The following is a 1153433-nucleotide window of genomic DNA, read 5'->3' as shown; positions in this document are numbered from 1 at the left end:
ATTGATCAGAGAGCCCCAGTTATTCTCCCCACATGACTGGGGTTATAGGTGTACATGGCCATGCCCAGCTGTTTATGTGGGTGTTGGGGAATCAGACTCAGTGTGAATCAGGCCATCTCAGGCCCTCATGTTTGCACTGCAAGTGCCTTTACATGGTGAGCCATCTCCCTAGTCCCCACTGCTTTTTTTTTTTGAGGTAGGGTCTCACTCTAGCCCAGGCTAACCTAGAATTCACTATGTAGTCTCAGGGTGCCTCAAACTCACCATGATCCTACTATCTTGGCCTCTAATGGCTGGGATTAAAAGTGTGAGCCACCACACCAACTTTTTTTTTCCAGGTAGCGTCTCACTCCAGCCCAGGTTGACCTGAAGCTCTTTCTGTAGAGCTGGCTGGCCTCAAATTCATAGCCATCTTCCTACCTCAGCCTCCCAAGTTCTGGGATTACAGCCATGAACCACCATACCTGGTTTTATTTTCTAATGAAAAATTTTAAATGAAAATTTTAGGCTGGAAAGATGGCTTAGTGGTTAAGGCGCTTGCCTATAAAGACAACTGAACCCAGGTTCAATTCCCCAGGACCCATGTAAGTCAGATGCACTAAGTAGCACATGTGCCTGGAGTTCATTTACAGTGGCTGGAGGCCCTGGCACACCCATTCTCTCTTTCTCTGTATCTGTCTCTTTCTCTCTCTCTACCTCTCATAAATAAATAAATAAATAAATAAATAAATAAATAAATAAATTATTTTAAAAGATTTTAAAAATAAAATTTTTTTTTTTTTTGGTTTTGTTATTCAAGGTAGGGTCTTACTCTATCCCAGGTTGACCTGGAATTCACTCTGTATTCTCAGGGTGGCCTCAAACTCACAGTGATCCTCCTACATCTATCTCCCAAATGCTGGGATTAAAGGTGTGTGCCACCACACCTGGCTTACAGCATTTTTTGAACCTACTATCCATTCTTCTGTAGCTGGCAGAGAGTAATTGTCCAAGTAGCCTCTACAATTTCAGTAAAAGATTCTTAGCCCTGGAGATATAGTCCTGAATAAGAGAGAAAGGCCTCCTGCTGATGTGAAGATATACTTTTATATGGGGAATAGATGATAAACAAGTAAATAAATAGTTGAACAAAGTCATTTGAGATTATCTTCAGTACTGGGAAGAAACTGAAGCAGGATGTTGTGATAGAGATGAACTGGCAAGAAGAGGCAAGACTCCTTTAGGGTGGTCATGGAAGAATCACTGAATACTGCTCAGGTCCAACCTGAAAGATGTTTAGATTTGAGTAACAGGATAGTTGAGCCACCTATTGGGATGTGAAACTGAATTCCAGGGTGGAGGGAAAGAATAAGTTAGAGATGCTGGCAGGACTCAATTGTTTTGCAGCTCACTCAGAGAACAGCTTGGAAATAGGAAGCTAGAGAAAGAAAAATGAATATGATTGGTGTAAAAAAAAAGATATAATAAAGGTACAAACAGATGTGGGCTATGAAGTACTCCAACATGTAAAAGTCCAGGACAGTATGTCAAGGAAATAGAGGAAGCAGCTACCATACTATAAAGGGAAGCCCAAACACAGGCCTAACTTCTTCTGCAGAAGGAGTTATGTGGCATAAACTCACTTAAAAATAGCAGCAATCTGGAGTGCTCACCTGCTGCTGGAGTGAAAATAAAGATGAAAAGCATTTTGTCTGAGTTGGCAAATATTATGGAAAATTAAGCTCAGGCTTAATTCCATGTGGGTACTTATGCCAGATGACCATCTTCGGGTCACAAATGACCTCGTGAGCAGTTCTCCAAGAGCTGTGATTTGCTTCAGGATGGGGGTGTCTGAATTCTGAAATAGGTTTAGGGTAATGTACGTCACACCTGTATTGATTCAAGATTTTGAGATTCCTGTTTAGTAATACTGAGACATGTCCCCAAGATGTGCAGAAGTTGAGGAAAGGGTGGGAATCTCCTATATAGGTGTATATCCTTGAGGTGTTTTGGTCTGATCCAGTCAGTTGTTTGGAAACAAACCCTTAGGAGTGTTCTTTGGGAGCAATTGTTATTTTAATAATTAGATAATTCTTTCTCTCTGTGTGTCTTTGTGTGTGTGTGTCTCTCTCTGCTTACAAAAAATAAATAAAATTATGTTTTAAAAGGGGGTTGGAGAGGTTAAGTGGTTAAGGTGCTTGTCTGCAAAACCTAACATTCTGGGTTCAATTCCCTAGTCCCCACATAAGACCAGATGCACAGTGGCACCTGTGTCTGGAGTTCATTTCTGTGGCTGGAGCCCTGATGCACCCATTCTCTCTCTCTCTCCTTGCAATAAATAAATAAGTAATGTTTTTTAAAAAAGTAATTAGATAAGTAAAACATGCCAAAGCCAACCAGGATTGAGTCCAGTACCCTGAGAGATGGGCCTGGGCTTTGGAACTAGATCCATTTGTGCTTCAGTCCTGGCTCTGTCATTATGGCCTACTGAGATAAATTCTCCTAGTTTCATTATCTACAAAGAATGACAACAGTTTGCCAGGTTGTTGTGAGGGCTAATGAGGTGTCATGTGCTGAATGACTAGCCCAGTGTTTCAGTGAGCTGCTATGGGATGCTCAATCAATGTTGGCCTCCTTTCTCATTGCAGTAGCTTGAGTCAAGCTACATTCCCCTTAAGTAACCCTAAATCTAAAGTAATCCTAATCCTATCCCCATCCACTACATAGTTTTTTAAGTGCAAAAAAAAAATAAAACAAAAATGTTATATTTTAAGGTCATATATACTTTCCTAAATCTGTGATCCTTTCTGTCAAGTGGTAGAGAAAATTGTCCCGACAATTTCTACTGCCATTTTAAATAAGAGAGTCTCAGTCAGACAGCAGCATTCTGTATAGATCTAGTTAACTTCTTCAGCATTGCTAGAATAACCTTAGTATTTAAATTCTAGAATACTCATTAAGAACAGAGAAATTGAGCTGGGTGCTGTGGTGCACACCTTTAGTTCCAGCACTTGGGAGGCTCAGGTAGGAGTATCACTATGAGTTTGAGGCTAGCTGGGGGCTACAAAGTGAGTGTCAGACAACCTGGGCTGAAGTGAGACCCTATCTAAACACCCCCTAGCCTCCCTTCAAAAAAACAGCAAAATTTATTATCAATTGTTTGCCATACTTCCTCATTGTACATGCAATTCATGTACCATGAATTCATCACAGAATCACTTATTTCATATAACTTACTAGTTCAATCACTATATATCAAGGCCTTGCTATATTATAGACATAGGAATGATCATGAGAGCAGTGGGACACAATCCTAGCCCTCACTCTTGCATACACCAAGATTAGCCAGCTCTTTCAACTGGCAGAGAAGTGACTCTGTGTAATATTCCCATGAGGTCTTTGACTCAGTCAAAAAGGTGACTTATTTAGGATTCCTTGAATTGCTTAGAAATATGAACTAAAGATCATTGCCATCTTTTTTCCAGATAGTTTTCTCTTTCATCAAGAAATAGGATTCACCTCCTTTGAATTGCTCACTTTTAAACTGCAAAACAAATACATGTTTACTTTAAAATATATTCATCTCCCCTAAAATGGGAAACTCCCTCTTTATGACAGAAGAAACAACTACTATACCTCCTGATTTTTTTATAAGCAGTTATAAATATGTTGTTTCTGAATAGTCATTCTATCCCCATGCACAAGTAGAGTTGTGCATGACTTGTTTTTTATGAGGATAATGGCATACTTTCATAGTATTCTGTAACTTGATTTTCCACATTGCAATATCATGGATGTGTTACTATTCAGTGTATTAATCTATCTCATTGATTAGTGGTTGCACAGTAGCCACAGAATGAACTACCATTATCTATTTTTTAAGTCATTCTACTAATAAAACTTCATAATGTTTCTGATTTTTTGCTATAATACGTAATTATTTAATAAATTCCCTTTCACGTGTATATTTTTATTTTGTGAGATCTTATCTGTAGAATAGAATAGTAGAGGTGAGATACATATAGTGGTTCATGCCTTTAATCCCAGCACTCAGGAAGCAGAGATAGGAAGGTCACTGTGAGTTTGAGGCCAGCCTGAGCTAGAGTAAGACCCTACCTTGAAAAAAACAAACAAACAAACAAAAAAGAACAGTAGAGGTGAAATTGGTTGGTCAAGGGATATATATTTTAAACTCTAATAATGTGAGATCACCTTCAAGAAACAAAACTCAAAAAGAACTCAAAAAAAATAAAAATTTTAAAAAATTTTAAAAAACTAAACAAAAAGAAAGATAACTCCCAAGTTAGGTTCCCATTAGAACAATATGAGCATAATCATTTTCTCTCTTCTTTTCTAATATTGAAAATGATCTCTGTGTGTGTATGTACAGAGGGATGTTGTTTGAGGAAAGGTCTCACTCTGTAGTCCAGGTTGGCCTAGAACACACCGTATAGACCAGACAGGCCTCAGACTTGCAGCAATACTCCTGACTGCCTGAGTGTTGAAATTACAGGCATGTCCCAGGCTTAAATCTTGTCATTCTTAATGTTTGCCAATCTGACAGGCAAAAATGGTAACTTTGAAACTTTTTTTTAGTTTGTAGATTTCTGGTTTCCACTATGACATGTTGCTCAAAAATTTTGGGAATTCATTGTTTTGGGCTGTGCTCCTGCACAAGACTCCAAAAGACCAGGCCAATCTAAATTGGAGTTACTCATGCTAAATGCCACATAAAATCCTCAAGAAGAAGACAGATAACAAAACAGAGCAAACTGTTCCTTAAAATGGGAGATTTTAGTCTACCTGAGTGAAAATCAGGGCAGTCTCTTTGGCTTTGAGAAACTAGAACTGAATTTACTTTTGTCTTTTGGCATATTTGAAAACTTCCCATCCTTATAATAAGAAAAGCTGGACTGAAGCTGGTCATGGTGACTCATGCCTATAATCTAAGCACTTGGGAAACTGAAGCAGGATTGCTGCAAGTTCCAGGACAGCCTGAGTTATAAAGTAATACCCTGCCCACCACAAAAAAAAAAGCAAAAAAAAAAAAAAAATCTAGAACAAATATAACATCAGTGACTTCTTAACTCATGCCTTGAAATATGTAATTGAAATCCCCTTGATATCACCCAGGGCCACAGTAGACCCACTGCAGAGGATGTAACGCAGGGCCACAGCAGACCCACCACAGAGGACGTCACCCAGGGCCATGGCAGACCCACTGCAGCAGCACCATTTACTTCACCAGGAATTAGAATAGATTGATGGAAGCCACATGTGGATTAGTGTGACAGTGAGAAACATCATGTTCCAATCAGTGGTTATAAATATACAGAGTCCCAACTATAGAGAGATTTGCTCATAGATCTTTTCCTCTCAGGAATCCCATCAATATGACAGGTGAGTATGCCTTTGTGACCCTGGCAGAAACTACTGTCTGGGGATAAAGACTTCCCTATAGGGCAAACCTAGGGGAGTAGACTCACATATACTCTCATGTAGCCCCTAAACTTCCTTCCTTACTCAAAACAAACAAACTACTCAACTCTGTGAATGGAATATGGGGGTGGGTGGGTACTGGGTGATGAGAGGTTGTATACTCAGAAAGGATGATCTAATCATTTGTGAAGTCATGCTCCTGAAATACTGGCTCACTGAAATCTAAGGCAGGCTGGGAAGATGGCACAGTGGCTAAAGGTGCTTGCTTGCAAAGACTGCTGGCTCAAGTTCAAATCTCAAGCCACTTGTATAACCCAGATGCAAAAAGTATTGGAAGCATCTGGTGTTCATTTGCAGCAGCAAGAGGCTCTGGTGTACTTATATGCATGCATGCATGCATACATATATTCATACATACATTAATTTAAAATAAAACTAAGACCCAATCTGAACACTTCCTCCTCCTCCTCTATATTTTATTACACCAACAAACCTTTGATGGAGGATTACAGTTGGCAGAATTGTAGTACCCAGACTTTCTGAGTGTCCAAGGGACCCCAAAGCCAAAAGATGAGACCAAACAAGGGCATAAAGAGTTTTAAATCCTCTAGAATTCATAGCATTTACAAACATTAAGCAAAGTTCAACTGTAAGCATGATTCACAGAAATGCTCACACACACATGGCTTGCTTTACTACAGAACCTATTAGAGATATATTATGTTTGGCTTTCAGCAAAAGATTTCAAGGCATACTAAAAGACAAAGAAAAAATACTCTGGGGCTGGAGAAATGGCTCAGCAGTTAAAGGTGTTTGCTTGCAAAGTCCAACAGCCTGGATTTGATCCTCCAGTACCCACATAAAACCAGATACACAAAGTGGCACATGCATCTGTAGTTTGCTTAGTCTCTTTCTGTCTGCCTTTCTCTCTCAAATAAATAAAAAAATAGAAAAAAATTCTGAAAAGATAAAGTGATAACATAGAACAGATTCAGATATGATATAAATGTTGAGATGATCAGACAAGGAATTTAAAACAATTGATTAACATGTTAAAGTCGTCAATGAAAAAAATAGACAACATATAGCACCCAACTAGAAATGTGAGCAGAGAGATGGGAAACGATTAAAACCAAAAGAAAATGCAAGAAATGGAAAAAAAAACTATAATGGGAATGAAGAATGTCTTTAACAGCTCATCGACTGGTCATGGCCAAGGAAAGAGTCAGTAAATGTGAAGACAGTTATTAAAAATTCCCAAAACTAGCCAGGTATGATGGTGCATGACTTTAATCCCAGCACTTGGAGGCAGAGGTAACAGGATTGTTGTGAGTTCAAGGCCAGCCTGAGACTATATAATGAATGCCAGGTCAGCCTGGACCAGAGGGAGATACTACCTCAAAAACCAAAAACAGGACTGGAGAAATGGCTTAGTGGTTAATATGCTTGCCTACAAACCCTAAGGACCTGGGTTCAATTCCCTAGTACCCATATAAGCCAGATGCACAAGGTGGCTCATGTGTCTGGAGTTTGTTTGCAGTGGGTAGAGGCCCTAGCATGTCCATTCTCTCCCTCCATTCCCACCACCTGCCCTTTTCTCTTTCCCTTCTCTCTCTCTCTCTCAAATAAATAAATAAATATTTTTTTTAAAAAAGAAAGTTCTAAAACTGAAACAGAAAAAGGAAAATAATTTGAAAAGCCTCAAATATTTAAGAACTATGGACAGTATGAAATGGATAACATATACATAATTGGAATATTGGGAGAAGAGAATATACATTATTATATATTAGAAATAAATATAACTTGATAAATGAAATGATCAGCATGACACCATGCATGTCCATGTAATGTCAACAAGGAGATTAGTTTTTGCATATAAATCCATGCATGTCTGAATATCTGATTGTTGAGTTCTCTTGGTAGGAAGAGGCTGAATGTTTTTCTGTGGTGAAAAGAGTTAATGGGTTAAAGAGTTAAGAGTATTTTCAATCAAAGATGACTAATATTTAAAGGGCATGAGGAGTTGAATATGAGACACAGAAACAGCAATAATATAAGAATAAAACCATCTCCAGAAAGGAGGCATGTGGCACAGAGGATGTTTTACTATATGATTTGTTTTGTGCTATGAATTCTTACATGTCCTCATTAAGTGCATGTATGTGTGTATAAATATTTATATATATATATGTATGTATGTATTTATATATATATACATTGTGACATTCATGTGGTATGAGTCATAAAAAAACACAAGAGTAAAAATTCATTCACAAGAGTTTCATTCACTGAGAAATGAAGCTTTCACAAGATTTAGCTTTCACAACTTGAGGTGTTTGTATAATTATTGTGATGGTCATGAGGCCTCCACATAAATCTTCTGATTTTCCCAGATGAGTGTCCTGCAGCTGTTCGTCAGCCACGTGCTGCTACGTGACTCACCTGGGGGCTGACTTACAACATTGAGCCAGCACTGTATTCAAAGGGCTTTTCAGTCTTTTAACATCTTTCACCAGCTTTGGAATGTAGCATTCTTTCTGTTCAAAGAGCAGTATCTTCCAAACCAAATTGATTAAGCCTAACTATACACACAATTTTGCTCTGTTGCTAACTTGGAGCCTTGTCCATCTTTCAACCATATTTAGAAAGATCCCAGTCAATGGACTCACTCCCAAAATATCAGTCGTGTGACATCTCCTATTACAGTTGTTTCAATGGCTGGCATTAAGGACCAGAGAGTAAGCTGAGTCCAGGATCACACAAAATTTGCTCTGTGCTTCCCTGGGGAATGCAGCAGGGGATGTTCTCTCTTACTTAGCTAGGTACACTTGCTTTGCAATGAAGAGTAGCCCTAAAGTTCAGAGCATGCTGCAATACCTTCTATCTCCTTCAGAAGACAAGCTAGAGTTGTTTTATTTTGTTTTCTCTAGTTTGCAAAAAACAGAGGAGGGGATAGAAATCAGACAAGTCTATAATGTTTCTTGTGTGACAGCTCCTTTCAGAGAGGGCACTGTGTTTGTAAGGGAAGATGAGCAGTGAAAGAGGAAAAGGAAACTTAAAGTCAAGTCATACTTCAGGCCCAGAAACTGAGCATTCAATAGTCCAGAGAGTTCTTGCCCTCTTCCTTTTTATTCTTTTAAATTTTTTTTGAAACAATTTTTTTGTATGTGTGGTGTGGTGTGGTATGATGTGTGTGTAGTATTGTGAATGTGCATATGTAGGTATGTTCACAAGTGTGAGAAGGCCAGAGGAAGATATGGGTGTTCTTCCTTTGTCACTCATCTGCATATTTCCTTGCACTATGCAGGCAGACCTATGGCTTTCACAGCCCCATTGATTCTCCATTCTCTGCTCCCCACAGAACTGGTGTTATTAACATGTGTGGCCACACCCAGCTAATTCATGAGTCCTGGGGAAGCAAATTCAGCCACTTTCAGGCCCTTACAGGTCCTCATGCTTATAGCAGGTGCTCTTACCTGCTGAGCCATCTCCCTTCCAGGTGGGTTTTGTATGTGTGTTTTAATCCCTAAATTCTGTTTCTTTACCAAGTCATGAAGAACCGCAGCCCATCAAAAGTGAACCACATGGTCTGGAGAGACACCTTGGCCTTCAAAGAGCTTACCTGTGAAGCCTAAGAACTTAGGTTTGATTTCCCCCATATCCATTTAAGCCAGATGTACATGGTCACACATGCATCTAGAGTTCGTGTGCAGTGGCTAGAGGCTCTGACATGCCCATTCTCTCTTTCTATCCCTCTTTCTACTTTTTAAAATAAATAAATAAATAAAATATTTTTTAAAAAGTGAACCACAGCTGGGCTTGGTGGCCACGCCTATAATCTCAGCACTCAGGAGGCTGAGGTAGGAGGATTCCTGTGAGTTCCAGGTCAGCCTGGCCTAGAGTGAGACCCATTCTCAAACGACAACAAAGTGAATCACAGAAAAACTACAGTTCTCAGCATTTATTTTAAAATTCATATCTGGTCATATTATAGAGAGTCATAAGTAGCATATATAAATCAAAAACTCTGATCATTTAAGTGTGTATCCTGTCTTTAGTTTCAAAGAACCATTGAGAACTATTTACTTCTAGGTTTTTGCTTTGCTTGCCTTCCTTCCTTCCTTTTTTTTTTTTTTTGAGGTAGGGTTTCACTCTAGCCCAGGCCAACTGGAATTCACTGTCTGGCCTCGAACTCACAGCTATCCTCTGCTTCCTGAGTGCTAGGATTTAGAACTATTCATTTTTGATTATCAGCATTATTTGGGTGGCAACCTTTGATGGCTTTCTTATACTGGTGAAATTCCTCATTTTGACAAAGGCAGACCTGAGACAAGCTTGCTGATTTCAGAGCCATAAGGTTAGGGGTGTGTGTTAGCCAATATAATCTTCATTCTCCAAAGCCAGTTTGTTTTGATGGATAGTTTCTATCAAATGCCTTCAAAAGAAACTGCAGTGTCTATACTGATGTTTTCCTTTGCAAGAATCTATTACAAAGGGCACATCTGGTCCTCCGCAATAGTTGTGTGTTTGTGTGAGGACTGCTATCTTTTTACATTTGCTTTCCTACTCATTTCCCAGCACTAGAACCTCTGCTCTTATGTGACTTACCTGGTAGTGAGTGCAGATGTACACAAAAGTGTACATGTCTAAGCCTGGCTGGTGGTGCACATCTTTAATCCCAGCACTTGGGAGACAGAGGTAGGAGGAGCACTATAAATTCAAGGCCAGCCTGGGACTACAGAATGAATTCCAACAGGTCAGTCCAAGTCAGAGTGAGACCCTATCACCAAAAAAGCCAAAAAAAAAAAGAAAGAAAGAAAGAAAGAAAGAAAACAGCCCCCACCCCCCGCACACACACAGATCTCTAGTTACTTTTCACTCTCAGAATCAGTGGATGTATTAGGACAGTGCTGACATAAAGAATGAAACAGAACATCTGAATCTAATAGCTGCACAGAATTTGAACTTACGTCAGCTGCTCTGACAGCACACATTCTGCATGTGAGTTCCATGGGTACTCTGCATACAGAGCTAATACAGTAACATGCCTACAATGTCCCTGTGGTTTATGGTGTGATGAACTCCAGAGCTAAGGAAATAAAGCCAGGAAAACTATACAATTTACTAAATGGAGCTTTCTTGGGGTAGTGTCTTACTCTTATTAAGCTACATGATTTCACTAGGGGAAGAAGACAGACTCCGCAAGAAGCTGTATGATAGGGATGTTGGTCCTCACTCCTCAGAAGAATTGGGAGAGAGATCTCACAATGCCTTTCACCATAGAAGAATACACATGGGTCCGGTGTGGTAGGGCATGCCTTTAATTCCAGTACTTAGCAGGCAGAGGTAGGAAGATCACCATGAGCTGGAGGCCAGTCTGGCACTATAGGGTGAGTTGCAGGTCAGCCTGGGCTAGAGTGAGACCCTACCTCAAAAAAAACTCTCCTTCATAAATAAAAATACACATGGGAGTATTAAGGGATGGATGGGTGGTGGTGAAGACACATTACTCCTTATAGGCAGTGAGGAAAATGTAGGTAAAAGAAGAGAACATACTGTCTCAATACAGAGTCCTGGAAAGGTACAGCAATGCTTTGCTGGGAGGCTGGAGTTCTACCCAGATGCAGTAGCATTGATCAAATCAGTAACACTCCACACTGACCCACAGCTGTAAACAAAAGCTACACATGTTCTTTTTCTTCTGTTACAAGCATTTTCAATAGTTCTGTGCTATTCTGACAGGCTATATATGTGATCTAGAAAAAGAAATATGGCCTTATTAAAAGAAATTAACCACACAGAGAAAGATTTTTGGGAAATATTTTATAGTACCTTGGCCTCCCCTAGTTTTGGCATGCTGGGTTGCTTCCCTCACCATTATAACATCATAGGATCATACAGCTCACACTACAACTGTAGTGTCATAAACAGATTTATGTGATAGAATTTCACTAAGGTCAGTGGGCTTGTAACTATTTGCATAACACAATTGTTATGTACATACATCAGGGCGAACCTACCTCAGAATTAACAGTGACTTCTATTGGCTACATGTGGTAGTGCATCCTAACTCTGTTGGACACTATACATAGGCAGAAAGAAATGCATCAGAAGAGCTGGATTTCAAGGACTGTAAATATGGAGGAGACACTTTGAACACATGTGAGATTTCTATAGTCTAAGGCACATCTGAGGAAAGGCAGGGAGATATAAAGGAAATAGAAATAGTAGAACTCTGTTCCCAGAGATTTTTGGGTAAAAGCCTGAGCCCTGGAAGACCCAACAAGTCAGGTTCAGCTACCTAAACTGATATGACAATTAAAGACACAAGTAATGGTCTGGGGAGATGGCTCAGTGGTTAAAGGTTCTTGAAAAGCTTGCCAGCCTGAGATTCAAATCCCCAGTGCTCATGTAAAGCCAGATGCACAATGAGGCACATAATTTTGGAGTTCATTTCCAGCAGTGAGTCCTGGAGTGCCCACGCTCCCCCTTCTTTCTCTTCTCTAATAAATAAAAGAAATATATATTTCAAAAAGATACAAGTAATGGCAAAAAGTAAGGAAAAAATATTTTCTTCATGTGGCCATATTGGGAAGAGAAATAAACAAAGGGGTACATTGCTCCCCAAGTCTGTTTTATGGGTATTGACATGAAGTTTCAATTTAAATAGAGGACAGGAAGTATGCCTAATTAAGCAGTTCTGGTTAAAGTGTCCTCCAGGCCATCAACCCATCATTGACTCATCATTGTTTCAACTCTAGCCCTTCAAGGTCATCCAATAAAAGCCAGGTGTGGTGGTGCATGCCTTTAATCCCAGCACTCAGGAGGCAGAAGTAGGAGGATTGCTGTGAGTTTGAGGTCATTCTGAGACTACATAGTGAATTCCAGGTCAGCCTGAGATAGAGTGAGACTCTACCTTAAAAAGCAAAAAAACAAAACAAACAAACAAAAAAACCCAAGGTCATCCAATAAATTGATAGCCTGTTAATCAATGAGAGTGCAGCCTCAAGTTCTGATGGATAATTGTCCTCCATTGCTGGGGAGTCCTTGAGGTTTGGTTCTTCTTGGAACTCAAGGTGACCTAAGAGGAAAAGTTAAGGACAATAACTTATATCTATGCCCTCAGCCAAAGTGAGACACAGAATGAAGGCAGGAACACCAGGCTTTCATCCTGCATTCCATTACCTGGTTGTAACTCACTTCCCATGTGAGGAGTTACAGGCTTTTTCTAAAGTCTCAAGATCAGAAAGTAATAAATACTCGTTAAACCTCAGAATATTATAAAGCCAAACTATTCAGTATTCATAGCAACATTTTAGAAAGTCTCCAACAAAACATACTTTACTTATCTCAAAAGAGATTAGAATGTAAATATTTATTAACACAAAATTAGTTCCTAAAATGTATCCACTCTGTAAAAATGAGGAACTCCTATTACTTTGAGACTTGGCTGGAAGCTGGAAGAGAGTCAGTCCCCAGACAGTCAGCATGTCTAGTGCCAGAAGGTGCTACATGGGCACTGGGGCAAAATGACCAATATCTGTCCAAGCAACTCATTGTCTAACCCACTTAGCAGCAAATAACCTGTTGTGATGCCCTCACAAGTGCAATAGTGGCACACAGCCATGGTGGGGAACCAACTACTCTTGATTCGGCTAACTGATCCCCTCAGCGGTACAGGACCCATAGCTGGAGCTGGGAAACAAGTCAGAACCAAATCCAAACATAAGCCAGCTTGCCATTATCAAGCTACTATCAATTGTGGGTTACAAGAGGGCCTACACCTATTAAATTCTCTATATAAAAAAAGTAAGGATTATCTCATTTGTCCTGGTGCTAACTTGCTCTCCATTGGAGAATCTGCTTCTCTTTTTCAGATGGATGTAGATCCTAAGGAGAGAGCCACCCCAACATACCTCAAAAGGGTCCCGGCTGAAACTAAGAAAAATTGGCGAAACAAGCAAGGATGCTGTTTTTCTGGTGAAACAGGTACCAGCACAAGGTTGTAGGTGATCAACACAGAGAAAAATCAACTCCTACCAAATCAGAGAGCCAGAGACCCAGAGGCTCCCAACACCTCATCATTGAAGCAGACCAAAAATGAGCCCAACATGGCTTAGGGAAATTTTGCCGAAGAGGGGGCGGAAAGAATGTCAGAGCCACATGTTGGGTCATGATATGCAGAGACATTTATCTTACCCATAACTGTGGGCTAACTCCACAATGCACAACCCATATACCTCAACAAGGAGGGGACAATGGGAAGGGGGTAGGTCATGGATGAGCCTAATAATGGTACTAAACTGACTGTATTTGCTGAATACAAAACTAATTAATAAAAAATAAAATAAATAAAAACTTGAAAAAAAATAAAATAAAAAATTTAAAAAACAGGAAAAAAAGAGACTTAAGCAAAACAGGTGAATAGCACATTGAAAACCAGTTCTAAATTTATTTTGATGCTTTATGCTATGCTTTTGTTCATTGTGACAGTGAAAGCAAATTGTCAAAAGAAAATGGGTTTGTGGGGAATTCTTGTCCTCTACTCTCCTGGGGCCCACAGTGTGCTTAGAGCAACTGCTTTCAGATCTGAAAGTGTGTTTTTGAGCTCTATGCATGTTCTAGAACTTTCTCTAGTTTCCCCAGCTGGAATCAAGCAACTTAGACAATGGTAATGAACTGTGTGGCTACATCTGCCTCTTCCAGACCCACCATAGCCCTGCCACATGCTGTTAGGTTACCACTTGCCAATTATCTTTCATGCTTTCTGCACATTCTTTTCCAAACAAGGCAACCCTGCCTACTTGTCAACAGTATATTTAATCTCTGAAAATGAAGTTACTTTGTACTTTGCCTGAGAATGCTTTACTGGCCTAGGAATAGAAGCAGAATTTTTTTCTCCACCTCTTAAATTTAAAGGAAAGGGGAGAAAAATATGTGTAAGTTAATATGCAGGTATTTTGGTGAATACACTCCTGCAAGCTTCTCCTGGTTAAACCAGAGAATAAAAATGTCACCATTTTCAAATGTAGTTGAAGGAAAAAACACATGCAGGTGGGTGGTGTAAAATTTAAACAGACTTGGGAAAAAACTAATCCATATGTGTAGTTCTCCACTTAAGGTGTATTTTGACAGTTCTCTGGTAATTTCCTGTTTTTTTTTCTTTTTATTTATTTATTATAACTAACAACTTCCATGATTGTAAATAATATTCCATGGTAATTCCCTCCTTCCGCCCACTTTCTCCGTTGAAACTCCACTCTCCATCATATCCCTTCCCCCTCTCAATCAGAATCTCTTTTATTTTAATGTCATGTCCAATGACAGATGGTTGAAAACAAAGGTAACATATGCATACAATGGAATTCAAAGGAATTAAGATATACATTACAGCAAAGACAAACCTTGAAAGTATCATTCCAAATGAAAAAACCCAGCCCACCATTATTGGTATGATAAATGTCTTTGTATATCATGACCCAACATGTGGCTCTGACATTCTTTCTGACCCCTCTTCTGCAAAATTTCCCTGAGCCATGTTGGGGTCATTTTTGGTCTGCTTCAGTGCTGAGGTGTTGGGGGCCTCTGGGGCTCTGGCTCTCTGATTTGGTAGGAGTTGATTTTTCTCTGTGTTGGTCTCCTTCCCCCTTGTGCTGGTATCCGGATCATCAGGAAAACAACGCCCTTGCTTGTTTTGCCAATTTTCCTTAGTTTCAGTCAGGTTCCTTTTGAGGTATGATGGGGTGGCTCTCTCCTATGATCTGCATCTATCTTTTCTTCCCCAGGATTTGCAGGCAGCTAGGCGGTCACCATCTTGGCTGGAAGTCAATTTCCTGTTTTGGTTTGCCCAGCCCATGTTAATGTATGAGGCAACATGACACAGTTGAAAGGGCATAGCTCTGAAAACCACGTGTCTTCCCACTGCCACTTTTGGCTAAGCCAGCTACTTCTCTGAGCTTCTGTTTCCCCATTTGATACTTGGCACATAATGACAGCTAATTCAGTGAGTTACTGTGAGATGTAAAATAATAATGAAGGCAGAAGTTCTGTGTATTACCACTTGTTGCATGCTATTACCGGGGGATTCATACCTGTGCCTAACACCTGTTTGATCTGTATAACAAGGACATAATGAATATTGGATAAATGAACATATGAAAAGTTCTAAAGATAGTATTTAGCTTTAAATGTTTTCTATAACTGCTATTTTTAAAATATTTTTTTAGTTTATTATTTGTTTTATTTATTTGAGAGCAATAGATAGAGAGGGAGAGAGAGAGAATGATAATGGGCGTACCAGGGCCTCCAGCCACTGCAAACAAACTCCAGATGAGTGCTCTCCCTTGTGCATCTGGCTAACGTGGGTCCTGGGGAATTGAGCCTTGAACTGGGGTCCTTAGGCTTCACAGGCAAGTGTTTAACCACTAAGCCATCTCTTTAACCCAATATAACTGTTATTTTTGACATCATTGTAAGGTTCAGTACATAGTTGTAAAGTTGTGATCAAGACTACACAAACCACTCTGAGGAAGAGATGAAAGTTTTTATTCAGGAAAAACATGAGCTTCCAGGGCTGAGTCTCAAGAGCAGAGCACGGCCAACCTGAGATTCCAGATAGTGTGCTTTACAGGGCTTCTTCAGTTGGGGGAAGGTGAAGGAAAAAGATCTCCTTGGCTGTTTACACTAGCAATTTCATATAGCTAGGGTGTGAGGCCAGGACAGTGAGCAGGTGATTTACATGATAAAGGGTTAGGAAACCATGACCTGGGGCATTGTTAGGCAAGGAAGGTATAATGGCTGGTCAGTTTCTTGAGGAATATGAATAATCTACTTCCCTATGTCTCTGTTGCCCTTCTGCTATCCTTGGTGACTCCATTTTGGGAGCCTGTCCTGACCTAGCATTAGTAATATTATTTCACTTTATATTAATTTACATATAGCAGAAAAGATTTTGTAACTCAACTATCACTAAGGGCTTTGAGAAAAGCACTAAGATAGGTGCTATACACAATATAAACTAGAATGGTCATCTAGTTTTAAAAAAGAAATAGCAAGACAAGTACTTCAACAGCTCACTCCAATGGTGCCCGCTATTGTTTTCAGCACAATGCAGAATACAGAGGATATACAAAATAAACTTCAAGGAGTATTTGTGTATGTGTGATATTCATGTGTGTGCATATTTGTATGCATGTACATGTGTGTGCACATGCATATAGAGGCCAGATATCTGTGTCAGATGTCTTCCTCAATCATTGTCCACCTTATTATTTCTTTCAATTTTTCAAGATAGAGTCTCATTCTAGCCCAGGCTAACCTGGAACCCACTATGTAGCCCCAGACTGGTATAGAACTCACAGAGATCCTCTTACCTCAGCCTCCCAAGTACTAGAATTAAAGTCGTTTGCCAATGTGCCTGGAAAAAATATTTCTTTTTCAAGGTAGGGTCTCATGCTAGCTCAGGCTGACTTTGAACTCACTATAGTTCCAGGCTAGCCTCAAACTCACATCAATCCTACCTCTGCCTTTTCAGTGCTGGGATTAAAGGTGTTTACCACCATGCCTGGTTTCATCTTACTTATTTTTTTAGAAAGGGTTTCTATTTGAATCTAGAGCTTACTGATGTGGCTAGCTAGCCAATAAGCCCTAGAGATCCTCCAGTCTCTGCATCCCCAGGACTGTGCTCATAGGAGCACACCACTACAACTATATTTTTATGTAGATTTCTAGGGATCTGAACTCAGGTTCTCACACTTGCTTGTATGGCAAGTACTCTACCCACTGATACATGCCATCAATCCTCAACTCTCAGAGAGTATTTTAAATTTTATTTTAATTCTAATATTTGTTCATGCATGATCATGATAACCAATTTAGAAAGTAGTAAATAAGAGCTAGAGAGATGGCTTTGGTGGTTAAGATGCTTGCCCGAGAAGCCTAAAGACCCAGGTTCAATTCCCAAGAACCCACATAAGCTAGCTGCACAAGGTGGCTCATGGGTCTAGAGTTCATAAGCAGTGGCTGAAGGCCCTGGCACATCCATTCTCTATTTGCCTCTTCCTCTCTCTTAAATAAATAAATAATATTTAAAAAGAAAGTCCCAAATAAATCATCATAATAATAACAAAACCAATGAGATAACAGTGACATAAATCTGATATCACCACTATTACAATAATTATGTATTATGTTTTGGTTTAAAATATTTTCAAGCAGTACTTATGGATTTTATTATTGTTTTAAAGGAAGAGTTTCACTGTGTAGCCCAGGGTGGCCTTTAAATTGCAATTCTCCTGCCTAAGATCTTACTTACTTAAACATTCATTTATATACATATATGGGCTCATAAATTTTACTTTATCCTTTTGTTTATAATATAATATTGTACACTTATAATTTATTTTGTTTCTCAAATTTTTCCAACTTTGATATCAGGAGTGCTAATGTTTGTTGTGCGTGTTTTATATAACAGCAGCATGAAACAGGCTAAATCAGCTATCATACTCTGGTTTCTCTTCAGATCATACAAATCTTTCACCTTTTTACTAAATCAGCTGTGTGTTGTGTGATTATAGACTTTTATGCTGTAGAATACCGGGAAAAAGCATTTATATGTATCAATATTTAACAATATAACATATTATCAGCTGAAGAGATAGCCCAGAGGTTAAAGGTGCTTACATGCAAAGCCTGCATGTCTGCGTTTGATTCCCCCATGTAAATTCATATGCACAAAGTGGTACATGCATCTGGAGTTTGTTTACAGTGGCCAGAGGCCCTGGAGTACCTATTCCATCTCTCCCTCTTTCTCTTAAATAAATAAAAATAACATATATATATATATATATATATATATATATATATATATATATATGATATAGATCACGTTACATTTATATAGTATATGAATACATTCTAGTACTTTTTTTTTTCTTTAAGAATTTCCTGATTTTCTCCATCAACTAGGAAGGACGTTGGTGTGAAAGATATTTACTACCATAGCTTTTGGTGCTTTGGCAAAACCTCAGATGTAAGGTCTCCTGGCCATGCACCAGCAGTTTTATAGTGTTAGAGCATGCACTGTCACTTTAGGGATTGATTTTCCTGTAAGTTTGGTATGGCCGAACAAAGAAAGATGATGTATGTAGATTTCTACAGAAATTATGATCCCATGAAAGAGTTTTTTGTGTTTTTTATTTTTTTATTTTTTTTTTATTTTGAGGTAGGGTGTCACTCTGGTCCAGGCTGATCTGGAATTCACTCTGTAGTCTCAGGCTGGCCTTGAATTTACAGCTATCCTTCTATCTCTGCCTCCCAAGTGCTGGCATTAAAGGCGTGCGCCACCACACCCAGCTTCCATGAAAGATTTTTGAGGAGATGAAGAGAGCTGGTATCTTCCAGAGTGTGAAATAATTTGGGGATCTAAAGTTTCTTTGCATTGAGGTCCATAGAAGTTTTTTCACTGGGCTGTGTTCCTGAACTATGAATATGTGGGTTAAACAATTACTATGGACAAAAAAATAGCTGGGTGTGGTGATAAATGCCTTTAATTACAGAGGCAGAGGTAGGAGGATCACCATGAGTTCGATGCCAAGCTGGAGCTATAGAGTAAGCTCCAGATTAATCTAGACTAGAGTGAAACCCTGCCACAGAAAGAAAGAAAGAAAGAAAGAAAGAAAGAAAGAAAGAAAGAAAGAAAGAAAGAAAGAAAGAAAGAAAAGGAATTTCCTGGATAATAAGTACCAGGCCAGCCTAGAGTGAAACCCTGCCACAAAAAAAAAAAAAAAAAAAAGAAAGAAAGAAAGAAAGAAAGAAAAGGAATGATGATGAGTTCCAGACCAGCCTAGATTTACAGAGTCATTTTCTGGGTAGAATGAGTGCCTTGAAAACAACAAAAAAGAATTTCCACCAGGTGTAGTGGTTCATGCCTTTAATCCCAGCACTCAGGAGGCAGAGGTGGGAGGATTGTGGTGAGTTCCAGGCCATCCTGAGACTACATAGTAAGTTCTGGGTCAGCCGGGGCAAGAGTGAGATCCTACTTCAAAAAACAAAAGCAACGCAAAACAAAGGAATTTTCTGGCTGGAGATGTAATGTAGCTCAGTAGGCAGACTGCTTGCCTAGCACATACAAAGTCCTAGATTCAACCCCCAGCACAGCATAAACTAGGTATGGTAGAGCATTCCTACAATCCTAGCACTCATAAGGTCCAGATAGTAGAAGTTTGAAGTCATTCTAGGCTACACAAGAGCCTGTCTAGTGCTGGAGAGATGGCTCAATGGTTAAGGTGCTTGCCTGCAAAGTCTAACAGCCTGGGTTCAATTCTTCAGTACCCACATAAAGCCAGATACACATGCACATGCATCTGGCGTTTGTTTGCAGGGGCTGGAGGCCCTGGCCCTGGTGCCTCTCTTTATCTCTTTCTGCTTATAAATAAATAGAAATGCTTTAACACCTTGTCTCAAAAATAACAAAAGAGAATTAATGCTGAAACACTACAAAGTCTCAGAATCATTTTTATTTTCACTGCCCTAGTCCTAGAATCAAACAGTTCTCTCCTTAGAACTGGTTTCTTTTATTGGAATGAGTTAGATGTTCTCCCTTTTACTGAGCTGTTATTATCTCTATTCATCTCAGTCAATATAGCTAGTGGAGATAGATGGGGGAGGCAGGGAGAAGGAAAGATGTGTGTCAGCAATATTCATGTACAACTATAGGTCTGTATTTCCATAACTATCTGAATTGGCATCTCAGTCCATTTTGTGTTTTTGTTACAGGACATTACAGATTAAGCAATTTATTTTAATGTTTTAATTGTTTATTTGCAAGAGAGAGGGAGACAGTATAGACTTACCAGGGTCTCTCGCCCATGAAAGTGAATTCCAGATACCTGTGCCACTTTGTGTTTCTGGCTTTAGATAAGTGCTGAAATTGAACCCAAGCCAGCAAGCTTTGTAAGCAAGCTCCAGTAACCACTGAGCCTCAGCACCTGGACAGGAAATTTATAATAAATCAGAAATTTATGCAGGGATGGTTCAACATATGCAAATCAATAAATATGATATATTATATAAATGGATTGAAAGACAAAAATCACATAATCATCTCACTAGATGCAGAAAAAGCATTTGACAAAATCCAACACCCCTTCATGATAAAAGTCCTACAGACACTGGGAATAGAAGAATCATATCTCAACATAATGAAGGCTATTTATGACAAGCCTATTTCCAACATATTACTAAATGGAGAAAAACTTGAAGTTTTTCCACTAAAATCAGGAAAAAGACAAGGGTGTCCACTGTCCCTACTTTTATTTAATATAGTACTGGAAGTCTTAACTATAGCAATAAGGCAAGAGACATGCATAAAAAGGATACAAATTGGAAAGGAACAGGTCAAGTTATCATTATTTGCAGATTACATGATTCTGTACATAAGGGACCATAAAGACTCTATCAGCAAACTGTTAGAGCTGATAAACACCTATAGCCATGTAGCAGGATACAAAATAAACACTCAGAAATCAGTAGCCTTCCTATATGCTAACAAAAAACACACAGAGGATGAAATCAGAGAATCACTCCCATTCATAATTTCATCAAAAAAAAAAAAGAAAAAGAAAAAAAAATAAAGAACCTTAGAATAAACCTAATTAAGGAAGTGAAGGATCTCTACAATAAAATCCTTAGAACACTCAAGTGAGAAATTGCGGAAGACACTAGGAAATGGAAAAACATCCCTTGTTCTTGGATAGGAAGAATCAATCTTGTTAGGAGCCGCGCAGACGCTATTACAAGCTGGCGCCGGTTTCTGGCCTCTTATTGGTCACAGCTGGTGTAAATTTAGCACAGTGCGCATGCTCCAACCCGTTGCGGGCCGATGCTAATGAGGCATCCAGAAAGTAACCAATCACTGGTGGCCACATATCCACAGTTGACCAATCATTTGTGGGTAAGCAGCCTAAACCCTATATAAACAGTTGCCTTTCGTGGTTCTGGGTCTTCGCGTCTTCGCATCTAGCAGTTTGGCAGTCCCCAATAAAGTGTGTTCAGAAGAATCCTGATTGTGGCGTCCTCCTTGCTGGCGAGGCGGGCGTGACAAGTGGTGCCGAAACCCCGGGAATTGAAGAACATCTTGCACCAGCGAAGACCCCTGTTTTAAGGAGGATTCAGAACTGACACACGGGACGGACGGATCCGGACTTTTTTCTGAGAGGTATGCTGCCCTGGGAGGTTGATGCTATTGTTATGATTTTCTTCTTGCCCTGTGTGCTCATTAAAGTGAAAGAGGGCCAGAGGACTTTAGCGGAACATCAGGACAGTATGTCAGAAACAGAAAAAAGGGAACAAAAAGGAAAACAGAATAAAAGGAAGGAACAAAATGTAATGAAGGGTAATGATAAAAAGAAAACTAAGGTTAAAGATTTAGAAGGTAATAAAAGGAAGGAACAAAATGTAATGAAGGGTAATGATAAAAAGAAAACTAAGGTTAAAGATTTAGAAGGTAATAAAAGGAAGGAACAAAATGTAATGAAGGGTAATGATAAAAAGGAAACTAAGGTTAAAGATTTAGAAGGTAATAAAAGGAAGGAACAAAATGTAATGAAGGGTAATGATAAAAAGAAAACTAAGGTTAAAGATTTAGAAGGTAATAAAAGGAAGGAACAAAATGTAATGAAGGGTAATGGTAAAAAGAAAACTAAGGTTAATGGTAAAAAGGAAACTAAGGTTAAAGATTTAGAAGGTAATAAAAGGAAGGAACAAAAAGTAATGAAGGGTAATGATAAAAAGAAAACTAAGGTTAAAGATTTAGAAGGTAATAAAAGGAAGGAACAAAATGTAATGAAGGTTAATGATAAAAAGGAAACTAAGGTTAAAGATTTGGAAGGTAATGATTTGTATCCTTTATTAAGTGAATTCAAACATTTACATGTGGCAAGCTCATCAAGTTCTGAGACTGTTTCTGTAAGATCTTTTGAATCTTCAGATAGCGAAGGGGAGTTGGACTTGTATGATGAGGCTCTGTTAGAGGAGGAAGCTGACAGGCATCAGGCTGAGAGATATCGCCCTGACCCACCTGTTGTGCCTTCTGCCCCACCTTTAACAAATAGGGAAGTACTGAGATACATGGAGGGAACTTCTTTCTGCAAGCCAAAAGAAATAAGAAAAATTCAACAAATATTTCCAGTGTTTGACGATCCAGCTCAGGGCCGATATCATGAGCCCATAGGACATAAACAGTTAAAAGATCTTGCAGAGTCAGTTAGGACGTATGGGACTAATGCCTCCTTTACTCAGGCTCAGGTAGAGAGGCTCACTGCTTATGCAATGACTCCTGCAGATTGGTATAATACAGTGAAAGCCTGCTTAACAATGGGACAATATCTTGATTGGAAATCTATCTATCAAGATGCCTGTGCCGCTCAGGCTAGACAAAATGCTGCTAATGGTCAGCCATTTTGGACTTATGAAATGTTGACTGGCCAGGGACAATGGACGGTTAATCAGACGGCCTACCCTGTGGAGGTATATGGACAGATTAACCAGATAGCTGTACGAGCATGGAAAAGCCTGCCCAATAAAGGAGAAGTTACTGGCAACTTAACAAAAATAGTTCAAGGCATAAATGAACCTTTTTCGGATTTTGTGGCAAGAATAATGGAGGCTGCAGGTAGAATTTTTGGAGACCCTGATACTGCTATGCCCCTTATAGAACAGCTTGTTTATGAGCAATGTACAAAGGAGTGTAGAAATGCTATTACACCATGGAAAGGAAAAGGGCTTAATGCCTGGATGAAAGCATGCAGAGAGATAGGAGGTCCTTTGTCTAATGCGGGGATAGCAGCAGCTGTCCTTGCTGCAAAGAGGATTAGAGACATTACTTGCTATAATTGTGGGAAAAGAGGACACATAAAAAGGCAGTGTAAGAGTCAGATTCCAGGAAGTCAAGACAGAGTAGATGTACAGAAGAAAGTTCCTGGGATGTGTCCACGTTGTGGGAAGGGTAAACATTGGGCCAATGAGTGTAGGTTAGTTAAAGATATTAAGGGGAGAGTGCTCACAAATGATTCTAATAGCCAGCCAAAAAACGGACAGAGGGGCCCTCGACCCCAGGGCCCTCAAATGTATGGGGCCATGAATGTCGAGCCACCCAAGGTATCCATGAGGCCACCGGGGAGCCACGGAGAGCCACTCTGGGTTCCGCAGGGTTGGACCTCTGTGCCACCACCGGAGCAGTATTAACACCACAAATGGGTTGTCAACCAATCCCCTCTGATTTTAAAGGACCCCTGCCCTCTGATACAGTAGGCTTGGTGCTAGGACGCTCATCTTCAGCTCTGAAAGGCTTAATTGTTCACCCTGGAGTTATAGATGAGGATTATGAAGGACAAGTAAAAATTCTGTGCTCTTCCCCTAGAGGGATATCTTCTATTTCCTGTGGGGATTGTATTGCTCAGCTTTTAGTATTGCCTAGCCTACATGGCTTGTTCCCTTATAAAAAGGATATTAGAGGAACAAAAGGTCTTGGATCCTCCAGAGGAGGATGTGCCTATGTCTCACTGGATCTGGATGAAAGACCAACCTTGGAGTTAATTATTCGAGGAAAAATTTTCTCTGGTATTTTAGATACGGGAGCAGATACTAGTATTATCTCCACCAAATGGTGGCCTTCTAATTGGCCTGTCAATCAGTCTTCACAAACCTTACAAGGGTTGGGATATGAGTCTTCTCCTAGTATAAGTGCTCAGGCTTTAAGATGGAGGGATCATGAAGGACGTGCGGGAGAATTCATACCATATGTACTCCCTTTACCAGTAAATTTGTGGGGACGAGATATTTTACATCAGATGAAGTTTAAATTGACTAATGATTACTCTAGTCAGAGTCAACAAATTATGAGAGATATGGGGTGTGTTCCAGAAAAAGGATTAGGAAAAATGTCACAAGGAAGTCCAGAGCCTGTGACTGGTACTCAAAAATTAGATTGGAAAGGACTGGGTTTTTCCTAGGGGCCATTGAGGATGCTTTGCCCATACCCTGGGTGATGGAGGCACCTGTGTGGGTACCCCAATGGCCTCTCACCTCCGAGAAATTAAGAGCAGCAAAAGAACTTGTGCAGGAACAATTAGAGCAGGGACATTTAGAATCCTCACAATCACCCTGGAATACTCCTATTTTTGTGATCAAGAAAAAGTCAGGAAAATGGAGACTTTTACATGACCTGAGAGCTATTAATACTCAAATGCAAATTATGGGACCTATACAAAAAGGTCTGCCTTTATTGTCAGTGCTGCCAAAACATTGGGAACTTATTATAGTGGATATTAAAGACTGTTTTTTCTCCATCCCTTTGCATCAGAGTATTAGACAAAGATTTGCCTTTACTTTACCATCTGTCAATCATGAGGAACCTGATGCTAGATATCAGTGGAAGGTCCTGCCACAAGGCATGGCCAATAGCCCAACTATCTGTCAATTATTTGTTTCTCATGTCATTAAGCCAATAAAACAACAATTTCCAAAAATAAAAATTTGCCATTACATGGATGATATTTTATTATGTGGGCAATCTGAAGAGGACCTAAAAGTAGCTTATTCGAGATTAAATGAATCTTTAAAATTAAAAGGTTTAATAATTGCTCCTGAAAAGGTACAAGAAGGAGTAATAGGTAGTTTCTTAGGTACAAAAATATATCCTGATAAAATTACCCCTCAAAAGGTCACAATCCGTAGAGATCATTTAAAAACTTTAAATGATTTTCAAAAATTATTAGGAGACATTAATTGGCTTAGACATTTTTTGAGGATTCCCACATCTGAGTTAAAACCTTTGTTTCAAATTTTGGAAGGAGAAGCTCACATTACTTCTCCTCGTAATCTTAATCCTGAAGCTATTAAGGTATTAGAAAAAATAGAAAAGGCTATACAAAGTTCTCAGTTAATTAGAATAACAGAAGATCAACCTTTTTCGCTGTGTATAATACAATCATCCTTGTTACCCACTGCTGTTTTGTGGCAGGATGGACCTCTGTTATGGGTCCATTCTCATTCCTCTCCAGGAAAAGTTATTGGACATTATCCTACGTTAGTTGCAGAGCTTGCCTTAAAAGGACTTCAACTAGCCATCACACATTTTGCCAAATTTCCTGAAACAATCATTGTTCCCTATACTACATTTCAAGTTCAAACTCTCTGTGCCACTATTGATATGTGGGCCATTTTAAGATGCACCTTTTCTGGAGAAATAGATAACCATTATCCTAAACATCCGCTGTTACAGTTTGCTCTCACTCAAGAAATAATTTTCCCTAAAATTACTAGTTCTCAACCTCTTTTAGGAGCTATAGACATTTATACTGATGGATCAAAGACAGGTCTGGGGAGCTATGTTATTGACCAAGTGCCAGTACAATTACAATTTAATTTAACTTCCCCACAATTGGTGGAATGTGCAGTAGTTGCTTTGGTGTTGCGACAATTTTCAAAACCTATTAATATTATCTCAGACTCCCATTATGTTGTAAATGCTGTTAAACAATTAGAAGTTGCTGGACCTATTAATGCTAAAAGTAAAGTAGCACATATCTTTTATGATATTCAAAATTCTATTAGAAATAGGTGTCATCCCTTTTTTATACAACATATTCGAGCTCACACTCTGTTGTCTGGCCCTATGGCTAGAGCTAATGAATTGGCTGATGTCGCCACAAAACACCTTTTTTGGGTTGCAAACAGGTACGAAGCTGCTGTAGATTTTCATAAACTGTATCATGTTCCTGCTCAAACCTTAAGATATAAATTTCAGCTAACTAGAGCTGAAGCTAGAAATATTGTACTCCAATGTCCTAATTGCGCAGAGTTCAGACATACTCTTTGTCTGGGCATTAATCCTCGAGGCTTGCGCCCCTTACATTTGTGGCAAATGGATGTAACTCATATTCCTGCTTTTGGAAAAATGAAATATCTTCATGTCTCTGTGGATACTTACTCTGGTATTATACATGCCACAGCCCTTGCTGGGGAAAAGGTGTCCCATGTCATTACTCATTGCTTGGAGGCCTGGGCTGCTTGGGGAAAACCCTACAGTCTTAAAACAGACAATGGTCCGGCCTATACTTCAAAGACTTTTCAGCAATTTTGTCAACGCTTAGGTGTAGAACACAAGACAGGATTACCTTATAACCCACAAGCACAAGGGATTGTGGAACGTGCTCATGGTACACTCAAGACATATTTATCTAAACAAAAAGGGGGAATAGGCCCCACGACGTTGGGACCTAAAGGAACTATTTCCCTAGCTCTTTTTACACTTAATTTTTTAAATTTGGACGTGATGGGCAGGTCAGCAGCAGACAGGCATTGTCTGCCACCATCACCAGTTTCAGAAAAAATAAAATGGAAAGATGTTATATCTAATCAATGGAAGGGCCCGGATCTTGTTTTAATAAGATCCAGGGGAGCTGTTTGTGTTTTTCCACAGGATCAAGACAATCCCATTTGGGTTCCTGCCAGACTGACGCGAGTGGTCAAAGAGAGTCCAGAAAAGGATGAAGATCGTGATTGCTGTGCTGATGATATTACCCCTGTTCAACCTGCTGGGGATATGGACAGAACCCCGTTGGGGAATACTCTCAGTATTCCCAAAACCTCTACCTGTAATACATGATGCTGTTCTCCTAGTTCTATGACTTTGTTTAGAACCAAAAAGAGATTTTGGGATTACTACAGCCATTGTGGCTGCTATTACTATATGCTGTTCTCCTAGTTCTATGACATTGTTTAGAATCAAAAGAGATTTTGGGATTACTACAGCCATTGTGGCTGTTATTACTATACAAATTGCGGCGACTTTGAATAATTTATCAGTTAATGTAGCTAATACTTTGGATGTTCAAACTTTTATTAATGCACAATTAAGAGGAGGGTTAATGATTGTTAATCAAAGAATTAATTTAGTGTAAGAATACTTTATGGTAATTGGCACAATTGGGATGTGAATGGAAAATGGATTGTGTATAATCTGTCACGCCAGTTATCACATTATTTGCTTACTAACTGGACTGCTGACCCATGTGAATTCAACATGAGTGGACTTGTTTTTGGTTACGGGATTATTGGACTGGATATAGAAAGCTACCCTTTATTTGAAGGAATGGGCTGGAATGGGTTCCATAATGCTGTTTATGATTGCTGTTGCAATCGGATGTTTTTGGTGTTTCTGTAAAATGCGAAGTCAAAGACTCAGAAACAATGCTATGCTAGTGCAAGCATTTGCTGCACTGGAAATAGGACATTCACCTAATGCTTGATTGATAACTCTGAAACAATAGGGAGCTGAAACCAGTGATTGGTGCTTACTCTGGGCCTCGTTGGTATTTGCATGATGTGCCTGTGTATAATTTTGCTATTGCTTAACCTGGACGTTTTCTCCCTTCAGTTAAGCTGTCTTGTGGCCTTTGCACCCTGAGAAGCTTGTTCTCATTGCACCAGGTTAGGCATAAGACTTTTAGTTTTATTTCACACTCAGCCTTTGTACATCCCTGAGGAATAACTCATTGCACAGGATAAGGTGAGTTGTGAGTTTTCCAAGGCCTTATAACCTTGATCGCCTGTTGCCAGAAGTGGGAAAGGCTAGATCGGTGATTTGGTCCCTTGGTGTCTAAATAATAAAAAAAGGGGGAGATGTTAGGAGCCGCGCAGACGCTATTACAAGCTGGCGCCGGTTTCTGGCCTCTTATTGGTCACAGCTGGTGTAAATTTAGCACAGTGCGCATGCTCCAACCCGTTGCGGGCCGATGCTAATGAGGCATCCAGAAAGTAACCAATCACTGGTGGCCACATATCCACAGTTGACCAATCATTTGTGGGTAAGCAGCCTAAACCCTATATAAACAGTTGCCTTTCGTGGTTCTGGGTCTTCGCGTCTTCGCATCTAGCAGTTTGGCAGTCCCCAATAAAGTGTGTTCAGAAGAATCCTGATTGTGGCGTCCTCCTTGCTGGCGAGGCGGGCATGACACAATCTCATGAAAATGGCAATCTTACCAAAAGCAATCTACACATAAATGCAATTCCCATCAAAATTCCAATGGCATTCTTCACAGTAATAGAAAAAACAATCCAAAATTCATTTGGAAGGACAAAAAAATCTGGAATATCTAAAACAATTTTGAGCAACAAAAATAAGGCTGATTTTAACCTATACTACAGAGCCATAGTAACAAAAACAGCATGGTACTGGTACAAAAACAGACATGTAGATCAATGGAACAGAACAGAGGACCCAGATGTAAGCCTGAGTAGCTAGAGCCACCTGATATTTGACAAAAATGCCAAAAATACTCATTGGAGAAAAGACAGCCCCTTCAGCAAGTGGTGCTGGGAAAACTGGATATGTATCTGTAGAAGAATGACAATAGATCCTTATCTCTCTCCACACATAAGAATTAAATCCAAATGGATCAAAGACCTGAAACTCTGAAGCTGCTAAAGAAAAAAGTAGGAGAAACCCTTCAACATATTGGTCTTGGCAAAGACTTTCTGAATTTAACCCCAATTGCTCAGGCAATAAAACCCCAGATTAACTGTTGGGACCTCATGAAATTACAAAGCTTTTGTACAGCAAAGAGCACTATGACTAGAGCAAAGAGGCAACCTACAGAATAGGAATAAATCTTTGCCAGGTCTATATCTGACAGAGGATCAATATGTAGGATATACAAAAAAATTTAATAATAAGAAATCAAACAACACAATTTAAAACTGGGCTATGGAACTAAATAGTTCTCAAAAGAAAAAATACAGACAGCATATAAACATCTAAAAATATGTTCTACATCCCTAGTCATCAGGGAAATGCAGATTAAAACTACATTGAGATTCTATCTCACTCCTGTCAATCTGGCTACCTTCATGAAAACAAATGACCATAAATGCTGGTGAGGATGTGGAAAAAGAAGAACCTTTCTATACTGTTGGTGGGAATGCAATCTGGTCCATCTATTGTGGAGGTTCCTGAGACAGCTCAAAATAGATCTACCATATGACCCAACTATAGCACTCGTAGGCATATGTCCTAAGGATTCATTTCACTACCTTAGAGATACTTGTTCAACCATGTTTATTGCCACTCTATACACAATAGCTAGGAAATGAAACCAGCCTAGATGTCCCTCAACTGATGAGTGGATAATGAAGATATGGCACATTTACACAATGGAGTTCTACATAGCGGTAAAGAAAAATAAAGTTATAAAATTTGCAGGAACATAGATGGATCTGGAAAAGATTATATTAAGTGACATAACACAGGCCCAGAAAGCCAAACATCACATGTTCTCTCTCATATGTGGATCCTAGCAACCAATGATTGAACTTATGTATAAGTAGGAAGAAAACTCTATAGCAGAGGCCAGTAAGCTAGAAAGGAAATATAAAAGGAATAGAAAGGGAGGAAGGAGGGGACTTAATAGGATGGTATTGTATATAAGTAAGTAGAAGAACAGATTAATTGGGGTGACAAGGCCAAAGTGAGATCGGGGAAGAGATTGAGTAAAGAAAAGATGGAAGGAGGCTTAATTAAAATCTAAGAGGATATAAATAAAACATATGGAAACCTATTTTTTTGGACAATGGAACACTCAGGAGCCATAGGTTGGTACTAGAAAATTTTCAGTGCCAGGGATGGTATACATTTCAGTGAGTTGTTGGCCAGGGAGGTCCCTGATGCCTCCAAAACATTACAGGCCATTGCTGAGGTTCTTGGTTTCCCACCAGGAATAGATGGTAAGACCCTATTGCTAAAGACTCCACATACCTGGGCTGCAAGGTCACTGAGAAATCCTGCTGGAGCTGAGCTGAAAACCTCCTCCATGTAGACAAGCTGACAGAAAGCTGGAAAAAGCCACACTGCATGCAGCTCAATGGGCAAGAGAGAAATCACCAGTGAAGATACTCGACAGGAGACATTGCAAGCCTTTTATTTGGGCAACCAGGTCAAATGAGCCAATGGGTACAATAGTGGCACATCATTTATGGGAGAAAGCAACTGTCCTCTAATTTGATTGGAGGACCACTCCATGGGAGGGAATACATCCCTGATAGTGAAAACCTATCACAGGGGTAGTCATGAGCCCTAGAGGTATAACATCTGCTGCTGTGTGGCTAAATGTATATACTATGCTCACCAAACTTCCCAGTAAGCAGTTAATGTTCATACTCATATATTAATGCCACTGTCACTTTTTCATTAGAGAACTTTCTCTTTTCAGATGGCAATGACCTTGGGATGACTCAGAAGGCAACTTGGTGCTAAGAAGTGACAGAAGAGTGCTCAGCACTGCAATGACACCTTCCAAGGGTCAGGGTCCATTGCAGAAGATTTGGCAGAAAGAATGTAAGAGCCAAAGGAAGGGTAGGACTCCTTACAACATGCTCTTCCAGACACAAAATGGCCTGGATATCCATGACCTCACAGTGCCTGACACTACCTAAAGAAGACCATCATAATAGGAGGAAAAGATCATGACATAAAGATAAAAGAGAGACTGATTGAAAGGGGGAGGGGATATGATGGAGAATAGAGGTTCAGAGGGGAAAGTGGGGGGAGGGAGGGAATTACCTTGGGATATTGTTTATAACCATGGAAGTTGTTAAGTATAAAAAATAAGTTAAAAAAAAGATTTAGTTGACTCATGGGTCTAGAAACTAGAAAGTCTAAGATCAAGGGGCTACATCTGCTGAGAGCTTTCTTGCTGTGTCATAGCATGGTAGAAGGTATCTCTTGGGCAAGAGAGAGGAGGCATGAGAACTCTCAGGGGCTCATTCCCAATATAACAAACTCTGTAATTCCTGTAATAATGGCTTAAATCTATTCTTGAAGGCAAAAAGTCCTTATTTCCTAAGTACCTCTTCTTCCTCATTTGGGGATGATTATTTTGACAATCAGAAAACACAGGAGATAGGAAAACACCTAAATTTTCCTTTTGTAAGGAAAACTTTTTAAAAGGAAAATTTCCATCTATAAATGAAAGCTCCATCTGTTAAGGTGTCTCTCCCTCAGTACCAGGAAAAGAAGAATGCTATTAATCACTAGAGACTTGGATCAATGAAGAAGCCACTGATTTAAATAAGTAGAGCAAATCTTGCATAGTTCGCCTTTTCTTGGCTTCTCTACAGCCCACATTCTTTGTTTTAGGACACAGTTGTACTTATGCCTCAATTCAAACCATATCTTTGAGATTTATTCATTTTTTTTTTTACTTTTTTCTTTTTTAAAATATTTTATTTTTATTTACTTATTAGAGATAGAAGGAGAGAGAGAGAGATAGAGAGTGAGAATGGGCATGCCAGGGTCTCTAGCTACTGCAAACGAACTCCAGATTTATGCACCACCATGTGCATCTGTCTTACCTGGGACCTGGAGAACTGTACCTGGGTCCTTAGGTTTCACAGGCATGTGCCTTAACAGCCAGATGGCTTACATCTCTCCAGCCCCTGACTCTTTTTTTTTTCTGTTCACTTTCTAACTGAATAGGTTCTATTATAAGGAACCTATTTGAATACACACACACACACACACACACACACACACACACACGTACATATATTTACTAGCACCGAGTGAGAGACAGGGAGAAAGAGAGAGAAAATGGGTGAGTCTGGGCCACTTATCACTGTAAATGAACTGCACATGCATGCACCATTACATGCATATACTTGGCTTTATTTACATGGGTACTCTTGTATCAAACTCAGACCATCAGACTTTGCAAGCAAATGCCTTTAACCACTGATCCATCCCTCTAGCCCCAGATGATTTTTTTCCAGATGTTTTTAAGAAGGGTAGTTTGTTTTTCATCATTGAGTTTATGAATTCTTTTATATGTTCTGACATATTCTGGATTCCTTAAGTCTGTGGCTTTGGAACTGCCACTGCCCCTTTGGGAACTGGTCTTTGCAAAGCTGTTCCCCAACCCTTTGCCTGGCATCTTACATTCTAAAGAGAAGTTACATCTCGAAGAAGACACTATTGCTAACTCATCTGTCTTCAGATTTGTAAGACACAGAATATCTGGTGATCTGATACTATCAGAATGCATGGACCTCCCTCATCTTTCTTAAGTTATTTGCATCAGATAACATGAAACATGTCAATTACCATGACATTTAGCTTACAGAAAAGCAAAATATTTGTAATTATCCCCAGGGTAAGGTGACTGAGTCTCACTGTTGCCCATGTTAGCCTTCAACTCTTGGAGTCATGCAGTCCTCCTGCCTTAACCTGCCAAGTGGCTGGGACCATCAGTATGTGCCACCATGGCTCAGTGTGTCTCAAAAATGAGAGCAGTGTTAGTCTCAAAATGAACTGTATGAAGTTTTCTTCTCTTCTTGTTTTGAAACAGTTTTATGAGATTTCTTTCATTTGCTCTGACGTGTTTGGTAGAGCTCAGTAGTGAAGCCATTATATGCTTGATGATTTCCTTAGGGGATAGTTTTAAAGTACAAACTAAATTTATTTCATTGATACAGGATTGTTCAGGTTATCTACTTGTTTTTGAGTGAGCTTCAGTAATTTGTGCCTTTCAAGACACTCTCAAATGTATCAACATAGAGTGGTACATAATACAGAGTATCTTGTGAATGTTGATGGGGTTTGAAATAGTGTTATCTCTTTTGTCCCTGATATTGATAATTTATGACTTTCTATTTAATTTTTGTCAGGTTGTTTAGGGTGACTGGGCCCCAGGGAAAGAATGAGGAATGTCCTTGAGTCTGCCCTTGAAGTCTCTCACTTTGCTAGAGGTCAGAGAAGGATATACAGCTTCTCCTTATATCTTACTACCTAAAGGAGTTCCCTACATCTGTTTTTCCATAAATTAAGCTGGAGTCCCTCCCTAGGCAGGAGTTCTCCTTTCCTAGCCTTAAGATTCCTGGAATGAGCTGGAAAAATGGCTCAATGTTTGGAGGCTCTTGCTTGCAAACTGGACATCCTGAGTTTGATTCCCCAGTATTCATGTAAAGCTAGATGCACAAACAGGCACATGCATCTGGAGTTCATTTGCATGCCCATTTGCTCTTTGTCTCTCTATGTCTCTCCTTGCAAATAACAAAAAATATTTTTTAAAAAAGATATCCTTGGAAGGATTAAACCAAAACCTGGTATTGTGGTTGGTTAGCTCAGTTCCCATTCAGAACCTATAAATGACCCTAATTTAGGTCTCTAAGTGGGGTTTACCCTGTTCCTGTCTTTTCATGCACAAGAGCTCTCTGTATTATCTCCTCTTTCCTTTTCTTAATCTAATAAAACCTCTGAGCCTTATCCTCTGGTCTGTGAATTGAATTCATAAGTAAAGAATCTGGGAACAACCCAAAATTATAGGTCTATTGGCATATGTTGGTACATTGGTGAAGACTAGAGATATATCAATTTTTATCAATCTTGTTAAACATTTTTCTTTTAATTTTTTTCTCTTTTTAATTTCATTAATCTTTGTTTTTTAAATATTTTACTTTTAAATTTGTTTATTAGAGAGAGAAAGGCAGATAGAGAAAAAGAAACAATGGGCACTACCAGGGCCTCTAGCCACTGCAAACAAACTCCAGACACATGTGCCACCTTGTGCATCTGGCTTACGTGGGTTCTGGGGAACCAAACCTGGCTTCACAGGAAAGCAAATTAACTGCTAAGCCATCTCTCCAGCCCCTGATCTTTGTTTTAATACCTATTATTTTGTTCATTAGACTGTGTATAACTTGGATGGACTTGGCTTTATTTTTCTAGTCACCAAAGATGGAAATTTAGGTTATTGTTTTGAGAACATATCTCTCTTCTAACATAAGTGTTTGATGTGTACATTCTTCTTCAAAAATAATTATTGTAGTTACTTATGCATTGCTGGGACAAAACACCCAACAAAAAGCAAGTGATGGGAGAAAAGACTATTTTGGCTTACAGTCTTGAGGGGAAGCTTTATGAAGGCACAAGCAGAGGCTAGACATCACTTCTGTCACAGCAGGTAGAAGATAGTATCAAGAGAGTGAGCTGAGGTCTGACAAGGGGGAGCTGGCTATAACATCCAAGGCATCTTCCCCCAAAATACACATCCTCTAGCAAGGCTCTAACTCCCACCAAATTGCCATCAGTGGAGGATAAAACATTCAGAAAACATAAGTATGGTGGACATCTGATCCAAACTCCACAGTAACTCAACCTATATCTCATAAGTTTTGATAAGTTGTATTTTTATTTACTTTCAGTCAACAATATCTATAAATTCCCATGAGACTTTAAAAAAATTTTTTGTTCATTTTTTTTTATTTATTTGAGAGTGACAGAGACAGAAAGAGGCAGATAGTGAGAGAGAGAGAATGGGCATGTCAGGGCTTCTAGCCACTGCAAACAAACTCCAGATAAATGTGCCCCCTTATGCATCTGGCTAATGTGGGTCCTGGAGAATCGAGCCTCGAACCAGGGACCTTAGGCTTCACAGGCAAGTGCTTAACTCCTAAGCTATCTCTCCAGCCCCCATGAGATTTTTTTGTTCCATGACTTATTTGAATATAGTGGTTAAATTTTGAGGTGTTATTGATTTCTTCCTGTTATTGATTTCTCTTTAATTCCACTATAACTGGAGAACATATCTTGTATGACTATTGTTTTTTGTTAGAATTTGTTTTGGGGGGCTGGAGTGACTGCTTAGTTAAGGTGCTTGCCTGGGAAGCCTAAGAACCCAGGTCCAATTCCCCAATACCCATGTAGAGCCAGATGCACAAGGTGGTGCAGGCATCTGGAGTTCATTTGCAATGGCTGGAGGCCCTGGCATGCCCATTCTCTCTCTGTGCCTCTCTCTCTTTGAGGTGTATGGTATGGTTTGAATGTATTCCCCAACAATTCATGTGTTGGAAACTTAACCCCCAGATTCCCATGTGAACAGTGTTTGTATGTGGGACCTTTAAGAGGTACTTAGCATTAGATGAGGTCTTGAGCATGGGGCCCCAGATGGCATTTATAAGAAGAGGAGAAACCTGAGATGACCCATTACCCATTTGCTCAGTCCCACAAATAACCTCTGTTTGCAATGTTACAAAGGCCTCATGGATGCTGGGGCCATGCTCTTAGACTTCTCCAGAACCATGAGCCAAATAAATTTCCATTCTTCATAAGTTTATAAGTTTAGATCATTTGTTTATAATTATTCAGATATTTCTTTAGAGATTCAAACTATGCATATTTGACATGGCTCTGTAATTTGAGGGTGTTGTGCTCTGGTTTTATCCCACATTTCTTTTCTTTGTTACAACTTTTTAGCCACCACTGACCTATTGTTCAGATTCACTGATTGTTACCATGGCTGTGTGAGTCTAATAATGAAACCATCTAAAGCATTCTGTATTAGTGTTTTTATGTGTTTCATTTCTAGCATTTCCATTTGATTCTCTCTTAAAATTCCCATCTCTCTGCTGAAATTAACCATCTGGTCTAAGATGTTATCTGTCTTATAGAGTCTTTAACAAATTAATTGTCTTTAAAATTCTCTGTCACAGCAAATTAGTCTTGCAGGTCTTTCTGATATACAACCCCTCAGAGTGACATCAGTTGGAACCAATCTCCACATATGAAAATACACACCTTCACAGCAGCCAAGGGATTCAGGTGAAAGATTAAGGTCCCTGAGTATAGTACAGAAAGTTTTGTAAAGACATACTAAAATGAGTATGAAAAACAGTATCACATGTATGTCTCACATCGCCCTTTCCCCATGCCAACATGGGAAGGAGGATAAAAATAGGCATCTGACATGGTTGTGGACTATGGCTCCTCTTTTGTCCCACTAAAACACAGTGATAGACCAGCTCCCAGAGCTACAGGCTCCATGATGACAATGCGTGGAGTCTCTATGGAGACCCTAACACGAGGTCAGTCCATGACCTTAGGCTTCAGACACCACAGTACCACTCTATGCTAGCACCCAGAACCCCAGGTACCATGAAGCACTCATAGATCCAGAATGAAGTCTAGTACTGTAGCTCCATTTACAGCAAACCCAGGGCCCAGGCCTGCTCCAGTAGACCCTCATGCTGCTCCATGGACCCAAGCTTCAGACCCGTTCCCCACAGACCAAACTTCTAGGCCTTCCTCTTCACCTGGCTGGCATCTATACCCCCAGGCTTTAGGCCTGTTTCCTTAAATCTAGTATCCATGTCAGCTTCCCTGGAGGCCAATTCCACAGATTCAGATGACTTCAACCTAACTTCTATACACTAAGACTTTAACTGACTGGCCTTATATACAAAGACCCATATCTGTCCCTGCAGATTCAGATCCTTTCTAGTGCCTGGATGGCTGCCATGGAGTGAGGTTTCAGGCCAGCCCCAAAGATGTAGATACCAGATCAGTATCCACAGATGCAGGCTCCACACCAGCCACCAAAGATCAAGCTCCTGCTCACTGTAGCTGTAACACAGCCAGGCTGGAGTCCCCTTTCAACTAATCTGGCCCATGCAATTCACTTGGAACCAGGAAAGGCACCCCTCCAGTACTCAGCCAAGTAGTGGTCAGTATTTGGGTGGAAAGCAAGATGCATTCCAGCTGTCCTAAACAACATAGAAAAGCAGAAGATGCTTCTATTTATTTATTTACTTATTCTCTTGTTCGGTGAAATAGCCTCAGCTTCTGGTAGGATAGTCTGTCTTGAATCAGAAATGGTTTAACTGAATCACAACAGGAAATGGCTCCAGTTACAGCCCAGCTTGTTCCAGATCCTATTTGGCAACCAGAACATCTTATTCCTACACCTTTTAACTATGGATCTAGCAGGTAGCTGCCCTAAGGGGCCTTGGCACAGCACTGGACTTTGCCTTTAGGACTTCTGCTCTGAGAAGTTCCTAAAGCAGAATGAATGTTTGCAAAGTAAGCAGAAGCCCTGTCTCTAAATGGAGCTAATTTCTATTTAATTGGCCAGTAACTACATATAAAATAAACACCACTTGGTAATCTAAAACAGGAGGCTAAAGACTGAGCAATTGTGTAAGCAAGATAGAATTACTAAGCCAAAACAAAGTTGGGAGAAAGTGGACATGCGCTTCAGACAGAGAAAACATTGGAGAAGAGGGACAGCTGTGGGCTGTGTAGACCTCATAAAGATTGATATCAGCTTTTACTTGCGTGTTAATCATCAATAAAATGGATTCTAATCACTAACTTTTTTTGTTATAAAGCATTTGTTCCTTTATTAAATAAAAATTTAAAACACACATAAAAGCCAGTTTTAATTTTCTTTATTTATTTATTTGAGAGAGAGAGAGAGAGAAATAGGCAGGTAGAGAGAGAGAATGGATGTGCCAGGGCCTCTAGCCACTGCAAATGAACAGATGCACATGCCCCCTTGTGTGGATGGCTTATGTGGGTCATAGAGAATCGAACCTGGGTCCTTTGGTTTTGCAGGCAAGCACCTTAGCCACTAAACCATCTCTCCAGCCCAAGGGCAGTTTTCAAAACTGTCAAACAATATGAGCTTCCACATATTGGTACAACTCAGAGATAGAGGCCAAGATTGGACAGGTTTCCAGAAAGTCCTTAGCTTCTAGGTGCTTGCCATGGGCTGGCTGCAGACAGGCTTGCAGGCAAGTAGGATTTCTCCTCTCCAGGGGAAAAATGTGCAATCCATGGACCTCAGGGGAGGTGTTGCAGTCAGGTTCACATTGCTGTCAGAAATCACCTTGCCAAGATCAGCTTTTAGGAAAAAAGGGTTTATTTTGGTTTATAGACTCAAGAGGAAGTTCCATGATGGCAGGGGAAAATGATAGCATTTGCTGTTTTCTAAGAGCCTTAGCTAAATTAATCCTAGCATACAATAACCCTGTAGGGTAAAATAATGAATCCAGGTATTTTGAAATCAATCAGTGATCCACAAGAAAAGGAGGTAAATGTCTCTAAGAACCAAGATTAAAACTAACACATTGAGGGAGGCTCCACTCCCTTCTTATCATTGAAGGCCAGCTTGTTTGTGTTCAAGCAGGACCTTGAATGTGGCACTCTAGGTCTGAGGGATGTGGAGCCACACACAGTTTAGGATGCCAAGCACCATCCATCTTCTGGAAGAGTGGGAATGCAGGCTTGGTGGTGGGGATTGTTTGAAGTTGCTTACTAGTTATATATTCTTGGTCTCCATGATCAGGAGTCATATTGGCCTCCTGCTTAGGGACTCAAGCCCAGTAAGGCCTACCCTGGGCCCACCCACATGCCGACATGCCTGTGTGCATGGAGACTAACTCCCTTTCTACATTAGTTGTGGTATGAATTTGTCACATCACATCTGAGCAGCAGGAGGAGCAAAAGCCTATGATGTACATAGACTCTTTGAGCCAGAGCTGCAGACAAGTGTTTGTTGAATTTCTCTCTCCAGGTGATTACACATCATTTGATTGTGGAGAAACCCTGGGCTATTACCAAAGGAAGAGATAGGGTGAACTTGTTTGAAAAATGTGCAGTGGGAGCCTGTGAATCACTGTGGCGGTACATGGCATACAAGTCTTCTCTGGGGCCTCTCCCTGGAAGAGTAGAGAAGACTCTACACAGAGGCTTCCTTCACCTCCTGTGTCGGGTGTGGAGCTGTAAACCAGGACACAGTCAAAAATAGTCACTAAGACCACAAATTGTCTGCCTACCACTGGAACTTGCTGGGCCCTAGCATTGCACAGAACAGTCTCCATCCTTTGTGCCCTACAAGAAGAACTTGGTCCATTCCACTAAACATGACTAAATATTTTATTGACTAAACCTTGGTGGATGGAGCTGGATATAAACATGTTTGGAATGTCATTTTAGTTGTGTTTATGTTTTATACATGGAATTCTGTTTAAATACTTTTTTAAAAGAATCAGAACACCCCAGAAATTCAGTAACTTGACAGACAACAAGTCAAAAGTGTATAGCAACAGTTGGAGACTTTAAAGATGACTGCAGGAACTTTAGTGGTGATGAAAAAGAGAGAAGAGACTTTTCTTAACTAGGACATTTCAGCAGCTGAATGCAGACTTCAAAACCAAAGCAGGCATTCTAAATAAACATTGTGAGGGTCTTTATAGAAAGATTCTCCTGTCATCAAGTCAAAATGTCTCTAATTTCCTGAATATGTACCTAGTTAGTAATAGAGGGTGCAGTGGAGGAACCATGAGCACTGGGCACACATTCCGAGGCTCCTTTTCACAAGGACCCTGTTGCAGCCTGGGCCAGTGAAAGAGGTACTCTCTGCCCAGCACTGTGACTTTACAGAGATCAGTTTTAATCCAGCAGGCAGGGGAACAAGGGGCAGACTCCATCTGCTAGCACTCCACTGGCTGCTGGGCAGGAAGATCACCATTCCTTGCCAATCACATGGCCTCTGGGGCCTTAAAGCTGTTTAATACTTTGGATTGTGACTATCAAATTGACATGAAAAGTTCATTTAAGGAAGGGCATTATTCACAGTGAAGTGCATGCTGTATGCAAATAGGCTGTGTGGGCCCTGGCTCATCTGCAGCCCTGGTTCTCAGTTTACTACAGTGGGTCTTGCTCTAAAATATTTCCATATCTTCTTCCCCCATGCAAGAAAGCAGAGTTTAATTGACCTAGGGTATACTGAGCATTGGGATTTTAAAAAGTCCCTTGGATGATTCTAATGTGCATTCAAGACCATAGTACAATAATTTCAGCACTATTGTGATTTAAGGATAATTTCAAAACACTATTGTGTTCAAGGCCTCTCTCAATCTAGTCTCAGCCAATTTGTTTTTCAATCTTTTATCCCCCTCAACCTTATCTCAGCTTTTCCTCTATGAACACTTGTCAGCCTCACCTTTACTTCCTCCTTGATCACAGAACACTTTGTACATGCCTTTACCAGAGCACTCCTCACATTGCATTAAAGATATATGCATATAGGGCAATCTGCTTCTTCTGCCCAACAGAACTACCCTTTGTAATTTCAACAATAAGCACAATGTTTGGCAGGGCACAGGAATCTATGAATACTTAATGAATGAGTGAATTAATGAATAAATGAAGGAATGTCTATCTTGTTTAATGTTGCAGTCCTACTGTATGGAATCCAGCAATTTCAAATGAGGGTTCCCTGGAAGTCAGTAATTTGAGGTGGAATACCTACAGCTTTGCTACACAAATGGTACCCTTTCACCCACTAGCCACAATAGTGTTGGGAGCTTATTAGAGGTGCAGAACCAGCATTTTAACAGCATCTCCAAGCAATTCACATGTAAGTTACAGTTTTTAAAATTATTTATTTGCAAGCAGAACAAGATACAAAGAAACAAATATATAGAGCAAATAGGTATGCCAGGGCCTCCAGCCACTGCAAATGAACTCCAGATGCACATGCTACTTTGTGAATTTGGCTTTACAAGGGTACTGGGAAATTGAACCCAGGACATTAGGCTTTGCAGCAAGTTCATTAACTGCTGAACCATCACTCCAGCCTGCAAGTTACATTTTGAGGGATATTTCTCAAAAAACTCCCAGAGAATTTCTGTGTAGCTAGTCTGCCAACCAGTGTTCTAGACCTCTGTTTAGTGCACCCAGTGACCCTGAATGATGGCCTCCTGGTTTCTTTTTGTCTCCATTTTCCCAGCCCAACAAAGCCATTTCTGTTCCTTGCAACCAAAAGTAGTCCTTCATCTTCTGAATAAAATAATAGTAAATAATAATAATTAAATAAAAATGTAGACACTTGCCAGACATGGTGGCACATGCCTTTAATCCCAGCACTCAGGAGGCAGAGGTAGAGGATCGCCATGACTTTGAGGCCACCCTGAGACTACAGAGTAGATTCCAGGTCAGCCTGGGCTAGAGTAAAACCATACCTCAAAAAAAAAAAAAAAAAAAAAAAAAGTAGACAGCATTAGGCCTTATGCTAAGTGCTTTAGATATATTTTCTCTAGCACTCAAGAAAGTTATACAGTGAGTGCTATTGTTCACATTTTACTCCTGAAGAAAGTATGTTTGGAACAGTTAAGTGATCTGCCAAATCAAATAGTAGGTGATAAAGGCAGATTTGAACCCAAAGTCAGAATTCCAAGTCTGTGGAACTCTAGAGCATATGTTCTTTGTACTCTGCCATGCTTGCTGTTAGAACAGTATCATGTCGGTTTTAGTATATTAATGATTCTTAAATGTTGGGACAGGACTCCTCTATGGTCTTAAAAATACTGAGGATCCCAAAAGGCTTACATTTATTTTCATTCTATATATAGATATTTACCACACTAAAAACTGAGATAGATACTCAATATGTTTATTAATTCTCTTTAAAATAGTACTAATTAACCCATTTCATGCTAAGGCAACTAACATTTTTGTCTTTTTAAAAACTATACTTGCCAAAACAAACTAAACAGTGTAAGGAGTGACACTGTTTAACATTTTTACAAATCTTTAACATCTGGCTTAATGAGAAGCAGCTGAATTCTATCTCCTTCTCCATTCAATCTAGTGTGTTATACTGATCTACTCAAAGTAGACAAAGAAAATCCAATTTCACATTGACATGACATTGGAAGAGGGAGGAGAGCTTGGAGTCTTTTCAGAGAATTATATGCTTTCTTTTAGATTTCTCCCCTTTATGATTCTTTTTCTATTGTTATTATTATCATTGTTTATTTATATGTGTGTTCACATGCATGCATGAGTGCCTCTTGCCACTGCAAAAGAAAAAAGAAGTCCATTTGACTTTATGGAGGTGCCTAGAGAATTGAGCCTGGGCAGACAGGCTTTACAAGCAAACATTTTTAATCACTGAGCCATCTCCCTAGCTCCATAATTTGGTTTGTTTATCCTCCTCCCTTTTCCTTCTCCTTTATCTCTTTACTCTCCCCTTTGATACCACTCCAAAGCTGTTTAAGTAGTAGTTTTCTAAATGGTAGTTGCAATCTTTTGGTTTTGTATTGTAAAGGAATCTCTTTTTTCATGCTTACTTTCCAACATCAGGCTCTGTCATTTAGAAAATAAATCATTGCTCTGTGCAGATCTTGTAACACTGACATATTACATTATACCATATTAAAATCTATGGTTGTAGTGTGCGGGAACATAGTTCAGTACTCAAGTACTTGCCTGGTCTGAACAAAGTCTGGGTTTGCTCCTCAGCTCTGCAAAAACAAATAAACAAATGCATTTAGCAACATCACCATTAATGTCATCCTTAAGCTCCCTAATTATTGGTAAAGTATGATACTCATGGTGACTTATACAAGTTTCCCAAAATTATAATTTTTACTTGAAGGCACAGATTTTACCATTGAGGGGTTGGAGAGATGGATAAGTGGTTAAGGTACTTGCCTGCAAAGCCTAATGGTCTGGGTTCGATTCCCCAGTACCCACATAGAGCCAGATACACAAAGTGGCACATGCATCTGGAGTTCATTTGCAGTGGCTAGAGGTCCTAGTGTGTCCATTCTCTCTCTCTCTCTCTCTGCTTGCAAATATATATATATATATGTGTGTGTGTGTGTGTGTGTGTATACATATATATTAAATATATCATATATAATATATTCAATATATAAATATATACATATATAAAATATATTATATATAATATATTTAATATATACATTAAATATATTATTATATTATATATTCAATCATGTATATTATTATATATTAATATTATATATATAATATACATACATATATATATATATATACATATGTACACACACACACACATACACACACACATAAAGTTTTGTTTTGTTGTTTTTTGAGATAGGGTTTCACTCTAGCTCAGGCTGACCTGGAATTCACTATGTAGTCTCAGGGTGGCCTCGAATTCATGGCGATCCTCCTACCTCTGCCTCCTGAGTGCTGGTATTAAAGGCATGTGCCACCACGCCTGGCTTTAAATAAAATATTTTTAAAAATTTATAACTGAGGATAAATACTATCAGATATTTTCTTTGAACTGACAACTTTGGTTATTCATCTTTGAGAAATCATCTACCAAACAACTAAACCTAACCAGCTGTCATTTCTCTCTCAGTCCTTCTTTCAAGTAAAGCTTGTGTTTGCTGACAAAAGTAGATAGTTGAACTTGTAATTCAAACAACCACACAGGCTCTTCCTTGAGGAGAACGCTGTACTTGAGTATGCAATAGCTGTGCCTTATGCAAGTTTCCTGTGACATCATACAACTTCATTAAGGATGTTCTTAAATGAATCTGACAGGATTTTTATTTTATTATTTGGGTTAGCTTTCCTTTTTTTTTTTTGTATTGCAGATGATGTGTGTCAGCAGAGAACACACTGAGCTCAAAGTGTGCCACTACTGCCTTGATTTGTACAAAGGTCTTAGATTTCCCCATGGCTGCTTTATGTCACCAGTGCAAGTGTCGACACAGCTGAAACCATAAATGACATCCTAGTATGACTGTGGAAATACTTTTGACTTAATGGACCCCCAGAAGTGGCCATGTGCTCCCCAGGCCACATTAGACAACTTTTACAATAGATTGCTTGATACATGAAACTTCTTATGTGAGTCTAGAGATACCAAATGACTGTATGACTACTGTAGGGGTTTAAAAGAAATGGAATTCTGTGCCACATCAGTTCTGTCTCCTGCCTTTGGGTCACTATCACTACTGACTCAGGGCTTGGCAGTACATGGGTCAGAGAGGATTCTGAGGAGCCTCCAGATGCCAAAGTGCTTGCTCAGGCCAGAGGGCCTAGGAAATCACCTCTCCCAGTCCTGTGCTACCAGTTATAGACATATTCACAACCCTAAGAATCCACAGCTATCGAACCAAAAAAAAAAAAAAAAAAGCACAAGCTTTCTTCAAAGCACAAGGCAACACCAAAGACAAACCTGAATTTGCTGTGCAGTGTCTGTCTTGCCACACTGCTGTGAAAGAGGGCATCATGATGTTTCCTTGTTCAGCTCAATAGGTAATTTAGCACATAATCCAATTAGAAAGGCACTACTTAATGTGATCTAATTTATATTTATAATTTTTAAAACATTCCTATTAGTGAAGTCATATAAGTTCAGCTTTTTTTCTCTTGGGCCAAAATGTCTCTGACACTATTAGATAGGGAAGGTTTTGTATCATTCTAGGGGACATGGAGACCCCATCAAGCAGGCTTTCTTTCCCCTGTGGCTTCCCAAAAGCAGACACTCTGGCAACATAAAACATCAACTCTGGAGTGTCTGAGCCAGCCCCAGATTCCAGGAGAGAACACCTGTGTCCTTGAGCAGAATTGGTGCTCATCAGACTGGAATTTTCCTTCTTCCTGCTACTGAGGGAAGAATGTCAGTGGTTTGCTTGAATCCCTGCAGTGGGAAAATCCATTCAGAATTTCTATCTGGTAGGGCATCTCCATGCCAGAAACACTGTCTCTTGACTCATGACTGCCCTGTGGAATTTGCACTGGCACCATCTGAAGGGTTAAAAGGGGTCCTATTCCTTCCGAGCAGTGAAGCTTGGGGTTGACTCAAAGTGGGAAAAAAGCTAGCTATGCTGCCTGCTGTGGTAGTCATCGAACCAAAAAAAAAAAAAAAAAAGCACAAGCTTTCTTCAAAGCACAAGGCAACACCAAAGACAAACCTGAATTTGCTGTGCAGTGTCTATCTTGCCACACTGCTGTGAAATAGGGTGTCATGATCAGAATGGAACAGGGAAGGAAGCTCCCCTGATCATCAGAGTGACTTTGAATTTGATTACTTTTTTCCCTAATACTTGACCTTTTTTCCCCTTAATACTTGACCTGTGTTTTCCTTTAGGACCTCCTGCCAGGCATTTTCTTTCTTTGTTGCTGCTCTTCCTCCCCTGCTTTCTTCTTTTAACCTCAAAACAACTGTATCAGACTTTCCTATCCTCATGTCTATCTTGGGAGCACAGGAGTTACAGTGGTCTCCTTAACTCTCAGTCTTCACAGGGAATTCACCCAATTGTACCCAGGGAATTCAGGACTATTACACACCTTGGAAGGGAAGTAGGAAGAAGCAAGAGCCCCTTGAGGCACTAGTTTCCCAAACCTAGATCGTTTTATTCTTATCTGTGTGACATGGATGGCTTTGTGTGCTTTTGAGTCTTCATATAAACTCAACTTGGTGGTAAGGAATGCATGGCCACACATCTGCAGTAATTGGGGTAAGCTGCCCTGTACAGGGCCAATCCCATCCCTCTATTTACTTCTACCTTGAAGTTTTCTCTTTCTTTTCTCTCTCTCTCTCTTTTGGGTTTGGTTTTTCAAGAGTCTCACTCTAGCCCAGGCTGACATGGAATTCACTATATAGTAAGGCTGGCCTTGAACTCACAGGGATTCTCCTACCTCTGCCTTCTGAGTACTGTACATTGAATTTTTAATGGATCTTTTCACTTTTATTTTTATATTGCTAGAACACTCTGTACTCCTCAGCATACTTCAGTATTTCCACTGAGCTGTACTAGCATGGGAAATAAACCAATAATTTGAAGGAACCTGTGTTCTGGTTTGGCCACAATGGTCATAGATACTGGCAAAGTCACATCCCTGTTCTGGGTTCCATCTATAGGAAGGCAAAATTCTCAGTGGTTCAGACATTTGGAGACTTCCTTCTGCTGATTATTTTAAGTCAGAAGTGTACCCACATGCTGAGACAGGCTTTTGGGAACTGCTCAAGCTGATGGGTTCTGGGTCCTTTTCAATCCTAACATTTTTTTTCTTTTTTTCTCGCTCTCCAAATGTAGGCTTTCTTCCATCCCCACCAGCTCACACTTAACCTGCAGAAGCTTCCGAGTCTTTCAGGTGTCCTCTGGCTTTAGACAGCCTGTCTCTTCAGGCCCAGCCCAGATTCGCCACAGCCTGAGGTGAGCACTGTGGTGATTTGAACAGGGCAATGCAGGATCATAGAAATTGGGTGATGGCAAACACTCACAGACTGGGTCAAAGGACATCAGTTTGCAAGGGAAGCTCACCACTCCCCAGTGCCCTGTCCTAGTAACCACATAAAGAGGCTTCTGGTTACTGCCAGTTTCCAGAAGCAGTCATGCCTAGGAGTGCTCTGCAGAGCTGCCACCCTCCCAGGCACTGAGGGCCAATTTAGCTTCCCACTCCTGTCACCAGGAATGACAAACTGCCACCTACACTGTGGGCCCCAGTGTTGGAAAACCTCAGGCACCCAGGGAACACAAACATTTACTCTGTAGCGGTGTTGGTGCTACTTGGGAGCAAAGGCCAAAAATATGATTTCCTAAATCTTCTGATTCTATTCTAAGGCACACAGGGCAGATTAAAACTGAGTGAGTGAGCAAGCAAGAGAAAGGGAAAGGGAGAAAGAAGCAGCAGTGGAATAAAAGAAAAAGTAAAGGGCGAAAGAGAAACCAGTTGGCTACACAGCTACAGAAAAAGAAAAGAAATGTGAGTGGTTTCAGGGAAGATAAGACAACCAACTAGGAAAGTAGGAGAGCGTGCAGAGTGGTCAAATCAAGGAAGAGCATGTGGAAAGCACAGCTTGAGAAGATCCCTTTGTCTAGAGAGCAAATATTGAGAAGAGAGCTCTTGGTGGTAACTTAAAATTATTACCCTTCATATGTTTACTCTGGAAAGTTAGCAAGCTTTTTTCTTTTTTTTCTTTTGGTTTTGTGAGATAGGGTCTCACTCTAGCCCAGGCTGACCTGGAATTCACTATGTATTTTCAGGGTGGCCTTGAACTCACGGTGATCCTCCGACCTCTGCCTCCAGCCTCCTGAGCGCTAGGATTAAAGGCATACGCCACCACACCCTGCTAGCGCTCTTATTTTAAGACAGAAGAAGTCTTAGCAGTTAAGGCATTTGCCTGCAAAGCCTGATGACCCAGGTTTGATTCCCTAGTACCCATGTAAAGCCAGATGTACAAAGTGGCATATGTGTCTGGAGTTTGTTTGCAGTGGCAAGAGACCTGGTATGCCAATTCTCTCTCTCTCTCTCTGTCTGTCTGTGCTTGTAAATAAATAAAAATATTTAAAAAACAGAAGTATTGGAAATATGACTTGCAAATAAGATGAATACTGAAACCATAAACAGAAATTGAGGAAAACTCTGACTCCATTTTATGTATTTCCTTAAATTACTATGAAAAACTGAAACATTTCCAGTTAATATGCTTACCATTCAAAACCTTCCATAAGAGAACCTAAAATTTTATCATGGGTCACAGAGTTGGCATTAAAAATTAAAGAAAACAATCTCAGCAGACTGAAAACTCAATAGTGCTGAAATTGTTTAGATAATCTTGGAAGAGCATGATGACTTAAAATTTTTGGCCAGCTAATTTGTTACATAATCTCAGGGAGATTTTCCCAAATTTTCATGCCTCAACAATTTCATAAATAAAATGTGACAATCATGTTTCAAGGCTCTGTGGTGAGAAAATGATCATTTAAAATGCCATATTTTTAAACTTTTATTGATAATTTTCATACATATACTTATTGTGTTTTGTGCATAATCCCCTCCCATTATGTTTTTATGTCCCTCTTTCCCCATGCCCTTTCCCTACTGTTTTCTTTTTTACTTTTTCTCTTACTTTTTTTTTTTCTTTTTTTGAGGCAAGATCTGTGTAGCCTGGACTGAATTTACTCTGTAATCACAGGCTGGCCTTGAAGTAACACTGATCCTCCTACCTCTGCCTTCTCAGTGTTGGGATTAAGGGCATGCACAATCATGCCTGGATGAATTCCTTCTTTCCAACTAGTCCCTCTTCTATTTTCATGTCATTTTCTTGCCCTCCTCCATCATCCATAATTTGTTGAAGGGCCAATTACTATTTGTGTCCTCACATCAGCTGTATTACCTACACACAGGGAACAGGTTCTCTGTCAGAGCCATGTACTAGAGATTTAACTTGCGAATAATTTTTTTTTTCTTTTCTGTTCTTCAATGAAATACCAGGTACTTCCAACATTTTGTAATCAATACAGCAAATGTTCCTGACAAGGGGAGCTATGAAGTGAGTGAAGCAGGAAGGAAGAGCCCCAGAGAAAGGCAGAAGAACTGCCTCTTCATACACAAGAGACAGCAGGTGTGCACCATCTGAAAAGGGTCAAGGGGAAAGGCAATAGATGCTGGGACCTGTCCTTAGCCACCTCTCCCAGGCTCTTGACCACTGCAGGTGCCTGTGTACAAGAACCAAGGGTATGGGTCACAAAGGATGGCAAATTTACTTAATATTTGGTCTAAATCTGTGTGAAGGCCAGATAGTGTATGACTGGAGAATCATCTGCTTAAGAAACATGCTGTGAACTATCAGCTATGGCTACCTCCATGGCAGTGGGCCCCACCCAGCACCTAGTCTCCTGCTCTGCCCCCAGTTGTCACCTCCAAGGTTTGTTTCACAAGGATATTGGACCTCCCCTTGTCCCTGAGCCAGTATGTATGCACCACATGTGGCATTTTCATCTGAAGGAACTGAGTGACTAAGACTGGAACTTCCCTCATAAGCTCCTGTCAGTTAACAGAAAGATAAGAGCTCAGCCTCAGGCCTGGACCAGAGTGCTGGGAACCCTTAAGCCTGGCCTAGTAAGGGCATTGAGTGGTCCCTAACCACTGTGAGAGTTATCTGAAAAGTTAAGGGGATACTCCTGTCAAACTTCTGAGCTTTGGAAATGCCCATAGCCCTTCTGGCAGCTCATGGCATTGCACAGGAGCCAAACACCCTGCCCAAGACAATCAGATCAGAGCAAGATGGAAGGGGAATGGTAGAATGAGGGTGTCCTTATTGCTTTGAACCTAGCCTCTTGGGGTTCTAGCAAAAAAGATGAGGTGTCTCTGGGCATAGCGTCTCATGCCTGCAATCTTCAGTGCTTAAGATACTGATGGAGGAGGATTACAGAGTTAGAAGCTAACCTTGGCTACCTAGGGAGATCCAGACCAGCATAGGCTACAATGAGACCTTATGTCTAACCTCCTCTCAGAAAAAAAGAAGGAAGGAAAGAAGTTGGGTGGCAAAGGGGGAAAATAAGGATAAAAAATATAAATGCTTTCTATTCATAAACAAGCTCTTCAATCCAGAGGTAGGTACCTCCCTGGGCTTTCTTGGGCACCATTAGGCTTTACAGTCAAGCCCACCATCAGCCCACTGCCCTTTCTGTATGGAAGAAGCAGAAAGGAGTCACATAGATTAACAGACTTGAGCAGGGGTCATGGTAAGAGGCTCCTTTCCAACCCCTACTGTCCTCTCTTGCCTTGGGGCAAAATAATGGGGTAGGAGCTTCAGGAGCATGGTATCTTGCTCCCCATTACCTAGCTGGAATTCTGCCTGAGCTGTGGTCCCCTAGCAGGAGAAATAGAATTGGAAAAAGAGGACAGCTGGGGCATGGGGGAAGATGTAAGAGAAATAGCTGGTCTTAGTTGTCAAGCCAGGATCTACTCCAGGAGACTGCCCAGAGGGACCCAGGATCAAGGGGCTGTGGGATTGCCACCAAGGCTCTGCTGAGCAGTATCAAGGTACACACTGACTTGGATCTCCCACATCATAGGATAGGGTGGTCCTTTCTTCCATGTTCTTTCCCACCCCAAGCAACACTGGAAGGATCTAAAAGAGACTGAATGAAGCAGGATTCTGACTCAGACCAGAGAACAAAGTAGATAGACTGAAATTGAGTAGACAGACTAAAGTGACATGAGAGTGGAGGAGTTTGCTCATGATGCACTTAGTTGTTGCTATTATTGGTTACACAGTCAAATTGGAAAGCAATCTTGGGAAAAACTGAAGCCATTTTATACTTGTACCCCATTGAATTGACACCACCCAGTAAATAATTACACATTATACATGGTGACAGGCTATGGAAGCTTGGACTAGACAGAATTTCAGATCATTTCCTTCCCTGAGATGGCAGCTTTAATTATAGCAATTTATCATTTAAGAGATGACAGAGTGCTTATATAGCATGCAAGAAGCCCTGGGTTTGATCATTAGCACTACACTAACTGAGTAGTAACATATGGCTGCAATCCCAGGATTTGAAGGTTCAGGAAGATCAGAAGCTTAAGGTCATCCTTAACTATATAGGGAATTCAAGGATAATCTGGAATACATGAGACACTGTCTCAAAAAAAAAATGAGTAAAGGGAGCTGGTGGTACACAGCAGTAAGGTACATGGTCTCTATAAAGGAAATTATTTTTCTTTTTGCAACTATTCAGAAACCGAGTGAGACTCAAGGGACAAGAGCCTTGTTGAGGGACAAGGGTCCCATTTTACATACCAACAGCAAGAGATGAGATATAGGAGAAGTCTGCTAGTTATCCAATACTGTGTACTAATAAATTATTCCAAAATTTAGTGGGCTCTTTCTCTGCACAAAAATGAACTTTCAGGGGAACAAAGACCCGAAACTCTGAAACTTCTAGAGGAAATAGTCAAGAAAACATTTCAAGATAGATGTCCAGTTGCAATTTAGAAATGGGACCTTATGAAATTAAAAAGCTTCTATATAGCAAAGGAAACAATTAATTGAGTGAATCGACAGTATATAGAATGGAAGAAAAATTCTCAGCTAAACATCTGATAGTTTTACATCTATAATACACAAAGAACTCAAAAAACTAAACAAATCCAAAAATCCAACTAATACATGGGTTAATGAAATGAATAGGCAATTCTCAAAAGATGAAATATAAACATATAATGGATATATGAAAACAATGCTCAAATTCACTAGGCATCAGAGAAATGCTAATCCAAAATAATATCGAAGGGCTGGTTAGATTGCTCAGCACCTAAAGGCACTTGCTTACAAAGTCTGACAGCTCAGGTTCAATTCCCAAGTTGCCCTTGTATGCCAGATGCAAAAAGTGGTTGCAGTGGTTTGATTCAAGTGTCCCCCATAAACTTAGGTGTTCTGAATGCTAGGTTCCCAGCTGATAGAAATTTGGGAATTAACACCTCCTGGAGGCAGTGTATCGTTGGGGGCGGGCTTATGGGTATTATAGCCTGTTTCCCCAGACCAGTGTTTGCCATACCTTCCTGTTGCTATTGTCCACCTGATGTTGGCCAGGGGGTGATGTCCACCCTCTGCTCATGCCATCATTTTCCCTGCCATTACGGAGCCTCCCCCTCAAGCTTACAACAAGTTTGTAAGCCAAAATAAACCTTTTTTCCCCACAAGCTATTCTTGGTTGGGTGATTCCTACTAGCAATGTGAACCAGTGGTGCAAGCATCTGGTACGTGTTCACAGTGGCAAGATGCCCTGGTATGCCCACATACACACACATATGCAAATGAATAAAAAATTTTAAAATATTGATGATATTGAGATTTCATCTTATCCTAGTCATCATGTCAATCATTAAGAAAAGAAAGAACAACAGGAGCTAGAGAGATGGCTTAGTGGTTAAAACTCTTGCCTGAGAAGCCTAAGGACCCAAATTTAATTCCCCAGAACCCACGTAATCCAGATGCACAAGGGGCACATGTGTCTGGAATTTGTTTGCAGTGGCAAGAGGCCCTGATGCACCCATTTTTTTCTCTCTCTCTTTAATAAAAGAAGAAAAGAAAAGAAAGAACAACAAATAGTGGTGAGGATACAGACAGAAGAGGCCCATCATCCACTGCTGGTGGAAAGATAAACTAGTCCAACCACTATGGAAGTCTGTAGAGGCTCCTCAATAAAATAACAATAGCTTCCTTTCCCCGGAGACTTCTGAGACTTCCTTTTCTTTTTATTTTTCAAGGTAAGGTTTCACTATGTAGTATCAGGGTGGCCTTGAACTCACAGCAATTTGACCTCTGCCTCCCAAATGCTGGGATTAAAGGAGTGTGCCACCATGCATGGCTTGTGAAATTTCTATTCCTTATGCTGGAACAGGGGAAATTCCTCTTTCCTGCTTTGTTTTCTACTCTCTGTTTTTACTCTGTCCTTAATAAATTCTCATAACTTAAATATCAATAGATCTTCCATATGACCCAGCTATACCATTCCTGAGTATTTATCCAAAGTCAATATGTCATTGCACATTGTGGTAGTTTGAATAGATAGCTCCCAATATACTCAGTGTTTTATTACTTTGTAATTTGCATTTGCAGCCACCTGGCTGGAGACAGTTTCACTGGGCAGACCTTAGAGTGTGGTGGTGGGTTTCAGATTTCAATTTAAAGATATGCAAACTGTGCCTAGCTGGAGTTCCTGAAGTGTGCTGTGCTGTGTGGCTTTTGACTTTTAGGATTGTGCTTCTCTCTCTCTCTCTGTTTGGTCCTGTGAAAGTAGGCCAGCTTCTTCTGCCATTATGGAACTTCCCCTGGATCTACAAGCTTAAATTAATCCTTTCCTCCATAACTGTGTCTGGTCTGGAAGTTCATCTCAGCGACTCTGAAACTGTCTGCTACACACATCAATGTTTATTGCACAATTATTCACAATAGCTAAATTGTGGAATCAACCTAAGTGTTCAATAGCAGAGGAATGGAAAAAAAAAATGTGATATAAACACACAATGGAATGTTTTCAGTCATAAAGAATAAAGAAAGTAATGTTATTTTCAGGAACATGGATTTAACTGAAGATATTAAGTAAATTAAGCCAATCATGGAAAGACAAATGTATTTTCTCTTATTTGTGATTCCTAGATTTTATATAGATATAGATAAATAGATACACACACATGTAATACTGTTTAGGGGACAAAGGAGACAAGTAGCAAGGTGGGGATATGAGGGGAATATGCTCAATATGGAATATAAAGATGGATTAATGATTCAGAATGAAACTTAAAAGTGACCTAAAACAACAGTGGTTGTTATTTCCCAGTCTCTCAAAGTAGGCCAGGAATCTGGAATCCACTTGACAGGATGAGTCTAGCTACGGATCTTGTATGAGGTTGGCATTAAGATGTAAGTGGGTTGTAGTCATCTAAAGGATTAGTAGACTGGGGGACCACTTCCAGCAGGTTCACTAACATGGCTAATTGGTGTTGGTACTGAAAGAGGTCTTAGTTCTCTCAATACAGACTTCTGTATATGGGTTTCTGAAATGTTCTCATAAACAATGAGGCTAACTTTCTATAGCATGATGACTGAAACAGCCAAGGTTAAAACCATATATATTCTTTGACTTATATATGGAAGTCATATACTCCTTACCCCTCTTTTTATAGCTCCCCACACCAGTTCTAACCTAGTGTTTAAGAAAATATATGTGGTGGTTTGAATCTGATGTCCCCCATAAACTTATATGTTCTGAATGCTTGGTCCCCAGCTTGTGGAGATTTGGGAGGTGAAGCCTTGCTGGAGGGGATGTGTTGTTGGGGCCAGGCTTAGAGATGGTATAGCCAGCTCCTCTTGTTACAGTTTGGATCACTCTCCTGCTGCTGTTTACTATCTGCTGTGGCATAAATGATATCCAGCCTCTACTCATGCCATGCTGTTATACCTTTGTGAAGCTTCCCCTCAATACTATAAGCCAAAATAAAAACTTTCCAACCATCATCTGCTTTATACCAGCAACAAGAAGGAACCTACAGTAATATATGAATAGTAGTAAGTGAAATTCATTTACATTCATCTTGAAAGCTGATTACCATGAGATAAAAACTACACCAAGTTTAGCACTTATATTACCAGAATGTACTGTCAGAAATCTGTCAGTTCCAAGTGACCAAAACCCAACACAAATTACCTCAAGAAAAACAAATCAAGAAACTTATATGACTGAAGAGTTTTGGTATCACTAGATAAAGGTACTTAAATGACACCCTCAGAGTCTCAGTCTTATGCTCAATTTTCCTCTTATAAAGCAAGATGGTCCCCCAGGCTTGTACCCTCAGTTTCAAACTCTTTCCTGTTTGCACCCATCTGGGCTTTTTTGACTAGAATGTGATGCTCTAATTGGCCAGGCTTAAGTTACATGCCAACTTCTGGTCTGGCTGGAGTGCTGTTACCAAAAGAAGGGTAAATGATGCTAAGGTGGCAAAACCAACTGTAGTTCACCACAAAAGTGCACCCAGATCTGTTTGGTTCCTGCATCAGTTACTCCCTAATTGCTGTTAACAAATACCTGACTAGAAGCAACTTATGGAAGGAAAACGGTTTAATTCAGTTTAATTACAGTTCGGGACAGCTGAGCCCATCATGGCCAGCTAGAGCAGAAAGCTATAGTCACCCCAGCAGACAGGAAGTAGAACACCAAGTGAGGCTGGACTATTAACTCCAAAGCCCACCCCCAGTGACACACATCCTCCAAGCCTCCACCCTCTAAAGGTTCCACAACTTTCCCAAACAGCACTACTTTACTGAGGATGAAATGCTTAAACACATAAACGTAGGAGAGGCCTTTAATATTCAAACCATCACAACTTAAAACAGACATTTACATGGTATTACACCTATCTTCTTATAATGAAGGTGGCTAGTGGCAAAGTTAAAATCAGAAACACATACCTGGGGGCTGGGAAGGTGGCTCAGAAGTTATAATTGCTTGCCTGCAAAGCCTGCCAACCAGGGGTTCAATTCCTAACCCACCTACATAAACTGGATGCAAAAATGGGTGCAAGTGCCTGGCATTTGTTTGCAGTGGCAACACACACATAAATAAGCACTTAAAAAGATAAACATGCTGAGTGTGATGGTGCATGCCTTTAATCCCAGCACTCAAGAGGCAGAGGTAAGAAGATTACAGCGAGTTTAGGACCACCCTGAGATTATGTAGTGAATTCCAGGTCATCTGGGCTACAGCGAGACACTACCTCAAAAAAGAAAAAAAAGATAAACACATATATACATGTATATATTATTGTTTTCCACTATCATTTCTATAGAGGCAGAGGTAAATTTACTACTCTAAGATTTGTTTTGCACAGCCAAGACTAGAGAATTTGCCTGAGTCATATACATATAGACTACGGAAGTCTATGGTGTTGTCAACCCTTTGAAATGTAGGCTCCATGCCTGGGTGAGAGAAGTCTCTGCAGATCAGATATAGCACAAGGCTACACATTAATTACTCATTTCAGCTTATGTTGGTTCTATTTGAGCATCTGGAAATATAAAGTTCTAGACAGATTTCATTTCCTAGTTCCCAAATCCACTAGATAAAACCATAGTCTGAATGGCATGTGGCAGGACACTGCTGAAGACAGTCACTGTGTTACCAACAGAGAAGATTCCTGGTGGTTTGACTTGTTGAGGCTGTGACTATGTCCTGGTTGTAACTGCTATTCATTTAACACTGACAGCAGGTGAGGTGGTGTGCTCAGCACCTTACATGTCATGTCTAGTTTAATCCTGACAACATTTTAAGGTTGGAGCAATTGTTTCCTCCATTTTATAGATAAAACTGGAGGATGACATCCAAATATTAAGAAAGGGCTTCATTGTATTCAACGACTATTTAATAGAACAGGTTGGTAAATAACAATTTAGAAATCCCTCACTCAAAACTAGCTTACCAGGGACTTTATAGAGCTCAAAGTAATAAGTAGAAAGTTCATTTATAAGATGTCTTATCCCATGATCAGACACAACAGTAATGTGCCTGTAAGGTACCTTCTGGGCCTTAGAAGAGTCTGTATTCTTAGCGACTTTGGCCTCGGAGATCATATGATTGGTTCTGAGGAGGGTGTCTAGTGGAGCAACCATTCTCTATTGGATGCTGTCAGAGTCCATTAGGGCTCAGGTGAGAAGGTCTAGCATAGAAGTTGATTGCAGTCTTTTCTCAGAGTGATTTCTGATAATGGAACCTGGCATTTCCACGGTGTGTCTAATTCCCATGGTGCATTTTTTCCTGGCCAGCTGTATAGCCTTTCTGGAGGGACAGAAGACTCACAACTACTGTGAATGCCCACAGGCCCTAGCTGCCCTCATTTTCTGTCTTGAAACTAAAAACATATTCAAAGAAGTATTTATTTGAAACAAAAAAAAAAGGTGTCATCTTTGGGCTTGAGATCAGTGCAAACCCCTGCCCACCCCCTCCCAGCCCCTGGTTTCACTAGGTGAGAAGCTACCAGCTTGAATGTTTTCTTTGCCTTGACAAGTAAACAAGTGGGAGAAAACCATGGAGTGTTTTCTCTCACAATGATGTATTAAGAGGCCTTTCTGGATCCTTGTCTGTGGAAGTACATATACTGGACAGATGTATGAGTCTTCCAGGAGTCACTGAAACTAATTGGTTTTCATAGGTAGGGTATGAGTGATGTGTGAATATCAGAGGTAAGAGGGACAGTGTTCATTCTTGTAGATTTTTCAAAACCCATTGCATTCTCCTCAAGCCCTAAAATGAAACTGAGAGAATTAATCCCTCTTTGAATGCCAGTGTCTTCAAAGAGCTCTGGAATTTTAGTTTTCTGGAACTCCGATCCATTGTGTAAAAGTGTTTGCTTTTGGCTCTTGGCAGCTCTAATACATTCATGGATCTTTCTGGCCTGAGAGTGACCCTTGCTTCCATTCAACAAGTGCTGAGCTAGGCAAGGAAGAGGTGGTGAGGAAGAAATCCACATATCAAAATTGGCTTTTGAGGGCTGGAAAGATGTCTTAATGGTTAAGGTGCTTTCTTGTGAAGCCTAAAGATGTAGGTTTGATTCCCCAGTACCCACATAAGCCAGATGCACATGGTGGCCCATGTGCTTGGAGTTTGTTTGCAGTGACTAGAGATCCTGGTGTGCCCATTCTCTCTCAAATAAGTACATAAAAATTAAAAAAATTAATAAAATAAAATAAGTTGACCTTTGAAAATGAAAATTGGGGGCTGGGTCGATGAGTGAGTAAAGGGCACTTGCTGCACAAGCGTGAGGAACTGAGTCCATTTCTCAGTACCATGTAAAAAGCTGAGCATAGCTATGCATAAACAGTGTGGGGAGAAGACAGGAGGATCCTTTAATAATAGTAGCTAAAAGGAGGATAATGCTGACTACCAGTTGAATTGAGAAGGAACTGTCTGTATCATGTGAGTGTTCAGAGCCTTCTTAAAAGCATTCTTTGTAAATGCTTTCAATCATACATAAAGCTATAGAAAATAGTAAATAACCCTTCACATCCATTACTCAGCTTTTAAAATATTTTTATTTATTTATTTATTTGACAGAGAAAGAGGGAGAGAGAATGGGCACATCAGGGACTCCAGCTACTACAAATGAACTCCAGATGTGTGTGCCCCCTTGTGCACCTGGCTAATGTGGGTCCTGGGGAAATGAATCTGGATCTTTTGGCTTTGCAGTCAAATGCCTTAACTGCTAAGCCATCTCTCCAGCCCCATTACTCCGCTATTATAAGGAGGAATGTATTACAATGCCCTCTTGCAATACGGCTATTTATTTAAGTTGTAATAAATGAATTCTTCCTATAAAAAAATTGGTTTTCTGAAGCAGACAGGGTCTCACTCTAGCCCAGGCTTACCTGAAACTCACTTGTGCAACCCAGTCTGGCCTGGAAGGCCTGGTGATCCTTCTACTCAGCCCCTTGAATGCTGGGATTAAAGGTGTGTCCCATCCTGCCTGGCTTGCTTTGTATTTTTAAAATCTTTGAAAAGTGGAAGTTATTCTTCTTTGGGAAAAGGAAAAAAAGTCACCAGAAAGTGTAAGTTACCACCCTGGTCACAGGTAAATGGTAGTGACTTTTACCCTGTCAACTTTTTGTTTGTCCAACATTTGTGTCAACCCAGTCCCTTAGGTCTGTGTCATAGGCCCACAAGCAAGCCCAACTCCTGGACCAAACAGCTTGTAACAGCTGTGATAATATGTTATCACTGGCAATGTGGAGTCAATTCCAACTATAGGAAGTATGGTTTCTAAGAGAGTAAATGGTCCATGCTGCCACACATAAGCAGGGTGATTCTGGGAGAAACACTTGGCAGATTCAATTCATACCCTACCTGTCCCTCAGCCACCACATGTAGCTAGCATGTTAGAAAGGATTCCTTCCAGTGAGGAAGTGGTGGGGGTGCTGAAATCTGGCAGATGTGTGGGTGATAGAGCTGCCCTGGGGAGAGGAAGGACATTCTACTTCTTTCCCAGTAGATGTTGTGCACCTTACCAGGTTGACTGATATGTTTATTTTTTATTTTTTTTGTCAGTCGCAGTTCTTAAGTCATCACTCATTGAGGCATAAACATACCCCATTGAGGAATCAAAGTTCATCATATTCATTCAGTCCTAAATTAAACATTGTGCTGAAAACAGTTCAGCCTAATAATGAATTACTTTAGGGCTGGGGAGATAGCTGACTTGTGTTGAATCTTCCTCAATGCCCAGATAAAGCCAGATACAAAGTGGCATGAGTGGCATGTGCATTGATAATCCTCATGCACCTATGGCAATGGGAGGTCAAACCAGAATTGAGATGCTCATAAGCAGAAATGGCGAGAGTAACCTTGTCTCAAAAGAAGTTAGGAGAGGAGAAACACCCCAAAGTTGTCTTCTGACATCCACATCATGCATGCATCATGGTATACAAATAATAATAAATAATGGTAGTAGTGGAATAATAATGATGATGAAAATAGAAGAAAAAATTTTATTATTCATTTGAAAGCAGAAAGAGAATGGATGTGTCAGGGCCTCTAGCCACTGCACATGAACTTCAGATGCATGTACTACTTTGTGCCTCTGGCTTTATGTGGGTACTGGGGATATGAACCTAAGTCATTAGGCATTGCAGGCCAGCACCTTAACCACTGGGCAATCTCTCCCACCTGAAGAAAATATTTGAAACAGAATGACCTTAGCCCAAACAAACTAAGTATAAAGACAAAATTAAAATATACAAGTGCCAGTGTAGTTCAGAGCCAGCTGGACTGCCCATTCAGGAGAGAAGACAGGATGAATGCCAGGCAGACTTATGGAGGTATGTGCTTCTGGGAATGACTAAAAATGATGGTAGCGGCTTGTGAGATACCTTCTGAAGTCTTGGGAGGCGTGGGATGGACAAAGAGAAAACATAAGCTCAAAATAATGGCAATAACCTGTAGCTGTGCTCATCATCTGATTTTTTTTTTTTTTTTTTTGATTTAGGGTCTTGCTCTAGCCCAGGCTGACCTAGAATTCACTATGTAGTCTCAGGGTGGCTTTGAACTCACGGTGATCCTCCTACCTCTACCTCCAAAGTTCTGGGATTAAAGGTGTGTACCATCACACCTGGCTCATACTTTGAATTTGCCAAGAAACTTCCAAGGGAATTTCATAGTCACAGTCAAACACCTGGTCATAAGAAGGCTATGCACACATGATCCCGCTGCCGATTACTCATGTCTCCCAGGCCTTCTAGAAGGGATTCTTTCCCACAGTGCAAGGCTGCTTATCATGAAAGTAACCTGTAGGGCTGCCTGTCACTTACATTCCTCCTGGGTCACTTGCCTGCCCACTGACTCCCTGGCTGGATGTTGATAATCCCTGAAGTAATACCCTATGACTACAAAGTGGCCAGACTTCTCTCCCTAGGCCAGCCCTGGAGCTCTGTCTTGTTACTTTTCAGTCATTCTGGACATGTGACATACTTGGAACAACTCCAAGAGCAGAGAAATAAAAATGTGCCAATTTTTACTTAAACTATCCAACTTGTTAATGAGAAACAGGGAGGCTAAGAGAGGAGAGACAGAGGAAAAGACAAACAAGTGTGGGCACTAGTCACAAATTAGCAAGAGGTCAGCCACCATACCTACCCTGTTATTCTTTAAACCTAAAACATTCCCACCTTTGGTACAATGTTTTGCCTTTCTTATGGTAAGTTTTTCACTCATTTTGAGACAGGAGGGAGAATAAACTGTCTAAAAGAAAGAGTTTACCTTTTAGTTGTCAAACCGTTAGAGGGAAGCCCTTAAACAATGTCACACTTTGCCTTGACAGCCTTTAAGACTTTGTTCTAGCTAGGCATAGTGGCACACACCTTTGAGCCCACCTAAGAGGCTTAGCTAGGAGGATCACTGTGAGTTCGAGGCCAGCCTGCCTGGGACTACAGACTGAGTTCCATGTCAGCCTGGGCTAGAGTGAGACCCTACTTCAAAAAATAAAATAAGGGGGCTGGAGAGATGGCTTAGCTGTTAAGCACTTGCCTGTGAAGCCTCAGGACCCCAGTTCGAGGCTCAATTCCCCAGGACCCACATTAGCCAGATGCACAAGGGGGTGCATGCATCTGAAGTTCATTTGCAGTGGCTGGAAGCCCTGGTGTGCCCATTCTCTCTCTTGTTCTCTGCCTCTTTCTCTTCTGTCTCTATCAAATAAATAAAAAATAAACAAAAAAATTAAAAGAAATAAAATAAGTGTGGCTGTGGTGGTTTGATTCAGGTGTCCCCCATAAACTTAGGTGTTGTGAATGCTAGGTTCCCAGCTGATGGATATTTGGGAATGAATGCCTCCTGGAGGGAGTGTATCATTGGGGGCGGGCTTATGGGCTTTATAGCCAGTTTCCCCTTGCCAGTGTTTGGCACACCCTCCTGTTGCTGTGTTCCATCTTATGTTGGCCAGGGGGTGATGTCCACCCTCTGCTCATGCCATCGTTTCCCCCTGTCATCGTGAAGCCTCCCCTCAAGCCTGTAAGCTAAAATAAACCTCTTTTTCCCAGAAGCTACTCTTGGTTGGGTGATTTCTACCAGCAATGCGAACCGGACTGCAACAGTGGCTCAGTCCTAACCTTATATTGAGTTTCTGTTAATATAATGACAACATTCCTTTCTGTACTATTTCAAAGTTGCTTTTCTCATTATAAATCATCTTATCAAAAATAGCTTGTATTTCCCTAAGCAAAGCACTGGCAAACAAACAGTCAATAAAATGTGACTCTCTTTCAACTGTCAGCACCAAGAAATGCATCTCCCCTGCCCTACTTGGTGCATTGAGCAGCACTACATCAAGTAATTTGCTGGGGATAATTTGACTTCCACCTGAAGTACCTGGACAAGCACCCACAGCTGCTAGATGCTTATGGCTCCTCCGAAAATGAATGATTGTCAGGGTAACTTTTTGTTCCATTCTGTGTGAATGAAATGCACCTGTCCTGGAAACTGTACATTTGCTAAGTATCCCGTCCTTGAAGATAGCAGAATAAGGAACCACAGAAAGGGGATCCTTCTCCCCCAGAGCCCAAGGACACTTCTCTGTTGGCTCCCCTCAGCCTGTGCCTTTGGATAGCTGGTATGGTTATGAACTTAATTATATGGTTGTATGTTACAGGTGAGTCTCCTGAAAGACCAGAAGTAAGATAGCAGTGCAGCAGCAGGCTGCACATTCCATTTCACTTATTTGCCCTTTTGTCAGAAATGGATTTTGCACACATCAACTGTTGGTGATTCATACACACCTCTCAGAGATAAGTGTTTAATGGCATCCCTGCTTTGTCAAAGAAGAAATGTGTGCAGTGGCGAGTTGGCAGTCCACGGCCATGAAACAATTATGTTAGTCAGAAGGCTGCTCTGCTCCCAAGCATGGTATCTTCCCATCTTCTGGAGTGCACAGGTTTGAAAGAGCTTGGTAACATGGGCTTACATTTAAAAATGCAGCACTTGCTGACTACAGCACCTTAGCTTCCCAAGGTAGCAGCTCCAGACCAGAATGACTGACAGCCAGCACTAAAGGGTTACGAGGGTTGGGGGTGGAGATGTTTCTTAGTAACTGCATCCACTGTGCTGGGCACATAGTAGGAGCTCAGTAATAACAGACTAATGGTAAATAAGTCTTGACTGAATTCTATTAACCCTTGGAGCTAATTGCTGGGTCCTGCCTGGATGATGCTTTTATGAGTCTTGTCTTCCACTCCTCCTACCCATCTTGGTGAGCAATGGCATTTAAACGGGCTTTTGGGGGTAGGGGTGGTGTCTTATATCTATAATACTAGCACCTGGGAAGCTGAAGCAAGGACGATTGTTAAGTTAAAAGCAAGCCTGGGCTCAATAGGGAGATGCTGTATAAGTAAATAAATAATGTATACATGAATTAATCATTAATCATTTTTGAAGTGACAGATACACAGGTGTCCACTATAACCCTTCTAATTGGAATGTTTAAAGTTTACATAATAAAAGTAAAAAATAAATAAGCAAACAAAAACCAAAGTTCAACAGGCACCCTGATATGGTGGCACATGCCTTTAATCCCAGCACTCGGGAGGCTGTGGTAGAAGGGCTGCTGTGAGTTTGAGGCTAGCCTGGGACTACAGAGTGCATTGCAGGTCAGCCTGGGCTAGAGCAAGACCCTACATTGACAAATCCAAAATAAAACAACAAATGGGCATGTGGCTGGGCTTTTCTGAAGAACACATAGATGACCAGATATAAAATGGCCTCTTTGCTGTCCACACAAGGAATCACAGAGTGGCCAGATGAATCATGCCTGCTCCCTCAACTGTGACAAAGCCTCAGATCTCCTCATTTACTATCTTTTCTTCCTCCTCCTCCCCTTTTTTGTGGGGGGGTGTTGAGGTAGGTTCTCATTTTAGTCTAGGCTGACCTGGAAATCACTATGTAATCTCAGGGTGGACTTATACTCTCAAACTCACAGTGATCCTTCTACCTCTGCTCCCTGAGTACTGGAATTAAAAACATGCAACACCACACCTGGCTACATTTTTAAAATAAATTTTTAAACTCTATTTGAGAGAGAGAAAGTAAAAAGAGTGTATGGGCTTGCTAGGGCCTCCTGCTACTGCAAAGGAACTCCAGACATGCACCACTTTGGTATCTGGCTTTATGTAGGTGCTAGGGAAACAAACCTGTGCTGCCAGACTTTGTAAGCAAGCACCTTTAATCACTGAGCCATCTCTCCAGCCCCATATTAACTTTTCTAATGCAACTCTGCCTCAAGGTTAGGACATAGTCGCAGCCACTTAGCTGTGCACTAGTCCTGAGTAGAACACTTACACAAAGGACCAAAAAGAAAGCCATGTCCTAGCACAAGCTAAGCTGATTCACAGGTTCCTGTGAGCCATTTGTCTGAAGGACTGGCCTTGTTAAGATTATAGGTCAAGCTGGAAGAATGAAGGTTGAAGGCAGTTAGCTTTGGTAACAATCTAAGTGGACATTCTGGAAATCATAACCACTGTCCCATCCTACTAGGAAGGCCTTACTACTCTCTACCTTTCCTCTGGGGCTACATAGGTTGCTTAAGGGAAATTCTCATTTCCTGGTCAGAAACTTAAAGGCAAATTGATGATTTGTTTTTAGATATTATTTTTGTTTTGTTTTGAAGACAGAGCCTCATTCTATTAGAACCGGCTGGCATAGAACTCACTAGCCCAGGTTGGCTTCAAACTCACAGCACCTTCTTCCTTAGCCTATCAGTGGGCAGAGATAAGAGGTGTGAGCCACCACACCTGGCCCAATGTTTGGTAATCTATAAGGCAATATTTTGAGAAATCCTAAATGGCACAGAAGTCAAGCATTACCTTTCTTTAAAATCAAATACATTTGGCAAATAAAACCATGTGGTTTTACTTTTTATTTTTTTTTACAAAAGGTTTGGAAAATATATGCCATGAAAGAGAGCAGTGTCTGTAACCCTTCAGATCAATTTTGGACCTCAATCTGGGAATTGTGTACTGCCTCTGGAATGCTTCTGGTCACCCTCAGTTCCACATTATATTTTCTTCCCAGCTCTGGAAGGACAACTTGATTAGGTACCCAGGTCTAGAGAGTTTGCACAGCTGGCCCTTCTTGGGTTAATATTTTGAAGTTTGTTGCTAGAGAGGCTAGACCTGAGAAGAGACCATCTGGCTGACAGAATAAGGGCTTATTTGCAGTCAGGTGCTACTGGTTTGTCCCATATAAGATAACCCAGTCCTGCCACATTCTTTCACAGACTCAGAAGTTCACTTGGTTACTGGGCTGCTGAGGTTAGAGCAAGACACTATGGAAGGCCACTACGGGGAAGTTCCTGTGTTGGTATGTCCAACCAGGAAGAAGTAGAGACTATCGTTCCATAGACAGGTCTTTGATTAATGCTCCCTCCTGGGTCTTCAAATCTGGAAGGTCACTGCCAGAAGGTGAATGTCTCAGTAGGGCTGCCTAGAAATGACACTGCAGCTGGTAATGCATGTCAGCCAGACTCCAAAGCTTCTCAGTATGTAAGCTTGAGATGGCCAGGTGTGGCAGCGCACACCTTTAATCCCCACACTCAAAAGGCTGAGGTAGGAGGATTTCTGTGAGTTTACAGCCAGCCTGGGCTACAGAGTAAATTACAGGTCAGCCTGTGCTGGAGTGAGAACCCTACCTTGAAAAAACTGAAAGAAAAAAAAACGAACTGGGGAGCTGGACAGATGCTCAGCATCTTTAAGGGCGCTTGCTTGCGAGGCCTGACTGCCAAAGTTTGATTCCCTAGTACCCACGTAAAGGGAGATGCATAAAGTGGCACATGTGTCTGGAGTTTGGTTGCAGTGGCAGGAGGCCCTGGCATGTGCATTTCTCTCCACCTGTCTTTTTCTCTCTGCTTGCAAATAAATAAAAGAATTAGGAAAGGTGACACCAATGTTGATTAAGAAGGTAAGGCATACACTCATGCATAAGAACCTACAAGCATAAGAAATGAGCAGCAGGTTCCTGAGAAATACATGTTCTTCACCATCGTAGAGGAACTTCCTTCATATACCTAATTTATAAAGACTGAGAAACTTTTCCCAATGGGAAAATTTACTTGCTGTCCCCTGTATCTTTTAGGATATATAATGTCTAGAAAACTCAAAATGACATTTTCATGTCTTCGTGGTGTCAAGACACTAAAGGTGGCACAAAAAGTACCACAACAGTCAATACTGAAGTTTCCCACAAGGCTGAATCCAATTAACTAGGCCTAGCCAAACCTGCCAGCCACATCTGAGACCTAGCTGAATAACCTTAGAGGTTTTAGGAACACCCCTTCCACAAATATTCCTTTGTCGTACATTTTGCCTGACAACACCAGGCTCAATTGAATACCTCAGCTTTGTATTTCATTAGAACATGTTCTTTGAATCATTTTATGAATATCAATTAATTCTTGGCTTAAAGCCACGAATAATGCAACTTCCTTTTTTCCAGGCTCCAATCAAAGGGCCAGAGTAGTGTCTTCCATTTGTTTTCCTTGAAGTTGATATGAAGTGCATTTTTCTCTGCAAAGTCTGCAGAATGTTACCAGAATGTGTCAGAAACTTCTCTGAGCCCCCAAGCTTTGTACATGTCTTGGAGGAAGACTCTGAGGGATTATTCCAGAGCAAATTTATACCCGTGGGTACTACAGAGATGGCTTTGGACCCACTGTTTCACTCAAACTTCAGTTACTGAGTGCTGATAGTACCAGGTAATGGTCAAAGGATTGGGTAAAATTGGGAAAAGAGGCCCAAAGCTTACCTTCTAGTGTGTGGGGGGTTGACCAAGTAGGGAGGAAAATAAAGAAACTAAGTTAAAGTTCTAGCAAAAAGTGATATTAATATAACACAAAGAGGTCCAGGGATATAACTGCGATAGAAAACTTGACCAGCACATCCCCAGTATAGAGAGACAGAGAGGTATGTGTGTGATGGGGGTGTGTGTGGGGATAACAGGCTAGAGTAAGTGGATGTGTATGACAGTGTGAGCTTCTGAGTTGAGCCTGAATGGTGTAATATGGTGTCCCATATTGTAATACTCCTCTGTTTTTAAAACATGAACTCAAAGGACAGTTTGAATAGGAAACCATTATCTTCTGCTACTTTTACTTTGGTGTGTCAAGTGTTTGGGGAATTCTGAGAAATTGGTTCAATTGATGGCTCAATGAGCAGAGTGCTTACTGTACAACTCTCAGTACCTGACTTCCAATCCCAGATCCCATGTAAAAGCCAGAAGCTATAGTGGGCTTCTGTAATCTCTGTGCCTATGGCAAGACAGGAGGTGGAGTCAAGAGACTGCTTAAGAAGAAGCAAGGACTAGTCTGAAGTTGTCTTATGACCTCCACATAGATCCTGCTTTCACACACATAAGCAAACACACACACACACACACACACACACACACACACACACAAATTTAAAAACATTGGCTCAAACTCAAAGATAGGCAACCTTATCATACATACTCAAATTTAAATGCATACCAATTTAAAATGCACTACCCTTTGGCCCAATAACCCCGTTTCTAGAAATTTATAAAAATAATGGTATAGTATATGGTATATGTACAAAGACATTCACTGCAGTAATAGCTTATATTAACAATACAGTAACAGCAACACAAAAGTTCTTCAATAGTAAGTAAATCATGAAACATTTATATGACAGAGCACTTTCAGGCATTAAAAAATGAAGCTGAGCTCCAAGATAAATTTAGTGAGAAAACGCAGGGAGTGAGAACTGTAGGCTGCTTTGTTTTCTGTTTACTGTACAGATTTTATTTTAGCATTTGGTGCAGTAGAGAGTCTATCAACAGAGAAGCATTATATTTAAGAGGACATAGAAATGGGAGCATTTGAAAATCCATGAACATGATAGCAAGGCATTGGTGTGTGTGTGTGTGCGTGTGTGTGCACACTGGTGTATTTGTCAGCGTCTCTTGAAACTGTAAACAAACAAAAAAAAGAGTTGTGTTTTTAATGCACCATCATTTCTGAAAGTTACCTATATATGTGTGTGTGTGTGTGTGTGTGTGTGTGTGTGTGTGTATACATCAGTGTACTCATTGGAAAGATATTGTCATAATTTGGATATGAGGTATCCCCCTAAAGGCGTGGTTGCCAGCTGATGGGTTTTTGGGACTTGGCTATATAATGAATCAATCTATTGATGAATTCACTATTGAATGAAATTTCTGGAGGTGGTGGAAACTATGGAAAGTAGGGCCTGATTGGCAGAACTACCAGGAATGGATCTTTGAAGAGTATGTTTTGTCTCTGGCCTTTTCCTCTGTACCCCTTTTGCTTCCTAACAAGCAAGAGATAAGTAGTTTTACTCTGGCATACCTTCCAGTATCATGATGTTCTGCAATGAAACAAGCTGATTGTGGATCAGATCTCTAAAACTGTGATCCAAAATAAATCTTTCCTCTTTTGAAATTGTTTGTGTTGGGTATTTTGTCCCAGCTGGGAAAAGCTAACACAAATAGGTAAGAAATTGGTCACAATTTTTGTCTGAACAGAGAAACTCTACATCATTCGTTTCTATCTTTTTGAATTCTTTACTTGTGTATACATTAACTATTTAAAGTGGATGTGGTGCCATATGCCTTTAATTGCAGCTCTCAGGAGGCAGAGGTAGGAGAAGTACTGCAAATTTGAGGCCATCCTGGGACTACAGAGTAAATTCCAGGTCAGCCTGGGCTACAGTGAGCACCTTCCTTGAAAACAACCAAAACAAAACATTAGCTATTTAAGTAAACAGATGGTTTGAAAAATAAAACACTGCAGTATAAGTATGTGTATGTGTAATTTTCAATATGTTTTGCATTTATACCTCACAGTTCAGCCTAAATGAATGTAAATGCTAACAGCAGCCACACACCTTTAATGAGTGGCCCCAGTATATGAACACTTCTTTGCCAGGGTTGAGTATGGCCTCTGTGACATCAAATTTAGAAAATGTTTCAGAAGGGTGTTATCTCTTGGTATGGACGTTTTCTGTAGCAGTATACTTTACCTCCCTAATCAATTCAAAGATCTGAACCACTACCTTGATTGATGTTATACAGATACCTTCTAATATATCCCCCTTTCTACACTGGAACAGACATTGGGGTCTGAAAATGAACCTCTTCCAGTAGAAATGTTTTCTCAGTTCTTACTGCTATTTTATTGCTGGACCACTTATGACAAAAGATTAATAAACAGTGAAATGTTAAAAATAGAAGTCAAATGTTTTTCAGATGTCCGTATTCCAAGCTAAATCTCTGAAGTTTCCTACAATGTTGTACTAGGAAAGAACGGGAAGGAATCCTTACAACCTCTAGTCAACATGCAATTGAAAAAAATGTTAAATAAAGCATGAATGCTTATCTAAAAGTTCTATTTAAAAGAAAAACTTCCATCAATATTCTGAAATAGCTATGAAAATGACTTTCAGTATCTATTTTTAAGATACATTAAATATGTATCTTAGCTGGGTTGTGAGGAATTAATGCGCTTTGGGGCAAAATTTCCATTAGTTCCAAAGTGTATGTGAGAATTTATGCAAGGGCCAAGCTTGGGGAACTGCAAGAGTGGCTTATGGTCTGGATCCCACTGGGGCTGCAGGAAGGAGAAATGGCTCATTAGAAAAAGTCACGGGAATGCCCTGAGATCTGCTGCATGTGAAGCTGAGTCAGAGAGCACAACCTGATCATGGAGGACAGCAAGGACAGAAACTATTCCTCATGAGCATGTGAATAGCAGCTCTGCAGTCTCCATTAGAGAACTGAATGTCATCAAATTGGCCTGCTCTGAAGCTGGGTACAGCTGGAAGGTGCTTCTGAACACTAGTTCATAGGTCCCTTCCTTGATCATCTACTATAGCATAAACTCTGGGAGAGAAGGCAATGTCACCATAGAAGCAGGCCTCTCCCACAGGAGATCTGGTATCTGTGTGACAGAACCTGATCATAGAGGAAATTATTTACAAAGGGCTCACCAGAGAGGGGTGAGCTAACTTCTGGATCAGGATCCCATGTCTCTCCTCATGATTACATTTCAGGGAAGGTTTTAGTTTTATGGCCCTCAACAAGACTGCCTCTGATATTCTGGGGAGGAGGGGCTGTTGTGAATGGACATAGGAAGAGAGGGAAGGAGGGAAGAAAGGGGGACTCTAAAACTTAAACTCTCCCCACTCTGGAAGTAGCTGCATTCTAGAGAGAATGGGCATGTCAGGGCCTCTAGCCACTGTAAACAAAATTCAAATGCATGTGCCACCTTGTGTGTCTGGCTTACATGGATAGTGGGGAATAGAACTCTGGTTCTTAGGCTTTGCAGGCAAGTGCCTTAACCACTAAGCCATTTCGCCATCCCACCACTTCTTGTTTTTGAAACCCTTCTCTAGAGTCACTTAGTGTGGAATCAGGTGACTTTCTTTATGAAGTTTCTTAAGGCCAAGGTCTTTAGTTCTGGTGATTCAAGCTATAGATTTACTATTTCTTAATTTGTCATAGAAGGGATCATAGAGATCTGAATCATTCAATTTATAGATTTGAAAACTGAGGCCTAAAGGTTCAGTGATTTTGATTAAAGCTTGCAGAAAATCTAAGACTACAATTCAAGCTTGTTCCAAGCAGCCAAGTGACATTAAATTTCCACTTTCACATTTTCCTCACACAATTCACTGCTTCAAGCTGTATAATCCATTTCACTATCCCCAAAAGTACTAAATATGTTGACTGATTAGAAATTGGGAGGGAGGGAAGGAGAGAGAGACAGACAGAGAGAGATAGAGAGAGAGAGAGAGAGAGAGAGAGAGAGAGAGAGAGAGAGAGAGAGAGAGAGGGATATTATCCAAGCTTTTAAATATAAGGACTTGCAAAACTTAATATGATTAAGATTTTGTTGTTGTTTGTTTCGAGACGAAGTCTCATTCTATAGCACAGGCTGGCTGACTGCAAATTTAGAGCAATCCTCTTGACTTAGCTTTCCATGTTCTGGGGTTACAGGAATGAGTCTCCATGCCTGCCTTAAGAATTCTTAACTGGCAGATAATGTCAAGTTTAACAACACTTGAGACATATAAACTGATCATTGCTCAAACAAATGGAATCAAGAAGGTAGGGCCAATCTTTGTTTTCTTGGAAGCTGTGCATGCTAAGCACTATTTAACCATCAGTGGGCTAATGTTGTGATATAGTCTGGAACTCTGCTCTGAGTCACTGTAGGTAATATCCATGTGGCCACAAGTACAGAAGAATCTGGCATTTTCCAGTTCAGTAACTTTACACCAATCACATAATTTGGCATCAAGTGCATTGCATTTTACAGAATTTCCTAGTTTGGCAGCTTATCTTGATCAAATCAACCAAATTATTGTCACTCTATCTGTGTAAAAATACAAATAATGACTCTGCATGAAACACATTTTTCTGGTGATGATGAAAGATCCTATTCTTCTGAGCCAAAAGAATTTCTTCTCTTCCTTCTTAGGGGTGTGGCTGTGATGTAAAACAACAGCTTACAGATACCTAACATTTTTATACATCTGTCTTATCTTTTTAAAATATTTCATTTATTTATTTGAGAGAGAAAGGGTGGGGAATGGGCACACCAGGGCTTCTAGCTACTGTAAACAAATTCCAGATGCATGTGCCACTTTGTGCATTTGGAACTCTGTTCACCTTTGAAGACAAATCATATTTGTGCCCCACATCTGAAATTTGGCTAGTTGACAGCTTGCTGTGTGTTGCTATAATAAAATCCTTGAAGCTGGGTTTTCTATAAGGAAAAGAGATTTATAGCTCATAGTTGTAGAGGTTGAAACTACAAGACTGGTTGGCCCAATCTGTTCAGCTTCTGGCAAGGGCCTTGTGACTATAACAGAACATGGCAGAAGGTGTCATGCAGCAGGAGTGCATTTACAAGCAGCTGAGTGGAACACATGGAAGAAATCATATGTCAAGAAGTAACTCCTCTTCCAATCTCACTCACTTATGGGGAGGTCAGTACATACTTCTGAATTTCTATAGATGTTCTGAATGTCTTAACAAATTATCAAAACTGGGTGGCTTCTACATAAGTTTTTTTATAGTTATTAAAGCTTTTTAGTCCAAGATCTAGGACCAGCAGATTTGAGGGCCTACCTCCAAGGATGGTCATTGTCTGTCCACATATGGCTGGAGAGACAAAACAGCTCCCTTTTATGAGTGTGTTAATTTCACTTAGTATTCTGGCCATAGGATATAATCATCTCCCCAAGGCTCTACTTCCAAATGTCACCATATGAGGGAGTAGATTTCAACAAATGAATTTGGGGAACAGAATTAAAGCATTTACTCCATAATAATGCTTAAATTCTTCTGGTGATTGCTGATATAAGCCTCTTGGTTCAGAACTCCATCATTCAGAGACATCAGTGTACCCTTATTCACATGACAATCAGAATGTCTTCAAATGTGTTCCACCATACTTTGTTTATTTATCTATCTATTTTGGTTTTGTGAGGTAGGTTCTCATTCTAGTCTTGGCCGACCTAGAATTCATTATGTAGTCCCAGGCTGGCCTTGTAATCACAGTGATTTTCCTACCTCTGCCTCCCAAGTGCTGGGACTAAAGGCATGCACCACCATGCCTGGCCATTTACTTATTTGAGGGGGGTAGGGAGAGAGAATGGACATGCTAGGGCCTCTGAACCCAGAAAATGAACTCCAGAAGCATGTGCCATCATTAGGTTTCTCAGGAAAGCACCTTACCTGCTAAGCCATCTCTCCGGCCCCACCTTATTGACAACTTCCATAATTATAGACAATAAACCATGATAATTCCCCCCTCCCTCACAGATCCATTTTCCATCATATCCCCTCCCCCCTCTCAATCAGTCCCTTTTATTTTGATGTTATCATCTTTTCCTCCTATTATGATAGTCTTATGTAGGTAGTTCCAGGCACTGCAAGGTCATGGATATCCAACCATTTTGTGTGTAGATTCATTGTAAGCAGTCTTACCCTTCCTTTGGCTCTTACATACTTTCTGCCGCCTCTTCTATAATAGACCCTAAGCCTTAGGTGTGATAGAGATGTTTCAGTGCTGAGCACTCCTCAGTCATTTCTTCTCGGCACTATCATGCCTTTTGAGTCATCCCAGAGGTCACCACCATCTGAAAAGAGAAGCTTCTCTAACCAAAAGTAGCATTAATATATGGATATGAGCATTAAGAAAAGTGTTTACAGGGCAGTTTGGTGAGCATAATATAAGCATTTAGCCAGACAACAGCAGGCGTTACACCACTAGGGCTCATGACTTCACCCATCATAGGCTTTCAATACTAGAGATGTGTTCCCTCACATGGAGTGGGCCTACAGTCCAATTAGAGAGTGGTTGGGTTCGTCATAACAGACATGCCACTATTGCCCCTGTTGGCTCATTAGGCCTGGCTGGCCCAACTTAAGGCTTTCAGTGTCCACTGCTGCTTATCTCCACTGATGACTTCTCTCTCTTCCACGGACTTGCATGAAGCGTAGCTTAATCCAGTGTTCTGTCAGCTAGTCTACATGGAGGATGTTTTCAGTTTAGCTCCTGCAAGATTTCTCATAGACTTTTCAGCCTAAGTATGTGGAGTCTTTAGCAATAGGGTCTTACCATCTATTCCTGGTGAGAAACCCAGAGCCTTAGCAATGGCCTGTAATGTTTTGGGGGCATCAGGGACCACCCTGGCTAACAACTCACTAGGAAGTATTCCATCCCTGACACTGAAATTTTTCTAGTAACAATCTATGGCCTCTGGGTGAGCCATTGTCCAAAAAAGCAGGTTTCCATATGACTTATTCATGTCCTCTTGGAGCTTGATTAACCCTCCCCCTCCCCTTCTTTTACTCTTCTCCTGATCTCACTTAGGCCTTCCCACCCCCAGTAATCTATTCTTCTACTTACATATATACATTACCATCCTCTTAAGTCCTCCCCTCTCCTCCCTCCCTTAAACCCTCTTTCTAGCATACTGGCCTCTGCAACTATGTTTTATTCCAACTCACATACAAGTCCAAACAATTGTAGCTAGGATCCCCATATGACAGAACATGCAGCACTTGGCTTTCTAGGTCTGGGTTACCTCACTAAGTATAATCCTTTCCAGTTCCCTCCATTTTCATGCAAATTTCATTTTCTGTATTTATTTATGAATATTTTCATATTTTATTAATATTGTATATGAATATCATTATATATGAATATTCATATTTACATATGAATAGAACTCCATTGGATAAATGTACTACATCTTCATTATCCACTCATCAGTTGAGGAACATCTAAGCTGGTTACATTTCTTAGCTATTGTGAACAGAGGACCAATAAGCATAGATGTACAAGTATCTCTAAGGGAGTGAGACAAGTCCTTAAGATATATGCCTAAGAGTGGTATAGCCGGGTCATCTGGTAAATCTATTTTTAGCTGTCTCAGGAAGCTACATACTGATTTCCACAATGGCTGTACCAGATTACATTCCCACCAACAGTGTAAAAGTGTTCCTCTTTTTCTGCATCCTCACCATCATTTATTGTCATTTGCTTTAATAGCCACTCTAACAAGAGTGAGATGGAATCTTAAAAGTAGTTTTGAGTTGTACTTCCCTGACAGCTAAGGATATAGAACTTTTCTTTGAGAACTCTTTATTTAGTTCTATAGTCCACTTTTTAATTAAGTTGTTTGATTTCTTATTAGTTTTTTGAGGTCTTTGTATATTCTGGATATTAATTGTCAGATGTATAGCTGGCAAGGATTTTCTTCCATTCTGCAGGTTGCTTGTTTGCTCTATTAACCATGTCCTTTAGTGTACAAAAGTTTTGGAATTTCATGAGATCCCAGTGGTTTTATTTCCTGAGCAACTGGGGTTATATTCACAAAGTCATTGTCTATCCCAATATGTTGAAGAGTTTCCCTACTCTTTCCTTTAGCAGTTTTGGGGTTTCAGGTCTGATATTAAGGTCTTTGATCCACTTGGACTTAATTCATGTGCATGGAGATAAAGATCTATTTTCTTCCTTCTACATATAGACATCCAATTTTTCCAGCACCATTTGTTGAAGCTCTTTTCTCTAGTGGGTATTTTTGTCAAAGATCAGGTGGCTGTAGCTCTCCAGACATAAATCTGGGTCTTTCATTCCGTTCTACTCATCTGTGTGTCTCTTTGTACCAGTACCATGCTGTTTTTGTTACTATGGCTTTGTAATATAGGTTAAAATCAGTTTTGGTGATACCACCACTCTATTTTTTCATATTTTATTTTTATTTGTTATGGATATACTTAGTATATAAACAGCACATGTTGGTACCATCCTTACCCTCATGCCTGCCCCTTTTCCAAAAGAACCCTCCTCATTGGGGATGCAGGTCATCTCCATAGGCATTGTGGGGGCAGCCATCAGTTATGGGGAACAGGCAATGTCTCTGTGCATAATGTCCCAATTTAACAATCTTTCTGGCCCCTCTTCCACAAAATTCTCTGAGCCATGTTGGGTTCGTTTTAAGTCTACTTCAGAGATGGGCTCTTAGGAGCCCCTGGATCTCTGCTTTGGTAGGTGTTGAGTGTCCTCCGTGTCTATCTCTTTCACCCTTGTGCTGATACCAAGTTCACCAAGAAAGCGGCACTCTTGCTCATTTCCCCAGTTCCTCTATGGTTTCAGCTGGGGCTGTGGTGAATTGTGATGGGTTGTTTCTTTCCTTAGGTCCTGTTCCTGTCTGAAAAAGAAGCAGATTCTGCAACAGGGAGTGAAGTCAGCCCTGGTTAAATAGGATAAACCATTTCTAACATTTCTGACTGGTATTTTTTCATTCTATTTCCTTACTCATGTCTTTTATTGGCCTCTTTATTTCATTAAGTTGGTTTCCTGTGTTCCTTCAGGAGTTTGTTTATTTTGATTCTTTTGAAATAGATATAATCCTGTTTTTGAAATCTTTATCAGGTACTTTATCTAAAACAGTCTAAGTGGAGGTCATTTCTGATGGATTTATGACTTTTGGTGGGATTGTATTGTCTTGATTTTTTGTGTTTCATCTATTATGATGTAGAGATTTTTGGCTCTAGAATCAATTTGATGCTTGGTTTTCTAGCTGTTTTTAGCCATATATGTCCGTCTTTATGTATCTTCAGGGTAGGAGTTTAAGGTGTCAACACCAAAATACAACTTATTTGAGAATGGTAAAACCAACCAAGAATATGTAACACATAGCCTGCCCTGACATGGAAAGAGATTAGTACTTCTAGTGCAGGCCTATGTATCTCGCTTTGTGTCAACAGACCTTGTTATCTTTTGAGATGGCTTCCAATCTCACCAATGCTGAGTGCCCACCTTGATCCTTCTTTGCCACACTGTGGATCTGGTGTTCTGATTGGCTGTGAAGTATACCTAGTTCAGCCAGAGGGGGTGGGGTATATAAGTTCTCTGGTGGTTCGTGGCACTGGCAGCTGGGGGATGGGAGGCTGTGCAGAATACCTGGAGTTACATCTGAGCTGCTCAGCTGGTCCCTGCTGTCTTCCCCTTCAGGTTTCTTGACTTTTCGAGGTTAGTGTGAGTGGAAAGTCCCTTCACCTGATTTCTGTTCCTACAGCTCTGTGCCATAGGCTGGGCAGGCACACAGATTGGGGTTTTATAGCACCTCAGTGGGATTCTGGTTGGTTTTCTCCTTTCTAGAAGATTTGAGTCTCTCCTTCTTTGCTGTGGTTGATAATAACTTATACACCTTCACTTTTTGGTAGAAGAGTGTATTTTCCTGTTTATTTCCCTCCCTAGGCTGCTTTGGCATGGCTACTATGCCACCAAATTACCTGGAAGTCTCACACTTTTTGAGACATTCTCTCACTGAACCTGGAACACGCCAATTCAGCTACATTAGTTTACCAGCCAGCCCCAGAGATTCTCCTATCTCTGCCTCTCCAGTGCTAAGATTACAGATATGTGCCACCATGCTCAGCTTTTACACAGATGTGGTATCAATTCAGGTGCTCATTTATGCATGGCAAGCACCTTACTCACAGACTCAATCATGTTCCCAGTCTCCCTCTCAAATAACCTTTTTTTAAAATTTTTTTTAAAGTATTTACTTATTTTAGAGAAAGAGAGAGAATGAGCACACCAGGGCCTCTTGCCACTGCAAAAGAGCTCCAGATACATGCACAACTGTGCACCTGGCTTTCTGTGGGCACTGGGGAACCAAATCCATATCATCAGACTTTGCAAGCAAGCACCTTTAACTGCTAAGCCAACTTTCCAGCCTGTCAAATGTTCTGGTTTCTTTTTGGGGAGAAAGGGGCAATGAGATAGTCTCATTCCAGCTCAGGATGATCTGGAACTCACTCTGTAAATCCAGGTTGGCCTTGAACTCAAGGCAATCCTTCTACCTCAACTTATCAAGTGTTGGGAATTGTCATGCCTAGTCAAATATTCTTTAACACACCAAAGACACAGGCTATTGTGAAGCTTTAAGACTCTTGGATAATTATAGAATAAATACAGTCCAGAATTGGAAAAATGTTAAAATTTAGGTGTCAGCTAATGGCTTTCCTAAATTGAGCTGTGACTTATGGCTGGGAATGGATTATGACCTATCGAGCATTGGGCCTAGCCTGTCTTCCTAATGTTGGGAAGAGGTGGTATTCCTTTGGAACATGTATGCCTTCTTGAATTTTCCTTGAATTCACACTCTAGCCCCAGTTTCTCAAATCACAAGCTATAACATCAGCCCCTTCAGTGCAGCTATAAGCGCTCACACTGAAAGTGAATAGTGCTCCTGAAGCACTTTCCTTCAGGCTGATGTAGACAAAAAAAACATGATTTTCAAAATCAAGCACTCATTAACATGACTTCCTACCAGTGGTCAAATGCATTAGTCAACATTAAGTGTTTGAACTAACATTTTTTAAATTTTTTTTTGTTGTTCATTTTATTTATTTATTTATTTGAAAGTGAGAGAGAGGCAGAGAGAGAGAGAGAATGGGCGTGCCAGGGCTTCCAGCAACTGCAAACAAACTCCAGACGCATGCGCTCCCTTGTGCATCTGGCTAACATGGGTCCTGGGGAATCAAGCCTCGAACCGGGGTCCTTAGGCTTCACAGGCAAGCACTTAACCGCTAAGCCACCTCTCCAGCCCTGAACTGTCATTTTCTGACCTGTGTCCAAAGTTTTCTGACTGAAAGCGTTTTTTGTTGTTGTTGTTTATTTATTTGAGAGTGACAGACAGAGAAGGAGGCAGAGAGAGAGAGAGAGAGAGAGAGAGAGGGGGGGAGGGAGGGGAGGGAGAGAGAGAGGATGGGTGCACCAGGGCCTCCAGCCACTGCAGACGAATTCCAGATGCATGCGCCTCCTTGTGCATCTGGCTAACATGGGACCTGGGGAATTGAGCCTCGAACCAGGGCCCTTAGGCTTCACAGGCAAGTGCTTAACTGCTAAGCCATCCCTCCAGCCCCCCCTTCTTTTTTGAGGTAGAGTCTCACTGTAGCTCAGGCTGACCTGGAATTCACTATGTAGTCTCAAGGTGGCCTCTAACTCATTGTGCTCCTCCTACCTCTGCCTCCCGAGTGTTAGAATTAAAGGCGTGCACCATGACATCTGGCTCCTGACTCAAGGTTATACTACTTTCTTTCTTCTGTTTAGTTATGTATCATAGAGCCAGGAAAATAAATTATTTATAATTTACACTTTCTGGATGAAGCTCTGGAGATGTTAATTCCTTCCCATTTTCTTTTTTTTTGTTTTTTAATTGTATGTACTTATTTGAGAGAGAGAGCACAAGCGAGCAAGAGCAAGAGAAGCAGATTGGGCATAGCAGGACCTCTGGCCCTGCAAACAAACTTCAGATGCATGCACCACCCTTTAGGTCTAGGTTACGTGGGTCCTAGATAATCGAACCTGGGTCCTTTGGCTTTGCAGGTAAACGCCTTAACCGTTAAGCCATTTCCCCAGCCCCTCCTTCATATTTTCATTACCACAGTACTAACAGCAACAATACCATTAGCACCATCACCATCCCAGGAGACTTACCATTTAACCATGACCACCACCATTCCGGTACTATCAAAGTTGTTACCACTGCCATCATCATGACACCATCAACATGAAGGACACAGAGTTCTTGATCTTGGGAATTCTATAGACATATCAATCAGTTGTTTTCTTCTAACATTTTTGCTCACTAGACACCCTGGACAGGTATTAAGAGTTTGGGTATGAAGTGTTCCCCCAAAAGGTTCATGTATTATGTATGGTCTTGGTTCTCAACTGGTGGCACTGTTTTTGGGAGAACATGGAAACCTTGGGAGGTAGCACCTAGCTGGAGGAATAAGGCAACTGTGTGTCTTTGAACCCTTTCTCTTCCCCCATAGTAATCCATAAAAGGATGAACAACCTCCACCACACACCTTCTGGTGCCAGGAAACCTCTAGCACTATCAACACTTTAATTCTTAAAAGGGGGGAGGGGTGATGGAAATCCTAAGTGGCTCTTTGCACAGCATTATGTACTGCCCCACTACAGGCCAAGAATCATGGAGCCATGTGATCATGTACTGTACCCTCTTGTGGTTGTGTGAATCAGTTGTCACCCATAAAACTTTGCTTTTTACTTTCAAGTTTATTTTTATTTATTTGAGAAGGGGGGAGAAGAGAAAGAATGGACACATCTGGGCCTCTAGCCACTGAAAACAAACCCCAGGTGTATAAACCACCATATATATCTAGTTTATGTGGGTTCTGGGGAACCAAACCTAGGTTTTAGGCTTCAAAAGCAAGCACCTTAACCACTAAGCCATCTTTCCAGTCCAAAACAATGTTTTGAATATGTGGTCCTTAGATGATGGAAATATGGGAAATGGAGCCTTGCTGGAGGTGTACTGCTGAGGGCAGGTATTGAGGTGTTAGATCCGGCTCCCCTTGGCAGAGCTCAGCTCACTCTTTTCTACCTCCTGTGGAAAAATTGTGATGACCAGCCTCTACTCATGCCATGATTTCCTCTGCCATCATGAAAATTTCCCTTGAGACTGTAAGCCAAAAGAAACCCTTTTGTCCCATCTGCAAGTTTTAGACAGTGTTTTGTCCCCAAAATACAAAGGTAACAGAAAAGAGGTACCAGGAATGGGGTCAATGCTAGAAACCTATTTGTGTAGAATTGATTTGTAGGAGGAACATGCAAGGATATGAAACTTTGGACTAAGAGACATCTTATAATAATGTAAGCAGAACTTAATGGACAATTATTTTGAGCACTGACAGACCTAAATATGGACTCTGGAGAAAAAGCTATGGACTATGGATACTTGAGTGAAGGGAAGTGAACTAGGGAAGTGAACTTTTTCAGAATAAGGATACAGGCAGTCTGTGTGAGAGACTGGTTGTGGTCTTTTCTGTCCTGAGAACTTAAGTAAAGCTACATTTAAAAGTAATGACAGACTTGTGAGTAAGATGGCAGCATACAAGCCACACCAAAGCAGCCTTGGGAGGGAAATACACAAAAACATAGCAACATATACTCTTCTACTGATAAATGAAGGTGTATAAATTATCAACCACAGCAGAGAATCAGGAGAGATCAAGATCTTCCAGAAAGGAGGGAACTGGCCAGAATCCCACCAAAGCACTGGCAGAAGCACTGGTAGTCCAAATCTGCGAGCCCACATAGCTAGCGGCACAGAGAAGCAGGAGCAGAAACAAACTGAGATTTTCCACTCGCATAGCCTTCTAGCAAAGTCAAGAAGTCAGCAGAGACCAGCTGAACAGATGTTGAAGGAGAATACAAATGGACCAGTTGGGTAGCTCCAGTATAACTCCAGGCACCCTGCAAAGTCTCCCATTCCCCAACTGTCAAAGCTGTGAATGTCTAGAGAACTCATTCACCCCTGGCTGCTCAGCACGGAGAGAGAAATGTGGGCATTCAGCATTGATGAGATTGGGAGCCATCCCAAAAGGCAACAGGGCCTAATTATACAAAGCCAGATACATAGGCCTGCAATGTATCACATTTGAATGATATATCCTTGATTGACTTTACTCTTCTCAAATAAGCTGTATTTTGGTGTAGACTATTGTTGCCTTTGGTGTTTCTTGATTCTTAGGGCATCTTTTCTTCTGTCACAAGGTGGCAGATCTAATACAGTCCAACAAAGAGAAAGACAAACTAATAGGAAGGCATGGGTGGGAATTTCAAGACACTTGGGACACTATGAAGAGATCAAATGTATTCAGAAGGAGAAGAATTTCATTCCAAAGGCATAGCAGGTATTTTCAACAAAATGATTCAGGAAAACTTCCCCCCAACAGGGAAAGTGATGCCAATACAGAAACAAGAAGCCTCTAGAATGCCAAAAAGACAAAATTAGGATAGAACCTCTAACCATCATATTATAATTAAGTTACAAAACAAACAATACAAAGAAAATATGATGAAGCAATTAGAAAAATCATGTCACATACAAAGGCAAGTCCATCAGGATCACAGCAGATGACTCAACACAAAAAGGTATAAAGGCTTGTAATAATGTCTTCCAAGTTCTGAAAGATAACTGTCAAACAAGATTATTTTATCCTGAAAATCTATCCATCCAAATAGACGGAGAAATGGACATTCCACAACAAAGGCTGAAAGGAATATATATGAACACTGTACAGAAAATACTTGAAAAGGATCCTCCATGCTGAAGACAAAGAAAAGCCCATATTTAAAGAACCAAGAAAAAATAAACCATACTGAAATTAAGTTAATACAAGAGAGTAAAGGGAAACCAGAAGAACTACAAAAGAAGAATGGCAAGAATACACAGCTTTTAATAGTAACTCTTAATGGCCTCAATGCCTCAACTGAAAGACACAGGTTTGCACACTGGGTTTAAGGATCCTTCTATTTGTTGCCTCTAAGAAACTCACCTTTCCACAGAAGGTGGATACTCTTTTAGGGTGAAAAGATGGAAAATGGTATTTCAAGCAAATGGGCCAAGAACATAAATGAGTGTTGCTTTCCTAATATCTGACAGGGCAGACTTCAAACCAATGTTAATTAGGAAAGATAAAGCAGGTCACTTTATACTGATTAAAGGAATAATCCATCAGGAGAACATTACAATTCTAAATATATTATCCTAACATGGGAGCTACCAATTTTATCAAACAAACACTACTAGAATTAAGGTCACAGATAATACCCAACACAATTGAAGTGGAGGACTTCAATACCCCACTCTCATCACTTGATAGGTCACCCCAGCAAAAAATAAACAGAAAAGCACCTGAATTAAATGAGGTCATTGGACCTAACAGATATCTACAGAACATTCCATCCAAATGCTCCAAAATAAGCAATCTTTTCAAATAGCATATGGAACAGTCTCTAAAATAGACCATGTATTAGAGCACAAACTACCCGTTAAAAGTACAGCAAAATTGAAATAATTCCTTGCACTTTATCTGATCACAAATGGGATTAAACTACTAATCAACAGCAAGAAAAGCTATAGCATACACAAAATCATGGAAACTAAAACTATACAACTAAATGATGAATGGGCCAATGGCTTAGTGGTTAAGGCACCTGCCTGCAAAGCCAAAGGACCTAAGTTCGATTCCCCAGGATCCACAGAAGCTGGTTGCACAAAGTGGCATATGTATCTGGAGTTTGTTTTTAGTGGCTAAAGGTGCTGGTGTGCCCATTCTCTATCTGCTCCTCTCTGCTTTAAGAAATAAAGAAGAAATTCAAAATTCATAGAATAAATGATAATGAGAACATAACCTTTGGGACAAAATGAAGGCAGTGCTAAGAGGGGAATTCAGAGTTTTAAGTGCCTGTATTAATAAATTTGGAAGGTTACAAGTAAATAACTCAATGCTTCACCTTAAGGCCTCAGAAAAAGAACAAAGCAAACCAAAAATCACTAGACTGAAAGAAATAATAAAGATTAGGGCAGAAATTAATAAAATAGAGGGCAAAAAATGATACAAAGTATCAATGAAAAACAGTTGGTTCTTTGAAAATATAAACAAGATTCATAAACCTTTATCATATGTGACCAGAAAAGACAGAAGAGAGACAAATTAATAAAATTATTGATGAAAAAGGCACCATTACAGCAGATCCCAAGGAAATTCAGAAAATCATAGGAACATACTTTAAGAGCATACAATCCACTAAGTTTGAAAATTGGAAAGAAACAGATAAATTCCTTGGTTTATATGACCTACCAAAATTAAATCAAGATAAGATTATCCACTTAAAAAGATCTAAAACAAGTATGAGATCTAAGCAGTTATAAAAAAAATTTGCCAACTAAAAAGTCTAGGTCCAGATGGATTCACTGGTGAAATTTTACCAGACCTTCACAGAAGAACTAACACCAATGTTCTCCAACTTTTTAAAATAGAAAAGGAATTCTACCGAACTCCTTCTACAAAGCCATCATCACCCTGATACCAAAACTAGACAACGGCAGAACAAAAAAATTATAGACCAATCTATCTTATGAACATATATATGCAAAAAATCTCAACAAAATATTGTCAAATAGAATACAAGAAGAATGTATCAAAAAGATCACTCGTCCCCAATCAAGTAGGCCTTATCTCTGAGAGGTAGTGATGGTTCAACCTGGGCAAATCGATAAATGTAATACATGACGTAAATGGATTAACAGACAAAAATCACATGATTATCTCAAGAGATGCAGAGAAGGCATTTGACAAAATCCAGCATCCCTTTATGGTAAAAGTCCTAAAAAACCTGGGAATTGAATGCATTTATCTTTACACAATAAAGGCTATTTATGACAAACCTACAGCTAACTATTATGTTATACTAAATGAGGAAAAACTTAATAGTTTTCCACTAAAATCAGGAACAAGATAAGAGAGTCCACTATAAGGGTGTCCACTATCTCTTTTTTTAATACAGTATTAAAGGTCTTAGCTATAGCAATATGATAAGGGACTCATAAATGGGATACAGACTAGAGGAAATCAAATTATCTAAGACTATCAGCAAACTGTCAGAGCTGATAAACACTTTTAGCAATGGAGCCAGGATTTACAATAATCACACAGAAGTCAGCAGCTTTCTTATATACTATGAAAAATCATGCTGAGGATGAAACAAGGGAATCACTCCCATTTACATTTGCCTCAAAAAAGTAAATAAAGTACCCTGGAATAAACCTAAGTTGGCTAGGCAGCCAACTCTTTTTTTAATTGATACTTTGTATTATTTTCTCTATAATGAAAACTTTAAAACACTCAAGACAGAAATAGCAGAAGACACTAGGAAATGGAAAGACATCCCATGTTCTTGGATTGGAAGACTCAATATTGTGAAAATGTCCATCTTACCAAAAGCAATCTATACATTTAATGCAGTCCCCACCAAAATTCTAATGGCATTCTTCATGGAAATAGAAAAAAAAAAAGATTCTAAAATTCACTTGCAAACACAAAAAAAAACCCTCAAATAACCAAAACAATTTGGAACAACAAAAATAAGACTAATGGTATTGCCATACCTGATTTTAAGCTATATTATGGAGCCATGGTAAAAAAAAAAAAAAAAAAAAAAAGAGTATGGTGCTGGCACAAAAGCAGACAAGTAGATCAATGAAACAGAATAGAGGACCCAGATGTAAGTCCACCTGATATTTGGAAAAAAAAAAAAAAGATGACACAAATATTCATTGGTGAAAAGGCAGCCTCCTTAACAAATGGTGCTGGGAAAATGGGATAGCTATATGTAGAAGGATGAGAATTGATACTTATCTCTCTCCATGCACAAGAATTAAGCCCAAGTGGATCAAAGACCTTAATATTAGGCCTGAAACTCTGAACCTACTAGAGGATTAAGTAGGGGAGATCCATCAACATATTGGGATAGGCAATGACTTTCTGAATGTAACCCCAGTTGCTCAGGAAATGAAACCACTAATCAACCACTGGAATCTCAGGGAATTACAAAGATTTTGTATAGCAAAGGACACTGAAAAGAGCAAAGAGGCAACCTACAGAATGGGAGAAAAATCTTTGTCAGCTATACATCTGACAGAGGACCAATATCCAGGATATACCAAAACCTAGATAATAAGAAATCAAACAATTCAATTACAAATTGATTATGGAAATATTCAATTGAGTTCTTAAAAGAAGGAATACAGATGACAAATAAACATCTAAAAAAGAGTTCTACATCCTTAGCTATCCAGGAACAGCAAATTAAAACTACTTTGAGATTCCAACTCACTCCTGTCAGAATGGATACCATCAAGAAAACCCAGTAAGCATTTCTCTTAATGTTCATACCTATATATTAATTCTACTCTCACGTTTGGTTACAGAAACTTCTCTCTTCAGATGGTATTGACCTCTGAGATGACTCAAAAGGCACTATAGTGTTGAGAAGTGACAGAGAAATTGCTCAATAGTGAAACATCTCTATCATACTTTCCAAGGCTCGGTCCATTGTGGAAGAAGTGGAGGGAAGAACGTAAGAGGCAAAGGAAGGGCAAGACTCCTTAAAATGCAGTATTCCAGACACAACATGTTCTGGATATCCATGACATTGCAGTGCTGGCTACTACCTACACAAGACCATAATAATAAGAGGAAAAGATTATGACAAGAAATTGAGAAACTAATTGATAGTGGAAGGGAATATGATGGAGAGTGGATTTGTGAAAAGGAAAGTGGGGGAAAGGAGGGAATCATCATGGTTTGTCTATAATTATGGAAGTTGTCAACAAATAAAGTTAAAAAAAATCAAAGTAAAAGTAATAACAGAACATAGAGCCAAAGGATATGGCAGAGAAAATAAGTTTTGGATAGGAGATGCAGCCCAGTTTAGTTGCAACTATTTGAGATTACTACCTTTGAGACTGGGCCAGATGATGTGCATTATTAGTACCATATGAAGAATGTTCCATGGGTTTTCCTACTTTTTAATTCAGTTTATTCCTCACTGGAATAACAAACTGGTAGCATACCTAGTAGTATGGAAGCTTAACAAATAAAGGAAAGTGGGTCAATGGATTTGCAACACAGCTGTTTGGAGATGGCCACTAGGTGATGAGGCAGTGTTGTTGAAGTCCCTGCATGAATAACTGGAAGGCTATGTCACAGAGCAGTGGAGGATTTTGGAACTGCCAAAATTCTGCCATAGAGAGCTGCTGGTTTGAGATGGAGTTTTCCCCAGGCTGTAAGCAGCCCATCTGTAGGGTCAAAATTGGAACCACAGAGACGGGATACAGATGTTAGATGTAGAGTTGAAGAATTTGATGTTTGCCCTGTTTGTTTTAGATCTTACATTGGTTCAATCAATTGCTATAATACCATCTTTTGCAGTGTGGTTTACTCTGTGCCATTATGTGTTACAGGTCTTATAGGCTCACATTTTAAGACTCTGGACTATGGAGATGTTTGAACAGTGTTGGGTTACATAAACACTATAGGGACTTTTAAAGATTGGACTGAATAGTTTCACATCATGACACAGTCATGAGTTTATGAGGCCTTGGTATGGAATGTCATTTGAATTAGATATGCCCAATAAAATGTTATGAATACTTGGTCCTTGGCTGATAGCAATTTAGGAAGTGGAGCCTTGCTGGAGGAGGTGAGTTTTTGGAGGTGGGCTTTGCAGGGTTATAGCTAGCATCTTGGCAAAGCTTAGTTCACTCTCTGGTGCTACTTTCTACCTGCCATGGCAAGCATGTGATGTCCAGCCTCTGCTTGTGACATTTCCCCTGACATCGTGGAGCTTTCCCTGGAGACAGTAAGCCAAAATAAACCGTTCTTCCCATTAGCTGCTTTTGGTTGGGTGTTTTGTTCCAGCAACACAAAGGTAACAGCATTTCTGAAACTGAGTCAAAACAAACCTTTTCTACTTCACATTGTTACATCAAATATTTTGATTGCAGGTACCCAAACATAAATCACACAAAGGAACAGTACAAACCCATGTGACTATGTAGTCTCAGGCTAGCCTCGAACTCATATTGATTCTCCTACCTCTGCCTTCCGAATGCTGGTATTTAAGGTGTGTGCCACCACATTTGGCTCCAAAGAAAGTATATTAAAAGCAAAAAGAGAATTATCAAGTCACCTATAAGGCAGATCAGTAACAATAACAGATTTGTCAACAGAAGCTACAAAAGTTAGGATAGCTCTAAACTGATGTTTTTCAAGTTGTGAAAGAGAATGATTACCAACCCAGACTCATACACAGCAAAGCTATAAATGAAAGAAAAAACTTTCCATTAAGAAATAAAAAAATTGGAGCAGTGTGAAGAAGCGAGGACGACCCCCAGACTGATCAAAGCCACATGCTGCTGCATCCCTGCGTTCAGCATCTACATCCCTCCCCCTCCCCGCCACCTCGCTGCCGCCATGCCCCAAAGAAAGGCTAAAGGGGATGTTAAAGGAGATAAAGCCAAGGTGAAGGATGAACCACAGAGAAGATCTGCAAGGTTATCTGCTAAACCTGCTCTTCCAAAGCCAGAGCCCAAGCCTAAAAAGACCTCTGCAAAGAAGGGAGAGAAGGTACCTAAAGGGAAAAAGGGGAAAGCTGATGCTGGCAAGGAGGGGAATAACCCTGCAGAAAATGGAGATGCTAAAACAAACTAGGCACAGAAAGCTGAAGGTGCCAGAGATGCCAGTGAAGTGTGTGCATTTTTGATAACTGTGTACTTCTGGTGACTGTACAGTTTGAAATACTATTTTTTATCAAGTTTTATAAAAATGCAGAATTTTGTTTTACTTTTTTTTTAAAGCTATGTTGTTATAACAGAACACTTCATTGTTTTGGGGGGAGGGGATGGAACAAGTGTCACTAACAGAAGGTCTCCTAAGCTAGAGTGATGGGAAAACACCTTTCCCTGCTAGTTTTGAAAGATTCCCCTTGGCTCTGGGGAAGAGGGATTCCCTTGTGTTGATACAGTAGCCAACCTTGGCATAAATGCCTTGTGGCATGAGAAAACTCAAAACCCATTTTTATGTTCTCCCCTCCACCATCAGCATAGACTTAACTCCCTTAAAACCAGAGACCTGTTGGGACCTGACCCCTTCACACTGGTTCTGCCAGTATGTCAGATGACCTGGACTTTGCCGTGACATCACTGAGATGACGGTGTTCCTCTCAAGAGCTGTGGTACCTTTTTTAAAAGATTGTGGATTTTTCAGATTAATAATCCTTCTATTTTCATTTCATTTCCTGAAAGTCAGGGTCAGTTTGTGAAAAGTTAAAACAACATGCTCAATGTAAAATGTCAACCCTCACTCTAAACTCCCCTGTGGTGAGCATCACATGAAGACTTCATTGGATTTTAAAGTGGCTTTCTGATTTTGGTAGTCCATACAAGAAGGGAGTTTGAAAGTTCTTGTATACTGTTACTAAGTGTCTGCCCATGTCCTGCCTGAAACACCATGATTTTTATGAGAAGTATCTTTAATAAAGCTGGATATAGTTTGGCTTGGGAAAAAATTTAACAGGGTAAAGGATTTCACAACCACTAAGCCAGCTTCACAGAAAATACTTGAAGAGGACTGGAGAGATGGCTTAGCAGTTAAAATGCTTGCCTGTGAAGCCTAAGAACTTGTGTTTGAATCTCCAGGTCCCACATAGTCAGATGCACAGTTACACAAATGTGTAATGTCACACATGCCCATAAGGGGACACACCCATCTGGAGTTCATTTTCAGCAATTGAAGGCCCTGGCATACCCATATTCCCTCTTTCTCTCTGCCTATTTCTTTATTTCTCTTTCTCTCAAAAAAAAAAATTAATATAAAATACTTGAAGAAATCCTCTGGACTGAAGAGAAGTAAAAGGGCAAAAGAAGGAATCATCCAGGCTTGAATGACAGTTAATGTAAAAGAGAAACTGAAAAATACCAAGCACGGGCTGGAGACATGGCATAGCAGTTAAGGCCTGTGAAGTCTAAGAACCCAGGTTAGAGTCTTTAAGACCCACTTAAGCCAGATGCACAAGGTGGCACATATATGTGGAGTTCATCTGCAGTGGCTGGAAGCCCTGGTGTGCTCTCTCTATCTGCCTTTCCATGGCCCCCAAATAAAGAAACAAATAAATCTTTTTTAAAGAAAGAAAAATACCAAGCACTACAAAATTAACAAGTATGGCAGGCATTAGACACATTTTTCAACATTAACTTTAAATATAAATTGAGCTTCATTCAGCTGTTTAGAAATTATGAAATTATCAAGAAAATGGATGGTTATGGAAAATATACCAAGTGAGGTAACCCTGGCTCATCTATGGAACTGGTACAAAATTTAGAATGATTCATAGTTACTGATAATTCAGATCAATATTCAGTACCTACTGGGGGGTGGAAATATAGTCAGAAGTGTTCACATACACCAAGTAGGTGATTTTATTTATTTATTAATTTTTGGTTTCTCGAGGTAGGGTTTCACCCTAGTCCAGGCTGACCTGGAATTCACTATGTAGTCTCAGGGTGCTCTTCAACTCATGGCGATCTTCCTATCTCTGCCTCCCAAATGCTGGGATTTAAAGGCGTGTGCCACCATGCCCAGCTTTTTTTTTTTTTTTTTGATTTTTGAGGTAGGGTCTCACTCTAGCCCAGGCTGACCTGGCATTCACTATATAATTTCAGAGTGACCTTGAATTCACAGAGTTCCTCCTACCTCTGCCTCCTGAGTGCTGGGATTAAAGGGGTGCACCAACACGCCCAGCCAGTTAGAAGACTTTCATTTGGCTATCATTCCTTTCTATATTTCCTTCACACAATTGAAAGAGACACTAGCTCATGTTTTTCTCTACCTGTGTGCTAATAGAAATTTGTCCCCTTCCTCCAAATACTGTACTTACAAAATAAGAGTATTATTCTCTTGTGCCTTATGACTGAATGATGATGTATTTTCTGTGGATTCCCAAAGAAGAGGATAACAGCATATGGTGGATATGTCTTTTCAGTCATTCTATCATACATTCATTTAACCAACCCACAAACAAACCAGCTAATATTTATAGATATCAAATACATGGTGATTTCAGTTATTATAAATGGAAACCAGTACAAAATGTAAGTTTTAAAGAATTACCTTAACTTTTATTTTTGCTTAGTTTTATTAAAAAAATAAATATGCCATAAAGCTTTTGTTTCCTTTAGGGACAAAAAAGGAACAAGTTTCAAAAAATCAAATAAGCAATGGTAACATGTCCTTTCTTGACAAGACTGGGATCACTGTTTACAAGGTCTAGTTGAATGAAGAGCTGCTGATATGGTTGCCTGTCTCATGTCCATGGCAGCTAACAATAGGATCAAGTAGGGCAATATAAGTTAACTGTGGAAGCCCTGGTAAGTGCTTAAGCAGACTGATTCACTGAACAACAGAGAAGTTCCTACGATGTTTTGGATAAATGAGATAACTGCAAACATTCAAGGAAAGCTTGATAGTTAAAGGAATTCTGTGGCAAATTCTTTTGTGACTAGCCACTTCCACTTTACAAAAATTCAGTTATTTGCTTTGTTTAAAAGTATAAACCTCTCTGAACCGAGGCAACAACATATTAACCCAACAATGCTGTAGCTGGGCCAGTGGCACGATTTCTAAGTTTGTGTTTCTATTATTAAGTAGTGTAAAGAACAGTCAGTCCAGGAGCCCAGGTCATCTGGCAAAGCAGGCATATAAGAGTGGGCTTTAACAATTTCAACTCAGCAAGTATTTTTCAGAATCTATATTGCACAAAGCACAGTAATACACCTTTTTATTTTGGTTGTAGATGTCCTCCATTCTCTAAGACCATCCATCAGGAGCTTGGTCTGTAACTCCAGAAAGTAACACTTCTAACTCAAGACTGGCTTTAGCCAACTTAGCTGCCCAACTCCTTCAAACTATGGTGGATAATAACATAAGAGATCGAGTTTTCCAAGGCTGAATTTTAACAAAAGAATCGCATGTAACTCATGAAAAATTTTGCTGGTGACAGAAATTTTTCAAGTGATTTGTGTGTGTGTGTGTGTGTGTGTGTGTGTGTATTCATTCATTTTAAACTTCCCCTAACCAGGACTTGGAAAGCTCAGGAAAACTCTGATGGTCTCTGACTGAGTGATGTATTTCAGTCCTGCTGATAGAGAAAATTTTTTTTTTTACTACCCACTAGAATTTCATGAACTTATACTACCCCAAAGTAGGGATACTTTGGATAGGAGATATGCATAGTGGTATGAGTTCTGGTCAGTTTTATCAGTGTAAATAAATACAATCCTCACTTTGCTCACAGCTTCTACTTTGTTTGATCAAATTTCTACCAGACCCAATCAATATTTAATTGGGCTATTCAGCTGTGGGTCTCCTACCCCACACCAAATGTTTCTAATATTGCTGCCTAAATGTACAAGTGTGAATATGCAAGCCTTAGTCTTTTCCACACCAAGTACACGAACAACAATTAGTAAATAATTATGGAATAACTGGTCATTTTAAAACTTGTTTTTCTTTTAAAAAATTATACTTCTAGCACTTAAAAAATTGGGTCTGAAAAGTGTCCTAATACTGTCCAATGCTGTTTCCCACCCAGTCCCACCCACTGAAACCTGTTATGAATGTTCTTCATTCAGATTACATCAAATAACTTAGTACCAAGATTAATCAAATGGAAACAGTGTTACCAACTTCTTCATATTGGATAACAAAATAAGGGTAACTCTGGTCATCGTTAAAAATGACGAAAATCTGAGGCTCAAAGAAATTATCCACACAAGAGTCATACAAGTCACTGGTGACACTGCCAGGATTGACTGGCGGGGGCCTTCTCATGCCGTGACTGCCCATTGTGTATCTGCCAGTCAGCACTTTGGCCAAAAACATAAAATGGACTCCTTTGGAGGACTTCTTAGAAAAGTTATGAGAATAGCTTGCCTTCTTTGCAAAATAACTGCCTTGTCCAAACATTGTAGCATGCTTTCCACAGACTCGAGGGTCAAAGTTGTGCTTGCAGATTCCATCTACCACATCCTGGGATGTTCCATGAAACAAGTGTCTCTCATTTATTATTCTGTCACGGCCAAACATTTTTCTGTTCATATATTCCTTTTTCCTAAAGTAGATAGGGAATTCAGAAGTAAGAAATATATAAATTAAGTAAGAATGATAAATATTCCTAAACTTTCTTTATGGTCTCAAGGTTATCTTTCCCATCCTAGAAAAGCTCATTTCCTTCGTTCTCCATCTTTTGACTTCTTTGTATTCCATTTCAAATCTAATCTCATAATTACATTCTATAGGAACCTTTATTTAATTTCTAGTCTGAGTCTTTTTTGCTTTGTTTTTCAAGGTAGGGTCTCACTGTAGCCCAGGCTGACCTGGAATTTATTATGTAATCTCAGAGTAGCCTCAAACTCACAGTGATCCTTCTACCTCTGCCTCCTGAGTGCTTGGGGGTTAAAAGCATGTGCCACCATGCCCAGCTCTAATCTGAGTATTCTTTAATCTTAAAATTCCTCAAATCTGAAGTATTCTTTTTGCACACTAATTTCTTCTGTTGTTTTCTTTCTTTTCTTGGGGCAGAGTAGAAAGATTAAGAGCAAGGGGTAATGACTGGGTTCAAATTTTCACACCATATTTTTAAAATTCATTTATTTATTTGAGAGGAAAAACTAATTTTTCACACCTCTGACTCACCTTTTATATTTCTCCCAAAGAAATTGGTTTTGGACTCTCAATATTTGCAAAATTCTATACTTAAATTCAGGCACAGTCTTATGAAAAAGATTATAAATGATGCGGTAACTTTTGTCCTCTGAAGAAACAGGCACTTGAATGAAGTCCTGAGATGGATGCATATAAACCCAAGTCTCAGGATAAAAGTTTGCTGAGGTGACCCCATCTGGGCATATAATTTGTGACGATGAAGTTGCTTCAAGAGGCAGAGAGGCCTGAGTGGGAATCCCACCAAGTGTCCTAAAGTAGAGAAGAACATTAGTGTAAAAGAAAAATTCATATATCTCACATTACATAGTGTGTTACAAGTTGTTTTGTATTATACATATAGCTTAAAAGCTTATTTTAAAAATGTTATTTAGTGGGGCTGGGGAGAAGGTTTGGTGGTTAAAGGTGATTGCTTGCAAAGCCTGCTTGCCAGCCTAGGTAGCACCCACATCACACAGAAAACAATGTGGCACATGTATCTGTCATCCCATCATGCCTAGGACAATGGAAGGCAGAGCCAGGAGAATCTGAAGTTTGTGGAGCACATTCATTTGCCATAGCGAGAGACAGTCTCAAAGAAAGTGGAACACAAACTTCTTTGCCCTCCACACTCATAAGTGCAGCCACAAACAAAGTAATTTTTGAATGCTACTTAATGAAAAAAATTAGGCATAGTAGTAGTACCTGCCTATAATATCAACATTCAGGAGGCAAGAAGACCACAAGGTCCAGGCCAGCCTAGTCTACATGGTGAGTTCTAGCCTAGGCAATTAATGAGACCTTGTCTCAAAAAAAAAAAAAAAAATCTCAGAGCAGGGCTGGAGAGATGGCTTAGTGGTTAAGTGCTTGCCTATGAAGCCCTAAGGACCTTGGTTTGAGGCTTGATTCCCCAGGACCCACGTAAGCCAGATGCACAAGGGGACACATGTGTCTGGAGTTTGTTTGCAGTGGCTGGAGTCCCTGGTGCCTGTCACTCTCAAATAAATAAAAATAAACAAAATGAAATTTAAAACAATCTCAGAGAAAACAAAGCCTGCACATGATAGTCTATTATTAACTTCCTTCTGGCCTCCTCCCTGTGGAATGTATATTCTGGAATGTATTGCAACACGGCAAACAAGAGGTAATTTATAAGCATCTTTACTTTTAAATCCTCCCAGAGTTCTCTTTTGCCTATATATTTAAACAAACTTTGTTTCAAGGGAGCATTGACAATTTACATACTTCTTTCAAACTTTTCTGATACTAAGCAGCAAATATGCAATCAGTAACAGGTGGTATAGGGTAATATAGTGAGTAGGCATGAACATGAAACTTGCTGAGAAAATTTTAAAAATTTACTCTAGTTTCTACATAAAAAAGCAATGAAAATCATGAAGCAGGCATTGAAAGCTGACAAATATTTGTTATTTCCTTCACTTTCCAAGACCACAACTACCACAATAACTAAAACTGGTCCAATTTGTCCAATTTTACAGCTTTGCAAGTGATTGAAATGAAGCTGGGGGCTGGAGAGATGGCTCTGTGGTTAAATTTCCCAGTACCCACATAAAGCCAGATGCACAATGGCACAAGGTTTTGGACCTCATTTGCTGCAAGAAAACCCTGGTGTTCCCATACTCTTATTCTCTCTCTCTCTTCTCCCTGTTCACAAATAATGATGATGATAAAAATAGAGGTAATACTCATACTGTAAACTCTTGGTGTCAGAATGCATTTCATTCACTGAATCTTTAAATCCAGGCATGTTATTGTGAAGGATGGATTTAAGTGGCACCTTGTTATTTTTTCCTGCCTGGTTATTTCATACATTTAAATCATTATTTCTTAGCTATTTTGAAAACATGGAAAAAAGGAAGCAGCAAAAATAAGGAAATCCTGACCCTGAGACCTAGTTTCAATGCCAGGGTACTATAACACTCAGTACACAGTGGTCACAAGGAAGGAATGGTATCTGCCAAAACAGATTAAGATTCTGAAGTTTTCAAGAGCATTATGACAGAGGTTATCATTATATAAGAGCATGCATCTTGTCTTCAAAGAGTATATCCTACCATCATCTTCATTAAAGTCACCTAATACTAAGCACATACTCTTGAACCAGGCATTTTAGTTTTGCTGTCACATGAACTTTGCTATCCTCACTTTTCTGTTTTTCAAAAACAATTTTATGCCAGGTGTGGTGGCACATGCCTTTAATCCCAGCACTTGGAAGGCAGAGGTAGGAGGATTGCCATGAGTTCGTGGCCACCCTGAGACTACATAGTGAATTCTGGGTCAGCCCGAGCTACCTCAAAATAAACAAACCAAAACAAAACAAAAGAAAAAAAAATTATTTATTCATTTGCAAGGAGAGGCAAAGAAGAGAGAATGGGTGTACCAGGGCCTCTGGCCATTGCAAACGAACTCCAGATGCATGTACCACTTTGTGCATCTGGCTTTACGTGGGTACTGGAGAATTGAACCTGGATCGTTAGGCACTACAGGCAAGCACCTTAACTGCTGAGCCATCTCTCTCCAGCCCTATCTCCTGCTTTTCTAATAAAGAAACTGAAGTTCAGGGAGATTACCTTAGCAAAACTGGTAAAGAGCAGAGGTATTTTGAATTCAGGCCCATGAAAAGTTTCTAAACTTATACTCTTTCCATTTCTACATGTTCCATAATTTATGCTTTAAAAAGGTTAGTGAGAGATTTTAACACTAAGATTGCAAGTCTGGTTTGCCAGACTCAGTACCATTGGTATTACTGGTACTACTACAAAGTCATCACTGTAATTTCTGTTTGTTGTTTTTAAGGCCAGGTCTCACTTTCACCTAGGCTGACTCTGGAACTCAGTCAGTAGCCCACATTGGCTTTGAACTCACAAAGATCCTTTTACCCCAGCCTTCTGATGTTCATCAGTGTACTTTTCTTTTTTCTTTTTGTGTGTATGAATGTCTATGTGTCCATGGGCTGACCTGTGGTGTTCCTCTTGCCTATGGTGGCTGAGGCAAACATCAAGCACACTGCTCTCTCACTTGCCCCTCCCCACAAACTGTCTCCTTCAGGCTGGACCCCTGTAGCCCCAGGCTAGCCTTACACTCACAGAGACCTTCCTACCTGGCCTCCTTCAGCCACCATCCTCCAGTTCTTTTTTTTTTTTTTTTAATTTTTATTAGCATTTTCCATGATTATAAAAAAATCCTGTGTTAATTCCCTCCCTCCCACCCCCCACTTTCTCCTTTGAAATTCCATTCTCCATCATATTACCTCCCCATAACAATCATTGTACTTACATATATACAATATCAACCTATTAAGTACCCTCCTCTCCTCCAGTTCTTATTTGAGTTTCTTCCCAATCATGAACTCCTTCAACTTTTAGTCCTCTTCTCCCCTACGACACTGAGCTTACAGACACATATGACCATGCTCAGCTACTTATGTGGGTCCTGAGGGCCTTTCAGGCCTTCATTCAGGCCCTCATGTTTGCACAGTAAGTGCTCTTAACCACAGCCTTTTCTCCAGCCACTCATCATGGTACCTTTAAAGGTAGCTTACTAAAAAGCTAAAAAGAGAGCCAGGTATGGTGCTACATGCCTTAAATCCTAGTATGCAGGAAGCAGAGGTAGGAGAACTGCTGTGAGTTGGAGGCCAGCCTGAGACTTCATAGTGAATTCCAGCTTGGGCTAGAGTGGGACCTTACTTTGGGAAAAAAAAAGAGATAATAATAATAAATTAATTTTTAAAAAAGCTAAAAGGAAGCTGGGAGTGGTGGCACACACCTTTAATTTCAGCACTCCAGGAGGCAGAGGTAGGAGGCTTGCTGTGAATTCAAGGCTACCCTGAGACTACATAGTGAATTCCATGTCAGCCTGGGTTACAGCAGGACCCTACCTCAACTCCCCCCTCCCACCCACACAAGCTAAAAGCTATGAAGGCCCAATTGCCCTCCCTAATCCTCCACTGCTTCAAGGAAGTCAGTGTCTACATTCAATATGCTCCAAAGTCCCTGAGAGTTGGGAGTAGATCAGGGGTTACTAAATCCCCAAGTGTCTAAAATCAAGACACATTTAAAGGAGTTTCTCAAACCTTCACAATTAAGGTTGTAAAAAGTTCTAGGTCATTTCTTATTCTTAGCACTCTAACAGATCCTTTGAAGACTCAATGTAAGTATACATTTTGTTATGACAGTACAGTTATCACTGGTTTAATGAGATTCTCAAAGGTCTGTAAATCCTTAAAAAGCCATCACTAATCTGAAGAATGATAAGAAGCCCTTTACTTTTAGCCCTTATCTCCAAAGGTAGATAGATCCCTGCTGCTGTTGTTCCTTTCTCATTGCTGGAATAAAGCACCCAACCAGAAGCAGCATATGGGAGGAAAGGGTTCATTTTGGCTTACAGAGTCAAGGGAAGCTCCAAGGTTGGCATGAACAGAAGCTGGAAACAGCAGCAGGAGAGTGAGTGGAACTAACAATGGCAAGGCTAGGGTTAATAAACCATCAAGGCCCACCCCCAACAACACACCTCCTAAAGAAAGGCTATACCCCCAAAACTGCCATCAGCTAAATGCATTCATCTAACCAAGCATACACATGAGTTTATGGGGGATATCTAACTCGCACTACCATATTCTGCCTGGCCCTCATAAACACAAGACCATCTATGACAAAATGCAATACATTCAAGTCCAACTTTAAAAGTCCCCATAGATTTTTTAAAATTTAATTTAATCTTATTTATTTGAAGGAGAGACAGATGAGGGAGGGAGGGAGAGAGGGAATGGGTGCTCCAGGACCTCTAGCCACTGCAAACAAATGTGTGCAAATGCATGTGCCACCTTATGTATTTGGCTTATGTGGCTATTAGGGAATTGTACCTGGGTCTCTAAGCTTCACAGGCAAGTATCTTAACCCCAATCCATCTCTCCAGCCCCCCACAGACTTTTCAATCTCTCCAGCCCCCCACAGACTTTTCAATCTCATAACTGTTCAAATATCCCTATCGTCCAAGGGCTATTCATTGTGAGCTGTAAAACCATCAGACATAATGGTACAGAATAATCATTCACATTGCAAAATTAAGACTAAACCAATGTAAGATTTGAAACAGGGCGAACATCAAATCCTATAGCTCCAAGTCAGACATGTCTAAGCAGTGATGAAGTCTCTGGAGTTCTAATTTTGCCCCTCTAGCTGGGCTGCTCAGAGCCCATGGAAAACTTTATCATGAGCTAGAAGCTTTCTTTGGCATCCATCCCATAGTCCTGGCTGGGGTCTCCACTGAAACCAATATTCATCCTCATGGTTCCATCTGGCTCAACACAACAGGGACTTCCAACAAGCCTTCTTCACAGTGCCCATGGGCATTTCCAAAACACAAATCCACATTGCAAATCCAATAACCCTTTCTTTCCTGCATTTGTTATATTCCCATAGTACCAGGTGGGCTACTAAATTTGTTAATTCAGGAGGGAATAAAGCAAACTTTGAAGAACAGGACACTCCTTCAGCATTTAGGTACCTTATTTTTAAAAATATTTTATTCTTATTTATTTATTTATTTGAGGGGTGGTGGGGAGAGAGAGAATGGGCACACCAGGGCTTTGAGCCATTGTAAACAAACTCCAGATGCAAACACCACCTTGTGCATCTGGCTTAGTGAGTACTGGGGAATCAAACCAAGGTCCTTTGGTTTTGCAGGCAAGTGCCTTAACCGCTAAGCCATCTCTCCAGCTTGAGGTGCCTTACTTTTAAAAGAATTTGCATTCTTCCTGTTGTCACAATGCAGAACAGCTGGACCAACCTCAATGCTTACAATCTCTCAAGCAACTACAGCTGAATGGGTGCTGTCTCCAGCTTAAACTTTCATTTCTTTCTTTAAAATATTTATTGATTTGAGGAGGGAAGGTGTGTGTGTGTGTGTGTGTGTGAGAGAGAGAGAGAGAGAGAGAGACAGAGAGAGAGACAGACAGACAGACAGACAGAACAGGTGTGCTAGGGCCTCTAGCCAGTGCAAACGAATGCCAAGATGCATGTACCAGTTTATGCTTTACAGGTTTACATGGGTACTGAAGAATCAAACATGGGTACTTAGGCTTTGTAGGTAAGCACCTTAACTGCTAAGCCATCTCTCTAACTTTTATTTCTTTTGGTGCCATATCCATCTGCTCACATCAGTTCATTACCACCTAATACAACCTAGCAAAAGTTCTTAGGACACAGAAAAATACAGTAAGCCTCTCACACAAGCTGCCTCTAGCACAGTATTTACGAAGCTTGCTCTTCCCCACATAAGCCAAATCTTAGTCCATAGTTCTTACTGCATTCAGGTCTTTCAACTCTGACCAGAATGGTCCATGAAACTCTGCCTTCAGCACTACAAGGTATCTATCAGACCAATGTTTCAAATCCTTCTACATTTCTTCACATTCTTCTGAAAAATTAGTTCCAAAGGGCCAAAAGCCACACAGCACTGACCTCACTTCTCAATACCAATTTTTCTGTTCTAATAACCTTTACATTGCTGGGATTAAACACCAAAGCAGAAGCAGATTATGGGAGGAAAAGGTTTATTTTCTCTTAAGGGGAAGTTACTTGATGGCAGGGGAAAGGATGGCCTAAGCAGAGACTGGTAATCACTTCTGCCATAGCAGGTAGAAACAACAGCAGGAGAATGAGCTAACACTGGCAGGCTAGGGCTAATAAACCATCAAGGTACACCCCTAGCAAAATATTTCCTCCAGCAAGGCTCCACCTCCCAAACTGCCATCAACTAGGGATCAGGCATTCAGACTGCATTAGGGGACACCTAATTCAAACCACTGCACCAACCCATGTGGCTTTCCATTCTTGTCAGAGTTTAAAATTCACAAAGGTTAAGATTCTCCCCCAAATATTCTGCCCAAGTCAGGTTTTACTTATTAGGATTTATATACTAAGCACACAGAGAAGACTTCACCAAGACTTTTTTTTGTTTGTTTGTTTGTTTTGTTGTTTTCTGAGGTAGGGTCTCACTGTGGTCCAGGCTGACCTGGAATTCACTATGTAGTCTCAGGGTGGTCTCGAACTCACCATGATCCTCCTGCCTCTACCTCCTGAGTGCTGGGATTAAAGTCATGTGCCACCACACCTGGCTACCAAGACATAAGTGTTGTGATGGTTAAGATTTAGGACACTTAAGAGACATATCTCTGGGTATGTCTGTGAGGGAATTCCTAGGGAGGTTTGACTAGGTATGGGTGGCACCATTACATGGGCTAAGACCTGCAACTGGAGCACAAGCATTCTTCTCTTTCTGCTTCTTGCTGGCACAGACAATATGATCTGCTACCATAAACTGCTTTCATGAATTCCCTCTCTCAAACTGTGAACCAAATTAAAACCTTCCTTCCTTAAGTTGTTTTTTTTTTCAGTTATTTTGTCACAGCAACTAATATACATATATAACCTTACTTAACTTGTATTCATCCAGTTACCTTTTCTTTTTTTTTTTTTTTTTCTTTTGGTTTTTTTGAGGTAGGGTCTCACTTTGGCTCAGGCTGACCTGGAATTCATTATGTAGTCTCAGGGTGGCCTTGAACTCATGGCAATCCTCCTACCTCTGCCTCCCGAGTGCTGGGATTAAAGGCGTGCGCCACCATGACCAGCTCCAGTTACCTTTTCTTACTCACCATCACCTTACCAAATATTCTCCCCCTCTGCTTTCATGTCTTACACATATACTAAAATGTAGATTCCACATGAGAGAAAACATGCAATATTGGACTGAATCTGACGTATTTCCATTAATAAGATGTGCACCAGTTCTATTCATTTCCCTTCAAATGACATATTTCCTTCTTTATGGCTTGACAAACCCCACTGAATAAAATACACCACATTTTCTTGACCATTTATCTGTTGATGGCACCCAGTCTGACTTCATAGCTTGGCTACTTTATACAGTTCTACAATAAAAAATGGATATAAAGATATCTCTGTGGTATGCTGAGATTTTTTCAAGTATATGTCTAGGAGTGATGTAGATGGATCATATGATACTTCTCTCCAGTATTTTGAGGAAATGTCCATACCAATTTCCACAGTGGCTGTACTAATATAACCTTTTCACCTGCAGTGTGTAAGGTCCTATCCCTTCTTCCCCAAGCATGCTAACCTCATTTGCCATTGTTTTACTTTTTGATAGTAGCCATTCTGACAGCGGTGAGATGAAATTTCCAAGTAGTTTTGATCTGTATTTCCCTAAAGGTGTTGAATATTTTTTTTGTTTCTGGACATTTATGTTTTCGAGTACATACAATTAATTAATTTACCCTTTTATTAGTGGGATGATTTAGGGATTTGGTCTTCAACTTTCTGAGATCCTTAGGCATTTTAGATATTAATCTCCTAATGGATAGTTGGTAAGGATTTTCCTCCATTCAGTAGGGTTTCTTTATTTGTTCCAAGATAGGTTCTAGACTGTCTCAGCCTATGATGAAAATCTGGAGCTGACAACAAAGACTCTGCACCTTCTGTTCTGGATTGCCCCTGCCCAAGAACTAGTTCCATAAAATAAGAACACTAAACTTAACTTTTTCTGGTAGGGGGTATAAAGACCTGGTATTTACCTAAACATAACTGGGTAAATAAATCATATACACCCTAAGATGTTAACTTAGATTTCATATATGTGCAGCATTGATTCCTATCCAAAGATACTTTTACCAAGCCAACATTTTAATTAGACTACAAACAGATCTAAAGCATTACTACTGGACTTCACTTTAGTTGCCATGTTTTTAAAAGATGGACATAGACTTCTGGTTACGATGGCTGCATAATCGCCAAGGCAAAGCAGGGGCTGGGGAGGGGTGGAATAAGCAGAAAAAATAACAGAATATACTCTTCTACTGAAAAGTGGAAGTGCATAATGAATTATTATTAACCTCAGCAGAGAAGCAGGAGAGATCCAGAGCTTCTAGCAACAACACAAAAAGCCAGAATTGGCTCTAGCCCGGCGGCTGGTCCACTAGGAGGAGCTATGCCTGTACCCAGCCCTGCCTGAGCTGGCCAGAGCAGAATCACAGGGAAGGGTTTCTCCACTCACAGCAGCCCTGCAAAATCAGGAAACCTGAAGGAGAAGAGAGCAATGACCAGCTGAACAGCTCTGGAAATTCAGGTACTCTACACAGCCATCCCTCCCCCAACCACCAGTGCTGGCAACCATTGAAGGGGTCTGTGCCACACTGCTTCCAGCACAGAAGCCCCACTGACTCAACCAGCCTAGACAAGTACTCAGCATAGGTAAGGCTGAAATCCATCCCAAAAGGTAACAAGGTCTACTTACTCTGGGTCAATACCTACCCCAAAGCCAGGTACACAGGCCTGCTGTGGGAAATGTTAATAGCACCTTCCATGTCAGGGTAGGTTACATGTTAGATTTGACTGATATATTAGTGGTAGGCTTTACCATTCTTAAATAAGCTGTGTTCTGGGGTTGACTTGTGATGCTTTTGATATTTCCTGAATTACAGTGCCTTTCTCATCTGTCTTTCTTGGGGAGCAGGGTTTCACTCAGTCCCAGACTGATCTGGAACCCATTACATACTGTAAATCTCAGCCTCCCAGTTGACAGGATTAAGGGCGTGGATCAACATATACCCTTAGGGACAATGGCTTTGTTAGATCTGTTTTTTTTTTAAACCCCAGTCTTATATACCCTGTGCTAATTTTGGCTGAATGTGTATATTGCTCAGCTGAATTTTAGAATTTGCCAGTATTTTACTCTACTCAGCCTACTTGAATAACCTAGAGGGCCACTTCTGCTGCCCCCTACTCTGGGAGTCACATAAAAGCCACACTTACCTTCATCTCCTACCCTGCCTGAAGATATATAATGTCAGATTTATACATCTAAGAATACTTCACATAATTAGAAAACCAAAGCATCAAATTAACCTAAAATACAAAAATCTCTACATACAAGAAACACAAAAATATCAAGATAATGTAATTCCACCAAAAATTATAAATCCATCAGAAATAACCTCCAGTGAGACTGATTTAGATAAAATGCCTGCCAAAGACTTTGAAAGACTGATTGTATCTATATTCAAAGAAGAAAAACAATGAGAAAACAAACACCTAAAGGTATTCCAAGAAGACACAGGAAAAAAAAAAAAAAACTTAATGAAATTGAAATGAAGAAATACAAATCAGAAATACTAGAAATGTAAAACAGAGTAAGTGAAATAAAAAACTCTGTAAATAGCCAGGTGTGGTGGGGCATGCCTTTAATCCCAGTAGTAGAAGGAGCTCAAGGCCACTTTGAGATTACATAGTGAACTCCAGGTCAGCCTGGGCTAGAGTGGGACCCTACCTTGAGAAGAAAGAAAGAAAGAAAAAAAGAAAGAACTGAGTAAAAGCCTCACCAGTAAAATGGATCAATTTCACTCCAAAGGCATAGTAGGTATCTTCAACAAAATCACAGAATTTCCCCACAATAGGGAAAGAGATGCCAATACAGATACAGGAACCCTTTAGAACACCAGAGAAGACAAAGCCAGGAAATAACTTCTACTTCCTGTATTATAATTAAACAACAAAGCACACAAATTAAAGAAAATATATTGAAAGCAGTTACAGAGAAAAATCAAGTCACATAAAAGGGAAACCCATCACAATAATAGCAGATTACTCAATATAAGCTTTAAAAACCAGCAGTGCTTGGAATGATATATTCCAAGTTCTGAAAGATAAAAACTTTCAACCAAGATTAGTTTATCCAGCGACACTATCCATCCAAACTGACAAAGAAACAAAGACATTCCCCAAGCAAAACAGACTAAAGGAATTTATGACCACTAAGCCAGCTCTACAGAAAATACTGTAAGGCAGGAAAAGCCAGGTGAGGGGAGTTTCCACTCCAACCAGAGCTCTACGCAAACTCAAGAAACCTGAGAGGAGAGGGGCAGTGAACAATGGAGGAGCAGATCACAAGGTAGAGGAACACATGGAACAGTGAGAACTAGAGCAGCATTGGCAGCCTCCCCTCCCCCACCACCAGTGCCCAGCTACAGCGAAACAGAGCAGCAGTCTAGGGACCTGGCCACAACAAATTGAACGGACAGTGGGACCCAAGCAGGAGCAGAGGTAACTGGTATTACACCAGGGAAGGGTCTCACCTGTTCACAAACTGTCTTGGAACCCTCAATAGATCAGAAATCTTAACCTCCTTGTTGTTAGGATTAAAGGTGTGGGTGGTGCACCACACATCCTAAGGGACAGTTAGAGGAACTGGTTGTCATAATACCTACTCTTGGATGAATACTCTGAGCTGTTTTTCATTGAAAGTGTACATTGTTTAGGTAAATTTTAGAATCTGCCTGTATTTTGTTCAACTCAGCCTACTTGAATACTCTCACAGCAGGCACACCCAAACACCTAGGGTCACTTTTGTAGATACTCTGAGAGTCTTGAGGGCCACACCTAACACCTTAAGCTCCTACCCTGAAGATATATAACATCAGATTGATCGATACATCTAATAATTCCCAGCTAACTAGAAAAGCCAATCGTTAAATAATCCAGAAGGCAAAAATATATAATTATAACACAGGAAACAACAAAAATCAAGACAAGATAAATCCACCAAAAAGTATTAATGCATCAGAAATGACCTCCAGTGAGAACAAGTTAGAGGAAATGCCTGAGTAAGATTTCAAAAGAATAATTATAGAGATGTTCAAAGAAGTCAAAGAAGAAATCAAAGGAATCAAAGAAAACATAGGACATGAATTTAATGAAATAAAGAGGTCAATACTAGACATAAATAAAGAAATAGAAATATTAATGGAAAACCAGTCAGAATTACTAGCAAAGAAGAACACAGTTAATGAAATAAAAAACTCCAGAAAATCTTACCAGTACAATAGATGAAGGAGAGGACAGAATATCTAAGCTACAATACCAGGTGGCAGATCTAATACAGTCCAACAAAGAGAAAGACAAACTAATAGAAAAGTATGAGTGGGAATTTCAAGATATTGAGGACACTATCAAAAGATCAAAAATAAGAATTCAGGGCACAAAAAAAAAAAAAAAAAAAAAAAAAAGAATTCAGGGCACAGTAGAAGGAGAATTTCACTCCAAAGGCATAGTTGGCATTTTCAACAAAATCATAGAAAAAAATTTCTCCCAAATTGGGAAAGAGGTGCCAATGAAGATACAGGAATCCTTTAGAACACCAGCCAGACAAAACCTGGAAAGAACCTTTCCTCACTATATAATAATCAAACTACCAAACAAAAACCAAAGAAAAAATATTGAAAAAATATTGAAAGCATAGAGAAAAATCAAGATTCCCACAAAGGCAAGCCTAGCAGAATTACAGCAGATTACTCAACACAAACTTTAAAAGCCAGAAGTGGGTTGGGTGATGCATTCCAAGTCCTGAAAGGTAACAACTGTCAACCAAGGTTACCTTATCCTGCAAAACTATGCATTCCAATAGACACAGAAATAAAGACATTCCACGACAAAAACAAGCTAAAGGAGCACTGAAGACAAAACCAGCTCTACAGAAAATACTTTAAAGAATCCTCCATGATGAAGAAAAAAAAAAGCACACATATAACAAACCAGGAAAAAACAAACAATACTCAAATACTAGTTAACAGAAGAGAGCAAAGGTAAAACCAGAAGAACTACAAAAAATAGCAAAAACGAATGAACACCTTTCAATAATATCTCTTAATATCAATGGCCTCAATGCCCCAACCAAAAGGCATAGGTTCGCAGACTGGGTTAGAAAGCAGGATATTTCAATTTGTTGCCTCCAAGAAACCTACCTTACTGCAAAGGATAGACACTATCTTAGGGTAAAAGGTTGGAAAATGGTGTTTCAAGCAAATGGACCTAGAAAAACAAGCAGGGGTTGCTATCCTAATATCTGACAAGGTTCACATCAGTCCAACATTAATTAAGAAACATAAGGAAAGTAACTTTATATTGCTTAAAGGCACCCACCAACAGGAGGACATTACAATCCTAAACATATATGCCACCAACATGGGGGTCCCCAAATTCATCAAATGCTATTAGAACTAAGGCCACAGATAACACCAAACACAGTGGTAGTGAGTGACTTTAACACCCCACTCTCATCAATTGATAGGTCATCCCAGGAAAAAATAAACCGAGAGTTTATTTTTGGACTAAATGAGGCCAAAGGAATGGACCTAACAGATATCTAAGGACATTTCATCCAAATGATGCAGAATATACATTCTTTTCAGCAGCACATGGAACATTCTCTAAAATAGACCATATATTAGTACACAAAGCAAATCTTAACAAATACAGGAAAAATGAAATAATTCCTTGCATTCTATCTGACCACAATGGTATCAAACAACAAATCAATAGCAAGAAAGGCTATAGAGCATACACAAAATCATGGAAATTAAAAAACACACTTCTAAATGATGAATGGATCCATGAAAAAAATCAAGAAGGATCAAAAAATTTATTAAAAAATTACAGATAATGAGAACAGAACATACCAAAATCTTTGAGACACAATGAAGGCAGTCCTAGAAGGTATATTTATAGCTTTAAGTGCCTTTATTAAGAAATTAGAAAGGTCACAAGTAAACAACCTAATGCTTCACCTTAAAGCCTTGGAAAAAGAAGAACAAGGCAAACGAAAAATCAGTAAATGGGAAGAAATAATAAAGATTAGGGCAGAAATTAATGAAATAAGAAACAAAAAGAACAATCCAAAGAATCAATGAAACAAAGAGTTGGTTCTTTGAAAAGATAAACAAGATTGATAAACCCTTAGCAAATCTGACCAAAAGAGAGAGAGAAGAGACAAAAATTAATAAAATTAGAGATGAAAAAGGTAACATCACAACAGATTCCAGAGAAATTAAAAAAATCATAGGGACATACTATAAAAGCATATACTCCACAAAGTATGAAAATCTGAAAGAAATGGATGATTCCCTTGATTTATATGACCTACCTAAATTAAATGAGATTAATCACTTAAATAGACCTATAACAAGAATGAAGATACAAGCAGTTATCAAGAATCTCCCAACTAAAAAATGTCCAGGCCCAGACTGATTCACTGCTGAATTTTACCAGAACTTTACGGAAGAACTAACACCATTGCTTCTTAAGCCTTTCCATAAAATAGAAAAAGAAGGAAACTACCAAGTTCCTTCTATAAAGCCAGCATCAACCTGATACCAAAACCAGGCAAAGATAGAACACAAAAAGAAAATTACAGACCAATGTCCCTCATGAACATAGATGCAAAAATTCTCAACAAACTATTGGCAAACAGAATACAAGAATATATCAGAAAGATCATTCACCCTGACCAAGTAGGCTTTATCCCAGAGATGCAAGGATAGTTCAACACACGCAAATCGATAAATGTAATACATTATATAAATATTCTGAAGGACAAAAATCATATGATCATCTCATTAGACACAGACAAAGCGTTTGACAAACTCCAACATACCTTCATGATAAAAGTCCTACAGAGACTGGGACTTGAAGGAACATATCTCAATATAATAAGTGCTATTTATGACAAGCCTACAGCCAACATATCACTAAATGGGGAAAAACTGGAAGCTTTTCCACTAAAATCAGGAACAAGACAAGGGTGTCCACTGTTCCCACTTTTATTTAGTATAGTACTGGAAGTCTTAGCCATATCAATAAGGCAAGAGACACACATAAAAGGGATACAAATTGGAAAGGAAGCAATCAAGTTATCATTATTTGCAGATGACATAATCCTAAATATAAAGGACCCTAAAAGCTCTATCAGCAAACTTTTAGAGCTGATAAATGCCTACAGCCATGCAGCAGGATACGAAATAAATACACAGAAATCAGTAGCCTTCATATATGCTAACCACAAACACAGAGAGGAGGAAATCAGAGAATCACTCCCATTCATAATTGTATCAAACAAAATAAAGTACCTGGGAATAAACCTAACCAAGGAAGTAAAGGATCTCTACAATGAAAACTATAAAACACTCAAGCGATAAATTGCAGAAGACACTAGGACATGGAAAAACATCCCTTGTTCCTGGATTGGAAGAATCAATATTGTGAAAATGGCAATCTTACCAAAAGCAATCTACACATTTAATGCAATCCCCATCAAAATTCCAAAGGCATTCTTCACAGAAATTGAAAAAACTATCCAAAAATTCATTTGGAATCACAAAAAACTTCGAATATCTAAAATAATACTGGGCAACAAAAATAAGGCAGGAGGTATCACCATACCTTATTTTAACCTATACTACAGAGCCATAGTAACAAAAACAGCATGGTACTGGCACAAAAGAGGATATATAGATCAATGGAACAGAATAGAGGAGACAGATAGCTCCAGGTAGCTATAGCCACCTAATATTCAATAAAAATGCCAAAAATACTCATTGAAGAAAAGATATCCTCTTCAGCATAGGGTGCTGGGAAAACTGGATGTGTATCTGTAGAAGGATGAAAGTAGATTCTTTTTTCTTTCCATGCACAAGAATTAAATACAAATGGACTAAAGACATTAACATCAGACCTGAAACGCTGAAATTGCTACAGGAAAAAGTAGGGAAAACTATTCAACATATCGGTCGTGGCAAAGACTTTCTGAATATAACCCCAATTGCTCAGGCAATAAAACCACAGATTAACCACTGGGACCTCATGAAATTACAAAGAGACACTGTAAATAAAGCAAAGAGGCAACCTACAGAATGGGAAAAAATCTTTGCCAGCTACATATCTTATAGAGGACTAACATCTAGGATATACAAAGAACTCAAAAAGTTAAATAATAAGAAATCAAACAAGTCAATTAAAAAATGGGCTATGGAACTAAATAGAGAGTTCTCAAAAGAGGAAATACAGATGGCGTATAAGCATCTAAAAAAAATGTTCTATATCCCTAGTCACCAGGGAAATGCCAATTAAAACTATATTGAGATTCCATCTCACTCCTGTCAGATTGGCTACCATAGTGAAAACAAATGATCATAAATGCTGGTGGTGATGTGGAAAAGAGGAACCCTTCTACACTGCTGGTGGGAATGCAACCTGGTCTAGCCATTGTGGAAATCAGTGTGGAGATTCCTAAGACAGCGAAAAATCGATCTACCATATGACCCAGCTATAGCACTCCTAGGCATATATCCTAAGGACTCATCCCATTTCCTTAGAAGTACATGTTCAACCATGTTTATTGCCACTCAATTCTTATGAATTATTCTTATTAGCTGGGAAATGGAACCAGCCTAAATGTCCCTTAGCTGATGAGTGGATAATGAAGATGTGGCACATTTATACAATGGAGTTCTACTCAGCGGTAAAGAAAAATGAAGTTATGAAATTTGCAGGAAAATGGATGGATCTGGAAAGGATAATACTAAGTGAGGTAACCCTGGCCCAGAAAGCCAAGTGCCATATGTTCTCCCTCATATGTGGATCCTAGCTACAGGTGATTGGGCTTCTGTGTGAGAAGGAAAAAACTCAGTAGCAGAGGCCAGTAAGTTAAAAAGGAGATATAAGGAGACATAAAGGGAAGAGAAAGGAAGGGGGGAGGGTACTTAAAAGGTTGGTATTGTATATATGTAAATAGGATAGATTAACAGGGGTGAAAAGGCCCTAAGTGAGGTCAGGGGAAAGAGATTGCGTAAAGGAAAGGTAGAGGGAGAGCTAATCAAAATTTAAGAGGATGCAAATAAATTATATGGAATCCTCCGATTTCGGAGTCATAGAACATTGTTAGAAAATTTTCAGTGCTAGGATGTGATACCTTCAGTGAGTTGTTGGCCAGGGAGGTCCCTGGTGCCCACAAAACATTATAGGGCATTGCCGAGGCCCTTGGTTTGCCAGCAGGAATAGATGGTAAGACCCTACTGCTGAAGACTCCATGTTGGGCTGCAAGGCCACTGAGAATTCCTGCTGGAACTGAGCTGATAACCTCCGCCATGCAGACCAGCTGACAGAAAGCTGGAAGAAGCCATTCTACATGTAGTTCAATGGGAGAAAGAGATACCACCAGTGAAGATACTCAACAGTGGACATTGCAAGCCTTATAATTGGCCAGCCAGGCCAAATGAGGCAATGGGTGCAATAGTGGCATGTCTGTCATGGTGGAAACCAACTTCTCTCCAACTGGAGTGGAGGCCCACTCCATGGGGTGGAATACAACCCTGATACTGAAAACTTAAAACAGGGGTAGTCATGAGCCTTAGGGGTGTAACATCTGCGGATGTCTGGAAAAATGTATATACTATGCTTATCAAAGTGCCCAGTAAGAACTTCTCTTAATATTTATACCCTTATATTAGCCATATTCTCACTTTGGGTAGAGAATCTTCTCTTTTCAGATGGCAGTGACCTTGGGATGACTCAAAAGATATAGCGCTGGAAAGAAGTGACTGGAGTACTGAGTAACATCTCGATCACACCTTCCAAGGCTCAGGGTCTAATGCGGAAGAGGCTGCAGAAAGAATGTAAGAGCCAAAGGAAGGGCAGGTCTCCTTACAACGTGCTCCCTCCAGACATAAAAATAAAATGGCCTGGACATCCATGACCTCATAGTGTTTGACACTACCTACACAAGACCATCATAAGAGAAGGAAAAGATCATGACATCAAAATAAAAGAGAGACTGATGGAGATGGGGAGAGGATATGATGGAGAATGGAATTTAAAAGGGGAAAGTGGGGGGGGGGCAGAGGGTATAACCATGGGATATTTTTTATAATCATGGAAAATGTTAATAAAAATTGAGGAAAAAAAAGAAAATACTATAAGGGATCAGTCACACCAAAGAGAAAGAAAAGCATGCACATAAGGAAACATGAAAAAAGATCATATTCAAATAATAATTAACCTAAGAGAGTAGAGGGAAAAGCAGGAAGCACTATAAAACAAAAAGAATGGTAAGAATAAATTCACACTTTTCAATAATAACTCTTAGTATCAATGGCCTCAATGCCTCAACCAAAAGACACAGGCTTGCAGGCTGAATTAAAAGCCAGGATCCTTCTGCTTCTTCCCTCCAAGAAACTCACCATTTCATAAAAGACAGATGCTCTCTTAGAGGGAAAGGAGAGAAAACAGTATTTCAAATAAATGGGTCTAGTAAACAAGCAGGTGATGCTACCCTAGTATCTGACAACATAGACTTCAAACCAACATTGGTGAGGAACAACAAAGATTATCACTTTATTTTGACTAAAGGAACAATTCCGCAGAAAGACATATCAATTCAAAGCATATATGCACCTAACATGGGGGCTCCCAATTTCATCAAACACTACTCGAGTTAAGGACACAGATAACACCAACAACAACTGTAGTTGGTGAGTTTAATACCCTACTCTCATTAATTGACAGGTCATCCTGGCAAAAAATAGACATCTGGATTAAATGATGTCATAGAACAAATGGATCTAACAGATATATACAGAACATTCCATCTAATGCCACAGAATATACTTTCTTTTCAGCAGCACATGGAACATTCTATGAAATATATGTTAAGACACAAAGAAATTTTAACAATTACAAGAAAACTGAAATAACTGCTTGTACTCTATCTGATCACAATGGGATTAAACTACAAATAAGCAACAAGAAAAACTACAGAACATACACAAAATCATAGAAACTAAACAATATACTACTTAATGATGAATGAATGGGTCATTGAAGAAATCAAAAATAAAATTACCTTCAGGCCTTGGAAAAAGAACAAGAAACTAAAAATCAATAGACAAGAAGAAATAATAAAAGTTAGGGCAGAAATTAATGAAATAAGGTACCAAAAAGAAAAAAAAAATACAAAGAATCAATGAAACAAAGAGTTGTCCTTTGAAAGAATAAACAATATTGATTGATAAGCCCTTAGCAAATCTAACCAAAAGAAAGAGAGGAGCTGTACAGATGGCTTAGTAGATAAAGCACTTGCCTGCAAAGCCAAAGGACCCAGGTTCGATTCCCCAGGACTCACTTAAGCCAGAAGCAGAGGTGGCTCATGCACCTGGAGTTAGTTTGCAGTGGCTAGAGGCCCTGATATGCCCATTCTCTCTCTCTTTCTCTCAATAATAAAAATTAAAAAGGGGAGAAGAGACACAAATTAATAAAATTAGAAATGAATAAAGGACCATTATACCAGGACCAATGAAATTTAGAAAATCTTAAGGAAATATTTTAAGATCATATACTCCACTAGTCTGAAAGGAAGGAACACATGCCTGGTACTGAAAACCTAGTCAAAACCCTATGGTGGCGGAGGTCATGAGCCCTAGGGGAGTTAACGCCTGCTGTTGTCTGGCTAAATGCATATATTCTGCTCACCAAATTGCCCTGTAAGCACGTCTCTTAATGTCCATACCCATATTAATATATTAATGCTACTCTCACTTTTGGTTAGAGAAACTTCTCTTTTCAAATGCCAGTGACCACTGAAAAACAGTGACAAAAGAGTGTTCAGCACTGATACATTCCTATTACTCTTTCCAAGGCCCAGATTCCATTGCAGAAGAGGTGGCAGAAAGAATGTGACAGCCCAAGGAAGGGTAGGATAGCTTACAATGTAATCATCCAGACAGAAAATGGCCTGGGTATATATGACCTCACAGTACCTAGTACTACCAACACAAGATCCTCATAATAGGAAGAAAAGATGATGACATAAAAATAAAAGAGAGACTAAGGCCAGGGAGATAGCTTAGTGGTTAATGCACTTGCCTGTGTAGCCTAAGAACCCATGTTTGACTCTCTAGATCGCACATAAACCAGATGCACAAAGGTGAGGCAAGCACAAGGTCACACCTGCCCACTAGGTAGCGCAGGTGTCTGGAGTTTGATTTCAGGGGCTGAGGCCCTAGTGTGCCAATTCTCTAAAATAAAAAATAAAGAATTATTGAGAGGGGGAGAGGATATGATAGAGTGGATTTGTGAAGGGGAAGTGGAGGAGGGGAGGGAATTATCATGGGTTGTCTATAATTATGGAAGTTGTCAATAAAAGTGAAATAAAGATCTACATGATGAGAGTAAAAATAGTAGACTGCTTGGAAAGAACAGGTTGAGTAGAGAGAGTAGCAAAGCAGGGGAAAACAAGGGTGGCAGGAGGGGGATTATGATCAAGGAGCATTATGTATATGTATAAGGGTTAGCAACAAAAAGCTTTCTTTAATTTTTTTTAAAGAGACAGCAAGAGAGAGAGTGTGAGAGAGAATTAGTGTGCCAGGGCCTCAGCCATTGCAAATGAACTCCAGATGCTTGTGCCACCTAGTGGGCATGTGCAACCTTGAGCTTGCTTCACTTTTGTGGCTAACTTGGGATCTGGCGAGTTGAGCATGGGTCCTTAGGCTTTGCAGGTAAGTGCCTTGACTGCTAAGCCATCTCTCCAGACCACAACAAAACATTTTTAAAGGCTGGGCGTGGTGACACACACCTTTATTCCCAGCACTCAGGAGGCAGAGGTAGGAGGATCATCATTGTGAGTTTGAGACCACCTTGAGACTACATAGTGAATTCCATGTTAGCCTGGGCTAGAACAAGACCCTCCCTAGAAAAACAAACCAGAAACAATTTTGTAAGTGTGTGTGATCCAAGCCAAGTTACAAATTTGTCTTTATTCACTGAGAATACTGTTTGTATTCAGGTTGTGATATGCTTATAGCGGTGTAACAGCCCTCCCTGTAGAGGCAAAGTCAAAGGGCATCAAGATTGCACAAGGACTTTATGAAGAATGAGTTTTCAGATTCAAAGTCATTCTTCTTCTCTCCCTTTATCATCCCCCCTTTTGTCATTTTTTTTTAAAAAACTTTGCCCTTTAACTTTTTCAAAGTAACCTATTAGCTAATTTTTTTTGTTACTGTTGGTTTCTTGTTTGCCTTTTTTTAAAGTACTTGCCATTTTTAAAATATTTTATTTTTATTTGTTTATTTGACAGAGAAAGAGGGAGGCAGGGAAGGAGAGAAAATGGGCGTTTCAGGGCCTCCAGCCACTCCAGATGAACTCCAGATGCACACGCCTCCTTATGCATCTGGCTTACATGGGCCCTGGGGAATCAAACCAGGGTCCTTTGGCTTTGCAGGCAAATGCCTTAACCATTCAGCCATCCCTCCAGGTCCCTTTTGTCCTTTTTTTGAAATCAACTTCAATATTGAAATCAAAATTAGTTTGTTTTATCCTTTCGGGGGAGGAGCCAAAGAAACTGTTTCCCAATGACCATGAGGTGATTATATGGAATGTCCTTTCCTTTCCATAAGAAATGGACCCTGAATCTGATTTGTTGCTTATGAAGCCTCTGCTTAAGTGTTCTAAAATATTAAATAGTAGGCTCCTTTTTATCAGCATCAGAAAAAAACATCTGCAAGAACTTCTTGCATTTAGTACTCCATCCTATATTCCTAATATATTTCCTAATATTTTTGTGTGCTGTGTCTTATAACATGGAAGGATCTCATCTTGGAAGTAGATCCCCATGGAAAGGCAAACTCAATCTTCCATGAAAGAAGCAAATGCAAACTGCTTCATTTCACATATAATTACTTCTAAGTTGTGGGAAAATGTTAAACTCTATTCCACTTTTCAGTTTTAAAATATCTAGTATCACTTTTTTAGTGTTAATTGTTGTTTACCTGAACTCAATTTATTGAAGAATTAAATCTAGCCAGGAGTGGTGACACACACCTTTAATCCCAGCACTCTGGAGGCAGAGATAGTTGGATCACTGTGAGTTCGAGGCCACCCTAAGACTACATAGTTAATTCCAGGTCAGCCTGGGCCAGAGTGAGACCCTACCTTGAAAAACAAAACAAAACAATAACAACAAAAAAGAATTAAACCTAAAGAATAATGCAGAATTTCATAGGCTAGCAATAATAACCAAGATACCACTCTTAGTTTAAAATCCTTTTCTCTGGCATAAAGTAATACAGTTATACAAAATATACAGACTAATATAAAAACTACACACTTACTGTAAATATGGAAGCAGTATAAAACAGGAGCGGAAAAGGGGTCTCCTTTTAATCTCTCTCCTGAAGAATGAGTTGTGAAGGATGTAGTGATTGTTCCACATCATAAATCGAACTTCTTTTAGACCCCGAGAGTTGGCTTCCTCAATTAATCGAATAACAGACTATGAAGTAGAAGACACAAGTTTGTTTTTTTTCTTATTAAAATAAAAAAGTCAAAGTAATAATCATTGTGAAATATGAAAAACTAACTAACGGCCAAGAGTAATCTAACCCAGTGTTAACAGAGGAATTTCAATAAATACAGTGAATAAAATTAACTCCTTTTCTATGTGGATTTTCCCCTTCAGAGGTTCAGAATAGAAAGATGCTTCCTGTTCACACAAAAATGCCATTTGTGAAATTTGTGAGGCCCACAGAACTATTTTCACAAGAAGAATTAAAGATAATAATAACCAAAGTTCAACAAAACAACTACATTCTAAATCTAAAAAATGGAGAGGAAAAACAGAATGATAGATGATTAAGTATTCTGAGATACGTTTTTATGTATTTATTTATTTGCTTGGATTTTTTTCAAGGTAGGCTCTCACTCTAGCACAGGCTGATCTGAAACTCACTCTGTAGTCCTGACCTAGCCTTAAACTCACAGTGATCTCCCTACCTCTGCCTCCCCAGTGCTAGGATTAAAGGTGTGCACCACCATGACCGACTGAGAAACATTCTGTTTGGAAGCCTCCTATACTGTTTGGAAGGTAGACACAACTGATTGCTTAAGAGTCAGAAATTTTTGATTTAATATTATGTTTTACAGCAGTTAACATACTAGGACATACTGGTTTGCTAATGTCTTTAAAAAAAATCACTACTTCTCACTTTTTGTAATACTAAAACTGAATTGAATTTACCAAACTGAATAAGACATAGCATCAAAATGTAAAATTACTATCAAAGTCCACTTCAGGGTATTTAACCTGAGGATTAGCACTGGAGAGTTAAGTAAATCAACATTGTTTTAGACCTTTTTAGACCTTGCTTAGAAATTGATGAGCTACTCTCACAGAAAGAATGCCTGTGTAGACAGCAAAATACAAAAGAAATGATGTGCCTAACTGTGGTTTAATAAACATTTTCAAGTACTTCCTCCAGGTGCTCAAAAATTGCTGCTCCCACTAGGCTTTAAGAAGGTACATTTAACACATAGCCCAACCTCCATAAGCACAGCAGGCAGATATAGCCAAAAATAAATGGTTTGCAAGTCACTCAAGTAATTCCAAAGATAGCATCAAGTCTAAGCACTTTATAGTGTAAAATATCTGGGTAAAGTACTTTATTTCTTTGATAATTATGATAATCTATTCACAGATTTCAGGAACAAAACACATTTTCAGAAAAATGAAAAAAGTTTTACCTTCATCATTACCAAGATTCAAATTTACATCCTTAAGCACTGATTATGAATTATAGTTCCACTTAGTCATTGTTGGAAACATCATCATCAAGGAAATAAAAATAAATGTATGTACTTAAAAACAAAGCACATGTAAATACCTCAGGATACTCTCTCCATCCAAAGTGGTCTTTACAGAAGAATTTCCAATATGTGTGGTAAATAGAGTTGGTATTACTACAGGGTGGTGTAGACAGCCTTCGTAGTTGGTCAAATTCTGTTGTCTCATACACATTCATGGCATTCAAATCTGCCCAAAATTCTTGTCCTCTAGAAAGACCCAAGAAAAAACCTGCTAAATAAAAATACCTAAATATTGCAACTGACATTAAAAATATTTGATATAACTATTGTAGAATTTTTATTGTAGAATTTTTAAAACATGCTTTACTTGGGATCAAAGGAGATATATTGGTTACATCCACAAGCCCTTTCTTAAGACATTAAAAATGTCCCTGTCGTGAATAAGAATTCAGTGCCATCACTGGCTTAAAACCAGTCAACCTAGCCCCAGCTTCCTCTCCTGAGTTGCACCAGGCTATCAGAAAGTCAGTTTGAGGGGTGAAGCTGGTATAGATAGAAATTTCTCTTGAATTTCTTCTTTCAGAGACATCAAGTTACTTGGACCAATACAGAAATATGTAATATTGCCTCACGACAGAGGGTGGGGAAAAGGGGTTAAAATAAAATAGTCCCACATAAGGCCAGTACTATAAATCCAACCAACCATGTTGGAAGAAATATTTACCAAACATAAAGAGAAAAATAGTTTGATCATAAGTATTAGCTATGACAAAATTTTTTGTCATTTTGTTATCTGCTGCTAAATCAGTCTTTTACAAACATCTCCATATTTTTTTGGGGGGGAAGAGATATTATCTCATGTAACCCAGGATGAACTCAAACCTCTTCTGCAGTTAAACTTAGCCTTCAACTCCTAATCCTTTGTCTGTACCTCCCAGTGTTAAGATTACAGGCAGTGTGCCAACCATAATATTTGAAAGTAAATCCACAATGAGACTCAAAGTTGGGTTCAAGAAATGCCTCAGCAGTTAAAAGCACTTACTTGCAAAGCCTGCTGACCCAGGTTCAATTCCCTAGTAGCCACATAAAGCTAGAGTGGTGCATGTATGTGGAGTTCATTTGCAGTGGCAAGAGGCCCTGGCACACTCATTCGTTCTCTCTCCCTCTCTCTTTCTAATACAATTTTTTTAAATATTAAATTTATAAGAAATTAATAAAAGGGTAGCCTAAATAACATATTTCTTATTTAGTGGTTATTTAATAATGAAAACACTTAGACCATTAATTTAAGTGATATATAAAATGTTTATTCTATTCTTTTCTCATTGAAATGTCTAAAAAATTTTCCAAAGAAAATTTGAAAAAGTATTATTATAAAATATAGACACTTGTAGCTAAGTTCCTGAAAACTTTTCTTCATATTCTCCCTTACCTCACTGAAGATCTCTCTATTCTAGTACTAATAAAATTCAAACTTTGCTTAGGTTCCAAGATCAGATGAGATTGGGCATGTTCAGGATGGCATGGCTATAGACTCAAGATTTCTAAATAAAATGTCTACAAAACATAATATACTCCAGATCTACTGGCATGACATATGTGCAATAAGATGTTGAGACAGACTTTCCTTAAGACAAAACAAGACTCTAAGAAGGCATTAATTATTACTTATTGATTTGGGGGTTAATCCAACATTTCCAAAACTCTACTCTTGGTATGCTTATTTCAAGAACTGTTAGTATTTTGTTCAGGAAAAAACTCTGACAACAACAACAACAAAAAAAAATGGTCAAATGTGTGAAAAAATGACATGGTTACAGAAGTTAAATTATTTATTTACTACAGCCTCTCCTTATTCCCTAAAATATGCTAAGGGAGCCAACAAAATACTATGATAGGGATTATGCTTCTAAACCTGTGATGATGTGCTTTTTCCCTCATGACATTCCCTTTAACAACTCTCAATAAAAATGACAAGGAAAATCTTCTCTTCCATTCTGATGTCCATATTTGTGAAACAGGTCATACACTTTGAAATACATACACACATGCCACATATACAATCAATGTTGCCAAAAAGTAGGTAACTTGGAAAAAGCAGTGTTTCTTTCCTTTAAAAATTCCTAAATAAGCCGGGCATGATGGCGCACGCCTTTAATCCCAGCACTCAGGAGGCAGAGGTAGGAGGATCGCCATGAGTTCAAGGCAACCCTGAGATTACAGAGTTAATTCCAGGTCAGCCTGGGCCAGGGTGAGACCCTACCTCAAAAAAACAAAAAATAAAAAAATTTAAAAAATTAAAAATTCCTAAATATCCCATACCCCCCCCCCACACACACACAGAAACAACTTCTTGGGCTGGGAAGATGGCTCAGCTGTTAAGAGCACTTGAGGACCTCTCAGGTAGAGACCACCAAGTTAGACTCTTTAGAACTGGTGTGAAAAGCACACATCTATAACCCCAGTCTGTGCAAGAGGGATGGGGGGGTAGAGACAAGATTTCTGCAGGGCCTGACTGATAAAATGGAGCTCAGGGTTAAGAAAGAGACCCTATCTCAAGGACATACATGGTTGAGTATAGACAAGGGTATCCAAGTATTCCTCTAGCCTATGCATGTGCACACACACAGAGCAAACACATCTGTACACATAGATTCATGCATATACACCGCAACAAATTTCTTGCTTAAAAACAGTACTAAATAGGATTCAGTGTTTAAAAAAATACTAAAGGGCTAAAAAGATGGCTCAGTAGTAAAGGCACTTGCTTGCAAAGACTGACAGCCTGGGTTAAATTCCCCAGTACCCACATAAAGTCAGATGCATGAAGTAGTACAAGCAACTACAGTTCATTTTCAGTGACAACAGGCCCTGGTGTGCCCATTCTCTTTCTCTTTCAGTCTGCAAATAACTAAAATATTTTTAAAATACAGTATTAAAATGAGGTGGGAATAAAACACTTTGGGGAAAATAACATAAGTGTAAAGAATAATTAAAGAAAACAAGGGGCCAACACTCAGGAGGCAGAGATAGATAGGAGGATCACTTTGAGTTGAGGCCAGCCTGGGACTACAGAGTGAGTTCCAAGTCAGCCTGGGCTAGAGTGAGACCCTACTTCAGGAAAAAGAAATAAAAAAAATTAAAAAGGGAGTTAGGCGGAAGGGAGAATAAAGAAGGTTAATTAGGGATGGGCCTGGTGGCACATGCCTTTAATCCCAGTACTTGGGAGGCAGAAGTAGTAGGTTCGCCATGAGTTCAAGGCCACTGAGACTACAGAGTGAATGTGAATTCCAGGTCAGTAAAACTCTACCTCAAAAACAAAAAAGAGCAACTAGGGGCCATAGAAATTGGTTAGAGAATAAATAAATGGCCACTCAAGCATGAGGACTTTTGTTGGATCTCCAGACCCAAATAAGGCCAGATGCAGTAGTGTGTTTATAATCCTAGTGTGACTAGGATGAGATGCAAGACAGGCGGATACCCAAATATTTGTGCACCAGCTAACCTGGCATATACAGCAGTGAGCAACAAAACACCTTGCCTCAAACAAGATGAAAGGTGAAGACCAACACTGGCGGTTATCTTCTGACCCCCCCACACATGCAGTATATTACTAAAATATACAGTATATTACTAATATTAGTATTAGTAATATTAATAACTAATATTAGTAATATACACACATATATTACTAAAAAATAAAGATATTAGGGTGACAGATTAGATGAAAGTACATTATAATGCACAAAAGACAATGAAATCTATTACTCCTTATAATGAGTAAACTTAATTTGATTTTGCATTTTGTTTTTTCAGGTAGGGTATTACTCCAGCCCAGGCTGAACTGGAATTTGCTCTGTAGGCCAGAATGGTCTCAAACTCAACAGTGATCCTCCTCATTCAGCCTACTGAGCACTGTGTTTAAAGCTGTGAGCCACCACACCTTACTGTAGGCACAAAGTTTTAAAAATTATGGACGGAAATCACATACAGACATTCCTAATTAAAATACTTTAAAGGGAGCTAGAGAGATGGCGCAGTGGTTAAGGTTCTTGCCTGCAAAGCCTAACACCCCAGATTTGATTCCCCAGTACCCACATAAAGCCAGATGTGCAAAGTACTGCATGCATCTAGAGTTCATTTGCAGCAGTCAGAGGCTCTGGTGTGCCCATTCTCTCTCCTTCTCTCTCTGCTTGAAAATAAATAAAACAAATAAAAACATTAGAAACTATTTTAAAAATAAATAAAATCCCAGTACTTGGGAGGCAGAGGTAGGTGGATCACTGTGAGTTCAAGGCTACCCTGAGACTACACAGTGAACTCCAGGTCAGCCTGGACCCGACCGAGACACAACCTTAGAAAAACCAAAAACAAACAAATAAACAAAAGTATCTGGGAAACTTTTAAGTAAATGTAAAAGTAATCCAGGCATGGTGATCCATGCCTTTAATTTCAACAGAGGTAGGAGGATTACTGTGAGCTCAAGGCCAGCCGAGGACTACAGTGTGAAACCTTACCTTGAAAATTCAAACTGGAAATAGTATGCCTAAACTAAACTTCTTATTGCTTTGAGCAATCTTTTAATCTTTTAATGAGTGGATTATGAAGATGTGGCACATTTATACAATGGAGTTCTACTCAGGGGTACAGAAAAATGAAGTCATGAAATTTGCAGAAAAATGGATGGATCTGGAAAGGATTATGCCAAGTGAGGTAACCCAAGCCCAGAAAGCCAAGCACCACATGTTCTCCCTCATATGTGGATCCTAGCTACAGATGATTGGGCTTCTGAGTGAGAAGGAAAAAACTCAGTAGCAGAGGCCAGTAAGTTACAAAAGAGATATAAAGGGAAGAGAAAAGAAGTGAGGAGGGTACTTAATAGGTTGGTATTGTATATATGTAAGTAGAATGATTGAGATGGGAAGAGGATATGATGGAGAATGGAATTTCAAAGGGGAAAGTGGGGGAAAGGAGGGTATTACCAAGAGATATTTTTTATAATCATGGAAAATATTAATAAAAATTGAGAAAAAATGTTTTATTTATTTGAGAGAGAGAGAGAGAATGGGCATATCAGTGCCTCTAGCCTGTACAAACAAACTCCAGACACATGTGCCACCTTGTGCATCTAGCTTCTAGGGAACTGAACCTGAATCCTTTGGCTTTGCAGGCAAGCGCCCTAACTGCTAAGCCATCTCTCCAGTCCTTTGAGCAATTTTCTTTCTTTTCTTTGTTTTTGTGTTTTTCAAGGTAGGGTTTCCCACTAGCCCAGGCTGACCTGGAACTCACTATGTAGTCTCAGGGTGGCCTCAAACTCATGGCTATCCTCCTTTCTCTGCCTCCTGAGTGCTGGGATTAAAGGCATGCGCCACCATGCCTGGCTTTTGAACAATTGTCATTTAACTCAATAGTTCAAGGAGTTCTTAGAGCAGCCATTATAACATTAATGCAGGTACAATGGCCAATGCTTTTCAGACCTCTTTATTTGAGGCATCGTCTCAATTCCAGCCCAGGCAGACCTGTAACTCATTGTGACCCATGTTGCCCTGAATTCATGGGAATCCTCCAACCAGTCTTCTGAGTGCTGAGACTAAAGGCATGAACCAACATACCCCAGCTCTTTTCCAATTTCATTGTGGACATCACTAGCAATTTCTTTTTTCTTTAATTTTTTTTTGTTTATTTTTATTTATTTATTTGAGAGAGAGAAAGGCAGGGAGAGAGAGAGAGAGAGGGAGAGAATGGGCGCGCCAGGGCTTCCAGCCACTGCAAACGAGCTCCAGAAGCATGCACCCCTTGTGCATCTGGCTAACGTGGGTCCTGGGGAATCAAGCCTCGAACCGGGTCCACAGGCTTCACCGGCAAGCGCTTAACAGCTAAGCCATCTCTCCAGCCCGATCAGTAGCAATTTCTAGGTAAGCCTATATTACTGAAACTTCATAGATGATGATTTGCATGTGAGCAACATCAACAAATGCAGCCCTTGCTAAATTTGCCATTATTTCACTCCTTTGGGCATTGTTAAATTTCAATGACAAGTTTAATTTACTACAATCAGCTGTTCTTCAGATCAGCGTGTTAAAGCACTATTTTAGCTGTATTTGATTTTCAATATGCTTTCCAAATTTGACAGATAAAACAAATTTAAACATATTATCTTTTCATAAGATTAATTTTACCACCTGTTCTCCCTTAAACAGGGAATGCTTTAAAGACCCAAAGCCAAGAGCTTTCTCTTCCACAAGCTGCATCACTACAAGTGTATATAGTAAAACTGCCAAAACATCAATGAGTATAGAGCTGTGGGGGAAACAAGAGAAAAGAATTCTCCAAATTCTTCCTTTCTGGGAACAAGGAGGCAATTCAGAGTGTTGGGAGGTCTTCTAAACAGGGTATGTAAGAGATGAAGAAATGCATACCAGGGTAAAATAAGAAGTGAGCTGAGAGTTAGTTTAGGATTTCAGAGCTTTAAGGTATAAGACTAGGAAAGCAGATAGGAATGTAATAAACATAGGATGTGTGGAAACTGAGCAAGAGAACAGTGTTAGAGACCAAGGGGTGGGAGGGTAATGGCTGTAAAAGAAGAGTACAATCTTTGTGGATTAAGAATCTTATTTGAAGCTGGGCATGGTGGCACACACCTTGGATTCCAGCACTCAGGAGGCAGAGTGTGGTGGTTTGCTTCAGGTGGCCCCATAAACTAATGTATTCTGAATGTTAGGTTCCCAGCTGATAGCAACTGGAAATTAAAGCCTCCTAGAGGCGGGGTATTGTTAGGCGGGCTTTATGGGTGTTATAGCCAATCTCCCCTTCCCAGTGTTTGGAATACTCTCCTGTTGCTATTGTTCATCTTATTTTGGCCAGGGGGCAATGTTCACCCTTTTCTCATTGCTGTCATTTCCCCCCTGCCATCACTGAGCTTCCACTCGAGTCTATAAGCCAAAATAAACCCCTTTTCTCCAAAAACTGCTTGGTCGGGTAATTTCTGCCAGCAATGCAAACCTGACTGCAACAGAGGTAGCGGGGATTGCTGTGAGTTTGAGGTCACCCTGAGACTACATAGTGAATTCCAGATTAGTCTGAGCTAGGATGAGACCCTACCTTGAAAAACAAAACAAAAAAACTTATTTGGCCAAAGAGCACTTCTACTGAGAAATGGCTAAAAAGCATAGGCGATAGCTACTACACTGCAGGATTTCATTTTTACTAAATATAACAGGTATCTATATCAATAATGTTTTGTTTCAGTTTTTCAAGGTAGGGTCTTACTCTGGTCCAGGCTGACCTGGAATTCACTATGTAGTCTCACGAACTCACAGCGATCCTCCTACCTCTGCCTCCCGAGTGCTGGGATTAAAGGCATGCACCACCAAGCACAGCTTGCTTGCTTGCTTGCTTGCTTGCTTGCTTGTTTGCTTTCTTTTTTTTTTTTTTTTTTTTTGAGGTAAGGTGTTGCTCTAGCCTAAGCTGAACTGGAATTGACTATGCAGTCTAAGGCTGGCTTCAAACTCACAACAATCCTCCTACCTCGGCCTCTCGAGTGCTGGAAGTAATAAAGGTATATGCCATCAGACCCAGCAAAGAAAATGGGCCTTCAGCAGCTACAAAGGAACTCCAAATGCATGTGCCACTTGATGCATCTAGCTTTATGAAGCTACTGGGGAATCAAACTCTGGTTATTAGGCTTTCTTTACAGACAGTCATCTTAACTGCTGAGCCACCTCTACAGCCCCAGTACTGTTTTAACCTTAGTTGTAACCTTATCATGAAAAAAAAGCGAATCTTGTGAATAAGTTGCAGAATTTTACTAGAGAATGACCTTGAACTGCTGATACATTAACAATATTTTTGTGTGTGTGTGTGGGGGGTCTTTTCACTGTAGTCCAGATGACCTGGAACTCATTCTGCAGTTCCAGGCTAGGTTCAGATTCACAGTAATCCTCCTACCTCTGCCTCCCAAGTGTTGTGATTAAAGGCATAGACTACCGTGCTGGGCTAACAATTTTGTTTTTACATGGTTTGCTAACACACCACCAGCATACCTATAAGAATCTTAATAGAAAACTAATTTGAAATTCTAAAAAGGACTCCATTCTCATAATTTCAATGCTTTATAACAGTTCTCATTTTACTCAACAAATACTTTTATATACTTTTGGTTTTTTAAAAAAATATTTTATTTATTCATTTGACAGAGAAAGAGGGAGAGAATGGGTGCACCAGGACCTCCAGCCACTGTAAATGAACTTCAGACACGCACGACCCCTTGTCCATCTGGCTAACATGGGTCCTGGGGAATTGAACCTGAGTCCTTTGGCTTTGCAGGCAAACGCCTTACCCACTAAGCCATCCCTCCAGCCCAAATACCTTAGTGTACTGATTAAGCTAACCTTTCCAGATATGTATTACCAATGTACACAGTACTAGATCCACAAAGTCAGGAAGTATGCCCTGCACATCATTTCTTTGATATATATTTCAGAGACTAAAAAGAAAGTGAAAAGAGCCCACAGTGTGGATGTTAAGCAAGGCCAAAATGAGAATCAAAACCAATTCAGAAACAGCTGTTAAATGAAATAGAAATTACTAAGTACACCATTTCTTGCTCAGATATCTAGTTTATGCATTTGGAACTCAATAAAGAATATAACCATTTTAGGCAATTTTTGTTATTTATGAAGTATTTGAAATCATGGTGGATTAAAATAAATTGAAACAAAGTAATAATTTTAAGTAGGCACACTGACTAGGTGCCAAGTTATATGCTAGGTCCCTAGACAAGGAAATGAAAAGGACAAAATGCTACAGAATACCAATCCAGGGAGAAAGCAACCCAGTAGCATAGTGTGAGATGTGGCATAATTCAAATGTGGATGCCCTACCAGTGCTGAAAAGGTACCACCAAGCCACCAAGCAGGCACTGGGAGGCAGAAAAATCACAGGTAGATCAGCATGTATAAAAGCTATCCAAACAGGGCATGAGGAGAGAGTACAAGAAGCACATGCAGTTCATGTGGGAGGTTAGAGTATATGTGTATATGTGAGAGGTGAAAAGAGATAACATTGGATAGGAGAAGCTCTCTCCAGTCAGATAAGGAAAAAGGAAAGGTTTAAGAGGTCAGGACTCTGTTGTGGGCAGGATGTTCAAAAAGGTCCAGACTTGCCTTTTATGAGGGTTACTCCAACAGCAGTTTATTTTTGGTATAAGAGGATATGGAGAAGTGAAGAAAGGGTAAAGACTAACACTTTTTCAAGACATTGTTACCAGATTTATTAATATTTTCTGAGGCAAACCCAACAGACTGGCCTTTTTTTTAATGTGCGAGAGCGAGACAGGGAATTGGCATGCCAGGGCCTCCAGCTATTGCAATCAAACTCCAGACGTGTGTCCCACCTTGTGCGCATTTGCGACCTTGCACGGTTACATCACTTTGTGCATCTGGCTTACATGGGACCTGGAGAGTCAAACATGGGCCCTTAGGTTTCTCAAGCAAGCACCTTAACCACTAAGCCGTCTCTCCAGCCCTAATATTTATTATTCTATGCTAACTATTAAAATCATACATGAGAAAGGACTAAGAAGGTAACAAGAATGATGTGAAAAGTATTTAGAGGTCAGGATCAAACTGCAAGAAAGAAAATTACATGTGGAAGATGCTAGAATGGTCAGGGATAGTAGCACACACTTGCAATCCCAGCACCCAGTAGACTGAAGTTAAGAGTATGGTAAATTTGAGGCCAACCTGGAGCACATAACAAGTCTGGCTCTCAAAAAAAGGTCCATCTGGGCTGGTTCAGCAGTTAAGGTGCTTGCTTGCAAAGCCTAATGACCTGGGTGTGACTCCTCAGTACACATGTAAGCCAAATACACAAGGTGACAAATGCATCTGGAGTTCATTTTGCAGTGTCTAGAGGCCCTGTCACATCCATTGTCACTATCAGCTTCTTTCTCTAGCTCACTTTCTCAAAAATAAACTAAGCAAGCTGGGTATGGCCCCACACACCTTTAATTCCAGCACTTGGGAGGCAGAAGTAGGAGGATTGCTGTGAGTTTGAGGCAACCCTGAGACTACACAGTGAATTCCAGGTCAGCCTGGGCTAGAGTGAGACCCTACCTTGGAAACCACCCCCCCCCCAAAATTTTAAATTAAATAAATTTAAAAAAAAAACCTGTAAAGCCAGGTGTGGTGGTACATACCATTAATCCCAGCACTTGGGAGGCAGAGGTAGGAGGATAGCTGTGAGTTCAAGGACAGTCTGGGACTACATGAGTGAGCTACAGTGAAACCTACTTCAAAAAACCCAAAATAAAATAAAATGAAAGGCCTATGTAGGGCTAGAATATATACCTAGGATGTGCCTCATGATTGACCTGGATGCTTGGAAAAATTATAACAACTAAAGATAGGAACACAAGAGACAAAACTATCTAAACGAGAACATGATATAAATAAAATTTAGAACAAAGACTTTAGCAAAGGGCAATTAAGTATAAACTTTCTGAACACTACTTTGTTCAGTTTTAACCAAATCAGTTAGAATTCAGAACCTTGGCTTTCTGCCTAGAGTTAATACTGCTTTCTACGGGATAAATGTGCAAACCTCAAACAATAACCACCCTAATTAGCTAGATTAACTAGTTATGATTAGTAGGCCCTCTTAATTTATTGCTGTAATGCAAAGTAAAAATGTCTTCCCAAATTGAGGATCATAACCATATGAAGATAAAGATTAAATGCTGCTGGGAGAGTATTTAGACTCTCCTGCTATTCGCTTGAGATTAGCTTGACAGATGGGGTGTTTGTTGCTGTTGCTGCTAAAATTTCATAGCCTTTACAAGAAACAGCTTTTTAAAAAAAAAATTTTCTGTTTATTATTTTTATTTATTTGAGAGTGACAGACAGAGAGAGAAAGAGGCAGATAGAGAGAGAGAGAATGGGTGAGCCAGGGCCTCCAGCCACTGCAAACTAACTCCAGATGCGTGCGCCCCTTTGTGCACCTGGCTAATGTGGGTCCTGGGGAATTGAGCCTCGAACCAGGGTCCTTAGGCTTCACAGGCAAGCGCTTAACCACTAAGCCATCTCTCCAGCCCAAGAAACAGCTTGTTGATGCATAGTTTCATACTTCCATTTAGTAATGATAGAGCACCTGCCAGCTTTTATACCCCTTCAAGCATGTTATAAGGTGATAAGAGACATGCTATATACAATATCTTTTGAAAGCAACAGTTATTAAACTTCAGATATACTGCCTTGAACTATGCAGATACAGATTTTTATGAAAACAAGAAATATTGCCTCTGCCTGATGTAGTGGTGCATGCCTTTAATCCCAGCACTCAAGAGGCAGACCTAGAGTAAAACCCTACCTTGGGTGGGAGGTGGGGGAAGAAATATACTTTCTAAGTGAACTATTTTAACCTGAAAGAAAAATAAAATGTTTGCTCTATATTCAAGGAACTATTAGCTGATTGTTTTAAATGCTTCTTTTTGTTAATTTATGAGAAAGAAAATGTGTGCACCAGGGTACCCAGCCACTGCAAATGAACTCCAGATGCATGCCACCCTGTGCATCTGGCTTTACATGGGTCTTGGTGAATCAAACCTGGGTCCTTTGGCTTTGCAGGCAAACACCTTAACTGCTAAACCATCTCTCCAGCCCTGGCTGACTGGTTTTAATCCCAGGGCTTCACACATCGTAGGCAAACACACTGTATTTTTTGAGACAAAGTTTAAGTTTCCAAAGCTAGCCTTGAATTTGCAATCATCCTCCCACTGAGTGGGAGGACCTGTACCATCAGGCCTAGGTAATCCAACTTCTTTTAATCTGAGCATATTTAAAAAGGACACCACATAGCTTTCTGCATTCAAAACCCTAGCACTGTCAATTATTCTACTTTGTTACTGATTAATATTTTTGCTTCTATTATTTCAAATAAGCTAGCAGAGAGCTTGTGAATAAAGCAATAAATTATTTTTGAACTTTATGTAGACACCCAATGCAGATCTTCCACTATTGAGAGGTTAAAATTACTATATTTGATTCTGAATTAAATTTGCCTGCCTCTAAGGAGACTGAGTTAGTAGAGGTGGGATTACTAAGACTTAAGATCATTCAGTAAAACTATTAATGTAAAATCTAAGTCATGGACTTAGCCAAATGGTTCTAAATATCCCCCAAATTGGAGATAAATGAGAGGTAAATGTGTCCCCATTGTAAGATGAGCAATTTTCATGACCAACATTTAAAAATATACTTTTTTATTTATTTGCAAGGAGACAGAGAAAGAATGAATGGACAGGCCACAGTCTCTTGCCACTGCAAATGAACTTCAGACACATGTACCACTTTATGTGCCTGGCTTTAAATGGGTACTAGGGAATCAAATCCAGGCCATCAAGCTTTGTAAGCATCTTTAAGCACTTAGCCATTTCTACAGCACATGATCAACTTTTTTAAAAAAAAGTGATCCTTAAAATTAGGCATGGTGGTGCATTCCTTTAATCCCAGTACTCGGAAGGCAGAGGTAGGAGGACTGCTGTGAGTTGGAGACCACCCTGAGACTACAGAGTGAATTCCAGGTCAGCCTGAGCTGGAGACACACCCTACCTTAAAAAAAAAAAAAAGTGATCCTTGAACAAATTTCTGGCCCTGTGTGTTGCTCTCTTGTTGTCTCCCCAAATATCTTAGAAACAGATGAATTACTGTGAAGGGATCCAAATTTTCAGTTGGACACTGTAGTGGTTTGATTCAGGTGTCCCCCATAAACTCAGGTATTCTGAATACTAGTCTCCCCAGCTGATGTCGATTGGAAATTAATGCCTCCTGGAGGCAGTGTATTGTTAGGGGCAGGCTTATAGGTATTATGGCCAGTGTTTGGCACACTCTTCTGTTGCTTTTGTCCACCTGATGTTGGCTAGGGGTGATGTCTACCCTCTGCTCATGCCATTATTTTCCATACCATCACAGAGCTTCCCCTTGAGCCTGTAAACCAAAAGAAGCCTCCCCCCACATGCCCCCGCTTCCACAAGCTGCTCTTGGTTGGGTGATTTCTACCAGCAATGCAAACCTGAGTGCAACAGTAAAGTGGTACTGAGTGGGATTGCTGCTAGACACCTGACTATGTGGCTTTAGCTTTTTGGAGCTGATTTTCAAAAGGAATGTGGAAGGATTTGAAACCTCAGCCTAAGAGACACCTTGCAGTGCTAATTGTTTTTACCATGTATTTTATCATAGCAAGATAAATAACTAATAGAACAATGCTGTAAGCCTAAAAGTTTCCTCTGTGGACACCTATTGGAAACACACATGCATATTCTCCAAGACAGGTTGTACACAGACAACAGGGCATAGTAGCCAGAGCCCTCCAGGAGTAGAATGGACAAGGGGATGTGAATGCTGGTACATTTACAGAAAAGAAACTATGGCCTTGAGCATGAGTGATCTAGAGCAGTGAGCCTTATGGTGGGTAAATCTTTATAGGAGTACTATATCTAGCAATGTGGCAGCAAAATACCCAGTTAAATTTGAATTTTAGATAAACAATGAACAGTTTTTCTTCATGTAAATATATCGTACATGCTCACCTATATATTTACACTGTTTATAGGTTCTATAATATGTATATAGTATCCTAACACTTCAAACTATTCATAGTTACACTTAAAATGGTTTTGTTATCTAAAATTCAAATTTAACTGAGTGTCTTGTATTTTTTCTGGCAATTCTACACAATTTCAGTGAATAAAACCAACTGTGAAAGCATATAGGGTTCCAATTCCCACTTCTCCAGAAAATGAAGACAACCTCTGCTTGGAGAGAGTCAAGATGCTGGTGATGGAGGCAGGGAGCATACCTATTCTGTATTTTATTTCTGGATCTGAACATATTTACATGTGTGCCTAGCTCATACAAAGTCAGCTTCACAGTTCTGAGAATGGCACACTCCTTCATGTTCATAACTGCCCTGAAATCTCAAGGCAGGACTCGATATCAAACACATCCTGGACTTCCTTTATGGAAAGCAACATGTATTCTACCTGTAGGCCTTGCCCTAAGCTCACCTTACTTACTATCATGAAGTTAGCTGCATGTTCTGGTCTCAACTTCAATGTCCCTTCCTCTAAGAAGCCCTCCCAGGTGCCCTGCTATTCCCTTCTTGGTGGCTTGCACTCCCTTTCTTACTGTCATGATCACCATAGATTACTCATTATTTGCACAAGTACTTGCTTACACTCTGCCTCACATTCTTGGAAGGAAGTCCCAGAAGGGTTGGACCACACCCTTAATACCCTTGGTGCCCAGTACCTGGCACATGGCTGGCACATGCTGTAAAAAAGATAAAATATGTGAGCAAACAGACATATTGTTTTTTTAATTTTATTTATTTATTAGCGAGAGAGAGGGACAGATAGAAAATGGGTGTACCAAGGCCTATAGCCATTGAAAACAAACTACAGATGCATGTGCCACCTTGTACATCTTGTTTACATGGGTACAGGGAATTGAACTTGGGATAAAAACTATGGGACGTTTGAAGATAGATGAATGCATTGTATTTTACATCAGTTTATGGGGGCCAGGGGCGGAATGTGGCGGTTTGATTCAGGTGTCCCCATAAACTTAGGTGTTCTGAATGCTAGGTTCCCACCTGATGGAGATTTGAGAATTAACGCCTTCTGAAGGCACTGTACTGTTGGGGGCGGGCTTTGGGGTATAATAGCCAGTTTCCCCATACCAGTGTTTGGCACACTCTCCTGTTGCTATGGCCCACCTTATGTTGGTCAGGGGGTGATGTCCACCCTGTGCTCATGCTATCATTTTCCCTGCTATTGTGGAGCTTCTCCTAGGGCCTGTAAGCCCAAATAAACCTCTTTTCCCCCACAAGTTGCTCTTAGTTGGGTGATTTCCACCACCCAACCTGACTGCAACACACTTATTGAAATCATACTTGTGTGGTAAACTTCATGCTTGATTTATAAAATGTTAGATATCCAATGTGTGGTCTTGAAGTTGTTCAAGAAGACAACACAATGAAGTAAAAAGAGGTTAAGAGAAAAGAGAAGAAAGGGGAAGTTCCCTAAATGAAGAATTTTCTATTTTTAAGCTTTTGTAATTGTATATCCCACAAAAGAAATGTGGGACCTGAACAAACATAGCTAATACAAGGTAATGAAAAGAATCTAATAAAATGCTATAGGCATTGAAAAAAACAACACTACAAATCCAGGTGTGGTGCTGCCAATGTTTAATCTCAGCACTCAGAAAGCTGAGGTAGAGGCTGGTCAACCTCCAGGTCAGCCTGGGCTATAAAGTGAGTTCTAGATTGGCCTGGACTGTAGTGACTTTGCCTCAATGTCCCCAAATAAATAAATTCCATCATACATGCCTATTTTATAGTAAGATATATGGATAAACCTAAAATTTTTCATAAATAAATATTACAGAAATCTTTGCTAGCTATGCATCTGACAGAGGACTAATATCCAGGTTATACAAAGAACTCAAAAAACTAAATAATAAGAAATCAAACAACCAAAAAAATAAAAAACAGGTGATGGAACTAAATAGTCCTCAAAAGAAGAAATACAAATACAGATGGTATATAAACATCTAAAAACATGTTCTATATCATTAGCCATCAGGGAAATGCAAATTAAAACTATTTCAAAATTCCACCTCACTCCTATCAGAATGGCTACCAGCAAGAAAACAAATGACAATAAATGCTGGCAAGTATGCAGAAAAAGAGGAACCTTTCTATGCTATTAGTAGAAAATGCAATCTGGTACAGCCATTGTGGAAATCAGTGTGGAGGTTCCTGAGACAGCTAAACAAAGGTTTACCATATGACCCAGCTATAGCACTCCTAGGCATATATCCTAAGGATTCATCTCACTAATTTAGAGATACTTGCTCAACCATGTTTATTGCCACTCTATTCACAATAGCTAGCCTAGATGTCCCTCAACTGATGAGAGGATACAATGGAATTCTATTCAGAGGTAGATAAAAATGAAATTATAACATTTGCAAGGAAATGGATGGATCTGAAAAGGATTATACTTAGTAAGGTAACCCAGGCCCAGAAAGCCAAATGTGACATGTTCTCTCTCATATGTGAATCCTAGCTACAAATGTTTGGACTTCTATGTGAGTTGTAATGAAACTCAGTAGCAGAGGACAGTAAGGTAGAAAGGAGAAATAGAAAGGGGGGGGCTTTAGATGATGGTATTGTATATATATGAGTAGATAAATAGATTACTAGGGGGTGGAAAGGCCTAAGTGAGGTCAGGGGAAGAGATTGAGCAAAGGAAAGGTGGGAGTGGGCTAATCAAAATCTAAGATGGTATGAATAAGCCATATGGAAACCTATATTTTTGGACATTGGTACACCCAGAAACCATAGATTGTTACTAGAAAAATTTCAGTACTGGGGATGGGATACCTTCCAGTGAGTTGTTGGCCAGGGAACTCCCTGATGCCCCAAATACATTATAGGCCACTGCTGAGGCTCTTTGTTTCCCACCAGAAATAGATGGTAAGACCCTACTGATGAAGATTCCACATCCTTGGGCTGCAAGGTCACTGAGAAATCTTGCTGGAGCTGAGCTGAAAAGCTCCTCCATGTAGACCAGCTGACAAAAAGCTGGAAAAAGCTATGCTGCATGCATTTCAATGGAAGAGAGAGAAATCACCAGTGGAGATACTCAAGAGTGGACACTGCAAGACTTAAATTTGGCCAGCCAGACCAAATGAGCCAATAGGTGTAGCATGTCTGTTTTGGGGGAAACCAGCCGCTCTCTAATCGGACTGGAGGCCCACTTCATGGGAAGGAAAATATCCCTGATACTGAAAACCTATGACAGGGGCAGACATGAGCCTCTAGAGGTATAACGTCTGCTGCTGTCTGGCTAAGTATAATATATAATATATATATAATATAGTATATAGTATATAATTTACTATGCTCACCAAACTGCCCAATAAATAAGCACTTCTCTTAATGTTCATACCCATATTTTAATGCTACTATCACTTTTGGTTCAAGAAGCTTCTCTTTTCAGATGGCAGTGACCTTGGGATTATTCAGAAGACACCACAGTGCTGAGAAGAAGTGACAGAGGAGTGCTCAGCACTGAAACAGCTCTATTACACCTTCGAAGACTCAGGGTCCATTGTGGGCATAGTGGTGAATGCCTTTAATCCTATCACTTGGGAGGCAGAGGTAGGAGGATTGCCACGAATATGAGGCCACCCTGAGACTATATAGTAAATTCCAGGTCAGCCTGAGTGAGACCCTACCTGAAAACCCCTACTGCCCCCCCACCCAAAAATAAAGAATGTAAGAGCCAAATGAAGTGTAGGACTCCTTACAATGCACTCTTCCAGACACAAAATGGCCTTGCTATCCATGACCTGTCAGTGTCTGACATTATGTACACAAGACCATTATAATAGGAGGAAGAGATGTTGACATCAAAATAAGAGACTTATTGAGAAGAAGAAGCATGATGGAGAGTGGAGTTGCAAAAGGTAAAGTGGTGGGGGAGATTACCATGGTTTATTATCTGTAATCACAGAAGTTATCAATAAAAATTACAATTTTAAGATCTCACTGCTATCTATTTACAGAGCCATGGGATTTAAATTTTTCACCCTGAAGATACCAGAAATGTCACAGCCATAACTCTGATCCAAGTTCAATTATTGTCTTAAGACTGGTAGAAGGTAACTCTTTGTGAAACATTCTTTTTTATGAGAAAGAGAAACAGAACTAGCAGTGCAGAGCCTTAGCCACTGAAAATGAACTCCAGTCATGTGACCCCCTCCCCTTGTGTGCATGCACCACCTCATGCATCTGGCTTACATGGGTTCTGGGGAGTTAAACCTGAGTCCTTACATTTTGCAGGCAAGCACCTTAACCACTAATCCATCACTCTAACCTGAATCATACTTTTTAACTGTGGCCTAAAGAAGTGAAATTTCATTTCTATAAGAACAACTGGAATATAAAGCAGATTCGTTTTTACAAATCATACTATAAGCCTTTCATCCCAGCAATCCAGGAGGCAGTGGCAGAAGGACCACCATGAGTTTGAGGCCAAGCATGAGATTACAGAGTGAATTCCAGGTTAGCCTGAGCTATAGCAAAACCCTACCTCAAAAATACAAAATAAATAAATAAATAAATAAAATAAAATTAAAAAATCAAGAAGAAAAAAAATCATACTATAAACCAGGTGTTGTGGCACATGCCTTTCATTCCAGCACTAGAGAGGCAGAGGTAGGAGGATAGCTGTGAGTTCAAGACCAGCCTGGACTAGAGAGAGTCCCTACTTTGAAATCTCTGCACCAAAAAAAATATCATATTATAAATTATTCATGCCTCTACTAGCTTAAAATATGCAGTTAAAGATTATGAAAATAAGTAAATATTCCCCTTTACCTCAAAAAATAAACCATTAAAAAGGTGCCATATATTCAAAATACAAATTTGACAATAAAAATGACTAAATTTGTTTAAGTACTTCTACATAAAGTATTTACTAGTATATGTACATGTAAATGATATACTGCTTAAAATTAAGTTGATAAATCTTAATTTAGGACTCACTTATGCATAAATACTAGCTATAAATAATTATCATATAACACACCCTGTAATAATATCTAGAAAGACACAATATACTAAAGTTTGATATTTAAATTACAATGGCTTTTTAAAAAAATAAAATTTATTTAAAAAATACAATTCTGGGCTGCAGTGCAGGCTCAATGATTAAAGGCACCTACTTGCAAAGCTTGATGGCCCAGGTTCAACTCCCCAGTAACCAAGTAAAGTCAGGTACACAAAGTGGCACATATTCCTGGCGTTCATTGGCAGTAGCAAGAGGCTCTGGCACACTAATTCTCTCTCTACTTGCAAATAAAAAAAATAATTCTGAACTTTCTTACTTTAACCTTGTCTTTTCCCTAGTTGCTCCAAATGATTTTAACAGGTCAATGAAAGATAAGAAAATATACTCATTAGCTAGGTATGCTGGCACACGCCTTTAATCCCAGTACTTGGGAGGCAGAGGTAGAAGGATTGCTGGCCATCCTGAAACTACATAGTGAATTCCAGGTCAGCCTGGACTAGAGTGAGACTGTATCTTGAAAAGTAAAATAAAGAAAACAAACTCATTGATGAATGCTTATGCATTTGGTGCTGAGGACCCAGAGATAAGTAAGCAACATTTAGCAAATAGATATTTGAATGCACAGAGAATCCATTATTCATAACTCTTCTTTTTCTGGGAAGTGGGGGAAAGTTCCTACAAAAAAGATATTAAGAGAATATTGTTTTGTTTTTAAACAAGCATGTGCCTGTAACCAGTAAGCCATCTCTCCAACTCAGTTGTATGGGTTTTATTTATTTGAGAGAGAAAGAGGGAGAGAAAGCGTGCATACAAGCGAGCATCACTGCAAACAAATTCCAGATGTATGTGCCACTTTGTTCACCTGGCAAACAAACCTGAGTCCTTTGGCTTTGATGGTAAGTGCCTTAGCCACTAAATCATCTCTCCAGCTGTTTTGTTTTTTGAGGCAAGGGTCTCATTCTAGTCCAGGCTGTCCTTGAATTCACACATCTTCCTTCATCAGCACTTAAAGATATGAACCATGTAGCTGGAGAGATGGCTCAGTGATTAAAGGCACCTGCATGTAAACTGCCCAGGGTTTGATTTCCCAGTACCCACATAAAGCCAAATGCACAAAGTGGTGCATGCATCTGGAGTTTATTTGCAGTGGCAGGAGGCCCTGGTCCATCCATGCCTGCACATACTCTCTCTCTCCCCTAAATAAATACATATTAAAAAGGTGGGGAGGCTAGAGAGATGGCTCAGTAGTTAAGGTATTTGCCTGCAAAGCCAAATGACCTGAGTTTGATTCCTCAGTACCCCCACGAAACATCAAATGCACAAAGTGGTGCATACATCTGGAGCTTGTTTGCAGAATCTGGAGACCCTGGTATGCCTATTCTCTCTGTCTCTCTCCTCTCTCTCTCTCTCTGCTTACAAGGAAATAAATTTAAGAAAACTTAATGGCTCAAAATCTCTTTTATGTCTCACTGAGAATTTTTTAACATATAGGTTTTATAAATTATGGTCACAAAACCTTTCACCATAATGTTGGGATAGAAGCATATAAATATTCTACAAAGTCCAGTTTCTCTGTTAGTTTAAATTTTAGGGACTAGTCTAAATTTGAATGTATGAGAGTATTCAGATAAGCCAAATGTTAGGAAGCAAGCAAGGAAAGTTTCTCACATACTCTACCTAGACTCAAGAACGTTTCTTTCATTTAGAGGGGTAATTAAACCCTGGAAGGTAAACACAGTTTATTCTGTGGTTATTTTTATAATGTATGGAAATAAAAGAGCTAAGCCAGGTGACAGTCAGAAACCAATAGGCCAACCACAACAGAAAATTATTTAGGGTATTTTGTGCCGTATGCTCTCTATACAGCTTGATCAGTTGTGAGAACTGTGAAGATCACAGGGTGCCAATTCTGACTGCACGTGTGTTACTGAAAAACTCATACTTAGGCTCCCAACCTTGCCACTTTTCACTGAATGACTAATCAGTGCTGGTAAAAACTTATAACCAAGATCTCTACATCTATACATCAATCAGAAACAGAATAAAAATTGCATAATACAAAAAGGAAGTAGAAAAAAGGCAAATACAGAAAAGAGGCTGGAGAGATGGGTCAGCACTTAAGGTGCTTGCCTGCAAAGCCTAGTGACCCAGGTTCAATTCCCTAGTACTCACATAAAGCCAGTTGCACAAGGTGGCACATGCGTCTGGAGTTCATTTGCGGTGGCTAGAGGACCTGGCATGTCCATTCTCTATCTGTGTCTTTCTCTCTCTCTCTCAAATAAATTTAAAAGAAAAAAAAGGCAAAGAGAAATTCTCAAAGTGTAACTGAAACATATTTTCAAATCTTTCTGAGAAGTAAGGTTTCAATCAACATAATACAATCCTTTTCTTAATGCTCAGAAGAATAGTTCCAAAACAGAGGACTTCCCTTTAAATAAACAATATATGTTTATGAAGCCTGGTAATGGTAAACACGCCTTTAATCCCAGCACTCTGGAGGTTGAGGTATGAGAAAACCCTAAATTCAAGGCCAGCCTGGAGCTACAGAGTGAGTACAGGTCAGCCTGGGCTAGAGACCCTGCCTCAAAAGAAAAGAAAAAAAAAAAAAAAAAAATATATATATATATATATACACATATATATGTATGTGTGTGTGTGTGTGTGTGTGTGTGTGTGTGTGTGTGTATGTGTGTGTGTGTGTGTGTGTATGTATGTATGTATGTATGTATGTATGTATAAAATTGTTTTTCAGACAATGTGGCAATAGTCACTGTATCATTTTCACTCTTTTAAAAGCTTATACTGCCGGACATGGTGGCACACACCTTTAATCCCAGCACATGGGAGGCAGAGATAGGAGGATTGCCATGAGCTGGAGACTACATAGTTAATTCCAGGTCAGCCTGGGCCAGAGTGAGATCCTACCTCAGGAAGATTTAAAAAAAAAAAAAAAAAAAAAGCTTATACTTTGTGTTGACCATGTAAAGATTCTTTAAATGGTCGTGGGTGGGCTAGAGAGAAGGCTTAGTGGTTAAGGCACTTGCCTGTGAAGCCTAAGGACCCATGTTCAACTCTCCAGATCCCATGTAAGCCAGACACACAAAGGGGAGGAAAGCACAAGGCTGCACATGCTAATGAGGTGGCACAAGTGCCTGGAGTTCAATTGCAATGGCTGGGGCCCTGGCACACCAATTTTCTGTCTCTGTCGCTCTCTCTAAATTAAGATAAAATTAAAATGAAAAACAAATAGTTGTGGGTAGTGCCATTAACTACACAGCACGGAACTGAGAAAGACTGAAGAAATAGACATATTTTGTTGTATGGGACAGCAAATAGGACTGTTAGCTAACATTCTTCTATGTCTGTCTTAGCAACTGGCTAGGTCAGCAAGGGAAATTGCAAGTTTTACATTTAACAAGAAATTTAAAATGAACATGTAAAATCTGAGTTCCTGGGGTTAGAGAGATAGCTAAGTGGTTAAAGGCACTTGCTTGCAAAGCTTGACTGCTCCAATTCCCCAGGACCCATGTAAAAGCCAAATGCACAAATGCTGCATGTATCTGGAGTTTATTTGCCATTCTCCTCTTTCTCCTCACAAATAAACTTTAAGAAAAAAAATAATTAAAATTTTAGTTCCAAATCACACAACTGTTACATTTAGCTCAAGTTTGCAGTGCTACCTATCTTTTGTACAGATTGACTTTACAAAATACCAATTAAGATAAACTCATTTATTTTACATAAAATCCTTAATTTCAAAATGTATGGCTGATAAACTGGGCGTGGTAGCACAAACCTTTAATCCCATTACTCAGGAGGCAGAGGTAGGAGGATCACTATGAGTTTGAGGCCACCATGACACTATATAGTGAATTCCAGGTCAACCTGGACTAGAGTGAAACTTTACCTCCAAAAAAAAAAAAAAAAAAAGTAGGGCTGGGGAGATGGCTCAACAGTTAAAGGCATTTACTTGCAAAGCCTGCCTGCTGGCCCAAGAGCCAATTCCCAACACTTACATAAAGACAGGTGCTCATCTGCAGCAGCAAGACATTCTGTGCAAGGAGAGAGGAGTTTCAAAGGGGAAAGTGGGGGGAGGTAGAGAATCACAATTATGGAACTACAATTACTACAATTATGAAGTTGTCAATAAAAAATAAATTAAAGCCGGGCATGGTGGTGCACACCTTTAATCCCAGCACTCAGGAGGCAAAGATAGGAGGATTGCCATGAATTGGAGGCCACCCAGAGAATACAGAGTGAATTCCAGGTCAGCCTGGACTAGAGTGAGACCCTACCTCAAAACACCAAAATAAGGGCCAGGGAGGTGGCTTTGCAGTTAAGCGCTTGCCTGTGAAGCCTAAGAAACCCGGTTCAAGGCTCGATTCCCCAGGACCCACGTTATCCACATGCACAAGGGGGCGCATGCATCTGGAGTTCAATTGCAGTGGCTGGAAGCCCTGCAGCACCCAATCTCAATCTCTCTCTCTCTCTCTCTCTCTCTCTCTCTCTCTCTCTCTCTGCCACTTTCAAATAAATAAATAAAAATAAACAAAAATAAATAAATAAAAAGCAAACAAAATAAATAAACAAAAAAGAAATTCTGTGCAACAATATACACACGCATGCACATAACACTTTCACATTCATGTGTGTACAAATATTTTTATTATTTCAAAATGTATTTCAGAATCTACACTTACAATAGTTTTTATATTTTTAACAATTTTTATTATTTGCAAGGAGGGAGAGAGAATAAAAGAAAGAAAAGGCTTCACAGCACCTTAACCACTATGCCATCTCTCCAGCCCTACACTTGTAATTTAAAACTCATCTATTTAGAATTTGAAGGTTTCAGTTAATGTTTCAGAAATTGGGCTGGGTAAAGCTTAACACTTGTATGGAAAAAAACTGAAGATGGATCTTTATGCAGTGTAATTCTGGCTCTCTCTAGAAAGCACTTCCATAAATAATTTTAAATACAAAAATTGGCATATGTTCAAGAAATTCATTTAAGGGTTGGAAAGATTTCTTTTTTTTAATTTATTTGTGGGCTGGAGAGATGGCTCAGCAGTAAAACCTGCTAGCCTAGGTTCAATTCCCCCGTACACACAAAAATCCAGATGCAATGTGGCGCATGTGTCTGGAGTCTGTTTGCAGTGGCAAGAGGCCCTGGAGCACCCATACTCACTCACCCACCCCCAGTCTGCTTGCAAATAAAAATATTTTTAGAAAAAGAAATTTATTCATATATGAAATGTGGTTTGTCCCAAGAAATGGTAAAGTTCAGGTGTTTTTTACAGTCTTTGTTTTGGGCCTTAGGCTACACAGGCAAGTGCCTTAACTGCTAAGCCATCTCTCCAGCCCCAAGACATTGTTTTTTGTTGTTTTTTTTTTAGGTAGAGTCTCGCTCTAGTCCAGGCTGACCTGGAATTCACTATGTCATCTCAGGGTAGCCTTAAATTCATGGCAATCTTCCTACCTCTGCCTCCCAAGTGCTGGTGTAAAGGTATGCGCCACCATGCCTGGCAAGAATTTCTTTTATTTATGGGCTGCAGAGATTACTCAGCAGTTGAAGGCACTAGCTTGCAAAGCCTCACAGCCCGGGTTTGATTTCCCAGTACACACTTAAAGCCAGATGCATAAAGTGGCACATGCATCTGGAGTTCATTTGTAGTGGCTAGAGATCCTGGCATGTCCATTCTCTTTCTCTCTACTTGCGAATAAATAATAAAAATAATAAACATATTTCTTTCCTTTGTAAAGGGAAACACACATGTGTTACATACTTCTCCTTCTACAACTCCCGAACACTAGTAATAAGTTTTCTGATCTATATTACAAGGACCTGACATCATAATCTAAATGCATTCCAGAATCACTTCTATCAGAAGAACCATGTACAATCTGGTAGACTCAAATCAGGGAATAAGAAATAAGAGGCTACAAACCAGTTAATCCCAGCACCAGGGAGGCAGAGGTAAGAGGATCACCGTGAGTTAGAGACCACCCTGAGACTGCATAGTGAATTCCAGGTCAGCCTGGGCCAGAGTGAGACCCTAACTTGAAAAACCAACAACAACAACAAAAAGAAGTAAGAGGCTACAGAGAATAGTTTATAACCTCATGTGGTTGGATTTTACTAGATTTCCTTCTATAGTCAAGGTTTGTATGTGCTATAGCTTCACTCATTAGAAATAGTCCTAAACCTTGGATAAAGTGAGAACCACTAATCACGATCAGAATTTGCTTTTTGCTTTATGGCAGAGTATAAACCTAGAATCTAAAAATTCTAATGTAACAGGAAGCAGGGATTAGATTTACTGTGGTACAACAGAGTCAGTCAAAAATAGCACATTTTGCACACCTGCTCTGTGCAAAATGATTTTTCTTACATGTTTAATGGAGTTGCTACTATTTTTTATGTGCAACAAAAAACAAAAACTTTGAGCCAGGTATGGTGACGTACGCCTTTCATTCCAGCACTCGGAGGCAGAGGTAGAAGCATCAACGTGAGTTCGAGGCCTCCCTGAGACGACATAGTGAATTCCAGGTCAGCCTGGGCCAGAGTGAGATCCTACCTCGGGGCGGGGGGGGGGGGGGGGGGAGAAGCAGCTTTGGGGCTAGGAAGATGGCTCAGCAGTTAAAGGTGTGTGCTTGAAAAACCTGGCCTGGGTTCAATTCTCCAGTAGACCATGTAAAGCCAGATGGGCATTTGCTTTCAGCAAGAGACCCTGGTGGACAGACACATACACACCCCTATACAAACATGCAAATAAATACTTAAAGAAAACTTTATATTCAACTCAGTTAGAAAGTTCATTATGTATCACAGAATTGTGAAATGACCTTATAAACGATTTCTTCTAGTCTGATTTAAAAGTTTTAAATCTTTGCTTTTTCCAAGATTCATTTTCATTATGTAAATGAATACCCCACGTAAAGAATGACCTAAACCTGAAGCCAGGTGACAGCTGCTTCAAAAATAATCTGCTTATTGATGAAAAGCCAGAAAAGAAGCAAATGAATGATTGCTGTTGATTCCCATGATAGCTCTACACAGACCCAGTAGCTTCTCTAGATTAGTGCAGATAGAAGCCAATTAGTTTTATTTCATATGTAAATAGCAGCATAAAGAGGTACAGAAAATAATTCATTGGCCTGCTTTATGCACAAGCATAAGGCAGCACACATTTTCAAAGCCACTTGAAAGAAGTTCTTGCTTATACAGAGCTCTCTTTCTCTTAGACAGGAATTTCAAAAATAAATCCAAACTCATACAGCTGTACATATTTTCAAGAAATACCAAAAAGTTATAAGGCACAATTAAGTTTCAGCATTCCTCTGTTCAGTGTTATCAATAACACATGAGTTAGTTCCTATACTAACACAACTGTGTAGACCAGAGCTTATTTGGCTAATTTAACTATCCTTATAGAGCTGTCTAGAGGTTACTTAACCTTAGAAAATTCACTATGTCATATAAACTATAACATATGCTTTCTACTAGAGTCGATATGCATCTCCCTTTGCTGTCTCATATTTGCTGTGAAGTTCTCTAATGGCATGGCACTGTCTCTACGATATTTAAAACTAAAAAAAAAAAAAAAAAAAAAAATCTAGTATCACCATATCAAATTTCAAGCTATATTACAAAGACATAGTAACAAAAACAGCATGGTATTAGCACAAAGACAGACATGTAGCTCAATAGAACAGAATAAAGGACCCAGATGTTAATCCAGGCAACTACAGCCATCTGATTTTTGACAAAAATGCCAAAAACATTCATTGGAGAAAAGACAGCCTGGTTAACAAGTGGTACTGGGAAAACTGGGTATCTATACGTAGAAAGATGAAAATAGATCCCTGTCTTTCTCCATGTACAAGCATCAAATCCAAGTGGATCAGGGACCTTAATATCAGACTGGAAACTCTGAAAATGCTAGAGGAAAAGGTAGGGGAAACCCTTCAACATACTGGCATAGGTAATGACTTTCTGAATATAACCAAAATTGCTCAGAAAATAAAACCACTAATCAACTACTGGATCTCATGAAATTACAAAGCTTTTGTACAGCAAAGGACACTGTGAATAGTGCAAAGAGACAACCTACAGAATGGGAGAAAATCTTTGCCTGCTATACATCTCACAGAGGATTAATACCCAAAATATACAAAGAACTCAAAAAAAAAAAACAAGAAGAAATCAAACAACCCAATTAAAAAAAAAAAAATGGGCTATGGAACTAGAGTTCTCATCAGAAGAAATACAGTTGGCATATAAACATCTAAAAAAAAGTGTTCCACATCCTTAGCCATCAGGGAAATGCAAATTAAAACTACCTTGAGATTCCTTCTCTCTCTTGTGAGAATGGCTACCATCAAGAAAACAAATAACAATAAATGTTGTTGAGGATGTGGTAAAAGGGTAACAGTCATTGTGGAAAACCATTGTGGAGGTTCTTGAGACAGCTAAAAATAGATTTGCCACATGATCCAGCTGTAGCACATATATCCTAATGACTCTTCTCACTACCTTAATGATACTTGAACAACCATATTTATTGCTGCTCTAATCACAATACATAGGAAATGGAACCAGCCTAGATGTCCATCCACAGATGAGTGAATAATAAAGATGTGGTACATCTACACAATGGAGTTCTATTCAACAGTAAACAAAAATGAAATTATGAAATTTGCAGGGAAATGGATGGATCTGTAAAGGATTATAGTAAGTGAGGTAACCCAGGCCCAGAAAGCCAGATGTCTCATGTTCTCCCTTATATGTGGATCCTAGCTACAACTGTATAGACTTGTGTGTGACCTGAAACAAAAAAAAAAAAAAAAGCTATAAGGGAGGGAGGAGAGGGAAGGTCTTAAGGGGATGGTATTATATATGTATAAGTAGAACAGATTACAGGGAGGGGAAAGACCTAAGCTAAGTCAGGGGAAGAGATTGTATAAAAGAAAGGTGGGGGATGGGTCAACCAAAATTCAAGATATTCTGAATAAGACACATGAAAATCTATTTTCTTGAATAATGGCATATCCGGAAGCCATAGATTGTTACTAAAAAATTTTCAGTGCCAGTGATGGGATGCTTTCCAGTGAGTATTAGTCAGAGAGGTCCCTGTTGCCTCCAAAATATTATAGGCTATTGCCAAGGCCCTTGGTTGTCCATGAGAAAGAGATGGTATGACCCTACTGCTGAAGACTTCACATGCCTGAGAGACAAAGTCACTGAGAAATCAAGCTGGTGCTGAGCAGAAAATCTCTGTAGCCCAACCAATTGAAAGCTGGAAAAAGTCGCACTGTGTGTAATCTTATGGGAGACAGAAGTCATCAGTGGTGAAAACAGTGGACACTGGAAACCTCAAGTATGGCCAGACAGGCCAAATGACTGAACAAGTACAACAGTGGCATGCCTGCTCTGGGGGAAAACAACTGCTTTCTAATCGGACCGAAGGCCCACCCTATGGGAGGGAATACTTGCCTGGTACTGAAAACCTAATCAAAAGCTTGTGGCAGGGAAGGTCATGATCCTTAGGGGTATAAAGCCTGCTCTTGTCTAGATAAATGCACATATTACTCTTAACAAATTGCCCTAAAAGCACTACACTTAATGTTCATACTCATATATCAATGCTACTCTCACTTCTGGTTAGAGAAGCTTCTCTTTTCAGATGGTGATGACCAGTGAGATGATCCAAAAAGGCAACAAAGTGCTGAAAAAAAGGGATGGAGGAGTGTCCAGCACTGAAACATATCATACCCTCCAAGGCTCAGGGTCCATTGCTGAAGAGGTAGCAGAAAGAATGTCAAAGCCAAAGGAAGGGTACCACTCCGTACATACAAATGTCCTGACAGAATTTGGCACTGACATCCAAGATCTTACAATGCCTAGCAATACCCATACAGAACCCTCACAATAGGAGATAAAGATGATGCCATAATATTAAAAGAGAGACTGATAGAGAGAGGGAGGGGATATGACAGAGAGCAGAGTTATGAAGGGAAAAGGGGAGGGGAGGGAAATACCATGGTTTGTTGTCTGAAAGTATAGAAGTTATCAAATATATATTTTAACAAAAACACTTTGGAGCCAGGTAGATGGCTTAAAGGTACTTTTGCTTGTAAAGTCTACTGACTCTGGTGAAATTCCCTAGTACCCATGGGTTCAGTTCCCCAGTACCCACATAAAGCCAGATGTACAATGTGGTACATGTGTCTGGAATGTTTTGTTTGTTTCTTTGTTTTTGCTCAGAAGAATATTTGCTTCCCCACCCACTTGCAAATAAAAATATTAAAAAGTAATAAAAAGACTACTAACAACCATTAGCAATCAAAATCTTGCAACGATTAATAACATGACAACATTCAAGGCTTTAGCCTTAAGCAAGTAAAATCCCTTATACTATTTTTATTTATTTATTTGAGAGAGGGAGAGGGAGAGAATGAGGAGATACAAAATGTGCATGCTAGGGCCTCCAGATGCATGTGCCACTTTGTGCATCTGGTTTATGTGGGTACTAGGGAATCACACCTGGGTCCTTTGTCTTTACATACAAGTGCCTTAAATGCTAAGCCATTTCTCCAGGCCCCATTCGACTATTAAATAACATTTAAGCCCAAATGAAAACTGAGCTAGGAATGATGGCTTACCTACCACCTGGGGCAGGAAGACTGCCATAATTCTTGGCCAGCCTGGCCTACCCCACAAAACCCTATCTCAATAAACCAAAAACAAAAGGCACCACTGTAATATGAGAAAACCAACCATAAATTTACCCAAACCTTTAAAACTAATAATTAGGCCAGGCATGGTGACATACACCTTTAATCCCACTACTTGGGAGACAGAGGTAGGAGGATTGCCATGAGTTTGAAGCCACCCTGAGACCGCACAGTGAATTCCAGGTCAGCCTGGGCTAAAGTAAGACCCTACCTTGCAAAACAAAGACAATTAAGAGGGCTAGAGAAATGGCTCAGCACTTAAAGGCACTTGCTTGCAAAGTCTGATGACCCAGGTTCAATTCCCCAACACCCACATATCTTTCTCTTAAATCTATCTCTACTTACAAGTAAGTTAAAAAATAATTAAAATAACTAGACATGATAGCAGATGCCTTTAATTCCAGCACTTGGAAGGCAGAGGTAGGAGAATCACCCTGAGTTCAAGGCCACTCTGAATTCCAGGTCGGCTTGGGCTACAGTGAGATCCTACCTTGAAAACAAAATAAAAAATAAATAAAATAAAAATTGACAATTAGGTATATTTATTGGTCATAGTTTCATTAGCAAGTAGTCCCCAAAGTGTAGTTCGTGGGGACCTTTCTTCTTGATGGTGACAATAACTAAAAAACTACTCCAGAACCAGGAGTGGTGGTGCACCGGTTTAGTCCCAGCACTTGGAAGGCTGAGGTGGGAGGATCACTGTGAGTTCTTGGTCAATCTGGAAATACAGAGTGAGTTCCAGGTCAGCCTGGGCAGGTAGGTAAGACCTGGGTAAGTAAGACCCTACCTAGAGAAAGAAAAGCAAATAAACAACAATATCTATTCTGATATGCTTTAAAATGAATACAATGGGAAACCAATCTCCACAATTTCAATTATCAATAGTATTCCAGTTAGCAAGATTCTATTACAACTGCTTAGATTTTTTTTTTTATTAGTTTTCTATTCTGCAAGTACAGGCAATTTGGTACCATTATTAGGCTCATCCGCGTGACCTACCCCCTCCCGATTGGCCCCTCCTTGTTGAGGTATATGGGTCATGCATTGTGGACAGCTGCTTAGTTTTGCCATCCAACATCATCCACTAAAATGAATGCCAAAACTGCTAAGAGATTGTGTTTTCTTTCTTTCTTTTTTTAATATTCTACTTACTTGCTTACTGGAGAAAGAAAGAGAGAATGGGTGCTCCAGGGCCTCAAGCCACTGCAACTGAACTCCAGACACATGCACTACCAGGTGCATCTGGCTTACATGGGTACTGGAGAATCGAACCTGGGTCCTCAAGACTTCACCAGCAAGTGCCTTAATTGCTAAGCCATCTCTCCAGCCTGAGACTGTGTTTTCTTAATCAAAATAAAACATTCAAGATGATTGTGATGGCCCCTGTCTTTAATCCCAGCACTGGGGAGACTGAGGTAAGAGGATTGCCATGAGTTTGAAGCCATCCTAGGCTATAGTGTGAGTTCCAGGTCAGTATGGGCTAGAGAAATGGCTCATCAGTTAAAGGCATTTGCTTGCAAAGCCTGCTGGCCCAGGTTTGATTCCCCAGTACCCAGATACACAAAGTGTCACAGGCATCTGGAATTTGTTTGCTGTAGCAAGTAGCCTGGTGTGCATTCATATTTCCTCTCTATCCCTCTACTTGCAAATAAATATTATCAATAAAATAAAATATTTTCCCATTTGTATGCTTTTGATTCTAGAAATTCTTTAAGGACCATGACATGTACAAAGGAAGTCCAAGCATCAAACCTGAGGAGTTCATACACTTAGTTTCCAGATGGTATTGGATAAATATATATATGCAAAAATAGAGAAGGCAAACATATCATAGTTTCAATATAATGAATCAAATGGGTATTATTGAAATCATTTTTTAAATTTGTTTTAAGGGATGGAAAGATTGCATAGTGGTTAAGGTACTTGCCTGCAAAGCCAAAGACCCAGGTTCAATTCCCCAAAACCCACATAAGTCAGATGCACATGGTGGTACATGCATTTGGAATTTGTTTGCAGTGACTAGAGGCCCTTGCCACTTATTCATTCATTCTCCCTCCCTCCATCTCCCCCTCTCTCTTTGCCTCTTTCTCTCCAAAATAAATAAATAGAATTTAAATAAACGTGTTTTAAGTATGTAGGTATCAACTTAACTAAAAACCTGGGAGGACTATGAACTTATATTCTTCAATTTTCCTTCCAATTTTATTCCTAAAAACAAAATGAACACTATTCATCAAATTCAGATTAATTTATGTGCTAAATCCTCACATGTGCAAAGAAAAATGCACATTTATCTGCACAGTTAATACTACAAACTTCTGTCTCTATAGAGATCTTGAATTATAAACTATGCCCAAGTTCCACAAAATTCTGATATAGTATATAATGATTTATCAAGTTACACCACTGTAAACAAGCAGAATAAACAAATGCCATTCATTCTTTTTCTTTCAATAATTTTTTAATTTATTTGAGAGAGAGAAAATGGGCACACCAGGCCCTTCCAGCCACTGCAGATGAACTCCAGACACACACGGCACCTTGTGCATCTGGCTTACATGGGTCCTGGGGAATCAAACCAACGTCCTTTGGCTAGGTAGGCAAAGCCTTAACCACTGATCCATTTCTCCACCCTCATTCATTCATTCATTCTTGAATCCAAAGACTACTGAGTTCAACTCAGACATATACACAGCTGAATACACAATTTCCTGGTTATATGCAATCTGTAGATAGACCAGCTTTACAGGCCTGACCACAGAGATTAATAGCTTCAGCCAAATAATGTGGTAACCATGTGAACCTGAGCTGCTCCAGCTTGTTTGTGAATCTCTCAGCAAGGCTCAACATGCGGTTATCTGCATCTTGTTGCTAGGACACACAACATCGCCTTGGAATACAAGGAAAACCAGGTTGCAATGACCACAGGTCAATTTCCCAAAAGCCTAATTTTTGACACTTATATTTCTTCCTGTAGTTCGCTGAGAAGTTAGTTCACTTTATTAGTAATTAACTGTTCATACTTTTTGCTATTTTATCAGAGCAGGCCCACTGACAATGTAGTAGCAGCAACTCAAACTCAAACTTTTCCAGTACCCTGAAGGCTTAGATAGGAGGATCACTGAGAGCCCAGGACAGCCTGAGGTAAGACCCTACCTCAAAAAACAAACAAAATAAACCCATTGGCTTATAAACCAACTTTGAAATCAAGTACACACTACAAATCTCATAACTGATCAACCAATGCATGTTTATGTGTCTGAATCTGTCTACTCTTTAGAAAAATAATCTTACCAAAGATCAACAGCCAATATGTTGCTGACCTAAGAATTCCTGAACCTTCTGGGACCAACTGTTGTCTCGCCTTGCTCATGGTAACAGAATGTAACGTGTTTGAAACTTATCCTGCTAGTTTCTTCCTGACCAATTCAAACAGAAACTTAATGTACCAAGATGCTCAAGTAGTTAATGGACTGAAAATCTGCTTCAGAGTGAAGTGGGAGGCCACTGCTCTGAAGTGTTCTACAATCTGGAGATAGAAGGATTCAAGTGGCTTTGAGAATATATAAACTTAAAAAAATATATATCCTTCACATAACAATCAGAATTTCTAGTTCAGGGGCAACAGATTTTTGGCCAAAACTTTAAGATTTAAATAGAAAACACTTTTGTCTTTCAATGATGCTATAAAAATATAAAAAGGACTTAGCTGTATTATAAATTTTTGCAACCCAAGCAAAGAAAGAACCTTTAATACATTATATTGCCAAGACAATATACTTATAGTCAAGAAAACTAATATATATAAATATATGTGTCTTTTGCTTTTTCTAATATTTATTTCAAAGGAGAGAGGGAGTGAGCACACTAGGGCTTCTAGCCACTACAGACAAGCTCCAGTTGCATGCACTGCTTGGTGCACCTGGCTTTATGTGGGTACTGGAAAATTGAACGCAGGTCCTTAAGCTTAACTGATGAGCTCTCTTCTCCAGCCTTGTTATCATTTGTATTTTTCGAAGTCTCAGTCTATTCTATGCTGGCCTGAACTCACAGTGATCCTATCATCTCTGCATCCTGAGTGCTGTTATTAAAGGCATGTGCCACTATGCCCAGCTAGGAAAAATATATTCTTGATAGAACTTTACTTTTACAGTAAGGGGTATTCTGTATTCATTCACAGTTCCCTTTTGAAATACAAGATGGAAGTTTTAGTTTTATTATAAGTTGTGAAAAGAGACACATGGACCTAGGCACTACACAAGTGAAAAACTGAAGTATTAAAAGAAAACCACTTACCCAATACTAATACTAAAGGGGAGTAAGAGTTGTTAAAAAAAATCATGTGACTGAGGAGAGGGCTCCATGTGCATATACAAGCATGAGGTCATGAGTTCAGATCCTCAGCATCCATGTAAAGCACAAGGTGGTGGAATGTGCCTGTAATCTCAGCACTGGGGAGATAGAGATAGAAAGATCCCTGGGGTATCTAACCATTTCAGTGAGCTCTAGATTCAGTGTGAGACCCTGTCTCAAGAGTATGGTGGCACACGCCTTTAATCCCAGCACTTGGAGGGGGCGGTAGGAGGATTGCCGTAAGTTAGAGGCCACCCTGGGACTCCATAGTGAATTCCAGGTCAGCCTGGGCTAGAGTGAGACCCTACCTTGAAAAACCAAAAAAAAATAAAATAAAATAAAAAAGAATAATGCGGACAGCAAATGAGGAAGACACCCAATTCTGATATACCTTCACATACGCACATACATGTATAGCCACATGCATCCATGTACAGTGCACACACAATATGTAATAAAACTTTAACAAGCCAGGCTTGGTGGCGCACGCCTTTAATCCCAGCACTCGGGAGGCAGAGGTAGGAGAATCTCCATGAGTGTGAGGCCACCCTAACAATACAGAGTGAATTCTAGGTCAACCTGGGCTAGAGTGAGACTCTACCTCAAAAAAAAAAAAAAACTTTAACAAATCAGAATTCTGAAATGTCAATAATGCTCTGGTATCATATCAGAATACAAAAAAATGGCATCAGGACTAGTAAAATTAGGTAACTTGAAAATGGTTTACTACTACTATTTCATAACTGTTCTGATACTTGGGTAGTATAAATTAGCTTATCTAGGAACAAAGATGACTCTCTAGAAAATTTTTTTCCTACACTTCTGGGTTGGAACACTTGGTGAAAAAAAATTTTTTTAATGGTGCTGGGGAATCAAACCTTGTACATACTAGGCAAGAATTCCAAGAGCTGCTTCCAACCTCCACCCTACCACATACTATGCTATAGTAGAAACAACTGAGAAATACAAAGATTAACGCTTACTATGCAGCCATTTTGCAGTAGCAGTTTTTACACAACTATTATTTTCTTCATTTTTAGGTTTAATTAACGAGTAGATGTAGGAATGTTGGTTCCTACCACTTGACACTCCTGGTTGACATAACCATACTACAGCACTGAATTATGATGTTTGTATCTTGCATACCAAAACTCAACGATAGTTGTTTTTTATATAAGTGATAAACATATGCATTGCCATAAATCCTCCATTTACTCATTATGAAGACTTCCAGAAATTGTTTTTTTTTTTTTAGGCAGGGTCTGGCTCTAGCCCAGGCAGACCTGGAATTTACTAGGGAGTCTCAAGAGTGGCCTCAAAATCACCTACCTGGCCTCCTGAGTATTGGGATTAAAGGTGTGTGCCACCATGCCTGGCTTCCAGAATTTAGGGGGGAAAAATACTCTAAAGATGGAATAATGCATTTATCTAGAGCTGCTCAGTAAAAACCCTTAAGGAAACTATTAAAAGTGATATAGCCGGGTGTAGTGGCACATGCCTTTAATCCTAGCACTTGGAAGGCAGAGGTAGGAGGATGACTGTGAGTTCGAGGCTACCCTGAGACCACATAGTGTATTCCAGGTCAGCTTGGGATACAGCAAAACTCTATCTCAAAAATAAATAAAAAAAAAATAAAATAAGTAAATAAAAGTGACATGCTATATTTTTGTATGATTCAAAAGTATGGAAGGAACTCCTGAAGCATTCATGTCTGTATTTACAGTATTTGAAGTAAAGAGGGCCACAAATATCTCCAAATACTATTTCCCCTTAAAAAAAAAAATTTTTTTTTTTAAGGGAGCTGGGCATGGTGGCGCAAACCTTTAATCCCAGTACTCGTAAGGCAGAGGTAGTTGGATCACTGTGAATTCAAGGCCACCCTGAGATTACAGAGTGAATTCCAGATCAGCCTGAGCTAGAAAGAGAGACTACCTCAAAAAAGCCTCCCCCCAAAAAAGAGGGGCTGGAGGCATGGCTCAGCAGTTAAGGTACTTGCCTGCAAAGCCTAAGAACCTGGGTTCAGTTCCCCCTTACCCACATAAAGCCAGACGCACAAGGTGGCACATGAGTCTCAAGTTTGCTTGTAGTGACCCTGGTGCACCCACTCACTATCTCTCTATCTCTGTCTCTGTCTTTCTCTCTCAAATAAATAAATAAAATATTAAAATAACTACAAGATACTGGCTTTGTAGATGGAGGGAAGAGCCATGAGCCAAAGGATGACCTCCAGAAGTTTAAGAAAAGAAATATATGCTGCTTTAGATCACCCACTCATGGGGCTAGAGGGATGCTTCAGTGATTAAGGTGCTTGCCTGCAGACCCTAAGGACCTAGGTTTGATTCTCCAGCACCCATATGGTCAGATGCACAAGGTGGCATATGTGGCTGGAGTTCATTTGCAACAGCTAAGGCCCTGGCATGCTCATTCTCTTTTTCTATCTGCCTCTTTTCCTCTCTCTAATAAATAAATAAATAAATAAAAATACCCAGCACAAAAAAAGGATAGCAGCTACTCAAAACACAAAACATTAAAATTAGATATTCATTTTGTTATAGTTCACACATTTTCTTTCAAAGGCTCTATTAAAACAGCATTTTGTGAGGCAGACATGGTATCATATGCCTTTAATGTGGCAGCAGGAGGCAGAGATAGGAGGATTACTGTGAATTTGAAAAAAAAAAGCAAACAAATAAACAAAAAAAAAAGACAACATAGCATTTTAATATGCAACATTCAATGTACATGCAACTTCTAAGTCACATGCACACAGACCAGAATGACATCTTAATTTTTCAAATCACCGAAACCTTCAGTGTTAGGTTAAACAGCCTACATTCAAAAAACCATGAAAAATCAGGATATCATAAAGCCTTAAGAGAACAAAGAATTACTAAAAGAAACTACCATTAACTTAACAGTAATACTAAATGTAAAACATCACCACATACTAAACTTGTAGCAGCTCTATTTTTCTCTCTTGAGCATTTATGTTTTCAAGTTGTTATAATACATACCCATACTTCATTTTCATTCTATCATTTTCAGGATTACAATAAAATCTTTCCAAGTGCTCCTGAGAATCATTAGATACACTCTGCCACTTCTGAGTAGTCATCTTTTTAATCTGCCAATGATAGGGCAAGATGGTGTGATGTTTCAAACAATCCCTTCCATAAATACAACTGCCTTGCAGGAAGTCCATGCAAATTTCAATTCCATTCTCTTGGTGAGTATGGTACTGTAGCTGGTTTACCAGCTCAAACACAAGGTCTAGGGAAGCCTCTTCACTTTTGTCCTGGAAGAGCTCAGTACTCAGCTTATCACTGGTGTCCAAAATGTACTGGATGGTAAAATTACTGTCTTGGAAAGCCCCTGGAATGAAATCTATAATTTTGTCTATGCAGTCAGGACTAGTAGGAACATCACTTGAAACAGGATGTAAAAGGTCAGTTTGGAAGTGCCCTGGTGTAGAATGTGCCACTGTCCCACTGATGGTTTCTGGTGGAAAACTGTGATCCTGGATGGGAACCACTTGTTCTGGAACCTCAGTGGAAGGATGGGCTTCTGATAACTGGTCTTCAACATTTGTTCCATCAGGGATCAGGACAGACATACTGTTTTCTGTTGGTGGACAGGATGGATTGATTTCCAGGGGTTTTTTCACCATAGGTTCATGTAAGCTGCTCTCTTCTCTACTCTGGTCTCTAGCTCTAAAAACTCCATCAAGTGACCCAGATTCTAGCAAAGTGTTTAATATGGGCCTCAAAGATCTCAGGGTTCCAGTTCCCAATCTCTTCTGATCCTGCTTCTTCTTAAAACAAGTTTTCAATGGAGTGATCTTCTCAGAAAGTCTCATTTGGCATGGAAAGTCATGAGAAGAGGGAGGTTGTACCACACAGTCTGGCTCAGGATCAGTGGTTTCCATTTCCATCATGTGAATTAGCTCCAATTTGCTCCTCAAAGTCCTACCAAGAAAGGAATAAAGAGAAACATTTACAAAAAGCCCAAACAACAACAACAACAAAGAGCATTTAACTGAATCCCAATGATTCATTAACATTTTGTATTGGCCTATGGTTAAAGCCTGGAAACCACTACTTGCACTAAGTAGCCTTTACAGGTCAATTTTCATTTTTATCGAGAAATGGAAGCGCCAAAGATATTCCAAAACCTACAGAGATAATAGTAAATGAGTAGATATCTTTTAATAGACCGTTGTCATGTATTTGTGAACTCGACACAGAGCAGACTGTAATTCTCCTGGGTGTGAATTTTTACTGCAAAGGTGAAATGGGAAGCAAAAATGACTAAAGCAAGGAAACCACAACTCCACCTAGCCTTGTGCTTCTCCTCACAGTTGTCTCATGATTTGCAAAAACTAAGTTTTTCTTTGGTGGGGGGGAACAGAACTTCACTACATGAAGAATAAACTTAAAAGTTAAATAGTAAAAGAACTGGAGTGTGGCAGGCACAGAAAAACAAACAGATGTTCTCTTTCATATATGGTTCCTAACATGGAATAGCAGCTTTATTTGTTTAATGTAGTAAGCATCAGTAGTATTGGCAAGGAACTAGAATGAGGACAGGAAGGGAAGCAGGGAGGAAGAAAGAAGGGGATACTTGACACACAAGTGGAGGAACAGAATACAAATGGAACAGTTTCAGGGGGATGGGCTATGGTAAGGGTGGGAAGGGGGAAATACACAAAACTATGGCATGAATCAGTAACATACAAACTTTCCTCATGGTTTGCTAATTAAAGGATATAACTCCTAAAAAATAGGGAGAAATAGTTTGAACAGAAGTACCCAGTAGGGCATGAAAAAAACTTAACCCCTAAACCACAGGATGTTGCTGATAAATCCCAGAGCCAGAACTGAGTACCTACCATCCACAGTGAGCTGTTACAGGTCAAGGAGGCCCATGAGTCTCCTAAAACAATGCAAACAGTGTCAAAGCACTTGGTTACCCACCACAGGCACCGATCACAGGACAGTTAGTGATCATGCTGCAACTGAGAAGGAAGCCAGCTCCCAGTTGGCTACTAGTTTTCATAGTCTTATGCAATCTGCTAGGACAGAAAGCAAAGGATCCTATCCTGCAGGCTATAAAATCTACCAGCCACGCAAGATGTACACACCTATGCAACAGTGGTACACAGGCTATGAGAGTAATCACCTGCTCTCTGATTGGACATGAGGCCTGCTTAGTGGGAGGGAAATCATACCTGGTACAGAGAACCAAGTTAGAAGCATAATGGCTTGGAAGATCCTAGCCTGGAGAGGGATGTTCTCACTGTTCTTTGGCAAAAGGAGAGAGGTTGGTTATGCCCTCAAAATATCTTCTAAGTGTATATGCTTGTCCCTTTTACTCCATACTGCTTTCAATCTTGGTTAAAGAATCTGCTTTTACAGCAGTAAGTAGTGAATACCAGGGAGACCTTAGACCCAGAATGACAAGAAAAGAAAACTGACTGCCTAGCATGAGAAGAGTCATTTCTGTAACATCTGCCAGGGCCCAGAAAGTATTACAAAAAGTAAAGAATTAAATGAGTGCTGCTCTAACTGCTAATTAGAACCTCATCCAGTGAGACAGCAGAAGACACTGAGGAGACTCAAAACTCATCAAAACAAAAAATAAGAGGCTGCTGAGAGCTGAACACTAAAAGAGACTTGTAACATGACCTTCAAGGCTCAGGAAACACTGAGGAAGATAGATGGAGCAGGGAAAGGTTTGAAGGGCCACAGGGTGGAAAGGCATATCCTGAGGCAATCTCTGCACACTTGACAGAGAATGACTGGTGCATTCATGACTCTACAGTGACTACTAACTCTAGTGAGGTCAGCCCATAGGGGAATGGGAATAGGGAGAGAGAAAAAAACCTAAGGACCATAGTTTCCTACCCACATAAAGCCAGATGCAGTGGCTACAGGCCCTGGTGCACCCATTCTTTCTCTAACTGCATCTTTCTCTCTCATATTATCTTACAAATAAACAGACAGTATAACCAGAGAGGAATATGACCAATATGGAATATGTTCACACAGTCAAGTTCACAATGTGGTTTTTTTTTTTTTTTTTTTGGAGGTAGGGTCTTGCTCTAGCCCAGGCTGCCTGCTCTGGTCTCCAACTCAGAGATCCTCCTAACTGCCTCCTAAGTGCTGGGACTAAAGGCATGGGCCACCACACCCAGCCCTTCTTTTTTTAATTATTTATTTATTTGAGAGAGAGAAAGAGACAAAGAGAGACACATTGGGCATACTAGGTAGGTCCTTCAATCATTGCAAACAAACTCCAGACACATGCGCCCCCTTGTGTGTATCTGGCTGACTGGGTCCTGGAGAATCAAACCAGGGTCCTTTGGCTTTGCAGGCAAATAACTTAACCACTAAACCATCTCTCTAGCCCCAAGTTCACAATTAAAAAAAAAAAAAAAAAAAAGGAATTGGGGGATGTGAGGAAGATAGAGAAAACAGGAGCTCTTGAATTGTTATACAGGAGAAAGACAGCATAATAAGCATTTTCATATTAACAGAGTTCAGGCATGTTCCCCAAGAATATTAAGTTTTACTTTTTCAAATACTCTTGAAGGAATATCATGAATTTTAGCATTATCAACAATCAGTGTACACTGTACTTCAGAAACCAAACACAACAGCATAGTACAGAAAAAGCTTCCCACTCCTTATCTTCAGAAAAGACAATATATACATGTTTAAAAGCAGATAGCATGTTACAAAAAAATCAAATACACAACAAATTTCAGAATCTGAATGTACTGAAACAAAAGTGTTCTTGCAAGAATCAAACCTTTTTTTTAAAAAAAGTGAAATTTTAAAGTATTACCCAATTGTGCCAGGTGCTAAAGGATAATAATGAGCAACTAATCCTCTTTTCTCTTGACCAAAAGACTGAAAATAATCTCTGATGCAGGCACCCATGATTAATTAAGTATGCACTGGAGATTGTCTAGTACAGCACCTAACACAATGCACCCTGTGGATGCTCCATAAATATCTTGTTAGCTTAATTATTGAAAAAAAAGACACATTATATGTTTTTTCTGGGCTGAGGGTCAAAAACAATGATAAAAGTGAGTACTACTCAAATCAGTATTAAAGAGCTTGTTGGAGAGATTTACAAGTCTATGTATAAAATGTGCATAACAACCAAAAATAAGAAATAAAATACCAAGCATAGAACAAAGGAACAAAGTGTTAGTGTAAATACAAAAGGGGTGGGAAAAAAAGAATTCAGTATGAGCTGGCATTGTCAGAGAAAGGTTCGTGAAGGAGGATCTGACATGAGACATAAATAACTGGAAAGCAGCCAAGGCAGGCGTTATTATTCATCATTCGGTGCTCTTGCCTCAAGGTTCAATTGGCACAGATTGTGGTATTCCCTCTCCACTACACCAAACCGGCCTGTGCCTTCCCCCACGCACACACATTAACCACTCCTATTACACCCAATCAAGACAAAACACTAAATCAATTTTATTTGTACGTGTACACACACACACGAAACTTTTCCTATTACTGACCTTCATCAAACTCGGATAGAAACAAGACTGGGACGAGGGAAGAAGTCGAGTGCGGAAGCCACTAGTTCCTCAATTACTTGCACAACAGAAAAAGATTGGAAGGACACTTCCCCCGGCCGGCTGCCCCGCAACGGGCGACACATCCGCGCCACCCTTCCCTCGTGACGCCCGGCTTGCCTGGCACTCCCTGCTGATCACACCTTCCATGGAAACCGCCCTCCGAAGGGTCGTCGCCCGCCGCGCGACTCCAGGGCGCACAGTGCGGGTCCGAGCGACGGCGACCGCGGGACTTAGCGCCGCCACGACCACCGGTCGCGCCAACTCCCGACGGCCGGCCGTGCCCAGGCCCCGCAGACCCCGGGGATTGTCGGCCAGCGTCTCCAGCCTCGCCTAGCCCACGGTAGGGACCCGGCCGCTCTCGACCCGACCTTCCCGCGTCAGTCCGTCCCACTCACGGGCGCCGTGCTCGGGGGACAGCTGGCGTCCCTCCCTGCTCGGCCGGAGGGCGCCTCCCCCGAGCGCAGCCCGCCAGCAAGGACTCGCGCGCCCTCCAAGTTGCCGTAAAAGCAGCCTGCAAACTTCTGGGCTGCAGCCCGGGACGCGGGGCCCAGGGACTCCCGCAGCGGCCCGCCCGGCCCGCGCGCAGCCGACGGTCTCCTTCCTACACCTGCCAGACCCCGAGGGACTGAGAAGTGTAACCCAATGCCGCCCAGTACCGGGGAATCCGAGCGGGTGACAGAAACGCAGCCCCAACGCTCGGCGCTCTCCCGGCGGGGGGGTCGGGCCCGCGAGGCCAGCGCCCGCCTACCGCGCGCGGGTCCCTCCACCGCTGCGCGACCACCCCCGGGGCGCTTTACCTCAGGCTGCCGGCCAAAGGAAAGAGAAACGGACACCCAGAGCGGCGTCTGCGCCGGTGGGCAGGAGGGCGCCGACGTCTAGGAGTCGCAGGCGGCCGACACGGCCAGTCGCGCACGGGCCATTCCGCTGAGGAGAAGCGGGGAGAGCAACCGCAGCGCCCCGTGTCCAAGCTCGTCCGCCTGTCACCTCAGGCTCTGCCTTAAGTGGCTTCCGGTCTCCTCCTCCCGACGGACCCGTCGCGGGGGCGGAGCCTAGGCGTCTGGGGGAGTGGGGTGAGGGGGCCGGCCGCTCACTGGGTGCTGGGGAAGCGGCCCCGCCCCCTCCCCGCGCGCGTGCGCGTGCGTCGGTTCGCGCCGATGGGGCCTGGAGTACGTGCGCCCGCGCGGCGGCGCGCTCCCGCAAGGGGGCGTGTCCTCTGGAGCCCGCTGGGGCTAGGAAGGGCCGGGCTTTAGAAGGCTGTTGAGGAGAGAGCGAGCGCGCTGCGTGGGGCGGGCTCCACCTACCCGCAGACAGATGGAGGGTCACTGTGTTCCTGAGACGCCAGGCACGGGATGTGAGAGAGGATGTGAAACGGAACGACCCGTTTCGGCGCTTGGCTTTTTATTTATTTGCCTCCTCCCTAGACGCCTCGAAGCTTCCACCGCCCGCGCCCAGCTCTCTGGACGCTCTGGGATGCCGGGCCTTTGACGTAGAAATGCGTACACACAGGTTTTAAAGCCCACAAACCGGCCTAGTGACGACTTCATTTAACAAGAACCTGTCAACAAGGATGACACGCCAGTAGGGCACTAGGCTTAGAGCTGCAGCCCACATAGCCCAGACCCCCTGCTTGGTCTAGAGGAGCTTGCGGGGAACCTTGTCATCGCCTCAAAAATAGAGGTGAAAAAATGAACCCAACATGGCTCAGGAAAATTTTGCGGAAGAGAGGGCGGAATGTCAGAGCCACATGTTGGGTCATGATATACAGAGACAATTATGGTACCAGTAACTGTGGGCTAACTCCACACTGCACGACCCATATACCTCAACAAGGAGGGGCCTATAGGGAGGGGGTAGGTCAAGGATGAGCTTAATAATGGTACCAAACTTGCCTGTACTTGCAGAATAGAAAACTAATTTTAGAAAAGAGGTGAGATTGCTGTCTTTTCTTGATTTTGACGTACTTGTGCATTTTTAACTGCATATGATTTTTAGTTTAGAGGAAACACATTAAGTTCCCTATTTATGAAAAGTAAAAAATCCTAACAGTTCTCCTAGATCCTGGACCCTGAGCCCATTGAAGTAGCTGGATGGGATTTGGGGATTCCATAGTGAGGACATAGGAATAGTCCTTGAATGAGAAGATGGGTAGACTGAGGTGTATTACCTAGGCAGAACATGGTAACTCCTGATGGGCAGTATCCTTAACATAATGAGGACTCCTAGATCCTGGACCCTGAGCCCATTGAAGTAGCTGGATGGGATTTGGGGATTCCATAGTGAGGACATAGGAATAGTCCTTGAATGAGAAGATGGGTAGACTGAGGTGTATTACCATGCATATTGTCCTTTTCTTCCTTATTAGATTAAGTTATCCTTTTCTTCTTTTTTTTTTTTTGTTTTTTGAGGTAGGGTCTTGCTCTAGCCCAGGCTGACCTGGAATTCACTATGTAGCCTCAGGGTGGCCTCAAAACTCACATCTTCCTACCTCTGCCTCCTGAGTGCCAGGATTAAAAGCATGCACCACCATGCCTATTCTTTTCTTCTTTTTGGAGGCAGTGTTCCTAGCTGAAAAATAATTCCCCTAGGTCTAATGTAGTTATGGGTAACCATAAAGAATCAATTCTAGACGGTGCTCAAGATTTCTAGAACAGCATTTTTTTTGTCTAATACTGAGCAAATGCCCCCCACCCTTTCCTTTAGAACACTGACACAGGAATGGAAAGTGTCTCATGACAAAAATAAAAGTGAACATAATGTCTGAAGATGAAAGTCATAAACTAGAGATGCTTGGGAAGAAAGACAAAAGGAACCTGGGCCATTTGTGCCATTCTAAAGCTGCTTCAGTGGCACTAGAATAAAGACTTTTGTTTCAAAAATAAATCTGAGTTTGGTTACACTGCTTCTTGGTGCTTTTGAACATAGTCTTGCTAACAAGCTAAAGTAGTCTCCTGTGAGTTTGCTTGCTGGCAGGCTTCACAAGTTGAACAGTAGTGTGACATAGTATGTCAGAAAGACAAGAGCTTGGGCTGGGGAAATGTCTTAGTGGTTAAGGTGTTTGCCTGCAAAACATAAGGACCCTGGTTCGATTCCCCAGGACCCATGTAAGCCAGATGCACAAGAGGGTGCATGCATCTGGAGTTAGTTTGCAGTGGCTGGAGACCTTGGCACACCCATTCTCTCTTGTCATTCTCTCTTTCTCTCTGCCTCTTCCTATCTCTCTCAAATAAATAAGTAAATAAAATATTAATAAAAAAGACAAAAGCTGTCAAAAAGCTGTGCTTCACACTCATACCATTTCCTGCTAATTCATGCTAGATATATAAAATTATTTTAAGATTAAAAAAACAGTTCCCCATTATCCATATAGACAGATGCACAAAATGACACATAAATCTTGGGTTCCTTTGCAGGAGCAAGAAGCTCTGATATGCCCATGTGCCCATTCTCACTCTGCAAATTAACAAAAATTATCTAAAAAACAACAAAAGAAGCATGGCATGGTGGCACACACCTTTAATCCCAGCACTCGATAGGAGGATCACTCTTGAGTTGGAGGCCACCCTGAGACTGCATAGTGAATTCCAGCTCAGTCTGGGCTAGAAGCAAGACCCTACCTTGAAAAGCCAAAAAAAAAGTGAAAGAAAGAAGAAAACATATGTTCAGGGTTGGAGAGATGGTTCAGCTATTACAGGCACTTATTTGCAAAGCTTGGGTTCAGTTCCCCAACACCAAGTAAATCCAGACTCACAAAGTGGTGCAAATCTCTGCTATTTATTTGCAGCTAACAGTAAAAGACCCTGGCAGGTATGTACGCACATACATACATACAAAACAAATTTAGGGTAGAGACTGGGGAGATGTTTCAGCAGTTAAAGACGCTTGCTTGCAAAGCCTACCAGCCTGGGTTCTATTCCCCAGTATCCACATAAAGCCAAATGCATAAAGTGGCTCATGCATCTGTAGTTCATATGTAGCCACAAGAAGTCCTGGCATACCCATTCTTTCTCCCTCCCTCTCTCACAAATTGCTTTTAGTTTTGAAATTTTTTTGTATTTTTAATTAATTTATTAATTGAAAGGAGAGTGAAAGAGAAAATGGGAGCACAAGGACCTTTTGTTCCTGCAAACAAACTCTAGATAAATGTACCACTTTGTACATTTGGCTTTACATAGGTATTGGGGAATCGAACCCAGACTGTAAGGTTTTACAAGCAAGCACCTCAACTGCTAGGCTGTCTCTCCAGCTCCCCAAAATTATTACTATTATTATTGTTGTTGTTTTGTTTTGTTTTTTGAGGTAGGATCTTACTGTAGCTTAGACTGGCCTGAAATTAGTCTCAAGGTGGCCTTGAACTCACAGTGATCCTCCTATCTCTGCCTCCTGAATGCTGTGATTAAAGGCATGCACTACTGCCCAGCTTTTTGAAGTTTTTTTGAGGTGGGGTCTTACTTTAGCTCAGGCTGACTTGGAATTCACTATGTAGTCTCAGGGTAGTTTCGAACTCATAGTTTCGAACTCCTCTGCCTCCCAAGTGCTGGGATTAAAGGCGTGCACCAGCAACCCAAAAATTATTTTTGTTTTGTTTTTCGAGGTAGTGTCTCACTCTAGCCCAGGCTGACCTGGAATTCACTATGGAGTCTTAGGGTGACCTTGAACTCACGGCAGTCCTCCTACCTCTGCCTCCTGAGTGCTGGGATTAAAGGCGTGTGCCACCATGCCCAGCTCCAAAAAGCCTTTTTTTAAATGTAACAAATTTGGGCTGGAGAGATGGCTGTGTAGTTAAAGGTGCTTGCTTGTAAAGTCTGACAGCCCAGGTTTACTTCTCCAGTACCCACATAAAGCCAGATACATAAAGTCATGCATGTGTCTGGAGTTAGTTTGCATTGGCAAGAGGCCCTGATACACTCATGCTTTCTCTCTCATAAGTAATAAATAAATAAGTTAAAAAACCAGATTTGTTAAAAATAGGAAGAAGAGAAAATAAATAACATCCATAGTTGAATCTTCTATAGCCTCAATTTAACAATTTTTTTTTCTGGGCTTATATATATATTTTTGTTTGTTTGTTTGTTGTTTTATTTTGAGGTAGGGTTTCACACTAGCTCAGACTGACCTAGAATTCACTATGTAGTCTCAGGGTGGTCTCGAACTCATGGTGATCTTCCTACCTCTGCCTCCCGAGTGCTGGGATTAAAGGCGTGTGCCACGACGACTAGTTTAGAATAGTTTTTTAAATGCTTTATCTATTTCAGGAAGGGAGAGAGAAGGGGGCACACCAGGGCCTCCAGCCTCTGTCAACAAATTCCAGATACATGTGCTACTTTGTGCTTTATGTGGATAATAGGGAATCAAACCTGAGTCATTAGGCTTTGCAGACAAAAATGTCTTAGCCACTGAACTACCTCTTCAGTGCCACCACGCCTGGCATGCTTTTCTTTTTTTTTTTAAAGCAGGGTCTCACTCTGTAACCCAGGCTGGCTTCCAACTCACAGTCATCATCTTACTTTAGCTTCTGGAAATACAGGGTTAAAGGCATATGCCACCACATCCAACATTATTATTATTTTTTTTTTAGGGAGTTTCACTCTAGCCCAGACTGACCTGGAACTCACTGTAGCCCAAGCTGGCCTTGAACTCATGGCAGTCCTTCTACCTCAGGCACTGGGAGTGCAGGGATTAAAGTCATATACTACCACATCCAGCATTATTTTTGGTTTTTGAAGGAGTCTCACTTTAGCCTGGACTGACCTGGAACTCACTCTGTAGCCCAAGCTGACCTTGAACTCATGGTAAAGGAGGATAGGAAAAAAGCTAGCTTTTTTTTTTTTTTAAGGCAGTTTTAGTTACAGATTGAGGCTCAAAGAGAACCAACAGATAGTATCCCACATTCTCTCACCCTAACACAGAATGGAAGGGAACTTGTGTCTGATCGAGATTGATCTATACCACCCCTACTGCCCAGTCTAGCACATGACCTAGACAGACAGCCCTGGATGGGCTGGCCAAGGGATCTGCCCACTAAATCTACCAACAAGTTGGGTCTTTCCCTTGCCTATAAAGGCTCATGTCTTCTTCCTGTGGTGAAGTCTGCCATGCTCTGCTCAGCTCAGCTCAGCTTCTCTATTAGGGCCACAGGATACATGTGAGTCCAGCTTCCCCCTGGGGGAAGAGCATAAAACTGTTTCTTGGGGCTAGAGAGATGGCTTAGCAGTTAAGTGCTTGCCTGTGAAGCCTAAGGACCCCGGTTCGAGGCTTGATTTCCCAGGACCAACGTTAGCCAGATGCACAAGGGGGCGCAAGCGTCTGGAGTTCATTTGCAGTGGCTAGAGGCCCTGGCGCACCCGTCTCTCTCTCTCTCTCTCTCCCTCTCTCTCTCTCTCTCTCTCTCTCTCTCTCTCTCTCTCTCTCTCTGCCTCTTTCTCTGTCTGTTGCTCTCAAATAAAAATAAAAGTAAACCAAAAAATTTTAAAAAATCTGTTTCTTGGTTTGAATGGCTTTTCTGCTTGTCTGTTTTATAGTTTGGGGTAATTTCTCTCTGACTACATGCATTTTCTTCTGGTTTTTGAATCTACCATGTTCAGGTTCTTCCCAAGTTTTCCTGCACAAGCTCCTAGATGTTACTTGACATGTGCCAGCAGCTTTGCTCTAATTTCCTTTTAAAAGCCATTTCAGCCAGGTATAGTGGCACATGCCTTTAATCTCAGCACTGGAGAGGAAGAGGCAGGAGGACTGCTGTGAGTTCAAGGCCACCCTGAGACTACATAGTGAATTCCAGGTCAGCCTGGGCTAGAGCAAGACCCTACCTCAAAAAACAAAACAAAACAAAAGCCTTCATTTCTCTTAAGTCCACATATTTGCAGCTTTACTCTAATTTCTCTTTAAAAGCTTCAATTTCTCTTAAGTCCACATGCTTGTAGCTCCACTCCAGTTTTCACCCTAAAAACCTCAATTTCTCATGAACAAACCTTATAAACTATGCAGTGTTTCCACATGACAGCATATTTCCTAAACCCCACAATTTGATTTCTCCCTTAAATAAACCCAACAATTTGTGATCTTCCCCTCAAACTTAATAACTCATAATTTATCCATTTGAATCCACCTTTATCACTTCTTTGTTAAAGGTAGAACAGAACGCAAAACTTGGGGTTCATATACTGGGTACCCTGCCCAAATCCCAAAATTCTGCATCAATGGCAATCCTCCTACCTCAGCCTCACAAGTACAAGGATTGAAGGCATGTGGCACCACATATGACTTTTTTTTTTAATTTGAGAGAGAGAGAGACAGAGGAAGAGACAGAGAAAGTGAGAATGGGCACATCAGGCCTCCAGCCACTGCAAATGAACTCCAGATACATGTGTCCCCTTGTGCATCTGCCTTACATGGGTCCTGAGGAATCAAACTGGGATACTTAGACTTCACAGGCAAATGCCTTAACTGCTAAGCCATTTCCCCAGCCCCCCTGACATTTTTTATACAAGGCATTAATTCTTTTGAAATATGCTTATAGGATGGAAATTATTTAATTTCCAAATATTCATTTTTTTTCAAGGTAGGGTCCCAGTTTAGCCCAAGCTGACCTGGAATCACCATGTAGTCTCAGGCTGGCCTTAAACTCGCAGTGATCCTCCTACCTCTGCCTCCTGAGTGCTGAGATTAAAAGTGTGCACCACTACACCCAGCTCCAAGTATGCCTTTACCCTGTGTAAACTTGCCTCAGCAGAACTGAGAACTTAATGAGAGAACTCCTAAAAAGCTGTTCATTAGAACTCACGTAATGGCCAAGACTTCATTCTCAACAATTTGAAAATGACTCAAGGCCTCTAGTTTTTATTTTCCTTGACAGTAACATTATCAACCATAAATATCAATGTTCTGTTTTTACAGTTGTTAGTAATAGTCAATTTCTCAACATCTTTCTCTTGGAAAGATTATTTCTGGTTACCACACCAAGAAAGAAACATGACCACTGTGAGTAAGCACAGTGACAGACCTGAGATTTGAAAAGAGCAGCTTTGTCTTTTAGTATTCCTTTGCTGAAAGTGGAGAATCCAGCTACCTTGCACAGTTGTTAGACTAGCAGCACTCCTCATCCGTGAGTCTTCAGTTCACGTTACAATGTTCACTGTGACTCTGCCCAGACTTTGTTTATTTATTCTGCAACTAAAAAAAAAAAAAAAAAAAAAAAGTAACGTGCAGGCCTGGACAGATGGCTTAGTGGTTTAGCGCTTGCCTGTGAAGCCTAAGGACCCCAGTTCGAGGCTCCATTCCCTAGGGCCCATGTTAGCCAGATTCACCAAAGAACTCACATGTCTGGAACTCATCTGCAGTGGCTAGAGGCCCTGACACACCATTTTCTCTTTCTCTCTCTCTCTCCACCTCTTTCTCTCTGTCTGTCACTCTCAAATTAATAAATAAAAATAAACAAAAAACAAAAAAAGTGTATACATGCATGCATCTAATGTATACAAAGTGAAAAAAAAAAGGCCTGTTATTGCCTAAGCAACTAAATTACTAATTTTTTTTGAGGTAGGGTCTCTGGCCTAGGCTGATCTGTAATTTACTATGTAGTCTCAGGGTAACCTCCAACTCACAAATATTCTCTTACCTCAGCCTCCTGAGTGCTGGGATTAAAGGTGTGTGCCACTATACTCAGATATTGTTTTTAAACATTTAAAAAATAATCTGTACTTGTTTTGCCTTACAAGTTGATAATAATGGGTCAAATTCTACAATTTACCTGAAGGCAGATTTCTTGTTTCTCTGAAAGGGAGTTCTGCATGCTTACATCTTAGAGCAAGACAAGATTTTGCCTAAAATTCTTTAATCTCAGATGGGTCTTAAATAATGTATTGAAGCTGAGCCTGGTACCCCACACCTTCGGAGGCTGGTGTAGGAGGAATTCCATGACTTTGAGGCCAGCCTGGAGCTACAGAGTGAGTTCCAGGTCAGCCTGGGCTAAAGTGAGACCCTGCCTTGAAAAACACCAAAAATAATAAATAGGGTATTAGTATGAGAAGATTAAAAACCAGTCTGCATCACCATAACAGGTGTAGCGGATTTAATTGGCATGAACTAATGGTCTCAGTTGCTTCAACAATTGTTATAAATACATTTTGGTAACTGAAGATATAGTTTGGAAATTGAAAATACAAACTTCAAGAAGCCAGGCATAGTGGGGCATGCTGTTAATTCCAGAACTAAGAAGGCTGGGATAGGAGGATTACCCTGAGTGTAGGCCAGCCTGGGGCTAAAGAGTGAGTTTCAGGACAGCCTGTGCTAGAATAAGAACTCATATTTCACTTAGCAGACCCTTATTAGGTTGTATTTGTTGTTGTTGTTAATAATCATCTCTCTGTTTTGGAACTTAGCCTCTGTTGAAGAGTAGACTACTTCTGTTTGGGAATGTGAGGGTAGAGTCATAGTAGAAAATGAAACACATAGACTTCCGGTTAAGATGGTGGCTTAGGTACCCCGCCAAAGCAGCCTAGGGGGGAAAAAGACTGAAAAAACTCAGCAAAATACACACTTTTACTAAAAAGTGAGGTATATAGGAAATCGAAATGGCAGTGGAGAAGTAGAAGAAATCCAGAGCCCGCACAGGCCAGCAAAAGCGGCCCCAGCAGGTCCGCCGACTGTGGGGGCAGTTCACCAAAAAGCCACCAGGCTCGAATCAAGCCACAGGAAAAGCCAGGTGAGGGGAGCTTCCACTCACACCAGAGATCTCTGCAACTCAAGAAACATGAAGGGAGAGGAGCAGTGAGCAATGGAGGAGCAGATCACAAGGTAGAAGAACACGTGGAACAGTGAGAGAACTAAAACAGCTGCGGCTCCCTCTAATCCCCCACCGACTGTGCCCAGCTCCAGCGAACAGAGCAGCGGCCCTGAGACCCGGCCATGCCAACTTGAGCCAACAGCAGGACCCAAGCAGGGGCAGAGTCCAGCAGCAACATCAGCAGCTGCAGCACCAGCAGCAGTAGCCCCAGCAGCAGATCCAGTAGTGGCAGCAGCAGCAGATCCAGCAGCAGCAGCTTCAGAGGCAGCAGTCACAGATCGAACAGCAACAGCAGAGGATCCAAAAGTGACAGCTAAAGCAGCAGCAACAGTGGCAGCAGCAGTGGTGGACCAAGCAGAGGCAACAGAACCAGCAGAGGCAGCTTTAGCAGCAGTGGCGACAGATCCAGCAGTGGCAGCTTCAGGAGAAGCAGTGGCAGTTCCAGCAGAGGGGGTGCCAATCTTCAGGGCCACAGTTGCCAGGCTCAGTTTGCCTTGCAGGAAAAGCCAGTGCCCAGCTCCAGAAATCAGAACAGCAGCCCAACAACCCAGCCAGCAACGTGACTGAGACCAAAATCATCCAAAAAGGTAACTGGGATCGCACCAGGGAAGGGTCTCACTTGGTCACAAGCTGACTTGGATCCCTCAACAGACCAGAAATCTTAACCTCTTTGTTGACAGAGGATCTGGTTGTTGTAATAACTATTCTTGCATAAATACTTGGGGCTGATTTTGATTGAGTGTGTACAGTGTTTAGTTAAATTTTAGAATCTACCTGTGTTTTATTCCACTCAGCCTACTTGAATACTCCCATAGCAGGGAAACTCAACCCCTAGGAACACCTTTGTAGATACTCTGAGAGCCTTAAGAGCCACACCTAACACCTTAAGCTCCTAACCTGAAGATATATAACATCAAATCAATTGATACAGAAAAGAATACCCCGCTAGCTAGAAAATCCAAGAATTAACTTAATCCAATATGCAAAAATATATACACTATAACACAAGAAACACTAAAAAGCAAGACAATATAAGTCCACCTAAAAGTATTAATGCATCAGAAATGACCTCCAGTGAGAACAAGTTAGAGGAAATGCCTGAGAAAGATTTCAAAAGAATGATTGCAAACATGTTCAAAGAAATCAAAGAACAAATCAAAGGAATCAAAAGAGAAATCAAAGAGAAAATCAAAGAAGATGCAGGACACCAATTTAATGAAAAAAAAGAAGGCAATACAAGACATAAATAAGGAAATAGAAATAATAATAATAAAAAAAAACCAGTCAGAATTACTAGCAATGAAGAACACAGTTAATGAAATACAAAACTCTGTAGAAAATCTCACCAGTAGAATGGATGAAGGTGAGGACAGAATATCTAAGCTAGAAGACCAGGTGGCAGATCTAATATAGTCCAACAAAGAGAAAGACAAACTTATAGAAAAGTATGAGTGGGAATTTCAAGATATTTGGGACACTATGAAAAGAGCAAATATAAGAATTCAGGGCATAGTAGAAGGAGAAGAATTCCACTCCAAAGGCATAGTAGGCGTCTTCAACAAAATCACAGAAGAAAGCTTCCCCCAAATTGGGAAAGAGGTGCCAATGCAGATACAGGAAGCCTTTCGAACCACAGCCAGAAAAAACCTGGAAAGAACCTCTCCTCGTCATATTATGATCAAACTACCAAACACACAAACCAAGGAAAAATATTGAAAGCAGTTAGAGAGAAAAATCAAGTTATCTACAAAGGCAAGCCCATCAGGATTACAACAGATTATTCAACACAAACTTTAAAAGCCAGAAGGGCTTGGAGTGATGTATTCCAAGTTCTGAAAGATAACAACTGTCAACCAAGGTTACTTTATCCTGCAAAGCTATCCATTCAAATAGATGGAGAAATAAGGTCATTCCATGACAAAAGCAGGTTAAAGGATTATTTGAAGACAAAACCAGCTCTACAGAAAATACTTGATATTGATCCTCCATGCTGAAGAAAAGGAAAAGCACACATATAAAGAACCTGGAAAAAACAAGGAATACTCAAATACTAGTTAACACAAGAAAGCAAAGGTAGAACCGAAAGCACACACACAAAAAATAAATGGCAAACATAAATACACACCTTTCAATAATATCTCTTAATATCAATAGCCTCAATGCCCCAACCAAAAGACATAGGTTTGCAGACTGGATTAAAATGCAGGATCCTACAATTTGTAGTCTCCAAGAAAATCATCTTTCGACAAAGGATAGACGTTATCTTAGGGTGAAAGGTTGGAAAATGGTGTTTTAAGCAAATGGGCCTAGAAAAGAAGCAGGGGTTGCTATCCTAATTTGTGACAAGGTAGACTTCAGTCCAACGTTGGTCAAGAAAGAAAAGGAAGGTCACTTTATATTGATTAAGGGCACACTCCAACAGGAGGACATTACAATCCTAAACATATATGCACCTAACATGGGGGCTCCCAAATTCATCAAACAAACACTATTAGAGCTAAGGTCACAGATAACACCAAACACAGTGGTGGTGGGTGACTTTAACACCCCACTTTCATCAATTCACAGGTCATCCGGGAAAAAATAAACAGAGAGGCATCTGGATTAAATGAGGTCATAGAAGGAATGGACCTAACAGATATATACAGGACATTTCATCCAAATGCTAGAGAATATACATTCTTTTCAGCAGCACACGGAATATTCTCTAAAATAGACCATATATTAGGACACAAAGCAAAACTTAACAAATTCAGGAAAATTGAAATAATTCCATGCATTCTATCTGACAACAATGGAATTAAACTAAAAATCAGTAGCAAGAAAGGCTATAGAGCATACACAAAATCATGGAAACTAAAGAATACACTACTAAATGATGAATGGGTCAATGAAGAAATCAAGAAGGAAATCAAAAAATTTATAGAGTCAAACGATAATAATTACATATATGCATGAAGTTATCAAGAAAATAAAACACAAACAAAAAGATTTATAGCATTGTGCCTGTCACATTGTAAATAGCTAATAAAGCTCCTTAAACTAGTAATAAAATACATTCTTGCCGGGCGTGGTGGCGCACGCCTTTAATACCAGCACTCGGGAGGCAGAGGTAGGAGGCTCGCCGTGAGTTCGAGGCCACCCTGAGACTCCATAGTGAATTCCTGGTCATCCTGGGCTACAGTGAGACCCTACCTTGAAAAAAAAAAGGAAAAAAAAAAAGAAAAAAAATAACACAACATACTAAAATCTCTGGGACGCAATGAAGGCAGTTCTAAGAGGCAAATTTATAGCTGTAAGTGCCTATATTAAGAAACTAGAAAGGTCGCAAGTAAATGACCTAAAGCTTCACCTTAAATCCTTGGAAAAAGAAGAAAAATGCAAACCAAAAACCAGTAGATGGGAAGAAATAATACAGATAAGGGCAGAAATTAATGAAATAGAAACCAAAAAAAAAAAAAAAATCCAAATAATTAATGAAACAAAGAGTTGGTTCTTAGAAAGGATAAATAAGATTGATAAACCCTTAACAATTCTGACCAAAAGAAAGAGAGAAGAGACACAAACTAATAAAATCAGAGATGAAAAAGGTAACATCACAACAGATTCCAGAGAATTTCAAAAAATCATAGGGACATACTATAAAAGCATATACACTACAAAGTATGAAAATCTGAAAGAAATGGATGATTTCCTTGATTTATATGACTTAAGTAAATTAAATCAAGATGAGATTAATCACTTAAGTAGACCTATAAAAAGAATGAAGATCCAAGCAGTTATCAATAATTTCCCAACTAAAAAAAGCCCAGGCCCAGATGGATTCACTGCTGAATTTTACCAGACCTTTAAGGAAGAGCTAACACCATCGCTTCTTAAGCTTTTCCAGGAAATAGAAAAAAAAAGAATTCTACCAAACTCCTTCTATAAGGCCAGCATCACCCTGATACCAAAACCAGACAAAGATAGAACAAAAAAAGAAATTACAGACCAATCTCCCTCATGAACATAGATGCAAAAATTCTCAACAAAATATTGGCAAACAGAATACAGGAATACATCAGAAAGATCATTCACCCTGACCAAGTAGGCTTTATCCTAGAGATGCAGGGATGGTTCAATATACACAAATCTATAAATGTAATTCATTATATAAATGGATTGAAGGACAAAAATCACATGATCATCTCATTCGATGCAGAGAAAGCATTTGACAAAATCCAACATCCCTTCATGATAAAAGTCCTACAGAGACTGGGAATAGAAGGAACCTATCTCAATATAATAAAAGCTATTTATGACAAGCCTACAATCAACATATTACTAAATGGGGAAAAACTAGAAGATTTTACACTAAAATCAGGAACAAGACAAGGGTGTCCACTGTCCCTACTTTTATTTAATATAGTTTTGGAAGTCTTAGCCATAGCAATAAGGCAAGAGACACACATAAAAAGGATACAAACTGGAAAGGAAAAGATCAAGTTATCATTATTTGCAGATGACATGATTCTATACATAAAGGACCCTAAAGACTCTATTAGCAACCTGTTAGAGCTGATCAAAACCTACAGCCATGTAGCAAGATACAAAATAAATACACAGAAATCAGTAGCCTTCATATATGCTAACCACAAACACACACAGGATGAAATCAGAGAATCACTCCCATTCACAATTGCATCAAAAAAGAAAATAATAAAGTACCTTGGAATACACCTAAACAAGGAAGTAAAGAATCTGTACAATGAGAACTTTAAAACACTCAAGCGAGAAATTGCAGAAGACACTAGAATGTGGAGAAACATCCCTTGTTCCTGGATTGGAAGAATCAATATTGTGAAAATGGCAATCTTACCAAAAGTTCTACACATTTAATGCAATCCCTATCAAAATTCCAAAGGTATTCTTCATGGAAATAGAAAAAAAAAAATCTAAAAATTCATTTGGAATCACAAACAACTTAGAAAATCTAAAATAATACTGAGCAACAATAATAAGGCTGGTGGTATCACCATACCTGATTTTAACCTATACTACAGAGCCATAGTAACAAAAACAAGCATGGTACTGGCACAAAAATAGACATGTAGATCAGTGGAACAGAATAGAGGACCCAGATGTAAGCCCAAGTAGCTATAGCCACCTGATATTTGATAAAAATGCCAAAAATACTCATTGGAGAAAAGTCATCCTCTTCAGCAAATGGTGCTTTGAAAACTGGATATACATCTGCAGAAGGATGAAAATAGATTCTTCTCTCTCGCCGTGCACAAGAATTCAATCCAAATGGATTAAAGACCTTAACATCAGACCTGAAACTCTGAAACTGCTAAAGGAAAAAAGTAGGGGAAACCCTTCAACATAATGGTCCTGGCAAAACTTTCTGAATACAACCCCAATTGCTCTGGCAATAAAGCCTCAGATTAATCACTGGGACCTCATGAAATTACAAAGATTTTGCACTGCAAAGGATGCAGTGAAAAAAGCAAAGAGGCAACCTACAGAATGGGAAAAAATCTTTGCCAGCTATACATCTGATAGAGGATTAATATCTAGGGTATACAAAAACTCAAAAAGTTAAATAGATATCAAACAAGCCAATCTAAACATGGACTATGGAGCTAAATAGAGCATTCTCAAAGGAAGAAATACGAATGGCATATAAGCATCTAAAAAAATGTTCTACGTCAGTAGTTATCAGGGAAATGCAGATTAAAACTACATTGAGATTCCATCTCACTCCTGTCAGAATGGCCACCATCAGGAAAACAAATGATCATAAATGTTGGTGGGGATGTGGAAAAAGAGGAACCCTTGTACACTGCTGGTGGGAATGCAATCTGGTCCAGCCATTGTGGAAATCAGTGTGGAGGTTCTTAAAACAGCTAAAGATTGATCTACCATATGAACTAGCTATAGCACTCCTAGGCATATATCTGAAGGAATCATCTCATTTCCTGAGAAGTATGTGCTCAACCATGTTTATTGCTGCTCAATTTATAATAGCTGAAAAATGGAACCAGCCTAGATATCCCTCAACTGATGAGTGGATAATGAAGTTGTGGCACATTTATACAATGGAGTTCTACTCAGTGGTAAAGAAAAATGAAGTTATGAAATTTGCAGAAAAATGGATGGACCTGGAAAGGATTATACTAAGTGAGGTAACCCAGGCTCAGAAAGCAAACGCCACATATTCTCTCTCATATGTGTATCCTAGCTACTGATGATTAGGCTTCTGCTTGAGAAGGAAAATACTTAGTATCAGAGGCCAGTAAGTTAAAAAGGAGATATAAAGGGAAGAGAAAGGAAGGAAGGAGGGTACTTAATAGGTTGGTATTGTATATATGTAAGTACAATGATTGAGATGGGGAGGTAATATGATGGAGAATGGAATTTCAAAGGGGAAAGTGGGGGGAAGGGTATTACCATGGATGTTTTCTATAATCATGGAAAATGTTAATAAAAATTTTAAAAATTAGGACTGGAGAGATGGCTTAGCGGTTAAGCGCTTGCCTGTGAAGCCTAAGGACCCCGGTTCGAGGCTCGGTTCTCCAGGTCCCACTTTAGTCAGATGCACAAGGGGGCGGCACGCATCTGGAGTTCGTTTGCAGAGGCTGGAAGCCCTGGCGTGCCCATTCTCTCTCTCTCCCTCTATCTATCTTTCTCTCTGTGTCTGTTGCTCTCAAATAAATAAAGAAAAAATTAAAAAAAATTTTTTTAATTAAAAAAATGAAACAGATAAAATACATTTAGGGTGAGCTCAGAAATACCCCAGCAAAAAGGCCTGGTGTGGTAGCACATGCTTTTAATCCCAGTACTCAAGAGGCAGAGGTAGGAGGATTGATGTGAATTCAAGGCCACTCTAAGACTACATAGTGAACTTCAGGTCAGCCTATGTTAGTGTGATGTCAGATGTCACTGGTTTGGTGTCTGTATGAAATGCTTTCTTGAACATTTATTCAATTGATTCAGGGCTGGGAAGATGGCTCAGTGATTAAAGACACTTGTTTGCCAAGCTTGCAAGGCCTGAGGTTCAAAACCCTAGTACTAGCATGAAGCCAGATGCACAAAGTGGCAATATATCTAGAGTTTGTTTGCAGCAGCATGAGACCTTGACTTGGTATACATTTTCTGTCTCTCTGTGTCTTTGTCTCCCTCTTTCATGGCTTTCAAACACAAATACACACACATATGTGTGTATGTATGTATATGTATATATTTATAATATATATGTATATATATTTATAATATACATATGTATATATTTATATATATACATATATATATACTAAAAATTTTTATTGACAACTTCCATAATTATAGACAATAGACCATGATAATTCCCTCCCCTCCCCTACTTTTCTCTTCATAAATCTACTCTGCATCATATTGCCTTCCTCTCTCAATTAGTTTCTCTTTTATTTCGATGTTATCATCTTTTCCTCCTATTATGCAGGTCCTGTGTAGATAGTACTAGACACTGCTAGGTCATGGATATCAAGGCCGATTTCTATCTGATCAATTGCATTGTGAGCAGTCCTACCCTTCCTTTGGCTCTTAAATTCTTTCTGCCACCTCTTCCTCAATGGACTCTGAGCCTTGGAAGGTATAATAGAGATGTTTCAGTGCTGAAAACTCCTCTGTCACTTCTTCTCATCAGTATGGTGCCTTTTGAGTCATCCTAGTGGTCACTGCCATCTGAAAATAGAAGCTTCTCTACCCACTTGAGAGTAGTATTAATATTAAGAAAGTGCTTACAGGGCACATTAGTGAGCATAAGATATGCATTTAGCCAGACAACAGTAGGCATTACACTCCTATAGCTCATGACCTCCCCTGTTACAGGCTTTTGACTAGGTTTTCAGTACCAGGCATGTATTCCTTCCCATGGAGCAGGCCTCCAGTCCAATTAGAATGGTTGGTTTTTCCTATAGCAAACATGCCAGTATTGTACCTGTTTAGTCATTTGATCTGGCCGGCCAAACTTAAGGCTGGCAGTGTCCACTGTTGTTTATCTCCACTGATGACTTCTGTCTCTCCCATATGCATACAGCATAGCTTTTTCCAGCTTTCTGTCTGCTGGTCTACAGGGAGGAGGTTTTCAGCTCAGCTCTAGCTCGATTTCTCAGTGACCTTGCAGCCAAAGCATATGGAGTCTTTAACAATAAAAAATAATAATTTAAAAATGAAATCTATTGACAGAAGGGAGAATTCCAACCAACAGATTTCTTGAAGTATGTAGAAGTATTATTCCTTAAATTGTTATGAAGCTGAGCTATTTTCACTAGGAGCCCTCTAAAATTGAATTTGAAACCAAAGAGAGAGAGAGAAAGAGGGAGGGAGGGAGGAAGGGAGGGAGGGAGGGAAGAAGGAAGGAAGGAAAGAAGGAAGGAAGGAAGGAAGGAAGGAAGGAAGGAAGGAAGGAAGGAAGGAAGGAAGGAAAGAAAGAAAAAAGAAAGGTGGGCAGGAAACCTTGAACTTAAAAATATATATATATACACACACATACATATTTATATTTGTAAGCAGAAAGAGAATGAGAATGAATATGGGCATACAGGGTTTGTTGCCACTGAAAATGAATTTTTGTCTTGTCCTCTCTGGTTCCTAGTGGTCCATAACTCATAACTCTAGTTATCCATTCAGCACTTTTTTTTTTTTTTTTTTTTTGGTGTTTCAAGGTAAGGTCTCACTCTAGCCCAGGCGAATCTGGAATTCACCATGTAGTCTCAGGGTAGCCTTGAACTCATAGCCATCCCCTTACTACCTCTGCCTCCAGAGTGCTGTGATTAAAGAAGTATACCACCATGCCCAGCTCAACACAGGTTTTTGTGCATCTATATTCTAGGCTTATGTATTTATTTATTTTCAGTACTGGGAATTGAACCCAAATTCTAGATGTGTCTAAATGATAGGAAGAAAGATTAGAATAAAACAAATAGCTAATTCTTAACAACACTCTAATGAAGGTACAACAGGTGGTAGTAGATAATGATGACAACTATATACTATTGATGTAGGATTTGGGGGTTCAGGGAAGAATTATTCAGGAGATCACAGGCCTGTGTGCTCCAGCTTTTGGTCCCTATCCAATTTAGCAAAGAATTTAAAAAATAAATAAATGGGCTCCAAGAAGGGTAATTTATAAATTATGAGGCTTATTTTAGGGAGAATTGGGATTCAGGGAAGGCTACCTGCAAACTCAAGCCAGAAGGCAATTCTGTTTACCCAGCTGGAAAGAGTGAGTGGAGATGGAGAAAATCTTCACACAGAAAAACCTTCTAAGAAAAGCCCCTGGAGAAGGTGCATGTGCATGTATGCACATACTTAGACATATTGAAGGCAGAGCATGGGTACCCAGGCCAAAAGATACAGAAGAGGCACTTGCACACACATGGGAAGCAAAAGCATGAGCCCTTCACCTTCACACAGGAGGTCAGAAAAAGCCAAGAGATTGGATATTAAAGGACTCAGGGCTTAAAGAGAGATCACACATATAACAAGGTGAGAAAGCATCCAAAAACAAGACAGGAAGGTGCTTGGACAAAATGACATTTCATATGTAATGGAGTGCTAGGCATTCAGGAATTCTTGAACACTATACCCTAGGTTTGTGTCTAATTTTAATTAAAGAATTGAATAAAATAAGACTGACAAGGATAATTATTAAATTATTATTTTTACTTACGGAAGTGCAGAACCAAGGAAAGACACCCACATGGCTTGAGATCCCACTTGGAGGACCTGGGAAAACCATGGAAAGTAGAGAAAAGTAAGTTCAAAAAGCTCTTGCTATGTGGAAAATGAGGGCTAAGGGGTGCTCCAGAAACTGGAGGTTCAGGAGATATCAGGCAGCACAGAAACCTTGTCCTCCCTGCCACAAACATGTTTGTAACCTTATGGTGGTGGGCCCTACCTCTGGGCTCAGGTGAGCCAGAGAGAGATCTAATTGGTTACGGCTAGCTAGAGCCTGTCTCAGGAAAAGGTCAGCCAAATTCTGGGGTCTAAGTTTGACCAACCACAATGTTATGATTAGATTTAAATCCTAGGAGAGACCTCCCTCCCAGGAGGAGTGCAAGTTGCTTGTAGAAAAACAAATCTAGAGAAGAGATAAGAATTCAGTCATCCTTTAATGTCAAGCAAATGGAGACCTTTCTGACCATTTACTTTCATTTGCCACCCTAATTGCCTAACAATGTTACCTGACCCTCCCCCCAACCTCCTCCTTCCCAGCCAGGCTGGGACAGGAAGAGTGCCTCCTTAAAGCAAGGGCCAGGAAAGTCAAGTGCCAGGAGAAATTGGATCAAGAGAGCAACACGCATATGGCTAGGCCTATTTATATGGGTCAGACTTCATTAGGATGAGCCATCAGACTCAAGGGGCTGACTCAAGATGGGCCAGCCTACCCAGGTGTGTGGAACTGAGAAAGAAACTGGAAGCTGCTTCTGGGGTGTGTTCTGTTTGGGCCTTATCCCTGGCAGACTGCCTATAAAAATCTATCTTTCTCCTCTTTTTTCTTAACTATCAAAAACAAGTGGAAAGTAATTATTCACAATTATGTCAGAACAATACAGATAGAATCAAGACTATCTTGATAAGCCAAGATGTAGAGTTATTGTACATTAAGTTTTTAGAGTGCTGTTGAGAGAGGGAATAAGGGACTCACACACACACACACACACAAAAAAAACTGATGTGGGGTCAGAGGAAGGATTTCAAAGAAAGAAACATAATAGGCAGAAGCCTAAAAAATAAAAAAGGAGCAAGCCACAAGAATATCAGAGGAAGAACTTTCCAGGAGAATGAAACAGCATATGCAAGATTCTGAGATAGGCGCAAACTTGATATATTAGAAGGAATCACAGAAACTAGTTTGATTGGAGTGGAATAAGAGTGCTGTTTATGAGCTTTAAAAAGTGTCCAGAAGCCAGATCTCATTAGATTTTTGATATATATATATACACACACATTTTTAAGTAGGGTCTCACCCAACCCCAGGCTGACTTGGAATTCACTAGTTAGTCTCAGGGTGGCCTCAAACTCACAGCAACCTCCCACTTCTGCCTCCCAAGTACTGGAATTAAAAGTGTGAACCATCATGCCCAATTTTCATTAGATCTTTGTGACAAAAATCAATACAACTTACATTTTAAAGATTTTTTTTATTATTTATTTGAGAGCGACAGACACAGAGAGAAAGACAGATAGAGGGAGAGAGAGAGAATGGGCGCACCAGGGCTTCCAGCCTCTGCAAACGAACTCCAGATGCATGAGCCCCCTTGTGCATCTGGCTAACGTGGGACCTGGGGAACCAAGCCTTGAACCGGGGTCCTTAGGCTTCACAGGCAAGCACTTAACTGCTAAGCCATCTCTCCAGCCCCAACTTACATTTTAAATGAATGTGGAGAGGGACTTCCTATCAAGATAGTGGAGTAGCAGCCATGCCAAAAAGTCTGGGGGGGAACAGAGATACAAGATCCCACACAGTGTATGCCCCCTCCCCAAAATTCAAGATAGCAGAGAATAATGGGGCGATCCAAGATCCATCAGTATAACAAGTAAAGATACCCAACTGCCTTCCAGGAGATGTACTACCTATACCACAGCTATGGGGGGGGGGAGGGGCAGGAGAAAGTTGCAGAGGAAGCAGTGACAAGAGTAATACTCCCACTGCTAGCTTGACAACCAACTCCAGGAAAAATAATGACAGACATTGTTGTTAAAACACATCAAAGCAGAAACCCAGAGGCTATAGCACTAAATCAGACTGCTAACAGACCCACCAAGGCTCTGGGATCATTGCAGAAAAAGGGACAGGAGTATTAAAAAGAGCCACAGGCAGGGGGTAGAAATTTCCTGAAGTATAGCCCCTCTGCCCCATCAAGCAGAGATTAAGTCCTTAATTACCCCACACTCAATATCCATAACCCCACTGAAGAGAACACTCAGGAAAAGTTGGTCTAGGGGAGAGAATGTAAGACTAACCTTTGTAGCTGGGCATGGTGGCAGAAGTAGGAGGATCGTCAAGGTGAATTCGAGACCACTCTGAGACTACATAGTGAATTCCAGATCAGCCTGGGCTAGAGTGAGACCAAACCTTGAACAAGTAAAAAAAGACTAATCTTTGTAAAATAAATAAGGGCTGGAGAGATTGCTCAGTGGTTAAGGTACTTGCCTGTAAAGCCTAATGAACTGGGTTTTATTCCCCAGTACCCATGTAAAGCCAGATGTACAAACTGGTATATGTGTCTAGAGTTTGTTTGCAGTGGCTAGAGGCCCTGCCCATTTTCTCTCTTACTCTCTATCTCTCTTCTTTCTGTCTTTCTCTGCTTTCAAATAAAATAAAATAGATAGCAGGATGTGGTAGTGCACATCTTTAATTCCAGCACTTGGGAGGCAGAGGTAGGAGGAGCACTGTGAGTTTGAGGCCACCCTGAGACTACATAGTGAATGCCAGGTCACCCTGGGCTAGAGTGAAACCCTACTTCGAAAAACATTAAATAAATAATAAAAGTAACATTCTGGGGCTGAGAGGCAGAGGTAGTACTTGGATAATGTCCTCTCCATAGCTGGCTTTAAAAATAAATAATTTATTAAAAACAGCTAACAGCAAAAGTAGCCTGAAAAATACACACACACACACACAAAAACATGTTGATTACCAACAGATCAAGTAGTTCAGGAAAGGGCTGTGGTTGTGGTGTTTTGGAAACATGCTGAGCAGAGCTGAGAGGATTTACACTGAATTGACTGTGCAATATGAGAGAAACTGAAGAGCTACGAATGACCCCTCAGTTTTTAGGTTGAGCAACTTGGAGATATCATTTTATGTTTCATTGAAATGGTGATAATTGTGGAAGGAACAGGCTTTGAGGAACAAAGAGGAAGAAGAGTATAGTTTGGTCTATTACAAATGAGACATATTAGATATGTAACTGGAAAGGCCTGAAGTCAATTGGATAATGAAATCTAGAATTCAGGAGAGAAGTTAGGCCTACTATAACTAAGAATACCTTCATGTCTAAGTTTGCATAGCAGACACTTTGGTTCTTCAGTTGAGATGTTGGTCAGTTAGGAAGGCTGAAATGTGTGTCTCTTCAGGAATAGTAGGTTGTATTCTCCACTTGCAGAGGAGGGAGATTTGTTCTCACAAAGCCTAGAAGTGTGTTGTTGGCCCTTGTTTTATACTGGGATGTAATGGCTTTGCCTCTTGGTGAGTAGAAAGCCAGAAGTACAACTTGGAGATAAAACAGTGAAGAAAGGTTTATTAATTGCAACAAGTGAAGAGCACAGCATCTCTCTGAGCAAAGCAAGGAGTTTTTACTGGGAAACATTAATATTCATTGAAGAGTGCTGGGGAGATGGCATAGTGGTTAAGGTGTTTGCCTGCAAAGCCAAAGAACCTGTGTTCATTTCCCCAGGACCCACGTAAGCCAGATGCATAAGGAGACACATGCATCTGGAATTCGTTTGCAGTGGCTGGAAGCCCTGGCATGCCCATTCTCTCTCTCCCTCTCTCTGCCTCTTTCTCTATCTCACTCTCAAATAAATAAATAAAAATAAAGTAATATTCATTGAAGAAAGACTTCATCACATGTAAGGTGAAAACATTTTTGAGCATACTCAGTTGGAAGTTACACTCTTTCAGACATTACATCTTTAAATAAATGGTAGACAGAAATTTACTGTTATAATAAGCCAAGCTAACTGAAGCTCACCTAAAAGGGGTGGGGTAAAATGACTGGACAGACAATTTTACCTGACTCTTGGTAAGTTTTTATGGAGAGCCTTATCTGAAACAAAAGAATTTGAGAAGCACAGTTAACAGTCATTTAAAAGGACAGAAGCCACTCTTCCCATCCCTGGTTCCCAGTGTAGGTGATTATTATAAATGGTACCTGCCTACTGCCTAACAATTTCATATTTCTCCAATAGAGGCCAACAGTAACCCCTGTGAACATGAGCTAACAGACTGATCTGGAACTCACTCTGTATCCTCAAGTTGGTCTAGAACTCACAGTGATCCTCCTACCACAGCTTTCTAAAGGCTGGAATTAAAAGACCTGTGCCACCATGCCCCCACAACATGAGCTAATTTAAAGTTTATTTCCCAGCTGTGACTTGGCACCCCCATTCAAGAAAGCTGACTGAATAAGAAATAATTTTTGATGTAAAGAAATAAAACAGATGACATTTGTGTGCTTAGTGAGGGCTAAAGTAAATGGCAAAACCAATCATATTAAAATAGGAAAATTAGGGCTGGAGGAATGGCTTAGAAGCTAAGGCATTTGCCTGCAAAACCAAAGGACTCAGGTTCAATTCTCCAGGACCCATATTAGCCAGATGCACAAGGGGGCACACACGTCTGGAGTTCATTTGCAGTGGCTGAAGGCCCTGGTACTCCCACTCTCTCTCTCTCTCTCTCTCCCTCTTTATCTGTCAAATAAGTAAATAAATAAATAATAAAATATTTAAAAAATAGGAAAATTAAAACATTGACACAGGCTTATGTAATTTTCTAGTAATATAAGCTAAATCTGGCTTTAACACAAAAATGTGGTTTATCAGTTAGTGTCTATTGTTTATTGGCTTTTTGCTGTAGGCTTTAAAGAAGCAGATGTCTCTTATTTTCAAGTGTAAAACATGGAAATTTACTTTCCTAGTATAGGCCATATTAAGCAAAAAATTTTGCAACATTATTTACATTATGTATTATTTTGACTTCATCACCTGTCTGACAGCCTGAATTTTATTTTAATTTTTTGAAGAGTTAGCTAAATTATAAGGTGAGGTTCCTGACTTTTTCTTCACGATCAGTGTGTTTACACTGAAAGTAAGGAATCTCTTAGGTTGAAACTTTTGCAAAGTCACCAAAAAATACTATTTCCTTGGTTAAAAATAACTATTGAGGGCTGGAGAGATGGCTTAGCGGTTAAACGCTTGCCTGTGAAGCCTAAGGACCCCGGTTCGAGGCTCGGTTCCCCAGGTCCCACGTTAGCCAGATGCACAAGGGGGCGCACGTGTCTGGAGTTCCTTTGCAGAGGCTGGAAGCCCTGGCACGCCCATTCTCTCTCTCTTCCTCTATCTGTCTTTCTCTCTGTGTCTGTTGCTCTCAAATAAATAAATAAAAAAAATTAAAAAAAAATTAAAAAAAAAAACTATTGAAATGAAATCAATATGACCATAAGAGATGCAAATCAAGGGCTGGAGCCATGGTGGTTCAGTGGCTAAAGAGTTGGAAACCAAAACTCTATATTTAACTTCAGAGTTATGAGCCAGCAAATTTAAAAAAATATATACTTTTATTTTATTTATTTGACAGAGAAAGAGGGAGAGAGAGGATGGGCACACCAGGGCCTCCAGCAACTGTAAATGAATTCCAGATGCATGTGCCCCCTTGTGCATCTGGCTTACATGGGTTCTGGAGGTTCAAACCTGGATCCTTTGGCTTTGCAAGCAAATGCCTTAACCCCTAAGCCATCCCTCCAGCCCTAGCCAGCAAATTTTTGCTGGCTCAAGAGAATGCTAGTTACCGGCCTTTAGGTGCAAATAAGTGGGCTAGTTGCATAAAGTGACTGAAAAAAAGCATGCTGATTGATACAATTTGTATTTGCTCATTATTTTGTGGAATATCTCTATAAGTAGTTAGTTGCTGGGCATGCAATGTCTGAGCAAAACAGACACAATCCTTGCCTTCATGTAGCGTATGGAAACCCACATTTCAAGCACTCCTCCAAATCACAGATAATGACAAACTCAGTGTTACTTTGGAAAAATACAGGGTTCTATCATGGAAACCATATCTAGACTAGAGGGCCAGGGGATGTTTTCGTAGTGAGGAAGCATTTGACTGAGATCTTATGATTAATGATGTTGCAAGTATATCAGAAGCGGATGGGTAGCGATTGGGCGGTGGGGGACACATAGAGTAAATGCAGTCAGAACTGTGAAGTTGTGCCATACAAAAGACAGCCAGTGTGTCGGGAAACAGAATGAGAGAGAGAGAGAGAGAGAGAGAGAGAGAGAGAGAGAGAGAGAGAGAGAGAGAGAGAGATTGGAGAGGATGTGGGGAATATAAACATTTAAGCCCAGTTAAGGATTCTAAAGAAAAATGGAAGGGGTTTCAAGTAAGACAACAATGCAACTATTTATTTATGAGAGAGAGAAAGAAAAACACAGAGAAAATGGGTGCACTAGGGTCTCTAGTTCACTGAACTCCAGATGCATGTGCCACTTTGTGCCTCTGCCTTTAGGTGGGTACTGGAGAATCAAACCTAGGTCCTTGGGCTTTGCAGGCAAATGCCTTAACCATTGAGCCACCTCTCCAGACCCAATGTGAGCATTTCTTAAAAACATCATGCTGGGTGTGGTGATGCACACCTTTAATCCCATTACTCAGAAGGAAGAGGTAGGAGGATCGCTATGAGTTTGAGGCCACCCTGAGACTAGGTCAGCCTGGGCTACATTGAGACCCTACCTCAAAAACAAACAAAAATAAACCTGGGAGTTCCAGGCTAGACCAGGCTATATAGTGAGACCCTGTCTCAAAAAAAAGAGAAAACAAAAACAAAATAAGAGCTAGGGAAATGGCTCAGTGCTTAAAGGTGCTTGCTTGCTAAGACTGCTGGCCTGGGTTTCGTTCCCCAGTACCCACATAAAGCCAGATGTATAAAGTGATACATGCATCTGGACTTCATTTACTAGGACAAGAGATCCTAGCATGCCCATTTTCTCTCTCAAATGTAATTTTTTTAAATTTTATTTTTTATTTTATTTACTTATTTGAAAGAGACAGAGAGAGAAAGAGAGATGAGAGAGAGAGAGAGAGGGAGGGAGAATGGGAGCACCAGGGCCTCTAGCCGCTGAAAACGAACTCCAAACACATGTGCCACCTTGTGCATCTGGCTTATGTGGGTCCTGGGGAATTGAACCTGGGGCCTTTGGCTTTGCAAGCAAGCACCTTAACTGGTAAGCCATCTCTCCAGCCTTTTTTTTTTTTTCCTTAAAATTTTTTTGGGGGGACTAGAGAGATGGCTTAGCGGTTAAAGTGCTTGCCTGTGAAGCCTAAAGAGCCATGTTTGATTCTCCAAGTCTCATGTAAGCCAGATACACAGGTGATGCAAGTGTTAAGGGTTGCACCTGTGCATGAGGTGATACACATATCTACTGTTTGATTGTAGTTGGAAGCCCTGGCATGTTAGTTTTCTCTGTCTCTCTCTCTCTCTTTTTCTCATAAAAAAAATTACAAAAAAGGAAAGTCAGTCTAGAATATAATGGTACCAGGTATGATAGCTCCACCAGTAATCCCAGAAGTCAGAAGTTGAAGACTAGCCTGGGCTACATAGCAAGTACTAAGTACCATGGGCACATAGTGGGACTGTGTCTCAGAAACTTTTATTCTGTTATTTTGTTTGTTTTGTGGGGTTTTTTCTTTCTTTTTTTGAGGTAGGGTCTCACTAGTGACTGCCCAGGCTGACCTGGAACTCACTATGTAGTCTTAGGATAGCCTTGAATTCATGGCGATCCTCCTACCTCTGCCTTCCAAGCTGGGATTAAAGGCATGAGCCACCACAACCGGTTGAGAAACTTATTTTTTAAATTGAGGTGGGTCTCATTCTAGCCTAGGCTGACCTGGAATTCACTATGTATTCTCAGGCTGGCCTCAAACTCACAGTGATCCTCCTACCACCACCTCTCAAGTGCTGGGATTAAAGGTCTATACCACCATGCCCAGCTATCTCAAAAACTTTTAAAAAATGTTTAAGGGGGCTGGAAAGATGGCTTGGCGGTTAAGCGCTTGCCTGTGAAGCCTAAGGACCCCGGTTCATGGCTCAATTCCCCAGGACCCACTTTAGCCAGATGCACAAGGGGGCGCATGCATCTGGAATTTGTCTGCACTGGCTGGAAGCCCTGGCGTGCCCATTCTCTCTCTCTCTCTCTCTCTCTGCCTCTATCTCTGTCTGTCACTCTCAAATAAATAAATAAAAATAAACCAAAAAAAAATGTTTAAGGGCTTGAGAGATGACTTAAGGGTTTGGGTGCTTGCTTGCAAAGCCTAAAGATCCAGGTTCAATTCCCCAGTATCCACATAAATCCAGATACACAAGATGGTACATATGTCTGGAGTTTGTTTGCAGTGACTATATGCCCTTGGCAGCACCCATTCTGATGGCTTCTTTCTTTCTCTCTTTCTCTGTCTCTCATAAATAAATAAATAATTTAAAATGTTTAAAAGGCAAGGAATTGTTTACTTCCAGTAACAGATTCAGTGATTCAGACTGATGTTCTTACCATGAGAAATGACACAAGTTGGACCAACATTTTTCTTTAATTTTTTTGAGATTATGTCCTACTGACCTTGACTTCACTTTCTCCTTCTCTCTGTCTCTTCTGTACCACCTTGTGCATCTGGCTTATATAGGTACTGTGGGGAATCAAACCTGGCTCCTTAGGCTTTGCAGGGAACCATCTAAACCATTAAGCCATCTCTCCAATTTAGTGCAATCCTTCTACTTCAGTCTCCTGAATGCTGGAATTATAGGAGTGAGCCACCATGCCCAGCTTTCAAATATTTTTATGATTGTTCAAATATATTATCTGACATTCAATAAAATGTAACCAGATAAGCATTCACCAAGTTGTTAGCATAAGTTAAATGACATAGACACCAAATTAGAAGTCCTTGTGTACAGGACAGTTTTAATGATGGTAGAATGATGTTAGCTCATTATAAAATAATAACTTTAAGAGAGTTTGTGAGCCTATAAAAATACTCTAAAAGTTGGGAGAGAAAGAAGAGAGAAAGCCCTTTGCATTAAATTTTTTTATTGACAACTTCCATGATTGTAAACAATATCCCATGGTAATTCCCTCCCTCCCCCAACACACTTTCCCCTTTTAAACTCCACTCTCCATCATATCTCCTCTCTCTTTAGTCTCTCTTTTGTTTTGATGTCATCATCTTTTCCTCCTATTATGATGGTATTGTGTAGGGAGTGTCAGGCATTGTGAGGTCATGGATATCCAGGCCATTTTGTGTCTGGAGGAGCACATTGTAAGGAGTCCTATCCTTTCTTTGGCTCTTATATTCTTTCTGCCACCTCTTCTGCAATGGACCCTGAGCATTGGAAGGTGTAATAGAGATATTTCAGTGCTGAGCACTCCTCTGTCATTTCTCAGCACCACGGTGCCTTCTGAGTCACCCCAAGGTCACTGCTATATGAAAAAAGAAGCTTCTCTAACCAAAAGTGAGAGTAGAATTAATATATGGGTATGAACATTAAGAGAAGTTCTTACTGGGCAGTTTGATGAACCTAATATATACATTGAGCCACACAGCAGCAGATGTTACACCCCTAGGGCTCATGACTACCCCTGTGGTAGGTTTTCAGTATGAGGGATGTATTCCCTCCCACAGAGCGGACCTCCAGTCAAATCAGAGGGTGGTTGGTTTTCCCCATAACAGATGTGCCACTATTGCACTCGTTGGCTCATTTGGTTTGGCTGGCTGTGGTGGTTTGATTTAGGTGTCCCCCATAAACTTAGGTGTTCTGAATGCTAGCTTCCCAGCTGATGGAGATTTGGGAATTAATGCCTCCTGGAGGGCATGTATTGTTGGGGGCGAGCTTAAGGGTGTTATAGCCAGTTTTTCCTTGCCAGTGTTTGGCACACTCTCCTGTTGTGATGGTCCACCTTATGTTGGCCAGGGGGTGATGTCCACCCTCTGCTCATGCCATCATTTTCCCCTGCCATTGTGGAGTTTCCCCTGCCATTGTGGAGCTTCCCCTGAAGCTTATAAGCCAAAATAAACCTCTTTTTCCCACAAGCTGCTCTTGGTTAGGTGATTTCTATAGCAATGAGAACCTGACTGCAACACTGGCCAAATATAAGGTTTGCAGTGTCCACTGTTGAGGATCTTCACTGGTGATTTCTCTCTCTCCCATTTAACTACATGCAGTGTGGCTTTTTCCACCATTCTGTCAGCTGATATACATGGAGGAGGTTTTCAGCTCAGCTCCAGCAGGATTTCTTAGTGACCTTGCAGCCTAAGTATGTGGAGTCCTCAGCAATAGGGTCTTACCATCTATTCCTGGTGGGAAATCAAGGACCTTGGCAATGTCCTGTAATGTTTTGGGGGCATTAGGCACCTCCCTGGCCAATAACTCACTGGAAGGTATCTCATCCATGGCACTGAAAATTTTCTAGTAATAATTGATGGCTCCTGAGTATTCCATTGTCCAAAAAACTAGGTTTCCATATGACTTATTTATGTTCTCTTAAATTGTGATTAGCCGTCCCTCTACCTTTCCTTTACTCAATCTCTTCACCTGACCTCACTTAGGCCTTTTCACTCCCATTAATATGTTCTTCTACTTACATAATATACAACACCATCCTATTAAGTTAACCCCCCCCCCTTTCTATTCTCTTTATATCTCCTTTCTAGCTTACTGGCCTCTGCTACTGAGTTTCTTCCTACTCATGCAGAAGTCCAATCATTTGTAGCTAGGATCCACATATGAGAGAGAACATGCAACATTTGGCTTTCTGGGCCTGGGTTATTACTATTTATTTACTTGAGAGAATATGGGTGCACCAATGCCTCTCTTGCTGCTCCAAACAAACCCCAAACATACACACCACTTTTTGCATCTGGCTTTAAGTAGGTACAGGGGAACTGAATCTGAGCTGGAAGGCTTTACAAGCAAGCACCTTTAACTTCTGAGCCATCTTTCCAGCCCCCGTATATATATTTTTGAGATAGAGCTCAAGGATATTTTAATCTAGGCTGACCTCAAATTTAAGATCCTCTTGCATCATATTCTGAAATTGATGCTAATACTGGTAGGTGAAAGGTTGGAAAATAGTCATATTGTCTTCAAATCTAGTCTTGTGTATTGCTCATTAATAGCAAAAAGTAATCTCACAATAATGGAATTTTATCCCTGACGTTATCTAGTGATGGAATTTAAATGATGAGTAATATAGTTTACAAATGTCGTGTCCCTTCAGATATTCATGGATAGAGGGCAAATCATCATCTATATATTATTGTTGCCAAAAACATTTAATATAGGGCCAGAGAGATGGCTTAACAATTTAGGCGGTTGCCTGAAAAGTCAAAGGACCCAGGTTCAGCTCCCCAGTAAAGCCAGATGCACAAGGTGGTGCATGCATCTGGAGTTCATTTGCAGCAGCTGGAGGCCCTGGCACAACCCTTCTACCTCCCTCCCTCCCTCCCTCCCTCCCTCCCTCCCTCCCTCCCTCCCTCCCTCCCTCTCTCTCTCTATCTGCCTCTCTCACTTACTCTCTCTCTCTCTCTCAATTAAATCAATAAAATATTATGAAAAATATTTAATATAAGCCTATGAATTAGAGAACAATCAAACCCAAATAGTAGGACATTTCACAGAACTCTTAAATAAAAATCAATGTCACCAGGCATGGTAGTCCATGCCTGTAATCCCAAACTTTGGGATCCCAAGGCAAGAGCTAAAAAAAAAGAACTAAAACTTTGAGATCAGCTAGGGCTACATAGCTTGTTGATGACTTCATAGCAAGACTGTTTCAAAGTAAAACAAAACCAGTATAAATATTGCAAATTCTAAGTAGCGGGACACCTTACAAAACTTTTTAAAAAAATACCAGTGTGGGGCTGGAGAGATGGCTCAGCTGTTAAGCTGAGAAGCCTAGTGACCTGGGTTTGATTCTCCAGTATCCATGTAAAACCAGATGCACAAAATGACACATGCATCTGGAATACATTTGCAGTGGCTGGAAGCCATGGTGTACCCATTCTCTCTGTCTTTTCTACCTCTGTTTGTAAATAAAAACATAAAAATATTTTAAAAATCTATCAATTTCACCTTGTGTGGTGGTACATGCCTTTAGTTGTCTGAGGCCAGCCTGGAGCTACAGAGTAAATTCCAGGTTAGCCTGGGCTAGCTAGAGTGAGACCTTACCTTAAAAGACACAACAAAAATTAATAAAATAATAAATAAAAAATTTTAAATAGCAATGTCAGGAGAGAGAGAAAGGCAATGAAACCATTTTTGTTTTATCTTATCTTTATCTGTAGGCATAGGCTGGCCTTATACTCAGAGATCTTCCTGTCCCTGCCTGCTGAGTGCTGGGGTTAAAAGCATGAGCCACAATGCTTGGCTAAACTATTGTATATTGAAGGAAATTAAACTGGGCATGGTGGTTCATGGCTTTAATCCCAATACTTGACAGGGAAAGGTAGTAGGAACACCTTGAGTTCAAAGCCACTCTGAGACTACATAGTGAATTCCAGGTCAGCCTGGGTTAGAGCAAGACCCTACCTTGAAGGAAAAAAAAAAATATATATATATATATATATATATATATATATAGATATATATATATATATAGATATATACATATCTATATATATATCTATATATCTATATATATATATACACATATATATATATGTATATATATACAGAGAGAGAGAAGAGAGAGAGAGAGAGAGAGATTGAAGGAAAGTAAATGCCACTTCTGATCTTTACTTAGATTTTTTTTTTTTAAATCATATACTTTAAAAATATTTTTATTGGGGCTGGAGAGATGGCTTAGCAGTTAAGCACTTGCCTGTGAAGCCCAAGGACCCCAGTTCGAGGCTCGATTCCCCAGGACTCATGTTAGCCAGATGCACAAGGGGGTGCACGCAGCTGGAGTTTGTTTGCAGTGGCTGGAGGCCCTGGCACACCCATTCTCTCTCTCTCTCTCTCTCTCTCTCTCTCTCTCTCTGTCTCTCTGCCTCTATCTCTCTCTGTCCCTCTCAAATAAATAAATAAAAATAAACAAAAATTAAAAAAAAATTTATTTGAGAGAGAGAAAGACAGATAGAGATAGAAAGAATGGGAGAATGAGTGTACCAGGGCTTCCAGCCACTGCAAACGAACTCCACATGCATGCACCACCTTGTGCATCTGGCTTACATGGGTCCTGGGGAATCGAACCATCGTCCTTTGACTTTGCAGTAAAGTGCCTTAACTGCTAAGACATTTCTCCAGCCCTACTTAGACATTTTAAAATATAATGGCTATTATTCAGACAGTTGGGAAAATGTGCATTACGCAATGAAATTTAAATTTCTTGCACATAATAAGAGGGGTTGTGATCATGTAGGATAGTGTTCTATTTTTAAAAGACTGAGGTATATAGTTTTTTAGAGGGAAGGTTTGAAGTAGATGGCTCACTGTAGCCCAGGCTGACCTGGAACTCACTTTGTAGTTCCAGGCTGGCCTCAAACTCACAGCAGTCCTTCTACCTCCTGAGTGGTGGAACTAAAGGTTTGTGCCAACCACCAATGCCTGGGTGAGGTATATGTTACAATATTTAGTGATGAAGAGTCTTTTTGGTTTTTCAAGGTAGAATGTCACTCTTGCCCAGGCTGACCTGGAATTTACTATGTAGTCTCATGGTGGCCTCCAACTCACAGTGATCCTCCTGCCTCTGCCCCAAGTGCTGGGATGAAAGGCATGGACCACCATTCCAGGCTCTGAAGAGTCATTTTATATGTATTCTCAAATGATTGGAAATAACTATACACATAAATGCATGCATATATGTACAAGCATATTTCACTTTGAATAACACTAAAAATGGTATGGTGCTGGGTATGTTTGTAATCCCAGCACTTGGGAGGTAAGAGTCAAGAGGAGCAAGAATTCAAGATCATCTTCAGGTACAAGTGTGTTCCAAATCAACCTATGTTACACAATATCCTGTCTTAAACATTATAAAATGAAAAGTACACAGCAATATATATATATATATATGCCTGGTGTGGTGGTGCATGACTTTAATCCCAGCACACAGAGGCAGAAGCAGGAGGGTTGCCGTGATTTCATGGCCACCCTGAGATGACATAGTGAATTCCAGGTCAGTCTGAGCTAGAGTGAAACCCTACCTCAGAAAACAAAAACAAAAAAAGGTAAAAAATTAAATTATATAGCAATAAGACCATGCATGGGCTAGAGAGATTGCTCAATGGTTAAGGTTCATCTGGAGTTCATATGCAACAGCTATAGGCCGTGACATGGCCATTTTCTCCCTCCCCCTCTCCCCTCCCCTGCTTGCAAATAAATAGATACAAATTTAAAAACAATGACCATGCACAAAGACACTTACTTACAAAGTCTACCAGCCAGCCCAGGTTGCAAAAATGATCATGCATTAGGGAGGCTGAGGTAGTATCACCCTAAGTTTGAGGCCAGCCTGAAGCTATAGAGTGAGATTCAGTGAGACCCACTTTCCAATGCAAAGTGAAGTTGTGCAAAGAGATCTTACTAATTGGTGGGAAAAATTATAATCCTCCTATGACCTTTAAAACTTTGTATTAAAATATTAAGATACTTTTATAGTGAGTTATAATGTAGGAAAATAACAAAATGATAAAACTAATTTTTATTTAGTGCACTGTAATTTAAAACATCAGAAACATATGCCACCACAAATTGCCATACCTCTTTCTAAGTTTAGATTAGCTTTCATTATTTTATCCTTTGTACTTTCAATGTTGCAAAATATCTCTAAAGAGATTTTCTAGTTCTTTCGATCTGTCTGTATTTAAGTAAAGCTTTTGTTGATGTCACTCTCTGTGAAACATCTTCATCCTTTATGTTAAGAGCATTTTTTTTCTCATAGATATTGGTAAATTCAACTTCCCTAAGTGCCTAAGATGTATACTCAGTGCCTTTCTAATGGATGCAGTGTTAACATCCCATGGTCAGCTAAATGTTCTACAACTATGTTTGATTTGAATTCTACTTCCACCATTGCCACTACATTTCTTTTCGCACTTTCTTTTTTTCTACTTTTTTCTTTTGAATATCTCTATAAAATGTCACAGCATATGTGCTTATCAGTGTGAGACAAGGATGAAACATAACTTCATATTTTGCTGTTTATACATGTTGAATAGCACATGCTCAGTGACAAGTCACTTAGATTTTTTTCAATTTATTATTTATTTGAGAGAAAGAGGCAGATAGATAGATGATAGATAGATAGATAGATAGATAGATAGATAGATAGATAGATAGATAGATAGAGAGAGAAAGAGAGAGAGAGAATGGGTATGCCAGGGCCTCTAGGCTCTGCAAATGAACTCCAGATGCATGTGCCACCTTGTGTATCTAGCTTATATGGATCCTGGAGAATCAAACTTGGGTCCTTTTTGCATTGCACAAAAATGCCATAACTGCTAAGCCATCCCTCCAGCCCAGTCACTAGATTTTAAAGAAATGATTGCTCATTGTTATTGATTATAATGTATATCTGTAATTTACAGGCTGAAGTTGTAACAGGGAAGTTTATACAATGCAGTTTGTATAGACAGTAAGTGAAATTTGAACAGTTGGCTAAGTTTCCATGTGTTTATGTGTGTATATGTATGTGAAAATAGCTGGGTATGGGCTGGAGAGAAGGCTTAGCAGTTAAGCTCTTGCCTGTGAAGCCTAAGGACCCTAGTACAAGGCTTGATTCTCCAGGACCCATGTTAGCCAGATGCACAAGGGAGCGCACATGTCTGGAGTTTGTTTGCAGTGGCTGGAAGCCCTGGTGCGCCCATTCTTTCTCAGTCATTCTCAAATAAATAAATAAAAATGAACAAAAAAAATTAGCTGGATATAGTGGTATATGCCTTTAATCCCAGTCACTGAGAGACAGAGGTAGTTGGACCACAGTGCGTTTGAGGCCAGCCTTTTTTTTTTTTTTTTTTTTATTTTGAGGTAGGGTCTCACTCCAGGACAGGCTGACCTGGAACTCATTCTGTAGCTCAGGCTGGCATGAACTCATGCTGATCCTCCTATCTCAGCCTCTTGAGCACTGGGATTAAAGGTGTGCATGTGCCCCACTACTCCCTGACAGAATGGGCGCACCAGGGCCTCTAGCTGCTGCAAATGAACTCCAAGGACATATGCTATTTTGTGCATTTGACTTTACTGGGCATTAGGGGAATCAAACCTGGGTCATTAGGGTTTGCAAGCAAGCACCTGCATTGCTGAGCCATCTCTCCAGCCCCAGCCTGGGGCTTTCGAATGAGATCCAGGTCAGCCTGGGCTAGAGTAAGACCCTACCTCCAAAAAAAATCCCAAACAAACAAACCATCAAAAGCAAAAATATATTGACACTTAATTGTATTTAATCTTGACAAATGGTGTGTTGATGCTTATTATATGATTCTTTCAGATTATAAATTTTAGGTTTATTATCATAAAAGTCTGGTAGGGATATTGGGGAGACAATAGATCATGAAGAGATAAAACAATATAATAGAAAATTTAGAGAAGCAATAAATAAAAACAGAAAAACAGGGAATTCAGAGACTAGAACAAGGCATAGAATAAGACTACTTGAGTTTCAACTTCACTTTACTTACCAGCCTAGTGATTTAGGGCATATTATATAATCTCTTTGAATCTGTTTGCTTTTAAAAAGTAGAGGTAATGCCAGGTGTCGTGGTGCATGCCTTAATCCCATCACTAGGGAGACAAAGGTAGGATTGCCCTGATCTCAAGGCAACCCTGAGGCTACACAGTGAATTCCAGGTCAGCCTGGGCTAGAATGAGACTGGACTTGGAACCTCCCCCCCCCCCAAAAAAAAAATAGTAGAGATAAAAATACTACCAATTTCAACTGATAATTTAGATGATAAGTATGCTATATATATGAAGTACTTTGAACAATAGCATAGTATTGAACATAGTAATTTCATTACAAGTGTAAGTTATTCTGGGTATGTTAAGATAAAGGCGATTTTAATATCTTCAGATACTGATAAGAACCTAGAAGAGAGAAATTGAAAAGGAAGGGATAATTTGTGGTATATGGTTAAGAAAATGGGAAGGGACAAGACCTAAAGAGAAATAAAATTTTATTTTGTATTAAAGAAAGAGCACCCTTATCTTAGCAGAAGGCAAAGAGATGGGCTCAGATTGGGAAACGGCTGGTAAATTGTCTAGGGAGAAAGAGTTAATAGCACAATGACTTCTATACTAAGAGTGATCAGCATAGTAGATTTGAAATTGAGAAAGTTATTGCTGAAGACCCCGCATGCTTTGGCTGCAAGGTCACTGGAGAATTCAAAAGCTGGAGCTAAGCTGAAAACCTCCCTGTTGACCAGCTGACAGAAAATTGGAAAGAGCTCCTCTGCATACAGCCCTATGAGAGAGAGAAGTCATCACTGGGGATAAACAACAGTGGACATTGCAAGCCTTGAGTTTGGCCACCCAGGCCAATGAACCACAGGGTACAATGGTGGCATGTCTGTTATGGGGGAAATGAACTGCACTCTAATTGAACTGGAGGCCTGCTCCACGGCAGGGAACGCATGCTTGGTACTGACAACCTAGTCAAAAATCTATGGTGGAGGAGGTCATGAGCTAGCTTTCATCATGCTGGAAGGTGCTATGCTGCTAGCAGAGAAAACTCATCCCTACTACAAGCCAAGGATGAATCCTGCATTCTATAATAATGACACTCCAGGCAAGCTGTGCCCTCTGGTGCAATAGTGGCATGAAGGTTACCAGTGTTACCAACAGCTCTATGATTGCATTTGAGGCCTGCCCCACAGGAAGGAATTATATACTTAGTACTGAAATCAGGTCAAATCCCATGGCTGGGGAGAATGTAGGCTGAAGGGAAGAACTTACCATTGCTGTATTGCTAAATAGATGTGTTTCAAACTGCCTCCTAAATATTTTATTCACAGTTCAGTTCTGCTCTCACCCCCAGTCACAACAGCTTTACACTTAAATTTTTTTTTTTTTTTCTGTTTCAGAGGGAGAAAGTGATAGAATGGGCATGCTAGGGCCTACAAACCACTCTCCTAGCCACTGCAAACAAATTCCACACACATGTGTCACCTTGTGCATCTGGCTGTATGTGGGTCCTGGGGAATCAAACCTGGGTACTTTGCAGGCAAGTACCTTGACCACTAAACCATCTCTCCTGCCCAAAAGCTTTTTTTTTTTTTTTTGGCTTTTCGAGGTAGGGTCTCACTCTAGCCTATCCCAGGCTGATCTGGAATTCACTATATAATCTCAGGATGGCCTCCAACTCATGGTGATCTAACTACCTCTGCCTCCCAAGTGCTGGGATTAAAGGTGTGCACAACCATGCCCAGGTCCAAAAGCTTTTTAAAAATCAATTTGGTTTTTGACAGTGGGAAGCAGTCAGTACAGAAAATCATAACTGGTCGAGTGCTGAAAATAAGTGACTGGTGAGTGCTTGGCTCTAAACAAGACATATCATCTCCTCCAGGGCATGGAGAACATTGTGGAAAGTGAGACTGAAAGAATGTTAAAAGCTGGAGGATGAGAGAAATGCTGTGAAATTCTGGCATTGGACATGGCAAGGCAACTGCACTCATGAACTCACCAGTACTTGTGATCTTCAAATGATGGGCCAGTCAGCATTCTATTATAGAAGCTCGGAGTTGGAAAAAAATCATCCTAAGTGAGGTCACACAGGATCAAAAAGACAAATGCTACATGTTCTCCCTCATGAGCAGGTCCTAACTTGGATCAACTGAAGATGAGTTTAATTTCTTTTCTTTTATTTCCTCACTTCTCTTTTTTTTCTTTCTTCTTTCTTTTTGAGGTAGGCTCTTACTCTAGCTCAGGCTGACCTGGAATTCACTATGTAGTCTCAGGGTGGCCTTGAACTCACAGAGATCCTCCTACCTCTGCCTCCTGAGTGCTGGGATTAAAGGTGTGTGCCACAGGGAGCTGTTGGTCAGGGAGACCCATAAGGTCCCCAACACAATGCAGGCCATTGCCAAAGCACTTGGTTACTTGTCTGAGCTATAAAAGGTAAGACCCTATTGTTGAAGACACCGCAGGTTGTAACAGGACATCAAGTCATAACACTGGAACTGAGAGGGGAGCCAGTTCCCTCCTGGCTTACTGGAATGTGCTATAGGAGTTGCTGACAATGTTCACCAACAGTGTGAATAAGCAGGGGACCTGTGTAAGCTATGAAACCAACCAGCTGAGCCAGGAATACACACTTAGTCGCACAGAGCTCATTCAGGTAGCCAACTGCTCTCTGATTGGACATGAGGCCCACTCAGTGGGGAAGAACTGGAAACCAAGTCAGTATCCCAGAGACAGGAAACTCAGAGACTCCAGAGAAAAGCCCCCACTGTTCTTTAGATAACAAGAGTGAGCATGCATACCAAAAAGTCTCTTAAATAACACCACTTATTCTCTTTAATCCAAGCTGCTGTCACTCTTGGTTGGAAAATCTGTTTTACTTTACACAGCACTTCTCCCCATATAATGGCTCTGTAATTAAGGTTTGGTAGTTTAAAGCCAAAACACATAGAAGATAGCTCTGTGTCATGGCAGATCCTGCCATGGAACGTAAACACACATCTGCTTTTCTGAAGGGCTTGCCGTGCAGCAGTAAAAAAGGAAAGAGAGAAATGAAAGAAGCAATTAAATCTTCCTGTTTTTCTTTTTTGGTACTGGAGATTGAAACTAAGACTTCATGCACGATAGGCAAGCACTCTACCATTGAGCTATATACCCAGTTCATAAAACTTTCTTTTCTTTTCTTTTCTTTTTTTTTCTTTTTCTTTTCTTTTCTTTTTTTTTTTTTACTGAGGCAGGATCTTATTCTGTAGCCCAGGCTGTCCTGAACTCACTGTGTAGATCACACTGGGCTTGATGTCCAGACAATCCACCTGCTTCAGCCTCTCTAGCGCTAGGACTATAAGGGTGAGTAAAATATACCATCTAAAAAATTCTATTTTTTAAAGTTTTATTTGCATGGGAGAGAGAGAGAGGGAATGGGCATGACAGGGCCTCCCACCAATGCAAATGAACTTCAGATGCATGCTGCATGCACCACTTTGTTCATGTGGCTTTACATGGGTACCGGGGAACCCAACCCAGGCTATCAGGTTTTTCAAGCAGGTACCTTTACCTGCTGAGTTATCTCTCCAGCCCCTAACGACTTTCTATTTATTTATTCATTTAGTTTTATTTGAGAGAGAAAGAGGCAGATAGGGAGAGAGAGCAAATGGGTATGCCAGGGCCTGCCACTGCTACAGATAAACTCCAGACACACGTGCACCTTGGGCATCTGGATTACATGGGTCCTGGGGAATTGCACCTGTTTTTTTTTTTTTTTTTTGGCTTTGCTGACAAGCTCCTTAACTGCTAAGCCATCTCTCCAGCCCAAAACTTTCTTTTTAAAAAAGCTTCATGAATGTATATTATTTTCCTCCCCATTCTAGGCACAGACAGGTGAAGCAGCCACACAGACTTTCCTAGTGTTATGCTCTCTGAAAGCTGCAATACAAAACTGTGGGTGTTCCCTCTACTAGGCACATACATATTATTTTATTCTGGTAAAATACATGTGACACAAAACATGCCATCTTAATCCAGGCATGGTGACTTACACCTTTAATCCCAGCACTCAGAAGACAGAGGCAGGAGGGTCACTGTGAATTTGAGGCCAGCCTAAGACTACATAGTGAATTCCAGGTCAGCCTGGGTCAGAGTGAGACCCTACCTGAAACCTCCCTCTGAAAAAATGCCATTTTAAGTATAATCCAGTGGTATTAGTCATGTCCACGATGTTATACAAACACTATTTCCAAAAATATTACTAAATACACACACACACACACACACACACACACGAATATATGGGTTAATGACTCTCCCTGAAAACCAGAGGAAACTAATGGGTTAATGACTTGTCCTTAAGACTAGAAGGCCTTGAAGAAACACCAGAGGTAGTCAGTCCCAGACAAGTCTGAGAACTCCCCTGATTGATGTACTTCTCTTAACACAGAAGGTGTTGAAGGGACAGAAAACCATACCTTAGACAATTTTTTGCAAAAAAAAAAAAAAAGCCTATTCTGAACAAGGACACAAATAACTATAGCTCCTTATCTATTTCCCTTGGATTTGTACCTGGTCCAGTCTGTTTTTCTTAGAATCCTCCTTATAAGCTTGAATCTCAGCTTAGCTCAATGTTTCAGCCTCCATCACATGGGAAGGTTGTAGCCCCTCACTGTGCTTCAGTAAGATGTCTGTTGAGATCAAGTCCAGTGTTTTTCTTTGTTTTTCTCTTTCATTTTTCTTTGAGGTAGGGTCTCACTCTAGCCCAGGCATACCTGGAATTTACTCTATTGTTCCAGGCTGGCCTCAAATTTATAGTAATCCTCCTACTCTGCCTTGCAAGTGCTGGGATTAAAGATGTGTGCCACTACACCGGCTAAACAAATATTTGAAAATAAATTTCTCTAGTCATTGTTCAGTTTGGTGTGTGTGTACATAGTATGTGTGATGTGGTGTTTATGTGTGGGGAGGGCATCCAGGTGCCACAGACTTGCCTGTATAGGTACGAAGGCAGCTTTGGGTGTTGGTCCTCACCATTCCATCTTGTTTGAGGCACAGTTTCTCCCTTTTCTTTTCTTTTTTTTTTTTTTTTTAGTTTTTTATTTATTTATTTGAGAGCGACAGACACAGAGAGAAAGACAGATAGAGAGAGAGAGAATGGGCACGCCAGGGCTTCCAGCCTCTGCAAACGAACTCCAGATGCGTGCTCCCCCCTGTGCATCTGGCTAACGTGGGACCTGGGGAACCAAGCCTCGAACCGGGGTCCTTAGGCTTCACAGGCAAGCGCTTAACCGCTAAGCCATCTCTCCAGCCCCAGTCTCTCCCTTTTCACTACATTTGCCAGAGTAGCTGGTCCACAGGCTTTTGGGAGATTCTCCTGTCTGCACTTTCCATTTTTCCATTGGCATTCTGGGATTACTGTAGCATCCTGCTTTATGTGGTTACTGGGGATCTGAACTCAAAGACTCATGCTTGCTTGATAAATGCTTTATGCACTGAGACATCTCCCTAGCCTGAGATCCTGTAGTTTAAAAAAAGAGGAACCAGGATTGAGTTAATAGTTTTTTACTTGTGTTATGTTTGTTAGTTTTTCCTTTTGTCATTATGATTCCCTTCCCTTTGTTTACTTTAGTTTAAGTTCATATTTTTATTACTTAAGTGGAAAGCTTTGCATAATGATGTTGGATTTCCTTCCTTCCCTCCCTCCTTCCCTCCTTCCCTCCTTTTCTTCCTTCCTCCCTCCCTCCCTCCCTTCCTCCCTCCTTTCCTTCCTCCTTCCTTCCTTCCTTCTCCCCTAGGTAGGGTCTTGCTGTAGCCCAGGCTGACCTGGAGTTCACTATGTAGTCTCAGGGTGGTCTCAAATTCACAGCGATCCTCCTACCTTTGTCTCCTGAGTGCGTACTATTATGCCCAGATAATTTTGGACTTTCTAATGTAAGCATTTAAAGGTATAAATCTGTCATTTAAGACTTACTTTTGATGAACCCTAAATTTTTCTTTTCTTTTTAAACTTTTTTGTGTTTTTTTGAGGTAAAGTCTCACTCTAGCACAGGCTGACCTAGAATTAACTATGTAGTCTCAGGATGGCCTCCAACTCACAGTGTTTCCCCTACCTCTGTTGGGATTAAAGGTGTGCACCACCATGCCAGGCTCTTTTATTTTTTTGAGAGAAGTAATCACTGTATAGGTCATGCTAGCCCCAAATTCCTCTGAAGCAGCATCTCACTTTAGCTCAGGCTGACCTGCAAGCCACTTGGTAGCCTCAGGCTAGCCTTGAATTCATAACAATCCTCCTGCCTCCATCTTAGGAGTGCTGGGATTAGAGGTGTGCACTATGATACCTGTCACATATCACAAATTTTGATGCATTTTACATTCATTTAAATTATGTTTAATAACTTTTTATCTTTGATAGGGATGAAACCCATAGCCTAACACATGCGAGGGAAGTACTCTATCCCTGAGCCACATTGCCAGCTGTTTAATGAAGGGCCACAATAACTCCATTTTGTATATCCTCATCATGTTTTAAATTTTTTAATTATTTTATTATTTTAGACAGACAGACAGATAGAGAGAGAGATAGAGAAAGAGAGAGAGAGTTGGGGGGGGGGAGAATATGAGCACTTCAGGGCCTCTAGCCACTGCAAACAAATTTCCAGATGCATGTGTGCATGTGCTACCTTGTACATCTGGCTTATGTGAGTCCTGGAGAATTGAACCAGGGTCCTTTGGCTTTGCAGGCAAGTGCTTTCAAAGCTAAGTCATCTTCCTAGCCCTTTAATTTTTTTTATTAACAACTTCTATATTTACAGACAATAAACCATGATATTTCCCACCCCTCTCCCATTTTCCCCAGTTCCAACTCCATGCTCCATCATATCCCCTCCCTCACTCCATTACTCTCTCTTTTATTTTGATGTCATCATCTTCTTCTCCTATTATGAGGGTCTTGTGAAGGTACTGCTAGGCACTGCGAGGTCATAGATATCAAGGCCAATTTCTCTCTGGGCAGTTGCATTGTAAGGAGTGGTATGCTTCCTCTGGCTCTTACGTTACAACCACCTATTCCACAATGGACCCTGAGCCTTGGAAGGTGTGATAGAGTTGTTTCAGTGCTGGACACTTCTCTGTTCTTTCTTCTCAGCACTATCTTGGCTATTGGATCATCCCAGTGTTCACCACCATCTGAAAAGAGAAGCTTCTCTAACCAAAAGTGACAGTAGCATTAATATATGAATATGAACATTAAGTGTAGTGCTTTCAGGACAGTTTGGTGAGCATAACATATGTATTTAGCCAGACAAGAGCAGGCTTTATACCCCTAAGGCACATGACCTCCCCTGCCATAGTTTTTTTAAACATATATATTTTTTATTGAAAATGTCTATACTTACAGACAGCAAAACATGGTATTTCTCTCCCCTCCCCTTCCCTTTCCTCCCCTCCCCCACTTTCCCCCTTCATAACTCTGCTTTCCATCATATCCCCTCCCTCTCTCCATTGGTCTCTCTTTTAATTTGATGTCATCATCTTTTTCTCCTGTTATGAAGGTCTTGTGTAGGTATTGCTAGGCATTGCAAGGTCTTGGATATCAAGGCCAAATTCTGTCTGGAGAGTTGTAAGGAGCGGTACCCTTCTTTTGGGTCTTACATTCTTTCCACCACCTCTTTTGCAGTGGACCCTAAGCCTTAAAGGGTGTGAGATGTTTCAGTGCTGGACACTCCTCCATTCCTTCTTCTCAGCACTATGTTGCCTTTTGGGTCATCTCAGTGGTCACTGCCATTTGAAAAGAGAAGCTTCTCTAACCAGAAGTGAGAATAGCATTAATATATGAGTATAAATATTAAGTGTGATGCTTTCAAGGCAATTTGGTGAGAGTAATATATGCATTCATCCAGACAAGAGCAAGCTTTATCCCCCTAAGTCTCATGACCTCCCCTGCCATAGGCTTCTGATTGAGTTTTCAGTACGAGGCAAGTATTTCCTACCATTAGAGAGCAGTTGGTTTCCCCCAGAGCAGACATGCCACTATTGCACTCATTCAGTCATTTGGCCTGTCTAGCCAAACTTGAGGTTTCCAGTGTCCACTGTTTATACTACTGATGACTTCTGTCTTCCATAAGACTGCATAAAGTGCAGCTTTTTCCAGCTTTCAGTTGGCTAGGCTACAGGGAAAAGGGTTCTGCTCAGCACCAGCTAGATTTCTCAGTGACTTTGCTTCTCAGGCATGTGGCATCTTCAGCAATAGGGTCTTACCATCTCTTTCTCATGGGAAATGAAGGGCCTTGGCAATAGCCTTTAATGTTTTAGAGGCAACAGGGATTACCCTGGCCAACAACTCACTGGAAAGCATCCCATCCCTGGCACTGAACATTTTCTAGTAATAATCTATGCCTTCTGAATGTACCATTATTCAATAAAGTTGATCTTCATATGTCTTACTCAGAATATCTTGAATTTTGATTGACTATCCCCCAACCTTTCTCTTACACAATCTCTTCTCCTGACCTTGCTTAGGCCTTTCCCCTCCCTGTAATCTGTTCTTCTACTTACATCTATACAATACCATCCTCTTAAGACCTTCCCTCACATCCTTTCCTTTATAGCCTTTTTCTAGCTTATGGGCCTCTGCTACTGATTTTTTTTGTTCCAGATCACACACAAGTATAGCTACATTTGTAGCTAGGATCCACATATAAGAGAGAACATGTGACATTTGGCTTTCTGGACTTGGGTTACCTCACTTAGTATAAACCTTTCCAGATCCATCCATTTCCCTGCAAATTTCATAATTTCATTTTTCATTACCACTGAATAGGACTCCATTTTGTAGATATACCACATCTTTATTATTCATTCGTCTATGGATGGACATCTAGGCTGGTTCCATGTCCTAGGTATTGTGAATAGAGCAGCAATTAACATGGTTCTGCAAGTATCTCTAAAGAAGTGAGAAGAGTCATTAAGACATATTCCTAGGAGTGCTATAGCTGGATTATATAGCAAATCTATTTTTAGCTGTCTCAAGAACCTCTACACTGATTTCCACAATGGCTATACCAGACTACATTCCCACCAACAGTGTAGAAGGGTTCCCCCTTTTCCGCATCCTCTCCAAAATTCATTTTCTTGATGATAGATATTCTGACAGGAATGAGATGGAATCGCAAAGTAGCTTTGATTTGCATTTCCCTGATAACTAAGGATGTAGAACACATTTTTAGATGTTTATATGCCATTGTATTTCTTCTGGTAAGCACTCTCTATTTAGTTCCATAGTCCAGTTTTTAAAAATATTTTATTCATTTTTTATTTACTTATTTGAGAGCTACAGACAGAGAAAGAGGCAGATAGAAAGAGAGAGAGAGAGTGGGTATACCAGGGCCTCCAGCCACTGCAAACGAACTCCACACACATGCACCCCCTTGTTCATCTGGCTAACGTGGGTCCTGGGGAATCGAGCCTTGAACCAGGGTCCTTAGGCTTCACAGGCAAGCATTTAACCACGAAGCCATCTCTCCAGCCCCATAGTCCATTTTTTCATTGGATTGTTTGATTTCTTATTGGTTTGCTTTTTGAGTTCTTTGTATATTCTGGATATTAATCTTCTGTCAGATGTATAGCTGACAAAGAGTTTCTCCCTTTCTGTAGGTTATCTCTTTTCTCTATTCACAATGTCCTTTGCTGTACAAAAGCTTTGTAATTTCATGAGATCATCCTGAGTCTACAAAGTGATTTCCAGGTCAGCCTGGGCTAGAGCAAGACCCTATCTTGAAAACTTGAAAAACTTAAAAAAAAAAAAAAAAAAAAAAAAAAGGAAAAGAAAAGAAAGTACCTTAACTGGACATGGTTGTGTACACCTTTAATCCCAGCACTCAGGAGGCAGAGGTAGGAGGATTGCTGTGAGTTCGAGGCCACCTTGAAACTACATAGTTAATTCCAGGTCAGCCTGGGCCAGAGTGAGATCCTTCCTCACAAAAGTAAATAAATAAATAAATAAAATAAAAATAAACCAAAATAACTAAGTAAATAAAAAATAAAGTACCTTGGAATAAACCTAACCAAGGAAGTGAAGGATCTCTGCAATGAAAACTTTAAAACATTCAAGTGAGAAATTGCAGAGACACTAGTTTCAGGTCTAATATTAAGGTCTCTGATCCATCTGGACTTGATTCTTATGCATGGAGAAAGGCAAGGATCTATTTTCATCCTTCTACATATAGATATCCAATTTCCCCAGCACCACTTGTTGAAGAGGCTGTCTTTTCTCCAGTGAATTTTTTGACATTTTTTGTCAAAAGTCAGATGGCTATAGCTGCCCTGTTAACATCTGGGTCCTCTATTCTGTTCCATTGATCTATATGTCTATCTTTGGACCAGTACCATGCTGTTTTTGCTACTGTGGGTTTGCAACATAGCTTAAAATCAGGTATGGTGATACCACCAAACTTAATTTTGTTGCTCAAGATTGCTTTGGCTCTTCAAGGGTTTTTGTGCTTCTAAATAAATTTTAGGATTTTTGTTTCTATTTCTATGAGGAATGGCATTGGAATTTTAATGGGGACTGCATTAAATGTATAGATAGCTCTTGGTAAGACTGACATTTTCACAATATTTATTCTTCCAATCCAAGAATATGGATGGCTTTCCATTTTCTTGTGTCTTCTGCAACTTCTCGCTTGAGTGTTTTAAAGTTCTCATTGTAGAGATCCTTCACTTTCTTGAGTAAGTTTATTCCAAGATAATTTATTTTTTTGAGGCAATTGTGAATGGGAGAGATTCCCTGATTTCATTCTCTACATGTTTGTTGTTAGTATAAAGGAAAGCTACTGATTTCTGTGTATTTATTTTGTATCCTGCTACATTGCTGAAAGTGTTTATTAGCTCTAACAGTTTGCTGGTAGAGTTTTTGTTGTTCATTTTTATTTATTTATTTGAGAGTGACATAGAGAGAGAAAGAGGCAGATATATATAGAGAGACAATGGGCACGCCAGGGCTACCAGTCACTGCAAACGAACTCCAGACACATGTACCCCTTTGTGCATCTGGCTAACATGGATCCTGGGGAATTGAGCCTTGGACCGGGGTCCATAGGCTTCACAGGCAAATGCTTAACCACAAAGCAATCTCTGCTGGTAGAGTTTTTAGGGTTTTTTATGTATAGAATCATATCATCTGCAAATAGTGATAATTTGATCTCTTCCTTTCCAATTTGTATCCCATTTATGAGTGTCTCTTGCCTTATTGCTATAGCTAAGACTTCTGGTACTATATTAAATAAAAGTGGGGACAGTAGACACCCTTGCTTTGTTCCTGAATTTAGTGGAAAAGTTTCAAGTTTTTCACTATTTAGTATTGTGTTGGATGTAAGTTTGTCATAAATAGCTTTTATTATGTTGAGATATGTTCCTTCTATTCCCAGTTTCTCTAATAGTTTTACCATGAAAGGATGTTGGATTTTGTCAAATGCCTTGTCTGTATGTTTTGTATGTATTGAGATGATCATGTGATTTTTGTCCTTCAGACCACTTATATGATGTATTACATTTATCGATTTGTGTACTTGGAACCATTCCTGCATCCTTGGGATAAAGCCAACTTGGTCACAGTGAGTAATCTTTTCTATATATTCTTGTATTTTGTTTGCCAATATTTTGTTAAGAATTTTTTCATCTATGTTCATGAGGGAGATTGGTCTGTAATTTTCTTCTTTTGTTCTGTCTTTGTCTGGTTTTGGAAGGAAGATGATGCTGTCTTCACAGATGGAGTTCAGTAAAATTCCTTCCTTTTCTATTTTATAGAAATGTTTGAGAAGCAGTGGTATTAGGTCTTCCAAGAAGGTCTGGCAAAATTCACCATTGAATCCATCTGGGCGTGGGGTTTATTTAGGTGGGAGACTTTTTATATAAGATGAAGTTGAAAAATCTGTTGCTTAGTCTCTGCTGCTGCCACCTGGCATGCATGGTAGGGTGGTGCTGGGTGGGTATGCATAGTGAGAATCATGGGCTTTGCTAGTTAACTCCCTCCATGAATAGCCTTCCACCCCTCTTTTACTCTCAACCCGGCCACTGTATTGCCTAATCACTACTTGGAGACACTCCGTGACTGTTCTGAGTTACTCCAACAGGTCCAGGGTACTAGACCAGACTTAATAGATGTCCCCTGGAATGGTCTACTTCATTGATGGAAATAGCTAAAGAGGGCCACTTCATCCTTCCTGAAGAAATACCTAAGGCTTTAATCCATCAGATCCACAAAAGCACTCATTTGGGGAGATGCAAAATCAGACAACTTTTGACTCCGTCTCATTTCAAGATTTTTCCGGCTCAACCAAATTATAGAAGAGTACATCTTCAAGTGCTTACCTTGCCAAGTTACCAACCCAATTTCTGGCAATCAGTCCCTCAACAAAAGAGAGAGGGGAATCGTGCTTGGGGTGTACTGGGAAGTTGATTTTACTGAGGTAAAACCAGGTAAATATGGCTATAAGTATCTTTTAGTTTTTTATAAACACTTTTTCAGGATGGGTTGAGGCCTTCCCTATTAAGAGAGAAATGACTACCATCATGTCAAAGATGATCCTGGAAGAACTTATCCTCAGGTATGGCCTTCCTACTACTTAGGCTCTGATAATGGACCTGCTTTTGTTTCTCAGGTTATACAAGGACTAGTAAGAATTCTGGGGACTAACTGGAAACTCCATTATGCTTACCATCCCCAAAGTTCTGGACAGATAGAAAGAATGAATTAGATCCTAAAGGAGACCTTAACTAAATTAACCCTTGAAACTGGTGAGGACTGGACAGCCCTCCTACCCTTAGCTCTTTTCTGTACCCAAAATACCCCTTATACCTATAGATTGACCCCTTATGAAATTATGTTTGGAAGGCTTCCTCCCCTCTTCCCTAAACTCCAAGCAGAGTTGTTAGCTGAGATATCTGAATTTAATTTTCTCACATCTATCCAGGTGCTGCAGACAGCCCAGGATAATATCATCCCAATCCTGAGGCAAGTCTATGAGCTGCCACCAGCAAAGCCCCATGGTCATAAACCTGGAGATTTGGTCTGGGTCAAAAGACACCATAAGGAGAGCCTTAGCCTGTTTTGGAAAGGACCTCATTCTGTTATCCTCACCACTCCTATGGCAGTGAAGGTTGACAGAATAAAAACTTGGATCCATTGCTCTCACATCAAGCCAGCCCTTGCCAATGGAAGGCCAGATGACCTAGACACCAGATGATGGGATCAACAGCATCCAACCGACCCCCTATGAGTTAAGTTGGTTCATCAGCCATTGTGATTTTAATTCCTTGCCTCCTCCTAATATCTTCTTTATTCCTCAGAGTTTCTGGGTCCTGAGATTCACCATACAGGCCTCCAACTTGTGACTGGAGGTTATCTGATAAAAACAAAAACAAAAACAGGAAAGTCCTATCTAGCTTCTCTGCCAGAGACCTAAACCAACAAGATACCTTTCAGGTAGACCTTGTAGACCTCTGGCCTACCATCTCCTGGGAACTGGTCCCTCCTAGGGACCTGGGCACTCCCATACACCTATTACCTGTGCCCCATGGGTCAACATGTGGGTGGTCTTCTCTGTACTGAGGGGACTAATTTATGTGTACAGTGAGGTTTGTGAATCTGAGACAATAGGGCCAGGAAAATGGAAGGTCACCAATCCTGATCTTGACCTCATGGTTTCCTTTTCTCACACCCAACCATGTAGTTCAAACCATTGTTGCTGCTTTATCCTAACCATAAAAGCTGGAATCCAGCCAACCCTAAGCCCTGACAGATGGGAAAAACCTAGGGGCTAAAGGCTTATGTGTCTGGTCAAGACCCTGGAATCTCTTTTACCATACAGTGTATACCATAGAAGGTATCTATCCCCAATCTCTCCATCAGATCCCTTGCCCCTCCACCCAAAGCCACATTGCCAAGGGCCCTCAAACCTCCCTTAGGCTGAACTAAACCCAGATCTTCTTCAAACAAGATAATCCTCCTGCCCCTTCATCTGGACTCTCCTCTAGACCTAACCTCTCTCTCAGTCACTACCCTATTAGACCTAGTTAATGCCACTTATTCCTAAACTCTAGTACCCCTGATACCACTAAAGATTGTTGACTCTGTCTGGACCATAGACCCCCCCCCCCTACTATATATGGTTGGCCTCTCAGAACCCCCTTCCATTTTACTAACTAAAAACTGTTCCCTCTAATGACTCCCACTCATGTCCTTGGTTGTCCTCCATCACTGTGGGTGATGTCATGGGCAATGGTACTTGCTTTCACTCTGACAACTACCAGTTAGAGGGCTCCCCCTATTCATTACTATGCCTTCCCTCCTCCACCCATGTTGTTCAGTTCTCCAACTCCTGGGGAAGACTGTGTTAGCTGCTCCCGTCAGGACATACTTTGCTTGCACTCTAGGACTGTCACCTTGCCTCTCAGTATTCTTCATAGACAGAAATAGCCCTGAGTTATGTATCTTGGTAACTGTTGTACCCAGGATACTCTATTATGGAGGGGAAATGGCCACCAGCACCTAATACCTTCCCTCCACCACTACCATTTTCAGAGAACTGCTCCCATCCTAATCCCCACCTTAGTGGGAAAAGGGATAGTGGGTCTACCGCCATCGGGGTGACTTCATTGGTACTCAGACTGTCTAGTCACCAACAACTCACTGAACTGGTAAACAGAGATTTAATGAGACTTCATGAGACAACAGCCTTATTAGAAAGCCAGGTTGGGCTGGAGAGATGGCTTAGCGGTTAAGCGCTTGCCTGTGAAACCTAAGGACCCCGGTCGAGGCTCGGTTCCCCAGGTCCCACGTTAGCCAGATGCACAAGGGGGCGCACGTGTCTGGAGTTCATTTGCAGAGGCTAGAAGCCCTAGCGCGCCCGTTCTCTCTCTCTCCCTCTATCTGTCTTTCTCTCTGTGTCTGTCGCTCTCAAATAAATAAATTAAAAAAAAAGAAAGAAAGAAAGAAAGAAAGAAAGAAAGAAAGAAAGAAAGAAAGAAAAGAAAAGAAAAGAAAGAAAGCAAGCAAGCAAGCAAGCAAGCAAGCAAGCAAGCAAGCATGCATGCCAGGTTGATTCCTTGGCTGAGGTAGTCCTTCAAAACAGAAGAAGCTTAGACCTCTTGTTCCTTAAGGAAGATGGGCTATGCACAGCATTAGGAGAAATCTGCTCTTTTTACACTAACCAGTTATTCAGGAGTCATCAGACAGACCCTAGAACTCCTCAAAACAGGCATAGAAAATAGACAAAAAGGCAATGAACAGTCATGGTCTTGGTTTCACAAACTCTTTAACTGGTCACCTTGGCTCACCAACTTACTATCTGCGCTAGCTGGACCCTTTTTGATTTTGCTGTTGGCCCTAACTTATGGGCTTTATCTTATAAATACCCTCATCATATTTATCCAGGCCTGGGTAGCATCAGTCAGATTAATGGTACTCAGGTATCAATATTCCCCCTACCGGTTGACATGGACTTACAGGGAGATGACAAGGAATCAAAGATTTGATTCAGTTGCAAGTTAAAGGGGGGAATGAAGGGCCACAGTAACTCCATTTTGTAAATCCTCACCATTTTATAAAATCTGCTGACCTCCCTGTACCCTGTGTTCCAAGAAAACCACCAAAAGTCCCTAGCCCTCGAGCCAACCAATCAGCTTCTAGCTACCCAAAAGGGCTTGCCAAAATGAGCTTGAGGACTTTGAAAAACCCTATCTAGACCAACAGTTCCTGAAACTAAGCCCCAAAACAACCTGGCACCTGGACCCAACCAGTCCTGCTAAAGGTTACTCCAACCGCTCCCTCATCCCACTTCCCCACACCTGCTTGAGTTTTTTGCTTTAAAAGGCCTGCATGCCTTCCCATCTGGGTCACAGTCCCAGCTCCCAAGTCTGGCTACATCCCTGATTGATCAGTCCTGCACATCTGCGGTAATAGTAATAATAAACAAGTTTTTGTTGAACTCATATTGTCTCAACCTCAATTTTTGCATGACCCTTGCTCCAATATTCAAGACATTTTTGAGTCTTCCTCATGCTTCTTTGAGGTGCAGGTTATTGAGTATAACTTGGCAGTATAACTTCCAAAGTTTTGTAACCTTCCATAAACCTTTGTGTTACTGATTCCCAATTAATTTTTCTGTGATCAGTGAACACAATAACCTCAGTTTATTGAGACTTGTTTAATGGCCCAGATGATGGTGTCTACTTGAACATGTATTCTGATATTGCTAAGTAGAATAGACTATATAAGTGTCAAAGAAATCTAGCTGGCTGATACTCAAGTATTGTATCCTTTTTGATTTGTTGTTTACTTTTCCCATCATTGTTGGAAAATAGTTAAATTTCTGTCTATAACTATTGATTTGTCTATTTTTCTTACTGGGTCTCTTAGTTTCCATTTCATGTATTTTTTTTTTCTTGAGGCAGGGTTTCTTTCTAGCCCAAACTGACCTGGAACTCACTGTGTAGCTCCAGGTTGACAATGAACTCATGGAGATCCCCCTACCTCATCCTCCCCAGTGCTCGAAGTAAGGGGTGCACCACCATGCCTGGCTTCATTTCATGTATTTTGGAGCTCTGTTTCTAGGTATCATGTCTTATAACAATTTCCTTCCAATTGTAACATTCTCTCCTAAGAAGAGGAAAGAAGCTTAGGAGGCTCAGGAAGTCAACAAGTCTGGGAAAAAGGTTGCAAGAACGACTCTCCTCTCCTCTCCTCCCTCCCCCACCCGGCCCTACACACCCATGGTTATTCAAAGGGAAAACAACTGCTTGGGAAAATGCTCTGGACCAGCTGAGCTGCCTGAAGGTTGTGCATTATGCTCCAGAGATGTAGCTTCCGTGAGTGGTAATGTTGGGGTGGGCTTCTTAGTGACACAGCTGCCTTTGAGTCATCCATGCTCTGTAAGTAACCCCTCACACTGATCTGTAAGTAACCCCAATAAACTCATTGGTTCACCAAACCAGTTTTGGTATAATCATCCCTTGGTCTGTCATCTGTGCTCTTTCTGGGGCGAATAGATGTGCAGGAAAAAAAATTTCCCATGACAGACCCTATAGTCAAAACTCAAATGTCTTCCAGGCCTACATGAGAACTGGGAATCACTGAGAATAACTTCTTAGTTATTCTATAGTGAAACCTCATTGGAATTTCATCCTGTTTTTATCACTATTTATTCAGCAGCAATCTCAGTGATAACACAGCTCAATCCTTTGACCCTTTTGTTTTTTATATAGCACTGTCTGTAACTCTGCTCCCCTGTTTCAGCTGTTATCACCCCTTGAAATTCTAACCACAGTCTCTGCAACTCAGCAAGACAGCCATACTCTACTTGGTCATGCCTCACTTCTGCCAGAAAGCTAGGACTACTTTTGGTCTTATCTCATTTATTTCACTCTCTAGTCCTGACTACAGACAACAAATGCATAACTCAGTTCATATGTTTTGCTTAGGGGAGGAGGCTATTTTAGATCCAATTATTGCATCGTACTCAGAAACAGCAGTGGGCAATTTGTAAAAGAAGACTAAGGAACTGCAGTACTCATAAATTATGTTTTATTTAAATGAAGGTAAATGGTTTTTAAAAAAGAAAACTTGGAGGGAGGGAGGAAGGAAGAAAAGAGCTAGGAAAATTAAGATTTAAAGAGTTTCAAGAACTTTTTGAAAAACAGTTTAGCTGTTTGAGTTAAACCAGAGCTCATATCCCTCAGGGTTTCCATGGTTCCAGGAGACTTTTAAGACTTCAGCAGGCAGTGCTTATCTGTTTGTTCATTTACACTTAACACAGTCACATGAATTGTACATCAATTATGATATGAATCTGAACTTGGTTTGTATTCATTCATTTACTCAATGGTATAAAGTAGAAACCTATTCTGTGCTGTATATCAGTGTTGTGTGACTTCATTAAAAGCTAGTCATACCTTCATCCCTCAGTTACAGATGAATAGTGAAATCATCAGGGATGATCTTTTCTATCCTATTTCTGCTGAAATGACTTCCCATAAACCAGTTCTACCATCATGGAGAAGAAAACATTTTAGAGATTTTGATCCTCAAGTTTCCTCAAGTTTTATTTCACCCACAAGGAAGAGTTAGGATCTATTAGAGCAGGAAAAAGAAGGGGAAAGAAAATAATATTAACATCTAACATTAGCCTCTTAAAATATATCTCCCAGCCAATAGGAGCTAGGTTTCCTATAATAACAAGCAAACCCAAAAGCTTAGGGGTTTATACCTAATAGCAACACAGGGTTATTTCTTGTTCACGTTACATATTTCTTGCTATGACTCTAGTTTACATAATTTTTATTTTTATTTATTTTTTTAAATTTTTTATTTATTTATTTGAGAGCGACAGACACAGAGAGAAAGACAGATAGAGGGAGAGAGAGAATGGGCGAGCCAGGGCTTCCAGCCTCTGCAAACTAACTCCAGACGCGTGCGCCCCCTTGTGCATCTGGCTAACGTGGGACCTGGGGAACCGAGCCTCGAACCGGGGTCCTTAGGCTTCACAGGCAAGCGCTTAACCGCTAAGCCATCTCTCCAGCCCCATAATTTTTATTTTTTTAATTTTTATGAGAGAGAATTGGCATGCCAGGACCTCTAGACATCTTTTTTATTTTCTTTTCAAATTTTCCTTTATTAACAACTTCCATGACTATTAAAAAAAAAAAATCCGGGCTGGAGAGATGGCTTAGCGGCTAAGCGCTTGCCTGTGAAGCCTAAGGACCCCGGTTCAAGGCTCGATTCCCCAGGACCCACGTTAGCCAGATGCACAAGGGGGCGCATGTGTCTGGAGTTCGTTTGCAGTGGCTGGAGGCCCTGGCGTGCCCATTCTCTCTCTCTCTCTCTCTCTCTCTCTCTCTCTCTTTCGCTCTATGCCTGTCACTCTCAAATAAATAAATAAAAATAAACAAAAATTTTAAAAAAATAAAAAATAAATTAAAAAATCCCATGGTAATAGCCTCCCTCCCCCCACTTTCCCCTTATAAAATCTTTATAGAAAAATAGTTTAAGAATAAAAGTATTAAAGGGAGATGGCTCAGCAGTTACAAGTACTTTCTTGAAAAGCTTGCCTACTTGGGTTTGATTCCACTGTACCAAGGAAAGCCAAATGCATAAAGAGGCACATGTGTCTAGAGTTCATTTGCATGGCAAGAGGGCCAGGCATGCCCATACTCACTCAATCTCTCTCTCTCTTGCTCACTCTTCCCACTTCCTCTTCTGCAGTGTTCCCTGAGGAGCCTTGAAGTACTTGACAGAAATCTCCTTTAGTATTCAGCTCTCAGCAGTCTTGCTTGCAAATTCTGACGGCTTGGGTTCGATTCCCCAGTACCCATTTTACAGCCAGATACACAAAGTAATTAATGTGTCTAGAGTTTGTTTGTAGTGGCAGCAGGCCCTGGCATGCCCATTCCCTCCCTTCCTCTCTCTCTTTCCCTTTCTTTCAAAGAAACAACAATAAAAAAGTATAAATACATAACTTGATCTTATTTCCAGGCTTTTGGATCTTTTGCTATGTTTTTATTGTACTTTTTAGATTAACAGACACAATTGCATTATATTTAGGTATACAATGCCTGAAAAGAAGCCTTGTGGGAGGCGTTGCTGGAGGGATGGTTTAGCAGTTAAGGCGTTTGCCTGCAAAGCCAAAGGACCCTGGTTTGATTCTCCAGGACCCATGTTAGCCAGATGACACAAGGGGATGCACAGTCTGGGTTATATAATGAGTTCTAGGTCAGCCCAAAATAAAGGCATAGAAGAATGGAGCAAGGAAGGAAGAACACTACTTCTGTGTGACTGCCTTATATGAGGAAATTAGGCTTTAGTCTGGGAAGATTTAAAGGCGCTTGTTTGTAATGCCTAATGGCCTGGGGCTCAACTTCCCAGTATCCATGTAAAGAAAGTTCATTTTCAGTGGCAAGAGGCCCTGGCACATTCATTCTCTCTCTGGTATGTGTGTGTGTGTCTCAAATAAAATATTTAAAAGAAAAAAGTTAGGTTTTAACATTAGACCTATAATGAGTTATGAACTCATGGATGGATGAAGATAGGGTTGAGAATGATGAATCCAGGAGGGCCATAGAATTATGGCCCTCCAATGCTCCTGGGAACAATTTTTTTTAGTTTTTTTCCATATGGAGATTGAGAAGTTTCCAGACAGATAAAGATCTAGTTACCTCTCCCTTTCTGGTACTCTCCCACCCTCAGAGGTAACAGTATGGAAACTGCAAACTGGAGTATGTTTGTGTGTAGGTAGTATGGGGTGGCTGCAGAGGCAGGGAAATGAAGGAGGAGAGGAAAATCTCAGAGAATAATGAGGCTGTTAGAGTGTGGGAGCCTAGAGCAGAAAATATTCTGGTGCACGTGAGAGAACAGAAATGGGTATGTCTGTTGAGCGTTTCTCTTTTTAGATCCTTTCATTCAGGAGGCATCGCCCTGGAGACTGAGGAAATGGTAGGAGTCCCTGGGGCACTATCAGTCCCACTTGCTGAACTTCTGGATAAAGAGAAATACTACATAAAGGAAATGCCTCTGGCCAGCTCCCAGGCAGAGGCAAGACTGGGAAAAAGGAATGGGAAGGTAAAAGGAATCCCTGACCTGAATAAATTGGGGATATTTTCAGATGTGCTTGCCCTCCCCCCACTCTCATACTTTCTGCTATGATCCCTCATGCTCTGAGACAGCTAGAGAGATATTCTTCACACTGTGCTACCACCTTCTATGTGGCCAAAGTCCATTGCCCACTGCTCTTTGCCCACATTTCCAAAAGGTCCTTTCCTGGGACTCTGCTGGTGAAGTCCAGGCATTGGTTTGAGAGCTGATACTATATCCCTTCCCTGGACTTCAGAAACCCTATTCATGGTCAAAAGCTCTTTTTCCTTCCTTCAAGTTTTATTATTATTATTATTAATTTATTTGCAAGGAAAGAAAAAGAAAAATGAATGAGAATGTGCATACCATGGCATAGTGCCACTGCAAACGAACTCCAGACATGCCACCCTGTGCATTTGGCCTTAAGTGAGCACTGGGGAATTGAACCCAAGCCTCTAGGCTCTGCAAGCAAGCCCCTTTAACCACTGAACCATCTCTCCAGCCCATTTCTTTCCTTTTTGGAAGAGCTGTCTGGCACTAGGGCAGAGGAAGCGTCAGGGTGGAAACCCTGTCATTCATTTACAACTGCCTCCTATGCTACTCTTTTTCATCATAAATATAAAGTGATCCATCTGCATTCTTGCGTTGTAGTCCTATATATTTCATTGTTTCCAAAGAAAGGATGCTCTGTGCTGATAAAAACAAAATCCCACAAGCATTTAGCAACACAGACTCTTTGAGTACTGCTTTCTTGTAACTTCTGGAAATGCCTCCTATTTACAGTAAGAAACATTTCTTGGGTATCCTATGCCAAGATTAGAAAGGCAGTCAGTGTTTTTCATAAATGGGGTCAACATAGCAGGTACTATGAGATTGGGCAGGATGTGCTCTTGAATCACAAGGTAAGACTGGTATGTTGCAGATTTCCATGCTGTCCAGGTGGTTGTGTTGTCACCAGGAAAAATTAGGTACATAGTTAGGAAGAAGGTAGAGGAACTTTACTGAAAAAAAGGTGGAAAATCCCCAAGTGTCAGAGCATCATGGTCAGGATTTTGGCTAGCATCCATAAAGCAGAAAGAAAGTGGAGGGGGTAGGGGAGAGAGAGTGACACTTTTTGAGTTAGACCTCAAAAAAGTGGACAGAATCTGGGAAGGTCTATGAGTAAGTGTCCAGAGGGAAAGGCATCTTGGGGGTACAGTATCTCATTAAAGAGGACAACTATTGCCCCTACCTCCTTAACATATTTATGGGTGATGGGTGGTCTTTTGACCAAGTGATTGACAGTTCTTACCTCAAAGGGAATAGTTTATTCTGGTGACCATGGACTGGGAACATGGGTGCAGGTTACTCCAAATAGCATGTTCCAATTTGGTGATAGTATCACAGTCTTATGGTTACAGAAGAAAGACTGTCATAAATCAAGGCAGTATTTTAAGAAATATATATTTTATTTAATTGCAAGTAGAGAGATACAGACAGAAAGAGAGAATCAGACAGATACATACAGAGAATGGCCACACCAGAGCCTGTAGCCACTGCAGACAAAAACCAGATGCTTATGTGGATCCTCAGGAATCTAACCTGGGTCTTTAGGTGCAACTTAACTGATAAGCCATCTTTCCAGCCTATTAAAAAAAAAATACATTAGGAGGGGAGGATTGCAGTGAGTTTGAGGCCAGCCTGGGATTACATAGGGAATTCCACATTAGCCTGGGCTAGAGCAAGACCCTACCACAAAACAAACAAACAAACAAAATTAGATAGGCAGGTTATATACAGCAAATCAGGGAAAATTTCACTACAGGTTTCAGATACTATCTGATGACATTCATAGGTTTGAGTTAGTGGAAGCTAGTGATATATAAAAACATCTCAAAAGGTTTCACATGATAGTCACAAGTATGTCGAGGTCAGACACAGAGGTGGGCAATTTGGCTATTAAGGGTGCTAATGATAGTCCAAAATAATTTGGCTCTGGATCTGCAACATTCCACCTCTCCACAAAAGGGACATCTTAAGTCAGTCAGCCTTGCAGAATCTTTAACATAGGTGTTGCTTTTTTCTGGGAACTTGAACTCACACTAGGCAAGAGCTTGACAGCTGAACTATTTCCTAGTTCTTGCAGTTTTGTTTGAATTTTGAGACAAATTCACCAAGTTGCCCAGCTGGTCTTAAACTAACTCTATAGCCCAGGCAAGCCATACCTTGTAATTCTCATGCTTCAGACTCCATAGTAGCTAGGTTTGTGACCCTGTGCCACCAGGCCTGGTTTATTTTATCTTTAGTAGCATCTAAATGTTCTCTTGCTCTACCTACTTTTTGCAAGATATTGTACAAAGCCCTACAAAACAGATGTTAAGAGAATAAGGGTCAATGTAATGAGAGATGAATTGAAAAAAATTATGAACACAAGAAGCTTATAGTGTAATACAGAAAATAATATCTTTATTACAAAATGATAGGTTGAGAGGAACTGTGAATAAGATTACAAATATAGTAGAAATGCAATATACTAGAAATGGTGCCTGTTCTATCACAGCCCTGTGCCTCTTTTTTTTTAAATTTTGGGGTTAGGTCGGGGGTGGGGAGGTGTTGATTCACAATGGAGGACCAAGACGGACAACTTCTTGGATCTAAGACTGTATTGTAATGTGGGAGAAGGGAAAAGGGGGTGGGTGGAGAGAGAGAAAAAGGACAAGGCAAGGCTGGGCTTAGTGGCGCACACTTTTAATCCCTGTACTTGGGAGGCAGAGGTAGGAGGGTGCTGTGAGTTCAAGGCCAGCCTGAGACTACATAGTAAATTCCAGATCAGCCTGGGCTAAAGCGAGATCCTACCTTGAAACACCAAAATATTTTTTAAAATAATAGTAAAGACAAGGGAGAAAGGGACATGAATGTACCTGAGAATCAGGAGATCCAGGCAGAGAGTGAGGGCTGGCCAGGTTTTATGGAAGGATGTTGACAAACTGCTCTGTGAGAGAGGGTCTTCTGGTGGTATGTATAAGTAGGGGCTGGGGGAAGGTGAACTTCCCTTCTCTTAGCCCAGGGGTATATTGACTTATCATTCCAGGAGGCAGTCCCAGAGTCTCAGGGGTTAACACGGCCAGGATGGTAGGGGAGAGTGGGAGGGAGATGAATAGAGAGCTCTGGACTCCTGCACACTTTCCCCAGAGTTAGGATCAAAGGCTTGTCCCACTAAGTCTGGCTTCTTTAAAAACAAGTGTTTTTTTTTGAACTGTGCATGATGGCACATGCCTTTAATCCCAGCACTTGGGAAGCAGAGCTAGGAGGATCACCATGAGCTCGAGGCTGCCCTGAGACTACATAGTGACTACATAGACCACATACATAGAGACTACATAGGTCAGCCTGGGCTAGAGTGAAACACTACCTCAAAAAACAAAAACAACAATTTTTTTTACTTTATTTTTTGATTTTTTTTATTGACAGCTTCTATAATTATAGACAATAAACCATGGTAATTTGTTCCCCCTTCACTTTCCCTTTACTACTTCAGTCTGTATTATCTGCCCTCCCCCTCTCAATCAGTCTCTCTTTTATTTTGATGTCATCATCTTTTCCCCTATTATGAGAGTGTTGCAGTCAGGTTCTCATTGCTGGTAGAAATCACCCAACCAAGAGCAGTTTGTGGGAAAAAGAGGTTTTATTTTGGCTCACAGGCTTGAGGAGAAGCACCATGATGGCAGGGGAAAATGACATGAGCAGAGGGTGGACATCACCCCCTGGCCAACATAAGGTGGACCATAGCAACAGGAGAGTGTGCCAAACACTGGCATGGGAAACTGACTATTATAATACCCATAAACCCACCCCCACAATATACTCCCTCCAGGAGGCGTTAATTCCCAAATCTCCATCAGCTGGGAACCTAGCATTTAGAACACTTAAGTTTATGGGGGACACCTGAATAAAACCACCACAGAGGGTCTTGTGTAGGTAGTGTCAGGCACTGTGAGGTCATGGATATCCAGGCCATTTTGTGTCTGGAAGAGTGCATTGTAAGCAGTCCTACTTTTCCTTTGGCTGTTACATTCTTTCTGCCACCTCTTCTGCAATGGGCCCTGAGCTTTGCAAGGTGTGATAGAGATGTTTCAGTGTTGAGCACTCCTCTGTCACTTCATCTCAGGACTATGGTGCCTTCTGAGTCATCTGAAAAGAGAAGCTTCTCTAACCAAAAGTGAAAGTAGCATTAATACATGGGTATGAACATTAAGAGAAGTGCTTACCCAGTAGTTTGGTGAGCATAGTATGTACATTTAGCCAGCCCCCAGCAGATGTTACACCCTTAGGGCTCATGACTTCCTGTCATAGGTTTTCAGTATCCAGTATGTATTCTCTCTTGTGGAGTGGGCCTCCAGTCCAATTAGAGGGTGGTTGGTTTCTCCCATAAAGACATGCCACTATTTCACCTGTGGCCAACAATTCACTGGAAGTTATCTCATCCCTGACACTGAAAATTTTCTAGTAGCAATCTATGGCTTCTGGGCGTGGCATTGTCCTAAATAGTAGGTTTCTATTTGACTTAGTCATACTTTTTTTTTTTGAGGTAGGGTCTTGCCCTAGCTCAGTCTGACCTAGAACTCACAGTGATCCTCCTACCTCTGTTTCCCCAAATGCTAAGATTAGAGGCATGGGCTACTCTGCCTGGCAAAAATGTTATTTTATTTTCTCACTCTAGCCCAGGCTGACCTGGAATTCTCTCTGTAGTCTCAGGCAATCCTCCTTCCTCAGACTCCCAAGTGCTAGAATTAAAGGCACGCACCACCATGCCCAGCTAAAAATGTTTAGTGGTGTGTTGTGTGTGTGTGTGTGTGTGTGTGTGTGTGTGTGTGTGTGTGTATGTGTGTTTGTGCTATACACGCACACACATGACCTTGCCAGGGTGTTGTGCCTCCCACCCCACCCTGCAAATGAATGCTGGAAACTGTCATCACTTTTGTGTGTATGCCACTTTTTTGCACCACTTTTTATGCCTAACTTTATAATGGTGGCTGGGGAATTGAACCTCTAGGAGAGAGAGAGAGACTGTGTGTATCCATGAGAGAGGATGGACCAAGCACCTTGAGTTTGGTTCTAAATAGCCAGGTTGGTGGGATCCTTCTGACACTAATCTAGAAAATTTAACTTTCTGATTTTTCACAGATCCATTGTGAAGACAAGTAGGAGCTAGAGGATTTGTTAGCCAGAATTTGCAAATGTAAATTGAAAAGCCTACATTTCTATAGGGCTTTTGTGGGTCTGAGTTTGTTCTCAGTGAACAAATCTGCCCATTGCACCCCAGTGGAACTCTCCTTGGTTTTTACACTCTTAGAAAACAATGTGTCCCACAGTTACTGGACTTGTGTCTATTTGTGCCCTTGTGCAAAATAAAAGATAAGTCATTGCACCTTGGAAATAGTATGCAAAAGAGAGAAACTATTGAAAATTTCTAAACTTAAAGGAAACTTCTATGTATATCAGGAAATATTATTTGGGTTATGAAACAAATTAAAAAAGAATAAGATTCTGCTGAAATGATTGTATAATATTACCAAAGGATCATAAAACATTTATACAAAAATTAATAAAATATAAGTTATATATTGCAAAACACAAAGAAATAACAAGGTCAGTCCCTAAATTTATTCATTCCTCAAAGTACTTACTGAGTACCTGCTGTTTAATATGTGCTGTTACATATCAAAGAAAAAAATATGCTCATTAAAGCTACTTTCTATTGGAAGAAACTGATGAAACCAAATTACTTGTCAGGAGTGGTGGCACACGCCTTTAATCCCAGCACTTGGGAGGCAGAGGTAGGATCCCTTGAGTTTAAGGCTACTCTAAGACTACATAGTGAATTCCAGGTCATCCTGGGCTGTAGTCAGACCCTACCTCAAAACCACCATGGCTCAGGGAATTTTGCGGAAGAGGGGACAGAAAGATTTTAAGAGCCACAGGTTGAGACAACATGCCCAGAGGCATTCCCTCCCCGCAAGATAACTGACTACTACTTCTACAATGCCCACAACCCACAACCCCAAGGGAGGGTCCCCAGTGGAATGGAGGCAGGGATGAGGGAAAAGAGGGTACCAACCCATGATGCATCCACACAAAATATGTTGATAATAATAATAATAAATTGAACTCTAGAGAAAAAAACTAAGTTACTTAAATAAATAGCATAGCAGATATTGACAACTGTAATAGACATGATGATTTACAACAATAGAAAAAATAAAGGGGATCTGGAATGTAAGGAATTCACAGTGGGCTCCAGGAATAAAAAACAAGCCAGGGTGATTGAAGCACAAGAAGTGAAGGCTCAGAGAGTCAAAAGTAACTTTGGTGACTTTGGCTTTGTGTAGAGTGTGATTAACAGCCACAAGGAAATTCTGAGCAGCAAAATGACAATGCCCTGGCGTGCATTTTTAAGAGAATAACTGTGGATGCTAGATTAAGAATTGGTTTTGGAAGAATAAAAGTAAGCATTTGGGAGGCTTTTTGATGAGTGTTGCTGTATAGGAAAGGAGGGAACCAGAAGAGTGGAAGCAATCAAGACAGATCTTGGTGGTTGTTCTAAATTCTATGGACTAAATAGAGCAATGGATGCTGATGACAAAGATCTGGTAGAAATAGGAAAACCAGGCTGGAGAGATGGCTCAGCAGTTAAAGTGCTTGCCTGTGAAGCCTAAGGAGTCAGGTTCGAGACCCCAGAATCCATGTAAAGCCAGATGCACATGGTAGCACATGTGTCTGGTGTTTGTTTGCAGTGGCTGGAGACACACCCATTCTCTCTCTCTTTCACTCTTTCATATAGATACAGATATAGAACAAAGAATGAAGGAGAATTACATGTGAGGTGTTCTTAAAGAGATGGGAAGCAAATGATTCCAGCACATATACCTTCACAGGATTGACTTTTCCTAGACATTTTCACTGTAACAAAAAACCAAAGCTGAGCTTGTACACATTATGTTGGTGGATGGTAGATGCATTGGTGGAAGCTTTGCTGATTGTGTTTTCTCAGTAAAACAGGAAACACTGATCAGCCTACCCTGGGATGGAGCTTTGAACAGTAAAGGGAAGGAATGCATAGATTTCAGGGAGAGTAGAAATGAGCATGAGTCTCAAGCAGTATCAATGGCAACCTTGAGCTTTATGATTAGGAATTTATATACTGTACCTGCAGTTTTCTAAGTACTGGGAGGAGATCAAGGCAATTGAGAAATGAAGAAATTGAGCCAGGCATAGTGGCACACACCTTTAATCCCAGTACTCGGGAAGCTGAAGTAGGAGGATTGCCATGAGTTACAGGCCACCCCGAGAATACATAGTGAATTCCAGGTCAGCCTGGGCTAGAGCAAGACCCTACCTCAAAAAAAAAAAAAAAAAAAGATGGCTGGTCCGTTGTGAATAGCTGTCAAGGAATGAAATTTGGTGTGCCTAGAAGCAGATCTTAAAGGCACCTTCTCTTCAAAACACCTTTTCCCATTTCACCTGATAGGATTTCAATACACCATGGTGGCTTCAACAGTAAAATGGGTGCTATCAAACAGAACTATCTTGAAGCATTTATTTCTAATTCAAAGTAAAAGTGGAACTTATGTTTGTTATAAATCTACATATTCTTCACTTCCAGATGACTATAACTGCAAAGTAGAGCTCTCCTTGACCTCTGATGGCAGAACCATAGTGTGCTATCACCCTTCTGTGGACATTCCATATGAACATACAAAACCTATCCCTCGACCAGATCCTGTGCATAATCATGAAGAAACACATGACCAAGTGCTAAAAACCAAATTAGAAGTCAAAAGTGAACCCCTTGAGCAAGGACCCATGATAGAGCAACTTAGCAAAGTGTTCTTCACTACAAAGCATCACTGGTATCCTTGGGGACAGTATCACACACGTCGTAAGAAACTGAATCCTCCAAAAGACAGATGATGGATATTGAGGTTCTCAAGAGAATCAAGGCACAGTTATCTTTGTGTATCTTTTGGTAATTGAGAAAATGTGGTCTGGTGCACTCAATATACCATGTAGTAAAAGAATAGAGTATGTCTTGAAGAAAAAAAAAAAAAAACCCAAAAAATTGTGCTCCGAGTGATGCTATGACTTGCCAAGATTATCAAGGAGCAGTCTGCCTCAGTTTTTCTGACACTTGGCTCATTTATTTCACTCTGTGTTGCTCAGAGGCTAGCAACAATATGGGAACAGAGACGGTTCAGGGGCAGACTCAGACTAGCCCAAGGAACTGGAAACAGCCAGGCTTTTGAGGTAAAGAGCAACAGGGAAGGCATGTCAGTGTGAACAGAAATAGGGAAAAGCTTGTAAGGAATGTCTGATAGGAAGTGAATAGTCTGCTTTGGTTGACACAGAAGAGAGGGAGGGGCGATAATACAGTGATAGAGAGAGTGAGAGCAAGACAGAGAGTAAACCAACTCTTTAAAACTTAAAATTTCACTGAAAATTCAGATGTTTAGCTTCTGAAGAGCAATCTTTGGCAATCTTTGGCCGAAGTATCTTCATGCAATGGTTGGCTATCTAATCTCTATATGTATTTAGCCCAGGTTGCCCTTAACCCACTTGCCTCCATCTCACCTCCCAAAAGCTAGGACTATAGGTTAGTACTATAACACTTGTCACCTAGGAGGAAGTTTTTTTTTTAAGTTAATTAATTTTTTTTATTGGCAACTTCCATAATTGTAAACATTATCCCATGGTAATTCCCTCCCTTCCCCAGCTTTCTCCTTAGAAACTCCACTCTCCATCATATCCCCTCCCCTTGTCAATCAATCTCTTTTATTTTGATGTCATGCTCTTTGCCTCCTGTTATGATGGTCTTGTGTAGGTAGTGTCAGGCACTGTGAAGTCACGGATATCCAGGTTATTTTGTGTCTGGAGGAGCACATTGTAAGGAGTCCTACCCTTCTTTTGGCTCTTACATTCTTTCCAACACCTCTTATGCAGTGGAGCCTGAGTCTTGGAAGGTGTGATAGATATATTGCAGGGCTGAGCACTTCTCTGTCACTTCTTCTCAGTACCATGGTGCCTTCTAGTGATTCCAAGGTCACTGCCATCTGAAAAGAGAAACTTCTCTAACCAAAAGTGAGAGTAGCATATGGGTATGAACATTAAGAGAAGGGCTTACTGGGCAGTTTGTGAGCATAGTATATATGTTTAGCCACACAGCAGCAGATGTTATACTCCTAGGGCTCATGACTACCCCTTATGTAGGTTTTCAGTGTGAGGGATGTATTCCTTCCCATGGAGTGAACCTCCAGTCAAATTAGAGAGCAGTTGTTTTCTCCCATACCAGACATGCCACTATTGCACCTGTTGGCTCATTTGGCCTGGCTGGCCAAATATAAGGCTTGCAGTGTTCACTGTTATCTTTATTAGTGATTTCTCTCTCTCCCATTGAACTGCATGCAGCATAGCTTTTCCAGCTTTCTGAAAGCTGGTCTGCATGCGGAGGTTTGCAGCTCAGCTCCATCAGGATTTCTCAGTGATCTTGCAGTCCAAGTATGTGGAGTCTTCAGTAAATAGGTCTTACCATCTATTTGTAGTGGTAAACCAAGGGCCTCATCAATGGCCTATAATGTTTTAGGAGTTTCAGGGACCTCCTTGGGGTATACCATCCCTGGCACTGAAAATTTTCTACTAGCAATCTATGGCTTCAAAGTGTTCCATTGTCCAAAAAAGTACATATTCATATGATTTATTTATATCCTCTTAAATGTTGATTAGTCCTCCCTCCACCTTTCCTTTACTCAGTCTCTTCCCCTGAACTCACTTAGGCCTTTTCATCCCCATTAATCTGTTCTTCTACTTAGATTTATACAATACCATCCTATTAAGTCCCCCTCCCTTTATATTCCCTTTATATTCCCTTTATGTCTCCTTTCTAGGCCTCTGCTACTGAGTTTTATTCCTACTTACATAGAAGTCCAATAATTTGTAGCTAGGTTCCACACATGAGAGAAAACATGTGATGTTTGGCTTTCTGGGCCTGCATTACCTCACTAAGTATAATCCTTTCCAGATCCATCCATTTTTCTGCAAATTTCATAACTTCTTTTTTCTTTACTGCTGAGTAGAACTCCATTGTGTAAGTGTGTCATGTCTTCATTATCCACTCATCAGTTGAGGGACATCAAGGCTGGTTCCATTCGATCTGCCACCTGGTCTTCTAGTTTAGGTATCCTGTTCTCTCCTTTATCCATCCTGCTGGTGAGATTTACTACAGGGTTTTTTGTTTGTTTGTTTGTTTGTTTATGTCACTGACTGTGTTCTCTTTTTGTTTGTTTGTTTTGTTTTTTGAGGTAGGGTCTCATTCTAGCTCAGGCTGACTTGGAATTCACTATATAGTCTCAGGGTGGCCTTAAAGTCATGGCGATCCTCCTACCTCTGCCTCCTGAGTGCTGGGATTAAAGGTGTATGCCATCATGCCCTGACTAACTGTGTTCTTTAGTGCTAGGATCTCTGACTGGTTTTTCTGTATTATTTCTATTTTCTTATTTATGTCTTGTATTGATCTCCTTATTTCATTAAATAGGTTACCTATGTCTTCTTTGATTCCTTTGATTTCCTCTTGATTTTTTGAACATGTTTACAATCATTCTTTTGAAATATTTCTCAGGCATTTCCTCTAAATCAGTCTCACAGGAGGTCATTTCTGATGCTTTAATAATTTTTGGTGGGTTTATATTGTCTTTATTTTTGGTGTTTCTTGTATTATAATGTAGAGATTTTTGTATCTGGGATTAATTTAATGCTTGGATTTTCTAATTATCTTCAGTATTATTAGATATGTCAATCAATCTGATGTTATATATCTTCAGGGTAGGAGCTTAAGGTGCTAGGTGTGGCCCTTAAGACTCTCAGAGTAACCACATAAGTGACCCTAGTTGTTGGGTTTGCCTGCTATGAAAGTATTTAAGTAAACTGAGTGGAACAAAATACAGGCAAATCCTAAAATTTAACTAAACAATTTATGCATTCAATGAAAAACAGCACAGAGTATTTATGCAAGGGTAGGTATTATGACAACCAGATCCTCTAAAAGAGTCACAGTCCTTAAGGGTGTGTGTTGCCCCATGCCCTTAATCCTGTCAATTGGGAGGCTAAGATTTCTTGTCTGTAGAGGGTTCTAAGTCAGCTTGTGACCAAATGAGACCCTTCCCCAATGAATGACAGAAAAGGAAGCAAAGGTACTATAAATTAGAAAGCAACACATGAAAAGCCCAAAATATAGCTTATTTAAGAATGGCAAATCCAACCATCCATCAGATTTAACATATAATTTACCCTGACATGGAAGGTGCAATTAGCACTTCCAATGCAAGCCTATATTCTAGGCTTTTTTTGGCAGGTACTGACCAGGTATAATCTCAGTTACCTTTTGGGATGGCTTTAGTCTCAGGTATGCTGCATGCCTGCTTGGGTCCCTCTTTGCTGAACTGCAGGCTCAGGTGGGCTGGTTGGGTCAGTGGGTCACTGCTCTGATTGCCTATGCTGGGTGCTGTGTAGGTGAGCTCCCTTACCCAGGTCTCTGGTGCTTGCTGGTGTTTGTGCTGGTGGTGGGGTAGGGGTGACTGTGGATGGTAGCTGATGTTCTCCCGCTGGTCCTTGTGATCCTCTTCTTCATGAGCCACTCTGTTGGTCCCTGCCGTCTGCCCTTCAGGTTTCTTGAGTTTGTGAGAAGGCCGGTGTGAGTGGAAAATCCCCTCATCTGGCTTTTCCTGCCACTCAGTCTGAACCTTGTGGCCATCGCCATGCAGATCTGGTGCCTCCGCTGCTAGACCCACTTCTGCCTGCTTCTGTGGTCTCTAGACAGTCTGAATCTCTCCTACTTCCCTGCTGCAGTTGATAATTTATTATACATCTTCTTTTTTTAGTAGAAGAGTATATTTTGCTGCATTTATTATTATTATTATTATTATTTTGGCCTTTTCTCTCCTAGGCTGCTTTGGCATGTTTCCTATGCCTTCATCTTAACCAGAAGTCCCTAGGAGGAAGTTTTTTTTTTTTTTAATTTAATTTATTAGTTTTCTTTTCAGCAAATACAGGCAGTTTGGTACCATTGTTTAGGCTCATCCATGATCTACCCCCTCCCAATGGACCCTCCTTGTTGATGTAAATGGGTCATGCATTGTGGAGTTAGCCCACAGTTATTGGTACGATAAATGTCTCTGCATATCATGACCCAACATGTGACTCTGACATTCTTTCCGCCCCTTCTTCTGCAAAATTTCCCTGAGCCATGTTGGGTTCATTTTTGGTCTGCTTCAGTGCTGAGGTGTTGGGAGCCTCTAAGGCTCTGGCTCTTTGATTTGGTAGGAGTTGATTTTTCTCTGTGTTGGTCTCCTTCCCCCTTGTGCTGGTATCTGGTTCATCAGGAAAACAGCACCCTTGCTTGTTTCGCCAATTGTCCTTAGTTTCAGTCGGGCCCCTTTTGAGGTATGTTGGGGCAGCTCTCTCCTTAGGATCTGCATCTATCTGAAAAAGAGAAGCAGATTCTCCAATGGAGAGTAAGTTAGCACCCGGAAAATTGAGATAACACTTTTTTGATAGACAGTTTAATAGGTGTAGGCCCTTTTGTACCCCATGATTGATGGTAGCTTGATATTGGAGAGTGGGCTTATGTTTGTATATGGTTCTGACTTGTTTCCCAGCTCCAGCTATGGGTCTCGTACCACTGAGGGGATCAGTTAGCCAAATCAAGGGCAGTTGGTTTCCCACCATGGCTGTGTGCCACTATTGCACTTGTGTGGGCATCACACCAGGTTATTCGTTGCTAATTAGGTTAGACCATGAGTTGCTTGGAAAGATATTGGTCATTTCCCCCAGTCGCCCATGTAGCACCTTCTGGCACTAGACACACTGACTGTCTTGGGACTGACTCTCTCCTGGCTTCCAGCCATGCTGTTCCATTTTACGTGTCAGCTGCATATGGAGTCTTCAGCAATAGGGTCTTACCACTGACCTTTGGTGGGTCATCAAGTACTCTGACAGAAGTCTGTCATTGTTTTAGGAAACCTTGTAGGTTTCTCTGATCAAAAGCTCATTGTGGATGATAGCCCCATGCTGGTAGTGGGGGTTACAGGTCAGTGCTCACTAAGAAAATGAGGAAAAACATAACTAATATACAAGAGTTAGAGAGGAGAGAGAGAGAGGAGGGAGGGGTAAAGGAAGGGAGGGAATATGTAGAAGATTTAGGTTAGTCTTGATCCTACCCTCTCTAGTGTCTTGTGGTTCAGGTGTTTCCTGTAAGGGTCTAGTGAAGGTTCAGCCATTTGGTCTGCCTTTGGCATGTTTCCTATGCCTTCATCTTAACCAGAAGTCCCTAGGAGGAAGTTTTTAAAAGTTTGAAATCTGAGGCTATATCAAGATGTCCAAGAAGCAAAGGACAGCAAATTTTTTTAGTTAATTTTTCGTATTTTCAAAGCAGGGTCTCATTCTAACCCAGGCTGACCTAGAACTCAGTCTGCAGTTCCACAGTGATCCTCCAACATCTGCTTCCTCAGTGCTGGGATTAAAGGTGTATGCCAGTACACCCAGCTAAAGGAACATTTAACTGCATGTTTGACATGACACTTAGTTGTTAAAGCCTAAGAAGACCAAAGGTCTGCAAAACAAAAGCAAAGTCAAAAGTTATTTTCCAAAGATAAGATCTCCATAATTATTGATTTGATTAATGTTTCTTTTTTAATTAATTAATTTATTTGCAAGCAGAGAGAGAGAGAGAGAAGAGAGACAGAGAGAGAATGGGTGTGCCAGGGCTTCCAGCCTCTGAAAATGAACTCCAGACACATGTGCCCCCTTGTGCATCTGGCTGACATGGGTCCTGGGGAGTCGAGCCTTGAACTGGGGTCCTTAGGCTTCACAGGCAAATGCTTAACCGCTAAGCCATCTCTCCAACCCTTGATTAATGTTTCTTAAGAACCTGGCTCTTATGTTGGCCTGTTGAAATAGGCCAAATGGAGACCCATACTCATGGAGCATACATTCTACCACAGAAGACAAATAGCATTCAAATTTTGATGGTGGTCAATGTTGAAAAAAAAAAGAAGGAAAGGAAGGGAGGGAGGGAGGAAGAAAGAAGAGAAGAGTTGAAAACTGATGCAGGTCAGTGGGAAGAGAGTGACAGAAGGTCCACAGATAGCTGTCTAAGAAGGTGGATGTTAAATTAATGAAATGAGCAGTTCAGGCAACTATTGAGGGAGCACATTTCAGGCAGTAGCAAAGCAAGGTCAAGGCTGAGTCTGACACATCTTCATGAATATGCAAACAGCTGGAAGGATACTGGCCTGAGTACAGGGAGAGGAGTGAGAGACAGGGGCCAGACAACAAAAGCCCATGTGGGTCATGCTGACTTCTGATGTTAGCCTAAACCAGGCAGAGATACGATGTTACTTATTTATTTATTTTTTTTTATTTTTATCTTCTGGTTTTTCGAGGTAGAGTCTCACCCTGGTCCAGGTTGACCTGGAATTAACTATGTAGTCTCAGGGTGGCCTTGAACTCATGGCAATCCTCCTACCTCTGCCTCCCGAGTGCTGGGCTTAAAGGGGTATGCCACCACATGTGGCATATGATGTTACCTATGATTTAACAGGACCATGTGGGCTGGCTGTGTGTTTGTAGCTTGAAGACTAGGATAGAGGGAAAGGCAAGAACACTGGCAGGCAGGCAGTTATCAAAGTGAAAGATGGTAGTTTAGAGCAGGAGGAGTGTTGAGAGAAGTAGCAGATAATTCTGGAGAGATGGAGCTATCATAAAAGGTGACTTTGCAGATACCATGAAGAGGAGGAGGAAGGAGGGTAGAAGCATTATAGGAAAGGATGAAATCATTTCCATTTAGGGTTTGTTTAGAAGTGCAGAGGTACAAAGAAAACAAAGACAACTTTATTTTGTTCTGCAGATTCATGGGGAATGGCAGCTGAAAGTTGAGTTGGTCAATATTGGAAGAAGGTACTCGGTGAGCAAACTTGATTTCATGGGCTGCTTGCTTCCAAAGCCAAAGGACCCCAGGTTTGATTCCCCAGGACCCATGTAAAGCCAGATGCACAATGTGGTGCATGTGTCTGGAATTTGTTCACAGTGGCTGGAGGCCCTGGTGTGCCCATTCTCTCTTTCTCTTTCTCTCAAATAAATAAATTAAAATATTTTAAAAATTAAAAAAACCCTGATTTCATGTTTATAGTTTATGACAGGAAGTATGGATGTCTACAGACCCCAGGTTTAGAAATGAAGGCCTCTTAAGTCATACTAAACCTAGTTTTAAGAATGGAGTGGCTGGAGAGATGGCTCAGCACTTAAAATGCTTGCCTGCAAAGCCTAAGGGCCAGAGTTTGATTTATCAGTACGCATGTAAAACCAGATGCACTAAGTGGCACATGCATCTCAAGTTCATTCACAGGGGCAGGAAGTCCTGGTGCACCCATATTTACTTCCTATATGTCTATCTCTTTCTCTGTCTCTAGAATAAAAAAAAGAAAGAATGGCAACATCTTCCTTAGCTCTGAGTCTATGTTTTCCTGGTCTCTGGATTTGGAGGTGTGGGGGTGCTCTACAGCCCATTTACTCCCCTATCCTTTCCATACTGGTCCTTCTGGCTATTCATTCTGTACAAAACACCTCATATTCTCAGAGTCCTACATGGATCATCAGATCTCTCCTCAAAAGGCAGAGGCCTCTTTTGCTTACCAGGTTGAAGTGCATACTTCAGCTATTTGGTCTCCTACTCATTCTAGGATCCTGCCAAAAGGCCCTGCTTGTTTTCCTCCAAACATGAATCACCTTTTCCAACTTTTGTGCCTTTTATCCTATTGTCCCCCCACCCCACCACCACATTCTCTCTCCCACAATCCTTCCCTGTCTGTTGAAAACCTACTCGCCATTCAAGATCCATTTCTAATAGCACTCTTTCTAATCTTTTTTGTGGTCACTCTTTTTATAATTCCACCAAAATCCACCAATTCCCTGGGTGCGTTGTGTTGTACTTAAGTGTTTGCTTACCTGACTCTTTCTTCCCCACACTAATAATGCAAATGCTGTCTTTTTCTCTTGTTTGTATTATATGCGGTCCTTAGCACAAGGCCTTGAGCATGTCAGACAGTTAAGAAACACTGAATTGAGTTACTTTTCAGAATCTAACAAGAATTCTGAAAGAAACCAGGATGCGGGAAGAGACTTGAAAGCAAGCATTCACAAATGTTGGAATATATTACAAGGATAAGCCGAGGGGTAACCAATGAGATGGATATGGGCAAAGTAGGCAACAAATTATGCATGCCTGGAAGTGACCAAGGTGTGGGCCTGGAGCCAGGATCACAAGGGTTCCCTCCTACATATGCCCCTGCTGCCTGGACATCCACTGGAAGGGGTCCCTGCCCCCTGCCCTGTAGAAGTCTCACTCCCCTGCTATAAGCTCTTCTGGGGGCTTGAGGAGCCCACTCACCAGTCAGTGTTCCATAGTAGCCACATATGCAGAACAGGTAGCCCTCTGACAAAACTAATAATTCAATTGATTAGCTGATTAATTTTTGTAAAATATTATTTGGCTGGGATTTACATAATGTCATTAAAATGACAGGTGTCATCATTAAATGTATCTTTTCTCAATCAGAGCAAAGACTGGGTGAGGCCAAATGAGGCAGCACTCACTTCCAGGGTTATGGAACTACCAGACCCTACCCTCACACACCAGAGAGTGAGTGCCAGGTTTAATTTTTCACCTTAGGCTCAGGAACAAGGTGGAGCACCAGCTTGGGACAAAATAATCATCTTGTGACATGACAGAGTCTTATAGCCCAGTTTAGGACATTTGGTGCAGGGTTCAAATATTGTTTTAAGTAAGCTTCATCAGGTGACAAAGATATGCAGTCCAGTTTGGGATCTGCTGATGTAATGTTTACAATTCCACAGTTTGCAGGTGAATCCTTCCTAGAACTTATCATGCTGAGCTCTAAATAAAAGTATCTAATTTAGATAAAATTCTGAATTTTATCTATGTAAAAGATATTTTGGTAGTCTGAATGTATGACCCCAATAGACTCAGGAGTTTATTAAAGCTTGTAATTTGGATTTTCAGCTACCTGGTAAGAAGGGATGTCACTGGAGGTAGATCCTGGGATCCAGCCCTAAGGGATATTTGGGGACAGATCTTGATTTCTAACCTTAAGGTATACAGAGTAGAATGAGTTCTGCCTGGGACTATAATGGGGTGCTAGAGGTTCATGAAAGTTCTTGAAACCCAAATCCTAGATTCATTTTTACTCTTAATCAAAAAACTGAATAAAATTAGACTTAGAAGGATAATTATTAAATTATTATATTTATTAATGGAACTACAGAGCCAAGGAAAGGCACCTATGTGACTAGAGATCCCACGTGGAGGGCCTGGGAAAACCATGGAGAAATAAAGTTCAAAGAGCTCCTGCCATGTAGGGAACTGGAGAGGATAAAGAGCCCATGTGGAGAGTAAGGGCTGTGGGGGAGCTCTCCCCTCAGCTTGACTCAGGTCCATCCAGTTGGAAGATCAGGAGAGGGTGGGCAGCACAGAGACCTGTCCTGCCCTAACAAACCTTATTTATGACATTATGGTGTTGGGCCTTTACCTTTCAGCTGAGGTGAGCCAGAGAGACAGTTGATTGGTTAGGGCTAGGGGCTGTCTTAGGTAAAGGCTAGCCAAGTTCTGTGGTCTAAGCTTGACCAACCACAATGTTAAGGTTAGATTTAAATCTTAGAACAGACCTCCCTCCCAGGAGGAGCCCAGATTATTTGTGGAAAAACAGGCCTAGGGAATCAGGCAAGAGATAAGAAGCAAGTACAGAGCATCCTGCCTTTTTACTTTTAGGGATCAACTTAACTTCCTAAAGGAGCTACCTGACTCCCTTTTAGATCCCTGCTGACTGTATAGTTGTGTCTTTCTGCTTGGAGCTGTGAAAGGGGGCTAGCTTTTTCTGCCATCAGTGGGACTTCTCCCAGATCTGTAAGTTTCAAATAAACCCTTCCTCCCATAAACTGTGTCTGTTCTGGAGGTTCATTCCAGCAGCATGGAGCTGACTACAATACTTTTGTATTGCATTTAGCTAAAAGCACTAACCCTGCTAACACTGGCTTAAACAAATTGGGCTTTGCTTTCCTTTCTTTGTAACTAGAACTCTGGATGTTGGTTACAACTGAGAACAGTCAAAAATCTTTGATTCTTAGACTTTCCTTAACTGTTTTTCCTCATGATGTCCACATTGTAGCTGTGGTTCCAGGGATCATCTACCTTCAAGATTATCAGAGAGAACAAATCCCAGCACCTGGGAGGCAGAGATAGGAGGATTGCTGCGAATTCAAGGGCAGCCTGGGACTACAGAATGAGTTCCAGGCCAGCCTGGGCTACAGTGAGACCCTGACTTGAAAATACCACAAAATAAAAATAAACAAAAGATTATCAGAAAGGAAGAAGCAGAAGTATACTAGCAGCCATCTCTGTTCCTTTATATTAAGAAAGTCAAAGACTTCTCAGAAACCACCTTTCCCTAGACTTTCCCTACAAGACTTCTTGTAGATCTCATTTGCTAGACTTTGACCTGATGGCCATCAGCTACTGCAAAGAAGGTTGGAGAAATCAGGGAAGAGGTTTATCACAGTGAGTTTAGAGTAGGTTTTCTCAAATTGTGGTACGCATAGGAACTCCATAGCAGGTTTGTCAACACATAGACTGCTGCTCTGCACCCTCTAGACATGCTGATTCAACAGGCTTAGGTTAGAACTGAGAATTTATATTTCATGGCATTCTTAGTTGCTGCTGTAGGTCTTAGGAAAACAATTTGAGAGCCACTGATTTCCACTAATTACTCTCCACCAAGGTGTGTGTTACAGGCATCTTGAGAGCATTTTAGGGGTAGGGTAAGGTCTTGCATAGCCTAAGTTGGACTTGAACTCCTGATCCTTTTGCCTCCAACTCCTGAGTGTTGGGGTTAAAGGCATGCACCACCACTCTTGGCTCCTGGAGAGAATCTTTAAAGGTAAAGAGTCCCTGGGTCTTATCCCTACTGCTTTGCTGTAATGTGCTAATGGAGTCCAAGCATTCTTATTTCCAAAACGTGACTCTAATGATCACCAGGAATGGGATCTGTTGGATTAGGGCAATAGTGATACTTTATCTGGTGATAGAATCAAGGTTCTACTAGTAAACAGAAAGAAGGGGAGGTAGTAGGTAGTAGGTTCAGACCAGCATATCCAAAATTATGAATGTGTTTGAAATACTTGGGTACTTTTAAGAATTTGAAATTCAGGATACATCCCACACTTAAATGTCATCTCTGGAAGAGGGGCTCAGGTATCAGTTTTTGTGGATCCCAGGTGGCTTCATTGCACAGACAAGTTTGGGGATCCCTGGGCTGAATAGAAGATTGCTATGAAAATGATTACATCTGAAAACAATTTAAGAAGAAGATGCAAAAGGGTGTTATTGGGATTCAAGGAGAAATCTGAAGATTTATTCAATTGCAGTTTTCAAGTATGTGAGGACATTTCACAAAGAATGGTATTGCCCCTCTAACCTGAAGAATAGCAAGAAGGAAATGGGAACAACTTGGTCAGAACCCTTGGGTTAGAAGCAAGGAAAAATCTCCTGGCCAGTCGCAAGTGGTGTGATGAGAATGGGTCTCATCTGTTTAGAATATTTGAATGCTGTTTTGTCTCAAAGTGAAGAGGTAGATGAAATTATCTGCCTAGCTCTCTTCTTTGAACATTTCTTTTTAAAACATTTTTTTTAACCTAAGAATGCACAGTGACAAAGAATGGGCATGCCAGGGCTTCCTGCCCCTGCATATGAACTCCAGGAACATGAGCCATTAAATGTGTCTGACTTGGGCTGGAGAGATTGCTCAGTGGTTAAGGTACTTGCCTGCAAAGCCTAAGAACCCAGGATCAATTCCCCAGTATCCACATAAGCCAGATGCACAAGGTGGCACATGCACCTGGAGTTCATTTGCAGTGGCTAGAGTGGCTAGTGCACCTATTCTCTCCTTGTCTGCCTCTTTCCCTTTTGTGCTCTCTCTCAAACAAATAAATAAAAATAAAAAACAAATCTGTCTGACTTTCTGTGGGTACTGGGGAATCGAAGTTGGGCTGTCAGCAGTAAAAACAAGTATCTTTAACCATTGAGCCATCTGTCCAGCCCTCAACATTTCTTATTACACTCTTTATCTCCTCATTTCACATCACAACTTAAAAGACAGACCTCTGCACTAACAATTCAAAGAAAATATAATCTTTGCCTATCTATCTGCCTGAATAGATAAAATATGACAGATAGTAATGGTTGAAGTGCCACTACTCAAAGTACTTTGATCTCTAACCCTGGCAAGTTGAGGCTTTTGGACTGCCAAACAGAGAGGGCCATTTGTTCCCATTTGATTTGAATAGGATTTTGTGTTTGATGTAATGCTGTTCTTAAATGAGGGTGATTCCTCATCATATTAAAGTACTGCTGTACACACACACACACACACACACACACACACTCAATCACACACATATGAATAGCTATTTTCATGCCACAGAAGAATGACATGTGTGTTTAAATATAGCTACAGTGAAATTGTTCTCTTTTGTGTATAAAAAATGTTACTGGCTATGGTGAGTAGGGCATGTCTTCTGAGTTGTTATTGTTCTTTGCAGGGCTTGTAATGGATTTACCCTGGGCACTCCTAATTTCATTGTCAGTAACATGCACTAGCCACAATTGCTAGGGTTTCAATTGCAGAGAAAAAACTCTAGGAGGTCATCAATGAAGTAAACTCATACTCAGTGAATTTTATCTGCACTCAGTGAATCTTGTGTTTAATATCTTGTGATGGACTTAAAGACAATATTTTAATAATGTTTCCCCTTTAAGTCCAGTGGTGGCCAAACTTTGCTGCATATCAGAATCATTAAAGGACCATTGTAAATACCCTAATGCCTAAATTCCATTTAAACCTCTAAAACCAAATGATTGAGTATGTATGAGTAGTTTTTGGTGGTTTATCAAAAATATTTATTTCAGGGCTGGAGAGATGGCTTAGCAGTTAAGCACTTGCCTGTGAAGCCTAAGGACCCTAGTTCGAGGCCTGATTCCCCAGGACCCACATTAGCCAGATGTGCAAGGGGACGCACGCATCTGGAGTTCATTTGCAGTGGCTGGAAGCCCTGGCATACCCATTCTCTCTCTCTCTCTCTCTCTCTCTCTCTCTCTCTCTCTCTCTCTCTGTCTCTCTCTCTGTGCCTCTTTCTCTCTCTGTCTGTTGCTCTCAAATATATAACATAAAATTTTTTAAAAAAATATTTATTTCAAAGAGAGAGGAGAGAATGGACATTCCAGAGCCTCCTGCCACTGCAAACAAATTCCATATACATGTGCCACTTTGTGCATCTGGATTTACATAGGTTTACTAGGGAATAGAACCCAGGCTTTCAGACTTTGCAAACAAGTGCCTTTAATTTTCTAAGCTCCAACCCATGGTAGGATTTTTCTGTTTTTTTTTTTTTTTCTCTCTCTTTTAGACAGAGCCTTGTTAGTTAGCCCAGACTGGCCTTGAACTTGCAGTCCCTGTACCTCAGCATACCTGAATGCTGGGATTATAGGCTGTGTCACATCGGTAGTTTTTAAAGGTCCTTAGGGGCTGGAGAGATGGCTTAGTGGTTAAGCGCTTGCCTGTGAAGCCTAAGGACCCTGGTTCGAGGCTCGCTTCCCCAGGTCCCAAGTTAGCCAGATGCACAAGGGGGCGCACACGTCTGGAGTTTGTTTGCAGAGGCTGGAAGCCCTGGCGCGCCCATTCTCTCTCTCTCTCCCTCTATCTGTCTTTCTCTCTGTCTGTTGCTCTCCAATAAAAAATATATAAAAAAATTAAATATATTAAAGGTCCTTAGGTGATTCCTATGTGTAGCCAAGTTTGAGAGTCACTGTTGTAGTCTCCTTTACTGTGGGATCTAAAATCTTACAGAATTTTTTTTGTGACTTTTTTTGTTTATTTTTATTTATTTAGTTGAGAGTGACAGCGAGAGAAAGAGGGAAAGAGAGAGAGAGAGAAAGAGGAAGAGGGAGAATGGGCACGCCAGGGCCTTCAGCCACTGCAAACAAACTCCAGATGCATGCACCACCTTGTGTATCTGGCTTATGTGGGTCCTAGGGAACTGAGCCTCGGACCAGGGTCCTTAGGCTTCACAGGCAAGCGCTTAACCACAAAGCAATTTCTCCAGCCTACAGAAAGAATTTTGAGGTCTCATATTCAAAAGTAAAAATAGGAATTAGGTAAAAATATTTGCTGAGTTTGATAGATATTAATCATCCTTGAATAGTAAACCTTTCTAGTTCCTCTGTTAAAAGACAACCTTTATTACTTAGTTGACTTCCTAGCCATGCCAACTAAAGAGTACTTTTTCCAGGCTCCCTTCCAGCGACCATGGCCATGTGTTTCAATTCTGGGATTAAGTGGAAGTGGTTCATAGATGATTATTAGACGGACAGTGTGTATTCTTTTTCCCCTTGCAGGAATGCAAGTAATAAATGACAGTGGAATGGCTTTTGGAAAATGCAAGCCACAGAAAACAAAGAAACAAAGTATAAGCAGCCTGGTTCCCAGTACTGGGCTTTGTATCGGTCCTTGGCTGCTTGACTATTCTGGGCATGCTAATGGGTGAAAAAAAGAAACTGTCTTGTGCATGACCTTTTTTTCCTTTTCATTGCGACTAATTCAATTTTAAAAAACCCGGTAGTGCTCAACTTTTGGTATATATCAGACACACTTGGAATGATTGAAGCTGTCAGGTAACAGATATTTGGCTGCTAAACTGACAGCTGTCAGCCTCGTACTTTATAGCCGTGGCATTTCTTCAGGAGGAACCAATGAGGGCCTTAGGCTAGGCGGGGCGGGGGAGGGGACCAGATACAAAGTAATACTGGTATCTTCATTGCTGTTGTGTTCCATGGGGCTGTCCATTCCTGAAGGTGAGAATGGAGAGGGGAGTATAGGGAAGGTAGTAGAGGCAACTAAAACTTCAGCCTCACCAGTTTGGGGGAGCCAATCAAGCAGTCATTGTGGTGGTCCTTCTAGCTGTTATTATGATAACCAGATCTGCTTTAAATATCTAACATCTATACTCAGGTCAACTCTACCCGAGCTGCCCAAATGAAACTTCAGTCCATCTCTGGAAGTCCTGAAGAAACTCCAATACAGCCTTGGCAACCTGGACAACTGCCATGGCTGCTGCTTCAATCATGGCTTTGCTTTAGCTATGGTCTTCAAATGGCCTCATCTGAAGTTTCTTAAGATATCCCACAGCTCTCTTCAATCTGGCCATGGAGAAGCACCTCCCCCACTACTCAAGCTTCATGCATAGCTATGTGAGCAATGTATTACTGGTTATGTAAATAGTGGTTCTTTCACTCTCTTGTGAGCAGTTGGGGAGTTCTTCCTATATACTCCCCTCCTGATGTGCCAATAAAGCCTCATCTCAGTGTTTTATTATCTACTTATAAATCTTTTTTTTCTTTCATTTTTCAAGGTAGGATCTCACTGTAGCCCAGGCTAGAGCTAGAGTAGTCTCAGGGTGGCCTTGAACTCATGGTGGCCCTACTACCTCTGCCCCCAGTGCCACCATGCTTATAATCTTTATCATGTGTCACAGCAGTCTGAGCTCATGAACATGAAGAGCAGACACTCCAGCTACCAATTGCTGCCCTCTAGGAACATATAGCAGTAGCAGATAGAAGGCACCTGAGAAGTTCTAGATGATGAACAGCAGCAGAGATCGCAAAGGACAGAATGCAGAGAAAGTGAATGGTGGATTGAAAAAAAAAGAGAAGGCTAGAGAGATGGTTCAGTGGTTAAGGTGGTTGCCAGCAAAGCCTGATAACTTGGGTTCGAATCTCCAGTCCCCACATGAAGCCAGATGCACAAAGTAGCACATGCATCTAGATTTTATTTTCACTGGCTGGAGGCCCTGGCATGCCCATTCTCTTATCTCTCCAACTCTCTCCTATCTCTCCCTGCTTGCAAATAAATAAATAAATTGATAAATCTATTAAATTATTACTTTTATAAATAAATAAACATATATATATATGTATATATTTAAATACCACATTTTATTCAGATTTTACAAAGGAGTATGGAAAGGGGAAGGCTGAGAGGTACAGGGAAATAAAGTGGGGAGAAGAGGAGTATACCATGTGGAGCCCAAAAGCCCATGTAGACCACCTGTAGCTCCTATGTGACCAGGAAGATCTGGGAAAAAAGATGGAAAGAAAAAGGAAATATCTAGGAGCTCTTGCCATGTGGGGAACTTGAGGAGCTAAAGAACCCATGTGGAGACTAAGGTCTAGGGGGGGTCTTCCCAGTTGGGCCTGGGCTGGCTCCACTCAGGCCCAGGCCCATACAAGGGAAAAATTTACCAACAGCTGGAAGTTCCCAAGTGGTCAAAGAGCAAGAAACAGCCCTCCCCTTACAAAGGTATTTATACGCTTAGGGTGGTGGGCTGTCTTAGGAAGGAATTCAGGGGCTGAACTTGACCAACCACAATGTTTAAATCCTATGGAAGACCTCCCTCATAGGAGGGGTCCTGACTGTTTGTGGAAAACCAGTTGTTTGGAACTAGGCACAAGATAAGAAAAACTTTCCTGTCCTTTTTACCTTCAAAGGTCCAGTCACCCTAACTCTACCCACACCCCCTAATTTCTCCCTCTCATGAAAAGACACTAACTGCTGTTAGAGGATAAGGGGCGATGCCATCAAATCGTTAACTGTTTTCTGCTGAATAGGGCAGGAAGTTGTGGCAGTTTGAGAGTCTCTCCCAGAGAGAACTATTCTATAGCACTCTGGAAGTGTACTGATGAAGTGCAGGAAGATAGTCTTTTCCAGGAAATAGAAAAAGAAGGAATTCTACCAAACTCCTTCTATGAGGCCATCATCGCCCTGATACCAAAACCAGGCAAAGATAGAACAAAAAAAGAAAATTACAGACCAATCTCCTTCATGAACATAGATGCAAAAATTCTCAACAAAATACTGGCAAACAGAATACAAGAGTATATCAAAAAGATCATTCACCCTGACCAAGTAGGCTTTATCCCAGAGATGCATGGATGGTTCAATATACGCAAATCTATAAATGTAATACATTATATAAATGGGTTGAAGGACAAAAATCACATGATCATCTCATTAGACGCAGAGAAAGCATTTGACAAAATCCAACATCCCTTCATGATAAAAGTCCTACATAGACTGGGGATAGAAGGAACATATCTCAATATAATAAAAGCTATTTATGACAAGCCTACAGCCAACATATTAATACATGGGGAAAAACTAGAAGCTTTTCCACTAAAATCAGGAACAAGACAAGGGTGTCCACTGTCCCCACTTTTATTTAATATAGTGCGGGAAGTCTTAGCCATATCAATAAGGCAAGAGACACACATAAAAGGGATACAAATTGGAAAGGAAGAGATCAAGTTATCATTATTTGCAGATGACATGATTTTATACATAAAGGACCCTAAAGACTCTACTAGCAAACTGTTAGAGCTGATCAAAACCTACAGCCATGTAGCAGGATACAAAATAAATACACAGAAATCAGTAGCCTTCATATATGCTAACAGCAAACACACAGAGGATGAAATCAGAGAATCACTCCCATTCACAATTGCATCAAAAAATAAATAAATAAATAAAGTACCTTGGAATAATCCTAACTAAGGAAGTAAAGAATCTCTACAATGAGAACTTTAAAACACTCAAGCAAGAAATTGCAGAAGACACTAGAATGTGGAGAAATATTCCTTGTTCCTGGATTGGAAGAATCAATATTGTGAAAATGGCAATTTTACCTAAAGCAATCTATACATTTAATGCAATCCCTATCAAAATTCCAAAGGCATTCGTCATGGAAATAGAAAAAACAATCCAAAAATTCATTTGGAATCATAAAAAAAACCTCGAATATCTAAAATAATACTGAGCAACAAAAATAAGTCTGGTGGTATCACCATACCTGATTTTAGCCTATACTACAGAGTCATAGTAATAAAAACAGCATGGTACTGGCACAAAAACAGACATGTAGATCAGTGGAACAGAATAGAGGACCCAGATGTAAGTCCATGTAGCTATAGCCACCTGATATTCAATAAAAATGCCAAAAATACTCATTGGAGAAAAAACAGCCTCTTCAGCAAATGGTGTTGGTAAAACTGGATATACATCTGCAGAAGGATGAAAATAGATTCTTCTTTCACGCCATGCACAAGAATTAAGTCCAAATGGATTAAAGACTTTCACATCAGACCTGAAACTCTGAAAGTTCTAGAGGAAAAATTAGGGGAAACCCTTCAACATATTGGTCTTGGCAGACTTTCTTAATATAACCCCAATTGCTCAGGCAACAAAACCACAGATTAATCATTGGGACCTCATGAAATTACACAGATTTTGCACTGCAAAGGACACAGTGAAAAAAGTAAAGAGGCAACCTACAGAATGGGAAAAAATCTTCACTAGCTATATATATGATAGAGGATTAATATCTAGAATATACAAAAACTCAAAAAGTTAAATAATAAGGAATCAAACAAGCCAATCAAAAAATGGGCTATGGAGCTAAATAGAGCATTCTCAAAGGAAGAAATACGAATGGTATATAAGCATCTAAAAAAATGTTCTACGTCAGTAGTCATCAGGGAAATGCAGATTAAAACTACATTGAGATTCCATCTCACTCCTGTCAGAATGGCCACCATCAGGAAAACAAATGATCATAAATGTTGGTGGGGATGTGGAAAAAGAGGAACCCTTGTACACTGCTGGTGGGAATGCAATCTGGTCCAGCCATTGTGGAAATCAGTGTGGAGGTTCTTAAAACAGCTAAAGATTGATCTACCATATGAACTAGCTATAGCACTCCTAGGCATATATCTGAAGGAATCATCTCATTTCCTGAGAAGTATGTGCTCAACCATGTTTATTGCTGCTCAATTTATAATAGCTGAAAAATGGAACCAGCCTAGATATCCCGCAACTGATGAGTGGATAATGAAGATGTGGCACATTTATACAATGGAGTTCTACTCAGTGGTAAAGAAAAATGATGTTATGAAATTTGCAGAAAAATGGATGGACCTGGAAAGGATTATACTAAGTGAGGTAACCCAGGCTCAGAAAGCAAACGCCACATGTTCTCTCTCATATGTGGATCCTAGCTACAGATGATTTGGTTTCTGCGTGAGAAGTAAAATACTTAGTAGCAGAGGCCAGTAAGTTAAAAAGGAGATATAAAGGGAAGAGAAAGGAAGGTTGGAGGGTACTTAATAGGTTGATATTGTATATATGTAAGTACAATGATTGAGATGGGGAGGTAATATGATGGAGAATGGAATTTCAAAGGGGAAAGTGTCGGTGGGGAAGGAGGGAATGACCATGGGATATTTTTTAATCATGGAAAATGTTAATAAAAATTAAAAATTTTTTAAAAATGTGATTGAGTAGGTAGCACAATCAATAAAGTACTTGCCTTGCAAAAAAAAAAAAAAAAAAAAATTTAGAAGTGGAATCTCCTTCTCCATGGTGTCTGGAGTTACATTAATATGTTTTATAATTGTCTCTGTATGTCTCTGGAGAGAAGTAATGTACAATTCCTGTTTTCCCCTGTATTATCTAAATGAGCCCAGTTTTTAAGGAGACAGGCTAGCAGAGACTTTTGGGCTGTCTTGGAAGCCAATTGTACTATCTAAAACAAAGGAGAAGAAATTGAAATGAAGAGTCTAGAGCTAGTCCTACCTTTCATCTTCTCGAAGAAAGGGAGAATCCTTCCAACCAGATTTGGAGAGGAAATTAGGGCTTTAAATTAAAAAAAAAAAAAAATTTTAATGAGGATAAAACTTGTGTTGCGGCTTAGAAGTTCATTTTATTTCCTGACTATACTTTATTCCATATGGTAACCACTAACCACATGTATCACTTTCACACTTACTAGAATGACTAAAAGGAAAGACAATAACAAATGGCGGCAAGGACATAGAGAAATTGGAACCTGTACACACTGCTCGTAGTGATATAAAATGATGTGAACCCATAGGAAAATAGTTTAGCATTCTTTCAAATATCATATAGAGTTATTACAAGTCCCCAAAGTTTTCGTAGGTACATGCCAAGTGTGGTAGTTTGAATAGATGGCCCTCAATATATTCAGTGTTTTATTAGTTTGTAGTTTGCATCTGCAGCCACCTGGATGGAGGCACTGTCACTGAGTGGATCTTAAGGTGTGCAGGTGGGTTTGAGATTTCAGTCTAAAGATATGCAAAGAGTGCCTAGCTGGAGTTCCTTAAGTGTGCTGTGCTGTGTGGCTTTTGGCTTTTTGGCTTGTGCTTCTCTCTGTGTGTTTGGTCCTATGAAAGCAGACAGCTTCTTCTGCCATTATGGAACTTCCCCCAGATCTGTAAGCTTCAATAAATCCCTTCCTCCATAACTGTACCTGATGTGGAAGTTTATCTCAGTGAACCTGAAGCTGTCTGCTACAAAAGTTGGTACCAACAGCGGGGTAAGATGAACCTGATCATGTGGATGTTGATATTTTAGAACCTTTGTTTTAGAGGAATGGGCATGGACTTGGTACTTGTAATTGAAGATGCCTTGTGGAGTCATAAGCCAAGTTTTATGGACTATTCTGATCAGAGTTTGAGAATGCTAAGTGCAGACACTATTGAACTTCGATGCTTGGCTTATGAGCTTTCTAAGGGGAAGGAAAGACTGCATAGGACTTTGTTGGAAGTAGGCTACTGGCTGCGTCCTGCTGCCCAGACCCAGCGAGTTTGAGCAAAGTTAAATTTGTAATGGACTGATGTCCTTGGCTAAAAATAATTGACTGAGAGATTTAAGATTTTTACGCTGGAAAACCTCAAGCAAGTTAAAATTATAGGCACCTGGACTGGTCTTAGCTTACTGAACCTGCTGTTGTCAAACACATTAGCAATCTTAAGGACAGTGGCCCAACTGCTTTACATTAAAACAATGGAAAGATGCTTGAGGAAAGACTATCAAAGAAATGCAAACTCTTTTGGAAAGAGCTGACTGGAAAAGGAAGCTTTTCAAGGTTATAATTTATTTCAACCCTAAATTAAGAATGTGGCTGTATCCTGAATACCTGGTATTGGTTTCAGAAGCATGAAAAATGAGAGGCATGGTCGTGAATTGCACACAGTTTTAGGAGCCACTGCTAAGATGCAGCATGAAAAAGGGCCTGATGCCCTGATAGGCAGAAAGAGCCTTTGGGAGATAGACCATGGCTTGCATGAAGACCTGAAGACATTTGGATATACCAGAACTATGCAAGGGCTACTACCATAGAGCACACTGTTGGCCTACGGTGGAAGTGTTCCCTGGATACTCTGTCCAGCTGGAGGGGTGGAGTTGGAAAATCTGGAGATTGTCAGTTTCTGGTTATATTGAACTTGAACTGCAGAAGTTTGATGATTGCTTGATGGTGATTGAGTTTGCATTGTTTTAGTCTCTCCTTGCTATGTATTATACCAGTTGAAAATGTTTACTCTGTAACTTTATATGTTGGAAGTATTTAACTTGTTTGACTTTATAGGACTCACTATCTTAAATTGGTCAAGACTGTGGGGACCTTTGAAATTGAACTGAGTACAATTTAAAATGTGTGATTGTTATGAATGTATTAGGGACCAGGAGTGAAATATGGTAGTTTGAATAGATGGCCCCCAATATATTTAGTGTTTTATTAGTTTGTAGTTTGCATCTGCAGCCACCTGGCTGGAGGCAGTGTCACTGGGTGTATCTTAAGGTGTGGTGATGGGTTTGAGATTTCAAATTACAGATATGCAAAGAGTGCCTAGCTGGAGTTCCTGAAGTGTGCTGTACTGTGCGGCTTTTGACTTTTTGGCTTGTGCTTCTCTCTCTGTGTTTGGTCCTGTGAAAGCAGACAGCTTATTCTACTATTATGGAATGTCCCCTGGATTTGTAAGCTTCAATAAATATCCCTTCCTCCATAACTGTGCCTGATGTGGAAGTTTATCTCAGTGAACCTGAAGCTGTCTGCTCCACCAAGAGAAATGAATGAAAATTTGTTCACACAAAAGTTTTTATGAGTGGCCATAGCACTGTTACTCCTAGTAGCCAAAAAGTAGGGGGGAAAGTCCGTTAAGTCCTAAATGTTCATCAAAGATAAGTGAGAAAAGAAAACATCACATGCAATGAAAAGGAAACATGGATTTATGCCTCAATATGATAGAACCATGAAAACATTGTGCTGAGTGAAAGAAGCTAGGTCACTAACAATAGCATATTATGTGAGTCCATTTACATTTAATGTATAGAATAAAAAAATCCATAGAGGCAGAAAGTTGTATGGGGCTGGGAGTAGGAGGAATAGGAATGGCTGCTAATAAGTACAGTTTTTTAAAAAAATATTTCTTTATTTATTTGAGAGAGAATGGGGTACACTAGGGCCTCTTGCCACTGTAAATGAACTCCAATTGCATGTACCACCTTGTATATCTGTTGTTACATGGGTACAGGGCAATTGAACTTGGGTCTTTAGGCTTTGCAGGCAAATGCCTTAACTGCTGAGCTGTTTCTTTAGCCCATAAGTACAGAGTTTTAGGGCAAAATAAAAAATGCTCTTGGACATGACATAACATGACATGATATGACATGGCTATTGTGATCATGACCTCACAGCAGCTGTGGTTATTTGCACAAAATCTGCACATGATTGGGCATGTCAGTGTTCTGTCAGGGATGGAGAGGGCCTAATGATGCCTGGGGCGGGGGCGGGGGGAGACATTAGTAAGTTTCCCATACTCTGGTAAATTACTTCTCACCCATGCTCATGAAAGCAACCCTAACTTAACTTATAACATACATATGTACATACCCACCAACCCACCCACACACACACATGAAAGTAGAAGGAAAAATAGAAAGAGGAAAGAAATTAATGGAAGTGAGAGGGGGACAAGAGAGGGTAATGAGGGGTCCTAAAGTGGTGATGGTTGCACCAGTGTGAACACACTAAAGACCATTGAATTCTGCATTTTAAATGTTGGCATTATAGCTCAATAATATGTGAGTTATAGTTCAGTAATGCTATGAAGAACAAAATAGCCTCCTCTCTGCCCCCCAGTAGAAAAGGAAAATTTACCCAAGGAACTTCATATAAATGGGAAGAACATCAGAATTAAAACCTGGATTGTAGAGCTCAGTCTATTCTCACTAATCAGAGGGTGTAACAAATCCATCAGCCTCTATCTTCAACCTGATCCTTTACTAAAGGGTAAGAGTGCTGCTTTTGATATTTGACAGGGAGGGATATTTTCTGTTGACCTGATGGAAAAGATTGTGAAGTCAGATTCTCAGTGGGGTTCAGGTTACGAGCCACTGCCTGTCTTGGCCCTGGGCCCTCCTGGTGGTGAAAATCTAATGAATACTTGCAGGAAATTTCCACAGCATAGAGCTGTGCAGCACCTCTTACTGCACTGAATTTTAGGAGCTGCATGGGACAGTCCCCCAGGGAACCCCTCAAACTGATAGCAGACAGTGCTCAGACTCAGTGTCATTGAAGCCTCCAGTTAGATTATGTCCTTCAAGATCAAGATGTGTGTGAGGGAGAAAAATAGACATTTTTCAAGTTGCTTCTACTATAAATTATTTTATTTGTAGCAAGAATAAAACAAGCAAGGGGTTGAGGAGGTTGCCCAGTGGTTAAAGATGTTTTGATTACAAAGTCTGCTAGCTGGGTTCAATGCCCCAGCCATCCAGGTAAAGCTGGAAAGGCATTGGTTTGCAGTAGTGAGAGTCCTTGGCTCCCCCACCAACCAAGTGCAAATAAATAAATAAAAACAAATTTGAAAAAAATAGCTAGGCATGGTGGTGCATACCTTTATGCCCAGCACCCATATTCCCAGCACTCGGGAGGCTGAGATCATTGTTCATTGTGAGTTCAAACCAGTGTGAGACTACATAGTAAATTCCAGGTCAGCCTGGATTGAGACCCTACCTCAAGAAAAAAAAAACAAAAAACAAGAATAACAAAACTTCTAGTTACAAACACAACTCAATAATCTAAATGTAGAAAGGGAATGGACATTTGCTCCAACTCTCATATCTCATTGATGAGAAAATCAAGTACTATAGGTTTAAACCACATGCTTACTTGCCTATGGTCAGTGCAACTAGTATTGGACTCCATTTCCCAACCTAACACAATACAACTTCATAGTTGAATTTCCCAGAATGGAACAGGGGAGATGAAGCCTCATATACATCATAGTTTTATTTGCTTTAATTAATCAATATATAATTACAAATAAATTTTGAATGAGTTAACTCTCAATATACCTTAAATTATTTCAGTCCCAGGTAGGATAAGTGTCTTCATACTCTTGTTGGAAAGTTGATGTTCCACCTGCCTCATAACTTGGCCTTTTTCCCTTCTCTACTATCATCCTTGGTGATCTAGAAAGAGGAACACCTTCCACCCATCCACCCCCTGTCAGCAGGAGGAGGATGGGAGCCCACAGCAGGCAGGAAAACTCTGAGGCCCTTTTGACACCTAATGCAGCTTTTTTCTCTGACTGACATATCTTGATACACTTAGACTTGTTTTTTAAACTGGAGGGAGAAGGTTCTTAGAAGTCACCATGGCAACATGGGGAGTAACATGGACTTTTTGGCTGGCTTTCACTTCCTCACAACACTGGCCAGCTATCTCTTTATTGGTTCCTATGCTTTCACCTCATACAACCCAACCAATCAGGGCCCACATGAGTCTGTATAACCCCTTGCACACACAGCTTGTCAGTCTCACTGGTAAAGAAGAAAGGAGATCTTCTCATAAGAAAAGATTTCCCTTGGAGATTGAGTTCCTGCTCCAGCTATAGGGCTGATCTGCCATTCCTGCCTTGTACACTTACAATTCTAGTCCCTCCTTCATCAAGCCTACTCTTTTTGTTTGTTTGTTTGTTTTGAGGCAAGGTCAGCAGACTGGCCTTATTTTATTATTTTATTTTATTTTTTATTGTTTTTTTGAGGTAGGGTCACATTCTGGCCCAGGCTGACCTGGGATTAACTAAGTAGTCTCAGGGTGGCCTCTAACTCATGGCAATCCTTCTATCCCTGCCTCCCCAGTGCTGGGATTAAAGACATGCACCACCACACCCAGCCCTGACCTTTATTTTTTATGTGAGAGAGAGACAGAAAAGAGAGAGAGAGAGAGAAAGAGAGAAGAAAAGATAGAATTGGTGCACTAGGGCCTCCAGCCACTACAATCAAACTCATGTGCCACCTTATATGTATGTGCAACCTTTCATGCTTACATCACCTTGTACGTCTGGCTTACGTGGGAACTGGAGAGTCTAACATTGATTCTTAGGCTTTGCAGGCAAATGCCTTCAATACTAAGCCATCTCTCTAACCCAGACTTACTCTTGATGGTATCACTGAGTTGTTGAGGGTTCAGAGCTACCACACACATCACCAGCCTCTCAGAGAGTTCATTTTTCCTTTGAGTTTATTCCCATGTAAGATGGTTTGAATGGAAAATGTCCCCAAGAGGTTCATGTGTTTAAATAATCTCCCATTTGTGGGGCTATTTGGGAAGGAACCTGTAGGTGGTAGAACTTCTGGAGGAGGTGTTTCACTGGGTGCTAGCCTTGAGTTGTTACAGCCCAGCCTGCTTGTCTTTTTCTCCCTCTCTACTTCCTCCCTGCTGATGTGCTAATGTGATCTCACAGTCTTTCTGCTCCTGCCATGCTTTCCTGGCATCATGAACTTCCCTTTGAAAGTGTGAGTTGAAAATAAACCCTTTCCTTCCTTAAGCTGCCTGTGGTCTGGTGCTTTGTCTCAGCAAGGAGAAAGTAACTGTTGTACCATGTAAATAAATCCTCCTCTTTGTTCACCCTTCTGCTGTCTATCTACTTCATTTGTTGGATGAAGAGACAAGAACCCAGAAGAACTTACTACTTCAATCTCAGCTTGCCTAACAACTGAAATGCTTCACAACCTACATCCTATCTATCAGGAAATTCTATTGACCTTCAAGATACATGCAGAATACAGCCACTTCTTATCACTGTCACAGTCACAATTTTGGGCCAGACCACCAGTGTTTTATACTCCTGGCTAACTGTCATGGGTTCCCAACCAGTCTCTTGTATTCTCCTTGGTTGCTGAAGTCTGATCTCTATTTACCAGGAAAGGCATGCTGTGAATTTTAAGTCAGATCACAGTTCACCCTAATTATTGTCCCTAAGAACTAGCAACTACAGAATAGACTGTAATACTCTGGGTGAACTTTCTCATCTCTCTTGCTCATTCTGAAAGTACCATCAGAGCACGAACAGGCATACTCACCTGAGAACCTTTAACTAGATCTGCCAGAAATACATTTCTGCTATGGTAAATACTGAAACTTTCAATTTTATGGATTCTAATAAAGAAATTGCAAGTGCAAAATTAAGGCACTTGCCTGCACAGCCTAATGATCTGGGTTCAATTGCTGAGTACCCACTTAATCCCAAGTGCACAAAATGGCAAATGCATTTGGAGTTCATTTGCAATGGCTAGTGGTCCCAGCATGCCCATTCTTTCTCTCTGCTGGCAAAAATTAAGCCAGGCATGGTGATGCATGGCTTTAATCCCAGAATTTGGGAGGCAGAGGTAGGAGGATCACCATGAGTTTGAGACTACCCTGAGACTACATAGAGAATTCCAGGTCAGCCTGAGCTAAAATGAGACCCTACCTTGAAAAACCAAAGAAAAAATTAATTAATTAATTAATTAATTAATTAAATAAACCAGGCATGGTAGCCCATGCTTTTAATCCCAGCACATTGGAGGCAGAGGTAAGAGGATCACTGTGAGTTCAAGGCCAGCCTGAGACTACATAGTGAATTCCAGGTCAGCCTGGGCTACAGCGAAACATTACCTTGAAAAACCCTAATAGTAATGATAAAATAAAATATTTAAAAAATTAGATGGCAGGCCTATGGCTTGAAGGGGGGCCTGAAAATTAGGGATTAGGGGCCTTGCAATGCAAACTTCTAGCAGCTTCATAGGATCTCTCTTCTACTCTTACATAATACCTGTTTAGCTAATTCCCTCCTTCCTTCAAAGGTGGGTTTTTTTTAAATTTTTTTTTTTTTTGTATTTTCCAGGCAGGGTCTTACTCTAGTCCAGGCTGACCTGGATGTAGTCTCAGGGTGGCCTTGAACTCATGGCAATCCTCTTACCTCTGCCTCCCGGGTGCTGTGATTAAAGGTGTGTGCCACCACACCTGGCTTTCTTTTATATATATATATATATTTTTTTATTATTGCTTTATTTGCAGAGAGAAACAGAGAGATAGAGTGAGAGAATGGGAGCCCAGGGCCTCTACTTGCTGGAAATGAACTCCAGACGCATGCACCACTTTGTGCATCTGGCTTTACATTGGTACTGGGGAATCAAACTGGGATTGTTGAGCTTTTCAGGCAAGCAACTTAACCACTGAGCAATCTATCCAGACACCAAGCTTCCTTCTAGTCTTACTTTCTCGGTAGGCTGCCATGGCCTCTCAGTACATGACTATACCATATTCTTCCTCACCTCTGCACTTATTCTTCCACTGCACTTATCTTTTAACAAATTTCCAAATTAATGTATACATATCTTCCCTACACTGTCAGCTACTTGGTCGGCACATTTTGTTGTTGTTTTGAGGCAGACTCTCACTGTAGCCCAGACTGTAGTCTCGAACTGACCTGGATGTCATGGTGAACCTCACACCTCTGTCTCCTGAGTACTGGAGTGCTGGAATTAAAGGTATGTGCCATCCTATCTGGCTGTCTGCCATTTTTTGAACATGAAATGTATGAATAAACTTGATCCTGAACTGAGCATGTTCAAGTAAAGTCTTCTATCTCTGATGAATTTTTCTTGTATGAATACATAAGTTTCCCCAATAAAAGCCCTTTGGTTTGTTTACTCAGAGATGCTGCTGCTGCTTCTTCTTCTTCTTCCTCTCTCTCTCTCTCTACGTGTGTGTGTATGCATGCATACATGTGTTCATCACATGCTTCATGTGATAAATCTTTCTTCATTCTTTTCCCCCTAGATGTGCTTATTAGATCTGCACTCACCAAGTGGTAAAACCATTGCTTTGGAGTGTAGCACCATCCTATTGGAATGTAAATTCCAGGACTTCTAGTCCCTGCAACTGTCCTGGCCCATAGTGTCAATAAACACTTGCAAGAGGGGCTGGAGAAATAGCTTAGTGGTTAAAGACTTGCCTGTTGAAGCCTAGGGACATAGGTTCAAGTCCCCAAAACCCACATAAGCCAGATGTACAAGGTGATGCACGTGCACAAGTGATGCATGCACACAAGGTGGCTAGTGGCCCTGTGTGCCAACTGTCTCTTTCTCATAAAAAATCTTACGGGCTGGAGAAATGACTTAGTGGTTAAAATGCTTGCCTGCTAAGCCTAAGGACTCAGATTTGATTCCCTAGTACCCATGTAAGCCAGGTGCCCAAGGGAGAACACATTTGCAGTGACTAGAGGCTCTGGTGCACTCATTCTTTCTCTCCATCTGCCTCTTTCTCTCTTGAAATAAAATACAATATCTTTAAAAATTTTGTAAGAAGAGGGCTGGAGAGATGGTTTAGAGGTTAAGCACTTGCCTGTGAAGCCTACAGACCCGGTTCAAGGCTCAATTCCCCAGGACCCACGTTAGCCAGATGGACAAGAAGGCTCATATGTCTGGAGTTCGTTTGCAGTGGCTGAAGGCCCCGGCGCACCCATTCTCTCTCTCTCTGTCCATCTCTCTCAAATAAATAAATAAATATAAACAAATTTTTTAAAAAAATCACTGGTCCATAGAATATTCAGGAGATAATTTTAAAAAAATTGTAAAAAGAAAATTTACATTTTCTTTGATGATATTTTAATTCCAGTTGGAATTTCTAGTCTTATTATTTACTAGCTTCTCAATCATCATCTTGATTAAAATTAATTTTTAAAAAGTCATTATTTCTGGGCATTGTGGCACACATCTTTCATTCCAGCACTTGGAGGCTGAGGTAGGAGAATCGCTGTGAGTTTGAGGACAGCCTGGGCTACAGAGTGAGTACTATGTAATCTGGGGCTACAGTGAGACCTTGCTTCAAACAAACAAACAAACAAACAAACAAACAACAACACCCCCCACACAAACTTCCACTACCATAACAAAACCGTCATTGTGGGCTGAAAAGATGGTTCAGCAATAAAGTGCCTGCCATGCAATCTCATTACCTGAGTTTGGATACTTACATGCCATGTGAAAGCCAGAAGCTGTAGCACACACACAAATATATTAGTGCTAGAAAGATGGTTAGGTGGTTAAGGCGCTTATTTGTGAAAGTACCCATGTAAGTCATATGCTCAAGGAGGCATAAGCATCTGGGGTTTGTTTGCGGTGACTAGAGGCCCTGGTGCACCCATTCTCTCTATATATCTGCTTTTCTCTGTGTAAAATATACACACAGGACTGTCAGTAAAGATGGCGTCTGCCTAACCATGCCACACCTCCCTGGGAAGGAAAGGCAAGGCATTAAGGGTTCACTGGGTCATTTAGGGGAGAACACTCTCATTGATCGCTGGTGGGTGGGTACAGAGAGGAAAAAAGGGAATCAGCTGATTCCCTCACTCTTGGGTAGGCCACCAGTCACCCAATCCTCCTAAGCAGCCACCCTAGCCATAGTTCCAGCCTCAGGGTACTCCTGCACTTACTGCAGGAAAGGGGACCCAGGTCAGCATAGTTCCACTTGCCTCACTGCGCATGGGTGATCGCCTGGTTACCCCTGCCCGTTCAGGACCTCAGGCCGGCTCCACCTGCCTCCCGGCTCAAGCCTGATCCATCCATCTTCCTACCATGTGTGCACTAGCTTAGGCCCACACTGCCCATCTGCCTGCTTGCCACTCCAGCTGCCTGTCCACTTGTGAGCTCAGGCCCATTCTACCTGCCCACATGCGAGAGCTCAGGGATCCTCTGTCTGTCCACCCATATCAGCAAATGCACAATCCCCCATCAGCCTGCCTCAAGTGCAGGTGTGAGCTCAGGCCGCACTGGCTGCATGCACAAGCTCAGGCCTGATCTGCTCATCTGCCCACCAGACACAAGTTCAGACCGCTCCTGCTATCCACCCCCCCCACACCATCTCAGGCCTATTCCACCTGCCCACATGTGAGCTCAGGCCACTCTGCCCATCTGTCCATGAGAGCTCAGGCCCAATTTCCCCCTCACCCATCTGCCCACCATGTGCTTGCCTGCCTGTGAGCTCAGGTCCCCAAGAGGCACCAGTTCTCATGTTCATCAAGACCACAGTCCTACTTGGTCCATACTCTGTGATGGGCAGACCACAGTATTAAAGAAATGACATGAAAAAATCAAATTCAAGTAAATCCAGTCCTACAATGGATCTCTAATCAAAACATAGAAGAGACATTAGGATCAGAACATCAAAATAAAGCTATGAGCAATGAACCCTGATCAAGCTACTGGTAGAACTTGCAGAAAAGCAACAAAGGACCAATAATCATGTGGATACTGCCATCACTAGACTAGACCTAATGGATAAGAAAATGGAAGGAGTTCAAAGACAAGAGATATGAAGGTGAGTGAAAAAAAGAGGAACTCAAAAATCAGCTGACAATGCTAAATGAAAATACAAAGAAATGCAAAGGATGAATTTCAAGAAGCATCAAGAAAATCAGAAAATGATGTGAAAAGGGAAATTGACAGAGGGATGGAAACTATACGTATAAAAGTAGTAGAAAATGCAAACCTAATTGAACAAGTCCAAAATTCTTTAGAAGCTCTCAAGAATAGAGTCACCCATGTGAAGGATAGAAACTCATATCTGGAAGACAAGACAGTGGAAACAGTTTAAGAGTTCAAAAGTTTCAATAAGTTCAAAAATTTCTGTGAACAGAACATGAGGGAATTGTGGGATACCCTTAAACATCCTAACATCCAGATCAAGGGAATACCAGAAGGGGAAGAAATTCAGACCAAAGGCATGCAGAACTTATTTAACAAAATAATCAAAGAAAACTTTCCCACTCTCTCAAAAGAAAGACCCATCAAGATACAAGATACAAACCAGATTGGACCAAAGGAGAAACTCTCTAATACATATTGTCATTAAGACTCTAAATATTGACACCAAAGAGAAAGCTCTAAAAGCAGCTAGGGGAAAACAGCACATCACTTTTAAAGGTAACCCCATCAGAATTATTTCAGACTTCTTAATGGAAACATTGAAAACCACAAGGGCCTGGAATGGAACACTGAAAAGTCTAAGAACCTATGGCTTCCAACCCAAACTACTTTACCCAGCAAAAGTATCCCTCATAATATATGGTGAAAGAAAAAAGCTTCCATGACAAAACTCAGCTTTACACTTACATGAACACAAAACCAAACCTACAGAGAGTATTTCAGGAAATTCTCCACACAGAAAAATCAAATAACCTCAAACGCCTACAAGAAGCAAATCACAATAACCAAATTCAGAGAAGGCACAAGAACCTTCAAAGTCAATGAAAACACCATACCACAAATACCAACACAATATGGCAAGGATCAAATCAAACCTCACAGTCATTACCCTAAATATTAATGGCCTTAATTCACCTATCAAGAGACACAAGCCAACAGGGTGGATCAGAAAATTAGACCCATCAATCTGTTGTCTTCCAGAAACCCACCTCACCACTAAAGACAGACACCTCCTCAGAGTGAAAGGCTGGAAAACAATATTCCAAGCAAATGGGAATAAGAAACAAGCAGGTATAGCTATGCTAATATTGGTCAAAATAGACTTAAAACTAAAAATAATTAAAAAAAAAAAAACAAAGAAGGCCACTTCCTACTTACCAAGAGAATGTTACACCAAGACCATCATAGTTGAGGACTTCAATACACCATTATCAATAATACATAGATCATCCAAACAGAAAATCAACAGAGAAGTAAGAGAGCTCAACAAAACCATTGATCACTTAGACCTAACAGACATCTACAGAACATTATATCCCAAAACCACTGACTACACATTCTTCTGAGCAGCCCATGGAACATTCTCTAAAACAGATCATATACTGGGTCACAAAGCCTGCCCCCATATACTTAGAAGATTGACATTATTCCATGCATGATATCAGATCACAATGCTATACTGCTAGGAATTAACAAAAACAGATGCACCAAGAATCCCGTCGGCTCTTGGAAACTGAACGGCACACTTTTATACAAGTAAGAACCAGATCCAAAAATGAGCCTGCTTTCCATTATCAAGCTACCACCAATCGTGGGCTACAAGAGGGCCTGCACCTATTAAATTATCTCTAAAAATAAATAAGAGTTATCCCATTTATCTGGTGCTAACTTTATTCTCTGTCAGAGAATCTGCTTCTCTTTTTCAGATAGATGCAGATCCTAAGGAGGGAACCACCCCATCATACCTCAAAAGGGCCCCAGCTGAAACTAAGAATAATTGGCAAAATATGCAAGGGTGCTGTTTTCTTGGTGAACCTGGTACCAGCACAAGGGTGAAGTAGATTGACACAAAGAACCATCGACTCCTACCAAATCAGATATCCAGAGACACAGAGGCTCCCGAGACCTCATCACTGAAGCAGACCTAAAATGAACCCAACATGGCTCAGGGAAATTTGTGGAAGAGGGGCGGAAAGAATGTGAGAGCCACACATTGGGTCATGGTACACAAAGACACTTTCTCTTACCTATATCTGAGGGCTAACCCCACAATGCATGGCCTATATACCCCAGCAAGGAGATGCCAGGGGGAGGAGGGAGGAGAGGAATGAGGCTAACCATGGTACCAACTTGACTGTATTCACTAGGTACAGACCATATATATATATATGTGTGTATATATATATATATATATATATATATATATATATGTATGTATGTATGTATGTATGTGTATGTGTATGTGTATATGTATATGTATATGTGTGTGTGTATATATATATATATATATAATGTTCTTATATTTACCTCCTAAGGAATAACTTCTACACATTCAAATATATATATATGTTTATATTCTATTACATATGTAATATACATTATATTATAATAATATCAATATATATATATTTAAAATCTGAAATAAATTTCTTTAAAAAGCCTGCAGGGCATGGTGGCACATGCCTTTAATGCTGATGTAGAAGAAATGCTATGAGTTAGAGCCCAGTATGTGCCACAGAGGGAGTTCCACGTCGGCCTGGGAAAAGGTGAAACCCTGCTTCAAAAAATATATAAATAAATAAAAGCCAGGCATAGTGACACAAGTCTTTAAGCCCAGCACTTGTGAGGCAGAGATAGGAGGATCACTGTTAATTCAAGGCTACCTTGAGATTACAGAGTGAATTCCAGGTCAGTCTGAGCTAGAGTGGGACCCTACCTCCACATCCAAATACATACATACATACATACATATATATATATATATATATATATATATATATATATATATATATATATACACACACACACACACACACACACACACACACACACACACACATATATATATATATATATATATATATGTAGTCATCACTGTTATTTTACATGAAATATTAATACATGCCAAGCTCTGCCATATTCTCTTGGCAATTCAATCAAGATGGCACTATTGGTCTCATTTTATAGATGAGAGAACCAATTTTAAATCTTTTGCTCACACATAGCTAGGTCCTAATTAGATATGTTTGATTCCAAAACGTATGGTTTGGTTTTTTTTTTTTCATGTTTCTTGTAGCAAGTGACATTTATACTCATTTCTGTCATGGCCAGAAGAGGTGGTAGAGAAAACTGTATACATATGAGAGTAACATAAAGCTCTAAGACATCTTTGCTTTAGGACCCTGTGAAAGTTTCTTAAGTTCTGGGTTCTGTCGTCTATAACACTGGCTTCACAATGTCAAGTTTGAAGGATAAAGGAGAGTAAGGGTGCCGTCACCAAGTACCCTAAACCACAAGGCTGATATAGTAGAAATGCATGTCTGTCCATATGCAAGGTTGAAATGAAGGCATTGGCAGATTGAGTCCCTCTGAGAGCTGTGAGGGAGAAACTGGCCCATGCTCTTCCTCCTGCTCTGCTGTTTGTTGGCCATCCTTGGGGCCCCTTGGTTGGTAGATGCTTCAGTCCCAAAACTCTGCTTCTGTATTCACATAGCTCTGTGTGTTTGGGGGGGGGGGGGAATGGGATACTTGCACATGCACACATTTGATTTCCTTTTTCTTTTTTTAAAAGATTTATTTTTATTTATTTATTTATTGGAGACATGGTGGTGGGGAGAAATAGAGGGAGAGAGAATGGGCATGCCAGGCCCTCTAGCCACTGTAAACGAACTCCAGACACATGCGCCACCATGTGCATCTGGCTTACATGGGACCTGGAGAATCGAACCTAGGTTTTTAGGCTTTGCTTGCATGTGCCTTAACCACTAAGCAAACTCTTCAGCCCAATTTCCTCTTTTGTTAGAACAGGCATACTGGATCAAAGCCCACCCTAAAAACCCCTTAGTTAACTCAGCTTTCTTTTTTTAAATTTTAATTTTATTTGAAATTGAGAGAAAGAGAGGGGAAGAAAAGAAAATGGGTGTGCCAAGACCTCTAGCCACTACAAACAAATTCCAGACAAATGTGCTACCATGTGCATCTGGCTTATGTGGGTTCTGGGGAATTTAACCTGGGTCCTTAGGCTTCACAGGAAAGTGCCCCAACCATGAAGCTGGAGGCCCTTATCTCAGCTTTCTGTGAGGACATCATTGGTCACCAAAGCCACATTCACTAGAGCTGGGGCTTAAGAGCTTAACATTGTTGGTGAGAAAACAACTCAACCCACAATTCTGCATCAGTATACATTCATGTCTGTCAGAGATTTTTCTCTCTGCAGAGCTGAGGAAAGGACTCAGTTGGTAAGGCAATTGCTATGTCAGCATGACATGCCCTGCAGTGATGGCTTTTTAAAGAAACTTATTTATTTCAGATTTTAAATATATATTAATATTATTATAATATAATGTATATTACATATGTAATAGAATATAAACATATATATATATTTGAATGTGTAGAAGTTACTCCTCAGGAGGTAAATATAAGAACATTATATATATATATATAGTCTGTACCTAGTGAATACAGTCAAGTTGGTACTATGGTTAGCCTCATCCCTCTCCTCCCTCCTCCCCCTGGCATCTCCTTGCTAGGGTATATAGGCCATGCATTGTGGGGTTAGCCCTCAGATATAGGTAAGAGAAAGTGTCTTTGTGTACCATGACCCAACGTGTGGCTCTCACATTCTTTCCGCCCCTCTTCCACAAATTTCTCTGAGCCATGTTGGGTTCATTTTAGGTCTGCTTCAGTGATGAGGTCTCGGGAGCCTCTGTGTCTCTGGATATCTGATTTGGTAGGAGTCGATGGTTCTTTGTGTCAATCTACTTCACCCTTGTGCTGGTACCAGGTTCACCAAGAAAACAGCACCCTTGCATATTTTGCCAATTATTCTTAGTTTCAGCTGGGGCCCTTTTGAGGTATGATGGGGTGGTTCCCTCCTTAGGATCTGCATCTATCTGAAAAAGAGAAGCAGATTCTCTGACAGAGAATAAAGTTAGCACCAGATAAATGGGATAACTCTTATTTATTTTTATAGATAATTTAATAGGTGCAGGCCCTCTTGTAGCCCACGATTGGTGGTAGCTTGATAATGGAGAGTGGGCTCTTTTGGATGTGGTTCTGACTTGTTTCCCAGCTCCAGCTATGGATTCCATTCCACTGACCAGATCAGTTAGCCAAATTAAGAGCAGTTGGTATCCCACCATGGCTCTGTGCCACTATTGCACTTGTGTGAGCATCACAACAGTTTATTTGCTGCTAAGTAGGTTAGACCATGAGTTGCTTGGATAGATATTGGTCATTTTCCCCCAGTCGCCCATGTAGCACCTTCTGGCACTAGACACACTGATATTTGGAGACTGATTCTTCCAGCTTATAGCCATGTCACTTCATGTTAGGTGTCAACCGCATATAGTTTCTTCAGCAGTAGGGTCTTACCACTAACCTTTGGTGGGTAATCAAATTCTTTGACAGAAATCTGTCATTTGTTTAGGAAACCTTGTAGGTCTCTCTGATCAAAAGCCTACTGTGGATGATAGCCACCAGGTGGTACTGGGAGTTACAGGTCAGTGCCCATGAAGAGAAGGAAGAAAAAGATAAGCAATATAAAAGAGTTAGAGAGAAGAGGGAAAGAGAGAGAGAGAGAGGCAGTAGAAGATTAAGGTTAGTCTTCATTGTACCCTCTCCTGGGCCTTGTGACCCAGGTGTTCCCTCTAAGGGCCTGGTGAAGTTTCAAACATTTGGTCTGTATTTTAGGATGTTGAATTTTATGGTATCATTGCCATTTGGGTCCAGATTTGTGTCCCTCACACCCTCCTGGGCCCTCTTCTCCCTCCCCACCCATCCTATTGTCTGGTTCTCAAGATGCTTGCTGGGCATGTCAGCATCTTGGATAGATTCAGGTTAGGTGCTGTAGATGAGTAAGACTATGTGGTGATTATCTTTCTGTGATTGGGTGAGTTCACTGAGAATGATCTGTTCCAGGTTTGACTATTTTTCTTCAAATTTTGTTGTATTGTTTTTCTTAGTGCTGTGTAGAATTCCATTGTGTAGATATAACACATGTTAGTTATCCTTTCATCTAGTGTTTGACATGTGGGTTGATTCCAGCTCATAGCTTTTATGAATTGAGCAGCTATAAACATGGTTGAGCAAATCACTCTGGACTGAGGCTTGGAGGTTTTAGGGTACATGCCCAGAAAGGGAATAACTGGTTCAGTTGGTAACTTTATAGTCAGATTTTTTAGGAGTCTCCTTATTGCTTTCCAAAGTGGTTTTTCCATCTTACATTCCCACCAACAGTGAATGAGGGTTCCTATTTCTCCACATCCTCACCAGCATCTATTTTCATTTTACTTTTGAATGTTTGCTGTCCTTACTGGGTTAAGTTGGAATCTCATAGTTGTTTTAATTTGCATTTCCCTGATGATTAGGGATGATGAACATTTTCTTAAGTGTATGTTTGCCATTTGTATTTCTTCCTCTTTAAATTGCTTGTCCAGTTCTTTGCCCCATTTTGTGAGTGGGTTGTTTGACTTTTTATTGTTTATGTTTTTGAGTTCTTTGTAGGTTCTAGAGATTAGGTCCCTGTCAGTTGGAAATTCAGCAAATATTTTCTCCCATTCTGTGGGTAATCTATTGGCTTTGCTTATTATATGTTTTTCTGTGAAGAAACTCTTCAGCTTCATGTGATCCCATTGCTTGAGTGTTTACTTAAGCTTTTGTGCTACTGGGGTTTTGTTCAGGAAGTCTTTGCCAATTCCTGTGTCATGGAAAGTTACTCCTATATTTTCTTCCAGTAGTTGCTGAGTTTCTGGTCTTATATTGAGGTCTTTGATCCATTTAGACTTAAGTGTTGTACATGGAGAAATGTGTACATCAAGTTTCAATTTCCTTCATATGGTTATCCAGTTTTTCCAGCACCATTTGTTGAAGATGCTGTCTTTTTTCCAGCCTATATTGTCAGGGCCTTTGTTAAATATCAAGTAGTTGTAGTTGCTTGACCCAAAGCCCGGGTCCTTGACTTTATTCTATTGGTCTATACTCCTATTTTTGTGCCAGTGCCATGTTGTTTTTATTTCTATGGCTTTGTAATACAGTGTTAGATCAGGTGTGGTGATGCCTCCAGAGGTATTTCTTTCACTGAGGATATGCTTGGATATCCCAGGCCTTCTGCCTTTCCATATGAATTTTGAGATTGTTTTCCTATCTCTGTGAAGAACAGTGTTGAGGTTTTAATTGGAATTGTATTAAATCTGTATATTGCCCTTGATAGGATTGTCATTTTCACAATGTTAATTCTGCCTATCCAGGAGCATGGGAGGTCTTTCCATTTTCTCAAGTCCTCCTCAATTTCTTTGTTGAGTCTTTTTATGTTTTTGTTATATAGATCTTTCACTTCCTTGGTTAATATTATACCAATGTATTTTTTTTTTTTGGTGCTATTGAAAATGGGACAATGCCCCTTATTTCTTTCTCTATATCTTTGTCATTTGCATATAGAAAGGCTACTGATTTTTGTGCATTGATTTTGTATCCTGCTACTTTGCTAAAGGAATTAATCACCTTCAGGAGTTTTGGGATGGAGTCTCTTGGGTCTCTTACATATAGAATCATGTCATCTGCAAATAGCACTAACTTAACTTCTTTCTTTCCAAATTTTACCCCTTTTATTTCTCCTATCTTATTTCTTGGACTAGGACTTCCAGTACTATATTGAAAAGCAGAGGTGAGAGTGGACACCCCTGTCTTGTTCCTCATCTCAATGGAAATTCCTCCAGTCTCTCTTGGGCTTTAGGAGCTTTATATATAGCCTATATTATGTTAAGATATGAACCAACCATGCCAATTCTCTCCAATGTTTTGATCATGAAGTGATGCTGCATTTTGTCAAAGGCCTTTCCTGCATCTATTGAAATGATCATGTGGTTTTTGTGTTTAACCTTGTTTATGTGGTATATTCCATTGACAGATTTCCAAATGTTGAACCACCCCTGTGTTCCTGGGATGAATCCCACTTGAACAAGGTGGATAATGCTTTTGATGTGTTGTTGGATTTGGTTTGCAAAGATTTTGTTCAGGATCTTCACATCTAAGGTCATCAGGGAAATAGGCCCAGTAGTTTTATTTTCTTGTGGCATCTCTGCCTGGTTTTGGAATTAGGGTGATACTAGCTTCATAGAAGGAGTTGGGGAGCTTTCCATGTTCTCCAATTGTGTAGCACAGTTTGAGAAAGATTAGTTTCAGTTCTTCCATGACTGTTTGATAGAATTCAGCTGAGAAGTCATCTGGACCTAGACTCTTTTTTTTTGGGGGGGGGGCTTTTATTACCTTTCAATCTTGATGAGTGTGACAGGTTTGTTTAGGAGATTAATCTGCTCTGAACTTAGCTTTGGTAGATGGTGTGTGTCCAGTAATTTATCCATTTCCTCCATATTATCCAGTTTTGTGGAGTAGAGGTTTTTGAAGTAAGCAGCAGATGAGTGGAATGGGCCGGAGCACGCATGGGCTGGTGGGTGGGGCTGGCCCAAAGTCTCATGTGGGCAAGGGTAGCCAGGCCATTGCCCCTGCACAGTGAAGCAAGTGGAACTATTCTGGCCTGCATCCTCTTACTTCCGGTATGTGTGGGAGTATCCTGAGATTGGGACAATGGCTAGGGCATCTGCTTGGGGGTATTTGGGGACTGGTGGGATACCCAAGAGTAATGGAACCAGACGAGCCCCATTTTTCCCCCTCTATGCCCTCCTACTGGTGATCTATTAGTTTGCTCTCCTCTAAAAGACCCAGTGAACACTTGATGGCTTGCCTTTTCTTCCCTGGGTGGTGTGGCGAAGTTAGGCAGATGCCATCTTGACTGAAAGGCAACTACCTTTTTTTTTTCTTTCTGTCTACTGATTTTTGTTTGCATTGTACTTCTTTCTCCCAGTCCTGAAGGTGAAGCATTAAGTTTTTTTTCTTTTGACCTTTCTAATGCCTTTTTTCTTTCTTTCTGTTTTTGTTTTTTGAAGTAGGATCTCACTCTGGCCCAGACTGACCTAGAATTTACTATGTAGTCTTAAGGTGACCTCAAACTCATGGTGATCCTCCTACCACTGTCTCCTGAGTGCTGTGATTAAAGACATGTGCCACAATGCCTGGCTCTAGTTTCTTAATATAATATATATTTCTTAATATAATAATATAATATAATATAGGCATTTATAGCTATAAATTTCCCTCTTAGGACTGCTTTAATTGTGTCCCAAAGGTTTTGGTATGTTGTGTTTTCATTATTATTTGATGTTATGAATTTTTTTATTTCCTTAGTGATTTCTTCATTGACCCATTCATCATTTAGTAATATATCATTTAGTGTCCATGATTGTGTTTATGTTCCATAACTTTTTGAGGTTGGTATATAGTTCAATCTCATTGTGATCATATAGAGTACAAGGAATTATTTCAATTTTCCTGTATTTGTTAAGATTTGCTTTGTGTCATAATATATGGTCTATTTTAGGGAAAGTTCTATGTGCTGCTGAGAAGATTGCGTATTCTGCAGCGTTTGGATGAAATGTTCCGTAGATACCTGTTAGGTGCATTTTTCCTATGACCTCATTTAATGCAGATGCATCTCTGTTTATTTTTTTCCAGGATGGCCTCTCAATTGATGAGAGTGTGGTGTTGAAGTCACCCACTAAACTGTGTTTGGTGTTATCTGTGACCTTAGTTCTAATAATGTTTGTTTGATGAAATTGGGAGCTCCCTTGTTGGGTTTATATATGTGTACAATTATAATGCCCTCCTGTTGGAGTGTTACTTTAATCAATATGAAGCAACCTTCCTTATCTTTTCTAACTAATTTTGGTCTGACGTCTACCCTGTAAGATATTAGGATAGCAGCACCTGCTTGTTTTCCAGGCCCATTTGCTTGAAATACCATTTTCCAACCTTTCACCCTAAGATAGTGTCCAAGTTTTGTGGCAAGTTGAATTTATTGGAGGCAACAAATAAAAGGATACTTCTTTTTAACCCAGTCTGCCAACCTGTGTCTTTTGGTTGGGGCATTGAGGCCATTGGCATTAAGAGTCATTTTTAAGCCAGGCATGGTAGTACATTCCTTTAATCCCAGTACTCAAGAGGGAGAAGTAGGAGGATTTCCATGAGTTTGAGGCCAACTTGAGACTACATAGTAAGTTCCAGGTCAGCCTGGGCTGTGGGCTACAGTGAGATCCCACCTCAAAAAAACAACAAATAAATAAATAAATAGCTATTTTTGAAAGGTATTTTTATTCTTTCCATTTTTCTTATTTTGTACTTCTTCCAGTTTTACCTTTACTATCTTGTATTAACTAGTATTTGAGTATGGTTCAGTTTTTCCCAGTTCCTTATGTGTATTCTTTTCTTTCACTTCAGCATGGAGGATCCTTTCAAGAATTTTCTGTAGAGCTGGTTTAGTCTCCATATATTCCTTTAGCCTGCTTTTGTTGTACAATGTCCTCATTTTTCTGTCTATTTTGATCATTAGCTTTGCAGGATCAAATAATCTTGGTTGAGATTTGTTATCTTTTAGAACTTGGAATACATCATTTCAAGCCTTTCTGGCTTTTAAAGTTTGTGTTGAGTAATCTACTCCACACAACCTGATGGACTTTTTTTTTTAACCTGATCGGCTTTTTTTTTTTTTTTTTTTTTTTTTTTTTGTATATGACTTGATTTTTCTCTCTAACTGCCTTCAACATGTTTTATTTGATGTGTGTGTTTAGTAGTTTCATTATAGTATGATGAGCAGAGGTTCTTGACAGATTTTGTATGTTTGGTGTTCTAAAAGCTTCCTGTGTCTGCATTTCCAGATTTTGTGAGCTTTTCTTTTATGATTTTGTTGAAAATACCTACTAATTGGAGTGAAATTCTTCTTCTTATACTATACCCCTAATTCTTATGTTTGATCTATTCATAGTGTCCCAAATGACTTGAAATTCCCATTCATGCCTTCCTATTAGTTTGTCTTTCTCTTTGTTGGACTGAATCAGATATGCCACCTGGTCTTCTAGGTTATATATTGTGTCCTCTCATTGATCCATTCTACTGGTGAAGCTTTCTACAGAGTTTTCTATTTGACTTACTCTGTTATACAGAGTTTTCTATTTACTTACTCTATTTTTTATTTCTAGTATTTCTGATTGGCATTTTTTCATTGTTTCTGTTTCCTTACTCATGTTTTATATTGACCACCTTGCTTTATTAAATTGTTTGTTTTCCTGTGTTCCCTTGGGATTCCTTTAGGAGTTTGTTTTCTTCTTTGATGCCTTTGAATTCCTCCTTGATTTCTTTAAGCATAGATACAATCTTTCTTTAAATCTTTGTGAGGCATTTCATCTAAAGCAGTCTCACTGGAGGTCATTTATGATGGATTTATAAGTTTGGCTGGATTTAGATTGTCTTGATTTTCATTTTTCTTGTATTATGCTGTAGAGACTTTTGCATCTTGAGTTAATTTGATTCTTGGGTTTTCTAGTTTTCTGCAGTGTTCTTAGCTATGTAAATTCCACCATATATATGCCTTCAGTGTAGGAGTTTAAGGTGCCAGGTATAGCTCATATACCCCAAGAGAAACAGTGGAAGTGATCCTAGGTGTTGAGTTTGCCTGTTGTTCAAGTATTGTAGTAGACTGGGTAAAGCAAATTACTGGCAAATTTTAAAATTTAACTTAGCAATATAGACATTTAATCAAAATCAGAACAGAGTATTTATACAAATGTGGGGATTAAATTAAACAGTCTGATAAATCTAAAGTTCCTCAGGGTGTGTGCTGCCCCACACCCTTATTCCTTTGAACTAGGAGGTTGAGATTTCTAGTCTGAAATGTGTTCCAAGTCAGCCTGGGGCCAGTCAATCCATGCCCCCAATAAATGACAGAAGAAAAGGACAAAAGCCCTAAAAATCAGGAAACATCAAAGTCAACACCAAAATACAGCTTGTCTGAGAAGGGTAAAGCCAGCCAAGAATATATCATTCAAATGTAATACATATCCTTTCCTGACATGGAAAGAAAGAGTAACACTTCCAGTGCAGGCCTATGTATCCGGCTTTGTATAAATAGACCCTGTTATCTTTTGATATGGCTTCCAATTTCTTCAATGGTGAGTGCCCACCTTGGTCTCTCTTGGTGCTTGGTGGCCAGGGGTGAAACTCTGGATGTTCACAACCCTTACAGATGAGGAGTGGTGGGAGGCTGTGCAGGATGCCCGGAGTTGTACTGGAGCTACTTGACTGGTCCTGTTTGTATTCCCTTCAGCAGCTGCTCAGCTGGTCCCTGCTGTCTTCTCATTCAGGTTTCTTGACTTTGCAAGGAGGCTGGTGTGAGTGTAAAATCCTTTCATCTGTTTCTGCCCCTGTAGCTCTGCACTGCAGGGTGGGTAGGCTCACAGATTGCGGCTGTTGGTATGTCATTGGGATTCTGTCTGGTTTCCTCCTTTCTGAAAGATCTTGGTCTCTCCTGCTTCTTTGAGTGTATTTTGCTGTGTTTTGTTTATTTTCCTCCCTAGGCTGCTTTGGTGTGGCTAGTATGCCACCATCTTCCTAGAAGTCTTGTGTGTGCTTTTCTTTTCATCAGCTGGAGGATCCTTTCAGGAATTTTCTGAAGGGGCTTGTTTAGTATTCATTTATTCCTTTTAGCCTGCTTTTATTGTGGAATGTCTTTATTTCTCCATCTATTCAGTTGGATAGCTTTGCAGGATAAATTAATCTTGATTGACAGTTGTTATCTTTCAAAACTTTGAATACATCATTCTAAGCACTCTGGCTTTTAAAGGTTGTGTTGAGTAATCTGCTGTTATCTTCATGGACTTGCCTTTCTATGTGACTTGATATTTCTAAGTGCTTTCAATGTATTTACTTTAGTTTGTGTGTTTTGTTGTTTAATTATGATATGATGGTGAGAGGTTCTTTCCCAGTTTTGTCTGTTAGGTGTTCTACAGACTTCCTGTATCTGTATTGGCATAACTTTCCTTACTTGAAGGAAGTTTTATTTTATGATTTTGTTGAAAATGCTTGTTATGTCTTTGGAATAAAATTTTTCTCCTTCTACTATGCCCTGAATTCTTATGTTTGATGTCTTCATAGTGTCCTGAATGTCTTGAAATTCTTCTTTGATTCCTTTGAGTGTAGGTATAATCACCTTTTAAAAATCTCTGTCAGTCATTTCATCTAAGACATTCTCATTTGAGGTTTGATGGGTTTATAATTTTTGGTGGAATTATATTGACTTGATTTTTTGTGATTTTTATATTATAATGCAGAGATTTTTGCATCTTGAGTTAATTTAATGTTTGGGTTTTATAATTATCTGTAGTATTCTTAGCTGTATATATCCCACTTTATGTATCTTCAGTGTAGGAGTTTAAGGTGCCAAGTATAACTCTTATACTGCAAGAGAAACTGCAGATGTGACTCTAGGTATTGAATTTTCCTGATGTTCAAATATTTTAGTAGACTGGGTGGTGCAAATAATTGGCAAATTCTAAAATTTAATTGAGCAATATACACAGTCAGTCAAAACTAGCACAGAGCATTTATACAAGTGTGGGGATTAAACTAAACAGATAGTCTAACACAGTCGAAGTCCCTAAGGATATGTGTTGCCCCATACCCTTAATCCTTTGAACTAGGAGGTTGAGATTTCTTGTCTGAAATTGGTTCCAAGTTAGCCTGGGCCAGTCTGTCCCTGCCCCCAGTAATGACAGAAGAAAAAGACAAAGCCCCTAAGAATCAGGAAACATCCAAGGTAGCAATAATAAACACCAAAATACAGCTTATTTGAGAAGGATAAAGCCAACCAGGATTATATCATTCAAATGTAATATGTAACCTTTACTGACTTGGAAAGAGAGATTAGCACTTCCACTGCAGGCCTACATATGTAGCTTTGTGTAAGTAAGTCCTGTTACCTTTGGGCATGGCTTCCACCCTCTCCAGTGGTGAGTGCCCACCTTGATCTCTCTTGGTGCCTGGCACCCGGGAATGAATAAGTTCTCTAGAGGTTCATGGCCCTGACAGTTGGGTGATGGGAGCAGTTTCTTTTCTATTTCTTAATTAATGTCTAATTATTTTATATTGATTATGTGTATGTGTATCTGTATGTGTGTATACATAAATGTATATGTGTTTGTGGGTATGAGTGCTGGCACATGTGTGATTGGTGGTTTCATGGAAGTCAGAAAACAGCTTTTAGTTTGCCTTTTTTCATTTGGGTATGGAGGTTCTCAAAGTCTGTCACTCAAGCTTGAATGGTGAGCACTTTATCCTATCTATTGAGTGATCTTCCCAGCACCCATCTCATCACTTCTGTTTTTTTGAGGCAGTCTCAAAATGGAACTAGAACTCACTCTGTAGTTCCAGGCTGGGCTTGGACTCACAATGATCCTCCCACATTCTGCTTCCTGAGTGCTTGGATTAAAAGCATGCACCACTATGCCCATCTCCTTTCTTTAATTTATTTGAGGCAAGGTCTCACTGTAGTTTAGGCTAACCTGCAATTCACTCTGTGATTCATGCTGGCCTTGAACTTATGGTGATTTGTGAACCTCCTATTTCAGCCTCCCAAGTGCTGGGATTAGAGGTCTGTGCCACAACACCTAGATTAGTTCTGTTTCTTGCAGGGGCTCCAGGCCAGCCTGGCTCAACATCTGCTAGGAAGCCAAGGTACCTGACTAGGTGTAGTCTATAAAAAGCCCTAATTTTCTTCCCACTTCAGAACTTTATAGTTTCCCCTCTGCTAAAATTATCATAGGACATCATATGAAGACATTTTAGCCCATATATATCTTCCTTTAAAACTTTTTACTGTATAGTGTCATACTATTAGAATACTTTTTTTTTTTTACTATGAGTACATATTATTTTCATAGGTTATTCTGCTTAGTTTATGCAGTTAGATTGGAAAGCATCTTATTTTAATTTATTTGGAAGCAGAAAGAGAGAGAAGAGAACAAGAGAAAGAGATCAAGTATGATAGGATCTCTCACCACTGTGAATGAACTCTAGATACATTTGCCACTTTGTGCATCTGGCTTTACATGAGTACTGGGGAATTGAACCTAGGCCATCAGTCTTTAACCACTGGTCTATCTCTCCAGCCCTATTTCTTTTTTAAAAAAAAATTGTAATTTTAAAAATTTATTTGCAATGAGAGAGAGCAGCTGCAAACAAACTTCAGATGCATGCACCACTCTGCATATCTGGCTTTACGTAGGTACCGGGGAATCAAAGCTGGGCCTTTAGGCTTTGCAAGCAAGCACCTAAACCACTGAGCTATCTCTCCTGGCCTCTTTTAAAAAATGTTTAGTTCAATTGAAATGTGAGGATATGCTTTTAAATATTCTTATGTATTTATTTGAGAGAGAGAGAGAAAGAGAGAAAATAGGAGTGCCAGGGCCTCTTGCCAGTGCTAACAAACTCCACATGTATGAGCCACTTTGTGTATCTAGTAAAAGCATCTTCTAAACTCCTCCTAAGGTGATAAGGCATAAACACTTTATGGAGTTCTGTGATTGTTGACAACACCAGTCCATAGCTACATGTGCAGTAACTGAGTGCCTGTGTGTGGCTGTGCCTTCCATACATTTATTGATAATTATTCTTTTCTCACCCAGTTCTCAGCATCATAGTGTAATCAACAATGGCAGTTATGGTGTCTGTAATTCACTTTAGGATTTCAGACCTTCCTGAGGCAAATTTGCCAATGGTCTACTATAATAATAGATGTGCAATAACTTTGAAAAGTATGAAGCCCACAAACTGGGTGTGGTGGTGCAGGTTTGTAATCCCAGACCTCTGGAAGGAAATGGAAGCAGGGGGGATCAGAAGTTTGATGTCATCCTGAGCTACACAGGGAGCTTGAGGTCAAATTGAGATCCATGAGACTCTGTCTTAAAACAAAAAAAAGTGTGAAGCTCTGAAACTAGACTTGAATACAAGGAAGCAAAGATATTCTCATTATAAATCACTGAGAGTCTGGGCGTGGTGGCACATGTCTTTAATTCCAGCAGAGGCAGAGGTAGAAGGATTACTATGAGTTTGAGGCCACTCTGAGACTACATAGTGAATTCCACGTCAGCCTGCACTAGAGTGAGACCCTACCTCAAGAAACAAAACAAAACAATAAAAAACCCCTCTAAATCACTGTTAGAAGATAGGCATGGTGGCATTATTGGTAATCCGGCCTAAGTAGTGAAATCTTAGCTCAAAAATTAAAAACAAAATTTAAAAAGTAGGTGGATGAACTCAGAATCATTAAAGAAGTTCAGGAAAATGATCAAAGAATTTTCCAGTATTTCTTGTTATCTGGACACTGACAATAACCACCTAAACCAATATTTCCTACAGTTTGAGGGTCAACATATTGCTTTCATAATTTTTACTATATTCAATGCCATTTTCATTGTTATTTACTTATTATTTTTTTCTTCAGTAGATCCATTCTTATCCATATCAAATGAATTAAATCCACACAGTAATCTTTTAAAAAGATAAATTAGATTTCAACCTTGAATTCTGTAGTAGCTTCCCTACTGATGTAGAACAAACATTGTCTACAAGGCTGTACTTAGTTGAGCCCACCAGGTGCACTCCTGCCCATCTCCACACTCTTTATCAAGTAAACCAAACTTATTTCCATCAGTCTTTGCATTATCTCATGGCTTGGCCTGGAATGCTCTACCTTTCCTTTAGATATAGCCATGTCTTGCTACTTATTTCCCTCTCTCTCTCTCTCTCTCTCTCTCTCTCTCTCTCTCTCTGTATGTGTGCGTGCGTGTGTGCGTGCGTGTGTGCATGTGTGTGTGTGTGTGTGTATATATATGTCTGTGCAGAGACCAGAGGAGAGCATTGGGTAACCATCTTTGCTTTATTGCCTTGAGGCAAAGTCTCTCACTAAGGATAGAGCTGCCATTTTCAGTCTGGCAGACCAGTGAGCCCCAGGAATTCTCCCATTTTTACCATTCCTCAGCACTAAGGTTACAGACATGTGGCCACCTTGTCTATTTTATGTGGGTGTTGGACATTGAATTTATCATGTTTGTACAGCAAGTACTATTACTCTATGAGATCAGTCTAGTTAGTATACCCAAACTGTTCTTGCTTGTTACTCTCTCACTGTCTTGACTTCCCTTCCAAGTACTCTTCACTACTCAAAATGCTATACTTATTAATTTTTACAATCATTATCTGTCTGTCTCTCAGACCATAAAATATGGTTGAAGATATTAGGGGCTCTACTTCTAAGTCATTCATATTCCTGGAACTTGGGATAGTACTTGGCATATATAATATATAATAGATGCTTGTAAATCATTATTGAATAAATGGATGGACACATAGAACAGGTTAGATTGCTCAGGAGCAACAGAGTCTATTGATTAATAAGGGAGTTTCCACAAGCAAATGAGAAGAATAGATTAGCTAACAAAAATTTTATGTTTGTGTCCTGAACAATTTTTTTTGTTTTGTTTTTTGAGGTAGGGTCTCACTGTAGCTCAGGCTGACCTGGAATTCACTCTATAGTCTCAGAGTGGCCTTGAACTCACTGTGATCCTCTTACCTCTGCCTCCCAAGTGCTGGGATTAAAGGCATGCACCACCACGCCCAGCTCTTGAGCAATCTTTTTTATAAAAAATATTTTATAGATTTATTTATTTGAGAGAGATAAAGAGAAAATAGGTATGCTAGGGCCTCTTGCTATGGCAAATGAACTCCAGATGCATGAGCCACCTCATGCATCTGGTTTTATATAAGTACTGGGGAATTGAACTTGGGTCCTCAGGCTTTGCAGATAAGCACCTTAAATGCTAAGCCATCTTTCCAACCCCAATCTTTTCTTTTCTTTTTTTAGAAAAAAAAAATGCATATCATCACTATACAATAAATTCTGTGTCTCATAAATTAAAATTGTAAGAACTCAGAGCAATCATTCTTAAAACTTCCTAAAACATAACTGACTTCCCTTCTGTCCCCCCACCCATGGACTTCCTAATCTAAATACAAATGACAAATTTAAAAGTCAATACATTTGAATTAAAAATTGTTCATTATGTTAGGATATGTAAACTATTCAGCATTATTTGCTTGTTTTTGAACTCTCGGAGAAGTGCAAATTAAATTTATAATGAGCTTTTACTACGTAAGTCATTTAGCCTGTCTGGCCAAACTTGAGGTTTCCAGTGTCCACTGTTTTCACCGCTGATGACTTCTGTCTCCCATAAAACTGCATACAGTACAGCTTCTTCCAGCTTTCAGATAGCTGGGTTACAGGGAGAAGGGTTTCTGCTCAGCACCATTAATTTCTCAGTGACTTTGATGCTCAGACATGTGAAGTCTTCAGTAATAGGGTCTTACCATCTCTTTCTCATGGGAAACCAAGGGCGTTTGCAATAGCCTGTAATGTTTTGGAGGTAACAGGGAATTTTCTGGCCAAGAACTCACTGGAACGTATCCCATCCCTGGCACTGAAAGTTTTCTAGTAACAACCTATGCCTTCTGGATGTACCATTATTCAAGAAAGTAGATTTTCATATGCCTTTTTCAGAATATCTTGAATTTTGATTGACCCTCCCCCTCCTACCTTTCTTTTATACAATCTCTCCCCCTGACCTCATTAGGCCTTTTCCCTACCTGTAATCTGTTCTTCTACTTAATATATATAATACCATCCCCTTACGACCTTTCTTCTCCTCCATCCCTTATAGCCTTTGTCTAGCTTATGGACCTCTGTCTACATTTGTAGCTAGGATCCACATACAAGAGGGAACATGTGACATTGGCTTTCCTTTCCAGATCCATTCATTTCCCTGCAAATTTCATAATTTCATTTTTCTTTACAGTTGAATAGAACTCCATTGTATGGATGTACCACATCTTTATATATCCATTCATCTGTGGATGGACATCTAAGCTGTTTCCATTTCCTAGGTATTGTGAATAGAGAAGCAATAAACATGGTTCTGCAAGTATCTCTAAGGTAGTGAGAAGAGTCATTAGGCTATATGCCTAGGAGTGCTATAGCTGGATCATACAGTAAGTCTCTTTTTAGCTGTCTCAAGAATCTCCACACTGATTTCCACAATGGCTATATCAGATTACATTCCCACCAACAGTGCAGAAGGGTTCCCCTATTCCACATCCTCAACAATATTTATTATTTGTTTTCTTGATGGTAGCCACTCTGACAGGAGAGAGAAGCAATCTCAAGGTAGTTTTAATTTGCATTTACTTTATGGCTAAGGATATAGAACACATTTTTAGGTGTTTATATGCCATTTGTATTTCTTCTGATGAGAAGTCTCTATTTAGTTCCATAGCTCATTTTTTTATTGGGTTGTTTGATTTCTTATTGTTCTGTTTTGTGTGTGTGTGTGTGTGTGTGTGTGTGTGTGTGTGTGTGTGTGTATTCTTTGTATATTCTGGATATTAATCCTCTCTGAGATGAGTAGCTGGCAAAGATTTTCTCCCATTCTGTAGGTTGTCTCTTTGCGCTATTCACAGTGTCCTTTGCTGTATAAAAGCTTTGTAATTTCATGAGATCCCAGTAGTTGATTAGTGGTTATTCTGAGCAATTGGGGTTATATTCAGAAAGTCATTACCTATGCCAATATGTTGAAGGGTTTCCCCTAACTTTTCCTCTAACAATTTCAGAGTTTCCAGTCTAATACTAAGGTCCCTGATCCACTTGGATTTGATTCTTGTACATGGAGAAAGACAAGGATCTATTTTCATCTTTCTACATACAGGTATCCAGTTTTTCCAGTACCACTTGTTGAAGAGGATGTTTTTTCTCCAATGAATTTTTTTTGCATTTTTGTCAAAAATCAGATGGCTCTAGCCGCTTAGATTAACATCTGGGTGCTCTATTCTGTTCCAATGATCTACATGTCTGTCTTTGTGTCGATACCATGCTATTTTTGTTACTATGTCTTTGTGATATAGCTTAAAATCCAGTATGGTGACACCACCATCTTTATTTTTGTTGCTCAAAATTGTTTTGGCTATTTGAGGTTTTTTTGTTTTGTTTTGTTTTTGTTTTTGCTCCCAAATGAATTTTAGGATTTAAGATTGACATTTTCACAATATTGATTCTTTCAGTCTAAGAACATGGAATGTCTTTCCATTTACAAGTGTCTTCTGCCATTTCTATCTTGAGTGTTTTAAAATTTTCATTGTAGAGATCCTTCATTTCCTTAGTTATTTTAATTCAAAGGTACTTATGTAGAGAATCATAGTTACTATGACTTTGCAATATATCTTAAAATAGGGTATGGTGAATGCCTTTTCTGCATCTATTAAGATGATCATGGGATTTTTGTCCTTCAGTCCATTTATATAGTGTATTACATTTATTGATTTGCATATCCTTGAATACTTGCATCTCAGAGATTAAAGCCTATTTGGTTGGGGTGAATGATCTTTTTTGACATATTCTTATAGTCTGTTTGCCAATATTTTGTTGAGAATTTTTGTATCTATGTTCATAATGTAGATTGGTCTGCAATTTTCTTCCTTTTTTTTTTTTTTTTGTTCTGTCTTCCCTGTGTTGATTTGGTATCATGGTGATACTGGCTTTGTAGAAGTATAGATATAGATAGATTATAAAATCTGCTTGGATCTCTGTACTTGTTATAAGTCTATTTAAATGGTTTGCCTTATCTTGATTTAATTGTGGTAGGTCATATAAACCAAGGAAACCATGCATTTCTTTCATAACTTTAAACTTATAAACATATGTATTCTTAAAGTATGTACTTATGATTTTCTAAATTTCTTTGGTATCTGTTGTAATGGTGCTTTTTAAATCTCTACTTTTATTAATTTGTGTCTCTTCACTCTTTCTTCTGGTCATATTTGCTAAGGGTTTATCAGTCTTGTTTATCCTTTCAAAAACAGCTCTTTGTTTCATTGATTCTTTGTATTGTTTTGGTTTTTGTTTTATTAATTTCTGCCCTAATCATTATTATTTCTTCCCATCTATTGATTTTTGCCTTGTTCTTCTTTTTCTAAGTCTTTAAGGTTAAGCATTAAGTTGTTTACTTGTGACATTTCTAATTTCTTAATATAGGCACTTAAAGCTATATAAAATTCCCTGTTAGAATGACCTTCATTGTGTCCCAAAGGTTTTGATATGTTGCATTCCCATTATCATATGATTCTATGAATTTCTTTTCTTTTTTTTTTTTTTCTTTGAGGTAGGGTCTCACTCTAGCCCAAGCTGACCTGGAATTCACTGTGTAGTTTTAGGGTGGCCTTCAACTCACAGTGATTCTCCTACCTCTGCTCTTGAGTGCTGGGATTAAAGGCATGTGCCACCACACCAGCTAATTCTATGAGTTTCTTGGTTTCTTGATTTCTTCAATGACCCATTCATCATTCAGTAGTGTATTTTGTGTCTCCATGATTTTGTGTATGCCTTTTTTCTTACTGATGTATAGTTTAATCCCACTGTGACCAGATAGAGTACAAGGAATGACTTCAATTTTCCTGTATTTAAGATTTGCTTTTTTTCCTAATACATGATCTATTTTAGAGAATGTTCCATATGGTGCTGTAGCATTTGGATGGAATGTTCTGTAGATATCTGTTAAATCCATTTGTTTCATGACATCACTTAATCCAGATGTCTTTCCATTTATTTTAGCTGGGATGACCTTTTGAGATGAGAATGGAATACTGAAGTCACCCACTACAGTTGTACTTGGTGTTATCTGGGACCTTAAATCTAATAGTGTTTGCTTGTTGAAATTGGGAGCCCCCATGTTAGGTGCAGCTATTTTTAGAATTGTAATGTCCTCCTGTTGGAGTGTTCCTTTTCAATATAAAGTGGCCTTCTTTCTCTTTCCTTACTAATTTTGGTTTGAAGTCTATCTGGTCAGATATTGGGATAGCAGTACCTACTTGTTTCCTAGGCTCATTTCCTTGAAATACCATTTTCTGTCCTTTCAACCCAAGATTCTGTCTGTCTTTTATAGAGGTGAGTTTTTTGGAGGCAACAAACAGAAGAATACTGCCTTTTAATCCAATCTGCAAGCCTGTGTCTTTTGGTTGGGACATTGAGGCCATTGATATTGAGTTATTATTGAAGTATAGTATTTGTTCTCACAATTGTTTGTGTTTTGTAGTACTTCTTGTTTTCCCTTTACTCTCTTGTGTTAGCTGTTATTTGAACATAGTTCATTTTTTCCTATTTCCTCATGTATGTGCTTTGCTTTCTCTTCAGTGTGAAGGATCCCTTCAAGTATTTTTTGTAGAGCTGATTTAATCTTCATATATTCCTTTGGACTGTTTTTGTTGTTGAATGTCCTTATTTCTCTGTCTATTTGAATGGATAGCTTCACTGGATAAAGCAATCTTGGTTGACAGTTGTTATTTTCAGAATTTGGAATACATCAGTCCAAGTCGTTCTGGCTTTTAAAGTTTATTGACTAATCTATTATTTTGATGGGCTTCTCTTTATAAGTGAATTGCTTTTTCTCTATAACTGCTTTCAATATTTTTTTTTGATTGCATAGTTGGTAGTTTAATTATAACATGTTGAGGAGAGTTTCTTTCCAGAACCTCTGTTTTTGTCTATTTGGTGTTCTAAAACTTCCTTTATCTTGTGCCCTGGGTGTCTTTCTGAATTTGGTGGAAATTTTCTTCTAAGATTTTGTTGAAAATTCCTACTATGCCTTTCAAATAAAATTCTTCTTCTACTATATCCTGAATTCTTTTCTAAAAATATTTTTTAATTTAATTTTTCAATTAACCTGAATTCTTACATTTGATCTTTCATAGTGTTCCAAATATCTTGAAATTATCATTCATACCTTTCTATTAGCTTGTTTTTCTCTTTGCTTGTTTTAGATCTGCCATCTGGTCTTCTAGTTTAGGTGTTCTGTTCTCTCCTTCATCAATTCTACTGGTGTGACTTTCTACAGAGGCTTTTTATTATTATTATTTGACTTACTGTGTTTTCATTGCTAATATTTTTGACTTGTTTGTCTTCAGATTTCTATTTTCTTATTCATGTCTTGTATTGTCCTCTTTATTTCATTAAACTGGTTTCCTGTGTCCTCTTTGAGTCTTTTGATTTCTTCTATGATTTCTTTGAACATAGTTATAATCATTCTTTTGGAATCTTTCTCTGGCATTTCATCTAAATTTGTTTTACTGGAGATCATTTCTGATAAATTTATAATTTTTAGTGAAAATATATTGTCTTGACTTTTTGTGTTTCTTATATTATGGAGATTTTTGCATGTTTTGTTAATTTGATGCTTGAGTTTTCTAATTATCAGCAGTATTCTTATATGTTTAAATCTGATGTTAGATATCTTCTGGGTAGGAGCTTAAAGTGCCAGATGTCACTCTTAAATGACTGTCAGAGTAATAGCAAATGTGACCCAAGGTGTTGGGTTTGCCTACTATATGGCTGAGTAGAGCAAAACATGGGCAAATTCTAAAACTCAACTGAACCATATATATATTCAAACAAAACTAGTGTGGAATATTTATGTAAGAGTTGGTATTAAAACAAAAAGATTATCTAACAAGGTCAAAGTCTTTAAGGCTGTGTGTTGTCTCACACCCTTAATCCTATCAACTGAGAGGCTGAGATTTCTGGTCTGTAAAGTCTTTCAGGTCAACCTGTGGCAAAGTGAGACCATGCACCCTAGAATGACAGAGGAAGAGACAAAGGAACTATAAATCAGGAAGCAACAAATAACAATCCCATAATATAGCTCATTTAAGAATGGCAAATCAAGCTGGGTGTGGTGGTGCACGCCTTTAATCACAGCACTAGAGAGGCAGAGGTAGGAGGATCACTGTGAGTTCGAGGCCACCCTGAGACTACATAGTGAATTCCAGGTCAGCCTGGGCTAGAGTGAGACCATACCTCCAAAAATATATATATACATATATATATATATATATATATATATATATATATATATATATATATATATGGCAAATCAGACCATCCATAAGATTTAACACATAATTTGCTCTGACATGCAAGGTGCCATTAGCACTTTTAATTCATGCTTATATACCAGGCTTTGTTTGGCAGGTACTGACCTGGTGTAAGTCCTGTTATCTTTTGGGATGACTTTGGTTTCAATTATGCTGTGTGCCCTTTTGGTTTCCTCTTTCTTGCATGATGGACTCAGGTAGGCTGGTGAGGTTCATGGATCACTGGTGCTGGATGCTGTGTAGATGAGTTCCCTTCCCCAGGTCTCCAGTGGTTTCCAGAGCTGGTGGTTGGGGAGGGGAGGCTATGTAGGGTACTTGAAGTTGTATGGAAGCTGCCTGGCTGGTCCCCGTGATCCTTTTCCTCACAAGTTACTCAGCTAGGGCCCTGCTGTATTTTTCTTCAGGTTTCTTGAGTTTTCCAGGAAGGTGGTGTGAGTAGAAAATCCCTTCACCTGTTTTCTTCTGAGGGTCAGAAAGGGCCTGGTAGCCACAAGGACCTACACTTCTGCTGGAGTGATTTATACCTGCTACTGTGATCTCTAGAAGCTCTGGATCTCTCCTACCTCTCTGCTGTGGTTGATGATTTCTTACACACTTTCACTTTTTGGTAGAAGAGTATGTTTTGTTGTTTTTGCTTATTTTCCCCCAGTTGCTTTGGCATGGCTACTACTCTGCCATCTTACTTGGAAGTCTTGAAATGTGGGATTTTATACAGTAGGTTATTAGTAATCAAGAAGAGTCAAAGTACTGGTGTACAATATCATAGTTGATTCTCTTAAATCCTTTTTGTTAATTGAAGGAAGCCATACTCAAAAAGCTATGTTCCCTGCTCTGGAAAAAGCAAAATTATATAGAGAAGACAGGTTACTGTGGAGATGAATGTAGGAGAAAGAGTCATTAAAAATGTCATGGGGTAAGGGGCTGCAGAAAAGGCTCAGCAGTTAAGAAGCTTGCCTGCAAAGCCTAATGACCTGGGTTCAATTCCCCATACTCACATAAATCCAGATGCACTAAGAGGCACATGCATCTGGAGATTGTTTGCAGCAGCTAGAGGCCCTGACTTACCCATTCTCTCTATCTTCTTATTCTTCATTTTCAAGGGAGGGTTTCACTCTAGCCCAGGCTGACTTGGAACTCATTATGTAGTCTCAGGGTGGCCTTGAACTCACAGCGATCCTCCAACCTCTGCCCCGAGTGCTGGGATTAAAGGCATGTACCACCACACCCAGCTGCCTGTCTTTTCGCTCTCTCTTTCTGCAAACAAATAAATTAAAAAAAAATTAAGTCATGGAGAGATTTTTTGAAGTGATAGAGTATTCTGTATTGTGATTGGTTCTGGTCATTTGATTGCATGCACTTGACTGCATCCACAAGACTTTGTGCACAAAAGAATAATTTTACTATATATAATAATACTACAATAAGCCAGCTTTTTTCTTTTTATTTGTAAGCACAGATAGATAGAATGAGTGTGCCAGGGCCTCTAGCCACTGCAAACAACCTCCAGGTGCATGTGCTACCTTGTGCATCTGGCTTTATGTGCTTACTGGACTGGAATCAAACTCTAGTCCTTAGGCTTTGTAGGCAAGTGTCTTAACTGCTGAGCCATCTTTCTAGCCCCATGATAAGCCAACTTTTAAAATAACTACGGAAATCAAGCAAGCTAGAAAAGTGTTTAAAATAAGCATTACAAATTATTCATATTGTTGCACTCCTCCAGACACAAATGGCCTGGAGATCCACGACCTCCCAGTGCCAGACGCTACCTACACAAGACCCTCCTAATAGGAAGAAAAGATGATGACATCAAAATGAAAGATTGATTGAAAAGGGGAGGGATATAATGGAGAGTAGAGTTGCAAAGGGGAAAGTAGAGGGTGGCGAGGAAATTAGCATGGTTTATTGTCTATAATTATAGAAGTTGTCAATAAGAAAGAAAAAATATTCACATTGTTAATGTTAGAGTCCCAGAGTCCCCCTCTATGTCCCCTACCATCTGGCCATGCTAACCCTGGGACTCTGGGACTGCCTCCTGTTATAGTAATTGAGTATACCACTGGGCTAAGAAGAGAGAAAGCCCCTCTTCTCCAGCATTTACCCCTGTGTACCACCCAAGGCCCTTCCTTCGCAGAGCAGTTTCTTTCCTTTCCATAAAACCCACTCCCTGGTCCTCTCTCGTTGGGCTTTCCTGCTCCTGGTGTATGTTTCCTTTCTTTCCTCCCTCTCTCTATCCTTTTCTCTCTCTTCGGTCTGATGCAGGCATCCTCTTTCTCTCTCTCTTCTCCAACCCCCTCCCCACTTCTCTTCCATCATTACAGTAAAGTCTTAGATCCATGAAACTCTCAGTATTGATCCTCCATTGTGAACCTGAACCTAACAGTGAATACATAAAACGTGCACAAATGCTGACAAAAAAAAAAAAAAAACAAAACAAAACACCACAAAAAACATACTACCTGTGAAATGACAGAGGTCAGCAATGCTTATTCTTTTTATTGTTTTGTTTTTTGTTTTTTCGAGGTAGGGTCTCACTCTAGCCCAGGCTGACCTGGAATTCAGTATGGAGTCTCAGGGTGGCCTCAAACTCATGGCAATCCTCCTACCTCTGCCTCCTGAGTGCTAAGATTAAAGGCATGTGCCATCACACCGGGCAACAATGCTTATTCTTAATGGGAAACAAATGATAGAACCTAAGATACTTAAGATTTATTTTCCTCTTAAATTAGCCCCTTTAATCTCCTTTCCTGTTATCTTTTCATAAAGGTGAATACAGAATATTGGGCACAGTGTATAGGATGGATATATATGTTTCCATAAATATATCACACAATCTTGGTGAGACTGTGAATTGGTCCAAACCTTCCCAGGAAATAGTCTGACAAATCTATTTCAAGAGATTAAGAAGTATGCCTACTTTTTGTTCTGGTAATTTTGCCACTGTCAATCTATTGTAAGGAAATAATACAAGCTGCAGGAATGATTTTCTGACTGAAGATAGTTAGCACAATTAATGAATTAATAAATTTATTAATGAATTAATAAAATATTTGCAATAACCTAAGTGTCTACATTAAGGTAACTGTCAATGAAAATATGATAGATTTATATGAAGCAATAATAGAAGGTGGCAATTGAGAATGCTATTTTAGAGAAACTTCTTTTTTTAAAAAAAATGTATTTGTCAGCAAAAAGAGAGTGTGAGTATGGGAATGCTGGGACTTATTGTCTCTGCAAAAGAACTCTAGATACATGGCTTTATGTGGATACTGGGTATCGAAACTGGTTGGCTGGCAAGTTTTGTAAGCAAGTACCTTTAACCCCTGAGCCCCAGCTCTGAGAAACTTCTTTTATTATTATTATTTTTCTCAAGGTAGGGTCTTACTCTAGTCCAAGCTGGCCTCAAATTCATAGTGATCCTTCTACGTCTGCCTCCAGAGTTCTGGTATTAAAAGCATGTACCACCAATGATAGAAAAATACATTTAAAATAATGTTAGTTATGAAAAACAGTATAAAATTCTGGCTCTTGGACCCTTGGCTTTTTTGGCTCTTGGTTTCTCTTGACTCTTTCTTGACCCTTTTGGTAAGCTCTTGGATTTCTTCCTCATGTGGAAGAAGCAAGGCTGGGAATTTCTTTTCTTCTGGGTGGTTTCCTGCTGTGTTACATGTGTGATGTCTCTAAGCTTTGAGACATAAGCTTACTCTCTCTTAGTGATTCTGATGCCCTGTGTGAGGTGGATCTTTTGGTTTGGGCTCTCCTGCTTTGCTTTTCATGTGTGTGAGCCCCTTTTCTAAAGGCTTCTTCCAAGAAACTTTATCTATCTCCTGACTGGTTAGGAAGGGGGAGAATTTTGGCTTGGGCTTTCCTGCTACCTCTGGATCCCTAACTCTCCCTAAAATAAACCTCATAACTCATAATTTTAAGAAATCTGTATAAAGGTATTTGTATATAAGTATTTCATGAAGATTATTTACTAGCATGTTGATCATATTTATCTCTGGGAAATGATTTTTTTATTAGCTTCTCTTTTTTCTTAGTAATATTCTAAAAATGTTACAAAAAGGAATCTGTGGGCTGGAGAGATGGCTTAGAAGTTATAATGCTTGCCTGTGAAGCCTAAGGACCCAGGTTCGATTCTCCAGGTCCCATGTAAGCCAGATGCACATGGTGACTCCTGAGTCTGGAGTTCATTTGCAGTGGCTAGAGGCCCTGGTACACCCATTCTCACTCACCTTCTCTCTTTCTCTCCCTCTGTCTGTCTCAAATAAATAAAAGTAAATCTTAAAAAAAAAAAAAAAAAAGGAATCTCATTTTAAGAGAATTCAGTCACCTCTCTGGACCTTGGGTTCCAGGTCATTGGTGTTCCACAGATATGCATCATGATGACTGGCAGTGGGAACTGACTTCATGTGAGTTTTGTTTCCAAAAAGCCTAATATTTGAAACTAAAATTCAATAGTGCTAATGTATGAAATATGTTAGAGGTTTTACTTGAGATTCAATTATGGTCTTCATATTTCTGTAGTTTAATTTAAAAACTTCACAAAGTGAAGTTTCAGGCTTTAAAATTTACTGAGCAACATGGTCAACTGGCCACATGTGGCTGCTTGAGCAGTCCTCAGTGAGTGAAGCTATATGTAGAAAATGCAAGCCAGTGTTTGAAAACTGAATGGAAAAACAATAAAAGGATACATTGCTAAATTCTTATATTGATCACACATGGAAATAACATGCATTTAGTATATTATGTAATATTACATAATACATATGTGTTATAAAAATTACTTTTAGCTGTGTTTTCTTACTTTTTCAGTGTAGTAACTAGAAAATTTAAAGTTAAATGTATAGCTTGCATTATATTTATAATGGGTAAGAATGCTTTAGAATGTGTTCTTAATCTTACTTTTGAGCCTCATTTCCTCCCTGATCTTTTTACATAAATAAATAATATGGACCCTTCCTCATTCCGAAGAAAAAATGTTGTCCATCCTGCATTTTGAGGCTGTTAGTCCTCAGGCTGCCTACCTGTTTCATGCTGTTCATCCTGTGGCCCAACTCAAATGCTCTTGTGCTGGTGAAGTTCTGTGCATCAGTCAGGGGTCCTATTCAGTTGCATGCAAAAGAAATCCCAACTAAATAGGCATTTCTGTTTCTGCTATACCCCAAGGATGGAGGAGTGGCTTGGAGCAGCTCCCTCACATGAGCCTGTCTAGGGTCAGTCTGCCTTTCTGTTTTACCACAGGTAGTGTGAGCTTTTCTATTCCTGATCACTTTGTTACAAAAGGGCTGTTTTACCTCAAACATACTGTGAGGACAGAAGAAAAAGGTAAGAAGGGAGGTTTGTGTAGTGAGAGAGAGAGAGAAAATGGGCATGCTAGGGCTTCCAACTGCTGCAAATGAACTCAGAAACATGTGCCACCTTGTGCATCTGGCTTACATGGTTCCTGGGGAATTAAACCTTGATCCTTTGGCTTTGCAGACAAGTGCCTTAACTACTAAGCCACCTTTCCAGCCTTTTTTTTTTTTTTTTTTTTTTTTTTTTTGAGGTAGAGTTTCAATCTACCGCAGGCTGACCTGGAATTTACTATGTAGTTTCAGGCTGGCCTTGAACTCATAGCAATCCTTCTATCCCAGGCTCCAGAGTACTGGGATTAAAAGAATGCACCACCACACCAGGCTCAAGCAGATTTTTCATTGCATCTCATCGTCAAATAACATCTCACTTTGCAGGAGGGGAAGAAGTAATAATTCTGTGGGGTTTTGGTATTGTTTGTGGCTCTTGTTGGCACTGGGTTTTTGCTAGACATAGGGCTGCAAGCAAATATGAGTAAGGAAAAAGAGTACTGAGTAATGTCAACCCACAATGTCTTTGATTTTCTTTGTCAAAATTCATTTCCCTGGATAGTGCTGGATACATACTGAAAATTGTTATTGTTTTAGCTTTCCCCTTCCTAGCCTGCAAAGGGACTTTATTTCTCCTATAAGTACAATTTTCTTCTAGAAAAGAACACAATAGTTTATCACATTTTGTATTTTCTTAATTGCTATCATATTCCAGCCTTGCCTTTGGGACCCGTTCATGGATTATATACAATGCCTGAGTCTAGGAGCTTTGCAGAGCCTAAATATTTGAGATGTAGAAAAAAGATCACTGGCTTCTGAATATACAAAGAAAAGAGTGACATCAAAACTAATAAATATGTTGTTCAATGTCTACCAGTCATACAGTTACATTCAATATATATTTTTAGAATATTTTATATTTTTAGTTATGATAGTGGCAGAGAGAGAGAGAGAGAGAGAGAGAGAGAGAGCGCACCAGGGCATCCAGCCACTGCAAACAAACTCCATATGCATGCGCCACCTTGGGTATCTGATTTACGTGGGTACTGGGGAATTGAACCTGGGTCCTTAGGCTTCATAGATAAGTGCCTTAACTGCTATGCCATCTCTGCATCCCTCATTCAATACATTATTCATTAACTTCATTGTTCATGAAAAGTTATTATATTTGAAATATGTTTATAGATTACAGTCTGGTTTGGTGAGTGTACTTGATGATTCCATAAACATTATAGCTGTTGCAGTCAGGCTCGCATTGCTGGCAGAAGTCACCTGAACAAGAGCAGCTTGTGGAAAACAAGGTTTATTTTGGCTTATAGACCCAAGGGGAAGTTCCATGATGGCAAGGGAAAATGACAGCATGAGTAGAACGTGGACATCACCTCCTCATCAACATCAGGTGGACAACAGCAACAGGAGACTGTGCCAAACACTGACAAGGAGAAACTGGCTATAATACCCATAAGTCTGCCCCCAACAATACACTGCCTCCAGGAGGTGTTAATTCCCAAATCTCCATTAGCAGGGGACCTACCATTCAGAACACCTAAGTTTATAGGGGACACCTGAATCAAGCCACAATAACCAGTTACAACTAAATGATTTATTCTTAGTTTTAGTGGACATCTTTTAGTGCTTTTCTACATTCTTTCCAAAGCATCATTTCAAACATTTCATAGTACCTGAAAATTTAAGCAAATGAAATGAGATATAATAGATTGGAGCTGTTCCAGCCAGTGCAGAATGAGTAGAAGTAGGCTGGACTTCTCTCCCTTCTTCTTCAAGATGTGAATAATTTGTCTCTTACTGCTTCTGGGAGCCAGCTGTCTCACAACAATGAAGAGGCCTAGGCCTGCTTTGTGGTGAGCAGAGCACAAAACAAAACAAAACAAAACAAACAACAACAACAAAAAAAAAATGGGTCCTTGAAAATATGTCAATGGACTGAATCAACAATCCTGACATCTGTCCTTTTATGGAACATGCAGTACGTCTTCTACTGAATCTTATCATGCTCTTTGATAGAATCTCATTAAAATAAACTGCATAGTTAAGGTTTAAAAAGCATGTATAGTAAGCTGGGTGTGGTGATGCATGCCTTTTATCTCTGTACTCAGGAAGCAGAAGTAGGAAGATCACTGTGAGTTTGAGGCTACCCTGAGACTACATAGTGAATTTCAGGTCAGCCTGAGCTAGAGTGAGACCCTACCTCAAAAAACAAAAAGCAAACAAAAAAACAACAAAAGGTAGAGTTATAGACAATACATATATGTATCAAAATATCACTTGAATTTCCTCAGTGGTGTAGACACCCATGCTCCAGTAAATAACCCTGAAGCCATGCTCATGCAAGCAGCCCTAATTAATCTCAAGAAAGAAAAGATATCAAAGTAGAAGTATGACTACTTAGGAAGAAGTGATTCAAATGGAGGGGGAGGGGCACCAGAAGGTAAGAGAGGCTATTATCAAAATGCATTATAGACATGTATAAAATTATCAAAAAAATAAAATTAAGTAAAACAGAAACAAAAACAGGGGCTGGGAAAGTGGCCCAGTAGTTAAAGGTGCTTGTTTGCAAAGCCTCCTGGCCCTTGTTCAACTCCCAAGCCACATAAGCCAGGAGTTCAGATTTTTAAATTTTTGTTTATATTTTTTTTATTTATTTGTCTGCAAGCAGAGAGAGATAGTAAGAAGAGAGACAGACATAAAGAATGGGCATACCAGGGTGTCTAGCCACTGTAAACAAGCTCCACTTTGTGCATCTGGCTTTACATAGGTACTAGGGAATTGATCTCAGTCTTTGTAGGCAAGTACCTTAACTGCAGAACCATCTTTCCAGACCTTTGTTTTTATTTTTATTTATGATAGTGCTGTGAATCCAACCCAGAGCTTTTTGCATGGTAGACAAACACTCTACTACTGAAACTAAACCCCAATCCCAGAGGGCCAGTTCTGTGAAATAAAGTAATTCTAAATATTTGTTGCAAAATGTAAATGCACATAACCCTAATAGAATGCATATTTATTTACCTTTTTATCTTTTGAGGCAGGGTCTCACTCTAGCCCAGGTTGATGTGGAACTCACTATGTAGCCCAAGCTGGTCTTGAACTCACAGTAATTCTTCTACCACAGCTGAAATTAAAGGCATGAACCATCACTTTAGGTTTGAAATACACATTTAAAAATAAGTTGAAGGCAAGAGATATGACTCAGTGGGTAGAGTGCTGCCTAGTGTGTACAAAGCCCTGAGTTCAATCTCCAATGCCACATAAAATTCTCATTATGGTGCACACCTGTGATCTTAACACTTGGGAGGTAGAGAGAAATTCTAGGTCATCCTCAGCTACATAGGGAGTTGCAGACCAGCCCAAGGCTGCATGAGACTGTCAAAAAAAAAAGCAGCAGCAGCAACAGAAGAAGAAGAAGGAGGAAGAGGAGGAGGGGGAGGAAGAGGAGTTGGCAACTTTAATGTTATATTTTCTACCTTAAAACAAATAGTTGAAAAGTAACTGTTGATTCCAGGTTTGCCTTCCACTAAGCTCAGATCTCTGTGCAAGAAGCATTCCTTCTTCTGCTCAGAGCTGGCAGCCTGCCTGCACCCCCCCCCCTCTCTTTAGCTTAGTGTAGGCAAGGTTTCTTTATTTCATACTTATAAGCATTGTGGGAGACAAAGCATGACCTCAGTGGCTGTTTTGAAAGCCCAGGCTGAGGCCTATGCCCAGCTTTGAACACAGCCTGAGTGGTATGCAGCCAAATTGTCTGTTCTCAGAGCCCCAGAGCTTCTCAGCACAGGAGGCCTGGCCCAGTCCCAGTGGACCCTCCTCTTAGAGGTTTAAGAGCTTCTTCCTGAGTAACTCACCACGTGAACTGTTTGAAAACATCTCTTTTGCTTGCCAGCCCCCACCCTGAGCATGTACCCTTGGCACTAGTAACAGCCTTATAATTATTGCATGATCAGCATGTCCAAATGTTCAGTGTATTTTATCCCCACCATCCATTCTGGGAGGAGTCTCAGCAAGGCTGTGGCACATGACCTTCATTTAGAGAAGGGCTTTGCACTTGCCTTCCACTTTAAAGTTTCTTTTAAAAAAAATTAATGACCATTTTCCACTAACTTTTGCCTCTTGCAATTTTCCTTGTGTAGAGCTGAAGCTGAAAAGCAAGTCATTACTTTTCCAGTGTGGTCAAGGAATGGTATGGGAGTGGATCTGAGCTTTCATCAGCCTTTCACTCTTTCTTTTCAGAACCCTGGACTCCACCCTTACCAGCACTTACCAGAGAGAAGTGTCAGGGTGCTGGGAGGCCCATTAAGTGTGGTTTGTAAACTGGACAGGGTCACTGACTGGCCACTTTAGGACAAGCCAGAGCCTTCAGAAGCAAAAATGTGGCTTCCCATCTTGGATCATGGAAAACCAAGTGCTAACAGAAAAAAGAAACACTACTAAGTTTAATACTAATCTCAGATTCAGGGAAAAAGTTGATTATTAACTACAAATAGTGCTGTTCTTAGTTACAGAGTGAGATCCATGCAGGCAACAACAAGGTGGATTCAGTCAGTGTATGCAGGAAAATCCAGGTGCTCTGGTGCTTTCCATTGGTTTTAGTCTTGATTAGATTCAATATTTACTAATACTTGAATTTTGCTCCCATAATTGGGTAAATACAATTTACCTCTACTAATAATTATGAATCATAGTGTAAGTGACAGATCAGTTGTGTAAAAATTATGTACAGATTTGCCTTAAAGCAATTTTGCTTTTAGTTATTTATAGCAGGGTGATCAGTAAAGAAAAGATGGTTTGAGATGATTATGCAGATAGATGCTGCTGCTATACAACTCAAAAGGATTGTTCATAGGAAAACAAATCTATAATCACATATAGAAAGTATTTATTTCATTTCTGCCTTCCTATCTGGCTAATAAAGTCACAGAAGAAAGATGATGCAATGCAAGCAAATCTGAGTGACAGCTCTCTGTAGAAGTCTGTTCAACCACCCCTGTTCACTCTCTGTCTTAAAGGAAAGATCTTCCTGTCCTACATAGTATGAGATGTCTGAACACCCTGTACTGGACAGATTAAACTACAGCGGTTTATTTATCACACATGCTCACAGTATGTAAGAGAGGGACACAGCCTCCTAACCTGGGCCCACTGGGGTTATATTCAGGACTGGAGTTTATGAACATAGGGTTTGTAGGAACCAAAGGGTAGAGTAACCCTTGCCTTCCATGAGAAAATGTGACTGGATTATTTGAATAATTTCATGGGCTGGCAGTGAAGTAAAACCTTCTAGGTTGAGGACTAGATAGCTAATAGGGGTTTCTATCCTGGTGAGACACTGTCCCAGATGGGCAAGGATAGCACTGACAAGAGCTAGGGAACTGACAGCTAGGTATTTGGGGCTCTGTGAGGCTGACTCACAGGTATCTACACAGCATAGGGCATTTTAGGCCTTGCACTATGAATACAAAAGAAGAGTAAGGTAGCCACTGCAGACATGGCCTAATTCAAGAACCATGTCATTCGCAACCAGAAATAGAGAAACAGCAAAGGGATTATATCAGAAAACCCTTATCACAAAGATCCCAGTGTCTTGGAGTGGACACAAAGTTCCTGAGGTGTATTATATGACAAGAAGCTACAAAAGGCCTGAAGGAGGCCAATGCCATGCATGCGTATGTGTGTGTGTGTGCTACTTAGACCCTCCTGAGGCCCAAGGAGGGTAAGTTCAAGATCCCAAAGGGAATCATCTCAATCATCTATCTACATTTCATACCCTAAGCACGCTCATGCCTGCACTGCTAAATATCTCAGGTTATGTCAGCTATAGACCAAGGACAAGACTCCACTAAAGGCCCAGGGTTCAGTTCCTACTCTGGCTTAGGTTCTCAAAGTGCCCAGGCTTCCAGAAGAGGTCCTCCACTAGCTTTCTGTAACATATTATAGTCAAAATACATGGCAGAATAGAACTGCTCACCTCATTCATGGCTGAGATGTGAAAGGGTGAGGGGCACAAGGGTATCACAATACTACTCAAAGACAGGATTCCAGTCTTACTAGGTGTCACCTCTTCCACCACTTCCCAGTGACATTAAGCTGGAGGCTAACCCTTTAACATCTGGACCTTTAAAATATTCTAGATCCAAATCAAAGCAGTTCCATAGTGAAGGCTTCTGTCTCTCAGCGTGAGGACAGAAAGGACTGAAGTGATCACTATTGTGCCAATAGAGTTCCAGTATTATATCCAGTATTGATATTCCGGAAACAGGAAAGGATAAGGAGGAAAAGAGATGAAGAGGCAGGACTATCTACTATAATAATCTGGCTTTCTCCAGGTTGAACTCAGAATGGGGGTTGGGAGTATGAGGATGGCAAACTATGTCAAATGGCTCTGATTACAAGTGCAGGAGGATTTTGTAGCAGATAGAGGAAATTAGGTATAGGAATTGGAGCAGGCAGACTTCCTAGAAAACATGGCTAGACTGTCAAGGGAACAGAATGGGGGAGCCAAGTTCTGAACAAGGTCTTTTAGGAAGGGCACAAAACAAGAAAGTTCTTGGGTTTAAAACTGATAAATTCATATTCAACACATAATTTTAAAAATATTTATTTAAAACTGGGCATGGTGGCACATGCCTTTAATTCCAGCACTTGGGAGGCAGAGGTAGGAGGATTGCCATGAGTTTGAGGCAACCAACCCTAAGAGTACACAGTGAATTCCATTCCAAGTCAGTCTGGGCTAGAGGGAAACTCTACCTCAAAAAAACAAAACAAAACAAAAAGTTATTTACTTATTTTAGACAGAGAGAATATGGGTACACCATGGCCTCTTGCTGTTGCAAAAGAACTCAGACTTGTGCACCACATTGTATAACTGGCCTTACGTGGGCACTGGGTAATTGAACCTGAGCCACCAGGCTTTGCAAGCAAGTGCCTTTAGCCACTGAGCACATTTAATATATACTTATTAAGTACCTTATTAAGGACTGGTCCAGGTTAGTGGTGAACTGTGGGCAGCCCAGGAAGGTCACTAGGCAGGAGTTTGCCATTGATGGAATACCTCCATTGTGGACATACTCCCCCATGAGGTGGAACAATCCTAGAAGTAGACCAATGGGAAAATATATATATATTCAGTTTGTAACTTTTATTGTTGTAACCACTTAAAATGTAACACAACTTAAATATCCTTTTCAGTGTATGCTTTGTTATTTTTATGGTCCTAGAAATTAAATGCCAGGACTCACACATGCTAGGCAAATACTCTATTGAGTTCCATTCCTGTCTTTTAAAAATATTCCTGTCTTTTAAATATTGTTTAAATATTTTTTTAGAGAGAAGGTTGTATTAAGATCACTAGACTGGTCTCAAATTCACTATGTAGATCTGCTTCAGTTTCCCTTGCGAATATCAGCATACACCAGCATGTGTTTTTAATTGTACTAGGACCTTTAAGGCGTATGGCAAAGTCACACTTCAGTGACACAGCACTTTCTTAGCATATTGCAAAGCTCAATCCATCGAGAGAGAGAGAGAGAGAGAGAGAGAGAGAGAGAGAGAGAGAGAGAGAGAGAGAGAGAGTGCTGGGGGCTGGGGGAAATGACCTTGGTAACCCCTAACTCTGAAGGACCTAATAGCTGGTCTTAACCCCTAACTCTGAAGGACCTAATAGCTGGTCTGTCCCTGTGGCTACATCCTGTCAAGGTCTGGGCAACTCTTGGAGACTCAACTGTGGGTTCTCCTCTTTGGCACATGCTGAGCATCCCCATTTCTGCGCTCTGGGAGCATTGGGAGCTTGTTCTTGCCTGTGAACCATTTGGTACTTCATGCTCCAGCCAAATGAGCCACCCAGGGCATGGGCAGCCACAAAGAGAAAAATGAGCCTTTAAATTACTGAAGGGAGCACTATGTTCTTTCCAGGACAGAATAGTCATTTTCCAGTTGTCCAGCACAAGTGTGTACCCCTGAAGATATTTATCAAAGATTTGTTTCACCTCTTGTACTTGGCAACCAAAGACAAAGATGTGTGCCAGCTTGTCCTTAGGTTTGTGCTAATTTTGTATCCCAAATGGCCTCCAAGAGAGAAGATAAAGGGGTGTTCTTTGGCTCAAGGATATTCATTATGCCTTAATGAATTATCGTGTCACATACTTTTTATATGGGACACACCAAGTAGTTTGCTTAGCTGGTAAAATATCAAGAGAAAGGAAATTTCACTCTCTTTAGGAATCAACAACAAAGGAAAACTTTGAAAAAAAAAGAAACAAAAGAAGTTCATAGATATAATTGCCCTAGTTGACAGCAACTAAGTCCTAAAATTACAATGTAAAATACTTTAAGTTCTCACAGCAAGAAATAAAGTTGTCCAAAAATAAATGGCTGTACAGAAGAGCCCAATGAGGTCTAGAAAAACCAAATTAATAGATTGATTGTCTGGTTGGTGGGGGAGTGGGGTGAGTAGCTGGGTTTAAACCTTAGGCACTCTGAAAACTATCAGCAGAGTTTAAAAGCAACTGTGACCATTTTTGTGATGACTCTGTAAACTGTGACAGTTTCAAATGTGGACATCAAGAAATCCTCAAGTATGGATTAGATTAGTTAGGAGAACATTGTTTTGATCCTAGAAGTGATTAGAAGTTCAACTGACACCTCAATAGGAAAAGGAAATATCCCAAAGTCCTTTAATGAATCATTAACGCATATAATATCCTGGGACAGGGAATTTCTGTATTGCTTCTTCTTTCAGCTGTGGCAGTTTGGATGCATTCTTTCTGATTGAAAACTATCTGGAAAATGAATATTTACCAGTCATGAGACAGATCACCACTCATATCCTGAAGGAATTCTGACCTCATGTTTGGACAATGGTTTTCCTTTTTAAAATTTTCTTTTTAAAAAAATATATATGGTAATATATATATATATTAAGAAAATTAATATATATATATATATATATATATAATTTTTTCATTTTATTTATTTGAGAGAAAGAGAAAGAGAAGGCAGATAGAAAATGGGCATGTCAGGGCCTCCAGCCACTGCAAATGAACTTCAGATGCATGCACCCCTTTGTGCATCTGGCTTATGTGGATCCTGGGTAGTTGAACCTCGGTTCTTTGGCTTTGCAGGCAAATGCCTTAACCACTAAGCAATCTCTCCAGCAAAATTTTTTTTATTTATTTATAAGCAGTGAAAAACAGAGAGACAGGCAGAAGAATGGCTGTGCCAGGACCTCTAGCCCTGGAAAATGAACTCCAGATACATGTACCACTTTGCATATCTGGCTTTATGTGAGTACTGGGAATCAAACCCAGGTTGTTAGGCTCTACAGGCAATCATGTTAACCCCTGGGCCATCTCTCCAGCCCTGGACTATAGTTTTCTTTGAATAGCTGAGTTGCCTGTCAACCATTATTTATGCTTAAACCCTCCTAACAAGTAACTCTAACATGACGCTTTAGAAGATATATACCTTAGCATAGAAATGTGAGATTAGCAGATTCTTGGCATTGAAGTAATTTGGGACCTGCTAAGCCCCTAGTTTTGGTTCTGGGTCTATTGGTATTATACTTGCTCTCAAAGAACTATAGTTTCCATCTTCTCTTGCACTCATATGTATAGAATCTAAGGTAGCTAGTGGGACATAGTGACTCACACCTCTAACCTTAGCACTTGGGAGGAAGAGGTAGGAGGATCACTGTGAGTTCAAGGGAAGCCTTGGCTATAGTGAGTTCCAGGTCAGTCTGGACTAGAGTGAGACCCTAACTCAATTTAAAAAAATATATCAGACTAGGGAGATTGCTCAGTGGTTAAAGGTGTTTGCTTGCAATGACTGATGGCCTGGGTTTGATTCCCTAGGGCCCATGTAAAGCCAGATGCACAAAGTGACATATGTGTCTGGAGTTTACTTGCAGCAGGAAGATGTTTTAGCATGCTCATTCTCTCCCTCTCTCTCTCTCTCTCTCTCTCTGTCTTTCTTTCTGGAATAAATGAAATATTTTTAAGTTGTCTATAAGAGGAATAACCTAAACATAAACATGTGACTATTTTATGTTACATGATCAACTTTGCATAACTTTAATGTCTTAGATTTAAGCTCCTTTATGTAACCTGAAAGGAGTTACAATTGGCCAGGTCCACCTCAGAGACATAACTAGAGTAGAGTAAGTAAAGCATTCATCTTTGGAACAAAATTTAAGGGGATGCTAAAAACTCAATAACACAAAAAGTTTATGTAATATTTTATTGCAATAATAAAAATACAAATAGGCAAGCCATGGCTTGTGGCTAGTTGCTTATTTACTTATTTATTTATTTATTTATTAGAGACAGAGAGAGAGTGTGTGTGAGTGAGTGAGAATGGGTGCTCCAGGGCCTCCAGCCATTGCAGATGAACTCCAGATGCATGTGCCACCATATGCATGTGGTTCATGTGGGACCTGGAAAATTGAACTGGGGTCCTTAGACTTTGCAGGCACGTGCCTTAACTGCTAAGCCATCTCTCCATCCCTGCTATGCTTTCAAAAAACACTTTTTTATTTATTTGCAAGGAAAGAGAGAATAGGCACACCAGAGCTTTTAGTCACTACAAATGAACTCCAGGCACATGTACCATCTTGTATGGTCTGGTTTTAAATGAGTACTGGGGAATCAAACTTGGGTTCTTAGGCTTTGTAGGTAAGCACTTTAACTGCTGAGACATTTCTCTAACCCTAGTTGCTTATTTTTGTCAATAAAGTTTGTTGGGATCAGAGCCAAAATTATAATGAAGCAAATGAGGAAGACTATGAAAATGCAGGGTTAGAATTTCCCTTTATTTGCACTTTTCTAATTTGTCAGTTCTTTCATTTTAGCCATAAATTTTGCTTTTAAAAATATTTTCCTGGTAGCCAGGCATGATGGCACATGCTTTTAATCCCAGCACTTGGAAGGCAGAGGTAGGAGGATTGCCATGAGTTCAAGGCCACCCTGAGACTACATAGTGGATTCCAGGTCAGCCTGAGCAAGGAGTAAGCAAGGTTGCTCACTGTCTCACATAAATAAGCCAGTCTATTGGGCTTGCCTCAAAAAACAAACAAACAAAATATTATCCCATGAGTCTAAATAGCCTTTTAAAAGGCTGAAAAGGAAGGAGGATCACCATGAGTTAGAAGCCACCCTGAGTCTACAGAGTGAATTCCAGGTCAGCCTGAGTTAGAGTGAGACCGCACCTTGAAAAACCAAAAAAAAAAAAAAAAAAAAAATTTCATTTGGTTATGGAAGAAAATTTAGTAAACAATCTGTGTTTCTGGGCATGGTAGCCCATGCCTCAAACCTCAGCAGAGGAAGAGCTCTCTAAGTTGAAGTCCAGCCTGGGGCTACAAAGTGAGTTCCAGGTCAGCCTGGGCTAGAGTGAAACCCTACCTCAAAGAAAGCAATCAGTGCTGGGTGTGGTGCCTCATGCCTTTAATCTCAGCACTCAGTAGCAGAGGATCACTGTGAGTTCCAGGACAGCTTGAGACTACATCATGAATTCCAGGTCAACCTGGGCTAGAGTGAGATCCTACTTGGAAAAAACAAAACAAAACAAACAAAAAAGGCAACCAGTGTCAACAGTGTGACCTTGTGTAAGTCTCTCATCTTTATGAAGGTCACTTTGTCCATATATCAAGTAAATGGGGTTTCATAGATTGATCTTTACTTTGCCTTCTAGCTATACAATGTTGGGATTAGTAATTATAGTATTTGAACAGTTAAAGAAGATGATTCACCACTTTCTACTTCCTGACAGATTGAATGGCCAAAAATAAACCCTTCCTTCCTTAAGTTTCTTCTTGTCAGGTATTTGGTCACAACAATGAGAAAAAGAACCATTATAGAAAATTGGTACTGATATGATGAATTTAACCATATAGTTTGTAGGTCTTTGGAACTTTTGTGATAGGTTTGTGAGAGGACTATGAAAAATTTTGAAATTTGGGGCTAGAAAAACCCCTATAGTGCTAAAAGCAGAGATTAACGGACCTTCTGATGGAAGTTTGGAAAACCAAAATGGTGAGAAAAATGAAGACAGTGGAGGTCTGCCTCATAAGATTTCAGAGCGGAACTAGGACTCTATTAGATACTAATCTAGAGGCAGTTAATTTTATGTGCTGGCAAAGAAATCCCACAATGCCTGGCTCAGAATGAATTTTGATGGCCATAAGTCTATGGGAAAAAGGGTTGGAAAGGAATGGCTTAACAATGAAATGTGTCACCTTAACAACAGGTTGACTAGTTAATTTCAGTTGTCAGTTTGACAGAATTTAGAATCACCATGGCAACAGATCTCTGAGCATCTTTGTGTTTGTTTTCGTTTTTCAAATTAGGGTTTCAAAGCCGGGCGTGGTGGCGCACGCCTTTAATCCCAGCACTTGGGAGGCAGAGGTAGGAGGATTGCCATGAGTTCGAGGCCACCCTGAAACTCCATAGTGAATTCCAGGTCAGCCTGGGCTAGAGTGAGACCCTACCTCGAAAAACAAAAAAAAAAAAAAAAAAAAAAAAAAAAAAATCAAATTAGGGTTTCATGCTAACCCAGGCTGACCTGAAATTCAGGATGTAGTTTCAGGATGGTCTTGAATTCACTGCGATCCTCCTACCTCAGGCTCCTAAGTGCTGGGATTAAAGGTGTAAACCACCATGCCCGGCCTCTGAGCATCTTTGTGAGTGATTTTTAAAAATACATTATTAAATATTTTTATACAGTTATAAGCAGAGAGAGACAGAAGAAAGACCGACAGAAAAAATGGGCACACCAGGACCTCCAACAGCTGCAAACAGATTCCAGATGCGTGTGCCACTTTGTGCAACTGGCTTTACATGAGTACTAGGGAATTGAACTCAAGTCATTAGGCTTTGCAGGCAAGCACTATTTTTTTAGACTAGGTTAATTGAAATGGGAAGATCCACTATAAATGGGGACTACACCATTCTATGGGCTGGAGGTCCTGGACTGTGTAAAAGGAAAAATCCAAGCACCAGGATTCATCACTCTTGGCTACCTACTATAGATTGAATGTGCCCAGCTCCTGGCACCATGATGGACTGTATCCTCTCAAACTATAAATGAAAATAGCCCTCTTCCTCCCTGCCTCCCCCAAAAGAAGAAGCTTCAGGTAAGCTACTTGCAGATTGGATCTCTTATACATGTCACCAATACACATTCACATATACATATTCATCTTTAAAATCAAAGTCTTGGCTGGGAAGATTGTTTAGTGGTTAAAGACATTTGTTTACAAAGCCTGCTGCCCTGGGTTTGATGTCATTTTATCCTTATAAAGCTAGATGAACAATGTCACACCTGCATCTGGAGTCTGTAATGGCAAGAGACCCTGGCATGCATTCTCTCTCTCTCTCTCTTTATCTTCCCTCCCTCCCATCCTTCTTTTTCTCTTTCCCTGTTCACAGATTTAAAAAAAAGTAAAATTATTTAAAAACAAAATAAGATTATAATCTGTTAAAATATATTGGCTTTACTTCAAATAAAATATCCTTATTTAATGGCCAGTAAGTGACTGGTATGTCTGGTAAAAATACCATATATCTAAAGAAGATCATGTCAGGGATGGGGAAATGGCTTAGTGGTGAAGTACTTGCCTAACATGCAAGAGGCCTTTGGTTTAAGTCTCAGTACCATAAAACAAGCAATCAAACAAAGATAGCATCAGAAAAGAGCCTAAGTTGCTAATATTATTTTAGGCATATGTATTTGAGATACATAAATAGATATAACTTAAACAGCTTTGGAGTAAAATGCTTATTGAATAAGTGTAAACATTTCAAAACAAAAATAAAAGGACTAATAGTTATGGTTCAGATATATTAATAATGATTAGCTTTGTCCAATTTAATTTTTTATTTTAAAAATGTTTGGGGGTTGGTGAGATGCCTTAGTGGTTAGGACACTTGCCTACAAAGTCAAAGTACCCAGGATTGATTCCCCAGGACCCATGTAAGCCAGATGCATAATGTGGCACATGTACCTGGAGTTTGTTTGTAGTGGCTGGAGGACCTGGTTGTGCCCATTCTCTCTCTCTCTTTAGATTTATTTTTATTTTTATTTATTTATGAGAGTCAGAGAGAGAAAGAGAGAGAGAAAGAGTGAGAATGAGTGTGCCAGGGCGTCTAGCCACTGAAAACAAGTTCCAGATGTGTGCACCCACTTGTGCATCAGGCTAACGTGGGTCCTGGGGAATTGAACCTGGGTCCTTTAGCTTTGCAGGCAAGCACTTTAAAGCTGCTAAGCCATCCTTCCAGCCCTCTCTCTATCTTTCTATCTGCCTCTCACATAAATATATAAAAATAAGATAAATCTTAAAAAGTTAAAAATTATTAAATTATTTTTATTTATTTACTTGCAAGCAGAGAGACAGACAGGAGACAGACAAAGAGAATTGGTATGCCAGGGCCTCCAGCCACTACACATGACCTCCAGAATCATGTGCCACTTTGTGAATCTGGCTTTTACATGGTAACTTGAGAATCAAACCCAGGTTGTTAGGCTTTGTAGGCAAGCCCCTTAACCACTAAGCTATCTCTCCAGCCCAACTATGTTCAATTTTTAAAAAATTTTACCTTACAACTGAGATTGCTCAGTGGTTAAGAGAGCTCGCTACACAAGCATAAGAACCTGAGAAGACATTGTTTGCCCTGAGTTTGATGTCCAAAACCCATGTAAACAGTTGAATATAGCCATTCATGCTCCGGTCCTGTGAGTAAGAATTGCTGGGACTCACTAATCAGCAATATTCATTGTTAATATGAAAATCAGATTGAATTTTGACAGCATACTTGAGAGAATACACAAATCATACACAATCTTCATGGAAATGGCCTTGCAACCTCGTATGTTATTTAGGTCAGTATGATCAAAGATGACCACCTCACCCTTCTCCTTATAAATGCCATAACTGTGACTATACAAAGAAAAATTTTATTATGAGGGACTGAGTATGGAAAAGTACTAGGAAGCTGAGAAAGGCAAGGAGCCAGGAGGGTCTGGTCTGGGGAGCAAGGACTCTCTGCATCCCCAGTGATGACAAGCCATTTAAAAATTGCCAGCAGGCTTAGTGTGGGTGCATGTAGCTACTTCCTCCTCTTCTACTTCAAAATGTTCATGGTTTACATTTTGTATTTACAGAGAGTGTGCATTTACCAAGTTGATAGACAAAGACAGGCTTTTCATGGATGAGGAATAGTTAATGTTATCTGTCTCCCTACTTTCTGTGCTGTCCCAGCTCCAGGACCCTCCACAATGAGAGGCTGTCCAGGCTTTCAACACTCAACTCTTATCTCATCACTTCATCCCCAGGTTGCTGGACTTACTGACTCCAAACCTCTTAGCTTGCCATATGAAATTCCTGTGAGCTGCCCCAAATCCCACTGTACATAGTTCACTTTTATAGCCTTCTATGAACTATGTGTCTCTTTCTTTGCAATGGATCCTGAGCCTTAGAGGGCATGATAGGAATTTCTCTGTATTAAAAACTCCACTCTCACTTCTCAGCAGTTTGATGAATTTTTAGTTAACCCAGTTGTCACTGCCATCTGAAAAGAGAAGCTTTTCTAACCAAAAGTGAGAGTATCATTAATATGTAGGTATGGGTATAAACATAAGTATTTAGAGGGCAGTTTGGTGGGCATAATGTATCCATTTAGCTAGACAATGATAGTTGTTTCCCTGTTGGGGATTATGATCTGCCAAACCATAGGCTTTTGAATAAAGTTTTCAGTAACAGACTGAAATTACCTCCTATGGAGCAGGCCTCAAATCCAGTCAGAGGTCAGTTAGTTTCCCCCATAACAGACATGCCACCATTGCACCGCTTGATATATTTGACCAGGCTAGCAAGCTGTAAAGCTTGCAGAGTACACTGCTGGTTAACACTGTTGAAGACTTTTCTTCCCCAACAGGGTACATAGGTCTTTCCAATATCCTGACAGCTATCCAATAGGGAGGAGCCTTCCGGTTCAGTTCCAGCTTGATTTCTCAGTTATCTGCAGCCCAAGCATGTGATATCTTCAGCAATATGGTCTTACTATCTAGATTTGGTGAGCAAGCAAGAGCCTTAGCAATAGTCTGCAGTGTATAGAGGCCATCAGGGGCCTCCATGGCCAACAATGCTCTGGAAGGTATCCCACCCTTAGAGCTGAAATTTTTCTAATAACAATCTATGGCTTTGGGGCATAACATTTTCACATCCACAAGATACTTCAGCCCAAACTACTTTTTTTAGGTTTGCCAAACACTTTTAATTTTTTTTTATTATTTATGGACATACTTAGTATGGATACATCATGTGTTGGTACCATCCTTTACCTCATCCCTACCCCATTTCCGAAGGGGGTCCTCCTCATTGGGGGCATAGGTTATCTCCATTGGGGTTGTGGGAGCAATAGTCAGCTACTGGGGAGAAGCAGTGCTTCTGTGCTCTTTTTTTATCATTTGAGACAGACAGAGGGAGAGAGAAAAAGAGAGAATGGGCACACCAGGGCCTTTAGCTACTGGAAACAAACTCTAGATGCATGTGCTACCTTGTGCTTACATGGGACCTAGAGAATTGAACCTGGGTCCTTAGACTTCACAGGCAAGTGCCTTAACTGCTAGGCAATCTCTTCAGCTCCCCTCCTAGCAAAGAAGTAGATTTCCATATGGCTTACTCATAAATTTTAAATTTTGATTAACCCTACTTCTACTCTATCCTCTCCTCCATCCCTTTCCATTAGATCATCTCCCTTATCCTCAGTATTCTGCCCCTGTACTTACATATCAACTATACCCTCCCCTCTCTCCTTCCTCATAGGCCCCTTCTAGCTCATTGATCTCTAATACTGACTTTTACTTTAACTAACTTAAAAATCTAAACATTTAAAGCTAGGATCCACATATGAAAGAGAAAAATGCAGTGTTTGACTTTCTGAGCCTGGGTTACCTCACTTAGTATAATCTTTTTCAGATTCATCTATTTCCCTATAAATTTTGTATTTTCATTTTTCTTTACATCTCAATAAAATTCTATTATGTAAATATACCACATCTTTAAAAAATATTTTTGTATTTATTGAGGGATAAAGAGAGAGAGAGAGAGGGAGAGAGAGAGAGAGAACGGACATGCCAGGGCCTCTAGACAGTACAAACAAACTCCCTATGGTGCATCACCTTGTGCATCTGGCTTTACATGGGTACTGGGGATTTGAACCTGAGTGCATTCATTGGCTTTGTAGGCAAGTGCCTTACCTGCTAAGCCATCTCTCCAGCCCTATACCACATCTTTATTATCCATTCATGATTTGAAAGCATCTAGGCTTACTTTATTTCTTCCTTATTTTTTGTTTATTATTTTTGTTTTTCTAGGTAGGGTTTCTCTCTAGCCCAGGCTGACCTGGAATTCCCTATGTAGTCTCAGGGTGACCTCAAACTCATGGCAATCCACCTACCTCTGCCTCCCAAGCGCTGGGATTAAAAGCATGCACCACCATTCCTGGCTTACTTTATTTCTTAATGGGGTATTCTGTGCATGCACTGCACCAATCATTAGTGCCTCAATTATTGTGTTTCTTATGATACACACATACAGACCTGTATGTAACCACACCTAGATCAATGCAGAAATCATTCTCTCTACTCGGTAAGTTTCGCTCTGCCTTCCCTAATCTTTAAACGTTACTCACCACACTAAATTTTGCTTGTTCTTAAATTTTATAAGCATAAAATTATATAACATGGGTGATTTATCCTATTATCCTTTCATATCAGCTCTTGTGAACTTCATCCATGCTGTACTTATATTTACTTCATTCATTTATTTCCTTGTTGAATAGTGTGCTATTAGGTAAATATACCATAATTTTTCAGATCTTTTGCTTTTTCATAGTTTTTGTAAAATACTTAGTATTTTAGGGGGTTTGAATAGAAACCCAGGAGACAGTTTCCTGAAGCCTCAGGTGGATCCCACCTGGTCAGACTGACTACAGCAGTCTGGACTGAGAGATGGGGAAGAGGGACATGGAGCCACCTTGTTCTCAGGTCTCAGAGAGAAAATGAGCACCATTTATTTACTTATAGTGACAGAGAATACCATTATGACCAGGTGAACACATTTCATATGTTTTTAAAATGGCTTTTTACGTATTTATGTAGCCTTTCTTCCAAGGAACCAGGAATACATTTAAATAATGAGTTGCCTTGACGCCCTGGTAAATACACTGTTGGAATGTACAAATGAAGACTTTTGGATCAATGAAAGAATAAAAGATCTCCAAGGCAAATTTGTAAGGGGAAAAAACGCATCAGCTTTAACTTTATCTCTTTTTTGTTCCCTCCTAAACCCAGAGGTAGGAGCATCAGTTGGTTAAGGATAGACTCTGGGGCCTTTGGTTCCAATATGGGCTCTGCCACTACCACTGGACCTTCTACAATGCCTCTACAATGCCTCAACTGTGTCACCTTAGAATGGGAGAAGAAAAGCTGGTAAATGAGCTGACAGAGGCAGAGTGACTTGAACAAGGTTGGCATATAACAAGCAATTAGGACATGCCAGCTATGATTATTATCTTTGACCCCATAGATTGTCACTTTCTTCATTCTCGAAAAAAATTAGATCACATTTAGGCATTACTAACTACGAAGGCCACAGCTTGAAATCATGAGGATGGAACCATCCCTTACATTCCCGGGAGACAAGATGTTTCCAGAGGAGAGTTAGTATTGGTGACACCACCATGGTTTCATTTGACAGCAACTACATGGATATTCGAAAAGCAGGACCAAATATTAGTCTAAGTATACCAAGATGTTAGAATGTTTTAGGTGAATATATTGTGTTAGAAGTACTGGCTTGCTTGTTTTTCTTTTTAGAGTACATTCTAGAAAAGTAGAGAAAAGGAGACTATATCCAAGCTGAGGCCTCTTCTGGAATGTTGCTAAGGAAAGTTAGGAACCCAGAACTGTTAATTAAAATTAATTATACTTATTGCGCAAAAATTGGGTCCTAATGAGGCAAGAAACTGCAGTAAAGTAATTAGAGAATGCAAATATTTTCTCTGAACAAAAACAAAAGGCAGCGAGGCTGTAAACTCTCAACTTATGTGTTTTTCTTCAGCTGCAGCTGGATGAAAAGGAAGCAGCTTTGAGAGCAAAGAGATGGGAAATCAAAACAAACCTTTCACATGATTGGCTTATTCAATCTCCACAGGACAAAGTGCTGTGCTAGAAAAGGAAGTTGTTGTAGGGTTGAAAGGTGAGTTACTCAGGGGCATTTTAGCAATAGACCAGCCTGGAAGTAAAGGACAAGTGACAGGAAAGCATTTTGATTCCTAGCCAGAGTGATGTGAATATAAATAGTTAAGACAGTGTGAAAAAAGTGGAATCGTGTCTTAATCACTTTGGTCTCATTCAGATTCCTTTTAAAGAATAACATGCATTAATGAATGTGCTCAAACTCCACCAATGAAAATAATCATTTTCAGATTGCAAAAATGTGTGTGTGTGTGGGTGTGTGTGTGTGTAAAAGAGAGTCTGAATATTTTAATTTCAATGTGTTGGATTTTCAAAAACACTATGTTCAATGAGACTTCTGAAGAAAAGTCATTTGTAAGTTGCCCACTTCTTTTTTTTTTTAATTATTTATTTATTTATTTGAGAGCGACAGACACAGAGAGAAAGACAGATAGAGGGAAAGAGAGAGAATGGGCACGCCAGGGCTTCCAGCCTCTGAAAACGAACTCCAGACACATGCGCCCCCTTGTGTATCTGGCTAACGTGGGACCTGGGGAACCAAGCCTCGAACCGGGGTCCTTAGGCTTCACAGGCAAGCTCTTAACCGCTAAGCCATCTCTCCAGCCCAAGTTGCCCACTTCTTGGCAAAAGTTTATTTTAAGCACAATGAAGTTGTTGGGCATTAGGTCTCCCAGAACTGGACATTGTCTGAGGACTGCCTCACTGAAGCCTGCCTTTAAATTTGTTTTTTTAGTTATCAACCCTGGGTTTAAATTTTTTTTTTTTTTAACTCTATGGAGCTGCAGAGATGGTTTAGCAATTAAGGCATTTGCCTGAGAAGCTTAAGGACCCAGGTTTGATTCCCCAATACCCACGTAACCCAGATGCTCAAGGAGGTGCACGTGTCTGGAGTTCACTTGCAGTAGCTAGACACCCTGGTGCACCCATTCTCTCTCTCTCTCTTAAATAAATAAAATATTTTTAAAATGTTTTTGAACTCTAACTTAAAAAGAAAAAGATATTAGCCCAGTATGGTGGGACACACCTTTAATTCCAGCACTTGAGAGGCAGAGGTAGGAGGAGTACCATGAGTTCCAAGCCACCCTGAGACTACAAAGTGAATTCCAGGTCAGCCTGGGCTAGAATAAAACCCTACCTTGGGGGGCGGGTAGGGAGGGTAGATGTTAAAACATTCCTGACAATGCTGGGCCAGAGTTCCTGCCCACCAAGAGTTGACAGTACCTAAGTAGTGGCAAATCTTCTGTAGTTCAACACAACCTATGATGGGTTTGCATGCTCATCTGTTGCCACAGGACACTGGGAAATCTGAGGGTTCATGCTTGCCAATGGTGTTTCTGTTGGTGGGAGGTATCTTGGTGGACAAGGATAGGAGGACCTATGGAAAATCTTTTTTCTTTCTTTCTTTTTCTTCTTCTTTTTGGAGTCAGTATGTGTCTATGTGTATGAAGACAGAGAAGTGATGCATGAGGGAATGTTATAGACTTTCTTGGGGAATTCTAAAGTATAGGTCTTTGCTGTACTTATAAGGTGGTTTCAGTAATGTCTCACATAGATATTAGGGGTAAGTATTTGAATAATTACTTCCAGTCTGAACTTCTTCAGAGCAAGGGTGGCAGACTCATTCATCAGTATGTTCTCAGTTCAGCACAACACATGGCCCAAAGTTGGTGCTTAATGAATATGGAATGAATTAAAGCTGAAGTTTCTGTAATGTCCCCCAGTTCTATGTTGTACATAAGAAAGTATTTTCTGTTTTATAAGAATAATCACTTCTCTTGATACCATCTCCCCTCACCAAAAGTCCAAATTTCAATTCATTATATTGACCCTTTTTTTTTTTCCTAGGAAAATTCAGTTCTAATCATCAGCAACCTGAACAGGAAAATTACAAGGCCACTATCGGATAATATTTATTATTTTAAAAAAAGATGTTAGCCAAGTGTGGTGGGACACACCTTTAATTCCAGTGCTTGGGAGGCAGAGGTAGGAGTACCATGAATAGTCCTCCCAGACATAAAATGAACATCCCAGGAAATGAGCCAAGAGTCTTCCAACTGATGACTGGTTGCACAACCTGAGGAAACTTGGAAGATATGTTACTTGTATATCTGGGCAACATGAAGTGTTTAAACCAGGATGAATGCCAGCTTTCACAAACACTGTGTGTGAACTGGGTGCTTTCACGTTGTTAGAAGAAAATTGTCTTTCAGTGTTGCAATGCACTTACATGGCCAGATTTTCCCTAGGAGAAAGATAAGGGTAGCAAATTCCAGCTGTTCACAAGTCCTCCTTGTACATGAGGGGTTCTGCTCTCAAGCCTCCAGGGTCAGGCAGGTTGAGTGAACCCTGCTGGCAAGTCCAAGGAAGGAGTCCTCTGGGATCAGTAACTGCAGCTAATCTGTGCCAATGTAGTCAGGCCTTCCAGTTTCTCAAAAAATGCCAGAGATGCCTTAGATTTACATGGATATTTCCCAAGTAAGCAAAATAAAACTGGCCAATTTGAGCACACAAACCTCAGGTTTTTGAAATCTGTGACTTAGCCAGGCGAAGGAACCTTGGTATTCTGTGACTGGCAAGCCCATCCTTGTCTCCAATACCATAAAGGGCCTTGGAACCCTCTGAAATGAAACCTCTATTTTTTTCTTTGCTTTGGTTTTCCTTCCCTCCCTCCCTCCCTCCCTCCCTCCCTCCCTCCCTCCCTTCCTTCCTTTCTTCCTTCCTTCCTTCCTTCCCTTACTCTCTTTCTTGTTTTTTTTTTTTTTTTTCTAGCCCATGCTGACCTGGAACTCACTCTGTAGCCCAGGCTGCCTCAGACTCATGGGGATCCTCCTACTTAAACCTCTTGAGTGCTGAGATTAAAGGCATGTACCACCATGTACCGCCTTACTTTTTTCTTTTTTTTTTCCTCAATTTTTATTAACATTTTCCATGATTATAAAAAATATCCCATGGTAATACACTCCTCCCCACTTTCCCCTTTGAAATTCCATTCTCCATCATATACCCTCCCCATCTCAATCAGTCTCTCTTTTATTTTGATGTTATGATCTTATGATGGTCTTATGTAGGTAGTGTCAGGCACGGTGAGGTCATGAATATACAGGCCATTTGGTATCTGAAGGAGAATGTTGTAAGGAGTTCTACCCTTCCTTTAGCTCTTACATTCTTTCCGCCACCTCTTCCACATTAGACCCTGAGCCTTGGAAGGTGTGATCAAGATGTTACTCAGTACTCCAGTCACTTCTTTCCAGCACTATGATACCTTTTGAGTCATCCCAAGGTCACTGCCATCTGAAAAGAGAAGATTCTCTATCCAAAGTGAGAGTAGGATTAATATAAGGGTATAAATATTAAGAAAAAACTGCTTACTGGGCAGTTTGATAAGCATAGTATATACACTTATGCAGACATCAGCAGATGTTACACCCCTAGGGTTCATGCCTACCCCTGTTTTAAGTTTTCAGTATCAGGGATGTATTCCCCCCCCCCAATGGAGTGGGCCTCCACTCCAGTTGGAGAGCAGTTGGTTTCCACCATTACAGACATGCCACTATTGCACCCATTGCCTCATTTGGCCTGGCTGGCCAATTATAAGGCTTGCAGTGTCCACTGTTGAGTATCTTCACTGGTAGTATCTTTTTCTCCCATTGAACTACATGTAGAATAGCTTATTCCAGCTTTTGGTCAGCTGGTCTACATGGAGGATGTGATCAGCTCAGTTCCAGCAGAATTTCTCAGTGGCCTTGCAGCCCAAGTACGTGGAGTCTTCAGCAATAGGGTCTTTCTTACCATTGATGCCTGGTGGGAAACCAAAGGCCTTGGCAATAGCCTATAATGTTTTGGGGGCATCAGGGACTTCTCTGGCCAACAACTCACTGGAGATATCCCATCCCTGGCACTGAAAATTTTCTAACAACGAACTATGGCTCCTGAGTGTTCCATTGTCCGAAACCAGAGAATTCCATATGATTTATTTGCATCCTCTTAGATTTTGATTAGCCCTCCCTCCACCTTTCCTTTACTCAATCTCTTGCCCTGACCTCACTTTGAGCCTTTTCACCCCATTTATCTATTCTTCTACTTACATATATACAATACCAACCTATTAAGTACCCTCCTCCCTTCCTTTCTCTTCCCTTTATATTTCCTTTTTAAATTACTGTTCTCTGCTACTGAGTTTTTTCCTTCTCACACAGAAGCCCAATCATCTGTAGCTAGGATCCACATATGAATGAGAACATGCAGTGCTTGGCTTTCTGGGCTAGGGTTATCTCACTTAGCATAATCCTTTCCAGATCCATCCATTTTCCTACAAATTTCATAACTTCATTTTTCTTTACAGCTGAGTAGAACTCCATTGTATAAATGTGCCACATCTTCATTATCTACTCATCAGCTGAGGGACATTTAGGCTGGCTCCATTTCCCAGCTATTATGAATTGAGTGGCAATAAACATGGTTGAGCATGTACTTGTAAGGAAATGGGATGAGTCCTTAGGATACATGCCTAGGAGTGCTATAGCTGGGTCATATGGTAGATCAATTTTTAGCTGTCTTAGGAATCTCCACACTGACTTCCATAATGGCTGGACCAGATTGCATTCCCACCAATAGTGTAGAAGGGTTCCTGTTTTTCCACATCCCCAACAGCATTTATGATCATTTGTTTTCATGATGGTAGCCAATCTGACAGGAGTGAGATAGAATCTCAATGTAGTTTTAATCTGCATTTCCCTGATGACTAGTGCCGTAGAACTTTTTATAGATGCTTATATGCCATTCGTATTTCTTCTTTAGAGAACTCTCTATTTAGCTCCATAGCCCATTTTTTAATTGACTTGTTTGATTTCTTAGAATTTAATTTTTTGAGTTCTTTGTATATCCTAGATATTAATCCATTATCAGATATATACCTGGCAAAGGTTTTTTCCCATTCTGAAGGTTGCGTCTTTACTGTATTTACAGTATCCTTTGCAGTACAAAATCTTTGAAATTTCATGAGGTCCCAGTGGTTAATCTGTGGTTTTATTGCCTGAGCAATTGGGGTTATATTCAGAAAGTCTTTGCCAAGACCAATATATTGAAGGGTTTCCACTACTTTTTCCTCTAGCAGTTTCAGAGATTCAGGTCTGATGTTAAGGTATTTAGTCCATTTGGGTTTAATTCTTGTGCACGGAGAGAGAAGAATCTATTTTCATCTTTCTACAAATACATATCCAGTTTTCCCAGCACCCTTTGCTGAAGAGGCTGTCTTTTCTCCAATGAGTATTTTTGGCATTTTTGTCAAATATCAGGTGGCTATAGCTACCTGGACTTATGTCTGGGCCCTTCATTATGTTCCATTGATCTACATATCTGCTTTTGTGCTAGTACCATGCTGTTTTTGTTACTATGGCTCTGTAGTATAGGTTAAAATCAGATATGATGGTACCTCCTGCCTTATTTTTGTTGCTCAAAATTATTTTAGATATTCAAGGATTTTTGTGATTATAATGAACAATGCCTTTGGAATTTTGACGGGGATTGCATTAAATGTGTGGATTGCTTTTGGCAAGATTGCCATTTTCACAATATTGATTCTTCTAATCCAGGAACAAGGGATGTTTTTCCATTTCCTAGTGTCTTCTGCAATTCTCACTTGAGTGTTTTATAGTTTTCATTGTAGAGATCCTTTACTTCCTTGGTTAAGTTTATTCCAAGGTACTTTATTTTCTTTGATGCAATTGTGAATGGAAGTGATTCTCTGATTTCATCCTCTGTGTGTTTGTTGTTAGCATATAGGAATGCTACTGATTTCTGTGTACTTATTTTGTATCCTGCTACATGGCTGTAGGTGTTTTTTTTTTAATTTAATTTATTAGTTTTCTTTTCAGTAAATACAGGCAGTTTGGTACCATTATTTAGGCTCATCTGTGATCTACCCCCTCCCATTAGACCCTCCTTGTTATTGAAAATGGGTCGTGCATTGTGGAGTTAGCCCCCAGTTATTAGTATGATAAATGTCTCTGAAAATCATGACCCAACATATAACTCTGACATTCTTTCCGCCCCCTCTTCCGCAAGATTTCCTTGAGCCATGTTGGGTTCATTTTTGGTCTGCTTCAGTGCTGAGGTGTTGGGGGCCTCTGAGGCTCTGGCTCTCTGATTTGGTAGGAGTTGATTTTTCTCTGCATTGATCTCCTTCCCCTTTGTGCTGGTATCCAATTCACAGGAAAACATCACCCTTGCTTATTTCGCCAGTTGTCCTTAGTTTCAGTTGGGCCCCTTCTGAGGTATGTTGGGGCAGCTCTCTTCTTAGGATCTGCATCTATCTGGAAAAGAGAAGCAGATTCTCCAACGGAGAGTAAGTTAGCACCCAGAAAATTGAGATAACACTTACTTTTTTGATAGACAGTTTGATAGGTGTAGGCCCTCTTATACCCCGTGATTGATGGTAGCTTGATATTGTAGAGTGGGCTTGTGTTTGGGTATGGTTCTGACTTGTTTCCCAGCTCCAGCTAAGGGTCTAGTACCACTGAGTGGATCAGTTAGCCAAATCAAGAGCAATTGATTCCTCACCATGGCTGTGTACCACTATTGGACTTGTGTGGGTATCACATCCGGTTAATTGTTGCTACTTAGGTTAAACAATGTGTTGCTTGGACAGATCTTGGTCACTTCCCCCAGTCGCCTATGTAGCGCCTTCTGGCACTAGACGCGCTGACTGTCTGGGGACTGACTCTCCTGGCTTCCAGCCATGTCACTCCATTTTACGTGTCAGCTGCGTATGGAGTCTTCAGCAATAGGGTCTTACCACTGGCCTTTGGTGGGTCATCAATTACTCTGACAGAAGTCTGTCATTGTTTTGGGAAACCTTGTAGGTTTCTCTGATCAAAAGCTCATTGTGGATTGTAGGCCCAAGCTGGAAGTGGGGGTTACAGGTCAGTGTCCACTAAGAAATTGAGGAAAAAGATAACTAATATGCAAGAGTTTGAGAGGAGAGAGATAGAGGGGAGAGGGGGAGAGGGAGGGAAGGAAGATGTAGGAGATTTAGGTCAGTCTTGATCCTACCCTCTCCAGTGTCTTGTGGTTCAGGTGTTTCCTGTAAGGGACTAGTGAAGGTTCAGTCATTTGGTCTGTCTTTTAGGAAGTAGAATTTTATGGTACCATTGCTGTTTGGGTCCGGATTACTGTTTTCCACCCTTTGATTCCCTCCCCGCCCTCCCATCCATCTTATTGTCTAGTCCATGAGGTACTTGCTGGGTATGTAAGGCATCTTGGGCAAATTCAGGTTAGGTGCTGCAGATGAGTGAGACTATGTGTCGATTTTTTTTCTGTGATTGGGTAAGTTCGCTGAGAATGATCTGTTCCAGGTTCAACCATTTTTCCTCAAATTTCTTTATGTCATTTTTTCCTTGCTGCTGTATAGAATTCCATTGTGTAGATATACCACATCTTTGTTATCCATTCTTCTAATGATGGACATCTGGGTTGATTCCAGCTTTTAGCTATTACGAATTGAGCTGCTACAAACATGGTTGAGCAAATCTCTCTGGCTTTTGGTTTGAAGGTTTTAGGGTACATGCTCAGTAATGGTATAACTGGGTCTGTTGGTATTTCTATAGTCAGCTTTTTCAGGAGTCTCCATATTGCTGTATTGGCTGTAGGTGTTTATCAGCTCTAAAAGTTTGTTGGTAGAGTCTTTAGGGTCCTTTATATATAGAATCATGTCATTTGAAAATAATGATAACTTGATTTCTTTCTTTTCATTTTGTATCCTTTTCATGTGCGTCTTTTACCTTATTGCTATGGCTAAGACTTCCAGTGCTATATTAAATAAAAAATAAATAAATAAATAAAAGGGGATAGTGGACACCCTTGTCTTGTTCCTGATTTTAGTGGAAAAGCTTCCAGTTTTTCCCCATTTAGTAATATGTTGGCTGTAGGGCTTGTCATAAATAGACTTTGTTATATTGAGATATGTTCCTTCTATTCCCAGTCTCTGTAGGACTTTTATCATGAAGGGATGTTGGATTTTGTCAAATGCTTTCTCTGCATCGAATGAGGTGATTATATAATTTTTGTCCTTCAGTCCATTTATATTATGTATTACATTTATCATTTGCATATGTTGAACCATCCCTGCATCTCTGGGATAAAGCCTACTTGGTCAGGGTGAATGATCTTTCTGATATATTCTTGTATTCTGTTTGCAAATATTTTGTTGAGAATTTTTGCATCTATGTTCATGAGGGAGATTGGTCTGTAATTTTCTTTTTTTGTTCCATCTTTGCCTGGTTTTGGTATCAGGGTGATGCTGGCTTCATAGAAGGAATTTGGTAGAATTCCTTCTTTATCTATTTTATGAAAAAGCTTAAGAAGCAATGGCATTCATTTTTCCTGAAGGTCTGGTAAAATTCAGCATTGAATCCATCAGGGCCTGGGCTTTTTGTACTTGGGAGATTTTTGATAACGGTTCGGATCTCCATGCTTGATATAGTTCTATTTAAGTGATTAATCTCATCTTGATTTAATTATAAATTATAAATTATAAATCAAGGAAATCATCCATTTCTTTTAGATTTCCATACTTTGTGGAGTATATGCTTTTATAGTACGTCCCTATGAGTTTTGGAATTTCTCTGGCATCTGTGGTGATGTTACCTTTTTCATCTCTAATTTTATTAATTTTTGACTCTCTTTTGGTCAGATTTGCTAAGGGTTTATCAATCTTGTTTATCCTTTCAAAGAACCAACTCTTTGTTTCATTGATTCTTTGGATTTTCTTTTGTTACCATTTAATTAATTTCTGCCCTAATCTTTATTGTTTCTTCCCATCTACTGATTTTTGGTTTGCCTTGCTCTTCTTTTTCCAAGGCTTTAAGGTGAGGCATTAGGTCATTTACTTGTGAACTTTCTAATTTCTTAATATCGGCACTTAAAGCTATAAATTTACCTCTTAGGACTGCCTTCATTGTGTCCCAAAGATTTTGATATGATGTGTTCTCATTATTGTTTGACTATAAATTTTTTGATTTCCTTCTGGATTTCTTCATTGACCCATTCATCATTTAGTAGTGTGTTGCTTAATTTCCATGATTTTTGTGTATGCTCTATAGCCTTTCTTGCTATTGATTTATAGTTGGATTCCATTGTGGTCAGATAGAATGCAAGGAATTATTTCAATTTTCCTGTATTTGTTAAGATTTGCTTTGTGTCCTAATATGTGGTCTATTTTAGAGAATGTTCCATATACTGCTGAAAAGAATATATATTCTGCAGCATTTGGGTGAAATGTCCTGTATATATCTGTTAGGTCCATTCCTTCTATGACCTTATTTAGTCCAGATGCCTCTCTGTTTATTTTTGCTGGGATGATGTCAATTGATGAGAGTGGGGTGTTGAAGTCACTCACTACCAGTGTGTTTGGTGTTATCTGTGACCTTAGTTCTAATAGCATTTGTTTGATAAATATTTCATTGCTAGTAATTCTGACTGGTTTTCCTTTATTATTTCTATTTCCTTATTTATGTCTAGTACTGACCTCTTTATTTCATTAAATTGGTGTCCTGTGTTTTCTTTGATTCCTTTGATTTCCTCTTTCATTCCTTTGATTTCTTCTTTGACTTCTTTGAACATATTTATAATCATCCTTTTGAAATCTTTCTCAGGCATTTCCCCTAACTTGTTCTCACTGGAGGTCATTTCTGATGCATTAAAACTTTTTGGTGGATTTATATTGTCTTGATTTTTGGAGTTTCTTGTGTTATAATGTATGTATTTTTGCATCCTGGATTATTTAATGATTGGATTTTCTTGTTAGCCAGGTATTATTAGATGTATCAGACAATCTGATGTTATATGAGTTCATGGTAAGAACTTAAGGCATTAGGTGTGGCCCTCAAGACTCTCAGAGTATCTACAAAAGTGACCCAAGGTGTTGGGTTTGCCTGCTATAAGAGTATTTAAGTAGGCTGAATGGAAGAAAATACAGGCAGATTCTAAAATTTACCTAAACAATGTACACTTTCAAGGAAAAACAGCACAGAATATTTATCCAAGAGTAGTTATTATGACAACCAGATCCTCTAACTGTCCCTTAGGGTTTGTGGTACCCCTCCCACACCCTTAATTCTGACAACAAAGAGGTTAAGATTTCTGATCTGTTGAGGGTTCCATGTCAGCTTCTTACCAGGTGAGAGCCTTTCCTGGCGTAATCCCAGTTACCTCTGGTCCTGCTTGGGTCCTGCTGTCAGTTCAAGTTGGCATGGCCAGTTCCCTGGACCGGTGCTGTATTCGCTGGAGATTGGCACCAGCAGTTGGGGAGGGGATGCTGCTGACGCTGCTTTTGTTCTCTGGCTGTTCTACGTGTTCTTCTACCTTGTTATCTGCTCCTCTTTTGTTCACTACCACTCTCCCTTCACATTTCTTGAGTTTGCAGAGAGCTCCAGTGTGAGTGGAAGCTCCCTTCACCCGGCTTTTCCTGCCACTCAAGCCTTGCCTGGCAACTTCATGGTTGCTGGACCTGCGGAGCTGCTTCTTCTGGCCTGTGTGGGCTCTGAATGCTCTGGATCTCCCCTACTTCTCCGCTGCCGTTTCAATTTCCTATACACCTCACTTTTTAGTTTAAGTGTGTATTTTGCTGAGATTTTTTTTTTTTTTGACTTTCCCCCCTTAGTCTGCTTTGGCATGGTACCTACGCCACCATCTTTGCTTTATTCTTTTTTGTTGTTTTGTTTCTCTTTTTTTTTTTATTTTTTATTTATTTATTTGAGAGCGACAGACACAGAGAGAAAGACAGGTAGAGGGAGGGAGAGAGAATGGGCGCCAGGGCCTCTGCAAACGAACTCCAGACGCGTGCGCCCCCTTGTGCATCTGGCTAATGTGGGACCTGGGGAACTGAGCCTCGAACCGGGGTCCTTAGGCTTCACAGGCAAGTGCTTAACCGCTAAGCCATCTCTCCAGCCCTTGTTTCTCTTTTTAATTTTGTTAAAATTTTTATTTATTTGATAGAGTGGCAGAGAGAACAGGCATGCCAGGGCCTCCAGCAGCTGTAAATAAACTTCAGACACATGCGCCAATTTGTGCTTTTGGCTCAGATGGGTCGTGGGAAATTGAACCTGGGTCCTTTGGTTTTGGAGGAATTAAGCCATCTCTTGAGCCATTTTTTGAAGTAGGGTCTTTCTCTAGCCCACACTGACCTGGAATTCACTATGTAGTCTCAGGCTGGCTTAGAACTCAAAGTGGTTCTCCTACCTCTCCCTTCTGAGTGCTGGGATTAAAGGCATGCACCACCATGCCTGGCCCATATTTTATTTCTTTGTTTTGTTTTGCTTATTTTATTTATTTATTTTTGTGAGAGAGAATTGGCATGCCAGGGCCTCCATCCTCTGCAATTGAACACCAGATGTGTATGTCATCTTGTGTGCATATGTGACCTTGTGCATTTGTGTCACCTTGCCAGATGGCTTACTTGGGACCTAGAGAATTGAATATCAGTCCCTTAGGCTTCACAAGGAAGTGCCTTAACCAAGGTAAGCCATCTCTCTAGCTCTGTTTTGCTTTTTGGGAGACAGAGTCTCACTGTAGCCCAGGCTGGCCTGGAACTCCTTCTGTAGCCAAAGCAGGCTTTGAACTCACTTTAATCCTCCTGCCTCAGCCTCTGAGTGCTGGGGTTACAGGTGTGAGCCAACATGCTGGGTTTTGGTTTTCTTCTTAATTAGGAATTTTTAATCTTTAGAAAAACAAGAACCATGTAAGCATAACTTAGTTTACTGAGTACCCATGCAGAAATGAATCACTAGTAGTAACAATGTAAGTCCTCTGTAGGCAACTGAGTCTGTTATGAACATTAATATACATACATACTTATATACATGTGAATGGACTATGTGCACATGTATGTACACATGCATATGCTTATTTTTAATCATAGGTAATTGATACTTGCTTTAAGAATGCTTTTTTGGGGGGGGTTCAGACTGAATAGTTTTTGAGTTTTTTTTTTCCATCACAAGCATGGCATCATATCCAGGAAACACATTTTTTGCCTAGAGCTATTTTGTTTTGAATGTGAGGAAATGAGAAGACTGTTCAGGCTTTGATCCATGGAACATATTTTTTTTCTCTCACAATGAGGTCACAGACAGGACATGGGAATAAAACAGATCCTAAGAACCTGCACTGGTCAAAACCAGGGCAATGATTCAGAGCCACTAGCTTGCTTTGTTTTCTTATAATAATAATGGAAATTAAGACAAGGATAGTATCACTTCTGTCCTGCTTAGTCTTACTTTGTGTGGAGGAGGGTGGGGAATTGTAACTATCAGCTGAACTAATTCTGATTTGAAAATTTCAAATTTCAAATTAAAATTAAAAATTTACAAATTAAAAAATTTAGGTTAAAGGCATGTACCACCATGCCTGACCCATATTTTATTTCTTTGTTTTATCTTGCTTATTTTATTTTATTTATTTATTTTTATGAGAGAGAATTGGCATGCTGGGGCCTCCATCTACTGCAATTGAACACCAGATGCATGTGCCATCTTGTGCACATGTGCGACCTTGTGCATTTGTGTCACCTTGCCAGATGGCTTACATGGGACCTAGAGAATTCAAAATTAATTTTTTTTATTTGTAAAATGGATTTTGTATTTTTGGAATAGTGGGAAATTTAACATCTATAATGGAAAAGTGTCCTACTTAGTAAGGAAAAGAACTCGAAGCAAACAGGTATCATTATTGTTATTGTTTTATACTTTTATTCATGATTTATAACCTTGGTACTAAGTGTGGCTTACGTTTATCAGTGTTAGTATTTCCTAAGTGTTGGTTTGAAACACAGTTACTCAAATCCCTTCCAGATGGGCTGAATAAAAACCACATTATAGCAATCCCTGGTGGTTGTGGTTGTGCCACTGTGGAGGCACACTGCTCTATGAAGTATGCTTTGTAATCAGAAGTTTACATACATATTTTAAATGCCACTACATAGTATTCTAAAACTTGGAGTATTTTGTACCATCTATATAATATTTTCTGTATTTGTGTTTGATTTGTACCATTATTACATTATATATATTTTGAATAGTCTTAACTTTAGAAAGACTTTAGTCTGCTCCTAAAATTAGTATCATGTTTTTTTGTTTTGGTTTGGTTTGGTTTGGTTTTCGTTTTTCGAGGTAGGGTCTCACTCTAGCTCAGGCTGACCTGGAATTCACTATGTAGTCTCAGGATGGCCTCTAACTCATAGCGATCCTCCTACCTCTGCCTCCTGAGTGCTGGGATTAAAGGCATGTGCCACCAAGCCGGGCGTCAGTATCATGGGTTTTTAATCCTAGCTATCTTCATTTTGTTATAGTATACTTTCAAATAAATAAGAAATTAAGGTTAAAACATGCTCTGAGCTGTGCAGGGTGGTGCACTCAGGAGGCAAGAGGTAAGAGGTAAGAGGCTCGCTGTGAGTTGGAGGTCAGCCTGGGGCTGCAATTCCAGATTATCTTGGGCTAGAGTGTGACCCTAATAAAAACCAACCAACTAACCAAACACACATGCCAACAAACTTACTCTGTATATACCACTAAGGCATCTTAAGTATCACTGTGGATCTTTGAGGCCAGTCTCCCATTATATGTAAGAAATATGTGCTAGGTGATTTTTAAAAAGTAAAGACTTGGGCTGGGGGTATAGCCAAATGTAGAGTGCTTGCATAGTATGCATAAAGACCAGGGTATGAGTTCCAGCTCTGGGTTCACTATGTGACATTCCTGTTTTGTCATTTCAAACCAAGGGTGTGTGATGTGATAGAAGATTTCTCCAGTCCTAGGCTAGGGGTGTTACTTTCTTAGAATGCAATAGGCCAGAATCTATACTCCTTTTCTTCTTAGCTTCTATTCACATGTAGCGAGCAGCCACTCCATGCCAGGCCCTGTGCTTAGATGGAAGGGATGGTTGAGGAAGATTGTTATTTCCCTGAGGTCTTGGTTTGATTGTTGGGTCTGCCAGGTGGTACTGATAGGTGGAGTACAATGTGATAAGGGAGATTATAAAGCAATGCTGAAGACATCATGGAAACACTGAGCAGGGCACTTGGGCTTCCTGTGGAATCTAAACAAGGCTTCCTGGCAAGAAGTAAAGCCTAGCCAGGTGTAGTGGCATATGCCTTTAATCCCAGCACTCAGGAGGCAGAAGTCAGAGGATTGCTGTGAGTTCGAGGCCAGCCTGAGACTACATAGTAAATTCCAGATCAGCTTGGGCTAAGGGGAGACCCTGCCTCAAAAAAAAAAAAAAAGTTAATTTGTTGGGATGGAGAGGTGGCTTAGCAGTTAAATTGCTTGCCTGATAAGCCAAAGGTCCCAGGTTTGATTCGCCACTATCTACTTAAAGCCAGATGGACAAAGTGGCACATGTATCTGGAGTTCATTTCCAGTGCCTAGAGACCCTGGCATGCCCATTCTCTCTCTCTTTCTCTTAAATAAACAAATTATATATATATATATATAATTATATATATATATATATATATATGTAAAGCCTTAGCTCAATCCAAAGGATTGTCCAGAAGAAGAGATAATACATGGAAAAGGTTATGTAGCATGAGCAGAGCTGTAGGCTCAGAAACAGTAAGGCAAATCCCTTCTCCTTGCATTCATTTGTGATGTGAAACAAGAAGGCTATCTTTCTCATTAAGACATTAAGAAGATAAACACTGAGGCATGTGTTTAGCTATATGACTCATATGTCTGAATGTTCAGAGATCTATAAAGACAGGCTATGACAAGTTACAGATGCAATTCTACTCCTGGTTATATACCCAAAAAAAAATGAAAACATATGCCCACCAGAAGATTTATACACAAATGTTCATAGCATCTTATTAATGGTAATTGAAATGTAGAAACACTCACATGTCCCACCAACTGATAATCGATGAATAAAATATAGTATAGCTTAACAATGTAATATTATTTGACAATTATAAAGAAATGAGGACCCTGAGACTACAGAGTTAATTTCAGGTCAGCCTGTACCAGAGTGAGACCCTACCTCAAAAAAAAAAAAAAAAAAAAAAAGAAAGAAAGAAATGAGGGCTGGAGAGATGACTAGTTAGATAAGGCATTTGCCTATGAAGCCTAACAATCTGAGTTTGATTCCCCGGTACTCACATAATGCCAGATGAACAAAGTGGTGCATGCATTTGGAGTTCATTTGTAGTGGCCAGACAGCCTGGCATATCCATTCTCTCTCTCTCAGTCTCTTTTCTTTCTGCTTCTCTCTGCATGCAACACATATATAATGCTAATGATTCTATTTATGTAAAAGTCTAGAATAGACAATCTGTCCTCTAGGGATTCATATAGATTTAGAAGCCTATAGGGATGCAAAGTAGATTAATGATGGAGGTAGAGATAGGGTAAAGAACAGAGTGATTATCAATAGATTTTACTTCCTTATTCCTCCCTCCTCTTCTCCTTTTTTCTTTCTTTATCTTTTTGTCCCTCCTTCCCTATCTACCTTCCTCCCTCCCTTCTTTCTTTCTACTTTAATCTACTTTGCATCTCTATAGGCTTTAAGTAGATAGTGGCGAATCAAACCTGGGACCTTTGGCTTTTCAGGCAAGCAATTTAACTGCTAACCCAAGCTCACTTAGAACTCACTCTGTAGCCCAGTCTAGCCTTGAAGTCATTGCAATCCTACTTCAGCCTCCTGAGAGTGCTGGGATTAAAGGCATACACCACACCCCGTTTCTAGGTGTTTTGCTTTTTGTGGTTTTTTGTTTGTTTGTGTTTGGTTTTTGGAGGTAGGGTCTCACTCTGGCCCAGTCTGACTAGGCATTCACTCTGTAGTCTCAGATGGTAGGTTTCTTTTTGAATTTATGTAATGTCCTGAAATTGGGCTTGGATGTAGCTTTGTCTAGCATGTTCAAGCTTTTGGGTTGTGCAAAAAAATAAAAGTACTGAAATATTGTAGTACAACTCTCAGAATATACTAAAATAGTTAAAACTATATTTTTAATTGTATGATATGTGAATTACATTACATAAACATTTTTTAAAAGTAGTAGATAATACTCTCATAACAAAAGTAGACACTGTTCTAAGTATCAACTTATTGAAATTTTATACTATTCAATGAGAATATGGCAAGAAATGAAGTCTTTGTCAAAACCAATAGACTCTGAATGTTCCTAGACTACAGTGTCCTGGTTTGGAAAACATAAAGAGCTTCAGTTTTAGATACAGGTAATCCTAGCTTCTGATCTGGCCCTGTTGCTTCCAGCCAAGTGATCTTGTTTTTTTCTGATATGTTCAATGGGGACAATAACAACGCATAGCTTATTGGATTGGTGTTTAGCCCAGGGACTATCTATAGTAAGCTGTTATTAACTATGAGGTTCTTCTTTTACGTAGTATTGCCAGTTGGTAGAGAGCTGAAAAGCAGTATTCAAACCAATGCAGCAGGTGGACTAGCACAGCAACAACATGAAGAGTCAGCTATTATTTCTGCAAGAGTAGGATTTTGTTTCCTACATAGAAAAGCCCTAGTGAATGAGTGATCTGGCATGCTACATTTAACATAGCATAACTTAAAATTAGGATTTTAAATGAGGATAAACATATTTACTACATGCACTAAACACTTGAAATGTTGAAGAAGTTCTTTTCAGTGCATGAAAATGTACAAAATATGATGTGGGGAGATAAATATATCATCAGTGCTGGACTGCAAGGGCAGAGTGACCTTACACAGGAATAAAAACACCAGCAATTTCTGGTCTAATCTAATTTTGAATTTCTGGATTTTTAAAAAAATTCATTGTGTAGGGTCATATTTATTCTTGGAAAAAACAAAAAGACTTCCAGCATCATTAGTGATAAATGAAGCCATGTAAGTTACGCTGGCAAAAGCAAAGTACATGGCTCTAGTACTGCTGAGCTCATAAGTGAGGTCAGGAAGCAAGTCAATGCCTACAATTCTCTTAGTGCTCAGGGGCTTCTCTGCACACAGCTGTGACTAGAAGTTTCTTATTGTTTGGTTTGGGCTTTCTCTGGTATGATTAAGTCTATTTTTTCATTTCCAATTACTTTCGTCCTGATTCAATGAACCCACTCTGGGATTTCTGCACAGCGGGGAATGTACCACCATCCTTTCTACTGTTAGGTTGTCTTTGCTTTCTCCTCTCCTCCTCCATAGCCAGGCAGTGGGAACACTTGGTCAGTTTCTTCCAAAATGTCATTAATCTTTTTGCATCTCCCTAACTTTTTTACTTCTAACCCAAGCTACCCTCTGTCTCCTGTAATAGCCTCTGCTAGGTTTCCTTTCAGCTGATTCTCCAGAGAAACCTGAGGGATTAAGATGAATTAGGTTAGTCTCCTGACTAACCTGGACCAATCAGTCTCCTATGACCTTGGTGGTCAGCATTTACGCAGGTCCTTGGGTGGGAGTAGCAGAGTGTGGTATCAGTCTCCTATGACCTTGGTGGTCTGAGGCAGGCTGCTACGGCTTAGGGTGCGGGCTACTAGGGCTTACAGTGTGGGCTATTAAGGCTTATGGTGCAGGCTATTTACAGAAACCAAATAAGTGGTTCATTTCATTACTCATTTCCCATCCTTGAGGGCTATCTCATGCCCTTTTTACCTAGTTTTATATTAGGAGTGGGCTCTGATATAATGAGAAGAGGGATTCTTTACTTGCTTCCAACAGAGAGTAAAGCCTGGAGTTTGAGGTATGCAGAGGCCCGCTTAAGCTCCCTTTGGAGCGTGATAGTATTTCTGGGCTTCTGAACTCATTGGTTTGCAGTGACAAGAGGCCCTGACACGCCTATACTCATTATCTCTGTCTCTCTCTGCTTGTAAATAAATAAGTAAATAAATGTTAAAGAATATTCACACAAGGATTGGGGGATAGCTCAGTAGTAGAGCTTGGACTTAGCATTCATGAGGCTCTGAGATCAATGCCTACAACTGTGAGAAAAAAAATTCACACCATCTATATCAATAGCGGCAAAAAATTGACAGCAACTTAAATATTAACAACACAATAACTAGTCATAAAAACATACCAGCAAAGGTGGGTGAGGTGACTCATATCTATAATCCCAGAATCTGGGAGGCAAGGTAGGAGGGTCATGGTGGGTTTGAGGCCGGCAAGGGCAACAGAGTGAATTCTTGGTCAGCCCAGGCTAGAGTGAAACCCTACCTCAAAACAACAACAAATACAACAAGAAATGAATGAATCCCTCAGGTTAAACAGATAAAAACATGCCAAAATGTGTACTGTATCACTCTGTAAATGTTCAAGCATAGAGAAAATTAAGGCTAGGGAGATGGTTCAGTGTGTAAGAGTGCTTACTACATGAGCATGAGGACCTGAGCTCGATCCCCAGCACCCATGGGAAATTGGGAATAAAATGACATTTTCCCCCTCCTGAGGACTGAACCTATAGCCTCACAATGCTAAGCAAGCATTCTACTACTGAGCTACAGCTCCTTCATGCTGAATGTTGGGTTATCTTAGTCTAGTAGGATTTACCACAGCTTTTTAAAAAATATATTTTATTATTTATGAAAGGGGGGAGACAGATAGAGAGAGAGAGAAAAAATGGGCATGCCAGGGCCTCCAGCCATTGCAAACAAACTCCAGACGCATGTGTCACCACATGCATCTAAATGACATGGGTAGGCTTTGCAGACAAGTGCCTTTATTGCTATGCCATCTCTCCAGCCCCAAGGATTTACCACATCTTAATTAATGACATCTGCTCTCCTCTCCTACCCTAGCATCAGAAAGATCAAGTTGAAGCCACCTGATTACTACAGATTGATTTTGTTTTGCTCCCTGTTCTGTTTCCCTTACTCCCTTTCTTCCCAAGGAGTTACTGGAAGTTAATAGTCATTTTCTTCAGTGGTATAGCCACTGATAATATGCCCATGTTCTGGTAAATAACCTATTCATGCTCAGGGAAGAAACCCCAGTTAAATTCATTGGGCCACAAAAAAATGACATGAGAGTAGAAGCAGGAATAGTTGGGAAGGGGAAGGTATTCAACAGGAGTTGGAGGATAACAACAGAGGGTAAAAGAGGACAAATATGATCAAAATACATTATACATACATGTGTATGAATTTATCAAAGAGGGCTGGAGAGATTGCCCAGTGGTTAGAGGTGCTTGTTTGCAAAGCCTGTTGGCCCACATTCAATTCCCCAGCATCCACATAATACCAGATGTGAAAAGTGGCATATGCTTCTGGTGTTTGATTGCAGTGGCAAGAGATCTTGCTGCTTGCACACATAGTGCAAATTAACAAATAAGGGAAAATATCAAATAAACAAATAAAAATGGGCATAAAATAATTTCTGAGCAATTACATGAGACCAAGTTTGTGTGGGATATTTCACAAATGTTTAATTAAAAACATATGAGCTGGGGGGATGGCGAGATGGCTTAGCAGTTCCTGTGAAGCCTGAGGACTCCGGTTCGACAGGTTCCTCAGGACCCACGTTAGCCAGATGTACAAGAGGGTGCACACATCTGGAGTTAGTTGGCAGTGGATGCAGGCCCTGGTGCACCCATTCTCCCTCTGCCTCTTTTGCTGTTTATTGCTCTCAAATAAATAAATAAAAACAAACAAACAAAATAAATATGAGCTAGGGCTGGAGAGATGGCTTATTGAAGACCCATGTTTGACTTTCCAGAGCCCACATAAGCCAAACACCCAAGATGAGGCAAGCACAAAGTCTCACATGCCCACTAGGTGGCTTAAACATCTGGAGTTTGATTGCAGTGGCTGAGGCCCTGTTGTGCCAATTCTCTCTCTTTCTCTCTCTAAAATAAAAAATACATATATACACAGTGGGGGGGGGGTGCTGGAGAGATGGCTTAGCTGTTAAGACACTTGAGAGGCCCTGAAGTGAGGCCAAGTGGAACTTTCTGAGCCTAGCTAAAGTTTGGTGAACTGCCTCCATCCATCTATGACTCAGCAGGGGGCCAAATGGCCTCTGGCCTGCCACTTCCACACAGGAAGTTAGAGTCCCCCCTCATGCGCTTAAAACCAATCATCTCAGAGGTCACGTTATGCTATTGGCCCTTACATCTCACCCCACCCTAAAGTCTCCACCTTTCTCAACATTATATAAACACCTGCCTATAACAGTAAAGTGAATTCCTGCTTTTAAAAGACTCCTGACTCAGTGTGGTTTTTCTCCGGTGGCCAGGAGAGGTTTCTGAGTGGTCCCATGCTCATCATCCCCTCAACCCCTAGGGAGGAACCAGCAGGCCTAGTCCTTCCCTCAGCACTACCTGGCCACACCAGCGGCCGGCACACACAGAGATAGATAGATAGATGATAGATAGATAGATGATAGATAGATAGATAGATAGATAGATAGATAGATAGATAGATAGATGGGCTGGAGAGATGGCTTAGCTGTTAAGACATTTGTCTGCAAAGCCTAAAGACCCAGGTTTGATTCTCCAGTGCCCACATAAAGCCAGATGAACAAAGTAGCACATGCATATGGAGTTCGCTTGCAGTGGCTAGAGACCCTCTCTCCCTCACTCTGTGTGTGTGTGTACCTATCTCTGTCTCTCTGTACTTAATAATTTAAAAAGTTTAAAAATAAATGCCACAAGGTAGATGAATACCTCCAGCTGATCCAGAAGGAAGCTGAGGGGCATTATGTATATACAAACTCACATAATGCAACAGATGCTGTGTTTGCCTGTCAGCCTTACTTAGTCAGGCCTACCTGACTTTTCAACCCACTCCAGTCAGGTTCATAACTGAACACTAATTTCCTTTCAGTAGCTGTTTCTTCATTTTCTACTGCCTTGTGTTTATCAAAAGATCTGCTGCTGGGTTCATCAGCCACTTCTTTTTTTTCTTCCTCTTTTCCTCTGTCACAATCACTCTCGGCTCTCTTAACTGCACATGCTCTATGAAGCTTTGCTCTGTCCCTCAGCTCCTTCCCCTGTTGGGCTTGTCGAGATGGTTGACAATAATTTTGGCTCATTTCATGTTTTTGAGTGTCAGATACATAGAAATAGCTGTAGTTGGCATGAAGAGTGCAAGATAATATAAAAAGATCTTTAAAAGTAATCCTGTGGTGGTTTGATTCAGGTGTCCCCCATAAACTTAGTTGTTCAGAATGCTAGGTCCCCAAGCTGATAGCAATTTGGAAATTAAAGCCTCCTGGAGGCAGTGTATTGTGGGGGGTGGTCTAATGGGTATTATAGCCAGTTTCCCCTTGCCAGTGTTTGGCACACTCTCCTGTTGCTGTTGCCCATCTGATTTTGGTGAGGAGGTGATGTCCAACCTCTGCTCATGCCATCATTTTTACCCCTGCCATCATGGAACTTCCCCTCAAGTCTGTAAAGCCAAAATAAACCCTTTTATCCCACAAGTTGCTGTTGGTTTGGTGATTTCTGCCAGTAATGAGAGCCTGACTGCAACAGTAAAGTTGGTATCAGAGGAGTAGGTTGTTGCTGCCAGAAACCTGACTCTGTGACTTTGGCCTTTTGGAGCTGCTTTACAGGGCGATGTGGATGAATTTGAAATCTTGGCCTAAGAGATGCCTTGCAGTGCTATAAGTAGCATTTCATGGACTATCCTGGTCAGGGTTGAAAGACCTGACTGCAGTTAAGAACTGTGGACTGCTAAGTTTGGCTTGTGAGGGTGAGAAAGAGCTTTGCCTGGACTTAGCTAAGTTTGTGTGACAGGCTTGCTATTATGCCTATGTCCTGAGAACTTGTGCAGGGTTGCATTGCATAGAAATGGACTGGTATTGTGGGAAAAAACCCCCGCAGGGGGCCCCCACACTCTGCCCGGATAAGGCGACACCCCAAATCACTCACAAGAAGCGGTCTTGATGCAAACTGCAAGAGGATTTTATTCCAAGCGCACTGGGGCCCACAGTCGTACACCTCACAGGGGTAGAGGACTGCAGAGCCCCAAATGCAGGAACAGGACAGTTTTTATAGGGTTTCTAACAAAGCCTGTGCATTAGACCAATCATTTTCTAACATTAGGAGCCCGCAGGGTGTTGGCCAGTCAGTTTGTACCACCCCATAATTTCTAAGCCAATTAGTTTAATTTGTTCAAGCCCCTCGTGGGCCAATCATTCTCTTATGACCTTGGTGGTCGGCATTTGCGCAGGTCCTTGGGTGGGGGTAGCAGAGTGTGGTACCAGTCTCCTATGACCTTGGTGGTCTGAGGCAGGCTGCTACAGCTTATGTGCGAGCTACTAAGGCTTACAGTGTGGGCTATTAAGGCTTATAGTGTAAGGCTATTTACAGAAATCAAATAAGTGGTTCACTTCATTACTCATTCCCCATCCTTGAGGGCTATCTCATGCCCTTTCACCTAGTTTTGTATTAGGAGCGGGCTCTGTTATAATGAGAAGAGGGATTCTTCACTTGCTTTCAACAGAGAGTAAAGCCTGGAGTTTGAAGTATGCAGGGAGCCCGCTTAAGCTCCGTTTGGAGTGTGATAGTATTTCTGAGCTTCTGAATTCTTGGGCCTTTCAGTATGAGCAGAGAGATGTGGCACAAAACAAATGAAGTAGTTGGGCTGAAACTTCTGCTTGTTTATCTGCAATTGTTTGAGAGATTACAAACATTGAGATTAGGCCATCTGGCCTTCACTAGGACAACAGAAAGTAAGAATGCAGTCTGTTGAAGGGGCCTGAATGCTGAATGAGTGTCCTGTTCTTCAAAATCTGCTTTATCCCCCCCCACCACCAGATTAGCAAGTTGGCACCGCACCTAAAATGGAGTGTGAGAAATGCAGGAAAGAGAGGGTCATTGAATTTGCAGCACAGTCCTGTAGTTTGGAAATGGCCATTGGCAGTGTGAAGCAGGTTTGCTGGATGAATGCATGGAAACCTGATGGAACCCTGAGGATGGATTGTGGGTTGCAGTGGAGACCCAGTGGAGATACCAGGATCACAAGATGGCTTCTAGGGAGAGTTGCTGGCCCCAGATGAAGTTTTCCAGGACTGTGGGTAACCTAGCTGGAGGGGTGGAATTGGAACTCCAGAGACTTGCTGCTAGTTAAAATTATCAAACTTGGAAATTTGTCACTGACTGGCCTTGTTGGACTTGGAGCTATAGAGTTTGATGTGTGCCCTGTATAAATCTTGTACTGGTTGAATATTTCTTTGCTATGACTAATGTCATCTTTTGCATTGTGAGTATTTATTCTGTGCCACTATAGGGCTTGGGGGGATTTTTGATATTATGGCTCAGTTCAAAGGGCTTGGATTATGGGATGTTTGAACATCATTAGGATTGATTAAAAACTATGAGGACTTTTAAAGTTGGATGAATACATTGCATTTTACATCTTGTATGGCTGTCAGTTTAGGGGGGCCAGGGGCGGAATGTGGTGGTTTGATTCAGGTATCCCCTATAAACCTTGGTGTTCTGAATGCTGGGTCCCTAGATAATGACAATTTGGAAATTAATGCCTCCTAGAAGCAGTGTATTGATGGGAGCAGGCTTATGGGTATTATGGTTAGTTTCCCCTTGCCAGTGTTTGGCGCACTCTCCTGTTGCTGGTGTCCATCTGATGTTGGCCAGGATGTGATGTCCACCCTCTGCTCATGCCATCATTTCCCCCTGCCATCACGGAGCTTTCCCACGAGTCTGTAAGCCAAAATAAAGCTTCTTATCCCACAAGCTGCTCTTGATTGAGTGCTTCCTGACATCAATGTGAACCTGACTGCAACAAATCCTATTGCCTTCCTCTAGTTTCCAGGTCTGATGGAAGCTGTCAGCCACTGTTGCCAAATATGATTGCACTATAGCTGGAACTCAGGTTCAAACCCAGTCAAGGGCTGGTGCTTGATCTCAACTTTTAGCACAACTATCCATGCAAACCTAAGTACAAAAGCCCCTGAGCTCAAGATTAAACATTCCAGGGTCCAGAAAGATTTCTCAGTGGTTAATACACTTGCCTGCAAAGCCTAAGGACCCTGGTTCCATTCCCCAGTACCTAAGTAAAGCCACAAACATAAGATGCATAAGATGGCACAAGTGTCAGGAGTGTATTTGCAGTAGATAGAGGCCCTAGCACATCCATTCTCTCTCTCCTTGAAAATAAACAAACTACATAAAAATTACTTTTTAAAAAATATTAAACATCCCAAATGCTCCTTGGCAATGGCATTCTGTTTGAAATGTTTTATTTTCAGTCAAGTACTTGCTATCCTCCCTCTAGCCATCTAGCAGCCTTCTCAGCCAGCCACATGACTTAACCCATTAAATCATTTTTGCTTAACAATTGGCTTTCTGTGGAATTTGTGAAAAAAATTGAGATACTCTCAAGATAATAACTAGCCTATTGTTATTTGGTGCTTCTTTTCCAGCAAGTTGGAAAGTTTAACAATTCTTCACGATCATTACTACTGACATTTTGTTGTTGTTGTTTTAATTTGTAAGCAGGAGAGCAGATGTTATTCTTTATTCCTTAAATAATATGTGTGTGTTTCCTCTACTAATTTGCCATTTAGTGCCATGTGAAAGCAACTCATAAATAGTGTTCTCCAAGACAATGCAATCCATTCAAGGGGGGGGGGGTAGTTGGAGAGATTGTTTAGCAGTTAAGGCACTTACCTGCAAAGCCAAAGGACCCCTGTTCAATTCCTCAGGACCCATGTAAGCCATATGCAGAAGGTGGTACATGTATCTGGAGTTCATTTGCAGTGGCTAGAGGCCCTTGCACACCCATTCTTTCTCTGTGTCTCTCTCTATTTGCTTCTTGCACTCTCTCCCTCAAATAAATAAAAATAAAATACTTTTCTTTTTAGGTATGGAGGGGCTGGGGAGATTTCTCAGTTTTTAAAGGTGCTTCTGTAAAGCCTGCTGACCAGGGTTCAATCCCCCAGGACCTACATAAAGCCAGATGCACACAGTGGTGATGGATCTGAAGTTTGTATGCAGCTGCAAGAGGGCCTGGCATGCCTATACCTTTCTCTCTCAAATAAATAAATAACAAATAATAAATAAATCAACTTTTAAATAAAGAGTAGAGAATCCAGAAGCAAAAAACCACTCAGAGCTGGCAACTCCATCCTCTCCCCACCACAGCAGCGCCATCTGCAGCATGAGGTTGGACCCCCTCCATGTACTCATTGCCTCCTTTTAGAACTTTTGTAGGCCTGTCTTTTGAAAGCATGCTCATTCCATATGCAAAGTATTAGATACACATGCATATCAATAGTTAGTGTGCATGTAAAATGTGCAGATGGCCAAAGGAAAATGAAGCTGGGGTTTAATGCTAAGACAAATTTATTCACCTTGTGAATTCCTAAAAGGCACATTAGGGGTCCTATGAAAAAGCAGTCTCTTAGAACTGATAACAGGAACTTTAGACCTCAGAAACTATGGTTTAGTAAAGGTGTAAGAAAATCAGCTTTTAGAGCTTGACTTAAAAAAAATTGTTCCCTTTGAAAACAAACATCTGAAAAATCATAGAATTTTAACCAGCAGTATTATCATCAAATTCAATTTCTTCAGTGCTCCCACCACATATGGAACACAGTGTCCTGAGTTCATGTATAAGACGATGAAAGGATGGGCCTTCTTAAACTAACAAATAGCTGTATGATTCTTTTCAGGAAGAGAAATTAGGCAGAATTTGGGGATAAGTTGTCTGTAATAAATTTGCAAATATTAAATATGCTTGTAACATTTATAAGTACACAATAGGTTTTGCAACAGATATACCAGTCTTTTTTATTAAGACTATTTAAGCCTAATTTCTAGGATTCCAGTGCTTAAATTTCAGACCATATTTAGGTCTAAGGGCTTCCAACTTTATAGTCAGCTTTCTCTGTCTCTCTCTTGTGCTCTGTCTCTTCTTTCTCCTTATTGTCCTTTCTTTTATTTCTCTTGGGAGTAGAGGGCACAAAAGCCATGTTATTTCGTGAAAGACATGAAAACAGGGTCAGCAGGTTCAGTTTGATAACAAATAAGGGCAGAGAGGGGCAACGGGAAGGAAGTTAAGTCAGTGTTTCCTTTTAATTTAATTTAATTTAGTATTTTATATGTTATTTTATGTGTGTGTCTGTGTATATGTACATATGGATATGATGCAGGATTTGGGGATTCATGAGGAATCCTCCAGAATTAATGAACCCCAAGTTTTGGGTTCTGTCCAACCTTTAATAAAGAATTAATGAAGATGGACTTAAGGATAAATGATGAATTATTAAGTTTATTTGAGGGAAAATCATAAATTGTGGGGTTTGTATAAGGGGGTTGGGGTCTAGAAAGGGAGGGTAAACACTTGGGGATTAAGAAACACACTCTCATATGGAAACACTGTATAGTTTATAACCCATTTAAGAGAAAGAGAGGTCTTTAAAAAAAAGACTGGAACAGAGCTGTAAGCATGTGGAAAGTAGAATCTAGGACCTTGTGTAGGGAGACTTAGGATGAACTCCCATAGTATCCACCCTGAGTTTCCCCATGAAAGAAAGTTATAAGGGCAAATGCTGGTGATTTATGAAGAATAGCAGAGACAAAATATAATTAAAAGAATTACACTCGTGGTTACCCTGACTTTAATTACACAGGTAACAGGCCTAGAGTTAGAGTACCTACATGGTAGGTCTTAGAGTGTAAGGAGAGTACACATGTGGTAGATTCAGAGACCAGAGGAAAATCATACATGTAATTAAAATGACACATTACCCTAAACTATAAAGCAGGGGCAAGCAGAAAAAAAAACATTCAGGCCATGAAACGATATTCTATCATCTTCCCCCATATCCACTCCACACCCAGTTATGTTGGGTGAGAGGGGAAGCCAAGCAGAGATTCAGGTATGCAAAGAGAAGACCTAATTGGCTAGTAAATTTGGAGGATGGACCTGAGGGTCAACCCACCAAGGTCTTGCACTAGACTGTGGGCAGCATGAGGCAGCTCATTCTATAGCATTTAGGTCTACTTAATTCATTTCTACCTTTGAAAGGAATTGTTTTCCCATCCCTGTTCTCAGCTCAAGAGGACCACTGAGGGATGATTTTCCCTAAAACTGTACAATACTCAGACTGGACCTCAGAACAAGCAAGCCAGAACTGTCACTGGTGGGAACCCAGGTGTCATTTATTTTCTTACAGGCCTCCAAGTGATTCAATATGCAGCCCAAATAAAAAGACACTGTTCTGTGGCTTAGGGAGATGGCTCAGCATTTAAAGGTACTTGCTTACAAGCCTGCAGCCCAAGTTCCCGGTACACATGTAGAGCCAGACTCCAAATATTGCTATCCTCTGTAATCCCATCTAATGTAATGGCATCTGTTGGATTTGGAATACTTTTGCTTTGAGCTAGTATCCTAAAACTTTCTTCCTCCCCAAGCCACTGGTCCTCCACTTCTTTCCTACTTTCATTCCATGGTAGTATGAATTAAGTCTTGTGCCTACCTTAATGATCAGGCCAAAGTACTTCTTGGCTGAAGGAAGCTAGGCATCTGTCTACAAAACAGGTATTCTGCTGTCTAGGCCTCTTGACAATAGGACCAGGCTTATACCTGGAAGAAGTTATCCCTCCCTCTTCAGTCCATGATGGTAGAAATCAACAGAAGAAGAGTCACATTACTTGGGAAGAATGAAAAAAGTTTGTATAACAGAGTAAACAAAATAAGAGTACATTTCTTTTTTTGTCTTTATTAATTCCTTATTATTTAAAAGATTTTATTTATTTATTTACATATTTACCAGAGAAAGAGAGAGAGAGAGAATGAGCCTACCAGGGCTTCCACCCACTGCAAACAAACTCCAGATGGGTGGGTCCCCTTGTGAATATGGCTAACGTGGGCCCTGGGGAAACACACCTGGGTACTTTGGCTTTGCAGGCAAATGACTTAACCCTAAGCCAGCCCTCCAGCCCTATTAATACTTTTTTTTCTCAATTTTTATTAACATTTTCCATGATTATAAAAAATACCCCATGGTAATACCCTCCCTCCACCCAATTTCCCTTTGAAATTCCATTCTCCATCATATCCCCTCCCCATCTCAATCAGTCTATCTTTTATTTTGATGTCATGATCTTTTCCTACTCTTATGTTGGTCTTGTGTGGGAAGTGTCAGGCACTATGAGATCATGGATATCCAGGCCATTTTATGTCTGGAGGGAGCACATTGTAGGGAGTCCTACCCTTCCTTTGGCTCTTACATTTTTTCTGCCACCTCTTCCACATCAGATCCTGAGACTTAGAAGGTGGGATTGAGATGTTACTCAGTACTCCAGACACTTCTTTCCAGCACTATGATACCTTCTGAGTCATCCCAAGTTCACTGCCATCTGAAAAGAGAAGATTCTCTACTCAAAGTGACAATAGGGTATGAATATTAAGAGAAGTGCTTACTGGGCAGTTTGATAACCATAGTATATACATTTATCCAGACATCAGCAGATATTACACCCCTAGGGCTCATGACTACCCATGTTTTAAGTTTTTAGTATCAGGGATGTATTCCCTCCCAGGGAGTGTGGGCCTCCAGTCCAATTAGAGGGCAGTTGGTTTCCACCATGATACACATGCCACTATTGCACTTGTTGGCTCATTTGGCCTGACAGGAAAATTATAAGACTTGCAGTGTCCACTGTTGAGTATCTTCACTGGTGGTATCTCTTTCTCCCATTGACTACATGTAGAATGGCTTCGTCCAGCTTTCTGTCAGCTGGTCTACATGGAGGAGGTTATCAGCTCAGTTCCAGCAGGAATTCTCAGTGGTTTTGCAGCCCAAGTATGTGGAGTCTTCAGCAATAGGGTCTTACCATCTATTCCTGGTGGCAAACCAAGGACCTTGGCAATGGCCTATAGTGTTTTGGGGGCATCAGGGATCTCCCTGACCAACAACTCACTGGAAGGTATCCCATCCCTGGCACTGAAAATTTTCTAGCAACAATCTATGGCTCCTGAGTAAACTGGAGGATTCCATATGATTTATTTATATCCACTGAGTTTTGATTAGCCCTCCCTCCACCTTTCCTTTACTCAGTCTGTTCCTCTGAACTTACTTTGGGCCTCTTCAACCCTGTTTATCTATTCTTCTGCTTACATATATACAATACCAACCTATTAAGTACCCTCATCATATCCTTTCTCTTCACTTTATATCTCTATTTTAGCTTACTGGCCTATGCTATTGAGATTTTTCCTTCTCACACAGAAGCCCAATCATCTGTAGCTAGGATCCACATATGAGAGAGAACATGCGGTGCTTGGCTTTCTGGGCCTGGGTTACCTCACTTAGCATAATCCTTTCCAGATCCATCAATTTTCCTGCATTTTCATAACTTTATTTTTCTTTACAGCTGAGTAGAACTCCATTGTATAAATGTGCCATATATTCATTATCCACTCATCAGTTGAGGGACATCTAGGCTCATTCCATTTCCCAGCTATTATGAATTGAGTGACAATAAACATGGTTGAACATGTACTTCTTTTTTTTTTTTTTCAAATTTTTTATTTATTTGAGAGCAACAGACACAGAAAGAATGACAGATAGAGGGAGAGAGAGAGAATGGGTGTGCCAGGGCTTCCAGCCTCTGCAAACGAACTCCAGACACGTGTGCCCCCTTGTGCATCTGGCTAACGTGGGACCTGGGGAACCGAGCCTCGAACCGGGGTCCTTAGGTTTCACAGGCAAGCGCTTAACCGCTAAGCCATCTCTCCAGCCCAAGCATGTACTTCTAAAGAAATGAAATGAGTCCTTAGGATATATGCCTAGGAGTGCTATAGCTGGGTCATATAGTAGATCAAATTTTAGCAGTCTTAGGAATCTCCACACTGATTTCCACAATGGCTGGACTGGATTGATTTCCCACCAACAGTGTAGAAGGGTTCCTCCTTTTCCACATCCCTGTCAGCATTTATGATCATTTGTTTTCATGAAGATAGCCAATCTGACAGGAGTGAGATAGAATCTCAATGTAGTTTTAATCTGAATTTCCCTGATAACTAGGGATATACAACATATTTTTAGATGCTTATATGCCATCCGTATTTCTTCTTTAGAGAACTCTCTATTTAGCTCCATAGCCCATTTTTTAATTGGCTTGTTTGATTTCTTATTATTTAACTTTTTGAGTTCTTTCTACATCCTAGATATTAATCCTCTATCAGATAGATAGATGGCAAAGATTTTTTCACATTCTGTAGGTTGCCTCTTTGCTTTATTCATAGTGTCCTTTGTAATACAAAATCTTTGTAATTTCAAGAGGTCCCAGTGATTAATCTGTGGTTTTATTGCCTGAGCAATTGGAGATATATTCAGAAAGTCTTTGCCAAGACCAATATGTTGAAGAGTTTCCCCTACTTTTTCCTCTAGCAGTTTCAGAGATTCAGGTCTGATGTTAAGGTATTTAGTCCATTTGGGTTTAATTCTTGTGCATGGAGAGAGAGAAGAATCTATTTTCACCCTTCTACAGATACATATCCAGTTTTCCCAGCACCATTGCTAAAGAGGCTATCTTTTCTCCAGCAAGTATTTTTGTCATTTTTATCAAATATCAGATGGCTATAGCTACCTGGACTTACATCTGGATCCTCTATTCCGTTTCACTGAACTACATGTCTGCTTTTGTGCCAGTACCATGCTGTTTTTGTTACTATGGCTCTGTACTATAGATTAAAATCAGGTATGGTGATACCACCACCTTATTTTTGTTGCACAGTATTTTTTTAAATATTCGAGTTTTTTTTGTGATTCCAAATGAATTTTTGGATTGTTTTTTCTATTTCCATGAAGAATGCCTTTGGAATTTTGATGAGGATTGCATTAATGTGTTGATTGCTTTTGGTAAGATTGCCACTTTCACAATATTGATTCTTCTAATCCAGGAAGAAGGAATGTTTCTCCACATTCTAGTGTCTTCTGCAATTTCTTCCTGAGTGTTTTATAGTTTTCATTGCAGAGTTCCTTTATTTCCTTGGTTAGGTTTATTCCAAGATACTTTTTATTTTGTTTGATGCAATTATGAATGGGAGTGATTCTCTGACTTCATCCTCTGTGTGTTTGTGGTTAGCATGTATGAAGGCTACTGATTTCTGTGTATTTATTTTGTGTCCTGCTACATGGCTGTAGGTGTTTATCAGCCCCTAAAGTTTGATGGTAGAGTCTTTAGGGTTCTTTATATATAGAATCATGTCATCTGCAAATAATGATAACTTGATATCTTCCTTTCTAATTTGTATCCCTTTTGTGTTTGTCTCTTTTGTTATTGCTATGGCTAAGAGTTCCAGTACTGTATTAAATAAAAGTGGGGACAGTAGACACCCTTATCTTATTCCTGATTATAGTGGAAAAGCTTCCAGTTTTTCCTCATTTAGTAATATGTTGGCTGTAGGCTTGTCATAAATAGCCTTTATTATATTGAGATATGTTCCTTTTATTCCCAGTCTCTGCAGGACTTTTATCATGAAGGGATGTTGGATTTTGTCAAAAACTTTCTCTGCATCTAATGAGATGATCATATGATTTTTTCCTTCAGTTCATTTATATAATGTATTACACTTATTGATTTGCATATGTTGAACCACCCTGAATCTCTGGGATAAAGCCTACTTGGTCAGTATCAAACAGATTCAGGTTCACTGAGATGAACTGCTAGACCAGGCACAGTTATGCAGGAAGGAATATTTATTGAAACTTACAGATTCAGGGGAAGTTCCATAATGGCAGAAGAATATGTCCTGCCTTTCAGGCCCAAGCAGACACAGAGAAGTACAAGCCAAAAGGTCAAAAGCTACAGCACACTTCAGGAACTCCAGCCAGGCACACATTGCATATCTTTAGATTGAAACCTGAAACCCAGCATCACACCTTAAGATCCACCCAGTGACACTGCCTCCAGCCAGGTGGCTAAAGATGCAAACTACAAACAAACAACTGAATATATTAGGGGCCATCTATTCTATTCAAACCACCACAGTCAGGGTGAATGATCTTTCTGATACATTCTTATGTTGTGTTTGCCAATATTTTGTTGAGAAATTTTGCATCTATGTTCATGAGGGAGATTGGTAATTTTCTTTTTTTGTTCTATCTTTGCCTGCTTTTGGTATCAGAGTGATACTGGCTTCAAAGAAGGAGTTTGGTAGGATTCCTTCTTTTTCAATTCTATGTAAAAGCTTAAGAAGCAATGGAGTTAGGCCTTCCCTGAAGGTCTGGTAAAATTCAGCAGTGAATCCATCTGGGCCTGAAAGCTTTTTATTGGGATATTTTTGATAAGGCTTGGATCTCCATGCTTGTTATAGGTCCATTTAAGTGATTAATCTCATCTTAATTTAATTTAGGTAGGTCATGTAAATCAAGGAAATCATCCATTTCTTTGAGATTTCATGCTTTGTGGAGTATATATAGTATGTCCCTATGATTTTTTTGAGTTTCTCTGGCATCTGTTGTGATGTTAACTTTTTCATCTCTAATTTTATTAATTTTTGTCTCTTCTCTCTTTCTTTTGGTCAGATTTGCTAAGGGTTTATCAATCTTGTTTATTCTTTCAAAGAACCAACTCTTTGTTTCATTGATTCTTTGGATTTTTTTTGTTACTATTTCATTAATTTCTGCCCTAATCTTTATTGTTTCTTCCCATCTACTGATTTTTGGTTTGCCTTGCTCTTCTTTTTCCAAGGCTTTAAGGTGAAACATTAGGTCGTTTACTTGTGAACTTTCCAATTTCTTAATATAGGCACTTAAAGCTATAAATTTACCTCTTAGGTCTGCCTTCATTGTGTCCCAGAGATTTTGATATGTTGTGTTCTCATTATTGTTTGACTCTATAAATTTTTTGATTTCCTTCTGGATTTCTTCATTGGCCCATTCATCCATCATTTAGTAGTGTGTTGCTTAATTTCCATGATTTTTGTGTATGCTCTATAGCCTTTCTTGCTATTGATTTATAGTTGGATTCCATTGTGGTCAGATAGAATGCAAGGAATTATTTCAATTTTCCTGTATCTGTTAAGATTTGCTTTGTGTCCTAATATGTGGTCTATTTTAGAGAATGTTCCATGTGCTGCTGAAAAGAATATATATTCTGCAGCATTTGGGTGAAATGTCCTGTATATATCTGTTAGGTCCATTCCTTCTATGACCTTATTTAGTCCAGATGCCTCTCTGTTTATTTTTGCTGGGATGATGTCAATTGATGAGAGTGGGGTGTTGAAGTCACTCACTACCAGTGTGTTTGGTGTTATCTGTGACCTTAGTTCTAATAGCATTTGTTTGATGAATTTGGGGGCCCCCATGTTAGGTGCATATATGTTTAGGATTTTAATGTTGTCCTCTTGGAGGGTGCCTTTAATCAATGTAAAGTGACCTTCCTTATGTTTCTTAACTAATGTTGGACTGAAGTCTACCTTGTCAGATATTAAGATGGCAACCCCTGTTTACTTTCTAGGTCCACTTGCCTGAAACACTGTTTTCCAACCTTTCACCCTAAAATAGTGTCTATCCTTTGTAGAAAGGCAGGTTTCTTGGAAGCAACAAATTGAAGGATCCTGCTTTTTAACCCAGTCTGCAAACCTATGTCTTTTGGTTGGGGCATTGAGGGCATTGATATTAAGAAATATTATTAAGTTTTGTGTTCATTTTTGCCATGTTTTGTAGTTCTTCTGGTTTTACCTTTGTTCTGTTGTGTTAACTAGTATTTGAGTATTGTTTGTTTTTTCTGAGTTCCTTATATGTGTGCTTTTCTTTTTCTTCCGTATGGAGGATTCTTCCAAGTATTTTCTGTAGAGCTGATTTTGTATTCAAATACTCCTTGAGGCTGCTTTTGTCATGGAATGTCCTTATTTCTCCATCTATTTGAATGGATAGCTTTGCAGGATAAAGTAACCTTGGTTGACAGTTGTTATCTTTCAGAACTTGGAATATATCACTCCATGCCCTTCTGGCTTTTAAAGTGTGTGTTGAGTAATCTTCTGTAATCCTGATAGGCTTGCCTTTGTAGGTAACTTGCTTTTTCTCTCTAACTGCTTTCAATATTTTTTCTTTGGTTTGTATGTTTGGTAGTTTGATTATAATATGGTGAGGAGAGGTTCTTTCCAGGTTTTGTCTGGCTGGCATTCTAAAGGATTCCTGTATCTGCATTGGGTCCTCTTTCCCAATTTTGGGGAAGGTTTCGTCTGTGAATTTGTTGAAGATGCTTACTGTGCCTTTGGAGTGAAATTCTTCTACTGCTGCTATTCCCTGAGTTCTTATGTTTGATCTTTTCATAGTCTCCTGAATATCTTGAAATTCCCATTCATACTTTTCTATTAGTTTATCTTTCTCTTTGTTGGACTGTATTAGATCTGCCATCTTGTCTTCCAGCATAGATTTTCTGTCCTCTCCTTCATCCATTCAACCAGTGAGATTTTCTACAGAGTTTTTTTTTATTATTATTATTATTTCATTTGCTGTGTTCTTCATTGCTAGTAATTCTGACTGGTTTTTCTTTATTATTTCTATTTCCTTCTTTATGTCTAGTACTGACCTCTTTATTTCATTAAATTGGTGTCCTGTGTTTTCTTTGATTCCTTTGATTTCCTCTTTCATTCCTTTGATTTCTTCTTTGACTTCTTTGAACATATTTATAATCATCCTTTTGAAATCTTTCTCAGGCATTTCCTCTAACTCATTCTCACTGGAGGTCATTTCTGATGCATTAATACTTTTTGGTGGATTCATATTGTCTTGATTTTTGGTGTTTCTTGTGTTATAATGTATATATTTTTGCATCCTGGATTATTTACTGATTGGATTCTCTAGTTATCTGGGTGTTATTAGATGTATCAATCAATCTGATGTTATATATCTTCAGGGTAGGAGCTTAAGGTGCTAGATTGGCTCTAAAGACCCTCAGAGTATCTACAAAAGTGACCCTAGGTGTTGGGTTTGCCTGCTATGAGAGTATTCAAGTAGGCTGAATGGAAGAAAATACAGGCAGATTCTAAAATTTACCTAAACAATGTACACTTTCAATGAAAAACAGCACAGAGTATTTATCCAAAAGTAGGTATTATGGCAACCAGATCCTCTGTTTGTCCCTTAGGCTGTGTGATGCCTCACATACTCCCTTAATCCTGACAACAGGAGGTTAATATTTCTGTTCTGTTGAGGGTTCCAAGTCAGCTTGAGACCAGGTGAGAGCCTTCCCTATTGTATAAAAGAAGGGTAAACAAAGCCACTATAAATCAAGAAGCAACAACTAACAAGCCCAAAATACAGCTTATTTAAGAATACAAAATATGACCATCCATCACATTTAACATATAATTTATCCTGATATAGAAAGTGCAATTAGCACTTCTGGTTTAGGTATATATACCGGGTTTATTAGGTGGGTACTAACCTAGTATAATCCCAGTTACCTTTTGGGATGATTTAGGTCTCACTTATGCTGCTTCTGCTTGGGTCCTGCTGTTGGTTCAAGTAGGAATGGCCAGGTCCGTGGACTGCTGCTCTGTTCACTCAAGCTGGGCACTAGCAGTGGGGGAGGGGAGGCTGCTGATGCTGCTCTAGTTCTCTCACTGTTCCACATGTTCTTCTACCTTGTGATCTGCTCCTCCGTTGTTCTCCACCATTCTCCATTCATGTTTCTTGAGTTTGCAGAGAGCTCCAGTGTGAGTGAAAAATCCCCTCACCTGGCTTTTCCTGCAGCTCAAGCTGAGCCTGGCAGCTGGATGCTGCGCAACTGCTGTAGTCCCGTGGACCTGCTGGAGCTGCTTCTGCCACCCTGTGTGTGGGCTCTGGATGCGCTGGTTCTCTCCTACTTCTCCCCTGCCATTTCAATTTCCTATACAACTCACTTTTTAGTAAAAGTGTGTATTTTGCTGTTTTTTTTTTTTTTTTTTTTTTTTTTTTTTTTTTTGCTCTTTCCCCCCTGCTTTGGCATGGTACCTACACCACCATCTTAATTGGAAGTCCCCCAAGAGTACATTTCTATTAACTCCCCAATACATGTTTGTATATAATAAGTAGACAGGATACATTTAATGAGTAAAGACAAGATACATGAAAGATTTCTTTTTCTAGTTATTGTTATTTTTTCTGCTGTTACTATAATTTAGCAAGTATGTTGTGACAACAGGTACAAAGACTGGATGAAATCTGTGAAGTTTACAAGAACAAGTAAAGCAAAGCCTTTGCCATGACAATGAGCTGTAATAAATGAACAGATGTGGTAAAATGAGGAAACTTAAAGCAGAGATAAGACTAAAAGAATTTCCAGCATGGCTCACTAATCACATAAAGTAGAAAGTTGTTCAGTGTTGTGATGGCTTACCAGACATGAAAATAAATTCTCAATATTCCTCTCCCCAAGTAGACTATGGTAGATTCAGATTTTGGTTGCTTTTTGTTTTTCTGAAAATTTTTTGAAGTTTTTGAAACAGAGTCAGACTCTAGCCAGGCCAAACTGGAACTCATTTGGTAGTCCACGCTGGCCTTGAACTCACAGTAATCCTCCTACTCCCCAAGTGCTGAGATTAAAGCCCCAAATTTTGGTTACTTTTGCAATGACTCCCAGTTGCATGTATCCCTGTTTCTATAGAGTCACATTCAAAAGAAACACAAATCTTGTCTTTCAAAGCCTTGAAGATTAGCACTAGCTTAGCTTCAGGTGTTTTTATACAACCACACCAGACATGTGGTATATTCAGAAAGCATCCCAGAAATTCTCCTTGGCATTGAGTTCTTGTTCCTTCATTCATAGTGGTCTGTAAAAACAACAACAAGGTAAGAAAAAACTCTCTCATTTCCATGGTCTCTGGTCCATGCAGTTTTTCCTCTTTGCCTCCTACTTCCCTCCCAGGCTACTTAGCCCTTGCAGTTGACTGTCAAGGCTCCTGATTCTATTTGAAAGTTCTTTGGGCTGCTCTGGATGGTGGAGACTCTATTAATTCATAACCCTTGTCTCTGTTTTCCACAGAACAGGGTTTATAAATGAGTCTGAGAAGTCTTCCCTCCTTCTGTTATGTGAAAATGTCTACAGATTGGACATTTCTGCTGAAACAAATTCTCAACTGTGTTCTACTTACATTCCTAGGTGGAGGAAGTTCTCTCTGGGAAGAGAGCTGAGCCACTGGAACTCAATAAATATAGTGTAGAAGTGAAATGAAGATGAGACATATATGTATATGGGTCTACCCAGGAGGGAAAAAAAAAAGAAAGAAAAAAAGGAAAACTATTGCCAGGCATGCCTTTGATCCGAGTCAGAGGTAGTAGGATCACTGTGAGTTTAAGGCCAGCCCAGGACTACAGTGTGAGTATAAGGCTGGCTTGGGTTGGAGTCAAACACTACCTTGAAAACAACAACAATAATATCAAATGAAAACTACTGGATAAAAAGGGAAACTCTTAGCTGGATGTGGTGGCCCATGCCTTTAGTCCCAATATTCTCTCCAGAGTACAGAGGTAGGAGGTAGTTCAAGGTTGACCTAGAGTATAGTAAGTTCCTGCTTCAAAAAAAAAAAAAGGTGAGAGGGAACTCATAAATTTATCTATTAAAATGGTTTAATCTTGTTGAATGACAATCTAAACACATCTTGTTTGTTTTTTTCTCCATGAAGTCAGTGTTGGAAACTTCATGGTCAAGTTAGTTCTTGGCTCCCCATCATGCCCTCTCTGAATGCCAGAGGACTTGTATATCTAATCATTGCTTCTCACATAAACCCTTGCTATGGTTGACCCCAGGCCAGTCTGTGTGGCTATAGTCAGAGGGGAATTCACATATTTTGGCTTACTATAATCATTCCCCAGAGCCAATGACAAGGAAATAATCAGAGATACAAACAACAATATACTTACCTGGCAGGGAGATACCATGATCAAGAGATAGAGACCACAGTTACACAAGCTATATATATATATTTACAGTGAAAAAACTATGTGGCCTAAATGTTCCCTAATGAAGACCATATTGCTCAAAGTTACATATGATGACTGACACACTATACATCTGCCAATGTTTGGATAACAAAGAATATTTAATGACAAAATGTTTCTAGTTGAGGGCTGGATTGTTCAGTGGTTAATGGCATTTACTTGCAAAGCCTGACAACCTGGGTTCAATTTTTCAGTACTTACATAAAGCCAGATATACAAAATGGTGCATGTGTATGGAATTAGTCTGCAGCCTTAGGAGGCCCTGGAACACCCATTCTCCCACTCTCTCTTCTCATCTCTCTCTCTCTCAAATAAGTAAATACTTATTTTTAACAAAATGTTTCTGAGTTGGGCATGGTGGCACATGCCTTTAATCCCAGTGCTAGGGAGGAAGAGATAAGAGGATTCACCATGAGTTTTAGGACCACCTGGAACTATATAGTGCCTGGCTAGAGAAAGATCCTGCCCCAAAAAACCAAAGGGGGAAAAATGTTTCTGGTTGAATTTTAAATAAAATTACAAACAAAATATTTTGAAGTATGAGGTTAACTATCTAATGAGTGCCCATGTATGTATGTGTGTGTGTGTGTGTATATATATATACACACATACATACATGACCATTTGGTCATCCCTAGATAATAGAACATATAGTTATTTATTTTTTCATGAATATTATTGTAAAATAAATTTAAAAGATAGTAACTTTTAGCAGAAGGCTGGATAACTGGATAATGAAATAAACTCAGGTGTAACAGGGCCCATTCCCACTGAGAGCCACACTTTCTGCTCCAGGATCCTGATTGTTCCAGAATGTACCAACTCACTCGAATCATGGAATCACTCCTAGTTAGTGCCCTTCTCCTCTCAGGATCCTGTTATCTATCGATGTAACCATTGGCTTACCTCTTCGGACATGACTTTGCTGGCATTTCTTCCTTGTTTGCCACACAAGTCAGTGGGCCATTCTACTACACCAGGCATCAGCTTGGCCAATCACATATTTTGCCCCTGACTACAGTGATTGGTTCAGCTTTGGCAACCAGAATCGTCCTGGATAATTTTCTTCAGAAGCTATCAAGTAAAATACTATTCCCTCCTTTGGGATCAAGAACTGTAAAGATATGTAAGCTGGAGAGTCATGTGACCAGCTGCCTTCCAGGAAAATGGTCTTATTATATATACTGAGAAAGTTGTTCACAAGTTGAAGAGGGAAATGACCAGTATAGAGTCTTAAAGACATAATTTGTGCTTCTAGAGCATACATTCATGAGGTTTCCTCTTATTTACCAAAGCTAGGGCTGGAGAGATCACTTAATAGTTAAAGGCACATGCTTAGGAATCCTGGTGGCCTGGGTTCAATTCCCCAGTACCCACCTAAAGCCAGAGGCACACAGTGGCACATGTGGCTGGAGTTCACTGGCATGCCCATGTCCCCCACTACTATCTACCTCTCTCTGCTTGCAAATAAATAAATAAAATATTACCTAAGATAATATATTTGTTCCTTCCTCCCCCCATTTCGTCTCTTTTATCTCCAATTAATTTTTATTGTATTAATTTTTCCTTATTTGGGAAGTGCTTCTTTAATTTGTAGCTGAAGGAGCTCTAACTCAAAAAAGAGTCACCTTCCTTTGGATTTCATGGCCTAGTTTTAGAAGGAACTACTTGCCTTTTATGTGTAGGCCTGGACGCTCTAGAGAACTTCTTGACTTAACAGGCATTTTCTCTCCTTATGTGCTGGAAATTTCTTTGCTCCTTCCCAGCAAGGGCATGAAATCAGACATATTTCATTAATATTTTACTGCCACTCAAATTATATGTCAAAAGTATTTTAAATGACATGAGAAAATAGTCGTAATATATGCTCTTAATTAGTTTCAGTACAGAATAGCTAACCAGAGAAAAATACTGGAAGAAGACATAGCAAAGTATTACAGTAGTTATATGTGAATGATAAGATTGTGTGGATGATTTATATGTCATGGCCTCTAATTTTATAAATGGGCATAATTATTTTATGATTAGCAAATAAAAATTTATTAAGATCAATACATAAATGATGATACATTCATCTAAGTAACAATTTGTAGTCAATAAAAATAATGTTTTAGAAACATTTTTATTCATTCTTTTTTTTTTTTTTTTGAGGCAAACCAAGCAAACTGGCCTTTTTTTTATAAGACAGAACAAGAGTGAAGGTAAGAGAGAAAGAGGAGATAGAAAGAGAGAGGACTGGAATGCCAGGGCCTCTAGCCACTGTAATCAAGCTCCATATGTATGTAATACCTTATGCACATGTACAACCTTGTACATGCATCACCTTGTGTGTCTGGCTTATGTGGGATCTGGGGAGCTGAACATGGGTGCTTAAGCTTCACAGGCAAGTGCCTAAATGGCTGAGCCATCTCTCCAGTTTTTTTTTTATTTTTATTTATTTATTTATTTGAGAGCGACAGACACAGAGAGAAAGACAGGTAGAGGGAGAGAGAGAGAATGGGCGCGCAGGGCATCCAGCCTCTGTAAAGGAACTCCAGACGCGTGCGCCCCCTTGTGCATCTGGCTAACGTGGGACCTGGGGAACAGAGCCTCAAACCAGGGTCCTTAGGCTTCACAGGCAAGTGCTTAACCGCTAAGCCATCTTTCCAGCCCCATCTCTCCAGTTTTAGTGGCATTGAAAAATGCTCATATTTGAATTATTGGAAAGGCAGCCAAAATTATGGATGTACAAATATCATATAGGAGTTTCAAAATATTTATGTTGTGAGATTGTGGCTAATCTTTTGTTTTCTTCCTTACATGTGTTTATGTCTTATAAGTTTCAGAATCAGAATTCTTTTTTTTTAATTTTAGAGAAAGAAAGAGAGAGAGAGAGAATTGGCAAGCCAGGGTCTCAGCCACTGCATTCAAACTCCAGATGCTTTCACCACCTAGTGGGCATATGCTGACCGTGTACTTGCCTACCCTTGTACATCTGGCTAATGTGGGATCTGAGAGTTGAACATGGGTCCTTAGGCTTCTCAGGCAAGCACCTTAACTGCCAAGCCATCTCTCTAGCCCCAGAATCAGAACTCTTTTATGAGGATAATTGTATCAGAGAGTTCTCCAGAGAAAAATAGCCAAAAGAACACACAAATGCAGATGACTTAATTGTGGGAATCACCTAACATGATTATGGAGGCTAAGAACTCCCACAATCTCTGACACCTGGATGCCAAAAGTTGATGGTGGTATAGTTTCAGTCTAAGCCCCAAGGTTTGACTCTAGGAAGTGGCAATGTGAGGGCAGGAGAAAGTGGAAGAGAGAATAAATTTGCCCTTTCTCCACCTGTTTGTTCTATTTGAACTCTCAGCAGATTGGATGATGGCCATCTTCATTAATAATCATGGATTTTATTTATTCAATCCATGGTTTCAGATTCCAGGAACACCCTCACAGAAACACCAAGAAGATATGTTTTACTGAGTATCATTTTTCTAAGCAAACTGACACATAAAAGTAACTATTACAATATTAAATCATCAAATATTACTTTGAGGGAAAATAGGCTGCAACTCCTCTCCTCTTACTCCTTCATAGAGGTTGTTGGACATTTCTCCTGCTTTCTTCAGGTTAGGACCTGAAATCCTCTTTCTTTCTGAAGGAGGTAGATGGAGGTCACCTGGGAAGAGATTGAGGATTTTGAACTTCCACCAAGGATGATTGTCTTGCAATCAAGTTTTCCCTAGCTTATCTCCCAATTTAGTCACACACACAAACACATAGACACGTTTGTTTACTTATGAATAATTAAAACACAAATTTTCAGACCAGGTGGAATTAAGCAAAGGAAAAGGGAATATGGCAAAAGAAAGACATTTCTTTTTTTTTTTTTTTTTTTTTTTGAGGTAGAGTCTCACTCTGGCCCAGGCTGACCTGGAATTCACTATGTAGTCTCAGGGTGGCCTTGAACTCACAGTGATCCACCTCCCTCTACCTCCTGAGTGCTGGGATTAAAAGCATGCACCGCCATGCCAGGCTTAAAATTTTTATTTATATTGATTTATTTATTTGACAGAGAAAGAGGGAGAGGGAGAGAGAGAATGGGAGAACCAGGGCCTCCAGTTACTGCAAACAAACTCCAGACACGTGTGCCCCTTGTGCATCTGGCTAACATGGGCCCTGGGGAATTAAACCAGGGTCCTTTGGCTTTGCAGGCAAGTGTCTTAACTGCTAAGCCATCCCTCCAGCCCCAAGAAAGACATTTCTACAACATATTTTGAATGTAGATTATATGTTGCATGTGTGTTGCTTAGTATTTTACATGCATTTCCCACTTACTCTTTTCCAAATCTCCATTAAATAGGTATAACTATTTTCTTTGAAATAGATTGACAAAATGGATCTTAGATGAAATAACTTTTGCAACTTCATATAACTGAACAGTGGTTGTTAAAAAAATATTTTTATTTATTTATTTGCAATCAGAGAGTGGTGGGAAGTGGGATCATCAGGGATTTTTGCTGCTGCAAATGAGCTCCAGATGCATGTGCCACTTTTTGCATCTGGCTTTATATGGGTTTTTTATTATCAGGCTTTGCAAGCAAGTTCCTTAAAGGCTGAGCCATCTCTTCAGCCCCTAAGCAGTGTTTTCTTTTTTCTTTTTTTTTTTCCCCCAGTCCGACCTTGAATTCACTATGAAATCTCAGGGTGGCTTCAAACTCATGGTGATCCTCCTACCCCTGCCTCCCAAGTGCTGGGATTAAAGGGGTGTGCCATCATGCCCAACTCCTAAGCAGTGTTTTAAGCAGAGTTTGAATTGAGGCCTAGAGAGCCTAGGCTAGTAACTAACTGATGTAACGAACTGTTGTAATATATAGTCAGAGTTTGCTTTGCTTAGTAGGGAATAGGCACAAACACTGTACAATAGAATGAAGACATCTTTGGACTGGGGATGTAAAAAAATAATTATAGGAAGAGCTGAACTTACCTGTAACTGATTGGAGCTTAGACTTTAAGTATGCAGTATTTGGTAGTTGTGTGTAGAATTTTATATATTTCTGCTTCTACCCACTATGCCACAAATCCATGAAGTAAAAGAAAATAAGCAAATGTATTTCCTACTTGCTGTACAGCTCTGGTTACATTTTGCTGTTTCTTTTCATGCTGTTCTTTGTGGCTGGGGTGAGTGTTTAAAGATCACCTTATTCCTGTTATTAGAGAGCAAATTAAGTTTACGGTTTATCTGGAAATGTTATCTCATTTTGCCACAATTATTGCCAGTGTGGTTGTGATTATTTGAATGAAGTGTCTCCCATAGTTTCGTATGTTTTGAATACTTGGTTGCCAGCTGATGGCAATTTAGGAAAGTTGTGGAGCCTTTGGGATGTGGAGCCTTGCTGGAGAAAGTATGTCACTAGGTGCAGAACTTGAAGTTTATTAGTTCAGCCCTATTGGGTATGGACTACTTCCTTCCTATTGTTATGCAGATGTGATGCTAATGTGGCTGCTTGCTGGTGTCATGTTATCTCTGTCATGATGAAGCTTCCTCTTGCCTAAATAAACCCTTTTGCCTATAAACTGGTTCTGATTAAGTGCTTTGTCCCAACAATAAGGTAACTACTACAATGGCACTGTACTTGGACTCTTATTGGAACACCCACAGTTTCATCTCTTGGCCATTTCATATCTGCATGAGTGGTGAACCCATCCCAGGAACAGAACAGGGGACTACAGTGGAGACAGAGAAGGGGCTGCCAGAGAGCTATGGAGCAGACTAGGCCACCTCCAATTTCACTGCAGGCTAAAGAAGAAATGTTCACTGATGCTAAATGCTGAGCAGAGTCAATATGGTTAGAAACCAGTGGTTGAAGAAAGGTAAATGATGATGTAGACAGCCACATCTAGAACAGGCTGAGAAGAGAGGCAGAATTGTAGTACAAATGGCAGTATGGTGGGGGATGAGTGGGAAGTGAGGCTAGGAAGAGTTCTGATCAGTGAAGGGTAGCTAGAGACTAGTATGCAATAGAGTTGACTGACTGTGCACATGTACGCGTGTGTGTGTGTGTGTGTGTGTGTGTATGTGTGTGTGTATGTGTGAAATGTGTATGCACAGGCAAAGAGAAAGCTGAGTAGGTCTGTAAATTGATCAGGAAAGAATACATTAGAGGGAAGAGAAGACAGCTTAGTGTGTACCAAGCCTAGGGCTAGGGTCTCACATGACTTATTTCACTTAATGCTTACAATAGCTTCAGGAACTTTTTAAGGAAAATGAAGCTCAGAGAAGGTTAGTGATGTGCCCAAGATAATACAGTTATTGTGGTATACTAAATAGACAGAACTTTCAGGTTGTAAAGATCTGTAAGTGCTGATCATGGGAGAAGAGGAAAGGATAGGTAGTATAGGAAAGTCCTAGAGATTGGTTAGATTTTGAATTTAAAATGCAAGACAGAGAAACCTTTCTTCTCTAGGGGCAAAGGAAGATGCATTGGAAGAGAATGTGGAAAGAGATTATCACTTAATCTTGTTTTATTTTCTGGATACAAATAGCTCAGGCAGCTGGCTAGGTGTCCAAGGAGGCTCCTAAGGGACAACAGTTGTTCTACTGCATCTACATGAGCAGAAGCACAGCCTCCTGTCTTTTACTCTTTAGAGGGCCTGGTTATTTGTCATCCCCCAAAGCTTCTCACAGGTCTTCGCAAATATTACACTATGCCCATCTGTGACTGTGAACCTGTGTATCTAGTTCTTTTACCTGAAATTCTCTGCCTTGCTTATTTGTGAGCATGGACACTATTAGTAAGTCATATGCACAAGGTGGCACATGCATCTGGAGTTCATTTGCACTGTCTGGAAGCCCTGGCACACCCATTCTCTCTCTCACTCTCTCTCAATCTCTCTCTCTGCCTCTTTCATATAAATAAATAAAAATAAAATATGTTTTTAAAAAGATGAGCAACAAATGACAACTGGTTTTTGTGTCATTGAAGCCATTTCCAATTGAAATCTGTGACCTACTTTATCTTACAAATTTGTTGCCATAGTGCTTGGGTTAAAGTCTAGAAAAGAAAATTGATTTCCAGTGTAAATCTTCTCAATTTTTATTGTGCCCCACAGCACTGCATGAATGATGCCTGGGTAACAGGTCTCACATTTAGACAGTTCCAGGGGGAGTTTTGAGAATTTGAGTATAAGACGTATATCATTTTCTTAAAGGAGAAAGGGGATTTATGTACACCCTCAGACACAAAGAAAACAGGTTTTTCTGACTATGCCAGGTGCAGTTTCCACTTCTCGTGGATCAATCAATATTTCCTAAAAACAAAAACAATGTTTATCTCAGAAAGCATAAATTTCAAGCTCAAAGACAATTGCTTATATCCCAAAATATTTCAATGCCTCATTTGTTTTTTTAAAAAAAAATGAGTAAAAGCATACATTTATAATTCACAAGACCTTATTACAATAAAAAATAATCTCTGGGTAGTGGGTAGGCTGGTGGGTAAAGGAGGGGGCATGACCAAGAGTAAGGGCCAAACTTCCCCAGAATTATCCACAAAAGGCCCATTTCTTTCTATGGTTAAGCTCATTTTTTTATTGAAACTTAGTTTTTCCTACATGTCATGCCTCATTAAGCCTGGAGGTGTTTATGAGGTAGACTAAACCACAGACCTGTTGTGTTTGGCACATTTGCTATATACAATGTTTGCTATTGGTTCTATTGGTTTATCCATATAATCTACCTCAGTTTGAGTGTCGTAAGGAAAGGCAAGCTTTTCAGTTGTATTGACTACACTACTGTCTCATAATGTATACTTGGCACAATTACCTCACTAGGTCTTGTAAGTGATTGATGATTGATGACCTTTTCAGTGTATTCAAAGGGGTAACATATAAAATTGAAAAAAAATGTATCTAGCATAGTTAGTCATCAGTATATGTAGAACCTTTTCATATTATTTGTCTTAGTATATTTCCAACCCATTTCATTTTAATTTTGAAGATGAGTATTTTATTATAGGTCACAAGATTCTCTCTTGGCCTACAGAGAAGAAACTCATTTAAGCCTTTAGGTGTTCTGAGAAACTTTTATTTCTCCTCTTCTAATTCATGGTGATATGGGAATTTTGGGGTGTCTTTGAGAGTAACAAAGCCTTTCTCAGCTCCTGGGTGGGCAATAACTCAGGAATTAAGGTGTTGGAGGTCATTATTATGGTCCCACAGAGCTTCCACTTACAAAATCTGATGAATAAAATCTATAAACTAGAGGATACAGTGTAGAAAGATTTTATTATGTAGCTTATAGAGACAGAACTTAAAAGAAGGAAAGAACACAGAGCTCCTTCCCAAGAGGTGGCAGGAGTGGAGTTCCCAGAATATGGGAAAGCCCATCTAGAGACCTAGATTGGGGTCTTTTAAAAGAGTTTTCTGGTTGGGGGCTGATCTGGTCAGTTCAGTCTTATTGCCAGATGTCTATATACCACTGGGATCTTAGGAAGAGAGTAATCCCTTTACATTCACTTATGAGGTAAGACCAGAGGTACCTATTTACCTCCTCTGGTGAGGTTTCTGGGGAAAAGAGATAAGGAGTGGTGTGTAGTGGTGCACACCTTTAATCCCAGTTCTAAGGAGGCAGAGGTGGAAGGATCGCTGTGAGTTTGAGGCCACCCTAAAAGTACAGAGTGAATTGCAGTTCAGCCTGGGTACAGTGAAACTCTACACACACACACACACACACACACACACACACAGAGAGAGAGAGAGAGAGAGAGACAGAGACAGAGACAGAGACAGAGAGACAGAGAGAGAGACAGAGAAAAAGGAAGGAATAAATTATGAGGTTCTCCCGCTGCTGGGAGTTATGGTTTCCACTTTGCACCTTTCTCTCTGTTGACTTTCCTGTTGCTATCTATTATTGAAACTGTCTCTTTCTGGAGTTTTACTTTTAAACTCTTTTGAGACAGAGAATCCAGTTATGGAGTACTCAGGCGTACTCATCAGGGTTGGGCACAAAATCTCTCAGTATCTTTGAAGGATGCTTTCTTTAGCCAGAGCTGCATTGTGACACAACTGTATGGTAGTTGGTGCACAAGGAACTACCTGTGGTTGCTGGCTCAAAACTGGGGCCATGGAGTCAAACACTTGGCATCAGAAAGCCCACTGGTAGAGAGATGGACTCAGAAATAATCTGTAATTAGCAACTTATATCCTAAAGTTATATTTCCTGTTGTAACTTGACTCTGACACTCACAAGCTGTGCGACCTTAAGTGAATTACTCTACTAAGCTTTGCCCAGTTTCTTCATCTGGTAAATGCAGATGATAACACATACTTAATAGGGTTGCCTAATGATTAAATCAGACCATACGCATATAACATATAACATATAACATGGGCTCAATAAATGTGGGTTATAATTATAATAATCACAATTATTTTTATAAGGGTCTGAAATAGTACCTTTCATAAAACAGCTTTTCAATATTTGCTAAATGAATATAATAACTAATTAATCATAATACCAGTGCTTAAAAATGTAGTTTGGGTAGCCGGGCGTGGTGGCGCATGCCTTTAATCCCAGCACTCAGGAGGCAGAGGTAGGAGGATTGCTGTGAGTTTGAGGCCACCCTGAGTCTCCATAGTGAATTCCAGGTCAGCCTGGGCTAGAGAGAGACCCTACCTCGAAAAACCTAAAAACAAAAAAATGTAGTTTGGCTATGTTAATAACATACCTAAAAACTAATGTAACTACTCCATCTCTTTCAAAATTATTTCCTTAATGATATTTACATTTCAAATGGGCTTGAAAACAGAAGGGCATCTTTTTCTTTCCCACAGTATCCCTGGTTGATCCATTTGTTGTTCTTTACAGTGAAAAACTAGTTGTGAATTTCTTTATTGGCCAGACAGCTTGCAGTTCTACTCCCCTAGAAAAGTATATTAATTAATAACCTGCCAGATAGTCTTCCACAAGTCCACCAGTAATAAATGAGACAAATCTGTTGTCTCTATTCCTGTCAGGAATAAGTACTATTGCTGAAAAGATCTCCACAATCTGATAAGTGTACATTGATATAACAAAAGCATTAAGCCTGAAATCCATGGATTACATCCAGGCTAGTGCAGAATCTGGTCCATCTGCTTCTTTCATAGAGTGGAGCTGTACTGAAATGAGCAAGATGTACTGTGGGTCTTTGCTTGGATAGTATCCATTGGCCACCTCTCCTTTTCTAAAAAGAAAATTTTATGGGCTGGAGGGATGACTTAGCAGTTAAGGTGCTTGACTGCAAAGCCAAAGGACCTAGGTTCAATTCCATAAGATCCATGTAAGACAAATGCACAAGGTGGTCTGGAGTTCATTTGCTGCAGCTGGAGGCCCTAGAGTGCCCATTCTCTCTTTCTCTCCCTCTTCCCCCCTAAAATAAACAAATTCAATGTTTTTACAATATTTTTATTGGGCCGGAGAGATGGCATAGCGGTTAAGGCAATTTCCTATGAAGCCAAAGGACCTAGGTTCTATTCTCCAGGACCCACATAAGCCAGATGCACAAGGGACACATGCATCTGGAGTTTGTTTGCAGTGGCTAGAGGCTCTGGAGTGCCCATTCTTTCTCTGTCTGTCTCTCTTTACCTCTCTCTACCTGAAAATAAATAAATTAAAATATTTTTACTTATTTGCAAGCATAGAGAGTTAGAGAGAATAGGTACAGACAAAGAGAATGGCTGCACCAGGGCTTTCAGCCACTGCAAATGAACTTCAGTTTCATGCACTACTTTGTGCATCTGGCTTTATGTGGGTACTGGGAAATTGTACTCCAAGGTCATTAGGCTTTGTAGGTAAGTGCCTTAACCACTGACCCATCTCTCCAGTCCACCTCTCCTCTTAATTAGCACATTTCTTTGACCCATTTGTTCAATATGAAACGCATATCCATGCCAGGTCCTTAGACCTTGCTATTCTCCAAAAAGAAAACATCATTTCAGTAACCTAAATGTACTGCCTTCATGATGTTCATTTTCATTTTCAACAAAAGTCTCTGTTGGAAGCATCGTTGCCTGTCATATTTCTTCAATTTATCCCTGTAAATAATCAAAACTCCTGGGTTGGGTATATAGTTCAGTTCTTAGAGTACATAGTTAGAATGCATGAGACCCTGGGTTCCAACCCCAGCATCAAATAAAAGAAGGTGTGGTGATGACTGCCTATAATCTCAGCACTCATTACTGGGATTTGTGGAGGCAGGAGGACCCAAGGTCATTCTTAGTTGTACAGAGGGCCAGACTACACTACATGAGATCCTGTCTCAAAGAAATCAAAAAGGCTGGGCTGATTGCTCAGTGATTAAAGGCACTTGCTTGCAAAGCCTGACAGCATGGGTTTGGCTCCCCAGGAACCACATAAAGGTAGATGTAAAAAGTGGTCCATGCATCTGGAGTTCATTTGCAGTGGCAGGAGGGCTTAGTGTGACCATTTCTCTCTCTATCTCTGCTTGCAAATAAATAAAATATTAAAAATCAAATCAAATAAATATATGTATATAAGGAATATAGTATAGCATTATATTATATAAAACATAAATTTTATATATTATACAATATAAATAAAAAATATAAATTATACTTGTATATAAATAATAAGGGTAAAAACTTAAAATGATTATTATGATTATTTTTCTTTTTTCACATTTTAAAAATTTTTAAATTTTTTTATTAATTAGTTTTATACTCAGCAAATACAGTCAGTTTGGTATCATTATTAGGCTCATCTGTGACCTACCACCCCCCTTGGCCCCTCCTTGTTGAGGTATATGGGTCATGCATTCTGGAGTTAGCCCACAGTTATGTAGGATAAATGTCTCTGTATATCATGACCCAACACGTGGCTCTGACATTCTTTCTGGCCCCACTTCCACAAAATTTCCCTGGGGTCATTTTTGGTCTGTTTCAGTGATGAGGTGTTGGGGGCCTCTGGGTCTCTGGATCTCTGATAGGTAGGAGTTGATTTTTCTCTGTGTTGATCTCCTTCTCTCTTGTGCTGGTACCCAGTTCCCAAAGAAAACAGCACCCTTGCTTATATCACCAATTATTCTTAGTTTCAGTCAGTGCCCTTTTGAGGTATGATGGGGTCACTCTCTCCTTAGGATCTAGATCTATCTGAAAAAGACAAGCAGATTCTCCAATGGAGAGTTAAGCACCAGACAAATGAGATAACCCTGACTTTTTGATAGAGAATTTAATAGGTGTAGGCCCTCTTGTAGCCCATGATTGATGGTAGCTTGATAATGGAGAGTGGGCTTATGTTTGAACATGGTTCTGACTTGTTTTCCAGCTCCAGCTATGGGTCCCATACCACTGAGGGGATCAGTTAGCCAAATCAAGAGCAGTTGGTTCCCCACCATGGCTGTGTGCCATATTGCACTTGTGTGGGCATCACGACAGGTTATTTGCTGCTAAGTAGGTTAGACAATGAGTTTCTTGGACAGATATTGGTCATTTTCCCCCAGTTGCCCATGTAGCACCTTCTGGCACTAGACGCGCTGACTGTCTGGGAATTGACTCTCTTCCAGCTTCCAGCCATGCCATTCCATTTTACATGTCCACCACATAAGGTGTCTTCAGAAGTAGGGTCTTATCACTAACCTTTGGTGGGTCATCAAGTACTCTGACAGAAATCTGTCTTTCTTTTAGGAAACCTTGTAGGTCTCTCTGATCAAAAGCTGATTGTGGATGATAGCCCCATGCTGGTACTGGGAGTTACAGGTCAGTGCCCACTAAGAAAAGATAGAAAAAGATAAGTACTATAAAAGAGTTAGAGAGAAGACAGAGAAAGGGAGGGAGAGAAGCTGTAGAAGATTAAGGTCAGTCTTCATCTTACCCTCTCCAGTGTCTTGTGGCTCAGGTGTTCCCTCTAAGGACCTGGTGAAGGTTCAGCCATTTGGTCTGCCTTTTAGGATGTAGAATTTTATGGTACCACTGCCATTTGGGTCTAGATTTGTGTTTCCCACTCCCTCCATTGCCCTCCCCTCCCTCCCCAGCCATCCTATTGACTAGTCTACAAGATGCTTGCTGGGTAGGTAAGGCATCTTGGGTAGATTCCAGTTAGGTACTGTAGATGAGTGAGACTATGTGGCATTTTTTTTTTTTTTTCTGTGATTGGGTAAGTTCACTGAGAATGACCTGTTCCAGGTTCAACAATTTTTCCTCAAATTTCCTTGTGTCATGTTTTCTTACTGCTGTATAGAATTCCATTGTGTAGATACCCCTCATCAAGTGAATGGATAATAAAGATGTGATACATGGAGTTCTATTCAGTAGTAAAGAAAAATGAAATTATGAAACTTGTAGGGAAATGGATGGATCTGGAAAGGATTATACTAAGTGAGGTAACCCAGGCCCAGAAAGCCAAATGTCACATGTTCTTGCTCATATGTGAATCCTAGATACAATTGTTTAGACTTGTGTGTGTAGCAGAGGCCAGTAAGCTGAAAAAGGCTATAATGGAGGGAGGATAAGGAAGAACTTTAGGGGATGGTATTGTATATATGTAAGTAGAAGAACAGATCACAGGGAATGGAATGGTCTAAGTGAAGCCAGGGAAAGAGATTGAGTAAGAGAAGGATAGGGATAGTGTCAACCAAAATTCAAAATATTCTAAAGACATATGAAAACCTACTTTTTGAATAATCATACATCCAGAAACCATAGATTGTTACTAGAAAATTTTCAGTGCCAGGGATGGGATGCCTTCCAGTGAGTTGTTTGGCCAGATAGGTCCCTGTTGCCCCCAAAACAATACAGGCTATTGCCAAAGCCCTTGGTTCCCCATGAGAAACAGATGGTAAGACCCTATTGCTGAAGACTGCACATGCCTGAGCAGCAAGGTCACTGAGAATCAAGCTGGTGCTGAGTTGAAAACTTTCTCCCTGTAGACCAGCCAACTGAAAGCTGGAAAAAGCTGCATTGCATGCAGCCCCATGGGAGACAGAAGTCATCAGCAATGAAAACAGTCAACACTGGAAGCCTCAAGTTTGGCCATACAAGCCAAATGACTGAATGGGTGCAATAGTGGCATGTCTGCTCTGGGGAAAACCAGCTGCTCTCTAATTGGACTGGAGTCCCACTCTAAGGGAAGGAATACCTGGTACTGAAAACACAATCTTTGTGGGGAGGTTTTTTATTACTTTTTCAATCTCCATGACTGTGATGGGTTCATTGAGGTGATTAATCTGCTCTGAGTTTAGCTTTGATAGATGGTATGCATCCAGGAATTTATCCATCTCCTCAACATTATCCAGTTTTGTGGAGTAGTGGTTTTTGAAATAAGTCCTGATGATTCTCCCAATTTCATTTATATCTGTTGTGATCTCTCTGTTTTCATCTTGAATTTTGTCAATTTGAAGCTTTTCCTTTTTTTTTTTTTTGCTTGATCAAATTGGCCAGGGGTTTGTCAATCTTGTTTATTTTTTTCAAAGTACCAGCTCTTTGTTTTGTCAGTAGTCTTACTTGTTTCCTTGGTTCCCAATTCATTGTTTTCTGCTCTGATTTTAATTATTTCTTTCTTTCTGGAGCTCTTTGGGTTGGGTTTTTCTTGTGTTTCCAGTGCCTTAGAGGGATGGTTTGGTTGTTGATTTGGGATCTCTCTGTCTTTTTTATGAAGGCATTGAATGTTATGAACTTTCCCCTGAGGACCGCCTTCATTGTGTCCCATAAGTTTTGGTATGATGTGTTCTCATTGCCGTTCAATTCCAGGAAGTTTGCAATTTCATTTTTTATTTCATCCACTATCCATTTATTGTTTAAGAGTGTGCTGTTCAGTTTCCAGGTGCCATTGGGATTCTTGGTGGGTCTTTTGTTGTTGATTTCTAGCAATATAGCATTGTGATCTGATATCATGCAGGGAATTATGTCAGTTTTCCTAAATATGTGGAGGCAGTCTTTGTAACCCAGTATTTGGTCTATTTTAGAGAATGTTCCATGGGCTGCTGAGAAGAATGTGTAGTCTGTGGATTTGGGATGGAAAGTTCTGTAGATATCCATTAGGTCTAAGTGATCTATGGTTTTGTTGAGCTCTCTTACTTCCCTGTTGAGTTTCTGTTTGGATGATCTGTCTATTACTGATAATGGTGTATTGAAGTCCCCAGCTATGATGGTGTTGGTGATTATGTCTGTTTTATTGTCAAGTAGGTTTTGTTTTATGAACTGTGGTGCCCCTGTGTTTGGTGCATAGAGATTTATGATTGTGATATCCTCCTGATGGATTGTTCCCTTGATAAGTAGGAAGTAGCCTTCTTTGTCTTTTTTGATTATATTTGGTTTGAAATATATTTTATCTGATATTAATGTAGCTACACCTGCTTGTTTCTTATTCCCATTTGCTTGGAATGTTGTTTTCCACCCTTTCACCCTGAGGAGGTGTCTGTCTTTAGTGATGAGGTGGGTTTCTTGAAGGCAACTGATTGAGGGGTCTAATTTTTTCATCCATCCTGTTAGCTTGTGTCTCTTGATGGGTGAATTAAGGCCATTAATGTTTAGGGTAATGACTATGAGATTTGATTTGATCCCTGCCATATTGTGATGGTAGATGTGTGTTGGTGTTTTCATGGGCTTTGAAGTTTTTGTGCCTATTCTGAGTTTGGTCGTTGTGATCTGCTTCTTGTTGGCATTTGAGTTTGGTTATTTGTTTCTTCTCTGTGGAGAATCTCCTGAAATACTCTCTGGGTTTGGTTTTGTGTTCGTATGATTGTAAAGCTGAGTTTTGTCATGGAAAGGTTTTCTCTCACCATCTATTATGAGGGATACTTTTCTGGGTAGAGTAGTCTGGGTTGGAAGCCATAGGTTCTTAGACTTTCAAGGGTTTCATTCCAGGCCCTTCTAGCTTTCATGGTTTCCATTGAGAAGTCTGAGGTAATTCTGATGGGGGTACCTTTGAAAGTGGTGTGCTATTTTTCCCTAGCTGCTTTTAGGATTTTCTCTTTGGTGTCAATGTTTAGAGTTTTAATGATAGTATGTCTTGGAGAGTTTCTTCTTTGGTCCAGTTTGTTTGAAGTTCTGTTGGCTTCTTGTATCTTGACTGGCCTTTCTTTTAAGAGACTGGGGAAGTTTTCTTCAATTATTTTGTTAAATAAGTTCTCCATGCCTTTGGTCTGAAATTCTTCTCCTTCTGGTATTCCAATGATTCTGAAATTAGGACGTTTAAGTGTATCCCACAATTCCCTCACAGGAACTTTTGAACCTCCTGAAATTTTCGAATTCTCGAACTGTTTTTACATCTTGTCTTCCAGATCAGACTTTCTATCCTCCACTTCACTAACTCTATTCTTGAGAACCTCTAGAGTTTTGGACTTGTTCAATTAGGTTTGCATTTTCTACTACTTTTTTTTTTTTAATTTTTATTTATTTATTTATTTGAGAGTGACAGACACAGAGAGAAAGACAGATAGAGGGAGAGAGAGAGAATGGGCGCGCCAGGGCTTCCAGCCTCTGCAAACGAACTCCAGACGCGTGCGCCCCCTTGTGCATCTGGCTAACGTGGGACCTGGGGAATCGAGCCTCGAACCGGGGTCCTTAGGCTTCACAGGCAAGCACTTAACTGCTAAGCCATCTCTCCAGCCCTTTCTACTACTTTTCTATGTATCATATCCATCGCTCTGTCAAGCTCCCTTTTCATATCATTTTCTGATTTTCTTGATGCTTTTTAGAATTCGTCCTTGCATTTCTTTATGTCTTCATTTAGTATGGCTAGCTGATTTTTAAGGTCCTCTTTTTTTTCACTCTCCCTGAAACTCTTAACTCTCTTTGAACTCCTTCCAATCTCTTATTACTTTGTTCCAGCTTAGTGATGGCAGCATGCACATGATTATCGGTCCTTTTTTGCTTTCCTGCAAGTTCTATCAGTAGGTTGGCCAGGGTTGCATTGCTCATAGCTTCAATTTGATGTTCTGATCCTAATGACTCTTCTATGTTTTGGTTAGATGTATTCATTGTAGGACTGGGTGATCTAACTGGATTTTCTTGCATTTGATTTTTCATGTTATTTCTTTTGTGCTGTGGCCTACCCCTGACAGTGTATGGGCAGGTAGGTGGGAGTGTCAGCTTGGGCTCTAGCGCAGTGGGAATCTGAGGCAGTCTGGGGCAGTTGCCAAGCTCCCACTTGCCAAAGCCGCCTATCTACTGCCTGAGAGGGGCACCAAAGTTGCCTGAATTCTCAAGCAGTAATGAGCCAAAGCTGTCTGCATTCAAGCTTGGAGGGGGACTGGGGTACCAAGCTCTGAAGCTGCCCAAACTCTGGCTGGGAACACTGGGACCTGGAAACAGTCTGCCCTTCCCCACCCCAGGAAAATGGGGGATGGCCTGCATGGCAGACAGGTAGGGGATGGCACCTGAGCTGGCACAAGCAAGAGACACAGTCTGGGCTTGTGTGTCAGTTGCTGTGGGACTGGGCTCTCTGAATGTGCAGCAGCAGGAGCAGTAATGTGGGCAAGTGTGCAGAGCAGTTTAAGCTTCCACACACAAGGATCGATTGGCATGCGATCAGCACACAGTTGGCATGTGATTCGCATGTAGTGTCTGTGGCAGTGGGCGTGGTGACCATGGCAGCAGGGAATGGTGGCTATTTGGTGCAGGGTGGTCTACCCACCCACGAGGGGACCTGCAATTCCCTGGTTAACTCTCCCTCTGTGCCCTCCCTCTGACAAGAAGATCCAGAAAACACTTAATGTCTTGCCTTTCTTTCCCCGGGATTTGCAGCGCAGCTAGGCAGTCACCATCTTGTCCAGGGCTCCAAAGATTTTTTTTAAAAAAGATTATATCTATGTTCAAAAAACATCAAAGAAGAAATCAATGGAATCAAAGAATAAGGCAAACTACTGAAGGACTCCCAAGAAAACACTGGAAACTAACATAATGAAACAAGGTGGTCAATAAAAGACATGAGTAAAGAAATAGAAATTGTGAAAAAATACCAGAAATGAAAAACAGAGTAAGTCAAATAGAAAACTCTGTAGAAAGTCTCACCATGAGAATGGATCAAGGAGAGGACAGAATATCTAAACTAGTCCAACCAAGAGAAAGACAAACTAATAGGAAGGCATGAATGGGAATTTCAAGACATTCTAAACACAATGAAGATATCAAACATAAGAAATGAGGGCATAGCAGAAGAAGAATTTCACTCCAAAGGCATAATAGGTATTTTCAACAAAATCATAGAAGGAAACCTCCCCCAAGTAGGGAAAGTGATGCCAATAGAGATACAGGAAGCCTATAGAATACCTAGCAGAGAAAACCAGAAAAGAACCTCTCACCATAATATTATAATTAAACAACAAAACACACAAATCAAAGAAAATATATTGAAAGCAGTTAGAAAAATCAAGTCACATATAAAAACAAGTCCATGAAGATAACAGTAGATTACTTAACATAAATTTTAAAAGTCAGAAGGGCTTGAAATGATATATTCCAAGTTCTGAAAGAAACAACTGTCATCCAAGATTACTCTGTCTTGCAAATGTATCCATCCAAATAGACCAAGAAATAACATCCCACAAAAAAGCAGACTAAATGAATATATGAACACTAAACCAGCTCTAGAAAATATTTGAAAGGATCTGCCATGTTGAAGAGAAAGAGAAGCACACGCATAATGAACCTAGGAAATATAAACCAAACTCAAATAATAGTTCATATAAGAGAATAAAGGTAAAACCAGAAGTACTACAAAATAAGAAGAATAACAAGAATAAATACATACCTTTCAATAATAACTCTCAATATTAAAGGCCTCAATACCCTAATCAAAAGATACAGATTTGCAGACTGTGTTTAAAGCAGGATCCTTTTATTTGTTGCCTTTAAGAAATTCACTTTTATACACAAAAAAATGGACACTGTATTAGTCAGGGTTCTCTAGAGGAACAGAACTACTAGGATGGATTATTTTAGAAAGGGAATTTATTGGATTTGCTTACAGTAGTCCAATAGCAGTTGCAGGCCTGAGAATCACAGAACCTGGTAACTGCTAAGTCCACGTGGCCAGATGCCTCAGCAGTCCTGACCCGGCACTGCAGATGTCCTGGAAGGCCTGGAGGCTTCCTAAGGAGCCACTGGGTTTAGATCCACGTGGGTCTTCAGTCTGTGCTGGCCTTCAATCCACACTGAAGGCAGCTAGCAGCTCTGTCAGCCAAGTGGAAGGAAAGAAGGAAGGACTCTTTTTACCCAAGAACTTCCTTATATAAAGTCCCTCTATGAGTGGGGCTGCCCACCCTGGAGGAAGGGCCCACTCTGGGGGAAAGACTTCCTCCTTTAGTTGATACTTCCTGGAAGCAATCTTCGAGACACATCCAAAAGGGATTTCTGTGGATTACTAAACAGATCAAGTTGACAACACCTTAACTATCACACTTTCTTAGGGTGCAAGGTTCGAAAACTGTTTCAAGCAAATAGACCTAGAAAACAAGCAGGTGTAGATATACCAATATCTGACAGGGTAGACTTCAAACCAACATTAGTTAGGAAAGATAAGGAAGGTCACTTTATATTGGTTTCAGGAACACTCCAACAGGAGGACACAACACTCCTAAATATGTATGCACCTAACATGGGAGCTGTCAACTTCATCAAACAAACATTATTAGAATTAAGGTCACAGATAACATTAAACAGAGTGGTTGTGGATGACTTCAACCACCCACTCTCATCAATAGACAGGTCATCCCAACAAAAACTAAGCAGAGAAACATCTGGATTAATTGAGGTCATAGAACAAATGTACCTAACAGATATCTACAGAACATTTCACCCAAATGCTACAGAACACACATCCTTTTCAGCAGCACATTGAACAAAAATTAGACCATATGTAGCGGACTGTAGTTCACTGAGATGAACTTCCAGACCAGGCAGAGTTATGGAGGAAGGGATATTTATTGAAGCTTACAGATCCAGAGGAAGTTCCATAAATGGCAGAAGAAGCTGCCCTGCCTTCACAGGACCAAGCAGAGAGAGAGAAGCACAAGCCTAAAGGTCAAAAGCCGCAAAGCACACTTCAGGAACTCCAGCTAGGCACACTTTGCATATCTTTGCATTGAATTCTGAAACCCACTACCACTCCTTAAGATCCACCCAGTGACACTACCTCCAGCCAGGTGATTGCAGCTGCAAATTACAAACAATACAGAACTGAATATATTGGGGGCCATCTATTCAAACCACCACATTCCGCCCCTGGCCCCCAATAGATTTATAACCATCACACATTGTTAATTGTATTCAGTGCCATTAAAAAGGTCCCCACAGTCTTGACCAATTTAAGATATTAAGACCTGTAAAATCAAACAAGTTAAACATTTCTAACATATAAAGGCACAGGGTAAACATTTTCAATTGGTATAAGGCATAGCAAAGAGAGACTAAAACAATGCAAACTCAACCACCATCAAACAAACATCAAACTTTGGCAGTTCAAGTTCAACATAACCAGAGACTGACAGTCTCCAGATTTTCCAATTCCACCCCTCTAGCTGGGCAGAATAGCAGGAGAACACTTCCATCCCAGGCCAACAGTGCACTCCATAGTAGCCCTTGCACAGTCCTGGTATATACAAAACATCTTTGGGTCCTCATGCAAGTCACAGTCCATCTTCCAAAGGCTCTTTAAGCGTATCAGGGCATCATGCCCTGCCTCATGCTGCATCTCAGCAGCGGATCCTGGGACTGTGTGCCATTCATGACCGCTCCACACATTTTTCATGCTTCTGAAACCAATACCAGTTGTGCAGGACACAGCCATATTCTTAATTCCCAGACAAAATAAATCATAACCTTGAAAAGGAGGTTCCTTCTCCAGTCAAGTCTTTCCAAAAGTGTTTGCATTTCTATGATAATCTTTCCTCAGGCATCATTTCCATGGTAAAGCAATTGGACCATCTTCCTTTAAGATTGCTAATGTGTTTGACAATAGAAAATTCAGTAACCTAAAACCAGTCGCAGTGCCTGTAATTTTAACTTGCTTGAGGTTTTCCAGCTTAAAATCTTAAATCTCTCAGTCCAATATCTCTAGCCAAGCACATCAGTCCATTACAAATTTAACCTTGATTAAGCTCTCTGGGCCTGGGCAGCAAGACACAGCCAGCCCTTATGCCATATCCCAGTTCCAACAAAGTCCTCTGCAGTCTTTCCTTCCCCTTAGAAGGCTCATGAGCCAAGCCTCGAAGTTCAATGCTGTCTGCACTTAGCATTTTGAGACTCACATCAGAATAGTCCATAAAATTTGGCTTGCCACTCCAGAAGACCTCTTCAGTTGCAAGCACCAAGTCCATGCCTATTCCTCCCAAACAAAGGTTCCAAAATATCAACATCTACATAGTCAGGTTCATCTCAGCCCACTCCTCGGTACCAAGTTCTATATCAGACAGCTTCTGGTTCACTGAGATGAACTTCCAGACCAGGCACAGTTATGGAGGAAGGGATACTTATTGAAGCTACAGATCTAGGGGAAGTTCCATAAATGGCAGAAGATGCTGGCCTGCCTTCACAGGACCAAGAAGACAGAGAAAAGCACAAGCCACAAAGCACACTTCAGGAACTCCAGCTAGGCACACTTTGCATATCTTTAGATTGAAATCTGAAGCACACTACCACACCCTAAGATCCACCCAGTGACACTGCCTCCATCCATGTGGCTGCAGATGCAAACTACATACAATAAAGAACTGAATATATTGGGGGTCATCTGTTCAAACCACCACACAATATTTTAGGACACAAAGTAAATCTTAATAAATACAAGAAAATTGACATAATTCCTTGAACTCTATCTGAACACAATGTGCCTTGGCCAGCAGGGAGTCGAACAAGGAAATGAGGGGAAAATTAACCAGAATGAAAAAAGGCAAACATACACAAGAAGGAGAACATGCTAGATGGTTGTCAAGGCCTCGAGAGTTTATTCTTACATGTAGGTTTATATAGGGTTGTAGGGGGAAGGGGACGTTGCCAGGGCAAGGAGTTGTCAGGAAACCTAGAGGGGATGTAATTAGGTGTTCATCTAATCTTGCCTCACTGGCTTAACATCCTGACTGCACCAGGCTTCACATCCTGACCATAAACTGGCCTTTTGCAAAAGATAGGATTCTGTAAGCAGTCTGCTGACCGGTTCCAGAAGTACCTAACAGAAAGCTGGATGGACCAGCTTTCTTTGTAATGAGTCAGCTTATGAGCAGGCACAGGCAAAATGGAGAGGCTTTTGCTCTATGGCTCCTGACAACAATGGGATTAAACTACAAATAAACAGCCAGAAAAGCTATAGAGCATACACAAAATCATGAAAACCAAACAATACACTTCTAAATGAATAATAGGTCAATGAAGAAATCAAAAGGGTAATAAAAACATCATAGAATCAAATGATAATGAGAACACAAACATACCAAAACCTTTGGGACCTTTGGAACAAATGTCTGTACTTGTATGTGAGTTGGAATAAAACTCAGCAGTAGAGGCCATTAAGCTAAAAAGAGGATATAAATGGAATAGAAAAGGAGGGAGGCTTAAGAGGATGGTATTGTATATATATAAGTAGATGAACAGATTACTGGGGGGTGGGAAGGCCTAAATGAGGTCAGGGGGGAGAGATTAAGTAAAAAATATGAGGGAAAGACTAATCAAAACCTAACAGGGTATAAATAACTTATATGAAAACCTACTTTTTTGGACAATGGCACACCCCAAAGCCATAGATTTTTACTAGAAAATTTTCAATGCTAGGGATGAGTTCTTGGCCATGGAGGTCCCTGATGCCCCCCAAACATTATAGGCCATTGCCAAGACTCTTGGTTTCCCACCAGGAGTAAATGGTAAAACCCTATTGCTGATGGCTCCATGTTCTGGAGCTGAGCTGAAAACCTCTTCCATGTAGGCCAGCTGACAGAAATCTGGAAAAATCTATGCTAATTCAATGTGAGAAAGATAAATAACCAGTGGAGATAAACAACAGTGGACACTGCAAGCCTTAAATTTGTCCAGCCAGGCCAAATGAGACAATGGGTGCAATGGCGACATATCTGTTATGGGGGAAACCAACCACTCTTTAATTGTCCTGGAGGTCCACTACATGGGAGGAAAGACATGCCTGATACTGAAAACCTATGATAGGGGATGTCATGAGTCCTAGGGGTGTAATGTCTGCTGGTAAATGTATATACTCTGCTCACCAAACTGCCCAGTAAGCACTTTACTTATTGTCCATACCCATATACTAATGCTACTCTCCCTTTGGTTAGAGAAGTTTTTCTTTGCACATGGTGGTGACCTTGGGATGACTTAGAAGGCACCATAGTGCTGAGAAGAATACAGAGGAGTGCTCAGCACTGAAACATCTTTATCACACCTTCCAGTCTCAGGGCCCATTGCAGAAGAAGTGGTAGAAAGAATGTAAAATCTTAAAGAAGGATAGGATTCCTTACAATGTATTCTTCCAGACATAAAATGGCCTGAATATCAATGACCTCACAGTGCCTGACACTACCTACACAAGACCATCATAATAGGAGGAAAAGATGATGACATCAAAATAAAGGAGATACTTATTGAGAGGGGGAGGGCATATGATGTAGAGTAGCACAGGGAAAGTTGGGGGGGGGAAGACCATGGTTTATTGTCTATAATTATGGAAGTTGTCAATAAAAAGCACGTCTTTTTGAAAACTATTGCCAACTTCCATAAATACAGACAATATACCATCATCATAATCTCCTCTTACCAACCCGTGTTTTCCTCTCAACCCTATTCTCACTAATCCCTTCTTCTTTCCAACCAGTGTCTCTTCTGTTTGTATGCCATCATTTTTTTCAAGCCACTTGGTGTCTGGAAAACAGCATTATAAGCAATTCTCCCCTTCCTTTAGTTCTTATGTTCTTCCTTTTTTTCTTCATGAGAAGTGAGAAAGAGAATTGTCATGCTAGGGCCTCTAGCCATTGCAATCTAATCCCATATATGTGTCCCACCTTGTACTCATGCATATTCTTGTGCACATGCATCACCTTCTGTGTCTGGCTTACATGGGTTCTGGAGAGTTGAACTTAGATCCTTAGGCTTCACAAGCAAGCACCTCAACTGCTAAGCCATCACTCCAGTCCCTAGTTCTTACATATTTTTTTTTCTGCCAATTCTGCAGTGGTCTCTGTGCCTTGGAAGGTGTGATAGAGATGTCTCATTTAGTGCTAAACACTCCTTTGTTATTTCTCAGAACTTTGGTGAGTTTTGAATCACCTCAGTGATTACCTCCATCTGAAAAAAAGAAGTTTTCTTTAACCAAAAGTAAGAATAACATTAATTTATGGATGTAAATATAAGTATTTAGAGTACAATTTAGTGAACATAAGATATCCATTTAGCCAGACAACAGTAATAGTTTCCCCTCTACAGATTATAACCTCCCGGGCTTTTGACTAGATTTTCAGAACCAGGCATGTATTCCTTCCTGTGGAGCAGGCCTCTAGTCCAATCAGGGAGCAGATGGTTTTCCCCATAACAGACATTCCACCACTGCACTGGTTGGTACATTTGGCCTGGTTGCCTAGCCTTTATGCTTGCAGGGTCCCCTGCTGTTTATCCCTGTGGATAACTTTTCTCTCTTGAAAGACTGCATCTTTCCAGCATCATGACAGCTAGTTATCAAGGAAGAGGTATCCAGCTTAATTCCTCAGTGAACTGCATGCAGCCCAAGCATGTGAAGCCTTCAGTAATAGGGTCTAACCATCTAGTTCTGGTGAGCCACCAAGAGCCTTGGCAATGGCCTGTAAGTTTTGATGGCATTAGGGGTCTCCCTGGCCAACAGCCCACGCTGGCACTTTTTCTAATAACAATATATGGCTTCTGGGTGCACACTATTATTCATGTCTATAAATACTTCTGAAAAGTGGCATGTTTTAATAGATGTAGTCACTCTTTGTGTCAGAGGAGTACTGTCTTGCAAATGGTTGTATTTAGTTTCATTTAAAATGGCTTTAGAGGCTAAAAGGTTTAGCTGAAATGAAAGTAATAAAATAGTAGTAATTTGTAAAGACATTATATATATACTTAATATTATCTTCATTTTGAGATCATTCCACCCATAAGAGTTCATGATTACAATGAGTTCTTTGGAAGTAAGACATTTGTTTTCATTTTCTTTCTTTTCTTTAATGCTTTAAAATTTTTTTGTTTTTATTTATTTATTTATTTGAGAGTGACAGGCAGAGAGAGAAAGAGGCAGAGAGGGAGAAAGAGAGAGGAGAGTGGGCATGCCAGGGCTTCTGGCCACTGCAAACGAACTCTAGACACGTGTGCTCCCTGTGCATCTGGCTAATGTGGGTCCTTGGGAATCGAGCCTCAAATTGGGGCCCCCAGGCTTCACAGGCAAGTGCTTAACCACTAAGCCATTTCTCCACCCCTAACTTTCCTTTTTCGAAGTAGGCTCTCACTCTAGCGTAGGATGACCTGGAATTCAATATATAGTCTTAGGGTGGCCTCAAACTCATGACAATCCTCCTATCTCTGCCTCCCAAGTGCGTCACCATGTCTGGCTTTTCATTAACTTTCATTGGGAACTTTAATATATATGAACATATTCCAAATTGGTCATATTCCCATCAGGTTATCCTGTTAATGTCCTCTCTTCCTTACCCCCATCCCACTGAGTACCCTCCTCAGTTGTATTATCAGTATTCACTGTGGGTTCCTGACTGTACAAGTCAGTCTCTGTCTGCCTGGTGAACAATGCCTCAGAGTATACCTTCCTACTCTGTGTCTCTTACATTCTTTCTGCCTCCTTTAATGTTCACTGAGCCTTTGTGGGCATGTTATAAGTCTCCTTTAATGTTGAACTCTCAGCAGCCAATTGGCTTATAGTGTTCTTTAAATGTGCAGATGTAAACCTTTGTAAGTGACAACGTGTTTTTCTCTTGCAGCTTTTAATACTTTCTTTTTAGTGTTTTAACTATAATGTCACATGGGGAATTTCTTTCCTGATCTTGTTGATTTAGTGTTCTGAGTGCCTCTTGTACCTGAATGGGCCTCTCTTTCCAAAAGTTTGAAAATTTTTCTTGTATAATTTTATTGACGATATTATCTGTGCTCTGGGCCTGTAGCTACTCCCCTTCTTCTTTGCTCATGATGTGAAAGTTTGGTCTTTTTAAGGTGTCCCACATTGCCCACATATTATTTTTGTACTTTTTTAAAAAACTTGTCATTGATTTTGGCCTTGCAATCCATTTCCTCTGTTTTGTCCTCAAGCTATGATATTCTGTCCTCCACATGACTTATTATGCTGGGGGGGGGGTCTTTCTTGGGAGCTTTTAGAAAATATTTATTTGGAACCTAAGAGAGATTGGAGGGGAGACAATGGGGCACACCAGAGCCTCTCAAACTCCAGATGCGGATGCATGAACCACTTGTGCATCTAGCTTTATGTGGGTAGTGGGGAATCAAATCCAGGTCATCAGACTTTGCAAGCAAGTGCCTTTAACCACTGAGCCATCTCTCCAGCACTCTTGGGAGCCTTTTAGTTGAGTTATGTCATTTTTAAATTTCTATTAGGATTTTCTTCAGCATTGTTATATCTTTACTAAATTTCATTTTCATTTTTTGGTTGAATTTTTCATTGCATTTAGTTAATTGTCTTTGCTATCTTTGACTTCATTATTGCATTTGATCATGTCTTCTTTGAGTCCATTCCACTGTCTATTGTGTACTTTTTTTGATTCTCTTCCATCTAATTAAGCTGTTTGTTCATGGCCTCATTAAGTTAATTGAACCTGTATATTGTATTTGCATTTTGGAATTCTTTGTCTGGAGTTTTCTCTAAGTGGCTTTCATTGGAGACTGCCATTATGGAATTAGGCATTCTTGATGAGGATATCTTACCTTGGTTTCTTTTTTTATTTGTTTTGCACCAAGTTTCCCCATTTGGAGATAATCCCTTAGTCTTGCTAAGAATGGAGCAATAGCCACTTTGTTGGGACTTTTGTTGAGTGGCTTGGTCAGCCTTGATCTGGGTGGGTTTTGGCTGGCTATCTATCCCTTGGTTTGGGCTGGGCACAGTGGAAGACAAGCAACTACTCTTAGTGTGAGCTGTCTTCAAAGGGTCTGGGCTGGGTGCCCTGGGGAGTGTGAGCATTGTGAGTAGATTGGGTAGGGTCTAATCTAACTGTTCCCAATGAAAGCATTGTTGGTGGGCGGGCCATCGAGTGAGGACAATGCCAAGATTGATTTTTAACCTCTTTATCAACAATTAACATACATGTACATAATACAAATTTCTTATTTATTTATTATTGACAACTTACATGATTGTAAACAATATCACATGGTAATGCCTCTCTTCCCCTTCCTCTCTGAACCTCCATTCTCCATCATATCCCTCCCCCTCTCTTTTATTTTGATGTCATGATCTTTTCCTCCTATTATGATGGTCTTGTGTAGGTAGCGTCAGGCATTGTGAGGTCATGGATATCCAGGCCATTTTGTGTCTGAAGGAGGACATTGTAAGGAGACCAACCTTCCTTTGGCTCTTAGGTCTTTCCGGCACCTCTCCTGCAATGGACTCTGAGTCTTGAAAGGTGTGATAGAGATATTGCCGTGCTGAGCACTGTCACTTCTTCCCAGCACCATGATGCCTTCTGAGTCATCCTAAGGTCAGTGCCATCTGAAAAGAGAAGGTTCTCTACCAAAAGTGAAAGTAGCATAAATATAAGGGTATGAGCATTAAGAGAAGTGCTCACTGGGCACCTTGATGAGCATAGTATATACATTTGGCCAGACAGCAGCAGATGTTATATCCCTAGGGCTCATGACTACCCCTGTTTTATGTTTTCAGTATCAGGGATATATTCCTTCCCATGGAAGGGGCCTCCAGTCCAATTAGACATAATACATTTTTAGAATAAATATTTTATTCATTTATTTATTTGCAAGGGGGAGAGCGAGATAAAGATAGAAAGAAAAAGAATGAATGGCTGTGCCAGGGCCTCTAGTCATTGCAAACAAACTCAAGACACATGAACCACTTTGTGCATCTGGCTTTACATGGGTATTGGGGAATTGAACCCGGGTTATTAGGCACTGAAGACAAATACCTTAATTGCTAACCCTTCTCTCCAGCCCCATAATGCATTTTTATTATAATCTCCTCCTCCTGTTACCTTGTCTTATTTCCTCTCCCCTACCCATTTCCCTGAACCCCTTCTTTTCAAATAGTCACTCTTTTATTTTGATGTCTTTTTTTTTTCTCTTCTCCACCATCCATGCCAGAATGTTGATGGGCCTAAAATCTTGAGGTCTTGTGTAAATCACAGCCACAGTTGTGAGGTCATGACTATAATGGCCTCTTTATGTCCCAAAGGCAGCATTCCAAAGTATTCCTATTTATCCTCTGGCTCATATATTCTTTTTTCTTAACTCTCTCCCCACTTTCTGCAATGTTCCTTGGGCCTTGAGAGCATGGAGATGTCTCATTTACTGCTGAGCACACAACAGTCACTTATTCTCAGTATTTTAAATGAGCTTTGAATTTCTTGTAATCTGCATTCACTGTAGTCTGTAGTCTATCTGTACTTGCTTTCATCTGAAAAATGAAGTTTCTCTGACCAAAGATGAGAACACACTAATTTATGTGCAGAAGCAGAAATCTTTAGAGGGATATTGGATAAGCACAATATAGCCATTTAGCCAAACAAACAATTGTAGCTTCCTCTCTAGGGCCCATAACCATAGCCATAGGATTTTGACATAGGTTTTCAGTTATCAGGCATGAATTTCTGGAGTGGGCCTCAAATCCAATCAAATAGCAGGTGGAGCCAAGCTTGGTAATACATGCCTTTAATACCAGGACTTGGGAGGCTGAGGTAGGAGGATGGACTAAGTTTGAGGCCACCCTGAGACTATGTAGTGAATTCCATGTCAGCCTGGGCTAGAGTGAGACCCTACCTCAAAAATAAATAAATAAGATTGGTTACCCACATACCAGTCATGCCACTATTGCCCCAGAAAGTTTTATTTTCCTGGCTGGTTTGTTGTTTAGTTTTCAGGGTAAGACTATTGATGACTTATCTCCTCAAGTCCACATAGCACTTTCTAGTCCTGTGACAGCTAGCTATCAGAGAGGAGGCGTCTAACTCAGTTCCAGCTTGATTTCTCAATGTCCTGCAATGAGAACATGTGGTAAAACTGCCCTTTTCTTCTTGATCCAAAGGTACCATGTTATTTTGATACAAAGAGCCCAAGCTCAGGAGACCAAGGCCAATTTCTAGTCCACAGGTTGTTCATGTGCAATGCATGCAATTATGCACATGTCATATGATTATCCAAAGCACCACATGAATTAATGGCTGTACACAAGTGTTAGATATACGTTACTTCGTTGTTCTCCATTGTTCCCAGTACTGAATACAGAGGCTGTTACCACATGCTGGTTGAATTAATAAATGAATAAAGTAACACCAGAGAGCTTTTTTACTTTAGAATTCTAAAGAAATGGGATGGGAGGAGCTGTCAGGAGCCATGCTATGTAATATCAATAAGGTTTTGCTCATTAAAAAGGTTATAGCTACGAAGTGGAATATCAATAAAATTTTATTAATTTAAAAAGGTATGGTTGGCGTTGTGGATCATACATGTAATCCCAGCCTTTAGTAGGCTGAGGCATGAGGAATATTGCGTGTTACCGGCAGCGTGGGCTACATAGGTATGGGCTACAGAGTGAGTCTGTCTTAGAAAAATAAAATACAAAAGGGATGGGGAACAAAAAGAAAAAAAAAGGCACAGTAAACTACAAATCCCATCATCCTCCTGGGCTTAAAGATGTCACGTGCGCTGTGAGGAGTGCGGAAGTCTTGCCCACTCGCCCAATCCAGCCGCGAGCCTTGCGTGGCGGTGCAAGCTGGCCAGCGTAGGTGCGTGGTCGCTCGCTGCCGCGCTTCGCCGCGCGGTGCTGACGTGTCGCTAGCGGATACGGTGGTCTGAGGGGCAGGCCGCGGTGTGGCGTTCGTCATTCCGCCGCCCTTCGCTGTTCTGATTTCCAGCTACGCCATGGCGCCTAAAGGCGGCTCTAAGCAGCAGTCCGAGGAAGACCTGCTGTTGCAGGATTTCAGCCGGAACCTGTCGGCCAAGTCCTCCGCGCTGTTCTTCGGGAACGCGTTCATCGTGTCCGCCATACCTATCTGTGAGCGCGGGCGGGCGGGCGTGTGGAGGAGGCCGCGGCGGCCGGCTGGGGACGTGGCGGCGCCTGGGCTCGCCCGCTGCGCACGGCCCTCACCCGCGACGCTGACCGGGGCCTCCGACCTGGGGTTGTTCCCCCGCGATGGCGCTGCCATGGCGGCCCGAGTCTAAGCTACCCTTGCGTTAGGAACTTGGGCTCGTCCTCAGGCACACCGCCGGTTGAGCTTTCTTTCCCACCCAGCTGGCGTTTGCCACGACGAGGGCTTACACCCTTGTTCTGGGAAAACGAGTGAATTAGGAGAGAGACCCACCAGCATCCCACCTGTGGCGAACCACCTCATCCCGGATCCTCATTTCCCTGCTGGGCAGAATGAGAGAACTGTACTCCCGTGCCACAGGCCAGCGAGCTGCCTTGCTCAGACTATTTAAGAGCCTGTAGGAACAATTTGAGGCATGCCATCTTGACGGGGACCTGCAGGCTTAGGCCACGATCGATATTTAGAGTTCTGTGCTCCGGAATTTGAATCTCATGACCTGTATGTACTGCTGCGCTGTTGTTGGGCCATCAAATCCAAATGTTTCTTTTTAGGTCTTGTCAAACCCAGCGCACAGTTAATGTAGTGTGGAGCCACGGAACACAGGCCCAGCTGATAGAAGAGCCACGTCAGCAAGTAGGCTGATGCTTTGACTGAATGGCGGGCAGCATATGTACATACCCTGTTGAATGAAATTTGCAGTCCTAGTTTGATTTTGTTAGGCCAGAGAGAACTTGATATCTCTTCAGGAGAAGCAGAAGTTTTCATTTGGGTTCATAATAGGGAGATACTTTACTTTTTTAGTCTTAACAGGGAAAGCTCTGAACTGATTCTAATTGTGTTCATTGACTGTTTCATGTCTGCTGTAGTTCCTCAGATACCTGGGTTGAGTTTGCTGTTTTTGTAGGCTTGGGTCTAATTAATTCAGCACACTTTTGTAATGGGGTAGTAATGTTTTGCTACATGTTGTCTTCCTTTCCTCCTTCTGTCTTAATTTAGGGTTGTATTGGCGAATATGGCATATGGATTTGATTCAGTCTGCTGTCCTGTATAGTGTGATGACCTTAGTAAGCACTTACTTGGTAGCCTTCGCGTACAAGAATGTAAAATTTGTCCTCAAGCACAAGTAAGTATATTTTTCCTTTCTTTCTTCTTTTTCTTTCTTTTCTTTTTTTGGTTTTTCGAGGTAGGGTCTCACTCTAGTCCAGGCTTACCTGGAATTCACTCTGTATTCTCAGGTGCCCTCATGGTGATCCTCCTACCTCTGCCTCCCAAGTGCTGGGATTAAAGGCATGCGCCACCACGCCTGGCAAGTAAGTATATTTTTCAAGAGTATGCACATATTGCAATTTTTATAGTCGGATGTCTTCTTTAAAATCACTTGTATGGGGCTGGAGAGATGGTTCAGCTGTTAAGGCACTTGTCTACAAAGCCTAAGGACCCAGGTTCGATTCCCCAGTAACTATGTAAAGCCAGATGCACTATGTGGCACGTGCATCTGGAGTTCCTTTGCAGTGGCTAGCGACCCTGGGCCCATTCTCACTCGCTCGTTGTCTCTGTCTGCCTCTTTTTCTCTCTCAAATAAATAAATTAAATAATAAAAATACAAAAAAATTGTATGTGTTTTGTTAAGCATTAGTTTGAGACTATGTGCATATGTTTGGGAGGAAGGCACAGTGTGCTAGGAAGAATTAATTGGAAACTCTGAAGCAGGGACCTTGATCCATCTGATAGGGGAACCTTGATTCATCTGATAATTCTCTGGAAGTAGAAATGGAAATATTTAAGCATTAGCACTAATCATGGGATTCATCAGAAAAATAAACCTACCAATTAAGTTAATGTTTTAGATGGAATCCTTTATGGAAATTGTTCCTGGTTGCCCATTAATTTTTTTTTTTTTTTCCCGAGGTAGGGTCTTACTCTGGCTCAGGCTGACCTGGAATTCACTGTGTAGTCTCAGGGTGGCCTCGAACTCTTTGGTGATCCTTCTACCTCTGCCTCCCGAGTGCACCACCACACCTGGCCCATTAAATATTTCTGAAAGTAAAAGCTACAGTTTCCTCTCTCTCTAGTTCTCTGATGTTTTCCATGCTAATTGCATTGTTTCTTTCTTTCTTTTGTTTTTTCTGGTTTTTTTTGTGGTTTTTTTTTTTTTTTTTTTTTTTTTTGGTTTTTTTCGAGGTAGGGTCTCACTCTGGCTCAGGCTGACCTGGAATTCACTATGTAGTCTCAGGGTGGCCTCGAACTCTCAGCCATCCTCCTACCTCTGCCTCCCGAGTGCTGGGATTAAAGGCGTGCCACCACGCCCAGCTCTGCATTGTTTCTTAAAAGTGTATTCAGTATGAAGAGTTACATTCCCTGTAGTCTAGGAAATAATTTATTTTTTTAAATTTCTTGTTTATTTTTATTTATTTGAGAGTGACAGACAGAGAAAGAGGCAGATAGAGAGAGAGAGAATTGCCGCACCAGGGCCTCCAGCCACTGTGAACAGACTCCAGACTCATGTGCCCCCTTGTGCATCTGGCTAACGTGGGTCCTGGGGAATTGAGCCTTGAACGGGGGTCCTTAGGCTTCATAGGCAAGTGTTTAACTGCTAAGCCATTTCTCCAGCCCTAATTTAATTATTTTAATAGCTTTTGGAAAATAAAACCCAAGTCTTACCAAAATAAATTTTTATGTTAATTATAAGCTATTGTTTGTATACTCTTCTTTAATAAAGGTTAGAATAGGAGAGTCTTTCCCTCCTTCCTGTCTCTTCTCTCTTCTATCTTCCTTCTCTCTTCTCTGGCTTTTTGAGACAGGGTCTCACTGTGTCGCCATGGCTGACTTCCCAGTGATCCTCTTGCTGGTATTACTGGTGTGAGCCACCATGCCTGGCTATAATTTATTATTTCTGAGTGCTGTGGTTCTGGGCAGTAGGATATGAATTAATGTTTAATTTGAAAGGTGTCCTCTGTAAGTAATTGCTTTTATGCACACTTTAGAGATAACAGGAGATTCTCTTGTTTCCTCAGTGGGGCCTTTTAGGTTGTGCATTTCTTGGAAGGTAATTTCTTAAAATCAGTTAGGATTTTGCTGAGAATTAAAGTGCCGGCATGCTGTGTTATATATTTTTCTTTTCATTTTTATGGTACCCATTATTCTAGGTAGGAAATGTTTCCTTGGATTGGCTGTAGCTCTCTCCATCTGGATTATTAAACAAAAGTGTAGGATCCATTTTGCCATATGCTGTGTGTGTGTGTGTGTGTGTGTGTGTGTGTATGTATAAATATACATATGTGTAGACACACATAAATAAAACATGTTACTTTTATGTCATGTTATCTTGGTTCTGTCTTTGTTTCATGGGATCCAGAACCATTTTCTCTGTCTATAGACATGGTTTCATGTAGCCCAGGCCAGCCTTGAATTTACTATGCAGCCAGGGATAGCCTTGAGCATCTGATCCTTTTACATTCACCTCTGAGTGCTGATAGTACAGGTGTGTACCACCACACCTAGTTTTATGTGGTTCTGGGGATCAAATCCAGGGATTTGTGCTAGATAAGCAGTCTACCAAGGGGCCCTCTTGCCCCTTGTCTGACATTTTTATTGTGTTACTGCTGTTACCTCACTCATCATTACCTTTTCCTAATATATTAAAGCCATTTTTTCCCATGTTCTTGGAATTCAAGTTATCTCCCTCATTCCTATGAATCTAACCAAATATTTCAGAATTGGGACTTAGTTCTTATGATTCAGCCTTCATGTTAATCTCAAGGATTGCTGTCTCTTCCCCTTGTCTTTTTTTTCTTGCATGTCTTTTAAGACCCAGGAAACTTTCAGGAGAACTCCTTCGTAACTTTGGGCATTCCTTTGCTTTGTTATCCTTTTATTGGGCTTTTTCTGGTAGTGAAAAATAGCAGTATGTTATGATCTGAGTTAAAAGGGTTTATTGTAAGAAATGACCAGAAATGGACTCAGCAACTGAAAGTGTATTCAGTAGCTTCTTGACAGTCATTCAGAAAATATAAGCATTCACGACTGCAGTGCTGATAGATCAGCAGAGTGACCAGGCCATATTTCTGTTTGGAAGCGCATTTGCCAGCTGTCATTACAAGATTCAACCCATTTCTGCCTCTGCTCTTGTGTTCTTTAAGGCGTGACTCTCTGAGAGAAAGAAGCTCTGAGGAGTTGTGATCTCACTTAACGTGTCCTTTGTGACTCTCTAGGAACTCAGTTTCTCTAGTACTTAACAGTTTAACTTGTGTATCTCTTTTTTATTCATTTCCTTGGAATCAAAATGGTTATTTTACTTTCTAATTTTTAAATCTTGAGGGTAACATAACTGCTATGTCTTTTGCTTTATGAACTTTGTAACAGTTAATAGTGCATTTTAGTTCAGTATCAGTATCAGTGACTTAGACTTTGTATAGAGTTTTCTTTTGTAAATATTGTTTCTTACAGCAAAACTCATGCTGGGCATGGTGGCATACACCTTTAATCCCAGTACTTCAGAGGCTGAGGTAGGAAGATTGCTATGAGTGAGGTCAGCCTGGGCAAGAGTGAGACTCTGCTTAAAAAACAAATACTCTTCTAGATTTGCATGGTGGTGAAGGCTTCAAGACTCAGTGAGTGGTAGAGGGAAGATGATTTCAGCGTCAACAACCGGTGTCAGTTCTGCTGCTGTTAAGTGCCTTTAGTGTCAATTCTTGGACTGTAGAGTGGTAATTTTCATGATACCTCAGAGGGCGGGAAGGATTAAGGAAGATTACATGTGTAACATGTAACATTTTAAACACAGCACATGGCACATAATATGTTTTTGTACAAGGTTATAGAGCTTGGGGGGTGAGTGCCTTTAGCAGTTCTTTTAGAGGTGGCATAATTTAGATAGCATATAAAAGATGCTTTTCGCCGGGCATGGTGGTGCATGCTTTTAATCCCAGCACTTGGGAGGCAGAGGTAGGAGGATTGTCATGAATTTGAGCCCAACCTGAGACTGCATAGTGAGTTCCAGGTCAGCCTGGGCTAGAGTGAGACCCTACCTCAAAAAATAAAAAAATAATAATAATAATAAAAGATGCTTTTATTTATTTATTTTCTTTTAAGTATTGTTATTTATTTGTTTTCAAGCAGAGAGTGAAGAGATGAGCATGCCAGGGCCTCTAGCTGTTGCAAATGGACGTCGGATGCATGCACCACTTTGTATATCTGGCTTTACATGGGTATTGGTGAATCAAACTCAGGTCCTTGGGCTTTGCAAGCAAGTACATTAGTTGCTGAGTCATCTCTAGCCCCAAGATGTTTTTGTTTTAAGAAATGCATAGGTTTTTTTTTTTTTTGGAACAGTACTGACAGATGAAAAATACAGTTTATAAGTTAGCTCAGTTGGTAGAATGCTGGGGTGACTTGTATTGTTTTAAAGCAGACTGATTAAGGCTTATTTCCTAGAAAACTTATACTATAGAATGAGGATTTCCTCCTTGAGATACAGTAGGTCTGTGGTGTAATGGTAATGCCTCTCATAGGTAATTGTAGATTGCAGACCTAGAAGAGAAGTTATACTTAAAGTTACCTGGCTTAGAGTCTTCCAGGAAGGTTTGTCCTTGGACAATCCATTACCTGTTTGTTCTAAAGATGATTGGGGTAACTAACTCATTTGAAGATACTTGGTTTCTGAATCTGAGGTGGAAATCAGCTGCCTTGAATGATATTGGATGTTCTTTTATGGTGTCTGTCCTGATTTTTCTCCAGTTTTCCTTGGTGTACTGATTAGAACTAAATAGTAATGAGAGATGACTACATGAACACAGTGAACAGGCATCTATTTTCATATTCTCTATTATGCTGAACTTTTTTTTATAGTGGGAGTACCTTTGGGACTAAAGCTGAATTTTGCTTGCTGTCAGTTACTTTTTCTTCTATTTTTATGACCAATTAGTTGCTTTTATGTTAGGAAAAATAAACTGTTGAATTTAACTGCCCTGGTCTGTAAGTAGATTTTTCTGTTGCATCATAGTTTAAATTTTACCTTTTTTTCCCCCATAAGTTCTCACTATAGCACAGGCTGACCTAGAATTCACTATGTAGTTTCACGGTGCCCTTGAACTCATGGCGATCCACCTACATCTCCCCCCCCCACCCCCCCGTGCTAGGATTAGAGGCATGCACCACCACGCCCAGCTTAAATTTTACCTTTTAATAATAACCTCATCTGTAGATTTTTAAAAATTATTTTAACTTACTTGTTTATAAGCAGAGAGAGAGAGGAGAGAGACAGGTAGAATGGGAACACCAGGGCCTCCAGCCACTGCAGATACACTTCGGATGCTTGTGCCACTTTGTGTAGCTGGCTTTACGTGGGTACTGGGGAATCGAACCTGAGTTGTTAGGCTTTGCAGGCAAGCACCTTAGCTGCTGAGCCATCTCTTCAGCCCCTGTAGATTTTTTAAAAATATATTTTATTTATTTATTTGAGATAGAGAGAATGGGCGTTCTAGGGCTTCCAGCCACTGCAAATGAACTCCAGATGCATGTGCCACCTTGGGCATCTGGCTTATGTGGGTCCCGGGGAATCGAACCAAGGTACTTTGGCTTTTCAGGCAAGCACCTTAACCGTTAAGTCATCTTCCCAGCCCCAGATTTTTTTTTTTTTTGGATGAGTATTCTTTTGTTGGAGAAGGAACAGCAGGATCTCAAGTAGCCCAAGCTGGTCTCAACTTACTGTGTGGTCTAGGATGGATTTGAACCTGTGATCCTTCTGCTTCCACCTCCCAAACGTTGGGAATGAGGCATGTGCCTCCATGCCCTACTAATAAGTTTTTTCTTTTTATGCTTGTGTGTATGTGGGATGTGTGTTGGGGCAGGCAGTTGCTCACCTGTATTTGGCTGGAGCTGGACCAGAATGTCCATTGCTATTTCCTCTGTAGTTGTTTGAGCCCGAGTTTCTTACTGATACCCAGCTGTTTACATGGGATTTGGACATTCAAATTCAGGCAGTTTCAGGCCCTCTCAGCTGCTTAAGCCTTCGCAGGAAGTGCACTAAACCGCTGAGAGCTTTCCAGTCAAGCTTTTCCTTTTGCCTAGAATTTAGCACTGAAAGTTCGCTGATTTCAGTTTTTGGTGGCTTTTCCACTTTTCCTGCCTGACTTTTAACTCCCTGATAAACTTTTTTATTTGTTTATTTATTTATTTATTTATTCATTTGAGAGCGACAGACACAGAGAGAAAGACAGGTAGAGGGAGAGAGAGAGAATGGGCGCGCCAGGGCTTCCAGCCTCTGCAAACGAACTCCAGACGCGTGCGCCCCCTTGTGCATCTGCCTAACGTGGGACCTGGGGAGCTGAGTCTCGAACCGGGGTCCTTAGGCTTCACAGGCAAGTGCTTAACCGCTAAGCCACCTCTCCAGCCCTAAACTTTTTTTTTTAATTAGTTAATTAATTTTTATTTTTTTTTATTTGACAGAGAAAGAGGGAGAGAGGGAATGGACGTGCTAGGGCCTCCAGCCCCTTCAGACAAATTCCACATGTGTGTGCCCTCTTGTGTATCTGGCTAACGTGGGTCTTGGGGAATAGAACCTGGGTCTTGGTTTTGCAGGCAGACACCTTAAATACTAAGCCATCACTCCAGCCCCCACTTCCTTTTTGTTTTTTGGAGGTAGGGTTTCATTCTATCCCAGGCTGACCTGAAACTCACTCTGTAGTCTTGGGCTGGCCTTGAACTCACAGTGATCCTCCTACCCCTGCCTCCCAAGTGCTGGGATGAAAGACGTGTCCAACCAGGTTTTTTGGTGCAACTTTCAAAACAGATGTCAATTTTACTAAACACCTCTGACCATGTTGTCTTTTTCTTTTAAATGAAATTGTCCTTTGGAATGGAGTTAAGAGCATAACTAAGATGTTATAGCTGTTATTTCCCTTTTGTTTATTAAGTCAAATTTTCTGTCCTACAGTTTACTTGAAGCTGAAATCATATATCATTTACTGGTATCTTGTGAACTTTGTAAAAATAAAATATAGCCATGATTCTTAATTAAATTGTGCTAATAGCATTTGAAGTTATACTTAACCTTTGGAAAATTTTCCCTTTTAAGTAGAAATCAAAGCACATAATTAATAAACTACATCTTGGCAGTTTTTCTTTGGCTGTACAGTCTAATATTAGAACTTGGAACTTTCTGTCCAGTTTAGAGTCTTGAAATATCTTGAAATATAAAGTATCATTGAGTTGTTAATACAAAGTAAGAGTACAGAGTGTGTTTGGGAGAGTGTGATCTTCACCCATAGAACATGTAGAAACTTTATTTTATCTTCCTTCTAGAGTAGCCCAGAAGAGGGAGGATGCTGTTTCCAAAGAAGTAACTCGAAAACTTTCTGAAGCTGATAATAGAAAGATGTCCCGGAAGGAGAAAGATGAAAGGTTTGACTCCTTAAATTGTTAGTGGTAAATCTTCTTGGAGGGTTACACCTGAGGAAGCTAAAGTCCAGCAAATGTAGGAAACTTGCCACATTAGTACTAGTAGTAGATGGCTAGTAAGCCAGCTGACTAGAGTTCGAACCAGTAACTGCTCTGTTGGAATTTAGGAGTGACTGATCTTGGTTCTTTGCTCTCTCTGTGCCTGTCCATATGGTTGTCCCTCAAGTATGTCATTGAGTTCTGAAGGGTTTACATAATGTTACTTATTAGCAGCATTAGGTGGTGGTAGTACTGATCAGGGACATCCAGTTGTTGTGTGAAAACTTGAATCCTTGGTTAGGGAAAAGAAAGTGGATTTTTCTTTGCTGCCTGATTCTGTGATATGTTTGTTAACTTCCCTCCCAGTTTTTGTTGTTGTTACTGTTTTCTGCTAGCTGCTCAGAAGTCTCATTAAAATAGTCCAGCAATTTGAGTTAATTAAGTCCCAGAGTGATTGACTAAACTTGTATGTAAGAGTGGCCAGAGAGTTATGGGTTTGGTTGTAAGTATTAGTATCAGCAAGGTGCTTTGTGGTATAGAATTTTAATTACATTTTGCTCTTCCAAAAAGACTTTGTGAGGTCTTGCAATAGAATTTTAAAAGGAGAAAAGGGGCTTTGAAATTAGTTACAGCATTTGAGTACTAAACTTCTGAGTTTCCAAGTGCTTGGGGACATATCTTAGTCATTCTGTTTATCATCTGCTGAGAAGCAACCTGTAGGCCCTTTGAGAAGAAACCTTCCTGGCCTTGACTCTTGGGTGGACTTTACCAAGTGGATCCTTACTTAAGGGACACTGAGTAACTTCATGAACAATGAACATCAGTGATATCATTTGCTCTCGTGGATCCTTTATAAAACAGAAGGCACAATATTAAAGTCATAATAATGAAGGGCTTTTTTCAGGGAGCAGCTGAAAGGAGGTTTAGCTGTTGAGCTTTCTGTATAGAAATAGAAGTTACAGAACCCGGAACACCAAAAAAAAAAAAAAAAGAAAGAAAAAAGAAAAAGAACACAAAAAACAACCACAATAACTTGTGTTGAATTTTGTTAATTTAGAACAGTGTTTCTATTTAGAGCAGTGTTTCTTACACTTAGGTACATATCTTAGTTATCCAAATTTCAAAATGCTTGTTACAGATATTAAAGATTTTTTGAGTTAGTGCTTATATCAAGGATGGCACATGGGTTTCATCTGTCCATGGTATACTTGCCTGATTTGGTCTGGCATTTGATCTTGGTCCCATAGTCCTGGCTTGTATGTATTGAGGTAACATGTGGTTATATTGGGAGCTACAGTACCCTAATGAATTGGGCCTTCTTTCATCAAATGTTTTAAAGATGATTTTGATTCAGGATGTGACAGAAAGAGAGTTAGGGAGAAGTGCTCTGATGGCAGCAGGGTAATTTAATCAGCAGAGTAAAGGCATCATTGGGTCTAGTGCCAGAATTGAAAACCACAGAAGCAGTGATTGTTTCTAGATTTTCCTTGATCAGTTTAAGAATAGCGAAGTATGTTTTCTCCACTTTCAAATCCCATATATTTTTAAATTTATGCTTCAACTTCTTTGAAGTCAGAGAGATGTTACAGTTGATGGCTGTACTTAGTATTCTTGTTTCCCAAAGCAGAATAGATTGAAGATTCATTAAGTTTTTACTACATAGAATCAGGGAATGTAGCATTTTATAGAGACTAGATTTCTTACAATGAGGGTAAGGTGAAAACACCCTTCACTTGGCTCCTTAAAGCTAAGCTTGTTGACTTTGGGTTTGAGCACTTAAATGAAATGTGCCATTTACTAGTGTCTGCTGTCCTCATGATGTGGTGAAAGGATATGTGTCACCTGGCTCAAAAGAAGAATATCTTTTCTTTTGGTGGCAGGGAAGCATCTATATCTCTGGCTTTTAATCTTTTTGATAATGACAGTGAGACGATATTTTTAATTAAATATACTAATTTTATACATACATGGAAGTGTTTTGCAAAACAGTAATTACTGAACTAGGTGTGGTGTGTTTTTCATATTTTTCTGCTCTTTATTTTGATTACACCAAAAAAAAAGGAAAAAGGAAAAGCAAGTTTCAACCTACTCAGTTATAATTTCTATGGGCATTTAATGCATTTATTTATTTATTTTATTTTGTGTCTCACTAGTGGATCATAGCCTGCTCTTTAAAAAACTACAAAGTTTATCAACCAAACATACTAAATCTACCAAACTTCCTCTTGGTCTACTTGAAAGGGTAAAAAGGCAGAGGAATATAAGAACAAGTAAAGTAGACAAAAAGTTTTATTTATTTATTTTCGAGGTAGGGTCTCACTCTAGCCCAGGCTGACTGGCCCAGGCTGACCTGGAATTCACTATGTAGTTTCAGGGTGGCTTTGAACTCTCAGCAGTCCTCCTACCTCTGCCTCCTAAGTGCTGGGATTAAAGGTGGGTGCTACCACACCTGGCTTAAAATTTTTATTTTTTAAAAGAGTTTTACAAAGTGAAAAGCATGCCTAAAGATTAAAACTCTTGTTCAAATTAAATAAAGATAGTCCCTGTGAGATCACAACTAGTTTTTGTCCTTGGGATTATCTTCTTAAGATGTGAAATTGAAGGCTGAGTTCCATAGGCTGAGAAGGTCCTTAGCCAAGGGTGCAGTCAGGGAAGCTAATGAAGTCTATTTCATGCTGACAAAGTTTCAAGCAAGGATCTACACTAAGATGTCTTTTAGATGCCAGCAAAATCATGTCAGTTGCAATTAATGTCCCTTCTGCAGCTCCCTGGGGAAAATGTTAGCCTATCTAGCAATTATTTCCTTCCATCAGTAAGGAAAACAAAACATCTTTTTAAAAATTTTATTTAACCTGGGTGTAAAGCTCACGCCTTTAATTCCAGCACTAGGGAGGCTGAGGTAGGAGGATCGCTGTGAGTTCAGGGCTAGTGTGGGACTACAGAGCGATTTCCAGGTCAGCCTGGATTAGAGTGAGGTCCTACCTTGAAGCCCCCACCCTCTCTAAATTATTTACTTACAGACATGCCCATCAGAGCTTCTTACCATTGGAAACAAATGCCAGATGCCCGCATCACTTTTTGCATCTGGTTTTATGTGAATGGCTGAGGAATTGAACCCAGACAGGCAGGCTTGATTTACAAGCAAGCACTTTTAACTGTTTATCCATCTTCCCAGCCTCAGGATGTTGATTTTCAGTGGAATAAGATAATGCTGACTAAAAATAATACTGAAAATGCATTCTCACCCTTGAACACTTGAGGAAAATTGTATCTTATACTGAATGATAGTCATTAGGTATTGAAAGTTCTTGATCCTATTTATAAAATTTGTTTTTGTGACTAGGATCTTGTGGAAGAAGAACGAAGTTGCCGATTATGAAGCTACAACCTTCTCTATCTTCTATAACAACACTCTGTTCCTGGTCTTGGTCATTGTCGCTTCCTTCTTCATCCTGAAGAACTTCAACCCCACAGTGTATCCTTTAGAAAGCAGATTCAACTTTTCAGAAACATATAAACAGTAGTTTGTTTTAGCTTTGACCTGTCTGAATATATTAGTGTAAAGAAGAGCTGGGGAGTTAAATGACACTGATTTTAGGCGTATCCAGGCATGTAAAAGGTATTACTTAAGCTTCTGGTTTCCTGGGCATGGCAGCTCATGCCTTTAATTCTAGCAATAGGGAAGCTGAAGAAGTAGGATCGCTGTGAGTTTGAGGCCAGCCTGAGACTATAGACTGAGTTTTATGTTGGCTTTAGCTAAATGGGACTATCTTAAAAAGAAAACACAAATGTTCCTGGTTTGATTTAACATTTTTTAAGTTTATAACATGTGATTTTATGATAAACAGCAGGTATTACTACTGTATGTAAGACTATGTATATATACCTGCTGAAGTTTCTAATGAGTCAAAACAAATTTGCTATCTTTGAGTTCCTAGCATAAGCGTATTATATGCTGAACTTTGGGGTTGGGTGGTAGATAGCCAATGTTGATAAAAGAGGCACAGTTCATAATATCCTTTTGGTTTTTTTTCAAGGTAGGGTCTTACTCTGCCTTCCAAGTGCTGAGAATAAAGGTGTATATCACCACATCCAGTAGTGTTCGAGCTGCTTTTAAGTTTTGATTTTGCCCAAGAATGATTTGTCTTTGATTAAAGTAATTTATTAAAACACTGTTACCCAGGAATATACAGGCAGACTTTTTAACAACTAGAGATTTTGATGTAATCAATATTAGACACCTTCCAATTTGTATCTTTTGGGAATATTGCAGTACTTTCCTGAAGTGGCCCAAAAAGTGATATGTAGAAAGAGTCTGGGAATAGCTGAGAAATTGCAGGACTTTCTTGTCATCAAAGCCAGCTGTACCAAGACTGATTGATAGAAGGCTGTTTTTTCCCTTTACTTGTATGTATGTGTCTTCTCTGTGTGTTCTTTGATCGGTTCCTCTCAGGAAATTTAAATGAAACTGATGTGCTCATTGTGATTTGTTGTAGGATGCTCTCAAGAGTTCTCTTTTTAAAAATGGAACACACTTCCTGTAAATATTCATAGCATCTTGTCTTGTAAATTGTGTTGCCGACAGGTACATCATTATGGTTCATACTGAATGTCAGTAGGAATGGGCTTTTCTTTGTTGTTGGAAACTAATCTTGAGTTCTTAATTTTTCCTTAACATTAAATTCTTACAGGAACTACATCTTGTCCATAAGTGCTTCATCTGGACTGATCGCCCTCCTGTCTACTGGCTCCAAGTAGACCATGTCATCTTAGCCCTCTAGCTTTGTATCTATGGGTGGCCTGTGGTGTATGGAAAAGAAACAGGGTGGTCAGGGTGGGAGACACAAAAGATGTCTTTAGAGTCTGAAGTTTGAGGGTTTAAAAATGTAATAGATTCAGTGTTTGTTTATTGGCTGTTTTGACAGATTGTTGAAATTAAATGAATTGAAAGGGAAAACTCAAAGTACCAGGACATTTATTAAAAGGCAAGAAGTCTTGCAATGTGCTATAATTACAAGAGGAGAAAATAACTTGTTTCCTTGATCTGTCAGAGGTCACAGTAACCTGGACTGAGCTGTTGTTATTTATAATAGACGGAAGAAGTTAATAATTGGTTCTCTGTGTTCCAAGCACAATATTATAACATTTTTGAGCCATAAATGTTAGAATGACTCCTTTTCCCAGGGGATTGAACAGAAGCCTCATTTTTTATAAGTCGCTGAATTTGTAATGACTCATGTTAAAAATATGGCCTCTCCAAGGCAAGAGAAACTTGTGGAAAACTTTTTTTTTTTTTTTTCTTTTTTAAGAAGAAGGGCAGCCAAGGTAGTAACTTAAAAATAGGTCTATGAAAGTTGGATTGCAGGATTAAAGCACACACTCTTCAGCTGTATGGTTTTGGCTCTGGGTGGCCAGGGAGGTCAGCTTGACCCTGCCATGTTGGTTTGACATATGAAGCTGTTGGAATCATTGTTTGCCAAGACCAGGGTCTCCATACCACTGGAAGAATATTAAGTAAGAGAGAGGAACCCTTTCCTGAATATTGACATGTAAGAGACCAAAGTAATTTTTGTGAACTTAGCTCTGGAATTCTTAGAACTCTCCAAGGAATTTACAGTGGTTCAAAATATTTAATCAGTTTTCTGTAAGGACTTTCATAAATCTGGCCCTTTAGCTCAGTCCTATTGTGAACAAAACACTGATCTCTAGCCTTTCGTGGTAGGGGGGAGGGCCGTCCAACTGAAAGTGTCTTTACTTATATTTTTCCTAGCGTATGTACAGCTTCTGTATGTGCCATGATTTCAAAGTCTGGAAAGCTTTTATACTTAGGTTATTGATTTCATTTTCCTTCTGACCATATGGAGAAGTTCCTTACAAATAGACTTATCAGAAAGATATCCTTAATTATTAATTTCCATCAAAATTAGCTTAGTTTCCACCAAAAATTACAGTGGGTGTTAAAAATGATACTATTTATAACTTTTTAAAGAGGTGTTTAGCTGGAGTTGTGCTGCTTAAATGCTGTTGGATGTGTTGGTGTGTTCACAGATGTTAAACCAGGAGTATATGTACATAATCACCTGGCTCATCACTCACTGTCTGTGTTGAGAATTACTTTCATCATTGCTTCTATAAGTTGCCAATTGTGTAATTCGGTGAATATTGTATGACTGCCATTGTTAGATAATGTGAAGTAAATAGGGAAATGAAGAGATTCATTGCAAAATACCTTTAGGCAACACATAAGAAATGTTGCTTTGTTGGTGTTTATATTTTCTGCTAATGAAAAGACAGTGGGTATTTGGTGACTTGGAATCTGCCTGCCTATTTTTTGTTGTTTTTTGTTTTTCAAGGTAGGGACTCAATCCAGTTGAGTCTGACCTGGAATTTACCCTGTAGTCTCAGGGTGGCCTTTAACTCACAACGATCCTCCTACCTCTGCCTTGCGAGTGCTGGGATTAAAGGCATGCACCACCACACCTGGCTGCCAGTACATAGTTTTATATGTATTTGTCTGTTCAGAGCTGGGCCAAATAGCTTTAAGTGGCTGCTGAAAACTTGCCACTAGATGGCAATGCCTGTGTTGCTGGGAAAAAGTTGCCACCATTATTGGTACAGTACAGGAGTGTCAGCCTAAAATTCTGAATTAAATATTTTAAGTTAATAAACCACAAACTTGTTGGAAAGTGAGTATACCAATTTGTTTTCTGTCTTGGATGTTTTCTATAACTATCTTTGATTTCAATCTGCATAATGGTCTCCAACTTTCTTTACTGTTAGATAAATTTCTGTGCATAAACTGTAGCCAGAGTTTACCAGCTTTCAGAAAGGACTCTGTATCAGTACTTATCTGAGGAAATGCATTCCCCTCCTACCAGTCCTTTCCCTATCATTGAAGAAAAGGATATGTGGGAAATAAAATTTTGATGTGCTAAGACTTGGATAGTAAAAACCTAGTGGGGAGTGATAGCACATGCCTACTTCTAGGCTGAAGTAGAAATATCACTGAGTTTTGAGGCCAGCCTGGAACTACATAGTGATTTCCAGGTCAGCCTGGGCTACAGCAAGCCTACCTGGAAAAATCAAAACAAACAAACAGAAAACCTGTGGCAAAATTACTATCTTAAAAAGACCCTATTAGTAACAACATTAAAATAAATTCAAAGTGGTTAAATTCCACCCCCCCTTACTTGTGATAGGTAGAAACAGTGTTAAACATTTTCATTTCCATATTTTCTCATTTACAACTTAATAGACATCTTGGATTCAAATTATAATATGTTCTATGTGGTATATTATTATAAATGTGGACAGGATAATTTGAAACAAAGTTTGAAGTTAATTGAAATAATGAAGGTTAAATTTATACTAAATTCTTAGAAAAGTCTTGCTTAACAAATATGATTAAACTCTGTTTTTAAAGTTGATGCTTTTCCTGGAATTCTTAATATAATCTGTATGGATATATATTCATTACATCACATTAACCAGCATTTAATTTCTTACACATGTAAATGTGCATTTTTGCAGTTAGTGAGGCACTGACTGTCTTAGCACAGACACAGTATGAGTAAAGTCAAGCTTCTGCCATAGTGTGCCAGTGTGTGACTATTTTGCCTTCCTGCCCACCCTGTTACTTTACAGCATGCCTGCCAGGCACTGTTGTTTTTGGAGACCAAAAAAGAATACACCTGTCTGTGTGTAGGACACAACTTGTACAGTAAGGGGTAATTTCCCACCTTGTTGGACTCCTAACCAGATTGAAAGGACCATTTCACCAGTTGGTCTAGGTTTTCAGGAAGGGGGTTATAACTTCTTGGCCTTCATGAATTTACATTGCATTTCTTTTCTAACTTTTTTCTTTTACCTGATTACTATATTTAAGTTTAGATTTACCTAACCTTTTGGGGGGGAGGGATGTACGGTGTGCATGTCCACATGTTTGTTGAGCACATGTGTGTGGGTGCCTGAGATTGATGTTGGGTGTCTTCCTTGATTGCTCTGTACTTTATTTACTGGGCCAGGGTGTGTCTTTTGAATCCAGAACACTCTGATTTGTTTAATTTAGCTAGCAAACTTGCCTCAGGGATCCTCTGTCTCTACATCTCAAGCGAACCACCATGGCCACCTGGCATTTACGTGGTTACTGATAATCTGAACTCCAGTCCTCATTCTTGTGTAACAGGTGCCGTATCCACTGAGCCATCTCCCAACTCCTACCCAAGCTGCTTTAACCTAACAATTCTCATGCATGAACTTCTGCATAAAACTTTAAAAGAAAAAAATTCTCTGGCTTGGAAGATGGTCCAATAGATTTTGCTGTACAAGCAAGAGTATCTGAGTTTAGAAGCCAAGGCCAGAACCCATATAAAAAGGCTGCTGTGGTGGGTGCCTGGAATTCCAGTGTTCCTATTGCGGTAAGTAAGCAGAGAGAGGAGAGTCTCCTAGAAGCGTTTGAGCCAGCTAGTCAGATGAATGCAATGGTGAATGAGAAACCTAACCTCAAACTATGTGGAAAGACCAATAACCTGAGGTTGTCCTCTGACTTCCACATGATGTGTGCCTATGCTTACACATGAACATTTACACACAGATACACACACACACACATCCCAAAAAGGGACATGTCTTTTTTGAGGTAGGGTCTCACTCTAGCCCAAGATGATCTGAAATTCACTCATTTCATGGTGGCCTTGAACTAAAGGTGTTCCTCCTATCATTGCCTTCCAAATACTGGGATTAAAGGCATGCATCACCACACCCTGCTAGGACAAATCTCTTGAATGGAGCTATGGACTAGAGCACAAAGCTTATGGGTTTTAGAGCTGGTTTTCCTGTGAACAGCAGCACTGTGTTTGGGTAGCTTCTCTGCCCTTGCCTTGCATTCCCTGTTAGCATAAGTCAAGGTGGACAGCAGATAGCTACATTTTCTTCAAACTGCTATAGGCCTTAATGGCCCGTGCACTTTATTCATGAAATGTTGGTTCTTGAAGTAGGAAGCCAGGCATAAATTTCTAGTTTGTATTTTTCCTGCTAGAGATTTCAGCACAGAGGATGACTTTGGAATATGTTCTGTAATAAGGGATTCTTGTCAGAGACCATGACCTGACCGCCCTAGGACAGAAGAAGAACTAACAGCCTTCATATGGCCCCTCACTGCCCTGAGTACAAAAGAGAACTAGCAGCCCTCATGCAGCCCCTCCCCCAAGAACAAACAGCTGCTCTGGGAGGCATAAGGAGAGATTCCGAGAAGATGCTCCAGAAGATTATGGCCAGGTGGCCCTACTTTCTCCTTCCTTGTACCCCCTCTCCCTTTTTCCCCCCTTATTGCCCTACCTGCTGGTTGATTATAAAAGAGCTAAAAAATCCAACATTAAACGAGACCTTGACAAAACCTCGGCTTGGTCTCCTTAACCGCCCATTCTTTCAGGTTGCAGCCCTCCTCGACCACCCTGCGTAACATTGGCCCTGCAGGTCGGGGGCAGATTCTGACCAGGAGAAGTTGGGATTTTCTTTTCATAAGGTTATATAACTAATGTATTACCTGTTATATTTACCTTGACGGATGGTGGACATGTGTGAATGTGTATAAACTGTTTCCACAGCCAAATAATGATGCCTACACGTGGTTTAGATTTGTAGGTTCTTTCTGGTGGGGTTGAGAAGTGTTAAGCTTAATGTTTCATTAATTGTAGAAACAGTCTTGCTGTGTAGTCTAGTCCAGGCTGGCCTCAAACTTGATAGCATCCTACTTTAGTATCTCAAGTGCTGGGATTGTTTGTCAGGAGAGAGAGTGGAGGCACACCAAGGCCTCTTGCCGGTGCAAATAAACAAACTCCAGACACGTGCCACATTGTGTGTCTGGCTGTATGTGAATACTAGGGAATTGAACCCTGGACCAGCATGCTTTTTAAGGAAGTACATTTAACTGCTGAGCCATTTCCTTGGCCCCATAAGGCTGAACTCTTAATTGTCCTGTTTCAGTTTCCCAAGTGCTGGGATTACAGGTGTGAGCCACCAAGCCTGGCTTTAGCCTTAAAAAATTTTTTTTTTTTTTTTTGTTTTTTTGAAATAGGGTCTCATTCTAGTCCAGGCTGACCTGTAATTGCTAGTCTCAGGGTAGCCTTAAACTCATGGCAATCCTCCTACCTCTGCCTCCCAAGTGCTGGGATTAAAGGGGTGTGCCACTATGCCCAGCTTAAAATTTTTATTTAAAGTTTATTTGCATGTGTGCATGTGCACACCGGGCCTTGGGCTACTATAAATACCCATCCAACCAGCTTTGAGTGGGTAGCTGGGTAATTGAATGTGGGCTGGCAGGCTTTGCAAGCAAACAACTTTAACTACTTAGCTATTTCTTCAGCTCCAAGAAGTCTAATTGGTTGTGATCAGTTAGTTGTAAGTAGCACTGCACTTTATCAACCATTTAGCCTTGTTTTGTTTTGATCACTGTTATTTCTGTTAAACATCCAGCACACTGTAGCTATCTACGTAATTTATTTAGGTAAATATTGTTTATTTCATGATGACAGCTTTATTGATATCCTCTGTGCATATAGACAGTATACTATGATCATAATCCCCTCCCAATACCTTCCCTTTTCCTCCTCCGAAAGCCATCTCTCCTGTTCTAATGTCACCATTTCTTCCTTCTCTATTATGCAGGTCTTGTGTAGGTGGCATTAGCCACTATGAGATTCTGAATGCGAAGATCATTTTGTGTCTGGAAGACAGTATTGCAAAGCACTCCAACCTTTTTTTTTTGGCTGTTACATTCTTTCTGCCACCTCTTCAGCAATATCACTCTTGGAGGGTGTGATAAGGATGCCTTACTTAGTGCTCAATACTCACTTATCAGTTTGATGAGTTTTGAATCTCATAATCACTGCCATCTGATAAGAAGCTTCTCTAACCATAAGTAAGTGGCATTAATATGTGGGCATAAATATAGGTAGAGGGCAGTTTGGTGGGTAAAATATATCCATTTAGCCAAACATAGTGGTAGTTTCCACTCTAGGATGTAGACCTCCCCAGCCATAGGACTTTGATTAGCTTTTCAGTACCAGACAAGAATTCATGTGGAACAGACCTCAAATCTAATCAGATCATGGTGGCATTTTACATGTATATTATATATTTGAAATTACACATTTATGTCTTAAAATGAAGGACCAGATAAAACTTAGGAGGTTGCACAAGTGCTTTTATTACTCTTAAGCAAATTAAGTTAAATTACATTTTCCTTCAGACAGCACCACAGCTGGTTTATACATACAGTTCACTGGATTGAGTATACAATGAACAATTGAAAAGTTAGGCATTATTCTGATTCTTGTGGGCAAAATGTCCAAATTACCTATTACACAATAGGTAGAAGCAGTCAAAAATATTAATATCGTCCACTAATATTTGAACATTTGGAACTTAATATGACACATACCTGGAAATGACAAAAGAGCTTTTTCTGTACATCTTTAAATGACGGGGAACTTGCTGAGTAGAAAGTAGGAATTTTGTACATTCTCAGATGTCCAAATAGAGTTAAAAGATGCAAAAAAAAAAAAAAAGCATTTTCCTTTTTTACAGATTTTATTGTGTGTGAGTACACACACTGTATTCTTACAGTTATTCTTAAGTGGAGTACAGAGAATAAGTAGCCAAAAATGGCAGGGCTAGATGTACCTCAAGTTCTGAGTACAAGAAGGATAAGCCCCTTCAGTCCATGCAAAGGGCTTTCATGCATGTAGTGTAATGTGTATGATATGATTAGAATCAGGAGCTTTTGCACATTTCGCTTGTCTTTGGTCATGTTCGTTCACCCAGCATATACTGAGCAATGGCGCCATTTTCCACAGTCTGATCGATTTTCATGTTGATATCTCCTCAGTAGTGCCATGAATTATAGCCCCAGTGCTCAACTGAACATTTGCCTTGCTGAGTATTTTACAAGTTTAATTATAAAACTGAGCATGTGTGTATTTTTAAAGCTCCAATAACTAAAGTTGCAGAAACTGCCTAGAAGCAATTGAATGTACAAGCAGGTTTTAATAAAATGTGTAAAAATATGAACACTTAACTGCTAGTGCATTTTATTAAAGCTGCATTTCCATAGTCATGATATCTCTAGTTTGAAGCGTATTCATTCATCCTTTCATCACTTCTGCATATACACTGACATACATTAGAACCCTCATGACACTGGATAAATGGTTCAGAGCCAAGCAACCACACATTGAAAAGGCAACAAAAGCAAATGCTTAGAAAAGTTAGTGTTGCTGAATGACAAGTGACAGAACTTGCAAATGTGAGTGTGAATAGGAAAAGCAAGGAAAATTGGTTCTATTCTTCAAGCAAGACTTCAGAGTGGAATAGGATACTCTGTTTCTTAAGTACTGCATATTGCATCCATATTGTGCATTTTGTTCTTTTGAAAAAATATATCTGTACAGCCTTTAAGTGACCAAATGCCTGAAAATTATACATCTTTTCCCCCATTACTTTTTCCATTGCAGAAGCATAAGGTGCACAGAGCAATGCAAGGATAGGGACCAGTCCGAGATAAGAAAATAGAATGGTTTTCTTGGAAGTGAGTTTCCAGATGTGTTTGGAATTCAGATGCACAGTGTTAGTGACAGCAGACACCTCAGAGAATCCAGGGGCACTAGAGTTGAGCAGCAGGCTGCTATGTGATTGAAGAGTGGCCAGTCACACCATTCTGTGCAGGAACAGACCACTGTGCCCATGCAGCTTCTGTGGCTCGTGCTTTGCCTTATGATCTGTAGTCCTTTTTGCTGTAGGGCTTGTTGCGCAGTATGTTGTCAATCTCATTTACCACATGTGATGTCATCTTTGGGAGGACCTGAGAGCAGGAGAAGCACAGAAGATGTCAGTATTGTCGAGCATTTGTTGTGTGTGCTCAGTAGTAAGTAGTCATTAAGACTGGCTGGAATGTAGGGTCCTCTTGAAGCTCTTGGTTAGTGTCTGACCCTGTGTGGAGACTGGAGAAATGTAATTATGATGACCAATTTTGAGGTTTGGGCCTCATCCTTCCTTTGTTGCAGTCCTGGCCAAGGTAACCTTACTTCCAGTGCTAACCTTCACAGTTGCAGGGTTTGGCACAACAATGAAGCTCCTTGCCTGAGAAACTTACCTATGTAATGGTTTTATACCTGGAGCTAAAAGAGGACTTTGCTCCCACTATCTCTAGAGTCTCATGCTCTAAGCAGCCAATTCTTTTTGGTTTTTCGAGGTAGGGTCTCACTCTAGCCCAGGCTGACCTGGAATTAACTATGTAGTCTCAGGGTGGCTTCAAACTCACGGCGATCCTCCTACCTCTGCTTCCTGAGTGCTGGGATTAAAGGCGTGTGCCACCACGCCCGGCTTAATTTATCTTTTTGATAAAATACTCCTTTTATTTATTTGCAGGCACAGAGATGGGGAGAGAGAGATAATGGGTGCATCAGGGCCTCTTGCTGCTGATGAATTCCATTTGTTTGTGCCACTTATGTTCATCTGGCTTTATGTGGGTACTGGGGAATCAAACCCAGACTGTCAGGCTTTATAGCAAGTGCTTTTAATCACTTAGTCATCTCTCCAGCCCCCTTTTATTTATTTTTATCTTGGTTTTTGTTTTCTTGTGTAATGTATGTGGTGTGTGCATGTGTATGCACATGTGTGCTCATATGTGTACATGTGGGTTAGAGGTCGATATCAGGCATTTTTTTGTGGTTGTTTTCTACCTTCTGCTTTTGAGGCATGAGCTCTCACTGAACCCAGAGCTAGCCAGCAAGTCCTGAGGATCTGTCTTTGCCTCCTCAGTGCTGGTATTACTGGCATGTACCACTGCGCTTGGCTTTTATAATGGGTTCTAGAGATCTGAATTTAGGTCCTCATGCTTATGGGACAAGCACTTTACAGAGTGAGCCATCTTTGCAGGCCTTCTTGAAAGTTTTTTTTTTTTTTAATCTAAAATAAAAAGAGCGAGTCATGTAAAGGGAAAAAATTCTTCATTATATAAAATTACATTTCAGATAGAAAAACTGAAACAATAAAAATACTTGAATGAAAAATACACTGTTATAAGACTTAAGTTTTCAGGAGGATCTGTACTTCCAGAATTTTATATGATGTTGGTTTCTAAAGAAATGTTGAGGGCTAGAGAGATGGACCTACACAGGTGGTAGTTTCTCATCAGTCTCCCGCCTCCTGAGGCTTTGGTTTACATATACTCCTCCAGCTTTTGCATGCCTGAGGCATACTTCAATTATCTGGAACAGTCATTGTCCAGTCTTATAATGGCAGGCGCTTCACACTTTCACCTTTCTTCAGCCAATCCCACTGCTGCTCAGCACTTTAGCCACTATGCCTACTTTCCATATCCAGCAGCTCCATCATAGCTTGTCCAGGCTCTTCAGTGGCAGTGCATGAGGCAATAAAGAAGGGAGAGTTTGTCAGCCCCGGTGCTAGCTGAAAACCTACTTCAGTAATGTCCCTTTTCCCTTTGAGCATGGATGCCTCATCCTGCTACCAACCAGAGCCTTGCTAGGGAGAAAATGCTCTGGGAAGAAAGCGAACTCAGCAAGTGTCCCCTTTCAATGCAGCCTGGTATGTCCCCACAGCTTTCACAACTCAGATCCCACACGTCCTCCTCATGCTTGCCTCTGATGGTAATTTAATCATACTATGTTGGCATAATAGGAAGGTTTCATTTTTCTTCCCTAACAAGCCATGTTGTCTGTCCTTCCCATGCTTATAAATCCATCCATTCATTCCACTCCTGCTTAGATGACTGCCACCATCCTTCATTCTGCTTTCCATATCAGCAGCCACAGCAGACTGCACACTAAGTGGAATCACATGCTCTTAAAACTGCACATGCCCATGGTGCTGTGTAAGATCTGGCACCCGCCTGCTAGTCCACTTCAGTGCATCTCAATTTCTGCTTACTACTAGTTGTCCACAAACTGGCCAGAGGCTGGCAGTGTCCCTCCGAATTCAGGGCCTTTGCACTGCTCTTCTCTGGGCTTGGAATTTACTCATGTGCTTTTCCCATTTTGTATGAAGGCATTTGAATAAATGTAAATAAACCTCCTGGGGGGGGAAGGGTTGCAGGGATTTTATTTAAAGTATCCCATCATTTCTCTAGTACATACTCTATAGCTTTTAAAAGTTTTCTAAAATTATTTTTATCTGGGGAGTGAGTGAGTGTGTGTATGCATGTACACGCACACGTGTGACACACTGTGCTTGTAGGACAACTTTTGGTCAGTCCTCACCTACCTCATTTGAGACAGGGTCTTGTTCACCACTCCCTGAGTTTATGGAAAGTTATTTCTCAAACTCCCTTCTCACAACAGGCACAATGGGATACAGAAGCCTGCCATAGCTTTAGGTGTTCATGTTTGGTATCGGAACTCAAGTACGCAGAGTAAAGCAAGTGCTTTATCAGCAGCCATTTCACCAGCCCTTCATAGCCTTTTCATAATCTGAAATAATTTTCTGTTTATTTGTGTCAAGCTCCTACTAGGAAATAAGCCTGTTAGAGATTAGACAGTGCGTCCTGTTATATCACCAGTACTTGGCACATAATGGGCTCTCAAAGACTGTTAGCCAGCAATTTGAGGGCAGAATCCTGTTCTTACTCATTACAGTAATGTGCCCATAAATATTAGTAGAGTTGAAATCATTGAATTCTTTGGTGTACAAACTGTTCTGTCCCCTTATCATTTCCCATCCCTTTCCTTAAGCCCCAGGATCATTTCCTGTCAGCTCTCATACTGCCTTTTCATGCACTACTGCAACCTCCACACCATGCCTGAGAGCAAAGCTTTCTGGTGAGGTGAGCCTCCTGGATTTGCTTCTAGGAGAAGTTCCAAATAGGATTTTGAGGCCATTTTTTTCTGAAGACTTGACACATTTCATTAATTAGACAGATATTTCTTGAGTGATAACTATGACTAGGAACAAGAAAATCCATGGATGGGGCTGGGGAGGTGGCTCAGTGCTTCAAGGAACTTGTTTACAAAGCCTGCTGGGCTGTGTTTGAAGGAGACTCAGGAGAAAGCTAGCTTCTTTTAGGCAGTTTCAATTAGGGACAGGAGCCAAAGAGAGAGCCAGAAGATGCCACCACACCTTGGCAGGAATGGAACTGGTGTCTGGTCCAATTTCATCCACAGCAGGCTGCAGCGCCCCCTACTGCCTCTACAGTCTAGAACACTATGTAGGTGGGGTCAGTCCTTTGAATCTGCAAACCAATGGAGTCCTTCCCTTACATGACAGAAAAATACATTTTCAATGAACTATAAAGGCTTGTCCATGCTGGTCTCTGCTCTGTGATCTCTGTACTGGACATGTAACTCTAGCTGGGTAGAGAAAAACTTTGTTTCTTGGCCTGAGTTTACTGCTTGCCTCTGCTTTATGCTTTGGGGGTAATTTCTCACTTTAACTACATGTATAAGTTTCTTATGATCTCTAAGTCTACCACCTATGTATTTCTTTTACACTGTAGTCTACCACGTGGGAATTTCCTCTAAACTCTGGGCCTGTTACCTGTTTAATTTCTCTAAAGTCTGGGTAACCAGGGATACAACTCTTTTTACTACCCATTTTCATCTGAATTTCCTGTCTCCTATTCTCAATCCATCACCACTTTGCTCCATTTCTCTTTAACCTCATGAACTATGCTGTGTCTTCCACATGAGTGTGTTTCTTACCTTCCAGTGCTTGTGACTCTGCCCTAGACTTTTCCAAGAACCCAATTTCCCTTAAACCTCCTTAAATTTCCTTAAACAATTTGTGATTTCTCCCTAAATAAACATCATAATTCATAATCTATTCTTTTTGAGGCCCTCCTTTTTTTTTAATCAATTCTTTGTTCAAAATAGAATAACCCAAAATTAGGATTCATAAGCTTAAGAGACCCCTCCTGAACCCCCAAATCCTACATCAGGTTCAATTCCCCAGTGACCCACATGAAGCTGGATGGACATTTATACTGGCAAAAAGAGATCCTGGAATGCTTTCTCAAACACAAACAAACATATTAAAAATAAAAATAAAAATGTGTGAAGCAAGAAAGGCACAGGAGTCTGACCAAGAGACTTAAAATCCAACAGGGGGACTGGCAGTTAAAACACATCCATTATCCTGCATTGTCTGATAGAGTGAGCAACACAGAACATCGTGAGATGAGAGGGGAAGAGGGGCTTGTTACAGTATTGGAAATACATGCTTGTTTTGGGAAAAGTGGGTAAATGATACATGTCTTACAGCTTAAGCAGGCGATTATAGTTAGATTTATAGTTAGGCATGGAAAGTTAGTTGTCAGATATGACATTGGAATACATTGTCCCACAAGAACAAACCACTCTGAAGTTCGGTAGGTTACTTGTTAATCAGCAGGCAACAGCCTTGGATCCCTATATTGTGAAAGTGCTGCTATAACTTCTAGTAGCAGGACACTGCCTGGAGTTTGCTAGAAGGGACTGCAATACTTGCCTGAATGGCACCAAGGTTCTCAATGAGTTGTTCAGGAGTAGATGATCCCAGGAGCACAGAACTCACACCCTCATTTCTCAGACACCATGCTGGGAAGAGAGCAGAGCACTGGATCAGCTGTCGAAGTTCTTCTAATTATTATTGATGAACATAAAAACATCAGCTACCATTATGCTTGTTGCGTAATTTATTGTTGCAAAATTTATTAGCGTGTGTGTGTGTATGTGTGTGTGTGTGTGTGTGTGTGTGTGTGTGTGTAGGATCCACAGTGCTCTCTGGGATTAAATACCTGACCAGCACCCACTGTTGTGTAGAAGGTTAATAGAATTTCTGCATTTGAGTTGTGGATTTAGGGCTTCTTCACTTTCTACATGAGGGTTTGCCCATTAACCAGTGTGTGCCCAGCTGTGAACCTAGGAGTACATTTTTGTTCTTGAAAGTACCTAGTACCATTCATAAGCTAATATCTGGATTCCTGTTACCCCCCTCTTCTCCCCTTTCTCTTCTCTCCTCTTTCACCTAGGCTGACCTAAAACTCACTACGATCCTCCTACCTTAGCCCCCTCCCCAACTTGGATTCCTGTTTGTCTGAGCACACAATCTTTCTTTTTTTTAATTTCTTTTTTTTTTTTTTTTTTTTTTTTTGAGGCAGGGTCTGCTTATCCCAGACTGATCTGGAATTCACTATGTAGTATCAGGCTGGCCTTGAAATCATAGCGATCCTACCTCTACCTCTCTCAAGTGCTGGTATTAAAGGTGTGCCTTACCATGTCTTTCTACATTATTCATGGTGTCACTTTGCCTTGACTTGAGGCAGGTTAGAAAGGGGAAATTTGTGGGGCAACATGAGAAGGGAGAGGAGCATCTCACTTTGGAATCTGGTTGAAGCCTCTCACCAACAGAGAAGAATTTTAGCACAATGTACAGCCTAGGGACTCTCTCAGTTTTTCTAACTGTAAGCCTATACAGTTTTCCAGGAGTCTCACCCCAAACCTCAGTGAAAGCCATACCCTACGTCCCTGTGCAAATCTCTGGCTCCTGGTTTTATCTCATCAGATTGGGGAAACAGAGAGAGAGGAAAGGATGGTCTCTAGAAGCCCATTGCACAATGTAACACCAAAAGGCTTTCAGAAACCTGAATCTAGTCACCACCAGGACACTTAATTACAACTCTCTTGAGACACCCATCCCCACACTTGGGTATGTCTTATTTTTTTTCCCTGGATGACAGACACTCTGTTAGAGGAGCCCAAACTCATACCCTTGGGTATGCTTTCATTGTCTTTCTGATAACCCTCAGGCTTAAGCCTATATTAAACTGTCTTTAATAAAATCTTCAACTGCTTTATTCTAGCCCTTCTGAATATGTTTCCTGTGTTGAATCCATGAATCCTTTGTTTAGCCTGAGTTGAGGTTCTCTAAAAAGCTAGGGGAACTCTTAAGACTGGTAAGGGTGACTGTGGAACTGTGTCTCAGTCCCCTCACCCCTGACATTCTCTCAGCTCCGTTTGCTCAGTATCTAACTTGTTCTTTCCATAACTCTCAGAGCCCCACTCATTCCTTCCTCTGCATCTCCAGAAAATCCCCCTACAGTTTTCTGTTCCTGCTTGGAGCCAGTGGGCTATACTGGCAAGAATCATAATCTAAGTCTGGTGCCTTACATAGCCCTTTGGGCTTTAGTCACTCTGGCAAACCTCCCTGGTCCTTAGTCATCTTTTTCTTTCCTACAATGAGCTTATAAACTCCACTCTGGTTTTTTTTGGGGGGGGGATAAGTCTCATAGTCAGTGTTGGCCTTGACTCCTTCCTGATCCTCTTGCCTCTGCCTCCTGAGTTCTTGACCACCACACTTAGCACAATTTGTACCTTTAACCCCTGTATTCACTCTCAGCAGGTGGCCTTTCTAAATCTGCCAGGTAGAGTATTTAATTCCCAATTTTTTTGTCCACCTAAGTATCCATACCCAGTTGCAGAGGAAGTACCCATAAGTACCCATACCCAGAGGAAGATGTGTGTTATCTCCTTTTTGCCTTTACTTGGACTTGGTTAAACTTCTTTTTAATTTATTTATTTTTTATCAGGAGAGCATGCTTAAGATATTTTTCCATTACATTTGATGGTGTCACTTTCCTGGCTAAAAGTTCTTCACATTGTCCCTGACAAGATCACTTGCCTCTCATTTCTTACCTTGGCAAGTCTTACCTTTTATTATGTCTTTCCAGCTTCATGTTTCTCTAGTTGACTTTTGAGCTTTAGAAACACTGGTTTATTAATCCTGTCCATCCCCAGACAGCATACTGTTTCCTCTCCCTCTGCTCTAAACATTGTCTTTGTCTGGAGTGTGGTTTTGCCTTCTTTCCTTTGCCTCATGAGCATCTGTCTACTCACCCTTGAGGTTCCTCAGGGTTATCGCCTTCCTAAAGTCCTTCCCTGAATTCTGGATTGGGTGTCCCTACTCTTAATTTCCAGTTCCACATGGCTTTCTCAATACTATGACACTGTATTAGTCTATTTATTTTTTTGACTTGTCCACTGGACTCTGGGATGCAGCTAATTTGCAGTTGGATGTTCCTCACCCTGTACCTGGGAAATAGTAGACATTTATTAAAAGTTCAGCAGCTATATAAAGGCACAGATGATTGATACAGGCTCCAGAACTTTTGTCTTTAATAAGCTCATGGCCTTATTGGCAACAGATATTCTTAAGCTGTTTACCTATGCCTAGGTCTTTTATAGCAGCTGCTAAATTTTTCCACATGGGCAAAATAGTGTTCTAGGACAACATTTTTTTCTCTTTTTCTCCTCCACACACCTTTTTCTCTCCACTTCCCTTTTCACCTTTTCCCTCCTTTATCCTTGGCTTTTCCTGTTTATCACTGGGATTCCTTTTAGATCTCAAGAATTCCTAGTGCACTGCAAGGCTCTAGGCACTTCTGCATTCACTCTACCTGATGTCAATAATAGCTAATTCTCCCAAAGGATTGCAGAGCCTAGGAGAACCCATTGGGCAGAGCTGACCACTCCATGGGTAACACCAACAGCTGATTCTCAGTAATTAGCATCTATAACTTACACCACACACAAGTGCATTCATAGTGCCTTCCACCATCAAGGTGGAAGGTATGAATGCCCATTCCTGTGCAGGTGTGTCACTTGGGGGGAACAACACCAAGTAGTTTATTTCCTACTGGAAATAAGACCCCCACCCCTCCCTGCAGATCAAAGGCAATATGGTTGGAAATCATTTCCCTTTTGGTTCTGAATTATAAAGAGAGAAGAAAATGATGGCCAAGAAAAATATCTTGGGCATGATCTGTCTTCCTTTTCAAATTCTGTCTGTAATCTAATAAAATCTTTATTAACTTTATCCTCTGGTCTGTGGATTTCAATTCTTTGATATGTAAGACAAGAATCTGGAGACACTCCAGAGTTCCATGTCATATTGGTGCATTGGCATATTGGCAGAGAAACCCAATTCCTGTGTCACTCTGACCTGTGGCTAGCAGTAAGGAAAATTTCAAGTCCGGGATATCTATCTAGTTTGCTAATGCTTTTTACTGTTCTTGTTAAAGCTGTAGATATGCTAATTCTATTAAACATATTCTTTGATTCATAAAAGGATTGTGGTGATGGTCATAAACACATTTAGGTATATGATGTTCCTTTTGAAACCACTTCTCATTTCCACTTCTCAGCTACTGATAACCATAACTAACATTTCTCTGACTTCCAGACTCAGAAGGATTAAGCTGCTGACAGAAATTCTGTTACATTATTTTGCTTGCATAGATCTTACAATTAGCTTTTTAATCTCTTTGGGTCATTGTATCTGATTTGCCTCCAATTCCTGATATTTATTCATCTATAGGATCTTTTTTCCTGGACTCAGCACCTATTTCTTTCTTTGTCAGCTACCATGTGAACTCTAGTGAAGCCTCCATTGGCACCTATAAGGTGGAGCTCCTGACACACACACCTCACAGGATTGTTCTGATCACTGAGAAGACTAGACAATGAGTATGAAGTGCTTATCACACAGCCTGCCAACTCCCTCCTCCACCAAAAAGAAATCACAGTGCTTTTCTATCCAATGTGTAGTCACTAACCACAAGTGGCTAGTTAGTACATGTCTAGCATGTAGGTATGATAAATTCTCAAGTTTGAAAACAGTCTGAAAAAGAGTATTAAAAAAATCTCAATTTTTATTTGTTACACTGAAATGATAATATTTGGGGGTAGATTGTGTTAAATAAAACCAATGGTTAAGATTAAATTCACCCATTTGTGTTTTGTTTCCTTAATATGACCACCTCCCTCTCCTTCCTTTCAATTCTCCCTTCTGTTTTACTTTTTTAATATGTCTAGAGGCAGTGTCTCATGCAGCCCAGGCTGGCTTTGGATTCCTTATGTAGCCAAAGATCACCTTGAAGTCTTCTTTCTTCTGTGTCCACTTCTCACATACTGGGATTACAGGTGTACATCACCTACAGTTTTATGAATTGCTAGGTATTGAACCCTTCATGAAGGCTAGATACTCTACCAACTGAGCTACATCCATAGCCTGTTCCCTCTTAATGTTCTTACCAACAGCTAGCTGAGGTAGTGTGCATCCCAGACGTTCAGCAATTGGAGAAAGGTCTTTTAGCTTGTTTTGCTGTTTTTTCCCTTCTTCACTTATAATTCTTTCCTTCAGCCACTGGTAACACTGGGGATGTTAATAATAATGATATTTAAGTGGCAATGTCTGGTAAGGTGTGATAGCACAGGTTAATTCAATAACATAAGAATCTCAGCATAGGACGGGCATTGTGGCGCACGCCTTTAATCCCAGCACTCGGGAGGCAGAGGTAGGAAGATTGCTGTGAGTTCGAGGCCACCCTGAGACTACAGAGTGAATTCCAGGTCAGCCTGTGATACATTGAGACCGTACCTTGGAAAACCAAAAAAAAAAAAAAAAAAGAATCTCAGCATAAATTCCTGAATCTTCTTGTCTCTGACCTTTAAGTTTTGTAGTGACAAAGATGCCTAAGTCTTCATATAAAACATCCTTGTTAATGGTTTAAAGCAGTGATTTTTGACTAATCTTCACCATTCAAAGTTGATGAACATACACAAGTTCTTAACACCTTTGTAACTGACAAGCAATTATACCTCATTTCTGCTAGCACAAATGATATTTCTTACTGGGTTAATCCAGTTTCTTTCTTTATTTTAAAATTTTTGTTCAGACAGCTCAAAGAAGACCATTGTTTCAAATTTTTACCATAATTCTTCTTTTTGCTTCCACTCCATTCCTAATTTTATACTGAGGTGTTATAGTTACCTTCACATTGCTGGGACAAAGCACCTGGGTAAAAGTAGCTGATGAGATGAAAGGTTTTATTGTGGCTTATAGTCTCAAGGAGAAGTTTCATGATGGCAGGGGAAAGCATGGCATGAGTAGAGACTAGATATCACCTCTGGCACAACAGATAGAAAATAGCATCAGAAGGGAGAGCTGAACTTCGACGAATGGGAGCTGGTTATAATACCCCTAAACCTGCCTCCAAAAACACATCTTCAAGACTCAAACTCCAAAATTGCCATCAGCTGGGGACCAGGCATTCAAAACACATGAGCTTAATGGGGTCATCTAATTCCAACCACCACATTCTACCCCTGGGCCCTGAAAATACTTGTCAATGTAAAATTCAATGCATTTAGCCCAATTTTAAAAGTCCCCATAGGTTTTATCAATCTCAAAGCTGTTCAAACATCCCCATAGTCCAAAGTCTCTTACACCTGAGCCTGGAAAACCAAAAACACATAATGGTACAGAGTAAACATTCAGACTGAAAAAGATGGAACTAGGTATAGTGAGGAAAGATTGAACCAATGTAAGATCTAAATTAAGTAGGGCAAATATCAAATCCAACATCTCTTTCCATGTGGGACCCACACAAGTCTCTAAGGTTGCAATTCTGTACCGCTAGCTGGGATGCTCAAATCCAAGGGAAAACACCATCCTGAGCAGCTCTCCTTGGCAGCAGCTATTCAATAGTCACAGTATCTCTGAAAAATCCTATTGGGCCTCCAACAGGAACTCCAATAATCCTGCCTCAAACAAACAAACAAATGCATTGCAAATTCACCAAACCCCCCTTTCCTGCATTTGTTATTGTACTAGATAGACTACCAAATTTGTTAGGAGGAAATAAAGCCAACTTTTAAGAGTAAGAAAATGCCTTCAGTATTCATACCCCCCACCCCGCCACTTTAAAACGTCAGCATTCTTCCTGCTGTCCCAATGCAGAACAACTGACCCAGTCTTGATGGTGGTAATCTCAAAACAATTGCAGCTCAAACCACAGTGTGTCTCCAGCCCCTTCGTCCCCCCACCCAGATTTTTGTTTGTTTGTTGTTTTCTGAGGCAGGCTGACCTGGAACTCACTATGTAGTCTCATGTTGGCTTTGAACTCACAGTAATCCTCCTACCTCTGCCTCCTGAGTGCTGGGATTAAAAGTATGTGCTATCATGCTCTTCTTCTAGCTCAAAACTTATTTATTTATGAGCCATGCCCATCTGCTCACAGTTTTACATTTCTTCTAAATGAAGTCTTGGTCAAGGTCTCATGACACAGGCACAATGCAATAACACTCTCATACCAACTGCTTCCAGCCCAGGCTAGACAAAGGTCCTTCCCTTTATAAACCACACCTCACAGTTTACTTCTTTCTGCATCAGTCCTTGGACTGACCAGAATAGTTTATCAAATTCTGCTTTCAGCACTGTAAAACATCTCTTAGGCCAAGGTTTCAAATCCTTTTGCATTCTTCCCCCCACCCCCCGATAAATCAGTTCCAAAAATCCAAAAGCTACACAAACTTTTAGCAGCAATGAGCTCACTCCTCTGGTTCCAATTTTGTGTTGTAGTAACCATTGCATTTTGGAGCAAATCAGCTGACCAAAGCAGCTTATGGGAGGAAAGTTTTACTTTGGCTTATAGTCTTCAGGTGAAGCTTCATGGTGTCAGGGAAAGCATGGAATGAGGAGAGAGACTGAACATCACTTCTGCCACAGCAGGTAAAAAACAGCAGCAGGATAGTGATCTGAACTCTGACAAAATGGGAGCTGGCTAAAATACCCCTAAGCCTGCCCTCAGAAACACAGCTCTTCAGCAAGACTGCACCTCCCCAATTGCAATTAGCTGGTGACCAAGTATTCAGAACACATGAGTTTATAGGGGAAATCTGATTCAAACCACCATGTGGGGACCTTACAAGCAGACAGTATAACTGAGAGGTATCAAGTAGATTAAAGAAACTAAAACTGAGAAACACGTCCCCAAATATTTATAATTATCAAAACTTTTAAAAAGTAAATTTAAAAGCAGGAAAACATATAGGAAAATTGGTTATGATCTGTAAGCTACAAAGTAAGTGTAATTTTCCTAAATAAGCAGTACCACCCCAAGGAAAAATATACCTGTAAGAATGTCACTCTGTTGTTGCATGTACTTGCAGCTTAATTGCCACCATGGACCTGAACCCTCACAAGGGAGCTGGAAGTTCTGTAAATAGTAGTTGGTCATAGACACTCCACCCACGTGATTTCAATAGGCTGCTGCTGACTTTCATTTTTGGAAAGTGTTTTTCATCACTTTCAGAATTTCCAAAATAAAGGATAGCCATATTATGCTTTATTGTGAATTTTAAAATAATTTTGCATATGTGAAAAAGAGAAGGGCAAGTTGCCCTAGTTCTTGCCCCTCCTGGCTCTTCAATGCTTATTGTCTGGCTCTTCACTTGGGACTTTTGGGGACATGGCCAAACATTTTCCTGGCTTCAGCTCTGGGAAGCCTCAGCATTTTTCAGAGGAAGGGCTACCTGAAGCATCTCTCCAGAGATAATAACTGATGCCCATGGAGTGGATGGATGCTGTAGCAATGAGCACTGTGATCAGGGCCGGGACAGCCTTCCTAGACCAGGGTACAGCCTATTTCAGAGAGCTCTGAGCTTACTTTGGCTGTCTTAAGTGGGAAAATACCATCAATCCTTAGTTAAGCTTCAAGACATCTTTCAGGGGAGCAATATCTCTGAATGTTACTCAAACAAAAAAATGGTTGATTTATTCATGAATCTTACAGAGTTCTGTTTTTGAAATACTATATGCAATGCATTCTTTTTCTTAGGATTGGGTTATACAATGTGAGAGAGAGCAAGAGAGAGAGAGAGAGAGAGAGGGGGAGGGGGGAAGAGACTATATTGAGAGACTTATAAAAATAATTTTCAAGTCATTTATTTACTCCCTCTCTGCTCAACTTAATCTGTAGCCATTAGAGTTTAAAAACAGCAGATATATAGTATATATAGTGTTTGTATTGCTTTCTTGTCAAAGGAAACAAGTGTTTTGGAAACAAACAGCTTTAACTGTTTCATGAATGTGGAAATGTTAGCATAGGAAGGAGGTGAAGTATAATTAAATATCACCTAAATATGCTTTATTTTTTTATTTCTTAAATATGCTTTATTTTTGTTAGAAGATTGGTGGTAGATATGGCTATACAGAATAATAAACCCAGCTTGCTGACTGGATAGTAACCCATGAACCAAAAGATGAAATCTCTCCTAACCCCTCTGGATGGTAGTAATTTGGTTACAGGTTGGTCTTTCTAAACTGAACATGAGGAAGATGAGGATGACTTATTTACTCAATGTCTTCCGTCTTCAGGTATACAAAGAAGGGCTTAGCCAGTATAGCATCAAGGAAAGAGAAACAGAGCTCCCCAGGGTAAACATACATTCTTCAGTCTGGCAACTTTTGGGCATGAACACCCCCTCCTTAATTCAGTGACTGTAGACTCCACAGTGCTTGTGTGTTGTGTATTGTTCTGGGATGCACTCCTTCATACTTGCTGAGCATCAAAGTTCATCCCATTGGTCCCTATATCCTATGCGACCAGCACAGAGTCCAGTGCTGAGTAGACTCTCACTTAATATTTGTCAAAGATTCCTCCATAGGTTAGTGGCTGTTACTTTCATATCCATCATAAAATTCTCCTAAGGTGCTGGAGAGATGGCTTTAAGCACTTGCCTGTGAAGCCTAAGGACCCTGGTTCGAGGCTTGATTCCCCAGGACCCACGTTAGCCAGATGCACAAGGGGGCACACGCATCTGGAGTTGGCTTACAGTGGCTGGAGGCCCTGATGCACCCATTTTCTCTCTCTTTCTCTCTGACTCTCTTTCTCTCTGTCACCCTCAAATAAATAAAAATAAACAAAAAAAATTCTCCTAAAGCCATTTCTCCATTTTCTTGCAATACTGTTGCTAGCATTTATGTGTTCTCACTTCACAGGTAATGGTACCAGGGTGAGAATGGTTTATGAGACTTCCTCCCAAATTCCTTCATGGCTATTAGGTAATCCTTGACTGGAACTCAGGTAGACATGATAGAATCATGGGCAGGATTAGCCCCATTTCATCTCTGAATCAAGCTTGCTTCAGTATCCAAGATATGTACTCTTCCTATGTAAACATGAACATCTTTGACTCAAAACAACAACACAGTGTTCATTATTGAGGTTGAAATTTCTGGATAAAATTCTAGAGGTACTAGGACAATGGTGAGATACATACTGATCAACCAAAACCCATCAAAGCAGAAATCTAGAGGCTACAGAAAACAGTAAATCAGGCTGTCAATAGGCCCATCCTGGCTCAGGGGACATTGCAGAAATGGGGGTGGAAAGATTGTAAAAGCCACAGAGTGGATAGACATACCCTGAGGCATGTTCCCCCGACCCTGCTGCCCCACAGGGACTGACTAAGGTTTTCATGATCCCACACTGAATATCATAACCCTACTGAGAAGGGCACCAATGAAATGGGGGCAGGGGTTATGGAATAAAACACTATAACCTATTATAATATATATAAAATAAATCCAAAAATGCTGGAGCTAAAAAAATTTCCTTCCAAAATCTTCAGTGTCTTCAGTACCTTAATTTGAATGCCTGGATCACTTGGACCAACTCTCTCCCTGACAGACTTACCTACATCTACCCATGCACTGTTTTCCTATGGCAAAGGCACTATAATTTTTAACTTTTCATTTTGTTGGCAATAGGAACTAGTTGCCAAAAATTTTATTACTGTTCACCTCTATTTAAAATCTTTAACTAATATCTATACATCTTTTTTTTTTATTTTGGAACACAATCTTGCTATGTAGCCTAGAATAGCCTTGAACTCAAGATTCTTTGATTTCAGCTTTCTGAATGTGAAATCACATATGTGTACTATTATTACAGTTAACTTCTCATTGCTGGCAGAAATCACCTGACCAACAGCAGCTTGTAGGAGGAAAGGGTTTATTTTGGTTTACAGACATGAGGGAAAGCTCCACAGTGGCAGAGGAAAACATGGCATGAGCACCTCCTGGCCAGCATTAGGCAGATAATAGCAGAAGGAGAGTGTGCCAAACACTGACAAGGAAAAGCTGGCTATAACTCCCATAACTCTGTCACCAACAATAATACACTGCCTCCAGGAAGATCCAATTCCCAAATTACCACAAGCTGAGGACTGTGGCATTCAGAACACCTAAGTTTATGGGGGGGGGGGCACCTGAACCAAACCACCACAGCTACCCTACTTGTCTCTACACTTAGTCTTTTGTGAGATAGACTGATCTTGTGTTTTAGATCTTTGCATTCATTCATTTATTGAGTATCTGTTATGCGCCAGGCTTTGTGTGGGGTATGAGTAATCTTCAATTTCTGTCTTAGAAGTGTCCACAAACCATCATCTAGGAACTCCAGTATTTTGCAGTTAGATGACTCTCCCACTTCAATAACTTTTCTAATAAGCCATAATTATACTGTTTCCTTGTGGAAAATACACCAACTAAGCAGTGTATGACTTGAGGTGATCAAAACACTTTTCCCTTTTGGTTACATCACTGGTTTCACATGTTGGGTAATAGCCTAACCCTGGTCATTTTTCTCTGGTTTGATGCTGGTGAAGAAAAGATTTATAGGAGGTAAGTTTACATTGGCTTCCCAGCTTTGTGGATAAGGTTCATGTAAATGGAATATTAATATTCAGAGAGAAATAGAGGATACAGACCTGTTTAATGTTCAAGTCCATGGATAAAGTCACCAGTGAGCCCAGTTCTACTCCATCCTTCACAAGGATTGTCTTTGTGATGACAGAGTTCCCATTGGGATAAGATTATTTGCATTGAGTTCTGTCACTGGCAACTAGAGAACTCGAGCCTCCATAAGAAGGGTATATGGAAGATGAGAGAAAGGTAGAAATCACTCACCAACTTTATAAGCTTAGGACAGGTTTATATAGTTTGGTGGCTAGAAATGATGTACATATACATCAGCCATGCAGAGGTGTGCAGATAGATGTGGTCTTGAGGGTTGGGAGCATCACTGAAAGGTGAGGAAGGAAAGGATGCAGTCTGAGGGAATACTGGATTTTGATTTGTGGGGCTAGATGCTGGCTAGAGTAACTAGCCAGCAAGTCCCTGGAACCTCTTGTCTCTGCCTCCCCAGCATTGAGATTATAGACACATGACACCATGCTTGGCTTCTATATGCATGTTGAAGATCTGCAATCAGAGCTTTATGCTTGCACAGAAAGCACTTTACCAACTGATCCATCTCCCCAGACTCTGGTTCCCAACTTACAGTGATTTGACTTGGGAATTTTTAAAAACATTTTTTTTTAATTCATTTGAGAGAGAGGAAGAGAAAGAAAGAGGCAGACAGAGAGGGAGTAGGCACACCTGGGTCTCCAACCACTGCAAAAAAAAAACCTCCAGACACATGTGCCACTTGTGCATCTCACTTATGTGGGTACTGGGAAATTGAACCTGGGTCTGCTAAGTCATCTCTCCAGCCTGGTATTATTTTCATTTTTTTTGTTCATTTTTTTTTATTTATTTGAGAATGACACAGAGAGAAAGACACAGGTAACGAGAAAGAGAGAATGGGTGCACCAGGGATTCCAAGCCATTGCAAATGAATTCCAGACATGTGCGCCCCCTTGTGCTTCTGGCTAATGTGGGTCCTGGGGAATCGTGCCTTGAACCGGGGTCTTTGGGCTTCACAGGCAAGTGCTTAACCGATAAGCCATCTCTCCAGCCTGTGGTATTATTTTCTTAATGATCGTGCAAAAAGTGTATTTATAATATTTATAATGTTTATATATATATATGTTTATATATATTTATAAAATTTATAATGTTTTTACTTTCAATGTACAATACTGTACAATATACAATAAACCCCATGAAATATTCAGCACTTTAAAATAGGCTTTGTGTTAGATGATTTTGCTCAACTGTAGGCTAATATATTTTTAGTTCAATTAAGATAGGCTAGATTATACTATGATGTTAGGCACAATCAGTGCATTTTTGGTCTTAATATTTTCCATTTACAATGGGTTTATCTGGGCATGACCTCATTTAAAGAAGAGGAGCATTTGTATGGCAATCTGGTTAAACCACAGCTGATGGGAAGCCATCCTTATCTACCTCTGTGTGAAAATACAGGATCTGAGTGAACATGCTTAGCCTGCAGCTTGGCACATAGTAAGTGCTTAGTAAAATCACAAATTTTAATGTTTCCTTTTCTCTTTCTCTCTCTCTCTCTCTCTCTCTCTCTCTCTCTCTCTCTCTTTTGTTATTGGTTTTTGAGGTAGGGTCTCACTCTAGCCCAGGCTGACTTTGACTTAACTATGTAGTCTCAGGGTAGCCTCAAACTCACAGCAATACTCCTACCTCTGCCTCCCAAATGCTGGGATTAAAGGTGTGTACCACCACACCCAGCTCTCTTTCCTTCCCTTCATGTCCTTCTTGCCTTCTTCCTTTTATCCATTCATCCCCAAGATGCTTTTAATTTTCTTGGTGGACTTGTTTAGATTTGCTTCAGAATAAACTTCAATTTTCAGGAACAAGATCTCCTTAAATATTTTGAGATAACTGCTTTGTGATAATAAAACACCAGGAACATTGTCATGCCAAAATACTTTAAGGGTTATTTGCATTATTTTATTTATTTATTTATGAAGGCAAGGCCAACAGACTGGTCTTTGTGTGTGTGTGTGTGTGTGTGTGTGTGTGTGTGTGTGAGAGAGAGAGAGAGAGAGAGAGAGAGAGAGAGAGAGAGAGAGAGAGAGAGGGAGGGAGAGAATTGGTGTGCCAGGATCTCCAGCCACTGTAATCGGACTCCAGATATGTATGCTACGTGCATGTGTGACCTTGTGCATTTGATTTACATGGGCTCTGGGGAGTTGAACATAGGTCCTTAGGCTTTTCAGGCAAGTGCCTTAACTGCTAAGACATCTCTCCAGCCCATTATTTTATTTAAAAAATATTTATTGATTTACTCATTTATTTGAGATGGGGTGAGAGAGAATAGACATGCCAGGACCTCTGCCACTATAAATTAACTCCAGACACATGTATTATCACTTGGTGTAGCCAGCTTTATGTGGCTACTGGGGAATTGAACTCAGGTGGACGGGCTTTGCAAGCAAGCACCTTTAACTGATGAGTTATCTCTCCAGCCATGTTTTCTTATTTTAGAGAACAAACAAGCTTGAAGCTCAATTCTCACAGACAGCAAGTAAGGTGAAAGGCCTGGAGCCTTGAGAAAGTGCTGGCTAGGGAAACATATGTTGGTTCCAGCTCCACTGCCAAAAGTGTTGGATCTGGCTGGGGATGTTCTCCTGCTAACAGTGTTCATGGAGACTCCAGGTCTGGATAAGTTATATGCTCCCTCTTAAGAGGACTTTGGATCATTGTAATGTTTAAGATGCCTGTATTCTCCCTCCCTTGACATTACAAAGTAATTTGTGATTCTAGTGTTACTACACATTCTCACAAACTGTTAAAAAACAGACTTGCTGCTATTAATAAAGATATTTGGATTACTCTAATAAATTAATCGTCAAGATGTACTGAGTGGAGATAATTTTGTTTCTATGATCTTGAAAAACCATATTTCAGAATAGAATTTGACCACTCAATGTCTACTTACTCATACACACTGCACGTGACATGAGAGTAAAAGTGTGATATCTAGGAAGAGGAAGAGGACTAGCAGGAATGGAACAACAGGGATAGGAGTAGCAATATACAATGGCTATGTCCAAAGTACATAATAAAATTGAACAAAAATGTTATTAAGAAAACTGTCACTTGGAAGAAGGAGGACATTATTGGGAGGAGGAGGGGTAGAAGGGTGATTAGAAGTAATAAGAAAATAAACTAAATACAAAGACATTAAAAGAAGCTGGGCGTAATGATGCACACCTTTAATCCCAGCACTTGATAGGCAGAGGTAGGAGGATGTCTGTGAGTTCAAGACCAGCCCTGGACTACAGAGTGAATTCCAGGTCAGCCCAAGCTGGATTGAGACTCTACTGTGGAAAAACAAAAACAAAACAAAATACATTAAAAGAAAGTAAAAGGGCTGGAGAGATGACTTGGTGGTTAAGGTGCTTGCCTACAAGGTCAAAGGGCCCAGGTTCAATTCCCCAGGACTCATGTAAGCCAGATGCACAAGGTGGCACATGCATATGGAGTTTGTTTGCAGTGGCTGAAGGTCCTGGTGTGCCCATTCTCTGTCTCTATCTGCCTCTTTCTCTCTCTCAAGTAAATCAAATAAATAATTAAAGTCTATTTTAAAAAGAAGGAAAAGTTAAAAAAGAAAGGAAGAAAGAAGAAGCCCATCACTTTGTACAATAAGTATACAATTTAAAGAAAAGATTTAATGGCCAGAGTAGATCTCTCTAAGTGCTAACCACAGAAGCACATAACATATGCTGTGCTAAGTGTCTGTTTCCTAAAACTTTTCCTCCTCATTCCTGATCCCCCCGCACATAATAGAAAGTGTGAGCTAGCTTCAAACTGTGATTGACTACAGCTGTTGCCTCAAATGAATTGGGCCTGTATGGCTTTTTTTTTTTTTTTTTTTTTTTTTTTTGCAAGAAAAAGAAAATTAAATCCTCTTACACAGAAAAGGGATTTAAAACTTTGTCACTCCCAAAGAATGAAATGTCCTCTTTAATGTAAGAATGAGTAAAAATGTAGAGATTTTAGCTCTACAAGTCAACCAAATTCATTGGACACTTCCTGTAGACCCCAGAGAGGAGGCTGATTACAAAGGGCTGACTATCTGGCCAGGAGTAGAGACTTGGAGAGGGCTGAAAGGAGGCTATGAAAGGTCCCAGGCTGTCCAATGCCACAGTATGGTATGCTGGAACTGGGAAGTTCTAAACTGCTGCAGAATCATTTTGATCAATCTTCCTCCTGTTTCTCCCTTCCCTAGATTGTTCTAGAAGAGGGAAATACCTTCAGTGAAGCCCTGGAACTTTCAGGCACTCCATTTCCATATTTTCCTGAGATAATTCCACAGGCAAGTGGAGACCATGTCATTGCACCAACCCCTGCAGAAGTGGAGAAAAAAAGCCTCAGAAAGTTGCAACATGGGATCAAATGTGAGGGTGTGTTTAAACAGAACTTGGTTGGCTACAGGGAAAGCAGGCCAGATAAATGAGTGACTACCAGAATGTATCTTTCCATCACAATGTACGACTTACAAATTGTGCTTCATTCTTATATAAACCAATTAAACATGAACTGTCTGTTCTATTCTTGGGAGTGAGTCATATAAGCAAGCTCGAAAATATGGCTTATCCACAATCTTTTCATTGCTGTGGTCCACAGACAGGGAGTTAAGAGTTTCAACTTGCAAAGAAATTCAGTGCTTCATAGCATATGGTATGTAGTAAACCCTTGGTAAGTGATAGCAGTAGCAAAGATAACGTAGTTGAATTTTTATCTTTTTCTATTTTTATTCAGCATTTTGGTCTTATCTTTTAGAAAGTTATCTTTGGTTTCTAATGTCTAAATTTCTTGTGTTCATACTGTATATATATACCATATGTAATATACATCCAGTATTGCTTCTACATGTTGTACATTGCTTCTTCACTATTGTTGATTTCCTTCTATCTTGTCCAGTACTGAAGACAGCAAGAAAGGTAGATGTGTACATCTATGAGTTTTTGGAAGGTCAATCAGTCTACTAATGGATGATAAGTTTATTTAGGTGGAATATCTCTTCAGTTTTGAGTATAGTTTTTATATACTAGTCACAATTTATAACTGTGGTTTTCACCAGTGATGTCCTGTACAGTAAATTTAGCCACATTTGATTCTGCCACAGTCTCTAAGACATGTACTCCTTATAATCCCTATATTACATTAATTAGGGACATTTTGAGCAGTGTTTCACCAACTTTTTTTCTGAAACACTGATTCTCATATTGTTAAAACTAAACAGGAGGTGCAATTTTGCAGATTACCTATTTTATGGTAGAGCTCTGGCAGCTGGACCTCCACCTTTTCTCTCTGGAAAAGATGGTACTCGGCTTGTTCACAGACTGGTGGAATCATATTGAACTGCCTTGCAACAGAATAGGCTTCCTAGGAAAAAATGAGATTGCAACTGGATTTATACTGATGAGTTAAGGGCTTCATTGTGATTTATTTGCACAGGACATGTTCTTTTCAGTGAAAGTCAATACACAGCAAAGATAAGTCAAATAATTTGCAAAGTGACCATCATCAATTTCTCACTAAGAGCAATATCAGTTGTATGAAATTTTTCTTTTTTAATCTTATTTTTTGAGGTAGAGTCTTCACTCTAGCCCAGACTGACTTAGAATGCACTCTGTAGTCCCAACCTGGGCTTGAATTTATAATCCCCTTACCTCTGCCTTCTTAGTGCTGGAATGAAAGTCATGTGCCATGACTGACACCTGGCTAGTTTTAGTTTTTCTTCTTTTCTACTTTTTTTTCAAGTCTTTTTTGTTTTAATAGTTTTATCTAATTAATTAATTAATTTCAGAGAGAGAGAGAGTCAGAGGCAAATAGGCACACCAAGGCCTCAAACCACTGCAAATGAACACCAGACGCATGTGATACCTTGTGCATCTGGCTTATGTGGGTACTGGAGAATTGATCCTGGGCCCTTCAACTGTGCAGGCCAAGTGCCTTAACTGCTAAGCCATCACTTCAGCCCATAGTTTTTCTTAATGCTTGTGTGTGTGAGAGAGAGAGTGTGTGTATGTTGCTGTGTGTGTGTAAGTGCGCATGCACATGAGTGGTCATGCATTTGGAAGCCAGAGGACAATTTCAGGTGTCATCTTCAGTAATTCTGTTCACCTGTTTTGAGATGGGATCTTTTATTGGTCTGGAGCTCACCAATTAAGCTGGACTGGTTGACCAGCAAGCCTCAGAGATTCTCCTAATCTTCCCAGTACTTATTACAGGTGTATGCCATATTTATGTATGTATTGGGGACCAAGTTTAAGTCTTCATGCTTGTGAGGCAAATACTTCAACAACTGAGTAATGGCCCGATCACCCCTCTTTCTTTTCTTCCTTCCTTCCTTCCTTTTTTTTTTTTGAGGTAGGTTCACACTCTAGCTCAGGCTGTCAGGCTGACCATGAATTCACTATGTAGTATCAGGGTGGCCTTGAACTCATGGTGATCGTCCTACCTCTGCCTCCCAAATGCTGGGATTAAAGGCATGTGCCACTATGCCTGGTGGCGGTGGCGGCGGTGGCGGCGGTGGCTTCTCCTCCTCCTCCTCTTCTTCTTCTTCTCCTCCTCCTCCTCCTCATTCTTCTTCTTCTTCTTCTCCTCCTCCTTCTCCTCCTTCTTCTTCTTGTTTGAGGTAGGGTTTCACTGTAGCCCAGGCTGACCCAGAATTCACTTTGTAATATTTTCAGGGTTGTCTTGAAGTCACAGCAATCCTCCTATCTCTGTCTCCCGAGTACTATGATTAAAGGTGTGCACCACCATGCCCAGTATTATTATTATTATTATTATTATTATTATTATTATTATTATTATTTTGTGGTAGAGTCTTGCTTCATAGCCATGGCTGGCTTAGAACTTACCATATAGACCAGGGCATCCTCAAACTTGTGGCAACCCTGTTATCCCTGCCTCCTAAGTGCTGGGATTACTGGGTTGTTTTTAAAGGAAAAGAAAAATCAGATTAACATTTTAAAAGTGATCTGTAACTACTGTGTAATAAACCCAACAGTTTTAATTAATGTCGTTTTTAAAATGAGAAAAATGAGAGTACTCTGTTCTGGTATTTCATTAGCTATGAAATTCACTCTGCCCTCTTTTTTTTGCCACCAAAGAACATGCTGAAACATGATTCCTATTAGAGACCTGGGCCTCCCTGTTGTTTTTCCAGATATCCATGGATATCTCTGATATTCATCTTTGTAACAATAGAATTGATCCTAGAATGCCAATGGCATAGTAACTGTGAGAAAAGTCTGTGAAAGATCTTCAATTTACACATGGTATCTAAAAAATAACAATAGTAATTTAAAAATAGAAATTAGGGTTGGGCAGATGGCTTGGTGGATAAAGCACTTGCTACACAAGCATGAGGACATGAGTTTGGATCTCCTGAACCCATGTAAAAGCTGGACTTGGTAGTGTGCTGCATGCATATGGAATCCCAGTGCTCCTGTGATGAGATGGGAGAGAGATGCAAGAGAATCCACAGAAGCTTACAGGCTAGCTGGCCTGGTGTATAATAAGAGATTCTGCAGGCTAGCTAGTTTGGTGTAACAAGAGATTCTGATAAGGTGAAAAGTCAGGGATGGAGAGATGGCTCAGAAGTTAAAGGCAGTTGCTTGCAAAGCCTGATGGCCTAGGTTCAGTTTCCCAGTATCCATGTAGTGCCAGATGCATATATCTGGAGTTTGTTTGCAATGGCAAGAGGACCTGGTGTCTCTCTCTTTATCTCTCTCAAATAGTTAAAAAAAAAAAAAAAAGGTGAAAAGTGAGTACAAATACCTGGCATTATCCTTTGGCCTACACACATGCACCATGCTGCTTGTGTGACTACAGTCACACAAACATTCATGCATACCCATCACATCACATACACACACACACACACACACACACACACACACACACACACAGAGATTTAAAAAAGACAGAAATTAACTCACCATGATCTCCATAGCACTCCACCTCGATGTGCCCCAGTACATTGCCATGCCTTGGTTGATCACATGTGTCATGGCTCGAACAATTTCTGTGGAAGTCCAAACAGTGCTCCATGAATTTCTATACTTCTAAGAATTATTCTTTTTCTCCTCTTCACAAAGCTTAGTTTAGTTTAATTATTTGATTAATATAGTTACTCAAATTTGTCAATTGCTGACATTCAATTTTGATGGTGTGGGGGCAAGCAACAGCATTTTAATTATTTTAAGACACTATTTTTAAAAATTTTTTTTGTTCATTTTTATTTATTTACTTGAGAGTGACAGAGAGAGAGAAAAAGGTAGATAGAGAGAAAGAGAGAGAGAATGGGCACGCCAGGGCTTCCAGCCACTGCAAACGAACTCCAGATGCGTGCACCCCCTTGTGCATCTGGCTAACGTGGGTCCTGGAGAATTGAGCCTTGAACTGGGGTCTTTAGACTTCACAGGCAAGTGCTTAACCACTAAGCCATCTCTCCAGCCCCTTAAGACACTATTTTTAAGTTGCAGCAATGATATTAAACAGTATTAAAAGTGTAATGATCACCTGAACTTCTTCCTTTTCTTGTACTGATAACAGATCAATTACTGATCTCTTTTAGGACCAGAGTACCTTGCTCACCAAAGTGAGTAGTGAGGGAAAACATGTAGAATATGTGGTCATTGGGGACTGAAGGCTTTTCTCTCTGTTTATGGTGGATTTGCAGAGCTGGGCCACACACTGAAGAGCAGCTTAATAGAGATAACTCAATAACAGTGTGCCAAGCAGAAAGATAGACGTCTACATAAAATGCAGAACAAACAATTGAAATCACAGAGGCTCAAAGTCTACACTGATACACCCTGTCTTTGACCACTGTGAGCCAAACTGTTGTGAGACACCCATGTCAGTGACTTCACCGGGACCTGCTGCTGGCCTCACCCAGTTTACTCACCAGTCTCTTTTAGCTTGACATCACATTTCCTAATCAGAAAGATGAGCCCTCACTCACCCTATGGTGTGGAGCTAAGCCAATCCTCTTAGCTTCAGCCTGATGAGATGCAGAACTAGGAGCTTTGCAAAGCCTCAACTTCAAGTTAGCAAAGATTTTCAGACATGGTTGGATTTCTTCCACACATCAAATCAGCCCCACTCCCAGGATACCAGATCATTTGATATTTAAAAAAAAAAATTTTAATTTTTTATTTTTATTTATTTGAGAGTGACAGAGAGAGAGCGAAAGAGAGGGTGGGAGAGAATGGGCACGCCAGGGCTTCCAGCCACTGCAAACGAACTCCAGACGCATGAGCCCCCTTGTGCATCTGGCTAACGTGGGTCCTGGGGAATCAAGCCTCGAACTGGGGTCCTTAGGCTTCACAGGCAAGTTCTTAACCGCTAAGCCATCTCTCCAGCCCTAATTTTTTTAAAATTATTTATTTACTACAAAGAGAAAGAAAGAGAGAGAGAGAGAATGGGTGCACCAGGGCCTTCAGCCACTGAAAATGAACTACAGGTGCATATGCTACTCTGTGCTTCTGGCTTACATGGGTTCTAAGAAACTGATCCTGGCTTTGCAAACAAGTATCTTAATCACTAAGCCATCTCTCCAGCCCTCATTTGATATTTTTATAGGGTTCAGGTAATACCAATAGGCTAAATGTTCTTCAGAAGAATAAAATCTTTCCTCAGATTTGGAATAGATGCATTCTTTATTGTCACCTTGGTTGTTCTAGAACTCACCTGTGTAGACCAGGCTGGACCTCAAACCTGGGGCAGTCCTGCTTCTGCCTCCTGAGTGCTGGGATTACAGATGTATGCTGCCATCCTGGCTCAGGGTAGACTCATTCTCATTGTATTTCTTATGAGGAAATACTAAGTTGAGGAAAGCCAGCATTTTAAATGAGAAGGCTAAGTTTTGGTTTTAGCTTCCATGTTGTTTGGCTATTTAAAGTTGTCCTTAGTTTATTTGGAAGATGGAATTTAAGTCTGTTTCATTCTTAGGACTGAAGGCCTTTCTCTCTGTGTATGGTGGCTTTGCAGACCTTGGCCTCACACTGAAGAGCAATTTAATAGAGTTCATAAATATCTGATCACAACAACTAACTTGTGAGGTTCATTTTAACAATTCTTTTTGCATGTGTATATGTGTGGGTGCTGATGTGCATCACTGTGGAGGGAATAGGTGGACTCAAGTGTCTTCCTCAGTTACTCTCTACCGTATCCCTTGAAACAGGGTCTCTTGCTGACCCTGGAGTTTGTTGATTTGTTCAAACCAGCTAGCCAGCAAGCCCTAGAGATTCCCTCCCCAGAGCTGGGCATGCAACACCACACCTGGCATTTTACATAGGTACTGGGTATCTGAATGCAAGTTCTCATGTTTATATGACAAGCACTTTACCAACTAAGCCATCTCCCCAACCCACAGGTGCATTTATCCTTTATTAAATATATGAGATACAGTTATAATAAACTTTCTGGAAGTTGAAAGCCATTATTTACATTTCTGCCCCAGATTAGACACCCCCATCTTTCTATCACACCTTCTTACTTCCTTCCATTCAAGTCTAGTTTCACCAGGGTTGGGAGTTCATCCAGGTATCAGTTAGGCACTTGGTGTTCAGGGAGCTGGAGATGTTAAGGTATGCAAAGCATGACGGTAACCCAGAAAAGGTTCACAGAGAATTAGAATGAGGACTCTCCCATATCTCCTTTGCAGGTGATCTCTTCTATGTGAAGTCCCTGAAGACTTGACTACAGAAGTCAAAGTGTAGTGAGGGTTCAGACTCTTCCCAAACCTTTATTCACTTCTTTAACACATATGCACTAAAACTTTGATATTTGGCAGACACACACTGCTGGATTAATCTATGAGTCAAACAAAATTCATAGACTTAAGGAATTTAGAATTGTGTTGTGAAGATGGAGAAGTAAATAAGTAATTATAAAATGAAAAATGCTGTAAGGAAATAGAAGAGGACCTTGATAGGAAATGAAAGAGGCTAGGTGGGTTCTGACAGAGTTCTGACAATGACATTCATACATTGAAAGGAGCCAGTCACACCTAGTGAAGATGGACAGAAGAATGAGATTATTAGTGCAAACCCAGTTGTTTGTATGTCTTGACAGTTTAATGTATCTAGTGAAAATCTGTTGACATTTTTAGGCAAGGGAGTGATACCTCCTGCCATCCTAGTATACATTTTAGAATGCCGTCCATGCCTGTATGACCTGTGTAACCAGTCATAAGGGGAGCCTGGAGGAAGAAGGAAGGCATTGCAGTGTGGCAGAGGTGAGGGTGTCCTGGAGGAAGGCAGTGATGGTTAAGACAGATTGAATGTGATTCACAGGGTACAGGAGGATTTAAAGCCATTTCTCACATATCTGTCCACTTATAGTCAAGAGGACAACAGGTTTGGGAGGAAAAGCAAAGGCTGTTTATCCTCTGGGCATGAGAAAAATGGTGATGCAGTGAGTGACACTAGATAGAGGGCATGTGGAGTGGATGTGGTTGGACATGTGAGACAGGGAAGGACCTGGGCTGGCATGCTTAAGAGGGACAACCTACTGATTGTGCTAAATTTGTGGTGACATATGAAGCTACTTAAAGGAAGTCTGAAGAGAACAAAGAGAAAAGGCTTATGTTGCCAAGCCAAGGCCAGAGAGGATGACTCTATGTAGTGAGCTGAGTTATCCCCAGCCAGAGAGGAAGCACAGTTTAGAGCCAAGGACAGAGGGTTCTTCAAGAAGTGGGGCTCAGGGCTGGAGAGATGGCTTAGTGGTTAAGCGCTTGCCTGTGAAGTCTAAGGACCCCGGTTCCAGGCTTGATTCACCAGGACCCACGTTAGCCAGATGCACAAGGGGGCACACGCGTCTGGAGTTCGTTTGCAGTGGCTGGAAGCCCTGGCGCACCCATTCTCTCTCCCTCTCTCTCTCTATCTGCCTCTTTCTCTCTCTGTCACTCTCAAGTAAATAAATAAAAATGAACAAAAAAAAAATTAAAAGAAGTGGGGCTCATGGGCTGGAACATCATGAACATCCAAGCCAGAAAGCTGCAGATGGCATTGACTCTGTAGCTAGGTGTCTGCTAACCATGAGAAGAGCAGTCAGTAGCTGTGAGGAGGCTAAGGTCAGGCCAGAGTGATGGAAGAATAGTGGGGCAAGGGAAGCTTTGGAAACAACAATGAGTTTTCAGGTGAATGGAAAAAGAGGGCAATCGCCTGAAGGTAATTCAGAGAGAGTTTTATTTAAAGATGGGGAGTGAGAGCATGCTACGGGGAGTGACTAGAATGAGGGTCACTGACAAGATAACAGCAAGAAGACTTGATACAGAGGGAGATGGGCAAAACATCTGGGGTGGGGGGAGCAGATGAGTTTGTAGAACTTATACTGGCTATTCTTCTTTTAGGAAGTAGGTTTGAGAAGCCCAGCAAAGGTGAGGCAGTCTTCAGTTGCTGGTCATGTGTTCCCTCTGCTCTGTTGACTTTTGCCTCTGAAGAGAATGGCTGGAAAGACTTATCCCTGGAGGAGGCTCACAAAGCAGAAGTTATGGGAGAATTGATGGGTCACCGGGGGAGATTCATATCGTTCCCAATTAAAATTTAATTTGATTCATATTAAATTAACTTATTGCTTGTTTTAAAATGCCAAAGAAAAATTCCCTGAGTTGTTTAGTTAGCTAACAAGAAATAGCAGCCCTGAGGTGGGCTTTACATGGTGTTAATGTGTATAAACACTAGAGGGCAGCATTGTTGAAAGAAAAAATAATTCATTATTTGCACATCATGGAAATGCCTTTAAATGGTATCCTATCAAAAGCATTAATTCTGAGTGGAAAGGACATTAGAGTGACTATTTAGGGCATTACACTCATGGGCCTCCACAAAAGGACACTCAGGAAAATATGGTGAAATTTACTTTCCCAGGACTGAACCTGACTCCCCATGCCCAGCCAGAAGACTTAGATCCTGAGCTGCTCAGATCTGCCACACACTACAATACCTGTGGAAGGGAGTGGGGACTTTAAAAACTGCACAAGTCTGGGCTCCACTGAAGTTATATAAGTTTCTTGGGCTGAGGCCTGGGTGATTCTCATATGCGCCCTGGGTTAAGAACTCTTTATACCTGGTCTCTAAGTGTATCCCCTGGGCCAGGGTCAGCAGCACTGGGAAAACTGTTATAACAAATGCACAGCCTAGAGTACCACCTCAAGCCTAGTGGATGACAAATGCTGGGGTGGAAGCACCAACCCTCCATTCTGATACCCTGAAGTTTGACTTTAGTTATTTGCCTTAGTGCTAATGCACATAGGAAGATGGACACACACAAACACTTTAATGTTAATCAGGTCAAATGGGGAGCTTGACAAAATACCTAGATGCAGATCCTAGCTTCCTCCAATGAGCCTTTGTATTTCCTCTCCTCTTCCCTTGTCTTTTTCTTTCTCATCCCTTTCTTCCATCCTTCCTTCATCCCTCCCCTCTCTTTCTCTTTCTCTCAATTTCTTTATCTCTTTTCTCTCTCCTTCCCTCCCTTCCATTCTTTCTTTTTATTTCCTTCCTTCTTTCTTTTCTTGCCTGGCCTGTAACTTACTATGTAGCTCAGGCTAGCTTTAAACATGTGATCCTCTTGCCTTAGATTCCTGGGTGCTAAGTTATAGGTATGCATTAACATGCCTGGTCTGTACCTTTAAATGTATTTTATATATATATATATTCTCCTCAGGTATCAAATGTTTGAGGAAAACTACTTATCACTAGGCTTTAAAATCTTCCCAACTTTTTTCAGATTGAAGATTGAAATAATAATTATTTATTATTTAACTTGATGATGCTCCCTGGGGCTCTCAGGCTTTGGGAGCTAGCTCTCTCTTCCATGCATCTTTAACATACAAGCTGGCCTCAGTAAATACTACACATCAGCTTTGCTTCTTTGAGTATCCCATCCCCATCTGACAAGTGCAGGTAACATCACTCCTATGGAATCTGTTCAAAGCAGGTTACGAACTGTATGTGTCCATCCCATGATTTCAAAGGAGCAGCACAAATGCAGCTGGTGAGCAGAAGGTGACCAAGTCTGGTTGTTCCTTCTCAGACAGAACCAGCTTCTGACACTTAGTGACCTTCTCTCAATAATGAAGACCATCTATGTTTAAAGTCAGGCATTTCATGACAAAGTAATTCATACAACTATATATTTTGAGTAAAAATATTGGCTGATATTTATTTAATTTATTTATTTGTGTGTGAGAAAGCAAAAGAAGGAGGGAAGGAGGGGGGAGAAAATAAGTGTGCTAGGACCTTAAGCCACTGCAAAGGAACTCCAGATGCATGCGCCACCTTGTGCATCTGCCTTACATGAGTACTGGGGAATCAAACTTGGGTCCTTTGACTTTGCAGTCAAGTGCCTTAACTGCTAAGCCATCTCTCCAGCCCATTGTCTCATATTTTAATTGGATCTCATGATAAAAATAATAGTTTACATGTCTTCCCTTTTTAAAAATAGGAAATGCCCCCTCCCCCCACCTGGATTTTGAAAGGTGTAAACAAATTACTTACATTGCATGAGCAAAAATCTACAAAAACAAAAATGTAGGAATTGCTGTTGGTGTTTTGATCAAATAAAATGTACTCAAAATAATCTGGGCATAAAAATATGATAAAACAAAAAGAAACATTAAATATAATCTACATAATTTCCTTTTCTTGTAGATAAGGAAACAGACCAGGAGTCCATTGTGTGATGACATAGTTAGAAGCTGAAACACTAGTATCAACTCTAATTATTTCAAGCATGCTTACAACATTCTGCGATAAAGCCTGAAATCCTAATTGTGTTTAATGTGTAATTTTGTTCTATGTATTTTAAGAATCCTGTAAATGTGTAGCATTACATTTCTTTTCAAGGTAGGGTCTTGCTCTAGCCCAGATTAATTTGGCATTCACTCTGTAGTCTCAGAGTGGCATTGAATTCACAGTGATCCTCCTACTTCAGCCTTCCAAGAACTGGGATTAAAAGTGTGTGCTACCTCAGCCAGTCATAACATTGTTAGAATGGAAATAAAAAAGATCATCAACTAAAAAAGTCACAGTTTTATATACTAACATTTTACAAGTTTGACCAAATAGAATTATTGCTTTTTAGAGATTTAAAATGGCCCAAATGTGGAGATATATATATATATATATATATATATATATATATATATATATATATGAATTAAAAAATATTTTATGAGAAAGAGAGCAAAAGTGTGCATGTGTGTGTGTTTGTGTGTGTGTGTGTGTGTGTGTGTGTGTGTGAGAGAGAGAGAGAGAGAGAGAGAGAGAGAGAGAGAGAGAGAGAGAGAGGTTGGTATGGCAGGGCTTCCATCCACTGCACTCCAGACTTATGTGCTATCTTGTGTGCATGTGTGAACTTGTGTGCTTGCATCACCTTATGTATCTGTCTTATGTGGGACCTGGAGAGTGAAACATGAGTCCTTAGGCTTTGTAGGCAAGTACCTTAAATACTAAGCAATTTCTTTAGCACTACAATGGAATGTTTTTAAGAAAAATGGGTCATACTGGGGATAAATATATGAAGTGAGTTAAGACAATCTCAGGAAGACAAATATTGTATGTTTTCTCTCATATGTGGATCTTAGTTATTGTAGATACACAATCATATAGGTAAAAGACATGAAAGTAGATGTGATTTTTTTTTTTTGCTTTTTTGATGTAGGGTCTCACATTCATCGCCCAGGCTATGTAGTCCCAGGCTAGCCTTGAACTCATAAGGATCATCCTTCCTCTCTCTGCCTTCCAAGTGCTGGGATTGCTCCTGAAAAAAGTAGATGTGAAATTGGGGGAAGGGGGACTCATGGGAGGGCGATGGGGTGGGGAACAAAAGGGAGGGTGAGGTTGAAGGGTATATGCTCAAAGTGCATTAAGTTCTTGTGTAAAAATGGCCTTAAGTAGACTTTAGGAGATGGTCCAATATTGGTGGTATTGTATGGATCAACTTAATGTGGTGTCAGATGCTCTTTGAGAGGCAAGGATCAGGGTAGAGGCCTTCATAGTTAGTGTAGGGACTTGGCTCCATCAGAGAAATTGTTATGAGCACAAATGAAACATATGTCTAGATACAGGTGCAATTTTTACTTCAAACCAGCTTGTTACTTAACTGTCTTTAGCTATTTATTTGCTTATTTTATTTCAGAAGCTGCTGCTGCCGCTGGCTGTTTATTATGCCTCTGCAGCTTCCAGGTTTCCTGTCCAGGACTATAGACTTTCCTCTGTTCATGCCCATTGTAATAACTAGAGACAGAAGACTATCTTTCCTTATAGGACGGAAACCTTCTACTCATAAATGGAGTGGCTTGAGCTTGGCATGGACCATGAGCCACAGCAAGAATGATTTGCTGATTGTCTGACTTTTCCAGGAGCACCTGGCTCCTCCATTCACCTTATAAGGCCTTATATACCCACTAGCATTCAGCAGACCCTGATAACCTTGGGCACATCTTTGAACTTGCTGGATTTCAGTTTCTTCAGTGCACATAGATCAGATTGATATTAAGAAGTATCTAATCTTTGTAATAAATATTTTAATCAGTAGTACTTTAACCCCTGTTTTATTGAGGTAGGACTTCAGGTGCAGAAAAGCAAATTTATTTGGGCAAGGTCCCAGTAGGTAGCTTTGAAGTACTGTGACTTATCATCTTGGAAAACTCCTTATATTGCCTTATGGGAAGTGGGTTTAGGATTATAATAAGGGAGCATTTACTTAATTGACATTATTGTGCATTTATGAATGTATGCTGTTTTTCATGTGGTCACACCCATCCACTTTGAGGCATCTAGCATTCTAGTGGCTATTTTACATAATGTGGGTTGGTGGTTTGAAAGATATGAACCATCTTTTTTGCTTTTTTTTTTTTTTTTTTTGAGGTAGTGTCTCATTGTAGCTCAGGCTGACCTGGAATTTGCAATGTAGTCTCAGGGTGGCTTCAAACTCATGGCAATCCTCCTACCTTTACCTCCCAAGTTCTGGAATTGAAGGCATGCACCAACATGTCCAGCTATTTTCTTTTTTTTTTTTTAAAAAATATTTATTTAAGAGAGAGAGAGAGGCAGATAGAGTGTGTATGGGTGTGCCAGGACCTCAAGCCACTGCAAACTAACTCCAGACACATGAACCACCTTGTGCATTTGGCTTATGTGGGTACTGGGGAATTAAACCTGGGCCCTTAAGACTTCACAGGCAAACACCTTAACTGCTAAGCATCTCTCCAGCCTGATCTTTTATCTTTCTTAAAGAAAGACTTCAAATCTAGTGACTGAGAATAATAAAAAAAGCCATAAAAAAGGTATGTAGATGCCTAAGTGTCAAAGGTCAGAGAGATTGGTTTTCACAAGTAGTGTATACACAAGAGGATTTCTAGATCACGGTTTGACCAAAATGATTCTCAATCAAGACAGACAAATTCAAGAGGCCAGTAAAGAATTAATGCACTAAGTCATGTGCCACATCAGCAAATCTGTCATATCTGGAAACACTGAACTTCAAGAATGGAAATTTATGTCTCCAAAGACATTGAGCAGTCTGTCCATCCTGAGAGAACCCTGATTACAGGCCACATGGTACTCAATTCTTTGCTTTACATACTTTGGTTTTCTTTCACCTGAGACACTGTTAAGTGGGCTGTAGTTATTGTATAAATGTGATTTCTGAGCTTTATGCTGAACTGTGGAATAAGTTATGTGACACAAACATTCAGCCTCACTTTAGCTCACGTCAAAGGCTTGAACAATAGCTATTGTTTGTAACTGTGTTTAAATTTCTAAGCAGGTGCTCAACATGTTTATGAAGAAGGTAAACAAGTATGGTTCTCTATAGCCTATTCCTCCTTAAAAGCATAACTGGGTGGAGGGAGAGATGGAGAAACAGTTCATCTGGCCTTATATTGTGTGTTCCTTACTAGATAATTGAGATCAAAAGTGTTGGAATAGAATATTTGCATATCTTTATGCCCATATCTATCCATCTATATATTCATCCATCCATCTTGAACATGGGTTCCGAGTCTAAACCCCAAGTTCTTTTATGTCTCCTATATACATTTTACACCTTGCAGAGGGTAATTTTATACGCTATTTTTACTATACTTGTATTTTCACTGTGACCCATCACATGAGGTGAGGTGCAGAATTTTCGTTTTGTGGTATGTTGGTGCTGAAAAACTTTGGATTTTGCAACATTTTTGATTCAGAAGTTTTGGATTAGGGATGCTCAATTTACTTCAAGGGAACTCCATCTGCCTGTATCTTTTACCTCAATTCCAACTGACTATCATCTCAGGACTAACAAATAAGAAAAGTTCCCTGAAAAAAAGAGGCTGACCATGCTGTGACTTCTCTAGACAGACACATTCCCTGCATACTTTTCTCTAGAGAGGGAGGCTATATGGTGCTATATATTAGCATCCCAGCTTCTTTACCAGGCAGCTATTCTTTCATCCTAGTTAGGGAGTGGTTGTTCATCTCATTCTTAGGTAAGAATGGCCCAGTACACTACCTGTTGACACTTTCTCCAAGAAATAATTATGTACAGTGTAGATCACATAACTGTTCCATTCACTTCAGCACAATCAGCATGGGCCCTTCTGTTTCTTAATAAAACCTGTAGATTGCAAATCACTGGCTTGTAAGGCCCATGCTCGCTCAGTACTAAATAATTACTAAATAATGATGATTAGACATTTTCTGTCCTGATGAAAGGGGGTAGCATTTTTAGTGGAGAATAATGCTGCTATTGCAAAATGTGAATCCTATAGGATTGGTGAACTGTGGAATGAATTCTAACTTAAACATATTTAGAACAAAATTACACAAATCTTTTGCTTTAAATTTTGTCTGGAGCAAGAACAATGAAGAAATAAGTAAAGGAAAAAACAAACAAATTTAAATAAACTAAAATTTGTGTTAATAAAAGGTGAGTGCAGGAGATAGAAGAGGAGCTGGACAAGCCAGAGTAAATATGACATTTTCCTTCTCTGTAGGTGTACTCAAGGATGAATGAGGAAGAATATTATTTTATATATTTATTACGGCATACAATGGAGTTTGCATACATTTTCTGATTAAAGTCAAGGCTGCATGCTGCAATGCTGCATGCTTTTATGGCCCTTTAGTGGATCATGCACATGGAAGGAAAGGATTTATTTCAGGCATACAGATTCCAGGGGAAACTTCATGCCATGAGCCCATAGTCACACTTTGCCATATAGATAGCCATTAAAAAACTTTGCTAAATCCTTTCTTAGCTGAAACTTCTAAGGGAGAAAGTTAAGGGGAAAGAGCTATCTTTGTCTTTGGTGAGGACAGTATAAGGAAATACCTCACAAATGGGAAGGGAAGTCTTAGTGGATGAAACTAAAGGCTCTAAATACAAGAAGCTACTGGACAGCACACTAGGCTAGGTACAAGCAATAGAGCATCGGGCATTTCAGGGGAGACCCATTGGGATGGATGTGTTACTCATCTTTTTGCTACTGTAATAGACTATGTGAAACAGCTGTAAAGGGGGAAAGATTTCCTTTGGGCTCATGGCTTCAGAGGCTTCAGTCCATTATAGCAGAAGGGCATGGTGGGACAAAGTTGCTCACCTCAGGTAGCCTGGAAGAGGTGAGAGAAATAACCTGCTCCAGTGACTTACTTCCTCCAATTTCATCCTGCCCTTCACAGCTTCAGCCCCTCCTACTAGACTATTCCAATATTTAATTGTAAATGAATTAATATATTGATGAATCTAGAACCCTTATGATACCATCACTTTTGAATAGCTCCATCTCTGAACCCAGCTCATTTTAAGGGCCAAGCTTTCAAACTATGGTTGTTTTGGGGAACACTTCCTATCCAAACCAGAACAACAAGCCAGGTCTCTGGAACACTTTCTGCAGTGCAAGTTACCCAGATGTCATGGGCCCAGACTCACAGTTTAGCATATAAAGTAGTAGGTGCTTTGTTTAGAAATATTATAAAGTTAGAGGTTGGGGAGATGGCTCAATGGTTAAAGTGCTTGCTTGCAAAGCCTGTAAACCTGGGTTTAGTTCCTCACACCCATGTAAAGCTGGATGCACTCAACAAAAGACCCTCACATGTCCTCTCACTCCACAAGTATAAATAAATCAATAACATTTAAAAAAATATATTAAAGGTCCTCTTCACCAAGTAGTTCACTGCTGAAATACTGAGAGAAATTATTCTATTCCAAAATGTCAAGTTTAAAGTCACCTTTATTTTTCCCCCCTGAGGTAGAGTCAAGCTGACCTGGAATTCAGGGTGGCCTTGAACTCACAGCCATCCTCCTACCTCTGCCTCCCAAGTGCTGGGATTAAAGGCGTGTGCCACCACACCTGGCTTTAAAGTCACCTTTGATTCATTAGCAGATACCCGATCAATGTAGATCAGCTCCATACCACTGAATGGGTTATAGGCTGCCAGAAAGCTGTACTAGATAGAAGAGTAGACAACATTAATGTCATTAAGATTAAGACAGCATCTCCTTCCAGACATCTCTCATGGCAGGACCAGAGAAAAGGCCAGCAATACAGACTGCTTTCTATTAGGGCGTGAAATTGGATTTGCAGTAGAAAATCTCATTAGGATCATTTTTCTTTCCTTCACTCTGATCGATCTCTGTCAAGTTGCTTGCCTTATTCTTTCATTCATGAGGCAGCATATATTTTAAAATATACTTGAAAGCCTGTCTCAAGAAGTTGATACACAGACAGTTAAATAAATAAAAAGCTCCAGAGAGCATAGTATAAGAGCTATGTATCAAGATTCCACATCTATTGACCAATAAGGATGACATTTATATAACTTCAAAAGCAGACATTTCATTCAGACTTGAGTCTACAATGAAATGACAGACACTGAGGATGACCTCTCCATTGACGGCAATCTCTGATGCCATGAAGAACTGGCAGGGTTAGCTAAATTTAATTTCTTTTAGCAGCTCAATGAACATTTGGAAAACTATTCTTTTTTTAAAGGAAGGATGGGGAAAGGTCAAGGGGGTGGATGTGTACAAAAAGTCCTAGAGAGATGGGGTTCAGAGAAGCAAGCAGAGGTGGTGGGTGGACAGGATAGGCACAGATCCCTTGCTCTCTGCACACCTCCCCTCTGCTCCCTCAGGGTGTGGGAGTTGTCAGTGCTGAGTTTACGCTCAGTACTATGGTAGCTGGGAGGTCTGTGCCCCAGTGCAGAGGAAGGGGGAATCCACCCAGGGAAGTCCCCATTTTTCTGGCTTAGAAGGAGGTAAAAACCCTTAAGTTTCTTCCACTGTACTGTATGGGGAAGGAGTCTCTGTCATCTGGTGCCCCAAGGTGGTTGGGGGGTAGAGTGGACCCCTGTGTCTCTGACCATCCTCTCCCTCAGGGGATGAGGATGAGGCATTTGCTTCACCCTGTACCACACACAGGTGGTGGTAGTGGAAGGGCTCAGGGTGGGCAGGCTGAAGGAGTGGGAGGAAGGGAGAGAAATAGTCATGGGGTGAAAGGGGTGGAATTAGGGTGACTGGACTCTTGAAGGAAAGTTTTTCTTATCTCTTGCCTAGTTCCAAAGAACTGTTTTTCCACAAATAGTCAGGACCCTCCTGAGAGGGAAGCATTTCATAGGATTTAAATACTGTGGTTGGTCAAGTTCAGCACCTGGAGCTAATATCTTCCTGAGACAGCCCCTAGCCCTAACCAAAGATAGCTCACCACCCTAAGGTTATAAATACTTTTGCAAGGGGAGGGCAGGCTCTCTGGCTCTCTGATCACTTAGGAACTTCCAGCTGTGGGTGAGCTTTTCCCTTGGCTGGGCCTGGCTTAGGCCCTAGTTCAGGCATAGCTGGGAGGGACCCCTGCCCCCAGCTCTTACTCTCTGCATGGGTTCTTTATTTCTCCAGCTCCCCACATGGCAGAAACTTCTTGAACTTTCTGTAAGGTTTGGGAGTGACTAAGACTATGGTAACCACTCTGAGACAAAGGTGAAAACTTTTATTTGAGAAAAGCACAAGCTGGCAGGACTGAGCCTCAAGAGTGGAGCACAGCCACCTGAGATTCCAGATCATGGGCTTTATAGGGCTTCTTCAGTAGGGGGAAGGTGAGGAAGGGAAAGAACTTTGTTCTTTACATTAGCCATTTCATTTCATTACATTAGCTAGGGTGTTAGACCAGAACAGTGAGCAGACAACTTATGAGATAAGGGATCATGACTTGGTGGGGGGGGGGGTAGGCAAGGAAGGGATAATGGCTGGCAGTTTCTTGAGGAATGTGGATGGGTCTCTGATGCCATCCTGCTGTCCTCAAAGACTCCATTTTTAGGAGCCTTCCTGACCTAACATTCAAGCCTTTTGTTAATGATAGGAGATGAAGGTTAATTTTTTCATGCTGACCATAGGGCAATGAGTTCTTATGGGAGAGACTGGATAATGCAGTCTATGGGTCTTCCTTCGAGGGAAATCTCAGGTTGGCTGTGCTTTGCTCTTGAGAGTCAGTCCTGGCAGCTTGTGCTTTTCCCCAATAAAAGCTTTCATCTTTGCCTCAGAGTGGTTTGCGTGGTCTTGGTTACTCCTGAGCCTTACATCTGATGATCATGACTTGGAGGAGGCTTCCAATTGCCCTCTTGGGTGGTCAGACCTCCTTTCCTCTGACCAGACCACCGAGCTACTATTTGAGCCTCTGAAGGCTTCAGACCATCTCTGCCTGGTACCAGCTTTCACATCCGCCACAATTTGGCCTCGCTCTTCTTCCCTTCTTCATCTCCTCCCTCCTTCTTGGTAAGTGTCCCCCTTGGGTTGGACTGCTCTCGGGTTTAATCTCTCCTCATGGAAGCCATGCCAGCATGCCAGGCTACATCCCTCAGCTACTTTAGGCCCAGGTCTTGATAAAGATGCACTCTTGACACCTTGGGTCTCTTGCTCTCTGGTCTACTGTACCCTAAGAGGTGCCTTTTGGTTCAGGTGCACCATCTAGGGACACTCCCTCTCCCTCCCTGTTCTCCCTCTCCCTCCTGAGGTCTCATCTTCCACTGCCTGTTGCTTTCATCTTCCATTGCCGGCCGCTTTCACCATTGGGAGCACAGTTGTCCACCTTGCCCACTAACAGGCTATAAAGCCAACAGTTGCAACCTGTACAGTTTCTGCCCATGTGGGAGGTGCAGGCCCTGTTCACCCTAATGGGCCAGGGGGTTATATAGGTGTTCTGTGTAAACCTAGCTTAAACCCTGGTTCCTTCCTCTCACTTTTATTTACTCCTGAGGTCTCATCTTTCACAGCCAGCTGCTTTTGCCATTGGGAGCACAGGTGACTGCCTTGCACACTAACAGGCTAAAAAGCTGATAATCACAACCTGTATGGCCTCTGCCCATATGGGAGGTGCAGGTCCCATTCACCCTAATGGGTGTGGGGGGGTCATATTTGTGTCCTGTGTAAACCCAGCTTAAGCCTTGGTTTCTTTCTCCCACCCTTGTCTTGCTCTTTCTCTGTCTCCTCTCACTAGCTCTTTTACTATACTCTCACACTTCATGGGGAATAAAACCTCCAAACCAATTTCTATTACCCCCCTGGTCTGTCTCCTTAAGAACTTAAAGCCTCTACAACTCTTGGATGACATCAAACCATGTCATCTATTCTTTCTCTGCGACTCTGTCTGGCCACAATATAAGCTGGACAACAGGTCCAAGTGGCTTAAACATGGCACTTTTGATTTTCATATTCTCACTGATTTAGAAAACTTCTGCCAACATACAGGCAAGTGGTCTGAAATACCCTATGTCCAAGCAATTTTGAACTCTGCATACATGGCCTCTCTCCTTTACCTGCTCTTCTCACCAGGTTCAAGGTCTCAGAGATGTGGTCTAATTCAACCCCTCCCCCATACTCATCCTCACCCTTTGCTTTTGACCTGGATGTCATAGATGATCTGGCCCCAACAGCTCTTCCAGTTCCTTCAGCCTCTCCTGACCCCCTGCCTGATGCCCACATCCCTCCTCCCACCCTTCATCTGTCTCCTGCTCCATCTCCCTGCCTCCCCCCACCATCTCCCATCTCCTTTCCTCCTCTGTCCCCTCCTGCCCAGCGTACTTGTCCTCATAGAGACAGAATGTACCCTTTATGTGAGGTCGCAGATGCTGAAGGAATCATTCGTGTTCATGTTGCTTTTTTCTATGTCTGATTTATCCCAGATTGAAAAACATCTAAGGTCTTTCTCCATTGATCCAACTCGCTATACCAAAGAATTTTCCTACCTCATCCAGGCCTATAACATAACCTGGCATGATCTCTTTGTAGTTCTTTTCTCCACTCTCACTCCTGATGAGTGAAAATATGTCTGGGTGACCACTCAGGCTCATGCTGATGAGGCTCACCTATCTGATAACACTTTCCCAGTGGGGACACTTGCTGTCCCCAGAGAGGACCCTGACTGGGAATACCATGCTCTCACTAACTAATTCCCCTCGAAGGGTGAACAATGATAGAATGATTCTTTTCCTCCTGGCTGGCCTCCAAAAGACATCCCATAAGTTTGTCAATTTTGACAAACTCCTGATAATTACCCTGACGCCTAATGCAAATCCAGCTGAGTTTATGGGATGCCTAACTGAGGCACTCACCCAATACACTCTGGACCCTGCTTCCCAAGAGGGCATGATAGTCCTCAATATCCATTTTATGTCCCAATCTGCCCCTGACATTAGGGAAAAACTTAAATGCTCAGAAAATGGCCCTCAAACTCCTCAGGGAGATCTGCTCGACCTAGCATTTAAAGTTTTTAATAATAGAGAGGATCAGGAATGGACTAAGAGAGTGGCCAGAGACATGCAGCATTTCCATTTCCTGGATGCAGCCCTGAGACCCCCTCCAAAGAAGATGATGGTGCTGCAATGCTCATCACCAATGCTTCAGGTGTGGCCAAGCTGGCCACTGAGCAAAACCCTACTGCAGTCCATGTCTGCCGCCAGGGCCCTGTCCTCACAGTGGACTTTCCAGACACTGGAAGGGCAACTGTCTTTCTTTGCCTCGACAAGGTAGGCCAGCCCCTTCCACTTGTCCCCCATGAGAGCCAATTGCTGATCTTCTGGGCCTGGGGCTGAAGATTGATGGTTCCCTGAGACCTCAGCCCCCATCAACACTCTACATATCACAATGGAGGAGGTCAGGGTCACAGTCCAGCTGGCAGGAAGGCCTGTCTCATTTGTGATTGATATGGGGCCAATAGGTCATTCCTGCCATCCTAGTCTGGTAAGATTTTCCCCTTGCAGATCTCTGTGTCAGGTATTGACAGCCTATCCCACTCCCCACACATCACTCCCCACATATCACTCCCCACTTACCCTGTGTAGTCTGGGACATTCCCCTTTCCCATTCATTTCTTATAGTACCCTTTTGTTCTGCTCCTCGCCTGGGTCAAGATATTATGTGAAAACTCTCTCTCTCTCTCACATCCTGTCTTCCTCCTTATGCCAATCCCCTCCCTTACAAAGGATCCAGGTTTCCTCCTCCCTGTCTCTGAAGTTAATCCCAGGGTATGGGGCACTTCCTTGCCAGCACTAGCCTCTTATCACATGCCTATCCTCATCAGACTCAAAGACCCCATGTCCTTTCCCTGCTGCTCTCAATACCCAATCTCATTTAAACATCACCAAGTCTCAAACCCATTATTTTTTGTCTGCTCCAAGCTGGCCTCCTTCACTCCACCCATTCCCCTTGCAATACTCCAATTTTGCCTGTTATTAAACTTGATGGGACCTGCCACTTAGTCCAAGACTTGCACCTTGTCAGTGCTGCCTGCCATTATGCCCATTCATCCAGCAGTCCCCAACCCCTACACTGTCCTCTCTCACAACCTCTCCTTCACTACTCACTTTTTGATTCTTGACCTCAAAGATGCCTTCCTCTCCATCTACCCCCACCCCAATTCCTACAATCTCTTTGCTTTCACCTGGGAGGACCCTGATACTTATACTGCCTCTCAATTCACCTGGATGAGATAGGGTAGGACAGAGATGGCTTGACTCTCTTTAGCTGTAATAGACAGACCTAATTAGGTATGCCCTGAAGCTTTGTGGCCATAGGGGTGGTTAGGATCACCAGATGAGGTCCAGTCCAGAGAAGCTTGAGGACCTGTGGGCAAGACTGCTTAAGATAGACTTGATATCCCAGGTTAAGTGAGAGAGTTGTAACTCCATCTGGAGGTTGAGAAAGATGGCAGTCAGCATGTTCCCAGGGAAGGTTCTAGATAAAGGTGAAAGTTGTTAAGTACCCATGGAGAGGAGTTTCTGATAGTTGGGGAAGGTTGTTTAACCAGAAGGGATGCTCATACAGGAGTACAAAAGAGCTAAGGAGGAGGGGGCCCAAGGAGTAGCTCTGATTTGGGCTAAGGCAAGTGGGAAGAGCTGGGGCCAGGATAGGTGAAGTTCAGAAGTCAGTTTAGACAGGTGAGTTTTGAGAATGGCATTTGCTCTTTCTACATTGCCTGAGGACTGAGGCCTATATGGAATATGAAGTTTCCAATATATCCCCAGGACTCTGGATACTTCCTGGGTTACCTTGGATATGTCTGATTGAATGGTAAGGGGAAGGCCAAAGTGGGGAAGAATAGATTAAATAATGTGAGAGGCGACTATAATGCAGTATTTCTCCTGTCATAGGAAAAGCGTCAACACACCTTGAGAAGGTATCCACCATAGTGAGAAGGTATTTAGCTGTTTTGAGAGGAGGCATATGAGCAAAATCTATCTGCTAGTCCACCCCAGGAAGTGAGTATTGGTGGAGTTTGAAAGAGGGAGGGGGATGGACTCCCCCTTGTGGAGAGGTCTTGGTGCAGAGTGAACAAGCCAGTGTCATGGAAGAGATTAAAGAGGAGAGGCAAGGATAGAAAAGGAGTGGGGTCAGAAATCTTTGTAGAGGGCGGGCTCCCACATGAAATAGATTATGTAGATGGGTCAGGATGGTAGTAGCTTGGAGATCAGGCAAGCAGTAGAGGTCCCCCAGAAGTAGCCAGTCTTGTGGTCCCAGGATAGTGCCAAGTTTTGTTAGAGTTTGGTACTGTCCTGGGATGTATGAAGGAGTGAAGGAGGTAGGGGCAAGGAAAAAGGCTGAAGCTGAATATGTGCTGTGGAGGCTGGATTCCCTGGCAACTTTGTCTGCAAGAGTTTCCTTGGTCACAGGTGGAGTTAGAGTATGGTGTCCCCTACAGTGAATGATAGCCACCTTTGCAGGAAGATAGGAGGCATGTAGCAGTTTAAGGATAAGAGACCAGGTAGTAATGGGGGTTCTTTTAGCTAAGAGGAAGCCTCTGTCCTTCCAGATAGCAGCATGGTGATGTAGAATATGGAAAGCATATTTGGAGTTAGTATAGATGTTAACTGTCTTGTCTTGTGCCAAGGTTAGGGGCTGTAGTGAGAGCTACCAGCTCAGCCTTTTGGGATGTACTCCCCTTAGGCAATAGGCCAGTCTCTATTATCTGGTCATCTGAGACAATAGCATACCCTGCTATCCGAGAGCCCTGTGAGTTAGTAGAAGAGTTGCCATCTATATACCAGGTGTGATTGGGATTGGGGAGAGGAGGTAGAGAGATTCTAGGGTTGTGATAGGTGAGTTCCTCTAGGGTTTCTAGGCAGTAGTGTGTAAGTTGTTTGGGTAGAGGCAGGAGGGTAGCAGGGTTAAATGGAGGACAAGAGTCAAGTGTGAAGTCAGGATTTTCAAGGAAAATGATACAAAAGAGTTGAATTTTAGATGGAGTCAGAGTAGACAGGCAAGAATTGGAGAGTAGATCTTTAAGCCTGTGGGGGAGAGGACAGTGAGTTGTTGTCCAAAAGAGAATTTTTGTCGCTCTTGGATCAGAAGAGCAGCTGTAGCAAGAGTGTGTAGGCACAGTTGCCAGCCCTGAACAGAAGTTTCTAGTTGTTTAGAGAGATAGGACCAAGGATGGGCCCTTCATTTGACCTAGTACTCCCACTGCTGTACCCCCTTTTTCTGTGGGATAAAGAAGAAAGGCCCCAAAGGTCTGGAAGTGCGAGGGCTGGAACTTTCAAGAGGGCATTGTGCAGGCGGGAGAAGGCAGCATCTGTCTCTGACTTAGGATCTAGGGGTTCATGAGAGTTTCCCTTACCCTTGTCATAAAGGGACTTTGCCAGGAGGGCAAAGTTTAGAACCCACATCCTAAGGAACCCAGCAAAGCGAAGAAAGGAAAAAACTTTTTTATTCAACTTTTCCCTTCCTTACCTTCCCCCAGCTGAAAAAGTCCTACAAGTGCACTATCTAGAATCTCGGATTGGCTGTGCTTTGTCCTTGAAAGTCAGTCTTGGCAACTTGTGCTTTTCCTGAATAAAAGCTTTCATCTTTACCTCAGAGTGGTTTCTGTGGTCTTGGTCACTCCTGAACCTTCTCTTTTCTTTCCATGTTTTTTTTTTTTAATTTTTTCCCCCAGATCCCTATCTTGTCACATGGACTCCTGAGCTACACGTGGCCCACATGGGCTTCACGTGGTTTACTTCTCTCCACTTTTTCCCTTTACTTCTCAGCCTTTCTCTTTCCCCACTACTTTATAACATCTGAACAAAATGTGATATTTTAAAAATCATTCTTTTGAATCTGGAATTGCCAATTCTTTGATTAGTTTGCAGATTAAGGGCTTGGGGCTCCAGGAAGCACCCCAGAGCCCCTGCTATAGGGGGCTGCACAGGAAGTGAGCACTTACATTCTTGGTATCTGCCAATAACTGTGCCTTCCTTGGTGGTACTAGGTCTCCAGGGGTAAGTTGGATAACTATTCTTCAGCAAATGTTTTGCTTAATACATTGCCTTTTGACATGCTCACATGCTTGTTTGTTTAGGTGACAATACATGCTATTAATGCTCTCTGTGTTTCAGATAGCATGATCATGGTGAGAAATGGAAAAAGATATCTTGCTTCATTTTGTTTAAACATGAGAGTTAGTTTAGATGGGAAATTGCAAATTTACTTAATTAAGTTTTTATCTTTCTGCTCCTTGATTTATTCAGACACAACATAGGAATGTAACACTATCTATTGTGTGACTTTTCCTGGAAAAATATAAACAAATATTTATTCAGTAAAGATAGGGCACTGATGTCAGACCATTTTTGTCTAGTCTAGCAAACCAATGAGTATACTAGAGTTACTTACAAGAGCATGGGGGAAGGTGTTACTAACAGGAACATGGATAAGTCAAAGGAAACTACATCACTGCTGGAGTGATGACTCAAAAAAGCTCCATCTCTGGAATTCCTTGACCATGGCTCCACTGAAGAGTTTCTTTCTCCTTCCTAGCCCCAAATAGCAATTGTTTAGTGCTTATATAACCTTGAGGATAGGCCTTGTGAACATTGTGCCTTTCAGAGCTTCCTTAGTCTTATGAGCCTCTGCCCTCCCTCCTGGAGGGAATGTTTCCACTCATAGGAAATAACTACAAAACACCACCTTCCAACTGGTATAGTGGTGGCATTTCTGTTATAGAGGAAGCCAAGTGACCTGTGGTTAGATTTGACACTGACTCCACCAGGAATAAGTGCCTGGTACTGAAAACCTCATCACAAGCTTATGGCTGGAAAGGTCAGAAGCCCTAGGAGGGAGACTATTACTTTTTATGGTTGAATGACTATTATGCCCTCTAAACTACTTTCTAAAGATTTATGTTTATGGCCCTATGTTAATGCTATTCTGATTTTTGGTAAAGAAGCTTCTCTTTTCAGATGATGGTGACCACTGGGGAGACTCAAAACTCATCAAAATGTTGAGAAAAAATGACAATGGAGTGTTCAGCACTGGGCCATCTCTATCACTCCCTCCAAGGCTCAGGGATCATTGTGAAAGAGGTGATGGGAAGAATATAAGAGCCAAAGGAAAGAGTGCTTTGGAATATTGTTTTCCAGATCCAAAGTTGCGTGGAATTTGTGACCTCATGACCTACACAAGACCTGCATAATAAAAAAATGTTGACATCACAATAAAAGAGACTAGTTAGAAAAAAAAAAGGAATCAATGGAGGGGAAGTTGAGAGGGGGAAAAGGGAGGTTGGTGGGGGGGGGGTTATGATCATGTACAAAGGTTGTCAATACAAATTTTAAAAATTTAAAAGAAATAGATTAGTGACAGAGAGGATGAGATGCATTGTCCCTCTGAAGGGACAGGTCTTTAATCAGGCGTAGGAACTAGTTCATCCGAATTCTTTACACCCTGATTTTTATGCCATGTTCTGGGAAGTTTCCTCACATTAATAATAAAAGTATTCTATCTTCTGGGGTGTTAAAAATGACAGTCAACACTTACATAGGTGTCCAGAAATGTTCTAATCACTATGTATATGTTAAAGAATTGATTCCTCACAATAGCTTATGTAAGGCTCTGGGGTATAAAACTGAAACTTTCGCTAATACAGAGAGCTGCTAGGATATTTTGCTCCTGTGGGGCTGTGTAGGAAATTATCTTCTTAGGTTCAGCTGCCCAGGCACTAAGAGCCACTGCAGCTGTGGACCAAAGCAGTAGCTCAAGCTGGTTGAATGGGTGGGGGACAAGAGAAGGTAATGGGGAGTAAATATCATAACATATTGTATACATGTATAAAATTGTATAAAATAAATTAATTAAAAAGAAATAGACAAATTCTGAACAAGTGTAACTCAGGAATGAAAATATTATTCATTGTTTTCTTTTTATTTGCTCTAGCCCAAGTTGACCTGGAATTCACTATGCAGTTTCATGATGGCTATCCTCCTACCTCTGCCTCTTAAGTGCTGGGATTAAAGCCACTACCATGTCTGGCTTGTGTTTTCTTTTTATTTTCTGAAGTAGCATCTCACTATAGCCTAAGGCTGGCCTTGAACTCACAGTGATCCTCTTATCTCTGCTTCCCCAGGGCTGAGCTTGAAGGCATGTGTCACCATGCCGGGCTTTGTGTCTTTATTTTTATGACTAAGTAGTTTCCACTGCTGAACATAATAGTGTACCATGATTACAGTTCCTTTCTTCTGTAAATTTCTATTTTTCTTTTCTTAATAAGTGCTTTATTAGTTTAGTAGCTAAGTCTATATAAACTGTGTATGTTCCCCAGTGTAGTTTTCTACATGACCAAATTTGTAAGAAGCTCAGTTCCTTTTTGTTTTCCTGGCCATATCTCCTCTAGATCTTTACACCTTCATATTCCGTGGACACAGGTCCTGCCCTGGCACTTTCCACCATCATCTGGGCAATGTTCTCCTCTCCTCTAGCAAGTTGGATCCCCTAGTTTCTTCTCCATGACTTGATTCTTTCATTTTGGTAAACACATTTTCCACTGGCTTTGGAGAAACTGTGTTGAGGAGATGGCCAAGCTCATAATGCTTGTTTTTAGTGGGTTGTTTGTCCTCTGTCCTTTGCTTAGCATTTGAAGGTAGAATCCATGGCGTTCTGGTTTGCAATGTTGTCAGTGAGGATTGTCAAGGCAGTGCTCTTTATAATCCTTCACATGTACATTACCATTAACTTTCTTTTTTTAAAAAAATTTATTTATTTATTTGAGAGCAACAGACAGAGAGAAAGAGGCAGATAGAGAGAGAGAATGGGCGTGCCAGGGCCTCCAGCCACTGTAGATGAACTCCAGACGCATGTGCCCCCTTGTGCATCTGGCTAACATGGATCCTGGGGAATTGAGCCTCAAACCGGGGTCCTGAGGCTTCATAGGCAAGCGCTTAACCGCTAGGCCATCTCTCCAGCCCACCATTAACTTTCTTATAAAAGGTGTTTATGTGGGTCTCCTTCATTGTGCTGTATCCTCAGCTGACACAATCTGGAGATTCATGATCTTCAGATTCAGACATTTTATTGTTTGTTTGTTTTTTTAGTTTGCAAGCAGAGAGAGAGAGAAAGAGAGAGATGGACAGAGAGAATTAGAGTGCCAGGGCCTCTAGCAACTGCAAACAAACTCCAGATGTATGTACCACTTTGTGCATCTGGCTTTACATGGATACTGGGGAATTGAACCCAGTTGTTAGGCTTTGCAGGCAAGTGCCTTAACCACTGAGAAATTTCTTCCAGCCTTCTTTTATTGTTTTGTGACAATTTATTCTTTCTAAATTTTAGATATTCTTTTCTTTTCTTAAAATATTTTATTTATTTATCTGAGAGAGAGATACAGAAATAGCCATGTCTTTTTTCTCCCACATTTACCTTCCTCAGCTTTACTTTCATTATTGACTATCTTAGCCATTATATATTTACCTTATAAGAACTTTTTTTTACTTCTATGTAACTCTTGTCTCTCTTGTATCATATTTGTTCCATTGATAATTTTTTCCTATTTCCTCAAATATATGGTATAGTTTTAAAAAAGTATTATTTATTTATTTATTTGCAAGCAAAGAGAGAGAGGCAGAATAAGAGAAGGAGGGAGGGAGAGAGAAAGAGAGAATGGGTCCACCAGGTCCTCTAACCACAGAAAGTGAAGTCCAGATACATATGGTACTTTGCATATCTGGATTTATGTGGGTACTGGGGAATTGAAACCAGATCATTAGGCTTTGCAGGCAGATACCTTAACCACTGAGCAATATCTCCAGCCCTATGTTTTAGTTTTACTGAAAAAAATATATATTTAAACATATATATGAATATATATGTATATATCTATACCTGCAATTCTATATTTTCCTCTTCTATTTATTTGAGCTCATTTTTTCATGTTGCAAGCTTTCTTGAGTGTCCAGTGATTCTTGTGTTTCTGTTCACATATAAAAGTTAAGCACTTTTAAAGTTCTGCTTAGATACTTCTCAACTAAAGTAATTCATGGTGGCAATAACTAGGGGATTTGCAATTTTCACGACAACAACAATGTTAACAATCTGATAGTTTTTTCTGGGGCAGTTAATTTTCTCCCAGGAGCTTTTGTGTTTCCTACATGAGGTTGGTATGACTCCACTGGTGGTGATCTGGATGTGAGGGAAGAGATCTGGTGCATCAAGTTTTATATATCTATTTTTTTTTCTTTTTTTCCCTCCACTGAAGTCTGGATCCACCATATCCTGTGTCTGTACTAGTTCTCAGCTGAACTTCTGTTGATGCCCCCCACCCCCGCCTTCATTTGTCATTTGTAGGCACTTCAAACATTCTTTAAAATTTTTAAAAATTTATTTGTTTAGAGAGAGAGTGAGAGAGCAAGCGAGCTTCAGGGCCTCTGCAAACAAATACCAGATGCAAACATCACATGATGCGTCTGGCTTACTAGGGAATCACACCTGGGTCCTTTGGCTTTGCTGGCAAGCACGTGAATCACTAAGCCATCTCTCTAGCCCTCTGCTAAATCATTTATGACACTCCTTCCCTTCTCCCCACTTCTCTCTCCCTCTCTCTCATGGTGAGGTATGTGTGCACGTGACTCTCCACCTTTTTGAGGCAGAGTCTTACTGAATCTGGGATTGCCATTTAAAAAAATTTTTATTTTCATTTATTTATTTGAGAGGGAGAAAGAAGGAGAGAGAGAGAGAGAGAGAGAGAGAGAGAGAGAGAGAGAGAGAGAGAGAGGGAGAGAATGAATGAATATAGGCACACCAGGGCCTCCTCTTGTACATCTGGCTTACGTAGGTTCTGGGGAATTGAACCTGGGTCCTTTGGCTTTGTAGGCAAGCCCCTTAACTGCTAAGCTATCTCTCCAGCCTTTGGGCTTGCTATTTTTAAAGTATACTTATTTGCATGAATATATGTATGGGTATGCCAGGGCCACTGCAAATAAACACCAGATGCATATACCCTTTTGTGGGTTTGACTTTATGTGGGTATTAAGGAATTGTATCCAGGCCATCATTCTTTGCAAGCAAGTGTCCTTTACCTGTTGAGCTATCGTCCCAGCCCTGAGGGCTCACCAATTTTTTTTCTGCGCTGGCTGGCTAGTGAACTCCAGATAGTCTTCTGTCTTTATGCCTCAGTTCTGAGGTCACAGGCCATACTCAAGCTATTTTTTACAAATATGGATGCTGGGGATCTGAACTTAGAAACTCGTATTTAAGCAGCAAGTGCCATTACCCACTGAGCCATATATGGTTCAGGTTTCCAGGCATGTGTTACTTTCATCACTAGTGAACTTTTCTATTTCTGTTCCTTTCCTTCTGTTTATTGGGTAATTTATTAAGAGTATGAGGAGACATATACTTTGGTGTTTTTTTTTTAATTTTTTAAAATTTTTTCGAGGTAGGGTCTCACTCTAGCCCAGGCTGATCTGGAATTCACTATGTAATGTCAGGGCAGCCTCTAATTCACTGTGATCCTCCTATCTTTGCCTTCTGTGTGCTGGGATTAAAGGCATGTGCATCCATGCCCAGCTTATTTTTATTTATTTATGAGAGGAGGGGAGAGAGATGGAGAGAATGGGCACAACAGGGCCTCTAGCCACTACAAACGAACTCCAGATACAGGTGTCACATGTGTGTATGGCTTACGTGGGTTCTAGAGAATCAAACCTGGGTCATTAGGCTTTACAGACAAGCCCCTTAACTGCTAAGCTATCTCTCCAACTCTATTTTGATGTTTTAATTCCAGAAGTTTTCTTATTTGTCACAGAGTAGAAAACAGACTGAAAAATGGAGTGGCTCTCACTCTCTCACTCCCATCTCACTAGAGCTACTTTTGTCAAGGTTGTTAATAATCCCACTTGGCCAATTTTGGTGGACAATTCTGTGTTAATCTTACCCCACTAGTAACACTTGAGACAGTTGATATTTTTATCTCTCTAGGGTTTTCCCTCCTAGGGTTACTATATTCCTCCTCCTCCCAGTCTCTCAATGCATTGCCCTTGTCCTTTCTTTCTGTGACCCTTCTAGTATTCATTTTATTATCTCTGTGACTGTGTGTGTGTGTGTGTGTGTGTGTGTGTGTGTGTGCATGGTGTGTGGTGTGCATGCATGTATGTATGTGTATTTCTGTATTGTGGGTGCAAAGGTGTGTGTTGATGCCCAAGCACATGAAGGCCAGAAGCCAACATTGTATGTCTTCATCTTTTTTCTTTTTTACATTTTTTTGTTTATATTTATTTATTTTTTTGAGAGCAACAGGCAGAGAAAGAGGCATAAAGAGGCAGAAAGAGAGAGAGAGAGAGAGAGAGAGAGAGAGAGAGAGAGAGAGAGAGAGAGAATGGGTATGCCAGGGCTTCCAGCCATTGCAAAGGAACTCCAGACACATGTACCCCCTTGTGCATCTGGCTATGTGGGTACTGGGGAATCAAGCCTTGAACAGGGTTCCTCAGGCTTCACAGGCAAGTGCTTAACCGCTAAGCCATCTCTCTAGCCCGTATGTCTTCATCTTATTTTCTTGAGCAGAGTCTCTCACTGAACCTAGAGTACATCGCATTGGCCAGATAAGCTAGCCAGCAAACCCCAGGGATTCTCCTGTCTTTGCCTTCACAGCACTGGAATTACAGATGTGTGCCACCATACCCAGTTTTTATGAGTGTGCTGGGGATCCTTACTTATTATTTTGCAAGCAGAGAGATGAGAGAGAGAGAATGGGTATTCCCAGGCCCCTAGCTGCTGCAAATGAACTCCTGGTACATGTACCACTTTGTGCATCTGGCCTTCTGTGGGTACTGGGAATATAACCCTGGTCAGGAGCAACCATTTCTTCACATGACTCCTTGTTCCTACAGTTGTCCCACAATCTATTCATGGTTCAGGCTGGAGAGATCCTTTGGAAATGCAAGCCAATTCATATTGCTTCTTTGTCCAAAATTCAGAGGGTTCTTTAGGATATGGCCCCGTTGTCTCCCTCAAACCACATCCTCTGACAATCAATCTTCCATAACAACACTGATGTTCCTCAAATGGGACACTGCCTTATTTCAAGGCCTTTGTGCTATTCCATACTCTCCTACTGATCCACTTCATTCCTTTGATGTTTATTCAAACTATGACTTCTGTGGCCTTCAGAAATTTCATGAGCATGCCTTCCTCATCACCATACTTTTGTTTTTCTTTTTTTTAAAAAAATCACTCCTGACCTCTTCTAATAATGTATTTATTTTGCTTTTTACTGTTTAGTGTTTGTATTCTATCCCCTCTGCTATATTAAATGTGTCCCAAAGGATGTGTTCTCTTGCATATCTCTCCCATGTTGTGATATGTAGTAGGTTCTCAACAAATATTAGTTGAATATGAATAAATAAATGACCAAGTTTTTGACCTGAGTGTTGTAATCTTCCATGTTCTTCTTTAGGCCATTCTGAGTGCTGTATGGTGATATTGAAAATGCATTTTGGAGCTGGGGAGAGGGTTCAGTGGTTGAAAGTGCTTGCTTACAAGCTTGCAGGCCAGGTTTGATTCTCCAGTATACATGAGAAGCCAGATGCACAAACTGGCACATGCATCTGGAGTTCATTTGCAGTGACAAATGGCCTTGGTGTACCCATATTTTCTCTCTCCCCTCTCTCTTTTCCTGTCTCATAAATAGATAAATGAAGAAAGAAAGAAGGAAAGAATGAATGAATGAAAGGAAGGAAGGAAGGAAGAAAGAAAGGAAGGAAGGAAATGTAATAAAATTCATTCTTTAGGTGTTTTGAGAGGAGGGGAAATGGATAAGGGAAACAAAATTCCATCATTTTTTTTTCTAATTTTTTCTGCTTTGCTTCTACTTATCCCCTTCCTTTGTTTCTGTTAAGTTTTATACAAATTCTTATGTCATATGGATTTTTCCTTTTGTCTCATATACAATAATTTTTAGGTCAAAATTGAGTTTGTTATTTTATGATACTTTCACTTTTAAAACCAATGATATACTGTTTAATTTCTACCAATAAAAGAGAATATTGGTAATACTGTGCCTCGTTTCCCTTCCTACTGCTTTTCTGTCCCATGCCTTTCATTTGCTGCCCTTAAAAACATCAGACTGGGGGCTGGAGAGATGGCTTAGCGGTTAAGCACTTGCCTGTGAAGCCTAAGGACCCCGGTTCAAGGCTCGGTTCCCCAGGTCCCACGTTAGCCAGATGCGCAAGGGGGCGCACGCGTCTGGAGTTCGTTTGCAGGGGCTGGAAGCCCTGGCGTGCCCATTCTCTCTCTTTCTCTCCCTCTATCTGTCTTTCTCTCTGTGTCTGTCACTCTCAAATAAATAAATAAATAAATAAAAATTAAAAAAAAAAGACGTCAGACTGGTTTTCTTATATAGGCAAGTTCTGGGATATATTTGGATTTTTAAAAATTAAGACTAAAAATATCTTTAATTTTCATTAATTTTCTAGAATTGGTTTAACGGAAGCTACCTAACATAGCTTCCTCTCAGAATTCAAACAAATGAACTAACCATCATGACACATTTAGCAAGAATAGATAAATTTCAAGCTGCAGAGGCTGAGGGTTTTTTTGTTACATTTTCCAGGGCTTAACACTGACAATTACTTCCCAAAGTAGACTTCAGGTTCCTGAGGAGGGTTTGTGGGATAGAGAAATGGTAGGGTATGGGGTATATCTGTAATGCACAAATTTTTTATAGGTGGCTTAAGTGCCCTATGCTTAATTTGTGGTGATTTAAATCTCAAACAAATAGCATTTTCCTAAACTTTCAATTATATCAGATATATTGGTATTTTTTCTTTTTCTTTTTCTTTTTTTTTTTTTGTTAATGAGGTAGGGTCTCACTCTAGCCCAGGCTGACCTAGAATTCACTATGTAGTCTCAGGGTGGCCTCAAGCTCACAGTAATACTCCTAACTCTGCCTCCCAAGTGCTGGTATTAAAGGCATGCACCAGCACGCCTGGCAATATATGGGTGTTTTCTTATAGGTAAACAAGTCTGTTTTCTAGAACCAGTGAGAAAAGTTAATTTTTTCATGTATAATTTAATTCAAATATATGTGGAATCAACTATTGATACATATAAAGTATGGAACAAGGATTGCATAGTGGTTAAGGCGCTTGCCTGCAAAGCCTAAGGACTCATGTTCAACTCTCCAGATTCCAGGTAAGCCGGATACACAATGACAAAAGTGCACATGGTCACACATGCACACAAGGGGGCACACACATCTGGAGTTCAATTGCACTGACTGGAGGCTCTGGAATGCCAACTCTCTCTCTCTCTCTTACTCACTCTCACATCAAAAAAAAAAAAAAAAAAAGTCTGTTGGGCTTTTCCTTAAAAAAATTGTGGAGCAAACATGACTCATGCTAAAAGGGTCATTCAGCTTTAGTTTTGTACCTCCTATTGGCCCTTTACACATAGTGGGAATAGGTGTCCCTTGCTACCCAGGCTCATCCCAGAGCTCTTCTGCCTATTCATATACATCCTAGATGTAATTTTGAGTCCAAACATACTCTCTATGGAGCTTAATGAAAACTTTAAACTCTCTTTCCCTACCTGGGACCAGTGTAGGCTAGAAACATGCAGTAGGAGGGAGTAATTCAAGGTATGGTTGGTTTTTCTGTTTGTCTACTTTCTGCAGCCCTCACCCATCTGGGTCCCAGTCCTTGTGACTTCAGTCTCAGTACCCAAGAAGGCCCCAGATGGCTTCAGTCAGGGTACCTTCACCTATGCTCTTCCTGTCACCCCCAGCAAGGGCAACACTCTTCCTGCTCACCCAAGATTCAGAACCCACCTCAAGATTTTCCAGGCAAGAGTCAGCTCCAAGTTCATTGTGCTCCTCAACAATAAAGATCTTGCTTTTAACTTCACAAAATAAAATTTAGAGGAAGAAAAAGTTGTGAAAACATCTGTTCCCTTCCCTTTGATAATATATCAATGGAGACTCATCACCTCACTCAGACATTTCATTTCCATTGTGTCTTGGTTTTCAGCTGAAACCAGCTATTTCATTTTATTGCATATATTTGGTCTTAAAAGTATAAATAAATTCAGCAACAACAGTGACAAGCTCAGCATTTGTGCTGGGCATTGCAATTACAAAATATTTCCACTTAACTGAGCACATTTTATCTTCCCAACAGTTAGGGAATTGGGCATTTCTATTCTTCTCATTTTATAAATGTAAACTAGAGAAGCAGGGGTCTGTACAACTCAGTCAAGTTCACATGCTAGCACCTAAATCCTCACTATGCCTATTAAATATCCAGGGGTTAACAAGCCCATTCACATTAAAGAAAATATTTTATTGGTTTATTTAATTATGAGAAAGAGAGAGAAAGAGAAAATGGGCATACCAATGCCTCTAACTACTGCAAACAAACTCCAGCCACATGTACCACCTTGTGCATCTGGCTTTATGTGGGTACTGGAGAATCAAACCCAGATCTTTTGGTTTTGTAGGCAAGCACATTAACTGCTGAGCCATCTCTCCAACTCTCATGTACTCTCTTGCTACAACTTTTCATACAGAAAGTAAGAAAGAGACTGTGAGCTACTTGCTTATTCCCACTTATGTGAGAACTGTAGATAAGCACCAACAGTGCTTGCTGCATTTGAAAAATGCTGGGAACCCTCAGAGGGCAGAGCTGTCAAGTGTGGCAAACTGCTGAATTGTACAGCCCCTTGTGCAGGCCACAAAGCTCAAGCATGGGAAATGCCGTTTGTCAGTTCCTATGTGTGGTATCAGCACAATGGGGAACTTAGAGAAATTCCTCTGAGACTAAGTCAACATGTCCTCGGAAGATGGAATTAAATTCTGTCCCAACTCTAGATGTCTTTCAGGGAAATGACAGCTCATGCAGAAGGGAGGGCTCACAAATCCACAGCCCTGGAATACTAACTAGTTGCCTCTTCCTCTGACAGCTGAGGTGAGCAGAAATATAATTCTCATATCATCTTTCTGTGTGTCTCTATCTCTCTTCTCTTCCTGACTAAAACCAACTTAAGGAAGAAAAGATGAGAAATGACCCTTTTTGAACTTGGAGGGATTCGCAATCTTGTGAAAGACATAATAGATACCTCAAACGTGGCCCACCTTATTTCTGTTTTTGTATCTGATACTAGGTGTTGAATCACTCTGTCTTTACTTAATGAAGGTGTAAAGAAAAACAAGAGGGTAAGGATGGGGAAAGAAAAATAACAGGAAGATGCTAAATTGCACAGAATGTATGCATGTTCTTTCCCAAGATCCTCCATTCCAACCAAGACTTTATGGTATGACATTGGGAGTCTAATTTCCAATGACAGAATAAATGTAGCACTATAGATTAAAATTTTAATTTTGGAATATAGTTTTCTTTAAAGCCAGCTCTTCATATATTTTCTGTAGCTGTGGCAATCTTAACATCTTAGTATGCTATAGTCAAGGTGATTTTTATCTAATGCTCCTTTTCTCAATATGAAACTCATTTGGAAAAAACTAATATATTAACCAGGGCTTTGTTACCAAGACTTGTATTGTATTAATCCACAGTCAGCATCATCATGCCTGGCTTAAATAAAATATTTCAAAAACAAAAGAAGTCAAGTATCTTATACAGGGAAAATAGGAAAGATGCCTTGAGGCAAAGACCTCAACCATCGAAGCTCCCAGGATATAAATGTACAGATTCATTTGTAAGACTTTCCTTTGAAAAGAGTACCCCAAAAGAGAGAGCACACAGATGTTTTGCTGCAAGAGGGTTGCCCAGGGAAGTGTTTCCCTAGTTCAGTGCCAAGCACTCAGAGGCCACTGCAGTCATGGTCTGGCTACTTCTTGAGTTGGCATATCCACATGGTGATGCTTTTTCAAGAATGTAGAATGTAAGAATTACAGGGTAATAGAGTCTCTAAGCAAGGTTTTTACGAACAGCCCGGGAGTCAGGGAAATGTGTGGCAGGGTCATATTCTCTAAAGCAAGTCCCTGTGTATGAAGCTGGGAACATACAACCCAAGTTGCAGTTGAGCCTTCAGGGTGTTAGAGATAGCAAGGATTTGGGATGACTTCTAAGGAAACCTGCAATAAATGAGTCAAGCTAGCTCAAGGGGGTGACTATGTATGCTGTCGGCTGTAGTACTATAGAGGAAGTAGGGCTGCTTAAGTATGCTGGGGCTCAGATGATAGCACTGAGGCAAGTTAGAGGTAACAGGGCCCCTGAATGTAAATAAAAGTAGCCAAAGATGAGAAATGTCCTTGAGCCCATAAGGGGAAATCTGGCTTTCTTTATCCTAAAGGAGTTCTCTCCCTACATTTCTTTTTTTATTATACCTGAGTCCCTCCCTAGATCTCTTCTTCCCTAAAGGAATTCCCCTACTTTTTTTATTTTTTATTTTTGTTTATTTTTACTTATTTGAGAGGGACAGAGAGAAAGAGGTAGATATATATACATAGAGAGAGAATGGGCAAACCAGGGCCTCCAGCCACTGCAAACGAACTCCAGACGCATGCGCCCCCTTGTGCATCGGGCTTACTGGGTCCTGGGCAATCAAGCCTCAAACGGGGGTCCTTAGGCTTCACAGGCCAGAGCTTAACCACTAGGCCATGTCTCCAGCCTAAAATTCCCCTTCTTATTGAAAATGCCAGATCAGTGTCACCAGGTGGATTATTAGCTCCCCACATATTCCATTTTACAGGAGCTCTGTCTTCTTTCCTTCTTTTAAGCACTATAAATAATTGTTTGCTCTGCTTGGCTTTCAATCTTTTCCTGCCTTTTAATTATGTAAATAGTGGATAAAATGAACTTGACCCTTTGACAGCACAACTGTCACATGCCTAGGTACTGGACATGGGGCTACAGGGTTGAATATTTTTCCTCATGGGTTTTTGTCTTACTCTGGTCCACTCTTTTTCCTTGCTATCCTCCTGTTGCTCCCTTTTGCAATGGGAATATTTGTTCTCTGCCATTCTTTTTGATTTTACAGGGAGGGGCTCACAGCTAAGAGCCTGCCCCGAGTTTTATTAGAAACTTTGAAATTTTTTTCAAAGACTTTAAAAAGATTATTTATTTGAGAAGGAGAGAGAAGAGAGAGGGAAAGAGAACGGGAGAGAGAGAGAAGAAAGAGAGAAAGAGATAGGGCCTCTAGTCAATGCAAACAAAGTCCAGATGCATGCTACACCTTGTGCATCTGGCTGACATGGGTACTACGGAATTGAATCTGGGTCCTTAGGCTTTGCAGGCAAGTGCCTTAACCACTAAGCAATTTCTCCAGGCCTAAACATTTTTTTGTAGGGTTAAATTTTTTTATTGACAACTTCCATAATTATAGACAACAAACCATGACAATTCCCTCCCCCCACCACCATTTTCTCCTTTACAATTCCACTCTCCATTATATCCCATGCCCCTCTAAATTAGGCTCTCTCTTATTTGATGTCATCATCTTTTCCTCCTATTATGTGGGTCTTGTGTTAGGTGGTGTTAGACACTGTGAGGACATGGATATCCAGGCCATTTTGTGTCTGGAAGATTATATTGTAAGTGGTCCTGAAATTCCTTTGGCTCTTACGTTCTTTCCACAACCTCTTCCACAATGGACCCTGAGCTTTAGAAGATGTGATAGAGATGTTACAGTGCTGAACACTCGTTTATCACTACTTCTTAGCACTATGGTGTCTTTTGAGTTATCCCAGAGGTCACTGCTATCTGAAGAGAGGAGGTTCTCTAACAAAAAGTGAGAATAGCATTCATATATGAGTATGAACATTAAGAGAAGTGCTTACTGGGCAGTTTGGTGAGCATAGTATATGCATTTAGCCAGACACTAGCACTATACCCCTAGGGCTCATGACTTCCCCTATCATAGGTTTTCAATACCAGACATTTATTCCTTCCCATTGTTTCCCCCATAACAGACATGACACTATTGTACCTGTTAGCTCATTTGTCTTGGCTGGCCAAACTTAAGGTTTGCAGTGTCAATTGCTGTTTATCTCCACTGATGACTTCTCTCTTACCCAGAGAGCTGCATATAGTGTAGCTTTTTCAGCTTTCTGTCAGCTGGTTTACATGGAGAAGGTTTTCAGCTCAGCTGCAGCAAGATTTATCAGTGACCTTGTAGCCCAAGCATGTGGAGTCTTCAGCAACAGTGTCTTACTATCTATTCCTGGTGGAAAACCAAGAGTCTTGGCAATAGCCTGTAATGTCTTTGGGGCATCAGGGACCTCCCTGGACAACAACTTACTTGAAGGTATCCCATCTCTGGCACTGAAATTTTTCTAGTAATAATCTATGGATTCTGGTGCACCATTGTCCAAAAAAGTAGATTTCCATATAGTTTATTCATACCCTCTTAGATTTTTGATTAACCCTCCTCCACCTTTCCTTTACTTACCCTTTCCCCTGCTTCCCCCACAACACCAGTAATATGTTCATTTACTTACATATATACAATACCATCCTATTAAGTCCTCCCCTCTTCTCCCTCCCTGATACCACTTTCCAAATTACTGGCCTCTGCTACCAAGTTTTATTCCAACTCACATTTGTAGGTAGGATCTACATATGAGAGAGAGCATGCAGTGTTCGGCTTTCTGGGCCTGGGTTACCTCACTAAGTATAATCCTTTCCAGATTCACCCATTTCACTGCAAATTTCACAGTTTCATTTTTCTTTACTGCTGAATAGAACTCTATTGTATATGTGTACCACATCTTCATTATCTACTCATCAGTTGAAGGATATCTAGTGTGGTTCTATTTCCTAGACATTGTGAATAGAGTAAACATGGATGTGTAATTATCCCTAAGGTTGTGTAGTGTCCCTAACATACAAGCCTAGAAGTGGTATAACTGGGTCATATGGTAAATCTACTTTTAGCTACCTTAGGAACCTCCACACTGATTTCCACAATGGCTGCACCAGATTACATTCCCACCAAAAGTGTAGAAGGGTTTCTCTTTTTCTGCATACTTGCCAGCCTTTATTGTCATTTATTTTCTTAATGATAGCCATTCTGACAGGAATGAGATAGAATCTCAAAATAGTTTTAATTTTCATTTCCCTGATTGCTAAAGATGTAGAACTTTTTTTTAGATGTTTACAGATACTTTGTCTAATTTTTTTTGAGGTAACTGTAAATGAGACTGATTCTCTGACGTCATCGTCAGCATGTTTTGTTAGTATATAGGAAGGCTACTGATTTCTGTGTTTATTTTTGTATCCTATTATGTTGCTAAAAGTGTTTATCAGCTCTAAGAGTTTGCTGGTAGAGTCTTTAGAGTCCTTTATGTATAGAACATATCATCTACAGATAATTATAATTTGACCTTATTCTTTCCAATTTATCTCCCTTTTATGTGTGTCTCTTGCCTTATTGCTATAGCTAAGACTTCCAGTACTATACTAAATAAGAGTGAGGACAGTGTACACCTTTGTCTTGTTCTTGATTTTAGTGGAAAAGCTTCAAGTTTTTCCCCATTGTCCCCTTGTTGGCTGTAAGTTTGTCATAAGTTCCCTTTATTATGTTGAAATATGTTCCTTCTAGTCCCAGTTTCTGTAGGACTTTTACCAAGAAGTGATGTTGGATTTTGTCAAATGCTTTTTCTGAATCTATTGAGATGATCATGTGATTTTTGTCCTGAAGTACATTTTCATAGCATATTACATTTATTGATTTGCATATGATGAACCATCCCTGCACATCTGGGATCAAGCCTACTTGGTTGGGGTGAATGATCTTTTTGATATATTCTTGAATTTTGTTTTCCAATATTTTTGGGGGGATTTCTGTATCTGTGATCATGAGGGAGATTGGCCTTTAATTTTCTTTCTTTCTTTCTTTCTTTCTTTCTTTCTTTCTTTCTTTCTTTCTTTCTTTCTTTCTTTCTTTTTCTTTTCTGTCTTTGTCTGGTTTAGGTATCAGGGTGATGCTGGCTTCACAGAAGGTATTTGGTAGTGTTACTTCTTTCCTTTGTTTTCTACTTTATGGAAAAGTTTGAGAAGAATTTGTGTAGTTCTTCTATGAAGGTCTGGTAAAATTCACCAGTGAATCCATCTGGGCCTGAAAAGTTTTTAGTGGAAGATTGTTTTTTTTTTTATATAACTGCTTAGATATCTATACTTATTATAGGTCTATCTAAGTGGTTTATCTCAACTTCGCTTAATTTTGGTAAATCATATAAATCCAGAAAATCATCCATTTCTTTCATATTTTCAAATTTGGTGGAGTATATGTTTTAAAGTATGTCTGTATGCGTTTCTGAATTTCTTTGGCATCTGTTGTAATGGTGCCATTTTATCTCTAATTTTATTAATTTGTATCTCTTCTCTTTTGGTCAGATTTGCTAAGGACTTATCAATCTTGTTTATCTTTCCGAAGAACCAACTCTTGTTTCATTTTTCTTTGTACTTTTTTGTTTCTATTTCATTAATTTCTGCCCTAATCTTTATTATTTCTCCCATCTATTGATTTTTGTTTGCCTTGTTCTTCTTATTCCAAGGCGTAAAGGTGAAGCATTAGGTTGTTTACTTGTGAACTCTCTAATTTCTTAATATAGGCATTTAAAGCTGAAAATTCTGCTCTTAGGACTGCTTTCATCATGTCCCAAAGGTTTTGGTATGTTGTGTTCTCATTTTCACTTTATGCTATGATTTTATTTTTTGATGTTGTTCTTGATTTCTTCATTTAGTAGTGTGTTTAGTTTCCATGATTTTGTGTATGTTCTATAGCTTTTCCTACTGTTGATTTCTAGTTTAATCCCATTATGATCAGATAGATTACAAGAAATTATTTCAATTTTCCTGTATTTGTTGTTTTCTTTGTGTCCTAATATATAGTCTATTATAGAGAATGTTCCATATGCTGCTGCAAAGAATGTGTATTCTGCAGATTTGAATGAGATGTTCTGTCGATATCAGTTAGGTTTATTGGTTGTATAAGGTCATTCAATCCAGATTCTTCTCTGTTTACTTTTTGCCAGGATGTTCTGTCAATTGATGAGAGTGGGGTATTGAGGAGGATGCCCTCTACAATTGTCTTTGATTTTGTCTGCGATGTTAGGGGCATATATGTTTAGAATTGTAATGTCCTCCTGTTTAATAAATATAATGTGACCTTCATTATCTTTCCTACCTAACGTTGATTTGAAGTATACACTATCAAATTTTACAATAGCTACACCTGCTTGTTTTCTAGGCCCATTTGTTGGAAATACCACTTTCTATCCTTTCACCCTAAGATAGTGTCCATTTTGTATGCAAAGGTGAGTTTCTTGCAGGCAACAAATAGAAAGATCCTGCTTTTTTTTAATTTATTTTTTTATTTTTTGAGGTAGGGTCTCACTCTAGCCCAGGCTGACTTGGAATTCATTGTGTATTTTCAGGGTGGCCTCAAATGCATGGTGATCCTCCTACCTCTGCTTCTTGAGTGCTAGGATTAAAGGTGTGCACCACCACTCCCGGTTAGGATCCTGCTTTTTAACTCACTCCAAAAACCTGTGTCTTTTGTTGAGGTATTGAGGCCATTGATATTGATTTATTATTGAAAGGTGCACATTTATTCTTTCTATTGTTCTTGTTTTGTAATTCTTCCTGTTTTTCCTCACTCCTTTGTATTAACTATTTGAGTATGGTTTATTCTTTCCTGTTTCCTTATGTGTGTGTTTTTCTTTCTCTTCAGCATGGAAGATCCTTGCAAATATTTTCTGTAGAGCTGGTTTAGTGTTCACATCTTACTTTAACCTGTTTTTGTTGTGGAATATCCTTATTTCTCCAATTTGGATGGATCTTGGTTGACAGTTGTTATCTTTCAGAACTTGGAATATATCATTCCACATCCTGCTGGCCTTAAAAGTTTGTCTTGAGTAATTTACCGTTATCCTGTTGAGCTTGCCTTTAATTGTGACTTGATTTTTCTGTATAATTGTTTTGGTTTGTGTGCGTTGTAGTTTAATTATAATATGGCAGTGAGAGGTTCTTTCCTAATTTTGTCTGTTTGGTTTTCTAAAAGGCTTCTTGTATCTGTCCTGGCATCACTTTTCATATTTGGGAAAATTTTTCTTCTATAATTTTGTGTAAAATACTTACTATGCTTTTGGAGTGAAACTTTTCTTGTACTATTCCCTGAATTTTTATGTTTTATCTCTTCATAGTTTCCTGAATGTCTTGAAATTCCCATTCATGCCTTCCTATTCTTTCTCTTTGTTGGACTGTATTGGATCTACCATCTGGTCTTCTAGTATAGATATTCTCTTCTTTCCTACATCCACTTTACTGGTGATATTTTCTACAGAATTTTCTGTTTGACTTACTCTGTTTTTTGTAATTCTGATTCTGTTTTTAATTTTTTCTATTTTCTTACTCATGTCCTGTATTAACATCCTTCTTTCATTAAATTGGTTTCCTGTCTTCTCTTGGGATTCCTTCAGGAGTTTGCTTTCTTCTTTGATTCCTTTGAATTCTTTTTTTTTTCTTTTCACAATTTTTATTAACATTTTCCATGATTATAAAAAATATCCCATGGTAATACCCTCCCTTCTCCCCCCCCCTGCACTTTTGCCTTTGAAATTCCTTTGAATTCTTTGAGCATGGATATAATAGTTTTTTTGAAGTATTTTTCTGGCATTTAATCTAAATCAGACTTTATTTGAGGCCATTTCTGATGGATTTATAATTTTTGGTGGAATTGTATTATCTTGATTTGTTTGAGTTTCTTGTATGTAGAGATTTTTGTGACCTTGAGTTAAATTGATTCTTGTGTTTTCTAATTATCTGTAGTGTTCTTAGTCATGTAACTCTGACTATATCTATCTTCAGTGTAGGAGTTTAAGTTACAGGTGTGGCTCTTATACACTAAGAGAAATATCAGAAGTGACCCTAGGTGTTGAGTTTGCCTGAATTCAATTATTCTAGTAGGCTGGGTGAAGCAAGTTACTGGAAAATTCTAAAATTCAACTGAGCAATATACATATTCAATCAAAACAAGCACAGAGCAAGAGTGGGAATTAAAACAAGCAGATAACCTAATAAAAGCAACATCCCTGTGGCGATTCAGGTGTCCCTTATAAACTTAGGTTTTCTGAATGCTAGGTTCTCTGCTGACGGAGATTTGGGAATTAATACCTCCTGGAGGGAGTGTATTGTTGGGGACTGACTTATGGGAGTTATAGCCAGTTTCCCCTTTCCAGTATTTGGCATACTCTTCTGTTGCTGTTGTACACCTGATGTTGGCCAGGGGTGTTCACCCTCTGCTCATGCCATTCTTTTCCCTGCCATAATGAAGCTTCCCCTCAAGCCTGTCAGACAAAATAAACATCTTTTTTCCCACAAGCTGTTCTTGGTTGGGTGATTTCTACCAGCCTATAAACCAGAATAAACCCGTTTTTCCCAGAAGCTGCTCTTGGTTGAGTGATTGCTATCAGCAATGAGAACCTGATTCCAATAGTAAAGTGCTACTAAGGGAGTGGGATTGCTGCTAGACACCTGACTGTATGGCTTTGACCTTTTGGAGCTGAATTTCAAGAGTGTCCTGTTCTTCAAAGTCTGTTTTATTCCCCTCTGGATTAACAAAGTGGCACCCCACCTGGTATTGTGGAGTATAAGAAATTCAGGGAAAAGAGAGTCATTGAGTTTGCAACATGGTCTTGTGATTTGGAAATGGCATGGACAGTGTGAATCAGGTTTGCTGGATGCCTGCATGGAGAATCCATGGGGCCATGAGGATGGATGGTGGGTTGCAGTGGAGACCCATTGGAGATGTCAGGACCATGAAATGGCTACCAAGGAGGGCTGCTAGCCCTGGTGAATAGCCTAGCTGGAGGGGTGGAATGGGAACTCCAGAGAATTGTTGCTGGTTAGGATTATCAGACTTAGAGATGTGTCACTGGCTAGAGTTATTGGACTTGTAGCTACAGAGTTTGGTGCTTGCCCTGTTTAAATCATGTATTACTTGAGTATTTCTTTGATGTACACTATGCCATCTTTTGCAGTGTGAATATTTTATTCTGTGCCACTATGGGTTTGAGGGAGACTTTTTTTTTTTTGGTATTATGGCTCAGTTAAAAGATCTTGGATTATGGGGATGTATCAACATCATAGGATTTGATACAAACTATGGGGACTTTTCAAGTTGGACAAATGTATTGCAGTTTATGGGGGCCATGGGCAGAATGTGGCGGTTTGATTCGGGTGTCCCCCATAAACTTAAATGTTCTGAATGCTAGCTTCCCAGTTGATGGAGATTTGGGAATTAATGCCTTCTGGAGGGAATGTATTGTTGGGGGCAGGCTTATGCGTGTTATAGCCAGTTTTTCCATGCCAGTGTTTGGCATACTCCCCTGTTGCTGTTTTCCACCCAATGTCGGCCAGTCGGTGATGTCTGCCCTCTGCTCATGCCATTATTTTCCGTGCCATCATGGAGCTTCTCCTTGAGCCTGTAAACCAAAATAAACCTTGTTTTTTTCCCCTCAAGCTGCTCTACCAGCAATGCAAACCTGACTGCAAAAATCCCTATGGGTGTATGTTGCCCCACACCCTCCTGTCAACTGGAAGACTATGATTTGTGGTCTAAAATGGGTTGCAGGTCAGCCTGGACCTGATTCAGACCCTGCCCCCAATAATGACAAAAGAAAAAGATGAAGGCCCTATAAGTTATGAAACATAGGCAATAATAGTCAACACCAAAATACAGCCTATTTGATTAAGCCAACCTATCATACATCAATCAAATGTAACACATAACCTGCCCTGACATGGCAGGTAGTTAGCAATTCCAGTGCAGGTCTATATGCCTGGCTTGGTGTAAGTAGGCACTGTTACCTTTTGGGATGGCTTCTGATCTCTCCAATGCTGAGTGCCCATCTCAATCCCTCTCTGTTGTGCTGTGGATTTAGTAGGCTCCTTGCATTTCTAGATCTGATGTTCTGATAGGCTGCGCTGGAGGCCATGTGGCTGGGGGCGGGGGTGGTGGTGGATGAGTTCTCCAGTGGTTTATGGTTGGAGGATGGAAGGCTGTGCATGATCCCTGTTGGTCCCTGCTTCTTCTTCAGGTTTCCTGACTTTGCAAGGAGGTTGCAAGGAGTGGGAAATCCCTTCACTTGGTTTCTCTTCACCTGGGTAGGTATGCTGATCGGGACCACAGGTGCTGTGCTGGGAGCCACTTTTTATACTTCCTGTTTTCTAGAAGTTCTGGGACTCTCCTATTTCTCTGCTGTGGTTGATAATTACTTTTACACCTTTACTTTTCTGTTTTTACTTTTTGCTGTTTTTCTGCTTATTCTACATCCCTCCCCACTCCCGCCAAGGTTGCTTTGGCATGGCTACTACATTGCCATCTTACCTGGCAGTTTCCAGTCCTGAACTTTAAAAGAAAATGTTTTCTTTATTTATTTTAGAGAGAGAGAGAGAGAGGGAGGGAGGGAGGGAGAGACATAGAGAGAATGGACACTCTAGGGCCTCTAGCCAATGTAAGTGAACTCCAGAAGTGTATGCCACCTTGGTCATCTGGCTTTGTGTAGGTATGGGGGAACTGAACCTGGGTCCTTAGGCTTTGCAGGCAGGTGCCTTAATGGCTAAGCCATTTCTCCAGGCCTGAACATTTTGAAAAAAATGTTTTATTTATTTATTTGAGAGAAAGAGGCAGACAGAGTATGGGCATGCCAGGTCCTGTAGCCACCTTGGGCATCTGGCTTTACTTGGTGTATTAGTCAGGGTTCTCTAGAGGAACAGAACCACTAGAATGAGTTATATTAAAAATGGAGAGATGACTTAGGGGTTAAGGCACTTGCCTGTGAAGCCTAAGGACCCAGGTCCCACATAAGCCACATGGTGGCACATGCATCTGGAGTTCGTTTGCAGTGGCTAGAGGCCGTGGCATGACCATTCTCACTCTCTTTGTGTGTCCTCTCTAGCGCTAATAAATAAATAAATAAATAAATCAGAAAAAAAAGGAAATTTGTTGGATTAGTTTATGGTAATCCAATAGAAGTTGTAGGCCCTAGTATCAAGGAACCCAGTATCTGCTCAGTTCATGTGGCTAGATGCCTCAGCAGTCCCAATCCAGCACTGAAGGCCTATAAGATTCCTGAGGAGCCACTGGTCTTCAGTCCAGACAGGTCTTCAGTTGATACTGGGCTTCTGTCCACGCTGGAAGACAGCAAGCATCTCCAGCAGTCAAGTGGAAGGAAGGTGGTCTTTTCACCCAGAGCTTCCTTATATAAAGTTCCCATTTGAGAGGGTCCACCCACTATGGGGGAAGGGCTCATTCTGGGGGAAGGACTTTCTCCTTCATTTAATCCTTCCTGAAAGCAACCTCAGAGACCCACCCAAAAGGGATTTCTGTGGATTACTAAACAGATCAAGTTGTCAAAACCTTAACCATCATACTTGGGTATTGGAGAATTGAACTTGTGTTGTTAGGCTTTGCAGGCAAGTGCCTTACCCACTTAGCCATCTCTGCAGCCTGAGATTTTGTGAACATTTAAAATGTGTTGGAACTGTTACGACTTTGAATACTCTTAAAGTTGGGCTAAACATATGGAAGGTTGTAGTTTGAGTCTGAAATCTTCCCCATAGGATTATGCTTTGAATACTTGAGGCCCAGTGGATGTCATTGTTATGAAATGCTCTGGAACCATTTGAAAATTGAGTGCCACTGACAGAAGTACATCACTAAATGAAAAGTCCTTGGTGGTTCTAGCCTGGCCCCTGGTTCTGCCATCTCTCTGGCTCCTGGTGTGCAGAAATGGAAGGATATTGTATAGCAATTTTCTCTGAATTAAAATATTCCCTCCTGGGAGGAAGAAAGAAGCTCATGAGAGTCAGAAAGTCAACAAGTCTGGAAAAAAAAAAAGGTTGCAAGACCTCACCCTAAAAAAAGGAAAAGCAACTTAAGCAGGAAAAGACTCTGACCAGCCAGCTGAGCTGCCTGCAGGTTGTGCAGTGTGCTCCAGATATGCAGCTTTCTGAATTATCACCTGTGTTGAGGTGGGCTTTTCCATGATGCAGCTGCCTCTGAGTTATTCATGCTTCTGTAAGCAACCCCTCATCCTGCTCTATAAGTAACCCCAATAAACTCATTGATTCATCAAAACTGGTTTTGGTGCAATTGTACTTTGGTCTGTTGTCTGAGCCCTAGCTGGGATGAATAGATGTGTATTTGCATCCCTCTAGGGAGCTCCCACTGCAGTGCCTTCCTGCTATAATAGACTGAAATCTCTCTGAAGCCATGAGCCAAAACAAATCTTTCTTTCCTTAAGTTTCTTCTGTTAAGTGTTTAGTCAGATCAACACAGAAGTAATGCATATCCTTGGTCCCTGTTAGACAAGGGATATATGTATATTTTAATGTTTAAAAATATTTATTTTGGTAAAAGGCAGCCAAATGTATCCAACCTTCTGGCCCACAGGTCACATGTAGCCAAGGATAGCTATGAATGGGGCTTCTTACAATGTTATGAGATCTTTTCTGTGTGTGATTTGTTTGTAACTTCATTGTGCACAAACTTTGTAGATGACAATGTCTGTCACAGTGTCAAAAGGTTAGACATACCTGGAGGTGGAAATACCTGCTCAGAAACTTCATTCCCCACCTTTGAATAAGATAAAATCAGATGACTGAAAGTTAACTGAAGTGTTATAAGCTTTGCTCTAAGTAAATCCAAGTAGTAGTTTTAAAATTTTTATAAAGTACTTAAGTCTAAAAAAATTAATGTTCCATAGCTCTATTGGGAAAGAAAGATTAAAAGGAGAACAATTTCCAAATACTTCATGATTTTGATAAGAAATTACTTGTTAAGGCACTACACATCTTTGGTTAAATTATTAAGTATTTAAATTACTTGAAATAAAGAGGTAATAGAAAATATACAAGTTGCATTCTTTTTTTCAAACACACACACATTTCCCGGTTTTCCATTTCCAGTGTGTACATCTCAAGATCCTTTTTAACTCATCAGAAAGCTGTATGGATATCCGTGATATTTAGATCTGAAAATAGAGAGCATCCAACTGAAGAATAATACGACAAGTCCAATACCAGCCACACACATTAGTTTTTGCTTCCCAATATCCATGTCAGAGAAATTGCTTAGTGGCTAAGACACTTGTCTGTGAAGCCTAAGGACCCATGTTCAATTCTCCAGATCCTACATAAGTCAGACACACAAAGCTGAGGCAAAAGCAAGGTGGCACATGCCCACTAGGTTGCACGAGTGTCTGGAGTTTGATTGTAGTGGCTAAAACCCTGGTGTGCCAATTCTCTCTCTCTCTTTCTCTCTCTCTGTCTGTCTGCCTCTCTCTAAAATATATATGTAGGGAGGCAGAAGTAGGAGGATCACTGTGAGTTCAAGGCTGGCCTGAGACTGCTGAGAGAGTTCCAGATCAGCCTAGCCTAGAGTGGGACCCTACCTTGAAAAGAAAACAACAAAAAAATTATTTCAGAGAGAGCAAGAATGGTTGGAGAGAATGGGTATATGCTAAGGCTTCCTGCGGCTGCAAACTCAAGGCATGTACTATATTGTGTGTCTTGCTTTACATGGGTACTAGCGAATTGAACTCAGGCTGTCAGGCTCTGCAAGTGCCTCTAACCACTGAGCAATCTCTTCAACATCCTTTAAATTTTGTTAGTGTGTGTGTGCCTGCAAGCATGTGTATGTGGTATTCAGACATTTGTGTTCAGTGTGTATGCATGCAGATGCCAGAGGAATACATTAGGTGTTTCCCTCCATCATTCCTGCTTATGTCTCTCAGTCAGAGTCTTACTGAATCCCTGTTTTTCAGTTAGACTGTCTTTCCAGAGACCCCCAGTGATTTTCCTGTCCTTGCTCCCTTAGGCTTGGTGTTACAGGCATGTGAAGTCATGCCTAGCCTTTTAACTCAAGTCCTCATATTTGTGCAACTGGGCTTTCCCCCTCAACACCATGTCCTCAGCTCCTGGAAGGAGATTTGAACCCATATAGTAAAATACAGTAGCTATTAGTCACATGTGGCTACTGAGCATTTGAAATATATGGGTTCATAGTCTGGAGAGATGGCTCACCACTTAAAGGCACTTGCTTGTAAAACCTGACAGCCTGAATTTGATTCCTTAGTATGCATGTAAAGCCAGATTCAAAGAGTAGGGTATGCATCTAGAGTTCATTTGCAGTGGCTAGAGATCTTTATGTGCCCATACTCTTTCTTTCTTATTCTTTCTCTTTCTGCTTGCAAATCAATCAATAAAAATATTTCCCCCAAATAAATATGTGACTGGGCTGAAGAGATGGCTCAGCAGTTCAGATATCTGTTTACAAAGCCTAATGGCCTGAGTTCAACTTCCCAGTACCCACATAAAGCCAGATCTACAAAGTAGCACATGTATCTGGGGTTTGATTGCAGTAGCTACAGGCTTTGATGTGTCCATTATCTTTTCTTTCTCTCTCTTCTCTATGGCTCTCTCTGTGTGCAAATAAATAAATAAAATATTAAAAAAGAGAAATTTGTGAGTCCAAATTATGGTACATACTATGAATTTCAATGACTTAGTATGAAAAAAGTAAAATATTACACTAATAATTTTTTATTGATTACATGTTGAAATGGTGATTTTTCATATGCAGAATTAAGATAATATTATAACTAGCCTCATGTATTTTCTTTTACCTTTTTAGTGTGGTGGATGTAAATTGTATATATGGTATGCATTATATTTCTCTTGGACAACACTGTATGCCACTTGCAGAATATTTTTCCATTCTATTATTATGGGTTTTTTTGTAGGGAAGGGAGGACAGGTTGGAAGCATCTTTCACAGAACATCATGAAAGACAGAGATAGATGGGCTGATCTGTTGTAGTTAAATGATATATTTAGGCTTGAGGTGATTAAATTTTTGTTCTGTAAATTTAACATTGGAAGTTAAATACCTAGGCTTCAGAATTCTGGAATTAATAAAAGATTGATAATTTATGACACTACAATATTTTCTGTATTCTGGCATTTTCTGAGTTGCCATTGGATAGCCAGATTCCTGAATAGCCACAAATTATTATTTGTATTTGGCAATACTAAGAGAGAGAGAGAGCATTTAGAGGTTTAGGGGTTGGTCTAGATGGCTGGATGGCTTGATGCCAGCTCGAGTTCAATTCCCCAGCTTTTCACATAAGCTGGTGTTTGTTTGCAGCAGCAAGATGCCTTGGTGCATACACACACACACACACACACACACACTCACACACCCATGCAAATAAATAAATTAGCAAAAAAAGGGTTTAGAAAGAAGAATATATTTATGGAATGGATTATTTGGTTAACATTATGGGAATTAAAGGAAGCTAACTTTGGTTTTACCACTCTCATTTGCAATTAAAATATATGGGCTGATTTATGTTTGCACTAACCTACAAGAAGGAGAAAATAAATAACTTGAGCTATAATTACTATAGATATAGCACTTAATGATTCAGGAATTTTAAGAAACTAGCTAGTTTGGGCATCAAGCTCTCAATGAAATGTAAGACTTAATATCAATTCTTCTATTTTCTTTTTCTTCTTTCTCTCTTTCTTTCTTTTCTTTTTCTTTTCTTTTTTTTTTTTTTTGAGGCAAATTTTCACTTTAACCAGGCTGACCTGGAACTTATTTTGTAATCCAGGTTGGCCTTGAACTCATAGCCATCCTACTACCTCAGCCTCCCAAATGCTGAGATTAAAAGCATATGCCACCACACTCAGCATCAAATGTTTTTTAAAATTAAAATTTAAACATGAAAAATTATCATATGCTGAGATCAACAAACTTTCACACCTATCTAGGTTAAAAACTTATCTTTTTTTGACAGTTTACAGCTTTTCCCCTTAAATGACTACAGTGTGCTCAATCACTTCCTCTTTAGACAACAGTAAGCTTGGAGTTGGCAATAACAGAAAATAAACCAAAAGACCTTTGGCCTTCAAGCTCTTGCTATTCATTTCCAGCCTGACTTAAATTGCCCTGAATGTTCTCTTATGTAGTGAAATGTTGAAGATTTATGAAAGAGAGAATTAATAATCTGAGTTACTTAGAGCATAAAAACAGCCAGCAAATTCTACTAAGGGGAACACATTGACACAAGAAAGAAGAAATGGGATGTGAGTCTGATTGTTTTTTTTCTAGGATTGGGAAATATGTCATGATTGGCAGGTATTGTAGCAAGGGCAGATGGCATGGCAGGTGCTATGAAAGAAAAATGACTTACTAATATGTGAGCCATAAAAAAATAAGTAAGAAGGACAGAAGCAAAAGTACACAAGTTCCTCTCTGCTGTCATAAACAACTTTCCATTGTCTCAGTTGTATCCCATCAGGCTACAGATTGCAAATGAAGTCTTACCACTATCTCCAGTGATTGTGCATTTGGAATTCACAGCCATTCTCTTGCGAAATTCCCTTTTGGCAGAACAGAAGACTAGGCAGCAATTACTAAATGGGTATGTAATGGCAAAAACATATTAAGAGAAGATGCAACAACTCACCTTTTTATGGTTCAACTGCTTGCTATAGGATTTGTAGAAATTGTATGAATTCATCTTGGCTTATTTTAGAAATGCACCCAATTAAAGCATTGTTTTATGATACAAATTGCAAAAGCAGGTATGACATTTTAATCAGATTTAAATGGACGTTATTTAAAATGTCTTTGAGAAACCCAATGTAAACAAACTCATGACCCCTTGAATGGTTCATGGATGGAGACTGTCCAGTGTTTTGAGTTGTTGAATTCTACTCCATTGGGTAGTTAGCAATGGAAAAGAGTGACAGCTGATATGGGCCCGTCTGTCTCATTTGGAAAATGCTTAGTTCTCTCAGGTTTAAAATGAATGCTTCAGCCAGGCATGGTGGTGCATGTCTTTAATTCCAGTACTTGGGAGGCAGAGGTAGGAGGATTGCCATGAGTTTGAGGCCACCCTGAGACTACATAGTGAATTCCAGGTCAGCCTGGACTACAGTGAAACCCTACCTTGAAAAAAAAAATTAAGTTAGCTGTGTCGTGAGTTTGTGGGGTTGAAAAGGAATGGTGGAAATTAATACAAATAGTGTGCAAATGCTGAAGGTAATTAGCATTGATATGTATTATTCTATGTATGAAGATTAAACAATGTTGTCTATTGCATCACTTATATTAAACAGAAATAGATTCAACTGTATATACAATAGCTAGTGTGAAGTACTAAAACAAGAAAAATACCTGAGTAATATTAAGGATTTTCTTGCCATTATTGAACAAAAAGTCTCAATAAATACCATTTTATCTGAAGAAATTGAATAAACAAAGAGTAACATCAATTATCAAACAGTTGCTAAAGGGGCCTCAGGGGTAGATTTGATTATACGTAATATTACATATTGCTTTTAGAAATGCTAATAACCCTGCAAGGTAGAAACCATTGTATATATAAAACTTTCATTTATGTACACATTGCAAAAAAATGAACCTTCACATAGAATTCAGAAACAGCGCAGGCCCCATACCAGCCCCATCTTTTGAGGAGCAAGTGTATCCAGTCCTTGTTTCTGTACCATTTTTCTATTTTCTAGTAAACAAATGTGTTTCCAGTGACTACTATCAAACTCTGGCATTTCAAGTTGGCTTGCCTTGTAACAAATAAATATGCTAAATTTGAGGATATGTTTTCTCTGAACTCTAGGGAAAACTCACTTATATGGAATGTATTTTAATTTGAGGCAAGTCCCACATGAGAATCCCTATGGAACACCCCCACTAAGTCCTCTGAAAGAATAAGCTTCAGAACTTGATGGGCCTGTGGATGTAGAGCAAAGGTTTACAGGCTACATTCCAGCACAAGGTGGCTGATTTGCAGCTGAAATAGCTATATAATACCATGATCTTTTTTTTTTTCTTTTCTTGTTTTGGTTTTTCAAGGTAGGGTCTTACTCTAGCCCAGACTGACCTGGAATTCACTATGTAGTCTCAAGGTGGCCTTTAACTCATGGCAATCCTCCTCCCTCTGCCTAAGATTAAAAGCATGCACTACCACATCTAGCTGAATACCATGATCTTTGACTTTATTTTATGATATTTATAATATACGATCAATGTTTGTATAAGAGATACCATTATTTTGTTAGTATCACATAGTGTGAGAATTTCCTCTTCTTTCTACATATTTAATGTAATTTTTGAGAAACCTATAAAATATATATCTCCCTTTATAGATATAACACAATTTATGTCTCCTATTTGAGAGTATAACCTACCCCTAAAATGAAAGGTAAGAGTAGAAAGAGAAGGGATCTTAGATGTCCTGTTATATATATATGACATCATTGTAAAAAATATTGTTTCAAAGAAGAAACTAACCCTTAGGAACTTAAAATGTGAAATAATTATAGTCTTTCAGACTCTGCTGCATGCTATCTTATTTGATACTTTTGCTGACTTATTGACCTTAGTGCTGCTTTAATGTCTTTGGAAATTGTGACATCACATTATCCTTTCAATAAAGATTTCTTATACTAATAAAGTTTACGGTTTGCTTTATTAAACAGTCTTTCTTTTGGAGCAGGATGTCACTCTTGCCCAGGATGACCTGAAACTCCCTCTATTGCCCATGTTGGGCCCAAAGTCATAAATCCTGGTACCCCAGTCTCCTGAATGCTAGGATTATAAATGGGAATCACCACAAACAGCCAATCTTTGTTTTGACAAAGATATATTATGCCATGTCTTTTAAAATATTTTATTATTTATTTATGAGAGAGAAAGACAAAGAAGAAATGGGCACACCAGAGCCTCTAGCCACTGAAAATGAAATTTGTATGCATGCACTACCATGTGCTTCTGGTTCAGGTAGGTTTTGGGGAATCGAACCTGGGTCCTTAGGCTTTGCAGGCAAGTGCCTTAACCACTAAGCCATCTCTCTAGCCCTCTTATGTCATTTCTATGGACAGTTTTCAACGTTGATACTGCTTTGTTGTGAACTACTAATTTATCTCCAAGTGAGAAATTAGAAAACTTGGGGAAAAATACTATGTATGTATGTATATATGTATACACACACACACACACACACACACACACACACACACACACACACGGAGAGAGAGAGATAGCTGGGAAACCTAAATAATTTCAATAACTTTTTTGTGGTCATAATACAACCTAGAGAAATTCATATGTATTTCAAACATATTTTTGCATATATTTCTATAACCTGTAGCAAGAATAGTACACAGAACTCCACTTTTACAACATTCTGAATAACTTTTTGGGTCAACAAAGACAAAATTACCTTGAGTATAACTTATGTGGATTACACTATTCCAATGGTTTGAAAATTGATAATCCAAATGTTGGCGGGGATGTGGAAAAAGAGGAACCCTTCTACATTGCTGGTGAGAATGTAATCTGGTCCAGCCATTGTGGAAATCAGTGTGGAGGTTCCTAAAACAGCTAAAGATTGATCTACCATATGACCCAGCTATAGCACTTCTAGGCATATATCCTAAGGACTCATCTCATTTCTTTAGAAGTACGTGCTCAACCATGTTTATTGCTGCTCAATTTATAATAGCTGGGAAATGGAACCAGCCTAGATGCCCTTCAACTGATGAGTGGATAATGAAGATGTGGCACATTTATACAATGGAGTTCTACTCAGCAGTAAAGACAAATGAAGTTATGAAATTTGCAGAAAAATGGATAGATCTGGAAAGGATTATACTAAGTGAGGTAACCCAGGCCCAGAAAGCCAAGTGCCACATGTTCTCCCTCATATGTGGATCCTAGCTATAGATGATTAGGCTTCTGTATGAGAAGGAAAATACTTACTAGCAGAGGCCAATAAGTTAAAAAGGAGCTATAAAGGGAAGAGAAAGGAAGGGAGGAGGGTACTTAATAGGTTGGTATTGTATATATGTAAGTTCAATGATTGAGATGGGGAGGTAATATGATGGAGAATGGAATTTCAAAGGGGAAAGTGTTGGAGGGGGGGAGGGAATAACCATGGGATATTTTTTTATAATCATGGAAAATGCTAATAAAAAATTTTTTTAAAAAAAGAAAATTGATAATCCAGTTATTGTAAAACTCAAATAGCCAAAATATTTCCTTTTCTTCTTTTCCTCATACATCTCCATTCTTAGTCACCTTTGGTAAATTATAATCAATTTGCTTATAAATCTCAACTAACTAGAGCATTCCTTTTCATTTTATCCTCTGAAATCATCTTATTTCTCAATCATCCTAGGTAAACTTGGTAAACAAATAGAAGTCAAAGAAAAATCTAGTTTTCAGAATGTTTTTCACAGGGAGAAGTTTAATCTATGACACTTGTGACAGAAGGTGGTAGGCCATCATAGCTCCTTGAGAATTAATGACCCAACTACAATGATGAGTCTTATTTGGAGTGGGTGTGTCCACTTGTCAAGTTTGTGCTAGTGGCACCACTTAGCACTTAATCATTCACTGCTGTGGACTGAATGCTAGTCAAACAGCATTATAGAGCAGGACAATCCTTGAATGCGTCTCTAAAATGATGGCTGGGCTATAAACTTTCCTCCAATTAATTTTATCGTTTTAGTTGATAAGATCACAAAAGCAAACTGAACCTTGGAAAAATGATCACTGTGGCCAACAGGAAACACTAAGGAGTGGAGGATTACCAATTAGTCATCATCATCATCATCATCACCAGCTTTCAGTGTCAATATCAAGGCTAAAAGACATCAGAAAAGTTTCTACTTTATATTCAATTAGCCCAGTTTGAACACATTTCATTTTCTACTTAAGTAGAATAATTCTGCAAGTTAGGACCAGTAATAACTATGGAGTCTTTTATTAAAGTTTTCACTTGCCTTCCATAGGGGTGTTGCTGTCTGGACGATTTGCAAAGACCACATCCACGTACTCCAACTGCAACCTCTGGAGGGAACCTTTCAGTCCTGGGAGCAGAAGCAGAAGAAAAAAAAGATTACAAAATTAACATTTCCAAGAAGTCCATATATGAACACTGTTAGAAAGTAGTTGAGTTTAGTTTTCTTTAAAATTTACTTTAGAAAAAAAAAAAAAAAGCCTTAGATTATTGTAAAAAATAGACTAAAAGAGGTAGAGCAAGACCTTTGAGAGGTTATTTCCCCATAGGAACATCAATTCAAACAACTATTTTCACAAGAGTTAAGAAAACCAGGTAAGAGATGCTAGTACCCAGTTTTAGGATAATGAGAGAAGTGGTGTTGGAGAATGTTGGAGACCAACATTGGGTACCATTTTGCTTGGGCTCACCCTTGTCCCAGATAGAGACTAGCTGACCCACTCAGGTTGGACTACCTTCTCTAAGCTCTTTCCAGTGTACCACATACAGGATATACCAACTGCAGACTTACAACAAACTTAAGGTAGAGATAGGTGGCAACACACCAACTATAGACTTATGGTGAATCTGGACTAGCATCATCTGGTATTGAAATAGGTACAATGAGGATGAGTCTCGCTCTAGCCCAGGCTGATCTGGAATTCACTATGTAGTCTCAGGGTGGCCTCAAACTCATGGTGATCCTCCTACCTCTGCCTCCCTATTACTGGAATTAAAGGCATGTGCCACCATGCCCAGCTTTAAGTGATTTTTTAAATAAATAAATTCTGAACTGGAAAGTACAGCAAATGAAATAAAAATGGAAGATACCAAAGGCAGAATAGAGTAGAAAGTTCAGTGAGCTTCAAGACACACAAAGAAAAAGAAGAGGCATAAAGAAAGCTCTGGGACTCCAGAACAGTGTTTAAAGAACAAATATTCATGGTTTGGGACTTTAGAAGAATGTCAAAGGGGTAAAAAGTTTATTAAAATGATATTAACATAAAACATTCTAAACTTAGACAAGGATATAAATAAGCAGATACAGGAAGGCCAAAGGTAGTGCTGGGAAGTGACAGTGGAGTGTTTAGAACTAAGTGAGGCATCTCTATCACACTATTATGTAAGAGGTGGTGTAAAGAATATAAGAGCCAGATTGGACTTCTATGTGAGTAGGAATAAAACTCAGTAGCAGAGGCCAGAAAGCTAGAAAGGAGATATGTAAGGAATATAAAGGGAGGGGGACTTAATAGGATGATATTGTATATATGTAAGTAGAAGAACAGATTAATGGAGATGAAAAGGCCTAAGTGAGGTCAGGAGAAAAGATTGAGTAAAGGAAAGGTGGAGGGAAGGGTTAATCAAAATCTAAGAAGATATAAATAAGTCATATGAAAACTTACTTCTTTGGACAATGGAACACTCAGAAACCATAGATTGTTACTAGAAAATTTTCAGTGCCAGGTATGAGATACCTTCCAGTGAGTTGTTGGCCAGGGAGGTCCCTGATACCCCCAAAATATTATAGGCCATTGCCGAGGCTCTTGGTTTCCTACAAGGAATAGATGGTAAGACCCTATTGCTGAAGACTCCACATACTTGGAGCTGAGCTGAAAACCTACTCTATGTAGACCAGCTGACAGAAAAATGGAAAAAGCCACACTGCATGCAGTTCAGTGGGAGAGAGAAATCACCAGTAAAGATACTCAGCAGTGGACACGACAAGCTTTACAGCCAGGCCAAATGAGTCAATGGGTGCAATAGTGGCATGTCTATTATGGGGGAAACCAACTGCCCTCTAATTTGACTGGAGGATCCCTCAATATGAGGGAATACATGCCTGGTACTGAAAACCTACAACAGGGGTAGTCATGAGCCCTAGGAGTGTAACACCTATTGGTGTCTTGCTAAAGGTATATATTATGTTCACCAAACTTCTCAGTAAGCACTTCTCTTAATGTTCATGCCCATATATTAATGCTACACTCATTTTTGGTTAGAGAATCTTCTCTTTTCAGATGGCAGTGACATTAGGATGACTCAGAAGGCACCATGGTGCTGAGACAAAGTGAGAGGGGTGCTTAGCACTGAAATATCTCTATCATACCTTCCAAGGCTCAGGGTCCATCGTGGAAGAGGCAGTGGAAAGAATGTAAGAGCCAAAGGAAGGATAGGACTCCTTACAATGTGCTCCTTGAGACACAAAATAGCCTGGATATCCATGACCTCACAGTGCCTGACACTACCTACATAAGACCATCATAATAGGAGGAAAAGATCATGACATCAAAATAAAAGAGAGACTGATGGAGAGGGGGAGGGGGTGTGATGGAGAGTGGAGTTTCAAAGGGGAAAGTGGAGGGAGGGAGAGAATTATCATGGGATATTATTTGCTTGCAAATAAATAAGTAAATGAATATTAAAATATTTAAATAGGAAAATGTATAATTGATAAAATAATATTTTGTAAAAAAGGTAGAAAATGAATAATGGATTGAAATATATTTTTTCTCAAAGCAAGACATAGAAATAGCCAACAGATATAAGAAGATTGCTCATTTCATGGAGGTTTACAAGAACAGAATGCTGAGAAACAAGGAAAGTGGAAGCCCAGCTCATAAAGTTTCAGATGGAAATAAGAATTCTACCAGGGTTGAAGAGATGGCTTAACAGTTAAGGTGCTTGCCTGCAAAGTTAAACAACCCAAGTTCAATTCCCCAGTACCCATGAAAAGCCAGATGCCCAAAATGGCACATGCATCTGGAGTTTGTTTGCAGAGGCTGGAGCCCCTGGTGCACACATTCTCTCTGTCTCTCTCTTCTTGCAAATAAATAAATAAATAAATAAATAAATAAATAAATAAAAATTTTGAAAAAGAACTTATCAGTAACTGGATAAATGTGGTTCAAGTGACATTCTTGCAAGGAATCTGGCTTCATTCTACCCATTTCCTGAGAATAAAACTGATTTTAAAATGAATAGACTGCTGGGGAGATGGCTCAGTGGTTAAAGGCACTCGCTTGCAAAGACTACTGACCTAGATTCAATTTTCTAGCACCCTCATATAACTGGACAGATATTTGTTTGCAGTATCAAGAGACCCTGGCATGCCCATACACACACATACATACATATAATAGACTATTGCATTTGGCAGAAGGAATTTCAAGGCATGATAACATTGAATCAGTTACACACTTACTGACCTGATCTAGGTGTGGAGAAAGAGAGAGAGAAACAAGCAAGCAAACAGATATGAAAAATGTGCCTTTTGGCAAGGAAACACACAAGTTTAAAGTTTTCCACAATCAGTATGATGAGAAAGCAGTTATGATTGTTAAAGAAATTAATGCAATTAAAGAAAAGCATCACACTCCTTTGAAAAAAAAAAAACAATTCTATTGTAATTTATTTATGAGAGAGAGAGTGAATGAGTGCCAGGGCCTTCAGGTGCTGCAAATGAACTTCAGATGAATGTACCATCTTGTGCATCTGGCTTACGTGGGTCCTGGGAATTGAATCTGGATTCTTTGGCTTTTCAGGCAAGCACCTTAACCACTAAGCAATCTTTCCGGCCACAAACCTCACTCTCTTTACTAGACCAACAGGAAAGATATTCAAAGAGGAAGACCCCACTCATTGGAGGCTCTACCCTATGAAAATGAAAATTCTTTTGAAAGGAGAGAGCATGAACAGAGAAACAGTGTTTGCATGGATTCAGCAACCAAGGCACATAGATGCTGCTATAGCATTGGTCCAAGGAGGACAGGTTTCATCCTGAGTTGACAACAGAAATTGGCAGCATTGTGCATGTGGTACTGTTTTAGAAGGCAGGAAAGAGTAAAGATTAAAAGGGTTATGACATTTTTCTCCATGGTTTCAGAGTCAACTGAGGAGAGGCCAGACAATGTATGGCAGGATCAGATTCCCTGAAGGGAGGCTCTGAGAGGCCCTTGTATGAAGCTATGAAGGTTAAGCTTAGATTACAATGGAGACTCATAGATAGACATGCCTTGGCCATGGAGTGTCAACCAGAACAAGTTATAGGCTCAGAGTGGAGCCAGTCCAAGAATGATGCCATGTCAGTAAAGCTGGAGTAGTGGGACCACCCAAGCCCTTTGGAACCTGGATGATTCCAGCATCAGTTCCAGATACCGGACCTGGAGCTTCACTATTTGCTATTTGCTCTGCTAGGTTTTAGTCTTGCTTTTGACCAATCTTTCTTTGTTATGATCCCATTCCTCCCTTTTGGAGTGAGAATATTAACTTTGTCATTGTATGTTGGAAGTATATGATTTGTTTTTGATTTTATAAGAACAGCGAGGAGACTGCCTTGAGTCTCAGAAGAGACTTTGGACTTATGAATAGTGTTGGGGCTGTTAAGAGGGGCTTTTTAAAAATATTTTTTATCTATTTCTCTGTGAGAGAGATAGAAAGAAAGAGTCAGACAGAGAGTGAGTATAGGCATGCCAGAGCCTCCTGCTACTGCAAACTCCAGATGTATGTACCACTTTGTACATCTGGCTTTACATGGGTACTTGGGAATTGAACCTGAGCCATCAGGCTTTGTAAGCAAGTGCTTTCAACTGCTGAGCCATCTCTTCAGCCTGACTCTGGGAATTTAAAGTTGGACTAAATGCAGTGTGCATCATAAATGGTCATGAGCCTATGGGACCAGGAGCTGGAATGTCATGGTTTGAATGTAAAGTGTTCCCTATAGGATCATGTATTTGAACACTTGGTTCCTAGCTACTGGGACTGTTTGGTAAGGGTGTGGAAACTTTAGGAGATGGAGCCTTGCTGAAGGATATGGATCATTGCAAGTGGTCCTTGAGATTTTATTGCTGGGCTCCAATTCCTGTTTGCTCTCTATTTTCCTGACCATGTAGGCAGTGTGACCAGCCAGTTTCCTTGTTCCTACTGCCATACTTCTTGCCTTAGCCTTTCAAGTAATTTGGATAGCTGACCTATGCCACTAGGCAAATCATTGCTTACATTCTTCTGGAAAGAAACAAACCCACTAGAACCTGTAAGAACTTAAGAGCTAGTATATAGGTAGGAGTGAGAACTTTAGAAAATTTGGAACCAATAGCTTCTGTTTCAGTCGCATGGTCAAATTTCTATGAGTATTTCAGAAAACTGATTAATTTCAGTAAAAGTTATACTTCCCTGAAACAGAATGGATTGCATCTAATATGCAACCAAAAAGAAAGCTGTGTTTAGAAACTGTATTATACCATTTCCTTGAGGCACAGCATTTCCTAGTCAGGTCTTTTAATGCTGGAGGAAGACTGGTGGTTTATCTCTTTTTACTATAAGCATAAAATTAATTGCCTGTTAAATGAGGCTCTTATATATTTAAATTTGGCTCATTTAAATTTGATTTTCAAACTGTTTATTGGGTGGCCACAGTTACTTTTCTGACATGAAAATGGAGTGCTTGAAGATAGCTCTGGAAGGATGTTCCATTCATTGAGAGAGGACTGTCCATGGTGGTACTTGTTAAATGCTTTGATGAAGAGATTAAAGCAGGCAGGTGTTATAAGGTACTGCTCTTGCAAAGTTGCCACCATGCTTAAGTTGGAATAGCACCAGCTCTCTCAAGAGGCAGTTTGAAATTAATCTTAAAAGCTACTATGATATCAGCCACTTCGGGGGAAAATTGCATGTAGAAGGGCCCTAAGGCAGAGACAAACAAGCAAATAACAGGATTTGAAAGGCTGGTACTCATGGTACTGGCACAAAAACAGACATGTAGATCAGTGGAACAGAATAGAGGACCCAGATGTAAGTCCAGGTAGCTATAGTCACCTGATATTCGATAAAAATGCCAAAAATACTCATTGGAGAAAAGACAGCCTCTTCAGCAAATGGTGTTGGGAAAACTGGATATATATCTGCAGAAGGATGAAAATAGAGTCTTCTCTCTTACCATGCACAAGAATTAAGTCCAAATGGATTAAAGACCTTAACATCAGACCTGAAACTCTGAAGCTGCTAGAGGAAAAAGTAGGGGAAACCCTTCAACATATTGGTCTTGGCAAAGACTTTCTGAGTACAACCCCAATTTTTTATTGCTCAGGCAATAAAACCACAGATTAATCACTGGGACCTCATGAAATTACAAAGATTTTGTACTTCAAAGGACACAGTGAAAAAAGCAAAGAGGCAACGTACAGAATGGGAAAAAAATCTTCGCCAGCTATATATCTGATAGAGGATTAATATCTAGGATATACAAAGAACTCAAAAAGTTAAATAATAAGGACTCAAACAAGCCAATCAAAAAATGGGCTATGGAGCTAAATAGAGCATTCTCAAAGGAAGAAATACAAATGGCATATAAGCATCTATAAAAATGTTCTACGTCACTAGTCATCAGGGAAATGCAGATTAAAACAACATTGAGATTCCATCTCACTCCTGTCAGATTGGCCACCATCATGAAAACAAATGATCATAAATGTTGGTGGGTATGCGAAAAAAGAGGAACCCTTCTACACTGCTGGTGGGAATGCAATCTGGTCCAGTCATTGTGGAAATCAGTGTGGAGGTTCCTAAAACAGCTAAAGATTGATCTACCATATGACCCAGCTATAGCACTCCTAGGCATATATCCTAAGGACTCATCTCATTTCCTTAGAAGTATGTGCTCTACCATGTTTATTGCTGCTCAATTTATAATAGCTGGGAAATGGAACCAGCCTAGATGTCCCTCAACTGATGAGTGGATAAAGAAGATGTGGCACATTTATACAATGGAGTTCTACTCAGCAGTAAAGACAAATGAAGTTATGAAATTTGCAGAAAAATGGATAGATCTGGAAAGGATTATACTAAGTGAGGTAACCCAGGCCCAGAAAGCCAAGTGCCACATGTTCTCCCTCATATGTGGATCCTAGCTATAGATGATTGGGCTTCTGTATGAGAAGGAAAATACTTACTAGCAGAGGCCAATAAGTTAAAAAGGAGCTATAAAGGGAAGAGAAAGGAAGGGAGGAGGGTACTTAATAGGTTGGTATTGTATATATGTAAGTTCAATGATTGAGATGGGGAGGTAATATGATGGAGAATGGAATTTCAAAGGGGAAAGTGTTGGGGGGGGAGGATATTACCATGGGATATTTTTTTATAATCATGGAAAATGCTAATAAAAATTTTAAAAAAAGAAAGGCTTGGGATCTTTGACCTTTTTTTTTTTTTTTTTTTTTTTTTGTTATAGGCTCTCCCTTTAGCCCAAACTAAGCTGGAACTCACTCTATAGCCCCAGCCTAGTCTTTGACTCATAGAAATCCTCCTACCTCTGCCTTCCAAGTGCTGAGATTAAAGGTGTGTGCCATCATACCCAGCATCTTTGACCTTTTCTATGACTTAATTCTATCATCTGTACCTGTTGACAAAACTACCACCTTCAGATTTGCTGCTGCGGAGAGCATAGTCTAAGATATTTTATAGAAATGTGAATGTCATGTAGTGGTTAGACAATGGTGTAGACATCTGCAAAGCTCAGAGGAAGAGTAAGAAGACTGACTAACTGCCAAATAACTTTTTAAAAACCCTTGGTTTTGGAGAGAGGCAGAGGCATGTTTTGGTTCACGCCTGGCATTGGAAACTTCCACTGTGAAGATGTCTCCCCACCTGTCCCATCTCATTCAAATAGCTCAGTGTGGTCTGAAAAAAACTAGGAGAGGCTTTGGTGACTTGGCACCATTATAGAATATCTATGGTCAGGCACAGGCCATTCACTTTTCCATGCTGCAAGAACACATTGATCCTGAGTCTCAAGGTATAAAGATATGTTAATACAATCTTTATCCTCAAGGAGCCAAAAGTGCAAACTGAGGCAAGTGTTGGCCTAGGTTTACTGCTCAATGTCATAATGTCTACCCCCAAATGACACAGATTTGACATACAGATCCATGTCATTATTATTTGGTTGTTCCTCACCTCTCAATTATTTCCTTGGAAAAGTTTCTATGTCTATGTCCTGATATTTTGGAAGAGACTCAAATGTATTCATGAGAAATCATGAGGAATAATGAGCTACATCAAGCCAACAGGTCCCCTTCTCTTACTCTGAAGGGGGAGTGTGACACTAGAAACACTAGCCACTCACTTTCAAAATCTGCCACATAGCTTTGCAAACCATGGTATGAGTTTGCGATTTTAATCTGAGAGTTCAATACATTGGCAAGGGATCCAGGATTGACGGGGAGTTAAGAGTGAGTGATTAAGCAAGGAACATAATATATTAGTTTGTTATATTGAAATGATGGCTTTCTCTGCTGAGAAGCACCAACAAAGGTCAGGGAGGAGGTGACTTCATAAGATCAAGGTCAGAATAAGTGAGACATGTTCCAATTTGGGATATGTAGAAGTAAAAATACTCTGACCAGTGTTATGAATATAAGATGTGAGGTTAAAGGATTCAAGGAGGAGACCTAGGATTATGAGTAAGCCAGGTGAGGATGACTAAAATGGGGAATCAGAACAAAAGCAGATTAGGTTTGAGTGGCATGTGTCACCCTCATGGGCCAGTCTGAATTTAAAAGAGGTAATGTAGAGTATTTATGAAATCCAGAGCATTAATCTGAGCTGATGTGGACGACCTTGTGATATCTCTTAGTCTTTCTGAGCCTCAGTTTCTTCATCTGTTTAAAGGTGAAATGGTGCTAGATGAGCCCTTCCTCTCTCCCTTTCCTTGCTTCTTCCTTCTTTTCTTTCTCTTAGCAGCCTAGGCTGCTCTCCCCTAGAACTTCAATTTTCCTTCCTTAGCCTCATGAGTGCTGAATTATAGGAATGCATCACCACCCAACTGAAATGATCTTATTCTTTGATCATTCATGGAACTGCAAACCCAATCAAGAAATAATGATATTTCTTATTTAGATACTGCTATCTTATAAAAATGGGTAAGTCACAGTGACATAATGATATGCTCAAAAAATGTCTCCCTAAGAGCCACTTAAGATTTCTCTCAATCAGTTATTCCTTACCTCCACTTAGCAACTGCTGTGTTGAGCACTACCTTGGAGCTAGATCGTTTCAAGCCTAAGTAGACATGCATTTACCTTACTACAGGGGAATCTGGGCAGCTAATAACAAGTTCATAAGGTAAATGCTCCAGGTCAGTGAATGCACTTTTGACAATAGCCTGTCTTTAGCACTAAGCCAGTGTCTGTTTGTGGATAGTGAATCCCAGAGGAGCAGGTGAAATGCTCCCTACCCTTGAGATATCTAGAAGCTAACTGGCAATTCCTCAGAAGGCCACAGCTAAAATTATGTAAAGAAAACAGCCTTCAAATGAGATGACATCTAAGCCTATTTTTTTCTTTTGTGTTCTGAAGTTACACAGGAACCATATTATTTAGAAGGTAAACTATTCACAAAATCTTTCTAGAGCAAAAAGCTTATTCTAGACTTTAAACAGGTCAGTGTGGTTAGTTGAGCAGGCTTCAGTTTAACTGTGTAGAAGAAGGAAATGAGTGGATTAGAGAGATTCTGCAAGGGTTCTACCCAAGTATGCTATTTTTTAAAAACTCAATTTTTACCTAGCATCCAGATGTATGTGCCACCATGTGCATCTGGCTTATGTGGATTCTGGAAAGCCAAACATGGATCCTTAGGTTTCATAGGCGAGTGCCTTAACTGCTAAGCCTTCTCTCTAGCCCTACCTATTTCTTTTATTAAAAGCTCTGCTGTATTCCAGTCATATGTTGCTGTGTATCATAGTTTGAAATATGGTTATTTTCAGTGACTTCCAATGAACATGGTGTACTGGAAAGAAATACAATGATGATTCTCTTTATTCAGAAGTTTATACTTTAACTAAGAAATCATAGATTATTTTTCCACTAAAGGTCAGCCTGGTGTTTAACATTTGTCATTCATCACAAAGTTTAAAATGAAAACATTGCACTCTATTTTTCTCTCTTGTTCCCACAACAGTGGCTTGTGTTTTTGACCACATTAAATAAAAAAGATTGGCATAGCTATAGACTATAGGAACAATCTACTTTCCTAACAATGAATCTTACCAAATTTCCTATTTTTTATGTTATGTGCACAAGGAATTTGATCTGTCATATCATAACATTAGCACAAATTAGAGCTTATTAAAATGTGGAATAGGTGAATGAATAAATAGATTTTAGAGCCTAACAAGACCTTGAAATTCTGTTAGTGAAATTTCTCTTTCTTTGTGAAAATAAGGAGACAAATCATACTAAGTCCAAGTCACTTTGAGCTCATAGAAAAGACCTTACATATGATTTTATTTTTTAATGTTTATTATTATTATTAACAACATGTTTAGTATGGATACATCCATGACCTTGTATATGATTTTTTTGTTTTGTTTTGCTTTGTTTTGTTTTTTGAGGTAGGGTCTCATTCTAGTTCAGGCTGAGCTGGAATTCACTCTGTAGTCTCAGGGTGGCCTCGAACTCTCAGCGATCCTCCTAAATCTGCCTCCCGAATGCTGGGATTAAAGGCATGTGCCACCATGCCTGGCTTGTATATGATTTTTAAATGAATGAAGTTTATAGGTAATAATACAGGCTGCACTCAGATGTATGCAATGAGGTTTTTCTTTCTTTCTTCTTGTTCTTCTTGTTTTTTTTTTTTTCTTTTTTTGAGGTAGCGTGTCTCACTCTAACTCAGGCTGGCCTAGAATTCACTGTAGCCTCAGGGTGGACTTGAATTTACAGCAATCCTCCTATCTGCCTCCCAAGTGCTGGGACTAAAGGCATGAGCCACCATGTCTGCTCTCTTTCTTTTTTAAAAAGGCTTTACAAGCAAGTGACTTTAATCACCAAACTACTTCCCCAGCTTCTCATATGATTTCTAAAATTTACGTTTTATACAAGTCAAGCTCATTTCATACTTTCTAAACTAATTTAGGTGGCCAAGGTTACTCAATACACAAGTGACTTGAATTCTATGTGAATTACACTTTGTCTTTGCCTTCATAAATTTAAATGCACATATAAGTCACTAATGTTAAATGAGGTACACCAATAAAATTTAAGTATAATTATTTGAAACTTCTTCAAACTTTATTTTTAGTCTATAAATCTCATGGCTCTACTTATCTGCAAAATTCATTTAATTCTAAGGTTTTTTTTTTCTTTTTTTTTTTTTCCAGATAGGGTTTTACTCCAGCCCAGGCTGACCTGGAATTCACTATGGTGAATTCAGGGTGGCCTTGAACTCAGGGCTATCCTCCTACCTCTGCCTCCCGAGTGCTGGGATTAAAGGCATGCACCACCACTCCCGGCCTCATTTAATTCTATAGTTTCAGTTTGTATAAAGATGACCTGGAATTCACTATGTTATCTCAGGGTGGCTTCAAAGTCACAGCAATCCACCTACTTCTGCCTCCCTAATGCTGGGATTAAAGGCATGCACCACCACACCTAGCTCTGTTCTGTTCTTTCTAATCTGACATGTCAACTGCCTTATCAGTAAGGCATCACTTTTCCAAATCCACATGCAAAAATTCTATCTAACTCCTTTCTGTTCAATACTCTTTCAGTTTAAACTCCTTTGATGATTAGCCTTCAAAAGCAATTCCCTTTAAGTTCCTTAATTAGTTACCTACTACTTGAACTTAAAAAACAAACAACCAAACAAACATTATTTTTTTATTTTAGAGAAAGAGAGAAGAGGAGAGAGAGAATGGGCGCACCAGGGCATACAGCCACTGCAAACAAATTCTAGATGCTTGTGCCACCTTCTGCATCTGGCTTATGTGGGTCCTGGAGAATTGAACCTGGGTCCTTTGGCTTTGCAGGCAGGTGCCTTAACCACTACGCCATCTCTCCAGCCCTACTTGAACTTTCTACTTATAACCTTGACAATAAACATTTATACTTTCCCTATTAAAAGACAAGCATCTCTTTCAGCTATGTGAACTCCAGTCAGAGTTCTTTCTGTGAGGTTGCTCAGTTACAAACTCTGTTTTTCTGAGGTCATGTTTCTGTGATACCATCTGAGAGTAAGAAATGATGGCATGGTCCTGCTTTTTTTTCCTCTCTTTTTATATGTATATTATTTTATAATTCTCTCTTGGTTTCAGTGTAAACCATTTTCTAAACCCTTCTCTTTTCTAATCAATTAGAATTAAAAAAAAAAAAGGGCTGGAGAGATGGCTTAGCGGTTAAGCGCTTGCCTGTGAAGCCTAAGGACCCCGGTTCAAGGCTCGGTTCCCCAGGTCCCACGTTAGCCAGATGCACAAGGGGGCGCACGCGTCTGGAGTTCGTTTGCAGAGGCTGGAAGCCCTGGCGCACCCATTCTCTCTCTCCCTCTTATCTGTCTTTCTCTCTGTGTCTGTCACTCTCAAATAAATAAATAAATAAAATTTAAAAAAAATATTAAAAAAAAAAGAATTAAAAAAAAAAAGAGAGAGATGCTTTTCAGGCAGCACACTGTCTTGTGTGGTATGCTGGACTGCAAGGGAACTTGGGTTATTTCTGATAAGCTCCATGGTTGAGGACACAAGATATGTGGCAGGAAAGGTAATGGCATGGAAAGGCAGACTAGGCTTGACTTTAGAATCTGATTGAACATTAAGGCCTGAGAAAGGATTGTGTTTAGAAGAGGAATTTGAAAGCGTTCTCTAGGGATATAATAGTTTCAAAATATGCCTACATCAAAGCACAAAATTTTATGAAGTTTTTCATAATAGAGCCAAAGTGAGAATAATCCAAATGTATAATAACTAATGAATGGATAAACTAAGTGTAGTATATCCACAGAGTGAGTTATTATTTTGCAGAAAGATAAAAATGAAATGTGATGTGTGCTATCCCATGAAGTTATATGTGGCCTAATACTCATACAAGCATGCTTTGTAAAAGAAGCCACCACAAAATACCATAGAGTGCATGATCTCATGTAAATGAGATGTTCAGAAGTGTCAAGCTACAGATAAGGTTAATGGTTGCTTGGGACTGTGGGAGAGGGTTAGGATGGAATTGGAAGTAACTTTTCATGAGTGCCAAGATTGTTTTCGTGGGAAGTTGATGAAAATGTTTAAATAGTAAATAATGATTCTCATCACACAATTCAGGAATACTCAAAACCAAAGAGTTGAACTGGATACATTTTTATAGAATGTGCATTCTATTTTAATAAAGCTCTTTAAAAGTCATGCAGGAGTACTTTATCATATCAGCAGTTCATCAGAAAAGTTCTAGGCAATTGGCTTTTGGGGGAGGGAAGAGGGAGTCCCAGTTCTCCCCATATCTTTGTACTTTCTGTACTCAAAACCAGGAAGAAACTTGGTTGATTATTATTAATTATTATTAGTAGTAGTATTATTGGGTTTTCAAGGCAGGGTCTCACTCTAGCCCAGGCTGATCTGGAATTCACTATGTAGTCTTAGGGTGGCCTTGAATGCATGGTGATCCTCCTACCTCTGCCTCCCAAGTGCTGGGATTAAAGGCATGAGCCACTGTGTCCTGCTGTTTTGTTTCTTTTTATAGCTTTTGGTTTTTCTTTCCAACCCATTTGGTTGATAACTTACTCAAATCAGGATTCTACAAGCAAAAACAAAGTGATAGCATCAGGACTCACCTTCAATAATATGCTTTCTTGACAGTCCTCTTTCTGTTTCAGCTCTGTAAAAATAAAAAGATATTTTGACTGAGGTGTGTGGAATTTCTTTAAAAACATGTTTTAAAATCCAGAGGAATAATCACTTTTCCTTAGTCTGCATTACCAATTTTACAACTCATTCTCAGCAAATCATGAACTCCTGGATGCTGCAGCAAGAAGCTTGGTGGGTAGTGCTAATCCCCTGTCCTTTGGAGACCTCAGGAAATGAACTGATCATACTATGGCCATACCACTAATGCCACTCAGCTCTAGGCTAAGTTAATTAAAGTCATGTATACCCTATCCATGTATAATACACAGTTCAACCTTTTACCTTGTTCTTAAACAACTGAAGGATAAAAAAAAAAAAACTTTGGCATAAATTTGTATGTTTCTCTGTGATGGCCACAGTCCTGACATTAACTCTTTTGAGAAAACAAGCAAATTTGTAAGTATCTTTTGACTTTAAAATAATTTTAACTTCTTGTCTTTAAAATGTGATGAAGTAAAAATTTTTAAATCAATATGCTAATAAGGCAAATCTTTAATGATAGGGTCTTTTGCCCTCTCAGACAACTCTCAAGATCTGGGCAATTAGAAAGGAATGTGGTTATTGAATTTTAAAATATCAATGAAATGTTCCTTCAGCCTCTTTGGACAGCCTTTTTCATATGTTTCGTATGTTTATCATATATAATATCATATATAATATTAATGTAGCTCTATAGCATAACAGTTCTTATAGGTTCTTATTTCTGTTTCATTTCTACCATATAGGCAAGACTTTGTGTACCACTGCAAACATGTCAAAAAAACGCATTGTGAGTCATCAGTGCACAGACATTGGACACCATATTTCTTACAGATACCATGTTGCTTTACAAACTACAAAAGGAATAAAAATCTAAATTACATCTGTCTGTACATCATAAACAAGTTCATGAACAATAACAGAATATGATCATATGTGTGCATTCATATACATGGTGATTGCAAGGTTCTAAAGAAACACTAGCCTCTGCCTCCTGCTTAATAAAACAACCAGACCAAACCATACAGGACCTCTTGTGCCACATTATTTCCTATGAATTATCAGGAGATAAGTAAGGTTTTGTTTCTGTTCTCTTACTAAGACTCATTGAGATTTCCATGAGAAACACAGGGCCAGCCATTGCTTTGGTATATGGACTAGCTTGCTGTTTTCTTATATGTCAGCCCTCCTATTCTTACTGAGTAATATAAGCATCAGTTCAAATGCTATCAAGCTAGCCATCAGAAGCCAACTCATCCTGTGAATTTGTTCTGCATCTTTCATTTGCCTTGACAGTGAGTATAGCTTCAGTTCTTCCCCAATGAGATGGTGTTTTGGTCTGCTCTTTCAGAATGTTGCAGGAATGACCAGAGATTTCCAGGTGGAACCAAACAAGATCTGTTTATCTTTGCACCACATGGAAATCTTTGAGTTCTGGAAGATTTGGGTAGCTTCTCTTTTGTGATATTTTATTTTCTCTCATAAACTTTGAACACTATTTTGGAAATGATTCTAAGTCTGAGACAGGAATTTGGAAAAAATCTATGTAAGTCACCCAGTAACAAATGACCATCTGTATAGTACTAAATTTCTTGCTAAAATTGAGATCTAGACCAGTAAGTATTTTTATAGCAAGAGGGAAAAAATTCTAGACTAATTAATTTTAATATAAGTTAAAGGCAAAATGGTAGCTTAAAAGAAAAAAAAGCATGGACCTGTCTAGTAGGAAAAATAAAAGGTGTTCAACTTACTTTCCACCCCAGTAGAGTTTGGTTGTTATGACTAGACTGGACCTCCTGTGTATCAAAGACACAAAGAAATAGTAAATATGTTACAGGTTGTTGTCAGACTGAATTACATTATTATTATGGCACCAGAAAGAATTTATTGTACTTCACATTGGTAGAGATAAATCTGTGAAATCATGTCACTGAAATGGAAGGACAAGGGAAGCTGATGAGCAATGATTTGACTACAGACCCTATAAGACAAGACAGAAGGGAAATGATTTTTGCCCTGAGAACCTGGAGGAGGAAGAGGAGGGCTCTGGCAGCAAGCCTGTAAATGAATAGTGACACAGGTGTACAGGTGAGTGGCAGGTCAGTTTGGAGGTCAGAAATGGTACATATGAATGCAAGTGACTCACAGTGCTTTGATAAGCTTAAATGAACACTCTTTAACACTTATTTAGAATTGGCATAATGTTGATTGCCTGTGAACCCTTTCCTGGGAGGAAGTCTTTTCTCTGCCAAGAACAATGGACCCTAGTGGCTCTGAGTTACTGTCCTATCACAGGTAGCAACTGACTACATAGAAATATGGATGGTGAGATAAAGTCCAATAGTTAATAGATGTTTACTTTGAGTGTCTAATTAAATGGAAATATCATGTAAGGAAAACAGTCCTAAAATTCTAATCCAAAGTCGTCCCACTTCACTTCTAAGGGAAGGAAATGGGAAAATCTTGCCAGCAAACCTGTTACTATCTCACCTACCACACCAAGCCCTGCAAGCCCCACAGTGCTATGATCATGAAGAATTATATCTTGAGAACTACAAGCGTATAATTTAAAACTGTAGGCAGAGCTTAGTGCATTTCAGTTTCTCTATGTATTCAGTTGAACTTATCTAGGAAAAATTGAGATTCAAAGGTTAAAATCAAACTTTGGGGGTGTTGAAATAAGGCATTTATAATTTTGTCAGTGGTAGGGTTGATACTTCAAGGCTTTCAGGAATAAAAGCCCAGCTTGATTAATGGTCACCAGTGGGGAATGATGCTATCCTGATCACTTAGTTGCAACAAAATTTTTTTTGAAAATGTCAGCAATCCCATCCTCTGGAAGTTAATTCCCTGAAAAGTAATTTGAGGCAGTAATGGAAGGTCTACAGATATATGCCCCTGGAAATTACATAAAAGGGCTAATGTACTCTCTAGATTAATCCATCAACCTTTCAGTGCCTGTTACAATATTACATAGGGGAACTAGGCCTCCTGTGGTGGTTTGAATCAGATGTCCCTCATAAACACATGTGTTCTGAATACTTAGTCCCCAGCTGATGGCAATTTGGGAGGTGGATCATTGAAGGAGGAGGTGGGTTATTGGGGGTAGGCTTTGGGGCTGTTATATCCAGCTTCTCCTTGATAGAGTTGCTGTTTTTGTCCATCTGCTGTGGCAAGAAGGTGATGTCCAGTCTCTGCTCATGCCATACTTTTCCCTGCCATCATGAAGCTTCCTCTTGGGATTTTAAGTCAAAAAACAAAAAGCAAAACGCAAAACAACAAAAAAATTCCATCCCTTTCTTCCCATCAGCTGTTTTTGTTGGGTGCTTTGTCCCAGCAATGAAAAGGTTAACTACAACATCTCCTTAGCAAACACTTTTTTCCAACTTAGACAAGAACTGGTATTAAAAACAAAACAAAACAAAAAACAACTAGCACAGACCTTTTGAATATTCAGAGTAAATAGTATGTTAAGGTTACATATTCTGTACAAACAGCAAGTTAGGCTTTCTGTTTGTCCCATATGGGTGTGCATACTAGCACTTATGTTCAAGAAGCAAGGATAGACAGAAGCCTAGCAAATTATCACTGATTTATGGAGGCTTTCAAAGCAACTCTTGTGAGTGGTAGAAAACAATAAGAATATAGAACAGTCTACAGTGGGAAATGCACAGCTTCACTCACTTTGATAACATGACTCCTCAGGAAGTCCATCTACTTTGTAAGATGAATCATGAATCAGAGAAGTTAAGTAGCTTTCTTTGGATGATATAGCTTACAAATGACAGCACAGAACAAGAAGCCAAGTGGGCTTGTTGAGACATCTTTTATGGGCTCAATGCTAGGATGACATGGTATATCATCTCACCAGTCACCCAGAAGCAAAAATGAATTGATAGAAGTACTCTATACTATAGAATACTTCTTGATAGCTTGAATCTCTACTTATAAGATCAAAAGGCAACTTGTAAAATAAGCATGCTAATCTCTTTTCCACAAAAGTTACATGTGACAGGTTCTGCAGCTATGGGGAATGGCATTGTCTCTGAGGGATGAAGGGGGGAAGAGGAACTGCTTTCCTTCCTTTCTTGGTATATATGGGGCAGTCTTCACCCTGCTGCTGATCTCACTGTCCTGTTTGTAGACTTATCACCAAGATTTCTGTTACTGGTTGAACTATACCTCTACCAAAGGTATGTTATAGACCCAGCCCCAAGTACCTAGTAGAGGGAGCTTATCTGGACATTGAGTTATTACAGATTTAGTGAGTTTTGTTATATATGATCATACTGTAACAGGGTGGTCCCAAGTCCAGTACCATTGGTGCCATTACAATTCTTGCTGGCCAAGAAACACTATGGATTGCCAACGATTTTTGAAAACTTGAATCTAGGAGAGATTTTGCTATATTTCAGAAGACAGGATGGCCCTGTCAATATAGTGATTTCAGACTTTTGGTCTTTATAATTGTGCAAGGACAATTTCTGTTGTGTGAAGGTCCAGATAGGTGCTTTGTGCATCAGTTCTAGAAGCTAATGCAGACTATATCCAAGTAGGTGAGTAGTCATCCTCCTGACTAGGAGTGAAACTCAGGCAAGGATGAGGAATGAATGGGGACATGAATGATTTTCTATACTTAAGGTGAAATATAGTTTTCTCATCACCCCCTTCCAGCTCCCTAGGGTGGGAGAAGGAGAGGGAAAATACTAAACTTACATTGTTCAAATCTTCCAGAAATCTCTCTATTCCTACCAAACATTAACCTCAGATGATGAGTCAGTAGCCCTAACAAAATGGAGGGGGGCATGGAGCTGTTCTATCCTCTAGTGTCCCTTGAAAATGATGTCTAAATATGAGCCTAGCATCATAAAACCAGCAGTGAGCTGTATCCTTTGAGAAAATCCCTGTTTCCTAGAAGAGAATACATGCTAGATGTACATTCATGAGCCCAAAATTTGCAGTTTTCCTCACTATCACTGAACCATTCTTATATATTAGCTACCAACTGATATTATTCCAAAACAAAGGGATACTCTAAACTTGTCCAGTTTTCTTTCTGCACATTGCCTGTTCAGTGCCCCTACTGGGCAAAAGTGGCTGTGTTGTAGCTGATAATGGGTATCATTGTGGAGTGGAATGGAGAGGTTTGCCACCCCCCACAGATGTTATAGCAGCCTCATTACCACTTATTTTGGCTATAGAAGGTGATGGGAAGGATGAACAAACAAATCTCCACATTTCTTGGAGGGACCTTCAAGGGCTACAGATGAAGCACTTTTTGTATGAGAAAGCTCATTTATACCAAAGACTTCTTGTTTGTTTTATTGTTTCTTTGTAGAGTTTGTAGAGTTGCTAGTAAAAATGAGTAGTGAACATAAATATATGTCTAGATAATCAGCTTCTTGCAGCTTGCTCCCTTCACCAAAGTGACAGTCAAAGCTATGAAAATATCACTTTCTTTTATGCACACAAATTTCATGAAACTTCTGTCTTTTTCTGCTGAGACCCACAGTAAGCCATTATGGTCCAAGACTATATAATTTTGGAAACAGAAGTAACGAACCCTTGGCATTTATTTCCAAACCTCTATAAATTATTATTATTATTATTTACTGAGTGTTATTTTCCTTTTGTACAGCCTTTTGGCCAAGTGTCATATGCTTTTATTTTTCCTTCTATGGCACAAAATATTATTTTTCTAAGAGACAAATTGTTATGGTGAACAGAGTACCTCCAGCCTTTCTTCTTGATGATGCTCCCCAGAATCACTTCAGCCCTAGAGGGGGAAGCAGACAATGTCTCAGGATGCAGTGTTCCAGAAAAGCAAGAGTCAACCCAAATACCAGAGTCATCCCTTGTTTGAACTCTCAGTGCCTACATATCCCAAAAATAGAAGTGCTCTCAGCTGGTAGCACAGTTCTGCTTGTGCCTGCAGAACCTTCTCTGGAACACTCCAGAAGCACCTGCCAAATCCTGACATGCTGGCAGGAGACCAAGAAACAGTAGAACCACTTGGAAGCTTGGTGTTTTAGAACCACTGATCCTGTATATGAATATCCTGCTTGGTAGTGTCCAATGAGAGTGGACAGAATTCATTTGTGACCAGGTCGCACAAGAATACCTCACACTATTTAGACAGAAAATATTAGCTCTCAGGTAATCTTCCAGGATAAAAAAGAGAAACTGTGTGCATTGAGATGTCCCTAAGGTCAAGTTTACAGATACAGTAGTCCACCTTGAAGGATGTTCTAAGACATTACCCCTTCTGTTCTTAAGGTGGGTCATGAAGAGATACATTGAAGATGTCCAAATGTCCTTTCCCTTTCTACCTCTTCCAGCCATTATGAAAGACTGAGAAAACAAAAATGTCTTGCTCTGTTTATTCCAGTGACAGCCCTAGTATGAGAAGCATCTGGGCTGTCAGAAGTTTTGTGATTGGGGAGGTTAAAGGAGTTAGTTAGCAATTTGTTCATTAGTGAGCTATATGGAGGAGTCATTGTTAATTATTTGACTTAAACAATAGTTCTGGCTTTTTTGAATGTGTATGTGATATGCACATGTGTATGCATGTTCATATTTGTGTAGGTGCATGAATGTGTGACAGGGCATATGCACATATGCATGCCTGTGTGTGGAGGCCAAAGGTCATATCAATTTCAGAAGAGTGCCCCTCAGTGAAACTACAGCTCATTGATTTGGCTAGATTGGCTTGCCTGCAAGCCCCAGAAAGCCTTCACCTCCCCAGCACTGGATTTACAGGCACATGTCACAATGCCCAGCTTTTTCATGGGTGCTGGGAATAGAACTCAGGGCCTCATGCTTGCACAACAAGCACTTTACTAACTTAGACATCACCTCAGCCCTGAGTTCTGCCTTTATTAAAGGGTACAGTGTGCAAGAGATCATGATGCAGCATAGCTGTGAAGTATACCCCAAATAGACAGACATGGGATGTCACCAGCATGCTTTTTGTTTTTCCCTGTCTGATTGTTGTTACTTGCCCTATCACAATTAAACAGTGACAATGAATCAATAGTCAACCATCTATACCTCCCAGTAGGACTATGGAAAGTACTATAGCAGACTTGTTATTCATCCCTCCTTTTTCCTACCCTGGTCTGTTTAGTGTTAGACAGGATTCAACAGAGGAAATCCCTCAATAAGAGAGCAGGTGGAAAAGAGCAAGGCCTGACAACTTTTGCTTTCTTCCTGGACTCAACAGAAAACAGCAGGAATGTAGTCAGTCAGCTCCTTTGATGGTCCTTAAACATAGACCTGTTCTTGAAAGGAAGAAAGCCAGGCAGGGGAAATATGTTTAGATCATTCAGTGCGGCAGACCAAACAAACCACAACTTGATTCTAACTCTTACCTAAGAGTGGTGTCTTAAACTGTGTGAGGCCTTGCACCACAGTCCCTTTGGAGAACTGCTGAGCTGTTTACTTTCTTTGGTGGCAGAAGCAGACATACACATTCACTCCAGGAAGCCAGAGCTGATGACCTTGTCTGAAATGTCAATTATGCAGGGAGCTGCACTGCCAGCCTGAACTAACAGCATGTGTTCTTACTTATTAAACCCTGTTTAGAGTCCTATACCAATGCACTGGCCCAAGGGAAGTAGTCACCAGAGGTGACTCCTCACACAGAAGCAGAACATTTCTGTAGTCTGCTCTGCTCTGACATGCCTGCTATTTATTTATTTATTGGTATCTTTGGGTTTCCAACCTTTCATATTAATCTGTCTGGAATGTTAGCACAAGGGTAGGCTGGCAAACAGAATTGTCTCTGCTTCCCCTCAGGAAGACATCTCAGGTCCACTTGGGGCTTTAGGAACTATGAGGTGTGGTTCAGAAATAGTGAGAGTAGATTTTGAGCACCCATCCTGGATTCTGCTCATCACTTTCTCTGTCACATAGTCAACTAACATCTCTGCCATCACTTCTCTAGCACCAGCCACCTCTGCCCTTCATGTAGCTGATAGCTCTTTTCTTGTCCTGCCTCCTTCCAGCCCATTTTTCATGCTGGGCTGAAAAGGTGGTCAATACCCCAAGTCTAGGGCTGGGAAAGAGCAGTGTCCCCCTTCCTACAGCACATGAGCAAGGGAAGCAGCCCTCTTTAGCAGTGGATGGCAGACTTGCTTGGTCCTCAGATGCTATTTCAGGAATAACACTTACTTTCCAGCAGCATAGACCTCAGCAGTATCAAAGAGATTAACACCACTTTCATAAGCAATCGTCATCAGCCGTTCAGCAACCTGCCACAGGACACAATGGTCAGTTAGAAACAAAAGTGCCCTTCAAACCTATGAGCAATGTTAAATTCTTTATGCGTCTTTAAGAGCACAGGGATCACACTGACCCCTTCTTGTTTTTCTCTGCTTTAGTGAGTGAAAAAAGAAAGAGAGAAAGCCCAGGAACAGGGATGAAGAAGTGACTTTTCTGCCCTCAGACACAGTGTGGCTGTAATCCCATTCCAAACTTGAGTTAATCTGTCTCCACAGCTGAGTGAGATAGGTAGATCTGTGTTTCCCATCAAGTTGGAAAGATCTGGTTTGACAACATTCTCTGTGACATCTAATGTCTCTGATAAAGTGGGTGATTTATGTAATTGCTGACTCGCCATCCCTCAACTCCTATCTCTAAGCCAATAGGTTCTGGCAGTTGGATGACAACTGACCTGAAAACTTGTAACTTTTCCTCAAGGCTTAGCCAACTATGCTGACAACCCATAGATCAGACAGAGCTGTGGTTGCAATAAGAAGCACCATCACAGAGCTACCTGCTGCTGAACAAACACAGAGGAAGGGGCAAGTGAACTGTATGCTGGCCAGCTGGCTCCTCTCTGCTCACCCTGAAAACTTATCAGAGCTCTCTCTGCCTTCCCTCTTCCTGCTGCTGAATGCCAGTGAAGAGTGTGATCAAACAGTAGAGGGATAGCTATAGAGGCACAGTGGCAAACAACAGGGGAGAGGAAGGTTTATGTCATTTTGTTGGTTTAGTAGCTGTCTGAAAAATGTCCCACTTCTTTTTAATTGAATTTTCCATTAAGTTCTTTGATGATGGGCTAAAGTTGCTTCACCAGCATTTCTAAGATAACTATTTTTTTCCTGTTGTTTTGAAAATGGGCTTATCCTAAGCATTGATAGGCAAACAAAATGGAGTCTGTGCAGATCCTTTAACATAGTAACAAAAAAGCCATCACTGCTTTTAATTTGCTAACACTAAAGGCTTCACTCTATGTAGGGATGAAAAGTTAAGCTAACTAGAGAATTCTGAATGGATCCTTTCAGTGACCTATGATGGAGACACTCCCCCTCATAGGATCTGAAGGCCAGATACATCACTTCTCAGCCATAGGCTAAGATTAAGTGTAAGACCTGATACAGAATAATGGGGGAGGTGCAGGGCGGGGGAATCACCAAATTAAGTCTTAGGCCCTTAGGCTTTGCTATAGTTTGGATCTGAAATGTCCCATAAAGACCTTGCATTGAAGGCTTGGTCCCTAGCTATAAGCATATTTTGGGAGGTGGTAGGACTTTTAAGAGTTGGGAACTAGTGAAAGGAAGTTAGATCACTGCTTGTACCCTCAAAGGAGATAATAAGGCCCCAGCCCTTTACTTTGCTCTTTGCTTCATGGCTGTCATGAGTGAGCACATTCTCTACCTCATGCACAGTCATGACGTGTCTTACACAGTCCCTCATTCAACAAGGCCAGGAACACATGAATTGAAGCCCCAAAAGTGGTAAGCCAAAACTAACCTTTCCTTTCTAAAAATTTGTTGTTTTAGGTATTGTGTTACAGTGATGGAAAATTAACATAGGGCATAAATATTGCCTTACTATGTAAATAAATTTGGAAAAATTATTTGAGCTGTCCATATTCTAGTTTCCTCATCTAGAAAATGGAGATGATTCATGGAGCCTGTAAGCATCAGGGAAAGCTGACCTCATTTCCTCCAGTAGGGACATGATGGGCCTACAAACCAGGAGAAAGGTATTGTATCATATTTGTATTGATGATATGCCAGAGAGAGTTCTGGGAACACTTTTTCCTCTTTTTAAAAATTGTTTTGAGGTAGGGTCTTGCTCTTGTTCAAGCTGATTTGGAATTCACTATTTATTCTCAGGCTAGCTTTGAACTCACAGCAATCTGATAGGCAGTAGGCAGGTAGGGTGACTGGGGAGTAAAAAGGCAGGGAAATCTGCACTTGCAACAGATCAAAGGATGATCTGGATTCTTATCTCTTACATTAGATTGTCCACAACCAACCTTGGCCCCCTTCTGGGAGGGAGGTCTTTCCTAGTATTTAGACATTGTGGTTGCTCAAGTTCAGCCCCTGGAACTTGGTGTCAGAGCTAGCCTCTTCCTCAGACAGCTCCTAGCCCTAACCAACTAGCTGTCCCTCTGGTTTCACCTGAGCCAGAAAGCAGGGCCCACCACCATAAGGTTTAAATACATTTGTAAGGGGAGGGCATGCTCTCTGTGAGCTGCCTGACCTCACCTAAACTCCTAGCTACTGGTGAGTTCCTCCTCATTGGGCTGAGCCCTTACTATCCACATGAGCTCTTTACTCCCTCCAGCTTTCCACATGGCAGGAGCTCTTTGAAGTTTATTTTTTTCTCTTTTCTTTCCATGGTTTTTCCAGGTGCTCCATGTGAGATCTCTAGCCACGTGGGTGCCTTTCCTTGGTTCTGTACTTCCCTCAATAAATATATTAATTTAATAGTTATCCTTCCAGTCTAATTTTATTCAATTATTTGATTAAAAGTAGAAACTAAGTTCAAGGACTTTCAAGGACTATCTTAAGTCCCTAACACCTTGTTACAGATCCTCTTACCTTTACCTCCCAGGGGCTGGGATTATAAACATACACCACCATGCCTGGCTTTTCCCTCTTCTTTATAGAATTTTTAGAAGCAGAACTCTTGCCTTGGAGTTACTGTTCTAATGTAGGCCTACAATTCCTGTAGCTCTTTCATTCTTGCTACTTGAAGAGGGTGTTGATACACAGGGCTGTATATGGTTGGGAGAATAGCTGGGAAATTGAACAGTTGCTTGCTGTATTTCTACACTTCTAGTTTAAGTCAAAATAAATATTCTTTTATTAGTTGAACTGACTTGAACAGGGTTTATTGTTACCTGCAATTAAATCTGTAAGGTACCTCAACTACCTTACAGATGAGAACATATAAATTAAAACTGAAAATCTAGCTGGGGAGATAGCTCAGTGGTTAAAGGCACTTGCTTGCAAAGGCTACCAGCCTGGAGTTCAATTCCCCAGTACCCATGTGAAGCCATATGTACAAAGTGATACATGTGTCTAGAGTTTGCTTTCAGCAGCTAAGAGTCCTTGTGAGCCCATTTCCTCTCTCCCCCTTATATACATACATATTTTTAAAAGACTAAAACTCCATCAAGTCATATTTTAATATGCTTTTATTTTAAAGAAATTATTACTCACATGAGAAACATATATTTTGGTGTTTATGATGAAGCCAATCACCTTTGAGAGGTATACCACAGAGTTATTTTGTCTGCTACTATCCCTGTCATGCACCTATCCAATATATTATTAGAGTTTTCCAGGCATGAGGATGTGACCACCTTCTGAAGTGGTGTTGATAATGACATCACCAGCACACTATGACACTACCATCCTGGTATCTGCTGTTTGCTCCTGCTTTATGCTGAGATCACCTGAAGCCAGAGAGAAAAATGAACAACCTGGGAAGGGGAATTCATCACTGCTGGCTTCCAGTTTTGCCCCATGAGAGCAGGTGATCCTGAGTAATCAATCACTGGTGTGACTGGATCTGACTGTGTCCCTCTTCTTCTTCCTTGATGGCAGTTTTCTGCAGTAACCTGGGAAAGGCCACCTCTTGGGAAGAACAGTAACTCCTTGGTGTGACTCTGAGGAGAATATGTCTGTAGCTAATCAGAATTTATTTGTGTATTTTGAGAATTTGCTTTGGATTCCCTATAGGAGAGTGCAAACATTGTGAATTATAGTCTATAGATTTGCCTCTGTGCTTCCTCTTACACACGCCTACCTGACACCAATCACATTGCTCTGTAGTAGACTGTGATATGTCTTCCTTTAGGGAGGAAGGACTTATTTTGTGAGTTCCCGAGTATGCTGCTATTAAATGGCCTTCTGCTGCCAGCCCTCTGAAAACTGCATGACTGGAGTCATCTCACCCAAGACCTGCTTCCAGACCTAGTTCTCTTGCCCTACCTTGGAGCATCTCTGTAAGCTCATCACAGCTTTAGAGTTCCCATGAAATTGTTGAGACTGGGTTGTGGCTCCTCTTCTTCATCAGTTGAGTCTTGCTTCCTTTTCTGCCCTGGGTTCACCCGAAGAGCATTTCCTAAATCTTGTTCTACATGCTGACTTCCAATTTAGAGTTGGCTTCCTGGGAAATCTGCCAAGATTCAAACCCTCTGTGGCATTCTGTGCCTACTACTGGAGAGAAGCATCTAGGCAGAACATGCACCTAAGACCTTCCCCTTTCATATCTGTGAAAGTACACCATGGACTTTGGGAGCTATGGGGGAAGTTAGCACTGTTCCAGGCTTCTCCTTATGAATGATATACTATTAATAACTGGAGCTGGGTGTAGTGGCACACGCCTTTAATCCCAGCACTCGGGAGGCAGAGGTAGGAGGATCACCATGAGTTTGAGGCCACCCTGAGAATTCCAGGTCAGCCTGGGCTATAGTGAGACCCTACCTCAAAAAACAAAAAACAAAAAACAAAACAAAACAAAAAGCTGGGTTGTGGAGATGGCTCAGCAGTTAAATGTGCTTGCTGCCAGCCCAGGTTCAATTCCCCAGAACCCATACAAAGCCAACTGCAAAAAAAAAAAAAGTGACATATGCATATGTGTTTGTTTGCAGAGTCAAGAAACCTGGTGTGCATGCACACACGCATGTGTGCACACACACATATGCATATGCATGTGCAAATAAGTAAATAAAATTATTTTTAAAAAAACAAATAGCCTTTGTAAAGGTATTGTTTGGGCTAGGGACTTGTCTAAGTACTTCGTACACCTCAGCTCATTAATGTCAACCAGATTCTACTGAACAGAGAGGTGCTTACTACTTATTGCTGTAGCCACTGTTCATAAATGTTGATAGAAGTTTATCAATGACAGAGGGGCATTGGATCTCATTGAGAATATACCTCATAAGTGCCCTCAGTGGCCTTGCAGGTGACCAAGGAAGGATCAGGTGTCAGGGACTCATGAATATTGACCTCAGGAAAGTCTCCCCTCCCCCCCCCCTTTTTTGATGGATGAAGAAAGAGTTTTATTAGCAACAAATTTGTAAATGAGAAGATTGGGGATTTTCAGTCCCTCCCTGCAAAAAAGCCATCTTGCTTAGGGGTCACAGGCACAGAGCTTATGTAGGGATTTTATATAACAGGCAGATGGGCATCTGAGTAGTAAGGATTTTTGCAGTAGTCTTCTTTTCAGATGCACAAGCTACTGTTATCAGATGGTCACCAGATTTGTAGGGTTCTCTAAATCTAAAGAGCAGTAACTAAATAGGAAGTCTTCTGGTTCATGTCTTTTAGTTCTAATTCCTAGCAGATGCCATGAGGGCATTTATTTAAGGCAGTGGCAAGAATATGACTTTGGTAAGCATTGTTTTGAATGTGCAATGTATGATCCAAAGGAATTTTGTAGTAAACATAATTACTGTAGCTGCCATTTGCTGAGTGTCTGCTTTCTCAGTCAGAGGCCACATATGTCTGATATGATGATGTGTCAATCTGCTAATCCTTTCAATAGATGTTAAGGTCTAAATTATTATCTCGTTATAAATAGGAGGAACTTAGGTTCAGAGATACTGGATGAATTGCCTAAGCTAAGGTGACCAACTGTGCATTTTGTCAGGACTGTGTTTCTGTGATGTGAATTCTCAGTGCTAAAATTAAGAAAGTCCTATGGAAACTGGGACCAAATGGTCACCTAAGTTGGAATCAAAAACAAACAAATAATAAATAATAAACATACATTACCAATAATATCTCTTCTCGAAATGATGAATATTAACTCCAAATAATTTACTTCTTTAACTTCTGAACCTGCACATATATTTGACTGACAGCCTTAAGGGCTATTAATAGTTAAAATGTGAAAAATGCAAGAGGCAAGATATAACTGAGAATGTTCTGAGTCAGTCCTAACCATTTCCTATGATTTAAACATTACCCATATAAACTGTCAGGGGCCTGGGCAGAATTCCTGCTGCACAAATCTCTCTGCATTTTCTCTTATCAGTGCAACAGAAGCCGAAAACAACTTACCTCATCTGAAATTTGACCTCCAAATGTCACCCATGTTCCTACAAGAGAAGTAATATTTGCACATTATTCATAAACATTTTTCTAATATTTTATATAACAAAAGAATTTTTTTTTTTTGCTTTTTGATGTGGAAGACTCAGTCTAGTCCAGACTGACCTAGAATTCATTTTGTAGTCTCAGGTTGATCTTGAACTCATGGCAATCCTCCTACCTCTGTCTCCTGAGTCCTGAGATTAAAGGCATGCACCCCCATACCTGGCTGAAAAAAAAAATCTTTTGCAATAGGACCATCACAGCTGGTGCAGGTGGTTCATAAAGGCACCTAGAGGAGGGGCATATATGAGATACAAACTACATTTTCTTTCTCTCATTAAGAATTCCAGAAGAACCAGAGTTTTAGAAGAATTCTAGAAGATACTATGCTTCAGTTTCAGGAGCCTGAGAATTCAAGTTGGAACCTCACTGGAAGTCTAACCAGCTGTCACATTGCTAGAAAGTTCTGTGCAGGCTGTTGGGGAAGAAACATCACCAGTTTTAACCAGCAGTGGACCCTATACAATTGACCACCCAGGCAAGATATGCTCACTGGCATAATGGTGGCATGACTGTTATGGGAGTTGCCAACTGCTTTCATTGGACTTGAGGCTCACTCCATGAAAGGGAATTCACACCAGGTGCTGAAAACTAATTCAAAAAAAAAATCAATGCTGGGGAGATTATAGGTCCTATGGGCAAAGCCACAATTGTTTGGCTAAACGGAATGCTATGTCCATTAAGTTACCCCCAATATTTATGTTTATGTCCAAAGTTAGTACTGCTCTCACTTTTTGTCAAAAAAACTTCTTTTTACAGATGGCACTGACCATTGGAGAGACTCAAAACTGGGGATGCATGTGAGGGCAAGAATCAACAAAACAAGTTATATTTGAAAATGCCAAGATGAGTGATAACTAAATGTAAACTAATAATAATAATAATAAAAAACAACAAAAGTCTCATCAAAGTGTTGAGAATAAGTTGACCACACCCTCCAAAGCTCAAGAACTAATGTAGAAGGTGTGGAAAGAATGTAAGAGCCAGAGGACAGGGAGGAATGCTTTGAAACTCTGTTCTAGATGTGAAGTTCTTGTTGAAAGTGTGACCACAGAGTGATTCACAGTGACAGTGACCTCATAAGACCTGCACAGTACTAGGCCCATCACCATATTATTGTGGATGGTAGAGGAGGGTTAAAAAGACATCAAAGTACAAGAGGTATTAGTAAAAAGAAGGAAGGGGTGGGAGAAGAAAGAGAGGGGGATAAAAGAAAGTACACAAGGTACATGTCAAGTAAAAGTATTGCACCCACGTAGTAGGTGTTTCCAAGATCTCACAGTTCACAATACCTCAGAATAATGCTCTGAGGCAAACACAAGGCTATAGAACAGAGAATGCATATGCTGGAGAAATGGATCAGTGGTTAAGGCTGTTGCTTGAAAAGCCTAACAACCTGGGTTCAATCCCCTGTACCCACATAAAGCCTGATGCACAAAGTGACACATGCATCTGGAGTTCATTGGCAGCAGTTAGAAGCCCTGACAGACTTTTTTTCTCTCTCTCTCCTTGCAGAATATTGCAAAAGAATATTCTACCTAGACTAGACTAGGAGGCACTCAAGGAAGACTTCCTAGAGGAGGTAATACTGTGGTTGAATCTCAAAGGATTTAACTGAATGCAGGAGGAAGGGACAGATATTTAAGTGGAGACAAGAGCATGGCAAAGCTGGGAGTTAGAAAACTTGTGTGCACTGATGAGCTGCTTGTGGAGAGGCTATGGATGACAAAACGGTGATGAGAAGAGGCCTTATGGGAAAATACAAGAACCAAGGAACCAACTATATTCTTCAGAAACCACCCCACCAATTGTTTCTCTTTGCCCCTAGGCCACCTTATCTCAAGAGCCTCTGTTTTGGTGACACACCCTAACTGCCTGACTTTTGATCTCAGAATTAACAGGAAAATTCCCCTAACTACACAAAGAGGCTGCCCTTTCCCCTATCTCCCACCCAGCCTTATAAAACCTAACATTCACAAGCCCAAGGTGCTATCCTCTTCTCTCATGAGACAGCCTGGCAGCTCATGTCTTTCCCAAATAAAACTTTTACTTTGAGTCAGAGTGGTCTTGCACTGTCTGGTCATTCTCAAACCATACATCTGGTGCCGAAACCTGAGATTCTACAGATTTTAAGGTTTAGAGAGAGATCCCACTTAAGCCAGATACACAAGGGGACACATGCATCTGTAGTTTGCCCTGACACATCCATTCTCTCTCTGTACCTGACTACTTCTCTTTCTCTGAGAAGAGAATAAGAAGAGTTCCTGCCCATGAGAAGGCAGGAAGGGTACCACACCAACCCAGAGATCCAAATTATGGTCATTTATAGGTTCTGAATGGGAGCTAACCAACCACAGGCCAGGTTCAAGTTTAATCCTTCCAGGGATCTTAATTCTGGGAAAGGAGAACTCCTGTCTAGGGAGGGACTCAGGTTGAGTTTATGGAAAAGCAGATCTAGGGGAACTCTTTTAGTAAGAAATAAGGAGAAGCCAGATCTTTCTTTGACCTCTACCAAAGTGAAGTCTGCAAGGGCAGACTCAAGAAAAGAATGTAAGAGCCAAAGGAAGAGTACCACTCCTTACAATGGAACTTTCCAGATAGAAATTGGCCTCGATATCCAAGACCTCACATTTCTTAGCAATACCTACACGAGACCCTCATAATAGGAGAAAAAGATAATGACATCAAATTAAAAGAGGGTCTAATGGAGAGAAGGAGGGGATATGGTGGAGAGCAGAGTTATGAAGGGGAAAGCAGGGGAGGGGAGGGCAATACCATGGTTTATTGTCTATAATTATAGAAGTTGTCAATTAAAAAAATACATATATATTTTTAAAAAGGAAAATTAGGTACCATAATAAATATATCCATGACTGCTGTGCTAAAAAGATTGTCTCTGAAAAACTTAATGGCCTGAGGGAATGACAACATTTGTTTTGGAATGAGAATTAAATCAATGAGATACTGAAATGCAGTTCTTTATTAAGTGAAAAAATTGCTTGGGCATCTAAACCTTTCCACAGACAACACATTTATAAAAGAGCCTTTCTGAAAACAATAGAAATTATGTGTCCAGAGTGTAAGCAAACATTTGTAAATGTTAGTATAATCAGCAACCTTATATTTCAGCATGTTTAAAATATGTCTGAGGGGATGAAGATATGGCTCAGTGGTTAAAAATTCTTGCTTGCAAGGCTCGACAGTATGGGTTCAATTCCCCAGTACCCATGTAAAGCCAGATGCACAAAGTGGCACATGCATTTGGATACATTTGCAGGGACAAGTGGCCCTGGTCTACCCATGCCCACACCCTGTCTGCCTCTGTTTGTCTCTCTTTCTTTTCCTCTCAAATAAATACATAAATAAAAATATTTTTTAAATGCCTGATGTAGTGGTACATGCCTTTAATCCCAACACTGGGGAGACAGAGGTAGGAGGATTGCCATGAGTTTGAGTCCACCCTGAGAATTCACATAGTGAATTCTAGGTCATCCTGGGTTAGAGTGAGACCCTACCTTGAAAAAATCCAAATAAGTAAATAAAATGTCTGAGAATACTCAGAACAAGTTAAATTATTTGGTGTCATTATCTATCGCAGCAAGTTAGAAAGAAGGTATGAATAACAGCACACTATTAATTATATTTATTTGTAATTAATGAGAACTTTAAAGGTGGTCAAAGAACTACGAGGCAAGGAATCCACTGAAGCCAAAACATGAAGAAGTGGCTTACTTTGCATGTTGAGAAAGGTTTCATGCCACCAAGAAATAGAAAGCACTTGTCAAGTCATTGTTACCATGCTTGGGTGGGGTTGCTGGTGGGCCTATCAAACCACAGACCAGAGATGGTACTATTTCACACAGGCACTATACCAAAATCCCTTAATTTTCTTATGCTTTATAAATGGCTTTGGGCAAATAGGCTAAAATGGGACAAACGATGGAGTTAATAATTAATATCACAAATTAGTTATTCTTCCTTGTCTACAAGCAATATCAGATCAGTTCGCTTAATGAATTTGCTGACTTGCTGTGTTCTGTGTTGCTAAATAAATTATGTTTTTTTAACTGTTCATATCTTCAAAGGGCTTAGTCTCATCTCCATTAAACAATGAAGTTTTCCCCAAATCTTAGGCTTTTCGCTGACATTACAAGTCATCTGTATTTCTGCATATTTTGTAGAGGGACAGTCAGAAGAAAAGCTCCTTGACATACAATGTGATTATGTATGACAAATACATCTATGATATATTGAAAATATTTCAAGCCAAATGTATTGAACATACCTAACTTGCCAAATACCATAGCTTCATAACACAGTCCAATGTACTGGATATTTTCTTTTATGATTGTTTGGCTGGTATTGCAGTCAGGTCCACATCACTGGTAGAAATCACCCAACCAAGAGCAGCTTGTGGGGAAAAAAAAGTTTATTTTGGCTTACAGGCTCGAGGGGAAGCTCCACAATGGCAGGGGAAAATGATGGCATGAGCAGAGGGTGGACATCACCCCCTGGCCAATATAAGGTGGACCAAAACAAAGGAGGATGTGCCAAATACTGGCTATAACACCCATAAGCCCAGCTGGCAACCTAGCATTCAGAACACCTAACTTTATGGGGCACACCTGAATCACCACATTCTACCCCTGGCCCCCATAAACTGATATCCATACATGCTATAAAATACAATGCATTCAGTTCAACTTTAAAAGTCCCCATAGTTTTTATCAATCTCAATGATGTTCAAACATTCCCATAGTCCAAGGTCTTTTAACTGAGTCATAATACCAAAAAATTCTCCCCAAACCCATAACGGCACAGAATAAACATTTGCACTGCAAAGGATGGCATTGGGCACAGCAAAGAATACTCAACCCATACAAGATTTAAAACAACCAAGGCAAAAACCGAACTCTGTAGCTCCAAGTCCAGCAACTCTAGCCAGTGACAAGTCTCCAAGTCTGATAATTCTAACCAACAAGTCTCTGGAGTCCCAATTCTGCCCTTCCAGCTAGGCTACTCATAGTCCTGGAAATCTTCATTCAGGACTGACATCTTTCTCTAGCAGCCCCATTTCATGGTCCCGGCATCTCCACTGGGTCTCCACTGCAACCCACGGTCCATCCTCATGGCCCCATGGGGTCTCCATGCAGGCATCCAACAAACCTGATTCACACTGCCCATGGCCATTTCCAAAACACAAGACTGTGTTGCAAACTCAATGATTCTCTCTTTCCTGCATCTCTTATATTCCACAATACCAGGTAGGGTGCCAATTTGTTAATCCAGGAGGGAATACGGCAGGTTTTGAAGAACAGGACACTTCTTGAGCACTCAGGCCCCTTCAAACGAGTCTATATTCTTCCTATTGCCCCAATGTAGGTCAGCTAGCCCAGTCTCAAAGGTTGTAATCTCTCAATTGCAGCTGAACCGGCAGCAGTTCACCCAAAGATTTTTTTTTTTCCTGTACCATATTCCTCTTCTCACACCAGTCCATTTCTACACAAAGCAACACTGAACAACTTCTCAGGACATAGGTAACAGCAAGCTTCTCATACAAACTGCTAGCCCAGTCCAAGCAAAGCTCTTTCTTACCTTCATAAGCCAAACCTTACAGTCCATAGTTCTTATTGCATTCAGGTCTTTCAACTCTGACCAGAATGGTCCAGCAAGCTGTATCTACAGCACTGCAAGGCATCTCTTAGGCCAAGGTTTCAAATCCTTCCACATTCTTCTTGAAAATTAGCTCCAAAAGGCCAAAACCACACAGTCAGGTGTCTAGCAGCAATCCCACTCCTCAGTACCACTTTACTGTTGGAATCAGGTTCTCATTGCTGATAGAAATCACTCAACTACAAGCAGCTTGTGGGAAAAAGAGGGGTTTATTTTGGCTTACAAGCTCAAGGGGAAGCTCCATGATGGCAGGGAAAATGATGGCATGATCAGAAGGTGGAAATTACCTCCTCACCAACATCAGATGGACAACAATAATAGAAAAGTGTGCAAAACACTGGCAAGGGGAAACTGGCAATAACACCCATAAGCCTGCCCCCAACAATACACTCCCTCTAGGAAGCATTAATTCCAAAATCTCCATAGCTGGGAACCTAGCATTCAGAACACCTGAATTTATGGAGAACACCTAAATCAAGCCACCACAGCTGGTTTGAAGCTGTGTCTACCTGCTGCTCTGCTATACTATGGAAATGTATTAAATAGTGTACTGGTAGCCCAAGAAAGGATCAAAATTTAAAATTTGAGAGTAAGAAGGCTTGGGGTATCTATCAGCATTAGAGTCTTGACTAGTGTGCACATGTCCTGGATATGATTCATGCACCCTCCTCACAAATGCTATGCAGTTCCTGTCCAATGTGTATTTTTAGCACCATGATAAAGTTGAAAACTGTTTGGTAAAACCAGAAGAAAACTGCCAATGCACACACTTGTGTATGCACATTCTCTCTCTGCCCCCCCCCCCCATCTTGGTCACTTGGTCATCTTTGGTAGCTTATAGGTAATTGCTTTTGTTTATTCATTCAGAAACACACTCACTTAAATGACCCCCTAGCTTTAAGTATGAACACCTAACTAGAAATAGAAATGCAATAGTGTTAATACCTTACATCACTATAATGCAATTATTCCAGCTAGGAAATTAGCACTGCTATAGTCCTAGTAACTAAACTGCTGGCTCACAGCAATCCCCCTACCTCCCAGCACAGGAGAAAGAGAATTGGTGCACCAGGGCCTTTAGGTGCTGCAAACAAACTCCAGATGCATGCGCCACTTTGTGCATCTGGGAAAGCATGTTTTGAGAAAAGTAAAGCAATAAAAAGGAGCACCCTACAGTTTTCTACAGGAAATGTTCTGGTTCAGGGTTACGGTGAAAGGGAACTTGCTTGTCATGACAAGGAAGCCAGTATGTCCAGAAAGGAGAAGGAGAAATCCAAAGGAACATGGGGCCATACTGATTGTGTGAGGTTATAGTAGTCATGAAAGGACACTGGAAAGAAGCTGAAGAGTTGGAATAGAGGAATAATAAAGTATGGATGTTTTTCATCTTCCTTTCTTTCTATTAATTTATTCATTTTGGGTGGATTTTGAAGAAGAAGCAACAAGATTTGCTGCTCAACAGGTTGTAGGATGTGAGATAAGATAAAACTTCAAGGAGAATAAGAGGGTAAGAGCACAGGAAGAGTGAATTCAACATGTTTCAATATGGATTTAACAATTTTAAGTTTCTTAAACAGAGCACATGTCAATATGAGCATGATTGTACAAATGTTCTCATGACTGGAAAGTGTGTAATCTGGAGGTATACGGGGTGCTCTGTGTTATATGACTGAAGAATTTGAGATTGAAGATGCAAATTCTAGATCTTAACACTGGGAAAAATTAAAATTACTCAATTTTTAATTTCTATAGTGCTACCCTAGAGATGGGAATAGAAGTAGGCTCATGCCCACCCCACCCCCAATCTCATATCCAGCAAGAAACTGAGTAAGAGCAAAGAACCACCAGGGATGGGGAGGCAAGAACATGAAACCATTGACATTACCAGACATCCTAGTTAAGGGCCAAGCTTTCCACCAAGAACATTACCCTTCTCCATGCTCTTAATCCAAGTCAACTTTACTCTTCAGGACCCAGAAGGGTCCAGGGCTGCTGGACAGTTCAGTAGCACTTTCTCCCATGAATGGAATATGCTTTCCTTGATCATTAGAATATTTTATATCCCTATTCTATTTACCTTCAACCCCAAGACTTACAATCTCTGTTTCTTCTTTCCTTACCCAAAATTGGGAACCTTTCAACACTTTCATGATACTGTGGTTGACTTTGAGGAGAGAACAATTAAGTTATTCATTCTATAACTATGAAAAACAGTACTAGCTGCATTTGCTTATGACTTCTCCAGTTGTAGTCTTTCTACTGTACTGAAGACAGGGACTGTGTTTCGTTTACATTTGAAATTTTCATCATAGAAGCCAGGTACATGAAACATACTTAAAAGCTGTATAGTCCATAAGTAAACATTTTTAAGCATAGTTATTCTGGCTCTGAAAAGAAAGAATTGTCTCTACTCAATAGCATTTGTAGATCATTGGTTGTTTTCCTCCCTCACTATCTTCAAAAAGAGGTTTCCACAAATGCTGCACATTTGGATACCCCACACATCATTAACTGGTGCTGCTGGCCAGGTCCCTCACCACATTGACTAAATCAAATTCTCTGGCAAGAGCATTTCTCAAAGATCCTTAGATAATGCTACTTGAAGCTAAGGTTAAAAACACACGCGTCTGGAGTTCGTTTGCAGTGGCTGGAAGCCCTGGCACGCCCATTCTCTCTCTCTCCCTCTATCTGTCTTTCTCTCTGTGTCTGTCACTCTCAAATAAATAAATAATAAAAAACAACACAGTTTCTAGACTTTTCATGTAGATATTCTCTTGTCCTTACATTTACTCCACACTTGCTATTTCCCTTCTCTTATGCCACTGCTGCTGAGCCATTTCCAGAAGTTAAATTACTTGTCCAGAGCTCAGGTGACTAAAAGGAGGCAGAGTTGGAGATGAAATTTCAACCCAGAAGACATCCCTATTCTCTTCATCACAAGATGGTATGGAAAGTGTGCTATTCTTTTAATAAGAAAAATGGGTCAAAGCAAAAGGAAAACAAACAGACTAAAATCCTAGAACACTAGTCTAACAGGAAGTCTTTGTTGATAGATCTGGAATGAATAGACAGGTGAGGTAAATATCTGGCTTCTTGAATTTGTCACCCTCTACCAATTTCAGGGTGTAGAATGGAGACTCCCTCTTGGTGGGGAGGCAGTCAGACAGGCTCTGCTGGAGTTTACTCACTAGTAAGGTGGTAGTAGTAACAATAACAATAAAATATTACAAGATTTAGAGGAGGATTCAGTGGGATATGGTATAGCATTGGAAGCCCCACTCTGAGGTTCTGATTCTATGGATCTGACATGTAGCCTGCTTACCTGTGTATTCAATTAATATCCCAGTAATCTGGAGGCAAAATGACACTATGGCCACCTCAGAGATGCAGACCTGCATCTGTATGCCCAACACAGCTAAAAGCCACATCTACAAATGATGCTGATGAAGCATTCCTCCTGGTTTTGGCTTTCAATGTTTTACACTGGGCCTGGTTCTTATTTTTGGATCCAAGCTACATCTTTTAGTGGCTTTTAGTGTGTTGCTAATGAGCATCTAGCTTGAGTTATCAAATGTGATAACAGCAAAGCCTTTGCATTTTAATGTGATTACCTTATTTTTGCACTCAGACTCTCAGGGAGTGATGGTGGAGTTCCTTCACACCTGCACTTTACAAAAGAGCTTGAAATAGCAATAAAACTGTATATGGGAGTGATAAAGGCCCTGTGGAATTCAGTGTACCTCTCAGACAGATGAAGTGCAAATAGTATTTCCATTAACAGGTAGCAAACATGCACATGCACATTACAGACACACACACACATATTTTTTTTTTCAAGAACTAAATACTGTTTAAAACCTTTTCCATCACTTGGAATTTCTATGTAAGTGCTTAGTAGAACAGGAAACTGCAGGCAGACTGGATCCACTATGTTTCTTCCATGCCAGGTGCTTTCCTTATGGGAACTGAGCAGAGGCTCCACCTACTTTACAGACTAGGAAAGTAGTTGTTTGGTGGGTGATTCAAGCCAGTCTCTCCACAGTCCCATGATGATTTCTTCATGGGTGGTGATGTACCTCATTATCCCCACCCACCCTGTTCCAGCAAAATGATAGGGTTGACAGTTTGCTCTAAATGCCTGTAACACCATCCTGATTTAGGAATCTGTCCACATTCTTCCTTCTGCTAACTGCCTCCCCATGCAAATCTCCCTCCTTAGGATCAGCTCCACACCCTTTCTGTGCTCCGCCCATCTGCTGATAGAGGCTCATATTGTCTGAGGCTCATGGAGTTCCTTAACTCCACCTGGGATCCAGCTTGTCACGGAGTTTGTCATCCCATGAGCAACAACTCCATTATCATACACAAAGCCACCCTGATTTGAAGCCCTGCAGTCCTTCAAAACTTGAGCTAGGACTGAGGCCTGAGCAATGATGGAAGATGGTCTTTCTGGAAGAGATCCTGGGGCAGATTGTCCTTGGGTAGAGGAGGGCCTCTGGCTAGGCCATGCTAGGCTGTCTCACAGAAGAAACACTAGTGGAGAGTGGTGTCCAAATCTCTTATTAAACCTGCTTGTATGAGGAGTTGAGGGTTAAGTGCCCAGGACTTGACTGACATATGTTCTTTATGAGCTTTAGAGAGAATAAACAAATATTTGATATTTTCCTCCAGATTTTCTTAGGTTAAAGATTTTTATTTTATTTTATTTGTAAGCTGAAAGAGACAAAGAAAAGACACACATACACACACACACACACATATGAGAGAGAGAGAGGGGGGGGTTGGGGGGAAAGACCTTCAGCCAATGTAAATGAACTCCAGATGCTGGCTTTATGTGGGCACTGGGGAATCGAACCCAGGTTGTTAGCCTTTTCAGATAAATGCTTTAACCTCTGGGACATCTCTCCAGGCCTAGGTTTAAAGATATTTGCATTAAGGTGCCAAGGGATACTCTTCACACTCCCTTTCTTTCTTTAAAATTAAAACTTCCTTATTTTCTTTTTGTCCCTGATACCACTACCACAATTTACAGTACAGTATACTTGATGTAATGAAAAGAAAAAAGACAAAGCTACAAGAGATGAAAGGCCTCAAAAATGTACATATAATTGACATTACATTGCATTAATCACTAACTGCATTCTTTGCAAATTGTGGCCCTAACAGTCCTGAACTAGAAGGGTTTCCTGTTTAAGCTGCAATAACCTGACTGTGGATCATCCTCCTCCCATGCAGACTTTTACAGTCCTCTAATGCATTTGGGATGACTGTCTCAAAGTAAGCTGCAGCTTTCCTGACAACCTTGTGCTTACTCTCCTAAGAATAGTAGTGCCTTTCCTCTGTTTTGAAAACCTTCTGCTATCATACCCACCCCTTAAGACTTGTTTCAGGAAAAAACTTGCCTGGAATTGTTTTTGCTGTTTCTTCCTTCATTTGATCAATATAATTTAAAGATAAGGGAGTGGTACTGGAAGTAGGATGAATGTCAGGGACACCTATTTTAGAAGAAACCAAAGACTTAGAAGAGTGTTATACAACAAATGGTAAGCTGCCTCAGTTCTCCTCCAATAGCTTGGATGCTGTGCAAACAATGTGGGACTGAGATTTCAGTATGCAAGCCTTCTCCAGAATTGATGATCTACTTGCCACACTTGGATCTTAGAAATAACTATAAGTAGTCATTTAAATCCATGGCTCTATCTCCTTATATCTCTTTCTCTTTTTAAAAATTTCCTTTTCCATTTCTTTTTCTTTCTTTCTTTTTAAGGTGAGGTCTCACTCTAGTCCAGGCTAGCCTGGAACTCATTCTATAGCCCCAGGCTGGCCTTGAACGCTTGGCAATCTTCCTATCTCAGCTTCCCAAGTACTAGGAATAAAAGGCATTTGCCACCAAGCCTGAATTAATCTCCTTATATTTCTTTATGAAGATATGAATCCTGAAGTTTTAGTACCTTGAGCCTGTTAGGAAAATTTAAAATAAAAAGCAAACAATCTTGATGTTTTTCTTCTCTGTATGTTTTTATTTCTTTGCTCACATTATTGAAATGAAACTATTACTTTAATAACCAGAAGCAAAAGTTACTTAAAAAACTTTTATTACTGGTAGTCCATTAATTTACAAGGATTCCAACAACCACAACTTTTCCTGATTTAGGAAGAGTTTACATGTAAGAGGCGCTGTGTATACTTTGTCAGTATTATTTAGGTGTCTTTAAACAATATTTTATTTATTGATTTATAAGGAGAAAGAGAGAGACAGAAAGAGAGAGAAAATGAATGCATCAGGGCTTCTTGCCACTGTAGAAACACTTCAGATGATGCAGTACTTTGTGCATCTGGCTTCTGGGGCATCGAGCTCAGGCCATCAAGCTTTGCAAGCAATTGCCATCTTTCCAGTCCTCTGTCCTAATTTATTTGGTCACAGTTCATCATTTTTCTTGTATTGACTTAAATATTGAGAGTTATTTCCTATAATCATATTCCTATGGCACTTAAAACAAGAACCATCAACAATGAATTGTCCTCATAGGTCATTGAAGAACTCATGTAAGACACGTGTAGAGCAGTTTAACACAAGGGAATAAAAGTGTTAGAATAAAATCAAACACTTTGAGACACTAAAAATAAATAGCAGTTTCTTATTTTTAAAGCAAATTCAAATATTTTCAATATCTTCTTCTAAAATGAGATCTATTATGAAGATAGATGGTGCCTTATTTTCCTGTGAATTTCTTGCATAGTTCCTGGACTACAGTATATTTTAAAATATACATATATACTTCTTTCTTTATAGATTTATCTTTGCTTGCCACAATAAGTTAATATGAAAAAGAACTCTAGAAAAGCACTCTTGTCAAGAAGTTTGAAAGTCAATCCCTTCCATACAATTTCCTTTATCTCTGAAAGTTTGTGTCTAATCTTCATCATTGTGCAGGGCTGTATCTTTTTCTAGTTCAGTTCAGTCAATTATTCTCCTTCTGACAATAATTTTTTAAATATTTTATTTTTATTTATTTATTTATTTGACAGAGAAAGAGGGAGAGAGGGAGGGAGAGAGAGAGTGGGAGAACAGGTGCACCAGGGCCTCCAGCTACTGAAAATGAAATCTAGACGTGTGCACCCCCTTGTGCATCTGGCTAATATGGGTCCTGGGGAAATGAACCTGGGTCCTTTGGCTTTGCAGGCAAATGCCTTAACAGCTAAGCCATCTCTCCAGCCCGACAATAATAATTTTGAATAACTGGTGTTCATGAACATAAAAACACAATGTATGCTAGAAAGGCTGTCAGAATTTGATAGAAAATAAATTTTCATTTTCTGGAAAGGCAAGGAAAATTGTTTTTTGTAAAAATATGAATAAAAATATTTTGCGATAAAATATTTGCTTTCAAATTCTCCCTTTTGGGCTGTGAATATCAAAATATTTAGGGTATAAAATAATATTAAAGGAAAAGTTAATGTTCAGTAAGCAAGAATGTGGTGGTTTGAATAGATGGCCCCAATATATTCAGTTGTTTATTTGTTTGTAGTTTGCATTTGCAGCCACCTGGCTGGAGGCAGTGTCATTGGGTGGACTTAAAGTGTAATGGTGGGTTTCAGATTTCAATCTAAATATATACAATGTGTGCCTAGCTAAAGTTCCAAAAGTATACTGTGTGGCTTTTGACCTTTAGGCTTGTACTTCTGTCTCTCTGCTTGGACCTGTGAAGGCAGGCCAGCTTCTTCTGCCATTTATGGAACTTCCCCTGGATCTGTAAGCTGCAATAAATATCCCTTCCTCCATAACTGTACCTGGTCTGGAAGTTCATCTCAGCAAACCTGAAGCTGTCTGATACAAAGAAGAATATTAAATTTTTAATAAGGTTGGAAAACAAAATAAGACCTTCTGACAAACAAAATTTTCAAATGTGAAAGAATTAAAACTAAGGAAATATTGCCTGGGAAGATGGCTCAGCTGTTTAAGGCACTTGCTTGCAAAGCCTGATGGCCTGGGGTTTAAGTCCCAAGCCACTCTCATAAACCAGATACAAAATGTGGCGCGTCTGGTGTTTGCAGTGGCAAGAGGCCCTGGCATGCATGCATGTGTGCATGTGTATGTGTGCATGCACGTACACACACACACACACACACACACACGAACAACAACAAAAAACCCCCAAACTGAGGAACGATATAAAGATTAATTTAGAAAAATCCTTTTAAAAAATACTCCCAACCATATTATACTCAAATTAATTCAGTTCCCTAGACAGTAAGACTCTATTGCTGCAGCACCACATATTAGTTGCAAGATGCTAGGAAATAAATCTGTAACAGAACTGTAAGCCTCCTCCCTGCTGGCTAGATGTCACAGTCCTGGAAAATGCTATGCAGGATATCCAGCAACAATCTTAACCAGCAGTGGATCCTGTAGGCTACATGACCAGCGAGCCAGGCAAGATGTGCCCACTGGTACAATAGTGGCACTGTCTCTCCAACACCAGAACAGAGCTCACTTTATTTTTTTATTTTTTATTTTTATTTACTTGAGAGTGACAGACACAGAAAGAGGCAGAGAGAGAGAGAGAGAGAGAGAGAGAGAGAGAGAGAGAGAGAGAATGGGCACGCCAGGGCTTCTAGCCACTGCAAACGAATTCCAGATGTGTGCACCCCTTGCGCATCTGACTAACATGGGTCCTGAATTGAGCCTCAAACCGGGGTCCTTAGGCTTCACAGGGGTAACCGCTAAACCATTTCTCCAGCCCCAGAGCTCACTTTTGAAACTCAACCACCCTCCATGTCATAGGCTCCACATGCATTAGCTTTAGCTATTTCTTATTTTACAAGGCTTAAGGGTGGATTTTTTAAGGGTGGTTATTATATTTTTTTATTTGCTTTCACATACATCTAAAATTTTATCCTTGGATAATTAATTACTTCACCTTTGAAATATGTCACATGTCTAAAATGGATAATGGGGATGGAAACATGGCTCAGCATTTAAAGATGCTTTATTGAGATCATTTTTTCTATCTCTGTGAAGAACACTGTAGGGATTTTAATTGGAATTGCGTTAAGTCTATACATTACCTTTGGTAGGATTGTCATCTTCACAATGTTAATTCTGCCTATCCAGGAGCATGGGAGGTCTTTCCATCTTCTCAAGTCCTCCTCAATTTCTTTTTTGAGAGTTTTTATAATTTCATTGTATAGATCTTTTACTTCCTTGGTTAACGTTATTCCAAGGTATTTTTTTGTTGTTGTTGTTGTTGCTATTGAATATGGGACTATGTCCTTTATTTCTTTTTCTGTATCTTTGTCATTTGCATACAGAAATGCTACTGATTTTTGTGCATTGATTTTGTATCCTGCTACTTTGCTATAGGAGTTAATCACCTTCAGGAGTTTTGGGATGGAGTCTCTCGGGTCTCTTACATATACAATCATGTCATCAGCGAATAGAGCTAACTTAACTTCTTCCTTTCCAAATTGTATCCCTTTTATTTCCTTCTCCTGTCTTATTGCTTGAGCTAGGACTTCCAGAACTATGTTGAAAAGCAGAGATGAGAGAAGACATCCCTGTCTTGTTCCTGATCTCAATGGGAATTCCTCCAGTCTCTCTCCATTAAGTATTATTTGGGCCTTTGGAGCTTTGTATATTGCCTTTATTATGTTAAGATGTTATTGCCTTTATTATGTTAAGATGTGAACCGGCCATGCCAATTCTCTCCAATGTTTTGATCATGAAGTGATGTTGTATCTTGTCAAAGGCCTTTTCTGCAGCTATCGAAATGATCATGTGGTTTTTATGTTTAAGCTTGTTTATGTGGTGTATTACATTGACAGATTTTCATATGTTGAACCACCCTATGTTCCTGGGATAAATCCCACTTGGTCAAGGTGGATAATGCTTTTGATGTGTTGTTAGATTCGGTTTGTGAGTATTTTGTTCAGGATCTTTGCATCTATGTTCATTAGGGAAATAGGCTGGTAGTTTTCTTTTCTTGTGGCATCTCTGCCTGGTTTTGGAATTAGGGTGATACTAGCTTCATAGAAGGAGTTGGATAGCTTTCCCTGTTCTTCAATTGTGTGGCACAGTTTTAGAAAGATTGGTTTGAGTTCTTCCATGAAGGTTTGATAAAATTCAGCTGGGAATCCATCTGGTCCTGGGCTCTTCTACCAAAGGCCAGTGGTAAGACCCTATTGCTGAAGACTCCATACGCAGCTGACATGGAATGGCATGGCTGGAAGCCAGGAGAGAGTCAGTCCCCAGACAGTCAGTGTGTCTAGTGCCAGAGGTGCTACATGGGCGACTGATGGAAATGACCAATATCTGTCCAAGGAACTCATGGTCTAACCTAATTAGCAACAAATAACCTGATGTGATGCCCACACAAGTGCAATAGTGGCACACAGCCATGGTGGGGAACCAACTGCTCCTGATTTGGCCAACTGATCCCCTCAGTGGTACCAGACCTATAGCTGGAGCTGGGAAACAAGTCAGAACCATACCCAAACATAAGCCCACTCTCCAAGATCAAGCTACCATCAATCACGGGGTATAAGAGGGCCTACACCTATCAAACTCTCTATCAAAAAAGTAATTGCTATCTCAATTTTCCGGGTGCTAACTTACTCTCTGTTGGAGAATCTGCTTCTCTTTTTCAGATAGATGCAGATCCTAAGGAGAGAGCTGCCCCAACATACTTTAAAAGGGGCCTGATGGAAACTAAGGACAATTGGCGAAACAAGCAAGGGTGATATTTTCCTGATGAACCGGATACCAGCACAAAGGGGAAGGAGACCAACACAGAGAAAAATCAACTCCTACCAAATCAGAGAGCCAGAGCCTCAGAGGCCCCCAACACCTCATCACTGAAGCAGACCAAAAATGAACCTAACATGGCTCAGGGAAATTTTACGGAAGAGGGGGTGGAAAGAATGTCAGAGTCACATGTTGGATCATGATATGCAGAGACATTTATCGTAACAATAACTGTGGGCTAACTCCACAAGCACGACCCATTTACATCAACAAGGAGGGTCCAATGGGAGGGGGTAGATCATGGATGAGCCTAAACAATGGTACCAAACTGCCTGTATTTGCTGAAAAGAAAACTAATAAATTAAATTTAAAAAACAAATAAATAAATAAAACAACAAAAAAAAGATGCTTTATTGAAAAGCCTGCTGGCTTAGGTTTGGTCCCCCATTACCTATGTAAAGACAGATATTCTAAGTGACATATATTTCTGGAGTTTGTATGCAGTGGCAAGAGGCCCTGGTATGCCTCTCCCCTACATTCTCAATCTCACTCTCTCATTTTTCTCTCAAATAAATAAATTTTAAAAATGGATAATGATAGCCATAGTCATAGATGTGAAAACCAAATATTATGATGATGCCAATGGAGAACTTATATTATTCCATTATAAACTGTGGTGCATATTTTATAGATACTATCTTATTAAAACTCATTAATTAAATTAATCTGAGTTTGTTTGCTGGTATGCATCTGGGCCAGGAAGAGAGTCCAGTGTGACTTCACAGCCCATAGTCTTAATTGATTTCAGAAGTATATGTCGATGTCCAGAGCAGCATGCAGAGTGTAGCAAGTACATTCTAAATGTTGTTGTTCTCATCTTTTCCAAGAGATTATATCTGAAGCAGAAGTTCCAGATAAAGATCAATAAATGACTTTTCCAGAGACTTTAGCAAAAGCACAAATCATTAGAATGTACAGTTCTAGCAGCCAACCCATCTTAAAGCTTAGGACAATATTTTATTTATTATGGGATATTCTAAGGTAACATGGAGATCAATTACTATACTAAAACATTCTAAGAATGCTGCATTAAAATCTTTTTTTCCGGGCTGGAGAGATGGCTTAGCGCTTAAGCGCTTGCCTGTGAAGCCTAAGGACCCAGGTTCAAGGCTCGGTTCCCCAGGTCCCACGTTAGCCAGATGCACAAGGGGGCACACGCATCTGGAGTTCGTTTGCAGAGGCTGGAAGCCCTGGCGCGCCCATTCTCTCTCTCTCCCTCCATCTGTCTTTCTCTCTCTGTCTGTCGCTCTCAAATAAATAAATAAAAAAATGAACAAAAAAAATTTTTTAATAAAATCTTTTTTTCCACTAAAGCTAAACAGAAAATGAGCATCCCACTACCACTTGCTTCTTGCATCTGTTTACTCTCTGTACAGGCCTCCTACATGCGATGCGGAAAGTAAAATACCCTCAAGTGTGTCAAACTCTCACAGCTGACCCAATCATTGATGAGCAAGTAACTCAGAAGGGTAGACAGGGCTTGCCCTCAGCTTCATAAGCAGAAGGCTGGAACTTTAATCCAGACCAGTGATCTTCAACTGCTGCCCAATTACTAGGACAAGCTGGGGAGCTAATGAACTGTCCCACAAGGGTTCTGGTTTAGTAGGTCTGAGGAAAGGCCCCTGCAAAGTCATTTTTTAAATTTTTTTTATTGACAACATCCATAATTATAGACAATACACAATAAAATTCCTCCCTCCACCCCACTTTCCCCTTCACAAATCCACTCTCTATCATATCCCCCCTCTCAATAAGTCTCTGTTTTATTTTGATGTCATCATCTTTTCCTCTTGTTATGATGGTCTTGTATAGGTAGTCCTAGGCACTGTGAGGTCATGATATTGAGATTAATTTGTGTTTGCATGATTGCACTGTAAATACTCCCACGCTTCCTTTGGCTCTTATGTTCTTTCTGCTACCTCTATCACAATGGACCTTGGAAGGTATGATAGAGATGTTTTAGTGCTGAATACTCCTCTTTCACTTATTCTCAGCAGTAACCTTTTGGGTCATTCCAGTGGTTACTGCCATTTGAAAAGAAAAGCTTCTCTAACCAAAAATGAGAGTAGCATTAACATATGGGTATGAACATTAAGAAAAGTGCTTACAGGGCAGTTTGGTGAAAAAAATGTAATCATTTAGCCAGACAAGAGCAAGTGTTACACTCCAAAGGCTCAGGAACTCCCCTTCCATAGGATTTTGATTAGGTTTACAGTACCAGGCATGCATTCCCTCCCATGGAATGGGCTGCTAGTCCAATTAGGGAGTGGTTGGTTTCCCCCATAACAGACATGGAACCAGCCTAGATGTCCCTCAACAGATGGATGGATAATAAAGACATAATTCATTTACACAATGGAGTTCTATTCAGCAGTAAAGAAAAAAAATTTGAAATTTGCAGGGAAATGGAGGGATCTGTAATGGACTATACTAAATAAGGTAATCTAACCCCAGATAGTCAAATATTCCATGTTCTCTCTCACATGTGGATTCTAGATGCAAATGTTTAGACTTATACATGAGATGGAGTAGAAACCGGTAGCAGTGGCCAGTAAGGTAGAAAGGGGCTATAATGAAGGGAGGAGAGGGGAGGACTTAAGGAGATAGTATTGTATATATGAAAGTAAAAGAAGAGATTATGAGAGTGAAATGGCCTAAGTGAGGTTATGAGAAGAGACTGAGTCAAAGAACGTTGGGGGAGGGTTAATCAAAACTCAAGATGCTATAAGTAAACAATATGGAATTCTACTTTTTTGGATAATGGTGCACCCAGAAGCCATGGACTGTTACTATAAAAATCTAAGTGTCAGTGATGAGATAACTTCCAATGTGCTGCTAGCAAGGAAGGTCCCTGATGTCCCCAAAACACTACAGGCCATTGCCAAGGCTCTTGTTTTCCCAACAGAAATAGATGGTAAGTCCCCACTGCTGAAGACTCCACATGCTTTGACTACAAAGTCACTGATAAATCAAGCTGGAACTGAGCTGAAAACCTCCTCCTTGTAGAATAGCTGACAGAAAGCTGGAAAAAGATACACTGAATGCAGCCCTATAGCAGAGAGAAGTCAGCAGCAGTGAAAACAGTAGACACTGAAAGCCTTAAGTTTGGCCAACCAGGCCCAATGAGCCAATGGAATATCTGTTTTATGGAAAAATGTGACAAGCATTTGTGTTATTTCTTCTGTGAAGGTGTGGTAAAATTTACCAGAGAATCCATCTGGGTCTGGACTTTTTTTTTCCATAGTGAAATCAAGTAGTTTTATTTAAGAATGAGAAAGAATAATCAGTATCTGTGAAAGAAAGCCCAATTTAATGTATTTACATAAACATTTCTGTATGTAAAAAGAAGAGTAGAATAATTACTCTGTAACTGCCTCTCCTTGTGATGGGATGGGCAGGCTGCTTCCACTCAGGATGGAGGCCAGCAGAGCCCAGCATGGGTGAGTGCCAATTCTTTCTGAGAATAGCACTGAAGGCACTACCCACACTATCAGGAAGGCTAAGAGCTTTAAACTTGCTGCCACTTGGAAATAAAGCGAGCTACCTAAGGCAGTGAGAAGGGGGGCTCACCATGGCTGCTATGAGAAGAGAAAACCCACCATGGTGGTTATAAGGATGTGACCAGGAGCTATGGCTGAGACTTCATGGAGCCTGGCAGCTAAGAATGGTTCTCCCAACAGACTATCCCACCCTCGTTCCCCTCCGCCCCCCCCCCCCAGGCAACTAAGTGGGAGGGATTGTTAAAGTATACATTCTAGGCTTAAGCAGAAGCTCCCACCAATGAACGGCCACTGAGGACAATGACATTTGGGACTGCCCAGTAGGAGGCTCCTATGATCACTTCTGCAAACAGCCACATGCTCAAAGTAGCTGCAGTGGGGAAACTTCCTTTCCCACCTTTCCAAAGTAGCTTTTTTTCTGTGCTATACCCATCCTCCACTGAAGAATCTCCACTTTAGAATTAAGTCTCCTGTCAGTTTCTTAATTTGAAGAAATCTGGGGACGCAGTGGCCTTTATGGTAAGTAGCTGAAAAGACTTTAGCTCATTAGCCTGATTCACTGCTACACATATAAAGTTAAGGATAATCTCATGGTCACAGCAGCATGCTGAGTCCTGACCACTTCTTAAGTAGTTCATGTGACACTCCTGTGTACTACTGACTGTTGCCCTGGGAGTAGGAAGGGAACAGGACTGTTTTCACCACCTGCACCCCCAGCATGATTTTTAGAACACAATTTCAAGCCTTCCATGATGTAAGGCAGAAGCTCACTAAGACCCCAAGGCCTGAATTCCATACATAGCCAGCCACTGGGCTGAGCTTTCTGGTTTCTGCTGAATGGACAATGACATCAAATACCAACAACCACCCTTGCCACCCACAGTGCCAAGTGCTGTCATTAGCTGCTCTTCATCCATCAATAAGACAATTTTATGGCCTTCCAGGGTGATAGAGGTAGAGCCAGCCCAGCTAAGATTCTGTGAGAAAGACCTTTCCTTCAAAGAGCTCTGTGTAGCTGCAAAAACCCATTCTCTCCTTCTGCCTAAAGTCCCAGCAAGTGGCATACTTCAGTAGCTTGATCTGGACAGACTGAGAACTGATTCAACTCATAGTACCAAACCAAAGGAGTGTGTGCTGATATTCCATCATGGTTTACTCCTGATTAACTTATTTCTGTCAGCACCAGCCATGGCCTCATCAGTGCCCTGTGAGCTCTCATGAGGTGTGGTGAGCTCCCACACCAGCCAGCCCCACAGTGATGATCGCCAAACCTATAAGCTTCTTTGGTATACATGACAAAAAATTAAGCCAGGAAATCTAGACATAAGTAGTATTCCTGGGCTAGCAAAATGTTTTTATGAATATAGTTATCTGCAATTTAACCCCATTATATAAGCCCATTTCTGTATCGTTCTTGTACTGTATAATTTCATTATGCCACCCTTCTTATCTAAGTATTAAAATTTTCTGACATCTAGGTGTGGTGGTGCACACCTTTAGTTCCAACACTTGGGAGGCAGAGGAAGGAGAATCACTGTGAGTTAAAGGCCAGCCTGGGACTATAGAGTGAGCTCCAGGTCAGCCTGGGCTTGTGAGACCCTACCTTAAAACAAACAAACAAACAAAAAACATCTGACATTGTCTGATGCCCTCACAACACCCCTGTGTGGTAGGTAAGACTGGCCCCATTCTACAAATGGGGACATCTAAACACCTAAGGGATTTTAGTGGCTCAATGGAGACCACACAGCGCTCTGGCCACTTATCACCACCGCCCTCACATTCATGCTTCATTATAGTGACACTGAGACCAAGTTCCTATCCATCCAGGATTAAATAAGGGTCTTACCTCTTAAAGCTTCTATGTTGTATTTGCTGAATATTTCTTTGTATGCCCAATGCCATCTTTTGCAGTGTGAATGTTTATGCTGTGCCATTATGGGGTTTGGGGGGATTTTGTTTTTTGTAGTATGGCTCAGTCAAAAGACCTTGCATGAGGGGATGTTTGAACTTATTAGGACTGATAAAAATGTGGGAACTTTGCATGCATTGCATTTTACATCATGGATGGTTAACGGTTTATGGGGGCCAGGGGCAGAATATAGTGGTTTGATTCATGTGTTCCCCATAAAATTAGGTGTTCTGGATGCTAGATTCCTAGCTGATGGAGATTTGGGAATTAGTGCCTCCCAAAGGAGGAGTTGTTGTGGGTGGGCTTAAGGGTATTATAGGTAGTTTCTCCTTGCCAGCATTTAGCACACTCTCCTGTTGTGGTTGTCTTCTTGATGTTGGCCACTCTCTGCTCATGCCATTGTTTCCCTGACATCATGGAACATCCCCTTGAGCCTGTAAGCTAAAATAAACCTCTTTTTTTTTCCCCACAATCTACTCTTGGTTGGTGATTTCTACCAGCAATACAAACCTGACTGCAACAGTGACCTTCTTTATCTTTCTTAACTAATGTTGGTTTGAAGTCTATCCCATCAAATATTAAGATAGCAACACCTGCTTGTTTTCGAGGCCCATTTTCATTACCCTAAGGTAGTGTCTGTTTTATGGAGAGGTGAGTTTATTGGAGGCAACTAACAGATGGATCTTACCTTTTTTTGTTTTGTTTTTTTGAGGTAGGGTCTCACTCTGGTCCAGGCCGACCTGGAATTAACTCTGTCATCTCAGGGTGGCCTTGAACTCATGGCAATCCTCCTACCTCTGCCTCCCGAGTGCTGGGATTAAAGGCGTGCACCACCACACCCAGCTGGATCTTACCTTTTAATCCAGTCTGCCAGCCTGTGTCTTTTTTTTTAAATTCCACCTTACCCCAATAAGGATAGCCAACATCAAAAGGTCAAATGAAAATAAATGCTGGCGAGGATGTGGAGAAGCAGGGACACTCATTCACTGTTGGTGGGAATGCAGGATGGTACAACCACTTTGGAAAGCAATATGGAGACTCCTGAAAAAGCTGACTATAGAAATACCAACAGACCCAGTTATACCATTACTGGGCATGTACCCTAAAACCTTCAAACCAAAAGCCAGAGAGATTTGCTCAACCATGTTTGTAGCAGCTCAATTCGTAATAGCTAAAAGCTGGAATCAACCCAGATGTCCATCATTAGAAGAATGGATAACAAAGATGTGGTATATCTACACAATGGAATTCTATACAGCAGCAAGAAAAAAATGACATAAAGAAATTTGAGGAAAAATGGTTGAACCTGGAACAGATCATTCTCAGCAAACTTACCCAATCACAGAAAAAAAAACGACACATAGTCTCACTCATCTGCAGCACCTAACCTGAATTTGCCCAAGATGCCTTACATACCCAGCAAGTACGTCATGGACTAGACAATAAGATGGATGGGAGGGCGGGGAGGTAATCAAAGGGTGGAAAACAGTAATCCGGACCCAAACGGCAATGGTACCATAAAATTCTACTTCCTAAAAGACAGACCAAATGACTGAACCTTCACTAGTCCCTTACAGGAAACACCTGAACCACAAGACACTGGAGAGGGTAGGATCAAGACTGGCCTAAATCTCCTACATCTTCCCTCCCTCCCTCTCCCCCTCTCCCCTCTATCTCTCTCCTCTCTAACTCTTGTATATTAGTTATCTTTTTCCTCAATTTCTTAGTGGACACTGACCTGTAACCCCCACTTCCAGCTTGGGCCTACAATCCACAATGAGCTTTTGATCAGAGAAACCTACAAGGTTTCCCAAAACAATGACAGACTTCTGTCAGAGTAATTGATGACCCACCAAAGGCCAGTGGTAAGACCCTATTGCTGAAGACTCCATACGCAGCTGACACGTAAAATGGAATGACATGGCTGGAAGCCAGGAGTGAGTCAGTCCCCAGACAGTCAGCGTGTCTAGTGCCAGAAGGCGCTACATAGGCGACTGGGGGAAGTGACCAAGATCTGTCCAAGCAACACATTGTTTAACCTAAGTAGCAACAATTAACCGGATGTGATACCCACACAAGTGCAATAGTGGTACACAGCCATGGTGAGGAATCAATTGCTCTTGATTTGGCTAACTGATCCACTCAGTGGTACTAGACCCTTAGCTGGAGCTGGGAAACAAGTCAGAACCATACCCAAACACAAGCCCACTCTACAATATCAAGCTACCATCAATCACGGGGTATAAGAGGGCCTACACCTATCAAACTGTCTATCAAAAAAGTAAGTGTTATCTCAATTTTCTGGGTGCTAACTTACTCTCCGTTGGAGAATCTGCTTCTCTTTTCCAGATAGATGCAGATCCTAAGAAGAGAGCTGCCCCAACATACCTCAGAAGGGGCCCAACTGAAACTAAGGACAACTGGCGAAATAAGCAAGGGTGATGTTTTCCTGTGAACTGGATACCAGCACAAAGGGGAAGGAGATCAATGCAGAGAAAAATCAACTCCTACCAAATCAGAGAGCCAGAGCCTCAGAGGCCCCCAACACCTCAGCACTGAAGCAGACCAAAAATGAACCCAACATGGCTCAGGGAAATCTTGTGGAAGAGGGAGCGGAAAGAATGTCAGAGTTACATGTTGGGTCATGATTTTCAGAGACATTTATCATACTAATAACTGGGGGCTAACTCCACAATGCACGACCCATTTTCAATAATAAGGAGGGTCTAATGGGAGGGGGTAGATCACAGATGAGCCTAAATAATGGTACCAAACTGCCTGTATTTACTGAAAAGAAAACTAATAAATTAAATTTAAAAAAAAAATTTTTTTAAATTTATTTATTTGAGAGCGACAGACACAGAGAGAAAGACAGATAGAGGGAGAGGGAGAATGGGTGCACCAGGACTTCCAGCCTCTGCAAACAAACTCCAGACGCGTGCACCCCCTTGTGGCTAACGTGGGACCTGGGGAACCGAGCCTTGAACTGGGGTCCTTAGGCTTTACAGGCAAGTGCTTAACCGCTAAGCCATCTCTCCAGCCCAGCCTGTGTCTTTTTGTTGAGGCATTGAGGCCATTGATATTAAGAGGTTTTACTTAAAGGTATGTATTTATTCTTGCCATTCTTCTTGTTTTTCCTTTACCCTCTTCTATTAACTGTTATTTGAGTAAGGTTTATTTTTTCCTATTTCCTCATGTGTGTGCTTCGATTTCTCTTGAGTATAGAGGATCCCTTCAAATATTTTTTGTAGAGCTGGTTTAGTGGTCAGATATTCTTTTAGCCTGTTTTTGTTTTGGAATATACTTATTTCTCTGTTAATGTGGATGGGTAGCTTTTCTGGATAAAGTAATCTTGATTGACAGTTGTTATCTTTCAGCATTTGGAATGTATCATTCTAAGCCTTTCAGACTTTTAAAGTTTGTCTTGAGTAATCTGCTGTTATACCAGTGGGCTTGCCTTTCTAAGTGTCTTGGTGTTTCCCTCTGACTACTTTAAATATATTTTCTTTGGTTTCTGTGTTTACTAGTTTAATTATAATATTATGAGGAGAGATTTTTTTTTTTCTGATTTTTGTCTTTTTGGTGTTTTAAAGTTTCCTGTATTTGTATTGGTATCTATTTCCCTATTGGGGGAAAATTTTCTGCTATGATTTTCTTGAAAATGCCTAATATGCCTCTTGAATGCAATTCTCCTCCTACTACTATGTCCTTAATTCCTATGTTTGATCTCTTCACAGTGTCCCAAATATCTTGAAATTTCCATTCATACCTTCCTATTAGTTTGTCTTTCTCTTTGTTGGACTGCATTAGATTAGATCTGCCACCTGGTCTTCTAATTTAGATATTCTGTTCTCTCCTTCATCCATTATATTGGTGAGACTTTCTACAGGCTTAACTTTGACTTACTGTGTTTTTCATTTCTAATCCTTCTGATTGGTTTTTCTTCAGTATTTCTATTTCTTTACTCGTTTCTTGTATTGGCCCCTTATCTCATTAAGTTGGTTTCCTGTGTTCTCAGACTTGAGAAGTTTGTTTTCTTCTTTGATTCCTTTAAACATAGTTATAATCATTTTTAAAGAAATCTTTGTCAGGCATTTCATTTAAATCACTTACTGGAGGCCATTTCTGATGGATTTATAATATTTGATGGAATTATATTGTCTTGACTTTTTGTGTTTCTTGTATTATAATGTAGAGATTTTTGCATCTTGCATTAACTTGATGCTTGAGTTTTCTAATTATCTAAAGGTAAATCTGATGTTACATATCTTCAGGGTAGGAGATTAAGGTGCCAACTGTGGCTCTTATATTACTCCTAGAGTAACAGTAGATGTGATCCTAGGTGCTAGGTTTGCCTGCTATTCAAGTATTCTAGGAGGCTGAGTGAATCCAATTACTGGCAAGTTCTAAACTTCAATTGAGCAATATACACATTCAATAAATACTAGCATGGAATATTTAGGTAGGAGTGGGTACTAAAACAAACAGATGGGCTGGAGAGATGGCTTAGCGGTTAAGCGCTTGCCTATGAAGCCTAAGGACCCCGGTTTGAGGCTCGGTTCCCCAGGACCCACTTTAGCCAGATGCACAAGGGGGCGCACATGTCTGGAGTTCATTTGCAGTGGCTGGAAGCCCTGGCACGCCCATTCTCTCTCTCCCTCTATCTGTCTTTCTCTCTATGTCTGTCTCTCTCAAATAAATAAATAAAAAATGAACAAAAAATATTAAAAAAAAAACAGATAATCTAACAAAGTAAAAGTCCCTAAGGGTATGTGTTGCCCCACACCCTTAATCCTGTCAACTGTGAGGTTGAGATTTCTGGTCTGTAAAGGCTTCCAGGTCAGCCTGGGACTGAGTGAGACATTTTTCCCAAGGGTGATAGAGAACAAGACAAAGGCACTATCAATAAGGAAACAACAAAGCGCAACCCCGAAATGTAACTTATTTAAGAATGGTAAATCTGACCATCAATCAAATCTAACACATAACCTGCTCTGACATGTAGGGTACAATTAGCACTTCCAATGTTTGTCTATATACCAGGCTTTGGGGCAAGTACTGATCTGGTGTAAGTTAGCCCTGTTACATTTTAGAATGGCTTCAGTCTCACTTATATTATGTGTCTACTTAGGTTCTCTTTACTGTGTTGCGGGCTATCTAGGCTGGTTGGGTCAGTGGGTCTGTTGCTCTGATTGCCTGTGCTGGGTGCTATGTAACTTATCTCCCTTCCCCAGGTCTCCAGTAGTTACTGGAACTGGTGGTTGGTGGAAAGGAGGCTGTGGAGGGTGTCTGGTGCTAAGGAGCTGGTTTTTGAGATCCTCTTCCTCTAGAGTCACCCAGATGCTCCCTGCTGTCTTCTCCTTCTGGTTTCTTTTTTAAAAATTTATTTAGTTGTTTATGAAAGACAGAGAAGCAGATAGAGATAGAGAATGGATGCACCAGGATCTCCAGCCACTGCAAGTGAACTCCAGACACATGTGCTACCTTATGTTATCTTGCTTATGTGCGTCCTTGGGAATTGAACCTGGGTCCTTTGGCTTTGCAGGCAAGTGCTTTAACAAATAAGCAATCTCTTAAGCCCTGTTTCTTGTTTCTTGACTTTATGAGGAGCCTGGTGTAAGTGGAAAACCCCTTCAGCTGGCTTGTCCTGTGGCTCAGGTCAAGCCGGGTGGCTGCGCAGAGTGGCACTGCTATGGGAGCTGATTCTGGCTCTGCGTCTCTCCAGTTTTTCTGCTTATTTACTCTGCTAGGCTTCTTTGGCATGGCTACTAGGCCACCATCTTACCTAGACTAAAGTTATTTTAAAAAATCTTCCATGTGACTGGTAGCTGTAAGAGTTGACAAGTGGTCTAAAGTAGTGGGCTTGGACATCATGGAGGTGGACTCAGTCCTTTTTAATTCCAAGCTCAATGGGAAGCCTCAGAGTACAGGAAAGGAGACAGTAAGTGAATAAGGAACAGTTCAGCACAAAAGACTGGATGTGATTGGAGTCTGTACCACCTCATAGAGTCTTTAGCTTGACGTTATAGTACAGACTGGTACAGACTAGTTATAGTCAGAATGTTCCTTCATCATTCTCTCTTTGATATTTGTGCTCTTGTTGATATTAGTACATTAATCTGCAAAAACCTCAGGGCAGCCATGGCTATAGTAAAAATAGCTTAGTAGAAATAAAAAAGATGGGATTAAATGAGAGCATCAGCATCCTTGTTTTCTGGGACAAGGCTCCAGGCAGTACCAACACTGCTAGGGTGGGGTGCAAGTGCGGAGATGCATTAGTTTCAAGGAGTCAGGGTGGAATTTCTCCCACTGGAGCCATGTAGACTGATTAATTAACTATGGAGATTTAAAAGCTTAGCTGAAGCCCAGATGGAGATAGCCTAGATCATTATACTGTTCATAGATCTTTTATTACCTAATCTCTCTTATTTTTTTCACTAAAAGAGTTTTGTGCATATGGTACCTAGATCCAGGTAGAAGTGCATGTATTCTAAAGACAAGCACCCATGCACTTTGGGATGTAGTGTCACCATTCCCTTCTTCTAGCAGAGGTAATAGAAGACCTACCACCCTCTTCATTTAGCTCCAGTGAGTCAGCTGGAGGTGGGACATGCACAGCAGCCATTAATCCTTATAAGTGAATTCCCAGCCTTCTTAAAGTTATATTATGGGTGTCAGGATATTTATTGATAATCCCATGTATAAGCTCTAGTTCAAAATGCACTCAACATAGGCATTGGCTGTTAGGTGGAACTGATGGTGTGGAAATATCAGATCATTTGGATTTGCTGACTAGAACAGAAGATGCACAAGACAGAACATAGGTGGAGCTGTACCTTATCATATTCCAAACACATGTATGAGACCAGTTATTAGCTTCCAAGTGCTATAATATCTCACTCTTGAAGATTTTGCATAGTCGCTTCCCCATGCTCTATGATCTCTAACTTGCTTTTTTGAAATGTATTTTCTGTTTTCAAGTCCTTCCTTAACCTTTCTTTCTTTCTTTTTTTAAAAGAAGCATTTTTATTTATTTATTTGAGAGCAAGACAGACAGAGGGAAAGAGAAACAGAGAGAGAGAATGAGTGTATGGGTGTGCCAGGGCCTCCTGCCATTGCAAAGGAACTCTGGACACATGTACCATTTTGTGCATCTGGCTTTATTTGGGGATTGGGGAATTGAACCCAGGCCATCAGGCTTTGTAAGCAAGCACCTTAACCACTGAGAAATTACTCCAGGCCTCATTTTCATGACGTCAGGCCTCACCTTCTCACCCTTCATCTTCAATAGATTATAGTAGCTTCTGCTTGACAGAAGAGACAAGCCAAAAACCTTGCTTCTGAATCAACCAACTGTCCATAATGGGCATGTCTGCTGCCCTGCAGGCTTCCCTGCCCAAGCTCTTCACCCAGAGGGTGTGCATCTCCACTGGCTCCTGTGGCCTCTGGGCTATCTGCCTCAGCTACTGCCTCTTTCATTTGACGTTTGTTGACCTTACTTCTGATCTTATATTTCCATTCTTTTACTGAGAAAAATATCTCTTAAATTTAAATTCTTTTCTCAGAACCTACATTAGTGGGAAGATGAAGTAAGGCAGTGCCATCCTTTCCTCTTCACCAAGGCTCACCTCTCTTTTTCTGGGAGCTGAGACTTTGCTCTGTTTTGAGGATGCTCTCATTCAATCATCCCTAGGATATATGGTCAGTATTGTTTGTTGGCCATGAATTCTTTATGTATTTCCTGCCACCTCAAGAAACTCCAGATACATATGCCATTTTGTTCATCTGGCTTTATGTGGATACTGGTAATCAATCACAGGTCATCAGTCTTTACAAGTGTCTTTTCTCTAGAACCTCTTTTCTTTCTTTCTTTCTTTCTTTTTTTTTTTTTTTTTTTTTGAGGTATGGTTTCACTGTAGCCCAGGCTGAGCTGGAACTCAGAATATAGTCCCAGACTGGCCTTGAATGTAATGTTGATCCTCTTGGCCTCCTGAGTACTAGAATTAAAGATATGTGCCATTATGTTGGGTACTTTCTTATTTTTTCTTACTTCTCTTGTTAATTTGGTCAGACCTAATTTTCCTCCTATCCCAACATGTATTCTAGAACAGTGGTCACATATCCTCACTATCCGGTGAACTGGGCTCAAGTGAGAGCCATCCCATGAATGAGAATATGTTGAGTGTCTCCTTTTCTCTTCTCTGTTCTAAGCATGTGGTCTAAATGTAGACCAGTACCTATAACAGTAAACAAGTTGTTGCAGTCAATTACCTATTATGGGACAAATATCTAACCAGAAGCAGCTTATGGGAGGGAGGGGTTTATTTCAAGCTTACAAATTCCAGGAGAATGCCATGAATAGCAGAAGACACTGGCTCATTTGCATAGATCCAAGCAGAGAGACACCATCAAACAGGCAGCACCACAAAACACAAACAGCCAGAGGTTCAACCACTCTACACACACCTTAGGGTTGGACTCCAAGATCTGTACCCAGTGACATATCTCTTCTCCAGTAGTGTTCTGCCCAAGTGGAGACTCAAGATTTAAGCTCAAGTCTGTTGGGCCATACATTTAAACCACTACACAAGTCTAATTCAAAACCATTACTTATAGCAAGTGTCACTTAAAAGTTTCCAGGTGTGGTGGTGCATGCCTTTAATCCCAGCACTCAGGAGGCAGAGGTAGGAAGATTGCTGTGAGTCTAGGACACCTTGAGACTACATAGTGAATTCCAGGTCAGCCTGGGCTAGAGTGAGACCTTACCTTAAAAAACCAAAAATAAACTAAATATTAAAAAATTAAAAAGTTAGGGTTTCCCATGGGAGATAATTAGCCTGTACCCACATGAAACTGGATGCACAAAGTGGCACATTCATTTAGAGTTTGTTTACAGTTGGCGGAGGCCCTGGTACTCACTCTCCCCCTCCCTTTCTCTGCTTACAAATAAATAAAAATGTTTTAAAAATAAAATAAAATGAGCATTAGTGGTATTTTCTGCTTCAGTCTTATGGATGCCCTACTTTGCATGTTTTCATTTTCCATGTGCTAGGATGAGATTTTCATTTGTAAATGAACCTCTCTGTGAAGGAATGAATATATTAAAAAGCCAAAGTACATACTGGCTCTGCAAAGAAAATTTGTTGTCTGGGCAAACTGAGCATACCTTATGCCAGGCAGAAGTTAGGTTTTTGAGCATGGGCTCAGATAAACTGAAATAAGATGGGAAGGGGTTTCAAGATCTAGAAATATATTTTCTTAGGTCTTAATAGTGGTCATTTGTTCATTATGGTCAACTACTCTCACCTTTCTTTTTGCAAAAATTGTGTGTGTGTGTGTTTCTGCGCACAAAGCACCAGGGCCTCTTGTCACTATAAATATGCATTGGCCACTTTTTGTGTCTGGCTTATGTAGGTGGTATGGGAATTCTGGACTTTCAGGCTTTGCAGGCAAGAACCTTTAACTATTAAGCCTTCTTCTTAGCCTTCCCTTTCCTTAGAAAATAATGCTTAATGTTTCTTATGAGAATTCCTTTGCCATACTCCTAGAATGAAGTTCAGTGGGTTTAAACTCTTCCTCAGCTTGAGGTAATTCAGTTTTTGTTGTTATTGTTTTTCTTTTTTTCTCTCCCTTTCCCCCATCACTTCTTTCCAGGGAACCCCTCCTTTCCAGCTGGTCCTGATCAGCTGATATCTTTTGCGGTTAAAAAAAAGCAGACATGGGCTGGAGAGATAGCTTAGCGGTTAAGTGCTTGCCTGTGAAGCCTAAGGACCCCGGTTCGAGGCTCAGTTCCCCAGGTCCCACGTTAGCCAGATGCACAAGTGGGCACACGCGTCTGGAGTTCATTTGCAGAGGCTGGAAGCCCTGGCGCGCCTATCCTCTCTCTCCCTCTATCTGTCTTTCTCTCTGTGTCTGTCGCTCTCAAATAAATAAATAAATAAAAATTTTTTAAAAAAAGAAAAAAAAAAGCAGACATAAGACAACCTAAGCCAATGAAATATAAGGCCTGGAGCCACTGTAGCCTTCTTATTGCTTTGAGGGCATCCTGAGAATGGAAAAAACCTTGAAGAATTCATAGTCTGACTTCTGGATCAATCCATGAGTACACTGTCTACAGGAGCCTCAAAATTCTAATATGTGAGCCTATAAATTTCTATTTTCTTCTTAAGATGATGGTTTTGCATTTCTTGGAGCTACATTTTCTGTTTCTTTCCCTACTTTGGAAGATTTATGATCAATTCATACTCAATAGTCATAGAAAGAGCTGCAACTTAGGGGCTGGAGAGAGGAAATGGCTGAGTGGATAAAATGCTTGCTGTGTAGCTCTGAGTGCCTGAGATCACATCCCAAGTCTCCATATAAAAGCCTGCAGATCTGGCAGGTTTCTATCATCCTGGTGTGCCTACTGTGAGAAGGGCAATGAAAATAGAATTTTCTGGAAGCTTACAAACAACATAGTGAACAAGAAACCCTGCCTCAAATGGGTTGGAAGGTGAGAACCAAACCAAAAGTTGCTCATACTCACACATGTGAACACACACACACACACACAACAACAACAACAACAACAACAAACAAACAAACAAACAAACAAATTGAAGAACTGGGGACTTTATTTCAAAGCTGTAGCCCCTAAGGCATGAATGGAGGTATGAATGATCAAATAATGAAACATGCTAGTCGGTGGGGGGTGGTCACTTCTCAGACATTTATACTGTTCTTTCACTCTGCTGAAGGATAGCACCTCACATGATTCTCTTAGCTTTTTGGGGGGTAGGGAGTTGGTTTGGTATTTGGCCTCACTATTAAAGGAGGAAGCTCAATTATACTGTTGTTTGAAATGATCAAACTCTTGTTTGAGTTTATATGTTGCAGAGACTTTAAGAAAATAATCTCTATATAAATGTAGAGTACATAGGGCCAAGTCAGGGTGAACATTATCACTTGAGTTATATGTATACTGAATGTGTCTTATTGAGGCTGCTGCTTAGAATACAGGAGCTATGGGAAATACATGAACTCTTCCAGGCAGGATGTAAATGAGGAAGTGTCAGGAACATCATTGAAGGCATATGTGTGTTGACACAACCCACAATGCTGGTGCTAGATAGCATTCTTACTCTGAAATCCCTCATAGGGAAAACACACCAGAACCTGGGTGGAAACAGATTCTTGACCTCTTTCTGACTAGGGACCTTTGATAATGGTTGCCAACTGTAACTCTGGAGAGGAATGTTGGGGCTCATTCATGCTCCAGTAGTTTCTAGTTTGAGAAGTCATGCTGAATCCATATAAAAGCCTGAAGCTATGGCAGGTTTCTATCATCCTGGTGTGCCTACTGTGAGAAGGGCAATGAAAATAGAAGAATTTTCTGGAAGCTTACAAACAACTGCCCACACCACCTCTGTTGGAGCTAATAGGCCCCTCGGGCCTGGTGCAGTCATTCTCTTTTCAAGGAGGAAGCTGAAGTCCCAGCTGTGTAGATATGCATGTGACAGCAGCAGTTGTGCACTTGGCAGCATCAGGGAACTGAAGCTGCTGGTGGAGGGATAGGGTGATTGGTTTTCATTGTCAACTTGACTGGGTTACAAAGTGTCTAGGGGATTAGTGAGTAACACTTCTGTCAGTGAGGGTGTTTCCAGAGATGATTAGATCCTAAGGGGTCTGACCTAATAAATGGTTTAATTTGTTGATGGACTCAAAATTGGAATGGATTTTTTTGGACGTAGTGGAATGTGATGGGGCTGGAGAAAGTAGGTCATTGGTGGCACATATTTGGGGCTATATATTGACTGTCCCCTGCCTATTGTGTTTCTCTCAGCTTTATCTTTCATGAGGTGAGCACCCTCCTCTTCCACATGTTCTGCTGCTTTTTTTGATTTGCCTCACCATGAGCCTAGCAATATGTAGCCAGCCATGATAGACTGAACTCTGAAATCATGAGCTAATAAATCTTTATTCCTGTCAGACAATTTGTAACAGCAGTGATGAAAGTCACTAATATAAGGGATGAAGTTGGAAAATGGGGGAGCTACCATCTTTACTGCTGGCCTTAGAAAATACATGCTGTTCTTCTGAGTCTTTTCCACCTCTGTCAAAGAGCTCAGGGCTGCAAGGACACTTCTCACATGGCTGTCTTGCTCTTTAGGAAAGTCATGTTTACAAATTGCTATTGGCAGCTTGCCACATCTGGGCCTGGGAAATAATCCCCTCTGTATTGCTTTTTGTTCAGGTCTCCTCTAAGAGCTCTGTGAAATGTCAGGCTGCTATTGTCACAGGTCATCTATATCTTTGCTCCTAATATACTCTTGTGAACAAGCATATGGTCAGCACTACTTATTCAGATCAAGTTATCCACAATTATGTAGTATTTGTGATATGTTGAGTGTGGTATATGCATGTATGTGTATATCCAGTGTACATGTGTGTGGAGGCCAGAGAAGGACATCAGATATTACTCTTCTACCTTATTTCCTTGAGATAGAGTTTCCCACTGATCCTGGAAATTGCCATTTTTGGTTAAAATGGTTGAACAGTGAATCCCAGTTAACCTTCTATCTGCTATGCTCAGCACTGAAGTTAAAGGTGTACACAGCTAAGCCTGGATTTTTTACATGGATACTGGGGATTGAACTCAGGTCCTCATGCTTCTCAGTGTATTCATTACCTTTCTCATTGCTGGGATAAAATACCTGATAATAATCAGTTTAAGTCCCTCTCACCATCATGACAATGAAGACATGGTGGCACAGGCTTGAGGCAGCTGGTCACTTTGAGCCCACAGTGAGGAGGCAGAGTGAAAGAAACTTGTCCTCAGCTTGTTTTCTCCTTTTTTCATTTCTTTTACTTTTTAGCTTTCCAAGGCAGGGTTGTGCTCTAGCCCAGGCTGACCTGCAACTCACTATGTAATCCCAGGCTGGCCTCAAACTCACTATTATCCTCCTACCTCTGCCTCCTGAGTACTGGTACTAAAGGCATGCACCACTTTGCAAGATAGTGTTTTCTCCATTTTATTCAGTCCAGATCCTCAGCCTGAGGAACGGTGCCATCTACAGTTAAAGTGGGTCTTCCTATTTCAATTAATCAAGATGATCCCTCACAGGCATACTGACAGGCTAACATAATTCAAAAAATTGCTCTGAGTCATGTGTAGGACTCATCTCCAAGGTAATTCTAGGTCCTGCCAAGTTGACAATAAATATACACCATCATGTGCAGCAAGTGCTCTACCCAGTGAACCATTTTGTTAGCCCATCAGCAATTTTTAAGGAACATTTTTTCCTGTTAAATCCCATTTTGTGAAAACATAAGTGCTTGCTCATTTTTAATGTGTAAGCATCATGGCATTATTAGTTAGACTTTCCAGGAAAAGTGACAAGCTTAAAGATCTCTTATATGTGTAATATTCATATACCACTTGCATCCTGTGGGTATTTTGGTCTTAAGATACTTCACTTTGCATAATGCAAAAAAAATTGTTAAACTCTTTAAGGAAATAAATGGTACTTGAAAAAAATGTCTCTTATGTGTCTTGAGACATTTTATATGTATTTATGGCTGTTGTTATAATGAAAGGTACAGTGACCTTAGCAATAAAAGTGGGAATCATGAAGGGTAACATAAGATAACACCATCCATGTTAAATGTATAATGTCATGTTCTCCTAGTGTCAAAATATTTAGCACAGTGAGAGCATCTTAGAGGCAGAGGGAGATGAGCCAGAAGTACATTCTGCATATTTGCAACATATTAAGACAGCCTACAGTGATCTTAAGATTCACTCCTTTTATTCTAGAAGGTTGTTTTAGTTAGGCAGGACAGGGGCCCAGATGGCAGATGTTGAATGATAGGGCACCAGCTCACCCTTCCTACCCTAGCCGCTGTTGGCACCAGAGAAACCTAGATTTGTGTAGATTCCCCTCCTAGGAGACAGAGTTTCAGGTGAAAATGCCTCTAACAAGCTCTAAGATTAGGCCTGGGGCATGTCTCTGAGGGATTATGTTGATTATGTTAATTGAAAAAAGGTAACTAATACATGTTCTGTAAACACCACTCTATTCAGCTCTGTGGGATGATGGCATGAACTCTGCTCTGCTCTGCCCTTCCCTCCATGATTCTGTCTTACAATGGGTCCAGAATCACAGATCCAAGTGACAATGGATTGAACTCTTTGAGATTATGAACCAAAATAATTCTTCCTTTAGGTTGTTACTGTTAGGTATTTGACCACAGCAATGACAAGACTGACTAGCACACTTAGACTATATATGTCCCCTCGCAAATCCTTCCCATTTCTATTCATCAATGTATTGCTGTTGCTTCATTCCAAAGAACTGGACTGTTTGACCTCAATAATTCATGATTTCTTATTTCAGCTGGATTCTTGCCATCATCCAGTTTATTTTTAGTCATTCGTCAGCAAGTGATCTACTTATCCAGTTATTCATTCAATAATTAATTAATTTTTTTTCCATTTTCACAATGCATATAATGTATTTTAATCTTGTTCCTCCCAGCTTCCCTCTCTTGGCCACTTTCCCTCCCATTAATCTTCTTTTCAACAAATGTGTTTCAGATTTCACTGTGTTCCTGAAACTGTCATCTGCTAAATGTGACAACCAGGAAGCACACAGTCTAGAAGGGAACGTATCAAGTTTCATAGGACAGATATCTTAAGCCTGTTTCAACAACCCTACCCTCTGTATTTCCAGGTGACCTCAAAGACTCCTTTATATGTTTGGTATCTGCATTCCAAGCCTAGAGGTGTTTCCTACATGCTTCCTGTTTTCCAGATGTCACCAATTCCCAATAATACTCCTATGTTCTCATAGCCCTTTCTTACTTACATTCTTTCTTCCTAACATTTCAGCTCATCTACCTCTGTTCAATTCAGGATCCCAGTCAATGGGTCATCTACTTAGGAAGACTTCCTATTCTGCATCCTAAGGTTACCCAGTCTGTTTATTCTTGTTCTTAAGTGCCTGTCTCCTTGCTATAATATTTTGTAACAGTATATCCTCATTCACATTGCTGCCAGGAAAGAATTCTAACATAATTTGACCACATCCTCTTACTCTTCCAGGTTCTACCATGGATCCTAATAAGCTAGAGCATAGTTTCAAAACATTTTTGTTTTTCGCAGAGTAGCTGCCCCTTCTACCCAAAAGTTATTAAGCCATGAAAAGATGTGGAGAAAATATGCATGTTCAGGTAAATGAAGCCAATAATACTGCCTTCATATTATATGCTACATATTATATGCCATTCTGACAAAGGCAAAACTGTTGAGACAATTAAAAAATCAGTGGTTTCTGGATGTTGAGGGAGAGGTATATATAAATAGGTAGATGATGGAAGGGTGGGATGCAAAACTGTGATGTTTGTTATCATGATAGACTCATGCATTTATACATTTGTAAAACTCTATAAGAAAGTTAGCAGCAAGAGGGTTACATAGATTTTAAAGTAAAGGTATGTAAATGAAAATATGAATAAACTTAAACAGAAGATTAAATACAAAGTTAATTAACTAAATCTTAAGGTACTTGAACAGGTTACAGACTTCTTGAGATATAAAATGACTATTGATCTAGGGCTTACATCAGCCTAACAAAGGATGGCCCTGGCTGATAGCAAGTTCCTTAAAAATTTAAAACTTACCGATGTTAATCTGATCATGATAATGGTTGTGAAAGAGTGACTTTAGAGTACTCAACGGAATTAGCCAAGTTCCCACATTTATCAACCTTTTAACTAAATCTTACAGTTAAAATTGGCTTATTAATATTTAATTCTCAAAAGTGAACTTCTGGTCAAGATGGCATCCACCTAACCATGCCGCACCTCCTGGAGATGGAATGGAAGACCTTTAGGGTTTATTGGTATTTTTAGGGGTTTGCAAATTCCAGTAGACCTCCAGTGGGAGGTCGCGGAGGAGCAAAATAGGAAATCTGTTGATTCCCACATTCTCTGGTAGCCCACTAGTCACCCAATCCCTTTAAATAGCCATCCTAGCTACAGCCCCAGCTGCAGGTTCCTCCTGCACTAACTGCAGGCTAAGTGGACCCAGGCCACTAGGCCAGCATAGCTCCAGGCATGAATGCCATCATGCTTGCTACTGCTCCCTCCCCCCTCCCATGCTGACAAAGGCCAGTAAGCTAGTGTTACCACAGGGGACCTCCATGTGCAAATATGCCTTCTCTCTCGCTGCTGCCCTCCACACCCCACACTGCCATAGGTGGTTCTTCCACCTTGGAGCTCCACATGCAAACACCACTGCCCATGTGCAAACGCCTTCCCACTTGCTTCTGCCCCCTATCCACAGCTATGGACCCAGCCCAGCAGGCTAGCAATCCCCCAGGGGGTCCCACTCGCTGCTGCCCACCACTCTTGTATAGAGACCTAGGCCAGCAGCTAGTGTTCCCACAGGGGACCTCCATGCGCCAATGCCTTCCCACTCACCGCCACCCCCACCCCCCTCTGCAGACCCAGGCCAGAAGGCTAGCATTACCACAGGGGACCTCTAAGAGTGTAATATTCTCATATCCCTACACTGTCTTGTCACAGAACCCGGCAGTCCCATCCACCCCCTGGTACATGGTCCAAAGGTGTCCACTGTCCCATCCCTCCACCCCTTAACCTCTTGGAACTGCCATGCATTTCCATCCCCCCCCCACCTCAGCCCAGCCCTAACACCAGTCTGCTTTGTCCAATTTCCCTGTACCCCCTTTCCTCTTGGGCCACCTGACCACATAGTCCCATACCCCAAATCATGGAACAACAAGTCCCTTCATTAGGTCCCCAGGCCCCCACCATGGGCTCACAGGCTCCTTCTGTCTGAGCAGGGTGACCCCATTGCCATCAGAAGCCTAGTGGAAGCAAGGATAAAAGAGAAAAATCACTGCAGACACTTCAAGTGTAGACTACAGCTTCCTCTTAAATTAAATAAGATTCCTACACTGTGATGGGCAGACCACAGTGCAAAAGGAATAACATGAAAAATCAAATGCAAGTCAATCCAACAAGATTGGCTAGTCCCACAATGGATGTCTCTAATCAAAATGTAGAAGAGACAATAGGATCAGAACCCCAAAATGAAGATACAAGCTATGCAACCCTGACCAAGTAAATAGCAGAACTTGTAGAAAATCAACAAAGGGCCAGTGATTGTATGAATGCTGTCCTTGCTAGATTAGGCCTAAAAGAAAAGAACCAGGAAGGGTTCCAAAGATAGCTAAATGATCTGAAGAAGAGTTTTTTTTTTTTAAAAAAGAGGACCTTATCACTGAAGCAGACCTAAAATGAACCCAACATGGCTCAGGGAAATTTGCAGAAGAGGGCGAGGGGAAGAATGTCAGACCAAACACATTGGGTCATGACACACAGAGACATTTCCTCCTACTCATAACTGATGGATAACCCCACAATGAGTGACCCATATAGTCCAACAAGGAGGGTCCAGGTACAGGGGGGAGGACAGGGAGGAGGCTAACAATGGTACCAACTTGACTGTATTCACTGAGTAGAAAACTAATAAAAAAAAAAAAAGAAGAGTTCAATAACCAGCTGGCTAAACTCAATGAAGACATAAAAATTGCAAGAATGAATTAGAAGAAGCATTAGGAAAAGCCAAAAGTGATGTGCAAAGGGAACTTGACAGAGGGATAGAAACTATACATAAAAAAGCAGTAGAAAATACAAACCAAATTGAACAACCCAAAACTCTATAGATGCTCTCAAGAGTAGAGTCAGCCATGTGGAGGATAGAAACTCAGAAATGGAAGGCAAAACAGAAGAAATGGTTCATGAGTCCAAAAGTTTCAATAAGCTCAACAATTTTTGTGAACAAAACATGAGGGAACTATGGGATACCCTTAAATATGCCAGCATTCATATCATGGGAATACCAGAAGGGTAAGAAATTTAGATCAAAGGCATGGAGAACTTATTCAACAAAATTATTGTAGAAAACCTTCCCACCCTCTCAAAAGAAAGTCCCATCAAGTTACAAGAAGCTAACAGAACTTCAAACAGACTGGACCAAAGGGGAAATTCCCTAAGACATATTATAATTAAGACTATAAACATTGATCACAAAGAGAAAGTCCTAAAAGCAACTAGGGAGAAACAACACATTACATAAAATGGAAACCCCATCAGAATTATTACAGAATTCTCAATGGAAAACCTGAATGCCAAAAAAGGGCCTGGAATGGAACATTACAAAGTCTAAGAATTTGTGGGTTCCAACCCAAACTACTGTACCCAGCAAAAGTGTCCCTCATAATATATAATGAAAGAAGAACTTTCTACTATAAAACTCAGTGTTACAACTATACAAACACAGAGAGTACTTCAGAGAATTCTCCACACAGAAGAATCAAATAACCAACTTCAAGTACCTACAAGAAACAGATCACAATAATAAAACTCAGAGAAGGCACAAAAAACTACAAAGTCTAAGAAAGTACCAAGCCACATAAACCACTATGATATGGCAGGAATTAAATAAAACCTCACAGTTATTACCTTAAATATTAATGGCCTTAATTAAACCCAACAAGAGATACATATGGTGGATCATAAAAATAGACCCCTTAATCTACTGTCTTTAAGAAACCCACTTTGCCACTAAAGACAGATACTTCCTCATGGTGAAAGGGTGAAAAATGATATTCCAAGCAAATGGAAATAAGAAATAAGCAGGCATAGGTACACAAATATATGAATCTATAGCTATATGAATATAAAATAGACTTCAAACAAAAAGTAGTCAAAAAAGAAAAAGAAGGCCACTTCTTACTTATCAAGGGAATTATCTAAGAGGATATCACAATCATCAATCTTTATGCAAATAACACAGGTGCATAACAATTCATAAAAAAACAAAACTACTTGAAAACAAAACAGAAATAACCACCCACACCGTCATAGTTGGGGACTTCAATGCTTCATTATCACCAATAGATAAATCCAAACAGAAAATTAACAGAGAAGTATGAGAACTCAAGAAACCTATCATTTAAACCTAACAGACATCTACAGAACATTCTATCCATAATCGACAGACTACACATTCTTTTCAGCAGTTCATGAAACCTTCTGTAAAATAGAATATATACGGGGTCATGAAGCCTGTCTCCACATATTTAGGAAGATTAACATAATTCCCTGCATGATATCAGATCACACTGCTGTGTTGCTAGAAATTAACAACAAAAGATGCACCAGGAGTCCCATTAGCTCCTGGAAACTGAACAACCCACTTTTATTTATTTTTATTAATTAGTTTTGTATTCAGCAAATACAGTCAGTTTGGTACCATTATTAGGCTCATCCATGACCTAACCCCTCCCCATTGGACCTTCCTTTTTGAGGTATAAGGGTCGTGCATTGTGGAGTTAGCCCACACTTATGGGTAAGATAAATGTCTCCACATATCATGACTCAACATGTGGCTCTGACATTCTTTCTGCCCCCTCTTCCACAAAATTTCCCTGAGCCATGTTGGGTTCATTTTTGGTCTGCTTCAGTGATGAGGGGTTGGTGGCCTCTAAGGCTCTGGCTCTCTGATTTGGTAGGAGTTGATTTTTCTCTGTGTTGGTTTCCTTCCCGCTTGTGCTGGTATCCAGTTCATCAGGAAAACAGCACCCTTGCTTGTTTCACCAATTTTTCTTAGTTTCAGCCAGGGTCCTTTGGAGGTATGATGGGGTAGCTCTCTCCTTAGGATCTGCATCTATCTGCAAAAGAGAAGCAGATTCTCCAACGAAGAGTAAGTTAGCACCAGGACAAATGACATAACCCTTAATTTTTTTTAATAGAGAATTTAATAGGTGTAGGCCCTCTTGTACCCCATGATTGATGGTAGCTTGATATTGGAGAGTGGTTCTGACTTGTTTCCCAGCTCCAGCTATGGATCCCATACCATTGAGGGGATCAGTTAGCCAAATCAAGAGCAGTTGGTTCTCCACCATGGCTATGTGCTACTATTGCACTTGAGTGGGCATCACAACAGGTTATTTACTGCTAAGTAGATTAGACAATGAGTTGTTTGGACAGATATAGGTCATTTTCTCCCAGTCGCCCATGTAGCACCTTCTGGCACTAGACATGCTGTCTGTGGACTGACTCTCTTCTAGCTTCCAGTCATGCCATTCCATTTTACATGTCAACTGCATATGGTGTCTTCAGCAGGAGGGTCATCAAGTACTCTGACAGAAATCTGTCTGTCTTTTAGGAAAACTTGTAGGTCTCTCTATCAAAAGCTCTTTGTGCATGATAGCCCCATGCTGGTACTGGGAGGTAAAGGTCAGTGCCCTCTAAGAAAATGAGGAAAAAGATAACTAATATACAAGAGTTAGAGAGAAGAAAGAGAGAGGAAGAGGGAGGAAGGGAAGATGTAGAAAATTAAGGTTAGCCTTGATCCTACCCTCTCCAGTGTCTTGTGGTTCAGGTGTTCCCTGTAAAGGCCTGGTGAAGGTTCAGCCATTTGGTCTGCCTTTTAGGAAGTAGAATTTTATTGCACCATTGCTGTTTGGGTCTATATTTGTGTTTCTCACCTCTTCAATGCCCTCTTCTTTCTCCCTCTCCATCCTAGTGTCTAGTCCACGAGGTGCTTGCTGGGTATGTAAGGTATCTTGGGTAGAGTCAGTTTAGGTGCTGTAGATGAGTGCAGTGAGACAATGTGGCAATTTTTTCTGTGATTGGGTAAGTTCACTGAGAATGATCTGTTCTGGGTTCAACCATTTTTCCTCAAATTTCATTTTGTCATTTTTTTCTTACTGCTGTATAGAATTCCATTGTGTAGATATACCACATCTTAATTATCCATTCTTCTAGTGATGGACATCTGGGTTGATTCCACCTCTTAGCTATTACTAATTGAGCCACTACAAACATGGTTGAGCAAATCTCTCTGGCTTGTGATTTGAGGATTTTAGGGTAGATGCTCAGTAGGGGAATAACGGGGTCTGTTGGTATCTCTATAATCAGCTTTTTCAGGAATCTCCATATTGCTTTTCAAAGTGTTGTACCATCCTACACTCCCACCAACAGTGGATGAGTGTTCCTACTTCTCCAACATCCTCGCCAGCATTTATTTTCATTTGATTTTTTGATGTTTGCTAACCTTATTGGGGTAAGGTGGAATCTCATAGTTGTTTTAATTTGCATTTCTCTGATGATTAGGGATGATGAACATTTTCTTAAGCGTGGGTTTGTCATTTGTATTCTTCCTCTGTGAACTGCCTGTTCAGCCCTTTGCCCCATTTTGTGAGTGGGGTTTTTGACTTCTTACTGTTTAGATTTTTTAATTCTTTGTAGATTCTAGAGATTAGGCCTCTATCAGTTGGATAACCTGCAAATATTTTCTCCCATTCTGTGAGTAATCTATTGGCTTTGCTTATTGTATGCTTGTCTGTAAAGAAACTCTTTAGCTTCATGTGATCCCATTAGTTGAGTGACTGTTTAAGATCATGACCTACTGGGGTTTTGTTCAGGAAGTCTTTTTCTATTCCTATATCATGGAAAGTAATTCCTAAATTTTCTTCCAATAGTATTTGAGTTTCTGGTCTTATATTGAGGTCTTTGATCCATTTGGATTTGAGTGTAGTGCATGGTTAATTGTGTGGATCAAATTTCAGTTTCCTGCATATGGTTATCCAGTTTGTCCAGCACCATTTGTTGAAGATGCTATCTTTTTTCCAGCCTATATTGTTTGGGCCTTTGTCAAATATCAAGTAGCTATAGTTGCTTGACCCAAAGTCTGGGTCCTCAAGTCTATTCCATTGGTATAGACTCCTGCTTTCATGCCAGTACCATGCTGTTTTTATTGCTATGGCTTTGTAATATAGCTTTAGATCTGGTATGTGATGCCTACGGAGGCATTTCTTTTGCTGAGGATATGTTTGGATATGCAAGGTCTTCTGCCTTTCCATATGAAATTTGAGATCATTTTTTTTCTATCTCTGTGAAGAACACTGTAGGGATTTTAATTTGAATTGCATTAAATCTGTATACTGCCTTTGGTAGGATTGTCATCTTCACAATGTTAATTCTGTCCATCAGGAGCATGGTAGCTCTTTCCATTTCCTCAAGTCCTCCTCAATTTCTTTTTTGAGTGTTTTTATGTTTTCATTGTATAGATCTTTCACTTCCTTGGTTGACGTTATTCCAAGGTATTTTATTTTTTTGTTGTTGTTGCTATTGAAAATGGGACTATGTCCCTTATTTCTTTCTCTGTATCTTTGTCATTTGCATATAGAAAAGCTACTGATTTTGTGTGCATTCATTTTGTATCCTGCCACTTTGCTATAGGAGTTAATCACCTCCAGGAGTTCTGGGATGTCTGGAGTCTCTTGGGTCTCTTACATATACTATTATGTCATCAGCAAATAGAGCTAACTTATTTTCTTCCTTTCCAAATTGTATCCCTTTTATTTCCTTCTCCTGTCTTATTGCTTGAGCTAGAACTTCCAGTACTATATTAAAAAGCAGAGGTGAGAGAGTACAACCCTGTCTTGTTCCTGATCTTAATGGGAATTCCTCCAGTCTTTTTCCAATAAGTATTATTTGGGCTTTCAGAGCTTTGTGTATTACCTTTATTTTGTTAAGATATGAACCAACCATGCCAGTTCTCTCCAATATTTTGATCATGAAGTGGTGTTTTATCGTGTCAAAGGTCTTTTCTGCATCTATCGAAATGATCATGTGCATTTTATGTTTAACCTTGTTTATGTGGTATATTACATTGAAAGATTTCCATATGCTGGACCACCCCTGTGTTCCTGGGATAAATCCCACTTCGTCAAGGTGGATAATGCTTTTGAGGTGTTGTTGGATTCGGTTTGTGAGGATTTTATTCAGGATCTTTGCATCTAAGTTCATTAGGGAAATAGGCCAGTAGTTTTCTTTTCTTGTGGCATCTCTGCCTGGTTTTGGAATTAGGGTGATACTAGCTTCATAAAAGGAGTTGGGTACCTTTCCCTGTTCTCCAATTGTGTGGCACAGTTTAAGGAAGATTGGTTTGAGTTCTTCCATGAAGTTTTGATAGAATTCAGCTGAGAAGCCATCTGGTCCTGGACTCTTCTTTTTGGGGAGGTTTTCTTATTACTTTTTCAATCTCCATTAGTGTGATAGGATTGTTTAGGAGATTAATCTGCTCTGTGTGTAGCTTTGATAGATGGTATGAATCCAGGAATTTATCCATCTCCTCCACATTATCCAGTTTTGTGGAGTAGAGGTTTTTGAAATAAGTCCTGATGATTCTCCCAATTTCAATTATGTCTGTTGTGATCTCTCCCTCTTTATTTTGAATTTTGTTAATTTGAAGCTTCTCTTTTTTTTGCTTGATCAAATTGGCCAGGGGTTTGTCAATCTTATTTATTTTTTCAAACAACCAGCTCTTTGTTTTGTCAATTGTCTTAATTTGTTTCCTTGGTTTCCAATTCATTAATTTCTGCTCTGATTTTAATTATTTCTTTCCTTCTGGAGCTCTTTGGGTTGGATTTTTCTTGTTTTTCCAGTGGCTTTACGTGGATGGTTAGGTTATTGACTTGGGATCTTTCTTTCTGTTTTATGAAGGCATTGAGTGCTATGAATTTTCCCCTGACAACCGCCTTCATTGTGTCCCATAAGTTTTGGTACAATGTGTTCTCATTGTCATTCAATTCCAGAAATTTTGCAATTTCATTTTTTAAAAAAATTTATTTATTTATTTATTTATTTATTTATTTATTTATTTATTTATTTGAGAGTGACAGACACAGAAAGAAAGACAGATAGAGGGAGAGAGAGAGAATGGGCGCGCCAGGGCTTCCAGCCTCTGCAAACGAACTCCAGACGCGTGCGCCCCCTTGTGCATCTGGCTAACGTGGGACCTGGGGAACTGAGCCTAGAACCAGGGTCCTTAGGCTTCATAGGCAAGCACTTAACCACTAAGCCATCTCTCCAGCCCTGCAATTTCATTTTTTATTTCATCCACTATCCATTTATTGTTTAAAATTGTTCTCTTCATTTTTCCAGGTGCTATTGAGATTCTTGGTGGGCCTATTGTTGTTGATTTCTAGCAATATAGCATTGTGAGCTCATATCATGTGGGGAATTACATCAATCTTCCTAAATATGTGGAGGCAGTCTTTGTGACCCAGTATATGGTCTATTTTAGGGAGTGTTCCTTGGGCTGCTGAGAAGAATGTGTAGTCTGTGGATTTGGGATAGATAGTTCTGTAGATATCCATTAGGTCTAAGTTGCCTATGGTTTTGTTGAGCTCTCTTACTTCCCTGTTGAGTTTCTGTTTGGATGATCTGTCTATTACTGATAATGATGTATTGAAGTCCCCAGCTATGATGGTGTTGGTGGCTATTTCTGTTTTATTTTCAAGTATGTTTTGTTTTATAAACTGTGGTGCCCCTCTGTTTGGTGCATACAGGTTTATGATTGTAATATCCTTTTGTTGGATCATTGCCTTGATAAGTAGGAAGTGGCCTTCTTTGTCTTTTTTGATTATTTTTGGTTTGAAGTCTATTTTATCCGATATTAATATAGCTATTCCTGCTTGTTTTGTATTCCCATTTGCTTGGAATATTGTTTTCCACCCTTTCACCCTGAGGAGGTGTCTGTCTTTAGTGGTGAGGTAGGTTTCTTGGAGGCAACAGATTGAGTGGTCTAATTTTTTGATCCATCCTGTTAGCTTGTGTCTTTTGATGGGTGAATTAAGGATATTAATATATAGGGTAATGACTGTGAGATTTGATTTGATCCCTGCCATATTGTGGTGGTAGATGTGGGTTGGTGTTTTCATGGACTTTGAATTTTTTTTGTGTCTACTCTGAGTTTGGTTATTGTGATCTGCTACTTGTAGGCATTTGAGTTTGATTATTTGTTTCTTCTCTGTGGAGAATTTCCTGAAATACTCTCTGTATGTATGTTTTGTGTTCATATAATTGTAAAGCTGAGTTTTGTTGTGGAAAGTTTTTCTTTCCACATCTACTAGGAGGGATACTTTTGCTGGGTAGAGTAGTTTGGGTTGGAAGCCATAGGTTCTTACACTTAGCAGTGTTTCTTTACAGGCCACTTCTAGCTTTCAAAGTTTGCATTGAGAAGTCTGTCGTAATTCTGATGGGGTTACCTTGAAGGTGATGTGCTGTTTTTCCCTAGCCGCTTTTAGGATTTTCTCTTTGGTGTCAATGCTTAGAGTCTTAATGACAATATGTCTTTGAGTGTTTTTACTTTGTTCCAGTCTGTTTGGAGTTCTGTTGGCTTCTTGTATCTTGATGGACCTTTCTTTTAAGAGACTGGGGAAGTTTTCTTCAATTATTTTGTTAAATAAGTTCTCTATTCTTTAGTCTGAATTTCTTCTCCTGGTATTCCAATGATCATGATATTAGGACTTTTAAGTGTATCTCACAATTCCTCATGTTCTGTCCACTGGAGCTTTTGAACTTACTGAAATTTTTGAACTCTCGAACTGTTTCTTCCACCTTGTCTTCCAGAACAGAGTTTCTATCCTCCACTTGGCTGACTATGTTCTTGGGAGAGTTTTGGACTTGTTCAATTAAGTTTGCATTTTCCACTACTTTTCCATGTATAACTTCCATCCCTCTATAAAACTCCCTTTTCACATCATTTTCTGATATTCTTGATGATTCTTGGAATTCACCCTTGCATTTCTTTATGTCTTCATTTAGCATGGCCAGCTGATTTTTAAGGTCTTCTTTTTTTTTTTTTTCACTCTCTCTCAAATTTCTTAACTCTGTTTTAACTCCTTCCTATTTCTTATCTATTAGTTCTAGTTTAGTGATGGCAACATGCACATGATTATCGGTCCTTTGTTGCTTTCCTGCAAGTTCAACCAGTAGGTTGGTCAGGGTTGCATTGCTCATAGCTTCAATTTGATGTTCTGATTCTAATGACTCTTCTATGTTTTGGTTAGATGTATTCATTGTAGGACTGGGTGATCTACCTGGATTTTCTTGCATTTGATTTTTCATGTTATTTCTTTTGCGCTGTGGTCTGCCAGTGATAGTGTATGGACACATAGGTGGGTGGATCAGCCTGGGCTCAAGGGCAATGGGAATCTGAGGCAGCCTGGGGCAGTTGCCAAGCAGCCTGGGCTTTGGCTCTCACTTGCCAAAGCCGCCATCTACTGCCTGGAAGGGGCACCAAGGTTGCCTGCATTCAAGCTAGGAGGGACACTGAAGTACCAAGTACTGAAGCAGCCCAAACTCTTTCTGCAAACACTGGGACCTGGAAGCAGTGTGCGCTCCCCCACTGCAGGACAATGGCAGATGGTCCGCATGGCAGAAAGGTAGGGGATGGACCTGAGCTGGTGCAAGCAAGAGACACAGTCTGAACTTCTGTGGCAGTTGCTGTGGGACTGGGCTTGCTGAACATGCAGCAGCAGGAACAGTAAGTGAATGAGTGGGTGGAGCAGTCTAAACTTCCACATGCAGGGATTGATCTGTGCACAGCTGTGCTGTGGATACAGGGAGGGGTGGGCTACCTGCTCCTGAGGGAATCAGGGATTCTCTGTTATTGCCAGGAGTCACTGAATGCGTGGTGGCAGGAGCAGTAGGTGGGCAAGTGTGTGGAACAGTCTAAGCTTCCTCATGCAGGGATCAATCAGTGTGCGGCGGCAGCAGCAGCGGTGGACATGGAGGCTATTTGGGGGGAGGGGTGGGCTACCCGCCCTCGAGGAGATCCGCAATTCCCTGATTTTCCCCCTCCGTGACCTCCCACTGACAATCTATTGGAGGTTGCTCTCCCCTAAAAGACCCAGTGAACCCTTAATGTCTTGCCTTTCTTTCTCCAGGATTTGAAATGCAGCTAGGTGGTCACCATCTTGGCCTGTAGTCCTTTGACCCACTTTTAAACAATGAATGAGTAGTGGACTAAATAAAAAATGAAATTGAAAAATTTCTAGGAATGAATGGCAAGGAGAACACATCATACCAAAACTCATGGGAGACAATGAAGGCAGTCCTTAGGGGCAAATTCATAGCACTCAATGCCTTCATAACAAAGAGAGATCCCAAATCAATAATCTAACCATCCACCTAAAGGCAGTAGAAAAATAAGAAGAATCCAACTCAAAATGCTCAATATGGAAAGAAGTAATTAAGATCAGAGGAGAAATTAACTGGAAACTAAGGAAACAATTAAGAAAATTGATGAAACAGAGAGCAGGTTCTTTGAAAAAATAAACAAGATTGAAAAACCCCTGCCCAATGTGATCAAGCAAAAAAGAGAGACACTTAAAATTATCAGAATTAGAAGTGAAAAGGGAAAGATCACAACAGATGTAAGTGAAATTGGGAGAAGCATCAGGACTTATTTCAAAAACTACTCCAAAATACTGGATAAAATGGAAGCAATGGATGAATTCTCAGACACGTACCACCTACCAAAGCTAAACTCAGAGCAGATTAATCTCCCACACAAACCTATCACATCCATTGTGATTGAAAAGGTAATAAAAAACCTCCTCAAAAAGAAGCGTCCAGGACCAGATGGCTTCTCAGCTGAATTATATCAAGTATTCATGGAAGAACAGAAACCAATTATTCTCAAATTGTGCCACACAATCAGAGAACACAGAAACCTCACCAAGTCTTTCTATGAAGTTAGTATCACCCTAACACCAAAACCAGGCAGCAATGCCAAAACAAAAGAAAACTGTAGGCCTATTTATTTCCCTGTTGAAGTTAGGCACAAAGATCCTGAACTAAATCCTCAATAACTGAATTCAACAACACATCAAAACCATTATCCATCTTGATTAAGTAGTCTTCATCCCAGGAATGCAGGGTTGGTTCAACATTTGGAAATTTGTCAATATCATACACCACATAAATGAGCTTAAGCACAAAAACCACATGATCACTTTGATACATGCATAAAAGGCCTTTGACAAAATGCAACATCACTTCATGATCAAAACATCAGAAAGAATAAGTACAGATGGTTTATATCTCAAGGTAGTAAAAGCTATATATATATAATGCTCCTAAAGCCCCAGTAATACTTAATGGGGAGAGACTGAAAGAATTCCCATTGTGATCAGGAGCAAGACAGGGGTGTCCGCTCTCACCTCTGCTCCTCAACATAGTACTGGAAGTCCTAGCTCAAGCAATAAGACTGGAGAAAGAAATAAAAGGTATGCAAATTGAAAAGGAAGAAGTTAAGTTAGCCGTATTTGCAGATGACATGATTCTATAAAATAAGAGACCTAAGAACCTCCATTTCAAAATACTTAAAGGTGATAATCTCTTACAGCAAAGTAGCAGGCTACAAAATCAATGTACAAAAAAACGTCAGCCTTTCTATATGCAAAAGACAAAGATAGAGGGAAAGAAATAAGTGACATTGTCCCATGGCAATGACAACAACAACAACAAAATGCCTAGGAATAACACTAATCAAGGATGTAAAAGACCTATACAATGAAATCATGAAAACACACAAATAAGAAACTGAGGAGGACTGGATAACCATATGTGGGAAAATGCAACTCAACACATCCTGTCATGCACAAAAATCAAGTCCAAATGGATCAAAGACCTTGATATAAGACTGGAAACTCTGCTAATATTGGAAGAAATAATAGGAAGAACTTTCCATGATAGGAATGGGAAAAGAGTTCCTGAATAAAACCCCAGTAGCTCAGGAACTTAAACAATCACTCAACCATTGGGATCTTATGAAGCTGAAAAAGTTCTTCACAGATAAACATACAATAACCAGAGCCAATAGATATCCCACTGAATGGGAGAAAAGTTTTGCTGGCTCTATAATGAAAGAGGCCTAATTTCTAGATTCCATAAAGAACTCAAAAACCTAAACAATAACAACAACAAAAAAAATCAAACAACACACTCACCAAATGGGCCAGAGAACTGAACAGGGATTTCTCACAGGAAGAAATATAAATGGCAAACACACACTTAAGAAAATGTGCATTATCCCTAATCATGAGGGAAATGAAAATTAAAGCAAGTATGAGATCCCAAATTACCCCAGTAAGGATAGAAAACTCTAAAAACTCAAATGAAAACAAATGCTGGTGAGGATGTGGAGAAATAGGAACCCTCATTCACTGTTGGTGGGAATGTAAGATGGTAAAACCACTATGGAAAGCAATATGGAGACTCCTACAAAGGTTGACTATAGAGTTTCCAACAGACCCAGTTATTTCCTTACTAGGCATTTATCCTAAAAGTTCCATGCCTCAGTTCAGAGAGGTTTGCTCAACCATAATTCTAGCTGCTCAGTTCATAATAGCTAAGAACTTGAATCAACCCCAATGTCCATTATTATATGAATGGATAACCAATATGTGGTATATCTACACAATGGAATTCTACACAACAGTAAGGAAAAATGACAAAATAAGATTTGAAGAAAAATGGTCAAACTTGGAACGATCATTCTCAAAAACCTCACCCAATCATAGAAAGATAATCATCACATGGTCTCATTCATCTTTGGCTCCTATCCTGACTCTGCCTGAGATGCTGACATACCTAATAAGAATCTCAAGGCCCAGACAATAGGGAGGGTGGGATGGGAGTGGAGGATAAAGGTGGGGAGGGAACACAAAACTGGGCCCAAATGGCAATGGTACCATAAGATTCTATATCCTAAAAGACAGACTAAATGGTTGAACCTTCATCAGATCCGTAGAGGGAACACCTGAACCATGGGGCCCTGGAGAGGGTATGATGAAGACTAACCTTAATCTTCACCTGTTTCTCTCTCTCCCCCTCTTCCCTTTTTCTCTTTTATATTACCTATCTTTTTCTTGCTTCTTTTTCTTGGTGCTGGCCTGTAATGCCCAGTACTACCATGCAGTTAACATCCACAGTGACCTGTTTATCAGAGAGACCTACAAGGTTTCACAAAAGAAGCCAGATATCTGTCAGAGTACTTGATGCTCCACCAAAGGTTAGTGGTAAGACCCACCTTCCCAAGACACCATATGCTGTTGGTACAGAACATGGAGTGACATGGCTAGAATCTGGAATAGAGTCAGTCCCCAGACAGTTAGCTCATCTAGTGCCAGAACGTGCTACATGAGTGACTGGGAGAAAGTGATCAACATCTGTCCAAGCAACTTGTGCTCTAAGCTACTCAGCAGCAAACAACCTGAAGTGATGCTCACACAAGTGCAATAGTGACGCACACCCATGGTGGGTAGCCAACTGCTCTTGGATTGGATTGGATCCACTCAGTGGAACGTAACCCATAGCTGGTTCTTGGAAACAAGTCAGAACCATATCCAAAAAATGAGCCCCCTTTCAATTATCAAGCTTCCTTCATTCATGGACTGCAAGAGGGCCTACACCTATTAAATTCTCTCTAAAATAATAATGGTTATCCCATTTATCCTGTGCTGACTTCACTCTCCATTGGAGAATTTGCTTCTCTCTCTTTTTTTCTTTTCACATTTTTATTAACATTTTCCATGATTATAAAAAATATCCCATGGTAATACCCTCCCTATGCCCCTCCACACTTTCCCCTTTGAAATTCCATTCTCCATCATATTACTTCTCCATCTCAATCATTGTGCTTACATATGTACAATACCAACCGATTAAGTACCCTCCTCCCTTCCTTTCTCTTCCCTTTATATCTCCTTTTTAACTTACTGGCCTCTGCTACTAAGTATTTTCCTTCTCACGCAGAAGCCCAATCATCTGTAGCTAGGATCCACGTATGAGAGAGAACATGTGGCGTTGGCTTTCTGGGTCTGGGTTACCTCACTTAGTATAATACTTTCCAGGTCCATCCATTTTTCTTCAAGTTTCATAACTTCATTTTTCTTTACCGCTGAGTAGAACTCCATTGTATAAATCTGACACATCTTCCTTATCCACTCATCAGTTGAGGGACATGTAGGCTGGTTCCATTTCCCAGCTATTATAAATTGAGCAAGAAAAAATTTGCTTCTCTTTTTTCAGATGGAAACAGATCCTGAGGAAAGAATCGGCCCATTGCACCTCACCAAGGCCTCAGCTGAAACCATACAGGAATTGGAGAAATAAGCAAGAGTGCTGTTTTATTGGTGAACCTAGTATCAGCACAAGGATGAAGGAGATAGAAACAGAGAAAATTCAACTCCTACCACATGTCCACAGACATATAAGTTCCCAAGACCTCATCACTGAATTAGACCTAAAATGAGCCCAACATGGCTCAGGGAATTTTGTGGAAGAGGGGGTAGAAAGATTGTTAGAGCCATATGCTATGACATTATACACAGAGACATTGCCTCTTACCCATAATTGATGGTTAACCCCACAATGCAAGACTCACATTCCCCAATGAGGAGAGTCCCTGTGAAGGAGGGAGGACAGGGAGGAGGCTAACAGTGGTACCAATATGACTGTATACACACTGTGTACATAACTAATAATAATAAAAATAAATGAATAAAATATTCAATTCTCTTCTAAGGTTTTTATATCTAAAACCCTGCCTCAAAAAAAAAATCTCACAGAGGAGTTATTTAGTCCCTTTTCCTGTTATATAAGACAAATAGACCACATTTGGAGACACTGAACAGCATATATCTGACAAACACTTGGTAACTATTCCTCAGTTCTTCCAACAATTACAGTCTTAATACTTTATATTTAATTTATGTCATTATTGAGTTAGTTTACCAAAGTGCCACAGGCAAAATTATAGATTTAAGTAGTTATAGATTATGTCATGAGATTTTGTGTATATTTGAATTCACAATAGTTCTTTAAAATTAATTTGCAGGAGAATATAAATATCTCTTCCTGGCTCAACAGTTAAAGGAGCTTGTTTGCAAAGCCAGATACACATAATAGAGCATACATTTGGAGATTATTTGCAGTGACAAATGGCCCTGGCATGCCCATTCGCTCTCTTTTCCATAAGACTTGTCATTAGATCATAGCATTATAGACCATTTCCTCTATTCTTTGGGTATAGCTGAATTAACTTCAAAAACTGACTTATAGATTGGATGGCCATCTTATTTAGCTTTCAAAAATGCTAAATCTACCTGGGTGTGGTGGCTCACACCTTTAATTCCAGCACTTGGGAGGTAGAGGTAGGAGGATTGCCATGAGTTCAAGGCCACTCTGAGACTACATAGTGAGTTCCAGGTTAGCCTGGGCTAGAGTGAGACCCTACCTCAATCCCCCAAAAAAGTGCTAAATCTCATATATATATACACACATAGTATATAAAGGTATCCTGATTCTGATGAACTTTAAAAATTGTAAAGTTTTTCATGTCTTCATATTTAAGCCAAAAATGTAACTACATAATATAGATTTCTTATTTATTTTTAATTCTGCTAACAGATCTTTTATTCACAGTTTAGTCTCTCTAGCATCATGTGTCTTAAATATTTGAACTCTACTTTTTGTCAATATCAGACTTTTCTAGATATCAGAATGTTGTAATCTGGTTTATATAAAGCCCATAATGTCTGGCTATCAATAAGCAAAACTATTCAGCTGAACCAATCAATCATAACAGAATATAAAGGAAAATGAACACTTTTAGATAATACATTTCATTTGCTTAATGTTATTTTTGGCCAATCAGATCACTGGGGAAGAAAAACCTTGAAAATTATCTAAAGTTTTTCTTAATGTGTTTTTTTTCCTCTTAAAAAAATGAATGGCTCAGGTAATTTTTATTTGCTTTTTTGAAGTAGGGGTCTCACTATAGCTCAGGCTGTCCTGGACCTTCCTCTGTAGTGCCAGGCTAGCCTCAAGCTCAGAGTGATTCTACCTCTGCCTCCCAAGTGCTGGGATTAAAAGCATGCTCCAACACACCTGACTAAAGCCCTGTAATTTTAAAATGATTCATGTATTGTTCATGTTGGTTTTGCTGGATGATTCAGTCATTGTGATTTTGTCCTAGAGAAACCTACTGTATACAAACAATGTTAATATAGTTTGCATAAGCTTTACATAACAGTCATAAATACTTCTTTAGTTAAGCCATAAAAGTGTTCAATGGCAAAAGGCATTAAGAAATTACTTTGTGTCTGTCATAATGTTTCTAATGTATGTGAAAATCAGGCTGTCTTAACTCAACAATGACCAGGTTTGACTTTATTCTTAAGCTATGTGTAATCAGTCTCAGTTAAGGTTTTATTTAGGTAAGTTCATGCTTATAGATATATTGATACTTAAGACATGTTTCCTGCCCTAGAAAATTAATTTTAAACTGCTGTTCTGCTTTCAGTTTGGGGAGTAATTGGTACCTGCATAGGTATACAGACTAGCCAAAGTTGTTTTCAAACATGGATGTCAAATTGTTATACTGTCTTATCTTTTCCTAACATATAAATATCTAGATTAAATCAATTATCTTGAAAAGTTATTGATAAAATATTGCTTTCAGGGCTACTAAAATGTTCTGCTTGTACTTATAACTGTTAGGTACTTAAAAGAGAAAATGTGTACAATTTCTATGTTCCAGATGTAGCTTAAACTGTCACCTGACTACTAAACTTAAATACTAATCAGAATGTTTTTAAACTATTGTGTCATTCTCTGTCCAGATCTGCCTTGCTAACCAGATATGTTCTGCACCTTTTTCACTAAATCTGTTTTGCTAATCAGATATGTACAGTCTCTCTGAGTGATTAATAACCATATATAGAAGCCAAAGTCAATTGGAAACATTGGAGTTAAAAAGATAACCGATATTTTCATTTCTGCTCCAAGGTCAGAAGGCCACAGGAGATGATGGGACACTTGCTAACTTCTAGCCTCTGGTAAGTCACCTGTCTTCTTGATCAGAGAGGATATGGAGACCCAGAGATGAATTCCAAGTCAGTGTATCTGCAACAGGAAAGTCACTTGGGAGGAAAATGAGTCCTTCAGGCTTCCCAAAGAGGGAAGGCCACTTGGTCAACACAGCCTTGACTTATCCTAGCAGATGACAATGCTAAGAGTCATAGGACTCCTCACAGGTCCCTAATAGTCTCTCCTACAGCACCATTATTGATCTCAAAAATATATAGTTAGGGCTGGAGAGATGGCTTACTGGTTAAGCATTTGCCTGGGAAGCCTGAGGACCCTGGTTTGAGGCTTGATTCCCCAGGACCCATGTAAGCCAGATGCACAAGGGGTACACTTGTCTGGAGTATGTTTGCAATGGCTGGAGGCCCTGATGTGCCCATTCTTTCTCTTTCTCTCTCTCTCTCTCTCTCTCTCTGCCTGTTCCTCTCCCTTTCATTCTCAAGTAAATAAATGAAAATAAACAAACAGTTAAAAAATATATATAGTTAATTCTTGCAGTCTGCATAGTATCACCCAATAAAAATTAGCCACAAAATATTACAATATAAACAAAGATTAAGATTGATAGGCTCCCTTTTCTGATGCTGTCTCATAATAATAAACTCTAGCTTGTGCCTTCTGCCTCTACCTGTCCTTGATTAGTCAGCCACTGTTGCCTTTAAATAAAAATTCCAAAAATTTTCCCCACTGGTTATGTTCACCTGATAACTATTGATCTGTATTAGCTTAATCTGTCCTTGATATATCTTATTAAGGACATATCTCAGACACCCATCCTAACATGTAAAAGCCATTTAGAAGTCTAGCTATTTGTACTTGCTAATTTGGATGGTACTGGTTGTTCAAAGGTGTCTCTTTGCTTAGCTTTATAGAGGTAAGCCAGATTCACTTGCCGGGACCCACATTCTCTCAAGGAATTGGACCCATACTTCTCAACCAAGGGATACAAATTCATCACACCAGAGTCAAGAGAGCAATGCCATCAGCTGATTGTAGCAGATAACAGATTACCAGAAACCCAGAGGGTCCTCTTCAAGTCAAGCTCCAGAGGACACCTGCCTCTGACAAAGAGACTACAGCCTTGCTCTAGTCATTCTGGCAGCTCACTAGTCTATTAATGGCAGAAGCTTGGAATTCAACATGAGATTTTTTAAAAAATGGACTTGTGCCTGGTTAAAAAAAAAATTACATGTTAGAATATAAGGGATTATGACTGGGAAGATAAGAGAAATGTAGAATCACTATAAAAGTTAACTGCTAAGAAGCTGAACTTATCTCTGTCAGTAGCTGAAGGAATCCCAAAGAAGTAACTGATATAAATCTTTGTTGAGTTTTTACCCCTGGTTAACTACCCTTTATTACTTGTCTTACTCGCCAAAACAATTGGGTCATGCATTCTCCAGGACATTACTAATTTTGTATCCAGACAGATAGAAAGAACTAAAATACTTGTGCTTCATAAACATTATCAACCAATACAGCCAATGAAAATAGAAACCCCCTATCAAAGATTTGACAGGGATGCATAAGAAAAGGGGAAAATGAAGAGCCAAGCTGACTATTTTAACAGCAAAATCTATTTTGATATAATGATTAAGTTTCCATTTCTCTAAGTTTCTATGTCTGAGCTAGGGCCACAAATTGCTCCCTGGTTACTGTGCCCAGGATTGTGTATTCATAACGTTCTGGGTAGTAGTTTAACTGTAATGGCTGATCTGCTTTTTTTTTTTTTTTTTTTTTAACCATGTTTGCTTGCCTCTGAAAACCCCTACCCTGTAATTTCTATGGTTTCACCCTATAAAAAGAGCCAGCAAACTAAATCCGGCTGCTCTTTGCACCCTGCCTTATGGAGGCAAGCCACAGGACCAGCTCTATTGTGCACAATTAAAAGCTTCCTTCAGAAGCCGGGCATGGTGATGCATGCCTTTAACGCCAGCACTCGGGAGGCTGAGGTAGGAGGATGGCCTGAGTTCAAGACCATCCTGAGACTACATAGTGGATTCCAGGACAGCCTGAGCTGCAGTGAAACCCAATCTCAAAAACCAAAAAAAAAAAAAAAAAAGCTTGCTTCAGTTTGGCCATAATTTGTGGTCATTGGCCTTTATTTTCATGAATTCTGGGTTAACACGTTCCTCTTACAAGTTTTTTTTTTCTTGTCAGGTATTTGATTACAACATCAACAAAATATAGAATATTGGTAGTGAGAGGAGAGGCAGTTGCTGAATGAAATCCAACCATTTGGATCATAGACCTTCTGAATTGGTTTAATGAGAGGAATGGAGCTATGGGTTATGGAAACCTTTGGATGTTGTTAACAGAGATTAATGGGCTATTCTTGTAGGAATTAGGAAGACTAAATTGCCAAAATAAATGAAAACAGTAAAGAATGTACATGTGAAAATTCGGAGGCTTCCGGTTAAGATGGCGTCGTAGGTACCACGCCAAAGCAGCCTGGGGGGGGAAAGACCAAAAAAAAACTCAGCAAAATACACACTTTTACTAAAAAGTGAGGTGTATAGGAAGTTGAGGCGGCAGCGGAGAAGTGGAAGAGTTATAGAGCATCCAGAGCCTGCACAGGCGGGAACAGCGGCTCCGGGGCGGCTCGGCTACCCGCCGCAACCGCGGAGCGGCAGAAAACTGCCGGACTCTCGGCTCGAGCCGCAGGACAAGCCAGGTGCGGGATTTTCCCCTCAAACCGCGCTCTCCGCAACTCGGGAAACGTGAGGGGAGAGCGGCAGCGAGCAACGGAGGGAGGGGCAGACCGCGAGGTAAAAGCACACGTGGAGAAGCGATACAACCAGAGCAGCCGCGGCTCCCTCCCCTCCCCCGCCGCCTGAACCCAGCTCCAGCGAACACAGCAGCGGCCCGGGACCCGGCCACGCCAACTTGGGCTGACGGCGGGACCCAAGCAGGAGCAGAATTCGGCAGCAACTTCAGCGGCTCCAGCACCGGTACCAGTGGCCCCAGCAGCAGCGGACCCAGGAGCGGCAGCGGTGGCAGATCCCGCAGCAGCGGCTTCGGGGTGAGCAGTCACATGGACACAGCAACGGCAGCTTCAGCAGCGGTGGTGGCTCCGGGGGTGGCAGCTACAACAGCTGCAGAGGCGGCGGCAGCGGCTCAGTTTGCCCCGTAGGAAAAGCAAGTGCCCAGCTCCAGAAATCAGAACAGCAGCCCGACGACCCAGGCAGCAACTTGACTGAGACCACAATCACCCAAGGTAACTGGGATTGCACCAGGGAAGGGTCTCACTTGGTCACAAGCTGACTTGGATACCTCAACAGACCAGAAATCTAAACCTCTTTGTTGATAGAGGATCTGGTCATTATAATAACTACTCTTGCATACATACTCGGGGCTGTTTTTGATGGAATGGGTACAGTGTTTAGTTAAATTTTAGAATCTACCAGTATATTATTCCACTCAGCCTGCTTGAATACTCCTATAGCAGGGAAACTCAACCCCTAAGAACATCTTTGTAGATACTCTGAGAGTCTTAAGAGCCACACCTAATACCTTAAGGTCCTACCCTGAAAATATATTACATCAAATCAATTGATACAGCTAAGAATACACAGCTAGCTAGAAAATCCAAGCATTAACTTAATCCAAGATGCAAAAATATATACATTATAACACAAGAAACACTAAAAAGCAAGACGATATAAATCCACCTAAAAGTATTAATGCATCAGAAATGTCCTCCAGTGAGAAAGAGTTAGAGGAAATGCCCAAGAAAGAGTTCAAAAGAATAATTATAAATATGTTCAAAGAGGTCAAAGAACACATGAAAACAATCAAAGAAGAAATCAAAGAGGAAATCAAAGAGGAAATCAAAGGAATCAAAGAAGAGGCAGGACACCAATTTAATGAAACAAAGAAGGCAATACAAGACATAAATAGAGAAATAGAAATAATAAAGAAAAACCAGTCAGAATTACTAGCAATGAAGAACACAGTTAATGAAATAAAAAACTCTGTAGAAAATCTCACCAGTAGGATGGATGAGGGAGAGGACAGAATATCTAAGCTAGAAGATCAGGTGGCAGACCTAATACAGTCCAACAAAGAGAAAGACAAACTTATAGAAAAGTATGAGTGGGAATTTCAAGATATTCGGGACACTATGAAAAGATCCAATATAAGAATTCAGGGCATAGTAGAAGGAGAAGAACTCCACTCCAGAGGCATAGAAGGCATCTTCAACAAAATCATAGAGGAAAATTTTCCCCAAATTGGGAAAGAGGTGCCAATACAGATATAGGAAGCCTTTAGAACCCCAGCCAGACAAAACCCAGAAAGAAACTCTCCTCGCCACATTATACTCAAACTTCCATACACACAAACCAAAGAAAAAATATTGAAAGCAGTTAGAGAGAAAAATCAAGTTACCTACAAAAGCAAGCCCATCAGGATTACAGCAGATTATTCAACACAAACTTTTAAAGCCAGAAGGGCCTGGAGTGATATATTCCAAGTTCTGAAAGATAACAACTGTCAACCAAGGTTACTTTATCCTGCAAAGTTATCCATCCAAATAGATGGAGAAATAAAGACATTCCATGACAAAAGCAGGTTAAAGGAATATCTGAAGACAAAACCAGCTCTACAGAAAATACTTGATAGAATCCTCCATGCTGAACAAAAGGGAAAGCACACATATAAGGAACCTAGAAAAAACCAGCCATACTCAAATACCAGTTAACAGAAGAGAGCACAGGTAGAACCAGTAACACACACACACACAAAAAAAAATGGCAAACATAAATACACACCTTTCAATAATATCTCTTAATATCAACGGTCTCAATGCCCCAACGAAAAGACATAGATTTGCAGACTGGGTTAAAAAGCAGGATCCTACAATTTGTTGTCTTCAAGAAACTCACCTTTCTACAAAGGATAGACATTATCTTAGGGTGAAAGGTTGGAAGATGGTGTTTCAAGCAAATGGGCCTAGAAAACAAGCAGGGGTTGCTATCCTAATATCAGACAGGGTGGACTTTAGTCCGAATTTAGTCAAAAAAGATAAGGAAGGTCACTTTATATTGATTAAGGGCACACTACAACAGGAGGACATTACAATCCTAAACATATATGCACCTAACATGGGGGCTCCCAAATTCGTCAAACAAACACTATTAGAACTAAGGTCACAGATAACACCAAACACGGTGGTGGTGGGTGACTTTAACACCCCACTCTCATCAATTGACAGGTCATCCAGGGAAAGAATAAACAGAGAGGCATCTGGACTAAATGAGGTCATAGAAGGAATGGACCTCACAGATATATACAGGACATTTCATCCAAAGGCTGCAGAATATACATTCTTTTCAGCAGCACATGGAACATTCTCTAAAATAGACCATATATTAGGACATAAGGCAAATCTTAACAAATTCAGGAAAATTGAAATAATTCCTTGCATTCTATCTGACCACAATGGAATTAAACTACAAATCAGTAGCAAGAAAGGCTATAGAGCATACACAAAATCATGGAAACTAAACAATACACTACTAAATGATGAGTGGGTCAATGAAGAAATCAAAAAGGAAATCAAAAAATTTATAGAGTCAAATGATAATGAGAACACAACATACCAAAATCTCTGGGACACAATGAAGGCAGTTCTAAGAGGTAAATTTATAGCCTTAAGTGCCTATATTAAGAAATTAGAAAGGTCGCAAGTGAACGACCTAATGCTTCGCCTTAAAGCCTTGGAAAAAGAAGAACAAGGCAAACCAAAAAGTAGTAGACGGGAAGAAATAATAAAGATTAGGGCAGAAATTAATGAAATAGAAACAAAAAGAACAATCCAAAGAATTAATGAAACAAAGAGTTGGTTCTTTGAAAGGATAAACAAGATTGATAAACCCTTAGCAAATCTGACCAAAAGAAAGAGAGAAGAGACACAAATTAATAAAATCAGAGATGAACAAGGTAACATCACAACAGATTCCAGAGAAATTCAAAAAATTATAGGGACATACTATAAAAGCATATACTCCACAAAGTATGAAAATCTGAAAGAAATGGATGATTTCCTTGATCTATATGACCTACCTAAATTAAATCAAAATGAGATTAATCACTTAAATAGACCTATAACAAACATGGAGATCCGAGCAGTTATCAATAATCTCCCAACTAAAAAAAGCCCAGGCCCGGATGGATTCACTGCTGAATTTTACCAGACTTTTAAGGAAGAGCTAACACCATTGCTTCTTAAGCTTTTCCAGGAAATAGAAAAAGAAGGAATCCTACCAAACTCCTTCTATGAGGCCAGCGTCACCCTGATACCAAAACCAGGCAAAGATAGAACAAAAAAAGAAAATTACAGACCAATCTCCCTCATGAACATAGATGCAAAAATTCTCAACAAAATATTGGCAAACAGAATACAAGAGTATATCAAAAAGATCATTCACCCTGACCAAGTAGGCTTTATCCCAGAGATGCAGGGATGGTTCAACATACGCAAATCTATAAATGTAATACATTACATAAATGGGTTGAAGGACAAAAATCACATGATCATCTCATTAGATGCAGAGAAAGCATTTGACAAAATCCAACATCCCTTCATGATAAAAGTCCTACAGAGACTGGGAATAGAAGGAACATATCTCAATATAATAAAGGCTATTTATGACAAGCCTACAGCCAACATATTACTAAATGGGGAAAAACTGGAAGCTTTTCCACTAAAATCAGGAACAAGACAAGGGTGTCCACTGTCTCCACTTCTATTTAATATAGTTTTGGAAGTCTTAGCCATAGCAATAAGGCAAGAGACACACATAAAAGGGATACAAATTGGAAAGGAAGAAATCAAGTGATCATTATTTGCAGATGACATGATTCTATACATAAAGGACCCTAAAGACTCTACTAGCAAGCTGTTAGAGCTGATCAAAACCTACAGCAATGTAGCAGGATACAAAATAAATACACAGAAATCAGTAGCCTTCGTATATGCTAACAACAAACACCCAGAGGATGAAATCAGAGAATCACTCCCATTCACAATTGCATCAAAAAAAATAAAATACCTTGGAATAAACCTAACTAAGGAAGTAAAGAATCTATACAATGAGAACTTTAAGACACTCAAGCGAGAAATTGCAGAAGACACTAGAAAGTGGAGAAACATCCCTTGTTCCTGGCTTGGAAGAATCAATATCGTGAAAATGGCAATCTTACCTAAAGCAATCTACACATTTAATGCAATCCCTATCAAAATTCCAAAGGCTTTCTTCATGGAAATAGAAAAAACAATCCAAAAATTCATTTGGAATCATAAAAAACCTCGAATATCTAAAATAATACTGAGCAACAAAAAAGAGGCTGGTGGTATCACCATACCTGATTTTAACCTATACTACAGAGCCATAGTAACAAAAACAGCATGGTACTGGCACAAAAACAGACATGTAGATCAGTGGAACAGAATAGAGGACCCAGATGTAAGCCCAAGTAGCTATAGCCACCTGATATTCGATAAAAATGCCAAAAATACTCATGGAGAAGAGACAGCCTCTTCAGCAAATGGTGTTTTGAAAACTGGATAAATATCTGCAGAAGGATGAAAATAGATTCTTCTCTCTCGCCATGCACAAGAATTAAGTCCAAATGGATTAAAGACCTTAACATCAGACCGGAAACTTTGAAACTGCTAGAGGAAAAAGTAGGGGAAACCCTTCAACATATTGGTCTTGGCAAAGACTTTCTGAATACAACCCCAATTGCTCAGGCAATAAAACCACAGATTAACCACTGGGACCTAATGAAATTACAAAGTTTTTGCACTGCAAAGGACACAGTGAAAAAAGCAAAGAGGCAACCTACAGAATGGGAAAAAATCTTCGCCAGCTATATATCTGATAGAGGATTAATATCTAGGATATACAAAGAACTCAAAAAGTTAACTAATAAGGAATCAAACAAGCCAATCAAAAAATGGGCTAAGGAGCTAAATAGAGAGTTCTCAAAGGAAGAAATACGAATGGCATATAAGCACCTAAAAAAATGTTCTACGTCACTAGTCATCAGGGAAATGCAGATTAAAACTACATTGAGATTCCATCTCACTCCTGTCAGATTGGCCACCATCATGCGAACAAATGATCATAAATGTTGGCGGGGATGTGGAAAAAAAGGAACCCTTCTGCACTGCTGGTGGGAATGCAATCTGGTCCAGCCATTGTGGAAAACAGTGTGGAGGTTCCTAAAGCAGCTAGAGATTGATCTACCATATGACCCAGCTATAGCACTCCTAGGCATATATCCAAAGGACTCATCTCATTTTCCTTAGAAGTACATGCTCAACCATGTTTATTGCTGCTCAATTTATAATAGCTGGGAAATGGAACCAGCCTAGATGTCCCTCAACAGATGAGTGGATAATGAAGAAGTGGTACATTTATACAATGGAGTTCTACTCAGCGGTAAAGAAAAATGAAGTTATGAAATTTGCAGAAAAATGGATGGACCTGGAAAGTATTATACTAAGTCAGGTAACCCAGGCCCAGAAAGCCAAGCGCCACATGTTCTCCCTCATATGGGGATCCTAGCTACAGATGACTGGGCTTCTGTGTGAGAATGATAATACTTAGTAGCAGAGGCCAGTAAGTTGAAAAGGAGACATAAAGGGTGGAGAAAGGAAGGGAGGAGGATACTTAATAGGTTGATATTGTATATATGTAATTACAATGATTGTAATGGGGAGGTAATATGATTGAGAATGGAATTTCAAACGGAAAAGTGTGGGGGTGGGGAGGGAGGGAATTACCATGGGATATATTTTATAATCATGGAAAATGATAATAAAAATTAAAAAAAAAAAAAAGAATGTACATGTGATGTTTCAATGTCAAACTTGGCTTGAGATCATTTATGTTATATTCTGGTAAAGGAAAAAAATCTGCTTCTACCTCTTTTCTGCCAATGTCCTGAAAGCTGGAGTGAGGTTGAATTTTAAAGTAATGTACTAACTAGTCTGGTAGAAGACAGTATAGCATGCATGGGTGCTTCTTGCTCTTTGTCAAATGTATAGTAAGAGAGAACAGAAAGATATGAAAAGTATACAGTTTGGCAAAGAAATGAGTATGAATGAGTTTAAAGTAACAGAGTGCAGAAAAAGTAGTTATAGTTACTAAAGTGTTTAGTCTCAACAAGAAGAAACCTTGAACCTGCTCTGGGACAGTAGTGAATGTGCCTTGAATTTAGGCTCAGCACACTGAAATCTCCAGCTTATGACAGTGCAAATTCACTTTGAAAGGAAAGTGCTTAACCTAAGAATCCCACTGGAAAGGTTCCCTGCACACACACAAAAAAAACCCCAAAACAACCTGATTATGAAAGTGTTTTCCCAGATTCACCCACCATGGTGCACATTAACTATTACAGCCATGGTAGAAGATGGTCAGACTACATCTCAAGTTGGCTGAGGTACTTGGCAACATCATTCACATGGGGCTGGATTTGGAGGGATATAAAGTACAAGAATTGTGGTATCACTGAGTCTTGTACCAAGTTTCCAGAAAGCCATTGCCACTAAGCAATGCATAGTGGGGTTGGATTCTCTTCAAGGAGACTCCAAGAGGCCACTCCATGAAGCTGTGAAGGTAAAACCCAGGTTGCAATGGGGTCTCGAGGATCTTAGAGATTCTAGGACCATGTGACATTTTTGGAGGAAAGCAGCTAGCACAGCATGGAGTTGGCCTAAGAGAGAAGCTGAATGTGCTGCAGGTAGCAGAACTATAGGAGTGGAGCTTCCCATGGCTGATGGAACCCAGATGAGGCCACCAAGAGCCACATATGCTGATTTAGTGCTTTACAAGCTGGTTTTTGGTCTTATTTTGGCCTTATCTTTCCTCACTATGTCCCCATTACTCCTTTTGGGAATGGGGACATCAACTCTGTGCAATTGTATATTGTATATATGTAACCTGTGTTTTGATTTTACAGGGGCTCATTGTTAAAAGATTGCCTTGACTCTTAGAAGAGACTTTGGGATTTTTTTGAGGTAGGGTCTCACTGTAGCCCAGACTGACCTGAAACTTACTTTGCAGTCCCAGGTTAGCCTCTACCCCACAGCAGTCCTCCTACCTCAGCTTCCTGAGTGCGGAAATAAAGGTGTGCACTACCAAGGCTGGCCTAGACTTTGGGCTTTTGGACAATGTTAGAGTTGTTAAGATTTAGGGAACTAAAATATTAATGAATCTGAAGATTATCCCTCCCTGTACCTTCATCTTTTGGATTTTTTAACCACTTGTTTACAATACCCTTGGCCTTCAACACAACCTTAGCCTCTTTTTCTCAATGAAAACACCTTAGACTTTGACACTACCAATAGTTGAACCATTCTGCAAATCCATTTTCTTTTTTTCATTCATTTATTTATTTTTATTTGAAAGAGAGAGAGGGAGAATGACATGCCAGGACCTTTAGCTACTGCAAATGAACTCCAGATGCATGCGCCACCTTGTGCATCTTGCTTACATGGGACCTAGAGAATTGAATCTGGGTCCTTAGCCTTCACAGACAAGTGCTTTAACCACTAAGCCATCTCTCCAGCCCCTCATTTTATTTATTTGCAATGAGAGAGAGAGAGAGAATGGGTATGCTGGGCCCTCCAGCCACTGCAAATGAACTTGAGATGCATGTGCCAGTTTGTGAAGCTGACTTTACTGGAGGTACTGGAGGATCAAACCTGGGTCATTAAGCTTGGTAGGAAAGTGCCTTAACCACTAAGCCATCTCTTCATCCATACAAATCCACTTTAAAACATTCTCTCTTTTTTTTTAAAGTATTTTTATTTATTTGAGAGCGACAGACACAGAGAGAATGACAGATAGAGAGAGAGAGAGAGAATGAGCGCGCCAGGGCCTCCAGCCTCTGCAAACGAACTCCAGACACGTGTGCCCCCTTGTGCAACTGGCTAACATGGGACCTGGGGAACCAAGCCTCGAACCGGGGTCCTTAGGCTTCACAGGCAAGCACTTAACTGCTAAGCCATCTCTTCATCCATACAAATCCACTTTAAAACATTCTCTCTTTAACTACTCACTGTCTCTAATGTTCATATGAAAACAGTCCTTTGGTCCCTGTAGGATAAGCAGTTATTTGGTCCTAATCACTTTTTGTTGTTTTGTAGCTTCCTCAACTCTCCTGGCTCATTTTTCTGACTATAGTCATCATTTTCTTACTTACTCTGAGATTCTAAGGTCTACAATTGTCATAAGCCACTTCCAGATACTCTCACCATCTTTTATCTTTCCTTCTTATTATATAAAAACACTTACATGATCCTGTGCAGCTATCAATAGATAGATAAGAAGGGGATGGAGAGATTTCTTAGTGGTTAAGACACTTGCCTGCAAAGCCAAAGGACCTCAGTTAGATTCCCCAGGACTCACATAAGCCAGATGCACAAGGTAACACATGTATCTGGAGTTTGTGGAATGGCTGTAGGTCCTGGTGCCTCCTTTCTCCCTCTCTCTGTCTCTCTCTCGCTTAAATAAATAAATAAATAAATAAATAAATAAATTTATATAAAATAGATCTTTTTTTTTTTTAATTTTTTTGTTCACTTTTTATTTATTTATTTGAGAGTGACAGACATAGAGAGAAAGACAGATAGAGGGAGAGAGAGAGAATGGGCGCGCCAGGGCTTCTAGCCACTGCAAACGAACTCCAGATGCATGTGCTCCCTTGTGCATCTGGCTAATGTGGGACCTGGGGAACTGAGCCTCGAACCGGGGTCCTTAGGCTTCACAAGCAAGCGCTTAACCTCTAAGCCATCTGTCCAGCCCTAAAATAGATCTATTTTTTAAAATCCCTGCAATCCTAGAGATGATATTACTTCAGATGTGTTAGCCAGAATCTTTAGCAGTTCCTAGTGATGTCTGGCAATCACAAGGTCAACTCTGGTAGAGTCACTCTTTTGTCTCCTGCATTTTTTCTCTCCTTAAGCTTTCAAACCATTTTTCCCAGGCTGATTTCCACTGAGAACACAGCAGCAACAGAAAATAACTTCAACAAGATGCCTTCACCATCACTACCACTCCAAAGCCCACCACCTCACCAACTCTGCTTTGTTTAATGTTACCCTCTTATTGTTTAGCAATTTCCTCTGCATTAAAATGTTCCCTCTTCTGGGCGGTTAAGATGGCGGCGTAGGTACCACGCCAAAGCAGCCTAGGGGGGAAAAAGACCAAAAAAACTCAGCAAAATACACGCTTTTACTAAAAAGTGAGGTGTATAGGAAATTGAGGCGGCAGCGGAGAAGTAGAAGAGTGATAGAACATCCAAAGCCCGCACAGGCGGGAAAAGCGGCTCCAACGGCTCAGGCAGCTCGGCCAAACGCCTCAGCCGCGGCGCAGCAGAAAACCACCAGACCAGCTCGAGCCGCAGGAAAAGCCAGGTGCGGGATTTTCCCTCACACCGCGCTCTCCGCAACTCGGGAAACGTGAGGGGAGAGCGGCAGCGAGCAGGGGAGGAGAAGACCGCGAGTTAGAACACGTGGAGCAGCGAGACAACCAGAGCAGCCGCGGCTCCCTCCCCTCCCCCACCGCCTGAGCCCAGCTCCAGCGAACACAGCAGCGGCCCGGGACCCGGCCATGCCAACTTGGGCTGACAGCGGGACCCAAGCAGGAGCAGAGTTCGGCAGCAACTTCAGCGGCTCCAGCACCGGTACCAGCGGCCCCAACAGCAGCGGACCCAGGAGCGGCAGCGGCGGCAGATCCTGCAGCAGTGGCTTCGGGGGGAGCAGCGGCGGTGGTCACGGCAGCGGCAGCTTCAGCAGTGGTGGTGGCTCCGGTGGTGGCAGCTATAGGAGCAGCAGAGGCAGCAGCAGCGGCTCGGTTTGCCCCGTAGGAAAAGCAAGTGCCCAGCTCCAGAAATCAGAACAGCAGCCCGACGACCCAGGCAGCAAATTGACTGAGACCAAAATCACCCAAGGTAACTGGGATTGCACCAGGGAAGGGTCTCACTTGGTCACAAGCTGACTTGGATCCCTCATCAGACCAGAAATCTAAACCTCTTTGTTGATAGAAGATCTGGTCATTATAATAACTACTCTTGCATACATACTCGGGGCTGTTTTTGATTGAAGAAATCAAAGAGGAAATCAAAGAGGAAATCAAAGGAATCAGAGGCAGGACACCAATTTAATGAAATAAAGAAGGCAATACAAGACATAAATAGGGAAATAGAAATAATAAAGAAAAACCAGTCAGAATTACTAGCAATGAAGAACACAGTTAATGAAATAAAAAACTCTGTAGAAAATCTCACCAGTAGGATGGATGAGGGAGAGGACAGAATATCTAAGCTAGAAGACCAGGTGGCAGACCTAATGCAGTCCAACAAAGAGAAAGACAAACTTATAGAAAAGTATGAGTGGGAATTTCATGATATTCAGGACACTATGAAAAGATCCAATATAAGAATTCAGGGCATAGTAGAAGGAGAAGAACTCCACTCCAGAGGCATAGTAGGCATCTTCAACAAAATCATAGAGGAAAATTTCCCCCAAATTGGGAAAGAGGTGCCAATACAGATACAGGAAGCCTTTAGAACCCCAGCCAGACAAAACCCAGAAAGAACCTCCCCTCGCCACATTATAATCAAACTTCCAAACACACAAACCAAAGAAAAATTATTGAAAGCAGTTAGAGAGAAAAATCAAGTTACCTACAAAAGCAAGCCCATCAGGATTACAGCAGATTATTCAACACAAACTTTTAAAGCCAGAAGGGCTTGGAGTGATATATTCCAAGTTCTGAAAGATAACAACTGTCAACCAAGGTTACTTTATCCTGCAAAGTTATCCATTCAAATAGATGGAGAAATAAAGACATTCCATGACAAAAGCAGGTTAAAGGAGTATTTGAAGACAAAACCAGCTCTACAGAAAATACTTGATAGAATCCTCCATACTGAACAAAAGGAAAAGCACACATATAAGGAACCTAGAAAAAACAAGCTATACTCAAATACCAGTTAACAGAAGAGAGCACAGGTAGAACCAGTAACACACACACACACACAAAAAAATGGCAAACATAAATACACACCTTTCAATAATATCTCTTAATATCAACGGTCTCAATGCCCCAACGAAAAGACATAGATTTGCAGACTGGGTTAAAAAGCAGGATCCTACAATTTGTTGTCTCCAAGAAACTCACCTTTCTACAAAGGATAGACACTATCTTAGGGTGAAAGGTTGGAAGATGGTGTTTCAAGCAAATGGGCCTAGAAAACAAGCAGGGGTTGCTATCCTAATATCAGACAGGGTAGACTTTAGTCCAACGTTAGTCAAGAAAGATAAGGAAGGTCACTTTATATTGATTAAGGGCACACTCCAACAGGAGGACATTACAATCCTAAACATATATGCACCTAACATGGGGGCTCCCAAATTCGTCAAACAAACACTACTAGAACTAAGGTCACAGATAACACCAAACACAGTGGTGGTGGGTGACTTTAACACCCCACTCTCATCAATTGACAGGTCATCCAGGGAAAGAATAAACAGAGAGGCATCTGGACTAAATGAGGTCATAGAAGGGATGGACCTAACAGATATATACAGGACATTTCATCCAAAGGCTGCAGAATATACATTCTTTTCAGCAGCACATGGAACATTCTCTAAAATAGACCATATATTAGGACATAAGGCAAATCTTAACAAATTCAGGAAAATTGAAATAATTCCTTGCATTCTATCTGACCACAATGGAATTAAACTACAAATCAGTAGCAAGAAAGGCTATAGAGCATACACAAAATCATGGAAACTAAACAATACACTACTAAATGATGAGTGGGTCAATGAAGAAATCAAAAAGGAAATCAAAAAATTTATAGAGTCAAATGATAATGAGAACACAACATACCAAAATCTCTGGGACACAATGAAGGCAGTTCTAAGAGGTAAATTTATAGCCTTAAGTGCCTATATTAAGAAATTAGAAAGGTCGCAAGTAAGCGACCTAATGCTTCGCCTTAAAGCCTTGGAAAAAGAAGAACAAGGCAAACCAAAAAGTAGTAGACGGGAAGAAATAATAAAGATTAGGGCAGAAATTAATGAAATAGAAACAAAAAGAACAATCCAAAGAATTAATGAAACAAAGAGTTGGTTCTTTGAAAGGATAAACAAGATTGATAAACCCTTAGCAAATCTGACCAAAAGAAAGAGAGAAGAGACACAAATTAATAAAATCAGAGATGAACAAGGCAACATCACAACAGATTCCAGAGAAATTCAAAAAATCATAGGGACATGCTACAAAAGCATATACTCCACAAAGTATGAAAATCTGAAAGAAATGGATGATTTCCTTGATCTATATTACCTACCTAAATTAAATCAAAATGAGATTAATCACTTAAATAGACCTATAACAAACATGGAGATCTGAACAGTTATCAATAATCTCCCAACTAAAAAAAGCCCAGGCCCGGATGGATTCACTGCTGAATTTTACCAGACTTTTAAGGAAGAGCTAACACCATTGCTTCTTAAGCTTTTCCAGGAAATAGAAAAAGAAGGAATCCTACCAAACTCCTTCTATGAGGCCAGCGTCACCCTGATACCAAAACCAGGCAAAGATAGAACAAAAAAAGAAAATTCCAGACCAATCTCCCTCATGAACATAGATGCAAAAATTCTCAACAAAATATTGGCAAACAGAATACAAGAGTATATCAAAAAGATCATTCACCCTGACCAAGTAGGCCTTATCCCAGAGATGCAGGGATGGTTCAACATACGCAAATCTATAAATGTAATACATTACATAAACGGGTTGAAGGACAAAAATCACATGATCATCTCATTAAATGCAGAGAAAGCATTTGACAAAATCCAACATCCCTTCATGATAAAAGCCCTACAGAGACTGGGAATAGAAGGAACATATCTCAATATAATAAAGGCTATTTATGACAAGCCTACAGCCAACATATTACTAAATGGGAAAAAACTGGAAGCTTTTCCACTAAAATCAGGAACAAGACAAGGGTGTCCACTGTCCCCACTTTTATTTAATATAGTTTTGGAAGTCTTAGCCATAGCAATAAGGCAAGAGACACACATAAACGGGATACAAATTGGAAAGGAAGAAATCAAGTTATCATTATTTGCAGATGACATGATTCTATACATAAAGGACCCTAGAGACTCTACTAGCAAGCTGTTAGAGCTGATCAAAACCTACAGCAATGTAGCAGGATACAAAATAAATACACAGAAATCAGTAGCCTTCATATATGCTAACAACAAACACACAGAGGATGAAATCAGAGAATCACTCCCATTCAAAATTGCATCAAAAAAAATAAAATACCTTGGAATAAACCTAACCAAGGAAGTAAAGAATCTATACAATGAGAACTTTAAAACACTCAAGCGAGAAATTGCAGAAGACACTAGAAAGTGGAGAAACATCCCTTGTTCCTGGATTGGAAGAATCAATATTGTGAAAATGGCAATCTTACCTAAAGCAATCTACACATTTAATGCAATCCCTATCAAAATTCCAAAGGCTTTCTTCATGGAAATAGAAAAAACAATCCAAAAATTCATTTGGAATCACAAAAAACCTCGAATATCTAAAATAATACTGAGCAACAAAAAAGAGGCTGGTGGTATCACCATACCTGATTTTAACCTATACTACAGAGCCATAGTAACAAAAACAGCATGGTACTGGCACAAAAACAGACATGTAGATCAGTGGAACAGAATAGAGGACCCAGATGTAAGCCCAAGTAGCTATAGCCACCTGATATTCGATAAAAATGCCAAAAATACTCATTGGAGAAGAGACAGCCTCTTCAGCAAATGGTGTTTTGAAAACTGGATAAATATCTGCAGAAGAATGAAAATAGATTCTTCTCTCTTACCATGCACAAGAATTAAGTCCAAATGGATTAAAGACCTTAACATCAGACCTGAAACTCTGAAGCTGCTAGAGGAAAAAGTAGGGGAAACCCTTCAACATATTGGTCTTGGCAAAGACTTTCTGAATACAACCCCAATTGCTCAGGCAATAAAACCACAGATTAACCACTGGGACCTAATGAAATTACAAAGTTTTTGCACTGCAAAGGACACAGTGAAAAAAGCAAAGAGGCAACCTACAGAATGGGAAAAAATCTTCGCCAGCTATATATCTGATAGAGGATTAATATCTAGGATATACAAAGAACTCAAAAAGTTAAATAATAAGGAATCAAACAAGCCAATCAAAAAAATGGGCTATGGAGCTAAATAGAGAGTTCTCAAAGGAAGAAATACGAATGGCATATAAGCATCTAAAAAAATGTTCTACGTCACTAGTCATCAGGGAAATGCAGATTAAAACTACATTGAGATTCCATCTCACTCCTGTCAGATTGGCCACCATCATGAGAACAAATGATCATAAATGTTGGCGGGGATGTGGAAAAAAAGGAACCCTTCTTCACTGCTGGTGGGAATGCAATCTGGTCCAGCCATTGTGGAAAACAGTGTGGAGATTCCTAAAACAGCTAGAGATTGATTTACCATATGACCCAGCTATAGCGCTCCTAGGCATATATCCAAAGGACTCATCTCATTTTCTTAGAAGTACATGCTCAACCATGTTTATTGCTGCTCAATTTATAATAGCTGGGAAATGGAACCAGCCTAGATGTCCCTCAACAGATGAGTGGATAATGAAGAAGTGGTACATTTATACAATGGAGTTCTACTCAGCGGTAAAGAAAAATGAAGTTATGAAATTTGCAGAAAAATGGATGGACCTGGAAAGTATTATACTAAGTCAGGTAACCCAGGCCCAGAAAGCCAAGCGCCACATGTTCTCCCTCATATGGGGATCCTAGCTACAGATGACTGGGCTTCTGTGTGAGAATGATAATACTTAGTAGCAGAGGCCAGTAAGTTGAAAAGGAGACATAAAGGGTGGAGAAAGGAAGGGAGGAGGATACTTAATAGGTTGATATTGTATATATGTAATTACAATGATTGTAATGGGGAGGTAATATGATTGAGAATGGAATTTCAAACGGGAAAGTGTGGGGGTGGGGAGGGAGGGAATTACCATGGGATATATTTTATAATCATGGAAAATGATAATAAAAATTAAAAAAAAAAAAAGAATGTACATGTGATGTTTCAGTGTCAAACTTGGCTTGAGATCATTTATGTTATATTCTGGTAAAGGAAAAAAATCTGCTTCTACCTCTTTTCTGCCAATGTCCTGAAAGCTGGAGTGAGGTTGAATTTTAAAGTAATGTACTAACTAGTCTGGTAGAAGACAGTATAGCATGCATGGGTGCTTCTTGCTCTTTGTCAAATGTATAGTAAGAGAGAACAGAAAGATATGAAAAGTATACAGTTTGGCAAAGAAATGAGTATGAATGAGTTTAAAGTAACAGAGTGCAGAAAAAGTAGTTATAGTTACTAAAGTGTTTAGTCTCAACAAGAAGAAACCTTGAACCTGCTCTGGGACAGTAGTGAATGTGCCTTGAAGTTAGGCTCAGCACACTGAAATCTCCAGCTTATGACAGGTACCATGAACACAAGGGATCCTTGGGCCCAGAGAGGGAGATGGCCATGTTGCCAGGAAAAGCTCAGAAGGGGAATTAGAATGCTGGCCAGTCTCCTTCCATGAACCAGAATCCTTCCATGAGCCAGTCTCCTTCCATGAGCCAGAATCACTTCATGGTATTGCCCCAGCCCCGCATGACCCCCCAAGTACTTACCAAGACCCAAACAAGAAACTCTGAGTCCTGACTTGCCAAGATTCCTAGAAAAAAAAATAAAGAAAGACACAGTCATCACTTCCTTAGGTAAAACTACATGTATTTAGTTCTGAATAATCAACTTTTTGTCATGAACAGTGACAGAGATAGAGTCACTTGAAGCCTGAGAAGGTTTTTCTCATTCTTTGCCATTTTGTCATTAGGCAGCTCAAAATCTGCTCAGGCATAGAATGAGAACAAAATTCTCCTAAAATGAAACTTTCAGTCCCAATATCACCATATTAGTTTGCTTACACATGACACACAGAGGAACAATATATGTCTGTTGACCTATTTACTAATTGAGTTGTAAATCACTTGAAGTATAATTATAATGCATCTTTTAGGTTTTCATTTTTGGTATGTGTGTGTGTATCATGGGTGATGCAGTGTGTGTATGCATAGTGCATGCATGTGTGTGTGTAGAGGCCAGAGAAGAATGTCGGGTGTCTCCTCGATTGCTTTTCCACATTGTTTCCTTGAGAAGGAGCCTCTTGATGACCCTGGAGCTGTTCTTTTGTAATCAGACAAGCTGAGCAATGAAGCCCAGTGATTCCCCTGGTCCCCCTGCTATAGGGCGGGAGTTTCAGATGTATATGGCCATGTCTAGTTTTTATGTGGATTCTGGAAATAGAACTCAGGCCCTCTCAAGTCCACAAGTGCTTTTGCCCACTAAACTGTCTCCCAGCCTCAGATGTAGCCAAGGCTGGTCTTGAACTTCTGACTCTCCTTCCTCCACTTCTTCAGTAACTGCCAATGAGCATGTGCCACCAAATCTGACTAGGTTATCCTAACTGTATTCTATTTTTTATAATTGTACACAAAATTACTACAGGAAGTTTATATTATTCTTTTAAGAAGGAATCTTGTTTTCATCTCTAAAAGTTCATCAGGGAAAAAATATTTTTGCTTTATAAACAGAGATAGAACTAATAATCGCCATATTTCCTTGGCTATGTCTTTGTGGAAGTCTAGAATTGAGAGGTTTCTGTCTTAAAACTAACATCTTTCAGAGAGAATGTCTCAAAAAATGAGTGTAGGATCTAAATAAAGAGGCAAAGCTCAGGTGACTGTAACATCAGAGAAAATGCCCCCTTCTTCTCTATCAGATGCTCTTATAAGAACAGTTTCCCTCCCTGGTTCTCCCACAAAGCATCATTCATTACTTCCCCAGCAGAGACACAGCTTATTTTTCCAGCTGGTTCTTCTCATTTTATCATTTTATTTATTTTGGCAAGATATTTTACTCATTTTTTTGTAAGAAGAGAGTGAGAGCAAGAGCAAGCGAGAGAGAAAGAGAGAATATGGATGCAGCAGGGCCTCTTGCCACTGCAAACAAACTCCAGATGCATGTATCATCACTTAGTGCATCTGATTTTATGTTGGTACTAGAAAATTGAACCCCAGTTCAGCAGACTTTACAAGGAAATGCCTTTAGCCATGAACCATTTTCCCAGCCCCTGCTTTGACTTCTTTCAAGTTAGCCACTAGTACTTTTATTTTTGCATTAGTGTTCTTTCTCTTGCTTTTTTGTTGTTGTGTATAAAATGCTTCCTAAGTGACATATATAATTTCATAGCTAGTCAATCGTTCATCACCTTGCAGAGTTGAAGACCTGGGGTTTGATGCATTGCTACAGCAAGCACAGAGACCTTGGGGATATGGATCCCCTTTTCTGAGGTTTGATTTCTTTATTAGAATGGGATGTTGGTATCTGGGCTATTCATCTAACATTATTGGTATGGTGTTTAAAGCTTACAAGGTGACCTTTTTTCTTTTAGTTATCAGGTACAGGGAATCATAATTTTTGGTGCTTTGTTTACTTGGCTATTTGTTGTTGTTGCCATTGATGTTTTTGAGCTAGGGTCTTACTCTTGTCTAAGTTGATGTGGAACTCACTCTATATTTCCAGGCTGGCCTTGAACTCACAGAAATCCTCTCATATGCTGGGATTAAAGACATATACCACCAAGCCTGGCAACTTTGTTGATTTCTAATAGATAGGGAGTTTTATTTTCCCATATTAATTGGATATTTCCAACTGGAAGAAAATTGTTGCATAAATATGTGAAAAATATCTTGAGCTACTTAAAAGGAGAACAAGGAGAAAAATAATTTGACTTGTTCCATGAATGATTTTCATACAACAATGCTCTTTGAATAGTTTCTTGGAAATCATTTGTACAACTAGAAAACTAAGAACAATTAGTGAAATAAGCAAAGATGCTGTTTTCTTGGTGAACTGGGTACCAGCACAAGGGTGAAGGAGATCAACACAGAGAAGAATCAACTCCTACCAAATCAGAGATCCAGAGGTCCCCAACACCTCATTACTGAAGCAGACCAAAAACGAACCCAACATGGCTTGGGGAAATTTTTCAGAAGAGGGGGCAGAAAGAATGTCAGAGCCACATATTGGGTCATGATATGCAGACATTTATCCCACCCATAACTGTGGGCTAACTCTAGAACGCATGACCCATATAACTCAACAAGGAGGGGCAAAGGGGAGGGTGTAGGTAATGGATGAGCTTAATAATGGTACCAAATTGACTGTATTCACTGAGTACAAAACTAATTAATAGTAAAATGTAAACTTTCCTATAAAGACTCAAAGAGACTAGAGATAGGGATCCTGAGCAAAGGTGTTATTGTAGGAAGAATAAAAAAAAAAAAAAACCACTAAATCCAAGGCAAAACAAACTTATAAGTAAATAACCTTGTCTTCCAGGTAGAGACAATCAGCACTGATGAATAAGTAAATTTTGAATGAAAGGTCACCTTGTCCCAGGTCTTGAGGACTCCAAGAGGAACAGGGCACAGCTCTCTCCCTTCAAGGAGCCTAGGTTCCAGGGAGGGACACAGGAAAGAAAACCCATCATCACAGTGCAGAGGGATGTGTCCTGCCTTGAGATCTTTGGGTGCATGAAGGGTGGAGAGCTTGGTGCTTGTCATGGGAAAAGGATCCATATAAGGCTTCTTGTATAATTTTAATATCTTTCAGTGGCTCTTAGTATAATAGGGAGGAGTAGCTTGGTGAAAAACAGCCAAATAGCCATGCAAGCAAGGGAGTGCAAAGTTTATGCTACTTGGTACTTATTGAGCATCCCAGGGTGGGGGGACCTGTTCTGTGTCCCCTGTGGTAATGAGTTAAGAAAATAATGACTACTCAGGGATAAGGTTAGAAGACTGAGAATTGCCAATAAAAACAAATTGCAAAATAGCAAGAATTAAACATGCCCAATTTGCTTGCCACTACTATTTACACATTTTAGAAAGCTTTTCTGAAACAAAAAAAAAAAAGTAAGGAAAGTTCAGTTATAGACACATACTGATGCAGTAGTAACAGCGATAGGGTCTTACCATCTATTCTGATTACATCTTTCTTCATACCTCCTTTGCATTCATGTGAGTGAGGCTATATGAAATGTCTTTTATATTCTCTTTTATATTCTCTAATAAAATGATTTCCTTTCCCATTTGATTCAAAATAATTTCACAGCACAGCTATTTTATCTGTGTCAGATATACCAGAAGGAAGTCTTACCATGTGCATTTTTAGTGTCTGCTCTTGCTCAACTCAAAAATAAAAGTTCCTCTTTCCTAGGTGAACCTAAAGTGCTTTGCTCCTAATATTAGCAATGAATGACATCAACCTGAGGGCATGGGACACTTAGTTTTGTCAGTCAATTTTTGGAAATCTTAAACGTTAAAGCTTTAGCAGAAAGTTATCTGCAATAAGGCTGTAGGTGGAGGAGAGCTCAAAGGTTTTGTTTCTCCTTTCTTTTGGGAGATAGCTGTCTACGTGGTGAACATATAGCCCAGCTTGTTTTAGTGCAATTATTCATTCCAAGGCAGAAGCATTACATATAATGCCCAGCATTGTTTTAGGAGGCATCTATTTGCCTTTTTTTTTTTTTTTTTGCTTTTAAGGCAATAATGGAAGAGTGAGAACTGAATCCAAGAATAGTATCATGTGCCATTCCTCTGCTCATAATTCTTTTACAAATCAATGATGCTGAAAGCAAAAAATTAGCAGCACAAATGTATTTTAGATTGCTTGCTTCTGGATGTGTTCATCTTAGACATTATTCAGTTTTGAACTGCTAGGAAAAGAGGAGTAGCTAGCTAAAATATGTACTTTGCATTTGACCAAGAAAGGAGCATATTGTGTGAGACAAATCCTGGAGTTAAAGATGTCACAGCAGGAATGGAATGACAATATTTTGTGCTAGGGGCTCTGGTGGCTGTGTAGGCAGGCAGATACAAATTGGGTCTGACCTGGCTTTCATGTAGTCAGATTATTACATCATTTGCTATCTTACTCTGTTTGAACATCTTTCTGATCCCTCCATCTCACACTCGGCTATGTGTGATGCCTCACCTGGAAATCACTAGTCAAATCTGTTTACTTTAAATAAACATGCATTTACCCTTTTTTGAAATCCAGAACTCAAACCATGTTTATTTGTTAGCCAGCTGGTGGTTTTAGGGTTGCATGGGGACATTCCACAAGTTGTGATAACATATTCATAGTGAGTGAGTAAATAGATTCTTTTGGGAACCATGAACCACATAAAGGAATGAGACAAAAATTTTCTTTCTTTTTCTTTTATTTTTTAAAAACATTTTAATTTATTTGCAAACAGAGAGAAGAGAGACCGTGAAAGAGAGAATGGGCATACCAGGGCCATAAGCTGATGCAAACAAACTCCAGATGCAGGCACTACTGTGCATCTGGCTTTATGTGGGTACTGAGGACTCAAACATGGTTGTTAGGCCTAGCAGGCAAGGGTCTTAAGTGCTGAGCCATCTCTCCAGCCTGAGCCATGTATTTTCATTATAGAAATTAAAAAGTAGCATATGAAACTTGTCTTGCTCTTATCTTTCTAAAATTATTCTTTTGTGAGAGACAGGAAGAAAGAGAGACAAAGAAAGAAGGAGAGAGAGAGAAAGAGAGAGAGAGAGAGAGAGTTGGCACACCAGAGCCTCTATCCACTGCAAATGAACTCCAGACACATGCAGCACCTTGTGCATCTGGCTTATGTGGGTACTGGGGAATTGAATTTAGGTCCTTAGACTTCCCAGGCAAGTGCCTTAACTGCTAAGCTATCCCTTCAGCCCCTTCTTCTTATCTTTAAGTAGCAACAAGTAGACTAGGGTTCTTTCTGATTCTTGGACCCAGGTTTTTAAGTCATTGTCATTGTATATCCCAAGAAGTTTCTTATGATTCATGAAAAATCTACTAGAAGCATGACAAAAGAGACTTTTTAGAAATGTATGGGCATGAGAGGGCCTGTAGCTACTGCAAACGAACTCCAGATTCATGCACCCCCTTGTGCATCTGGCTTACGTGGGTCCTGGGGAATTGAACCATAGTCCTTAAGCTTCACAAGCAAATGCCTTAACTGCTAATCCATTTCCCTAGCCCAAAAGAGATTTTTGAAAAATATAATTAATTAGCTCAACGAAGATATAAAAAAATTATACCATCTGCTAAGTCTTGATACTGGCTAGGCAAGGAGTTCAATATGAGGCCACCCAGGAAGACTGTAGCTGCATGTGGTAGCTGTATGTCCTGGTAAGCAGAGGGTTGGACTTAAGGGAACTGAAAGCTCTGTAGCTGTGTCTCCTGAGAGTCAGGTGCCCCTTGTGGGTAAACATCCTTGAAGCTGCAGTTAGGTTCTTCCAGCAGTATCAGAACCCAAGGTGCCAAGCCTCTTTCCCAGTCACCACACAGACACATAATGATGGTGTGCATTTGTAAAAGATCCTGACTTCATTATAGTATCCTTCACATTGTGGCTTCACACTACCCCCTGTCCCACTGTGAACTTTTTAGGGGATCATGAGAAGTACCCTAAAAGGAGATCTGGTCCACTAAGATTTGTGGAGGAAAATAAATATTCACAAACCTCCTTAAAAATCCACAGTGTAGAACCCATTATGGTGCTACCAACAGCTCTCAGGATAGTCCATTCCAACCTCTTTGCAGCTCATGCTTTGCTTTACTTTGCTAAGTAAACTTTTTTTAAAAAAAATTTTTATTTATTTATTTGAGAGCGACAGACACAGAGAGAAAGACAGATAGAGGGAAAGAGAGAGAATGGGCGCGCCAGGGCTTCCAGCCTCTGCAAACGAACTCCAGACACGTGCGTCCCCTTGTGCATCTGGCTAACGTGGGACCTGGGGAACCGAGCCTCCATCCGGGGTCCTTAGGCTTCACAGGCAAGTGCTCAACCGCTAAGCCATCTCTCCAGCCCCTAAGTAAACTTTTAAGTTGTTTATACCTGTGACTGAATACTTGCCTCTGAGAAGACAGGAACTAAGGGAAATCTTCATGTGGTAAAAGCTTTGTGCTAGGCTTTGTGGATGGGCTGAGGAATAGGTAGTTGCTGTTCTATAGAGCTTACAGCATTGGGGGATATTTATATTAAAAATGAAACTAATTATTTGATTATATTAAACTGAACCAGTTCTGGCCTGATGATGCCTTCATAATTTGACATTTTATCCAATGAACCTATAACTAAATGGTCTGTAAATGAGCTATATGTCTGTAACAAACAGTTAGGTCTTAGCCAATCTCAGGAACTGACTCAGCCAGCCATAGTGTGCCAACTGATTAGACTATGATCACATAAGGAAAATGCAGAGCCGCCTTGAAGTTAACAGTTTGTTGAGCAAACTGTCCCTGTACCTCATTTCTGTTTTCTTTTATATTTTTAATATTTTATTTATTTATTTGAGAGAGTGAATACCAGGGCCTCCTGCCATTGCAAGTGAACTCCAGGTGCATGTGCCACTGTGCATATGCCTTACGCGGGTACTGGGTAATTGAACCCAGGGTGTCAAGCTTTGCAAGCAAGTACCTTTAACCACTTAGCCATCTTTTTAGCCCCATCATTTCTGTTTTCTACTCATAAATGCTGCAGAGCAATACTTTCTGAACCTCTTCTGGTTTTCAAGGCTGTTTCTCTTTTCCTTTCAATATTTAATTTATTTATTTGAGAGAGAAAGAGGCAGAGGGAGAGAGAGAGAATGGGCACGCTGGGCTTTTGGCCACTTCAAACAAACTCCAGACACATGTACCACCTTGTGCATCTGTCTTACCTGGGTACTAATGAATCAAACCTGGGTCCTTTAGCTTTGCTGGCAAGTGCCTTAACTGCCAAGCCAAACCACCAGGACATTTCTCCAGCCATTCAGGGCTGTTTGTTTCACAAACTGCTCTTGCTCAACTAACTGCTATTGAATTTGTCTAACGATCCCAAAAATAACCATACTAAATCAAAGAATAGCATGATCTCAATGCAAGATTTGGGTGAAGCAGAGGATGACCTAGTTTGGGTGGTTGGAATAGCTTTCCTGGGAAAGTAACATTTAAATTGAGCTCCAGAGGAGCCGTAAGGAGTTACTTCATGAACAAAGCAGGAACTAGCATTTTAAGCTGAGTGAACAGACTATGTGAAGGCCCAGAGACTGAAAGAGGCATAGGTAATTGAAGAAGTAGAAGTTCAGGGTAGTAGGAGAATACAAGGCAAAGGGGAGAGTGACTGCAGCTGAGGGAAGTAGGTACCAGATCTCACAGATTAGGGGTGTTTGCAATTTAATATGAACTGATCATGGAAAACTGCTGCAAAACATAATCAGAGGAAATGGGTCAAAGAGGACATGAAGAGGACCTAGATGGCTATTTAGGTCACAGATAAGAAACCATGGCATCTTGAAGTTGAATTTATTGGAGATGCAACAGGGGAGACTTCAGATATTCTTTGTAGGTCAAATCATAAAAGTGTTGGATTGCATAGGAAGGTGAAAGAAGAAATGGTCTATTCTCAGCATTTTTACTTGAGCAAGAGGGGTGCTTTGCATGGAAGTCAGGTGTTTTCACTGATACAAGACTTACTAGAGAAAGAGAATGGACTTAACCCACCTTTGGGCACACAAGTTTCAAAACAACCATGAGATATCCATGTTACTTGGCTGAAGCCCAGAATAGGGAGAAGACTTTTGGGAACTTTGGGTAACTGGCATGATGAACCAAAGGAGGTCTCATTCAGTTAGAAAGGAAGGTCAAGTGGGGTGTGAGGAGCTCCATTTCTATAGGTAGTGGAGAGGGAGGCATGTCAGTAAAGTAGAGGATGTAGAAGGCAAGCAGGCCATTTCAGTGGATGTGAGTGAGCAGCAGTGCCACAGGGTGCCAAGAGGTCAAACATGAAAAGGGTGGATAAACTCATCTTATTAGTCACAGGGGATGTCATAAGCCCTTGTGGCAGCTATTCAGTGGGCTATGGATGAGATGCCAGACTGGATAGACTGAAGAAATGGGTTGGTGTAGACTTGACATTTACGAGTTACATGTGACCTTGGTCAGGGTGCATAATTTTTTAAGCTTCTTTGCTCATTCTTCATTGAAGATACTAATAGCCCACTGTTTTAATTTTGAAGATTGAGAAAATGTAAATCTACCACAATCCATGGTCAATATATGTGATTTGCTTTCTGTTTTTCTTAGGAAAAGGAGTTTCAATTTCTGAGATCACATGATGCTTGTTACCCCTTATCCTCATCAAAGCACTCTTCCCATTCTGGGATCCAGTCAAGTAACTTAGATGTCACAGGGGTGCATCAATTCCCATATACCCAGAAAGGGGTTAGAGGTGGGCACTTACTGAATCTGGTAGGAGGCTGCCTCTTTGCCTTGCAAGACTCACTTATTGGATCCAGTGATTGTCTTGGTAGGATTCTAGCCTGGGAAGATTTGTACACAGACATTGCAAATACCTAATTATGTATGCATTCAAGGCATTTTCTAAAACCATTAGAAACATGAGAGCCAGAGGTTGAAGACAGGATAAGGGAAGCAAAGGAAGCAGTTTGGGGAAGTAAGCGGAAGGGGGTCTGAGGAATTTAGAGCCTCGTTTCCATGGGCACCAGAAAGGGAGAATGAGAGATATGACATGAAGTTGTGTGGCTATAATCATATAAGCATGGATGTTCTGTGGAAGAAGGGCTTCAGAAATGTCCCTCCAGGCTTACTTGCCACTTAAATAAATGCTACCTAATGATTTTTATGTCAGAACCACCTAAAATGTCAGGAAAGCTAGAAATCAATACTAGAGTCTTAAATAAGACTGAATAACTTCTGTCTTAAAGGCATTATAATTCATGAGCTTTAGTAAAAATAAATATATCTTTTTTTGCCAACTTTCAACACACTCTTTCAATTATGAACATGCCGAGAAACCACAGACTGCATGTACAAAACCTGTGACTTTGCTACCCATGTATCATATCATGATTATTTCAGGTGTCTCAAAGAATCACTTAGACTCACCATTTATATTCATAGCCACTTGGAAACTGCCATTCAACGTACCCTAGAATTTGTTATCTGATTCTTTAATAAAGAGCTGCATGTATTACTAGGTCACAAACTTCCTTTTAAATCTTTTGGCTATTTTAAAATTTAATTGGAACCTTATACATTTGATGTTATATAATTACAAGCTCTTTTTCTAGAAGGAGTCTGTAGGCTTCACTAGTCCTGCAGAGGAGTTCATGTGCTGAGACTTTCATATACAGATGAGATATAAGCATTATCATAGAGATCTTCCTGATGGGTACATCTGTCTGTCACCAACCAGGGGAGTTCACAAGTATCTTTGTAAAACTGGGAGGGAAGACAATCCTGGGAATTTCTCCAAAGCAAAATTAAATATGCAACACTATAGCATTACTATTCAACATGGTATAATGTATTTATTAAGAATGTTTAAATTTAGCAAATATAAAAATATTGTTTAGGTCTTTGGTGGATTTTTTTCCAAATTCAGGCTTGATATAGGTCCTTGACTCTTAAGCCCCCCACTGAGGACTCCTAGAAGCCTTCACCTGCCTGCCTATAGAGGGGCTTGATTCTCTATTGTCCCTATGATCAGAGGACACAGGAGATGATCTGGCAGACCTGGGGTTCTAAGGTATACCTCATACAAAATGTTCCTCTCTTAACATTCATATGGCTCATTCATGCAACCATTTAAAAAAATTTTTTTATTATTCATTTATTTGAGAGTGACAGACAGAGAAAGAGGTATAGAGAGAGAATGGGTATGCCAGGGCCTCCAGCCACTGCAAACGAACTCCAGATGCGTGCACCCCCTTGTGCATCTGACTAATGTGGGTCCTGGGGAATCGAGCCTCGAACCGAGGTCCTTAGGCTTCACAGGCAAGTGCTTAACCACTAAGCCATCTCCCCAGCCCTCATGCAACCATTTAATAATAGAGTTTGTACATTTCCTTCCTTAAGTGTTCTAGAAAGTTTTTTTTTTTAATTTTTATTTTTTGTCTCTGAGCTGGGCTATGCTGGTCCCATGGCCTTAAGAACCATGAATACCCTCTGCTATTTCAGTTGGAGAGGCCCAGTTTTCAACTACATACATCTTACTATGAAAAGGTTCTAAGCTTTCTTTGACATCAGTCTGGAAGGATGTGGAGGCACAGTCATGTGATAAAAAGATAAAGCCTAAAATCTGATAGAGGTGGAAGGGGTATTATGTCATTGGAACCAGAGCCTTGGTTTTTCCCTGCCCCTTTCCTGGTACAGACTTCTAGGAAATCTCAGAAATCAGAACTGTCTTTGTGCATGACAATGAGTTGACTGGTATCTGAGGGTCATAGAGAACCTTAAAGTGGAGGCTAGTTTCCAGGAGGACTATGTGACTAGAGGGTTGGAATTTTCAGATCACCAGCTCCTCTACTCTCTAGACTTCTGTCCCCGTCTATGGGGAAGTAACAGGGCATGGCATGATCTATAATCAATTATTAATCATCATTTAGACATACTAAAGCCTTCCCCAAACCTCAAATGACAGAGTTCAGAGAGCCCCCTGGCTGCTGGACACACACAGGATGGTGTGTCTGGAGAGGACCTGGAGACTCTTGTTCACCATTTCTTTGCCTCAACTCTTTCTGGGTCATAGTAAATGGGTACTAGTAAGTAAGGCATTTTCCTGAGTTCTGTGAGTATCTCTAGCCAATGACTCATCAAGAGAAGGGAGTTGTGGAAACTTCTGGTTTGTAGCCAAACTGGGCATAAGCTGTGGGTAACCTGGACAATCCAGCTGTGACTGTCTTATGGGACTGAATTGAACCTAGGTCCTTTGACTTTGCAGGCAAATACATTAACCACTAAGCCATCTCTCCAGTCCAATTCTGACTTCTTCATGGCCACTTCCTGGTCAGACCCACATGACTTACTGATGTTCTGCCTCTAGATTCTTTCTTGTTTAGCTCTATTCATCTCTGATTAGTCACATTGCCTTACTTTTGTCGGAATTAACTTTTTGTCCTGTCATATTGCCTTTTTTAGTTACAAAGTACTTGATGGTATGATCCAAGCCTGATTTATCTTGACTTCCTTTAATACTTGACATCATGGAGGTACTAGTGTATATTTCACTGACTAAATTAATTAGCAAATCATAAAATCTTAGAAGTCTTTTTTTTTGTTTGTTTGTTTGTTTGTTTTGTTTTTCAAGGTAGGGTCTTGCTGTATGTAGCCCAGGCTGACCTAGAATTCACTATTTAGTCTCATGGTGGCCTCAAACTCATAGTGAACCTCCTACTTCTGCCTCCCAAGTGCTGGGATTTAGAAGTCTTTTTTACTTCTGTGATGTGACTTTCCAGATTTAATTATTTTAGTCTTAATTTTTTAGTATTTAGATTATTTAAAGTCACTATTCACCATTATAGATTAATAAAAAGAAAAAGGCATAAAATTTAAAAAGGATAATAAAACTTTCATTGAAGACAACAGTAATTGCTTATTTATCAAAATCCCAAAGAACCTACAAATAATTCTAGAACTAGTAAATGAATTTAGCAACTTTTCAAAGTACAAAGTTATATAAAGTCAATTTTACTCTTAGTAATAAAAATGGGAAGTTCTGGGGAGATGGCTCAGCTAGTGAAGTACTTTCTGTGGAAACATAAGGACCTGAGTTTGGATGCCCTACCACCTCCTGTAGAAAAGCTACAGTATACACCTGTAACCCCAATTCTGAGAATTCAGAGACAGAAGGATGGGGCTTGTGGGCCAGCTAGGATAGCCAAAATGGTGAGCTCCAGATTCATTTAGAGACCCTGTATCAAAAAAAAAAAAAAATGGTGGGGATCAGTTAAGGAAGACATTAGTACTCTAGGTGTCAGCCTCTGGCCTCCTCATGCACACCTAAGTGTGCATATATACACGAATGCCTACACACACATCCATCACACATACCTGCCACTATTAACAACAACAACAAAAAAACCTCAACAGTTGGAATTTGGTACCTATAGTAATCTCCCTCAAATGAAACTTAATTCTATCAAGATGGATTAGGACCTATAAGAAAAATAATAACAACAACAAACAAAACAAAACAAAAAGCTTATAAAATATTGAAGATGCTGGAGAGATGGCCCAGCAATTAAGACACTTGCCTGAGAAGCCTAAGAACCAAGGTTTTATTCCCCAGTACCCATGTACACAAGGTGGCACATACATCTAGAGTTTGTTTGCAGTGGCTCGAGGCCCTGGTGTACCTGTTTTTTTCTCTCTCTCTCCTAAATAAAATATTGAGGAGAGAAATATGCAGAATATGCAGAAACATACCATTCTCATGAATTAAAAGGCTTGATATTAATAAAATGATAATTCCCCTCATTTTGATCTATGGATTAAACAAAACCCCAATTTTGGTCCTAACACAGTATCTTTATAAATATGAACAAGGCAAAATAGATATAGTAAGATGTAGGAACTGGAATGTCCAAAAGAATTCAAAAAAGAACAATTTTGAATGACTTACATGACCAGAGTTCAATACATCAAGGAAATGTGGTATTTTCAAAATGGAATAGAACAGATAAATTGGAATGAGCCACAGACATGATAGTTAACTGATTTTCAACACAGGTACAAAACAATTCAATGATAGATGGTCTTTTCTACAAGTGGTTCTGGAACAGATAGAACAATTGTTAAAACAAACAAAAAATTAGAACCTCTCAAAAACCCACATCTTGTATAAAAATTAACTGAAATGGAAAATGAGACATAGACTTAAATATAAAATACGAAAGTCTGAGAAAATCTCTGTGACTTTGTATTTGACAGAATTTTTGGATATGGTACCCAAAGGGTAATTTTTAAAACATTAAGGAAAATTAACCTTTTAACAAAAATTTAAAAATCTTTGTTCTTTGAAAAATACTGTTAAAAGATTGAAAAGAGAGCTGACAAGACAGCTTAGCAGTTAAGGCATTTACCTGCAAAGCCAAAGGATTCCATTTCAATTCTCCAGGACCCACGTAAGCCAGATGCACAAGGGGGCACATGCATCTGGAGTTCGTTTGCAGAGGCTGGAAGCCCTGGCACGCCCATTCTCTCTCTCTCTCCCTCTATCTGTCTTTCTCTATGTGTCTGTCGCTCTCAAATAAATAAATAAATAATTTTAATAAAAAATATATTATTTATTTATTTATTTATATGTGTGTGCATCTGGCTTACGTGGGTTCTGGAGAATTGAACTGGGATCCTTTGGCTTTGCAGGTAAATACCTTAACTGCACAAGGGGGCACATGCATCTGGAGTTCTTTTGCAGTAGCTAGATGCCCTGGTGTACCTATTCTATTTCTCTTTCTACCTCTCTCACACACACATAAATAAATAAATAAAATATATTTTTTATTAAATTTTTTTATTTATTTGAGAGCGACAGACACATAGAGAAAGACAGATAGAGGGAGAGAGAGAGAATGAGCGTGCCAGGGCTTCCAGCCTCTGCAAACGAACTCCAGACGCGTGCGCCCCCTTGTGCATCTGGCTAACGTTGGAACTGGGGAACCGAGCCTCCAACCGGGGTCCTTAGGCTTCACAGGCAAGCACTTAACTGCTAAGCCATCTCTCCAGCCCATAAAATATATATTTTTTTAAATGATTGAAAAGATAACATAAATACTGGAAGAAAACACCTTCCCAAACTCAAAAAATGACCAAAGTATCTACTGGATATTCTGAAAAAGTTCAATGCTCCTAGACACTAGGAAAAAAAAAAGGTAAGACCACAAATATGATGCCAGTACACACTTGATACATCTGAAAGATAAAAAAACAACCAAATAAACAGAAACATAGTACAAAGAATTTAAAAAATGCAGATCAAATAAATGGTCACTCATTGCTGGTTGAACTACAGATTGTACAACCTAACTGGTAAACAACTTGATGGTTTCTTAGAAAATCAAATATGACCATACTATATGACTTAGCAATTGTACTGCTTAGCATTTACCCAAGTAAATTGAAAACTTCTGCACATACAGAATAAATGTATCCCAATATTTATAGCAGTTTTACTCACATTCACTAAAAACATAAGAGTACATTCACATGGAGGAATAAGAGAAGAACAATTGATTTATGATTCGCTCACACAATGCATCTTAAATGCATTTTGCTAAGGAATACATAATACGTGATTCCATTTGTGGTAGTTTGAATAGATGGCCCCCAATATATTCAGTGTTTATTAACTTGTAATTTGGATCTGCAGCCACTTGGCTGGAGGTGCTGTCACTGGGTGGGTCTTAGGGTCCAGCCCTAAGGTACCATGGTGGGTTTGAGATTCCAATCTAAAGATATGCAAAGTGCCTAGCTGGAGTTTCTGAAGTGTGCTGTGTGGTGTGGCTTTTTGCTTTTGCTTTTGGGTTTGTGCTTCTCTCTCTCTGCTTGGACCTGGGAAGGCAGACCAGCTTCTTTTGCCATTATGGAACTTCCCCTGGATTTGTAAGCTTCAATAAATATCCCTTCCTCCATAACTTTGCCTGGTTTGGAAGTTCATCTCAGTGAGCCTGAAGCTGTCTGCTACATCATTAATGTAACATTCTAGCAAAGACAAAACTAGAGGGACAGCAAAGGGATATTTACATAGAAATAGTTAGGAACTGAGTTTGGGAAGAGAGATTGACTACAATGAAGGAATCTGTTCTATTACACAGAAGAAACTGTTGTGTATGGTAAGTGAATTGATTAAAACCTATACAATTGTAAAACTCTAAAAAAGTGAATCCTATTCTATGGAAAATTTGAAGTGTACTAGGATGCTGGAAGCACCTAAAAAGAAATGCAGACCATGCAAAATTGATGAAACTGTGTTATAAATGAATGCTGTGCCACACAGAATGAGGTGGAAAACACATTTGTTGACTGCATACCAGAAAACTAAGGATGAAAAGAACTGTACACAAAAACTGTATTTTCCTTGGCAAATTTGTTTTTCACAGTATAATGAGTTAGTGACTCTGAAGTAGGGTTGAAGACTAGAGCTGACTTAAAAATGTAATGAGGCATTTGCCTGCAAAGCCTGAGGACCCTAGTTTGATTCCCCAGGACCTACGTAAGCCAGATGCACAAGGGAGCACGTGAGTCTGGAGTTCATTTGCAGTGGCTAGAGGCCCTGGCATGGCCATTCTGTCTTTCTCTCTCTCTGACTCTTTCCCGCATTCTCTTAAATAAATAAATAAATAAATAAATAAACAAACAAATAAATAAAATATTTTTAAAATGTAATGAGGGAAACTTTAAATGCTAGGCCAAAAATATCAAGTAAATGTAGAAGAAAGTAGTGGTCCTTTTAAAGTCAACATCTTTTTTATAGTACTTAATCATGTTGCCAGAGCATTTTAAAAATATTTATTAATTTATTTGCAAGGGAAAGAGGGAAAGAGAATGGGCATGCCAGTGCCTCTTGCTACTGCAAACCAACTTCAGATACATGTTTTACTTTGTGTGTCTGGCTTTATATGGTGTTGTAATCAGCTCCTTTCTGGGATTAACAAGGGGGAAGACACAATTTAGGGGAGAAACAGGTTTGTTTCAGGTTTACAGATCCAGGGAAGTTCCATCAATAGTGGAAGAACTTAGTGCCCTTTTATAAATACAAGGAGAGAGGAAAAAAGAATACAGCCAACAAACCAAAACCAAGAAAGCCTGCACATAACTCACCAGAGTTACAACCTGCTCTCTCCATACCTTTGGGCTGGAATTAGACCTGCCCCCAGTGACATCCTCCTCTAGCAGGCTACTAGACACTTAGCAGGAATCTTGACCTTGATCAAAAAATTATCTGAGGCTATGGAGGACATGCCTTCAATCTTAAACCACCACATGTGGGTACTGGGGATTGAATCCAGGCTGGCAGCCTTTACAAGCAAGTGCTTTTAACTGATCAGCTATCTTCCATGCACAAAGATACATGTTTAACATTGACTTCAAACATTTTATAATTAATCACTGCATGGTGACCATAGAATCCTGGGAAATAACTTTGGTTTTTTGATTGATAAATTAATCTATCTCATAAAATTAAAGTAATAAATTCCAATTGGTGAAAATAACTGCCTGTACTCAAGTTTAAGGGCTTAATTGGTTCTAAGTAATATTTAGATAACAAAATTTCATCCACTATATCCTAGTATTGATGGCTGAGCAATCTTGAATGGGCACTAAAGAAGTCTGTATCTCATTATCCTACCATCATATAATGAGAAAGAAAATCACTATAGAAAATAAGTATCTATAATATGCCAGATAAATAGCTTATTATTTTTGTAAATTTTCCAACTAATATTTTCTGTCAGGTTTTAAAATATTTTCTTTATTTACTTTTTTTTTTTAGATAAGGGTCTCATTCTAGCCCAAGCTGACCTAGAACTCACTGTGTAGCCCCAGGCTGGTCTTGAGCTCACAGTGATCCTTGTACCTCAGCCTACGAAGTGCTGGGAAGTTTTGGATGGTATGATGTTAAACTTGGTAATGGAGTAAAGCTCTGAATCCACTTTTCATCCATTAGGATGCTTACAATGAAAAATCCCATCCAACAGGAATGCAGCTTTTGTTTTTCTCTTCATTTAGGGGGTGATGGTTAGCATACTCTGATTATTTTGCCTGTGTCTAAACTCAGCTTCCTAATGATAGTGACCATGTCCAGTGCACTTGGAGAGTTTAAGTTCAGTTTGCATTCTTTTTACTAAAAATATTATTTATTTGCAAGAAGAAATATATAGAGAAAATGAGAATGAGAGATTGGGAATGGTCTTTTGCTACTGCAAACTCTACATACATGTGCCAGTTTGTGCATCTGGCTTTATGTGGGTATTGAGGAATTGAACCCAGGCAGTCAGGCTTTGCAAGGAAATGCCTTTTAATTACTAGAGACATTTGTCCAGTCCAGTTTTCATGCTTTTATACATGCAAGACACACACTTAAGTGCATATAGCCCTGCAGAGTAGGTACTTGTGTGTCCATTTTGACCACAAAGAGATGAGAGCTGAGGCTGATTAAGTAATGGGCCATAGTCCCACAAATCTAGCAAGTACAGTCACACTCATTACAGTCCCCATCAGATTGTTAGCTACTTTAAATGCTCTGCCCACTTGAACTTATCCACTTGTTCCCTAAGAGAAAGGCAGCTTAGAAAGGTTCCAGTACCTGGGGTAGGCTCCTGCTCGGTTTGACCATTTATGGAGGCCTAGAGAAGAGGGAAAACAAAAATTGCTACAGCCTAGCTGATCATGCATACCCACTCCTCCTGGTGCCTTCCATGTGTTCTGCCCATCCCCACACACATTGTTCTGTAATCTTGATGATTGATGTCACTGCAGTGGTAGGAGTTGTAAAACTGCCACTTATCTTGTTCCTCTTTCTTGATCAGCCCTCAGCCAGAAATAATTGGGTAGAAAATAGAGCAAAAGCAGATTTATAAGCTGAACTGGCTCAAAATTCATCAGAACTGATGGCATTGTAGTTTTTGAAAAAAAGAAAAATAAAGTTATTTGTATGGTCTGCTGTATTGTGATGGGATGGGGACCATGGAGTGGGTAAACATGTTTGCCCTCCGAAGCATAAGCTGAAGGGCAAGGAAGGGGATATATTAAAGAATCCTTGAAGGACTTGAAACAGAAGCCTGATTCACTAGTGATTTTTTCAGCACAATCCAGTTCAATGACACTATGGAGCTGTCAAGGGCAAGGAGCTTAGGACATAAACTGTAACAAAACATATATCAACAGGCTGAGGAGATGGTTCAGTGTTAGAGGAGCTTACTTGTAAAGCCTGACAATCTGGGTTTGATGTCCCAGTACCCCTGTAAAGCCAAATACACAAAGTAGTACATGTGTCTGGAGTTTATTTGCAGTGGCATGAGGCCCTGGTAAGTCCATTCTCTCTCTCCCTCTCTCTCTCTCTCCTTACTCCTTCTCCCTACTCTATCTATTTTGCTATTTCTCAAATAAATAAATATTTTAAAAAACATATCTCAAAGGTAGATTATCAGTATTTATTGGGCAACTACTAGAAAGCAGCCACTCTTAAAAGGACAATGGTAGTGCCCCAAACACACCATGTTCTTGAACTCATAATCCCAGTGGGGGAGGCCCAGGGAAAACAAATAAATATACAAGTAACTTCAGTGAATGACAGTGAATGACATGTGCTCTGCAAACAGAAGCAGCATGATGGCAAAGGGAAGGGTTAACTCCCCAAAACCTGTAGCTACCAAGAGAAGATGCCATCAGATCAGAGACCTGAAGGATAGAAAGGACCAGGATTGCAAAGATCCCAAGGACCAGAGTTGTAGGCAAAAATCTAACAAGCCTAGAAGTAAGGACAGGCTTGAAGAGAAGCAAAAAGGGGGATCTGGTGGAGTTCAATGAGTGAAAAGCAAGCCACATAACCCTAGAGGCTACTGGGCTCCTGGATTGACAAGTCTGCAGGCAACTAGTCTCAGTCCTCTCTACCAGGGCAGAAGGCCCCCAGACTACAATAGACTTCATGCTCTGAGCAAATAAAACAGAGCTGTAAAATGAGAAGGGACTATCCTTGTTAACCAAGGAATGGGTTGAGGATAGCTCAGTGCCAGAGCACTTGCCTAGCATATGTAAGGCTCTAGGTTTAGTCCTAGTACTTAAATGAAAATAAAAGGACAGAGCCTCTATATATTAGGTTAGGTAACTTTTACCCGGGGCTAAGGCTACCCCTTCCTATATAGGAAAGGAATTTTTTTTTTTTTTTTGCTGTTTGGAGAGAGAGATCTGTTGTGGTTTGGATGTAGAATGTCTTCCATAGATTCATGTGTTTGAATGCTTGGTCTCCAGGAGATAGCATTGTTTGGGAACCTTTAGGAGGTAGAGAAAGTGTGTCACTGGGAGTGGACCTTGAGGTGTTACAGTCCAGCCCTGCTTGATGGTCTTGGGCTTTCTGCTTCCTCTCTGCTGATGTCAAGATATGATGCCCAGCTATCTGCTCCTGTCATGCTTTCTCTACCATTGTGAAACTGCCCCTCAAAATTGTAAATTGAGATCAACCCTTCCTTCTACAAGTTGTTTCTGGTCAGTATCAGTGGTGTTAACCATCAGTGGACCCTGCAAGCTAGACCAAAATCACCATTCACCAATGGTGGCATGTTTTTTATAGGGGAATCCAATTGCTGTCTGATTGGATTGTGGCCTGCTCTGTGGTAGGGACTTCCTGCCTGATACTGTTCCAACAGCAAGAAAGTAGTTGATACAGGAGTTAGGATGTTCTTCTTACACAACTCTGGATGTACATGATACTCTATGCATAACCTTCCTTTACCAATAGCACAGTTCTGTTCTTTGTCTTGAACTATTTTCTTTCTCTTTTGTGACAAGGTCTTACTATGTAGACCAGGATGATCTGGAATTTGTGATACTGAGTGCTGGGACTATAGTACTGTGCCACCATGCCCCACACCCCTTTCTTCTTTATTATCTTCTCTTGCGCTCCTTTGGATCTCAAGGATTTGTATCTCCAATTCTCAAACTCTGTGTCTTTTCTCTTATTCAAATCTTGGCCTGAGGACACTGAGAACAACTCATTTTCACTGAAGCTCATTGAGGTGGGGGAAAGGAGCACAGATTAGCATTTCACTAGGGTTCTCTGGCCTTTGTAAGTTACTGTATTTGCATATGCTTGGAAGGCTCTTCTCACAGACTTCTAATTCTCTCTGAAGTCCATTTCCAGGATGGCTGACTCAGGGAGAGCCAGTAGCTTCCTTTATTCTTGTGCATATCTTCTTGGCCAACTTGTGCATCATCTGCTGTCTCTCTCCCCAGAAAGTATGAGGAGGTCAAAAGGGCAAGTGGTATGTTTTATTCATCTTGTCTCTGAGCTTGAGCATAATGCCAGGCTCCTGTATTCCACTGACCAAATTGCTAGGAAGGGACTCAGCAGCTGTGTTGACTTTTACCATCAGAGATTATCATCTTCACAATGTTGGTTGAATTAATGCTTATTAGAACCCCCTGTGTGTGCTCTCCTCTGTTCTGTATACCCTATAATTATATTTCATAATTTTATAAATATTACTGTTCAAATTTTCACCATGATCAGATGTATCTGTTGGTCAATTTTTTCTTTGAAAATCCAATATTTTTAATAGGACTAAGCCCATTTATTCTTACAACTATCCTGTATTTTCTCTGTGTTACAATTGCCCCATTATTATGCTAAGATACTAAGGAATATACAAAGTACTGCTTCTTTCTCTCACTTATATTGGATTAAGAATTCCAAATTAAAGCCTGATGCTTTAAATAATCTAGTTTAAGAAAAATCAAGATTTGCAAATTAGGTTTATGTAGAAAGATATGAAGTAATTATTTCTTACAGAGAAAGGAAAACCTAATTATAGGAAATTCATTAGATTTCATCATTTTGATGGATTATTATGTAGCTACTTAAAATACATCAGACAGTATTTCATTAACATTCAAGAAAATGCTTTCATTGCCATGTGGAATGAATAAAGGAGGACATAAGATTTGCCACAGGAGGACTTCTGGTCAAGACAATTGCCTGCTATCCACAATTGAGCTCCTATGGTAATATGCAAGAATTATGGGGTTCTAGTAAGTATAGGTCTTAGGAGAACTCCACTGGGCTGGTAGAGAGTGTACAATTGGGAATCTGCCAATTCTGCTGCTCTCAGGTAGCCTACTAGACCCTCAGATTGCCCTTACTACTTGCCACAGCCCGGTACACCTGAGTTCACCATTCGGCCCATGCACATGCACCTCTCTTGCCAGCCTGGTGTGCCAGCCCCTGATACCCTGCTGCCTGCAGGTGCCCTTGTGTACACCCATTGGCTCACACCCCTGTCTCATCATACCACAGAAGAGGCTAGATTAGCCAATTCCCTGATCCAGCCTGGTTTGTGGAACCCTGTGACTCACCCAACTCTCCTCCCAGTGACTACTTGGGGCATCACCTCAACTCTAGAAGGGGAGCACAAGAATATCTGTCAACTACCCGACAGGGGGAACCAGTAAGTCCTCTATAACCTGTCCAGTTGGGTAGAGTAGGTGAGTAAGGCCCAGTGCTATGGCCCGTGAGTCACAGGTAAGCATAGGGATTCCCAACCTCCAATTGCACGTTTGGTATTAATCACCAGCCCAGAAATGCTAGTGAACCTAAGCCCACCACAACCTGCACATACATGAATATAAAGCCATCACACTCCTATTCTATTCAAGCACAAGACAGAACAGTCACTAAAGATACTACAAGGGAAAATTCTTGCTTCCTCCTTAATTAAATAAGACTTCACACTGAGATGGGTAGACCCCAGTGCAAAAACAAAAACAAAAAACCATGAAACAACAAAATGAGAGATCTCCAACAAGGTTACCTACTTCCACAATGAAAGTCCCCAATGAAAACTTAGAGAAGACAATAGGAGTAGATTTCTCAAATGAAAACTCAATAAGCTATGTGACCCTGACCAAGTGAATTGCAGAACTGGAAACAAGTCACAAAAAACCCAACAATCATTTAAATGAAATGCACACAGCTTTTTTCACTAGACAACTTAATTTATAAAAACCAAAGAAACCTCAAAAGAGGGATAAGTGAACTGAAGTTGAGTTGAAAATTAGAGGATCTCAATAACCAGCTGGTTAAGCTTATTGAAGCCATGATTCAGTGCAAGATTGAATTCCAAGAAGCATTAAGAAAATAAAACCATGAACTGAAATTAAAACTTAGAAAAGTGATGGATACTCAACAGAAAAAAGCAAAAGAAAATACAAACCAAACAGAGCTTGTGAAAGGCTCTCAAGAAATCCTCACTAGCAGAGTTAATCATGTAGAGGACAGAACCTAAGAACTGAAAGACAAGACAAAAGAAACAGTTCAGGACTCCAAAAATTTTAATAAATTCAAAGAAAAAATCAAGTGAAAAGAATGTGAGGGGACTATGGGATACCCTAAAATCTGAATAATGGGTATACCAGAAGGGGAAGAAATTCAAACCAAAGGAATGGAGAACACATTCAACAAAATTATTGAAGATATCTTTCCCACTATCTCAAAAGACAGATAAATCCATATAGAAGAAGCTAACAGAATTCCAAGCAGATTGGACCAAAGAAGAAACTCCAAAATATATCATTGTTAAAACTCTAAACAGATGGCGGGGGGGGGGGGGGGGGAGGAGAGAGAGGGAGAGAAGGAAACAGAGTTCTAAAAGCTGTAAGACAGAAACAACTCATTGCATACAAAGGCAATTCCATCAGAATTACCTCATATTTCTCAGTGGAAACCCAAAAACCAGAAGGGCCTGAAATGGAGCACTTCAAAGTCTAAAATATTATGGCTCCCACCCCAAAGTACTATACCCAGCAAAAATATCCCTCATAACAGATGATGAAAGAAAAAAATTCCATGTTAAAAGCCAGCTCTATGATCACATTAACACAAAGCCAAACCTACAGAGAATACTTCAGGGAATGCTCTACACAGAAGGGTAAAACAACCAATCTCAAAAGTCTACAAGAAGATCACAATAATGACAATTAAAGCAATTATAGCAAGCTCAAAAAAGTACAAAGCCCAATAAAGCATTAAACCCCATAAAGACCCCCACATGACAGGTATTAAATTTAATCTCACAGTTATAACATTAAATATTAATGGTCTTAATTCACCCATCAAAAGACACAAGTTAACAGGGTGTATCAGAAAAATAGACCCTTATATCTGCTGTCTTCAAGAAACCTACCTCACCACTAAAGACAGATACTTCCTTAGAATGAAAGGATGGAAAATGATATTCCAAACAAATGAAAATAAGAAACAAGTGTGTGTGTCTATATCAACATATGATAAAATAGATATCAAAACAAAAGTAATCAAAAAGGAAAAATAAGGCCACTTTTTACCCATTAAAGGAAAAATCCAAAAAATCATAAATGTACATGCAACAAGCACAGGTACATCACAGTTTATGAAACACAACCTACTTGACAACAAAACAGAAATAAACTCCAACACCATCATAGTAGGGGACTTAAATACCCACAATCATCAATAGATCATCCAAGAAGAAAATCAACAGGGAAATAACAGAGCTTAACAACACTATAGATCTACTAGACCTAACAAACATCTACAGAACATTCTACTCCAATTCTATAGAATACACATTCCACTCAGCAACTTAGTAAACCTTCTTTAAAATAGATGTAGGACACAAAGCATGCCTCCATAAACTCAGAAAAACTGACATAACTTCCTATATCATATCAGAATATAATGCTATATAGCTAGAAATTAACAAGATACAACAGAAAGTTCACCAGCTCCTAGAGATTGAACAAAAAACTTTTAATTTAATTTTTTTTTTTAATTTTTCAGAGTGTGAGATAAATAAATAGAATTGATGTGCCAGGGCTTGAGCCACTGCAATTGGACACCAGACACTTGTGCCATCTAGTGGGCATGTGCAATTTTGTGCTTGGTTCACTTTTGTGTGTCTGGCTAACATGGGATCTGGAGAGTTGACATCACTGGCAAGCACCTTACCTCCTAAGTCATCTCTCCAACCCTGAACAACACACTTTTAATTTTCTTTTGTTCATTTTTTATTTACTTATTTGAGAGTGACAGACAGAGAGAAAGACACATAGAGGGAGAGAGAGACAATGGGCGAGCCAGGGCTTCCAGCCACTGCAAACAAACTCCAGACACGTGCGCCCCCTTGTGCAGCTGGCTAACATGGGACCTGGGGAACCGAGCCTCGAACCGGGGTCCTTAGGCTTCACAGGCAAGCGCTTAACCGCTAAGCCATCTCTCCAGCCCCAACACACTTTTAAATAACAAGTGGATTGTGGAAGAAATCAAAATGGAAATTGTTAAATTTCTAGAACTGAATAATAATGAAAACACAATATACCAAAACTTATGGGACACGATGAAGGTAGTACTAAGGGAAAAATTCATAGCAATGAATGTCTTCATAAGAGACAGGGAAATCTCAAATTAATATCCTAAAACCATCCATCTAAAAGCATTAGAAAAATAAGAACCATCCAACACTAAGAGCTCCTGATGGAGAGAAATAATTAAGATCAGAACAGAAATTAATGAATTGGAAACTAAAATGACAATTAAGAAAATTGGAGGAACAAAGAGCTAATGCTTTGAAAAAATAAACAAGATTGATAAATCCCTGGCCAACTTGATCAAATAAAATAAGAGAAGTCTCAAATTAATGAAATTGGAAATGAAAAGAGAAAGGTCACAACAGACCTCAATGAAATTGGAAGAATCATCAGGACATACTCCTAAAACCTTTACTCCACAAAATTTGGAAATATGGAAGAAATGGATGAACTCCTAGAAACATACCACCTACCAAAACTAAATTCTGAGCAGATTAATCTCCCAAGCAAATCTATCACATCCATTGAGACTGAAAATGTAATAAGAAATCTCCCCAAAAGGAAAATCCCAGGACAGGATGCCTTCACAGCCAAATCCTATCAAACCTTTATTGAGAATATGCAATCACTTTTTCTCAAACTGTTTCACATAATCAGAGAACAGGGCATACTACTCAATTCTTTTTGTGAAGCTAGCATCACCCTAATACCAAAACCTGGCAGAGACACAACAAGAAAGAAAACTATAGGCCTATACCCTCATGAACTTAGATGCAAAGATCCTAAACCAAATCCTCACAAACTGAATTAAACAACACATCAAAAGCATTATCCATATTGATAAAGCAGGCTCATCCAGTGATACAGGAATGGTTCAACATACAAAAATCAGTTAACATAATACACTGCATAAATAAACTTAATCACAAGAACCACATAATCATTTAAGTTGATGCAGTGAAGGCCTTTGACAAAATACAACATCACTTCATGATCGAAAGGCTGGAGAGAATAAACATGGATGGTTTATATCTCAACAAAATAAAGGCTATGTATAATGCACCTAAAGCCCAAATAATACTTCATGGGGAAAGACTCAAGGAGTTCCCACTAAGATCAAGAACAAGACAGAGGTGCCCACTCTCACCACTGTTCTTCAACATAGTACTAGCAGTACTAGCCCAAGCAATAAGACAAGAGAAATATTCTATATGCAAAAGACAAATATACAGAGAAAGAAATCAGTGAGGCTCTCTCATTTTCCAATAGCCACACACACACATGCACCAAAAAACAAACATCAAATACTTCAGAGTAACACTAACCAAAGATATAATGAAAACAAAAACACTCAAAAAAGAAATTAAGTAGGACATGAGAAGATGGAAAGACTTCCCCATGCTCCTCTACAGGTGGAATTAATATTGTGAAAATGGCAATTCTACCAAAAGCAACATACAGATTCAATAAAATAACAATAAAAATCCCAGCATCATTCTTCATAGACATAGAAAAATAGGATCTCAAAATTCATATAGAATGGCATCAGGCCTCAGATTGGTACCCAGTACTTGATCTAAAGCTATACTAAAAATCCATAGCAACAAAAACAGTATAGTACTTGCATAAGAACAGACATATAGACCAACAGAACAGAATTGAAGATCTGGACTTTAGGTCAAGTAACTATAACTACTTGATCTCTGCCAAAGGTGCCAATAACATTGGCCAAAGAAAAGACAACATCTTCAACAAATGGTGCTGGACAAATTAGATAACCACTTGTATAAAAATGAAACTAGGCACACTCATTTCACCACACACAAAAATCAACCACAAATGAATTAAGAAACTCAATATAAAACCTAAAACTCTTAAACCACTGGAAGAAAAAGTAAAGAGGAATGCCCCATGATATAGGATTGGGGAACAACTTCTTGAACAAAACCCCAGTAGCCCAGGAAATTAAACAATCATTCAACCAGTGGGTTCTCATGAAACTAAAAAGGTTTTTTTTTTTTTTTCCAGACAAAATAAAACAGAGCCAATAGATTACCTACAGAATGTGAGAAAATCTTTACCACTGACAGAAGCCTAATATCTAGACTCTACAAAGAACAACAAAAAAAAAACTAAACAATAAAAACTTAACCCACTCAAAAAATGGGGCAGATGGGCTGGAGAGATGGCTTAGCAGTTGAGCGCTTGCCTGTGAAGCCTAAGGACCCCGGTTCGAGGCTCGGTTCCCCAGGACCCACGTTAGCCAGATGCACAAGGGGGCGCAAGCGTCTGGAGTTCGTTTGCAGAGGCTGGAAGCCCTGGCGCGCCCATTCTCTCTCTCTCCCTCTATCTGTCTTTCTCTCTGTGGCTGTCGCTCTCAAATAAATAAATAAATAATTTTTAAAAAATGGGGCAGAGAACTGAATAGGGTGTTTGCAAAGGATGAAATACAAATGGCTAATACTCAAGGAAATGTCCAACATCCTTAATCATCAGGAAAATGCAAATTAAAACAACTAGGAGATTCCACCTTACTCCATCCAGGATAACAATCATTAAAAATTCAAATGACAATAAATGTTGGTGAGGATGTGGGGAAAAAGCAACCCTGAATCACTGTTGGTGTAATTGCAAACTTATACAAACACTATGGAAATCAATATTGAGACTCATGAAAAAGATGAAAATAGAGCTCCCAACAGACCCAGTTTTTCTTTTATTGGGCATTTAGCCTAAAGACTCCATGTTTCACTGCAGAGATATTTGCTCAACCATATTTATAGCTGCTCAATTCATAATATGTAAGAACTGGCATCAACCCAGGTGCTTATCATTGGACAAATGGATAATGAAGATGTGGTACATATATATATATATATATATATATATATAATGTGGTACTCAGCAGTAAGAAAAACATGATACAATGAAATTTGTAGGAAAGTGGACTGACTTGGAAAAGGTCATACTCAGAAAACTCACACAAACACAGAAAGACAAGAGCTGCATGTTCTCATTCATCTGTGGTTCCTAATCTGGAACATCTTGTGTTTCTGGCATACTTAACAGACAACTTGAGTGACAGACAATAGGGATGGAAGGGTCAGTGGAAGGTGGGGGGGAAATGGAGGTTGGAGGGAAATAAACATAAAACAAAACCCTAAATGAACTGGCACCATAGGAAACTTTGTCCTTGATAATAGAGTAAAAAATATTTAACCCTCAATAGGAGTATGGTGATAAGAATGGCCCTGGAGAGGGTGGGATGAAACCTAACTTTAAAATATTTGGTTCTGGCCTGTCATACCCAGTACCAGAAATTGGTCACAAGCCACATTAAGCTGTTGATCATAGAGACATACAACATCCCAAGAATAAGACAGGCTTCTGTCAAAGCACTTGACTACCCACCTGAGATGAAAGGTAAGACCCTATTGCTGAAGGCAGCACATGTTACCACAACGGAACACAGAGACCTGGGTAGAATCTGGAAGGCAGTCAGTTCTCAAATGGTTAGCCTGTTTAGTTCTAGAAAGTACTACATGAGCTTCTGGGTGAAAGTGGCCAATAATATTATGAGCAAGCAGGGGTTGCAGCTACTCAAAAGCAACCAGCCTGACAAGATGTACACATCTGTGCAATGGTGGCACTCAATCTTGGTGGGTAACCAGTGGCTTTCTGATTGGCTAAGAGGTCCTCTCAGTGGGAAGGAACCCCTAACTGGAATTGGGAATTAGTTCACAATCCCATGGAGACCAAGATAATGGTCTCCAAAGGTTAGTGCCTACTAATATTTGGCCAAAAGGGGGTACATCCATCAAAACCTCTCCAAATTAGCAATGTTTACCCCATTTAACTATGCTGACTTCATTCTGTGTTGGAAAATGCGTTCTTATTTTTCAGAAGGTAGTGAGAAACTGAGGATAGAACAAGCCACCCCTGGCACTTCAGCTAGGCCCCAGAGAAACCACAGACAATTTATGCTGAAGAGTGCTGCCTCCACAGTGAGCCTGGCAATCTGCACTGAGGATAATCAACAATACCAAAGCAGTGATTCAGAAGTTCCTGTTATCTTAACACTTAAGTAGACTTAAAACACATCCACCATGGCTCAGAGATTTTGTGGTAAAGGAGGTGAAAAGATTGTAAGAGCAACAGGTTGGGAGGGCATATCCAGAGGCATTTCACCCCACCCCAATGATTGACTGCTACTCTCACAACTCAGCCCAATGGGGAATACCAGCAATCCCACTGAGGAGGACCCATAGCAGAATGTGGGAGGAGGGAAATGATGGTACCAATACATGATATGTCCATACAAAGTATATTCCTAATTTAAAAAAAAGAAGGAACTAAAAAATAAAAAAGAGTTGTAACAGGATTGTTGGGCCTTGAAAGGCCTGGACACAAGGCCTAGTGGAACTTCTTGAGCCTAGCTAAAGTTTGGCAATCTGCCTCTGGCCAGCTATGACTCAGCAAGACGCCTAATGACCTCTGGCCTGTTACTTCCACATAGGAGTTGGAATTCCTGCGCACTTAGAACCAATCATTTAAAAGGTTGCGGTATACTAATGGCCCTTACCTCTCCCCCATCCTAGAATCCCCACCCTCGTTCTGAACACCATATAGGCAACCGCCTGTAACAATAAAGTGAGTTCCTGCTTCAACAGGACTCCCCGCTTGGTGGTGTGTTCCTGGCCATGGACACTCATCCTCCTCCTCAACCCCTTGGGAGGAACCAGCGGGCCTGGTCCATCCTCAGCACTACCTGCTGGGGCAGGCCAGCACAAGATGACCTTTAAAATTGTGCAGAGTATGCCTAGAATAAAATGTACCCAAAATATAAACTGTGGGGATGGAGAGATTGCCTAGTGGTTTGGGTGTTTGCCTGCAAAGCCAAAAGATCCAGGTTCAATTCCCCAGGACCCACGTTAGCCAGATGCACAAGGGGGCGCACATGTCTTGAGTTTGTTTGCAGTGGCTGGAGGCCCTGGTGTGCCCATTCTCTCTCTCTCTCTCTCTTTCCCTGTCAAACAAATAAATAAAAATAATTTTAAAAATATTTGAAAACATAAACTGTGGTAACTCATCTAGATGATAAAATAGTTGTTATTTTAAAAATATTTTTATTTATTTATTTGAGGGAGATAGAGAAAAAGAGACACACACAGAGAGAATGGATGCTCTGGGGCACTAGCCACTGCAAATGAACTCCAGATGCATGCTCCCTTTTTGTGCATCTGGCTTACATGGGTCCTAGGGAATTGAACCTGAGACCTTTGGCTTGGCAAGCAAGAGCCTTAACTGCTAAACCATTTATTTGTTTATTTATGACAGAGAAAGAGAGACAGAGAGGGAGAGAATGGCCACATCATGGCCTCTAACCACTGCAAGTGAACTTCAGACTCATGTGCCACCATGTGTATCTGGCTTATGTGGGTACTGGGGAATCAAACTGGTCCTTAGGCTTTGCAGGCAATTAATTGCCTTAACCATTAAGTAATCTCTCCAGTCCAGTTGTTAGTTTTGTTGTCACGAATTTGTATTTTCTAAGGTTTTGTTTTATGAGAAAAAGGAAGTTTACTATACTGAAAACTAGAGCTATCTCTTCCTAGTTGCAAGAAGGGAATGGAATGGGAGGGGGTTGGGACAATTTCACTAGCAAGAGAAGCACTTCTGTGGATGGGCACTGAAGCTAGAGGCAGTCTGGGTACTGATACCAGCAAGTAATAGTAAAAATGGACACCATGAGGCAGGAGAAAATAGAGGAACGTTTTGGGAGCGCCTTCCCCCTGCTAAAGCCAAACCTGAGATGGGTTTGGGTAATGGAGTCTGAATGCACAGTCTAACAGTAGTCCCCTCACAAAGAATGTGGCCACAGGGATAGAGAGATATTTCTTTTGTCACTTGAGATTCAGTCATAAGAGTAGTGGTCACCAATTTAAGCAAGGCTATCTTCATTTACTTCCAGTGTCAGAACCTTTTGGACCTGTCTGAAGTTTATGAGTGAACTCTCTTGAGTTTTGCTCCTAAATCTTAAGTTCATCTCTTTCCTGGCCAGTAAACTTCTTTCTCATTTTCCCTAATGTACAATCATTAAAGACATCAAATTGTTTTGCATGAAGTTACTTCTGACCCACTCTCCCTCTGCCTCTATCAGCAAAATAGTAGTAGTAGTAGTAGCAGTAGCAGCAGCAGCAGCAGCAGTAGTAGTAGTAGTAATAGTAGTAGTAGTAGTAGTAGTAGTAGTGTAGTAGTAATGGATTCCAGAGGTGGGATACCTTCCAGAGAGTTGTTGGCTAGGGAAGCCCCTGATACCCCCACACACACACCAAAACATTACAGGCAATTGCTAAGGCCCTTCGGTGCTCACAAGAACTAGATGATAAGACCCTATTATTGAAGACTCTATATCCTTAGCCTGAAGGACACTGAGAAATCCAGGTAGAGCTGATCTGGAAGCCTCCTCCCAGTTGGCTAACTGTCACGATGCTGGAAAGAATTATACAGTCTGTTGGGGGAGAAAAGTCATCAGTGATGATAATTGGTAGTGAACCCTGTGAGCTAGGACAAATGCACCAACTGGTACAATGGTGGCATGTTTGTTGTGGAGGAAACCAATTGCTCTCTAACTGGACTTAAGGCCTGTTCCATGGGAGGGAACTCCTGCCTTTTATTGAAAGTTTAATCAGAAGCCTATGACTTGGGAAGTCATAAGCCCTTGGGAGGAACTGCTACTGTTATCTACCTAAATGATATATTATTCCCACCAAGATGCCCTTTAAATATTTATGTTTATGCCCCTCTGTTAGTGCTGCTTTCACTTTTTGTTAGAGAAGTTTCAGATGGTGGTGACCACTGGGGAGACTCAAAATTCACCAAAGTGCGAAGAAGTGACAATGTAGTACTCAGCACTCAGTGAGACATCTCTATTACACCCTTCAAGGCTGGATCATTACAGAAGAAAAGGAAGAAAGAATGTAATGGACTGGAGAGATTGTTTAATGGTTAAGGAGCTTGCTGGCAAAGCCAAAGGACACTGGTTCAATTCCCCAGTACCCATGTAAAGCCAGATGCATAAGGTGGCACATGTATCTGGAGTTTATTTGCAGTGGCTAGAGGCCCTGGAGCTCCCATTCTCTCTCCCCCCTTTCTTCTCTCTCAAATAAATAAAATATGTTTAAAAAAAATGTAAGAGCCAAAGGAAGGGTAGTAATGCTGATAATACTGTATTTGAGACACAAAGTGGCCTTGATATTCATTACCTCACAATGGCTGAGGCTACATATACAAGATCTGCTTAATAGGAGAAAAGAGATAATGATGACATGAATGTAGAAGAGAAGCTAGTTAGAAATATGAAGGGATTCAATGGAGGTGAGGAAAGGAATTATGATCATGGTATATTGCTTATATTTTTGGAATTTATCAATTTGTCAATAAAAAAGTGGGGTTTTTTTGTTTTTAGTTTTTCAAGGTAAGGTCTTGCTCTAAGCCAGGCTGACCTAGAATTCACTATGTAGTTTCAGGGTGGCCTTGAACTCTTGGTGATCCTCCTACCTCTGCCTCCCAAGTGCTGGGATTTTTTTTTTTTTTTTTAAAGAAAAGGCTTTACCTCTTGCTAGTAGTGACTGCAGTGGCCAAGTGTGTGGCTGCTGGGCCAGAAGGAAGAAAAATCAAGACCTCTTGTCAAGTCCCAGAGGAGCCTAGGACCCATGTCTCCAAGTTGTAGACAAGAAAGAAGTATAACCATTCCCATAGTCACAGTGACACCCCTTATAAAATGCCCCAGCAGTTCCTCTCCCAGCATTTTCAGGGCCCCATAATATGATCATATGGCCTCTCCAGTAGCTGAACCTATGAAACTCCATGGGAGGCATGAGTAAACCTGAATCCTAATTATGGCCAAGTTCTGCTGACAAACCAATCCAGCACTGAAGCACAACCAGTACTGAGTGTAGATGTAAGGCTCTTACTCTCACTGGCCATCTACTGTTGCAGGTACTAGGATAGACACTGGAGTGTCACTATGAAAGAATGCAGGTTGAATCCAGGGAGGCTTGGTCCTAGTAGTAACCCCATGGATATTTATTGCTGGGCATTGGAACCCTTGTGCAACACTCATGGGCTTTCCACACCAGACTTTGTACGTTTTCTTATGGACCTGGAATTTCCAATAGACATAAGTTTCTATGCATTAAACCCATTTCTAAGGTGCTATGGGCATGTTGGCCCCAATGAAGGCAGTGTTATTAACTTGGACTATGGAGTTAAAGGAGGACAGCTTTGATTATTACTCAGGGAGGGTTCCCTCTGTGAATGACTCAGCAGGAAGTGCAAGGAATTTCTCAATAGAAGACCGACTATATCATATCAGAGCTTGTTTGCACAGTTTATCTGTCTTGCCCTCTCTTCCTTGAAGGCTCTAGGTCTGGTTTCCTAATGCAAAAAAATGCCTTGCTACTCCAGTTAATAGGGCATTCTGACCTCATTTGAAGATAACCATTGAATAAGTTATATTTCAACAAGAACCTTTGACTATTCTGATTTATAAATCAAGAAATATTATTAAAAGTCTTGAGGGACAGAAAAGACTTTGTAGGAAAATCAAAATGAAATTATTCACTGAAAGTAGAGACAAATGTTATTAAAAAAATTTTTTTTCCCAAAAAACATTTGTAATCAGCCTTTGTTTGAAGCTTTCACTCAAATTTATTATGGTTCACAACTATAATCCCACACTTAGAAGGCTGAGGTAGGAGGATTGCCACAAATTCAAGGCTAGTCAGCCTGGACTACATTGTAAGTTTCAGGGCAGTCTCAGCTATGCAGTGAGAGTGTCTCAAAAGCCACCAACAAAAAATATTCCCCCAAAAAAGATAAAGAGTATGAATTAGGAAGGAATTTCATTAAAATAATTAAGGTAACAAATAATGGGTGGGGGCAAGAGAAGTAGGATTCAAGAAAATGACCAGAACAAAAAATATAAAATATTGTATTCAAATTGAACAGAAGTTCATTTGTTCAATTGTAGACTATGAGAATCTGTGAGATTTGTTATTTCAGTCATTTATTTATAAAATAGTTTAAAAAAATCAAGAACTGGCAATAGAAAAGATGTAGTTGTTGCCATCATGGTCCTTAAAGTCTTACTTAGGACATGACAATCATATTGTGTTGCACACCATGAAGGACAGAAAACAATGAACATTAAATGTTAAGAAGGACAGGAAACAATAAATACATTTGTTGAGTTGTCAAGGGCCTTACACACCACAGTCTAGAAAATACTAGCTATAATGCCACCAGCTACAAGAAGTTATTGTGAGGTCTATATACCATATCCAAGCATTTGGAGTACTGTAAGCAGAGTGGCATAGTGCAAGGTGGTTAGCCCTCTTGCCTCTTGATTTGGGGTATGTCACTTATTGTCAAAAGCCTACAGAAATGTTCAACGTTTAGTAAGTACTTCAAAATAAGAGCTTTAAAACTCATTACAGTGTTATTAGCTATTATCTATTTGGTATTGACTTGTATAACTTTAAATATCATGAACTTCTAGACAGATCTGTGACAAGTGTGTGACCTGTAGAACATTGACTTCCCCTATTTTGGCTTCCTCCACTCTTCCACTGGAATGACTGAGGTTGCTGTGGATGCATAGTGGATGAATAAGCAAATGGGATTTCAGCTAAGTTAAGAAACAGCTTCTTCTGGACAAATAGAGCTCAGGAGTTGGGCATTTTCTCCATTATGCCACAGATCAAGAACTCTGACTCACACTATGCATTGACTTTTCTATAGTTCAGACATGACTGGTTATACTGATTCTCTGAGGTAATGCTGAACGAACCTAAATGCTAAAGATGACAATAGCCACCACAATAGACACTACTCAGAAACCAACTAATCATGTGATTTTAGAAAATGTGTTCTAGAAAAAACACTGGTGAAGTGTCTGCCTTGTTTGGATACAACATGAAAGCATCTCCTGAGACAATTTTTTAAACAAAAAGTTATTTATATATGAGAGAGAGAGAGTTCCAGGCCCACTAGCCATTGCAAATGAGTTCCAGACCCATGCACCACCTTGTGCATCTGGCTTACATACTAGAAAATCGAACCTGGTCTTTGGACTTTTCCGCTAAGCCATCTCTCCAGCACAGTGAGATAATTTATTACAGGTTTCAGCCAGTGGGCTACTTATGCTACTAACCTCTTTTGTGTACATAACACAAGTTACCATTCCTTTAAGAGCTCCAGTAGAAGTATGATGTGGTGGCATAGGCCTATGATCCCAGTTACTCAACCTCAAGAAGTGTCTAGGCTGTAGAGCAAGTTCAAGGCCAGCTGGGACAACTGAACAAGAATAAGAAAAGGGAAGTACGTATAGCACTTGACTAGCACATACAAAGCCTGAGTTCAATCCCCAATGACAAAACCCTGCACTACATAAAAATTTTTACTAGGTGATGTCTTTCTCTATCAACTGTACAATGTTACTTAAAATAACCATTATAAGCATGGAACAATGAGCCCTAAATCTGAAAGTGGGATACACTAAATTTAGGACCACCCAATTAGAGACCTGTTGAATCCCAGCATGTCTTTTACTTTCAAAAATGCTCCATAATGGAAATAAATGTGGTCACCCCACTCCAATCAAGTTAATAGTTATGTTGCATAGAGCCTCACATTAGATAAAAATAAAAACCAGAAGATATCAGGAGTGTCTGGAGACCCCTTTCTTACTTCCTTGCCACCTGCCTACTATTGTTAAAAATCCCTAGTAGGGTAAAGAGAGATGAGGAACTATCAGAGAGATTTGTGTGGAACTCAGACAGACAGCTTGCTCTTTGGGCCTCAGTGACTAGGAAAATGTCAAGCTCTCTAGGGTCTCTTCACATCAACACAGTCTGTCCAAGAAGGCAGCACCATGGAATGACCAGGCTTCTTTTCCACAGCCTGGAAATTTCCTACACTTTTTTTTTTTTTTTTTCCATTTGGGAAGAAGAGGAAGAAAGAGTGATCCCAGATGGAGAGTTTGACCTTTTTTTTTTTTTTTTTTGGTTTTTCTAGGTAGGGTCTCACTCTAACCCAGGATTACCTGGAATTCACTATGGAGTCTCATCGTGGCCTTGAACTCACGGCAATCCACCTACCTCTACCTCCCAAGTGCTGGGATTAAAGGCTAGTTTGACCTTTCTCAATCAGATGTTACAGAATCATCTTTCAAAGGGATATTTTAAATGCCTCTTCATCTCCCATCAGCAAGAAAGGAAAACAGAGAAAATTAGGTTACTTATAGGGAATAAAAATTGTATTTTCTCCACCTTTAAGTAGTAGGAGCAAATCATATTACCCATATTTATATCCTCAGAGCTTATCACAGGGCCATGGTAGGGCAAATTCTTAATAAATGTTTGTTTAATGGAGATTCTAACTTCAAATCATAAAAGGACCAAAAACCTTGATTATTCTAGTATCCTATAGGAATAGTAAAATACTTCCTGAAAGGAGGCCAGAAAGAAAACAAAAAAATTTAAACAATTATCCTTGCTATCCACTAACCCTAGAACAGTTATTTGTTTCCCTGTAGTATAATATTTCAAGCTGGTCTCCAATTTTATAAAGATTTAGCCTTTCTTTATGACACTTTACACAGAAATTGCCAGGGGTAAGCTAACTGATTATTGTCTCTATTGATTTCATTCAGGGAAATCCCATTGTTCTGAGTTACTGGCTTAGCAAAAACACATTTTGAATAATTACATATTTTTTTCTCATATGATCTGAAAATAAATTAAATATGCCCTAGGTTTAATCATTAAATAGCAGATATTTATTCAGCTCTGGAAGGTATAATGATAATTTAATTAAGATTACCAAAAATAAATATTTTCAGTGAAAACATTGGTAGGCCAAACACATATGTTTATGAAGAGAGCTTGTGTAAAGTTTGGTAAGAGATTTCTATTCTCTAAGCAAGTGAAAAATAAATTTTGTGATTAACTTGTAATTCAATATACTATTTATATAGTTAGAGATATTAGATTGTTCATATTTACCATGTCTTAAGAGGTTGATATTGATATTGAATGATTATTGCATTTCTTAGCATGTTTCTACCCACAGCACTTTTTCTTTCCTTTTTGTCAAGTTAAACAACAATTTTTTTCTAAGTAGTGTGAAAAATAAAACTGAAATTTTTAGAAGAGAATTTTCTTTTCTTTCCTAAGGGTGTCTTACCAAATAATCATTCCTTTACACATGTAGAAAAAAAACATGCCTTAGAATTTTAATTTAGAAATTTAATTTGCCAAAAGTACCTAGGAAAGCTCATTGTATGTCTTTGTTGCTTCTCTCCCTCTCCCCCCCTCTCTCTCGGTGTGTGTGTGTGTGTGTGTGTGTATCTGCAGATATATATGTATCATATTCCTTTTGGGAGACTTTTGGGCAGTGAACCAGTAGATAATGCAAAAACAGTTTCCAACTGTTAGACAAAGGAAGGGAAATCTGGACTCAGACCCACATGGAGGCTTTCCTATGGATTAAGTGAATGAATTTGAACATTGATGGATCAAAGTGACCTCATTTCAACATCAACATGCATTAGCTAAAGCATCTTTAACTTGGATTTCACTGCTTCACTGCAAAAATAGAAAGAAAAAGACAATCAAGGTCCAATTCAGCAATTCATTTAGCACATTTTCAATGTCAATTTTAGAACATCAGATGCAGAGTGTTGCTGATGAAATCCAGCCTGCAGCTGGTTCTCTCAGGACTTGGATGGTTCATGTATACTACACATATGTTTAAAGCAAAACTAATATCCAAAAAGTGATAAATGTATATGATAGTGAAATAAAGGAAGCACTGAAGGACAGTTTCTGAATTATGTTTGTTTATATTCTTTGTCACTTTAAGGTTTTCTTTTTATTTACTGACAGTCCTAAGATTTGATTAAATTTGTTTATAAAGAAGTGGTAGCTGAATCCATGATCTTAAACACTTCCAGAAATCTGGGGATTGGCCTACCTATAAATAAGAATTATATAAATGTCACCACCCTGCCACAAGTATATTTCCTTGCTAGGAAATTCTAAAAGTCTCTAAGTGCCCTTCTATGTAGTCAATCAGAGAAGGTCATTGAATAGCCCTGGGGTCTCATTAGGTCAGGTTCCAGCAGTATGGAGGAAGGGAAGGTCAGCAGATGAGCCATTCTCTGTCAGGTGAAGACATAACAGAGATACATGGGAAGAGGGGTAGAAATCGAGAAATAGGTGAGAAACATTGCATTAAGATCTCAGTAGAGGTGATTCAGGAAGGAAAGATTTGAGCTAAGACTGCAGGGGATGGCAGATTCACCAGGTCAAGAAGTAGGGGGCCCCTAGATAGCTACATCTAAGCCAGAAGGCACAGATGGCCAGTGCCTCAGAGTAAAGCTGGGATCTTGAAGTGTTAAAAAGATCAACTGGCACTAGAGACAACTTGAATGTTAAGTTTAATTTGAAATATAACCTGTGGGTAATGTAGAGCTATCAGAGTATTAAAGCAGGATAAAATGGCATCCAATGTACATACAGAAAGATGCTGACAGCGGTGTGGAGGATGGATTGGAGGAGGCTGCGATTGGAAGAAAGGAGCTTAATTAGGAGGCAATTTCAGTACTCTGAAGAAAAAAGAAATATCAGAGTCTGAACTGTAGCAGCTGTCTGTAATTGACAAGGGATTGCTAAGGGACCCCTGGCACATTGGCTATTACTTCTGCAGCTTTGTTGGTTCTCAAAACCCTGCTTGTATGCTTGGCAGATGAAGGAAGACCAACCCAGGAAACAGCCCCAGGAAATGTAAACATTCTTTAGCATTAAAATCAAACTTTGTAGTCTTTTCCTGCTGGACAGATCTTCCTCCAGAGGCATTGAAAGCAAACAAAAAGTTCACATTTCAGAACCATGGGAAGAATTAACTATGGACTTTTATTGCAACTTTATGTGCTACTGCCATAGCAGAGAGGAGCCCTATATGAGGAAGGTGCACAGGGAACATCTGCTCCTTCTGCTGGGTGTTCAGGATAACAGATAATGCTGGTGATGGGCTTTGGCATAGAGCTCAAACATCTTATGGTATGGTTTGACAGTGTTTCTGTCAAGGTGAATTGTTTCACAGTAGAATGATTCTACTTTTCTGCTTTTCATGATGGGAAATTCTTCCAAGGGGAAAAAAAAAAAAAACAACAACTGTTCAATTCTACAGTGTGATTGACCTCCACAAAGCATATTTGATTTAAGAATACTTTTGGTAACATTGGAGATGTGTTCAGTACCCTGCTCACTATGTGTTTCCACCTCCTTCATTTTGGGTCTCTTTCCAGGGTAGTTCTGGACAATGTTACCAGGACTGGACAAGCCACACAGATAAATGACTTCCCTGCCCTGTCAATGTCACCTGTTTGCACATAATTTTGTTTCTCTAGTTCATATTTTGTCTTCACAGGTAGATAAAAAACTGTGAGGAGAATGCCCTGTCTTGTGAATTCCTAGTGCATGTTTAATGAGAGAGCTGCTATGTGGGCTCTCTGGAAGCACACACACCACCCAGGCCCAAATGGTCACACATACTCCAGCTGTACCCATCACCTCTTCCTCATACTGTCTTCTCCATCCTGGAATGAAAGATGAATTTCTTTCTGCAAAGAACTTTTTTCCATGTTTTTTTTTTTCAGTCATTCCATTCCATATAAATATCTAAGGTCACCAAGGCACCAGGCAGACGGTAAGCTCCATGGGGTTAAACAACTTCTGACCACTGATTGCCCCTATTAGGAAAAGAGGGCACTGAAGTCCATGGTACCTTTAAACCAGGAAAATAATCCGGGAAGCATGGGTTTCAGCTAAGTAAGAGTCCTGTCACCCAAATATTTCTCCAGAGGCCTACAGTATTGATGCAAATGAGAAAGAAGGTTTTAAAGAGGAAGTATGGGGGCAGAAGACTGATTGGGAGGAAATGAGCAAGAGAGAAAGTGCATTAACATCCTGCATGGCCATGTGAGCACTAAGTCTACTGTTCCATGCTAGGGAAAAGCTGTCTTTAGAACATGTCCCAGGAAATGACCTATTGTGATATGGGAAGAATTATAAAATTCTTTAAAAAATTATATATTTTGTAATTACTTTAATACAAGCATAGCAATACATGCAAATTAAAAAATATTTATTACTCAAGGATGCCTTGTTTATGCCTGATTATGGAACACAATGAAAGCACTTTGGAAATATCTACCATACCGTAAGCCAACCAATTTCTTTAAAGGGCTTCCAGTCATGAGGGAGCCAAAAATGAATACATCAAAAGCCAGCAGTCACTAGGCTTCCCCACTCAGATCCACACACACAAAGGCAGCAATTGTTATCAAAAATGGAGACAGAGGTAGAAAGAAAAATAAATAGAATGTAGACCATCATCTTATTTTGCAGTAGGATAGATCAAGTGGACAGGATTATTGATGCAGTGAAACAAAGCAAGTCTGAATGTCTCTGTGGAAGCAAACCCAGGCATCTTCACATAGGCTGGCAAGAGCAAACCCACTGTATGTAGCTCCCCAGCAGGTGAAGTGTTTTAATAGCATGAAAGAAAGCCATTGAAGATCCTGATAACACTGCTTCTTCAACAAGACAGGTTCCTATGTGAGCTTTCATCACCCAGTACTGTTTCCTGGAGCAAGATGGTATTATGGTGTCAAGGTACAGAGGTGATTATTTCTCTTGTACATATCAATGTGGTCTAGTAAAGAGCATTAGATATGAGTTAGCAGCCAAGCCATCCCAAATGTTTTATGATTCTCACCATATGTGTTTAGTTGTGTGAGTATGTTGCCTGTCCTAAGATGACATGATTCTGATGAAGTGACTGACTCAGTGGATGCCAGAGTTACAGACATAACTCCTACCAACCTCAGTCCTTCTGACCTTAATGCTATATATTCTTGAACGTTTGCTGTCTACTTCCATTTTTAGAACTTGGAAATTTTGGAAAATGAATATATCTGTCAAATATATTCCCAAACAGATAAAGCTAACCCAGAAAACTTAAAGAAGTAGGGACTGTGTGGTTTATTAAATTGTATGTCTGCCAGAAAGATTTCTATAATGTGCTTTGGTTCTATAAATGAAGGAAGAGGATGAAGTCATTTGAGACAGAAAGGGATAGATTGCAATATTGAGTGGTTTATCTGATTGATTGATTGATTGATTGATTGATTGATAATGGCATGTCATGATTGAGATCTTTTAACAATGAGGTCACATTTAAGCAGAACTTAGAAACTGAGAGCTGAGAAATATTTGCCTCATTCTATTTCAAAATATGGGAGGACAAAAGGTTACCTTATAAGATATCTATATTTTTAGATGAAATTTATAGTTTGATTTAGATTGATTTTAAATTAGACTTATAAATAAATAAAATATAGTTTCTACCTTCTGTTTAGAATTTTCATAGTCTACAATTTTTTAACAGGTTCGTAAAAATAACCTTTACTTATTAAGTTAACATGTGCAAAGAACAAAAAGTCATCCATAATCACAAGCAGTTCAGTCGTACATATCCTTCTAGGTCTTTCATTCCACAATCCATCTGTTAAAATAGGTTTGTTTGAGTTATCTCTATCTGTAGTTAGCAGGAATAGTACTAGCTATGTGTGAGCAATCAATTAGACCCAGCCAAAAATCCATTAGGGTGATTAGAAATGGTTTCAAAGAAGAGAAAAAAACAACCCCTGGAAAATGGAAATGTGCCTCAACATTATATTATTATAATGTGTGTGAATGTGTATAAAATGTGTGTGTGCACGCGCATATGTGTGTGTTTATGGGTGCAAATGTATCACAGTGCACATGTGGAGGTCTGAGGACAACCTTGGCTGTTTACCCTCAGGGTCTCACTTCTTTCTCCAGCTGCATTACACCATTCTAGCTGACCCAAAAGCATCCAAGATTCTCCTATTTCTGCCTCCCATTGTTGTAGGCCTATTGAGATTACAAATGCATATACCACTTTATGTCCGGCTTTACCTGGGTGTGGGGGAATTGAACTTGAGCCAACTGGCTTGCAAACAAGCTCCTGTAACTGCTGAGCCATTTCTCCAGCCTTACTTCAACTCTTCAAAGGAATATGAAATGAGATTTATGCAGCAAGGTGTTTTACAAGGACCTACTGGGCTCATTATATACAGTAGGCCTTTCCTGAGCATTTGAGGCAGTGGTGTCTCTGTAGTTACATGCTTGTTCTCTCCTGTTTGCTCACCATTTCTAGAATGCATATTTAAAACTGAGAAAGTTACCTTCCTAAGATGAAACATTCTGCTTTGAGAATGTTTACCATAAATCCAGAATTCATTGCTTTCTTAGTAATAATAATAATAATAATTATAAAACTGCTTTCTTTCATCTTTTGTGAAGAACACATTAGGACCATTGCCTCACATATCAGTTTTCCTGATTTTGTGGCTACAAGTTGCACTGTGACTGAAATTTATTGATTAAGTAATCAAAGAAAGGGACAAGATATTTGCCTTGATGAATTGGAGAAAAACAATGATAACACCCATGGGATTAAGCAGTGCAAACCCATTTGACATTCTGAACAAAGAAACTTAGCCAAACTAATTTAGGGAAGTTCTACTTCATATTGGAATGTTATATGAAACAGAATGGCATCCTACTGATGAGAACTTTCATTGAAAAAGCTTACAATTCACTGTTCTTGGTTATTTAGGAACAGTTCCATGTTTGCAGTGAGCTGCTTTCAATCACACTTAGTGAGTGACATGAAATTGCATTCATTTGTGTCTTTAGCCACTTCCAAGTTTCATGAGACTGTAGCAGGAACGTTTACTGCATTTATTCTTGGACTTGAAGAGAACAGAATAAAGCTGATACGCAGAAATATGTGCAGACTTCAGAGTCACTGGCAGATACAATGATTGTGGCAGTGATGTGCTGAGGAGGTGCAGTGTTGAACAGATCAACTTTAACTACATGTGGCCAACCAACTGTCCTATATGATCTGGCTTCAAACATTCTTCTTTCCCACAGGCCAGTCTTCGCCACATTCAGTTACATAGGAAGGTGACACATGATTGTAGAAGCAGCTGCCTCCTTTATACACATCATCTGAGGAAAGCACCTCTTTAGGTCTCCTCTACCTAGGATAAGCATGGTGTGATATTTCTGCAGAGCATCACCAAGCTGTGATTATCTCCAAGCTGACACCCACACAGGGCTTTTTGTTCCTATCTTAACCCAACTTTCTCTGCCAGTTCTGGTCCCTATCTTTGAAAATAGATTTTGCTTCTGGTGGGATCATTTTTAGAATATGGCAAAAACATGTTTTATTCTAGCATCCTCAGTGCTACTGCGTTCCCTTCTAGAAGATTCTAGGGGTCTTGGGACATGGCTTAACAGCTAAGGGTGCTTGAATGCAAAGCCTGCAGTCTGGTCCCCAGTACTCACATTAAAGCCTGCCCCACTCATCTGGACTTTATTTGTAGCAGAAAGATGCTGTCACATATCCATTCTCTCTCTCCCTCTTACTTCTCTTTATAAATAAATAAAAATATTTTCTAATAATAATTCTAGGAAATTATGGTGAATTTAATCAAAATAGAGTGTTTATTTCAGCTTTCTCTCCCCTGGTTTAAGGCAAATCCTATCTCAGTTAAACAACACTTGTGCATTTACAGTGCTGTCTCATCTAAACCTGCCATGTTCAGCATTATCCTTCAAAGTAGACAGTGTAGGGATTGTTCTTGTTTAATGGATGTATAGTTAACATTTCTGAGGTTAACTGACATTGTAGAGCAGAAATAGTGGCACAAAGTCAGGTCTCAAACCAGTCTAGGCATGTGTTCTCACCCAGAGCTCTGGATCCTCTCCAACTGGGAAAGAAAAGGTATTAAAGGGTAACAAAAAGCTTTTTCTCTTTAGTATCTTCCTGTGCTGCTTTGGCAACCACCTTCAGCTCAGCAATTTAATTTTTGCAGATGAATACATTAATCCCACATTTCTTAACTAGATCTAGCTATTTATGTTGAACACCCTTTGTCTTCAACCCCTGTTGCAAGGAGTAACAAAGGAGTTAGACCTCAGCACTTATTCTGTCAGCCACTGGTTATTACTGTTTAGTTCTAAGAAGGTATAGTGCCTGGAGTATAATATGTCCACTGCCACACCATGGAGGGGCAGGAAGCATGATGTCATCCTGAAAATGGGCATCCTGAGGATTGACAGACAGGGATAGCAACTTGAAATAGCACCTAGAAAAAGCTAAGCATGAGAGAATAAGAAGCTAAGGATTATAGGGAAGTGGCTAGGGCAGGGTGAGTAGGTCTACAGAGAAGGAGACCCTGAAAGTAGGAAGATGAGAAGAGTTCCAGAGAGAAGATGAGATCAGGGAAGGGGTCTGGGGTTGCACAGCAGTATGGATGTGTAGAAATGGTAAAAACTACAGAGCAACCATAAAAGAATGTCTTCTCTTTAGTGTTGGCCACCAGGTGAGTGTTTTTGTCTTCCAAACAGTCTCCTTGGGGTTCTAGATGTGGACCCCACAATCCTGCAGGAAGCCTGCTCAGGAGACACTCTTTTGAGGTGTTTTCTATATTTTATTCAGGTCTTCCCAATTCTGTACAGACCTAATAGCCCTTTAACAAAACAGCTAAAACAAATGAGAATAAAATCTTCCTCACATACCCCTTACCTATGTCATATGCTCCATACTTATTTATTGAAGGCCTTTATGCACTAAATATTGTTCAATGTACTTTACAAGCAACATGTTCTTTAATGAAGCTATTTCAAGGGATAGAAAATATTATTATCTCTATTTCACAGAAGTGGTAGCTGAAGCCTAGAAGGTTGAGTGACTTGATAAATGGAGTGCCAGAAGTCAGTCTTCCCTCAAGAAGGCCACCTTTATGTGTCATGTCACTGCTTACCTTGCCCTTATTTCCTTTCTGCACTTGCTGTTCCCTTTGTAAGAGTGGCCTCTCCTCCTCTCTGCTGATAAATTTTTGCTTCTCCATGAGAGCCCAGACTGAAATATAACCCATGTTACCGAGCTTGTGGACAGAATCTGTGCTGTCCAGTTCCATGCACACAGCCCATGCCTACCTCTGTCATGAGCCTGCATTCTGCTGTGAGGTTTTCTGTCTCCATGTTGTCTCTACAGTAGATTTTGAACTACTCTGTTTCCTGTGTTCTTTGCACCTTGCATGGATTCGTGTGCTACAGTAGATGCCCAAAAATCTTTTCTGAGTTGATTTGAATAGACGATGTAGGTCACTCCTGGCTCTGAAGATAATGGCAAAGAAAAGGGTCAGAGTTTTCAGCCAAGGCAGCATTATAACAGGTGAATGTGGACCAGCACAAATATCACTCACAAAGACTAAATTTTGGCACAGGGGTCTAGTTTGCTGTTTTATTTAAAAAACAAAAGAATAAGCAATTCACTGTCTGGCAATAGTGGTTCAAGTAGTTCAGGCAGGTGATCTAACTAAACTGGTTAGAAACTATACAGGATAAAAGTACATGTGTTTGAAGGCATCAGAAGGGTAGCAGCTCAGTAGGCCTGAAAGAAGCTAGGACCCAGAGAAACAATTTTGGTCTCAGAGCTGCTGTATCCCAGAGGCAGGTGGAAGTGGTTCTGCTGATTCTCAAAGGCTAAGGGCCACAAGTTAAATAGCGCCGGTGATGTTCTTCCTAGGCTAAGGCATACAAGTTGAATAGAACTTCTGATGTCCTTCCCAGGCTAATGGTGTACATTTATAGCATTTGAGTCCTAAATGATGATGAGGGACTGTGTATATTCCTTACACATTGGTGTAGAACCCTGGATGGTTAAATTCCAGAAGTAAGGGCAGACTGGAAGTACACTGGGTCTTGAAAGGACTGTAGCCAAGTCCTGGATTCTCTCAAGCTGCTTTCCTCACCCAGGCCCAGACAGTTGCAGTATGAATTTTTCCAAATACTGGAGAGTGAACTAATACCCATCCTATGCAAACTCCCAGAAAATAGAAAAGGAGGAAACATTCTCACATCTTATGAGGCCAGTTTTTGTATATAGCTTCACATTGCTAGCATGAATATTCAAACCAGACACAGTTTAGAGGAGGAAGGGATTTATTTCACATTTATTGATACAGAAAAATTCCATCAGGGGATACTTCCGTGCATCTAAGCAGAAAGAAGCCATCACCAGCCAGCAAAACTTAAAAGCAATGAACACAAACAGGCACCAAACAGTAGGGACTCCACCAGAGCTCATATTTCTCTCCATGCTTTTGGACTGGAATCTTGGATCTGTCCCCAGTAACTTCTCCTCCAGCCAGGTGGCTGGAGATCCAAGTTGCAAACTTTAATAAAACACCTGAGTCTATGGGGGGACATACACTCAAAGTATCATAACAACCTAATCTTGACAATAATATTGAATAGAGACATTGTGAGAAAGAAAAGTTGCTAGCCAATCTCACTCATAAACATACATTCTAAGATTCTAAGCAAAATATTAGCAAATTAAGTCCTGCAAAATATGAAGTGGTGATATCTCATAACTCAGTCAGACTTATATCAGAAATGCAAGGATAGTTTAACATTTGGTAGTACAAAAAAATCCTGTGATCATTGCAAAAGTCTTTTCTTATATTAATATTCATCCATGATTAATAAAACACATTAGCAACATAGGAATAGATAGAAACACTTTCAATCTGATAATAGGATCCCCAAAATTATACATGTGCACTGTTGAAAGCTTACATTTTGAGAAAAGATGCTCATTGTTATGACTACCTTCACTGCTGGATTGACTAAAACTGCATAGTAAAGTTAGAAATAAAAGATTTATGGGTAAGAAATGAGCAAATGAATGATAATCATAGATCAAGAAAATAGTCTTAAAATAAAGGAGTTCTGAATTAGTTTGATATGAAATTTCCATTTTATAATAGTGCACAAACTCTAAGCAGGATTTAAACAATTGCTTGGAGAGGATTTATTCATTTCTTCACACTATAAGCATGCACATCAGACAGTACTCTAGCCCCTAAAGGTACAGTAACAAATCAACCAGAAGCATTTTCATTCTGGTTGAAGAAACTGACAGTAGGAAAGTCACCATATAAATATACCCATTGTTTTGGCTTGAATGTGAAATGTTCCTGCCATTGGTCATGTGTTAGAACACTTGGTGGAGCTATTTATGAAGGCTGTGGAATCTTTGGGAGGTAGAGCTTTGCTGGAGGACATGGGTCTGTGAGAATGAGACTTGAGGTTTACAGGCCAGCCTTACTTCCTGTTTGCCCTTTCTTCCCCAGTTTAGATGCAAGGTGACCAATCAACCTCCTGTTCCTGCTGTCATGCCTTCCTCATCGCTGTTGAATGTATTCCCTTGAAACCATAAACCAGAATAAACCCTTTCCTTCCTTAAGCTGTTTAATGTCATAGCAACAAATAAAATAGCTAAGATACCCCCATACAGACTTGTGCTGTACGTCATTTTGGTCAATGATGGACCACATACATGATACTGATATGAAAAGTACATATTACATCACGACATGATAGCTATCTTAGTTTGTATAGTCACATTCTATAATGCTAGTACAATGACAAAACTACCCAATAGAACATATCCTTATCGTTAAGTGAAATGAACTGTAATTTCAAATGATGACATGGTGAATGGGGTAGTAGAGTGCCAGAGAGAAAGATGACTTTAGAACATGGATGAGAAGACTTCTCTAGGGAGGTTAATATGAGTGGCAGCAAGAACACTTCAGCTCTTTTTCTCTAACTGATTCACTTCTTATGAGAATAATGGGCACAAACTAATAACAAAGCACCTATTCACCAGGTAGTTTTACTTCTACACATCACAAAGCTTCTCCTTTCAGATATTTATTACTTATTGGACATCTGCAAACTTCAAGACTGGGATAGTTATTAATAATATTTGATAATTCTTTTGATGTTCTTACTTTTCCTCATGTATCATTGTTTTCTATTTCCTTGTCCCATTAAGGTCACATGACGTTTTGAGGCTTCTGGAATATTGGGCTTACTATACTCTCAAGGAGCTCTGGATTAAAGAAAAAATGACTTGTCTAGTCAATGTCAGAAACAAGTTTGAACCTGTGTTCTCTAGACTCATCTTTGACATTCAGGGTTCCTTCCGTAGTGCTCAGGCTGGTAGGTCTGCCTCCCATGTCTTGTAGAAACATTAGACCTAAACCCAGGAAGAAACAGTTTCTGTGACAGTTCTTTTAGCTCTCTTAAAGCAGCAAAACTTGTTCCCAAGGAGCTTCTCTTTGCAGGGGGAGGGTAGGGGACTTTACAAATTTGTTTGTTTGTTTGTTTGTTTTGTTTTTTGAGGTAGGGTCTCACTCTAGCGCAGGCTGACCTGGAATTCACTATGGAGTCTCAGGGTGGCCTTGAACTCACGGCAATCCTCCTACCTCTGCCTCCTGAGTGCTGGGATTAAAGGCATGCGCCACCATGCCCGGTACCAAATTTTGTTTTTTAATACCAAATTTTCTTATTTTATATTTTATGTTTATTATTATTATTAATAAGATATTTTGTATGGATACATCATGTGTTGTTACCCTCTTTTCCCTCATTCCTGCTCCCATTCTGTTGGGAATGCTTCCCAGTGGGTATGGTGGTTAAGTTTTGTGTCGACTTGATCTGTTTAAGAATCTACAGATATTGCCCATGACTTGGTCTCTCAGGTTGTTTCCAGGGAGGATTAACTAAAAGAGGAATCCTTCCCCCAGGGTGAACCCTTACCCCAGAGCGGGCAACCCCTCTGGTCGGGGGCAGGGGATGCTTTATTTAAGGAAGCTCTGGTAAGGAAATGATTTCTTCCTCCAACCTGGATGCCTCTGACCTGGCTGCCAGTACAGTTTGCTGTTTGCTGCTCATTGCTTTCCAGTGTGGTCTGAAGACCAGAAGCTCTCCAGGAAGCCTCCAGGTTTTCAGTGCTGGATTGGGACTGCTGAGGAATCCAGCCTTGTGGATTGAACAGTTACTGGGTCCCTTGACTCTTAGGCCTGCAAACTGCTGTTGTTGGACTGCAGTTAAACTAATCCAATAAATTCCGTTTTAAGAAAATTCATTCTATCAGTTCTGTTTCTTTAGAGAACGCTGACTAATACAGTGCGGTGCAGATATTCCCCATAGTACACCAAATTTTCTGAAACCACAAAACAAAACAATCTGAAACCATGAAACCATATTAGGAATTTATCATATCACATTGTGGCTAGTCTCTGATCTAGCAATGGTGATCTGGAGAGACTAGTTCTGATGGGTTAAGGCTGAGAAAATTGATCAAGGTCTCATTAGTAGAGAATGACAGGGCTGAGCTTTTCATCTGATCCTTAAATTCTACAGGCTATTTACATCCCCTTCTTGGTGTTCAGCATCTGTTCTCAGAACAGTGATCCCAATTTCTCTCTTTCTTTTATTTTTTATTTTTATTTCCTTAAAGGCAAGCCCAACAGACTAGCCCTTTTTTAGTGTGAGAGACGATCATTCACAAGAGAGAAATGGTTGTATTTATTTTTTAAGTAATATTTTATTTATCTATTCATTTGCAAGGAGAAAGAGAAAGAGAGAGAGAGAGAGAGAGAGAGAGAGAGAGCATGCCAGTGCCTTTTGCCACTACAAAAAAAATCCAAAAGATGTGCCATTTTTATGCATCTGGCTTTTTATGGGTACTAGACTCCCACCCTGAACCATCAGGCTTTGCAAGCAAATACCTGTAATCATTGAGCCATATATCTAGCACCTATCTATCTTCTATCATCTATGTATCTATGCATCTATGTATCTATGTATCTATCTATCTATCTCTCTCTCTATCTATCTATCTATCTATTATTTATCATCTATCTACCATGTGTCTCGATATCTATCTCTATATATATTTTGGTGTGTATATGTGTGTGTAGTATATATATGGTGTGGATGCCAAAGAAGAACTTTTGGTGTCATCCTCCTTTTGCTCATTTGTCTGTTTCCCTAGATAGAATCTCTCACTCAACTCAGAACTGATATTATTTTTGCCTATTCTTTTTAGTCAACAAGCCTAAGTGTTTCTCCTGTCTGTGCCCCATACAGGACCATGGTTACAATTGCTCATATCCAGCTGTTTACACGGGTGCTGGAGAATTAAACTTAGGTGGTTTTAGGCCCTCTCAGGCACTCATGCTTGTGTAGCAAGTACTCTTAAGTGCTAAGATATTGCCCAAGACTCCATTTCCTATATTTCTTAAGACAGGGAAAATCTCTTTTTAAGTTTCATTGTACCCTCAGATGAGTGACAGACACTGAGATCCATGTCTGGATGGCAGGGATGACCTCATGGCATGCTCTAGCTTCACACATTTACAGACTGCTCTTGTTTAAGGATAGCTCACAGTTGGGAAGTGAGAGAAGGCATATTCAATCACTGCAAAGAGAGGTAGCAAGGAAAGATGGTTTCATGGCTACTAAGACTTCAAAAACTGTTTTTATGAGTCTAAACCAACCAAATATACTATTGATCTAAACTCTTTCCTTTTGTAAATGTGTGGATCTGAAAGTCTCCTGAACATGCTGCTATAAAAATTCATCTGTACCCCACTGCCTCTCAAGTCAATAAATACATAAACTACTACTGGTAGCTTTATCTATACCCAAACTGACAGTCAAACCTTTCTGCCTCTCAATTTCTGGGCACCTAGAAATTCTAGCACGTGTCTTGCCCTCAGACCTGAGCTGGCCAAGGATCCCTGCAGCACTGGCCTTTGCCAGAGACTTCTCAACCTGTCTGAGCTGTGTTTACACACTTGGGAAGCTGGGTGCTTGTATAATTCTTCTTTTTGGAAATAGATGATGATTCTAATGATAATTTCATTTCTAAGCAGAAAAAAATATGGCCTGTTTCCCAATGGATTATTAAGATGTCTTTACCTAAACTCCATTTGCAAGGTATTAAGTCATTTGATACCAGTAAGATATGTTTGTGTAGAGTGGGTATTCACAACCTTTTCCTAGCCATATTTTTATCTTTTAGGATATATGGTCTCCAAGGAAACTATTCAAATCTGCTATATGTAGAAAGAAAGCAGATAGAGATAACATATAAGTTACTGTGCGTGGCTATGTTCCAATAAAATTTTCTTCACAAAACCAGATTGATGGTGGGTCATTTTTGGACCACTAATTATAGCTTGCCAATGCATGATGAAGAATAAGAATTTTCATTAAGCAATATAAATTGGTGGATTTTAAGTCAGATCAAATGCATCATCACCATCACCTAGGAGACAGTAATGTTAATAATCAGAACTTGGCACATATGGTAATCGCCTGGCAGGCATGTGAAACATAGATTGCTGGGTCTGAGGCCCTGTACTTCTGATGCAGATGGGTATGAAGCTGCCTTTCTCACAGGTTCTCAGTTGAATGAACACTATAGATCTAGGTCCACACTTTGTAAAAGAACCAACATGAATAACTTGCCTCCTGTACCTGAGACCTGGGGAGAGGCCATGTACTCAGGAGAATGTAGCAGGGCAGCAGCTGGAGGAGCAGGAGGGTCTGGGAGGAAGTCAAGCTCATTTCTCTAATTGACTCCTTACTGGGCTGAGGGCAAAACAGTCCAGGAAGCAAAGGGAACCAACTTCATGGCAGGGTGAGGAGCTTCCAAACCTGATATTGACAGGAAGCTCTGAAGAGAGAGAAACTTCTAGAGGGTGAGATTGTCCCTTTTCTCTGCCTATATCATGCCAGGATGACTGTATTTTGTTGAACCCAGGTAGAGGAAGGATCATGGGAACTTTTGAATCAAGTGAGAAGGACCTAGGAAGAATCTTTGGAGAGCTGGTATGCCATGAACAGCTGTGGCAGGAGTGGGCCCCAACTCTGCTGTGATGTCAGCTTATGTCCTTTCAGAATTGACTTACACATTCAGTTACAGAACTGCAGGCTTCAGGGAAGCATCTAGGGGACATGGGGAGGGAACCTACAAGAGCATCTCTTCTAGACAAGTCCAGTCTCCCTCATCTGAAAATATGTCCAACTCTCCAAGACTATCAGAGTTGAGATCCTTTACTCATTGCACACTGCTGATGGGAAAGGACAGATTGGTCAAAGCCAAAGGCCGAGGCACAGACAGCATAGATGCTAAGCTTTAGACTCCTAAGGGCTTGCCAGTGGGTTTGCCAGCCAGCTGGTAAGCAGATGCTGGAGTTAATGATTTTAACTGTGAGGCAGGTGGTTTGTGCTCTGAGTTTTTCTACAGGGAAGAGTGTGAATGGACTAGTTATTTTCTTATACACTCACTCAAGTAGCATTCCAAAACTCTACCTTGCCTCCTTCTAGTCTGACCTTACCCAGGGAGAGTCCATTATGTATTCTCATTTGCAGCATAGGATGCAATTTTGGTTGGGGACCTCACCATAACTTCTCAATGTGTGGATAAAGGAGAGTCAGCCTAAGGTTGAAAGCTGGAATTCATAATTTTGGAATAGTAGAGTGCCTAATGACCACACTGTGACAAGCAGGACGGCCTTGGCTATTCTGCTATTGGCCCTATCTATGGAGCTCTTTGCCCTTTCCCCAGCACTGGGGCTTCCCCAGCCATCCAGAACTTAGCATCAAACTTTACTTTTGCTTCTTGTTAAAGAATTTACTCAAATTTTATCTAAGAATATTTTTTAAATGATAGGATTACTTCCAGATATAAATTACATAAATTTTTCTTTCTGTGATTTTCAGTAATAGTTGCCACGTGATCCATGATACCTCTCCTGAGTTCCATGAAACAAATTGTCTAGACTTTTCCCAGGCATTGAAGACAAAGTGGCACCATGGCAGTAAGTCATTTATTTCTTCCACACAGAAAAAAAAAGTCAGGGTAAATATCAATGTAGATGTTTTAAAACCAAAGGTAGAGCCTGAACTTACATCAGGATTTTTTAGAAGTATAATAATAGGTACAAGGTAACTCTTTTTCACTGCTTAGTCTTGACTTCATTATTCACTGAAAACTTTCATTTTCTCATCTATAATGCACTTGATTAAAATATCCTACACACATTAACAAGGATGTGCCTTTTTATCCACATCATTGTTAGAGTTCAGTGTTGCAGTAAATCAAACATTGATTTTCTCAAATGGCTTCAAGGAATCCTTTATTTCTTAATATGTCTGCAATATTTATGGAGAATATCTATATTCCTGCCCCGAACTTCATAACTGAGATCTGCTTACTAGTTTTTCTGTTCATTTTAGCTTAGATATGTATTAACAATGAAGATTATCTTAAAAATCACTCGTATAACAATATAATCTGACCTATAGTTTAAAAATCAAAAAATCCTTTAGGACCTCATACTCAACAGTGTGTGTGTGTGTGTGTGTGTGTGTGTGCTCCAAAACAATAAGTAATGGATTGAAAGGCAGGATTTTCCATTTTATCAGAGAATATGAGACCATTTTAATCCTGTGCAACATCCCTGCCTTGTCTGTGGTCTCTGGGCTGTTTTGCTGCTCACCCAGCTTTTTGACCTGCCTCACCTCTTACAACACACGGAGTTTTAGGGAGAAGAGTTTGTGCAATAGGATTTAGGGTGAGCAGGAAGAGCTAGGCAGCAGTGCTGGTTTAGATCCACGCTCTTGTTTCCTGAAACCACTCCATGTTTCTGACTAGATTCTTTCTGAACTTTTTTTTTTTTTTTTTTTTTTTTGGCCAAGCTTGTTATTTTTTCTTCCAGATCTCAAAGTGTCTGTGACCTCTCCTGAAGAGCCTGCTAAAAAAACCTGTAGTAAGGCCCTCACTGTGTCCCCTTGGAGACTATCTGTTAAGAATACCTGCATGTCATCAAGTACTCTGACAGAAGTCTGTCATTGTTTTGGGAAACCTTGTAGGTTTCTCTGATCAAAAGCTCATTGTGGATGGTAGCCCCAAGTTGGAAGTGGGGGTTACAGGTCAGTGCCCACTAAGAAATTGAGGAAAAACATAACTAATATACAAGAGTTAGAGAGGAGAGAGATAGAGGGGAGGGGGGGGAGAGGGAGGGAGGGAAGATATAGAAGATTTAGGTTAGTCTTGGTCCTACCTTCTCCAGTGTCTTGTGGTTCAGGTGTTTCCTGTAAGGGTCTAGTGAAGGTTCAGCCATTTGGTCTGTCTTTTAGGAAGTAGAATTTTATGGTACCATTGCCGTTTGGGTCCAGATTACTGTTTTCCACCCTTCGATGCCCTCCCCACCCTCCCCATCTATCCTATTGTCTAGTCCATGAGGTGCTTGCTGGGTATGTAAGGTATCTTGGGTAGATTCAGGTTAGGTGTTGTAGATGAGTGAGACTATGTGTCGATTTTTTTTTTCTGTGATTGGGTAAGTTTGCTGAGAATGATCTGTTCCAGGTTCAACCATTTTTCCTCAAATTTCTTTGTGTCATTTTTTCTTACTGCTGTATAGAATTCCATTGTGTAGATATACCACATCTTTGTTATCCATTCTTCTAATGATGGACATCTGGGTTGATTCCAGCTTTTAGCTATTACGAATTGAGCTGCTACAAACATGGTTGAGCAAATCTCTCTGGCCTGTGGTTTGAAGGTTTTAGGGTAGATGCCCAGTAAGGGTATAACTGGGTCTGTTGGTATTTCTATAGTCAGCTTTTTCAGGAGTCTCCATATTGCTTTCCAAAGTGGTTGTACCATCCTGCATTCCCACCAACAGTGAATGAGTGTCCCTGCTTCTCCACATCCTCGCCAGCATTTATTTTTATTTGATTTTTTGATGTTGGCTATTCTTATTAGGGTAAGGTGGAATCTCATAGTTGTTTTAATTTGCATTTCTCTGATGATTAGGGATGATGAACATTTTCTTAAGTGTGTGTTTGCCATTTGTATATCTTCCTCTGTGAATTGCCTTTTTCAGATAGATGCAGATCCTAAGGAGAGAGCTGCCCCAACATACCTCAAAAGGGGCCCAACTGAAACTAAGGACAATTGGCGAAACAAGCAAGGGTGATGTTTTCCTGTGAACCGGATACCAGCACAAAGGGGAAGGAGACCAACGCAGAGAAAAAGAAACTCCTACCAAATCAGAGAGCCGGACGCTCAGAGGCCCCCAACACCTCAGCACTGAAGCAGACCAAAAATGAACCCAACATGGCTCAGGGAAATTTTGCGGAAGAGGGAGTGGAAAGAATGTCAGAGTCACATGTTGGGCCATGATTTGCAGAGACATTTATCATTCCAATCAATTACATACCAACTGGAGTTCAGAGGAAGGAGTAAAGAGACCCAAGAGGTGGGTTCATGGAGTGGCAGGCTTCAAACTAGCTCAGACAGGCTGACAGGAGATAAGCCAATCTAAAGGAGGAAGTTTTTTTAAATATTAAAACCATGCATACATAGCACAGTACTCAAATTTAATGGACAAAATTCTACAGTGAATGTTAGAAGATGTTCTCCAAAAACCTGTGATAAAAGTGCTGGTCTTTTCCTGAGTAGACTCAAAGGGTCAGAATAGATACTTGGAGCAGTGGCTGTCTCTCCCACATCCTCTAGCCTTTTACTGGGACTGAAACATGAGCAGTCCTACTTGTCTGAAGCATTGGGATTCTGAAGAGTTCAGTTTGTGGCCTTGACTTCTCTCCCAGGTCTATCTCTACAACTTGGTTCCAGCAGATCCATTTTCTTCCTTATCACTGTTGTCTGCTCTTCCATTTCTGAAATGTACTTGGAAGGCAAACTCTGTCTGCATATCCAGAGGCACAGTCATCTTCCTTGTTCCAAAGACAGATGGGCTTTTTGCCAATACCATCCAGAGCACATTCCTAGAAACTGTCCCATGCATACCCACACCAACAGTCCCGCTTGCTATACAACATTACTGAGACCCTTTCCTTTCTAAAGAAGACATGAGATAAGTTACAAAAAGAAGGAAGCATATCAAGAATAAGCTAACTTTTCTCAGCACTTTCCACAAGCTTAGCTTGCTCTACTGGGATCTTTGCTGTACCCTTCTTTCCACAGCTAACTAACTTGAAAAGCTTTTTTCCTAGTCTGGCATTGCTTTAAGTCTTCATTGCTGCTCTCTGCAGATATTTCTCCCTGCTTAGGGCCCTTTCCATCTCATAATAGTCATTTCTTTCCTTGAGTGTGATCTACCTTGTCATTCTTCCTTCCTTCTCACTACTGAAGTAGTGAGAAAAGTGAGTGGAGGTGGGTAGATTTTCTAGGATGCAGGGTGGCAGCTCAGTTTGGTTTCCCACCTTGAATTGCAGAGGTTTCCAGCCTCTGTTCTTTCTCCACACTATTCTTATTTTCTGATCACAAGTGGTAGTAGACAGTCATATATTTATTTCCTGCCTCAGCCATTATTCTATGCTTTTCTGCTGGGAGTGCCTTGATTTTCTTCAAGGTGAGCAGCATGGCTAAGGCCAAGAAACCCACAGTAACAGAGTGGGGCATGGAACTACATCTAAGTAATACTGAAGGTTGGTTGTGCCATTGCCTGTTGCACTTACACTTCTGTCTACTGAGGAGGGCAAAGGAGGATGGCATCTGCCTACACCGCCATAAAGTCTGAAATTTTGCCACAGTTTCCATGAAGCTCTAGTAATGACACCCAGCAGGCATATATCTGGTTACTGCCTTTTGGAAAGCTCACTACTATAGCACCAATGCCTCATGGTCACTGCCTTTTGTCTGGTGATATTTAAGATTTAACTTACTCAATATTCACAACTCTGTACGCACTTTTATTATCCTCATTTTCTGAATTAAAAAAAAAAAACAAAGGTAAAGTGAGATTAGGTGATCTGTTCATTGAAGGCAGAGTCCAGTGAAACTCTGGTTGTTTGACTGCTCTTCAGTGTTTCTTCCTTCTGGACCCTCCATGAATGCTTATTTGTACACAAGACAGACAGTCAAGGACCCTATCTTTTGCCTGACCTTTGCTGATAAGACCCTTAGACTCCCTCTTATGACCTACCACAAAGAGGTCAGAGGCCCTTTGGTCCAAGACAAGGAAAGTCCTCATATTTAGCCTATGGACATTCTTTCACTGAGGTCACACACTATCTCAGAGAGAGCTGAGGATGAGGGGAAAATAGTTCATCACACAACCTGACAACATAGCCTATCTTGAAAATTTAATGTGTTGTATGTGTGTGTGTTTTACAATTTTTTAAAAATATCCTGAACATAACACATTTTTTTTAAAGTGTTAAAGTTTATTTATTTATTTATTTATTTGAGAGCGTCAGACACAGAGAGAAAGACAGATAGAGGGAGAGAGAGAGAATGGGCGCGCCAGGGCTTCCAGCCTCTGCAAATGAACTCCAGACGCGTGCGCCCCCTTGTGCATCTGGCTAACGTGGGACCTGGGGAACCGAGCCTTGAACCAGGGTTCTTAGGATTCACAGGCAAGCGCTTAACTGCTAAGCCATCTCTCCAGCCCAAGCATAACACATTTTTATGCTATATGTTAAAAGGAGAGACCTACTAGATATAAACATTTAAAAATGAATTTAAGTGTTTTCTTTTGCCTTCTTTCATTTGTTTAAAACATTGAGTTCTTGGACTTCTGGGCATAGGAGCCATGGCAAAGCAGGCTAGGGAGAAACTTAAGCAAAACCCCAGTAAAATACACTCTTGTTCTAAAAAGTGAAAGAGTATAGGTTATTCTTAGGCATGGTGGAGAAGCCAGAGAGACCAAGATCCATCAGAAAGGAGGAAAATGGCCAGAGTCCCGCTGAGGCGTGTGTGATCCGTACTCCATGCACCCTCCCTGTGCTCCAGGAGGCAGCAACAGCAGAGACCAAACAACAGATATTTCAACTTCATCAGCCTTCTTGCAAGGTTAAGAAATCTGAAGGAAAGATAGTGAGATCAACTAAAGAGCTACTGAAAGTGTGAGCAACTCTAGAAGTCTGAATTCTCCCATCCCCCACCATCAGAACCGCGTACCTTAGGCATCCAGTTCACAATGGCAGTGCAGCCAGCAGAGCTGATCAGAGGTCTAGCTCCACGAAGCAACAGGAGGGATCAAGGTGGGTACTCAGCATTGGAAGACACCCCAAAAGGTAACGAGGCCAACTGACAAAAAAACAAAACAAAAAACACCACCACCACCACCACCACCACACACACACACACACAGGGCTATAGGACTGCATTGGAAGAGATATAACAAGTACAGAGATCCAAGCAATTATAAAAAGTCTCCCAACTGAACAAAAGCCCAGGCCCTGATGGATTCATTAGTGAATTTTACCAAACCTTCATGGAAGAACTAACACCAAAGCTTCTCAATATTTTCCATAAAATAGAAAAGGAAGGAATTCTACTGAACACCTTCTATGAAGCCAGCATCACCCTCATACCAAAACCAGACAAAGACAGAAAAAAAAGAAAACTACAGACCAATCTCCCTATGAACATAGATGCAAAAATTCTGAACAAAATATAGGCAAACAATACAAGAATATATCAAAAAGATTATTCACCCTGACCAAATTGGGTTTATCTCAGGGAAGCAGGGATGGTTCAACATATGCAAATCAATAAATGTAATACATCATATAAATGGTCTGGAGGACAAAAATCAAATGATCATCTCAATAGATGCAGAAAAGGCATTTGACAAATTCAGCATCCTTTTATGGTAAAAGCATTACAGAAACTGGGAATAGAAGGAAAATATCTCAACATAATAATAGCTATTTTTGACAAACCTACAGCCAACATAATACTAAATGGAGAAAAATTTGAAGCTTTTCCAATAAACTCAGGAACAAAACAAGTGTGTCCACTGTCCCCACTTTTATTTCATATAGTTTTGGAAGTCTTAGCTATAGCAATAAGGCAAGAGACACTCATAAAAGTGATACAAATTGGAAAGGAAGATATCAAATTATCACTGTTTGCTGATAATATGATTCTATACATAAAAGATCCTAAAAACTCTACCAGGAAATTGTTAGAGCTGATAAACACCTTTAGCAACATAGCAGGATACAAAGTAAATACACAAAAACCAGTAGCTTTCCTATATACTAATAACAAACATGAGGAAGAAGAAATCATGGAATCTCTCCCATTCACAATTGCCTCAAAAAAAATAAAGTACTTTGGAATAAACTTAATAAAGGAAGTGAAGGATCTCTACAATGAAAACTTTAGAATTTTTTGTTTATTATTTATTAATTTATTTGAGAGTGACAGAGAGAAAGAGAAGGAGAGAGAGAGAGAGACAGGTAGGGAGAGAATGGGTGCACCAGAGCCTACAGCCACTGCAAACAAATTCCAGATGTGTGCAATCCCCATGAAAATTCCAATGGTATTCTTCACATGAATAGAAAAACAAATTCTAAAATTCATTTGGAAGCACAAAAATCCTTGAATAGCCAAAACAATCTTGAGCAACAAAAATAAGGCTGGTGCTATCACAATAACTGATTTTAAACTATATTACAAAGCCATAGTAACAAAACAACATGGTATTGGCACAAAGACAGACATGTAGATCAATGGAACAGAATAGAGGACCCAGATGTTAATCCAGGCATCTAGAGTCATCTGATTTTTGACAAAAAATGCAAAAAAATATTCATTGGAGAAAATACAGCCTCTTCAACAAGTGGTGCTGGGAAAACTGGATATCTATATGAAGAAAGATGAAAATAGATCCTTGTCTTTCTCTATTAACAAGAATCAAATCCAAGTAGGTCAAGAACCTTAATATCATGCCTGAAACTCTGAAAGGTAGGGGAAACCCTTCAACATATTGGCATAGGTAATGACTTTCTGACTATAACCCCAATTGCTCAGAAAACAAAACCATTAATCAACTACTGGGATCTCATGAAATTACAAAGCTTTTGTGCAGCAAATAATACTGTCAATAGAGCAAAGAGACGACCTACAGAGTGGGAGAAAATCTTTGCCAGCTACACATTTGACAGAGGATTAATATCCATAATATACAAAGAGCTCATAAAACAGAACAATAAGAAATCAAACAACCCAATCAAAAAATGTTGTATGGAACTAAATAGAGAGTTCTCATCAGAAGAAATACAGAAGACGTATAAACATCTAAAAAAGTGTTCTACATTTTTAGCCATCAGGGAAATGCAAATTAAAACTACCTTGAGATTCTATCTCTCTCCCATCAGAATTGCTATCATCAAGAAAACAAATGACAATCAATGTTGGTGAGGATGTGGTAAAAGGCTAACCCTGTGGTGATGTTGGTGGGAATATAATCTTGTACATCCATTGTGGCAATAAGTGTGGAGGTTCTTGAGACAGCTAAAATTAGTTACCATATGATCCAGCTATAGCATTCCTAAGCATATATCCTAATGACTCTTATCACTTAAGAGATACTTGCACAACCATGTTTATTGCTGCTCTATTCACAATAGCTAGGAAATGGAACCAGCCTAGATGGTTATCCACAGATGAGTGGATAATAAAGATGTGGTACATCTACACAATAGATTTCTATTCCGTGGTTAAAAAAATGAAATTATGAAATTCACAGGGAAATGGATGGATCTGGAAAGGATTATACTAAGTGAGGTAACCCAGGCCCAGAAAGCCAAATGTTGCATGTTCTCTCTCATATGTGGATCCTAGCTACAAATGTTTAGAATTGTGTGTGATCTGGAACTAAAAATCAGCAGCAGAGGCCCATAAGCTAGAAAAAGGCTATAAGGGAGTGAGGTGAGGGAAGGTCTTAAGGGGATGGTATTGTATATATGTAAGTAGAAGAACAAATTATAGGAAGGCAAAAGGCCTAAGTGAGTTCAGAGGAAGAGATTGTGTAAAAGAAAGGTGGAGGGAAGGGTCAATAAAAATTCAAGATATTCTGAATAAGACATGTGAAAATATACTTTCCTGAATAATGGCACATCCAGAAGCCATAAATTGTTACTAGATAATTTTCAGTGCCAGGGATGGGATACCTTCCAGTGAGTTGTTGGCCAGGGAGGTCCCTGTTGCCTCCAAAACATTATAGGCTGTTGCCAAGGCCCTTGGTTTCCTATGAGAAAGAGATGGTAAGACCCTATTGCTGAAGCCATCACATGCCTGAGCAGCAGAGTCACTGAGAAATCAAGCTGATGCTGAGCAGAAAACCTTCTCCAGGTAGACCAGCTAACTAAAAGCTGGAAAAACCTGCACTGTATGCAGTCTTATAGGAAACAGAAGTCATCAGTGGTGAAAACAGTGGACAATGGAAGCCTCAAGTTTAGCCAGACAGGCCAAATGACTGAATGAGTGCAATAGTGGAATGTCTGCTCTGGGGGAAACCAACTGCTCTCTAATTGGACTGAAGACCCACTCTATGGGAGGGAATATATGCCTGGTACTGAAAACCTAATCAAAAGCCTGTGGCAGGGGAGGTCATGAACCTAAAGGGAATAAAGCCTACTCTTGTCTGGATAAATGCATATATTACTCTCACAAAATTCCCTGAAAGCACTACACTTAATGTTCATACTCATATATTAATGCTACTCTCACTTCTGGTTAGAGAAGCTTCTCTTTTCACATGGCGATGACCACTGGGATTACCCAAAAAGCAACATAGTGCTGAGAAGAAGGGATGGAGGAGTGTCCAGCACTGAAACATCTCATACCCTCTAAGGCTCAGGGTCCATTGCAAAAGAGATGGCAGAAAGAATGTAAGAACCAAAGGAAGGGTAGCTCTCCTTACATACAACTGTCTGGATAGAATTTGGCCTCAATATCCAAGGCCTTTCAGTGGCTAGCAATACCTACAAAAGACCCTCATAAAAGGATAAAAAGATGATGAATCAAATTAAAAGGGAGACTAATGGAGAGAGGAAGGGGATATGATGGAGAGCAGAGTTATGAAGGAGAAAGTGGGGGAGGGGAGGAAAATACCATGGTTTGTTGTCTATAACTATAGAAGTTGTCAATAATATATATATACATATATATATATATTTAAAACCATATATATATATATATATATATATATATATATATATATATATATTTAAAACAATAATAAAGCCAGGTATGTGGCAAAAGCAAAACATTGAGTTCTCTTTCAAATTCAGAGGGGCCTGACTCTTATTTTCCTGAAGCCTCTCTGTACAGCTCATTACAGAAGGAAACCATGCAAAAAGCTTTAAGGTAAAAATGTCAACTTACATACACAAGTAAGACTATCAGAGTAAAAAAAAAAAAAAAAAAGGCCAGAAAAGCATGCAAGGCTATATAACTGCCAAGCAAAACTACTATAACCAGTAAAGTTATTTTTCAAAATTGATGGAGAAATATATATTTTCAAAACAAACACAAATTCATGATAACCAGAAAGTTCGCTCTTCATGAAATGCTCTATAGGAAATTCCCAAAACTATATTTTGAGGAATAAGAAAAATAATTGTGATCACAAGAGCATTTGTAAGAGTATCTACAATGTAAGGAACACATCAACAAAGAGGAGAAGAAAAAGAATTAATCACGCCCAACACAGCAAGCCAGCAAACTCCAAATCCCAACATAGAAGTATGAAAAGAAATACCAGTAGCACAGCCAAGCAGATAGTCATCTAATAGTCCTAGGCAAGATCCTTTCACTAATAACTTTAAACATAGACAGTGTCAATTCACCATGCAAGGATGCAGACTAACTGATTAGTTTAAAAAGCAGGATTCTGGCTGGAGGGATGGCTTAGCGGTCAAGACATTTGTTTGTAAAGCCAAAGGACCCAGGTTCGATTCCCCAGGACCCACTTTAGCCAGATGCACAAGAGGCTACATGCATCTGGAGTTTGTTTTCAGTGGATGGAGGCCCTGGCGTGCCCATTCTTTCTCTTTCTCCCCCCCCCCGTCAAATAAATAAATAAAATATTATATAAAAGCAGGATCCATGGCACTGGAGAGATGGTTTTGGGCTTGCCCTAGGACTCACATAAGCCAGATGTGCAAGGTGGCACATATATCTGGAGTTCATTTGTAGCGGCCAAAGCCCTGATGCACCCATTCTGTCTCTCTATCTGCCCTTTCTCTTTCTTTCTCTCTCTATCAAATAAATAAAAATTTAAGCTGGGTGTGGTGGCACATGCCTTTAATCCCAGCACTCAGGAGGCAAGGGTAGGAGGGTCTCCATGAGTTCAAGGCTACCCTGAGACTACATAGTGAATTCCAGGTCAGCCTGGTCATAGTGAGACCTTACCTTGAAAAACAAAAACAATTTTTTTTATTTATAAAACAAGATCTAACTATGATCTCTAAGAAACACGTACCTAGATAGCAAAGATGCCCCCTCAAACAAAACAAACAAACAAAAACAGAGTGTCTAAGCATGGAAAGAACCACACCAAGAAAATAGAACCCAAAATGAAGCAGATTCTTATATGTGGTAAGAGAGACTTTAAACTTATACTAATCAAAACACTGTACATGAATCAAAGAAACAATCAAGGAGACATAACTATTTAATTATTCAACAAATATCAGTGACTCCAGTTTCATAAAATAGACACTAAATCATATAAGAGGGCACATATGTCACATTATTAATGAGAAGCTTTAATACCTCACTCACATATTTACATAGATCCTATGATCAAAAAGAGGGGAAAAACCTGAAAAATTTTCCTTTCAAATCTGGAAAAAATACAAGGGTGCTCACTCTCTCCACTCTTGTTAAATATAGCTCTTGAGGTCTTAGCTAGACCAATAAGAAAGGATATTAAAAGGGATAGATGTAGGAAAGGAAGAAATGAAATTATTCTTATTTGCAAGAGGACATGATGTTATACTATAGGGAACCTGCATATTCTATCAGAAAACATTCCAGTAAAGTTTCAGGATACCAAAATCAGCATATAAAAATCAGTAACTTTCATATATGCCAACAGTCAGCTTAATAGAGAAAGAAATAAGGAACAATATCCTATTCACGATAGCTTTTTCTTTTTGTTTCTTTCCTTTTTTTTTTGTGATACGGTCTCACTCTAACCGAGGGGGACATGGAATTCACTATCTCAGGGTGACTTTGAACTCACAGCAATCCTCCTACCTCTGCCTCCCAAGTGATGGAAGTAAAGGTGTGTGCCGCCATGCCCAGCTACAATAGCTTTTATGAAATAAAATACTTAGGACTAAACCTCACTAAGGATATGAAAGATATCTACAAAGAAAACTTTAAGACACTGAAAAAAATAAAGACACTAGAGCTAGAGAGATGGCCCAGTGCTTGCCTGAAGAGTCTAGTGACCTGAGTTTCATTGCCCAGTTTCCACATAAAGCCAGATGCACAGAGTAGTGCATGCATCTGGAGTTCATTTCTAGTGGCAGGAGGGCCTGGTACACACATTCTCCCTGTCTCTCTCCTGTATCTCTCTATTTGCAAATTAATAAATAAACCTAAAAATACTAGATGATGAGGAGAATGTCCATGCTTCTGGATTAGCAGAATGAATGTTATAAAAGTGACTAGATTATTAAAAGTAATCTAGAGATTTCATGTAATCCCTACCAAGGTCTCAGAACTAGAAAACACGAATTTAACAATTCATATGGAAACATAAAAGACCATATGTAGCCAAAGCAATCCTAAGCAGAAAGAGCAGAGTAGGAGGTATCACAATACCTAAACTAAAATTATACCATAGAGCCACAGTGATAAAAATAGCATGGTACTGGCACAAAAACAGATGCATAGGCCAGTGAAATAGAATTAAGGATACGGAAGTAAACCCACACAATTATGGTCACCTAATTTTTGACAAAGGCAATAAAAACAGACATGGAAAAAAAAGACAGCCATTCAACAGATGGTACCTGCAAAACTGGAAATCCATTTGCAGAAGAATGAAATTACACCCACATCTCTTACCCTACAGAAAGATTAATTCAAAATGGATCAAAGACCTTAATTTAAAATAAGAAACACTGAAAATACTAAAGGAAAACTTAGGGAATTCACTCAAAGTTATAGGTATAGATAAAACCTTTCTGCACAGGTCTTTAGCAGTATGAGAAATAAAACCAAGAATCACCAAATTAGAATCCATAAAATTAAAATGTTTCTGTACAGCAAAGAAAAAATACCAACTGCGCAAACAGAAAGCCTACAGAATGGAAAAAGTTCTTTGTCAGCTATTATTATGACAAGGAGCTAATATGTAGAATATATAAGAAACTGCAAAACTAAACATTAACAAGCTCCTGCAAACCAAAACATGAATAGGCAAACAAAATGAACATAGTCTTCAAAACAAGAAACACAAATGGCTGACAGACCTTTTTACAAAGTTCAATATCTTTACCCATCATAAAAATACAAATTAAAACTGTTTTGAGATTTTTATCTTGCCTAGTCAGAATGGTTATCTTCAAGAAAACTAATGGTAATAAATGCTGGCTAAGTTGTGGGGAAATAGAAACTCTTATTCATTGTTGGTGGGAGTATAAACCAGTACAGCCACTGTGGAAATCAATGTGGAGTGTCTCAAAAAACTAAAAATTAGAACTACTATTTTGTGGTGGCTTGAATCAGATATACTCTATAAACTCATGTGTTTTGATGTTTTATCCCAAGCTGGTGGCAATTTTGGGTACCAGAGGAGTGGGGTTGTTGCTGTGTGGCTTTTGGAACTGATTTGTGGAGAACATGGAAGATTTGAAACCTTTGGCTAAGAAACACCTTCTTGCAGTGGTGTAAGCAGAGTTTGATTGACTATTCTGGTCAGAATTTGAAGGACCTAAGTACAGAAAGAACTATGGGCTGTTACACTTATCAGGGGAAGGAAGGATTTTGTCCTAGATGGGGAAGGCAGTTTGTGTGGCAGGCTAGCTGTGGTCTGCTTGTGTCATAAGCCCTTGAGTAGGGTTGAATTTAGAAGAAATGAAATGGATAAAAGCTTATGGCAGAAGACAGAAACATGTTTCAGTTTCAATTGTTTGAGAGATGACCACCATTGAAATTAGGGCAGCTGTTCTGCTTTGGGACAGGAAGAATAATGCTGAACTTTTCTTGTTCTTCAATGTCGACTTTGGGTTGACAAATTTGGTAGCCTACTTGCCACTAAGGGAGTATAAAAAATTCAGGAAAGAAAAGGTCATTTGATGTGCAATGGTTTTCTTTTCTTTTCTTTTTATTTTTTCTTTCTTTCTTTTTTTTTTTTTTTTTTTTTTTTTTGGCAATGGCCACTGGGTGCTGTAAAGCAGGGTTGTTGTAGACACTGTGTGGAGACCCAATGGAGCCATGAGGATAAACCATGAGGTGCAGTGTAGACCCCAAGATTTCTGAGATGCCAAGGATTATAGAATGGCTGCCAAGAAGTGCTGCTGGCTCAGGATGGAGTTTTCTTCTGGATGTAAGCATTTAAGTAAGGAGGGGTGGAATTGGAATCCCTGAGACTTTGTCACTGGTTATAGATGCCAGATTTGGAGCTACAGGATTTGATGTTGTGAGCTAATATTTCTTTGCCTTGTTATCTTTTGCAGTGTTAATGTTTATTTTGTGTCATTATGTGTTTTTTGCTTTACACTCTCATAGTTAAGATAACTTGAACTCTGGGGATGTTTGCACTGTGTTGGGATTGAGAAAAACTGGGATTGACAAAAACTATGGGGACTTTTAAAGTTGAACTGAATGCATAGCATTATGTCATGGGTGGTCATTAGTTTATGGGAACAAGGGTGTAATATGTTGGTTTGTATCAGATGTCATCCATAAACTTATGTGTTTTTAATGCTTAGTCCTCAGCTGATGTCACTTTGGGAGGTGGAACTTTGATGGAGGAATTGTGCTGTTGGAGGCAGCCAGGGTTGTTATAGGCAGCTTCTCCTTGCCAGAGTGGAGCTCATTCTCCTGCTGCAGCAAAGAGGTTATGTCCAGCCTCTGCTCATGCCATGCTTTCCCTTGCCATTATGGAGTTTCCCCTCAAAACTGTAAGCCAAAATAAAATATTTCCTAACATCAGCTGCTCTCGATCAGGTACTTTGTTTTAGCTGTGAGAAAGTAACTAGAACATATATGATCCCATTATACCACTCCTGAATATATACCCAAAATACTCTAAGTTAGTATTCTATAGATATCTGCCCATCTATGTTTATTGCTGCTATATTCACAATAGCTAGGAAATATAACCAGCCTAGATGTCCATCAACTGAAGATTGGGTAATGAAAATGTGGAACATAAAAACAATGGAATGTTATTCATCTGTAAAGAAAAATAAAATTTTTAGGAAAGCATACGGAGCTGGAAAAATCATACTAAGTAAGGTAACCCAGTCCAGGAGGGACAAAAATCATATATTCTCTCTCATATGTCAATCCTAACTTCAAATGTTTTGGGTTGATGTCAGTTAGAAGAGGTAACTAGCTAGACAGGAGACCATGAAAGAGAAAGAAGTATGGAGGAAGGGGAAAGAACAAAAGGTCACATGTGACATAAAAGTAGAAGAGAGACTATGGAGGGGGTTATAAGAATGGAGAAGGGAGATGAAGGGATAAGAGAAACAAAAAATTGTATGGAAAAGTAGCATAATGGTACCTAATTATCTATATGTATAAAAAATAGAATTTGACTTAGAAAAAATTAACAATGAGATAAAGCTTCCCACTTAAGGATCAACTGGACTAAGGGTGATTAAATCTACTCAGAGCTCATGTGTCCTGGCTCTCAGGGAATTTCCAAGGCTTTTGTGCCTATCTTCTCATACCTGACTATAATTGGTTTCGGATAGATAAAATGGCTTTGTGGATTTTCCCTGTTTTGCTGGGGTGAAATAATGAAAGGAGTCAGTTTGGCTGTCTGTTTTCCAAGTCAGGAGTTTGCTAACTCGTCAGCTGTGACCTTTTCTAACCTATGTTCTCTAGTTAAACCTTTTATGTGTATGTGTACTCAACCCACAGAATTTACTAAGCATTCACTGTGTTTTGAATGCAGGGATGCCTATGCATGTTCCCCAGTACCTGAAGCTTCTTCAGATATATGATCTGAGAGTGAGCTGAATATATGGGCTTCTCAGGGACCATTGCAAAAGAGATGGTGGAAAGAATGTAAGAGCCAAAGGAAGGAGAGGAGAGCTTACAATATTGTCTTCCAGACACAAAGTGGTTAAGTCATGGTATGTATGGTCTTACAGTGGTTGACACTAACAGTGGCTAACACTACCTACACAAGACCTGCACAATAGCAAGAAAAAAATTATGACATCAAACAAAAAGAGAGTCTAGTTGGAAAGAAGCAGGGATTCAGTGAAAGGGGGCTTTGGGAGAGAGAAAAGGGAGGGTTGTGGAAGGGGATTATAGTATATTGTCTATATTATGGAAGTTGTCAATAAAAATGTTTTAAATAAAGCAATGTAGGGGCTTACTAGAACATCAGTTTGTCTGTGGCACTCACAGGCACTTCCTAACTTTCCTCTTACATTCTCTTATAGCCTCCTGTTGGCTCCTCTATCCACAAGGCAGCATATATTCCAGATACAAGTCTAATTTATCCCTGAAATATCAGGTTGTTTATTTTGGTTAGTGTTGCTTTCTGGAGTGTCTTAATCCCCTTGGAACACTTTTACTCATCCTTTAAGCCCATTTCAAAAGTGAATAAATAATAGCTCACACTGGTTGCTATACCCAAATATATCCAAATGATAGTCTAAGCCTTTCACTTGTATTCACTCAGTGGTTCTCAGAGTATAGCAGTCTGTCTACCAGTCCCAGCATTATCTGGGCAAACTCTAGAGGTCCACCCAAGACTAGAATATTGGGGTGGAGGCAGCAGTTAATGTGTTAACAAGTCCTCTTTGTGATTGTGATACAAGTGCAAATTTGACAGCCACCATTTTAACTAATCCCTGAGAACAACCCTACTGGGTAGATCATGTTCTCCTCCTTTGACAATATGGTTCACTGAGGCACACAGAGGTTAAGGCCATATTTCTAGGCCTTGAGCACCTTCTTCTACTGTTCAATATATTCCTCTTTTATTAATTTTATCTTCTTCATGAAGCAAATCCTCTGGTCTCTGAATTACTCTTTTTCTCTGGCATGTTGTAGTCAGTCTCCCTTTTCGTATCACATTATATGATGAATACCATAAATCTCTGGTTTGCTTAACATCAGTGATGTCTCTCAGGCCAGGGATGCTTCCAGTAATTCTTGGTAACCCCATGCTTGGCCTGTCAGAGTCGCTGATGGAATTTGCTTGTAAGGAATGAAAAAGATGAAACAATCAACAGAGTTTCAACAGTGTAATGTAATAAACTCAGTTCCAAACTTTTCAGTATTCTCTAAGGAGCAAATATTAAGGATTCATCATGCTCATTTAATCACCTTCTGCTAGTTTTTGTGAGGAAAATTTGCCTGTGCTCTGTTCTTATTACTGTAGTCAGAGTGACCATTTTTAATTCATTCCAACACCTCCTGGCTTGTACTGTATATTATGTGGCAAAATGTTGAAGGCTGAGGGTACATTTAATTGTCTTTTACTAAAACTGATTAAAATGTCACCACATTCAAGATCCAAATTCTCTGCATTATGGTTTTTGCTATTACCGTTTGTTATTCACATGGAAAATGTACCCTACGTCCCTACTTTCAGACTACATTTCTCTAGCTTCAAAATCTGGTCAGTGCTGGAGAGATTGCTCAGTGGTTAAGGCATTTCCCTGCAAGACCCATTGATCCTTGTGCTGTTCCCCAGAATGCATGTAAAGCCAGATGCACAAAGTTTTACATGCATCTAGAGTTTGTTTGCAGTGGTTGGAGGCCCTGGTATGCCCATTTGTATTCTCTTTCTTCATCTGCTTGCAAATAAATAAAATATTTTAAAAATCCATTGAGACCAATTTGTAATAAGTTCAAATATTAAAGTTACCAATAAAAAAAGTCTGGGCCTGGAGAGATGGCTTAGTGGTTAAGGTGCTTGCCTGTGAAGCCTAAGGACTCATGTTCTACTCTCTAGATCCCATCTTAGCCAAATGCACAAAGGTGAGGCAAGTGCATGGTCTCACAATCCCACCAGATGGCACAAACATCTAGAGTGCAATTGCAGTGGCTGAGGCCTTGGTACTTCAATTCTAGATGGCTCCTTTCTGTCTCTGTCTTAAAAAGAAAAAAATCTGTTGAAGATTCCACTCTGCAGCATGCTGGTTTTCTCTGAATGAAAGCAAGTATGGGGGATGGAGGAGCAGCATCAGCATGCAAGAGGATCTCAGGAAGAAGAAAGCAAGTCCTCATCTGTTAGAACACTAGAGCCATAAACAGACCCAGGAGGGGAGTGTGGAGGCAAGAGCCAGCTCCATGAACCCCACCCTGTGACTTCCCCTCCAGTACTGTGATGGCTGCTGTTGACCTCACTTTTTAGTCAAGGAAACTGAAGCACCAGAAGTTACTGAATGTGCCACAAATTTGCAGAGCTGGGAAGTGGCAAGCATGAGGTTTGAACCTGGGAGGCTGCACCCAAGGCCACACTATCTGCTAGGAAGTTTCCTGGGCAGCTGAAAGCAGGTGTGGGCAAGTCAGCCCCTTGATTCCTCAATTGTGCAGGTCAGACCAACCCTTGGATCTCTCTGGCATTGTGTCTCTCTCCTTGTGGAGAGTCCTGTCAGTGTCCTGTCCACCAGCTCCAGCCAGATTTATTTTAAAGAACAAATACCACTCCAGCCTTCATCCTGCTTAGTGCTTAAAGGCTGGATAAAAGTGTCCCCAAAGGCTTAATCTTATAATCTTGGCACAGGGCTTTGACATTACTATTTCTGTGCTAAAATATATTTTCAGCCAGTATAATGTACCTCACATCACACAGCTCCTGATCACAGTGCAGTCATGTGCTGACAACCCATCTGGACAGAAATATGGCCAGTTGAAAATGCATCCCACACACCTTCCTTACAGCTGTGCAGAAGCAGCCCAGGTTGCCATATCTCCTGTATTTTGGGCAGCTCCCCTGGGATGTCAGGGCTGCTGGTAGTTTGGTTCCTGGTGTGCAGCACAGAGAGGCCTCCTGCATATGGTCTGGGAAAGGACCTGTTTCTACTCAGTGTGTTTTGCTGCTTTCTCATTATTGTAAAGTCAAAACTGTAAGGTGATTGGCTAGAGAGATGGCTTAGTGGTTAAGGTGTTTGTCTGCAAAACCTAAAGACTCATGTTCTACTCTCCAGATCCTACTTAAGCCAGATGCACAAAGGAACACAAGAGCACAAGTTCTCATATGAGCACAAGATGATGCATACATATGGAGTTCGAGTGCAGTGACTGGAGGCCCTGGCACACCAACTCTCTCTCTCTCATAAAAAAAACACAAAAAACATGTTTAAAATTAAAAAGAAACTGTAAGGTGAACGCTGGTTCATGGGGGACCCTCTATGACTTTCAGATGATTGTATTTTCTTGGCCACACCCTAAACTCATCGGCGTCTTATCTGCAAGGCTCTGTTCTCTGACGCTTTCATCTGCATTCTGTTGTCTTTTTCCATGTGAGGTCTGAAAGAAGTGGAATTAAACATTAGGATTCTTTTATAGCCTCCCCAATGTTGTTACTGTGGCCGTTTCCATTTGGACATTTTCAAGGTAAAGGAGAAGAATTGTCTTCAGAACTTCTAGCTACTGAAATAGCACCAGCTACACATTTGAGTGATCAATTGGAGGGTAGGTAGGAGTAGAGGGAGCATGTTTTTCATAGTCTCCAGAGAGCTTCTTTTATACATAAAGGATTGTCAGACAATTCTGAGATACCTTTGCAAGGAAGGGGAATTGACAAAGGCATTAATAATTCATGAAAAGGGATTGTGTACATGACAAAATCCTTGGAAATTTCCCCTTTAAATCATATTATTATTGGAGCTGGGTGGTTTCAAGTTAAGTGCAGCAATTTTCAAATAAGGCATATACAACCTATAAGCTTCATGGAAGGCCACAGTGAGTGAAGTCTCACCCCTGTTTGAATGTTATTAAAACAAAATTAAGATGCAGAGATACTGGATCCCCTCCTTCCTCAGTAACGAGTCCAAGTTATAGCTGCAAACATGGGCTTAACTGGTGATGCAAAAGTCTGCGATATTGGCTCAATTAAAGATATTTGCCACTGGAAATGTCAACTTCCAATCTGAAGTTCTCTCTCAAATGATCTTGCAAAATACTATGGCTCCAGATATCTGGGAGCCCATGAGCTTGTTAGGGCATGGTGGTACACCCACGCAATTCCAGAGCTGGGGAGGTAGAGATAGTCTAGCTCAATCAATGAATTCACAGTTCAGTAAGATATCCTGTCTCAAAGAAAGTAGAAAGTGATTGAGGTGGATGATCTGTGTCCACCTCTGGCCTCCACATGCATGCTCACATATGTTAATGCATGTCTGGGCATACAGACAAATGCCCTCACACTCACAGTGCACATAAATATGGAAAGCTGAAGAGATGAGCATTTTTCTCTCTGCCCCAGGCTTTGTGAAGAGTGAGCCCCTTCCTCTAAGTTATGAAGTTCTCAGCCTTTATACTTTCAGAGTACATGAAGAGTTTTCATTTCTGTGATTTTTCAAAACTAGTTTGCCTTGATTACTCTGATCTGCATCTGTTTGTATTGCATGAGGTCATAAAGTTCTGGAAATGGGAAATTTGCCTACTTGAATTTACTTTTAAAAGGTTGAAGCCAGAGCCAAAAGCTTTGTAAGATAATAAGCAGCAGTGAGAATAAATTCAAAGTTAGAGTTCAGGCCCATCCTGATGAAAGGGTTTGATTTGTTCTTGTCCAAAGGCCCTCTTCAAATTACCACTTACAAAAGAGTGTAATACATGGTCGGGGGGCGGGCTCAGGCTAAAAGGTAAATGAAAATATATGAATGTGAAATAATGTAATTACTATGATTACGACTGAAAAATACAGAGCATAATAGGATAATTGGGTGAGGTTAAAATGCCTCACTAGGTGCTGAGGAGATGACTCAGCAATTAAAGACATTTTCTTGCAAAACCTGCCGGCCCTTGGTTCAATTCTCTAGTACACAATGCACAAGATGGTGGGAGCATGCATCTGAAGTTTGCTTGCAGTGGCAAGAAGTTGTAGTGTGCCCATTCTCTCTCTGTCTCTCTCTCTTTCCTTAAAAAATAAGTAAATAAATAAATAAATAAAAATATTTTAAACATAAAATGCCTCAATAATGTGACATTCTATGGAGTTAAGGGAAGCTTAAGTGAAATTATCATTTTCAGTAGATTAGAAAAAAGCTGAGCCTCTTGCAATCATTACCACCAATTATACTTCATGCAGAGGACAGAAACTAACATTACTTATACATACCATACCCCTTGCACATGAACCATCTCAACCACCTTATGAGGTAATGATTTGAGGCTGAGTATATATAAAATCTGGGAAGCTGCAAGTCCAAGATCAGTTGGTTCATCCTCTGGTGCCAGCTCCTTGGATGCATCATGATAGGAGCACATGTGAGAAGGAAAGATATGGGAAGACAGAAAGCAGAGAGAAATTCAGGGATCAAGTCTGCTATTTTATAACAACTCACTCTCAGGAAGCTAATCAGTTCCCACAAAAGTTACCTTAACCTCTTCTGGGGACAATGCCTCAATGACTTAAACACTCCCACAAGAAGTTACCTCTTAAAATCTTACCACCTCCATACCACCACCACCACCTGCACGAATCATATCTACACCATGGCAATTATCATCTCCATTTCTCCCACTTTATGCATGAGCATCTCAGAAGTTAGGCAACTTAGAACACACTGTAAGAGCACCAGAATTCAAACCAAGGCCATGTTAGTCCAAAACCCTGCTCTTAACTCTTTGAGCACCCAGCAAAGCTTTGGGATACATACCTTGTCTCTGGGACAGCACACACTCAGTAAGACCTTGAATTTCCTTTCTTTGTCCAGCTCACATCTGTCCTCAAGATCTATAACTATGTTTCTTTTCTGGAAAAGCAAATCTACATCTCCACCAGTGATGGACTGTATTCGACATTTAGGTTTGACATTAGATTTTTCCTGGTCACAGACTCTCATAATCCTTTGTCATCTCTTTTCTGGAAGTCAGAACAAAAGTGCTTTGATAAAAATGACTTTTTAAACCACTTCCTATTCAGATGATTATGTGTTACACCATTCAACCTCACAGTAGCATCCATTTCATTTTCGCTTCTACTCTGGAGTAAATCCTAGTATCTATTCTTATGAGCTGTTGGTCATTTGATATTCATTAAACAATGCTTAGCTAAAGTCTGAGGGAAGAATGTGTAACCTGCAAAATGGACTGGTCTTCACCAGACTAAGTAGTTTAATGTGGCGTTCAAGTGCACCTCATGTATCACATACCTTAATGGCTCTGAGAGGGAAAGAACTCTTTTTTAAAAAAGAAAATTGACAATTTTCATAAATGTATACAATGTAGTTTGATTATAGTACCCTCCCATCTCACTATTTTCCTTGTCTCACCTTTCCTGATCCCCTTACACTGAACTTCTTTTCTCTTCTACTTTGATGCCTTGTTTTTTCTTTCTGGCTTCTATCATCCATAGCAGAATGTTGCACAATTCATTCTGCAGCCACAGGAATAGAACAGATTTCCTCTGAAACTTTCTTCACATTGATGATTCTGTGTTATCTTTTGATGCGCTGCCTGGTGGTCGCTCTTGGAATTATAAGAGCTAAGCAGCTATGGACTGAAAGATTTTGGAAGAGTGCTTCATGCTGTCTGAAAGGGAGGCTAATCAGGATTAGTCAGTTCAGAGTACTAAATCACTGCACTGCATTTACAATTTGTCACTTGTACTAGTGGTTGGAATCTTTCTAATCTTTGGTCTTGGAGAATATGGATTCATGTCGACAGTTTCCACCTACAGGCTCCGTGTTACATGGGTAGTCTCTGGTTGTTGATGCTATTTGGAAGGTTCTGGAAACTTTGGGAGGCATGATCTTTAAATACACATTTGGAGGACAAAGGGAAGCTTTCCCTTTGTCTCTATATGAGGCTGGAGAGGAGTTGAGAAGGATTTCTAGAGTTTTGAAAGTTAACAGTCATTAATTGAGAAGGCAGGCTGGGTAGAGATGGGGAAATCAGGAGTTTGGCGTGGGATGTGTAAAGTCTGAGATCCAAGTAGGGATGACAAGTGGACAATTGGGACACAAATATAGAGCCTTGGAACAACTGAGGAACACATTTAGTTGTAAAATTTAGATTATTTTATGAATACTATAGTAACTTCCAATTTTCATTGAATAATCTATTATGAACCTTCTCTTGCAGTGAGATAAAATTGCATGTGTTGAGAATGATCTATGAATTAAACATTTAATCTTAAGAGCATCCCTATAAAAATAAATTAATTGTCTGCCTTGATCCTCTCACGTACAACTTGATGTAGTTATCCTAATGGTTATGAGGAGAGCAAGGCTTCATGGGTAAGCTGCCTTGCTGAACATCACCACCATTTCATGACATCATCAGATACCAGCTCAATTTTTCTTTTCTTTTGTGTGTGTGCATGTGTGTGTGTGTTTCTGTGCACATTCATATGTGTGTACATGTGTGTATGGGTATGTGATCTGGAGGTTGGGGAGGCTCTCGGGTGTTGTTTCTTAGGTGCCATTCACCTATTTTTAAATTATTATTAAAGATAGGATAATTCATTGGTCTGGAATTTGCCAAGTGTGTCAAATTAGCTGGCCAACAAACTGACCAGGAATCCTCCTGTCTCCACCTCTCTAGCACTGAGATTAACTTGTTTTTTGTTTTTTTTTTTAACATGTGTTCTAGGGATTTAACTCAGTTTCTCAATTTTTTTAAAAAAAAAAACTTCATTTATTTCTGTGCAAGCAGAGAGAGATAGAGACACATAGAGAGAGAATGGGTATGCCAGGGCCTCTAGCCAATGCAAACAAACTCCAGACACATGTGCCCCTTGTGCACCTGGCTTATGTGGGTCCTGGGGAATTGAATCTGGGTCCTTTGGCTTCGCAGACAAATGACTTAACTGCTAAGCCATTTCTCCAGACCCTCAGTTCCTCATTCTTGCAAGGCAAGCACTATGCTGACTGAGCTATCTCCTCAGTCCACCATCTCTTTTATTTTCTGGAGCTGTTCCTACCAGTCCAGCACTTCTTTTAACATAACATTGCTAGTCCCACTTTTTTGGACCTATGACAAATCTATAGAAACCTTATTGCAGCTAAATGTCTGTGAATTTTCTCAGGATGCTGTCCTAAAATAAACTCTACAATGACACACTCCACATATTACATAACATGATGATGTACAAGTTCTGTCTGGTCATTTGCAGATGGTATAAATTCACACAGTGTACTCCCACCATGGTGAGCGTGTCCCCAGTGTTACATAAGCAAGTTGTTCATTATGTTACTGGTGTCTTTGCTCATTTCCTCCTTCTTCTGGATCCCTGATTTAAAGTCATTTATCTTTCTCTTCTGGAGGCAGAGGGAATTTCCTGATCTCAGATAGTGAACTGGGAGAAAATTGTTGTACATTCTCAGGACTTCATCTTTAAAAATTACCTATTGAGGCTGCACTTGGTAGTGCACACCTTTAACCCCAGCACTGCCTCTGGGAGGCAGAGGTAGGAGGATCACTGTGAGTTTGAGGACACCCTGAGAGTACGTAGTGAATTCCAAGTCACTCTGAGGTACAGTGAGACCCTACCTTGAAACTCAACTCCCCCCCCCCAAATTACCTGATGTAACATCCCCTCAAAAGAAAATGGATGGTAATGGGTTATGGGAGAGGCACACAAAACCTGAAGTAATTGCAAATTCTCTTAGAGCCATGAGAGCTTAGTCATACACTCTTAGAATCATGGAAGGCTAGCCCATTTTAAGACCATGTCATCATAGGGTCCTGGCAAATGAGCTAAAGAAAGGAAAAACAAGTAAATATTAAGGGAACAAAAAGACATGAACTCATCAGAAAAGAAGGTTAGTGGCCATTGGCAAAATTTGTTTTTCTTTTGCAGTGCAGGAGGCTGTATTTATTTTTAATGCATACAACAGCATGATGAAACAGCATGATTCTGAAAGGGGTGGGCAAGTAATACTGCTTCTCTTCAGGGTTGAATTGAGAGGTACTTATAGACATATTCATGTGGGATAAGCACAACTTTTGTTATTTAAATAGAAATGCTTTTTGCTAATTTGTAGACAGCATTTTACTGCTTTATGTACTGTAGGGGTGCTTGTCCTTACAATTCTCATATCTTTCTGCATAGTGGATATATAGTTTTATTGATAAGCTTTATAAGGAGCCATAGTATAAAGCAATCATAGAAAGCTCTCCTATTTAATAAGTCTGTTTATCCACCCTAGACTCTTCTAGGTATTTCAAATACATCACTACATTTTGAAGTTTTAGTATGAAAAATAAGATATCTCAGTAACCTTTGTGTTACACATTGATATGACCTAGGAATCATGTGACATAGCATTATATATTACAATATTCAGTAGGCTAAAGAAAATATATTATGAAAATTAATTTCAGTATATTTTACTTTTTCAAATAGTGCCACTAGTAAATTTTGAATTACATATGTAATCAATTGGACAATACTATTTTTGTATTTCTTATGATTTATTTTTTTCTTTATTTTTTTGTACTTTTTAAAATTTATTTATTTGAGAGCGACAGACACAGAGAGAAAGACAGATAGAGGGGGAGAGAGAGAATGGGCACGCCAGGGCTTCCAGCTACTGCAAACTAACTCCAGACGCATGGGCCCCCTTGTGCATCTGGCTAACGTGGGACCTGGGGAACCAAGCCTCCAGCCGGGGTCCTTAGGCTTCACAGGCAAGCGCTTAACCGCTAAGCCATCTCTCCAGCCCTTATGATTTATTACAAACTTTTATTAACAGTTTGAAACAAGAAGCTAGGGAGAGGCTTAAGTGTTAACAGTCTGGGTCCAATTACCAAGCCACCCATGGAAGCCAGACACAAAATGTGGTATAAGAATCTGGTGTTCATTTGCCAGGGTAAGAGGCCCTAGTGCATGCCTACACATGCACACACTCATGCATACATACAAATAAATAAATAATTTTTTTAAGTTTGAAACATTCCAAACACCAAATAAACTTTGATGAATGTGAGTAAAGAGAAAATAGTAAGTCTTTTGTACTATATACAATTCAGAGTCACAAGGTTTCATGAACATTACATTGACTTACCAAATGGAAGAAATAGAATTCTTGAGTATTTTATATGGAATATAGTTTTCCCATATAGTTCAAACATCATAACTGCCTTGTGCCCTTCTATCTACTTGAAAGTTTCCACTCATTGCAACATGCATGTGCTCCCCAACATTTGTATTAATAAGCAACAACCTTTATCCAAGCTTGTAAGAGAATCCACAATTTCAAAACAAGGTTGTTATATGGGTGAATGGAAGGTGTGAGAGTGACATCCTCAAAACACACATTCAAATTTTATGATGATCTGGCCATAGACTGTTTCTTTCACTTCAAACAAAATACCCACCTCTTCACAACACACCAGAGTTACCCTGCCAATTGAGCAGAAAGTTCAAGGAACTCCATGATGCTCAAATTTGTAAAGACAATGCCAATGAGATAGAAGATTCCTCTTGGGATCGACTTCTCTCATATATTGTGGTTCTAGCTCTGGAGGATTTCATTGTTGCTAAAAAGTTCAAAAAAACTTTACTTTTCCTGCTATCTTTTGTGGAATTTATAAAAGACACTTTCCCATAGACTTACATTGCCAAGGGAGTAAACTTATTTAGAAACCTACAAATGTATTTTGTGAAACTAGTGCTGATAAATTCGACATTAATTATAGCTTCAGCTTGGGCTTCATTATGTTATATTATTTGCACAGATAACCCAAGAGCTTTGTGAAGCATGTTGTTGAAGTTTGAATATGAAATGTCCCCCATGGTTCATGTGTTTGAGTAGTTCTTCCTATGCTAGTAGTACTTTGGGAAAATTGTGGACCCTTTAGAAGGTGGAGCCTTACTGGAAGAGCTAGGTCAAATTTTGTAGTCTGGCTCCATTTACTGTTTGTCCCTTGTTTCCTGATTGAAATGAGACAAGTTGGCCTGCCATGCTTTTCCAGAAATAATGAACTACATCTCCTCAAAACATAAGCTGAAATAAACCTTTTCCTTCCTTAAGTTGCTTTTGGTACTGAGAGTAGTGGTGTTGCTGTAATAAGTCTGGCCATTTGGTTCATAGGCCTTTGGAGATAATTTGTGGGAGGAAGGAATATAAGAGTTTGGAACTTGAGGTTACAAACGCTCTAAATGCTGTAAAGCATTCTGATGGGAGTTTGGAAGGCCGGAATCCTGACAGCAACACCAATAGCAGAATCTGGGATTATGAGAATTCAGAGGGGAAGAAGGACACTATTGAAAACTGGGCTAGAGGCAGTTGGTATTTTATTCTGGCAAAGAAACTGGTTATATCTTGCCTGTGTTCTGAGAACTTAGGTTGAATTTAAAGGTATGGACAAACATGCTTGGCAGAGGACTTGTCAAGGCAGTATTTCATTGAATCTATACCATGGCTCTTGTTCACTGCCTTTATTCAAGCCTACAGTGAAAGGAGAACAACAAGCAGAGCAAAAAGATGAAAAAAGGGTGGCATTTATCTAGGAAAGGAACAAGTTTGAAAATCTCCCAATGAGTGTTTTATCATTGTTATAGAGATTAGCACCATTACTCTACTGATGTGCACTGGAATAATAGGAAAGATGCCCTGAAGGCAAAGCCCAATCTTTTAAAAGCTCTAGTTCATGAGGATGAAAATTCTTTTAGGCTTAATAAGAAAATACTGAAGGAGTTATTTTGAAATTTGGCTTTGCAGAGTTTAAACTTTCTGTATTCACATTCACCTCTCCACAAGTGAATTGTTAACACCTAACACAAGCTATGATATATTTCCTCTCAAGTGAGCACTCACTTGGAGAATGGTTTTTTAGTGTGAGATTCTAAGCATTTAAGAATAAAGAAATGTAAAAAAAGATGTAGAGGGGAAAACAGTATCTGAAACTCTGAGGGTTCAAAATGAATTCCCTCAAATGGCCTACAGGTGAATACTGGAAAACATGAGCACTATATGGAATATCCAGAACTGAAGTTTGACTAAATTTGCTCATTGACAGCATGAGCAGTGGTTCAAGTTATATATTTAAGTCTCAAGTTATATTTAAGTCTTGACTTAAATATAACTGTCTTTACTTATTTATTTATTTATTTATTTATTTATTTATTTATTTATTTATTGAGATAGAGTCTCATTATAGCTGAGGCTTACCTGGAATTCAGTATGTAGTCTCAGGGTGGCCGTGAATTTATGGTGATCCTCCTATTCCTGCCACCCAAGTTCTGGGATTAAAGGCATGTGCCACCACGCATGACTATCTTACTTTGTACCAATGTTTTGTTCAGAATTTCAATTAACAATGACCTTCCAGATAGGTCAACATGCAGGGATGTTTTGTAAGGAAGCAAGTAGGACACTAAATGTGAGTGAGGCAGTATGGACACCTCCACCATCCTGGTCTATGGCCTTCCACTAACAGAATTCAAGGGCTACTGCAGGAATGAGGCTGAGTTGGAATTTAAAGATGTGGGCCTAATTTCCACATGGACAAATTATGTAAATTAGCATAGCAGTTTTTTTGGCGTGCTATCATATGTTCTTTATAAAATATTTAGATGCTTCCAATCTGTGTTTGTTTCTTCAAAAATTATGGCATAAGTGTGAATGTACTCTTAAAAAATATTACACAAATTGTCTTGCAGCATTCATTTGAATGATACATTATTAATTTTCAGACTGAAACATGAGTCCCATAAATAAGCCCTAACAGATATAGACATATCCACTGACATAATTTCAAATGCAGTATACCCAGCCAGCCAACTAATGATGTCTTCAGGTTCTTTCATCTGATACTGCAAATGAGTATTAACTGGGAGAGTTCATGGAATTCTTGAATGGAAATCCTTCATTTGGAGTTTGTGTATGCACTAGTATTTTTCACAAGTATTGCTGGCTGGAAATTTGAATACAAGCTAAAATGGGTATACTTCAAGTTGTACTACCTTCTAGAACCAAGGAAGATAGTAGCATATTTTTTTTTCCTCTATCCTTGGCACTTATCTACGTTTTGGGGTGTGTAGGAGGAATGGAGAATATGCTTCATTAGACTGAACTGCTGAGGTGTTCAATCCTCTTTAGAGACAGAGATATATTTTTGGGTAAAGTAAAACAAACAACAATAATAAACCCAGGAATAGTGAAGCATTTTTATTGTATCATTGGGTTTCATTCTAATCCTCCTGAAGTTTTCTCACCTTCATTGCATCTTAAGGGTGCTTGATGGTTTTAACTTGATGGCTTTGGGCAAATTGACTTGAGGCTTAAATATCAGTAGACATACTAGTCATGATTCTATGGTAGCCAGTTTCTGACATCCCAAGAATCTGATCATCTGGTGCTCTTGTATTATCTCCCATCTCTGAGAATGAGCTGGACTCAGGTGACTTGCTTTTAGCTAAAAGATTGTGGTAGAAGTGATGAAATGCCACATTTCACATTAGGTCACAAAAAGACTGGATTTCTTCTTGCTCATCCTCCCCCAAGCACCATGATGGAAGCCAGCCTCCACACTGTGCTGCTCTCAATACTGCACACAAGGCAGAAACGGAGGCCAGAGAGGAGCCCAGGCCCTCTAATATACCCCAGAGAGTTTGGAAATGAGTCTTTTCTTGCTGATCCTTCTGATGACTTGGGTTCAGACTATCATTTTTATTGTAGTAGTGGGCCAGTCTCTGAGTTAAGTCACACTGGAATTGTAATCCCCAGGCCCTGTGAGACAACAAATGTGTAAGCCTCTAGAGTTTAGAATGATTTGTTATACAACAATCGATAACCAATATATCCTTCAACTTTTTTTTTTGTTTGTTTGTTTTTTAGAGGTATGGTTTCACTCTAGCCCAAGCTGACCTGAAACTCACTATGTAGTTTCAGGGTGGCCTCAAACTCAAGGCAATGCTCCTACCTCTGCTTCTCAAGTGCTGAGATTAAAGGCATGTGCCACCACACTTGGCTCAACTCTTTTTTAAAAATATTTATTTATTTATTTATTTGAGAGATAGAGAGGAAGAAAGAGAGAGAGAGAGAGAGAGAGAGAGAGAGAGAGAGAGAGAGAGAGAGAGAGAAATGGGCATGCCAGGGCCTCTAGCCACTGCAAACGAACTCCAAACACATGTGTCACTTGTGCATATGGCTTATTGGGTCCTGGGGAATTGACCCTGCATCTTTGGCTTTGCAGCCGAACATCTTAAACTGCTATGTCATCTCTCCAGCTCACCTTTAACTCTTTTAATAACATACTCACTTGTCCATGATCTGTTTAAGGCTGAAATCTGTGTATAAAGCCTTGTATGTCTGGCACTAAATGTGCTACCTGGCACATATAGCAATTCAATAAAGCCTTGAGAAAGGAAAGCAGAAATAAAGGAAGAAAAGGATACAAGAACAGAAAGAGGGAGAGAGAAAAGGTAGGCATCAATGAAGGAGACTCAAGTACCACTTGATAGCTGAGAATTAATACTTGACTCCCATTGAAGAACAGGTACAATGACTAATTTTATTTCCACTGATAATTTAATTTATTTTTTAAATTTTAGTTTTTCAAGATAGGGTTTCACTCTAGCCCAAGCTGACCTGGAATTCACTATGTATTCTCAGGTTGGCCTTGAACTCATGGCAATTCTCCTACTTCTGCCTCTCAAGTGCTGGGATTAAAACTGCACCACACTGGCTTGATTCAGGTGTCCCCCATAAATTTAGGTGTTCTGGCTGCTAGGTGCCCAGCTGATGGAGATTTGGGAATTAATGCCTCCTACAGGGACTGTATTGTTGGAGGTGGGCTCATGGGTGTTATAGGCAGTTTTCCCATGCCAGTGTTTGGCACACTCTCCTGTTGCTTTGGTCAACCTGATGTTGGCCAGGGGGTGATGTCTGCCCTCTGCTCATGCCATTGTTTTCCCTGCCATTGTGGAGCTTCCCCTTGAGCCTGTAAGCCAAAATAAGCCTCTTTTTTTCCAGAAAAAAAACAATAAATAAATAAATAAAATAAAAATAAAAAATTAAAACATTTATCTTCATCTGGGCATGGTGGCACACGCCTTTGATCCCAGTGCTCAGAAGGCAGAGGTAGGACGATCACTGTGAGTTCAAGGCTAACCTGAGACTGCACACTGAATTCTAGGTTAGTCTGAGCTGGAGTAAAACCTTACCTTGAAAAAAAAAATGTTCAAATGAGCCAGGGTTGGTGGTATATGCCTTTAATCCCAGCACTTGGGAGGCAAGGTAGGAGAATCATCATGAGTTTAAGGCCAACCTAAGATTACAGAGTGAGTTCCAGGTATGCCTGGGCTAGAGTGAGATCCCATTTGTGGTAGTTTGATTCAGATGTTCCTCATAAACTTATGTGTTCTGAGTGCTTAGGTCCCCAGCTGGTGGCAATTTGAGAATTGCAGCTTCCCGGAGGTATGTATTGTTGAGGGTGGGTGTATGCGTGTTATAGTCAACTTCCCCCTTGCCAGTGTGTAACACACCTTCCTGCTGCTATTGTCTATCTGATGTTGGCCAGGAGGTGATGTCCACCCTCTGCTCATGCCGTCGTTTCTCCTGTCATCATGGAATTTTCTGTAAGCCAAAATAAACCCTTTCCTCCCACAAAAAAAAAAAAAAAAAAAAAAATAAGAGAAAATGTGCACCACATGCCTGGCTAATTTAATTTTGTATTTGGTGATTTGTTTAACAATTGCTGATAGCAGAATGCTTCTCTTAGATGTGAGCAAGAATCTTATCAGACATGCTTTGTTGAACATATAAGTGCACAGTGCCTCTCTATTAGGCATCTGTGCTCCTGACTGGGGAGCTCAGCTCCACAGTCAGAAATAGGCAGTCTGCACATGGGCTTCATGACTGACAGGCGACTTTCCATTGCTGGAATCCTCAAGGCAGAAGCTATTTGGAAACAGTGCAGAAAGCAGTCAACATTAATTGACTCTGGGAAGAACTGCCTGTGACCAGGCTGACACCCTCTGTCCACAGCCTTCCTTCTGATGGTGGATTTGGTTTCATCTTCGGCTTGAAAAGCTGACAGCATCAAGGGAACATGGAAAATAGATCAACTAAGTATCATTTTGAGGGTAGACCTGAAATGTGAACTTTAAAGGAGGCTTGGATTACAATGAGACAATCTTGCAATTGAAAGGTTGTTTCAGAGCTACTAGTGTTTGATAATATGCATATCATAATGACACCTACTGTTTTGTATATTGAATATATGCTGATTAAAACTAAAAAAAGTTAAGTAGTGTCAGATACCATAAAGAGGTCCCAGTATGGGTGAGGAGCTGAAATGGATCTCAACTGTGTGAACTGGGTATATTAGATGGTGAAATAGTCCCTGGGGGCTCTTTCCCTTATATTTCTGCTCCCTGGATCCCTTTTATTTATTTTTATTTATTTATTTATGGTAGACCTGCAGGGTTCATTGTTCCCAGTGCACAGAATTCAGAAGTTCACCTTCAGATTTGGAGGATAAGAAGCCTGGGCTTTGGAAGAAATTAGTGATGGGGCACTGGTAGGATTCTATAGATAACAGCTGTTTGGGAAAGGGAAGAGACCCAGGGAGAAGAGAACCTGATGCTGGTATGAGTCTCTGCAAGAAGCCCATAGGAAAAGGTTTATTGGCAGATAGGTGTCTTTGGGGAGGTGAGGTCAAGGCCAGAACAATAGGTCAGGATGACACCAATGTCCCCTCTGCTTCTCACTCCAACCTCAGTTCCCCTGTGGAACTTGAGTAGTAGGGAGCCTGGTAAAGCCTTTCAGAACTTTAAGGTGACAGGGTTGTGACAGCAATACAGGTTATGAAATAATTCAGAATTCCAAATTTCCTCTCTCAACCTGTCAGGTAAGATATCCTATGAACAGAACTCTAAATATATTCAGAACACTGTTTTTACAAACATCTAAATATATTCAGAACACTGTGTTTAGAGGATAATTTTTCCTCATGAGAGAAAGACTCACCCTTTTAGCTAATATGTTTGATCAACTAAGCTTTTCATCATACTTATTTAAGTTCTTTTAAATCCTATTTAAGGAATTTGTTTTTATTTTAAATTTATTTTTTATTATTTATTTATTGAGAGAAAGAAGCACTGCAAGCAAACTCCAGACACATGTGCCACCTTGTGCATTTGGCTCATGTGGGTACTGGGAAATCAAACCTAGGTCCTTTGGCTTTGCAGGCAAGTGCCTTAACTGCTAAGCAATCTCTCCAGCCCTCATTTAAAAGTTTTAAAACATCAGTACTGATGTATTTGGCACCAAACCAAAGTTATCCTGACATGGTCACTGGCCATTTTAGAATAAAATTATGGAGACTGAGATAATAATGGCATTGGGACAGCAAGATATGCACAACAATGGAAGTATATATGAAATAGAATATTTGGCTTTGATTTTTCACTTGTCTTTTTCTGTTATTTATTAGAGAGAGAGAGAGAGAAAGGCAAATAGAATGGGCATGCCAGGGCTGCTAGCCACTGCAAATGAGCTCCAGATGTATGCCCCACTGTGGTGGTTTGATTCAGGTGTCCCCCATAAAGTTAGGTGTTCGGAATGTTATGGCCCCAGCTGATAGCACTTTGGGAATTAAACCCTCCTGGAGGTAGTGTATTGTTGGAGGCAGCCTAGTGGATGTTATAGCCAGTTTCCTCTTGCCAGTGTTTGGCATAGTCTCCTGATGCTCTTGTCAACCTGATGTTGTCCAAGAGGTGATGTTCACCCTCTGCTCATCCCATTGTTTTCCCTGCCATCATGGAGCTTCCTCTCAAGTCTGTTAGCCAAGCTAAAACGCTTTTTATCCCCACAAGCTGCTCATGGCCTGGTGTTTTCTGCCACCAATATGATCTGACTGCTTCAGTAAAGTTGGTACCAAGAAGTAGTGCCATTGCTGCTTGAAACCTGACTGTGTGGCTTTTGGCCTTTTGGAACTGTTTTGTAAGAAGAAAGTGGATGAATTTGAAATTGTGGCCTAAGAAATGTCTTGCAGTGCTGTAAATACAGCATAATGGACTATTCTGGTCAGAGTTGAAAGATCTGAATACAGTAAGAACTATGGACTGAGAGGTTTGGCTGATGAGGGTGAGAAAATGTTTTGCATGGGCTACAAGAAATTTGTGTGAGAGGTTTGTTATGCTGGTGTCCTGAAAACTTGTGCAGGGTTGCATTACATAGAAGTGGACTGGTATAAGCAGAGGAATATGGCACAGAAAAATGAAATCTTTGGGCTGAAACTTCTGCCAGTTCAGCTTCAATTGTTTGAGAGATTACAACTATTGAGGTTGGGCCATCTGACCTGCATTGGGTTAACAAGAAGAATGCAGACTCTTTGGAAGGGGCCTGAACACCGAAGGAGTGTCCCATTCTTCAAAATCAGTTTTATTCCTTCCGGATTAACAAATTGGTAGCCTCCCTGGTATTATGGAGTATAACAAATACAGGAAAGAGAGGGCCATTGAATTTGCAACATGGTTTTATATTTTGAAAATGGCAATAGGCAATATGAAGCATGATTGTTGAATTTCCTTTGTGGAGCCCAGTGGAGCCATGAGGATGAACTGTAGGTTGTACTGGAGATCCAATGGAGATGCCAAGACTATGAGATGGCTGCCAAGGAGAGATTTTGGCACCAGATGAAGTTTTCTGGGACTGTGAGTAGCCTAGCTGGAGACTTATCTGATTGGTATCATTATCCAACTGATGTTAGCCTCCTGGTGATATTCAATCATGCCATCATTTTCCCCTGCCATCATAGATCTTCCTCCTAGAATCTGTAAGCCAAAATAAACCCTTTCCTGCCCTCATAAGCTGCTCTTGGCTGGGTGTTTCCTGCCAGCAATGCAATAACCCTTAACCTCCTTGGGCCTCAGGTTCCTCTGTCAGATGGTTAAAGCAACAGCTGCAAGCAGCAAATGATCAGGATGCATTCCTTATATGGCTTCTTATAGAAGGTGATAATGTCATCTAACAAAAGCCATTCTGTCTTTACGTGAGGCCTCATCACAGAGACAGAGGCCTGGCTTAGGCCAGAAGGGAAGTTTGAAGGGAAGGCCTCATTCCAAATACTAGCTTTGAAGCTGAGCTTTCGAAAATGGAGAGATCCATCAAGGAGGGGTACCATGACAGGAACAGTCTTTACCTTAACTCAGAGGAGATTTCATCCTACACTCAAGCGTCTTGGGGTTCACATCTGATATTCATAATAGTTTAATAACAATGTGAATTTAGGCTGATGAGACCCTGAGTTATTCCACCAAGCCAGAGCCTCTATATGAGCTTTACACTCAGATACTTAACAGTTATACTTATATCTCCACTAGGAGGTATTGCCAATATGCCAAGCCTCACATATGAAAAATGCAACTTTCATACTTTTTTGTCTCAAAAACCTCTTCATTGACTCAGTAAATGGCACTACCACCCTCCCAACTATTAGAGCCAGAAACCTGAGTACAGTTCTATTTCTCAATCTCTCATATCAAATTACTCCCAAGAAAAAGGTCAATCCCACACCAACATTTTGCTGCTGTTATTACTTTTTGTTGTTGTTGTTTTTTGAGGCAGAGTCTCACTTTAGCCTATACTGACCTGGAATTCACTATGGAGTATCAGGCTGGCCTCAAATGCACAGTGATCCTCCTACCTCTGTTTGCCCAGTGCTGGGATTTAAGGCATATGCCACCACACCTGACCTTCCACTCCAGCATATATCTCAATTTTAACTGCCACTGTGAATCTCTACTGCCACCCGCTTAATCTTGTCATTAACATATCTTACCTGGACTGCTGTCTGGTATCTGGTCTGTCTTTCCTGCTGCACACAAACTGTTCCCCTGTGCCATTTACACAGGCTGTCCACATGCTCTTTGCCCACCCTTGATCAGCTCCTCTCTATTCAAGGTCAGAGCTTAGATAGAAAAGGTTAAAATAGACCCCCTCCCCCCCATGTCTCAGAGGTCCACCCACCATTCTGTCTCAGAGTACTTCTTTGAATTTTGTATTTCAAACCCTAGTTTGGTCACTTTTTTCCTTACTAAGTTATCACTGCCTCTTATGTTATTTTATTAATGTTTCTATTTCTCTTCCTTTGTACCTAGGATAAAGGGGCTCTGTGTGTCCTTTTCTCTTCATCTCCCCAGGATTGGGAACAATGTCTGATCATTGGTAGGTGATCCTGATTCATTTCCTGAATTACAAAAAAAAAAAAAATGAAGCATGTACAAGAATCTTAAAACCAGCCTCTGTGTTTCTAATTGTGCTCACTACATACATTTAAAGACCTCCCGTGGAAATCACCAGGTTAAAGTATGCAAAATGGAGCTGCAGAGACTGCTCAGTGGTTAAGGTGCTTACCTGAAAAGCCAGCCTAACGTCCAGAGTTTGATTCACCAGTACTGACAGAAAGCCAGATGCACAAAGTAGCGCATGCATCTAGGGTTTGTTTGTAGTGTCAAGAGACCCAGGTGTACCCATTCTTTCTCTGTGTCTCTTTCTCTGTGTGCAAATAAATAATTTTTTTAAATATGCAAAGATATGTAAATTTTGAGAAAATGTAAAGAGTTATAATATTGAAGAGCTAGAAAAAAATGTTTGAAAGCAAAATGCTACTCAGAAATGCTGGACAAGCTTTCCCAATTAGCTGCCATGCTATGAAACAATTTGAGGATTGGATGTTTCCATACTCTTTAAGTGTAGTTTTGATTTATCTTCTGACAGAGGCAATGCAATACCATGATGGATATACTTTTATGCTCTGTGTGATCATTGATGGGGTGGGAACAGCAGTCTTGGCTAAACCCAGGAGATCACGCCCTTAGTTCAGCTGTCCTGATTCCCAGAGCTAGAATTCACATTTTCAGCTAAGTTGTAACCAGTGTTCATTTTTCCTGGGATTACCTCAGTGTGGAGCACCCTGGTTTTTCTGATCTCTAAATTGTACTTTGCATTTGAGACTAAAATTAATTTTTCTGTTTTAAAATTAATTAGAATTTTAAACTAGAATGGGAAACTTTAAGAAATACATTTTATATTCAATTTTTTTTCTTTTATGTACTTATGCCACATAAACTAGGAATACCTTGCAAGCAAATACACTCAGAAAAGTAAATATGATTTAGGTCTCTCCCTGTGTAAGAAAGCTGGATTTATCCTATCACCAGTCACGTTACCCATATGTTTCAGGGCAATGGCATGCTGCTGCTAACAAGAACAGAAATGGGTGAACAAGATGTCAGATGAACATCTGTTAAAAATTCATCTGCTGAATTAATTTGGGGCTGTAAGTGAAAAAGAAAAACATGTTCTCATAACTTCAATTGACTGCATTTTCCCTAGACTCTGTCACATGTCTACTATTTTTTTATTATTGTAGCTAGTTTTTGTTTGAGTACCTATGTGAATAAAGAATTTACATGCATTATTTAATCCTCATACCTGAAGATGAGGCTTACCATGCTCATTTTTAGACAAAACTGATACTTAATAAGGATTCTCCTGATCACAGAGCATTACTAGATGCTGTCACAGTGTGCCCTGAAACATGGGCTAAGGACAGAGCATATACCATTTCTAATGCATGTCATTCTTACTGAACCATAGCTTTCCTTGTTGGTCTGGAAATAGAATGTTCTTGCTCATTTATTTCTTGTTGGACTTTAGTGTGACAATTTTTGTCATTGTCATATACAGATTAGCATTTTTTTTCAAGGTAGAGTCTCCTTCTAGCCCATGAGGATCTAAAATTCACTATGTAGTTTCGGGATGAACTTACACTCACAGCAATACTCCTACCTCTGCCTTCCAAGTGCTAGGATTAAACGCATGTGCCACCATGCCTGGCACAGATCAGCATTTTATAGATACAAATTACATTGTTTTCTCTGAACTTTTTTCCTGTTAGCTCAAAACCAAGAAACGTAGAGCTTAAAGTGTGGTTGACTTGCTATTTTCCCTTTAAATGTCTTCTATAAGACCTTTCTGTTAATAACTACTCCAAACAATTTACTTAACTATATAAACATGGAAAATAGGCCATGACAGGAATGGATATGTTACTAGTCAAGTAAATGTTTACTGCTCATTTGATACCAACTTCTTCCTATTTGTCCCTTCTTACTAATGAAATGTCTCTAAAATCTGGACTTATTTTAATTCAGTTAGCTCTGTAGTAAGATGCTACTGGATAGCATGGTACAAGACTTCCTCCTTTATTTCCTTTTTTCTTTATCCATTCCTTGTCTTCTTTCACATACAGGCAAAAAATGATTATTATTCTTTTCTCTTACTAATTAAAATGACAGTTATTGGAAAATATTCAGTGCTGGAGAGATGACTCAGTGGTTAAGGGGCTTGTCTGTAAAACCTAATGCCTTGAGTTTGATTCCCCAGTTCCCATGTGAAGCCAGATGCATCTGGAATAAGTTTGCAGTGGCTGGAGGCCCTGGAATGCATATTCTCTCTGTGTATCTCTCTTGTATCTCTCTCTGCTTGCAAATAAATTAATAAAAAGGAAATTAAATAATTAAAAAAGAAAAGAAAATATTCAAATACTGTACTTTCAAGTCTATTGTAAAGATTTCTTATCTTAAGATCTTCCCACATTTCCCTAGCCACCAAAGATCCAGCCGCTACCCTGACTCTCTACTCGTCTTCACTCACTAGCCAGCAACTAAAAGACTTCTGTCCTGCTCTAGCACCAGGGCCAACCTTTCACCCTGCTCATAGTAGTTTGTGCCAGCCAAATGTAGCAATCTGAGCAATCACTTTCCATTGCTGAAAATCCAAGGTTCTCAGCAGCACATTCTCTTCAATTTTTTTTTCAATATTTTGTTTTGTAGGTCAGCAGAAAATGTTAACTGAGATAGGCAGCAAGAAAATTCTATAATCTAAAATATATTAGTTTTAACAAACTTGTAGTAAGATTGCATTTGAACAAAAATTTTGTATTTCTTATTTTCTTTCTTTTTTTTTCTTACCCTAATCCAGGTTGACCAGGAGGAACTCACTCTGTATCATCAGGCTGGCCTCAACCTCATGGCACTCTTCCTACTTCAGCCTCCTGAGTGCTGGGATTAAAAGCATGCACCATCATACCAGGTCTTATTTTCAATTATATTATTAAAATACAGAATTGGAACCATAATAAAAATTAATCTTGATGTAAAATTAAAGCTTCATTTTATTCCTAAAGCATCAATCTGTTTCTTTCACGACAAAACTAACATTACCAGTAAAATGAGCCTTTCACCTTTGTCACTAGGAGAGGTAGAATGACAGCCTTCTGAATCTCACCCACAGTCTGCTGAGTGCAGCATGCAATTAAAGTGCAAAAAAATATAATGAGTTATGCCATTCATTTGTTTATGCTTCTCATCACAGAAAAAAAAAACTTAGATATCATATTGTTTGTCAGGGGAAGCATTCCTAGGACCAATTTGAAGGGCCCTTTCTTTTAAATACATACACATGGTAGAAGATGCCCAAGAGGGTGATCTTCCATTTTTCTGTTCATCAGGCAGGATGAGGTCTTGTTCTCAGGATATAAACCTACAACAGGATCCTTTTCAGTTGTATGCTACTCTCTCATTTTATTCCTCATTCATTTTTATTTGTATATTTTGGTTCTTAATTTTTCAACACATAATCCCTAGATCCTTCAGCTCAGAATAACTCAGACTCACCACAGTCCCACTGAACAGAATCTTTGGCATTACCTGGCCTCTCATGGACTCTTTGGCAGAGGAGTTTGAGATTTGCTGGTCTGGTCTTTAGGAAACACCTGTTTAAATGGCCTCATCTTGTATCAGCTGCAGCTGAGCAGGCTGAGATACCCTATGGCACTGGCATCTAAGCCTACAGGAGGCTCAGGCAATCAGTAGTAGCTTCTGGAAGGGGAAAATTCATGGAAGGGGAGGAAACCTTACAGTGGAAGAAAATTGGACCATTCTATCCTTAGAAAGGATTTGGAGGACCTACTTTGTTTTTCTTAAGGGGTTCATCTTTCCTTTAACCATTCCAACCAAAGGACCATTTAGAAAGGTTTTTAATTAGAAATTTACAAGTTTGATGACAATGACAAACAGCTTCCTAATTTTTATTGCATGGGGTAGGTTTCTCTGAGGCCAAGGCAGGTCTATTCAAAATAGAAAGTGAGGTGGCTGGAGAGATGGCTTAGCTGTTAAGGCTCTTGCCTGAGAAGCCAAGTTTGATTCCCCAGTACTCACATAAACTAGATGCACAAGGTGGAACATGTGTCTGGAGTTTATTGGCAGTGACTAGAGGCCCTGGCACATCCATTCTCTCTCTCTCTCTCTTTCTCTCTGCATGTCTTTCTCTCTCTCTCTAAGAAAATGAGGTACATCTTTTTAAAAATTTGATTATGAATTTTATTGTATGACCCTATTTGGGGCTGGTCAAATTCCAAAACAGTTACACTCTTATATTTTCTCTTCCTTGCCCCCAATCAACTGAGGGCCCACCTGAATGGGGTTATTGGTGTTCCTGGTGGGGTTGTGAATCCATCAGTCAGTCTCTGTAGGGGGAAGGCATTGCCACAAGATACACTTTCCCATCCTGTGGCTCTTTGCACTCCCTCTTCAACAACAATCCTTGAGCCTTGGCTTGTGTGTTATAAGACTACTTTAAGAAGGATCATCTTTTTTTATTTTATTAAAGCAAATTACTGAGCAAGAAAGTAATAATGCCGTAGCCTTGTTAGGACTTTATCTCCTAAAAAATGACTCAAACATTGAATGTATCAAATCAGATAGTTATATTCTAGTTAGAAAAAAGGCACTCATAGTTTTTTACTTATAAGTTCTTTGATTTCTTGATTCATATGTTTAATTGGCTTAATGTATAAGGTAAGCACTGGGCCTCGAGGGAAAAATGCCTTTCTATGGTTATTGGCAAAGCACTAGGGAACCACCGGATTACATTTCTTTGCAACATAACAAAATAAGTAAAGGTTTTAAAAATATATTATTTATTTATTTACATAATAAGAGAGAGGCATTATATAATCTCATTACATAATGAGAGACAGGCAGGCAGAAAGGAGAGAGAGAAAGAAAGAGAGACAGAGGATGGGCATGCGAGGGCCTCTAGCCACTGCAAATGAACTCCAGACACATGTGACACCTTGTACCTCTGACTCACATGGGTACTGAAGAATCAAGCCTGGGTCCTTAGGCTTTACAGGTAAATACCTTAACCATTTATCCATCTCTCCAGCCCAGAGCAAATAAATCTTACTGGACACAGTATGTGAGGCAGCACTACAACACAGCCACAGACTTCAGGGGAGTGGGCCACAGTCTCCTCCTGTAAGGCTGCAGGAATAAGAGCCACAGGGGAGAGCAAATGACAGCAGGTGAATAGGAGGAGTCATGTGCCAGGCCTTAAGGGCAGCACAAATCAGAGGATAATAAAGCATCCACACTGGGCAGGGTAGTAAGAGATGAGTTTATAGTCATTGCTTTTCTGTGGTACCCAGTCCAGACTTGAAAAATAGTCTGATGGGTTTATATAACTCAAAATATCTTGCCTCATCATGTGTGTTTGCTTTTTATTTTGTGTGTTTCCCTCATCTGAGAGTCAGTATCTCACTGTCAGCTTTTGCCCCTATTAATTAGCCATGGAAGTATACTTAAAAAGTACTCTTTGGTATTTAGGTTTGGTACTAATATGTACATGTATTACTTTTCTGCACTCCAATGACAAAACAACTGATAAAAGCAACTTTAAGACAGCTATGGTGGGAAACCAACTGCTCTTGATTTGGCTAACTGATCCACTAGGTGGAATGGGACCCATAGCTGAAGCTGGGAAACAAGTCAGAACCATATCCAAACATGAGCTTGCTCTCCATTATCAAGCTACCACCAATTGTGGGCTACAAGAGGGCCTACACCTATTAAATTCTCTATAAAAAAAAAAGGGGGTTATCCCATTTGCCTGGTGCTAACTTTACTCTCTGTTGGAGAATCTGCTTCTCTTTTTCAGATAGATGCAGATCCTAAGCAGAGAACCACCCTATCATACCTCAAAAGGGCTGAAACTAAAAAACTGAAACTGGTGAAACAAGCAAGGGTGCTGTTTTCTTGGTGAACCAGGTACCAGAACAAGGGTGAAGGAGATCAACACAGAGAACAATCAACTCCTACCAAATCAGATATCCAGAAACACAGAAGCTCCCAACACCTCATCACTGAAGCAGACCAAAAATTAACCCAACATGGCTCAGGGAATTTTACAGAAGAGGGGCAGAAAGAATGTCAGAGCCACACATTGGGGCATGATACACAGAGACATTTCTCCTATCTATAACTGTGGGCTAACTCCACAGTGCATGACCCATATACAAGGAGGGGGCCAAGGGGAGGAAGTAAGACATGGACGAGCCTAACAATGGTACTGTGGTGGTTTGATTCAGGTGTCCTCCATAAACTTAGGTGTTCTGAATGCTAGGTTCCCAGCTGATGGATATTTGGGAATTAATGCCTCCTGGAGGGAGTGTATTGTTGAGGGCGGGCTTATGGGCTTTATAGCCAGTTTCCCCATGCCAGTGTTTGGCACACCCTTCTGTTGCTGTGGTCTATCTTATGTTTGCCAGGGGGTGATGTCCACCCTCTGCTCATGCCATCGTTTTCCCCTGCCATCGTGAAGCTTCCCCTCAAGCCTGTGAGCCAAAATAAACCTCTTTTTCCCAGAAGCTACTATTGGTTGGGTGATTTCTACCAGCAATGCGACCCAGACTGCAACAGGTACCAATTTGACTGTATTCACTGAGAACAAAACTAAAAATGAATAAATTATAAAAAAAGAAAGTAAAGATATTTTTCTTTTTGGCTCATGGTTTAAAAGAAGATTCAGTCCATCTTGTCAGAAAAGCATGATGGTAGCAGTCTGAAGTGGCTGGTTACACTGGGTCTGAAGAGAAAAATGAAAGGTGGTTCCCAGCTGGCTCTATTCTTTCTCCCTTTTTATTCAGTCAGGATTCCATCCCATGTGGTGATGCCATCCACATTCAGAATAAGTTTGCCCTTCTCATACTTCTTTGGAAACTTCCCTCATAGATGTGCTTGGATATGTGTCTCCTATGAGATTCTACATATAGTCAAGGTGACAGTGAAAATTAGCCATCACAGTACACTCATGCCTACATAGCTAGAGTAGTAAATACCTAACATTATAAAAGAAGCTGTCATATTATTTATACTATGTCACATTTCAAAGTGTATTCAAATGATCAAATTTAACATAAAATGTTTAAATATTAAAATAGGTTATATTGCAAAACCAGAAGAATATCTCTTTTATGATAGTACCAAAATATCACTATTTACTTTGATTGGAGATGGAGGGCTTTGAGGAATATAACCTCTTAGGTATAAACAACCATAAACACGAATGTCTCACTAATACATGATGGAAAGATACAACTGCTATCTTGACAACAGATATGGTCAGTAAAGAAATAACAAGAAGAGTCTGGGCATCCACCTAAGTTATAAAATCCATTTCCTCTCCTCACACTCACAGATTTGACTTATTCATTGGGACCGAGATTTCACAGGTCCACTGAAGCTGGAATCCCACCTGCTAAATCCCTGCCTTGGCCATTACTGAAGAACCCTGTATCTGATCTGGGGAACATATAGAGGAAATGGCAGTGCAAGGATGGGTGGTGAAGGATAGAAAGCCCCCACATGTGGTTATGTGTTCCACAGAAGTTTAGGAAAATGGAACCAGAGCATTCGTCTGCCACAGAACCACTGAGCAGCATCTCTGCCAGGGCCTGGTACCTTGCACATGTAGGAAGAAAGTCTCTGGCTGCAGCCCCCAGATTATGTAAAGGTGATATAAGAGTTTGGCGTTAAGCAGAACAATTTCTCTTCCTTTTATTGCTAAACATTTCAACTTGATTTTGTTTGCTCATTTGCTTCAGCTGAATTATAATCAAAATGGATTTTCTAGTTCGTCTAAGAGAAAAATAGGATGTGTGATGGTATTTGACAACATGAAAAGAATATTCTTTTATGGACCATATAGAATTGTTTCTATTTAAAAAATAGACACATGGGCCACTTTGTGTGTGTGGCTTTTATGTGGATTCTGGGGAACTGAACTTGGGTCTTCAGACTTTACAAGCACAAACCATGTTTTTTTCAGTCTTTATGAGGTAGAGTCTCACTCTAGCCCAGCTTGACTTGGAACTTACTCTGTAGTCCCAGGCCAGCCTCAAACTCACAGCTATCCTCCTACCTCTGCTTCCTAAGTGCTGGTATTAAAGGTGTGTACCACCACACTTGGCTGAATTACTTCTATTAATATTGAGAAGCAATGCTATGCCTAATTTAGTGTGGGACAGAAGCATTGGTCCGTTCATATCACTGACCCCATCTTAGTCACCTGCCTCACTGTACACCATTCTCACTGTACATCTTGAAGGTATGTGACAGAAATGATAGGGATGTTTTCATGGCTTGAGGTGGTGGCATGGTCAGAAGGCCCAGGAATGCCTCAGCCCTGCCTTGGTATATGCTGCCTTGACCCAGTGGCTCTACAAGTCCTAAGGAAGGTTAAAGTGCAGGTTGACTCAGTGAACAAATGCTCAACCTCTTGCTATTCAAGGCTGTGTGGGCAGTCTAGAACAGAATCCTGGGAAATGGAAGCTGGAACATGATCAGGGAAAGTGGTCTCATGGGTCTGTTTTCTCTCCCTTATGCTTCAGCCTGAGATTCACCATACTCTGCAGTGTTTAATGAAATGAAAGGAAGTGGAAATGACAAAGAAGTACAATGCCTGGCTTCTCCAAAGCAACATGGACTATTTGTTTTCTTTTCTTTTTTTTTTTTTAAAGCATTTTTATTTATTTATTTGAGAGCGACAGACACAGAGAGAAAGACAGATAGAGGGAGAGAGAGAGAATGGGCGCGCCAGGGCTTCCAGCCTCTGCAAATGAACTCCAGACGCATGCGCCCCCTTGTGCATCTGTCTAACGCAGGACCTGGGGAACCGAGCCTCGAACCGGGGTCCTTAGGCTTCACAGGCAAGCGCTTAACCGCTAAGCCATCTCTCCAGCCCCTATTTGTTTTCTAACGTACAGATTAAAGAGTTGGTGATCACATGCCATAAAATGGCCAGTCATGGACTCTTTCATGTTTCCTGGAACTTAATTAGATTTGTAACTCCCTTCCTGGGGTAGTGGGTATGTAAGTGAGATGAACTTCCCTGGTCTCCAGCAACATGAAATGCTCAGTGGCTCAAATGTGGGCATGAGTGCACATCAACTTCCTCACCAGATCACACCCCTTTGACAAAGATATCTGCTGTTTCAAACTGCAGTATTTGGAACACAGAAATATATGACACTTGACTATGACAGAAAATAAAGGCAGACTGTCTTTACTAAACATGCTATGCTAGCCATACCAGTCTAAAATTCTATTAATTATCACAGCTGTCATTGAAAATAAGCATTGCACACTAAGTGGAGGAGGCAAGGTTTGAAAAAAACATCTGATAAATCCCAATACTGTGCCCTTTGTACTCATCATGCTTATGCTTCCTGGAATGTTGGGCCTTGAGAGTCCCAGACACGAGGCCTAATGGAACTTCCTGAGCCTAGCTAAAGTTTGGCAACCTGTCTCTGGCCAGCTAGGACTCAGCAAGACGCCTAATGGCTTCTTGCCCACTACTTCTGCACAGGAATTGGAATTATCATTTCAATAGTCACAGTTTACTATTGGACCTTACCACTCCCCCCATCCTAGAATCCCCACCTTTGTTCCAAACATTATATAGGCAACTGCTTGTAACAATAAAGCGAGTTCCTGCTTCGACAAGACTCCCAACTCAGTGTGGTTTTTCTCCAGTGACCAGGAGAGGTTCTGAGTCATCCAACGTTCACCCTTCTTTCTCAACCTCTTGAGAGGAACCAGCGGGCCTGGTCCCTCCCCAGTACTACCTACCCACAGGGGAGGAGCCTGACACTGGAAGACTCAGAATAGGGAGACAGGAGGAAAGTTTTTTTGTTTGTTTGTTTTGTTTTAGTTGCAAGGGGAATTCTCAGAATGGAAGAAAAGCATCAAAGCAACAGATAACTGGGTATCACATCTTGTTATAATCAGCAAGGAGGAAAACACAAGAGTGAGCTGCCTGTGAACACCCAGTGGGGCTCTGCTAATAAACCTCAAGGTTGGCCTCTTCCCAATGGCTCCACCACCTGAGGACTAAGTATGAGGCTTAATTGCAACCACATGAAGCTATGGGGGATGCTCCATATTCAAACCCTCACAACTATAGTTCCTTGGCTGTGAACAGCATTTCTAATTTTTGTTCTCAAGTATCCATTTCATAAACATAATATCTCAGTGAAATGTACATGCACAATATTGGTGAACAAGACATCAAGTTGTCACTTTCACATCTGCAGAACACATGAAACAAAAGAAAATAACTCTGTGGGGCTGAAGGGATTGCTTAGTGGTTAAGGCACTTGCTTGTAAAGCCAAAGGACCCAGGTTCAACTCTCTAAGACCCACATAAACCAGACGCACAAGGGGCCATACACATCTGGTGTTTGTTTGTAGTGGTTGGACATCCTGGCACATCCATTCTCTCTCTCTCTCTCTCAAATAAATAAAAATAAAATATTTTTTAAAAATATTAAAAAAGGGCTGGAGAGATGGCTTAGCAGTTAAGCACTTGCCTGTGAAGCCTAAGGACCCTAGTTTGAAGCTTGATTCCCCAGGACCCACGTTAGCCAGATGCACAAGGGGCGCACGCGTTTGGAGTTCGTTTGCAGTGGCTGGAGGCCCTGGTGCACCCATTCTCCCTCTTTCTCTCCCTCTCCCTCTCTCTCTCTCTCTCTCTCTCTCTCTCTCTCTCTCTCTCTCTCTCTGCCTCTTTCTCTCACTGTCTTTCACTCTCAAATAAATAAATAAAAATACCAAAAATTTTTTTAAAAAATTAAAAAAGAAAAGAAACTCTGTGGCATCCTTTGCAGACAGAACTCTGTCTTTTTAAAGAAATAATTTGTGCTAGTTTCTTTCTCAGCTCGATTATGATTCATTATCCATTGTTTTACAACAGATTCGCATTATAAAGTAGCAAACAACAGGTGAAGAGCTCACAATGAACATAAAAGTGGAAGCTCTCCCTTGAGGTATCTCCAGGTTAGCTGAAAGTGTCTTTTCACAGTGATGGAAAGATGACTGACATACTAAGGGCACCCACAGGCAGCTAAAGAGGCCAGAGGATAGCAGAGGCAAGAACATGGAATGTTTTGTCTATATCGCAAAGTCACTGAAGATCTATCTTTCAAGCAAGGAAGTAATGTGCTCTGATTTATTTCCAAGATCCACCAGGTTCCCATTCTAATGCACATGATTCCGCAGCAAGTTCTGATAGTTGCAGATGGCAGGGTTCCAAGTATTAGAAAAAAGTGAGTGGAGTTTTGAGTAAGACTAAACTGGGAAGCTAGGAATAATAATCACATCATAGGGTTGATTCCTATATATATGACAAAAGAGAAATTTAAACAATAAAGTAGATTCCCTGGACTGCCTGACAGAGCCTCCCTGAGACCTGACCTGATTTTATTCCTCAGCCTCAGGCACTGAGTAGGCTGCTCAGGGTCCAGTTGAGCACTTCCCCTCACATCAATCCCTCTTACACAACCTGGGTGGCACAAGCTGGGATTGAGGATCAGATACAGTTGGTGCTGACCTCACTTCCTGGCCTTCCACCCTGCAGTGTCCTGAGTATGGATGCCCAGCCTCGTCACACTCCTCAGGCCAGACTCATGGAGACTTCAGGAATTAAGAGGACCCTGCTTATCTTCCAGTATGTGTTGCCCAGATCTACCAATCACTATTCCATACCTATCAGGGTCACGGCTGACCAGGCCACTTATTAACACAGGTTTCACAAAAGCCACTGTTGCTTCTCTCCCAACAAGACAAAAGTACTATCTCCAGATGAGCAAACCCCAACACAAAACAAAGAAAACAAGATATACTCACCAAAAATGCCTAGTCCCATAGTGGAAACCTTCAGTGAAAACTTACAGAGGAAACTTCAGGCAAAGAACTATAAAATACAATTACAATAAGCATATTCAACCAAATAAATAAGGCTATAAAAATGGTTGGATAAAATGGAAGAAAATCAAAAAGATATAAATAGATAGCTAAATAAACGGTTTCTTGAAGATAGCAAGTAAATGGAACCAGTTTTCTGATCAGCCCCTGTTGTAGTCAGCTTCACTTTGTTGACATGAATGTCCAAACCAGGAATAGTTTAGGGGATGAAGGGATTTATTTCAACCTTAAAGTTCCATAATGGCAGAAGAAACTGGCTCCCATTCATAAATCCAAAGAGAGACAGAAACCACCATCAGCTAGCAAACACCAGAAGTAAACAAGTAGCAAAGAAATAGCAGCAAGCAACAGGGATCACCACCAGCACTTAGACTGCTTTGTAAACCATTTGAGCTAGAAATCAGATCTGTACCCAAACACTGCGGCTGGACCCCAGGATCCACCCCTAATGACACCTTCTCCAGCCATGTGGCTAGAGATCCAAGTTACAAGCTTAATAAAACACCTAAGTGTATATGGAACATGTATTCCAACTTCCACAACCCCCTTGCCCTCCTATAAATGGGGAACCTAGGTCTTCCTGCTGCTGTGACTTTGTGATGGACTGTATCCCCTCAAACTGTGAGCCAAAATAAATTTTTCCTTCCTGAAGTTGCTTTTGTTAAGCATTTGGTCAGAGTAACACAAAAATAACTTATTGAATGACTAACCTTGGTGAAGGGCTGGGATATTTGTGTGAAAACTAGAAAACCTAGCCATCAGACTGACTGGGTCTGATCTTTAATGTATATGTAATTGCCTTGGTGAGCATACAGCTCAAATTTAGGAATTCTCACATTCTCTAACAACACATAAAGCCCAAAAAGGAGTATTTTTTTTTTTTTTTTTGTAACCAACTTTGAAAGTCCACATACTCTTGATGGCTTACTATGGTAAAAATTTGTCTAGGGTATAATCCATCTAGAATTGTGTGGTAGTTTTAATGGCTGCTCTCCCAATAAATTCAGCAGTTTATTAAAACTTATTAGATTTCCAGCCACCTGATTGGAGGAGGTGTCACTGGACACATCTTAGGGTCCAGCCCTACAGTGTGATGGTGGATTTGTAATTCCAGTCTAAAGATATGCAAAGTGCCTGGAGTCCCTGAAGTATGTTTGTTTGTGGTATGGCTTTTAGATTTTTTGCTTTGTGGTTTCTCTCTCTCTCTCTCTTGGCTGGGACCTATGAAAGCAGGCCAGCTTCTTCTGCCATTATTGAACTCCCCCAGGATCTGTAAGCTTCAATTACTATACCTTCTTCCATTACTATGCCTGGTTTGGAAGTTCATCTCAGTGACAGACATCTCAGTGACTGTCTACTACACTGACCCAAGTTAGAGTGCATGAGAGCTTATATGGTAACCTATGGGACAGCTCAGGAAACTTTTGTTGTAGCTCAGCCATGGACCATGAGTTCAGTCATTTTTTTCTTTGTTTGTTTTTTGAGGTAGAGTCTCACTCTGGTCCAAGCTGACCTGGAGTTAGCTATGTAGTCTCAGGGTAGCCTCAGACTCATGGTGATCCTCCCACCTCTGCCTCCATAGTGCTAGGATTAAAGGCATGCACCACCACGCCTGGCTGAGTGCAGTGATTTTTGACTAGAGCAAGGAGAATTTCCAAGTCATTTCTGGGTATACAGGAACATTTCCCCGCCATTAAGGTCTGTCTGCCTCAGCTCAATGGGTGTCAGAAAACAAGATTATTTGGAAAATTTGACCCCTGTTGACAATACTTGGTTTATAGTGACATCACTCACATAGAGGTTTCCAGATATTTGGATTTCAAAAACAATTTGATATTGTAAAATAATATATGGATTAAATGTAAATTCTCTAATTTTGCAAAACTTGGGCATTCACCAACATGCAACAAAAATGCTCATTAGCTGGATCAAAAACATTGCCTACACTACAAGCCATTTTAAAATTATAATTCATATTTTAAAAATCATATATGTATATATGTCACTTATATAAATTTATATATTGGCCTATTTGTAAAAATGTTTTAAAATTATAATAAGAAGAAATGATAGGACTTGTTTTATTGACAATATTGGTTTAAAAAATAGTGACTTGCTCCAGGGTCTGAGTTCCTTGCATGGTCAGTGTGTGGGCAGGCATGGTGGTCTGGAGTGAGTAGGTTGATTAAGCTTAATAAAGACTGGATCAAATGCAAGAATTCACTACAGAAAGCATGAAGAAAATCAGAACTCAAATTGAAATTGTACCTCAAAACAGAGATGGACATGTTACAAAATAACACACCAGAAAACAAAATTCAAATAGAAATTATCAAAATCTCTCCATAACTACTCATCAACAGAGTTACTCATTTAGAAGACAGAACCTATGACCTGGAAGATAAGACAGAAGAAATTGATTGGGAGGCTAAAAGCTTCACTAAGTTCAAAGATCAAGTGAACAGAATACTAGGGAACTGTGGGACACCCTAAAATGACCAAACATCCAGATCATTGGTATACCAGAAGAAGAGGAAATCCAGACCAGAGGCATAAAGAACATATGTAATAAAATTATTGAAATAAATTTTTCAAATCTTGCAAAATAGAGGCCCACTCAGATACAAGAAGCCCACAGAAGACCAAACAGACAGGACCAAAGAAGAAACTCTCCAAGACACGTGATAGTTAAATCTCTTAACAGTAAAAACAAAGAGAGAGTGTTAAAAGCAGCAAAAGAGAAGCAATTCACAAGATACAAAGGCAATCCAACCAGAATTATGTCAGATTTCTCAATGGAAATCTTGAAAGCCAGAAGGACCAAGAAGAGAATACTTCAAAGTCTGAAAAACTATGGCTTCCAAACCAAGCTACTTTACTCAGCAGAAGTATCCTGCACAATAGAAGGTGAAAGAAAAACTCTCCATGAAAAAGTCTGAGACTTCTGGTCAAGATGGCATCTGCATAATTATGCCTCACCTCACAGGGATGGAAAGGCAAGATCCCTAGGGTTCACTGGGGCTTTTAGGGGTTTTAGGATTCTCGTAGACCTCCAGTGGGAGGATGCAAAGTAGGGAATCTGCTGATCACCATGTTCTTGTGGTAGCCCACCAGTCCCCCAGTCTCCTCAAGCAGCTGTCCTACCAGCATTCCCAGCTGCAGGGCCCTCCTGCACTAACTGCAGGCTAAGTGGACCTAGGCCAACAGGACAGCTTTCCCTCAACCCTAGGTTTTCCTGCCACTGCAGAGCTCCATGTGTGAATGCTGTCCCACTCACTGCTGCCTCCCCACACCCTGTGCATGTACCCAGGCCAGCAGTCTAGCGTTCCCTCTTCCATAAGCTTTCCTGCAACCATGGACCTCCACACTAGACTGCCTTTCTACCCACCATACCATCCTGTGTGGACCAGGTTTTACTACACTTCCTGCAGGCTACTTAGACCCCAAAAAAGAAGGCTATTCTTCACACCTCCCTCCACTTCCTGCCACCCCACGAGACCACAGCCAATTTGCTGCCCTCCCCCACCCCCCGGCATCACCTGACCCACGCTAGTCCCATATCCCAACCCTGCCTTGTCCCAGACCTGACAGTCCCATCCACTCCCTGCTACATATTCCCAATGGGCCTGCTGTCTCATCCCTCACACTTCAGCAGTGTGATATCATCACACATTCCCATGCCCCCCCTCTGCAGTCCAGCCCCAACACCAGTCTGCTCTGTCCCATTCCCCCCTTATCCCCTGTCCCCTTGGGCCACCTGACCATGCAGTCCTATACCCTAAACCACTGAAAAACAATCCCCTTCATCAGATCCTCGGGCCCCCACCAGAGCATCATAGGCTCATTTCCTCTGAGCAGGGAGGGCCCATTGCCATCAGAAGCCTAGTTGAAGCAAACTAAAATGGAATAAATACTGAAGATACTTCAAGGGCTGACTACAGCTTCCTCCTAAATTAAATAATATTTCTGCACTGTGATGGGCAGACCACAGTGCAAAGTAAATAACATGAACAATCAAATGCAAGTGAATCCAACAAGATTGCCCAGTACCACAATGGTTGTCTCTAATCAAAACATAGAAGAGACAATAGGCTCAGAACCCCAAAATGAAGATACAAGCTATGCAACCTTGCCCAAGCAAATAGCAGAACTTTCAGAAAATTAACAAAGGGCCAATAATTGTATGAATGCTATCCTCACTAGGTTAGACCTAATAGGAAAGAACCAGGAAGTGTTCCAAAGACAGTTAAATGATCTGAAAAAGAGAGACAAAAAAGAGGACCTCAATAACCAGCTAGCTAAGCTCAATGAAGACATAAATAAATGCAAGAATGAATTCCAAGAAGCATTAAGAAAATCAGAAAATGATGTGAGAAGGTAACTCAACAGAGAGAGGGCACTCTACATAAAAAAAAAAAAAAAATTGAACAAGCCCAAAACTCTGTAGAATATCTCAAGTCAGCCATGTGGAGGATACAAATTCAGAACTGAAAGACAAAACAGAAAACACTGTGAATCCAAAAGTTTCAATAAGCTCAAAAATTTTGGGGAACAGATAATGAGGGAATGCTGGGATACCCTTAAATGCCCCAACATTCAGATCATGGGAATACCAGAAGGAGAAGAAATTCAGACCAAAGGCATGGAGAACTTTTTTAACAAAATTATTGTAGAAACATTTTCCACCCTCTCAAAAGAAAGTCCCATCAAGTTACAGAAAGCTAACAGAACTCCAAACAGACATGACCAAAGGAGAAATTCTGGAGACATTATAATTAAGACTATAAACATTGATAACAAAGAGAAAGTCCTAAAAGCAGCTATAGAGAAACAACATATTACATAGAAAGGTAACCCCACTGGAATTACTTCAGACTTCTCAATGGAAACCCTGAAAGCCAGAGGGCTTAGAGTGAAACACTGTAAAGCCTAAGAATTTATGGCTTCCAACCCAAACTACTCTACCCAGCAAAAGTATCCCTCACAATAGACGGTGAAAGAACTTTCCACTATAAAATTCAGCATCACAACTATATGAACATAAAGAACACAAACCTATAGAGAGCACTTCAGGGAATTCTCCACACAGAAGAATCAAATAACCAACCTCAAGTGCCTACAGGAAACAGATCACAATAACAAAACTCAGAGAAGGCACAAAAAACTACAAAGTCCAAGGAAACACCAAACCACATATACCAACACAATATGTCATGGATTAAATCAAACCTCACGCTCGTTACCCTAAATATTAATGGCCTTAATTCTCCCATCAAGAGACATAAGCTAAGAGGGTAGATCATAAAATTAGACCCCTAAATCTGCTGTCTTGAAGAAATGCACCTTACTACTAAAGACACACACACTTCCACAGGGTGAAAAGGTGAAAAATGATATTCTAAGCAAACAGGAATAAAAAACAAGCAGGGATAGCTATACTAGTATCATGATAAACTAGACTTAAAACAAAAAAAAAAAACACAAAGAAGGCCACTTCTTACTTAACAAGAGAATGATCCAACAAAAGGTTATCACAATCATCAATTTTTATGCACCAAACACAGGTGCATCACAATTCATAAAACAAAACCTACTTGAAAACAAAACAGAAATAAACACCAACACCACCATAGTTGGGGACTTAAATGCTCCACTATCAGCAATATATAGATCACCAAACAGAAAATTAGCAGGGAAGTGACAGAGCTCAACAAAAACCATAGATCAATTAGACCTAACAGACAACGACAAAACATTCTACCCCAAATCCACAGATTATACATTCTTCTCAGCAGCCTATGGAACCTTCTCTAAAATAGATCATATACTGTGTCATAAAGCTTGCCTCCATATATTTAGGAAGATTGACATAATTTCCTTCATGATATCAGATCACAATGCTGTATTGCTAGGCATTAACAACAAAAGATGTGCTAAGAATCCCACCAGCTTCTGGAAACTGAGCATCACAACATCTCAACATAATAAAGGCTATATATAAAGCTCCTAAAGCCTAAATTATACTTAGTGGGGAGAGGCTGAAGGAATTCCCATTGATATCAGCAACAAGACAACAAGACACTCTCACTTCTGTTCTTCAACATAGTACTGGAAGTCTTAGTTCAAGCAATAAGACAGGAGAAAGAAATAAAAGGGATACAAATTGGAAAGGAAGAAGTTAAGTTACTCCTTTTCACTGACCACATGATTCTATACATAAGTGACCTGAGAACATCCATCTCAAAACTCTTAAAGGTGATTAACTCCTTCAGCAAAGTTGCAGGATACAAAATCAAGGCACAAAGTCAGTAGCCTTTCTATATGCAAAAGACAAAGATACAGAGAAAGAAATAAGTGACATTGTCACATTTTCAATAGAATCACCAACAAAAAAATAAAATACCTTGGAATAACATTAGCAAAAGATGTGAAAGACCTATAAAATGAAAACATAAAAACACTCAAGAAACAAACTGAGGAGGACTTGAGAAAATGGAAAGACCTCCCATGCTCCTGGATAGGCAGAAATAACATTGTGAAAATGGTAATCTTACCAAAGGCAATATACAAATTTAATAAAATTCCAATAAAAATCCCAATATTTTTCTTCACAGAGATAGAAAAAATGACCTCAAAATTCATATGTAATGGCAGAAGGCCTTGGATATCCAAGCATATCCTCAGTGAAAAAACACCTCTGGAGGCATCACCATACTTGATCTAAAGATATATTACAAAGTTATAGTAATAAAAACAACATGAGGGGCTGGAGTGATGGCTTAGTGGTTAAGGCATTTGCCTGCGAAGCCAAAGGACCCTGGTTCAATTCCCCAGGGCCAATGTAAGCCAGATGCATGAGGTGGTGCCTGCATCTGGAGTTAGTTTACAGTAGCTAAAGGCTACTGTATGACCATTCTCTCTTTTTGTCCCTTCTCTCTCTTTCAAATAAATAAAATAAATATTTTTAAAAATCCAACATGGTACTGGCATAAAAACAGGATTATAGACCAATGAGGCAGAATTGAGGACCTGGGCTTTTGTTTGTTTGTTTGTTTATTTATAGATGCTCAATTCATAATAGCTAAGAACTGGAATTAACCCAGATTTCCATCATTACATGAATGGGTAACCAATATGTGGTATGTCTACATGATGGCTTCTACACAGAAGTAAGAAAAAATGACACAATGAAATTTGAAGAAAAATAGTATAACTTAGAACAGATCATTCTCAGTGAACTGACCCAATCCCAGAAAGATAATTGTTGCATGGTTTCACTCATTTTTGGCTCCTAACCTGCCTCTGCCCAAGATGCTGACATACCTAACAAGCATCTTGAAGACCAGACAATAGGGAGGGTTGAGTGGGAGGGGAGGGTAAGGGTGTGTTCGGGGGAAACAAAACTGGACCAAGACACAAATGGTACCACAAAATCCTATATCCTGAAAGACAAACTAAAAGGTTGATCCTTCATCAGGTCCTAGAGAGGGTATGATGAAGACTAACGTTCATCTTCTCCTGTTTCTCTCTCCCTTTTCTCTCTTTCTCTTTTATATTACCTATATTTTTCTTCCTTCTTTTCCCTTGGTGCTGGCCTGTACAAGCATGCAGTTAACACCCACACTGAGCTATTGGTCAGAGACCTACAATGTTTCCCAAAAGAAGACAGATTCTGTCACAGTACGTGATAACCCACCAAAGGTTAGTGGTAAGTCCCTGAATGCCAAAGACACCATATACTGTTAGTACACAACATGGAGTGAACTGGCTGGAATCTGGAAGATAGTCAGTCTCCAGACTGTTAGCTTGTCTAGTTCCAGAAGGTGCTACTGAGGGAAAATGGCCAACATCTGTCCAAACAACTCAGGTTCTAAGCTACTCATCAGTGAGCAACCTGATATGATGCTCACACAAGTACAATAGTGGCCCACAGTTGTGGTGGGTAGCCAACTGCTCTTGATTTGGCTAATCCATCCACTCAGTGGAATATAACCCATAGCTATAACTGGGAAGCAAGTCATAACCATATGCAAAAAAAAATGAGTCTGCTTTCAAAAATCAAGCTCCCACTAATCATGGGCTACAATAGGGCCTACACCTATTAAATTTTCTCTAAAATAATAATGGTTATCCCATTATCTGGTGCTGACTTTGCTCTCTATTAGAGAATTTGCTTCTCTTTTCAAATCGAAGTAGAATCTGAGGAGAGAATCAGCCCATCACATCTCACCAGGACCCCAGCTGACACCATATAGTAATGGGGGAAATGAGAAAGAATGCTTCTTTATTGGTAAACCTGGTACCAGCACTAAGGTGAAGGAGATGGAACACTCAACTCCTACCAAACCAGATATCCAGAGACACAGAGGTTCCCAAGACTTCATCCCTGAAGTAGACATAAAAGGAGCCCAACATGACACAGGGAAATTCACAAAGAAGGGGGTAGGAAGATTGTTAGAGCCACAACTTGGGACATTATGCACAGAAACATTGCCTTTTCCCCATAACTGAATGCTACCCCCACAATGCAGGACCCATATTCCCCAGTGAGGAGGGTCCCTTCAGAGGGGAAAGGACAGGAAGGAAACTAATGATAGTACCACCATAGCTGTATACATACTATTATATAACTAATAAAAGTCAACTCTATGATTATATAAAGACAAAGACAAACCTACAGAGAATATTGAGGGAGTGGAATACTATACAGGACAGTCAAACCAATCTCAAGAGCCAAGAAGAAGAGGATCACCATAACCAAAATAAGACAGGCTCAAAACAGTGTATAACACAAGAAAGCAGCAAACCCCAATGAACACCTCATCATGGCAAGGACTAATTCAAACCTCACAGTAATAACCTTAAATATTAATGGTCTTAAGTCACCCATCAAAAGACACAGGTTATCAGGATGGATCAAAAATTGAACACTTCTATCTGCTGTCTTCCAGAAACCCACCTCATCAATAAAGATAGATAACTCCTCAGGGTGAAAGGTTGGAAAATGATATTCCAAGCAAATGGAAATAAAAAACAAATGGGTATTGCTATATTAATATCTGATAAAATAGATTTCAAACCAAAAGTGATCAAAAAGGACAAAGAAGGCCGCTTCTTACTCATCAAAGGAATGATCCAATATGAGCACATCACAATAATAAATATATATTTGGCAACCACAGGGACAACACAGTTTATAAAACAAAATCTACATGACAATAAAACAGAAATAAACACCAACACCATCATTGTCAGAGAGTTCAATACTCCACTATCATCAATAGACAGATCATCCAAGCAGAAAATCAACAAGGAAATAATAGAGCTCAACAACATCAGAGATCAACTAAACCTAATGGATATCTACAGAACTTTCCACCCCAACTCTTCAGAATACACATACTTCTGAGCAGCCCATGGAACCTTCTCCAAAATTGACCATATATTAGGCCATAAAGCATGACTTCATAAAGTCAGAAAAATTGAAGTAACTTCCAGTATCACAATGCTTTAAAGCCAGAAATTAAAAAGAAAAGACACATCAAGAACTTCACTAACTCCTGGAGACTACACAACACACTTTGAAACAATGAATGGGTCATGGATGAAATCAAAAAAGAAATTGGAGACTTCCAGGTAAGATGGTGGCTTAGGAGCCAGGCCAAGCCAGCCTAGGGAGGGATTTAAACAAAACACCAGCAAAATACACTCTTCTTCTTAAAAGTGAAGGAGAATAGGTTATTCTTAGATACAGTGGAGAAGCCGGAGAGACCAAGTCCCACAAGAAAAGAGGAAAATGATTAGAGTTTCACTGAGGCAATCAGGCCCACAATCTGTGTGCCACTGAAGGTGCCTTTCACGAGGCAGCAGTAGCAGCAGAGACCAAGCAATAGATTTTTCAACTCCATCAGCCTTCTTGCAAAGTTAAGAAATCTGAAGGAAAGATAGCTGAGATCAACTAAAGAGCTACTGAAAGTGCAAACAACTCCAGAAGTCTGTACTCTGCCATCTCCCACCATCAGAACCATGAACATCCAGCATTCAGCCCTCAGTGGCAGCTCAGCCAGCAGAGCAGATCAGAGGTACATCTGGACAACACAACACGGAGGGATCAAGGCAGGTACTCGCTGGTGAGAATGGATGAGGTGCAGCTGCACAACACAACATGGAGGGATCAAGGCAGATACTCACTGGTGAGAATGGAAGCCACCCCAAAAGGTAATGAGGCTGACTGACAAAAAAAAAAAAGGTACACATCCTGCAAGAGCTAATCTCTCTTTCCTTGTCAGGACAAGCTATGAGGTATATATTCTTGGTTGGCTTTACCATTTTTAAATAACCTGTATTTGGCAGTTGAATATTGTTGCCTTTGGTGCTTTCATATATATAGGGCCTTTGTATTTTGCTTCTGTCATTATTGAGGGCAGGGTCTGATCCAGATCCAAGTTGACCTGGAACCCAATTCAGAACAGAAATCTCTACCTCACAGCCGACAAGATTAAGGGTGTAGAATAGCATACACCCCTAGGGATTTTGGCTTTATAGACTATCTGCTTGTATTAATCCCACAATATCTCCTTTTTAACTTACTGGCCTCTGCTACTGAGTTTTTGAAGGAATTCTTAATATTGAAGAGAAAGCAAAACACATACAGAAGGAAATAGGAAAAAATAAACCGCACTCAAATAACAGTTAAAACAAATGAGTAATGGGAAAATAGGAAAAACTACAAAATAAAAAGAATGGTGAGAATAAATGTATACCTTTTGATAATAACTCTTAATATCAATGGACTCAATGCACCATCCAAAAGACACAGGCTTGCAGACTGGATTAAAATGCAGGATCCTGCCATTTGTTGCCTCCAGGAAACTCATCGCTCAATAAAAGATAGACACCACCTTAGGGTAAAAGAATGGAAAATGGTATTTCAAGAAAATGGGCCTAGGAAACAAGCAGCGCTTTCTATCCTAATAGACAGGATAGCATTCAAACCAACATTAGTGAGGAAAGATAAAAAAGGTCATTTTATACTGATTAAAGGAACACTCTGGCAGTAGGACATTACAATCCTAAACATATATGGACCTAATATGGAGGCTCCCAGTTTCATCAAACAAAAACTATTAGACTTAAGGTCACAGATAACATCAAATTCAATTGCAGTGGCCAACTTCAATACCCCACTATCATCAATTGACAAGTCATCCTGGCAAAAAATAAAAAGAGAGACATCTGAATTAAATGATGTCATGGAACAAATGGACCTAATAGATATCTACAGAACATTCAATCTAAATGCTACAGAATATACATTCTTTTCAGCAGCACATGGAACATTCTTTAAAATAGACCATATATAAGGACACAAAGCAAATCTCCACAATTATAGGAAAATTGAAATAATCCCTTGTACTCTATCTGACGACAATGGGATTAAATTGCAAATCAGCAACAAGAAAAGCTACAGACCATACTGAAATTCATGGAGACTAAACAGTATACTATTGAATGGTCAATGGGTCATTGAAGAAATCAAAAGGGAAATCAATACATTTATAGAATCAAATGATAATGATAATACAACATACAAAAACATTTGGGACACAATGAAGGCAGTCCTAAGAGGGAAATTTATAGCTCTAAGTGCCTATATTATGAGATCAGAGGGCTGGAAAGATAGCTTAGCAGTTGAGCACTTGCCTTTGAACCCTAATGACCCTAGTTTGAGGCTTGATTGCCCAGGACCCACGTTAGCCAGATGCACTAGGGGGCTCACACATCTGGAGTTCGTTTGCAGTGACTGGAGGCCCTGGTGCACCCATTCTCTCCCTCCCTCCCACCCTCTTTGTCTCTCTGTCTGTTGCTCTCAAATAAATAAGTACAAAGAAACAAAAAAAATCAAAAAAAAAAGAAAAGAAATTAGAGAGTTCACAAATGAACAATTTAATGGTACACCTTAAGGCCTTAGAAAAAGAAGAACAAGGCAAACCAAAAAGCAATAGACAGGAAGAAATCATAAAGATTAGGGCAGAAATCAATGAAATAGAAGCCAAAAAGCAATCCAAAGGATCAATGGAATAAAGACTTGGTTCTTTGAAAGGATAAGCAAGATTGATAAACCCTTAGCAAATTTGACCAGTAGAAAGATAGAAGAGAGCTGGAGAGATGGTTTAGCGGTTAAACGCTTGCCTGTGAAGCCTAAGGACCCTGGTTCGAGGCTCGATTCCCCAGGACCCACGTTAGCCAGATGCACAAGGGGGCGCACGCGTCTGGAATTCGTCTTCAGTGGCTGGAGGCCCTGGCACGCCCATTCTCTCTCTCTCTCTGCCTCTTTCTCTGTCTGTCACTCTCAAATAAATAAATAAAAATAAACAAAAAAAATTAAAAAAAATAAAAAAAAGAAAGAAGAGACAAAAATTAATAAAATTAGAGATGAAAAAGTCACCATTACAACAGATACTAAAGAAATTCAGATAATTATAAGGACATACTTTAAGAATATAAGAATATATATGCCTCTAAGTTTGAAAATCTGAAAGAAATGGATGATTTCCTTGATTCATATGACCTACAAAAATTAAATCAAGATTAGATAAACCATTTAAATAGACCTATAACAACTACAGAGACCCAAGCAGTTATAAAAAGTCTCCCAACTAAAAAAAGCCCAGGTCCAGATGGATGCGCTGGTGAATTTTACCAGAACTTCATGGAAGAACTAACACCAATGCTTCACAAAATTTTCCAACATCGTTTCATGGTAAAAAGTATTATAGAAACTGAGACTAGAAGGAACATATCTCAACATAATAAAATCTATGACAAACCTTCTACCAACATAATACTAAATGGTGAAAAACTTGAAGCCTTTCCACTAAATTCAGGAATAAAACAAGGGTCCCCACTTTTATTTAATATAGTACTGGAAGTCTTAGCTATAGTAATAAGGGAAGAGACACTCATAAAAGGGATACAAATTGGAAAGGAAAAGATCACATTATAACTATTTGCAGATGATATGATTCTATACATAAAAGACCCTAAAAACTTTACCAGGAAACTGTTAGAGCTGATAAACACTTTTAGCACACAGAAATCAGTAGCTTACTAACAACAAACATGTCGAGAATGAAATCAAGGAATCTCTTCCATTCACAATTGCCTCAAAAAAAAAATAAATAAAAATAAAGTACCTTAGAATAAACTTAGCTAAGGAAGTGAAGGAGCTCTACAATGATAACTTTAAAACACTCAAGCAAGAAATTGCAGAAGACACAAGGAAATGAAAAGATATCCCATGTTCTTGTATTGGAAGAATCAATATTGTGAAAATGTCAATCTTACTAAAAGCAATCTACACATTTAATGCAATGCCCATTAAAATTCCCATGGCATTCTTCATAGGATTAGAAAAGAAAATCAAGATGGAAAGAAATTAATCAAGATAAGAGCAGAAATTAATGAATTGGAAACAAAAAAAATTTTTAAATTCATGAAATGAGGAGCTGGTTCTTTGAAAAAAAAAATAAACAAGATTTAAAAAGCCCTGGCAAAAATGATCAAGCAAATAAAAAGAGAAGTCACAAATTAATAAAATCAGAAATGAAAAAGGAGAGATCACAACAAACATCAATAAAATTGGAAGAATCATCAGGGCATACTTCCAAAACCTCTACTCCACAATATTAAATAATCTGGAAGAAATGGATGAATTACTCAATATATACCACTTACCAAAACTAAACTCAGAGCAAATTAATCTCCCAAACAAACCTATCACATTCATGGAGATAGAAAAATAATCAAAAACCTCCCCCCAATGAAAAGTCCAGGACCAGATGGCTTCTCAGCTGAATTCAACCAAACCTTTATTGAAGAACTGAAACCAATTTTTCTCAAACTATTCTGCATAATCACAGGCCAGGTAATCCTCCCAGACTCCTTTTATGAAGCTAGCATAACCTTAATACCAAAACCAGACAGAGAAGCAACAAGGAAAGAAAATTATATGACTACATCCCTAATGAACTTAGATGTAATGATCCTGAACAAAATCCTTGCAAACAAAGTTCAACAACAAATCAAAAGCATCAACTACCTTGATCAAGTAGGCTTCATCCCAGGGATGCAGATGGTTTAACATACAGAAATTGGTCAATGTAATCATCACATAAGTAAAGTGAACCACATGATCATTTAATTGATTCAGAGAAGACCTTCAACAAAATGCAATACCACTTCATGATCAAAACACTGGAAAAATAGGCATGGAGGGTTTATATGTCAACACAATAAAGGCTATATATAAAGCTCCTAATACCCAAATAATACTTAACAGGGAAAAACTCAAGCAGTTCCCACTGAGATTGGGAACAAGACAGGGGTGCCCACTCTCACCACTGCTCTTCAACATAGTACTATAAGTACTAGCCCAAGCAATAAGATAGGAGAAATAAATAAAAGGGATTTAAATTGGAAAGGAAGAAGTCAAGTTGGCTCTATTTGCAGATGACATGATCCTACAGATAAGTGACCCAAAAGTCTCCATTTCAAAGCTTCTAAAGGAGATAAATTCCTCAACAAAGTGGCAGTATACAAAATCAATGCACAAAATAAGTAACTTTTCTATATGCTAAGGACAAATATACAGAGAAAGAAATCAGCAAGGCTGTCTCATTTTCAAAAGCAACAAAGAAATTAAATACCTTGGAATAACACTAACAAATGATGTGAAAGAACCATATAATGAAAACATCAAAACACTAAAGAAAGTAATAGAGGATGACTTGAGAAGATAAAAAGACCTCCCATGCTCCTGGATAGGTAGCATTAATCTTGTGAAAATGGAAATTCTACCAAAAGCAATATTCAGATTTAATGCAATTCCAATAGAAATATCAGCATCACACCCATTCTCTCTCTCTCTCTCTCTCTCTCTCTCTCTCTCTCTCTCTCTCTATCTCTATCTCTATCTCTATCTCTATCTCTATCTCTACCTCAACCTCTTTTTCTCTTTCCCTCTCTATCAAATAAATAAATAAATAAATAAAATATATTTTTAAAAAATTAGAAAGGGCTGGAGATGAGGCATTTGCGGTTAAGGCATTTGCCTGCAAAGCCAAAGGATCCAGGTTTGATTCTCCAGGACCCATGTAAGCCATATGCACAAGGGGGCTCACACATCTGGAATTTGTTTGCAGTGGCTAGAGGCCCAAGTGGGCCCATTCTTTTTTATCTCTTTCTCTCACTCTCTCCCTCCCTCTTTCTCTCTCTCTCTCTCTTAAATAAAGTATATTTTTAAAAATACCAGCATCATTTTCACAGAGATAGAAAAACTGATCTCAAAATTCATATGGAATGGCAGCAGGCCTAGGATATACAAACATATCCTTAGTGGGGGTGGGGGGGAAACCTCTGGAGGTATCACCATACCTCATCTAAGGGTATATTACAAAGCCATAGTGATATAAACAAAAACAGTATAGTACTGAAATAAAAATAGAAACATAGACCAATGGAACAGAATTAAAGACCCAGACCTTAGGACAAGCAACTACAGCTGTTTGATCTTTGACAAAAGTGCTGACAATGTAGACTAGAGAAAAGACAATGTCTTCAACAAATGGTATTTGAAAAAATGGATGATCATATGTAGAAAAATGAAATTAGACCCACTCATTTCACCATACACAAAAATCAAGTCCACATGGATTAAAGACCCCAATATAAGACCTGAAACTCTTCAAGTACTGGAAGAAAAAATAGGAGGCACTCTTCACTATATAGGACTGGAAAATGACTTCCTGAACAAAACTCCAGTAGCCCAGGAAATTAAATAAGCACTCAACCAATGGGATTTCATGAAGCTAAAAAGCTTTTGCACATACAAGCATACCATAAGCAGAGCCAATAGATTCCCCACTGAATGGGAGAAAATCTTTGCTAGGTATACCACTGGCAGAAACCTAATATCTAGCATCTACAAAGGACTTAACAAAACTAAACAATAAAAAGTCAAACAACCCACTCCAAAAGTGGGACAGAGAAATAAATAGGGAGTTTTCAGAGGAAGAATTACAAATGGCAAACACACACTTAAGAAAATGTTCAACATCCCTACCCTTTAGAGAAATGCAATTTAAAACAACTATGAGATTATACCTTACCCCAGCAAGGATAGCAAACATTAAAAATTCAAATGAAAACAAATGTTGACAAGGCTGTGGAGAAATAGGAACACTCATTCACTCTTGATGGGAATATAAGCTGGTCTGGTACAACCACTGTTGAAATCAATTTGGAGATTCCTCAAAAGGATTAATGTAGAGTTACCAACAGACCCTGTTTTTCCCTTACTGGGAATTTAGCCTAAAAGGTCCACATCTCAGTTCACAAATATTTGGGCAAACATGTTTATAGCTGCTCAATTCGTAATAGCTAAAATGTGGACAGGTGGCCATCATTGGATGAATGGATAACCAAGATGTTGTATATCTACATGCTGGAATTCTACTCAGCAGAAAGAAAAAAATGACACATTGAAATTTGCAGAAAATTGGTAGAATTTGGAACAGATCATTCTTAGTGAACTCACACAATCACAGAAAGACAACATGATCTCACTCATCTGTAGTTCCTAACTTGGATCAGCCCAAATTGCTGACATAACTGAATAGCATCTTGAGGCTTGGATGATAGGGAGGTTAGGGCTTGGGGGACAGGAAAGGGTGGAGGGGGCGAGACACAAAAATTAACACAAATTGAAATGGTGCCATAGAATCCTATATCCTGGACATCAGACTAAAAGGTGGAACCCTCAAGAGGTCCTTAGTGGGGGCACCTGAATCAAAGAGCCCTGGATGGAGTGAGATGAAACCTAACACCAAATTTCTCCTGTTTATCTTTCTTCTCTGGCTTTTTCTTTTTTGTTTTTCCTTGGTGCTGGCCTGTAATTCCATGTACCAGCATGTGGTCTACATCCACAATGAGCTGTTGATCAGAGAGACCTACTAGATCTCCCAAAACAAACAAGACAGACTTCTGTCTGAGCACTTGATTATTCATCAGAGGTTAATGGTAAGACCCTATTGCTGAAGACACCAAACACTGTCATCATGGACCATGGAGAAACCTGGCTGGAAATGAGAGGAGAGCCAGTTCCCTGACAATTAGCCCATCTAATGCTGGAAAGTACTAATGAGCTACTGGGGGCAGGGAGTGTCCAACTTCTGTTCACACAACTTAAAGTCTAAGGGACTCACAAGCAAACAACCTGATGTGATGCTTACACAAGTGAAATAGTGACACACAGTCATGGTGGGTAACCAAGTGCTTTTGGGTTGACTAACAGATCTGCTCAGTGGAGAGGAAACCATATCTGGAACTGGCAAACAAGTCAGAATCATATTCAGATAATGGTTCTTTTTTCCGTTGTCAAGCTCCCGCTAATCTTAGACTATAAGATGGTCTACACCATTTTAATTATCTCTAAACTAATAATGGTTATTCCATTTAACTGGTGCTGACTTCATTCTCTGTTGGAGAATCTTCTTTTCTTTTTCAGAGGGGACCTGGACATGAGGAGATAAACAACCCAGTGCACTCCACCCCAGTCCCAGCTGAAACCACAGAGGAATTGGAAGAATTACCAAGAGTGCTGCTTCCTTAGTTAAGGTGATATCAGCACAAGGGCAATGGCCAAATATATTGAGGCCACTCAACACCTACCAAAGCAGAGATCCAGATGCTCCTAAGCCCATTACTGAAGTAGACTTAAAATGCTCCCAGCATGGCTTTGGGAATTTTGTGGAAGAAGGGGTGGAAAGATTGTTAGAGCCACAGTTGGGGTATTTTACACAAACACCTTGCCTCTCCCCGCACCCCATAATGCATGACCCACAATCCCCATGGGGTTGACCTGCATTCCCAATGATGAAGACCTCTTAAGAAACAGGGGAGGGGGCTGGAGAGATGGCTTAGTGGTTAAGCGCTTGCCTGTGAAGCCTAAGGACCCCGGTTTGAGGCTCGGTTCCCCAGGTCCCACATTAGCCAGATGCACAAGGGGGCGCACGCGTCTGGAGTTCGTTTGCAGAGGCTGGAAGCCCTGGCGCGCCCATTCTCTCTCTCTCCCTCTATCTGTCTTTCTCTCTGTGTCTGTCGCTCTCAAATAAATAAATAAATAATTTTAAGAAACAGGGGAGGGAAGAGGGAAAGGATGGTACCAACATGAGATGTTCACATACAAAGTATGTCCATATCTAATAATAGTAATAATAATAATAATAATAATAATAATAATAAATGGTGATGAAGGACACAGAAATTGAATGATGCCATGACAGGCTTCAGTAGAGTGCTGCCCTGGTTAGGCCTAAGTCACAAGTTTCAGCTTAGACAAAGGAACAAAGGGGCAGCTACCCTGCCCCCCGCCTAGGACACCTGAAACTTGCCAAGACTTGTCCCTCCTACCTCCCTGCCCCGGCCAATTAAAAAATTTATCCCTCCTACCTCCCTGTCTCAGCCAATAGAAATACATACAAATGTTATTGCTGCTTGTTGCTTAGTTACCTAGCTCCTGCCCACCAACTTTGCCCACCAGAATCCTAAGCCAATTAAAAGAGTACAAGTGTGGTTACTGTTTAAATCATGTACCCATCCCCTTCTTCTATGTTCAAATCCCTATAAAAACCCTACCTTCCCACTACTCGGGGCTCTTGTACAGATCCACTGTGTTGGTGAAGTCAAGAGACCAAGCTTAAGCCCCAAAATACAGCTCCTTGCCCTTGCATACCGCGTTTGTTTCTCCTTTGTGGTCACTCGGGGTGCCGAGAAGTGGGCATAACAGTGACTCATGAGTGGGGGGATGTGGTGGTATTTACCTGTAATTCCTTCAGTCAGGAATTTGAAGCAGGAGGATAGTACGTTTGAAGCTAGATTGGGATTTATAGTGAGACCCTGTCGCTAATACGAAAGTAGAAAATTGTGCTTTTTTTTTTTTAATTGTTTGTTTGTTTATTTTTTTGAGGTAGCCAAGACTCACCTAGAATTCATTTTGTAGTCTCAGGTTTGTCTGGAGCTCATAGTGATCCTCCTAACTAGGCCTCCTGAGTGCTGGGAATAAAGGTATGCCAGGACCTCTAGCTACTGCAAACGAACTCCAGATGCATGCACCACTTTGTGCATCTAGCCTTAAGTGGGTACTGGGAAATCAATGTCGGATCCTTAGACTGCAGGAAAGTGCCTATACTGCTGAGCCATCTCTCCAGCCCAGAAACAGAAAATTTAACTGCTTTATTTTTCTTATTTCACCATGAAATATCAGAATCTTATTCCTGAATCAGCACAGGCCTTGCCTATTTACTGAGTATCCCAGGTCTGTGCAGTAACAACTGCCTTTCTTTCTTTTCCTCAGAATAATACTTTTCTGGCTGCCTCTGAGAGTCAGCCCAAACGGGAGTGAATCCCCACCATTAGCATGGCTACAGGACATATTGTGCCTTTCAGTGTTTACATAAGGACTCCTTAGAAAATATTTGGTTGCAAAGCCAAGTCAGTTCTTTCCTGGCTGCTAGGAACACGTTTCCAATGAATGAGTGCTGACATGGATAACAGCCACCCTCCAGCATTGCCCAGGGCCAGATCCACATCATTGCCTATACTAACAATCTCCTGGGCTAAGGTGAGAGTGACACTCAGGAAGAGGAGGCTCCATCTCCTTGTCCTGCATGGGGTTGACTTAGACTTTAAAAGACGTTTTAGTAAGTGATAAGGGCACATGGTAAGAAGAGCATTCAGATAGTAACCTAGGCATAGGAATGCCAAGGCCTTTGCTGCAAAGCACAAAAAGCCTAGAAGGTTTGATGAAGCCTACATTGTGCCCTGGGAAGATGGAAATGAGCTGAGGTTTATTAAAAACACTACAAAAGAGCTATAGCAGGCCCAAGGTCTGTGGAAGATTTACATTGAGCATTTTTCCACTCAGCAGAGGTTTTCTGGTCAGTCATTGTCTCAGGGGAGTGATGAAAAAATTGTCACTGCTTGGGATGGTGATATGATGGAACTGGTGGTGACAAGTGACTACAGATATGTCAGTTATCCTTGTGAGTCTGTCTGTTTTCATTAAGTAAAATAATCACCAGATAAGTATGCATCAAGGGTTAGAGACTCAGATGTGTGAGACTGCACTATTTCTCACTTTGTAGCCCAGGTTGACCTCAAATTTATAATGACCTTCCTGACTCAGCCTCTCTAGTGATGGTATTAAAGGCATGAGCACAGACAATTTTTATTTTATTTATTTATTTTTAAATTTATTGAGTTTTTTAATTTTTAAAATTTTTTTTATTGTATCTTATTTATTTGAGAGAGATAGAAAGAGGGGGAGAGAGGGAGAGAGAAAGAATGGATCTACAAGGGCCTTTAGCTGCTATAAATGAACTACAAACGCATGAACCATCTTGGCTTATGTGGGTCCTGGGGAATCAAACCCAGGCCCTGTGGCTCGGCAGGCAAATGCCTTAACTACTAAGCCATCTCTCCAGCCCATAATTTGTATTTTTGATTTTCAAGGCAGGGTCTTACTCTGACCCAGGCTAACCTTGGACTCACTCAGTTCTTGGTGGCCTATACCCAAACTGCTGACATCATCACCACTCACATTCTGATTTATAATATCCAAGTAGCTAGTTCTACTTCCTATAAAGGACCAATAAATTCCTATAAGAATGGTCTTTATAAAGAGAGCTCTGGACAAAATACCAAGCAGTCAAACCAAGCCAACAGGAACAAAAATCTATCTGGTTTTCTCATTGTTGGCTGTTCATCTCTCCTGAGCTCCCAGGTTCCTGTTCTGGCAAGCCTCTGGACTGAGACAAGGGAAGACCACTAGTCTCCCATGGACCTCCTGTCTCCCACATGGCATGAGCTCTCTGAACTTTCTTCTCTTTCCCCTATAAATCCCCCTTTTTTGTTACTAGCTCAGGCTGACCTAGAATTTACTACATAGTCTCAGGGTGTCCTTGAACTCACAGCAATCTTCCTACCTCAGCCTCTCAAGTGCTGGGATTAGAGACATGTGCCATCAAGCCAGGCTTCTAAGTACATTTTCATGTTCCAAGGCTCATGTTTGTCTTCCCACATGGACTCATGGACCTTCTTCAGTTCGTGTACCCTCTCTCTCCCTCACATTTTTTTCTGAATAAAATGTAATGTTTTATAAAAAAAAAAAAAATCCTGGGATGGAGAGATGGTTTAGTGGTAAAGGCACTTGCTGGGTTTGCCAAGGATAAAGGTCTTACTGCTTGTTTCACTCATTAATTTGTTTAGGGTAACATACAAAGTAGTGGGTATAATCATGGTATCTTCATATACATGTGTAATCATACTTTGCCTTCATAGGTTTCCCTCCATAAATGCCTTCCCCTAAGCACCTTCTCCACTCTAGGTGATTCCCTTTTATTCCCCCAGTTCTGACTTTCACCTTTTTATTCTATGTGCCCATTACTCAATTTCCCATCACCATCACATTTAAAATCTCCTTGTTGGACTTCCAGTTAAGATGGCGGTGTAGGTAGTACACCAAAGCAGCCTAGGGGGGTAAAAAGACCAAAAATCTCAGCAAAATACACACTTTTACTAAAAAGTTAGGTGTATAGGAAATTGAAGAGGCAGCGGAGAAGTAGGAGAGATCCAGAGCATCCAGAGCCCACACAGGCTGGCAAAAGTGGAGTCCAGGAGCTCCGCCAACCTCTGCACCAGCAGCACAACAGAAAGTGGACAGACTCGGCTCCAGCCGCAGGAAAAGCCAGGTGCGGGGATTTTCCAATCACACCAGAGCTCTCTGCAACTCAGGAAATGTGAAGGGAGAGCGGCAGTGAGCAACGGAGGAGCAGACCACGAGGTAGAAGCACACGTGGAACAGTGAGAGAACCAGAGCAGCTGTGGCTCCCTCCCCTCCCCCACCACCTGAGCCCAGCTCCGGCAAACAGAGCAGTGGTCCTGGGATCCGGCTACACCAACATGAGCCAACAGCAGGACCCAAGCAGGAGGAGAGTTTGGCAGCAACATCAGTGGCTCCAGCACCGGTAACAGCAGCCCCAGCAGTAGCAGCTCCAGTCGTGCCAGCAGCAGCAGACCCAGCAGCAGCAGACCCAGGAGCAGCATCAGCGACAGATCCCACAGCAGCAGCTTTAGTGGCAGCAGTGGCAGTGGACACAGCAGCAGCAGCTTCAGCAGCAGTGATGGCTCCAGCAGTGGCAGCTACAACAGCAGCAGAGGCAGCAGCAGCGGTGGTCCCAGCAGCAGCAGCAGCTTCAGCAGCAGCAGCTATAGACCCAGCAGTGGCAGCTTTAGCAGCAGCAGTTCCAGCAGCAGGGGTGCTTATCTACGGGCCACACTTGCCAGGCTTGGTTTGCCCCACAAGAAAATCCAGTTCCCAGCTCCAGAAATCAAAACAGCAGCCTGACGACCCAGGCAGCAACTTGACTGAGACCAAAATCATCCAAGGTAACTGGGATTGCACCAGGGAAGGGTCTCACTTGGTCACAAGCTGACTTGGATCCCACAACAGACCAGAAATCTTAACCTCTTTGTTGATAGAGGATCTGGTTGTTATAATAACAACTCTTGCATGGGGCTGTTTTTGATTGAATGTGTACAGTGTTTAGTTAAATTTTAGAATCTACCTGTATTTTATTCCACTCAGCCTGCTTGAATACTCCCATAGCAGGGAAACTCATCCCCTAAGAACACCTTTGGAGATACTCTGAGAGACTTAAGAGCCACACCTAACACCTTAAGCTACTACCCTGAAAATATATAACATCAAAACAATTGATACAGCTAAGAAGACCCAGCTAGCTAGAAAATCCAAGCATTAACTTAATCCAAGATGCAAAAATATATACATTATAACACAAAATACTAAAAAGCAAGACGATATAAATCCACCAAAAAGTATTAATGCATCAAAAATGTCCTCCAGTGAGAATGAGTTAGAGGAAATGCCTGAGAAAGAGTTCAAAAGAATAATTATAAATATGTTCAAAGAGGTCAAAGAACAAATCAAAAGAATCAAAGAAGAAATCAAAGAGGAAATCAAAGGAATCAAAGAAGATGCAGGACACCAATTTAATGAAATAAAGAAGGCAATATAAGACATAAATAAGGAAATAGAAATAATAAAGAAAAACCAGTCAGAATTACTAGCAATGAAGAACATAGTTAATGAAATAAAAAACTTTGTAGAAAATCTCACCAGTAGGATGGATGAGGGAGAGGACAGAATATCTAAGCTAGAAGACCAGGTGGCAGATCTAATACAGTCCAGCAAAGAGAAAGACAAACTTATAGAAAAGTATGAGTGGGAATTTCAAGATATTCGGGACACTATGAAAAGATCCAATATAATAATTCAGGGCATAGTAGAAGGAGAAGAATTACACTCCAAAGGTATAGTAGGCATCTTCAACAAAATCATAGAAGAAAATTTCCCCCAAATTGGGAAAGAGGTGCCAATGCAGATACAGGAAACCTTTAGAATCCCAGCCAGACAAAACCTGGAAAGAACCTCTCCATGCCTTATTATGATCAAACTTCCAAACACACACACCAAAGAAAAAATATTGAAAGCAGTTAGAGAGAAAAATCAAGTTACCTACAAAGGAAAGTCCATCAGGATTACAGCAGATTATTCAACACAAACTTTTAAAGCCAGAAGGGCTTGGAGTGATATATTCCACGTTCTGAAAGATAACAACAGTCAACCAAGGTTACTTTATCCTGCAAAGTTATCCATTCAAATAGATGGAGAAATAAGGACATACCATGACAAAAGCAGGTTAAAGGAGTATTTGAAGACAATACCAGCTCTACAGAAAATACTTGATAGAATCCTCCATGCTGAACAAAAGGAAAAGCACACATATAAGGAACCTAGAAAAAACAAGCTATACTCAAATACCAGTTAACAGAAGAGAGCACAGGTAGAACCAGTAACACACACACACACACACACACACAAATGGCAAACATAAATACACACCTTTCAATAATATCTCTTAATATCAACGGTCTCAATGCCCCAACGAAAAGACATAGATTTGTAGACTGGGTTAAAAAGCAGGATTCTACAATTTGTTGTCTCAAAGAAACTCATCTTTCTACAAAGGATAGACATTATCTTAGGGTGAAAGGTTGGAAGACGGTGTTTCAAGCAAATGGGCCTAGAAAACAAGCAGGGGTTGCTATCCTAATATCAGACAGGGTAGACTTTAGTCCGACGTTAGTCAAGAAAGATAAGGAAGGTCACTTTATATTGATTAAGGGCACACTCCAACAGGAGGACATTACAATCCTAAACATATATGCACCTAACATGGGGGCTCCCAAATTCGTCAAACAAACACTACTAGAACTAAGGTCACAGATAACACCAAACACAGTGGTGGTGGGTGACTTTAACACCCCACTCTCATCAATTGACAGGTCATCCAGGGAAAGAATAAACAGAGAGACATCTGGACTAAATGAGGTCATAGAAGGAATGGACCTAACAGATATATACAGGACATTTCATCCAAAGGCTGCAGAATATACATTCTTTTCAGCAGCACATGGAACATTCTCTAAAATAGACCATATATTAGGACACAAAGCAAATCTTAACAAATTCAGGAAAATTGAAATAATTCCTTGCATTCTATCTGACCACAATGGAATTAAACTACAAATCAGTAGCAAGAAAGGCTATAGAGCATACACAAAATCATGGAAACTAAACAATACACTACTAAATGATGAGTGGGTCAATGAAGAAATCAAAAAGGAAATCAAAAAATTTATAGAGTCAAATGATAATGAGAACACAACATACCAAAATCTCTGGGACACAATGAAGGCAGTTCTAAGAGGTAAATTTATAGCCTTAAGTGCCTATATTAAGAAATTAGAAAGGTTGCAAGTAAACGACCTAATGCTTCGCCTTAAAGCCTTGGAAAAAGAAGAACAAGGCAAACCAAAAATCAGTAGACGGGAAGAAATAATAAAGATTAGGGCAGAAATTAATGAAATAGAAACAAAAAGAACAATCCAAAGAATTAATGAAACAAAGAGTTGGTTCTTTGAAAGGATAAACAAGATTGATAAACCCTTAGCAAATCTGACCAAAAGAAAGAGAGAAGAGACACAAATTAATAAAATCAGAGATGAACAAGGCAACATCACAACAGATTCCAGAGAAATTCAAAAAATCATAGGGACATAATATAAAAGCATATACTCCACAAAGTATGAAAATCTGAAAGAAATGGATGATTTCCTTGATCTATATGACCTACCTAAATTAAATCAAAATGAGATTAATCACTTAAATAGACCTATAACAAACAAGGAGATCCGAACAGTTATCAATAATCTCCCAACTAAAAAAAGCCCAGGCCCGGATGGATTCACTGCTGAATTTTACCAGACTTTTAAGGAAGAGCTAACACCATTGCTTCTTAAGCTTTTCCAGGAAATAGAAAAAGAAGGAATTCTACCAAACTCCTTCTATGAGGCCAGCATCACCCTGATACCAAAACCAGGCAAAGATAGAACAAAAAAAGAAAATTACAGACCAATCTCCCTCATGAACATAGATGCAAAAATTCTCAACAAAATATTGGCAAACAGAATACAAGAGTATATCAAAAAGATCATTCACCCTGACCAAGTAGGCTTTATTCCAGAGATGCAGGGATGATTCAACATACGCAAATCTATAGATGTAATACATTACATAAACGGGTTGAAGGACAAAAATCACATGATCATCTCATTAGACGCAGAGAAAGCATTTGACAAAATCCAACATCCCTTCATGATAAAAGTCCTACAGAGACTGGGAATAGAAGGAACATTTCTCAATATAATAAAGGCTATTTTTGACAAGCCTACAGCCAACATATTACTAAATGGGGAAAAACTGGAAGCTTTTCCACTGAAATCAGGAACAAGACAAGGGTGTCCACTGTCCCCACTTTTATTTCATATAGTTTTGGAAGTCTTAGCCATAGCAATAAGGCAAGAGACACACATAAAAGGGATACAAATTGGAAAGGAAGAGATCAAGTTATCATTATTTGTAGATGACATGATTCTATACATAAAGGACCCTAAAGACTCTACTAGCAAACTGTTAGAGCTGATCAAAACCTACAGCAATGTAGCAGAATACAAAATAAATGCACAGAAATCAGTAGCCTTCATATATGCTAACAACAAACACACAGAGGATGAAATCAGACAATCACTCCCATTTACAATTGCATCAAAAAAAAAAATAAATAAATAAAGTATCTTGGAATAAACCTAACCGAGGAAGTAAAGAATCTCTACAATGAGAACTTTAAAACACTCATGTGAGAAATTACAGAAGACACTAGAAGGTGGAGAAACATCTCCTGTTCCTGGATTGGAAGAATCAATATTGTGAAAATGGCAATCTTACCTAATGCAATCTACACATTTAATGCAAACCCTATCAAAATTCCAAAGGCTTTCTTCATGGAAATAGAAAAAACAATCCAAAAATTCATTTGGAATAACAAAAAACCTCGAATATCTAAAATAATACTGAGCAACAAAAATAAGGCTGGTGGTATCACCATACCTGATTTTAACCTATACTACAGAGCCATAGTAACAAAAACAGCATGGTACTGGCACAAAAACAGACATGTAGATCAGTGGAACAGAATAGAGGACCCAGATGTAAGCCCATGTAGCTATAGCCACCTGATATTCAATAAAAATGCCAAAAATACTCATTGGAAAAGAGACAGCCTCTTCAGCAAATGGTGTTTTGAAAACTGGATAAATATCTGCAGAAGGATGAAAATAGATTCTTCTCTCTCGCCATGCACAAGAATTAAGTCCAAATGGATTAAAGACCTTTGACCTGAAACTCTGAAACTGCTAGAGGAAAAAGTAGGGGAAACCCCTCAACATATTGGTCTTGGCAAAGATATTTTGAATACAACCCCAATTGCTCAGGAAATAAAACCACAGATTAATCACTGGGACCTCATGAAATTACAAAGACTTTGCACTGCAAAGGACACAGTGAGAAAAGCAAAGAGGCAACCTACAGAATGGGAAAAAAATCTTCACCAGCTATATATCTGATAGAGAATTAATATCTAGGATATACAAAGAACTCAAAAAGTTAAATAATAAGGAATCAAACAAGCCAATCAAAAATGGGCTATGGAGCTAAATAGAGCATTCTCAAAGGAAGAAATACAAATGGCATATAAGCATCTAAAAAGATGTTCTACGTCACTAGTCATCAGGGAAATGCAGATTAAAACTACATTGAGATTCCATCTCACTCCTGTCATATTGGCCACCATCATGAAAACAAATGATCATAAATGCTGGCGGGGATGTGGAAAAAGAGGAACCCTTCTACACTGCTGGTGGGAATGCAATCTGGTCCAGCCATTGTGGAAAACAGTGTGGATGTTCCTAAAACAGCTAAAGATTGATCTACCATATGACCCAGCTATAGCACTCCTAGGCATATATCCAAAGGACTCATCTTATTTCCTTAGAAGTACGTGCTCTACCATGTTTATTGCTGCTCAATTTATAATAGCTGGGAAATGGAACCACTCTAGATGTCCCTCAACTGATGAGTGGATAATGAAAGTGTGACACATTTATACAATGGAGTTCTACTCAGCGGTAAAGAAAAATGAAGTTATGAAATTTGCAGAAAAATGGATGGACCTGGAAAGGATTATACTAAGTGAGGTAACCCAGGCCCAGAAAGCTAAGCACCACATGTTCTCTCTCATATGTGGATCTTAGCTACAGATGATTGGGTTTCTGCGTGAGAAGGAAAATACTTGGTAGCAGAGGCCAGTAAGTTAAAAGGGAGACATAAAGGGAAGTGAAAGGAAGGGAGGAGGATACTTAATAGGTTGATATCATATATATGTAAGTACAATGATTGTAATGGGGAGGTAATATGATGGAGAATGGAATTTCAAATGGGAAAGTGTGGGGGTGGGGAGGGAGGGAATTACCATGGGATATTTTTTATAATCATGGAAAATGTTAATAAAAATTTAAAAATTTAAAAAACAAAAAAAGATCTCCGTGTTTTCACTCACAATGTCCTTTCTAGTTTATACTAACTGTTCTTGACCAGGGTCCTTACTGCTGGTGGAGTCTACAGCAGTAATCATGTCAAGTCTCCCTCTGTGACAAACAGGCTGCTTAACTGTCCAAGAAGTGGTGGCTTCCCCAGGACTGGTATCTCCTATTGCAGTACAGTGCACTGTGTCTACCCATCTGGCTGAGGGTCATCAATGGGGGACTTAGGGATGAGTAAAGTCAATGCTAGCATGATGGTACTTGTAAGTAACAAAGTCTTTTTTTCTTACTTATGATATAGTGACAGACTAATTTACTGGATTGTAAGTAGAGTAGTATCAACTTTCAGACTCCAACTGAAAAGTTAACAATTGAAAGAAGAAAATGAATGGATTTTCTATCTTCATGACTTCTGCCTTGATGATAGCTTAGTTTATGTAATGTGGAGTGAATAAGTTTTTACAGAAAATTTGCCATTTATCTGACTTGAAGAACTGTAGCACAGAATGTGGGATAAGCATAGTCCCCGAAAAGTGAGAGAAATCATAAAGATGAGAGAGCCAGAAAGGCAAATTTAAAATTTTGTGCATAAATTCCACCCATACCACTGCTGGATCTTAACTATGCATTTGCAAGGCAGACTAAGTGGCCCAGGCATGACTAAACATATAAAAGTGAGAATTCAGTCACTGCCCAAGAGACAGTTTATATTTTCAAATCAACCAAGGTAATTGCCTTCTACAATAATAATAACAAAAGAAAAACTTCTTTGGAGACACATAATACTATGCTGCATTACTAAAGTGCATTAATATTCATCGTGTTAGTATCTAAAACAGCTCAAGACTGAATTATTCTCAAGATAAGAAACACCTCTGATTTGGCTAAGAGAACCACTCAGTGGAAAGGAACCCATAGCTGGATCTGGGAAATGAGTCAGAATCCTATAGAGACCAAGATTAGGGACTCCAATGAGAAGCTCTCATTAGCCTTTGGCCAAATTTCCCTAAATTGAGCCGGGCGTGGTGGCGCATGCCTTTAATTCCAGCACTCGGGAGGCAGAGGTAGGAGGTAGGAGGATCGCCATGAGTTCAAGGCCACCCTGAGACTACAGAGTTAATTCCAGGTCAGCCTGGACCAGAGTGAGACCCTACCTCGAAAAAAAAAAAAAATTTCCCTAAATTAACAATGCTTATCCCCTTTAACCCATTCTGATCTCAGTCTCTTTTGGAGAATTTGTTTTTCTTTTTCAGGAAGCAGTGAGAACCAAGGACAACCAAAATTTATCAACAAGACAAGAATAGACAGCTGACTCCCTGTCAGCTGATGGACCACTTCTAGCAGCTAGAGCCCAGGTAAAACCACAAAGTAATTGGCTAGATTAACAAGAGTGCTGTTTCTATGGTAAACCTGACAACCTACAATGGGTGATAAAGACAGACATTGAGAATACTCAAAATGCACCAAAGCAAAAATACAAAAGCTACTGAGAACTCAACACTAAAGTAGTCTTGGGCTGGAGAGATGGCTTAGCGGTTAAGTACTTGCCTGTGAAGCCGAAGGACCCCGGTTCGAGGCTCGGTTCCCCAGGTCCCACGTTAGCCAGATGCACAAGGGGGCGCACATGTCTGGAGTTTGTTTGCAGTGGCTGGAAGCCCTGGCGTGCCCATTCTCTCCCTCTCCCTCCGTCTTTCTCTCTGTGTCTGTCGCTCTCAAATAAATAAATAAAAAATGAACAAAAAAATATTTAAAAATAAAAATAAAGTAGTCTTACAGCACACCCACCAAGGCTCAGGGAATTTTGTGGACGAGGGGACAGAAAGCATGTAAGAGCCAGCAGGTGGGAGGGAATACACAGAGGCATTGCTCCCCACACAATGGCTGACTGCAGCTCTCACAACTCATAACCCAAATTCCATGGTAAATACTGGCAATCCCACTAAGACAGGCCCTTGGAGGAAAGGGATCAGAGAGGAGGAAAATGACGGTATCAACACATGATGTACCCATACAAAGCCTCTAATGTTAAAAAAAAGCACTGGAGAGATGGCTTAATGGTTAAGGTGCTTGCTTGCAAAGTCTAAAGACCCATGTTCCACTCTCCAGATCCCACATATGCCAGATGCACAAAAGGTGAGACAGGTGCAAGGTCTCACATGCCCACTAGGTGGCACAAGCATCTGGAGTTTGATTACAAGAACTGAGTCCCTGGAATGCCACCACACTCTCTGTATCTTTCTCTCTCTCTCTCTATCTCACTTTAAAATTAAAAAGAAGGAAAAGAAACATGAGAAGGGCTGGAGAGATGGCTCAGCAGTTGAAAACAGTTGCTTTCAAAGCCTGAAGACCCAGGTTTGATTCCCTGGTACCCACATAAAGCCAGATGCACAAAGTGGCACATGTGTCTTGCACATACTTACTCTATCACTGGCTGGCTGTCTCTTTCATATATATACCAACAGAAATTTACCCTAAAATTACAATTAAAATTAGCAGCTAAAGATTTATTTTTGGAGACAGGGTTGTGCTTTCTTGCTCTGGCTAGCTCTAGGTAGCCTACTCTTATCTTGAATTCATAGCCACCTTCCAGCCTCAGTCCCCACCAAGTGCTCAAAGTACAGGTGTGTGCCATCATACCTGACTTAAGATACAAAAGTTTAACACAGCAATAGGAACTCTGCTTAAAGATTGTAAAGAACACATATTTACAATGAGGATTAAGGTGAGATATTTCAGAGAAAGACAAAAGCTACATAGAAAAGCCAGATAAAAACTCTAGAATTATATAATATGGGAATTATATAATATGGGAAAATATTCATAAGAAATGTTTAACATCAGAATGAAGATAACATTAAAAAAAAAACCAATAATATTATTAAATCTAGGTGGAGAAAAGCTTCCCAATTTACAGAAAAGTAAAATAATGTTGAAAACATTTGAGCAAACTCTTAGGGCATTAGGAGATTATAGTCAAAAGTTAAAGATATACAATTAACTGTGAGGGATATTTTCCTAATTTAGTGAACATGTTAATTTAGATATTTATGATGCTTAGCAAAGCTCAAGCAAGACATATACAAAGAAAACCATCTATAGACACTTTATAGTCAAACAGTAGAAAACTAAAGATATAGGAAAAACCCTTAAAGGCAGGCAGTGAAGTATAATATTTGTTGACCCCAGAACCACTCATTTATAAGTAGAAACTGTAGAGGTCAGAGGACAGTGGGACACCTTCAAATCACTGAAAGTTTTCAATATAGAATTCTTGACTATCCTATAAAATTTATGGAAGACATCACTGCTTATGTAAATGACAAGATGGGAACATGAGAAATGCCCTAAACCTTGCAGTGTCCCTAAGAGAATTATTCCCAGTTAAGTACTGTGGTACACTGGTGAAAATAGAACTGAGAGCCATATGGGAAAATAATACCCAGTGGTAAAGGTAAATATAGGAGTGTGGGTGTTTTCCTCACTTGCTCAGAGCCTCACACATCAAAAGCCCTGTGTAGAAAGTATTCTCCTCACCACACCAGAGACAAGATTGTTGCTGGCAAGCAAAAAGTGGGGCACAGGGTAGGGGTATTGCTTCTGATTAAGAAATTCTCCTAGACAGCTGAGTCTGGCACAAAAACTTTTCTCAGCAGGAAGTACATACAGGTATGACTTGTTTGAATCCCTGAAACTATCAATCCTTTCTTTACTTGCAGAACCAGCTCTAAAGAAAACCACAGGCATAGAAGAACCACATTTATCCCAGCTAAGAAGAAATACTTATTTATATTATAATATTTGTATTTCACGTTTTTATTTTAAAAATTGCCCTTTCATATTTAAATTGCTTAGTTGTCTTTCAGTATGTACCTTGCTTAAATAAACTTTAATAACTATATTTTCTTTTCCCACATCCATTCTATTAGTATCCTTATTATTTCTCATACTTGAAGTATATATATTTTCCCATTCATTCATACTTTATCCTCTTCAGTTTTTCTCATCCTCTTCTCTGTTTAGTTCTTAATTTTAATACCTTTATTTCTGAATGACTATAAACTACAATATCAAAACAGTACCCTATTGTCTCTAAGAACCACTAGAGACCTATGTTTTCTGTGTGTGTGAGTGCATGTTATCACTCAGATTACTGTCAGATCTGTCACAGCAATTTATTTTTCTCCTAAATCATATTAGGGAACATAAACCCAAGTGAAAACATCTCATATAAAAGGCTCATATAAGATTAAAAGAAACAGAAAGAGTGGAGAAAAGGAAAAATAAAATTAAGGGATATACCCACACTAACAGAAATATAAAACACAAAAACATGTGAAAAAACAAACCATTATAATGCCTCCAAAAGCTCACAAGTTCTTGTTAGAGACAAATAATGATAAAACAGCTGAAATGTCAGAAATAGATTTCAGAACCCCACTTTAAAAAAGGATCAGTGGTTACATACAGGACTCAAAAAACCAGATGAAGTAAGAAAAACAATTTAGGATCTAGAATGTAAGCAAAGTGGATGAAAAAGTCAGCAAGATGGAAAAGAAATTCAAAAGTGTGGAAGAAAATTTCAGCAAAAAAAAAAAAAAAAAGAGATTCTGAAAAAGAATCAAGCAGAAGTGCTAGAAGTGAGAGTCAATCAATCAGATATAAAACACAGTGTGCTACATTATCAATAGACAATATTTCATTTATTTATTTATGAGAGACAGATAGAGAGAGAGAGGAATGGGTATGCCAGGGCTTCCAGCCACTGCAAACGAACTCCAGGTGTGTGCACCCCTTGTGCATCTGGACGTGGGTCCTGGGGAATTGAGCCTCGAACCGGGGTCCTTAGGCTTCACAGGCAAGCACTTAACTGATAAGCCAACTCTCCAACCTGAAATAATATTTCTAACATAAGAAAAATATCAGGAATGGAGGACAGGGTCAAGGAAAATAATATATTCAGTCATACATAAAGAAAAACATACTATGAACCAAACTTACAAAACTCTGGGATGTGATCAAGAGACAAAGCCCAAGAACACATTGGGTGTAAAAATTGTGATAAACTCTAAAGGCATAGAGAAACTACCTAATGAAATTATAGCAGAACAATTCACAAATCTACAGAAATAGTTATCCAATATGAGTCATTTGAAACCCCAAATGGATATGTCCAGAGAAGAACCGTCGCAAAGAAGTCAAACTCAAAAGTAAGAATACAATACTAAATTCTGTAAGGGAAAACACCAACTCAAATATAATGAGAAACACATGAGAGTACCTTATTATAAACCCTAAAAGTCAGGAAAGAATGGAATTATTTACTTCAAGTCTTAAACAACTGCCAACCAAGCTTGCTATGTTTAGCAAAATCAGCTTGATGGAAAAATAAGGCCATTTGAAGATGAATACAATCAAAGACAATTTATTGACAAGTAATGAAACACTCTAAAAAATACTTTAAAGAGTACTGTACACAGAGGTGGAAGAAAGTTAATCTCAAATCACCAAGCACAGGAGAGAATAGGTTTTATAATAAAATAGATGAATAAAGAGGAGATAGGCTGAAATCTATCATGTCTAAAACAATAAACATGCAAAACCCATTTCACTGTTAATCTTAATTATAAACTTGATTGTATCTACAATCACTTAAGAGACAAATCTTTGTGAGGGAGTTTCTAGATTAGGTTAATTGAGATAGGAAGACCTACTGTAACTGTTGGCAGCACCCTATTCCAGGAGCTAGGTCCCAGAATGAATAAAAAAGAGGAAGTAGGGCTGGAGAGATGGCCTAGCGGTTAAGCGCTTGGCCTGTGAAGCCTAAGGACCCCGGTTTGAGGCTCTGTTCCCCAGGACCCACGTTAGCCAGATGCACAAGGGGGCGCATGCATCTGGAGTTCGTTTGCAGTGGCTGGAGGCCCTGGCGCACCCATTCTTTCTCTCCTTCTCTCTGCCTCTTTCTGTCTGTCTCTCTCTAATAAATAAATAAATAAAAATTTAAAAAAAGAGGAGTAAACTGAGCATGAGCATTCATTACACTGCTTCCTAAATATAGATTCAATGTGACCCGCTCTGCTTCATGCCTCTACTACCACAAGGTGCTATAACCTCAAACTGTGAGCCATAATCCTTCCTTCCTTCCTTTGTAAGTTACTTGTTGGGTATTTGTTTGCATCAGTGAAGAAAGTAACTAGCAACTACTACTAATAAAGAAGTAACAAATGAATAAACAACAGTATAGTCAACAGAAAATAGCCAACAAAACCACAGGAATTAGAAAACTTCTGTCAATAATAACTGTGAATGCAAATGATCCATTAAGAAGACATGGGTTAGTTGACTGAATTAGAAAACAAGCTCCAACTATCTACCTCCTCAAAGAAACACATATCACTAACAAAGATTTCAACAGTCTAACAGTCAAAAGATAGAAGTGAACCTATCAAGAAAAGTTAACTGAAAACAGGCTTGCATAGTTATTCTGATATCTGATAAGTAGACTTCAAACCAAAATTAGAAGTGATTAGAAGCCTCTACATATGAATAATGGGAAAAATTCACCAAAAAGATATAACTATTATAAACATATATGCACCAAGTGTTGAAATTAGTTATTTCTTTTTTTCAGTTTTTTTTATTCCAAATTTTTATCAACAGCTTCCATGATTATAAAAAAATAACCCATGGTAATACCCTCCCCCCCACCTTCCTCTTTGAAACTCCATCATACCCCCTCCCAATCTCAATCAGTCTCTCTTTTAATTTTGATGTCATAATCATTTCCTCCTATTATACTAAATAGCATAAAAGGTAAGTTACTTAAGTACCTCAATTTCATCTCTAGATAGGACATCCAACCCCAAAATCAACATAGAAATTTCAGAGTTAAACTACATAATAAGTCAACTGTACTTGGCAGGTATCTATAGACTATTCCATTCAACAGATGTGAAATGCACATTTTTCTCAGAAGCTCATAGAACTTCTTTTAAAATAGATTACATCACAGAATACAAAGCAAGCCTTAACAAATAGAAAAGAATTGAAATAATTTCTTATATCTTAATCAAGTTGCATTGAAGTAGAAGTTGAAAACTATAGCACAAGATATGAAAAAACTACACAAATACTTGGGGATAGAAAAATATACTTTTCTTCACATTTTTTTTATAATTTTAAAATTAGAATCCAGAGCATTAGTTTTCATCTTGGTCTTTTCAAGCACAAATTAATTTCTGTTTATTCTACTCTCTTCTCCCCACACCTCTCTTCATTTGTCATGAAACTTCCTTTCCATTTTTTTTTTAATTTATTTATTTGAGAGTGACAGACAGAGAGAAAGACAGATAGAGGGAGAGAGAGAGAATGGGCGAGCCAGGGCTTCCAGCCACTGCAAACGAACTCCAGACGCATGCGCCCCCTTGTGCATCTGGCTAACATGGGACCTGGGGAATCGAGCCTCGAACTGGGGTCCTTAGGCTTCACAGGCAAGCGCTTAACTGCTAAGCCATCTCTCCAGCCCTCCTTTCCATTTTTATGTCTAATATGTCAAATGCCTACTCCTCCTCACTCAAAACCCATTTTTTCCTTATCTTGATCTCATTTCTAATATCATACTCATGCCTACTTTTTTTAAATTTTTATTTATTAAAAAAATTTTATTTATTTGAGAGAGGGAAAAAGGCAGAGTGTGTGTGAGAGAGATAATGGGTGTGTCAGGGCTACCAGACACTGCAAACAAACTCCAGATGCATGTGTCACCTTGTGCATCTGATTTACATGGATACTGGGGTATTGAACTGAGGTTCTCTGGTTTTGCAAGTAAGTGCTGTAACCACTAAGCCAGCTCTCCAGCCCCCATAGCTGCTTTTATACATGCATGTTAACAGTATAAGCTAGGATCCACAAATGAAAGCAGATGAATCATGTCTTTCTGAGTCTGAGTTACTTCACTCTATAAAACTTTCCATTTCCACCTATTTTCATGCAAAATTCAATTACTTCATTACAGATGAATAAAATTTCACAGTATATGTCTACCACATTTTTAATTATGCATTCATCTGTTGGTAGACATCTAGTCTTGTCCCTTTCTGTCTATTATGAATAATGTACTAATAAATATGGATATACAGATATCTTTGTAGTAGGACACAGCCCAACAGTGGTATAACTAGATCATAAAATAGTGCTACTTTTAATTTTACAAAAATCATCCATACTGGGCTGGAGAGATGGCTTAGCGGTTAAGCGCTTGCCTGTGAAGCCTAAGGACCCCGGTTCGAGGCTCGGTTCCCCAGGTCCCACGTTAGCCAGATGCACAAGGGGGCGCACGCGTCTGGAGTTCGTTTGCAGAGGCTGGAAGCCCTGGCGCGCCCATTCTCTCTCTCTCCCTCTGTCTTTCTCTCTGTGTCTGTCGCTCTCAAATAAATAAATAAAAAATTAAAAAAAAAAATCATCCATACTATTTTCCATAATGGCTATACTAGGCTAACCTCCCATCAGCAGTGGATATGGAATTCTCTTTCCCCACATCCTTACCAGAGAGATAGAATCACAAAGTGGTTTTAGTTTGTATTTCTTTGATACTGTGTACTTTTTAAAGTACTTAGATGTCATTTGTACTTCCTTTTTGAGAATTCTCTGTTCATTTCATTAGTCTAGTCACAATGGCTAGGAAATGAAACCACCCTAAATGTCTCATGAATGGATTATGAAGATGTAGTACTCTATACCAAATGGTGTTTTCAAGTGTTAGAAAAGTGAAATTATGAAATTTGCACTAAAACATTCGGAACTGGAAAAAATCATACTGCATGAAGTAGCTCAGACTCAAAAACACAGGTGTCACATGTTCTCTCTCATATGTGGTCCATAGATCTTAATTGCTTGATTAGTAAGCTATACTTTGGAATGAGTATAGATTCCAGGAAGCTAGAAAAGGGCCATTGAAGGTGGGGGGGGGGAGATTATTTAAGGGGACAGTAGAAAATACGGTAGTAGTAACAGGGGTAATAGTGAGAGGGAAAGGCTTAAGCAGGGATGGGGTAGGAGGATGAGGGAGGCTGGTGGGAAGATGAACAGAAACTAAGGACATGTGACTAAACCATATGGAAATCCACTACTTAGCAGCCAACTTAAAATACAACTTTTTAAAAAGTGTTTAAACAAATGTACCCTACATTACCAAATAAAGCTGCTCCAGAATCCTTATGGTATTAATTGAAAATCCAGTGCCAGGAATGATCTACCTTCCAGTGAACTATTGGTCAAGGAGGCCACAATATCCACAATATTGACTATTGCCATTGCTCTTGGTTACCCATTAAAATAGATTGCAAATCCTTATTGATGAAGATCCTACATGCTTTGGTTGCAGGACATAAAGAAACCAAGCTAGAACTCAGTTAAAGATTCCCCTCTTCCTGCTGGCCAGCTTTCTGTATGTCTGAAGATACTATCCAAGCTGCTGGGGGGAGAAAAGTCATCAACAATCCTATCCAGTTGTAGACCCTATGTACCTCACAACTGACCTAACAGGCAAGATGCCTCCATGGATGAAATAGTGGCCTGAAAGTTATGAGACTAAGTGCTGTCCAATTGGATTTGAAGCTTGTGTCACAGGTAGGGAAATCAGGCCTAGTAACTCTGACCAAAAGACTATGGCTAGGGCTTGTGCTCTAAGGGGGAAGCCAATAGTGTGATTATGCTAATTGGACAGCATGTCAAATTGTATTCTAACTATATATGTTTGTCTGTATAGATTGGCATAGACCACAGTTTTGAGCACAGAAGTTTCTTGGCAAAATGTAGAGGTTAATACAAAGATTCATAGCTAGAAAAGTTACAAAGAGTAAGTGACTAACATGTGTTTATCTCTAAACATGACATCTAAACCATACCCTTCAAGACCCAGGGAACCTCATGGAAGAGGAGGTAGAAAGAATGTAAGAGCAGGAGGATGGGAAGTGGGGCTGTCAAATGCTATCTTCTGATTATAGTTCACTATACTTATGAACTCTTAGCAGATGTGGTTTCCTGTACAAGATTGAGCCTGTCAATATTTCATCATAGATGTAGGAGGGGTCCATGAGACCCCCACACGTCCCAGAATAAACAGTGGGAACTGATGATTTCTGGGAGACAGGGAATCATTTCTCTCAGTGGTGTCATCACTGGTGGGTTGCCCATTCTCCAATAAATAACTTTCCCATGATCATGGAAATGACTCTAATTTAACTTACTGGGTCAAAACAAGAGCAGCAACAACAAAAAGGATGCATGCAAGGAAGACTAGAATCTAATGGGAAGAAGAAAGGTTTTAGTGTGACAGCAAGGGGGAGAACAAAGAGGTAAATTGGGAGGAGTGAGATCAAAATGCCCTGTATATGTATATGTGAAAGTATAAAAAAAAAAAAGAGAGAGAATAGAAAGAAACTATGTTTCATCTAAGAAGTATGGAGTACCACTAAATAGTCCTCTATATTTGCAGTTTCTACATTCTATGTGTAGTGTTAAAGTAGTAACTCTAAATAGACTGTTTAAAAATGGTAATATATGTCACATTCTCTAGAGCCACTTTTCAATAAATAATGCACAGTAATTTACCTAATATTCTAATACATGAACTTAAATAAAAAAATTTAAAAATTATTCCAAGTATCCAAAAGAAAGCAGTGAAAAAAACAAAGAAACAAACAATAGTGGAGAAACAGAAACATACTCCAAATCTAAATCCAGCATTACCCACAAGCACATTAAATGTTAACAGACTAAACACTCCCTTAAAAGTCAAAGATAGGGCTGGAGAGATGGCTTAGCAGTTAAGCACTTGCCTGTGAAACCTAAAGAGCCTGGTTCAAGGCTCGATTTCCCAGGATCAACGTTAGCCAGATGCACAAGGGGGCACACACGTCTGGAGTTCATTTGCAGTGATTGGAAGCCCTGGCACACCCATTATCTCTCTCTGCCTCTTTCTCTCTCTGTCTGCCACTCTCAAATAAATAAATAAAATTAACAAACAAAAATTTAAAAGTCAAAGATAGTTATAGTGAATTTTTTAAAAGATCCAAAATATGCTGCCTTGAAGGTATGTACTTTATACATAAATTCAAGTTGAGGGCTCAGGAGATTGCTCAGTGGTTAAAGGTACTTGTTTGCAAAGTCTATCATCCTGGATTCAATTCTCCAATACTTATGTAAAGTCAGATGCACCAAGTGGCACATGCACCTGGAGTTTGTTTGTAGGGGCAAGAGGCCCTGGCATTCTCCTGCTCATCTCTCTCTCTCTCTCTTTAATAAAAATGAATTTAAAAATATAGGTTGAAAGTAAATGGATGGAAAAGCCACACTAGGCCAACAATAAAAAGAAGTAGGCCAAGCCGGGTGTGGTGGCACATGCCTTTAATCCCAGTACTCAGGAGGCAGAGGTAGGAGAATCACTGTGAGTTCGAGGCCACCCTGAGACTATATAGTGAATTCCAGGTCAGCCTGAGCCAGAGTATGAGACCCTACCTCGAAAAACAAAAACAAACAAACAAAAAAGGTAGGCTGCAGTGGCTCCCTTCGTATCAGATAAAGTAGAATTTAAGACAAAGAGTTTTACAGAAATAAAATCAGGAAGATAGGTAATCATAAGCATATATATTGAATTTATAGAACATCAAAATGTATTAAATAAGTGAACTAAAGAAAGTTCCTCTTTCAGCAACTGATAGAACAACTAGTTAAAACTAAATCATTAGAAATGCTACTGTCTACCTTGAAGGCTACCACCTAGAATGCCAACCTGTCCAACTGTCCATGTCAGTATTCTGGAGCATCTTCAGTTTCTCATATGGAAGTAAGTGTTCACAATACATTAGACTAGCTTGTCATGATGCCAACAACACCCCTATATACCTCTCATGAAAAATGTCCAACTTATGACTTTTGAGATCACAATCTTCACCATTACAATCTGTATGTGTTAAACGCTACTGTGGGTGCCTTCCTACAGGCCTGAGTAGCTCTATATTTGCCAGTCTCCCACAGCATGTGGTTAAGAACTCTGCCCAAACAGAGAAAACCGTCTTGAACTGGGTCTATGTGAAGCTTTCTTCTAGAAATTTAATTCCAATACAATGAGAACATGAAGTTGTTAGGACTAGAGCTGAAAAGATGCATAGAGAAAGTCCATGGAAAAATAGCCATGAGATATGAACAAGCAAATCCAATGTGGTAGAGAAACACAGGAAAGAAGAAATGAGCAAGCCCCTCTCTCTAGAGGTATAGAAGAAGGAAGCTGATACTTGGGGAGTATACTAGAGAAGCTCCAGAGGGATGAGGCCCAACACCTATCTCTGGAATTAATAGAGGTGCTTGATATCCCCTGCAGGCTGTTATCTTTATTTTTGGAGTCTCCTGAGACCCTTATCTTTCATGGTTCAACTCCTTATTGAGTATTCTTGGAGTTGACCCAATCTTACTTAAGATAATGATGAGGCTTTTGTTTTGGGCAATCAAGAAATTTAACTATGTCACAGAAAACTAATAAATTAAATTTAAAAAAAATTTAAAAAGTAAATAAAAAGAAATTTAACTATGTCAAAGTTATTAATAAAATAATTATTTGTTTAGTATTTATAACCTTTGGTAGTTGGAATTTCAAATTCTGGCATATTTTTTCCAGTGTTTCATGTTTTACCAAAATCTTACATTTTAAAATCTCAGACACATTGTCCAAAGGATAAAATTTTCATTAGTTATTATGTAAAATTTATTTATTTTTTTAAACTTAAAAAAAAGTTTTTGTTTATTTTTTATATATTTGAGGGTGACAGACAGAGAAAGAGGCAGATAAATAGAGAGAGAGAGAGAAAATGGGCATGCCAGGGCCTTCAGCCACTGCAAACAAACTCCAGATGCATGCTCCCCCTGTACATCTGGCTAACGTGGGTCATGAGGAATCAAGCCTCGAACCAGGGTCCTTAGGCTTCACAGGCAAGTGCTTAGCCACTAAGCCATCTCTCCAGCCCATAAAATTTATTTTTTAAAGTATGGATCAAGTATCCAAAACAAACAGAAAAATTTTAAACTTATTTTTCATTCCTTCTGAAATGCTTTAAATAGTGGCATTCATGTCTTCCTAGGACCATGAATGACATACATTTCTCAAAATATAAAATAAAAATAGCTATATGAATATCATTGTTTATAAACGAGAAAGAACACTACAGCAGGGCTTGCCACACAGTAATTATGCTGTATGATGCAAATTTTAAGAGCTTGGACACCACAATCAGACTCACACAAACTGGGTTTGGATCTCAGCTTTTCCACTTGTCTGCTTAAGAGATTTTGGAACTGTTACTTAGAACCTCACTTGTGTTACATCCAAGACAGAAATCATCACAGTATCTACCGTCTATGAGTTTTATTAGGATTAAATGAGACAAAATGTGTGAAGTGCTTTTTGCTGCAGCTCCCACATCACATGTGAAGCTGATGTCCATTATCCAATTGGTTACACTTGGGTGGATGACATTCAGTGCCATCATTTTGGGAACTGCACCCTAGTAAGCTTTTGTTGGAGGAGGAAATTGAAGAGATAAAAGAGTTTAAAGGAAACTTTGGTGTGAGTGCACGAAATAAGCTCCCCGGAGATCCCACTCTGAATTCCAGAGGGAATGATATACTCTGATCTTTATATCCCTTTTGAGCATGGTAGAAAAACCAACACAGGTGCTAGTTTAATGAATGAAGGAGTGAAGGAATGGCTTAGGGCAAGGCTCTATGGCAAGGTGTCAATGCCTATGAGTATTTGCAGGAGTATTAACTATCAAAGCCCCAGGAAACAGGGTAGCTTCTAATAGAGGTTCTTACTCGGACCAGCTCTGAACATGAAAACTCCACCAGGAAGGAAAGAAGGAAGAAAGGGAGAAAGGGGAAAAAGAGGGGGAGGAAAATGATGTGTAGGTGGCTTATCCTCAGCACAAAGCACGTGCTAAATGGTGTCCAGTGAGTGAATGAATGCAAGAATAAACAAGACCTCCTACAATAAAACTATGATCTCCATAACCACTATAGTGTTGCAATATAGACCAATTTAGAAAACACAGCTTGGCCTAGCAAAGGTTTGAGTGTGGCAAACTGTTGCCAAAGACAGACTGATCTTAAATATATTTAAGTGAAAACATAGGTCTATCCATTCAGATAGAAAAGAAGTCAATGTATCAGCATCTGTTTGATACCTTTTTTTGTTTTGTTTTATTGAGGCAGGGTCTCACTCTAGCCCAGGCTGACCTGGAACTCACTATGTAGTCTCAGAGTGGCCTCGAACTCATGGTTATCCTCCTACCTCTGCCTCCCAAGTGCTGGGATTAAAGGCATATACCACCACACCCGAGTGATACCAATTTTTGTTTAGGAATACTGACTCACACCTCTAAAAGTACGACTGAACCTCCATATATTTTTCTAAAACATTTGTGTCATCCTAAGAGGAAATGTAACAAAATGCAAAACAAATTGCTCAAGTTCTTGACAATTGTTCTATGGAACATTCCTTGGCATATTTTGAAGTAATAACTATGGATAGGGGTAGGAATTAAGAGGAAAGGATTGTACATGTTAACATGCTATAAAACTATGAGAAGTTTGATTCTGTGTAATGTCTGATACAAAGCCATTTCCAGAATTGTTCTTTATTTGTTCTAACAGCAACATGAGGTAGGAAAATGTCAGCCTCAAACTGTAATGCAAATTTGTTATTAAAGTATGGAAAGATTTTTGGAGACCAGGAAAAGTCAAGTTCTGCTCAGGCTGCAAGAATAAGAGCCCAATGTGGAGATGCCATGTGCCATGTTCCTAAAACATTTTTCTCAAAATTACACAATACGTTATTCCCATGACAACTAGAGTTTCACCACAAAAAGAAACACCTCACTTTCTTTCTTCAGAATGACACAGATCTCATGTGCATCAAGGAGTTTGTTTAAAAAATATGTCTCCAGTACAATTCTTAATAGCGAACAGATTGAGGCAAACCAGGGTCAATGTGTAGGCAGAAAGAAGATGCACTGAGTATATGGATGGTTGGGTTACAGTTTCCAAGTTTTAAATGATGTAAATAAATACAAGTCTGTGTAGGTGGGTTAGAGGAGAAGTTTAATGAATGAGTGTTATTTTGCTCCCAGAATAACAGTGAAATAGAAGTATTTCAGTTTAATGCTTCTATAAAGGACACCTACAACACACTAGAATCTCCCTAGTGTTTGCCATGGTATACAAGGTATCTTCCTGGTTACAAGTCACTTACATGCATGTGCTCACTTGAAGAAAGAAAGAAGTCACCACATAGATGGGCTCCAACTCACTAAAATAGCTAAGAAGGATTTAGAGATTAAGTAATGGACTCCAACTCTGCATCCACCTTTAATGCAGGCCTATGAGAAGATCTACCTTCTTGGAAAAATGATAAAAAATAGGGGTTTCCTATTGACATATCAGTGACATCATCTTTTAATGATAGCAGAACTAGTCTCTTATAATCTAAATAGATTTCTTCCATGCAGTTACACTTAAGATATGTGCATCTGAAAACTCCATAGCTTATTTGGTGTTGAGGTGAATCTAGCACTTGGAAAGATAAGGCAGAAGCTACATAGCAAGACCCTGTCTGAAAAACAAACAAGCAAAAATAATCCCTCCTCCCAAAAAACCCCAATGCCTGCTCTGACCTAAATAAATTGGAAAGAAAGAGATGCTAAAATGGAAGCACTGGGAACTGTGTTTTCTATGTCCTATAGTAGCACATTTCTACATGAAATGCTCTCAGAAACCAGGGGTTCCATTAAGGTCTATACTCAATGGAGGCAAATGAAAAAGCAGGAATTAGGATTCTTCTGTGATGATTTCAGAACAAGGTTATCATTGACCTATCTAATTATAAACTATCAATGGAGTCCATACCCACAACTTAAAGCAGCAACAGAGGAAAAATTTTAAAAATAATTGCTTCAGCTGGTTAAGATGGTGGTGTAGGTACCATGCCAAAGCAGCCTGGGGGGGGGGAAGCCAAAAAAAACAAAAAAAAAAACAAAAAACAGTAAAATATACACTTTTACTAAAAAGTGAGGTGTATAGGAAATTGAAACAGCAGCGGAGAAGTAGGAGATCCAGAGCATCCATAGCCCACACAGGCCTGCAGAAGTGGCTCCGGCAGGACCGTGGAACCACAGCAGCCACCAGGCTCAGCTTGAGCCAAAGGAAAAGCAAGGTGAGGGAATTTTCCACTCACACCAGAGCTTTCCGAAAACTTGAGAAATGTGAAGGGAGAACAACAGTGAACAACGGAGGAGCAGATCACAAGATAGAAGAACACGTGAAACAGCGAGAGAACTAGAGCAGCATTAGCAACCACCCCTCCCCCACCACCAGTGCCCAGCTCCAGCAAACAGAGCAGCTGTCTAGGGACCTGGCCATGCCTACTGATACCAACAGCAGGACTCAAGCAGGAGCACAATAACTGAGACCAAAATCATCCCAAAAGGTAACTGGGATTACATAAGGTCAGTACCCACCTAATAAACCTGGTATATAGGCTTGAACCGGAAGTGCTAGTTGCACCTTCCATATCAGGATAAATTATATATTAAATCTGATGGATGCTCAGATTTGCCATTCTTAAATATGCTGTATTTTAGCTTGTCATTTGCTGCTTCTTGATTTATAGTCACTTTGTTTTCTCTTCTGTCATACAATAGGGAAGGGTCTCACCAGGTCACAAGCTGACTTGGAACTCTCTACAGACCAGAAATCCTCACATCCTTGTTCTCAGAATTAAGGGAGTGGGTGAGGTACCACACAGCCTAGAGGACAAACAAAGGATGTGGTTGTCATAATACCTACTCTTGGATAAATACTCTGTGCTGTTTTTCATTGAAAGTCTATATGGGTTAGTTAAATTTTAGAAACTATCTGTAATTGGTTCCACTCAGCCTACTTGAATAATCTAATAGCAGGCAAACCCAACAACTAGAGGCACTTTTGTAGATACTCTAAAAGTCTTGAGAGCTACACCTAGTGCCTTAAGTTCCTACCCTGAAGATATATAACATCAGATTGATTGATACATCTCATAACACCCAGCTAACTAGTAAATCCAATCATTAAATAATCCAGACTGCAAAAATATATACATTATAACATAAGAAACACCAAAAATCAAGACAATATAAATCCACCAAAAAGTATTAATGCATAAGAAATGACCTCCAGTGAGAATGAGTTAGAGGAAATGCCTGAGAAAGATTTCAAAAGAATGATTATAAATATGTTCAAAGAACTCAAAGAAGAAATCAAAGGAAGCAGACACATGATACCAATTTAATGAAATAAAGAGGTCAATACTATACATAAATAAGGAAATAGATATAATAAAGAAAAACCAGTTAGAATACTAGCAATGAAGAAAAGAGTTAATGAAATAGAAAACTCTGTAGAAAATCTCACCACTAAAATGGATGAAGGAGAGGACAGGATATCTAAGGTAGAAGACCAGGTAGCAGATCTAATACAGTCCAACAAAGAGAAAGACAAACTAATAGAAAAGTATGAGTGGGACTGTCAAGATATGCATGATACTATGAAAATATCAAACGTAAGAATTCAGGGCAGAGTAGAAGGAAAAGAATTTCACTCCAAAGGCATAGTTGGCATTTTCAACAAAATCATAGAAGAAAACTTCCCCCAAATTGAGAAAGAGGTGCCAATGCAGATACAGGAATCCTTTAGAACACCAGCCCAACAAAACCTGGAAAGATCCTCTCCTCGCCATAATATAATCCAATTGCCAAACACACAAAGCAAAGAAAAAATATTGAAAGCAGTCAGAGAGAAAAATTAAGTTACCTACAAAAGCAAGTCTATCAGGATTACAGCAGATTACTCAACACAAACTTTAAAAGCCTGAAGGGCGTGGAGTGATGTAACACAAGCTTTGAAAGATAACAAACTGTCAACCAAGGTTATTTTATTCTGCAAAGCTATCCCTTCAAATAGATGGACAAATAAGGACATTCCATGACAAAAGCAAGCTAAAGGAATATTTGAAGACAAAACCAGCTCTACAGAAAATACTTGAAAGAATCATCCATGCTGAAGAAAAAGAAAAGCACACATATAAGGAACTGGGAAAAAAACAAACAATATTCAAATACTAGAGTAAAGGTAAAACCAAAAGAACTAAAAAGAAAAAAGGCAAAAATGAATACATACCTTTCAAAAATATCTCTTAATATCAACAGCCTCAATGCCCCAACCAAAGACAAATATTGCAGACTGGATTAAAAAGCAGGAGCCTTCAATTTGTTGCCTCCAAGAAACCCACCTTTCTACAGAGGATGGATACTATCTTAGGGTGAAATGTTGGAAAAACAGTGTTTCAAGCAAATGGACCTAGAAAACAAGCAGGGGTTGCTATCCTAATATCTGACAAGGTAGATTAGTCCAACATTAGTTAAGAAAGATAGTGAAGGCCAATTTATATTGTTTAAAGGCACCCTCCAAGAGGAAGACAATACAATCCTAAACACATATGCACCTAAATGGGGGACCTGAAATTCATCAAACAAATGCTATTAGAATAAGGTCATAGATAACACCAAACACAGTGGTAGTGAGTGACTTCAACACCCCACTCTCATCAATTGACAGGTCATCCTGGGATCAATAAACAGAGTGGCATCTGAACTAAATGAGGTCAGAGAAGGAATAGACCTAGCAGATATATACAGGACATTTCATCCAAAGGCTGCAGAATATACATTCTTTTCAGCAGCACATGGAACATTCTCTAAGATAGACCATATATTAGGACACAAACAAATCTTAACAAATACAGGAACATTGATATAATTCCTTGCATTCTATCTGACCACAATGGGATCAAACTACAAATCAATAGCAAGAAAGGCTATAGAGCATACACAAAATCATGGAAATTAAACAATACACTATTAAATGATGAATGGGTCAATGATGAAATCAAGAAGGAAATAAAAACATTTATAAAGTCAAACAATAATGAGAACACAACTTACCAAGATCTCTGGGACACAATGAAGACAGTACTAAGAAGTTAATTTATAGCTTTAAGTGCCTATATTAAGAAATTAGGGCTGGAGAGATGGCTTAGCGGTTAAGTGCTTGCCTGTGAAGCCTAAGGACCCCGGTTCAAGGCTCGGTTCCCCAGATCCCACGTTAGCCAGATGCACAAGGGGGCGCATGCGTCTGGAGTTCGTTTGCAGAGGCTGGAATCCCTGGCGCACCCATTCTCTCTCTCTCCCTCTATCTGTCTTTCTCTCTGTGTCTGTCGCTCTCAAATAAATAAATAAATAAATAAATAAATAAATAAATAAATAAATAAATAAAAAAGAAATTAGAAAGGTCACAAGTAAACGACCTAATGCTTCACCTTAATGCCTTTGAAAAGGAAGAACAAGACAAACCAAAAATCAGTAGATGGGAAGAAATAATAAAGATTAGGGCAGAAATTTATGAAATAGAAACCAAAAAAACAATCCAAAGAATCAATGAAACAAAGAGTTGGTTCTTTGATAGGATAAACAAGATTGATAAACCCTTAGCAAATCTGACCAAAAGAAAGAGAGAAGAGACACAAATTAATAAAATCAGAGATGAAAAAGGTAACATCACAACAGATGCCAGAGAAATTCAAAAAATCATAGGGACATACTATAATGGCATATACTCCACAAAGTACGAAAATCTAAAAGAAATGAATGATTTCCTTGATTTATATGACCTACCTAAATTAAATCAAGATGAGATTAATCACATAAACAGACCAATAACAAGCATGGAGATCTAAGCAGTTATCAAAAATCTCCCAACTAAAAAAAAGCCCAGGTCCAGACGGATTCACTGCTGAATTTTACCAGACCTTCAGGCAAGAACTAATACAATTTCTTCTTAAGCTTTTCCATAAAATAGAAAAAGAAGGAATCCTACCAAATTCCTTCTATGAAGCCAGCATCACACTGATACCAAAACCAGGCAAAGATAGAACAAAAATGAAGATTACAGACCAATTTCCCCCATGAACATAGATGCAAAAATTCTCAAACAAAACATTGGCACACAGAATACAAGAATATATCAGAAAGATCATTTACCTTGACCAAGTAGGCTTTATCCCAGAGATGCAGGGATGGTTCAACATACAGAAATCGTTAAATATAATACTTATGTAAATGGGCTAAAGGAGAAAAATCACATGATCATCTCCTTTGATGCAGACAAAGCATTTGACAAAATCCAACATCCCTTCATGATAAAAGTCCTACAGAAACTGGGAATAGAAAGAACATATCTCAATATAATAAAGGCTATTTATGACAAGACCTACAGCCAACATAGTATGAAACGGGGAAAAACTGAAAGGTTTTCCACTAAAATCAGTAACATGACAAGGGTGTCCACTGTCCCCACTTTTATTTAATATAATACTGGAAATCTTAGCCCTACCAATACGGCAATGGCGAACATAAAAGGGATACAAATTAGAAAGGAAGAGATCGAGTTATCATTATTTGCAGATGACATGATTCTATATATAAAGGACCCTAAAGACTACTAGCAAACTGTTAGAGGTCATAAACACCTATGGCCATGTAGCAGGATGCAAAATAAATAACAACAAACACACAGAGGATGAAATCAGAGAATCACTCCCATTCACAATTGCATCAAAGAAAATAAATTACCTTGGAATAAACCTAACCAAGGAAGTAAAGGATCTCTACAATGAAAACTACAAAACACTCAAATGAGAAATTGCAGAGAACACTAGAAAATGGAAAACTATCCCTTGTTCCTGGATTGGAAAAATCAATATTGTGACAATGGCAATCTTACCAAAAACAATCTACACATTTGATGCAATCCCCATCAAAATCTAATGGCATTCTTCACGGAAAATAAAAAGCAATCCAAAAATTCATTTGAAATCACAAAAAAACTCAAATATCTAAAATAATACTGAGCAACAAAAATAAGGAGGGTGGTATTACCATTCCTGATTTTAACCTATACCACAGAGCCATAGTAACAAAAACAGCATGGTACTGGCACAAAAGCAGACATGTAGATCAATGAAACATATTACAGGACCCAGATGTAAGTCCAGGTAGCTATAGCCATGTGATATTCAATAAAAATGGCAAAAATACTCATTGGAGAAAAGACAGCCTCTTCCAGAAATGGTGCTGGGGAAACTGGATATGTATCTGTAGAAAGATGAAAATCGATTCTTCTCTCTCGCCATGCACAACAATTAAGTCCAAATGGATTAAAGACCTTAACATCAGACCTGAAACTCTGAAACTGCTAGAGGAAAAAGTGGGGAAAACCCTTCAACATATTGGTCTTGGCAAAGACTTTCTGAATATAACCCCAATTGCTCAGGCAATAAAGCCAGAGATTGCCTGCTGGGACCGCATGAAATTATAAAGATTTTGTACTTCAAAGGACACTGTGCATAAAGCAAAGAGGCAAAAATCTTTGCCAGCTATACATCTGATTGGGGATTAATATCTAGGATATACAAAGATTGCAAAAAATTAAATAATACGAAATCAAACGGGCCAATAAATAACTGGGCTATGGAACTAGAGAGTTCTCAAAAGAAGAAATACAGTTGGCATTATAAGCATCTAAAAAAATGTTCTTCATCCCTAGTCATCAGAGAAATGCAGATTAAAACTTTGTTGAGATTCCATCTCACTCCTATCAGATTGGCTACCCTCATGAAAACAAATGACCATAAATGCTGGTGAGGATGTGGTAAAAGAGGAACACTTCTACACTGTTTGTGGGAATGCAATCCGGTCCAGCCATTGTTGAAATAAGTGTGGAGGTTCCTAAGTCAGGTAAAAATTGATCTACCATATGACCCAGCTATAGCACTCCTAGGCATATATCCTAAGGACTCATCTCATTTCCTTAGAAGTATGTCCTCAACCATGTTTATTGCCACTCAATTCATAATAGCTGGGAAATGGAACCAGCCTAGATGCCCTTCAACTGATGAGTGGATAATGAAGATGTGGCACATTTATACAATGGAGTTCTACTCAGCAGTAAAGAAAAATGAAGTTATGAAATTTGCAGGAAAATGGATGGATCTGGAAAGGATTATACTAAGTGAGGTAACCCACGCCCAGAAAGCCAACCATCGCATGTTCTCTCTCATATGTGGATCCCAGATACAGATGATTGGGCTTGTGTGTCAGAAGGAAAAAACTCAGTAGTAGAGGCCAGTAAGCTAAAAAAGACATAAATGGAAGATAAAGGAAGGAAAGAGTGTACTTAATAGGTTGATATTGTATATATGTAAGTAGAAGAATAGGTTAATGAGGGTGAAAAGGCCCAAAGTGAGGTCAGGGGAAGAGATTGAATAAGGGAATGCTGGAGGGAGGGCTAATCAAAATCTAAGAAGATGAAAATAAATCATATGGAATCCTCTGGTTTTGGACAATGGAATACTCAGGAGCCATAAATCATTGCTAGAAAATTTTCAGTGCCAGGGATGGGATACCTTCCAGTGATTTTTTGTCCAGGAAGATCCCTGATGCCCCCAAAACATTATAGGCCATTGCCGAGGCCCTTGGTATCCCACCAGAAAGAGATGGTAAGACACTGTTGCTGAAGACTCCACATAGTTGGGCTGCAAGGCCACTGAAAAACTCTGCTGGAACTGAGCTGATAACCTCCTCCATATAAACCAGCTGACAGAAAGCTGGAAGAAGCCATTCTACATGTAGTTCAATGGGAGAAAGAGCTACCACCAGTGAATATACTCAACAGTGGACATTGCAAGCTGTATAATTGGCCAGCCAGGCCAAATGAGCCAACTGGTGCAATAGTGGCACATGTATCATGGTGGAAACCAACTGCCCTCCAATTGGACTGGAAGCCTTCTCTATGGTTGGGAATACATACTTGATACTGCAAACAAAACAGGGGTAGTGATGAGCCATAGGGGTGTAACATTTGCTGATGTCTGGATAAATGTATATACCATGCTTATCAAACTGCCCAGTACGCACTTCTCTTAAAATTCATACCCATATATTAATGCTACTCTCATCTTGGGTAGAGAATCTTCTCTTTTCAGATGGCAGTGACCTTGGGACAACTCAGAAAGTATCACAGTGCTGGAAAGAAGTGATTGGAGTACTGAGTAACTTCTTGATCCCACCTTCCAAGGCTCAGGGTCTAAGGTGGAAAAGGTGGCGGAAAGAATGAAGAGCCAAAGGAAGGGTAGGACTCCTTACAACGTGCTCCCTTTAGACATAAAATGGCCTGGGTATTCATGACCTCACAGTGCCTGACTCTACCTACACAAGATCATCATAAGATGAAGAAAAAAAACAAAAAGAGAGAGACTGATTGATATGGGGAGGGAATATGATGGAGAATGGAAGTTCAAAGGGGAAAGTCAGGGGAGGGAGGGTATTACCATGGGATATTTTTTATAATCATGGAAAATGTTAATAAAAATTGAGAAAAGAAATAATTGCTTCAAATACTGAGTATACACTAACTTTTCTTGTCAGCATTCCCTAAACACTGTTTATAAACAATTATTTAAATAGTATTTACTTTGTTATTAGGTATTGCAACAAAAATAAAAGTTAAATTATAGCGGTTGATGTGCATAGGTTCTATACAAATGCTATGCTATTTCATGAATGAGATAAAAAGTTTTGGTAGATGCCAAAGATCCTAGAACCAACCCACTACAGATACTGGGAGCATGGCTGTATATAATTGGCGTTCAATCACTTCAAATATTCAATGAACATACTCTAAGTTAACCAAATGTACACAGATTTCCTTCAAATGAGGAGTTTCTGGGATTAGCATCTGCTAGGAGAGGCTGCAGTTTCCTCTGATCCTCAGACTTTGTTCCTTGTGACTGTCACTGTGTGAGTCTTCTGCTTTAAGGGATTCTGGAGCTAGAGACATATTCTTGGACATTAACAAAACCTACTAATTCACTTGTTCAATAGAAGAAACTACACATTGTTCCCACACTGGACACAAAAATCTGGCCTCCAGTATGTAACCTTCCTAAAGGATATTCAAGTGTAATTTTGATTACACCTGAGTTTTATGCTTGCACACTGACTTTGAAACATGGCCTTCATGTTGGATACAGCTCCACTACTTTATGTAGCAGTATGTGTCAGAAGATCTTGACTTTTGGAAACAGACTTTCTGCTTTATAAAAATTGTCACCTTAACGAACTGAATTTTAAAATAAAATCCAAGGTGATAAAGCTCAGCTTAGAATATAGTGAGGTCCAAAATTTGACTTATAAGCTGGCTGTTTGGGACTTGAAATGCATGTTGACATTTAAACAATGCTATAAATTATCTAAATTGTGTGTAGGCTCCCAAAATAGTGGATGTAAATCTTTGTTCTAAAATGTTTGCTGTTGCAAAGAAAAACTAGAAGGAAAATGGTGACAGTCCACATAGCAGGAAGCATAGTGCCATGGCTAAAAGTGTCAGCACCAGCCTGTCTTTGTTTAGACACTAATACCCATAGATAAAGGTGTCAGGGGAGTCTATGTATAAAGACTAGCATTCGTGGCTAAAAGTGTCAGGGGAGCCTGTCTGTGTACAGACACTAGTACCCATATATAAGAGTGTTAGAGCCAGCCTGTCTGTGTATAGACTAGTACCCATGGGTAAGAGAGTAAGGGGAAGCTTTCTGTGTAAAACGACTAGTACCCACATGTAAGGGTGTCAGAGGAACCTATCTGTGTACAGTCACTAGTACTCGCCAGCTTTTTTTTTTTTTTTTTGCTGACAAGCTGAATTTTGAGGCACATCTGAGGATACAGTTGGTCAGTGTTATATACTGACTTCTGCTTCTTTGCTATCATCTAGCCTATGGGTGTCTAGGCCAGAGCAGATGTGAATGGGCTGTGGTGAGGAGCAGGTATCTTCCTCTAGGTTTCCTGAAGTCCACTGCACAGATCTTGTGGAGGACATTTTCTAAGTAAGGGCTTTCAGAAGTAAAGAGAGAGGCAAGGGGGAGGTTCTTCAGCTACGTCCTTCCCCATGCTCGGTTATATGCTGGACATAGTCACAATGAAGCAGGCTCCCACTTTCCAGATTTCCACCCAAGAATTTCCAGAAGGAAATGGTACTATTCTTTAGATGTTACCTGGAGGCTTTGTCCTCAGTATGGTGATGGAACCTTTAGTAGATGAGACTTAGTACAAAGGGAAAGCACTAATTGTGAGCTGATGACTCCAGAGTAGTTGTGATGAACCAACTCTACATAACTGGCCTCTTTTACATGCTTTTTTTTTTTTTAAACATGTTATTTCCCTTTCCATTTCCTTCCCATGTTTTGTAATCAGCCAGGGATCCTCAGCAGAGGGGGAACAGATGGAGCTGCTAGATCTTGGACTTTTAGCCTCCAACACTGTAAGACTTGTTTTCATCATAAAGTTCATAGTGCAATTACTTTATTAAAGCCACAGAGAATGAATTGACATAATAAAATAGATTGTACAAAAATGAAAATACCAACAACCCCACATGGGTCGTCACCACCTTTTCACTTCAAAGAAAGGTATCCTCAAAAAATATGTATGAGGGCTGGAGAGATGGCTTAGCGGTTAAGCGCTTGCCTGTGAAGCCTAAGGACCCCGGTTCGAGGCTCGGTTCCCCAGGTCCCACGTTAGCCAGATGCACAAGGGGGCACACGCGTCTGGAGTTCGTTTGCAGAGGCTGGAAGCCCTGGCACGCCCATTCTCTCTCTCTCCCTCTCTCTGTCTTTCTCTCTGTGTCTGTCGCTCTCAAATAAATAAATAAATAAATAAATAAATAAATAAATAAATAAAAAAAAATATGTATGAGTAAAGGATGACACATTTTTTTTACTACTTTCAATATATTGAGTAGATAGCAAGTTCTTTTAATATTCATATGCTAATTTACTCACTCAGTAACTCAAGATTATGTTACATTCTGCAAAAACAAAAATCGAAAAACTTCTTGTGTTTGAGAATAAATTGTTCTCATGGGGTTCACAATTCACATTAGGGAACACAAATAGCTGTGATTATAGACAACCTGACATGCCTTCAGTTATTAAACCAAGGCTTTCCATATTCCTTTAACAGGAACCTAGAAGTCTCTCTGCTCCTCTCCATGCACAGCAGACTGATGACATGGAGATTCCTTAGAATATCTCTGAAAACATTTCACTTTCTGGCATAGACATAGCCTTGCTCCTGCCTAGAATGAACATGCTTCTCAGGTAGACCAGATGCTCATAAGGCTCAAAGCACATGGCATCCTTGTTTACTTGGAAATGTGGAATATTAACAAGGTACTAGAAATGAAGCCATATTTCTATGCTTTTTGTTTTCTTCTATCTGGTTAAGCATTTGAGCACCAGATATTTGGAATAATTTGTAAATAAAGAGAGGGTAGAAGAAAGAATGTCCAATAAGATGTATTGGGTAGAGCATCTGATCTTCTTTGAATCAGCTTGTATCTAAGAAAAAGCATACAGGGGAAGGGGAAATGGCTTAGTGGTTATGGTGTTCACCTGCAAAGCCTAAGGACCCTGGTTTGATTCCTCAGGACCACATAAGCCAGATACACAAGGGGGTGCATGCATCTGGAGTTTGTTTGCAGTGGCTAGAGGCCCTGGGGTGCCTGTTATCTCTATCTGCCTCTTTCTGTCAACCTCTCTCTCAAATAAATAAATAAATAAATAAATAAATAAATAAATAAATAAAATATTTTTAAAAAATAAAGAAAAAGCACACATCTGTAAGTGGGTGACTTTTATGACATCAATCTAAAACTAAGAATGCATCAAGGGGGGTGGTGCTGCCTTTTTTTCTTAGAACACTGAGGTGAGCCAGGGGAAGTTTTGTGTGGTGGTGGAGCACTGACCATAAGTGGGTCTATCCCTGCATTTTATCATTGTCTGAATAGGAGAGGATTGGACTGTCCTACCACTTAAACGTTTTTTTCTGTAGTGTATGTTATATGCACTTAATTTCTTTTTTAATTTGCAAAAGTGTGTGTGTGTGTGTGTGTGTGTGTGTGTGTGTGTGTGTGCGTGCGTGAGCATTCCAGGACCTCTTGATGCTGCAAATGAAAGACAGATGCTTGTGCACCTGGCTTACATAGGTGGTTTGGGAATTGAACCTGGGCTGATAGGCTTTGCAAGCAAGCACCTTTAACTGTTGAACCATCTTCTCAGGTCCAGGAGAAACATTTTGGTGTGCAAATGCCCATACTTCATGTACACATATGCAGAGGCCAGAGGAGAACAATAGATATTCTTCTCTATCTTTCTTCTATTTTGTTTTCTTAAGACAGAGTCTCTCGCTAAACCCATAACTGCTGTTTTGGTTTCGGCAAACCCCTGTGTCCATGCCTGACAGGACTAGGGTTACAGGCTGGAGTGGCCATACTCTTTTAATGTGGGAACTGGGATCAAATTCAGGTCCTCATGTTTGCATGTCAAGTGGTCTTACCCTCTGAGTTATTTCCCTAGCCATTCTTTCCAGTTGAGGAAATGAGGCCATGAGAGTAACAAGATGTAGTGACATGCAAGCAGAGGCAACAAACATGGATTCTGGTCTTAAGCTCAAAGATCCAGGATACCATTTGCTACATTTTCTGTACTGGTCTGTCACAGCAATGGACAATGTCCCCAGAGGTGGCTGCTTTGTCACTTTGGGTAAGGACAATGCCGAGTGAATACCCTGCTGACTTGTGAGGAAAACATAACCTCAGTGATAATATTTGTGCTTGAAGTTGCTGAGCATTGAGGGTTATTTTCTTCAGCAGCACAGTCTGGTAAAACCGGACTGATAAACTGTGGGTCAGGGAGGCTTATTTTATTGGCAAGGAACAATTGCTGGAAGGGATCTTCTAAATTTTTCCAATATCCACTTGCATTTTGTCTCAAAGCTGTTGGTTCTCCTTTGATTTCTCTTATAATGAACATAACTTTATTGAATTTTTTGTTGTTGCTGTTTTTGTATTTATCTTTGTGACACTGTGAATAGGGAAAATATGTAGGGAGGGAACTTGAAGATGAAGGTTATTTTCCTTGTAAATTGGCTCTGCATTAATCATATGTGTATCCTTTGGATAAATCACTAATGTCTTGGGACTTTGATTCCTTTGTCTGTATCATAAAAACCTCAGGTTGAAGGTGGTAAGATAGTGTCCTTTGATGAACTGCATCTTGTCTTGAGGTGGGCTTTAACTAGGCCACATAGGAGTGGGCTCCCCCTTGGCCCCTTTAAGCCATGACAAAAGGAAAACATTTGTCAACTTTAAAATGTAAGACTTTTCATATAGTGTGCAGCTTACCACCTACTAACTCACTTTTCTACATGTATTTGTTCAGCAGATAATTTTGAGTAAGTATACGGCTCTAAGGCACTAAGGTCACACTTATAGAAAAACACATAAGAATTCATGCTAACAACAGAGCTGATTGACACTCTGATACATTCCAAGTTGTTCTTTAAAATTTGGAAGCTCTGGCAACATGGGGTCCATATTTCAACAAAGCAATAAGACTGGAGGAGTGTCTGCTTGTTTCAGGATGATCACGTGATTCTTGCATCTTCATGTTGGGAATGACTAAGCCAAGCAATTACTTTATCTGCCAAGGACCTGTGGGCATCTTAGAGTGTGATGTTTCCATGGGCCATGATTCTGCTAATACTGGCTGCATTCAGGGTGGCATGGCTGTGGACAGAACAATGATTCTGACAATACACGTAAGGCTAAGGATGCAGCTCTAATAAAGCTCTTGCCTCTAAGACATTCTCCATTCCATCATCAGCCTTGCAACCAATCAATCCATCAATCAGAACATACATGTAACATTAAATGAACAGTGAATATTTTCAAGTCTGTTACAAAAATCTGATGATGTATAGATAAAAAGGAAATGGTCTACCTTGTTTATTTTATCCTTACCATCTCTCACTTGACTGAACTCTTTCAAAAAGAAATCCCAGCACACTCTTATCTCCTTTGTTTCCTTCCTCTTCTTTTGTTCTCTGTAGCTGATCTCTCACTGGGCTCTTCCTTATGAACATGCAGATTAGCTTTGTGAATAACCATGGTTATCCATATCTTAGCTATCTTCAATATGTGTCTTCATGTGTAAAATTTTACTTGAGACACTAAAAGGAATTTGCATATGACTTTAATGAAACATTAAAAGGTTATGTCTTTGTACTGTAATCCATTTGTCCAAGCCCATCACTGTTCTCTTCTCCAGTGAATCCAAGAAGGTATGTGGGTACAGAGTAGTAACTATGTGTATCAGCTTTGGTGGGAACTGGCTTTGTGAAAGTACTTGGGTTGGTAAATGCTAAGATTTATATGTAAGTTATCTCTCCCATGGCCATTATTTTTCTCTTTTTCTTTTCCTGCTCTTTTGCTCTTCTCCTTCCCCTAGGTGGGAGGAAAAGTGAGTCATATTTTTCAATAACTTTCTTTAAAAGTAGCAAGGTTAATAGCATTTAGATAGGGAATAAAAAAGACAGAACATTGCTAATGGGTAGGTATACATCTAACATTCACGGAACACACACATAATTCTATTATTCAAGTCAAAGACAACTTAAAGGCTGCTTTTCTCTGTAATTTTTTTTTATCTAAAGGTTGACCCATAGTAGATCAATTTTCTGCTACAACAAAAATTTACAACCACTTATAAATTCTTGAAAGTAGCAAGACACATGGATACCCAGTCACAATCTTAATTACACTGCCAACAGACATGATGTAAAAATGTTCCTTTGTAATCCCATGAATTAGTCCTCTACATATGTAGAATTACACTGTCAACCTCTGACCCTCCAGCAGCATAATCATTCCAGGTTCCAGATCTAAGTAGATTCTTTTTGGTCAAGATTCTGGAACTATCTCCTCTCAGCTGAAAAACCACACCAACTGCTGATGGCACTAGTAAAAATCATCATTTCAATCACTGGGCTATGCTAAGACATGCTATGCTCTAAGCCCTGCCCCTGCCATCACAGCTGCTCCTCTTTCTGTGATATGGCCCTTGCAGGTTACTCTGCATTTCCTCCTGTAGCTTCCTCTCTATCTTCTTCACCCTCCTCTGGTGCTTACCCCTAGACCTCATCTTGAAGTTTCCCATGCTTTCTGGTCTGTCATGGGATCCCACAGTGAGATGAGAATGAGCTTTTGCAGTACTTCCCCATCTCATACCTGCAGACATGGGAGCTGCTTTATTGTCCCTACAGTGTTTGCCTTCATCTGTGGAGTGGTCTTAACTGTCTACACTCTTCAAAAGCACCCACTATTACTTTGAGGATGCCACTTCTTTTCTAGACCCAGAATAATTTAGTACTATCAATTCCATTTTATGGAATACTGAAGATCTGATATGCTATGGGATTTGTCCAACATGACAGCCTAGCAAATTTGAACTTGAGCCTCAGCTCAAGACTTTACCAACATGGTGCACATTGTTTCTATTGTGTTGATTTTTTTGCAGAGATGTCTGGAAAAGGGTCTGGGCTTCCAGCAAGGAGTCAGAAGCTTTACTTTACCACTGCTTGGCTGGGTGGTATGGGATTCCCAAACACACATGGCTTCTCTGGACTTGTTTCATCAGCTATAAATTAGGGGAGATATTATTTGCTCTACTTACTGCACAAGACTGTTTCAAGAATAAAAGTGAGCTAATAAATGTGAAGGGACCTTAAAAAGAAATAGATCCCATGTAAATGTAAGTTATGTTTCTTTGACTTATACTCTCTATTACAATATTATGAAGAACATCCCTGTGCATATTTGTTTATGGGTGTGTACACATGAACATGCAGAACTTATGCTTTATTCACTGTGTTCTTCTAAGATACAAGGCTGTGTCAGGGTACTTACTATGATTTGTCCACAGTTCAAATTTGTTCAAAACAGTAAACACTCATGTTTATATTCCATCATTTCAACAAGTGTCCTATCTTTAATTTTATTCACCATTGATAATTTTTATGTAACAAAACATAGCAACACCTGTAGAAAATAATAATGTGAATTATATCCTGTCTTTTTATAGCACCTGTAGAAGTAATGAAGTTTTTTTTTTTTTTTTTTACACTGGGCAAATTTATGCTACAATGAAATGTAAATACATAAAAGTTGAAGTTAAGATGAAAGTCACACAAAGCTTCTGTACAGGGGAGTGAGAAGATGGAGGTGTTGTAGTTAGTACCATGTGGCTGGGATGGACTTCCAAACAGGCCCAGATTTATAGGAAGAGGAGTTTATTTTAGCTTACAGATCCAAAGGGAAGTTCTGTCAATGGTAGAAGAAGTTGCCTCCATTTCACAGGTCCAAGCATCACCAGTCAGCACCACACACAACCACAAATGGGCAGAGAACCTCAGGGAGCCAGGCAGAGCTCCAAACTTCTCTGCATACCTTTAGGCTGGAAATCCAATCTGCCCCAACCATACCTTTGGGCTGGACACCAGGATTTGTCCCCAAGCAGCTGGATATATGTTTTTTTAAAACACCTGACTCTATTGGGGATATACATTCAAACTACCACAGGAGGTAAGTAACAATATTCTGGACTAAGATTCTTGGAATCATAAGCATTGTTTCAGTTGTAGAGCAACAAACCTTGAGGAATGCCTAGTAGAAAGTAGGTATCATATGAAGAACACATACAGCAATCTTGTAGGGAAGGCTACATGGGGGAAAGGAGGCTTTGAGCTGAAATCATGACCCTACCATAGAGCAAGGCTTAATCATACATGTCATTCCAGCTCAGGCCACTCAACCATGGACAACATTTTCCAGGTGGTAACTTATTGAAATATGGTGACAGGTAGCTATAATAGGTTCTACTTGCTGAGGCAACAAATGACTACAAATTTGATGGCTGAAAAGAAGATAAACCTGCTTTTTGACAGTTACACATGCTAGAATCTTGAGCAATAGGAGGCACACAGGGCTGCTTCCCTGTGGAGGCTTTAAGGGAGGCTGTTCATCTCACCTTTGCATCATCAGTAGGATGTGGTCCTTGGCTCTAAGCCTGTTCAAACCCAGCTGTGAACATTCTCACACCTCTGACTGCTGTCACTACATCACTTCCTGTCCTCACAATTTCAGTCTGTCTCACTCCTATAAGGATGCTTGTGTTTAAGCTAAGATCCACCCCCAGATAATCTAGGATAATCTCCCCATCTCAAGATCTTCAATTTAACCACTTCTATAAAGTTCTTTGAGTCTCACACTCACAAATGTGTCAGTTAGTTTACCAAAATAGCCAGTAAAATGGGAGGAAGTGCCTTCTGGACTTGGCCCTTTTTTCCCCAGTCTGTCTTAAATCTGTCTTAAATGTATAACAAATATGTTAGTGAATGAGTATGATAATATACTCTTCTGCCACTATGTATACTACTAATCAAAATTTGCTTATATTTTCCATCGAGTTTCATTTATAAGTATGACTTTGAACTAATGTATGCTGTGGAAATGTAAGGTAGCCAGTATTTCCTAAGAAATAGAAAGATAGATCAAAAGACCTCAGGCAGGCTCTTTCTCCACTTAGGGTTGTGACCATTTCTAACAAATGGGAAAGAAGGTTTGCATGAAGAACCAGGTATAGACCTGAAAGGGGAAACTACTGACATACTCTTTGATAAAAATTTTTACACACCTTTTTCAGCTTGTATCCTCTGAGCTTGCAATAATCTATTTCTTTATAGGAGAGTTTGACCCTTCAAATGAACATAGAGTTAATCTCATTACTCATTAGGTATTTGATGTATTTACAATCACCTTTTGTGTACACACACACACACACACACACACACACACACACTTTTGGGAAATTTTTATTGATTTTGGCATATTAAAAGTCTCCTTCCTTGTGCTTCTAATAGTTTGCTTTTCGTGCTATTTCAAACCTCTGGGAACTTGTCTCTTTCAAAATAAAGACAGTCTTATTTTTAGTCTTAAGCTTAACGTCCACATCTCCTACCAGAGGAGTTACAATTGTGGTATACAAATGTGATTCTAATACCTATCACTTTATTCAACAGTGGCATCCACGTTGCAAGCTGCCATGTGAAACCAATGTTCAACTACAATTGTGCCTGTCACTAAGCCTGCCCCTTCTAAAAGCACAGAGTTCCTGTAGTTTGTAATTCATTTACAGGGTGGGAGAAACATGGAACAACTTAAGATCATAGACAACATCAGAAATGAAAGAAACACAAATAAAACCTGAGGACTGGGTGCTCTGGCTTTGATTGCTGCCTCAGTGAGCTGTGGCTTATGGTGGCAAACTGTCCACTGGCTACAGTGCCTCAAGCCCCCTCTCCATCCAATGAATATTATAAATGTTTAAACTGAAGAAACACAATTGCACAGTTTCACCATTTATAGTCCATAAAAGAAGCTAAGGAAAGATATAGGAGTAATAAGCCATTGATTTTAGCCCTACTCCTGGGGCTGAGGGTACTATTCTAAGAGAGATCTCTTTTCTCTCTCCTATGGACTAGCAATCTTCACACATGTTGTCGTTTGAATGGGAATGTATATCCCCCATAGTCTGAGGTATTTTGGATTAAACTTGCAACTTAAATCTCTAGCAGCCTGCTGGAGGAGGTGGGTAGATATTTTGGTCCAGCCCTAGGGTATATACAGAGCAATTTGGTGCTCTGGATGTTGCTGGCTGTTGGTTTTTCTCTCTCTGCTATGCTGATGTTTAAGGGAATGAGCCAGTTTCTTCTGCTATTGATGGCGTTTCCCCTGGATTCTACAAGCCTGAAATAAACCCCTTCCTTCCATAAACTGCTTCTAGTTAGATGTCTGTTTCAGCAACAAAGGTAACTGCAACAACAGGCAACCTCCTATCAATGTTAAAGGGTTTTCAATGACTCCCATCATCTCTTGTGGAGCCAATTCCTTACTTGAGAGTGTGGATACATCTCGTTTGGACAGCTGCCTGTGCTGAGCTTATCCTACTCTGTGTGTCTACTGCAGGCAGCTGTCCTGATGATACCCACAAGGTTCATCGTCTACAACCTATGCTTTAACAGTAAGGTTAAAGTCCCATACTTTCCTTGAAGCCTTCCTGAAAACTGATGAAAATTGTTCTCTTCCTTATTCATTTCCCCACAACATATATGCTAGCCTTAAATCAGTGATATAAACATCAGCTGGTTTCATTTTTCCTACTCACTGCTTTCAACTCTTTTGAGCCAGTCCCTAACCCTTTCCATTGAGTGAGAGCTTCTACTGAGGCCATATTGGCTCAAATCTATCACTTCATTCTCAACACTTCCTAAGACTCAGCACTGCTTCCTCTAAAATATCAATATTGATATAGATTAGGAGCAAGACACCTTTTTTCTGGTAAGCAGTTAATTAGGGACTGGTCCACCAAAACATGGATGCCACCTTGCTTGCCTACTCTGACAAGACTAGAACCAGCATCTTATTCAATCTTATCCAAAATGGTTGCAAGCAATACCCCAATAGTAGCTTCTTGCTTCTTCAAGCTTAGCATACCTGTGGGCTGACCTTTCCTTAGTTAGCCTCTTGAGTCCATCAACCAATAAGGACCCCCTTAAATACCTGAGTCTGATGATTAGACTCATCCTAATTGGATGTTTGATTCATATAAATGAGCCTGGCACAGGATCTTGTTAAGCTCTTAGCTCCTCTGATCCTCTGGTTCCCTTACTGCCTTAGCTTGACACCTTATGTGAGCGGAATCTTATTGGTCTCCCCTCACCTTCTCAGTTATTTATTTTTGCCTATGTGCTTTACTGCTTTGTTTTAGGTACTTTCTTTCTTCGCTTCCCAGATGTGTGTGAACCCCTTCCCCAGAGATGTGAGGACAAGTTTCCCCATCTCTCCTTCCCAGACAATCTGGAAATTTCTATTGACTTGAGAATACTCTATTTTGCATTCTCCCTAAAATAAATCTCATAATTCAAAATTTGCCCTTCTCTGATAACTTGGTAACTTGTCCAAGGATCCAAAGTTTGGGTTCACTGGCCAGGAGTTTGAGTTTACTCGTCCCCTACATCTTTATGGCCCTCTAAAATCCCTCCATAGACACCGACCCTGAATCAATATCTAATTCACAACTCTTCTCTGTCCACTCTACTCTCATCCACATACCACTGGCACAGAACAGAAAAAGGTCTCTGTGACCCATGCCTTTTCTCATTTGCACTTTTTCTAGTGTAGATCCAGAGCAAGAGAAACAGGGAGAGAAGTTCCTTTCTGCTCTGGGGTGGACAGTCCAATCTAATCCATGTCTGAGTCCTAATTGCTGCCCTGACTTCATTTCTTGGAGTTCAGTAGGTGGATGCCAGGTAGTTCACATAGTAAGGGGCTTTCTAAGAGACAAGCCTGGAGACCCTCAATTGATGGCATCTAATGAACTGTTGGGATACCAGATGACCACATTGTTCAGAAATCTGGGTGGCACATTCTCATCTCTTTGGGTTTAGTGTGCAGAGCCTTTCAGACCAACTGGACCCTACCTTCCTACCTCTCATATGTGTACACACACACATACACACAGAGAGGAGAGAGAGAGAGAGAGAGAGACGGAGGGAGAGATTGAGAATGGGCATGCCAGGGCCTCTAGCCACAAACAAATGCAGTGGCTACCTTGTGCATCTGGCTTTACATGGGTACTGGAGAATCAAACCTGTGTCCTTTAGCTTTGCAGGCAAGTGCTTCAACCACTAAGCCACCTCTGCAGTCCCCAGGAGTGTTTTAAGAAGTAAGTAATTTCTATTCTTGTGGAGGTGCAGGAACAACATGATGTAAAAAATTTCACAATTAGAAAAAGTACCTATTTTCATAAAAATAAGTTCTGCTCTAAAATCAAATTAGGATAGCCTCTGTGCTGCTCTTTGTAGTATGAAGCATATGTCATCATACTACTTGGCTGGTTTCCCATTTTGAAATGGTTCCTGGATTCTTGTTCCTTTTCCCTTCCTCTGTCATGTAACATGCATACCAATTAAGAGTCCTAAGCTAAAAACTCAAGTATTCAAGAATTATAGGATGTTGACATTTTTTCATGAATTATTTGCATTTGAACACAGGCACTTCTTTCCTGTCAAGCTGATAAAAAAAAATTTAACATTTCAGGAGTCATCATCTTATGCAGGCTCATTCTTAGTAGAAGACCAACAACAAAGGCTGGGACAGTCCATGCACAACCCTCCCTAAAGACCTTGCACATGGTATGTCTCTTTTTCAGTGTCTAGAGCACATGAAAATGCTATAGACATTCCTACTTCTTCCCTCTAGTCTGCTTTTATTTTTCTTTTCTCTTCTATAAGTGTACCACTATTCTATCGTGCTCCCACAAGCCATTCACCCCTCTTAGCACACAGATATGTATGCACATGAAATACATGAGCACACACATTTACATTGTCAATATTAAAATATATGTTGCATCCATGCCAAAATATTTTCAAAATGTGACCTTCTTGAGGTTAATATAAGATTTATATTTGAGCCTCTTGATCATAGTACTTTATTTTATGTTTTATAAAACCAAACAAATATGTTTTGCTTCAAGATGAAAACCCTCTGGAACAAGACTGCTAAGATTTCTACTGAGCATTTCCAGTTTTGTAAACAAATAAAGACACACAGAACACAGGTGGAGGTTGGAAATGCAGTAGTGACCCGAAGTTTTCATTAAATGATCCAGAGGAAAGCTGTCCTGGTTAGCAACATGAGAAAGAAGTAGCATTCATTAAAACAATGTTATTTCTGCAGTGAAGTTTCATAATGAGCAGCTTATGGTCTCAGGCCACAGATATTAAAACAAACATCCAGTAACATAAAAACCTACTTTAAAGTAGAAACTAGTTTCAAAGAAATGGAGAATTGGGTAGTTAATTAGCATGTGTTTCTCAGAAAAAAATCTCGTTTCTCATATATAAGAGCTCTGCTGAACCAGATGGGCTTTCAAGTAGACTCAAATTCATCCTGAAGAGCACATTTACCACAGTTGAGTATGTCTAGGGCATGCTTCTGAGAGAGGTTCATTATCAATGCTTTTCTTGATGATCCACATACAGTTACCTTGATATTTAAACCTTCTAGGTTAAAAACTGTCCTCTATAAGGATAATCAAAAAGAGAAATAATTTATTAATAGCTGTGGGTTTTCCTATGTGAATAATCAACCATTGATGTTTATTTATGAAAATTTGACATTTTCCTATTTCTTTAGTGGTCACTGGTATCATGTGTAATGTTGAGAACCTCGTAAGATTTTCAATTTGTCATGCATAGCCATCTCCCACTATTCTAATAAGTAGAGTATTTTTGAAGATTTCTTAGCAATTTTTTAAAGATTGGCTTAATACACAAAATATGTTTCTTGGGCTGGAAAGATGGCTTTGTGTTTAAGACACTTGCCTGCAAAGTCAAAGGTCCCAGGTTCAATTCCCCAGTACCCATGTAAAGCCAGATGTACAAGATGGTACATGCATCTGGAGTTTGTACGCAGTGGCTAGAGGCCCTGGTGCACCCATTCTAGTGGCCTCTTTCTCTGTCTCAAAAAAAAAATGAATAAAATATTTTTAGAAGCCATGTTTCTCCTTCAACAATAAGCATGGATGGGGAATGCAAAGGTCCAAGGCAATTTTGTCATCCTGTGCTAAAATGTTCAGATCATCACATGGACATGTACCCAGCATTGGATGACTTAAAGAGGAAGGAGTCATCATATGCAGAGTTTAAATGAGAGACATAATCACATTTAGGAGCCATAAAATGTAATCTCGGAGGATGGGAAAGGGCTAGAACCACTGAAATTAGGAAGTTGAGTTTTAGTAATGGTTTTCAAGTGCTAGAAGCTTCCTGAGGTAGGAAACTACAGCTAGCTCATTTTCCTTTCAGTGAAGAATAGGCTAAGTTTTCAGTAAAGCTGAAAGAAACACCATTATTTGCAAGATGGGCTTTTGTATAATGGCAATGTTTTGAATCTTGGATGGTTCAGCAGTAGACCAGTCAGACAAGCTAAGCAGGTGTGAATTCCAAGTGGAAAATAAGTCCCACCCTTGATCCCAGGCCCTACAGGTTGCCACTGTGTGTCTCTCTTGCTCTCTTGTCTTTCAATCTTTTATCTTCATTTCCTTCCTTGACTTGATTATTGAGCTCAGACATTAGGCCAGAATTGTAAAATCCCTCATCTTACTGCTTCCTCTGACAACTTCAAAGCTTAGTGAATGATTCTATTTCTTAGAAAGAAGAGCAACTTTTTCATGACTGCTCTGAAATGAGACTACACAATATTTTTTTTTCCAGAGGCCTATATAAGTAGTTGCTGCATGGTGCAAAATGGGAAAGCAGGACAGATTTCTCATGAGGGCTGGACCAGATGGCCTGTGCAAGTACTCTTGGAATCCTTCCTATCTGTCGATTCCAAGAGAACAAAATTTATTGCGGAGCTTCTGATTTGGTTTCCAGTCAACCTGAACTAAGAATCTTTAAAAAGCTGTTTCAATCCTGATTATCAGGACAAAGTTTTCAAAATAATTTCTAACATCCAGAATGAGAGTCCAGTCCTGGGTACCCTGCTGACATTTCCTGTTCAGCACTGGCATGGGTTTGTGAATCTCTTTCTGAGACATTGGGTTTTAGATACTATAGTGGTTCCCACACTATCACCTGGACATTAATTTGTGTCAAGGTTCTGAATATGCATCATCAAAGAGATACTGTGGGAGCACTTTGGAAGCCTTTGCAGCTCTAAAGGAGACAGGGAAGCTGGGCAGGTCTCTCAGCACATAGTAGGACTTACATCTTGAAATAAAAGATTGAGTAGAAAATTGTGAATATGTAGAAAAGAGAACAATCATTTCGAGAAGTCTTTTAAGCATCGCACCTTTTTTCTTTGTTTAAAAGAAATTTTAAAAAGGTCAGAATCAAGCAACTGTAAAGAAAGCTAAAAGGGTATAAAGTCCCTGTTCTTGGGGTAAGCAGACCTGAATCTGGTCTTGACCCTCCCCTCGACTTCCTGGCAAATGTGACCAAGGAACATTGTATGAAATAATGTGACTGCACAGACTGGCATCTGATGTTCCCTCCAAAGCATCCGTTTCTAACTTATTTCTAGTGATCATACTGAATTAGTAACTCGATATTGAAACTGATATTTAAAATTTTTACCTTAAATTGTTTGGTCCAAACTCTCTATTTCCTAATTCTGGAGAATTGATGACAAAAATATTTATTTTTTAAAATTAGTATTTGTTTATTGGCAAGGAGAGAGAAAGAGAGAGACAGGGAGAGAGAGAAAGAATAGGGGCACCAGGGCCTCTAGCCACTGTAATTGAACTCCAGATGTATGTGCCACTTTGTGCATCTGGTTTTATGCTGGCACTGGGGAATTAAATGTGGGTCGTCAAGCTTTGCAGGCAAGCACCTTAACTGCTGAGCTATCTATTCAGTCCCCAAAATATTTCTTAAGCACACATGATTAACTTTCAGAGTGCAATCTCTTCTAATTATGTCTAATTGTTACTTGTCTGAAGGTCTTTGAAATCCTCAAAGGATACTTAGAATCTGATATTTTTGAATTCAGTTCTTCTCATGAGGGAATTTCTACTGTTTTGAATATTACTCAAGAAAATAAAAAATCCTATTTTGATCACATTTCCTAGCCTCTAATTTCATGCAGTTCATGTATGAATTGTTTTGTTACATGTATTGTTACACTAAGGAAACACTATAAGTTTGATTAAATTAGTTTAAAAAATAAAATTGAAACTCTCGAATTTGATTTTTCTTTTGAATGTGATGGGATTTGTTTTTCTCTCAGAATACTTCTCACATGTCATGCATGGAAACTTATGCAGAAATAAAACAATGACGCTACCTAACATGATGACACCCCTAAGGAGATTCATTGAGTAGGACTGTACATGTAGCAAACAAATCTAAGACTGCAGCTAGAAAATAAGATGTTTCTTGAAAGTCTTTGGTTCAGTTCTTCCACATGGGAATGTGAACAGACCTGAGCAACTACATACACACTTACACAGCCCCACATGCACACTCACCCACATTCCCAGAGCCATGGAACTGGAGCAACATTTGCCTGGCAACTTCCAGGAGGCTTTCTCCCATCCTACCATTTCTCACCACACATGGATGCCAGACTTCTGGCTGGTGCCTCACAGAGGTGGAATAAACTCTATGAGAGTAACTCAGCAACCATTTTTTTTTTTTTTTTTTTTTTTTTTTTTTAGGAAAGCTCTTCTACCTCCTCATTCTCACCATTTTACTTTAAAGCAGAGAGGGAAGCCTACAACCATGGGCAATGGTGGAATGATGATGGTGTTTCCTTTATCATTTTTTAACTAAAATGGTTTTTAATTTAAAATTTGGCATTTTATACAATCAGGTTGCTCTCTGAACTAAAAAACTGAATATTCCTATTTGAAACATGATCACAGTCCAACGTTTTCTTCCCATTTTCCCCCACAGAGATGAACACATACATATGAATGTGCATGCATACACACACACACACACACACACACACACACACACACACACTTTTAATGTAATTGGTCAGTAAGACTGATATTTCCCCTGAATTGCTTTGACTCAAAATCTGCAGAATGGCAGATGCAGTATGCCCTTTCCTGAACAGGCTGTGCAGGGAATGGAACAACAGAGGCATATAGGATCTGCTCTGTGTCTTTCCATGTAGGTTGGATTTTCTATAGGAAATCAAGAATGCTAGGAAAGGCAGCATAAATTCTCTGATTTCTAACCCAAACTCTTATCTTTGGAGGGGAACATCTACAGGTTTATTCTCACTTAACCAAACTTTGCTAGCATACACGGCTCAAAACTCCTTAGTGGTTTCTTTGTTTCTGATGATCACCTGATGTATCCATCTTACCCCCTGAGCAAACCCTCTGAGAGAGAAAAGGCCCTTTCCAAAAGATAACATCCTATATGCTCTATTCATGTAATATTCTTGGAAGAATGATATTATATAGATTTCTCACAGATTGAGCAATTTACCTTTAACCAAGGGTTAGTGGTTGGAAAGGATGGAATGGATTTGTTTTTAACTGTATAGTATAGAGAGGGGAAAGGCCTTATGACTGGGGAAAAAATCTGATTCTTCATTGTGGTGCTAGTTTACAAATATATGCATGTGATAAAGCTTCATAGACATGTAAATACAGACAAATGAATACATGTAGAACTGGGGACATCTGAATAAATTCTTTGGATTGTACCAATATTGGTTTTCTAGTTTTGATATAGGACCATTGTGTAGTCAGTGGAAAAATTTAAGGGTGCATGAAAATTACCTATAACTCTATACATTTTTCTCAAATTTCCATGAATCTATAAGTATTTCAAAACATTTGATGAAAAAATGTGGCTAAACTAGGGGCTGGAGAGATTGCTTAGCTGTTAAGGCACTTGCCTGCAAAGCCTAAAGACCTAGGTTCAATTCCTCAATACCCATATAAACCAGACACACAAGGTGGCACATGCAGCTAGAGTTTGTTATCAGTGGCTAGAGTGTCTGGCACACCCATTCTTTTTATCTGTATCCCTTCCCCCCTCTTTCTCAAGCAAATAAATAAATTAATATTTTTTTTAAATTGTGGCTAATCTAAAAAAATAAAATTTGAAGCTTTAAATGGAATTTGAAGACTATTACTCACACACTGTTCTTTTAGTTAAAAAAGCTCTCAAATATTACAAAGCATATATACAGTTCCACAAAATATATAAATAAATAACCACAAATCTGTTTTTGTGAAACTGTACAGCACATAGTTGTGTTGCCATGGGTGCATATGTTCCAGATAAAATTTTTTCTTATTAAAATTGGATCTATCAACATTCAAGTTATTCTAGAACTAAAACAATTGCAGAATGGGGCAAGGAAGTTCATCAGTACAATATGCTCTATTCTAATTACAAAAGCTTCAAGACCATGTTAAACATTGTGATTATGTTGTTCTACAAAATTACCTTAAAAAAAAAAAACAACAACAACGAACAACCTAAATAAGTAGCCAAAATCCAAAAATCCTGTATGAGCTTACATTCTACATGATTAGCTCTTGGGATAAAATGTTTATGTACATAGTTACATCTGTCATCTATAGATGTACTATGCATGCCTGCAGAGCTTCCATCAAACTGACATGCTGTGGTGAACTTTCGTACATTAGCAGAGTGTCAAGCAGTCTGACATTCAGCATAATTAGTTGTAATCTTGTGCTGTGAGGCTAACAGCAATATTTGAATGGAACAATTTTCTTTGGAATATTTTTATCCTAAACCTTAAAATATAAGCAATTTCATACAAAATTCTTACACAAATGTGGTGAAAATATAAGAGTGACCTTGAACATTCTTTTTGCTTTATATAGTGTATATTAATTATTTCTAAATTTTCACTTTCTCAACTTCTTGATTGTAGAGTTGAGATGTATAAATCATAAGGCATTACATAAACAGAAGACATTCTGCTTATTTGTCAAAGTTAAGAGTAGGTGCTGGAGTGCAAAGTAGTACTTTATAGCAGTTTTGAACTTGAAAGAGATCTGTCATGTCACAAAATAGGTGAAATATATGGGCACAATCACTCATACTCTCAGAAGGGCTGGAACCAAAGCAGACTCAATGGCTTCAAAATGAACATGCCAGCTGACTATCACCCCCTGATACATAGCTCACATAAGAATGATTCACAATAGAAAACTCTATTGTTAACTTTTATTTCATTATTTATGGTCTGTTTTCCCAACTTAAAGCTAATCCCTAAATCTTGTCTGGTTTCTGCACCTTAAAGATCTAGTTCTTGGAAGGTCATGAGGCAGTGGCTGTGTAATAAATATCTGTCAACTAAATGAATGCCTCCTCATGCCATAAAACTGCACTTTGACAATTTTTACCTTATAGATACTTCAAATTCAGAATAAATTTATATATTTTTACACAGAAAGATAATACGACATTTTTTTCCAAGAAGTTCATGGGAGGGTCCAGTTATAGAAAAGAATGGATTCAGTGGAAGGGAGTAGAAAAAGAAGACAAAGAAGGGTATTTAGAAAAGTTAAAATAAAAAGAAGTTACTGCATCCCTAAAGCTCTACATATAGAAACCATCTTCAATTATAAGAATATTATTATGAACACAATTGGCCACTAACTTACCATCTAAGGTCCTCCACACAGTCTTCAGACTTGTTTACACATGGAAATTATCTTCCTAGTCCATAGCATCATCTAGCATTTGTTCTTACCAAGTTCATATACTCACATTATATTTTAGTGACAAAAATGAAACAAAAGAATAATTCAGCTTATAAAAATATTCCCATTATTTCCACGAAGCATATGGTAACTTCTCTCCAACCCCAACAAAGCTTGGCTTGTGTTTTGCATTATTTCATAATCTTTTTCATTAAGGTCACTCTGAATGGAATTTGAAAGAGGGGTAAGACACACATATAAACATGTATACACACACATATTCTCTCATTCTCTCCCTCTTTCTCTTTCTCTTTCTCTCTCTCTCTCTCTCTCTCTCTCTCTCTCTCTCTCTCTCTCTTTCTCTCTCTCTCACCCCTGGCTTTCATAGAGGGAGTTGTTCAAAATAAAAGGGAACTGTAATACAGGCCTTTTGTTTTGTCACCACAAATGACTAACTCAAGTATGCTGAAGACAAGGATAACTAACTTTTTCAGCAAAGACCTGTGCTTAATCACCAATGATGAAAGATATCCAAATGAGTGTTGCCCACACAGTGAGCATTTGGGAAACAGAGTCAGTTACAATTCAACCTGAGTTGAGCTGTGTTGAGGGGAAAACCTTAATGAAGAGCTCAAAACTTCCAAAAGCCCTTCAGGACCAAACACTTTGCAGAGAAACATCTACAATGCAAATATGAACCTGTTTCCACTCAAAGTAGGATTGTTACTTTTTATTTCTTCTGATTTGTAAAATGACAGAGACCACAATTCAAATGACCCTCCATGAGTTCCCTTATCTCAGGAGTTCCCTGTTCCTGAGGCCCTGCCAGTGCTGCAACTCATCTCCACTCCACTGCTGAGCTTAAGATGGAGTAGGGCCTACTGTCCACAGGGCATGGGCAGGGTGTGTGGCACAGCAGCAACTCAGAAATGCCAGTGCACTGGAAGTTCAGTCTCCTAATGAGAACTGACCATCATGGTAATATTGGAAAGCAGAGGTGCTTAGGCTGCTGACACTTTGGTGGAGTTGATTAGAGACAGGCAGATTGTATTCCTACTACAATTTACACTGCTTTAGCTAAGCCTGTTTTGTTTTCCCAACCAAGGTTTTCTTTCTTTTTTTATTTTATTTTTTTTTGCTTATTTTTATTTATTTGAGAGCAACAGGACAGAGACAGAAAGAGGGAGAGAGAGAGAGAGAGAGAATGGGCATGCCAGGGCCTCCAGCCACTGCAAACGAACTCCACATGCATGCACCTCCTTGTGCATCTGGCCTACATGGATACTGGGGAATGGAGCCTCGAACTAGGATCCTTAGGCTTTACAGGCAAGTGCTTAACTCCTAAGCCTTCTCTCCAGCCCAAGACTTTCTTTTGTAATGGCTCAAAACCATATCAAAACAAGAAGTCTTGCTCTTGCAATGAGGAGTTTCCCTGCAACTGCAAAGAAACTTTTCTCAAGTAACTTTTACAGAAATAGATTTAAATGCTGACTTCAAATAAGAAAACACAATCATGAATGAGCATCACTTTAATAGTATTGAGTTTATCCTATACTAAAATCTGGCTCCTAACAAAGATTAGAGACAGTTAAATGTAAGTCATTAACAAAATCATATCTGCAAATGAGAGGAACCAAAGGCCTGTGTCAGTGGTTTCTCTCCTCCATGTCCACAAACACTTAGAAGCTATAAAGAATCAAAAAAGGTTGGTTGGTGCGAAGGATAGATAGGTGATAGATAGATAATAGTAGTCATGTGGCTTAATAATGGCGCTTATTTATTTATTTTTACTGCAGAATGATTTCTGTCTATGGAAACAGCACGATGGCAATGAGAACTCAAACCTTGTGTGGAACAAGCAGCTTTGAAAAGCTGACTTCATATTTCACAACATGCATAGAATTCACTCCATCCGTAATTTAGATATGAATACAACAATGGTCAGTCTAATTTACCAGGATGGGCGCTCTTTCCTACCACAAAATTCCATTAAAAGCTCTGCACAGCGTTTGTGACTTTGGTCTTTGTGAAGGCAGTGTAGCTCTGCATAGGAAACTATTCTGATGGGGTAACCACAGAAACTACAGTCTGCACCATAAAACAGGATAGGCTTGCCAGCTCCTGATGAGCTATCCTTATCCCAGCGCCAGTTCCCAGCAGCTATTTGGCCTTTTCCTGCAGGCGGTAATCTCTATCTCTCCCTAGGTATTCACAACACTTAGACTACACAAAATGGGCCACGTTTCAAGCATTGTACAGACATACACCACCAGCTTGGGCTTTTGCATCCCCACTAAGGAACTATTTTAGAGCAAACACTGAGACTTGTGCATGAAGGTGGCCACCTATGAGTGAGTCCTCCTGGACCTTCCACAAGGAGCTGGCCCTACCACACCTGTCCTGAAGGCTGACAGTCTGGAAAAAGGAGCCTCACTTCATACCTGTATTTCATGCCAGTCTGTTTGGCCGTGGACTCCTTGAGAGAAATGTGGTGCTGGGGCGTAAAGGTCCCCAGGCTGCGGGCGATGAGCGCGACCGTGCGAAATTTGGCCCGGGCTGCGCTCACCACATTGGGGGCGGCGGAGCTCTGTTTGCTCAGAAGTCGGTCCTCACCATTGCGGCTCTTCAGGTTGTGCTCTGTGCAGGCGATGGAGACTTGCATTGCTCCCGGGGCAGCACACGGTCCTCTCCGAACCGCGACAAAGGCGGCCAGGACAGACCGGGGAGGGTGAGCACTGGGGGATTTCGCTCCTGTCTCGGTCCCTCCTGGCTGGCCCTTCGGGAGCGTTCGGAGGAGCTCTGGCGGCTGACTTCAGAACCCGCAAAGTGGCAGGGGTGGCTGCGGTGCAGGACAGAGTCCCGGGGACCCACAGAAGTAAACAGACAAGCAGAAGTTGTCCCAGCAGCTGGAGAGCAGATCAGCGTCCCCAGGGTTTCCGTCTGTAATCCGGGCTGATCACACAGCCGGGTCCCGGCCGTCTGGAGGCCGTGTCAGGAGCCCAGCGCCGAGCATCCCTGGTGACCGCACAGCCCTGCGGAGCCACTCCGGGAGCCCGAATGCAGCGGCTGCTTGTGGGCGCTGGCTCAGATCAGCGCAGGCGACCGCAGGGTGTGCCGCCGGCAGCCTGGGACCGCAGCAAGAGGCTCACGGGGACGCCAAGCAGCCCCCAGGCAGCTGATCGCGAGCCGGTCCTCGCCGACCGGTGATCTCCATCCACGGGCTGCAAGCTCCCTCCCCGGTTCTCTGTGGAGACGTGGAGGCGCCTCAAGACCCCTTCCCACTCATTCTCAGGCGGAAGCCCGGGTGGCTGAGCATGCACACACTCGGGTTTGCAGCTGCAAGGAGGAGCTCGCGGGTCCCTTTAAGAGGCCATGACTTGCCTTTGTGTGGGGTGGGAAGCCAGTATCGCCCTCACCTATCCTGCTGCAACAGAAGGCCAAACTGCTCCACAGGGCTGAGTGGGGGTGTTTCTTCAGTAAATTATTAACACGTGAATACTGTCATTGGTTTGCTAGAACCCAGCTTGCAGTCCCTGCTACTAGCCCTGTCAGGGTTTGGTTCCCATCTGCATGCAGATAAGTTCCAGGTTTCCGGAAAAGCCACAGTGCAGACTTCCTTGGTGTCAAATCTGCTAACTTACTGCTAACCTATTTTGGACAGCCAAAGAGGGGCAGTGATGAGGCAGGGCTCTCACCCCGCAGGAGGGGCTGCACTGAGGAGCAGCTGCATTGCTACACAGAAGGTTCAGGAGGGCAGAAGGAGCCACTCACACTGCCCCTCAGCATCCCTGTGGTGCTGGTGGGATCAGGCGCTATACCACTCCCGGGGTGTGCAGCAGCAAATGAGCTGACCCTGAGCCCACATGGGGCAACAACCTCTAGACTCTGTGTCACAGCCAAAGCATTTACCAATAACTTGCTTGGACCAAACTAAGTACAAATTGTCTATAAATTAATGTTGCATTTGAAACATTATAAACAAACCCTTCCCATGCATTTATGTACAACAGAATTATGATTTCTACAAAATCAGCTTTCTAAATGTAATTCCCAACATACATTGCTGTTACATAAATAGAAATAGCATTCAGTCAATATTTTTGTGGACATTATCTCTGTGTTTGGCAATAGAGATCAAAGGGTGAGGGAAGGCAATGTTGGTAGGAGGACAAAGCATTTAGTTTTCAGGGACTAAGTAGCAATGTTGGACATCACATGGTGACATGCCCAAATGAATGGTACAGGTACCACTTTCACAGGTGTGAAGCAGGGAGCTTACAGAAGGCTGGACAGTTCTTCCTTTGATCCTTTCCCCACACTTCTACTAAGCCCCTATGTTAGTAAGTGACTCCGCTGCTGGATGCAAAGATGGGTCAGTGGCTGGACCCTGCTGGTACAAGTGGAGGTGGAGACTCAGCGATCCATCCAGAGGTAAGCAGCTTCATCTGTGTTAGGAAGAATGGCTGTGATTTAACTAGCAGGGATGAGCATCCCACGGGTGGCATGTTTATAAAGGACACACACTATGGCTATGTCTATTGATTTAAAAGATAGACAGCTGGTCTGACTATGTCTAACCAATGAAAGGAGGTTGTACAAATTATACTTTCCAGTAGAGTATGTGTCTAAGATGAAATCTATTCTAGACATGAACCTTAACAGTTTATAATCACTACAGACAGGGCTTAAAATCACATTATGGAATCACATCCTTTGGCTTCCATAGCCCTTCTACTCCTTCCTTTAACAAAATAATATCTTGATAAATGATTGATAAATGGAAAGAAACTTTAATATGAGTAGGGGTGGTAGAAAGGAGCAAATGTGCAGTGGACTCTATGTCTGTACTCTTGGATCCAATGTAGGAATTCTGGGTATGGTCTTCATTGCTTGTAATAAACAACAGTGGGAAGAGAGGAAGCAGATCATAGGAACCATTATTTTTGCACACTTATCTAGTTCGTCACAGATGATCAGTGTGAATTTGGAAAGGATTCAAAATTAAGAGGAAAACATGGATGGAATAAGCAGTAAAGGAAAGGGAAAAAAATAAATCAGCCTGGTAGGTAAGAGAGTGAGGTAATAACCATTGTGCCAGAGGGGGCTGGAGCTTGGGCTTGTACTTGGCCACTGGCTGGGGGTAGGGAGGAACATGGGGTTGTTAAGGCAAAGCAGTGTGCTACCTATTTTACAGAAAAGACTGACAACACTGAATGGAAGAGAGGGCTAGACTTGTTAACTAAGGTGTCATTCAGCTTTGCCACAGAACTAGCAGAGCAATACCAGAAAGGAGAAGCAAGACCTAAATAAAGAATTGGTTATTAGAATGAAACATACAATGGAGAGTGCCTGTGAGTCACCTCTTATCCTGTAGAAGACCACAGAAGTGCTTGGTGTATTGCAAGCCCACACTATAAGTAATTGATAGAAGACAAAGAAACAAAGATGGAAGGACAGAGAGGTAGATGGGGAGATATCATTGACTGAATAAACTCAATTCTTTGAAAACAAAAAACAAAGGAAATCCTGTGCCCCCTCATATAAGCACAGCTTGTGCATTTAAAAGGAGCCAAGGTTGACTTTTAGGTAAAATGGCTTCATAGGAGTCACACCAATCCAGCCTAGGGAAGAATTTGAGCAAAACCACAGCAAAATTCAGTCTTAGTCTGAAAAGTAAAGGTGTATAGGTTTATATTGGTCACAGCAGAGAAACAGGAGTGACTAAGATCTATCAGAAAGGAGGAAATTGGCCAGAATCCCACTGAGGAGCCTGTGGACCAGACCTGATCCATGTGGATACTCATGCCTTGTAGGAGCAGAGACCAAACAAGGGGACTTCCCAACCTCATCAGCCCCCTTACAAAGTTGAGAAACCTGAAGGAGAGACAGCAATGGCGCTGTTGAAGGGGGCACAGGCTGGACCAGCTGAGCAGTTCCAGTACAACTCCAGGCTTTCTGCACTCTCCCATTCCCCCAACCATCAGAACTGCAACCCTCCTGAGAACACATTCAGATCCCCTGGAGAACACACTCAGCTCCCAGGGGCAAGGCATCCAGCACAGATGATCAGAACACCAGATTCATAGCACAATATGGAGGAATTGAGGTGAGCATTCAGCACTGGTGAGACTTGAAGCCACTCCAAAAGGTAATGAGGCCCACTGACAAAAAGCAGGTGCATAGGCCTATACTGGAAGTGTTAATCTCTTTTTCCATGTCAGGGCAGGTTACATATTATTCTTGGTTGGCTTCACCATTATCAGTTAAGTTGTATTTAGGAGTTGACTATTCAGATTCATAGGGTCATTGTTTTTTTCTTCTGTCATTATTAAGGGCAGGGTCTGACTCAGACCCAGGCTGATATAGAACCCATTTCAGAACAGAAATCTCAACCTCCCAGCTGACATGATAGGAGTGTAGAGCCACACACACCATTAGGGGTTGTGACTTTATAAGGTTATCTGTTAGCTGCAATCCCTACGTTTGCATACTCTGTACTGGTTTTTATTGAATGCATATATTGCTCAGTTGGAGTTTAGAATTTGCCAGTAAATTGCTCCACCCAGCCCACTAAAATACTTGAATAGCAGGCAAACTCCACACCTAGAATTGTTTCTGCAGATGGATTGAAATAAAAGAGCTACACTTGGCACCTTAAACTCCTACTCTGAAGGTATGTAAAATTGGATTTCCAAATCTAAAAGCACTGCAGGTTATTAGAAAACCAAAGCATTAAATCAACTCAGGATGCAAAAATCACATTATAATACAAGAAACATAAAAAATCAAGACAATACAATGCCACCAAAAATCATAAATACATTAGCAATGGCACCCAATGAGACTGCTTTAGATGAAATTCCTGACAAAGATTTCAAAAAATGATTTTATCTATACTAAATAAAGCAAAGAAGAAATCAAATGAATCAAAGAAGAAAAAAATGAATTAAAGAAGAAAACAAACTCCTGAAGGAATTCAAAGAGAACACAGGAAACCAGCTTAATGAAATGAGAAGGTCACTACAAGATATGATTAAGAAAATAGAAATACTGTAGAAAACCAGGCAGAAATTTTAGCACTGAAGAAACACACTCAGTCAAATAAAAAACTCTGTGGAAAGTCTCACCAGTAAAATGGATGAAGGAGAGAACACAATATCTAAACTAGAATATGAGATGGCAGTCTAATACAGTCCAACAAAGAGAAAGACAAGCTAATAGGAAGGGATGAATGGGAATTTCAACATATCTGGGACACTATGAAAAGATCAAACATAAGAATTCAGGGTATAGTAGAAGGAGAATGTCAATCTAGAGTCTGAGTAGGTGTTTTCAACAAAATCATAGAAGAAATTTTCCCCAAATTGGAAAATGAATGCCAATGCAGATACAAGAAGCCTTTAGAACACCAAACAGAAAAAACCTGGAAAGAACCTCTCTTGCTATGTTATAATTAAACTAATAAACACACAAACCAAAGAAAATATATTGAAAGAAGTTAGAGAGAAAAAGCAAGTTACCTGTAAAGGTAAGGACCACAGCAGATTACTCAACACAAACTTTAAAAACCAGAAGGGCTTGGAAAGTTGCATTCCAAGTTCTGAAAGATAACAACTGTCAACCAAAAATACTTTACGTGCTAAACTATCTATTCAAATTAATGAAGAAATAAGGACATTTCACAATAAAACAGGCTAAAGGAATTTATGACAACTAAACCAGCTCTATAGAAAATACTTGAAGGAATTTGTCATGCTGAAAAGAAATCAAAATGCACACAGCAGGAAATAGAAAAAAAAATAAATCATACACAAATAACAGTTAAAACAAGAGAAAAAGGGAAAAAAGGAAGAAGAATGGTGAGAATAAATACATACCTTTCAATATTAACTCTTAATTCCCCAACCAAAATACACATGCTTGCATCCTGGATTGAAAAGCAGGATCCTGCTGTTTTTGTCTCCAGTAAACTCATCTCTCAATAAAAGGTAGACATTTACTTAAGGTGAAACTATGGAAAATGGTATTTCAAGCAAATAGGCCTAAGAAACAAGCAGGGATTGCTATCCTAATATCTAACAGGATAGACTTCAAACCAACATTAGTAAGGAAAGATAAAGAAGGTCACTTTATGCTGATTAAAGGAAGACTCCAACAGGAGGAAATTTACAATCCTAAATGTATATGCACCTAACATGGAGGCCCCAATTTCATCAAACAAACATTGTTAGACTGAAGGTCACACATAACACCAAACACAATTATAATGAATGATCCCAATACCCCACTCTCATCAATTGACAGGTAATCTGGGCAAAAAAGAGAGAGAGAAAGAGAGAGAGAGAGAGAGAGAGAGAGAGAGAGAGAGAGAGAGGGAGAGAGAGAGAGACACATCTGGATTAAATGATGTCATGGAACAAATGGACCTAACAGGTATCCACAGAACATGGGAAAAATTAATAAAGGTTAGGGCATAAATTAATGAAATAGAAACAAAAAAAATCCAAAGAATCAATGAAACAAAGAGTTGGTTCTTTGAAAGGATAAACAAGATTGATAAACACTTAGCAAATCTGACCAGAAGAGAGAAGAGACAAATTTAATAAAATTATAGATGAAAAAGGCACCATTACAACAGATACCAATGAAATTCAGAAAATAATAAGGACATACTTGAAGAATGTACATGACTCTAAGTTTGGAAAACTGAAAGAAATGGATGATTTCTTTGATTCATATGACCTACAAAAATCAAATCAAGATGAGATAAACCATTTAAATAACAAGTATGGAGATCCAAGCAGTTATAAAAAGTCTCCCAACTAAAAAAGCCAGGCCCAGATGGGCTCACTGCTGAATTTTACCAGACCTTCATGGAAGAATTAACACCACTGCTCATCAAACTTTTCTAGAAAATAGGAAAGGAAGAAATTCTACCAAACTCCTTATATGAAGCCAGAATCACCCTGATACCAAAACCAGACAAAGACAGAACAATAAAAGAAAATTACAGACAAACCTCCTTCATAAACATAGATGCAAAAAAATCTCAACAAAATATTGGCAAACAGAATACAAGAATATATCAGAAAGATTATTCACTCCACCAAGTAGGCTTAATCCCAGAGATTCAGGGATGGCTCAACATACACAAACTGATCAATGTAATATACTATGTAAATGGGCTTGAAGGGCCAGAATCACATGATCATCTCAACAGATGCAGAAAAGGCATTTGACAAAATCCAATATATCTTCATGGTAAAACTCCTACAGAAACTGGGAATAGAAGGAACATATCTCAACATAATAAAAGCTATTTATTTCAAACCTACAGACAACATAATACTAAACTGGGAAAAACTGGAGGCATTTCCACTAAATTTAGACAAGGGTGTCCACTGTCTCCAGTGTTATTAATATATTACTACAGTTATTTAACATATTACTTAGCTATAGCAATAAGGCAAGAGACACTCATAAAAGGGATACAATTTGGAAAGGAGGAGATCAAATTATCATTTTTTCCAGATGATATGATTCTATACATAAAGGACCCTAAAGATTCTACCAGCAAACTGTTTGAGGTGATAAACACTTTTAGCAATGTAGTAGGATACAAAATTAACATACAGAAATCAGTAACTTTCCTGTATACCAAAAACAAACATGTGGAGGATAAAATCAGCAAATCTATCCCATTTACAATTGTCTCAAAAAATAAAGTACCTTCCAATAAACCAAGGAAGTGAAGGATTTCTACAATGAGAACATCAAGGCAATCAAGCGAGAAATTGCAGAATATGCTAGGCTATGCATCCCATGTTCTTGGATTGAAAAGATCAATATTTTGAAAATGTCAATCTACACATTTAATGCAATCTCCATTAAAATTCCAATGGCATTCTTCACAGAAATAGAAAAAAAATGTATGAAATTTATTTGGAAGCAAAAAACCTTAAATAGTCAAACCAATTTTCAGCAGCAAAAATAAGGCTGGTGGCATCACCATACCCAATTTTAAGCTATATTACAAAGCCACAATAACAAAAACAGCATGGTACTGGCACAAGACCAGACATGTAGATGAATGGAACAGAATAGAGGACTCAAATGTTAATCCAGACAGCTACAGCCACCTGATTTTTGACAAAAATGCCAAAAATTTTTATTTTAAAGAAGACATCCTCTTCAACAAGTGGTGCTTGGGAAACTGGATATGTATATGTAGACGGATGAAAATAGATCATTGTCTTTCTCCGTGCACAAGAAGCAGTCCAAATGTATCAGGGACCTTAAAATCATACCTGAAACTCTGAAATTGTTAGAGAAAAAGGTAGAGAAAACCTTTCAACATATTGGCATGGGTAATGACTTTCTGAATATCACCCCAATTGCTCAGAAAATAAAATCATTAATCAACCACTGGGATCTCATGAAATTACAAAGCTTTTGTACAGCAAAAGACACTATGAATAAAGCAAAGAGACAACCTACAGAATAGGAGAAAATCTTTGCCAGCTACACATCTGACAGAAGATTAATATCCAGAATATACAAATAATTCAAAAAACAAAACAATAAGAAATCAAACTACCCAATTTAAAAATGGGCTATGAAAATAAATGGATAATTCTCAAAAGAAGAAATATAGATGGCACATAAACATCTAAAAAAGTGTTCTTAGTCATCAGGGAAATGCAAATTAAAACTATTTTGTGATTCCATCTCACTTCTCTCAGAATGGCCACCATAAAGAAAACAAATGACAATAAATGTTGGTGAAGATGCAAAAAATGGGAATCCTTCTACACTTTTGGTGTGAATGTAATCTAGTACAGCCACTGTGGAAATCAGTGTGGAGGTTCTTGAGACAGCTAAAAATAGTTACCGTATGATTCAGCTACAGCATTCCTAGGCATATATCCTAACTCTTCTCACTACCCTAGAGATACTTGCACAACCATGTTTATTGATGCTGTATTCACAATAGCTAGGAAGTGGGACCAGTCCAGAAGACCCTCAACAGATGAATGGATAATAAAGATATGGTATATTTACATGATGGAGTTCTATTCAGCAGTGAAGAAAAATGAAAGTATGAAATTTGTAGGAAAATGGATGGATCTGGAGCTAACCCAGGTCCAGAAAGCCAAACTTCATATGTTTTCTCTCATATGTAGAGCCTAGCTACAAATGTATAGACTTGTGTGTGAGCTGGAACAAAAAATCAGTAGTAGAGGCCAGTAAACTAAACAAAAAAGGCTGTAAGGGAGGGAGGAGCGTGCAGGACTTAAGGAGATGGTATTTTATACATGAAAGAGGTGGTGTAAATCATGTAAGAGCCAAAGAAAGGGTACCACTCCTTACAGTGCAACTGTCCAGACAGAAATTGGCCTTGATATCCATGACCCTGAAGTGCCTAGCAATACATTCACAAGACCGTTATAATAGAAGAAAATGATGATGACATCAAAATAAAAGAGACTTAGGGCTGGAGAGATGGCTTAGCAGTTAAGCGCTTGCCTGTGAAGCCTAAGGACCCCGGTTCGAGGTTCAGTTCCCCAGGTCCCACGTTAGCCAGATGCACAAGGGGGCGCACGCGTCTGGAGTTCGTTTGCAGAGGCTGGAAGCCCTGGCGCTCCCATTCTCTCTCTCTCCCTCTATCTGTCTTTCTCTCTGTGTCTGTCGGTCACAAATAAATAAATAAATAATTTTAAAAAAAGAGAGACTTACTATTGTCACATGTTCTCTTCTTCACCTCCTCTGTGCAGGCCAGTGTCCCAGCCTTTGGAACATGCCTCAAAGAGCATCAAAGACCTGAGATCTGAGAATTCTCAGAGTGCAAGTCTCTTTCTTGTTGCCCATAGGGATCTTTTTCAGCTCTGAGCCACAAGGACACTCTGTCAGGCAGCCAGCAGCTCAGTGGATGCCCCCAGGTATCCTCACCCTCCTCTGCATTAATGGAGCACTTATTCTCAGGAGCCTGGAAATTAGATCATGGTTGTATGTGAGAGTGCCCATTCCTGATAAGTTTGCTAATAGACCATATGCTAATTAAGGTGAAGAAAGTTAGACTTGGAATATGTAGCCTTTTATCATCACACATTACGATTTTAAAGGTTTATTTATTTATTTATTTACTTATTTATTTATTTATTAGAGACAGAGATGGAGAGAGAGAGAATGGGCGCACCAGGGCCTCAGGGCTTCTAGCCACTGCAAACAAACTCCAGACTCATGTGCCCCCTTGTGCCTCTGGCCTTTGTAGTTCCTGGAGAATAGAACCATTGAACTTGGGTCCTTAGGCTTCTCAGGCATGCTCCTTAACCACTAAGACACCTCTCCAGCCCACACATTAGTATTTTGAGGAGTTCTCACTGTGATCATTTCAGGTTAAAACAAGTCTCACAAATACTTACACATAGTGTGTGTGTGTGTGTGTGTGTGTGTGTGTGTGTAAGAACACATATGGGTAACGATTGTGTTGTAGCCTTTTCCTGGCCCCAGAATGTCATAATTGGACCTATTGGTAAGAGGGTCTTTAAAGACATTGTTGACATATAAGTCTATAAGAGTGAACTTTAATCCAATATGATTCATGTTTTTATAAGGAGAAGAGACAAGGACCTAAACAACCTAAACATGTGAAAACACAAAGAAACACAGAGAACAGGGATCATAGATAAGGCTAGTAGAGCAAGAAGTCCACCACAACCTTACTATTACTTGGATCTCAGATTTTTCATGTTCAAAACGCACAGAAAATAAATATCTATTGTAGCCACTCAGTCTGTGTTACTTTGCTGTGAAAGACCTAAGAAATCAATATAGGTATATATATATTGTTTTTAATTTTTGTTTTTATATCATTGGTTATCATAACTATTGGAACTTGCTAACAGGAGCTTCTGTCATTTGATCATGATGAGTTTCATTAGCATGCTCTTCCACACATGCTAAGCTGCTCTTACAAGTGTGCTCTAGGAGGATGATGTGTTCAAGGCTATCCTGGGCTAAATAGTGAGATATTGTTTCAAGAAAACAAACACAAATAAGCAAAACCATCAAAAATACCTGTTCCTCCACACCCAACTTTGACCTCTGGCTTTCACATGCATGTACACACAAATTGTAGTAATTTGAATGTGTGGCCCCATAGACTCAAGCTTAAATCTTGAGTCTAATGGGAAGACTCATACTGGAGTCAGGGCCTGTGACTGGGGGTGGATGCTGGAGTCCAGCCCTAAGATGTATGAAGAACATTTTAAGCTCTGGTGCTTGTTGGTGTTGTTGGTGCTGGCTGTTTGAGGGTGTCTCTGCTATGAATTGATGGAAGTGAGCCAGCTTCTTCTGCCATTGATGTTGTTTTCCTGGAACTATAAGCCTGAAATAAACCTATTCCTCCCATTTAAAAAACAAAACAAACAAAAAAAAAAAAACCTGTTCCTCTATGTCGGGCACAGGTAAGGGCCCTGGGCCACTGAGGTTTAAAAGGGGCCTGAGCTTCCAGGCATGGCTAAGGTCCTCCAGGCTACAGGAGTCTGCTCCTTCCCCAGAGCCCAGGACACTTGGATGTCCTGATGAGACTTGGGCTTTGCTCATAGTGCTTTGAACTTTGGCCAGTTGCCTAAGAAACTCCTTATATGGTATCAGCCAGCAGCCTTCACACAGCCCATCCCCCTGCGACCTGTAACCCATACCTTTCCCACCACTACATAGATCACCTGACTCTCTCCCTATGTGCTAGAATGAACGTTCCTATATACCAACTAGGCATCAGTAAGAAACCTTTGAACTCGCCAATCCTCTTAGAACCCTCTTCTTGCTCTCTCTCAACTTCTTACAAAAACTCACTCCCCTGACAAATAAATAAGCTGTTCTCTGAAGCTGTCTCCTGGTGTTTCTGCCTATTGCACTTATGGCCACTCAAGACCCTGCTCCACAATTGCCTGGTTGCCTCTGGGGAGCCAGTGCACAACAGCCTCCTGAGGAACCAGGGACCCCACACCTCTAGGAAAGCAGCCCAAATAAATGTGCCCCAAAGAAAGTTTCCAAATAAACATTTATTACTCTCCATAATGTCATAAAGCTCTATATGGAGACATTTTTCCTTTTCATTAGCATATATTAATTGTATAAAAGTCAGGTTTAAATGTAATATTTCACATACATAGTTGTGATACTGTGATCATACCCCATTTACCTTCTCTTTCCCCCTCCTAATTTGCTACCTTCCTTCCTATAGTCCCTCTTCTTTCATGTTAGATGGTGTCTACTAATATGGTGTTTTTTCAGTACAATAAGTCATTTTCATTATGCTTAATTACCTTATTCTGCCAACTTGCCTTTTATAGGCTTTATTTTTTTTAAAAAGTGTTTATTTATTTATTAGAGAGACAAAAAAAAAAAAAAGGCAGAGAGAGGGAGTGAGTGAGAGAGAGAGAGAATGGGCAGACCAGGGCATCCAGCCACCGCAAACTTCTGATGCATGTACCATCTTCTGAATCTGTCTTCCATGGGTCCTGGAAAATTGAACCTGGGTCCTTTGGTTTTGCAAGCAAATGCTTAACCACTAAGCCATCTCTCCAGCCCCAAATTTATCTTATTTTATTTTATTTTATTTTATTTTATTTTATTTTATTTTATGAGACAGCAAGAGAGAGTGAGAATTGGTGTACCAGGGCCTCTAGCCACTGCAATCAAACTCCAGATGCATGGGCTACCTTGTGCACATGTTCTGTGCCTGGCTTATGTGGGTTCTGGGAAGTCAAACCTGGGTCATTAAGCTTCACAGGCAAGCATCTTAACTTCTAAGTCATGTTTCCAGTGCACAGGCTTTCTTTTTACTGCCTAGCCAGAAATCAGCACCCTAAGAGTTGTCAAGGGGAGTGTAGAGCAGCAAAGTCCTGGGTTCCCGTGCCTGCAATCCAAGAGTAGCATTATTGCTGTCCACAAACTCCTTCCTATCAGCTGGACTGTGGTGAGGTGTACATTTATCTCCTCTCCATGCCCTCATATTCTGTAGATGCTGTGTAGTATTTTTCAGAGATTATAGCAGAGCATATAGCTGAATCATCACTTTTCAGTTTTGCTTAGATTTTAGCTGATCACCATCTATTACATACAGAGCTCTTTTGAATTAATGTCATCCCAATTAGTCACAGTAACAGAACTGTTTAAGAATAGATCACAGGGTAGGAAATTTGCATCCCAATGTCCATTGTCCTCATACTCCTCTTAGTCTTTCTAGGTGACCCAGTCTAGGGACTTAACAAGAGGGAGAAGTCAGTTATAGTTGCATGTGATCCTCAGTCCTCCTCTGTCTCCTCTCTCTCCTGTGCCACTGAGCAGGATGCTTATTATCCTCCTGGAGCCTCAATTTCCTCACTGGAAACAGTGGTGAAGTGTGGGGCTCCCCAGAGCAGGTGCCACCATTATAAGCTCCATTCAATGGATGAGGCAACTTGAGATGCAGAGAAGTTTAACAGCCTGTCCAAAAAGACACAGGCAAGGGAGGAATTTGACTCAGGTCCTTAACCACAACGCTCCTTACCACAAGGCTGCCTCATCAGAAGGGCTGTGCACAGTGCCATTTTATGAATGCAATTTAGAAGGAAACTTATTCCTCTTATTCAATTTAGAAAGATAAAATTTTTACAGCAATGAGATAATCCATGCTTGAGAGCCTCTGAGTATCTTTTATCAACCATTTAAAGATACTTCATAATTCTATATTTGAGTTACTATAAAATTATTTTTCCAAATTTTTGGTTAATTAAATTTCTTCACAGTAAATTCAAAATGATATAGTTTTCAGTGATCCCACTTAGAACTTATAGTTTACATTATACTGGGAATTACTGCTACCAGGGGTCAGTAAACATTCAGCCATGCAGCCCAGCAGAACTGAATTTTCCCAACACAGAAAAGAATCTGCTAATATCAGAAGGCTTTTCAACATGGATGCATACAGATGGCCAGCTACTTCATATGCCTATCATTTACAATAAAAAGACTTGTTAGGATAACAGTTTACTGTTTACCAGAAATTCTTAAAAGTTTGGTTTGGAGAGCAGCTTATTACATTCTGATAACCTGAATAAGACATGATAACTAGCATGGACCCACATTTGCAGAGATACTGGTTTCAAAATAGCAGAGAAAATAAAACCAAAATCCAAATTGTATATACATAGGATTCTGCTGAATAGAAGAAACTTCAAGAAGTCTGCCTTTCTATTTCCCTGGAAGAACAGGCTCATGGAAGAACCCACAAGGCCACTGAGAAAGGAAACTTGGCTCCTGTATTTGCACACATGAGACACTTTGATAGAGCCAAAATACAGCCAATCAATTAGAGGCAAGATTTTCAGTGCTTGAAATCAAATCCAGGGCCTGAGCATGCTGTGAAAGTGCTCTATCACTGGATTATATCGCCAGCTGCCAAGCCATTCAGTTAACACTGAAATTATATAGCCACTGAGAATGATTTCTTAAATCCAGAAAACTCTGACTTATCAGATGAACCCCCTGCCTGCAATATTTATCAATCACTCTTTGAACTCAAAGAATGGTACTACAGTGTTAATTAGGTGTAGAGAAATAGAAAATTCACAATTCATCTGATTTTGTTTAGGCATCTTCAGAGTTGGTAATTCCTTACAAGTTTTCTGTGTTTCTTGCTAGCCCCATCATTTCTCTGATCTCTTCTCCCACAGTACTGCCATTACAGATGTGTGTGGCCATAACCAGATATTTACATGGGTCCTGAGGAATTGAACTCAGGCAGCCTCAGGCTCTCATGCTTATGAAAGGTTCTCTTACCTGCTGAGACATCTTCCAAGCCCTGCTTATTTTTAAGAGTTATTTTCATTTCTAAACTATTATCCGTTAATATCATTTTTGCCATTGCCTTATATGAGGACAAGATGGCCAGAAATATTTCTGGATCTTTGGTTAAAAGATTTTCCTGGAGTTTAACTCACAGAGAATATACTTTCAAAGATAATTGAGTTATATTTCATCCCATCTAAGGTAAAATTTATCAAACCACATATGATTATTCTTGAACCATTAAGCTGAAAGAATATGGCTATTTGATAATGGCATCATTCATATGATTAATTTTCAATTAATCAAAACCATTTTCAGATTTGGACTTCCTCTCTTCAAAGGTCATCCTTTGACATACATAAAAGGAAAATGTAAATAAAATACATGGGTTAGAAAATATTTCTAAAATATATTTAGACTCACATTTGAAATGTCTGGATATTTAACCAAGATTTGTCAATGTACACTTCTTTCTATAGCCATGTCTTATGTTGGCAAACATGTTCAATTTTTGTCTCTGGGATATTTACCAAGCTCTTGACACTCTAGAAGTTCTGGTGTGCATTTAGAAGCCTTAAATGGTTGCCTACCCAGCAGCAAATAAATGTCTTTTAATAACTTTAGGAAAGAAAAATACGTGCTTCAAGAAACTGATTTTTAAGGCAGAACATAATACATTCCTACTCCATAATAATTTACATCCAAAATACTACAGATAAAATGGAGGGAAAGAAGAGAATTCTTCTTAGTAACTCTAATGTTCTAGGCATCATATCATGTTATCATCATTGTACAATTATCTTATTAGTCCAGTAGGAAGAGTGAAAGCATTAGGTTTTGTTAATCATGTCAATCAACTGATTTCAAAACTAAGTATTCTATAGGTGGGATTACATAAATGCTTATCCTAATTCTTGCCAAATTGAAATGAGTAGAATGTGGGAGCAGCTTAATGTAAAATACTACACATATAAACAAACACAAAGATAAACTTGTGCATTGCATGATATGCAAATTATATCTCAAAAATATGCTTAAAAGGACCTGAAAGAAATCAAAATCTAGGAGATATACCCAGAGAAAGCCAACTTTACATGATGAGGGGAAACAAATTCAAACTGCAAGTCTTTTAAAAAATGTTGCTGAGACAAAATGTGGTTGTTTCAGTTCAAATTTGTCCATCTTCTTACACAAGAAATGGCAACCGATGAATGGATAATGAAGATATGGCACATTTATACAATGGAGTTCTACTCAGCAGTAAAGAAAAATGAAGTTAAGAAATTTTCAGGAAAATGGATGGATCTAGAAAAAATTATACTAAGTGAGGAAACCCAGGCCCAGAAAGCCAAGTGCTGCATGTTCTCTCTCATATGTGGATCCTAGCTACAGATGATTGGGCTTCTGTGTGAGAAAAAAAAAAAACAAAAAAACTCAATAGCAGAGGCCAGTAAGCTAGAAAAGAGATAGAAAGGGAAGAGAAAGGAAGGGAGGGGGGTACTTAATAGGATGGTATTGCATATATGTAAGTAGAAGAATAGGTTAATGAGGGTGAAAAGGCCCAAAATGAGGTCTGGTGAAGAGGTTGAGAAAAAGAAAGGTGGAGGGACAGCTAATCAAAATCTAAGAGGATATAAATAAAACATATGTAATCCTACTTTTTTGGACAATGGAACACTCAGGAGTCATAGATTATTGCTAGAAATTTTTCAGTGCCAGGGATGGGATATCTTCCAGTAAGTTGTTGGCCAGGGAGATCCCTGATGCCCCCAAAATATTATAGGCCATTGCTGAGGCCTTTGGTTTCCCACCAGGAAGAGATGGTAAGACCCTATTGCTGAAGTCTCCATATACTTGGGCTGCAAGGCCACTGAGAAATCTTGCTGGAACTGAGCTGATAACCTCCTCCATGTAGACGAGCTGACAGAAAGCTGGAAGAAGCCATTCTGCATGCAGTTCAATGGGAGAAAGAGAAATCACCAGTGACGATACTCATGAGTGGACACTGCAAGCCTTATAATTGGCTAGCCAGGCCAAATGAGCCAACGGGTGAAATAATGGCACGTCTGTTATGGGGGAACCCAACTGCCCTCTAATTGGACTGGAGGACCATTCCATGGGAAGAGAATACATCCCTGATACTTAAAACTTAAAACAGGGGTAGTGATGAGCCCTAGGGGTGTAATGTCTGCTGTTGTCTGGTCAAATGTATATATTATGCATAACAAACTGCCCAGTAAGCACTTCTATTAATGTTCACAGCCTTATATTAATGCTACTCTCACTTTTGGTTGAGAATCTTCTCTTTTCAGATGGCAGTGACCTTGGGACAACTCAGAAGTTATCATGGTGATGGAAAGAAATGACTGCAGTGCTCAGTACTGCAATATCTGTATCACACCTTACAAGGCTCAGGGTCTAATGCAGAAGAGGTGGCAGAAAGAATGTAAGAGCCAAAGGAAGAGCAGGACTCCATACAACATGCTCCCTCCAGATACAAAATGGCCTGGATATCCATGGCCTCACAGTGCCTGATACTACCTGCATAAGAACACCCTAAGAGGAAGAAAAGATCAAGACATCAAAACTAAAAGAGAGACTGATTGACATGGGGAGGGGGTATGATGGAGAGTGGAGTTTCAAAGGGGTAAGTTGGGGGATGGAGGGTATCACCACAGGGTATTTTTTATAATCATGGATGTTGTTAATAAAAAAATAGTAAAAAAAAAAAAAGAAATGGCATTATTGTACATATATTTTTGCCTCAAATTTGTAACATATACTTATTAAAAGGTGCATTTTCTTGTTCTTTTTATTCTATTTCTTTTTGAAGAATGAGTGTTGTTAGTGGACATTCATGAGATTAATTTTTTATGTTTTATTTTATATATTTGACAAAGAGAAAGTGAGCAAGAGGGAGGCAGACAGAGAAAGACAGAATGGGCATGCCATGGCCTCTAACCACTGTAAATGAACTCCGGACACTTGAACCTCCTTGTGCATCTGGCTTATATGGGTACTGGGGAATTGAACCTGAGTCCTTAGGCTTTGTAGGTAATCCATCTCTCCAGCCTGAGATTAGTTTTTATTGAATTCTTCTGGATGATCACAGAAAGTTAATGGAGGTGACATCTTCAGTTTTTCATCACATTTAAAATAAAACTCTTGGTGAAATAACTGCTAAGATCTCTCTACCTCCAACTTGTTAGAAAGTTTATTGTCAAAAATAGGTGGTAATGAATATTGTTGAGGGTGTGGAAACACATGCACACTGTTAATAGGCATGAAAAAATACATACTCAATGTGGGAAATGATATAGAGTCTTGAACAAATTCATAACAGAACACCAGGTGATCCTGCAATCCATTTATGAGTTAATATACAAAGAAAATTCAAGTAGGTGTTTTAAATGGATATCTGAACTTCCATGCTTACTGCAGAATTATCTAGAATAGACAAGATGTAGAAGAAACCCATTTGTCCATCAGTGAATTAATGAATAAGGAACTCGTGAGATGTATATTGCCATGGACTACTGCTGAGTCTTAAAAATGAAATAAATCCTGTCTTTTGAAATAGTGTGCATAAGTCCAAAGTAAATTAAGCTCAATGAAACAAGCAAGACACCAAAAGACAGGTGCTGAACATGCCACCTATATGTGGATATAGACAAGCTCATGGCAGTCTAGAGTAGCATGGTGGTTGTTACAGGCTTGGGGAAAGGGAGTTTGATAGTTACTGTCTCATTTCTGGGAAAAAGAACCTGATCAAAAGCAACTGATGGGAGGAAAGGATTTATCCTGGTTTACAGTCTCAAGGGCAAGCTTCATGATAGCAGGGAAAAGACATGGCATGAGCTGAGGCTGGACATCACTTATGCCACAGTAAGTGAAAAACAGTAGCAGGAGAATGAGTTGAACTCTGGTAAGGGGGAGCAGATTATAGCACCTCTAAGCCTTTTCCCACCAACATCTTTCCATCAAGGCTTCACCTCCCAAATGCCACCAACTGGGACCAAGCTTTCCAAACACATGTGTTTGTGGGGGAAGGGGCCAATATGATACACAGAAGATCTGGAGCTGAAACATACTGCATGATGACTGGTATGGTTTGAATGTGAAATGTGCCCCATAGGCTCATGCATTTGAGCACTTCATCCACAGATGTGGAATCCTTAAGAGGTGGAGCATAGCTGGAGGAAGTTGCTCACTAGAGACGGACCTTAATGTTGATGTCTGCTCTCTTCTTCCTGGCTGCAATGTGAAAAGCTGGTCTTCCATGCCTTCCTTACCATAAAACTGTCCCTCAAAACTGTAATCCAAAATAAATATTATTTAAGTTGCTTCTGGCCAGGGTCTTTTTTTGTTGTTTGTTTGTTTGTTTGTTTGTCTTTTGGTGTTTCAGGGTAGGGACTCACTCTAGCTCAGGCTGACCTGGAATTCACTCTGTAGTCTCAGGGTGGCCTTGAACTCACGGTGATCCTCCTGCCTCTGCCTCCCAAATGCTGGGATTAAAGGCGTGTGCCACCACACCCGGCTATCCAGGTATTTTTTTCACAGCAGTGAGAAAGTAATACAGTGACTATAATTAATCATATTATATTGTAGGCTAAGACAATAATGCATGTGTTCTTACTACAAATGCAGAAAAAGGAAGGTGGGGTGGGAGATAGATACATACAAAATAATAAAAAAGATGCATGGAGAAATAGAGAAAGATGAGAAGGAAGGAAAATATGGATACTATGTGAGATGATGGTTGTGGTAATTAGCTTGGCTATAGTGATTATATATATATGTATGTATCAAAAATCAAGTATTATATCTTAAATATATAAAATTTTAATTGTCAAATATCAATAAAGTTGAATAAAAAGAAAGTATAAATAACTTTCCCAATATTACAAAGTGGTGGCATTTGAGCTAGTGGCCAGATATCCTAACTCACATTGAAAGATCCTTTCCAAGGGACTTCCAGTCAAGATGGCATCTGCCTAACTGCACTGCACCTCCCCAGGAAAGAAAGGCTAGGTATTAAGGGTTCACTGGGTCTTTTAGGGGACAGCAATCTCTAATAGATCACCAGTGGGAGGGCGTGAAGGGGGAGAAAAGGAATTTGCTGATTCCCTCACTCTTGGGTAGACTACCATTCCCCCAAGCCCTTCATGCAGCCGCCCTACCCATGGTCCCAGCCTCAGGGTATGTCGGGAGCTGTAGCTGCTCTTTGACTGTGGGAATTGCAGCTGGTCTTAGATCTCCAAGCACAGAGGCCTTATCTTATGGCCTTGGTAAAGCAGACTTCAGACAAAGAGGCATTGATGGCCTTGGTGGAGCAGACTTCAGACATGAAGGCATTGTTTTGAGAAAGTTTTATTTGCTGTATATAAGCTAGTGTCTGCCTGAATAAACTTGAGCCTTGATCAGAACTTGTCTTGGCTCCATTCCTTGTGTTCTTGTCTCAGATTCATTCCCACGCACTCCATCAGGGTCTGTTCGACTCTCATGCCACAGGTCGGCACAAGGATACTACCATACTTACTGCAGGAAAGAGGACCCAGGCCAGCATAGTTTCACTTGCCTCACTGCACAGGGGCAATTGCCTGGCTACTCCACCCACCCATGTGAACTCAGGCCAGATCCATCCATCTGCCCACTGGGTGTGTGTGAATTTAGGCCCACACTGCCCATCTTCTCGTGAGAACTCAGCCTGTTCCACCAATCTGCCTGCCACATGCAAGTTTAGGCCACTACAGCCACCCATCCACGTGTGAGCTCAGGCCAATTCCACCTGCCCATACAAGCTCAGGCCCACTCTGCCCATTGCCTCCTGTGCAATCTCAGACCCGCTCTCCCTGTTTGCTCCTGCCTGCAGTAGCTCAGTTCTGCCCCATGCCAGCTCAAGCCAAATCCTCCATCTGCCTGCTGCTCACATGAGCTCAGGACATGCAGGCCACAGGCCACCTGCCCACACGCAAGCTCAGGCCAGCTCTGTCCATCTGCCAGCTGTGTGCAAGCTCTGGCCACTATGGCTGCCCACCCACATGCAATCTCAGACCCATTCCACCTGCCCACACACAAGCTCAAGCCTGCTATGCCATCTGCCTTGTAAGATCAGGCCTGCTCCATCTGTCCACCCATGTGAGCTCAGGATTGCTCTGCCTGCCCACCCATGTGTGAACTCAGGACCAAACTCTCCATCCACTTGCTGATGTGAAAGCTCAGGCCCACTTCCCAGAAGAGGCACCTTTTCCCCCACCCATTGAGACCATAGTCCTACTCTCCCTGCCTACACACTGTGATGGGCAGACCACACACAAAAGGAATAACATGAAAAATCAAATGCAAGTAAATCCAATAAGATCTCCCAGTCCTACAATGGATGTCTGTAATCTAAACATAGAACAGACATTAGGATCAGAACACCAAAATGAAGCAATGAGGAATGCAACCCTGACCAAGCTACTGGCAGAACTTGCAGAAAAGCAGAAAAAAACAGGTAATTGTGTGGATGCTGCCATCACTAGACTAGACCTAATAGAAAAGAAAATGGAAGGACTACAAAGACATTTAAAAGATATGAAGGAGAGTGAAAAAATAAAAGAGGACTCCAAAAATCAGCTGGTGAAGCTAAATGAAGACATAAAGAAATGCAAGGATGAATTTCAAGAAGCATCAAGAAAACCAGAAAATGATGTGAAAAGGGAACTTGACAGAGGGATGGAAACTATGCATAGAAAAGTAGTATAACATGCAAACCTAATTGAACCAGCCCAAAACTCTTTAGAAGCTCTCAAGAAGAGAGTCAGCCATGTGGAGGATAGAAACTCAGATCTGGAAGACAAGACAGAAGAAAGTTTGAGAGTTCAAAAGTTTCAACAAGTTGGTCTTCCAGCCAAGATGGTGACCACCTAGCTGTGCTGCAAATACCGGGGAAATAAAGGAAAGATATTAAGGGTTATCAGGGTCTTCTTTCCAGTGGGAGGGCACAGAGTGGGGAAAAACAGGGAATCATGGATCCCCTCTCCGGTGGGTAGTCTACCCCCGCATAAAGCTGCCGCGCCCAGTGCCCCAAGTGGCTGTGCTCTGATTGCATGCCCTCCAGCCCGTTGCACTGTGCTCTGATCACACACCCGCCAGGACCTCCACCGTGCAGGGACCTCCACAGTTGTGCTCTGATTGTGCGCACTGGCCCGCCACACTGTGCTCTGTGCTCGGTTCACACACCAGCAGGGACCACCTCCGCTGTGATTAGGAGGCTGCCAGACCCCCCCCCCCCCGCTGCTGTGCTCCGATCGCGCACCCGCCGGCAAGCCCCTGCTGTGCCTTGATCCCATGCCTGCAGCAGCTGCATCGGCACTACATTGCACTGCAGCAGGCCCAGTCCCACAACAAGGGCCACACAAGCCCACACTGAGTCACTAGGGCCAGCACAGGTGCCATCCCTTACCTGTCCATCGCCGCCCATCCCCCACACACCCATGGCGGGAGAGATCAGACTGTTTGTGGGTCCCAGTGTTCCAAGCTAGAGTTTGGGCAGCTTCAGGGTTTGCTAGCTCAGTCCCCTTCCAACCTCGAAGGCGGCACTTTGGCGCATTACTGGGTGCAATACTGAGAATTCAGGCAACTTTGGTGCCCCTGTCAGGTAGTAGATAGGCGGCTTTGGCAAGAGAGAGCAAAAACCCAGGCTGCTTGGCAACTGCCCCAGGCTGCCTTGGATTCTCATTGAGCTAGAGCCCAGGCTGCTCCACACAACTACCTGTCCATACACAGACATGGGTAGATGACAGTGCAAAAGAAATAACATGAAAAATAAAATGCAAGGAAATCCAGATAGATCACCCAGTCCAACAAGGATTACATCTAACCAAATCATAGAAGAATGTTTAGGATCAAAACATCAAGTGGAAGCTAAGAGCAATGCAACCCTGACCAACCTACTGCTAGAACTTGCAGGAAAGCAACAAAGGACCAATAATCATGTGGATACTACCATCACTAAGCTAGAGCAATATGATAAGACACTCTAAGGAATTGAAAGAGAGCTAAGAGACTTGAGGGAAAGTGAAAAAAAAGAGGACTTTAAAAATCAGCTGGCCACACTAAATGAAAACATAAAGAAATTCAAGGATGATTTCCAAGAATCATCAAGAAAATCAGAAAATGAGGTGAAAGGGAACTGGACAGAACGATGGAAGTGATACATAGAAAAGTAGTAGAAAATGCAAACTTAATTGAACAAGCCAAAAACTCTCTAGAGGCCCTCAAGAACAGAGTCAGTGAAGTGGAGGATAGAAACTCTGACCTGGAAGACAAAATGGAAGAAACAGTTTGAGAGTTCAAACACTTCAGTAAGTTCAAAAGTTCCTGTGAACAAAACATGAGAGAATTGTGGGATATGCTTAAACATCCCAATATCAGAATCATTGGAATACCAGAAGGAGAAGAATTTCAGACCAAAAGCACAGAGAACTTATCTAATGCAATAATTAAAGAAAACTTCCCCAGTCTCTTAAAAGAAAGGCCCGTCAAGATACAAGAAGCAAACAGAACTCCTACCCAACTGGACCAAAGGAGAAACTCCCCAAGACATATTATCATTAAGACTCTAAACATTGACACCAAAGAGAAAATCCTAAAAGCAGCTAGGGAAAAACAGCACACCACTTTCAAAGGAAACCCCATCAGAATTACTTCAGACTTCTCAATGGAAACCCTGAAAACTAAAAGGGCCTAGAATGAAACTCTCCAAACTCTAAGAAACTATGGCTTCCAATCCAAACTACTCTACCCGGCAAAAGTCTCCCTTATAATAGATGGTCAAAGGAAAACTTTCCATGACAAAACTCAGCTTTACAATTATATGAACACAAAACCAAACCTACAGAAAGTACTCCAGGGAATTCTCCACAGAGAAGAAACAAATAACCAAACACAAATGCCTACAAGAAGCAGATCACAACAACCAAACCCAGAGTAGACAGAAAAAATTTCAAATTTCATGAAAACACCAACACACCTCTACCACCACAACATGGCAGGGATCAAATCAAATCTCACAGTCATCACCCTAAATATTAATGGCCTTGATTCACCCATGAAGAGACACGAGCTAACAGAATGGATCATAAAATTATGCCCCTCAATCTGCTGCCTTCAAGAAACCCACCTTACCACTAAAGACAGAAACCTCTTCAGGGTGAAAGGGTAGAAAACAATATTCCAAGCAAATGGGAATAAGAAACAAGCAGGTGTAGCTACATTAATATCAGATAAAATTGACTTCAAACTAAAAATAATCAAAAAAGACAAAGAAGGCTACTTCCTACTTATCAAGGGAACAATCCATCAAGAGGATATTACAATCATAAATCTATATGCCCCAAACACAGGGGCATCACAGTTCACAAAACAAAACCTACTTGAAAATAAAACAGAAATAACCACCAACACAACTATAGCTGGGGACTTCAACACACCATTATCAGTAATAGACAGATCATCCAGAAACTCAACATGGAAGTAAGAGAGCTCAAAAAACCATAGAACACTTAGACCTAATGGACATCTACAGAACTTTCCATCCCAAATCCACAGACTACACATTCTTCTCAGAAGCCCGTGGAACATTCTCTAAAATTGACCATATACTGGGTCACAAACATGCCTCCACATATTTAGGAAAATCGACATAATTCCCTGCATGATATCAGCCCACAATGCTATACTGCTACAAATCAACAACAAAAGACCCACCAAGAATCCCAACGGCACCTGGAAACTGAATAGCACACTCTTAAACAATAAATGGATAGTGGATGAAATAAAAAATGAAATTGCAAAATTCCTGGAATTGAATGACAATGAGAACACATCATACCAAAACTTATGGGACACAATGAAGGCGGTCCTCAGGGGAAAATTCATAGCACTCAATGCCATCATAAAAAAGACAGAAACATCCCAAATCAATAACCTAACCATCCACCTAAAAACACTGGAAAAACAAGAAAACTCCAACCCAAAGAGTTCCAGAAGGAAAGAACTAATTAAAATTAGAGCAGAAAATAATGAATTGAATACCAAGGAAACAAGACAATTCACAAAACAAAGAGCTGGTTCTTTGAAAAAATAAGCAATATTGACAAACCCCAGGCCAATTTGATCAAGCAAAAAAAAGGCGAAGCTTCAAATTAACAAAATTCAAAATGAAAAAGGAGAGATCACAACAGACATAAGTGAAATTGGGAGAATCATCAGGACTTATTTCAAAAAACTCTTCTCCACAAAACTGGATTATGTGGAGAAGATGGATAAATTCCTGGATGCACACCATCTATCAAAGCTAAACTCAGAGCAGATTAATCACCTCAATGAACCCATCACACTCATGGAGATTGAAAAAGTAACAAAAAAACATACCCAAAAAGAAGAGTCCAGGACCAGATGACTTCTCAGCTTAATTCTATCAATCCTCCATGGAAGAAATCAAACCAATCTTCCTAAAACTGTGCTGCACAATTGAAGAATAGGGAAAGCTACCCAACTCCTTTTATGAAGCTAGTATCACCCTAATTCCAAAACCAGGCAGAGATGCCACAAGGAAAGAAAACTACCGGCCTATTTCCCTAATGAACTTAGATGCAAAGATCCTGAACAAAATCCTCGCAAACTGAATCCAACAACACATCAAAAGCATTATCCACCTTGACCAAGTGGGATTTATCCCAGGAACACAAGGGAGGTTCAACATACGGAGATCTGTCAATGTAATACACCACATAAACAAGGTTAACATAAAATGCACATGATCATTTTGATTGATGCAGAAAAGGCCTTTGACAATATACAACATCACTTCATGATCAAAACATTGGAGAGAATTGGCAGGGTTGGTTCATATCTTAACATAATAAAGGCAATATACAAAGCTCCAAAGGCTCAAATAATACTTAATGGAGAGAGACTGGAGGAATTCCCATTAAGATCAGGAACAAGACAGATTTGTCCTCTCTCACCTCTCCTTTTCAATATAGTACTGGAAGTCCTAGCTCAAGCAATAAGATAGGAGAAGAAAATAAAAGGGATACAAATTGGAAAGGAAAAAGTTAAGCTAGCTCTATTCACAGATGACGTGATTGTATATATAAGAGACCCAAGAGACTCCATCCCAAAACTCCTGAAGGTGATTAACCTATAGCAAAGTAGCAGGATACAAAATCAATGCACAAAAATCAGTAGCATTTCTATATGCAAATGACAAAGATACAGAGAAAGAAATAAGGGACATAGTTGCATTTTCAATAACAACAACAAAAAAATAAAATACCTTGGAATAACGTTAACCAAGGAAGTGAAAGATCTATACAAAGAAAACATAAAAACCCTCAAAAAGGAAGTTGAGGAGGACTTGAGAAAATGGAAAGACCTCCCATGCTCCTGTATGGGCAAAATTAACATTGTGAAGATGACAATCCTACCAAAGGTAATATATAGATTTAACGCAATTCCAATTAAAATCCCTACATTCTTCACAGAGATAGAAATAATGATCTCAAAATTCATATGTAAAGGCAGAAGGCCTCGCATATCCAAATGTATCCTCAGCAAAAGAAATACCTCTAGTGGCATCACCATACCTGATCTAAAGCTATATTACAAAGCCATAGTAATAAAACCAGCATGGTACTGGCATAAAAACAGGACTAGACTTGACCCAGGCTTTGGGTCAAGCAACTATAGCTACTTGATATTCAACAAAGGCCCAAACAATATAGGCTGGAAAAAAGACAGCATCTTCAATAAATGGTGCTGGACAAACTGGATAACCACATGTAGGAAACTGAAACTTGATCCACACATTTCACCATGCACTACACTCAACTCCAAATGGATCAAAGACCTCAATATAAGACCAGAAACTTGAATACTATTGGAAGAAAATTTAGGAAGCACTTTCCATGATATAGGAATGGAAAAAGACTTCCTGAACAAAACCCCAGTAGCTCACGATCTTAAACAGTCACTCAACCAATGGGATTACATGAAGCTGAACAGTTTCTTTACAGACAAGCATACAATAAGCAAAGCCAATAGATTACCCACAGAATGGGAGAAAACATTTGTGGGTTATTCAACTGATAGAGGGCTAATCTCTATAATCTACAAAGAACTCAAAAATCTAAACAGTAAGAAGTCAAATACCCCACTCACAAAAGAGGGAAAGAGCTGAACAGGCAGTTCACAGAGGAAGAAACACAAATGGCAAACACACACTTAAGAAAATGTTCATCATACCTAATCATCAGAGAAATGCAAATAAACAACTATGAGATTCCACCTTACCCCAATAAGGATAGTAAACATCAAAAAATCAAACAAAAATAAATGCTGACGAGGATATGGAGGAGTAGACACACTCATCCACTGTTGGTGGGAATGTTGGATGGTACAACCACTTTGGAAAGCAATAAGGAGACTCCTGAAAAAGCTGACTATAGAGTTAGCAACAGACCCAGTTATTCCCTTACTGGGTATCTACCCTAAAGCCTTCAAACCACAGGCCAGAGACATTTGCTCAACCATGTTTGTAGTGGCTCAATTCATAATAGCTAAGAGCTGGATTCAATCCAGATGTCCATCACTAGAAGAATGGATAACTAAGATGTGGTATATCTACACAATGGAATTCTACACAGCAGTAAGAAAAAATGACACAAGGAATTTTGAGGAAAAATGGTTGAACCTGAGCAGATCATCCTCAGTGAACTTACCCAATCATAGAAAAAAAAAAAAAATCGCCACTTAATCTCACTCATCTACAGCACCTAACCTGATTCTACCCAAGATACCTTACATACCTAGAGAACATCTCATGGACTAGACACTAGGATAGATGGGGAGGGAGGGGAGGGCATAGAAGGGGTGGGAAACAGTAATTTAGACCCAAATGGCAATGGTACCATAAAATTCTATTTCCTAAATGGCAGACCAAATGGTTGAACCCTCACCAGGCCCTTATAGGAAACACCTGAACCACAAGACACTGGAGAGGGTAGAATCAATCTAACATGAACCTTCTACATCTTCCCTCCCTCCTTCTCCCTTTACCCACCCCCCTACTCTCTCCTCCCTAACTCTTGCATATTAGTTATATTATTGCTCATTTTCTTAAGGGGAACTGACATGTGACTGCATGGGGCTATCATCCACAATGAGCTTTTGATCAGAGAAACCTACAAGGTTTCCTAAAAGAATGACAGATTTCTGTCTGAGAACTTGATGACCCACCAAAGGTTAGTGATAAGACACCATATTCAGCTGACACGTAAAATGGAACAGCATGGCTGGAAGCCAGGAGAGAGTCAGTCCCCAGGCAGTCAACATATCTAGTTCTAGAAGGTGCTACATGGGTGACTGGGGGAAATAACCAATATCTCTCCAAGCAACTCATGGTCTAACCTACTTAGCAACAAATAACCGGTTGTGATGCCCACACAAGTGCAATAGTGGCACACAGCCATGGAGGGGAACCAACTGCTCTTGATTTGGCTAACTGATCCCCTCAGTGGAACGGGACCCATAGCTGGAGCTTGGAAACAAGTCAGAATCATATCCAAACATATACCCTCTCTCCAATATCAAGCTACCATCAATCATGGGCTACAAGAGGGCCTACATCTATTAAACTCTCTATTAAAACAAAGTAAGGGTTATTTCATTTGTCCTGGAACTAACTTACTCTCCATTGGAGAATCTGCTTCTCTTTTTCAGATAGATGCAGATCCTAAGGGAGAGCCACCCCATCATACCTCAAGAGAGCCCTGGCTGAAACTAAGGAAAATTAGAGAAACAGGCAATGGTGAACCAGATGCCAGCACAAGGGGGAAGGAGACCAACACAGAGAAAAATAAACTCCTACCAAATCAGAGAGCCAGAGCCTCAGAGGCCCCCAACACCTCATCACTGAAGCAGACCAAAAATGAACCCAATGTGGCTCAGGGATATTTTGCAGAAGAAGGGGCGGAAAGAATGTCAGAGCCACATGTTGGGTCAGGATATGCAGAGACATTTATTTCACCAATAACTGTGGGCTAACTCCACAAGGCATGAACCATATACCTCAACAAGGAGGGGCCAATGGGGAGGGGTAGGTCATGGATGAGCCTAATAATGGTACCAAACTGCCTGTATTTGCTGAATGGAAAACAAATTTAAAAATTTAAATTAAATTTAAAAAATATGTAAAAGTATAAATTCCACAGTGCAATTAACAAATTTCATAAACACTAAGCAGTCCCAACTGCAAAACACAGAGGAATCATGTTTCATTGTTCCATTGATGGTAGTTTGTAAAATCATATGATATTTCTAATGTATTTGAGAAATTTGTGTAGAGGAAGGAAATTTCCTCAAGATGACAGTATTGAGACAATGTGGAGAGGCAGATAAAAGAACTACAGATATGGCCATTACCTCATCTATTCAGAAAATGTTTCTTGGACAAAGTACTGTGCTAGGAACTAGAGACAGTGATGGTTAAAAATATCTCTTGTACTTAAGGATCAGAGAACTCTGTATAGACAATAACTATATAGCTAGTGGTCCATTCTGTTGTCCATTCTGTTGAAGGGAAGACCAGAGTAGGTTCTCAGAGGAAATGGTGGCTGAACTAGGACTTGAAGGATGAATAAGTGTTCCAGGTATATAAATGAAAAAAAAAAATCACCAGTTACAGAAAACTGCATGAAAATATAGGTTATGTTATCTTGTTAGATTGTTTCTCTTATTTGTCAGGATCAGCCTTAACTATGGACTGGCTTTGTGACGTACCTTGGGCCAACAGAATGCCAACACTTAGTATACTCCTCATAAGGGCTTACACATTTCTATTGTTCTCTTAGCCCCTGCAATCACAATGTGAACAAGCCCAGGCTAGCTTCCTGGACGCTGGACAGCCACAGGGAGGATAGCCATTCCAAGCCAAGCAGTCCATAATTTGCCAGCTCACTACAATTGCAATATTTAGTGCAACCAAGATCAGCCCTACCTGGAAAAGATCACAGATGGTTCTTCCTGTAGCCATACACTCATGAGAAATCTTAACTGGTTGTTGTTTAAAATTTAATTTTAGAACTGTTTCTTATGCATCAATAGATGGATTTTCAAAGCTCCTTTTTTCTTTGAATTTATAACAATGCAGCTCTTATGTGTTAAATCAGCTTTGAAGATGGGCTCAAACAAAAGATTTCAGAGAAAAAGAAATATCTTGTTTTTGCTTGTTTATAAACATTCACAATCTTCATCAGCTCCCTTCTTGTTTCCTGATCAGATATAGCAAGAAAAGCACAGTTAGCTCACAAACACAGCTTTCCAGAAAAATCCACTGAAAGAAAGAAAGAGAATAGATTTTTATAGCATTTTTCACTCATCTAAATATGTTCTATAATAGAGCAGTATATAGAAATGAATAAATATAAAGCACCAGGCTTCTTTCACTGCTCACACTCATTCTTAGTTCAGATGCTGCTTAGCTTGGCTGTCTCACACAGCCTTTTTTTTTCCGTCCTAGCTTCTGATTTTGTGTACAAATATACAATGCAAATTTTCCATGTCTTCATTAAATTGAGTTCAAGAATTGAGGTTTTCCTATGAGTGCCCTAGTTGGTGTAATTCTGGAGGTTTCAGGTATAACTTCATGTGCAAACATGGATTTCCAGCTTCTTCCATGTATGCTTTCAACTGGTGTTTTAGCTCTTTATCCCTTCAGAGAATACAGTTGTTTTAAAAATGCTCTAGACTTCAGGTTAAGATGGTGGTGTAGGTACCATGCCAAAGCAGTCTAGGGGGGTAAAAGCCAAAAACAAAAACCTCAGCAAAATACACACTTTTACTAAAAAGTGAGGTGTATAGGAAATTGAAATGGCAGCAGAGAAGTAGGAGAGATCCAGAGCATCCAGAGCCCACACAGGCCAGCAGAAGCAGCTCTGGCGGGTCTGCTGATCACTGCAGCAGTGGTGGCGCACCAGAAAGCTGCCAGGCTCAGCTTGAGCCACAGGAAAAGCCAGGTGAGGGGAGTTCCCACTCACACCGGCGCTCTCCATAAACTCAAGAAACGTGAAGAGAGAGCGGCAGTGAACAATGGAGGAGCATATCACAAGGTAGAAAAACACAGTGGACCAGCGAGAGAACTAGAGCAGCATTGGCAGCCTCCCCCACTCCCCCCACCAGTGCCCAGCTCCAGCGAACAGAGCAGTGGTCCAGGGACCCGGCCACACCAACTTGAACCAACAGCAGGACCCAAGCAGGAGCAGAGATAACTGGGAATACACCAGGGAAGGGTCTCACCTGGTCACAAGCTGACTTGGAACCCTCAACAGATCAGAAATCTTAACCTCCTTGTTGTCAAGATTAAGGGCATGGGTGGGGCACCACTCACCCTAAGGGACAGTTAAAGGATCTGGTTGTCATAATTCCTACTTATGGTTAAAAATTCTCTAAGTCCATTCTTTGCCAATAATGATTTAAAATAACCCAATACTTATGACAGTATGAAGAGGAGCCTAGCACAAAGAGAATGTGGCATCATTTTCCATGTTTCCATGACTTTTAGTAGACTGGTTTTTAAGACATACGAAGACTACAGAGGATGTAGCATCATGCTCCATGGTATAGTATGCCTTTATCTAGGCTGCTTTTAAAATATATGAAGGAGGGCTGCAGAGATGGCTTAGCAGTTAAAGTGCTTGCCTGTGAAGTCTAAGGACCCATGTTCAATCTCTCCAAGTCTCACCTAAGCCAGACGCAAGTGCAAGGTCACACATGCACCCTAGGTGGCACAAGTGTATGGAGTTTGATTGTAGTGGCTGCCAATTCCCTCTCTCTTTCCTCTTTCACATGCATTGTAAATAGAGATGTACACAGGACACTATATAATTTTTGTCCTCTAAAATTTTATAGTTTCTTGGCCTTTTTCTTTATGGAACAGAAAACTGAGAGCAATGGTAATGGGGTTGGTAGGTCAGCAACCATAGGGTCATCCTCAAGGGATGGTGGACTTGAAGCAAGTGTGGTACTATGTGTATGCCTCTACTCCTATCTGAAAAAAATCTGTCATATCTTAATATGATACATGTTATACCTTAATATAACACATGTTGTAAACTTCCACAGAAATAAATACACATCCAAACGAGTACCTTGACCATTGTTAAAATATGAGCAATGGATTACATCAATGTAAATTTCCTGGTCCTGATATTGTGCTATGCAGGGCACTATTATGGATAAGCTAGGTGAACTGTTCCTGGGATTTCTGTGTATAATGCTTTTTAGCTACTTGAGGCTCTAGAATTAAAATAATAAGTTTAACTTAAAATACAAAATCATAAAATTTGTAAATGACAGGGTGAATAACATTAAAACTAATGGAAGCACTCAAGAATATCAATGTAAGAAATTATCCTTGGTGATACCAGAATGCAAAATCTAAAAGAGTGGTTAGGAAAGTTGAGAGACAAACTTAGTTAACCACAGGCTCACCAAATGTTGAGAACTGGTAGCAATAGAAGCTCCAGTAAATGCAAGAACAAAAGCTAATGTTTGGTTCTGATGATGCCTCCTTCTGGTGTAGTTAGCTTACAGGAGCTTCCCCCTTTCTTGCCTTTGAAGCTGTGATTTTTCTCTCTTCAAACACTGTTAGGGGCTGGGTGAGGTTTCCTGGGGAGGACAGAGGGAAGGATCTATATAGGAACACCTACCACAGGCAATCTAGGGAGGACCAAATCAAGATTGCAAAACTAAAGCAATGAGTTTATTGGTATGGGCCATGAGGTATTTCCATTTCTGCCTTCTGATTTTCCAAACATTCAGTAGCCAATTTATTATCCTCTAGGCTGAAAACTGGAATAACTTGGGGATATCTAATTAGCTCAAGAAATCCTAGAGATGTGTTGACATTGGGAGTGTATCCATTATGGCTCAATTAGGATGTCAGAGGCTCACGGTGGGAGAGGGGAAGAGCTGGAGAAGTACAAATGTAGAAGATCAGTGAGCCATTGTCTACATTGAGTGACGAGAGAGTAATGTCTGAAGACAATTATGCCTGGTTTGGCAGAATCTATGAATGTTACTTCTTATAGCAAGAGAGACTTTGGTATTGTGATCACATCCATGTTGTTCAGATGGGGGAATTATCCTGGATTATCTAGATGGATTGATATGACCCCATAAGCTTGTTGAGGAAGCAGGCCCCTTGCTCTGCATTCCTGATTAAAGTGTCCCTGGGTCTTCAATTCCTGAATACACTGCACCTGAATGTGTGTTCGCTGTGCAGAGTGAGTAGGTCACGTCCTTTTTCACTGGCTCTTCTCAGTTCTCTCACCCTGGTAGGTCCCCCTGCACCTGGCTGGGAGAGGCCTGGTCCCTGTGTGGGGGCTGTAGAAGCAGGCCTTTTTTTTCTGGTATCCTGACTGGTCCCTGGGTACCAACATACCTATCCTGAGTCCTAGGGTGCATAGGCTATTGTAGGAGCTGGCCTCTTGTCTCTGGCTCTCCAACTTCCTGGCTCCTTGATCCCTAACCCATGATCCCCATGTACTGAAGAGTATATGCAAATCGAGTGAGTAGGCCAGAGCTCCCAATTCCCTAGGTACCATTGATGTGCCTGTAATCTCCACAATCTACACATCTGATTTGTAACCCATTTGTACATCAGTACACCAATCTGGTTCACATTTAAAACATCCTACAAGGACAAAAACTTGCTTCCTCCTCAATAAAATAAAGCATCTCTCCAAGATGGGTAGACCACAGCAAAAAAAAAAAAAAAAAAAAAGAAAAAAGAAAGAAAGAAAGAAACTCAGAAAACGGAGAGATTTCCACCAAACACGCCTAGTCCCACAATGGAAGCCTTGAATGAAAACTGAGAGAAATAACAGAAATTCAATCTGAAAATGAAAGCACAACAACCAATGAGACCCTGATCCAAAGAATTGCTGAACTGGAAGCGAAGCAAACCATCAAAAAAACAATAACTGTATCAATGAAATTGAACAGAATTGTCTCTTAGAGTGTTCAGTGTTTGGCAGTAGACTTAAGTTGATTGAAGAAAATGTGAGCACCCTCAAAAGAGATATAAATGAATTTAAGGTGAGTCAAGAAATTGAAGATGTCAATAACCAATTGATTAAGCTTAATGAAGACTTGGTCAAATGTAAGAATGAAGTCTAGGAAGCAGCAAGAAAATCAGAACTCGAACCGATGTCATACCTCAAAAAAGAGATAAACACAAAATAACAAACAAATAAAATAACACAACAGAAAACAAAAAAAATCAAATAGAGCTTATATAAACTTTAGACTTTCCATAGATGGATTGATATTACCACAGATTCCTTATAAACAGGAGTTAGAAGTATCAAAGTGAGAAAAAGAAGATTTAAATCAGTTGAAGTCATATACTTTGAACATGGAGAAAGGAGTTTGAAGCCAAAAAAAAAAAAAAAAGTGTAGAAACCTATAAAACCTGGGAAAGGGAAGGGAATGGCTTTCTTCCAGAAGGATATGTTTTGTTTTTAGTTTTATGATTTCCAGAACTGTGGGAGAATAAGTTTGTATTATCCTGAGCTAAAGTTTGTTGAAATTTCCTGCAGCAACCACAGGAAAAGAAGTGGAACAACTTATAGCACAGACCCAGATGGACCAAGTGGCATGTGGAAAATCTCCAGAAAGACTTTAACTGGCTATCTAAGTGGAAGAGACAGTAGGGAGCTGATGGTAGGCTATAGAAGGCATTTGGTGGTGTGGAGCCATTTAAAAAAAATTTTTTTTTATTAACAGCTTCTATAAGTATAGACAATAAACCATGTTAATTTCCACCCTTATTTTCTGCCTGGAGCCATATTTGTTCAGTGGAGCCAATAGCTGGGATGAGACCCTGTTACTCACTGGACAGCTTTGTCATTTGTCATACGTCATTGTGTTCTTCAGAGTGATGACTCCAACCTCACCTCTACCTTCCAAACTTTGTACAAGTTTCTGTGCTAACCAAAGCTAATCACATAAGAGATGGGTTCTGGAAAAAGCCTTAACAGAAATAGTAATTGCAAGTGACACAACAAACATATCTCTAGGTGTTTTCTTGGAAATAGGTCCTTCAATAAAACCTGAAGCCAACAAGCATCACAATATATTTAGAACTTCCAATTACAGCCCTAGAAACAGCTATTCAAGGATTATTATACATCTAGGGAAAGGCTTGACCTATGAAATAAATATCAAAACACAGGAGTAAGGATCAAAAGAGAAAATAGCATAAAACTAAAAAATTGTACAGAGGAGAATACTACAACAAAATAACATCTGATTTTTATGCACACACTATTATTGGTAAGTGTTTTAGTTACATGAACATCCAGATTACAAAAAGGAACTGTTAGACATTTAATCATGCTATCTGAAATGGAAAAAGACAAGGTTGAGAGTTTTCAGAAAGGAGTTTAAAAAAGAAAGAAATGCAAAAGTAGGAAAAGGGACAGAGAAATCATAGCAAAGACAGAAAAATAAGTCAACAAAATAATTTAAGGACATTTTCCAGAACTAGTTTTCATATTGAAAGTGCTCAGCCCACAGAGCACATAGCACAATGGATAACAGCCCATACCAGGTAACTTCATCATGAGGCTTCAGAACACAAGAATCAAAGAAGATTGTATAATCTTTTAGGGATTTACAAACAGTATCAACAACAGGGAAAATACAAGCTGATAAGCACAAGTTTCTTTGTCAGAATTACTTCAATAGTAACCTTGGGAGAAATAAGAATATAGAGGATGTCTTCAAGGTTTTGAAGGTAATTTCCAACAAACAATTGTCTAGCCAATGCATTAATCAAGGGGAAAATAGAGACATTTTCAGATATATAAGGTTTAAAACATTTACTTCTTTAGCACTCTGTGCTTTGTTTTATTAAAATGAAGAAATGTCAAGAAGTTAGGGTTCAGACTACAGGACTGACACCACACCTTTTGAGACCAGAGAGTTTATTTATTAATGGCAGTTCAGTGCAGGAATGCCAGGCAAAGGAGCAGGTGCAGAGAACCCAGAGAATCAGGGGTGGGTTGCAATGCTGCTGGCCCAAAAGCAATAGCCTATGGGGGTGGGGAAGGGAAGCTGTTTGTGAGCTGAACAAGACTGTGACAGATAGAGATAGAGATAGAGATAGAGATAGAGATAGATGCATGGATAAATGATAAGGATTATGAGTGGAAGGTACATATGTATGAAGAAAAATAAAGAGACAGTGAGAAACCAGAGAAGGAAAAACAGAGAGCACACACCTTCAGGAAAGAGGACAATAAAGAGTGAAAGCAAAAGAATGGCATCTGGGCTTTTATATCCATGCCCAGTGATTTGCCCAGTGGAAGGAAGGTCTTATGGAAGTGTAAGTTGGTGCTCAGGGAAGGTGCTAGGATGGCTAGATCTCCTGTTGAGTTGTCACTGAGTAAAGGGAAAGGGGTGATGGGTAGGAAGTTCTGAAATGCTAACATCCTAGTATCTTTGCTTATATAAATAGGATCAAGGCTGGGCCAATGATGGTCTAGGTTCCATTCTCCAGTATCCATGTAAAGACTGATGCACAAGGTGGTTTATGCATCTGGAGTTTGTTGACAGTGGCAGGAGGCCCTGGAACACTATCTCTCTCTCTCTCTCTCTCTCTCTCTCTCTCTCTCTCTCTCTCTCTCTCTCCTCTCTCCTCTCTCTTCTTTCCTCTCTCCTCTCTCTCTCCTTGTAAACAAGACAATTTTTGAAGGGGCAGAGGGGAAGGAAGAAACCTCCTGGGTTCAGAGATGTGATAGGTTTGTCTTCCAATTCTTTGAGCTAAAAATGGGGAGAAGTTGTGCTGGAGGCCTTTCCATTGTACAGTATCAGGGCTCATATCTGTATTCTTGCATCAGGAGGAGAGTAGTATGCTGGGGTATCCTGGAAGAATCAAGTCAGCAGAGAGATAAAGAAGGGTCTATGGATTCAAGAATCAAAAAATGGCCATTGAGGAATTAACAATTGAATCTATTGAAAGGGAGCATGTAATCCAGCAGGCAAATCAGAAACTGAACTGCCACCTTCAGAGAGGTGTTTATGCTGATGGCACTGGAAAGCAGACAGCTAGTTGATGTGAGAGAGCCTTGGCATCTAAGTGGCTATTTTAAAAGACTAATACAGCCCAAAATAATTTTGGCTCTGCACAGGTAATATTTTATTTCTCCAAAATTGCTACAGTTGACCATAGAAGTTCTAGTAACATGGGTGTGACTTCTGAGAACTCCAGCTTTTGGTTCCCTTTCTGCCAAATATCACATGACATTTTGTGTGCTTTGTGCACATGGAAAGTGGCTATCCTACAGAATTTGGAGGCCTTTTCCTAATGTCTGCTATAAATATGATTGAATAGACAGGGAGGCAACACTTCAAGAGAGTGCTATTAGAGCCATTAGGAAAGAAACTCCTGGATTACATTAAATCTACTAGCCATTATGACCTGACTATTATATATCTATATTTGAATGCTTTTGAATGTGACATGACATTTATATCAAGATGATTTAGGAGACTTCCATGTAAGATGGCAGCATAGTAGCAATGCCAAAGCAGCCTAGGGAAGGAAATAAGCATAAAAACAGCAAAATACATTCTTCTATCAAAAAGAAAAGGTATATAAGTTATTATCAACCACAGTAGAGAAACAAGAGAAATTTAGATATTCTAGAATGGGTTAGCCAGTCAGAATTCTGCCAAGTTACCAGCAGCCCCAGTCTACATGCCCACCCAACCACCCAGCCAGTGCAGAGCTGCAGGAGCAGAAACCAGGTGGGAGGATTTTCCATTCACATCAGCCTCATGACATACATAGGCCTGCACTGGAAGTGCTAATCTCTCTTTCTGTGTCAGGGCAGGTTATGTATTACATATTCTTGGTTGGCTTTACCATTCTCAAATAAGCTATATTTAGTGTTGACTATGGTCACCTTTGATGTTCCTTGATTCATAGGGCCTTTGTCTTTTTCTTCTGTAATTATTGGGGTCTGACTTGGCCCCAGGCTGACCTGGAACCCCATTAAAACCAGAAATCTCGACCTCCCAGTTGACAGAATTAAGGGTATGGGATAACACACACCATTCTTAATTTAGGGATAATTTAATATATGTAACCCCATTTTTAAGACTAGATATGGGTTCCTTTCCACTGAGGGGGTCTCTTAGCCTATTGAAAGCTATTGGTTACCCACTGAGGCTGTGTGTGTGCACACCCTGTCAGATTGTTTGCTTTTGAGTAGCTTAGACCTCTGGTTGCTCAGACAGTTGGTATTTTTCCCCAGTAGCTCATGTAGCACTTTCCAACACTAGACAGGCTGACTGTCTGGGAACTGGCTTTCTTCTGAATTCCAGCCAGGTATCTCTGTGCTCTGTGTCAGCAGCATATGATGTCTTCAGCAATAGGGTTTTAGCTTTTGCCTCAGGCAAGTAAACAATTACTTTGACAGAAAGCTGTCTTGATTTGGGGACCTCTTAGGTCTCTCTAATCAACAGCTCAATGTGGGTAGTAACTAATCTCTGGTACTAGGAGTTACAGGTCAGAAACAGAAAAAGAAAAATTCTTTTAAGCTTATCCCACTCTCACCAGAGCACTACTTTTAGGTACTCCCCCTTTACTCCTTTTTTTAAAAAAAATTTTTTTCTTGTTCATTTTTATTTATTTATTTGAGAGTGACAAAGAGAGAAAGAGGCAGATAGAGAGCGAGAATGGGCACGCCAGGGCCTCCAGCCACTGCAGACGAACTCCAGATGCGCGCGCCCCCTTGTGCATCTGGCTGACGTGGGTCCTGGAGAATCGAGCCTCGAACCAGGGTCCTTAGGCTTCACAGGCAAGTGTTTAACCGCTAAGCCACCTCTCCAGCCCCCTTTACTCCTTTTGAAAGTTATATCTTTCAGGCCATCTTTGGGGATACAGGTTTCTATGGTATCAGCTCATTTTGGATTTAATTTTGTGTTTATTTTTCTCCCTCTTCTTCCCCTCCCCCCAAACACTTCCATCTCTATTGTCTGGTCCTTGAGTTGCCTATCAGGCAAGTCAGCAACTTTAGCAGGACCAGGTTAGAAACCTCAGATAAGTGACACCATGTGGCATTTGTCTTTAAGTGTTTGTGGGAATTCACTGAGTATGACCTGTTCCAAGAATGTCCATTTTTCTACAGATTTGATTGTGTCATTTTTTTTCTTACTGCTGAATAGAATTCCATTGTGTAAATGTACCATAATGTCATTATCCATTCATCCAATGATGGGCATCTGGGTTGATTCCAATTCTTAGCTATAATGAATTGAGTGTTATAAGCATGATTGAGAAAATATCCCTGAATTGATGCATGGAGCATTAAGGATAAATGCCCAGTAAGGGAATAACTGGGTTTGTTGGCAGTTCTGTGTTCGTCCTTTTCAGGAATCTCCAAATTGATTTTGATAGTGGTTGTACAGGTTTACATTCCCACCAACAGTGGATAAGGGTTCCTTGTTTCCCACATCCTCACCAACATTGTTGTTGTTAGATTCTTTAATGATTGTCATCCTTACTGGAGTAAGGTAGAATCTCATGGTTGTTTCAATTTGTATTTCCTTAATGGTTAGGGATGTTGAACATTTTCTAAGTGTGTGTTAGCCATTTATAATTCTTCCCCTGAGAACTTCCTATTCAGTTCTCTACCCAACTTTTGGAGTGGGTTATTTGATTTTTTTTTATTGTTCTTTGTAGATTATGGATATTAGGCTTCTGTCCAGGTGAAAATTTCTCCCATTTATCTATTGGCCCTGCTTATGCTATGTTTGTCTGTGCAGAAGCTGTTTAGATTCATGAGATCCCATTGATTGATTGCTTAATTTCCTGCGTTATTGGGGTTTTGTTTGGGAAGTCTTTCCCCACTCCTATATCATGGAGAGTGCCACCTATTTTTTCCTTCCAGTAGGAGATTTTCAAGTATTATACTGAGATCTTTAATCCATTGGGACTTGATTTTGTGTATAGGGAAATGAGTGGGTCTAGTTTAATTTTTCTATATATGGCCATCCAATTTGTCCAATACCATTTGTTGAAGATGCCATCTTTTCTCCAGTCTACATTATTGGCATCATTGTCAAAGATAAAGTAGCTGTAGTTACTTAAGCAAGGATCCAATTTTTTAATTCACCCTGTTAACTTTTGTCTTTGGTGGGTGAGTTATGACCATTAATATTTAAGGTTATAACTGTGAGGTTCGATTTAATACCTGCCATGTTGAGATGTTTTGTGGGGTATGGTATGGTGCTTTCTTGTGTTTTGTAATTTTTTGAGACTAGTATATTTTCAGTTATTGTGATCTTCTTGTTGGCTCTTGAGATTGGTCATTTGACACTTCTATATGGAGTATTCACTGAAGTATTCTATTTAGGCTTTGTGTTCATATAATCATAGAGTTGATATTTTCATGGAAATATTTCCTTTCACCATCTTTGTTATTGTTGTTGTTGTTGTTTTGCTCTGATTTGTTGTTTTCTGAGGTTGAGTTTCACTCTAGCCCAGGCTAACTTGGAATTTACTAGGTAGCCTCAGGGTGACCTCTAACTCATGGTGATCCTCCGATCTCTACCTCCCGAGTGCTGGGATTTCACCATCTATTAGGAGGGATATATTTACTGGGTAGAGTAGCTTGGGTTGGAAGCCATAGTCTTTTAGACTTTGAAGTGTTCTATTCTAGGCCCTTCTGGCTTTCAGGATTTCTATTGAAAAGTTTGATGTAATTCTGATGGAATTGCTTTTGTATGTAGTGAGTTGTTTCACTCTTGCTTTTAGCATTCTCTTTGTTTGCATTGCTAAGAGTTTTAACTATAATATGCCTTGGAGAGTTTTTTCTTTGTTCGTGTGTTTGGTGTTCTGTGGGCTTCTTGTATCTGGGTGGGCCTTTATGTTGAGAGATTGGGAAATTTTTCTTCAATAATTTTGTTGAATATGTTCTCTATGCCTCTGTCCTAGATTTCCTCTCCTTCTTATATATCCATTATCTGGATGTTTGGCCTTTTTAGGCTATCCCACAGTTTCCTTGTATTCAGTTCACTTGATTTTTTTGAACTTAGCAAAGTTTTTTGGCTTCCTGATCAATTTCTTCTGTCTTATCAGATGTTCTGTCTTCCACATGAGTTAGTAAGGGGTTCTAGAGAGGTTTTTATAATCTTTGTTTGATTTTTGTATTATGTTGTGTTATTTTGCATTGTGTCTATCTCTTTTTTTGAGGTAGATTTTCAGTTTGAGTTCTGATTTTCTTGATTCTTCCTGGATTTCATTCTTGCATTTTATCAAGTCTTCCTTAATCTTAATCAACTGGTTATTGAGGTCTTCTATTTTCTGACTCACCTTCAATTTACTTATATCTCTTTCAAGGTTCTAACATTTTCTTCAATCAAGTTAAGCCTACTGCCAAAAGCTGAATGCTCTAAGAGAAAATTCTGCTCAATTTCATTGATATGATTTTTTTTTATGCCAGGCCAACAATTCTTTTGATCAGGTTCACATTGGTTATTGTGTTTTCATTTTGGGATTGAATTTTTGTTGATTTCTCTATGATCTCATTGGAGGCTTCCATTGTGGGACTAGGCATCCTTGGTGGAGATCTCTGAGTTTTCTGACTTTTGTTGGCATTTTTGCACTGTGGTCTACCCATCTTGGGTAGATGCTTTATTCTATTGAAGAGAAACAAGTTTTTGTCATTGTAGGATCTTCAGAGGGTGTTCTGTTTTAAATGTGAACCAGATTTGTGTACTGATGTATGATAGAGTTATAAGTACAAATGTGCAGATTGTGGAGATTGAAGGTACATCAAAGGTACCTAGGAACTAGGAGCTCTGGCCTACTCATTTCACTTGCACATACTTTTTAGCACACAGAGACTATGTGTTGGAGAACCAGGAGCCAGGAAGCTGGACAGCCAGAGGCAGAGGCCCACTCCTACAGTGGTCTGTGTACCCTCGGATTTAGGGAAATTGGGATTTGGGTACCTGCCCACCTGGCCAGTTGCTGAGCTGCACCAGAAAGGAAGCCAACTGAGGGGATTTTCCATTCACAGCAGCTTCCTCACATAGTCAAGAAAACTGAAGGGGATGATATCAGCGGCCAGCTGAACATCTGCTGAAGGAGATACAAACGGGATCAGTTCAGCAGTTCTGGTACAACTCCAGCCCACCTATACTCTCCTATCCCCCAACCATCAGGCTTGTGAACCTCTGGAGAACTCATTCAGCTGCCAGCTGCAGGGCATACAGCACATCAGATCAGAACACCAGTGCCATGGTGTGAAACAGAGGGATCAAGGTGGACACTCAGTATTGGTGAGATTGGAGGCCACCCCAAAAGGTAATGTGGCCAAATAAGGAATTCCAGGCTAAAGGAATATATGACAACTAAAACAGCCCTATAGAAAATATTTGGAAGGAATCCTTCACACTAAAGAGAAAGCAAAACACACACATGATGAAACAGAAAAAAACAAATGACTCAAATAACAGTTAAAAAAAAGAGAGTGTGAGATCCGCCGCGGCGCCGCCGGCCAGTGCGCGCCGCCGCTAGCTACCGGCTCTGCGTGGCACGAGCGGGGAGCCTCGCTCTTTCCCACCTCCCCCTTCCACAGCGGCCGTGGTTGGTGGCGGGCGGGCGGACGGGAGGGAGGGAGGGAGCGGAGAGGCGAGCCTCCATGGAGAGCGGCGGGCGCCGGGGCAGAGGCGGCGCTTCCCTCCCGGCCCCCGGGTTCCAGTGATCGGCGTCCTCGTCCACCGCATCGCCGGCGTGCTGGGCGCCCCGACTCGTCTCGGCCCTCGTCGTCGTCGTCGTCCGCGGCGGGGTGGCGGCGGCCGGGTCCCCGCGGCGTCGGTCTCAGCAGCCGGAGCCGCAGCCGCAGCTGCAGCCGCCGGAGCCGGCTGTGTGATGAAGTTGAAGCCCAACCAGACGCGGACGTAGGACCGCGAGGGCTTCAAGAAGCGGGCGGCGTGCCTGTGCTTCCGCGGCGAGTAGGAGGACGAGGCGTTGCCGGTGAGTAGCGGTGGTGCCCAGACCAGTGGATTGTCCCAGGAGAGGGAATGGAGCCTGAAGAGGAGCCTGGCGGTGCTGCTGTGAGGGAAGTTTATGAACAGGCTGGAATCAAAGGAAAATTAGGAAGACTCCTTGGCATATTTGAGCAGAATCAACACCGAAAGCACAGAACATATGTTTATGTTCTTACAGTCACTGAAATATTAGAAGATTGGGAAGACTCTTAATGTAGGAAGGAAGAGGGTGTGGTTCAAAGTAAAAATGCCACCAAAGTTCTCCAGTGTCATAAATCTGTCCATGCAGAATATCGGGTAAAAGTGAAGCTGGGTTGTTCTCCAGCCAATGAAACTCCACAGTTGCCTCCCTTCCAGATGCCAATGTTTTGTTTGTGACTGCTGCACAGACCTCTGGGGTGCCATCTAGTGTAAGATAGAGAGAATGGGGAACCCTCCCCTCCCAGGTCCTGTCACTTTCCTTGTCCCACATCTGAATGCTGCTGGCAGACCATCTGAATTTGCCATGCAAGGATTTCAGTTTGCATGTATTTTTAAGCAACAAGACTGTAAAAATAGTGTAAGAAGCCAAAGCCATGTGGATGGAATTTTTTTAATGCCTTAATTGCACCCTCTATATTATTTGGGGTTTTTAATGAGCATTTTTCACTTTTTATGGTTTATTTCACCAGATTGAATTGCTTGTGGGTATATATTCTCCTTAATTTCTCATTCACAGCATCAACAGACACACCAAATCTTTCTGTAGTGAGAATTCATAAGATATTCTTGGTATTAAAGACATTTCCATCCCAAAACTTGGTTTTAAGATTAGTCAGTTTGTGAACTGCAGATTCGGGCTATTTTTTGTATGGTCCAATTGCTTTGAAAAGAGCTGCTTTTTTTAGGAGCTGTTGACTGAATGTTCACAACTGGTATTATGTCACTGTGAACCTAGTATGGCTATCTCCCCTAAAATGTATTTGTAATTCAACATGATATATAACTATAGAGTTGGTAATTTTTAGGAAAATATTGCTAGCAAAACGCATGTAGTAACTACATCTCATCCTGAAAATTATTCATGCAATTATTTCGCATGCTGTTTGTTGCCAATTCCTGTTTAAATTCCTTTTATGTGGATGGAATACCTTAGGACCCAACAGCCTTCAGTATAAATGGCACTTAAAATGCATTTCCAGTTTTCTAATTTGGTGACACTTTTAAGTTTTTTTTGTTTTTTTTTTTTTTAACCAGTAACAGAATTGTACTGTAGCCTTGGGATGGCTGCATTACAGTTAACTAGAAGAGGCCTTCCTGTTCAGCTGCTAGAAGCCTGAGATTTGAATGTCTCCTGTCTTCTAGGGGGTCAGTGCTGGGTACCACCTGACAGCACTGACATGCGCTAAGGGTTGTTTCATGTTACACTTGCCTCTACACATACACAGAATTGACTGTCACATGGAAAGTATCTAGGTACCTGGTCTAAAACTCACACTCTTTAATGAGGTCACAAACGAAAGGGGTGGGGGAAAATCCCTTGAAATGCAGGGTGAGGAGAGTGAAAGATCATTTTTTATGAAGACATTGTTAGCTTTTTGTAAATACCACTGTACCTGGAAAGCATAAAGTAGAAAGGTAAGTAAAGACATTTGTTCTGTAAGTTGTTAAAGTATAATTAATGCTAAAAATACTCCTTAAACTTAAGGAAAATTGGTGCCATTTTGAAAATGAAATCTTGTGCCATAAATGCAGCTGAACTAAATAAAAATATTAGTCCACAAACTAATGCTGTCAAAGGAATGAGTATATGTTAAATTATGTTGTATAATCAACCATGGCCATCCAGAATTTTTATATTTTTCTTTGTACAGAGGTTATGTATTCTGGATGTTTTTTAGAAAAGGAAACATTTTAAGTCCTACATATTGACTTTACCAGTCACCAGTGGGATAATTTTTTTCTCCGTAATCCCTGAAATTTCTCTAAATTACATACTTAACATAGAAACTGGATTGTTTTGTATATAAGACTGCTTCTACCTTAAACGCTTTCACAAGTATGTAGTTTCTTGTACATGATATTCTTAGAGATAATAGTGCATGAACTCATTTTATAAACTCTCAGGCTGAATTGTCATGTAAAATATGTACAGTATTAATGTCAACCATCTCTTAAAAGCTAGCCTATAAATATTGTTGTATAATTTCTCTGGTCAGAAACATTTGGACTAAGTAGTGCCACTTGGGTCAGGTTTTCTTCAGTGCCATTTAGCAGACAGTCTTAGTCTATGCAACTAGCAGAATGTCACTTTCAAACTTCACATCAGGGGTTCTTTACTGTTGTGGAGCCCAGTATATAGCAAAATTAGTGGGACAGCCCTAAGGACAGTTATTCTTAAAGAAAGCCAACATTTCAGGCTAAGTAGTTGGATGTACTACATAATGTCTACTATCTCAACCCTCCAAAGTTTGTAGTGTTGAGACTGTTATTTGTGAGGTAGGTGAATAAAATTGGGCAGCTAAAATTTCGAGTTCCATGTGCCTAAGAAAAAACCAGAAAACAAGTTATTGTAAATTGACCCTGTCTGTGGTTTTTGTAAAGACATTGTAAAAAACCAAGCACATGCCATCCAGTTATTACCAAACATTGTTGTATAAACCAGAAAAGCTGAAGAGAAATGATTGTTGTGCACACTGAATTGCTTTGCATGGTCTCATTTGAGATGGTCTCATTCTAACTGATGTAAGAATCTTGACTTTTTTACCTTTGAAAACATCAAATAAAAATGGAAACATGAAACAAAAAGAGAGTGAAGGGAAGCACTACAAAACAAGAAGAATAGTGAGAATAAATACATACTTTTCAAAAATAACTCTTACTATCAATGGCCTCAATGCCCCAACTAAAAGACAAAGGCTTGCAGATTGGATTAAAGGGCAGGATACTGCTCTTTGTTGCCTCTAGGAAACTCATCTCTCAATAAAAGGTGGATGCTATATTAGGCTGAAAGGATGTAAAATGGTATTTCAAGAAAATGGGCCTAGGAGACAAGCAGGTATTGCTATCCTAATATCTGACATGACAGACTTCAAACAAACATTAGTTTACATTGATTAAAGGAACACTCCGAAGGGGGACATTACAATCCTAAGAATATATGCACCTAACATGGGAGCTCCCAGTTTCATCAAACAAACACTATTAGACTTCAGGTCAAAGATAACACCAAACACAATTGTAGTGGGCGACTTCAATACCCCACTCTCATCAAATAACAAGTAATCCTGGCAAAAATTAACAGAGAGACATCTGGATTAAATGATGTCATGGAATAATTGGATATAACAGATATCTACAGAACATTCCATCCAAATTCTACAGAATACACATTTTTCTCAGCAGAACATGAAACATTCTCTAAAATAGACCATATATCATGTCACAAAGCAAATCTTAAAAAATACACCTAATCATGCTGCAACTCCTGGGAAGGAGAGGCAAGGCATTAAGGCGTCACTGGGTCTTTTAGAGGAGATAAATTTCTAAAAGATTGCCAGTGGGAGGGTGCAGAGGGGCACAAAAGGAATTCGCCTAATTCCCAGGCTCTGGGGTAATCCACCAATCCCCCAATCCTCCCAAGCAGCCATCCTAGCCAGAGTCCCAATCTCAGGCTACCCTCACACTAACTACAAGCAAGGAGATCCAGGCCAGTAATTCCACCTGTGCCACTGGACACAGATGATCACAGAAATCCACCTCCATCTCCACATATGCATCCTCAGTCCTCCCCCCACACCTCCACCTCGCATCTTCAGATGCCCCACAACTTTGATCCCTCCCACTCCACATGCTCACCCGCAAATTCAGACTAGTCCACTCTGCCGTGCCTCACCCTCTCTCCATTTCGACCTGCCCTGCTCAGCCTGGTTCACCCCCACAACTTCAGACATGCTGGACCATGCCACTACTCCCTGCTACTTCCGACCTGCTCTGCTCATCCCCCCCCCCCCACACACACACCCACAACTTCAGACACACTTGGCCCTGCCCCTTTTCCCATGATTTCAGAACTTCCTTGCTCTACCCAGATCCCCTGGCAACTTCTGGACCACTCAGCCCTGACCCACTTCCCCACAACTTTGGTCCTGTCCCACTCGGCCCTGCCCATTCCATCAGTTTGACCCACCCCACTCGGACCCACCCCCACACAACTTCCGACCCACTCAGCTCTGCTCTGACCCACCTGCTCCACTTCAACCAGCTCTGTTTGGCCCTTCCCACACGCTGTGACTTTGGACCTGCTCTCCTCCAACGGGTTTTGCCCCTACATGACTTCTGACCTCATAGCTCTTCCCAGATACAGCAGACACTTCAGATCCACTCAGCTCCCGCCCCCGCACCTGTCTCTGCATGGGCTAAGGGGGCACCACTTCCCCACCCATTGCAACCACAGTCCCATTCTCCCTGCTTCCACACTGTGATGGATAGACCACAATGCAAAAGGAACACCATGAAAAATCAAATGCAAGTAAATCCAATAAGATCTCCCATTCCTACAATGGTAGTCCCCAATCAAAACATAGAAGAGACAATAGGATCAGAACCCCAAACTGGAGCAATGCAATCCTGACCAAGCTATTGGTAGAACTTCCAGAAAAGCAACAAAGGACAGATAATCATGTGGATGCTGCCATCACCTGTCTAGACCTAACAGATAAGAAAATGGAAGTGATCCAAAGAAAGTTAAAGGATATGAAAGAAAGTGAAGAAAAAAAAAAAAGAGGGCCTAAAAAACCAGCTGGCCACACTAAATAAAGACATTAAAAAATGCAAGGAGGAATTCCAAGAAGCATTAAGAAAATCAGAAATGAAAATTGACAAGTATATAAACCATACATGGAAAAGTAGAGAAAAAGAAAATCTACATGAACAAGCGCAATACTCTTCAGAAGCTCTCAAGAATAAAGTCAGCCATGTGGAAGATAGAAACTCAGATCTGGGAGACACAACAGAAGAAACATTTCAAGAATGCAAAAGTTTCATTAACTTCAAAGATTTCCTGTGAACAGAACATGAGGGAAATGTGGGATACCCTTAAACATCCTAACATTCAGATCATGGGAATACCAAAGGGGAAGAAATTCAGACCAAAGTCATGGAGGATTTATTTAACAAAATAATGGAATAAAAATTTCCTACTCTATCAAAAAAAGAAAAAGAAAAAAGGAAAGGTCCATCAAGATACAAGAAGCTAACAGAACTCCAAACAGATTAGATCAAAGAAGAAACTCTCTAAGACATATTGTCATTAAGATTCCAAACATTGACATCAAAGAGAAAGTCATAAAAGCAGCTAGGGGAAAACAATACATCATGTTTAAAGGTGACCCCATCAGAATCACTTCATCCTTCTCAGTGGAAACCCTGAAAACTACAAGAGCCTGGAATGGAACACTGCAAAGTCTAAGAACCTTTGGCTTTCAACCCAAACTATTCTACCCAGCAAAAGTATCCCTCCATAATAAATGGTGAGAGAAAAAACATTCTATGACAAAACTCAGCTTTACAACTACAGGAACACAAACCAAGCCTACAGAGAGTATTTCAGGAAATTTTCCACACAGAAGAATCAATTAATCAACCTCAAATGCCTATAAGAAGCAGATCACAATAACCAAACTCAGAGAAGGCCCAAAAAACCTCAGAGTCCATGAAAACACCAAACCACATAATCCAACATAATATGGCAGGGATCAAATAAAAGCTCACAGTCATTACCCTAAATATCAATGCCTTAGTTCACCCATCAAGATACACAGCTAACAGGGTGGATCAGAAAATTATACCCCTCATTCCATTGTCTTCAAGAAACCCACCTCACCACTAAAGACAGACACTTCCTCATGGTGAAAGGGTGGAAAATGATAATCCAAGTAAATGGGAATAAGAAAAAAGCAGGTGTAGCCATACTAATATAGGACAAAATAGACTTCAAACAAAAATAATCAAAAAAGACAAAGATAGCCACTTTCTACTGATCAAGGGACTACTCCATCAAGAGGATATCACAATCATTAATCTTTATGCACCAAACACAGGTGCACTGGAATTCATAAAACAAAACCTACTTGAAAATAAAACTATCATACTTGGGAACTTCAGTACATCATTATCAGCAATAGATAGATCCTCCAAACAGAAACACAACAGGGAACTGGGAGAGTTCAACAAAACCATAGAACATTTATACCTAACAGACCTCTACAGAACATTCCACCCCAAATCCATGGACTACACATTCTTCTCAGCAGCCCATTGAACATTCTCTTAAAATGATCATATTCTGGGTCACAAAACCTGTCTCTACATATTTAGGAAGACTGACATAATTTCCTGCATAATATCAGAGCACAAAGCTATATTGCCAGAAATTAACAACAAAACAACCACCAAGAGTCTCATTGGCTCCTGGACACTAAACAGCACACTTTTAAACAATAAATGTGTAGTGGATGAAATAAAAAATGAAAATGAGAAATGTCTAGAAATGAATGACAAGAACACATCATACCAAAACTTATGGGACATAATGAAGGCAGCCCTGAGGTGAAAATTCATACCATTAAATTCCTTCATAACAAAGACAGAGAGATCCCAAATCAATAACCTAACCATCCACCTAAAGTCACTGGAAAAACAAGAAGAGTCCAACCTAAAAATCTCCACATGGAAAGATGTAATTAAGATCAGAGCAGAAATTAATGAAGTGGAAACTAAAAAGACAATTAAGCAAATTGGTGAAACAAAGAGCTGGTTCTTTGAAAAAATAAACAGGATTGAAGGGTACCACTAGTTACAAACAACTGTCTGGACAGATCTTGGCCTCGATATCCAAGACTTTGCAGTGCCTAGCAATACCCACACAAGACCCTCATAATAGGAGAGAAAAGATGATGACATCAAATTAAAAGAGAGACTAGGGCTGGAGAGATGGCTTAGCAGTTAAGCACTCGCCTGTGAAGCCTATGGACCCCAGTTTGAGGCTCAGTTCCCCAGGTCCCAAGTTAGCCAGATGCACAAGGGGGCGCACGTGTCTGGAGTTAGTTTGCAGTGGCTGGAAGCCCTGGCGCACCCATTCTCTCTCTCTCCCTCTATCTGTCTTTCTCTCTGTGTCTGTCGCTCTCAAATAAAAAATGAACAAAAAATTTTAAAAAAAAAAGAGAGAGACTAATGGAGAGTGGGAGGGGATATGAGAGAGAGCAGAGTTATGAAGGAGAAAGTGGGGAGGGGTGGGGAGGGAAATACCATACTTTGTTGTCTGTAAGTATAGAAGTTGTCAAAATATATATATATATATTTAAAAAAATAAAATTGATGAAACAAAGAGCTGGTTCTTTGGAAAAATAAACAAGATTGACAAACCTCTGGCCAATTTGATCAAACAAACAATTAAAAAAGAGATGCTTTAGATTAACAAAATTAGAAATGAAAAAGGAGCAATCACAACAGACAAAATAAAATTGGGAGAATCATCAGGACTTATTTCAAAACCCTCTACTCCACAAAACTGGATAATATGGAGGAAATAGATGAATTCCTAGACACATGCCATCTACCAAAGCTAAACTCAGAGAAGATTAATCTCATAAACAAGCCTATCACACTCATTGAGATTGGAAAGGTAATAAAAAACCTCCCCCAAAAGAAAAGTCCAGTACCAGATGGCTTCTCAGCTGAATTCTATCAAACCTTCATGGAAGAACTGAAAGCAATCTTTCTCAAACTGTGCCACACAATTGGAGAACAGAGAAAGCTCCCCAACTCCTTCTATGAAGCTAGTATCACCCTAATTCCAAAACCAGGCAGAGATGCCACAAGAAATGAATACTAACTACAGCCCTATTTCCCTGATGAACTTAGACGCAAAGTTCCTGAACAAAATCCTCCCAAACCGAATCCAACAACATGTCAAAAGCATTATCCACCTTGATCATGTGGGATTCATCCCAAGAATACAGGGGTGGTTCAACATACAGAAATATGTCAATATAATACACCACATAAACAAAGTTAAACACAAAATCCACATGATCATTTCGATAGATGCAGAAAAGGCCTTTGACAAAATCACTTCATGATCAAAGCATTGGAGACAATTGTCATGGCCGGTTCATATCTTAACATAATAAAGTCTATATGCAAAGCTCCTAAAGCCCAAATAATACTTAATGGAGAGAGACTGGAGAAATTTCCATTGAGATCAAGAACAAGATAGGGGTGTCCACTCTCACTTCTGCTCTTCAATATACTACAGCTCAAGCAATAAGACAGGAGAAAGAAATAAAATGGATACAATTTGGAATGGAAGAAGTTCAGTTAGCAATCCTACCAAAGGCAATCTACAGATTTATTGCAATTTTAATCAAAATGCCAACATCGTTCTTCACAGAGAGAGAAAAGGCCTCAGATATCCATGCATATCTGCATCAAAGGATACACCTTTGGAGGCATCACCATACCTGGTGTAAAGTTATATTACAAAACCATAATAATAAAAAAAAGCATGGTACTGGCATGGTATAGACCAATGGAATAGAATCGAGGACCTGGACTTGAGTCAAGTAACTACAGCTACTTGATATTTGAAAAAGAACCTAACAATATATATGGGGGAAAAAAGACAGAATCTTGAACAAATGGTGCTGGACAAACTGAATAACGATATACAGAAAATTGATACTTGATCCACACATCTCGCCATGCACAACAATCAAGTACAAATTGATCAAAGACCTCAATATAACATCAGAAACTCAGCTCCTACTGGAAAAAAAAAAGTTAGGAGGAACATTCCATGACATAGGAATGGGAAAAGATTTTCTGAACAAAACCCAATAGCACAGGATCTTAAACAATCACTCAACCAATGTGATCTTGTGAAGCTGAAATGTTTCTTCACAGACAAACATACACAAGGAGAGACAATATATTACCCACAGAATGTGATAAAATATTTGCTGAATATTCAACTGACAGAGGCATAATTTCTAGAATCTTCAAAGAACTCAAAAACCTAAAACATAAACAGCCAAACAACCCATTCATAAAAGTGGGTCAAAGAACTGGACAGGCAGTTAACAGAGGAAGAAATACAAATGGAAAACACACACTCAAGGAAATGCTCATCATCCCTAATCATCATGGAAATGCAAATTAAAACAAACATCAAAAAATCTAATGCAAATAAATGCTGGAGAGGACATGGAAAAATAGGAATGCTTATCTACTGTTGGTGGGAATGTAATATATTGCAACCACTTTGGAAAGCAATATGGAGATTCCTTAAAAAGCTGACTATAGAGTTACCAGCAGATCCAGTTATTCTCTTACTGAGCATGTACACTAAAAGCTCCTTGCCTCAGCTCAGAGAGATTTGCTCAACCATGTTTATAGCTGCTCATCATAATATAAAATGGCTGGAGTCCACCCATATGTCCATTACTAGATGAATGGATAACTAAGATGTGGCATATCTACATGATGGAATTATACACAGCAGTAAGGAAAAACAACACAATGAAATTTGAACAAAAAATGGATGAACCTGGAACAGATCATTTTCCATGAACTTTCCAATTACAGAAAGATAATCTTCACATAGTCTTACTTATCTACAGCTCCTAACCTGAATCTACCCAAGTTGCTGACCTAGCAAGCATCTCGAGGACCAGACAATAGGGAAAGTGGGGATGAAGGGAAGGATAAAGGAGTAGATAGGGGACACAAAACTGGACCCAAAAAGCAATGGTACCATAAAACTCTACATCCTGAAAGACAGACCAAATGGTTGCACCTTCACCAGGCACTTAGAGGGATCACCAGATTCACAAGTCTCTGGAGAGGGCATGATGAAAACTGACCCTTATCTCCTCCTGCTTCTGTTTCTCCGCCACCCCTCCCCCTCTCCCTCTCTCTCCCTCTCTCCCTCTTCTCTCTCATGTCACTATCTCTTTTATGTCACTTATTTTTTTCTTCCTTTTTTCTTGAGTGCTGACTCCCAGTACCAGCAGGTGGATATCATCCACAATGAGCTTTTGATCAGAGAGACCTACAAGGTTTCCCAAAAGAAGACAGATTTATGTCAGAGTGCTTGATGACCCACCATAGGTTAGTGGTAAGACCTTACTGCTAAAGACACCATATACTGTTGGCATGCAACATGGAGTGACATGGCTGGAAACTTAAAGAGAGTTAGTCCCCAGACATTTAGCACATCTACTGCCAGAAGGTGCTTAATGGACAACTGGGGGGAAATGACCAATATCTGTCCAAGCAATGCATCATCTAACCTACTTAGCAGCAAACAACCTGACATGATGCTCACACAGTGTAATAGTGGCACATAGCCATGGTGGGAAATCAACTGCTCTCAATTTGGCTAACTGATCTGCTCAGTGGGATGGAACTCATAGCTGGAGCTGTGAAACAAGTCAGAATCATATCCAAAAACGAGCCTGCTCTCCGATAAACTATCTCCAAATAATTATGGTTATCACATTTATTTAGTGCTAACTTTACTCTCCACTGGAGAATCTGCTTCTTTTTCAGACAGACACAGATCCTAAGGAGAGAACCACCCCATCATACCTCAAAAGGGCCCCAGCTGAAACTAAGAATAATTGGGGAAACATGTAAGAATGCTGTTTTTTGGTGAACAGGGAACCAGCTCAATGGAGGAGATAGACACAGAGAACAATCAACCACTACCAAACCAGATATCCAGAGACACAGAGGCTCCCAAGATCTCAACACTGAAGCAGACATAATATGAACCCAAAATGGCTCAGGGAAATTTGTGGAAGAGGGGCATAAAGAATATCAGAGCCACACTTTGGGTCATGATACATAGAGACATATCCTCCTATCCAAAACTAAAGCTTACCCCACAATGCAAGACCCATACACCCCAACAAGGAGGGTCCCTGTGAAGGGGGAGGACAGAGAGGAGGCGAACCATGGTACCAACTTGAACATATTCACTGACAATAAAAATTTAAAAATATAACTTTAAAAAGTCCAGGCCCAAATGGATTCATTGGTGAATTTTACCAGACCTTCATGGAAGAACTAACACCACTGCTTTACAAACTTTTCCATAAAATAGAAAAGGAAGGAATCCTACCAAACTCCTTCTATGAAGCCAGCATCACACTGATACCAAAACCAGACAAAGATAAAACAAAAAAGGTAAATTAAAGACCAATCTTCCTCATATACAAAGATGCAAAGATTCTCAACAAACTATTGGCAAACATAATTCAAGAATATATCAAAAAGATCATTCACCCAGACCAAGTAGGCAGATGCAGAGATGCTTCAACTTATGCAAATTGATAAATGTTATACACTGTTCATATACTATACAAATATGTACATATATATACTGAAGGACAAAAATCACATGATCATCTCAATAGATGCACAAAAGGCATTTGACAAAATCCAACATCCTTTTATGATAAATGTCCTACAGAAACTGGGAATAGAGAGAACATATCTCAACATAATAAAGGCTATTTATGACAAACCTACAGATAGCATAATACTAAATGTGGAAAAACTTGAAGCCTTTCCAATAAAATCAGGAATAAGACAAGAGTGTCCACTGTCCCCACTCTTATTTAATACTGGAAGTCTTAGCTATAGCAATAAGGCAAAAGACACTGACAAAAGGGATATAAGTTGGAAAGGAAGAGATAAATTATCATTATTTGCAGATGATATGATTCTATACATAAAGGACCCTAAAGACTTGACCAACAAATTGTTAGAGCTGATAACATTTTTAGCAATGTAGCAGGATACAAAATAAATACACAGAAGTCAGTAACTTTTCTATATACTATACTAACAACAAACATGCCAATGATGAAATCCAGGAATCACTTACATTCACAATGGCCTCAAAAAAAAAATAAATAAATAAAGTACCTTGAAATAAATCTAACCAAGGAAGTAAAGGATCTCTATAATGAAAACTTTGAAATACTCAAGCAAGATATTGCAGAAGGGGCTGGAGAGATGGCTTAGCAGTTAAGCACTTGCCTGTGAAGCCTAAGGACCCTGGTTCGAGGCTCAATTCCCCAGGACCCACGTTAGCCAGATGCACAAGGGGGAGCACACATCTGGAGTTCGTTTGCAGTGGTTGGAGGCCTTGGCATGCCCATTCTCTTTCTCTCTTTCTCTCTCTCTCTGCCTCTTTCTCTCTCTGTCCATCGCTCTCAAATAAATAAATAAACCAAAAAAATTTAAAAAAAAATAAGTAAAAAATTTTAAAAAGATATTGCAGAAGACATTAGGAACTGGAAAGACACCCATGTTTTTGGAATGGAAGAACTAACATTTTGAAAATGGCAATTTTACTGTGGTTTGATTCAGGTTTTGCCCCATAAACTTAGATATTCTGGATGCTAGGTCCCTAGCTGATGGTAATTTGGAATTCATGCCTCCTGAAGACAGTTTATTGTTGTGGGCGGGCTTATGGGTATTTTCACTAGTTTCCCCTTGCCAGTGTTTGGACACACTCTCCTGTTGCTTTTGTCCACACAATGTTGGTGAAGAGGTGATGTCCACCCTCTGCTCATGGTGTCATTTCCCCCTGCCATCATGGAGCTTCCCATAAGCCAAAATAAACCTTTTTTCTCCACAAGCTGCTCTTGGTCAGGTGATTTCTGCCAGCAGTGATAACCTAACTGCAACTATAAAGTTAGTACCAGGAGTGGTATCATTACTGCTTGAAACTTGACTGTGTGGCTTTGACCTTTAGAACTGATTTTCAAGAGGAATGTGGAAGGACTTGAAACCTTGACCTAGCAGACAACTTGCAGTGCTGTAAGTACAGCTTGATGGACTATTCTGATCAGATTTGAAAGGCCTGGATGCAGTAAAAACTAAGAGCTGTGAGGTTTGGCTTATGAGGTGAGAAAGAGCTTTGCCTTGACTGGGCTAGAATCAGTTTGTGTGAGAGGCTTGTTGTTATGCACATGTCCTGAGAATTTATGCAGGATTGCACTGAGTAGAAATGGACTGGTGTGAGCAGAGAGAATGGCATAGGAATGGAATCTTTGTGCTGAAACTGTTGCCTGTTTAGTTGCAATTGTTTGAGGATTACAACCAATGACATTGGGCCAGCTGCTCTGCATTGGGATAATAGAAAGAATGCAGTCTGTTGAAGGGGTCTGAATGCTGAAGGAGTGCCCTGTTCTTCAAACTATGCTTTATTCCCCCCTGGATTAACAAATTGTCAGCCCACCTGCTATCATGTAATACTAGAAATGCAGGAAAGAGAGGGTCATTGTATTTTCAACATGGTCTTGTGTTTTGGAAATGGCCATGGGTGGTAAAGCAGGTTTGCTGGATTTCCTCCATGGAGACCCAATGGACCCATGAAAATGAACTGTGGGTTGCAGTAGAGACACAGTAGAGATGCTGGGATCACAAGATGGCTGCTAAGGAGAGCTGCTGGCCTGGCCCTGGATGTTGTTTTCGAGGACTGTGACTAGCCTAGCTGGAGGGATGGAATTGAAACTCCAAAAACTTGTTTCTGGTTAAAATTATAAGCAGGGTAGGACTGCTTATAATGCAATTGTCCAGACATGACCTCATAGTGCCTAGCATTACATTCACAAGACCCTGATAATAAGAGGAAAAGATGATGACATGAAAATAAAAGAGACTAATGGAAAGAGAAAGGGGATATGATGGAGTGTGGATTTTTGAAGGGGTAAGTGGGGATGGGGAGGGAATTATCATGGTTTATTGTCTATAAGTAGAAGCTGTCAATAAAAATATGAATAAATAATTAAATTGAAATTTAGTTAAAAATAAAAAAAAGAAATATAATACTTTATGTCTAAATGGTACCATCATTTCCCATAACTGATTCTTGTATTACAACTTGGGGTTAAATTACTTTGACTGGAAATTAAGGGTGTGAGCCCCATAACATGACTCTAACTTAAAGGTTATCTCAGGACATGGGGAGTCCCTTGAGCTCTTTAAGAACAAAAGTTCCTAGTACTGAAACTAAGTTATTTATGTTAAAAAGCAAAGTGGTAACCTCCAGTGATGACCACTTGGCAGAATTAGTATCATTCATTTCAACAAGACAGGAAATTAATTACTTTTAAATAGTATATTACAGTTTTTATTAATGTAGATTATGTTACCACAAACAAGAAATGATAGAACTCAGCATGTTAATCTTGCAATTGTAGTCTTGAACACAAAGACATATCATGCCTCTAAGTTTTACATTATCATTCTAATTTATTTAGACACTTTCCATATGCCTAATAAATGTTTTAAGTTACAATTTAACTATTCTATGTCATATGAGATCACAGAATCATTTAAAATGTTTGTCAGACCTCTTGCTTTTACTTGCTTTGATTAAAACTACTTAAAATACATTTGCTAGCAAACATCCTTAGGGGGCCTAGAGGGTATTAGCTTAGGAGGAGAAAGACTCATGTCCACTTTGTTGTGAAATTCTCTACCCCTGAGCTATTCCCACAACCTCATGTTCACTTTGGTTTGTGGTATATGGAATTCAATGGTGAACAAGACAGATAGTCACCTTTATGAAGCTTATGCTGTGTGGAAGAGACCAATACTAAATGAATGAGTACAAATGCAAGATGCTTCCCCATTGTGGTAAATGCATGAAGAAGATGCATACATAGTAGAATGTGACTAAGAGTCATTTAGATAACCAAAGTCATTTAGACAGGGGGCAAGGGCAGCTCTCTGAAGATTGCATACTTCTGGAAAAAACTACATAGAAGCCATGTTCTGGAAACTTGACTTGTACAGGAGCTAACTACCCTCTAGGATTTTTTCGTTGGGCAAGAAGCAGAAAATGGATGAAAGAAAAGCAGTTTCTGAGGGAAGATAGACTGGAAGGCTAGACTACTTTACAGTCGTGCTAAGTAAAAATGAGTCTACCAGCTAAGAAGTCCTGATACTAACAATGACTGATTGGGTATTCATAACCATCTTATAGGAGTAATTGAGTTCATCTTTTTGCCTTTACATTTACTATGAAAGAAAAGGCAATAGCCAAGAAACATTTGATACATTTCTGACAACCACTCAGGAAAGGAGTAAAAGGATTATATATCTGTATAGAAAGTTACATATTGTAAGTTGGGAAGATGGCTCAGTGGTTAAAGTCACTGCTTGTAAAACCTGCTGGCTCTGGGTTCAGTCTCCCGATACCCACATAAATCTAGATGCACAAAGTGACACATATGTCTATCTAAAGTTTGTATGAAGTGACAATGATCCCTGGTGCACCTTTCTTCTACCTTTTCTCTCCTTCTTTCTTTGTCTTCTCTATCCCAGCACATGAATAAGTAAAAATAAAAATACAAGAAGTTACATTTTGCACATATAATATATCATATGCCTGACTGACAGAAATATCACATTAGATAGAATTCTCCAAGTTTATGACAATCCTCACAAACCACATTTTTTTCATTAAAATACCTATTTCTCAGTTTTCTTCTTTTGAAATAAGAGTTTGAATTAGGAGTAATAATCTGTACTTTTTCATTAAATATATTGAAACTTAACCTTAATTTCATTTTTCATCTTTAAGAACATGTATTTATTTGTGTGTGTGCATGAGGGTCTCTTGTTGCTACAAACAATTACTTGTCCAACTTTTCATGGGTACTGGGGAATTGAACCTGGGCAGGCAGGCTTTGTAGACAAGTACCTTTAACCACTAAACAATCTCCCCATCCCCTAAATTCTTTTAATTAACTAATTTCTTACCTATCTCCAGTCCAGAACTCAGGTTAATTGAAAGTAAAATTTTATTGTAGACACTCTCACAGTAATAACCTTATTGTCAGCTATCTGGCTTATAGTTCATTTATCACAATTTCAGATCATAGACAAGGATGTACCAGTGAGCTCAGACACAGAAATCAATATCATTTGGGAAAATTACTCCTGTTTTTCCAAAATTAGTTGCTGGAAATGGGTGACTAACCATAAATCTCATTCCAAACAATGAATCAGAAAGAGGTAAAACTAACAAAACACAAAAACTATTATTTGTCTGGAAGGTCCAAGGTAATTATAGAATCATTTGAAGTTTACCAAAACCTCAACAAAGGGCCAAGACTGCAGAAATGTTTTTTAGATTTTGCAATTTCTCTATTTTTAAGGGCAAGCAATGTTTGAAAAACCTTTCTGGGACTAAATAAATGGCCCTTTTTACAAATTCCATGCTTTTGCTTCTTGACCCAGCCACAGTTCTCAGCTCACCTTCTCAGCACTGTCTCTGCTTCCCACACTACCAGAATCTTATTGATTCACTCAAATCAGTCATTTCCTTACAATAGCAATAAAACCCATCTCTGGGCCAGTTGTTCTAAGACATGGAGAGACACTGGAAAGAATATTGGGTTTGTTAACACTTGCACTATGATGGGGAAGACAGGAAACAAGTGAACAAACTATGACAAAGATGAGGGATAACAGATAATGGGACTAGAAATGGCTCTAGAATGAGGTAAACTTATATACTACGACTAGTCAGGAAAGGCCTGAGAATGTAACATTTAACCTGAGGCATGAATGATGAGAAGAAAAAGGTGATATGACCACTGTTTGTAGATCATTCCAATGGCCACATATGTGCAAATGTCCTAAAATGGTAGAAAGGAGCAGTAAATCTAGATGCAAATTATTTCCAAACCATGTTTTTACAAGTTACAGAGCACAAGTTTGTGTGTGTGTGTGTGTGTTTTATAAGTCTGGAATGCTATCTCCAAAGTGTCAATAGTCATTTCATGGTAGCCAAAAATAGGATGATGGTTTAATATGTTATTTGTTTGGTTGTGTGCTCATGTGTGTGAGTGCAGGCATGCATGCCAGGGTGTGAATATGGAGATTAGACGTTAACACTGGATGTCAGTCTTCCCCTTCTACCTTGCATGAGAGAGCATTCCTCATTTTGTTGTTCACTGTGGTATTCACCCGACCAGCTGGCCTGGGAGCTTCTGGGAAGTGTCTCCTGTCTCTGCACCCCTTATCACTGTAGGCATGCTGGGAATACAGACACCTGCCACAGGGTCTGGCTTTTTACATGGGTTCTGGGAACCCACATTCAGGTACTTATGCTTGCATAGCAAGCACTTTATCCTCTGAGTGTTCCCCCTTAGTCCCTGAAAGGCCAATTTTTATTGTCTTCTTTACATATTTTACAATTTTCAACCCTTCTACAATTAACATTAATTACTTATGTAATACAAGCAACTATTCTGAAAGTTCCATTTATATTAAGAACAATAAGATTCATTGAGTCAACTTTACTTAGCTTTTTTTAATATTAAAAATCTGAGCTAATTTCAGACAGAAGAGACTGAAGTTCACTTTGTTATTGTTTATGAGAATAAATTGTTTCATAGTAATTCCAAAAAAATCACTAGTCCCATCACCAGCTATAACAAATAAGCTGTTTTCTGGCTATCTTCTCTTCCCTAGGTATACTGACCACAAATGTTTTTCTGCATCATTCTGGACAAGAAGTGTAGCTCCAGAGTACCACCGCCACTCAAGAACAGTAGCACTGTCATGCCCTAGAAATATTCTTTCAACTCAGATTTAAGCCAGGTCCTATTTCTTTCTGCTGCTGTGAGAGAATTCTCATAGTTATGCTGAGCTTACTAAACTGAATGTATTGAAAATAATTAAGAACTCAAGTCTGTCTTGTCATAAAGGCGTGAATATTGCAACATGGGAATAGGTGTGTAATGCTGGAAAATAAACATTTCTAGTTTCAGGCAGAACTGTGCCAACAACCAGACACCATGCTTACTATTCTGCTTTAAATATTAACTGCCCCAAAGCCTCATGTTTTGAAGGCTTGGCCTTAATCTTGGCAGCCTTTGGGGGAGAGCTTTGATGAATCATCCTTTGATTCATAATGTAATGGGCTATTGGGAGGTTGTAGAAACTTTGAGTGGTTGTAGTTGGAGTAAGTAGGTCACTGGGGGCATGTCTTGAAGGGTGCATCTTGGACCTGGTCCTTTCTTCTGTCTCTATCTATTTTTTCTTCCTGGCAGACATGAGGTATGCAGCCTTGTTCCACCATACTCTCTCCCCTTGATTCTGTGCCCCACCACACACAGATGCAATGGAGCTAAGTAATTATGAACTGAAAAACACAGGTGTAGCTGTGAGACAGAAGGCATATCCTCCTTTGACTTTACTGGGGTATTTTCTACAGAAACATACCATTAAGTACCTCAGTGACAAAACACTGGAAATGGCCACATCAAAGAATAGGCAGTGACTGGACATTGAGGTAAGAAGAGAAGACAAGACATCTAAAGAATGTGCTCACGGAGAAGTTTTAAGGCAAGGGATACTGAGGAGCCTCGGGCTTGGTGTCAGCAGTAGCTTGAAAGCGCATTTCCTCCCCATTATCCTTGTACCTCTGGAGTAGCACTGAAGGGCTTTCGGAGATGATGAAGCCTCATCAGGCTTGTTTATGACTACATGGGACACTCAGTCTAGGGACTTCCATAGGAACTGGACCTGCAGTAGTCAAACAGAGAAAACCAGCCCAATGCATTCAAAACTCCATGTCTGACCCTAAGTAGGCTCTACCAAATATTATCATCTCTTCTATCATACCCTTTATCCCCAGAAAGAATATATTCTGTCCTGGTTATGCAGTGTTAGCAGTAAGTAATCCCTCTGAACAATTTTATCATCTCTCATTTATTCTACTTATATCCCATAAATCAAAGTCTCTGTATCCCTTTGTAGTCACTAGAGATGGAGGGGAGGGACTCCTACTCCCAGGTGGGTTGTCTACCCCTCCTTCTGGCCACATTGGAGGAGCTCTCTGTACTTTCGCCTCTTTCATTCTCTCAATGTAATGAAGTCTCTCTATGTTTACCCTCTGCTCTATTGGTTTTACTTCTTTAAATTCATAAGACAAGAACCTGGGGTACCCTAGATTTGTTGGTGCATGGCATATTGGTATAGTAGCAAGAAGTATCAAAATTCCCATAACAACTACATACACAAACATATATGCCCTTTTTCTAATCATTTCCACAGTACTTATAATTGTTCATGAAATATTTAGACTCTCAAGAAACATTTGATGAATGAAGAGATGTAAGCAAGCCCCAGGATTGCAGGGATGGCTTAGCTGTATGCCTGTCAGTTTTCAATAGCCATCTACAACAGCTAGCAATTCTTAACATCAAGAACTTTCTTTACTCTTCATTTCTCAATAACCACTTTGTCTATAAACACTAGAAATCCAGTCCTTCATCTATTGCCACTCATGGATTACCCTGAAGTGACTAAGTTGAATTAAATTTCAGACTAAAAGAAGTATAGAGTGGGGATTTGTTCCCTGAGAATTCCATGAGTTTTCTCATCACCCACCATTTGATTAACCTGCTGCCTCTAGACAGAATTCCCTTTCCTTCTCCTCTACCTGTAACATGTCTGCTGGGCTTTCAAAATGAAACAGAGAGGATATGACTTCTGAACTTTACCTACCTCCTTCCCTTCTGTCCACCCTCATATCAGGAACCACCTCTGCCAACCTCAGTGTTCTCATAACCTCTGCCTGACATCCCCCTTAGCATTGAACATGGCACATTTATTAGATACTACGTGGACATCTATATTTAATCCCCACAATAGTGCTTAAGCTAAGAGCAAAGTTGTCTATCTTATGGTTATAATAGGGATTATTCTGGGAACATAGTAGATGGTCATTTTATTAGCTACTTTTCTTATTAATGTGACAAAATAGTTGACAAGCAATTTAATGAAGTAAGGGTTTATATTGGGTTATAATTTAAAATTGGCTACAGTCCATCATGGTGGTGAGAAAGACATTATGTCAGGATCTTGAGATACCTTTGGGCCCAGATTACCAAATATCAAGGCATATCTTCAGTTACCCACTTCCTCCAGTATGTCTGCACCTCCTAAAGGTTATACAACTTACAAAATAATGTACCCAGCTGGGAGCAAGTGTTCAAACTATGAGCCTATGGAGGGTATTTCATATTCAAACCACAACAATATTAAATTAAATTGAGTAATGACATTGACCATGGAACAACTTTCCATGACTTAAGCCTTGCCTAGTATAAAGGTCAAGGACAAACATTTTGTTTGATTCCTATTTCTATTTAATATATGGCTACATTCCATTATTTAACTAAATTCTATAGTTTCCCTTTCTCATGTGAAAAGCAGACTAGTGTTCAATATTTCTAAGATCTATTGTCAATTTCAAGAGATAATATATGAAACAGTGCATGTGGTAGAGGCAACACACAAAAATGTGAACAATTTCACTTTTTATTACTTTAAAATTATTATCCTTGAGACTTCCGGCCAAGATGGTGACTGCCTAGCTGTGCTACAGATACCTGGGAAAGAAAGGCAAGAAATTAAGGGTTATCAGGGTCTTCTTGCCAGTGGGAGGGCGCAGAGTGGGGAAAAACAGGGAAGCACGCATCCCCCCTCGGGTGGGGAGTCTACCCCCACACACACAGCCGCCACCCCTCGCCCCGCACCGCACTGCTGTGCTCCCATCGCACACACGCCAGCCTATCGCACGCCTGCCAGCCCACTGTGCTGACAGCTCCGCCTTTGTGCTCTGATCGTGCATGTTGGCCAGCCATGCTGTGCTCAGTTCGCACGCCCGCGGGGGCCACCTTTGCCATGATTAGGTGGCTGCCAGACCCCCTGCTGCTGTGCTCCAATCGCTTGCCAGCCGGCCAGCCTCTGATGTGTCCTGATCCTGTGCCCACATCAGCTTCCTCTGCACTACAATTGCACGTGCAGTGGGCCCAGAACCACAGCAAGGGCCACACAAGACCACACTGAGTCACTAACGCCAGCTCAGGTGCCATCCCCTACCTGTCCATTGCCACCCATCCCCACTCCCCTGAGGCTGGAGAGCTCAGACTGTTTGCAGATCCCAGTGCTCCCAGCCAGAGTTTGGGGCAGCTTCAGGGCTTGCTACCTCAGTCCCCTTTCAAACTCGAAGGCAAGCAGCTTTGGTGCATTACTGGGTGAGAATTCAGGCAACTTTGGTGCCCCTGACAGGCAATAGATAGGCGGATTTGGCAAGAGAGAGAAAAACCCAGGTTGCTTGCAACTGCCCCAGACTGCCTTGGATTCTCATTGAGCTAGATCCCAGGCTGCACCACCCACCTACGTGCACATATACTGACATGGTTAGACCACAGCGTTAAAGAAATAACATGAAAAATAAAATGCAAGAAAATCCACACAGATCACCCAGTCCAACAAGGATTACATCTAACCAAAACATAGAAGAGTGTTTAGGATCAGAACATCAAGTGGAAGCTATGAGCAATGCAACCCTGACCAACCTACTGCTAGAACTTGCAGGAAAGCTACAAAGGACCGATAATCATGTGGATACTACCATCAGAAAATGAGGTGAAAAGGGAACTGGACAGAGCAATGAAAGTGATACATAGGAAAGTAGTAGAAAATGCAAACTTAAATGAACAAGTCCAAAACTCGCAAAAGGCTCTCAAGAAATGGAAGATAGAAACTCTGATCTGGAAGACAGGATGAGAGAAACAGATCGAGAGTCCAAAAATTTCAGTAAGTTCAAAAGTTCCTGTGAACAGAACATGAGGGAATTGTGGGATACACTTAAACGTCCTAATATCAGAATCATTGGAATACCAGAAGGAGAAGAATTTCAGACCAAGGGCATGGAGAACTTATTTAACACAATAATTGAAGAAAACTTCCCCCATCTCTTAAAAGAAAGGCCCATCAAGATACAAGAAGCAAACAGAACTCCTAACTTATAGACCAAAGGAGAAACTCCCCAAGACATATTATCATTAAGACTCTAAACATTGACACCAAAGAGAAAATCCTAAAAGCAGCTAGGGAAAAACAGCACACCACTTTCAAAGGAAACCCCATCAGAATTACTTCAGACTTCTCAATGGAAACCCTGAAAGCTAGAAGGGCCTGGAATGAAACTCTCCAAACTCTAAGAAACTATGGCTTCCAACCCAAACTACTCCACCTGGCAAAAGTCTCCCTTATAATAGATGGTGAAAGGAAAACTTTCCATGACAAATCTCAGCTTTACAATTATATGAACACAAAACCAAACCTACAGAAAGTATTCCAGGGAATTCTCCACAGAGAAGAAACAAATAACCAAACACAAATGCCTACAAGAAGCAGATCACAATGACCAAACCCAGAGTAGACAGAAAAAATTTCAAATTTCATGGAAAGACCAACACACCTCTACCACCACAACATGGCAGGGATCAAATCAAATTTCACAGTCATCACCCTAAATATTAATGGCCTGAATTCACCCATCAAGAGACACAAGCTAACAGGGTGGATCAAAAAATCAGACCCCTCAATCTACTGCCCAAAACCCACCTTACCACTAAAGACAGAAACCTCTTCGGGGTGAAAGGGTGGAAAACAATATTCCAAGCAAATGGGAATAAGAAACAAGCAGGTGTAGCTATATTATTATCAGATAAAATTGACTTCAAACCAAAAACAATCAAAAAAGACAAAGAAGGCTACTTCCTACTTATAAATGGAACTATCCATCAAGAGGATAATACAATCATAAATTTGTATGCACCAAACACAGGGGCACCACAGTTCATAAAACAAAACCTACTTGACAATGAAACAGAAATAACCACCAACACCATCATGGCTGGAGACTTTAACACAACATTATCAGTAATAGACATATCATCCAAACAGAAGCTCAACAGGGAAGTAAGAGAGCTCAACAAAACCATAGGGCACTTAGACCTAACAGACATCTACAGAAATTTCCATCCCAAATCCACAGACTACATATTCTTCTCAGCAGCCCATGGAACATTCTCTAAAATAGACCATATACTGGGTCACAAACACTGCCTCCACTTATTTAGGAAAATCGACATAATTCCCTGCATGATATCAGATCATAATGCTATATTCCTAGAAATCAACAACAAAAAACTAACAAGAACCCAAACGGCAACTGGAAACTGAATAGCACACTCTTAAACAATAAATGGATAGTGGATGAAGTAAAAAATGAAATTGCAAAATTCCTGGAATTGAATGAAAATGAGAACACATCATACCAAACCTTATGGGACACAATGAAGGCATTCCTCAGGGGAAAATTCATAGCACTCAATACCTTCATAAAAAAGGAATAAAGATCCCAAATCAATAGCCTAACCATCCACCTAAAGGCATTGGAAAAACAAGAAAACTCCAGCACAAAGAGCTCCAGAAGGAAAGAAATAATTAAAACCAGAGCAGAAATTAATAACTTGGAAACCAAGGAAACAATTAAGGCAATTGACAAAACAAAGAGCTGGTCCTTTGAAAAAAATAAACAAGATTGACAAACCTCTGACCAATTTGATCATGCAAAAAAAAAAAAAAAGACTCCAAATTAACAAAATTCAAAATGAAAAAGGAGAGATCACAATAGACATAAGTGAAATCGGCAGAATCATCAGGACTTATTTCAAAAACCTCTTCTCCACAAAACTGGAAAATGTTGAGGATATGGATAAATTCCTGGACACATATCATCTACAAAAGCTAAACTCAGAGAAGATTAATCACTTCAATGAACCCATCACACTCATGGAGATTGAAAAGTAATAAAAAAACCTCCCAAAAAAGAAGAGTCCAGGACCAGATGGATTCCCAGCCGAATTTTATCAAACCTTCATGGAGGCAAACCAATCTTTCTAAAACTGTGCCACACAATTGAAGAACAGGGAAAGCTACCCAACTCCTTCCATGAAGCTAGTACCACCCTAAACCCAAAGCCAGGCAGAGATGCCACAAGAAAAGAAAACTACTGGCCTACTTCCCTAATGAACATAGATGCAAAGATCCTGAACAAAATACTGGCAAACCAAATCCAACAACACATCAAAAGCATTATCCATCTTGACCAAATGGGATTTATCCCAGGAACACAAGGGTGGTTCAACATACGAAAATCTATCAAAGTAATACACCACATAAACAAGCTTAAACATAAAAACCACATGATCATTTCGATAGATGCAGAAAAGGCCTTTGACAAGATACAACATCACTTCATGGTCAAAACATTGGAGAGAATCGGCATGGCCGGTTCATATCTTAACATAATAAAGGCAATATACAAAGCTCCAAAGGCCCAAATAATACTTAATGGAGAGAGACTGGAGGAATTCCCATTGAGATCAGGAACAAGACAGGGATGTCCTCTCTCACCTCTGCTTTTCAATATAGTTTTGGAAGTCCTAGCCCAAGCAATAAGACAGGAGAAGGAAATAAAAGGGATGCAAATTGGAAAGGAAGAAGTTAAGTTAGCTCTATTCGCTGATGACATGATTGTATATGTAAGAGACCCGATAGACTCCATACCAAAACTCCTGAAGGTGATTAACTCCTATAGCAAAGTAGCAGGATACAAAATCAATGCACAAAAATTGGTAGCATTTCTGTATGCAAATGAAAAAAAAAACAGAAAAAGAAGTAAAGGACATAGTCCCATTTTCAATAACAACAAAAAAAATAAAATACCTTGGATGTTTTTCCACTTTCTAGTATCTTCTGCAATTTCTCGCTTGAGTGTTTTAAAGTTCTCATTGTAGAGATTCTTTACATCCTTGGTTAGGTTTATTCCAAGGTACTTTATTTTTTTTGATGCAATTGTGAATGGGAGTGATTCTCTGATTTCATCCTCTGTGTGTTTGTTGTTAGCATATATGAAGGCTACTGATTTCTGTGTATTTATTTTGTATCCTGCTACATGGCTGTAGGTTTTGATCAGCTCTAACAGTTTGCTAGTAGAGTTTTTAGGGTCCTTTATATATAGAATCATGTCATCTGCAAATAATGATAACTTGATCTCTTCCTTTCCAATTTGTATACCTTTTATGTGTGTCTCTTGCCTTATATAACGTTAACCAAGGAAGTAAAAGATCTATACAATGAAAATATAAAAACTCTCAAAAAAGAAATTGAGGAGGACTTGAGAAGATGGAAAGACCTCCCATGCTCCTGGATAGGCAGAATTAACATTGTGAAGATGATAATCCTACCAAAGGCAATATATAGATTTAACACAATTCCAATTAAAATCCCTACAGTGTTCTTCACAGTGGTAGAAAAAATGATCTCAAATTTCTTTAATACTTTTTTTAAAATTTTATTTATTTGAGAGTGACAGACACAGAGAGAAAGACAGATAGAGGGAGAGAGAGAGAATGGGTGCGCCAGGGCTTCCAGCCTCTGCAAACGAACTCCAGACACGTGCACCCCCTTGTGCATCTGGCTAACGTGGGACCTGGGGAATTGAGCCTCGAACTGGGGTCCTTAGGCTTCACAGGCAAGCACTTAACTGCTAAGCCATCTCTCCAGCCCTGATCTCAAATTTCATATGGAAAGGCAGAAGGCCTCACATATCCAACCATATCCTCAGCAAAAGAAATACCTCTGCTGGCATCACCATACCTGATCTAAAGCTATAGTACAAATCCATAATAATAAAAACAGTATGGTACTGGCATAAAAACAGGAGTATAGACCAATGGAATAGACTTGAGGACCCAGATTTTGGGTCAAACAACTATAGTTACTTGATATTCCACAAAGGCCTGAACAATATAGGCTGGAAAAAAGATAGCATCATCAACAAATGGTGCTGGGCAAACTGGATAACCACATGCAGGAAACTAAAACTTGATCCACACATTTCACCATGCACTACACTCAAATCCAAATGGATCAAAGACCTCAACATAAGACCAGAAACTCGAATACTCCTGGAAGAAAATTAAGTACTTTCCATGATATAGGAATGGAAAAAGACTTCCTGAACAAAACCCCAGTGCTTAAACAGTCACTCAACCAATGGGATCATATGAAGCGGAAGAGTTCCTTTACAGACAAGCATATAATAAAGAAAGCCAATAGAATACCCACAGAATGGGAGAAAATATTTGCAGGTTATCCAACTGATAGAGGCCTTATCTCTAGAATTTAAGAAGAACTCAAAAGTTTAAACAATAAGAAGACAAATACCCCACTCACAAAATGGGGTGCAGAGTTGAGCAGGAAATTCAAAGAGGAAGATATGCAAATGGAAAACACACACTTAAGAAAATGTTCATCATCCCTAATCATCAGAGAAATGCAAATTAAAACAACTACAAGCCAGGAGTGGTGGCGCAAGCCTTTAATCCCAGCAATCGGGAGGCAGAGGTAGGAGGATCGCTGTGAGTTCGAGGCCACCCTGAGACTACATAGTTAATTCCAGGTCAGCCTGGGCTAGAGTGAGACCCTACCTCGAAAAACCAAAATAAATAAATAAATAAATAAATAAATACTGAAAAATAAAAAAACTATGAGATTCCACCTTACCTCAATAAGGATAGCCAGCATCAAAAAATCAAGTGAAAATAAATGCTGGCAAGGATGTGGAGAAGTAGGGACACTCATTCACTGTTGGTGGGAATGCAGGATGGTACAACCACTTTGGAAAGCAATATGGAGACTCCTGAAAAAGCTGACTATAGAAATACCAACAGACCCAATTATACTCTTACTAGGCATCTACCCTAAAACCTTCAAACCACTGGCCAAAGAGATTTGCTCAACCATGTTTGTAGTGGCTCAATTCGTAATAGCTAAAAGCTGGAATCAACCCAGATGTCCATCATTAGAAGAATGGATAACAACGATGTGGTATATCTACAAAATGGAATTCTATACAGCAGCAAGAAAAAAACAACACAAAGAAGTTTGAGGAAAAATGGTTGAACCAGGAACAGATCATTCTCAGTGAACTTACCCAATCACAGAAAAAAAAAATTGACAGGGCGTGGTGGCGCACGCCTTTAATCCCAGCACTTGGGAGGCAGAGGTAAGGAGGATCGCCGTGAGTTCGAGGCCACCCTGAGACTCCATAGTGAATTACAGGTCAGCCTGGGCTAGAGCAAGACCCTACCTCAAAAAAATTCAAAAAATCAAAAAAAAAAAAAAACCCAGAAAAAAAATTGACACATACTCTCACTCATCTACAACCCCTAACCTGAATCTATCTAAGATACCTTACATACTCAGCAAGCACCTCATGGAGTAGACAATAGGATGGATGGGGAGGGCATCGAAGGGTGGAAAACAGTAATGTGGACCCAAAATGGCAATGGTACCATAAAATTCTACTTCCTAAATGACAGGCCAAATGGCTGAACCTTTACTAGACCCTTACAGGAAATACCTGAACCACAAAACACTGGAGAGGGTAGGATAAAGACTAACCTAAATCTTCTACATCTTCCCTCCCTCCCTCTCCCCCTCTCCCTTCTATCTCTTTCCTCTCTAACTGTTGTATATTAGTTATGTTTTTCCTCAATTTCTTAGTGGGCACTGACCTGTAACCCTCACTTCCAGCTTGGGGCTACCATCCACAATGAGCTTTTGATCAGAGAAACCTACAAGGTTTCCCAAAACAATGACAGACTTCTGACAGAGTAGTTGATGACCCACCAAAGGCCAGTGGTAAGATCCTATTGCTGAAGACTCCATACGCAGCTGACACGTAAAATGGAATGGCATGGCTGGAAGCCAGGAGAGAGTCAGTCCCCAGACAGTCAGCGTGTCTAGTGCCAGAAGGTGCTACATGTGCGACTGGGGGATATGACCAATACCTGTGCAACCAACTCATTATCTAACCTAATTAGCAACAAATAATCTGATGTGATGCCCACACAAGTGCAATAGTGGCACACAGCCATGGTGAGGAACCAACTGCTCTTGATTTGACTAACTGATCCCCTCTGTGGTACTAGACCTATAGCTGGAACTGGGAAACATGTCAGAACCATACCCAAACACAAGCCCACTCTCCAATATCAAGCTACCATCAATCATGGGGTACAAGAGGGCTTACACCTATCAAACTCTCTATCAAAAAAGTAAGTGTTATCTCAATTTTTCCTGGTGCTAATGAAGGAACCCCAAGATGGGACCCCACACTCTGTCCGGATATGGTGACACCCCAAATCACTCACGAGAAGCGGTCTTGATGCAAACTGCAAGAGGATTTTATTCCAAGTGCCCTGGGGCCCACAGTCATACACCACACAGGGGTAGAGGACTGCAGAGCCCCAAATGCAGGAACGGGACAGTTTTTATAGGGTTTCTAACAAAGCCTGTGCATTAGACCAATCATTTTTTTAACATCAGGAGCCCGTGGGGTGCGAGCCAGTCAGTTTGCGCCACTCCATAGTTTCTAAGCCAATTAGTTTAATTTGTTCAAGCCCCTCATGGACCAATCAGTCTCCTATGACCTTGGTGGTCAGCACTTGTGCAGGTCCTTGGGTGGGAGTAGCAGAGTGTGGTATCAGTCTCCTATGACCTTGGAGGTCAGCATTTGTGCAGGTCCTTGGGTGGGGGTAGCAGAGTGTGGTATCAGTCTCCTAAGACCTTGGAGGTCTGAGGCAGGCTGCTATGGCTTATGGTGTGGGCTACTAAGGCTTACGGTGTGGGCTATTAAGGCTTATGGTGCAGGCTATTTACAGAAACAAAATAAGTGGCTCACTTCATTACTCATTTCCTATCCTTGAGGGCTATCTCATGCCCTTTTTACCTAGTTTTATATTAGGAGCGGGCTCTGATATAATGAGAAGAGGGATTCTTTACTTGCTTCCAACAGAGAGTAAAGCCTGGAGTTTGAGGTATGCAGGGGCCCGCTTAAGCTCCCTTTGGAGCATGATAGTATTTCTGGGCTTCTGAAATCTTGGGCCTTTCATTTCCCACTTTTTCTCTTGTTAATAGTTCTAATCCTAGAACTTGGAAGGACTAAATGTAAGCTTCCTCTTTGCCCTGAAGGCCCTTATATTGTTGTCTAAGTATCATGATCTGGATCATGCTCACTTGTTCTCTAACAAAAGTAAAAATCTTATTAAGTATGCAAGGCCCAACTGAAAGCATCAGGAGCAAAACCATTAAGGGTCCCTTCAGGGTGGAAAGCAGAGTAGTCATCCAGGGGAACTTGTTGAACCATCCCTCAAACCATCCTTGGTCAGTTTCCCTCTCCCTTTGACGCTTTTCTAGTCTTTCCGTGAGTTTGCTCATGGAGTCTCTGATAGCTCCTGAGTGATCTACATAAAAGCAACATTCTTCCTTTAAGGCTGCACATAATCTGCCTTCTTTTAGGAACAGTAGGTCTAATCCCCTCCAGTTTTGTAGAACCACTTCGGATAAGGAGGTCAGGGACTCCTCTAGATTACTAACAAATTTCTCTAAAGCTTGGAGATCCTCATTTATGACAGCATGTAGTTCACCAAGCCCTCTTTCTAATTGCTGTGGTCCCAAGACCAGGGCTGTGGTCCCTGTCCCCACACCGGCGGCTATCCCTAAGCCAAGTATGACTGCTAGGGTAAGGGTTCCAGGCTCCCTTTTGGATCAGGTGGGATGATAGTCATATTCATCGATGACTACTTCCTCAGGATGGTAGTAAACCCGGGGGACAAGCTGGACCATTATACAGAAATTTTTGGATGGGTTAAAAACTGAGGTAGAAACACAGGGAGTTAGCCCAGTATCACACGCCCACCACCTGTTATAACCTGGCACTAGATATTGGTTGTCTGAGGTCTGACTATAGGTCAGAGTAACATTACAAAGATGTTGGTGGGATGGGGGGGGGCCTTCCCTATACATGCCCCCCTTCCTGAGACCTCCAGAAGAGTCAACTTGTTTTTGGTTCCCCATGAATATCAGCTATTATGTTCTTTATTCATATTAAACTCTCCCATAGTTGCCATCCCCTCATAGTAGGGTGGTCCTGAGGATAAACAAAGCCAGCAGGCAGGGGTAATGTTGGGGTTGGTGGCATTTATGGCAAGGAAGGCCCCTTGGATAAGGTTAAAGTGCCTCTGTCCTGTCCCGTGTGGGGCTTCCAAGAGTGGGCTAGTCAAAGGGGTTCTAGCGGTCATTATGCGATGGGTCTTGGCTGCCACTGTGGATGGGAGCTTGGGCAATGCCACTTTAGGAGGTCCCTGTTATACTAGAACTTTATTAGGTCCTACTGGTCTTGGCGTGGGAGGGTCTATCTTCAGTCGTATAGTAAAGGTTAGGCCCTTATCCCATCCTGTCATATAAAACCTGAGTGCCCAAGTTTTTCCTTTTATCCAGTCTCGGGACTTTCGACCTTGGGGGGTGAAAGAGATGCTGAGAGGAACAGCTCTTTTCCCATCTAATCCTTCCTGCACATTAATCAGATCCCAGGAGGAAGCTGGGTACCAGTAAGTATTGCCTGTAGTCTCACAACCCCATTTTTATTTTATTTACAGTAGAACTGTTTTATCCCTCCACAACTTCATTTAGAAGTTCGGGGGCAGACATAAAATGGAGTATGCTGCATCCTACGTTGGGCTGGCCCAGAGCTGCACCCCGGGTTGTCTGCCATGTATTGGCCTTGAGAGATGACCCCTTGTGTGAGTGCCCACTTAGCCATATGAGAGTGGACTTCTCTGGTGACCTCCTCTGGGGTGAGCTCTGGGATATCCTAAAATTCTGCCCCGGCTACCACGGCACATACGTCTGGGGTCAGGACAGGCCACCAAGTCCAGGGGGGCGCTTCTCTAGTTGCAGTCCATATTATATCCCCCGTTTGAGAAAGCACTTGCCAAGTCAGCTTTTGGGGGAGCATGGGGATTGGAGGCATCACCTAGCTGGAGAAGAAGAAGCCACATGGCGAAGCCTAAGTTTAAGGGGATTGTCTGTCCTCTCGGCTTGCCATTTGGGGCCCAGCGGTGGAGCGGGCTTGATGTGAGATGCATGGATCCAGGTGGGTATTCCTTCAACTTTCATGGCCGTTGGAGTGGTCAGTAGGATGAGGTAGGGGCCCTTCCACCGAGTCTCAAGGTTTCCTGTGCAGTGGCGTCTGACATAGAACGAATCTCCCACCTGGAAGCGATGTGGAACTTGTAAGTCCCCTTTTCCTGAGTAAGCCTCCCGGAGTCGCTTGTCTCACCCACTCGAGCACCTTGAGCCTAGAGAACAGAGGCTGGGAAAGCAGCACATCAGTACTATGTATAGAGGTTATTTCTACCAGTGGAGGAGGCCCCCTGTATAACAATTCACAGGGGGTTTGTCCAAATTGTCCGGGTGTGTTTCTAACCCTAAAGAGCACAAGGGGTAGGAGAGCTATCCAATCATTAGTGCCAGTCTCTGCGGTCAATTTGGTGAGGGTCTCTTTAATGGTTCTATTCATCCTTTCTACCTGTCCTGAACTTTGGGGTCTGTATGCACAATGTAATTTCCAATCAATCCCCAATATTTTGGCCAGTCCTTGACTTACCTGGGCAACAAAGGCTGGACCATTGTCTGATCCTATTACCTTGGGTATCCCAAATCTTGGGAAAATTTCTTCCAGTATTTTCTTAGCCACCACGGTTGAGGTTTCTTTCTTGGTAGGATAAGCCTCTACCCATCCTGAAAAAGTATCTACAAAAACTAATAAATACTTATTACCATACTTAGCTGGCTTTACCTCAGTGAAGTCCACTTCCCAGTGAGCACCTGGGCTGTCTCCTCTTAGCCTCTTCCCAGGAGGCATTCTTGAGGGATTAGCATTGACCACCTGGCAAGGTACACAATGCTTGACTACTGAGCCAGCTATCTCTGGCAACCTCAGAATATGGTAAGGAGATGTCTGCAGCAGATGTTTGGCCCCCAGATGGGTTAGGCGGTGTATTTGTTGAACGTACTCTAGTCCCTTCACTTGAGGTAGAATCTCTTTTCCCTCTGAAGTAAAACAGGCTCCCTCCGGATTTTTGGAGAACTGGCCTAACTTTCTAACTTCTTGCCAATCACCTGGTGTATATTGTTGCTCACTTTTTTGGTTCTTTGGCTTTTCTATTATGGGCAGAGGGCTGACCCCCTGGGCAGCCTGCTTGGCCACTTGGTCAGCCATCTGGTTCCCATTGGAGATAAAATTTTTGGCTTTTCGGTGGCCAGGGCAATGCATAATGGCCAGTCTTTTGGGTAGATGTAGAGCTTCTAGCAAACTTAGAATTTCTTTTTTGTTTTTAATTTCTTTCCCTGCTGAAGTAAGTAGCCCTCTCTGTTTGTAGATGTACATGTGCAGTAGCAAAAGCGTACCTGCTGTCCGTGTAGATATTCATAGACTTTCCTTCAGCTAGTTGTAAGGCCTGTGTGAGGGCCATGAGCTCAGCCTTTTGTGCTGAAGTTCCTTCTGGCAGACTGCTGGCCCAGACTGTTCGCATTCTGTCTACTATCGCCTCCTCAGCCATCCTCTTACCTTCTACAATGTAACTGTTCCCATCTGTGAACCAGGTTAATGTTCCTCCGGTCAGTGGGACATCTGTAAGATCCTTTCGGATCCCAGTTTCCTCAACCAGCAGTTGATGACAGTCATGAGTCACTGGCTCATCAGTTTCTTCAGGCAGAAGGGTAGCAGGGTTGAGGATGGCGGGTGGGGCAAATGTTATCCTGTCGGTGAGGAGCAGGCTCTGGTAGTGAGTCATACAGGCGTTAGTCATCCATCGGTCTGGGGGCTGCCGGACAATGCTCTCCAGGGCATGGGGGACAATGACAGTTATCCTCTGCCCTAGAGTTAGTTTATCAGCATCTTTGATCAACGTGGACACTGCTGCTATGGCATTTAGACATATAGGCCATGCATTAGCCACAGGGTCAAGTTTCTTTGATAGGTAGGCAATGGGTCTTCTCCATGGCCCTAAGGATTGGGTTAGGACTCCCCGGGCTATCCCCTTATGCTCATCTACGTAAAGGGTGAATGGTTTAGTCACATCAGGGAGGGCTAGGGCAGGCGCACTTAATAGTGCCTTCTTGACGGCATCAAATGCCCCCTGGTTTTCAGAGGTCCAAGTGAATTTTCCTTTCTCTTTAGTTAGTGGATAGAGGGGGGCTGCTAGGGTTGCAAACCCTGGGATCCATAGTCTGCAGAACCCAGCCATCCCCAGGAACTCTCTAACTTGTCTGGCTATAGTTGGAACCGGTATTTGTACTACAGTCCTCTTTTGTGCCTCTGTCAGCCATCTTTGTCCATCCCTCAAGGAGTACCCCAAATATGTTACCTCTCTTTTGCATATTTGGGCCTTCTTAGCTGAGGCTCGGTAACCAAAGTCAGTCAGCTCCAGTAGTAACGCTTTTGTACCTTTTAGACAATCTTGTTGGGTAGCTCCTGCCAGGAGTAAGTCATCAACATATTGAAGGAGGGTTACCTGGGGGTGTTGAACTCTAAAATTGGCTAGGTCCCTGTGTAGGGCTTCATCAAAGATGGTTGGGGAGTTCTTGAATCCCTGGGGCAACTGAGTCCAGGTGAGCTGCCCAGTCCTTCCTGTGTCTGGGTGTCTCCATTCAAAGGCAAAAAGAGGTTGGCTGTCCAAATGTAATCTTAAGCAGAAGAAAGCATCTTTTAGATCCAACACTGTATACCAAATCCGCTCTGGTGGGAGGGCACTAAGGAGGTTGTAAGGGTTTGGGACAGTTGGATGTATGTCCTGTACTCTTTTATTGACTTCTCTCAAGTCCTGTACTGGGCGGTAATCATTGGTTCTGGGTTTTCTAACTGGCAGTAAGGGAGTGTTCCAGGGGGACTGAACCAGTACCAGAATACCTTGTTGAATCAGTCTTAGGATATGGGGCCAAATTCCTTCTCGGGCCTCTTGGCTCATGGGATATTGTTTGACTGATACTGGTGTAGCACTGGCTTTTAGTTGAATGACCTGTGGGGGGTACTTGTTTCACCAAGCCCATGCCCGCAGTTTCTGCCCAGGCTTGGGGAAATTGTTCTAATCAGGGCTTTAGGTCTTGATTAGGCTCTACTGGGGGAGAGTATAATCGATACACATCATCTAGTTGGAGAGTCAACACGGTGATGGATCGACCTCCAGCAGACACTTCTGGGTTTTCTGATTTGAAGGAAATTTGAACACCCATCTTGGTTAATAGGTCCCTACCAAGGAGGGGCGCTGGACATTCAGGAATGACTAAGAATGAGTGGGTTACCCGTCCCACTCCCAGGTCAACGGTTCTTCAGGTAGTCTATGAATATTGCCATTGTCCAGTAGCACCCAGCACCCAGGATTTTTTATCTTTTAGCCCTCCCAGTGGTTGCAAGAGTACTGAATGTTCAGCGCTAGTGTCCACGAGGAATTAGACTGGCTTCCCCTCCACCTTCAGAGTTACCCTGGGCTCGGGGAGGGGCTCCGAGCCCCATCCTCCCTAGTCTTCATCTTCTCCAAGGGTTAGGACCCTAGGTCCTTTGCTGTTCTTATTAGGGCAGTCTCTTGCCTAGTGTCCTTTCTCCTTGCAACAGACACATTGATCTCTATCAAGTTGGGTCCTGTTGCCCAGGTTCCCTATCTGCCTAGGGCCTGTCTTAAATTTTCAAATATTTCTCTCTCTTTCTCCTTTTTTTTCTACCACTGTGGCCAGGATCCTGGTCAGATTTTTCTCTTGTCGTCTATTGCGCTTATCCTCCCTTTCCTCTCTCTCTTTCTCATGTCTCTCCTCGCATTCTTCTCTCTCTCTTTCTTTCCTTTGCTCCTTTTCCTCTTCTGTCTCCCTTTTGTAATATACCTTTTCTGCCTCTTTTACTAAATCACGCAGCTCAGCTTCCTGTAATCCCTCCAATCTCTGAAGTTTCTTTCTGATATCAGGAGCTGACTGTCCTATGAAAGCTAATGTTACTGAGCTTTTTTGAATCTCAGAGGTGGGGTCAAAGGGTGTGAACCTCCTAAATGCTTCCATGAGCCTCTCAAGAAACATTGAGGGAGACTCTATTGGCCCCTGCATCACCTCTCTCACCTTGGCCAAATTGGTGGGCCTTCTGGAGGCACCTCGGAGACCCACCACCAGAGCCTGGCGATAGATTTTTAAGCTCTCCCTACCTTCAGCCATATTGTGGTCCCAAACAGGGCGAGTCAGAGGGAACCCAATGTCTATCTCATGCTGCAGCTGCATGGGCCGCCTGTCAGCCTCAGGGACATTTTTTTCTGTCCTCTATTAAAATTTTCTTTCGTTCCTCAGTTGTGAAGAGTGTCTGCAACAGCTGTTGGCAATTGTCCCAAGTAGGCTGATGAGAAAACATAAGAGACTCCATCAGCCTCGTGAGGCGTTGGGATTCCTCTGAAAAAGGGGGGTGGTTAGCTTTCCAGTTATAAAGATCTGCAGTAGAAAAAGGCCAATATTGGAGGGGTTGTAGTTGCCCCCCCAGCATGGGAGGACCTGCCTCGCATAGCGGCAGTGTTACAATTCCATTTTCTCCCTCCGGGGTAGCATCTCTCCAGCTCTGTGTCCTTGCGACCAGCCCTCCCATTTCCAGGGGCTCGGGAGAGGTGGAGGGAGGAAGGTTGGGCAAGCTGGGAGGCGGAGGATTGGGGAGGGCGGGGGGCAGAGGCTTGGGAAGGGCGGAGGGCGGAGTTTCGGGAAGGGTGAGAAGGCTCCCGGGACTAGATAAGGGGGGGAGGGGCAGGCTGAGTCTCCGTCCAAGCTGGAGGCTCCTCAATCTTGGGATAGATGCGAGGGGGAGGTCTGGCTCCCTCAGGAGAGGACTTTTTTGCATTTTTGAGAGTCAGGACTCTGGGTTGGTTTATTCAGCCATGGCCTGACCCACAGCAGGGGGTTGTCCACCAAATCCTTCCATGTGAGGATATAAGCCTCCTGGTTGGGATGGGAACCTGGTCCATTCTGAAAAGTAATATCTTTAACAGCCAGAATAGTCTCGGAATTAAAGGTTCCTTCTGATGGCCATCCAACCTCATAAGTTGGCCACTCAGAGGCACAAAACGTTTGCCAGCGTCTCCTTCTAACCTCAACTGACAAATTATGGGCCCTAGACTTAACTTCAGTCCAATGGTCAAGAGTCAAGCTAAGGGGCATTGTCACCATCTGTCCCATTTTAGAACTATAGACAAAGACACAAAGAACAACACACACAACTGAGACTAACAAATCCAGACACCAGCAACCTGTCCGTGTCTTCCACAAGCAGGCAAAAGAATCGGACGGCCGTGAAGGATGAAGCTTCCACTCTAACAACAGAACTCGGTCCTCTGACCGACAGTAGGAGACCACCAGGCATCCCTGGTTCTCTTCACCTCCCAGGGCATCCCCCAGGGTGGCAGCCTGTGATCCTCCTAGCACATCTGATGATCACAGCCCTCTGGTCCTTTATGGCCCTAGAGGACAGCTGCAAATCAAACCAAGCCAAAAGCGCGTGTCCCAGAAACTAGATACTCAGAACGAAAACACCGGCTGGCACACATTCACTCCAGAGGGGGCCCCCCTTACCTCCAAGTCGGTTCTCAGGCATGTGGGGGGGCCTTCAGATCCAGGAAGAGCCCCCAATGAAGGAAACCCAAGATGGGGACCCAACACTCTGCCCGGATATGGCGACACCTCAAATCACTCACGAGAAGCGGTCTTGATGCAAACTGCAAGAGGATTTTATTCCAAGTGCGCTGGGGCCCACAGTCGTACACCGCACAGGGGTAGAGGACTGCAGAGCCCCAAATGCAGGAACAGGACAGTTTTTATAGGGTTTCTAACAAAGCCTGTGCATTAGACCAATCATTTTTTTAACATCAGGAGCCCGTGGGGTGCGAGCCAGTCAGTTTGTGCCACTCCATAGTTTCTAAGCCAATTAGTTTAATTTGTTCAAGCCCCTCATGGACCAATCAGTCTCCTATGACCTTGGTGGTCAGCATTTGCGCAGGTCCTTGGGTGGGAGTAGCAGAGTGTGGTATCAGTCTCCTATGACCTTGGAGGTCAGCATTTGTGCAGGGCCTTGGGTGAGGGTAGCAGAGTGTGGTATCAGTCTCCTAAGACCTTGGAGGTCTGAGGCAGGCTGCTATGGCTTATGGTGTGGGCTACTAAGGCTTACGGTGTGGGCTATTAAGGCTTATGGTGCAGGCTATTTACAGAAACAAAATAAGTGGTTCACTTCATTACTCATTTCCCATCCTTGAGGGCTATCTCATGCCCTTTTTACCTAGTTTTATATTAGGAGCGGGCTCTGATATAATGAGAAGAGGGATTCTTTACTTGCTTCCAACAGAGAGTAAAGCCTGGAGTTTGGGGTATGCAGGGGCCCGCTTAAGCTCCCTTTGGAGCGTGATAATATTTCTGGGCTTCTTAATTCTTGGGCCTTTCACTAACTTACTCTCCATTGGAGAATATGCTTCTCGTTTTCAGATAGATGCAGTTCCTAAGGAGAGAGCTGCCCCAGCATACCTCAAAAGGGGCCCAGCTGAAACTAAGGACAATTGGCGAAACAAGCAAGGGTGATGTTTTCCTGTGAACCAGATACCAGCACAAAGGAGAAGGAGACCAACACAGAGAAAAAGCAACTCCTACCAAATCAGAGAGCCAGAGCCTCAGAGGCCCCCAACACCTCAGCACTGAAGCAGACCAAAAATGAACCCAACATGGCTCAGGGAAATTTTGCAGAAGAGGGGGCGGAAAGAATGTCAAAGTCACATGTTGGGTCATGATTTGCAGAGACATTTATCATACCAATATTGTGGGCTAACTCCACAATGTACGACCCATTTACATCAACAAGGAGGGTCCAATGGGAGGGGGTAGATCATAGATGAGCCTAAACAATGGTACCAAACTGCCTGTATTTGCTGAAAAGAAAACTAATAAATTAAAAAAAAATTATTATCCTTGCTTGCAAAATAGGTAACTCATAGCTAACAGGCTTAAATAAATAGAAAACCACCAGTAAACAGACTAGACATTCCCAAAAAAGCCTGTGTTCTCTGAAAAATCTGAGTTCTAAGATTCTGCTTATAGAAAGTGACAGGTTAATATATTTGATACATGCATAATTATTACCAAATTCCATGTGACAAGAATAAGTTTTCAACCTTTATTTCTTTTTTTTTTTTATAAATTTTTTATTTATTTATTTGAGAGTGACAGACACAGAAAGACAGATAGAGGGACAGAGAGAGAATGGGCACGTCAGGGCTTCCAGCCTCTGCAAACGAACTCCAGACGCGTGCGCCCCCTTGTGCATCTGGCTAACGTGGGACCTGGGGAACCGAGCCTCGAACTGGGGTCCTTAGGCTTCACAGGCAAGCGCTGAACCGCTAAGCCATCTCTCCAGCCCTCAACCTTTATTTCTTAAGTACACTAATAGGATATGGTTGGACTTGAGCTTTTGAAAAATTAAGAGTCTTGGCTTCAAGTGAGCTATAAGAGCTTCTTAAATCATTGCATCTTATGAAACTCAATAGGAGTCTTGTGTCTAGTCAACTGGCAGCTGAAGGAACAATCAGTAGACACGTGTCTTACCTTAAATCTGAGTTCACAGGTAGCCCCTTGCTCTGAGTTGACAAAGCTGTCCTTGTCTCCAAAATGGGGGTGATAACGGGAAGTTTGGAAGCTATAATTTTTAGTTTCCTAATTTTTTGTCTTGTTTAGCAAAATGAAACATAGTTTTCTCTGTTAAATAGTACTTTTAACATCAACTGTGTAGGTTTTCCAAACCAAAACTTTCTTCAGTTCCCTAAAGATGAGGTTAACTGTCCACAGTTAGTACAAACTTAGGACTCAGTCCTTTGAGACTATGGCCAATTTCTGAAATCAATGGAAAATGTACTTCCCCAAGTGTTTTAGCTACTTTCTCTTTGCTGAGACAAAAAAGCCCAATCAGAAGCAGCTTAAGGAAAGAAAGGGCTTATTTTTTTTACCTACAGTTTTGAGGGGAATATATCGTGGAGGGGAAAACATGGCAGGAGCACAAAGCTGTCATTACATATCATATCAACAGGAAGGAAGTAGAGAGAGATGAATGTCAATGTTCAGGTAGCTTTCTCCTTTGTATGAAAGCCAGGAACTGAGGACACAAGGTGGTTAATACCCACACTGGGGGTGGATCTTACCACCTCAACTAACCTAAATATGCAGTAGTCTTGACAGAGGGAGCGTCAAGGACCTAGGCCTAGAATGAGCTCAGCAAAGGAGAGTTCCAAATGTATAAGTTACATGAAAAGGAAAACAGGAAGTGTGGAAAAAATCCTATGGCAGACTAAGGATAGAAGGTGGGCATTGTAGATAGTACAGAGTTGTGATTACATTGCCAAGCAACCAGAAACATGGGTGATTTTGAGAACATGGGGAGTGGTGTTCCAAACTAAAGACATTAGGGTTGGCATTTGAAAAATGAATTTAGTGGGACCAATGGGGAATGTGGGAAGTCAGGGACAGATTTCAAAGTCTCTTTCTCAACAAAGACCAAAAGTAATTGGAGAACAAAAAGAGATTGGCTGAGCATGGGCTAAGTGACAGAAAAATCTCCTTCTGTCTCTTAAAAGCACAAGCATTCTCTTAGTTACTCAACAGGAAGGTAACTTGGAGTTATGTAAGACTCCTTTCTCTTAAAATCCATATCTCATCAGTGAAGGCTGCTACATACCCACATCCCTAAACAAGATTCCAGGGAACTAGGGACCATTCTGCTTCCTACATGCAAGGTAAGAATTGTTGGGGAAACTCTGCTGCCCATATCAATCACTTTTGTTTCTGGGGATCTCATAATTGATTATAAGTACCCTATAACATAAGAAATAACTATCTGGTCCATATTCATGATCCTTGATACAGAACTCCTGATCCCATGGAATTTTCTAAAGAGTGGGAATATCTTTGGTTCAAATGAAGCTACTCATCAGAGTTCCTGAGTAGTTTCAAGTTGGAACTGATCATCTGAGGGCCAGGCCATGATTGTAGCTGTAGGACATTCAACCCAACCCTCTATCCTCTGGGGAGAGGAGAAAGGCAGAAAATTTAGGGGAAAAAAATCAATTATGCTTTAATTGGGACACCTCCATAGTGAGGCTCCCATAAAAATCCCTGATAAATGAGACTTGAACCTTCTGACAAGATTCATGAGAGGCAACATTTGATTCCCATTGCATTGACTATATGCCTAAAGTAATAGTTCTCTGACCACTGGAAAAATAGCTAAGATGAGTCATCCACATGTTCTTTGCCATAAATAAAACCCAGGATTATAATTTAGTGCAGTGTGAAAAGTAATGGTGGAATTTGCACAAATTTAGATTTAGCCTAAATTTCCTTCCCCAAGTACATAGGAATGGCAACTAGTAACTGGACAAGTATTCTTTTTGTAAAAGAGACAGAAAAAGGAGAGAGAGAGAAACAAAGGCATTCTTGGTCAAGAAACCACCCATACTCTCAGCTCACCAATGGGACTTCAGCCTATGCCTTAGTCCATTCCAACTCAATAATCATAAACATTTTTTAAAAGAACATAACCCTTTGAGGAGAAAACATCCAAATATTTCCTAAACTTCAATGATGGATATAATGATTTTGTGCTTTAAACAAACCACATGTATTTTAGATCATATTTCTTATAATCTGGATATATAAACATATCATCTCATCTCATATGATAAATCACACAAGAAATATCTGCAAAATTTCTCAACAGCACAGAAGCATAAGGGAACAGGGGGATTCTGACAAGCATGCTCATTATTATTGCATCTGCAAGTCTGCTACTCATTTCAAAGCTTATTCTCTTGTCCAAGTCAAAGGCCAGCAGCAACATTGATGCCATCTATTGCCTAGTAAACTTAAGTCTGAAAGATAAATGCTTGGGCACATTACAGGAACCAATATAAATTCATCTCTCATTAGTTGACTTTATATTCCACATTAAGGAAAATTTCTTGAAGAGAACTAAAAAAAGTTACATAGTTACTTTTTTTAAATTTTTTTTAATTTATTTATTTGAGAGCGACAGACACAGAGAGAAAGACAGATAGAGGGAGAGAGAGAGAATGGGTGCGCCAGGGCTTCCAGCCTCTGCAAACAAACTCCAGACATGTGCGCCCCCTTGTGCATCTGGCTAACGTGGGACCTGGGGAACCAAGCCTCGAACCGGGTTCCTTAGGCTTCACAGGCAAGCACTTAACTGATAAGCCATCTCTCCAGCCCAATAGTTATTTTTTTTAAAATGTTGAGTTCACTGTAAGTTATCCTAATTCATGTTTTTTGCATTGGCCATAGATACTCACCAAGCAACTGTCCAGGTGTGTTGGTTTAGTGAGTTGGAACAGACTAAGACATAGGCTGAAATCCTACTGGTGAGCTGAGAGTGCTAGCTAATTACTGACCATTGCATTATGCAGATGAGTGGACAGGACAAAGGCTTCTTCCACAGCTGACTTACATGGGCATTACCACTTTGTTCTGGTTACTCACAGCACAGATCACTGTCAGCATGGGCAAGTAATTTTCCCTCCTTAGTATCATAAAACCTCATAATACACACAGAGCACAACAGAACACTCCTCTCTTGCTCTGTGTTGCCAGCTATTTTCTTAACCAAGACTGTTAATGACTCAGACAGGGCCTTCTGAAATTTGAAAAGCTCCCAATGAATAAGCTTTCTGTTCCCCCTCCCATCCTTTCTCCTAGTCTCACAAGATGGTGTTATTTTTAACTCAGGATTGCTTCATGTACACTTTAGAGAAAGCCAAGCTGAGAGAGAAGTGTAGCTCTGTTCACAGAGTGGGGAGCATGGCAGGGAGAAAGAAAGAGTGTGACAGAGAATGGGAGACATTTAGAGAGGAGTTAGAAGGATTCCTTAAAGAAGTTGAACCAGATAGAGCCCTCAGGAATGGGAGATCCAGGTTAGCAGCCCATTTTTAAACCCTCAGATGTAAGATGGAAAACTCCCAAATCAGAGCCCAGAATTAGTCAAAGATTAAGCACAGAAAGCCTCAGCAAATGGGAAGTTTTACCTACTGGTATTGGTAAAAGCTTTGAGGCCACTGTGTGTTCTGATGTTAACAAAGCCTCCAAACCAAAACTAATTATCCCTTTTTACTTTGGCACACTCTTGATTATTTTAGGACATTTACATTAAGAGAAAATATAATACTCAAACTAGCTAAACTAATTAAGGATGTATATTTCTTTCTGTGGCTCTTTGTGATATGAGCTTAAATATCATTTCTCATAGACAAATTTACCTGATTTTTCCCATTCTATTTCTACTTAGCAGAGATGGTTCTAGTACTCAAACCTGTCTAAAGTAAGCCTGAATTATCCTACAATTTTGAGCGTGGGGCTATAGAAGGGGAGAACCTGCATTATAAATCCCAGTCCTCTATGAATTTTTTCCTATGGACACAGCTAACATGGGTTGTACATTTCCATCAGTCTTAAAAATCTTTCTTGTCTCAGAAACAAATCTTTGATTCAAATTATTTATGTTAACTTTTTCTATTTCTGAAATATGTACATATCATTTAGCTACCCACAGAAGACAGATGGTACACTCAACTTAAAATAAGGAGATGTGAAAATTTTCTTACAGCCCCAAAACATGGTGTCACCAAGTGACCAAACAGGCTGGGTGATATTTTACCTGATTCTTGAATGAGGAATAGAATGGGATACCCAATAATATAAAGGTGATCATGATAACAGAGCATGATGTGTGGTAGGAACAGTGGGTATGTTTAGTGTGGGTGAGTCACAGAGCCTAGAGATATTTCCAGATCGCAAAGATGGTTGGAAGCCCTTTATGTCATGGTAAAGATTTTGTGACTTACCCTTAAAGGTATTAAAGCATTTTGCCAACAGTGACAAGATCACATCGATTTTACAGAAGGATGATGCAGAACAGGCAATGTAGGGAATGGAGCTTTTTTTTAAAGCATTATATCTCTTTTTTTAAAAAAATTTTTATTTATTTATTTATTTGAGAGCGTCAGACACAGAGAGAAAGACAGATAGAGGGAGAGAGAGAGAATGGGCGCGCCAGGGCTTCCAGCCTCTGCAAACGAACTCCAGACGCGTGCGCCCCCTTGTGCATCTGGCTAACGTGGGACCTGGGGAACCGAGCCTCGAACCGGGGTCCTTAGGCTTCACAGGCAAGCGCTTCACCGCTAAGCCATCTCTCCAGCCCCGGGAATGGAGCTTTGAGGAGGATTTTTAAGCAGTTTTAGAACTGGTAAAGAGTATGAGAACTTTTAAAGTTGGACTTTTTCAACTTACAGTGTTGAGAGAAGTTCCTTATGGTGGGGAAAGTATTTCAGAAGCAGGGATCCAGTGTTACATCATAATACCAGCTGGGAGGGAGGGGAGACGGGGGAAAAGATGGAGGAGGAGGAAGAAAAGGAGAGAGAAGTGGGGCTTGTCTGTAACACCAAAAGTTCCCCCCCCCCCCAATGACAAGCTTCCTCCTGCAAGGTTCTTCCTTCTAAAGGATCCAAATCATTCCCAAATAGTAACATCAACTGAGGATTAAGTGTATGGTCACATGGGTCTCAGTGACATTTTACATTCAAACCACCATACTATCTTAGGGTGAAAGAATGGGCAGAGGGGGGGAGATATTCCAAACAAATGGGACAAAATAGATTTCAACTGAAAATAAATCAGAATGTATAAACTAGGTCATTTCATACTGATTAAGAGAATAATCCATCAAAATAACATTACAATTCTAAACATACACTAATTTTAGAAAGCAAATTCTAGAGATGAAGTCAGAGACAAATCCCCATGTAGCAATAATGGGTAAATTCAGTATCTAAATCTCACTAATAGACAGATCATCTGGACAAATATTAATACAGAAACATTGACATTAAAGGAAACTAGAAATCAAATGGATCTAATAGACATTTATAGAACATTCCATTCAAATACCACAGACTGTACATTCTTCTCAGTAGTCCATGCAGACTTTTCTAAAAGAGAACACAAATGGTCTCAACAAATTTAGAAAAATTGAAATAACTCGTAGATAGTACACAAAAGATATAACCCTCAATAAGAGCATGGAGGGGTTGTCTGGTAAAATGGGCCCTGGAGAGGGTGGGATGAAGCCTAACTTAAAAAGTTTGGTCCTCACTGGTAAATCCCAGTACCAAAAATGGGGTTCAACCCACATTGAGCTGTTGATCTCAGAGACCTAAGAGGTCCCCAAAACAAGATAGCACTTGATTACCTGCCTAAAAGGAACCACAATATAGCCAACAATGCTGTGACCAAGTGTGGGATCTGCTATATACAATCAACCATCCTGACAAGATGTACACACCTGCACAACAGTGGCACCCACCCTAGGTTTTCTGATTGGCTAAGAGATCTGCTCAGTGGAAAGGAATCCATGGCTAGAAGTTGGAACCAAGCCAGAATCCTATGGAGACCAAGATTATGGACACCACTGAGAAGCTTCCCCTAGTCTTTGGCCAAAAGTGAGGCTACACCCATCAGTATCTCTCTAAATTAACAATACTTATACCCATAACCTATCCTGATCTCACTCTGTGTTGGAGAATCTGTTTTTGTTTTTCAGAAAGCAGTGAGAACAGAGCACAACTAAAATCTATCAACAGAACAAGGATTGCTGACTCCATGTCAGCAGGTGAACCACCCTAGCACAGCAGTGAGGATCCAGGAGAAAACACAGAATTGGTGAGATGAACAAGAATGCTGCTTCCATGGTGAGCCTGACAACATGAGCCGTGGTGATGATGGAGACAGACACTGAAGATGCTCAAAATGCACTAAAGCAGAAATCCAGAAGCTGTTGATAGCTCAGCACTAAAGTATACTTAAAGCCCATGCACCAAGGCTCAGGGAATTTTGAAGAAGAGAGGTTGGAAAAAATGAAAGAGCCATAGGGTGTGAAGGAATAGTCAGAGGCATTGCACTCCCAATGACTGACTGCTGCTCTCAGAACTTCTAGCCCTCAACTCCATGATGAACATGTACAACCCCACTAAAGAGGGCCCTCAGAGGAGTGGGAGCAGGTAGAAAGGGAATGATGGTACCAACACTTGATGTATCCATACAAGTTTTCAACTTTATTTTAAAAGAAGGATAAATAAGATTGATAAATTTTTAACAAAATTAACCAGAAGAAAAAGAGAAGACCTAAGTCACTAAGATTAGAGATGAAAATATTACATCAGATTGCAATGAAATCGGGAGAATCAAAAAGGCATATTTCAAAAACCTATGCTCTACACAATTGGAAAACTGAAAGAAATGAATGATTTTCTAAGTATATAATGTACCAAAATTAAATTGACAGGTGACAAATATTTAAACAGACCTAAAACAAGCAATGAGATTGAAGGAGAAATTAAAAAAACCTCCCCCAAAACCCAAAAAGTTTCAAGTACACATGCTGTCACTTCAGAATTCTATCTGACTTTTAAAGACACTTTGAAACCATTGCCCTTCAAAATATTCTGTTAAACAGAAAAGGAGGCTATACTTCTACAAATCCAGAATTACACTAAGATCAAAACATAACAAAATACAATTGAACAAAGAAAACTACAGGCCAATATCCCTATTGAACATAGACTCAAAATTTTCAATAAGATACTTGCAAACTGAACTCAAGAAAATATTAAAAATATCATTCACTTCAGTCAAGTTGACTGTACTCCAGAGATGCAAGGATCATTCAACATATGTAAAGAAATAAATGAAATACAGAACAGAAATTACATAATTATCTTAATAGATGCAGAAAAGGCCTATGACAAAATCCAAAACTTTTTCATGTTAAAACATGGGAGGAGCCTTGCAAAAGTCAAGAAACCTGAAGGAAAGACAGTGAGATCAGCTAAGGAACCACTGAAAGAAATACAGGTGGGACCAGTTGAGCAGCTTAGATTTAGCAGATGAGCACTAAATCTTGGTGATTTAGGTCTTCTCTATTGTTCTTCTGGTTAATTTTGCTAAAGGCTTAGCAACCTTAGTTAGCTTTTTTTTTTTTTAACTAAATTGAAAACTTGTATGGATACGAGCCAGTACAACTCCAGGATGCCTGCATTCTTCCAGCTCCCAACCATCAGAACTGTGAACCTCCAAAGAATGCATTTGGCCCCCAGTGGCAGAGCATTCGCCACAGCTGATCAGAACACCAGCTCCACACACAACATGGAGGGATCTAGGTGGGTACTCAGCATTGGTAAAATTGGAAGCCACCCCAAAAAGTAACAAGGCTGACTGACAAAAAAAAGCAGGTACATAGGTCTGCAGGGGAAGTGCTAATCTCTCTTTCCATGTCAGGACAGATTATGGGTTACATATTCTTGTTTGGCTTTGCCATTCTTATTAAACTGTATTTGGGGGTTGAATATTGTTGCCTTTGGTGCTTTCAGATGTCCAGGGCCTTTGTCTTTTGCTTCTATCATTATTGGGGGCAGGGTCTGATTCAGATGCAGGCCAACCTGCAATGCAATTCAGAACAGAAATCTCAACCTCCCAGCTGACAGAATTAAGGGTGTAGAGCAACACACACCCTTAGGGATTTGGCTTTATAAGGCTTTCTGTTCATTTTAATCTCCATACTTCCATATTCTGTGCTGGTTTTTACTGACTGTGTATATTGCTCAGTTGGAGTTTAGAATTTGCCAGAAAATTTCTCTACCCAGCCCACTAGAATATTTGAATAGCAGGCAAACTCAACACCAAGGATTACTTTTGTGGTTGGATTGGAGTACAGGAGCTACACTTGGCACCTTAAACTCCTACTCTGAAATTTGAAATTTCAAACCTAAAAGCACTGTGCACAATTAGAAAACCCAAGCATCAAATCAACTCAGGATGCAAAAATCACAACAAGAAACACAAAGAATCAAGATAATACAATCCCACCAAAAATTATAAATCCATTAGAAATGGACCCCAATGAGACTGTTTTAGATGAAATGCCTGCAAAGATTTCAAAAAAAATGGTTTTATCTGTACTGAAAGAAATCAAAGAAGAAAACAAAGGAATTAAAGAAGAAAACAAACTCCTGAAGGAATACCAAGAGAACACAGGAAACCAGCTTAATGAAATAAGGAGGTCATTATAACACATGAGTAAGGAAATAAAAATACTTAAGAAAAACCAAGCTGAAATTCTAGCTCTGAAGAATACAGTCAGTCAAATAAAAACTCTGTGGAAAGTCTCACCAGTAGAATGGACAAAGGCGAGAACAGAATTTCTAAACTAGAAGACCAGGTGGCAGATCTAATACGGACCAACAGAGAGAAAGACAAGCTAATAGGAAGGTATGAATGGGAATATCAAGATAGCTGGGACACTGAAAAGACCAATATAAGGCTTGGAATTGTACATTCAAAGTCCCATCAACCAAGATTACTTTATTCTGCAAAGCTATCTATCCAAATTGATGGACAAATAAGGACATTACACACAAAAAATAAAAGAAACAGGGTAAAGGAATTTATGACAACTAAACCAGCTCTATAGAAAATACTTGAAGGTATCATTCACATTGAAGAGAAAGCAAAACACACACACAGAAGGAAATAGGAAAACAAAACAAAACAAAAAAAAAAACATACTCAAATCATAATTACAACCAGCAAGTAAAGAGAAAACAGGAAGCACTACAAAATGAGAATGGCAAGAACAAATGCATACCTTTCAACAATACTTCTTAATATCAATGGCCTCAATGTCCCAACCAAAAGACACCAGCTTGCAGATTGGATTAAGAAGCAGGATCCTGCCATTTGTTCCCTCCAGGAAGCTCATCGCTCAATAAAGACAGACACTGTCTTAGGGTGAAAGGATTGAAAATGGTATTTTAAGCAAATCAGCCTAGGAAACAATCAGAGGTTATCCTAATATCTGACAAGATAGGCTTCAAACCAACATTAGTGAGGAAAGATAAAAAAGGTCACTTTATACTGACTTATTAAAGGAATACTCCAACAGGAGGACATTGCAATCCTAAACATATATGCACCTAACATGGGGGTTTCCAATTTCATCAAACAAACAGTATTAGACTTAAAGTCACAGACAATACCAAACACAATTATAGTGGGTGACTTCAATACCACACTCTCATCAATTGACAAGTCATTCTGGCAAAAAAAAAAAAAGTAAACAAAGAGACATCTGGCTTAAATGATGTCATGGAACAAATGAACCTAATAGATATCTACAGAACATTCCATCCAAATGCTGCAGAATACACATTTCTCTCAGCAACACATGGAACATATATTACATATATTATATATGTAATATATAATATATATTATAATATATATACATATATTAGGTCACAAAGAAAATCTTAACAAATATAGGAAAATTGAAAATTGAAATTTTGCCTTGTACTCTATTGGACCACGATGGGATTAAGCTACAAATCAACAAGAAAAACTACAGAGCATACAAAAATTCATGGAGACAAAACAGCACACTATTGAGTGACAAATGGGTCATTAATCAATAATTCATAGAATCAAATGAATACAGCATACCAAAATCTTTGGAATACAATGAAGACAGTCCTAAGAAGAAATATATAGCTCTAAGTGCCTATATTAAGAAATTAGAGAATTAATAAGTAAACAATTTAATGCTTCACTTTAAAACCTTGGAAAAAGATGAACAAGGCAAACAAAAATCAGTAGATGGGAAGATATAATAAACATTATGGCAGAAATTAATGAAATAGAAACAAAAAATGCAAATAACCAACGAAACAACAAGTTGGTTCTTTGAAAGGATAATCAAGATTGTTAAATAATTAGCAAATCTGACCAGGAGAAAGAAAGAAGAGACAAAAATTTATAAAACTAGGGATGAAAAAGCCATCATTGTAACAGTTACCAAAGAAATTCAGAAAATCATAAGGACATGCTTTAAAAACATATATGCCTCTAGAGTTTGAAATTCTGAAAGAAATGGATAATTTCCTTGATTCATATGACCTACAAATATTAACACAAGATGAGATAAACCAATTAAATAGACCTATTACAAGTTCAGAGATCCAAGCAGTTATAAAGAATCTCCCAATTATAAATTACAGGCCCAGATGGATTCACTGATGAATTTTACCATACCTTCATGGAAGAACTAACACCACTGCTTTGAAAACTTTTTCATAAAATAGAAAAGGAAGAAATTCTACCAAACTCCTTCTATGAAGCTAGCATCATCCTGATTCCAAACCCAGACAAAGACAGAACAAATAAAGGAAATTACAGACCAATCGCCCTCATGAACATAGATGCAAAAATTCTCAACAAAATATTGACAAACACAATAGAAGAATATACCAGAAAGATTATTCAGAGGGGCTTCCGGGTAAGATGGTGGCATAGAAGCCACACTAAGCCAGTATAGGGAGGGATTTAAGCAAAACCATACCAAAATACTGTCTTCTTCTGAAAAGTGAAGGAGTATAGGTTATTCTTAGACATAGTAGAGAAGCCAGAGAGACCCACCAAAAAGGAGGGAAATGGCCAGAATCCCACTGAGGCACATGCAGCCAGTGAATCCATGGGATCTGCGCAGCCACCTGGCACCACCTACCAGTTACATCAGGCAGCAGCAGGAGAGACCAAAGATGGGGATTTTCCAACCTCATCAGCCTCCTGGCAAAGTCAAAAAGTCTGAAGGAAATACAGCTGAGATCAACTAAGGAGCTACTGAAAGGGATACAGGTAGAACTGCATGAGTGATTCCAGGTGTTCTGCTCTCTCCCATCCTCCAACCATCAGAACCTCCAACCTCTAGCATTCAGCTCCTGGTGACAGTGCATCCAGCACAGCTGATCAGAACTCCACTTCTACAGCACAAAATGGAGGAAGAGAAGTGGTGTAGCAGACAGATTCAGGCTCACTGAGATGAACTTCCAGACCAGGCACAGTTATGGAGGAAGGGATATTTATTGAAGCTTATAGGTCCCAGGGGAAGTTCTATAATGGCAGAAGAAGCTGGCCTGCCTTCACAGGTCCAAGCAGAGAGAAAGAAGTACAAGCCAAAGGCCAAAAGCCATACAACACACTTCAGGAACTCCAGATAGACACACTTTGCATATCTTTAGATTGAAATCTGAAACCCACCACCACAACTTAAGATCCACCCAGTGATATTGCCTCCAGCCAGGTAGCCAGCAGATGAAAACTACAAACAAACAACTGAATACATTGGGGGCCATCTATTCTATTCAAACCACCACAGGTGGGCACTCAGCATTGGTGAGATTGGAAGCCACCCCAAAAGGCAATAAGGCCAACTGGAAAAAAAAAAAAAAACACATCTACACATTTAATGCAATCCCCATTAAAATTCCAATGGCATTCTTAACTGAAATAGGAAAAAAAAAATCCTAAAATTCATTTGGAAGCACAAAAATCTCAAATAGCCTAACAATTTTGAACAACAAAAATATGGCTGGTGGTATCATCATGCCTAGTTTTAAGCTATGTTATAAAGCCATACTAACAAAAACAGCATGGCACTGGCACAAAGACAGACACATAGATCAATGGAACTGAATAGAGAACCCATATGTTAATCCAGGCAGCTACAGCCATCTGAAATTGACAAAAATTCCAAAAATATTCATTGGAGAAAAGACAGCCTCCTCAATAAGGGGTTCTGGGGAAACTGGATATCTATATGTAGAAAGAAGAAAATAGATCCTTGTCTTTATCCATGCACAAGAATCAAGTCCAAATGGATCAGGCACCTTAACATCAGACCTGAAATTCTGAAATTGCTAGAGGAAAAGTTAGGGGACACCCTTCAGCATAATGGCATAGGCAATGACTTCCTGAATATAATCCCAAGTGTTCAGAAAATAAAACCACTAATCAATCATTGGGATCTCATGAAAGTACAAAGCTTTAATACAGCAAAGGACACTGTGAACAGAGCAGACAACCTACAGAGTGGGTGAAAATCTTTGTCAGCTACACATCTGACAGAGGATCAATATCCAGAATATACAAAGAATTCAAAAAACAAAACAGTAAGAAATCAAACAACCTAATTAAAAAATGGGCTATGGATGGGGCTGGAGAGATTGCTTAATGGTGAAAGTGCATGCCTGTGAAGCCTAAGGGTCCAGGTTCGATTCTGCAGGTCCCACATAAGTCATGTGCTCATAGTGGTACATGCATCTGGAGTTCTTTTGCAGTGGCTAGTGCGCCCATTCTCCCTCTATCTCTCTCTGTCTCCCTCTCTCTGTCTCTAATAAATAAATAAATAAAAATAAATCTTTAAAAAATGGGCTATGGAACTAAATAGAGAGCTCTCAATGGAAGAAATACAGATGGCATATGAGTATCTAAAAAAGTGCTCTATATCATTAACCACCAGGGAAATGCAAATTAAAACTACTTTGAGATTCTATCGCTATCCCCTGTCAGATTGGCTACCATCAAGAAAACAAATGACAATAAATGTTGACAAGGATGAGGTAAAAGGGGAACCCTTCTACACTGTTGGTGGGAATGTAATCTGGTACAGCCATTATGAAAATCAGTGTAGAGGTTCTTGAGATAGCTAAAAGTAGATTTACCATATGAGCCAGCTATAGCACTCCTAGGCATATATCCTAATGACTCTTCTCACTACCTTAGAGATACTTGTACAACTATGTTTATTGCTGCTTTTTTCACAATAGCTAGGAAATGGAACCAGCCTAGTTGTCCCTCAACAGATGAATGGACAATAAAGATATGATTCATTTACACAATGGAGTTCTATTCATCAGTAAAGAAAATTAAATTATGATATTTGCTGGGAAATGGATGGATCTAGAAAGGATTCTACTAAATGAGGTAACCCAGGCCCAGAAAGCCAAATGTAGTATGTTCTTTCTCATATGTGGATCCTAGCTAGAAATGTTTAGACTTGTGTCTGAGTTGGAATCCAAAATCAGTAGCAGAGCCCAATAAGCTAGAAAAAGTTTACAAGGGAGGGAGGAGAGAGAAGGACTTAAGGGAATGGTATATATGTAAGGTGAAAAACAGATTACAGATAAGAGAAAGGCCTAAAATATATATATATATATATATATATATATATATATATATATATATATATATATATCCATCCTAAAACCGACATTGTGATAAATGAGAAACAAAAAACAAAACGTTTCCTCTAAGATCTGGAAAATTATAAGGATGTCTATTCTCTTCATGTCTATTTAATATAGTGCTTCCAATCCTGACTAGAGAAATAACAAGAAGAAAAGGGAAAGAGATTAGAAAGGAAGTCAAACTATCCTTAGATGATGTAATTCTATACATAAGAGACCCTTTCCCAGAAAGCCTCTACAGCTGATAAAAAAGTTTCTACAAAGTGGCAAAATACCAAATTAGCACATAAAATTAGTATCCTTCTTATATATTAAGCATAAAAATACTGAGAACAAAATTAGGGAGCCATTGCCACTCACAATAGCCCCACTAATAATAATAGCAATAATAATGATAATAATCACTAATAATAACACCACCAAGAGAGAACAGAAAGAATGTAAGAGCTGCAGGGTAGAAAGGTATGTTCTGAGGTACTGCCCCTATGCAGGATCTGGTGCATCCATGACCTCACAATGAATATCAATAACCTCACTGAGAAGGGCCCTTAGTGAAATGGGGGCAAAGTATAACTGGGTGGGAACATGACCATTATGCAAGTATCCATGCAATAAAGTTCTCAAGTTAAAAAAAATATGTGGTATACATGAAAGTAGAAATAGACAAATCTATATAGAGATGGTAATATTTCTCTATTAAAAAGTAGATGGGTAAAACAAGCAGAAAATCAGTGAAAACATACTTTAACAAAACAGCACCATTCATCAATTGAGTATGACTGACATCTATAGACTGCTTTGTCTATGAATAGCAGAATGACCATTCTTCTCAAGCCCATGTGGAATTTCACTACTATGGGCCATATTCTGGACAATAAAACATACTTTAACACACTTAATAGAAATCACATGATGTGTACTTTAAGATTAAAATGAAATTAAACTAGAAAACAATAAAAAGAATGACATATGGAAAGTCCTCAAATCTTTGTGTTTGTTATGAAATATTATGTGTGTGTGTGTGTGTGTGTGTGTGTGTGTGTGTGTGTGTTGGTTCTTACAGGTAGGGTATCACTGTAGCCCAGGCTGACCCAGAATTCACTATGAAGTCTCAGCGTGGCCTCAAATTCATGGTGATCTTCCTACCTCTGTTCCCTCTTCTACAGCGTACCTTCAAGACATGGAGGATATGATAAGGATGTCTTATTTAACAGTGGTCACTAAAACATCACTTATTATAAATTTAATGAGTTTTGAGTCTTTTCCATAGTCAGGAGGGAAGATCTTCCAAGGTTGTCATTGGTGGTGTTATTATTACTTTGTCTGGCTCATACATATATTCTTAATAATGCTTCAACTACATGAAGCAAAACTAATATAACTGAAGGGAAAATAAAATGATAATTACATTGATATAAATTAAGAGCTTTGTTTTAATATTTGATACGGAAGAGACAGGTATGCTGGATAGATAGTGTAAAGATTAAGGGGCTTGCCTGTGATATTATTCAGATGCACAAGGTGGCACATGTGTTTGGAGCTCCTTGTGGCTGGAAGTCCTGGATTTCTCTCTTTCGTGAATAAATAAATAGCCAGCAATGGTGGGTCATGCCTTTAATCCCCATACTTGGGAGGCAGAGGTAGGAGGATAACCCTGAGTTCAAGACCACCCTGAGACTACATAGTGAATTTCAGGTCAGCCTAGGCTACAGTAAGACCTTACCTAGAAAATCCAAAAGTGAATAAATAAGTAAACAATTTTTTAAAATTATTTATTTATTTATTTGAGAGTGACAGACACAGAGAGAAAGACAGATAGAGAGAGAGAGAGAGAATGGGCGCGCCAGGGCTTCCAGCCTCTGCAAACGAACTCCAGACGCATGCTCCCCCTTGTGCATCTGGCTAACATGGGACCTGGGGAACCAAGCTTCGAACCGGGGTCCTTAGGCTTCACAGGCAAGCGCTTAACCGCTAAGCCATCTCTCCAGCCCAAGTAAACTATTTTTAAAGTAAAGGACACCTTTAAAAATAGTTTATTTATTTATTCATTTTTGTTTTTTCATTTCATTACAGGAAGTAATGATATTGAAGTCTTGAGCAGCCTTATCAATCAATCTGTTACAATTGACACACAAAACTCTGCCTAGCAAGAGAGAAACGCAAATTCTCTACAATTGCTAAAGGCACGTTTACCAAATGGAGCATGTACTGATGGGGTCAGTAGCTCTTCATAAACTTAAAAACATTCAAATTATATAAAATACGTTTTGTAACCTCAAGTGGAATTAAATTAGAAAGTAATAACAGGGAGATCTATGAAATTACTCAAAGGCTTATGTAAGATTGTTAATGGCAACTTGAAGCTACCAATCCCTATCAGAAGGTGAGTCAACCCTTAAACACATAGCTATATAAATAAATTGAACTAGATCCATATGATGGATTCATACTACAGCAATAATCTGGATGAGTCTCAAAATTATGAATCTGAATGAAAAAAGCCAGAATTATTTCCCCTCTAAAAATCAGCGTCAACTTGTGTAATACACTTGCATGTAAGATTAACTAATTTATAGTAACAGTAAGAAGATCATTAATTATGTGGAGATACAGTATGGGGCCAGAACAATATTTCTGTAGAAAACAGCTCACACCAGAAAGCTTGCTGTTATCAGCCAGATGAAGAGGAAAAAAATTGGATAGTCAAAGTTTTTCCCATCATATTAAGTCCTTTGTGGGGTTCACTCAGATGGCAACTAGACTATGTATTTGGCTTTCTTCTTCCATGAGGTGAGCATTAATTGAGGTAGGAGAAGAAATGCACATTGATAAAAACACCAGCGCCACAAAAGCAAATGTTACCAACAGCTAACAACTCTTAAAAAGACATTAAAAAATGTTTCCCAATCATTGCCATTACCACACAGTCAATGTAAAAATCTGACTGGGCCCCTCTTAGTCTTTTCTCCACTTACAATAATTTCTTTATGTGTTTTTAACATGGATTCATAAGGAAAGAGGCATTGTTTTGGGGTTTCACTCAATGGAGCAGCCAGTTTTAAGATGAAAACATTAGATAGCATGGAAAAATTCATCACAGAAACATGCCTGCAAAGTCATTTTCCAGTGGGACTCAAGTCCTGATGCAGTACCAGTGCTGCTGTTCTGCACAGCAAAGTGACCCTGGCATGGCAGGCTAGTTTCTTTGCCAGGTTGGAGGACAGATCCAAAAGCACTGAGGTACAGATATTTGAAAGCAATAGGATGCTTGGTAAGCTTCTGTGTGGGCAGAAGGAGACCTCATTTGAGTACCTGATGCCCTGAGGCCTGGCTCCATGTTTTTTGATCTCATGCTCAGAGTACCTCCTCTGTCATCTAATTCATCCAAGATAACCTCAAGTCCCTATAGTGGTAGAAATCCTCAACTTATTGCCCCTCTTCCTCATTATGGAGGCAACACACCTTTATATTACAATTCCAATAGTGTTTTTGTGTGAACAAAAAATCACTCTGAAGGTGTTTTTACTGTCTTTTAGACATCACCTTACTTGGTCCTCATGAGAGTCCTAGGAAGCCAGTATACCTAGTATTATTGTCCTCATTTTGCAAATGAGAAACCTGCTCACAGAGGTTTAGCCTGTCTCACAATAATCTGGCAGGTAGTAGTCAGCCTCATGTTGCTAGGATGAAGTTCCAAATGAGGAACAGTTATAGAAGGAAGGGAATTTATTTGAGACTTAGAGATTCAGGGGAAGTTCCATAATGGCAGAAGAATCTAGGTTCCTTTTCACAGGTCCATCAGAGAGAAGAGCCAAAATCCACCTCCAGAAGCACAAGCAAGAACACTTCATGAACTCAGGCAAAGCTGAAGCACTTTGCATATCTTTTGACTGGAATTTCCGAAACACGCCTTAGGGTTGGACTTTAGGTTCCACTCACAGTGCCACCTCCTCTGACCAGGTGGCTAGAGATCTAAATTATAATCTATTAGAGGGCATTCATTCAGACTACCACATTCCACCCCTGACTCCCAATTGGTGCATAATCATCTCATATTGTATTGTTTGGACAAAATTCATCTGTCCCTATGGAAGGATGTCAATTCACCATACTATTTCTGATTGCCAAGAAATCTGATAGGAGACAGCCCCCTGCTACCTTGAAAACCCCAGGGGAGTCAGGTAACTACCTGACAATCTCTGAAGAAGGGAGTTTAAAGAAGTCCGCTGCCTTTACACTTGCTAATGCTTTGCCATCCCCATTTTCCTTGGGCAATAATGCCCCCCATCCTCTCTACTCCATGCTAATGCTAGGTGGACACTGCATTTCCAGAACATTGGCTGCTGAGATAGGAAGTGTCCCTCCATGACTCAGACTTTCCTCCAATAAAGTCTATTTTCTCTGTCATAGATATTCTTTTATTTCTATTTATTAAATTAGAGAGGGAGAGAGAGAGAGAGGAGAGGCAGATAGAGACACAGGGTGCACCAGGGCCTCCAGCCACTGCAAACAAACTCCAGACAAATGTGCCACCTTGTGCATCTGGCTTACCTGGGTCCTGGGGAATTGAACCTTGGTCCATTGGCTTTGTAACTGCTAAGCCATCTCTCCAGCCCCATCATAGACATTCTTACTTGTCTCCTTTTTTTTTCTAACATATGATGCCAACTTGAACAAACTTAGGGATGGTGGCAGCTCACCCCAGGCCAAAACTTAAACCCTAAACAGTTTCTGGTATCCATCCTATCACTCACTCTCTCTCCCTCCTTTCACCATGGTGAATTGCATGAGAATGGCAACTCTCTTGAGCCAGACTGTGAGGCCCAGGCTTAGGCTACTGTTCAGTGGGCTCTCAAAACTCCCAGTGGTTGGAGCAAATCTCTGACAGTCCAGTTGGGTAATTTGCCTGCATAAAATCTTCTCCTCCTTCCCCCTTCCTGGCTCCAGCCATGGAAAGGCCATGCTGTATCCACTGTATCACCTAACACTAGACCATTTTTAGCCCAAAGCAATGGTTAGTCAGCCTCATTCTCTCTTCCTAAAACTTGGGAGAGACAGGCCAAACTCCTTTGTCTTACCCTCAAAAGGCAGCCTTGAAAGCCTCTGGCCAAGACTAATGCCTTCAACATGCCTGATGCCCCTACACTTCCACCCTCCATGGGTTCTCAAATTTCCAAAACTTCTTGCTGTAGACTGCCTCCTGGCCATTCTTAATAAACTGTTACACCACAAAAGCTAACTGTTTGAGTTCTCCATTGTAAAACCAGAGATGGAGGTACCCAACACTGACTGCCTTCCTGAGCTCCACCCCCACTTTTTTTTTCTTTTTTCCCTTGACATTTGCTGAGGCATTTTCTTACAGGAAATAACAGCTCCTTTTTCTGATAAATCAGGTGACTGGGACCATGTCCTCATTTTTATTACAATAAAGTCTGGCCACAATAGAAGTTGGACATAAATTAATTCCTGCTAGCCTAAAAAGTAACACATTCAAATTCCAAATTTTTAAAGATTTTGATAATTTCAAATCTGGAATGGCTAATGCCCCATATTCAGACTCACTTCTCCCCATTTTTCCTCTTAACTTTATACACAAAGGGGTCAGGACAGGTGATTTCTGAAACATCCGGCCACTATAGCCCAAGGGGGTTTTATGGGAGGCATCATTCATTTAATCAATCAATTTCCTAAAGCATGACTAGGACACAGATTTCACTTCATGGACCCCAGGGGTCCTCAAATCACTACTACCATTTCATCATCTTGCAACTGTGGGAGACTCACAGCTTCTACTACTGTCCAGAAGATACACTCATGATCAATTTCCTAGAGCACAACTAGGACTTCAGTTTCATTTCACATATCCTGGGGGGTCCTTATCTCACTACTTCAATTTCATAGACCTCCAGAATCCCTCATTCTCACCCTACTGTGGGAGACATCTTCTGGTGCTGACCAAAAGATTCACCCACATCTCCAAATGGCCAGACTAATAGATGTGTCTTTCAGACAACTTTTATCTCAAAGATAAAAGTAGTCTCACCCACTATCTAAAAACTCCAAAATAGGCATTACTTCCTATCTGCCTCACTGCTACCACTGTGGCTGAGACTTCAGACCCCTCCCCCAGCCCTTTCTCTTCCATAGCAGAGCCTGCAGGACTAAAGCTCTTTACACCCTGACTATGCTACAGCCATTCCTACCCTTGCCCTATCTGCCTCAGCTCTTACACATCTCCCTAAGCCCCTATTCTCACTCATGTCTCAGTCTTTTTCTTTTTTTTACTAACATTTGGTACCACAAGATAAAACTCTGTTCTTCAGTGTGTGCCCAGTCATAAACAGCAGTCACATAAATTGTTCTTTGTGACACCAACTTATCAAGAAAAAAAATAGGTTTCACTTTTAAATTCAAACTCCAAACAGTGTATATTGACAATTGCTGATATGAAAACATTAGATTATAAGTACTCACATAAATTTTTAAATACCAGGCTGGAGAGATGTCTTAGTGGTTAAGCACTTGCCTGTGAAGCCTAAGGACCCCGGTTTGAGGCTCAGTTCCCCAGGTCCCACGTTAGCCAGATGCACAAGGGGGCGCACGCGTCTGGAGTTCATTTGCAGTGGCTGGAAGCCCTGGCGCGCCCATTCTCTCTCTCTACCTCTATCTGTCTTTCTCTCTGTGTCTGTCGCTCTCAAATAAATAAATAAATAATAGACAAAATTTTTTTAATTTAAATACCAAATTAAGTTAAGTATAGCTAAAATATTAAACAGAGTGCCTTTCTAATCATGTTCTTTGTTATGTCTGACACTGGACAGCATCATCATTTCATGTGTTCTATGTTTCATGTAGTCTTTCTTTTGTATTATTAGTGTTCCATAGTGCATAGTCTTTTTATACTAACACTAGTTTTGGTACTATTACAAGGCCATAGTTTGCATTACAGCTTCTTGCCTGTACTGAAAGTCATATTATTTTTCTTATCTCCATAACTTAGCTGCAGACATCTATCTGATAATCAGCCATTTTTTTATGCTGCAAAACTTGCATGGTTCATATGAAAGTTCTCTGTCACTAGGCCAGGGCTTTGAGCTCAGAAACTTAATAAACATAGTATTTAAGCCAGGCTTGGTGGCACACACCTTTAATCCCAGCACTCAGGAGGCAAAGATAGGTGGATTGCCATGAGTTGGAGGCCACCCTGAGACTACATAGTAAGTTACAGGTCAGCCTGGACTACAGTGAGACCCTATCTCAAAAAAAAAAAAAGGAGTCTTTAACAAATCAAGATATTTTATCTAGAATATATTATAATATATATAATAATATAGGATATAATATTATATATATAGCATTAAATATATAGAAACCAGACCATAATGGTTAATAGGTTTAATATGATCTAGAAGTTTCTTTTCCAATGACTCTGATAAGTCTCCTGAAGAGCTGCTGCCTTTCCTGTTTATAAAAAACACATGGGAACACAGCCTGCCATATGCACAAGGTGCAAAGTGAAATTTGGTAAATGGAAAACTAACAACTGAGGCCCCCAGAAGCCCCACCTTGGGACTAGATCTTCAACATTGGGTTGCAGCAGTTGTAGAGAAATAAGTGTTACTAGTCCAGAGCCAATAATATTTTGGTCTTCATTAGCCTTCTTAATGATCAATAATATTTTTCTAACATGACCTGACAGCTCTCTGTGACCAGTTAAGATATCTGTTGCTGTAAGTTAAAAGAATTTCACAGTCCTACACCCTTCAAGTTATACCTATCCTATCTCTGACATGTTCCCCTATAAGATAGGGTTCCTCCACACCCACAGTTTAGCTTCTCCTTTGTCTCTAGTTCAACAGACTCAGTTATTCCCTCCTTGATAACCACTCTGAATTCATTGGCCCCTCTCTAGCCTCATGTGTTTCTAGGTACAGATTTCTGTGTCCTGATAAGACATAGGCCCTACATCTCTTCCAACATAGCTCCACCTCAGGGGGCCACCATATCTTGAGGCTTCTTGATAGACCTGCCCCCCATTTTCTCCTTTTGTGTAAAGTGTCATTTGAATCTTTCCCTCCCAACCTGGAAAGAGGAGATTAAATTGAGGAGTTGCTCCTTTTCTGTATGGAACACCTAGTAAAATACACCTTGAATTCTAATTATACTCCTACTTACATTTTAACCTTGCCTTTTAATTTTTTTACAGAAATTTTTCCTAAAACATCTTAATGTTGTCACCCTATTCATTACCAACAATGAAATAAAATCAATATTGCTACTGAAGTAGTTCCAGACTCCAAATTCATCTGACTTCCTTCCCCCCAGGAGGAAGTAGTAGAATCATGAGAATTCATCTTTCCTAAAAGTCTTGAATGAAAGAGTTAACATGTCAGTTCAGCATGCTTTAGTTGAATGTCAAGAAGTCTGACAGGTGCCAGAGCCTTGCTACCTTGAAAACCAAAGGGGAGTCAGATACCTGGCTAGTGATCTCAGAAGAAGGGAGTTCCAAGAAGTCCACTGCCTTCACATTTGCTAATCTTCTCCAAATACCCTCTACTTAGATAATAACCACCCCCTGGCTGAATGCTAGGTGGGCACTTTGTATTTCCAGAGACTTGGCTGCTGAGCTAGGAAGTGTCCCTCTATGACTAAGACTTTCCTCCAATAAAGTCTAATTACTCTTTTGTAGAGGTTCTTACTTGTCTCCCGTTTTTCTTTTTCTAACACCCATAGTAATTTTTAAAAAATATTTTATTTTTAAGAAGTATTTTATTATTTACTTATTTATTTGACAGAGAGAAAGCAGGAGAGAGAGAGAGAGAGAATGGGAAGGCCATGGCCTCTAGCCACTGCAAATGAACTCCAGATGCATGCACCACCTTGTGCATCTGGCTAACATGGGTCCTGGGGAATGGAACCTGGGTCCCATGGCTTTGTAGGCAAATGCCTTAGCAGTAAGCCATCCTTCCAACCCAGTAGTCTTTACCAATTTAAGATAATTCCAAAATCCCAAGTGTCATCTTAGGTTTAAGATTGTCTCTTAGTTGTGAGTCCTGTAAGATCAAAACAATTTAGATATTTTCAACATATAAAGGCACAGAATAAACATTTTTAACTGCTATAATGCATAGCAAAGACAGAATAGAACAATGCAAACTCAATAACCATCAAGTAAACATCAAACTTCTGTAGTTCAAGTCTGATATAACCAGTGAAAGTCTCCAGATTTTCTAACTCTAACCCTCCATGTGGCCTTAATATCCAAGGAAAACTTTCATCCTTAGACAACACCCTCCATAGTATCCTTTGCACAGTCCTGGTATATCTAAACATCCTTGGGTCTCCATGCAAACCATAGTCCATCTTCAACTCCAGTCTTTAGAACAAGAATATCCTGTTTACTATGTGTTATCTCAGCAGAGGCTCCTGGAATAATGTACACTTTATGACTACTATAAACATTTTTCATGCTTCCCCATCCAATACTAGGTGTGGCAGGATATAGTCATATTGTTAATTCAAGGACAAAATAGTAAATGTGTGACTTTCAAGAGCAGGTTCTTTCTTTTCAAATCTTCTTTCAAAAGAGTACATTCCAACTTCTGGTTAAGATGGTGGCATAGGTACCACGCCAAAGCAGCGTAGGGGGGAAAAGCCAAAAAAAAAAAAAAAAACTAGAAAAATACACACTTTTACTAAAAAGTGAGGTGTATAGGAAATTGAAACAGCAGCAGAGAAGTAGGAGAGATCCAGAGCATCCAGAGCCCACACGAACCAGCTGAAGCTCCTCCAGCAGGGCGGGTCCACGTGCCAGACTGTGGCAGCACCTCTCGGTTTGAGCCACAGGAAAAGCCAGGCAAGGGGATTTCCCACTCACACTGGAGCTCTCCGCAAACTCAAGAAATGTGGAAAACCACGGTGAACAACAGAGGAGCAGATCATGAGGTAGAAGAACATGTGGAACAGCGGGCAAACTGAACAGCATCGGCTCTCTCCTCTCCCCACCACCAGTGCCCAGCCCGCAGGAGCAGCACAGAAGTTCAGGAAATGGGCCACGCATACTGAACTGACAGAGCACCAAAGAGAGACACAACCAAGAGCACAGCTGAGACCAGAATCATCCCAAAAGATTACTGGGATCACACCAGGTCAGTACCCACCTAATAAACCTGGTATATATGCCTAAACCAGAAGTGCTAATTGCACCTTCCATATCAGGATAAATTATATGTTAAATCGGATGGATGGTCAAATATGCCATTCTTAAATAAGCTGTATTTTGGGATTGTTATTTGTTGCTTCTTGAATTATAGTGGTTTTGTTTACTCTTCTGTTATACATTAGGGAAGGGTCTCACCTGGTCACAAGCTGACTTGGAACCCTCTACAGACCAGAAATCTTAACCACCTTGTCGTCAGGATTAAGGGAGTAGGTAAGGTACCACACAGCCCAAGAGACAGGCAGAGGATCTGGTTGTAGTATTATCTACTCTTGGATAAATACTCTGAGCTGTCTTTCCTTGACAGTGTACATTGTTTAGTTAAATTTTAGAATCTGCCTGTATTTTGTTCCTCTTAGCCTACTTGAATACTCTCATAGCAAAAACACCCAATACCTAGAGTCACTTTTGTGCATATTCTGAGAATCTTCAGAGCCACACCTAGTGCCTTAAGCTCCTACCCTGAAGAATATAACAACAGATTGAGTGATACATCTCATAATACCCAGCTAACTGGAAAATCCAATCATTAAATAATCCAAGATGCAGAAATATATACATTATAACACAAGAAACACCAAAAATCAAGGCAATATAAATACACCAAAAATTATTAATGCAACAGAAATGACCTGTAAGGAGAACTAGTTGGAGGAAATGCTTGAGAAAAATTTCAAAAGAATGATTACAAATATTCTCAAAGAACTCAAAGAAGAATCCAAAGGAAGCAAAGAAGACACAGAATGCCAATTTAATGAAATAAAAAGGTCAATACTAGACATAAATAAGAAAATAGAAATAATAAAGAAAAACCAGCTAGAATTACTAACAATAAAGAACACAGTTAATGAAATAAAAAACTGTAGAAAATCTCACCAGTAGAATGGATGAAGGAGAGGAAAGAATATCTAAGCTAGAAGACCAGGTGGCAGATCTAATACAGGCCAACAACGAGAAAGACAAACTTATAGAAATATATGAGTTGTAATTTCAAGATATTTGGGACACTATGAAAAGATCAAACGTAAGAATTCAGGGCATAATAGAAGAAGAAGAATTTCACTCCAAAGGCATAGTTGGCATCTTCAACAAAAATCACAGAAGAAAACTTCCCCCAAATTGGGAAAGAGGTGCCAATGCAGATACAGGAAGCCTTTAGAACCCCAGCCAGACAAAACATAGAAAGAACCTCTCCTCGTCATATTATAATCAAACTACCAAATATACAAACCAAAGAAGAAATATTGAACGCAGTTAGAGAGAAAAATCAAGTTACCTACAAAGGCAAGCCTATCACGATTACATCAGGTTACTCAACAAAACCATTAAAAGCCAGAAGGGCATGGAGTGATGTATTCCAAGTTCTGAAAGATAACAACTGTCAACCAAGGTTACTTTATCCTGTGAAGCTACCCATTCAAATAGATGGAGAAATAAGGACATTCCATGACTAAAGCAGGCTACATTATTACTAGAAGACAAAACCAGTTCTACAGAAAATACTTCAAAGAATCCTCCATGCTGAAGAAAAAGAAAAGCACACATATAAGGAACCAGGAGAAAACAAACAATACTCAAATACTAGTTAACAAAGCGAGCAAAGGTAAAACTGGAAAAATTACAAAAAAACTGGCAAAAATGAATACACATCTTTCAATAATATCTCTTAATATGACTGGACTCAATGCCCCAACCAAAAGACATAGGTTTGCAGATTGGGTTAAAAAGCAGGATCCTTGATGGACTAGAGGACTTCCGGTTAAGATGGTGGCATAGGTACCATGCCAAAGCAGCCTAGGGGGGAAAAGACCAAAAAAACTCAGCAAAATACACACTTTTACTAAAAAGTGAGGTGTATAGGAAATTGAAATGGCAAGGGAGAAGTAGAAGAGATCCAGAGAATCCACAGCCTGCACAGGCCAGCAAAAGTGGCCCTGGCAGGTTCGCCGACTGCAGCGGCAGGGGCAGCACACCAGAAAGCCGCCAGGCTTGGCTCAAGCCGCAGGAAAAGCCAGGTGAGGGGAGCTTCCACTCACACCGGCGCTCTCTGCAACTCAAAAAACGTGAAGGGAGAGTGGCAGTGAGCAATGGAGGAGCAGTTTACAAGGTAAACATGGAACAGCGAGAGAACTAGAGCAGCTGCGGCTACCTCCCCTCCCCCACCACCTGAGCCGAGCTCCATCGAACAGAGCAGCTGTCCCGGGACCCAGCCAAGCCAACATGAGCCAACAGTAGGACCCAAGTAGGAGCAGGGTCCGGCAGCAACATCAGCAGCTCCAGCACCAGCAATAGCAGCCCCAGCAGTGGGAGATCCGGTAGCAGCAGCAGATCCAGGAGCAGCAGCTTCAGAGGCAGCAGCAGCTGATCCAGCAGCAGCTTCAGCGGCAGCAGTGGCAGATCCAGCAGCAGCAGCTTCAGCAGCAGCAGCAACAGACCAAGCAGCGGCAGCTTTAGGAGCAGCAGTGACAGATCCAGCAGCAGAAGCTTAAGCAGCAGCAGTTGTAGCAGTGGAGGTGCAGATCTGCAGGGCTACAGTTGCCAGCCTCGGTTTGCCCCACAGGAAAAGCCAGTGCCCAGGTCAAGTTATCAGGACAGCAGCCCAATGACCCAGCTAGCAACTTGACTGAGACCAAAATCATCCACAAATGTAACTGGTTTTGATTGCACTAGGGAAGGGTCTCACTTTCTCACAAGCTGACTTGGATCCCTCAACAGACCAGAAATCTTAACCTCTTTGTTGATAGAGGATCTGGTTGTTATAATAACTACTCTTGCATAAATATTCGGTGCTGATTTTGATTGAATGTGTAAAGTTTTTAGTTCAATTTTAGAATCTACCTGCATTTTATTTCACTTATCCTACATGAATACTCCCATAGCAGGGAAACTCAACCCCTAGGAACAACTTTGTAGATTCTCTGAGAGCTTTAAGAGCCACACCTAACACCTTAAGCTCCTATCCTGAAGTAATATAACATCAAATCAATTGATACAGCTAAGAATACCTAGCTAGCTAGAAAATCCAAGCATTAACTTAATCCAAGATGCAAAAATATATACATTATAACACAAGACACACTAAAAAGCAAGACAATATAAATCCACCTAACAGTATTAATGCATCAGAAATGACCTCCAGTGAGACCAAGTTAGAGGAAATGCCTGAGAAAGATTTCAAAAGATTGATTGGAAATATGTTCAAAGAAGTCAGAGAACAAATCAAAGGACTCAAAGAGGAAATCAAAGGAATCAAAGAAGACGCAGGACACCAATTTCATGAAGTAAAGAAGGCAATACAAGACATCAATAAGGAAATAGAAATAATAAAGAAAAACCAGTCAGAATTACTAGCAATGAAGAACACAGTTAATGAAATAAAAAACTCTGTAGAAAATCTCACCAGTAGGATGGATGAGGGAGAGGACAGAATATCTAAGCTAGAAGACCAGGTGGTAGATCTAATACAGGCCAAAAACAAGAAAGACAAACTTATATAACAGTATGAGTGGGAATTTCAAGATATTCGGGACACTATGAAAAGATCAAATATAAGAATTCAGAGCATAGTAAAAGGAGAAGAATTTCACTCCAAAGGCATAGTAGGTGTCTTCAACAAAATCATAGAAGAAAACTTCCCCCAAATTGGAAAAGAGGTGCCAATGCAGATACAGGAAGCCTTTAGAACCCCAGCCAGACAAAACATAGAAAGAACCTCTCCTCTCCATATTATAATCAAACTACCAAACACAAAAACCAAAGAAAAAAATATTGAAAGCAGTTAGAGAGAAAAATCAATTTACCTACAAAGGCAAGCCCATCAGGATTACAGCAGATTACTCAACACAAACTTTAAAAGCCAGAAGGGCTTGGAGTGATATATTCCAAGTTCAGAAAAATAACAATTGTCAACCAAAGTTACTTTATCCTGCAAAGCTATCCATTCAAATAGACAGAGAAATAAGGACATTCCACGACAAAAGCAGGTTAAAGGAGTATTTGAAGACAAAACTAGCTCTACAGAAAATACTTGATAGAATCCTGCATGCTGAAGGAAAGGGAAAGCACACATATAAGGAACCTGGAGAAAACAAGCAATACTCAAATACTAGTTAGCACAAGAGAGCAAGGGTGGAACCAGAGTCACAAAAAAAGAAAAAAAAAATGGCAAACATAAATTCACACCTTTCAATAATATCTCTTAATATCAATGGCTTCAATGCCCCAACCAAAAGACATAGGTTTGCATACTGGGTTAAAAAGCAAGATCCTACAATGTGTTGTCTCCAAGAAACTCACCTTTCTACAAAGGCTGGACATTATCTTGGGGTGAAATGTTGGAAAAAGCTGTTTCAAGCAAATGGGACTAGACAACAAGCAGGGGTTTCTAACATAAGACAAGGTAGACTTCAGTCCAGTGTTAGTCAAAAAGATAAGGAAGGTCACTTTATATTGTTTAATGGCACACTCCAACAGGAGGACATTACAATCCTAAACATATATGCACCTAGCATGGGGGCTCCATAATTCATCAAACAGACACTATTGGACCTAGGTCACAGATAACATCAAACACAGTGGTAGTGGGTGACTTCAACACCCCACTCTCATCAATTCACAGGTCATTCTGAGAAAAAATAAACAGAGAGGGATCTGGACTAAATAAGGTCATAGAAGGAATGGACCTAACAGGTATCTACAGGACATTTCATCCAAATGCTCCAGAGTATACATTCTTTTCAGTGGCACATGGAACTTTCTCTAAAATAGACCATATATTAGGACACAAGGCAAATCTTAACAAATAGAGGAAAACTGAAATAATTCCTCGCATTCTATCTGACCACAATGGGATCAAACTGCAAATCAATCGCAAGTAAGGCCATAGAGTATACAAAAAAATCATGGAAATCAAACAACACATTACTAAATGATGAATGGGTCAATGACGAAATCAGAGGGAAATCAAAAAATTTATAGAGTCAAACAATAATGAGAACACAACACACAAAAGTCTCTGGGAAACAATGAAGGCAGACCTAAGAGGTAAATTTATAGCTTTAAGTGCCTATATTAAGAAATTACATGGGCTGGAGAGATGGCTTAGGGGGTAAGCGCTTGCCTGTGAAGCCTAAGGACCTCGGTTCAAGGCTTGGTTCCCCAGGTCCCACGTTAGCCAGATGCACAAGGGGGCGCACGCGTCTGGAGTTCATTTGCAGTGGCTGGAAGCCCTGGCTTGCCCATTCTCTCTCTCTCCCTCTATCTGTCTTTCTCTCTGTCTGTCACTCTCAAATAAATAAATAAAAAATGAACAAAAAATATTTTTAAAAAAAAGAAATTACAACGGTCACAAGTAAATGACCTAATGCTTCACCTTAAAGCCTTGGAAAAAGAAGAACAAGGGAAACCCAAAATCAGCAGACAGCAAGAAATAATAAAGATTAAGACAGTAATTAATGAAATAAAAACTAAAAAAAAAAAAATCCAAAGAATTAATGAAACAAAGAGTTGGTTCTTTGAAAGGATAAGCAAGATTGATAAACCCTTAGCAAATCTGACCAAAAGAAAGAGAGAAGAGACACAAATTAATAAAATTAGAGATGAAAAAGGTAACATCACAACAGAGGCCAGAGAAATTCAAAAAACCATAGGGACATACTATAAAAACATATACTCCACAAACTATGAAAATCTGGAAGAAATGGATGATTCCCTTGATTTATATGACCTACCTAAATTAAATCAAGATGAGATTAATCACTTAAATAGACCTATAACAAGCATGGAGATCTGAACATTTATCAATATTTCCCAACTAAAAAAAATAACAGGCCCAAATGTAATCACTGCGGAATTTTAACCAGACCTTCAAGGAAGAGCTAACACCATTGCTTCCTAAGCTTTTCCATAAAATAGAAAAAGAAGGAATTCTACCAAACTCCTTCTATGAAGCCAGCATCACTCTGATACCAAAACCAGGCAAAGATAGAACAAAAAAAAAAAAGAAAATTACAGACCAATCTCCCTCATGAACATAGATGCAAAAATTCTCAACAAAATATTGGCAAATAGAATACAAGAATATATCAGAAAGATTATTCACCCAGACTAAGTATGCTTTATACCAGAGATGCAGGGATGGTTCACCATACACAAACGGAGATATGTAATACATTATACAAATGGATTGAAGGACAAAAATCACATGATCATCTCATTAGATGCAGAGATAGTATTTGACAACATACAAAATCCCTTCATGGGGCTGGAGAGATGGTTTAGCGGTTAAGCGCTTGCCTGTGAAGCCTAAGGACCCCGGTTCGAGGCTCGGTTCCCCAGGTCCCATGTTAGCCAGATGCACAAGGGGGCGCATGCATCTGGAGTTCGTTTGCAGAGGCTGGAAGCCCTGGCGCGCCCATTCTCTCTCTCTCCCTCTATCTGTCTTTCTCTCTGTGTCTGTCACTCTCAAATAAATAAATAAATAAATAATTTTTAAAAAATCCCTTCATGATAAAAGTCCTACAGAGATTGGGAATAGAAGGAAAATATCTCAATATAAGAAAGGCTATCTGTGACAAGCCTACAGCCAACATATTACTAAATGGGGAAAAACTGGAAGCTTTTCCACTAAAATCAGTAACAAGACAAGGGTGTCCACTGTCCCCACTTTTATTTAATATAGTACTGGAATTCTTAGCCATAGCAATAAGGCAAGAGACACACATAAAAGGATACAAATTGGAAAAGAAGAAATCAAGTTATCATTATTTGCAGATGACATGATTCTTTATATAAAGGACCCAAAGACTCCACTAGCAAACTGTTAGAGCTGATAAAAACCTACAGCCATGTAGCAGGATACAAAATAAATACACAGAAATCAGTAGCCTTCATATATGCTAACAACAAACACACAGAGGATGAAAGCAGAGAACCACTCCCATTCACAATTGCATTAAAGAAAATAAAGTACCTTGGAATAAACGTAACCAAGAATGTAAAGGATCTCTACAATGAAAACTTCAAAACACTCAAGCAAGAAATTGGAGAAGACACTAGGAAGTAGAAAAATATCCTTTGTTCCTGGATTGGAAAAATCAATATTGTGAAAATGGCAATCTTACCAAAAGCAATTTACACATTTAATACAATGCCCATTAAATTCCAAAGGTATTCTTCATGGAAGTAGAACACACAATCCAAAAATACACTTGGAGTCACAAAAAACCTCGAATATCTAAAATAATACTGAGCAACAAAAGTAAGGCTGGTGGTATCACCATACCTGATTTTAACCTATACTACAGAGCCATAGTAACAAAAACAGTATGGTACTGGCACAAAGGCAGACATGTAGATAAATGGAACAGAATATAAGTCCAGGCAGCTATAGCCACCCGATATTCAATAAAAATGGCAAAAATACTCATTGGAGAAAAAACACAGCCTCTTCAGCAAATGGTGTTGGGAAAACTGGATATGTATCTGTAGAAGGATGAAAATAGATTCTTCTCTCTCTCTCCATGCACAACAATTAAGTCCAAATGGATTAAAGACCTTAACATCAGACCTGAAACTCTAAAACTGCTAGAGGATAAAATAGGGTAAACCCTTCAACATATTGGTCTTGGCAAAGACTTTCTGAATACAACCCCAATTGCTCAGGTAATAAAACCATAGATTAACTACTGGGACCTCATGAAATTACAAAGATTTTGCACAGCAAAGGACACAATGAATAAAGCAAAGAAGCAACCTACAGAATGGGAAAAAATCTTCACCAGCTATATATTTGATAGAGGATTAATATCTAGGATACACAAAGAACTCAAAAGTTAAATAATAAGGAATCAAACAAGCCAATTAAAAAATGTGCTATGGAGCTAAATAGAGAATTTTCAAAGGAGAAATACGGATGGCATATAAGCATCTAAAAAAAAAAAAAATGTTCTACATCCCTAGTCATTAGGGAAAGGCAGATTAAAACTACATTGAGATTCCATCTCACTCCTGTCAGATTGGCCACCATCATGAAAACAAATGATCATAAATATTGGTTGGGAATGGAAAAAAGAGGAACCTTTCTGCACTGTTGGTGGGAATGCAATCTAGTCCAGCAATTGCGGAAATCATTGTGGAGGTTCCTAAAACAGCTAAAGATTGATCTACCATATGACCCAGCTATAGCATTCCTAGGCATGTATCCTAAGGACTCACCTCATTTCCTTAGAAGTATTGCTCAACCATGTTTATTGCTGCTCAATTTATAATAGCTGGGAAATGGAACCAGCCTAGATGTCCCTCAACTGATGAGTGGATAATGAATTTATGGCATGTTTATACAATGGAGTTCTACTCAGCAGTAAGGAAAAGTCAAGTTATAAAATTTGTAGAAAAATGAATGGATCTGAAAAGAATTATACTGAGTGAGGTAACCCAGGTCCAGAAAGCCAAGCTCCCCAGGTTATCTCTCATATGTGGATCCTAGCTACAGATGATTTGGCTTCTGTGTGAGAAGGAAAAAACTCAATAGCAGACGCCAATAAGCTAAACATGAGATACAAAGGGAAGACAAGGGAAGGGAGGAGGGTACTTAATAGGTTGGTATTGCATATATGTACATAGAAGAATAGATTAATGGGGGTGAAAAGGCCCAAAGTGAAGTCAGGGGAAGAGATTGAATAAAGGAAAGGTGGAGGTAGGGCTAATCAAAATCTGAGAGGATATAAATAAATCAAATGGAATCCTTCAGTTTTGGACAATGGAACACTCAGTAGCCATAGATCGTTGCTGGAAAATTTTCAGTGCCAGGGATGGGATACCTTCCAGTGAGTTCTTGTCCAGGGAGCTCCCTGATGCCCCCAAAACATTATAGGGCATTTCCGAGGCCCTTGGTTTTCCACTAGGAAGAGATGATAAGACCATATTTCTGAAGACTCCACATACTTGGGCTGCAAGACCACTGAGAAATCCTGCTGGAACTGAGCTGATAACCTGCTCCATGTAGACCTGCTGACAGAAAGCTGGAAGAAGCCATTCTACATGCAGTTCAATGGGAGAAAGATACACCACCAGTGAAGATACTCAACAGTGGACTCTGCAAGTCTTAAAATTGGCCAGCCAGGCCAAATGAGCCAACAGGTGCAATATGGCACGTCTGTCATGGTGGCAACCAACTGCCCTCCAATTGACTGGAGGCCTGCTCCAAGGGAGGGAATACATCCCTGATACTGAAAACTTAATACAGGGGTAGTTATGAGCCCTAGGGTTGTAACATCTGCTGATGGCTGATGTCTGGATTAGTGTATGTACTATGCTTATCAAAATGCCCAGTAAGCACTTCTCTTAATATTCATACATTTACATTATTGCTACTCTCACTTTGGATAGAGAATCTTCTTTTTTCAGATGGCAGTGACCTTGGGACAACTCAGAAGGTATCATGGTGCTGGAAAAAGTAACTAGAGTACCGAGTAACATCTCAATCACACCTTCCAAAGTTCAGGGTCTAATGTGGAAGCGGTGGCGGAAAGAATGTTAGAGCCAAAGGAATGGTTGGACTACTTACAACATGCTCCCTCCAGACAAAAAATTGGCCTCAATATCCATGACCCCATAATGCCTGACACTACCTACATAAGACCCTCATAAGAGGAGGGAAGGATCATGGCATCCAAATAGAGAAGTGACCTATTGAGATGGGAAGTGGGTGTGATGGAGAAGGGAATTTCATAGGGGAAAACAGGGAGGGGGGACATTACCATGGGATTTTTTATAATCATAGAAAATGTTTAATAAAATTGAGAAAAAAATTTTAAAAAAGAGTACAATTCCTACCATCCAGTCTTCTTGGGTGGGATCATCTCAGGCATTCTCTCCATTGTTTTAATGTAAGGCATTTGGGCCATTTGCCTTAAGATTTCTAATGTGTTTTACAATAGCAACTTCAGTAAACCAAAACCAGTGGCTCTGCCACTTAATTTTAAACTTGCTTGTTTTTTCCAACTTAAAATCTTAAAATTATAAGTCTCATATCTTTATCCAAGTTTGCAAGTTTTCTAAGCTTGGGCAGTAGAACACTGCCAGGTATGCCAGTAGCCCCATCCTAGCAGAGTCTTCTGCAGTCTTAGAAAGTTCATAAGCCAAACCTCCAAATACAATTCTCTCTGCACTTAGTATTTTCGAATTCTCGTCAGAATAGTCCATAATACTGGCTTACCTCTCCAGAAGACATTTTCAGTTGCAAGCTTTTCATTCCTCCAGCACACAAGTTCCAAAAGACCAAAATCCAAAAGGTCAGATTCATCTCAGCACTACCCACACTCTGGTACCAATTCTGTAGTAGTCAGAATCAGGTTTCTGGAACAAACTTCCAAATGAGGCTCAGTTATGGAAGGAAGGGAACTTATATGAAGCTTATAGATTCAGAAGAAGTTCCATAATGGCATAAGAAGCTAGGCCCCTTTTTGCAGTTCCAGCAGATAGAAAAGCCAACAGGAGCAGCATACACAGGCATACTTCAGGAACTCCATGCAAAGTTCAAGCACTTTTTATATCTTTTGACTGAAATTCTCCAAACACACCTTAGGGCTGGACTTTAGGATCCACCCATGGTAACACTTCCTTCAGCCAAGTGGCTGGATATCTAACTTACAAGGGGACATCCATTCAAATCACCACATTCCACTCCATGACATTGATCTCATGCTCAGAGCACCTTCTCTGTTATCTAACCTGTTGGTATCTATTAATTCCTCCAAGATCTGTTCAAATCCCTATATGGATAGAAATACCCAACTTATTGCCTCTCTTCTGCATTATGGAGGTGGCACACCTTTATATTACCATGTGTACATGTGACCAAAAAAATCACTCTGAAAAATCACCCAAGTTGGTTCCCATGAGAGCCCTAGGAAGCCAGCATACCTAGCATTATTGTCCTCATTTTGCAGATAAGGAGCATGATCAGAGGTTTAGCCATTTGCCCTGTCTCCCAATAAACTGGAAGACACCTAATTGTTTCACAAATGTCAAGTATTTAATTTTTTTAATTCCTCTTTGTACTTTATAAGTAACTGATTTGACTTAGAAATTGCATAAATTTATTCTTCTTTTTCCAATCCTTTAAAGGTTCTCTTGCTTTTGAGAACATGAAATTCTATAAGTGAAGTATAAAGTTATATTTGGAGCTAAGTATTTTCATTTTTTATACAGAAAAAGGGAAAAAGGAATAGTCTTCTGGAAAGTTCTAGTGGGAAGGAAGATACAAGATGGAAATTGCAAGTTGGGGGTGTTGAGCATTGTGTGAAGAGCATGGGTAGAAATAGAGGAACTCAGGATGATCAGGGATGATCTAACAATGGGTAATTATACCACTGTGTGATTAGTTTTGTGTGTATTCACATACACTTATGGTTATAACATTACTAGGCAATAAAATCTGGGCCACTCTTGAATATGATTTTTGTTTCTATTAATCTGTACATAAATACTTTGGGATGCTACCTGAGAAAACCAGCAAAAGATGCTTGGTGCAGCTGTCCAAAAGTCTCCTTGAACATTATGATCATTATCAGAATTAAGGAGATATTTAATCATTGATTGATTGTAAAATTAAGTAATATGCACCAATCCTTGTGCTAGTCCATGTGCCAGTGTATTGAGTTCCACACTGGGCAATTTTTTTTCTCTTTTTTATTATATATATATATATATATATATATATATATATATATATATATATATATTATTGACAACTTCTATACTTACAAACAACAAACCATGGTATTTCCCTTCCCTCCCCTCCCCTCCCCCATTTTCTTCTTCATAGCTCTGTTCTCTGTCATATCCCCTCCCTGGATCCATCAGCCTCTCTTTTAATTTGATGTCATCATCTTTTTCTCCTATTATGAGGATGTTGTGTGGGTATTGTTAGTCACTGCAAGGTCTTGGATATCGAGGCCAAAATCTGCCCAGACTGTTGTATGTACAGTGTGGTACCCTTCCTTTGCCTCTTACATTCTTTCCACCACCTCTTCTGCAATGGACCCTGAACCATGGAGGGTGTAAGATGTTTCAGTGCTGAACACTTCTCCATCACTTCTTTTCAGCACTATGTTGTCTTTTGGGTCATCCCAGTGGTCATCACCACCTGAAAAGAGAAGCTTCTCTAACCATAAATGAGAGTACATTAACATATGATTATGAACATTAGGTGTAGTGCTTTCAGGGCAATTTGGTGAGAGTAATATATGCATTTATCTAGATAAGAGCAGGCTTTATACCCCTAAGGCTCATGATCTCCCCTGTCATAGGCTTTTGATTGAGCTTTCAGTACCAGGAAATCCCATAGAGTGGGCCTTTGGTCCAATTAGAGATCAGTTGGTTTTATCCCAGAGCAGATATGCTACTATTCCACCATTCAGTCATTTGGCCTGTCTGGCCAAACTTGACGTTTCCAGTGTCCTCTTTTTTCACCACTGATGACTTCTTTCTCCCATAATATTGCATGCAGTGCAGCTTTTTCCAGCTTTCAGTTTGCTGGGCTACAGGGAGAAGGTTTTCTGCTTAGCACCACCTTGATTTCTTAGTGACTTTGCCACTCAGGCATGTGATGTCTTCAGCAATAGGGTCTTATTGTCTCTTTCTCATGGGGAACCAAGGGCCTTGGCAATAGCTTGTAATGATTTGGAGGCAACATAGACCTCACTGGCCAACAACTCATTGGGAGGTATCCCACCCCAGGCACTAAAAATTTTCTGTTAACAACCTATGGCTTCTGCATGTGCCATTATTTTTAAAAAGTAGATTTTCATATGTCTTATTCTGAATATCTTGGTTTTGATTGCCCCCCCCCTCATCATTCTCTTCCCATGACCTAGCTTAGGCCTTTCCCCTCCCTGTAATCTGCTCTTCTACTGACATATATACAATACCATTCTCTTAATACCTTCCCTCTCCTCCCTCCCTTATAGCCATTTTCTAGCTTATGGGCCTCTGCTATTGATTTTTGGATCACACACAAGTCTATAAATTTGTAGATAGGATCCACATATAAGGCAGAACATTTGAGGCTGGATTTCTGGGCCTGGGTTACCTCACTTAGTATAATCCTTTCCAGATCCATCCATTTCCCTGCAAAATTCAATATTTTGTTCAGAATTTTTGCAACTATGTTCATGAGAGAGATTGGTCTGTAATTTTCTTTTTTGGTTCTGTCTTTGCCTGGTTTTGGTATGAGGGTGATTCTGGCTTCATAGAAAGAGTTGGGTAGAATTCCTTCCTTTTCTAGTTTATGGAAAAGTTTGAGGAGCATTGGTGGTAGTTCTTCCATGAACGTCTGGTAAAATATGCCAGTGAATCCATCTGGACCTGGGCTTTTATTTGTTGGGATAATTTTTATAACTGCTTGGATCTCTGTACTTATAGACCTATTTAAATGGCTTATCTCATCTTGATTTAATTTTGGTAGGTCATATAAATCAAGGAAATCATCCATTTCTTTCAGATTTTCAAACTTAGAGGCATATATATTCTTAAAGTATGTCCTTATAATTGTCTGAATTGTTTTGGTTGTTGCAATGGTGCCTTTTCCAGCTCTAATTTTATTAATTTTTGTCTCTTCTCTCTTTCTTCTGTTAAAATTTGCTAAGCATTTATCAATCTTGTTTATCGTTTCAAAGAACCAACTGTTTTTCTCATTGATTCTTTGGATCTTTTATTTTTGTAGTTTCTATTTCATTAATTTCTGCCCTAATCTTTATGATTTCTTCTCATCTACTGCTTTTTGGTTTGCCTTGTTCTTCTTTTTCCAAGGCCTTCAGGTGTGGAATTAAATTGTTTATTTATGAATTCTCTAATCTCTTAATATGAGCATTTAGAGCTATAAATTTTCCTCTTAGGACTGCCTTCATTGTGTCCCAAAGGTTTTGGTATGTTGTATTATCATGATTTCTTCAATGACCCACTGATCATTCAATAGTGTACTGTTTAGTCTCCATGAATTTCTGAATGCTCTGTAGCTTTTTTTGTTGCTGATTTGCAGTTTAATCCCATTGTGGTCAGATAGAGTACAAGGGATTATTTCAATTTTCCTATAATTGTGGAGATTTGCTTTGTGTCCTAATTTATGCTCTATTTTAGAGAATGTTCCATGTGCTGCTGAAAAGAATGTATATTCTGTAGCATTTAGATTGAAAGTTCTGTAGATATCTGTTAGGTCCATTTGTTCCATGACATCATTTAATTCAGATGTCTCTCTTTTTATTTTTTGCCAGGATGACTTGTCAATTGATGATAGTGGGGTATTGAAGTCGGCCACTGCAATTGAATTTGATGTTATCTGTGATCTTAAATCTAATAGTTTTTGTTTGATGAAACTGGGAGCCTCCATATTAGGTCCGTATGTGTTTAGGATTGTAATGTCCTCCTACCAGAGTATTCCTTTAATCAGTATAAAATGACCTTTTTTATCTTTCCTCACTAATGTTGGTTTGAACTCTATCCTGTCAGATATTAGGATAGCAACTTCTGCTTGTTTCTTAGGCCCATTTTCTTGAAATACCATTTTCCATTCTTTTACCCTAAGGTGGTGTCTATCTTTTATTGAGTGATGAGTTTCCTGGAGGCAACAAATGGCAGGATACTGCATTTTAATCCAGTCTGCAAGCCTATGTCTTATGGATGATTCATTGAGGGCATTGATATTAATAGTTATTATTGAAAGGTATGCATTTATTCTCACCATTTTTCTTATTTTGTAGTGGTCCCTGTTTTACCTTTGCTTGTTTGTTTTAGCTGGTATTTGAGTGTGGTATATTTTCCCTATTTCCTCCTGTATGTGTTTTGCTTTCTCTTCAGCATTCAGAATTTCTTCAATTATTTTCTGTAGAGCTGGTTTAGTTGTCATATGAAACCATAGTTTCACATTATGGGTATGATGGTTAATCTTGACTGTCAACTTACTTTTATTGAGAAAAGCCTTAGCACATAAAGCCCACCATTGGGTGTGACCATGAGGATGTTTCCAGAGACAGTTAGATTCTGAGGGTTTGAACTCATCAATTATGTAATCCATTCATAGATTCAAACTGAATAAACTATGGAAAGTTGTGGAAGTTTAGAAGGTTGATAAGTCCAGGTCAGAGGAACTGAGTTCCTAGGGGCATGCATTTGGCTCTTGTCCCTTCCTGTTGCCTTCTCACTGCTTTCTGGCTACCATGATATAAGCAGTTTTGTTCTTCAATGTCATTCTGCCATTAAACTCTTCATTACTATGGTGCAGGATCTACAGGACCAGCTGTCATGAAAAAAATCCTTTGAGCCCATAGTCAAATATGAATATTCTTCTTTAAACTGTTTCTGTTTAATACTTGCCACAGCAATAGAATAGAATAAGTATAATAGAAATTTTACTGGTACAATGATAGAGAAGGAAAAATTCCAAAAGTTTAGAGGGATATTAAGTACTTCTTAGATTAGCAAATAATGAAAGCCAGTACTATTCCTTTCCAAGCTTCCCACTCCACTCATGAGAACCAATATTGGTGGTTTGAATGTATGGCCTCAGAGACTGAGGCTTTCAACTGGAATCTCATGTGGCCAGAGCACTACTGGGAAAGAAGTATGTCACTGGGGCTGATCTAGGGGTCAGGCTTAAGGTGTATAGAGAGGAGTTGGTGCTCTGGTTTTTGGTATTTGCTGGCTATTTGATGGTGTCTCTCTGCTATGAGGAAGGGAGCCAGCTTCTTCTCCCATTGGTAGTGGTACCCTGGAATTCATAAGCAGAAATAAATCCTTTCTTCCTATAAGTTGCTTCTGGTCAGATGTTGACCCAGCAATGGTAGGTTAACTAATATTACAACTTGGTACCAAGAAATGGGGTTGTTATTGTGATGAATCTAACCACATGAACTTTGGTCTTTTGGCACCTGTGTGCTGGGAGAATGTGGAAGGACTTAATACTTGGAACTAGAGAATCCTTACAATGGTGCACTAAGCACATTTTATAGACTATTCTGTTGAAAATGTTAAAATGCTAAATGCAGAGGGAACTATGGACTGTAAAGGCTTCCCTTATAAACTTTCAAAGGGGAAGGAATGTAAGCAGAGATTTTTGTTGGAACTGGGATACTGGCATAAAGGCTGCCTGCATTCTTCTGCCCATACCGAGAGAATTTGATGAAAGATGAGCTTAATAGCAATGAACTGGTGTGCTCAGTGGAAGGCATAGAGCAGAAAGATGTGAAGGATGTATGGTGTATCATGGAAAACTTTAAGCAAGTTTAAAGTTACTGGCACTGCTACTTAATTTAGAATGCTAAGACTATAATTGTTAAATAGGTACCACCATTAAAGATGGATAAACTGCTTTGTATTGGGCCTATGGAAAAGATGGCTAAGGGTAATATCCACCCAAGAAAGACTCAATAAGTGGCAATGCAAACACTTTTACAAGGAAAGCAACAACAGTAAAGTTCTAGAGGCATAGCCTTTTCTTCAAGGCCAACATTTATTTCTTCTCCTTCTCCCTCTCCAGCCCTGTTTAAAAACAATGGCTATGCTGTTCACCTGGTGCTGGTTTTGAAAATATAAACGATGTAATGAAATCGGTCATGAAGTACACATGGTTTCAGGAGGCACATGCATGGCAGTGTGAATCAGGGTATTTTCCCTATATAGAGGCCCAGGAATGCCATTGTATGAAGTTTCAAAATCCAGCTGAGATGTGGAATGGGAAATATTATTAAAATAAACCCTGTATTGTAGGCTAAATAATATCATTGTATAAAGCTGTAAAGATGGATTGTGGTTTGCAGTGCAGACCCAAAAATGATTTACATACACCAGTATGGTGTGATGGCTACCATGGAGAGTTGGTGGCTCAGGACTGGATACTGGCCTGGCCTGAGAATGACCCAGTTGGAGGGGAAGAATTGGAAATCCAGATATTTTTCATCATTGATTATGAATTTTAGATTTGAACTTCAGATGTTTGAAGTTTACCCAGTGGTTATTGATTTATATTGGTCCAGTATTATCTTTATTATGCCTTATTGCAATGGAAAAGTTTATGTTGTTCCATGACATGCAGGAAGTATGTAATTTGTTTTGATGTTATGGGACTTATAGTTAGGTAAAATTTTTGAATCTCAGATTAGGCTTGGGACATTAGAACAATGTTAAAGTTGATAAAGACTATGGGAACATTTGAAGTTAGTCTGAATGCAGTTTGCATTTCGAGATGGTCATGAGTCTATGGGGGTTAGAGGTAAAATGTGGTAGTTTGAATGTATGGCCATGGGCAGACCCAAACTTGAGTCTTCAGTGGGCAGAACCCTACTAAGGAAGAGGTATGTCACTGGGGAGGGGTGGATCTATGGTGTGGGGAGAGAACTTTGTAGCTCTGGTTATTTGTTACTGTTGGATGTTTGATGGCTGTTGGGTGCTGTCTCTGTGATTGAATTTGTGTATCTATAGAAAGGATTTGTAAAGTTCTCCTGGAATTTGTAAGCCTTAAATAAATCCTTTTCTCCTATAAGTTGCTTTTGGTCAGTTGTTTGTCCAAGAAATGTGAAGCTGACTGTAACACAATACTAACATTCCTCCTCCAAACCCCAGTCCACTTTTGAAAACATTAGGTTTGACGCTGTGACACTGCACATACCACCCATACTACCAGTATTCTGTTCTTCACAGAGGAGCAGGGAACTCCAGGCATACCATCTGATGTTCTTTAGGACAGTGAAAATGGGTTCTCTTTCTCCTAAAGGAGAAAAGCAGGAGGAGGAAGAAAAAGAAGAGGAAGAGGAAGAGGAAGAGGAAAGCTGTTTGACACATGGTTGCCTGTGTTATATGGATAGGTCTAATCATGAAACTTGCAAACTGGGCCATACAGGAAATCAGATAGTAGTTGACTACGAAACCTTGAGATCCCACCAGATGAATACCAAAACATTCACTATTAACCAAAAGGATTGCAAGTTAACAATTTATAGAGACTAAGACTCAAGAGTGTGTTGTATAAAGAAGTCATCAGAATCAACTCTGCTCTGAGGAGTCACCTCACTGTGGATCATGTGTGAGTGGAAGCAATCACATATCGCAAGATAATGTAACAAAATACTAAGTCCCATAACAATTATATTGCCCTCTCCCAAGCTCATGGTTCAAATGACAAAAATACTACCCACTAAGCTCCAGGACTTAAAAGTCTCATTACCTCCCAATATTGCCACATTGTAGAACAAGATTGGATCACAGGTACCTTTGGGTAACAAACCACATGCAAGTCATAGAAATCTCTTTCTTCCCAGAGGTCAAAGAATTCTCTGCAGAGATGTGGTCACAGAAACTTCCTAGTATTATCCCAAGTTACTCTGAAAGTAGAGAATTAAGTCCAACTGGAGGGAAATATATGGTACTTTCCAAGCATCAAGATACAATAAAAGGAAAAACAAAAATATATATTTGAAGCATGTTAAAGTTTGTTTTTAAATTTTGAAAAACACACTGTTAAATATTTTTAAATGAAAACTTAAAAGCAGTGTGAAATATATTGTATAATGAATATAGACCATGAGTTTTATATTTAAATTTTAGCAGAAGTATAGTTAAAAAGTTTGACAAAGCATACTATAAGCTATTCAAAGATTATGATAGGATTACAAAGAACTTTGCCTAAATTGTACATTTATGTTTGAAATATTATTTATGATTTGAAGTCAGAAGATAAGACTATATCACCTTAAACAAGTCTTTGAAGAATATTCAATAACATAAAAATACTTCCTAAAGGAATATACAAAACAATTTGTACTACATGAAATTTATTTTCTTTTTTTCTTTCTTTTTTTTTTTTTCTAATTTGAAAGAGGGGAGAGCAAGGGAGCACCAGGGCCTTCAGCCACTGCAAACAAACGCCAGAAGCATGTGCCTGGGGAACTGAACCTGGGTCCTTTAGCTTAGGAGGCAAGTGCCTTAACCACTAATGTGATCTCTCCAGCCCCAAAATTGATTTTCTAAATATATTTAAAATGAAGGGAAGAGAAAGAAGGGAGGAGGGTACTTAATAGGATTATATTATATATACATATATATGTAAGTAGAAGAATAGATTACTGGGGGTGAAAAGGCCCAAAGTGAAGTCAAGGGAAGAGATTGAATAAAGGAAAGGTTGAGGGAGGGCTAATCAAAATCTGAGAGGATATAAATAAATCATATGGAATCCTCTGGTTTTGGACAATGGAACACTCAGGAGCTATAGATCATTGCTAGAAAAATTTCAATGCCAGGGATGGGATACCTTCCAGTGGGCCAGGGAGGTCCCTGATGCCCCCAAAACATTATAGGCCATTGACGAGGCCCTTGGTTTTCCACCAGGAATCAATGGTAAGACCCTATTGCTGAAGACTCCACATACTTGGGCTGCAAGGCCACAGAGAAATCATGCTGGAACTGAGCTGATAACCTCTTCCATATAGACAAGCTGAAAAGCTAGAAGAAGTCATTCTACAGTTCAATGGGAGAAAGAGATACCACCAGTGAAGATACTCAACAGTGGACACTGCAAGCCTTATGAGGCCAAATGAGCCAACAGGTGCAATAGTAGCATGTCTATCATGGTGGAATCCAACTGCCCTCTAATTTGACTGGAGGACCACTCCATGGGAAGGGAATGCATCCCTGATACTGAAAACTTAAAACAGGGGTAGTCATGAGCCCTAGGGGTGTAACATCTGATGATGTCTGGATAAATGTATATACTATGCTTATCAAACTGCCCAGTAAGCACTTCTCTTAATATTCACACCCTTATATTAATGCTACTCTCACTTTGGGTAGAGAATCTTCTCTTTTCAGATGGCAGTGACCTTGGGACAACTCAGAAGGTATCACAGTGCTGGAAAGAAGTGACTGAAGTACTGAGTAACATCTCCATCACACCTTCCAAGGCTCAGGGTCTAATGCAGAAGAGGTGGTGGAAAGAATGTAAGAGCCAAAGGAAAGGTAGGACTCCTTACAATGTGCTCCCTCCAGACATAAAATGGCCTGGATATCCATGACCTCATAGTACCTGATACTACCTGCAGAAGACCATCATAAGAGGAGGAAAAGATTATGACATCAAAATAAAAGAGAGACTGATTGAGATGGGGAGGGGACATGATGGAGAATGGAATCTCAAAAGGGAAAGGGGGAGAGAGGGTATTACCATTGGATATTTTTTATAATCATGGAAAACGCTAATAAAAATTGAGAAAATAAATAAATAAAATATTTTTTAAATAATGGAAATGAATAAATAAATAAATTTAAATATTTATAGTAAGTAGACCAAAATTAAATTCATTAAAATATTAAGAATAATTAATTTCTAGATGAGTGAGTTTATAGCTGATTTTTGTTTATTTTCCCACATTTGCCTCAAACTTTCTAGACTGAACACACACACACACACACACACACAAACACACACACACACACACACAAATAATAAAAAGAGAACTAAATAATCATCTGAACATGAGCCTACATAAGGAAATTGGGAAAAAAAACTTATCTAAGTAGTTAGTAGCCTGTAATTACTGAAGTATTAATGTAAATTTGTTAAAGGGATGGGAAAATTCTTTTCTGAGTGAACAGACTGAAGGTGTTGTGGGAGAGAGCTCTGGGTGGGCTTAAAATATGCCAAACCAGTGCTCTCAAAAAATCCACCAAGCAAGTGACTTTTAAGTTCTTGTGTATGATTAGCAAAGAATTGGTAAATGCAGACATGGACAAAAGTAAATTATGAAAAAATTATTAAGGGAGAGTTGAAATAAGGAAAAAATATGATATACCAAAATTTAAAAAATATGATATACCCAATTATATATGTTCCCAATAGATTCCAAAGCCAAGACTATTCCCTTGCTGGGAAGGGGAAGAGAAATACCAGGAAAAATTTCCCATGGAGACTTGGATTAGGTCTTTTTATAAATTAGATATCCAATCAGGATGAGCCTCATTGTGTTCAAATGTATATTGTGGACCTTAATTTGTTACTGGGCCCAGGAGGAGCACAGACTCAAAATGAGCTAGCCCACAAATTTAGGAAAATGAGAAAGAATCCGAAAGTTGCTCCTTATCTCCATCTTGGAGCAAACTGGATAAGATTGGAGTTTTAGTCTTTCCAGGGCAGAGTGGCATCCACTTTTTTTGGGAGGGGGCATGCCCCTAGCTTATCTGGCACCTGTAAAGGAAGGCTACTTTGCTCCTCACCCATATCAAAAAGATCTGGAACCAAAAAAAAATGGCTGTTTTGCTCAAGAGATGCCATGCTGTTCTGCATGAGTTTGTGATGCACAAACCATTGAGCATAATGGAAAATGAAGTGATCAGTTGGGGGACAGTGATGAGGAATGCTTACTATCTTGAAAAATCTAGACTTGCAGTAGGTGCAGTCCAGGGAATTTGCAATGGATTTTCAGTTAAGATTTTTCAGTTAAGGGGTGACATGTTTTGCTTGGTATCTGAAATCATTGGCTTCCTTGTGGAAGATGGAGCAAAATGATGCAGGACTGAAGAAAGTGAGATCAGGCTCTGCATTGGTTAAAGTAAGAAGTAATTGGGGGGACTGGGGAAAATGCTTAGTTACTGCATTTGCCTGTAAAGCCTAAGGATCTGGGTTCGATTCCCCAGGACCCACATAAGCCAGATAAACAAGGGGGCACAGGTGTCTGGAGTTCGTATGTAGTGGCTAGAGGCCCTGGCATGCCCGGTCTTTCTTTCTCTCTGTCTCTTTCTATCTCATAAATAAATAAATAAAATATTTTTTTAAAAAAGAAGTAATTAGGACAATTCTAGATTAAAGAAGCCACTAGAAAGGAGAACATACAGGACTTGGTGCCTCACTGGATGCACACCAGACATGGGTAAGAGGAGGCAGAGTTCTGCAAAGAACCTGTCTTTTTCTCTTAGTAGTTTTCTCATGCTATTGTTTTCAAGGAAGTAAGGATTTTCAAGAAGCAGAGTAGGGTGGAAGTACAGAAATATTAATGACACATGGTGAGTTGAAGGGATGTCAAGGAGGGAGTATCCAATTTGCTAATGATGACAATGATATGGGTGTAGCAATTAGAAATGACAACTGAACACCAAACAAAGGTATGAAGATATGAAGGAAAAGGAAAGCTAGTCCTGGGGAGTCAAGGTTGCAATGGAACCCATTCAGACAGAATTCCAAGACAATTGAGAAACCAATGCCCTAAAATTCCAGAGAGAAGGTGGCTTACAGCCTGACTTTAAGCTGTTAGAGGATGCATCACCTTGTGCAAGAAATGGTCCTGGAGGGATGGAGTATAAAATCTATGGTGTGTGAGAAGATGCTCAATCCTAGGATGGACAAGGGTACATAGGCTGTCAAAAAGGGTATCAAAGCTGAGTGGTAGGCAGTGACTCAGTGATAAGAACAGAAAGCTGAGCCTATCCTCTGTAGTTTTCATTTCATGCCTGTTGTTTACTGCCTGTGTAAACTTGAACTTCTTCTTGTGAAAATGATATGTGAATATTAACTGATGCTCATTGGAATTCTTTCCAAATGATCAGCTTCTATCAGTATTCATTGGAGTTGGAGAATGGGTTGGGAGGTATGAGCCCAGTGAAGCACTGGGCCAGTGGTGGGAGAGAAGATGTCCTGCTAAGTATGAGCCCAGAAGCAGGAGAAGGGAACCAAGGGTTAGGGGAATATACTTTGACAGACTTCCCAGTTTTGCTTAGAATTGACCTTACTTGCCTTCAGATGGGTGGAGGCACAGAGGAGATATTATGGTCATATAGACTGCAGAGGTACACACCTTTATTTCTCATGATTTATGTAGATTGTTTAAAAAAAGTGGCTAACTTTTTTTCTCAAGGTTCTGTTTTTGTGAACCCATCCCCTGCTGCCTGCTCTAGACAATCCCTCTATCAGTTGTCCACTCTTGACAGCATCTTCCATCTCTCCATCTATCCTGGCAATTTCCCTTTTGCCTCAGAATACCCTGCAATGCTTCCTTCCATAAAGAGACACAGTCCCAGGTTGCTGTCCTTTTATCATGAGCGTCATCATTTCTCTCTACCTCCTCATTAGAAACAAGGTGCTCTATAATAGAACACAATATTCTGTTGTGGAACACAATATTCTCTTTGGGGAGGAGAGAGAATTATGCTGCAGTACACTGGCCCAAGCTGGAACTGGCAGAGTTGGAACCAAACTAGTGGCACATGACATCACAACAAAGGTGGCTGCAAGAAGGAGGCTAGAGCATGAAAATTATGGAAATAAATAGACATGTTTTTCACCTTCTTAAGTCATTTCTATGTATGGCTTGAACCCTTGATAGACTTGAATCCTTGGTGTTGTGGTTACCTTTGTGTTACTGAGACAAAACACACAGCCAAAAGCGGTTAATGGGAAATAAGGGCTTATTACTGCTGACAGTGTTAAGGGGAAGTTTCAGCATGGCAGGAAAAGACTAGAGAATAGACAACATCTTGTTGCTGGTTTCATTGGGCTTAACCTAAGTGTTAGAGTGGCGGACTTTCAGAAGTCACTAGAACTCCTCAAGTCAGTGACTCATGAGTCAATTGTCTTATAACCTGCAAAGAACACAAAGGTATAGACAAGTAGAAGGGCAAGGGTAACAAAGCTTTATTCTCAGAAAGTAAAGCAGAATGCTCCCAAGCTGGGAGAGCCCCCCAAGCAGATAACCAGCTTGAGTACATCTTATACCCTCAGGGTGTAAATTAGCCATAAGATTGGGGATGAATTACTGGTTGTTTGTATGTGGGGTATCTTGATTTAAAAAAAAAAAGGAACAAGGACATATGGACTGCCATCAACTGACATCTTGGTGAGTCAGGGCTTCTTAGAATTCAGTGCCTAGATTCCCCAGATCTATCCCTTGAGGCTTATCTCTCACCCTTAAGTTCCCACCTCCGTCATGTAGTGCTCTGTTCTCATATCCTATGTCCCCTCATCTCCCTCCCTAGGTTCTCATGTCCCTCTCTCTAACATCTCATTCCAAGTATTCCTCAAGGCCTCATTTGTAAGCACTCTGTGTACTCTTCCCAGATAGCCTCACCTCACGTCATGACTTCTAATATTTAAGTGCTTTAAAAGTATTTTTATGTTGATTATTGTAAGGAAAACAAAATCACATTTGGAACTAAAATTCTTCAGACTAAAATTATCTTGCTGTAAGAAAATACCTTATGAAAAGTAAGATATAAGAGAAAATACAGAAAACGAGGCAGCATGGACTGATGATTAAACTGATTTTCTTTTTAAAGTAGAAGAAATTTGGGAAATGAGGATGGAGAAATGTTCCCCAAGAAAAGTAGATATGAGTGGTCTGACTTTAGTCTAGGTAAACAAAAATATCTGGAGAATTCTTGAAAAAGAGGGATATCCCTAGGTTAATATCAAATTATCTGCACATCTATAACACAAATCCATCTCCCTGATCTGTAAATTCTGGTACTGGCAAAGGGCTTTCATAAAACTCTTTTTTGACACCTCCTTTCCATTATAAGAGAAATGCTGATTCCATATCTGGATAAATGAGGCACATGATAAAGTCCCAGCTATGAAATTAAGACAATCCTAAAACTAATTTAGTGAGAGGCTGCTAAATATTTTGATATAATTTAAACCCATCTTACTAATGTAACCAGCAATATAACCAACCTTAACCAACATGAAGTGACTGCCCCACACTAATATAAAGTTGATAATGTTGTTAATGGTAAATATTTAAATGCCAAAGAAGGATAAATAATAAATACAAATAGCCAGGCATAGTGCTACACACCTTTAATACCAGTACTTGGAAGGCAGAGGTAGAAGGATCACCATGTAGTCAAGGCCAGCCTGAGATTACAGAATACAGAGTGAACTCCAGGTCAACCTGAGCTAGAGTGAGACACTGCCTTGAAAAAGTAAGAATAAATAAATAAATAACCTCTGTTGTGTCAGATCCAACTGTTTCGTTATGCACCTATCATCTTTGCTAGCTCTTTCACTCATATTCCTATCTGTCTATGACAATTTCTGACTAAGCTTCCTATGCAGTGTCCTTGCTGCTTGTATTTTTCTGCAAGACCCAACATTACTGCATAATCAATCTCCCTGCCACTCAAATACAGCTTTATCAATGAGAATTTCCAGTGATTCAATTTTCTACCAAGGTATGCATCACTTTTTCCCTGGCATCCAGGATTCTCTTACATGTATACCTTTCTCTATGATATTGGATCATATAATTTCTCCCCAAGCACCTTTCATACTTTCCCCTCCTAAGTTTTGTCTTGTGTTGTTTTCTCTCTGCCTAGAATCCATTTCTTGATAGCTTACCCATGTGTTCTAGGTTGGACAATTCTACACCTTTCCCACTGAAATGTTAAAAGTCCTAATTCCTATTACCTCAAAATATCATTGTGTTTACATATGTACCTTTTAAAGAGGTAACTAATTAAAATAATGTCACTTGGATGGTATGTAACCCAATGTTACTGATGTCATTATGAGAAGATTACAGCACAAATATAAATGCAGAGTAAGGGGCATCCTGGTCCTCACATAACAAGCAGGTGTCCACCTATAAACCAATGAAAAAGGCCTCAAAAGAAACCAAACTTGCTGACACCTTGTTCTCAGACTTCTAGCCTCTAGGATTGGGGGAAATTAATTTTTTTTTTAAATTAAAGATACGTGGTCCTGATTCTTCATTGTTGTAGCCCTAGAAAAAATACTCTACCACCTCGCAGGTGGTCTCTGTTTCCATATGACATTTTCTGTTCTCCCTCCTCAAGAATCATCCCACATTCTGTTATTGTTCCTTTGCCTTATTTGCTCTCTTCTGTAGTTCCTGGAAATCTGCCTTTTCCCTCAGGATAGACTGTGTTTTAATCCTCTCTAGTGTCCTCATTGTGCAGAGACTTGCAAATGTTAGTTATCTAAAAGCACTTGTTGAATTTTATTAAAAGGAATTTCATTATAGAATAATTAATTTAACATTATATTCATAAAGAAGACAGATCATTGTAAGTAGTCATAAATGTAAAATTCTTATGGGCTCTCTAAGTACCAAGCATTTTCCTCTGAAGCTAGATATCCAAGAAAAGAAAGTTGTAGGTGTATTAGTTACTTTTGTGTAACTAGGACCAAATACTTTACATAAACAAGGAGGAAAGATTCATTTTCACTCTAAGTTTCATAGGGTGCAGTCCATTGTGCTATAAAGGGCATGTCAGAGCAGAGCAGTTCATGCCATGGCAGTCAGGAGCAGAGAAAAGGGGAAACTACAGAAAGAGCCTGCTGTTATAACTCTAAAGATATGCCCCCAATCACCTGCTCCTTCCAAGTAGGCCTCATTTCCTAGCTTTTACCATCTTTAAATAATGCCATTATATTATGAACCCATTAGTGAATTAATATCTTCATTTCAGAGCTTTTATCATCTCTGGGAACTCCATCACACACACCCTGAGATTAAAAATCCAAATTAACAATCACAATAGGCAAACCAAAATAAGTGCTTATTCATTTAAAAGTTTAGGCAAACAAATAACTTCCATTTACTGTACTAAGCTTTAAGGCCATGTGGAGTAAACATTGGTGTGTGTCAGACTAATCTTTTGTTGTTGTTGTTGTTGTTGTTGTTTTCAGACTAATCTTTATCTATGCCTGAATCTGCTGTTTACTAGCTATATGACTTACCAGAATGTTTTTCTGTAAAATGGAAATGTTCATGACTACTTTAGAAAACTATTGTGAGGACTAACTTGAAAATAAACTTAGAGAACATGGCTTTCCACCATCTATCAGCTGAGTGACTCTGCAAGTTACTTAATCCCTCTAAACTTCAGTTTGCTGATCTGCTAAAGGTAGATAGTGACAAAATAGTACCAACTGAACAAAGCTGCTATGAGGATGACTCAAATACCTGGAATAGTGAATGCTCAAGATATAGCAACTAATATAATAAATCATTAAAGTCCCTAATAAACAGCCTGTTGCATGAATAAGAGCTAATAAATATTACTCATTTATTATTAGTATTATTTATACCAGAAAGATGTACATAAAAAAAAACAACTTCTGGGGATGGGGAGATGGCTTGGTGCATAAAGCTCTTGCCAGGTGAGCATGAAGACCTAAGTTCAGATTCCCAGCACTCATGCTAAAAATAAAAAATAAAAAATAAATTGTCAGGCATGGTGATTTGTGGTGAGCACCTATAATCCCAGTACTTGGGAGAAAGATGTGAACACATCTTTAGGGAACACTGACAAGATAGACTAGTTAAATTGGTGGGTTCTGGGTTCAGTAAGAGACCTTGTCTCAAAAGATAAGGTGGAGAATCATTAGTAATACACCCAATGTCAACCTCTGGCCTCCACATGTGTTTATGTGCACACACACACACACACACACACACACACACACACACACATGTGCAATGACACATGTGCACTTACATGCATATGAACATGCATACATACATGCACAACACCATATATACATACACATGCAAAAAACATAAACACTGTCATGAATGAAAAATACCTTTTTATTTTACTTAATTACAAAGTTCATGTAACATGATTCCAATATTTGAAGCAATGGATTTCTCTGAATGAAGATGGTTTTGAGCTACAGCTCTGGTAGGGTAATGTGTATCTCATCACTTTGGATCAATTCTATCAAAGCCTTTGTTGGCTGGGTTAATTCCCCCATTAAGTTGTATCATGTAGCAGTGGATAGGGAGATCAAACTGTTGGTCATGTGTCATCCATAGGACATGAGATTTCTGAGGGAGCCATCCATGGGCTATTCCCCAATCCAAAATACATACATGTAGCTGGGCTCTTCCCTTTGTGGCAATAAGAGAAATCAGTCAGAGAAACTCCAGGGGATATAGTTCAAACAAGGGAATAGTAAATGATAGAATAAACATATCCTTTACTTTTGTAAAGGTTTATATATAGACCCCACTTCTTAAATGGAAAGGAAAAGCACAAAGGAGCAATCATTTTTTACAATAGTTGTATTCATGGATATTTTCTGATATTAACATACATTGGACTATAAGCTGTCTTCGTAAATCACCACTATTTTGAAAACACATTGTTTTAGTAGGCATTAGAAGTTGACTTTGATGGTTTACATTGATTGTCATCTTGATAGGATCCAGAATCTCCTAGGAGACAAACCTATGTGCATGTCTATAAAAAGTTTATAAACTTGGCTAATTAAGACAGGAATATGCAGCCCAACAGTATTAGTTACTATCTCTGCTATGAACCAGTTCCTGATTAGAAGCAACTTAAAGAAGGAAAGGGTTGAATTTTGACTTATCATTCCAGGGGTATACATTCTATCATGGTGATAATGGCATAGGACACAGAGGTATGCGCTGTAAAACCTCAAGGTCTACCTGATCCCCACTTCTACCTCTGTCCTGGTGATCCACTTCTTCCAGCAAGGCTTCACCTCTTAAAGTTTCCACAGTCTTCCCCAACAGTGCCACCAACTGGGGACCAAGTATTCAAACACATGAGTCTATGGGGAACATTTTTGCATTCAAGCCACACCACTAACTGTGGGTGGAACAATTTCATGGGTTATGATTCCAGCTGAATAAAAAGAAGAAACTGAGCCAAGTACCAGGATTCATCATTCTATGCTTCTTTACTGTGGCTGCAATGTGGTCAGCTGCCTCAAATCCTACTGTCATAGTCAGGCAAGATTTGCTCAATGACGACATGTCTATTATGGGGATAAATAAGTGCTCTCTAATTCTATTTGAAGCCTTCTCTATAGCAAAGAATTCATGCCTATCTAAGAAAACCTATGGTTGGATAGGCCTTACAGGGAAAGCCACTGTTGATTAGCTAAATGAATATGTTGTGCACATCAAATTCTCCACTAAATATTTATGTTTATGCTAAAAACTTAGTGCTGCTTTTGCTTTGGGTCAGAGAAGCTTCATTTTTAGAAGGCAATGATTACTAGGAAGACACTGAACTCATCAGTGTTGAGAGGAGGTGACAGTTCAGTGCTAAGCACTAAAGGAGACATCTCTATCAGACCATCCAAGGATCAGTAAATGTTCTGGAAGAAAGTTTAGTAATGCCATCTTCTGGATATGAAGTAGCCATTACATACATGACTTCACAGCTGCTGTCATTATCCACACAATATTGGACCCATCAACATGATGTCAGGTAGAGGAAGGTAAGAAATGAATAAGTAGCAAACAATAAATAAATAAATAAATAAATTCCAAGCTTCAGGTCAGACTTTCTACATAGGGAAATGGATGAATCTAAACCAAGAGCTCCAAATTGTAAAGGGGACTGAGGTGAAGACTAGATGGAAGCAAGGAGATGGTTTCCTGAGGATTGTGATGTGGGGAAATTATGGAAAACAGACCAACAACCTTGGGCAAAGGGCTCTGCATGGCTCAGTCCTGCTCTGTGATCAGATCTGGGATTAAATCAGGCTCATGCCAACTCAGAATTCAGTTGTTTCAGACAGCTGTGCCATTCACACTATAGAGAAGTTTCTCTCTCCTAAAAACCCATACTGAGCCATGCTGAACCCAACTCAACCTTTCTCACTGGAGCACAGTTGCTTCTTCTGCACCTGACGCCATTTTTGCTGTGTAAATCTAAAGACATCAGGAAGGTAAGGGAGTATGGTGAGCTTCCTAGAGTGATGCTCTATTGTGTTCAGCATTAGTAGTCTTAGGTGACTGAAGGAGTTTCCCTGTCTCAGACATGCTGTAGATGAGACACTGAGGAGAGGACAGAACACCAGGGTCCTGGAACCTAAGCCTAACTGGGAGGAGCATTTGGAGAACCATGGTTTCATTTGGACCCTACAATCTACCTTTAGGAATGAGATTGAAAGTTTGTGCATAAACTGTCAGCAATCAATGAGTTATGGTTTTATTGGCTTAGTTCCAGATGGTAGCTTCTCTGCAAAACAGCTTCTCCTGACTCTTGAGAACATGTCCCATTTCCCACCTTGTGTTTTACTTCATCAAGTCTTCCTGGAACCATGTCTGGTTGATAGGAGAGCAGTGCTGAGGGCTGATAACCTCATTAGAGCCTGGAGTCTGAGCTTTGGCCACAGGATACAGTCATCAGAGGTAGCACTGCTGTGATCTGTGGCATCAGATTGTGAGACATTGACAACAAGACTACTGACTAATAACTCCAAGTGTGGGTCTCCAGACAAGATCCTTGTCAAGGGTCCAAAGGAAGGGTTAACTGTAAATATTATTTGAACCTATTTGAAAGTTAGAGGAAGTAAGAAAGCTAGGGATATGACTTATCAGTAAATACTTGCCAGCAAAGCTAATCATTCAGGTTTGAGTAACCAGTTCCCATGAAGCCAGATGCACAAGAGGCCCATGCATGTGGAGTTTATTTGCAGAGGTTAGAGGCCCTAAATGCCCATGGGACCATTTTGTCTCTTTCTATCTCTCTTTCTATTGCCCTTTACCCAAGGTCTCTGGGAGAGAATATTCATTAAAAATGAAAGAAGTTGGGTGTGATGACACACATCTTTAAACACAGTACTTGGAAGGCAGAAGTTGAAGGATTGCTGTGAGTTCAAGGCCAGCCTGAGACTATGTGACTAATTCTCATTGTGGGTTAGAGAAAGACCCTCACTCAAAATGCTAAGAAAAAAAAATAGGAGTAAGTATTTTTTTTTTCTTTTTTGGTTTTTCAAGGTAGGGTCTCACTCTAGCTCAGGCTGACCTTGAATTCACTATGTAGTCTCAGGGTTGCCTTGAACTCAGGGTGATCCTCCTACCTCTGCCTCCCAAGTGCTGTGATTAAAGGCATGCACTCCTTCACCCGGCTTGAAAAAAAGGGATAAATCTTGACACATCTATAGATGTTATAATAATCAAGGTGAATGGAAACCTACGCATCCTAGAAGCAAGAGACATAAAGCCCAAATTCTCAATCTATTGTTTCTGTTCATAGCCACAAGGCAGCACTAAAACAGAAAGGAAGCCAGCACTGAAAAGTAAGTTCCTGCCTGTTGGACTGGAATACTTCAGGTTTACTCCTTCTGTCATTTCCATAAGGTATGAAGTCCCTAAGTTGTGAGATCCATAACATAAGGATGTCAAATGTAGATGCAGTCTATCTCAGAAAACAGAGCCCTGAAAGGAGTGTATCGCACAGATTTTGAGATCTCAGATGGTTTGTAGAACCCATGCTCAGTTCATACATGGCATGGAACAGTTCATCCAAGGATGCTACCAACCTGGTACCTATATGTGATATCCATAGAGTAAGAAAGTTTGCTTTGTATTTAGAGAGTTTGACTCCTGACAGTGTTTTATTCTTGGGCCCTCACACATCTCTAAGAAAACCTCTGACTCCCATGATTCATGTAGTTCTAAGCATCACATGGGATTAGATATGCTAATTCACATATACACATGAACATCCTTTATGTTATAGCTGAGCATCTGAACTTATCTGCTATTTTTGGTACCATAAGATTAAAGCAATCTAAATGTTTTCCATAATGTGAGTTGTGTGTGGTCAGTAATGTTCTAGTATCATTGCATGTAACATACCATCCAAATATTCCAGGTCACAGAACTTGGAAGAGAGAAACAGAAGAGGCGAGGAAGCTGCTGTGTGTTATGCAAAGTGGTTGTCCTTTTCTTTTTATCTTAAGCCACTTCCCCCATGCCCTACCCATTCCACTGATTCCAAAACTAATTTGCCTTTTCATGGTTGTGGTAGATTTGAGGATGAAGGGAATATGGAGCTGCCTCAGAGGCAAGTCATAGATGGCACATCAGGAATGGGCATATAGGCTTTACAGGTTCCCAATGACTATGCCATCATGCTCTAGTGTTTTCACAATGATGGTCCTGAATACATTTTTTAACTCTTCTCCTGTAGCTATCTGGATAAGCCTTATGAAGTCACAGACTTTTGACAGCTGTGTTGGGAGTTTTTTCTCAAACAGAATGTTTTAGTCCACCATGTCCAAAGAAAACATTTCCTTCCAAATAATTTTGCTCTTACTGACAATATTGAATATCCTCAATAAATATTCTGAGAAAGGGGTGTGTGTGTGTGTGTGTGTGTGTGTGTGTGTGTGTGTCTTGTATGTGGCATGGATTTTAGGCAACTGTGCTTGCTTGTGTTTGTGCTTATGGAAAGGGACAAGTTAGGTCAGATCTCATTGGCCAACATTTTGGGGCTCATTTTGGAGAATGAACATGACATGCTATGAAAAGAATTGTCAGTTCTAATGGTTGTGGAGATTCCTCTGCTTCCAACCTCTAAGCTTAGCATTAATGCCATTGTTTGGCAGCTTACACCTTTCCCTTATATGACTTTCTCATACTTGGGAGTAGTATTCTCCTGCTGTAGCCATGACTCCTGTGAAGGACCGTGAATTTTGTTGTTAGAGTTGACAGGCTATGGTGAGCTTGAAAATATCATGGGATATCTTGTCTGGCAGTGGTTGTTTAGTGTGATTTGTAGGACACAGTAACCAGGGTGGTATAGAGAGTTGGGCAACTGGGATGGAAGGGTAGACTAGGGTAGAACAAGAGTACACAGCTCTCTGTTAGGCCAGGTGGCTGTATTTGAGGATAAGCTAGGAAATGAGAAGGCCCTTGACACTAGTGGAGGCTGGGAGACTAAACAAGCTTGCAGGTCATGTGGGCCACAGATTATGATTAAGTGGGGATCAGCTGGTTTTAGAGGCCAGGCTGCAAAGTTCTACAGTGAGGTGGGGACAGGGAAGCTGGAAACTGGGATGAACTGTGGAGTCAGGCAAACTGGTTAGACTAGCGTATCATCAGGCATAGTGTGGCCTGGCAGGATAGGCAGCAGCAGACTCGACTGTATTGTTGAATGGGCTGGAACAGGTTCAGATAAGCAACATGGAAGGCTGGCATACCACAATATTACAACTAAGGTAAGGTAATAAATGTAGCTGCCAGGCAACAGCTAGGATAAAGAGAGTAACTGGGAGTGCCATGTGGATGATGGTGGGTTGGGGAGCAGACCAGGCTACTAGGCAGGCCGGAACATGGAATTGTTGGGGGTGGACTTATGGATATTATAGCCAGCTTCTTCTAGCTAGTGTTTGGCACATTTTCTTCAGCTGTTATCCATCTGATGTTGGCCAGGAGGTTGATGCCCACCCTCACTCATGCCATAATTTCCCTCTGCCATCACAGAGCTACCCCTTGAGTCTGCAAGCTAAAATAAACCTTTCTTCCCACAAGCCCCTCTTGGTCGGGTGTTTTCTGACAGCAATGTGAACCTGACTGTAACAGGAGGTCATGTAATATGAACAATTCAGGCTCACAGGACAGGGTGTAGTTGAGTAAGATAAGAATGCTACAGTGTAAAAGGCTGGTGGCAGTGCACTAGGATTATTAGAGAATCATGTTTTCTGGTGTCAAATTGAGCAATGAGAACAGGAAAGGCTGGAAGGTCAGTGTGATAGTTAAGGTGTTGTCAAATCGATCTGTTTAGTTATCCACAGAAATCCCTTTCCAGTGGGTCTCAGAGGAAGGATCAACTAAAGGAGAAAGTCCTTCCCCAGAGTGAGACCTTTCCCCAGAGTGGGCAGCCCTGTTCAGGGGGGACTTGATATAAAGAAGCTCTGGGTAAAAAGAGCCCCTTCCTCCCTTCCTTCCTTCCACTTGGCTGCTGGAGCTGCTCACTACCTTCCAGCATGGATTGAAGACTGGCACGGACTGAAGACCAGCATCAACTGAAGACCCTCATGGATTGAAACCCAGCAGCTCCTCAGGAAGCCTCCAGGCCTTCCAGCACCATCTGCAGTGCTGTGTCAGGGCTGCTGAGGCATCTGGCCACGTGGACTGAGCAGCTACCAGGTTCCATGATTCTCAGGCCTGCAACTGCTATTGGACTACTGTAAACTAATCCAATAAATTCCCTTTTTAAAATAATTCATTCTAGCAGTTCTGTTCCTCTAGATAACCCTGACCAATACAGTCAGGTAATGGTAGAACTTAGTCAGTTGCAGATCTGGTCACTTTGGGTTGACTTAAGATGACTCTGAGAGTCATGTGGATGCAGATCGATGGTGGTATTTGGAATGGGATGGGTTGGGCAAACTAGGAAAAGTTTAAAAATATATATGTGTATGTATTTCTTTCAAGGAGAGAACAAGCATGGACACACTGGGGCCTTATGCCCCTACAGACAAACTCCAGATGCATGTGCTGCTTTCTGCATCTGGCATTACATGAGTCCGGGGAATCAAACATGGTCCAGTAGGTTTTGGAAGCATTTAACTGCTGAGCCCTCTCCCCAGCCCAACTCCAGCTTACTTAAACAGATCACCTAAACTCAAGGTACAGGCCTTGGTTAAGGATAGAGGATCTTAGTGTGTGGATGGAAGGTGAATGTGGCCATCAGGAAATGTCATTACTTGGAAGTCACTAAATTTCATGATAATGCTTTAATAATAACAATAACACAACACATTATAACAACAGCTAGCCTTTATCTGGCTCTTTCTACTTCCCAGACAAGAACAAGGGACTTTCCATATAAAACTCACTGCTTTTAGAATCCACAAGGTGACCACATAATGTTGATTGTTCCTTGTATTACCATTTTATGAACAAAGCAGAGACTTGGTTAGGATGTGACTTGCCTCAGATGACAACAAGTAAACAACAGCTTTGACATTTAATGCACATGAAGGTGTGTGTGCTCCTACCTCCCTATTGTCTGAACCCCTGTCTTCAAAGAAATCAGATATGACAGTTAACTTTCTATTAATTGAGTTAAAGAGCTTACCAAATATCTCCTATGAGCTTGCTGATAAAATAGTACCAATTGCCTAACACTTGTGAACCTCCACTGGGTCTGACAAAACACAGGGGTTGTGGATCATGCATTGTGGGAGCAGCAATCAATTACTGGGGAGAGGCAATGCTTCCGGGAATGATGTCCCAGCCTTTGGCTCTTACAATATTTCTGCCCTTCTTCCACAAAAGTCTGTGAGCCATGGTGGGTGTGTTTTAAATGTCTACTTCAGTGATGAAACCCCACTGTGGAGGGCCCCCAGTGGAATGGGGGCAGAGAATAGGGAAAGGATGGTACCAATATATGATAGATCCATATTATGCATGTTCTTAGTAACATGTGTGTGTGTATTATAATTATATATAATATGTATATTATATAATAATTAAATGTACTGTACCTCAAAGTACCCTAGGGCACCCAACTACCCTCATTCCCCACTGCACTCCTTTCCTTCCAATGAAGCTTATTTTTCCCCAAGTGCTCATGTTTCCCAAATCAGAAGAGACTTCGATTTATTGATAACCTACTGACCTTGTTTCTTACCTCACCCAACTCTTTTTGACCATCTTACTTACTAAATGAGTCGAGTCTACTCAGACTACAATGATCCCCAAACCAACATTCTCCTCAGTTGTCTGGTCTACTATATCACACTGTTTGCTCTCCACATCCTGGATCACCTTGGCCTATCCAGCATGTTCTGCTGCCAACACCCCTCAGTCTGCTGGTCATGATCAGCTAACCTGCTGGTTTGCATACTCACACCATTCCACCACAGCAAAGAATGCCACTCATATTGTCCTCTCACACAAGGAAGTCTAGCCTGCGTAATTCATCTCCACCTCACAGTTGGATGCTCAGGCCTGCCCATCCCAACTGTTGCAGTCAGATTCAAATTGCTTGTAGAAATCACCCAACCAAGAGCAGCTTCTGGGAAAAAAAAGAGGTTTATTTTGGCTTACATGCTCAAGGGGAAGCTTCACAATGGCAGGGGAAAATAATGGCATGAGCAAATGGTGGACATAACCCCCTGGCCAACATAAGGTGGGCAATAGCAACAGGAGAGTGTGCCAAACACTGGCATGGGGAAACTGGCTATAACACCCATAAGCCTGCCCCCAACAATACACTCCCTCCAGGAGACATTAATTCCCAAATCTCCATCATCTGGGAAACTAGCATTCAGAATACCTAAGTTTATGGGAACCCCTGAATCAAACCACTACAACAACTAGCCCTATCTCACCAAAGCTTCCCTGGTCCCCATCACTCCCTATTCCACCCAAAACACACTGTTGAGCAACTTAACCTAGTCCCTTGCCACCTCACCTGACAGCCCTCCCATTTCCACAAACATCCTACACTGCTGCCAATTGGTCTTCCATTTGCCATTTGTACCAGCACATCTGAATCTATATATGATATACTGATCCCAGGGAACTCTAGTCTGCTGTCAACTGGTCTACTTGCCTGCCTTTTTGCAACTTACACTCGAGTCAGCAGAGTGCCTAGTTCCTCAACTAATGCACTCCATCACACTTAATCCTCTCCATGGTCTGCCCACATGCATCCTGACCATCTTCCTTTGTCCACCTCTCCCTAGCCTACCAATTACACACCTATGAGACAGGTCAACCACAACAAAGTTAACCTAGTGTAATTCTGGCCCAGTCAGCCTGCTTAACTTGCTTAACAGTATCCTCTACTGTTTGGACCACCCATATGCCCTGTTTCTCTCTTCATCCTAGTCTACTTCTGTCTTCTTGGAAACCTGCTCTGTTTGCCAAACAATGCCTGTGTACCAGCCATGGTCCCTAACTTATTGTAAACAGCACTTCAAGTTCCTCATTTAACCTTCTTTTTTTTTTAAAATTTATTTATTTATTTATTTATTTGAGAGCAACAAACACAGAGAGAAAGACAGATAGAGGGAGAGAGAGAGAATGGGCATGCCAGGGCCTCCAGCCACTGCAAATGAACTCCAGATGCGTGCGCCCCATTGTGCATCTGGCTAACGTGGGACCTGGGGAACCGAGCCTCGAACAGGGGTCCTTAGGCTTCACAGGCAAGCGCTTAACCGCTAAGCCATCTCTGCAGCCCCACTTCACCTTCTTTCACTGAACCATCAGATATAACCTCCATATTGCACCCTGTGCCTCCTGTTCCCATTTCATGCTACTCTGTTCTGGCACTTCATAAATAACACTCTCCAGCCAATAGTAACTGAAATAGGTTAAAGGATAGAACCTTTAGTTCTGGTGTTTTGTGGAAATGGATAGGATTCCAACCTTTTACTGAAGTTTTAGTGCCATTATTTGATAGCTCATATTTTCCCCATCTGTGACTACTTCTTCCTTGGGAGCAGTAGTCTCCTACAGTAATCATGATACTTGCTAAGGGCAGGGAATTTATGAGAATAGAATGATCATTTAGGACTTCTGCTCAAGATGGCATCTGCCTAACCTTGCCTCACTTCACAGGGAAGAAAAGGCAACACCCTTAAGGTTCATGGTTTTTATTTTTGTTGTTGTTGTTGCTTAGGGGCTTGCTGATTCTAGTAGGCTTCCAGTGGGAGGGTGCAGAGGAGCAAAAGAGGGAATCTGCTGATTCCCACATTTTTCCAATTCCCTCAAGCAACTGTCTGAGCTGCAGTCACAGTAGGAGGTCCCTCCTGCACTAAGTGCAGGCCAAGTGGACCCAAGCTATCAGGTTAGGTCCTCTGCCAAGTTCTTGCTCAGCCTTGCTGACCCCTACTCGCTATGGCCATCCCAGTCACCATTCCCACCCAGCCTTACTGACCCACATGCATGTGATTGCCATTCCCACCCAGCCTTGCTGACCTTCATGCACATGATCACTGTTCCTGTCCAGTTTTGTTGACCCCCGTATGCATGATTGCTGTTCCCAACCAGCCTTGCTGACCCCCATGTGCATGATTGCCATCCCAATCACCATTTATGCCCAGTCCTTCTGAGCCCTGGGCGTGATCACTATCCCACTCACTATTGCCACCTCCCACCTCCGAACAGGGACCCAGGCTAGTGTCTCTGCCTTAGTATTTCTGAACTCTGTGGGAGATCACCCCACTCACTGCCACTCCCCCACCCTTGGCCAGCAGGCTAACATCCCACACCCTAGGCTTTCTGAAACATTGTGATGGGCAGACCACAGCAAAAAGGAAATAGCATGAAAATCAGATGCAAGTAAATCCAGGTAGATTGCCCAGTCCCACAGTGGATGTCTCTAATAAAAAAAAAAAAGAAGAAGAAGAAACAGTATGAAGAGAACCCCAAAATGAAGAAACAAACTATGCAATCCTGGCCAAGCAAATAGCAGAACTTGTAAAAACTCAACAAAGGACCAGTAATTGAATGAATAGTATGACAACTAGATTAGACTTATTAGAAAAGAACCAGAATGATCTGAAGGAGAGCAACAAAAAGAGGACCTCAGTAACCAGCTGGCTAAGTTCAATGAAGACATTAAAAAAAATACAAGGATGAATCCCAAGAAGCATTAAGAAAATCAAAAATATGACATGAAAAGGGAACTATAGAGAGGGTTGAAAACTGTACATTAAAAAGCCATAGAAAATACAAAGCAAATTGAGCAAGCTCAAAACTCTATAGAAGTTCTCAAGAACAGAGTCATCCATATGGAGGATAGAAACTCAGAACTGGAAGACAAAACAGAAGAAACAGTTCATGAGTCCAAAAGTTTCAACAAGTTCAAAATTTTCTGTGGATAGAATATGATGGAACTATGGGATACCCTTAAGCATCCCAACATTAAGATCATGGGAATACCAGAAGGGGAAAAAATACAGACCAGAGTCATGGGAAACTTATGCAACAAAATCATTGAAGAAAACTTTCCCACACTCTCAAAAGGAAGTCCCATCAAGTTACACAAAGCTGGCAGAACTCCAAACAGACTGGACCAAAGCAGAAATTCTCCAAAACATACTATAATTAAGACTCTAAACATGAATCACAATGTGAAATTCCTTAAAGAAGCTAGGGGAAAATCAATGCATTACATATAAAGGTAATCACATCAGAATTACTTCAGACTTTTCAATGGGAACCCTAAAAGCCAGAAGGGCCTGGAACACTGCAAACTCTAAGAACTTATGGCTTCCAACCCAAACTACTCTACCCAGCGAAAGTATCCTTCATAATATATGGTGAACAAAAAACTTTCCACAATAAAACTCAGCTGTACAACTATATGAACACAAAGAGAAGCCTACAGAGAATACTTCAGGGAATGATCCACACAAAAGATTCAAATAACCAACCTCAAGTACCTGCAAGAAGCATATCACAATAACCAAACTTCAAGAAGGCACAAAAACTACAAAGGCAAAGAAAACACCAAACCACATAAGCCACCACGATATGGCAGGTATTAAATAAAACTTCACAGTCATTACCCTAAATATTAATGGCCTTAATTCACCCATCAAGGGATATAAGCTAACAGGGTGGATCCAAAAATTAGACCCCTCAATCTGCTATCTTCAAGAAACCTACCTCACCACTAAAGACAGACATCTCCTCAGGCTGAACGGGTGGAAAATAATTTTCTAAGCAAATGAAAATAAGAAGCAAGCAGATGTAGTTATACTTATATCAGATAAAATAGACTTCAAACCAAAAGTAATCAAAAACAAACAAACAAACAACAAAAAAAGAAGGCCAGTTCTTACTTATCAAAGGAAAGAGGATATCAAAATCATTAATCTTTATGTACCAAATACAGGTATACCACAATTCATAAAACAAAACCTACTTGACAATAAAACAGAAATTACCATCAACACCATCACACTTGGGGTCTTCAATACTCCACTATCAGCAATAGATAGATCATCCAAACATAAAATTAACAGGGAAGTCAGAGAGCTCAACAACACCATAGTTCAATTAGACCTAACAGACATCTATGAACATTCTACCCCAAATCCACAGATTACACATTCTTCTCAGCAGCCGATGGAAGCTTCTCAAAAAGTAAATCATATACTGGGCCATAAAGCTTGCCTCCATATATTTAGGAGTATCCACATGATTTCTTACTTTATATCACAATGCTGTATTGTTAGAAATCAACAACAAAAGATGCACCAGGAACCCAACCAACTCCTGGAAAATGAACAACACACTCTTAAACTATAAATGGGTAGTGGACAAAATAAAAAATGAAATTGGAAAATTTCTAGAAATGAATGACAATGAGAACATAATATACCAAATCTTATGGAACACAATGAATAGAAGAAAATTCATAGCACTAAATGCCTTCATAACAAAGACAGAGAGAACCTAACCATCCACCTAAAGGCTTTAGGAAAACAAGAAGTATCCAACCCAAAACGCTCCACATAGAAAGAAATAATTAAGATCAGAGCAGAAATTAATGATTTGGAAACTAAGAAAACAATTAAGAAAATTGATGAAACACAGAGCTGATACTTTGAAAAAATAAAGAACATTGATAAACCCCTAGCCCATTTGATCAAGCAAAAGAGAGAGAGAGAGAGAGAGAGAGAGAGAGAGAGAGAGACTTCAAATTAACAAATTAGATATGAAAACAGAAAGATCACAACAGACATAAGTGAAGTTGGGAGAATCATTAGGACTTACTTCAAAAACTTCTACTCTACAAAACTGGATAATATGGAGGAAATGGATGAATTCCTGGACACATACCACCTACCAAAGCTAAACTCAGAGAAGATTAATCTCCCAAACAAACCTATCACAACCACCAAGGTCAGATGGCTTCTCAGCTGAATTCTATCAACCCTTCATGGAAGAACTGAAACCAATTTTTCTCAAATTGTGCCACACAATCAGAGAACAAGGAAAGCTCCCCAACTCCTTTTATGAATCTAGTATCACCCTAATACCAAAAACCAGGCAGAGATGCCAAAAAAAAAAGAAAACTATAGGCCTATTTCCCTGATGACCTTAGATGCAAAGATCCTGAACAATATCCTCACAAACCAAATTCAACAGCACATCAAAAGCATTATCCACCTGGATCAAGTAGGCTGCATCCCAGGAACACAGGGGTGGTTCAACATATGGAAATCTGTCAATACCACATGAATAAGCTTAAACACAAAAACCACATGATCATCTCAATAGATGCATAAAAGGCCTTTGACAAAATACAACATCACTTCATGATCAAAACATTGGAGAGAATAGGCATGGACAGTCTATATCTCAACAATAATAAAAGCTATATATAAAGATCCAAAAGCCCAAATAATACTTAATGAGGAGAGACTAAAGGAATTCCCATTGAGATCAGGAACAAGACAAGGGTGTCCACTGTCCTCTCTGCTCTTCAACATAGTACTGGAAGTCCAGGCTCAAGCAATAAGACAGGAGAAAGAAATAAAAGAGATACAAATTGGAAAGGAAGAAGTTACATTATCTCTGTTTGCAGATGACATGATTCTATACATAAGTGACAAGAGAACCTCCATCTCAAAACTCTTAAAAATGATTAATGCCTTCAGTAAAGTAGTAGGATACAGAATTAACCTTGTGAAAATAGCAATATTATCAAAAGAAATATAAATATTTAATGTAATACCAATAAAAATCCAACCATCTTTCTTTGCAGAGATAGAAAAAATGATCTCAAAATTCTTATAGAATGGCAGAAGGTCTCAGGTATCCAAGCATATCCTCAGCACAAGACACCTCTGGAGGCTTTACCATACCTGATTTAAGGCTATACTACAAAGCCATAGTAATAAAAACAACATGGTACTGGCACAAAATCAAGGACCCAGACTTTGGGTCAAGTAACTACAGCTACTTGATATTTGACAAAGGCCCTAACAATATAGACTAGAAAAAAGACAGCATCTTCAAGAAATAGTGCTGGACAAACTGGATAGCCATATGCAGAAAAATGAAACCTGTTCCACACATCTCGCCATGTACAAAAATCAAGTCCAGATGGATCAAAGACCTCAATATAAGACTGGAAACTCTGCTTCTACTGGAACTTTTCATGATACAGGAGTGGGAAAAGACTTCCTGAACTTTTGTTCAGTAGCTCAGGAAATTAAACAATCACTCAACCATTGGGATCTCAGGAAGCTGAAATGCTTTTTCACAGACAAACATACAATAAGCAGAGCCAATAGGCTACCCAAAGAATAGGAGAAAAATTTTGCCAGATATAAATAGTTCTCTGTGAGCAGAGGTGAACCTTTGTTCAAGAATGCTTGGGGCTATTGCTACAAGTGGGCTATATGGGACTTGGGTGACATCAAGAAACGGGGAAGATTTTGCTTAAAGTGAGATATGCCTACTGGAAAAATCACCTCACAGAAATGGTTACCCACAATGATTAATTAATAATCAAGCTGATTTAGGAACTCCTGGCTTCCTCTTCCTCGTAGCACTTAAAGCTGTTCTCCTGGTAGCTCCTGACTAGAAGTGTGGAGCAGAGGTAAGGCAAAAAGAAAAATGAAGACAGACATTTTTAGACATAAATCATAGAAGGGCTATGCAAGACCCACCCCAAGTACCTTAACTGATGAGCATCCCACTGAGTTTATTGAAAGACTGCTAACTACCCTGATCAAATACTCCAATCTCTCCTGATTCTTTAGCTGGAGCACTAGTAACTGAGGGCCAATTTTTTACTCCCTCAGACTTAGATATCAAGAGAGAATTTCAATGAATTGCTGCTGGGTCTGAGAGTACTCTGGATAATGTAATGAAGAGAGCTACCACAGTCTTGTATAACAGGGAGTCTGGAGGCTGATCAGATAAAGAAAATGGCTTAAGCTCTAATACAGGCTTTATAAGAAAGCAATCCCAAATGAGAGCTTCTGGGGTCTATTTATAGTTAAGCATGGCTGGGACACTTCAAGCAAGACTGTTCCCAGAGGAGGCCTCCACCTGGGCCCTGTCCTTTATGCCAAGGAGGTCAGTGGAGGTCTATCTGTCCTCAAAGACAGAGAACTATGAGGCCAGAGGCCATCCCACTAATGGTCCAAATGGACTGAAAGGGGCCCAGGGCTGCTTCTCTCTGGCTCCTATAACTCAAGCCTTCACCACTATTCAGGATCCCCAGGTAATTCCTACTATAGAGGGAAAACCTGTTAATCTCCTTCTAGACACTCAGCCTCAATATCAGACTTAATCTCTAAACCTGGCCAGTTCTCCTTCCAAACCATGACTGTGGCAGGCATTTCTGGCAAGCTTGTTATCAGACACTTTTCTGTGCCTCTCAGTTGTAGTTGGAGAGAATTACTTTTCTCCCATGCCTTTCTGATGATGCCAGTTCTTTTCCCACTACTGGAACATGATCAAACTACTAAATTAGATTCTAATTTTCTAATTAATTTCTAACTTAAATTCCATTCTTATGACCCCTGAGCCAGCATTATGCATACCTTTAATGAAAGTGAACATTAACTCTGAGGTTAATGAGGAAAAACAGGTCTAGTTAAGACAGCCAAACCTGTACAATTTTGTCTCAAAGCTCTTACCTCCTTCCCACATCAGAAACAATACCCACTAAGACTGGAGGCCCCAAAAGGCCTACTCCCAGTAACAAATAATTTAACAATCTCAAGGTCTTTTAGTACCATGCAATAGTCCATGTAATACTGCCATACTGGGGGTCCAGAAGTCTCATGGGATATGGAGATTAGTACATGACCTCTGTATCATCAATGAGACTGTCATCATTCATTCATTCATCCTGTAGTGCCTAACCCATATACATTATCAGCCCAGATCCCAGAATAGACCCTCTGGTATGTATTTCTTGATTTAGAAGTTTTTTGTTCATTCTCTTAGAGGCAAACTCACAATACATATATTTGCCTTTGAAGACTTTTAGAGACAATTTCTCATGACAAATGAATCACCCATTAAATATCACCAAGAAATAGAAAGACCACGGTCCTCAGTTTTCTTACCCTGAGACATAGCAGTTACTCAAAAAAAGGGTCACCTAAAGGAAGGCCATGAATATGCAGGAGGCAATAGGCTAGCAGGTGCAACAGCAAAGGCAGCTGCTTAAGGACCAATAGCTGAGGCCATGGAAGCTCCCATGATAGGGAAAATTCTCTTAAGGATTCAAAGCCTCAATACAAGAAAAGGAATGGGATCTCTCAAGGTGATATACACTACTCCCCTTAGGATGGCTCAATGTGATGAAGGCAAATTATACCTGCCTTCTTCACTGCAATGATATGTTTTTAAAAATCTTGCCCTAACCTTTGCTCTTAGGCTGTTATTGAAAAGAAAAACAAATCTCAAAAACTATTAAACAAGTGATAGATGCATGTGATATTTGTCTCAAAAATCATCCCTTAAATCATGTGATTTCCCCACTAAGGAAACAGAGACAGGGACATTATCCAGTCAGATTGGCAAATAGACTTTACATACATGTCTGAATTTAGGAGAACTCAGTTCCTCCCAGTGTGCACTGACACCTTCACCAGTTGGTTAGAAGCCTTCCCCTGCAGGACTGAAAAGGAATCTGAAGTAATAAAAGACTTACAAAAGGAGATAATTCCCAGACTTGGACTCCCAAAAGGTTTACAAAGTGGTAATGGCCCCTCCTTCAAAGCAGCTGGTACTCAGAGAGTTTCAAAAGCCTTAGGAATAGATTTTCACCTTCACTGTGGCTGTTGGCCTCAATCCTCAAACAGGTAGAGAAGCCCAATGACATTTTTAAGAGACACCTTAACAATCTTCCCAAGAGACATCAATCTACTCCCTATTGCATTAATAAGAATTAAAAATACTCCTAGTAAGACAGGTTTAAGCTCTTTTGAAATGGATGTGGGAGACCTTTTCCAACCAATGACTTTATTACACTCAGAAACCTCATAAAACATATAACCTCACTGCCAAGTTTATAATGCACGAACTATATACCTCAACAAGGAGGGGCCAATGGGAAGGGGGTAGGTCATGGATGAGCCTAATAATGCTACCAAACTGCCTGTACTTGCAGAATAGAAAACTAATTTAAAAAAATACAAAACAAATGATAGAAAGGCTTTTTCTGATGTCTAAGCCAGGAACTCCACTATTTAAACCAGGACACTTAGTACTAATAAAATCACTCTCCTTCCCTAAAGGCACCATGGGAATGCCCACACACTGTTATTCTTCTACCCCCATTGCCATTAAGGTCTCTGGACTGGACTCATGGATCCACCATTCAAGAGTCAAGAAATTATTTATTTATTTATTTATTTATTTATTTATTTATTTATTTATTTATTTATGAGAGATAGAGGGAGAGGGAGAGAGAGACAGAGAGAGAAAGAGAAGGAAAAATAAGGGAAACACCAGGGCCTCTAGCCAATATAGACAAACTCCAGATGCATGTGCCTCCTTGTGCATCTGGCTTTACATGAGTACTGAGTAATCAAACCTGGGTCCTTAGGTTTCATAGGCAACTGCCTTAGCTGCTAAACTATCTCTTCAGCCCCAAGAAATACTCTTTATACCTGAATAAAACCTCATTTAAAGACCTAACCTCCCATCAAGAGGCTCCTCATGTGAAGGAAACCAATGAAAATTTGAAATTCCTTTTCAAGTGAACAGATAGCTGTCCTAATAGGCATTGATTCTGGTGTTTTTTGTGCTGGTTTCTCCTGGTTCTATCTTTAAATATTTTTATTTATTTGCAAATACACACACACACACACACACACACACACACACATATATATATATATATATATATATATATATATATATATAGAGAGAGAGAGAGAGAGAGAGAGAGAGAGAGAAGAATGGGCTCACCAGGGCCTCTGGCCACTACAAACAAACTCCAAATGTATGCATCACTTCTTGCATCCAGCTTTACGTGGTACTGGGGAATTGAGCCTTTGGTCACCCAGGTTGTTAGGCTTTGCAGGCGATCTGCTTAACTGCTAAGCCATCTCTCTACTCCTGGTTCTATATTTAATATTAAGTTTTTTACATAAACTTTGCCTCCTTCCAAGACAAAATCATTTCTTTCAGCCTTGATAACAATTGTAACATTCTTGCTATTTCCCAATGTTATTGCAGCTCAAAAGAAAAAGAGGAAGAGAGAGGATCTACATGCAGATAGTAATAAAGTATCAGTCTGGTTCATAAGTTTCTATCTTGGGCCTCTAGACAGCTCCTGTCTGGAAAAGACTAACTGCCATAACTTGTGACCCTATTCAGCTTGAAGAAATTACAGTGGTGGTCACCTCATTTGCCTCATAGCACTTAGAGTTTCTTCTCAGTAGGGGGGAATGATAGAGAATAGAAGCCAGATAGTTTTTTATAGGTAGTCATCCAGGGACAGAGGCCCATGGAGAACACGGATGCCACTTATCCCAGCCAGAGCAAAAAATAGCCCCCAGATCCATGTTCCAGTCCTTGACTGTTAAATGTTCCCATGAGCTGTCCCTAAACCCATGTTTCCACCAATCTCCCAGGTTAGTGGGTTCCTGCTAAGCCTGCATACCTGTCCTATGCACCCAATGATCAATCAGGATCTCTGCTATACACCCAAGCCTGACGATGAGACATATCCCAACTATGTGCCTCTTAATTTACATTTCCAAGGTTATAAAATAGTCCAAATTTGCCCACTATGCAACAACCTGCTCAGGCTCCCTCACAGGTACTCAGCTTAGAAACTGTTGTAGTTACTTTCAAATTACTGACACAAAACACCCAACCAAAAGCAGCTAATGGGAAGAAAGGATTTATTTTGGCCTATGGTTTCTAGAAGAATTTCCATAGTGGTAGAGGAAAGCATGATATGAACTGCTGGACATCATCTCTGCTCCAGCAGGTGAAGAACAGCAGCAGGAGAGTGAGCTGAGATCTGGAAAAGAGGAGCTGACAATACATCCCTAGGCCCACCCCCAGCAATATACCTCCTCCAGTAAGGTTCTACCTCCCAAAATACCACCACCTAGAATCCAAGCATTCAAAACACATGAGTTGATAAGGGACATATGATTCTATTACAGTATCACTAATTTGTACTACTAATACAAACTATTACTTCTCCTTAAAATAAATCTTTAAATAATTTACTTTGTGTGTCTAGTTATTCAGTTCTTTGCTAAATATGGATAAGGATTTTTATTAGAGTTCTAATCCCACTAGGAGCTCAACCTGAATCAGTAGAAGTGGCCCTGGGTAGCAACTGTAAACTATTGTCCTCATGCAGCTCACAAAGACAACCATATAATTGGGTAAAAAGCACAAAACTTGACAAAGCCTTTGAGAGAGGACTGAGAAATATCCTGAAATTTGTGGCTTTCCCAGGTCACCCCTAGACAGCTGCATATCCTTCAGTTTAAATGGAAGTTCAGCTGATCAGATTGTGCTTGGACCCAGTAGAAATAGGATGTGGGACCTGCCAAGCCAGAGAAAAGATGCTGTCATGATGAGCAGTCTTTGGCAGTTGAGGAAGGAATTCCCTCTCAGGAAATATAATGGACCAGCACACTGTACTTAAAATGAACAGACAGAAAAGACCAGTTACAAATATCCAAATATTCAAGAAGGGGAATCAATATAGAATAGGAAGAACAATTTTCTCTAAGTCATTCCTGATTATGCTTTTCTGCTAAATCCTTCTTAAAGAGAACATGTATCATTGTTACAAGCAATCAGGTACAAAATCATTTCTATTCCATAGAGTGAGTTAGAGCATTGCAATTAGTTCTTTTGCCAGGAAGTAAATCACCAGGGCATATATGTTGTCCTTGATCCCTTCTTAATTATTCTGAATCCTGACCTCCATGAAATGAATAGCCCCTGGCACACGTTCTCACTGCCATGATACACTGCTTTACCAGAGGCTCAGAAACATAGAGCCATAAAATCATGGAAACTAAACAATACACTACTAAATGATGAATGGGTAACTGAAGAAATCAAGAAGGAAATCAAAAAATTTATAGAGTCAAATGATAATGAGAACAGAACATACCAAAATCTCTGGGACACAATGAAGGCAGTTCTAAGAGGTAAATTTATACCCTTAAGTGAAAGTCAGGGGAAGAGAGTAAAGGAAAGGTGGAGGGAGGGCTAATCAAAATCTAAGAGGATGCAAATAAATCATATGGAATCTTCCAGTTTCGGACAATGAAACACTCAGGATCCATAGATCATTGTTAGAAAATTTTCAGTGCCAGGGATGAGATACCTCCAGTGAGTTGTTGGCCAGGGAGGTCTCTGATGCCCCAATAACATTATAGACCATTGCCAAGGCTCTTGGTTTCCCACCAGGAATAGATGGTAAGACCTGATTGCTGAAGGCTCCACATACTTGGGCTGCAAGGCCACTGAGAAATCCTGCTGGAACTGGGCTGATAACCTGCCTCTATGTAGACCAGCTGACAGAAAGCTAGAAGAAGCCATTCTACATGTATTTCAATGGAAGAAAGAAATACCACCAGTAAAGATACTCAACAGTGGACACTGCTAGCCTTATAATTGGCCAGTCAGGCCAAATGAGCCAACAGGTACAATAGTGGCACATCTGTCATCATGGAAACCTACTGCCCTCCAATTGGACTGGAGGCCTACTCCATGGGGGGAACACATCCCTGATACTGAAAACTTAAAACAGGGGTAGTCATGAGCCCTACGGGTGTAACATATGCTGATGTCTGGAAAAATGTATATACTATGCTTATCAAACTGCCCAGTAAGCACTTCTCTTAATATTTATACCCTTATATTAATTCTCACTTTGGGTAGAGAATCTTCTCTTTTCAGATGGCAGTGACCTTGGGATGACTCAGAGGTATCATAGTGCTGGAAAGTAGTGACTGGAGTACTGAGTAACCTCTCCATCACCCCTTCCAAGGCTCAGGGTCTAATGCAGAAGAGGTGGCAGAAAGAATGTAAGAGCCAAAGGAAGGGTAGGGCTCCTTATAACGTGCTCCTTCCAGATATAAAATGGCCTGGATATCCATGACCTCATAGTGCCTGACACTACCTACACAAGACCATCATAAGAGGTGGAAAAGATAATGTCATCAAAAGTAAAAGATTGGGTAAACTGATTGAGATGGGGAGGGGTTATGATGGAGAGTGGAGTTTCAAAGGGGTAAGTGGGGGGAGGGAGGGTATCACCATGGGGTATTTTTTTATAATCATGGAAGTTGTTAATAAAAAAAATTAATAAAATCAGGCATGGTCAGACAGCTGGAATTAAACATTACTTAATGCCTTATTAAATTATCATGTCACAATGTCACATGGGCCTGTAAGCAACAAAATTTGTAAAATGTGATTTAATATAATAACTTCATGTAAAAGCTCACTTGAAAATTCTCGTCACTTTGGGAAACTCTTCTAAAAGCCATACTGATATGTGTTTCTTCCAAGACTAATGATATTTTAAGTGGTGGCATAGCCTAAATAAATAGATTAATAAATAAAAGTAGATAAAGAAATATCAGAATAGACATATTTATATAGGATATTTATAAGAATGTCTATTAGAATAATACCTATCAAAGCCAAAGAGTAAGCACATTTTCAATGGTATGGAATTTGTTAACTAAATTATGGTACATCCATGTGATAAGTTTATTGAGCCACTATTAAAATTCAGAGGTCTCAGGATAGAGAGATGGTTCAGTGGTTAAGTGTATTTCCTGTGCAAGCATGGGGGCCTGAGACTGCCCAAGGTCAAATCTCCAAAACCCACATAAAATAGCTAGGTGTGGCTTTGTGATCCTGCTCATTTCTTTAGGCAAGAAAACACTTGAGAATCAGTGGATCACTGCAAGTTCTATGTAAGCCAGATGCACAAGATGGCATATGCATCTGGAGTTCATTTGCAGTGGCTTCAGGCCCTGGTGTGCCCATTCTCTTCCTCTGTACCTGCCCCCTCTCAAATATATGAATAAAAATTTTAAAAAGACAATGTTGTAGGCAAAAAAATAAAAAGAAAATAAGATGGGCATGGTGACACACGCCTTTAATCCTAGCACTTGAGAGGCTGAGGTAGGAGGATAACCTCAAGTTTAACACCAGCCTGGGGCAACAGTAAGTTTCAGGTCAGCCTGGGCTATAGTAAGATCCTACCTCAAAAAATCCATAATAATAATAATACTTACTGTCATTGATTTATAATAATATTATTAATAAATATAAACAATTATTAATGAAATAATTGAAAATCAGCTGAGAGGTATGATTCGTCTCTGTCTACTTTCTCACTGAGAACACAATGTGACTTTTGTAGTCAGCTCCATGCTGCTAGGATAAGCCTCCAGACTAGACACAGTTTATGGGAAGAACAGAATTCCACAATGGTGAAAGAACCTGCCCCCCTTTTACATATCCAAGTAGAGAGAGAAGCAACGATAATAAATACCACCCAAAGACCAAAACTGACAGCCCAACAGCAAGGAACTCAGGCAGAGCTCTGCATACCTTAGGCTAGAAATCAGATCTTTCCCCAGTAGTAACACCTTAGGACTGAACCCCAGGATCCACCCCCCAGTGACATCTTAAAATTGGACCCCCAGACCCATCCCTAGTGACATCTCTTCTAGCCAGGTGGCTAGAAATCCATGTTACAACCTTTAATAAACTCCTGAGTCTATTGGGAGGCATACATTCAAACTATCACAGTGACTAAACGTGTATGTTCCTGCCACCATGCCTTTGCTAAGCCTTCCTTAATTAGCTTTTGTCAGATATTTTATTACAACAATGAGAAAATAATTGTCAGAAATTTAATGTCCACTTTCTTCACCAGCCACTCTCAGAAGTTGCTAGACTAAGTTAGAACACTCCATGTTGGAAATGCCTGGGTTAAGTTATAGTGCACTTGCTATAGCACCAGGGGCTTTTCAAAACCCTAGAAGTGTGCAAGCCATAATCTCTAATCTTTTCTTATTGGAGACTATTTCCAATTGTCACAATCAGGGAAACTCTATAAAATCAAATTTAAGTTTTGATCTAGGATTGCTTGGATAAAGCTCCTGTGAGCTATATTCCTTTTCTTTATGAAATAGCACACCTTGCTGGAATTCAAAAGAACAGCAGAGAAATTCAAGAATAGTTTTCTCTAGGGTAAAGGCATTCAGCTTAGGATCAGGTTTCAAAATGCTTAATTTCAGATGAACAACTTCTGTAAGAGTAAACACAGCTTAAGTAACAGTGTTGTTTAGAACCTTGCGTTTCTGGTGTTTTCATTAATGCTACATAAACAAAGCAACTTTACGCTAGAAAAATCACACATGGAAATTTCAAAATAGATTGAATTTTAGTCTCCCAAATAATATTTCAAGCAACACTCATGCTTAAAGTTTCATGGCAGTTTTCTATTTCCGCACATACTATTGAAATTTGCTTCTTTTTAAACTTTTGTTCCATTCACTAGGAAATAAATATAATATGCTGTTGTAAATAAGCCTCTTTCACTACTATTTCTGGGCTTTCCCTCACCTTCCCATTTAGGTATCAAAGTTTCACAAAGACCTGAGCCCCATCCATCTTAGTATCATCTTTAACAGGCAAGATACAGTCAGGGGGTTCAGGAAAATTAGCACAAGCCCTGGGACTGACCCCCATTGGGCCAGCCTAACATAAATCATGTTGGCATTTCTTTATTAATTTTTATTGACTTACTTGAGAGCAACAGACAGAGAAAGAAGGAGAGAGAGAGAATGGGTACGCCAGGGCCTCCAGTTGCATGTGCCCCTTGTGCTTCTGGCTACCATGGATCCTGGAGAATTGAGCCTCAAACTGGGGTCCTTAGGCTTCATAGGCAAGTGCTTAACCACTAAGCCATCTCTCCAGCCCTATGTTGGCATTTCTTATCTTAATACTACCCCTTGCATAGGTAGTGATTTTTCTATGGCTAGTCACAACCATACCACTTTTCATAGCTAATTTTTTTGGTCTGAGTGTGCCAAGTGTTCCATGCAAAAAGCAGGTTTCAGGAACACATGGAGGAAGGAGTGTAGAGGCCCAGGATTTGAGAGGTGGACTGCAATGACAACAGTGAGTTCAATTTAGGAACAAAATAATGCTCATCTTCCACATGACATCAACCCTATAATGGTATGAAAACCAGAATGATTATCTTTCCTGGTGCCTTCTATATACCCATGTCAAGAATAGTATTATCCTGAGAAGGGTTTGCTACTTTCATTTTATAGATAAGGAAGTTTGGCTAGGATCAGAGGAGGAAGAGAGGGAAGGAAGAAAGGAAGAAGCCAGCTAGTGCATCCATCACATTTTCCTGGGATAAAATCTGGGGAAAGTTTCAGAGTGAAAAATGGTTCCCACTGATCTTCAGAAGCTTCATTTGCAGATCAATGAAAATCAACAACCAACAAATGCCTTCCCACCCACTGCTCTGACAAATCTTAGAACAACTCTTAGGTGAATCAAGTGTCTCCTTGATTCTATTTCTTTATTCCTCAGTTCCCATCCCCTTGTTTGTACAGCCAGGGTAGAATGCAGCACACTTTCTGACCTCTGGGCCTGTTTCTTGATCTAACTACACTTCCTTCCCTTCTGTGATTTTAGGCTCAGGTTATTCTGTCTTCTAGAAGCTTAGTGTGGCTGCTCCTCACAGACTTACTTCAACATTACAGAAGCCTCTGGGCCCAGACCAGTCAGTCTAAGGAGATTCTCAGACATCAGGGCAAGCTCACCAGAGTGGAACTCAAGCTGATAGGAGTTTCAACATTTCATTTCATTCTGTCTTAAATATTTTTATTCTGGATACATAGTAATGGCTTGAAATAATGAAGTACAGTGTTTATAATAAATAGCTTCATATTTGGAGAGCAATTTAGTCCAAATATTCACAAGGCCATTTGATCAAATAAAAGGTGAAACCACATTGGTCAGTTTCTTAAGCATATATCATATATTGGCAATTCTGAGACTTTCTCCACTTCTCCTTTCTTTTCATTTTTAGCTTATAAAAGTTTTATGTTTCATTGGCAAGCAATGTACATTTTTATTTTGTTTGGCTTTTCAGAAATAATTATTTTGTTTTATGAATCTAGACAAGCCTTATCATTGGAGAAAGAGGGGGTACCATTGTTATCAGGAAGTAACAGACATGCCACTATTGCACCTGTTAGATCATTTGGCCTGGTTGGCCAAACTTAAGGCTCATATTGTTCACTGTTATCACTGCTGATGACATCATTTAAAAATATTTTATTTATTTATTTGCAAGCAGAGAAGTGGGGGGGGGAGAGAATGGGCATAGCTGCTGTAAACAAACTCCAGATGCATGTACCACTTTGTGCATCTGGAATTACATAGGGACTGGGGAATCAAATCCAGCTTGTGAGAGTTTTCAGGTAAGCACCTTAACCACTGAGCAAGATCTCTAGCCCCTTTCTTTATTTTTAATTCATTTTTACCTTTCTGAATTGGATCCTTAAATATCTCTGAAAACAAGGAAGTTCAAAGATAGGTAAACACAAATAACCTGTCTGGAGCCATAGAGCAAAAGCCTCTCCATTTTGCTTGGGCCTTGCAATTAGGAATGTTGGTCAGCAGACTTCTTACAGAATCTTATCTTTTGCAAAAGGCCAATTTACGGTCAGGCTGTTAAGCCACTGAGGCAAAGTTAGATAAACACTCGGTTACATCTTCTCTAGGCTCCCTAAGATTAAATAAACACCTGGTTACATCTCCTCTAGGTTCCCTAGCAATCCCTCAACCCTAAATCACGTCAGTCAGCTTAACTCCCCACTTTCTTCCCCTATATAACCATTGTGTAAAAAATAAAAATCTGAAGACCTTGATCAGAACATAGACTTGGTCTCCTTCTTTGTGTCTCTTGTCTCTCATCCAGGTTAATTTCCCCTCGGGTCCTTGTTTGATCCCTGCTGGCCAGGGCATAACCTATAGAACTAGAAAACTTTGGTCTCCAGACCTAAGGTCAACAAACAATAACTCACTGGACAAATCATCTTTTTGGATCACCTATAAGCTAAAGTGGCCTTTACATTTTTAATGGCTTAGAAAAAAAAAGGAATATTTGTGATAATGCAAAATTATATAAATTCAAACTTTAATCTATAAATAGTTATATTGGAACACTTATTTGTGTAGTTTTAGATGAGATCAAGCATGTTCAGGGTGTTATGGCCATAGTGTTATTTGTGTATTCTCAAGGGCTACATTTCCCTACCACAACAGAGGTCAGTAGATATAACAAAAGTCAATAAGGTCCTCAAGCCTAAACTATGGACTATTTACAAGAAAAGCTTGCTGACACCTGGATTAGAACTTAATTTTACATCTGTTTGAATTCCTTCTGCAAATATTATTACTATAAAAGGGCTTCAAAGACAGATATTTACTGTTTCTTATGATACCTCTTGAGATAAGATTTGTGCTTTGTTCAAAAAAACTACCTCTTGATATATACCTGACTCAGGTATATATTTACTTCCTGCCTCAGAATTCAATGCTATGTAATAAAGATGATTAACTTTTTAGCCCCTTAGAAATGACTAAAATCCATCTTCTTTATTGTTTTATTGTACCTAATAAAGTAAGTTTTAAAATTTCTATTTTAGCCGGGCGTGGTGGCGCACGCCTTTAATCCCAGCACTTGGGAGGCAGAGGTAGGAGGATCACTGTGAGTTCGAGGCCACCCTGAGACTACATAGTGAATTCCAGGTCAGCCTGGGCTAGAGTGAGACCCTACCTCAAAAAACCAAAAAAGAAAAAAAAAAATTCTATTTTTATCAAGTTTGGTGGCACATGCCTCTAATCCCAGCACTTGAGAGGCAGAGGTAGAAGGATCACTGGGAGTTTGAGGCCAGTCTGGAATTACACAGTGAGTTTCATGTCAGCCTGGGATAGAATAAGATTCTTCCTTGAAAAAAATTATGTTTTTGCTGGGAATTCTAAGCCCAAAAAGGTTACTCTTACCAACTTCCTACATCTTGCACCATTCTCAATTCCTATTTCAGTTTCCCTAAGTGTTTGCAAATTTATTGAGTCCCTTCTCACTCTCCTACTTAGCCTTAGTTAGAAATAAAACCAAGTCACTAGGAAAATAAGGAAACAGGAGAATTCCTTTCACAGATGATGAAGGAACCCAAGCAGCTGACACTAGGCTGATGGCTGCAATGGCATTTGCCCAAATTAGGAAGAAAAACCAGCTTATTTTGCTCTTCCAGAAGCCTGCACACACTGTGGAGGACAATGGATTGCATCATTTTGTCTTTCTTTTTTTTAAATACTTTTTATTTATTTGAGAGCAACAGACAGAGAGAGAGAGAGAGAGAGAGAGAGAGAGAGAGAGAGAGAGAGAGCGCAGAGTGGGCGCACCAGGGCTTCTAGCCACTGCAAACGAACTCCAGACGTGTGAGCCCCCTTGTGCATCTGGCTAACCTGGGTCCTGGAGAATGGAGCCTCAAACCATCTCTCCAGCCCCTGTCTTTTTCTTTTAAGATTAATCCTTTATCAATGTATGTTTCAGCTAAGGGGCTTTCCATTCCTCCCCACCTTAGATCGACAAACAACTGCTGCAGAATAAGGGGAAGAGAACCTAGAGTTAGTGAGCATCTATTATATATTAGACATCTGTATGTCATTACTGGGTCAGTGTCTTGATTCTAAAACCAGAAGAGCTGGGATCTGAGCTCTGGTGTGCTTAACTCCAGAGTTCATTTGCTTTCTATTACTCATAAAAAAATTAATACCTTTCAAAACACATAAAATACAAAAGACAAGGTTAAACAGAAGTCTCTTGACATAACCATGATCCCTTTTCCACCCAATTATCTTGGCTGAGAAAAGGTACACAAAAAGAAAATCAGAGAGTCACTCTCTCCCAAGTATGTTTATTAAAAAAAATCAGCAAAAAGCCAAGTTAAGGAGGGACCAAAAGAACTGTAGTCTTGTTTCTTAAATTCCTCCCAAATGTCTAAGGGGAAAATGTCTTTAACAGGATAATGTGTTTTGAAAGAAGGAGTAAAGATGCATCACGGAAAGTAGGAGAAAAATGTAATAAAGAAATGGGCCTAGAAGATGCGACAAGCACAGAAAATTCACCATAGTTCAAAGCCTTGACTATCTCGTGGGGTCAATAGTCAGTTTTACTGTATTTTCCTCTCTTTAAACTCTAGAAAGTGTTCTCCATCCATTTCTAACCAGAGCATGTCCAAGACCTTGCCTCCATGAGGCATCCTCAAGGTGGTGCAATACCTCGCAAGCCAAGGTATTATGAAGAGTTATCCCAGATGACACTATCTAACAAGGGCAGCAAATGGGATTCACAGAAGTACTTAAGGAGAACACTCTCCAGTAAGGGGTGCTCCAGGCAGCTGAAGGAACTTTGTTCTCACTCATTTGAAGAAAGTGTCATAACACTTTGTAAAACACCACCCTAAAATGTATCTGTCTAAATACCAGTACAGAGCACAGGTTGGGCAGATGTATTAGAGAATTTCTGCTGAAGGCTTATGCAAGAATTCATAGTAGTGCCACACATGGTTAAATGAGAAAGACCTAGAGCCAGATAATTCATTTTTTTATTAAAATATTTTTATGTGTATATTTGCAAATAGAGAGGAAAGACAGAGAAAAAGAAAGAGAATGGCAGGGCCTCTTTCCACTACAAATGAACTCCAAATGCATGCACCACGTTGTGCATCTGGCTTACATGAGTACTAGAGAGTCAAATTCAGGTCATCAGGCTTTGTAAGCAAGCACCCATAACCACTGAGCTATCTTGTCATTCCCAGATTACTTTAATGAAGCAGTATAATTTCAGCTTCACTTCACAGTCCATTGAGGAGAGTATGAGAAGAGAGTGGAGAAATGTAGAGAGGCTGAGGAAGAAGAAGGCTCCTGCTGATGTCACACAGTCAAGAAGGAAGATGGTAAGAAGCAGCACAGTGCTTTTACCATTCCAGTGTGTGAAGCTAAGCTCTCACTTGGGAAGTGGGGATTTTTCCTGAACCCTACTTCTAAAGTGACATAGGATAAACTGTCTAAGCTACCTGCAAATCTATAAGAGTCTGTCCTTTTCAGCACAGCCCTTTATTATATGAAAATTATGTAGAATCCTTTGCTCTCTAGAGAGAAATGATATCATTATAAATTGCTTTATTAAAAAATTAGCTGATAAATTAGTAAGCAGCTACTCTAGTGAAATAGACAGACTATGAAAAGATGAAGTACAAGTCTTGATTTTAGCTAGGACAACAATTCCTTACAAATGCTACCCTGTTTTTCCTGCCTTCAGAACCCTTGTCATTTTAAGTGTCTTATGAGGCTTCCAGGTTGCTTTAAAACTCTAGGCGCTGGCTTTCTGCAGATGCTTCTGGGTGACATAGTTAATAGAATGTGGGAATTTGCTCTGAAAAAGAATGCTACCTCTCACGTTAGAGCAAATGAAAAAGATTCAATATTCAACCCCATAGCAGAAAAGTATTTCTCCCTTTCACTGATAAATAATGGTATTGGAGGGCTAGCATACAATTGGTAATTTATCTTGGGCTACATTGATTAAAAAGAAATGCTGTGATTTCAATAACTTGGACTACTTTATAAACCCACATGATTAAGGTTAACAGAAACAGTCTAGAAGCTCAGGCAACATTGGAAAACCATTCTACTCAATGTAATAAACTGCAAATTGCTTTGAGATAAATGGAGTCTCCATTCTTCATTTTGCTGATTACCTACCTTCTCAGAGCCAAAAGTATTTCTACTCATGCACAATTTTCCAAAAGTTAGCTTAACAGCCTCTTGTGTAGTAACCCTGAGCAAACTAAAGGATAATTTAAAACTCAAAAATGAAGACAATCAAAAAAGAAGGCCCACTGCCCTTATTTTTCTTTCCCTCCTAACATCTTGTTTTGTTACTTAATCTTTATTTCCTTAAGAACAACATTCTTTGTCTTCAGTACAGTTTGCAGTTGGGTGTTATTGCAATCAGGAGTACCTGTATGCCATGTTCGTCAGTGCCTTGGTGGTTTCCTGCAGTGAAATTCCATGGACACGTAAGAACTTCTCCAGGTATTTCCACTCTGTAGTTCCACTAGGTCTATCGGGCCAGCAGGCTCCTCTAGGCTGAATCTTGGTCATTGCTAGGTGCCGTCTGCATTTTATGGCTGGTTCACTGGATTTGGGCAGACCCAGCTTGGGGCTGAGGATGTCTGGACAGGCAGGTTTATAGAGATGCATACTTCAAAAACCCAAGGAGGCAAAACTGATTTCACAGCACTTAGCTTTAAGCCCAAATGTGATTAACTTGGGTTATATGGCTTTGGTGTGTCCCTGAAAGGAGTTTTTCATTTGTGAGAAGGTCTCCTAAGTCCCCAGCAGAGTTATTGGTCACATGTCTCTGCCAAGACTTTTCTCATCTCTTTAAATGTCTTGAAGTTAAATTTAAGCAACTATGTGTTGTCCCTGGGGGGAAGAATTTGGGCAGACTTTCCCATGTCTTCCTATTTTTGTAAAAGAAAATATTGTAGCAGGATATCAGCCAAACCTCTGTTTCCATAAAGATCATAGGACATCTAAAACTGAATAAACCCTAGATGTTATCCTTAACGAGTCAAAGATTTAACTCAGTGCCATGTCAGAGGGGGAAATGTAAAAGAGAGCAAAATGTTATACTTCTCTACATTTGTTTATACCTAGCCTGGAGAAATATAGAAGTCAGGAGGCTCTGTTGACAGCAGACAAACAGGAGGCTATATTAATAGCAGGTAAACAAGAGGCTCTGCTGGGATGAATGGCATTTCCTGGGGCCTGCATTGTTTAACAAACTCCTTAAGATAAGCAGGACTCCTGGTCACAGGCCTACCTCACATTCCCTAGGTAGAGCTTCCTAAAGATAAGTGGGACTCCTGGTCACAGGCCTATCTTGAACACCCTCCCCCCGGTGGTGCTTCCTATAACTGGCCAACAGATCTGTATACAAGTTATATATATATTTTTAATTTTATGGCTGTAACTGTCACATGTAAATTGTGATTTAGGGTTTAATGCCCATCCTGTTTTCTAACATCATGTGCTTATTTCCAATAAAAGCTGACACTCTGGGGCTGGAGAGATGGCTTAGCAGTTAAGCACTTGCCTGTGAAGCCTAAGGACCCCAGTTCAAGGCTTGATTCCAGATGCACAAGGGGGCGCACGCGTCTGGAGTTTGTTTGCAGTGGCTGGAAGCCCTGGTGTGCCCATTCTCTCTCTTTCTCTCTCTCTCACTCTCAAATAAATAAAAATAAAAATGAACAAGAAAATTAAAAATAAAGCTGACACTCTGAACAGTACACAACTGCTGTTCCCCTGAAATGCCCTCTGGGGCACAAATCTGATATGCCAGACTATCTTCTTTCCCCTTTCTTTCTTTCTTTTTTTTTTTTTTTTTAACCCAATAAAACTTTGCCTCACATTCCCTGAGTCGATGGTCTTACTTGTGCAACACTGGACCCCATAACAACCCCAATTTAGAACTTTCAATTTACAAGTCTTCACTGATTTGAACAACTTCATAAGACAAAATGGCAAGGGATCTGAGGTTATTTATGTACAAGCCTTTTTTTTCACTTGCATGCACTCTTCTCCGTCTGTCTAAGCTGCTCTGATAACCAGGTATTCCTTCTCCTCCTTCCTCTGAGTATACAACTGTTCCTGTGCTTTTCATCCACTGCCTGCCTTTTCTGAGTTTGATCCTGCAAATAAGCCCCCTTCCTTCTAAACCCAGGGATCCTGCCTAGATGGCCTTCTTTCCAGAGAAGATCTTAGTTCTCTCTCCTCTCTCTCTCTCTCCCTCCCTCCCTCCCTCTCTCTCTCTCTCTCTCTCTCTCTTTCTGTCTCACCAGACTCAAGCCATTCCCCCAAATTAGGTACAAATACTTATAGACTTCCCCACATGTGCTTCCAAAAGGAACCCATATCTTTACTGAGCCTCTTTAACTTCTTCTACATATGGATAATTAATTTCTCTCTCCTTGCTTTTCCCATTTCCAGCCAGAGAAAATCCTTCAGGAGAGGCAAGGCAATCACAGTAAACCAGCAACTGTTTCACAGTTAAATAAACAAACACAAGCACTTAGTGAGGTTCTTGACTGTGCCTAATAACTAGTAGAAAAAAAGAAGTATCAGCTTTGAAATTCAAACTAAGAACAGCTGCTGCTCTATTATTATGGTGGCTGGTTGTCTAAGGTACAAACCAAAATCCCAGTTTCTGTTATCTCCCCTATCTCTCTCTCTCCTTTCCCTGTGATAAATTGCTTGAAAATTTTCAACTCCCCTGGGCTCTCGAAACTCCCAAGTGTTTGGAACAAATCTCCAGTAGCCAGATAGAATAATTCACCTGCCCTGACTTCAACAATATAGAGGCCACTTGCCATATCCACTGAGTCACTCAGAGTCAGACCATCTTTAACTCAAGGAGGGGATGAGTAAGCCTCTGCCCATAGGTCTTCCTAAGGTACCTAAGAAGACAGACCTAACTCACTTGTCCTCAGAGGACTGCACTGGGAGCCTCCAATCAGAATACCCCATTTCCTTCTGAAACTCCAATCCTACTCCATGAGAAACTCTCATGAGGAACTCCTGATCCTGAGACAGATGCTGCAGCACTTCTCACCCTCTACAGCTTCCCAAATTACCAAAATTTCACTGACCTTCTTGATGGATTGTCTCCTGACCAATCTTAAAACTCTTGGCCTAAAAGGTGGCATCTTTTACTACAACGCATTTTGGCCACAAAACAATGGGCCAATGATTCCCTTTAGCTGAAAGTGACACACTTAGCTTCCAATTTATTTTAATATTTTATTTTATTTTTATTTGAGAGAAAGAGGCAAAGAGAGGCAAAGAGAGAGAGAGAATGGGCGTGCCCAGGCATCTAGCCACTGAAAAGCAACTCCAGACACATGTGCCTCCTTGTGTGTCTGGCTTATGTGGGTTATAGGGAATCAAACCTAAGTCCTTTGGCTTTGTAGAGAAGTGCCTTAACTGCTAAGCCACCTCTCCAGCTCCAGGATTCCAAATTTTAAAAGATCTTTATGACTTCATAAACTGGGTCAGAAACTGGCCATATTCTTACAACTCTGATCTCTTCTCTGTTGTGTCTGCTCTCTGGCGCATGCCTTCCTTGGGGAACAAACTTCCTTCCAACCCATTAACAGTTACTATTAGTGATCTGCCTTGCGATAGCCCAAGAAGTTGACCACTAAGAGACCAAGGAAAAGTAACATGCTGCATCTGGTTTCTGTGACCTCACTTAGTGGCTGGACAGTGGTGCTGCCATTTTAAATCAAACAGCCATTTTGAGTCAATAACAAGCCCAAGCCCAGCTCAAATGAGGAACTAGCTGACTAATGTGCTATTTTTGCTTCTGTATCCATGCTTGCTTAGCTTTAACCCCCCTCCACATCCCCCCTCCCTGATTCCTGGGAAGCCTCCACCCAAGAACATTCCAGAGATACCTAGCCATGGAGGCCCCAGGCCTCTTGCAAAAGATAGGTTCTGCAAACAAGTTACTGACCTAAAATAAGTAGGCTGGAGTTCTCTGAAATTCCCATGTGTGCCCTCTTAGAACAACTCATTTTAAAAGTTGCAATATGATGTAACCTCAGTGGTATATTTCTTTTTCTTTTTTTTAGAATCTTCATATTTTCTTTAATTTTTTTCTCAATTTTTATTAACATTTTCCATGATTATAAAAAATTCCCATGATAGTACCCTCCCCCCCCCCACTTTCCCCTTTGAAATTCAGTTCTCCATCATATCCTCTCCCCATCTCAATCTGTCTCTCTCTTATTTTGATGTCATGATCTTTTTCTCCTCTCATGAGGGTCTTGTGTACGTAGTGTCAGGCACAGTGAAGTCATAGATATGCAGTCCATTTTGTGTCTGGAGGAGCATGTTGTAAGGAGTCCTACCCTTCCTTCGGCTCTTACATTCTTTCTGCCACCTCTTCTGCGTTAGACCCTGAGCCTTGGAAGGGGTGATCGAGATGTTACTCAGTACTCCAGTCACTTCTTTCCAGCACAATGATACCTTCTGAGTCATCCCAAGGTCACTGCCATCTGAAAAGAGAAGATTCTCTACCCAAAGTGAGAGTAGCATTAATATAAGGGTATAAATATTAAGAGAAGTGCTTACTGGGCAGTTTGATAAGCATAGTATATACACTTATCCAGACATCAGCAGATGTTCCACATGTAGGGCTCATGACTACCCCGGTTTAAAGTTTTCAGCATCAGGGATGACCCCCCCCCCCCCATGGAGAGGGACTCCAGTCCAATTGGAGCGGAGTTGGTTTCCATGATGACAGATGTGCCACTATTGCACCCGTTGGCTCATTTGGCCTGGCTGGAAAATTATAAGGCTTGCAGTGTCCACTGCTGAGTATCGTCACTGGTGGTATCTCTTTCTCCCATTGAACTAAATGTAGAATGGCTTCTTCCAGCTTTCTGTCAGCTGGTCTACATGGAGCAGGCTATCAGCTCAGTTCCAGCAGGATTTCTCATTGGCCTTGCAGCCCAAGTATGTGGAGACTTCAGCAATCGGGTCTTACCATCAATTCCTGGTGCGAAACCAAGGGCCTTGTCAATGGCCTATAATGTTTTGGGGTCATCAGAGACCTCCCTGGTCAACAACATCCCTGGCGCTGAAAATTTTTTAACAATGATCTATGGCTCCTGAGTGTTCCATTGTCCAAAAGTATTTTTCTTTATAAACCCCTTCCCTCTGAGGGTCAAGGCTCTCTCCCTCACTACTGCTGTGTTGGACTGTGTGGACAGAGCCCAGGCCTAGGCTTGGAGTAAAGAAACCTGCTGCTTTTACATTCGAGTGTCTCAGTTTCTGTGGCGGTTCACTGGGTGACTCCTGGGTGATTGGGGTTCTTGGCTCCTGGTCAGGGGTCTTGGCACAACATCTTGGGGGCTCATTTGGGATCCCCAGAGACCCCCAATGAGCCTGAGACTCCAAAGATTTCTTCTCCAACTGGTCAGGTAAGTTTTTCACTTGAGTGCTCTCTTTTTACTTTCACTCTGTTGGCTAGCCACATCTATTTTCTGATCAGGTCATACGTCCTGGTGGACGTGCCATAAGGACAGACCTGGAGGAGGCATGAGATGTCCTGCCCCCTCATCTGAGTGGGGGATCAATCCTGGAGGACAGAGCAAACCTGCTGGGGAGACCTCTCCCAACCGTACTGTGCTTGGCATTATTGAGCCATCCCCTAAGGACTCAGATTCTTCTGGCCACCACGGATCTGAATCTGATGCTGTAGCGCACACATCTGGTTTTTTTGGGGGGGCCCTATGTGTCTGTGTAATACTTGTGTGTCTTGTCATTGCATTAATCCTATGGACATTCCTCCCCTGATTCAATAATATGGAACAGATTCCTTCCTCCCCTTTAGGACTCTGCCTCGCACACTGCAAGGGCATCAAAGCAGTTGCCCATAACAATGGGGTAAACATTAAAAAAGACAGATGGATTACATTTTGTTCCTTTGAATGGCCTACCTTCAATGTAGGATGGCCACCAGAAGGGAACTTTCATCTAAATACTGTACTTGAGGTTGAAAAAAAAAATTTTTTTTTTACCCTAGGAGTGGACACCCTGATCAAATCCCTTATATTGTGACCTGAAGGAACCCGATAGAAGAGCCTCTCCCCTGGGTGAAGTCTTTCCTCCCTTCCTTGCCCCCTCCTTTGTAGGTGCTGGCAGTTACACCGAAAAGAGGCACCAAGACCACTGCTGAAGCCTCAGCCCCAGTTCTTGCAGGGAGCACTGATGAGCTGGACAGGGTCAGTGAGTGTTCTCCTACAGGGACTGAGAGACATCAGCCCATGCAGCCTTGCTTCCATGTGTCTGAAGGCTGGCAGGTTTCTCTTTCTCCTCCTTTATTTTTGGTTTGTGCCATCTCGTGGGACCAGACACGACAAACTGGCAACTGATGTCTCTTGGCCAAGGCCACTCTTTGGTATTGACTGAAGGCCAGCTGTCCTCTGCCTGGACCCCAACAACCCATTGCATGTTGGCAAAAACCTTCTATTTCTCTCTGATAACACATCAACCTCTTAAAAGCCTGTAGGGCAGGTCACCAGCCTCTTAAATTTGTGGACAAGCTCATGACTGGATCTTTGGGGTATCCCCCATGTGCTAATCAACCATCGGGAACATTGCCCTCTGATCTTGGTGTTCCTAATCTTTCTCTGTCATGGATAACATTGCCTCCCACCTATATATATATCAGATTCATGGAATAAGAGCTCTCAGAGGGAGGCAGACTCCTTTTGGGAAGAAGTCATTTCTGGATTTCTGGACATCCATGTGGACCCACATAGCTTATCTGTCTAGGAAATGAAAAGTTTAGGAAGGAAATTTCCCCTCACACCATTTAAGCAGCAAAACTACAAGCCAGCTTTGCAAGTGCTCCAAAGCAGTTTGGGTCAGAGTCAGGTGGCAGACAATGGCGTCTCTGCCCATGCAGGTGCCATGTCTCTGCCTCCTCTCCCAGTGGCCCCCTAGAGGGCCACTCCTTCAGCGGCTTCCCAGTGGGCCATCTTCTTCAGAGGCCTCCTGGCAGTCCTGGAGGCTCCCCCTTTCCCCTGTAGGTAGTCAGAATCCCTGGCCTCCCAGCAGTCTTCTTGGCCATTACTTCCCCATGTACTAGACCGACCCCTGGTGAGTGCCAGGAGTAGGGCAAGGCTGATCTAAGGTGTATACAAGCCCCCCCCCCCGACCACAACAATGCACCAAAAAGCGGCAAGAAAGAAAAAGAAAGTCACATTTAACTACATCCTATAAGAACTGAAGTTTTACATGAAAAAAATGTGTCAACTTTGTTACATGATATCATAAATATAATTATTGAATTTATGTTCTAGGTCAACTTCAACTTTCATAGAGGATTATTAAAAACAACAGAATCCTTGTAATTTGTCGGGTATTAAAAAAAAATGTAATGTACTTAAAAGGAAAAGGTAACTGACCTGACTTCTAGGCCAGCCTGCCTCAAGATAGCAACAATATTCACCTTAGTTTAATGTCTTATTGGAATTAATGACATAAAGTTGTTTTTAGACTACTCACTTGTTAGGGAGTAATAGGATTAATTAATTTGGTGTACTTTGTCATAATAGCCTTATAAGAAAGGTGGTTATTAATAGGATGAGAAAAACTGATTGAAGAAACTGGGAAGGAATTTTTTCAATGTTGGGACATAGAATGCTCATTAAAAATGCTTTCTGAGTAGTACTTAAATGAGAATGTTAAATTATGTGGATAAAGATGTTCATATATAGGAATGAATTTTCAGGCTAAACCTAAGTGCCATGTCTAAAGTTAGAGATTTTTCAACTGTTTACAGACTCTTAAGGATACTCTAAAAGTTTTATATAGGGACATAGTCTTAATCTAAATTCATCTTACATTAGACACAGGTGATGCCTGTGCTAGGTTGGCCACAAAGTCATAAGTACAGATGTAATTGGAGGTTTAACCGGGTTAATCATAGACAAGAGCATATCACCTTGTGTTTTGCAAATGGGTAAATTTGCTATGTAAAAACAAACAACTTCTGAATAGGATAAGGAATGTCAGGATGCTTATCTCTCTGTTCTGTAGTTTCGTTTTGCTCTTTCTTTCCAACATATACTACTTAAATTCATGGAAAGCTGGACTCTGAAAAAATGGATGGAACCCCCTTTATCTCAGACCCCATGCAAGTTTAAGCCATGTGTCCCCAAACTCTGACTAGAGATAAAATGGCCAATTGTCTCTGACAAGGAAAAAGGAGTACAGCATATAACTGTGGTTCTCTTTAGTTCTTCTCTTTTGAACACCTAAAGTCACATATATTAAAGTTTCTCACTAGACAAAATGTTAAATAGGTAAACTGAGTCAAGGTATTTGATCAGGTTACAAACTCCTTACATAAGACAAGCATCGGGCTTATCTAATGTTTATATCACTGAAATATTTAATTGGATTAAATCTAATGTTACCTGAATCGAAGGTTTTAATCAGTGGAGAAATTGAGTCTTGTGATAAGGCCCCACTCATTAACAGGTCACTGATGCTAATTTGTTATGATTTAAGAGTTTTAAAACTGGCTTTAAGACTCTCTCAGTAAAGTAAATTAGGTTCCTCTTTTCATCAAGGTTTTAACTATTCTTAAGATAAAGGCTCACATAGAAGTGGTTAATTTCCAAAGGTGAAGTACTCATACCTAAAGACATTGTGATTTTAAAGATAGCTTCTGTCTTATTTATGCTAATTCTATTGAATGGTCATAACTAGGTTTAATCACTTAGGTTTAAGAGATTTAATTTCAGTAATGATAACTTTCATCTTCCTGGGATATGTTGGTATCGCTTACTTAAGCTTTATCAAATTTAAGTCATGGGCTAAACATAAAATTGTTTTATGTTAATAAAAATTTCTGTGATACATAAAATCAATAGCTATCAAATTTAAGCCAAAACCATGGGTTGTCAAATAATGTTTCTTTTTTTTTCTTTCAAAAAGATTTATCAAGGGTTATATTAGAACTTAGCTAGCTGTTTTGGTTTACAAAAAAAAAAATCAAGCTCTGTGGTTCTGTCTCCAGTGTTTTTTGGGTAATTTGTACCAACACAGGTATCTGAACTAATCAAAGATGTTTTCGAACACAGGTACTAAGACTTTATACTGTCTTACTTGTCCTTTTCTCACAATTTTTAGGTTAAATGAGTTAGTCTGTAAATCAATTGGTACTGTTTTCAAGACTGGTAGCAGGTTCTGCCTATATTTATAAATGTTACATATTTAAAATATGAGATATTTATAAATATTAGATATTTAAAACATGAGGCGTGCCTACTTTCTATACCTCATATATAAGGCTTATGCTGCCATAGTACAACAAAAATTTTAAAGATAGGACAAAATGATTTTAAAAGCCCTTGTGCCATTATTTAACTAAGTCTATTTCAGTAATCAAATGTGCTCTATATGTACATACATCCAGGCTGGTGTAACTTCCTTTCTAAGTGTGTTAATTACCTATGTAGAAGCCAAAGCTAATTGGGATCATCAGAGCAAGAGACACCAATATTTTGGCTTGTGCTCCCAGGTCATGAGGCCACTGGAGATGATGGGACACTTCTACACTGGCCCCTGGTAAGTCACCTGTCTTCCTGAACAGGGAGGATGTGGAGACCCCCCCAAAAATTGGTGTACAGTCTGAAACAGGAGAGTCACAATTGAGGAGCAATCAGTCCTCCTGACTTCCCAAAGAAGGGAAAACTACTTGGCCAGCACAGCCCTGACTCATCCTAACAGACAGAAAACACCAGTAAGCTATGGAGCTACTCCTGTGTCCCTAAAGTCTCTTTGAAGAGCCATTAGTGACCTCCAAAACTAATCCTTAAGTAAATTTGGCTATCTGCATGTTCTTAAACACTCACAGAGAAATGTATAACCAAAGGTAAAAAAAAAAAAAAAAAAAAAAAAAAAAAAAAAAACCTTACATATATGAATGGCCTATTAAGTAACACAAGAGCTTTCCAAGAGGGGGAAAAAAACATTAAGACATCTTTTTCCCATAGTTTTAATTCTATAATAAAAAAACAAATATAGATGTTCAAAGGGTTATTTTCAAACCTAAAATATGTAAATAATCCAGGATACTGGTGTCACCATTGCCGCAAGACACTGGAACTCCACTGGAAGGGACCCTAAGTCTTCAACCTGATCATACCTACAGCTGGATGGAATTACCACTTGGATTCATCACACCCACACCTGACCAGCAGATCCACTGGCTGAACCTGAGGACTATCAGCCACAATGAAAGTGCAACACTCCATTCAAGCTTCAACTCAAATGCTCCTGATCCTGACTGTGTTCCTAACTGTATGTATTGTGGCAGCTACTCCCCACCAAATTTATAATCTGACCTGGATAACAACCAACACTGCCACAGGGGAAATTGCTTACTCCAAATCATGTTTTGCACCATGGGGAACCTGGTTTCCTGATTTGATCTTTGACCTCCATCAACTAGTGGGTAACTCATGGGACTCTTGAAAATCAGGAAATTTCTTATTTCTACATATGCCCCAGGCACTTAGGGAAGGCAAGAATCAAAGGGGGCTGTGGGGGGCCTGAAGCCTTCTACTGTGCTGGCTGGCAATATGTGTCTACCAAAAGGATATATTGAAACCCACCTACTAAGGGGGACCTTATCACCATGACACTGAATCAGACAGGGACCAAAATGGACCATGTTGCCTACCTCCCTTGAAAGAAAATGAGACCTGTAATTTCGTTTCTCTCAAGTTTACAGACAAAGGGAGACAGGTGTCCTGGGATAATGGAAAGACCTGGGGAATAAGACTGTATGTTACTGGGTATGATCCTGGTGCCTTATTTACTGTCCAGATGGTGACAACATTTCCCAATGCAGGCTGGTAGGGGCAAGAACAGGCATTGCAGCACTTACCCTTCATGGAAAACATCAAGTATAGTCTTAGACATTCAGAGGCTGGAAACATCCATTACTCACTTAGAGAAAAATGTAGATTCGTTAGCTGATTACAGAATAGACGGGGGTTGAGCTTATTCCTCCAGCAAGGGGGACTATATGTGACCTTAGGAAAGTATGTTTCTTTTTTTTGTTGTTGTTGTTGTTTTATCAACCATTCAGGTATAATTAGAGACTCAATGGTGAAGGTACGAGAGAATTTGGAAAAACGAAAGACAGAGAAGCTGATAGAGGATGGTTTGAGTCATGGTTCAGTTATTCCCCATGGTTAACAACTCTGCTGTCTGCTTTAGCAGGGTCATTACTTTTATTTTTGTTGCTAATCACAATAGGACCTTGCATTATTAATAGATTAGTTGCTTTTGTTAGGGAACGCATTAATACAGTACAGTTTATGGTTTTAAGATCACGTGGTACATAGAGAGGGGGAAATGAGAGACCAAGGAGAAGTAATGTGCTGCATCTGGTTTCTATGACCTCACTTAGTGGCTGGGCAGTGGTGCTGCCATTTTAAATAAGACAGCCATTTTGAGTAAATAAAGAGCCCAGGCCCAGCTCAGATGAGAAACTAGCTCAGATGAGAAACTAGCTGACTAACGTGCTATTTTTGCTTCTGCATCCGTGCTTGCTTAGCTATACATCCCACCACGCCCCCCCCACCCCTGATTTCTGGGAAGCCTCCACCCAAGAACATTCCAGAGATACCTAGCCGCGGAGGCCCTGGCCTCTTGCAAAAGTTAAGTTCTGACCTAAGATAAGTAGGCTGGAGTTCCCACAAGTGCCCTCTCTGAAATTCCTGCTTGTGCCCTCTTAGAACAAATCATTTTAAAAGTAGCAATATGATGTAACCTCAGTGGTATTTTTCTTTATAAACCCCTTCCCTCTGAGGGTCAAGGCTCTCTACCTCATTACTACTGTGCTGGACTGTGTGGACGGAGCCCAGGCCTAGACTTGCAGTAAAGAAACCTGCTGCTTTTACATTTGAGTGTCTCAGCTTCTGTGGCGGTTCACTTGGTGACTCCTGGGTGACTGGGGGTCTTGGCTCCTGGTCAAGGGTCTTGGCACAACAACTACAAGCCCTCCTTTACTATGGGGCCACTACAGATGACAGTCTCTCTCTCTCTCTCTCTCTCTCTCTGAAGTCCTAGAGTTAAGTTTGCTTAACCTGCTTTTCTTCAAAGTATAACTATAAAACTGACCTTTGAAAATGACCCCAGCCCATTCTCCAGATTCCACTGGTTTACTTGGACTTCTTGTTCTACCTTGAATATTTATAACATGATTTGCTTTCCCAGAGAAATCTGCCTGTGATTAACAGCCACATGGTAAAATGGGGGCTCTGTTCTCTCCTGTATGGGCCTTCTTTTACCTATCATAAACAGTGGATACACAGATTAATCTTTATGGCCCTAGGTATGTTGGACACTGCCAGTCACCGGCTGGAGCCTTCAGAAAAGGGGCCTGAGATTCCAGGCATGGCTAAGGACCCCCAGGCTACAGGAAGACACTCTCTCTCCAAGCCCAGCACACCTGAACTTAGGCTCTGCCCATAGCCCTGTAACCTTTGACTAGTTGCCTAGGAAACTCCTTATCAGCCAACAGCCTTCACACAGTCCTGAGACCCTAGATCACCTGACACCCCCACACACACACCATTGCCTACTTGCTAGAATGAATGTCCCCATATGCTAATAAGGCATCAGAAATGAACTTGGTATGTCCAATCCCCTTAGGGTCCTCCCCTCCACCATCAGATGCTTATAAACCCATTTCACTGACAATAAACTGAGAGAGCTGTTCAATTGTCTCCCAGAGTGTTTCTCTCATCATGTGCTCACCCACCCTCATTTGCCTGGGCACCTTTGGGGACCATGGCCGGCACCAGAGGACACAGGAACCCACACAGGTAGAATCAGTAGGATCTGCTCATCAACTAAATGCCTTCCCAGAGTGAATGCAGGCCTGTCCCACATGTTAGAGTCTTCCCAAACACAAAGTATAACTAAAATCTATAAGAATAAGACATTTCTTTATGTCTCATGTTCTTTTTTTTAGAACTTAAAAAAAAATTTATTAAAAAGTTCCATGATTGTAAACAATATGCTATAGTAAGGTCCTCCCTCCTCCCTCTTTCCCTTTTGAAACTCCATTTTCTATCATATCCCCTCCCCCTCTCAATCAGTCATGTTCTTTTTTTTTTATAGACCCCAAGTTTTATTTACTCGAGAGACAGGGAAGGAGAGAAAGGGGAAGAGACAAATAGGAGAGGGTATACCAGTACTTCTAGCCACTGCAAATGAACTCCATACACATGCACCACTTTGTGCATCTGGTTTATGTAGGTACTGGGTAATCTAACCTGGGTCCTTAGGCTTCTTAGGCAAGCACCTTCACTGCTAAGCCATCTTTCAAGTCTTAGGCCCCAAAGGTTTTATTTATTTATTTATTTATTATTTATTCATTTATTGTTTTTTATGGACAACTTCCATAATTGTAGACAGTACACTATGGTAATTCCTTCCCCCCTCCCACCTCCCTCTTTGAAACTCCACTCTCCATCATACCCCTTCCATCTCTCAATCAGTCTCTTTTATTTTGATGACATCATCATTTCCTCCTATTATGATGGTCTTATGTAGGTAGTGTCAGGAACTGTGACATCATAGATATCCAGGTCATTTTATGTCTGGAGGAAGACATTGTAAGGAATACTACCCTTACTTTGGCTCTTACATTCTTTCTGCCACCTCTTCTGCAATGGAACCTGAGCCTTGAAACGTGTGACAGAGATATTTCAGTGCTGAGCATTCCTCTGTCACTTCTCAGCACCAAGGTGCCTTCTGATTCATCCCAAGGTCACTGCCATCTGAAAAGAGAAGCTTCTCTAATCAAAAGTGAGAGTAGCATTAATATGTGGGTATGAACATTAAGAGAAGTGCTCACATGCACATTTAGCCAGACACCATCAAACATTACACACTATTGGAGATTTTCAGTATCAGAAATGTATTCTATCCCTTGGAGCAGGCTGCCAATCCAATTAGAGAGTGGTTGGACTCCCCCATAACAGACATGCCACTATTGCACCCATTGGATCATTTGGCCTGGATGGCCAAGTTTAAGGCTGGTAGTGCCCACTGTAGAGTGTCACTACTGGTGATTTTTCTCTCGCTCCCATTGAACTGCATGCAGTATAGCTTTTTCCAGCTTTCTGTCATCTGGTTTACATGGAGGAGGTTTTCAGTTCAGCTCCAGCAGTATTTCTCAGTGACCTTGCAGCCCAAGTATGTGGAGTATTCAGCAACAGGATCTTTCCATCTCTTCCTGGTAGGAAACAAGAGCCTTGGCAATGGCCTTTAATATTGTGGGGGCATCATGCACCTCCCTGGCCAACAACTCATTGGAAGGTATCACATCCCTGGCACTGAAAATTTTCTAGTAACAATCTATGGCTTCTGAGTTTTCCATTGCCCAAAAAAGGAGGGTTCCATATGATTCATTTATATCCTCTTAATTTTGATAAGCCCTCCCTCCACCTTTTCCTTACTCAATCTCTTCCCCTGACCTCACTTAGGGCTTTTCACCCTCATTTGTATATTCATCTACTTACATATCTACATTACCATCCAATTAAGTCCCTCCTTGCTCCCTTTCTCTTCCCTTTAATTCCCCTTTCTAGCTTACTGGCTTCTGCTACTGAGTTTTATTCCTACTCACATAGAAGTCGAATCTTTTGTAGCTAGGATCCACATATGTTCTCTCCAGAACATGTGACATTTGGCTTTTGGGGCCTCAGTTACCTCACTAGGTATAACCCTTTCTAGATCCATCCATTTTCCTGCAAATTTCATAATTTCATTTTTCGCTACCACTGAGTAGAACTCCATTGTATAAATGTGCCACATCATCATTATTCACTCATCAGTTGAGGGACATCTAAGTCATTTCTATTTCCTAGCTATTGTGAATAAAGTGGCAATAAATATGGCTGAGGAAGTATCTCTAAGGTAATGAGATGAATCCTTGGATAAATGACAAAGAGTAGTAATGCTATATTATGCAGAAAAGGAATTTGACAAAATTTAACATCCCTTCTTGATAGAAGTCCTACAGAAACTGGGAAGAGAAGTAATGTATCTCAATATAATAAAGGCTATTTATGACAAGCGTACAGCTAACATAATACTAAATGAAGAAAAACTTAAATAATTTCCACTAAAATCAGAAACAAGACAAGGTGTACACTGTCCTCACTTTTATTTACCATAGTACTAGAAGTCTTAGCCATGTCAATAAAGCAAGAGACACACATAAAATGATACAAATTGGAAAGGAAGAGATGAAGTTAACATTTGAAGATGATAAGATTCTATTCATAAATGACCCTAAAGACTCTACCAGCAAACTGTTAGAGCTGATAAACACTTATAGCCATGTAGCAGGATACAAAACAAACACACAGAAATCAGTAGCTTTTCTATATTCTAACAACAAACACACAGAGAATGAAATCAGAGAATCATTCCCATTCACAATTGCATCACAGAAAAAGAAAAAGTACCTTGGTAAACCTAAGCAAAGGAAGTGAAAGATATCTACAAAGAAAACTTTAAAACACTCAAGTGAGAAATTGAAGAGACTACAAAAAGGAAAGACATCCCTTGTTCTTGGAGTAGAAGAATCAATATTATAAAAATGGCAATCTTAACCAAAAGCAATCTACATATTTAATGCAATCCCCATCAAAATTCCAATGGAATTCTTCACAGAAATAGAAAAAAACCAACAATCCAAAAATTAATTTGGATGCACAAAAACCTTGGATATCTAAAACAATTTTGAGGGTCTGGAGAAATGGCTTAGAGGTTAAGTGCTTGCCTGTGAAGCTTAAGGACCCTTATTCAAGGCTCGATTCCCCAGGACCCACGTTACCCAGATGCACAAGGGGCACAGGTGACTGGATGTCTAGAGTTCATTTGCAGTGGCTGGAGGTCCTGGTGTGCCTATTCTCCCTCTCTCTCCCTCAGTCTCTCTCTCTCTCTCTCCTTCTCTCTCTGCCTCTTTGTCTGTCACTTTCAAATAAATAATAAATAAACAAAAATTTAATAAAACAATTTTGAGCAACAAAAATAAACCTGGTGGTATCACCATAACTGGTTTTAACCCATATTACAGAGCCACAGTAACAAAACCAGCATTGTATTGGCACATAAACAGACATGTTGATCAATGGAACAGAATAGAGGACCCAGATGTAAGTCGAGGTAGCTACAGACACCTGATCTTTTGTTGGGCTCCTTCCCGCACAGGTAGTGCTGAGGGAAGAACCAGGCCTGCTGGTTCCTCCCTAGGGGTTGAGGGAGGATGATGAGCGTCACACGACCCAGAAACCTCTCCTGGCCACCGGAGAAAAACCACACTGAGTTGGGAGTCCTTTCGAAGCAGGAACTCATTTTATTGTTACAGGCGGGTGTTTATATAATGTTGAGAACAAAGGCAGAGACTTTAGGGTGGGGTGAGATGCAAGGGCCAATAGCATACAGCGACCTTTGAGATGATTGGTTGTAAGCACGCATGAGCGGGGGACTCTAACTTCCTGTGTGGAAATAGCAGGCCAGAGGCCATTTGGCTCCCTGCTGAGTCATAGCTGGGCGGAGGCAGTTAGGCTCAGCAAGTTCCACTAGGCCTCACATCCGGGCCTCTCAAGGCCCAACATCTCCCCCTTTTGTTTTTGTAAGAGCATTAGTCACCATGGCCCCTGTCTTAGGTTGTCCCCCTCTGGGGATCTTACCCATCATTGGTCACATGGAGGGCAGAGGAGGTGGCAGTGGGTCGTCTGAGGAACTTAATTCCTGAGTTGCCAGCCCATGACAATGTATTTCGGCCTGATGTAGTTTTATTGTCTCCAGCCACTGGTGAATAAATTGTGTAATTTTGTTAATTACACAAGGCCCGACAGTGAGGAGAAGGAGAAGGATGGGGAAGGGTCCAGGTAGAGGGAGGAGGTAGGGTAAGAACTCATGTAAGCCCGTCTGCAGCGGGTTGTCCTGGGGGTCCCGTCACCTCCTCTCCAAGTCTTCCTGGAGCCTTTTAATCTTGTCCTGGACAATTCCTGATTTATTGGCATTAAAGCGGCATTTTTCCTGTAAAAACAAACACACACCTCCCTGTTTGGATGTCAGTAGGTCTAGTCCTCTCTTGTTTTGTAGGACTACCTTAGCCAGGGAATCTAGCTTCCAGGAATGATATCTACATCTGGGATTAAGGTGGCTGGGGCACAAAGGCCCATCCAATTGGCGGGCAGAAAGTCGTAGGCCTTCCAGCTTCCACAAACATAAGCCATTCCAGAAGGCAGGCAGCATTGAGCACTGGGCTCAGTTGTGTTAAAATTACAGAAGGAAGGATGAATGTATCTCACATCTATACTGGAATTATTAGGGGAAGGCAGGGCCCAAATGCCCAGAGGAAACATTGGGAAAACCTGGACGGGGATGGGGAAGGTGGCTGAGCAGATTTTTAAGGTCGTATGGACAACTGTACTGTAATTAGCCAGATAGGCCCAGATCGGAGGCAAAGCCAGCAATCCTCCGCAAGGGAGAGAGTTATTTAGGAATAGTCCTCAGGGGCAGGGCACTCCCTAGAGAAGTGATTGTCAGTGTCCCCTTGTTGGGACAAATATTTTAGGTCTCTTGCTGGTACCCAAATTGCTCATTTTCATCTTGAGGGAAGACACATCCAAACCTTCTCCCTGCTGTGAGGAGTGGATCAGGCCCTCTCCAGGCCCCAGTCAATGGGTCCCTCCATCTTACCCAGATAGAACTGTAGGTAACAGATGAGGACCAATGTTTTTGAAAAGGAGATAATTGTTTATTTTTTTTAGAAAAGTTTAAAATGTTTAGGATAAATAATGCCTTTTTTAGTTGGTCATGTGGGGGTAAGGATTCCTCCTTTTGTTTTTATAATTGAGTCTTGAGAGTTTGGTTATATCTTTTAACTATAGCTTGGCCCTGGAAAGTTGTATGGGATGCCTGTGGAATGTGAGATTTTCCAGGTCTGGAGAAAATCTATAAAGGTCTTACTTATGAAGCAGGGGCCATTATCTGTTTTAATTTGATCAGGCAGCCCAAGAGTGGCAAAACATTGAAGCATATGACTAATGGAATGTTTAGATTTTTCCCCGGCATGTGCTGATACCCAGCAGGCATGGGAGAAGGTATTGACTGAAAGAAAGATATATTTAAGTTTTCCAAATGGAGAATACTGTGTGACATCAATTTGCCAAAGATGATTAGGACGGAGCCCTCGAGGATTGCTTCCTGTATTTTGAAGGGGGGATACTTGGAGGAAAGGCTGATAGGACTTACAAGTCCGGACAATTTTTTTAAGGTTCTTGACTGGTACCTGTGGAAACCTGTGCTTGAGACCTCTCCAGTTGACATGGGTCAATAAGTGGAAGCGTTTAGCTTCTGTAATAGTATTACATTGAGGCATAGAAGCCATTTTATCAGCCAAATTGTTTCCTTGAGAGAGAAATTCCAGTAAGTTTTGATGACCCCTGAGATGTTGAAGAAAAATGGGATTGATTCTTTGTTTGAGTAGGGAACAAGCTTGAATCATCAAAGGAGATATAGGGTTGGAGTCCAGTCTAATATGGGCCTCAACCAGGTTGGGTAATAAATTAACAACATAAAGACTGTCAGAAAATAGGTTAAACGGCTCTTGAATAGTGTCCAAAGCTAGAACGACAGCAAATAGTTCTTTGAATTGTGCTGACCCCTCAACCTCATGGGAGAATGACTTTATGGGGATAGGCTCTTTTTCCTGTTTTGAGGGAAGGTAAACAAGTAGGGAAGCCCCCAGGCACCCTCCATCGGTAAACACGGTAAGAAAGTCAGGGTTAGGTTGAGACAGAAAAAGCCTGGGGAGCTTCCATTCTAACCTGGAGAAAGAACTCATCCATTTGTGGGGGCCATAATGGCAATCAATTTTACCTAGAAACCCCTAGAGAGCTGTAGCAACTCTGTTATTATTTCTCTGAAGCCAGGTGAAATCAGTTATCTTAAAGGGAGTGACAATAAGGTGAGGTTCTATGCCAAACAACTGGACAGAGGTGTCTCTGCCCTTGATAATGCAATCAGAAAACCTGGTTGGTTATAGAATAAACTCTGGGGATCCCACCAATTGAGAGGTGGATCCATTGGATGGGCTCACCTTCCTGGGCCAACAGTGCAGTGCATAATGTTTCCCCAGGGAATATGTAGTGGGAGATGGGAAAATTAGGATTGAACCTCTTTATGGTCACAGTATTTATAGCCTGTTTTACCTTATAAAAAATTTGTTGATGACAAGGGGACAAAATTACCTGAGAGGAGAAGTTAAGATCCTTTAGGAGGTCAAACAAAGGGGCCAGCTCTTTAGTAGTTATGGGTATCCAAGGCCTCATCCAGTTAATTTCTCCCAAGAGCTTCTGGAGTTGAGACAAGGTGTAAGAATCCTGAATATAAAGTTGTGGTTTAACAGGTGAAACTGTATCTAGGGTAAGGGTTGAGCCCAAGATCTTAAAGGGAGGCACGGTTTGAACTTTCTCAGAAGCTACTTTAAAGCTGTGAGTATGAAGGATAGTTAGACATTGGTGGGTAAGGTCTTGGAGTGTGGAGGAATCTAGGCACCCAAGAATAATATCATCCATGTAGATATAAAACAGGGTATTGGGGAGATTGATAAGAGAAGAGAAAATGGATGACAGGTAATATTGACAAATGGGTATGCTATTACCCATGCCCTGAGGTAAGACAGTCCATTTAAATCTCTTATCTGGGCCACGAAAATTAATATCAGGTACAGAGAATGTAAATTTTTCCATGTCTCCTGGGTAGAGGGATAGAGAAGAAGTAATCTTTAATGTCAAGGATAGTAATATGGTATATATTGGGAATAGCTGGGATCCATGGGAGTCCCCTCTGGGGGGTTCCGATGGGGATCATGCGTTCATTGATCTTTCTTAAATCATGTAAAAATCTCTAGGACCCATTACGCTTTTATATGACAAAGACAGGAGAGTTCCAGGGACTAGTGGAGGGACGGATATGTCCAGCCTCCAACTGTTGATCAATAAGTATGTGGAGCTGGTGTAACTTAGAAGAAGGGAGAGGCCACTGCTCAACCCATATAGGGTCCCCCAGTCTCCACTGGATTTTAAATGGGGGGGGGCTGGGCAGTGGCCCTTAGAATTGGGGGTGTTCATTGGAGTAATTGGGATGACATTTCCTCCCTTCCTCAAACTGTTGTTGATATTTTTTCTCTTATTTAACAAATCATTATAAAAGGCCTTATGGTCAGTAGTGATGAAAGCCTAGGCATCTCCAAGGATGTCTTGTCCTAGTAAGTCAGCAGTGAGCCCAGTCACCACGAGAGGGCGCACTTTTCCCTTGTCTCCACCTGGGTCAGTCCAAGGGAGCCACGTGGCAGTCTCCCAGGAGGTGGATTGCCTGCCAACTCCCAGTAGGGGAGGGCCGGGCACAAGCTTCCAGGAGGGGGGCACTTCCTCCTTTCTCAGGACCATTCGGTCCACTCCAGTGTCGTTGAGAAGTTTGAATTTTTTATTGCCAATATTTAAAATAATTTTGGGTCTAAGGCTGGGAACCAGGGGGATTGTCCAATGGGCTTTGATAGATGCTTTTCCCTTATTTAACCAGGCTGGGGGTAGCCCCAGGAGGAGTTTAAAGGCTTTCCCTGTATGTTAAACTTCGAGTAGTAGTCCCCAGCCCAATGAAACCCCTTATTGCATTTAGGGCAGTGGGTGCGAGGAGTGTTTGTCATCCCCCCAGAGGGCAGGAGAGGCTTTTTCTTGTTGGAGTACTCCTTTTTAAAGTGGCCCACCTCCCCACACCCAAAACATGTTGAGTTTTTAGGATTTAACTATAATGCGCAGGTCATATCAGTTAAATCCCCCTGTTTATTTTCCTGAAGGGCAGCAGCCATGGCCCTAGCCTGATGGGAGATAGTGCCAACATCCTTGGTGGCTACAATCCATCTACTCATGGAGTTGTCCTTGAGACCCGCAAAGGCGAGGTGGTGATCGGCCGTCATCCCTTCCCAGACCAACATTTTAGTAAATTGATCTCGTAATGCCCCTGGGGGAAATTTTCTTTGGAGACTTTTTTCCACCCTATCCATAAATGTAGCCAAGTCCTCAGATGTTTTTTGTTTTTGTTTAATTTTTTTTCTGGTTCATTTATTATTTATTTATTTGAGAGCAACAGACACAGAGAGAAAGACAGATAGAGGGAGAGAGAGAGAATGGGCGCACCAGGGCTTCCAGCCACTGCAAATGAACTCCAGACGTGTGCGCCCCCTTGTGCATCTGGCTAATGTGGGACCTGGGGAACCGAGCCTCGAACCGGGGTCCTTAGGCTTCACAGGCAAGCACTTAACTGCTAAGCCATCTCTCCAGCCCTCAAATGGTTTTTGAGTAATACTTATAAGGGGGGTTTCAGAGGGTCCCTCATCAAGCTTTTTCCATGCCACCAAGCCCAGTGCCCTGACCTGGTCCCTATATGGGTCAGGGATAGTCACCTATTGAGTGCCTGTAGCATATTGATCAGAGATACTAGAGAGCATCCCAAAAGTTATTGGCACAGGGGGCTGTTGATTTTGGTTTCGTTCTGCCTGTGTATGGCACTCATCTTTAAAATAGGCACACCACTTAAGGTATAGGGGACCCAACAAGACAGCCCTGACTAGATTTTTCCAATCTTGGGGTTGTACAGGGTTGATGGGCAAGTCCCTGTAATAGGGTCTCAGCCCAAGGAGAGTTGGGTCCATCCTTTGAGACTGCCTTTTTAAGCTTCTTAAAGTCCTGAGCTTCCCATGGATACCAAACAGCAGGGCGATTGCCCCCAGGATTTAGATTGACAGGAAATTAAAAAGTAGCTTTATTTTTTGGTGGCTTGGCAGCCGAATATGAAGGAGGGGCCGAGGGGGTCCAGAAAGGGTTAGTCAATGGAGGAGGGCCCCCGGGAGGCCAGGGAGCACTCTCAAAGGGATCGAGTGAGGAGTATAAAGATGTATCCTCCTTCGGGGTTTTTATAACTGTATCTCCAGGAGGAGTAGCCAGATCAGCCTGTATATTATCTTCTCCTTCTGTCTTTTGTTTATGTTTGGTTAGTCTTGGAGGGAAGCAGTCCTTGAGGGCCCAGATTGTAGGGAGGACCCCTAAGGGGAGTATTTGACCCTTCTCCACATGTGCCCGACAAACATGTGTCCCAATCAAAGAGATTTCCTTCTGGCAACCATGGTGCCATCTTGAAAAGGCAATCCCAGGTCTGTCGAGCCTGATTATCAGTCAAATTAAGCCCTCTACCCTTTAGGAGTGCCCTGAAAGATTCTAAAGCAGGATTGGATTTAGAGGTAGACTGTTCCTTATTATAAAGTTGAGAGAGAGATGTCCATAAAACTAGGGCAATAGCAACCCACATACACACGAGTATAATACAACCGCAAGGATCCAAAAGATAGGCAAACATGTTGTACAAAAGCCACAGATGCAGCTTGTCTGCGAAATGAAAGTGAAGGGAAAGAGAAAGAGAATGAAGAGATGTGGACAAGTAAGTACAGGTTGTAGAAGCAAAGTTTATTGTACTAAATATGAAGACTACCTCATTACTTATGAGAGTACACTCACCCGCATACACCAATTGATTACCTCCTCAACAATTGCCTTTCACGGGATGCACTAGTCTGTCGGGGTCATAGAGCCCTACATTGGGCACCAGATGTTGGGCTCCTTGCCACACAGGTAGTGCCGAGGGAAGAACCAGGCCTACTGGTTCCTCCCTAGGGGTTGAGGGAGGATGATGAGTGTCCACGACCCAGACACCTCTCCTGGCCACCGGAGAAAAACCACACTGAGTCGGGAGTCCTTTCGAAGCAGGAACTCACTTTATTGTTACAGGCGGGTGTTTATATAATGTTGAGAACAAAGGCAGAGACTTTAGGGTGGGGTGAGATGCAAGGGCCAATAGCATACAGCGACCTTTGAGATGATTGGTTGTAAGCGCGCCTGAGCAGGGACTCTAACTTCCTGTGTGGAAATAGCAAGCCAGAGGCCATTTGGCCCCCTGCTGAGTCATAGCTGGGCGGAGGCAGTTAGGCTCAAGAAGTTCCACTAGGCCTGACGTCTGGGCCTCTTAAGGCCCAACAATCTTTGACAAGAAAAAAAGAAAAATGCCAAAAGTACTCATAGGAGAAAAGACAGCCTATTCAGCAAATGGAACTGGTAAAACTGGATATGTGTTTGTAGAAGGATGAGAATCAATTCTTATCTCTGTCCATACACAATAATTAAGTGCCAATTGATCAAAGACCTTAATATCAGACCTGAAACTCTGAAACTGCAAAGGGAAATGTAGGGGAAACCTTTCAACATATTGGTCTTGGCAAAGACTTTCTGAATATAACCCCAATTGCTCAGGACATAAAATCACAGATCAACTGCTGGGACCTCATGAGATTACAAAACATTTGTACAGCAGAGGACACTATGAGTAGAACAGAGCAAAAAGGCAACCTACAGAATGAGAGAAAATCTTTGACAGCTATACATCTGACAAAGAATTAAAATCCAAAATATACAAAGACCTCAAAAAACTAAATAGTAAGAAATCAAACAACTCAATTAAAAACTGGGCTGTGGAACTAAATAGAGAGTTCTCAGAAGAAGAAATACAGATGGATATAAACTTCTAAAAAAATGTTCGATATCCCTACCCATCAGGAAAATGTAGATTAAAACTGTGTTGTGATTCCATCTCACACCTGTCAGAATGCCTACCATCATGAAAACAAGTGACCATAAGTGCTGGAGAATATGTGGCAAAAGAGGAATCCTTCTATACTGTTATGGAAATCAGTGTGGATGCTCCTGAGAGAGCTAAAAATATATTTATCTTATGCTTCATGTTCTTTGTCATGTGTAATGTTGGCCAGTCATCTCCTGTCATGTGTTCTAAGGTAATCTGTGTGTAACTAAATTCATGGTCAATAATTGTTCCAGTGCTTATGGTCATTAAGTGTTCTGAAGCTTATAGATATATTGTAAGATGATATTAAACTACTAAAACTATGGGCTGGAGAGATGGCTTAGTGGTTAAGCACTTGCTGTGAAGCCTAAGGACCCCAGTTCAAGGCTCGATTCCCCAGGACCCACGTTAGCCAGATGCACAAGGGGGCGCACGTGTCTGGAGTTCATTAGCAGTGGCTGGAAGCCCTGTCATGCCCATTCTTTCTCTCTCTCTCTCTCTCTCTGTGTGTGTGTGTGTGTGTGTGTGTGTGTGTGTGTCTTTCTCTCTCTGTCACACTCAAATAAATAAATAAAAATGAACAAAAAAATTATTTAAAAAATTACTAAAACTAGGTTTATGATATATTTCTGACTTTGTGCTTGTTCATGCTTACTATAACCATAGACATGTTTTTATCCCTGTGTTTGATCCTGCTCCTAACAATGCCTTCTGAATGTTTATTATAACTTAAATCTTAGAGAAGTGATTAATTTGGGTTTATTGACAAAAGACAAAAATGTTGATATATTTTCTCTATATTTATGAGTTTTAAGATATGGTATGAGTACTTTATGTTGAGCCAAATTATTGAAAAAATTGTCATATTTCTAATGTTCCTAGCCTATATCAGTTTTAGTGGAGTATAATCAATGAAGGTATGGCTGCACCTAAGATTTTCAGTGAAGCAATATATATTGCACTTTCTTCTTCTGAAACTGCAGCCAAGAAGATTCCTTTATGATAGCTAATATATAAAAATTCTGTGACAATTTACAACTAAAGTTAAACAAGTAGGAACTTATTCTGGGCCTGTCCCTTTTTAGACACCTCAGGAGACAGCAACCCATCTTATTTGACAGAAAGAATTGTCCTAACCCTCATAGACCATAAATCTCTTTCCTCTACAAACACAAGGAAAATTCAAACAGAGGACTGTAAAGCACAATCAGTGTTTGGGAACTCCATGCTTCAGTGGAGTCTCTCTCCCTCTCTCTGAAGTGGGTACTGGCTGAAAATGTCTATGGTTAAGGTATTTTTAGTTAAGATAAGATTGATTAACATAAAAAGTTGTTTATTTGTACTTCTCTTGCCTTAATTGTTCATCTAATTCAAACTTAACTCTCTATAATAAATTGGTAAATTTATTGATAGTACCATGTCCCATATTGAGATAAAAATTGGGGTTAGAAAATTTAAAAGCCCTGACCCAAAGTTATGTCCTGTACTGTTATAGACCTTTGCATTGGTAATGTTTCATGCTGCTTAATCTTTTGTGCTAACACTGCAGGTTTTGTACTGCTTCAAGGCCATAGTTTGTATTATAGCTTCTGACCTGTACTGAAAATCATTTTGTGTTTTTTCTTATCTCCATAATGTAGTTGCAGAAATCTCTCTGCTAATTAATCATTTTATTTATTTATTAATTTTATTTTGGGGTTTTTCAGATAGGATCCTGCTCTAGCCTAGGCTGACCTGGAATTCGCTATGTAGTCTTATGGTGTCCTTGAACTCATGGTAATCTTCCTACCTCTGCCTCCTGAGTGCTGGAATTAAACGCATGCACAACCACATCTGGCTCATTTTTTTTTTAATGTTTCAAAATTTGCGTAGGGCTGGAGAGATGGCTTAGTAGTTAAGACTCTTGCCTACAAAGCCCATTGGACCTATGTTTGACTCTCCAGATCCCACATTATCCAGAAACACAAAGGTGAGACAAGTGCAAGGTTGGACATACCCACTATGTGGTGCAAGCATATGGAGTTTCATTGTAGTAGCTGAGGCCCTGGCACACCAATTCTTTAAAAAAAAAACAAAAAAACTTACCTTTTTAATTTTCTCAAGATCTCTGGAACTAGACCAAACTTTGAACTCTAAAACTTAACAATAATAAGACTAATCCAAGAAAAAAGCATTGTTTATTTAAATTTAATGTAACTATAAAGTAAGCCAAAAGTACAAGATTGCTGTAATTGACCTTCTGGACCTTTACACTTCCACCAATTTCCTATAACAGGCTAACTCCATCTATCTGGTCCTCTTTTGGTTGTTATCCAGGTCTAAGTCAACAGGAGTAGAGGCCTCCCCACAAATTTTCCTTTCACTGTCCCACTTCATCTTGAAGAAGTCAGACTTGAACTCAGAATCCATCATTCAAAAACTTGGGGTCTCTCTCCAGTGATATTAGACTTGAAGGTCATTAAAATAAAGACCTAATTTCCTTTGTCTCTGGTAACATTAAAAGAGAAAAAGTCATTGTGGTGGTTTGATTCAGGTGTAATAGACGTCAGTATTCTGAATGATAGCCTCCTCAGCTGATGGCAATTGGAAATTAAAGCCTCCTGGTGACAGTGTGTTGTTTGGAGTAGGCTTATGCTATTAAATCAGTTTCTCCATGTCAGTATTTGGCACACTCTCCTCTTCCTGTTGTCTATCTTATGTTGGCAAGGAGGTGATGTCCACCCTCTGCCCATGCCCTTGTTTTCCCCTGCCATCATGGAGCTTCCTTTTGAGTCTGTAAGCCAAAATAAACCTCTTTGCCCACAAGCTTCTCTTGGTCAAGTGATTTCTAACGAGAATGTGAACATGACTGCAACAGTAATGTTGGTACCAAGGAGTGAGATGTTGCTAGATACCTGAATGTGGAGCTTTGGCCTTTTGGAGCTGATTTTCAAGAGGAATGTGGAAGGATTTGAAACCTTGGCCTAAGAGATGCCTTGCAGCACTGTGAGTACAGCTTGATGGACTATTCTGGTCAGAGTTGCAAGACCTGAATGCAGTAAGAACTATGGACTATGAGGTTTGACTTATGAGGGTGAAAAGGAGCTTTGTCTGTACTGGGCTACAAGCAGATTGTGTGAGAGATTTGCTGTTATGCCCATGTCCTGAGAACTTGTGCAGGGTTGCAGTGTGTAGAAATGGACTGGTGTGTACAGAGAGAAATGGAGCAGAAATGAAATCTTTGGGCTGAAACTTCTGCCCATTCAGCAGCAATTATGTGAGATTGGGCCAGCTGACCTGCACTGGTGCAACAAGAAGAATGTAGACTGTTTTGAAGGGGACTGAGAGCTCAAAGAGTCTCCCGTTCTTCAAGTCTGCTTTATTTCCCCCTTAATTAACAAATTGGCACCCTACCTGGTATTGTGGAGTATAATGCAGGAAAGAAAGGGTCACTGAGTTTGCAACACAGTCTTGTGTTTTGGAAACGGCCATGGGCCAGTGTGAAGCAGGTTTGTTGGATGCCCGCATGGAGACTGGATGGAGCCGCAAGGAAGAACCAAGGGTCACAGTGGAGACCCAATGGAGATGCCAGGACCACAAGATAGCTACTAAGGAAAGCTGTCTGCCCCAGATGAAGTTTTCCAGGACTGTGAGTAGCCTACCTAGAGGGGCTAAACTGGAACTCCAGACTTATTGCTGGTTAGAATTATTGCACTAGGAGACTTGTCACTGGCTAGGGTTGGTAGACTTGGAACTTGAATGGAGTTTTATGTTTTCCCTCATTGTTTTAAATCTTGTATTGGTTGAGTATTTCTTTGCTATGCTCAGTACCATCTTTTTATAGTGTGAGTGTTCATTCTGTGCTATCATGGTTTTTTTGGGGGGGATTTTTTTGATATTATGGCTCAATTAAAAGACTTTGGATTACAGGGATGTTTAAACATCATTTGGATTGATAAAATCTATAGTGACTCATACTGAGTGCATTGAATTTTATATCATGTATGGATATCAGTTTATGGGGGGCAGGGTTGGAATGTGCTGGTTTGATTCAGGTATCCCCCATAAACTTAGATATTCTGAATGCTAGTCTCCCTAGTTGATGTCAATTGGAAATTAAGGCCTCCTGAAGGTGGTGTATTGTTTGTTGGGGGTGGGCTTATGGGTATTATAGCCAGTTTCCCCATACCAGTGTTTGGTATGTTAGGTATTCTACCTAATGTTGGCCAGGAGGTGATGCCCACCCTCTGCTCATGCCATCATTTTACCCTGCCATCATGGAGCTTCCTCTCGAGTCTGTAAGCCAAAATAGACCTCTTTTCCCAGAAGCTGCTCTAGGTTGGGTGATTTCTGCCAGCAATGCAAACTGACTGCAATAGCCATAATCTCCTGATGAGAAGTCTGATACAGAACTATAAAATATATAATATGTGCTAATAGATTAAAAGGGTTATAAAAAGGTTGTTTAATCTCTGATTGAGATGACTAAGTTATGTTCAAATGTTGAGCTTGTATGTTTTCAATCTGATAAAGGCTTTATTTTGTTGTATAAAACACTTGTTTACAACAGTAGGTTTCTTAAGTGTTCTATTCTTGTATGTTTTCTTATTGGGTAAAACTTGTTTCCTATCAACTTAATCTAAGAATTAAAACTGGGCCTATATAAAATTTCATTGTGCCTATAGAATTGATCAAACCTTAAAAGGTCTTTTTTTTTATGTTTATTTTTATTTATTTATTTGAGAGCGACAGGCATAGAGAGAAAGAGGCAGATAGAGAGAAAGAGAGAGAATGGGCACTCCAGGGCCTTTAGCCACTGCAAACGAACTCCAGACACATGAGCCCCCTTGTGCATCTGACTAACATGGGTCCTGGGGAATCAAGCCCTGAACTGGGGTCCTTAGGCTTCACAGGCAAGCGCTTAACCACTAAGCCATTTCTCCAGCCCTCAATCAAACTTTAAACTTTTTCAACCTAACATACTTTCATTAGTTCTTCTAAAACTAAGACATTTTATCTCTGGGCCAAGTGAGTATAAATTATAAGCCTTCTATATATACTTATGAAATAAAACATTAAATCTGATAATTAAACTTCAAAATTAGTTAATTTCTTAATCTCTACCATGTTTAAATTTTAAAATTGTTTAAGGTATTTCAAATATTGCTTCGATACAAGTTTCTTATACCTCCTACCTCACCCAAGCCAAACTTTACATTTCTAGAAATTTCAATGAATTCCCTATCCAAGTTAACAATTCCTTCTTGTATACCTACCACCTATGTTATTATTTTTTTCTACCTTAGATGTAATATTCAGATCACCTGTAAATGTCATGTCATATACAAGAATATTATACAAAGGGATTCCAGTCAAGATGGCATCTTCCTAACCATGCCGCAACTCCCAGGAAGGAGAGGCAAGGAATCAAAGGGTCACTGGGACTTTTAGGGGAGAGGAATCTCTCATAGATCATCAGTGGTAGGGTAGAGTGGCAAAAAAGGGAATCACTCTTGGGTAACCCTCAAGTCCCCCAATCACCCCAAGCAACTGTCCTAAACAGACCCCCACCTCCAATGGAGTGGACTTTGGGACAAGTAACTGCTACTTGATATTTGACAAAGGCCCTAACAATATAGGTTGGAAAAAAAATAGACATCATCTTCAACAAATGGTGCTGGACAAACTGGATAATGATGTGCAAGAAATTGAAACTTGATCCACACATCTCAACATGCATAACAATCAACTCCAAATGGATCAAAGACCTCAGTATAACACCAGAAACTCAGCTATTACTGGAAGAAAAGTTAAGAGGACCATTTCATGATTTAGGAATGGGAAAAGACTTCCTGAACAAAACCCCAGTAGCACAGGATCTTAAACAATCACTCAACCAATGGAATCTTATGAAGCTGAAATGTTTCTTTACAGACAAACATACAATAAGCAGAGACAATAGATTATGCACAGAATGGGAGAAAACATTTGCTGAATATCCAACTGACAGAGGCCTAGTTTCTAGAATCTACAAGGGGCTCAAAAACCTAAACAATAAAATGTCAAGCAACCCACTCACAAAATGGGGCAAGGAACTGGACAGGCAGCTCACAGAGGAAGAAATACAAATGGCAAACACACACCTAAGGAAATGTTCATCATCCCTAATCATCAGGGAAATGCAAATTAAAACTACTATAAGATTCCACCTTACCCCAATAAGGATATCAAACGTCAAAAAATCAGATGCAAGCAAATGCTGGCAAGGATATGGAGAAATAGGAACCCTCATCTACTGTTGGTGGGAATGTACAATGCTACAACCACTTTGGAAAGCAATATGGAGACTCCTAAAAAAAACTGACTATAGAGTTACCAACAGACTCAATTATTCTGGGCGTGTACCCTAAAAGCTCCATGTCTCAGCTCAGAGAGATTTGCTCAAACATGTTTTTTTTTTGTTTTTTTTTTTTTAATTTTTTATTTATTTGACAGCGACAGACACAGAGAGAAAGACAGATAGAGGGAGAGAGAGAATGGGCACGCCAGGTCTTCCAGCCTCTGCAAATGAACTCCAGACGCGTGCGCCCCCTTGTGCATCTGGCTAACGTGGGACCTGGGGAACCGAGCCTCGAACCGGGGTCCTTAGGCTTCACAGGCAAGCGCTTAACCGCTACGCCATCTCTCCAGCCCCTCAAACATGTTTATAGCTGCTCAATTTGTAATAGCCAAGAGCTGGAATCAACTCAGACATCCATCATTAGATGAATACATAACTGAGATGTGTATATCTACATGATGTAATTCTACACAGCAGTAAAGAAAAATGACACAATGAAATTTGAAGAAAATTGGTTGAACCTGTAACAGCTTATTCTTAGTGAACTCACCCAATCACAGACAGATAATAACCACATAGTTTCACTCATCTACAGCTCCTAACCTTAATCTACCCAAGTTGCTGACATACCTACCAAGCATCTCAAGGATGGGACAATAGAGAGGGTGAGGGAAGGAAGGGTGCCACAAAATTTGACCCAAAAGGCAATGGTACAATAAAATATCCTAAAAGACAGACCAAATGGTTGAACCTCCACCAGGCCCTTAGAGTGAACACCGGATCCACAAGGCGAAGAGTATACAACAAAAATTGTCTATTATCTCCTCCTATTTCTGCTTCTCTGTCTCAATATCTCCCTCCCTCCCTCCCTCCCTCCCTCCTTCCCTCTCTCTCTCTCTCTCTCTCTCTCTTCTATCATCTCTCTATCTCTTTTATGTCACTTATCCTGTTCTTCCTTCTCTTCTTGGATCTGACCTATAACTCCCAGGACCAGAAGGTGAATATCATCCACAATGAGTTTTTTTGTTTGTTTGTTTTGTTTTTTAATTTTAGAGTGATAGAGAGAGAGAAAGAGACATAGAGAAAGAGAATGGGCACACCAAGGCCTCCAGCCACTGCAAACGAACTCCAGAACCATGCACCACCTTGTACATCTGGCTTATGTGGGTCCTGGGGAATTGAGCCTTGAACTGGGGTCCTTAGGCTTCATAAGCAAGTGATTAACCACTAAGCCATCTCTACAGGTCTCCCAAAGGAAGATATATTTATATATTTATATAGATTAGTGGTAAGACCCTACTGCTGAGGACACCAAATACTGTTTATATGTATCGTGGAGCAACATGGCTGGAAGCTGGAATAGAGTCAGTCCCCAGACAGTGAATCTAGTGCTGGAAGGTGCTACATGAGAGACTGTGGAATAATGACCAATATCTGCCCAAGGAATGCATGGTCTAACCTACTTAGTAGCAAACAACCTGGCGTGATACTCATACAAGTGCAATAGTGGCTATGTGCCACTATAGTAGGAAACCAACTGCTCTTGATTTGGCTAACTGCTGCTCAGTGGAATGGAAACCATAGCTGAAGCTGGAAAACAAGTCAGAACCATATCCAAAAATGAACCCACTCTCCATTAAACTTTCTCCTAAAAACAATGGTTATCACATTTACTTGGTGCTAACTTTACTCTCTATTGGAGAATCTGCTTCTCTTTTTCAGAGAGATGCAGATCCTAAGAAGAGAACCACCCCATCATACCTCAAAAGGGCCCCAGATGAAACTAAGAATAATTGGGGAAACATGCAAGAATGCTGTTTTCTTGGTGAACCAGGAACCAGCACAATGGTGAAGGAGATAGACACAGAGATCAAACAAGCCCTATTTAACCAGATATCCAGAGACATAGAGTCATAGAGTCTCCCAAGATCTCAACACAGAAGCAGACCTAATATGAACCTAACATGGCTCAGGGAAATTTGTGAAACAGAATGTCAGAGCCACAAGTTGGGTCATGACATGCAGAGACATTTCCTCCTACCAAAAACTAAAGGCTAACCCCACAATGCACAACCCATAAACACCAAAAGGAGGGTCCTTATGGAGGGGGGAGGACAGGGAGGAGACTAACAATGGTACCAACTTTACTGTATACACTGACTACAAAAATAAATTTAAAAAAATAAAATCCATATAGGTATATATTGATCAGGTAATAATGGCTAATAGATGTAATTTGACCCAAAAGTTTCTTTTCTAATGGCTCTAATAAGTATCACTCTCCTGAATAGCTACCTCCTAGCCTATTTATAAGATACAGATGGGACAACGTGATGGACAACCAAAAACTGTGCTTCTAGAAGCCACACCTTTTGACTATAACTTCAATGATGGACTACAGCAATTATGGTGAAATAAGTCACCAGACCAGAGTCAATAATTTTGGGGGCTATATTGCTCTTTTTAATTGCCAATAATGTTATTTTTCTGTATATGATGTAACATCTCTCTCTTTGACCAGCTAAGATATCTCTTGCTGTAAGTTAAGAAATCTCATTGCTCTACTCCCTTCAAGTTGATCTTATCCTGTCTCTGACATGTAATTTATTCCCCTCTATGACAAGGCTCATCTACATCCACAGTCTAGCCTCTTTTTTTGCCTCTAGACAAACAAATTCAGTTATTCCTTGCTGACTATTATATATATTATATGTATTATATATAATATAATATATAATATGTATATATTATATATCATAGTCCTCTGTCTAGCCTCCTGTGTTTCCAGTTGGTAATTTCTTTATCCTGACAAGACACAAGCCCTAACTCTCTCCCAACACAGTTTCATTTCAAGGGACATATATATTGAAGCATTTTGATAGGCTTCCCCCCACACCCATTTTCTCCTTTTAAGTATGCTGCTAAAACTCCCCCTCCCAAAGTGCAAAGTGGAGATTAAGGTTTCAGAGTTCTTTCTAACAGCTTCCAAAAAAATAAACTCAGACTCCAGTCTGAGATCCTGAGATTAATAGCATTTATTATGGTGATTCATGGGCCCCTCCTCACCTGTTTGAAAGAGGATGTCCCTCTCTAGGAGCAAACTCACCTGAGACATCAAGGGCCCACCTCACTAAGACTGAAATATCATAGCTATAACATGACTTTTCCTAAACCCCAAATTGTCTCCATGATTTTCTAAACTCCACATTTCTGGTGTTCACATACACCTATACAAGAGACCTTGCAACCTTACTTATTTCCATCAATGTTTTTTTTTATTTTTTACTTATTTATTTGAGAGTGACAGACAAAGAGAGAAAGAGGCAGATAGAGAGACAGAGAATGGGTGCACCAGGGCTTCTAGCCACTGCAAACGAACTCCAGAGCGTGTGCCCTCTTGTGCATCTGGCTAACATGGGTCCTGAGGAATTGAGCCTCAAACCGGGATCCTTAGGCTTCACAAGCAAGTGCTTAACTGCTAAGCCATCTCTCCAGCCCCTCAATGTAATTTTTATTTTCCAGCCACATAAGTAAATATTTTATCTTTCTACATATACAGTTTGTTTCAATTGCTCCTACTCAAAATGCTTTTGGAGATGCCCTTGGAACTCTGAAACTGCTTTCCAGTCCATGCTCCCTCCCTGCCTCTCTTTTCAGGAGCCATGTTACTCCTTCCAGAGCTCCTGAGACCAAGCTCTTCTTCCTAGATCCCATACCTATAAATGAATCTGGAATGCAACAACTTTCAGAAATTCAACATCCTACTGCAGAACACCAAAAAGTCTGTCCAGAGACTGATCCCTGGCTGGCTACCTCAAAAGAAATAAGTTAAAACTGGTTGGCCCAACAGCACCATTAGGGAACCCTCTCTTTGCCCCTCACCCATCACAATTATCTGCTCCTTCCCCATGAGTAAGTCTTGTGCCTTTCTGAGGTGATAACCCCATCCCTTGTCTGCCCTGCATCACTGAAACCAGAAGGAAAACACAAGCAGGGGGTGATCCCTCTTACTAGGTGTATGTGAATGCGTATGAGAGCCCTGAGTCCATGAGAATGCCAGTAAGTGGGGAGGCACTGTGATATCTCCGTGTGTGTGTGTGTGTGTGTGTCAGTGTCTGAGGCTGTGAATGATTTTTTTTCCAGGGTCTGTGACCCCTGAGCAGAGCCTGGAAAAGGCCTGAGATCCCAGGCTGAGACCTGGCAGACCTAGGATCCTATACATGACACAGAGTGTGAGCCCTGTGCTTGAGCCTCTTGGGAGGGGTACTGGGAGACTGGTTTGGTGCAGCTTGTGCCAATGCTACTGTGTTCCTAAGCCCCTGGTCTTCGCTATTTCCCCATTGCTGGAAGTTGATCCAAAGAGTTGGGTGCTGGGGTGGGTCCCCAACTATTACAGGTTTCTTTACAGGCCCAAGGGAAACATATCCTAGAAATTGTTAATTTTCTGTAGCTGTTTCTGTACTTTTTGTCTCCTTTGGCCTGTACAAATGGGAAATGGGGGTGCTGGGAGAAGGAGGCAGACTTCAATGCAGGTCTCACTGTGGGATTTATCCTGTCTCACTGTGCTCTCCAGTGGTGAGGGTCCATCAGAAGAAGTTAAACACTAAAGCTGTGAGGGAGAATGGAAATAAAATTAATTTTTTATCTGTTACTTTTCCTTGGGAATAGATAATGGGAAGATAAATTCTTTTCCTTTTGTTTACTAATTGCCTGTTTAGAGGGGATTAAACATGTTCCCCAGGTGGTCTGATAACTCCAAGGTCAAATCTGGCTATCTGTGAGCTTGAAAGTTTTATGGTCCAAAAGAATTTTTCCATGGAGGTCAATGGTCCATAAGTCCTTTAGGTGAAGTCTTATGATAAGGTAGTAAGGAGTATTTGAAGACTTTGTTCACCCACAGAGACTGACTGATGCATATGACCCCACTGAGTAAATAAAGGGAGAAAGACCAGAAAAGGTAAATAAACAGAGATGGATCTTCAGAAGACTTAAAAGGAAAAGAAAATGCTATGGAACATCACCTACACTAAGGTTGATTAGAAAAGGGAAATTGTTACAAAGTTTACAACTGGTAAATATGTATTTAAGAGGTTCTTTTTCCCTTTTAGTGTAATTTCCTTTTGTTATGATGGAACATAAAACTATTTTAATTGCACAGATACATGGTCATCTTGAATCTGCCAAATATAGTAGTATTGTTATTTGCTTTTAAATTATTTAAAAGGGACCAAAATATCCTAACTGGCTTTGAAAATTAAAAATGGGAATTATGACCTAAAGCAACAGATGTTCCAGTTGGTCACAGAGGTGCCAGGCTACATATAGAAGGGCAGCAAATTGGTCATTCTGTGGGGCAAATATAGCTCAAGATTATTGGGCTCTGGATAGACAGCAATCAATTCTCCTTAACTGCTGAAGATGGAGCTCTAAAAATACATATGTAGCTCTTAGGAACTTCAGTTTTAATTCCTTTTGGTATGCTGGGCAGGCACAGAAACCACTCTTCAGAAAAAGGTGCTTAACAGAACCACAAAAGACATAATTTCCTGGAATATATTAAGTTTATTAGCCCCCATAGCTTGGCTATCACCTTATACAACCTTATTACCTTATACAACAAGATGAGATTAACCACTTAAATAGACCTATAACCAGTATAGAGATCCAAGCACTTATGAAAAATCTCCAACTAATAAAAGTCCAGGCTCAGATGAATTCATTGGTGCATTTTACCAGACATTTATGGAAGAAGTAACACCAATACTTCTCAAACTTTTCCATAAAATAGAAAAGGAAGGAATGCTATGAAACTCCTTCCATGAAGCCAGCATCACCCTGATACCAAAACCAAAGATAGAACAAAAAAAGAAAATTATAGACCAAGCTCCCTCATGCACATAGATGCAAAAATTCTCAGCAAAATATTGGCAAAGAAAATACAAGAATATGTTAGAAAGATCATTCACCCTGACCAAGTAGGTTTTATCCCAGAGATGCAGGGATGGTTCAACATATGTAAAGCAATAAATGGAATATATTACATGAATGGACTGAAGGGCAAAACTCCCGTAATCATCTTGTTAGATGCAGAGAAAACATTTGACAAAATATAACATCTCTTCATGATAAAAGTCCTACAATTAAGGAATAGAAGGAACATATCTCAGCATAATAAAGGCTATTTATGACAAACCTACAGACAACAAAATACTAAATGGAGAAAAACTTGAAAGCTTTTCCACTAAAATCAGGAAAAAGACAAGGATGTTCACTGTCCCCAATTTTATTAATATAGTATTGGGAATCCTAGCCACAGTGAAAAGGCAAGAGACACACATAAAAGGGATACAAATTGGAATGGGAGAGATGAAGTTATCATTACTTATAGATGACATGACTCTATACATACAGGACCCTAAAGATAAACACAGCAATGTAGTAGGACATAAAATAAACGCACAGAAATCAGAAACCTTCCTATACTCTAAAACAAACACACAGAGGACAAAATCAGAGAATCACTCCCATTCACAATTGCAAAAAAAAAAAAAAAAAATACCTTGGAATAAACCTAACTAAGTAAGTAAAGAATATGTACAAGGAAAACACACGAGAAATTGCAGAATATACTAGGAAATGGAAAGACATCCCTTGTTTTTGGATTGGAAGAATCAAGATTGTGAAAACAGCAATCTTACCAAAAGCAATCTACACATTTGATGTAATCCCCATCAAAATCCCAAAGGCATACTTCATGAAAATAGAAGAAACAATTTAAAAATTCATTGGGAAGCACATAAAACCTCCAATATCTAAAACAATTTTGATCAACAAAAACAAGGCTGGTGGTATCACCATACCTGGTTTTAACCTATATTACAGAGCCATAACAACAAAACCAGCATGGTACTGGCACAAAAATAGACATGTAGATCAATGGAACAGAATAGAGGACCCAGAAGTAAGTCGAGGTAGCTACAGACACCTGATCTTTGACAAAAATGCCAAAAATACTCATTGGAGAAAAGAGCCTCTCCAGCAAATGGTGCTGGGAAACCTGGATATGTATTTGTAAAAAGATGAAAAGAGATCATTTTCTTCCTGCATGCATGAGAATTAAGTGTAAATGTATCACATACCTTGATATCAGACATGAAACTCTGAAACTGCTAGAGAAAAAGTAGGAGAAACCCTTCAACATAGTAATCTTGGAAAAGACTTTCTGAGTATAATTCCACTTGCCCAGAACATAAAACAATGGATCAACCGCTTGGGCCTTATGAAATTACAAAGCTTTTATGCAGCAAAGGACACTGTGAATAGAGCAAAGAGTCAACCTACAGAATGGGAGAAAATCTTTGCCAGCTATACATCTGACAGATGATTAAAATCCAAAATATACAAAGACCTCAAAATATTAAATAATAAGAAATCAAACAACCCAATTAAAAAAAATAGGCTGTGGAACTAAATAGAGAATTCTCAGGAGAAGAAATACTGATGACATATAAACATCTAAAAAAAAAAAAGAAGAAGAAGTTCTACAACCCTACCCATCAGGGAAATGCAGATTAAAACTATGTTGAGATTCCATCAGAATTTCTGTCAGAATTGCTACCATCATGAAAACACATGACAATAACTACTGGTGAAAATGTGGAAAAAGAGGAATACTTCTACACTGCTGGTGGGAATACAATCTTGTACAACCATTGTGGAAATCAGTGTGGCAGTCCCTGAGACAGCTAAATTAGATCTACCATATATCCCAGCTATACCACTCATAGGCATATATCCTAAGGACTTACCTTTCTACCTTAGAGATACTTGCTCAACCATGGTTATTGCCACTCTATTCACAATAGCTAGAAAATGGAACCAGCCTAGATGTCACTCAACTGATGAGTGAATAATGGAGATGTGGCACATTTATACAATGGAGTTCTACTCAGCAGCAAAGAAAAATGAAATTTGCAGGAAAATGGATGGATCTGGAAAGATTACACTTAGTGAGGTAGCCCACGCCCAGAAAGCCAAATGTTACATGTGCTCTTTCATTTGTGGATCCTAGCTACAAATAATTAGACTTCTGAGTAAGAACAAAACTCAGTAGTAGAGGCCAGTAAACTATAAAGGGGATATAAAGGGAATAGAAAAGGTAAGGGAGGATCATAATAGGATGGTATTGTAGATATGTAAGTAGAAGACTAGATTAATGGGGGTGAAAAGGCCTAAGTGGGGTCAGGGGAAGAGCCTGAGTAAAGGAAAGGTGGAGGGAGGGCTAATTAAAATCTAAGGGGATATAAATAAGTTATGGAAACCTCCTTTTTTTGAACAATGGAACATCCAGAAGCCATAGATTGTTACTAGAAAATTTTTTCAGTGCCAGGGATGGGATACCTTCCAGTGAATTATTGGTCAGGGAGGTCTCTTATGCCCCCAAACATTATATGTCATTACTGAGGCCCATGGTTTTCCACCAGGAATACATAGTAAGACCCTGTTGCTGAAGACTCCACAAACTTGGGGAGCAAGGTCACTGGGAATTCCTGCTTGAGGTGAGCTAAAAACCTCCTCCATCTAGAACATCTGACAGAAAGTTGGAAAAAGCTACACTGTGTGCAGTTCAATGAGAAAGAGAGAAATCACCAGCGGACATATTCAACAGTGGACCCTGAAAGCCTTAAATTTAGCCAGCCAGGCCAAATGAAGCAACAGGTGCAATTTGTCATGTCTGTTATGAGGGAAGCCAATCATTCTCTAATTGGACTGGAGGTCTTCTCGATTGGAGGGAATATACCCCTGATATTGAAAACCTGCAACAGGGGAACTCATGACCCCTAGTGTGTAACATCTGCTGTTATCTGGCTAAATGTATATAGTATGCTCTGCTCACCAACCTGCCCAGTAAGCACTTCTCTTAATGTTCATATCCATATATTAATGCTAAAAGAGAGATCTTTTTGTTAGAGAAACTTCTCTCTCCAGGTGGCGGTGACCTCAGGATGACTCAGAAAGCACCATGGTGCTGAGAAGTAACAGAGTAGTGCTCAGCACTGAAATATCTCTATCACATCTTCAAGGTTCATGGTCCATTGTGGAAGAGGTGACAGAAAGAAAAAAGTAAAGTTAGGACTCCTTACAATGTGCTCCTCCAGACACAACATGGCCTGGATATCCACAACCTCACAGTGCCTGACACTACTTACACAAGACCATCATAATAGGAGGAAAAGATAATGACATGAGAATAAACATGAGACTGATTGAGAGGGGGAAGGGGTATTATGGAGAGTGGAGTTGCAAAGTGGAATGTCAGAGGAAGGAGGGAATTACCATGAATTATTGTCTACAATTATGGAAGTTGTCAATTTATTTTTTAAAAAGAATGTTTTATAAATGTTTATGTATACAATTATTAATAATATATATATATACTATATATATATGTATATATATATATGCAATTATTATATATGCCTTAACTGCTAAGCCATCTCTCCAGCCCTATTTAGGATTTTATTAAAGTTTTTAATTTAGATCTACAGCCACCTGGAGGAATTGTCACTGTGGGTGGATCCTAGGGTCTAGCCCTAAGGTGTGGAGGTGAGTTGGAATTCCAATCTAAAGATATGAAAAGTGCAACAGCTTTGTCAGGAGTTCGAGAAGTGTGCTTGTTTACTTATGGTGGCTTGTGGTTTTTCTCTCTCTGTTTGGACCTGTGAAAGCCAGCTAGCTTCTTTGGCCATTACAGAACTTCCCCTGGATCTATTAGCCTCAATAAATACCCCTTCCTCAAAAAACTGTGCCTGATTTGGAAGCTCATCCAGAGACTTTGGAGCTGACTACCATGTAAGCCAGATGCACAAGGTGGCAATGTGGTACATGTGGCTGGAGTTTGTTTGCAATGGCTAGAGGCTCTGGTGCACACATGTCTGTCTCTCTCTATGTGTCCCTCAAATAAATTAATTAATTAATTTAAAAAACAGCAAATAAGCTACCCACTTACAGTTCTTTCTGCCACAATCTTGCTGTGAATCCTTTAACCATGATTGCTGCATATTAAATGTTTATTCATTCAGCCCAACATTCACCCCTGCTCAGGCTCAGAGTTTTAATCACATGGTTCCTTTTTCACCCTATGCACAATCAAGCCTCTACCTTCAAAAGATCGCCTGCTATAGGAATTCTTCTCTGACCACTCAGCATATAATTAATCCTGATATTTCTATTGCCAATTAAACCTGAGAAGTTCACTTGACATCTCTACTTCATGAACTATTAAAACCTCTACCGTATTTTTGTACAGTTTATACTATTATTTCTTAATTATTCACAATTAAATTGCCTTTACTTAACGAAATTATTTAACGTTATGGTCTAAATATTCCTGCCCCCATTTATACGTTGAAATCCTAGCCCTGCAGTGGAATGGATGATATTAGGAGGTGAGGATTTAACAAGTGAGGAGGTCCTGAGGATGAAATTCTTATGAATGGATTGGTGCCTATGTAAAAAGTGGTCAGAGGCATCTCACTCTCTTCCCACCTTTAAAAACACTATCATAATGAACTGAACACCCTTATCATTTATAGTAGTAGAATGTAGTTAGCAAAAACATGTAACCAAATGAGACATGATACTAAATTGCAACCCAATGTAATGGGGAAATTTGAGTTCTGGGGTGCTTCCGGGAAACCTAAGCCCTGAGTTCCTATCTGAAAACTAACCAAAGAATTGGCAATTCCAGATTCAAAAGAATAATTTTTAAAAACTGCATTTTATTTAGATTTTTCCAAAGGAGTGCAGAAAGGGGAAGGCTGGGGGGTAAGGGAAGATAAACTGGGGAGAAGAGAAGTACACCATGTGGAGCCCAAAATCCCATGTGAGCCACGTGTAGCTCTGAAGTTCATGTGCCAGATACGTATCTGAGGAAAAAAAAAACATGGAAAGAAAAGAAAAAAGACCATTCAAGGAGCTCCTACCATGTGGGGAGCTGGAGAGGATAAAGAACCCATGCAGAGAGTAAGGACTAGGGGACCCTCCACGCTGGGCCTAGGCCTGCGGCTGGTCTGAGCCAACCCAGGTACAGCTGAGGGAAAAATTTATCCACAGCTGGAAGTTTCCAAGTGATGAGAGAGAGAGAGAGAGAGAGAGAGAGAGAGAGAGAGAGAGAGAGCCACTGCTGTCCCCTTACAAAAGTATTTGTAACCTTAGGGTGGTGGGCTGTCTTATGGCTCAGGTGAACCAGAGGGCCAGCTGGTTGGTTAGGGCTAGAGGCTATCTCAGGAAGAGATTAGCTCTGGCACCAAATTCTTGGGGCTGAACTTGACCAACGACAATGTTTAGCCCTATGCAATCTCTTCCCCCCAGGAGGGGATCCTGACTGTTTGTGGACAAACAGTTCTACAGAACTAGGCAAGAGAGATAAGAAGTCAGATCATCTTTGATTTTTTTTTAATGCAAAATGGGATTTATTTTGCTCCACTGGGACTGGAAGAATGTGAAGGAAAGGTGTTTCAGGAGGCAAATGGAAGGGATCAGAATGTGTTAAGGGCCGTCTGTGAGGTGTGGGGAGGGGGGTTTGCCAGCAGTGCTGCCCTGGTCTCTCCAGACTGCTGTAGCTCTAGCAGACTCTTCAGACACACCTGCTCTTTCTGTGCCTGCTCCTCTGTTTGCATCTTATAGTTCATTGGCTTTTCAATAACTCATTCCTTTCCTGTTTATGCAGAAAATCCTCTAGAAGGACAAAGAGATCCAGATCTCTCACTGGGGTCACTAGGGTATTCACATCTTTCAAGAGTTTGGTTAATTCTTTTTCCATCTCCAGAACCAAGGTCAGGGCTTCCACAAAAGTTCCCCACTTTTCTATTTTAGGTCTATCAATAGATGGAGGGCTGACTTGACCATTTAGTTTTTTTTTTTACATATCTCAGGATCCATCTAGTCTGGAACCACTTCACTTCAGCCTGGTCATCGAAAAATGATGCAAAAAAAAGGACTTTTCCTTTTCTTTACTGTAGTGGAAGCTCATGGATAAATATATGCCACTGATATTGATCTGGTGAGTTTTCAGGAAGAGATGTCATACTTTTCTTTTCCTCAGCTTTCACCTCAGTCCTGGGGAAACCCAACCTCAGATTGCACCTCTTTGATTTCGTATAAGTATAAATTTTCCTCCCCTGGGCTGGAGAGCTGGCTTAGCAGTTAAGCGCTTGCCTATGAAGCCTAAGGACCCCCATTCAAAGCTTGATTCCCCAGGATCCACGTTAGCCAGATGCACAAAGGGGGCGCACGCGTCTAGAGTTCGTTTGCAGTGGCTGGAAGCCCTGGTGCGCCCATCCTGTCTCTCTCTCCCTCTGCCTCTTTCTCTCTCTGTCTGTCACTCTCAAATAAATAAAGAAAAATAAATAAATAAATAAAAATTTAAAAAAATTTCCTCCCCTTTTCACCTTCAGGGATCCAGTCACCCTAACTTTATGCCCCCCCAAACATTGCTGTAGTGTGAAGACTCTAAACCAGAGTCTAAACTCCTTTTGATTTTTATTGAGGAAATTAAAAGCTGTTAGAGTGATATGTTTGAGGTAGTTCAGGGCAAATCTTAGACACTTTTAGTGAGGACAGAGCTGAAAAAAGTGAAACAGGTATAGTCTGCTTATAGTGTAAATCAAAGATAATGCTTCCTCTGTATACTATTCTTGGTAGATATCAAACACATTTACAGACTAGTTTTACAATTTTCTTGGCTAAAGAGGTTACTTGTTGAACAGTGTATCTTGTATTTATGGACAAGTTCTAAACATCTAAAAGTGATCTCAATCTAGAATTTAAAACTGAGGCTGGAGGTGGTAGAGCTCCTATAATGACATTGTGTTCTCTCAGCTGGGCTGAAGTGTGTGCTACAGAGTCATGTGAATTTGGACAAAGGACAACAGACCACAGTTCCAAACACATTTTCTATTTTGATTATTTATGGCATCTTCATCTTACTACTTTTAATATATGACTCCTCACTGGTGTTCTGCAGGTAATAGAAACATCTTCCTGAGACCCATTGGAACCACCTAGGGATTGCTCCTCTTGTCATGACAATTCTTTATTTAATTCTGCCAGTTGTTTTATTGTTCACATTGTCACAACCTTGCTGGACAGAGTATAGCAAAGACTCAACAAAGAACAAATAAAAGGGCCAAAGTCTGCATTTCATTCCTCCCAGGAGAATACTGAGTTCATAACCTAAATGGACTTTCTTGGCCATAATGCGAGCAACACTAACTTTTTATTTCTCCTTTCTATTCTGAGTAGAGCTGGAAAATGAACAGTTACTAGAGCCTATCACACTGATAGCAGCAGATACAGTTGGCAATGGGAGGCCAATGAAAGGAATAATAAGGGGAGAATAATGCAAAATCCCAAATTCAAAAACATAAACTCTATACATTAATAATCTCTGAGGAAAATTTAACATAGCACATTAGCTGGTGTTAATTATGAAACACTAGTTGTCAAGTTGTTTCTTCAGGTCTAAAAAAAAGTACAGTAAAGTCTTGACAATGGAAAAGGTTCAGGTATTAGGGGAAAAAAAATGCTTGGTGAAGTTTCTTATGTCTCACAATGTCAGGTGAATGGTACCTAATATTCTACCTTTTGAAATACCCTCATGATCCTTTTACCAGTTAATACCAATTTGGTCACTTAGCCAGTTCTTAGCCTAAGAAGGCTAACCTTGTTCTTAAGTGCAAATGACAAGTTTCTTTCCCATGTCCTATATTAACTGCCATCTCATTGATTTGCGTTTAAACCCCTGTGAACTGTTATAAAGTTTTGCTGAAATGGAGTGTTGGAGTGAGGTTCACATTGCTGCCAGAAAACACTTGACCAAGAGCAGCTTGTGGGGGCAAAAAGGTTTATTTTGGCTTACAGGCTCAAGGGGAAGCTCTGTAACGGTAGGGGGGAAAGATGGCCTGAGCACAGGGTAGACATCACCCCATGGCCAACATAAGGTGGACAATAGCAACAGGAGAGTGTGCCAAACACTGGCAAGGGGACACTGGCTATAACATCCATAAGCCCACCCCCAACAATATTCTGTCTCCAGGAGGCATTAATCCCCTAATCTCCATCAGCTAGGAACCTAGCATTCAGAACACTTAAGCTTATGGGGGACACCTGAATCAAACTACCACATGGGGTACACTGTGTTTATTTTCTCCTTGGACTCCTCTCTCTGCCTCCTGTCAAAGCTAATTGTTTTACATTAATACAGCACTTCATTTTCACTTCAAATACCCTCTGGTACACACCTAAAATCATTTGTTCTTATGAATACAGTGAGATTATTCACAGAAAAGGTCTTTCCAGTGAAGCCACTCCCCTGTCCAGATGTGAAATATTTTAAATGGAAAACATGGTCCCTTGAACACAAAATTTAATTTTCATAATTTTATCAATTATTCCTTAAATTTCCACTATTCCCACACAAAAATGTCCACATTTCTTGATTGATTCAGAAAAGGAGTGCCAGACTAACTAAATTAAGGATATGAACTTTTACTTAATGATCTTTTTCTATGAACAGACTGGCTGGTTTGTTTCTTATCAAGAAACCTATGAGTTTTTTTAAATTTTTTTGTTTTATGTTTGTTTATTTATTTATTTGAAAGTGACAGACAGAGAAAGAGGCAGAGAGAGAAATTGAGAATGGGCATGCCAGGGCCTGCAGCCACTGCAAATGAACTCCAGATGCATGTGCCCCCTGTGCATCTGGCTAACATGGACCCTAGGGAATCAATCGAGCCTCGAACTGGGGTCCTTAGGCTTCACAGGAAAGTGCATTAACCACTAAGCCATCTCTCTATCCTGAGAAACCTATGAGTTTTATTATGAAAAAATAAGGTTGTAAATGGAATTTGAGTGAAACTACTATCTGAACAGCACATTTTCTGGTGTTTCTGAAATAGCAGACTGGATCAGTAGCACTTCTGGCTCTGGACCCATGCTCCCTGACCTTAGTTTCCATGTGATTAGTCTTGCCTCATGAGATGCCAGCCCTAGTGTCTGGTACCAGATGGTGGGGCCAGTACCATGGAAAGCCAAGACCTGCTGCACTACTGAGACTCCCTCTCAAGAGAGGAGAAAGGAAACAGGAGCTACAAGGAGGCCCAGTCAGACCCAGAGGACTATTAGGGCTATGAGGAACTCAGAAGCTCAGAATGAGAGCTGATTATTCCCAATCAAACTTAAGAAGGCTGTTGACTTCACCAGTATCCTGTGTCCCTGACAGCATGGTGTCAGATCACCATCTACAGTTTTCTAAAGTGTTACCAGCCTTCTCAGTGAAACAGGAAAATTGAGATCTAGGCAGAGAAGGCAGAAAAGATCCTCTCAGTATGTGGCTAAGGAAAGGTCAGGTCAGAGCATCAGGTTTTGCATGAGCAATAAAAGGGCTGAAAGTAAAGGAATGTCTTGTTCTCCCCTTGTTATAGGAAGTTTAAAAAATTGCTCTTAAACCGAGCGTGGTGGCACACGCCATTAATCCCAGCACTTGGGAGGCAGAGGTAGGAGGATCACCGTGAGTTTGAGGCCACCCTGAGACTACATAGTAAATTCCAGGTCAGCCTGAGCTAGAGTGAGACCCTACCTCCAAAAACCGAAAAAAGAAAAGCCAAACAAAAAAAAAATTGCTCTTCATGAGCCACTGCTTAGTGGTAGAGACTGGCCAGCTGTTCATGATGTTAGTATCTTTCTTCCTAAGCATGTATTGAATCACAACTCCCAGCCTTTCTTGAAGCAAATTAACTGGTACCATATGACTAAAATCCACCACTATAACTGCTGCCCACAGTCACATTTGCAGGTTTGCCTATAAAATAGAATATCTGTGTGTTCCTTCATCCTCTCTCCTCTCCCTCTATGCTTCCTCTCCTCTCTCTGGGATTGATATTACTGCTCAACTAAGAGCCAGCTTCACAAACAAAAGGTGACAGATAATTTGTCATCCAGTGTCCCACCCCTTCCTGCTACTATTTTGGGTTTACATTAGAAAGAAACAAACATTCTAAAATCAAGTCATGGGGGTTTTGAGATTAAGCAGCTAGGGTTACCTTTAAGAAGACTGGTGGCTTCATTTTTAAAGAACATTCACCTACAGCCCTATAATCAGCATTCAGGATCCTTGCATTGGGAATCAGAGCCACTTATCTGGCCAGAGCCCAATCTCCTGGTGACTGTATTGGTCAATTTTCTCTTTGAAATTGGGTTATAATGTGCACACCAGTACACATAAAACCCTCATTTTAACTTGTCTTGGAGTAGAGATTTTTCTCTAGAACTTAAAGATTGACAACTGATGACATTTAACACATCTGGTAGGCTGCTAGGGAAGGAATTGTATCTCCGGAGGAATGGAAGCAAGTTCTTGTCAAAACTAAGCTGCTTCTTCCCCTCAAACCCCCAACCACATGGAGCAAATGCACATAACCCAACAGCAAAAATTTCTAGCAGGACAATACTTTGTACACTTAGTAACAACTGTGGTATAAAAATGAGGAGGCCACAGTGGTTGCTGCCATCCACTCATTGTAACTTCTCAGAATTTGGATGACACAGAGCTGGCCAAAGATTAACTCAAACCCAGCTTCAGAAGTTGCATTAAAATCACCAGGCCAGAGAAGACAGTTGGGTGCCTCCATACATCTTTAATAGAAAACGACTGTGTGGAAGAAGAGGCTACAACAATATTAAGTCCACAGAGAACTGTATTGACACAACTCTGCTGCCCATCTAATTACCCCTCACTAGAACCTCAATTATTTTGCGTTTTGCTAGACATGTGCAGGGCAAGAAGCCATATCCTCAAACTGGAGATGAAAGTATGTTGTATATCTTACATCCTGGAACCTTACAATATTGAGAACAGTGAAATTACTAAAATGACATCTCAGTAGTGCTCTACAATGAACCCAAAGAGGGCTAAAGCATTTTGTAAGGGTCATAAATGGCATCTTACCCACTCTCCATGTTTGAGTACTGGTTCCATCTATTACTTGCTGACTGAAGGAGATCTTTACTGAGACTCAATTTTATTCCAGTAAAGAGGGGGTAATAAAAATAAGCACCTCATATTCATGGATAATGGGGAAGAATTCAGTTAAATAAATATTAAGAAATTGATGATGAATAGTAAGTTCTCAGCACACAGGTGCTGACATTAGGAAAGGAAGGTAGATGTCATACTCTTTGGTTGCTCACCCAAGAAGCCCTATCCAGAATGTGAATGAGTATAGCTGTTCCTACTTCCAGGCTTACCAGAAATGTATGCTAGGGGAAATGATTCTCTCAAGCTATGTTCTAGCCTGAATTAGAACCAATGTTCTCATAGTGAAGGTAATGAAATTTATATAATTCCAAATACATAGTGGTTTATAACAGAGCATTTTCACATATGTTTGGATCTAAATCCTTAAAATAATGATGTATAACATAGATGTTTTCATTTCCCCCATACTAGTGATAAAGTTGAGACTCCAATAGGGTTCACAATTTTCTGAGATTTACACAACCACTCACAATAGAGAAAGGATTCAAACCTAAGCATTTCCATTCCTAAAACAAAGGACTGATTCACTGTTCTGTTCATGGAGAGAATACATATAAGACATAGATTTGGCCTGTGTTAATCAGAAAGGATTTTAAATCCCTCAAAGATAGTTTCTTTAGCCAATGCTACATCTGCATTTGATACCAAAGAAACCCCATTTTTTTGGAGACTTGTAGGAGTTTGTTTTGTTTTTTTTTTTCTTCATTCATACTATTGGATTCTGTGGATTCCTCCACTTGGTCTAGAAAGATCTACAGATAAGCTTTCTTTTTAATTTTTTTGTTTATTTTTATTTATTTAAGAGTGACAGAGAGAAAGAGGCGGGGGGGGCGGGGGAGAATGGGTGTGCCAGGGCTTCCAGCCACTGTAAATGAACTCCAGATGCATGTGCATCTGGCTTATGTAGTTCCTGGAGAATCGAGCCTCAAACCAGGGTCTTTAGACTTCACAGGCAAGTGCTTAACTGCCAAGCCATCTCTCCAACCCCTACAGATAAGCTTTCTCCCTCAAATTCACAACTAGTCAGTATGAAAGCAGTGTACTGCTTCAGGCTTAACTACCATTTCACTTTCATTGTCTCTTGTTAAAAGAGTCCTCTCATTCTACCTCTCTTTCATGCTTGATCTGGGCACAAGTCCCTATGCTCTGAATGGTCTTCTGTCTTTCCACTCTCCGGCCCCAAATCCCAACTCTAACCCACAAGGACATTTTCAGGATGCTGACCACAGCCTTAGAAAAACAAGCACTTTTCTATCTCCATTTTAAACAATTTTTTAAAATTAAAAAGAATTAATTTTTATTTGAGACAGAGAGAAAGGTAGATTAAGAATGGGCATACAGAGCCTCTAGCCAGTGCCAATGAACTCTAGATGGATACATCATAGTGGGACCTGGAGAATCGAACTTTGGTCCTTAGCACCTTAACTGGTAAGCCATCTCTCCAGCCCTCCATCTCCATTTTTATACTTTCATCCTTCCATGTCTTTCTTTTTCTTCCATATGGTTTGCCTTTCCTGGCCCCCATCTACTCCTGTTCAATTCCTGTGTATTCTCCAAGTCCAGATCTAATCATTCCTGCTGGGATTCTTCATCCTTCATTTTATATGGTATTTCTTATTTAAGTACATGTCTCATCTCTCCAGGCTGTAGGCAACTAGGTTCTGTAATAATTTGTCTTTGTGACACTTATAGGCTTTGGTCAAGATGTTCATTCACTGATAGCAGATTCTCAACTGTCTTCTTGCATAAACTTTTTCTTGCACAAACTTCTTGCATAAATGTTGCCAGACTCTTCTAAGCTCCTGGGTCACCTGTTTCCCTGCAGCCAGGGATTGGGTCCATCCAAACTCATCACAGATAAATGCCTATTATTTCATAGAGCCACAACTGACCTTCTAGAAGCAGGTGGAAGTGATTCAGTACATCTACTGTCCTAATGAATAAAAAATATTCCTTAGGATGATAAAATTCACTGTCATTGCTAAAACTATATGCATCTACCTATTTATCATATGAAATGTCCTTAGTAATTCCCATTTAATTGATTAATCTGCTATGTTTTGGAAAGCTAATATTGAATATATTTAAATATCCTTGGTTTTCTAACCACAGATCACTTTTATTCAGGATGGCGATACCCAGAATCTTTGAACAACCTTTGGTAGGAATGTACACTGTATCTCATGCGTCTTAATTGAGCACAGCAGGATGCTCAGCTCTCATGTGCTGGATGAAGTACACATTTTTTGCTAGACTGTTTTAAAGTCACTCATCCTTAATTATCTTCATAAGCCTCAAATAAATACACCATGCATAATGTAATATTTTAATTTTTATTGTACTTAGTATAAAAACAAAACACATTCTTTCACTCACTTAAAATTTACATTTATTTACAATTGGATTAGTATTCCTTTGCAGTTAAAGAAATACTTTAAAAAAAAAAAAAGACTTTTAAAAAATAACTAGGCTGGAGATATGGCTTTGTGGTTAAGGTGCTTTCCAGGTTCTATTCACCAGGACCCATATAAGCCAGATGTACAAGGTGGTGCTTGTGTCTGGAGTTTGTTTGTAGTGGCTGGAGGATCCAGCATGCCAATTCCCTATCTGCTACTCTTTCTCTCAAATACATAAATAAATAAAAATGTTTTAAAGTATTAAAATACAGTAGTTAACTTACTGCACAGTTTGTTGAGGTCCAAAACACAGTGCTACAGAGTCTATGTAAATACTAATCAATATAGATAAAGCAATTAAATAGGTAGTTTGAGATGGTGCCTAATGTGAAGTACGAGAAAAGTGTTTTCAGAAACTGACTGGACAAGATACACTATAATGTTCATTTGAAGTGGCTGAATGACCATTCTCTCTTATTCTATCTGCATCTTTCTCAATTAAGATAAATGAATACAATTTAGAGTAAATATGTTTATTTGTATATATAATAAATTCACTATCTGGTAATGTGACTTTTAAAATGTTTACCTTACTATTACCTACAGTAATATCAATTCACAAACAAAGGAAGATTTAGCTAAGCAACAACATTGCTATCAATTCCATCTTGAGAATATTTTAAGTGTTTTTTTTTTTGAAAATACAGTATTTATTTGAGAGAGAGAGAATGAGTATGCCAAGGTCTCTAGCCACTGAAAGCGAACTCCACAACATGCACCACGTTGTGCATCCAGTTTATGTGGGTCTTGGAGAACTGAACCTGGGTCCTTTGGCTTTGCTGGCAAACACCTTCACTGCTAAGCCAACTCTTCATCCCTTAAGTAGATTTGTTTTTATTCATTTATTTTTGAGAGGGAGAGAGAAAGAGAGAGAGAGAAGGAGGGAGAGAATGGGTGTACCAGGGCCTCCAGCTTCTGCAAATGAACTCCAGATGCATGTGTCACCTTATGAATCAGGCTTATGTGGGTCCTAGGGAATCCAGCCTGGGTCCTTTGGCTTTGCAGACAAGTGCCTGAGCTGTTATGCCATTTCTCCTGCCCTTAAGTGGTTTTATAAGACAGGTATTGGGCTGGCATGATATTAAATGAAAAAAACATAGAAAATTGAAAATCATGACTCAGTTCAAAAGGCTGTGGAAAGCATACCATAGTATTAGTAGTGATTGCCTTTCCTTTATATTTTTGTTTTCAAAATATCCTATAATTTATAAATGCTACCTTTATAATCATAAAAAAGCTATCCAAAAATAAAGATTATTCAAAAATTTATGCTAATACTTATGAGAGAACAAAGAAGAAAACCTGTAACTCTTCTACCTGCAAAACTCTGGTTCCTCCTTTATTTTCCCTGCATATGTAAGGTAATGAGCTATCATACATGATGCATCAGTATCTTTGTCATCATATGATGCTGAAATGGCAGTAAGATGGTATGAAACAAATCTGGATAAATTGTTTTATTAAATAATCCTATGTAGACACAATACACTTAGGAGATCAAAACTATTCTTACATTGCATTCCTTCCCTTCCTTCCTACATTTGATTTGCTAAACTCTGCTGTTAAACTCTGCTTACACCTCAAATTCTAATTCTTTCATTTAATCACTTAATAAGTCCCTTTCCTTGACTTATCGGTTATCCTGGGATATAGGAGTTAAACAATCTGATATCCAACATTAAGTAGAATTAACCAGCTAGAAAATATCTTAACTCCAGCTTCCCAGGAAGGAAACCAGAGTTAGAGTCCTCTAGCAAATTCTTATTGATGACTATTAAGTAAATACCCTCAGAAATCTTGCTAACAACACTCTGTCTCAAACATGATGTGTCATGGATGGATAATTTTTAAAACATTTTATAGATTAAGCACACTTATTTTCTATACACAGGTTTCTCATAGAGATATTATATGGGAGTCAAGCTGTTTGAAGAAAACTCAAAGTCCACAACAATTTTCTGTAACTTCCTGTCAAGCAGTTATACACTTATACAGACTTGGTGTTTTAGGGGTTCCCCATTTGCAACATTAAAATGTGAAAGGATTGCATGATTCATCATTGTTGATGTCCAGAAAACCAAACATAGATGGGCATTTCACAAACTGGCCTGTGAAAAGGAAAGGAGCTAGTGATTAGAAAAATTGTCTTAATCTTGAGCTATGCATACCCAGAGATATGTAGTAGATTTATCCTAGCCACAAACTTATTGCCAACTGCACCCACTAGCTTCTTCCTAGAAGTTATCATGTTGCACAAGTAAAGGATGATGGTGCATTTTTATTTTTGATATTGTGGAATAGAGAAGACCTTTACTCTTCTACACATTCAGTAAGCAAGGACACCCACAGTAGCTGTCCTGAAGATGCCCATGGAAAACAAGGATCCTGGATCATGCTTTCATCTTTCCCAACTCCAGAGCAGCTTATTGTCAGTAAGTAGAACAGTAAAGGGCAGAAATTTATCCTCCACCCATTCTTTCTCACTAAACCTCATTATTTTAACTGGTATTTCACTTGGTGCATGTTGTTTCAGTGTTATGTGACAGAGCAAGAATTCCATGATCCTGTGTTAGGCTCCTTAAAGGGCAGTTTCAGATTTAGAGTAGGTCAAAGAACACCTAGGAAGGAAACCATTTTCAAAGTTTTTCTTTTCCTTAACTGCTTCTCCAGAGGCTCCTTAAAAATAGCATTGTAGATATGAATAATACATAATAATCAGAGATATGGCTATGCAATGAAATACATTTCCAACATTTCCATGATGAGCCTTCTTTAAATAAAACTATTCCCTCCTCATAACCTTCCTTCTCAGCCCCCAACTCAGGTCATAGCAGTTGATACAAACATATTAGACAAAGCACTCTGATCACAAATGCTTCTAGATTTATTTTGCTATATATTTTGTTTTGAGATTTTGCATAGTGGCTTTGATTTGGAAATATCGATTTGCTATTGCTCTGGAAAGGGGAAAATGAAAGCAAACTGAGGCATCTTGAAGTGTATTAGCCAAGTTTATAGGATATATGCATTAGTTAATTAAATTGTTTTAGAATTTTTCCTGCAATGTCCTTTTGAAATTAGAAATATAAAAATATGAGCTGCTTAGAGCATACCAGTTGCAGTCTTTACAAGACAGTTTCTATATTTTGGTCATTTTATTGAAACCATATTTTTTCATTTCTAAGGGACTTTTATTATCATTTAATGAGAACAGGTATTCTGGGCTCATTTCACATCAATTTTCTTCAATTGTTTTCTTTATTTTCTAAGATTTTTTGTACAAATTATATGAAATAAACAATCTTCAGACGCTTTTACTCAGCACATTTCACCTTAGTACTTTTGACTTAGTGAAATTAACTTTCCTCTGCACTAAGCAGTGCCCAAGCTGAGAAAAGAACAGAGAAAAATCTATGGAGATTTTTCTATGCCTTCCATTACATCTTTCTTTAAAGTGCCCCTTCTCCCAGCGTTGTCTTTGCCCATTGAGCTATATAGCTGTCAGGGTATTCTTCTCTGCCTCCCCACTACCAGCCAGAATCCTCATTCAACAAGTCGGCACAACCCAAGCATCCACGTTCAAAAAGGCAAAACACTTCCTCACCCCTGAAGCGCTTAAGGTAAAGGAATGTTGCAAAGCAGTTTTCATTCTTCGGAAAGGAAGTAATTTTTTTCTACAACCTCTGAACTCCTTTTGTTTTGCTGGAGAAACATACTAGCATTCTTCCTTGTCAGCTTTTCACTGTCTCTTTCTAAAGGTATGTTTACCTAATCACACAGCCTAGAGAGCATTATTTACTAGGTTCCTGTCCTTTGTGGTGAATTTCTGAAGTGCCAATAATCTGTAGGCAATTAGAATCATTAAGATTTCACTGCCCTAAAAAGAACGCAAACATCATTTCTGGAGACACGGTGCCTGCTCTCCCTACTCACCTGTGCGGCATGCCAGTGGTGTGCGCGGTGGTATGCTCGCTGGACAGCTCCCAGAGCTGCAAGTACCAGTTCATCTCCATATCCCGCTGCAGAGCCAGCTGGCGAGCCCTGAGCTGGCTTTGCCCAGAGGGGCTGAGGTTGCTGTCTTTACCATTCTCTAAAGCTTTCTTGGGAGATTTACCTTTACTCACGGAGGGAAATCCTGACTGCTTCCTTAACTTGCTGTTCTCTTCTGTGATCTGACTCCCCACAGCCCCTGTCCTGGCTGCCAGCATTATGGATTTTCCTGTCTGCCTCTCAGAGAAGTCACTGTCATCAAAGTAATCTGGATCTATTTTTCTGCTTCTGTCTCCCTCCTCTACCCTGCCCCCACATCTTAACCTTATCCTGCCACAGGACTGTAATTGAACCCTGCTGGGAATGAAAGGGTATCAACCTCTAAGGTTTCCTGACAGAGGTGAATTAGCCACTACGTGTGGCATCCTGGGTCATGGAAATTTAAGGACAAACTCCCAACAATTTTGCAATCCTGAAGTTTTGTGATCCTGAATCCTTTGGCTTCATTCAACAATAACTTTGTAAAGTATATTTGATCTCGTGTCCGAGTTATAACAAACGACAGCTGAAGATTCATCAGCCCTTCTTAATTAGAGTCCCTTTAGAGGTTTGAAAGTCTTAATGTAAATTTCCTCAAATAAGAATACCACTATCAATGCAATAGGCAAGTTATTCCTTCTGGGTAAGCCTTAAAATAAAATGTTAAATTTACTTCATATTCTTTTGGGAGGGAAAGGCTCTTTGAATACCATTGAGCCACATAACATACACCAGATGCTTATGTAAGAATGGTAAACAACCATAAAACTGATTCAGTAACTGATTGCCCCTCAGCCTAAGCAAGGCATGAAAAATATCTTGCAATTGGATTTGCAGCCAAAGTTGAAGCGAAGAAAGAGAACAATGGAAGGGAATGATGGGAGTTTCTGTGTGGGTGTACATGTGTGTGTTTGTGTACATGTGTATGTGCACAAATGTGTGGTTATTGTGTATAAAAACTAGCTCTGAAGAAGGAAAGAAAGTCTAATGGCTGACCCTATGGTTAAGACGCCTGAGTTATATAGGCATGCCCTTGTCATTCTCCTCAGGGGGTCCATGATATTATGAAATTCATTGTATCAATGCTTACCCAAGGTATTTACTACAGAGTTTATTAATTACCTTAATCCCCTTAATTAACCCAAGTACCTCTTGCCCCTATCAATTATCTCAGTGTTAGCTATATGTGCAGAGCCTGGTAATGTATGCAATTTTTCTGTCTATGATAAGAACATAGATTAAAACTATAGATGTACAGCAGGGTCTTATTGCCCCCAAGAATGTAGGAAAGGTTGAAAGCAGAGATTTTTCTAAAGATATAGGACAGTTAGCTCTTCAGAAACATACCCATGTCTTTGAGGCCATAACAGGTGTCAACTGAGCCAAGAATTAGAAGACAACAGCTACACTGCATGGATTCTCCTATGTACAGGGACAAAATGCTGTTTGGGGCTGGAGAGATAGCTTAGCAGCTAAAGAATTTGCCTGCTAAGCCTAAGGACCCAGGTTCAATCCTCCAATACCCATGTAAGCCAGATGCACAAAGTGGCACATGCATTGGAGTACATTTGCAGAGCCTGGAGGCCCTGGCTTGGCCATTCTTCAGATGCATGCACCACCTTAAGCATCTAGCTTACGTGGGTCCTGGAAATTGAACTGAGGTTTTTTGGCTTTGCAGGCCTTAACTGCTAAGCCATCTCTCCAGCCAAAATAACAATATATTTAAATAAATTAAGCCATTAGCAAGGATCCACTGCCTACCATATTGTATTATTATTTTAACATAAAACTTGTTACATCATTATCTAAAACATACTCAGGGAAGTTTAAATACCAAAGCTATTTTATATCATCAGTCACTTAAAAAATTCATTCCAACCTCATTAACAGAAATTTTACATCTTTTCTTCTTCTCTCTCATTAGTCTCTTCAGCCCATTTCTCACCACTGATATATGACATTTGTTTCCTTGACAATAATTTACAGATAACCCTATGAAATAATTCTCTACAACAGAATATAAGTAATAATAAACATTAAACTTTTATGTTTTAAGTTATACTAGTTTTTTGAGGTAGGGTCTCACTCTAGCCCAGGCTGACCTGGAATTCACTATGTAGTCTTAAGTTATATTTTTAATTAGGACTCAAAGAAGTAGGTTTCCATAGGACATTTTGTATTTCATTACTTTTGGTTAACCCTTGCCCTCACACCTTCCTCTTGCCCATCTCTCACACCCATTAACACCTAAAACTTTCTATCCCCAGCATACTACCCCTCCACTTTTAATATCATATGTGTTCTATAACCCTGCCTTAATGACTCTCCCCACTTCTCATGAGGTCCCTTTCTACCTTCCTGAAATCTACTGACACTTCAACTTAAACATACAATTCTAGAATTTTTTTTTACGTTTAAGTCCATTACATTTTATTATCTTCAATCAGAGAGATTGAATTATCATGAAAATTTCTGTTGATCATAATTGATCCAAAAACCATATTTGATAAATTTTCACTTGATAGGAAGCAATTTGGGGGCTAGTGTGATGGCTCAGTGGTAGAAGGTGCTGCAAAGCCTGATGTAACAGGTTCAATTCTTCAGTATCCATGTAAAGCCAGATACACAAAGTGACATATGCATGTAGAGTTTGTTTGAAATGACAAGAGGGCCCGGTATGTCTATTCTCTCTCTCTCCCCTCCCCCTCTGCTTGTAAATAAATAAAATATTTCCTAGAAACAAAATTTTATGTTATTTCTTAGTTGGCATATTTCACATACATACAAAGGGTTTTTCTAAGTATTATATTATTCAAGTATATCATGCACTTTGACCATATTCACCCCCATGCATCTTCTTCTGCCTTCCCCTCTCCCTACCTCTTGCTACTCAGTCCCCTTCCCTTTCTCATATAACCCCACTTCTCCTTTCATGCAATATATGCCCAAGAGATTTTATATGCATATATGTATAATATATATATATATAATTATGATATTATATATACATATTATTTCTTGGCTGTTATGATTAGTAGTGTAGTAAACAAGGAGGTGAAGGTATCTTTGCAGTACACCAATGTAGGTTTCCTTGTCTATATTTTCAGGAGTGGTATAGATGGATCATAAGGTTCCTCTATTCTTAGCTTTTTGAGGCCCCTCCATACTGATTTCCATAGTTGGTAGACTCATTTTACATTTCTACCAGAAGTGCACAAACAGTTCTATCCACTTTGCTCCCACATCCTCCCCAGAATTTGTTGTTTTCTTGATGACAGATAACCATTCCAATTTGTGTGTGATGAAAGCTCAATGTTCTTATAATTTGCACTTCCCTAGTGGCTAAATGTGTTAAAAACTATAAATTTTACTTAGTAGTATACTAGGAAATGAAATGGATATGGCTATCTTTTAAAATTAGCTCATTTCTATAAAAAAAATTCTATTTTCTGGTAGAATGAGACTACAGTGGATTGGATATCACTCCTATTTCAGTTTTCCTCTGTAAAGAAACATCTTCTAAGAAACATTGTTTATTTACATAAATAAATGCATAGGTTTGGGAAACTTTTATGATAATAGAAACATTCAGTTCTTTATTTTTTGTATATTTTGAAATCACACTTTCATTTTAAATGATGTTTTACTAATATATTCACTATCAGTTTTGAGATGAATGGTTTTAGAAGCCTATGATAGAATTTTATATACACAAAAGTTCCATCCACTTATGTGTTGAAAGAATTGTGTATTTAAAGGTTATTTTTATGAGAATAGAGTTCAGGGGCCATGGGAAGAGGGGAAGCCAATTTGATGGCTACTGCAATGATATAATTTAGAGATTAGTAGGGGTTAGACCAGGGAGATGATCAAGGGAGGTAAACATTTTGAAAGCAAAATGATGGAAATTCCATTGAATTGGTACCAGAAAAGCAAAACGAAAGAATAAGAAAATTTGAGAACAACTCTGAGTATTTGAGGCCAAGCCCCTCCCCAGAGGGGAGGACTAGGAAGATAGAAGAGTATTAAGGTACATGCTGTATGGTCAAAACTTGTTTATAGATTTACTCACAGGTTAATCACTTTCATTTATTTTAGGTTTTTTTTAATATTTATTAACATTTTCCATGACTATAAAAAAAACAATCCCATGGTAATACTCTCAACAAACTCCAGATGCATGCACCACCTTGTGCATCTGGCTTACATGGGTACTAGAGAATCAAACGGAGGTCCTTTGGCTGTGTAGGCAAGTGCCTTAACTACTAAGCCATCTCTTGGGGAGGGAGGGGTTCAAGGTAGGGTCTCACTTTAGCCCAGTCATGAACCACTAGGCCTAGCTGGAATTTTCACTTGGTTATTTTCTGTAATTTCTCTAACTCTGATAAAGTTTGTTTTCATTAACTGTCACCATAATTTCCTTTGTCTCAGGTATATAGTAGCTGACTTAAAATTCAGCTGTAGCGTACCTGTCTCTAGTCATTACAAAGTTTTATCATGTTTATATATGTGACAAATAATTTTTTCCCAAAAATACTTCAATGACTTCTTTCTACCAGAGGATAAAGTTTACATCTCACAAATTGTTTTGATAAAGGCCAGTCCATCTCCAGCCTACATCTTTTAAAATCATATCTGACTGCCATTTGCATAAAGAATGTCCTTTAACAATTTTTCTCAGCTCTTGGTAGTTATTGTTATTTCAAAGTATATATTATTTCATGCCTCCCTGTTTTACCATTATTTTTATTCTTGCTATTTGAATGCTTTCTAGTCACCCAGTTCCCACTTTTCCCATTTTGAGGCTGTTATGAAATCTCCTCTGACTCAGAGCCTGTGAGCATTTCCTTCATTGATTTTCCCCCTCCCTTCATCTTCACCTTCACCATGGTCTGAACTAACATGGACACATTAATCATATGGTTTTGTGATAAGTTCTTTCTTGTGAATTATCTTGTTCCTTTAATGTGTGTTCCACATGTCCTTAGCCCAAGTCCTTGCATCTTTACAGAGGTGCCACCTCTCACATCCTCAGCATCCTGCAGCAACATCCAGCACATTGATAATGGGTCTTTTCCTCTCAACGTCACAGTTTGTTAAAGGAAAACATAGGGCCAGGACATTTCTGGCTTTGTTTATTTTCTATAAATGTCTAATTAAATAATAACAGGCTTATAGCATAGAGTAATGAATGTGGTAGGGAACGATATTTGATGATACCGTGTTCCTCATATTTTCTCCCTCAGTTGAAAAATATTATCAATTAATAATGAGCTCCAATGGGACTGTTCCTGTCTTGTATTAAAGGAACACCTAACGGGGAAGGCAGCTGTGGCTGAGGAAGGGTTGAAGGTAGTAGGATATTTTTCGGTCCTGTCTACCAAGAAGACTCTGGAAGGTATTGTGAATTGGGAACATTTTAAAGTGAAGAGGATGTTCTTCATTGAAAGAAGAATTTGGCAATGTCCTCTGTGAACCACATTGTGTCATCATCTTGTGCACACCCAGCATGACCAGGACAGGATCTGAAACTTTTTGGCAGCAGAGGTCCCCACTATCAAAAGCCATATAAAAATGACTGAGGAAGTAGAAGTCAGAAAAGCTGATGTTGAGACCAAAGTCAGTCTTGAAAACTCCTTGATGTGAGGGGAAGTAAGTTTCATGCCAGAAGGGTGGACAAAGTACTGAAGCACAAGCTTATGACAGAAGAGTTGCATGGGCTTCTCCCATAGCCAAGACATCTAGAGAATTGGATTGCCCTACAAATGAAGAGATATGGGGAGAAAACACACATTCAAAAGTTGACATTCCAGCCCAGCTGTTTAGCCTAGCTGCCCTCAAAAGTTCATTTAGCTGTTGCTTCCAGGCAAAATAATCATTACTAGAATTACTAATGCTCATGTAGTAACTGATTTCAACAATTTTCACATATATTCTCATTTTATTCTCCATATTTAGATGAGGAAATAGAGGGCCAGATTAAGTCAAATGACTGGCTCCATTTTGAACAGCTTTGAAGAGCTCAAGCCCAGATGCTTCTGTGTTTCTGTGCATGTCCTGACCCCTACCTAGTGATTCAAGAACCCCAGCCCAGAAACAAGTAGAAAAGCTTTTCCCCACACAGATAGTCTAGCCAGAAGTAAACCGATGACAATCACTCATGATTGTGCACTGACTGGAAAGGCAACACTTTTCACTTTTACTGTATTGTATAATATCCTCCTTATCCCCTTATCAATAGTGTCATTCTCTGCAGTTTAATTATGTACAGTTAACCAGCACTGCCACACCTCAGTGGACCTCCTTCTAATGTGTTATGAGTAGGTCAGTGGTAGCCTAAAGCTAGCTTACCAGTCATTTCATTGAGTATCATTGTGTCATCTGAAAGGTGAGTACAGTACAAGATATATTGGGAGAGAGACCTCATTCACCTAACTTTTAATACTACTATGTATTATCATTTCTTATTTTATATTTTCTATTTCTTAATGTGCCTAATTTATAAATTAAACTATCATATATGTACATGTATAGAAAATACTATGTATATAGTGTTCAGTATATATAGAGTTCAATATTATCCACTGTTTCTAGTAAACTCTGGGCTCTTGAAACATATGCCTTATGGATAAAGGGAGTGAAGCAGGCAAGTGTAGGGAAATAGTTTAGGCCCTCTGGACACTGATTGGCTTGGTTCATCAACACACTCCTTTTTTTTTTTTTTTTTTAAATTTAATTTATTAGTTTTCTTTTCAGTAAATACAGGCAGTTTGGTACCATTGTTTAGGCTCATCTGTGATCTACCCCCTCCCATTAGACCCTCCTTATTATTGAAAATGGGTCGTGCATTGTGGAGTTAGCCCCCAGTTATTAGTATGATAAATGTCTCTGAAAATCATGACCCAACATGTAACTCTGACATTCTTTCCGCCCCCTCTTCCGCAAGATTTCCCTGAGCCATGTTGGGTTCATTTTTGGTCTGCTTCAGTGCTGAGGTGTTCCTACCAAATCAGAGAGCCAGAGCCTCAGAGGCCCCCAACACACTCCTTTTTATCAGAATGAACTTGAGCAACTTATTGGCAATCTTAGATTCCCTGCTAGCCCAGAGCTGCTTATATGCCCCACTTCTAACAATGATCTAGGTTTTCCTTCCTTTAGTGACCATTATTTGTGATGAATTTATATTCATCACAATTTATATTCAAATATGTCCTCTGATTTATCAGGCATCAGAACAGTACAGAGTCATCCAGCCTGGACTGCTTTTGGGTAAAAGCACAGCAAGGCAAGCTGTGTCCTTGAAAATAATTGTTAAGGAGAAACCTCTATGTCCAATCTTATGCTGGCTTTTATGAGGGATAATTTTGCTGGGTAGTTTGAGTTGGCAGCCATGGCTTTTCAATACTTGAAATATTCTATCCCAAACCTTTATGGCTTCTAGAGTTTCCATTAACAAATAAGATATTATTCTGACAAGCCTTACTTTTTCTCTCTTGCAATTTTTAAAAGTTTTTAAAGATTTTAATTATTTATTAGAGAAAAAGAGATAGAGAATGGGCATGCCTCTATCACTGCAAATATATTCCAGATGTATGCACCACCCTGTGCATCTGACTTATGTGGGACCTGGAGAATTGAACCTGAGTCCTTAGTCTTCTTAAGCAAGTGCCTTACCCACTAAGCCAACCCTCTTGCAATTTTTAGTACTCTTTGCTTTATGTGTTTAATATTTTAACTATAATGTGAGTGGGGATTTATTTTTTTGTTCTGTCTATTTGCTGTTCTGTATGCCTCTTGTACCTTAATGGGGCTCTTTCATAAGTTCTGGAATTTTTTCTTCTATAATTTTATTGAATATATTTTCTATTCCCTTGACCAGAAGTTCTTCTCCTTCTTATATACCCATGATGTTTATAAAATATTCCACATTTCTCTCATGTTCTGATCATGTTGTATTTGGAACTTGTTATTGATTTCCTCTGCCTTTTTCTCAAGTCTTGATATTGTCTTCCACATGATCTAGTCTACTGGTCTGGATTTCCTGGGAGTTTTATAATTAAGTTACATTTTATTTTATTTCCATTAGGTCTTTTCTTCAGTATCTCTCTTTAGTTCAATTTTCTACATTTACATGTCCTTTCTCATTGCATTTAGTTGATTGTGTTTTCTTTGAATTTATTTAGGCATTTGTTCATATCCAATCTAAATTCATTCAAGTGTCTATTGAGTCCTTTTAATGGGTTCCCTTGCATTTAATTTAGCCATCTTTTCATGTCCTCTTCAAGTTTACTGTCTATATTTATCATAATTGTGTTTTGGATTTCTTTGTCTGGAGTTTAAGTCGTTTGGATGCTTTAACTATGGGAAGAAGAATTCTGAATGGGGATGTCATGACTTAGTTTTGTAAATTATTTGTTTTGCATTGGGGTTTGCCCATCTAGACTTAATCCTTCTGTCATGCTGAACACTACCAACATCAGCTCTGGGGGAGGAGATAGAGTCAGTAGGGAATGAGATGCACCAGTAGCAGACACATGTCTGGATCACAAATCCACTGGGCCTCGATCTGGGTCTGAGACTAGACCTCTACTCAAAAAAGGAGTAGAAGCCTGTGCCAAGTGATCTGGTCCTTCTTGCTCCAATGGGTGGCCTACACAAGCACCTGAGTTGGGATCAGGAGTGAGCCTATCATGAGCTCACTGGAAACCTGTGCCTAGTGTTTGTTCTAGTTCCTGTTGCTCTGGGAAGGCAGTGCACATAGAAAGTCTGGGCTGGGCACAGAGGGGAGCCTATCATGTGCTCACAACAATTCTGTCCTCAGTGGCCTATTACTTAGATGGTTGTTACTACAGGTTTATTGATTCTCACCAAAAGAAGACTGAGTAATACAGTTACCTGTAGTTGTGCAAATGCCTAGCTTTTCCCTGGCCTTGATTGATTACTTGGTATTTCACACAGTGTTTAGTCTGACTATTCTAGTACTAATAAGAACTCATACTCTTACCCACACTGAGACCCTCTAACTTGAGGGACATACCTAGCATCCCTCAGACCTAACTAATCAATAGTTGATAGATGTCATCCAGGCCCCCCAATCACAGGTGCATTGTCTAGTTGTCACCTTGGAGGCGATTCAGTTTAGTGTAGCCAAATGACAACACAACTGCAGAATTACGGACTTTTATGGCCTTATCATGAGAATATGTAATAGATGCCCCAACCTCTCAATTTTACAGATAATAAATTGAGACCAGGAGAGCTCACAGCTTTTTTTGCAGGCATTTTCCCATATAGCACTAAAATAATAAAGGAATGAACCTAATATGTTGAGCAATTATCATGTGCCATGTTCTATGGCTTTACATATACTCCATCATCCTCAAAAATCATCTAGAAAAGTGGGTCTGTCAATGACATTGCTAGACTTTAAGGATTGCAGGATTTTACAGTATGCCTTGGATAATTTTATGGACCAGCTGGAATCTATGCTTTGGTCTCTTTCCTTCTATACTTGCCTGCCTTTTGAAAACCCAATAGTGGTAGATCTCTATGATAGAATCAAAATCTAAAGAAGAGCTGTAATAAAGCCTTGATTTAAAATATTCCAATTACATATTATTTGGGATATACTAAACATAGGATTTTCCTATGATTTCTCCATCACAAGTGTGAACTTTGGGGAAAATAGCACATATGACAAAGCTATTACAAAACTCCGCATTTCCAAATGTCTTATTTGATAGCACAATGAAACAGGGAGAAAGAGAAAACAGAAGAGTTGTTCTGTCAAAATAAGATGCAGATGACTTGCAAAAAAGCAGTCCTCCCTGGGGCATTTGATTAGTAAACAAGGGGCTGGTATAGGACAGCCAAGCATTTCATTCTCTTCTCATCTGAAAGACCTTCAGAAGCTTAGCTCAAAGCTCTGAGGGGGAAAGTGTTCTAAGTTGATTCCAGCTTTTAGCTATTACGAATTGAGCTGCTACAAACATGGTTGAGCAAATCTCTCTGGCCTATGGTTTGAAGGTTTTAGGGTAGATGTCCAGTAAGGGCATAACTGGGTCTGTTGGTATTTCTATAGTCAGCTTTTTCAGGAGTCTCCATATTGCTTTCCAAAGTGGTTGTACCATCCTGCATTCCCACCAACAGTGAATGAGTGTCCCTGCTTCTCCACATCCTCGCCAGCATTTATTTTCATTTGACCTTTTGATGTTGGCTATCCTTATTGGGGTAAGGTGGAATCTCATAGTTGTTTTAATTTGCATTTCTCTGATGATTAGGGATGATGAACATTTTCTTAGGTGTGTGTTTGCCGTTTGTATCTCTTCCTCTGTGAATTGCCTGTTTAACTCTGTGCCCCATTTTGTGAGTGGGGTATTTGTCTTCTTATTGTTTAGACTTTTGAGTTCTTTGTAAATTCTAGAGATAAGGCCTCTATCAGTTGGATAACCTGCAAATATTTTCTCCCACTCTGTGGGTATTCTATTGGCTTTGTTTATTATATGCTTATCTGTAAAGAAACTCTTCAGCTTCATATGATCCCAATGGTTGAGTGACTGTTTAAGAACTTGAGCCACTGGGGTTTTATTCAGGAAGTCTTTTTCCATTCCTATATCATGGAAAGTACTTCCTAAATTTTCTTCCAGTAGTTTTCGAGTTTCTGGTCTTATGTTGAGGTCTTTGATCCATTTGGATTTGAGTGTTGTGCATGGTGAAATGTGTTATTGCTTGGGCTAGTACTTCCAGAACTATATTGAAAAGCAGAGGTGAGAGAGGACATCCCTGTCTTGTTCCTGATCTCAATGGGAATTCCTCCAGTCTCTCTCCATTAAGAATTATTTGGGCCTTTGGAGCTTTGTATATTGCCTTTATTATATTAAGATGTGAACCGGCCATGCCGATTCTCTCCAATGTTTTGATCATGAAGTGATGTTGTATGGGGACTCCTGAAAAAGCTGAAGATAGAAATACCAACAGACCCAGTTATACCCTTACTGGGCATCTACCCTAAAACCTTCAAACCAAAGGCCAGAGAGATTTGCTCAACCATGTTTGTAGCAGCTCAATTCGTAATAGCTAAAAGCTGGAATCAACCCAGATGTCCATCATTAGAAGAATGGATAACAAAGATGTGGTATATCTACACAATGGAATTCTATACAGCAGTAAGAAAAAACGACATAAAGAAATTTGAGGAAAAATGGTTGAACCTGGAACAGATCATTCTCAGTGAACTTACCCAATCACAGAAAAAAAAATCGACACATAGTCTCACTCATCTGCAACACCTAACCTGAATTTGCCCAAAATGCCTTACATACCCAGCAAGTACCTCATGGACTAGACAATAAGATGGATGGGAGGGCGGGGAGGGAATCAAAGGGTGGAAAACAGTAATCCGGACCCAAACGGCAATGGTACCATAAAATTCTACTTCCTAAAAGACAGACCAAATGACTGAACCTTCACTAGTCCCTTACAGGAAACACCTGAACCACAAGACACTGGAGAGGGTAGGATCAAGACTGACCTAAATCTCCTACATCTTCCTTCCCTCCCTCTCCCCCTCTCCCCTCTATCTCTCTCCTCTCAAACTCTTGCATATTAGTTATCTTTTTCCTCAATTTCTTAGTGGACACTGACCTGTAACCCCCACTTCCAGCTTGGGCCTACAATCCACAATGAGCTTTTGATCAGAGAAACCTACAAGGTTTCCCAAAACAATGACAGACTTCTGTCAGAGTAATTGATGACCCACCAAAGGCCAGTGGTAAGACCCTATTGCTGAAGACTCCATACGCAGCTGACACGTAAAATGGAGTGACATGGCTGGAAGCCAGGAGAGTCAGTCCCCAGACAGTCAGCGCGTCTAGTGCCAGAAGGCGCTACATAGGCGACTGGGGGAAGTGACCAAGATCTATCCAAGCAACACATTGTTTAACCTAAGTAGCAACAATTAACCGGATGTGATACCCACACAAGTCCAATAGTGGTACACAGCCATGGTGAGGAATCAATTGCTCTTGATTTGGCTAACTGATCCACTCAGTGGTACTAGACCCTTAGCTGGAGCTGGGAAACAAGTCAGAACCATACCCAAACACAAGCCCACTCTACAATATCAAGCTACCATCAATCACGGGGTATAAGAGGGCCTACACCTATCAAACTGTCTATCAAAAAAGTAAGTGTTATCTCAATTTTCTGGGTGCTAACTTACTCTCCGTTGGAGAATCTGCTTCTCTTTTCCAGATAGATGCAGATCCTAAGAAGAGAGCTGCCCCAACATACCTCAGAAGGGGCCCAACTGAAACTAAGGACAACTGGCGAAATAAGCAAGGGTGATGTTTTCCTGTGAACTGGATACCAGCACAAAGGGGAAGGAGATCAATGCAGAGAAAAATCAACTCCTACCAAATCAGAGAGCCAGAGCCTCAGAGGCCCCCAACACCTCAGCACTGAAGCAGACCAAAAATGAACCCAACATGGCTCAAGGAAATCTTGCGGAAGAGGGGGCGGAAAGAATGTCAGAGTTATATGTTGGGTCATGATTTTCAGAGACATTTATCATACTAATAACTGGGGGCTAACTCCACAATGCACGACCCATTTTCAATAACAAGGAGGGTCTAATGGGAGGGGGTAGATCACAGATGAGCCTAAATAATGGTACCAAACTGCCTGTATTTACTGAAAAGAAAACTAATAAATTAAATTAAAAAAAAAAAAAAGAAAGCGTTCTAAGGACTGTGCAAAATTTGGTTTAATTTGAAAGAACATCCTGCTACATCCTTGGCAAGAGCTACTTTATAGCATGTGTAGGAAAATAAAAGCAGATAAACTACACAGCCCAGCTGTCATCCTGTGGCCACAAACTCTCCTGGGCCTGGCAGGGCTTCCTCAGCTCTGCTTTAAAAGATGCCAGGTAGAGAACACAAAGTCAAAACACATCTGAGTCAATATCACTGTGTGTACCTGGTATTTAGATGAGGAAATTCATGCTTGCATTGCTCTTGAGCTGGCTTTTTTTTTTTTTTTTGTCAATTCTTCAGAGTTTAAGAAGGTCTCAATGGGTTACAGAGAATATAATATTGTTCACTCACAGACATACAGTTTCACAGTAGTTCATTTCTTCTTAAAATATTTCCCCAACCAGAAACATCAATACCGCCGGGAAAATTGAACTTTTGAGATCTCAGAATCAAGGATGTTAGCATCATTCTGGTTTAACCTCATGAAATCTTGTTACAGAAGCACCATGCCTTCCAGGGTGGGAGATATCTGTTTACCTGAATGCTGTTACAGAAGCAAAGCCCTACCACAAGGCCCTAGAACAATCCTATAGGAATGATACAAAAATCTCCTCTTGGACATTTGGTCAACTCAATCCATACATGAGGGAGTAGAAGTGTGAAGAGCCAAAGAGTGCCCTCCCCAGATAGCAGTGTCTATCATGGCTAGTTCAAAGTATAAGAGAGGCACTTAGAATCTATTGAAGAATAGATTTGAAAACTTGGGAGTCTCTGGGGTCAGGTTGGTCAGTCTCAGGTTGGGGTGGAGTGGCAGGGGCAATGGAGTGGCAAAGGGCTGGGACTGGAGCAAAAGTACAGGTCTTTTGGGAGTTGTTGGTTTCTGTATGCAAACTATTCCCACTTGTTAATTGGAGCCAGCAGCTTCTGTTCCTAGGCTAATCTCTGTCAGTACAGCATTTTGCACATAGAAAAACTCTCAATAAAGTATGTAAGTACATCTAACATAAATGTTGTACTTATTTTTTTTGTTGTTAGAGGAAAAACCATAGGATTTTTAGTTTAAATTAACCAAACTCACTTACTGTAGGAAGCTTGTCTGAGCCACTATGAAATCACAGCAAGTTAGTAGCAGACCAAAGCTCAGGAAATTACTGATAGAATATTTATAGCTATGACAATCAGCTCTTTCTGTTCTGAGACTATCAGAAATTATGAAAACCTGAGTTTAGGAAAGTTGGATCTTATAGAAATCATTAAAATAAACAGTATACAACCAAATAAGGGCTACAATGATAGGTCTTCCTCCCAATCTGACTTGTGCAAATTATCTCTTACCCGGACAGCATTATTTTTATCATAAATTACTCAATCTTCTTCCCAAAAAAGGTGATGTCTAGTTTATTAACTGACTCATTTCTAACAACTTCATTGTAGCAAAAAGAATCTTTCCCATTTTCCATGTACATATGAAAAAAAGTCCAGCTACCCTATAGCCACCCTATTGTCATAGAACTTCCAAATTGGGCTGTTTGTATCTGTCTAGCATCAACCACCAGACCTAAATGATTGGGAACAGATAATTTCATGCTTCCACTTTTAGTCACCAAACTGACATCAAGTGAGATAGAAACAAGTTTCCCCTAGTCAAGCTCTGGCTAAGTCATAGATACATAAGAAAATATTGTGACTGTTTTGAGATACTAACTTGTGAAGTCAATTATTACTCAGCATTATGTAACTAGAAAAACAGTCCAACTAAAGAAGGTGACATTACTTATGAAAAAGTAGACAGTGACTGAATAGTGCTAGCAACAAATACAAATTTCCTCTTATAAAAAATATTTTTGCCTCTTTATCCCACTAGGATATAGAAAAGTTTAAATTTCTTCACTTTCAAAAATGCAAAAACAGCCACTTAAGAGGCTTGGGAGATGGTTCTGCAAGCAAGAGTGCTTACTGTACAGGTATAACAAACGTGAGTTCAATCCCCAGTATACCTATGTAAAAATCCAGGCATGGCCTTACATTCCTGTAACCTCAGGGCTGAGGGAGCAGAGACAGGAAGATCATTGGAACACCCTGGTCAGTCTGTCTAACTAAAAAACAAGGAGCTCCAGCTTCAGGCAGAGAAATCAAAGAAATAAAGTGGAAGAGAGATGGAGAACACATGGTATCCTTTTTATTTAATTTTATTTTTATTTTTTATTTTATCCTAAATAAAATTTTCATGTTATGGCCAAAAGTGCATAAAATAAATTACATAATTTTCTTCCCTAGGAAATTTTCTTTTGCTGGTACATTACCAGATTTGCTGGTTGGAGTAAAAGTTGACATTATTATTAGTTATCGATATTCATTTTGATGTTATTTCCTTATTCTATTTAGAAAACCCATTGATTTTTTTTCCACTGGGGTAGGATATTTTGAGTATTTTTAGGATCTAGTCTACTTTTTCAAATGCAGCTTCTGCTTTCTATTCAGCCTTGCCCTACCCACACTGTTACCCATGCCCTAACAATGTCCACTTACTCAGCTAAGAACAGAAATCATTGGTAGGCAAGGAGTAGTTATTCTAGTGTCAGTAGAATGCCTAGGTATATGTGTTCCTACCAAAGGCTTAGGGAATGTGTTGAAAACTCAGAGGCTGACAGCTCTAAGTCCTAAGAACTTATTTCTCCAGGCTCATTAAGGCGGACCTTTACAGGTTAAGGTATTAGTTTAGAGACTTCCTGTTCTGGGCTTTGATTGCCAGGGACCTAGCACTCAGCACTTAGTCAAATCCTAGCCTAGAAGCAGCTCGTGGCAGCAGAAGTCAGAACCAGCTAGTGTTATAGCTCCTAAGCCTTGAGTGTCAGGACTCTTGGATTTCAAGCCTGTTCAGCAACCTGGGACACTTCTGTGACCAGGGGCCATAATCTCTCATCTTCAGATCTTCACAGTTGTCTGTCTTAGCTCTTTGCTACTTCTTTTCCTCACAACTTCTGCAAGGAAAACTCTCTAGAACTTTTCAGCCACTCTCATACTTATGCTCCTTACCCCTACTGCTGCAGCCTCTATCACTGAGACAAGTTTCACTTGCTTTGTCTCCACTTTGTGCTATCAGCTCAGCCCATTCTGCCTGTGATAAATATCACAAGGAATCTATGAAAGAAAATGATTCAGGAGAAAACTTTTATTGGATAGAATGTGCAACACCAAGGGGGTGTCATGGGAGGGTGTCTCCTGACTAACAGGAAAAGTGAGCTGAAGGTTAGGTTACATGGTATGTAAATGTCATCCTAACCTTCACCAATCACAGTACAACTTGCAGTTTAGTTTGTTTTGGTTTTTCAAGGTAGGGTCTCTCTCTAGCTCAGGCTGATCTGGAATTCACTATGTAGTCTCAGGCTGGCCTTGAACTCAGCAGTCCTCCAACCTTGATCTCCTGAGTGCTGGGACTAAAGGCATGTGCCACCACACCAAGCACAACTGCCATTTTTATGAAAACTAATCACAGTAAGTGACAATTACAATCTTCTCACCTGTCAGTTACACTTTTTTTTTAATTTTTATTAACATTTTCCATGATTATAAAATATATCCCATGGTAATTCCCTCCTTACCCACCCCCACACTTTCCCGTTTGAAATTCCATTCTCCATCATATTACCTCCCCATTACAATCATTGTAATTACATATATACAATATCACCTATTAAGTATCCTCCTCCCTTCCTTTCTCCACCCTTTATGTCTCCTTTTCAACTTACTGGCCTCTGCTACTAAGTATTTTCATTCTCACGCAGAAGCCCAGTCATCTGTAGCTAGGATCCACATATGAGAGAGAACATGTGGCACTTGGCTTTCTGGGCCTGGGTTACCTCACTTAGTAGAATACTTTCCAGGTCCATCCATTTTTCTGCAAATTTCATAACTTCATTTTTCTTTACCGCTGAGTAGAACTCCATTGTATAAATGTACCACATCTTCATTATCCACTCATCTGTTGAGGGACATCTAGGCTGGTTCCATTTCCCAGCTATTATAAATTGAGCAGCAATAAACATGGTTGAGCATGTACTTCTAAGGAAATGAGATGAGTCCTTTGGATATATGCCTAGGAGCGCTATAGCTGGGTCATATGGTAGATCAATCTCTAGCTGCTTTAGGAACCTCCATACTGTTTTCCACAATGGCTGGACCAGATTGCATTCCCACCAGCAGTGCAGAAGGGTTCCTTTTTTTCCACATGCCCGCCAACATTTATGATCATTTGTTTTCATGATGGTGGCCAATCTGACAGGAGTGAGATGGAATCTCAATGTAGTTTTAATCTGCATTTCCCTGATGACTAGTGACGTAGAACATTTTTTTAGATGCTTATATGCCATTCGTATTTCTTCCTTTGAGAACTCTCTATTTAGCTCCATAGCCCATTTTTTGATTGGCTTGTTTGATTCCTTATTATTTAACTTTTTGAGTTCTTTGTATATCCTAGATATTAATCCTCTATCAGATATATAGCTGGAGAAGATTTTTTCCCATTCTGTAGGTTGCCTCTTTGCTTTTGTCACTGTGTCCTTTGCGGTGCAAAATCTTTGTAATTTCATTAGGTCCCAGTGGTTAATCTGTGGTTTTATTGCCTGAGCAATTGGGGTTGTATTCAGAAAGTCTTTGCCAAGACCAATATGTTGAAGGGTTTCCCCTACTTTTTCCTCTATCAGTTTCAAAGTTTCCAGTCTGATGTTAAGGTCTTTAATCCATCTGGACTTAATTCTTATGCATGGCGAGAGAGAAGAATCTATTTTCATCCTTCTGCAGATATTTATCCAGTTTTCAAAACACCATTTGCTGAAGACGCTGTCTCTTCTCCAATGAGTATTTTTGGCATTTTTATCGAATATCAGGTGGCTATAGCTACTTGGGCTTACATCTGGGTCCTCTCCTCTGTTCCACTGATCTACATGTCTGTTTTTGTGCCAGTACCATGCTGTTTTTGTTACTATGGCTCTGTAGTATAGGTTAAAATCAGGTATGGTGATACCACCAGCCTCTTTTTTGTTGCTCAGTATTATTTTAGATATTCGGGTTTTTTTGTGATTCCAAATGAATTTTTGGATTGTTTTTTCTATTTCCATGAAGAAAGCCTTTGGAATTTTGATAGGGATTGCATTAAATGTGTAGATTGCTTTAGGTAAGATTGCCATTTTCACAATATTGATTCTTCCAATCCAGGAACAAGGGATGTTTCTCCACTTTCTAGTGTCTTCTGCAATTTCTCGCTTGAGTGTTTTAAAGTTCTCATTGTATAGATTCTTTACTTCCTTGGTTAGGTTTATTCCAAGGTATTTTATTTTTTTTGATGCAATTGTGAATGGGAGTGATTCTCTGATTTCATCCTCTGTGTGTTTGTTGTTAGCATATATGAAGGCTACTGATTTCTGTGTATTTATTTTGTATCCTGCTACACTGCTGTAGGTTTTGATCAGCTCTAACAGCTTGCTAGTAGAGTCTTTAGGGTCCTTTATGTATAGAATCATGTCATCTGCAAATAATGATAACTTGATTTCTTCCTTTCCAATTTGTATCCCTTTTATGTGTGTCTCTTGCCTTATTGCTATGGCTAAGACTTCCAAAACTATATTAAATAGAAGTGGGGACAGTGGACACCCTTGTCTTGTTCCTTATTTTAGTGGAAAAGCTTCCAGTTTTTCCCCATTTAGTAATATGTTGGCTGTAGGCTTGTCATAAATAGCCTTTATTATATTGAGATATGTTCCTTCTATTCCCAGTCTCTGTAGGACTTTTATCATGAAGGGATGTTGGATTTTGTCAAATGCTTTCTCTGCATCTAATGAGATGATCATGTGATTTTTGTCCTTCAACCCGTTTATGTAGTGTATTACATTTATAGATTTGCGTATGTTGAACCATCCCTGCATCTCTGGGATAAAGCCTACTTGGTCAGGGTGAATGATCTTTTTGATATACTCTTGTATTCTGTTTGCCAATATTTTGTTGAGAATTTTTGCATCTATGTTCATGAGGGAGATTGGTCTGTAATTTTCTTTTTTTGTTCTATCTTTGCCTGGTTTTGGTATCAGGGTGATGCTGGCCTCATAGAAGGAGTTTGGTAGAATTCCTTCTTTTTCTATTTCCTGGAAAAGCTTAAGAAGCAATGGTGTTAGCTCTTCCTTAAAAGTCTGGTAAAATTCAGCAGTGAATCCATCCGGGCCTGGGCTTTTTTTAGTTGGGAGATTATTGATAACTGTTCGGATCTCCATGTTTGTTATAGGTCTATTTAAGTGATTAATCTCATTTTGATTTAATTTAGGTAGGTCATATAGATCAAGGAAATCATCCATTTCTTTCAGATTTTCATACTTTGTGGAGTATATGCTTTTATAGTATGTCCCTATGATTTTTTGAATTTCTCTGGAATCTGTTGTGTTCATCTCTGATTTTATTAATTTGTGTCTCTTCTCTCTTTCTTTTGGTCAGATTTGCTAAGGGTTTATCAATCTTGTTTATCCTTTCAAAGAACCAACTCTTTGTTTCATTAATTCTTTGGATTGTTCTTTTTGTTTCTATTTCATTAATTTCTGCCCTAATCTTTATTATTTCTTCCCGTCTACTGATTTTTGGTTTGCCTTGTTCTTCTTTTTCCAAGGCTTTAAGGTGAAGCATTAGGTCGTTTACTTGCGACCTTTCTAATTTCTTAATATAGGCACGTAAGGCTATAAATTTACCTCTTAGAACTGCCTTCATTGTGTCCCAGAGATTTTGGTATGTTGTGTTCTCATTATCATTTGACTCTATAAATTTTTTGATTTCCTTTTTGATTTCTTCATTGACCCACTCATCATTTAGTAGTGTATTGTTTAGTTTCCATGATTTTGTGTATGCTCTATAGCCTTTCTTGCTACTGATTTGTAGTTTAATTCCATTGTGGTCAGATAGAATGCAAGGAATTATTTCAATTTTCCTGAATTTGTTAAGATTTGCTTTGTGTCCTAATATATGGTCTATTTTAGAGAATGTTCCATGTGCTGCTGAAAAGAATGTATATTCTGCAGCCTTTGGATGAAATGTCCTGTATATATCTGTTAGGTCCATTCCTTCTATGACCTCATTTAGTCCAGATGCCTCTCTGTTTATTCTTTCCCTGGATGACCTGTCAATTGATGAGAGTGGGGTGTTAAAGTCACCCACCACCACTGTGTTTGGTGTTATCTGTGACCTTAGTTCTAGTAGTGTTTGTTTGACGAATTTGGGAGCCCCCATGTTAGGTGCATATATGTTTAGGATTGTAATGTCCTCCTGTTGGAGTGTGCCCTTAATCAATATAAAGTGACCTTCCTTATCTTTCTTGACTAACGTCGGACTAAAGTCTACCCTGTCTGATATTAGGATAGCAACCCCTGCTTGTTTTCTAGGCCCATTTGCTTGAAACACTGTCTTCCAACCTTTCACCCTAAGATAATGTCTATCCTTTGTAGAAAGATGAGTTTCTTTGAGACAACAAATTGTAGAATCCTGCTTTTTAACCCAGTCTGCAAATCTATGTCTTTTCGTTGGGGCATTGAGACCGTTGATATTAAGAGATATTATTGAAAGGTGTGTATTTATGTTTGCCATTTGTGTGTGTGTGTGTGTGTGTTACTGGTTCTACCTGTGCTCTCTTCTGTTAACTGGTATTTGAGTATAGCTTGTTTTTTCTAGGTTCCTTATATGTGTGCTTTTCCTTTTGTTCAGCATGGAGGATTCTATCAAGTATTTTCTGTAGAGCTGGTTTTGTCTTCAAATCCTCCTTTAACCTGCTTTTGTCATGGAATGTCTTTATTTCTCCATCTATTTGAATGGATAACTTTGCAGGATAAAGTAACCTTGGTTGACAGTTGTTATCTTTCAGAACTTGGAATATATCACTCCAAGCCCTTCTGGCTTTAAAAGTTTGTGTTGAATAATCTGCTGTAATCCTGATGGGCTTGCTTTTGTAGGTAACTTGATTTTTCTCTCTAACTGCTTTCAATATTTTTTCTTTGGTTTGTGTGTTTGGAAGTTTGATTATAATATGGCGAGGAGAGGTTCTTTCTGGGTTTTGTCTGGCTGGGGTTCTAAAGGCTTCCTGTATCTGTATTGGCACCTCTTTCCCAATTTGGGGGAAATTTTCCTCTATGATTTTGTTGAAGATGCCTACTATGCCTCTGGAGTGGAGTTCTTCTCCTTCTACTATGCCCTGAATTCTTATATTGGATCTTTTCATAGTGTTCTGAATATCTTGAAATTCCCACTCATACTTTTCTATAAGTTTGTCTTTCTCTTTGTTGGATTGCATTAGGTCTTCCACCTGGTCTTCTAGCTTAGATATTCTGTCCTCTCCCTCATCCATCCTACTGGTGAGATTTTCTACAGAGTTTTTTATTTCATTAACTGTGTTCTTCATTGCTAGTAATTCTGACTGGTTTTTCTTTATTATTTCTATTTCCTTATTTATGTCTTGTATTGCCTTCTTTATTTCATTAAATTGGTGTCCTGCCTCTTCTTTGATTCCTTTGATTTCCTCTTTGATTTCTTCTTTTATTGTTTTCATGTGTTCTTTGACCTCTTTGAACATATTTATAATTATTCTTTTGAACTCTTTCTCAGGCATTTCCTCTAACTCTTTCTCACTGGAGGACATTTCTGATGCATTAATACTTTTAGGTGGATTTATATCATCTTGCTTTTTAGTGTTTCTTGTGTTATAATGTATATATTTTTGCATCTTGGATTAAGTTAATGCTTGGATTTTCTAGCTAGCTGTGTATTCTTAGCTGTATCAATTGATTTGATGTAATATATTTTCAGGGTAGGGCCTTAAGGTATTAGGTGTGGCTCTTAAGACTCTCAGAGTATCTACAAAGATGTTCTTAGGGGTTGAGTTTCCCTGCTATAGGAGTATTCAAGCAGGCTGAGTGGAATAAAATACAGGTAGATTCTAAAATTTAACTAAACACTGTACACATTCAATCAAAAACAGCCCCAAGTATGTATGCAAGAGTAGTTATTATAATGACCAGATCCTCTATAAACAAAGAGGTTTAGATTTCTGGTCTGTTGAGAGATCCAAGTCAGCTTGTGACCAAGTGAGACCCTTCCCTGGTGCAATCCCAGTTACCTTGGGTGATTTTGGTCTCAGTCAAGTTGCTGCCTGGGTCGTCGGGCTGCTGTTCTGATTTCTGGAGCTGGGCACTTGCTTTTCCTACGGGGCAAACCGAGCCACTGCTGCTGCCTCTGCTGCTGCCGTAGCTGCCACCACCGGAGCCACCACCGCTGCTGAAGCTGCCGCTGCCGTGTCCACCTCCGCTGCTCCCCCTGAAGCCGCTGCTGCGGGATCTGCCACCGCTGCCGCTCCTGGGTCCGCTGCTGCTGGGGCCGCTGGTACCGGTGCTGGAGCCGCTGAAGTTGTTGCCGAACTCTGCTCCTGCTTGGGTCCCGCAGTCAGCCCAAGTTGGCGTGGCCGGTCCCGGGCCGCTGCTGTGTTCACTGGAGCTGGGTTCAGGCATTGGGGAAGGGAGGGAGCCGCGGCTGCTCTGGTTCTCTCACTGCTCCACGTTTTCTTCTACCTCGCGGTCTTCTCCTCCGCTGCTCACTGCCGCTCTCCCCTCACGTTTCCCAAGTTGTGGAGAGCGCGGTGTGAAGGGAAAATCCCGCACCTGGCTTTTCCTGCGGCTCGAGCAGAGAGTCTGGCGGCTTTCTGCTGCGCTGCGGCCGAGCTGCCGGAGCCGCTTTTCCTGCCTGTGCAGGCTCTGGATGCTCTATAACTCTTCTACTTCTCCGCTGCCGCCTCAATTTCCTATACACCTCACTTTTTAGTAAAAGTGTCTATTTTGCTGAGTTTTTTTGGTCTTTCCCCCCCCCCCAGGCTGCTTTGGCGTGGTACCTATGCCGCCATCTTAACCGGAAGCCCCAGTTACACATTTTTAAATGAACTGTGGGGTGTGTCCTGCATTCTTCCCTCTTTCATTGTGGTGGTTTGATTCAGGTGTCCCCCATAAACGTAGATGTTGTGAATGCTAGGTTCCCAATTGATGGAGATTTGGGAATTAATGCCTCCTGGAGGGAGTGTATTGTTGGGGGCGAGCTTATGGATGTTATAGCCAGTTTCCCTTTGCCAGTGTTTGGCACACTCTCCTGTTGCTATTGTCTACCTTATGTTGGCCAAGGGGTGATGTCCAACCTCTGCTCATGCCATCGTTTTCCCCTGCCATCGTAGAGCATCCCCTCGAGCCTGTGAGCCAAAATAAATCTCTTTTTCCCAGAAGCTGCTCTTTGTTGGGTGATTTCCACCAGCAATGTGAACCGGACTGCAACATACATGATGATGATATTGGGAGATGTGGGGTAGCCAGAGGCAGCTTTCTCTGGAGTAGCTGCAGGTGTGTATACATATATATAGTATATCAAGGGTTGCTTGCTTTCAGTGCAGGTGATAACTGGAAAATGTCCTCAATAAATAGGAGCCAGATCTTTGGCAGCTGTTCAGCTGTTGTTACCATGTCCTTTGCAATTACAGAGCAGCACTTCTTGGACTCAAGGTTGCCATGCATAAGGACAAGTTCTATTATACAACCATGTTGCTGATTCCTCTTTCCAAAAGACCAGTCCATGGAAGGGCATTGCCATTGCCTCCACAGTCAAGTCAAAGTACATGACAGCAGAAGGCCACTCGTGGTTTGACCTGTGTACCCCTCTCAAACTTCACAACATACACTTAGCCCTTCTATAGCAAGTGTTCCCAAGAAACCACCCCTACATATGGTTTTCTAAATGCACCAAATTGTTCTAGGCTCTGTTGAGCTTCAAAGACTGCCCTCTCTGGTGACCCCACACTTCCTACAATGACAGCACCTGTGGAACTATGCTATCCTACAAAATGAGCCCAATTGTCACCAATTCTAGAAACCCTTCCTTGAAATATTGTGCTAGTATCTCCTCTTCTATGGGTGTCTTCTCTATTAATACAGCTACAATGAAGGAAACTGGATGTTTGTAAGTTTGCTAAACCATGAGCTCCTTGGGAAAGACTCTTATTCATTACATGGCATAAAGTTCTCTGTATTACAATCAAATTTTAAAAACATTAAATAAGAGAATAAAATCCAGTGGTGAGTCACTTGCAATGAATACTTAGACTGATGCTTTAGGAGCTTGTTGACAATTTGGTTGGATAGAAATAGGAGAAAGCACAAACACCATTTTCAAATATGTGTTTGGAAGCCTAAGTCATTGAGTACACTGTGATGGCTTGGACAGCCCTAGAGGAGAAATAGGAAGAAGAATGTGGAAATGTGAAAAGAAGGTGCTATGTAAGATGAACTCAAGAGTTTTGCTATAGCAGCTGACAACAGCTACTGCCTACTCTTGAAAGCTTGATGTGGGTCCTTTCCAGAGCACACAATTAAAGAAAGAAGAGTATTTATACCTGTGAAGTTTACACAATTCTTGTAAGCAGCAGACTTCCCAGGCTAATGGGAGATTTCAGAGGCCAAACTTAAAAAAGCACCTCTGAGTGCACATACATTTTTAGTGGTTTGAGAGGAATAAATAGAATTATTGTGGATGATGTTCTGCTCTGATAATGTCAATTTTTCCTTTGGACTGAAGAATTCTCAGAGTGAGGCCCAGAGAAACATTTTGCTAAGAATCAGAAAAAATACAGAGAAAATAATTGCTTTATTCCTGAGCACCAGAAGCTTAAAAGGCACTAAAGATCAATCACAGAACCTGGAAAAGAAACAAAAGGAAATGAGAAGCATAATTTTAGTCTCTCCTTTGATATGATAAAGAGCAGGCATGTTTTTTACGGGTTGTCACAGGCAAGTTTATAAATAGAGAAGTGACACAATTGAAAATTTCACACTTTTCTGGTGAAGTAAAACAAATTTATGGAAATTTTGCCAAATACACAAAAACAGGCTATTTCCTTCCATTTTACACACATACTTTTACACAAGCACTCATATCTGGCTCTGGGTGAGAGTCATCCATTTCTACAATGTAAAATAGCTTTAAATTCTAGATTATATGATATAGAAAGTATTATGTCTATTATTCACCTGACATTACAGTTGCCTGGTTTTGGGAATGAAAATTATGAGAAATATCTTAAATTTACTATTTATTGATTTAGTGCTTGCATGTGGGATATGTTTAATGTGCTCTCTTCTCCCCCAGCCCCTATCTCTCTCTGTGTGTGGGGGTGGGTGTCTCTGTGTGTGTATGTGTTGTCTGCATGTGTATGTACTCTGGTGGTGTCCTATATACTGCAGTGGGGTCACTTACCTTTGGTGCTTAGTGGAACTGAGTATCCCACTCCATTACTCTTCTGTCTGGTCTTATTTTTTTTTTAACTTTTTATTTGTTTATTTATTTCAGAGCGACAGACACAGAGAGAAAGACAGATAGAGGGAGAGAGAGAGAATGGGCGAGCCAGGGCTTCCAGCCACTGCAAATGAACTCCAGACGCGTGCGCCCCCTTGTGCATCTGGCTAACGTGGGACCTGGGGAACCAAGCCTCGAACCGGGGTACTTAGGCTTCACAGGCAAGCGCTTAACCGCTAAGCCATCTCTCCAGCCCTGGTCTTATTTTTGAGCCAGATTCTCTTTTACTTTTACTGTTTATGGAGCTTGTAGGACTCCATTGATTCTCAGGTCTCTGCTTCCCTGCAAGACTCAGGTAATAGGTATCTGTATGTCCATCTGATTTATGTGGGAATCTGGAGATTTGAACTTAGGCAATCTCAGGCCTTCAGGAAGCACACTTTACCACTGAGCCATTTTTCTAGCCCAGAAAAGTGCATTTAGATAGCATACTTAGTATTTCCTCATGGCAGTTTGTATTCTTAAAAATTATGAAATATTTGGACTGGAGAGATGGCTGAGTGCTTACAGGTGCTTTCTAGCAAAGTCTGAAGGCATAAGTTAGATTCCTCAGTGTCCATTGAAGGCCAGATGCACAAAGCAGCACATATATCTGGAGTTCATTTGTAGTGCAAGAGGCTCTGGTGCATCCATTTATTCTCTCTTTCTGCTTGAAAATAAACAAATAAACTATGTTGTTTGTTTACAAGACCAACTTTGAATGAATATTACCTTTACCCTATGTTCAGACATCAAATAACCCCAACTATTTTAAAAATATTATATTTGTTTATTTATTTAGTTAGGAAAGAGAAAGAGAAAATGAAGCAAATAGAGGGAATTGGTACATCAGGGCTTGTCACCACTGCAAGGAACTCCAGACACATGCATCATTTTGTGCATCTGACTTATATGGGTAGTAGGGAACTTGACCTGGATCCTTAGGCTTCATGGGGAAGAACCTTAACTACTAAGCCAACTCTCCAACCCAACCCCAACTTTAAAAAATATGTGTCATGTTCATATGTGTGCATGCAAGTGTGTGCACATAGGAACCATCAGATGCCATTCCTCTGGAATACTGTCCTATATTTTATGAAGCTTTACTTTGATTTAAAATAGTAGCAACATAAAGAGTGGAAACTCAGTTAACCTGCAATGTCAGAATCCAGAGGAAATTACCTCTGATGATTTGTTCACTTCAGAGCACACTGAAGTAATTCAAACCGATTCTTTAGTAATATATGGAATACATTACACTGTTACTAAAGACCAGCCCCAAATATAATTCTTTTTAAATTGAGAATCTTATTTTATGAACATGCTGCCTAATGGTCATATTCCTATCTTGTTCTGATCATATGTTCTCTTTCCTTTGCCCCCATTCCTCTGAGGGGCCTCCTCAGTGGGGTTATGGGTTTTCAATGCACAAGTCCATGCCTGTTGGAGGGGACAATTTCTCAGAAGACTCCTTCCACTCTGTGGTTTTTATATTCTTCCCACCATGTCTGAGGTTCAGAGGGTATATTATAAGTCTCCTTTACTGTTTGGGCTAAGGGGCACTATTGCATAAACCACAATGTATTTGGAAGACTCTGTCTTCTGGAATCTAAATTTCTGAGCTTGACATTGCTCCCTGTAACTCCAATACATGTATCATTTTCTACATTTCATAGATGAAGAAGCCATTGTGTAGTGTTATAGTTCTATGGTTCATAATCTTATCAATTGACAATATTAACAAATATGAAGACTTACCATTTACAAACACTTTCATCATCAGTAGCACAGAAAGACTATGCTGGTGTCTCATTACAGTTCATCATTTAAAGAAACAGAGAAAATGTGCAAAAAAATAGTTCAAGTTTCTATCAATATTTTGACGTTGAGTGTAGCAAGTGAAAAATTCATTGTTTTCCATTTTCTAACATTCTAAATTAATTTGAAAGCTCATTTCATTTCCATTTCAGTTTGCTTCATTGGGCTACAGAATGATGGCAGAATAACATATAATACATGAATGCAATGTGTGTTTGTTTAGAAAGCTTTCTTATAAAACTGAGAGAAAAAACAAGATACTCTTTCTGAGTTTGATTTACCATCTCTACAGCATATTTTTAGGTTGAGTTTCAGGCTAGGAGCTAGCTTGCAAGTACTTTAAATTTCCATGCTTGTTCTCAAGATATACTAGCATGAATATTGCATAAACTTTTCCCATGAAAGGAAGACTGTAAGCATTTCTTTGTGTAAACTTCACTGTAAACTCTTGTGAGACTAGAGTTAGTATGCATGTTTATTTCATTTATTCTCGTTTGGTACCTTAGTCAATGGAATGACAAATAGTATGCCACAAGCAGTGTATGTGTTTGTTAAGAAAACCTTTGTTTCTGGGCATGGTGGCATACACCTTTAATCCCAGAACTTGGGAGGCAGATATAAGAGGATTGCCTTGAGTTCAAGACCACCCTGAGACAACATAGTGAATTCCAGGTCAGCCTGAGCCAGAGTGAGACCCCACTTTGGAAAAAAAAAAAAACCTTTGTTAACAAATTGAGCTCAAGGCAAACAACCATAGTCTTGTATTTCTGATGTGAGTTTTAATTACCCTCACTAAAGACAGATTGTAGTTCATCATTTTGTTCGTTTTTACTTTCGTTTGCTAAGTGAGGTAACAAACATTGCAGATCACCACAATGCATGGCAAAAGAAAGAAAATATGATTGTTAAGAATCCTTCTTAACAAATGAAAACTGGAAGCTAGTTTTTAAGGGAAGTTCATTTCTAGAGGAGTTGTCAAAGCATGGTAACATGTAGATTGCAGTTCATTATTAGTATCATGCAGCCACTTTTCTGATGTTTTGTTACAATTGATCATTTAAGAAAACAGAGCAAATGTGTACAAAATGTATGACTTTCTATCAATGCTTTGAGTTTGTGTGTAACAAGTGGAAATTTCATTGTTTTCTACTTTCTAACATTCCGAGTTAGTTTGTAAGCTCATTCCATTTCAGTTTCTTCCTCTTGCCCCAGTGCAGATCAGCTGGCCCAATCTCAAGGGTTGAAATCTCTCAATTGCAGCTGAATGGGCAGCAGTTCACCCAAAGACTTTTTTCTGTACTATATCCATCTGCTCACACCAGTTCATTTATATACAAAGCAACTCTGCACAAATTCTCAGGACATGGACATAACAGCAAGCTTCTCACCCAAACTGGTAGCCCAGTCCAAGTAACACTCTTTCTCACTCTCATAAGCCAAACTTCACAGTCCATAGTTCTTACTGTATCCAGGTTTTTCAATTCTGACCATAATAATCCATCAAGCTGTATTTACAGCACTTCAAGTCATTTCTTAGGCCAAGATTCCAAATCCTTCTACATTCCTCTTAAAAATCAGCTTCAAAAGGCCAAAGCCAAAAAGTCAGGTGTCTAGCAGCAAATGACATCACTCCTCTGCACCATTACTGTTGTAGTCAAATTTGCATTGCTAGTAGAAATCACCCAACCAAGAGAAACTTGTGGGATAAAGGTTTATTTTGGCCTACAGGCTCAAGGGGAAGCTCCACGATGGCAGGGGAAAACGATGGCACGAGCAGAGGGAAGGCATTACCCCCTGGCCCACATAAGGTGGACAATAGGAACAGGAGACAGGAGAGTGTGCCAAACTCTGGCAAGGCGAAACTGGCTATAACACCCATAAGCCTGGCCCCAACAATGCACTGCCTCCTGGAGGTGTTAATTCCCAAATCTCCATCAGGTGGGAACCTAGCCTTCAGAACACTACAGTAATTCTTTCAAAAGCCTTGACTGTGACAAGTGTAAACTTTATTGTTTCATGCTGATAATATGATCATTCTCAAAGTTCCTTTTTTTCATTTTACTTTAGTTTGTTAAGTGAGGTTACATAAACATTTCAGAACACCACAGCATATAGTAAAAGGAAAGAGTGGCTGTTTAGAAACTGTTCTTAACAGACTCCAAGCCGTGTGAAATGAGTGTGTTTTACCCACTCTGAAAGACATCTTCGAGATCAAATTAAAACTGGAAGCTACTTTGTAAGGAAGGTTCATTTCTATGGCAGTTGTCAAACTATGGTAACATGTAGATTGTAGCTCATTATTAGTATCATACAAAGACTATGCTGCTGTTTTGTTACAGTTGATCTTTTAAGAAAACAGCAAATGTGCAAAAAAATGTACAACTTTATTTCAACGAATCAACTTTGCATGTAACAATTGGAAATTATTTTCTGCTTTCTAACATTCTGAATTAGTTTGTAAGCTCATTTTACTGCAGTTTTAGTTTGCTTTGTTTGGCTGCAGAATGATGCCAGAATAACATCTTATGACACAAGGAAAGTAATGTGTATTTGTTTAGAAATACTTCATATAAAACTGAGAGAAAACAACACACTCTGACTTTGACTTATCATCTCGAGTATATTTTTAGGTTCAGTTTCAAACTAGGAGCTAGCTTGTATTTTTCATTTCTATGCTCATTCTCAAAGTATCCTAGCATATAGATCACAGTAAACTTTTACCATGAAATAAAGATTGTAAGCATTTTTTTGGTAACAAGTGTAAAACTTCACTGTAATCTCCTGTGTGACACTAGAGTTAATATGTATGTTCATTTCATTTGTTCTCATTTGTTTCATTCAGTTTTGCTTTAGTTTGTTAAGTGAGGTAACACTGGCCTGCAAAACCAAAGGACCTCAGTTCAATTCCCCAGGACTCACATAAGCCAGATGCACTAGGGGGCACAAGCATCTAGAGTTCATTTGCAGTGGCTGGAGGCCCTGGCATGCCCATTTTTTCTCTCTCTTTCTCTGTCAAATAAATTTTTAAAAATTTACCAAAAAAAGCAATCATTTAAAGCCCAGGAAGTATATCAATAGTCTATAAGTGAATATTGCATAACTTGTGAGATATTATCTCATTAACTATTTTTCTTTTTCTTTTTAATTCTTCCATTTTTTTTGTTTCCACATCAAATTATAAAATTCAAGATTTTGTATACTCAAAGATGATGGCTTCAATACGCTTTCCAGAAAAAAATTATGTCAACTATCATACCTTTACTAATATAGGAATGAACCTAACCACAGAAGATTCTTATTTATTCTCAGTTATATTTTAATTTATATACTTAATCTTTTATTTTATTAGTCATTAATTTATTTTTACTTTTATGCTCATCTCATTAATTTTTAATGACTTACATAGATTATTTCTATTTAAAGAATACTGGTAATTTGTGTCTCATAATAGGATGAGGCATTTCCTAACCTATTGTTTTTTTCTTTTAGTATTGTATGTTATTTTTAGCATCAGAGTTTAATTTTGGCATCTAACTAAATACACAATTTATTGTGATTTCTCCTATTATTTTTAAGTTTCATGCAGAGGTAGATATTTAAATTCAGCACTATTTTCTTTAAGCTTCACATATTCCTATATATAAACTTCAAATACACATTAATGTTCCTTGGTACAAAGAGGGGGAAAAAAAATCTCAAAACAAACAAGAATATGGTTTTGAGAAACTTAAATTCTTGGTTTTTCAAGCATTATAAATTCAGAGAAGAAACAGTGATTGTGAGGACAAACTCACTAAATATGTTGTTCTCAGAGTTTCACATTTTGAGAGGCACACCTTGAAATTAGGATGGAAAGAGTTTTTGCACCATAATTATCAGCACAGGAAATCAGCTACAAATCTGCATTTTCATTTTCAGAGACACAATTTCCTAGTATACTCCAGACAATTTAAATACCTGGGACTGTTCCACCTAGAACAAGTAGGCCAAAAGTTTAAGATTAATGAGCCATCATTCATACACTTCATTTTATTTCAGCAACACCAATAAAACTGTATTCTGAAAATATGGAACCAAAGGAGTTCTGAATATAATCCTTTTCCCCCTCTCTCTCCTTGATAGTCCTTGATAGGACTCTCAGAGGTTACTATACAAGATGCGTGCATTAAAATCATGTAAAAAATGAAACACACAGCTTTGACCTAGAAGAATGTGACACTGTGAATTGTGAAGGAAGAATAAATAACGCCCTGAATTAATCTCTGTCCCAGGAGGTCCTGTGTTATTAAATTTAACTGCTTGAACAAATAGTTCCTGTCCACCTAAGGAACTAACTGTCTCTCCTTCTGCTGCTCCCAAGACACACTCCACAAAGGCAATTAGTCAAACAGCTTGCATCAGAGCAAAACCCTTTTCAGCCTACTCTGGAAAGTCATAGCTACTCTCAGAATTAGTCCACACACCCTTATTTATCCAAATTTGTCCTGCAACAAAGGTCAGGTGGGGGATCCAATGACAGTCAACAAATGAAGTCCATCTTGGGTATTTTGTTCAAACATTACTCGTGGTACCCATCTATTGAGGTAGTTCCTTCAACCAGCTGTGCAAGCCATTCATCTAGCTGCTTCTTCACCATGAATGATGATTATAAAATTCAAATGAAAGTCTAATTGATCTACAAAGGGTCCCAGAGGGAGTTGTTTACTCCCATCTTCCTTTTCCAGATAGCCTAGATCATTCACAGAAAATCTCTGTCAACTGTAGAGCTAGAAACCAGGACTTCTGAGTCCTTGTTCAGACCTCTTCCTATTGCAAATCATCTCTTCTCTTTACCTCTGTATCCCTTGGACTGAGAAAGAGAAGCTGTAACTCTGAAGAGAGAGACAGTGTCCTTACTGCCTGTGTTTTACCACATCACAAGTTTGGGGGTTAACAGAGATTTCACAAAATTTAAATTGTACTCGAACTATTTACTAATTACTATAATTGATTATTTAGAAAAAAATTTCTGATGCATCTCTCAATTAATAGCTACATCACTAAGCCATAAAGAAAAAAAACTAATCAAGATATTCTAGTCCTTAATTTAGAAATTATTATTTTAGAAACCATTCATACAAATAATATGAAGTCTTATGTCCTTTACCTAATAAGATAAATTACCCAATAGGCCCTATCATGAAGATGGTTACTATAAAAACCATGGGAGGCCAGGCGTAGTGGCGCACGCCTTTAATCCCAGCACTCGGGAGGCAGAGGTAGGAGGATCGCCATGAGTTCAAGGCCACCCTGAGACTACAGAGTTAATTCCAGGTCAGCCTGGACCAGAGTGAGACCCTACCTCAAAAAACAAAAAAACAAAGCAAAACAAAAAAAACAAAACAACAACCACAAAAAAAAAACATGGGATCCTGCATTGATATTTCAGTGTGAATAACAAATATTTCCAAACAACACAAACTAAATTATTTTACCTAAATTCTTAAAATAGAAAAAAATTGGGGCTGGAGAGATTGCTTAGTCTCCAGTCCCCATGTAAGCCAGGTGTACAAGCTGGTACTTGTGTCTGGAGTTCACTTACAGTGGCTGGAGGTCCTGGTGCACCCAGTCTTTCTCTATCTCTCTCTCTCTCTCTCTCTCTAATAATTTTTTTTTAAATAAGATGTTCCATTACTTAATGTCATGGGAAATAGCTTTAAAACATGTATCATAAACTATCAAAAGAGATTCATTTTATATACTACATACAATCTTCCAAATGATAAAGCTGGACTGTGTATATATTAGGAACTATCCACCCATACCTATGTAACACCAAGATAATCATCTAGACTGATTAGGTTACACAGGACTCTAATTCTTGCTGTGAAAGCCAAAAACAGACCTTCTGAATGAAACTGCCAACTCCAGATTCTATAACCAACTCTTCCAGGAAAATGTCCCATGCCAGTAGTAAATGATCAGGCTTCTAAATCTAACAAATACTGCTCTACCTTTAAAATTCAGCATTAATGTACTAGGTCAAAATTGTGTATCTATTGCCAGCCTTTAAATTATTACTCTGAAAGGAGATTATAGTTTGAAAATTGAATCAATTTATGAAAAAAATGACCTATTATCCTTTTCTCATACTTCAGGGCTTATAGAAACTTCTTCAGATTATAATATGTGTCAATACAATACAGGCAAGAAAAATGGTAGATACTTCATATGCCCATCATCAGAAATTATGATAAGCCACCTCTAAATGATTCATGCAGTCTTTTCTTTAGTATTCTAAAAGCACTGGAAATAGTGTAGTCATTAGATTCTAGGCCATGGCAGGAACTTTAAAAGAACCAAATTCTAATGGGAATCAGGATACCACCTAAATTTTGTTTCACTGGTTACAGCACAGACATATATGCTTGATACTGGTGTGAATTCCCTGTTCTTGACTCCTTCCATCATGAGGGAGCTCAACTGTCACACACTTGGCCTTTTTCCATGGTTTCACTAAGTCATGAGGGAAAGTGGAGTAACAGCTCAACTCAGACACCATATCCATACATTCTCAGTAGAATGTTCCAGAAGTTTCAGTGAGTCAAGGGTTGTTTATTGGTCAGGGTATGGATTATTTCTTTGTGATTTATGGATGGCTTAAGTCAATGTTCATGGGTCATGAATTCATGGAGATCCTGTTTTTCTTTTGGGGGCCACAGGAGATTCCTTCAATGTTAGCTTCCTACTAGTTACTCTTTATGTTATGACTATTGCATTTTAAACCCAGGAGGAAATGAAGGATATAATGTGTTCAGTACAGTATTTTAATGGCTGTAACATTTTATTGGCAGTGAATTGTAAAATATTACACCAAAAGATAAGGTGTAGAATTTGGGGACGCAAAATAGTCATGCAGGACTTTTAGTCAAGCTAGGAAATTGTGACTGTGATTGCTGAATTGTTGTAGGTACAGAAGGCACTTTGACCTTGATTGTTTGGGTATTTACTGGCCATGGTCAAGGCAATGGATAGAAGGCTATAAATTGAGAACATGCTATGTTGAACTAGATGCATGACTGAAAGCTATAAGTGGTTTGATTCATCCATTTGATACTATGTCTTTAGAGAGGAGTCACATTGGATTTCCTAATGCTGTTTATAGTATCTTAAGCCATGGACTGCTATCCCACAGGTGGCCACGAAAAATTGGCAACAGTAAATGTTTTCTAAATGTGTAACAACCCAAAATGAATTTAAACACACAATAAATTTGAGTTATTTCTGGCAATTTCTAAACAGGCCCTAAGCAGTCTACGTAGGGTCATTGTGTACTACATGTATACGTGAAGACAATCCCAGAATTGGTGATTATAAAATCAAAAACTGAACAACATTGAAGATATTCTGTGTCTTGAAGTAGGAAATCATTAGCCAATATTTAATTATTTTTTTTTAATTTATTTCTGTGTGTGCATGGATCTGTGTGCTATAGTATACATGTGGAGGTCAAAGGGCAACCTTAGTGTGTTGGACTTCTCATTTCATCTTGGTTCTGATAGAGTCTCTTTTGTTGTTATTTGCTGATGAGTGTACCTTCCATTGTCCTATGAATGTTGGGATTACAGGCACGTGTGCCACTTTATGTCTAGCTCTATGTAGGTGCTGGGGGTCAAAACTCTTGTTGGCAGACGTACAGAGCAAATGCCTTTAACTCTGGCCAAAGATTTTAATTCTTTATGTAAAAATAAAATATCACATCATCGCACTTGTATGCAAACTTACTTTTGTCTTTAATTAATGGTTAAATTACATATATTTTCATTTTATTTTTCAAAATTATTTTATTAATTAGTTTTGTACTCAGAGAATACAGTCAGTTTGATACCATTATTAAGCTCATCCGTGACCTATCCCCTCCCCTTGGCCACTCCTTGTTGAAGTATATGGGTCATGCATTCTGTAGTTAGCCCACAGTTATGGGTAGAATAAATGTCTCTGCATATCATGACCCAACATGTGGCTCTGACATTCTTTCTGCCCCCTCTTCCACAAAATTTCCCTGAGCCATATTGGCTTCATTTCTGGTCTGGTTCAGAGATGAGGTGTTGGAGACCTCTGGATCTCAGGATCTCAGATATGGTAGGAATTGATTTTTCTCTGTGTCGATCTCCTTCACCCTTGTGCTGTAACCTGGTTCACCAAGAAAACACCCTTGCTTTTTTCACAAATTATTCTTAGTTTCAGCCAGGGCCCTTTTGAGGTATGATAGGGTAGCTCTCTCCTTAGGATCTTCATCTATCTGAAAAAGAGAAGCAGATTCATCAATGGAGAGTAAGTATGCACCAAACAAATGAGATAACCCTTACATTTTTTTATAGAGAATTTAATAAGTGTAAGCCCTCTTGTAGCCCACAATTGATGGTAGCTTGATAATGGAGAGTGGGCTTATGTTTGGATGTGGTTCTGACTTTTTTCCAAGCTCCAGCTCTGGGTCCCATAACATGAGGGATCAGTTAGCCGAATCAAGAGTTGTTGGTTCCCATCATTGTCTGTCTGCCACTACTGCCCTTGTATGGGCATCACAACGGGTTATTTGCTCCTAGGTAGTTTAGACCATGAGTTGCTTGGACTGATATTGGTCATTTTCCCCAGTCACCCACATAGCACTTTCTGGCACTAAATGTGCTGACTATCTGGGTATTGACTTTCTTCCAGCTTCCAGCCATGCCATTCCATTTTATGTGTCAACCACAAAAGCTGTCTTCAAAAGTAGGGACTTGTCACTAACCTTTGGTGGGTCATCAAATACTCTGACAGAAATCTGTCTTTCTTTTACCAAACCTTGTAGGTCTCTATGATCAAAAGCTCATTGTGTAGGTTGATATTGTATATATGTAATTACAATGATTGTAATGGGGAGGTAATATGATGGAGAATGGAATTTCAAATGGGAACCTGTGGGGGTGGGGAGGGAGGGAATTACCATGGGATATATTTTATAATCATGGAAAATGTTAATAAAAATTAAAAAATTAAAAATAAAAAATAAAAAAGCTCATTGTGGATGATAGCCACACACTGCTACTGGGAGTTACAGGTCAGTACCCACTAGGAAAAGGAAGAAAAAGATAACTAATATAAAAGCGTTAGAGAGAAGGGGGGGGGAGGGAGGAAAGATGTAGAACATTAAGGTTAGCCTTGATACTACACTATCCTGTGTCTTGTGGTTCAGGTGTTTCCTGTAACGGTCTAGTGAAGTTTCAGCCATTTTTTTCTGCCTTTTAGGAAGTAGAATTTTATGGTACCATTGCCGTTTGGGTCCAGATTGATGTTTACCACCCCTTCGATGCCCTCACCTCTCACCCCATCCATCCTAGTGTCTAGTCCATGAGGTGCTTGCTGGGTATGTAAGTTATCTTGGGTAGATTCAGGTTAGGTGTTGTAGATGATTGAGGTGTTTTTTCCTGTGATTACGTGAGTTCACTGAGAATGATCTGTCCAAGTTCAACCATTTTTCCTCAAATTTCTTTGAATCGTATTTTTTTCTTACTGCTGTATAAAATTCCATTGTGTAGAATAACACATCTTAGTTATCCAGTCTTCTAATGATGGTTATATGGGTTGATTCCAGCTTTAAGCTATTATGAATTGAGCTGCTACAAACATCGTTGAGCAAATCTCTCTGGCCTATGGTTTGAAGGTTTTAGGGTAGATGTCCAGTAAGGGCATAACTGGGTCTGTTGTTATCTCTATAGGCAGCTTTTTCAGGAACCTCATTATTGCTTTCCAAAGTAGTTGTACCATCCTACATTCCCACCAACAGTGATGAGTGTTCCTGCTTCTCCACATCCTCGCCAGCATTTATTTTCCTTTGATTTCTTGATGTTGGCTATTGTTATTGGGGTGAGGGGAATCTTTTCTCACATTCAGTGGGAAATCTATTGGCTTTGCTTATTATATGCTTGTCTGTAAAGACACTCTTCAGTTTCATATGATCCCATTGGTTGAGTGACTGTTTAAGAACTTGAGCCACTGGGGTTTTGTTCAGGAAGTCTTTTTCCATTCCTATATCATGGAAAGTACTTTCTAATTTTTTTCCAGTAGTATTCGAGTTTCTGGTCTTATGTTGAGGTCTTTGATCCATTTTGATTTGAGTGTAGTGCATTGTGAAAAGTGTGGATCAAGTTTCAGTTTCCTGTATGTGGTTATGCAGTTTTCCAGCCCCATTTGATGTAGATACATTCTTATTTCCAGCCTATACTTTTCGGGCTTTTGTCGAATATCAAGTACCTATAGTTGTCTGACCATAATTTGGGTCCTCAAATCTCAATTCCATTCCATCTCAAGTCCTCCTCAATTTCTTTTTTGAGAGTTTTTATATTTTCTTTGTATAGATCTTTTTTTCCCTTGGTTAACATCATTTCAAGGTTTGTTTTTTTTTTTTTGGTTCCTATGGAAAATGGGTCTATTTCCCTTATTCCTTTTCCTGTATTTTTGTCATTTGCATGGAGAAATGATGCCGATTTTTCTGTACTGATTTTGTATCCTGCTACTTTGCTATAGGAGTTAATCACCATGAGGAATTTTGGGATGGAGTCTCTCTGATCTCTTTATTATGCAATCATGTCATCAGCGAATGGAGCTTACTTAAAATCTTCCTTTCCAAATTGTGTACCTTTTATTTCCTTCTCCTGTCTTATTGCTGGGCTAGGACTTCCTAAACTATATTGAAAAGCAGAGGTGAGAGAGGACATCCCTGTCTTGTTCCCTAATGGGAATTCCTTCAGTGTCTCTCCATTAAGTACTATGTGGGCCTTTGGAGGTTTGTATATTGCCTCTATTATGTTAAGATGTGAACAGGCCATGCCAATTCTCTCCAATGTTTTGATCATGAAGTGTTGTTGGATCTTGTCAAAGGCCTTTTCGGTATCTACTGAAAATATTATGTGGTTTTTATGTTTAAGATTTTTTTATGTGACAGATTTCCTTATGTTGAACCACCCTTATGCTTCTGGGATGAATCCCACTTTCTCAAGGTGGATTATGCTTTTGATGTGTTGTTGGAGTTGGTTTGCGAGTATTTTGTTCAGGATCTTTGCACCTATGTTCATTAGGGAAATAGACCAGTAGTTTTCTTTTCTTGTGGCATAACTGTCATTTTTTGGAATTAGGGTGATACTTCATAGAAGGAGTTGTGGAGCTTTCCCTGTTGTTCAATTGCATGGCACAGTTTAAAGAAGATTGGTTTGAGTTATTCCATAAAGGCTTGATAAGATTCGGCTGGGAATCCATCTGGTCCTGGACTCTTCTTTTTGGGGAAGATTTTTTTATTAATTTTTCAATCTCCATGAGTGTGATGGTTTATTGACGTGATTAACCTGCTCTGAGTTTAGCTTCAGTACATGATATGCATCCAGGAATATATCCTTCTCTTCCTCATTTTCCAGTTTTATATAGTACAGGTTTTTGAAATACGTCCTGATGATTCATTCTCCCAATTTCACTTATGTCTTTTGTGATGCCTCCTTTTTCATTTTGAATTTTGTTAACTTCGAGCCTCTCCAGGTTTTGGCTTGATCAAAATGGCTAGAGGTTTGTAAATCTTGTTTATTTCTTTAAAATCAAACTCTTTGTTTTGTCAATTGCCTTATTTCCTTGATTTCCATTTCATTATTTTCTGCACTGATTTTGATTATTTCTTTCCTTCCAGTGCCTTTAGCAGGATGGTTTGAGTGCTATGAATTTTCCCCTGAGGACTGCCTTCATTGTGTCCCATAAGTTTTGGTATGATGTGTTTTCATTGTCATTCAATTGCAGGAATTTTGCAATTTCATTTTTAATTCATCCACTAGCCATATCTGGTTTAAGAGTGTGTTATTCAGTTGCCAGTTGCCTTTTGGGTTTTCTTGTTGTTGATTACTGACAATATAGCATTGCGATATCATGCAAGGAATCATGTAGATTTTCCTAAATATGCGGACAGTCTTTGTGACCCAGTACATAGATTATTTTATAGAATGTTCCATGGATTCTGAGAAGAATGTGTAGTCTGTGGATTTGGGATGGAAAGTTTTGTTAATGTTATGTCTAAGTGTTCTATGGGTTTTTTTTTTTTTTTTTTTTGAGCTCTCTCACATTCCTGATGAGATGCTGTTTGGATGATGTGTCTATTATTGATAATGGTGTGGTGGCCCTGTTTTGTGTATACTCATTTATGATTGTAATATCCTCTTGATGGATTGTTCCCTTTGTAAGAAGGAAATAGTCTTCCTTGTCATTTTTGATTACTTTTGGTTTGAAGTCAGTTTTATCTGCTATTAATATAGCTACAACTGGTTATTTCTTATTCCCATTTGCTTTGAATATTGATTTCCACCCTTTCGCCCTTAGGAGGTTTCAGTCTTTACTGGTAAGGTGGGTTTCTTGAAGGCAGCAGATTAAGTGGTCTAATTTTTTGATCGACCCTGTTAGCTTGTGTCTCTTGATGTGTGAATTGAGGCAATTAATATTTTGGGTAATGAATGTGAGATTTCATTTGATACCTTCCATGTTGTGGTTGTAGATGTGTAGTGGTGTTTTCATGGAATTTGAAATTTTTTGTTTCTACTCTGGGTTTGGTTGCTGTGATCTGCTTCTTGTAGGTATTTTTGTTTGGTTATTTGTTTCTTCTCTGTGGTGAATTTCCTGGAATACTCTGTACGTTTGGTTTTGTGTTCATATAATTGTAAAGCTGAGTTTTGTCATTGAAAGTTTTCCTTTCACCATCTATTATAAGGGAGACTTGTGTCGGGGAGAATAGTTTGCGTTGGAAGCGATTGTTTCTTAGATTTTGCAGTTTTCATTTCAGGCCCTTCTAGGTTTCAGGGTTTCCATTGAGAAGTCTGAAGAAATTTTTATGGGGTTTCCTTTGACATTGGTATGCTGTTTTTCCCTAGGTGTTTTTAAGATTTTTCTCGTTGGGGTCAATGTTTCGAGTCTTTATGGTAATATGTCTTGGGGAGTTTCTCCTTTTGTCTAGTCAGTTAGGAGTTCTGTTTGCTTCTTTTATCTTGATGGGCCTTTCTTTTAAAAGACTGGGGAAGTTTTCTTTAACTATGGTGTTAAATAAGTTCTTTATGCGTTTGTTCTGAAATGCTTCTCCTGGTCTTCCAATGAGTCTGAAATTAGGATGTTTAGTGTATCCAACAATTCCCTCATGTGTTCACAGAAATTTTTGACCTTAGTGAAATTTTTGAGCTTTCCCCCACCCTGTCTTCCAGATCGAGAGTTTCTTTCCTCCTCTTCGCTGTTAGTTTGTTATCGTATTCATTCGGATTCTCTGTTAGTTTGTGATCGGATTCATTCGCTTTACACAGACACCTCAAACAACATTGAATATCCAGTTAGTAATAATAGGAAATGTTCTTAGTAGAACATCAGCTTACAGAACATTGAAATCCCGGGGATTTCACTGTGTTTAATGTTCTTAGGACACAAGCAACTTACATGTCTTTGAATTCCCTGTTAGTTTACAATGGATAAAGTTCTCAGAAGACAAGGAACTTACATAACTTTGGATTTGCTGTTCATTTCTAATTGAATTCATTCACATTACAAAGGTACATCAAAAAACTTTGAATATACACTTAGTTTACAATGGAAAAGTACTAGTAGAAAGTCAGTTACGTAACATTGAAAGCCCTGTTAGTAACAATCTTTGATGTTCTTCGGACACAACCACTATGTCTTTACTTTGAATTCCCTGTTAGGTCACAATGGTAAATGTCTATATTTGAATGACAATGAGAAAACAATGTAGCAAAAGTTATGGACAACAATAAAGGCAATCCTCAGCAGAAAATTCATACACTAAATGCCTTCATAACAAAGAGAGAGAGATCCCAAATCAATAACCTAACCAACCATCTAAAGGCATTGGAAAAAGAAGAAGCTCCAAAGAGCTCCAGATCAAAAGAGAACAATTTAGAAAATTGATGAAACAACTTGTTTTTTGAAAAAATACACAAAATTGACAAACCTCTGTCTGGTTTTGGGTTAATTATGGTGTTCTCCATGCGTTTGGTCTGAAATGCTTCTCCTGGTATTCCAATAAGTATGATATTAGGACGTTCAAGAGTATCCCACAATTCCCTCATGTGTTCACAGAAATTTTGAACTTAGCAAAATTTTTGAGCTTTCTTCCAGCCTCTGTTCCAGATCTAGATTTTCTACCCTCCTCTTCGCTGTTAGTTTGTTATCGTATTCATTCGGATTCTCTGTTAGTTGGTTATCGGATTCATTCACTTTACACAGTCACCACAAACAACATTGAATATCCAGTTTGTAACAATAGGAAATGTTCTTAGTAGAACGTCAGCTTACATAACATTGAAATCTCTGAGATTTCAGTGTTTAATGTTCCTAGGACACAACCAGCTTGCATGTCTTTGAATTCCCTGTTATTTTACGATGGATAAAGTTCTCAGAAGACAAGGAAGTTACAAAACTTTGGATTTGCTGTTCCTTTGTAATCGAATTCGTTCACATTACAAAGGTACGTCAAAACACTTTGAATATACAACAGCTCCCTGTTAGTTTACAATGGGAAAACTTCTAGTAGAAAGTCAGTTACATAACATTGAAATCCCTGTTAGGTAACAATGTTTGATGTTCTTCGGACACAGCCAGGTTGTATTTACTTTGAATTCCCTCTTAGGTCACAATGGGAAATGTCTATATTTGAATGACAATGAGAAAACAATGTAGCAAACTTATGGAACACAATAAGGCAATCCTCAGCAGAAAATTCATACACTAAATGCCTTCATAACAAAGAGAGAGAGATCCCAAATCAATAACCTAACCAACCTTCTAAAGGCACTGGAAAAACAAGAAGAAGCTCCAAAGAGCTGCAGATGGAAAGAGAACAAATTAGAAAATTGATGAAACAACTTGATCTTTGAAAAAATACACAAAATTGACAAACCTCTCTCTGGTTTTGGGTTAATTATGGTGTTCTCCATGCATTTGGTCTGAAGTGCTTCTCCTGGTATTCCAATGAGTCTGATATTAGGATGTTGAAGTGTATCCCACAATTCCCTCATGTGTTCACAGAAATTTTTGAACTTAGAGAAATTTTTGAGCTTTCTTCCATCCTGTCTTCCAGATCTAGAGTTTCTATCCTCCTCGTCGATGTTAGTTTGTTATCGTATTCACTCAGATTCTCTGTTAGTTTGTGATCGGATTCATTCACTTTACACAGTCACCTCAAACAACATTGAATATCCAGTCTGTAACAATAGTAAATGTTCTTAGTAGAACGTCAGCTTATAGAACATTGAAATCGCTGAGATTTCACCATGTTTAATGTTCTTAGGACACAACCAGCTTCCATGTCTTTGAATTCCCTGTTAGTTTACAATGGATGAAGTTCTGAGAAGACAAGCAACTTACAAAACTTTGCATTTGCTGTTCGTTTGTAACAGAATTCGTTCACATTACAAAGGTACGTCAAAAAACTTTAAATATATACTTACATTACAATGGGAAAAGTTCTAGTAGAAAGTCAGTTACGTAACATTGAAATCCCTGTTAGATAACAATGTTTGATGTTCTTCGGACACAACCAGGTTGTCTTTACTTTGAATTTCCTGTTAGGTCACAATGGGAAATGTCTATATTTGAATGACAATGAGAACACATTGTAGCAAAACATATGGAACACAATAAAGGCAATCCTCAGCGGAAAATTCTTACACTAAATGCCTTCATAACAAGGAGAGAGATAGATCCCAAATCAATAACCTAACCAACCAATTAAAGGCATTGGAAAAACAAGAAGAAGCTCCAAAGAGCTGCAGATGAAAAGAGAACAATTTAGAAAATTGATGAAACAATTTGTTCTTTGAAAAAATACACAAAATTGACAAACCTCTGTCTGGTTTTACAATAGCACCTTCTATAGGGTCTGGAGAATAATTTGAGGGAAAAATAATTTTTTGGCGTGATAGGAACTGTAAAAGTGGGTGCTGGGGTAAATGGAAAAGAATTTGGCTTGGGTAAGCAATTAATGCAATCTGCCATTCCTCAGAAAAGTTAAGCAGCCAATTGAATTGTTCATTATTATAAGGTATAATAATTTCCTCAAAATCGTTACCCAATATTTCTCTTAACCTTTTTCTTGCCTTCATTATAATTTGAGTAATTAACAAGGAGTAGTGAGATAGGATCTTCTTGGGGCTTGAGGGCAAATGTACCCATTCTAGAGGCCCCTCCTGCCAAATCACTCCCGTAGGCATATGTTTAGTGGCTAGAATGATCAATTGACATTTAGAATTTCTAACATATCGTCTTAACTGTTGCTGATTTAGAGCATTTTGAACCAAATTTAAAGCTTCATTAGCTTCAGGAGTTAATTCTCTGGGAGATCTGGGGTTACTGTCTCCCTTTAAGATATCAAACAGAGGCTTCAAATCAGCTGTGGTTAGTCTCAAAAAGGGACGCACCCAATTTATTTCTCTTAGAATTTTTTGAAAATCAGTTAAGGTATGTAAGTGTGACAGATCTAATTTTAAGGGTTGATGGGCTACAGCATCACTTTTTATAATTCTCCCTAAATAATTATAAAGGGGTGTTATTTGAATCTTTTCAGGGGCTACCTTCAAACCATAAAAAGCTAGGGTAGAAATCATCTCTTGTAATAGATTTTGTAAGACTCCCCTATCTCTATCTGCAATTAAAATGTCATCCATATAGTGAATGATCATAGAAGATTTGTAATTTTTCCTAATGGCTTGCAAGGCCATATCCACAAATTTCTGACATAGAGTAGGTGAATTTTTCATCCCCTGAGGTAGTACTTTCCAATGATATCTCAAAAAGGGTCTTTGTAAGTTTACTGAGGGAACACTAAATGCAAAACGTTTACAATCTTGAGGACTCAGGGGGATGGTAAAGAAGTAGTCTTGCAAATCAATTACAACAAGACTAAAATCTACAGGTATAGCAACTGGACTAGGGAGGCCTGGTTGTAAAGCCCCCATTGTCTCCATAGTGGCATTTATTTTTCTTAGGTCCTGCAATAATCTCCATTTTCCTGATTTCTTTTTTATAACAAAAGTAGGTGTATTCCATGGGCTTGTGGATTCTTCAATATGCCCTAGTTGTAGTTGTTCCTGTACTAATTCTAGTGCTGCCTGGATTTTTTCCTCTACCAGGGGCCACTGTTCCACCCAGACAGGTTGATCTGACATCCATACTATAGGATCTGCTGTTAAAACAGTAGCCCCTCCTAAAAAGGATGATAACCTACCCCATATTTGTCTTTTTTTATTTGAGGAACAATGGGGTCCTTTCTACATTCTAAATTTTTTCCTAGACCCCAGGAGGGATCAAAGCCCATCTTTAACATCTGTTTCATTACAGAATCAGAGGCAGTCAGTAGCATGGCTCCCATCTGATTCAAAATATCCCTTCCCCAAAGTGTAAAGGGGAGTGAGGGAATAATGTAGGGCTGAAAGGATCCCTCATTCTCACCATCAGTCCATTTCAGGACAGCAGAACTTTGAACGGCATTTCCTGCTTGTCCTACCCCATATAAGGTGGAAGTAGAGGATGCAGTAGGCCAATTTGAAGGCCAATCTTTCCCTGATATACATGAAATATCAGCCCCTGTGTCCAACAATCCTGTAATAGGTTTCCCTTGAACCTTCAAGACCTTTAGAGGCCTAGTTCTTTTGATTTCCTCAATCCAGAAGACCATGTCACTTGACCCAAATCCTCCCTTCTGTCTAGGCTGCTCTGTCAATGGATTTCCTTTGACTATATAAGGAAGTAACAATAACTGTGCTATCCTTTGTCCATTATGAATTTGAATTGTTTTTGTAGGTGCCTGAATCATAATCTTTATTTCCCCAGTATAATCAGCATCAATAACTCCTGGTATTACATTGATCCCCTGCATAGAAGTTGAACTTCTCCCCAAAAGTAAACCCATTGTTCCTGATGGTAAAGGGCCATACACACCCGTAGGGATAAGTGTTGGGGGTGAATCAGAAGTTAATATGACTGAGGTGGGGGCACTGAGGTCCAATCCTGCGCTGCCTGGGGTGGCTCTGTGCAGAGATTCGATTGTGCTATGCTCTGAGGCAGGAATGGATTGCAGGATGCCCCCATTATTTGGGGGGCCCGGAGCAGGGCCCTTGGGCAGTTTTCCTGCTGATTCTGTAATGGGTTGTTCCTGGAGATGGTAAAGGCATCCCATTCTTATGAAATTGAGATCTACATTCCCTTTGCCAGTGGTACCCCTTCTGGCACCTGGGGCAAAGGGTGGAAGGTTTAGCATTTAGATTAACTGAAGGTACCCCTCGAGGACCTCCAGGAGCACTTCCTAGGAGCTTGGGACAACTCTTTCTTATATGACCCCGCTCACCACAAGAGAAACAAGTGCCATTATCCTTTCTGAATCCTAGTCTTGGCCCATTGCTCACTCTGTTAAACGGAGAAGTCCTTTGTAATGCTGCTGCAAAAGCAAGTCCTTGTGCGACTGCTGGTGTAAAGTCAGCACAAAGCCTGATAAAATCAGTGATAGTGCCCTGTCGCCTATGAACTTTGAGAATGCCTTTGCAGGTAGAATTAGCATTCTCAAAAGCCAACTGTTGCAGTATTAATCCTGCAGCCTCTTCATTAGGAATTACTTTAGCGATAGCATCATTCAAGCGTGCCACAAAGTCTGCATAGGGCTCTTCACCTCCCTGCCTAATTTCAGACAAAAATGAAGTTTTAGCTCCTTCTGTTGGCAGCTTTCTCCAAGCATTTACAGCTAGCCCATTTATGATAAGCAAAATCTTCTTTGGTATTTTTAACTGTTTCTTTAGATCTAGATAAGGCCCTGTCCCAGTCAAAATAGGATAGCCTTGTTCCTCTTCATCTTCCTCTTTTACCCTCCTGGCTGTCACATCTTTTTTAACTTCATCCTCATAATTGGCCTTCCAAAGGAGGAATTGACCACCAGATAGGCAGGACTTAGCGACTGCACTCCAATCACTAGGGGTAAGCCAATGTGAGGCCAGCCCATCTATTAGTGACAAAACATAGGGTGCTGTTGGTCCATATTTACTGCATGCCTTTTACTTCTTTTAATAATTTATAAGGTGCTGGTTCCCATTCCTCAACCTCATCTGCACCCTCAGGGAAAACCACAGGGAAACAATGGAGCAACTTCTCCCCCTTCATGGCAGCTTCTCGGGCTGCAGCCATTAAGCAAGAAGTTTTCCCTATGTTTGGAGGTTTCCTCTTTGGCCTGGCTTTAGGAGGCTTATTAGTAGAGCTCTTAGGTGGAGGCCAGTCAGGATTATGATACTTAGCAGCCTCATCCTCTAGTTCAACTTCTTCTTCAGAATCCAATGATTCATCATCTGAGGTACCTATGTCTGATGCTTGGGCAAGCTGCACCGCGTGTTTGTTTTGAGAGGCAGTTCTAACTCTGGGCAGCAAGGGTAGAGCCTCAGCATCTGACAACTTTAGAGTTTCATAGATAGTGGATTTTGTACTTTTTTCTGACTTTGTAGATGTTGAGTCAGGCAAATCTGCAGCTAAATCATTTCTTAAAGCTTGTTTGATCATAACCCATAGGGTGACAGCATTCTCAGGAACCTCATCATCATCATTAACCAAGAGACATTTCTTGAGATCCTTTCCTACATTCTGCCAGTTGTCCAGGTCTAATGTCCCCTCCTCTGGAAACCAGGGGCTTACTTTTTGTATAAATTGAATAAATTCTATGAGATTATTTTTCTTAAATTCTATTCCTTTATTCCTTAGCATCTTTCTCAGTATCTTAATGTACATCTGTCTTTCCTTAGATTCTGCCTGTTCCATGTTTTCTTTGATTACTCACTCCTCTTCATAGCCTTACTCTTTGACCAGGGGGTCTGCAGGTCCCTGGGTGAGATCCGTCCCTAACCGAGCCTCGACTTACCTCAATTCAGGTCCCTGTTCGAGGGCCACTTGCCGGGGTCCAGCCCTGGCTTGAAGGAGGGTCCCCGAAGAGAGGTGTGAAAGGGAGCGGCGAAATAACGACTCGAAGTCAAGTTCTGGTGCAAGCTGACAGGCTAATGCTGAAGGCAGCTGAGTTTTTCTATCTTTTTCTTTCTCTCTTTTTCTCTTCCTGCCACAGCTCTTAGCCTCAGTCTTTTATTTTCTGATCACGTCATGCAAGAACAAACTTCAAGAAAGGTACAATTTCACAGAATTCATAGAAACTTTTTGTTATTCCTTATCATCAAACAATCCCATAATTATTCACCTCAAGTAAAGTCGTCAGGCCCCTGTAATGATTAACTGTTTTTACATTTTCCCCATGTATGTGCGGTCAAGCACTTGTGATTTCCTAGACTTCTACTTTCAATTACTTTATTAAAGGTGAGAGGCAAAACAACCACAAATGGGGCTTCCCATCATTAATCACTGATCCAGCAGATCCATTTATCCTTTAATTATTTATTTTGAAGTTTCCTTTTTACGTCCCTCCAATACTTAGACTTTGGTCCCCCCTTGAACTATTTCTGACTTCGGTTGTTTTTCTGTAAGGATTCCTGGTAAAGAGTCAATTGCAATTGCCACCATTTAGAAAAATTAGTCATATAACAATGTTTACGTTGTTCCAGGAGGTTAATTGTTTCCTCCTAAGTTTACTGTACTCCACGCCTGACTTTCTTTAAGGCCTTTAAAGAAAACAATTATCTTTGACCCATTTTCTTGTTTTTCCAATTCTATGCCAGAGCCTCTGTTAGATACATTGACCAACACTTTACTGACAACAATTTTTACTGGAAAAGTAAACTTAGAGATTGGGACACCAAGTGAAAGACAGAGAAAGACAAACATTATACAGAAAACCACATATTTCTATGGCGTAGAGAGCCAAAGATTTTTCTATAGAGGGGCCACATCGGACTTCAAGGAAGAGACAGCTGGGCTGGAACTGTGTCAATCAGATCTTCAGCGCTCGATTCCTCATGATCCTGAAATGGCATGCTTGCCGTCTCCGGCACAGGTATTCCAATGAGTCTGATATTAGGAGGTTTAAGTGTATCCCACAATTCCCTCATGTGTTCACAGAAATTTTTGAACGTAGCGAAATTTTTGAGCTTTCTTCCATCCTGTGTTAAAGATACAGAGTTTCTATCCTCCTCTTCGCTGTTAGTTTGTTATTGTATTCATTCGGATTCGGTTAGGTTGTTGTCGGATTCATTCGCTTTACACAGTCACCTCAAACAACATTGAATATCCAGTTAGAAACAATAGGAAATGTTCTTAGTAGAACGACAGCTTATAGAACATTGAAATCCCTGATATTTCACTGTGTTTAATGTTCTGAGGACACAACCAGCTTGCATATCTTTGAATTCCCTGTTAGTTTACAATGGATAAAGTTCTCAGAAGAAAAGGAACTTTCAAAATTTTGGATTTGCTGTTCGTTTGTAATCGAATTCGTTCACATTAGAAAGGTCCGTCAAAAAACTTTGAATATACAGTTAGTTAACAATGGGAAAAATTCTAGTGGAAAGTCAGTTATGTTACATTGAACTCCCTGTTAGGTAACAATGTTTGATGTTCTTCGGACACAACCAGCTTGTCTTTACTTTGAATTCCCTGTTAGGTCACAATGGGAAATGTCTATATTTGAATGACAATGAGAAAACAATGTAGCAGAACTTATGGAACACAATAAAGGCAATCATCACCAGAAAATTCATACACTAAATGCCTTTATAACAAAGAGAGAGAGATCCCAAATCAGTATCCTAGCCAACCATCTAAAGGCATTGGAAAAACAAGAAGAAGCTCCAAAGAGCTCCAGATGAAAAGAGAACAATTGAGAAAATTGATACAACTTGTTCTTTGAAAAAATACACAAAATTGACAAACCTCTGTCTAGTTTTGGGTTAATTATGGTGTTCTCCATGCGTTTGGTCTGACATGCTTCTCCTGGTATTCAATGAGTCTGATATTAGGACGGTTAAGTGTATCCCACAATTCCCTCATGTGTTCACAGAAATTTTTAAACTTAGCGAAATTATTGAGCTTTCTTCCATCCTGTGTTCCAGATACAGAGTGTCTATCCTCCTCTTCGCCGTTAGTTTGTTATTGTATTCATTCGGATACTCTGTTAGTTTGTTGCGGATTCATTCGCTTTACACAGTCACCTCAAACAACATTGAATATCCAGTTAGAAACAATAGGAAATGTTCTTAGTAGAACGACAGCTTATAGAACATTGAAATCCCTGAGATTTCACTAGGTTTAATGTTCTGAGGACACAACCAGCTTGCATGTCTTTGAATTCCCTGTTAGTTTACAATGGATAAAGTTCTCAGAAGACAAGGAACTTACAAAACTTTGGATCTGCTGTTCGTTTGTAATCGAATTCATTCACATTACAAAGGAAAGTCAAAAAACTTTGAATATACAGTTAGTTTACAATGGGAAAAGTTCTAGTACAAAGTCAGTAACGCAACATTGAAATCCCTGTTAGGTAACAATGTTTGATGTTCTTCGGACACAACCAGGTTGTCTATACTTTGAATTCCCTGTTAGGTCACAATGGTAAATGTCTATATTTGAATGCCAATGAGAAAACAATGTAGCAAAACTTATGGAACACAATAAGGGTAATCCTCAGCAGAAAATTCATACACTAAATGCCTTCATAAGAAAGAGAGAGAGATCCCAAATCAATAACCTAACCAACAATCTAAACGCATTGAAAAAACAACTATAAGCTCCAAAGGGCTGCAGATGAAAACAGAACAATTTAGAAAATTGATGAAACAACTTGTTCTTTGAAAAAATACACACAATTGACAAACCTCTGTCTGGTTTTGGGTTAATTATGGTGTTCACCATGCGTTTGGTCTGAAATGCTTCTCCTGGTATTCCAAGAAGTCTGATATTAGGCCTTTTAATGTATCCCAAAATTCCCTCATGTGTTCACCGAAATTTTTAAACGTAGTGAAATTTTTGAGTTGTCTTCCATCCTGTCTTCCAGAACTAGAGTTTCTATCCTCCTGCTCTCTGTTAGTTTGTTATCGTATTCATTCGGATTCTCTGTTAGTTTGTTATCAGATTCATTGGCTTTTCACAGTCACCTCAAGCAACATTGAATATCCAGTTGGTAACAATAGGAAATGTTCTTAGTAGAACGTCAGCTTATAGAACATTGAAATCCCTGAGATTTCACTATGTTTAATGTTCTTAGAACACAACCAGCTTTCATGTCTTTGAATTCCCTGTAAGTTTACAATGGATAAAGTTGTCAGAAGACAACGAACTTACAAAACTTTGCATTTGCTGTTCTATTGTGATCGAATTCGTTCACATTACAAAGGTACGTCAAAAAACTTTGAATATACAGTTAGTTTACCATGGGAAAGTTCTAGTAGAAAATCAGTTACATAACAATGAAATCCATGTTAAGTAATAATGTTTGATGTTCTTCGGACACAACCAGGTTGTCTTTACTTTGAATTCCCTGTTAGGACACAATGGGAAATGTCTATATTTGAATGACAATGAAAAAACAATGTAGCAAAACTTATGGAACACAAAAAAGGCAATCCTCAGCAGAAAATACATACACTGAATGCCTTCATAACAAAGAGAGAGAGAGATCCCAAATCAATACCCTAGCCAACCATCTAAAGGCATTGGAAAAACAAGAAGGACATCCAAGGAGCTGCAGATGAAAACAGAACAATTTAGAAAATTGAAGAAACACCTTGTTCTTTGAAAAAATACAAAAAATTGACAAACCCCTGTCTTATTTTCGGTTAATTATGGTGTTCTCCATGCGTTTGGTCTGAAATGCTTCTCCTGGTATTCCAATGAGTCTGATATTAGGACGTTTAAGTGTATCCCACAATTCCCTCATGCGTTCACAGAAATTTTGAACTTAGTGAAATTTTTGAGCTTTCTTCAATCCTGTCTTCCAGATCTAGAGTTTCTATCCTCCTATTCCGTGTTAGTTTGTTATCGTATTCATTCGGATTCTCTGTTAGTTTGTTATTGATTCATTCGCTTTACACGGTCACCTCAAATAACATTGAATATCTGGTTAGTAACAATAGGAAATGTTCTTAGTAGAACGTCAGCATAAAAACATTGAAATCCCTGAGATTTCACTATGTTTAATGTTCTTATGACACAACCAGCTTGCATATCTTTGAATTCCCTGTTAGTTTACAATGGATAAAGTTCTCAGAAGACAAGGAACTTACAAAGCTTTGGATTTGCTGTTCGTTTGTAATCGAATTCGTTCACATTACAAAGGTACGTCAAAAAACTTTGAATACTCAACAGTTCCCTGTTAGTTTGCAATGCGAAAAGTTCTAGTAGAAAGTCAGTTACATAATGTTGAAATCCCTGTTAGGTAACAATGTTTGAGGTTGCTCGGGCACAACCAGATTGTCTTTACTTTGAATTCCCTGTTAGTTCACAATGGGAAATGTCTATATTTGCATGACAATGAGAAAACAATGTAACAAAACTTATGGAACACAATAAAGGCAATCCTCAGCAGAAAATTCATACACTAAATGCCTTCATAACAAAGAGAGAGAGATCCCAAACCATCCATCTAAAGACATTGGAAAAACAAGAAGAAGCTCCAAAGTACTCTGGATGAAAAGAGAACAATTTAGAAAATTGATGAAACAACTTGTTCTTTGATAAAATACACAAAATTGACAAACCTCTGTCCAATTTGATCAAGCAAGAGAGAGAGTGAGAGAGTGAGAGAGAGAGATGCTTCATATGAATGAAACTATAAATTAAAAGAATTCACAACAGACATAAGTGAAATTGAAAGAATTATCAGGACTTACTTCCAATATGTCTACTCCATAACACTGGGCCACCTGGAAGATGGATAATTTACTGGACAAACACCACCTACTATAACTAAACTCAGAGCAGTTTAATCTCCTCACACCCATTAAGATTGAAAAGGCTATAAAAAATCCTCAACAAAAAGGAGAGTCCAGGACTACATGGCTTCTCAGGCATATTCAATCAAATCTTCATGGAAGAATTGAAGTCAATTTTTCTCACCTAATTGGAAAACTTTTATGAAACTAGAATCACCCTAAGCCTGAGCTAGAGTGAGACCCTACTTAAAAAAATTCTTAACAAAAAAAAAGAAGAAAGAAGGAAGGAAGGAAGAGAAAACTATAGGCCTATGCACCTATGTTCATTAGGGAAATAGACCAGTAGTTTCCTTTTCTTGTGGCATAACTGTCATTTTTTGGAATTAGGGTGATACTTCATAGAAGGAGTTGTGGAGCTTTCCCTGTTGTTCAATTGCATGCCACAGTTTTAAAGATTGGATTGAGTTATTCCATAAAGGATTGATAAAATTCGGCTGGGAATCCATCTTGTCCTGGACTCTTCTATTTTGGGAAGTTTTTTTTTTTATTACTTTTTCAATCTCCATGAGTGTGATGGTTTATTGACTTGATTAACCTGCTCTGAGTTTAGCTTTAGTAGATGATATGCATCCAGGAATATATCCTTCTCTTCCTCATTTTCCAGTTTTATGTAGTACAGGTTTTTGAAATATGTCCTGATGATTCATTCTCCCAATTTCACTTATGTCGGTTGTGATGTCTCCTTTTTCATTTTTAATTTTGTTAATTTTGAGCCTCTCCTGGTTTTGGCTTGATGAAAATGGCTAGAGGTTTGTAAATCTTGTTTATTTCTTCAAAATCAAACTCTTTGTTTTGTCAATTGCCTTATTTCCTTGATTTCCATTTCATTATTTTCTGCACTGATTTTGATTATTTCTTTCCTTCCAGTGCCTTTAGCAGGATGGTTTGAGTGCTATGAATTTTCCCCTGAGGACTGCCTTCATTGTGTCCCATAAGTTTTGGTATGATGTGCTTTCATTGTCATTCAATTGCAGGAATTTTGCAATTTCATTTTTAATTCATCCACTAGCCATATCTGGTTTAAGAGTGCGTTGTTCAGTTTCCAGTCGCCTTTTGGGTGTTCTTGTTGTTGATTACTTACAATATAGCATTGCGATATCATGCAGGGAATCATGTCAATTTTCCTAAATATGCAGAGGCAGTCTTTGTGACCCAGTATATAGATTATTTTATAGAATGGTCCAAGGATTCTGAGAAGAATGTGTAGTCTGTGGATTTGGGATGGAAAGTTTTGTTGATGTTATGTCTAAGTGTTCTATGGGTTTTTTTTTGTTTTTGTTTTTTTTTTAGCTCTCTCACATTCCTGATGAGATACTGTTTAGATGATGTGTCTATTATTGATAATGGTGTGGTGGCCCTGTTTTGTGTATACTCATTTATGATTGTAATATACTCTTGATGGATTGTTCCCTTTGTAAGAAGGAAATAGTCTTCCTTGTCATTTTTGATTACTTTTGGTTTGAAGTCAATTTTATCTGCTATTAATATAGCTACTCCTGGTTATTTCTTATTCCCATTTGCTTTGAATATTGATTTCCACCCTTTCGCCTTAGGAGGTTTCAGTGTTTATTGGTAAAGTGGGTTTCGTGAAGGCAGCAGATTAAGTGGTCTAATTTTTTGATCGACCCTGTTAGCTTGTGTCTCTTGATGTGTGAATGGAGGCAATTAATATTTTGGGTGATGAATGTGAGATTTGATTTGATAGCTTCCATGTTGTGGTGGTAGATGTGTAGTGGTGTTTTCATGGAATTTGAAATTTTTTGTTTCTACTCTGGGTTTGGTTGCTGTGATCTGCTTCTTGTAGGTATTTTTGTTTGGTTATTTATTTCTTCTCTGTGGTGAATTTCCTGGAATACTCTGTACGTTTGGTTTTGTGTTCATATTATTGTAAAGCTGAGTTCTGTCATGGAAAGTTTTCCTTTCACCATCTATTATAAGGGAGACTTTTGCCGGGTAGACAAGTTTGGGTTGAAAGGCATGGTTTCTTAGAGTTTGCAATTTCATTCCAGGCCCTTCTAGGTTTCAGGGTTTCCATTGAGAAGTCTGAAGAAATTCTGATGGGGTTTCCTTTGACATTGGTATGCTGTTTTTCCCTAGGTGTTATTAGGATTTATCTCTTTGGTGTCAATGTTTAGAGTCTTTATGATAATATGTCTTGGGGAGTTTCTCCTTTTGTCTAGTCAGTTAGGAGTTCTATTTGCTTCTTGTATCTTGAGGGGCCTTTCTTTTAAGAGACTGGGGAAGTTTTCTTCAATTATGGTGTTAAATAAGTTCTCCCTGCGTTTGGTTCGAAATGCTTCTCCTGGAATTCCAATGAGTCTGATATTAGGACGTTTAAGTGTATCCCACAATTCCCTCATGTGTTCAGAGAAATTTTTGAACTTAGTGACATTTTTGAGCTTTCTACCATCCTGTCTTCCAGATCTAGATTTTCTATCCTCCTCTTCGCTGTTAGTTTGTTATCGTAATCTTTCGGATTCTCTGTTAGTTGGTATCAGATTCATTCGCTTTACACAGTCACCTCAAACAACATTGAATATCCAGTTAGAAACAATAGCAAATGTTCTTAGTAGAACGTCAGCTTATAGAACATGGAAATCCCTGAGAGTTCACTATGTTTAATGTTCTTAGGACACAACCAGATTGCATGTCTTTGAATTCCCTGTTAATTTACAATGGATGAAGTTCTCAGAAGACATGGAACTTATAAAACTTTGGATTTGCTGTTCGTTTGTAATCGAATTCGTTCACATTACAAAGGTACTTTAAAAAACTTTGAAAATACAGTTAGTTTACAATGGAAAAGTTCTAGTAGAAAGTCAGTTAAATAACATTGAAATCCCTGTTAGGTAACAATATTTGATGTTCTTCGGAAACATCCAGGTTGTCTTTACTTTGAATTCCCTGTTAGGTTACAATGGGAAATGTCTATATTTGAATGACAATGTGAAAACAATGTAGCAAAACTTATGGAACACAACAAAGGCAATCCTCAGCCGAAAATTCATACACTAAATGCCTTCATAACAAAGAGAGAGAGAACCCAAATCAATAACCTAACCAACCATCTAAAGGCATTGGAAAAACAAGAAGAAGCTCCAAAGAGCTTCAGATGAAAATAGAACAATTTAGAAAATTGATGAAACAACTTGTTCTTAGAAAAAATACACAAAATTGACAAACCTCTGTGGAATTTGATCAAGCAAGAGAGAGAGAGAGAGAGAGAGACAGAGACAGAGATGCTTCATATGAATGAAACTATAAATTAAAAGTATTCACAACAGACTTAGGTGAAATTGAGAGAATTATCAGGACTTACGTCCAACACGTCTACTCCGTAACACTGGGCAACTTGGAGGACATGGATAATTTACTGGACAAACACCATATACTATAGCTAAACTCAGAGCAGCTTATTCTCCTCACACCCATTAAGATTGAAAAGGCAATAAAAAATCCTCAACAAAAAGGAGAGTCCAGGACTACATGGCTTCTCAGGCATATTCAATCAAATCTTCATGGAAGAATTGAAGTCAATTTTTCTCACCTATTTGGAGAACTTTTATGAAACTAGAATCACCCTAAGCCTGAGCTAGAGTGAGACCCTACTTAAAAAAATCCTTAACAAAAAAAAAAAAAAAAAAGAAAGAAAGAAGGAAGGAAGGAAGAGAAAACTACAGGCCTATTCACCTATGTTCATTAGGGAAATAGACCAGTAGTTTTCTTTTCTTGTGGCATAACTGTCATTTTTTGGAATTAGGGTGACACTTCATAGAAGGAGTTGCGGAGCTTTCCCTGTTGTTCAATTGCGTGCCACAGTTTTAAGAAGATTGGTTTGAGTTATTCCATAAAGGCTTGATAGAATTCAGCTGGGAATCCATCTGGTCGTGGACTCTTCTTTTTGGGGAAGTTTTTTTTATTACTTTTTCAATCAACATGAGTGTGATGGTTTATTGACATGATTAACCTGCTCTGAGTTTAGCTTTAGTAGATGATATGCATCCGGGAATATATCCTTCTATTCCTCATTTTCCATTTTTTTGTAGTACAGGTTTTTGAAATACGTCCTGATGATTCATTCTCCCAATTTCACTTATGTCAGTTGTGATGTCTCCTTTTCCATTTTGAATTTTGTCAATTTTGAGCCTCTCCTGTTTTAGCTTGATCAAAATGGTTAGAGGTTTGTAAATCTTGTTTATTTCTTCAAAATCAAACTCTTTGTTATGTCAATTGACTTATTTCCGTGATTTCCATTTCATTATTTTCTGCACTGATTTTGATTATTTCTTTCCTTCCAGTGCCTTTAGCAGGATGGTTTCAGTGCTATGAATTTTCAGCTGAGGACTGCCTTCATTGTGTCCCATCAGTTTTGGTATGTTTTGTATTCATTGTCATTCAATTGCAGGAATTTTGCAATTTCATTTTTATCATCCACTAGCCATATCTGGTTTAAGAGTGCGTTGTTCAGTTTCCAGTCGCCTTTTGGGTGTTCTTGTTGTTGATTACTTACAATATAGCATTGCGATATCATGCAGGGAATCATGTCGATTTTCCTAAATATGCGGAGGCAGTCTTTGTGACCCAGTATATAGATTATTTTATAGAATGTTCCATGGATTCTGAGATGAATGTGTAGTCTGTGGATTTGGGATGGAAAGTTTTGTTGATGTTATGTCTAAGTGTTCTATGGGTTTTTTTTTTTTTTTTTTGAGCTCTCTCACATTCCTGATGAGATGCTATTTGGAGGATGTGTCTATTATTGATAATGGTGTGGTGGCCCTGTTTTGTGTATACTCATTTATGATTGTAATATCCTCTTGATGGATTGTTCACATAATAAAAAGGAAATAGACTTCCTTGTCATTTTTGATTACTTTTGGTTTGAAGTCAGTTTTATCTGCTATTAATATAGCTACAACTGGTTATTTCTTATTCCCATTTGCTTGGAATGTTGATTTCCAACCCTTCGCCCTTAGGAGGGTTCAGTCTTTATTGGTAAGGTGGGTTTCTTGAAGGCAGCAGATTAAGTGGTCTAATTTTTTGATCGACCCTGTTAGCTTGTGTCTCTTGTTGTGTGAATTGAGGCAATTAATATTTTGGGTGATGAATGTGAGATTTGATTTGATAGCTTCCATGTTGTGTTGGTAGATATGTAGTGGTGTTTTCATGGAATTTGAAATTTTTTGTTTCTACTCGGGGTTTGGTTGCTGTGATCTGCTTCTTGTAGGTATTTTTGTTTGGTTATTTGTTTCTTCTTTGTGGTGAATTTCCTGGAATACTCTGTACGTTTGGTTTTGTGTTCATATAATTGTAAAGCTGAGTTTTGTCATGGAAAGTTTTCCCTTCACCATCTATTATAAGGGAGACTTTTGCCATTTAGAGTAGTTTGGGATGGAAGACATAGTTTCATAGGGTTTGCAGTTTTCATTCCAGACCCTTCCACGTTTCAGGGTTTCCATTGAGAAGTGTGAAGAAACTCTAATGGGATTTCCTTTGACATTGGTATGCTGTTTTTCCCTAGGTGTTTATAAGATTTTTCTCTTTGGTGTCAATGTTGGAGTCTTTATGATAATATGTCTTGGGGAGTTTCTCCTTTTGTCTAGTCAGTTAGGAGTTCTGTTTGCTTCTTGTTTCTTGATGGGCGTTTCTTTTAAGTGACTGGGGAAGTTTTCTTCAATTATGGTGTTAAATAAGTTCTCCATGCGTTTGGTCTGAAATGCTTCTCCTGGTATTCCAATGAGTCTGATATTAGGACGTTTAAGTGTATCCCACAATTCCCTCATGTGTTCACAGAAATTTTGATCTTACCGAAAATTTTTAGCTTTCTTCAATCCTGTCTTCCAGATCTAGTGTTTCTATTGTCCAATACACTTTAGTTTGTTATCGTATTCATTCGGATTCTCTGTTAGTTTTTTATCGGATTCATTCACTATACACAGTCCCCTCAAACAACATTGAACATCCAGTTAGTAACAATAGGAAATGTTCTTTGCAGAACGTCAGCTTATAGAACATTGAAATCCCTGGGAGTTCTCTATGTTTAATGGTCTTAGGACACAACAAGCTTGCATGTCTTTGAATTCCCTGATGGTTTACAATGGATAAAGTTCTCAAAAGAAAAGGAACTTACAAAACTTTGGATTTGCTGTTCCTTTGTAATCGAATTCCTTCACATTACAAAGGTACATCAAAAAACTTTGAACATACCGTTAGTTTACAATGGGAAAAGTTCTAGTAGAAAATCAGTTACATAACATTGAAATCCCTGTTAGGTAATAATGTTTGATGTTCTTCGGACACAACCAGGTTGTCTTTACTTTGAATTCCCTGTTAGGTCACAATGGGAAATGTCTATATTTGAATGACAATGAGAAAACAATGTAGCAAAATGTATGTAACGCAATAAAGGCAATCCTCAGCAGAAAATTCATACACTAAGTGCCTTCATAACAAAGAGAGAGTGATCCCAAATCAATAACCAAACGAACCATCTAAAGGCATTGGAAGAACAAGAGGAAGCTCCAAAGAGCTGCAGATGAAAAGAGAACAATTTAGAAAATTGATGAAACAACTTGTTCTTTGAAAAAATACAAAATTGACAAACCTCTGTCTGGTTCTGGGTTAATTATGGTGTTCTCCATGGGTTTGGTGTGAAATGATTCTCCTGGTATTCCAATGAGTCTGATATTAGGACGTTTAAGTGTATCCCACAATTCCCTCAAGTGTTCACAGAAATTTTTGAACTTAGCGAATTTTTTTTGCTTTCTTCCATCCCGTACTCCAGATCTAGAGTTTCTATCTTCCTCTTCGCTGTTAGTTTGTTATCGCCTTCATTCGGATTCTCTGTTAGTTTTTAATCAGATTCATTCGCTTTACACAGTCACCTCAAACAACGTTGAATATCCAGTTAGTAACAATAGGAAATGTTCTTAGTAGAACCTTAGCTTATAGAACATTGAATTCCCTGAGATTCCACCATGTTGAATGTTCTTAGAATACAACCAGCTTGCATGTCTTTGAATTCCCTGTTAGTTCACAATGGATAACGATCTCAGAAGACAAGGAACTTAAAAAACTTTGGATTTGCTATCCGTTTGTAATCGAACTCGTTCACATTAAAAAGGTACGTCAGAAAACTTTGAATATACAGTTAGTTTACAATGGGAAAAGTTCTAGTAGAAAGTCAGTTACGTAACATTGAAATCCCTGTTAGGTAACCATGTTTGATGTTCTTCAGACACAACCAGGTTGTCTTTACTTTGAATTCCCTGTTAGGTCACAATGGGAAATGTCTATATTTGTAGGACAATTAGAAAACAATGTAGCAAAACTTATGGAACACAATAAAGGCAATTCTCAGCAGCAAATTCGCACACTAAATGCCTTCATAACAAAGAGAGATCAATCCCAAATCAATAACCTAAAAAGCATCTAAAGGAAATGGAAAAACATGTAGAAGCCCCAAAGAGCTCCAGATGATAAGAAAACAATTTAGAAAATTGATGAAACAACTTGTTCTATGCAAAAATACACAAAAATGACAAACATCTCTCTGGTTTTGGGTTAAGTATTATGTTCTCCATGTGTTTGATATGAAATGCTTCTCCTGGTATTCCAATGAGTCTGATATTAGGATGTTTAAGTGTATCCCAAATTCCCTCATGTGTTCACAGAAATTTTTGAACTTAGCGAAATTTTTGAGCTTTCTTCCATCCTGTCTTCCAGATCTAGAGTTTCTATCCTCCTCTTTGCTGTTAGTTTGTTATCGTCTTCATTCAGATTCTCTGTTAGTTTGTTATCAGATTCATTCGCTTTACACAGTCACCTCAAGCAACATTGAATACCCAGTTAGTAACAATAGGAAATATTCTTAGTAGAACGTCATCTTATAGAACATTGAAATCCCTGAGATTTCACCATGTTTAATGCTCTTAGGGCACAAGCAGCTTGCATGTCTTTGAATTCCCTGTTAGTTTACAATGGATAACGTTCTCAGAAGACAAGGAACTTACAAAACTTTGGATTTGCTGTTCGTTTGTAATCGAACTCGTTCACATTACAAAGGTACGTGAAAAAACTTTGAATATACATTTAGTTTAAGATTGGAAACGTTCTAGTAGAATGTCAGTTACGTAACATTGAAATCCCTGTTCGGTAACAATGTTTGATGTTCTTCGGACACAACCAGGTTGTCTTTACTTTGAATTCCCTGTTAGGTCACAATGGGAAATGTCTATATTTGAATGACAATGAGAAAACAATGTGGCAAAAGTTATGGAACACAATAAAGGCAATCATCAACAGAACATTCGTACACTAAATGCCTTCATAACAAAGAGAGAGAGATCCCAAATCAGTAACCTAACAAACCACCTAAAGGCATTGGAAGAACAAGAAGAAGCTCCAAAGAGCTGCAGATGAAAAGAGAACAATTTAGAATATTGATGAAACTACATGTTCTTTGAGAAAATGCACAAAATTGACAAACCTCTGTCTGGTTTTGGGTTAATTATGTTGTTCTCCATGCGTTTGGTCTGAAGTGTTACTCCTGGTATTCCAATGTGTCTGATATTAGGACGTTTAAGTGCATCCCACAAATCCCACATGAATTCAAAGGGCTAGAACTGTGTGAATTCGGAGAACGTTTCCCATTGAAAACTGTGTACAATAAACAATTCCCTTTCAAAAGTGGGAGCTAGTTCAATGTTGTATGATGGTATTGTGTAGGAAGCTCAATTCCCGTCTTAAAGTAAGCGTAACTGACAGTTTCATTCACCGGTTATCTGGTAGGATCAGTTGCTATTGAAAAATCCCAAGGAATTCAAAGAGTAGGACATCTTGGATTCTTTCATTTCTCATTGAAAACTCATCGTGAATGTCATGTTGTTCTGTCCTTTTCTCTAGTATAACCCAACCTGGCTTCCTAACTAAGTCTGTATTCAATGTTGCATAGTCCTGTTTTCTACGTGAACATTTCCCAATGAATATTAATGTTCAATTCAACGTTCAGTAATTCTGTTGTCTAGGAAGAACTTATCCCCTGGAAAACTAAGAGTGAATGCAATGTGCTATTAGCCGGTTATGTACTAGCATCATTTACTAATGAAAACTAATCATGAACTGAAAAGATTAGAAGCTGCATCAATGCCAACATAGGTTGTGCAAGAAAGGTAACAGAGAAGGTCGAGTTCTGTAATTTGAATTTAGCGAAATTTTTGAGCTTTCTTCCATCCTGTCTTCCAGATCTAGAGTTTCTATCCTCCTCTTCGCCGTTAGTTTGTTATCATATTCATTCGGATTCTCTGTTAGTTTGTTATCTGATTCATTCACCTTACACAGTCACCTCAACCACATTGAATATCCAGTTAGTAACTATAGGATATGTTCTTAGTAGAACCTCAGCTTATAGAACATTGAAATCCCTGAGATTTCACCATGTTTAATGTTCTTAGGACACAACCAGCTTGCATGTCTTTGAATTCCCTGTTAGTTTACAATGGATAGAGATTAGAAGCTGCTTCAATACCAACATAAGTTGTGCAAGAAAACTAAGAGAGAAGGTCGAGTTCTGTAATTCATTTGTGTATAATATTCATTTGCCCTTGAAATCGATCCCTGAATTCAAAGTTCTGTAGTCCCGCTGTTTGAAATGATCGTTTCTCACTGAATACTAACAGCGAATACTTGGACAACCACGTTGTCTTTACATTGAATTCCCTGTTAGATCACAATGGGAAATGTCTATATTTGAATGACAATAAGAAAACAATGTAACAAAACATATGGAACACAATAAAGGCAATCCTCAGCAGAAAATTCGCACACTAAATGCCTTCATAACAACGAGAGAGAGATCCCAAATCAATAACCTAACCAACCATCTAAAGGCATTGGAAAAACAGGAAGAAGCTCCAAAGAGCTGCAGCTGAAAAGAGAACAATTTAGAAAATTGATGAAACACCTTTTTCTTTGAAAAAATACACAAAATTGACCAACCTCTGTGTGGTTTTGGTTTAATTATGGTGTTCTCCATGCGTTTGGTCTGAAATGCTTCTCCTGGTATTCCAATGAGTCTGATATTAGGACGTTTAAGTGTATCCCACAGTTCCCTCAAGTGTTCACAGAAATTTTTGAAATTAGCGAAATTTTTTTGCTTGCTTCCATCCTGTCTTCCATTGTAGAGTATCTATCCTCCTTTTCGCTGTTAGTATGTTATCTTATACATTCGGATTATCTGTGAGTTTGTTATCGGATTCATTTGTTTTACACAGCCACCTCAAACAACATTGAATATCCAGTTAGGAACAATAGGAAATGTTCTTAGTAGAACGTCAGCTTATAGAACATTGAAATCCCTGAGATTTCACTATGTTTAATGTTCTTAGGACACAACCAGCTTGCATGTCTTTGAATTCCCTGTTAGTTTACAATTGATAAACTTCTCAGAAGACAAGGAACTTAAAAATCTTTGGATTTGCTGTTCGTTTGTAATCGAATTTGTTCACATTACAAAGGTACGTTAAAAAGCTTTGAATATACAGTTAGTTTCCAATGGGAAATTTCTAGTAGAAAGTCAGTTACGTAACATTGAAATCCCTGGTAGGTAACAATGTTTGATGTTCTTGGGACACAACCAGGTGGTCTTTACTTTGAATTCCCTGTTAGGTCACAATGGAAATGTCTATACTTGAATGACAATGAGAAAACAATGTAGCAAAACTTATGGAACACAATAAAGGCAATCTTCAGCAGAACATTCGTACACTAAATGCCTTCATAACAAAGAGAGAGAGATCGCAAATCAATAACCTAACGAACCATCTAAAGGCATTGGAAGAACAAGAAGTAGCTCCAAAGAGCTACAGATGAAAAGAGAATAATTTAGAAAATTTATGAAACAACTTGTTCTTTGAAAATATACACAAAATTGACAAACCTCTGTCTTGTTTTGGGTTAATTATGGTGTTCTCCATGTGTTTGGTCTGGTATTCCAATGAGTCTGATAATAGGACGTTTAAGTGTATCCCACAATTCCCTCATGTGTTCACAGAAATTTTTTAACTTAGCAAAATTTTTGTGCTTTCTACCATCCTGTCTTCCAGATCTAGATTTTCTATCCGCCTCTTGGTTGTTAGTATGTTATCGTACTCATTCCGAATCTCTTTTTGTTTGTTATCGGATTCATTCGCTTTACACAGTCACCTCAAACAACATTGAATATCCAGGTAGGAAAATAGGAAATGTTCTTAGTAGAACGTCAGCTTATAGAACATTGAAATCCCTGAGATTTCACTATGTTTAATGTTCTTAGGACAAAAGCAGCTTGCATGTCTTTCAATTCCCTGTTAGTTTACAATGGATAAAGTTCTCAGAAGACAAGGAACTTACAATACTTTGGATTTGCTGTTCGTTTGTAATCGAATTCATTCACATTACAAAGGTATGTCAAAAGACTTTGAATATACAGTTAGTTTCCAATGGGAAAAGTTCTAGTAGAAAGTCAGTTACGTAACATTGAAATCCCTGTTAGGTAACAATGTTTGATGTTCTTCGGACACAACAAGGTTGTCTTTACTTTGAATTCCCCGTTAGGTCACATAGGCATATGAGTATATTTGAATAACAATGAGAAAACAATGTAGCAAAACTTATGGAACACAATAAAGGCATTCCTCAGCAGAAAATTCATACACTAAATGCCTTCATAACAAAGAAAGAGAGATACCAATCAATAACCTAACCAACCATCTAAAGGCATTGAAAAAACAAGAAGAATCTCCAAAGAGCTGCAGATGAAATGTGAACAAATTTGAAAATTGAGGAAACAACTTGTTCTTTGAAAAAATACACAAAATTGACAAATGTCTGTCTGGTTTTGGGTTAATTATGGTGTTCTCCAATCGTTTTCTCTGAAATGCTTCTTCTGGTATTCCAATTAGTCTCTTATTAGGACGTTTAGGTGTATCCCACAATTCCCTCATGTATTCACAGAAATTTTTGAACTTAGCGAAATTTTTGAGCTTTCTTCCATCCTGTCTTCCAGATCTACAGTTTCTGTCCTCCTCTTCACTGTTAGGTTGTCATCGTATTCATTCGGAATCTCTGTTAGCTTGTTATCGGATTCATTCGCTTTACACAGTCACCTCAAACAACATTGAATATCCAGTTACTAACAATAGGAAATGTTCTTAGTAGAACATCAGCTTATAGAACATTGAAATCCCTGAGATTTCACTAGATTTACTGTTCTTAGGACACAACCTACTTGCATGTCTTTGAATTCCCTGTTAGTTTACAATGGATAAAGTTCTCAGAAGACAAGGAACTTACAAAACTTTGGATTTGCTGTTCGTTTGTAATCTGTTTGGGAACACCCTTAAGAAATGCTTCATCTTTCCCTTACCCCTTCCTCCACCCCCGCTGCATTCTGGCTAAAGAATAAACATTCTGCTCTGCGCCTGCAGTATCAAGGCCCCTGAGTTATGACGTCCCAGAACAACCACAATGTCTCTGGCCTGAGGCCAAGAAGAGTTTGTAACCTTCCACCACCTAGGTCACCCTGACCCCCTTCCATATGATTCATGTCTTCCATATGATTCATGCCTTGTGCAAGAAGATTCTGTACTGTCTCACCCTCTACTCCCCTTACCCCTCCCCTACCTAAAACTGACTTTAAAAGATGAGCCTTCTGGCTGAATAAACGACTCTCGACAAGCATTGGTTTGCCTGAGTCCATTCCCCTCTCTCGCCCATTTTCTTTGCAGGCTAAGGTCCTCCTTGTGCCCTCATGAATAACTAGGTCCCACTGGTCAGGGCAGTAATCGAATTCATTCACATTACAAAGGTACGTCAAAAAATGTTGAATATACAGTTAGTTTACAATGGGGAAAGTTTTAGTAGAAAGTCAGTTACGTAACCTTAATTAATCCAACCTATGTTGGAAATGTTGAGAGCATATTACTTCTGATGGACTTTGAAATCTATCTTAGATTGCCATTTCAAAGTTGTGTGTAATGAAATTACACAACATTGAATTCGCTACTACTCTTCAGTGAGATACGTTCATGTCAAACAGCAGGACTACAAAACTTTGAATTCAGGGGTAGGTTTCAAAGGGCAATTGAATGTTACACACAATTGAATTACAGAACTCGACCTTCTCTGTTAGTTTTCTTGCACAACCTCTGTTGGTATTGAAGCTGCTTCTAATGTTTTCAGTTCATGGTTAGTTTTCATTAGTAAATGATTCTAGTACATAACCAGCTAAGAGCACATTATTCACTCTTAGTTTTCCAGGGGTAAGTTCTTCATAGACAACAGGTTTACAGAACATTGAATTGAACATTACTATTCATTGGGAAATGTTCACTTAAAAAAACAAGACTATACAGTATTGAATACAGGCTTAGTTAGGAAAGCGGATTTGTTAACAGTAGAGAACAGGACAGAACAACATGACATTCACGATGAGTTTTCAATGAGAAATGAAAGGTCCAAGACGTCCTATACTTGAATTCCATGGGATTTTTCAATAGCAAATGATCCTACCAGATAACTGGTCAATGACACTGTCAATTACGCTTACTTTAAGACAGGAATTGAGTTTTCTACACAATACGATCATACAACATTGAATTCAGACCTCCTTTGGAATGAGAATTGTTTATGGTACAGAGTTTTCAACAGGAAACATTCTCACTATTCACACAGTTCTAGCCCTTTGAATTCATGTTCGTTTTCAATAGGAAATGTTGAGAGCATATAAGTTCATATAGACCATTGAAATCAATCCTAGGTTACCATTGGAATGTTGTCTGTAATGAAATTACACAACATTGATTTCGCTGTTAGGTTTCAGTGAGAAACGTTCATTTCCAACAGTGGGACTACAGATTTTTGAATTCAGGGATAGATTTCAAAGGGCAATTGAATATCATACACACTTGAATAACAAAATTCAACGTTCTATTTTAGTTTTCATGCACAACCTATGTTGGTATTGAAGCAGCTTCTAATCTCTTCAGTTTACGGTTAATTTTCATTAGTAAATGATGCTAGTACATAACCCGGTAATAGCACATTGCATTCACTCTTAGTTTTCCAGGGGATAAGTCCTTCCTAGACAACAGGTTTACGAATCATTGAATTGAACAGTACTATTCATTGGTAAATGTTCACTTAGAAAACAGGACTATGCAACATTGAATACAGGATTAGTTAGGAAACCGGATTTGTTTACAGTAGAGAACAGTACAGAACAACATGACATTCACGATGAGTTTTCAATGAGAAACGAAAGAATCCAAGATGTCCTACTCTTTGAATTCCTTATGATATTTCAATAGCAACTGATCCTACCAGATAACCGATGAATGCCACTGTCAATTACGCTTACTTTAAGATGGGAATTGAGCTTCCTACACAATAGGATCATAGAACATAGAATTCACTCCTACTTTTGAAAGAGAATTGTTTATTGTACATCGTTTTCAACGGGAAACATTCTCAGTATTCACACAGTTCTAGCCCTTTGAATTCATGTTCGTTTTCAACAGGAAATGTTGAGAGCATATAACTTCTGATAGAACTTTGAAATCAATCTTAGAGTGCCATTGGAATGTTGTCTGTAATGAAATTACAGAACATTGAATTCGCTGTTAGTCTTCAGTGATAAACGTTCCTTTCAAACAGCGGGATTACAGAACTTTGAATTCAGGGATAGATTTCAAAGGGCAATTGAGTATTATACAGAAGTGAATTACAGAACTCGACATTCTCTGTTAGTTTTCTTGCACAACCCATGTTGGTATTGAAGCAGTTTCAAATGTTTTCAGTTCCTGGTTACTTTTCATTAGTAAATGATGCTAGTACATAACCGGCCAATAGCACATTGCATTCACTCTTAGTTTTCCAGGGGGTAGGTTCTTCCTAGACAACAGGTTTACAGAACGTTGAAGTGAACATTACTATTCATTTGGAACTGTTCACGTAGAAAACAGGACTATGAAACATTGAATACAGTATTACTTAGGAAAGCGGATTTGTTTACAGTAGAGAACAGGACAGAACAACATGACATTCACGATGAGTTTTCAATGAGAAACCAAAGAAGCCAAGATGTCCTATGCTTGAATACCTTGGGATTTTTCAATAGCAACTGATCCTACCAGATAACCGGTGAATGACACTGTCAATTATGCTTCCTTTAAGACGGGAATTGAGCTTCCTACACAATACGATCATACAACATTGAATTCGCTCCTCCTTTTGAAAGAGAATTGTTTATTGTACACAGTTATCAACGGGAAACATTCTCAGAATTCACACAGTTCTAGCCCTTTCAAGACATGTTCGTTTTAAACAGGAAATGTTGAGAGCGTATAACTTCTGATAGAACTTAGAAACCAATCCTAGATTACCATTGGAATGTTGTCTGTAATGAAATTACAGAACATTGAATTCTCTGTTAGTCTTCAGTGAGAAACGTTCATTTCTCACAGTGGGACTACAGAACTTTTAATTCAGGGATAGATTTCAAAGGGCAGTGGAATATTATACACAATTGAATTACAGAACTCGACCTTCTCTGTTAATTTTCTTGCACAACCTATATTGGTAATGAAGAAGCTTCTAATCTTTTCAGTTCACGGTTAGCTTTCATTAGTAAATGATGCTAGTACATAATCAGCTAACAGCACAGTGCAATAACTCTTATTTTCCCAGGGGATAAGTTCTTCATAGACAACAGGTTTACGGAACGATTAATTGAACATTACTATTCATTGGGAAATGTTCACTTAGAAAACAGGACTATGCAGCATTGGATACAGTTTTAGTTAGGAAAGCGGATTTGTTTACAGTAGAGAACAGGACAGAACAACATGATATTCACAATGAGTTTTCAAGGAGAAACGAAAGAATCCAAGATATCCTACACTTGAATTACTTGGGTTTTTTCAATAGCAACTGATCCTACCAGATAACCAGTGAATGACACTGTCAATTACGCTTTATGTAAGACGGAAATTGAGCATCCTACACAATATGATCATACAACATTGAATTCGCTCCTACTTTTGAAAGAGAATTGTTTATTGTACACATTTTTCAACAGGAAACATTCTCAGTGTTCACACAGTTCTTGCCCACTGAATTCATGTTCGTTTTCAACAGAAAATTTTGAGAGCATATAACTTCTGATAGAACTTTGAAATCAATCTTAGATTACCATTGGAATGTTGTCTGTAATGAATTACAGAACATTGAATTCGCTGTTATTCTTCAGTGGGAAACGTTCATTTCAAACAGTGGGACTACAGAACTTTGAATTCAGGGATACATTTCAAAGGGCAATTGAATATTATACACAATTGAATTACAAAATTCGACCTTCTCTGTTAGTTTTCATGCAGAGCCTATGTTGCTACTGAAGCAGTTTCTAATCTTTTCAGATCACGGTTAGTTTTCATTAGTAAATGATGCTAGTATATAACCGGCTAATGGCACATTGCATTCACTCTTAGTTGTCCAGGGGATAAGTTATTCCTAGACAACAGGTTTACGGAACGTTGAAGTGAACATTATTATTCATTGGGAAATGATAACTTAGAAAACAGGACTACGCAACATTAAATACAGGATTAGTTAGGAAAGCGGGTTTCTTTACAGTAGAGAACAGGACATCATAACATGACAGTCACGATGAGTTTTCAATGAGAAACGAAAGAATCCAAGATGTCCTATACTTGAATTCCTTGGGATTTTTCAATAGCAACTGATCCTACCAGATAACCGGTGAATGACACTGTCAAATACGCTTACTTTAAGACGGGAATTTAGTTTCCTACACAATATGATAATACAATGTTGAATTCACTCCTCCTTTTGAAAGAGAATTGTTTATTGTACACAGTTTTCTACGGGAAACATTCTAAGTATTCACACTGTTCTAGCCCTTTGAATTCATGTGCGTTTTCAACAGGAAATGTTGAGAGCATATAACTTCTGATAGAACTTTGAAATCTATCTTAGATTATCATTGGCATGTTGTCTGTAATAAATTACAGAACATTGAATTCGATGTTATTCTTCAGTGAGAAACATTCATTTCAAAAAGCGGGACTACAAAACTTTGAATTCAGGGATAGATTTCAAATGGCAATGTAATATTATACACAATTGAATTAGAGAACTCGACCTTCTCTGTTAGTTTTCATGCACAACCTATGTTGGTATTGAAGCAGCTTTTAATCTTTTTAGTTTATGGTTAGTCTTCTTTAGTAAATGATGCTAGTACATAACTGGCTAATAGCACATTGCATTCACTCTTAGTTTTCCAGAGGATAAGTTCTTCCTAGACAACAGGTTTACGGAACGTTGAAGTGAACATTATTATTCATTGGGAAATGTTCACTTAGAAAATAGGACTATGCAACATTGAATACCGGCTTTGTTAGGAAAGCGGATTTGTTTACAGTAGAGAACAGGACAGAACAACATGACATTCACGATGAGATTTCAATGAGAAATGCAGGAATCCAAGATGTCCTACACTTGACTCGTTGGGATTTTACAATAGCAACTGATCCCAACTGATAACCAGTGAATGACACTGTCAATTACGCCTACTTTAAGACGGGAATTGAGCTTCCTACACAATACGATCATACAACATTGAATTAGCTCCTACTTTTGAAAGAGAATTGTTTATTGTACACAGTTTTCAATGGGAAACATTCTCAGAATTCACACAGTTCTAGCCCTTTCAATTCATGTTCGTTTTCAACAGGAAATGTTCTGAGCATATAACTACTGATAGAAGTTTGAAATCAATCTTAGATTACCATTGGAATGTTGTCTGTAATGAAATTACAGAACATTGAATTCACTGTTAGTCTTCAGTGAGAAATGTTCATGTCAAACAGCAGGACTACAGAACTTTGAATTCAGGGATAGATTTCAAGGGGCAATTGAATATTATACACAATTGAATTACAGAACTTGACCTTCTCTGTTAGTTTTCTTGCACAACCTATGTTGGGATTGAAGCAGCTTCTAATCTCTTCAGTTCACGGTTAGTTTTCATTAGTAAATGATGCTAGTACATAACCGGCTAATAGCACATTGCATTCACACTTACTGTACCAGGGTATAAGTTCTTCCTAGACAACAGGTTTACTGAACGTTGATTTGAACATTACTAATCATTAGGAAATCTTCATTAAGAAAACAGGACTATGCAACAATGAATACCGTCTTTGTTAGGAAAGCGGATTTGTTTACAGTAGAGAACAGGACAGAACAACATGACATTCACGATGAGTTTTCATTGAGAAATGAAAGAATCCAAGATGTCCTACTCTTTGAAATCCTTGGGACTTTTCAATAGAAACTGATCCTACCAGATAACGGGTGAATGACACTGTGAATTAGACTTACATTAAGATGGGAATTGAGCTTCCTACACAATAGGATCACAGAATATTGAATTCACTCCTACTTTTGAAAGAGAATTTTTTTATTGTACGCAGTATTCAACAGGATTCTTTCTCAGTATTCACACAGTTCTAGCCCTATGAATTCATGTTCATTGTCATCAGGAAATGTTCCTAGTATATAACTTCTGATAGAACATTGAAATCAATCTTGGATTACCATTGGAATGTTGTCTGTAATGAAATTACAGAACATAGAATTCGCTGTTAGTCTTCAGTGAGAAACGTTCATTTCAAACAGCGGGACTACAGAACTTTCAATTGAGGGATAGATTTCAAGGGCAATTGAAGATTATACACAAATGAATTATAGAATTCTACCCTTTCTGTTAGTTTTCTTGCACAACCTATGTTGGTATTGAAGCAGCTTCTAATCTTTTCAGTTCACGGTTAGTTTGCATTAGTAAATGATACTAGTATATAACCGCCTAATAGCACATTGCATTCACTCTTAGTTTTCCACGGGATAAGTTCTTACTAGACAACAGGATTACGGAACATTGAATCGAATATTACTATTCATTGGGAAATGTTCACGTAGAAAACAGGACTATGCAACATTGAATACAGGCTTAGTTCGGAAAGCGGGTTTGTTTACAGTAAACAACAGGACAGAACAGCATGACATTCATGATGAGTTTTCAATGAGAAAGGAAAGAATCCAAGATGTCCTACTATTTGAATTCCTTGGGAATTTTAATAGCAACTGATCCTACAAGATAAGCGGTGAATGACACTCTCAATTACGCTTACATTAAGACGGGAATTGAACTTCCTACACAATACATTCATAGAACGTTGAATTCGCTCCTACTTTTGAAAGAGAATTTTTTTATTGTACGCAGTATTCAACAGGATTCTTTCTCAGTATTCACACAGTTCTAGCCCTTTGAATTCATGTTCATTGTCATCAGGAAATGTTCCTAGTATATAACTTCTGATAGAACTTTGAAATGAATTTTAGATTACCATTGGAATGTTGTCTGTAATGAATTTAAAGAACATTGAATTCACTGTTAGTCTTCAGTGAGAAACGTTCACTTCAAACAGTGGGACTACAGAAATTTGACTTCAGGGGTAGATTTCAAAGGGCAATTGAATATTATACACAATTGAATTACAGAACTCGACTTGCTCTGTTAGTTTTCTTGAACAACCTATGTTGGTATTGAAGGAGGTTCAAATCTTTTCAGTTCATGGTTAGTGTTCATTAGTAAATGATGCTAGTACAAAACCGTCTAATAGCACATCGCATTCACTCTTCGTTTTCCAGGGGATAAGTTCTTCCTAGACAACAAGATTACGGAACATTGATTTGAACATTACTATTCACTGGGAAATGTTCACTTACAAAACAGGACTATGCAACATTGAATACCGGCTTTCTTAGGAAAGCGGACTTGTTTACAGTAGAGAACAGGACAGAACAACTTGACATTCACGATGGGTTTTCAATGAGAAACGAAAGTATCCAAGATGTACTCCAGTTGAAATCCTTGGGAATTTACAATAGGAACTGATCCTATCAGAGAACCGGTGAATGACACGGTCAATTATGCTTACTTTAGGAAGGGAATTGAGCTTCCTACACAATACGATCATAGAAAGTTGAATTCGCTCCTACTTTTAAAAGAGAATTGTTTATTTTCCACAGTTTTCAACGGGAAACATTCTCAGTATTCACACAGTTCTGGCCCTTTGAATACATATTCGTTTTCAACAGGAAATGTTGAGAGCATATAACGTCTCATAGAACTTTGAAATCAATCTTAGATTACCATTGGAATGTTGTCTGCAATGAAATTACAAAACATTGAATTCACTGTTAGTCTTCAGTGGGAAACTTTCATTTCAAACAGGGGGACTACAGAGCTTTGAATTCAGGGATAGATTTCATGGGCAATTGAATATTATACACAAATGAATTACAGAACTCGACCTTCTCTGTTAGTTTTCTTGAACAACCTATGTTGGTATTGAAGCAGCTTCTAATCTTTTCAGTTCGCGGTTAGTTTTCTTTAGTAAATGATGCAAGTACATCACCGGATAATAGCATATTGTTTTCACACTTAATTTTCCAGGGGATTAGTTCTTCCTAGACAACAGGAACATTGAATTGAATATTAGTATTCATTCTGTAATGTTCACGTAGAAAACAGGACTATGCAACATTGAATACCGGCTTTGTTAGGAAATCGGATTTGTTTACAGTAGAGAACAGGACAGAACAACATGACATACACGATGAGTTTTCAATGAGAAATGAAAGAATCCAAGATGTCCTACACTTGAAATCCTTGGGAATTTTCAATAGGAACTGCTCCTACCAGAGAACCGGTGAATGTCACTGTCAATTACGCTTACTTTAGGACTGAAATTGAGCTTCCTACACTATACGATCATAGAAGGTTGAATTCCCTCCTACTTTTGAAAGAGAATTTTTTATTGTACACAGTTTTCAACGGGAAACATTCTCAGAATTGACACAGTTCTAGCCCTTTGAATTCATGTTCGTTTTCAACAGGAAATGATCGGAGCATATAACTTCTGATAGAACTTTGAAATCAATTTTAGTTTACCATTGGCATGTTGTCTGTAATGAAATTACCGAACATTGAATTCGCTGTTAGTCTTCAGTTAGAAACGTTCACGTCCAACATCGGGACTATAGAACTTTGAATTCAGGGATAGATTTCAAAAGGCAATTGAATATTATACACAATTGACTTACACAACTCGACCTCCTCTGTTAGTTTTCTTGCACAACCTATGTTGGTATTGAAGCAGGTTCTAATCTTTTCAGTTCACGGTTAGTTTTCATTAGAATATGATGCTAGTACAAAACCGGCTAATAGCAGATCGCATTCACTCTTAGTTTTCCAGGGGATAAGTTCTTCCTAGACAACAGGATTACGGAACATTGAATTGAACATTATTATTCACTGGGAAATGTTCACTTACAAAACAGGACTATGCAACATTGAATACAGGCTTAGTTAGGAAAGCGGGTTTCTTTATACTAGAGAACAGGACAGAACACCATGACATTCACGATGAGTTTTCAATGAGAAACGAAAGAATCCAAGGTGTCCTACTCTTTGATTTCCTTGGGTTTTTTCAATACCAACTGATCATACCAGAAAACCGGTGAATGAAACTGTCAATTATGCTTACTTTAAGACGGGAATTGACCTTCCTACACAATACGATCATACAAGGTTGAATTCGCTCCTACTTTTGAAAGAGATTTGTTTATTGTACACAGTTTTCATCGGGAAACATTCTCAGTATTCACACATTTCTAGCCCATTGAATTCATGTTCGTTTTCAACAGGAAATAATGTGAGAATTTAACTTCTGATGGAACTTTGAAATCAAACTTAGTTTACCATTGTCATGTTGTCTGTAATGAAATTACAGAACATTGAATTGATTTTTATTCTTCAGTGAGAAACGTTCATTTCAAACAGCGGGACTACAGAACTTTGTCTTCAGGGATAGATTTCAAAGGGCAATTGAATATTATACACTATTGAATTACAGAACTAGACTTGCTCTGTTCGTTTTCTTGAACAACCTATGTTGGTATTGAAAGAGATTCTAATCTTTTCAGTTCACAGTTAGTTTTCATTAGTACATGATGCTAGTACAAAACTGGCTAGTAGCACATCGCATTCATTCTTCGTTTTCCAGGGGATAAGTTCTTCCTAGACAACAGGATTCCGGAACTTTGAATTGAACATTACTATTCATTGGGAAATGTTCACTTACCAAACAGGACTATGCAACATTGAATATCGGCTTTCTTAGGAAAGTGGACTTGTTTATAGTAGAGAACAGGACAGAACAACATGACATTCTTGATGGGTTTCAATGAAAAACCAAAGAATCCAAGATTTCCTACACTTGAAATCCTTGGGAATTTTCAATAGCAACTGATCCCACCAGATAACCGGTGAATGACACTGTCAATTACGCCTACTTTAAGACGGGAATTGAGCTTCCTACACAATACGATCATACAACATTGAATTAGCTCCTACTTTTGAAAGAGAATCTTTTATTGTAAACATTTCAAGGGGAAACATTCTCAGTACTCACACAGTTCTAGCCCTTTGAATTCATGTTCATTTTCAACAGGAAATACTGCGAGGATTTAACTTCTGATAGAACTTTGAAATCAATTTTAGTTTACCATTGGCATGTTGTCTGTAATGAAATTACAGTACATTGAATTCGCTCTTAGTCTTCAGATAGAAACGTCCACTTCCAACAGCGGGACTATAGAACTTTGAATTCAGGGATAGATTTCAAAAGGCAATTGAATATTATACACAACTGAATTACACAACTCGACTTGCTCTGTTAGTTTTCTTGAACAACCTATGTTGGTATTGAAGCAGGTTCTAATCTTTTCAGTTCACGGTTAGTTTTCATTAGTAAGTGATGCTAGTACAAAACCGTCTAATAGCACATCGCATTCACTCTTCGTTTTCCAGGGGATAAGTTCTTCGTAGACAACATGATTACGGAACTTTGAATTGAACATTACTATTCATTGGGAAATGTTCACTTACAAAACAGGACTATGCAACATTGAATACCGACTTTCTTAGGAAAGCGGACTTGTTTACAGTAGAGAACAGGACAGAACAACATGATATTCACGATGGGTTTTCAATGAGAAACGAAAGAATCCAAGATGTCCTCCACTTGAAATCCTTTGGAATTTTCAATAGGAACTGCTCCTACCAGAGAACCTGTGAATGACACTGTCAATTACGCTTACTTTAGGACGGAAATTGAGGTTCCTACACAATACGATCAAAGAAGGTTGAATTCCCTCCTATTTTTGAAAGAGAATTTCTTATTGTACATAGTTTACAACGAGAAACATTCTCAGAATTCACACAGTTCTAGCCCATTGAATTCATGTACATTTTTAACAGGAAATACTGCGAGGATTTAACTTCTGATAGAACTTTGAAATCAATTTTAGTTTACCATTGGCATGTTGTCTGTAATGAAATTACCGAACATTGAATTCGCTGTTAGTCTTCAGTTAGAAACGTTCACGTCCAACATCGGGACTATAAAACTTTGAATTCAGGGATAGATTTCAAAAGGCAATTGAATATTATACACAATTGAATTGCAGAACTCGACTTGCTCTGTTAGTTTTCTTGAACAACCTATGTTGGTATTGAAGCAGGTTCTAATCTTTTCAGTTCACCGTTAGTTTTCATTAGAAAATGATGCTAGTACAAAACCGGCTAATAGCAGATCGCATTCACTCTTAGTTTTCCAGGGGATAAGTTCTTCCTAGAAAACAGGATTATGGAACATTGAATTGAACATTACTATTCACTGGGAAATGTTCACTTACAAAACAGGACTATGCAACATTGAATACTGGCTTTCTTAGGAATGCAGACATGTTTACAGTAGAGAACAGGACAGAACAACATGACATTCACGATGGGTTTTCAATGAGAAACGAAAGAATCCAATATGTCTTCCACTTGAAATCCTTGGGAATTTACAATAAGAACTGATCCTAGCAGAGAACCGGTGAATGACACTGTCAATTACGGTTACTTTAGGACGGGTTTTGAGCTTCCTACACAATATGATCAAAGAAGGTTGAATTCCCTCCTACTTTTGAAAGAGAATTTTTTATTGTACACAGTTTTCAAGGGAAACATTGTCAGTACTCACACAGTTCTTGCCCTTTGAATTCATGTTTGTTTTCAACAGGAAATGTTCGGAGCATATAACTTCTGATAGAACTTTGAAATCAATCTTAGATTACCATTGGAATGTTGTCTGCAATGAAATTACAGAACATTGGATTCGCTGATCGTCTTAAGTGAGAAACATATATTTCAAACAGCGGGACTACATAACTTTGAATTCAGGGATAGATTTCAAGGGCATTTGAATACTATACACAAATTGATTACAGAACTTGACCTTCTCTGTTAGTTTTCTTGCACAACCTATGTTGGTATTGAAGCAGATTCTAATCTTTTCAGTTCACGTTTAGTTTTCATTAGTAAATGATGCTAGTACATAACCGGCTAATAGCATATTGCATTCACTCTTAGTTTTCCAGGGGATAAGTTTTTCCTAGACAACAGGTTTACTGAATGTTGAATTGAACATTACTAATCATTGGGAAATGTTCACTTAGAAATCAGGACTATAAAACATTGAATACAGGCTTAGTTAGTAAAGCGGATTTGTTTACCGTAGAGAACAGGACAGAACAACATGACATTCACGATGAGTTTTCAATGAGAAACAAAGAATCCAAGATGACCTACACTTGAAATCCTTGGGATTTTTCAATAGCAACTCATCCTAGAGATAACCGGTGAATGACCCCGTCAATAACGCTTACTTTAAGATGGAAATTGAGCTTCCTACACAATACGATCATAGAAGGTTGAATTCGCTCCTACTTTTGAAAGAGAATTGTTTATTTTCCACAGTTTTCAACGGGAAACATTCTCAGCATTCACACAGTTCTGGCCTTTGAATACATGTTTGTTTTCAACAGGAAATGTTCGGAGCATATAACTTCTGATAGAACTTTGAAATCAATCTTAGATTACCATTGGAATGTTGTCTGCAATAAAATTACAGAACATTGGATTCACTGATCGTCTTAAGTGAGAAACATATATTTCAAACAGCGTGACTACATAACTTTGAATTCAGGGATAGATTTCAAGGGCATTTGAATACTATACACAAATTGATTACAGAACTTGACCTTCTCTGTTAGTTTTCTTGCACAACCTATGTTGGTATTGAAGCAGCTTCTAATCTTTTCAGTTCACGTTTAGTTTTCATTAGTAAATGATGCTAGTACATAACTGGCTAATAGCATATTGCATTCACTCTTAGTTTTCCAGGGGATAAGTTTTTCCTAGACAACAGGTTTACTGAATGTTGAATTGAACATTACTAATCATTGGGAAATGTTCACTTAGAAATCAGGACTATAAAACATTGAATACAGGCTTAGTTAGTAAAGCGGATTTGTTTACCGTAGAGAACAGGACAGAACAACATGACATTCACGATGAGTTTTCAATGAGAAACAAAGAATCCAAGATGACCTACACTTGATATCCTTGGGATTTTTCAATAGCAACTCATCCTAGAGATAACCGGTGAATGACCCCGTCAATAACGCTTACTTTAAGATGGAAATTGAGCTTCCTACACAATACGATCATAGAAGGTTGAATTCGCTCCTACTTTGGAAAGAGAATTGTTTATTTTCCACAGTTTTCAACGGGAAACATTCTCAGCATTCACACAGTTCTGGCCCTTTGAATACATGTTCATTTTCAACAGGAAATGTTGAGAGCATATAACGTCTAATAGAACTTTGAAATCATTCTTAGATTACCATTGGAATGTTGTCTGTAATGAAATTACAGAACATTGAATTCGCTGTTAGTCTTCAGTGGGAAACGTTCATTTCAAACAGGGGGACTACAGAACTTTGAATTCAGGGATAGATTCCACGGGCAGTTGAATATTATACACAAATGAATTACAGAACTCGACCTTCTCTGTTAGTTTTCTTGCACAACCTATGTTGGTATTGAAGCAGCTTCTAATCTTTTCAGTTCGCGGTTAGTTTTCTTTAGTAAATGATGCAAGTACATAACCGGATAATAGCATATTGTATTCATGCTTAGTTTTCCAGGGGTTTGGTTCTTCCTAGACAACAGGAACATTGAATTGAATATTACTATTCATTCTGTAATGTTCACATAGAAAACAGGACTATGCAACATTGAATACAGGCTTAGTTAGGAAAGCGGGTTTGTTTATAGTAGAGAACAGGACAGAAAACCATGACATTCACGATGAGTTTTCAATGAGAAACGAAAGAATCCAAGATGTCCTACTCTTCGAATTCCTTGGGATTTTTCAATAGCAACTGATCATACCAGAAAACCGGTGAATGATATTGTCAATTACACCTACTTTAAGATTGGAATTGAGCTTCTTACACAGTACGATCATACAACGTTGAATTCGCTCCTACTTTTGAAAGAGATTGGTTTATTGTACCCAGTTTTCATCGGGAAACATTCTCAGTATTCACACAGTTCTATCCCATTGAATTCATGTACGTTTTCAACAGGAAATAATGCGAGAATTAAACTTTTGATGGAACTTTGAAATCAATCTTAGTTTACCATTGGCATGATGTCTGTAATGAAACTACAGAACATTGAATTGGTTGTTATTCGTCAGTGAGAAACATTCACTTCAAACAGCGGGACTATAGAACTTTGTCTTCAGGGATAGATTTCAAAGGGCAATTGAATATTATACACTATTGAATTACAGAACTAGACTTGCTCTGTTCATTTTCTTTAAAAACCTATGTTGGTATTGAAGCAGGTTCTAATCTTTTCAGTTCACGGTTAGTTTTCAGTAGTAAATGATGCTAGTACAAAACAGGCTAATAGCACATCGCATTTACTCTAGTTTTCCAGGGGATAAGTTCTTCCTAGAGGACAGGATTATGGAAGTTTGAATTGAACATTACTATTCATTGGGAAATGTTCAGTTAGAAAACAGGACTATGCAACATGGAATACTGGCTTTGTTAGGAAAGCGGACTTGTTTACAGTAGAGAACAGGACAGAACAACATGACATTCACGATGAGTTTTGAAGGAGAAACGAAAGAATCCAAGATGTCCTACACTTGAAATCCTTGGGATTTTTCAATAGTTACTGATCCTACCAGAGAACCGGTGAATGACACTGTCAATTACGCTTACTTAAGATGGGAATTGAGGTTCCTACACAATACCATCATAGAATTTTGAATTCGCTCCTATTTTAAAAGAGAATTTTTATTGTACACAGTTTTCAACGGGAAACATTCTCAGTATTCACCCAGTTCTAGCCCTTTGAATTCATGTTCATTTTCAACAGGAAATACTGCGAGGATTTAACTTCTGATAGAACTTTGAAATCAATTTTAGTTTACCATTGGCATGTTGTCTGTAATGAAATTACAGAACATTCAATTCGCTGTTAGTCTTCAGTTAGAAACGTTCATTTCCAACAGCGGGACTATATAACTTTGAATTCAGGGAAAGATTTCAAAAGGCAATTGAATATTATACACAATTGAATTACAGAAATCGACTTGCTCTGTTAGTTTTCTTGAACAACCTATGTTGGTATTGAAGCAGGTTCTAATCTTTTCAGTTCACGGTTAGTTTTCATTAGTAAAAGATGCTAGTACAAAACCGGCTAATAGCACATTGCATTCACTCTTAGTTTTCCAGGGGATAAGTTCTTCCTAGACAACAGGTTTACTGAACGTTGAATTGAACGTTACTAATCATTGTGAAATGTTCACTTAGAAATCAGGACTATGAAACATTGAATACAGGCTTAGATAGGAAAGCGGATTTGTTTACAGTAGCGAACAGGACAGAACAACATGACATTCACGATGAGTTTTCAATGAGAAACGAAAGAATCTAAGATGTCCTACTCTTCGAATTCCTTGGGATTTTTCAATAGCAACTGATCCTGCCAGATAACCGGTGAATGACACTGTCAATTAGGTTTACGTTAAGACGGGAATTGAGCTTCCTACACAATACGATCATAGAACGTTGAATTTGCTCCAAATTTGAAAGCGAATTCTTTATTGTACACAGTTTTCAATGAGAAACTTTCTCAGTATTCACACAGTTGCAGCCCTTTGATTTCATGTTCATTTTCAACAGGAACAGTTCTGTGCATATAACTTCTGATAGAACTTGAAATCAATCCTACATAACCATTAGAATGTTGTCTGTAATTATATTACAGAACATTGAATTCGCTGTTAGTCTTCAGTGAGAAACATTCATTTCAAACAGAGGGACTATAGAATTTTGAATTCAGGGATAGATATCAAGGGCAAATGAATATTATAACCAACTGAATTACAGAATTTGACCATGTTTGTTAGTTTTCCTGCACAACCTACGTTGGTATTGAAGCAGCTTCTAATCTTTTCAGTTCACGGTTAGTTTTCATTAGTAAATGATGCTAGTACATACCCGGCTAATAGCACATTGCATTCACTCTTAGGTTTCCTGGGGATAAATTCGCCCTAGACAACAGGTTTACAGAACGTTGAATTGAACATTACTATTCATTGGGAAATGTTTACTTAGAAAACAGGACTACGAAACATTGAATATCAGCTTTGTTAGTAAAGCAGCATTGTTCACAATAGAGAACAGGACAGAACAACATGACATTCACGATGAGTTTTCAATGAGAAACGAAAGAATCCAAGATATCCTACACTTGAAATCCTTGGGATTTTTCAATGGGAACTGATCCTAACAGATCACTGGTGAATGTCACTAACAATTACGGTTACGTTAGTACGGCAATTGAGCTTCCTACACAATATGATCATAGAAGGTTGAATTCGCTCCTAAATTTGAAGGACAATTTTTTATTTTACACAATTTTCAACAGGAAACATTCTCAGTATTCAAACAGTTCTAGCCCTTTGAATTCATGTTTGTTTTCAACAGGAAATGTTGAGGGCATATAACTTCTGATAGAACTTTGAAATCAGTCTTAGATTACCATTGGAATGCTGTCTGTAATGAAATTACAAAACATTGAATTCGCTGTTAGTCTTCAGGGAGAAACGGTCATGTCAAACAGCTAGACTACAGATCTTTGAATTGAGGGATAGATTTCAAAGGGCAATGAAAATTATACACAATTGAATTACAGAACTCGACCTCCTCTGTTAGTTTTCTTGCACAACCTATTTTGGTATTGAAGCAGCTTCTAATAATTTCAGTTCACAGTTAGTTTTCATTAGTAAATGATGCTAGTACATAACCAGCTAATAGCACATTGCATTCACTCTTAGTTTTCCACGCGATAAGTTCTTCCTGGACAATAGGATTTTGGAACTTTGAATTGAACATTACTATTCAATGGGAAATGTTCACGTACAAAAGAGGACTATGCAACATTGAATACAGGCTTAGTTAGGAAAGTGGGTTTGTTTACACTAGAGAACAGGACAGAACAACATGACATTCACGATGAGTTTGCAATGAGAAACGAAAAATCCAAGATGTCCTACTCTTTGTATTCCTTGGGATTTTCAATAGCAACTGATCCTACCAGATAACCGTGAATGAAACTGTCAATTATGCTTCGGTTAAGAAGGGAATTGAGCTTTCTACACAATATGATCACACAATGTTGTATTAACTCCTACTTTTGAAAGAGAATTGTATATTGTACACAGCTTTCAATGGGAAACATTGTCAGTATTCACAGAGTTCTAGCCCTTTGAATTCATGTTAGTTTTCAACAGGAAATGTTCCGAGCATATAACTTCTGATAGAACTTTGAAATCAATCTTACATTACCATTGGCATGTTGTCTCTAGTGAAATTACAGAACATTGAATTCGCTGTTAGTCTTCAGTGAGAAACGTTCATTTCAAATAGCAGGACTACAGAACTTTGAATTCAGGGATAGATTTCAAAGGGCAACTGAATAGTATACACAATTGAATTACAGAACTCGACTTTCTCTGTGAGTTTTCTTGCACAATCTATGTTGGTATTGAAGCAGCTTCTAATCTTCTCAGTTCACGGTTAATTTTCATTAGTAAATGATGGTAGTACATAACCGGCTAATAGCACATTGCATTCACTCTTAGTTTTCCAGTGGATATGTTCTTCCTAGACAAAAGGTTTACGGAACGTTGAATTGAACATTAGTATTCATTGGGAAATGTTCAATTAGAAAACAGGACTATGCAACATTGAATACAGGCTTAGTTAGGAAAGGGGGTTTGTTTACAGTAGAGAACAGGACAGAACAACATGACATTCACGATGACTTTTCAATGAGAAACGAAAGAATCCAAGATGTCCTACTCTTTGAATTCCTTGGGATTTTTCAATAGCAACTGATCCTACCAGATAACCGGTGAATGGTACTGTCAATTATGCGTACTTTATGACGGGAATTGAGCTTCCTACATAATACGAACATACAACGTTGAATTAGCTCCTACTTTTGAAATAGAATTGTTTATTGTACACAGTTTTCAACGGGAAACATTCTCAGTATTCACACAGTTCTAGCCCTTTGAATTCCTGTTCGTTTTCAACAGGAAATGTTCTGAGCATATAACTTCTGATAGAACTTTGAAATCAATCTTAGGTTACCACTGGAATGTTGTCTGTAATGAAATTACAGAACATTGAACTCACTGTTAGTCTTCAGTGAGAAACGTTCATTTCAAACAGCGAGACTACCGAACTTTGAATTCAGGGATAGATTTCAAGGGCAATTGAATATTATACACAAATGAATTACAGAACTCGACCTCTGTTAGTTTTCTTGCACAACCTTTGTTGGATGTGAAGCAGCTTGTAATCTTTTCAGTTCACGGTTAGCTTTATTTAATAAATGATGCTAGTACATAACCAGCTAATAGCACATTGCATTCACTCTTAGTTTTCCAGGGGATAAGTTCTTCCTTGACAACAGGTTTACGGAACGTTGAAAGGCATGTTATTATTCATTGGGAAATGTTCACTTAGAAAAGAGGACTATGCAACATTGAATACAGGCTTAGTTAGGAAATCAAGTTTTTTTACACTAGAGAACAGGACAGAACAACATGACATTCACGATGAGTTTGCAATGAGAAACGAAAGAATCCAAGATGTCCTACTCTTTGAATTCCTTGGGATTTTTCAATAGCAACTAATCTTACCAAATAACCAGTGAATGACACTGTCAATTATGCTTACTTTAAGACGGGAATTGAGCTTCGTACACAATATGATCATAGAACATTGAATTCGAACCTACATTTGAAAGAGAATTGTTTATTGTACACAGTTTTCAACGGGAAACATTCTCAGTATTCACAAAGTTCTAGCCCTTTGAATTCATGTTCGTTTTCAACAGGAAATGTTGAGAGCATATAACTTCTGATAGAACTTTGAAATCAATCTTAGATTACCATTGGCATGTTGTCTGTAATGAAATTGCAGAACATTGAATTCGCTGTTAGTCTTCAGTGAGAAACGTTCATGTCAAACTGCAGAACTAAAGAGCTTTGAATTCAGGGATAGATTTTAAGGGGCAATTGAATAGGATACACAATTGAATTACAGAACTGGACTTTCTCTGTGAGTTTTCTTGCACAAACTATGTTGGTGTTGAAGCAGGTCTAATCTTTCAGTTCACAGTTAGTTTTCATTAATAAATGATGCCGGTACATAATCGGCAAATAGTGCATTCCATTCACTCTTAGTTTTCCAGGAGTTAAGTTCTTCATAGACAGCAGGATGACGGAACTTTGTATTGAACATTACTATTAATTGGGAAATGTTCACGAAGAAAACAGGACTATGCCACATTGAATACATGCTTAGTTAAGAAAGCGTGTTTGTTTACAGTAGAGAACAGGACAGAAAAACATGACATTCACGATGACTTTTCAATGAGAAATGAAAGAATCCAAGATGTCCTACTCTTTGAATTCCCTGGGATTTTTCAATAGCAACTGTTCCTACCAGATAAGCGGTGAATGGTACTGTCTATTGTCCTTACTTTAAGACGGGAATTGAACTTCCTACAGAATACGATCATACAACGTTGAATTCGCTCCTACTTTTGAAAGAGAATTGTTTATTGTACACAGTTTTCAACAGAAAACATTCTCAGTATTCACACAATTCCAGCCCTTTGATTTCATGTTCGTTTTCAACAGGAACAGTTCTGAGCATTTAACGTCTGATAGAACATTGAAATCAATCTTAGGTTACCATTGGAATGTTGTCTGTAATGAAATTACGGAATATTGAATTCGCTGTTAGTCTTCCGTGAGAAACGTTCGTTTAAAACAGAGGGACTACAGAACTTTGAATTCAGGGATATATTTCAAAGTGCAATTGAATAGTATAAACAATTAAATAACACAACTCGACTTTCTCTGTGTGTTTTCTTGCACAACGTATGTTGGTATTGAAGCAGCTTCTAATCTTTTCAGTTCACGGTTATTTTTCATTAGTAAATGATGCTAGTATATAACAGGCTACTAGCATATTCCATTTACTCTTAGTTTTTCAGGGGGTAAGTTCTTCCAAGAAAACAGGTTTACGGAACGTTGAATTGAACATTACTATTCATTGGGAAATGTTCACGTAGAAAATAGGACTATAAAACACTGAATACATGCTTAGTCAGGAAAGTGGATTTTTTTACAGTAGAGAATAGGACAGAACAACATGACATTCATGATGAGTTTTCAATGAGAAACGAAAGAATCCAAGATGTCCTACTCTTTGAATTCCTTGGGATTTTTCAATAGCACCTGATGCTACCAGATAACCGGTGAATGAAACTATCAATTATGCTTATTTTAAGACGGAAATTGAGCTTCCTAACAATACGATCATAGAACGTTGAATTAGCTCCAACTTTTGAAAGAGAATTGTTTATTGTACACAGTTATCAACGGGAAACATTCTCAGTATTCACACAGTTGCAGCACTTTGATTTCGTGTTCATTTTCAACAGGAACAGTTCTGAGCTTATAACTTCTGATAGAAATTTGAAATCAATATTAGATGACCATTGGAATGTTGTCTGTAATGAAAATACAGAGCATTGAATTCGCAGTTAGTCTTCAGTGAGAAACCTTCATTTCAAACAGCGGGATTACAGAACTTTGAATTCAGGGATAGATTTCAAGGGCAATTGAATATTATACTCAAATGAATTACAGAACTCAACCTTCTCTGTTAGTTTTCTTGCACAACCTATGTTGGTATTGAAGCAGCTTCTAATCTTTTCAGTTCAAGGTTAGTTTTTATTAGTAAATGATGCTAGTACATAACCGGCTAATAGCACATTGCATTCACTCTTAGTTTTCCATGGGATAAGTTCTTCCTAGACAACAGGATTACGGAATTTTGAATTGAACATTACTATTCATTGGGAAATGTTCACGTAGAAAATAGGACTATAAAACACTGAATACATGCTTAGTCAGGAAGTGGATTTTTTTACAGTAGAGAATAGGACAGAACAACATGACATTCATGATGAGTTTTCAATGAGAAACGAAAGAATCCAAGATGTCCTACTCTTTGAATTCCTTGGGATTTTTCAATAGCACCTGATGCTACCAGATAACCGGTGAATGAAACTATCAATTATGCTTATTTTAAGACGGAAATTGAGCTTCCTAACAATACGATCATAGAACGTTGAATTAGCTCCAACTTTTGAAAGAGAATTGTTTATTGTACACAGTTATCAACGGGAAACATTCTCAGTATTCACACAGTTGCAGCACTTTGATTTCGTGTTCATTTTCAACAGGAACAGTTCTGAGCTTATAACTTCTGATAGAAATTTGAAATCAATCTTAGATGACCATTGGAATGTTGTCTGTAATGAAAATACAGAGCATTGAATTCGCAGTTAGTCTTCAGTGAGAAACCTTCATTTCAAACAGCGGGATTACAGAACTTTGAATTCAGGGATAGATTTCAAGGGCAATTGAATATTATACTCAAATGAATTACAGAACTCAACCTTCTCTGTTAGTTTTCTTGCACAACCTATGTTGGTATTGAAGCAGCTTCTAATCTTTTCAGTTCAAGGTTAGTTTTTATTAGTAAATGATGCTAGTACATAACTTTCTAATTGCACTTTGCATTCACTCTTAGTTATCCAGTGGATAAGTTATTCCAAGACAACAGGTTTACGGAACGTTGAAATGAACATTACTATTCATTGGGAAATGTTCAATTAGAAAACAGGACTATGCAACATTGAATACAGGCTTAGTTAGGAAAGCGGGTTTGTTTACAGTAGAGAACACGACACAACAACATGACATTCACGATGAGATTTCAATGAGAAAGGAAAGAATCCAAGATGTCCTACTTTTGAATTCATTGGGATTTTTCAATAGCAACTGATCCTCACAGATAACGAGTGAATGACCCTGTCAATTACGCTTACGTAAAGACGGGAATTGAGGTTCCTACACAATATGATCATAGAATGTTGAATTCGCTCCTACTTTTGAAAGAGAATTATTTATTCTGCAAGGTTTTCAACGGGAAACATTCTTAGTATTCACACAGTTGCAGCCCTTTGATTTCATGTTCGTTTTCAACAGGAAAAGTTCCCAGCATATAACTTCTGAAGGAACTTTGAAATCAATCTTCGATTACCATTGGATTGTTGTCTGTTATGAAATTACAGAACATTGAATTCGCTGTTAGTCTTCAGGGAGAAACGTTCATTTCAAACAGCGGGACTACAAAACTTTGAATTCAGGGATAGATTTCTAGGGTAATTGAATATTATACACGAATGTATTACAGAACTCGACCTTCTCTATTAGTTTTCTTGCACAACCTGTGTTGGTATTGAAGCAGCTTCTAATCTTTTCAGTTCACGCTTAGTTTTTATAAGTAAATGATGCTGGTACATAACCGGCTACTAGCAGATTGCACTCACTCTTACTTTTCCAGGGGAAAAGTTCTTCGTAGACAGCAAGATTACAGAACTTTGAAAGGAACATTACTATTCATTGGGAAATGTTCACGTACACAACAGGACTATGCAACATTGAATACAGGCTGAGATAGGAAAGCAGCTTGGTTTACAGTAGAATACAGGACAGCACAACATGACATTCACAATGAGTTTTCAATGAGAAATGAAAGAATCCAAGATGTCCTACACTTTGAATTCCTTGGGATTATTCAATAACAACTGATCCTACCAGATAACCAGTGAATGACACTGTCAATTATGCTTACGTTAAGACGAGAATTGATCTTCCTACACAATACGATCATAGAACGTTGAATTCACTCCTACTTTTGAAACAGAATTGTTTATTGTACACAGTTTTCAATGGGAGACATTCTGAGTATTCACACAGTTGCAGCACTTTGATTTCATGTTCGTTTTCCACAGGAACAATTCTGAACATATAACATCTGATAAAACTTTGAAATCAATCTTAGATTACCATTGCATATTGTCTGTAATGAAATTACAGAACATTGAATTCGCTGTTAGTCTTCAGTGAGAAATGTTCTTTTCAAACAGCGGGACTACAAAACTTTGAATTCAGGGATAGATTCCAAAGGGCAATTGAATATTATACAAAATTGAAATACAGAACTTGACCTTCTCTGTTAGTTTTCTTTCACAACCTCTGTTGATATTGAAGCAGCTTCTAATCTTTTCTGTTCACGGTTAGTTTTCATTAGTAAATGATGCTAGTACATAACTGGCTAATAGCACATTGCATTCACTCTCAGATTTCCAGGGGATAAGTTCTTCCTAGAACAGATTTACAGAACATTGAATTGAACATTACAATTCATTGGGATATGTTCACTTATAATACAGGACTATGCAACATTGAATACCGGCTTTGTTAGGAAAGAGGATTTGTTTACAGTAGAGAACAGGACAGAACAACATGACATTCACGATGAGTTTTCAATGAGAAATGAATGAATAAAAAATGTCCTACTCTTTGAATTCCTTGGGATTTTTCAACAGCAACTGATCCTACTAGATATCTGGTGAATTAAACTGGAAATTACGCTTACTTTAAGATGGGAAAATAGCTTCTAACACAATACGATCTTAGAACGTTGAATTCGCTCCTACTTTTGAAAGAGAATAGCTTATTTTACACTGTTTTCAACAGGAAACATTCTCAGTATTCTGACAGTTCTAGCCCTTTGATTCATGTTCGTTTTCAACAGGAAATATTGAGAGCATATAACATGTGATGGAATTTTGCAATCAATCTTAGATTACCATTGGAATGTTGTATGTAATGAAATTACAGAACATTGAATTCGCTGTTAGTCTTCAGTGAGAAACGTTCATTTCAAACAGCGGGACTACAGAACTTTGAATTCAGGGATAGATTTCAAAGGGCAATTGAATATTATACACAAATGAATTACAAAACACTACCTTCTCTTTTATTTTTCTTGCACAACCTATGTTGGTATTGAAGCAGCTTCAAATCTTTTCAGTTCACGGTTCGTTTTCATTAGTAAATGATGCTAGTACATAACCGGCTAATAACACATTGCATTCACTCTCAGTTTTCCAGGGGATAAGTTCTTCCTAGACAACAGGATTACGGAAGTTTGAATTGAACATTACTATTCATTGGGAAATTTTCACGTAGAAAACAGCACTATGCAACACTGAATACAGGCTTAGTTAGGAAAGCAGGTTTGTATACAGTAGAGAACAGGACAGAACAACATGACATTCACGATGAGTTTTCAATGAGAAACGAAAGAATCCAAGATGTCCTAATCTTTAATTTCCTTGAGATTTTTCAATAGCATCTGATCCGACCAGATAACTGGTGAATGAAACGGTCAATTACGCTTACTTAAAGATGGTAATTGAGCCTCCTACACAATACGATCATACAACATTGAATTAGCTCCTATTTTTGAAAGAGAATTGTGTATTGTACACAGTTTTCAACGGGAAACATTCTCAGTATTCACACAGTTCTAGCCTTTTGAATTCATGTTCCTTTTCTACAGGAAATGTTGAGAGCATAAAACTTCTGATAGAACTTAGAAATCAGTCTTAGATTACCATTGGAATGTTGTCTGTAATGAAATTACAGAACATTGACTTTCCTGTTAGGCTTCATTGAGAAACGTTCATTTCAAACACGGGACTACAGAAATTTGAATTCAGGGATAGATTTCAAAGGGCAATTGAATATTATACACAACTGAAGTAGAGAACTCGACCTTCTCCGTTAGTTTTCTTGCACAACCTATATTCGTATTGAAGTAGCTTCTAATCTTTTCAGTTCACGGTCAGTATTCATTAGTAAATGATGCTAGTACATAACCGGCTAATAGCACATTGCATTCACTCTTAGTTTTCAGGGGATAAGTTCTTCCTAGACAACAGGTTTACGGAACGTTGAATTGAGCATTACTATTCATTGGGAAATGTTCACTTAGAAAACAGGACTTTGCAACATTGAATACAGGCTTTGCTAGGAAATGCGGATTTGTTTAAAGTAGAGAACAGGACAGAACAACATGGCATTCACGATGAGTTTTCAATGATAACTGAAAGAATCCAAGATGTCCTACTCTTTGAATTCCTTGGGATTTTTCAATAGCAACTGATCCTACCAGATAACCGGTGAATGAAACTGTCAATTATGCTTAATTAAGAGGGGAATTTAGCTTTCTACACAATGCGATCACACAACGTTGAATTAGCTCCTACTTTTGAAAGAGAATTGTTTATTATACCCAGTTTTCATCGGGAAACATTCTAAGTATTCACACAGTTCTAGCCCTTTGTATTCATGTTCACTTTCAACAGGAAATGATCCGAGCATATAACTTCTGATAGAACTTTTAAATCAATCTTACATTACCATTGCAATGTTGTCTGTAATAAAATTACAGAACATTGAATTCGCTGATAGTCGTCAGTGAGAAAAGTCTATTTCAAACAGCGGGACTACAGAACTTTGAATTCAGGGATAGATTTCAAAGGGCATTTGAATATCATTCACAATTGAATTACAGAACTTGACCTTCTGTTAGTTTTCTTGCACATCCTGTTTTGGTATTGAAGCAGCTTCTAATCTTTTCAGTTCATGGTTAGATTTCATTAGTAAATGATGCTAGTACATAACAGGCTAATAGCACATTGCATTCACTCTTAGTTTTCCAGGGGATAAGTTCTTCCTAGACAACAGGATAACGGAACTTTGAATTGAACATTACTATTAATTGGGAAATGTACACTTAGAAAACAGGACTATGCAATATTGAATACAGGCATAGTTAGGAAAGCGGGTTTGTTTACAGTAGAGAACAGGACAGAACAACATGACATTCACGATGAGTTTTCAATGAGAAACGAAAGAATCCAAGATGTCCTACTCTTTCAATACCTTGGGATTTTTCAATACCAATTGATCCTACCAGATAATCAGTGAATGACACAGTCAATTACGCTTACTTTAAGACGGGAATTGAGCTTCCTACACAATATTATCATAGAACATTGAATTTGCTCCTACTTTTGAAAGAGAATTGTATATTGTACACAGTTTTCTACGGGAAACATTCTCAGTACTCACATAGTTCTAGCCCTTTGAATTCATGTTCGTTTTCAACAGGAAATACTGAGAGAATTTAACTTGTGATGCATCTTTGAAATAAATCTTAGTTTACCATTGGCATGTTGTTTGTAATGAAATTACAGAACATTGAGTTGGCTGTTATTCTTCTGTGAGAAACTTTCACTTCATACAGGGGGACTAACGAACTTTGAATTTACAGATAGATTCAAAGGGCAATTGAATATTATACACAATTGAATTACAGAACTCGACTTGCTCTGTTCCTTTTCTACAACAACCTATATTGTTATTGAAGCACCTTATAGTCTTTTCAGTTCACGTTTAGTTATCATTAGTAAATGATGCTAGTACAAAACTGGCTAATGGCACATCGCATTCACTCTTAGTTTTCCAAGGGATAAGTTCTTCGTTGACAACAGGATTACAGAACTTTGAATTGAACACTACTATTCATTGGGAAAATGTTCACGTAGAAAACAGGACTATGCAACATTGAATACTGGCTTTGTTAGGAAAGCGGACTGTTCACAGTAGAGAACAGGACAGAACAACATGACATTCACGATGAGTTATCAATGAGAAACGAAAGAACCAAGATGTCCTACACTTGAAATCCTTGGGATTTTTCAATAGGAACTGATCCTCCCAGATAACCGGTGAATGACACTGTCAATTACGCTTACTTTAGGACGGGAATTGAGCTTCCTACACAATACGATCATAAAACGTTGAATTCGCTCCTACTTTTGAAAGAGAATTTTTTATTGTACACAGTTTTCAAAGGGAAACATTCTCAGTATTGACACAATTCCAGCCCTTTGATTTCATGTTCGTTTTCAACAGGAACAGTACTGAGCATATAACGTCTGATAGAACATTGAAATCAATCTTAGGTTACCATTGGAATGTTGTCTGTAATGATATTACAGGACATTGAATTCGCTGTTAGTCTTCAGTGAGGAACGTTCATTTCAAACAGCGGGACTACAGAACTTTGAATTCAGGGATAGAATTCAACGGCAAATGAATATTATACTCAAATGAATTACAAAACATGACCTTCTCTGTTAGTTTTATGCACAACTTATGTTTGTATTGAAGCAGCTTCTAATCCTTTCAGTTCACGGTTAGTTTTCATTAGTAAATTATGCTAGTACATAACCGGCTAGTAGCACATTGCGTTCACTCATAGTTTTCCAGGGGACAAGTTCTTCATAGAAAAAAGAATTACGAAACTTTGAATGGAACATTACTATTCATTGGAAAATATTCATGTAGAAAACAGGACTATGCAACATTGAATACAGTCTTAGTTAGGAAAGCGGGATTGTTTATAGTAGAGAACATGACAGAACAACATGACATTGACGAAGAGTTTTCAAAGAGAAACAAAAGAATCCAAGATGTCCTACTCTTTGAATTCCTTGGTATTTTTCAATAGCAATTGATCCTACCAGATAACCAGTGTATGAAATGTCAATTACGCTTACTTTGAGACCGGAATTGAGCATCCTACACAATACGATCATACAACGTTGAATTAGCTCCTACTTTTGAAAGAGATTTGTTTATTGTACACAGTTTTCAACGGGAAACATTCTCAGTATTCACACAGTTCTAGCCTTTTGAATTCATGTTCCTTTTCTACAGGAAATGTTGAGAGCATAAAACTTCTGATAGAACTTAGAAATCAGTCTTAGATTACCATTGGAATGTTGTCTGTAATGAAATTACAGAACATTGACTTTCCTGTTAGGCTTCATTGAGAAACGTTCATTTCAAACACGGGACTACAGAAATTTGAATTCAGGGATAGATTTCAAAGGGCAATTGAATATTATACACAACTGAAGTAGAGAACTCGACCTTCTCCGTTAGTTTTCTTGCACAACCTATATTCGTATTGAAGTAGCTTCTAATCTTTTCAGTTCACGGTCAGTATTCATTAGTAAATGATGCTAGTACATAACCGGCTAATAGCACATTGCATTCACTCTTAGTTTTCAGGGGATAAGTTCTTCCTAGACAACAGGTTTACGGAACGTTGAATTGAGCATTACTATTCATTGGGAAATGTTCACTTAGAAAACAGGACTTTGCAACATTGAATACAGGCTTTGCTAGGAAATGCGGATTTGTTTAAAGTAGAGAACAGGACAGAACAACATGGCATTCACGATGAGTTTTCAATGATAACTGAAAGAATCCAAGATGTCCTACTCTTTGAATTCCTTGGGATTTTTCAATAGCAACTGATCCTACCAGATAACCGGTGAATGAAACTGTCAATTATGCTTAATTAAGAGGGGAATTTAGCTTTCTACACAATGCGATCACACAACGTTGAATTAGCTCCTACTTTTGAAAGAGAATTGTTTATTATACCCAGTTTTCATCGGGAAACATTCTAAGTATTCACACAGTTCTAGCCCTTTGTATTCATGTTCACTTTCAACAGGAAATGATCCGAGCATATAACTTCTGATAGAACTTTTAAATCAATCTTACATTACCATTGCAATGTTGTCTGTAATAAAATTACAGAACATTGAATTCGCTGATAGTCGTCAGTGAGAAAAGTCTATTTCAAACAGCGGGACTACAGAACTTTGAATTCAGGGATAGATTTCAAAGGGCATTTGAATATCATTCACAATTGAATTACAGAACTTGACCTTCTGTTAGTTTTCTTGCACATCCTGTTTTGGTATTGAAGCAGCTTCTAATCTTTTCAGTTCATGGTTAGATTTCATTAGTAAATGATGCTAGTACATAACAGGCTAATAGCACATTGCATTCACTCTTAGTTTTCCAGGGGATAAGTTCTTCCTAGACAACAGGATAACGGAACTTTGAATTGAACATTACTATTAATTGGGAAATGTACACTTAGAAAACAGGACTATGCAATATTGAATACAGGCATAGTTAGGAAAGCGGGTTTGTTTACAGTAGAGAACAGGACAGAACAACATGACATTCACGATGAGTTTTCAATGAGAAACGAAAGAATCCAAGATGTCCTACTCTTTCAATACCTTGGGATTTTTCAATACCAATTGATCCTACCAGATAATCAGTGAATGACACAGTCAATTACGCTTACTTTAAGACGGGAATTGAGCTTCCTACACAATATTATCATAGAACATTGAATTTGCTCCTACTTTTGAAAGAGAATTGTATATTGTACACAGTTTTCTACGGGAAACATTCTCAGTACTCACATAGTTCTAGCCCTTTGAATTCATGTTCGTTTTCAACAGGAAATACTGAGAGAATTTAACTTGTGATGCATCTTTGAAATAAATCTTAGTTTACCATTGGCATGTTGTTTGTAATGAAATTACAGAACATTGAGTTGGCTGTTATTCTTCTGTGAGAAACTTTCACTTCATACAGGGGGACTAACGAACTTTGAATTTACAGATAGATTCAAAGGGCAATTGAATATTATACACAATTGAATTACAGAACTCGACTTGCTCTGTTCCTTTTCTACAACAACCTATATTGTTATTGAAGCACCTTATAGTCTTTTCAGTTCACGTTTAGTTATCATTAGTAAATGATGCTAGTACAAAACTGGCTAATGGCACATCGCATTCACTCTTAGTTTTCCAAGGGATAAGTTCTTCGTTGACAACAGGATTACAGAACTTTGAATTGAACACTACTATTCATTGGGAAAATGTTCACGTAGAAAACAGGACTATGCAACATTGAATACTGGCTTTGTTAGGAAAGCGGACTGTTCACAGTAGAGAACAGGACAGAACAACATGACATTCACGATGAGTTATCAATGAGAAACGAAAGAACCAAGATGTCCTACACTTGAAATCCTTGGGATTTTTCAATAGGAACTGATCCTCCCAGATAACCGGTGAATGACACTGTCAATTACGCTTACTTTAGGACGGGAATTGAGCTTCCTACACAATACGATCATAAAACGTTGAATTCGCTCCTACTTTTGAAAGAGAATTTTTTATTGTACACAGTTTTCAAAGGGAAACATTCTCAGTATTGACACAATTCCAGCCCTTTGATTTCATGTTCGTTTTCAACAGGAACAGTACTGAGCATATAACGTCTGATAGAACATTGAAATCAATCTTAGGTTACCATTGGAATGTTGTCTGTAATGATATTACAGGACATTGAATTCGCTGTTAGTCTTCAGTGAGGAACGTTCATTTCAAACAGCGGGACTACAGAACTTTGAATTCAGGGATAGAATTCAACGGCAAATGAATATTATACTCAAATGAATTACAAAACATGACCTTCTCTGTTAGTTTTATGCACAACTTATGTTTGTATTGAAGCAGCTTCTAATCCTTTCAGTTCACGGTTAGTTTTCATTAGTAAATTATGCTAGTACATAACCGGCTAGTAGCACATTGCGTTCACTCATAGTTTTCCAGGGGACAAGTTCTTCATAGAAAAAAGGATTACGAAACTTTGAATGGAACATTACTATTCATTGGAAAATATTCATGTAGAAAACAGGACTATGCAACATTGAATACAGTCTTAGTTAGGAAAGCGGGATTGTTTATAGTAGAGAACATGACAGAACAACATGACATTGACGAAGAGTTTTCAAAGAGAAACAAAAGAATCCAAGATGTCCTACTCTTTGAATTCCTTGGTATTTTTCAATAGCAATTGATCCTACCAGATAACCAGTGTATGAAATGTCAATTACGCTTACTTTGAGACCGGAATTGAGCATCCTACACAATACGATCATACAACGTTGAATTAGCTCCTACTTTTGAAAGAGATTTGTTTATTGTACACAGTTTTCAACGGGAAATATTCTCAGAATTCACACAGTTCTAGCCCTTTGAATTCATGTTCGTTTTCAACAGGAAATGTTGAGAGCATATAACTTGTGATAGAACATTGAAATCAATCTTAGATTACCATTGGAATGCTGTCTGTAATGAAATTACAGAACATTGAATTCGCTGTTAGTCTTCAGTGAGAAACGTTCATTTCAAAGAGCGGGACTAGAGAACTTTGAATTCAGGGATAGATTTCAAAGGGCAATTGAATATTATACACTATTGAATTACAGAACTTGACCTCCTCTGTTACTTTTCTTGCACAACCTATGTTGGTATTGAATCAGTTTCTAATATTTTCAGTTCACGGTTAGTTTTCATTAGTAAATGATGCTAGGACATAACTGGCTAATAGCACATTCATTCACTCTTAGTTTGACACGGGATATGTTCTTCCTTAGACCACAGGTTTACAGAACGTTGAATTGAACATTACTGATCATTGGGAAATGTTCGCGTAGAAAACAGGACTAAGAAACATTGAATACAGGTATAGTTAGGAAAGCAGATTTGTTTACAGTAGAGAACAGTACAGGACAACATGACATTCACGATGAGTTTTCAATGAGATATGAATGAATCCAAGTTGTCCTACTCTTTTAATTCCTTGGTATTTTTCAATAGCAAGTGATCCTACCAGATAACCGGTGAATGACACTGTCAATTAGGTTTACTTTAAGACAGGAATTGAGCTTCCTACACAATATGATCATACAACATTGAATTCGCTCCTACTTTTGAAAGAGAATTGTTTATTGTGCACAGATTTCAATGGAAAAAATTCTCAGTATGCACACAGTTCTAGCCCTTTGAATTCATGTTCGTTTTCAAAAGGAAATGTTCTGAGCATATGACTTCTGATAGAACTTTGAAATCAATCTAAGATTACCATTGGAATGTTGTCTGTAATGAAATTACAGAACATTGAATTCGCTGTTAGTCTTCAGTGAGAAACGTTCATGTCAAACAGCAGGACTACAGATCTTTGAATTCAGGGTTAGATTTCAAGGGACAATTGAATATTATACACAATTGAATTACAGAACTCAACCTCTTCTGTTAGTTTTCTTACACAACCTATGTTGGTATTGAAGCAGCTTCTAATATTTTCAGTTCATGTTTAGTTTTCATTAGTAAATGATGATAGTACATAACCTGCTAATAGACATTGCATTCACTCGTAGTTTTCCACGCGATAAGTTCTTCCTAAACCTCAGGATTACGGTACTTTGAATTGAACATTAGTATTCATTCGGAAATGTTCACGTACAAAAGAGGACTATGCAACATTGAATACAGGCTTAGTTAGGAAAGCGGGTTTGTTTACAGTAGAGAACATGACAGAACAACATGACATTCCCGATGAGTTTTCAATGAGTATCCAACGAATCCAAGATGTCCTACAATTGAAATCCTTGGGATTTTTCAATAGCAATAGATCCTACCATGTAACCGGTGAATGACACTGTCAATTTTGCTTACTTTAGGATGGGAATTGAGCTTCCTGCACAATACTATCATAGAACGTTGAATTAGCTCCTACTTTTGAAATGGAATTGTTTATTGGACACAGTATTCAACGGGAAACATTCTCAGTATTCACACCGTTCTAGCCCTTACTGTTTGAATTCCCTGGGATTTTTCAATAGCAACTGATCCTACCAGATAACCGGTGAATGACACTATCAATTACGCTTAAACTTTAAGACAGGAATTGAGCTTCCTACACAATAAGATCCCAGAACGTTGAATTCGCTGCTACTTTTGAAAGAGAATTGTTTATTATACACAGTTTTCAACGGGAAACGTTCTCAGTATTCACACAGTTGCAGCCCTTTGATTTCCTGTTTTTTTCAACAAGAACAGTTCCGAGCATATACCTTCTGATAGAACTTTCAAATCAATCTAAGATTACCACTGGAATGTTGTCTGTAATGAAATGATAGAACATTGAATTTGCTGTTAGTCTTCTGTAAGAAATGTTCATTTCAAACAGCGGGACTACAGAACTTTGATTTCAGGGATAGATTTCAAAGGCAATTGAATATTATACACAAATGAATTACAGAACTCGACCTTCTCTGTTAGTTTTCTTGCACAACCTATGTTGGTATTGAAGCAGCTTCTAATCTTTTCAGTTCACAGTTAATTTTCATTAGTAAATTACGCTAGTACATAACCACCTAATAGCACATTGCATTCACTCTTAGTATTCCAGGGGATAAGTTCTTCCTGCACAAGAGGTTTACAGAACGTGGAATTGAGCATTACCATTCATTGGGAAATATTCACTTATAAAACAGGACTATGCAACATTGAATACCGGATTTGTTAGGAAAGCGGATTTGTTTTCATTAGAGAACAGACGGAACAACATGAAATTCATGAAGCGGATTCAATGAGAAATGAAGGAATCCAAGATGTACTACTCTTTGAATTCCTTGGGATTTTTCAATAGCAACTGATCCTACCAGAAAACCGGTGGATGTCACTGTGAATTACACTCACGTTAAGATGGGAATTGAGCTTCCTACACAATACGATCATACAACATTGAATTAGCTCCTACTTTTAAAAGAGTACTGTTAATTGTACACAGTTTTCAACGGGAAACATTCTCAGTATTCACACAGTTCTAGCGCTTTGAATTCATGTGCATTTAAACAGGAAATATTCCAAGAATATGACTTCTGGTAGAACTTTGAAATCAATCTTTGATTACCATTGGAATGCTGTCTGTAATGAAATTACTGAACATTGAATTCCCTGTTAGTCCTCAGTGACTAACGTTCTTTTCAAACAGCGGGACTACAGAACTTTGAGTTCAGGTATAGATTTCAAAGGGCAATTGAATACTATACACAATTGAATTACAGAACTCGACCTTCTCTGTTAGTTTTCTTGCACAACTTCTGTTGGTGTTGAAGCAGCTTCTAATCCTTTCAGTTCTCGGTTAATTTTCATTTGTAAATGATGCTAGTACATAATCGGCTAATAGCACATTCTTAGTTTTCCAGGGGATAAGTCCTTCCCGAACAAGAGGTTTACATAACGTGGAATTGAGGATTACTATTCACTGGGAAATGTTGACGTAGAAAACAGGACTATGCCACATTGAATACAGACTTAGTTAAGAAAGAGGATTTGTTTACAGTAGAGAACAGGATAGAACAACATGACATTCACGATGAGTTTTCAATGAGAAACGAAAGAATCCAAGATGTCCTAACCTTTGAATTCCTTGGGATTTTTCAATAGCAACTGATCCTACCAGATTACTGTTGAATGAAACTGTCAGTAACGCTTAGTAAACTAAGCGTTACTAAGGATTTGAGCTTCCTGCACAATATGATCATACAACATTGATTTAGCTCCTACTTTTGAAATAGAATTGTTTATTGTACACAGTTTTCAACGGGAAATATTCTCAGTATTCACACAGTTCTAGCCCTCTGAATTCATGTTCATTTTCAACAGGAAATGTTCTGAGCATATAACTTCTGATAGAACTTTGAAATCAATCTTACATTCCCATTTTAATGTAGCCTGTATTGAAATTACAGAACATTGAATTCGCTGTTAATCTTCCATGAGAAACGTGCATTTCAAACAGCGGGATTACAGAACTTTGAATTCAGGGATAGATTTCAAAGGGCAATTGAATATTATACATAATTGAATTACACAACTCGACCTCCTCTGTTAGTTTTCTTGCACAACCTATGTTGGTATTGAAGCAGCTTCTAAATCTTTTAAGTTCACGGTTAGTTTTCATTAGTCAATGATGCCAGTACATAACCGGCTAATAGCACATTGCATTCACTCTTAGTTTTCCACGGGACAAGTTCTTCATAGACAACAGGATTACAGAACTTTGAATTGAACATTATTATTCATTGGGAAATGTTCACGTATAAAACAACATTGAATATATTATATATTATATATTATATATTATATATTATATATTATATATTATATATTATATATTATATATTATATATTATATATTATATATTATATATTATATATTATATATTATATATTATATATTATATATTATATATTATATATTATATATTATATATATATTACATATATATATATATATATATATTATATATTGAATATATAATACAACATTGAATACAAGCTTAGTTAGGAAAGCGGGTTTGTTTAGAGTAGAGAACAGGACAGAGCAACATGACATTCACGATGAGTTATCAATGAGAAAAGAAAGGAACCAAGATGTCCTACTCTTTGAATTCCTTGGGATGTTTCAATAGCAACTGATCCTACCAGATAACCGGTGAATGAAACTGTCAAGAACGCTTACTTTTAGATGGGAATTGAGCTTCCTACACAATACGATCATACAACGTTGAATTAGCTCCTACTTTTGAAAGAGATTTGTTTATTGTACACAGTTTTCAACGGGAAATATTCTCAGTATTCACACAGTTCTAGCCCTTTGAATTCATGTTCGTTTTCAACAGGAAATGTTCTGAGCATATAACTTGTGATAGAACTTTGAAATCAATCTTAGATAACCATTGGAATGTTGTCTGTAAAGAAATTACAGAACATTGAATTCGCTGTTAGTCTTCAGTGGGAAATGTTCATTTCATACAGCGGGAATACAGAACTGTGATTTCACGGATAGATTTCAAATGGCAATTGAATATTATACACATTTGTATTAGAGAACTCGACTTTCTCTGTTAGTTTTATTCTACAACATATGTTGGTATTGAAGCAGCTTCTAATCTTTTCAGTTCACGGTTAGTTTTCATTAGTAAATGATGCTAGTACATAACCGGCTAATACCACATTGCATTCACTATTAGTTTTTCAAGGGATAAATTCTTCCTAGACAACAGGTTTACAGAATATTGAATTGAACATTACTATTCATTGGGAAAAGTTCACTTACAAAACAGGACTATGCAACATTGAATACAGGCTTAGTTAGGAAAGCGGATTTTTTTACATTAGAGAAGAGCACAGAACAACATGACGTTCGCGATGAGTTTTCAATGAGAAACGAAAGAATCCAAGATGTCCTACTCTTTGAATTCCTTGGGATTTTTCAATAGCATCTGATCCTACCAGATAACTGGAGAATGAAACTGTCAATTACGCTTAGTTTAAGAAGTGAATTGAGCTTCCTACACAATAAGATCACAAAACATTGAATTAGCTCCTACTTTTGAAAGAAAATTGTTTATTGTACACAGTTTTCAACGGGAAACATTCTCACTATTCACACAATTCCAGCCCTTTGAATTCATGTTGGTTTTCCACAGGAAATATTCTGAGAATATAACTTCTGAGAGAACTTTGAAATCAATCTTAGATTACCATTGGCATGTTGTCTGTAAGAAATTACAGAACATTGAATTCACTGTTATTCTTCAGTGACAAACGTTCATCTCAAACAGCGGGACTACATAAGTTTGAATTCAGGGATAGATTTCAAAGGGCAATTGAATATTATACACAATTGAATTACAGAAATCTCCCTTCACTGTTAGGGTTTTGCACAACCTATGTTGGTACTGAAGCAGCTTCTAACCTTTTCACTTCACGGTTAGTTTTCATTAGTAAATGATGCTAGTACATAACCGGCTAATAGTAAATTACATTCATTCTTAGTTTTCTACGGGATAAGTTCTTCCTAGACAACAGGTTTACAGAATGTTGAATTGAACTTTACTATTCACTGGGAAAAGTTCACTTAGAAAACGGGACTATGCAACATTGAATACAGGCTTAGTAAGTAAAGCGGATTTGCTTACAGTAGAGATCAGGACAGAGCAACATGAGATTCACGATGTGTTTTCAATGAGAAACGAAAGAATCCAAGATGGCCTGCTCTTAGAATTCCTTGGTATTTTTCAATAGCAACTGATCCTACCATATAACCGGTGAATGAAACTGTCAACTACGCTTAGATTAAGACATGAATTGAGCTTCCTACATAATATGATCATACAACGTTGAATTAGCTCCTACTTTTGAAAGAGATTTGTTTATTGTACACAGTTATCAACGGGAAACATTCTCAGTATTCACAAAGTTCTGGCCCTTTGAATTCATGTTCGTTTTCACAGGAAATATTCCGAGCATATAATTTCTGATAGAACTTCGAAATCAATCTTAGATTACCATTGCAATGTTGTCTGTAAAGAAATTACATAACATTGAGTTCGCTGTTAGTCTTCAGTGAGAAACGTTCATTTTAAACAGCGGGACTACAGAACTTTGAATTCAGGGATAGATATCAAAGGGCAATTGAATATTATACACAATCAAATTACAGAACTCTCCCTTCTCTGTTAGTTTTTTGCACAACCTGTGTTGGTATTGAAGCAGCTTCCAATCTTTTCAGTTCAAGGTTAGTTTTCATTAGTAAATGATGCTACTACATAACCAGGAAATGACACATTGCATTCACTCATAGTTTTCCATGGTATAAGTTCTTCCTAGACAACAGGATTACACAATGTTGAATTGAACATTAGTATTCACTGGGAAAAGTTCACTTAGAAAACAGGACAATGCAACATTGAATACAGGCTTAGATAGGAAAGCAGATTTGGTTACAGTAGAGAACAGGACAGAACAACATGACATTCACGATGAGTTTTCAATGAGAAACAAAAGAATCCAAGATGTTCTACTCTTTAAATTCCTTGGGATTTTTCAATACCAACTGATACTACCAGATAACCGGTGAATGAATGTGTCATTTACGCTTAGTTTAAGACAGGAATTGAGCTTCCTACACAATAGGATCAGAGAACGTTGAATTCGCTCCCACTTCTGAAAAAGAATTGTTTAATGTACACAGTTTTCAACAGGAAACATTCTCAGTATTGACACAGTTGCAGCCCTTTGATTTCATGTTCGTTTTCAACAGGAGCAGTTCTGAGCATATAACTTCTGATAGAAAATTGAAATCAATCTTAGATTACCATTGGAAAGTTGTCTGTAATGAAATTACAGAACATTGAATGCGCTACTAGTCTTCAGTGAGAAATGTTCCTTTCAAACAGCGCGACTACAGAACTTTAAATTCACGGATAGATTTCAAAGGCAATTGAATATTATACACAAATGAATTACAGAACTTGACTTTCTCTGTTAGCTTTCTTGCACAACCTATTTTTGTATTGAAGCAGCTTCTAATCTTTTCAGTGTACGGTTAGTTTTCATTAGTAAATGATGCTGGTTCATAACCGGTAATAGCAGATTGCATTCCCTCTTAGTTTTCCAGGAGATAAGTTCTTCCTAGACAACAGGTTTACAGAACGTTGAATTGAACATTGCTATTCATTGGGAAATGTTCACTTAGAAAGCAGGACTATGCAACATTGAATACAGGCTTAGTTAGGAAAGCGGATTTGTTTACAGTAGAGAACTGGACAGAACAACATGATATTCACGATGAGTTTTCAATGAGAAACAAAAGAATCCAAGATGTCCTACTCTTTGAATTCCATGGAATTTTTCAATAGCAACTGGTCCTACCAGAAAACCAGTGAATGACCCTGCCAATTATGCTTCGGTTAAGAAGGGAATTGAGCTTCCTATACAATTCGATCATACAACGTTGAATGCGCTCCTACTTTTGAAAGAGAATTGTTTATTGTACATAGCATTCAACGGGATTCCTTCTCAGTATTCACACAGTTCTATCCGTTTGATTTCATGTTTGTTTTCAGCAGGAACAGTTCCGAGCATATACCTTCTGATAGAACTTTGATATCAAACTTAGATTACCATTGGAATGTTGTCTGTCATGAAATTACAGAACATTGAATTCGCTGTTAGTCTTCAGTGAGAAACGTTCCTTTCAAACAGCGGGACTACAGAACTTTGAATTCAGGGATCGATTTCAAGGGCATTTGAATATTATACACAAATAAATTACATAACTCGACCTTCTCTGTTAGTTTTCTTGCACAACCTATGTTGGTATTGAAGCAGATTCTAATCTTTTCACTTCACGGTTAGTTTTCATTGGTAAATGATGCTAGCACATAACTGGGTATGACACATTGCATTCACTCTTAGTTTTCCACGGGATATGTCTTCCTAGACAACAGGTTTACAGAATGTTGAATTGAACATTACTATTCATTGGGAAATGTTCACTTAGAAAACAGGACTATGCAACATTGAATACAGGCATAGTTAGGAAGGCAGATTTGGTTACAGTAGAGAACAGGACAGAACAAAATGACATTCTGATGAGTCTTCAATGAGAAACAAAAGAATCCAAGATGTCCTACTATTTGAATTCCTTGGGATTTTTATATACCAACTAAAACTACCAGATAACCGGTGAATGAAAGTGTCATTTATGCTTAGTTTAAAACGGGAATTGAGCTTCCTACACAATATGATCACAGAACGTTGAATTCGCTCCCACTTTTGAAAGAGAATTGTTTAATGTACACAGTTTTCAACAGTAAACATTGTCAGTATTCACACAGTTGCAGCCCCTTCATTTCATGTTCTTTTTCAACAGGAACAGTTCCGAGCACATTACTTCTGATACAAATTTGAAATCAATCTTAGATTACCATTGGCATGTTGTCTGTAAGGAAATTACAGAACATTGAATTCGCTTTTAGTCTTCAGTGAGAAACGTTCATTTCAAACAACGGGACTACAAAACTTTGAATTCAGGGATAGATTTCAATGGCAATTGAATATTATTCACAAATGAATAACAGAACACGACCTTCTCTGTTAGTTTTCTTGCACAACCTATGTTGGTATTGAAGCAACTTCTAATCTTTTCCATTCACGGTTAGTTTTCATTAGTAAATGATGCTAGTACATAACCGGCTAATAGCACATCGCACTCACTCTTAGTTTTCCAAGGGATAAGTTCTCCTAGACAACAGGATTACGGAACGTTGAATTGAACATTACTATTCATTGGGAAATGTTCACGTAGAAAACAGGACTATGCAACATTGAATACAGGCTTAGCTAGGAAAGCGCGTTTGTTTACAGTAGAGAAGGGGGCAGAACAACATAACATTCACGATGAGTTTTCAATGAGAAATGAAAGAATCCAAGATGTCCTACTCTTTAAATTCCTTGGGATTTTTCAATAGCAACTGATCCTACCAGATAACCGTTGAATGAAACTGTCAATTACGCTTACTTTAAGACGGGAATTGAGCTTCCTACATAATACGAACATACAACGTTGAATTAGCTCCTACTTTTGAAAGAGAATTGTTTATTGTACACAGTTTTCAACGGGAAACATTCTCAGTATTCACACAGTTCTAGCCCTTTGAATTCATGTTCATTTTCAACAGGAAATGTTCTGAGCATATAACTTCTGATAGAACTTTGAAATCAATCTTAGATTACCTTTGGAATGTTGTTTGTAAAGAAATTACAGAACATTGATTGCGCTGCTAGTCTTCAGTGAGAAACGTTCATTTCAAATAGCGAGACTACAGAACTTTGAATTCAGGGATAGATTTCAAGGGCATTTGAATATTATACACAAAAAAATTACAGAACTCGACATTCTCTGTTAGTGTTCTTGCACAACCTATGTTGGTATTGAAGCAGCTTCTACTCTTTTCAGTTCGCGGTTAGTTTTCATTAGTAAATGATGCTAGTACATAACCAGATAATAGCACATTACATTCACTCTGAGTTGTCCAGGGGATAAGTTCCTCCAAGACAACAGGTTTACTGAACGTTGAATTGAACATTAGTAATCATTGGGAAATGTTCGCTTAGAAAACAGTACTATGAAACATTGAATACAGGCTTACTTAGGAAACCGGATTTGTTTACAGTAGAGAACAGGACAGAACAACGTGACATTCACGATGAGTTTTCAATGAGAAATGAAAGAATCCAAGATGTCCTACTCTTTGAATTCCATGGGATTTTTCAATAGCAACTGATACTACCAGATAACCGGTGAATGACACTGTCAATTATGCTTCCGTTAAGAAGGGAATTGAGCTTCCTACACAATATGATCATAGAACGTTGAATTCACTCCTACTTTTGAAAGAGAATTGTTTATTTTACACTGTTTCATACGGGTAACATTCTCAGTATTCACAGAGTTCTAGCCCTTTTAATTCATGTTCGTTTTCAACAGAAAATGTTCCGAGTATATACCTTTTGATAGAACTTTGAAATTAATCTTAGATTACCATTAGCAAGTTGTCTGTAATGAAATTACAGAACATTGAATTCTCTGTTAGTCTTCAGTGAGAAACGTTCATTTCAAACTACGGGACTACAAAATTTTGAATTCAGAGATAGATTTCAAGGGCAATTGAATATTATTCACAAATGAATAACAGAACACGACCTTCTCTGTTAGTTTTCTAGCACAACCTATGTTGGTATTGAAGCAACTTCTAATCTTTTCCGTTCACGGTTAGTTTTCATTAGTAAATGATGCTAGTACGTAACCGGCTAATAGCACATCGCATTCACTCTTAGTTTTCCATGGGATAAGTTCTCCTAGACAACAGGATTACGGAACGTTGAATTGAACATTACTATTCATTGGGAAATGTTCACTTAGAAAACAGGACTATGCAACATTGAATACAGGCTTAGCTAGGAAAGCTCCTTTGTTTACAGTAGAGAAGAGGACAGAACAACATAACATTCACGATGAGTTTTCAATTAGAAATGAAAGAATCCAAGATGTCCTACACTTGAAATGCTTGGGATTTTTCAATAGCAACTGATCCTACCAGATAACCGGTGAATGACACTGTCAATGATGCTTAGTTTAAGACAGGAATTGAGCTTCCTACATAATACGGTCATAGAATGTTGAATTCGCTCCTACTTTTGAAAGGGAATTGTTTATTTTACAGTTTTCAACGGGTAACATTCTCAGTATTCACAGAGTTCTAGCCCTTTTAATTCATGTTCGTTTTCCACAGGAAATGTTCTGAGCATATACCTTCTGATAGAACTTTGAAATCAATTTTAGATTACCATTGGCATGTTGTCTGTAATGAAATTACAGAACATTGAATTCGCTGTTAGTCTTCAGTGAGAAACATTCATTATAAACAGTAGCACTACAGAACTTTGAATTCAGGGATAGATTTCAAGGGCAATTGAATATTATACCCAAATAAATTACAGAACTCGACCTTCTCTCTTAGTTTTCTTGCACAACCTATGTTGTTTTGAAGCACCTTCTAATGTTTTCAGTTCACGGTTAGTTTTCATTAGTAAATCATGCTAGTACATAACCGGCTAACAGCACATTGCATTCACTCTTAGTTTTCCAGGTGATAAGTTCTTCCTGGACAACAGCTTTACAGAACGTTGAATTGAACATTACTATTCATTGGGAAATGTTCACGTAGAAAACAGGACTATACAACATCAAATACAGGATTAGTTAGGAAAGCGGGTTTCCTTATAGTAGAGAACAGGACAGAACAACATGACATTCACGATGAGTTTTCAATGAGAAACGAAAGAATCCAAGATGTCCTACTCTTTGAATTCCTTGGGATTTTTCAATAGCAACTGATCCTACCATATAACCGGTGAATGAAACTGTCAACTACACTTAGATTAAGACATGGATTGAGCTTCCTACACATTATTATCATACAATGTTGAATTCTCTCCTACTTTTGAAAGAGAATTGTTTAATGTACATAGTATTCAACGGGATTCCCTCTCAGTATTCACACAGTTCTATCCCTTTGATTTCATGTTCGTTTTCAGCAGGAACAGTTCCGAGCATATAACTTCTGATAGAACTTTGATATCAATCTTAGATTACCATTGGAATGTTGTCTGTCATAAAATTACAGAACATTGAATTCGCTGTTAGTCTTCAGTGAGAAACGTTCCTTTCAAACAGCGGGACTACAGAACTTTGAATTCAGGGATCGATTTTAAGGGCATTTGAATATTATACACAAATAAATTACAGAACTCGACCTTCTCTGTTAGTTTTCTTGCACAACCTATGTTGTTATTGAAGCAGCTTCTAATCTTTTCAGTTCACGGTTAGTTTTCATTGGTAAATGATGCTGGCACATAACGGGGTTATGACACATTGCATTCACTCTTAGTTTTCCAGGGGATAAGTTCTTCCTAGACAACAGGTTTACAGAATGTTGAATTGAACATTACTATTCATTGGGAAATGTTCACTTAGAAAACAGGACTATGCAACATTGAATACAGGCTTAGTTAGGAAAGCAGATTTGGTTACAGTAGAGAACAGGACAGAACAAAATGACATTCTGATGAGTCTTCAATGAGAAACGAAAGAATCCAAGATGTCCTACTCTTTGAAATCCTTGGGATTTTTCTATACCAACTGATACTACCAGATAACCGGTGAATGAATGTGTCATTTATGCTTAGATTAAAACGGGAATTGAGCTTCCTACACAATACGATCACAGAACGTTGAATTAGCTCCCACTTTTGAAAGAGAATTGTTTAATGTACACAGTTTTCAACAGTAAACTTTCTCAGTATTCACACAGTTGCAGCCCTTGATTTGATGTTCGTTTTCATCAGGAACAGTTCCGAGCATATAACTTCTGATAGAACTTTGAAATCAATCTTACATTACCATTGGCATGTTGTCTGTAATGAAATTACAGAACATTGAATTCGCTCTTAGTCTTCAGTGAGAAAAGTTCATTTCAAACAACGGGACTACAAAACTTTGAATTCAGGGATAGATTTCAATGGCAATTGAATATTATTCGCAAATGAATAACAGAACACGACCTTCTCTGTTAGTTTTCTGCACAACCTATGTTGGTATTGAAGCAACTTCTAATATTTTCCGTTCACGGTTAGTTTTCATTAGTAAATGATGCTAGTACATAACCGGCTAATAGCACATCGCATTCACTCTTAGTTTTCCAAGGGATAAGTTCTCCTAGACAACAGGATTACGGAACGTTGAATTGAACATTACTATTAATTGGGAAATGTTCACGTAGAAAACAGGACTATGCAACATTGAATACAGGCATAGCTAGGAAAGCGCGTTTGTTTACAGTAGAGAAGAGGACAGAACAACATGACATTCACGATGAGTTTTCAATGAGAAATGAAAGAATCCAAGATGTCCTACTCTTATAAATTCCTTGGGATTTTTCAATAGCAACTGATCCTACCAGATAACCCTTGATGGAAACTGTCAATTACGCTTACTTTAAGACGGGAATTGAGCTTCCTACATAATACGAACATACAACGTAGAATTAGCTCCTACTTTTGACAGAGAATTGTTTATTGTACACAGTTTTCAACGGGAAACATTCTCATTATTCACACAGTTCTAGCCCTTTGAATTCATGTTCGTTTTCAACAGGAAATGTTCTGAGCATATAACCTCTGATAGAACTTTGAAATCAGTCTTAGATTACCTTTGGAATGTTGTCTGTAAAGAAATTACAGAACATTGATTGCGCTGCTAGTGAGAAACGTTCATTTCAAACAGCGGGACTACAGAACTTTGAATTCAGTGATAGATTTCAAGTGCATTTGTATATAATACACAAATAAATACAGAACTCGACCTTCTGTCTTAGTTTTCTTGCACAACCTATGTTGGTATTGAAGTAGCTTGTACTCTTTTCAGTTCGCGGTTAGTTTTCATTAGTACATGATGCTAGTACATAACCGGCTAATAGCACATTACATTCACTCTCAGATTTCCAGGGGATAAGTTCTTCATAGACAACAGGTTTACAGAACGTTGAATTGAACATTAGTAATCATTGGGAAATGTTCGCTTAGAAAACAGTAGTAGGAAACACTGAATACAGGCATACTTAGGAAAGAGGATTTGTTTACAGTAGACAATACGACAGAACAACATGATATTCACGATGAGTTTTCAACTAGAAATGAAAGAATCCAAGATGTCCTACACTTGAAATGCTTGGGATTTTTCAATAGCAACTGATCCTACCAGATAACCGGTGAATGACACTGTCAATGATGCTTAGTTAAAGACAGGAATAGAGCTTCCTACATAATACGATCATAGAATGTTGAATTCGCTCCTACTTTTGAAAGAGAATTGTTTATTTTACACTGTTTTCAACGGGTAACATTCTCAGTATTCACACAGTTCTAGCCCTTTTTAATTCATGTTCGTTTTCAACAGGAAATGTTGTGAGCATATAACGTCTGATAGTATTTGAAATCAATCTTAGATTACCATTGGCTTGTTGTCTGTAATGAAATTACAGAACATTGAATTCGCTGTTAGTCTTCAGTGAGAAACGTTCAATATAAACAGTGGCACTACAGAACTTTGAATTCAGGGATATATTTCAAGGGCAATTGAATATTATACACAAATAAATTACAGAACTCGACCTTCTCTCTTAGTTTTCTTGCAAAACCTATGTTGTTTTGAAGCACCTTCTAATGTTTTCAGTTCATGGTTAGTTTTCATTATTAAATCATGCTAGTACATAACCTGCTAATAGCACATTGCATTAACTACTAGTTTTCCAGGGGACAAGTTCTTCCTAGACAGTAGGATTACGGAACTTTGAATTGAACATTACTATTCATTGGGAAAAGTTCACTTAGAAAACAGGACAATGCAACATTGAATACAGGCTTAGTTAGGAAAGCAGATTTGGTTACAGTAGAGAACAGGACAGAACAACATGACATTCATGGTGAGTTTTCAATGAGAAACGAAAGAATCCAAGATATCCTACTCTTTAAATTCCTTGGGATTTTTGAATAGCAACAGATCCTACCAGATAACCGGTTAATGAATGTGTCAATTATGTTTAGTTTAAGAAGGGAATTGAGCTTCCTACACAATACGATCACAGAACGTTGAATTCGCTCCCACTTTTGAAAAAGAATTGTTTAATGTACACAGTTTTCAACAGGAAACATTCTCAGTATTGACACAGCTGCAGCCCTTTGATTTCATGTTCGTTTTCAACAGGAACACTTCCGAGCATATAACTTCTGATAGAACTTTGAAATCAATCTTAGATTACCATTGGAAAGTTGTCTGCAATGAAATTACAGAACATTGAATGCGCTACTAGTCTTCAGTGAGAAACGTTCCTTTCAAACGGCGGGACTACAGAACTTTAAATTCACGGATAGATTTCAAAGGCAATTGAATATTATACACAAATGAATTACAGAACTTGACTTTCTCACTTAGTTTTCTTGCACAACCTATTTTGGTATTGAAGCAGCTTCTAACCTTTTCAGTGTACGGTTAGATTTTATTAGTAAATGATGCTAGTTCCTAACCGGTAATAGCAGATTGCATTCCCTCTTAGTTTTCCAGGAGATAAGTTCTTCCTAGACAACAGGTTTACAGAACATTGAATTGAACATTGCTATTCATTGGGAAATGTTCACTTAGAAAACAGGACTATGCAACATTGAATACAGGCTTAGTTAGGAAAGCGGATTTGTTTACAGTAGAGAACTGGACAGAACAACATGACATTCATGAGGAGTTTTCAGTGAGAAATGAAAGAATCCAAGATGTCCTACAATTGAAATCCTTGGGATTTTTCAATAGCAACTGATCCTACCAGATAACTGGCGAATGACACTGTCAATGATGCTTAGTTAAAGACAGGAATGAGCTTCCTACATAATACGATCATAGGATGTTGAATTCGCTCCTACTTTTGAAAGAGAATTGTTTATTTTACACTGTTTTCAACGGGTAACATTCTCAGTATTCATACAGTTCTAGCCCTTTTAATTCATGTTCGTTTTCAACAGGAAATGTTGTGAGCATATAACGTCTGATAGTATTTGAAATCAATCGCTGATTACCATTGGAATGTTGTCTGTAATGAAATTACAGAACATTGAATTCGCTGCTAGTCTTCAGTGAGAAAAGTTCATTTCAAACAGGGGGACTACAGAACTTTGAATTCACAGATACATTTCCAAGGGCAATTGAATATTATACACAATTGAATTACAGAACTCGACCTCCTCTGTTACTTTTCTGGCACAACCTATGTTGGTATTGAAGCAGCTTCTAATCTTTTCAGTTCACGGTTAATTTTCATTAGTAAATGATGCTAGTACATAACTGGCTAATAGCACATTTCATTCACTCTTAATTTTGCAGGGGATAAATTCTTTGTAGACAACAGGATTACGGAACTTTGAATTGAATATTGCTTTTATTTACGAAATGTTCACGTAGAAAACAGGACTCTGCAACACTGAATACAGTCTTCGTTAGGAATAGGAGTTTGTTTACAGTAGAAACAGGACAAAACAATATGACATGCTGATGAGACTTTAATGAGAAACGAAAGAAACCAAGATGTCCTATTCTTTGAATTCCTTGGGATTTTTCAATAGCAACTGATCCTACCAGATAACCGGTGAATGTAACTGTCAACTACTCTTACTTTAAGACTGGAATTGAGCTTCCTACACAATATTATCATAGAATGGTGAATTAGCTCCTACTTTTCAAAGAGAATTGTTTATTATACACAGTTTCAATGGGAAACATTCTCAGTATTCACAGAGTTCTAGCCCTTTGAATTCATGTTCGTTTTCAGCAGGAACAATTCCGAGCATATAACTTCTGACAGAACTTTGAAATCAATCTTAGATAAGAATTGGAGGGTTGTCTGTAATGAAATTACAGAACATTGAATTCGCTGTTACACTTCAGTGAGAAACGTTCATTTCAAATAGCGGGACTACAGAACTTTGAATTCACGGATAGATTTCAAGGGCATTTGAATATAATACACAAATAAATTACAGAACTCGGCCTTCTCTGTTAGTTTTCTTGCACAACCTATGTTGGTATTGAAGCAGATACAAATCTTTTCACTTCACGGTTAGTTTTCATTAGTAAATGATACTAGTACATAAGCAGCTAATAGCACATTGCATTCACTCTTAGTTTTCCAGGGGATAAGTTGTTCCTAGACAACAGGATTACGGAACTTTGATTGAACATTACTAATCATTGGGAAATGCTCGCTTAGAAAACTGGACTATGAAACAATGAATAACGGCTTCGTTAGGAATGCGGATTTGTTTACAGTAGAGAACAGGACAAACAACATGACATGCATGATGAGACTTCAATGAGAAACGAAAGAATCCAAGATGTCCTACTCTTTGAATTCCTTGGGATTTTTCAATAGCAAATGATACTACCAGATAACCGGTGAATGAAACTGTCAACTACGCTTACATTAAGACGGGAAATGAGATTCCTACACAATATGATCATAGAACATTGAATTAGCTCCTAGTTTTGTAAGGGAATTGTTTATTATACACACTTTTCAACCGGAAACATTCTCTGTATTCACACAGTGGCAGCCCTTTGATTTCATGTTCGTTTTCAACAGGAACAGTTCCGAGCATATATCATCTGATAGAACTTTGAAATCAATCTTAGATTACCATTGGAATGTTGTCTGTAATGATATTACAAAACTGTGAATTCGCTGTTAGTCTTCAGTGGGAAACGTTCATTTCAAACAGTGGGACTACAGAACATTGAATTCAGGGATAGATTTCAAGGGCAATATAATATTATACACAAATAAATTACAGAACTCGACCTTCTCTGTTAGTTTTCTTGCACAACATATGTTGGTATTGAAGCAGCTTCTAATCTTTTCAGTTCTGGTTACTTTACATTAGTAAATGATGCTAGTACATAACTGGCTAATAGCACATTGCATTCACTCTTAATTTTGCAGGGGAAAAGTTCTTTGTATGTAACTGGATTTCGGAACTTGGAATTGAACATTACTATTATGTACGAAATGTTCACGTAGAAAACAGGACTATGCAACACTGAATACCGTCTTGGTTAGGAAAGCAAGTTTGTTTACAGTAGAGAACAGGACAAAAAAATATGACATGCTGATGAGAATTTAATGAGAAACGAAAGAATCCAAGATGTCCTATTCTTTGAATTCCTTGGGATTTTTCAATAGCAACTGATCCTACCAGATAACTGGTGAATGAAACTGTCAACTACGCTTACTATAAGGCTGGAATTGAGCTTCCTACACAATATGATCATAGAACGGTGAAGTAGCTCCTACTTTTGAAAGAGAATTGTTTATTATACACAGTTTTCAATGGGAAACACTCTCAGTATTCACAGAGTTCTAGCCATTTGAATTCATGTTCGTTTTCAGCAGGAACAGTTCCAAGCATATAACTTCTGACAGAACTTTGAAATCAATCTTAGATAACCATTGGAATGTTGTCTGTCATGAAATTACAAAACATTGAATTCATTGTTACTCTTCAGTGAGAAACGTTCATTTCAAATAGCGGGACTACAGAACTTTGAATTCAGGGATAGATTTCAAGGGCATTTGAATATTATACACAAATAAATTACAGAATTTGACCTTCTCTGTTAGTTTTCTTGCACACCTATGTTGGTATTGAAGCAGCTTCTAATCTTTTCAGTTCACGGTTAGTTTTCATTAGTAAATGATGCTAGTACATAACCAGCTAATAGCACATTGCATTCACTCTTAGTTTTCCAGGGGATAAGTTCCTCGTAGGCAACAGGTTTACTGAACATTCAATTGAACATTACTAATCATTGGGAAATGTTCGCTTAGAAAACAGGACTATGAAACATTCAATACAGGCTTAGTTAGGAAACCGGATTTGTTTACACTAGAGAACAGGACAGAACAACATGACATTCACGATGAGTTTTCAATGAAAAATGAAAGAATCCAAGATGTCCTACACTGGAAATGCTTGGGATTTTTCAATAGCAACTGATCCTACCAGATAACCGGTGAATGACACTGTCAATTACGCTTACTTTAAGACGGGAATTGAGCTTCCTACACAGTACGATCATAGAATGTTGAATTCGCTCCTACTTTTGAAAGAGAATTGTTTATTTTACACTGTTTTGAACGGGAAACATTCTCAGTATTCACACAGTTCTAGCCCTTTGAATACATGTTCATTTTCAACAGGAAATGTTGAGAGCATATAACGTCTGGTAGAACATTGAAATCAATCTTAGATTACCATTGGCATGTTGTCTGTAATGAAATTGCAGAACATTGAATTCGCTGTTAGTCTTCACTGTGAAATGTTCTTTTCAAACAGCGGGACTACACAACTCGGAATTCAGGGATAGATTTCAAAGGACAATTGAATTTTATACACAATTGAATTACAGAACTCGACCTCCTCTGTTAGTTTTCTTGCAGAACCTATGTTGGTGTTGAAGCAGCTTCTGATCTTTTCAGTTTACGCTCAGTTTTCATTAGTAAATGATGCTAGTATATAACCGGCTAATAGCACATAGCATTCACTCTTAGTTTTCCACGGGACAAGTTCTCCCTAGACAATAGGATTACGGAACATTGAATTGAACATTACTATTGATTGGGAAATGTTCACGTAGAAAACAAGACTATGCAACATGGAATACAGGCTTAGTTAAGAAAGTGGGTTTGTTTATTGTAGAGAACATGACAGAACAACATGAAACTCATGATGAATTTTCAATGAAAAATGAAAGAATCCGAGATATCCTAATCGTTGTATCCCCTGGGATTTTTCAATAGCATATGATCCTACCAGATAACCAGTGAATGAAACTGTCAATTATGCTTACTTTAAGATGGGAATTGAGCTTCCTAAACAATACAATCATACAACGTTGAATTAGCTCCTACTATTGAAAGAGAAGTGTTTATTGTACAGTTTTCAACGGGAAACATTCTCTGTATTCACACAGTTCTAGCCCTTTTAATTCATGTTTGTTTTCAACAGGAAATGTTCCGAGCATATAAATTCTGATAGAACTTTGAAATCAATCTTAGATTACAATTGGCATGTTGTCTATAATGAATTTACAGAACAATGAATTCGCTGTTAGTCTTCAGTGAGAAATGTTCATTTCAAACAACGGAACTACCGAACTTTAAATTCACAGATAGATTTGAAAGGGCAATTGAATATGATACACAAATGAATTACAGAACTTGACTTTCTCTGTTAGATTTCTTGCACAACCTATGTTGGTTTTGAAGTAGCTTCTAATCTTTTTCAGTTTACGGTTTGTTTTCATTAGTAAATGATTCTAGTACATATCCAGCTAATAGCACATTGCATTCACTGTTAGTTTTGCAGGGGATAAGTTCTTCCTAGACAACTGGTTTACAGAACGTTGAATTGAACATTTCTATTCATTGGGAAATGTTCACTTAGAAAACAGGACTATGCAACATTGAAGACAGGCTTAGTTAGGAAAGCGGATTTGTTTACAGAGAGAACAGGACAGAACAACATGACATTCACGATGAGTTTTCAATGAGAAAAGAAAGAACCCAACATGTCCTACTCTTTGAATTCCTTGGGATTTTCAAGAGCAACTGATCCTATGCGATAACCAGCGAATGACACTGTCAATTACGTTTACGTTAAGACGGGAATTGAACTTCCTACACAATACGATCAAAGAACGTTGAATTCGCTCCTACTTTTGAAAGAGAATTGTTTATTGTACACAGTTTTCAACAGGAAACATTCTCAGTATTCACATAGATGCAGCCCTTTGATTTCATGTTAGTTTTCAACAGGGACAGTTCCGAGTATATAACTTCTGATAGAACTTTGAAATCAATCTTAGATTACCATTGGCATGTTGTCTGTAATGAAATTAGAGAACATTGAATTCGCTGTTATTCTTCAGTGACTAACGTTCCTTTCAAACAGTGGGACTACAGAACTTTGAGTTCAGGTATACATTTCAAAGGGCAATTGAATACTATACACAATTGAATTACAGAACTCGACCATCTCTGTTAGTTTTCTTGCACAACCTATGTTGGTATTGAAGCAGCTTCTCATCTTTTCAGTTCACGGTTCATTTTCATTAGTAAATGATGATAGTGCATAACCGGCTAATAGCACATTGCATTCACTCTTAGTTTTCCAGGGGATAAGTACTTCCTAGACAACAGGACTACAGACTTTGAATTGAACATTACTATTCATTGGAAAATGTTCACATAGAAAACATGGACTATGCAACATTGAATATAGGCTTCATTAGGAATGCGTGTTTGTTTACAGTAGAGAACAGGACAGAAAACATGAAATTCACGATGAGTTTTCCATGAGAAACGAAAGAATCCAAGATGTCCTAATCGTTGTATCCCTTGGGAATTTTCAATAGCATATGATCCTACCAGATAACCGGTGAATGAAACTGTCAATAACACTTACTTTAGACGGGAATTGAGCTTCCTACACAACATGATAATACAACATTGAATTAGCTTCTACTTTTGAAAGAGAATTTTTCACTGTACACAGTTTTCAACGGGAATCATTCTCAGTATTCACAGTTCTAGCCCTTTGTATTCATATCCGTTTTCAACAGGAAATTTTCTGAGCATATAACATCTGATAGAACATTGAAATCAATCTTATTACCATTGGAATGTTGTCTGTAATGAAATTACTGAACATTGAATTCGCTGTTAGTCTTCAGTGAAGAACGTTCATTTCAAACAGCAGGACTACAGCACTTTGAATTCAGGGATAGATTTCAAAGGGCAATTGAATATTATACACAAATGAATTACAGAACTCGACCTTCTCTGTTAGTTTTCTTGCACAACCTATGCTGGTATTGAAGCAGCTTCTAATCTTTTCAGTTCACAGTTAGTTTTCATTAGTAAATGATGCTAGTACATAATTGCCTAATAGCACATTGCATTCACTCTTAGTATTACAGGGGATAAGTTCTTCCTGCACAAGAGGTTTACAGAATGTGGAATTGAACATTACCATTCATTGGGAAATGTTCAATTATAGAACAGGACTATGCAACATTGAATACCCGATTTGTTAGGAAAGTGTATTTGTTGTCATTAGAGAACAGACAGAACAACATGAAATTCATGAAGCGGATTCTCAGTATTCACAAAGTTCTGGCCCTTTGAATTCATGTTCGTTTTCACAGGAAATATTCCGAGCATATAACTTCTGATAGAACTTCGAAATCAATCTTAGATTACCATTGCCATGTTGTCTGTAAAGAAATTACATAACATTGAGTTCGCTGTTAGTCTTCAGTGAGAAACGTTCATTTCAAACAGCAGGACTACAGAACTTTGAATTCAGGGATAGATTTCAAAGGGCAATTGAATATTATACACAATGGAATTACAGAACTCTCCCTTCTCTGTTAGTTTTCTGCACAACCTGTGTTGGTATTGAAGCAGCTTCCAATCTCTTCAGTTCAAGGTTAGATTTCATTAGTAAATGATGCTAGTACATAACCAGGTAATGACACATTGCATTCACTCTTGGTTTCCACGGGATAAGTTCTTCCTAGACAACAGGTTTACAGAATGTTGAATTGAACATTACTATTCATTGGGAAATGTTCACTAGGAAAACAGGACTATGCAACATTGAATACAGGCTTAGTTAGGAAAGCAGATTTGGTTACAGTAGAGAACAGGACAGAACAAAATGACATTCTGATGAGTCTTCAATGAGAAACGAAAGAATCCAAGATGTCCTACTGTTGGAATTCCTTGGGATTTTTCAATAGCAACTGATACTACCAGATAACCGGTGAATGAATGTGTCATTTATGCTTAGTTTAAAACGGGAATTGAGCTTCCTACACAATACGATCACAGAACGTTGAATTCGCTCCTACTTTTGAAAGAGAATTGTTTAATGTACACAGTTTTCAACAGTAAACATTCTCAGTATTCACACAGTTGCAGCCCTTGATTTCATGTTCGTTTTCAACAGGAACATTCCTGAGCATATAACTTCTGATAGAACTTTGAAATCAATCTTACATTACCATTGGCATGTTGTCTGTAATGAAATTACAGAACATTGAATTCGCTGTTAGTCTTCAGTGAGAAAAGTTCATTTCAAACAACGGGACTACAAAACTTTGAATTCAGGGATAGATTTCAATAGCAATTGAATATTATTCACAAATGAATAACAGAACACGACCTTCTCTGTTAGTTTTCTTGCACAACCTATGTTGGTATTGAAGCAACTTCTAATCTTTTCCGTTCATGGTTAGTTTTCATCAGTAAATGATGCTAGTACATAACCGGCTAATAGCACATCGCATTCACTGCTAGTTTTCCAAGGGATAAGTTCTCCTAGACAACAGGATTACGGAACGTTGAATTGAACATTACTATTCAATGGGAACTGTTCACTTAGAAAACAGGACTATGCAACATTGAATACCGGCTTTGTTAGGAATGCGGTTTTGTTTACAGTAGAGAACAGTGCAGAAAAACATGACATTCAAGACAAGTTTTCAATGAGAAACGAAATAATCCAAGATATCCTATTCTTTGAATTCCTTGGGATTTTTCAATAGCAACTGATCCTAACAGATAACCAATGAATGAAACTGTCAATTCCACTTATTTAAGACGGGAATATTGCTTCCTATACAATACGATCATAGAACGTTGAATTCGCTCGTACTTTTGAAAGAGAATTGTTTATTGTTAACAGTTTTCAACGGGAATCATTCTCAGTATTCACACATTTCTAGCCCTTTGAATTCATGCTCGTTTTCAACAGCAAATTTTGAGAGCATATATCTTCTGATAGAACTTTGAAATCAATCCTAGATTACCATTGCAATGTTGTCTGCAATGAAATTCAGAACATTGAATTCGTTGTTAGTCTTCAGTGAGGATCGTTCACTTAAAACAGTGGGACTACACAACATTGAATTCAGGGATAGATTTCAAAGGGCAATGGAATATTATATACAATTGGATTACAGAATTCGCCCTTCTCTGTTAGTTTTCTTGCACAACCTATATTGGTATTGAAGCAGCTTCTAATCTTTTCAGTTCTTGGTTAGTTTTCATTAGTAAATGGTGCTAGTACATAACCGGCTAATAGCACATTCCATTCACTCTTAGTTTTCAAGGAGAAAAGTTCTTCATAGAGAACAGGTTAACGGAGCGTGTAAGCGAACATTACCATTCATTGGAAAATGTTCACTTAGAAAACAGGACTATGCAACATTGAATACAGGCTTCGTTAGGAAAGCGGGTTTGTTTACAGTAGAGAACAGGACAGAACAACATGACATTCACGATGAGTTTTCAATGAAAAAAGAAAGAATCCAAGATGTCCTAGTCTTTGAAAGCCTTGGGAGTTGTCAATAGCAACTGATCCTACCAGATAACCGGTAAATGACACTGTCAATTATGCCTACTTTAAGAATGGAATTCAGCTTGCTACACAATACAATCATAGAACGTTGTATTCGCTCCTACTTTTGAAAGAGAATTGTTTATTATACACAGATTTCAGCAGGAAACATTCTCAGAAGTAACACACTTCTAGCCCTTTGAATTCATGTTCGTTTTCAAAAGAATTGATGTGAGTATATAACTTCTGATAGAACTTTGAAATCAATCTTAGATTACCATTGGAAAGTTTTCTGTAATTAAATTACAGAACATTGAATTCACTGTTAGTCTTCAGTGAGAAACATTCATTTCACACAGCGGGACTACAGATCTTTGAATTCATGGATAGATTTCAAAGGCAATTGAATATTATACACAATTGAATTGAAGAACTCGACTTTCTCTGTTAGTTTTCTTGCACAACTTATGTTGGTAATGAAGCAGCTTCTAATCTTTTCAGTTCTGGGTTAGTTTTCATTAGTAAATAATGCTAGTACATAACCAGCTAATAGCACATTGCAATCACTCTTAGTTTTACAGGGGGTAAATTCTTACTATACAACAGGTTTACAAAACGTGGAATTGAACATTACCATTCATTGGGAAATGTTCACTTAGTAAACAGGACTATGCAACATTGAATACAGGCTTCGTTAGGAAACCGGGTTTGTTTACAGTAGAGAACAGGACAGAACAGCATGACATTCACGGTGAGTTTTCAATGAGAAACGAAAGAATCCAAGATGTCATACTTTTTGAATTCCTTCGGATTTTTCAATAGCAACTGATTCTACCAGATAACCGGTGAATGAAACTGTCAATTCGGCTTACTTTAAGACGGGAATTGAGCTTCCTACACCATACGATCATAAAATGTTGAATTCTCTCCTACTTTTGAAAGAGAATTGTTTATTGTACACAGTTTTCATAGGGAAATATTCTCAGTATTCACACAGTTCTAGCCCTTTGAATTCATGTTCGTTTTCAACAGGAAATGTTGCAAGCATATAACTTCTGATAGAACTTTGAAATCAATCTTAGATTACCATTGGCATGTTGTCTGTAATGAAATTACAGAACATTGAATTCGCTGTTAGTCTTCAGTGAGAAAAGTTCATTTCAAACTGCAGGACTACAGAAGTTTGAAATCGAGGATAGATTTCAAAGGGCAATTGAATATTATACACAATTGAATTACAGAACTCGACCTTCGCTGTTAGTTTTATTGACCAACCTATGTTAGTATTGAACCAGCTTCTAATCTTTTCAGTTCATGTTTAGTTAACATTAGTAAATAATGCTAGTACATAACCGGCTAATAGCACATTGCATTCACTCTTAGTTTTCCAGGGGATAAGTTCTTCCTAGACAACAGGTTTATAGAACGTTGATTTGAACATTACTATTCATTGGGAAATGTTCACTTAGATAACAGGACTATGCAACATTGAATACAGGCTTAGTTAGAAGAGCGGATTTGTTTACAGTAGAGAACAGGACAGAACACCATGACATTCACCATGAGTTTTCAATGAGAAATGAAAGAATCAAAGATATCATACTTTTTGAATTCCTTGGGATTTTTCAATAGCAACTGATCCTACCAGATAATCGGTGAATGAAACTGTCAATTCCACTTACTTTAAGACGGGAATAGAGCTTCCTACACAATCTGATCATAGAACGTTGAATTCGCTCATACTTTTGAAAGAGAATTGTTTATTGTACACAGCTTTCAATGGGAAACATTCTCACTATTCACACAGTTCTAGCCCTTTGAATTCATGTTCGTTGTCATCAGGAAATGTTCCTAGTATATAACTTCTGATAGAACTTTGAAATGAATTTTAGATTACCATTGGAATGTTGTCTGTAATGAATTTAAAGAACATTGAATTCACTGTTAGTCTTCAGTGAGAAACGTTCATTTCAAACAGCGGGACTACAGAACTTTGAATTCAGGGATAGATTTCAAAGGGCAATTGAATATTATACACAATTGAATTACAGAACTCGACATTCTCTTTTAGTTTTCTTGCACAACCTATGTTGGTATTGAAGCATCTTCTAATCTTCTCAGTTCACGGTTAGTTTTCATTAGTAAATGATGCAAGTACATAACTGGCTAATAGCACACTGCATTCATTTTTAGTTTTCCAGGGGATAAGTTCTTCCTAGACCACCGGATTATGGAACTTTGAATTGAACATTAGTATTCATTGGGAAATGTTCACTTAAAAAACAGGACTATGCAACATTGAATACAGGATTAGTTAGATAAGCGAGTTTGTTTATAAGAGAGAACAGGACAGAACAACATGACATTCACGATGAGTTTTCAATGAGAAACGAAAGAGTACATAATATCCTACTCTTTGAATTCCTTAGGATCTTTCAATAGCAACTGATCCTACCAGATTACCAGTGCATGCCACTGTCAATTACGCTTACTTTAAGACGGGAAATGAGCTTACTACACAATAGGATCATAGAACGTTGAATTCGCTCCCACTTTTGAAAGAGAATTATTTATTGTACACAGTTTTCAACGGGAAACATTCTCAGTATTCACACAGTTCTAGCCTTTTGAATTCATGTTCGTTTTCAACAGGAAATGTTGAGAGCATATAACTTCTGATGGAACTTTGAAATATATCTTAGATTACCATTGGCATGTTGTCTGTAATGAAATTATAGAACATTGAATTCCCTGTTATTCTTCAGTGAGAAACGTTCATTTCAAACAGCAGGACTACAGAACTTGAAATCAGGATTAAATTTCAAGTGGCAATTGAATATTATACACAATTGAATTACAGAACTCGAATTCTGTGTTAGATTTCTTGCACGACCTATGTTGCTATTGATGCAGCCTCTAATCTATTCAGTTCACGGTTAGTTTTCATTAGTAAATGATGCTAGTATATACCCGGCTAATAGCACATTGCATTCACTCTTAGTTTCCCAGGCGAGAAGTTCTTCATAGAAAACAAGTTTACAGAGCCTTGAATTAACATTACGATTCATTGGGAAATGTTCACTTAGAAAACAGGACTATGCAACATTGAATACAGGCTTAGTTAGGAAAGCGGATTTGTTTACAGTAGAGAACAGGACAGAACAACATGACATTCACGATGAGTTTTCAATGAGAAACGAAGGATCCGAGATGCCCTGCTCTTTAAATTCCTTGGGATTTTTCAATAGCAACTCATCCTACCAGATAACCGGTGAATGACACTGTCCATTACATTCACATTCAGAGTGGAATTGAGCTTCCTACACAATACGATCCTAGAATGTTGAATTCGCTCCTACTTTTGAAAGAGAATTGTTTATTGTACACAGATTTCAATGGAAAACATTCTCAGTACTCACACAGTTGCGGCCCTTTGATTTCATGTTTGGTTTCAGCAGGAAATATTCCAAGCCTATAACTTCTGATAGAACTTTGAAATCAGTTTTACATTACCATTGGCATGTTGTCTGTAATGAAATTACAGAACATTGAATTTACTGTTATTCTTCAGTGAGAAACGTTCATTTCAAACAGCGGGACTACAGAACTTTAAATTCAGGGATAGATTTCAAAGGGCAATTGAATATTGTACACAATTCAATTACAGAACTCGACCTTCTCTGTTAGTTTTCTTGCAGAACCTACGTTGGTATTTAAGCATCTTCTAGTCTTCTCCGTTCACGGTTAGTTTTCATTAGTAAATGATGCTAGTACATAACCGGCTAATAGCACACTGCATTCATTCTTAGTTTTCCAGGGGATAAGTAATTCCTAGACCACCGGATTACGGAACTTTGAATTGAACATTAGTATTCCTTGAGAAATACTCACTTAAAAAACAGGACTATGTAACGTTAAATACAGGCTTAGTTAGGAAAGCGAGTTTGTTTACAGTAGAGAAGAGGACAAACAACATGACATTCATGAAGAGTCAACGAGAAACGAAAGAATCGAAGATGTCCTAATCTTTGAATTCCTTGGGATTTTTCAATAACAACTGATCCTACCAGATAACCGGTGAATGACACTGTCAATTACGCTTACTTTAAGACGGGAATTGAGCTTTCTACACAATACGATCATACAACATTGAATTCGGACCTCCTTTTGAATGAGAATTGGTTATTGTACACAGTTTTCAACGGGAAACATTCTCAGTATTCACACAGTTCTAGCCCTTTAAATTTATGTTCGTTATACACAATTTGAATTATAAACAATTATACACAATTGAATTTCAGAACTCGACCTTCTCGGTTAGTTTTCCAGGGGATAAGTTCTTCCTAGACAACAGGGTTATGGAATGTTGAATTGAACATTACTATTCGTTGGGAAATGTTCACTTAAAAAACACGACTATACAGCATTGAAAACAGGCTTAGTTAGGAAAGCGGGTTTGTTTACAGTAGAGAACAGGACAGAACAACATGACATTCACGATGAGTTTTCAATGAGAAAGGAAAGGTCCAAGATGTCCTATACTTGAATTCCTTGGGATTTTTCAATAGCAACTGATCCTACCAGATAACCGGTGAATGACACTGTCAATTGCGCTTACTTTAAGACGGGAATTGAGCTTTCTACGCAATACGATCATACAACATTGAATTCGCTCCTCCTTTTGAAAGAGAATTTGTTATTGTTCACAGGTTTCAACGGGAAACATTCTCAGTATTCACACAGTTCTAGCCCTTTGAATTCATGTTCATTTTCAACAGGAAATGTTGAGAGCATACAACTTCTGATAGACTATTTAAATCAATCCTAGGTTACCATTGGAAAGTTGTCTGTAATGAAATTAAACAACATTGAATTCTCTGTTAGTCTTCAGTGAGAAACGTTCATTTCCAACAGCGGGAGTACAGAACTTTGAATTCAGGGATAGATTTCAAAGGGCAATTGAATATTATACACAATTGAATTACAGAACTCGACCTTCGCTGTTAGTTTTCTTGCACAACCATGTTGGTATTGAAGCAGCTTCTAATCTTTTCAGTCCATGGTTAGTTTTCATTAGTAAATGATGCTAGTACATAACCAGCTAAGAGCACATTGCATTCACTCTTACTTTTCAGAGGATAAGTTCTTCCTAGACAACAGGTTTACGCAATGTTGAATTGAACATTACTATTCATTGGGAAATGTTCACTTAGAAAACAGGACTGTGCAACATTGAATATAGGATTAGTTAGGAAAGCGGGTTTGTTTACAGTAGAGAACAGGACAGAACAACATGACATTCACGATGAGTTTTCAATGAGAAACGAAAAAATACAAGATGTCCTACTCTTTGAATTCCTTGGGATCTTTCAATAGCAACTGATCCTACCAGATTACCGGTGCATGCCACTGTCAACTACACTTACTTTAAGACGGGAATTGAGCTTCCTACACAATAGGATCATAGAACGTTGAATTCGCTCCCACTTTTGAAAAAGAATTATTTATTGTACACAGTTTTCAACGGGAAACATTCTCCGTATTCACACAGTTCTAGCCCTTTGATTTCATGTTCATTTTCTACAGGAACACTTCTGAGCATATAACTTCTGATAGGACTTTGAAATCAATCTTAGATTACCATTGGCATGTTGTCTGTAATGAAATTACAGAACATTGAATTCACTGTTAGTCTTCAGTGAGAAACGTTCATTTCAAACAGTGGGACTACAGAACTTTGAATTCAGGGATAGATTTCAAGGGCAATTGAATATTGTACACAAATGAATTGCAGAACTCGACCTTCTCCATTAGTTCTCTTGCACAACCTGTGTTTGTTTTGTAGCAGCTTCTAATCATTTCAGTTCACGGTTAGTTTTCATTAGTAAATGATGCTGGAATATAACCGACTAATAGCACATTGCATTCACTCTTAGTTTTCCAGGGGATATGTTCTTCCTAGCAACAGGTTTATGGAACGTTTAAGTGAACATTATTATTCATTGGGAAATGTTCACTTAGAAAACAGCACTATACAACATTGAATACCGGCTTTGTTAGGAAAGCGGATTTGTTTACAGTAGAGAACAGGACAGAACAACCTGACATTCACGATGAGTTTTCAATGAGAAACGAAAGAATGCCAGATGTCCTACTCTGGCGAGCACTCTCAAAGATGATTGGTTGAAAGGATTCCGCCCACGAAGGTCAATAATACTCAGACTCTGGTGTACTCGCAATGGAGGTTACTGGGATGGAAGTTACACACAAGCAAGTCCAAACTATCACAACTAATATTATAGCTAATATAATATATAACCAAATTATATTCATCACTACTAAAACAAGAATTTTTCTAACGAGTCTAACATGTATTCAACCTGATATCGCGAGACTTGGGATGCAGTAACGCGAGACTCAGTGGCAACATGAGACTCGGTCTGCGAAATTTACAACCTGGTGGCGCGGGTCTGTTCTCTGACTTTTCTCTCGGTTCGCCATGTTTCAAGGCGAGTCTCGGTCGTTCGGACAGCGTGTCGGGCAGATGAATTCGGATCGGTGATGCATCTCGCGGAGGTCTCAGTCCGGACTGCTGAGCAGCCGTTCAGTCAGTCATAGTGTCGGGAGGACTGGGACAACGGCTGCTGAGCAGCTGGGGTTTTTGTATTTTCCACCACTTATCTAGGGTTCCACACACACCTTCTGCTAATCTCTTACTATGTCATTGTACTCAGCTTACTCTTAGTTTTTGCTTACAAAGTTTGACTTTGCATTTGTACTCTCACACACAAAGAAAAACAAACTTATTTATCTAAACTGTCCCTGGACCATATGCTGGTCCTTACATGCTCATAACATTCCACCCCCTGACACCTGAAATGTAATCAGCATGAAAGGTGTCATGTACTGGTTATCCGCTTCCCATACGATACCAGAGTTGTCTCACAGGACGGGGGTTTACAGAGTCATACGGTTGCCTATCTGATAAGCTTGTAATGTTATCAAAGGGTCTGCATATTTTTATGGGTAAAGTAAGCATTTTTGTTCTTCTATAAGTTCTATGAAGTTCGTACCAAGTTTTATAAGCGAAAAATTCTTTAAGCAAATCTCTTAAGAGAGGGCGTAATATTATTCTCATAGACCATGATTGCAGTGATTGTGGTTCTGTAGGTGCACTGATTGCAGTGAAACAATGCCAATCTCAATATAACAATTGCTCAGCTTCCTCCGGTCTATGTCTAATCATATTTCTACAAAGCTCATAATGGGCATGATTGCCTTTACAAATAAAGCATGAAAAAAGGCTAGCTAAGATACGTAGCAATTTGTCAATTGGATGTCCTTCAACATATTCTGTACCGTGACACATGAAATGAGTAAAGAGTAACAATAAGGAATCATCAGTTCTAGGACCATTTAGGAATCTGGAAGAATATTTTGAGAGGCAAAAGTGGTAATCTGGCATATCATTATGGCGAAAGTTGAATCCCATGCGATAAAATAGGTCCATGATGGGTCTAAGGTGTCTGTTGTAATGATGTCTCAGAGTAATGATCACACCGTTCTTCTGGATTAAATCACATTTCCTTCCAGAGGGATTTTTCTTTGAGCGAGGCATATTTCTTTCTCCTTCTGCAACATATTAGTAATCTCAACAAAATTATGCATGCAACAAGTATCATTATTACATACATGATCTCTTTAAACCATTCCCACCATCCATGTAGTGGGGTGCAAATAAAGTCGAGTTGTATCAATCTTGCCATATAATCAAAGAAGCTACATTTTTTGATTTGTTGTATCCAGTCCTTATGTATCATAGTATTTGTTCTAATCAAACCTACCAGATTATATGTTTTAGTAATACTATGAGTTAAAGAATATTGTGCTTGTATTTTCTTGTGGATTGAGTCTAATTGTTTTGAATTAAATTCTGCTACTTTTTCCAATTCTTGTGCTGTTTTTACAAATTGTTCAAAGTGTTCCTTTTCTAGTTGTTGTATAAAGATGTTGGGTGAAGAGTAAAAATGACTTTCTTGTAAGGATAGGGACGTCACCAGTGTCCTATTTAGAGTACTATGTGTTACTTTTGAGCAATTGTGTAAAACCCAGCATCCTGGTTGTGGGTTAAATGAGAAGATGTCATCTTCTTGAGTTGTACTATTGCAGTTGATACATGTGACATTAACATTATCTTTAGTGGTACAGATTAAGAATGACCAATCCCCTAAATCTGTGATGGAATCAATCATCTTTGAGAATGTAAGCCTTGTTTCTGCTAAATTTGTTATTGGTAGCTGTCGATAAATGTATGTATTAGCTCCTAAGTTATAGACATCATCTGTTGGGATGTATACTGGTGTATTGTTTAGGTTTATAAAGAAAAAGTGATCAATCGGTGTCACCCATTGTGGTGTAAGTGTTTTCCATGGGTCTGTTTTCTGGTCCCACCTTTGTGGTACCGATTTAGTATGAAATCCTTTATAAGCATTATCTAAGAAAACTTGTATTACATGTATCTTGCAAAAGCCTTCATCACATCCGCTATCCTCATTAGGGTCTAGGAGAGTTTGATATTCATGGGTCCTTCTTCCTAGGCCTTGAATGAATAGCGTATCTAATTCTCTAGTCATTCTTTCTGCTGCTAGTTTATATTCTAGGCACATAAGGTTATTATGATTGGTTATCATTCCTTCTGTGTGCCAAAGTTTGTCTGTTCCGTATTCTCTTTTAAAAATTTCTATTTCAGCACGCATTTGTTGTTATAGAATATTTAATGAATCAATAGATCCTGATATAGCTGCCAGGGCCTCTGAAGTATGTCTATTGAGTTGATTTATATGTGTGAGTTCAGCTTTTATGGGTTCTAACGTAGCTGCGGATACACCTCCACCCATAATACCTCCAAGTATGGCTCCTGCAAGGACTGCTCCTAATACCATAAACTGTAAAGGTTTCCTTCCCACCTTTATTGAGGTTGTATATTGTAATTGTTGTAGTTTGTCTGTAATGGACTGACAATATTTGGAGGGTGCTTTAAGAGCTTGTAGGTAGACTATCATAGAGATTTTTCTTATTTTAGGATATAATATAATTTTTGCTGGTGTAGTCATATCTGGTATTATCATGGGTGCCGATACCATATTTGGTGGTCCGGGCGGTGGGCATAAATATCCTTGAGGAAAATGGGCTGTGAATAAGTGAAATTCTTCCTTGTTTTGATTAATTGTGCCTCTATAGATTAGTTTACCATCATGTAATGGGGTTATGCCTTCCCAAAGTTTATGTGTTAGAGGCATATAATATATTTTATCCCAGTCTATCATAAGAGAATTGTTTAAGCCTTTGGGTGTATGTGCGATCCATTCTGCTTGCATCCAATTTTATTTACATGGGTGTAGGGTCCATGTTGAAAAATGGTAGGGATGACCTGTGTGTATAGTTGTATGTGCATTATATGATGTTACGTTTATGTATTGCAGCCACAAAATAGATGTTGATACATTAGATGTATAGTGTGCAAAGAGTTTTGTTGCCGCAACTACCAATTTATTACCTGCAACTCTAAGGTAATAAGTACTATATGGTAACACATAAGAAATGTTGGTTATTGTTTCTGTAATATTAATTGTTGGTATACTTATTGGGTTGTTTAGGTTATTGGCGTATCCTATGGTTAAGTTCCTTGTTTCAAGGAAATAAGTTGTTTCATTAAATGATATATCATATGGTATTGGAAAATCATCAATGTCTGGAAAGGATACGCATGCTGGAAGGGGTCTTGTTATTTTGTCAAACGACGTAATTTCTATTAGTGATGGAATACCTGGGATTTCCTCTGTGCCATTATATACATAATGTGAGGAGTTAAAGATGTAAATATTTGTGGTGTTATGTAAGTATAATACTTTGAGGGGTTGTTGTATGATAACATCCATTAGGTTATCTATTGTCCATCATGGTACTGAAATATTATATCTATTATTTGTAAAGGTTGTTATTGTTTTATCTATCTGATATTGTAAGCACAGCACAATTAATGTGCCCTTGCTGGTGGTGTTGGAATTTGTTTTAATGGCTGTGGCACATATGTATTGGGGAATTCCACAAGTGGTCTTTAATGAATAATCTCTCAGTTGTCCCCACGGTTGTGGTAATATTGATGTTAGTATAATTGGGAATCTCCAATGTTCCACTCCTAATGCTAAGATTCTATTCCAAAAGGACAAATCCCAATGATCTGATGTGTTAGCTTCGGGGACTGTATGTTGGTTGTATTTTCTAATATAATGTGTCCGACGTGGTGCTCCATTATAGTCTATAGATGTCAAATTACCATAGAAGGGTAAGTTTGGGAATTCAGATACGCATAATATGTTGTATTTTGTAATGTTATGTGGTAAATTATCTCTAATTCCAATTGCCCTGATTTGTAGTTTCTTTAAAAAAGATTTTGGGCATTTGTTCCCCCATGGTTCTGGTAGAGGTGGCATCCCTTCTTTAATAAAGATAGGTGTGAACATATTGTCCACCCATTGGCAACCTCTAGTAATATTATTTGCGAATGACATATGTAAGGGTAATTCTAGGTCATCAAAAAGAAGTTTAGGACCATTTACCTCATAATGGGTACATGGGTCTGGTTTTGGTACTGGTATTGGGATGTTACGTGTATTAAAATCTAGGATATCAGTGTCATTGCCATCATCAGTGTCATTATATTCACTAAAATCATAGTAGTCAGAGAAGAAGGTTCCTTCTTGAAAAGATTGAGTTGTTCTATTGAACATCAGGCCATGATAATATCCATAAGCTTGGAAAATCATTGGTTTAAACCAAGATCTCACAAAGGTGGTGTTCATGGCCATTCCACATGTGAAATATGGGTTATATTCTGTGTTAAATTCTTCCATCTGTGTTTCTACTATCCTGTATTTATTATTAACTTTAATATGCATTTTGTTATTCTTCCATATCCTCCATGCTGAAGCATAGATTGCCATGTGGCTTGTTTGTTTCCCCATAATTCTATCCCATGGCATTTTAATGGATTTTGCTCATCTAAATCGGTAGCATTATAGAGCATATCTGCCATGAAAGTTTTATAATGATATGAATGTCCTATTGCTTTCCTATATTCTTCACATCCCATATACCATTGGTATTCCTACAGTAGGAGTATTTTCTCCAAAAGCTAGCAAATATGTTCCTTATTCTGGTAAAAGTTCTTATATAGCTCCATACTTCTGGAAATCTATTAGTAATATTGTGGAACTTAACCTCATATTTGTCCCTAATAAATTCTGTATCTTCTTGGGCTGATGTAATTATCATAATCATAAGAAATGAAACCAACATAATGTGTAATTTATGGACTTTGTGCCTGGGTGTGCTATGGTGCGATATTCTACCATGGTGTGGTTCCAAATAAGGAAACAAAAATTCCATACCACGTCCAATATGGGTAGTGTGATCCAGATGAGCACTACAAAAATGGATAGGAATATTAATGTAAGTTTAATTATCTTGTTCCAGGACCACATTTATGCAATATTTTCTAGTTTAGCTAGTTTGAGATCTCCCTTACCTTGCGTGATCCAAGCGTTATTTTCTGATCCTTGGGCCACAATCTCGGCCTTTGTGATCAGATTATTTTTCTGATTCCTGTGGAGGCATAGATGAGATCTTATTAAATCTCTGTTTCCCTCCACTGGATATTCCAAAAATGGTTGTAATTTTAGGGCCTCTTGTAAGGGGCTATTTCTGTTTAATCTAGGTCTCTGATTTAATTCTAATGTAGAATATAGTAGTGCTTTTTCCAATGGTTCGCCTATTCTGTGTGTTAATTGTGTTTTTAGCAATCCATTAAAATGTTCTATGGCTCCAGCACTTGTTGGATTGTATGCTTTATGAAAGTCCCACATTATTCCTAAATTCTTTGCTATTCCTTGTGTAAGTGTTCCTGTAAAGTGTGATCCCTGGTTGGATTGAATGACTTGTGGTGGTCCATATTGGGCACACCACATTAACAAGGTCATGATGCATGCTGGCTGATCTGGATGGTTACCTGGTCTTGTCATAGCTAATCCTGTAGTAACATCAACCATAGTGCATGCATATTTATTTCTAAATCTTGGCAATGGTCCAATAAAATCAATCTGTACCAGAGTATTAAATCCCATTTTATAACCAACTTTTCCATGATAATTCTTATTGAACCTCAACTTGCTATTAGGACAATTAACACACATTTTTAAGGTTTGGTTTATAGTATGCCATGTAACTTTCAAATTCCTTTGATCAAACCACTGTTCCAAGGCATGGGCACCAATGTGTCCCATAGCATTGTGGAGATTCAATATCTCCTGTTTATGAATATTAACAGTCTCAGAGGAACCCAATGTTCCCTGTTCTGTATTTTCTGGGTTGTGTATTTTATAAGTTGTTACAATTTTCTTTTTCAGAGGACCAATGTCCTCTACCTTATATTGTTTTTTGATTTTAATATTGGTTAATAGAGCTGCTAATCTGTCCACAACCTCATTATTCTTATGGGTTTCATCTTGTTTTCCTGTATGGGCATCTACATGATGTACAATAATTTTAACTGTTTCTGAGATTTTATCTAGTTCTTTCCATATTTTGTCTGACCATAGTGGTTTACCATTTATTTTCCAGTTGGCTCTACGCCATTTACCTGACCAAACTGCAATTCCATTGGCTACACATCAGGAATCTGTATATAAATTTAGCTCTTTTTTATTTTCTTTTTGAGTTTGTCTTGCAGCTAAAAGTGCTGCACTTACTTCAGCATGTTGTGCAGATTTATCAGTTCCTTGGTCTGTAATAATCATACCATCACTTGGCCTATAGGCGGCAGCTTTCCAGTTTACTCTGTTATTAGAGGTTGTTGAAGATCCATCAGTGAACCAAGCGTTCGGGATGCCTTGTTGGAACTCCTTAACGCCCCACAGACCAATGGTCCGATCCGGGCCAGGTTCCTTTATTTTAGGTATCACCTTTGGACTTATTAGCCATTCTGATTCCTCTGGTGCTGGTTGTGTTCTCAGTATGTTCTCTGAGTTCTGGGGTATCTTGCCTTGTGTAGACACTTCATTGTGCTTCACAAAGTCATTTAGATACCATTTCCATTGTAGCACCTTTCCTTCCATGGGCAGTCCAGCCCAGGCTTGCTCTGGTGCCTTAATCCAATCCATGATTGGTATTTCCGTTCTCAGAATGACCTTATGGCCTCTAATTAGAGAATGAGTAGTTCTGCATGCCTCATAGGTTGTCCATATGGTTTTCTCAAATAATGAGAACTTATTATCAGACCAAGGAAACCTTTTACAATAAAATCCAATTGGTGTTAATCTATTTCCTTTTGCAAAAATATTCCAATTGCCATAACCTGAAGTAAATAATATTTCAATAATAATAATATCACCTGGTTGTGTGTAGCCAAGGTCCTTGTATTGTTTGATCAGTTCTAATATAGTGGTCACTGCTTGTTCTTGGGCTGTTTCCCATACAAAATCCTCAGCCTTTTTATTATTTTATATAATGGCTGGATTATTAGTTGCAGATATGGTATGTGTTGGCGCCAATAGCCGAACATACCAATTAAGTGCTGTACCTGTGTTTTATTTTGTGGTCTCTGTAATGCATTTAATTTTTCTATCACTTCATCTGGAATTTTTGGTCCACTAGTTGTCCAATGTACTCCTAGGAACATAACTTGTTCTGCTGGCCCCTGGATCTTGGATGGATTAATTGTCCAACCATGATCCCTTAAGTGTTGGATTAATTTTTGGGCTGCAGTAGCCACTGTTTCTTTATCTTGTCCTAAAATCAATAGGTCGTCTATGTAAGTTAAAATTTCCACCCCCTGGCACTCAAAGTCCTCTAAAGTGCTAGTTAGGGTGGTATGGGCTATTACTGGACTGTTTAGATAGCCTTGTGGCAGTCTCAGAAATTTATACTGTTTATTCTGCCAAGTGAAAGTAGTAATTTCTTGGGAATCTGGGTGCAAGGGAATACCAAAGAACATGTCTGATAAATCTATAGTTGCCAACCATTTAGGGGGTGCTTGTCTAATCCTGAGGAAAACGTCCTCTACATCAGGTAATGAGCCAGGCATTTTTGGACTTTTCTCATTAATTTTCCTGTAATCTATAGTGAATCTCCATTTACCATTGGGTTTCATTACCGGCCAGACGGGTGAATTATAATTAAAACTCTGAGTTGGTGCCACTATGCCTTCCTTAAGCAAATCCTTCAATGTATTGGTAATATCCTCAATTCCTCCTTTTATAGGGTATTGAGGGGTAAAAGATGGGGGAATTTTTGGTAATCTTACTGGGTCCATTTTTACTTCTGCTAAATTAACAAATACCTTTTTAATAGCCTTATTATTTAAAAATTCTGGAAATATTTTCCTTATTTCACCAATTCCTAGAACGTTAGAGGGTGCTGTTAAGCTTGCGGCTTCTATATCTATAAGCTTATCATAAACTTGTAGACACACATTTATTACTGGCGCATCTCTATGAGAATTTATTCCTTGTATAGAAATATATTTTTTAGCTTTTTCTTGATTAGGATGAGTAGTAATTATACTTATCTGGCTACTGGTATCTAGTAGCCACTTGGTAGGTATTAGTTTATTTTTTAATTTTATGGGAATATTTACAAATGGTCTGCTGTCATAGTTTCCTAGATTTATCTGGAAAACCTTGGTTGGTGGGGGAGGAGATTCGTGCGGTTTGTTCTGCGCGTATTCCGCCCAGCAGGGGGCCCTGATGGGCCCCGTTGTCCTAAAAAAGCTCTGGAATAATTTGGTCTACCAAAGGGATAGTTTCTTTGGCCAAAAACACGGCGAAAGGGGCCCGTGGGTCCCTTAGGCCTTATAGGCATTGCATTTCTATTTCCAAAGGGTCTTATTTTAATATTAAAATAAGGTCTGGGTCTGTCCTTGTTCCCATTAAACCTCCTCCTGGGAAGTGTCCGTGCCTTAACTTGAAAAGACACTACATTTTCTGCTTCAAGTTCTCTGAATCCTTTAAAAAACTGAATAGCATCAGCTATAGTTTCTGCACCTTGTAAGTTACCTACAAGACTCATTTTTAGATGTTGTGGGGCGCCCTTAATGATGAGCCTTCTAAAAGCAGGTAATAAAGGTGAGGCTTGTGGTGTCTCTACCTGATTATACACATAATATAATACTCCCAGTTTTCTGCAAATTTGTATTGCGTCTGAATATGAATTCCACCTTCCTGAAGTTTCAAATTGAGTTAAGTCCAGAGAGGGGAAAGCTAATCTCCAAGCTGCAGTTATCCAGTCTATCAGGGAATGGGTGTCACCCTTTGAAGTTTCTAAAACATGTTCTAAAGCTTCATGAATGGAGGGGTTTTCAATAATACCTCTAATTTTTCTCATTTCTGTTTCATGAAGCATCACTGTGTCTGCCCCCTTTTCCCATAATTTTACTAAATACTGGGCATCCTTTAGTCCATTCTGTGCATAATCCCTCCTTAAATCAGACAATTCTTGGGGACTAAAGGTTCTGGACTCCTCTATGCAAGTTCCCGGGTCGGCAGGGGCTTTAGACCAATTAGGAGCTAATCTTTTTATAGCTACACCCATGGAAGTCCTTTTCATAGTAGTAGTAACTGGGAAGGAGTAAGAAGCACCAGAAGGGTTGATCAGGTCCTTCTGCTTCTTCACAGTATTCATGGCTAGCCTTTTGCCCATTTATCTGTCCTTGTCTAAATCTTGCACAGTTTTCATTGATACTGCCGGCACCTGTTTTTTAGAAAGTGAGTCCACAAAGGGTTTAACAATATCTGGGTTAATTATATCCAAATCAATATTAATTGGCTCCATTCCTATCCTAGACTGTACTGCTTCTGCAGTAATTCTCCATTTGTCTTCCTCTTCTGAGGAGGGAGGTTCTCCTGTGACTGGAGAAACCTTTATTCCCTTCAATTTTTAATTAGGGAATTCATCTTCACAATAGGTCTGATAACCAATAAACAAACTTAACTTCTCGTTTGCGAATATACCAGGTCAAATTCAATGGATTTTCTAGTCTCATGAGCTGTTCTAATTTTAAATCAGCTCTCCTTTCAATCCTTTTGCTTAGAAATTTCCACATAAGTTCTGACTTAGTGACACGGTTGCAATGCGCATTAACACACTCTTCTTCCTGTTACAGAATTGGCATCGTGGCGTCAAGTTACCGATACATCCGCACCCTTAGGGAGGGTGGTGTTTTCTCCTCCAGGCTTTTTCCAGCACCAATACCCGCTCTTCCTCCTGTTACAGAATTGGCATTGTGGTGGTTGGTACTAACCCGTCGGTCACTTAGTCATACACTAAGTTGCAATTTCAAAGCTAGGATTTCTAGAAGCTATAATTTGAAATTGACCTTCTAATTATGGCGGATCCTGCCGACTACGCCAGCAGTCCCGAGCACTCTCAAAGATGATTGGTTGAGAGGATTCCGCACACGAAGGTCAATAATACTCAGACTCTGGTGTACTTGCAAAGGAGTTTACTGGGATGAAAGTCACACACAAGCAAGTCCAAACTATCACAACTAATATTATAGCGAATATAATATATAACCAAATTATATGCATCACTACTAACACAGGATTATTTCTAAGTAGTCTAACATGTATACAACCTGATATCGCGAGACTTGGGACGCAGTAACGCGAGACTCGGTGGCAACGCGAGACTCGGTCTGCGAGATTTACAACCTGATGGCGCGGGTCTGTGATTCGACTTTTCTCTCGGTTCGCGGTGTTTCAAGGCTAGTCTCGGTCGTTCAGACAGCGTGTCGGGCAGATGAGTTCGGATCAGTGATGCATCTTGCGGAGGTCTCAGTCCAGACTGCTGAGCAGCCGTTCAGTCAGTCATAGTGTAGTGAGGACTGGGACAACGGCTGCAGAGCAGCTGGGGTTTTTGTATTTTCCATTAATTATCTAGGGCTCCACACACACCTTCTGCTAATCTCTTACTATGTCATTGTACTCAGCTTACTCTTAGTTTTGGCTTACAAAGTTTGACTTTGCACTTTACTCTCACACACAAAGAAAAACACTTATTTATCTAAACTGTCCCTGGACCATATGCTGGTCCTTACATGCTCATTGCATTCCTTGGGATTTTTCAATAACAACTGATCCTACCAGATAACTGGCGAATGACACTGTCAATTACGCTTACTTTAAGACGGGAATTGAGCTTCCTACACAATACGATCATACAACATTGAATTCGCTCCTCCTTTTGAAAAAGAATTGTTTATTGTACACAGTTTTCAACGGTAAGCATTCTCAGTATTCACACAGGTCTAGCCCTTTGAATTCATGTTCGTATTCAACAGGAAATGTTGAGAGCATATAACTTCTGATAGACCATTGAAATCAATCCTAGGTTACCATTGGAAAGTTGTCTGTAATGAAATTACACAACATTGAATTCGCTGTTAGTCTTCAGTGAGAAACGTTCATTTCCAACAGAAGGACTACAAAACTTTGAATTCAGGGATAGATTTCAAAGGGCAATTGAATATTATTCACAATTGAATTACAGAACTCGACCTTCTCTGTTAGTTTTCTTGCACAACCTATCTTGGTATTGAAGCAGCTTCAAATCTTTTCAGGTCACGGTTAGTTTTCATTAGTAAATGATGCTAGTACATAACCTGCTAATAGCACATGGCATTCACTCTTAGTTTTCCAGAGGATAAGTTCTTCCTAGACAACAGGTTTGAGGAACGTTGAATTGAACATTACTATTCATTGGGAAATGGTCCCTTAGAAAACAGGACTATGCAACATTGAATACAGGATTAATTAGGAAAGCGGGTTTGTTTACAGTAGAGAACAGGACAGAACAACATGACATTCACAATGCGTTTTCAATGAGAAACGAAAGAATCCAAGATGTCCTACTCTTTGAATTCCTTAAGAATTTTCAACAGCAACTGATGCTACCAGATAACCGGTGAATGACACTGTCAAATACACTTTCTTTAAGACGGGAATTGAGCTTCCTACCCAATAGGATCATAGAACGTCAAATTCGCTGCCCCTTTTGAAAGAGAATTGTTTATTGTACACAGTTTTCAACGGGAAACATGCTCAGTATTCACACAGTTCTAGGCCTATGAATTCATGTTCCTTTTCAACAGGAAATGTTGAGAGCATACATCTTCTGATAGAACTTTGAAATCTATCTTAGACTACCATTGGCATCTTGTCTCTAGTGAAATTACAGAACATTGAATTCGCTGTTATTCTTCAGTGAGAAACGTTCATTTCAAACAGCGGGACTACAAAACTTTGAATTCAGGGATAGATTTCGAAGGGCAATAGAATATTATACACAATTGAATTACAGAACTCGACCTTCTCTGTTAGTTTTCATGCACAACCTATGTTGGTACTGAAGCAGCTTCTAATCTTTTCAGTTCACGGTTTAATTTTCATTAGTAAATGATGCTAGTACATAACCGTCTTATAGCACATTGCATTAACTCTTAGTTTTCCAGGGCATAAGTTCTTCATAGACAACAGGTTTACGGAACACTTAATTGAACATTACTATTCACTGGGAAATGTTCAGTTAGAAAACAGGACTACGCAGCATTGAATAGTCTTAGTCAGCAAAGCAGATTTGTTTACAGTAGAGAACAGGACAGAACAACATTCCATTCACGAATAGTTTTCAATGAGAAACGAAAGAATCCAAAATGTCCTATACTTGATTTCGTTGGGATTTTTCAATAGCAACTGATCCTACCAGATAACTGGTGAATGACACTGTCAATTGCGCTCTACTTTAAGACGGGAATTGAGCTTTCTACGCAATACGATCATACAACATTGAATTCGCTCCTCCTTTTGAGAGAGAATTGTTTATTGTACACAGGTTTCAATGGGAAACATTCTCAGTATTCACACAATTCTAACCCTTTGAATTCATGTTCGTTTTCAATAAGAAATGTTGAGAGCATATAACTTCTGATAGACCATTGAAATCAATCCTAGATTGCCATTGGAAAGTTGTCTGTAATGAAATTACAAAACATTGAAATCACTGTTAGTCTTCAGTGTGAAACATTCATTACAAACAGCGGGATTACAGAACTTTGAATTCAGAGATAGATTTCGAAGGGCAATAGAATATTATACACAATTGAATTATAGAACTCGAACTTCTCTGTTAGTTTCCATGCACAACCTATGTTGGTATTGAAGCAGCTTCTAATGTTTTCAGTTCATGGTTAGTTTTCATTAGTAAATGATGCTAGTACATAACTGGCTAATAACACATTACATTCACTCTTACTTTTCCAGAAGATAAGTTCTTCCTAGACAACAGGTTTACGGAACGTTGAAGTGAACATTATTCTTCATTGGTAAATGTTCACTTAGAAAACAGGACTACGCAGCAGTGAATACAGGCTTAGTTAGGAAAGCGGATTTGTTACAGTAGAGAACAGGACAGAACAACATGACATTCACGATGAGTTTTCAATGAGAAATGAAAGAATCCAAGATGTCCTACCCTTTGCATTCCTTGGGATTTTTCAAAAACAACTGATACTTCCAGATAACCGGTGAATGACACTCTCAATTACGCTTACTTTAAGACGGGAATTGAGCTTCCTACACAATACGATCATACAACATTGAATTCGCTCCTCCTTTTGAAAGAGAATTGTTTATTGTACACAGTTTTCAACGGTAAACATTCTCAGTATTCACACAGTTCTAGCCCCTTGAATTCATGTTCGTTTTCAACAGGAAATGTTGAGAGCATGTAACTTCTGATAGAACATTGAAATCAATCCTAGGTTACCATTGGAAAGTTGTCTGTATTGAAATTACACAACATTGAATTACTGTTAGTCTTCAGTGAGAAACGTTCATTTCCAAGAGCAGTACTACAGAACTTTGAATTCAGGGATAGATTTCAAGGGGCAATTGAGTACTATACACAATTGAATTACAGAACTTGACCTTCTCTGTTCGTTTTCTAGCACAACCTATGTTGTTATTGAAGTAGCTTGTAATCATTTCAGTTCATGGTTAGTTTTCATTGGTAAATAATGTTAGTACATAACCGGCTAATAGCACATTGCATTCACTCTTAGTTTTCCAAAGGATAAGTTCTTCCTAGACAATAGTTTTACAGAACGTTTAATTGAACATTACTATTCATTGGGAAATGATAACTTCGAAAACAGGACTAGGCAACAATGAATGCGGGATTAGTTAGGAAAGTGGGTTTGTTTACAATAGAGAACAGGACAGAATAACATGACATTCACGATGAGTTTTCAATGAGAAACGAAAGAATCCAAGATGTCCTACTCTTTGCATTCCTTGGGATTTTTCAATAACAACTGATCCTACCAGATAACCGGTGAAAGACACTGTCAATTATGCTTACTTTAAGACGGGAATTGAGCTTCGTACACAATACGATCATACAACATTGAATTCGCTCCTACTTTTGAAAGAGAATTGTTTATTGTACACAGTTTTCAACAGGAAACATTCTCAGTATTCACACAGTTCTAGCCCTTTGAATTCATATTCGTTTTCAACAGGAAATATTGAGAGCATATAACTTCTGATAGACCATTGAAATCATTCCTAGGTTACCATTGGAAAGTTGTCTGAATGAAATTACACAACATTGAATTCGCTGTTAGTCTTCAGTGAGCAACGTTCATTTCGAACAGCGGGACTACAGAACTTAGAATTCAGGGATAGCTTTCAAAGGGCAATTGAATATTATACACAATTGAATTACAGAACTCGACCTTCTCTATTTATTTTCTTGCACACCCTATATTGGTAATGAAGCAGGATCTAATCTTTTCACTTCACGGTTAGTTTTCATTACTAAATGATGCTAGTACATAACTGGTTAATACCACAGTGCAATAACTCTTAGTTTCCCAGGGGATAAGTTCTTCATAGAGAACAGGTTCACTGAACGTTGAAGTGAACATTAGTATTCATTGGGATATGTACACTTAGAAAACAGGACTATGCAACATTGAATACCGGCTTTGTTAGGAATGCAGATTTGTTTACCGTAGAGAACAGGACACAACAACATGACATTCATGATGAGTTTTCAATGAGAAACGAAAGAATCCAAGATGTCCTACACTTGAATTACTTTAGTTTTTTCAATAGCACCTGATCCTACAAGATAGCTGGTGAATGATACTGGCAATTACACTTACTTTAAGACAGGAATTGAGCTTCCTACACAATAGGATCATAGAACGTTGAATTCGCTCCTACTTTTGAAAGAGAATTGTTTATTGTACACAGTTTTCAAGGGGAAACATTCTCAGTATTCACACAGTTCTAGCCCTTTGAATGCATGTGCGTTTTCAGCAGAAAATATTGAGAGCATAGAACGTCTCATAGACCATTGAAATCAATCCTAGGTTACCATTGGAAGGTTGTCTGAATGACATTACACAACATTGAATTCGCTGTTAGTCTTCAGTGAGCAACGTTCATTTCCAACAGCGGGACTACAGAACTTAAAATTCAGGGATAGATTTCAAAGGGCAATTGAGTATTATACACAATTGAATTACAGAACTCGACCTTCTCTGTTAATTTTCTTGCACAACCCATGTTGGTATTGAAGCAGCTTCAAATTCTTTCCGTTCACGGTTAGTTTTCATTAGTAAATATGTTAGTAAATAACCGGCTAATAGCACATTACATGGACTCTTAATTGTCCAGGTGATAAGTTCTTCGTAGAGAACAGGTTTACGGAACGTTGAATTGAACATTACTATTCATTGGGAAATGTTCACTTAGAAAACATGACTATGAAACATTGAATACAGGATTAGTTAAGAAATCTGGTTTCTTTACTGTAGAGAACTGGACAGAACATTCACGATGAGTTGCCAATGAGAAACGAAAGAATACAAGATGTCCTACTCTTTGAATTCCTTGGGATTTTTCAGTAGCAACTGATCCTGCCAGATAACCAGTGAATGACACTGTCAATTACGCTTAATGTAAGACGGAAATTGAGCATGCTACACAATAGGATCATACAACATTGAATTCGCTCCTACTTTTGTAAGAGAATTGTTTATTGTACGCAGTTTTCAAGGGGAAACATTCTCAGTATTCACACAGTTCTAGCCCACTGAATTCATATTCGTTTGCAACAGGAAATGTTGAGAGCATATAACTTCTGATAGAACTTTGAAATCAATCTTAGAGTGCCATTGGAATGTTGTCTGTAATGAAATTACAGAACATTGAATTCGCTGTTAGTGTTCAGTGAGAAACGTTCCTTTCAAACAGCAGGATTACAGAACTTTGAATTCAGGGATAGATTTCAAAGGGCAATTGAGTATTATACACAAGTGAATTACAGAACTCGACATTCTCTGTTAGTTTTTTTGCACAACCCATGTTGGTATTGAAGCAGTTTCAAATGTTTTCAGTTCATGGTTAGTTTTCATTAGTAAATCATGCTAGTACATAACCGGCCAATAGCACATTGCATTCACTCTTAGGTTTCCAGGTGATAGGTTCTTCCTAGACAACACGTTTACAGAACGTTTAAGTGAACATTACTATTTATTTGGAACTGTTCATGTAGAAAACAGGACTATGAAACACTGAATACAGGATTAGTTAGGAAAGCGGTTTTGTTTACAGTAGAGAACAGGACAGAACAACATGACATTCACAATGCGTTTTCAATGAGAAACGAAAGAATCCAAGATGTCCTATGCTTGAATTCCTTGGGATTTTTCAATAGCAACTGATCCTACCAGATAACCGGTGAAAGACACTGTCAATTATGCTTCCTTTAAGACAGGAATGGAGCTTCCTACACAATATGTTCATACAACATTGAATTCGCTCCTCCTTTTGAAAGAGAATTGTTTATTGTACACAGTTTCCAACGGGAAACATTCTCATTATTCACACAGTTCTAGCCCTTTGATTTCATGTTCGTTTTCAACAGGAAATTTTGAGAGCATATAACTTCTGATAGAACTTTGAAATTAATGATAGATTAACATTGGAATGTTGTCTGTAATGAAATTACAGAACACTGAATTCTCTGTTAGTCTTCAGTGAGAAACGTTCATTTCTAACAGTGGGACTACAGAACTTTGAATTCAGGGATAGATTTCAAAGGGCAGTGGAATATTATACACAATTGAATTACAGAACTCGACCTTCTCTGTTAATTTTCTTGCACAACCTATATTGGTAATGAAGCAGGTTCTAATCTTTTCAATTCATGGTTAGCTTTCATTAGTAAATGATACTAGTACTTAAACGGCTAATAGCACATTGCATTCACTCTTAGTTTTCCAGGGGATAAGTTCTTCCTAGACAACCGGTTTACTGAACTTAGAATTGAAACTTACTATTCATTGGGAAATGTTCACTTAGAAAACAGGACTATGCACCATTGAATACAGGCTTAGTTGGGAAAGCGGGTTTGTTTACCATAGAGAACAGGACAGAATAACATGACATTCACGATAAGTTTTCTATGTGAAACGAAAGAATCCAAGATGTCCTACTCTTTGAATTCCTTACGATTTTTCATTGCAACTAATCCTACCAGATAACCGGTGAATGACACTGTCAATTATGATTACTTAACACGCGAATTGAGCTCCCTACCCAATAGGATCATAGAAAGTTGAATGCGCTCCTACTTTTGAAAGAGAATTGTTTATTGTACACAGTTTTCAACGGGAAACATTCTCAGTATTCACACAGTTCTAGCCCACTGAATTCATGTTTGTTTTCAACAGAAAATGTTGAGAGCATATAACTTCTGATAGAACTTTGAAATCAATCTTAGATTACCATTGGAATGTTGTCTGTGATGAATTTACAGAACATTGAATTCACTGTTATTCTTCAGTGGGAAATGTTCATTTCAAACAGCGGGACTACAAAACTTAGAATTCAGGGATACATTCCAAAGGGAAATTGAATATCATACACAATTGAATTACAAAACTTGACCTTCTCTGTTAGTTTTCAGGCAGAGCCTATGTTGCTATTGAAGCAGCTTCTAATCTTTTTAGATCACGGTTAGTTTTCATTAGTAAATGATGCTAATATATAACCGGCTAATGGCACATTGCATTCACTCTTAGTTTTCCAGGGGATAAGACCTTCCTAGACAACAGGTTTACGGAACGTTCAAGTGAACATTATTATTCATTGGGAAATGTACACTTAGAAAACAGGACTATGCAACATTGAATACCGGCTTTGTTATTAAAGCAGATATGTTTACCTTAGAGAACAGAACAGAACAACATGACATTCACGATGAGTTTTCAATGAGAAACGAAAGAATCCAAGATGTCCTACTCTTTGAATTACTTGGGTTTTTTCAATAGCAACTGATCCTACAAGATAACTGGTGAATGATACTGTCAATTACACTTACTTGAAGACAGGAATTGAGCTTCCTACACAATAGGATCATAGAACGTTGAATTCGCTGCTACTTTTGAAAGAGAATTGCTTATTGTACTCAGTTTTCAACGGGAAACATTCTCAGTATTCACACAATTCTAGCCCTTTGAATTCATTTTCGTATACAACAGGAAATGTTGAGAGCATGTAACTTCGGATAGAACTTTGAAATCAATCCTAGGTTACCATTGGAAAGTTGTCTGTATTGAAATTACACAACATTGAATTCGCTGTTAGTCTTCAGTGAGAAACGTTCATTTCCAACAGTGGAACTACAGAACTTTGAATTCAGGGATAGATTTCAATGTGCAATTGAGTATTATACACAATTGAATTACAGAACTTGACCTTCTCTGTTCGTTTTCTTGCACAACCTATGTTGGTATTGAAGCAGCTTCTAATCATTTAAGTTGACAGTTAGTTTTCCTTGGTAAATGATTCTAGTACATAACCAGCTATTAGCACATTGCATTCAGTTTTTGTTTTCCAGAGGATAAGTTCTTCCTAGACAACAGGTTTAAAAACGTTGAATTGAACATTACTATTCATTGGGAAATGATAACTTAGAAAACGGACTACGCAACATTGAATACAGGATTAGTTAGGAAAGTGGGGTTCTTTACAGTAGAGAACAGGACAGAATAACATGACATTCACGATGAGTTTTCAAAGAGAAATGAATGAGTCCAAGATGTCCTACCCTTTGCATTCCTTGAGATTTTTCAATAACAACTGATCCTACCAGATAGCCGGTGAATGACACTGTCAATTACGCTTCCGTTAAGAAGGGAATGGAGCTTCCTACACAATACAATCATAGAATGTTGAATTTGCTCCTACTTTTGAAACAGAATTGTTTATTGTACACAGTTTTCAAAGCGAAACATTCTCAGTATTCAGTCAGTTCTAGCCCTTTGAATTCATGTTCGTTTGCAACAGGAAATGTTGAGAGCATATAACTTCTGATAGAACTTTGAAATCAATCATAGATTACCATTGGAATGTTGTCTGTAATGAAATTAAAGAACATTGTATTCGCTGTTAGAGTTCAGTGAGAAACGTTCATTTCAAACAGCGGGACTACAGAACTTAGAATTCAGGGATAGATTTCAAAGGGCAACTGAGTATTATACACAATTGAATTACAGAACTCGCCCTTCCTGTTAGATTTCCTGCACAACCCATGTTGGTATTGAAGCAGCTTCTAATGTTTTCAGTTCATAGTTAGTTTTCATTAGTCAATGATACTACTACTTAAACGGCTAATAGCACATTGCATTCACTCTTAGTTTTCCAGGGGATAAGTTCTTCCTAGGCAACCGGTTTACTGAACTTAGAATTGAAACTTACTATTCATTGGGAAATATTCACTAAGGAAACAGGACTATGCAACATTTAATACAGGCTTAGTTGGGAAAGCGGGTTTGTTTACCATAGAGAACAGGACAGACCAACATGACATTCACGATGAGTTTTCAATGAGAAATGAAAGAATCCAAGATGTCCTACTATTTGAATTCCTTACGATTTTTCAATAGCAACTGATCCTACCAGATAACCGGTGAATGACACTGTCAATTACGCTTACTTTAACACGCGAATTGAGCTCCCTACCCAATAGGATCATAGAATGTTGAATGCGCTCCTACTTTTGAAAGAGAATTGTTTATTGTACACAGTTTTGAATGGGAAAAATTCTCAATATTCACACAGTTCTAGCCCTTTGAATTCATGTTCCTTTTCAACAGGAAATGTTGAGAGCATATAACTTCTGATAGAACTTTGAAATCAATCCTAGGTTACCATTGGAAAGTTGTCTGTATTGAAATTACACAACATTGAATTTGCTGTTAGTCTTCAGTGAGAAAAGTTCATTTCCAACAGCGAGACTACAGAACTTTGAATTCAGGGATAGATATCCAAGGGCAATTGAGTATTATACACAATTGAATTACAGAATTTGACCTTCTCTGTTCATTTTCTTGCACAACCTATGTTGGTATTGAAGCAGCTTCTAATCATTTCAGTTCACGGTTAGTTTTCATTGGTAAATGATGCTAGTACATAACCGGCTAGTAGCACATTGCATTCACTCTTAGTTTTCCAGGAGATAAGTTCTTCCTAGACAACAGGTTTACGGAACGTTGAATTGAACATTACTATTCATTGGAAAATGATAACTTAGAAAACAGGACTAGGCAACATTGGATACAGGATTAGTTAGGAATGTGGGTTTGTTTACAGTAGAGAACAGGACAGAATAACATGACATTCACGATGAGTTTTCAATGAGAAGCGAAAGAATCAAAGATGTCCTACCCTTTGCATTCCTTGCGATTTTTCAATAACAACTGTTCCTACGAGATAACCGGTGAATGACACTGTCAATTATGCTTACTTTAAGACGGGAATTGAGCTTCCTACACAATACGAATACACAACATTGAATTCGCTCCTACTTTTGAAAGAGAATTGTTTATTGTACACAGTTTTCAACAGGAAACATCTCAGTATTCACACAGTTCTAGCCCTTTGAATTCATGTTCATTTTCAACAGGAAATGTTGAGAGCATATAACTTCTCACAGACCATTGAAATCAATCCTAGGTTACCATTGGAAAGTTGTCTGAATGAAATTACACAACATTGAATTCGCTGTTAGTCTTCAGTGAGCAACGTTCATTTCCAACAGTGGGACTAGAAAACTTTGAATTCAGGTATACATTTCAAAGGGCAATTGAATATTAGACATGATTGAATTACAGAACTCGACTTTCTCTGTTAGTTTTTTTGCGCAATCTATGTTGGTATTGAAGCAGCTTCTAATCTTTTCTGTTCACGGTTGGTTTTCATTAGTAATTGCTGCTCTTACATAGCAAGCTAATAGCAGATTGCATTCACTCTTAGTTTTCCAAGGGATAAGTTCTTCCTAGACAACAGGTTTACCAAACATTGAATTGAACAGTGCTATTCGTTGGGAAATGTTCACTTAGAAAACAGGACTATGCAACATTGAGTACAGGCTTTGTTAGGAGGGCGGATTTGTTTACAGTAGAGAATAGGACAGAACAACCTGACATTCACGATAAGTTTTCAATGAGAAACGAAAGAATCCAAGATGTCCTACTCTTTGAATTCCATGGGATTTTTCAATAGCAACTGATCCTACTAGATAACTGGTGAATGAAACTGTCAATTAAGCTTACCTTAACATGGGAACTGACCCTCCTACACAATACGATCATAGAAAAGTGAATTCACTCCTACTTTTGAAAGAAAATTGTTTATTGTACACAGTTTTTAATGGGAAACATTCTCAGTATCCACATAGCTCTAGCCAATTGTATCCACGTTCGTTTTCAACAGGAAATGTTTTGGGCATAAAACTTCTGATACAAATTTGACATCAATCTTAGATTACCATTGGAATGTTGTCTGTAATGAAATTACAGAACATTGAATTTGCTGTTAGTCTTCAGTGAAAAACGTTCATTTGAAACAGTGGGACTACAGAACATTGAATTCAGGGTTAGATTTCAAAGGGCAATTGAATATTATTCACAATTGAATCACAGAACTCTAATTTCTCTGTTAGTTTTCTAGCCCAACCTTTGTTGGTATTGAAGTAGCTTATAATCTTTTCACTTCACGGTTAATTTACATTAGTAAATGATGGTTGTACAAACCCAGCTAATAGCACATTGCATTCACTCTTAGTTTTTCAGGGGAAAAGTTCTTCCTAGACCAGAGGTCTATGGAATGGTGAATTGAACATTTATATTCATTGGGAAATGTTCACGTAGAAAACTGGACTATTTAAAATTGAATACAGTCTTAGTTAGGAAAGCAGATTTGTTTACAGTAGAGAACAGGATAGAACAACATGACATAGAACAACATGACATTCAGGATGAGTTTTCAATGAGAAACAAAAGAATCCAAGATGTCCTACTCTTTGAATTCCTTGGGATTTTTCAATAGCAACAGATCCTACCAGATAACCAGAGAATGAAACTGTCAATTATGCTTAGTTTAAGACAGCAATTGAGCTACCTACAGAATACGATCATAGAACATTGAATAGCACATTGCATTCACTCTTAGTTTTCCAGTGGATAAGTTCTTCCTAGACAACAGGTTTACGGAACGTTGAATTGAACATTACTATTCATTGGAAATGTTCACTTAGAAAACAGGACTATGCAACATTGAATATAGGCTTAGTTATGAGCCCGCATTTGTTTACACTAGAGAACAGGACAGATCCACATGACATTCACGATGAGTTTTCAGTGAGAAACGAAAGAATCCAAGATGTCCTACTCTTTTATTTGCTTGAGATTTTTCAATAGGAACTGATCCTACCAGATAACCGTTGAATGAAACTGTCAATTACGCTTACTTTAAGACGGTAATTGAGGTTCCTACACAAAACGATTATAAAACGTTGAATTTGGTCCTACTTTTGAAAGAGAATTGTTTATTGTACACAGTTTTCAACGGGAAACATTCTCAGTATTCACACATTTCCAGCCCTTTGAATTCATGTTCGTTTTCAACAGAAAATGTTCTGAGCATATATCTTCTGATTGAACTTTGACATCAATCTTAGATTACCATTGGCATGTTGTTTGTAATGAATTTACAGAACATTGAATTCGCTGTTAGTCTTCAGTGAGAAACGTTCATTTCAAACAGCGGGACTACAGAACGTTGAATTCAGGGATAGATTTCAAAGGGCAATTGAATATTATACACAATTGAATTACAGAACTCAACTATCTCTGTTATTTTTTTTGCACAACTTTTGGTGGTATTGAAGCAGCTTCTAATCTTTTCAGTTCACGATTAATTTTCATTAGTAAATGATGCTTGTACATAACCGGCTAATAGCACTTTGCATACACTCTTACTTTTCCAGGGGATTTCTTCTTCCTAGACAACAGGTTTACGGAAGGTTGAATTGAGCATTAGTATTCATTTGAAAATGTTCACTTAGAAAACGAGACTTTGCAACATTGAATACATGCTCAGTATTCACACAGTTCTAGCCCTTTGAATTCAAGTTCGTTTTCAACAGGAAATGTTGACAGCATAAAACTTCTGATAGAACGTTGAAATCAATCTTAGATTACATTTGGAATGTTGTCTATAATGAAATTACTGAACATTGCATTTGGTGTTAGTCTTCAGTGAGAAAAGTTCATGTCAAACAGCGGGACTACAGAACTTTGAATTCAGGGATAGATCTCAAAGGACAATTGAATATTATACACAATTGAATTACAGAACTCTCCTTTCTCTGTTAGTTTTCTTGCACAACCTATGTTCGTATTGAAGCAGCTTCTAATCTTTTCAGTTCACGGTTAGTATTCATTAGTAAATGATGCTAGTACCTAACTGGCTAATAGCCCATTGCATTCACTCTTTGTTTCCAGGGAATAAGTTCTTCCTAGACAACATGATTAGGGAACTTTGAATTGAACATTACTATTCACTGGGAAATGTTCACGTAGAAAACAGGACTATGCAGCATTGAATACAGGCTTAGTTAGGAAAGAAGGTTTGTTTCACTAGGGAACAGGACAGAACAACATGCCATTCACGATGAGTTTTCAATGGGAAACGAAAGAATCCAATATGTGCTACTCTTTGAATTCCTTGAGATTTTTCAATAGCTTCTGATCCTACCAGATTACTGGTGAATGAACCTGTCAATTACGCATAGTTTAAGCCGGGAATTGAGCTTCCTACACAATAGGATCACACAATGTTGAATTAGCTCCTACTTTTCAAAGAGAATTGTTTATTATACAGAGTATTTAACGGGAAACATTCTCAGTATTCACACAGTTCTAGCCCTTTGAACACATGTTCGTTTTCAACAGGAAATGTTCCGAGCATATAACTTCTGATAGAAGTTTGAAATCAATCTTGTATTACCATTGGCATGTTGTCTGTATGAAATTACAGAACATTGAATTCGCTGTTATTCTTCAGTGACAAACGTTCATTTCAAACAGCGGGAATACATAACTTTGAATTCAGGGATAGATTTCAAAGGGCAATCGAATATTATACACAATTGAATTACAAAACTCGACCTTCTCTGTTAATTTTCTTGCACAACCTATGTTGTTATTGAAACAGCTTCTAATCTTTTCAGTTCACGGTTAGATTTCCTTAGTAAATGATGCTAGTACATAACTGCTAATAGCACATTGCATTCACTCTTAGTTTTCCAGGGGACAAGTTCTTCCTAGACAACAGGATTACGGATCTTTGAATTGAACATTAGTATTAATTTGGAAATATTCACGTAGAAAACAGGACTATGCAACATTGAATACAGGCTTAGTTAGGAAAGAGGGTTTGTTTACAGGAGAGAACAGGAGAGAACAACATGACATTCCCGATAACTTCTCAATGAGAAACGAAAGAATCCAAATGTCCTACACTTGACATCCTTGGGATTTTTCAATACCAACTGAACCTACCCGATAACCAGTGAATGACACTGTCAATTACGCTTATGTTAAGATGGGAATTGAGCTTCCTACACAATACAATCATAGAACGTTGAATTTGTTCCTATTTTTCAAAGAGAATTGATTCATTGTACACATTTTTCAAAGGGAAACATTCTCAGTATTCACCCAGATCCACCCCTTTGAATTCATGTTCGTATCAAACAGGAAATGTTGAGAGCATATAACTTGTGATAGAACTTTGAAATCAATCTTAGATTACCATTGGAATGTTGTCTGTAATGAAATTACAGAACATTGAATTCGCTGTTATTCTTCAGTAACAAACGTTCATTTCAAACAGCGGGACTACAGAACATTGAATTCAGGGATAGATTTCAAGGGGCAATTGAATATTATACACAATTGAATTACCGAACTCGACCTTCTCTGTTAGTTTTCTTGCACAACCTATGTTGGTATTGAAGCAGCTTCTAATCTTTTCAGTTCACGGTTAGTTTTCATTAGTAAATGATGCTAGTACATAACCGGCTAATAGCACATTGCATTCACTCTTAGTTTACCACGGGATAAGTTCTTCCTAGTCAACAGGTTTACAGAATGTTGAATTGAACATTACTATTCATTGGGAAAATTTCACTTAGAGAACAGGACTCTGCAACTTTGAATACAGGCTTAGTTAGGAAAGCGGATTTGTTTACAGTAGAGAACAGGACAGAACAACATGACATTCACGATGAGTTTTCAATGGGAAGCGAAAGAATCCACGATGTCCTACTCTTTGAATTCCTTGGGATTTTTCAATACCAACTGATGCTACCAGTTAACCAATGAACGAAACTTTCAATTACATTTAGTTTAAGACAGGAATTGAGGTTTCTACACATTACGATCATACAACGTTGAATTTGTTCCTACTTTAAAAGGGAATTGTTTATTGTACACAGTTTTCAACGGGAAACATTCTTAGAATTCACACAGTTCTAGCCCTTTCAATTCATGTTCGTTTTGAACAGGAAATGTTCCGAGTATATAACTTCTGATAGAACTTTGAAATCAATCTTAGATTACCATTGGAATGTTGTCAGTAATGAAATTACAGAACATTGAATTCACTGTTAGTCTTCAGTGAGAAACGTTCACTTCAAACAGCGGGACTACAGGACTTTGAATACTGGGATAGATTTCAAAGGGCAATTGAATATTATACACAAATGAATAACAGAACTCGACCTTCTCTGTTAGTTTTCTTGGGAAATGTTCTTGTAGAAAAGTGGACTATGCAACATTGAATACAGGCTTAGATAGGAAAGCAGGTTTGTTTACAGTAGAGAACAGGACAGAACTTTGAATTCACATAGATTTCAAAGGGAAATTGAATATTATACACAAATGAATTGCAGAACTCGACCTTCTCTGTTAGTTTTCTTGCACAACCTATGTTGGTATTGAAGCAGCTTCTAATCATTTCAGTTCACGGTTAGTTTTCATTTGTAAATGATGCTAGTACTTAACCAGCTAATAGCACATTGCACTCACTCTCAGTTTTCCAGGGGATAATCTCTTCCTAGACAACAGGTTTACCAAACGTTGAATTGAACATTTCTATTCATTGGGAAATGTTCACTTAAAAAACAGGACTATTCAACATTGAATACAGACTTAGTTAGGAAAGCTGATTTGTTAACAGTAGAGAACAGGACAAAACAACATGATATTCACGATGAGTTTTCCATGAGAAATGAAAGAATTCAAGATGTCCTACTCTTTGTATTCCTTGGGATTTTTCAATAGCAACTGATCCTACCAGATAACCAGCGAATGACACTGTCAATTATCCTTACGTTAAGATGGTAATTGAGCTTCCGAACAATATGATCATAGAACGTTGAAATCGCTCCTACTTTTGAAAGAGAATTGTTTATTGTACACAGTTTTCAACGGGAAACATTCTCGGTATTCACCCAGTTGCAGCCCTTTGATTTCATGTTCCTTTTCAACAGGAACAGTTCTGAGCATATAACATCTGATAGAACTTTGAAATCAATCTTAGATTACCATAGGAATGTTGTCTGTAATGAAATTACAGAACATTGGATTCGCTGATAGTCTTCACTGAGAAACGTTCATTTCGAACAGCGGAACTACAGAACTTTGAATTCAGGGATATATTTTAAATGCAATTGAATATTATACACAAATGAATTACAGAACTCTACCTTCTCTGTTAGTTTTCTTGCGCAACCTATGTTCTTATTGAAGCAGCTTCTTATCTTTTCACTTCATGGTAAGTTTTCATTAGTAAATGATGCTAGTACATAACCGGCTAATAGCACATTGCATTCAATCGTAGTTTTCCAGGGAATAAGTTCTTCATAGACAACAGGATTATGGAACTTTGAATTGAACATTACTATTCATTGGGAAATGTTCACGTAGAAAACAGGACTATGCAACATTGAATACAAGCTTAGTTAGGAAAGTGGGTTTGTTTACAGTAGAGAACAGGACAGAAAAACAAGACATTCACGATGAGTTTTCAATGAGAAACGAAAGAATCCAAGATGTCCTCCTCTTTGAATTCCTTGGGAATTTTCAATAGCAACTGATCCTACAAGATAACCAGTGAATGAAACTGTCAATTACGCTTTCTTTAAGAGGGGAATTGAGCGTCCTACACAATACGATCATACAACGTTGATTTAGCCCCTACTTTTGAAAGAGAATGATTTATTCTACACAGTATTCAATGGGAAACATTCTCAGTATTCACACAGTTATACCCGTTTGAATTCATGTTCGTTTTCAAGAGGAAATGTTGAGACCATATAACGTCTGATAGAAATTTGAAATCAATCTTAGGTTATCATTGGAATGTTGTTTGTAATGAAATTACAGAACATTGATTCGCTGTTACTCTTCAGTGAGAAACGTTCATGTCAAACAGCAGAACTACAGAACTTTGAATTCAGGGATAGATTTAAAAGTGCAATTGAATATTATACACAATTGAATTACAGAACGCGACCTCATCTGTTACTTTTCTTGCACAACCTATGTTGGTATTGAAACAGGTTCTAATCTTTTCAGTTCAAGGTTAGTTTTCATTAGTAAATGATGCTAGTACATAACCAGCTAATAGCACATTGCATTCACTCTTAGTTTTCCAGGGGATACGTTCTTCCTAGACAACACGTTTACAGAACGTTGAATTGAATATTACTAATCACTGGGAAATGTTCGCTTAGAAACAGGACTATGCAACATAGAATACATGCTTAGTTAGGAATGCGGATTTGTTTACAGTAGAGAACAGGACAGAACAACATGACATTCACGATGAGTTTTCAATGAGAAATGAAAGAATCCAAGATGTCCTACACTTGACTCGTTGGGATTTTACAATAGCAACAGATCCCACCAGTTAACCGGTGAATAACACTGTGAATTACGCCTACTTTAAGACGGCAATTGAGCTTCCTACACAATAGGATCATAGAACATTGAATTCACTCCTACTTTTGAAAGAGAATTTTTTATTGTACGCAGTATACAACAGGATTCTTTCTCAGTATTCACAAAGTTCTATCCCTTTGAATTCATGTTCGTTTCCAACAGTAACAGTTCCGAGGATACACCTTCTGATAGAACATTGAAATCAATCTTTGATTACCATTGGAATATTATCTGTAATGAAATTACAGAACATTGAATTCGCTGTTATTCTTCAGTGAGAAACGTTCACTTCAAACTGCGGGACTACAGAACTTTGAATTCAGGGATATATTTCAAGTGCAAATGAATATTGTACACAGACGAATTACAGAACTCGACCTTGTCTGTTAGTTTTCTTGCACAACCAATGTTGGTATTGAAGCAGCTTCTAATATTTTCAGTTCACGGTTAGTTTTCATTAGTAAATGATGCTAGAACCTAACCGGCAAATAGCACATTGCATTCACTCTTAGTTTTCCACGGGATAGGTTCTTGGTAGACAACAAGAATCCGGAACTTTGATTTGAACATTACTACTCATTGGGAAATGTTCATGTACAAAAGAGGACTATGCAACATTGAATACAGGCTTAGTTAGGACAGCAGGTTTGTTTACAAGAGGGAAAAGGACAGAACAACATGACATTCACGATGGGTTTTCAATGAGAAATGATACAATCCAAGATGTCCTACACTTGAAATCCTTGGGATTTTTCAATAGCAACAGATCCTACCAGATAACCGGTGAATGAAACTGTCAATTACGCCCACTTTAAGACGTTAATCATAGATCATAGAACGTTGAATTAGTTCTTACTTTTGAAAGACAATTGTTTATTATACACAATTTTCAACGGGAAACATTCTCAGTATTCACACAGTTCTAGCCCTTTTAATTCATGTTCATTTTCAACAGGAAATGTTCTGAGCAAACGACTTCTGATAGAACATTGAAATCAATTTTAGATTACCATAGCAATGTTGTCTGTAATGAAATTACAGAACATTGAATGCGCTGTTAATCTTCAGTGAGAAACGTTCATTTCAAACAGCGGGACTAAAGAAATTTGAATTCAGGGATAGATTTCAAAGGGCAATTGAATATTATACACAATAGAATTACAGAACTCGACCTTCTCTGTTAGTTTTCTTGTACAACCTATGTTGGTATTGAAGCAGCTTCTAATCTTTTCAGTTCACGGTTCGTTTTCATTAGTAAATGATGCTAGTACACAACTGGCTAATAGCACATTGGATTCACTCTTAGTTTTCCAGGAAATAAGTTCTTCCTAGACAACAGGTTTACGGAACGTTGAATTGAACATTACTATTAATTGGGAAATGTTCAGTTAGAAAACTGGACTATGCAACATTGAATACAGGCTTAGTTAGGAAAGCGGGTTTCTTCTCAGTAGAGAACAGGACAGAAAACATGACATTCATGATGAATTTTCAATGAGAAATGAATGAATTCAAGATATCCTACTCTTTTAATTCCTTGGGATTTTTCAATATGATCTGATCCTACCAGATAACCAGTGAATTAAACTGTCAATTATGCTTACTGTAGGACGGGAATTGAGCTTCGTACACAATATGATCATAGAACGTTGAATTCACTCCTACTTTTGAAAGAGAATTGTTTATTGTACACATTTTTCATCTGAAAACATTCTCAGTATTCACACAGTTTAGCCCTTTGAATACATGTTCGTTTTCAACAGGAAATGTTGTGAGCGTATAATTTCCGAGACAACTTTGAAATCAATCATAGATCACCAATGGAATGTTGTCTGTAATGAAATTACAGAACATTGAATTCCCTGTTCGTCTTCAGTGAGAAACGTTCATTTCAAACAGCGGGACTACAGAACTTTGAATTCACGGATAGATTTCAAAGGGCAATTGAATATCATTCACAAATGAATTACAGAACTCGACCTTCTCTGTTAGTTTTCTTGCACAACCTATGTTAGTATTGAAGCAGCTTCTAATCTTTTCAGTTCTCGGTTACTTTTCATTAGTAAATGATGATAGTACATAACCGGCAAATAGCACATTGCATTCACTCTTAGTGTTCCAGGGGATACGTTCTTCCTAGACAAGAGGATTACGGAACGTTGAATTGAACATTACTATTCATTGGGAAATGTACACGTAGAAAACAGGACTATGCAACATTGAATACAGGCTTAGTTAGGAAAGCGGTTTTGTTTACAGTAGAGAACAGGACAGAACAACATGACATTCACGATGAGTTTTCAATGCGAAACGAAAGAATCCAAGATGTCCTACTCTTTGAATTCCTTGGGATTTTTCAATAGCAACTGATCCTACGAGATAACCGGTTAATGACACTGTCAATTATGCTTTCGTTAAGACGGGAGTTGAGCTTCCTACACAAAACGATCATAGAATGTTGAATTCCCTCCTACTTTTGAAAGAGAATTGTTTATTGTACACAGTTTTCAATGGGAAACCTTCTCAGTATTCACACAGTTCTATCCCTTTGATTTCATGTTCGTTTTCAGAAGGAACAGTTCCGAGCATATAACTTCTGATAGAACTTTGAAATCAATCTTAGATTACCATTGGAATGTTGTCTGTAATAAAATTAGAGAACATTGAATTCGCTGTTAGTCTTCAGTGAGAAACTTTCATTTCAAACAGCGGGAAGACAGAACTTTGAATTCTGGGAGAGATTTCAAAGGGCAATTGAATATTATACACAAAAGAATTACAGAACTCGAACTTCTCTGTTAGTTTTCTTGCACAACCTATGTTGTATTGAAGCAGCTTCGAATCTTTTCACTTCACGGTTCGTTTTCATTAGTAAATGATGCTAGTACACAAACGGTAATAGCACATTTCATTCACTCTTACTTTTCCAGGACATAAGTTCTTCCTAGACCACAGGTTTACGGAATGTTGAATTGAACATTACGGTTCATTGGGAAATATACACTTAGAAAACAAGACTATGCAACATTGAATACATACTTAGTTAGGAAATCGGGTTTGTTTACAATAGAGAACAGGACAGAACAACATGACATTCACAATGAGTTTTCAATGAGAAATGAATGAATTCAAGATGTCCTTCTCTTTTAATTCCTTGGGATTTTTCAATAGCAACTGATCCTACCAGATAACCTGTGAATTAAACTGTCAATTCCTCTTACTTTAGGACAGGAATTGAGCTTCCTACACAATATGATCACAGAACTTTGAATTCGCTCCTACTTTTGAAAGAGTATTGTTTATTGTACACATTTTTCAACTGAAAACATTCTCAATATTCAAACAGTTTAGCCCTTGAATTCATGTTCGTTTTCAACAGGAAATGTTGCGAGTGTATAATTTCTGAGAGGACTTTGAATTCAATCATAGATCACCATTGGAATGTGTCTGTAATGAAATTACAGAACATTGAATTCGCTGTTAGTCTTCAGTAAGAAACGTTCATTTCAAACAGCGGGACTACAGAACTTTGAGGTCACGGATAGATTTCAAAGGGTAATTGAATATCATTCACAATTTAATTACAGAACTTGACCCTCTCTGTTAGTTTTCTTGCACAACCTATGTTGGTATTGAAGCAGCTTCTAATCTTTTCAGTTCATGGTTAGTTTTCATTAGTAAATGATGCTAGTACGTAACCGGCTAATAGCACATTGCATTCACTCTTAGTTTTCCAGGGGATAAGTTCATCCTAGACAAGAGTATTACGGAACTTTGAATTGAACATTACTATTCATTGGGAAATGTTCACGTAGAAAACAGGACTATGCAACATTGAATACAGGCTTAGTTAGGAAAGTGGGTTTGTTTACAGTAGAGAACAGGACAGAACAACATGACATTCACGAGTTTTCAATGAGAAACGAAAGAATCCAATATGTCCTACTCTTTCAATTCCTTGGGATTTTTCAATACCAAGTGATCCTACCAGATAACCGGTGAATGACACTGTCAATTATGCTTACGTTAAGACGTGAATTGAGCTTCCTACACAATACGATTATAGAACATTGAATTCGCTCTTACTTTTGAAAGGTAATTTTTTATTGTACACAGTATTCAACGGGATTCTTTCTCAGTATTCACACAGTTCTATCACTTTGAATTCATTTTCGTTTGCAATAGGAACAGTTCCAAGCATATAACTTCTGATAGAACTTTGAAATCAATGTTAGATTACCATTGGAATGTTGTCTGTAATGAAATTACAGAACATTGAATTTGCTGTTAGTCTTCAGTGAGAAACGTTCATTTCAAACAGCGGGACTAGAGAACTTTGAATTCAGGGATAGATTTCAAGGGCAACTGAATATTTTTTTTTAATTTAATTTAATTTAATTTATTAGTTTTCATTTCAGTGAATACAGGCTTTTTGGTACCATTATTTAGGCACCTCCATGATTTCCCCCCTCCCATTAGACCCTCCTTCTTAATGAAAATGGGTTGTGCATTGTCGAGTTACCCCCCAGTTATTACTATGATAAGTGTCTATGCAATTCATGACCCAACATGTAAGTCTGACATTCTTTCCACCCCCTCTTCCGCAAGATTTCCCTGAGCCATGTTGGGTTCATTTTTGGTCTGCTTCAGTGCTGAGGTGTTGGGGGCCTCTTAGGCTTTGGCTCTCTGATTTGGTAGGAATTGATTTTTCTCTGCATTGATCTCCGTCCCCTTTGTGCTGGTATCCGGTTCACAGGAAAACATCACCCTTGCTTATTTCGACAGTTGTCCTTAGTTTCAGTTGGGCCCCTTTTGAGGTATGTTTGGGCAGCTCTCTTCTTAGGATCTGCATCTATCTGGAAAAGAGAAGCAGATTCTCCAATGGAGAGTAAGTTAGCACCCGGAAAATTGAGATAACACTTACTTTTTTGATAGACAGTTTGATAGGTGTAGGCCCTCTTATACCCCGTAATTGATGGTAGCTTGATATTGTAGAGTGGGCTTGTGTTTGGGTATGGTTCTGACTTGTTTCCCAGCTCCAGCTAAGGGTCTAGTACCACTGAGTGGATCAGTTAGCCAAATCAAGAGCAATTGATTCCTCACCATGGCTGTGTACCACTATTGCACTTGTGTGGGCATCATATCCGGTTATTTGTTGCTAATTAGGTTAAACAATGTGTTGCTTGGACAGATCTTGGTCATTTCCCGCAGTCGCCTATGAAGCGCCTTCTGGCACTAGAAACGCTGACTGTCTGGGGACTGACTCTCTCCTGGCTTCCAGCCATGTCATTCCATTTTACACGCCAGCAGTGTATGGAGTCTTCAGCAATAGGGTCTTATCACTGGCCTTTGGTGGGTCATCAAGTACTGTGACAGAAGTCTGTCAATGTTTTGGGAAACCTTGTAGGTTTCTCTGATCAAAAGCTCATTGTGGAATGTAGGCCCAAGCTGGAAGTGGGGGTTACAGGTCAGTGTCCACTAAGAAATTGAGGAAAAACATAACTAATATACAAGAGTTGGAGAGGAGATAGATAGAGGGGAAAGGGGGAGAGGGAGGGAGGGAAGATGTAGGAGATTTAGGTCAGTCTTGATCCTACCCTCTCCAGTGTCTTGTGGTTCAGGTGTTTCCTGTAAGGGTCTAGTGAAGGTTCAGCCATTTGGTCTGTCTTTTAGGAAGTAGAATTTTATGGTACCATTGCCGTTTGGGTCCGGATTACTGTTTTCCACCCTTTGATTCCCTCCCCGCCCTCCCATCCATCTTATTGTCTAGTCCATGTGGTGCTTGCTGGGTATGTAAGGCATCTTGGGCAGATTCAGGTTAGGTGTTGCAGATGAGTGAGACTATGCGTCAATTTTTTTTCTGTGATTGGGTAAGTTCGCTGAGAATGATCTGTTCCAGGTTCAACCATTTTTCCTCAAATTTCTTTATGTCGTTTTTTCTTACTGCTGTATAGAATTTCATTGTGTAGATATACCACATCTTTGTTATCCATTCTTCTAATGATGGACATCTGGGTTGATTCCAGCTTTTAGCTATTACGAATTGTGCTGCTACAAACATGGTTGAGAAAATCTCTCTGGCTTTTGATATGAACGTTTTAGGGTACATACCCAGTAATGGTATAACTGGGTCTGTTGGTATTTCTATAGTCAGCTTTTTCAGGAGTCTCCATATTGCTTTCCAAAGTGGTTGTACCATCCTGCATTCCCACCAACAGTGAATGAGTGTCCCTGCTTCTCCACATCCTCGCCAGCATTTATTTTCATTTGACCTTTTGATGTTGGCCATCCTTATTGGGGTAAGGTGGAATCTCATAGTTGTTTTAATTTGCATTTCTCTGATGATTAGGGATGATGAACATTTTCTTAGGTGTGTGTTTGCCATTTGTATCTCTTCCTCTGTGAATTGCCTGTTTAACTCTGTGCCCCATTTTGTGAGTGGGGTATTTGTCTTCTTATTGTTTAGACTTTTGAGTTCTTTGTAAATTCTAGAGATAAGGCCTCTATCAGTTGGATAACCTGCAAATATTTTCTCCCATTCGGTGGGTATTCTATTGGCTTTGCTTATTATATGCTTGTCTGTAAAGAAACTCTTCAGCTTCATATGATCCCAATGGTTGAGTGACTGTTTAAGAACTTGAGCCACTGGTGTTTTATTCAGGAAGTCTTTTTCCATTCCTATATCATGGAAAGTACTTCCTAAATTTTCTTCCAGTAGTTTTCGAGTTTCTGGTCTCATGTTGAGGTCTTTGATCCATTTGGATTTGAGTGTTGTGCATGGTGAAATGTGTGGATCAAGTTTTAGTTTCCCTCATGTGGTTATCCAGTTTGTCCAGCACCATTTGTTGAAGATGCTATCTTTTTTCCAGTCTATATTGTTTGGGCCTTTGTCGAATATCAAGTAGCTATAGTTGCTTGGCCCAAAATCCGGGTCCTCAAGTCTATTCCATTGGTCTATACTCCTGTTTTTATGCCAGTACCATGCTGTTTTTATTACTATGGCTTTGTAGTATAACTTTATATCGGGTATGTTGATGACACAGGTATTTCTTTTGCTGAGGATATGTTTGGATATGCGAGGCCTTCTGCCTTTCCATATGAAATTTGAGATCATTTTTTCTATGTCTGTGAAGAACACTGTAGGGATTTTAATTGGAATTGCGTTAAATCTATATATTGCCGTTGGTAGGATTGTCATCTTCACAATGTTAATTCTGCCTATCCAGGAGCATGGGAGGTCTTTCCATCGTTTCATGTCGTCCTCAATTTCTTTTTTGAGAGTTTTTATATTTGCGTTGTATAGATCTTTTACTTCCTTGGTTAACATTATTCCAAGGTACTTTATTTTTTTTTGTTGCTATTGAAAATGGGACTATGTCCTTTATTTCTTTTCTGTGTCTTTGTCACTTGCATACAGAAATGCTTCCGATTTTTGTGCATTGATTTTGTATCCTGCTACTTTGCTATAGGAGTTAATCACCTTCAGGAGTTTTGGAATGGAGTCTCTCGGGTCTCTTACATATACAATCATGTCATCGGCGAATAGCGCTAACTTAACTTCTTCCTTTCCAAATTGTATCCCTTTTATTTCCTTCTCCTGCCTTATTGCTTGGGCTAGGACTTCCAGAACTATATTGAAAAGCAGAGGTGAGAGAGGACATCCCTGTCTTGTTCCTGATCTCAATGGGAATTCCTCCAGTCTCTCTCCATTAAGTATTATTTGGGCCTTTGGAGCTTTGTATATTGCCTTTATTATATTAAGATGTGAACCGACCATGCCGATTCTCTCCAATGTTTTGATCATGAAGTGATGTTGTATCTTGTCGAAGGCCTTTTCTGCATCTATCGAAATGATCATGTGATTTTTATGTTTAAGCTTGTTTATGTGGTGTATTACATTGACAGATTTTCGTATGTTGAACCACCCTTGTGTTCCTGGGATAAATCCCACTTGGTCAAGGTGGATAATGCTTTTGATGTGTTGTTGGATTCGGTTTGCGAGAATTTTGTTGAGGATCTTTGCGTCTATGTTCATTAGGGAAATAGGCCGATAGTTTTCTTTTCTTGTGGCATCTCTGCCTGGTTTTGGGATTAGGGTGATACTAGCTTCATAGAAGGAGTTGGGTAGTTTTCCCTGTTCTTCAATTGTGTGGCACAGTTTTAGGAAGATTGGTTTGAGTTCTTCCATGAAGGTTTGATAAAATTCGGCTGGGAATCCATCTGGTCCTGGACTCTTCTTTTTTGGGAGGTTTTTTATTACTTTTTCAATCTCCATGAGCGTGATGGGTTCATTGAGGTGGTTGATCTGCTCTGAGTTTAGCTTTGGTAGATGATATGCATCCAGGAATTTATCCATCTCCTCCACATTTTCCAGTTTTGTGGAGTAGAGGTTTTTTAAATAAGTCCTGATGATTCTGCTGATTTCACTGATGTCTGCTGTGATCTCTCCTTTTTCATTTTGAATTTTGTTAATTTGGAGTCTCTTTTTTTTTTGCTTGATCAAATTGGCCAGAGGTTTGTCGATCTTGTTTTTCCAATGCCTTTAGGTGGATGGTTAGGCTATTGATTTGGGATCTTTCTGTCTTTTTTATGAAGGCATTGAGTGCTATGAATTTTCCCCTGAGGACTGCCTTCATTGTGTCCCACAAGTTTTGGTATGATGTGTTCTCATTGTCATTCAATTCCAGGAATTTTGCAATTTCATTTTTTATTTCATCCACTATCCATTTATTGTTTAAGAGTGTGCTCTTCAGTTTCCAGTTGCTGTTGGGGCTCTTGTTGGTTTTTTGTTGTTGATTTCTAGGACTATAGCGTTATGATCTGATATCATGCAGGGTATTATGTGGAGGCTATCTTTGTGACTCAGTATATGGTCTATTTTAGAGAATGTTTCATGGGCTGCTGAGAAGAATGTGTAGTCTGTGGATTTGGGATGGAAAGTTCTGTAGATGTCTGTTAGGTCTAAGTGCTCTATGGTTTTGTTGAGCTCTCTTACTTCCCTGTTGAGCTTCTGTTTGGATGATATGTCTATTACTGACAATGGTGTGTTAAAGTCCCCAGCTATGATGGTGTTGGTGGTTATTTCTGTTTTATTGTCAAGTAGGTTTTGTTTTATGAACTGCGGTGCCCCTGTGTTTGGTGCATACAGATTTATGATTGTCATATCCTCTTGATGGATTGTTCCCTTTACAAGTAGGAAGTAGCCTTCTTTGTCTTTTTTGATTGTTTTTGGTTTGAAGTCAACTTTATCTGATATTAATATAGCTACACCTGCTTGTTTCTTATTCCCATTTGCTTGGAATATTGTTTTCCACCCTTTCACCCTGAGGAGATTTCTGTCTTTAGTGGTAAGGTGGGTTTCTTGAAGGCAGCAGATTGAGGGGTCTAATTTTTTGATCCACCCTGTTAGCCTGTGTCTCTTGATGGGTGAATTAAGGCCGTTAATGTTTAGGGTGATGACTGTGAGATTTGATTTGATCCCTGTCATGTTGTGGTGGTAGAGGTGTGTTGGCATTTTCATGGAATTTAATTTTTTTTTTTTCTATCTACTCTGGGTTTGGTTGCTGTGATCTTCTTCTTGTAGGCATTTGTGTTTGGTTATTTGTTTCTTCTCTGTGGAGAATTTCCTGGAGTACTTTCTGTAGGTTTGGTTTTGTGTTCATATAATTGTAGAGCTGAGTTTTGTCATGGAAAGTTTTCCTTTCACCATGTATTATAAGGGAGACTTTTGCCGGGCAGAGTAGTTTGGGTTGAAAGCCATAGTTTCTTAGAGTTTGGAGAGTTTCATTCCAGGCCCTTCTAGCTTTCAGGGTTTCCATTGAGAAGTCTGAAGTAATTCTGATGGGGTTTCCTTTGAAAGTGGTGTGCTGTTTTTCCTAGGTGCTTTTAGGATTTTTTCCTTGGTGTCAATGTTTAGAGTCTTAATGATAATACGACTTGGGGAGCTTCTCCTTTGGTCTAGTCGGTTAGGAGTTCTGTTTGCTTCTTGAATCTTAATGGGCCTTTCTTTTAAGAGACGGGGGAAGTTTTCTTCAATTATTGTGTTAAGTAAGTTCTCCATGCCTTTGGTCTGAAATTCTTCTCCTTCTGGTAATCCAATGATTCTGATATTAGGACGTTTAAGTGTATCCCACAATCCTCTCATGTTCTGTTCACAGGAACTTTTGAACTTACTGAAATTTTTGGACTCTCAAACTGTTTCTTCCATCCTGTCTTCCAGATCAGAATTTCTATCTTCCACTTCGCTGACTCTATTCTTGAGAGCCTCTAGTGAGTTTTAGACTTGTTCAATTAAGTTTGCATTTTCTACTCCTTTCCTATGTATCACTTCCATCGCTTTGTCCAGCTCCCTTTTTGCCTCATTTTCTGATTTTCTTGCTGATTCTTGGAAATCATCCTTGCATTTCTTTATGTTTTCACTTAGTGTGGCCAGCTGATTTTTAAGGTCCTCTTTTTTTTCACTCTCCCTCAACTCTCTTTGAATTCTTTCCAGTGTCTTATCATATTGCTCTAGCTTAGTGATGGTAGCATCCATACGATTATCTATCTTTTGTAGCTTTCCTATCAGTTCCAGCAGTATTTTGGTCAGGGTTGCATTGTTCATTGCTTCCACTTGATGTTCTGATCCTAAACACTCTTCTATGTTTTGGTTAGTTGTGATCCTTGTTGGACTGGGTGATCTGTCTGGATTTTCTTCCATTTTATTTTTCGTGTTATTTCTTTTGCACTGTGGTCTACCCATGTCAGTGTATGGGCAGGTAGTTGGTTGGAGCAGCCTGGGATCTAGCTTAATGCAAATCCAAGGCAGCCTGGGGCAGTTGTAAGCAGCCTGGGTTTTTGCTCAGTCTTGCTAAAGCCGCCTACCTATAGCCTGGCAGGGGCACCAAAGTTGCCTAAATTCTCACCCAGTAATGCACCTAAGCTGCCTGCCTTTGAGCTTGAAAGGGGACTGAGGTAGCAAGCCCTGAAGGTGCCTAGATTCTGGCTGGGTACACTGGGGTCTGTAAACAGTCTGTGCTCTTCTGCCTCAGGGGAGTTGGGGCTGGGTGGTGATGTACAGGTAGGGGATGGCAGCTGCGCTGGCGCTAGTGACTCAGTGTGGACTTATGTGGCTCTTGCTGTGGGGTGGGCCCGCTGCACGTGCAATTGTAGTGCAGAGGCAGATGATGTGGGTACGGAATCAGGACACAGCAGAAGCTGACCGGCGGCAAGTGATGTGAGCACAGCAGCAGGGGATCTGGCAGCCACCTATTCACGGCAGGGGTGGCCCCCACAGGCCTGCGAACTGAGCACCATGTGGCTGGTCTATTCGCAGGATCAGAGAACAAGGGCGAGGTAGGAGGTCTCAGCTTCAGTGCAGCAGGCTGGCAGGAGTGACTGGTGGGTGCCCGATCAGAGCACAGCTATGCGGGATGTGCAGAGGATACGTGGGCGGGTGGGCAGAAGGGGGCGCGAGGTGCGATGGTGTGTATGGGGCGAGTGGGGCATGCGGTGGGGGAGGTTGGGGTGTGCCGGGGCACCGGGCAATGAGGGTGGGGTGTGCGGGAGGTGGCAGGGCTCAGGGGGCACGGGGTGGGGGGCCAAGGAGGGGCGGGGGACTTGGGGGGCTCTGATCAGTTAGGGGGCGAGGGGCAAGCTGTTGGTGTGGGGGTGTTGCAAATGCGGGGGGGTGTGCGGGGCGTGGCAGGGTGAGGGGCACCTCGGGGGTTTGGGGGGGGAGCGCGGGGTGCGCAGGGGGTCACGTGGTGTGCAGGGGGGTGCGGATGAGCTTGCGGGAGGCGCGTGGGACTAGGGGCACAGGGCACGTGGGAGGTGCATGGGGTGCGTGTGGGGGGAGGGGGCACAGGGCACACCAGGGTGCGGGATGCCAAGGGACGCCACAGGGTGCTCTGGATGCCCAGGGGGCGGGGCTTGCCTGGGGGGGTTGAGTGGGTCGTGCGTGGGGCTCGGGACATGGAGGGGGCGGGGTACCCTGAGGCAAAACGGGGCACAGGACATGTGGGGGTGGGGCACAGGGGGTACAGGGCACGCATGGGCATGCAGGGGTGCGCTCTGTTCTACGGGGGTGCCGGGCCACGTGCGGCGTGGAGACGAGGGGCCTGTGGGATGGGTGGTGGGAGGCGCCGGGGCGGGACATGGGGGGGGGCAGGGAGCACTTCAGGGCACACGGGGCTCAGGGCACGGATGCACCGGGGCGTGTGGGGGTTGGGGCGTAGAGCACATGGGGAGTGTGGACGGCTATGAGCGCGGGGCTCTCGGGTGGGCGTGGGGGAGGCGCAGGACGCTGCGGGAAACCTCGGGGTGCTCTGGACTCGCGGGGGGGAGGAGTGGGTCGCGTGGGGGAGTGGGTCAAGGGGGCCGGGTGTCTTGCAGGGGGTGTGGACCATGCTGAGATAAGGAGGAGTGTGGTATGTTGGGGGATGCCTCAGGACACCGCAGGGCACTCTGGAAGCGCAGCGGGGGTGGGGCGCATGGGGGGCGGGGGGCTCGAGGAGCATGGGAGTGGGGCACGGGAATCTCGGGAAATGTGGGGGGTGTGGGGCACACGTGGGCGCCCGGGGCGGGGGACGCTCAGGGGCGCTTGGAGGGCGCCTGCTGCATGTGGGTAGGGAGCTTTGGGCACGTGGGGGGAGGCGGGGGCGGAGGCAGAGCACGTGGGGGGGCTCGAGGCACGTGGGGGTGGGTAACGGGAGTCTTGGTGTGCACGGGGGTGCAGGGATGTGGGGCACGCCTGGGCCACCGGGGCATGGGGTGCTTGGGGCGCGCCTGCTGAGTGTGGATAGGGAGCGTGGGGTGCGGTGGGGATGGGGCGCACGGCGGTTGGGGCGGGCGGGGGTGGGGCGCGGGGGCTCTGGGGAGTATGTGGGCATGGGGGCGCGGGGCAGGCCTGGTCACCCGGGGCGCGGGAAGCTTCGGTTCGCTTGGGCTGCGTCTCTGCATGTGGATAGGGAGCTTGGGGCGCGCTGGGGGGAGGGGCGCCCTTGGGGGGTGCGAGGGTGCGCGGGCGTGGGGCGCAGGGTTTGTGGGGCGCGCACGGACTGCCGGGGCACATGGGGCTTGGTGCGCACGGGGCGCCAGGCCGATGAGGCGCCGGGCCGCGCCCAATGCAGTGATTCTCAGCGGGCGGGGTGGCAAGGCGTGGGCCGCAGGGGTGTGTGCTTCCTTATTTTACCCGATCTGTGCCCTCCTTCTTCAAAAAGTTCCTAATTTCCCTTGAATACTTACCTTTTTTCCCCTGTTGTTTGTAGTGCAGCTAGGCGGTCGCCATCTTGACCGGAAGTCGCAATTGAATATTATACACAAATGAATTACAGAACTCGACCTTCTCTGTTAGTTTTCTTGCACAACCTATGTTGGTATTGAAGCAGCTTCTAATCTTTTCTGTTCACAGTTAGTTTTCATTAGTAAATGGTGCTAGTACATAACCAGCTAATAGCACATTGCATTCACTCTTAGTTTTCCAGGGGATAAGTTCTTCCTAGACAACAGGATTATGGAACGTTGAAATGAACATTACTATTCATTGGGAAATGTTCACTTAGAAAACAAAACTATGAAACATGGAATACAGGCTTAGTTAGGAATCGCGTTTGTTTACAGTAGAGAACAGGACAGAACAACATAACATTCACGATGTGTTTTCAATGAGAAATGAATTAATCCAAGATGTCCTATGCTTTTAATTCCTTGGGATTTTTCAATAGCAAGTGATCCTACCAGATAACTGGTGAACTAAACTGTCAATTACGCTTACTTTAAGGCGGGAATTGAACTTCCTACACAATACGATCATAGAAGGTTCAATTCGCTCCTATTTTTGAAAGAGAATTGTTTATTGTACACAGTTTTCAACGGGAAACATTCTCAGTATTCACACAGTTGCTGCCCTTTGATTTCATGTGCGTATTCAACAGGAACAGTTCCGAGCATATAACTTCTGATAGAACTTTGAAATCAATCATAGAATACCATTTGAATGTTGTATGTAATGAAATTACAGAACATTGAAATCGGTTTTAGTCTTCAGTGAGAAACGTTCATTTCAAACAGCGGGACTACAGAACTTTAAATACACGGATAGATTACAAAGGGCAATTGAATATTATACAGAAATATATTACAGCACTCAACCTTCCTTATCAGTTTTCATTCACAACCTATGTTGCTATTGAAGCAGCTTCTAATCTTTCCCTTCACGGTTCGTTTTCATTAGTAAATGATGCTCGTACATAACCAGCTAATAGCACATTGCATTCACTCTTAGTTTTAAAGGGAATAAGTTCTAACTAGACAACAGGTTTACGGAACGTTGAATTGAACATTAATATTCATTGGGAAATGTACACTTAGAAAACAGGACTATGCAACATGGAATACAGGCTTAGTTAGGAAAGCGGGTTTGTTTACAATAGAGAACAGGACAGAACAACATGACATTCACGATGAGTTTTCAATGAGAAATTAATGAATCCAAGATGTCCTACTCTTTTAATTCATTGGGATTTTTCAGCAGCAACAGATCTTACCAGATAACCGGTGAATTAAACTGTCAATTACGATTACTTTAGGGCAGGAATTGAGCTTCCTACACAATATGACCATAGAACATTGAATTCGCTCCTACTTTTGAAAGAGAATTGTTTCTTGTACACATTTTTCAATGGAAAACATTATCAGTATTCACACAGGTTAGCCCTTTGAATTCATGTTCATTTTCAACAGGAAATGTTGAGAGCATATAACATCTTATAGAAGTTTGAAATGAATCTTAGATTACCATTGGAATATTGTCTGTAATGAAATTAGAGAACATTGAATTTGCTGTTAGTCTTCAGTGAGAAACGTTCATTTCAAACAGCCGGACTACAGAACTTTGAATTCAGGGATAGATTTCAAGGGCAATTGAATATCATACACAAATGAATTACAGAAATCGACCCTCTCTGTTAGTTTTCTTGCAGAACCTATGTTGGTATTGAAGCAGCTTCTAATCTTTTCAGTTCACGGATAGTTTTCCTTAGTAAATGATGCTAGTACATAACCGGCTAATAGAACATTGCATTCACTCATATTTTTCCAGATGTAAGTTCTTCCTAGACAACAGGATTACGGAACGTTGAATTGAACATTACCATTCATTGGGAAATGTTCACGTAGAAAACAGGACTATGCAACATTGAATACAGGCTTTGCTAGGAAAGCGGGTTAGTTTCCACTAGAGAACAGGACAAAACAACATGACATGCACGATGAGATTTCAATGAGAAACGAAAGAATCCAAGATGTCCTACTCTTTCAATTCCTTCGGATTTTTCAAAAGGAACTGATCCTACCAGATAAGCGGTGAATGAAACTGTTAATTACGCTCACTTTAAGACAGTAATTGAGCTTCCTACACTATACTATCATACAACGTTGAATTAGCTCTTAATTTTGAAAGAGAATTGTTTATTGTACACAGTTTTCAACAGGAACCATTCTCAGTATTCACAAATTTCTAGCCCTTAGAATTCATGTTCGTTTTCAACAGGAAATGTTCCGAGCATATAACTTCTGATAGAACATTGAAATCAATCTTAGATTACCATTGCAATGTTGATTGTAATAAAATTACAGAACATTGAATGCGCAGTTAGTCTTCAGTGAGAAACGTCATTTCAAACAGCGGGACTACAGGACTTTGAATTCAGGGATAGACTTCAAAGGGCAATTGAATATTATACACAAATGAATTACAAAACTTGACTTTCTCTGTTACTTTTCTTGCACAACCTATGTCGGTATTGAAGCAGCTTCTAATCTTTTCAGTTCACGGTTACTATTCATTAGTAAATGATGCTAGTACCTGACCGGCTAATAGCACATTGCACTCAGTCTTAGTTTTCAGGGGATAAGTTTTTCTTAGACAACAGGTTTACAGAACGTTGAATTGAACATTACTATTCATTGGGAAATGTTCATTTACAAAACAGGACTATGCAAAACTAAATACAGGCTTAGTTAGGAAAGCAGGTTTGTTTACAGTAGAGAACAGGACAAACAACATGACATGCATGATAAGACTTCAATGAGAAATGAAAGAATCCAAGATGTCCTACGCTTTGAATTCCTTGGGATTTTTCAATAGCAACTGATCCTACCAGATAACCGGTGAAAGGAACTGTCAACTACGCTTACTTTAAGACGGGAATTGAGCTTCCTAAACAATACAATCATACAACGTTGATTTAGCTCCCACTTTTGAAAGAGAATTGTTTATTGTACACAGTTTTCAAAGGGAAACATTCTCAGTATTCACACAGTTTAGCTCATTGAATTCATGTTCGTCTTCACAGGAAATGTACCGAGCATATACCTTCTGGTAAAACTTGGAAATCAATCTTAGATTACCATCGCAATGTTGTCTTAAAGAAATTACAGAACATTGAATTTGCTGTTAGTCCTCAGTGAGAAACGTTCATTTCAAACAGCGGGACTACAGAACTTTGAATTCACGGATAGATTTCAAAGGGCAGTTAAATGTTATACACAAATTAATTACACAACTTGACTTTTTCTGTTAGTTTTCCTGCACAACCTATGTTGGTATTGAAGCAGCTTCTAATCTTTTCAGTTCACGGTTAGTTTTCATTAGTAAATGATGTTAGTACATAACTGGGTAATAGCACATTGCATTCACTCTTAGTTATCCAGGAGATAAGTTCTTCCTAGACAACAGGTTTACAGAACGTTGAAAAGAATATTACTGTCATTGGGAAATGTTCACGTAAAGAACAGGACTATGCAACATTGAATACAGGCTTAGTTATGAAAGCGGACTTGATTACAACAGGGAACAGGACAGAACAACATGACATTCATGATGAGTTTTCAATGAGAAACGAAAGAATCCAAGATGTCCTACACTTCTCATTCTTGGGATTTATCAATAGCAACTGATCCTACCAGATAACCGGTGAATGACACTGTCAAGTACGCTTAATTTAAGACGGGTATTGCGCTTCCTACACGAAACTATCATTGAACGTTGAATTCGCTATTGCTGTTGAAAGAGAATTGTTTATTGTACATAGTTTTCAACGGGAAACATTCACAGTATTCACACAGTTGCAGCCCTTTGATTTCATGTTCGTTTTCAACAGGAACAGGTCTGAGCATATAACATCTGATAAAACTTTGAAATCAATCTTAGATTACCATTGGAATGTTGTCTGTAATGAAATTACCGAACATTGAATTCGCTCTTAGTCTTCAGTGAGAAACATTCATTTCAAACATCGGGACTACAGAACTTAGAATTCAGGGATAGATTTCAAAGGGCAGTTGAATATTATACACAAGTGAATTACCGAACCCGACCTTCTCTGTCAGATTTCTTGCACAACCTACATTGGTATTGAAGCAGCTTCTAATCTTTTCAGTTCACGGTTACTTTTCATTAGTAAATGATGCTAGTACTTAACCAGCTAATAGCACATTGCACTCACTCTTAGTTTTCCAGGGGATAAGTTCTTCCTAGACAACAGGTTTCCGGAACTTTGAATTGAACATTACTATTCATTAGGAAATATTCATGTAGAGAACAGGACTATGCAACCTTGAATACAGGCTTAGTTAGGAAAGCGGATTTGTTTACAGTAGAGAACAAGACAGAACAACATGACATTCACGATGAGTTTTCAATGAGAAACGATAGTATCCAAGATGTCCTACTCTTTGAATTCCTTGGGATTTTTCAATAGCAACTGATCCTACCAGATAACCGGTGAATGACAATGTCAATTACGCTTACGTTAAGACGGCAATTGAGCGTCCTACACAATACGATCATAGAACATTGAATTCGCTACTTCTTTTGAAAGAGAATTGTTTATTGTACAGTTTTTTACGGGAAACATGCTCAGTATTCACAGAGTTGTAGCTCTTTGAACTCATGTTCGTTTTCAACAGGAAATGATGACAGCATAAAACTTCTAATAGAACTTTGAAATCAATCTTAGATTACCATTGGAATGTTGTCTCTAATGAAATTACAGAACATTGCATTTGCTGTTAGTCTTCAGTGAGAAACGATCATTTCAAACAGCAGGAGTACAGAACTTTGAATTCAGGGATAGATTTCAAGGGGCAATTGAATATTATACACAATTGAATTACAGATCCCCACCTCCTCTGTTAGTTTTCTTGCACAACCTATGTTGGTATTGAAGCAGCTTCTAATATTTTCAGTTCACGGTTAGTTTTCATTAGTAAATGATGCTAGTACATAACTTGCTAATAGCTCAATGCATTCACTCTTTCTTTTCCAGGGGATAAGCCCTTCCTAGAAAACAGGTTTGCAGAACGTTGATTGAACACTACTATTCACTGGGAAATGTTCACTTATAAAAGAGGACTATGCAACATTGAATACTGGTTTAGTTAGGAAAGCGGATTTGTTTACAGTAGAGAACAGGACAGAACAACATGACATTAAAGATCAGTCTTCAATGAGAAACGAAAGAATCCAAGATGTCCTATTCTTTGAATTCGTTGGGATTTGACAATAGCAACTGATCCTACAAGATAACCGGTTAATGACACTGTCAATTACGCTTACGGTAAGATGGGAATTTAGTTTCCTACACATTACGATCATAGAACATTGAATTAGCTCCTACTTTTGAAGCAGAATTGTTTATTGTACACAGTTTTCAACGGGAAAAGTTCTCAGTATTCACACAGTTGCAGGCCTTTGATTTCATGTTTGTTTTCAGCAGGAACAGTTCCGAGCATATAAGTTCTGATAGAACTATGAAATCAATCTTAGATAACCATTGGAATGTTGTCTGTAATGAAATTAGAGAATATTGAATTCGCTGTTAGTCTTCAGTGAGAAACATTCATTTCAAACATCGGGACTACAGAACTTAGAATTCATGGATAGATTTCAAAGGGCAATTGAATATTATACACAAATGAATTACAGAACTCTGTTAGTTTTCTTGCACAACCTATGTTTGTATTGATTCAGCTTCTAATCTTTTCACTTCACGGTTCGTTTTCACTAGTAAATGATGCTAGTACTCAACCGGATAATAGCACATTGCAATCACTCTTAGTATTCCAGGGCATAAGTTCTTCCTAGACAACAGGTTTAAGGAACATGAATTGAACATTACTATTCATTGGGAAATATACAGTTAGAAAACAAGACAATGCAACATTGAATACAGGCTTAGTTAGGAAGGCGGATTTGTTTACAGTAGAGAACAGGACAGAACAACATGACATTCACGATGAGTTTTCAATGACAAATGATTGAATTCAAGATGTCCTACTCTTTGAATTCCTTGGGATGTTTCAATCGCAACTGATCCTACCACATAACCGGTGAATTAAACTGTCAATTACACTTTTTTAGGACGGGAATTGAGCTTCCTACACAATATGAATGTACAACGTTGAATTCGCTCCTATTTTGAAAGAGAATTGTTTATTTTACACGTTTTTCAACTGAAAACATTCTCAGTATTCACACAGTTTAGCCCTGTGAATTCATGTTCGTATTCAACAGGAAATTTTGCGAGCGTTTAATTTCTGAGAGAACTTTGAATTCAGTCATATATCACAATTGGAATGTTGTCTGTAATGAAATTACAGAACATTGAATTAGCTGTTAGTCTTCAGTGAGAAACGTTCATTTCAAACAGCGGGACTAGAGAACTTTAAATTCACGGATAGATTTCAAAGGGAAATTGAATATTATACACAAATGAATTACAGAATTAGACCTTCTCTGTTAGATTTCTTGCACAACCTATGTTGGTATTGAAGCAGCTTCTAATCTTTTCAGTTCACGGTTAGTTTTCATTAGTAAATGATTCTTGAACATAATCGGTTAATAGCACATTGCATTCACTCTTAGTTTTCCAGGGGATAAATTCTTCCTAGACAACAGGATTATGGAACTTGATTTGAACATTACTATTCATTGGGAAATGTTCACGTACAAAAGAGGAATATGCAACATTGAATACAGGCTTAGTTAGGAAAGCGGGTTTGTTTACAGGAGGGAACAGGACAGAACAACATGACATTCACGATGTGTGTTCAATGAGAAATGAAAGAATCCAAGATGTCCTACTCTTTTAATACCTTGGGATTTTTCAATACAACTGATCCTACCAGATAACCGGTGAATGAAACTGTCAATTACTCTTACTTTAAGACGGGAATTGAGCTTCCTACACAATTCGATCACACTACATTGAATTAATTCCTACTCATGAAACATAATTGTTTATTGTACACAGTTTTCAATGGGAAACGTTCTCAGTATTCACATAGCTCTAGCCCACTGTATCCACGTTCGTTTTCAACAGGAAATGTTTCGGGCATAAAACTTCTGATACAAATTTGAAATCAATCTTAGATTACCATTGCAATGTGTCTGTAATGAAATTACAGTACATTGAATTTGCTGTTATTATCAATGAAATACGTTCATTTCAAACAGCGGGACTACAGAACTTTGAATTCACGGATAGATTTCAAAGGGCAATTGAATATTATACACTAATGAATTATAGAACTTGACTTTCTCTGTTAGTTTTCTTTCACAACCTATGTTGGTATTGAAGCAAGTTCTAATCTTTTCACTTGACGGTTAGATTTCATTAGTAAATGATGCTAGTACATAACCAGTTAATAGCAACTTGTACTCACTCTTAGTTTTCCAGGGGATAATCTCTTCCTAGGCAACAGGTTTCCAGAATGTTGAATTGAACATTACTATTCATTGGGAAATGTTCACGTAGAAAACAGGACTATGCAACACTGAATACAGGCTTAGTTATGAAAGCGGGTTTGTTTTCATTAGAGAACAGGACAAACAACATGCCATGCATGATGACACTTCAATGAGAAACGAAAGAATCCAAGATGTCCTACTCTTTTAATTCCTTGGGATTTCTCAATAGCAACTGATCCTACCATATAACCGGTGAATGAAACTGTCAACTACGCTTACTATAAGACGGGAATTGAGCTTCCTACACAACACGATGATACAACGTTGAAATAACTCCTATTTTTGAAAGAGAATTGTTTATTGTACACAGTTTTCAACGGGAAACATTCTCAGTATTCACACAGTTCAAGCCCTTTGAATTCATGTTCGTTTTCACAGGAAATGTTCTGAGCATATAACTTCTGATAGAACGTCGAAATCAATCTTAGATTACCATTGCAATGTTGTCTTTAAAGAAATTACAGAACATTGAATTCGCTGTTAGTCTTCAGTGGAAATGTTCATTTCCAACAGCAAGACTACAGATAATTGAATTCAGGGATATATTTCAAAGGGCAATTGAATATTATACACAAATGAATTACAGAACTTGACTTTCTCTGTTAGTTTTCCTGCACAACCTATGTTGGTATTGAAGCAGCTTCTAATCTTTTCAGTTCACGGTTAGTTTTCATTAGTAAATGATGCTAGTACATAACTGGCTAATAGCACATTGCATTCACTCTTAGTTTTCCAGGGGATGAGTTCTTCGTAGACAACAGGATTACGGAGCTTTGAATTGAACATTACTATTCATTGGGAAATGTTCACGTAGAAAACAGGACTATGCAACATTTAATACAGGCTTAGTTAGGAAAGCAGGTTTGTTTATATTAGAGAACAGGACAGAACAACATGACATTCACGATGAGTTCTCAATGAGAAAAGAAAGAATCCAAGATGGCCTGCTCTTAGAATTCCTTGGGATTTTTCAATAGCAACTGATCCTACCAGATAACCGGTGAATGAAAATGTCATTTACGCTTACTTAAAGATGGGAATTGAGCTTCCTACACAATACAATGTTGAATTACCTCCTAATTTTTGAAAGAGATTTGTTTATTGTACACAGTTTTCAACAGGAAATATTCTCAGTATTCACATAGTTCTAGCCCTTTGAATTCATGTTCGTTTTCAACAGGAAATGTTGTGGGCATACAACTTCTGATAGAACTTTGACATCAATCTTAGATTACCATTGGCATGTTGTATGTAATGAAAATACAGAACATTGAATTTGCTGTTATTCTTCAGTGATAAACATTCATTTCAAACAGCGGGACTGCAGAACTTTGAATTCACGGATAGATTTCAAAGGGCAAATGAATATTATACACAAATTAATTACAGAACTTGACTTTGTCTGTAAGATTTCCTGCACACCTATGTTGGTATTGAAGCAGCTTCTAATCTTTTCAGTTCACGGTTAGTTTTCATTAGTAAATGATGCTAGTACATAACCCACTAATAGCAACTTGCACTCATTCTTAGTTTTCCAGCGCATAATCTCTTCCTAGACAACAGGTTTACAGAACGTTGAATTCAACATTACTATTCATTGGGAAATGTTCACGTAGAAAACAGGACGATGCAACTCTGAATACAGGCTTAGTTAGGAAAGCGGATTTGTTTACAGCAGTGAACAGGACAGAACATCATGATATTCAAGATGACTTTTCAATGAGAAACGAAAGAATCCAAGATGTCCTACACTTCTCATTCTTGGGATTTGTCAATAGCAACTGATCCTACCATATAACCGGTGAATGAAACTGTCAATTGCGCTTATTTTAAGACGGGAATTGCGCTTCCTACACGATACGATCATTGAACGTTGAATTCGCTATTACTTTTGAAAGAGAATTGTTTATTGTACACAGTTTTCAATGGCAAACATTCTCAGTATTCACACAGTTGCAGCCCTTTGACTTCATGTTCATTTTCAACAGGAACAGTTCTGAGCATATAACATCTGATAGAACTTTGAAATCAATCTTAGATTACCATTGGAATGTTTTCTGTAATGAAATTACAGAACATTGAATTCGGTGTTAGTCTTCAGTGAGAAACGTTCATTTCAAACAGCGGGACTACAGAACTTTCAATTCACAGATAGATTTCAAGGGGCAATTAAATATTATACACAAGTGAATTACCGAACTCGACATTCTCTGTTAGTTTTCTTGCACAACCTATGTTGGTATTGAAGCAGCTTCTAATGTTTTCAGTTCACGGTTACTTTTCATTAGTAAATGATGCTAGTACATAACCGGCTAATAGCACATAGCACTCACTCTTAGTTTTCCAGGGGACAATTTCTTCCTAGACAACAGGTTTACGGAACTTTGAATTCAACATTACTATTCATTGGGAAATATTCACGTAGAAAACATGACTATGCAACATTGAATACAGGCTTAGTTAGGAAAGCGGATTTGTTTACAGTAGAGAACAGGATAGAACAACATGACATTCATGATGAGTTTTCAATGAGAAACGAAAGAATCCAAGATGTCCTACACTTGAAATCCTTGCTATTTTTCAATTGTAACTGATCCTACCAGATAACCGGTGAATGGCACTGTCAATTACGTTTACTTTAAGACGGGAATTGAGATTCCTACACAATAAGATCATACAACGTTGAATTCGCTCCTACTTTTGAAAGAGAATTGTTTGTTGTACCGTTTTCCACGGAAAACATTCTCAGTATTCACACAGTTCTAGCCCTTTGAATTCATGTTCGTTTTCAATAGGAAATATTGAGAGCATATAACTTGTGATAGAACTTTGAAATCAATCTTAGATTACCATTGGAATGTTGTCTGTAATGAAATTACAGAACATTGCATTCGCTGTCAGTCTTCAGTGAGAAACGTTCATGTCAAACAGCAGGAACACAGACATTGAATTCAGGGATAGATTTCAAAGGGCAATTGAATATTATACACTATTGAATTACAGTACTCGACCTCCTCTGTTAGTTTCCTTTCACAACCTATTTGGTATTGAAGCAGCTTCTAATCTTTTCAGTTTACGGTTAGTTTTCATTAGTAAATGATGCTAGTATATAACTGGCTAATAGCACATTGCATTCACTCTTATTTTTACACGGGATAAGTCCTTCCTTGACAACAGCAATACAGAACTTTGAATTGAACATTATTATTCATTGGGAAATGTTTATGTACAATAGAGGACTATACAACATGAATACAGGCTTAGATAGGAAAGCGAGTTTCTTTATAGGAGAGAACAGGACAGAACAACATGACATACACAATGAGTTTTCAATAAGAAACGAAAGAATCCAAGATGCCCTACTCTTTGAATTCCTTGGGATTTTTCAATAGCAGCTGATCCTACCAGATAACCGGTGGATGAAACTGTCAATTACGCTTACTTTAATGGGAATTGAGCTTCCTGCACAATACGATCATACAAAGTTGAATTAGCTCCTACTTTTGAAAGAGAATTGTTTATTGTACACAGTTTTCAATGGGAAACATTCTCAGCAATCACACAGTTCTACCCCATTGAAATCATGTTCCTTTTCAACAGGAAATGTTCCGAGCATATAACATCTGATAGAACTTTGAAATGAAACTAAGATTACCATTGCTATGTTGTCTGTAATGAAATTACAGAACATTGAATTCGCTGTTATTCTTCAGTGAGAAACGTTCATTTCAAAAGCGGGACTACAGTACTTTGAATTCAGGGATAGATTTCAAAGGGCAATTGAATATTATACCCAAATGGATTACAGAACTTCACTTTCTCTGTTAGTTTTCTTGCACAACTTATGTTGGTATTGAAGCCCCTTCTAATCATTTCAGTTCAAGGTTAGTTATCATTAGTAAATGATACTAGTACATAACTGGCTAATAGTAGATTGCATTCACTCTGAGTTTTCCAGGGGATAAGTTATTCCTAGACGACAGGTTTACAGAACTTGAATTGCACATTACTATTCATTGGGAAATCTTCACTTAGAAAACAGGACTATGCATCAGTGAACACAGGTTTACTTAGGAAAGCGGATTTGTTTACAGTAGAGAACAGGTTAGAACAACATGACTTTCACTCCCAGTTTTCAATAAGAAATGAAAGAATCCAACATGTCCTACTCTTTGAATTCCTTGGGATTTTTCAATAGCAACTGATCCTACCAGATAACCGGTGAATGAAACTGTCAATTACGCTTTCTTTTAGATGGGAATTGAGCATCCTACGCAATGCGATCATACAATGTTAAATTAGCTCCTACTTTTGAAAGAAATTTGTTTATTGTACACAGTTTCAATGGGAAACATTCTCATAATTCACACAGGTCTAGCCCTTTGAATTCATTCAGAACTTGAAATGAGGGATAGATTTCAAAGGGCAATTGAATATTATACACAAATGAATGACAGAACTCGAACTTCTCTGTTAATTTTCTTGCACAACCTATGTTGGTATTGAAGCAGCTTCTAATATTTTCAGTTCACGGTTAATTTTCATTAGTAAATGATGCTAGTACATAACCAGGTAATAGCACATTGCTTTCACTGTTAGTTTTCCAGGGGATAGGTTCTTCCTAGACAACAGGTTTGTAGAACGTTGAATTTAACATTACTATTCATTGGGAAATATTCACTTATAAAACAGGACTATGCAACATTGAATACAGGTTTGTTAGGAAAGCGGATTTGTTTACAGTAGAGAACAGGACAGAACAACATGACATTCACGATGAGTTTTCAATGAAAAACGAAAGAATCCAAGATGTCCTACACTTGAAATCCTTGGGATTTTTCAATAGCAACTGATCCTACCAGATAACAAGGTATGAAACTGTCAATTACGCTTTCTTTAAGAAGGGAATTGAGCATCCTACAGAATACGATCATACAACGTTTAATTAGCTCCTACTTTTGAAAGAGATTTGTTTATTTTACACATTTACAATGGGAAACATTCTCATAATTCACACAGTTCTAGCCCTTTGAATTCATGTTTGTTTTCAACAGGAATTGTTCCAAGCATATAACTTGTGATAGAATTTGAAATCAATCTTAGATTACCATTGGAATATTGTCTGTAGTGAAATTACAGAACATTGAATTCGCTGATAGTCTTCAGTGAGAAACGTTCATGTCAAACAGCAGGACTACAGATCTTTGAATTCAGGGATAGATTTCAAAGTGCAATTGAATATTATACAAAATTGAATTACAGAACTCGACCTCCTCTGTAGTTTTCTTGCACAACCTATGCTGGTATTGAAGCAGCTTCTAATATTTTCAGTTCATGGTTAGTTTTCATTAGTAAATGATGCTAGTACATAACCGGCTAATAGCATATTGCATTCACTGTTAGTTTTCCATGGGATAAGTCCTTCCTAGAAAACAAGTTTGCAAAACATTGAATTGAACATTACTATTCACTGGGAAATGTTCACTTATAAAACAGGACTGTTCATTTGAATACTGGTTTAGTTAGGAAAGTGGATTTGTTTACAGTAGAGAACAGGACAGAACAACATGACATTCACGAGGAGTTTTCAATGAGAAACGAAAGAATCCAAGATGTCCTACACTTGAAATCCTTACTATTTTTCAATTGTAACTGATCCTACCAGAATATCGGTGAATGGCACTGTCAATTACATTTACTTTAAGATGGGAATTGAGCTTCCTTCACAATACGATCATACAACGTTGAATTCGCTCCTACTTTTGAAAGAGAATTGTTTATTGCACCGTTTTCAAAGGAAAACATTCTCCCTATTCACACAGTTCTACCCCTTTGAATTCATGTTCGTTTTCAATAGGAAATGTTGAAAGCATATAACTTGTGATAGAACTTTGAAATCAATCTTAGAATACCATTGGAATGTTGTCTGTAATGAAATTACAGAACATTGCATTCGCTGTCAGTCTTCAGTGAGAAACGTTCATGTCAAACAGCAGGACCACAGAACATTGAATTCAGGGATAGATTTCAAAGGGCAATTGAATATTATACACTATTGAATTACAGTTCTCTACATCCTCTGTTTGTTTCCTTTCACAACCTATTTGGTATTGAAGCAGGTTCTAATCTTTTCAGTTCACAGTTAGTTTTCATTGTTAAATGATGCTAGTATATAACTGGCTAATAGCACATAGCATTCACTCTTAGTTTTACATGGGATAAGTTCTTCCTAGACAACAGGAATACGGAACTCTGAATTGAACATTACTATTCATTGGGAAATGTTCATGTACAATAGAGGACTATACAACATTAAAACAGGCTTAGTAAGGAAAGCAAATTTGTTTACAGGAGGGAACAGGACAGAACAACATGACATTCACGATGAGTTTCAATGAAAACGAAAGAATCGAAGATGCCCTACTCTTTGAATTCCTTGGGTTTTTTCAACAGCAGCTGATCCTACCAGTTATCTGGTGAATGAAACTGTCAATTACGCTTACTTTAAGATGGAAATTGAGCTTCCTGCACAATACGATCATAGAACGTTGAATTCCCTCCTACTTTTGAAAGAGTATTGTTTATTGTACACAGTTTTCAACGGGAAACATTCTCAGCAATCACACAGTTCTAGCCCTTTGAATTCATTTTCGTTTTCAACAGGAAATGTTCCGAGCATATAACTTCTGATAGAACTTTGAAATCAATCTTAGATTACCATTGCAATGTTGTCTGTAATGAAATTACAGATATTAGTATTCACTGTTATTCTTCAGTGAGAAATGTTCATTTCAAACAGCGGGACTACAGAACTTTGAATTCAGGGATAGATTTCAAAGGGCAATTGAATATTATACAGAATTGAATTACAGAACTCGACCTTGTCTGTTAGTTTTCTTGCACAACCTATGTTGGTATTGAAGCAGCTTCTAATCTTTTCAGTTCACGGTTAGTTTTCATTAGTAAATGATGATAGTACATAACCAGCTAATAGCACATTGCATTCACTGTTAGTTTTCCAGGGGATAGGTTCTTCCTAGACAACAGGTTTGTGGAACGTTGAATTTAACATTACTATTCATGGGGAAATGTTCACTTATAAAACAGGACTATGCAACATTGAATACAGGTTTGTTAGGAAAGCGGATTTGTTTACAGTAGAGAACAGGACAGAACAACATGACATTCACGATGAGTTTTCAATGAGAAACGAAAGAATCCAAGATGTCCTACACTTGAAATCCTTGGGACTTTTCAATACCAACTGATCCTACCATATAACCGGTAATGACACTGTCAATTAGGTTTACTTTAAGACGGGAATTGAGCTTCCTACACAATATGATCATACAACATTGATTTCGCTCCTTCTTTGAAAGAGAATTGTTTATTGTACAGTTTTCAACGGGAAACATTCTCAGTATTCACACAGTTCTAGCCCTTTGAATTCTTGTTCATTTTCAATAGGAAATGTTGAGAACATATAACTTCTGATAGAACTTTGAAATCAATCTTAGATTACCATGGGAATGTTGTCTGTAATGAAATTACAGAACATTGCATTCGATGTTAGTCTTCAGTGAGAAACGTTCATGTCAAACAGCAGGACCACTTAACATTGAATTCAGGGATAGATTTCAAAGGGCAATTGAATATCATACAGTTTTGAATTACAGAACTCGACGTCCTCTGTAAGTTTTCTTGCACAACCTATATTGGTATTGAAGCAGCTTCTAATCTTTTCAGTTCACGGGTAGTTTTCATTAGTAAATGATGCTATGACATAACTGGCTAATGGCACATTGCATTCACTCTTAGTTTTTCACGGGATATGTTCTTCTTAGACAACAGGATTATGGAACTTTGAATTGAACATTACTATTCATTGGGAAATGTTCATGTACAAAAGAGGACTATACAACATTGAATACAGGCTTAGTTAAGAAAGCGAGTTTGTTTACAGGAGGGAGCAGGACAGGACAACATGACATTTACGATGAGTTTTCAATGAGAAACGTAAGAATCCACTATGTCCTTCTCTTTGAATTCATTGGGATTTTTCAATAGCAACTGATCCTACCATATAACCGGTGAATGAAACTGTCAATTACGCTTACTTTAAGACGGGAATTGTGCTTCCTACACAATACGATCATAAAACATTGAATTAGCCCCTATTTTTGAAAGAGAATTGTTTATTGCACACAGTTTTCAACAGGAAACATTCTCAGTATTCACACAGTTCTAGCCCTTTGAATTCATGTTCGTTTTCAACAGGAAATGTTGAAAGCATATTACTTCTGATAGATTTTTGAAATCAATGTTAGATTACCATTGGAATGTTGTCTGTAATAAAATTACAGTACATTGAATTCGCTGTTAGTCTTCAGTGAGAAACGTTCATGTCAAACAGTGGGACTATAGAACTTTGAATTCAGTGATAGATTTCAAAGGACAATTGAATATTACACACAATTGAATTACAGAACTCGACCCTCTCTGTTAGTTTTCTTGCACAACCTATGTTGGTATTGAAGCAGCTTTTAATATTTTCAGTTCACGGGTAGTTTTCATTAGTAAATGATGCTAGTACATCACCAGCTAATAGCACATTGCATTCACTCTTTAGTTTTCCAGGGGATAAGTTCTTCCTAGACAACAGTTTTACAGAACTTTGGATTGAACATTACTAATTTCAGCGAGTCCCCTGTCCTGCAGGTAAGAACCTCCACCAAACGAAGATCCTTCTTGATTACACTTTATTGGAGAGCCTCTTGGTTAATAGGAAAGCTGATGGCGAGATGTGAGGGGCACAGGAGTGTAGCTGCTTTTATAGGGCAGAATACTATGGGGCGCCTGTTGGTTGGCTTCCACAGGCTCACCTGCCCACCGGAGCCATGGGATAGGCTCGGGTCAAGGTGCGTCAAGCGCATGTGCAACCTCAAGTGAGGTTGGTGCCAAGGCGCTGCCTAAATAAGGAATTGATTACCTCAAGACTGGCAGGAAGCCAGTGCCATCTTGTAATGGCATTTGCATTGGCTCCCTACAGTTCCCCCTTTTTTATTAACTTATGGCATAGCTCAGGAAAAAATAGCCACCCTCCCGATCCGGTCCACACCTCATGATGTGTTGACCAATCAAGGGAAGAAGTTCAACCTCCCCTTCCTCAGTGCAATGGGACAGATCCCCTGAGAGTGCAAAGGCGGTGGTCAAACGAAAGCTACCAGATCCCTGCCCATCCTCGTGCAATGGGTACTCTGAGACCCTGAGGGTGCAAGGGCCAGGGGGGCTATTTTCCTTTTAAAGCTGACAGCCAAATTTGGGGGGAGGAACCACTTTCCAAGGCAGCGAGCGCTTGAGAAATGACCATCTTGTCCCTCCTGGTCTGGGCTCACAAGCGGCAAACCAACCAGAGGCAAAGTACGCATCCTCCCAGGCAGCACACCAGGAACATTCCCATTCCTACCCATTCCTTAAAATAAGAGGACACTCTTTAAATGGGAATTTAGGGCTGCCTGAGTCTCCAGGGCCACGGTAGTGGAGGAGGCCAAACTATTCAAAGTTTCAGCAGTCTGTACCGAAGTGGCCATGGCCACACCGGCTGCTGTGGCAGCAGCTGCTATTGCGGCCACAGCCGCTATCACCGCTGCTGTGATACCAAAATCTCTTTTTTGTCTGAATAGCGATAGCGTGCTGGGGCCTCTACAGGCACGGGGACCCACCGGGGCACCCTAAGGACCATAGCATTCTTGAATACCTTGGCATTCCAGCATTGAGACAAGTAACAGGTAGCATTGGTACAAGTACTGAAAGAGAAGTTACTAAGAACGAACAGAAACGGTGGATGAACACACGCCGGCGCAGGGGCAAAGGAAGTATTCCTCCCACAGCCATGTCCAACATCATTAACACCCTCTTCCACTTGATTCTCCGTATGGAGGGTCCCGGGCACATTATTGCAAGCTACAAGTCCTCCTTGTAACAGTACAAAGGGTGTAAAGTCCGTGCAGCTGCCATTTGTTCTACATAAAATCCACTTTGAAAATGGAGTTGTAAAGAAGCGAGGGAAGACTGTGGCAGAATGGAGCACCGGCATAGGTTTGGGAAAGGTTGACAGAATACCCCAACGTGGCTCTCCTTTAATGGATTCCAGGCACAGGAGGAAGATTGTCCACAAGACCTTTATCATCTCCTCCCTGATGGACCTTACTGTCTTCTGGACCCTCCTCCGGAGATCGCTTGACTGTCCTCACCAGCCGGGCTGGAACCCAATGAGGAGAATCCTGTTCCTGTGGAAAAACACAAACAGCTCCCCTGGATCTTATTACAACAAGATCCGGTCCTTTCCATTTATTATCTAAGACATCCTTCCTCATCACCATCTCACTGGATGATTGAATCACATGTTGACTGTGCCTGTCAGCTGCAGATTTATTATTATTACCCAAGATTAAAAAATTAAGGGTAAAGAGAGCTAAAGACACTCTTTCCTTGGGAGTTGCATTTTCCGCTATACCCCCTTTTTGTTTAAATAAAAGAGCTTTTAGACTTTTATTGGCTCTTTTTACTATACCTTGACCTTGTGGGTTGTAAGGAAGGCCAGTGGTATGAGCGACCTGCATTTGTGCGCAGAAGGCTCGGAAACCAGTAGATGTGTATGCTGGGCCATTATCAGTTTTTAAATGGTGCAGCTTTCCCCAAGCAGCCCAGGCCTCCAAACAATGAGTCTTGACATGAGAGACCTTTTCACCTGCCAATGGAGAGGCGAAAATAATGCCTGAACAAGTGTCCACTGAGACATGTAGGTATTTTAATCTTCCAAACTCTGTAAGATGTGTCACATCCATTTGCCAACGGTCTCCAGGACGTAGGCCCCGGGGGTTAACGCCCACATGTGGGGAGGGCAAAAAGGTGACACAAGACTGACAAGATTTTACAATGTCTCGTGTTTTATTTCTGGAAATAGAAAATTTCTTTCTCAAGGTGTTTGCAGGAACATGATATAATCTATGGAATTCAGTAGCTGAAGCTTTTGTATCTTCCAGAGAAATCATGGCAAGCCTAGTGGCCCAGTCCACGAGGTCATTAGCCTGTGATAAGGGGCCAGGCAGTAGTGAATGTGCCCGAATATGAGTTACATAGAAAGGGCAAATTCGCTGCAAAATTAAAGACTGAAGTTGTAAAAGAATATTAGACACTAGACTAGTAGAGCGAACGAAAGCGGCAATCTCTAGGCCAGCAACCGCATTAGCTACATATAGGGAATCCATGAACAAGTTAAAAGAAGTAGAGAATGTCTGAAAGACCTCCAAAACAATTAGGCATTTAACAATTTGAGGGGAATCGGGTCTAAACATTCTTACAATAGGCTCCGAGCCCTGTACCAAGTAGGCCCCACGACCAGACTTTGAACCATCAGTAAAGATGGCAGGGGCTGATGTAATAGGCTCTTGAGCAGTGATTTTAGGAAAATACACCAAATTATTTTTAACAAAAGACAAAATAGGGCTCTTTGGATAATGATTATCTATGACATTTGGGAAAGCACACATGAGAATGCTCCAATCATCCACAGTGCCAGACAAAACTTCTACCTGTTCCTTAGTATAGGGGATGATGAGTTTGTCAGGCAGCTTTGTAAAGTGTAATAAACAATACTTAAGCCCCCAAAAAGCCTGTCGAGCCACCAGTTGTGGAAAGTACTGAAGAGTGCGGGCTCCCAAGGAGTTTCCATGAAGCCACAACAGGGGCCCCTCCTGCCAGATCACTCCTGTAGGGACATCCTTAGTTTTTAAAATACATAGAAAAAGCAGTTTTGAAGGATCAAACCGATCAAGGTGTGCTTTATTAAGTGTCTCTTCAATCTTATTAAGCGCCTCGTGGGCTGATTGTGTAAGCATGCGAGGAGACGAAATATCAGGGTTGCCTTCAAGGATGGAGAAGAGCGGCAACAGCTCTGATCGAGGCACATGAAGGAATCCTCGTAACCAATTAATATCTCCCAGTAGCCTTTGAAAATCATTGAGAGTATGTAAATGGGACATGCGAATGCACATCTTTTGTGGCCTCACAGAACAAGGGCTAATGACAGACCCCAGAAAAGTAACAGTATCTGTCTGTTGAATCTTTTCAGGGGCAATGGTCAAGCCATAATTCTCTAAGGCCTGAATAACTCTTTGAAAAGAGGAATGTAGGGTAGCCAATATGGGGGCTGTTAACAAAATGTCATCCATATAATGAATCATGCGAAGAGAAGGGAACTCCTGGCGGACAGAGGCCAACGCAGCATCTACAAAAAGCTGACAGATAGTAGGGCTGTTAGCCATTCCTTGCGGTAGCACACGCCACTGAAAACGTGTGTCCGGTCTCTCATGATTGACTGAAGGAAGGGTAAAAGAGAAACGTTCCCTATCTTGGGGACAAAGCGGTATAGAGAAAAAACAGTCCTTAACATCTAGAACTATGATAGGCCATCCCTTGGGCAGGGCAGAAAGGGCTGGGAGGCCTCTTTGAACAGGCCCCAGAATCTGTATTTGGGCATTAACCACTCTCAAATCATGGAGCAATCTCCATTTGCCTGATTGTTTTTTAATCACAAAATTGGGGTGTTCCAGGGGGACACAGAAGGCTCTAGATGGCCAAGATTTAACTGTTCTTGGACTAAGACTCTTGTTGCTTCCAGTTTTTCCTGTGATAGGGGCCATTGAGGAACCCATATGGCTTTGTTAGTTAACCAAGGAATGGGCACCTGGACTGTCTCGGAAGCGGCGTTTTCAACAGCCCCTAGGAAAAACCCAATCCAGAGCGGCCCAACTTTTCTTTTGGGATGATTGGGTCTGGACGTCCCTGGAGGAATTTTCCCAGTCCCTGTTCTGGGACAAAGCCTTGTATTTTTATCATATTTTTATTAGCCTCTGAATAGTCATTAGTCAGACGGAGGCGCAACTGAGACTGAATGTCCCGACCCCACAAATTGATTGGTACTGCCAATACAAAAGGCTGTATTTTTCCCTTCTGTCCCTCATCAGTGTACCAGGTTAGTTCTTTTGCGCTCATCTGGGGTGTTTCTGCATATCCCAGTCCTTGAAGGGTCTGAGAAGATTTCTGCAGGGGCCAAGACTTGGGCCAAGAATTCATTTGATTTATACTTCTATCTGCACCTGTATCAACCAGGCCTGAAAATGTCTTTCCCTCTATGGTCAACTGTAAAAGTGGTCTCTGATCTAATTCTAGCGATAAACAAGCCAAGTCTATCCCAGTAGACCCAAGACATCCATCTCCCCTCTCTCTCTGCTGGGCCGGCAATGAGGAATGAGTAGAAGGCAAAATCAACAATTGAGCAATATAATTTCCTGGTGCAATAGACACAGCCCCATAAGAGGAATGACAGAGAATCTTTATTGTGCCCATATAATCAGGATCAATGACTCCAGGGAAAACAAGCAATCCTTTTAAAGTTGATGATGAATGTCCTAAGAGGAGGCCCACGGTATCCTTTTGTAAAGGTCCGCGGACATCAGTCTCTATGGCTAGTATACCCATCTCAGGGGTCAGGACCAGTCCGGAGGCGGCACAGAGGTCCAGCCCTGCGGAGCCTGATGTGGCTCTTCTGAGTGGGAGGACGGCGGCGGGCCCAATGTTGGGACTGGCGCCTGGAGTGCCCCATAAATTTGTGGGCCCTGGGGATGGGGGCCCCTCATTCCGTTTTTTGACTCCTGAACATGTTAAAGGGGAGGTATAGGTAGACCATTAATATCTTTCACTGACCTACACTCATTAGCCCAATGATTACCCTTCTTACATCTTGGGCAAGTACCAGGTGGTCGCTGTTTTGGTCCCTCCCTGACTAGGGGGACAGATTCCCCGGCCTGAGGGCATTGACACTTAAAATGCCCAAGCTGTCCACATTTAAAACATCCTTTTGAATTTTGAGTCTGTTGAGACTTTGTGGCAGCAAGAACTGCTGCGGCCAGGCCTGCATTAGACAGTGGCCCGCCAATTTCGCGACATGCTTTGATTTAGGCCTCAATTCCCTTTTTTCTGACTGAGTTTATAGCTCTCTGACATTTCTTTGTGCTTTGCTCATATATCAATTGGAGCACAAAGGGCATGGTATGATCTGTAGTACCTATAGTTTTCTCAGCAGCCTCCATCAATCTGGCAGCGAAATCACACTTTTTGGAGAGCATCTTGGTTAACAGGAAAGCTGATGGCGAGGGGCGAGGGGCGCAGGAGTGTAGCTGCTTTTATAGGGCAGAATACTATGGGGCGCCTGTTGGTTGGCTGCCACAGGCTAACCCGCCCACCGGAGCCACGGGATAGGCTCGGGACAAGGTGCGTCAAGCGCATGCGCAAACTCAAGTGAGGTTGGTGCCAAGGCGCTGCCTAAATAAGGAATTGATTACCTCAAGACTGGCAGGAAGCCAGTGCCATCTTGTAATGGCATTTGCATTGGCTCCCTAAAACTAATCATTGGGAAATGTTCGCGTAGAAAACAGGACTATGAAACATTGAATACAGGCTTAGTTAGGAAAGCGGATTTGTTTACAGTAGAGAACAGAACAGGACAACATGACATTCACGATGAGTTTTCCATGAGAAATGAAAGAATCCAAGATGTCCTACACTTGAAATCCTTGGGATTTTTCAATAGAAACAGATCCTACCAGATAACCGGTGAAAGACACTGTCAATTACGCTTACGTTAAGACGGGAATTGAGCTTCCTACACAATAAGATCATAGAATATGGAATTTGCTCCTACTTGTGAAAGAGAATGGTTTGTTTTACAGTTTCCAACGGGAAACATTCTCAGTATTCACACAGTTCTAGCCCTTTGAATTCATGTTCGTTTTCAACAGGAAAGTTGAGAGCATATAACATCTGATAGAACTTTGAAATCAATCTTAGATTACCATTGGAATGTTGTCTGTAATGAAATTACAGAACATTGAATTCACTGTTAGTCTTCAGTGAGAAACGTTCATGTCAAACAGCAGGACTACAGAACTTTGAATTCAGGGATAGATTTCAAGGGGCAATTGAATATTATACACAACTGAATTACAGAACTCGACCTCCTCTGTTAGTTTTCTTGCACAACCTATGTTGGTATTGAAGCAGCTTCTAATATTTTCAGTTCACGGTTAGTTTTCATTAGTAAATGATGCTAGTATATAACTGGATAATAGCACATTGCATTCACTCTTAGTTTTACACGGGATAAGTTCTTCCGAGACAACAGGAATACGGAACTTTGAATTGAACATTACTAATCATTGGGAAATGTTCATGTACAATAGAGGACTATACAACATGAATACAGGCTTAGTTAGGAAAGCAAATTTGTTTACAGGAGTTAAGAGGACAGAACAACATGATATTCATGATGACTTTTCAATGAGAAACGAAAGAATCCAAGATGCCCTACTCTTTGAATTCCTTGGGATTTTTCAATAGCAGCTGATCCTACCAGATAACTGGTGAATGACACTGTCAATTACACTTACTTTAAGACGGGAATTGAGCTTCCTGCACAATACGATCATACAACGTTGAATTCGATCCTTCTTTTGAAAGAGAATTGTTTATTGTACAGTTTTCAATGGGAAACATTCTCAGTATTCACACAGTACTTCCCCTTTGAATTCATGTTCGTATTGAACAGGAAATGTTGAGAGAGTATACGTTCTGATAGAACTTTGAAATCAATCTTAGATTACCATTGGAATGTTGTCTGTAATGAAATTACCGAACATTGCATTCGCTGTTAGTCTTCAGTGAGAAACGTTCATGTCAAACAGCAGGACTACGGAACATTGAATTCAGGGATAGATTTCAAAGGGCATTTGAATATTATACACTACTGAATTATAGAACTCGACCTCCTCTCTTAGTTTTCTTGCACAACCTATGTTGGTATTGAAGCAGCTTCTAATCTTTTCTGTTCACATTTAGTTTTCATTAGTAATTGATGCTAGGACATAACTGGCTAATAACACACTGCATTCTCTCTTAGTTTTACACGGGATATGTTCTTCCGAGACAACAGGTTTACAGAACGTAGAATTGAACATTACTAGTCATTGAGAAATGTTCGCGTAGAAAACAGGACTACGATAAATTGAATACAGGCTTAGTTAGGAAAGGAGATTTGTTTACATTAGAGAACAGGACAGGACAACATGACATTCATGATGAGTTTTCAATGAGAAACGAAAGAATCCAAGATGTCCTACTCTTTGAATGCCTTGGGATTTTTAAATAGCAACTGATCCTACCAGATAACCAGTGAATGACACTGTCAATTACGCTTATTTTAAGATGGGAATTGAGCTTCCTACACAATACGTTCGTAGAACCTTGAATTCGCTCCTACTTTTTAAAGAGAATGGTTTATTTTACAGAGTTTTCAATGGGAAACATTCTCAGTATTCACACAGTTCTAGCCCTTTGAATTCAAGTTCATTTTCAACAGGAAAGTTGAGAGCATATAACATCTGATAGAACTTTGAAATCAATCTTAGATTACCATTGGAATGTTGTCTGTAGTGAAATTACAGAACATGGAATTTGCTGTTAGCCTTCAGTGAGAAACGTTCATGTCAAAGAGCGGGACTACAGAACTTTGAATTCAGGGATAGATTTCAAGGGGAAATGAATATTATACACAAATGAATTACAGAACTCGACCTTCTCTGTTAGTTTTCTTGCACAACCTATGTTGGTATTGAAGCAGCTTCTAATCTTTTCAGTTCACGGTTAGTTTTCATTAGTAAATGATGCTAGTACATAACCCACTAATAGCACATTGCATTCACTCTTAGTTTTCCAATGGATAAGTTCTTTGTAGATAACAGGATTACGGATCTTTGAATTGAACATTACTATTCTTGGGAAATGTTCACATAGAAAACAGGACAATGCAACATTCAATACATGCTTAGTTAGGAAAGCGGGTTTGTTTACAGTAGAACAGGACAGAACAACATGACATTCACGATGAGTTTTCAATGAGAAACGAAAGAATCCAAGATGTCCTACTCATTGAATTCCTTGGAATTTTTCAATAGCAACTGATCCTACCAGATAACCGGTGAATGACACTGTCCATTACGTTTACTTTAAGACTGGAATTGAGCTACCTACACAATACCATCATAGAACGTTGAATTCGCTCCTTCTTTTGAAAGAGAATTGTTTATTGTACAGTTTTCAACTGGAAACATTCTCAGTGTTCACACAGTTCTAGCCCTTTGAATTCATGTTCGTTTTTAACAGAAAATGTTGAGAGCATAAAACTTCTGAAAGAACTTTGAAATCAATCTTAGATTAGCATTGGAATGTTGTCTGTAATTAAATTACAGTAAATTGCATTTGCTGTTAGTCTTCAGTGAGAAAAGTTCATGTCAAACAGCGGGACTACAGAACTTTGAATTCAGGGATAGAATTCAAAGGGCAATTGAATATGATACACAATTGAATTACAGAACTCGACCTCCTTTGTTAGTTTTCTTGCATAACCTATGTTGGTATTGAAGCAGCTTCTAATCTTTTCAGTTCACAGTTAGTTTTCATTAGTAAATGATGCTAGTACATGACCTGCTAATAGCACATTGCATTCACTCTTAGTTTTCCAGGGGATATGTTCTTCCTAGACAACAGGTTTACAGACGTTGAATAGAACATTACTATTCATTGGGAAATATTCACGTATAAAACAAGACATTGCAACATTGAATACCGGCTTTGTTAAGTAAGTGGATTTGTTTACAGTAGAGAACAGGACAGAACAACATGACATTCACGATGTTCGGTTTCAACACGAACAGTTCTGAGCATATAACTTCTATTAGAACTTTGAAATCAATCTTAGATTACCATTGGAATATTGTCTGTAATGATATTACAGAACATTGAATTTGCTATTATTCTTCAGTGAGAAACGTTCATTTCAAACAGCAGGACTGCAGAACTTTGAATTCACGGATAGATTTCAAAGGCCAATTGAATATTATACACCAATGAATTACAGCACTTGACTTTTTCTGTTAGTTTTCTTCCACGACCTATTTTGGTATTGAAGCAGCTTCTATTCTTTTCAGTTCACTGTTAGTTTTCATTAGTAAATGATGCTAGTACATAAGCAGCTAATAGCATCTTGCACTCACTCTTCCTTTCCCAGGGGATAATCACTTCCTAGACAACAGGTTTACAGAACGTTGAATTGAACCTTACTATTAATTGGGAAATGTTCACGTAGATAACAAACTATGCAACACTGAATACAGGCTTAGTTACGAATGTGGGTTTGTGTACAGTAGAGAAGAGGACAAACAACATGACATGCATGATGAGACTTCATTGAGAAATGAAAGAATCCAAGATGTCCTACTCTTTGAATTCCTTGGGATTTTTCAATAGCAACGGATCCTACCAGATAACCGGTGAATGTAACTGTCAACGATGCTTACTTTAAGACGGGAATTGAGCTTCCTGCACAATACGATCACACAACTTTCAATTCGCAACTACTTTTAAAGGAGAATTGTTTATTTTACACTGTTTTCAATGGGAAACATTCTCAGTATTCAGATAGTCCTAGCCCTTTGAATTCATGTTCGTTTTCAACAGGAAATGTTGAGAGGATATAACTTCTGATAGAACTTTGAAATCAATCTTAGATTACCATTGGAATGTTGTCTGTAATGAAATTACAGAACATGGAATTCACTGTTAATCATCAGTGAGAAATGTTCATGTCAAACTGCAGGACTCCAGAACATTGAATACAGTGCTAGAGATCAAAGGTCAATTGAATATTATACACAATTGAAATACAGAACTCGACCTCCTCTTCAGTATTCTTGCACAACCTATGTTGGTATTGAAGCAGCCTCTAATCTTTTCACTTCACGTTTCGTTTTCATTAGTAAATGATGCTAGTACATAACCGGCTAATTGCACATTGCATTCGCTCTTAGTTTTCCAGTGGATAAGTTCTTCCTAGACAACAGGTTTATGGATCGTTGAATTGAACATTACTATTCATTGGGAAATGTACACTTATTAAACAGGACTATGCAATATTGAATACGGCTTAGTTAGGAAAGAGGGTTTGTTTACAATAAAGAACAGGACAGAACAACATGACATTCACGATGAGTTTTCAATGAGAAATGAAAGAATCCAAGATGTCCTACTCTTTGAATTCCTTGGGATTTTTCTATAGCAACTGATCCTACCAGATAACCAGTTAAATTTAACTGGCAATTACGCTTACTTTATGACGGGAATTAAGCTTGCTACACAATATGATCATAGAACGTTGAATTCGCTCCTACTTTTGAAAGAGAATTGTTTTCAACGGAAAACATTCTCAGTTTTCACACAGTTTACACCTTTGAATTCATGTTCGTTTTCAACAGGAAATGTTGGAAGCGTATAATTTCTAAGAGAACTTTGAAATCAATCATAGATTACCATTGGAATGTGGTCTGTAATGAAATTACAGAACATTGAATTCGCTGTTAGTCTTTAGTGAGAAACGTACATTTCAAACAGCGGAACAGCAGAACTTTGAATTCAGGGATAGATTTCAAGGGCAATTGAATATTATACACAAAAAATTACAGAACTCGGCCTTCTCTGTTAGTTTTTTGCACAACCTATGTTGGTATTGAAGCAGCTTCTAATCTTTTCAGTTCATGGTTAGTTTTCATTAGTAAATGATGCTAGTACATAACTGGCTAATAGCACATTGCATTCACTCTTAGTTTTACAAGGGACAAGTTCTTCCTAGACAGCAGGTTTACTGAACGTTGAATTCAACATTACTAATCATTGGGAAATATTCTTTTAGGAAACAGGACGATGAAACTTTGAATACAGGCTTAGTTAGGAAAGCGGATTTGTTTTCAGTAGAGAACAGGACAGAACAACATGACATTCACGATGAGTTTTCAGTGAGAAAGGAAAGAATCCAAGATGTTCTACACTTGAAATCCGTGGGATTTTTCAATAGCATCTGATCCTACCACATAACCGGTGAATGACACTGTCAAATACCCTTACTTTAAGACGGTAATTGAGCTTCCTACACAATACGATCACATAACGTTTAATTCGCAACTACTTTTAAAGGAGAATTGTTTATTTTACACTGTTTTCAACGGGATACCTTCTCAGTATTCACACATTTCTAGCCCTTTGAATTCATGTTCATTTTCAGCGGGAAATATAGAGAGCATATAACGTCTGCTAGAACTTTGCAATCAATTTT

At 39.6% G+C, this 1153433-nt stretch overlaps 5 protein-coding genes and 2 pseudogenes across 8 annotated transcripts; 4 read left to right on the top strand and 3 right to left on the bottom strand.

The window, feature by feature from the left end:
• The first annotated feature begins 86286 nt into the window (after positions 1-86286).
• LOC101603940 (non-histone chromosomal protein HMG-17-like) lies at positions 86287-86523 on the top strand. The gene has a single exon (XM_045130293.1). It carries the CDS (start codon positions 86287-86289, stop codon positions 86521-86523), a length of 237 nt encoding a protein of 78 aa, XP_044986228.1.
• A 2439-nt stretch (positions 86524-88962) lies between these two features.
• On the bottom strand, positions 88963-157390 carry LOC101593666 (TCDD inducible poly(ADP-ribose) polymerase). 2 transcript variants are annotated; one of them, XM_004652402.2, is made up of 6 exons: positions 157198-157390; positions 151812-152762; positions 115145-115313; positions 113597-113757; positions 91564-91842; positions 88963-90979 (listed from the first exon to the last, which is right to left on the bottom strand). In XM_004652402.2, exons 2-6 carry the CDS (start codon positions 152729-152731, stop codon positions 90532-90534), a joined length of 1977 nt encoding a protein of 658 aa, XP_004652459.1. In that variant the 5' UTR covers positions 152732-152762; positions 157198-157390; the 3' UTR covers positions 88963-90531. The 2 variants fall into 2 exon arrangements, with proteins under 2 accessions (XP_004652459.1, XP_044986235.1); XM_045130300.1 differs by lacking the exon at positions 157198-157390 and adding an exon at positions 156341-156466.
• A 63328-nt stretch (positions 157391-220718) lies between these two features.
• Positions 220719-221147, top strand: LOC101593955 (39S ribosomal protein L42, mitochondrial-like). The gene has a single exon (XM_004652403.1). It carries the CDS (start codon positions 220719-220721, stop codon positions 221145-221147), a length of 429 nt encoding a protein of 142 aa, XP_004652460.1.
• Positions 221148-368364: 147217 nt separating this feature from the next.
• Positions 368365-383729, top strand: Ssr3 (signal sequence receptor subunit 3). Of its 2 annotated transcripts, XM_004652404.2 has the most exons (5): positions 368370-368569; positions 369600-369726; positions 376905-377003; positions 380383-380514; positions 381731-383729. In XM_004652404.2, the coding sequence occupies exons 1-5, from the start codon at positions 368437-368439 to the stop codon at positions 381795-381797; spliced, it is 558 nt and encodes a 185-aa protein (XP_004652461.1). In that variant the 5' UTR covers positions 368370-368436; the 3' UTR covers positions 381798-383729. The 2 variants fall into 2 exon arrangements, with proteins under 2 accessions (XP_045017573.1, XP_004652461.1); XM_045161638.1 differs by lacking the exon at positions 376905-377003 and having other exon boundaries at positions 368365-368569.
• Positions 383730-388221: 4492 nt separating this feature from the next.
• On the bottom strand, positions 388222-905196 carry Kcnab1 (potassium voltage-gated channel subfamily A regulatory beta subunit 1). Of its 2 annotated transcripts, none has more exons than XM_004652406.2 (14): positions 904894-905196; positions 568699-568742; positions 494148-494185; positions 488008-488087; positions 485567-485611; positions 481587-481631; positions 479784-479827; positions 466210-466296; positions 413588-413673; positions 410903-411023; positions 409887-409981; positions 399119-399239; positions 394536-394624; positions 388222-389898 (listed from the first exon to the last, which is right to left on the bottom strand). In XM_004652406.2, the coding sequence occupies exons 1-14, from the start codon at positions 905133-905135 to the stop codon at positions 389809-389811; spliced, it is 1227 nt and encodes a 408-aa protein (XP_004652463.1). In that variant the 5' UTR covers positions 905136-905196; the 3' UTR covers positions 388222-389808. The 2 variants fall into 2 exon arrangements, with proteins under 2 accessions (XP_004652463.1, XP_004652464.1); XM_004652407.3 differs by lacking the exon at positions 904894-905196 and adding an exon at positions 742284-743444.
• Positions 784676-785997, top strand: LOC101594530 (annotated as a pseudogene).
• On the bottom strand, positions 815614-820839 carry LOC123453282 (annotated as a pseudogene).
• Positions 905197-1153433: the final 248237 nt, after the last annotated feature.

This window comes from Jaculus jaculus, chromosome 11, assembly GCF_020740685.1.
Source record: "Jaculus jaculus isolate mJacJac1 chromosome 11, mJacJac1.mat.Y.cur, whole genome shotgun sequence".
Lineage (NCBI taxonomy): Eukaryota > Metazoa > Chordata > Mammalia > Rodentia > Dipodidae > Jaculus > Jaculus jaculus.
The sequence above is the reverse complement of the archived record's forward strand: the minus strand, read 5'-3'. Positions and strand labels throughout refer to the sequence as shown.

Excerpts from the sequence above, each read along its gene's own strand:
- Kcnab1 (XM_004652406.2), bottom strand. The coding sequence starts at position 905,135 with ATGCATCTCTATAAACCTGCCTGTCCAGACATCCTCAGCCCCAAGCTG. Across the intron at positions 466,297-479,783 it reads AAGAAAGCATATTATTGAAG|GACTGAAAGGTTCCCTCCAG; the intron begins GTGAGTCCTGAT and ends TTCTGCTCCCAG. Across the intron at positions 389,899-394,535 it reads AGAACCTTGGTGCCATTCAG|GTCCTCCCAAAGATGACATC; the intron begins GCAAGTATTGCA and ends TCCTGCTCTCAG.
- LOC101603940 (XM_045130293.1), top strand. The coding sequence starts at position 86,287 with ATGCCCCAAAGAAAGGCTAAAGGGGATGTTAAAGGAGATAAAGCCAAG.
- LOC101593666 (XM_004652402.2), bottom strand. The coding sequence starts at position 152,731 with ATGATGGAAATGGAAACCACTGATCCTGAGCCAGACTGTGTGGTACAA. Across the intron at positions 115,314-151,811 it reads AGAATGAAAATGAAGTATGG|AGGACAAGAATTTTGGGCAG; the intron begins GTATGTATTATA and ends GGGTCTTTCTAG. Across the intron at positions 91,843-113,596 it reads ATACTGCTTCCATATTTACA|GACACTTGGTGGGATTCCCA; the intron begins GTAAGTGTGTAG and ends TCTCTACTTTAG.
- Ssr3 (XM_004652404.2), top strand. The coding sequence starts at position 368,437 with ATGGCGCCTAAAGGCGGCTCTAAGCAGCAGTCCGAGGAAGACCTGCTG. Across the intron at positions 368,570-369,599 it reads CGTGTCCGCCATACCTATCT|GGTTGTATTGGCGAATATGG; the intron begins GTGAGCGCGGGC and ends GTCTTAATTTAG. Across the intron at positions 377,004-380,382 it reads CGGAAGGAGAAAGATGAAAG|GATCTTGTGGAAGAAGAACG; the intron begins GTTTGACTCCTT and ends TTTTGTGACTAG.
- LOC101593955 (XM_004652403.1), top strand. The coding sequence starts at position 220,719 with ATGGTGGCTTCAACAGTAAAATGGGTGCTATCAAACAGAACTATCTTG.